This window comes from Canis lupus, chromosome 18 (genome assembly GCF_003254725.2).
Source record: "Canis lupus dingo isolate Sandy chromosome 18, ASM325472v2, whole genome shotgun sequence".
Lineage (NCBI taxonomy): Eukaryota > Metazoa > Chordata > Mammalia > Carnivora > Canidae > Canis > Canis lupus.
Genome location: NC_064260.1, coordinates 41,755,679 through 42,682,713, shown reverse-complemented (window position 1 = coordinate 42,682,713; position 927,035 = coordinate 41,755,679). Strand labels below are relative to the sequence as shown.

At 43.9% G+C, this 927,035-nt stretch overlaps 26 protein-coding genes, 7 long non-coding RNA genes, 3 other non-coding genes and 4 pseudogenes across 172 annotated transcripts; 16 read left to right on the top strand and 24 right to left on the bottom strand.

Moving 5' to 3' along the window:
- Window positions 1-1,739: 1,739 nt before the first annotated feature.
- CKAP5 (cytoskeleton associated protein 5) lies at window positions 1,740-108,918 on the bottom strand. 6 transcript variants are annotated; one of them, XM_025452046.3, is made up of 44 exons: window positions 108,796-108,918; window positions 70,579-70,670; window positions 69,633-69,826; window positions 68,477-68,683; window positions 65,059-65,230; window positions 64,340-64,472; window positions 64,015-64,115; window positions 61,911-62,024; window positions 55,303-55,407; window positions 52,769-52,858; window positions 52,491-52,655; window positions 51,801-51,929; window positions 51,067-51,249; window positions 48,182-48,295; window positions 47,430-47,540; window positions 46,393-46,485; window positions 43,235-43,420; window positions 42,699-42,793; window positions 39,824-39,881; window positions 39,610-39,735; window positions 38,681-38,820; window positions 38,339-38,513; window positions 37,637-37,750; window positions 36,424-36,552; window positions 31,599-31,793; window positions 31,083-31,218; window positions 29,478-29,566; window positions 27,075-27,200; window positions 25,288-25,437; window positions 24,749-24,952; window positions 24,418-24,553; window positions 23,779-23,972; window positions 22,460-22,632; window positions 21,114-21,287; window positions 20,800-20,920; window positions 9,882-10,061; window positions 8,998-9,185; window positions 8,394-8,469; window positions 7,293-7,481; window positions 7,060-7,197; window positions 6,543-6,626; window positions 6,288-6,447; window positions 2,526-2,677; window positions 1,740-2,425 (listed from the first exon to the last, which is right to left on the bottom strand). In XM_025452046.3, exons 2-44 carry the CDS (start codon window positions 70,633-70,635, stop codon window positions 2,180-2,182), a joined length of 6,102 nt encoding a protein of 2,033 aa, XP_025307831.1. In that variant the 5' UTR covers window positions 70,636-70,670; window positions 108,796-108,918; the 3' UTR covers window positions 1,740-2,179. The 6 variants fall into 6 exon arrangements, with proteins under 6 accessions (XP_025307831.1, XP_025307832.1, XP_035556998.1 ...); XM_025452047.3 differs by having other exon boundaries at window positions 1,740-2,422; XM_035701105.2 differs by having other exon boundaries at window positions 2,526-2,614.
- Window positions 24,181-24,291, bottom strand: LOC112663765 (small nucleolar RNA SNORD67). Its single transcript, XR_003139360.1, has one exon. It is a non-coding gene; the product is annotated as a small nucleolar RNA SNORD67 (small nucleolar RNA).
- LOC118351279 (uncharacterized) lies at window positions 108,883-120,968 on the top strand. 2 transcript variants are annotated; one of them, XR_004806499.2, is made up of 3 exons: window positions 108,974-109,450; window positions 114,745-114,996; window positions 120,631-120,968. It is a non-coding gene; the product is annotated as an uncharacterized LOC118351279 (long non-coding RNA). The 2 variants fall into 2 exon arrangements; XR_007403773.1 differs by lacking the exon at window positions 120,631-120,968 and having other exon boundaries at window positions 108,883-109,450; window positions 114,745-115,879.
- LRP4 (LDL receptor related protein 4) lies at window positions 115,033-167,279 on the bottom strand. Of its 2 annotated transcripts, XR_004806490.2 has the most exons (39): window positions 167,172-167,279; window positions 153,060-153,206; window positions 151,854-151,970; window positions 151,479-151,592; window positions 151,008-151,124; window positions 150,535-150,663; window positions 150,177-150,296; window positions 149,643-149,768; window positions 148,923-149,048; window positions 148,597-148,731; window positions 148,095-148,220; window positions 147,535-147,765; window positions 146,353-146,509; window positions 144,715-144,932; window positions 144,378-144,554; window positions 143,886-144,008; window positions 142,018-142,226; window positions 141,777-141,858; window positions 141,131-141,236; window positions 139,901-140,102; window positions 138,399-138,588; window positions 138,177-138,308; window positions 136,909-137,049; window positions 136,440-136,526; window positions 136,162-136,333; window positions 133,769-133,931; window positions 133,421-133,646; window positions 132,760-133,063; window positions 130,806-131,024; window positions 130,506-130,640; window positions 129,561-129,669; window positions 127,960-128,104; window positions 127,576-127,689; window positions 126,721-126,856; window positions 122,396-122,463; window positions 121,760-121,847; window positions 120,076-120,217; window positions 116,929-117,534; window positions 115,033-116,570 (listed from the first exon to the last, which is right to left on the bottom strand). XR_004806490.2 is itself a non-coding variant. In XM_025452052.3 (38 exons), exons 1-38 carry the CDS (start codon window positions 167,221-167,223, stop codon window positions 117,202-117,204), a joined length of 5,718 nt encoding a protein of 1,905 aa, XP_025307837.1. In that variant the 5' UTR covers window positions 167,224-167,279; the 3' UTR covers window positions 115,033-117,201. The 2 variants fall into 2 exon arrangements, 1 of the variants encoding a protein (XP_025307837.1); XM_025452052.3 differs by having other exon boundaries at window positions 115,033-117,534.
- Window positions 167,280-177,277: 9,998 nt separating this feature from the next.
- On the top strand, window positions 177,278-379,820 carry CSTPP1 (centriolar satellite-associated tubulin polyglutamylase complex regulator 1). Of its 5 annotated transcripts, none has more exons than XM_035701208.2 (9): window positions 177,286-177,408; window positions 224,334-224,436; window positions 264,661-264,791; window positions 350,936-351,020; window positions 366,045-366,130; window positions 367,726-367,921; window positions 368,460-368,569; window positions 371,035-371,098; window positions 373,300-379,820. In XM_035701208.2, exons 2-9 carry the CDS (start codon window positions 224,357-224,359, stop codon window positions 373,556-373,558), a joined length of 1,011 nt encoding a protein of 336 aa, XP_035557101.1. In that variant the 5' UTR covers window positions 177,286-177,408; window positions 224,334-224,356; the 3' UTR covers window positions 373,559-379,820. The 5 variants fall into 5 exon arrangements, with proteins under 5 accessions (XP_035557107.1, XP_035557101.1, XP_035557104.1 ...); XM_035701211.2 differs by lacking the exons at window positions 177,286-177,408; window positions 373,300-379,820 and adding exons at window positions 177,723-177,883; window positions 371,374-372,098; XM_035701212.2 differs by lacking the exon at window positions 177,286-177,408 and adding an exon at window positions 241,223-241,327.
- Window positions 187,824-268,550, bottom strand: LOC112663317 (uncharacterized). Of its 4 annotated transcripts, XR_007403768.1 has the most exons (6): window positions 268,205-268,550; window positions 267,839-267,910; window positions 264,689-264,773; window positions 217,718-217,861; window positions 215,948-216,018; window positions 210,545-211,483 (listed from the first exon to the last, which is right to left on the bottom strand). It is a non-coding gene; the product is annotated as an uncharacterized LOC112663317 (long non-coding RNA). The 4 variants fall into 4 exon arrangements; XR_004806500.2 differs by lacking the exons at window positions 210,545-211,483; window positions 215,948-216,018 and adding an exon at window positions 187,824-188,232 and having other exon boundaries at window positions 268,205-268,549; XR_003139168.3 differs by lacking the exon at window positions 215,948-216,018 and having other exon boundaries at window positions 268,205-268,549.
- LOC125752995 (40S ribosomal protein SA-like) lies at window positions 197,304-201,294 on the top strand (annotated as a pseudogene).
- LOC112663758 (U6 spliceosomal RNA) lies at window positions 299,382-299,485 on the bottom strand. Its single transcript, XR_003139354.1, has one exon. It is a non-coding gene; the product is annotated as a U6 spliceosomal RNA (small nuclear RNA).
- On the top strand, window positions 336,568-341,497 carry LOC112663318 (uncharacterized). Its single transcript, XR_003139169.3, has 2 exons — window positions 336,568-337,213; window positions 341,305-341,497. It is a non-coding gene; the product is annotated as an uncharacterized LOC112663318 (long non-coding RNA).
- On the bottom strand, window positions 373,511-383,961 carry ARFGAP2 (ADP ribosylation factor GTPase activating protein 2). 4 transcript variants are annotated; one of them, XR_003139165.3, is made up of 18 exons: window positions 383,802-383,961; window positions 383,516-383,634; window positions 382,945-383,017; window positions 382,272-382,403; window positions 382,104-382,184; window positions 381,174-381,255; window positions 380,812-380,868; window positions 380,101-380,142; window positions 379,678-379,730; window positions 379,098-379,234; window positions 378,865-378,996; window positions 376,941-377,069; window positions 376,728-376,862; window positions 375,614-375,740; window positions 375,381-375,474; window positions 375,156-375,274; window positions 374,583-374,722; window positions 373,511-374,019 (listed from the first exon to the last, which is right to left on the bottom strand). XR_003139165.3 is itself a non-coding variant. In XM_025452056.3 (17 exons), exons 1-17 carry the CDS (start codon window positions 383,871-383,873, stop codon window positions 374,702-374,704), a joined length of 1,605 nt encoding a protein of 534 aa, XP_025307841.1. In that variant the 5' UTR covers window positions 383,874-383,961; the 3' UTR covers window positions 373,511-374,701. The 4 variants fall into 4 exon arrangements, 2 of the variants coding, with proteins under 2 accessions (XP_025307841.1, XP_025307842.1); XR_007403765.1 differs by lacking the exon at window positions 380,101-380,142; XM_025452056.3 differs by having other exon boundaries at window positions 373,511-374,722.
- Window positions 383,962-384,480: 519 nt separating this feature from the next.
- Window positions 384,481-405,004, bottom strand: PACSIN3 (protein kinase C and casein kinase substrate in neurons 3). 7 transcript variants are annotated; one of them, XM_025452079.3, is made up of 12 exons: window positions 392,649-392,775; window positions 390,020-390,071; window positions 389,541-389,613; window positions 389,198-389,287; window positions 388,889-389,045; window positions 387,923-388,158; window positions 387,650-387,805; window positions 386,475-386,650; window positions 386,202-386,322; window positions 385,904-386,040; window positions 385,383-385,504; window positions 384,481-384,978 (listed from the first exon to the last, which is right to left on the bottom strand). In XM_025452079.3, exons 4-12 carry the CDS (start codon window positions 389,249-389,251, stop codon window positions 384,863-384,865), a joined length of 1,275 nt encoding a protein of 424 aa, XP_025307864.1. In that variant the 5' UTR covers window positions 389,252-389,287; window positions 389,541-389,613; window positions 390,020-390,071; window positions 392,649-392,775; the 3' UTR covers window positions 384,481-384,862. The 7 variants fall into 7 exon arrangements, with proteins under 7 accessions (XP_025307864.1, XP_025307867.1, XP_025307865.1 ...); XM_025452082.3 differs by lacking the exons at window positions 390,020-390,071; window positions 392,649-392,775 and adding an exon at window positions 404,862-405,004; XM_025452080.3 differs by lacking the exons at window positions 390,020-390,071; window positions 392,649-392,775 and adding an exon at window positions 404,839-404,980.
- DDB2 (damage specific DNA binding protein 2) lies at window positions 391,376-429,491 on the top strand. 4 transcript variants are annotated; one of them, XM_035701185.2, is made up of 10 exons: window positions 405,233-405,636; window positions 405,733-405,889; window positions 407,041-407,177; window positions 407,554-407,745; window positions 424,610-424,755; window positions 426,061-426,425; window positions 426,937-427,079; window positions 428,412-428,576; window positions 428,717-428,762; window positions 429,071-429,491. In XM_035701185.2, the coding sequence occupies exons 2-10, from the start codon at window positions 405,763-405,765 to the stop codon at window positions 429,118-429,120; spliced, it is 1,371 nt and encodes a 456-aa protein (XP_035557078.1). In that variant the 5' UTR covers window positions 405,233-405,636; window positions 405,733-405,762; the 3' UTR covers window positions 429,121-429,491. The 4 variants fall into 4 exon arrangements, with proteins under 4 accessions (XP_035557081.1, XP_035557078.1, XP_025307859.1 ...); XM_025452074.3 differs by having other exon boundaries at window positions 405,233-405,889; window positions 426,061-426,160; window positions 426,248-426,425; XM_035701188.2 differs by lacking the exons at window positions 405,233-405,636; window positions 405,733-405,889; window positions 407,041-407,177; window positions 407,554-407,745 and adding an exon at window positions 391,376-391,600.
- A 77-nt stretch (window positions 429,492-429,568) lies between these two features.
- ACP2 (acid phosphatase 2, lysosomal) lies at window positions 429,569-437,591 on the bottom strand. Its single transcript, XM_025452086.3, has 11 exons — window positions 437,309-437,591; window positions 436,642-436,737; window positions 436,221-436,307; window positions 435,044-435,196; window positions 434,833-434,931; window positions 434,663-434,752; window positions 434,055-434,187; window positions 433,175-433,257; window positions 432,948-433,054; window positions 432,649-432,824; window positions 429,569-430,473 (listed from the first exon to the last, which is right to left on the bottom strand). The coding sequence occupies exons 1-11, from the start codon at window positions 437,420-437,422 to the stop codon at window positions 430,340-430,342; spliced, it is 1,272 nt and encodes a 423-aa protein (XP_025307871.1). The 5' UTR covers window positions 437,423-437,591; the 3' UTR covers window positions 429,569-430,339.
- NR1H3 (nuclear receptor subfamily 1 group H member 3) lies at window positions 437,541-450,526 on the top strand. 13 transcript variants are annotated; one of them, XM_049097054.1, is made up of 13 exons: window positions 437,541-437,676; window positions 438,405-438,483; window positions 442,464-442,597; window positions 443,116-443,228; window positions 444,166-444,246; window positions 444,717-444,905; window positions 445,326-445,592; window positions 445,814-446,022; window positions 446,129-446,308; window positions 446,456-446,555; window positions 449,628-449,741; window positions 449,953-450,047; window positions 450,241-450,526. In XM_049097054.1, the coding sequence occupies exons 5-13, from the start codon at window positions 444,204-444,206 to the stop codon at window positions 450,385-450,387; spliced, it is 1,344 nt and encodes a 447-aa protein (XP_048953011.1). In that variant the 5' UTR covers window positions 437,541-437,676; window positions 438,405-438,483; window positions 442,464-442,597; window positions 443,116-443,228; window positions 444,166-444,203; the 3' UTR covers window positions 450,388-450,526. The 13 variants fall into 13 exon arrangements, with proteins under 13 accessions (XP_048953011.1, XP_048953012.1, XP_035557086.1 ...); XM_049097055.1 differs by having other exon boundaries at window positions 443,116-443,264; XM_035701193.1 differs by having other exon boundaries at window positions 443,081-443,228.
- Window positions 450,527-451,794: 1,268 nt separating this feature from the next.
- On the top strand, window positions 451,795-493,148 carry MADD (MAP kinase activating death domain). 50 transcript variants are annotated; one of them, XM_035701113.2, is made up of 36 exons: window positions 451,795-451,954; window positions 455,127-455,272; window positions 455,905-456,504; window positions 457,214-457,517; window positions 457,996-458,127; window positions 459,162-459,275; window positions 459,926-460,006; window positions 461,501-461,679; window positions 461,959-462,194; window positions 462,403-462,559; window positions 463,434-463,537; window positions 463,623-463,813; window positions 464,207-464,331; window positions 464,709-464,848; window positions 465,913-466,014; window positions 467,520-467,579; window positions 467,940-468,042; window positions 468,419-468,605; window positions 468,702-468,852; window positions 469,159-469,365; window positions 470,869-470,922; window positions 471,901-472,001; window positions 472,535-472,606; window positions 472,962-473,120; window positions 475,744-475,852; window positions 476,135-476,197; window positions 476,422-476,542; window positions 476,647-476,752; window positions 479,265-479,375; window positions 480,964-481,071; window positions 486,915-487,079; window positions 487,332-487,404; window positions 487,544-487,650; window positions 489,774-489,843; window positions 491,768-491,814; window positions 492,147-493,148. In XM_035701113.2, exons 2-36 carry the CDS (start codon window positions 455,211-455,213, stop codon window positions 492,249-492,251), a joined length of 4,806 nt encoding a protein of 1,601 aa, XP_035557006.1. In that variant the 5' UTR covers window positions 451,795-451,954; window positions 455,127-455,210; the 3' UTR covers window positions 492,252-493,148. The 50 variants fall into 50 exon arrangements, with proteins under 50 accessions (XP_035557006.1, XP_048952990.1, XP_048952992.1 ...); XM_049097033.1 differs by lacking the exon at window positions 489,774-489,843 and adding an exon at window positions 489,868-489,943 and having other exon boundaries at window positions 464,207-464,460; window positions 464,736-464,848; window positions 472,535-472,645; XM_049097035.1 differs by lacking the exon at window positions 489,774-489,843 and adding an exon at window positions 489,868-489,943 and having other exon boundaries at window positions 464,207-464,460.
- A 634-nt stretch (window positions 493,149-493,782) lies between these two features.
- On the top strand, window positions 493,783-493,855 carry LOC112663752 (small nucleolar RNA U3; annotated as a pseudogene).
- A 731-nt stretch (window positions 493,856-494,586) lies between these two features.
- MYBPC3 (myosin binding protein C3) lies at window positions 494,587-511,655 on the bottom strand. The gene is given in 32 exon segments (XM_049097039.1): window positions 494,587-494,903; window positions 495,058-495,166; window positions 495,343-495,529; window positions 495,810-495,946; window positions 496,051-496,210; window positions 496,431-496,570; window positions 496,713-496,908; window positions 497,032-497,120; window positions 497,816-497,983; window positions 498,096-498,230; window positions 499,346-499,534; window positions 499,623-499,727; window positions 500,054-500,213; window positions 501,038-501,118; window positions 501,353-501,492; window positions 502,959-502,988; window positions 503,082-503,188; window positions 503,913-504,078; window positions 504,474-504,640; window positions 504,736-504,841; window positions 504,920-505,044; window positions 505,410-505,542; window positions 506,165-506,328; window positions 507,176-507,241; window positions 507,415-507,444; window positions 507,705-507,753; window positions 508,249-508,366; window positions 509,131-509,279; window positions 509,369-509,461; window positions 509,540-509,671; window positions 510,197-510,463; window positions 511,511-511,655. Coding segments are annotated over 32 exon segments (4,071 nt in total). The 5' UTR covers window positions 511,536-511,655; the 3' UTR covers window positions 494,587-494,755.
- A 1,625-nt stretch (window positions 511,656-513,280) lies between these two features.
- SPI1 (Spi-1 proto-oncogene) lies at window positions 513,281-528,936 on the bottom strand. 2 transcript variants are annotated; one of them, XM_025452118.3, is made up of 5 exons: window positions 528,670-528,936; window positions 525,913-526,012; window positions 515,443-515,630; window positions 514,443-514,605; window positions 513,281-514,014 (listed from the first exon to the last, which is right to left on the bottom strand). In XM_025452118.3, the coding sequence occupies exons 1-5, from the start codon at window positions 528,712-528,714 to the stop codon at window positions 513,695-513,697; spliced, it is 816 nt and encodes a 271-aa protein (XP_025307903.1). In that variant the 5' UTR covers window positions 528,715-528,936; the 3' UTR covers window positions 513,281-513,694. The 2 variants fall into 2 exon arrangements, with proteins under 2 accessions (XP_025307903.1, XP_025307904.1); XM_025452119.3 differs by having other exon boundaries at window positions 525,913-526,009; window positions 528,670-528,933.
- Window positions 528,937-532,112: 3,176 nt separating this feature from the next.
- On the bottom strand, window positions 532,113-552,057 carry LOC112663327 (uncharacterized). 3 transcript variants are annotated; one of them, XR_007403766.1, is made up of 4 exons: window positions 551,788-552,057; window positions 541,723-541,863; window positions 537,185-541,091; window positions 532,113-536,909 (listed from the first exon to the last, which is right to left on the bottom strand). XR_007403766.1 is itself a non-coding variant. In XM_025452134.3 (4 exons), exon 4 carries the CDS (start codon window positions 539,713-539,715, stop codon window positions 538,783-538,785), a length of 933 nt encoding a protein of 310 aa, XP_025307919.1. In that variant the 5' UTR covers window positions 539,716-541,091; window positions 541,723-541,863; window positions 542,756-542,951; window positions 551,788-552,057; the 3' UTR covers window positions 532,113-538,782. The 3 variants fall into 3 exon arrangements, 2 of the variants coding, with proteins under 2 accessions (XP_025307919.1, XP_035557109.1); XM_025452134.3 differs by adding an exon at window positions 542,756-542,951 and having other exon boundaries at window positions 532,113-541,091; XM_035701216.2 differs by having other exon boundaries at window positions 532,113-541,091.
- A 136-nt stretch (window positions 552,058-552,193) lies between these two features.
- SLC39A13 (solute carrier family 39 member 13) lies at window positions 552,194-560,816 on the top strand. Of its 8 annotated transcripts, none has more exons than XM_025452125.3 (10): window positions 552,194-552,334; window positions 554,768-555,076; window positions 556,752-556,865; window positions 557,109-557,248; window positions 557,614-557,718; window positions 557,829-557,918; window positions 558,684-558,734; window positions 559,032-559,164; window positions 559,365-559,464; window positions 559,579-560,816. In XM_025452125.3, exons 2-10 carry the CDS (start codon window positions 554,776-554,778, stop codon window positions 559,652-559,654), a joined length of 1,110 nt encoding a protein of 369 aa, XP_025307910.1. In that variant the 5' UTR covers window positions 552,194-552,334; window positions 554,768-554,775; the 3' UTR covers window positions 559,655-560,816. The 8 variants fall into 8 exon arrangements, with proteins under 8 accessions (XP_025307910.1, XP_025307906.1, XP_025307913.1 ...); XM_025452121.3 differs by having other exon boundaries at window positions 557,056-557,248; XM_025452128.3 differs by lacking the exon at window positions 552,194-552,334 and adding an exon at window positions 553,479-553,591 and having other exon boundaries at window positions 557,124-557,248.
- LOC125752996 (uncharacterized) lies at window positions 556,344-558,685 on the bottom strand. Its single transcript, XR_007403772.1, has 2 exons — window positions 558,466-558,685; window positions 556,344-556,652 (listed from the first exon to the last, which is right to left on the bottom strand). It is a non-coding gene; the product is annotated as an uncharacterized LOC125752996 (long non-coding RNA).
- A 2,353-nt stretch (window positions 560,817-563,169) lies between the features above and the next one.
- Window positions 563,170-570,093, bottom strand: PSMC3 (proteasome 26S subunit, ATPase 3). Of its 2 annotated transcripts, none has more exons than XM_025452154.3 (12): window positions 569,818-570,093; window positions 569,489-569,572; window positions 568,811-568,936; window positions 568,315-568,419; window positions 568,140-568,202; window positions 567,743-567,880; window positions 567,142-567,285; window positions 566,872-567,020; window positions 564,797-564,893; window positions 564,464-564,609; window positions 563,539-563,620; window positions 563,170-563,358 (listed from the first exon to the last, which is right to left on the bottom strand). In XM_025452154.3, the coding sequence occupies exons 1-12, from the start codon at window positions 569,842-569,844 to the stop codon at window positions 563,248-563,250; spliced, it is 1,272 nt and encodes a 423-aa protein (XP_025307939.1). In that variant the 5' UTR covers window positions 569,845-570,093; the 3' UTR covers window positions 563,170-563,247. The 2 variants fall into 2 exon arrangements, with proteins under 2 accessions (XP_025307939.1, XP_048953014.1); XM_049097057.1 differs by having other exon boundaries at window positions 569,489-569,568; window positions 569,818-570,090.
- Window positions 570,094-571,468: 1,375 nt separating this feature from the next.
- RAPSN (receptor associated protein of the synapse) lies at window positions 571,469-582,646 on the bottom strand. Its single transcript, XM_025452155.3, has 8 exons — window positions 582,027-582,646; window positions 581,232-581,570; window positions 575,073-575,231; window positions 574,454-574,552; window positions 574,254-574,376; window positions 573,661-573,714; window positions 572,233-572,432; window positions 571,469-571,773 (listed from the first exon to the last, which is right to left on the bottom strand). The coding sequence occupies exons 1-8, from the start codon at window positions 582,216-582,218 to the stop codon at window positions 571,701-571,703; spliced, it is 1,239 nt and encodes a 412-aa protein (XP_025307940.1). The 5' UTR covers window positions 582,219-582,646; the 3' UTR covers window positions 571,469-571,700.
- Window positions 582,647-582,763: 117 nt separating this feature from the next.
- CELF1 (CUGBP Elav-like family member 1) lies at window positions 582,764-676,040 on the bottom strand. Of its 21 annotated transcripts, XM_035701152.2 has the most exons (18): window positions 644,357-644,473; window positions 639,510-639,623; window positions 634,204-634,243; window positions 630,090-630,161; window positions 628,607-628,758; window positions 619,231-619,418; window positions 617,136-617,218; window positions 616,722-616,770; window positions 612,706-612,840; window positions 612,080-612,159; window positions 611,589-611,750; window positions 609,064-609,139; window positions 607,432-607,560; window positions 606,959-607,069; window positions 605,842-606,027; window positions 602,999-603,142; window positions 602,388-602,554; window positions 596,026-599,063 (listed from the first exon to the last, which is right to left on the bottom strand). In XM_035701152.2, the coding sequence occupies exons 5-17, from the start codon at window positions 628,675-628,677 to the stop codon at window positions 602,427-602,429; spliced, it is 1,542 nt and encodes a 513-aa protein (XP_035557045.1). In that variant the 5' UTR covers window positions 628,678-628,758; window positions 630,090-630,161; window positions 634,204-634,243; window positions 639,510-639,623; window positions 644,357-644,473; the 3' UTR covers window positions 596,026-599,063; window positions 602,388-602,426. The 21 variants fall into 21 exon arrangements, with proteins under 21 accessions (XP_025307921.1, XP_035557045.1, XP_035557046.1 ...); XM_035701153.2 differs by lacking the exons at window positions 639,510-639,623; window positions 644,357-644,473 and adding an exon at window positions 675,904-676,040; XM_035701154.2 differs by lacking the exons at window positions 639,510-639,623; window positions 644,357-644,473 and adding an exon at window positions 658,243-658,380.
- Window positions 655,333-686,792, top strand: LOC125752894 (translation initiation factor IF-2-like). The gene is made up of 4 exons (XM_049096296.1): window positions 655,333-655,489; window positions 655,878-656,183; window positions 675,343-676,584; window positions 685,844-686,792. The coding sequence occupies exons 1-3, from the start codon at window positions 655,333-655,335 to the stop codon at window positions 676,434-676,436; spliced, it is 1,557 nt and encodes a 518-aa protein (XP_048952253.1). The 3' UTR covers window positions 676,437-676,584; window positions 685,844-686,792.
- On the top strand, window positions 676,635-681,488 carry LOC125752893 (small kinetochore-associated protein-like; annotated as a pseudogene).
- A 5,060-nt stretch (window positions 686,793-691,852) lies between the features above and the next one.
- Window positions 691,853-694,083, bottom strand: LOC112663339 (uncharacterized). Of its 2 annotated transcripts, XR_003139178.3 has the most exons (3): window positions 693,787-694,083; window positions 692,809-692,925; window positions 691,853-692,167 (listed from the first exon to the last, which is right to left on the bottom strand). It is a non-coding gene; the product is annotated as an uncharacterized LOC112663339 (long non-coding RNA). The 2 variants fall into 2 exon arrangements; XR_007403771.1 differs by having other exon boundaries at window positions 692,796-694,083.
- Window positions 694,084-694,119: 36 nt separating this feature from the next.
- PTPMT1 (protein tyrosine phosphatase mitochondrial 1) lies at window positions 694,120-700,153 on the top strand. Of its 4 annotated transcripts, none has more exons than XM_049097061.1 (5): window positions 694,122-694,521; window positions 694,634-694,714; window positions 697,971-698,162; window positions 698,661-698,772; window positions 699,813-700,153. In XM_049097061.1, the coding sequence occupies exons 1-5, from the start codon at window positions 694,126-694,128 to the stop codon at window positions 699,944-699,946; spliced, it is 915 nt and encodes a 304-aa protein (XP_048953018.1). In that variant the 5' UTR covers window positions 694,122-694,125; the 3' UTR covers window positions 699,947-700,153. The 4 variants fall into 4 exon arrangements, with proteins under 4 accessions (XP_048953019.1, XP_048953018.1, XP_048953017.1 ...); XM_049097060.1 differs by having other exon boundaries at window positions 694,124-694,521; window positions 698,653-698,772; XM_025452166.3 differs by lacking the exon at window positions 698,661-698,772 and having other exon boundaries at window positions 694,266-694,521.
- A 334-nt stretch (window positions 700,154-700,487) lies between these two features.
- Window positions 700,488-705,785, bottom strand: KBTBD4 (kelch repeat and BTB domain containing 4). 5 transcript variants are annotated; one of them, XM_025452157.3, is made up of 4 exons: window positions 705,651-705,785; window positions 704,086-704,703; window positions 702,500-702,606; window positions 700,488-702,090 (listed from the first exon to the last, which is right to left on the bottom strand). In XM_025452157.3, exons 1-4 carry the CDS (start codon window positions 705,667-705,669, stop codon window positions 701,230-701,232), a joined length of 1,605 nt encoding a protein of 534 aa, XP_025307942.1. In that variant the 5' UTR covers window positions 705,670-705,785; the 3' UTR covers window positions 700,488-701,229. The 5 variants fall into 5 exon arrangements, with proteins under 5 accessions (XP_025307942.1, XP_048953001.1, XP_048953002.1 ...); XM_049097044.1 differs by having other exon boundaries at window positions 704,086-704,699; window positions 705,651-705,705; XM_049097045.1 differs by having other exon boundaries at window positions 705,546-705,683.
- On the top strand, window positions 705,737-712,170 carry NDUFS3 (NADH:ubiquinone oxidoreductase core subunit S3). The gene is made up of 7 exons (XM_025452167.3): window positions 705,737-705,884; window positions 705,995-706,060; window positions 707,443-707,540; window positions 707,749-707,898; window positions 710,324-710,449; window positions 710,585-710,704; window positions 711,922-712,170. Exons 1-7 carry the CDS (start codon window positions 705,815-705,817, stop codon window positions 712,087-712,089), a joined length of 798 nt encoding a protein of 265 aa, XP_025307952.3. The 5' UTR covers window positions 705,737-705,814; the 3' UTR covers window positions 712,090-712,170.
- Window positions 706,099-715,640, bottom strand: LOC112663338 (uncharacterized). Of its 3 annotated transcripts, none has more exons than XR_007403769.1 (3): window positions 715,504-715,640; window positions 714,555-714,732; window positions 706,099-707,037 (listed from the first exon to the last, which is right to left on the bottom strand). It is a non-coding gene; the product is annotated as an uncharacterized LOC112663338 (long non-coding RNA). The 3 variants fall into 3 exon arrangements; XR_007403770.1 differs by lacking the exon at window positions 706,099-707,037 and adding an exon at window positions 707,895-709,742; XR_003139177.3 differs by lacking the exon at window positions 706,099-707,037 and adding an exon at window positions 710,325-712,972.
- Window positions 712,971-715,682, top strand: FAM180B (family with sequence similarity 180 member B). Of its 3 annotated transcripts, none has more exons than XM_025452169.3 (3): window positions 712,971-713,448; window positions 714,281-714,351; window positions 714,571-715,682. In XM_025452169.3, the coding sequence occupies exons 1-3, from the start codon at window positions 713,190-713,192 to the stop codon at window positions 714,964-714,966; spliced, it is 726 nt and encodes a 241-aa protein (XP_025307954.2). In that variant the 5' UTR covers window positions 712,971-713,189; the 3' UTR covers window positions 714,967-715,682. The 3 variants fall into 3 exon arrangements, with proteins under 3 accessions (XP_025307954.2, XP_048953021.1, XP_035556995.1); XM_049097064.1 differs by having other exon boundaries at window positions 712,971-714,048; XM_035701102.2 differs by lacking the exon at window positions 714,281-714,351 and having other exon boundaries at window positions 714,536-715,682.
- Window positions 715,683-716,128: 446 nt separating this feature from the next.
- C1QTNF4 (C1q and TNF related 4) lies at window positions 716,129-741,216 on the bottom strand. 4 transcript variants are annotated; one of them, XM_049097041.1, is made up of 3 exons: window positions 741,156-741,216; window positions 739,289-739,364; window positions 716,129-717,268 (listed from the first exon to the last, which is right to left on the bottom strand). In XM_049097041.1, exon 3 carries the CDS (start codon window positions 717,261-717,263, stop codon window positions 716,289-716,291), a length of 975 nt encoding a protein of 324 aa, XP_048952998.1. In that variant the 5' UTR covers window positions 717,264-717,268; window positions 739,289-739,364; window positions 741,156-741,216; the 3' UTR covers window positions 716,129-716,288. The 4 variants fall into 4 exon arrangements, with proteins under 4 accessions (XP_048952998.1, XP_048952997.1, XP_025307947.1 ...); XM_049097040.1 differs by lacking the exons at window positions 739,289-739,364; window positions 741,156-741,216 and adding exons at window positions 718,338-718,562; window positions 720,147-720,544; XM_025452162.3 differs by lacking the exons at window positions 739,289-739,364; window positions 741,156-741,216 and adding an exon at window positions 720,147-720,273.
- LOC118351274 (uncharacterized) lies at window positions 720,595-727,860 on the top strand. The gene is made up of 4 exons (XR_004806489.2): window positions 720,595-720,729; window positions 721,251-722,183; window positions 722,762-722,978; window positions 727,726-727,860. It is a non-coding gene; the product is annotated as an uncharacterized LOC118351274 (long non-coding RNA).
- Window positions 737,301-758,158, bottom strand: MTCH2 (mitochondrial carrier 2). Of its 3 annotated transcripts, XM_025452164.3 has the most exons (13): window positions 757,967-758,158; window positions 754,970-755,054; window positions 754,708-754,814; window positions 749,306-749,332; window positions 748,285-748,347; window positions 745,648-745,705; window positions 745,336-745,387; window positions 744,831-744,890; window positions 743,080-743,173; window positions 741,984-742,031; window positions 741,156-741,223; window positions 739,289-739,364; window positions 737,301-737,511 (listed from the first exon to the last, which is right to left on the bottom strand). In XM_025452164.3, the coding sequence occupies exons 1-13, from the start codon at window positions 758,051-758,053 to the stop codon at window positions 737,425-737,427; spliced, it is 912 nt and encodes a 303-aa protein (XP_025307949.3). In that variant the 5' UTR covers window positions 758,054-758,158; the 3' UTR covers window positions 737,301-737,424. The 3 variants fall into 3 exon arrangements, with proteins under 3 accessions (XP_025307949.3, XP_025307950.1, XP_048953020.1); XM_025452165.3 differs by lacking the exon at window positions 749,306-749,332 and having other exon boundaries at window positions 757,967-758,157; XM_049097063.1 differs by lacking the exons at window positions 748,285-748,347; window positions 749,306-749,332 and having other exon boundaries at window positions 757,967-758,157.
- Window positions 758,159-778,481: 20,323 nt separating this feature from the next.
- LOC112663760 (U6 spliceosomal RNA) lies at window positions 778,482-778,591 on the top strand. The gene has a single exon (XR_003139356.1). It is a non-coding gene; the product is annotated as a U6 spliceosomal RNA (small nuclear RNA).
- Window positions 778,592-778,802: 211 nt separating this feature from the next.
- AGBL2 (AGBL carboxypeptidase 2) lies at window positions 778,803-822,062 on the bottom strand. The gene is given in 19 exon segments (XM_025452170.3): window positions 778,803-779,853; window positions 781,964-782,053; window positions 784,709-784,816; window positions 785,336-785,461; window positions 788,234-788,300; window positions 792,797-792,927; window positions 794,741-794,841; window positions 795,502-795,628; window positions 797,623-797,634; window positions 797,636-797,780; window positions 799,496-800,278; window positions 802,811-802,964; window positions 808,248-808,355; window positions 813,319-813,501; window positions 814,196-814,249; window positions 819,331-819,465; window positions 820,550-820,613; window positions 820,774-820,964; window positions 821,566-822,062. Coding segments are annotated over 18 exon segments (2,649 nt in total). The 5' UTR covers window positions 820,867-820,964; window positions 821,566-822,062; the 3' UTR covers window positions 778,803-779,685.
- Window positions 822,063-823,042: 980 nt separating this feature from the next.
- Window positions 823,043-869,060, bottom strand: FNBP4 (formin binding protein 4). Of its 2 annotated transcripts, none has more exons than XM_025452181.3 (17): window positions 868,707-869,060; window positions 867,712-867,801; window positions 861,774-861,910; window positions 861,236-861,422; window positions 857,572-857,719; window positions 857,307-857,427; window positions 855,275-855,616; window positions 854,144-854,354; window positions 848,795-848,916; window positions 847,103-847,207; window positions 845,076-845,209; window positions 843,879-844,066; window positions 837,905-838,215; window positions 837,633-837,777; window positions 835,699-836,042; window positions 826,323-826,480; window positions 823,043-824,112 (listed from the first exon to the last, which is right to left on the bottom strand). In XM_025452181.3, the coding sequence occupies exons 1-17, from the start codon at window positions 868,936-868,938 to the stop codon at window positions 824,022-824,024; spliced, it is 3,066 nt and encodes a 1,021-aa protein (XP_025307966.1). In that variant the 5' UTR covers window positions 868,939-869,060; the 3' UTR covers window positions 823,043-824,021. The 2 variants fall into 2 exon arrangements, with proteins under 2 accessions (XP_025307966.1, XP_025307965.1); XM_025452180.3 differs by having other exon boundaries at window positions 868,701-869,025.
- Window positions 869,061-878,846: 9,786 nt separating this feature from the next.
- Window positions 878,847-878,944, bottom strand: LOC112663761 (U6 spliceosomal RNA; annotated as a pseudogene).
- A 790-nt stretch (window positions 878,945-879,734) lies between these two features.
- NUP160 (nucleoporin 160) lies at window positions 879,735-926,716 on the bottom strand. The gene is made up of 36 exons (XM_049096375.1): window positions 926,559-926,716; window positions 926,181-926,292; window positions 920,610-920,820; window positions 919,806-920,028; window positions 918,393-918,471; window positions 917,776-917,890; window positions 917,120-917,278; window positions 910,671-910,748; window positions 910,337-910,434; window positions 908,934-909,018; window positions 907,115-907,183; window positions 905,197-905,280; window positions 904,740-904,910; window positions 903,913-904,012; window positions 903,473-903,638; window positions 902,743-902,870; window positions 902,493-902,653; window positions 901,336-901,469; window positions 900,587-900,657; window positions 899,500-899,659; window positions 898,587-898,656; window positions 897,910-898,008; window positions 896,682-896,801; window positions 892,922-893,017; window positions 892,728-892,822; window positions 892,524-892,620; window positions 892,325-892,430; window positions 889,695-889,855; window positions 887,408-887,468; window positions 886,581-886,691; window positions 886,273-886,396; window positions 885,539-885,640; window positions 884,605-884,746; window positions 882,650-882,775; window positions 881,308-881,412; window positions 879,735-880,704 (listed from the first exon to the last, which is right to left on the bottom strand). Exons 1-36 carry the CDS (start codon window positions 926,656-926,658, stop codon window positions 880,615-880,617), a joined length of 4,209 nt encoding a protein of 1,402 aa, XP_048952332.1. The 5' UTR covers window positions 926,659-926,716; the 3' UTR covers window positions 879,735-880,614.
- Window positions 926,717-927,035: the final 319 nt, after the last annotated feature.

The following is a 927,035-nucleotide window of genomic DNA, read 5'->3' as shown; positions in this document are numbered from 1 at the left end:
TAAATTAGGTAATTCACAGAATGTACTTGGCAAAATGCCCAATACCTGGTAAACTGCCCATAAATCACCGCTGCTTTTATTCTCACTACTGCCTGGCATGGCAGCATTCCTACTTCCCTCCTCTGGCGCCTACAGATGACATGCTGGTGCAGCTGTTGCTTCCTGGAATTTCTACTTCCATTGAGAAGCCAGTTGCTCAGGTCTGTAACTGCTAAGAAATGGGACCTAGAGGGTGTGCATAAGTGGATTCATAAAGGGTAGGGACAAATGTAAAAGTCCTAAGAGTCACAGAACCTAAAGCTGCCCCGTCAGCACATCCTTCGAGGTTGCTACTGGCTGAGGGGGTGCGGCTCTGACACACTGCTGCCCTTCCAGGGCTCCCCCGTTTCCAGCTGCACCTCGGCCTCCTGCCATTTCTGTTAGGTACCTTCATGACTTGGGAGCAAGGCACCACAGTGCTACAGGTGCCACACTGTTTCAGCTGGCATGAAATGCTGATCACTGGATAATTCTCTGGAGGACTGTGTTGAAGGTACCCTCATCCCTGAGCTTGGGGTGAGGTGGGGGAAGAGCATGGATGCCGCCATGATTACCTCTTGGCCTTGAATCTTCGACCAAGATCTTTAAACTTCATGGGAGTAACATGGGAAGGGATGGAAGTAGACACTTTTACCCACTTCCCTCCCCCTTTGTTTTCCTTTCCCATTTTTCAATACATCAAGGAACAGAGACCAGACCTCTGAGTTCTCTGCCCTTGTTACTTGGTTCTGGCCAAGAATCAGGGTAAAAACTGGGGATTCAGTGCGTCTGCAGGACCTCGGCAGCCCAGAGCTTTAACCACAGTGGGGGGTGGGGAGGTGGGGGGGTGGGGAAGCACAGGGATTAAGAATTAGAATATTCTGGCCCCACTTTTGAAACAAGGGCACAGGCTCTCAAGGTGGCTTCCCTCCAACACAGCTGTAAGCACTGCAAGTTCCGGACCCAGGCACTCTCTCCACACGTGTTGTCCTAGCATAGCAGCGAAATGAACTCCTCCATCTTCTTTCCAGAATGCCTACTCCCACGTTCCTGCTTCAAGGAAAGGCAGGGGGGCGGGGGGGTGTGATTTCAGGCAGCACAAGGGCCACCTGAGAAACATGACTAGAATCAACAGGGGATTCACTTTCTGTCAACTTTTTGTTTCTTGAGCGCCAGCTGAGTAAGACAGTCTAGAAGAATTTCTTGACCCTTGTGGTTGCCCATCTTTATCCAGAGCCTCTTGGTCCTGAGTTTTTCTGACTATGGAGGGAGATCCTGGCGGATTTATCCTGGATGTGACTCCTCTGTTCACTTTCTGGTCCTCACTCAGCCTGAGCGGGAAGCAACAATGGGTCTCAACTCAGGCCCCAAAACCAGGCGGGGAGCTCCTGAGCACCCCCATCCTCCTTCAGTCAGAGCCCCCAAGTCCAGTGTCTGTGTGGAAGGCACTGCTGCCTGGCCCGGGCCCCAAGTCACAGCAGGAAGCCCAGGAGCCCCTGGAGCCATGGGGCTGATGGGAGGAAGCCATGACCATAACCCCCCGGAAGCTGCAAGCGGAAGGCAGGAACAGGGCGTCGCTCCTACTCAGGGTAGAAGCACAAGTCTGTGCGCCCATACAAGGTGGTGCTCCTTAAGCAGGACTTACTCATGTTTGGCTGCTGGCTGGCCAGTCCCAAGGACAGATGACAGAGCTGCCCAGGCAGGAGCATCTTGGGAGACTGTTCTAGTTAATGCAAACTTTATTTATAAAAGACTCTTAAATTAGTTGTATCATGCCATGCATTCATACAGAATACAGTGACCCTTCGGGGCTACAGGGAGAAGAGCTCACGGACTCAAAAGGAAAACTAGTCAAGAGTTTCTAATAGTTAAAAGCTAGGAAAGATCAGGACAACTTTACAAATGAGCAGTTAGAAATAAAAGACCAAGGCTACGGAGACTAGTCGGAGCTGAGCGGAGGGCAGCTGTTTACAAGTCTGTACACTAAACTACGACACAGACAGTCTTCCGGAGGCAGGACGCTGGCGGAGCAGCGGAGCGCATGGGAGGCCCGCGGCGGGCACATCCAGGCAGTCTGTGTGCCAGGCCCGCCGAGCCCCGGTGACCAGGAGGACCCCGAGTTGAGTGAGCTGGAGCTGCGGGGCACGGGGCCGGGGCCACTTCACTTGCGGCTGCTCTTTATTCTCTCCAGTCTCTTTTTCAAGTCGTCAATGTTGGCTGTGGAGGATGAGGACGTGGTCACGCTTCCTGAAGAGTGAGTCTGGTTAGAATCCAGGTCTGAGTGCTGGTGCTGCTCCCGGGACTCCCGGAGCTGAGAGAGTTTGCTGTGCAGCATGTCCGTGGAAGAGGCGACGGGGGGGACTGCTGGTTTGGAGAGCAGAGAGGTCAGCGGGGGCCGCTCGTCCTGCTGTGGAGAGAAGGACACAGTTGGCAAAGCGGGTCGGTCTGAAGCTCGGGAGCAGCAGGGGTCGGCCTGGCCTTGACCCACCCAAAGGACCGAGGCCTACCTTCGTATTGTCCAGACCACATCGCTGTCGGAGGATTTTGAGCCTCTCCAGGTAGACGGACGGTCCCACCTCCTCTCCATTGGTGTTACCTATGGAGGACACTGTGCTTGTGGGAGCGGGCATACATGAGACCTCCGTCTGAGGGGAGATGCCTAGAGGTGAAATGTGGAAAGGACACTCAAATGTACACATGTCCCCTTCTAGACTGCCCAGTTAACCTGCCGCCACAGGGAAAGATCTGGGGGCTTGGATATCACCACTGTAAGGACTAAAGAAGCCACAGGAGTTCCTCTGGAGTTGGTGGTAAAAGGGGCTCTGAAAAACCCAAGACAAGCTGAGCGAGAACTTGAAGAGACAACAGAGAAGAGCAGAATATAGGCTGGGCCGCCTGTCTACACCCTGGATATGTGCGGCGTGGGGGAGGGGGAGTTGTACTCTGTCATCCTGCCACTGACCTGGGGAATCCAAAAGCCTATGCTACGGTGTCCAGCTGAAGAACCTCAGGACTTTACAAGTTGGCAACAATTAGACTAGGCTTGGACCAGGTGATACACAGAGGGAAGTGCTTATTCAAAACCAGGGAAGACAGCAAGGAGCTCAAGGCCACAGTGTGTTCATGGGGAAGAGGCAGAAATGCAGGTGTCCAACAAACATAAAAGAGAGGGACAGGAACTGGCTCACAGGTCACTCCCAGCATGGAGAACAAGATTCTGGCAGCAGAGGGGAAGAACCAGAAAAATCCACCCGCCAGTTCTTGACATTTTGAGAATGAACAATCACAAAACATAGGCATTTTAAACACCCAAATTAGTATCAAAATGCATTATATAAGCCAAAAAGGTAAGATCTTGGGAAGAAAAACTGCCTTATGGTAAACCGAAGAGCAGCAGGTTACTCTACAGGAAAAAAGAAATCCTTAATGTAAACATGTGGAGGATACTCTGACCAGGTGCCCATGAACGAGAAAGGGAGTGAGAGATAGTAGTGATGGGTGTCTGAATACTCTCCACACGCAACCACTCCACAATCAGTGGGGTCACACGCTTGTGCTGCAAATGTCCTATTTAGGCCCAAAGTATCAGTCAGATGTCAGATGTCACCAGAAAGGGCTGCAGAAGTGAGAAAAGGGGCCCCTACACCTCGATCAAGCAAACCATGGTATGTCCGCTTACCTCCTCTAACATGCCATGCAGTACAGCAATTGTTAGGTGAACTGTTCGTGTCTGTCTCTGCCCTTGTGGACTTTAAATTCTAGCAGGGTTTTTTGTTTGCTTTTTAAAGATTTTACTTATTTGAGAGAGAGCACAAAAGAGAACAGTGAGCACGAGTGGGGACAGAGGCAGAGGGAGCAGCAGACTCCCTACTGAACAGGGAGCCAGATACGGCCTCGATCCCAGGACCCTGAGATCATGATCTGAGCCAAAGGCAGAGGCTTAACTGACTGAGCTACCCAGGAGCCCCACTTTTTAAAAAAGATTTATTTATTTATTTATTCGTGATAGACACAGAGAGAGAGGCAGAGACACAGGCAGAGGGAGAAGCAGGCCCCATGTAGGGAGCCTGACACGGGACTCGATCCCAAGACCCCAGGATCGTGCCCTGGACCAAAGGCAGACACTAAACCACTGAGCCACCCAGGGATCCCTTTTTAAGATTTTATTTACCAGCAGAGGTTTTTGTCTGTTTGCTGCCTGGCACACAGCAGGCATTCAACAGGTACTCCTGAATGACAGGAATGAAAGCTCATCCTTTTTTTTTTTTTTTTAAAGATTTATTTTATTTATTCATGAAAGACACACACAGGGAGAGGCAGAGACAGAGGCAGAGGGAGAAGCAGGCTCCATGAAGGGAGCCTGATGTGGGACTCTATCCTGGGTCTCCAGGATCACGCCCTGGGCCTAAGGCAGGTGCTAAACCGCTGAGCCACCCAGGGATCCCGCTCATCCTAATGTTAAAGTGAAACATTACTCCCCTATAGTGAAAAAGTCAGTGTCTGCAAATTACTGCTCACAGGAGCTAGAGACAAACAGCAGACCCTGGAAATGTCAATTTTAGAAAACAGCTATTGGGGTACTTGGGTGGCTCAATTGGTTAAATGTCTGCCTTCGGCTCAGGTCATGATCCCGGAGTTCTGGGATCAAGCCCCACATTGGGCTCCCTGCTCAGGGGGGAGCTTAGTTTTCTGTCTCCCACCCTGCTCATGCTGTATCTCGCTCAAATAAATTAAAAAAAAAAGAAAGAAATAAAGAAAAGAGCTGTCAAGAGCCTTAAACCAAAAGAAAGACCTCTGGGATGCCTGAGTGGCTCAGCGGTTGAGCATCTGCCTTCAGCTCAGGGTGTGATCTCAGGGTCCGGGATCCAGTCTCGCATCAAGCTCCTTGTGGGGAGCCTGTTTTCCCTCTGCCCGTGTCTCTGCCTCTCATGAGTATATTAAAAACAAAACAAAACAAAAAAACTTTAAAACCAAAAAGAAAGACCCCTGTCACCATCCAGAGTAGAGCTCTCACGTCCCACATTTAGTTCTTTTGGGAGTCCCTGAAATTCCCACTCTTACCGTCTTGAATTTGTTTGCCTATAAAACTGTGCTCCTTTGTTGTTTTCAGATTCTAATCAGGTTCCCTCTCACCATGTATCTTGCTAGGCTGAAACTTCAGTTGTGTTCTTATTTTTCTTTTGTTTTTAACACCTGAAATTATGCTTCTTCAAGATTTAAGAGTCTTTTCTTTGAGGTGTAATGAGCAGAATGTCTACATATGGATGGCATGCTACATATGGATATACCATATGTTTGATCAAGGGATTGGGGGGTAGGATGCAAATTTTAAGAAAGGTCTGAGACTGATGTTTGAACAAAGATCTGAAGGAAGAAAGGACTAGTTACAAGGCTATCTTGGGTAAGAGCATTCTACATGTAAGAAACAGCTGTTGCAAAGGCCCCAAGCAGGTGCATGCCTGGTATGTTCCAAAACAGCAAGGAGGGCAGTGGGGGCTGGAGTGGAACAGGAGTCGGAGCGAGTGGCAGGAGATGTAGCTCTAGAGGGGTCAAGGGGCCTTATAATGTAGGCCCTTGTAGGCCTCTGGTAAGGCCTTTTGCTTTTGCTGAGATACAGCCTTTGGAAAATGTTGGAGGAGCATTGTTTTGATGCTATGAATGGAAAGAATTATGGGAAGTCACAGTAGAAGCAGGAGAACAGTGCCACAAACCAGGTGAGAGATGATGATACTCATGTCAAGGAAGTGGCAGTGAAGATCATGAGAAGTGTGTGAGGATTCTGCACATGGTTTGCAGGCAGAGCCAAAAGATTTCCTGACTGAGGGGAAGACATGACTGAAAGAAAGGTCTAAGCAACGGAGGTGCCATCATCTGAGATGGAGAAGAACGCTGACGGAGCAGGTTTTGGAGGAATGGTTGCAGACTGAAGCCTGTGGAACGCCAACAGTAAGAGTTCAGGGAGAGGAAGAATCAGAGAGGCCAAGTAGGAAGAGGCCAGGAAGGCCAGGTAGGAAGAAACCAAGAGAACAGGGACAACCGGAAGCACAGGGCAGAAGTGGTTTCAAGGACAAGGAGCACTGCCCTTGTCAAACACTGGCGATGGGTCAAGTCAGGTGACAGAGTTGGCCACTGTTGTAGCAACGTAAACACCACTGGTGACCAGCAAGTACCGAGAAGCATAGGTATAAATTTAAACCAATCAAAACCTCTAGTTCCGGAGCTGGGAGCTATTTTGAGCTCCTTCCTGCAGCCACTGGAGGAAGCCATACCTGTAGACGCGGGAATGCGGCCTTTGCCCTCCCTCTCCATCTCAATCACCCGAAGGCCTCTCTCAACATAACTCTGGAAGAACTGGGAGGAATTTTTCAGAAATGGTTCAATGTCAGCATCTGAATATTTCTTCTTATATTCGTACAACTCTGCTAGGCCCTGGTTACCAAGAAAAAGGAAGAGGGGGGAGATATTAGTCGGTGACCCTTCTCCCTTAAGCAGATGCCTGCTTGGCTCGCCCCTTCCCCTCTCACCTCTTTAGTGTTTTCCTTAGAGCCAATCTTCTTAAAAATCTCAGCTAAGAAATCATTCACTTTGGCCTTTGATGATTTTTCATCCTGTAGTTGAAAGACACAAAGGACTGGCTAGACTTGAGTTATTAATCAGGAACCCACAACTGGATAAGAACTGAAGAGGTCTCAAAATCCAGACTTACTGGAATGTTCCTGTGGTAACAGCACCGGTGTCTGCAGCAAAAAACCCTAACATTCTGGTCACTAAATGCCTCCAGTCGAAGGTTTTCAACTAAATTGGCGAGAAAGGACCTGGCCCCTCTCTTCTTAAGTAGAGCTCACAGTGGATTTACCTGACAACCTTTGGTTGTGTGGTAACCACACCATTATAACTAGTTCATATTTGAAAACTTCAAGGTGGAAATGGTCACAGCACAGCAGCAGGAGAGCGACTGGCCCCATCCCCTTAGACCCTGAGAGGGTGGGCTTTAGTGCTTATGCCTCTGACAAGATCACCACCCTCAGTCAGGACACTTACTATTCGAGATGCTCCCTTTTCTGTTTCCTTATCAGACTTGCTCCCTGTCTGGTCCATGCTGTGCTTCATCATCCGGCAGAGGTGGGCCTCCAGCTCAGACTCGTTCTTGTTGTCAATCATTGTTAGGTGGTCTAGGATCTGAGGGAGACACATGCAGATTCAGATGATGGTGATGCCATATCCATGAAGTTCTCCTCAAGCTCTCTCAGGGACCAGCTGCTGTTCTTACTTACCTTGGGCCCTTTTAATTTGCATAATGTGTGCAGCAGTGTCTTTAGGGTCCTTATGGGAAATTCACTTTTGCATTGCTTCAGTTTCTCTTTGGGGAAGACTTTCATGAAAATGTGTATGTCCAGAAGAATTCTGTCCAGATTAATGCTGTTGATGGTATCAGGCAAGAGTCGAACCATTCTCCAGAGACACTATTGAAAAAAGAAACGAAAGTTAGCAAGAGTGGCTAAAGAATAAAGATAATTCCTGTCACCATTCACCTGCCCTAGGCTCTGGGGTCATTTCTGAAAGGCAGTCAGAGAAATAAGTGTGGAACATCACCATGTCTTTTGAGTTCAGCTGCTAAAACATGAACAATTTCACTCCAAGCATGTCACTGGTTAGTGTGTGACAAGCCATCCATGTAATCATCCCCACACCTCCCTCCCACTGTCTGGAGATGGGCCTTAAATGGTGAGAAGATATGGAGAACTGGGTGTGGGACCTGAAAGTAGAGTAGTTCATACAGCTTAACCAAATCTACTCCAAGGAGACAAACTCTATTACAGTGTAATAACAATATTATAGCGGTACTGAAATGTTCATCCGGGGTCTTCTATCGAAGAGGGCTATACATATCTATTTCCCAAAAAAAGGAATAAAATTTGTCTCATGAAAGTAATTGTATTTTGCTTTTAAGGACAGTTGTCTTTCCCTTTTATTTTTTTAATTTTTATTTTTTTATTTATTTATGATAGTCACAGAGAGAGAGAGGAGAGAGAGAGAGAGAGGCAGAGACACAGGCAGAGGGAGAAGCAGTCTCCATGCACCGGGAGCCCGATGTGGGATGTGGGATTCGATCCCGGGTCTCCAGGATCGCGCCCTGGGCCAAAGGCAGGCGCCAAACCACTGCGCCACCCAGGGATCCTGTCTTTCCCTTTTAACTGTTTGAGGCCAAGAACTGTTCAGGCTTGAGCTTGGGGTGTAAACTGGAGACCAAGTATTTTTTTCAGTTGTGCCTTGGTTGATTTAACTCTACGTCTTACTTTCAATTCCTCTTTCCCCATACTTTAACAAAGTATTGCATCTTTGACAGAAAAGAGATCAAATTATTTGCACTTTACCTTCATAACAAGCTCTGAGAATTTGGGAGAACTGGCTGTTGCTAGCAGGCTGTCTTGGAGCAAAACAAGTAGGGCACTAGAAAAAACATCCCAATACAACAGCATTAATAAGTTTCAAACATGCATTCCAATTAAAATCAGTAATTGAAAGGCCAAGTGTAAATATTCTGTATCCACCTAACAAACTGAGAGCACATGGATCAGGACCATCTCTGATTGCCTGATACTCAGCTGTGAAGAAAATAAACCAGGCTTTTAAGCTTCCTGTTACCACATGGCAAATGGGAAAGCTCCTTACTCTACTTTTCACGGTCACTGGTCGCTAAGAAAGAAATGCACCTGAAGTGTACATGAAAGGGCAAGGTAACCAACAAACGCTACAGTCCTATTCTAGAAAACTCACTATGCTGGCTGGCTTACTGAGTTGTTACTAGTTTTAACTGCTATCTCAGGTTGGAACACTTTTTTGGTTCATGAGGAAGGGAAGAATAATAAATCAACTTAACTAGGCAAACCTAAAGTTCTAATTGGTCTAGTGACTTTGGTTTCCATGGGTAGACAAAAGAGGTTGTTCCAAGCTCTAATGGTGAGATTATAGTTATACCTCAGGATATTGGTCTGGTCTGACTTCTCCAGCACCTTCACCACCAAGAGGTTCACAGAGCGGATCACCTGTTGTCCTTCCTCTAGATCTTCAATCCGAGAGTCCAGCATTAAGGTGATGAGGCCATGCATCAGGTCTTTCAGTACCCCTGTGGAGGCCTCCCGAGCGAGGCTCTCTATCTGAAACAGCTATCCAATCATACTTGTGTTAAAGCGGTATGGAACCCAGTGTACAGAGCAAGGAAGATATGTTCACTAACAGGTGGGTGGCACATTCTAGCAAAAAATTATGTATTTTAAAAACTTCAGGGGCACCTGGGTGGCTCAGATGGTTAAGCGTCTGACTTTGGCTCAGGTCATGATCCTGGGGTCCTGGTATTGAGGTCCTGCATCAGGCTTCTTGCTCAGTGGGGAACATGCTTCTTCTTCTCCCTCTGCCCCTGCCCGCCCTCCCCCTTGTGCTCTTCTCTCTCAAATAAATAAAATCTTAAAAAAAAAATTTTCAGAGTATTTGGAGAAAAAAAAATCATCAGACTCCCTTAAACCTCCAGAAATAGCCAAAATTAACTGGAGTGCTTCCTTCCTTCCTGTTATAAAAGTACTTTTAGTGTGAGCAGTTATCTGTGACAATGCAGCCAGGGCCTACCATGCCTGATGAATTCTAGGCAGGAAGCAGAATTCTAGGCAGTATATAAGTAAGCATTCTATTTTGTACCCGAACAATAAGGCAAGCTGGGGTGTCCCCCAACATCCAGTGAAAGTAGTAAATTACATGTAAAACCCTGTAAGTGACATGGGACTTGCTGGAACTACACTGACTCAGGCTTTAGAACCCAGACAGGATGAGACTGAAGGGAAGCTCATGTTCTGCAGATGTGGCCTTACCGAAATCATGTTGCCAATGATACAGCTATACAGCTTGATGATCTCATCTTTCTCCAATTTCTCATCGGCCATATGTGTATTGTAGATGAGTCTTAGTTGCATGAACGTGGCTATCAGAAATTGATCAATATGGCCAGACATCGCTTCAGCTTTGTCTTCCTGTCTCAGGACCTCATCAATCTGGTAACAAAAACCCAAGATATAGTCTCCAAGCGTCATATTTTTAAGTAGTAGGAAAATACTTACAAGGATGTCTCTGTAATATTTATTTGCAAAGCACTTATATCTTACCTTGAAAAAAATCTAGTCACTTTACATATAAATAGTCCTTAGGGAGTCTAACATTTAGCACATGTTTATTGAGCAAGAGACTGTTAGGTCAATTAGTCACAGAGCCTATTCTAAAAGGTTCACTATCTAGATCAGGGAATATAATCCCAATGTTTAAATGTCTCATCTATTAAAGTGTTTTAATTCCCATTATATCTCATTTGATCATCCAACAGCTCTGAGAAGGAGTAAGGTAAGTAAGATCTCCATTTATCAGATAAGTAAAATAAAGCTCAGAAAGATCAGACTACTTAGTCCAAACTCAAAACTCAGGTTTCCAACATCCTGATCTGGTGTTCTTTTTGCTTTGGACCATTGGCTGTCTCTAATCATAAAATGTACTGCTATGGGAAAAAATGTATTTCCTATTCACTACTGTAAAAATATCTTTATGATTACATAAATAATTCCTGGAGACAAGCATGCTAATTTTCAACGACCATCCTTTCATGCAGGGGTGTCCTACTGTGCAATTCCAGGGAGCAGCATGGAGACAGACTGCAGTGTGAACAGTGCCCCCTGGTGGTGTGGAAGCCAGTGGTCCTACTTCATTGATAACTATGCATGTTTAGACACTGTAAGAACACACAGTTTTATACAACGAGTTGTTTAACAATGCTGCTTCAACACCGACACCATAAAAAATACTTTTTTTCCCCCAGGGGGGGAGCTTACTTTTTTTTCTAAGATAATTAACATTAATGCCTGGTCAACATCTTTCATGTTCACAGAATCATATACAAGCATACTTGCACACATAAACGAGATCAAGGTTTAGGGCATTGTTTATTCTACCAGAGGATTATAGTACATACACGTCTCTGCATCTAGCTTTCCTAGCTCAACAGAATATTATGAAAATCCCCAAAGGCCACAAGAATAGCTCTATTTAAAATAAAATAAAAAGCTCTATTTTTAAAGCCTTCTTAACAGTCCACATAGGCATGTACCAAAATTTACTCAATCATTCCCTTACCAAACTTTCAATGTGTTTCCAGTTTGGTTATTTTATTTACTATAAATAATGTTACAATAAACATCTCTGTATATGTATCCTAACATACTTGTGTTTATCTATCTAAAAGAAAGAGTCCCAGGAGTATAGTTTTTTAGTCTGAAGAAGACAACAATTATGGTATAATAGATATTACCATGTTGTTCTCGTTAAAATACACATTTAATTCACATTTCTATGTTTGTTTGTTTTTTTAAAGATTTTATTTATTCATAGAGACACACACACACAGAGAGGCAGAGACACAGGCAGAGAGAGAAACAGGCTCCATGCAGGGAGTCGCACGTGGGACTCGATCCCAGGTCCCCAGGATCACACCCCAGGCTGCAGGTGGCACTACACCGCTGCGCCACTGGGGCTGTCCTACATTTCTATGTTTAATGTATGAGTACTATTATTACAGAATCCCTATCAACTGTGTGTTATTACTTTTTGTCACTCTGAGGGAAAAGTGCTTATTATTACATTAATTTGTACTTTGTGGCAGAGGAGGGCCCGGACCCCTTTTTATGTTTTTACTGGCTTGGCTGTTTGGAGATATTCCATGATTTGCCTATTCACATCCTTTGGTCATTTTTCTGTTGGGTTCTCCATTTCTCATAAAAATTCATAAGAGCTCTGTTTCCTGTAATTATTAGTCCTTTGTTGGTCATATGGGATGCAAATATATATCACAATATACCACCTGTTCATTGACAGTATATGGTAGAGTTCTCCAGATTAAAATCTTAAAAATTTTGTATGATCAAATGTCTTATTCTGTTCTGGGTTTCCTTGTTTTTTAATGGTCTCCCCAAATTCTCTGGTTATTTAAAAAAAATTTGGGCAGGGGGAATCAATTGTTTTAAATTTCCACATGGTTACAAGGGTCTTATTTTTTTTCAATCTCTTCCTCCTCTGTAGTTGGTTCCTTCCTCACTCCTGACACTTAGATTTTTGTTCTCTCATCAGGCTAGTAAAGAATTTATTTTGTTTTACGAGGAACAAATTTAGATTTATTATTTTAAAAATCCATTTCATGAATTATAGTTTACCTCCTACTTTTAAATTTCTTTGGATTTATTTTTTATTTTTCTAATTTCTCGTATGTACTGAGTTCCTTTATTTTAGCCTCTCTTCAATAATAAATTCATTTCAGGCAATATATTTTTCTGAGGTCAGTAGTTTCAGTAGAGTTTTAGAGAGAAATGCTTTCCTATTCACTATTAAGATTTTTTGGGGACGGCTCCTGTGTGGTTCAGTCTAGCCTCAGACTCGATTTTGGCTCAGGTCATGATCTCAGGGTTGTAAGATCAAGCCCTGAACTGGGCTTCACGCTCAGCAGAGAGCCTGCTTGGGATTCTCTCCCTCTGCCAGCCCCGCCATCTCCACTCCTGTCATTCTCTCAATCAAATTAACAATCTAAATTGTTAAAAATAAAGAGTTGTGGGTTTTTTTATTTTGGATCAAAGGGTTAGTCAGGAGCATGTTTCATACTTTTCCAAGTATTTTTTGTGACATTATTTATTAAACAAATTTGTTGGTCAGTATATCTTTATCATAGCATTTGTTAAGATATGAAAAAGTATAGACATTTTCAGAGACTATAAAATTCTCTTCACAGATATATATATCAAATCTGGTATATATGTTTACTAATATTTTTTTAAAGAAGATTTCTTTCAGACGGAGATGAGTTGGAGGGGGATTGGGGCAGAGGGAGAGGGAGACAAGCGGACTCCTTGCTCAGCAGGGAATCTGATGTGGGGTTTCATCCCAGGACCCTAGGATCATGACCTGAACCGAAATCCAGAGTCAAACGCTTAAATAACTGAGTCACTCAGATGTCCCACTAATATTCTTTATTAAGCTTTAACTTTAATATAACATACAAATCCTAAGAATACAATTTTTTTTTAAAAAATTACTTATTTATTCATGAGAGACTCGGGGAGAGAGAGAGAGAGAGAGAGAGAGAGAGACAGACACAGGCAGAGGGAGAAGCAGGCTCCATGTAGGAAGCCCGATGTGGAACTTGATCCCAGGACTCCAGGATCACGCCCCAGGCCAAAGGCAGGCTCAAATACCGCTGAGCCACCCAGGTGTCCCCTAAGAATACAACTTAACGAAATTCTATGCCTATGCATCCGGACATCTGCCATTGAGGACAAGCTATAGGACACCCAAAGCATCCTAAAGCTCTCTTCCTGCCCCCCCCCCCCATGCTGGTACCTTGCCTTCCACCAGGGGTTACTATTCTTTCTGGGTTTTCCTTTTATTTATTTATTTTAATTTTTATTTATTTATGATAGTCACACAGAGAGAGAGAGAGAGAGAGGCAGAGACATAGGTAGAAGGAGAAGCAGGCTCCATGCACCGGGAGCCCGACGTGGGATTCGATCCTGGGTCTCCAGGATCACGCCCTGGGCCAAAGGCAGGCGCTAAACCACTGCGCCACCCAGGGATCCCCTTTTATTTATTTATTAAAAAACAAAACAAAACCCACTATTCTGACCTCTAAACTGGTAAGAATTATTTAATTCCTATGTCCCTATTTTTCATCTACTACATCTGTCCCAATTGTCTTAATCTGTAACTTGTCTTTTCATTTTTTCTTTTTTTTAAAGTATACTTCACAACCAATGCGGGGCTTGAACTCATGACCCTTAGATTAAGAGTCACATACTCAACCGAGAGCCAGCCAACCAGCCAGGCACTCCACTTGTCTTTTCATTTTGTTATAGACAAGAGTATCTTGGGATAAGAGGAAGTTTTTAGAAATTTTAATGTAGTAAAAGATTTCTATTTTTTCCTTATGTTTTTTGTGTCTAGTTTAAAAAGAAATCCTTACATAATGTGAAGTAAAAAATGTTCTCCTATTAAGTTTTCCTTTTCACATCTAGGTCTTTAATTCATCTGAAATATACTTTGGTGCAGGAAATAGCAATCTAATTATACTGTTGTTCCCATGGAAAATAACTAGTCCTAGCACCATTTACTTATTAATCTAGGTTTTACCAAGTGATTTTTAATGTCTTTCTGTGTTAAGTTTCCTATAGATGTGAGTCTATTTCTGGACTCTGTTCCATCTCAGTGGTTGAGCTGCTTGTCTGGGCCAATACTACACACTATCTTAGTTACAGTGGCTCTGTAGCCAAAGGTGATGCTGGTGATAGAAGCCCTCCACTATGTCCTCATTTTGAAAAAGTCTTGACTTCGCAATTTTTTTTTTTAAGATTTCATTTATTTATTCATGAGAGAGAGTGAGAGAGAGAGAGAGGCAGAGCACAGGCAGAGGAAGCCTGATGTGGGACTTGATCCCGGGACTTCAGGATCACGCCCTGGGCCAAAGGCAGGCGCTAAACCACTGAGCCATCCAGGGATCCCAACTTTGCTATTTGTAAGCCCTTTTATCTCCCATATAAATTTAAGAATCTGCTTCACAACTGCAGAAAACTGTTGAGATTTTGATTAGAATGGCTTTGATTTGATAGGTTAATTTGAGAACTGGTAATTGACAACCCCGAATCCTGTGAACATAGTATACTTCCATTTATTTGGAAATTCTCTAATATCATTCAATTTTCCCTGTAAAGGTCTTATATAGAAAATGCCTGATTTATTCCTAGCCACTTAAACATTTTTGTTACTGAGAGTTTTATTTTTATCTCTTAATTTTCTTATGACAGTAAAAATTATATAATATAAAATTACCATTTTAGCCATTTTTAAGTATATAATACAACAGTATTAAGTACCTTCACAGTGTTATGTAAGCATCACCACTATTTCCAAAACTTTGCTATCATCCTAAACAGACTCCATACTCCTTAAACAACTCTCCATTCCTGTCTCCCTGGCCCTGGTATCCTCTATTCTACTTTCTATCTTCATGGATTTGCTTATTCTAGATACCTCAAATATGTGGAATCCTACAGTATTTGTCCCTTTGTGCTTGATTTATTGCACACAGCATAATGTCTCCAAGGTTCATCCATCTTATAGCATACATCAGAATTTCATTCATCTTTATGGCTGAATAATATTCCATTGTATGTACATTCCACATTTTGTTCATTCACCTGTTGATGGACTCTTGTTTTCCACCTTTTGTCTGCTGTGAATAATGCTCCTATAAACACTGGTGCACAACTATCTGTTTGAGTCCCTGCTTTCTGGGAGTGGAATTGCTGGATCTTATTGTAAGTCTATGTTTAACTTTGTGAAGAGCCACCAGACTGTTTTCCATAGTGGTTGCACCATTTTATGTCCTCACCAGCAATGCAACACAGGTTCTCATTTCTCTACATCCTTGCCAACATGATTCCCATTTGTAGAAAAAAAATCCTAATGGGTGTGAAGTGGTATCTCATTGTGGTTTTGATCTGCATTTCCCTAATGACTAGAATGGCAAACAACTTTTCATGTGTGTTTACTAGCCATCTGTGTATCTTCTTTGGAGAAATGTCAGTTTAAGTTCTTTGCCCCCCCCCCCCCAATCTTTTTGTGGTTGGTTGTAGTTCTTTCTGTGTTCTGGATATTAATCTTATATCAGATATATAATTTGAAAATCTTTTCTCCCATTCTGTGGGATGTCTTTTTACTCTCTTGATAGGGACCTTTGATGCATTAAACTTTTAAATTTTGATGAAAGTTCAATTTAATTATTTTTTCTTTGTTGTCATTGCTTTTGGTGTCATACCCAAGAAATCACTGCCAAATCCAGTAACATGAAGATTTTCCCCTAATTTTTTTTAAGGTTATTATAAGAGGCATGATGAAAGATTTCACAACTTCACTGGAATGGGCAGCTTCACACAATGCCATCTCAATAATGATTTATTTCAGTCTACATACTTTCTGAGAATGTTACCATCTCTAAATAAGAAATAATCCTTGGAACACTTGGGTGGCTCAGTTAGTTAAACTTCTGACTCTTGATTTTGGCTCAGGTCATCTCAGGGTCATGGGACTGAGTTCCGTGTTGGGCTCTGTGCTCAGCAGGAAGTGTGCTTCAGATTCTCTCCCTCTGCTTGCTCTCTTTCTCAAATAAATAAATCAACCAAGAAAGAAAAGAAAGAGAAAGAAAAAGAAAAGAAAGAAAGAAAGGGGGGAGAAGGGAGGGAGGGAGAGAATAGTTTTCCTTGAGGTTTTTCTGGAAGCAAAATGCCTCCTTCGGTTGCAGTTGGCTGTACTCCTTTCAACCAACACTTGGTCAAAGAGGGAAAGAAACTTTCTTAATGCCTGTCCTGCCATGACTCTGGCCACCAGAGTTCATACTCTGCTCTTGAGCTGCCACTGCCACAAGACCCTTCCCCCCATATTTTCTTCTAAGAGTTTATAGCTTTAGCTATTATATTTGTCTTTGATCCATTTTGAGTTAATTTTTTTATATAGCATAAGAGTCCAACTTCATTCTTTTACATGTGGATATCCATTTTTCTGGCATCATTTGTTGAAAAGACTGTTCTTTCCCCACTGAATGATCTTGTCACCCTTGTCATTCAGACCACTAATATGGTTTCTGCAGTGATCATCCTCTCCCTTTAGTCCATCTACTCAATTTTAAAATTCTGAAACCATGTTTTATTTTATTTTTTTGCCAGAGAGAATCTTGATATGTAATAATAAGTCCTCTTTTTATTTTATTTTTATTATTTTATTTTTTTTTAGTAAGTCCTCTTTAAATACTCTTTCCACACCTTATTCCCTTCCCCTGTGGTCATCTTGTCCCCTCTAGCAATTCCATTGTGCTAAGAGATTACCATTCTGTTTTTTTTTTTTTTTTTCTTCCCCGTTACTGAGTCTCTTATGGTGTGGTTCATTATTATTCTAACCTAGTCAGGATTCACTCTTGGGTCTGCCTTCGGAAAGCCTCAATTTTGGCAATCTGAGAATGGGAAACATGGTAGTTTCTCCCCTTCTAAGTTTGTGGTATGCCAGCTTGCAATCTATCAGTCATACAGCACAGCATTAAGAGCAGGTACTTCTGCTCTTCTGTCTCTGAAGGTACAAAACCTAGAGACTTCCCAGCCTCAGCCAGTGAATTCAGCCTTTTTGTTTAGCAACCTATAGTTCCCTGGGGGCCAGGGAGAACACTGGGTCCTCCTATTAACACTCATATAAACCACTGCTGTCCTTTATTTAGGGGATCTTCTGGTCTTCATGGATGAAAAGAGACTTCTTTCCAGGATTTTTGGTGTTTCCATCTTCTTCCCTGGGCTCTGCACTATTGAACTTCAGGTTTTCCTGAAGGCCTATATGTGGAAAAGGCTTTTACTTGTACCAGATGGAGCTTGAAACTTGTACATACTTCAGATACCAACTACCTGACCCAGCAGCTCCTCTGCTCAGATGGGTTTGAAGTCGATGGAGAAAGGCAACAGGAATGCATGTATTAAAGTCACTATTTTGGGGATCCCTGGGTGGCGCAGCGGTTTGGCGCCTGCCTTTGGCCCAGGGCGCAATCCTGGAGACCCGGGATCGAATCCCACGTCGGGCTCCTGGTGCATGGAGCCTGCTTCTCCCTCTGCCTGTGTCTCTGCCTCTCTCTCTCTCTCTCTATCATAAATAAATAAAAATTTAAAAAATTAAAAAAAAAAAAATAAAGTCACTATTTTCTAGAATGCCCTCCAATGTCGAAACTTAATAGGAGACGATTTGTCAAACAATAGCAAAAATCTTTTGCTGAGATCCCCAGTTCTTCCATTTCTAGCCTCTGCCTTCACAGAGATATCAAACAGACTACTCAAACTTAACACAGCAAAGACATAGCTCTTCATTTCCAACCTCAAGATTGCTCTTTCTTCAGTTTTCCCTATTCTCAAGAAACACCACCATCCATCCACCCAGGTGCTCAAGCCAAAAATCAAGGAGTTACTGTTCTTTTCTTACCTTACTTTTCACATCCCATCTGTCTCCAAGTCTTGTGGATGATACTTATCTAAAGATACTCTGGAACCATCCACTTTTCTTCTTCCCCACTATGATAATCCTGGTGGATGTGATATTATCTTTTATATAAATTTCAGTCATAACTTTGTAACAGATCTGGTCTTAAGAGAATGGCCAGAGAGACATTTTCCCCAATAAAAATAAAGTACAAACATTATAGAAATGTTGAAATATAATAAAGGAATTTATAAAATCCTAAATCAGTTGAGAATAAATTGTCAATCTGATGCTCCACGCCCATCTCATACTTCGCTATGTATTTCTTTGTCACAAGGACATTCTCCTTCATACTCCCTGAGGCACACTCAAAATCAGAAGATTAGTATTGACATTGTTACCATTTAATCCTCAGGCCCTATTCTATTTTCTCTAATTGCCCTGATCACATTCTTCACAGCTAAAGGCCAGTCTAGAATCATGTACTACATTTAGTCATGTCTCTCAGTCTCTTTTTGGTCTAGACTAGTCCTTAGTCTTCCCTTGACTTTCTTGACCTTGACATTTGTAAAATATCCCTTTGTTTGCATTTGTTTGAGGTTTCTTCATGATTAGATGACATTAGGAATGTCGGCAAAGTGATGCAGAATTTCCACTGGATCCTACAATGTGACACAGAATTTCATCTTGTCTTATTACTTATGTTCACTTTGATCACTTCAAGGTGATGTCTGCTAAGCTTCTGTACTGTCGACTTAAAGTATTTTGTATTTTTTGGTTACTTTTTGTATATTAGTCATTTGCATTTTGTGGGGTGGTACTATGAATCTGTAAATATCCATTTCTCTTCAAAATTTTAATTTATATGGGTATGGACTTGTTTCCTATTTGGTTACATTTTATTGAATGTATTTCCTAAATTTTATTCAGTTCATTGGGTTAAACCCTATCATTATCATTATTGGTTTTGATGTTGGGTCCTTCTGACCTGTCCCTATCATTCTTTGAGCCTTTTCCTACTATCTGGTACAATACGATGTTCCAGGATTATCCTATATTTTTCTAATTCAGCCCTAGAATCTACCCCTTCTCCAAGGAGCTCTCATTCCCCTTTAGTGGAAAATGGTATTTAGAAGCCAAGATCTGGAGGTGCTGGTTACTGTTGGGGCATTGCTATTCTTAGGTCCTCTCAATTAAAAGAACTAGGGAATATATGTATATTACATACATACATATATATCTATAGCATATACTTATACCACATATATACATATATACACATTTACATCGATATTTATTTCTACTTTTGAAAATCATGAGTTCATACTGACACATCGAATCTAATTCTGGTCCAATACCAGAGTTTATTCTATTTTGCTTTCCTTTCATATTTTAGTGGTTTTATTTTCTGGCTGTAAGAAATGTGACTTCTATTTTCCTTATATTTCTATGGCCAATCTCTTGGTATGTAACAAATCTCCCATCTCTGCCCCCAGTCCTTCCCCATGCAGATGCCTATTTCTCCAGCTTCATTGCTGACTCCCCATTCTGAGCCACCTGCATGCTGCCTCGTGCCCAACACACGTGGATATCCTCCTCATCTTGCCTGGGAATCTATCATGCCAGAGTGGCTGTCTACACAACATCCTCTTTATCTTGCTTGGGCTCTGACTCCTGACTCTGCATCACCCCTCCTGTAAGACACCATCCTCACTCTTGCATTAGGCCATGATGGCTCCCCACCCCCACCACCTGCCACAAGGTGGATGCCTACCTTGCTCTACCAACTTACTGGCTTTCCAACTAGATTGTTAGGAAAGGGAAGCAGAAGAAGAGAATGATTTTTAAAAATTACATAGCTTCTTTACTCAAAATTCTCTAATGGTGTCCCATCACACTTAAAATAAAATCCAAACAACCTACCAAGGAGCTTTAAAGATCTACATCGATGAGATGATCTCTTTTTTTTTTTTTTTAAGATTTTATTTATTTATTCATAGAGACAGAGAGAGAGAGAGGCAGAGACACAGGCAGAGGGAGAAGCAGGCATCATACAGAGAGCCTGACATGGGACTCGATCCAGGGTCTCCAGGATCACACCCTGGGCTGCAGGTGGTGCTAAACCGCTGTGCCACCGGGGCTGCCCGATGAGATGATCTCTGTCCACCTCTCGAATCTCATTCTGTACCATTCTCCCACTTGCCCACTCTGCTCTGGGTACATGGGCCTTGTGTTGTTTCCTTGAATATTCCAAACTCATTCTTCCCTATAGCTTTTGTATTAGCTGTTCCCTCTGCTTGCATCCCTGACCACCAATCTAAGTAACTACTCAGCTCCTCTCTTTGATCACCCCATTTGAGTTATATTTACACAGTAAATGCTATTATCTGGTATTTTCTTATTTACTTATCTTTCCCTGTCCACTAAAATGTAAGTAAGTTCCATGAGATTTGGTGTCTACTTATTCAGTGCAATATCTCCAGCCTCTGGTGAATGAATGCAAAGTGTAAAGAGCAAGTGTCTATGAGAGCCATATCCAGGGAGGCAGGTGATGACACTGAGTGGTCCCTGTGCAAAACTTTTTCATCACGGCAGTGCTGAATGCGGCCTACACCTCCTTTAATTCTGTAACCAGTACGCAGCCACCACTTGTACAGCCTCCAATGCCAATGGAATTACTGCCATGGGTAATACCCCCATTACCTGTGTCAGAGCTTGGATGCTCGTGTTGATGTCACCACTGGCAACTTGGGAGATAATGAAATTGATTGTGGATGCTGTATTACTGTGCATGTCATCGAAGTGTGGAGAAACAGCCCGGATTCTAGAGAGCAAAGGGAAAAAATTCAATCTTTGTTACAAGACATCCCAGTGGCATCTCCAGGTCTTTGTAAAGAACTGTTACCAGCCATACAGTAATCAGTTCTAAAAAGTTCTGACTGCACAGAAATCTCTTTTCATCTGTGCATTCTCATGATCAGACACTGCTGACACTTAAATGAGAGAGATTAACTTACTTGGGTTCAGGAATAAGGACTGGTTCAAAAATGTCATCCAATTTGTGCTGAACAAGCTCTGGCATTTCACATCGGACTGTACCATTGTCATTCTCAATCTCATCTAGATCCAGCTGGAATTCTCGGCGCACTATCTGGGCTGCCTCAGGATGTCCACTCATACTTCGGGCTTGGCTAAGGGAAGCAAAAGGAGGCTCCTGAACTAAAGGAGATTTCTGAACCAAAGAGCAAGAGTAGCACTGCCAGTTGTCCCAAAGCTTCAAGACAGATGTTCAACTTCTGGTTTCAGCCCCCCTGAATGATGTAAGTCCTTGAGTCTAAGCAAGTGCCTTCAATGGGCAACAACACTGGTTCATGAATACCCTTGGAGGAGATCATTCTAGCTTGTATTTAGAATACCTTTCAAATGATAAGTATTCTCTCTAGTTCACTAAAGCCAACAAACCTTGTACTGCTATTTCAGATGGGGCAGAAAATGATTAATAAAATATACAGACTAAAAGCTCTCTACTTGGGCAAAAATTTAAGAAAAATCTTGATTGGCTGGCTCTTTTCTGCCAAATTAACTGGTGTTTAAGTTTTTCTAATCATAAGCATTCTTCCATGCAGTGTTTGGAACATTTTATACGTTGAGGGACAGTCACCTTCACTCTTGACAGGTCAGGGACAGCATTACATCCAAGCGATAGGTATTTAAGGCTTTCAAATTCAAATTGGTTAACATTAGATATTGCATATAGCCCAAAATAGAGCTGTCTTGCTTAGGAGGCTATATTTTGAGTCTCTATGCCAATTCTGTGTTGCATGCATTTTACTTATCAGCCATATCTGAAGAATAGGAACCTGAGCATGGCCAGGTATAACACAAGGAAAAAGGTGAATTTAGCTACTTGACATTGAGTTGACACCTCTGCTAGCCAGTTGACTTCTAGGGAAGGACTGATTCATGGGATACTTATGGATACCTTCTAACCTGTTTAGAGTTATAAACTCTAAACCAATTGCCCTCCAGAGGGGATGAATCCAAGTCAGAAGTTAGAAAGATATAAGAGCCCTGCTAATGAGAAATTAGCAGGCAGTACTTACATCCTATAAGTGCGATACATAATTCTGTCCACGGAAAAGCAGTGAAAGAAGGCACAAGACTATTTAGAAGTGGTTTTGAGACAAAGACAAAGACAATGAAGACTGAAGGATTAAACATTTGGCTACAAGACATTTCCCCAGACATTCTGTCATGCATGGTAATGGCTACAGAAACTCAAGATTATGTTACAGGATAAGCTCTAAGCACACAAGGCAAAGGCCACTGAGATGTTCTTAGACAAGTGTCTCCATCTACATACTTGAGTTTGGAGGACATGTCTTCTGCTGGTCCCTTGCGCAACATGTTGGCGTTGGAGTTTATGCTCTGCGTGCGCGGAGGTTTCTCCTCCACCTGTTTTACTGGGGCAGCTGAAGGCCTCTTTGCTGACCGCTTAATCCTCTCCTCAAGCATGCTCATATCTTTTTCAGAGAGCTGTAAGAAGAGCCCAAATTTAATTTATTCTCTCCAGAATATGAAGAGAATTAAAAACCTAATTGGAAGATTCAAGAGTCAATATCCATTCATATATTGAAGCAAGCAGAACCTACTATGTTGGTGTAAGTTTATTTTCAAAACACTAGCTACATTTTCAATCAACTATTGTTAAAACTTTCTATATTAGAAGACTCTATGAAAGAAAGAATACAAAAGGAAAGGATATTAATAACTACAAAAGAAAAGACCAAAGAGTAAATGACGCTTCCTCATGTCTCTTGTGTCACCACTACGTCAACTAAAGGCAAGAAGCTTCACTTTTGATCATCTGTAAAATTCCCATTTGCTTTATCTCCTTCACTGACCTGTAGTGAGGATGTAAACAGTTAACACAGGTAAAAATATATAAAAACCGTGCAAATATATATAATACTAGGATATAAGTGGAGCAAAGGACTGAGATACAACCACAAGTGACTGGCTCAAACAAGTAATAAGCAATGAGAGCACCTGACATGTCTGCATAGTGTGGCTTGTAGCTGTAGCTAAAGACTCTTCTGATCTGACAGGTACCAGAATTATACCTATGAATACTTGTTCACTAAAAACTAATTGCACTAACAATTCTAGAGCAGATTTCTTAGGCAGAATATAAACCCAGACTAGCTCAGGATTTCATTCAAAAACAGTTCTCAGGACACTTGGGTGGCTCAGTAGTTTAGCGCCTGCCTTAGGCCCAGGGCGTGATCCTAGAGTCCGAGCATCGAACACATCGGGCTCCCTGCATGGAGCCTGCTTTTCCCTCTGCCTCTCTGTGTCTCTCATGAATAAATAAAATCTTAAAAAAAAAAACAAAAAAACAGTTCTTGTTTTTAAAGCAAGTGTATAACTTTTCTTTCTCAGAAAAGAAAATCTGATTTCCAGTAAGACATAGCATAAATTGCCCTACAACAATCAGAGACACCCTCAAGGTGTTTATGCTCTGCGTGCTATGCTCAAGGGTTTATTTGGACTCTAGGACACACTGGGTTAAGCTTAATAAAACGTGAGAAACACTTAGCTCGAGTTGCAATGACATGAAAGCTGACCCCTAAGTGATTCTGCAATTCACATGTTGAAAATGTTCAGAGAAAAGTCACTCACAGTTCCAATGAGTTTGAACACCTGATCTCCATGTACATTGTACACAGTGACGATGGTGTTGAGGGCAGCATTGCGCACAGCGTTGTCACGGTCTCCTATGTGAATCGCTATCTCTTTTAAGGCTTTCCCTGGGGTTGGTTGGCAAACATTCATGCCATAGGACTCAACCAGACACCCCAGTTCTTCCAGGCACTCTGATGGGGGAGAAAGGTTAAATTAATGAGACCCAACACACATTCGGCTTAGAGACTTATCTTTACTAGATAAATTTGCCTTAGATACATGAAGGACTAAAATCTTATTCTGTCTCTACTTAGAATTTTTCCTTGTTTACTGCTTTCTGATAAAACACATAATAAAATAATAGTGTTACAGCAAGTGCTCCTGGAAGAAAGGGATGCCTGTGAGTCAGATGGCCCCTGTGCACTTGATTTTGTCACCAGGGTGGTACTGAGTGGTGCCTGTATCACCTGATACTCTGGCTCCACCAGTGTGCAACTCATCACTCTCACAGTCCAAATCGGAAGATTGGAATCAACTAGATGGACACTGAAGAAATGTCCTTGTTCATCTACAAACTATTTCTTTTAGAGGTCACTGCTGTACAGACTCATGCCTCAATTTAAATTGTTGCTTCACCTGCTCTTTGCTTAGAGTTTTTGGATTTGGTTCCTTCCATGATGAAGGGGAACATCTTGCTGGCTGGGTAGACAAGGCACATCCGGTTCAGGATGGCACGGACATCTTTACGAATGACATCCTTTGGTTCTCCAACCTAGTTGACAAGGAGAACAATGAATGAGGCATTTCCTGAGGGGCAAAGGGTCCTCCCATGTGTCACTACATCTTGGAAGAACAGGGGCACATGAATGAACAGTGGAATAAATGAAAAAGGGAGAGGGAATCAAGGGTGGGAACTGAGGTCAGCTGGGAACTTGGGCAGTCTTTCAGAGTGAGAACAATGTATTACCTTGAGGATGAGATAGGGGATGAAGGAAGATGCTTCATTCTCAGTAAGATGATACTCCTCCTCACTTAGCAGGGTGAAGAGTAATTTTAAATATTCTAGGGCTTTCATCAGGACGCTGGTATTGGTGTCAAAAAATCGCAGGGTAAGCCACTTTAAGATAAGATCCAGGCAACCAATAACACCCTCTTTTTCACTCTCCAAGTGCTTAAAACAAAAGACAAATAAAATTGTATAAAAATTTAAGTTCCATTAGGTAAGGACCTTATAGATTTTACTAGAGTCCAAGAAGAAAACTAGATTCTTATGATTCTATTTAAGACCTAAAGTTTTGATTAAATAAATAATACACTCATGTAAAAAAAAAAAAAATCTAAAAATTTGAGAGTCATTTATTCTATCAAATAATTAAAAAGCCCCCAAAACAGAGAACATGGTGTATTCTAGTTTCTTCTCAAGTCATGTTAACTTCTGGTTATTTCACAAGGCTCAGTATTCTCATGGATCTGATATACATGTGTATTTATCTACAGCAAACCTACATCAACCATGACAGCAAGGGCTTTATTATGATGCTGAAAGTCTGAGTGAAACATCTCATCTTGTAACCACTTAGCCACACAGCTAGACATCTGAGTCTTTAGTTGCTCAATGTATTCATCCCGTGGAGTAGTAAAATTCCACTTCAGCACCTAAAAAACAGTCAAAAGGGATTATAAGATGTTCAACTGAAATGAGGTAGAGAACATTATTTAAAGCATCTGCAGAAATCAATTTAATAGAATATTTTAAAATTTGACAAGATTAATTTGTTATTAAATATGAATGCAAAATGTATTATCAAGCAGTCATACTTCTGGAAGCTTAACTCAACATCTTCTAGGAATAGAATATTCAGCAATTCTCACTAGAAAAAAAATCAATGCTCTATTAATGTACAGCATGGTGGATGTTATTAGCACAATTTTAATAAAGGAAAAATTTGAAATATCAAAATTAAAAATATACATCCATTCTAGTAGGAGTTTAATAAAGATATATTCACATATGTGCACAAGTACCCACATTCAAAGATGCTTACGGCAGAATAGTTTATAATAGTGAAAGACTAGAAGCAACCTAAATGTTTATATTGTGGGTTGGGGACAAAGAAAGGTACATACATATGACGTACCAAAGAATGAATGGATATATGCATAAGTTAATGTAATGACCTTTAAAATATTACAATCAGGGGATCCCTGGGTGGCGCAGCGGTTTAGCGCCTGCCTTTGGCCCAGGGCGCGATCCTGGAGACCCGGGATCGAATCCCACGTCAGGCTCCCGGTGCATGGAGCCTGCTTCTCCCTCTGCCTGTGTCTCTGCCTCTCCTTCTGCTTGTGTCTCTGCCTCTCTCTCTCTCTGTGTGACTATCATAAATAAATAAAAATTTAAAAAAAAAAAAAAAAGATATTACAATCATTAAAAGAAAAAAGTAAAATACAGAACAAAGAGTATAGAGCATGTTCCCCGTGTGTAAAAAGCAGGCTATATATTTATACATATATGATCATATAGTATGAAATACTCATACTTCTGAATACACAAACACACTGGTAATATCTTCTCTGTGGAGGGAGACTAGAGGAAGACTTGCTTCTCATACTACATACACTCTGGACTTTTCATACTGCTTGACTTTTTTTTTTTTTTTAAGATTTTATTTATTTATTCATGACAGACATAGAGAGAGAGGCAGAGACACAGGCAGAAGGAGAAGCAGGCTCCATGCAGGGAGCCCGATGTGGGACTCGACCCCAGGTCTCCAAGGATCACACCCTAGGCTGAAGGCGGTACTAAACCGCTGGGCCACCGGGACTGCCCCTGCTTGACTTTTTTAAAAACAATGTACATATTTTGACAAAACATCTAACTGCCTAGTAACACCAAAACAACATAAAAAGAGAAATGATTGAAGCAGAAAGATAAGTCACCAAATCTGTCTTTTGAGGTGTCAGGTACATGAAGGATTAAACAAGCAGCCTACTACAGATGTGTAATTCATAAAAATCAAGGAGCATTTTCCATTCTTTGATTATAAAAATTAAAACAATTAATGTTTCTTTCCATTTGGAGGAAGAATAGGTAATAATAACTCCATTCTATGATCCTTGGAGCTAATGCTCCCAAAGCTGTCCTAGAGAAGAAACAAGCTATAATTTATAAGCAAAAGGTTCAGTTCATTATTAGGTATTTCATAATGAAATGAATTTCATACAGTAAAGTTATTTTTGATTAGAAAAACAAAAAAGCAAAAAAACTCTTGAAAAAGTTCTTGTCCCTTCCTTACCTTTAATCCTTTTTCATCCTTCATTCTTTGCTCTTTTCCATTTGGAACAACAATGAATATAGGACCAGATTTGTCTTCATCCTCCTTTAAGCTGGTTTTGCTAGGTACTTTCTTCCCTTGTGCACTCTACAGCCAAAGTTCAGGGAACACTGGTTAGCTAGGCTACTAGTCTTTGGGAACATGATGTTATTACCCAGTAAGTGGTCATTCTATAAACCATGTACTCTCTATATGATATTCTCCATGAAAGAAACAGATGAGCAACAGAATCTTACATATACTATGTTTCTGTATAGGTTTTCCAGAAATGTTTCTCTCTTTTTTTTAAGTAGTCTCTATGCCCAACATGGACTCCAACATGGGACTTGAACTGATAACCAAGAAATCACAACCTGAGCCAAAATCAAGAGTTGGATGTCCAACTGAATGAACCATTCAGGTGCTCTCAGAATTTCTTTTTTTAAAAAGATATTCTTTATTCACGAGAGACACAGTCGGGGGGGCGGGGGCAGAGACGCAGGCAGAGGGAGAAGCAGGCTCCCTGCAAGGAATCCGATGTGGGACTTGATCCTGGAATCATGCCCTGAGCCAAAGGCAGACAGACGCTCAACCAGTGAGCCACCCAGGAGTCCCTCAAAAATGTTTTTAGTACATTCTCAAGTAACTGTGGGTTACCAAGGCATGTAATGTAGTTGGAAAAACTCTAAAAAAAAGTCTATGACCCAGACCAATGACAGATGATAAAGATTTCATCCATCCATTCACGCAAGACACACAGAGAGAGAGAGAGAGAGAGAGAGAGAGAGAGGGGCAGAGACACAGGCAGAGGGAGAAGCAGGCTCCATGCAGGAAGCCCGACATGGGACTCGATCCGGGACTCCAGGACCACGCCCTGGACTGAAGGCGGCGCTAAACCACTGAGCCACCCAGGCTGCCCGGGTCATAGACTCTTTATTGGACAGCTCTTTTCTAATTTTTTTTTTAAATTTTTATTTATTTATGATAGTCACAGAGAGAGAGAGAAAGAGGCAGAGAGACAGGCAGAGGGAGAAGCAGGCTCCATGCACTGGGAGCCCGATGTGGGACTCGATCCCGGGTGTCCAGGATCGCGCCCTGGGCCAAAGGCAGGTGCCAAACCGCTGCGCCACCCAGGGATCCCTGGATAGCTCTTTTCTTTCTTGAGATCTTTGATACCATTTACAGCTTTCCACATTAATGACATTTTAAATGGCATTTACACATCTTAGTCAAGAAAGCTTTTCTGTTTCTCTTCATATAAAATGTATCTCTGTCACATCAATATAACTGGATATTCTCTGAACCTGTTTCTAGAGAAACTTGCTAGGAACATTTTAAATCATTATTAAAGTGGTTTTGAAAAATAACCTAAGATTCTGAATCTTTGTATCAGATAGAAGAAAATAGGGAGCATTCAGAATATGTTTTTTTTTTTTTAAAGATTTTATTTATTTATTCATGAGAGACAGAGAGAGAGAGAGAGAGAGAGAAGCAGAGGGAGAGGCAGAGGCTCTGTGTAAGGATCCCAATGTGGGATTCAATCCTGGGACTCCAAGATCATGCCCTGGGCGGAAGGCAGGCGCTAAACCACTGAGCCACCCAGGGATCCCCAGAATATGTCTTTAAAATAATATTTGATTTTCAAAACTGGCACCATTATTAATTATTAATGTAAATGTAGCAAAAGTCCATTATTTCTAGTAGGCCAGAATTTCTTTCTAGTTCAAACACTGAAGTCATTCAGTTAAAACAAGTATGAGATCATTTATGTGAAACTGCTTCATAAACTGTAAAAGACTGGGGGAAAAAAGTATAGCATTAAGAACAGAGTCAAAAATACTTCAAAGCACTTGTGATCAAAATACTAAAATAAGCACTTGTTAAATTTGGGATGAGGACAGTGGGGAGGACAGGAAAAGAACAGCTTCACTGGACAGTTTAGAAGATAATTACCTATTTAAATTAACTCACTGAGTTAAAGGACCATGCATAGGGAAGGAAACAAATAACTGCAATATTCAAAGGAATGGCCAGAGTGCTCATTCTATATAAACATATAATAATAAATGTACTGGGGGCACCTGGGTGGCTCAGTTGGTTCAGTGTGAACTCTCAGTTTTGGGTCAGGTCATAACCTAATGGGTCATGAGATGGAGCTCAGAGTCAGGCTCTGCGCTCAGCAGGGAGTCTGCTTGAGGCTTCTCTCCCTTTGTCCCTCCCCGGGCTTGGGCTTGCTCATACTCTCTAATAAATAAATAAATCTTAAAGAAAAATAAATAAATAAGAGTAGTAATGATCATAATTTGATCTTTTCTAATAGAATGACTCAGTGTACAAAACACACTTAAAAGCAATTCTATATCTAACTATGCAGAGTTAACATACCTTTACTTTAGAGGAAACTCCTAGAGCTTTGGCCTTTTTCGGATCAGGCTTGGGTTCTACAGTGCTGGAAACAGAATCTTCAACAGGTGCTTTGAGAAAAAAAAAGGCATCTACTATAAATATAAACTCTAATATCACTTTATTCTGAGTAGGTTAAATATATAATGATGAAAAAGCCTACAGTTTTAAATGTGTCAGTTTAGAAAGTATTTTCTTTTTTTTTTTTTGAAAGTATTTTCAATTAGATTTTTTTCCTCATCTTTTTTTCTGCCTCAATTACCTTTTTTTTTTATTTTAAAGATTTTATTTATTTATTTATTCATGAGAGAGAGAGAGAGAGAGAGGCAGAGACACAGGCAGAGGAAGAAGCAGGCTCCATGCAGGGAGCCCGATGTGGGACTCGATCCCGGGTCTCCAAGGATCACTCCCTGGGCTGAAGGCAGGCGCTAAACCGCTGAGCCACTCGGGAGTCCCATGCCTCAATTACTTTTTAAGCATAACCCTAAGAAATTAACTTAATAAATTTCCATCTACTTTGCCAACAGTTAAGTTGAAGTTTTAAAACTATTTTCTAAATAACAGTTAAAAAACCCTCTTTCCTAGATGGATACTTCCTTAAGGATAGGGTCTGTCATTGCTGATAGTATTTATTTACCATATAGCAAGATTCCAACAAATGTTGTAATTGAATACATACTTTGATACCAACAGTTGTACACTGTAAAATTTCTAACCCTATAGTATCAATAGTTTCTACACCACCAAATGAATAACATTTCATTTAAGCAGGAAGTCTAGAGAAGTGGTTACAGATTAGAGTTTTATTTATACATGATGGAATTTTAACATTAGAATGAAGAAATCAAGAATTTTCTCTAAGAGATTAGTAAATACTAGAATGAATCAGCAAACGGGCAATTCAGTGGAAGAACTCATTTGGGAATGAGGAAGAGGAATTACATGCTGGTTCAGGCACTGATTGGTTGTCCTTGTGCCAATCACTTAATCTTTTGGGTTTACTCATCTCTTAATAAAGGGGATTAAACTAGATGGTCTCAATTCACCCTCTAACATTTAATAGCAGAAAATGTATGGAAACCTTAAAAATAGTACAGAACACTCATTTTCTGGAGTATTTCATTTTTTTTTTTAATTTTTTTTTTTTATTTATTTATGATAGTCACAGAGAGAGAGAGAGAGAGAGAGAGAGAGGCAGAGACACAGGCAGAGGGAGAAGCAGGCTCCATGCACCGGGAGCCTGACGTGGGATTCGATCCCGGGTCTCCAGGATCGCGCCCTGGGCCAAAGGCAGGCGCCAAACCACTGCGCCACCCAGGGATCCCTCTGGAGTATTTCAATGTGCTATTCCAAAACCCCTTTTTGGACTTTGAAACCAAATTAATAATATTCATACCTTTAGCAACAATTTCTAGCATAAACTTAACAAAATGTTTGTGGTAGAAGGATAAGGAGGGAAGGTGGGAGGGCAGGAAAGAGGACCTAGGATCTAAGCTGTTAGGAAATACAGTAAGAAATGAAGGCTCAATTTCTTTTTAGATTGCCCTATGCTACTTCCTTCCCCCTTAACCCTCTCAAAATAGTTACCTGAAGATGGCTGGAATTTGGCTGGAGCTGACCCTCCCATTGGTTTGGAACTTGCTTTAGCAGATGCAGCAGGCTTGGCTGGCATGTTAGCTTTGGCTTTCTCTAGCATGGCCAATACTTGATCTTTAGAAGTTGGCTAGGGAGGCAACATAACAGGAGAAGTGAGAGGCCACATACATGATACTCATACTATGCTTACTAACAGAGCTGCTGTCAAACACATCATTGAACTCCTAGTTTTGAAATACCTATGAAGTAAGGGAGGTGGCACACAGTGCAAGAGAAGTAACACATTATGAAGTCATACTAAATTAGCTACCATTCTAGAAGGTTGTAATTTTTGCCCCTGCAGAGTCAGGTTCTTTGAGTTCTGCGTACTGTTCGATATTGTAGATTTGCTCTCATTGGGATTTCAAGTGCAACTCCTAGGAGGTAATATGATCTCTTGCCTATATAAACTCATGTTCAATATTTTTCTAATGGCTTTTAACAGCAGCAAACCACAAGAAGTAATACCTTTAGTTTCCCGGTAGCCTTGGCCATTTTCTCATATCCCAGATGCATCATGAAAAACGGCAAGGCATCTTGGGCCTTCTTCCGCACATCTCCATTGCGATCCTCCAGGCATGAATAGAGATGGGGAACACAAAGGATAAGGTCTGTGGGGGTGGAACGAAGAGTTGGTAGTTTCTCAGCCAGCCAGCCCAGAAGCTGCCAAAAGAAATAAAGACCAGTTATACACTTCAAGTGGAAAATTATTACTTACATCTTATGCTTTATGACTGCATCAGTACCAAACACTGAATTAGTTCTTACGCTACAACTTTCCATTATAAAATCAGTAATTTTCATTGTTCAAGAACTACGCTGTATTTAAATAATATACACAAAGATGACAATCTTCTTTAAGATAAGGACATGGTGGGCAGCCTGGGTGGCTCAGCAATTTAGCACCACCTTCAGCCCAGGGTGTGACCCTGGAGACCCAGGATCCAGTCCCCATCAGGCTCCCTGCTAAGAGCCTGCTTCTCCCTCTGCCTGTGTCTCTGCCTCTTTTTCTCTGAGTCTCTCATGAATAAATAAAATCTTTTTTTAAAAAAAAGAAAGATAAGGACATGGTTCTTTGGACCATACTTAAGCATTAAACTCTAAAGTTCTGGGGCACCTGAGTGGCTCAGCGGTTAAGTGTCTCTGCCTTTGGCTCAGGTCGTGATCCTGGGGTTCTGGGATCGAGTCCCACACTGGGCTCCCTGTAGGGAGCCTGTTTCTCTCTCTGCCTATGTCGCTGTCTCTGTCTCTCGTGAATAAATAAATAAAATCTTAAAAAAAAAAAAACTCTAAAGCTTTACTTTTTTTTTTTTTTAACTCTAAAAGCTTTAATAGTTCTTAATGTATTTTAAAGATGAACAACTTTTCACTTATCTTTTTAAAAAAATTCTAAGAATTTACCTAGCCAGAGAAAATGCAGAACACTTATCTGATCAGGGGAGGACAAGTTCTACCAGGACTTGTTTTCAGCCTTATATCAACAGTTTTTCTCTATTCCTTCAAAATAATTCATATCTCTATTTTTTAGTTGAAGTTTGTATTGATAATTGTAGTCATATGGAGTTATATAAGAAATAACACAGATCCCATGCACTCAGTTTCCTCCAACAGTAGCACTTTATAAAATTATACATAGGGACACCTGGGTGGCTCAGTGGTTGAGAGTCTGCCTTTGGCTCAGGGTGTGATCCAGGCGTCCTGGGATTGAGTTCTCCACAGGGAGCCTGCTTTTCTCTTTGCCTGTGTCTATGTCTCTGCCTCTCTCTCTCATGAATAAATAAATAAAATCTTAAAAAAAAAAATTATACTGTAGTATCACAACCAGGATATTGACAGATACAATCCACTGATCTTGTTCATAATGCCCAGCTTTGCTGTTGTCATTTTTGTCTGTGTGTATACTTACTTAGTGCTAGGATTTTAAGGATTTTATCACATATATTTTACTACATCTGACATCACAGTCAGAATTTTAAGCAGTTCCATTGTAAGGATCCCTCATGTTGCCTCCTTTATAACCACAAGCATCTCACTTCTCCCATTCCAATCCCTGGTAACTACTGATCTGTTCTCCCTTTCTAAAATTTGTAATTTCAAATATATTCAACAAATGGAATCATATGGTATGTAACTGGAGCTCAGTTTCACCACTCAACATAATCCCTTGGAGATTAATCTCAATTGTTGCACATATCTGATTCGTATATTGCTAAATAGTATTACTGTATGGACATAAAACAGTTGGTTTAACCTTGCACCTGTTGAAGGATATCTGGGCTGTTTCTAGTTTTTTTTGTATCATGAATGAAGCTATGATTATCTGTGAATAAATGTTTATGCAGACTCAGATTTTCATTTTTATGGAATAAAAAGATCACAATTGCTGGGTCATATAGTAACTATACATTCGGTTTTGGGGTTTTTAAAAAAGACTTGAGAGAGAGACAGCGTTTGTGTGAGGGATGGGGCAGAGGGAGAGGGAGAGTCAGAATCTCAGGCAGATTCCCCACTGGGCCTGGAGCCCAACGTGGAGCTCAAACTCATGACCCTGAGATCATGACCTGTGCTGAGATCAAGAGTTGGACCCTTACTGACTGAGCCACTCAGGTGCCCCTTATATGTTAAGTTTTTGTTCTTTTTTTTAAAAGAGACTTTATTTATTTATGAGAGACACAGAGAGGCAGAGGGAGCCTGATGTAAGACTCAATCCCAGGACCCCGGGATCACGACCTGAGCCAAAGGCAGACACTCGACCACTGAACTACCCAGGCATCCCACATATAAGAAACTGCCAAACCCTTTCTCAGAGTGGCTATACCATTTTACATTTCCTCCAGCAGAGTGTTCAAATTTCTTTGCATCCTTGCCAGCATCTGGTGTTATCACATTTCAGTAATTCTGATAGTTGTATTGATATGTCAATATAGTTTTAACTTACATTTCCTCATGGCTAATAATACTGAACAACTTTCATGGGCTTATATGCAAATATCCTCTTCAGAGAAACATCTATTCATGTATTTTGACCATTTTCTTGTCTTTTCTTTTTTTTTTTTTTTTTTTTAGTAGACTCTATGCCCAATGTAGGACTCAAACTCATGACACTGAGATCAAGAGTCGTATGCTTCACCAACTGAACCAGTCAGGTGCCCCATCTTTTGGCCATTTTCTAATTTTTTTTTTTTTTTTTTACTGTTATGCGAATTCTTTACATATTTTAAATAATGGTTATCAGGTATTGAGTTTGCAAATATTTTCTCCAGCAGCGTACCTGCCTTTTCATCATCTTCACATGGTTGCAGAGTGTAAAAGTTCATAATTTTTATGAGGTACACCTTTATCAATTCTTTTTATTGATAGGACTGTGGTTTTGGTGTCAAATCTAAGAATTCCTTGCCTGAAGAATTTCTATATCCTGAAGTTTTTCATTGATGTTATCTTTAAAAGTTCTAAAGACTTGGGGTGCCTGTGTGGCTCAGTTGGTTAAGCATCCGATTCTTGATTTCAGCTCAGGTCTTCATCTCAGGGTCAGAAGTTCAAACCCCATGCTGGACTCCATGCTAGGTGTGGAGCTTACTTAAATAAATAAATTAAAGTTTTATAGATTTATGTTCTACATTTCAGTCCATGATCCAGTCTGAGTTAATATTTCTACAGGATGGAAGGTTTAGATTGAGGTTCAGTGTTTTCTCTACAAGTGTCAAAGGCTCTAGAGTCATTTGTTGAAAAGGCTAGCTCCTACACTAAATTACTTTGGTAACTTTGTCAAAAACTAGTTGATCACATTTGGTGGGTCTATTTCTGGGTTTTCTCTTCAGTTCTACTGACCTGGATCTGTCCTCTGTCTCCCAACCTCTAGGTCAGTTTCTTGATTATGTTAGCAATATGTAAGCCTTAATATATGGTAGAGTGATTATTTCCATGCTTTTCTTCTTTGTCAAGATTGTTTTACCTAGAATATAGATCTTAGAATAAACTTCTATTTGTCTATAAAAAAAAAAAAAAACTTGCTGCAATTTTGATGGAAATTACATTAAACCTATAGGTCAATTTGGGGAGAATGGACATCTCTACATTGAGCCTTCCTATCTATGATCATGGCGTATCTCTCTATCTATTTAGGTCTTCCTTGAATTCTTTCATCAGCATTCTGTAACTTCCAGTATACACATTCTGTATTTGCTTTGTTAAGTGTACATCTAAGGATTTCATTTTCTTTGGAGTAATTGTACATGGTATTATTTTTTTATTTCAATTTCCATATGTTCACTATATTATAAAGAGATGTGACTGATTTTTGGGTGTTAATTTTGTATCCTACAATGTTACTGAACTCGTTTATTAGTTTACTTGTAGATTCCTTAGCATTTTCTGTGTAGATAGCCATGTTATCTGCCATTAAGGATAGTTTTACTTTTTTTCCAATCTTTCGTTTCTTTTTCTTGCCTCATTGCAGTGACTAGAACTTCCCATACTATGCTAATTAATAATGGTGAAAATGGACATTGTTTACAATCTTATGAGGAAAGCATTCAGTCTTTCACCACTCTTTAGATAAGAATGATATTATCTATAGAGGTTTTCTGTAGGTGGTCTTCATCAAGCTGAGGTAATTCTTTTCTCTTCTATTACTAATATGCTCAGAGTTTTTGTCTTGAACAGATGTTGGATTTTCTCAAATCCTTTTTTGTGCGTCAACTGATACAATTATACGACACAATTATACTTTTTCTTCTTTAGCCTGCTGGTATGATGAATTATACTGATGGATTTTTGAATGCTGAATTTATTTTTATGTTCTGATTAAAACCTTTTATTTTACCATTTCAGAGTTCAAGAAAAGAGAAAATTTCACAAAAAGTCTAGTCCTTTAAAAAATTTTATTGTTAAGGGGCACCTGGGTGGCTCAGTTGGTTGAGCGTCTGACTCTTGACTTTGGCTTAGGTCATGATCTGAGGGTTCTGGGATGGAGCCCCAAGTTGGGCTCCCCACTCAGCTGGGAATCTGCTTGAGGATTCTCTCCCCCCCCCCCCCCCGCCTCTTCCCCCACTTAAGTGTGTGCATGCTCTTTCTTTCAAATAAATCTTTAAGAAAATTTATTGTTAAAAAAAAGTATATGAAGAAAGGGAAAAAAAGAGGTACATGAGCATAAAAGTTTCGGGAATTTGGTTTCATTTTATTAACTGTTTCGTAATGAAACTCATTCTATCCATATAAGTATATTTATTAGGTAGGTCATACCTCTAAGAAGGTAAAATTCATGAGTAAAGCACATCATAATTGTAGTACTTACCTCTTGCCTCAAGAAAGGATTTTCCTTTTTGAGCTCTTCAGAAAGATCTTCGCCCTCTAGCCATTCCTTCATGCCTGTCTGTTCTGCCCAAGCATTCACAGTTGCTAGTGCAGCAGCCCGAACATTGTTCTAAATGGAAAGAAGTAGTAAATATAATATCAGTTACGGTTTGAAGGTAGGGAGTGAAAAAGTTTGTTGCTTTGGCAACATGAACAATGGAGGTTTCTCTAAGGTCCACATGAATATACTTGGAATCAACTTCTCTGACACAGAATTGAGTTCTACAGTTGTACTGAAAATCCAAAAGGAGAAACAAAATTCCAATTGTAAGATCCCATACTCCATTAAACGAGGCAAAAACAGTGACCTGGGCATAACATATCATGTAAAGGGAATAAATTCAGAGGTTTTGTTTTCTGAAGTTATGTCCATAGTTCTCTACTAAAGAATGTAACTCTACAGGGAAGAGAACTCATAATAGTTAGACTGAAATTACTAACAATTTACAGGGTAGAAAACTCATAATAGACTGAAATTACTAAATTTGCCTGAACACTTAAAATTTTCATATTTATGTGTTCATAGAATGAGGTCTTACTGACAGGAAAATATTAAAACACTCCAACTCCTTACATTAAATGAATTGCACAAAATAAAGACACATTCAAATATTCAATCTAGGGCTAAATATAAGAGGCTTACAACTTTTGAGAAGACCAATTCTAGAACTGTGAAACTAAAGTGACAGAAGATTTTGCTCCAGCAGTTCAGGAGAACAAGGAAGAAAATAAATACATGACCTCAAAATTCATAAATGTATTCACTCTTCATAACAGTACTTATAACAATGATGTCATAATCATAATAGCCAACATTTCTCAAGTCCATACTATATGAGATAGTAACAGGTACCTGATGTACAGATCGTTATTTAGCTCTGAAGAATGAAATTTCACAGATAAAGGAACTGAACCTCAAAGAAGATAAATAACTTATCTAAGAGTCGTAAAGCTAGTGACATAATTGCTCACTTTATGAAGGTGAGCCTGGGAGGTAAAGATGTTTATTACTATTTTCCTCCTAATGTTCTTTTGCCTACAAAGTTTATAGATTGTTTATGTATACTCTTACACGCAGATGTAAGAACTGCTCTTAGCCCAAGAATGTGACTGGCCTATTCCAGAAGGGAGCTGTGGTCAGCAGTCAGGTTTACCTTGCTGTCTCCAAGAACTGTGATGATAGGGATGCCTAAGTTCTTCACATGCTGCTTGATGTTTGGGCCCATGGCTACTGCCAGTTGCTGGAGGATATTCAATGTCTGTTGCACCTGAGTGGGAAAAGAGCCAACACTTGATGTTGAAACCAAGAGCAAACTGTATTTAAAGTTCTCTAAGTCAGCTGGTAAGCAGTCAATGCAGTAGAAAGTTTCAGGCCTACTTAAAAGACAGGATAGTCAGTTTGTTATGATGCCATTCTAATTAGCTTATGAGTAATTTACAGGCAGTGGCCTCTCCTTTTATCATTAGTTCTAACACTGGAGTATTAGGATTTTAGACCAGAAAGGATAGTGCTTTATAATTTTAAAGGTAAAACCTAGCTTAAGAAAATCCTGTCATAAAAACCCAAATCAAAAAATTAGAAATTAAGCATGTTTACACAAATAACAAGCTAGTTTTATATAAGGATATTTAATATTAGAGTCCTATAAAAAGCAAGTCTGAGATTCATGAGAATTTGATTAATAAACCTGCCATCTACCAACCTATCTTGAGGCACACTTAAGAAATTAAAGGAGATTATTTTTAGTTCAAAGTAAAGTGACCATTCATTTCTTTTGTAGGTGAAGATTATTAAAAAGGAACTTCCTACAGGGAAGAGGGAAGGAAAGAAAAGAATAGGCATATGTTTTACGTACCAATATTTTATTTGAATCATTGAGTCGACCTTTCAAGGCAGTTGGCAGTTCACCTATATTCGGCTGGATAAATTTTGCTTCATTGATAATACCCGCAACTTCATCAAGGCCTTCTTTCCTAATCTTCCAATTCTTGTCACTAATCTTAGACACCAACTCTGAAGTGATTTTATCACTGAAAAAGCAGAAGACAGAATCCTTAATTCCAGACTCTTAAAGAAATGATGTCAAAGAAGTATTCTTGACTGAGAAAAAGAAGATTAACACTAAGAATTCACTACAAACCGCCCCCTCCTTCTCCCCCATTACATAAATCCAATAAACCATTTGCAACAAACCTACCTGATTTCTGTCCTCGGCAAAAGATCTACAACATCAGTGCCCACCTCATCTGGTTCATCTCCATCTTCTCCTTCATCTGTACCACTAATGCTGTGTTTGGAAATTCCTCTGGTTGGAGCAGGTGGGCTCTGCCCCTGCATCTACACACAAACAAATCAGTGAGGCTAATGAACTTGATGAACGGTACAAGAGCAAACAAGTTAGAGAATGGGCCTATGTTAAACTTTCCTATTCCTTCATACCACTTAAAATTTACGCAGTTTAAGAAAGGGGGGAGGGGAGAACCTTAAGCAGGCTCTATACCCAGCACAGAACCTGACACAGAACTCGATCTCACAACCCTAAGATTATGACTTTAGCTGAAATTAAGAGTCAGATGGTTAACCAAGCAACCCAAAGAGTCCTCCCCAACATATATTTTAATTCCTACACAGATCCCAAATTTGAGATTATATGGCAAAAGTTTTTGTTTTTTTGCAAAAGGTTTTTTTATACAAACCTACTAGAATCTGACTTTCCAATCATGAAGCTGTCTTTGACTTGGATGCCCAAGAAGTATAGAGCAAGTCTGCCCAAACTCAGCAACTTTGGTTAGAAAGTTTATTCCAGGAAGACCAAGTTTCTGTTTTTATTTAAAGCAATTTTAAATGTTGATATACTTTCTGAATAGGCAATATATTCAAATGTTTGATATTCCAAAGGTACAAAAGACATAAAGAGAAAAATTTCCCCTCCTTTACCACAGCTATCTAGTTGTCCTCCTCATAAACAAAGCCATCAATTTCTTATGAATTCTTCCCAGGGATACTTTATGCATATAAAAGCAAATACATATATAGTCTTAATTCCAAAGGGTTAAAAGCTTAAACTCAACTAACATGAGCATTCTCAAGTCTACTAATGGACTGTATCATTTTTGGAATCTTTACCTTCTCAAATTCTGCATCTATTTGGGATAGGAGGGCAGGCTTCTCATCCTCAAAGAACATTCGCAAAGAGGGACCAACATACAGATACATCACACCAAGCAGGGTGATGGCTGAAGTCCTCACAGCCTGGCAGACAAAACAAAAAGAACTTTCCAAATGAAAACAGAACCACAAAGATGGCTGCAATGTTCCTACATATGTGGTATGTACTCACTGGGTTTGTTGCAGCAAGAGCTGTCTTCACATTGCTAATGAAAGCTTTCACATTCAATCTAAAAGAAATAACATTTAAAATTAGAAACAAAAAAATGAAATCCTCAAAGTACTCAAGAGTTTTATAAAACCAGACTCTAGGACTGGTTCCCTTTGGCTCTGTCCTCAACTCTCACCTATTCTCTCTCCCCATTCATTTACAGGGAACATTATATACTGTCTACATGCTCATTACTCCTAAATCCCAGTGTTAACCTATCCTCTGAATTCTAGATTCATACACACACACACACACACACACACACACACACACACACACAGCCTTTGTAATACTTCCATTCGAATGTATAGTAGATGTCCCACATCTGTCAGGTCCAAAATTCTTGACTCTTGACTCAAATGCTGCTCTTCCCACAATCTTCCCTACCTCAGTAAAGAGCCACATCATTCCATCAGTCACTAAGGCCATCCTTCACTCTTCTCTCTCCTATACCCAGTAACCTGTTCAGATCTTTCAAATATATTCTGAGTCCTAATACTTCATCTCTACAAACTATGTCCAAGCCACTATATTTTGACAGGATTATTCCAATAGCTTACTAACTAGTCTCTTTGATCCATACTATCTGTTCTCTCCGACTACAGTCCAAATGATCCTATTACTTTTCTGCTTAAAATCATCTAATGGGGGATGCCTGGGTAGCTCAGTGGTTGACCGGCTGCCTTCGGCCCAGGGCATGATCCTGGAGTTCCGGGATCAAGTTCCACATCCAGCTCCCTGCATGCAGCCTGCTTCTCCCTCTGCCTATGTCTCTGCCTCTCTCTCTCTCTCTCTCTGTTGCTCATGAATAAATAAAAATATTTTTAAAAAATCATCTAATGGTTTCCAACTTATTCAAAACCTGAGGCCCAATGTGACCTGGCCCCATTCTTTCTCATATATTATCTCTTCCTACTCCCGACCCACCCCCCCAACTCATTCCCCTCTATTACCTACTGAAGAACAATCACTCCTTGCTATTTTCATTTTTTTAAATTTTTACGATTTTTTAGTTGAGAGAGTGTGTGCATGTGTGTGAGTGGAGGGAGGGGCAGAAAGGGAGAGAGAGAGATAATCTTTTTTTTTTTTTTTTTTAAAGATTTTATTTATTTATTCATGAGAGAGAGAAAGAGAGAGAGAGAGAGAGAGAGAGAGGTAGAGACAGGCAGAGGAAGAAGCAGGCTCCATGCAGGGAACCCAATGCAGGACTCGATCCGGGACTCCAGGACCACGCTCTGAGCTGAAGGCAGGCGCTAAACCACTAAGCCACCCAGGGATCCCCGGAGAGAGAGAATCTTAATCAGACTCCCCAGTGAACCCAGAGCCCGATATAGGGCTTGATCTCAAAACCCTGAGATCATGAGCTGAGACCAAGAGTCAGACACTTAACTGACTGAACCATTCAGGCACCCCCAAATAATTGTGTCTTTGCTTGAATGTCATTTGAGAACCTCTAGGGTAGTATTTCTTTATTTGGTAGAATGTAAAAAACTATTTTGTTGGTTTTTTTTTTTTTTTTTTTTAAGATTTTATTTATTTATTTGAGAAAGACAGAGAGAGTGCGGACACAAGCAAAGTCAGGGGCAGAGGAATAAGTAGACTCTTTGATAAGAGAGAAGCCCAATGTGAGGCTCAATTCCAGGACCCCGAAATCATGACCTGAGCTGAAGTCACACACTTAACTGTTTGAGCCACCCAAGAGCCCCTAGAAAACTACTCTGTAAGACATTAAGAGGTATATAGTAAAAAACAAGCATGGCACAGAGAAAGGTAACATGGTATAGCAGTTACGGTATTCTTTCTTAGAATCTGAATGCCTAGATTCAAATCTTGGCTTTGCCACTTCAGAACTGTGACTTGGACAGATGACTCAAGCTTCCTGTGCCCCAGTTTCCACATGTTTAAAATGGGAATGACAATACCTCACATAGTTTTTATAAGAATTAAATGAAATGAATTATTATTTAGAAAGTGCCTGGCAAAAAAGAAAAAAAAAAAAGGAAAAGGAAAAGGAAAGAAAAAGAAAAAGAAAAAGAAAAAAAGAAAAAAAAAGAAAAAAAGAAAAAAAGAAAAAAGAAAAAAAGAAAAAAGAAAAAAGAAAAAAGAAAAAAAAGAAAAAGAAAAAGAAAAAGAAAAAGAAAAAGAAAAAGAAAGTGCCTGGCATAGGGGCGCCTGGGTGGCTCAGTCAGTTAAGCATCTGCCTTTGGCTCAGGGCATGATCCCAGGGTCCTGGGACTGAGCCTAAAGTCAGGCTCCTTGCTTAGCGGGGAGCCTGCTTCTCCCTCTCCTCCCTGTTCCCACTCTCTTGCTATCTCTGTGTCTCTCTCAAATACATAAAATCTTAAAAAAAAAAAAAAAAGTGCCTGGCATAAAGTAAGCTCTGTAAAATTTTGTTAAATAAACAAATGTGTTCAATATGCAAACAAGTTTGGGAAACAGTGGGTTAATAAATAAAGTTAGGTAAGCTTCTCTGTTGTTTAGGTAAACTTCTTTAATTCACCAACATGCATGACAGATCTCTAAACGAATGTGATGATATGTAGTAATTTCCAAATGTGTTTGACTAAAAATCCTTGGAACTGGCTTTTCTAAGGGATAGTTATTAACACTTATGGAAAGATAACTTAGAGAGCTCTAATGTTAGTGGACATAAAAATGCAGGAGCATGAACCAACATCAACTTTTGAGGAACAAAGGTAGTTTTGTTTTATATAGATATTAGATGACCCAGCTCTGGCTTCTCATAAATGGCAGAGATAGCTACAGCAAACAGAATAACAAGTCAGAGGTAGGCACAATATTTAATTATTCTGTACCTCATTTCTTTCTGACTTACCCAGAAAAACCAAATTCTTTTATTGCATTTGATAGCCAATTCAGAGTTTCCGATTGATTCTTGGGATTCTTCTGTGAGAAAGCCATTGACATAACCTGAAGCGAAGAAGGAAGAAAACACAAATAAGCATGTATTCCCTCTTATATATCTCACAGAAATATAGTATGGCATAAAGGTAGAAGTGGTTTTTCCAATGCTGATAGAATTGCCTTAGGAATGAAATATTTAACTAACACAAGAAAATGAGGTATGTGACAGTAGTATTAAAAGCATTCTGGACTTTACAACTCTTCATTAGTGATCACTCTGAATTATAATGTCTTAAGAGAAAAATCACTCTCATCTTTTAATAGAATATTCTTGGCCAAGATAAATTCTTATCAGGCAACTGTATACTATTAGAGGTAAAGATAAAAATGCACAATATAAAAATGTTTTGACTTGAGAAGAAAAGAACTACAGTTTAATCAGTAACCTTAAATTAAAATTCAGGAAAAAGCCAGAAAAAGTTGGGAAAAGAAAGCTCTGTCACTAACCTGTTCAGCTGTCCATGGCAACATGCAAGCTTCTGCTATTGCTGTCATAGCTTCTTTTGCATTGTTCCCACATTTCACATCTCCAATCTTGTCCACAAGGCCATCCAAGACAATCTGAGCTGAAGTTTTGGAAAAATTCCCCTTCTGGGCAATCAGAGCAACTATGTGAAGCTTCATCTGCATCACCTGAACAAGGATAAGCATCATAAATTTATGAGTAAGCCAAAAACACTGATTTACTTATTTTTATGGCAGCCTAAAGATGTAACACAGGGATACCTGAGAACATGACCAAACTAAAAATTACAAGTTTATTTATTTATTTATTTTTAAAGTAAGCTCTACATTCAACATGGGGTGCAAACTCATGACCCTGAGATCCAGAGCTCCATGCTCTACCGGCTGAGCCAGCCAGATGCCTTTAAAAATGACAATTTTTTTTTTTAAGATTTTATTTATTCATGAGAGACAGAGAGAGGGAGAGGCAGAGGCACAGGCAGAGGGAGAAGCAGGCTCCATGCAGGGAGCCTGACATGGGACTCGATCCTGGGTCTCCAGGATCATGCCCTGGGCTGAAGGCGACGCTAAACCACTGAGCCACACGGGCTGCCCAAAAATGACAATTTTGAACAAAGATGCAAAATAATTTTTATCCTTGCTATGAATTAAAATAGCTAATTGACAGCAAGAGAGAAAAAACCAAACTCAATGTTTTAAAATATTAACAGGCAAAGTTAGTACATGAAAAGTTTATGAACTGATAAAATTAGTTTCTCTATTCTCCTCTTAGGGTTATTTGCATATAGTACTGAATACACATCCTGAAATACATAATAAATGACCAAACTAACCGCATAACTCAGAGTTCCTACTAGTCTTGCTTACAAAAAACTACAATCCTCATGCAGATGTGTGTGCATGTGCGCGCGCACGCACACACACACACACACACACATACACAGAACTTGAGAGATTTCAAGAACTTGTAGATTTTTAAGTGGAAGAATGAAGAAGATGTGAAAATAATTTAAAGACATTAATGTGATGATGGCAGATGTATGACTCTTGGGACCCCTTTGCTCATCAATATTTCCCTCTGTCTTGTTTGAATATTTAAATAACAGGAATTTAAAAAACAAATAAGGGGCAGCCCCGGTGGCGCAGCGGTTTAGCTCTGCCTGCAGCTCAGGGCGTGATCCTGGAGACCCTGGGTAGAGTCCCACGTCAGGCTCTCTGCATGGAGCCTGCTTCTCCCTCTGCCTGTGTCTCTGCCTCTCTCTCTGTGTGTGTCTCTATGAATAAATAAAATAAAAAATATTAAAAAAAAAACAAATAAATAAATAACAGGAATTGGTGAGGATGTACAGAAATTAGAATTCTCTTGCACCACTGGTGCAAATGTAAAATGGTGAAGCCACATTGGAAAACAGTTTGGCAGTTCTTCAAAAAGTTAAACACAGTTACCATATGACCCAGTAATTCTAATTCTAGGTATATATCGACGAGAATTAAAAATGTGCTCACATAGGGGCACCTGGGTGGCTCAGTCAGTGAGGCGTCTAACTCTTGATCTTGACTCAGGTCATAATCTCAGGGTCATGAGATGGAGCCCTGCATTGAGCTCCATACTCAGTGGGGCATCTACTCGGGATTCTCTCTCTCTCTCTCTCACCCTCCCCTTCTGCCTCTGCCTCTGCCCCTCCCCCTACTAAAAGATAAATAAATCTTTTAAAAAAATGTGCTCACAAAAAAACTTGTACGTGAACGTTCAGAGACAGTCACAAAGTGGAAACGCCACCAATGCCCTTCAACTTATAAATGGTTAAAGAAAATGTTCTACATCCATGTAATGGAATACTATTTAGTGATAAAAAAGAATGTAGAGTTATAAGTGCTACCATCTGGGTGAACCCTGAAAATATTATGCTAAGTAAAAGACATTTCATTATACGAATTGTCCAGGAGAAGTAATCCATAGAGACAGAAAGTAGAGTTCATAGTTGCCAGGGACAGGGGGAATCTGGGGAGGAAGAGTGACTGCTGATGGGTATGGGGTTTCTTTCTGGAGTGATGAAAATATTCTAAAATTATAGAGTGGTAGGAGTTGCAGAACTCTGAATATACTAAGAACTGCTGCATTGTACACTTCAAAATGGTGAGTTTTACACTCTCAATAAAGTTGTTATAAAGAAAAATACACATATAAAATTATCCTCTGTTATGGATCTAACACATAGGAGGGTATTAGCTCAAATCAGGTATGCTTTTTCACTTAAGAAGCTGCATAAAGAGGGGTTTTAAAAGTGGTGTGTAGGGGAGGAGGGCAGCACGAAAACCTCTTGGCAGAGGAAGACTTTCTGGAGCTGGATGGTATGGCTGAAGTGCTGGAACAGTGCTAAGGGAACACAGTGTGCAAGGAAGCCAATGATCCTAAAGAGAGAACAAGAAGTGGCAGAAGAGAAGCAAAAAAGGGACTAGCAGGATGCCCAAAATAAACCTGATATATTTCAAACTTTTGTTTCCCACAAGGTCTATGAATATCTAGAGAAGGAAACTTTTCTTTCCTGTATCACTTTTTTTAAATAAATATTTTATTTATTTATTCATGAGAGAGACAGAGAGAGAGGGAGGGACATAGGCAGAGGGAGAAGCAGGCTCCCCGTGGGGGAGCCCACTGTATCTTTCTTATACCTCCCTTTATACCTACTTTTTAGGCTAAATAATGGCACTGTTAAATTTTATCTCTATTATCAGTTAATACTTTCAACTATGTGGTAATTTTTCACTGGCAATCTAAAGACCTTTTATCTTTTATACAAACAAGTAAGAAACTTGTCTCCCTGTCCATCCCTTTCTTGACATGTGAAGATTAAGGGGCTTCTAGCCCTAACTAATGAGAAGAAAAATGCATATACATAAATTATACAATATATAGATATATACTTCCATATAAACTATCAATTACACAAAGGTATGGTTATGTGTTGAATCAAAATGTACACACTCCATTGTTTACATTTAAAGTTAGATGACACGTTGGTTGAGTGATTTTTTTTAAAAAGGCTAGAAATCATTAGCAAACTACATCTTTCTCAATTTATAGAGTATGATGGAAATTACTTTAATGAAAGATATTAAAATCTCCAATTAAAAATTACCTGAAAATTGGTTTCCTTCCACCCAGGTTTCTTGGCTAGCATCCTCACTAATGCCTGGCATGGCATTTCAGTTCGATCCATTAGTTCAACAGCCTTGAAGTAAAACAAAAGAATGATATTTAAGGGGTTAATGGTTACCTAGGGAAAGGGTAGATACCAAAGTCAAGTAGGTGACTTAAAAGAGGAAGGTTACAGACGGAGCTCAAATAGATTTGTTTCTTGATTTGGATATTTGATGTACAGTTATATTAATACCATTGAAATTCCGCCCCCCCCCCCCCCACCCCATTTCAGGATTTAACGAAGAATTTGGTCCAAGGAATATAACAGTAAAAGTTTTCCTTTGCCTAATGTATGGCAGAAACTGCTTATACATATTTTGACTTATCTGATTTTCCTAAAAACACATCACAAAGTAGGATAGGTTAGAAGTGGTTAAGTACTAAACTTCAAAGATGCACAACTCAGGTCTAAACCTGATGCATGGCACAGGCAGGACTGAAAGCCAGGTCTTCTGCCTCAAGTCCCAGTGCCCTTGTGGTTTCTACACACCTTCCTCATGAGAATCAGAGTAAATGTCAAAAAGGAACTTTCATGCTCCTTTTCAACAAGGATTTCTGAAAGGTGCTTCTCATACCAAGTAACAATGTCTGTTCTCCTTCTCATCATGACAACAAAGAGAGAAATAGAAATGGATGAGGGGTGGTTTAACTGGAGTGATCTGTTTGCCCATGAAAAGTTTAATGAACAAATACTGTGATATTAAAATTCATCTAAATCTTATAATTCAAAATAAACCTACTTTTGTTGAATATTAAGTTATGAGCTTACACAAGCCATAGATAGAAAGCAGATATTGAAAGATTAACACTACAGAGCTAAAACCGCACCCCCTCCCCCCCACTCATCTTTAGTTAACAACCTAAAACATGTTCACTGGATACAAAACACAGTAAGTAGGGCAAGCACTTTGTCAATTTCATCGCTTCTATATAATGCAATGTTCTTTTGCATTCAACTCATCTATGTGCACCTACCTTTTGGAACTCTTCCATACAGGCCAGCCTTTCCTTCCAGTTACTGCTGTCTAGAAGTTGTATACAGGTAGCAGGAAGGACAGCTGAAGCTTTTTCTTCACATACTTCTATCTGTAAAATACAAAAACATTAAAATTAAGAATTGCTTGTGGCGGGGAATGCCTGGGTGGTACAGTTAGTTGAAGTGTCCAACTCTCAGTTTTGGCTCAGGCTGTGATCTCAGGGTCATGAAATTGAGCCTTATGTCTGGCTCGCACTCAGTGCAGAGTCTGCTTAAGATTCTCTCTGGGACACCTGGGTGGCTCAGTGGTTGAGCGTCATGCTCAGGGCTTGATCTCGGGTCTGGGGTTTGAGTCCCACTTCAGGTTCCTGCAGGGAGCCTGCTTCTTCCTCTGCCTATGTCTCTGCCTCTCTCTCTCTGTCTCTCATGAATAAATAAAATCTTAAAAAATATATATTTCTCTCTCTCTGCCCCTACCCCGGCCCGCTGCGCATGCTCTCTCTCAAATAAATATATGCATCTTAAAAAAAATAAAGAATTGCTTTAGGAAACAGATGACGAGGATGTAAAAATACCGCAGGCCAAACTACATGGACACTCCACGTGTATGTTGTGGCACCATTTCAATAAGCTAAAAAATATCAATCAACTATATATGTTGTACAGCTCAGGAAACAAAGAACTCAAATATTCTCATAGGAACCGATTTTCCATGCTTTTCTGAGTTTGAGGCACCTCGTATGATACTGACCGAGAGCTCGGGCTCCACTATCTCTTTGGTCTCTGGTCCTTTCTTGTTCTTGGTTCCAGCGCTCCCTGTGCTGCCTGGTGCAGCCGGCTTCCCCTTCTTAGGTGGACCTCCAGCCTAAAAGCAATTACAAAAAATAAATAAATAAATAAATAAATAATAAAAAAATAAAATAAAATAAACCACATAGGACTCAGAACAGTGGTTTTTCAACTTTTTTTTGGCCAGCGACTCCCTGAAAATTTGATTAAAAATGAGGGACCGTTCAACCAACCAAATACAAGGTATTTTTGGTGCCCATAGAACTTAGCACTTTCAAGGACAGACAGACCTCCTGAAGACCATTTGTGGGGAAATCTACAGACCCCATTATTAAAGAACCTCTAAATCAGAATGAGCTAAAGAGATAAATGAAATGAAAATGAACTGAAATTATACTACATTTACAGATTAAGAATTAACATTTGATGCCTTAAATGCCTCTAAATCTTTTCTACATTAGTAAAGGGCAGTTTCTAACTGCCAGCAGCTACCCAATACTTCATCACAAGATACCCCAATAACAGGAAAATATCTTACTAACTCATCGTAGAGCTACCCAGTTTTGAATAGAGTGGTTGCTATGACGATGCCAGTGAATGGTCTAGTTATGTTGAAGAAGGCCACAGAACTCAATCTTTTTATTGCTGTAATCAACTAGTCTACTTGTATTTTCCAAGTATATGACCGACCAAATAATCTACAAAAGTGATGACTCTGCCTTTTCCTTCCTCATATCAACACAGGTTTTACTTTATTCTTTTATCTAATTGTAGATTATTATTAAATAACAACAGTACCAGCAGGCATTTTTTGTTTTACTCCTCACTTTAATAGGAGTGCTCCTAGTATTTCATCACTATGAAGCATGATGCTGACCTGTAGTTTTTAAGATCTACTGCTGTCTAAAGATCTATCTCTATATATTTAGTCATGTCAAAGTATCCATCCATTTCTATGTGTTTAAGAATTCTTATCAGGAAGACATGCTGAAATCTATTACATTCCTTTTCAGTGCCTGAAATTAGATTTCTTTGCATCTCTACATTTAGTAAGTTTTCGAATATTACTATTGAATTGTCTGTGCGATCCTGGAATAAACTTCAGTTGGTCATACTTTTTATTATACTCACTGGCTTCTATCTGCTAAGACTTTATTTAAGTAGCTTGATTTAAATGTACTTCACTTCAGTTTTGAAAGGTCATAAGAAAATCATAGTTTATCACAAAGCAAACAGCCAATAGCAGTAAAGTTAATATGGTAACATGCATCACTATTCACATCATTCCACCCATTTTGGATATTTGTTAAACTATGCCCCAAACCTGAAAAAGAAAAGATAAAATAACAGAGGGCCCAATTAGTCTTCAACATTCAGACCTCCTCTGAAACCAATGTTATCTTGAACATAATCTGAGCTTTTAAAAAGGTATAGTTAGTAAAACTAAAATGCTCTTTTTCATCAAAGAAAAACCTCCAATACTTGCCAGTTCATATCAGCAGTATGATTTTGCTGGTTTGTAACAACGACCCTATAGAGATTTCATTGTTTTCTGACCCTAAAAATAGAAAACTCTATACTCTTTGACTAACCAGAACACCTCTTCTAGATCCTTTTCTATAGTAAATAGCACTCTCTGTATAGAGAGGGACTTCAATTAACGAATCTCCTAATCTTTTTTTGTTTGTTTTACAGATATATATGTTTATTAGCTTAGTAGGTATATTGATAATGTATTTTCAAAAGAAGAATGAAGTAGATTGTTCCCCCCTGCCCTTTTTAAAAGGATTCTTTGTAAGAGAAAGTTGGCCAGCGTGGTAGGGTTCAGCAAGATAAGAAAAGGCCTTAAGGTACTGTTCCCAGGTCATTGTCCAGAGAGGCAACAGCTGGTGACAGAAGAGAATGGCTGCCAACTTCCCATTAGAATGCTGAAGAACACTGCATAATACAAGCAAAAGTACACATACTGTATTAGATATGTCTGGGTCCAAATCCCAGCTCAGCAACTCTAGCCATTCACCAAATGTGTCCCCGGTTCCTTCTGTCTGCCAGAAGCTCATCTATGCATGGGGAATTGAGCAGTGATAAGATCTTTATCCCTTAAAGTTTATAATATGGTGTGGTGATGAGTAGTAAACGAACAAGCAGACAATAAAAACACCAGAGTGAGCTGCAACAGCAGAATACTTAACCTTGCTGAGCCTCACTTTCCCTTTCTGGAAAAATGGGAATCACAAAACACTTATTTTAAGGGTTGTTTGATGATTAAATGAGATTATTAGGTAAAATATTTCCCAAAGTGATGCTTTATTAAATACCAGTTCTCTCCCCTAATTCATGGTGGGGTTCAGAGTGGAGAAAGGAATAAACTTTCTGTATCTACAGTAGATAATTTCATGCTTCACAGAGTCCACGGAACAAGTGTTCTCTAAAAGAATGCCATATTCACCTTTAGACATTTTCCTCTTTTCCACTTCTACAAAGATACAAGACCTTAATTGGTATGTAGACTTGGTGATATGATTTAACAGCATTATTAGCAAAATGACCAAGGTGATATTATTGTTAAGTGCTTTGCCACATTTTCTTTACTTAATGAATACTTTACGATCCCTCAAAATGCACTCCTGTATCTTGATTACCATTTTTAGCTCTATTAAAGTTTACTTAGCCAAATATATTGTTGGAATACTCTTTGTTGATGGATGTTCTGCTCTATTTTCAATGTGGTAACGAATTCATTTCTCAAATGAAATCATACTGGAAGGACAACCAGGAACCTGAGAATCAGATCCCGCCTTACCAAATTCTAACTTTTAAACCGTATTTCCCAAGTCATCTATTAACCTTAGTAGTAGGTGCCTTTTTTAAGGGTCCTGGTTTGGGTGCTGAAATGTCCTTTGTGTCCTTATCTCCTGCAGCCCCTGAAGTGGCAGTCCTTCCAGGAACAGGCTTGGATTCCTTCTTGTCAGCTGCTAGTCCAGCTTTCTTGCCATGTACCAGCTCTACTTTTTCTGAACATTCTTTGATCTAGAGAATGAAATTGAGATGAACATCATTAAGCCCAACTCTGAAATATAATCACTGTTAGTACTTAACAAGTCATCTAAATCATAACTATATGAGAAACCAGAAAGCTTCCTTTTCAGCAAAAATAAATTATCTACTTTCTTACATTTTATTTCTACACAAATTAAAATTATAATAAACATACAATAACATTTTTAATCAAAATTCATATTTAGAAGGGTAATTTTCCAGACAGTCGAAATAAATTTATCTTATAACATTCTTTTCACCTCCTCTAGGGACTGATCAATCAGCTTTATTTTTTTGTTTCTTTTTTTTACAATTTGGAAGTTATTTCTACTCATATCACCGCTATCGCTTCAGAGGAAATTTAAATGGTCAAAAGCTGTTTTCACAGTCCAGGCTTAAACTACCAGTGGCAAATGAAATAACCTTCACAAACTGATCAGCATTTTTGTCTTCATGAAACAGAATAGACAAAATCAAAACAAAATCTAATACACAGAGATAGAATTGTTGTCCAATTTCATTATAATCTATCACTAACCTACCTTATCAAGCTTGAGTTTATCCACATCAGCTAAGAATGGATTTACTGCTTTCTCACCCACCACTTTCAAAGCAGTACCCAATGCTTCAAATGCAGCATCTCTGACTTCAGGAGCAGAATCATTGATGTGCTATGGTCCGGAAGAAGCAAAATGATCTCAATACAAGATACTTTGGGTATTACTGATTTTAATTCAGACTAGTCATTGTTGGATAAAGAATTTGCTTTTTACAGTTTACTGAAGCTAATTAAGTGTAGCTTTCCTTTTGCTACCTGTTATTCTTTTACATATTCTTTTTTGGATAAGGAAACCTCTGGTAATCCATTCAGCAAATAAGTGCTTCCTTTTCCTTCTACCCTCTATTTAAAATGCCTCATATGCAAACAATCTTCAAAGACTCCAAATTGTATGCCTGTGCTTGGCCAGATCCAGCTGAATACCATTATATGGGCCAAATAAGAAATAAAATGTTTAACAGTGGAATCATAAAGCTAACTTGTGCTTTCCTTTGGGAATAGGAACACAGGGTACAAGAATTTGGATTCAGTTTCCAGAGCCCTCAGAGGTCTGCTTCTCAAAAGATCATAATCTATAGTCTAAAAGTCAAGTAGTCATGGTTCATAATTAATATGGAAAAAAATCTCCCCTAGGTATAAAAAAATTCCCCCAATTCCAAAGAGAAGTCTATACCTTAAGTAGAGCAGCACAAAAGGGCTTTAGCAAGCTCTTTGGCAGGGTAGAAGCAGTACAGTGGCGGAAGCTTCTTGCAATAAAAAGAGATGTCTGCTGCTTGATGGTTGGATTTTTATTATCCATTACTGCTAAAACATCCTCACTGATGTTCTGTAGTGTGGTCTTTAGAAAAGAAAACATGGTCAGTGAGATTTTCTCAACTGTAAGCATAATCAAAATATTACACTGACAAAATTTATTTTAAACAGAAGTGCAAATTCATGTTGTCAACTTACAGTAAGGAAGATTGCATCGATTGCCTCCTGCAGGGCTTGTACCACTTGAGGTTTCTTTTCTTTGAATTTTTCCAAAATGGTTGGCACAACCTATAATAGCGAACCACTGGAATATTAATTTGCTGGCAACAAAAATGCATGAGGTACTGACATGCCACATGAATGAACCTTGAAAATATGCTAAATCAAAGAAGCCAGTCATAAAGGACCACATATGTATGATCCATTTAAATAATTCCACAAAATATCAATTCTACACAGACAGAAGTAGATTAGTGGCTGCCAGTAGGCAGTGACTGCTAATGAGTATAGGAGTTTTTTGGGGGTAATGAAAATGTTCTGGATTTAGATGGTCATGACAGTTATACAATCTTGTGAATATATTAAAACCACTTACTTATAAACTTTAAGAGGGTGAATTTTATAGTATGCAAGTTATATATCTTGTAACAAGCTGTTATTAAATAATTTTGGTGCCACCAAAACAAAATGAACACCTAAGTTGGATAAAAAGTAATTTCCTTCTTGAAGGGCACAAAGATCTTACGCCAGAACAATTAAGGGATCCCATTCTGCAGTGCTTCTCAATCCTTTTTCTGCATCTCCACCTTAATACAACCATATAACCATTCCTATCAGTAACATCTTTCATTAGACAAAAAGATTCCCAACTAGATGGATTTAGGATAGGGGAACAGGTACAGTATGTAATTTTTCTTCCTCACCTAAGATTCTGATCTACTTCACTGAACTGAAATGTCTCCCACTCCTTTACTATACTAAGAAAAAGAAATAGTACTAAAAATAACAGCAATTTTGATCAGAAGGATATCCTCTTACTCATGTACTGAGTTTAGATCAATAAAGTTGGAATTTTTATAATTTTTATCTTATAAACTATCACTAATTCATTAAATATTTGTTGAATACCTATTACATCTATTGAGTGCCCGGTACTGTGCTAGCAGGCAAATTAAAGTTTATCTTTTAAGGTCCCAAAGATATAGCAAAGGTCAAAGGCATCCAAAAAAATATTTAAGATTTCACCACATAAGTGATAGAGACCAGAAGAAATATAGTTTCTGTGGAGAAATATAAAAGATTTTTCAATACTAGGAGTTAGTTATAAACTTGAAAATCAAGATGTTTTAATGGTTATAAAGCTAAAGTTCACCTTTATTTGTATTTTATGAAAAAGATAGCTTATAAATAGCTAAAGAAAATAAACCTGAACCATTAATATGCTTGACCTCAAATACTGTATATGACAGTTTTAAGGGGGTGGGGGGTGATACGCCAAACTATAAGCTTTATAACTTTAAGCTGCATAATAAAATGTCACAAAGCCAGAACCAGAACTAAAACTGGGCCAGGTAATCATCCAACTAGGATTTAGCAAATTAAAATGTAACTTAAAAATTGTTTTTCTAGATTAAATGTTACTAAGACAAAAATACATTCTTTTAAAAAAATGCTAATAAGTAACACAAAACTTACCAAAAGCTGATTAACATACTGATTACATGCATACACATAAGTATTGTATAATAATTACTGCTATAAAATATGGTTTATAATTTTATTTCAATTCATAATTTATATGTCTAAGGGTTTTAAGGACTCATTTTTATTTCCCTGGTAACCAGTTAGTCATGATTTATTTTTATTTGGTAGTGTCTTTTTTTTCTCAGTTGTCTGAAATTATTTTTAATGCTATGAGTAAGCAAGCTCCAAATACCATAACTGAGCTTACACATTAACTTCACAACATAAAACTGACACATGACTACAAACTATGAGGAGCCTCTAAAGTCAATCTAGGTAATCAAATGATCAAGTGGCAAGTTCAACTCTACAGTTTAGTATGGTCAATTTTCAGGATGCTATACCTTCTAAGTAGTTCAGACCAGATTTAGAGGCCAATTATAAATGCCACAATTAAAGAAAACATCCCAATTTATTAAAACGGTTACCAAATTTGAGTGCTTCTAAATTTATACAGAAAAGAGGGTATAGTCAACAAATGTCTCCAATTGCATTTCTTAGAACAAATCAAACTGATATACTACCAAGAGTGTAATCTATACAAAATGTCTCAAGTTTATAAGTATATTATTTTTTGAATAGGAAAACACTATGAAATACATTTTATATATTCATCTCACTTCTCGTTTTATACTGCCTTTCCTACTTCCATTTTACTTTGCCCTGGTGGTTATCATAAGTTTCATTTCATCCTGTTATACTGCATATCTTCTAAGAACAAAGCAAAATATTAATAAGTAAGCAAATCAATTCAATGAAGTATTTAGGCCATGTACCCAATTTTCTATGTAAAGCTAATAAATTTAGCTACAACACCATCTTTACTAAAATGTTGTGAGGGATTAGGCTCAATATTACTAAAATTTAGTGAAAAATTCACTTTGTCCAATCAATGTATAAAGATTTATTCCAAAGAGCTGCTTTAATCATAAAGCTAGCCTGGCAAACTTGGTAACGTTGATTTGTATCTAAAAAGGAGTGTTACTCACGTGTCCTGCATATTGTCCAAATTTCTTCCTCAGTCCAACAGCCAGGCCAGTAAGACATTTCGCTGCCAAAGCCACCAACATGACATTGGTGTCCTTTCCAACAACCTACAAAGAGGAGGAGGAAGAAAGGAAAACAAAACAGTCAGAACCCTGTAGAAGGGAACTGAAAAAAAAAATTTTTTTTTAAGATTTTATTTATTTAAGATGGAGAGAAAGAGAGTGTACACAAGCAGGGGGAGGGGCAGAGGGGGAAGCAGGCAACTAGTTGAGCAGGCAGCAGGATACAGGGCCCTGGGTTCATGACCTGAGCCAAAGGCAGACACTTAACTGACTGAGCCACCCAGGAGCCCCTAAAAATGTATTCTTAAAAGAACTCTGCAAGCTGTAATGCTAAAGGATAGCCCATTTTGTTTCCTATAAAAGAGGAAAAATTCTTCCCTGACAGTACCAAATTTGAGGGCTCCCCTTTATTCTGTTTAGTCTCCTATATTAAAGTTCAACCAATAACATATATATAAAACCACAACTTTAAATAGCTAACTCTCCATTAATAGTAGTCTGGGCTGTCCGAGTGGCACAACTGTGCAGGTGGGACTCTGACAATGGCAGACAAGCTACAGGCCTGTTGATTTTGCTCTGGAGCAGGAAAAGCCAAAAAACAGCGTACGTCAGAGGAAAGATACCTAAGGGCAACAGCTCCAATGTTTATACTCAAGGAGCACCAGTAGAAACTGGTATAGGTACCGTCAAGAAGTCCATGGGGACTTTCATAGGGGAAGAGAGGAAAAAATAAAACAAGATGAAATCAGAGAAGGAGGCAAACCCTAAGAGACTCTAAATCAAAGAAAACAAACAGGGTTGCTGGAGGGGATGGCGGCTGGGGGAAGTGGGGGGGGGAGGGGGATGAGGTAACCCAGTGATAGACATTAAGGAAGGCACGTGATGGGGATGCCTGGGTGGCTCAGTGGTTTAGCACCTGCCTTTGGCCCAGGGCATGATCTTGTTCTGGGATCGAGTCCCACATCGGGCTCCCTACACGGAGCCAACTTCTCCTTCTGCCTGTGTCTCTGCCTTTCTTTCTCTCTGTGTCTCTCATGAATAAATAAAATCTTTTTTTTTTTTTTTTTTTTTTTTTTAAAAAAGGAGGGTACGTGATGTAATGAGCACTGGGTGTTATATAAGATTGATGAATCACTGGCCTCTACCTCTGCAACTAATAATACATCATACGTTAATTAATTGAATTAAAAAAAAGAAGTCCATGGGGACTCTAAATTACAAATGCCATTACACAACCATTCTTCTGAGGGAGCTTCTGGCCTTTCAGCTGCCATTTTAGATACCTAATGATTATTAAGTGTGTATTTAGAGTATCTTAGTGTCTAGCATTTTTTTAAAATCTATTTTTATTTATTTTTTTTATTTATGATAGTCGCACAGAGAGAAAGAGAGAGGCAGAGACACAGGCAGAGGGAGAAGCAGGCTCCATACACCGGGAGCCTGACGTGGGATTCGATCCCGGGTCTCCAGGATCGCACCCCAGGCCAAAGGCAGGCGCCAAACCGCTGCGCCACCCAGGGATCCCAGGAGTAATGATTAAGAGGCAAGATTAACATTTTTTTATAAAGATTTTATTTATTCATGAGACAGAGACAGAGAGAGAACGAGAGAGAGGCAGAGGGAAAAGCAGGCTCCATGCAGGGAGCCCCACAGGGGACCTGATCCCCAGTCTCCAGGATCAGGCCCTGGGCTGAAGGTGGCACTAAACCCCTGAGCCACCCGGGCTGCCCCACAAGATTAACATTTATTAAAAACAAATTAGATGCTATAATTTCATAGGTGTTTTATAGTTCTTATTTTATTTTTCAACCAAAATCCTATAAAGTAGAAAACATTATTATCAAATTTTACAGATTTCAAAAACTAGGTACAGATTAACTTGCTCAAGGTCAGAGCTAGCCAATGTGATGTGATGTGATTTAAACCCAGTTCTGTTTTGACTCCAAAGCTTTTGCTTTCTTTACTAAAGCATATTCACACTGTAAACTCATGTTATGATAAATTCATTTTTCTTATGAGTAGATGAAATCAGGGTCCTAATAAACATTTTGTTAAGTCCCTAACTACTATATATCCATAAAGAAAAAACTTCCATTCATTTCTGTATTAAACTCACTATCAGGGGATGTCTGGGTGGCTCAGTGGTTAAGCGTCTGCCTTTGGCTCAGGTCATGATCCTGGGGTCCTGAGTAGTCCCACATCAGGCTCCCCGCTCAGCAGAGAGCCTGCTTCTCCCTCTGCCTATGTCTCTGACTCTCTCTCATGAATAAATAAAATAAAATCTTTAAAAAATAAAAATAGGGCAGCCCAGGTGGCTCAGCGGTATAGCGCTGCCTTCAGCCCAGGGTGTGATCCTAGAGACCTGGGATCAAGTCCCACGTCAGGCTCCCTGCATGGAGCCTGCTTCTCCCTCCGCCTGTGTCTCTGCCTCTCTTTCTTTCTCTCCCTCTCTCTCTGTCCCCCATGAATAATAAATAAAATCTTAAAAAAAAAATAAAATAAATTTAAAAAATCAACTATCAGCATTTATTACATATTTAGTATTAGATGCTAGACTTCATATTTAGATATAAATGTATATTGTAGGGATAGTCATCAAAAATATGCCAGGTATCCCTGGGTGGCTCACTGATTTAGCGCCTGCCTTCGGCCCAGGGCGTGATCCTAGAGTCCCGGGATCGAGTCCCGCATCGGGATCCCTGCATGGAGCCTGCTCTCCCTCTGCCTCTCTCTCTCTGTCTCTCTGTGTCCCATTAATAAATAAAATCTTTAAAAAAAAATGCCAGGGATCCCTGGGTGGCGCAGCGGTTTGGCGCCTGCCTTTGGCCCAGGGCGCGATCCTGGAGACCCAGGATCGAATCCCACATCGGGCTCCCGGTGCATGGAGCCTGCTTTTCCCTCTGCCTGTGTCTCTGCCTCTCTCTGTCTGTGGCTATCATAAATAAATAAAAACTAAAAAAAAAAAAAAAAGTAAAAATGCCAGACTCCATTCCAAGAAATCTTAGTTCAATGAATCTGAGATGAGATTTGGAACCAGTATTTTAATATAGCTCAAAAGAAAAAGGCCATCAATCAATCCCATTCTCGGGAGAATAGCTCTCCCTATCCACCATTAGAGCAATAACCAGTGGGAGCTGAACCCTAGATACTGATGGTCCTGATGGAAAGAAAGTTGTGAAGAGGATCTTGTGAACCTATTAGAGTTCAAGATGGTAAAGGACTGAATGAACTTCTAGGTGAGAGATGGACCAGGCCTATCTGACTTCAACACTCTTTGTCAAACATTGTGGTTTGATTAAACAAGTGTTCTAAATTGGGTAATGGGAGTGAGGAAGGTGAAGAAATGTTTATGCTTAAGAAAAATAGCATACGTATCCAGGAGGACTGCATTCCAGATTTGAAAATCTCCATGACTGTTCTAGACTAGGGAAAGGAAGCTTTAGCTCACAATGTTAATTTAACCTAAATAATGGGAAATATTCTATCATTAAAAGTGCTGTCACTCCTCCCATAAATCTAGGCTTACAATATGATTATTAGTTGATCCTTGAACAATGAGGGTTAGGGGCACTATCCCCCCATGCAGTCAAAAATCCACATATGACTTCTGACCCCTCCAAACTTAAGTACTACTACAGAAGCTTTTCTGAGTTACAGTTGATTAACACATATTTTATATGTTATATGTATTATATTCTCTATTCTTATGATAAAGTAAGCTGGAGAAAAGAAAATGTTATTAAAAAAAATCACAAGGAAAATACATTTATAGTACTGTTATGTATTTACTGAAAAACATTTATGTGTAAGTTGATCCATGCAGTTCAAACTTATGGTGTTCAAGGGTCAGCTGTAATTACCAATTAGTATTTATTTTAACTACTAATGTAAGCCACTAGTTAATAGTAAGCAAAACAAAAACACTCTGTCAACAAAGTCAAAAAGTCAATGAAATCCACCATGATTATTGTGTTTAAAAAACTATGATGAATATAAATAGAAAGGGGTGAAATATAGAAAGACCAAGTGGAAAAAAGAAAACAGTTAATAACACATAAAAAGCTAATACCCTGAAGACCCAAATCTTAATCTAAAGATTAAAAAAAATCATATCTATCTATGTATCTATCTATCATCTCAGCATCCATAGGTAATTAGCCAAGTCAAAGAAGCTATTGAGGGGAGGTGGAGTAAGGGGTGGGGAGAAATGGAAGAACTATAACCTATGAAAACAGGAAAGCCCATAAAATATGCTAAGTTACGTGACAACCTAAAAGAAATTTCAGTTTAAGAAATAATTTCAGAAATACCAACAGGAATTTCAAAATGAATAGTTCTGCATTACTTGTATTAAAGGCAAAAAAAAAATTGGTAGATTAGTGGGATTACTTGATATAGACAACAAACATAAGAGACCATTTATAGAGGGATGAGGCATTGATCTGTGGACTATTCAGTCTCATTCTCTTCCACTTTTCCATTTCCCCATTTCTGGTGTATGTCTCTGTCAAGTCATCACAATAGGGAGATGAAGTCTGTGTTTACATGCAAGTAAAATCACATAAAAGTTTTTAAAATGCCTTGTTCCTGGTTAGTTTATACAACTGAAGTTAACTTTTCATTGTTTTAAATATGTTAGCCACAAAATTAAATTTCCTTCTACTCATGTGTAGCCAGCCTTTAATGGGCCCCACTCCATCATGTGAAGAGGGAGAAGTTTCTTACAGAAATCTACTGTCTCTGTCTACCCAATTACAAAATCCATGATCCTCTCTGTAAAGAATACAGTGAGAGATTATATTTATATTCATAATGCCAATGGAAATCACAGAACAGTATTTATTTCAACAGCTAATATCCTAAGAAATTGCATGTGGAGAACATCAATATTTCTATCATTAGATAAAAAATAAAAGCTTTTATCTGAGGCATTGAGAATTCTGGGACAAGTAATAAGATTACAGATAAAAATTATATGCTGGAATTTAGAGAGACTCTGAAGTTCTCAATGCCACTAGAATCTCATTTCCCTCTCTTAGTGCTTTTTCTACCTGTTCTCTTTCCGCCCATGCTCCAGGTTGGTGAAATCTTTTCCCTGTGGGCAATTCCCATCTAATTAATCTTGCCTGGGTCTGGGGCTCTTCAAGATTGTAAGACTAAGAACTAAATAAGATTGGGACAAATCATATCTCTGCCTCCAAATCTCACTTGGAGGAAAACACTGTCCATCCTCATTACTCACAGATTTCATATTTGTGAATTCACCTACTTGTTAATATTTATGACCCCCCAATCAATCCTCATAGCAGTCTCCCAGTCATTCATAGCCAAGCAGAGAGCTGTGAAAAATCTGAGTTGCCTGGTGTGCACATTCCCAGCTAAGAATGAACAAAGCAACACTCTGCCTTCTTCTTTCAGCTCTTATACTGTAAACAAGTATCTTTTTCATGGTCTGTTTAGTGCCGCATTTCTATTTCTTTTCTTTCATTTTTGTGATTTTTGTTGGTGCTTTCGCTGTTTAAAATGGCCCCCAAGTGTAGTGCTGAAGCGCTATTGTTCCTAAGGGTAAAAAGGCCTTAACATAGAAATTATGTGTGTTAGATGAGCTTTATTCAGGCATGAGTTATAGTGCTGTTGGCCATGGTTTCAATGTTAATGCATCAATAATATATATTAAATGAGACCTCTTCAAATGATAAAACAAGTTATATATTGACTGGTTGATGAAAATGTTGAGACCAAAGAGTTGCGAATCCTAGCCCTGTGTTTCCTTAGGAGCAATGGTTCAATATTTGCTAATTCAGTGCTGTGATGACTTTCTAGAACATAACTACCACGAATAATGAGAATTACATGTGTATATAATGAAAGATTAACTGCCCCCCACAGCCACCATTCTAATCCTCTGTAATTTCAGGCTGAAGAAGCAAATGAAACAAAGTTTTCTATATTCAAGAACATGTCTTTAGAATTTGTTCTTAAACTCTGTAACTATATCCACAGTATTTGATCTATACTCTCAGATTTTATGAAAAGCCATTACATATAAATTTATCAACCAGCAGCAAGACCAAAGGAGTGTTTTCTAAAAACATTTCTTTCTTATTTAGCACTTGCCTGCTTTATAATGACCACATATTCCCCACATCTTTCACTTTACATGCAGATATACAAACAGAAAAATATTCTTATATTTAACATTTATCCCATTAAATAGAGCCAATTTAAACAGTTCATCCTATAAAACTATATAAAGCCAGTAATATTTGGTTCTACATCAGCAAGATCCTCTTTTTCTTGAGGTTTGTAGATGCTATCAGAAAGCATAAAAGCAAAATGATAAACAAAGGTTGAAAACCAATCCCTCCAAACTAACCTACGACAATTGTTTTAAACAACCCTTTAAAAGGGTATGCCTATAATTAGAAAATCACCAATAGTGTTCCTTAAATGGCAATGTGGTTGTGATAAAAAAGATGACTGATGGCGAGAAATTCAAAGGCCTGGTCTGTTGTTAGGTTACCAGTGTTGACGCACTGCCCATTTACCTTCTTTAATGCTTTTACTAAATCTGCATAATCGCCTGCTTCCAGTTTGGGGTTTTTCACTAGTACTTCTACAGCCTCCAGAGCTTCTTTCCTCTCTTGCCATTTTTTTGCCTCCTGCAAGACATGGTATGAGTCACTTGTAGAACAGAAAATAAGAAGTCAAAATAAACAAATAAAAGTCTATTTCTCACATGTTCCTAATTCAAAGATACATAATTATTTTTTGTTTTCAGAAACTTTTTTTCTAAAGCTGGTCAAAAAACAAAACTGCAAAACTATGCAGCCAATCAGAATGTTTTGTTCATATATACAAAATTTTGTTCATACATAATAAATATTTTCAGAACATTTCACAACCCTAAAGTTCTATAAGTAAAAGAATGGGATGCCAGAGACTTCTTTTTCATTTTCCAGGCAAATGTTAGTAAGCAAGTTATTAAACAGGAAACCTGCTATAAAGTGTTTCTAGCATATCTTATAGTGGGACAACTATAAGAGAAAAGAATTTCCATATTGGCAACATTAAAAAGATCAGAAAAAGACTGAGATGCCTGGTGGCTCAGTGGTTGAGCATCTGCCTTTGGGTCAGGGCGTGGTCCCAGGGTCCTGGGATCAAGTCCCACATTGGGCTTCCTGCATGGAGCCTGCTTCTCCCTCGGCCTATAGAGAGAGGCAGAGGCCTCTCTCTCTGTCTCTCATGAATAAATAAATAAAATCTTAAAAAAAAAAAAAAAAGATCAGAAAAAGACAATCACTTAACCGACAACCAAAATTGCTTTAATCTTGGAGATCAGTTTTATACACTGGTGGTACAATGCTACTTGTTTTGTTTTATGGCCATAAAGTAGAAAATACTTCACCAGAGATCAAGGAATCATTCAATAATTTTGCATACCCACTATCTGAAAGAATTGGGGATTCAACGAAGATGACACACTTGCCACCCTGGAGAAGATTACAATGCAATTTAATTTATCAAGTATCTATTAATCAGAAGTTAATGAGGGACTGAAGGAGGTGACAGCAGAGCTAGAAAGATCTGCAATAAATAACTACTAGGTCATGACCACTATGAAAAGAGAAGTACAAGTTGCTCTGGTATTACAGCAAGAGGATTTAACCTACTTTAGGCTGACAGGTAGGATCTCCCCTAAAAAGTGACCCTTAAGGTAAGATCTAGAGGATGAAGAAGTATTATGGGGTGAATGGGGGAGAATGATATAGGCAGAAAGAACAGCATATATTAAGGTCCAGAGTTTGGGGAGGTGGGGGGAGAGTGTGGCACATGTGATACTTGGAGAAGTTAAAGATGATATAGGAGCAGAGTGAGAGCAATTAGAGAAGGTAAGGCTGGAAGGTAAGCAGGGACCTCAAAGGTGCCCTAGGTGGCCTTGACAGCCATAGAATGATTTCAGATATCATATTAAACTCATGGAAGCCACTGAGGATTTTTATTTTCAAAAATGACAGCTTTGATTACATGGGGAAATGTGATGGGAGGAGATAAGAGCAAAGATAGGGAGTTTTACAAGAAAGCTTGTTCCAGCAGCACAAGGGGACAAGAGATGATGGTGGTAATTGGGATAAGACTGTTTCTCATTTGGGGATAATTGCGTCTCTTGGAGTACATTTTAGCAAAGTCTGGAGACATTTTTGACTGTCTGACTGGAGGAATGGTATTAGTGATATCTGGTGGGTAAATGCCAGAGATGCTGCTAACCATCCTACAATGCATAGGACAGCCCCCCAAAACCCAGAATTATTTGGCAAAAAATGTCAACAGTGTCAAGGTCAGGGAAACCTGGGGTAAAGTAGTGGCAACGGGATGGAAATAAGGGGATGCACTGGAGAAATAGTCAAAAGTAAAACGACAAGGAAAAAGAAGTCAAGAATAACGTTCTGGTTTTTGGCAAGACATGTTAAAAGAAAATACTACAGTAGGTATATATACACAGCAGCATGGGAACATAGAAGCAACTGATTCACTCTACTAGGGAAGATATGGGGTGTAAGGGGACACCAGGAAAGGGCTCAGCAGAACAATCTAATTATAATCAAGTAATTATTTAAAATGAAATAATGGAAGAAAGTTACCATTACTTACAATTTTGTCATAAAAGTCTTTGGGAAGTTTGGAAAGAATTTCTACTGCTTCCAAAAGCTCGTAAGCATCTATCTGTGGCACCTCATCACCATCATCACCACCTTCCAGGAGAAAAAAAAAAACAAACCTTAAAAATGGATGGATCATTTTTACTTATCAAAATAGTTTTCACATTTTTTACAACCTGATGAACTCTTGATATAGAAGGAATCAGTTATTAATGCTATCAACAACTGATATTGTATTAAATGCAAGTTCTACAAAACTTGAGGTTGGGCCCGTTCTTGCTAATTTTCATAGAAACCAGTGTTTAAAACTGGCTTACCTCCCTCAGCATCACCACCAGCAGACTGTTGCTGCTCCAACTTAGCTTCTAATTCTTGCTGGGAACGCAGAAATCGACTTGGTTTAGGAGCACCTGTTGGCAATTTGACCCATTCTTCTTCTAGTTCTTTCAACTACAAATACCATAAAATATTTTTAAAACATACCTATATCCTCTCGATTAGAGAACATACTTAACATTTATATTTACTAACATCAGAACCCAATTTCTTATTTATGTGGTTCTAACAGGGCAAGAAGAAAAGATGTTTAAAGTGTATACATTTGGTAACATAAATCAAACTGACATATTTATTATTGAAGATGTATGACTAAGCACTTAGAAAAAAGAATAAAATCCACTTTTTAGGACATTCATTAGTTCATGAATTCAGATATATTTGTATTAGATAAAGTCTCTAAAAACATTTGTAATAAACAGATAAAATGCATTTTATCCAAACAGATATTAGGTCCTGCCACCCAATAGCATTATAAAGGAATCTTTTAAATTGCACTGACAAACTAGAATCACTGAATGCACAGTATTTAACTTGAGAGGACAGAGACAGCTATACGCAGAAAAAAAACAAAACAAGAACTGATTTCAAAATTAAGAATGAGAAATAATTATTTGTAAGGATAGAATATCAACAACCAAAGGAAGGAAATATCTTCATATGAGCCTTATGCAAAGACAACCAAAACTTTGTGCCTCACCTGGACCGAGTTTATATTTTGTAATGGGGGTCTCAGAGCATCCCGAATCCATCTGTAAATCTCCACAGCAATTAGTTTTGCTTCATCTCGAACAGCCTTTTCTCGAGACTCAAAGAGTTTTGGCAACACTTTGATAATTGGCTTCAGCAAGATGATTTTGGAACCAAATTCACTAGAAGTAAAACATTGGGGAAAAAAGAAAAAACAAACTTCTCAACATGCAATATATTTGGGTAGTGTTAGCTTTCGTTCACTCAAATATAGTTCTGTACTTATTAATAGTTGAGATTTTTTTAAGGCAAGAAAAAAAAAAAAGCTCATAACATCTATGTTTAGATAGCACTCTTCGAAGAATGTTATTTAATGTCGAGGGTCCAAATATAAAAATCTTAAAACTAACCTTCTAGGTAACCAGATTAGGGATAATTCAAATCCATAAAGGACCAAACTTGTGTAATGTATTAAATATGTTTATACATATAAAAGCTTAAAAATATAAACAAATCAGTTTATACAGATTTAGATGAGTGAAATCTACTTTCAATAAATTTTTAATAGTTCTTACAATTAAGTTGTTCACTCAACTTGACAGATCACTAATCCTGGCAGTATGTTTGTAACTCTAGGCAACCTGAATCTCTCTTTGCTTCAGTTTTTCATGGGGAAAACAGTTGCATTCTGACTTCTTTTAAAAAGGTAGCACATTTAACCTTATCTATTTGACACATTTTGTATTTTTAAGTTCCTAATTGGCCAAATTTAGCTTTCTGAGTCACTGCTAACATTTCTGCATAACAAATTCTAGAGCAAGAGGGATTTAGTTATGAAACAACACTAACATTCTGTAGTAGACTCATATATAGTTGACCCTTGAAATTCTATAGGTTCAAATTTTGTGGGACCACTCATACATGGATTTTTACAGTACAGTACTGTAAATGCATTTGTTATGATTTTCTTCATAACATTTTCTTTTCCTCAGCTTAATTTATTGTAAGAATACAATATATAATACAGATAATATACAAAATATGTTAATCGACTATTTATGCTATCAGTAAGGCTTCTAGTCAACAGTCAGCTATGAGTATTTAGGTTTTGGAGAAGTCAAAATTTATACACAGATTTTTGACTATATGGGAGTTGGCACTCTTAACCCCTGTGTTGTTCAAAAGTCAACTTATTTATTATTATGTATTTATCTAATGTGTATAAATTTATCTCCTGTACACAAATCCAACAAAAATTTGTGTAATAACTCCTGACATAACTCCAACAGGTTAGAGGAGACAGAAAATACTCTTCTTCAGAAGTGATATTTAAAAAGTTTAAATTTATTTATCAAATAGTTTTCACTTCTGGTTATGGAGATAGTTTAATGTAAATAGTTTATTTTTTATTTTTATTTTTATTTTTTTAAAGATTTTATTTATTTATTCATGATAGACATAGAAAGAGAGAGAGAGAGAGAGAAAGAGAGAGAGAGAGAGAGAGAGAGCGGCAGAGACACAGGCAGAGGGAGAAGCAGGCTCCATGCCAGGAGTCCGATGCGGGACTCAATCCTGGGACTCCAGGACGGCGCCCTGGGCCAAACGTAGGCACTAAACCACTGAGCCACCCACGGATGCCCAATGTAAATAGTTTAAATACAGATATCATCACATGAAAATATAAAGATGATCTCCAAGATTTCCTTTAAAATCTTCTTTGTTTTAATAGAAAAATCTCAGTTGACCTTTAAGGCTAAAGGGAAAATAAGAACTTAGGGTTACCAGGACCCCAAGCCATGACCTGAGCAGAAAGAAGGTAGATGCTTAACCTACTGAGCCGATGAGGTGTCCCCTTTTTAGATTTTGTTTTTAAGTAATCTCTACACCCAACATGTGGCTTGGACTCACAACCTCAAGATCAAGAGCAGTATCCTCCACCAACTGAGTCAGCCAGGCATCCCAAGATATGCACAGACTTGATAACTAAGTCAATTCAATAAATTTCTAAGATGATAGAGTGAAAACACTATCTACTACTCATAAAAACACACCTACTATACTAGGCATGAAATGAGGAAAAATATATTACACAAAAATCTAAGTGAAAGTCAAATTTTATGATTACTTTATAAACCAAGTGAAAGATAATAAAAAAAGTTTGACTTATAAGCTAAGGATCATTTTTTAATTTTTTTCAAGATTTTTAAAAAATTCATTTATTACAGAAACAGAGAGAGAGAGAGAGAGAGAGGCAGAAACACAGGCAGAGGGAGAAGCAGGCTCCATGCAGGGAGCCTGACATGGGACTCGATCCTGGGGTCTCCAGGATCACACCCTGGGCTGAAGGCAGCACTAAACCACTGAGCCACCAGGGCTGCCCAGGATCATTTTTTTAAAAAAATATTTTATTTATTTATTCATGAGAGACACACAGAGAAAGACACAGACATAGGCAGAGGGAGAAGCAGGCTCCATTCCATGCAGGGAGCCCAACGCGGGACTCGATCCCGAGCCTCCAGGACCACACCTGGGCCGAAGGCGGTGCTAAACCACTGAGCCACCCGGGCTGCCCTAAACTAAGGACCATTTAACAAAATTTAGGAATTTTGATATTTCCATGGAAGATAAACACCAAAGGAAGCACTTTCTCCAAAAAGCAGGTCATACACAAAATCTCAAGTGAGCTGAGTTGGGATGATCTTCACTCTCATAGGTCACACATTTAGGACTTCACTAGAGCTGCTTTCTAAAGTTTCTCATACAGATAGTAATGGGGACAGGATATCAGATTAGAAGGACTGCCAAATCAGAACAAACTAGTGGTTTGTCTAATTCAGATTTCCATAGCAAATTATAGCCACTTGTTCCTGAAAGAGATCTCATTCATGAAAAACTTCACTGCCAAACTGCAAGAAATTCTAGCATTGAAAATAACTTATTGCATAAGAGTAAAAGTTATTTTTTATTTGCTATTACTGTGCTTCTGTTTAAAAGGCACATAGCATTTTCTTCTATTTTACTTAAAAGGCAGCTAAAGAAAGGCTTGCTTTAGCAAATAGTCTTTGGCCAACATTTCAAAGTACATAAATATGCTTGAGGATAGTAAGAGAAGAACTGCTTAAATATCCTGAGGAGTGCTTTTCCATGAAAAGGTCAATTCATACTTTGAGAACAGGTCAGAAATATTTACCCTGCTCATCTTCATTAGAAGGAGATTTAGATAAAATAATTATGCAACACCACTTGAAGACTAAAATTACTGAATAGAAAGCACCACACTTGAGGAATGACTTTAGCTTTCCCAGGTCACTTATTCTGGTTGGTGTGGCATGCCAAGTCAAGTCCAGCAGTTTTCGTTTCTGTTTAAGCCAGGAACTCAAACTCAATTGAGATATTCTAGTTCACAGAACTAAAGCAAAAAGTCTTACCTTAAGGCTTTCCTCAGTGTCTCTATGCAGGCCACTACGATCTTGGGGTTTTTGTTGTCTAGGCCTTTTAGGAGCTCTTCTTGCACAGCCTCTCCTTTCTCAATCTCTATGTACATTAGACAAATTTCAATGCCTAGCTCCTTGGCTTTGGCTTTGGGTTGGTTGAACACTTTACTTACGACACCCGACACAACTTCTCCTGTGGTTCTGTAATATAGAGTACAAAGAACCACCACCACACACAAAAACACACTTTAGTAATTTCACTGCTTTGAGTCTCTTTTAAATTAAATAAAACCCATACCATTGGAAATCAGAGGAATTGAGTGGTTTGGGACCACATGCATTTGTCATAAAAGTTTTGGTATCAGAAGAAAAGTGAAATGAAAAAAAGCAATGGTCTCACTAATGGCAAGGGAAACTGGTAACAAAACTATCAGATTAATGACTGTCATTATTGGTATAATCTCCGAAGTAAGTCAAGTATAGATTTCTTGTGCAATGAAGGGTTTCCCCCACGTTTTTGGTATGAAGGGCTCCTTTCAATGACATCAAGACTAGTTTTAGAAAACAAGGTCTCTGAGGTATGGGAGGAGTGGGTGATTAGAAACCTGGATTATCTGCAGCTCAAGTTAAATTAGTCAGAGTCACAGAGGTTGGTTAGCAACACCTCTCCTAAGAGAAAAATGCTTAATTACCATAGAAGGAAAGATGTGTTTCTCAGATCACCTCACTGGGAAGCTTTGTAGAAAGAGATTTTTGTAATACCCAAATGCTTTCCAGTGAAATTCTGATAATTCCTTTGCTAACACTTACCTCGAGTTTCTTCTAAAAGTTACTAGCGATTTTCCCTCTAGTTTAAGGTTAATTCCCATATAAAAGGCTCAAAAGGAAACTCACTAGCTCATCAAATCTTAAGATAAGGTTTTCAAGATTAACTTCTAATTTGCTCTTTAAATAATCTCATATAACATTGATTTCTGAGAGCAGATAAGAACCAAATGAAAACAAGTATCAAGGAACTATGAAAGTAAGAAAATTAATATCTTCTAAAAGTTCTAATAACTAAGGACAGAGATCCACAAATCTACATAAATTAATTGGTGCAGCACCAGACAAGGGTTTTTACCAGAATAGTTGGAAAGAAACAACTTACTTTCCTGCTACGTGGGCATTTTCAACATAAACAAGTGCAGCTTCTAATCCTTTCAACTGAACCACTGCATTGGAATCAGTCACAAGTTTTTTGATCAGTCCTAAAAATTTGGACCATTCTGGGCTCTTTTCATCCTTTATTTTCTGGAAGATCTTCAGGGCCTCTTCATACCCACTTAACCTTGCTTTCCAGAGCTAAAAGAAAAGTATTTTGAAACAAAACACAATTTAGTTATATTATTATCTACTGTTAATTGAGGGGGGTGAATGATTACCCCATACCAGTAATCTGAATAAAGGACCCTCTGATTAGTAACAAAAAAGGAATTTAAGAAATGCAGAGTTTTCAAAGAACATTAATTAATCAACTTTTTCTTCTAAGTGTTTAATATTTGCAATATTCTTCCAAGGTCATCTAGAATTCCTAACAGGCCACTATAAACCTATCTCACATTGTATCCAAGTATTAGGTTTGCCTTTTTTATAATATGTAACTTACAATTAAAGATGTAACTTATAATTAAAAATGTAACAATTCAAAAAAAAAATGTAACAATTCAAAAGTGATATATGGGGCTGCCTAGGTGGCTCAGTCTGTTAAGCAGCCGACCAACTCCTGATTTGGGCTCAGGTTATGATCTCAGGGTAATGAGATTGAGCCCTTAGACAGGCTCTGCTCTCAGCATGGAATCTGCTTGAGATTCTCCTCTCTCTCTCCACTCCTCCTTTCACTCACTTGAGCACAAGCTCTTTCTCTCTCAAATAAATAAAAAAAATCTTTTTAAAAAAATAAGAAATCATCCTACTGAAATTGTCTAATCTCCAAAGCATGTTGTTTCTCAGTTGTACTGTGTAATCATTAGGCATCTCTATACTGTGCCACAGATTGTAAAGTGCTGACCAAACAAGCTAATGACACTGAAATCTGAGTTCCAGGAAAGTCTTACCTTGTGTTCACATTTCTGATCAACCGGCAGTTTCATCCACTCACTGTCATCTCCCATTGTGCTTCCAGTTTCTCCTCAGAATTGAGTTATTTCTGGTCAGAGAAAAAACAGTACCTAGTTAAGTCTAGCAATCAAGCAGTCTTTTTTTTTTTTTTTAATTTTTATTTATTTATGATAGTCACAGAGAGAGAGAGAGGCAGAGACATAGGCAGAGGGAGAAGCAGGCTCCATGCACCGGGAGCCCGACGTGGGATTTGATCCCGGGTCTCCAGGATCGCGCCCTGGGCCAAAGGCAGGCGCCAAACCGCTGCGCCACCCAGGGATCCCCAATCAAGCAGTCTTATAAGACAAAATGACTTTTCTGGGATTATTATTTTATCATGCATGAACCCATAAGAGTAAAAAAGCTCATTCTTTGGTCAAATGCCCATTTAATCCCATTAATCAAACATTTAAAATCTAAATGAAGGGTGCCTGGCTGACTCAGGTGGTAGAGCACGTGCCTATTAATTTTAGGGTTCTGAGTTCAAGCCCCATGTTGGGTGTAGAGCTTCCTTACACTGCATCAAAATTGAAAAAAAAATCTAAATGAATCTAGAAGGGACAGTTATTTGTTTTTAAAAAGCATGGGGCATCTTGCTGGCTAAGTCAGAAGAGTGTATGACTCTTGATCTTGGGGTTGTGAATACAAGAATACATGGAAATACATGGGAATACACCTACATTAGGTATAGAGATTACTCAAAAAAAAAAAAAAAGACGCTTATATATTTTCCCAAGTGGGAACTTCCCAGATATATAACAAAGCCAGAATAAAACTGAAGAGCTGACTACCTGGCCTTTAAAAGGCTTCATATTGTAGCATTCCATTTATATGAAATGTCCAGAACAGATCAATCCTCAGAGACAGAATGCAGACTGGGGGTTACCAGGGGTTGGAGAGAACATTTGGAAACAGGAAGTTACTGCTTCGTAGGTAAGGAGTTCTATTGTGGTGTGATGGAAATGTTGTGAAACTACATAGAGGTGGGGCTGGCACAACATTGTGACTGTACAAAATGTGGCTGAATCGTTCACTTTAAAAGAGTTAATTTTATGTGAATTTCATCTCAATAGAATCTCTCTCTTTTTTTTTTTTAAAGTTCTCAAGTGATTCTAATATGTAGCTTGGGTTGAAAACCTCCAAAGTTACTTACTTGGCACAAATTTAAGCTGCAAAGGCAATTTTTCCTATCTGGCTGTTGTTGTCGTTGTTTTTAAAAGACAAACACCCAATGAAAGCTTTCAAATCATTTTCCAACTAAGAGAATGTGAACTGTCACTATTTGTCAGTATTAAGTTCATTGAAATACTTTTTCTTTTTCTTTTTTTTTTTTTAAGATTTTATTTATTTATTCATGAGAGACACAGAGAGAGAGAGGCAGAGACACAGGCAGAGGGAGAAGCAGGTGCCATGCAGAGAGCCTGATGTAAGACTCGATCCCAAGGACTCCAGGATCACACGCCCTGAGCTGAAGGCAGACGCTCAACTGCTGAGCCACCCAGGTATCCCTGCAATACTTTTTCTTTTTCATTGCTTTTAAAAACATGAAGAAAAAGGTTATCCAACCTAATTGCCTCATATAAAATTTAGATGCCGTTGTGTTTCTGAAATGGCTTCTGCTACTTTATAGCCTGAGTTTTTAAAAAGTGGTGTTTATGGCTTTGCTTCTTTCTAGTCAAAGGAAAGGCCTGTTTCATATAAAAACTTCTCCAGCCCCTGAAATAATGAATACAGTGCTTGTTTATATATGAGGCACTGAGGACTCTTGCTGTCTCTCTGTTTGTCTTCTCCTAGGATTCATAGATTAAGAAAAAAAAAGGACTTATCCACTAATTTTCTCCCAGAATTGCTTTAATTCTATTTATTTATTTATTTACTTACTTATTTACTTATTTATTTATTTATTTATTTTAAAGATTTTATTTATTTCTTCATGAGAATACACAGAGAGGAGAGGAGAGAGAGAGAGAGAGAGGCAGAGGGAGAAGCAGGCTCCATGCAGGGAGCCCGACACGGGACTCGATTCCAGGTCTCCAGGATCACGCCCCGGGCCCAAGGCGGCGCTAAACCGCTGACCCACCCAGGCTACCCTAGAATTGTTTTAATTTTAAAATTAACTTTAGAATTTAGGGTTTTGTTTTGTTTTGTTACATATACAAGAAAATATATACAATGTGAGTTATGAAGCATTACAATAAAATTGACCTGGTGACCTAACACCCAATCTAAAATTAAAACACTACCATTAATATTACTACACTTGCGTATTTCTTTCCTACCCCATCCCTCTTCTACAGTAGCACTTTCCTGAAGTTTGTTTAGTTCTATGCCATAGTCACATACCCCTAAACAACAAAATTAACTGTGCTTATTTGTGAGCTTTAGAAAAATATTATCTGGGGGCATCTGGGTGGCTCAGTGGTTGAGCGTCTGCCTTTGGCTCAAGTCGTGATCCCGGGGTCCTGGGATCGAGTTCCTCACACCAGGCTCCCTGCGGGGAGCCTGCTTCTCCTTCTGCCTATACCTCTGCCTCTCTCTCTCATGGATAAATAAATAAAACCTTTAAAAAAAGAATATATATATAAAATCTGGGAGTCATCTTTCATAACTTCCTTTTTTCATTCAATATTTCATTTGTATAATTCATCCATATGTGTACTATAGTTCAAAGCCACTCAAAATGTGATCCAAAGAATTATGCTGGTTCACAAACGTATCAGAGACAAGTACAGAAATGGAGATAAGAGTTTAGAAACTGCCATGGCCTATTCTAACTTCTTTTACTATAGTGGTTTGAGGAACTGAAAAAAGTTCAGCAAGGCTAAAGTATAAAATGCAACACAAACAGTAAGACAGTAAGGTCTTGTGAGCAGTGTTAAGGAATTTGGACTTTATCCCAAATATAGAATAAAACTCTGAAGGACTGTAAATAAGAAAAATTATGTATGTTATCAAACTTGCATTTTTTGAAGATTGTATGGTGTACATGTAAAAAACAATGTAAAGAGTGGTTTGGGGCAGTCCGGATGGCTCAGCGGTTTAGCGCCGCCTTCAGGCCAGGGCGTGATCCTGAGAACCTGGGATGGAGTCCCACATTGGGCTTCCTGCAGGGAGACTGCTTCTCCCTCTATCTGTGTCTCTGCCTCTCTCTCTGTGTCTCTCATGAATAAATAAAATCTTTAAAAAAAAAAAAAAAAAAAAGAATGGTTTGGAAGGCAGTAACAATGGAAGGAATTCAGAATACATCAGTCTAAATAAAAGATGATGGTGGTTTGGACCTACGGACAGTAGCAATGCAGATAGAGGAAAACAGATGGATTTTAGAGATAAAAGGAGTGTGAAAGAATGTTCTTACAGAGTGAATATGAAAGGAGCATAAAAGAGGGAGGGAAATGAAGTTTTGGACAAGCTGTTTGAGATACACACCAGACAAGTATAGACAAGTGCAGCATTTAGAGATTTAAGCATGGAGTTCGAGAGTAATCTGGCCTGGGGATAAAAATTTAGAAGTTACGGGATGCCTGGGTGGCTCAGCAACTGAGCATCTGCCTTCGGCTCAGAGCATGACCCTGGAGTCCCGGGATCAAGTTCCACGTCAGGCTCCCTGCATGGAGCCTACTTCTCCCTCTGCTTGTGTCGCTGCCTCTCTCCATGTCTCTCACAAATTAAAAAAAAAAAAAAAAAAAAAAAAATAGAAGTTATCTGTAGATAAATGCAAGTAAAACCAAGGGGAAAGATGATAGCTCTGAGGAAGAGTACATAGTGAGAAGAGGGCCCAGGACAGAGTTCAGAGGACACCAGCATTTACAGGACAGGTAGATGAACCCCTCAATTCACCATGCACACTGCCTGGAACATATAAAATGATCAATAAATGTCTGCTGAGGAAGGGGGGAAAAACACAATAATCCAAAAAGCACTAATAGTTTTATCAAACTTGAGAAAATTTTATCACCTTCTATTTCTGTCTGCAAATCTAAATTAAAAAGAAAAAGAATTCTGTATCTTCAAAACCACCACTGGAGAGGAGACCTTGTGTAAGTTACTTAAGCAAATGTATACTGTCTCAGCATGGTTGTGTGTAAAGTGGGGATATTAGTAGGGGAGAGTCCTACTTCATTGGGTTGTGGGGATTAAAGGAGTTAGTCTATCTAGAACTCTTACACTAGGTACTTGGCTCAATAAATGTTAGCAATTTACTATATTATCAGTATTCGGTCTTTCTAATTTGAAAATACTTCATTTCTAAATTACGATTGACTTTATTTTGTAATTTTCTAGGATTAAAAGAGCAAACGAAAATACCTCAAACTGAATTTAGTTAACATAAATGATATATTCTTTAGTACAAGTCATGAATTGAATGTTTGAAAGAAAATAAAATATATTACACAAAATGTATAGGCCTTTTTTTAAGTAGGTTCTACACCTAGCGTGGAGTCCAACACAGGGCTCAACCTCACGACCGTGAGACCAAGACCTGAGTCACGATCAAGAGTCAGACACTTAACTGACTGAGCCACCTACGCATCCCTACATAATATATAGACCTTTTATAATTTTAGTATAGTGACTTTACCTTCTTTACTTTTATGTATGCATTGACCAAATAAATAACTGAAACTAAGGCTTTTTTTTAAAAATCCTTTCTTGGTCTAATTAATATTTAGGGGCGAGACCATGCATCTCTTGATTCTTTGAATGTAAAATGGAATTAATACATTTACATCCCAAAAAAACAAAAATAAATAAATAAATAAATAAATAAATAAGTAAGTAAATAAATACAAAATGCATTTACACCCTACTTTGTCTTAAGGGTCTACAAAAGGGGTTCTTTTTGTGCCATAGGCCCCTGGTGCACTCATAGGCACTTTCTTTGTTGTTTTGTTGTTGTTAGGATTTATTTATTTATTTATTTATTTATTTAAAGATTTTATTTATTTATTCATGATAGTCACACAGAGACAGAGAGGCAGAGACACAGGCAGAGGGAGAAGCAGGCTCCATGCAGGGAGCCCGACGTGGGATTTGATCCCGGGTCTCCAGGATCGCGTCCCGGGCCAAAGACAGGCGCCAAACCGCTGCGCCACCCAGGGATCCCTAGGATTTATTTAAGAGAGAGAAAGAGAGAGCATTTGCTCACATATGAGTGGGAGGAGGGGCAGAAGGAGAGGAAGACAATCTTAAGCAGGCTGCACACTAAGCACAGAGCCCCATGATGAGCTCAATCTCACAACCTTGAGATCATGACCTGAGCTGAAATCAAGGGTCAATCACTTAACCAACTGAGCCACTCAGGCACCCCCAGAATATTTCATAATGCATAAAATATATAACATTATGCCAAATTATTTTAAAATATATTAAATTATCAAAATATTTATTTTAAAATGTGAATATACGAACTTCTCCATTAATACATTAAGTAAAAACTAACAAACTATAATTCTAAAGTTATTAAGTAAAAACTAACAAACTATAATTCTAAAGTTATAATGAACAAAAATATTTTGATATGTTGTATCACATCATATGATTATGAAAATTATCTCTAGGGACATCTAGGTGGCCAGAGGTTGAGTGTCTGCCTTTGGCCCAGGGCGTGATCCCAGGATCCGGGATCAAGTCCCACAGCAGTCTCCTTGCAGGGAGCCTGCTTCTCCCTCAGGCTGTGTCTCTACCTCTCTTTGTGTCTCTCATGAATAAGTAAAAATCTTAAAAAAAAAATTATTTCTATTGGTGATAAATACACAGGTCTTCTAACATTATTGTTTCTTATGGCCTATATTCTTAACTGAAAAAAGAGCTAAAGTTTCAGTTACATGGTTAGTAAAAATTAAGACACAAATAGTTTTCCTTCTAAGTTCATAGAATCCCTGAATTTTAATCCCAGGTTAAAATCTCTTGGTCTATAACCTTTCAAAATTCTACAAGCACCTGAAGACTCCTTACTTTCAAAGACTTTAGGGCACTGTTTACAACAGTCCCAAACTTTTTACTTAAAACAGTTAATACCAAACTTAAAACAATGAATATCAATCATATATTTCAATAGTACTTTATATTTTACAAGTATTTTTACAATAATATTCCTATTTGAAAATCTAGTGAGGAAGACATTTAATCACTTCTATGTATTTCACAATGTAAATGCAAGCACACTGTTTTATTATACCATTGGGTTTTCTTTGTTTTTTATAGTACTCTTAGTTATGCAGCTCTTTCTTACTAAATTGCAAGATTCCCTTGAGCAAGAGCTTTTGTCTTACTAATCTCTATCCTTACAAAGCTCAAAAAAATATAAAAAACAACATGAGAGAAAGCAAATATAATTATTCTCTATTTACATATAGGGAAACAGAGGTTCAGTGTCTTACCCAAAGTCACCTAAGTAGGAGAGACTGGTCTAGAAGAGATTTCTTGAATCCTAGTTTGGTGAAATTCTTACAATAATTTATCTACCTATGGTTTCTAGATTATCTATAGTGAAAACTAATCAAACTTTATAAATAATAAGATTTATTTTGATAATTACCTAATTCAATTAAAATATAAAGAGAAAAAGAAAGGAAGAAAATACAAAAAGTAAATGTTTTCCATAATACGAAAAACAAGTTTATTTGACTCCAAAAGGATTTAGGTAATTTAGAGATAGTTAAATTTAAAATTTAAGGGGGAAATACAATAAAATAAAAAATTAAAAAATTAAATAAAAAATAAAATAAAATTTAAGGGAGAATCATCTCTAATCAGCAGTTGCTTAATAATCAAGTCTACCCAATTGGGTGTTAAAACACTGTTAACCTGCTTTTGGATAAGAAAGGAAGGACTAGGAATCCCTGGGTGGCGCAGCGGTTTGGCGCCTGCCTTTGGCCCAGGGCGCGATCCTGGAGACCCGGGATCGAATCCCACATCAGGCTTCCGGTGCATGGAGCCTGCTTCTCCCTCTGCCTCTCTCTCTTTCTCTCTCTGTGACTATCATAAATAAATAAAAATTAAAAAAAAAAAAAAAAGAAAGGAAGGACTACAGTTTTAACTGTAATTGTAATTTGGAATTATCCATGAAATTCAACTCCCCCACCCAGCCTCAAAGCCTTCATTCTACTGAGATGGCTCTACCAATTGATAAGATCTTTTCTTGAGATTAAGAAAAAAACAAAAGGATGGCAGGCTATGATGGCTATAATTCATATTAGTTCTAATTTTTTTACGAAGATTTTATTTATTTATTCATGAGAGACCCAGAGAGGCAGAGACATAAGCAAGGGGGAGAAGCAGATGCCTCTCTGGGAGCCAGATGCAGGACTCAATCCCAGAACCCTGGGATGCCCTGCACCAAAAGACAGACGCTCAAACTAACTGCTGAGCTACCCAGGCATCCCTTAGTTCTATATTTCTGACTATAATTCTAGAACATTTGGGGAAGAGGTCACTAAAGTGACCACTTGTTTGAAAACCCAGCTTTGCCTCTATCTGCAAATTTTATATTTTTAAAAATAAATTTTATTTTTTCATGAGAGGCAGAGAGAGAGAGAGAGAGGCAGCAACATAGGCAGAGGGAGAAGCAGGCTGCCTGCAAGGAGCCCGATGTGGGACTTGATCCCGGGATCATGCCCTGAGCTGAAGGCAGTCGCTCAATCTCTGAGCCACTCAACCGCTGAGTCACCCAGGCATTCCTCTATCTGCAAATTTTAACTAGTCATTATCACAAGGAAAGTAAAGGCCTTGAGAACATTGGGAACATATACAGGAAATAATGAAGAGGAACCTCAGAATCAGTACAAAATGGAATACATATAGAATAAAACTTAACAATTTCATGAAAAGTCACATAAGTTAAAGGCCGGAATGGTTTCTTTAGAGGAATGTAGTACTGTTTTCAGTACTCACAGCAAACTGAAACTAAACTAACATTTGCAATAGCCACAGAATGGGAATCACCCAAATGTCCATCCACTGATGAACACATAAATAAAATATGGTAAGTCCATACCAAAGAAATATTATTCAATAATAAAAAGAATTGAAGTACTATAAAGAAATCCAAAGGTGTGGTGGGTAGTTCAGCTGGTTAAGCACCTGACTCTTGATTTCTGCTCAGGTCATGAGCTAGGAATCATGGGATCGAGCCCTCTCTTAAAAAAAAAAAAAAAAAAAAAAAAAAAAAGCAACTCCTAAAACTCAACAAAAACCCAATTAAAAAATGGGCAAAGGACTGGACTAGATATTTCTCCAAAGATCTACAAATGTTCAATAAGCACATGCTCAACATTATTAATCATTATGGAAATCCATAGTGAACTGTAAGATACTATCTCACACCTGTTAGGATGGCTACTATTGAAACAATAACGAAACAAACAAACAAACAAACAAAAAACCAAGTGTTGAGGGGCACCTAGGTGGCTCAGTGGGTTAAGCATCTGCCTTCAGCTCTGGCCCTGGCCGTAGTGATCCCGGGGTCCTGGAATCCAGCCCCACGTGGGGCTCCCTGCTCAGTGGGGAGTCTGCTTTTCCCTCTCTCTCTGCCTGCCACTCCTTTCTCATGCTCTCTCCCTCTCTCTCAAATAAATAAAACGTGAAAAAACAAAAACAAGTGTTGATAAGGATGTGGGGAAACTGGAACTCTTGTATACTGTTGTTAAGAATGTAAAATGGTGGGCAGCCCCGGTGGCGCAGCGGTTTAGCGCTGCCTGCAGCCTGGGGTGTGATCCTGGGGACCCGGGATTGAGTCCCACGTCGGGCTCCCCGCATGGAGCCTGCTTCTCCCTCTGCCTGTGTCTCTATGAATAAATAAATAAAATCTTTAAGAAAAAAAAAAAAGAATGTAAAATGGTACAGTTGCTGTGGAAAACAATGTCAGTTTCTCAAAAAATTAAAAATAGAATTATCATATGATCCAGCAATTCTACTTCTAGGTATATGTCCAAAAGAATTGAAAGCAGGGTCTCAAAGACATATTTGTACACCTACATTTATTTCATAGCAGAATTATTGATGATAACTAAAATGTGGAAGCAACCCAAGTGTTCATCAGTGGATGAGTGGACAAGCAAAATGTGGTATACACATAAAATAGAATATTATTTAGCCTTAAAAAGAAATTCTGACATTTGCTATAACCTGGATGACCCTGAGGCCCTTATGCTAACATGAAATAAGACAGCCAAAGAGAGACAAATACTGTATGATTCCACCTGAATGAAGTAGTCAAAATCAGAGACACAAAACAGAATGGTTGTTGCCAGTGCATGGATGGATTGAGGGATGGGGTATAAAACTTCATTTTTCAAAATGAAAAAAAAAAAAATATGGAGATAGATGGTGGTGATGGTTCCACAACATAATGAATGTATCTGATACCAGTGACCTGCACAGTTAAAAATAGTTAAGATGGTAAATTTTATGTTGTATGTATTTTAGCATACACACACACAAAAGAAATGAAGTACTGATAAGTTCTATAACATGGATGAACTAAAAGAAAACAGTCATAAAGAACCACATATTAGTGTGATTCCATTTATACAAAATGTCCAGAGTAGACAAGTCTATAGAGACAGAAAGCAGATCAGTGGTTGCCCAGGACTGAAGTGTCTGGGGATATTAAAAGGGTGAAAGCAAAGGAGTATGGGATTTCTTTTTGGGGTAATGAAAATGTTTTAAAACTGACTGTAGTGATGATTGTACAAATCTAGGAATATACTAAAAGCTATTGAATTGTATAAATGGTAAGTGGTATGTAAATTATATTGCATTAAAATTGCTTTTAAAAAAATCAAACTAACAAAGTTTACTAATAAAAGTCTTGAGAGAAGATAAGAATGATTTGTTCAAGCTATTGATCATTTTACATGTGCATGGATTGGCTGCACAGGCTAGAGTTCTTTCTAATAACAAGATCTGATAATAAGGAATTATTGTATTATAATTTTACCTACAGCATTCACATTTACTCAATTTCCCTATGGGCAAACTATGATGTGCCTAAGTTTACAGGAGTACAAGTAAGAAGTCTAAACAAATAATCATAATACAAAATACATTATGTGTGGAAAGTGCTTTACACAAGGGATTAGTAAGGGTTATGGTAGTTCAATATAGGATTAACCTCCAGTGAGTGAGGGATGGTCAGTGAAAATCTCACAGAAAGGATGGTATCAAAAAAAAAAAAAAAAAAAAAAAAAAAGGATGGTATCCGAACTCACATTGATGAATGACAGATGGGATTTTCAAAAAACAGACAAACTCAAGTAGAAGAGGAGACATTCTAGGCTGGAAAAAAAAAAGGGCAAAGTCTTGGAGACAGGAAAGTACAGAGCATATTCAGAGAACAACGTCGGCTCCATTTACTACAGTCTAAGACGAGGTAGATTAGGGTCTCATCATGTAGAATCTTGAATATTAAGCTAAACAGAAGATGCTGATGACTGGAGCAGGGCAATGACAGTATCCTATCTACTTCAGAAAGATAAATCTATGTAGAATGGATTGCAAGGGAGAGGAAAATAGAATCTTGATAGGAAATTATTACAGTACTCCAGGACAAAGATAAGTATGAGTCAGAACTAGGGGATGGAAATGGAAAGGATGGGCAGGGGAGACTGAAAGGAGTTACATTAAAGAAGTGAATCAGTAAACCTTAGCAAGTTAAGGATGTGGGAGTAGGAAAAGTCTAGTAGGGGACTCCAGTCTCGGTGACTGGGAGAACAGTAGTGCTTATGACATAAAAATGTCAGAAGTAGTTCTGGGTTGTTTAGTGTTAGGGAGTGGAGAAAAACTGAGGAATATGATAAGTTTGATTTTAGACTTGAGAAATATGATCTTCAAGTGATTGGAAATATGGCCCCAGAGGATTCTGGATTTTATAAACACAGATGTGGTAAACTGAGTTGTCATTACATAGCAAGATTTGATGCTTCAAGAGTGAATAAAGTTGCCAACAAAGAGAAGCATTAATAAAATTAATCTAAACTATATATATATTGTCATATATATAATATGATATAATACATATATAAGATGCTTGCTATGGTTCATTCAATCTTAGTCCAGACGACAAATGTTCATATTTTCAAGTTATTCAGAGCTCTCAAGAGCCTTTACCCTAGGCTGAAACAGAGGCAAAGACAAGGAAGCCAGCTAAAATAAATCTGTTCCACAGAAATATTATAATCCATTTCCATTGTTGTATCTAAAATGTCTTCCAAAGAGCTCAAATACCATACAGTCTACACTACTGCTGAAAAAGGTTTAGATGTAATTGTTTATTTTTAGACCAGGGGTTAAGAAACATTTTCAAGGTCATACATAAAGGCAGAAATTAGGATAAATTTCAAACTGATTTTTCAGTTTAGTATTCAATTGAACAAATCACCTATTAAGTATGCATTATGTATTATTATAATATATAGACACAAGCAATCGATGCATGTTCTCAATCATCAACCAGCTAAAAATAAGGCACCAAGAGACTAGTCATGAGTGATGTTAGAGCTGGGCCTACAATCTTTATCTCCTTTCTCAGTCCACCAACTCTGCCGCACCACTCGTAAGTCCAAGTATAGTGTTTTTTAAGTTCCTATAACTTGACAGTCTATAAGAATTATACAGCTGCTAAACAGTCTGTTTTAGCTTTCTACTTGGGAAGTAGAAGTGGCAGTGAAACTATTATATGGCTAATTCCCAAGCTCTTGACCTACAAAAGCTCTTCACTATCACAATACAAGAGATCTGGATCTGATTACCATTCCTGGACTCTCACTTCTGGCTAAGGAAATGCTACTGCAGAAGTATAGAATAAGTGTGAGGGAAGTGTGAGGAAAATTTCTGCCCACTGAAAAAGCAACCCTTTTGAATAACCAATATAGTATGATAATAGACTCACTCAAAAAATGATAATTATAAAACAGGGATAAAACAGAATACACATACAGGCCCAGAAAGCTTTCTCAAACCTTTATCGAAAGGACAAACGGATTAAAGAAGCATAACAATTATGTAACTGTCATAGAAAATTTAAGACTTTTATCAATTGGTCAAGCCAGACAAAAAGCTCATTTCTAAGTAACCAGTAACAAAATGACAAATCCTTCCCTCTAATTTAAACAACTTCACTGCTTCCAGGTAATTCCGATTAACAAGGACAAGTGTTAACCTCTTGTTGGGAGTATTCTGTATTATCAAGAAGCCAGAGAAATCTGAACTGCTTCTCTTGGCAGGTTATCTCAGCAAACTTGGGTGTGCTTTGCTGTCCTAGTCCTGGGATGATGGCCTCTCACAAATTCCTTCTGAAGGGAAGGGTAAAGAGCTGTCCTTTACATATCCTGATATTCATATTAGCAGGACAGAAGATTAACTAGACTCTCCCTAGGAGATGACCACTGTTAATGTCTCCAAAAGGGGGGCCCGCACCAACACAGGCCTCTGGGGAGATGGAAAGCTAAACCGGCTGTGAATTAGGTCAACTTCCACAGTTACTGCTCAATTGTACCAAGGCAGCTGAAAATCTAATGCTTACTCATCCCTAAACTACCCAGGTCTTCAAATCCCAGGCAAAGGACTCAAGGCCCAGGACACTAGATCCAGCTCCACCCATCCAGCTCAATAGAGCTATATATATATATATTCGGGTAAAAGCAATCCTCTCCTCACCCCAAGTAGGAACCAGTCTGGGGCAAAGCCTGGTCGGTCGTGGACACCGCTCAACCACTGCATATCCAAACAAGCACCCTAGGGCTGCTGTCACCACCCAGAAGTAGAGCAGATGCCCCAGGCTTTAGCTCACTGCAGCCGGCATTGTTTACGCTCTTTCGCCGCCTAAGCCTCTGATAGGCCAGGAAAGTCCCCTGCACTGTCCACCAGGACTTCCGGCATGGGCACAGGATGCTTGACCCTCGCCCGCAGTTTGACACTTACGCTCCCTGGGCAGGGAGAGGTCTGGGGGCCCTACGGTCCGAGCAGAATCAGCAGGAATACCCGGCGGGCCCTGGCGGCATTGGTGCGGAGGGCCGCTGGGAAACGCCTCCTCCGGGGGCGGGGCCCGGAGCTCGCTGTCAGTGCCCGCCCCACCTCGGCCCCCTCCCGGCACACTCTGAAGGCTTAAAGGGGCCGCACCTTCACCCAGAGGTCTGCAGGACTCAGGGTGCTGCTTCCAGCCCATAGGGTTTCCAAGGCATGAGGCAAATGAAGCACCAACAGGAGGACTCTAACCGGGTGTACCTCTTTCTTGGTGGCAACACAGGCAACGTTCCAGAAACAAAGGAGATGACCAGGTCCTACTATCACAATCCTAATCTCGGCTCCAGGGATGAAAAAAATTGCTGCAGGCAATAGCCAAAGCATCAGGGTAAATATATAGCACCTATTATGTAAGCTGCTTATTCCATTAATTTGAGCAGTTAGTGTTCTTCAAATGGTAACTGAAAGGCCCAGAAAATAATTTGGGCAGGCTTCATTGCTTCACCTCACCCTTTCACTGCCTTCCTTCTCTACACCATGAGAAATCACCGACAATGATAAAAGATAAGGTAAGAAGGTAACAGGAAGTGAAATGGAAAACATTCTCATTCTTGTGAGCAAAATGTGCTAAGAATTGGCACAAGAATTCAAAAACTGACCAGGAATTCACTACAGGTCTATGCAGATAAAGAAATCTTGTATGCAAATACAATTGTGATATGCAGTCATCGAATTCAATATAAAGAGTTCTTGAGAAAACTATATAGAAACTGGATTATTATCTCAGGGAGTAAAGTAATGGTCCCTGAGGCTGTCAGAGAGTTTTAATTCTCTTTTCATAGGAGGAATTTTTCCTCAATCTCAGTTTACAAGGTTTGATGGCATTTTGTGTCTCACACCATCGGGAAAGAGATTTATGTGTTTACCAAGCCTATATTGCTCCATCTAATCTAGATGAATAAACACATCTTATTAAAGCCTTAAACTACCACCATACAAGGGTGGGAATCAATTTAGTGAAGCAAAAGACCGTTTATAAATATCCAAACATCCTCCATCTCAAACATGAGTTCAAGTGGAAATATAAATTCCAACGGACAGGCATGGAAACTGCCCTTCTTACTAGGGAACAGACGGAAGTTACAAGATCTTAGAGAATTCTAGGATCAGGCTGCTGGGAAGAGAAATGGATTCATATTAGAAATAATGTGATTTTGAACTGCAAAGAAAATCTCATTTTAAAGGGCATTTAACTGTGAATGATACTTTTGAATTAGGTAATTAAGACCTTTCATTCTATCCCCATGAAGCATATCACACCATTCTAAGGGTAATGGTTTGCAGATCAGTCTCCTCATTAGATTGTGAGCACCTCAAGGGCAAGTGCTAGAATGTATCCTAATCCTTTTCTCCCAGGGTGATACAAAATGAATACTTAATATTTATCACAAAAATTAGGACCAACACTTTCTTTACACAAGAGTCCAGACAACAGTCAATAAGCACAGTGAATATATGTATGCATGCACACACACAAATGGATAATACCCAGTGCTGTGCTTTAGTGAATCAAAAATTTAAAGAGAAAAAAATCCACTGATTTTACAGTTCAGTCTATCAGAACTCAAAATTATTTTTATAGGGATTTATAGCTTTTGTCCCAAATGCACATTTTATATAAATACTCCTGAAAAATTCTCAGATATTTTACCAAATATCACAGTCTAAACATAACCCATCTTATTTTGGTTATTATTATCTTTACTATATACCATGAGGAGACTAAACTGGACAAGTAAAACTTCATAATTCAACAAATTACCAATTAGTAGTAGTCTCCTTAACATGGCAACATGGACTCTGTTTAGGAAATGATTTAGTAAATATTATATATAGAAGAGAACATAATAAAATAACAATTCATGTATTAGCAAAGTGGGATTTCTTTTTTCTAACGTTTTTCTCTGTAACACATCAACACAGAAAAATATTTAATGTGCATATAACCAGCAAGGGAAAAGGAAGTTTTAAGCATTAACTAGAATTCTTTATTAGATCATATTCAATGAAAGAAAGAGGCCAAGTTAATTATTAAGAGTATGGACTCAAGATAGAATGTTAGTTCAAATCCTGGTTGCAACCATTTATTAGCTGTGTGGCTTTGGACAAATTCCTACCCTCTGTGCTTCTGTTTTCTATATGTAAAATGGGAAAAATAATAGTATTTACCTTGTTGGGTTATTAGGAAAATTAAACCACTTAAGTTTATTATATTTGTAAAGCACCCAGAAGAAGTACCCAGAAGAAAGTGCTATACATTAGGTATTTGAGAAATAAAATATACAATGTTCAACAAAGGCTGCCTACCTTTTCCATCACATTCCTTTTAAAACTAAAAAGCTAGGGCACCTGGGTAGCTCAGTTGGTTAATCATCTGACTCTTGATTTCGGCTCAGGTAATGATCTCTGGGCCCTGGGATTGAACCTGTGCTGGACATGAAGCCTGCTCAGGATTCTCTCTCTCCCTCTCCTCCTCCTTTTCCTGGGCTTGCTTGCACACATGCAAACTCTCCCTCTCTGTAAAACAAAATAAAAAATAAAACTAAGAAGCAAGGGCACCTTGGTGGCTTGAGTCAGTTGAGCATCTGCCTTTGGCTCAAGTCATGATCCCAGGGATCAAGCCCTGTATCGGGCTCCCTGCTTCTCCCTCTGCCCCTCCTCCCTACTTGTGTGTCTGCTTGCTCTCTCTCAATAAATAAAATCTTTAAAAGAAAAAAACTAAAAAGCAAATGTATACCATTGACCGCTCCTAGCTCCTTGTGTTCCCAGCTGTCAGCAGTCATTAACGGAGTATTAGAGAGAGGAGAGATTCCCCAAGATGAGAGCTTTTAAGATGAGGTTTATTAAGGTATAACTTACATATAGTAAAATTCACTCTTTCTGGCACATATTTCTATTAGTTTTGGCAGACACAGAGAATCCAACACCACGATCAAGAACATTTTCCTCAGCCCAAAATATTCCTGGTGCTTCTTTGTGTCAATCATGGGGCAATCACGGATCAGTATGCTGTTCCTACAGTTTTGCCTTTTGCACAATGTCATATTAAAAAAACAAAAAAACAAAAAACAACCATACAGTGAGTCTTCTGAGCCTGGCTTTTTTCACTTATAATACAATTGAGATCATCCATGTTGCTGCACACGTTAGTAATCTATTCCTTTTTACTGGTGAGTAATAGTCCATTGTATCATCAAACACATTTTGTTTATCCATGTTACCATTTAAAGGACATGTGGGAGGGTATGGTTGAGACTTTGGTTCAGGGCTGATCCTTGGTGTGGGGATAGAGTCCCATATCAGGCTCTCTGTAGGGAGCCTGCCTCTCTCTCTGCCCCCCGCCCCGTCTCTCATGAATAAATAAATAAAATCTTTAAAAATAAAATAAAATAAAGGACATGTGGGTTGTTTCTAGATTTTAGCAATTATGAAAAAAACCATTACAGATTTTTGTATGAACATAAGTTTTCATTTCTGTTGGGCAAATACCCAGGAATGGGAATGCTGGGTGGTATGGTAAGTATATGTTTAATTTTAGAAGTCACTGCCAAACTGTTTTCCAAAGTGGCTCTATGAACCATTTTGCATTCCTCTTCCATCAGCAAGGTCTGAGACTTTAAGTGCAATTAGTTTATGTCTTAGTACTAATTTCTAATATAGCTCTATATTTTTATACCTATGAATTAAAGCCAGATCTTTCTTCAACTTGGTATTAATGGTTTGTAACTTACTCTTCCACTTACAAACCAGTTATTGATCATTTGGTATGAATCTTAAATGCTACTTCGTAACACTTTCATAGGGAAATATCAATGAAAATTACTCTTTCAAATCTGGATCAACAACAGAACAAACCAAAGCATATATTATATACCTATCAATGGAACTGTTTTCTAACATTCAGATGAATTTATCCATAGCCTTAATATCTCTTTATATAACAAGTCATATTAAACATCTTTATCAAAAGTATAATTCTCTTTTTAGTTTTTTTTTTTAATTTTTATTTATTTATGATAGTCACAGAGAGAGAGAGAGGCAGAGACATAGGCAGAGGGAGAAGCAGGCTCCATGCACCAGGAGCCTGATGTGGGATTCGATCCCGGGTCTCCAGGATCGCGCCCTGGGCCAAAGGCAGGCGCCAAACCGCTGTGCCACCCAGGGATCCCCAAAAGTATAATTCTCTTGATTTGAAAGCAAAAGAAGCTTTAAGAAAATATTTTAAAACTTATCATTTGTCCACTATTACAAAAAAAAAAAAAAAAAGAAAAAAAATGCTTTAAAAAGGGGGTCTGGAATTTTTGTACATTGTAGGTTAGCATGGAGAAACTGATACATCCATTTTGGAAAATGTTTGTTATTAACCCACTCCCGAGAAAATTGAGAACATGTCCACACAACAACTGGTATATAAATGTTAATTAATAACAGCATTAGTCCTAATAGCCCCAAAGTAAAAACAACCCAAAAATCTATCAACTGATCAAAGAGTAAACAAAATGTAATATATTCATACAATGGACTATCACTAAGCCATAAAAAAGGACTGAAATAGCATATATGCTACAACATGGGTTAACCTTGAACACAATATGCTGAGTGAAAGAAGCCAGATGCAAAAAGCCACAGTTGGGGGATGCTTGGGTGGCTCAGTGGTTAAAGCGCTGCCTTCAGCTCAGGGCGTGATCCTGGAGTTCCAGGATCAGGTCCCACATCAGGCTCTCTGCATGGAGCCTTCTTCTCCCCCTGCCTGTGTCTCTGCCTCTCTCTCTCTTTCTCATGAATAAATAAATAAAATCTTAAAGAAAAAAGCCATGTTGGAGGATTCTGATCATATGATATGCCCAAGTCAGGCAAATAAACAGGACAGAAAGTAGAATAGTGGTTACCAGGGGCTGCGGCGGGTAGAAAGAGAAAGGGGGAATGAGGAATGATAGCTAATGGGTATGAAGTCTCTTTTTTGGGGTGATGAAAATCTTCTGGAATTAGATAGTGGTGATGGTTGCAAAACTATGTGATGTGCTAAAAAGCTATTGAATTTATGTATTGAATTTAAAGGATAAATTTTATGGTATGTGAATTATATTTCAATTAAAATACCCATTGACAGGAGAATAGATAAACAAGCTGTGGTATATTCACAGAAAACATAGCAGTAAAAACAAATGAAGACAACTATTAGCAAAAACAGATGAATTTCACAAACCATGCTGAGAGAAAAATAGCTAGTACTAAAGAACATAGAGTATGATTATATAAACCCAAACAATATACTGCTTAGGAATATATACACTTGTGGTTAAATTTAAAACAAAAGTACAAGGGACACCTGAGTGGCTCAGTTGGTTAAGCATCTGACTCTTGGTCTCAGGTCATAATCTCAAATTTGTGAGATTGAGCCCTATGTGCTGGGTGTGAAGCCTGCTTATGATTCTCTCTCTCCTTCTCCCTCTGCCTCTAAAAAAAAAAAGAGAGAGAGAGAGAGAGAGAGAGAAGTACAAAGAGGATAATGTTGAAAACTCAGCATAGTAAAAAAAGAAAAAAAGGCAGGGAAAAAAATCCAGGATACAATCCAGGAAGGTTGCAATGGATATTGTTTATGATCTATTTTCTTAAACTGGGGGTGGTAGGACCATGGGTGTTTCTTTTTTAAATTTATAACATAAATAATTTATTCTATTTAAAATATATTAAGTATTCCATGAATTTAAAAGTGAAAGGAAAAAAAAGCTCTGCCTCTTGCTAGTAGGAGTTTATAATTTAAAAAGTTACATACTAAAATAATAATAATAAAAAGTTACATACTACAGTGTTCAGGTAGAAGTGTAGGAAGGCAATTTTTTTCCCCCTATCTGGGAGGAGCACTGGGCTGGAAAGAAGAAAATTTACATCCCCAAATCCCTGTTTTACCATTAACTAGTTGTGAAACCTCGGAGAATTCATTGAATCTTTGGTAACTTTAGTGCGGTCATGCATAAAACAAGTTTGTATCAACAGCTCTCCCACCTCTAAACTTTTATGAGACAGTGCTTCACAACCACTATTTATACATGATAAACAGCATGTTTGCAATTCCAAGTTCTCCAGTACTACATTTGTAGCTAATGTTAAATGTTTGGAAAATGCTTCTACTTCAGTGGTAAAATCTCATAGCCCATTGTAGTGATAATCTGAAACCAGTTTGCATACATGTAGGTTCTACCACCATTTGCCTTTTCCAGGTACTCTCTTCTTAATTTTTTTAAGGGGGGGAGGTTTAAGAGAGAAGAGAGCTTTCAGTCACTCTCACCCTGGCAGAATAGATTTTCTCCCCAGGCCAAAAAGAAGGGATTCACAAAAGCCACTCAAAAAGCACAATCAGGCTCTTCTGCCTGTCAAAGAAAGTAATGTGGTAAAAGGTGAAAACACTGATTCAAGAAGTCAGAAATATGAATTGTGTTTCCTTCTCCAAATACATAGTACAGGGACGCCTGGGTGGCTCAGCGGTTGGGCGTCTGCCTTCAGCTCAGGACATGATCCTGGAGTCCCGGGCTCCCTGCAGGGAGCCAGCTTCTCCCTCTGCAGGTGTCTCTGCCTCTCTCTCTGTGTCTCTCATTAATAAATAAATAAAATCTTAAAAACAAAAAACAAATACACAGTACAGGGAAAGAAAAGTTTCTGAGTCCTCTAGTCACATCTAGGCACCATTTGTGGCACCAAGAAGACAGTATCACATTCAGAGCAGGTCTTCTCATGGCCTCTACTCAGGGCACCACACCCAGCTGAACACTCTATTATCCACTATCACTCAAAAGGGATTTAAAAGTTATATATTAAAAGCCCAGGAGAAATGGCTTCACTGGGGAATTCTACCAAACATTTAAAGAAGAATTAACACCAATCCTCCTGAAACTCTTCCAAAAAATTGAAGAGAACATTTCCAAACTCATTCTATGAGGCCAGAATTACCCTGATATGAAAGCCAGACAAAGCCATTGTAAGAAAACTATAGGCCAATATTGCTGATAAATACTGATGCAAAAATCTTCAAAATACTAGCAAAATGAATCCAACAGCACATTAAAAATATTATACCCCATATCCAAGTAAAATTTATTCCTGGAATGCAAGAATGGTTCAACATACCAAAATCAATCAATATAGTACACCATAACTCATTACAAGAACAAAGGACAAAAACCACATGATCATCTCAGTTGATGCAATAAAAAGCATTTGACAAGATTTAACACCCTCAATGATAAAAACACTCAAACTAGAAATATAAGGAAACTGCCTCAACATGATAAAGGCCATTTATGAGAAGCCCACAGCTAACATCATGGTGAATGGCTGAAACATTTCCTCTAAGATCAGGAACAAAGGGGAACATGGGTGGCTCAGTGGCTCAGTGGATAAACATCTGTCTTTGGCTCAGGTGGTGATCCCAGGATCCTGGGATCAAGTCCCACATCAGGCTCTCCAAAGGGAGCCTGCTTCTCCCTCTGCCTATGTCTCTGCCTCTCTGTGTCTCTCAAGAATAAATAAAATCTTAAAAAAAAAAAAAATCAGGAACAAAGTAAAGGATGGCTGTTCTAGCCATTCCTATTCAATATCGTATTGAAAGTTTTAGACAAAGGAATTAGGCAAGAAAAAGAAAAGGCATCTAAATTATAAAGGAAGATGTAAACCTATCTGTTTGCAGATGACATATTTTTTATGTAGAAAACCCTAGAGACTCCACAAAGGAAAATTGTGAGAATAAATATATTCATCAAACTTGAAGAATACAAAATCAACATGCAAAAAATCAGTTGTGTTTCTATAAGCTAATCACAACAATTTGAAATTAAGAAAACAACTTCACTTACAATAGCATCAAAAAGAAAGAATCCTTAAAAAAAAAACAAAAAACAAAAAAAAAAGACAAAAGGAAGGAAGGAAGGAAGGAAGGAGGAAGGAAGGAAGGAAGGAAAAAGAAAGAAAAGAAAAGAAAAGAAAAGAAAAGAAAAGAAAAGAAAAGGAAAGAAAGAAAGAAAGAAAGAAAGAAAGAAAGAAAGAAAGAAAGAAAGAAAGAAAAAAGAAAAGAAAGAAAGAAAGAATCCTTTTGGTTAGGAATAAACCAAATCCAGGAGGTGAAACTGATTGCTTCTCAGCCTTTTGGCTAAGATCAAATGCAGGAGGTAAAACTGAAAATTACAAAACAATGCTAAAAGAAATTAAAGAAAACAAATAAATGGAAAGACAACCCATGTCCATGGACTGAAGAATTTAATAACATGTCCAAACCCCCAACAGCATTTTCTTGCAGAAATAGAAAAGTTCATCTTAAAATTCATATGGAATCTCAAGAGAGCCTGAATAGCCAAAACAACTTAGAAAAACGCTGGAGGACTCACATGACCTGATTTCAAAACATATTACAAAGCTACAGTAATCAAAACAGTATGGTACTGGCATGCAGACAAATATACCAATAGAATAAAACAGAAAACCCAAAGATAAACCCTTATATTTAGTATCAAATGATCTTTGACACTAAAAGGGGCCAAGACCACTCAATGGGGGAAAAAAGTCTTCTTATATAATGGTATTGGGAAAACTGAATATCCACATGCAAAAAAACAAAGTTGGATTCTTATACCATATACAAAAATTAACTCAAAATTACTAAACACCTAAAGAGATAAAACTGTAACATTCCTAGAAGAAAAACGTAAGGGAAAAGCTTCAGGACATTGAAATGGTCAATAATTTCTCAGATATGATGTGCACTCTAAAAAAAAAAAGAAAGAAAAGAAAAATACAAATCAAAACTACAATGAGATGATCAACTCACACCCATTAGGATTATTACTATATATATAAAAAAATCCTAAAATAAATATTGGCAAGAATGTACAGAAATAGGAACCCTTGTACACCATTGGTAGGACTATAAAATGCTTTAACTGCTATGGAAAATATGTTGCTCAAAAAATTAAAAACAGAATACCACATTACTATGTGTCCATCAATCCCACTTCTGAGTGTGTGTATACATCTATGCATATACCTATCCAAAATAATTAAAAGTTGGGTCTTTTTTTTTTTTTTTTTTAATTTTTTTATTTATGATAGTCACACACACAGAGAGAGAGAGAGAGAGAAGCAGAGACATAGGCAGAGGGAGAAGCAGGCTCCATGCACCGGGAGCCCGATGTGGGATTCGATCCCGGGCCTCCAGGATCGCGCCCTGGGCCAAAGGCAGGCGCTAAACCACTGCGCCACCCAGGGATCCCTAAAAGTTGGGTCCTAAGAAGATTTGCACACCCATGTTCAAAGCAGCACTATTCACAATATTCAGAAGCAGCAGCAACACAAATGTCCACTGAAGAATGAATGAATAAACAAAATGTAGTATATACATATAATGGAATATAAGCTTTAAAAAGGAAGGAAATCCTGTTACATGCTACAGTATGTATAAACTTTGAGAACATTAAGTGAAATAAACCAGTCACAAAAAGACAAATACTGTATGAGCCACTTACATGCGGCATCTGCACTAGTAAAATTCGTAGAAACAGAAAGTAGAATGATGGTTATCAGAGGCTAGGGGAAAGAGGAAAGAATATACAGATTCAGATTTGCAAAATGAGAAAAGTTCTGGAGATCTGTTTCACAACAACGGGAATATACTTAATTTAAAATGACTTAATTGGGATCCCTGGGTGGCGCAGCGGTTTGGCGCCTGCCTTTGGCCCAGGGCGCGATCCTGGAGACCCGGGATCGAATCCCACGTCGGGCTCCCGGTGCATGGAGCCTGCTTCTCCTTCTGCCTATGTCTCTGCCTCTCTCTCTCTCTCTCTCTCTCTCTGACTATCATAAATAAATAAAAATTAAAAAAATAAAAAATAAAAAAATAAAATGACTTAATTAAAAGTGGTAAATTTTGCGTGTTGTATATTTTTACCACAGGTTTTAAGAAGTGAAACATTCATCCATTCAACAAAGTGCTCTGTAGCTATTTAAAAAAAAAAAAGGATGATGAAGCCTAAAGTAAACATTTAAATTTTAATGTGGAAGAAATACATTACTAAGTTTTATTTTTTTAAGATTTATTTATTTATTCATAGAGACACAGAGAGAGAGAGAGAGAGAGAGAGAGAGAGGCAGGCAGAGACACAGGCAGAGGGAGAAGCAGGCTCCATGCAGAGGGCCCGACGTGGGACTCATCCAGGGTCTCCAGGATCACGCCCTTGGCTACAGGCGGCGCTAAACCGCTGCGCCACCAGGGCTGCCCCATTACTAAGCTTTAAAAAGAAAATTGGAAGACAGTATATGAAGTCTAGTTCATTTTTGTGTTTGGTAAAACTATATACAGGGATGTATATATACATCGGTAGTAGGCTGATAACAACCCCCGAAGACACTAGATTTTAATCCCTAGAACCTGTAAATGTCACTTTATTTGGAAAAAGTATCTTTACAGATGTGATTAAATTAAGGATCTTGTGGGGCAGCCCGGGTGGCTTGCTTCAGCCAGGGTGTGATCCTGGAGACCCGGGATCGAGTTCCACGTCGGGCTCCCTGCATGGAGCCTGCTTCTGTCTCTGCCTGTGTCTCTGCCTCTCTCTCTCTCTGTCTCTCATGAATAAATGAAAAAATCTTTGAAAAAAAAATTAAGGATCTTGAGATGAGATTATCCTGGATTATATATGAATGGGCCCTAAATGCAATCACATATATCCTTCTAACAGAAAGAGAGGGAAATTTAACACACACAGAGGAAAGCCACATAAAGGCAGAAAAGAGTAAGATTAGAGGAGGCTTAAGTGATGTGACATAAACTAAAGAATGCCAACAGATACCAGAAGAGGTGAGCAAGGGATTCTCCCCAGAGCCTCTGGAGGAATATGGCTCTGCCTTGGTTTTAACCTTCATAAGACTGATCTAAATTGTGTTGGACTTCTGGCCTCCAGAGCTGAGAGCGAGCAAATTTACGTGGTTTTAAGCCACCAAGTTTATGGTAATTTGTTACAGAAGCCATAGAAAACAAAAATACATTGTATATGTTTGAAATCACATACAAATTTTCTGGAAGGATCCACTGTTTACAACGGCTACTTCTAAGTATGTCTAAGGGGCTGGCTAAAGAACTTTTACTTTTTACTTTTTTTTTTTTTTTTTTTTTTATGATAGTCACACAGAGAGAGAGAGGCAGACACAGGCAGAGGGAGAAGCAGGCTCCATGCACCGGGAGCCCGACGTGGGACTCGATCCCGGGTCCCCAGGATCGCGCCCTGGGCCAAAGGCAGGCGCCAAACCGCTGCGCCACCCAGGGATCCCACTTTTTACTTTAATATCTAGCCATTCTTTTGTTTGTTTAAGAGTTTATTTATTTGGGATGCCTGGGTGGCTCAGCGGTTAAGCATCTGCCTTCAGCCCAGGGCGTGATCCTGAAGACCTGGGATCGAGTCCCACGTCGGGCTCCCTACATGGAGCCTGCTTCTCCCTCTGCCTGTGTCTCTGCCTCTCTCTGTGTGTCTCTTATGAATAAATAAATTTTTAAAATCTTAAAAAAAAAAAAGTTTATTTGAGAGAGAAAGAGCAGGAGTCAGAGCAGAGAGGTAGGGAGACAGACAAGCAGACTCCATGCTGAGGGCAGGGCCTGATCTCATGACCCCAAGATGATGACCTGGGCTGAAGCAAAACCGAGAGTCAGATACTTAACCAACTGAGCCAACCAGGTGCCCTCTTAGCCATTCCTTTATAAAACAAAAAACAAACTTCAATTTTTTTTTAACTTTAAAATTCCAGCTTGGAAACTTAAAGCTGGTTTTGTCTATACTTATCCCATAAGCTAAGCCTCACTTCTCTCCCTTAACATTTTTTAGGTACCGTATCTCCTTTGAAAGAAGGAACAGATCTTCTTTATTACCCCAGCATCTAGCACAGTGCTTCACACTCTAACATAATTCCTAAAATGACACCATTTCATCAGACTATAGAAGTCTTAAATATATAATAAATGTGTTCCTTGAGTTATTTATAAATAAAATTTTGTATGTTGAATGTGTATTCAAATAGGTCAGAAAAATATACATAATAGAATTCTGAAGCAAACCCTTTTTTAAAGTGAGAAATCACTCAGCAACAGATTTTGAAATTTTATGAGTTTTGCCACTGTTTTCTTAGGTACCCATTCATTATTATAAAATCCATTAAAAGACGGTAATTTTAATTTTAGAATCTTTGATTTTGGCAAAGCCATACAGTAGAATAGTTGTTTGCAATAAATCTGATTGTAAGAAAGCTCTAGTCAAGATTTAATTCAATCTAAACCTGTCATCTTGGGCTCTGGAGTTAGATCTAAGTTCTAAAACATGTTCTGTCACACACTAGCTGAGCCTCAGTTTCATCATCTGTCCAAACAGCACGATCTTCATGTGATTCCTTATTTAATACACACTTCTAGAACATTCACTATGTGCCAGGCACTATTCTAAGCACTTTACATTTATGGACTCATTTAAATTCTTATTACTCTGAAGTGATATAATCATCTTCATTTTACAGACAAGGAAACTGAGGCATAGAGATTAAGCAACTTGCCTAATGTAATTCAACAAATGTAAAAATTAAATGAGATTTTGCCTTATACATGTTACGAATCCCCCTAACATCCACACATTACTCCCCTGCCTCACAAGGACATTTGCTTGTCCAATCATGTGAAGTTTCTCTGTTAGGCACTCAGCTATGGGCTGAGTATAGGTTGTACAATATATTAGCCTAAGGCCAGCTCCCAGAGAAACTGATACAGGCATATCTCACTTTTTTGCACTTTCCAGATACTGTGGTTTTTATAAATTGAAGGTCTGTGGCAACCCTGCATCAAGCAAGTCTATGGGCACCATTTTTCCAATAGCATTTACTCTTTTAATATTTTACTTATTTATTTTTTAAGTAGCTCTATGCCCAGTGTGGGGCTCGAACTCACAACCCTGAGATCAAGAGTTGCATGCTCTGGAGTGCCTCACTGGCTCAGTCATTTAAACATCTGCCTTCAGCTCAGGTCATGATCCTGGGTCCTAGGATCAAGTCCCAAGTCAGGCTTCCTGCTGAGTGGGGAAGCATGCTTCTCCCTCTCCCCTTTAGTCATGCTCTCTCTCACTCTCACTCTCTCTCAAATAAAGAAAATCTTAAAAAAAAAAAAAAAAAAAGTTTTATGCTCTACTGATTGAGCCAGCCAGGTACCCCATGCTTCTCACTTTAAGTCAAAAGCTGGAAATGATTGAGCTTAGTGTGGAAGGCATGTCCAAAGCCAAGATAAGCTAAAAACTAGACCTCTTACACCAGGTAGCCAAGTTGTGAATGCAAAGGAAAAATTCTTGAAAAAAAATTAAGAGTGCTACTCTAGTGAATGCACAAATGGTAAGAAAGTGGAAAAGCAGCCTTACTGCTGATATGGAGAAAGTTTTAGTTGTCTGGATAGAAGATCAAACCAGCTACAATATTCTCTTAAGCCAAAGCCTACTTGAGAGAAAGACCCAAAGCCTAATTGAGAGCAAGACCCTAAGTCTCTTCAATTCTATGAAGGCTGAGAGAGGTAAAGCTGCAGAAGAAAATTCTGAAGCTAGCAGAGGTTGGTTTCGTGCTTAAGGAGAATAATCTCCATAACATCAAAGAGCAAAGAGTAGTTGCAAGTGCTGATAGAGAAGCTGCAGCAAGTTATTCATAAGATCTAGCTAAGAAATCAATGAAGGTGGCCTCACTAAACAACAGATTTCCAGATGAAGTCTTCTATTCAAAGAAGATGCCATCCAGGATTTTATAGCTAGAGAGGAGAAATCAATGCCTGGCTTCAAAGTACAAGCTAACTCCTGTTGGGGGCTAATGTAGTAAGTGACTTTAAGTTAAAGCCAATGTATATTTACGATTCTGAAAATACTAGGACGCTAAAGAATCATATGCTAAATCTACCCTGCCTGTGCTTTATAAATCGAACAAAGCCTGGATGACAGCACATATGTTTACAACACATTTTACTGAATATTTTAAGCCCATTGTTGAGACCTACTGCTCAGAAAAAAAGGATTCGTTTTAAAATATTACTGCTTACTGACAATGCACTTAGTCACCCAAGAGCTTTGATGGAGATGTACAAGATTAATGTTGTTTTCATGCCTGCTAACACAACATCCATTTTGCAGCCCATGGATCAAGGAATAACTTTGACTTTTAAATCTTATTATTTATAAAATACATTCCGTAAGACTGTAGCTGCCATAGAGAATCCTCTGATGGACCTGGGCAAAGTAAACTGAAAACCATCTGGAAAGGATTCACTATTCTAAATGCCATTAAGAACATTCATAAAAAAAATAAAAAAAAAATAAAAAAAAATTTAAAAAAAAATTCATGATTCATAGGAAGAAGCCAAAATATCAATATTAACAAAGTTGATTCCAACTCTCATGGAGGACTGTGAGGGGTTCAAGACATCAGTGGAGTTGGGACACCTGGGTGGCTCAGCGGTTTAGCGCCTACCTTTGGCATGATCCTGAAGTTCCCAGGATCGAGTCCCACATCATGCTCCCTGCATGGAGCCTACTTCTCCCTCTGCCTTATGTCTCTGCCTCTCTCTCTCTCTCTCTCTCTCTCTCTGTGTCTCATGAATAAATAAATAAATAAATAAAGACTTCAGTGGGGTAAGTAATTGCAGATGTGGTAGAAATAGCACAAGAGCCAGAATCCAAAGTGGAGCCTGAGATGTGGCTGAATTACTGCAATCTCATGATAAAACTCTAAGGAATGAGGAATTACTTCTTATAGATGGACAAAGAAAGTGGTTTCTTGATATAGAATCAACTCCTTTTTTTATTTTTAAAGATTTTATTTATTCATGAGAGACACAGAGAAAGACAGAGGCAGAGATACAGGCAGAGGGAGAAGCAGGCTCCACGCAGGGAGCCCAATGTGGGACTCGATCCCAGGTCTCCAGGATCATGCCCTGGGCTGAAGGCGGCGCTAAACCACTGAGCCACCTGGGCTGCCCCAGAATCAACTCCTAATGAAGATGCTGTGAAGACTATTGAAATGACAATGCGGGATTCGAAATATCACATAAACTTAGCTAATAAAGCAGCAAGGTTTGAAAGGCTGACTCCAATTTTGAAAGAAGTTCTACTGTGGGTAAATGTTATCAAACAACATCACATGCTACAGAGAAAGCATCTGTGAAAGGAAGAATCCATTGATGCAGCAAACTTCACTGGTGTCTTATTTTAACAAATTGTACCAGCCACTCCCATCTTCAGTAACCACCACCCTGATCAGTCAGCAGCCATCAACATCAAGGCAAGACCTACCAGGAAAAAGATTACAGACTGCTGAAAACTCAGGTGATGGTTAGCATTATTTTAGCTATATATACAGATTTTTTTTTCTTTTTTTCTTTTTTTTTTTTTAGATTTTAAAAAATTTTTTTTTCATTTTAAAGGGAGACAGCACATGCACAAGTAGTAGGGGGGTGGGGGAGGGCGGGGGGGGAAGAAAGGCGGGGGGGGGGGGGGCGGGGAAGAGAATATCAAGCAGGCTCCATGTCTAAGAGCCTGATGTGGGTCTCGATCTCATGACACTGAGACCTGAGCCAAAATCAAGTCAGATGCTTAACTGACTGAGCCACCCAGGCACTTCACAATATATTGTCATTAAGGTGTACGGATTGTCATAATGTTATTGCACATTTAACAGACTACAGTGTAGCGTAAACATAACTTTTATATGTGCTAGGAAACCAAAAAATTCATCTGACTCACTTTATTGTGATACTCACTTTATTGCAGTGGTCTGGAACTGAACCTCCAGTATCTCTGAGTTATGCCTGTAATTAGGGCTGAGAACTAAAGGAAATAGGGATTAGCCAGGCAAAGGCATAATGAGTGGAGATAATAGAGAATGTTACAGGCTTGTGTGTGAAAGCCCAAAAGAGCTAAGCAAAAGTAAAGAACAGAACTATAACTCAAGTGGCCAAGCAGGGGCTAAAAAGGGCCATATTATACAAACCCAGTGACTTTATTCAAGGAAGGAGTACTACAGATTGCCTGGCAACTACCAACTACCACTCAAGAAATGGTAACTATCATTATTGTGTTGTTAATAAGCATCATCCCAGCCATTCAGGGATTTTTTAAAGGATTTTATTTATTTATTTATTCATGAGAAACACACAGAGAGAGGCAGAGACATAGGCAGAAGGAGAAGCAGGCTCCCTGAAGGGAAGCCCAAAGGGGGTCTCAATCCCAGGACACCGGGATCACACCCTCAGCTAATGGCAGATACTCAACCACCGAGCCACCCAGATGTCCCCATTCAGGAATTTTAGAATCAGTTCAGACTTAAACCCATATTTGAGTCCTCTGGTCCAAGAAAGACCTAAATTAGGGTAAAGCTCTTAGGATCAAGAAAGATCAGTCTTTTCTGGTTTAAAACAAGACTTAAAAGTGTTTAAAACAAACACTTTGGGTATACAGGTAATCTATTCCTTGTTATCCTATAGAAAGTAGTTTTACTATTAATTAAAAAGTAAATGTCGGGATCCCTGGGTGGCGCAGCGGTTTGGCGCCTGCCTTTGGCCCAGGGCGCGATCCTGGAGACCCAGGATCGAATCCCACATCGGGCTCCCAGTGCATGGAGCCTGCTTCTCCCTCTGTCTGTGTCTCTGCCTCTCTCTCTCTCTGTGACTATGATAAATAAATAAAAATTAAAAAAAAAAAAAAGTAAATGTCATTTATAATACTCAAAGGGATTGTCCATATTTTGTTTGGAATAATCTCCCTTATTAAACATTGTTCAAAATAAGCAGGTAGTCCTCAGAAGCTGCCTCATGGGCTGCCTCATGAGCCTTTTTAAAAAAAAAAGAATGTACTGGGCAGCCCGGGTGGCTCAGCAGTTTGGCCCCGCCTTCAGCCCAGGGTGTGATCCTGGAGACCCTGGATTGTCGAGTCCCATGTCAGGCTCCCTGTGTGGAGCCTGCTTCTCCCTCTGCCTGTGTCTCTGCCTCTCTCTCTCTCTCTGAGTCTCTCGTGAACAAATAAATAAAATCTTAAAAAAATAAATAAAAAAGAATGTATCACATTTAATACAAAAAGTGTGGAATAACAGCACTGAAAAAATTCTTAAAATCTACAAATGAGAGACTTCATGCTACAAGTGGATAAGGACATCAAAATGATTTAGAAAATAAACAACTGTGAATAAATAGAAAAATAAAAAATAAAACAAAACTAATTAGGAAGGAAATAAGATGTTCTAGACAGCCAAAGTGGTCAGATAGGAGAGGTCTATACTTGAAACAAACTTATATAACTTTTTCATATAAATCTAAGAAAATACCTAAGCCTCCCAGTGTTCTTAAACAAAGTATACTAATAATCATTTAAACCTTTCAGGATAGGGATGCCTGGGTGGCTTAGTGGTTGAGCGTCTGTCTGCCTTTGGCTCAGGACATGATCCTGGAGTCCTGGGATGGAGTCCCACATAGGGCTCCCTGCAGGGAGCCTGCTCCTCATTTTGCCTATGTCTCTGCCTCCCTATCCCTCATGAATAAATATAATCTTTAAAATAAAGAAGTAAATAAAACTTTTCAGAATAATTCACTACTGCCACAAAGATATGAGTGACTCTTGCACCAGATCTAAATGGTTCCAACATGGCTTTTTTGAATTTTAATGTTGTACATTTTGTAGCCTTCCTTCCTCAAACCTTTTGATCAAGCTAACACTTTTTAGTTAGCTTGTCACAGCACTTTTTTTAAGTTTTAGCTCTTGAGGGGCACCTGGGTGGCTCAGAGGTTGAACATCTGCTTTTGGCTCAGGTCATGATGCCAGTCCTGGGATACAGTCCTGCATCGAGCTCCCCACAGCAAGCCTGCGCCTCCCTCTGCCTATGTCTCTGCCTCTCTCTGTGTGTCTCTCACAAATATATAAATAAAATCTTTAAAAAAAAAAGTTTTAGCTCTTGATTTAAGGAAGCAAGAAGGTTAAACTGTGCCTAAGAGGGAGTAGGATCCACTTGAGAGAAGCCAATAAAATTTGTGATAACTACTGAACTGGTAGCTTTTTGCCTTTTTTGGTTTACTTTCTGGTAGTTGACTTTCAGATACATAAAAAACTATTTTAAGTCATGACTAAAAAAAAAATGGAAGAAAAAAAAGCATTCATATTAAACAAATGAATTTCAAGAAATTCTATAAATGATTCAATTTTTTCTCACCCTTACAAAAAAGGATCTAAAAATCACTTTAATAACAAATCTCTAAAAAATATAATTAAGAGATTTAAAAAAAAGAGATTAAAGAAGTAGGTTTCCTTTTTTTTTTTTTTTAAGATTTTATTTATTTATTCATGAGACACACAGAGAAAGAAAGAGGCAGAGACATAGGCAGAGGGAGACGCAGGCTCCATACAGGAAGCCCCATGCAGGACCCGGACCTGGGCTGTGGGATCACACCCTAAGCCATAGACAGCCGCTCAACCGCTGAGCCACCCAGGCATCCCAGGAGTCCCAGGTCTCTTAACTCTTAATAAAATATCAAAAATCATGTTTGAAGAGACAAGGTCTAGAGACACAAGGTTACCATGGCTTATCTGACACCATATCGATGCCAAAAACATATGACCATTCCAGCTGAGTCAGAATTTATGCTTTCAATGCATCTCTAAACAAAGATCTTATCTCAAGTCAAACAACTTTACCAGGTCATGGAAAACAATGTTTTCTGTGGCACTTAAAAAGTGTTCATTGAGGGGAAAAGTTAGATCTCAGTAAAAAGCAAGTTACAAAGAGGACATTTGTTTGGGACATAAGCTTCCTCTGAAAGTTGGAAGAGAAATGTATGTATTCATGTTTAGCTTAATATACAAGCAAAAAGATACAGAAACAATTTTATGTATGTGCATATACATGAGTTAGCATACACACATATATTACTTTGCTATGTCCACTGAGAGGGCATAGAAATAATGACATCCCCAGCAATGAGCACATGGGCACCCAGATCTCAGTTTCTATAAATCACTATCCAATAAAAGAAACCAAGGATCCTTGGAGAAATGGCTGATTCTAGGGTTGGGGCAGGGAAAACATAAGATGTGTCTGGAGCATCTTGTAGTACTAGAAAGTAAGGAAATGCTGAAAAAGAAAAAAAGGATGGAGACATGTCAAAGGGACACAGGAGCCAACATGAAGTCCTCCCAATGGTCAAAGCTAGAACAATTGAGGAAAAAAATAAATAATACAGAATCAGATTATAACTAAGAGTACAAAATAGATACTCTGATATTGATAAATGATTGAATAAAGAAATGAATGGGGGAGACAAATATTCCTTCCAAAATTCCAAATAATAAAAGTAGATACTCTTCCCTCCAAGTAGTGGTACTTAAGCACCCCATCCACTTTGAGGGTAGGCTAGAGGTAGGTAGGTAGTGATTCACTTCCAAAAAATTCAATATAGAAAAGTAAAAATAGTAACCTAACATATTAACATGGCAAATACTACCTTAACCAAGTGATAAAGGTCAACATCCATCAGTGATATCATGTCAATGTCACATATCCCCTGATTATGAAATAATGGTATTCTGTGGCGTTCTTTCCTAAAACATCTAACTCTTCTCATTTTTAAATGAGAAAAATATTCGATAAACTCAAAAGGAGGGACATTACACAAAATAACTGCTTAGTGCTCCTCAAAACTGTAAAAGTCATGAAAACAGGAGACTGAGGAGCACTCAAAAGACCAGAAAAGGCTAAGAGAGACCAAAACTACATACAGTGGGTTACCCTGGATTAGATCAGAACAGAAAGGAGATATAAATAGAAAAACTATAGAAATTCAAACAAAATCTGGAGTTTAGCAAAAAGTAATGTATCAGTTACTGGTTTTTCAGTTTTAGATGTTAACAATAGGGGAAACTACGTGAGAGGTATATAGGAATCTGCATACTTCATTTGCAACTTTTCTGAATATCTAGAAGTATTGGGGTCCCTGGGTGGCTCAGTGGTTTAACGCCTGCCTTTGGCCTGGGGCATGGTCCTGGAGTCCCAGGATCAAGTCCCGCATCAGGCTCCCTGCATGGAGCCTGCTTCTCCCTCTGCCTGTGTCTCTGCCTGTCTCTCTCTCATGAATAAATAAAATCTTAAAAAAAAAAAAAAAAAAAAAAGAAGTATTATAAAATAAAAGGTTTATTTAAAAAATTACTTTGAGGGACGCCTGGGTGGGTCAGAGGTTGAGTATCTGCCTTTGGCTCAGAGCGGGATCCTGGAGTCCCTGGATGGAGTCCCACATTGGGCTTCCTGCATGGAGCCTGCTTCTCTCTCTGCCTATGTCTCTGCCTCTCTCTCTCTGTGTCATAAACAAACAAACAAATAATAAGTACTTAAAGAAAATAAAAAATTCCTCTGAGGGGCACCTGAGTCGCTCAATCGGTTAAGCATCTGCCTTTGGCTCAGGTCATGATATCAGGGTCCTGGGACGGAGCCCCATGAGCCCCACATCGGGCTCCCTGCTCGTGCTCTCTCTCTCAAACAAATAAATAAAATCTTATAAAAAAAAAAAAAAAGAGCTCCCAATGGACAAAGCTGGTACAATCTGAGCAATAAAAGAGTATTGGAATATGACGCAAAGTATAAAATAGATACCCTTTATTCCATACTGATTAAGTAAATACTTGACTAAATTAACAAATGAGGAAAGAGAGACAAATTTCCCACACAGAAGAATTCCAAATAAATTATGTAGATACTCTTCCCCAAAGAACAGGGAGCATAACTCTTCATTCCTTAAATGTAGGCAGCACAGTTACTCGTTTCCAAAGAGGACTGTATGGAATGGGGCGGGGGGGGGGGGGGGGGGGGGGGCGGGTAACTATAGTAGAGTACCTGACAAACATTACCTCAGCCAGATGATCAAAGTCAGTATTAACAGTCCAAAATCGGGATCCCTGGGTGGCGCAGCGGTTTGGCGCCTGCCTTTGGCCCAGGGCGCGATCCTGGAGATCCGGGATCGAATCCCACATCGGGCTCCTGGTGCATGGAGCCTGCTTCTCCCTCTGCCTGTGTCTCTGCCTCTCTCTCTCTCTCTCTCTGTGACTATCATAAATAAATAAAAATTAAAAAAAAAAAAAAAAAAAAACAGTCCAAAATCATGTTGATAGGATGTATCCTTGATATGTTACGATGAAAATGGCACTTTCTCCTTGCCATCATCCTCCCCAAAACCCATAACCCCAGTCTAACCATGAGAAAAACATCAGATAAATTCCAGTAAAGGGACAACCTAAAATATAGTTGACCAACACCCCTAAAAACTTCCATTGAAAGTTTTTAATTAAAAAAAAATAACAACACAGTCGCTGTGGTGGCTCAGTTGGTTAGCACCTGACTCTTGACTTCACTCAGCTCAAGATCTCAGGGTCATGATACGGAGTCCCTGGCAGGCTCCAACAGACTCTGCACTGAGCATGGAACCTGCTTAGGATCCTCTCTCCCTCTCTCTCTCTCTGCTCCCTGCCCACTCACTTGTGTGTGAGCATGCTTGTTTGCACTTGAGCTCTCCTTCTCCCCCCAAAAACAAAATAAAATAAATAACAATGGGGGGGGGGCAGGGCGCCGGGCTGGCTCAGTCAGTAGAACATGAAATCTTGATCTCAAGGTTGGGAGTTCAATCCCCACATTGGGTGTGAAGCCTACTTAAAAAATACAATAAAATAAAATCTTAAAAAATAAATAATAACAACAAAGGCAGGAGTGAGGAAGCCAAATCTACCTTCCCTCCCACTTGACACAACATAAGACTGCCATTTTTCCAGTTTTCTTTAGTTGAAGACTTTCCAAATTAGATTGTTGAGATACTGCTCACATCCAAAGACATAGCAACACAGCCAGCTTTAGTTATATACTGTCTTTATCACTTTATCATATAGAGAAGACTACAACAGTTTTGGCCAATTTTGTTCAACAAATATTTTTTGACTATCTATTTGTTCCAAGTATTGTTTGAAGCATTGAGGTAATCTCAAAGACAGAAGAAGAAAAAAAATCTGTGCTCTGCTTTCATTTCTCTGAGGACAACAGATAACGCACAACCAAACAATAAATGACCTATCAGATAGTGATAAATGCTATGAAGTGAAAAAAAAAAAAAAAAAGGAAAGTGAGGCAAAAGTGACCAAGAGGGCTACTCTAATTGGGAGCTTAGAAAATGCCTCTTTAAGGAGATGACATTTGAGTTGAGACCTGAGTGGAGCCTGTATACAAAATGAACAGCAAATGTAAAGGCCAAAAAGAATAAGCTTAATGTGCTTGAGGTGTCTCACATAAACAGGCCAGCTGCCCTGATAGGAATGAGATAAGTAACGTATTCTGAACTCCAGAAGTAAAAATACAAAAGTCATTTAAGGATCTCAAACAACTCTAACACTGCCCATCAGGAGTCCATCAATGGTAAGTAGATTAAGATCTCAATTTTAGGCTCCCCCAGAGTCTCCCCCAAAGTCACAGCAGTCCAGTAACTACTGTATTTTGAACCACTCCATCTTCCTTCCAAATACCACCATGTCCTATCATTCATATTTTTTCATGGCTCTGCTAAAAGTATTAAAAAAGCTGGTGTGCGGGGGAGGCGCCTGGGATGGCTCAATTGGTTAAGTCTCCAACTCTTGGTTTCGGGTTCTGAGATCAAGCCCGGCAACAGGCTCTGCATTCATTGTGGAGTCTGCTTGAGATTCTTTGGGGCCCCTACATGGCTCAGTCAGTTAAGAGTCTGCTTTCAGCTCAAGGTCATGATCCTGGGATCAAGCCCCACATCAGGAGAGCAGGGAGCCTGCCTCTCCCTTTCCCTCTGCCTGCCATTCTGCCTACCTGTGCCCTCTGTGTATAAATACACAAAATCTTTTATAAAGAGTAAATAAATAAGTAAATAAATAAATAAATAAAATAAAATATTTTAAAAAGGAGAGGGGAGGGTATTCTACCCAGAAATTGCTCCTGAATTCTCCCTAATGTATCTCATTACTTCATGTAGTACAACCATAGGTCAAAAGCAAAGGCCCTGGAGAAAGACTAACTTGGGTTCAAATTCAGATTCTATCAGTTGCATGATCTTGAACAAGTTGCATAACCTTTCTGAGTTTCCTCATCTATAAAAAACTGTGAGGATTAAAAGAGATAAAATGTGGCACCCAGTAACAATTCAATAAATGTTAGCTACTGCTAATAAAAGTATTTGAGTATTTTGTTCAAGGACCAGAGCTGGGCCAGAGGGATTATAGAAAATACAATTTGCTACAGCAAATTGTTTGAGAGATAAAACTGTCAAACTCCCTTAGGTCAGAAGCTTTGTCTTTTTCTGGTTCACTGGTGTATTCCCAGAATCCAGAACAGTGTTTAACACACAGTAGGCATCAATCTCAGTATGTGTTGAATGAATCAATGAATGAGATGAATGAGACTCCATTAAGTCAAAGGAGCATAAGAGAGCCTGGCTTTACTTCAAAATAAAGTTTTCATTCCACATCAAGATTTTAAACAATATCCTAAGGCCTCGTTAGAGATGTATTTATTATTTCTAATTGCCTCTTCGAAATCTAGAACACTGTTCGTAATATTAAGGTACTCAAATTTATTGCAATTAAAAAGCTCTGCTGCTAAAATTGAGCTGTCAGTTGTAGGCCACACTACTGTTCATAATTCAAAGCTGATGATCAAAACGTTAAAAGTAATAAAGAAGGTATATGAATTGTTATGGAATACCCTGCTTACCTCTGACTGCTCTCCAGTGAACAGACTTGGAAAACTTGTGTAAAATTTTCTTCTCACAAGTTGACTAAGTTTAATTTATGCCATTATTTATGGCAAAATAAATTGATCTCACCTCCTCTGTATCATTAAATTTTATGAAAACAACATGAGAGTCTGTTCAGTCACTTATGAAAGGCCCAAATCTTTTTTAGACTTAATAAATTTCCAAAGATTGTTAGCTTAATATATCGGCTCTTTAGGTCAAAGAAGGACTTTTCAGGGTGATGAAAATGGAGACAGAAGTTCACCTCTCTAAAAATGAGTTTTCAATTACTATAATTATGCATAAAATAAGACAGGCAGCATTTCTGGGCCAAGATCTGATGCCTTAGTTCCCCGTGAGATTTAGAGCCAAGCATAAAATTTGGGGCAAGTTCTGCAAAAAAAAAAAAAAAAAAGAACAACCCACTTTACCCTCTATTGATGCTGAATGAAACACTCATTGTTAGGATTCATCAAAACGAATATGTTTTCTAACACACAGTAAGCCACTCGGGCAACATCGCTTTCAGCATTTTTCTATCCCAGCAACAGAACGGGATGCGTTTAAATCCCGACAGTTACCAGGACTGCAGGGTAGCTAACTCAACCGCCTAATAGTGGTAAGGGCTGAAAAAGTAAAAACCGAGTTTACCGAATCATAAAGTAGCAGGGCCTACTTAGTTAAGATAACCTACGCTGGTGGCTATTGTATAGGTCCTCCAAACCTCCAGAGCTGGAAAGACACCTGAACTACTGACACCTTCTGAGAGAGGAAGCCAGGCGCGAGGGCGGCGCGGTATGATCGGAATTGTTAAAACCGCAGCCGGCCGGCGGGGACACAGGTGCGCGGGCAGGCCCCGGCACCGCAGTCCTTGTCTCGCTCCGAGACGACCCGGCCCTTCACCGCCGCGACAGCCCTCCTGGGTTCTTATTCACTCATTCATTCATTTGACAATTACGCGAGGGGCACCGTAGCAGGGCCGGCTCGCAGGGCCCCCGCCCGCCCCAGCCCCGGAACACCCACAGCCGCCAGGCGCGGCCCTGCACCGCCCGCATTCCCCCGCCGCCGCCGCCGCCGCCGCCGCCGCCACCCCGCCGCGGCGCGCTCGGGTCCCCCGGATGCCGGCCTCGGCTGCACGCGAGCGCCCACGCCCCCGCCCTCCCAGCCGCGGGTCCGCCGGCCTCCGCCCCGCTTCGCCGCCTCAGATCCGCCGGGTTCGTGCGGCGAGGGAGGGGCGCGTCCGCGGAGGCTCCCCCGCCCGGGGCTCAACACCCCTCGGCGCGCGCGACGCCCGGACCCGAGGGCCTGGGTGGGTGGGTCGGGCCCACCGGCCACTCACCTCCGCCGGGTCAGAACCGAGGGGCCTGCTCTAAGCCGTTTGAAACCGCTTGGGCCGCCGCACACCCCGCAGTGTCCTCGTCGTTTATTGGTTCCCGACGGACCGCCCATCGCCCGCTTATTGGTCCGTTTGAAAGGCCTGTGGGCACGCGCCGCCCGCAGCTTTAAAGGGGCCGCGCGCAGCCGTGTTTCCTTCGGAACCGGCGCTGCCTGGTGGGGTGGGGATGTGGGGTCGCTGGAGCGAAAGCTGCCGACGACCCTGCACCCCCCTACCCCCCCCTCCCCGAGAGAAGGGCGAAAGCTGTGTGGAGAGCTGTGCATCCCCGGCCATCAGCATGCTTGCTTTTTTTAAATTTTGGCCATTCGAGCTACTGTCAACACCTGGCAATTTTTTAAAAAGTCATTTCATTCACCAAATACCGATTGTGTAGCTAAGTACGCGAGGGGAACGAGAGGCAGCTGGGATATCGTGGAAGGAGCAGTGAATGGAGCCAGGATGCTGGATTCTGGTCTTGGACCCGCTCTAAGCAGACCACTTTCCCAGTAAATTATTTGTAGCTCAGTTTCCTCAAAATAGGATGACAATGTTTCTCTTACAAGCCTAGGGGTGAGGATTTAATATAACTAATTGGCTGTCTAGGAAAGGCCTTTGAACAGTAAGTGTTCTGCAAAAGCCTAACTAATATTCCTGTTTCTCTTAGAAATGATAGGCTTGGTTAATGTGATTTCTGAAAGTCTTGTTTAGCTCTAAAAATAAAATCTTTAAGAAAGGGTGGTGGTGCTGGCGCCTGGTAGACTCAGAAGATGGAACTTGCAACTCTTGATCTCAGGGTTGTATGTTCCAGCCCCAGGTTGGGTGTAGAGATTACATAAAAATAAAATCTTAAAAAAGAAGTAAAATGTGATCATCTCTAGCCCAATAATGCCACTGTTAAGAACCTGTCCTACAGATCTATGCACGTATGCAAAGAAAAATGTCGAAAGATATTCACTCAGCAATTCTTAAGATATGGGAGAAAAAACACCCCACAAACAAAAAAACCCAAACCCTAGAAATTACAATGTCCATTCATAGAGAACTTGTTACATAAATTACAGTATATCCACTCAATAGAACACTATGTAACTGTTAAAAAGAATCTGTTTATTCTGTACGTGCTGGTGTAGAAAAATGCACAAATTTTATTTAATTGAAAAAAGGCAAGTTGCAGAAAAGCATATATGGAATGATTTTATTGTATATGGTTATAAATGCATATGTATTTTGTGTGCATGCCTGAAAATGGTTAGAACATTGCTGGAATTTCAAGAAATTATTTAGCAAGGAGAGTAGATAGGGAAATGAATTTTTTTGCCTTTGACATGTTAATTTAAATATATATATATATATATATATATATATATATATATGTAGCAGGGAGAATATCTAGCAGTGGGAAAAGTAAGAGTAAGGGCACAGAAACAAAGTACAATTATATGTAGGGAATTGAACATGTGAGTTTGATTTTTAAAAGGGGTTCATGTTGGGAAGTAGTAGGATACAAAACTGACAGAGAAAGGCAGATTCTAGGAGGGTCTTGAATACTAAGGTAAGGAATTTGTACTTTAAATAGGTGATAGGAAGCTATGAAAGGTTTCTGAGCCAGAGAGTGACAAAATCAGAATTGCACTTTAGGAAAACTAATTAGCTTGATTGTCTAAAATGGGTTACAGTTGGAAGCCCCATTAGGAGTCTGATAGGAGGTGATAGCAGTGGAAATGCTGAGAACAGATTCAAGAAAGGGTGAAGGATTTAGCAACCAACTTGGTACAAAGGTGAGGGTGGGGCCCATTTAGGGAGATGAGTCAAAGAGCATGCTAGGATTTGAGCCTAGGCAGTGATTGATCAAATGGAAGTAGAAAGTCAGGAGAAGCCAGTCTCAAGAGGAAGGCAAGGAATTTAGTCTTAGACCTGTTTACTTTTAGGTACCAATGAGACATTGAAGCATAATTTCTAAGTAGATCTAGGAAACACAGGATGAGGACTGTGAGAAAAGATTAGGACTCAAGTGATACAGGCTTAGGAAGCACCTCCAGAGAGTAGAAAAGATGAAATTGTAGCAGTGGATGAGACCACAAAGTGGGAGAGTGGAGAGTGAAAAGGTGGGGCATGAGGACAGATCCATAGGTTAGGGGAAGGAGAAAAGAACCAAGCAGAGCAAAAAGGTCAGCGTAACCTTTGAGAAATGGGTTAGGTACATACAGAAATAGTCTTCTTCAGTCATTGGTCATTGGCATGTTTATTTTATTTAAATATTATGGAAAATAAATTGAAGATTACATTTATAAGGAGAGTGTGATGGTAAACTGGAATTTGCTCTATAAAGGATGTATGGAGTCTGGATCCTGGAGAGCTTTAGAACAAAATGGCAAATCCCTTTTTGTCTTATATGGTTTATGTAGCCCTACTAGAAGGTGGGCATTAGATGTCTGATTTCATTCTTTTATTCATTCATTCAACAAATATTTATTGAGCACCTAATATGTGCAGGGACTGTTCTAGGCACTTGGGATAACCAGTGCAACACACACACACACACACACACACACACAAATCCCTCTCTTATGGCACTCACATTATACTGAAAAAAGCATAGACAATCAACACATAAATAAATTATATAGTTTGTAATTAGACAATGTGTGCAATGTGAAAAGAAAAAACTCAGTAAAAGGGATTGGAAGTAGAGTTAGACATTAATTTTATAAAGGATGATCAGAGTAGGTTTCATTAAGAAGTTTACCTTTAAGCAAATACTAGGTGAAGGAGTTAGCCATGAGTTTATCTACAGGAAGTGCCAGCCAGGGGGACCCGCTATGCAGAGACTCTAAATTGGGAGCATGCCTCTCAGGTTAGAGAAACAGGGAGGCCAGTATAGCTGAAGCAGAGTAGTTGGCAGTAGGAGGATAGTAGGAGATGAGGTCCGATAGATAATGGAGGGCAAGGAGTGGCAGATCCTGTAGGGCCTTGTAGAAACCTAACATAATACCTTGATCCATAATAAGTGTTCAATAAATGTTCGGCCAGTCATCTTTTGCAGTCCATGATTATCACCAAATAGCTTTTATCTATGTATTATCAGAGTGACATGTGCTTACTTTAATCCAAGGACCTTTCAGTAGTTCTACATAAGGAAAGTATTAATGGGACAATGAAACCCTTCTATGCATTAGAGATCAAGGTGAACACACTATTATTGCAAGTGGAAGCAGTAAACAAATGTCAAACATTGTGTTTGCTGAATAATTGTGCTGAGCATTTCTGAAAAGCATGCTAGGGTGGGGACAGTGCTCATTCCATCATAATCACAAATGGCATTCTGGGAGAGAAAGCTCTGCAATGGGACATGGATCCATATTTCCAGTCTAAGAGGAGCAGCTTCAGTGATTAGCTTCCTCTCAACACTCGGTCCAGGTACCTCATGCATTATTCCCTGGAGAAAGCAGTGGTGACATTAACACAGGCCTCAAATGGCTGTGGGTTTTTGTGCCTTTACTGGCCTCCCAGCTTCTTCCATATTGTATTGGTTGCATTTAATAGGTGATTGAAAGAATGAATAACCCTTTTCTCATAATCCATTCTCCCACAGCCCCCCAAATGCAGGCTGTTCAAGAACTCTGACCACAGAAGCATCAGCTCCACCAAAGAGGAAGGAGGCAGAGGGAGAGATAGGGGCCTCATTAGCAGGCTGTCAACAGGCTTTTAGGGGCAGGAGGGAGGGAAAACCACTGAGAAGAAGATAAGTGAGAGTTCTTGGCTCTTTGTGTCTTGTAAAACGAAATAGGCAGATTGCGTAGCTTGGGGCTAACTCTAGCCTTGGGTTTAAACTCAGACCCCTAATTAGGCTGTCTGGATCTGTTTTAACACCATGTCAAGGAGTCCAAAATTGTGAGTTGGAACCTTGACTGGAAATAAAACTCTGTTCCCTATGTGGAGCTCTGCTTAGCCTCTGCCAGCTGCTTAATGGGAGAATGATCTAGAGAGAAAATAAATGGGCGAGTGAGGGAATGTTACAAAACAAAGGCAGCCTGAAACATCCCCAGATACACATCCTATTAAATGGATCAGTTGAGTCACCTTCACATATGAAGAAAAGAATACAATTTCTTAGCTATAAAAAGGGTTCAACGACATTTTTCATTATGTCCATAAGTAGAAATAACTGAAGTTTATGTTCTTGAAGTTCAGTGCATTACACTTAGAATCTTGTGTACCCTCAACTCTCATAGATGCTTTTTCTAAGTTCCTCTGCAGCACTTTGTTTTCTGTAGGTCTAAGTTTGGTGAAAGCTTCAATTCATGCCTTGGAGACCTCTCTATGGGCCACAGAGACGTTTTTTTTTACCTTAGGTTCCCTTATTTGTTCATGCAATTTAGAAAGAAGGACAGGGACTACATTTTGAATGTAATTGCTTGTAAAAATATGTCCAGTTTGTTAGAATTTGACCAACCATCTCCCTACTCATCGGTTTCAGGTTTTATATACAGAGAACCAGACAAGGAATTCTTGACTCTTGTTTTATCCCCAGGATTTCTTGGAAGGAACATAAAAACAAGTTTCAGGCTAGAAATTACCTTAGCAATCATTTGCCTTAACCTTTTCATTTTACTAATCAGGGAAGTATAAGCCAGCTCATAACCTGAAAACAGGGTGTTAAATCCTTGACACTTTTGCTTAAGTCCCATCGGCTCCACTCCAGATTCTTATCAACACCTGGGCCATCAGGCCCAGCCTCCTTTTCCTCTCCCATTTCCTGCTAACATGGCAGGACAGTTGCAGGTTAGCAAGACCTTTATGGTTCAGGCAGTGTTGAATACCTGATTATACTGGCTCCTGTGGTCACAAGGTGTCAAAATACATTCACCAAACTGTTCTCCCAGAAACATTTCCCAGTCTTTAGAGCAAATGGTGTGTGCTTAATATATTCATTTTTTCTTCTCATTTGAAAAGTTATTCCTGAGTTTGCAACTTTGGTAGTCATTGTTCATGGGGTGGCCAGTAACCTTGAGCCTTTGGGAGGGGGTACTTTCTATAGGTATATAGGCTTATGCTTTAGTCTGGATTTCATTGCTTCAAATGTCCTTTTTTGTCTCTGGTGTGAGTTTTTTCAAAAAAGAATGGTGGAGTAAGGGGATGGTTGTCCTTGAGCTATTCCATTTGTTCCTGTTCTAGCACACATATTTCCCACCAAAATTGGAAGAATTATACACTATAAATTACCCTCAGCTTTCCTGTTATTTAAATACAAGAGGCTTCAGTCTTTCTTGCTTTTCCTTTCTTTTTTTGGAGGTTGGGGGCATAGGGTGGGCATGGAGGCTGTTGCTAGATTCTAAGATCTGTGCTCAGGCATGGAGCAGGACTTGGCCCCCAGCAAGAGATGAGGGAATTCATGGAAGCATTATTCTATAAAAGGCTTGTGGTTTAGAAAATCAGCTACTGATCTTTGACATAGTATTCTCCATCTGGCACTGAGATTTCCATGATTCCCAATCATCATTGAGAGGTGTTACATCCAGAGAACCTGAGAAGGGATCCCCAACTCACTGTCCTAGCCTTGAGATGTAGTATATAAAGTATCAGAAGGCAGCTTTTTTAAAATAAAAGGAAAACAAACAAAAGGAATCATAATATTGATTAGATCTGTTGTCAGAATCACTGTAAACCCTAAGATCAAAAATAGCTAGGAGCAGATTGGGGCCTGTGATGAACCCTCCTTGTCCCTAGTACTTTTCCTGCTATATCAGACAGTCTTGCCAGTGATTATCATGGCAAGGCAAAGTCAAGTTCTGTGACAATGAGGTCCTTATAAACCTAGAACAGAGATAAAAGATGTAGGTATATATGCCATGACACTTTCTTCCAGTGCCTGAAGGAGATGTCACTAACAATCTTGACACTTTCCCCATTGAGTCTCAACAGGACCTCAGGCAGCCACTACCAACCAACCGGAGTTGGCCCTTGAGATGAAACCTATCTGATATCCCTGTTCTAGAGGAAATAAGGATTTCACAAGCCAATGAACTCTGGTCTTGACCGGTCTTCTCAAGATGAGCTGAACCTCACACCTTTTATTGCTCTTCATCATCCTCACATCCCCGAAGGACACAGAGGTGATGTGTCTCAAGAAGGTTTTCAAAAGCATGGGTCTGCCGGACAGAGCAGGTGCAGTTATTAGTCATGACTCCAAGCCAGGCACGGTGATTAAGAAAAGCTAAATTTATATTAAATTATCATAAAGTCCTAAAATACTGAACATAGTGGTTAAATAACTCCAGAAAGTCCAATGTCTCCAGTGAGTAACGTTAAAACCATTACACGTGAGCGCGGGAGAATCACTTCCATTAGTTTAGGACAGAGAGGTTTTGCTTTTTTACATAGTGAATCAGTGCTCAAATAGATATTTCTTCAAATATGTCTTTTCTACATTCTGAACAGCCCAAGTGCAATAAGATCCTTCCCCCTTTCCAATCAAGAAAATGCCACTTTTCTATTTTCTCCCCATCCTCAACCTGAGTCTGAGGACCCAAAGTGCTCCTTTTTTTACTGCCCCGTTAAGTGTGAAATGTCTCCCTTTCTTCCCCTAAATGGCACCTCGCCTCTCCCATTGTGTGTACTGGAAAAGACTTGCTGGCCTGGCCAGGCTGTCCTGTGTGGGTGCAGACCTGGGTTAGCTACTACCAGCAGGGCTAAGGGCTTGGCACCTGTCTCTAGCAGCCTTAGAACTGACCAGAAAAGCTTTGCTTTTGTTTTCACTGACATGTGTGGCAGTGGATTTCTCAATACTGACAACCACAGGAAAGTTTTCAAGTCAGGAAACTTCCCCCAGAAGCCCCTGCCTCTATTCTCAGCCCATTGTCTTCCCCCTTGCTGCTTCTAATTCCTGGGGAGAAGGGTCTGGATCTGCCCTAGGCTGAGAGGGCTTCATGAATGGTCCTACCTTTCTATTCCTTCTCCCTACTTTGCGTCTTAATGTGGTCCTCCTCACCACCCCAAGCCTATGTCAGAAAAAGCAAACTAGGCAGTGTGTGTGGGGGGGGGGGGGGGGATAAAGGAAGGGGCTATATAGAAGGTTTAGGGCAGAAAAAAAAAGCCTCCACTCCCCTGATACTAGCATGAGACATGCTCTTTCTGTGAACGAGCATGAACCAAGTAATGGCATCACAGCCTGGAAAGTCAGTCACTTAGCTGGGAAGAGGGTTGGAATGGGAAGATCACCACCCCTAGAGCCACAGGTTCTCTGTCCCTTAACTTAGATCCCTGAGCACTTGAGAGAGAACACAGGAGGTTCAACCTCATGGACACTTCCCTTGAGGCCCTGTGCACCCCAAATCTACAACCCAATCTCTCTTCCTGACTATTTATGAAAACTTCTGGCCCTTCTTTGAAAAGTTGTTTCAGGACCTCTATGCTTAGAATCCCCGACAATGAGCGGGGAGAGAGGGGCAGAACGTTAAGGTTCAGGTGATGTGCTTCTTTTGGTCTAAGTGGCGCTGGTTAGACCCTGTAGGGGCTCAGCGCTTGGGGCCCCACATTCCTCAGGCCCCTGTTCACAACCTGGTTATACTTAGAATCAAAGACATAAGGGTACTGGCCAGTGGTGGCACCCACGGGGGAATTCATATTAGCCAGCTGCCATGCGATAAGGGCTCTGTCATCGGAAGGTAGAAAAGCTTCTAGATACTCTAGTAGGAGGAAGAACAGCTTGAGCCACACCCAGATCTCACCAATACTGGCAGCTGAAAAAAAAAAACAGTAGCTCTTAGGCAAGAATAATATCCATTGCCAGCAATGGACAGGACATGCAGCCCAACAACCCTTAAAAGCTTTCTCATATTACCAATGCACTTGAGGCTGGAGGCTTCTGAGACGCCCATACCAGCTGGGCTTACTTCTCCTTCCTTTCTCAGCCTCTATCCTTCATCGCTCTCTCTACCCCTGACCCCTGCCCCAGCCCCTTGATGGGCAAGTTCTCTCAGAGAAGCGGCCAGGCCAGCTCTGATGGGGGAGAGTGAAGTCTTGGGGATCATCAGTTCTCGTGGGGCAGGGTACCAGGGAAAGGGGAGGTGGAGCTCTGTACTGATGAGGAATCATTACCAAGCCTAGTTTCAGAGGCTCAGGATGGAGTGCAAGAGGTGAGGTTCGTGGTAAAATCCAGGTCTACGTTTTCAGGATGCACCATCACTTCTTGTGCACAGGTAGTTATGGACTCAGGTGGAAACAGCTCCCGTGGAGGTCTCAGGAGCAGTTTTTTGGGGGGAGGGAGAAGGACGAGCACATAGGTTGGGGGGCCTGTTGTATAAGTGAGCACAAGGACTGGAAGTCCATAAAGGAGAAGGAACAGGCAGGGAGGGAAGAGAACATGGGCATTTAGACCTGGCTCTCTGAGGAGAGCTTGCGTTCATGTTTCCAGCCTGTGTCTGGCAGAGAGCCCCGTCTTTCTGGAGTAGCTGCGGTATGGACGCTGCTACACTCAGACTGCTCTTCCTGCAACAGCTGCTCCGTCTCCGTATCATCCAGGGAGCCCGAGCTGGCCTGGATAGACACTGTGTCTGTCTTCATGCATACATGATCCCGCAGAAGGCCCCCCCGTGAGCTGCGCAGTTGCTTGAGGTCATCCCACTCAGCATCATCCCCAGACAGAAGGCAGATTCCCTCTACGATCTTGATCTTCTCCTTGGTGTAGTTATGGTCAGGCCCGCCCTAGGGTGGAGAGTGGGGAGACACGGTCAGTCGGTTGGCTCTCTATAAAGGATCTCATGGTGAACTGAAAAAGGAAGTGGATGGGGTGAGAGGAGGTGTGAGGAGTACAAAGATCCCACAAATGAATGGGGAGACGTGGTCAGAGCAAACAGATGAGTCAGCCTAAAAGGAGAGTAGCAGCTAGGATGATTATTACCATCCTCAGACAGGGAGGAGGGAGAACCATGGCTTCCAGTCCTGCATCATCCACTCACTGGCTAGGTCACCTTGGGCAAATTACTTAGCATCTCTAAGGTCAGTCTCCACATCTGTAGTGTAGGGAGAATAACAGTATCCACCTCATAACCAAGTGCTGTGAGGGATCAATGAGGCGACACATGGAACACAGTTAGTAGGTGCTTGACACATAAGAAACACGAAATCATGTAAGCGATTGTTACATTGTTATTATGGTTTATTAATGGGACATCATGCTGATGTACGTGATCAAAGGTAACTGATAAAGGCAATTCAATGTGTACTTATTCAGAATTTTAAACTACTTCTGTGATCTTTTATTCTTACTTCTCTTCTTTCTAATTTTGTTTAGGAGAAAATTTTTGGGAAGTAAGACAGAAGGAATCTAGAAAATCTTATTTGGGTTCTGAGTGTCAGTCAATCCATTGGGGTCCCATAACCTATAGTGTTTTTTGGGGGGTTACCCTGGCTCTGCTCCCACAAGCCTTGAGGCCATTCCCAAGTGACCTGGGATTGTTCTAAGGACAGTGACAGTTCTAGTCAAGCTTCTCCTTTTATGGGTTTCTCAAAGGGTAGGCTTACTCCTGGTTTCTGAGGGATACCAACCAACATGCCTACCAGTACCAGGGAAAAAATGGGCATGGCTTAGGTTCTGTCCTGGGATGGTGTTCCTGCCAAGAGCTCTGAAGTGCTCCTCTATTTTAGTAGCAATTCAACTCCTTGGATATTTAACTGAGCCCCTACATTTTTTTTTAAAGATTTTATTTTTGAGTGATCTCTATATCCAATGTGGGGCTCGAACTCATAACTCTGAGATCAAGAGTTGTATATTCTATTGACTAGCCTGGCTAAGCACCTTTACTAAGCCCCTACATTAAACCATATATTCTGATGACTGTACTCTAAGAGTGACAGCTCCCTCCAGAGCAGAGACAGACATAGCACACAAGCACACAGGTGCATGCCTGCAGACCCACACCAATTCACCCAGCACACCCTCCGAGAGCTGAAATTAGCTTAAGATTAGATGGAGACATGCAGTGTCTTCATTGCAGAGACACACTGCTGAGTAGGTTAGGAATTAGGAAGAGGTGGGAGTAATGGCACTGGCAGTTTGGGGGGGGGGGGGGGCGCACCCTTTTCCTCTACAAACACACCACAACAGGTACCTGAAATCAAGAGGAAATCAGAAGAGAAAGGGTGAAAGACTGTCTGAGGGGTGAAAGAGCTGCTGAGGAAAAGCATACAACAGAAGAAAGAGGTCACACACTTTTCAGTTATAACCCATGACCCTTATGACAGTTCTTCTCTGGGGCATCAAACACTCTAGGAATCGAAGACTCAGGAGTCTCTCAAAGATACTAATCGAGGAGGGGTCTACCAACCCTCAAACTGCAAACTATCCCTGCAGGTTGTGTTTTGGCTTACAGTAGAAGCTTTTTTTATATGGAAATTCATGGATCCAGAAAGCATGTGATTATTACATAAAACGTACTCATTGTGCATAGGAGCCCTGTATATGTGAGGGCAAGTGTTGACTGTGCTAGATAGGCCAAGAGAGTAGACCAATTAGGTTTCATAAGGGATATAACTCCTGATGAAGGGTTACAGGATTTTGGAAAAAGCAGGGATCATATTAGACTAGGAAAATCTGAAATTGCAGGGTACTGATCCCTTGTGGAACTGGGACTATTTTTCAGGCCTAAACATTCAGCATATAATTTTTCACTGAAGCAACAAAGGAGTTAAGAGAGCAAAAGCATGTAAATCTTTAGAATTCTAGAGAAATCTCTTAAGACTCTGTGATAAGAGAAAGAATAGCAAAAAACCCAGCCATTCCCAGCCATAGATGCCAATAGCTTGGATCAGAGGTTAGAAAAGGGACAGTCCAGGAGCTCGTGGGTTTTTGGGGTATTGTCTAGGAGTCTAGGGCATCTCAAAGGGGTGCAGCCTGCAGGGGAATGATGACTACGAGAGGGAAAACCTATGAGCCTGGGAAGTTATCTCCTGGCAGGGAGGTGCATACTCACATGCTTTCAGACCTAGACCTCCTGGAATCTGCTTACTAACCTTGCTCTCACTAAGGTCCCTCAAGCTGGTCCCTCAGAGAATCTAGATCTCTCCAGAAACCCAAATCAGATTTAGTTCTTCTGTTCACTATAACTGCCAAAATGGTAGATGGGACTACCAGTATCCCTCTCGGATCCATTCAGGCAACTGGAACATATCCTTCCCCCCCTCCCCCTAAAAACAAAAACCAAAACACAAAAAAACCCCACCTTAAATGTAAATTGTAATTTTTACCTCTTTCTTATAGCACAGTTGATTGTACATGGCTGGTTTGGGGATTGCTTCAATTTTCACTTCCTGAGTGGAAGTTCGGTAGGAGGGGTTGCTGTAGGTCAGGTTCCCCATTCCAGGATCAGTTAACTTGGATTTTTTGTGTCTTTAGGAGGAAAAGTGATGAGAAATTAGTTCAGATCTTTATGGCGGTGGTATCTGGGGAAGTTGCACCCCGAATGTAGCAGGCAGCTTCTAAGATGGCCCCAGTGACCCCTGCCTCCTGGTCCTCACACCTTCTGAATCCTTGTCCCTTAAGTGTGGGCTACATTTGGTAACTCACTTCTTTCTATTTTATTTTTAATTTATTTTTAATTTTTAAGTCTCTACACCCAGTGTGGGGCTCGAATCCACAATCCCAAATCAAAAGTCACACACTCCACCAACCCCGGGCGACTCACTTCTGACAGAAACAGAATATACAAAACTGATGGATGCTAGATTAGGTTCCAAAGAAATCTGGGGCTTCCATCCTTGGTTGCCTTTCTTCCCTAATTCTCTCTTATGCTTCCTCCGAAGGAAGCAAGCTACCTTGTTGTCGGTTGTCCTTTGGGAAGGCCCCTCAAGGCAGATAAGGGAGGAAGACCTCTAGCCAACAGCCAGCAAGGAACTGAGACCCTTAGTCCAACAGCCTATGAGGAACGGAATCCTGCCAACAGCTACATAAGTGGGGAATCCCTCCCCAGTCAAGCCTTGAGAAAAGACCACAACCCTAGCTGATACCTGAACTGCAGCCTGTAAGAGAACCTTGAGGCAGAGGCACACAGCTAAGCTGAATCCAGATTTCTGACCCACAAAAACTGTGAGATAATAAAATGGCTGTCATTTTAAGTTGTTGAGTTTTGGAATAATTTACTATACAGCAATAGCTAGCTAATAGACTGAGTCAAGCCAGATCTGCATCAATCCCACATCTATTATTTACTAGCTGGGATCTTGGTGGACATAATCTAAACTCTATGAGCCTCAGATACTCATCTGTAAAGTGAGGAATAACAATACCTGTACTACAACATTGTTGTGGCATTGATACATAGTCACTGACTAGTAACTGTTACTATTATTATTAGCATTGTTGTCCTTAGCAGGAACCACAGCAGCATAGCAAAATCCTGGTATTTCTGCTGCAAGCTGTGTTTAAAGCATTTGGGGAAAATAAATAGAGGGCCACAAAAAGAGGATTCTAAATTGAAAATGACATACTCCACCTTCCCGGGATGATCCCTATGGGGCAATGACATATCAAACAATATTGTAATAAAGGCCATGATTATGTGAAGAGAAAAGCCTTTCGAACTTCCATCATTTGAGGTGAGGTAGAGTAGTGGAAAAGCAGAGGTGCCAGCATCAGTCCCCGCTTTGCCTCTTACTGTTTGACCTTGGGTAATACCCTCTGTGCCTTCGGCATCTCAGTCTACAAAGTCCCAACGGCTGCTTGGTCATAACACGTGGAACCTGCTTGAGTTGTGAATGGTGAAAAAGAATAAGGATTCAGGTTCTACCCTTCCTTTCTGTGGCTCTGACCAGAGACCCATCTTGACGTGAGGCTGGTCAGAGGTTGGATCAGCAAGACATGGAGTTCGGGAGATCACAGACGTGTTAATGAGGACCAATGGACACATGGCCCCCGCAATGAGGCTGAGGTTACCTGTATAGCATCAAAGCTGCGATCACCACCAAAATCAGCAGAATACTGAGGAGTCCACCAATGACGTAGCTGACATGAAGTCCTTCCCCTAGGAGGAACAGAGATGCTAGGTGGGGACCAATGACAATCCTCCAGTTGGTGTGAGGGATGGAAGACAGAGGGCTCCTTTAGTAGGGGTTGGATGCCACACCATCTGAGGACAGCCAGGGAAAAGGCTACAGGGTAGAGGGCTGAGACAAAACCTAACAGCCTGCCTGCCAGCTCTAATGCCAATTCCACTACTTACTGGCCAATGTGACTTATGGCAAGACACTTAACTTGAACCCTATGTTTTCTCATCAGTTAAATGTAAATAATAAAATGCTCATAGCCTGGTGGCAGTGAAACATGAGCATTTACATACATATATATGCACACATGTATATGTGCAGACACATACATACAGCTTAGCAAAATGGCTGGCATATGGAAAGCACTCCATAAATGGTAGCTAGCTAATATTAGTTTTTCTATTTATTTACTCTGAGACATGGGTTCAACAACCCCAGAGCATCCCCATGGAGGTTCTGGAAGCTATCAGTGGAGACTTGGATCCCTTACATCCTTTTCCAAAATAGTTGGGCACTCAGGGCTCACCTGGAGCAGCAGGTACAGCCTCATTGGAATGTGCACAGAGGCCCAGCTGGGCATCCTTTTCAGAGCATCTGTGGGGCAGAGAAAACAGAATGTGAGGGCTACTTGTATTTGATAAAGATCTTGCCTTCCTCCAGGTAAGAGAGAAAGTCCTGGGGGGGGGGCCTGGGGGGCTCAGTTGGTTCAGTATCTGACTCCTGATTTTTAGGCTAGGTCATGATCTTGGGGTTGTGAGATCGAGCTCCAAGTAAGTCTCTGGGCAGGGTGTGGAGCCTGCTTAAGATTCTCTCTCTCTCTCTCTCCCTCTCTTAAATAAAAAAAGAAAAAGAAAAGGAAAGTCCTAAGAAGGACAGGGGGAAAGGGCTATGAGTGGAACTTTTAGATATCTGATTGTACTTGATGGGAGACATCAGAAGCATAGACTAGGAAATATAGAGAAATCATTGTGAGTCACTGTCTTCAAGATGCTACATCATATTTAAATGGTCTTTCTTTCTTTCTTTCTTTCTTTCTTTCTTTCTTTCTTTCTTTCTTTTCTTAAAAGATTTTATTTATTTATTTGACAGAGAGAGAGAGAGAGAGAGAGGAGGAGCAGCAGACAGAGGCAGAGGGAGAAGCAGCCTCCCCACTAAGCAGAGAGCCCAATGCTGGGCTCAATCCCAGAGTCCTGGGATCATGACCTGAGTCGAAGGCAGAAACTTAATCGACTGAGCCACCTAAGTGCCCCTTAAATGTTTTTTTTAAAAAAAGATTTATTTATTTATTTGGGGGAGAGAGAGAGAGAGAGAGAAAGAATGAGAGAGAATACGAGTGGGGGCAGGGGAGCCCAGGGAGAGAGAGTCTCAAGCAGACTCCCAGCTGAGCACGGAACCTGATGCAGGACTGAGATCATGAATGACCTGAGCCAATCAAAAGTCAGCTGTTCAACTTACTGAACAATCCAGGAGCCCCATGCTTAAATGGGTTTTAGGGATGCCTGGGTGGCTCAGTGGTTGAGCGTCTGCCTTTGGTTCAGGGCATGATCCCGGGGTCCTGGGATCAAGTCTTGAACTGGGCTCCCCACAAGGAGCCTGCTTCTCCCTCTGCCTGTGTCTCTGCCTCTCTCTCTGTGTCTCTCATGAATAAATAAATAAAATCTTTAAACAAAATTTTTAAATAAATATATAAATAGGCTTTAAAAAAGATTCCTCCAAAAAGGAGAAGTAGGTTTGGAAGTGAGCTGGAAGTCTGCTGACAGAATGCTAAGGTACCAATGGGAGGATTTATTAAACTACCAGGATGAGCTGGAAGAAACTACCAGCCAACCAAACCTCTGATTGGATACAGATTATCACAAGGTCTAAATAGACCTTGAAAAAAATTGTTTTTCTTCTCTTCATTCTTTCACCAGGGAATATGCAAGACATCCAGAGGGAGGGCTCAGAGAACCAGCTTGAAATGCTAAGAAGGTAACTTCTTTGTGGCACATTATGAACAGGCAATTAAAGGCATATCCTAAAAGGCTAGAGAAAAGCTATTTAAAAGAGCATTTGAAACCAAGATGCATGAAGTCTTCAAATAGACTCTGAATTTAAGAAAATATCTTAGTAGGGTTCAGAAGTTTTCTAAATTATCCTAAAGAAAATCAGATTAATCATGATTGATAGTACTTAAAAGTTAGTAAAAAAGCTACATGTTTATATCTGGATGTTTGCCTTTTTTTTTTTTTTTTTTTTTTTAAGATTTCATTTATTTATTCATGAGAGACACAGAGAGAGAGGCTGGGACATAGGCAGAGGGAGAAGCAGGCTCCCCACTGAGCAGGGAGCCTGATTCAGGACTCGATCCCAGGACTCCGGGATCACGACCCGAGACAAAGGCAGACACTCAACCACTGAGCCACTCAGGGGTTCCGGATGTTTGCCTTTCTGTATAAACTAAAAAGAGAAAATGGGGCAAATAGAATTAATTCGATCATGTGCAAATTTTATTTTATTCATTTATTAATACCCTAATTCTAGTTCTCAGACTTTATTTTTTAAAGATTTTATTCATTTGAGAGAGAGAGAGAGAGAGAGCATGTGTAGGAGTTGGGGTCAAGGGATGGACAGAGGGAGAGAGAAGCAGGCTCCCAGATGAGCAGGGAGCCTGACACGGGGCTCAATCTCAGGACCCTGGGATTATGACCTGAGCTAAAGGGAGATGCTTAACTGACTGAGCACCTAGGTGCCCTTCTTTTTTATTTTTTAAGTAAACTCTACACCCAGTGTGGGGCTTGAACTCATGACCTTGAGCTAACGAGTCACATGCTCTACCAACTGAGCCATCCAGGCACCACGCAAATTTTATAACTGTAAAGACATGAGTCTAAAATAATAATAATAATGATAATAATAATAATAATAATAATAAAATAAAGACATGAGTCTAGAGCTCTCATTTGGGATTATTATTATATTTCTGCTTCCAGAATTGAAATTAATTATCTTTTAAGCTGAAGTTGATACTGAAAATAAGGAGACCAGTATATCACAATGGAAAGAAAATGTCTTAATAGAAAAATGTCTAGAAAGATAGATATCAAAATAGTAATAATAGGAAAGTAAATCACTATCTTGAAAAGGTATCTACATCCTCATTCACTGTAGCATTATTTACAATAGGCACAACATGGAAACAACCTATCCACTGATGGATGAGTGTATCCACTGATGGATGAGTGTATAAAGAAAATGTGGCATATATATATAAGGTGGAATTTTTTTCTTTCTTTTTTCTTTTAAAGATTTTATTTACTTATTTATTTGAGAGAAAGAGAGAGCACAAGTAGTGGGGAGGAGCAGAGGGAGAGGGACAAGCCAACTCTGAGCTCAGAGTGGAGCCCAATGCAGGGCTTGATCTCATAACCCTGAGACTATGACCTGAACTGAAATCAAGAGCTGGATGCTCAACAGACTGAGCCACCCAGTTACCCCAATATATAATGGAATATTATTCAGAAAAAAAAAAAAAGACATTCTGCCATTTGTGACTATATAGGTGGACCTTGAGTACATTATGCTAAATGAAATAGATGGAGAAAGACAAATACCATGCAACCTCATTTATACTGGAATATGAAAAAAAACAAACAACCCAAACTCATAGATTGGTGTTTGCCAGAGGTGGGAGGTAGCAGGGATGGATAAAATGAATGAAGGTGTTCAAAACATGCAAATTTCTAGTTATAAGATAACTAAGTCCTGGGGAAATAATGTACAGCATAGTGAATATCATCAACAATACTATATTCTACATTTGGAAGTTGATAAAAGAGTAAATCTAAAAAGTTCTCATCATAAGAAAAATAATTTGCGGCTATGTGTGGTGATGGATGTTAACTAAACTCACTGTGCAAATCATTTTGCAATTTATACATATATCAAATAAAAAATATTAAGAGTAACTATATATCAGGCTTCTTTCTTCTTTTTTTTTTTTTTAAGATTTTATTTATTTATTCATGAGAGACATAGAAAGAGAGGCAGAAACACAGGCAGAGGGAGAAAAAGCAGGCCCCATGCAAGAAGCCTGATGCGGCACTCCATCCCAGGACCCTGGTATCACGCCCTGAGCCAAAGGCAGAGGGTCTCAACCACCGAGCCACCCAGGCTTCCCTATATTGGGCCTATTTCTTAATTTCTATCCATACTTCCACATTATTTTTCTTGCAAAGTATAAATAAAAAAAACATGAGAATTTCTCTAAATTAAATGTAATATCATATTCAATCAAATTTAAGATGTGTCTTATTTTATATTTATATTGTTAGAATATAAAACCAACACCTCTGGAACAGGAATGTGTCTTACAATCAGTGGCATCTCAAAAAACAAACAAACAAATAAACAATCAGTGGCATCTCACAATTGATGTTGGTCATTTTTTCAGTTGACATTCTCAATTAGAATGCATCTTAAACTGATAGTACCATCAATTTAATTAAATACATATTTTATACTTGATCTGAGAACTGTTCATGGTTATGCTTATTTAATAATAGGATGTGTGTGTGTACATCTGTACACACATGTGCACATACATGCATGTGTGTCTGAAGTCATTATAAGCTAAGGCTATCACAACCCTGAGGATGTTCCAAGTCCTAAAGCCACACCCCAGAGATCACTATGACTTGGTGGCTTCTAAGTAAACTGTAGAAGACCATCTACTAAACAGGTTGTATGAAAATGTCACAGAAAAGGAGGAATGCCATAAAGGAAATGACTGAGCTATGAACGCGGTCTTCTGCTGGTGAGAGATGGTGATTTGGAAAAAAGAGCCCTGAATCCCATACTGAATACACTTACCTTCCTTCAACCTCCTCCAGAGATGTGCGGGTCCGGGTGGTAGAGGAATGCAAGGTGGTAGGCAGTGTGTTGGGTAGCACTGGGCTCCTTTCACTTATGCTGGTAGCCTTGGGAGCTGGGGGCACTACACCAGGTACTGGAGAGAAAAAGAGGACTGGAGTGAGTCCCTGGAACCCTCAGTCTCTACATATGACCCAAGAATAGCACCCTGGGACAGCTGATGAAGCAATCTTATAGCTACCCTAATCCTAGGCATCCTTATTAGAGGCTCTTAATTCTGTAAAAAAAATGGATTTGGGCTCCAATATTCTCTTAATTCTGTATAAAATGGACTTGGGCTCCAATATTTTCTGTAAAAGATTTTATTTGTTTCTTTGACAGAGAGGCAGGGGGGTGGGTGAGGGCACGCACAAGCAGGCGGAGTGGCAGGCAGTGGGAGAGGGAGAAGCAGGTTCCATGCTGAGCAAGGAGCCTGATGTGGGGCTTGATTTGAGGACCCTGGGATCATGACCCAAGTCAAAGGCAGACACTTAACCAACTGAACCACCCAGGCACCCCTGGGTTCCAATATTATTAGCTCTGGATGGCTCGCTGGTCCACAAAGGTCAGGAAAAGATAGCAGTTTACAGGCCACAGCAGGGATCAGGGAACTAGGAGACCTGAATTCCATTCTAGTAAATGCCAAAAGCCTGACACACCCAGATTTGTACTATTCCAAAGCTCAAATTAATTGTTCTCAGTCACTTTGCGTTACCCCCTGAAGCAGATCCCATCTGAAATGACAAAGCTGAGGCTGATGATCTCCTGCCACTCTTAGGGCTCTGCTGTTCCAGGGGGCAATTCAATCCAACTCACCAAGGGAGCAGGGCCGGCCATCTGGCTCATCAGGACATGCACATACAAAGTCTGAGGCTCTGGCAAAGCAGAGGTGGGTGCAGCCTCCATTGTTCACACCACAGGCATTGGTCCCTAGAGGCAAAGCGGGTGAGTATCTGGTTTGGGATAGAATCAGGTCTCCCAATTTGACACTTCTCAGAAAGGAGGAGCCCCAGGGCCACCTCACCTTAGGGCAGTAGGGCAGAAGGGGTACAGCCACATGGGGCTGAAAAAGGTCTAAGAGCTTAAAATGGGAACCAAAAGGCTCCCTGTGAGTCTCATTGTCTTGGTCATTAAGAGCCCTTGGGAAGACAAACCACCCCACTAATGGTAAGGAAGCAGGCTCAGGACCCGGGAGCCCACCTGTCTGTCGTTGGGGAGAAACCACAATGATATCCATGAGCCCTTCTACATTCGCCAACACTGTCTCCTTGTTGCGGCCTGAGTACTTGTCAACACGCTGGATTGACTTGGTCTGCCAGTCTGTCCAGTAGATCCACCTGTCCTGCTACTCAACAGGAAAACCCAATAAAGGGTAAATTTTATTCAACAGTCTGACCCCAGTAGATCTCCTGTGCTTCAGGATATACATTCCCTCTGCTGAAATGCCCTCTATGTCTCTTATCCAGCACACACTTGCAGGTGTCCCCAATATGGCACCATCCAGGAAAGCTCCCCATAATCCATACAGAATTCACCCTTCATGCTGTTCCATGCCTACTACCTTTTATGCTCCATGGTCATTCGTTTACATGTCTGTCATGGAAGATTAAATTCTTCAAGAACAAAAAATGTATTTATCTCTCAATTTTTAGCACTCACACCCAATCCTCAGTTAACTGAGTGGCTCAATGAATAATGAGTTCTTGTACCTAGCAAATAGGAGTAACCTGGGGGCAGGGGGTTCTTCTAAGGTCCCTACTCTTCTGGGCCCTTCACTTAGAGCCCTGGCCCAAATCTTCTGGTTACTTCTGGGGAAAGCTGCCATCTAATGCAGTGATCCTGAGATTCTCAAGCAGGGGTGGGGAGGGAAGAGAAGGTGGTTCCCTCCTGCTTCTGGGTATATATGAGAAATCAAAGGGGACACTTAAATATTGAGAAATCATATTCAATATCATCTTGTAGTTTGATATTGCAGTATGGCATGGGAGAGGCTTATCGTTAAGTATAGCCAAAATCTTATTGGCTGGCAGGATATCATGTACAACGCAGGTTTAAGTGGAAATTTGTCAAAAAGACCAAAGATTTTTAAATGATTGAGAATCCCTGTTTTGGCCTCAGGCTTGGTAGATCTCCTTTTTCTCTTCCCTGAATTGTCGTACAGGGTTAGAACTCAAAAATGACAGCCAGCAATAATTAAAATGATTAAAAATAACATGCACTGAGTACTAGATAGTGTGCTAATGCTTTGTGTATATTTCAGTTGGACACCATTATTAAATGGTAATGGTAAGTGAAGCTTAGAGAAGTTCAGTATCTTGTCCAAAGTTGCACTTATTCAATGATACAGGCGGAGCTTGAACCCACAGAGCTGGCAGATTCGAGGCACTTAGTAAACACATGCCAACTGGCTGGTTGCCTCAAAACTCTGGCTCATAGCCACTCCACCCTACTGCCACTAAGCAAGCTGCCTGGGCTCAGATGTTGGAAACACAGCATTACAATCAACTAGGGAATCTGTTAAAATACACATTCCTGAGCCCAACACTCACAATGCAGATTCTTTATATCCCAGGGCCCAGGAACCTACATTTGAGAGCCCCTCCCTCAAATGCTAGAACATGGAGTGGTGGGATAGAAGTAGCAGGCACACCATGGCAAGGTGTCAGTGTATGGGAAATGCCCCTAAAATGGGTTTCCATGGCATGCCTGTGGAGAAGCAACTAGGATAGAGGCTGTCAACTTGGAACCCTGAGGAAACACCCCTCATCAAGGAGGTTTAGTTGTCTCTCCTGAGCCAATACCTGGGTGAGAGCAAAGGGGTGGGAGACATGGCTGAGTAACACCTGCCGTAGCTTCCCATTGAGGTCAGCGCTCTCAATGCGGTCCAGATGTGCATCTACCCAATAGATCCTATGAAGGAAAAGAGAGAAGGTGGCTGCTCAAAATGATTGCCAAGAAGCCGAGTCCTTCCCCCCAAAGAAGCTATCTGTCCCCCTCCTGAGCTGAACCAGTAGTTGCTGTGAGCAGTCAAAAAGCACCCTTGATAATCAGAGGTCATTGCGAGTCCCAAAGCTGAAGAAGAAAAGCTGGTGACTCAAGTAGGGGGCGAGGGGGCAGAGCTGTCTGGGTATGGAGTAGAGAGTCTAGTGACCAGGCTCATCTTCAGTAACCTGATCACTCTTTGACTCCTTCCCAAGAATTGAAGCCCACATTCTTGAGAATACTCTTTAAGAAGAGATCTCAGTCTAAAAGGACATCACTGAAGTTAAAGGATGAAAGCATTCCTCTTCGCTAGCCCAGCTCTACAGGTGCCTTTGATTGTTTTCTCCTGTTCTGGGGGCAGAAAGGGAAACAGACTGCCTCAAAGCCTCTGTCACCCTCTTCTCCCACCCTCTAGCATTTTTGATCTAGACAAGGAGTTGTGAATTCCAATGAGTGGAGGGATCAGAAAAGTAACACGCAAAAAATCAGCCTTCAACAGGTAGGGAGGGAGTCATGGGACTGGTGGTCCAGCCAGAGGATGTGTTCTGCTAAAGACACTCAAATCAAAAACATGTAAACCATACAAATAAAATCCATCTGAGGACTGAGGGCCAGGTTCAGAGTATATCTTCTCATCCTTCTCACTGCTTTTTCCTCCTTACCTAACAAAGAGCTTTCCATCTTTTCATTTTCACTGTCTGAATCTCAACCATCCTTTCATCTGCCCACCCAATTTCAGGAAGCTACCAGGACAAGGTTCCCACCTGCGGGTATCATAGTCCAGGGTAAGGCCATTGGGCCAACCCAGGTCTGTGTTGATGAGGACCTTCCGCTCAGAGCCGTCCAAATTTGCCCGCTCAATCTTGGCAATGTGGCCCCAATCCGTCCAGAAGAGGTACCTGAGATACAACACTGCCATCATCACCAAGGCATGGGAAGATAACACCCAGGGGCTGAGAGAATACAGGGGACACTTGGATACCATTAATATATAGGCATCTTCCAAGAAACTCTTCATTGGGGGCTTTTTTCCTGGGTCTCTCTTCTGTTGGCCATTAACTTACCCCTTTCGGGGAAAAACAGCAATGGCCCGAGGCTCATCCAGGCTGTTGTTGATCAGCACCTTGCGGCAGGAACCATCTAGCCTTGATGCTTCAATGGTATTTCGACCTGTATCTGTCCAGTACAGATTCCTGGCCACCCAGTCTACTGCCAGCCCATCGGTGGTCTTCAGCCCACGCCCGATCACTGTTTCCATGTTGCTGCCATTCAGATCCGCTCGCCTAGGGAACAGCCCAGTATTGGATAACTGACCTGACTGACCAGAAATAGACTGAAACATCCCCCTCCTTTTTAAAGTTATATTTATTTAAGTAATTGCTACACCAAGATCATGAGTCACATGTTCCTTCAACTAAGCTAGACAGTCACCCCTAGACTGGAACCCCTTTAATCCATGTTCCTTTAAGTAGATCCTTACTAGACTGCAAGCTCCACAGAGGCAGAGACCACATATCTACCAGTACATTCCTCAGCACCTAGCACAGTAGATACTCAAAATATTAGCAGAATTAACAAACAAGACAGCCCAGGTGGCTCAACGGTTTAGCACTGCCTTCAGTCCAGGGTCTGATCCTGGGGACCCGGGATCGAGTCCCACGTCGGGCTCCCTGGATAGAGTCTGCTTCTCCCTCTGCCTGTGTCTCTGCCTCTCTCTCTGTGTCTCTCATGAATAAATAAATAAAAAATCTTAAAAAAAAAAAAAAAGAATTAACGAACAAATTCTCGGGAGGACAGAATATTTCCTGCTATAAATAGGAGGTGTTTGGGCCCATGTCTTACAGAAGACAGGTTAGTAATTCCCCATATAACTTAAGGAAGTGATAAGGATTGCTAGGTGGTAATGATAAGAAAAGTAAATTTGTCAAAATCTACCCATGTATTTTTACATTAGTCCTATACCAGGTACTTCAACCACAGGATGGGAGTATGTCACAAACACTTAAGGAACTTCTCTAAACTACATATTCCTACCTGTTACCAGCATGAGATTCTTTTTTTTTTTTCTTTTAAGATTTTGTTTATTTATTTGAGAGAGAGAGCACAAGCAAGGGTGAGGAAGAGAGGGAGAAACGGGCTCCCCACTGAGTAGGGAGCCTGATGTGGGGCTCCATCCTAGGACCCTGGGATCGTGACCTGAGCCAAAGGCAGATGCTTAATCAGCTGAGGCACCCAGGCATCCCTCAGCATGAGATTCTAATACACCCAGTAGGGAGAACAAAGGTGAATGAAAGGTGAGTGCCCCTATATTTTCACATGAGAATCTCTGCCACGGTAAACCTCTCATACTAGTGGCAGGGCATCACATTCCTCAACTACGATGGGATAAAAAAATTGGGCAGCCCGGGTAGCTCAGCAGTTTAGTGCCACCTTTGGCCCAAGGCGTGATCCTGGAGACCCGGGATCGAGTCCCATGTCAGGCTCCCTGCATGGAGCCTTCTTCTCCCTCTGCCTGTGTCTCTGCCTCTCTCTCTCTCTCTCTCTCTCTCTCTGTCTCTGATGAATAAATAAAAAAAATCTTTTTAAAAACTGACAGAATAATAAAAAGTGAAATAAAACAAAAATATTTTTAAAACAGCAAAGTGCAACCCTGTGAACAACCACAAGCCTCAGCATTTGGGCAGGACTCCTGTATTGTAATACAGATACATGGCCTACTCATCACTGAGTCTTAGGGGATCTTTGGAACTCCCTCAGGGCCCAATAGTAGGGTAAAGGCTCCAGATCCCCAGCCTGACTGTTTTACATAATGGGCTTCTATTCATCTGGAAATAAATAACAACAACAACAAAAACAACCAAAATTTGAACTGTATTATAACTGATAAGCAAACAAATCAGGATCAGAACTCATGACCCAAGCTATCAAATCATTCAGTCTATTTAGAGGTCAACACGGACCTCCATCAGGGATCAGAAATGGGTCTGTGTCCTCTGGAGATTTCAGGGACACTCATACCTGATAACATCCAGGAACACATCCGTATAATAGACCTTTCCATCCACACTGTCATAGTCCAGGGAGATGACATTGTTTAGCTCAGGAACAGGGATGTGCACATCTGTGTGGTCGCTAGTGTCCAGCGAGATACGCCGGATGGAGCCACGGCTGGAGAAGAGCAAGTAGGTCTCGGGAGAGGGATCGCAGGTCTTCCCATCTCCCTTCAGCTGGATGCCAGTGGGGCAGGCGCAGGAAAAGCCCGAGGGCCGAGGCAAGCAGAGGTGGGAGCAGCCGCCATTTCTAGAGCCACACTTGTTAAAACCTGGTGAGGCGAGAGGCACGAGCTTTGACCAGCCTGGCTTAGTGTGTGAAACTTACAAAGGCCCTAGTTTCTTGTGCCTGATTGTCTGCTGTTCTAAGTGACAGAATTTAGTGACTGGCACAGATGAGGGAGAAGGAGCAGGTGTGTCTCCCTTCAGGAGTCTTTTAAAGGTGACAGCATCATGCAGTTGTAGTACGAGCCATACCCAGATGGAACACAGCCTGATTTAGGAAGGGGTTCCAGTAGGTCCTTGTCTCTGACATTGTAAAAGAATCTCTCTGTACTCTGGACCTGTCTCTGGCACTAAAATACGCCCCAAAAGCCAGCTCTGATGCACAGCCCCATGGGTCCTCTTACCCAGTGGCTGTGCCCGGTCCACAGCCTGGATGTCCATGAGGCCCGGCAGGTTGGACCTCACCAGGATGACATTGCTGCCAGTTCCCTTGTCAGCACGGTGGATGCTACGGGTCTGCCAGTCAGTCCAGTAGATATAGGAGTCAAGCAGGGTGAGGCCATATGGGTGCTGCACAGGTGACACCAGTGTGTGCCGACTGCCACCATTCAGGTCGGCAGCTTCAATTCGCTATAGTGAAAGGAGAGGGTGGGGGATGGCTATGAGTAGACCAGGAACCCAGACTGGAGATCCTCAACAGTCCTCTTCTGTCTTCCCAGGTTTCTGGGAAGCAACAGGAGCAGGACTCTCACCTCTGTATGGGCATCAGCCCAGAGCAATTGGGAACTGGCCTTGTCCACGGTCAGCCCATTGGGCCATCCGAGGTTGTTGCTGATGAGCACAGTCCGGTCTGAGCCATCCATTCCAGACCGCTCTAGCTTTGCGTTCTCCCCCCAGTCTGTCCAGTACATGAACCTAGGCAAGGAAAAATACGTGCTGCCATGTCCATAGCTCCTTAATTTTTTTTTTTTTTTTAATTTATGATAGGCACACAGTGAGAGAGAGAGAGGCAGAGACACAGGCAGAGGGAGAAGCAGGCTCCATGCACCGGGGGCCCGACGTGGGACCTGATCCCGGATCTCCAAGATCGCGCCCTGGGCCAAAGGCAGGCGCCAAACCGCTGCGCCACCCAGGGATCCCTCCATAGCTCCTATATACCATAAGTACTGACCATAGGCCAAATGCTGTGAAAAGTATTTTATAAAAAATAGAATTATCTATGGGTATAGAGTTTCAGATTTGCACTTTTTCTCCAGAAAAAGTTCTGAAGATCTGTTTCACCATAATATGAATATACTTTACCGAGCTGTACACTTAAAAAAATGGTTAAGATGGGGGCACCTGGGGATCCCTGGGTGGCGCAGCGGTTTGGCGCCTGCCTTTGGCCCAGGGCGCGATCCTGGAGACCCGGGATCGAATCCCACGTCGGGTTCCCGGTGCATGGAGCCTGCTTCTCCCTCTGCCTGTGTCTCTGCCTCTCTCTCTCTCTCTCTCTGATGACTATCATGAATAAATAAATAAAATCTTGAAAAAAAAAAAAAAAGATGGGGGCACCTGGGTGGCTCAGCGGTTGAGTGTCTGCTTTTGGTTCAGATAGTGATCCCAGGGTCCTGGGATCGAGTTCTGTATCGGACTCCTCCCAGGGAGCCTGCTTCTCCCTCTGCCTATGTCTCTGCCTCTCTCTGTGTCTCTCATGAAATAACTAAAAATCTTGGATCCCTGGGTGGCTCAATGGTTTGGCCCCTGACTTCAGCCCAGGGTGTGATCCTGGAGTCCTGGGATCGAGTCCCACATTGGACTCCCTGCATGGAGCCTGCTTCTCCCTCTGCCTGTCTCTGCCTCTCTCTATGTCTCTCATGGATAAATAAATAAAATCTTAAAAAAACAAAAACAAAAACAAAATAAACAAGAAAAACCAAAAATTAAAAAAAAAATGGTTAGGATGGTAAATTTCATTTTTTAAAACTTAAAAAAATATTTTAGGGCAGCCCCGGTGGCGCAGCGGTTTAGCGCCGCCTGCGGCCCAAGGTGTGATCCTAGAGACCCGGGATCGAGTCCCATGTCAGGCTCCCTGCATGGAGCCTGCTTCTCCCTCTGCCTCTGTCTCTGCATCTCTCTCTCTCTCTCTGTGTCTCTCATGAATAAATAAAATCTTTTAAAAAATATTTTATTTATTTACTTGACAAAAAGAGAGAAAGAGAGAATGCACGCACAAGCATAAGCAGGGGGAACAACAGGCATAGGAGAGGGAAAAGCAGGCTCCCTGCTCAGCAGGGAGCCCAACTCGGGGCTCTATCTCAGGCCCTTGGGATCGTGACTTGAGCCAAAGGCACTTAACCAACTGAGCCACCCCAGCCCCCTATATATTGCTTTTTATCACAATTTTTATGTATTTTTTTTTAAGATTTAATTTATTTTAGAGAGAGAGCAAGAGCATGAGCGGGAGGGGCAAAGGGAGACAAAGAAACAATCTCAACATTTCAGTCTCCACATTGAGCGCAGAGCCTGAAACAGCTCCATCTCATGACCCTGAGATCACAGCCTGAACCAGAACCAAGAGTCAGATCCTCCAACTGACTGAGCCACCTGGGATCCCCTACCAAAATTATTTTATTTTATTTTATTTTTTTATTTTAAAATATTTTATTTATTTATTCATGAGAGACACAGAGAGAAAGAGGCAGAGAGAGAAGCATGGCTCCATGCAGGGAGCCTGATGCGGGACTCGATCCCAGGACTCCAGGACCACACCCCGGGCCAAAGGCAGGTGCTAAACCACCGAGTCACCTGGGCTGCCCTCCCAATTTTTTTTTTAAAAGAATTTTCCACATATTCTCTCAATCCTCCCAAGAGCATGAGGTATAGATTTTCACTATCACTTCCACTTACTGTGAGGAAGTTGTGGATCAGAGGTTAAAAATGGGACCCAAAGGGACAAACGCAGCTAATAAATAGTAAAGGAAGTTGAATCCTGGATTTCTGACTCCAGGGCTCATGCTCTTTACCTCTACATTAGCCCTCTGCCCTGAAAGAAGTCACAAGGAGCAGAAGGGCCCGACGGTGGCCAGGCTCCATGTTCCTATGAGGCACGCTGCTTCCTTCCGTCTACGCCCACGCCCGCCAGAGCCACAGAGCCGGCTCTCACCCCATCTCATGGTACAGCACGATGGCCCGTGGGCTGTCAAGGTTCTCCCACACCAACACCTTCCTCATGGACCCATCCAAGTTGCCCACTTCAATCCGGTTGGTTCCCGTGTCTGTCCAGTACACTTTCCGGCCGATGGCATCCACCGCGAGCCCATCTGTGGTTTGCAGCCCTGCAGGAAGTCAAGAGCGCACACTGGCTCCTGCCTTAAAACAGATGGGCTACTTCCCGAGTTCTGTAGCCAGACAGGTGGTCCCCGGGCTGGGAGCAAGGCCCACCTGTGGTGATGATGTCCTCGTGCTGTGAGCCATCCAGATTGGCACGGCTGATGCTGTGCAGTGTACTGTCTGACCAGTACACCTTTCCTGGAAAGGGAAGGCTTGGCTCAGCCTGGACCCTCGTCTCTTCCAAAGGGATACGCAGAGCTGACTCACGCCCTGAGCCACCCGGCGTGTCAGAGAGCCCTATACCTCTGAGCAGAGGAAGTCAAGAGAAGTCTAGAAACAGCGTTAACAGGAAAGTTCTTGGCAGAGAGGACAAGGAAGGCTCTAAACCATGCCCTCGTTACGATAGAGAAAGCACTACAGGGATGAGGGCAGGGCTGTGCCAGAGGGAACAGGAAGCCTTAGGGCCTCAGCAGGAAGCAAAGGTGGTGGGAGAGGAAGAAGAGCAGTTACAGTAGGTTAGGCACAGAAGAGGGCTGGGGGGTGGGGAGGGAGGAGGGCAGGAAAGGAGGGCCGCACGGACCTTCTTGAGGATCTACTCCAATGGCAATAGTGTTCTTCATGGTAATGTTGATAGGTACCACCACATCGGCAAAATAAGGGATGTCCAAGGAGACCATGCGAATGTCTATTCTCCTGGCGAAGATGAGGAAACTGTTCATGCCTGCCCAGGTGGGGAAGAAAGCAAAGAGGACAGTCACCCTAGTGTAGTCAGTAAGAGGGCCTAGAGTAAGGCAAACTGGAGTTCATGTCCCGTCTTTGTTAATTTCTAGTAGTGTGATCCTGGGCAAGTTCTTTAAATTGTTCGAGATGTTTCAACATCTGTAGAATGGGGATCATAGCAGGGATTAGAAGAGGATTAGAAGAGATCATGTATGGAAAGTACTTAGCACTGGGCCTAACACACAGTCATAAATGAGAGCTCTGTTAATATCTTAGAAGTGACTCATTATGAAAGTTTTACGGTGAGGTTTAAAAACCTTCATGTTAAGTTTTTCCTGTAACCAGGAAGTCCCAATTAACAGATCCCTTCTCATTCAAATTCCCAAGGAAGTTAGGGTTCAAATGTGTCCTGCCAGGCAGCCCGCATGGTGCGGCGGTTTAGTGCTGCCTGCAGCCCAGAGCGTGATCCTGGAGACCCAGGATTGAGTCCCACGTTGGGCTCCCTGCATGGAGCTGGCTTCTTCCTCTGCCTGTGTCTCTGCCTCTCTCTCTACCTGTGTCTCTCATGAATAAATAAATAAAATCTTCAAAAAAAAAAAATGTGTCCTGCCACATAGCATCCCCTAGGGAGAAACATCAACTCCTAACATCTGGGCAGCCAGGCTCTGCTTCTGGGACCCTCCAGTTGAGGTTGTCACATACCTTGTGCACTCACAAAGTGCTACACCCAACGAAGGTATCTTAACGCTGGAGAGATCATATGTCTTAATATTTATTATACCAGCTTCGGACAGATGGAATTAAAGTAACTTGTCCTAACTGAATCGGTATATTATGACAGTTTTCCAACAATGAAAGTAAAGCATCTGAGAAATGAGCATCTTTTTCTGACATGCATAGAGATACCATAAGAACCAGTTAGACTCTGCCTATGATCCTGTCTACCTGGTCTCTTGGGCCTCTTCCTAGACTTCTCTTTTTTTCTAAAACTTCTTGGTCTCCCTAAGCCTCTCAGAGTACCAGGACCCATGGTTTCTCAGCCCACAGTAGAGTCCATCCACAGGGAAGAAAGAGAGCCACTGCCCCTCCTGGAGAGGCTCTATCCTAGTCTGTGATGCTCAAACTTACCTGGTGAGCAGGTTTTGCCATCAGACATCAGGTTGATACCCGTGGGGCAGGTACAGCTGAAGCCACTAGGATTTGGGGACCGAAGACACAAATGGCTGCAGCCTCCATTCTCCCTGGCACATGGTGTGGACACTGGGAAGGGATGGGGAGGGGGTGGTCATTGGGGAGGTCTACAGCAAAGGAAGGCCAATGAGAAGCCACTTCGGGTCCAGGGCTGCTCACCTGGGGGCCGCCGGCGGTGGAAGACGTGGATGTCCATAAGGTTCTCCAAGTTCTCCTGCAGGGTCTCCCGGTCTAGCCCCGTCAGTCGGTCAGCGCTCTGTATACTCTTGGTCTGCCAGTCAGTCCAATAGATGCGCTCTCCATACAGGGTCAGCCCAAAAGGGTGGGGAAGCTGACTTCCGATCAGCACCTGCCAGGGCCCCAGCACTTGTGTCATCCCCCAGCAAGGTCCAAGAGTACAGAACAGTGGTCAAAATGGAGCCACACCTACATGTGGAGTCAGGATACAGTTCTCCCACTACCACCTGCTGTGCAACCCTGAGCAAGAACTAGTTATAAAATCTCTCTGAACTTCAGTTTGCCAATCTGTGATGTGACCATGACATCTATTATATGATACAACCTGGCTCCAAGGGTTGTGTGATGACAGTAAAAGATCATGTATGAGTTGCATAATCTCAAAGTACCTCTGCACCAGTTACTTTTTAATTACAAAAGGAAAAACAGCAACTTCACACTAGATACCACCTTAACCAATCACCTTACTCACACCAAGTTAGTATCACAGTAGAGGGAACAAGCTGACATCTATCTGTGCCTGCTGATGAGACGTGCTGGCAGGACATGACTTTATTTAATGTAGCACCTTTGCCTCAAAAACAATCTGAATCCAATCATAAGGAAACAGTGGATAGATTTAGGGACATTCTACAAAATAATTGGCATTTACGTTTTGAAAATACAAAGGTCAAGAAAGACATAGAAAGGATTTATTTCCTTGACTGCATAGGTTAAATAATTATTAGGAAGTGTTCCAGATTAGAGGTTAAAGAGACATGACTACTAAACACAACTGTGATCTGGGATTGGATCCTGGCCTAAGAAAGAAAAAAGGAAAAGAAAAAGACTATAAAGGACATTATTGGGACAGTTGGTAGTGAAATTGAATATGGATCATGAATTAGACAGCAATATTGTATCAATGTTAAATTTCCTGATTTTGATCCCTGCACTGTGGTTACTTAGGACAATGTCCTTGTTCTTAGGAAATTGAAATATTTTGGGGTCAAGGACAGGATGTCTTCAATTTAATCTCCAATGGTTCAGAAAAATTATGATAATGCACATGTATGTGTAGATAGAGAATGATACAACAATTTGACAGTTCTTACAACTTTAAGTTTGAAATTATACCAATAAACAATAACAAAAACAAAGAGCGATCACGTGTCCAGCAGACAACTGGTGCTTAAACAGCGTTAGTTGTGATGGTTAGTAGGAAGATCTGTGCATCACAATCTAAAAGTCCCAAGTTTCCTTTCATCATCAGGCAACAATCCCCCACCCACCCTCCTTGGCTCTGGAGGGTAGCCACAGTCTCAAAGGAACAGCACACACCTCACACTCGTCCCATCACACCTGAGTCCTCCTAGCTGCCAGCCAGGGAGTGCTGCCCTGGAGGCTGTCAGGGTTGTGGTAAGATGTCTTCACACCACCCTTACCTTCCTCTTGCTGCCATCCAGACCAGCAAATTCAATCGTCTTCATGCCAGCATCTGCCCAGTAAAGCCTCTGAGACCCATAGTCAATGGCTAATCCATTAGGCCAGGTCAGATTGGAAGAGATGATGACCTGGCGACTTGAGGCATCCATGCCAGCTCGTTCAATTTTGGGGCTTGCACCCCAGTCAGTCCAATACATGTACCTGGGCACAGGAAAGGAAGGTCTTAGAACCCTTCTGATTAACACTCCTTTGGGACTCAGGGTGCCTAAAGTATCACTAGGTGCCCCAGCCTCCTGCCTCAGCTCCCAGCCTCATCCTGGGCTCAAAGCTGTCTCCAAAACTCTTGTATATTCTATCACTATTCAAAGGTTCCTCAGGGTTTTAATAAAGGCAGAGCTCAATGGCTCAAGGAGTGTTCAGCAAATGAGGCCTATTTAGGGATAAAGAAAAAGAGGAAGTAAGAATGGGGTACAAGAAATGTTTCCTTGACTGGATGGGATAAATAATTATGGTACACAAATTTAATGGAATTCTATGTAACCATGAAGAACAAGATAGCTCTGTATTATCAAATGGAAAGATATCCAAGATATATAGTTAAGTGAAAAAAAAAAAAAGAATAACAAGTTATAAAACAGTATGCCATTGCTGTAGAACCAAAACCACCACCACCACCAACAAATATACATATGCATGTAAAAGAAAACCTAGAAAAATATTCTAAACTGTTAACTGTTAGCAATAGTTATTGCTGGAGACTATAAGGAATCTTCATTTCTACAGATTTATTTACTTATTTGTTTGTTGGTTTATTTATGAGTTCCTTTGTAAGCAGGCCAAAAAAAAAGATGAAAAACTTAAAAGGGAAACAGTTTGTCACTGCCTTCTGTGGTTTCTGTAGCTGCCTTTGCTGCCTTGGTGTTGCCCGTAAGATCTGGCCACTCTCGCTAACCTCTAGACTTCCCTTTATTTATTTTTATTTTTATTTTTTTTTAGGATTTTTATTTATTTATTCATAGAGAAAGAGAGAGAGGGGCAGAGACACAGGCAGAGAGAGAAGCAGCTCCACACAGGGAGCCCAACGCGGGACTCGATCCCGTGTCTCCAGGATCACACCCTGGGCCGCAGGCAGCGCTAAACTGCTGTGCCACCGAGGCTGCCCTAGACTTCCCATTAAAGCTCAAATCTGTGGGATGGGTGGAGCTGGTCCGAAAGGAACAGGTGCTCACCCGCCCATGGGTTCCACCACGATATCCCGGGGACGATCAAGGTTCTCCCAGATGAGAACTGTCCTCATGCTGCCATCTGTGTTAGCTACTTCAATCCGGTCTGTACCTACCAAGAAGTAAGGGGCAAAGATATTAACTCTATACTTGGTCATTCACCCTACTACCTTCCACTCCCAGTACAGAGCCTGACATGCAGTAGATGATTAAGAAATATTTTACGACAGATGCATAACAAGTATGAGTTAACTGAATTTGGAAAAGATGATGCTGCAAGTCCAAGGACCACACTTTGAGTAGCTCTGGTGTAAGGCATTCCTCTTGCCTCCCATACTCACCTGGCTCATAGAAAATGCCTGTTTTATTAAGACAGTGATGGAAAGACAAGGCATAGTTTCCTTCTCTGAAATACCTCAAAACATTCTTGAGCACCAGCTACATAGCAGCAATAGCTGCCATTTGATTGGCGAATGCCAAACCCTCAGATATGAGCGTATAGCTCCAGCTCTGCAGCAGCCCCACCACTTCTGACCTACCAAGAACTTCCACCAGACAAGTAGTCTAGAGAGGCATTGGGCCCCTTCTCCCTGAGGCTAGAATTTTAATAAGAGGAATCCCACAAAGCTGGCCATATCAGCCTTGTACATACCTGCATCTGTCCAGTATAACTTGTTGGTGACCCAATCAATGGCTAGGCCTGCCGGACTCTCCAAACTGGTATCTACTACCACCTAGACAGAAAGCAAAGCTGTTGTCACCAACTGGACCTGTGCCTCAGCTCTGGGGTGCAACTGTACCAATTTTCAAGGTTGCCAAAGGTATGGGAAGTCTTTACCCAGGAAACGGTGGATTCCTCCCCTTACTCTCTGCCCTCCCTCGATGGCCCCTACCTCCTGTCCTGTTCCATCCCACTTGGCCCTGCTGATGGTGTCACTGCTGACATCTGTCCAGTACACGTGGTCATCCCGGGAGTCCCAGTCAAGGGCCACAGCACTGCGCACGTCAGCCAGTGGGATGACATCGTCGGACAGGTCCTCTGTGTCGAAGCTGATTCGACGGATGTCCATCCTTCGGGCAAAAAGCAGGAACTTGTCAAGACCTGATCAAAGGCCGAAAGGGGTCTTCTTTTAATGCTCTAAATCCAATCACAGTGACAGACACAGACGCTCACCTGTGTGACATCTGGTTCAATCACACTTCCTGGGATCAGGTGCCCTATGTCCCCCTACTCTTCACACCTCAGGCCCCCTGTGAGCAATGGGCGGCCCCCATGCTGACAGACACAAACTTTAGGATCAATAGACTCTCCCCAGGGCCCAGAAGCACATCGTGTATAAGCAACTGTCAGCTTCATCTCCTTTTCTCTCCTCTTTGCTTAGCCTCTTTGGGTGCGCTGGCTGGATGGCCATCAACCCCTACCCGAGCCTGCTCACTTCTGCATCTGCTTCAGGGCTGCTGCTGCTCCACTCAGTCACCTATATCCCCTTCTCTTGCTCTTCCATTTACAGCTTTAGCCAACAGTGATGGTTTATTGAACACTTACTCCTTGCCCAGCACTGAGCTCTGGGCTCTTCTCACCTGGTCTCCTTTCCTCTCATAGCAACTCTTTGTGAGTCACATTATTCTTATTCTCATTATCTAGATTAGCCACCCAAGGCTACCAGAGATGGGATAACTTGCCCTAGCTACAGAGCACCAGACCTGGGACTTGAACTCAGGTCTGGGAGCTCCAGAGAAGGAGTTCTGGCCACCACCTACACACTTCTCCCTGCTGGCTCTTCTCTGTCTCTTGGCCCATTCTGGTCTATTTCCCAGTATGTATTTCTGCCTGGAAAAGCACTTCCTGCCTCACTTCACCAAGTGTCTTCTTTTAAGATCTGGGAAATTCTTAAGGGGGAGTTCCTGGGGAAACATCTTGTACCTCACTGAGACAAGATGGACAAGGCTGGGTACTTATGAGAATGCAAGGAAGGTAGGCTCTCAATCAACATGTGTTGAATGAATAGTCCTTGTTCATCTGAATAGCTTTCCTAAACTCACTCTCTTTGGAAGGGACCCAGATCCGAAGAGAAATTTGGTTTTAACAGGGATAAGAGGGGCAGTGGGGACACAGCAATAAATAAGACCAGCTGCTGATGTGTGAGGAATTACCCTAGCCCCTTGCTGGTCATGTCATACTCCTGGATCACTCCTCTCTGGACTATTCTTAGAAAAAGTCACCTGCGACTCTGAGCTAGACAGGGCCATTCTCTCAAGGCAATGACCCTGCAGGAGCTCAAAGGAAGCCAAAATAGCAGTTCAGGAGCGACCAGGGAACCCCATTATCTCCCACTCACTAGACACATATTCATCCAGAGTCACCATAAATACAGAGCATCACCAGAGGTCCTAATCTTGGCTCTCTGATTTAAGAGGTGAAAGGAAGTCTTTAAAAAGGTGAGGCTAAAGGTAAAGAGATAGAAACCCCTGCTTTCTAGAAGGGCCTGGCACCCTCTAGCTGCCTATAGATCCTACCTGGCGAAATGGTACACCAGCCTGGTTGTAGGTATTTACACTCGACTGGGTGGTACCCCTGAGCCCTCAGGCCTCAGCTTTGATGTAGGAGCCACCAGCCTCTTAAGTTCTTCCTCTTGAGGGGCTATCTGAGGAGTCTGGCTCTTTCCCCATGACAGACAATCCCTTGAATTCCTATCTCTTGTTCCTTCCACCCACCATCACAAGGCACGTCCATTGAGGCAGGTGCCCCAGACCCACTTACTCTGAGCACAGGCGTGGCTGCTGATCTTGCGGAAGCCAGTGGGGCAGGCACAGGTATAGTTCTGGCCACTGGGCAGACACAGGTGGGTACAGCCTCCATTGTTGTTCCCACAGCGGTTCTTCCCTGTTCAAAGAGCCCAGGGCAAAAGGGTCAGGAAAGACCAAATGTTGGCAGAGTCCATCCCAAGGCAAGTGAGTAGGGGATTAGATAGGGTGCGAGCTCTCTGGAACTGAGGAGCTATGTCTGATTGTTTTTTTATATCTGCCCCAGCTGCAAACAGTGAACACCTGACAGAAGAGATGAATGAGATGGGGACAGTGAAGCACGTTTTCCTGAGTCTCAATGTTGTACCCTAAATGTCCAGCAGAGGGAGAAATTGGACCGTTAACAGTGCCAACCACAAATTTCCCTGCCAGAAACTATGGCAGCTGTGACAGGTGCAGGGAAGGTTCTCAGAGGCACCAAAAGTTTACCAGGTGGGTAGTTTCTCACCTGCAGGCTGGCGCTGGGGGTGCAAGGTGTGGATGTCCATAGGGAAATGGAGTTTGTTGCGAATGATCTCCTGGTTCTTGCCGGTAAATTTGTTAGCACTATTGATGCTCTTGGTGTGCCAGTCTGTCCAGTATAGGCTGTCTTCAAACACAGTGATGGCAAAGGGATGAGGGAGGCCTAGGGAAAGTCCAGAAGGACTTAAGTCCAGACACAATCTGCCATGGGCTCTGGGCCCAGGCCAGGCAACTGCACAAATCTCACCCTCTGCCAAGGCTCCTAGGGGCTGGGATTGGGAAAGAAGGATGAGAGATGAAGAAGAGTAGAGAAAGGGCCTCACCCTGGCTAATGACAGCCTTGCGGTGACTTCCGTCCAGATTGGCCCTCTCGATGACATGGTGCTTAGCATCTACCCAGTACATACGATGCCCAGCATAGTCAATGGTGAGGCCATTGGGCCAGAAGAGATGAGTGTCAGCGATGATACGGCGTCCAGAGCCATCCATGCTGGAGGCCTCAATGCGGGGGGTATTGCCCCAGTCTGTCCAGTAAATGGTACTAGAAAGGGACAAGAGGAAATTTAGAGACAGGCAGCAGAAGCCAGATAGTAACAGGGATAATAATCAGACTGGGGTCTTTCATTCATTTAACCCAGGGGATTCCAACTTATAGAAGACACATTCTGTGTAGTCCAGAGTATCTTCTAAATGTTTGAATTTAAACGTCTCTAGCAGGGCATTTATTTTTTGAACAATTTTTTTTTTTTAAAGAGTACCTGCAGGCCTCTCTCTTAGGGATTAGGAGTATAGCAGTGAATGAAATAGACAAAAATCCCAACCCTTGTGGCAGACTTTATTTTCTAATAGTAAAAATTATTATTAATTTTTATTCATTAGTTCAACCCTACAAACTAATAATAAAAATACTAAGCATCTGCACTGATTTAATGTGTATTATGCCATTTATTTATTTATTTAAAATGGATTATTTATCTGTTTGTTTGTTTGAGATAAAGAGATAGTGAAAGAGAGAGAGATATAAGCAGGAGGCAGAGGGAAAGGGAGAAGCAGACTCCCTGCCGAGCAAGGAGCCCGATATGGGGCTCAATCTCAGGACCCTGGAATCATGACCTGAGCCAAAGGCAGATGCTTAACTGACTGAGCCACCCAAGCACCTTTTATTATGCCATTTAAAATGCATCTCATTGGGCAGCCCCAGTGGCACAGTGATTTAGTGCTGCCTGCAGCCCGGGGTGTGATCCTGGAAACCCAGGATTGAGTCCCACATCGGGCTTCCTGCATGGAGCCTGCTTCTCCCTCTGCCTGTGTCTCTGCCTCTCTCTTCGCTCTCTCTGAATGAATACATAAATAAATCTTTAAAAAAATAATAAAATAAAGTAAAATGCATCTCATTTTGGGTGGGTGAAATGTGGGAAGGAGGTCAAAAGGTACAAACTTCTAGATATATGAGTCATAGAGATGTAATGTATGGCATGGTGACAACAGTTAATCACACTGTATTGCATTATTTGAAAGTTCCTAAGAGAGTAGATTTTAAAAGTTCTCATCACAAGAAAAATTATTGTAATAATTGTATGCTGATGGATGTTAATAAGACTTATTGTAATCATTTTGCAATATACATAAATATTGAATCATGTTGTACATCTGTAACTAAATAAGGTTATATGTCAATTATACCTCCATTTTCAAAAATGAGTCTCATCTTCACATGGCTATGAGGTAGGTATTTATTTTTTATCACCAATTATATGTGAGTAAACAGAGGCAGATACAGACTGACCCAAGGCCACACAGCCAATTACTGCAGAGCCAGGACTTAAATCCAGGTGTGTCTGAGTGCAAAGCCCATACTATTAATGCCACACTGTGAAGAGGCCCCCCAAGAAGGTCTGGCCTGGGAACTGTACTTAGAGGTTGCAAGAGGGGTTTGGGAGCTTGAGATCCAACTCACTTACCCCTCCATGGGGTGCAAAGCAATAGCCCGGGGCTTCTCAAGGTTTTGCCATAGCAGCACCTTCCGATGGGCCCCATCCAGGTTGGCCACCTCAATTCTTGATGTCCCTGAGTCGGTCCAATAGAGTTTGTCATGGACCCAATCCACAGCCAGGCCCCCTGATAGAAAGATGCAACAGGAAAGTTTCAGGGATTCACCCAGGGCTCCTCTGTGCTAATTTAACAAGAGCAAAATCTTACACAAACATTTGGGTCAGGTGCCATTCTAACCATGTTAGGTATACTAACTCAATCATCACAACAACTCTGTGAGCTAGATACTAGGATCTCCATGAAGATAAAGACATTGAAGCACAGAGAAGCTGAGTAACTGTCCAAGGTCAAGGCTTCACTCAGCCAACGATATTCCACTTCCTGAAACCTGACTTCCTGACTCACACTAGGGTTCCCTGCCACACTGGCTCGGGTTTGCAAACTGTAGCTTAGAGTTTTGTAAAGGTACTTCAGAAGTTCCATTAGCATGTGAGTCAAACGTGCTTGATACCAAATCCCAAACCACTTCACTGGTTTGTAGAATGGCCTGAGATTACAGAATGAGCTCTTGTTTTTTTTTTTCAATCTGTAAATATTTGGATGTATCTATCTGGGTAGAGGAGAATATTCTTTTTTTTTTTAATGTATTTATGATAGTCACACAGAGAGAGAGAGAGAGAGGCAGAGACATAGGCAGAGGGAGAAGCAGGCTCCATGCACCTGGAGCCCGACGTGGGATTTGATCCCGGGTCTCCAGGATCGTGCCCTGGGCCAAAGGCAGGCGCCAAACTGCTGCGCCACCCAGGGATCCCGAGGAGAATATTCTTAATACTGAGCAATCAAAACAAAGTTCTGAACTGAACCAAATGCTAAGACTTGCAGCAAATTGTAACTGTTGTCCATACATCTCTGATTTCAAATGATCACATTCATTAAAATATCTCATTATTATTGAGCCTAATAATGACCAGATGTCATAAACCTGAACCCATCAAATTAATGTTTTCTCTATTAGAATTCCAACCACGATTTCACTGAAGAAAAAGATGTTCTGCTGCCCAAGGTTGGCAAGTCACTATCCTGTTCCTTCCATGGTTGCTTTGCACATGATGTGGGTCTACCCTTCCCCCAACCAGGGCCTCATTCCCTACCTGGGCTCTCGAGCCCTGTAGACACAACCTCCTCCACATTGCTGCCATTGAGGTTGGCACGGAGGATCCGGTCCAGGGTGACATCTGACCAGAAGACAAGCTCGCGCCGGTGGTGGAAATCCAGGGCAATGGCGTTCTCCAGGTTGTTGAGCAACAACGTGTACTCAGAGCGGTGCGGCAGCACCTGCCGGATGTCGATGCGATTGGCGAATAGTAGCACAGGCTCCGGCCCTGGGATGTGGCACAGAAATGGGGCCCCCACTGGGCTCCAGAGCTGCCCCTGACATCCATCAGCATGCACCCCAAGCTCCTCAGCTGACAAATGGGGCCCCTTGCCCATTAGGGCATGTCCAGAGCTGCTGGCATCAGTATTGGAAAAGTGGCAGCCTCCAAAGTATACTCTCCCACCCACCCCACCCCAGCAGTTTTTCTTGGGGCCCAGAATGCAACTCACAGCTCTATTTTACTGAGATGAAAACTCTCCCTACCTCTCAGCAAATCCACAAGTACTTTCCATTCTCAGCCCTCTGCCCACCCAGCCGAACACGAACGGCCCTTACCCAGAGCCTTGCAGCTGCGCCGGTCAGGCCGGAGCTCGTAGCCTGCTTCACACCAGCACTGGAAGGCCCCTTCGCTGTTGGTGCAGCCCTGGCTGCAATACCCCTCTTCTGCACATTCATTCACATCTGGGAGGACCGGGCAGGGTCAGGAGATCTTGGTTCTGCCATCCTCCCCGCCCCCACTTCCAGGCTGACTAGTTGTATCCCGGCCAACACACCCATCTTTTCTCTAGGCCTAGTGGGAAAACTATGTAACAAGTGGTTAAGAGCTTCAAGGTCACGGAGACCCAGGCTAGAATCCCAACTCTGCTCTCACCAGCTCTGTGGCCATCAGTAAGTTACTAAACCTCTCTGGGCTTCGGTTTCCCCCTCTGTGAAACAGTAGGGACAATCCCCACCTCCTATGGTGATGATGACATGAGGTCAATGTCCGACCCAGAGGAAACATAGCTAGCTGCCTGTCTGCTGCCCCTGCCCAATTCCAAAGCAGGCCCGAGCTCACCTTGGCACATGTGCCCATCCTCAGTGAGCCGATAGCCTGTGTGGCAGGTACACTGCACCGCCCCCCGCACCATCTGGCACTTCTGGGCGCAGCCACCATTGTTAACATTGCAGTTCTCCTCACCCGTCCGGGGCCCTGTGCCAGCCAAGCCAGAGATGGGAGTTGAGCCCAGAATCCTCCCCCAGACAGCCAAGTTGGCATTCCACCTGGACCCCGAAGAACAGCTCTGGAGGCTGTGAGAATCCCCAGGGAGGCTTCTCTTTGAACCACATGGGTGGGGTTCAGCCACAGACCATGGGTCAGGCCCACCCACTGGGGACACTCACGGCAGTTCTGCTGTGGGCTTTCATCACTGTTGTCTCCACAGTCGTTAACTCCATTGCACAGCTTCCTCTGCCCAATGCAGCGCCCGTTCCAGCACAGGAACTGATCCGAGGCACACTGGGGGCTTCCTGGACAGGGTGGGAGGCAAGCAAGGAGGGAGGGAGAGGCAGGTCACAGCAGAGTAGGTCAACAAAAGGATGGGAGCCTGTCATTTTCTAGGGTGAGCTGGAGACAGATGAGACTCAAGGTGGGAGGGTCAGGGTCCTGGGCAGGAAGCAGCTCAGACAGGGCTGGCTGAATGTCTGCACTCGTTTGCTCCCCAGGACACCACAGTGGGATAGTGAGGGACAGCGGGACAGAATGAGAGAGTGCATCTGTGTGTCCTGTGCCCAGCGGCATGGCTAGGGCAGTGAGGGCTGTCAGCCACAGAGAACAGTCCTCGCTCATTAGGCCAGAGCAACAGGCGGGCTGTCTGCGTAGGAGTCAGAACGTGAGAGGCTGCTGATGTTGTGTTCCAGGCTGTAAGGCTGTGCAGGTTAACAGATGCACCTGGATTTGACACTGGTAACTGAGAAGGGCAGGAATAATCCAGGCCGTGGGCAAGATCTGGCTAAGCATCCCTGTAGCCCAGCTGGAATGGCAGCAGTGACATCCTCTTTCCATTCCTGTCCTCCAACCCAACCACGGGCTCAGGGGCCTGGGGTACCCCCGGGAGGCTCTACCTGTGTTCTCACAGTTCTCTTCATCACTGTTGTCTGCACAGTCATCCTCCCCATCACAGCGCCAGGAGAGGCGGATGCAGCGACCTGACCGACAGCGGAACTGTTCTGCTGTACACATGGAGGTGGCTGGGCAAAGCAAAGGCCTAATGAAAGGCTGGCCCTGTTTTGGCCCGAGGTTCCACCCTGCTGCCCCAAACTGCATTTCATGCCAGTATCTGTGCCACTCTCCTGGTCGCAGTTGTTCCAAATGGCATCATTGTGAAAATCAGAAAAAGGCAACCTTTCCTCAAGACGCCTTCCTGCCATCATTGAGAAAACTGCCACGACAAATATACAAATCTGTATGATTATAGAATATGTAGATCCGCTATATGACTGGAATCCCTTTAGACGTACCACCTCTATGTCCTGCCCAACCTACACCACTGTCCACAATAGTCCTGTCCCATCTGTCTTTATCAACGGTGGCCTTTTTTGGCTCTACGAGCCCTTTCCCTATTTCTGGCCCAGCCCTTTGGCATTGTCTCCACTCACTGCAATTGCGCTCATCAGATTGGTCATCACAGTCCGCGTCGCCATCACAGCGCCAGCCTGCATTGATGCACAGGCCACTGTCACACATGAACTCCCCCGAGCGGCAGGGCTGGTGGGACGCTGGGGAAACAGGCAGGCTCCTGTCTTGAGCCAGTCCCTGGACACAGTGTCCAGGGCAGACCCGAAAGTCCAGTCCCAGCACCCGGTTCCTCCATCTCTGCCTAACAGGGAGCAGGGAATCTGGAAACTCCTCCCCTGAGCTCCTGCCCCAGCTGGCACCTGTGCCTTACCACCCTAGGAGTTCCTTGGGGCCTGGCCTCCCTCCCTCCTCCTCCACCCTGCTGGCCAGACCACTCACAGCAGTCGGACTCGTCTGACCAGTCTCCACAGTCATCATCACCATCACAGTGGTAGATATCGAGGATGCAGCGGCCGTAGGCACACTGGAACTCCTCCAGGTTGCAGGGAGGCGCTGGCACTGCTGAGGCTGGAAGGCAGACAGGGGTAGGGAGGGGCATATACTCAGGCTTGGACAGAGAAGAGAGGCCCTGACTCCTCCAAGGGGTAGGATGTTCAGGCAAGGAAAGCAGGTTTCATCGGGGTCGACCCTGATGGACTGGTGCTGGTGGACCAAAATGAGCCACCCCTCCGCACCTGGGGAACAGCCCTCTGCACCTGGGGAACGTGCTTGCACCCTAGCTCAACCTTAGAGGTGCGGTTTCCCACCCTCCTGGCCCACTGTGTATGCACCCTGCAGCCTGGCCCTTGGCCCCTGGGATGCAGCCCTCTGCCCCAGCCCAGCCCACCAGCCTGGGTTCTGGGGCCACTCACGACAGCTCTCCTCATCAGAGCCATCTTTGCAGTCGGTGTCGCCGTCACAGTACCAGTGCTCGGCGATGCAGCTTCCGTCACTGCAGCGGAATTCCTTGTCAGAGCACTTGCGCATGTCTGGGGGACGCAATGGGACAGCGATCCTGCAGGAGCCCCACAGGCCGCCCTCCTTTCATCGTTCCCAACGCCCACCCTCCCTGCCCCTGTGGGTCTGACCCAGTCCCTGCCAGACATCACAGACCTGGTGCAGACTGTGGAGGGGGATCACTGGAGCCCTGGAAAGACTGGGTCTGGGGCTCCTGTCCCGTGGTTCCCTGAGGTCTGCACTGCCCTGCCCCTCGGCCTTCCTCCAGCTGCTCTCTATCCAGGCAGTTCACAATGCAGCTGTGCTAGAGCTGCTGCTGCTCATTCTCCCTGAGGCCCAGGGCACCAGTAGCCATTCCGCCCCCCCACCTCCAGAGCTCCACTCACCACACTGCTCATCACTGTTGTCACCGCAGTCATTGTCCCCGTCGCAGTGCCACAGGCTCCGGATGCAGTAGCCGTTCTGGCAGGGGAACTCATCCTCCTCACACTCCCGGGGGGCTGTGGGCACAGAGCAGTCAGGCTGCTGCAGGCCCAACAGAAAGCCCCATGGAACAGGGAAGTCGGGCTACTCCAACACTGCCCGGAGGAATCTGAAGCAGGGGGCCATCTCTTGGGTTCATCTAACCAAGAGGGGAGGTGAAAGGAGGGACAAAGAGCTGAAGACCCTAGAGTTGACGTGGGCCTGGGGCATCATTTTCTGATTGAAAATCCCTTCCCAGCAGAGCCTGATGGAGCCCGCCTGGCGCCACCAGCACTCACGACAGTCCTGCTCATCTGAGTCATCCTCACAGTCGTTGTCGCCATCACACACCCAGGAGCGGCGGATGCACTTGCCATTGTCACAGTGAAAGTCAAGAGGAGAACAGGTGGGCAGCACTGGGTCCCGGAAGAAGAAGGCAACGGGGAATCAGTCTGGTACACTTACTGAGACAGCCTTACCTGGGCTGGAAACCCTTTGCCAACACCTTTTATCCCACGTCTCCCCATGTGAACTATAGTCCTCTCTCGCAGGCTCCCATGCCTGCCCACAGGGCAGCACAGTCTAAGGAACCCAAAACTACTAAAGAAAGCAGAGATAGAAACATGAGCAAGAAAAAGAGGTGTACTATTTTTTTCTTTTTCTCCTGTTAAATGATGATGAACACATCTGGGCTCCATTTCCAGTTCTAGAATTCATTACTTATCACACCATCTCTGAGCCATAGGTTCTCTGACTGTACAATGGGAGTAATTATACTTGGCTCACAGTGGTCTTTAGAGATAATGCACATGAAAGTGAGCCATTTATCATCACGATTAGCTGAACCGGTCAGGGTTAACAAGGTCCAGGTTGTAGCTTCATCTTATTAGACTAATTAGCCACCCTCAGACATAGGTGCTATGCAGGTTGCATCCCTAAACCCAGACAACTGGCTCAGCAGTGACTGGTCTATAGATCTGAGGCAGGGTGCCCTGGCCTGTTGTGCATATATTACGGGAAAGCAAGATTTAAAGAGAATATAAGATTTCTTACAGAGTTTATATTATTAAAAAAAGATATGATTACACAGAATACCAGCATTAAAAACACAGAAATAATCTGCATCTACATATAGTATGCACATTAAAAAATGCACAAATATGCAGGACAAATATACAAACATATATTCACATAAATACAGAGAGATCTATGTAAAGAGAATGCCTATAGTTTTCTTTTTTTTTTTTTTTCTATAGTTTTCAAGGGTGTTTTCCTCCATACTTGTCACAGTTTGTTTTAATTGGTCATATCTGCATGAAAATAAAGGAAATACAGGAGGATTGGAGCCTTATATATTGTGAAGAAACCACCCATCAGTCAGCATCTATCACCCTCACAGGAGTCCAATGCGCTGAGTCTGGCTCAGCCAGTGCACAGGACACCCTCAGACCCTCATCCCCGGGTTCCACTGCCGGAAGTGTGTAGGAGGGGAGGAGGGGACTTACTACATCCATCCTCATCGCTGTGGTCCCCGCAGTCATTGTCCCCATCACACTGCCACTGTGCAGGGATACAGGTACACTCGCCGAGGGCGCTCACCGCACACGTGAAGTGGCTCCGACCACAAGCACACTCAGGGCTGCTGGCGAGGCCTGGGCAGATGGGAAAGGAAGCAGTGAGGGCCCAGCTCCCGCCCAACCAAAGCCCATTCCAGACAGTAAAGTAGAGGAGCCTAGTCTAGGGGCACATTGTCACCCAGGAGACCATGCAATCATGCCTTCCCCTTCTCCCAAGGCACAAATGGTCAAGAAGATAATCTGTGACTCTGGATTCATAAGCAGTAGGTACTTGCTCTAGGACTGGGCTTTTTGGTCCATACTCCCAAGAGACCAGGGATAAGTGATGCTACTCAAAGAGTTGATGCTCTTGGGGAAAAGGAGTAATGGGACAGAAAGGGTGATGCAGAGAGAAACTCAATACCCTTCCCTCCAAAGCAGCTTGAGATATGGATGCTTTTGCCTCTAGCCACAATGAGGCCCTTGGTTGTTAGGTAGGGAGGGCAAGAAATAGTGGAATTAAAATGCTGGAGCCCCTTTTGGGATAAGGAATCCAGACAGGAGAGCGGGAAGCAGCACAGGCTGTTGTGAGTCTCCCGGTCAGAACCCACCTTTGAGGAGGGTGACCAGGAGAAGCAGGGCCCCAGGCTGAGGGGACTAGGCTGCCTCAGGGCAGAGTGACTGGGAGCAGTCAGAAGCTTCCCGCCTGAGGGACAGACTACAGCCCAGAGAAGGATGGCAGGAGCAGCCCCTCCCCCAGCCTCAGCAGCAAGCAGCTGGGCTTCCCTATTGAGCAAGGAGCTATCTGCCTGGCCAAGTCCCATGACCGGCTGCTGTACCCCCTCCCCAGCGTGCCCAGCAGGATGCCCTGGGATGGCGTGTGAATGGCTCAGTGCCCCTGCTCCAGCCTCAGCTGGAACAAAGGGTCAGTCTCTCCCCCTCCTTGCAGTCATCTAACCCGCTGGGCTGCTGCAGCTGGGAAAGAAGGGGACCACCACTCATTGCTCATCTCTACCCCTTGTTTTCTTCTCCCCTTCCTCCCCTTAGCTGGGCCCTGCCCTCAGGCTGGGCTGGAACAGGGAAGGAATTAGGGCCCAGAATGAAAGGGTGTACTGCTCTCTGCTCCAAAAACCAGGAGAGAGGGCTGGAGCCTGTCCCTCTCCACTTGAACCCCCAAAGATAAGTGTGAGCATAGGGCATGGATGGATGGATGGATGGATGGCCAGCATTTAAGATCAGTGAACTACTAAAACTATGGGCAAAATGTACATTTCTGGAGTAAAGGACCACAGATGTCACCAGATCCTCAACAGGGACCTGTCATTCCCCATTCCACAAGCTAAGGGAATCAGCTGCCCTAGAAAAGATGCTGGATCTCCTGTGGACACCAAAGGAATCCTTTTGAGAGGTGCAGTATCTCTATACTTTAAGAGGAAGGCTTTACTCCAAGCCCAGGGCTCCTGTCTGTCCAGGTCTCTCTGCAAGTGCAGGACAGAGTATTCTCCACCAGGGAAGCACTGAAGACCCGGCTGCCGCTGCTGCTGCCCCAGCCCCAGCCCCAGCCCCAGCCCCAGCCCCAGACTCTTGGGTCAATTCTGAGAGCACTGAGGAGGGAAGGGGCTTTTTTCACACAGACCCTGAGCAACTTTTGTATTGTGACCGGCTCATCACAGCTCTAGGCACTACTTTAAGGAACTCTGGCTGGATGAAACAGCAAAGACTAAGGATTCCAAAGGACTCCATTCGGTGGGCTTCCCAAAATGCAGATCCCCTTCACAGGGAGGAATGGTGAAGAGGAAAGATAAGACTAACGCAGTGATTCCCAAAGAGAGATGGTTTCTCCCCCAGGACGGTATTTGGCAAATGTGTGGAGACCTTTCTGGTTATGGAGACTGGCGGTACTTCTGGCGTCTAATGGGTAGAAGCCAGGGACACTGCCAGATATCCTACACTGGACAGGGCAGGCCGCCCCCCAACAAAGAAATGCTCCAGCCCCAGATGTCCATGGTTGAGAAAACAGCAGGGAGCAGGAGCTACACCAGCGTGAAACGTATGGTAAGGGGAGTGACAGCACCAGAGAGGAAGAATTGGGGGCTTGGGGGAGCAGGAGAGGAAAAAGCACCGGACCTGGAGCAGACAGACTGAGTGCCACCGACCAGCGGCGTGACCCCGTACAAGTCGCTTAGCTCCCTGAGCCTCCGCTTCCTCATTTGTGAAAAGCCACAAGGACTGGACGAGAAGATAAATGTGGACGAAGCTAACCTCGGGCCCTGGCACAACGAAGATGCTCAATCAATGCAGGCTGGGGGTGTGGATGGCTGCAGATGCAGGGGTTAAATTTTCCCCAAACGCCTTGATTTTAAGAACCCGAGCACCAGGATTAGGAGAGTAAGAATAGCAGTATTGTGGTGCTGCGTGCAAGTTAAAAAGAATACTGAAGGTGGAAGGAGCCTTCAGTTTTAGGTTGATTTTTTTCTTGTAGGGCCCCACCCCCGCCCTTGGCTGCATGATAAAAGAAGTCCTGATTTCCCCTAGCAGACCTCAGGAACAAAGCATTCCATCGGGTGGGCATGAGTTAGTTGCAGGCGGCTGAAGAGTCCCGACTTCCTGCGTGTCAGAGAAACACATGAAGGTCAGGCAGCCACATCAGGCAAACCCTGGGCCTGGGCCTTCTTATGGTAAACAGACACGTAATGCCCTGAAAAGCCAGATCTCGGTACAACTGCTGCCTCCTCTGGGATTCCCAGTGGTGAAATTCTGCGTTTTCACGCAAGTCCTGGCTGTGATCAGAAAGGACAGCTTTTAACCCTTTTGAATAAAAAGAGTAAAGAAAGGAACTGGATGAGTGCAGGTGGCATGCACAGTCTTCACTTTGGAAAGCGTTAAGTTAGAGTATTCAGCTATGCTCTTGGCCTTGAAAGCTATTTCTCAGTCATGCTCGCTCTTCAGCCTCCATGGACTCGGGCCTTTTGACCTAAAGCAATTCAATGAAGAGATCTCCCCCCAAAGTGTTCCCTACCCTTGGTAGGCAAGTCATCCGGTTTTGGGGATACATGTGAATGGGCTCATAGGGTATTCCTGAGAGGTTAACTAAAATCCCACTACTTAATACCTCACTTCCCTTGCCTCGGCCACCTTACCAATTCTTCATGGCTTTCTTTTGAAGAAAAGAAGAGAAACATCCATTTGGTATACCAGATATAGTGGAACACTATAGTAAAGAGCATAGATTCTGGAGTCAGAGAGACTGGACTTCAAGTCCTAGTTCTACCACCAACTCCACAACTTTGAGCAAGTTGATTAAGGTCTCTGAACCTCAGTTTCCTCATCCATAAAATGGGACTCCATGTAAACAGCTTAGCACAGGACTGGTATATGGCAAAAGTTTTATAACAACACAACCATCATTTACTGAGTATGTACTTACCAGGTGCCCTTCAAATACTTTTCTAAGTGCTTTTCTGATGCTACATCCTTGAAAGCTCTCAACAACCCTGGGAGGTGACATTGCTATTACTGTCGCCACTTTACACTTAAAGAGATTGAGGCACAGAGAGGTGAAGTCTGTTGACAGGTCACACAGGTACTAAGGATTGAAGCCAGCATTCACACCCAGGCAGATTGATCCCAGAGCCTCTTCCCTTAATCACTTCATTACACTGCCTCCCAATAAGCTGCATTGCTTTTATGAGAATTTCCAAAACTCTGAGATCAAAAAAGGGAATTTACCACACTGAGACTTCTGGATCCCTCTCCTTTATGCATTCTCGATTAGCAAATACACACTGTGTTTATAGATCTCAAGTAGTGACCTCTCCTGCTTACTGCTCAAACTAAAGACCAATGTCTCTTGCCCTAAGGTAAAGAAAGTAATGAAGCAGGGACAGTCTGTAGCCCCAGCCTTTTGAACCAGGGCCTCCATGTTTTGTTGATCCAGAAGGGAACAGGGCTTCTGACAACAAATAGTAATATTTTGCAGTTACTCTTTAGAGGTTTTTTTTTTTTTTAAGATTTTATTTATTTATTTATTTATTTATTTATTTATTTATTTATTTATTTATTTATGAGAGAAAGAGCACAGAGGGAAAGTGAGAAAAAGAAGCAGACTCCCTGCTGAGTAGAGAGCCCCATGAGGGGCTCAATCTCAAGACCTTGAGATCATGACCTGAGCCAAACAAAGGCAGACACCCAACTGACTGAGCACTCAGGCACCCCTACTCTTTTTAGAGTTCACAGGCTACTTTTACATGCATATTTGCATTCACCTTTAATCATTACAATAACCTAAGTAGTTACTGCAGTCCCCACTCCATGGGTAAGGTCATCCGCTTTGGCCAAGGTCATGGGGTAAATAGGAAGAGCCAGGATGACAGCCCCATTCTGACCCTTACACCAGTATTCTCCTAATGTGATCTCACAATCTGGACCTGCAACAAGCTTCTCAGATGACACTGATGCACACTTAAGGTTAGAGAGGCACTGCTCTCCACCATCCCATAGAACACTCTGCTGGAGGGAGGGGATACACCAGTCACTTAGAGGCCCAAGGTGGACAGGGACTGTACACAGCTACAGAGCAGCTTTTTCAGGTTGAACCAGAAATGAGAAGGCTAAGGAGTGTCCTGTGAATGCTGGGATAGGACGGCTACCAGTGGGGAAAGGATTACAATGGAAAGGGAGGAACCATCACTCACTCATATCAGGCAAGAGTTCTTGCAACATACCAAAGCTCTCCTCTCTCCTCCTGCCCACTGGTGGCCATGGTGAGGATATAAACCTTATTTCATGAGGATAAATTATGTGAAATGAAATCAACTTAATCCAGGCCAATCAAGAGACCAATCTACTGATTTCAGCTGCTTGGGCAGCCTATGCAGTCAGTGTCTCTCACTGAAAGGGATGCCCATGGAGCAAGACAAAACTGACATAACTAAAAGGAGTGGCAGCAAGGAGCCACTTGGAAATGGATTTCACCTTACCCACAAGATATCTGGAATTAGGGGAACCCTGGGCACCTATAAACAGCCCTGTTTCAAAGGACAGAGCTTGGGGATCTCTGGGTGGTTCAGCGGTTTGGAGCCTGCTTTCGGCCCAGGGCGTGACCCTGGAGTCTGGGGATCGAGTCCCACGTCGGGCTCCTTGCATGGAGCCTGCTTCTCCCTCTGCCTGTGTCTCTGTGTCTCTCATGAATAAATGAATGAAATTTATTTTTTAAAAAAATCAAAGGACAGAGCTTGCTTAGAAAACATCAGAACCAACACCAAAAAAGTAAATGGTTGGCAGAGGAAGGCCAGGAAGTGCACCCTTTCCTGAGGCTGCCCCATCTGGGCCTACGTGGTCCCAGATGAATTGAAAGCCCCTGGACCATGCTCCAGAGGCCCCCTTGTGCCTCCTCTTGTGGTAGCATTTAGCCTGCTATGGGATCACTGTTCACTTAACAGACTATAAGCCTCCTGGCAGCTGGAACTATATGACACAGAGTTTTGTCTTTGTATTCACAGTGCACAGTTCAATGCTTGGTGTGTAGTAGTTGATCAATACGAGTTTATAAAATGAGTGAGTGATACATTCAGCTAGAGTCTTGTGCGAGTTGGAATCAAAGGAAAAATGAAGCCCAGAATATCAGAAATAAAAGTAATTATTTCCTACCTAATCTGTATCAAAGAAAAGAGGAATCTTCTTTGTAAGGTGGTGTCCTAGTCCTATCCAGTTCAAGATCACCCCCTTCTCCTACAAGAGTTCCTTTCTATCACTGTATGGTCAGGCTGTAGTACTGGCATGCTATGATTCTACTTATTTCTATCCCTTAATACCTAGAGGCCAGCTTACCTGGTTTGAAAATCTACCTGGTGAAATATTCTAGTGGGCTGCCTCAGTAATGGGCAGCTTCAGACACATGATTACTGGTCCCATCAAGTTCAGCCCTCTCTTACCACTCATTTTTTATTTTTTAAAGATTTTATTTATTTATTAGAGGGAGAAAAAGAGAGAGTGCATGAGTAAAGGGGAGAGGAAGAAGCAGGCTCCCCACTAAGCAGAGAGCTCTACATGGGGCTCAGTCCCAGGACCCTGGGATCATGACCTAAGCCAAAGGGATATTCTTAACCAACTGGGTCACCCAGGTGCCTCATCTTTTGCCACTCTTAACCACAGAAAAGAAGTTCATAAAGGTCAGCCTCCAAAGTTATGAGGCAGGAGAGCATATATGAGCATGGGAACAAAACTAAGCTAGTTCCTAGGCATGTTGCTTAAATCTCTTTATACCTTAGTTTCTCATCAGAAAATCAAGATAAGCATAGCCCCTACCTCACACAGACACTACAAGAGTTAAATTAGTTAATTCATAGAAAGCACTTAGCATAATGTCTTACACATACTATGCTCTCAGTAAATGACAGGTCTTGCTATGACTATGATAGAACTTGACTCACCCAGAATTGTCTTATCTAGCCAACTCATGATTAAGCCCCACTATTTCAGGGCTTGAAATGTCTAAAACCCCTACTGTGGGCCAAGCTGCAAGGCCCCTCCACGGGTTAAGCTGGAGGCATGAATGACCTCAAGAACGGGTAGACAAAGGTACTGTGGCAAGAGTCCTGTATCAGTGCCTTTCTCTGGAGAAGCTCGAGGCACCAAGTATCCTTTACTCTTGTCTCATTTATGATCAACCCATTCCTAGGAGGCAAGTATAGAAAAGAGCATTCAGAACCTAAATCACAGAGCAATTCAGAAATGGATTAGCTTCCTCTATTGCAAAATGGGGATAATAATAGTACCTCTTTCACAGGATTGCTGGGATGTTTAAATGAAATAATACATATGAAATACACAGTAAGGAGCTTTACTGTTGCTATTAATCCCATCATCTTCACTTGGATGTGTCCTCTCAACCCAGTAATGTAGCTATGATGGAGTTAGGCTGTCTCCAGCCCGGTCCTCAAAAGTCTACTCACCCTCCCCAGCAGTTCAGTCTATAGATTTCACAAATCCAACATGGCTTGAATGTGGCTGTGCTCAAAATATTGCTTTCCTCTCCCCCCCAACCTCTCAAAACACAAGGTCCATATGGTAATACATGGTTTCACAAGAGCAACAAACCCCACGTCTCTTCCTGGGAGCTTTTTATTTATTTTATTTATTTTTTTAAAAGATTTTATTTATTTGTTCATGAGAGACACACACACACACACAGAGAGAGAGAGAGAGAGAGAGAGAGAGGCAGAGACACAGGCAGAGGGAGAAGCGGGGTCCCAGTAGGGAGCCCGATGTGGGACTCCATCCCAGATCCCAGGGTCATGACCTGAGCCGAAGGCAGGAGCCCAACTGCTGAGCCACCCAGGCGTCCCCTGGGAGCTTTTTTTTTTTTTTTTTTTCCCCTGGGAGCTTTTTAAAGCCTCCTCCTGGGGCTCCTGGGTGGCTTAGTTGGTTAAGCATCCAACTCTTGATTTTGGCTCAGGTCATGATCTCAGGGTAGTGAGATCAAGCCCCATTTTAAACTCCATGCTGGGCATGGAACCTACTTGAGGTTCTCTAGCTCCGTCTCCTGCCCCTACCCCTAAATTAATAAATAAGTAAAGCCCTCCTCCATCAAAAGCACTGAAAAGTTACTCTTTATGCATTGAGATTCCATGAGAAGATGAAAACAGGGAGGGGAAGTCAATCCAAAATAAAATATAGATAATCCCAATCTAGATCCTTTGTTACAGCTTGGATGTAAAATATTCCATACTAAGGGGTAGTATGGGTAAAAGGCTTAACAGTTATGGCTCTAGGTTCAAATCCTGAGTCACTCACTAGCTGTGTGACATAAACTGCTCTGAGCCTTAGTTTCCCATCTGTAAGACAGGAACCTAACAGTACCTACCTTATCAGGACACTGAAAGGGGTAAATGTGATAATATACCATAACTACCACAGTGCCAGGGATATAGCAAAATATTTGAAAATGTTAACTGCCCCAGAAGTACTTTTGTATTAGTTAAACCACATGTCCCAGTTTGTGACACAAGAATGGTTAGCAGCGATTCTTCCCAAAGAGCAGAAATTCTTATTTGGGGGAGATACATTTTAGAACCAATCACTTTTGGGACCCCTGGGTGGCTCAGAAGTTGAGTGTCTGTCTTTGGCTCAGGGTGTGATCCTGGGATTGGGGTCCCTAGCCCCCCATAGGGCTCCCTGCAGGAGGCCTGCTTCTCCCTCTGTGTCTCTGCCTCTCTGTGTGTGTCTCTCGTGAATAAATAAATAAAATCTTAAAAAAAAAAAAAAAAAAAAACAACCATTCACTTGTACCACCTCTCTGAACCTGTAGTTGAAACTTCTTTAAACTGCCTGAGGTGTGGGAGGGTTGGGGTGTGTGTGGAAAGAAGTGGAGAGAATTTCCCTTGCTTATCTGCTAGGCTTATGGATATTATAATCTGGTGTCTGTATTTGGTCTCCAGAAACCTGTAGTCAACCCAACAGAGAAACTATCTCTTGTCCTCATCCATGTCCAAAAAGTGGTGGCAGTCAGGCTCCTAAGGCTGAGGCCAACCGAGGGAGCACTTAGAGCCGCCTCCCCCCTCCGCCCCCCCCCCCCCGCCCCCGCCTCCCCGGGGGGAGACCTGGCAGGAAATGAAGCTGGTGAGCTTAGAGAGGCACTTAGGATTTCCAAGCTTTATTTCACGTGCTGATCAGGTGTCTTTCTCAGTATCCTACTCAGTACCTGCCTGAGCCTACAGAGGGACAGTCCCTCTCCTCCAAAAAAGTTCTGCCTTGAGCCTAGAGCTTCTCCGCCCCAGAAAACCTCTGCTGATAAATTATGCAGCAGCACCTTTGTGTCACTGCCTCCCAGCCAGATGGGAGGTTTGCTCCCAGTCTTTTGTTTCCGGCTTTGCTCGCAGCTCAGATCCTTGGCTCTGCGCAGAGGTGAGGGGGGAGCTCCTGTAGGCCAAGTCAGGGCTTGCAGTAAGTCCCAGGGAGGCTTTCCCCAGCTGGGTCTCAGGCAGAGCCCTGCCTTGCCTCACTCTGACCCGAATGAGCAGGGAAATGAGTGTTAGGGACGCTTATTGTCAATCCACTCAGCTATGAGAATGCCTAAGTGCAGTGAAAGAATGAAGTTTGCTCGGAAAGGCATAAGAGGTGCCCAAGGGCACCTAAGATATTTGCTTCTTGCTAAATCAAAAATGCAGAACAGAAAATGGAGTCAACCGACCGCCAGGAAGGCCAGAGAATCAGCTCTTCTGACCGGCTGCTCTTGGTTACGGTCAACTTTCCGGCCCCCAAAAACATCACATCACTGGCACCAACTTAAAAGGAAGAAACAAAGAGACAACAGGGGTCAAACTTTGGGGTGGAGGAGATGGGGGCTGCGGGTGGGGGCGAGTCATGGGCTTGAGACCCACATCAATTATCCCTGCACACTGACAGGATTCCTGATTGAAGACGGTAGTCATGAAGGAAGGCGGCACTACAATGGCCCAGCCCCCAAATTGGGGCAATTACTACCTTATGAGCTCTGAGGCCTGACTCCTTTCCCAGGCCAGTGGGAGGGAGAGCTTGGAATTCTAAACTGTTCCAGCTACAAGAGACCTCAGCCAGCACCTCTCACCCTAGGTCACAGCAACCTTGGAGTGAGATGCCTGGCCGCATCCCTGACCACAGAGGTTTTAACAAGGAAGCTCCCAGAGGAAAACCCCATCTTCCAGGACCTCTCCTGGGAGAACTAGGGTGGCATGAGCTCCCTAGACTCATGGTATAACTTAACAGATTTATTTTCTGTTAGTGTGGACAGAAGGGAACTATACTTAGGTTTCATTAGGTTTTCAAGGTGAGGTGGGAAGAAGAGGCAAGATCTGTAAAAGAGAAAAGCAAAAATAAACAGTTGAAATGAATGAAGGGCTGACCTTCCATTTTAGCACATGACACTATATAGTATAATGATTTGTTTACCTGGCTCCCATAGTCCAAAGGTAAGAATCATCTCTAATCTACTTATGCAAACTTGCTAACAAACAGCTAACATTTTTCTAAACCTGTAGTAACACAGTAGTCTGTGCTAAATGGTTTCAATATACATAAATATTATCTCATTTAATTTTTTAAAAAGATTTTATTTATTTATTCATGAGAGACACAGAGAGAGAAAGAGGCAGAGACACAGGCGGAGGGAGAAGCAGGCTGCATGCAGGAAGCCCAATGCAAGACTTGATCCTGGGACCCCAGGATCATGCCCTGGGCTGAAGGCAGGCGCTAAACCACTGAGCAACCCAGGGATCCCCTCATTTAATTTTTACAATATTCTCACATGATAATTTATTACTACTCCAGCTCTCCCCTCATTTACAGGTAAGAACCTTGAAGTTCAAGGAGATTAAGTGTTTTGCACAGGGACACCAAGAAATGCTGAAGCCAAGATTCAAACCCCAGTACGCTGGTGCTTCTTAATCACTGCACTATGTACATGCTGATTAAGATTAGTGCTTGGCAAATGTGTGTTTGCTGAATGAATGAACAAATGAGTGGGTATAAAACCCAATTTAGGGATTGCTCCTGAGTGTATCTAGGAGAAAGAACCTGACCCTGTCAGCTCTAAGCTGGATGGAGAGTGGCAAGCACAGGCAGTCATCGGAGCTATTTATAGGGCCAAACCTGGGCTCTGTCAGCCAACCAGTCAGCAAGAAGTCTTTAGGTAGATATTTCTGAAGGGACACAGAATCCCACCATGCTGAGAAGGGGAGAAGGACTTCCTATGCTGAAAATGAGGTAAGACACAGTTTGGGGCCCAGATGCCCCATGCCTAAGCAACTGTGGCAAAACTTGCAGCTAGGCTTCACCAAGGAATGTAGAGATTGTGGCTAGAACAGGCTTTAACAGACTAACTCGACCAAGGACATGGAGCTGTCTCATAATTATGAGATGTGCCCGATTATTAAAAAAGACAAGACTTCTTAAAGTAGTCCCTGAAATTCCCTATTTAGGAAGCCCCTAGCATTGATCTTCACTTCAAAGGAGAAGCAACAGAAGCCAATCTTTCCTATTTTTCTTCTTCTTAGGGATCAAGATTAGCAGCCAATCCGTAGAAAGAGTGAGCAAAGACCTATAAAATACCCTGTCCTCTGTGACCTTCTGTGTTCTTTGCAGGCCCAGAAGATGGACATGCCCAACGTGTTCTGTATCCAACATAGCCAGACTGGTTCCCTTGCACCTGTCATTCTTAATACCATGTGCCAGTCCCAAAGATGTTATCTGATATTCAACAGGGGACAGAAGAGGAAATCCAAAATCAGTGACAAGCCAAGCATCTTTCACAAGTCCAACAAGATCAGGGACAAGGTCAACCAAACACCATGACAACAGCCAGATGGAAAGGAGACCAGTCTCAGTTCTAACTCAACTTCAGAAACAGCCTTCAGAAATATCTACCTAAGCACCTCGGCAGAGTTTTCAACTTTTTTGCTTACCTGGAAGAGATCTCCAGGACAAACATGGTTTCTACTCTCCCAGTGGTGGTAGGCTGTCGGAGGCCTCAAGAGAAGGATACCCTCAACCCTCAGGAGAGAGATACCCAGGACTATTGCCAGCAATCAAGTTTCCTAACAAAACCTTTAGGTTGGAGTGTTATGTAGGCTCAGGCCAAACACATAGGTTCTAGAAAAAGCCCATAGGACTAGCAGCATCCAAATAAGCACTTTAAACAATTGCATTAATACCATAAAACACTGTCTTCTCCATGAGCCCCTGGAACACAGCGTTAGGGACCCTGTTGGTCATATTTCTGGTTGGGCAACTGCTCGATCTCATTGGTGAACCATGACTCTGTCCTCTCCTCTCCTCTCCTCCCCCAGACCTCCAAGGATGATCCAGTATCAGGCTAGGGGAAGTTTAGATCTCCGTGCCACTGAGTGTCCTTACACATGCTCACAGAAAGTCCCCACGCTCCGAAGTTTCTATTAAACTCTCTCCTTGGGCAGCCCAGGTGGCTGAGCGGTTTAGTGCCGCCTTCAGCCCAGGGCCTGATCCTGGAGACCCGGGATCGAGTCCCATGTCAGGCTCCCTGCATGAAGCCTGCTTCTCCCTCTGCCTGTGTCTCTGCCTCTCTCTCTCTCTCTCTCTCTCTTATGAATCAATAAATAAAATCTTTAAAAAAAAATAAACTCTGTCCTTCAAAAGAACCCAACAGAGTTATCAAGAACCCTCCCATCCTTTTTCTGTGAAGCATTCAATAGACACAATCTTCTACCTCCATTCTCAGTGCAGATGAGTGTACGCAGTTTTGACAGCTCTGGAGCAATAAAATCCTCTTGGCCAGTCTCAGCCCAGAACCTTCCAGCTCCACTTTCCCTAGGGCAGAAGGCGACAATCTCCTCTCTGGTTTTGTTGGTATCCGTTTTAGCCTTTTTTTTTTTTTTCTTCTTCTTTTTTTCCCAGTGCCGTGCCATTTCCCTTGATCTTTTTCAAAACTTCCTCCAGGGGGCCGAGAGGAAAGTTCCATCCCCTTCTCTTGCAGCCCGAAGGGGGAAACCCCCCAAAAAGCATAGCTGTCCCTTTAAGGGGCCCATGTGGTGGGAAGAGCAGCTACATTCCTACCCCAGTAGGGCCGCTGTCCCGACACGCCAAAGAGGCTACAAATAACCTTCTAGGAGAGAGCCGGGGAGGGGGAGAGCACAGTGCGCGGAGGAACGTGGCTCCGCCAGGCTACTACGCGGGAGGAAGAGCGGAGAGAAAGGGCTCAGTCGGCGTTAGAGAGGGCATGGAGAAAGTCGTTTAAAACCCTCGGGTAGTTTAAATAACAGACACCAGAACCCTGTTTTGGATTTGGGAGGTAAACCAATCTTTAAAACGAGTGCCCAGGCGTCTCCACGCCCTGCCAGGCAAGTTCCGAGATCCGCACGATTTCCACACGAGCTCCCGCACGCTGAAGAAAGGACTGGTGCAGGCAAGGCCGGGGTCTGGAGACCCCTCCATATTCTGAACCCCACCTTCCCCGCTCCGGGTTGCAAGAATGAGAAGATTCGGATCTCCACCCCCTCCCCGGTTGAATAGGGTTGGGGTTCAAAGATCAAAGTTCTTTGATCTCTGGGCACAAACTAGAGGCAGCTGCTAAATCACGGGGTACACCCACTGTGCTAGGCGGCTGCGGAGAAGCAGATTCCACTGGAGCCCTAATCACACACAACAGTTGCGTACGGGCACCAAACAAGTTATTAATAAGGAGCAGATGAAGCAGCAGTTCTGCTGCCATCCGTCCAGCTCCCCCGAGGGTCACAGCGCGGACCGGGAGGCTGCCTTCTCTGATGTTCGGCGATACCCGCCCCCCGCCCCACTACTCCGGCCAGGACGGATCTGCGGGAGCCTTCCAGCAGTTTCTTCCCAGTGTCCCTCCTCTGCCCCTTTTCCAACCCGGTTCCCCACCCCACCCCCCGCATCCCGCCCCCCCCCCCCCACCACCGGGAAGGATCCAGGGCAGGAAGCTGATTGGTCGCAGCCAGAAGAGGGAACCCAAAACACCACTAAGGGGAGATGCTGCGAGCAGGCAGGCAGTACCCAGAGACCCTCGGTGGCAGCAAGGTCTGGAGTCCGAGGAACTGTTCCCCGAGTAGAGGAATCCCCAGTGCCCAAGCATTCCGATTCCACCGCGGCCCCGCTCCGCAATCCGCCCGCGACCCCCGCCCCTGCAAAGAGGGCTTTTAACAATTTATGGTTTAGCGACCATCGTCCCCCGCCTCCCTTTCTTCGCACACATCCATTCGCATCAAGGACACAGAGACCCCGTCTTAACCTGAAAGGGAAGCAGCCCCCAGCTCTTCAAAGAGCGGCGAGGGCAGGCGAGCGGGAGCCCCGGATCTTCCCTGAGCCCGGCCCGAGCCGAGCCGGGGAGCTCCTCCGCGGCCGCCCCGCTCGGGCTGGAGCAGCCGGGGGCGCTCCCGCTCCTCTCCCCAGCACGCACGCTCGCGGTGAGCGCTTGCAGCGAGGGCGCAGGGTCCCAGGCCCCAGCCCGCGCCGCCCGGCTTTCGGGAGCGGAGTCCTGCGGCGGCCGGACCCACGGACAAAGTTTCCCGGCGCGGACGCCGCGGCGCCGCTTACCGTGTGCGCAGAGCAGGGCGCCAAGCAGCAGCGCGCCCCACGGCCGCCTCATGGTGCCGCGGCCGCCGCCGGCGCTCCCTGTCGGCTGGGGGGTCCCGCCGGCTCCCGCGGGACGGCGCGGCGGAGGGAGTCGGCGCAGGGTCCCGGCGGGGAAGCGTCCGGGTCCGCGGCGGCCGGCGCGCCCCGCGAGTCGCCCTCCGGCCGCGGCTGCCTCCAGTGCTGCGGGAGCCGAAGCCGAAGCCGAAGCCGCCCCTCCAGGGGACCGGGAGGGGTGTCCCGGGCCAGGCCGCCCCGCCCCCCGCGCCGCAGCCCCCGCCACCGCCACCGCGCCTGGGCCCGCCCCCAGCGCCGGCCCGGCCCCTTCCCGCCCTCGGCCCCCGCCCCCCGGTCCCCGGCCCCCACCCGCCAGCGCCTCCTGCGCTGGCCCCGCCGTCCTCGGGCCGCCCCCACATTCCTAGTCCTCGAGAGAGCCCCCCTCCGTGTCCCCATTACTGCTGCTCAAATGTCCCTAACTTAAAAGATCATCCCGACTGCAACTCTCGATCCCTCTCACTCTACACTGTGCCCGAGAGGAGCACCCGGGCTGACCCGCGTCCCCTGGACGTGACCCCGGCCCCCCCTACCAGCCCCAAGTCCGGACTTTATTGATGTCTCGGAATACGCAAGGCTTGCTAATGCATAATCCTCTAGGTCTTTATTAACATCAAACAAGGGACATCAGGGGGCCTCGAGTGCCATATCTTAACTAGCATTCTCACTGTCAAAATTCCATTTCCGAGTTTTTCTTCTTGCTCCACCCCCACCCTGGTCTAGGCAGCATCTTTCTAGGGCTAAATAATTCCACGACCCCCCCCCTTTCACGCATTTCCTGGGGTGGTTGTCTGGGTCCTGTCGCCCCAGCTCAGACGTCCAGAAGTGACCCAGACATAGTTCCTCCTCGCTGTCTTTGTAAATCAGCGTTGTTAGCCTCTTCACCTTCTTTGACTTTCTGATCCTGGCAAGGAAAGGAAGGGGGTAAGGAAGTAAGTCTTTTCTTGAAGTTGCCCTTTCCCCAAAGAAGACCTGAGCCTGCCCTGGGCTTTTCTGTAGGGCCTTACAGCAGTATTTAACTTTCCGGTTACTATACAAAGTTACAAACTCCTCTCCTGTCGCAGCTTCATGGCCTAGACTCTCCCCAGAGCATATTAGTAATGGGAGTTAATTTTGGTTTTGGTTGAATCTTGTCTTGTTTCTTTTGTCCAAGCCCTCAACTTCCTTAGGGTCCTATATATCAGTTTTCCCTTGGAGCTGGTATGCCAACATTCCCTGACTTTTCCATCTTCTGCGATCTCATTAAACCACTTTCCTCTTACTAGGAAGTACATAGAGTCAGGAAGACCCAAATGCCCCGTGTCAGCTGAGGGGAAAGCAATTTGGTATAGTGCCAAGTGGATATTAGGAGATTTCTCCAATGGTTAAGGTTTGACGTTTCTTGTTTTCAATTTTGCAAAGGCTTTCACTTCAAATGATCATCTTTGACCAAGTTTAATGTGAACTTTGCAGCAGCAGAAACGGCATCAAAAAATGAAGTGTTAACTCCTTTAGCCAGTACTTCTTTACACTGTTCTGCCTGAAATTTTTACACAGATGAAATGTGGTTGAACCAGCATCACCATGGTAACTAATACGGAGGCATTTTTCTCTGTGTGTAGTTCTTCTTGCGGACTGAAGACGGCAGTCGAGTCAGGTCAGGTTTACTGGATCATCCTGATAGGAAAGGCTGTCGACCTTTATGACCTACGTCAGTTTAGCCTAACATTCCAGGGAAAAAAAGTGAAAAGTAGAGGCTGATTCTAACACCCAGTCCCCACCCCCACCGCCACAATGTTTGTGATGCGGCCTTGGTTGGTCTCAGGGTTTCAATATACGCTGTTTATGCGTTTGGACCTGTTGAGAAAGATCTTACGATTCTGGAGACCATATTTTTTTCCACATGAAAACTAAGGACATGTGGTATAATGAATACATTTGTCCCAAAAAATCCAGGACATGCAGTCACCATACTTTCAATGTCAGGGGATTAAGCATTTATAAACATCTGTATGCGAAGGATAGGTTTCTTTCCAGAAGGCATGATTTATGTTGTTTTTCTGGGATTGAGGAGGAAAGGGGAAGCTGGCTGTCCCTGTCTGACTCAGGCTCGAGAGACTGCATTTTGTGTGTGCATCTCAAGTCCTCCGTGGTTCAGCACAGTTCTGGTGCACGGAGCCATCCCTGGCTGCTGTGAGTCATTGGGAATATCAATGGATAGAACGAACTTCGTGCATAGTCCCTGCCTGGGTCACCCCCTAGGGTGAGTTAAGTCTTGGCTGTCAGAAACTGCTCTTATGCCAGGAGTGCTAAGCCATATTTATTTTTACCAGGCCTCTCAGACTTTCTTGTTTGGAGTGAGAGATCCTGAAAAGCATGCCAGAATGGGTTGTTTGTCTCTCTTTTATTGTCCTTTGGGACATGCCCCTAGAAAAGTTGTAGGGGACTGCCAATTCCAGAGGGGTCTCAGAGGCATTAGTTTCCTCAGAAACACCACCCCTTCCTTCATCCTTCTAGGACAGACCAGGGGACTGAGTTTCCAAGATCAGAATGTGGCCCTGAATCAGACCATCACTAATGCCCTTTTCAAAGGAAACACAGGGAGTGCTACAGAAACCAGAGAGAAATGGGCATATTTTGATCCAGACCTCTTATAACCTAGGCATCATTCAACAACCTGAATTTCTAGACATAATTCATCTGAAACAGTAAAAGGCCTGATGTTTTACACTTTAAAACAGTGGTTCTCAATCAGGAGTGACTTTGCAGATATGGAGCAATCCCAGGAGACAGTTTTGGGAGTGAGTGCTATTGGCAAGTAATGGGTAGATTCCAAGGATGCTGCTAAACTTCTCCTGTGAGCCGGACATGCCTCCCCACAAAGAATTATATAACAAAGAATTATCCAGCTCCCAATTTTAATAGTGCTGAGGTTGAGAGATTCTGCTTTAAAAGATTAAGAACATGAAGGACACCTGTGTGGCTCAATCAGTTGAGCATCTGACTCTCAATTTTAGCTCAGGTTGTGATCTCAAGGTCATGAGATCAAGCCCACATTGGGCTCTGTGCTGAGCAGGAAGCCTGCTTAAGATTCTCTCTCTCGGGACACCTGGGTGGCTCAGCGGTTTGGCGCCTGCCTTCAGCCCAGGGCGTGATCCTGGAGTCCTGAGATTGAGTCCCACATTGGGCTCCCTGCATGGAGCCTGCTTCTCTCTCTCTCTCTCTCTCTCTCTCTCTCTCTCTTTTCTCTCTCTCTCTCTCTGTCTCTTGTGAATGGATAAATGAAATTTTAAAAAAAGATTCTCTCTTCCCTCTCTCTTTTCCCCTCCTCTCTCTCTTTCTCTCTCAGGTACCTGGGTGGCGCAGTTAAGCATGGGACTCTTGGTCTTGCTCAGGTTGTCATCCCAGGGTCGAGAGATGGAGCTCTGTGACAGGTTCCAAGCTCAGCACAGAGCCTGCTTGAGATTCCCTCTATCTCTCCCACTCATGCTCTTTCTCTCTCTCTCAAATGAATAAATAAATCTGCATTTTTAAAAAGATTCTATTTATTTATTTGAGTGAGACAAAGAACACGAGTGTGGAGAGGGGTAGGGAGAGAGGCAGAGGGAAAAAGCAGACTCCCCACTGAGTAGGGAGCCTCACGTGGGGTTTGATCCCAGGACTCCAGGATCATGACCTGAGCTGAAGGCAGATGCTTAAGCAACTGAGGCACCCAGGTGCCCCTAAATAAATCAATCTTTTATTAAGAGAGATTAACACAAATCTGAAAGAATTGCTCTATCTTCTCTCCAGAATCACCTTGTTAATGCAGTGTGAAGGGAGGGAAAGAGTTCTTAAAGCTGTAGAAGGAAAAACAAGAAAAAGCATAGCTAAAGGAATTAAAAGGAGTCCTACACCTGCCCCTTCTGCCTAGGGAGACCTATTTCCAGTATTTGTTCACTTAGTAAGTATTTATTAAGGGCATATTATATTCCAGGCAATTGTAGAGGTAGTGGTAAACAGATATATGGGTTCCTGGAACTTATAGTCTGATAGTTGGGGAGCGGACACAGGTATGCAGAGGCGTTGAAAGAATGATCCCACAAATGAATTTAAAACTATAAATAATAGGGACATTCAAGGAAGAGTACTGAGTTCTATGAAAGGAGAGACTTGATTTAGATTTGGGGATTCAAGGAAGGCTTGTCAAAGCAATGACACTTAAGCTGAGTAAGCATCATCAGGCTGGGAGTGGATGGCAGAAGGAACAGCATTTGCAAAGGCCTTGAGCCAGGAAAGAGTCCAGAAGATTTATGGGAAAATATCATTAACTTTTAGCAGGGGTTCCTTTACCTAAGTCCAGGGGTCTACAACTGGAGAATGGGGGGGAGGGGATGAAAGTGTAAGGAAAGAGTCTGATTGGCATTTCTGTACTTTCTTTAATCATAAAGACTTCACACCACCATTTCTACTGCCAATACTTTTTGTGTTTCAGTTCAACAGTGGTACTCACATCAGGGTTTGGGGTACATGGCTGATTCAGTTACCTGGGCTAACTTGGACACACCCTGAAAGGTAAGACTTTCTAAGCACATTTTTATCTCCTGAAAGCTTGATATTCACACATCTGGCATATATAAGTAGAGCCTTTGCAGCAAATATTTCAGTAAATCTTATTTATTTCAGCAGCAAAGATAAATTTAGAATGGTGGATAAACAGATGGATCAATGAATAAACACTCATGTAATAACAAACATGAGTCAAAAGTCTATGCAAATGGTCTTTCTGTTTTTATACTTGCCCTTTTATAATTCATTCTCTACATATACAGCAACCAGAGTGACTTCTTAAAAAGCATAAATCAGGTCATGTGATTACTGGACTTAAAACCTTCTGATGGTTTCCTATTGTACTTGGAATAATATCCATACTTCTTTCTCAGCCTTCAAGGTCCTTCATGACCTGGCCTCTGCCTATTACTTTGACCACTTCTCCCCTTATTCGTTCTGCTCTGGCCACACTCGCTTTCTTTCTGCTCTGCAACATGCTAGCATTTCTTCCGATTTTTGCATGAGCTGCCTTCTTTACCTAGAATACTGTTTCCCCAGACCCTTCCATGGCTGGTCTCAGCTCAGCATCCGAGCCTCAGAGAAACCTCATCTTATCACTCTAAAGTAGCCTTGTTCTCCCTCACTGCCCTTTCCCTATTTTATTTAGGAGGTTAGATAAGATTCCCTGAGCTCATGGCATTTGGCCTAGGTCTTATAGGATGTGTAAGAGTTTACTAGACAGAAAACATGGGAGAGGTACATACTAGGCATGTATGAGGAACGTATACCAAAGCAAGGGGGGTGGGAAAGAGCTCCCTATGTTTGAAAATAATGAATAGGAAAGCATGGCTGGAGTGTTAAATATGTAGCGAAGAGTGAATGGCAAGGTGGCTGAAAAAGTAGGTTGGGATCAGATTGTGAAGGGATGTACATTGTCTGCATGTTTAGGAATTTTTCTTCATCCTAGTTATGGTGAGTCAGCAACGCTTTTAAAGTAAGGAAGTAATGTGGTCAGATTTGAGTTTTAGAACAATAAACTCTTGTAACAATCGAGGGATAGCTTGGGGGAAAAAATAGACGCAGAGACTGCAGCTTTTTTATCCTAAGATTCTAAAGTTTGGAAACTTCCAATTCATATCCTAAGTTTATTTAGTGATTCCTAGTATATCCCCTCTTGTCTTCCTGAAATAATCTCAAGCTTGTCCACATGCAGCATTATCTGTATGCCTTTTGTTGAGCACGTTGCTTTTTTTTTTTCTGGGCATTTCTTAACATGTGGTGATCTCACACACACAATATTTAGGTGTAGGAAGGATATGCCAATGCTTTCTGTTTGATTTTTTTTTTAAAGTTTATTTATTTAAGTAATCTCCACCCAACATGGGACTCAAACTCATGACCCCAAGATTAAGAGTCACACGCTCTTCCAAGTGAGCCAGCTAGGCACCCCTCTATTTGATTTTTTTTTATTAAAGATTTTATTTATTTATTCATGAGGGACAGAGAGAGAGAGAGAGGCACAGACACAGGCAGAGGGAGAAGCAGGTTCCATGCAGGGAGCCCGACATGGGACTCGATCCTGGGACTCCAGGACCACACCCCGGGCTGAAGGCGGCGCTAAACCACTAAGCCAACCCGGGCTGCCCGGTACTAGAAATTTAAAGACAATGAACACTGTCTCTGCCTTCAAGGAACTCACAATCTAATAGGAGAGTTCAAAGAATTTTTTTTTTTTAATTTTTATTTTTTTTCAAAGAATTTTTTTAATGACATAAATGCTTATCAGGGTGCATACGTGAGGACAGAGGAAGACAGAGCTAATTTCTGTGGGCTACCAAGAAGCATCAGAAAATATTTTTCCCTTTCAAACTATATGAAAGTATAATTCCCAACTCTTTTTACAGCATTTGAAAATATAATACAACAAGAAGGTACAAGTCTGTAATCACTTCAGAGCTCTGTTTCAATTTAAGCCATGTCCTCTTAACCACTTTCTTGTAATGCATTAGTTATTTTTTAACTGTCTAAGAGTTTGTGAACATTTCTTTTTTCTTTGCAAATTCTCCCAAATCTCTGAGTTGTTGGCCTCTAGCAGCAGTTTGGAATGACTCGTCTGTAAATAGCATTTTTCACTTTAAACATGTTAATCTCATACACTGGCATCACACTTAGTTTCTGCTTTGCTTTCATGGAAGATAAGTCTTTTAAGAAGAGCCCAGGAGCTCAGCATGAATTTCATGACCTGCATTTCTTAGTAGCTATTTTGCCTTTAGCATCTTTTCTGCTTGATGAGTCGATAAAAGCTTGTCCTAGTTTCTTGAACCTATTTTGTAGCAATAATTCAGCCTGCATTTTTTCTTTCCTTATTGTTTCCTTGAAGTTTAAAACTATTTAATACCTTCATGTTTGTTTTCCTGTAGTTTTCAATTCCAGGGAGAAATTTCTTCCCTATTAATCTCTTCATAGGTCCTCTGCAGAACCAGAGATGTCTATTAATTTTCTCCTTATAATTAGGAATTTGATAAACTGACGTCTCCACATATCCTCTCTTGTGGGTGTTTTTCTGATTGCTTTGAGCTTAATGTTTCTGTTCCTTATGTTGTAGTAATGACTTTAATATCTTATGACTTCCCTATGCTTTGATCAATTTCATATCGCTTGCTTATATTCAGGATTGTGTCATTGTCTTCTTAGTTGTTTACCTAGATGATTATTTTAGGTAACATTTTTCAGAAATATGTTACAGTAATTTAAGAATCTGAAAACCATGGGACGCCTGGGTGGCTCAGCAGTTGAGCATCTGCCTTTGGCTCAGGGCGTGATCCCAGTGTGGGATCAAGTCCCACATCGGGCTCCCTGCATGGAACCTGTTTCTCCCTGGCCTATGTCTCTGCCTCTCTCTGTGAGTGTCTCTTATGAATAAATAAATAAAATCTTTAAAAAATATATTTTAAGGAGGGGTGTCTAGGTGGCTCAGGTCTAGAGCTCAAGGTTGTGAGTTTCACTCCCATGTTGGGCTCTATGCTGGCTGGGCATGGAGCCTACTTAAAAAGAATTTTTTTTTTAAAGACTTCAAGTCATTTATTGTTTGTTTTCAAGTTATAATACATGCCTATTATAGAAAATTTTGAGAATGCATAAAAGTATAAAGAAGAAAAATGTAAACAGTCAGTAATTCCAACGCCAGTAAGGCTACCTGTTATTTCTGTGCAACCTCAAATTTTCTTGAAGCCTTAGTCTAGCAACCTCCTACCCTTTTCTTCCTCAATAGACTGTTGAAGACATTAAGAGTGGAAGACTTACTTTAAATATAAGGGTCCTTAGGATTTTTATGGAAGGGATAGAGCTGTAGGAAAAAGCTACAAATTGCTCCAGAGATGACATCTTGTTCCTATTTAGCTTTCTTTGAGTCATTAACAGTCGGGCGCCACTGGTGCTGAAACTTATCATTATTATAACCGCAAATGGGTTAATGCCCAAACAAAGCTATATTCTTGGGGCTGGTTCCCAGCTCCACCACACAGATCCCAGCAGCAGCACCCTCCAAGTCCCAGGATAATGCTCCACAAATAAGAGGATGTCAAATGTTCAGCCTGAACTTGAAATTCTCTTCTTTTATCTGGGAGCTTCCCGTTGCTGGCAGGGCAGAGCAAAAGGAAAAATAAATAAATAAAAACCAAGCCAACAAACCCTAAAAAAGGAGGCTGTGTGGTTTAGTGGTCAGACCACTAGCCTGGAGGTTGGGATAGCTGAAATCCAGTTCTAGCTCTCCCACCGATTGGCTGGATGATACTAGACAAGTCATCTTCCTGACCTGTTCCTCAGTTTCCCTGCTTAAAGAAGGAATTACTTTAGAAAGTTTTTATGAGGACAAATAAAATGATCTGCAAATAGCTCCGGGTTGCTTGGAAAGAAAATGAAATTGTAGTCCTTAATAATTACTATCTTATTACTTTATTAATAATATAGTAATAAGCCACAAGTGTGAAAGTTATGAAACTTCCATACCCTTAAGCTGCACTGGGGGGGGAGGGGCAGCGGCGATGGGATGGGGTGGGAGACAAAGGTGGAGGAAGAAAGCAAATATATTTTTTAAAGATTTTATTTATTATTTATTCATGAGAGACACACACAGAGAGGCAGAGACATAGGCAGAGGGAGAAGCAGGCTCCCTGCCAGGAACCCGATGCGGACTGGATTCCAGGACCCCGGGATCACGACCTGAGCCAAAGGCAGACACTCAACCGCTGACCCACCTAGGTACCCGAAAAGCAAATATTTTTAAATCAAATCTGCAGGACTTGACGTTAAATACCAAATTAGTAAATTCATTAGTAAATTCATAAATGCTGCTCCTAGTTTGGCTCTGTCCCTTTATCCTTACCACATCCAAACTCAGAGTGACTCACGGGAGCCTAGAAATAAGACACATATACAATTTTAAGGGAAAGGGAGAATTAGGAGGTTTGAAGCTGCTGCCGGAGAAGGCTAAGAATAGACCACGGACACAAAGAGAAGCTCCTCTTTCCCTTTCCTCCCAGTGTAGGTGGTCCCCTGGTTTCACAGTCATTCCTCTGATGGCATGATTCTTCTTTTCTTTTTTTTTTTTTTTTTTAAAGATTTTAGATTTTTTTTGAATTTTTATTTATTTATGATAGTCACGGAGAGAGAGAGAGAGAGGCAGAGACATAGGCAGAGGGAGAAGCAGGCTCCATGCACCTGGAGCCCGACGTGGGATTCGATCCTGGGTCTCCAGGATAGCGCCCTGGGCCAAAGGCAGGCGCTAAACCGCTGCGCCACCCAGAGATCCCTGATTCTTCTTTTCTTCCTTCCTTCTCTCCTTCCTTCATTTCCTTGTTTTTTTTTTTTTTTTTTTCCTTCCTGCCTTTCCTCCTTCTTTTGTTTCCTTCTCACCTTGTGGGAAGAAGTTAGCTTTTTAAAGTAAGGGTTAGAGTGGGCTTCTCTACTAGGTTTCAGCTGTGACTACACATCACTACAGATCACTAACCTGATGTCGGGAGTGGGGAGAAACAAAAAGAAATAACTATAGATCTGGGAAGTGAAAAACCAATGAACTCTCCCTTCTTGGGGCTCCTGGGTGGCTCTGTGAGTAGGGCCTCTGCTTTCAGCTCAGGTCATGATCCCAGATCCTGGGATGGAGCCCCCACTTCAGGCTCCTTCTCCCTCTGCCCCTTCGCTCACGCACTTGCTCTTTCTCTTTCTCTCTCAAATAAATAAATACATCTTAAAAAAGCAAAAACAAAAACAAAAAACCCCCTCTCCCTTCTTAAAAAGAGAAGTGAGAAATTAGACATATGAAGAAAAAAAAAATGCAATAGTGTCCTCCTCGGTTGTGGACCCCATCCCCTTAAGAAGTGAAGTGTCTCGGTAGGAGAAAGGAAAGACACCCGAGAAGGGGATCACATGGTAAGTAAGGGATGGGGGGGGGGGGGGGGGGGGTAGAAGGGAGGATCAAAGATAAAGAGGAATTTGAGAGGAAATGTCAAAGAACTCTTGCAGAGGATGTAACAACCACCTTTCTGCGTGTCCAGCCCGGACCTCAAGGAGCAGCTAAAACCTACGCCTGTGGAAGCACTTGGTAGCAATTTAAGACAGTAAATAGTAAAGAGAGCTACAGGTAGGTATTGGGGCACTAAATGTTGGTGGGAATTTAGGGGTGGGAGCTGTTACTGTGAGGACGACAGCTGTATAGAACAGGAAGAGTAGTTATGAAATTCAGAAACTGCGGTTGCACGGGGCTGACAGTTTTTCGACCCCGAGACACGCGAGCGCGAGAGAGGCTCCAAGAGAACCCTCGACTCAGCTTCCTCTAAAACCTGACTCGCCCAGAACGGCGGTCCTGGCAAACCTCGACCGCCGCGAAGCGACTGCGCCCGGAACCCGTGTGGCGAGCTTAGGGGTTGCAAGACGGACACTGTTTGCGTGACACCCTCCTCCGCCTCCCGCCCCCCTCCCGCCGCGTGGTTGCCACGGCAACGGAGAGAGCCGGCGACCTGGGTTCCGGAAGCCGGAGAGCTGGAGCCTGGAAGCTCCCACTGGTCAAAGGATGCTGAGTCCGGAGCGCCTAGCCCTACCGGACTACGAGTATCTGGGTAGGAGCTTCCTTCAGCCTCGCAGGAGAGGAGTGCAGACAGTTAGGCCAGGGTCTGGGGAGGAGGCGAAGAGGGGGCTGAGTGGGAACGGGTCGGGGTGGGATGCGGAGGGGCCGTTCCCGGGCCTGGACGAGGGAGGCCGAGCCAGGGGGGAAAACAGCATCTGGGATGGGGGGTGGGGGGTGGTGTGGTGTGTGTCAGAGAACGTCTGAAGTGGTGTACGGGCTCAGGCTATGTGGATCGTGTCCAAACTGGAGTTGAAATTTGGGGGCCTTGTGGGGGACGTTACAGATCATGCTGGTGGTGGAGTAACCTTGGAACCTGAAGTGCCAAACCAAGCCATTTTGTGGACAATTATGTCACCCTTATAGCGGCCACTTATATTTTTTGAGCATTTCTTATTCCCGTAGGCACAATGCTAACCAAGCCTTTTACGTGCATTTTTTGATTTGGTCTTCCCAACAGCCCTAGGAAAGAAATACTGAGTTTTCCTTCCATTTTGCAGACGGAGAAACTGAGGCTGAAGAGGTGACCTGGATAAGTAAAGGCCACAACAGCTAGAAAATGGTAGAGCTAAAATCAGAAGCTGATTTGCCCGCTCCAGAGCTTGAGCTCTGGACCACTAAGGCAGTAGCTGTAGTCCTTTATTGAGCACCTTCAATGTGTAAGGCCTTTGCTGGGAGAAAAGAGGATGTATGTACATTAAAAAAAAAAAAAAAGGAGGCCTTATTTTATAGAAGAATTTTAAGTTTGCGGAAAATTGAGCAGCAAATGTTGTAGAGCCGTTCCCATCTACTCTCTCCCGTTCACTCAGTTTCCCCTGTGATTAACATCTGACATTAATGTAGTACATTTGTTAAAATTGATGAATCAGTATTCATATGTTATTATTAATGATGTCCTTGCTTTACACGAGGGATCACTCTTTGTGTTGTACAGTTCTCTGGGTTTTGACTAATACGCGTCATGTATCTGCCATTATAGTATCATACAGAGTAGTTTCACTGCCCTAGATATCTGTGCTCTGTCTGTTCATCCTTCCTTCTGCCCCTCAACCCTTGGCACTGACCTTTTTACTGTCTCTGAAGTTTTACTTTTACAAAATAGCATGCAGTTGCAGTCATGCCGTATGTAACCTTTTCAGATGGGCATCTTTCACTTAGCAGTATGAACTTAAGGCCCTCCATGTGTTTTCCTGGCTTGATAGCTCATTTCTTTTTATCACAGTAATACTCAATAGTATGGATATACTATAAAAATTTTTTTTAAAGATTTATTTATTTATTTTTATTTATGATAGACGCACACAGAGAGAGAGAGAGAGAAAGAGGCAGAGATACAGGAGGAGGAGAAGCAGGCTCCATGCCAGGAGCCCAACGTGGGACTTGATCCCAGGACTCCTGGATCACGCCCTGGGCCAAAGGCAGGCACCAAACTGCTGAGCCACCCAGGGAGCCCCACTATAAAAAAAATTTTAATGCAAAACAATTCTAGTTTAAATTTTTAGAGACATAGGCAGAGGGGAGAAGTAGGCTCTCTGGGGAGCCTGATGTGGGACTCGATCCCAGGACCCTGGGATCATGCCCTGAGCCAAAGGAGCCAAAGGCAAACGCTCAACCACTGAGCCACCCGGGTGTCCCTAGTTTAAATGTTTTTTTTTTTTTTTAGTTTTTTTTTTAGTTTTTTTTTTTTTTTTTTTAGTTTAAATGTTTTAATTGGTACTATGGAAATTGCATTAAAAATATGAAGAAGTTTATAGTGAAGTCTCCTCCCACTCCCCCTTCCACCATCTACCAGTTTTCCTCCACCCTTAGCACCACAGCAGTAACCATTATGACTAGTTTCCTATATATCCTTCCAAATTAGTTTATTATGTACATAAGGGACAGTATAATGCACACTTTTCTCATTTAATAGATCTTAGAATAAAATGTCAGTCTTGGAAAGCTTCCTTCTTTTAAAAAATTTTTTTAGTTACATAGTATTTAAATAATTTAGCCAATTCTCTATTGGCAGACAAGTTATTTTTAGCCTTTTGCTATCACTAAAAATACTCCACTGAATAACCTGCAATTTTGTTCCTTTACTAGTATACCTGCAAAGACAAATTTTGCAAAGTAGAATTGGTCAGTCAGGTAAATATGTATTTTAAATATTGGTGGATGTACCAAATTGCCCTTCATAGAAGTTGTACTATTTTACATTGCCACTAGCAATGTAAGAATATCTGTTTCCCTATAGTCTTTCCACCAAAATATATCAAATTTTTGAATGCTTTCAACCTATTAAGTGGCAGTTAGTTCCAGGGTAGATTTAATGTACATTTCTTTTGTGCAATTGAGCATCTTTTTACCAAGTTTAAGGGCTATTAGGTTTCTGAAAGGTATACATATATATAGAAAGAGGTATATATGTGTGCATATATATACATATATGAGTATATATGTATACATATGTACATGTATATTTGTGTGTTTATATATATATGTGTGTGTGTGTATATATGTATATATAGAGAGATTAATTGACCACATCTGTTAGTCAAAATGGCATAGTTATATCACAGATAATTTTGTATCAAATGAATAATAATAGCAATGTCTAGGGCAGCCCTGGTGGCGCAGCGGTTTAGCGCTGCCTGCAGCCTAGGGCGTGATCCTGGAGACCCCGGATCGAGTTCCACGTCAGGCTCTCTGTATGGTGCCTGCTTCTCCCTCTGCCTGTGTCTCTGCCTCTCTCTCTCTCTCTGTCTCTATGAATAAATAAATAAAATCTTAAAAAAAATAGCAATGTCTAGACTTTTGCAAAGGATTATGTATTTTATCTTATTTACCCCATATTCAATGAATCTATAAAATATTTGAAAAACCTAGTCCATTGTTCAGTCCCTTGGGTGTTTGCTATTTATTTTTATTATTTTCTTTTTAAAGATTGTATTTATTCATGAGAGACACAGAGAGTGGCAGAGACATAGGAGAAGCAGGCTCCCTATGGGGAGCCCGATGTGGGACTGTATCCTAGGACCCCGGATCACGCCATGAACCGAAGGCAGATGCTCAATCATTGAGCCACCCAGGTGTCCCATGCTGTCGAAATAATATACCTCAAAGTCTTGGCATATTTAACACACTAAGTGCTTTGCTGAATAGAAGTTGGTGGTCCCTCCATAGTGGGTTTTTCAGGAAGACTAATTCAGTGGCAATGCTGATAATGAATCTACAAACAAAATCAGAGTCTCAACTTGATTCAGAAAGCTCCAGTGTCCACCCTTCCACCTAATATCTAAACCCTGGACAAGTGCTTCTTCAGGCTCTGTTGCATATTTAAGTGTCTTATTTCCCTGTGCCATTCAGCATCCGGACAGTCATACTGCCCTGAGCAGGGTGATAGTACTTACTGGCTTCTTCATGGTTCATCAGACCATACAATTCTGTGAAATGCATTTGTCTTTAGTTGAGAACAACCCCTATCCATTACAGTTGGTCTCTTTTACGGGGACGCTGTTTTGAAGTATTCACACTCAATTAAATGACCATTGAAAACCATTCTTTATAGATTAATAAAATATTTCCTGGTTTTTAAAATTTAAATACCTGTAGAGGGTTTGTCTTTTCTTTTCTTTCTTTTATAAATTATGAAGTCAGTTACACGTGTAGGTCTAGAGAAGGAAATACATATAGAGAAAAGAAAATTGCAGGAACAGGAAAGCTCTGCACATTCAGTGAAACAGAAAGCCAAAGCTGAGTACCCCTTGGCACATGGGTCAGAGGGCTTCGTTTTAGTATTATGGTAGAAACTATAGGACTATCTATTCAATGAATATCTATAGATTTCCCTTTCTGCCTGCTAGCCAGGCCTTAATATTTGCCTTTTTGACTATTAGTGAAGAAAAGAATCTTTCATCAGTTGGGCAAACTGATCCATTCCCCTGCTGACTTTGTGGATTAGGAACCTGCAGTCATCCCCTAGAATGGCTTAGGATCTTCAGATCATCATTACAGAATCAGCTCAGGGATGTTCATGCCTGCAGTCATCAGAATGTAATGATAGAAATTGTGTTAATGCCGAGGGCTGGTAAGGAGATGAAATAAGAATAGAACCCTTGAAAGATTTCCAGCCTTATGAAATCTACTTATTGGAAGCTTCTGCCAGAGGCTGAGGTGTGTTTGTGTATCTGGTTGGGTGTGGAGAGCTCTCTAGAGCCGAAGGGCAGCCTGTTCTGGTCCCAGGTTTGCAAAACACACCACCTACGTGCTGACCTGAGTATAAGCATGAGGGTGTGAGGTTTATTTTTTACCCCACCTAATTTAGTGAGGTGTATGCTTTCACTCATGCTCCAAGTTACCTCTTCTGTTTCCATGAAAACTGCTTATTCTCACTAAATTTAGTGTTTGGTTGGCATAACAGATAACTCTAGGAAATTAGAGATGATCTTTCTCCTTTGGAGGGTATTCTTTTGGAGGAATCTTAAATTGAATAGAGGAATTTTAAATTGAACAGTTTTTTTTTTTTTTAAGTTGTAGTTTTTAAGCACTTCGTATATACTTAGCAGTGTGCCTTATCTGATTTATTTTTCACAACCACTACACAAAGTAGGTATCGTTAATCTCATTTGGTAGTTATTAATATCACCTCATTTTACAAATAAGGAAAAGCTTGGAAAGGGTAATTAATTTGTACAAAGTCACATAGGCGATGATGCATAACAAAGCCAGGATTAAGACCCAAGTTTGCTGATTCCATAGCCTGTTTTGCCCTCTCCACCAAGAAGATACATATAAACAAACCCGAATACTTATTTGGCTGCAAAGGCAGTGATCCTTGCTCCCTGTTAGAAGTGGAGCTCTTAAACAGTTCATTAGTTGCAAATGAGTTTCCTGAGATCAGGAATTGTATTTTACTCATCTTTATATACCAGCCTTTCACAATGACACACTTAATACAAACATATATGTGTGGGTTTGTTTTTTTTTTTAAGATTTTATTTATTTATTTGAGAGAGAGCGAGTGAGCAAGCATGAGCAGGGAGAGAGGCAGAGGGAGAAGCAGACTCCTTGCTGAGTGGGGAGTCTGATGCAGGGCTCGATCCCAGGACCTGGCTGAAGGCAGATGCTTAAGCAACTGAGCCACCCAGGTGCTTCCAAACAGGTTAAATTGAATGTGAATAATCTCATTTATAGGGTACCCCAAATATAAGCATCTAACAACAATTAAGACTTAATTAGGGACAAAAAAAAAAAAGAAGAATTAAGCTCTTACTATGTACCAGGTAACATTTTAAGTGCTTTACATATATTAACACACATGAAATATTTTATTTATTAAAAAGTATTTTATTTATTTGAGAGAGAGAGACAACAACCCAGGAGGAGGAAGAACAGAGGGAGAGAGACAAGTGGACTCCACGCTGAGCATCCTAATGCGGGGCTTGATCCCACGATCTGGGGCCCAATCGCACAACCTGGGGCTAGATCCCATGACCCGGTGATCAGGACCAGAGTCAGATGCTTAACTGACTAAGCCACCCAGGTGCCTTGATAATTTTAATTGTTATCTCCATTTGACAGATGAGGAAACTGCAGCATAAAAATACTTAACAACTAGTTAGTAAGTCAGGGAGGCAGAATTCTAATCCATCAGTCTGACTCCATAGAGTCCATATTGTTAAACTCTATGTTAACTTTGAGTAAATACCTTGGGCGACTTCAAAACTGAGGCTCCAACTATTGCATAGACCGATGCATAAATGTTGAAGTCCAGGTGACTCCAAGGGCTTACTTTAGCATTTCTGCCAGGAGGGGGCATCCTAGGAATCAGGATGGATCAGGGAATAGTAAAATTTCAGTTCCCTCTTGCCACTGGATTCATCACTCAGTCAGGCAATGAGGAACATAACTTCTAAAAATAAACCATTTGGGAGTGTTTTATTGACAATCTGTGTGGTTTGGATAGCTGTGTGATTTTGAAGAAGTTACTTAACCTCTCTGTGCCTTAGTTTCCCTTTGGGCAAAATGTAGATAATAATAGTACTTATCTCATTCATACATGTAAACCTTTAGAGCAGTGCTTGGCTGCTACATTGTGAAAAGAGTGTACAAAGATGAGTTAGATATCTTTTAGAGCACCTGGGTAGGTGCTCAATAAATACTAACTATTATAACTACTTTTTAAAAAAAGTATATAATGCATCTGTGGCAGCCATAAAAAATATGTCTCTCAGATGTCCTGCTGTGGGGAGGGAAGGGTAATTAATGTTCAACTCCAGCTCTGAATCCAACACCCTGTTCATACTGAGGTTACACTCCCACAAGCTGCTTCCAGTCAATGGCTGGGTGGGATAAACCCACTTCTATGAGGTATGTGACTGCTTCTTTAGGTGGTGAATTTGGCTTGAGGATTCTCATTGCATTGCTATCTAAATTCTCTTTCTCTCTCTCTCTCTCTTTCTCTCTCTCTTTAAAAGGTCAGCTCTGCATTGTGGTCTGTCAGCAATCCCAGCCTCCTGCGGCTCCCCTGCATTTGCTCCATGAGTTTCCCCCCCAGTATATCTCTTGCATGTCTCTGATCCTGTCTTGGTATCTGCTTCTCAGAGTATCTGGACTAAGACAACATCCAAAAATCACTGATATAGTCCCTTCCAGCCTCAAAGTTAATATAATTTCTTCAAGCCTTGGTAGAGGTTCTGACAGACTTTCTATGTAGAAGACTCTTAAGTGTTATCCTATTTTTTTGTATTTGCTGATATCATAGCACATGGTATTTACTTGTCTTACTGCCAGACACTTATTATTTATCTGTTTGCCTTTGGATGAATCCTGATGAGAAAACTTATTTTTGTTTTAGTATAATTAGTGAATCTTCCAAACCCAACCATATGCTAGGAGACATTGCTATTTACCATAAGTTAGCAGAAATACTCTTAGGACTTTAAAGTGGTTGGGTAGCTGCAGAAAAGAAATGAAATAAAATATTATAGATGTTACACTGACTTCCTGAATCTTTGGAAACTAGATTTATAATATATAACACTGGTCACTTTAAAATAATAATGAACGTATTTTACAGATCATTTCTTCTTCCCCCAATTCTCCTTCTTTCCCTTTCTTCCTAATTGTTCCTTCTTTCCTAAATACCCTCTCTCTGTATAGCCAGACATGAATGTAAAGTGTTCCTCCTGGGAAACTTAATGCCATATATAGGTGATGGGACATATTCGTGAAAGACAATAACACAAAGTGACAGTGTAGTAAGTGATGTTTTAGAGTGGGGGAATCAGATGTGTGCAGCTGTGTTGGTGGTTTCCCAGTTTGGTTGGCATCTTCTCAGTCATGGCAGGGCAGCAGTTCCCTAGGCGGCCCAGTTCTGGGAGTTGTTCCTGGAAGTTCAGCCTAGACTCTGTAAGCTATTTAATAAATATAATAAATATATTTTTTTTGGGGGGGAAAAGAGCAAATGATATTTGCACTGGGGGGAAAAAAAAAAGCAAGTGAATTCTAAGGCATGTTGTTCCCAATCCCCATCCACCCCCATTTCTCCAAGGTAACTAAGTTGCAGGTGATTTCTGTGTTATTCTAGGGTTTTTATTTTTTTATTTTTTATTTTTATTTTTATTTTTTTTTTAATTAATTTATTTATTTATGATAGTCACAGAGAGAGAGAGAGAGGCAGAGACACAGGCAGAGGGAGAAGCAGGCTCCATGCACCGGGAGCCTGATGTGGGATTCGATCCCGGGTCTCCAGGATCGCGCCCTGGGCCAAAGGCAGGCGCCAAACCGCTGCGCCACCCAGGGATCCCTATTCTAGGGTTTTTAAATGGTTCTGTAAATTTGTGACCTCATCATTTATGTATTTAAGTAATATTAAAATCTTTCCTCCAGCTGCTGTCCAAAAGTTGGGCATCACTTTTATTTAAACAAATACCATGTTTGCTTAATGAGTAATATTAGGAGACTGAGTCAGTAAAGTTTTAATAAGTAATAATAGTAGATCAGAAGAGATAAATGATCCATTAGCTTATCTCTAGTTCATCATCCTGTTCATATCCTTCTTAGCACTTATCACAGTTACCTATTTGTGTACTTGGTTATTGTCTGTTTCTTACTAGAATGTAAGCCGTGAGGGCAGGCCTATTCTCTCAGCATTTCCAAAATCTAGCATAGTGCTCAAATTAGGTGCTTAATTGTTAAATGAATGGTTTGCTTTAAATTGCAGAATAATTTTTTTCTTAAGAAGGGAGTGAAAAATCCAGTTCAACAAATAGTTATTGAATTCCTACTATGGAGAGACACTAGACCTTTTTTTCCCTCCTTCCATGAATGAAAAAAAAAGGATGACTAATTAAAATTTGCCCCGGATCATTCTAGTTTTAAACTCTATACTGAAGGATAATTTCCTGGTTGATGCCATAGTTTATCTGCTTTTTTGGTTATATAACAGTAAGATTTAACCCATTTTGAAAAAATGGTATTTTAAGAAGGAAAGACATTTTATATACTTTGGGGGCATCTCCAGGAGATCCCATCCTATAGTTGAGTAGAGAATATGCTTTGATTAAGACTGGAATTACCCTTGCAAACTAATCTCAGGGTTCTCTGCATTGGGATTGCCCTTGCACCACTTCCCCAGGGGCCTTAGGAAATAGCTCATTCTATGATTGGAATTTCAAGTCAAAACACATTTATCTGAGTAGAATTTTAATGATTTATCAAAGAGAGGAGGGATTTTCCCAAACACATCTGAACTTACCAAATTACTGATCCCATTAGCTATGTTTTCTCTTAAGCACCTTTCTTTGAACAAAGCAATTACTGCTGAAATCATCAAATGTATTTTTCATAAAAGCTTTTGACTAAGTTTTGTTTGATTAGCAGGAACCCGGTAAAAGTAAATATTGTTTGAGAAGGCACTTTCAGAGCCCTTTCTTTTTCTTCATTGAATTAGCTTTTTAAAAGCGCTATTCTTTGGAGAGTAAGAGCCTTTTTCCAGCTGTCCTATTGTGTAGCTCAAGGTCTTGTTAATACTATTATCTGGCCCTGAGATTACAGGTAATTGTGATAAAACACAAGCTTCAGTTTCTGTAATCTCAGACAGAAATCTGTTTGTGCCCAGACCTTCACATCAGGTGTTTGCTAAATTCAGACTTCTCTCACCTGGGATAGCCCCACTGGCCCCCCCGTAAACAGAGGTATCTGGCAGGGACAGGGCTGCCTTAGGGCCATTGCCTTTTTTTTTTTTTTTTTTTTTAATTGTGGTAGAACACCTCCTGTGGCCAACTTATATACAACATGTGCTGAATAGGAAAATTACATATTTTAAAATAGTCATGTTTGAAACAAGAACACTTTTGAATGTGAAATGTACTAAAGGCCACATGTCTTTGGCTTTGCTTGTCAAATGGAGAGGCTGCCAGAACCACTCAGCTCCATGGTTCTCATGCCCCAAAGTCCTGCAAATTGACACGTAAGTAGACAACACACAAAGAAGCTCAGCCCATGAGAAAGTGAATTTGGGCGCTTGGGCTGGCCTCCTTTCTCTCTATGTGGAGTTTTTTCCAGCTTCACTTCTTCTGTCCCATCGTAGTTTCTCAGAAAGGAGAGATTAAATGTGTCTGGAATTTCAGCATGTTAACTGCACAGGCAACATGAGGCTAGCACTCAGGCCACTGTTCAGCCTGTCATATGGAAGGAATTGCCTTTCAGGGGAGATTATAATTGTGTATGTAGCCACACAAATGCACATTCTGCCTGGAGGAAAATGCACAGAAGAGGAGGCCTCATGCTGCCACTCAGGTCTCTTTGTAGAGGGCTGCATAAGAAGCCCTCACATGGTGGAGTCAACTCTTTTGGGCTTAATGAGTCATCTTTTTGTGTAATGCCTACTTCAAAAAAAAGAAGAAGAAGAATAAAAAAAAGAAGAAGAAGAAGAAGAAGAAGAAATGCACTTTTCCCAAAGCAAGTTGCTTTTATTGACCCTGCAGCTCTGTTGAAGAGTTTTGTACATTCCTGATGACATCATTTACAATGCTAGTGCACAGACAGTAAACAAAAAATAATTTAGCTTTCAGGCATTTAGACAAACCTTAAATAGTTCAATTTAGAGAAATGATAATAAGCTTTATAAACAGTGCACACATGAGCTTAAACAATAAGCATGACCCCAATCCTTTTTGGAATGTGATGTGCTGAAAGATGGCTATAGAGAAAACTAGAAGCTTGACACTTTTGAATTATGTGCAGTTCAAACCTGAGTCGTGGTCTAGTGTCAATCTGAAGCCATATGTCTAGTTAGTGGATAAAATGCAGGCTACCATGTGGGTAAGTCATCAAACTCCTTGAGCCATAGCATTTTACCTATAAGAAAGGAAAAGGTAATATTACCACCTACCTCACAGGAATGTTAGAAGATTGAGAAGATAAACATGTGGGGCTCTTTATAAGGAAGGTATTTTGTAAATCGAAAATATTTTTGTAAATCGCTATTATTATTCTCCTTGATCAAATTTCCCCAACAAATGGAGTTGATAAAACCTACCTCACAAGGGGCTGAGAGGATAAATTAATTAATATGTATCAAGTATCTTAAACTTTTAAGAAGACCTAAAATCATCTTTTTTGATAGTCTCTAAGCCATCAAACCTGATATTTAGATGCATGGTTAACTTACAGAAGTCTTATGTGTGCAATCTTCTGCCTTTTCTTCAAGGGTTGGCATGATACAGAATCGTAAATATGTAGGTAGAAGAAAATAGGTTAGGTCTTCAGGGAGAATGGTCCTGCCGTTTTTCTCGTCAAGGTTATGCCTATGAATAGCCTATGGAGTCTTGCTAATCTTTGCTGCCATGTCTGGACATAGGGACTGTTTTGACCTTTGCTTTTCCAGTAAATATTTGGTTTTGATTTTATATTTCTAAAGGAGAAACATACTTACAAGGAAAAGAAGTGGTTGATTTGTCTCACATTGTGAACTTTTTCTTATCATATTTCCTAGTAGTTAAGGGAAAATAATTACTGTTGAAGGACCTGACATCAAGCTCCCCAAGTGGAAAGTTTTTAAATTTAAACTCAGCCAAGTAATAAAAACAGCTTTGATTGTTAGGTTTAGAAAAGGGACACCAAAAAAGAATTTATATATTTTTTTAAAGATTTATTTCTTTATTTGAGAGAGAGAGTGAGAGAGCGTGCACAAGCAAGAACGGGGTGGGGGGCAGAGGGAGAGAGAAAGCGACTATCCTGAGTGTGGCTCCTGATGTGGGGCTTGACCCCATGACCCTGAGATCAGACCTGAGCTGAAACCAAGAGTTAGATGCTTAACCAGCTGTGTCACTCAGGCACCCCAAGAATTTTTATTTTTATTTTTTATTTTATTATTATTTTTTTAATTTTTATTTATTTATGATAGTCACAGAGAGAGAAAGAGAGAGAGGCAGAGACATAGGCAGAGGGAGAAGCAGGCTCCATGCACCGGGAGCCCGATGTGGGATTCGATCCCGGATCTCCAGGATCAAGCCCTGGGCCAAAGGCAGGCGCCAAACCGCTGCGCCACCCAGGGATCCCGAATTTTTATTTTTTAATGACAAAGTTATCATTGACATCTCTTCTTCTGTTGTTGGTATTTTCATAAGATTTGAGACCCATGGTTTCCTAGGATGCCTCGGTTGTGGCCATTTCCAGCCAATGAAAAGGCTAAGGGGAAGGAAGGACTCCAGGGTAAACACCTCTTATGCAAGTAAGGCAGAAGTTACAAACACACCTTGTGCTCACATTTCATAGGTGAGAAATTAATATAAGGCTCCTGCTAATTGCAAAGGACCCTGGGAATTGAAGTTCAGCCAGACAATCATGTGCAAAAAGAATGGGAGCACACATTTTGGGGGATGCAAACAATAAACTGGCATACCGTGTTTATAGTGGAGATATCTCTCCCACTGAAAGTGAGGTGTATTGTTGATAGCTAATTACCCTTATTTATAGGTGAAGCATGGATGTACTGGAGAGTGTTTAACTTCTTCTCCCCTGTCTACCTTTCAAAATCAAAGTACAGAGGTGTTTTATCCCTATCTCTGTTGTCTACTCATTTTTTTCTTTCTTAACTCTGTGTCTCCCGTCATTTCTCTTAGATCACCTCTCTTTCCTTTGTAAACATTTCTAAGTAATCAGAATAGCCCCTTTCTACCCTTTAGTGAGCTCATGTAATGTTAGGGTTTTAGTTCTTTATAATTGTGTTGGTTGCTGGGTGTTGATGGTTACTTTGCTGTGAATGGTTTTGTTTTGTTTGGGAGTTAGAGACTCATTGTAGGAACCTAAATGTAGTCTCCAGAGAGCTAGTTTTACAATAAATAAAGATATTGATCTTCCTAAACTTAGAGTAATTGGTAAAAGATTTAGGAGAATGAGGAAAAGGTGGTGCCGCAGAAACTGGAGGTGGAGTGAGTTTCAATATGGAGGGAGTGTTCAGTCATATCAGTTGCTTCAGAGAGGTCAAACAAGATAAGAGCTGCAAAGAAGGTTGTTAGTGGCATTAGGTGAGAAGTTTCATTGGAGTGGTATGGCAGGATGCCAAGATTTTCCTGTATGGAGGAGTAAATGGGAAGGGTGAAGGAGTTGAAACTATAGGTGGGCTTATTTATTTTTCCCCAGAAGTTTGTTTGATTGGTGAAGGAAAAAGTAGAGGGAGTGATAGCAAGAGTAGAGAGAATTTGTTTTTAACTTTTTAGATGAGAGAGACTTGAGTATGAGGGAAAGGGAGGAAAAGGGAGCCATTGTAGAAGGAGAGATGGAAGATCCAGGAGAAGGAAAGGATGATTAACTGAATTATGATTATTAACTGAATATGTTTTCAGAAGAGGTAGAAAGGAATTCTGGGGTTAAGGGCAGAGGTGTAAGGTTATTTTGGAGGTGGGAACAGGGCCACATTTATCCATTAGACATTATTGGTATTGTGTCTAATCTATAAACTGTTTTGAGATCTTTGAAAATATTTGAGTCCTAAAAAAGTTTATTGATCTTCAAATGGATAAATATTTAATTATGTATTTATAAAACATGATGTCATTACTATAATTAGTATAGACAAACATTTTATTATATTTGAAACCAATTTATAGGTAACATTTTTCTCAATTAGCAGATATTACCAGTTGAGGCAGGGAATGGTCTTGAGACCATTGAGATGGTCTTAAAATGACTCTCCAAAGATTATTCAGCAATTAAAAAAAAGGAAATTCTGTCATTTGCAACAATATGGATGGATCTTGAGGGCATTATGCTAAAATATGGCAGACAGAGAAAGGCAAATACCATTATGATCTCACTAATATGTGGTATCTAAAAATAAACTAGACTCAGTTTATTTTTAACTGAGGAGGGTGGTGAGTGAAATGATGAAGTTGGGAGAAAAGTACAAACTTCCAGTTACATAGTAAGTACTCCTGGGGCTATAATGCACAACATGGTGACTATAGTTAATAATACTGTATTGTATATCTAAAAGTTGCTGAGAGAGCTTAAAAGTTGTCATCACAAGAAAAAATTGTCATGGGATGTCTGGGTGGCTCAGGGGTTTGCCACTTGCCTTTGGCTCAGGGTATGATCCTGGAGTGCCGGGATTGAATCCTGTGTCGGGCTCCCTGAGGTAAGCCTGCTTCTCCCTCTGCCTGTGTATCTGCCTCTCTCTCTCTTTAGGTCTCTCATGAATAAATAAATAAAATCTAAAAAAAAGAAAAAATTGTCATTATGTGTGGTGATGTGTGTTAACTAGATTTATTGTGGTGATTATTTCATAATGTATACAAATGTCGAATGATTATGCTGTACACCTAAAACTAATATGTTACGTGTTACTTATTATCTCAAAAAAAAAAAAAAGGAAGAAAACTCTGACTCTACAAAGAATAAATATATTTGACCAACAGAGATGAAAAGTAAGGAAGGTGAAGAATTAAGCTTAGAAATACAGCTGAAAGTTGATATTTTTTGCCTCACCACCTCCTCTTTGTCTTTGAAGTCAGATTTTCAGGGTTTTGTTCTTAGAGTTAGAGAAACAGAAGTAAGATGTAGGAGAGCAAAGACAGTTTGTATTTTTTTTGCTGTGGGAAAAAAGAAAGGCACAAATACAAGAAATCTGACAGCATTAAGACATTTGAAGTAAGGACACATAAATTGATCTATTGGGGAAAAAAGAAGCAACAAAGAACATTAACAGGAATAAAGTTGGCTTTGTAAATTGGTGGAAGAAAAAATACAAAAGTATTACAAAGTAATAATTAGATGAAACAAATGAAAAACTATTTTAGGAAAAAACTGTTAAGGAAACAATATGTTACAAATAATGGGCAAGGAGAGGGCAGATCCGAGGAGTACATATTTTTTAAAATTTAATGTGTTTTTGGGATCCCTGGGTGGCGCAGTGGTTTAGCGCCTGCCTTTGGCCCAGGGTGCGATCCTGGAGACCCGGGATCGAATCCCACATTGGGCTCCCAGTGCATGGAGCTTGCTTCTCCCTCTGCCTATGTCTCTGCCTCTCTCTCTCTCTCTCACTGTGTGACTATCATAAATAAATAAAAATTTAGAAAAAAAAATTTAATGTGTTTTTTTATTAGCTACAGAATTTTATTGGTAAAATAGATCTAAAGAGTTTTAACAAAACACAGTACCAAAACTTCTCACCTCTAAGCCCCACTCCTTGGAAGAGACTACTTCGAATTTTTTTCACCATTTCTTTTGCCTTTTTTTTTTCTGTATATTTTAATTTTTATTTATTTTTAAATTTTTATTATTTTAAAAATATTTTATTTATTCATGAGAGACTCCCAGAGAGAGAGAGAGGCAGAGACACAGGCAGAGGGAGAAGCAGGTTCCATGCAGGAAGCCCGATGTGGGACTTGATCTCAGGACTCCGGGATCAAACCCAGAGCCAAAGGCAGACGCTCAACTGCTGAGCTATCCAGGCATCCCTTTCCTGTATATTTTTAAATAGCAGGCTTAAGCTGTTCTTGATTTTTCAGTTTTAGATATGATCTAATGACTTCCTGTGATGGATTCAGTGCTTTTATATCCCCTAAAATTCCCTTTTCTCCTAGCCTTCTAATAAAGTTATGATTTTTTGGTCAAGCCAATATTCAGTGTCTATAATGACTATGGAAATGGTATGTATGCATATATATATATATATATAGAGAGAGAGAGAGAGAGAGAGAATGAGAGAGAAAGATTGGAAGAGTTTGTGGGTTTTTTTGTGTAGCCTTTTTTTCTTTTTTCCTGGAGTCAATAATTGCTTTGTCTTTTATTTAGTTGGTTTTCCATAAATTTGTCTCTAATTTATCCCTAAACTCCAACCAAAAGATCAGTCTTCTCCCTGCTTATGTAGACAATCAGGTGTTTTCTACGTTTCAATTTATTTTCTTTTTTTTTTTTTTTTCAATTTATTTTCTTCAAGAGAACTCTCCTGGGGCACTCATTCACCTAAGTAGCCTCCTACTCCAATCTGGCCTGGTTGCTTTCTAAATCCTCTATCCTTATCATGTATATTACTTGTCTCTTTCAAGTCATATTCCATATTTCCTGAAGCCTGTGTTTTCCTTTTTCCTTATGTACTCCTTTGGTTAGGTAGCATCCTCCAGTATCTTTCTGAGAAGGGTGCATACAAAATAAGATTTGAGGGATCTTTGTCTATGAAACTGTCTTTATATTACCCTTGCATTTGGTGGATAGTTTGTGTGGGTATAAGATTCTGTGTTGGAGATAATTTTTCCTTAGAATTTTCAAAGCATTTCTACCTTTATAGCTTTTTATAATGCCATTTTGATTTGTGATATTTCATAAAGATGTCTATTGGTATAGAGCTTTTCTCACTCATTGTCTTGAGACCCTTTTATTTTTTTATTTTCTTGAGACCCTTTTAATGTGGAAATTCATAGCTTTCAGTTCTAAGAAGTTTTATTGAATTATGTATTTGATATTTTCTCATGTCTGTCTCTGGAACTATTGTTCCTCAGGCATTAGACTCATGCTCTAATTTTCCTATTGTTCTCTCTTCTTTTCCATATTCTTTTGGTTGTACCTTCTGTGAATATTTTTGACTTTTCCAATCCTGTTGAATTCTAAAAATATCTACAATTATATTTTACATTTCTTTACTTATTTTTTGTTTTCTGAATTCATGCATATAACATTTTATCTTGTCTTCCTATTAATTGTAGGTTTTTAAATTTTTTGTTTTGTTTTGTTTTGCTTGCATCTATGTCCCCTGAATTTTTCTTTTCTTTCTGAGTTTATTTTTTTATTTGTTATTATTTTTTAAAGATTTATTTATTATTATTATTTTTTAAAGATTTTATTTATTCATGAGAGATAGAGAGGCAGAGACACAGGCAGAGGGAGAAGCAGGCTCCAAGCAGGGAACCTGACGTGGGACTTGATCCCGGGTCTCCAGGATTGCACCCTGGGCTGAAGGCAGGCACTGAACCGCTGAGCCACCCAGGGATCCCCCGAGTTTTTTTTTTAAGAGGGAGAGGTTGGTGGGTGCAGAGGAAGAGAGAGAATCTTAAGCAGGCCCCACACCTATTGTGGAGCCCAACATGAGGCTTGATCTCACAACCCTGGCTCCACCAACTGAGCCAGCCAGGTGCCTCTAACCACAAGGATATTTAAAAATTAAATTCCTCTACAACTGAGTCAGATGATACATTTGGAATATAACAAGATATTTTTTTAAACCTTAGCACAGTTAAAAGCTATAGACATATATAAAGCAATGCTTAGAAGAATTATTGTTGCTATAAAAAAAGAAAAGTCAACACTTAAAGAATTTAGAAAGGGAACAAAGTAACAAACTGAAGAAAAGAAAAATTAGAACTAAATAATAAAAATAGAAATAAGCAAACAAATTTACTGGTGATTTTGAACTTTCAGAAACAATTTATAAGTTACAAGGTTTGTTATTTGTTTTTTAAGATTTTATTTATTTATTCATGAGAGACACACAGAGAGAGAGAGAGGCAGAGACACAGGCAGAAGGAGAAGCAGGCTCCATGCAGGGATCCTGATGTGGGACTCGATCCCGGGTCTCCAGGGCCCTGGGCGGAAGGCGGCGCTAAACCGCTGAGCCACCCAAGTTGCCCACAAGGTTTGTTATTAACCGAGAAAAAATAAGTATGATCTTTCTGTCAGTTTATTTTTTTTAAAAATATTTTACTTATTTATTCATGAGAGACACAGAGAGGCAGAGACATAGGCAGAGGGAGAAGCAGGCTTCCCGTGGAAACCCCAGGATCACGCCTGGCCCGAAAGCAGATACTCAACTGTTAAGCCACCCAGGCATCCCTGTGAAGACACTGTTAAAGGCAGTTCTGTTGAAGATCCAGAAGAGAGACCTGGAGAGATAGCCCCCATCTTCTTAGAGAATGCATAGTCATGAAGAGAATGTTGGATAGTAAATAGGAAATATTGACAAATATGAATGGTAAAAGGCAATTCTGATAAAGTCTCAGATGAAAATGAGAAATACATTTTGAAAACTAGAGGCAGGGGGATCCTTGTTTAAAGTGGCCAAGAATCGCGGTGCCTGGGTGGCTGTTGGTTAAATGTCTGGCTTTTGATTTCAGCTCAGGTCTTGATTTCAGGGTCATGAGTCCAAGCCCCATACTGGATGTGGGCCCTACTTAAAAAAAAAAAAAAAGAAGATATGGTGCACACACACACACACACACACATGCACACAAACACACACACATGGAATATTATTCAGCCATAAAAAAGGATGAAATATTGCCATTTGTGATGACATGGATGGAGCTAGAGAGTATAATGCTAACCAGAATAAGCAGAAAAAGACAAATACCATATGATTGCACTGATATGTGGAATTTAAGAAACAAAACAAACAAGCAGAGGGAAAAATAAGTGAGAGGGAGAGAAAGAAATCAAGAAACAGGTTCTTAATTATAGAGAACAAATGGATTGTACCAGAGGAGAGGAGAGTAGGTGGTTGTGTTAAATAGGTGATGGGATTAAGGAATGCATTTGTCTTGATGAGCACAGAGTGATGTATGGAGTGTTGAATTACCATATTGTACACCTGAAACTAAAATAACACTGTAGTTAACTAAGTGGAATTAAAATAAAAACTTTTAAAAAGCCCTCCAAGTAAAAAATTAAAAAACAACAGAATTTCCCTAATGACTAATGATGTTGAGCATTTTTTCATGTATTTTTGTTATCTGTGTATGATGATGTATCTATTAAAATCTTTTGCCCTTTTTTGTTAGTAGCTTGTATTGTTGATATTAACATTTCATTTTATATTCTGAATATGTTTTTTGTTATATATATGATTTCCAGTTATTTTCTCTCAGACTGCCTTGTATTTGTGTCTTTTGAAAGCACATATTTTTAATTTTGATAAAGTCAGATTTATAATTTTTTTCTTTAATAGCTTTAAGCTTTTTATGCCTATTTGGGCCATTTTTTTGCCTAACTAAAGGTCACTAAGATTATTTCCTATGTTGTCTCTTACAAGTTAGTTTTAACTCTTATATTTAGGTCTCTGGCTTTTGAGTTGATTTTTTTTTTTTTTTTTTTTTTTATGGTGTGAAGTAAGGGTTTTTCTTTTTGTTTTGTTTTGTTTTGTTTTGCCTATAAATATCTAGTTGTTCCAGTACTGTTTATTGAAAAGACTATGTTTTGTCTATTGAATTACCTTGTCTTTGTTGAAAATGAATTGGCCATATTTGTGTGTGTGTATGTATTTCTAGATGCTCTCTTCTATTTCATCACTATATATATTTATCTTTATGTTAATACCGTACTGTCTTAGTTACTGTCTTTATCTTTTTTTTTTTTTTTTAAGATTCTATTTATTTATTCATGAGAGACACACACAGTGAGAGAGAGAAAGGCAGAGACACAGGCAGAGGGAGAAGCAGGCTCCATGCAGGATCACACCCTGGGCCGGGGGCAGGAGCTAAACTGCTGAGCCACCTAGGGATCCCCAATTACTGTCTGTATCACTAGTCTTGAGAAATCAGATAGAAGTCCTCCAGTTTTGCTGTTCTTGTTCAAAATTGTTTTAATGCTTTGATATTTCTTTTTTAAAAAAATATTTTATTAATTTATTCATGAGAGACACAGAGAGCAAAGCAGAGACATAGGCAGAGGGAGAAGAAGGCTCCTTGCAGGGAGCCTGATTGGGGACTCGATCCTAGGACCCCAGGATCACAACCTGAGCCAAAGGCAGATGCTCAACCAGTGAGCCACCCAGTTGCCCCTGCTTTGATATTTCTTAATGGCTATATCAGCTTGGGCAAATTACTTGTCCTCTCTATGCTCAGCTTCCCAATTTGTTTTTGTTTTTATTTTTTATAAGCTTCCCAATTTGTAAACTGAATAGTAATAAGACTATTATTAGCTTTCCACACTACCCTGGGAAGGGTCCATACAGCATTGTTCTGTGTTTCCATTGTAACTTAAAGGGAAATTTTAACAATGTCCGGAGCCCTTGATGTTCTGCAAATGAAGGAGGAGGATGTCCTCAAATTCCTTGCAGCAGGAACCCACTTAGGTGGCACCAACCTTGATTTCCAAATGGAACAGTACATCTATAAAAGGAAAAGTGATGGTATCTGCATCATAAATCTGAAGAGAACCTGGGAGAAGCTTCTGTTGGCAGCTCGTGCCATTGTTGCCATTGAAAACCCAGCTGATGTCAGTGTCATATCCAGGAATACTAGCCACTGAGCTGTGCTGAAATTTGCTGCTGCTACTGGAGCCACTCCTATTGCTGGCCACTTTACTCCTGGAACCTTCACTAACCAGATCTAGGCAGCCTTCTGAGACCCAAGGCTTCTGGTGGTTACTGATCCCAGGGCTGACCACCAGCCTCTCACAGAGGCATCTTATGTTAACCTGCCTACCATTGCTCTGTGTAACACAGACTCTCCTCTGTGCTACGTGGACACTGTCATCCCTTAGCAACGACAAGGAAGCTCACTCAGTGGGTCTGATGTGGTGGATGCTAGCCCGGGAAGTCCTGTGCATGTGTGGCTCACCGTTTCCCGTGAGCACCCATCGGAAGTCATGCCAGATCTCTACTTCTACAGAGATCCTGAAGAGATTGAAAAGGAAGAACAGGTTGCTGCTGAAAAGGTTGTGACTAAGGAGGAATTTCAGGGTGAATGGATGACTCCAGCTCCTGAGTTCACTATTCAGGAACTACTACTCCAGCTACTCAGCCTGAAGTTGCAGACTGGTCTGAAGGCATGCAGGTGCCCTCTGTGCCTATTTAGCAGTTCCCTATTGAAGACTGGAACGCTCAGCCAGCCACTGAAGATTGGTCTGCCGCTCCCACTGCTCAGGCCACTGAATGGGTAGGAACAACCACTGAGTGGTCTTAAGCTGCTCTTCCACAGAAAACAGAACAAAACAAAAAGACTATTATGAAGGTTTTTTGTTTTGTTTTGTTTTTGTTTTTGTTTTTAGAGAGAGAGTTGGGGAGGGGGGAGAAGGAGAGGGAAAGAGAGAATCTTAAGTAGACTTCATGCCCAGGCAGAGCCTGATACAGGGCTCAATGTCATGACCCTGAGATCATGACCTGAGCCAGAATCAAGAGTTGGAAACTTAACAGACTGAGCCACCCAGGTACCCCAAGACTGTTATGAAGATTAAATGAATAAAACTCATAGCATTGTTCCTGGCACATAGAAAGAGCTCCAAAAATATTAGCTAATATTATTTTTTTATTTCAGTTAAAGGGGCAATAGTGTGTTGATTGATCATAAAACCTGGCAAAAATAATCCTAAAAGAGGAAACTATAAACTATTTAAAGATATGAACAAAAGTGTGAAAGATCCTTAATAGATTTCTAGCAAATAATGTGACATATGTCTACCCCAGAAATGCAATATTAGTCTAATTTCTAAAATATTTATTAAATATAATAACTGGATATACCCTTAACAGCATATTAATAGATACTAAGACTCAAAATAATCTAGCTTTTTGAAGTTTCTAATCTTGATAAACTCCAAAAAAACCCTAAAAATAGAGTATTTCTAACTTCTGTTATTTATTTGAAACTATGAGAAAAATTAAATTCATTTTTCTTGAAAATAAGAACAAAACAAAGATGCCTCCTAGAACCACTGATATTTATTTATTTAGTAAGCTCTATGCCCAATGTGGGACCTGAACTCACGACCCTGAGATCAAGAGTTGCATGCTCTACCGACTGAGCTAACCCGGCACACCAAACCACTATTACTTTACAGTATTGGATATTAAGACTTGAACATTTTTTTTAAAGATGAATATAGGACCACAAATTATATATGGTCAAAGTTTTTTCTTACGCTTGTGGGAGTGTAAATGGGTATATTTTGGAAAACTGTTTGGCAGTCTGTGCTAAAACTGAACATACTCATACCCTATGACTCGGTCATTTATTCCTAGGCACAGAACCAACTGAAATGCAGACATATGTTTACTAAATACTCATACTAGAATACTCATAGTGACGCCATTCATAATAGGCCCAAACTGGAAACTTAAAAAATACTGTCAACAAGGAAATTAATAAATAAATCATAGTATATTCAACAGTGGGCTATTATGCTGCAATGAGAATTAATGAACAACTACTCACAGCTCCCTGTCCCTCTGCCTGCCACTGCACCTGCTTCTGTGCACATGCTCTCTCCCTCAAATAAATAAAATCAGAAGAAGGAAAGGAAGGAAGGAAGGAAGGAAGGAAGGAAGGAAGGAAGGAAGGAAGGAAGGAAAGAAAGAAAGAAAGAAAGAAAGAAAGAAAGAAAGAAAGAAAGAAAGAAAGAAAGAGAAGAAAGAAAAAAGACAGGTGCAAAAGACTGCATACTGTGTGATTTTATATATATCTCAAAAATAGATATCAAAGCACATTTTCTTGTAATTTGTGACAAACTAAGTTTAGCAAATAATGTGAAAAATTTATTAGTTGACAGTTGGAAGGACCGTGGAGGGAATTCATTTAGATTCACACCTCCTACCTTATGGGGTACAATAAATTCTAGTTGAATTAAAATGTTAAAATACTTTTATATCCAGGAGAAAATAATCAAGTATGCTTACCCCTGAGATAATTTTATGACATAAACCAACAATAGATATTTGAGAGCAGATGGATGTGTAGATAAAATATTTTTTTAACTTTTCATAGGATAAATAGCAAGGATAAAAGAGGAGTGACAAGATAGGGAAATTACAATGAATATGGTGACTAAAAGTTAATATACGACATGGAAAGGAAATAAATGGTACAAATTTGTGTTATAGTAACTAAGTCCTTCAGGACAAGTGACCAGAGGAAGTTAACAATTTGTTCACGTGTAAAAGTGAAAAATTAGGGTCAATCTACATACCCATCAATAAGGAAATTGATAGATATCAATTTATTAACCATTAGTAGACATTCCTATGCAGCCATTAAAAAATGAGTTACATTCATTAACAGGGAAAGATATAAGTAAAATTTTAAGTGAAAATATAAGTTATAGAGTACAGTGTGATTACATTTCTGTAAACATGTTATGAACATTTATAAATATATGTACGATCACAGATAGAAAAAGTTCTAGGAGGAAGTATAACAATCTGTTAACAGTGAATACTCTGGGAAATTGAATTCAGAGAGTGCTTACAAGTAAGGATGCCTTACTGTTTTGTGTTCTATTACAGAAGAATGTGTTGCTTTTATAATTAAAAGTCTGTGTAAGAGAAAAGATAACCTAACTAAATATTCAGGTTCACCGATAATTTAAGCTTTGCAAATGACACTGTTGGGTTAATTTAAAATTAAAGCTTTATACTGAGATGTCTGCAAAGAAATTGGTCTCCGTTTCTTGAAGGTAGTACAGTCTTTTTGGAGAGCACTTTGACAGTACATAACAAGAGCTATAAAAATAAGCGTATCTTTTGATGCTAAAGCCCTACTTCTGGAAATATATCCTAAGGAAGTAACTCAAAAAGAAATTGTTCACATAAACATGTTTATAATCACATTATCATTAAGAAAAAACTTGAAATAGGAATCCCTGGGTGGCTCAGCGGTTTGGCGCCTGCCTTTGGCCCAGGGCGCGATCCTGGAGACCCGGAATCGAGTCCTACATTGGGCTCCCAGCATGGAGCCTGCTTCTCCCTCTGCCTGTGTCTCTGCCTCTCTCTCTCTCTCTCTCTGTGTGTGTGTGTTTATTATAAATAAATAAATCTTAAAAGAAAAAAGAAAAAACTTGAAATAATCTAGAAGCAAACTGAAGTAGATTAAAAATAGAATATTATATCACTAAATAATTCCCAAGAAGACTTTATATATATGTGAAAAAGCGCATGAAATAAAATATTTTGGAAAAATGGAACTCCAGTACAAACTGGTGTATACACTAATGAGAAGGGACCACAGAGATATGTAAATCTTTGCTATTTTAAGATAAAGGATTCTGTATTTAACATTTTAAAAAAATATTTATTTATTCATGTGAGACATACAGAGAGAGGCAGAGACACGGGAAGAGGGAGAAGCAGGCTCCATTCAGGGAGCCCGATGTAGGACTTGATCCCAGGACCCCAGGATCATGTCCTGGGCCGAAGGCAGATGCTCAACCACTGAGCCACCCAGGCGCCCTTTAAGTAACATTTTATTTTTTAAATTTTTTTTTTTTTTTTTTACATTTTTATTTATTTATGATAGTCACAGAGAGAGAGAGAGAGAGAGAGGCAGAGACACAGGCAGAGGGAGAAGCAGGCTCCATGTACCGGGAGCCTGACGTGGGATTCGATCCCGGATCTCCAGGATCGCGCCCTGGGCCAAAGGCAGGCGCCAAACCGCTGCGCCACCCAGGGATCCCTAAGTAACATTTTAAAATGCAATAACAGGGTATCCCTGGGTGGCTCAACGGTTTAGCGCCTGCCTTTGGCCCGTGGCGTGGTCCTGGAGTCCTGGGATCGAGTCCCACATCAGGCTCCCTGCATGGGGCCTGCTTTGCCTTCTGCCTGTGTCTCTGCCTCTCTCTCTATCTCTCTCTCTGTCTCTCATGAATAAATAAATCTTTAAAAAATAAAATAAAGTGCAGTAACATATTGGTCTTCTAATTTAAAAAAGGATTAAACTAGATGTCCTAATAAGATTGCTATCAGCTCCATGCTTTTTGTAATCTCAAGAAAATGAAATTGAAAGTAAAGTTTTACTTCTTTTCCTTCTCCCTCTAGTACCATTCAGCTTCTTATCCTCAGCTTAACATTTCCCTTAAACTAGATCCATTAATGAGAAATCATCCATTTCTAGTGGGTCATTTTGTTTTGGAAAGACAAAGTAAAAATTAGGGAAATAGAAGAGAATGCAGCAATTTCATTCTCCATATCCATTTATATTAAAATTGTATACACAAAATGTTTACTTATGCTTAATCAGGCTTTCAGATAGTTCTGGGGAATAAAGTATCATTCTTTCCCATAATCTAATGAAGACATTAATTTGAAGGTCAAATAACTTGCATAAGGCCCCAAGGAGTCATCTGTAGGACAAGGATTAGGAACTAGTTCTTGGGGCACCTGGGTGGCTCAGTTGTTAAGCATCAGATTCTTGGTTTCATCTCAGGTCATGATCTCATGGGTTATGAGATGGAGCCCCACATCAGGCTCCGTGCTCAGCAGGGAATCTGAAGATTCTTTTCCTCTGCCTCTACCCCCACTCATGTGCTTGCTCTCTCTCTCTCTCTCTCTCTCTCTCTCTCTCAATCCTCCCCTGGCCTGTCTAAAATAAATAAATCTGAAAAAAAATTTAAAAAAACAAACTAGGTCTTGTATAATGAGACCCCCTTGCTTGGGCTGTTGAGCCTGGATGCCTTTGTGGCACGGCAATGCAGGTCTGTGATCAATTCACTGCTTAAGAGCTGGACTGAAGGTCAATTCACTTCTCCTTCATGAGCTTGATTATTTGAGCCATTTAATTTTCTGAAATGAGATTTCTCTTTTTTGTTTTATTTTTCCCCCAGGTTTTTAAAACATTTTATTTAAATTCAATTAATTAACATATAATGTATTATTGGTTTCAGAGGCAGAGGTCAGTGATTCATCAGTCTTATATAATACCTAGTGCTCATTACATCACTTGCCCTCCTTAGTGTCCATCATCCAGTTACCTCATGAAAAGAGATTTCTGGAAGCAATTGTAGAAGCATCTTAACACTACCACCAGGTGGAACTGAATAGGATCTGACCTATTTTGTCCAAAGAGAAGTGGTCATTAAAGAGAAGTTCTGCTTCCCCTTTGCTACCTCTTCACGCATTGCCCCTCATTTGTTCACTCTTCTCTCTAATGCAAAATACAGGATCTTAGAAGGAAATGGTGCTGTCATCAGTTCTAAAATTGAACAGAATGTTGTCTCAGTAAGCAGAAAAATTAATTTTAAGAAGTCTTTATATAAATTCTGTGAAATACCAATACATCGATTTGTGGTCTGTTTTACCATCATGTTTGTATCACTTATTTTTAAGATAATGGTGATCTTTTAAACTTTCTAAATTTCTCCAAAAATTATCCTAATTCTGTGATTCAGTGGAAAATATTTACACTCATGAGATTAAAGTTCAAATCTTTGCCCTACTATTTATAAGCTGTGTGACCTTGGGCAATTTCCTCATTTGTAAAATGGCGATAATAATCCCAGCCTTATCTGACTCTTGGGCTGGTTGTAAGGCTCAGTGAGATAATGTATGTGAAAATATTTAGTAAATTTTCAGGGGTGTTACAAATGTTATTGTTCAAGTTATGAAAGTCATTAAGACCTTACCTGTTCACAACAATGATAATAAGCACTGAGATAGCATTACATCGCTTCAATTGCTAGAATAGTGTCTGAAACACTCTGCCATTGTATCATGCACTAACCTAGACCCATGAATAGGCCAGTGAACATTCTGATTGGTATGTTAATTTGATCCATTCATTCATACTTTTGGGAAAACATATAGATACTTTATGTTAATAGTAGGTTTGTCTGGATACAGCAGAAAAAAACTAAAATAACTTGGTTTGAACAAGTTAGAAGATTATTTCTTGGAATCCCTGGGTGGCTCAGTGGTTTAGCACCTGCCTTTGGCCCAGGGTGTGATCCTGGAGTCCTGGGATCAAGTTCCGCATTGGGCTCCCTTCATGGGGCCTGCTTCTCCCTCTCTGCCTGTGTCTCTACCTCTCTCTCTGTGTCTATCATGAATAGATAAATAAAATCTTAAAAAAAAAAAAGATTATTTCTCTTTTTGTGGAAAACAAGGCTGAAGATAGGCAGTCTCTGGTTGGTATGGTGTGCTCCAAAGTATAATCAGCAACTCAGGTTTCCATACGTTTGCTCCAACATCTTAACCAGAGATTCCATCTTTTACCTCACGATCCATGAGGACTGAAGGAGCTCTCTATTATCCTCTAGGGTAAATAAGGGACATCTTTCAGCTGAATCAGTTCCATTTTAGTACTTTCTAGAAGACCCACACCATACTGGGCTTATATTTTATAGCTTAATCACATGACTAAAGTCTAGCTACAAAGAAAGATAATGAGAAAATATGATATTTATTCCAGTGGCCAGGAGCCCAGGTAAAAATTGGAGTATGTTTCTAAAGAGGAAGAGATTGCTGGGGTAGGCAACTAGCAGTCTTTGTCACAGCATTATATAAATATATGGATGTCTTCTGTTATGCACTCCCCTCCTCCTTTCTCCCTGACACATGCATACACACGTGTGTACACACATACACACTACTCACATTCACATAGGCACCGCCTATTTAATTTTATTTCCTAGATAAGTTAGTCCACTCTAGTGATCTTGTGCCCAAAAGTTCTTTTCTGTTGCTAATGCATGGTGATTGTACCAACTTTAGAAAATGGTCAATTGAGATCATTAAACAGAAGGATCTTGGTCTTTTTTCAAAACAGCCAGTTGGTCAACAGAATAAATTGACTGTATGTACTCCGCACTATGGTTGATACTGCAAAAGATGTATAAGGCATATAACATGGACCCTTTTTCCTATATTTGATCATAGTGAATGGGGCCATTATATTCCCAAATTCCCAAGAAAGGAACCCAGAAATCATCCTAAATTTCCTCTCATCTTTTACTTCTCATATCCAATCGATTATCAACTTCTACTGGTTATTCCTCTTTTGTTTTGATCTATCATTCTTGTTGTTACTTTCCTAATTCAGGTCTTTGTTATTTCTGGCCTGGATGTTTGAAGAACTGCTTGATTTATATCTGTGCATTCTCCCTCCACTTCTTTCACAGTACTGTCACAGTAATTTTTCAGAAGTAGTAGTCTTTTACTTTCTTTTTTTGTTGCTGTTTTTGTTTTAGTCTTTTACTTTCTTGCTCGAAATTCAGTGATTTCCCAAAATCTGTGCTCCTTATAGAGTCCTTTAGAATGATGATGCTGTCTAAACTTATCTTTTAGCAATACTGAACTGTATTGATCATAGTGAATGGGGCCATTATATTCCCAAATTCCCAAGAAAGGAACCCAGAAATCATCCTATTCAAATTCTATTTCTTTTCTTTTTTTTTTTAAATTTTACTGCAATTTCAGTATAGTTAACGTACAGTGCTACATTAGTTTCAGGTATACAAAATGGTGATTCAACATTCCCATTCATCACCCTGTGCCCATCACAAGTGCCCTCCATAATCCCCATCACCTATTTAATACATCCTCCCATCCCCCTCCCCTCTGGTAACCATGTTTGTTCTCTATAGTTAAGAGTCTGTTTCTTGGTTTGTGTCTCTCTCGCTCTTTTTCCCTTTGCTTTTTTTGTTTCTTAATTTCCACACATAAATCAAATAACATGGTATTTGTCTTTCTCTGACTTATTTTGCTTAGAATTATACTCCATCCATGTTGTTTCAAAAGGCAAGATTTCATTCATTTTTATGGCTGAATAATAGTCCAGAGACAATGCAAAGCTAATTTAGCTTTTCAGATCCACTATGCAAATATGAAAAATATCTTCATCCTTCTGCCTGTTCTGATGTGTCTTTATTGAATATCCTCTCTCCACTTGTTCACGTGGCAAATTCTTTCACAGGCTTTCTCAGCATAAGTGTTCCTCTTTTGAAACTCTTTCTCTGAGTCAACAAAACCACTCTTTTCTGTTTACACTTTTTACATACCTCCTTTATAACAATTATCATACTATATTATATTGTTAATTTGTATATCTACTTCTCTAATAGATGGTAAGCTTCTCAAGGACAAAGACCATACTTAAGTATTAAATAATTATTAAAAAATAAAATAATGTCTTCAATTGTGTGGTAATGTAGTTGAGGACACTAACCGATGAAATAACACTGAGTCAGTGTGCAATCAAGTGCTATGTGATAAGTAATAGTTCAGGGGAAAAAAGGAGATACAGGAGATTGGAGGAATTAGGGAAGGAATCAAAGAGAACATAATCACCAGTAGGGATATTGCATAATGATTTGGGCCAAGAAAACTGAAAATTCTAGGGACATATTTTTATGTTCAGCAATGTTTGTATAAAGAAATATTTATAGGGATGCCTAGCTAGTTTAGTTGGTAGAGCACGCAACTCTTAGTCTCAGGGTTATGAGTTCAGGCCCCACATTGGGCGTGGAGCCGACTTCAAACAAACAAACAAATAAGATCAAAACAAAGTACTCCATTAAATTTTGAAAAAATATAATAAGTCTACAAGAAAAGAAAAATGAGAAAGGATAAAACCATATGGGGCACCTGGGTGGCTCAGTCAGTTAAGTGTCAGACTCTTGGTTTCTGCTCAAGTCTTGATCTCAGGGTCATGAGATTGAGCCCCATGTGAAGCTCTGTGCTCAGCACAGAGTCTGCTTGTCTTTCTTCCTCCCTCTCAGCCCATCTCCCACTCAAATAAATAAATATGTAAACAAAAGGAAAAAAACCTAGAAAATACAAAGGGGTATATTGGTTTAATTTGGAACCCTCTTATCTATAAGTGTTTTTAGTTCCTTTTAACTTTAGTTTTTTTCCATCTCTAAAGAAATTAAAGTCCCATTGTATAAATACTTTATTAGTACTACTGTATCACATAAGCATCTGCATTGTCTCTGGACTATTATTCAGCCATAAAAATGAATGAAATCTTGCCTTTTGAAACAACATGGATGGAGTATAATTCTAAGCAAAATAAGTCAGAGAAAGACAAATACCATGTTATTTGATTTATGTGTGGAAATTAAGAAACAAAAAAAGCAAAGGGAAAAAGAGCGAGAGAGACACAAACCAAGAAACAGACTCTTAACTATAGAGAACAAACATGGTTACCAGAGGGGAGGGGGATGGGAGGATGTATTAAATAGGTGATGGGGATTAGGGAGGGCACTTGTGATGGGCACAGGGTGATGAATGGGAATGTTGAATCACCATTTTGTATACCTGAAACTAATGTAGCACTGTATGTTAACTATACTGAAATTGCAGTAAAATTTAAAAAAAAAAAGAAATAGAATTTGAATAGGTTTTTCTCAGTAGAAGGCATACATATGGCTAAAAAACACATAAAAAAAGTGCTCAATATTATTAATCACCATAGAAATGCAGATCAAAGCCATGAGATACCATTTCAAACTCACTAAGATGGCTAAAATAAAAAAATACGGGCAATGACAAGTATTAGTAAGGATGTAGAAAAATTATACCCTCGTATGTGTCTGTTAGGGTTATAGAATGATGCAGCCACTTTTGAAAACAATTTGGCAATAAAACATACAGTTACTATATAATTAGCACTTGCACCCTTAAACATATGCCCATGAGAGTGAAAAATAGCTCCACAAAAATCTGTACACAAATATCCACAGTGACATTGTTCTTAATAGCCAACAAGATGAATACAACTGATGGATGGATAAACAAAAGGTGGTAAACTCAGAATGAAATGTATTCAGTAAGAAAAAAAGAATGAAGTATTGACACAAGCTATAATAGGGAGGAACCTCAAAAACTTGATGCTAAGTGAAAGAAGCCAGTGAGAAAAGCCCATATTGTATGATTTCATTTATAGAAAATGTCCAGACTAGGGAAATCAGTAGAGACAAAAAATAGATGAATAGTTTCTGGGGGCTAGGAGAAGAGGGCATGGGAACTGACTGCTAATGGGTACTTGCTTTGGACGATTGAAGAGATGAAGAAATGAGGTAGTGGGGATGGTTGCACGACTCTTTGAGTATACTAAAAACTTGAATTGTACATGTTAAAAGGGTGGATTTTATGGTAAGTGAATTATATTTCATTAAAGCTATTATTAAAAGAATCCTCTGGGATGTCTGGCTGGCTCAGCCAGTGGGGCATGGGACTCTTGATCTCCCGTCATGAGTTGAAGCCCCATGTTAGGGGTAGATTTTACTAATGGGAAAAAAAAAAAAAAAGAAAAGGATCTGCATTGTCTCAACCTCTAATCTTTTTAACTGTGCACATACACAGTATTAATATATGCTTATATATACATAGTTAATGTGCAATATATATAGTACAAATATGCATATACTCTGACAGGATAACACATTCCAAGGTTCAAAAAATATATATTAAGGCATACATTGAGAGGCATTGTTTCCACCCTGTCTCAATTTCTTCCTCTCCTGTGTTCTGTAGATAACTGCTTTTATGCAACTAGCTCTTTTATTTTATATTTTTTAAAGATTTTATTTTTAAGTAATCTCTACATCCAATGTGGGGTTTTGAACTCACAAGTCCAAGATCAAGAGTCGCAGGCTCTACTGACTGAGCCAGCCTGGCTCAACCATCTCTTTTAAATCTATAGGATATGATTATGTTTGTTTCTCCCAAGTTTCCAGTACTGCTGAGCTTTGCCTTTTTTTTTTTTTAACTGAAATGACCTTTTTCTTTACTTTTTCTAAAATACATTCTTTTTCTGCCTTTATTATAAGGGGATGTAATAATTTGCCTGCTTTGGTTTTCTCCAAATTAAGGTTTCAGCATAATTTAGTAGTCTGATTATCAATACTTAGATTATCTTCTAGCCAATCATTGTGTTAAATACAAGTAACTCTTTATAATAACTATTATCATGTATCATAGGTCAAAGAAAAGTTTATTTATAATTTTTCCTGAATTATAATTGACACCAGAGACCTGAATAGGTTATCAGTAGGATAAAAGAAGAAGCCTGGATAATATAATTTGATCATTCCATTTAGAAGGTTGGATCCATTCAGGGAGAGTATGAAAATATATTTGAAAATAATTTCGTTTTACCATGACTTATTTTGCTTGCTATGTACAAAGAAAAACTTCAGCAATGTGATTACAGATGGATATATGGAGAACTTCAGAACTACATATGAGGGATGCCTGAGTGGCTCAGCGGTTGGGCATCTGCCTTTGGCCCAGGGCATGATCCCGGGGTCCTGGGATTGAGTCCTGCATTGGGATCCTTGCATACAGCCTGCTTCTTCTTCTCCCTCTGTCTGTGTCTCTGCCTCTCTCTGTGTGTCTCTCATGAATAAATAAATAAGAATCTAAAAAAAAAAAAAAAGCTGCATTTGAGCAAGCCCAGATACTTTCCATCGTTGAGTCAGGAGTGAAAAAAATGAGGAAAGGCTTCAATTTCATTTTTTTAAAGTTTTATTTATTTAAGTAATCTCTACACCCCATGTGGGGCTCATACTCATGACCCTAAGATCAAGTCACATATTCTTCCAACTGAGCCAGCCAGGTGCCCCAGTGAGTCAGCCAGGCACCCCTTCAATTTTGTTATCTATAAAATGATGGTAGTTAAATGATATGATCTTAAAATCCTTCCACTCCTTAAGCTTGTGCAATTTAGGAGCAGTGGTGAGAATAGTAATGAAGTGATTGACTACTGATTCTAAGTTTAGTACAACCAAGAGGCTGGTAGAACAATCTGTGGGAGGACCTACGAGATTTCAAGTCCTGGTAAAGAGGAATAGTGTGTTCAGTGGAAATGGAGGAGAAAATGGAATTTTGGGGTCAGGGGATTTGATGGGCCATCATTGTGAAAGAAAGCCCACCATGTGCTCCTGGGAAGAAAAATGTGGGTTCTGGGTTTTTGGTTTTCTTTTTTTTTAACATGTGGGTCATAAATTCTCAGGGGAGCTATAGATAAACCATAGGAGGTTCTCAAATCCTCTAAATTATGCACAACATATTAAATTATATCCATTTTTCTGTGAGAAAATATTTTCAGCTTTAAATAGATTCTTATCATGACCTAACAAAAAAGTCATTCACTCTTAAAAATTAATGATAAAGACTCCTGATGATTAAAATGGAGAAAGAGGGATACCTCCGTAGCCTTGCAGTGGGTGAATATGGTTATTGTGATACTTTCAGAGTCCGTTAGGTTTTAGTCACCCGACCTTGAAGTAAGAGAGAAAAATGAATAGAAAGAAACAGAATTTGGGGATCCCTGCGTGACTCAGTGGTTTAGCGCCTGCCTTTGGCCCAGCCGCGATTCTGGAGTCCCGGGATCGAGTCCTGTGTCAGGCTCCCGGCATGGAGCCTGCTTCTCCCTCTGCCCCCCACCCCCTCTCTCTCTCTCTCTCTATGTCTATCATGAATAAATAAAAATCTTGAAAGAAAGAAAGAAAGAAATAGAATTTGCCATTAGGCAGTTTTGAGTCTTGGCTTGCCATTATTAGCTGTGTGACCTTAGGTTTATAACCCCTGTTAAGCTTCAGTTTTCTCAGCTATAAAATGAAAATAGTAAGTAGCTACCTTAGATGGTGGTTGTCAGGGTAAAATGAGATAACACAGGTTGAACACATAATATGGTGCTTGACACATAGTGGGTATTTGGTCAACCTCTCCCCTCAGATTTTAGATTTTGTATATCTGGTCCTCAGTAAGTCCATCTTCAGAGAACTACTCAGTGATGCTCATACTCAAGAAGATCATATCTTATTAAGAGGTCAGTTTAGAGGTCAGTTTAGAGGTTCTTTCCCATGCAGATTTGCAAGCCGGGTGTGCAAAAAACCCACATTGGACTTGTTGCCTGGCAGCACGTGTCCCTGAGTGGTAGTACATGGCTTGCATTGTAATGTCATCAGTGCAGGGGCCAGCTGGCTGAACATGTACTGCCACATGGGCTAGGGACTCCATTCCTCAACAAAACAGCAGCCAGCACTAGGGTTAACAGAAAATGACAAACCAGGCATGGATGAGGGAGGCGCCAGCAGAGCAGCGGGATGTCCTTTGATTTGCTTCTGTTATTTGCATGTCTTTCTTGTGATGTCTGTGAAATGTTCAGAATGACAAAGTTTTTAAAAGACCTGCTGACTCCGCCTGAAAAATGTGAAAAACCTCCCGTTTAGAGACCTATTATGTCCAGCTAGCCTGCATTTTCTATATCTTTTTCTTCATTTTTTATTAATGCAAACATTTGCATGAAGACAGAACCTTTGTTTCGTAAAGAGTTCATCTGCCCCTGCTGCTTACTGGCCCTGCCATGCAAGAGCACAACAGAACCTTTGTTACGCTTTCAGCAAAGCTGTTTATGAACGGTGGCTTACTGAGGACTGCTTCCTGTGCTGTGTGCTTCCATTTTGTCTAAAAAGAAAAAAAAGAAAATAGTTCTTAGGAGTGAAAAGAATTTGGACTTTCTTTTATTCAAGTCTTGGATGTTGAAATGACAAGTAGCCTCCAAATTTGTGAGGAACTGGTAATTGCATCGAATGCATTTTTTCACTTTACCTTGAACATAATGAGGCCCTTAGTAACAATGGAAGGAGCAAGTGCTTTCTCATTGGATGAGAGGGAGGGGACAGTAAAAAGGCAACAGAAAGAGGGGTTGAGAACAGGACAAAAGTGGCGTCCTGTAAGAACCCTAATATTGTAACAGAATGTGTTTTGGTACTTAGCGTTTCCCACCTGGGAGGCGCAATCCTGAAGTGGTTTCGTTGAATAAAGAATAGCACCACAGTGTATAAATAGTGATACAGTTTATGTATTCAATCAGTAAATATTTGAATGACTGGTATGTGGAAGACACTGAATGGTCCTAAGAGTTAAAGGGGATAAAAGATAAATGAGTCATGGTCACTAGCAGCCTATAAGGAGTTGGAAGTCTAACAAAGAAGATAACACATGTATAACAGAAATCACTGTCTCAAGGTATAAAGTGACATTGGAAATATTTTAAATAGATGGTTAGGGAATTCAGGAAAAGGGAGATTGCTTCTGGGTCAGAGAGAATCAGGAAAAGCTTCGTGAAGAAAGCGGCATTTGACTTGAGCCTGGCAGGAAAGGTAGGCTTGGACATTGCAACAGAGCTATGAGTGAGGAGTCAAAAATTATGTTGGTCTGGTAAAATAGATCCCAGAGTATATTTTTATAGGGTAATTTGGTGTTTGACACTATTAATTTAGATGCTATGGTAAGTGTTGGCATGAGTTTTCTGTGTAATCTAAATTAGGGCCAGTCTAGGCTATGCTGTTCCATTCATTCACCCCATGACCTTGTGCACTTTGGCCTAGGCCTCTGGAGTATCTATAAATATCTACAATAGCATGTTTACTTTCATAACAAAAATAGACAAAGGGATTATTGGGCATTATTACAACCATATCCCATAAACAGGGTGTAGACACAGTTCTGAGTGGGGATTTGACATGTGAGACTCATATTTGAAAGAGAATCCCCACCTTCATATAGAAGCAGTATCAAACAGAAGGGAGAAGATCAGGAATTCTAAACCCATGAGTTTTCAGCTACCTTAAATTAGAAATCATTTCTGTATCTTTCTATTAGACTGAGGTCCTGTTACTGTTATATGAGTTGTTGTGAATGCCAGCTAATTTTTGTGAAATAGTTTGAATGTAAAATGACAAGTAATTGATAAGTTACCTTATTGTACTAATACCGTTAATCCTTATATTCATAGTTAATTGCATATTACTAAATATAATTCCTAATAGTCTGTAAAGGCATGGTTTTCCCCAAAGGCTACAACCTTTGATGACTATATAGCACAATTGATTTTCACAGTGTAACTTAAAAAAAATTTTTTTTAAAGATTTATTTATTTATTTTTAAAGATTTTATTTATCCATTTGAGAGAGAGAAACAAAGATAGCAAGAAAGAGCATAGGGAGGCAGAGGGAGAAGCAGGCTCCCCACTGAGCAGGGAGTCCAATGTGGGACTCAATCCCAGAACCCTGGGATTGTGACATAAGCCAAAGGCAGATGCCCAACCAACTGAGCCATCCAGGTACCCAAAATTCATTTATTTATCTTAGAGAGAGAGAGAGAGCATGAGTGGGAGGGGTAGAGGCAGAGGAAGAGAAACCTCAAGCAGATTCTGCCTGAGCTTGGAGCCCAACATGCAGCTTAGTCTTACAACCCTGAAATCACAACCTGAGGTGAAGCCGAGAGTCAGACATTTAACCAACTGTGCCACCCAGGTGCCCCTTGCCTTGTAACTTTAATACTTCCCTGCCTGACATGACATTATGAGTGGCACTTGATTTACTCCATGTTTGTCAGTTTATAGGGTTTTATTTAACCTATGATGCCTTCGGAAAATAGTGTTATGACTTTATGGAGTTGATTTCATAACAATACTGTTCTATGAGTAACTATTTTTGCAAAGCTACTGTCATGACGGTTATTACTTGTGTTCTTCACATGTCCCATAGATTGTAACTGTGGAAAACTGCCACTTCAGATTTCTTGGATATTCAGGCAGTACATTTTGTTATGGTCAGCTAGCTGAGTACTTTTAAGTTTGGATCTCGGTAAAAGCCTCCTTAAAAAATTGTTTTTTCCTGTAGCTTCTGGCACTTGAAATTACAGGACTCCAACCTACTAATTCTGTATTATGAGATTTAGGCTAGAAATACTGAGGCAATAGGATTTAAGTACATGACCTTTACTGACATCCTCAAAATATCAAAAATCACCAGTTTTAGGAAGAAAGAAAAAGGAAGGATTAATGACTGGCTAGAGACTGTTTGAATGTCAAAGCACTCAGCTTTGCACAGCTGTTAACTTGTACAATACCTCTATTGGTTGAGGGAAGTGGACTTCAGTTTTTCGTCCTCCACTTTACATAAAGATCTTTAGTGAACTCTTGTTTTCTGGTTGTCACAGGTGATGTTAACATACGTGTAATGCTTTGTTTGCCCTCAGTGTGTCTTTTGGTATTTGAGTTTGACTAGCTGAATAGCAGCAATGTGGTGGTTTGGATGTATTAGTTTTGTCTGTTTTATATTTATTAATGTAAGAAATCTTTCCTTAATTTGTAACTTGTCCTTAGAATATTCCACTTGGGGGCTACCTGGGTGTCTCAGTTGGTTAAGCATCTGCCTTCTGCTCAGGTCATGATTTCAGGGTCCTGGGATTGACCTCTGAGTCAGACTCCCTGCTCATTGGAGAGCCTGCTTCTCTCTCTTCCTCTGTCACCCCCCTGCTTATTCTCTTTCTCTCTCTCTCTCAAGTATTTTTTTTTTTTTTAAAGAAAATTCCACTTGGCATAGCTCGTTAAGGGCTGCAATATAGTGCAGTCCTGACCATAGACCTAGATTCAAATCCTGTCTCTGCTACTCACCAGGCTGTTAACATTTAGGTAAATTATATATCTGAATCTTCCTTTTTTTCATCTATAAAATGGAAATAAAGGAGGCACCCATTTCATAAGTTTGTTGTGAGAATTAAATTAATTAATGCCCATAGAATGGTTAGAAGGCTCTCTTGCAGAGACCTGAATAAATGTTAGCTGTTGCTATTATTATATTTATAGGTTTAACTACCTTTAAGCAAACCCTGTAATGATTAAGAGCTATTAAAAGAGGGAAGCCTCCTGCATTTATATCAAGGATGTTTATTAGGATATTCATATGCAATGTGTGATCCACTTACAGTGTTTTCTGGGCACCCAAAGTTAAACTTGACACACAGCTGTTTTATATTTAGAGCTAGTTAATATCTGAAGGGGCCTGATTTGGAGTTAATGCGTTTATTTTTCTCTACTCTAAGTTTTAAATTTCTTTTTATATTATGCTTACTGTGCTAATTGTGAATTCATGATTTGGTAAGGGACCCAATTATTTAAAGTAAAGATCATATTAGAAAAAAATATATAAGATAATAGGTTTATTTACTTGGAGTAGAGAGGGTCTGTCTGAACAATACAAAAGCACAAAAGTTAAAATGTCTATACAATGAAAGATACCATAAACAAATTAAAGTAAAAGTCATAAGGTAGATGTATATATTTGCAACATATATAGAATTAGGAAAAAAAACTATAAATCAAGGAGACGAAAAAAGAACCAGAGAGGAAAATGGCAAAGGATACTAGCAGATTATTCACAGAAAAAATACAAATAAACATGAAAATATGCTTAACTTTATTTGTACTTAAGAAGACCAAAATTAAAACAACAATGAAAAGCTATTTTATAGCTGTTAAATTGGCAAAATTACAAAGTCTTAGACCAAGGATAGTGAAAAGATAGTCTAATGGCTAAGAAGAGTGTAAATTGGAATAAATTTTTGTAAAATTTATTGCTTTGTAAAACAATTGTGTATGTCTAAGTAAACATGAAGATGTAGAGTAAAGGGAAACCTTATGAATGCTGGTGGGATTGTAAACTGGAAGAGCCACTATGGAAAACAGTATGGAGGATCTTCAAAAAATTAAAAATAGAACTACTGTATGATGCATCAATTCCACTACTGGGAATATATCCAAAGGAAATGAAAACACTAAGTGGAAAAGATATCTGTACGTTCACTGCAGCATCATTTACAATAGTCAAGACATGAGAACAACCTGAGTGTCCATCGATGAATAAATGGATGAAGTTGTAGTGTGTATATATAACGGAACATTATCCAGCCACAAAAAATGAGGAAATTCTACCATTTGTAACATGGATGGATCTTGAAGGCATTATGCTAAGTGAAAATGTCAGAGAAAGACAGATATTGGGGGTGCCTGGGTGGCTCAGTTGGTGCAGCATCTGCCTTTGGCTCAGGTCATGATCCAAGGGTCCTGGAATTGAGCCTCACCTCAGGCTGTCTGCTCAGTGAGGAGCCTGCTTCTCTAACTCTGCTTGCCACTCTGCTTATTTGTGCTCTCTCTGTCAAATAAATAAATAAAATCTTAGAAAAGGCAGGTACTGTATGATTTCACTTATATATGGAATCTAAAAACAAACAACAAACAAAACCCCAAACTCATTAAAGAAGAAATCAGACATGTGGTTGCCAGAGGCAGATTAGGGAGAGGGAATTAGAGGAAGGTGGTGGGGAGGCAGGGTAAAGATTTCCAGTTATAAGATGAGTACTGGGGAGGTAATGTATAGCATAATGACTGTGGTTACCACTGCTGTATGATACATAGGAAAGTGGTTAAGAGAATAAATCCTAAGAGTTCTCAGCACAAAGAGAAAAATGTTTTTTCTTTTCTTCTTTCTCTTCTTTTTAATGTATCTATATGGTGAATGTTAGCCAAACCTATTGTGATAATCATTTCACAATATATGGAAATCAAACTGTCATGATATATGTCTTAAACTTACACAATGATATTTGTCAATTATTTCTTAATAAAACCGGAAAAAAACCCCACAAAGATATGTGCATCCTGTGGCATGCCAATTCCATAGGAAAACTCTTCCACATATGCACAGGGAAACATGTATAAGAATGTTCAACACAGGGAAACATGTATAAGAATGTTCAACACAGGGACGCTGGGTGGCTCAGCGGTTGAGTGTCTGCCTTCAGCCCCAAAGCATGATCCTGGAGTCCCAGGATCGAGTCCCACATCGGGCTCCCTGCATGGAGCCTGCTTCTCCCTCTGCCTGTGTCTCCGCCTCTCTCTCTGTATCTCTTATGAATAAATAAAATCTTAAAAAAAAAAAAAAGAATGTTCAACACAGCAAAGTTTTCTATAGTAAAAATATGGAAACAGCTTAAATATTTACTAATAGGGAAATATTTGCTATTGAGAAATACTGCAAGGCTAAGTTGGTTCCATATTGTTTCATAAAAGATCCCCAGACATAACTGAGTAAAAAAAAACAAGATTCAGAAAAAAATATATGTCATTTATTTAAAACAGAACTAAACCAAGCTCACAAATTATGTATTTTTATTTTTTTAAAAGTATGCATACCAAACTGACAACAACTGTTACCAATGGGAACTGGGATTAGTTTTTAACTTTTTCTAAACTGTTGGAATTTTTAAAAATAATTTTAAAAAGTAATTTTAGAAATAATTTTAAAAAATAATAATTACATGTGTAATTAGAAAGAAACAGTTTTGGGGATCCCTGGGTGGTGCAGCGGTTTAGCGCCTGCCTTTGGCCCAGGGCGTGATCCTGGAGACCTGGGATCGAATCCCACGTCAGGCTCCCGATGCATGGAGCCTGCTTCTCCCTCTGCCTGTGTCTCTGCCTCTCTCTCTCTCTCTCTGTGTGACTATCATAAATAAATAAAAATAAAAAAATAAAAAAGAAACAGTTTTTTATTTACAATTTAAAGATTATATAAATAATTTTAACTTAGTTACCAATTTAAGCTTCTTTTCTAGTATTTACATAAATAGCCAGCAATTTCTAGATAATACAGTATAAAATGGGATGACACATTGGGGTTTTGGATTTTTCTTAATTATGATTTGCTTTTGTTTTTGTTTAGAGAGGTCATAGGTCATAGTGGAAGGACATAGGCTTTGGAGTCAAATCTAAGTTTAAATCCTAGATGAGCCATTTATTAAGATTTTTAGCATGTTCCTTAACCTCTCCGAGCGTCAGAAAAGTCTATTACTTACCTCATTGAGTTGTATAAGGATTATATGTACTGATTTTCCTCATTTCCCATGTCCTTTGGTCAGAGGAAATTGGTCTAGTGTGGTCTCAGATCAAAGATGGTCTTCAATGGGTGATAAAATATTTTACCAGAACATACCATGTTCCTGGATCAGGACATACGAGCAAAGATGGAGGATGTAAATAATTAATTTTAGAGTTCTATTAACTTTTTAAACCAGTAAGCTATCTATTTGTACTTCACAAGACCAAATCAAATCAAACCATGTTAGTGATTTATAAATGATCTTGAACTTGAAACTTCTAAACAATTTACCTGACAAGTTGTTTGGTTAACAGGGTTACTTTTCTTATCTCAGAGAACAGTCTTAATTTAATTCAACATTTGTGCCAGCCGGCATCTGAATCTCAAGAGGCTTCAAAGACTAAAATGTGTCTCAGAAGGACTTTGGCAAAGGAGGACAAAGCCAGATTTAAAGTTGGATATATGTATATACTGTACTTTTCACTTACACTGCTGTTGCTCTTGTATGTGTCTATTAATATCACATGTAGTAATTTATGTGAATATTTTTCTAGTGAGACTTGTTTATTCTAGTATAGGGACTCTGTATAAAATAATAATAAAAAAATGAGTGGTCTAATTAATGTAGGTGGAAATTCTAGGCCCCTCAAGCAATCATTTCCAAATGAGACCCTTTATTTGATTGCAAAACAAACAAGCTAATACTTTGATGGTATTTATCCTTGGGAAGAGAGTTAAAAAGAAATAGTTCTGGACTTTCCCCATGTAAATTAGAGTCTCCTGAGTAATTAGCAGTTAATACGTGAACGCTTCCTATAAGTTTAAAGCGTATAGCTGAAATGGGCATATGATTATGTATATTATTGTATGTGTAAGGTTTATATAGCCCAGGAATCCTTGAAGATAATCTGTAAACATCCTTGGTTGGATGAGCAAAAGTTTAAATAAATGAATGGGGGCTATACTATATTGGTCAGATGGTAGTTTGTTAGTGTTGAAAACCACTGTCTTGTAAGTTTTGCCATGTCTGGAAGTGGTACATAGTAACAACTGTAGTAATAACAACAACAAGAAAAATAATTGCTAATATTTATTGCATACTTACTATGTGCCAAACACTATGCCAAGATTATTACATACATTACTTTATTTAATTCTCACTACCAGCTTACGTGGTAGGTACTATTCCCCAATTTTATAGAAAAGGGCGGAGAGATTAGGTAACTTGCTTAAAGTCACACTGTTAATAAGTGCCAGAGCTAGAAATCAAATCCAGGTCAACCTGATTTCAGAGCCCATATTCTTAAGTATTGCAAAAAATTGCTGTGTCATTTTAATCTGTAGAATCAGTATGTAGCAGTAAAAATATAATCATTAATGTCTTACTTTTCATATATACCAAATATTTTCCAAAGAAGTAGTTTATTATTAGACACATCATTCTTAGCATTATACCCATTTTATAGCAAGAGTGACTATGGTATAAAGAGATTAAGCAATCAGCAGGAGGCCGTTAAACAGAACCAAGAATTATCTGATCCACATTGCCTTTATTTGAGAGGTTCATATAACGATCATACAGTGTTACTTCTATTTCACTTAGATTTTTCAGTGTAGCATGTTGAAGTTTTAAGTGTTAAGAACGATACTATCTGAGCAAGACATGGACCTTGGGCCTTCATGTGGATTTCAGAAAAATAGAGTCTTATTGGTAGATGTTAGAAAAGTTAATCCTGGGCTTGTTGTAGGAATCCCAGCAAAGCAAAAGAGGAAAAGTCAATCTGAAATGTTTTTCCTTTTCCAAGGAGGGCAGCTAAGATGCCCAGATATCTTTGCCCTCTGGGGGTGCAGGTGTGCAATTTTTATTCTTTAATCATTCACATAAATTAAAGCCTATTCCTTTGCATTTAAAAAATAATATAAAACGACACTCTCCGTGTTTTATTGCCAGGCAAGAGCTTTGAACTTCTGTCTCATTGAAGTTTGATAAACTGCAAGGATTTTCCAGGGTTGGGTGGTACACTTAACCACAGAGGGAACATTGGACTGATAAGAGCTGCAGGTGAAAGAAACCACCAGAGAGTAGCAGTTAGAGAGAGCTCCTTGCACTTGGCTTGTGAGAAATTCTCTGCAGGGAGAAACTTTTCCTTGCCCTTTCTGGCTCTTCAGCTGCTTCCCTCCACCCACACATAAAAAGGGCACCAGGACTTTCTGTTTCCGCATTGTGAATGAGGAATACGTGGGGGGTGAATACTTTGTGGTGGAGTGATTCTTTATAAAAAAAACTTTGAAATTTGATGACAAATTCTAACTTCACACAAATGCTGATTGGCATGCACACCTATGCATTTGGGGACAGAATGTGCCCGCACACGCACACCTGTACACACACGTTCACACAGACACAATGGACATTTCTCAGATGATTTTATATCAACATACGTCCCTGCCTTTGTGCTGTATATAAAATAAAGGTCATATTTATGGGAAAACTCACTATACAAAGTGTTAACGATAAGGCAGTGTGGTATTGTGGTAAGAGCATGGGTTCTTGGTTTGAGTCTTGGCTTTTCTTCTCACTAGGTTAGCTGTGTGATCTTGAGCAAGCTACTTTAATTCTATAAATCTTAGTTCTCTCATTTGTAAAGTGGAAAATGATATCTCATATGCAAAATACATATGTATCATAGGATTGTGGCAAATACATAATATAATTCATGTTAAGACAATGAGTACACTCAGTGCACCATGTTTCAAATTGGCATCATTTATTGTTACCATTATTATGTGTAATATTAAACTCTATAAACATCAGATTGGTAGATGAATGTTAAATGGGAATAAACCTTTTTCTTCCTTCCTTCCTTTCTTCCCCCTTGCCCCTGACCTTTTTTGGTGCATTTTCCAGAGAATTTCTCTTTCCCAACCCCAGGAGGACAAAAGTACTTTGATTCTAATTGCTCTGAAAATGTTTCATCCTTAAAGGGCTTTCACATTGACATTTAGTCCCTGAAGTCAGGAAGGGGAAGCATCAGGATTAGCAACTAAGGAGAGCTCTTTCACTTCTACCATCAAATCAAAAAACCCAAAACACCCCCATCCTATACTAGTAGGCTTAGGTAGATCTAAGTCAAAGAAAGTCCATCTAGTCCAAGGAAGGAATGTAAGACCAGGAGATAAGTGGGTGGAAAATGGTAGGAGAATACAGAGATGGCAGTGTTCTGATTTTAATGTGACTTTGGCCATTTTTTCCCAATTTAATATATATTAAGGTGTAAAACGGTTAATGCCAGAAATTGGCATGTGTGATCTCTCAACTTCTCTCTCAATTGCAGAGTAATAGTTTTGGCCATTTCTTAGAGAAATAGTTCTCCAGTTGGAAGAACTGTTGCTGAAGCACTAATTTTATTTTCACCTCTTTTTGGGGGTAGAGGCTAGAGAATGTTTGCAGTACACTGATAGTTGTTTGATAGTGCACTTTGGGAAGCACTCATATTGACAGAATAAGTCACAGAATATAAACATGTCAGTCATCTGAATTTTTGGCCCATGCAAATGTGGTGAAACCTTAGGTTACCATTGTCAAATGAAGACTGTCCTGAGTACAGCGTGGGCAGATAAAGTTATTTGGTTTTTAAGACTGCCAAGACTTCAGGAATGGTTTTTTGAAGTATCTGGGGGTTTTTTAGGGTGGGGGAGGGGTTTAGGGAGAGGGAGAAGGAGAATCCAAAGCATGCTCCACGCCCAGCACAAAGCCTGACACAGGGCTCGATCTCAACCCTGACACAGGGCTCGATCATGACCTGAGCCAACATCAAGAGTTGGATGCTTAACCAACTGAGCCACTCAGGTGCCCCTTGAAGTGCCTGTTTTTATAAATTTTAGGTAATTCCTCCATATTTTCCTGAGGGACAAAACTATAAAAGAGACAAATAGTAACAACTTAGTAACAACTTCGTGGAATTGCTTTTTGACAAGGTATTCATTACTTTGAGGATTTTTTTTTGTTCTCGCTGCTCCAGAAGAAAGGGTTTGTAGATTTTTTTATTTTTTTAATATTTTTTTTATTTGAGAGAGTGAGCAAGGGAGAGAGACAAGAGACAGAGAGAGAGAACAAGCTGGGGGATAGGCAGAGGGAGAGAGAGAGAAGCAGACTCTCCGCTGAGCAGGAACCCAATGCAGGGCTTGATCCCAGGACCCTAGGATCATGACCTGAGCCGAAAGCAGATGCTTAACCAACTGAACCACCCAGGTGCCCCCAGAAGGAAGGGGCTTTTAAAAATTTGTTTATTTTTAATTTTTTTGGATGGTAAGTGGAAATACTGAATTGGAAGTTTCTATGTAAACTGTGGCAGGATACCCTTGTTGTACCTAAAGATAAAATTCAGGGAATAGGAACAAGCATTTGTTGAGCACCTGTTGTAATGGAAGCTCTAACTTATGTTGTTTACTAAAGTAAATCCCCCCAGTAGACCTTGAGATAGGCTCTTAAGAATTTATATTATCAAGCAAACCAGGGACTTTACATGTGTTATATTATTCAATTGTCATAACCCTATGATGTAGAACTACTAATATTATTATTATGAATAGTAATAGTATTATTAACCACATTTTACAGTGAGGAAATAGGCTTAGAGAGTCATTTGCTCAAAGTCACACAGCTAGGAATTGTTAGGGCTGAGAATGGAACTATGGTCTATCTGAACTCCAAAGCCCAAGGTCTAAACCAGTGATTCTTAAACATTCAGGTACATAAGAAGCATCAAGGGTACTTGTTTAAAACTACTGGACTCCATGAAAAGTACAGTATAGGAAATATAGTCAATAATATTGCAGTAACATTGTATGGTGACAAATGGTGACTATACTTATTGTGGTGAACATTGAATAGTAGGTAGAATTGTCAAAGCACTGATCTGAAACAAATATAACTGTATACTGGCGTACAATGTTATATTTAAAAGTTTATTTATTGGACACCGAGGCTCCTTCCACAGTTTGGCTATCGTGGCCATTGCTGCTATAAACATCGGGGTGCAGGTGTCCCGGCGTTTCATTGCATTTGTATCTTTGGGGTAAATCCCCAACAGTGCAATTGCTGGGTCGTAGGGCAGGTATATTTTTAACTGTTTGAGGAACCTCCACACAGTTTTCCAGAGTGGCTGCACCAGTTCACATTCCCACCAACAGTGTAAGAGGGTTCCCTTTTCTCCGCATCCTCTCCAACATTTGTTGTTTCCTGCCTTGTTAATTTTCCCCATTCTTTAAAAAGCCTTTTTTTTTTTTTTTTTTAAGAATGGGCTCCAGGTAGAAATTTTTTTTTTAATTTTTATTTATTTACTTATGATAGTCACAGAGAGAGAGAGAGGCAGAGACACAGGCAGAGGGAGAAGCAGGCTCCATGCATCGGGAGCCTGATATGGGATTCGATCCCGGGTCTCCAGGATCGCGCCCTGGGCCAAAGGCAGGCGCCAAACCGCTGCGCCACCCAGGGATCCCTCCAGGTAGAAATTTAAGGTCACTAAATCTGGGATATTGTCAGATTACAAATCTGTATTTTAACAGGGTACACTGGGTGAGTTAAACCAAGAAGTTGATTGACCATATTTTGAGAAAGAGCTAAATAGTATTTCTTTCCATACCTGATAAAGAAGAAAACAGGTGTAGTTTAAACAACTAAGATTAAGCTACCAAAGACAGAGCCATGAATCAAACCCAAGCCTGTCTTTTTTTTTTAAGATAGATTTATTATTTATTTATTTATTTATTTATTTATTTATTTATTTAGTCATTCATTCATTCATTCATGAAAGACAGAGAGGCAGGCTCCATGCAGGGAGCCTGATGTGGGACTTGATCCTGGGACTCCAGGATCATGCACTGGGCTGAAGGCAGGTGTTCAACCACTGAGCCACCCAGGCATCCCTTAGTCTATCTAATTCTAATACACCCTTTATTACAAACCCATGATTAATTCACACATTTTCCAGTCACAACAAATGCAGAAAACATGCTTTCTGGTAAATTGAGCCACACAGATTTCACAGTCCTACGGCTAATAACGTATAGCACCATTGGTGACATTTTCATTAAATTCCCTTTAATTTTTTCAGGGACTTTTTGTATAAGGAATTGGGTTTTCCTTGGAAGCAGATCATCCACACTTCAGGCATGGCACCACTACTCACTGGATTAAGTTTCTGAGACATGGATAAGTGGAAGAGGGTAAAAGAAGGTAGAAAGAAAAGAATTCCCAGGTATATCTAAATGGTGCTAAATGTAGCTAAATGGTGCCAAAGCTCCTCATCCTCATTAACGTCACCCTCATCACTGAAATGAAGAGTGAGGGGTTGATAGTAGTACTAATAGCCACTCATATGGTGATAGGTCATGTTCTACATTGTCTCCTACTTCATCCTTTGAGACCATAGCTCAATTAGGGCCAGCACGTTTACTCTGCCTGTTCTAGTCCACATCCTAGGGCAGAACCAACATTTTGATTGATCTTCATGGCTTCCTACTGGGACTGGGAAGACTTTTATCTTCTTTGTTTCTCACTTTCTGTTTCTGTCTTGATTTTTTCTTTTCAGCCCAGCGACATGTCCTCACATACATGGAGGATGCAGTGTGTCAGCTGCTAGAGAATAAGGAAGATATTAGCCAATATGGCATTGCCAGGTTCTTCACTGAATAGTAAGTACCTGAGTGTTTTGCCAATAGGGCGAGCCCAGAGGAGGCGCTTGGAAGCAGGCAAGGTACATGAAGAATAGAGCAGAGTATTGCTGATTATGTCGTGGCAGTGAATGCTCAGTTTTGGTAGGTTGGTTGAGGGCTGCCCAAACATGTTTTGGGACATGCCTTTAGTGCAGCTTGTTTTGTCCAGTGATAAGTCTCATGAGTGGCCATGATAATAATAGCTCAAGAACTAATTGATCTGTTAGATTTATTTCTTTAGATTCCTCCTATAATTTTTAACTTCCTCCATTATTCAGAATACTTACTCTGCCTGTAGTCAGTGTTCCTTTAGTCTGTGTGTTTCACAGCTGGCTTTTCTTATGGAAATGCTTAGGATGATTTCCTTCTACAGTTTTCTTTCTACAGGATGCTATGTCAATTGGCTAATGATTTTAGAGTATTACAGAGGCAGAATAGGTTTCACATTGTGTTTTTTTGTAAAGCTTGCTTGGAATGTGTATAAGTCAAAATAATGACAACTTTTTTAATATCACAGAATTGTTCTTAGGTTGAAAGAGAATCTGTTTTAAACACCTTGGTCTTCATGAAAGGGTTTGCTAAAGAAATACAGAATGTTATTTGTATTTCCAAAATGCCATCACTATTTGTATAATCATTTGGATTCTCCTTTTTTTATGGTTTATTGGGAGCATTCTATGGAAGGAAGAATAGCTTCTAACAGGTTTCTTTAAAAAAATATTTTATTTATTTGAAAGAGAGACAGCATGTAAGAGAGCAGAGGAAGAGGGAGAGACAGACTCCCCTCTGAGCAGGGAGCCCAACATGGGGCTCCATCCCAGGACTCTGGACTCATGACCTGAGCCAAAGGCAGACACTTCACCAACTGAGCTACCCAGGTGCCCTATTAGTTTTATATTTAAGGGGAATCATGAGCTCAGGTCTGTCTTTAAAACATATTTATTTTTTCCTTTCCTCCACAGCTTCCTTGAAGATCAGACAGCTGTTCTAATGGCCTAAACTTGGGTTGCTGTTAGGGGAATTCTTTTTTTTTTTTTTAATTTTTATTTATTTATGATAGTCACAGAGAGAGAGAGAGAGAGAGGCAGAGACACAGGCAGAGGGAGAAGCAGGCTCCATGCACCGGGAGCCCGACGTGGGATTCGATCCAGGGTCTCCAGGATCACGCCCTGGGCCAAAGGCAGATGCCAAACCGCTGCGCCACCCAGGGATCCCTGTTAGGGGGATTCTTGACTCTCCCTAGCTTTATTTGTCAAGCTATGGGTCTTGCAAATAAAAGCTAGATTTTTATGGATTGGAATTTCAGGTCCCTGGGAAAAACAGGCTCTCCAGTAGTAGAGCCTGTCCCTTTCCCCAGTCCTTTAAAGGAAGATCAGGAAAGGAATCTTACTTGTTCTCATGGTGTGGGCTGAAGCAAATGAGGTGGGCAGGGAATAAAGACCGAGATTGAATAGCCTTGCTTGCTCTTACAGAACTGACAAGCCTAAGGGTCAAGTTTCTAGGCCATTTAATCTGTACCAGCACTCTTGAGGCTCCTTGCCAAGTGAAATATGATTCTTCTGGGGGCAATACTTCTTCCTGTTTTTTTTTTTTTTTTCATTTTAGTCTGCTTCCTCCACCCTTCATCTACTTTATAAGTCTTTCCTATCACAGTGGTTCCTTGTGGGCAGGTATCATTGCCTCTTCATCTTTGTGTTCTAGTGCCTGGCACAATGTTTTGCACATAATGGGTGTTAAATGAATGTTTGTTGAATATAAAGCTTTATATTTTAAGTTATTGTACACAATTTACTCTTATTTTTGAAGAAGCTGTATGTTATGTATGTAGCACCTCAAAAGTGAACCCAACTGGTCTAAATAACTGATACTGAACTCTATAGAGCCAATAGTAAATCTTATAACTGTTCCCAAATGCTATTGAATGCTATTAACTGTAGCTTTTATCCACCAATACACTATTGAAAAAAAATCTTAAGATTTTTTCCATAGTGCTGATAGAAATCTAGTTGCCAAGTGAGCTGTTTCTTATCCTCAGGAAACTAAAAATTACACAATGTCTGTGAGTGGCACATACCTGACACTATTCAGAAACCATATTGGCCCAAGGCAAGTTATTTTGAGAAGTGAACTAGCATCAAATCTCCAAAATCTTAAAACGAACAACAACAAAAGACTCAAAAGGTGTGGATATATGATGAAATTAAAAGTAGTATTTGGTAGACAAGGAGACCTGAGTGGTAGAAGCTCCTGATTTTCTTTGATTATGAATTCTGTTTATCTAGTGAAAATACTTCCTTCTCAGGCCTCAGTTTTGTGTTGATTCATAGCAGCATAATGACACTGCCCTAGGAAGAAGAGTTCCTTATTTATAAAAGTTCTGGCTCTATAATCTTGGGCAATTTCTAAAATTTTCTGGGCTTCAGTTACCCAGTTATGACACAGATATAAAGTCTTAAATTCTAATAATAATAACAATGTAACAGTTATACATCATAATGAGCAATTTTCTTTTTAAAAATATTTTATTTATTCATGAGAGCCACAGAGAGAGGCAAAGACATAGGCAGAAGGAGAAGCAAGCTCGCTGCAAGGAGCCTGATACGGGACTTGATCCCCAGACCCTGGGATCACTCCCTGAGCCAAAGCAGACGCCTAACCTCTGAGCCACTCAGGCACCCCATATAATGAGCAGTTTTCAATTAAACTCATAGTATGTCTCAGCCACTATAATTCTTTGAAGTAGGTAGTGTTATTATCTCTATTTTATAGATGAAGAAACTGAGACTCAGAGAGATTAAAATAGCTTCTTTAGATTCACAGGCTAATAAGTGATAGAATTGGGAATCAAGTCTGCTCTGCAATATTTCTTTTTTTTTTTTTTTTAATTTTTATTTATTTATGATAGTCACAGAGAGAGAGAGGCGCAGAGACACAGGCAGAGGGAGAAGCAGGCTCCATGCACCGGGAGCCCGACGTGGGACTCGATCCCAGGTCTCCAGGATCGCGCCCTGGGCCAAAGGCAGGCACCAAACCGCTGCGCCACCCAGGGATCCCTGCTCTGCAATATTTCAAAACCATTATTCTCTCTTGCCCATAAGGCTCTATACTGACTAACATCATTGGAGACCTAACCAGATCATATTTTGAGATCTCTTCTAGTTATAATTTCTAAATTCTTTGAAATTTCCTTTATGAACTCTACTCCACAAAGTTTACCACTTAACCTTCTCTGGTGACTTATTAGTTCATTGCCATTTAAATGTTTAGTATTGGCCTTTTTAGGGGATACAATTGGAACTATCTCTAAACAATAGGAAACATGATATTTTAGAAAATATGTTAATGGGGGACATGGGTGACTCAGTTGGTTGTGTTGGACTCTTGGTTTTGGCTTAGGTCATGATCTCAGGGTCGTAGGATCAAGCCCTGCATCAGGCTCTGTGCTTAGGATGGAGTCGGTTTGAGATCCTCTCTTTCCCTCTCTTTCTCCCTCTGTCCCTCCCCCCTCAATAAATAAATGAAATCTTAAAAATATATATGTTAACGGTATACTTCCATCTCTCAGTTTCAAGTTCATACCTTGGGATTTTCAAACATTTAATGGTGGACAATTTACCTATAAATAGTGACGAAAGTACTCTTTCAAATTGTTTTTGGAAGACTTTCTTGCTGAGTTTTTCCTCTGGGTCTGCTTGTCCTCTCACCTGTGCTGTCACTTCTTGGTTGTTGGTGTTTTCCAACAAATCCATAATTGTTCCAGTAAATCTGGGTACGCTGCAAAACATGAGTAGCTAAGCTGTACTGTGTGTGTATGTCTGCAAGACTGTGAGCTCTTTAGATCATATTCCTCTGGACACCCTTGAAAGAAGGATACTAAATCCCAGAGGATTTTCTTTTATGTTGTATGCAACCTCTACCTCTGAATGTTGTCTTTCAACCAGTAGAAGGTAAAAGGAATTAATATTTAGAGGTGCCACTCTATGAATAGACCAAGTGTCAGCATGGGGTCAGGACCTCTGAAGAAGTACATCCAAGAAAATGAGGCTAGAGTAGCTGCTGTAACTTAGAAACCACAGCAGAGTGTGACCAGGTTCTTGTGGTAAAGATAAAATGAGAAATGCGGTTTTTTAAGACATTGGAAAGTAATAATGAGAGAAAAACAGACTGAAATCTGAGAATTCCTATCAGGATTGGGAATCATTCTTCACAGGCTAAATTGATAGTTACAACACTGTGGCATTAGGAAGCTTGATCTCCACATACTAATATAGAAATGAATGATACTCTGTGGTCTTGGTTGGTGGGCCCAGGAGGGCTCTTTCTTAAGACCAAGTGTCTTGTTTTTGTTTTGTTTTTAAATGATGATTTTGGCTTCTTGGGGCTGCTTTCGTGATGTCTGTTTTGGTTGCAAGTACACAGATTACCTTCATTGAAAGAGGTTCATTTTAAGGATATGTGAGAATATAAGATAGCACTCACTCATGAATTCATTCAGCAATTAATTTTGAGCACTTACTATGTGCCCATGTTTAGTAGGCAGTGGAAATAGAGTAGTGAACAAGACAAACACGGTAATTATGCTTAATGGACGTTAGGGTTTAGTGAGGGAGATAGTCAATAAAGAAGTAAACTGATGGTGAAGACAATAGCTAATAGCTAATAAATATCTGCTATGTGCTAGGCACTGTTCTAAGCATATAACATGTATTCTATCATTTAATTCTCACAATACTGGGGCACCTCGGTGACACAGTCAGTTAATCATCTGACTCTTGATTTCGGCTCAGGTCATGATCTCAGGGTTGTGAGATCAAGCCCCATGTCAGGCTCCATGCTGGGCATGGAACCTGCTTGAAGATCCTCTCTCTCCTTCTCCTTCTGCCACCCCCCCACCATGTGTACGTGTTCTTTCTCTCTCAAAAAAATTAAGAAGTAAATAAAATCTTTAATTTTCACAATACCATGAGGTGGGTTTTATATTCTCTTCATTTTATGCGTTATGAAATTCAGACACACAAAAGTAACATTACCAAGGTTACACAGCTGATGACCATAACAAAATAAATAACAAGGAAATAACTAAGGTAATGTGATATACAGGATAGTCAGGAAGGCCTCTTGGAAATGGCATTTGAGGGCTTATCTCATGGTATGACTGGTTCATCCCATCAAAGAGCCAATAAGTTATCTCTGTTTACATGATTCACCCTTTTGTCCACCTTTGCTACCTAAGCTTTCTGTATCCAAAAAAGATAATATGATTGATTTTATTTGCTGCTACCGAGAATGGAATAACTTTAATAGGCAGTGATCAGGGAAAGCCACCTACAAGTAGTTGGTTTCCCTATGCATTGTTCATATATAATAAGTGAAAGTAATAAAATAATTAGACATAAAAATTACTTGTGTTATTTAATTATAATATTAATATGAAGATTGAAATCTTCGTTTCTAGAAAAAGAGCATTGATTATTATATCTTGATATAAATATTAATCACCAGAATTCAGTTGGGAATTTGCATACTTTTTAAAATATACTCTTGTAGTAAAAGGTACCAGCATCAAATTCCATTTTTTTTTGTTTTGATTAGAATACATACATTAAACGTGAACTTCATTAATTCACTCTCGGAGATGAAAAGGAAGTTCCAATGGTGCATATTCCTAAATCACTTAAAATGTAATTCTAATGAAAACAAACTATGATGATAAAATATGTATTATTTCTTCTTTTTTAAACAGGTGCTCTAAGCCCTATGAAAGATGACCCACTTCTCTCCTAAGTAATCTAGAACAATCAGGGTATAAACTTTCAGTTCTAAAGTTGGCAGATTTTTTTAGGATTATCCATCATCCAGCCTTTAAGTAATGTTGTTTTGGGTTCTTCTCGTGCCCATGGTAACAGAGGAGCAGTTTTGGAGCAACAAGAAACACATCAGAACAAACCAGGACTTCACTGATTTCCAGGCTGACAGCTTTGAATGAGGGATAGACTTGACACTTCTCTGGGCCATTTCTGCTCTGTGTTTTCCCTACTTATTGTTGTTAAATTGAGCCAAAATGTGCTCTGGTGAAGTAATGGTGACTAATCCTATTATAGACTTCTTCAAAAGGGTAATGCTTCTCTCTGCCCCGCCCCCATCTTTTTTCCATAGTTCACTTCTTAGCTGGAATTGACACATTATAACAGAAAATTACCCATTTCTCATTGTCAGCATCTGGATTCTCACAGACTCAGATAATTGCCAGGAATAGATTTTGCCTTCAGCTAGAACAATCCTATCCTCACTGTTACTGGCCCAGGCACTTCTGTCATTTGTAAAATCTATAGAGGATTCTGGTCTTTTCTCTGTCACTAGGTGTATCCTATAGCAGGGAGACATAGTAGTGAGTTGAGAGTCTTCAAAATCTGTTTTGAAACTTAAAAATCCAGATTCATCAAGGAAAGAAGAAGCTGCTGACTTGCTTAGAATCCATCTCTCCTCTTCAGTCTCTTCATGTTTTGATTACAGGAAACCATCCAGCAGCACTTGACCTGGTAACTGAGGAAGCCATTTCACAGCCCACTGGTCCCCTGACTCATTTAGAAGTCAGAGTCAGAGGTTGTGGAAGTAATAATTGGGCCCAGATTCTGCCTGTCAGGAGAGACCTCACTTCCCCACCCCTCCTTTCTACAAGTTAAGAGAAACTTAACTGTTGTGAAACCATTCAATAAGAGGAAATGAAGGAACTCCATCCTTGGCTGACGTATTCTCAAGAACCAGTGATATTATTTCTGTTTTCATGGATGCTGCTTTTTCAGCTAGCTAGTATAAAACTTAGGTATAATTTTTTTATGTGAAAATATTTCCCTTAGAGAAATTGCTTGATTTATTTTAATTTATAAATAATATAAAGACTCTTTACTTGGTGCTGATATTTCTTCTCATTCCACTGCTCTGATAATTCTGAGTACCCCTCTAGCAATCAGGTAAACACACACAAATCTGAATGAACAGATCAGTAGTGCTATTAAAAATGTGAAGTAGCTCATCAGAAGTTAAGAAATTTTATCTCATCAAGGATGGAACAGTTTAAATTCATCAATGTTTTTAATTTCTTCCATAATTTGCTCAGAACTCTAGAAGATCTGTGGTGCTGGCAGCCCAAGCCTGGCACAAGGGCAGGAAAGAATGACACATTCTGGCACCTTTAACCAGAATGTCTTTAATGAACTGGGATGGGGGTGGAGGGGAAAGAGGGAAAGGAGGAGGGACAGTTAGGATTTTGGCACCCACACAAAGATTCTTCTTCCCTGAGAAAAGTGAAATGAAAGTCAAATGAAGCTTCTTTCTGTTGTTATGATTTGCTAAGATGTTTGTCTGTCTCTCAGCTTCCAGCCCCATGGCAGGTGCATCTTTACAGTCAATGACTTCCCCACAAAACAAATTGTTTCTCAGGATCCCTCAAGAGGGGTCACGTCCAACCAATTTCCTGTCTGAGGCCATAGCTGTGATTCCTTTCTTCAACTATCAGATGCAATTCTGACCAGCACAGTGGAAACTATCTTACTAGAAAATGTCATGAGCATGTAAATTTATTTTAGGATACGTTGGCCCAGGATTGCTGAGTTCTGGGGCTGCCATAGTCGGTAATGCTGTTTCCAAGGTGGCCATAGAGCAGCCTCGAATCCATCCCTTTGTCAGTAAATAACATCAACTACAAGTGCCTTTGTTAATGTCCTTATGTTATATTTTCCAGATCAAGATCATTGCTAGGGATGATGATACCTATCTCATAGGGTTGTTGTATAAATGAGGTAAAATGACATGTATAAAATGCCTGGCTACATAGAATTCTTTCTCATTCCCCTTTAGTTCCAGGTTTCTGGTATTTTTGCTTCTCTCCTACTTTGTGAATCTCTTGGAAAGTGTTAGTTTCTTGGAAAGTGACAGTTTTGCTCTTCTTTCTCTTTAAATGGTGTTAGAGCTAAAGATTTTGAGGACTTTTTAGTCTCTCTTGTTTTCTGTAACATGTTTTGCTTACTCTGCATTTTGTGTACTTTTTTGGAGATTAAGAACATTTGATGATTTCCTGCATGACTATTAGCCATTTAGCGTTAGCCACTTGACTCATCATTTAGTTCATTTAGAGAACAGCCTAAGAAAGCTTTTTTGTCTTTCCTTCTCCCACCAATTAGCCATTTCCTTACTTCTTGGCTCTACACTCTTTTTTCTGCCTGCCAGGATTAAAAAAATTCAAGGTGTAATGGGAGACCTGAGCAGGTCAAGTCTACCCAACTTGTATTGTTCCTTCTCTTAGCTAGCAGTACTGCGATGTGCTCAGGGTAATGAAAAGCAGACATTCTCTGCTGAGGTCATTGCTCCTCACACTGGCAGCCTGATGCAGGAAGCTGTTTATCTGTGCTTGCTGAGCCAAGCTCCAGCCTCCCAACAGTTGGAATGTATTGAGAAACCACAGAGCCCAAAGAGACAGTGTTACACAGGCAGTTCCAGGCAGGGAGAGTATATTTACACCACACAGGCTGCAGTTTACATGTGTGGGGATAATTGTTCATCTGCACACTCTCAAACTTCACCTTCTATGCAATATATATGCCCTCTCAAGGGGGTTTAGCCAAGAGAATTGTACTGCAATGTCCAAAATGCCCTGAACACCTACTAACTTGACATAAGGAAAAAGATATATTATAGAAAATTTGATGTAAAAACCACCTTTTGGGGCACCTGGATGGCTCAGTTAATTAAATGTCAGACTTAAGATTTCAGCTTCGGTCATGATCTCAGGGTCCTGGGATCGAGCCCCGCATCAGGCTCCGTGCTCAGAGTGGAGTCTCCTTGGGATTCTCTCTCTCTCTCCCTCCTCTGCCCCTCTCCACCTCTTTCTCCCACTACCCCTTTTGAATAAAACAATAAGCAAAATCTATTTTAAAAAACTCTACCTTTTTAAGGTAGCTTTTTTTCTTAGCCAAATTTGATGCTTAAAATCTTAAACCATACAGGCCTGCTCTCTAAGGCATCCCAAAATATTGTTCTTTGCATGGTTTTCCCGACTACATATTTTTCTTATCTCTTTACCAAAATATCAAGTATCCTTATAGAGTTTCAAATGTGACTCTAAGATATGGTCACTTGCCTATAAGGGGATGTAGTCTGGTTGAGGAGATAATGCTTATTACAAACAATTAGAGAATAATTGTTAATTATTTGTTAATAATTCAAGACCTTATGTAATGGCATTAAGTTGTGCTCTCAGATCTGGGCATAAGGAGAAATAATGGGTACTAGAGAAGTTAAATAAGGCATCATAGAGGAGTGTGTCTTGACTTGTGTGATGGTTAATTTTATGTGTAATCTTGACCAGGTGAGGCTATGCCCAGATATCTGGTAAAACATTATTTCTGAGTATGTCTGTGAGGGTGTTTTCAGGAGAGATTAGCGTTTGAATTGATAGGCTTTAAAGAAGATCCACCTTCACTAATGTGGGTAGTAGGCATGATCCAATTCCTTGAGGACCTGACTAAAACAAAAAAGGTGGAAGAAGAGTGAATTTAGTGTTTTTGTTTTTATTTTTGTTTTTTTGCTTTAGCTGGGACGTCTATTACCTCTCACCCTCAGACATCACAGCCTTTGAATTTGGACTAGAACTTACATCATTTGGCCCTCTGATTCATGGGCCTTCGGACTCAGACTAGGACTTATACCAATGACTCCCTTGATTCTTAGGCTTCCAGACTTGGATTGAATTATATACTACCAACTATCCTCATTCTCCACATTGCAAATGGCAGATCATGGGACTTCTTGGTGTCCATAATCACATGAGCCAATTCCATAATCACATAAGCTAAATCTCTTCTTGTATATACAGTTTGCCTTTGAACAACACATGGTTGGGACATCAATCACCAACACAGTCAAAAATCCATGTATAACTTTCGGCTTCTCCAAAAACTAAACTGCTAACAGCCTACTGTTGACTGGAAGCCTACACAGTTGATAACATAAACAGATGATTAACATGTATCTTGTATATTATATGTATTATATTCTTATACTAAAGTAAGCCTGCGAAAAGAAAATGTTTCAAGAAAATCATAAGGAAGAGAAAATACATTCATAGAACTGTACTGTAAAAAGTCTGTATATGTATAAGTGGCCTTGCATAGTTCATACCTGTGTTGTTCAAGGGTCAACTGTATGTACATATTTACTAGTGACTCTGTTTTACTGGAGAATACTGACTAATACAACCTAGAAAGGTGAATAGAATTTGGATAAGCAAACAAGAAAGAAATATTTTTATGTGACACAAAAGTATTGTAGCATAGTGATTAACAACACAGACTTTGGAGTCAAATCTGTTTGAGAGCTGCCACTTACTAAATGTGATCTTAGGCAGGTTGCTTAGCCTCATCTATAAAATAGGGAGACTTATATATAAAATGTAAAATTCCATGTTACATGATTGTTGGGGGGATAATGAATGTAAAGTACTTGATATTTTATTTAAGATATACTAAGTGATAGCTACTGCTACTGTTGTTTGTACATTCAGCAAATATTTACTGAATGCCTTTGTGTTAGTGTTCTAGACACTAGGGGATACAGCGGTAAAAAACAGACAAATCACAACTTTTGTGGAACTTCTGTTTTGATCCTAGCTTTCATTCTGAAACTATATTTACCTTTATTTCCTCTTGTAATAATTTCAGACTTACAGAAAAGGTGTAAAAATAGCATAGGGGTGCCTGGGTAGCTCAGTTATTTAAGCGTCTGACTCTTGACCTCAGCTCAGGTCTTGATTTTGGGGTTGTGAGTTCAAGCCCTGCATTGGGCTCCGTGCTCGGTGTGAGCCTACTTAAAAAACAATAACAACAACAACAAAAACACATAGAGTCTCCATATGCCTTTCACCCAACTTCCACTGATGTTAGTATCTTCTGTAACCTAATAAAATTATGAAAATTAGTTCATTGAAAGCTATTAACTATCTATAGACATTATTAGAATTTTTACTTTCATTTTTCAAGGGTAGTTTTTTCTGGTATAAATTCTAGGTTGGCAATTGTTGTCTTTTAGTGCTTTGAAGATGGTATTCGATTTCCTTCTGGTTTCCACTGTTTCTGTCAAGAAGTCAGCTACCAGTCATTCTTATACCTTTGGAAAATAATCTGTCCTTTATCTATGGCTACTTTTTGGATGTTTCTCCTTGGTCTTTGGTTTTTGGTAGTATTACTATAATGTGCCTAGGTTTGCTTTTCTTTATATTAAACCACTTAGTGTGCTTAGTGTTTCTCAAACCTATAATTTGATGTCTTTTATCAGTTTTGGAAAATTCTCAATTTTTAGCTTTTCAGATTTGCTTCTGTTCCATTGTCTTTACTCCTTCTGGGATTCCAGTTACACAAACTTTAGACACTTTTATGGTATCCTCTCTTATGTACTTTTCTGCATTTTTCATCATTTTGTCTTATATGCTTTCTTTTAAATATTTTTTTCTGACCTGTTTTGGAGTGCATTAATTCTCTTTTCACTTTTGTGTGACTTGTTGTTAAGCCCAGGTAATGAGTTCTTAATTCCAATTATTGTTTTATTTTTCTTTTTGTGTTTTTTGTATCTTACCATGACACTTTTAGCCTGTCTGTTTTAAATACAAAGGAGAGAAAAAAAGAAATTGCAAGCTGGGGAAACCATAAATGTTGAAAGTGAATTTGAAAAACCTGAAGATTTGTTTACTAGTGTTTCTCATACTTCTCTTAGTCTTGCTTCCCATAGGGCATCTTCATTTTCCTTTTTTATTTCCAGTAGCAAAGAAGATTTTAATTAACTTTACTTTCTGTGGCTTGCCTCTATAGTTTATTGTGAAATTTTTATATAGTTTAAATATCCCTTTTTGGTTTGTTTCTTAAGGGCTTTTTTTTTTTTTAGAGTAGTTTTAGGTTGACATTAAAATTGAGAGGAAGGTAGAGATTTCCTATGTATTCCCTGCTGCCAAAATGAAAAGGCAACACTTATTTTTATTTAATTATCATTATCAACATCCCTTATATTTGGTACATTTGGTTACAATTGATGAAGCTATGTTGACACATCATCATCACCCAAAGTTCACAGTTTAGTATTCACTTGGTATTATATATTTTATGGATTTGGACAGATGTATAATGACATATAACCATCATTATGGTATCATATGGAGTATTTTCACTGCTCTAAAAATTATCTGTGTTCTTCCTGGTTATCCCTTCTTTCCACCCAATTTCCAGCAACCACTGATATTTATTTTTACTGTCTTCATAGTTTTGCATTCTCCAGATGTTATGTAGTTGGAATTATACAGCATGTAGCCTTTTCCAGTTATTGTACTTTTAGAAAGATTTATTTATTTATTTTAGAGAAAGAGCATGCATGCACAAGCAGGAGAGGGGGAAGGAGAGAGAGAGATAACCTCAAGCAGACTCCACACTGAGCATGGAGTCCAACACAGGGCTTGATCTCATGACCCTAAAATCAGAACCCACACTGAAACCAAAAGTCAGACATTTAACCAACTGTGCCACCGAGGCACCTCATCTAATTATTGTAATTTTAAAAAATATTTTATTTTTAAATAATCTCTCCACCCAATGGGGTCTCAAAATCACAACTCTGAGATCAAGAGTTGCATGCTCTACTGACTGAGCTACCCCAGTGCCCTGCAATTTTTGTACTTTTTTAGTTTAAGAATTATCATTCAGGTTTTTTAATGGTTTCTTTACTAATTCTTATTCTTTTATGGTTTCTTTACTAATTTCTTCATTTTCTTCAAATTCTTTACTAATTTCTTCATTTTCTTGAGCATGGTAAAATATGGTTATAAAAGTCCATAGTTCAAAATCTAGATTCCTTGTGGGTCTGTGTTTATTATCTTTTCTGTCTCTTGGCTCTTTATTCCATTGTCTTAAATTGTAGTATACTTTTTTCCATCAGTTGAGTGTTATACATTGTATGTGAAAAATTATAGAGATAATGTAAAGCCTAGAATGCTATAATCTTTCTTTAGAGAGGATTTACATTTGCTTCTGGCAGATGGCCTGAGCACTGGCAATCCTGGATTACCTCAATCCACTTAGGGGTTGAAATCATTTGAAGCTAGGCATAAGTATCAGGGAGGGCTGATCTATTTCCAGATATAGTCTTTCAGGGTGTCAACTAGACCCTTAGGGATATACCACAGTCCCTCTATCCAGCCCGGGTGGGTCCTAGCTCTAGTTTTTAGACCACCAAGCCTCAAGAGTCCTTTGAAAATTCAGGAACTTAACATTAATTCAAAACTATTACCTGTTTAGTCTACCCGCTATTTCTTTCAGGACTGGCATAAGCTCCTGACACTGTGAAATAATATCTTCTTTTTAATATCTTATTTTTAAAGTGATGAGTATAGATGATAGTGTGAGATATTTGTGACAACTTTAACATGATATGAAAATATTTGAGGTTTCTAACTGACAAAATCACACATACTACTAATTCTGCTATGTTTATATTCTTAACTAAAGGAAATGTAAATTCCAGTTAATGGTTTATAAAACTAAAGATGTAATTTTTTTTCCTATCCAAGTCTGTGCATCCCTTGAATTCAATTTATGGACTCTTACATTTAGAATTCCTGTTTATGGGGAAAAGTGGCACCAAATGCTAGGCTGACCTTTTTGGGTTTTATTCTCCTTTCATAACTTGGCCTTGTCATTCCTCATTTGCCTCAGTGGCTCTCTGATACTTCAACCAGATGCTTTTAATAATTCATCTAGTTTTTTTCAGCCAGAAAGTTTAGTCTAAATTACCTACTCTACCTTTATTGTAAGAGGAAGTATTTTGGAACTTTTGTTCTAGAGTAGAGGAATGTAATTAGATTAGCAGAAGTAGAAAATATCATACACAGGAAGAGGCTATAAAGGAGTCTAACTGGACTGTGGAGGACTAGTACATGTTGAATAGCAACAAACAGGAAATGTATAATTAGGATAGGGCCAGTTTGTGGAAGGCCCAATTATGTCGAAATAAGAAAAAAGACAAAATAAAAGATAGCACTTTGTAAAGGCTAAGAAATAAACTCATTGCCTGGTCTTCCTTTAATTTTTAAAATGTGTTAACTATGGGCAGCCCCCGTGGCACAGCGGTTTAGCCCTGCCTGCGGCCTGGGGTGTGATCCTGGAGACCCAGGATCAGGTCCCATGTCGGGCTCCCTGCATGAAGCCTGCTTCTCCCTCTGCCTGTGTCTCTGCCTCTCTCTCTCTCTCTCTGTGTCTCTATGAATAAATAAAAATAAAATAAAATAAAATGTGTTAACTATTTAGTAAATACCTTCTATGTGACAATCTCTGTGCCAGACATGATCCTCTGTCATTCTCACAGAAGGCAAGAATAATGGCAGTTTCATACCAGAAAAATACAGTTATTCTACAGTGTGGACCTACTATATGTTGGATACCATGCTAGTGAAGAATAAAAGATGAGTAAGCTAGTTGAACTCAAGGAACTTATGAACTCAAGGGGAAAATCGGACATAAGCATAACTATTAGGATGCTATTAAATACACACCAAGTAAAATTTCAGGCAACGTGTTTTGGGATAAGTGAAAGGAGATATTTATTCTATGAATTTTAAGGAAAGCTTCATGGAAGAAGTAGCACTTTAAGTGGTCCTTAGAAGATGAAGAATAGAGAATGGGAACTGAGTAGGTAGGGCATTGCTAGCTGAGGAAACAGCATGAGCAAGGGCACAGAGGCTTTCTGTTTTCAGAGAATGACAAAAGGTCTGTGGTCTATGCTTTAGTCCATTCGAGCTGCTGTAACAAACTATCATGGACTAGATGATAACAGAAATAAATAACAGAAATTTATTTCTCATAGTTTTGGAGGCTGGAAGTCCAAGATCAAGGCTCTGGCAGATTCCTTGTTTGTTGAGAGCCTACTTCCTGATTCACAGATGGCCTCCCTTTCGCTGCATACTCACGTAACAGAAGGGCCAAGGGACCTCTTCTGGGCCTCTTTCATAATGGCAAGAATCCCATTCATGAGGGCTCCAACCTTATGACCTAATCACCTCCCAAAGGCTCCACCTCCAAATACCATCACATTTGGGGATTAAGTTTCAATATATGACTCGAAAGAGACACAAACGTTCAGTCTATAGCAATGAGGTAATAGAGTTCAGGACAATATGTAAGTGAGAGGTTACAAAGAGAGTTTGTCATGGAAATTTTCTACTCTGTACACTTGGTATGGTATTGGTGCCATTGACTAAGATCATTCAATTCAGGAAATGTTTCTTACATACCCTGTATGCCTAGATTTATGACAGGTGCTGGGGAAACTGATTAATAAAGCATGATCTCTATCTTGAGTGTACTTAGAGTCGAGTAAGTCAATAATTAAATAACTTGCGATTTGAGCTAACTAGAGGTTTAAGGTGATAAGAATGTCCAGAGGAAGAATATCTTAATAAGCTTGAGGGGTCAGGAAGGGTGTCACAGAACAGGTGGTCCTCTAAGTTGAATATTCTTTTTTTTTTTAATTTTTATTTATTTATGATAGTCACACACACAGAGAGAGAGAGGCAGAGACATAGGCAGAGGGAGAAGCAGGCTCCATGCACCGGGAGCCCAATGTGGGATTCGATCCCGGGTCTCCAGGATCACGCCCTGGGCCAAAGGCAGGCGCTAAACCACTGTGCCACCCAGGGATCCCTGAATATTCTTTATCTAACTTATTTATTTATTGAAATTGAAGTTATACATGCATACAGTTTAAAGAGTAAAATGGTTCTATAAGAATTGTCCAATAAGAATTGTTAAAAAAAAAAAAAAAAGAAAGAAAAAGGTGGGACACCTGGGTGGCTCAGCGGTTGAGCGCCTGCCTTTGGCTCAGGGCATGATCCTGGAGTCCTGGGATCAAGTCCCACATCAGGCTTCCTGCATGGAGCCTGCTTCTCCCTCTACCTATGTCTCTGCTTCTCTTTCTCTCTCTTGTTCTGTGCCTCTCATGAATAAATAAAATCTTTAAAAAAAAGAAAAAGAAAAAGGCATTACCTCAACTCTTAGCTTAGTTTCCCATTCCTCAGAGATAACCACTTTCAACTTCTTAGAGTGATTTGTTTGGCATTTATTACTGTATCTCTAAATTACTTGCTTATGTTACTACTTCATTAAAAAAAAAAATTCAGGCATTATCTATTGACTTCCCACTGTGTGAAATGTAAATCTATTTCTCTTTAACATCCTTTACCACACATTTGTGACTTTATTTACTCCCCAACCTCTCTCTCTCTTCTCTGTCTCTCTGTCTCTCTGTCTGTCTCTCTCTCTCTCTCTCTATATATATATATCAAGATTTTGGTTATATCAGTACTCATTATTTATATTTTATAACTATATAAATGCTATTGACACTTGAGCTAAGTTGCATAATCTTCTCACCCCTGAGACTGACACCCCCCCCTTTTTTTTGTATATTTTTTTATTGGAGTTCGATTTGCCAACATATAACATAAACCCAGTGCTCATCGCGTCAAGTGCCCTGCTCAGTGCCCAGTCACCCAATCATCCCATCCCCCTGCCCACGTCCCTTTCCACCACCCCTTGTTTGTTTCCCAGAGTTAGCAGTCTCTCATGTCTTGTTTGGTTAATTTTTATAAACTTATCACCAATTTATCTCCAAACTCTACCCAACTAAATAAATTGCCTTTCAGTACTTGCTATTTATTTTCCATTTGCCCCTGTAGATCCACTCTCCACATTACCCTGGAGGGCTGATCTGTACAGACTTTAATCCATGGACTCCTTTGCTCTATGATTACCCAAGAGATTGAAGGGCAGGAGGAGACAGGGTGAGTTTGGGGTATGTATTCTCTCCCTACCAGTTTGCTGTGGGTTGGAGGTTGGCTCTGTTCCTCTACTGAAGGTCACAGCTTATGTTAGATGGTCCCTGCTCTTCCTAGATTTAAGAAGCCACTCCCTCCAGGTGTCTCTTCAGGCCTGGAGTCATAACACAATTTAACTGTTGCTAGCTATGGGGTAATCCACTTTCCCTTAACCCTTTCCACACCTTTGTGAATATTCTCTTTTTACAACTTTCCTCAGCTACCCTTCTTAAATGTATTATTTGTTAACTGCCAGGACTCTGACTGAAGCAAAGACATTGATATTTGTATGTATTAATTCTCTCTCAGTTTTATCTTCTTAAAGAAGTCTCTCCGAGAATTTTCTTACCTGCTTTATCTATATTATTTTACCCCTATGCCTGCTTTATAGTAGCATTCTCTGGACTTTCAATATTATTGTTGGGGTTTCCTGTCTTTTTTCATCCTTGTTTTTGGTGTAGTCATTTTTTTTTTTTATTATTCATGAGAGACACAGAGAGAGAGACAGGTAGAGGGAGAAGCAGGCTCCATGCAAGGAGCCCAACACGGGACTCGACGCCGGGTCTCCAGGATCAGGCCCTGGGCCAAAGGCAGGCGCTCAACCACTGAGCCACCCAGGGATCCCCAGTATAGTCATTTTAAAACAGGACCTCACATTTCTTTGACACTCTTGCCTTTGAGAAGTAGAGTCTATGTTTTCTCTGCTTGAATATGAATGTGATAGAAGTAACACTATGTGACTTTTTTTTTTTTTAAAGAGGGAGAGCGAGAGGTAGGGGAGAGAAAGGTAGAGAGAGGGGCAGAGGGAGAGAGAATCTCAAGCAGGCTCCACGCCCAGTGTGAAGCCTGATGTGGGGTTCAGTCTCACAACCCAGAGATCAAGAGTCAAACGCTTAACCAACTAAGCCACCCAGGCTCCCCAACACTATATGACTTCTAAGGCTAAGTCACAAAAGGCCATGTAGATTGTGTTTTAGTCTCTGGAAACTCACTTTTCAGACATTCTGTTTCAGGAGGCTCCTTTTTACTAACCAGTTGCCAAGCTGTAAGAAGCCCAGCCACAAGTTTGGTCTTTAAGCCTGGGTGACTGACATGTGAGGGAAGAAGTTCCAGAGAATCCTATCCCCAACTATTTAAGTCAGCCCCAGCCATTTAAGTCTTCCCAATTCAGGTCCAGAAATCATGGAATAGAGACAAGCCATCTCTACTGTACTCTGTATAATTCCTGACATACTGAATCCATGAGCATAATAAAATTGTTATTTTTTTTATGCCACTAAGTTTAGTATGGTTTGTTATGCAGTAACAGATAATTGGAACAAAATTTTTTACTAGGAGTGAAGGATTGCAATAACAAAAACCTAAAACATATGTCATTGGCTTTGAGACCAGGCAACAGGCAGAAACCAGAAGGACCTTGAGAACACTGACAGTGAAAGTCCAATGGACCTCAAGCAGACCATCAATGAAGGCTTAAAAGAGAGTGGGGAAAATGTTAGCTGGAGATAAGAGGACCCTTGTTATGTAATGACAGAAAGTTTAGCAATACTGTCATTTTTGGTAATGTGAAAAATAGGAAATATACACAGTGAGCAGGACGATCCTACCTGTGAAGATTCTGGGCTACCTATTTTTTTCTGGCTACCTAGAGTAAAATGTGAGAGAGATGAACTAAAAAATGAACTGTTTTGTTTTCAAGTAGAGTTTAGAGAAAATATAGAGAGCTAAGGACAATCTTACCAACCAGCAGAAAGTATTCAAAGTAAGAAAGTGCCTTAGGACAAAGATCAAATCCAGAGTGCTGGCAGAGAAATGTGGTCCAAGGGTAAGATGAACCCTTTGTTTAAACCTCAGCAAGATATCTGGGTGGAGCCTCATAGACTTTTTTTTTTCTTTCTCATAGATTCTTTCAGATAGACAAGAGACCTAAGGATTTAAAGAATGTTGTCCCATAGCAGCCTCATAGGGAACCCAAATAGGGAAGGACCAGTCTCAAAGAGGTTTGTGGGTATAGCTTTTGTCCAATGGAGTAAACCCCAATAAAGTTAATAGAAAAACCATCACCATCATTTTTAAGACAATTGTATTTGTGGAAGCCCCACTAACTTGGGCTAAAGAAGACATAAGTAATATAAAATAAAAAGTGGTCCCCAGACTTCTATGGGCAGGAAGCAAGCTGAGAAAGCTATTCAGTGGAGACTGTGATTTATGGAAACAAAAGTATTACTCAGAAGATGAAACCAGAAGCCCAGAGTACAGTCAAAAGCCATGGAAAGTCATTACCAGGGAGAGGTGCTAGGCTCGAATCAAAGAGTAAGACATGTGGGTGGATGGATTTCAGAATTGCAATGAACCAATGATTGCGATATTTGCTTCCCATTCTCTAGTTTTGGATGGAAGTTTACTGTGGTTATCCTTTTTTTTTTTTCTTAAGGTTTTATTTATTTATTTGACAGAAAGAGAGAGCACAAGTAGGAGGAGCAGCAGGCAGCGGGAGAGGGAGAAACAGGTTCCCTCATGAGCAAGGAGCCTGATGCAGAGCTCAATTCCAGGACTCTGGGATCATGATCCGAGCCAAAGGCAGATGCTTAACTGACTGAGCCACCCAGGCGCCCCATACCATAGTTATCCTTCATTGTATTACCATTGTACATACTGGGCATGCAAGACGATATAACTTGTCTCTTTAGTTTATAGGTGTTGAGAATGAGGAATTATACAAGGAACTATACCCAAGAAATTGCACTTGAGAAACTTCATCTATACCTGGACTTGATTTATATGTCAAGATCCTCGAGTTTATGTTGATGCTAAAATTGATTTAGACTTTGAGGGTTTCAGTGGGGAGTGTATTTTGCATTTGGGAGGAACATAAATTGTTTTGGCCAGAGGGCAACTGTGGATGATTATATTTTCCAAAGATAACTGCACCAATATCTCCTATCCTACATGATTTTCTACAAAGTGATCTTGCCATGCCCCCAATGAAAGATAAAATCTGATTTTTTACAGTGTGTGCTTTGGGTGTACACACATATTCATTCATTGTGGTAGGCTTATAAAGATCCTTTTAATCTGGGAACTCATGCCTTTCCTTTCCAAGAAATTTTCTTCAATGTTTTTTCCTCCATTTTCTGTTTTTTCAAACATCTTGTCTACTTACATATACACCCTCAGATATGTAGTTTTATATAAATGCTATCATACTACACATGCTGTTCTGTATGATTTTTATTTTTCAGATTATATAGGCTGTATATCCTTTAAGACTTCTCAAATAACAGACATTTAATATTTATCAATTAATATGACATTAAAACATACTTACCCAATCATTATACTGATATATATAAAATCTTTAAGCTATTTTTCACACCTATAAGTGGCCCACACACCAAATAAAAACTTTTTAGACTCTGTGTCCCAATTCGAACTTCTGAAAATATGGTTACCATATGCTAAGTCATGAATTGGGGAATTAGCATAGTGTTTGATGCTCTCCATTGCTCATCCTTTCCTGTATGATGACCCCATCTTAAACGAAGGAGTCTACATACTATAGGGTCGTTTAAAATTGTAATATTTTATGGAAACAATTATCTCTAATGACTTGTAAAAATAACATGTTTTCTTTTGGAGTCTGAAGCCGAGCTGCAAGAATTTTTCTTAGGAATCCAGACCTTCTCTTTAATCAGCAAAACCCTTTAATTTGCTAAAGATCAGCTTAGTGCCCCGTTGACCACTCAGTGGAACAAGCAAGTGTTAGAGAGAGATCCCTTGTGTTTTTCCTTTAGTTGTAAATTCCATCAAGCTAGACCATTAGTTGCAGTGGATGGGAACAGTTCATTTGGTGGTTCCAAATGGTAGTAAAGGAAAGAAAAATATCTCTCTGATATTTTTGCTTAGGGATTTGGGAATTCAGAATTTAGTCATAGATAACTAGATTAATGTGTTTAAATACCTTAAATCACTTTAAATCATTCCTTGTTTTGTAACATGATCTTAGAGGTAGCTAAAACTGATTGGGAAATTTTGTTGTGAACTTAGTATCCTCCAAAAGCAGGTTCTGCTAATGAGCAGACTATTTAGGTAATAGATAAGCAAACATGGATTAGCTAATAGAGTAAGAAGTCTTGTGTCCTGTGGTTATCTCTCTCTATATTTGAGAAGGGGTATCATTTGTAGGCAAGAGGCAGTTTCCTTGGGATACACTATTTCTATTTTACAGGGCTTTTTTTTTTTTTAATCCCATCCTAAAGATAACAAGAACATATAGTGGCACTAGATGGTATTAAACAGTTTAGGATGTTGACATGTTAGATTGTATAAAACGAGGCAGAAAGGATTACATTTTGGCAGCTGCATCATTCCTGGCAAGAGCTTATTATATTCCAACTTGTTTTGCTGTCATTGTTAACCCATTAGAGAAACTAACCACTATATTGGTTCCAGCCAAATCTTTGTCATCACTGGCCCTAAAAACCTCTTGGGGACCAAAGAGCACCTGGCTATTCTGAAAGCGTCTATCCTCAGGGATTGATGCTCATCTCTGCAGGCTCCCCAAAGCCCTCTTCCCTTTTTCCTGAAGCACCTTCAAGCATTTCTGCATGGCTACCCACTCACTCTCTTCTATTATACCTCCTCCTCCTGCCTTACTGAATGCTGGATTTCCCAGCTCACAACTCTTAAGAAGGAGCTTTATTTCAGAGTAGAAAGGGGCCCCCATATGTGGCCTATTATATCCATATCAACTTGCTTACCCTTTTCAAACAGCTATTGTCTTTTAATAGGGTCCTGCCTGGCAGGGGGAGTCCTTAATTCTTGCCATATAAGAATGGGCAGCTTGAGTTACAGCGAACTGCAGTTTGGTGCTCTGATCAAAAGGCCTCTGTTGTTTTTAGGTTTTTTCTTCCCCCCTCCCTCTCTCTCTCTTTCTATATCCTGGGCTAATAATTCAGCACAGCAAGGTCATTACAGGCTTTGAATTGAGAGTTGAGAGTGTTAAATTACTGACCTAGAATAAAAGAGATCTGGGGGGCTCTCAAGAAAGATAAAGGGATTCTGGTTAGTAAAGTGCAAGCCCAGCAACCTCCCTTCTTAACAATATTATTTTTTTTAATCCTCTCTGTCTCCAAAAGTCTTTTCTGGGACAAGGAAAGATCTCCTGCCAGAGAAATTAGGTTAGGAACTCCACAACATCTTCTGAGAGCTGTGGCCCAATGCTAGCAATTCACGGGTGCCTGAGTAGCTGGCCTTCTATCTCCCCACCTTGTCAGTATTTCACACTCTGCCGCCTTCCTCCCCCGGCCTAGCTGGTCCTTCATTATGTAAGTCAAATATAGGTGATACTTCAGCCAAAAGATTATATCTCACACAGGATTTCAGACATGTGAGAAACAGACCACTTAGGCTTCAAAATATCTTTAAAAAGATGGTGTCGCCTCATTAAAAGCCACTTCCATTCCATTTATGTTTTGTAAAGAACATTTGCCTGGTCCTACCATACTTCAACAAGAAGAACATTGCCCCACTGTGAATGTACACCTCCACTCTACCGTATTAGATCTTCTTCATACTTGGCCAAAAGCATTATCTCCCATGTATCCTCTTCCCCAATTATCTCTTAAAGCCAAGCACCATCTCTGGAAAATATCGGCTTCCTCAGTTTTTTATTTTAGAAAAGTCCCTGAAACCAACTTTCACAGATTTCTACTGAGCAAAGTAATAATAATAGCTGATAGTCCTTGAATGTGCCAGGCATTATACAACATGCATTATTATCACATTTAATCATCTTTGGCAACTTTCACAATTTTATAGATAATAAATAACTGAGGCCCAGAGCGGTTAAGTACCTGAGCCAAAGTCACAAAAAAAAAACGTAGGAAGTGGCGGGATCTGCCCCAGATGAGTGCTTCTTGAACTTTAATGTGCATGTGAAGCATGTGAACCACCTGGAGTTTTATTAAAATGCAGAATCAGGTTTAGTAGGTCTGAAATGCGGTCTGAGATTCTGGTTTCTCCCTGGCTTCTAAGTGATACCAATGCTGCTATTTTTGGCCCACTCTTTCAGTAGCAAAGCCATAGTCATTCTAACTTCAGAGCCATTCTAAAGAAATATTTTAGTTATAGTTTCCAATTACTCATTCTACCAGACAGTCCTATAAATATAGGTATTGGGTATTTGACACCAATATTTTATTTCTTATTATGGTAAAATATACATAACAAAATAACCATTTTTTAAGTGTACAGTTCTGTGGCATCAGGTACACTCACATTGTTCTGCAATATCACCACCATCCATTTCCAGAACTTCTTCATCTTCCCAAACTGAAACTGTACTCATTAAACACCCCCCCCCAATGGCACTAACTAGGGAATTGGGAAGTTTCAGATGTGAAAAAGGGAAAGGCTAGAATGTACCCTGTAGCACTGGAATTTAATCAATGTATTCATGGGTTTTAATATATGTAGATAGCTAGATACATAGAAATGAATCTAGGAGAGTGTATGTGTGTGTGTATGTGTGCACACGCACTCATGTGCACACACCCACATGCAGAGCGTATGTATATAAATCTCCATCTGTCTTTCCCCTGACTCTGGGAGAGCCTAGAAGCAATGATACATTTGGAACACATCCAGCACCTACCTAGATCTTAGTTTTTAAACAGTCCTCTAATAAAAGCAAGTTGGGCTTCTTGAAGAAATGGCTGGCTCTAAGATTGGGTAGGAAAGAATAAGATAAGCCTGAAACATCTTCTTCAATCAAAAAGTAAGGAAGTGACCAAAGAATTGTGTGGACATGTCAAAAGGACCTAGACGTCAGCTTGGGACACCTGGCTAGCTCAGTAGATAGGACATAGGACTCTTGATCCCAGGGTTGTGAGCTCAGGCTTCGCATTGAACATAGAGCCTATTTACTTGCTAAATAAATAACAGTGGTTCTAGGAGGCATCTTCATTTTGTTCTTGTTTTTCAAGAAACATAATTTTTCTCATAGTTTTTTTTCTTTTTTTCAAAGATTTTATTAATTTACTCACGAGAGACACAGAGACAGAGAGAGGCAGAGACACATGCAGAGGGAGAAGCAGGCTCCATGCAGGGAGCCTGAAGTGGGACTCGATCCCGGGTCTCCAGGATCACACCCTGGGCCGAAGGTGGCGCTAAACCGCTGAACCACCCAAGCTGCCCTTCTCATAGTTTTAAATAAATACTTTAGCAAGGGTTAGAAATACTCTTCACAAGGCTTATAGATTAGGGGCACCTCGGTGACTCAGATAATTAAGTAATGGACTCTTGCTTTGGCTCCTGTCATGATATCAGGATCCTGGGATTGGCTGCGTGCGCTGCCCTTCCCCATTTGCGTGTGCACTCTCTCTCAAAAAAAATTTTTTTAAATAAGGCCTGTAGATTAGATAAGAATATTGTATCAATTTTAATTTTCTGATTTTGATCATTATACTATGATCATGTAAGAGAATTCTTTATTTTTTAGGAAATATATGCTGTATTTAGGGGGTAAAGGAGAATCATGTCTAGAACTTATTCTTAAGCAGTTCTGAAAAATAATAATATATGTGTGTGTGTGAGAGAGAGATTGAGAAAGAGTGAGTGAAAGTAAATGTAATAAAATATTCATATTTGTGTAATCTAGGTGAAGGGTATCCAGGAATTCTTTGTGCTGTTCTTGCAACTTTTCTATAAATTTGAAATTATGTAAAAATTAAAAAATTGAAATCTCAAGAGAAAAAACCTGACAACTTAAAGAATGAAAGAATTTACTCAATAAAATTTGAATACTGGTTTTGGAGAAATCTGTTTGACGTAGACATTATAGTATACTTCTGTGTGGCCTTTAAAATATTTTTAGGAACAATTTTGTTTGATTTTAGAGGTAAGACTGATGTCTATTAAAAAAACTTTTTTAGTTCAGTAAAATACAATGAAAAAGTAGCAAGAATGTACATTTTTATGCAGATAGAAAATTTGTTTTGGATTTCTGGTCATAATAGGTTGCAGTGCTTATGATTTGGCCCTCTTATCCATTATAAACACATGGTAATGATACATAAAATTTTCTGAGAAGAAAATTTAAAGGACATAGCCATGTGTAGAATCAATATAAATTCATCTATAGACAAGGAATTAAACAAACCACAATGCGAATGGGGCTAAAACCAAAGGCCTCTTGTGTTCTGGGTTCAGAAGCAAGCATAGGAAACTGGGAGCTCATTTCTTATGGAATAGTAGAGACTGAATGTGTCACACACAGAGCAGGAGATTTTTTTTTTTAATTACGATTGCTACCTGGAGGATGACTTATATAAAACCTGGGTCTATAAAAGGAAGCAGACAACCTTGCAACCAGGACTGAGTGGTCTGAACTACTCAAGGGTTCAGTGACAGTCTCTGTGATCCCCAGTATCATTGGGAATGGAGCCTTTATTCACTCAATATACGATCTAGTTCTAGACTAGGATCTATCCTTGGGAATAAGTGAGGGAGTGAGCAGCCCACTTAAGGTAAGTCTACATGCTGAAATTCCAAAATATATGAAAACAACTAATGCTAGTAAAGAGCCAATAAATTCAACAATTGAAATATGAAGATTCATATTCATTTCTCCAGAGAAGATAAGACTAATTAATTATTTTAAATTGCATTTGAAATAAAGTTTAGGATCCCCAGGGACATCATAAGAGGAATGGTCATCATTTAAAAAAGAGAACAATGGGGATCCCTGAGTGGCGCAGCGGTTTGGCGCCTGCCTTTGGCCCAGGGCGCGATCCTGGAGACCCGGGATCGAATCCCACATCGGGCTCCTGGTGCATGGAGCCTGCTTCTCCCTCTGCCTGTGTCTCTGCCTCTCTCTCTCTCTCTGTAACTATCATAAATAAATAAAAAAATTTAAAAAAAATAAAAAATAAAAAATAAATAAAAAAGAGAACAATGGATTATTTATGTTTTAGATATTGAGTTTGATAAGTTCCTTATATATTTTGAATATTAACCCATTATCAGATATGTTATTTGCAAATATCTTCTCCTGTTCTATGGGTTGCCTTTAGTTTTGTTGATTGTTTCCTTTGCTGTGCAGAAGCATTTTATTTTGATCAAGTCCCAGTTGTTTATTTTTGCTTTTGTTACCCTTGCCTCAGGTAACATAACTAGAAAGAAGTTGCTACGGCTGATGTCAGACGTTACTGCCTGTGTTCTCCGCTAGGATTTTAATGGTTTCCTGTCTCACATTTAGGTCTTTAATCCATTTTTAATTTATTTTTGTGTATAGTGTAAGAAAGGAGTCCAGTTTCATTCTTCTGCATGTTGCTCTCCACTTTTCCCAACACCATTTGTTGGAGAGACTGTCTTTTTTCCATTGGATATTCTTTGCTGCTTTGTCAAAGATTAATTGAACATAGAGTTATGGGTTCATTTCTGGGTTTTTTGTTGTGTTCCATTGATGTATCTGTCTATTTTTGTGTCAATACCATACTCTCTTGATCACTACAGCTTTGTAATATAACTTGTTGAAGTCTGGAGTTGTGATGCCTTCAGCTTTGCTTTGCTTTTTCAAAGTTGATTTGCCTATGCAGGATCTTTTGTGGTTCCATTCAAATTTTAGGATTGTTTGTTTTAGCTCTGTGAAAAATGCTGTTGGTATTTTGATAGGGTTTACATTAAATGTATAGATTGCTTTGGGTAATATAGACATTTTAACAATATTTGTTCTTCCAGGGGCACGTAGGTGGCTCAGTCAGTTAAGCACTCAACTCTTGGTTTCGGCTCAGGTCATGATCTCAGGGTTGTGAGGTCTGCCTCTGTGTTGGGTTCTGTGCTGGGATTGGGATTCTTTTCCTGCTCCTCCCCTTACCCCTCTGCTTCTCTCCCTGGTCACTCACTTTCTCTCTCTAAAATAAACAAAACCTTTTTAAAAAACCCCAATATTTGTTCTTCCAATCCATGAACATGGAACATGTTTTTCCATTTCTTTGAGTCCTCTTCAATTTCTTTCATCAGTATTTTATACTTTTCAGAATACAGATCTTTTGCTTCTTTGGTTTAGTTTGTTCCTAGGTATCTTACAGGTTTTAGTGCAATTGTAAATGGGATTGATTCCTTGATTTCTCTGTCTGTTGCTTCATTATTTGTGTGTAGAAATGCAACAGATTTCCATACATTTATTTTGTATCCTGCAACTTTACTGAATTCGTGTATCAGTTCTAGCAATTTTTTTGGTGGAGTTTTTCAGGTTTTCTATATAGAGTATCATGTCATCTGCAAATAGTGATAGTTTGATTTCTTCCTTGCCAATTTGGGTGCCTTTTATTTCTTTGTGTTATCTGATTGCTGAGGCTAGGACTTCCAGTACTATGTTAAGTAACAGTGGTGAGAGTGGATATCCCTGTCTTGTTCCTCACCTTAGGGGAAAAGCTCTCAGTTTTCCCCCATTGAGGATGATATTAACTGTGATTTTTTTGTATATAGCCTTTATTATGTTGAGGTATATTCCCTCTAACCCTACTTTGTTGAGGGTTTTTATCATGAATGGATGTTGTACTTTGTGAGATTTTTTTTTGCATCTATTGGAAGTATTCTATGGTTCTTACCCTTTCTTTTATTAATATGGTATATAACATTGACTGATTTGCAAATACTGAACAATCCTTGAAGCCCAGAATAAATCCCACTTGATCGTGGTGAATGATTCTTTTAATGTACTGTTGGATTTGATTTGCTAGTATTTTATTGAGAATATTAACTCTTCTTTAAATGTTTGGTAGAATTCACCTGTGAAGCTATCTAGCCCTGGACTTCTGTTTCTTGGGAGATTTTTGATGACTGATTCAATTTATTAGCTTGTTATCAGTGTGTTCAAGTTTTCTACTTTTTCTTGTTTCAGTTTTGGTAATTTATATGTTTTAGGAATTTATCCTTTTTTTTCCATATTATCCAATTTGTTGGCATGTAGTTTTTCATAATATTCTCTTAAAATTGTATTTCTGTGGTGTTGGTTGTGATTTCTCCTCTCTCACTTGTGATTTTATTTATTTGGCTCCTTTCTCTTTTCTTTTTTTTAGGATTTTATTTATTCATGAGAGACACAGAGAGAGAGAGAGGCAGAGACACAGGCAGAGGGAAAAGCAAGCTCCATGCAGGGAACCCGATGTGGGACTCGATCCCGGGTCTCCAGGACCACACCCTGGGCTGAAGGGCGGTGCTAAACTGCTGAGCCACTCGGGCTGCCCTCCTTTCTCTTTTCTTTTTGATAAGTCTAGCTAGGAGTTTATCAATTGTATTAATTTTTTAGGATACAAAAATACTAATTTAAAGGGATATGTGTACTTCAATGTTTATAGCAGCATTATTAATAATAACCAAATCATGGAAAGAGTCCAAATGTTCATTAACTTATGAATGGATAAATAAGTTGTAGTGTATATTATAACATATATACATATATATTTATATACACATAAATAAGTTAAACTGCATATAAAATCTTTTTTAAAACTTTTATATGCAAAAATTTTTTTAAAAGATTTTATTTATTTATTCATGAGAGACACAGAGAGAGGCAGAGACACAGGCAGAGGGAGAAGCAAGCTCCCCACAGGCAGACCAATGCGGACTCGATCTTGGAACCCCGTGATCCCGCCCTGAGCCAAAGGCAGACTCTCAACCACTGAGCCACCCAGGCGTCCTGAGTTGTAGTGCATATATAATGTATATACACAACAGAGTATCAGTCATAAAAAAAAGAATGAAATTTTGTCATTTGCAATGACAGGGATGGCGCTAGAGTGCACTATGCTAAGCAAAATAAATCAATCCGAGAAAGACAAATACCATGTGATTTCACTCATATGTGGAATTTAGAAAACAAAACAAATGAACATGGGAGAGAAGACACAGGCAAACTGTAAAACAAACTTTTACTATAGATAACAAATTGCTAGTTACCAGGGTGGGTGGAGGTTGGGGGATGGGTATAAAGGAGGGTACTTGTGATGAGCACCAGATTTTGTATATAGGTGTTGAATTACTAAATTCTAAGCCTGAAACTAATATTACAATGTATGAACTAACTGGAATTGAAATAAAAACTTGAGGGGAAAAAATAGAGAACAAAAGTTGGGAAACAAACAAAACCATGTAAATTCTTTAAAATACCAATTAAACATTCTAGAAATAAAGTTACCGGCATTTTAAAAAATTCAACAGGGGTGTCTGGTTGGCACAGTTGGTTAACCATCCAGTTCTTGGTTTTGACCCAGGTTGTAATCTCAGGGTTGTGAGATGAAGCCCTGTGTTGGGCTCCACACTCAGTGCAGAGTCTACTTTAGTTTCTTTCTCCCTCTCCCTCTGCCCGTCCCACTTATGCTCTTGTTCTCTCTCTCTCTTTCAATGTTTAAATTAAATAAATCTTTAAAAAACCATTAAAAACAAAGCCATTAAAAAATTTAAAAATGGGCAGCCTGGGTGGTTCAGTGATTTAGCTCTGCCTTCAGCCCAGCGCGTGATCCTGGGGACCTGGGATCGAGTCCCTCATCGGGCTCCCTGCATGGAGCCTGCTTCTTCCTCTGCCTATGTCTCTGCCTCTCCCTCTCCTGAATAAATAATTTTTTAATTTATAAATAATTTTTCTCTCATGAATAAATAATTAAAATCTTTTAAATAAATAAATAAAATAAAATAAAATAAAAAAATTCAACAGATAGAATAAACTTTAGGCCAGACATAAAAGAATAAATAATTCATAATTTGGAAGATAATACTAAGTATAATACAAAGATAAAAGATGAGGGACACTTGGGTAGCTCGGTGGTTGAGCATCTGCCTTTGGCTCAGGGCACGATCCTGGTCCGGGGATTGAGTCCTGGCATCAGGCTCCCTGCGAGGAGCCTGTTTCTCCCTCTGTCTGTGTCTCTGCCTCTCTGTCTCTTTGAATAAATAAATAAAATCTTAAAAAAAAAAGATGAAAATTATGAAGGACACAAGAGAGACCCTGAGAGGCTAAAATATACATCTAATAGGAGAAGAAAAGGATAGAGAGGATGGCAGTGAAGCAGTATTTAAAAAGATATCTCTGAGACAAAAGACATAAATCAGATTAAAGTGTTGAGCAAGATAACTAAAAATATACCTACATGATAGACACATTGCAGAATCCACAGAACATTAATGATAAATAAAATAGCTTAAATGAATGGTAAGAATGATTAACTCCATGAGGAATGGCAGGAGTTTGACAGATGGCCTCTTGACAACAGTGATAGATGCCAGGTGACAATGGAGTAGTACTTTGAAGGGCTGAGAGAAGATAAATGACAACCCAGAATTCTCCACCTGGTTAAACCATTACTCCAGAGGGTAAAATGAAGATATTTTCAAGAAAATGAAAACTGAGCGCATTTACCACCCACAGGCTTTTGTGAAAACAACAGGTCTATGAATATTTAGAAATTTACAATTTGAAATCAAAAAAGCATAGGAAAAAAAAAAAGCATAGAAAACCTGAAGTTTTTGCAGAGTTTTCCACAAACTCATTTGGGAGCAAACATGACCTGGACTAGTTTATGAGGCTATCTTTGGTCTTTATTTATTCTTCTTAATATAAATATATGTTTCACTGTGGAAATTTTAACATACTTGACCATGGGCTGCTACGCCAGCCCCACTGGAGGTACAATATCACATCTGGTTTGTGCAACATATTGCCTTTATAAAATCCAAAAGTTTGCCAATTCCAAAATAGAGAGGTCCAAAAGGATAAATGATTGTGGACCTATCTTAAAGAATGATATACTTTAGTAAGAAAATAATTGAACCAAGAAGGAAGGAACAGAATGAAGAACAGTAGTGAGCATAAAAGTTGATATATGTTGATAAACTTAATTAATTATTGATCTTTAAAAGTAATGAGTAGTTTTTTACATTTAAAAAAGTAGAAGTCAAAAGGAATAAGGCACATTCAAATTGGAAAGGAAAATGTAAAACTATTTGCAGATGACATGATCCTATGTGTAGAAAATCCTAAAGGATTCCCCAAAAAGCTACTAGCCCTAATAAATTCAGCAAAGATGCAGGATACCAGATCAACACACAAAAATCAGTTGTGTTTTTATACACTGTAATCAACAGTCAAAAGAAAATTAAGAAAGCAATTATAATAGCATCTTTTTTTAAAAAAAGATTTTATTTATTTATTCATGAAAGAGAGAGAGAGGCGCAGAGACACAGGCAGAGAGAGAAGCAGGCTCCATGCAGGGAGCCCAATGTGGGACTCAATCCCGGGTCTCCAGGATCATGCCCTGGGTCAAAGGCGGCATTAAACCACTGAGCCACCTGGGCTGCCCTATAATAGCATCTAAAAGAATTAAACACTTAGGGATACATTTTTTTGAAGAGTTTATTGATTTATTAGAGAGAGAAGGAGCACACATGTGATTGGTGAGAGGGGCAGAGGGAAAGGGAGAGATTCTTTTTTGTTCTTTTCTTTTTTTAATAAAATAATTTTTTATTGGTGTTCAATTTACCAACATACAGAATAACACCCAGTGCTCATCCCGTCAAGTGTCCCCCTCAGTGCCCGTCACCCACTCACCCCCACCCCCCGCCCTCCTCCCCTTCCACCACCCCTAGTTGGTTTCCCAGAGTTAGGAGTCTTTATGTTCTGTCTCCCTTTCTGATATTTCCCACACATTTCTTCTCCCTTCCCTTATATTCCCTTTCACTATTATTTATATTCGAAAGGGAGAGATTCTTAAGCAGACTCTATATTGAGCATGGAGCTTGATGTGGTGCTTGATCCCATGACCCTGATATCATGACCTGAGCCAAAACCAAGAGTTGGATGCTTAACCCACTGAGCCATCCAGGCACCCCAGGCATAAATTTAACCAAGAAAGCAAAAGATTTGCACACTGAAAACTACAAAACACTCCTGAATGAAATCTAAAAATCAGATTAAATGGATAGACATCCTGTGTTTATGAGGAGGAAGACTTTCAACATTGTTTAAGATGTCAGTACTATCCAAAGAAATCTGCAGATTCAACACAATTTCTACCAAAATTCCAACAGACTTTTCACAGAAATGGAATAGCTGATCCTCAAATTCATATGGAATTGCAAGGGGGTTCAGAAAGCCAGAACAATCTTAAAAAAGAAGAATGGAGTTGGAAGACTCAAACTTCCTAACTTTGAAACTTAATACAAAACTACAGTACTGTAAACAGTATGCATTGGCATAAAGACAGACATATAGACCACTGGAATAGTATAGAGAGCCCAGAAACAAACCCTTGTATGTATGGTTGGTTGATTTTCAACAAGGGTGCTGTTCACTGGGGAAATGACTATTTAGTGAAATGACTATTCAACAAATCTTTCCAGCTGAGGGGTGGTGCTGGGGAAATTAGATATTCACATACAAAGGAAGGGAGTTGACTCCTACCTTTTTACATTATATAAAAATTAACTCAATGTGCTTATGTGACTCAGTCGGTTAAGGAGCTGGCTCTTGATTTCAGCACCAGTCATGATCTCAGGGTCCTGGGATTGAGCCCTGCATCAGGCTCCACACTCAGCAGGGAGTCTGCTTAAAAATTCCTTTTCTCCTTCTCTCTTTGCTCCTCCCTCTCGCTCTCTCTCTCGCTCTAAAATAAATAAATCTTTTAAAATAATAATAATTAATTCAAAATGGATCAAAGACCTAAATTTAAGAGCTAAAACTATGAAACAATGAGAAGAAAACAAATGTTTTTATAGCATTGTAATTGGTTATCACACCAAAAGCATGGGGAACAAAAGAAAAAAATCAGTAAAATGGACTTCATCAAAATTAGGAACTTTTTTTTTAAGATTTATTTATTTATTTGTGATAGATAGAGAGAGAGAGAGAGAGAGAGAGAGGCAGAGACACAGGCAGAGGGAGAAGCGGATCGCGTCCTGGGCCAATGGCAGGCGCCAAACCGCTGAGCCACCCAGGGATCCCCAAAATTAGGAACTTTTTTGCATCAAAATGTACTATCAGGAAGGCAAGAAGCCAATCTGCAGAATAAGAGGAAATATTTTCAAATTATATATCCGAAAAGGGATTCATACCCAGAATATATAATGAACTCCTACAACTCAACAACAAAAAGTTATTAAAAAATGGGCAATGAACTTAGACATTTCTCCAAAGAAGATATACATATGTGCAATAAGTACATGAAAAGATGATCAGCACATCTTACTCATTGAAGAAATACAAATCAAAACCAGAATGAGATTCTACTTCACACCTACTACCATGATTATTAAAAAAAAATAGGAAAAGAATTTGGTGAGGATTAGAACCCTTTTGCATTGATGTGAGAATATAAAATGGTGCAGCTACTGGGGAATACAGTTTGGTGGTTCCTCAAAAGATTAAATATATAATTCCTCTTCTGGGTATATACACAGAAGAAAGCAGGATATCTGAAGAAGAGATATTTGTATACCAATGTTTATAGAAGCATTATTCATAATAGCCAAAGGTAGAAAAAAATCCATGTGTTCATCAGCAGATGAATGAATAAACAAATGTGGCATATACATACAACGGAATATTATTTTTCCTTAAAAAAGAATGAAATTTGGGGATCCCTGGGTGGCGCAGCGGTTTAGCGCCTGCCTTTGGCCCAGGGCGCGATCCTGGAGACCCGAGATCGAATCCCACATCAGGCTCCTGGTGCATGGAGCCTGCTTCTCCCTCTGCCTGTGTCTCTGCCTCTCTCTCTCTCTCTCTCTCTCTCTCTGTGACTATCATAAATAAATAAAAATTTAAAAAAAAAGGAATGAAATTTTATTAATCCCAACATGGGTGGACCTTAAAAACTTGGTGAAATAAGCCAGGGGCACCTGGTGGCTCAGGTGGTTGGGTGGTCACTTTTAGTTTCCGCTCAGGTTATGGTTTTGAGGTTATAGGATCAAGTCCCACATCAGGCTCAGCAGTCAGTATAGAGTCTGCTTGAGATTCTCTTCCTCTCCCTCTTCCTCCCTGTCTGCCCCTCCCTCTGCTTGTGGGCATGTGTGTGTGCTCTCTCTTTAAAATAAATGAATGAATGAATCAATGAATAAATAAGTCAGTCAGTCACTTTTAAAGTGAGGGCAAAATACCGTACAGCTCCACTTATAAGAGGTACCTAGAATAGACAAATGCATCGAGAGGGAGGGTAGAGTAGAGGTTACCAACATCTAGGAGGTAGAAGGAGGAATTACTGTTTAGTGTATATAGGATTTTTGTTGAGGATAATGATAAAGTTCTCTGAATGGGTAATGGTAATGGTTAACAGCATTGTGAATGTATTTAAGCCACTGAATTGCACACTTACAGTAGTTAAAATGATAAATATCATGATTAAAATAATAAGTATTACAAGCATTTTACCATATTAAAATTTTTTCAATTTAATAAGACAGAAGTCAAATTCTAGAAAATAGTATCAGAAGATAAGAAAAGTGCTCATAAGTTAATTAGAGTGTGCTTTGGTTCTTGTCTTGCTTTGGAGAGGAATAAAAATAACGAGCGACTTGATATTTTTAAAAATGTGTACCTACTAATTTGAAAAGATATATGCATCCATGTTTATTTAGCATTATTTAGAATAGCCAAGATATGGAAGCAACCTAAGTGTCCATCAGTACATGAAAGGATAAAGAAGGTATGGTTTATATATACAATGGAATATTATACTCAGCCATTAAAAATAGAAATTTTATTATTTTTATTATTAAAAAATAGAAATAAATAAAAATAAAAAAATTATTTTTATTATTAAAAAATAGAAATAAATCTTGTCATTTCTGACAACAGGGATGAACCTACAGGGTATTACGCTAAGTGAAATAATTCAGAGAAAAAGAAATACCATATGATTTCAATTATATTTGGAATCTAAAAAACAAAACAAATGAACAAACACACATACACTATAGAGAGTAAGATGGAGTCTCTCATGTCAAGCAGAGGCCCATGTCCAGCAATGATGCAAGAAGCTAAGGGTTCTAAAGCTATCAGATATCACCAAGACCACACCAGCTGACAACACCCCAGAACTGGTAACAAGCAAATGCAGAGGAGGTCTCCAGGGGCTCAAGACTGATTAAATCCGGGGCGCCTGGGTGGCTCAGTGGTTGAGCGTCTGCCTTCGGCTCAGGGCGTGATCCTGGAGTCCGGAATTGAGTCCCACATCGGGCTCCCTGAATGGAGCCTGCTTCTCCCCATCCCCCTGCTCTGCCTCTCTCTCTCTCTCTCTCTCTCTCTGTCTCATGAATAAAACAAAAACAAAAACTTTTAAGCTCATTAAATCCCTCTAAAAAGGAGGGGTTTTGCAGCAAACTGTAGACTCTCCAGACACTGACCCCTCAACGTATGACCACTTAAAAAAGGCAGCCACTGCCAAAGGCTCTTCCTGATTCATCTCTGAACAGAACTGAGATCCTCCACTGCTTGAACAGAATAAGCAGAAAGTGCCTAGAGCAGATCTGGACCTGACTGAGGCCTTATTTCAACTGTGCACCCACAGACTGACTTTGCGTTTGGTTCGTTAACTTCCTACCCTTTGTGTTATCTTGTTTGTTGTGTGACTTAGGTCTTGTGTTTTGCTTTGTGTGCCATGTAAGAAGCCAAGTTAATCAGATGGTGAAATGTCATTGAGTTTGGAATCCTGAACCTGCTTTATAATTATGTTAACCTTGCTTTATGACTACTACATAAAGTTGACAGTGCGGAAAGACATAACTTGTGTGTGTACCTTCATAGTATGCTCATGACATACACAAACAGAAACAGTTTCATAAATACAGAGAACAGACTGATAGTTGCCAGAGAGGAGAGGGTGGAGGATGGGCAAAATAGGTGAAGGGGATTAAGAGGTACCATCTTGCAGTTATAAAATAAATGAGTTGCAGGGATGAAAAGTATAGTGTAGGGAATATAGTCAATAATACTGTAGTAACTTTGATGGTGGCAGATGGTGACTATACTTATCATGGTAAGCACTGTATTATATATAGAATTGTCAAAATCACTGTGCTATACATATGAAACTAATATAACATTGTATGTCAACCATACTTCAGTTAAAAAAATGAAAAGTGTGTGGCTAAATATGCATATTGAATTTTTAAAAGAAATTTTAAGAAGTTATAGATTCTTTTGTAACTTCCAATCTAATAGAGGGGGGCGGAAATAATTTAAAAAAGAAAGAAAAGGGGATCACTGGGTGGCTCAGTGGTTTAGCGCCTGCCTTCGGCCCAGGGCGTCACCTGGAGTCCTGGATTGAGTCCTGCATCGGATTCCCTGTATGGAGCCTGCTTCTCCCTCTGCCTGTGTCTCTGCCTCTCTCTCTCTGTCTCTCATGGATAAATAAATAAAATATTTTTTAAAAAAGAAAGAAAAAGGAGTACCTGGGTGGCTCAGTTGGTTTAGCATCCAACTCTTGATTTCAGCTCAGGTCGTGATCTCAGAGTCATGAGATCAAGCCCCACCTCAGGCTCCATTCTCTGTGGAGTTGTTTGAGATTCTCTCTCTCCATTTCCCTCTGCCCTTGCCCCTTGCTCTCTCTCTCTCTCTCTCAAAATAAATAAAAACTTAAAAAAAGAAAAGAAAAGAGGGATACCTGGTGGCTCAGTGGTTGAGCATCTCTTTGGCTCAGGGCATGATCCCAGGTCCAGGGATCAAGTCCTGCATCAGGCTCCCTTCATGGAGCCTGCTTCTCCCTCTGCCTATGTCTCTGCCTCTCTCTGTGTGTCTCTCACAAATAAATAAATAAAATCTTAGAAAAAAGAAAAGAAAAAAAAAACTTTCCTTTTTTTTAAGATTTTATTTATTTATTCGTGAGAGACACAGAGAGAGAGAGAGAGAGAGAAAGAGAGGCAGAGACACAGGCAGAGGGAGAAGCAGGCTCCATGCAGGGAGCCCAATGTGGGACTTGATCCTGGGTCTCCAGGATCACACCCCCGGCCGTAGGCAGCGCTAAACCACCGAGCCACCCGGGCTGCCCCGAAAAAAAACTTTCCTAATACAATAGAAAGCAGGAAAAGAAAAACAAGTCAAAGAAAAATAATTCACAGAAATGACATAAGAAGATGGCAAAAATTAAATATATATTTTTAAAACTCATACAGAGACTGTAAGATTGGGTAAAAAAAAGAAATCTAACTATATACTACTCACAAGAGAAATATCTAAACCAAAATGACCCAGGAGGATCGAAATTAAAAACATAGGAAAAGATATACCAGGCAAATACTAATCAAAGTTGGTATTGCCATATTACAATACTAATATCAGATCAAAGTCTTGGACTTCTAAAAAGTTTATAAAATGTTAACCTTCACTATTTCTAGTGTGGCTGACTACAAATATAAATCTGATACTTTCTACCTGGAATTACTTATCTATTCTTTCTAATGTTTCTAAATCAACTACCAAAGGGATTTATGGAGTCATATATACTATGTGTTAGTTGATGTGATGGAGACCAAGATGAGTACAGCCTAATTACAACATAGAACTGATAGTTCTGTAGAGGATAAAAGTCCAGTAACTTTTTTTCAAAGGCAGCAGATTGTGAGTACCTTTAGAGAGTTATACATGAGGCATGATGGGAATTGGGCATGAGTGTAGAATCAGGAAGAAACTTCATGCAAAATGTGGCATTTAAGATGGTCCTGAAAAACTGGATAGAATTTTAACAGATGGAGTAGGGAAAAGTTATTTCAGGTTGAGAAGTAGTAAAGCTTTGAGCAATATGTTGTATTTTCTGCTTTTTCATTACAGCCATCTTATCTAAAAGAATTTTCACTGATTATATTATCTGTAAACTCTTTAAGTGGTTATGATCTCCATACTGACCAGCTAAATTTTTTTGGTAGGGATTATTTTAAGGGAGTAGTGGAAATACAACTATAAATCTTTTTGTATTCAATATTGTATATATTGTATGTCCTTGGCCAATCAGTTTGTTTTTTAACATTCATATTTTATAACTTCTTATGTAAATTCTAATCTGTATAATGAGTCTCAACCAAATTCTTCAATGCATAAATTATTCCCTAGTTTTATTTTTTTTTTTAAGACTTATTTATTTATTCAGAGAGAGAGAGAGAGGCAGAGACACAGGCAGAGGGAGAAGCAGGCTCCATGAAGGGAGCCCGACGTGGGACTCAATCGGGGTCTCCAGGATCACACCCCGGGCTGCAGGCGGCGCTAAACCGCTGCGCCACCGGGGCTGCCCTATTCCCTAGTTTTAAAAAAGATGCGTATGTGGGGATCCCTGGGTGGCGCAGCGGTTTAGCGCCTGCCTTTGGCCCAGGGCGCAATCCTGGAGACCCGGGATCAAATCCCACTTCAGGCTCCTGGTGCATGGAGCCTGCTTCTCCCTCTGCCTATGTCTCTGCCTCTGTCTCTGTGTGTGTGACTATCATTAAAAAAAAAAAAAAAGATGTGTATATATATTTTTTAAAGATTTATTTGTTTCTATTTAGAGAGAGAGAGAGAGAGTACGTTCGTGGGTGCGGGCAAGCAAAGGGGTGGGGCAGAGGGAGAAGGAGGGAGAGAATTTCAAGTAGGCTCTCCGCTGAGCATGGAGCCCAATGCTGGGTCAATCAAACAACTCTGAGATCATGACCCTAAGATCATGACCTGAGCTGAAACCACAAGTTGGGATGCTCAACCCACTGAGCTACCCAGGTGCCCCTAAAAAATATATTTTTAGAAACCTACACTAAGGATATAATTTCACTAGTATAGTTTCTCTACAGCCCAGACTATGACCTAGACACCAGCTTTTTTCCCATGGGGGTATGAAGCATACTTTGGGACTAATTCTTTCCTGGATAGTTTCATAAATTTAAACTAGATTACTATCATTTTAGACTTCATTTGCTAGAAATGTGACCTACTCCATTTACCTTTAACAGCTCATTTGCTTTATTTTTCATTTTCCTTTGCTCAAGACAACAGCTTGCAAACTGCATGGCTAGGTTAACGCTTTCTTTGCTTTTTAAAAATTTCTCTTCCAACCTAATTCTTTACCAGATGTTTTCCTCATGCTTCCTCATAGTGTCTCAGAAGTAGATTTCTACACTAGTTTTCCATGGGGAGAAGAAGAGTATGTAATTTGCTTTTTCATACAGTGTTGTTAATATTAACAGGAAGAGGCTAACTTTATCTTAAGTGATAACATGCTGTATGTTAAAGACAGGTTAGATACTTCCCTCAGAATTTGGTCAGGGAAAAGGAAAATGGAACAGATGACTCCTAAAATTTTTTCCTGTTCAGTTCAGAGATTCGGCTTTTCCCTCACTTTAAAGGTCAGTAAGTAAAAAGTGGCATTTGGAATTTCCACTGTCTTTATTGCTTTGCCATCTTCAGTTTAATGCCTGCTTCTCTACAAAGATTAACATATTTTCCACTCGTGATTTACTTGTTCAGGGAATTTAGGAGTTTTCTGGAACCTGAACTCTGCCTTTAGTTGTGATGATTACTGGATAATTGCCTACTCTTTGGTGGAATTTCCATTTTTAGGTTACGCCAGGCCCTACAGCCTTTATTTCTTTGGCAGAAGAACCCAAAGGCAATGGAGTATATTTTTTCCCCTTCTCCAGCCCAGCTTGAACAATGACTCACTAGGGCCCTGGGACTTTGCTTCATACTCTCATTCAGGGGCTACTTTCTACCCTTGTTCTTCTTATTTGCCTTAATGTTCTATTTTAAGCCTTTCATATCCTTTGGCACATGGATTTGCCTCTGAGGTTATTGTTAAAAAGGTATCCATCACCTCCAAACTGGAACAGACAATCCAGTTATGTCCTCATGGGCCATGTTGTTCTTATGGCAGTTGATGTAGGTCAGAGAGAGTACAGAAATAATATCATTAAGGAAACATAATTCCAAATGTGGTAGGAGAAATGTTCTCCAAAAAGATACAAGTGCCAATGTCATCCAGTTAAAAACTGAAAGATTTCCCTCTATTTGAGATGCTCCCTTGACTGATTAAAAGTCCCTCAGTGTGTATATGAGGGAGGTAACAACCACTCAGAGGAATTGGACTCCTGGAGTTTTCAGAAGGATATGCTTATATGAAGGAATTTCTTCATTGAAAGACCTGGTCTATTCTATAGTTCAGAGTCCTGTTGGAGAAAAAAGATTTTCCTCCTTTTTGGCAAGGTTCTATGTGGTTTTTTATTTTTCATTCTGACTCTAGCCTTCCATAACTTATCATCTAATGATGATTCCTTGATTTTTCTCTTTGCAGTTTTAACAGTGTATGTCAGGGAACTCACATTCTCTTTCGGGAATTCAGCTTCATCCAAGCCACCCCTCACAATAGGGCATCATTCTTACGGGCCTTCTGGAGATGCTTCCGAACTGTGGGCAAAAATGGCGGTAAGTCTTCCCAAATTCTTTTCTGGCCTTCCTTTCTTCCTTCCAACCCTCTGTCTTTCTTTTGTTCCTATAAATCTTGTTGGAGTAAGTAATGTTTGAGGCTCTGTGAACACCTTACTTTTGAGGAGCTATCATCTTGTGTCACAGATACTGTCACCATTACTAGAGCATCACATCACTAATGATGTCTGTTAGAAGCCAAGTGCAGTTCTGAGCACTTTATGTGTGGTAATTCATTTACTCTTCACAACAGTTCTCCATGGTAGGTACACCATAAGCCCCATCTTATAACTAATGAAACTATAGATCACAAGAGTTGAGTTACTTGACAAGGTTATACAGCAAATGCTGGGGTGGGATTCATACACAGGCAGTCTGGTTCCAGAGCCTTTGCTCTTGGCAAATATTAAAATACCATGCAGCAAATTGAAGAAATGATGTGAATACAAAGAAGGAAACTCCTGAGGGAGTGTGGAGGTAGGATGGGACACTAATGTTAGAGAAAGGGGAGCAAGTAGATTAGAGAAGGCTCTCCTGAGAACTGGTTGTTTGGTCTAATTTGGGAAGGAAGAGTAGGAGTTTTCTACATGGATAAAGGAAAGAAGGAGGTAGAGCATGTGCTGTGGTGTAGAAGCATAAAAAACTTGGAATATTTAAGACCATGAGAAAATTAGAATGACTAGAGTTTGTGAAGGGGGTTAGGGGTTAGGGTTTGTGAGATAAGCTTGTGAAGGAATAGGAGAGTCAGGTCCTGAAAAACCATTTTGCCATAAAAAAAGAAATTGGATTTTGTTCTATGGGTTAAAGGATTTTATTCTGAAGAATGGTGTGATGATATGAGTTCCAGTCATTTGAAAGACAGTAGAGAAATGGCTTTAGAGGGTGGGTAACTGACTGGCTCAGTCAGTTAAGTGTCTGCCTTCAGCTCAGGTCATGATCCCAGGGTCCTGGGATCAAGCCCTGTGTTGGGCTCCTTGCTCTGTGGGGATCCTGCTTCTTCATTTCCCTCTGCAGCTCCCCCTGTTTGTGCTCTCTCACTCTCTGTCAGATAAATAAATAAAATCTCTAAAAGAAAAAAAAAAAAAAGATATTACTTAGAGGGTGAGTCTGGAAGCAGGGAGCATAGTTAGGAGACTTGCAGGAGTGAGAGATAATAAGAGCCAGACCTAAGGCAGCATCCATGGAAGGGGCACTTTCAGAGATAGAATCTACAGGATTTGGTGATAGGGCTTGGTATGTAAGGTAAGCGAGAAGACTTGTGATAAATTTCCAGGTAAGTGTATGGTCCTGAAGCATTAAGTACACTCACAGTCTTCTTCTTTTTTTTTTTTTTTTTTTAAGATTTTATTTATTTATTCATAGAGACACAGCTAGAGAGAGAGGCAGAGACACAGGCAGAGGGAGAAGCAGGCACCATGCAGGGAGCCTGATGTGGGACTCGATTCCGGGTCTCCAGAATCACGCCCTGGGCTGCAGGCAGCGCTAAACCGCTGCGCCACCGGGGCTGCCCCACTCACAGTCTTCTTAAGTCATTGCTACCATTTGTCTCCAGAACTTTTTCATCTTCTCAAACTGAAACTTTGTACCCATTAAACAATAACTCTCCATTCCTCCCTTCCTCCAGCCCCTACCAAGCACCATTCTATTTTCTGTCTCTATGAATTGGACTATTCTAGGTACCTCATATTAGTGGAATCATACAATATTTATCTTTTTTGTGAGTGATTTATTTCATTTAATGTAATGTCCTCCAAATTCATGCATGTTGTGACATGTGTCAGAATTTCTGCCCTTTTTAAGCCCGATTACTCCACTGTATGTATACATTTTATTTCTCTGTTCATCTGCTGATGGACACTTGGGTTGCTTCTGCCTTTTGACTAATGTGAATTATTTCACATGTTAAGTTTTTGAAAAGTTGAAATTTCTTGGGTACACAATTAAAAAGCTTTATCAAGAAGCAGGCAATACAGGTTAGTACAGGCTAGTTCCTAGAAATACAGATTTGGGGAAGTAGAATAAAGTTTATTAAAGTAAGATTTTCATTTCACCTTAAAATCTTTGAGAGAAGAGCTATATGCACTAGAGAATGCAAGTCATCTTTTATTTGCTTACAGTTGATTTGGCATCTTTGATTATATTCCAAGGAAAATACTTTTTAAAAACACTGATTGAAATAAGTATTTTTAAAGGCAGTTTCTGTAGTGATCATAACTTAAAGTAGAGGAAGACCTAGACTATTTCCTCATTCATGTAACAGGTATTTCTGGTAGACTTCTGTGTTCCTGGTGCCGAGGGTATAGTACATAAACAGGTACACTCCCTCTATATAAAGTAGCAGTAGCTGCCAAGACTTTTTTTCTAAAACTCTTTCCACTGTGTGTCTTATTAGATCATTTCCACTATCCTAAGAAATAAGTAAGGTATGTCCATTTTATAAATAAGTTGTGTAACTCATAGAAGGGTTGCAGACTACATTAGAAAGAAAGTTGGAAATGGAACTCAGACTTGCTAATATGTTAATATGATATTTCAGTTATTTTTATTACACCAATAATGGCTTCTGTGACACGTAACTCAAAAGATTTTCCATCTCAATTACACTACTGAACATAAATACTTAGTGTACTGAGAATAGCATCATCTTTTTAGACTGTATGCACTAGTTCACTCAATTTTAAGTGAACTACCTCAGAGAAACTAACCCATCAGTCTCTACGTAAACAAAACTGGGAGCTCTAAGTATACAGGTAAAGTTTGTAGTATTTCATCAGAACCTATTTTTCCCAATCCTTTCCCAGGTCAGCAAATATTTATTGAATGCTCACTATATTGAATAATGGTACTTACAGCTAGAGCTGTTTTTTTGTGGAATAGGCACATGGAGATAGCTATAGACAGTCTTTAGATCTCTTTAATCCTTTTCCTGATTTGGAAGTAGGCCCTCTTCCAGAATTTATTTACTATCACAAGGGATCCATATAGCATTTGGACTCTGAGCAGATATAGGTTTCTTTTTTTTTTTTTTTTTTTTTTGGTTTCTTTACCTTTCTTACAGCAGCTGCCAGTGATTCATCCAGCTGCTAAGAGGAAGCAGCTCCAAGTTCTCCCTGTTTTTCCTGTGCCATAAACAAGATCTGGATTTTATCCTGGATATTTATTGTTATACTTCTTAATCAGACAGCCTCTGGTTTCTTAAAAGACTAAATACAACATTTGCATCTAGATGACCCTAAAATCTTTAGTTAAATCATTTTAATATATTCTCAATTTCTTCTGGGAAAATTTAGAACATCTTTCAGTCCCGGAGCATGTCAGTCCCCAATTTTAATCTAGAATAAGCAAAAATACTCAGAGGCAGAGTTCCAAAAGAAAGTATTAAGCTCCATTTTTTCAATTAGAATGTCACGTACCTGACTCCTACTCAGTGGACCTGATTCTATATTGCTATTCTGCAGATGACTTCCTTAGAACATCTTGTACATATTTTAGAATTATCAAGAAGAAACTAGGTCTTCTGGGAAACAGCAAAAGAAGAGCAGAGTTCCAGCATAACATATCTAAAAATGAAGCCACCTGTAGATAACTAAGGACCTGATCCCTTCTGGCAAGGAATCATTTATCCCAGTTTTTAGCAAGTTTAGGGATGCAGTGTCATTTCTGCATGACTGAGTACTGAATGATGCTAATTTTCCTGTGTCTGAAATTCAAATAACCTCATGAAGATTGTAGTAAACCTCTTGCTCTCTAGGCAACTTTAGAATCTTGGAAGCAAAAAGATCTATCTATTCATATGTAACAAGCTTTAAAAATTCAACTTCTCACTTGGTATTTCTTTCAGTGTGCAAGTTTAATCTGAATTTCCCGAGTCTGGCAAAGATTAAAATTCCCTGAAGTAAATCTTTACTTCTGCTTAGGGATATTGGCTTAAAGAGCTATTGTCCACAGTTTATTTTTACGGTTTGTTGGAATTTAATTTTGAGCTTTGTGCTTTTACAAATTATATATATATACACATAATATATACATATATATGTATAATATGTATATGTATAATATGTATAATATATATGTATAATATGTATTATATAATATATATACATATATGTGTAATTTATATATATGTATGTAATTTTTTCCCCATTTAATAAAAGAATGAGAGTTACTTCCTCTTCTGCCCATGAAGAAGTGCTTACTAGGGAATTGTCCTCCTGCCATAAATAACTAAAAAATCAGACAACGTATCTAAAACAACTCTTCCAGACATTGAACAGTTAATCTGGAACTGTGGACTTTAAGAGGCAACTGCCAAGCAACAGTACGGGAGAGGAGATCCAAAGAGCCTAGCAGTCTTACCGAGTTGAGGAGGCAGAGATTGGGATTTGGAGAGGCCAAGGTGGCCAGAATTTGCAGGGCAGAGTACCAAAGAGGAAGGAGTTGCTTAGTAAGCTCCAGAGAGCATCAAGTGGGTATTTGAATCTCTGGCCACAAACTCTGCACATGTGTGGGTTGGAAAAAGAAGCACCAGAAAACAGTAGGCCAAACAATTCCTGGACTATACACAGGGCTAGGAATAGTTCATACTGCTACCAGCCAAAGCGGAGAAACCTCAAAGTACAAAAGGCATTGACACTGGATAGAGCCCTTGGCAGCTTAAAAACAAAAGATTAAACTGGTCTATCTGCAACTAACTTAGCTGAATACCAGAACAAAATTCAGTATTCCTTAAAGGAACTCAATAAAATCTAACACTCAATAACATAAAATCCACAAGGTCTGACATCAGATTAAAAATTACCAGACATTAGAAGAAACAGGAATGTATGACCCATAACCAGGAGAAAAAAATCAATCAGTAGAAACACAGACCCAAAAGAGACAGAGATAATAGAAGTAGCTAACAAGGACCTCTAGTTATTTTAAATTGTATAAATAAAAATAAAATAAAATAAATAAATTGTATAAATATGCTCAAGTGTGTGAAGGAAAACATAGCTATGATTAGGAGATAAATGGAAGATGTTAAAAAGATCCAAATGGGATTTCTAGACATAAAAAATACAATATCAAAAATGAAAATGATAGCAGTGAACATTTATGAAGTTGTCTCATATGCGGAATATCTAATTTTTCTCCACAACAATCGTGTGTGTTAGGTAGATACTTTTATTATCACTTCTGCACAGAATATGAAACTGAGATTCAGAAAGTTAAAGAAGATCTAGTAAGTGAAAACACCGTTGCTGAAGAAGCCAGAAAGCTGACAAGAGGAAGTATTATTTTTTTAATGTGTTCTCCATCAGACAATGTGTAATGTGCTTGAAATACAACTGAGTAAGTGACAATATGTGCCTTTAAGGAGCTCACATTCCAGTAAAGTAGTCTAGAAATAGTTTCCCCAGAGTGTAAGTGATCATTAAAGCTGTGTATAAGATTCAGTGATGGTACAAGGAAGGAAATAGTTCTGCAGGGTTGGGAAAGGCTATAAAATAGACAGTTGGGATAGATCTTGGAGTAGTAGAAAGCTGTTCAACAAATAAGGAGTACATTCTAACAAGAAAAAAAACAAGGTTTTTGAAAGTATGATGATATGAAACAACATGGTTCCTGTAGGACACCGTAAGAAGTTAATTGTGGCTGGTGCTTAGTACATAAGAAAAAAACATCATCCCAGCCAGTCCGTAGAATCTTAGCAATTTGTATGGTATTTTTACATATGAGATTGGCAAAAGCATGGAAAAATCCAAAGGAAGGCAGCTGACAAGATCAGTTAGAAGCCAATACAATAGAACAGGAAGTGGCAGGGAGATAAAGAGCTATTTAAGATTGATTTGACTAGATTTGGGATTGATTGGGTGTAGGAGAGAAGAGTCAAGAATGAATGCCAGAATCTAAAATATTGCCAATTTCTTTCCTCCCTTTCTTTTTCCTTTCCCCTTTTTCCCCCAATGCTTTCACTTTTTATGTTTTGTTCTGAATTCACTGTGATTGTCTTCATAGTCTAGGTATATTCATTCATTCAACAAACATATATGTATTAGTTGCTAGTGATAAAGCAGTAAGTGGAACTAAAATCCTGCTTTCATGGAGTTTGTGGTCTGTAATCAGAGATTTGGGGGAAAAAAAATCCTTGCGTTTTTTTTTGAAAGGCAGAAGATCACACTCTCGGAATCAGAGATTTGCGGTCAGTCTCTATAATCATATGATAAAAATGATTTTTCCTAAAATAGCTAATGTTATGGTGGTTAAAATGATCTCAAGGGAAAATGCAGACAATTAAGGTTGAAATAAAGCTTCTGGTCTGATTTCTGTATATAACTGCCTCAAACTTCCACCTGATTTTCTGTTACTAATCCTCATCCTCACCACTAAAAACCATTCTGTGAGGATTATCAGTGTTTACTTCAAGAGTGAGTGACTGTCTTGTTTGAAATATTAAAGAACTTTTGTTACTTTTGTCATTTTTTAAACAAATAAACAAAAATCCTTCCATGTAATCTCTTCAGTCCTGTGGTTTTCCCTGGCCTGTCCTCTGTACCTGCTCCCACCAGAGCTCCATGGCTCTGTATGTGTTCCAGAAACCTGCCGTGGCCAATAAACAACTTCTTGAATCCTCAGTTCCTGGTGCCTATCTCTCGTTTTACTTATATCTTCTCAATTCTAAGTTTCTTTTTCCATTTTTACTTCCTTCTTCAAAACCTTTTCTCCAGGGAGAACGTTGACCTGTGATGTCACCTCCAGTCATTCACCTCACTACCTCCAGTAACTTTAATTTTTCCCTCTTTTTAATGTTCCTTTATTTTTTTCTATTTCAGTTATTTGGGACTATCACACATGTCACACAAGGATTCCCGGAATGCTTTTGTCACCACCTTGTTTCCCACCCAACCCTCTTCACCCTCCATGCATAATACCCTTAGGTTGCTAACCTCTCTTTATCCTTGTATCGCTCAGTTTAAAGGTCAGCTCCTTAAAGCATCTTTTTTGCCCCTCTCTTCCTTATCTGAATTAGATCCTTCATTATTCTTTTGAAAATCATCCCGTATTTTTTTTTCATATTTTATTTTATTTTTTTATTTTTTTTTAATTTATTTTTTATTGGTGTTCAATTTACTAACATACAGAATAACACCCAGTGCCCGTCACCCATTCACTCCCACCCCCCGCCCTCCTCCCCTTCTACCACCCCTAGTTCGTTTCCCAGAGTTAGCAGTCTTTACGTTCTGTCTCCCTTTCTGATATTTCCCACACATTTCTTCTCCCTTCCCTTATATTCCCTTTCACTATTATTTATATTCCCCAAATGAATGAGAACATATAATGTTTGTCTTTCTCCGACTGACTTACTTCACTCAGCATAATACCCTCCAGTTCCATCCACGTTGAAGCAAATGGTGGGTATTTGTCATTTCTAATAGCTGAGTAATATTCCATTGTATACATAAACCACATCTTCTTTATCCATTCATCTTTCGTTGGACACCGAGGCTCCTTCCACAGTTTGGCTATCGTGGCCATTGCTGCTATAAACATCGGGGTGCAGGTGTCCCGGCGTTTCATTGCATTTGTATCTTTGGGGTAAATCCCCAACAGTGCAATTGCTGGGTCGTAGGGCAGGTATATTTTTAACTGTTTGAGGAACCTCCACACAGTTTTCCAGAGTGGCTGCACCAGTTCACATTCCCACCAACAGTGTAAGAGGGTTCCCTTTTCTCCGCATCCTCTCCAACATTTGTTGTTTCCTGCCTTGTTAATTTTCCCCATTCTCACTGGTGTGAGGTGGTATCTCATTGTAGTTTTGATTTGTATTTCCCTGATGGCAAGTGATGCAGAACATTTTCTCATATGCATGTTGGCCATGTCTATGTCTTCCTCTGTGAGATTTCTGTTCATGTCTTTTGCCCATTTCATGATTGGATTGTTTGTTTCTTTGGTGTTGAGTTTAATAAGTTCTTTATAGATCTTGGAAACTAGCCCTTTATCTGATATGTCATTTGCAAATATCTTCTCCCATTCTGTAGGTTGTCTTTGAGTTTTGTTGACTGTATCCTTTGCTGTGCAAAAGCTTCTTATCTTGATGAAGTCCCAATAGTTCATTTTTGCTTTTGTTTCTTTTGCCTTCGTGGATGTATCTTGCAAGAAGTTACTATGGCCGAGTTCAAAAAGGGTGTTGCCTGTGTTCTTCTCTAGGATTTTGATGGAATCTTGTCTCACATTTAGATCTTTCATCCATTTTGAGTTTATCTTTGTGTATGGTGAAAGAGAGTGGTCTAGTTTCATTCTTCTGCATGTGGATGTCCAATTTTCCCAGCACCATTTATTGAAGAGACTGTCTTTCTTCCAATGGATAGTCTTTCCTCCTTTATCGAATATTAGTTGCCCATAAAGTTCAGGGTCCACTTCTGGATTCTCTATTCTGTTCCACTGATCTATGTGTCTGTTTTTGTGCCAGTACCACACTGTCTTGATGACCACAGCTTTGTAGTACAACCTGAAATCTGGCATTGTGATGCCCCCAGATATGGTTTTCTTTTTTAAAATTCCCCTGGCTATTCGGGGTCTTTTCTGATTCCACACAAATCTTAAAATAATTTGTTCTAACTCTCTGAAGAAAGTCCATGGTATTTTGATAGGGATTGCATTAAACGTGTATATTGCCCTGGGTAACATTGACATTTTCACAATATTAATTCTGCCAATCCATGAGCATGGAATATTTTTCCATCTCTTTGTGTCTTCCTCAATTTCTTTCAGAAGTGTTCTATAGTTTTGAGGGTATAGATCCTTTACATCTTTGGTTAGGTTTATTCCTAGGTATCTTATGCTTTTGGGTGCAATTGTAAATGGGATTGACTCCTTAATTTCTCTTTCTTCAGTCTCATTGTTAGTGTATAGAAATGCCACTGACTTCTGGGCATTGATTTTGTATCCTGCCACGCTACCAAATTGCTGTATGAGTTCTAGCAATCTTGGGGTGGAGACTTTTGGGTTTTCTATGTAGAGTATCATGTCATCGGCGAAGAAATCATCCCGTATTTTTTAGTCATACCGTTTGTTACAGTTTCTAAGTGTTTTTTGGATGACTCTTTACTTAATGTCCATCTCCCTTATTAAACTGTAAGCTTGATGAGAGCAAGAACCTTGTTTGTTTTGCCAATAACTATATTCTTAGCACCTAACATATATAAACAGTTTCTTTTTTGTTATTTAATATGAAGGCTCACCACTTCCCAGTCACTATTCAATAATCTGTGAATAATAAATAAATTATATTATCTTCTCTTATATTAGAGGGTAAGGGTGGTTTTTTTTTTAATTTTTATTTATTTATGATAGTCACAGAGAGAGAGAGAGAGAGAGAGAGGCAGAGACATAGGCAGAGGGAGAGGCAGGCTCCATGTACCGGGAGCCCGACGTGGGATTCGATCCCGGGTCTCCAGGATCGTGCCCTGGGCCAAAGGCAGGCGCTAAACCCAGGGATCCCATAAGGTTGGTTTTGAAAAGAGCTTTATACTCTTTTCAGTTTTGTGTAGGAGCCTTGATTTAAAATGGTAACAATTACTCCTTATTTTTTTTTAAATTTATTTATTCATGAGAAACACAGAGAGAGAGGCAGAGGCATAGGCAGAGGGAGAAGCAGGCTCCCTGTATGGAGCCTGATATGGAACTTGATCCCAGGACCCCGGGATTGTGCCCTGAGCCAAAGGCAGATGCTCAACCACTGAGCCACTCAGGCATCCCAATAGCTAGCTACTCCTTATTGATCACCTACTATAGGCAAGGCACTAAACTTCACATTCAAAGTGCCCCACTAAAAACTGACCCCTTCAAACTATACAATAACAGTTGACACCTGATTAAAATAATATTTAGTACCCTCTGGTGCTTCCAAATAAAGATTAAAAGATTTAGATCTTGATTTGTATGCAAACTTTATTTTTATTTTTCATTTTTGAGAGAGAGAGAGAATGTGAGGGAGGAGGGGAAGACAAAGAGGGAGACAGAATCTTAAGCAGGTTCTACATCCAGTACTGAGCCAAAGTCAAGAGTTAGATACTTAACCAACTGAACCACCCATGCATCCCAGGATCTGCATGCAAACTTTAAACATTGGTGAGGATCTGGGGATCCCTGGGTGGCTCAGCGGTTTGGCACCTGCCTTCGGCCCAGGTCGTGATCCTGTGGTCCCAGGATCGAACCCCGCATCAGGCTCCCTGCATGGATCCTGCTTCTCCCTCTGCCTGTCTCTCTCTCTCTCTCTCTCTCTCTCTCTGTGTGTGTCTCATGAATAAATAAATAAAATCTTTTAAAAAAATAAAAAAATAAACATTAGTGAGGATCTAACTAGTACTACCTCCTTTTCTTTTGTATTCCGAATTGTGCCTTTATGCTCTGAAAGAAATCACAAACTAGCAGTCAGCTGACTACACGTGCCTTGGCCTGCAGTTATGTTTTCTTTGGCTAGCAATGTTAAAAATAATTTTGGGGGGCTCCTGGGTGGCTCCGTTGGTTAACTGTACAACTCTTGATCTCAGCTCACATCTTCATCTCAGGATAGTGAGTTCAAGCTCTGCATTGGGTTCTGCACTGGGTGTGGAGTCTACTTAGAAATAATTAGATGCCAACATTTAACATAAAAATCTCAATTCAGGGCAACCCGGGTGCTTCAGTGGTTTAGTGCTGACTTTGGCCCAGGGCATGATCCTGGAGACCCAGGATCAAGTCTCGCATCGGGCTCCCTGCATGGAGCCTGCTTCTCCCTCTGCCTGTCTCTGCCTCTCTCTTTCTCTCTCTCTCTGTCTCTCATGAATAAATAAATAAATAAAATCTTTATTAAAAAATCTCAATTCAATTTCACTTAAAGAATAGAAAATTATCCCAATACCATGTCCACATTCCAATAGAAAGGCAATTTGCCAGGCTGAAGGTACAGCTGCTCCCTTTAGACAGGGCATGTGGTAGCCTCAGATTTACCACCATCCCCAGCTGCCTTGCTTCATCTGCTTACATTTCCTGCCTGGCCTCTGTAGGCATTTGAGTTTGCTACCATTGCTAGAACTTCTTGGTTCATTTATAATCATTTGAAAGGTAGAGTTACACTATTAATTCAGAATGAGGAGTCAGGAACTTATTCCTCTACTAGATTCTCTTTCTCTTTTCTCTTTGTTATCTTGATGTCTCAAAAAATTTTGGAATTGAAAGGGACTTTAGAAGTCATCTTGTCTTGAAACTCTGACTAAGGGTTTTAAAATATACTTATCCCTTGATTGTGGTAAAATATACATAACATAAAATTTACCATTCTAACCACTTTTTAAATGCAGAAATCTTTTTTTTTTTGTGATAAACTACAAATAACATAAAATTTAACATTTTTGCCTATTTTTAAAGATTTTATTTATTTGAGAGAGAGAGCATGACCAGGGGATTGGGAGAGACAGAGGGAGAACCCAACACTGGCTCCATACCAGGAACCTGAGATCATGACCTGGGCCGAAGGCAGACACTTAACTGACTGAATGAACCATCCAAGCACCGCCATTTTAATCATGTTTAAATGCACAGTTCAGTGGCATTAACTACATTCACACTGTTGTGCAACTATTGCAGCCAACTTTTTTTTTTCTTTTTTCATCTTCCCAAACTGAAACATTTTTACCCATTAAAAAATTACTCTCCATTTCCCCTTCCTCTAGCCCCAAATAATCAGTATTTTATTTTCTGTCTCAATGTCTTTGACTATTCTAAGTATCCCATATAGGTGGAGTTATACAATATTTGTCCCTTTGTATCTGGCTTATTTCACTAAGCGTGATGTTTTCACAGTTCATCCATGTAGCATGTGTCAGAATTTTTCTTTTCTATCCATTGTATGTATAGATCATATTTTGTTTATCCGTTCATCTGTCAACAGACATTTGGGTTGCTTCTACCTTTTGGTTATTGTGAATAACACTGCTATGAACATGGGTGTATGAGTATCTGTATAAGTCCCTGTCTTTGATTCTTGGCCATATACTTAGGAGTAGAATTGCTAGATCATATGATCATAATTATATGTTTAACTTTTTTAGGGAATTGCCATACTGTTTTTCACAGTGGCTTCACCATTTTACATTTTTACAAGAAATTGACAAGGGTTCCAATTTCTCCAGATCCTCAACAACACTTGCTATCACTTGCTATTTCCTGTAATTTTGATAAAAGGCATCCAAATGGGTATAAAGTAGTATCTCATTGTTTTGTTTTGCATGTCCCCAATGAGTAATGAGGTTGAACATCTTTTCATATTGGCTATTGGGTTTTTGGTGTTTTTTTTTTCTTACAAGTTATGTTTTAAAAAATTTCTTTTAATTCCGGTGTAGTTAACATAGAGTGTAATTTTAGTTTCAGGTATACAATATAGTGATTCATGGGACGCCTGGGTGGCTCAGTCAGGCATCTGCCTTTGGCTCAGGTCATGATCCTGGGGTCGTGGGATAGAGTCCCCACATCAGGCTCTCTGCTCAGCAGAGTCTGCTGCTCTCTCTGCCTGCTGCTCCCCTTGCTTGTGCGCTCTCTCTCTCTCTCTCTCTAATAAGTAAATAAAATCTTAAAAAAATATATAGTGATTCAGCAGTTCCATATATTACTCAGCTCTCATCAAGATAAGTATACTCTTAATCTGGTTCACTTATTTCCTCCAGTTAAGAGTCTGTGTCCTGATTTGTCTCTCTTTTTTCCTCCTTTGCTCCTTTGTTTTGTTTCTTAAATTATACATGTAAGTGAAATATAGTATTTGTCTTTAACTTATTGCCTTTAGCATAATTCTTTCTAGTTTGAAAATGGCAAGATTTCATTTTTTATGGCTGAATAATATTCTATTTTGTGTATGTGTATGTGTGTGTACATATATAGGTATATACATCATTTTTGTTCACTCATCTTTGGATGGACATTTAGGTTGCTTCCATAATTTGGCTATTGTAAATAATTCTGCAATAAACATAGGAATATATATATATATATATATATATATATATATATATATATATATATCCCTTTGAATTAGTGTTTTTGTATTCTTGGGGTAAATGCCCAGTAGTGTGATAACTGGATTGTAGGGCAGTTCTATTTTTAATTTTTTGAGGATCATCCATATTGTCTTCCACAGTGGATACAACAATTTGCATTCCCAACAACAGTGTGCAAGGGTTCCTTTTAATCCATATCTTCATCAACTTGTTTCTTGAGTTTTCGATTTTAGCCATTCTGACAGGTGTGAGGTGTAAGGTGATATCTCATTGTGATTTTTATTTGCATTTCCCTGATGATGAATGATGTTAAACATCTTTTCACATATCTGTTGGCTATCTCTATGTCTTCTTTGGACAAATGTGTAAGTCTTTGCCATTGAATAACATTGTTTTTTTGTTGTTGAGCTGTGGGAGTTCTTTATATATTCTGGATATGAATCCCTTATCAGATAAATGATTTGAAAATATTTTCTCATTCTGCAGATTGTCTTCTTGCCCTCTTAATGGCATCCTTTGATGCACAAGGTCTTAATTTTGATGAAGCCCAATTTATCTACTTTTTCTTTTGTTCTCAACACTTTTGGTGTTATATTTATGAAATCATTGTCAAATCCAGTGTCATGAAGATGTTGGGTTGTTTCCTTCTAAGAGTTTTATAGTTTTAGCTCTTAAGGTCTTTGATGCATTTTGAATTAATTTTTATATAAAGACAAATTATAGGTCAACTTCCTAGTTTCCCCAGCACCACTTGCTGGAAAGACTTGTTGAGTAGTCCTTTCCCCAGTGAATGATACCTTTGTGGAGAGTCAATTGACCATACCATGTGAAGGCTTTTTTAGGGCTCTCTATTCTATTCCAGTGGTTTATATGTCTATCTTTATGCCATACCATACTGTTTTAAGTACTGTAGCTTTATACTAAGTTTCAAAGGTAGGAAGTTTGAGTTTTTGACTTAATTCTTTTTCAAGAGTGTTCTGACTACTCAGGGCCCCTTGCGACTCCATATAAATTCAAGGATCACCTATTCCATTTCTGGTAAAAAGTCTGTTGGGATTTTGTTAGGGATTGTGTTGAATTTGTAGATTTCTTTGGATACTATTGACATCTTTTTTTTTTTTTTTTAGTTTTTTTTTTAAGATTTTATTTATTTATTCATGATAGACATAGAGAGAGAGAGAGAGAGAGAGAGAGAGGCAGAGACACAGGCAGAGGGAGAAGCAGGCTCCATGCAGGAACCTGATGTGGGACTGGATCCCGGGTCTCCAGGATCACGCCCTGGGCCAAAGGCCAGCACCAAACCGCTGAACCACCCAGGGATCCCTACTATTGACATCTTAACAATGTTAATTTTTCTATTAAATAACAAAAACTCAACCAAGTGAATTTTATTTTTTATTTTTTATTTATTTATTTATTTTAACCAAGTGAATTTTAAAGATCTAATTGGCTCTATTAATAGATTCATAGAAGTGCTGGGTGGCTCAATTGGTTGAGCATCCATCTCTTGGTTTTGGTTCAGTTCTTGATCTTAGGGTCATGGGATTGAGCCCTGAGTCAGGCTCCATGCTCAGTGTAGGGTCTGCTTTTCCCTCTCCCTCCCCCTTTACCCTGCCTCCCTCATTTGCATGTACTTTCTTGAAAATAAATAAATAAAATTTAAGAATAGATTCATGAATGAGGCAGCATCCCATCTAGCAAGTAGAGGAGAGTTTCATCAAACGACTGAAAAAGAAAAGTTTTTAAAGCTAAAGAGGGAGCAGAAAAAAAAGAAATTATAAGTGAAGATTCCACTGTTTAGGCAAGGGTCACCCTCCTAAGGGGAATAGAAGATGCCTATCAGTAAATTTTCTCATACTGGCCAGATAATTTTCATATTGACTGGTTATAAGTTACATTCCTGGGGGGGGGGGGTTGAAACTGCAGTTAGGTTAGGTATTCCAGTTTTGGTTTACTGACGTAGGACCTTAACCTAAGTGACACCATTTTATTTTAAGGCTTCTTTAATTTCATTCAGCAGTGTTTTATAGTTTTCAATATGCAAGTCTTTCATCTTCCTGGTTAGATTTATTCCTAAGTATTTTAGTCTTTTCACACGGTTGTAAGTGGAACTGTTATTCCTGGTTTCCTTCTCAGACTTTTCATTGCTACTTTATGGAAATGTAGTTGGTTTTTGTATGTTGATTTTTTATCCTCCATCTTTGCAAAATTCATTTATTAGTTGTAATAATGTGTATGTTTTTGGGTGACAGAGATTTTTAAGGTTTGCTACACAGAAGATGATGTCATCTTCAAATAAAGACAGTTTTACCATTTCCTTTCTAGTTTGGATGTCTTTTATTTCTTTTTCATACCTTATTGCTCTGGTTAGAACTTTCTGTTCTGTGTTGAGTGGAAGTGGCAAAAACAGGCATCCTTGTCTTGTTCCTGATGTTGGGGGAAAGCTTTCCAAAATTTAGTTTTGATATAAAAGCTTGTCAAGAAAATTGTGATTCACACAGATAATTAGCTGCAGATACTTAGAGCTTTGTTTTTTAGCATCTTGACATCTAATCAGGTTTTGGTTTTTTTGTTTGTTTGTATTTTGGTTAAACTGAATTAGTTTAGTTATATGTCTAAATATTCAAAAAAGGAGCGATAGTAAATTATTTTTGTTAAAGCTGAGCAAATAATGTGTCTGACAATTGCTCACATTCCTAATTGATGAATAATCACTTTGGAGAAATCAATTAACAATTGTCAAAAAAATAAAAAATAAAAAACAATTGTCCCAGCGAGGGACACCTGTGTGGCTCAGTGGTTGAGCATCTGCCTTTGGCTCAGGTCGTGATTCTGGGGTCCTGGGATCAAGTCCCACATCGGGCTCCCTGCAGAGAGCCTGCTTCTTCCTCTGCCTGTGTCTCTGCTTCTCTCTATGTCTCCATGAATAAATGAATAAAATATTTTTTAAAAATTGTCCCAGCTAGTTTAAAACCTTTTTATGTGGGGAAAAATAAATATGTCTTAAAACATTATATATGAGTTGATTAGTGATGTTATTTCTTAAAAGGAGATATCTCAGAAGCTTCTATGGATTGAATTGTATGCCCCAAAATTCGTATGTTGAAGCCCTAACCCAGGGTGACTACATTTGGACGTAGGGCCTATAAGGATATAATTTAGGTTATATGAGGTCATTAAGGTAGGGCCCTGATCTGAAAGGATTAGTGTCCTTATAAGAAGAGACATCAGAGAGCCTGTGTCCTCTCTTTGCCGTGTAGGGACACTGCCCCTGCTAGCTCCTTTATCTTGGACTTCTAGTCTTCAGAACTGGGAGAAAATACCTTTCTGTTGTTTAAACAATCCAGTCTGCAGTAATGTTATGGCAGCTCAAGCAGATTAATATCAAGGACATCTTTTTACTCACAGTTTCAGCACAGAAAAATTAATTTTGTTTTGCATGCTGAGTCCAAATTCTGTTTTGATTTATCACTAACATTTTATTTGAGGCTATAAGTATGGCAATGTTGTAAGTCATTGAACTATTTGATTTATCTAACATATTGGCAAGATTTCCAAGTTCATAAACCTGTATTTAATAAATTTATTTAAGGTAGAAGTAATAGCAATTGATTTTATTTGACTATTGTTCTGACAGTTCCCTTATGTCGGTTAGAAAACTTTAGTATGAAAGAATAAATTCTGGTATCATTACTGACATCTCTGCAAATAACTCTGAAAAGTCTACAATCTAAAAGTCTTATCCTAATAAAATTGACAGTCCATATTAATTTGTATAATATTTATCCTATAGTGTTTTGAAAAAATGCTTGCCTGATTTTAACTGCTAGTGCTTATCTAACACAACATCTGAGGACATTTTAGTGCCTTGCCTTTGTATGATCCACTACTCCATAAATTTTTTCTACCATTACTTTTCTAGTCCCAGTTCAAACATGACTACATTTTTACCATTTTAGTATCTTAACACTTGAAGACTTTTATTTTGTAATTATCAAACATTTTATAAAATAATCTACTTTGTTTGGTTCCATAACCACATCGTATAGAAGCAAGTAAGAGGAGGACTTGTTAACATCTGTACTCTCACCCAGAAGAATTTAAAGATTTTATGTAACCTCAGCCTTTATGTCAATATAGTCTTGAATTAAAAAGAAATGAAAACAAGCAGGGCAGATAAAAAGGTTTCTAATCAGTGGCATATTTACAGGTTTAAATATATATATATTGTGGAGCAGGAAAAGCTCCACAGTGAGTTAACCTGAAAGCATAGGTTGGTTGTATCTATATAATAAAATTTACTATGTGAAAGATTTAGTGTGCATTTATTTTGTGTTTTTCATAGGTTTTAAATAAAGATATAGTTTTAGTAATAAAAATATTAAAATTAAACATTTGTAGAACCTTATAAATGCCTCTGAAGAATTCTAGTCTTCTGGTTTGAAAACTATTGAAGTACTTCCAACACTTCCCCCATCATATTGATAAAAAATAAGCCCCCTAAATTGGGGTCAAATGTCTCCAACCCAACTGATAAATTCAGGCATTCTCTCAGTCACATACTCTGCCATTAGCATCAAGTGCTCTTGCTCTGATGCTAAATGAATACATATGACGTTTCAGTTTCTGAGACAATGAGTGATTTCCTGAAAGCCTAAAATGTGATCAGAAGAGTTAAGGCATAAGAATGTATTACATTTGTCTGTGATCTTTCATTGCTTTACAGATGGAAGAAAGGCAACTACAAATTTAAATTCCATTTTACCTGTCTTCAAGAGAAAAAAATATAGTTATTGCATCTTTTATTTAAAATTTAAAAATCATGATTCTTATTGTTGGGGAAGTATAGTACTTGCTTTACTATGTATTTCATGCTTTGAAGGACAATAACTGGAATTTGGAAGTTCTTTGAAAATATAGCCAAGGATTTTTTTTAAAAGTTAAGCTGAAGTGAGACTATACTATGAGATGTTATTAAACCCATTCTCTAAAGTAGATGTACCAGAAAACAGAATGGTGTTCCTTAGGCTTCTGAAATCTCTTGATTTCATGGTTCTGTTAGAAACAAAAGTAAATGACTAATTTAAACTTACACACTATGAATCAAAATGAAACCACCTTAGGTTAAAGATGTCAATTTAATAAACCGTACTCAAATTTGGTTGTTTTGGTGGATTTTAAGCTGGCAGTATATAAAAGCAAGTATAAGTAGTGTTGAAAATTTAATCTTTTCCAGTTTTATGTTGCTTGGCATAACCTGCTCGTCATTCACACTGCTGCCACCTGACCCTAAATTAGAACCCTAATTAATTCGAGAGGTTGTCCTAATTAACCCAACACTGGAGAGGTTGTCAAAAAGACAGATTCCTTGATCCCATGTCCAACCTGCTAAATCAGTCAGCAAGAGAGGGATCTGGGACTTTTTCTTTCTTTTCTTTTCTTTTCTTTTCTTTTCTTTTCTTTTCTTTTCTTTTCTTTTCTTTTCTTTTCTTTTCTTTTCTCTTTTCTTTTCTCTTTTCTTTTCTTTTCTTTTTTCTTTTCTTTTCTCTTTTCTTTTCTTTTCTTTTCTTTTCTTTTCTTTCTTTTCTTCTCTTTCCAAGCATTTCAGGTGATTCTTATTATCTCTTAAGTGTGGGAAATACTGAATAACTTTTGAAGTTTTTTTTCTCTGCTCCAGTCCTTGCTCTACAGCAGTGGTTTTCAATCCTAGTTGCATATCAAATTCACTTAGGGAACTTTAAAAAAAGTAGTGATGCCGAGGCCCCATCTCAGACTGATTTAATTGGAATCTTTTGGATTGGGCCCTATGCTATTTTTTTTAATGTTTTAAGTTAAAAAAAAAAAGTTTTGCAATGTAACATATGTAGAGAAAGCAAAATGATAAATGTACAGCTCATTAGATTTCTATAAAATAAACATATTATATTCATCCAAATAAAGATAAAGAATATTACCAGTACGGCAGACGATTGCTTCTAGTCATTAATCCCCTCTAACATATCATTATCACCATAATGTTTTGTGCCTGGTTTTGAACTTTATGTAGCTAGAATCATAGAGCATGTAGTCTTCTGTATCTGGCTTCTTTTGCTCAATTTTATATTTCTCATTTGTTGTTGGGCTTAGCTACAATTCTTTCTCATTGTTATACAGAATTCCATTTTGTATATAAACCACAGTTCATCCATCCTACAGTAAGTAGCATTTGGGTTGTTTTCAGTTTGGGGCTGGTACAATGTGCTGTAACCCTACTTTTATACATCTCTTGGTATATAGATTTCTGTTAGGTATGTACTTAGGAGTGAGATTGCTGGGAATGTGTATGTTCAGCTTTAGCGTATATTCCCAGATTTTCCAAAGTGATTTTATCATTCTCCACACTTAAGAGCAGTTTCTGAGAGTTCCTGTGGCTCTGGAACTTTTTGTGGGGCCCATGCATTTTAAAAGCTTTGCAGGTGATCCTGATAACCATTAAAGCTTGAGAATTACTTACTGCAAAACCTTTTATAAATATAATTCTCTAAAGCACAGCTCTGGGCTTGTTCATCCCTGCTTAGAATGTCCATAGTTCTGTATTGCCTCCTAAGGAAATATGAATCCCATTACCTTACATTGTAGGCCACTCATGTTCTAACCTCAGCCTTTCCAACTGCAACTCTCCTACTCATAACCTAGCCTCTAACAACACAAAAACACTTGCTTTCCCCCCAAACACTCCTATGCTTTTCCCCTTGCACACTTTTGTTTTGCTTTTCTGCGTAGAATTTTCTTGCATGTCTGTCACATTTCTGCCCATTCTCAGGTAGACCCAGCTCAAGTAACATGTCTAAAAGTCCTTGTGATTATCACATCCCTCTCTTCCTTGCCTTCCCTTACCTCCATTCAAAAGTGAGCTCTCTAATGGCACTTCTTCTATCACATCTTATATATAGTTATTGGCAAATATAGAATCTCTTTCCTAAGATATCACCTGGATTTGTAGTGTCAAGCTTCACATAAAACCCTAAAGAGAAAACCTTTTTAGAGTTAAGTGGCCTTGGGTTCAGGTGAACTTTTTATTAGGTGTGACCTTGGTCGAGTTACTTTTTCCAGGCCTTAGTTTTCTCATCTATAAAATGGAGAGTATACCACTTCAAAGTTGTGACAACTCAGTGAGATAACAGATTAAGGCAGTTAGTAATCTTGGCACATAATAACTGCTCCATCAATGCCAGCTGCTTGTGTCATTGTGATAAGTATCATCGTTAACTCCCTTGATGGCAGAGACCACATATTTTCTCTCTGAATCCTCATTCACTGCCTTTGCTTGGTTTTGGTGCTCTAAATGCTGGGTGAATAAATTCATGAATGCCTGCTGGATGACTGGATGTGCCATGCTCATTTACAGTGCATTTCCAATAAGATCACGTCTTGGAAGGAACAGTTCAAATTTCAATTTAACCATCAGATAGGGACAGAAAGGAGTGTTTCTACTACAGACTTTTATTTTATTTTTCTACTACAAACTTTTAAAACTATATTTAAAAGGCCAAATCCCCAGTTTAACCATACAACAGCTGCTGTCCTTCTGCTGCCAGGAAATAGGGAAAACCCTCCCAAGAGCTATTTGCTATTTGTTTGTTCATCTGATAAACATGCCCTGACTTGGGGAGAGCACACACTTCCCCTGCAGGCAAGCGCGGGTCTGGGAAGTTGCATGTAGCAGCAATAAGGAAGAAATCCCCACTCTGTGGGAGAGGTTTCTGCACAGACTCTGCTAAGCCCATTTGCAGTTTTGTTGAGTTATTTACCAAGATGAAGGGACTGGGTGTGGCTGGTCTGAGATTCCTCCTGGGAAGTCACTTCAAGAATCTCCTTCATTTCCTCACCCTTCATCTTTGTTCTCTGGCTTTGGTGCAAGGGTGCAGATAGTCGCGCCCAGTTGGCTGCTGCTCCCAGCACACTGAATTCTTTGAAGCTGGCTCTTGCAGCCAAGGATTCCCTGCCCTGTTCTTTTCTCCTTGCCCTGATTTAAAAAACAGTTCTGGAAATTCTCATCTGGCATGGAGATTGATGAGAAGGAACTTCATGGGTTGCATGCTGGTTTTTTAGATACATAGGAACCAAAAAGGACATTTAGAGCTTTAAATTATTATTTTTCAAAAACCCAATATTAATAGATTTTACATGAACAAATTATAAAGTAGGTTCTGCCATCACCACTATCACTAAAAGTATTTTAGTGCTAAGAGGCCATACGAGTGGGACAAAACTGATACCGGAAAGTATTTATCACCACCTCTATCACTTGCAGAAGGAATGTAAGAATGTACTAGATAACTGAAACCTCAGGAAAGATGTGTAACAAAACATACAAAGATTAATGGGTACTCACGAAGGCATTTACCAGGCAACCAATTTTATTTATTTATTTATTTATTTATTTATTTATTTATTGTTTCAATAAAGCTTTATCTGATAGAACATGGCACACCAAAAAAGTAAATAATGTTGATAAGAAATTAATAAGGTTTGAAGAACATGATTTGCAAACTTAACCTTATTACCTTGTATAAAATATCATATCCAACAGTTGCTGAGTACATATTCTTTTTAAGGACACATGGAACATTTATCAAAAGTGACCATAGATAGGGCCATGAAAGCAAGTCTCAATAGTTTACAAAAAATTAAAATCAAATATGTTCTCTGACTAGTAAACAATTACTTCTAAATAATGCTGAGTCAAAGAAGAAATCACAATAGGCACTAGAAAACAATTTTACCTAAATGACAATAAAAATATAACAAATCAAAATCCATGAGATGCAGTTAAAGTCATACTTAGAAGACAATGTATAGCTTTAAAAAAACAGATTAGAAATGAAGGCTAAAAATAAATTATTTACATATCTTTCACAAGATATTTACAAAGGAACTGTAAGTTGAAACTAAAGAAAGTACAACAATATCTAAGAGAATTAAGAATCTAGGTCAGTAAGGACAACAGTTTAAATTCAAAACCAAACCTTAGGACTCCAAATATAATGTTCACTTATTATACCATCTTGATTCTCCACCCCTTTCTCCAAAAAATATCAAAGAAACTAATTTGTAACAAACTAATTTGTAAGTCTGCTGCTCTTAAAACCCACTGTTTTGTTATTATTATGGCCTTTTCCTCATAAAGATCCTAGTTAACATTTCTCTTAGAAATATCAATTTTCTCCCTCTGAGCAAGAGTTTATCTCCTAGGTCAAAGAAAACTATTAAATACTAAAAAGAGGATGAGTTTGGAAGTGGATTTTTATTTTTATTTTTATTTTTTTAAAGATTTATTTACTTATTCATGATAGACAGAGAGAGAGAGAGAGAGAGGCAGAGACACAGGAGGAGGGAGAAGCAGGCTCCATGCCAGGAGCCCGATGTGGGACTTGATCCTGAGACTCCAGGATCGCGCCCTGGGCCAAAGGCAGGCGCTAAACCGCTGCGCCACCCAGGGATCCCTGGAAGTGGATTTTTAAAAGGATATTTCTCTTATGTAAAATATGAACAAATATGTGAATTTAGTCACATTATAATCACAGTAGGTCTGATGACAAAAGAATTAATAGTCTGAAAAATATATAATTCCAGTGTTCACAACCTTATGTGTTATGCTAATTGGCCAATAATTCTTGGAAGTACATTTCTACTTTTAAAATAAAACTAAATTCAGGAGGCAATGATGGGCAAGGAAGTAATAGTGAAAAAATCTACATTTATTGTCTCAAGTTGCAGAATAGCAGAATGGTATAATACCATTTATATAAAATTATACATATCTTATGTCTGTGCATGTTTATGTGCATACCAAAATGTTTGGAAAGAGGTTTACCAAAATGTTATTAGTGGTTTTCTCTCAGTACTGGCATTTTACTTTTTCTTCACACTTTTCTATGTTGTTTGAGGTTTTTTTTATAATGATCACGCAGCATTTTCATAATCACAATAAAAATAAAGCTATTTTTATTTTGAAAAAAAGAAAATGTTGTTTAAGCATCTGCTATGTGTCCAAAGTGGTACTAGGAGTTATGCGATATAGAAAAGAAGGCTGTGGCCTTGAGGCCAATGATGCATACAGTCTAGTTGGGAAGATGGCTAAAGAGTGGTATAGAGTATAATCAGGTGTCAGGGTATGTGGTTCAAAGAAGTGCCACAGGTCATAAGAAAGAAGTGGCCACATGGAAGCTTTTATTGAAGAGAGGAAGCTCAGGTTGGACCTTGAAAGATGGCAAATTTGACTAGGAAGAGGGAAGAGGGTATTTTAGGCAGTGTGAGCACTGAAGCGATAATGGTATTTGAAAAGACAGTGAGAAACCAGCTTATCTAGCATAATAAGAGATTATGATTTGTGGTGGAGAAATTTACTCTCTTACTAAGCTTATTCCATAAACTGTCTTATTTTTTTAAGATTTTATTTATTCATAAGAGATGCAGAGAGAGGCGGAGAGAGAAGCAGGCTCCATGCAGGGAGCCTGATATGGGACTCTATTCCAGGTCTCCAGGATCATGCCCTGGGCTAAAGGCAGATGTTCAACCACTGACCAGGTGTCCCTATAAGCTCTCTTTATTTGGATCTATTGCAGACTATATTTTGGTATTCTTGAACATTTTATTTTATTTTTATTTTTGTTTTTTTTTAATTATTTTTTAAAGATTTTATTTATTTATTCATGAGAGACACACAGAGAGAGAAAGAGAGGCAGAGACACAGGCAGAGGGAGAAGCAGGCTCCATGCAGAGAGCTTGACATGGGACTCGATCCCGGGTCTCCAGGATCAGGCCCTGGACTAAAGGCGGTGCTAAACCGCTGAGCCACCCAGGCTGCCCATTTTATTTTATTTTTAAAGATTTATTTATTCATTTGAGAGAGACTGAACACGAGTAGAGGGGGAGGGGCAGAGGGAGAGGGAGAATCCCAAGCAGACTCCTCGTTGAGCATGAAACCCTACACAGGGCTCCCATCTCATGACCCTGAGACCATGACCTGAGCCTAAATCAAAAGTCAGACACTCAACCGACTGAGCCACCCAGGTGCCCTATACTTGAGCATTTTATTTTATTTTTTAAGTTAAAATTTTTTTAAAGATTTTATTTATTCATTCATGAGAGACAGCGAGAGGCAGAGACATAGGCAGAGGGAGAAGCAGGCTCCATGCAGGAAGCCCGATGCGGGACTCGAGCCCGGGACCCCAGGATCACACCACCGCTGAGCCACCCACATGTCCCTACTTGAGCATTTAAAAAGCAGACCCTAGAAAAGTAAATATAATTATTCTGAATATTGACCTAAAGTGACATAAAAACTATGACTGCATTTCATTATGTTAGTGTATTGAAGATGGAAGACTTTAATACACGTATTCTGTAATCCTCTCATCTCCGTCCAGAAGCTTGTTCTCAATTCAGCAGTGGCTTTTGTATGGTCTTTTAATTTGTGATTAATATATTCCTACCCCTTTCTTCTTCTATTAAAAAAATCAAAAAGTAGGACACAAAGGATGGGGCCAAAACAAAAACAAAAGTTTGTTTTTGAAAAGGACATTAAGATTGAGACTTTTCCGAACAATGAAGTCAGGATTCACTTTCAGTAGTTACTTGGTTAGCAAGATTACATTAAATTTGTAGTATACAGTCTAAATACTGTAGCTATGTAAATTATACTTATGCAAACAAGTGTTTCTGAGAACCATATATTTGAAATTTTAAATACAAAATGTCAATCATAAGACTTTCCTTTTTGAATTCATTATTAAATGCTTTCAGTGTTCAAAGCATTGTGCTAGATGATGAAAGGTATGCAGAGAACTCACTCATTCAACTGTTCATTCACTCAACAGTATTTGTTGAATGTGTCCTCTGTGCCAGGTTATTACTCTAGGTGCTGGAACTAAAAAGGGTAAGGAGGATATCATTTTCTTTTTAAGTTCATAGTCTAGTTGGAGAGAAAATGGACATGTAAGTAAACAGTTATATATAGATCACTAGTAGAAAGTGTCAGGCCAAATATGCATGTTTATTTACTCTCTCTGTAGAACACACTAAAATTATGATAAAGGGGGGGAAAGGATAGAAAGCCAAAAGAACAAACAAAATAAGAGAAGAGCTTATGATGAGAGACAGGTGTCAACTAAATTTTAGAAGCTGAACAGCAGATGGTTAAGTAGGAACTGATTTAGCAGAGAAAGCTGATGACTAACTACTTACAAAAGGGAAAGGTGTCAGTTCCACAGAGGTCTGGGGGGTCAGGGACTGGAATTGACGGTACTCTGAAATTGGGGATGTACAGAAAACTGAAAACAGGAAGAGTTGTTGAAAGTCTTTATAAGGAACAGTAAGATCCCCAGATCCTCTCTCCTTCATCAAGCATCAAGGTCAGTGCCCTTCTGAATCCAGTAGAAGATTGGAGAAACTAAACTGGAGGAATTTTCAATTTAGGAATGAGAGACACAGAGCAGAGGTGAGATGGCTAATGAAAACAAGGAGATTAAGACAGCGTCTATATGCCAAATGTTGATATCCTGTTCCCTTCTTTGCTTAGCTCTCAGAATGCTGTCTGCTAAATGGATGCCCTCCAGACAAAGCCTGGAATATTTTCTGGAGAAACTAAAGTAGCCCTAGAAAAAGTCCCTACAAATCTGATGTTTAGGGAAATGACCAGGTCTCAACCTATTCATTGTATATAAAGATCAATGTTAACAAGCTCTACCCATTCAGATAACCCAGCTTTTTAATATCTTACTCTAAATATGGATGGACATACTCAAGGATCACCAGATATGAGGAAGAAATCTTGAACATAATAGAAATCAAGGCAAAACTGACAGGGCACAGGAGGAGGAAACTCAGGAAAAGCTGTGACAATACAAGGAAAAGAAAGCTAGAATTAATACCCTCAGGGGAGAAAAAAAGAGAAAATACTAGATTCATTAAATAAGACTAGCCTACTATAAAAAAAAAAACAAAAAAGTCCTTAGAAATTAGAATATCAGAAATAAAAAATTCAGGGACACGTGAGTGGCTTAGTCAGTTAAGCATCTAACTCTTGGTTTTGGCTCAGGTCATGATCTTGGGGTTGTGAGATTGAGCTTCAAGTTGGGCTCTGTGCTGAGTGTGGAGCCTGCTTGGAATTCTCTCTCCCCCTTTGCCCCTCCCCCCATTAAAAAGTAAAGAAAAAGAAAAAAAATTCAATAAAAGGACTGAAAGGTAGAGTTGAGGAAATTGCCCAGAAGAGGCAAAAAAAAAAAAAAAAAAAAAAAAGGAAAGTAAGAGAAATAATACAAGAAACTTCGAGGCCCAGTCCAGGAGTAAAACATAAAAAAAAAAAAAAAAAAAAGGAATACAGAGGAATTAGAATGCTATCAGGCTTCTCAATAGCAACACTGGAAGCTAAAAAACAATAGAGCACAATACTTTCAGAATTCTAAGGGAAGTTTATTTCTGACTTAGAATTCTGTACCATAAGTCAAATTATCAATCAACTATGAAATAAAGTATAGATTTTTAGATAGGCAAGAGCTTATAAATTTTAACTACCATAAGCATTTCTCATGAAACCCTGGAAGGACGTGTTTCATCAAAAATTGGGATAAATCTAAAAAAGATGAAATTATGGGATCTAGAAACAAGGGATCCAACAACACAGGAGAGAGGTTAAGAGAAGTCTTAGGATGATAACGAAGGATAATCCCAGACAACCATTTGTGTGGAAGAGCTAAAAACAACCAAACTGGAGCAGCAGAAAACTCCTAGATTGAATGTGTACAAGAAAATAAAAAATAGAACTGATTAAACTGTTGTGTTAGGGGCCCCTGGGTGGCCCAGTCAGTTAAGCATCCAACTCTTGGTTTCAGCTCAAGTCATGATCTCGGGGTTGTGAGATTGAGCCCCATGTAGGGCTCTACACTAAGCACACAGTCTGCTTAAGATTCTTTTCTTCCTCTCCCCCTCCCCATTGCTCTTTCACTCTCTCTTTCTCTCTCAAGTAAATCTTAAAAAACAAAACAAAACTGTTGTGTTAGATTACATTCAGTTGGAGAGTTAGAGATGAATTCTTCAGTTAAAGATACAATGATTACGGGTACCTAGCTGGCTCAGTTGGTGGAGCCTGTGACTCTTCATCTCAGAGTTGTGAATGCAGGCCCTGTGTTGGGTGTAGAGATTACTTGAAAATAAATCTTTAATAAAAAAAAAATAAAAGAAATAGCGATTAATACTTAGAAACTCCAAGCAAACCAAGAAAGTGACAGTTATTCCAAGAAAAACAAAAAGCTGTATGAGAAGGAAAAATGAACTAGTAATATACCTTGCAGCTTGGCTATGAATAATATTCATATAACATAAAAATATAAGTACTAAATATTTTAAGATAAAATTGGTACTATATATTAGAGAGATTGGAAAATGGAAAGTATGTGTCAGTGGTAAAAAAGATATCTTTATCTAAGAGTTCAAAGATAATGTCTAAAATTTAAAAATCAAGAAAGAGCAGCATATGCATATTATTAAAAAATGAAAACCAAACACTTGGTGAATTTGTTAAGTGGAGTTAAAAAGAGTTGCTGCTATAGTTTGATTTAGAGTCAACTGAGTTTGAAAAGCCAGCACACCTTTCAAATGAACCTGTCAGCAGGAATTCAAGAATGTTACAGAGATTGGAAGAGGAAATATGGTCAGTAGTTAAATCGTGTGAATGGATGAAATCACTGAGGAATGAAAGTGTAGTGAGAGAGGGGGATAAGGGCAGAACGTTGGGGGATCCTTATATTTAAAGGATGAGAGAAGGAAGAAGAATCAGGGAGAAACAATCAGAACATATGAAAAGAAATGGCATAATATAACATTGCAGAAGCCAAGGAGGAGAGTTCTAAGATGGGCAACAGTATCAGTTGTCACAGGTGGAGAGCTAAGAAAAGATCCTTCAAATCTACTATAGTGACTTAGTGATTATCCGTAACTTTTAAGAGAACAGTTTAGTTGAATGATGGGAGCAACACTGAAAGGATTAATGAGTGAATGAATGGGTGGTGAGAAAGAAGGGGATAATGAATATAGCACACCATTCTGAGAAATTTGTCTTTGAAAAACAAAAGAAGAAAGCTTTAGTGAGTAGTCTTTGAAAGATTTTTTAGATTAAGAGATCACTTAAACATGTGCAGGTAGCTAGCAAGGAGTTAATGGAAAAAGCAAGGTTAAAGATGCAAGTGTAAGGGGATAATTGATAGAGCAAGGTCCTAGAGAAACTGAAAGAACTGACTTTTAAGAGCACAGATGGAAGGATTAATCTTAGTAAGAAATGGGAAAGATTCTCTAAGAGAGGGAAAGAAGAAGTGAGGATTAACTGAAGACAAAAAAGAAATATTAAAGTATAGGGAAAGGAAATTGAAGGACTGAAAAATCAGGTGACTTCAGTCTTCTCAGCAAAATAGTTTATCTGCTTAGAGTTGTGAGTCGGGGCAAAGGGTTAGTTTGGAAATTTGAGAATGGAAAATGTCTGGGGCAGCTGTTGTAAGGAATGTAATACAAAGTCAGAAGGAGATGACTAAAAGGATTACCCAGTAGCCATGAGCATCCAGTTGAGGTTAGATAGTATGAATTTGTAATAAAGCCAATCAATATGGTTTCTGGACTTCCTCCAAGAATGCTGTATCTCCAAAAGTTGTATTAGTCATCATCTTGGCTGGAGAAGGGTTTCCTTGGAGTGTCTTAGGAGACATCCCAGGGTTCAAAAACTTGAGAACAATCCTTGCTCAAGGAGAGTTAATGCCCAGAAGTACCAAAGTGCAGATTTGCCTGTAGGATACTTCCATCTGTGGGTCATTCAGAAGTCTTTTGGGAAGAATCATAGGCAACGAAAAAGAAATATATTTAGGAGACTTAAGAGAAGCAAAGCAGTCTGATATCAAAAAGATCTATAGCTGTATGTGTATCTAGTCACAAATCTGAGGGTGGGAGCATGTTGGAGAACATCTGGATTCAGATAAAAGAAGAGCAGAAGAGAAGTGACATCATCATGGGATTAGACTGTAGACTACCTAGCCAAATGGAGATATAGATAAAGCATTTTTGATGCAGATCACAAAACTGGACTGAGATAGGAGAACATGGTGATAGGGATTTCAAATGTCAAGGCATAAGTCAAAGTCAGATTCAGCCAAAAAGCAGTATACTTGATTAATTCTTTGTTTCTGTTTCTGTTTTTCTGATCATTAAAGAAATACTTGATTATTGTAGAAATGTAGTAGTACAGAGAGGTGTAATGAAGCAGAAAAATAATCACCTCCAAACCCACTACTGACAGCATTCACCATTTATATACTTGCTGTTATTCCTAGTGGGTTTTTTGTTTGGTTTGTTTGTTTTTGTTTTGTTTTGTTTTGTTTTTGTTTTTGTTTCTTTTTGGTGGGGTTTTTTAGCCTAAACAACAGAAATTTATTTTCTCACGGTCTCTAGGCTAGAAGTCTAAGTCAAGATGTCAGCAAGTTTGATTTCTCCTGAGGCCTCTCTCCTTGGTCTAATATTTTTTTATAAATGGGTGTTTTTACACATAGTCTAATATATACTATGCTGAATATACATTTGCATAACTTTTTTTAGCATAGAAGCTTTTTCTCCCGTATATTTCTCATATATCTCATGTATATCTTCAAATATATCTAAAGTCCTTTTTTAAATTTCATCTTTTTCTTCTTTAAAGTTTTAAATATTGTATTTGCTTTCATGTTATCTTCATCTAAGAAGGAAGAAATATGAGGTAGGAGTTCTACATATAATTATAAAAAGTTTCACTCTTTATGGTTTCCTACCATTATTTATATTTTTCTGAAGATTTCAGTCAATATTATTAGGAAAAAGACATAAGAGATATACACATTTTAAAGAAAAAGGAAAATCACATTATTTGCAGGTGATACAAATGCTTACCTGGAAAGCCCCAAGATAAACTGAAATCTATTATAAACAGCATGAAACTTCAGCAAGAGAATTAAATAAAATATACTAAAACCAATAATTTATTTAAAAATAATAGCCTTTATATATTCAGATAAAAAGAAAACTCCCTTTTTACAATAACAAGAGAAGATAAAGTACCTGGCAATAAACCTAACAAGAATATGCAAGACTATATGAAGACTTTAAAATGCTACTGAAGAACCTGAAAGAAGCCTTTGGCATATGGAAAGACATACTGCATTCTTGGAAAGGGAGACTTAAAAATCATAAAGTTGTCAGTGCTCCTAATTTTATCTATAATTAACATGATCTCAGTAAAAACAGTATTTAATTTTGCTTATTTGCTTATTTTGTTGAGACAAGCTGATTGTAAAGATTATACAGAAAGACTAAATAGAATAACCAGGAATATCCTGAGAAAGAGAAGAAATAATGGGGCACTAGATCTACCAGATTTAGAATCTATTACAAAGCTATAAAATTTTATTAATAAAATAGCTAACACAAATCACTATGTTCCAGGTACTGTTCTAAGCACTTTAGATAAAATAATTCATTAATTCTCACAACAGCTCATTATGGTGAACTTGCTCAAACTCACAGAGCCAGTAAGTTGCATAGGTTGAATTTAAACTCAGAAAGTTGGCTCCAGGGATCCCTGGGTGGCTCAGCGGTTTAGCGCCTGCCTTTGGCCCAGGGCGCAATCCTGGAGACCCGGGATCGAGTCCCACATCAGGCTCCCGGTGCATGGAGCCTGCTTCTCCCTCTGCCTGTGTCTCTGCCTCTCTCTCTCTCTCTCTGTGTGACTATCATAAATAAATAAAAATTAAAAAAAAAAGAAAGTTGGCTCCAGTGGTACATCGCTTCATCACTATGCTATACTATACAAACATTCATTATTGGCACATGAATAGGTAAGTAAAAATCAATGGACCAGAATGGAGAAGCCTCAAAACTGACCCCAATATGGAAATAGTATTAACCTATGTCGGGGGAGGGGGAGCATTTTAAATCAATGAGCACAACTAGTAGCCATCTTAAAAAAAATTAAGTTGGATTCCTTCCTCACACCTTATATGAAAATAAATTCCAGATGGATCAAATATTTCAATGTAAAAATTGAAACCATAAATACCCTCAAAGAAACCGCAGGAAAATGTTTTTATAATCTCACAGAGAGAAAAGCCTTTCTAAATATGAATGACAGAAAGCTTGGAATCATAAATGAAGCTCCTGATGTATTTCAATAGGTAAAAAAGGATGAAAAATCTGCTTGATGGAAAAAACCCTATAATGAGGACAAAAGATTAACAACAAATAGGGAGAGATATTTGTAACTTAGAGAGATGAAGGGCTAATTTCCTTATGTACAGATTCCTTAAAAATCAGCTATAAAAATACTACATATTCCGTAGAAAATTTAATGAAGTGAACAGAAAACTCACAAAAAAGAATTGTATAAATGGTTCTTTAAAAAATTTTAAAATAATACAATGAGATATAATTGAGTGCCACAAAATTCACCTAGTTATTTATTTAAGATTTATGTCTTTATTTTAGAGAGAGAGAGAGCAAGAGAGCATGAGTTTCAGAAGGGGCAGAGGGAGAGAGAGAGAGAATCTGAAGCAGACTCTATGCTAAGCATGGAGCCTGACATGGGGCTTGGTCTCAGGACCCTGAGATCACAACCTGAGCCAAAACCAAGAGTCAGATGCTCAATCAACTGTGCCATCCAAGTGGCCCTATTTTTAAAATTTTTTAAAGTAGGCCCCATGCCCAACATGAGTCTTGAGTTCACAACTTTGGGATTAAGAATTGAATGCTTTACTGACTGAGCCAACCAGATGCCCCCCTAATTCACCTATTTAAAGTGTACAATTCAGTTGTTTTTAATATATGCGTACACAGTTGGGCAACCATCACCACAATCAATTTTAGAATATTTTCTTCATTAACTCCCCCTGCCACCGCAAAAAACCCATACTTATTAGCAGTAACTCTAGTTAATAATTACCCACTACTTTTCCCCCCACTCACCTACTCCTAGCCCCAGACAACCACTAATTTACTTTCTATCTCTTTGGATTTGCCTATTCTGGACATTTCATATAGATGGAATTACACAATATGTGGGCTTCTATGTCTGGTTTCTTACACTTAAAATAACAGTTTCAAGATTCATCCATGCATAGTATGTATCAGATGCATACCTCATTCCTTTTCTGTGGCTAGATAATATTCCATTGTATGGGTATACCACATTTGTTTATCCACTCATCCATAGATAGACATCTGGGTTGTTTCTTCTTTTTGGCTATTATGAATGCTGCTATGAGCATCTGCATTCAAGTTTTTGCATGAGCATATGTTTTCATTTCTCTTGAGTATATATACCTAATTCTATATAACTTTGTGAGGAGCTGCCTTTTTCCAAAGTAGCAGCATCGTTTTATATTCCCACTAGCAATGTATGGGTTACAGTTTTTCCAGGTTCTTGCCAACACTTGGTATTATCTGTCTTTTTTAATATGCATCCCAGTGGGTAGAAAGTGGTATCTCATTATGCTTTTGATTTCCATTTATCTGATGACTAATGATGTTAAGCATCTTTTCCTATGCATATTGGTCATTTGTATATCTTCTTTGGAGAAATGTTCATCTACATCATGGTATGTATCATCACATTTGTTCCTTTTTTTTTTTTTTTTTTTTTTTGCTGAGTAGTGTTCCATTATATGAATATAGCACAATTTGTTTTTGTTCACCTGTTAATGGACATGTGAATTATGTGGTTTTTGGCTACTATGAATAAAGTATCAAAAATATTTGTCTATAAGACTTTGTGCACATATTTTCTCCTAGCTTTATTGTGATATAATTGACAGGTAGCATTATGTAACTTTAAGGTGTACAAAGTGATGATTTGATATATATGTATATTGCAAAATGATTACCACAATAAAGTTAGTTAACACCTCCATTACCTCACATAATTACCGGTTTTTGTAATTTGGGGGATTTGTTATTGTTGTTGTTGTTGTTTTGTAATTTTGAGGGTTCGTTTTTATTTTTTATTTTTTTTTTGAGGGTTCGTTATTATTGTTTTTAGTAGTGAAAACATTTACGATTTGCCCTCTTAGCAACTCTCAAGTATATAGTACAGTATTGTTAAGTATAGTCATCTAGTCATCATGCTGTATGTTATGTCCCCAGAACTTATTCATCTTATAACTAGAAGTTTGTATTCTCTGATGAACATCTCCTCATTTCTACCACCTCCCATTCTCGGCAACCACCATTCCACTCTCTATTTCAATGAATTTGGCTTTTTTAGATTTGATATATAATTTGAAATCATACAGCATTTGTCTTTCTCTGACTTATCTCACTTCAAGATCCATCCATGTTGTTGTAGAAGGCAGGATTTCCTTCTCTTTTATAGCTGAATTGTATTCCACTATATACATATATTGTATTTTCTTTATCCATTCATAAACCAACACTTAGGTTGTTCCATGTCTTGACCTGAGCCAAAGGCAGACACTTATCCGAATGAGCCACCCAGGTGCCTCTTCAATTTTTTTTATGAAAGTCTTAGTTTTCAATGTACAGATTTTTTTGCTGAGATAAAAAAAATTCTTTGGTTAAATTTATTCCTAAGTATTTTATTGTGTTTGATACTATTGTAAATGGAATGGTTTTCTTTCTTTTTCAGATAACTCGCTGTTAGTATATAAAAATGCAGCTGATTTTTATATATTGATTTTGTGTCCTGCAACTTAGCTAAATTTATTTATTAGTTCTGACAGGTTTTTTGTTGTTTTTTTTTTTTTTAGATTTTTTTAGGGGCGCCTGGAGGGCTCAGTTTGTCAAGCATCTGCCATCAGCTCAGATTATAGTCCCAGGGTCCTGGGATCAAACCCTAAACCCGGCTTCCTGCTCAGTGGGGAGCCTGCTTCTCTCTTTCCCTCTGCTGCTGCCGCTCCCCCTACTGTGCTTTCTTTCTCTCAAATAAATACATAAATTCTTTTAAAAAAAGGAGAGATTTTCTATATAAGGTGATATCATCTACAGAGACAATTTTACTTCCTCGTTTCCAATTTGGATGGCTTTTCCATTTCTTTTTCTTGCTTAATTTCTCTGAGTAGGACTCCTAGCACTATGTTGAAAAGGTATGATCTTGTCCCTGCTCTTGGAGGAAGAGCCTTCAGTCTTTCACTGTTGAGTATGTTAGCTGTGGGCCATAAATGACCTTTATTTTGTTGAAGTACATTCACTTCTATACCCAATTTATTTTGAGTTTTTTCATAAAAGGATGCTGAACTTCATGGACATATGTTTTTATTTCTCTTGGGTAAATATCTAAGAGTGGAATTGCTGGCCGACTTTTCCCAAAGTAGTTGTACTGTTTTATACTCCTACCAAAAATGTCTGAAAAACCCTGGTTGTGAATACATCCTTGCTAACATTTGATGTTTTCAGTCTTCCTTTCTCCCTTAGCTTTATTGAGATATAATTGACATGTAACATTGTTTAAATTTAAGATGTGATGATTTAATATATGTATATATCGTGAAATGATTATCACTATAAGGTTGTTTTTAGAAATATGGAACACTTCACAAATTTGCATGTCATCCTTGCATAGAGACAATGCTAATCTCTGTATCATACCAGTTTTAACATATGTGTTGCTGAAGTGAGCACAGACTTTTTAATTTTAGCCTTTCTAGTGAGTATGAAGTGGTATCTCATTGTGGTTTTAATTTGCATTTCTCTGATGATTAATGATATTGAATACTTTTTTATTGTTTATTAGCCCTTTTCTTTGTGAAATGCCTTTTGAAATCTTTTTTTTTTTGTATATGTTTTATTGGAGTTCAATTTGCCAACATATAGTATAACACCCAGTGCTCATCCCATCAAGTGCCCCCCTCAATGCCTTTTGAAATCTTTTACTCAGTTTAGGATGGGTTGTTTTAATTACCGAGTGGTAGGAGTTCTTTATGTATTCTGGTTGCAAGTCAGATTGCATATTGCAAATATCTGTACTATTCTTTGGCTTGTTTTTTCCCTTTATGGTGTTTTCCATTAAGCAGAAGTTTTTAAATTCCATTTGATAAATTTTTTCTTTTATGGTTAGTGCTTCTGGGCCCAGTTTTTAAAAATCTTTGCCTATCCTAAGTTTGTGATAGTATTACCCTACATTTTCTTCTAAAAGTGTTGGAAATCTAGCTTTTATGTTTAGGTAAATAATCCATCTTGAATCAATTTTTGTGGGTGGTTTGAGGTTGAGGTCAAGGTCCTCTTTTGTACCATCTGGATAACTAGTTGTTTGTTCCAGCACCATTTGTTGAAAAGACTACTTTTCCCACTTAACTGTTTTGGTTCCTTTGTTTAAAAAAAAAAAAAAAAAAAAGTCGATTATATATGTATGGGTTCATTGCTAGATTTTCTGTTCTATTCTATTGATCTATTTATTAAACCTTAGACTTGATTACTTTAGCTTTATAGTAAGGTAGTGTATGCGCTTCAGCTTTTGCTTTTTCATAATTGTTTAGGTCATTAGAAGTCCCTTGCATTTCTATATAACTTCTAGAACAAACTTGTCAATTTTTACAAGAAAGGAAGAAAGAAAGCCTGCGAAGAATTTGATTGAGATTTGAAGATTCTGTAGATCAATCTGGGGAGAATTGTCAACTTTATATTATTGAATCTTCCAATCCATGGACATAGTACATTTTTCCTTAGGTCTTCTTATATTTCTCTCAGCTTTCTCTCAGCAATGTGCTATCGTGTTTAATATATAGATCTTATACATTTATTTATTTATTTTTGATCTTATACATTTTATTGAATATCCCTAAATAGTTCGTGTTTTGTGCAAGTATTATAAATAGTATTATTTTTTGAAGTTATTTTCTTTACCAGTTTTTCACTGCAAGATTATAGACATCTCATTGCTTTTTGTATGTTCCTCATGTATTCTGTGACTTTGATAAATTCTCTTATTAGTTCTCATAGATTCTTTATAGATTCCTTAGAATTTTCTGCATGCAAAATCATGTCATATGCAAATAGAGGCAGTTTTACTTCTTCCTATCCAATCTTCGTGGGGGTCTTTCTTTTTTCTTGATTGCACAGAGTAGGACCTCATTACAATATAAATAGAAGTAATAAGAGCAAGTAACCTTTTTGGCCTATATCTCCCACTCCCTTTCACCCATTTTTTCCATCTCCCTTCCTCCCTCCCCTCTGGCAACCATCAGTTTGTTCTCTGTATTTATAGATCTGATTCTTTTGTTTATTTATTAATTGTTTTTTTAAATTCCACATAGGGGCAAAATTATATGGCATTTGTCTTTCTCAGTCTGACTTATTTCACTTAGTATAATACTGTCTAGGTCCATCCATGTTGTTGCAAATGGCAAAAATCCCATCCTTTTTTATGGCTGTGTAATATTCTATTATACACACATATGATACATATACACATGTGTATGACATCTTTATCTGTGCATTTATCAATAGACACTTCTTAAACATTTTATTTCAATTCAATTAATTAATGTTATTTTATAATGTATTATTGGTTTCAGAGGTAGAGGTCAGTGATTCATTAGTCTTATATAATACCCAGTGCTCGCTATATCATGTGCCCTCCTAATGTCCATCACCCAGTTACTCTGTTCCCCCACACCCCTTCCTCCAGCAACCCTCAGTTTGTTTCCTCTGATTAAGAGTCTCTTATGGTTTGTCTACCTCTCTGATTTTGTCTTGTTTTATTTTTTTCCTCTCTTCCCCTATGATCCTCTGTTTTGTTTCTTAATTCCACATAAGGGTGAGATCATATGATAATTGTCTTTCTCTGATTGACTTATTTCACATAGCATGATATCTTCTAGTTCCATCCATATTATTGCAAATGGCAGATTTCATTTTTTTGATGGTTGAGTAGTATTACATTATATGTATATATCACATCTTCTTCATCCATCCCTTGATGGACATCTGAGCTTTTTCTATGGAAAAAAAGAAAGTTTTACTATTGTGGACGTTGCTGCTATAAACATTGGGGTACAGGTGCCCCTTCAGATCACTACATTTGTATCTTTGGGGTAAATACCCAGTGGTGCAATTGCTGGGTCATAGGTTAGCCCTATTCTCAACTTTTTAAGGAACCTCCAAACTGTTTTCCATGGTGGTTGCACCAGCTTACAATCAACACCAACAGTATAAGAGGGTTCCCCTTTCTCTGTATCCATGCCAACATCTGTCATTTCCTGACTTGTTCATTTTAGCCATTCTGACTGGTATGAGGTAGTATCTCATTGTGGTTTTGATTTGTATTTCTCTGATGCTGAATGACTGAGCATTTTTTCATATGTCTGTTGGCCATTTTTATATCTTCTTTGGAGAAATGACTATTCGTGTCTTCTGCCCATTTCTTGGCTGGATTATTTGTTCTTTGAGTGTTGAGTTTATCAATAGACACTTAAGTTGCTTCCACATCTTGGCCATTATAAATAATGTTGCAATAAACATAAGAATGCATATATAGGGCATCCCGGGTGGCTTAGTGTTTCAGCGCCTGCCTTCAGCCCAGGGCCTGATCCTGGAGACCTGGGATCGAGTCCCATGTCAGGCTCCCTGCATGGAGCCTGCTTCTCCCTCTGCCTGTGTCTCTGCCTCTCTCTCTCTGTCTCTCATGAATGAATAAATAAACAAAATTTAAAAATGCATATATAAAAGTCTTCCTTATTAAAAAATTACATTGCAGCAGGGTGCTGGGCTGGCCCACTCAGAAGAGCATGCAACTCTTGATCGTAGGGTCTTGAGCTCGAGTCCCACATTGCGGGTGTAGAGATTACTTAAATAAATAAAACTTAAAAAAATTACATTGTAGCTAAAGGAACAATTAGGTCTAGGTAGATGGTATACCATTATGAATGAAAGAAAAAAAAAACCAGAGCATTCACCTCCTGTTTTGATTTAGTTTTCTCAAAGAGGATGCTATTTGGACTGAAAAAGATAAAATTAAGAGTAGTTTCAGGGAATGAAATCAAACATGACTGGGATTTTAAGAGATCACCTAACTCCTTTAAGTGAACTCAGATTTCTGGATCTAATTTACATTCCAGGGTACAGACATCTAGTAGGTAAACTGGCTGTACCATTGCTGCAGTCTGTAGAAAATGGAAATTGTGTTCATTATGGGGAGGGGTGAGGGTGGAGAGAAGTTCCAGATTGGAGTCAGAGAACCAATATTCAGAAAGTCATTTAAGGAGACTGAGGTTGGTGACCCTGATACCTGTCTTGAGTGATATTCTTCAACTATTTATTAAAAAGAATAAATATCTGTAGGTATTCAGGAAAGGAAGCTATGGTAACTATAAGCCTATGAGAGTTGATTGAAGAAGAAGCAAGGGGAGAGGACCAGGGGAGAGGATGAGGGGAGAGGAAGGGAGGGGAGAAGTGAAGAGGGTCAAGGGAAAGAGAACCCACACTTTGTGGGTAAGGAAGGCCTGCTTTCAATCCCAGCTCTTTTACCTCTTAGTAAAGTGATATCCTTGTGAATAAGCAAAAGTAATATAGGATGGATGATAAATAATTGGTTGAACAATCATACCAAAAATGTGCTAATTAATGGGTTCATATCATCCTAAAGGGACATCTCCAGAAGTATGATTCTGGACTATGTCCTTAGCCATTTTTCTTTTTTTCCCTAATCCATTGTTTGAGTGAGAGCATTGATGGCAAGCTAATCAAAGTTGGGAGAGATAGCTAATAAGCTGCCTAAAAGAAACAAGACCTGAAAAAAGATAGTATAATATAGTGGAACAAATATGGGTGTGGTATCATTGGGTCTGCAACCAGTAGCTGTATGGCCTTGAGTAAGTTAAGTAACCACCTAAGTCTTTGTTTCCTCAGAATACCACTTATCCCGTGGTGGTTGTAAGAATAAAATATATGTGTTTCTGTGTGTGTGTGTGTGTGTGTGTGTGTGTGTGTGTGTGTGTGTTTATTATCTATTGCTATGTAATAAATTATTCCAAACTTGGAGGTTTAAAACAATAAACACTATTTCACACAGTTTCTAAGCATCAGGAATGTAGGAGCAAATTACTTGGATGGTTCTGACTCAATATCCCTCATAAGTTGAAATCAAGACTTAGATTCAGCTGCAGTCATCTGAAGGCTTGAAAAGGACTCCTAAGCTCACTTATCACTGTTGGCAGGAGGCCTAGGAAGTTCACATATTCCTCATGACTATGGCAGTGGCTTCCCCAGAAAAAGTGATCTCAGAGAGAGAGAGAGAACAAGCAAGCAGGAAGCCAAAGTGCCTTTTATGACTGAGTTTCTGAAGTCACATACTGTCACTTTTGTTTTATTCTGTGTATTAAAAGTGGATTACTAAGTTTAGCTCATACTGAAGGGGAAGGGACTTAGGGTCCATCTTTTGAAGAAGGGAGTATCGAGATTTTTGTGGACATGTCCTAAAACCACCACAATATAAAAAGTACCCTATATAGCACTTAACACTTAGTAAGTACCCCATAAATGGCACTTATTATATTGTTCTTAGTATACACTTAATACTTGTGCTTTTTACTATAGAGCCATCGTGGACAGAACAAGAAAACCTCTTGATTTTTCAGATTCTTGGAAAATATAGAGAAAGAAGCACTCTCTACCACTATAATTCATTACATGTTTTGTAAATTAAAATGAATGGACTATGTCTCATTAAGAGCAGTACTAATAAACATGCATTTTAATAACACTTAATGGGTGTACCTAAAATGCATAGTAAACCTGCAAAATACCAGTGACATGGATAATTTCAATGACAGTTAATCCAAAAATTGATTTTGTTTGTTTTTTTTGTTTTTGTTTCTTTAAAGATATTATTTATTCATGAGAGACACAGAGAGAGAGGCAGAGACATAGGCAGAGGGAGAAGCAGGATCCCTGCAGGGAGCCTGATGCGGGACTCAGTCCCAGGACCCGGGGATCATCACCTGAGCCAAAGGCACACGTTCAACCACTGAGCCACCCAGGCGCCTCTTGTTTGGTTTTATTAAGGATTTTATACTTAAATGTAGATATGGCTCATCTGAGAATTCATTGAATCTTAATTGTGTAATATACCAGCTTGTCTTTCTGGGTATCCTGTTATCCTTTCCATTTAAGAATGGGCCACAGCTAAAACAAAGAGGCCACAGTTTACAGCAAAGATAAGATTTGCTCTTCACATGCCTTCCCTGAGGCCAAGGAGCAATTATGGGGAGAAATAAACCAACAAACAAAAAAGTATTTTATCAACAAAGGGCTCAATTAAGGAGGAGAGTTAATGTTGTGAGTAAAAATGTAGAAACAAGAATTAATAAGGCTAAATCACTGGGTAATCTGGATTTCCTTTGTTTATGTATACATTTGTGTACATACGGGTATAGAATGTCCATCATTAGCCTCATGGATTGTCTGATGTTCATTGTAAACAAAAACATAAAAACTCCAAATCCAAATGGACAGAGTAATTTAATGGGGCACTTTGATAAGATCATTAAATAGAAGATATTGTCATACCTTAAACTTATTAATTTTCTAGTGTTTTGATTTGCATTGAACATTAGATCCTCAGGGTAGTGTCAGACATGGTTGAACTCTCTTTAATATCTTACCAACATAGCAGTCAAATTTCTAAGGTGTTCAAAACAAAGCCACTAATTTGAAAGTAAGTAAAAAACAGTCCCTGAAGAGCCAGTGTGTACAGAATTTATATGTGTCTTTGTAGGCAAGGCAGGAAGTCTCCTAAGAGTTTCACAGGGAGCCTCTTATAAATGCATAAACTTCAAATACAGATCAGGTTATCAATTGCAGATTTAAAAAAGTAGTGAGAGTGGTCTAAAGTATTGTTAGCCTTAGCCCACATAGCAGCATGGCTTCCCACAGAACACCAAGCAATTCTTAGACACCAGCAGGGTGTCTAAGAATTCAACTTAATTCAGCTCAATTCTGATACCATCAACCTGGAGACAGCATCTGATTCCACAGAATAAGGGTTCTGGCCTAAAAGCTTGCCCCACATCCTCCCAACCTGGCCCCGCCACTGCCCTACTTTACCAGTAGCAAGCCCTGGTTGTTGCCTGTACTTCTGACCAATTAACTATAAATCCAAAGTTCTCAGTACTTTCTCCCCAGGTTTGAGTAATTTGCTAGGGCAGCTCACAGAACTCAGAGAAGCATTTTATTTAATAGACTACCAGTTTATTATAAAAGGATATAATTCAGGAATAGCCTGATGGAAGAGATACAGAAGGCAAGGTATGGGTAAAGGGCACAGGGCTTCCATGCTCTATCCAGCTGCATCACTCTTCCCAAATCTCCATGTGTTCACCAACCCAGAAGCTCTCAGAACCCCATTCTTTTGGGTTTCTATGAAGGCTTCATCAACATAGGCATGGTTGATTAAATTGTTGGCTTTTAGTAATTAAACTCCATCTCCAGGCCCTTTTCCTGCCCTGGCAGTAAGGAGATGGGGCTGAAAGTTCCACCCTCTAATCACAAGATTGGTTCTGGCAGCCACATCCTTATGTGCTTCCAGAAGTCACCTCGTTCACAAACAAAAGACAATTTTACCAGTCTCAACACTTAGGAAATTCCAGGGGCTTGGGGAGCTGTGAGGTAGGAACTGTGCCTAAATAAATGAGAAATATATTTTGGTCATCCCCAAAATATATTTTTTATAAATCACAATATCACAGACACACACCCACAGTCATGATAAATGTTATCAGAAAAGAGAATCACTAGAAAGCCAAATAGTGAAGAGAAAATCTATATTAAAAACAGTATTTTAAGGTCATTTACCATGTAGGAGACAAATAAATCATTTTATTAATCTTTTTGCTTTTTTGAGGATATCTTTCTATTATGCTCCAGAACAATAAGCCATATTCATAAGGTTAGAATGATTAAGCAAATGGTAACTCTGTTCACTATTATCTTATTGGTAAGACAAGGAAGTTTGTGATTCAGTTTAGAGATACTTCCAACAAATATGCATAAAGTTGGAAAAAAATGACAATTGAGTAAGCTTTACTTATTATCTTATATAGAATGCACATAGAAGAAGTGAATCACTAGAGCCCTCTGGAAATGCTGTGTACTGGGAACCCTGGGTGGCGCAGCGGTTTAGCGCCTGCCTTTGGCCCAGGGCACCATCCTGGAGACCCAGGATCGAATCCCACATTGGGCTCCCGGTGCATGGAGCCTGCTTCTCCCTCTGCCTGTGTCTCTGCCTCTCTGTGTGTGTGTATGACTATCATGAATAAATAAAAATTAAAAAAATTTTTTTAAAAATGCTGTGTACTGATTTAGCATCACAATGGTGGTACATCCTGTGAATAATAAAATAATTTATAATAACAACCATCATTTAAATGTATCAGGAACTGTGTTAAATCTTTTCATCCATTATAGTATTGAATCTTCTTGACCACCATTTGAGTAAATATTATCTCCGGTTTAAAGACAAGGAAATTGAAGCATAGCAGATAAATAATTTGCCTGACATTGTTTAAATAGTAAGTAGTAGAGCCCAAAAGGAAAATGAGGTCTGAGAACCTTCATCCAGCTTTATTATCTTAGTCTAAGTGTTTATGGTGATGGGAATACCCTTTCTAAGGAGGAATCATAGTGTACCTTCTAATATATTTTCAAAGAATAAGTGAGGATCCTCTCCTTTATATCTTATTGTTTATATGACCCTTTGTTTTTCTCTCACCCTGTGGTAAGCCGAATAATGTCCCCCAAAGATATTCAGGTCCTAATCCCTGGAACCTGTGAATGTCATTTTATATGACAAGAACTTTGCAGATAAGGCTAAGTTAAGAATCTTAAGATGGGAGACATTATCCTGGATAATATAATCACAAGGGTCCTTGTAGGAGGCAGAGAAGGTTTGATGACAGAAGAGGAAAAAAGCAGTCTGAAAGCCAAAAGCGTGGGAAGAAAGGACCATGAGCTGAGAAATTAAGATGGTCTCTAGAAAATGAAAAAAAAAAAAAAACAAAGAAACAATCTCCCCTGGAACCTCCAGAAAGAACCAGCCCTGCTGACACCTTGGTTAGCCCTGTAAGACACATGTTAGATTTATGGCCTCCAGAACTGTTAGGAGAATAAGCCACTAAGTTTGTGGTAATTTGTTACAGCAACCATAGGAATCTAATATATACCCCATATTACTGGCTTCATGGATAATTTGCTAAATACTTTGTTCTTGTATCTTTCCTGCACTGTAATTATTTGTTATTTTCCTGAAGTCAAGTATAAAGTGTGAGAATAACATATATGTAAAAGCACTATTTCAGATCAAATTGAAAGAAGAGTGTAGAGAATTGAGCTAAGTTACCACATGCTATTGCTGCCTCAGCATCCATTTTATTTGGTCTGCAGGGACTTTAAACTGACACTAGTCCCCTCATGCAAGTGAATGCTCTAGATAACAGTTGGCAGGGTCACAAGCTTGCAATTGAGTTCCTAATAAGACTTCCCTAACAACCCTTGTGATCAGCAGTCTCCCCTACCACCCAGGGCCTACCCCTTGTGCACCTCTTAAAAAGACCCCTGTGGAGCTCACTAAAGCCTTACTCTTTATTATTTTTTTTAAAACATTTTATTTATTTATTCATGAGAGACACAGAGAGAGAGAGAGAGGCAGAGACACAGGCAGAGGGAGAAGCAGGCTCCATGCAGGGAGCCCGATTTGGGACTTGATCCCCCAGGACTCCAGGACCACACCCTGAGCCAAAGGCAGACGCTAAACCGCTGAGCCACCCAGGGATCCCAAGCCTTACTCTTTAAAAAAAAAAAAAAAATTATTTATTTGAGAGAGAGAGCACAAGTAGGGGGAGTGGCAGGGAGAGGGAGAAGCAGGGCTCAATCCCAGGACTCCGAGACACTTAATTGACTAAGCCACCCAGGTGCCCCTAAAGCCTCACTCTTTTGGTTTGAATTGACCAATCCAGCCTTAGCCTGGAAACCTGAAAGCACTCCACACACAGACCCTGATAAAGGCATGTTGTCCCAGGCCCGGTCACTCTCTCTCTCTCTGCACCCTGCCTTGACCTCCCCACGTGGCCCCTAGTGCTTTGTGCTTCTTCCAGGATCTGTTGGAAATAAATAAACATATCTATTTCAGTTTCTCTTGTGGTCTGCTGTTGAACCAAGACTCACCATCTGGCATCCTGTGCTCCACTTAATAAATGTTAATTTAACAAAGTCATAGCAAAGAGATATTGTGAGAGAATATCCTGTGGCTATTCCATATCCCAGCCTTTCCTATGGCTGCAAAGGAAAAGGGAAAGTATTACTAGGTATAATAATGAAAGGAAATCTTTCAAGATGAGGGATCAACACACTTTCAGAAAAATGTCGAAGAATAAGAGTCAAATCAGTTAATCATTTTTTTAAATAAATTTATTTTTTATTGGTGTTCAATTTGCCAATATACAGAATAACACCCAGTGCTCATCCCGTCAAGTGTCCACCTCAGTGCCCACCACCCAGTCATCCCACCCCCCGCCCACCTCCCCTTCTACCACCCCTAGTTCGTTTCCCAGAGTTAGGAGTCTTTCATGTTCTGTCTCCCTTTCTGATATTTCCCACTTACTTTTTCTCCTTTCCCCTTTATTCCCTTTCACTATTCTTTATATTCCCCAAATGAATGAGACCATATAATGTTTGTCCTTCTCCGATTGACTTATTTCACTCAGCATATAAATCAGTTAATCATGATTCACATCTCTGAATAGAAATGCTGTAGGTTTCCCCTACTCCCACCAGTCCTCATTATAAAAAATTTCAAACCTACAAGAAAGTTATGAGAGTATTATAAAGGCACCCATTTGCCCTTTACCTGGATTCACCAAATGCTAACATTTTGTTGTTTGTGCATGATAGATAATTGATAGATTGATCATTTGAAACTAAGTTACAGGAACCCTGACACCTTACCTTGACATACTTCTAGGAGTAAGGGCAATCTCTTAGTATCCTGCACAACCCCGATGTTATCACATTTAGGAAAATGAATGACAGAGACGCCTGGGTGGCTCAAGTCAGTTAAGCGTCTGACTCTTGATTTTGGCTCAGGTCATGATATCAACCTGGATGTGGAGCCTGCTTAAGATTCTCTCTCCATCTCCCTCTGCCCCTCCCCACCTCTAAAAAAAAAAGAAAAGAAAAACAATTCCATAACATCATCTGACATCCAGTGCAAATTATAATTTCCCCAACTGTTCTCAAATATATTTAGCTGTTTGTTTTCTGATCCAGGATAGAATCAAAGTTTACACATTGTACTTGGTAACATCTCTTTAGTTTCTTGTAATCTAGAATAAGTCCTCTACTATTTTGTTTGTCGTGACATGTTTTTCTTGTTTTGCCTGACCTTCCCTGCACATGTAAACACCACAGGGGCAGGGATTTGGGTCCCTTTTGTTCGTTGCTATGTCCTCAGCATTGAGAATGGTGCCTGACACATATTAAGACTTAGTAAATATTTGTTGAATAAATAAATGAGTGAATGAATAAGTGACACAAGTATAATGAATGTCATGCAAGATGATTTAGAGGATGCCAAGGGGACTGAGAAGCTAATCTGTTGTTGTTTGTGTGTAACTCTTACCTCTGTGTTCCAGTTAGACATGTTCTGGGCTTGAGCAACAGGCTCATTTTTACAACTAAAATGGGAAAATATAAAATAATAAGTATTTAAAAATTTTTTTAAACACCCAGTTGAAAAAATTGGCCAAGCAAAAGAGCCATGATAACATGCACCTTAATAATAAGACTACAAGAGACTTGAATTGAGTCCTTTTTTTAAGATTTTATTTATTTATTTGAGAGACAGTGTGCACAAGCAGGGGGAGGGGCAGAGGGAAAAGAAGAAGCAGACTCCCCGCTGAGCAGGGCTGGGGGGCTGGGGCTCCATCCCAGGACCCTGAGATCATGACCTGAACCAAAGGCAGATGCTTAACTGACTGAGCCACCCAGGCACCACTGAATTGAGTCTTTAGCAACAGGATGATGTGACTCTCAAGAAGCTAAATTAGCCTTACATTAATACAAAAAGAACAGAGGCCATAAAGAGAAGATGTATGTTCTGCTCTATGTATTCATTCTTTCATTCAGCAAGTATTTATTGAGTGCCTACTCTATGTCGGTCACTATTTTATAGATTCCTGAAGGTTATATTTTTTAGCCGTACACTAATAGTAGAAAGATAGTTTCACTTTGGAATGAAGGAAGGTAATTGTCACAGAAATAAAACTATTGTGTTATTTGGAAATATTTTAATTGCATTATTGACTTAAAAACTGCTTGTTTGGTCAGCCCGGGTGGCTCAGCAGTTTAGCGCCACCTTCAGTCCAGGGCCTGATCCTGGAGACCTGGAATCGAGTCCCACCTCAGGCTCCTGCATGGAGCCTGCTTCTTCCCCTGCCTCTGCCTCTGTCTCTGCCTCTCTCTCTCTCTCTCTCTCTCTCTCTCTTTTCCTCTGCCTCTGTCTCTGCCTCTCTCTCTCTCTCTCTCTCTCTCTCTTTGTGTCTCTCATTAATAAACAAATAAAATCTTAAAAAAAAAAACTGCTTGTTTTTGGGACGCCTGGGTGGCTCAGCGGTTGAGCATCTGCCTTAGGCTCAGGGTGTGATCCCAGGATTCAGGATCAAGTCCCACATCAGGCTCCTTGTGGGGAGCCTGCTTCTGCCTCTGCCTGTGTCTCTGCCTCTCTCTCTCTGTGTCTTTCATGAATAAATACAATCTTAAAAAATAAAAATAAATAAAAATTGCTTGTTTTCAGCTCCTCACTCTAATTAGAGAAATACATCTCTGAGGGGAAGTGGCCCACCAATGGGCATGACCATGACAAAGTACAGTAATCATTGTATCTTTTTCCTGAAAGAACTTTCCCATGATTGTTTAGATCAGCCCAAAGAGCCTTTTGTGACACTAAAAGATCACTAAAGGGGAACAAAAGGGACTACGGTGGATCATTTTTTTAAAGGCTGTAAGGGCTGAGTCCTTTTTTTATCTATGAACTTTGTTCTCTTGTCCAACTCCAATTTCCACAGGTTTCTGTTTTCCTTTGCTCTCCAGTCAAAAGGAAAAATACTCACATGATTATTAGAAATACTGGAGCAGTAAATTGTTTGAGGGACTTGAAACACCCTTTTCTCTCTCCCTTCAAAGCCTTAAATGATACTTGCTTCATTGAGGCTTACAGATCATTAAAAACAGGCCTTCCAGGGTGATGTAATACATGATTTAGCTTCCAATAAAAATTTTTAAAAAAGAATAAACAAATAAACTCTACTAATCTTTGAATCTGAAGAATTTTTTCTTTTCTAATTTTAGTGTTTTGGAACATTCTAACACCTTTTTACCACCTGCCAAATACAAAACTCCTGTATCTTCCTTGAGCCAAAAGTAAACCTGGTGTCACCTCTAACAATTATGAATTCCTAACCTGTTTCAGATGTTATTTGTTCACTTTTTTCATTGCAGAGCAGCTCCTGAGTGTCCTGGAAAAACAGAAATAACACAGAAGAACAGTAGTTATATGGACATCAAGAGTACTATTACAAACCTGAATTTTTGGCATCTTTGTGGCTTCAGTTTAGAGTAACTGTAGATTGGCAGAGACCAAGCTGTCTCCAATTTGACCCTTGGTTAAGCTAAAAACTGCATAACAACTAAGGATACCCTACTTCCTGTTACTTACAGGAAAAGAAACATAAAAGGGCCAGACTAACAAAAAAAGGAAATAACATTTATTGTGCGCCTTCAGTGAGGTAGTCATTGTGAAAGGCACTTTTTAAAGTTATAGTTCATACAGTATCACACTTAATCCTCATCATAATCTGCGAGGTGTTACAGTAGTGCCTTGTTAGGTGTGGTTTTGCTTTCCACAGTTTCAGTAACCCACAATCAACAGGGATCCAAAAACAGAGGATCCTCCATCTAACAGATAGTCAGAAGGTCAATAGTAGCCTGACGCTATATCACAATGTCTTTGTTGTTTACCTCACTTCATCGCATTTTCTTATCTTACCATATAGGCATTTTATCATCTCGCATCATGACAAAAAGAAGAGTGAATACAGTACAAGAAGATATTTTGAGAAAGATACCACTTTTACCTAACTTTTGTTACAGTTTATTGTCATAATTGTTCTATTTTATTATTAATTGTTGATCTCTTACTGTCCTAATTTATAAACTTTACCATAGATATGTATATATAGGAAAAGCCATATATAGAAGTTCAATAGTATCCCTGGTTTCAGGCATCCACTGGGGGTCCTGCAGTGTATCCCATGTAGATAAGAGGGGGGCTACTATATTATTCCTGTATAATAGACAGGAAAACTGAGGCTTACAACTAATTTGTTCAAGAACATAGAATAAGTAGTGGAGAAGAAATTCTAAAACTGGTACTATTTAGCTTCAAAGTTATACCCTTTCCACTACCACTTCCTTCCTCCTTCTCTGACCAATCCTTCCCATTGTTCCTTGTTCCTCAGCTTAAATGTTGGAATTTCCCAGATTCCATACTTGGCTAATTACTTTCTCACTACATATAGTTACTGAGCAGTCTTACCTCTTTTTACTTTTCCCACTACATTAGGCAAATGACTTCCAAGTCTATATTTCTAGCCCTAAATACATACATCCAAGGTCCTATCAGGCTTCTACATCTCTACTTATGTGTCTGACAATTACCTCATTTCAACACGTCAGAAAGAGAACTCCTCATCCTCACCCTTGGATCTGCCTCTCCTCCAGGGTTCCCCATATCAGTTCCCAGAGCTATACTCTTTTCATTCTAGTCTCCTTTTCTCTCCCCCTTCCCATGCAGTCAGCTGACAAGTCCCACTGATCGTACCTTCAAAATAGTTCTTGGATCCCTGACCTTTCCCTTTGATTCCCATTATCATTACCCCAGGTCTTACTTGAACATTTACAATCTCACCTATCCATTTTGTTGCTTTGGAGTCAAGTGATTTCTATACAAAGAAAATCTAACTGTGCTGCTGTTCTTCTTTTACTTAAAACCATCTATAGAATGAAGCACATAAGGCTTTTCATGACCTGATCTCTGCCTCCCTCTTCAACCTCATTTCTAGCAACCCCTTGCCTTGAAATTTACTCTTCAGTTTTACTGCACTCAACTGGTAGTTCCCCTCATCTCACATGTTATTTCCCATCAGGATGCCTTTGTTTAGCCTCTGTCTGTAGCACTACTATGCCATCTTTTCACTTGGATAAACCCCCACTCCAGTACTCGTTTCAGGTAGCACCTTCTCTAGAACACCTTCCCTCAGCATCCCTCTATCTCAGCCTACCAAGTGGGCTAAACTTTGTCCTGTGTGTTCTAAACTCCCTGTCATTACGTTTATCAACATGTTTTGAAATCAGTTGTTTGTCTTCTCAGTTAGACTTTAAGTTATTTTGGCACAGAAACCATGCCTTACTGAATTTTGTAATCCTAATGTCTAGCCCAATGTTTGGTACTCTTAATAACTATTGAACTGTAATTGAACAATAACATGCTATCTCTCAAAAATGCCTTCTATACTGGAGATTCAAACCAGACCCTTTTCTAGGTGAATTAAATCTGAAAACAATTAAATCAGTTAAAAAATGAGCAAAGAACTTGAACAGACATTTCTCCTAAGAAAATGTACAAATCACCAGTCAGTCATGAATGAAATGAAAGGATGCAATGAAAAAATGCTTAACATCACTAATTGTTAGGGAAATGCAAACCCAAACTACAATGAGATACCACTTCAAACCCATTCTGATGACTACCATTAACAACAACTATTTTTTTAAGATTTTATTTATTTATTCATGAGAGAGAGAGAGAGAGAGAGAGAGGCAGAGACACAGGCAGAGGGAGAAGCAGGCTCCACGCAGGGAGCCTGACGCAGGACTGATCCCAGGTTTCCAGGACCATGCCCTGGGCTGAAGGTGGCGCTAAACCGCTGAGCCACCAGGGCCGCCCAACAACTATTAACAACAACAACAACAACAGAAAATAATAAGTGTCACCAAGGATGTGGATAAACTGGAACCGAGGATCCCTGGGTGGCTCAATGGTTTAGCACCTGCCTTTGACCCAGGGCATGATCCTGGAGTCCTGGGATCGAGTCCCACGTCAGGCTTCCTGCGTGGAGCCTGCTTCTCCCTCTGCCTGTGTCTCTGCCTCTCTCTCTCTCTCTCTCTCTCTCATGAATAAATAAATAAAATCTTTAAAAAAATAAAAATAAATAAACTAGAACCCTATGTACATTGGAGAATTGTAAAATCATACAGATATTATGGAAGAGAGTATGGTTGTTCCTCAAAAAACTAAAAATAGAATTACCAAGTGATAAGCCAGCAATTCCACTTCTGGGTATATATTCAAAAGAACTAAAAGCAGAGTCTCAGAGAGATACTTGTATATCCATGTTCATAGCAGCTAAAACATGGAAGCAACCAAGTATCTATCAGGGCATCAGTGGATAAGCAAACTGTGGTATATACATACAATGGGATTTTATTCAGCATTAAAACAAAGGAAATTATGACATGCTACAACATGGATGAACCCTGAGGACATCATACTAAGTGAAATAAGCCAATAAACAGAGAAATACTATATAATTCCAATTGTACAAGGTACTTAGAGTAGCCATAATCATGAAGACAGAAAGGAGAATGGTGTTACCAGGATCAAAGTGGGAATGGGAGGTTATTGTTTAATGGGTAAAGAGTTTCAGTTTGGCAAGATGAAAAGAGTTCTGGAGATGGAGGTGGTGAAGGTTGCATGACAATGAGAATGTACCTAATACCACTGAACTGTATGCCTAAAAATGGTTAAGATGGTTAAATTTTTTGTTTTATGTATTTTACTAAAATTAAAAAAACTTGAAAAAAAAGCAAAAACAAGAAAACATAGGGAAAAAATCTAAGGGTTAGTAAGCTTCTTGAAATGGCACCACTCTATCCCAGTACAGACAGTGTCCAACCATGCCTTCATGAGCCTATCTTAGGATCCAGTAATTCCCAAATAGCCAGTCTGGGGTGTGGCAAAGGAATCTATAACTTTAATAAGTACCTCAAGTGATTCTGATGAACAGATAAACTTGGGGAAATTTCTAGACCACATTATTATAAAGGAATGATTGGAGAGCCTTTATTTGGATATTTTTTAAAACAAGACAGATCTTTTTTAAAATTGTGGTAAAACATACATAATAAATTTACCTTTTTAATCACTGATAAATGGATGATTCAGTGACATTAAGTACATTCATAATATTGTGCAACCCTCACCACTATCCATTTCCAGAACATCTTCATCATCCCAAAGTGAAACTCTATATCTATTAAACAATAACCTCTATTTCTCCCTACCACACCCCTAGCCCCTGGTAACTTCTATTCTATTTTCTCTTTATATGAATTGACCTATTCTAGGTACCTCATAAAATTGGAAAGATAATTGATTTTTTTAAATATTTTATTTATTTATTCATGAGAAACACAGAGAGAGAGGCAGAGACACAGGCAGAGGAAGAAGTAGGCTCCATGCAGGGAGCCCGACTTGGGACTCCATCCCAGGTCTCCAGGACCCTGGGCCAAAGGTGGTGCTAAACCACTGAGCCACCCAGGCTGTCCGATAATTGATTTTTAATGAAAGTTTAATTGTTTTCTTGCCTGGAGGCATGAATTTGGGTGAAGGGAGGCAAACATTAATTGGGTACCTTGATATGATGAGCCAAGGTCACATTCAGATTTACTAGATTTATCTCATAAAAATTAATAAGCATCTTTTTGAAAAAAATAAAAAATTTTAAAAAGCATCTTTTTGAAAATCCCTTCTCAATTATATCATTCTGAGCTTGATATTCTGGAGTACCAAGGCCCAGCAGAAAAAAAATAAGGAGATTACTATTAAAAATAGTTCCAAAGTTAAAGAAGAATTAGGACTTTCTAGTGTCTTTTTTTTTTTTCTAGTGTCTTTTTATTAAAGGCTCTACCTCAAGCCATTGCAAATTTGAAATTTCTTTTTTTTTTAAATTTGAAATTTCAAATCATCTTATCAACAAGATTTAATACTTGACTGAGTCCCTTTCGGCTTCTTCTAGATGTCCAATGAAGCAAGGAACTTCTTTAGTGCCCAGCATATTACTCTGGGGAAAATGTCTCTGCATCTTGTCTACTGTGGGACTTCAGATATCTGTGCCCAGGAAAGACTTGCCACTTGGAATATGGAGCAAAGGAAATGATTGTTTTCTCTATATTTCTGAAACTTTTAAGGGCAACTATCTGTAACCTACTCACCACTTTCACTGACTGACAGTATGTCTGACCCATCAGTAATATAGTATGTCAGCACCTAATTATATGTGTTGTGCAAAACTTTGGAACAAATAGTACTACCTGTTGTTTACTTAAACCTTGCATTATAATACTGGTTTTTTTTATCTATTATTCCCCTGAGGTTGGACTACTGTGTTGTGTATATATATATATTTTAAAGATTTTATTTATTTATTCATAAGAGACAGAGAGAGAGAGAGAGGCAGAAACACAGGCAGAGGGAGAAGCAGGCTCCATGCAGGGAGCCTGATGTGGGACTCAATCCCAGGTCTCTAGGATCATGCCCTGGGCCAAAGACAGCACTAAACTGCTGAGCCACCCAGGCTGCCCTGTGCTGTATATATTTATCTAGGATATCTTTCTACTCATTACTATTCTCCATTAAAAGAAAAAAGTCTTCTCACTTCTATTTTTCAAACCTCTGAGGGCTCTTCTGATAACTTAAATCTATCATTGTTTGAAGCTGACTCCTGGAGTCTATGCCATTCTGTGTCACAGATCTACTTTGTAACTTTGAGCAAATTATCTTAAACAGCTCTTCACACTATTGTTCATTAAGCATTAAAACCAGGATAATAATACCATCTCTAGAAAAAAGAATTAGTGAATCAGTGGGTCTGTTTCCTTACTTATATCTGGATGGGAAAATGCCTTCTTACTTTTCCTTCTGAATTCTCCCTTTTGGGCCCTGGCCCAAATGAAGAATTGCTCTTCCTGGCAGCATCTATTGTTGCCAAGAGGAACTTTACCACACTGCCTTTGAAGTGGTGGAGCAAAGCTTTTACCGGGGTGCTTGGAGGATCTGGCTCCCTGGAGAATCCCCACCCACACCCTCTTTGGGAGGTTCTTTTCCTAAAGTTGTATTCAGACTTACATCAATGTGCAAAGGAGACATCCTTCCTATGAAAAGCTTGCTTTTCCTTCCACAGCTGGGGGGAAAGTGGTGAAGGGGAAGTGGGAACTGGGTATAATATTGGCAAATGTTTTGAACACTTCAGATAAAAATGTCTGATAAGTACAGTCTTGTTTTTATTGCTTTATACTGCTCATTGGAGAATGTGTTTTCTTTGGTCACCTGCCAATGAAAAAGATTAGCCTTTTCCTGAATCTAGGATTGTTTCTTTAACTAGTTATGTTGGTAGAACAAGAGAGACAAATGCTGCTGACATTAACAAATCAAGATCGGAGCATGGTCATGCTCATTTCTGCTCACTGCCCTTTCCAGTTCATTGACAGCTGCTGCAACCAATGTGAACAGTGGTTTGGGTGGAGCTCTCTCTCTGCTCACCTCTCCCAAGCTGGAGTATTTATTTTCTTTCTTTCTTTCTTTCTTTCTTTCTTTCTTTCTTTCTTTCTTTCTTTCTTTCTTTCTTTCTTCTTTCTTCTTTCTTCTTTCTTCTTTCTTCTTCTTTCAGCTGGAGTATTTTCAGTTTAGTTCCTTTGCTGTGATGTCCAAGGTTCTAAAGGAGTTGCCCCACTCCCCCATTTGTTCCTGATTTATGGCATCCAGTAGGAAATGGTTTTCATTTAAATGCCTCTTCTGTAACACAAGAGTCGATCTTTAGATTTCACACCTTGTAACTTCTAGTTTCTATTTTAGTCCAAGCTTCATTTTCTTTGAGACAAACTGAAGTGTTGTATGTTTGCTTCTTTTGCCATCTCTCAAGTAAATTTGTTCTCAATTTTGTTCCTGGCTTACAGCAAAAAAACACTAGCATAACATTGCTGTATCAGAAGCCAGTTGAGCTAAATGCATATACTTTGATCTTTGCCTTGATGTGTTTGTGTTGATCTAGGGTGTATCTTTTGGCTCTGTGCATTCTGAATTAAAGTTAAAGCCCTTAACCCTTAATTAGGTCATTTCCATCTCTTCAAACAAAAAGGAAACTAACTTCTATCACAGGGTGAAGGACTGAGGTCACACATGAGGGCGAATTTATTAGAGATGATGTTACTTAATGTCAGACTGGGTTCCTAAGCACTATAACAGAATACCCTTCTCTGAAGTTCTTTGTCTCGGTTTTAGTAGAATAGAGTCTGGTTATGAGGAATGGATTATGTACAGATCTATTGAAGGCATGATAGACAAGTTATCTCTTAAAGTCTCTTACTCCTTAGAACAAATACATTTATTTTGTTCTGAGGTAATTTTAACACTGATTTAATTGGGAGAATTAAATGAGCCTGAAGCCAGTTTACAGAGGAGAGCCCTGTAGATAGTATTTTTTATTTGGTTTGCCAGCCGCTAATTCCAACTCACTTATGGTGAGTTTTAAGTATAGATAGTTCTAAGATGTGGTCAGTTTCCATGACTGCTAAATAAAATGTGAACTTCTCATGTTCCTTGAAGACTACTTGTGGGAGGTCTTGATTTGGGTCTTTGCAGCTTGTGAGGAGTGCATCATGGTTTAATACATCTCATTTGAACCCTGCAAAGATGGTGGTATTCATCTTAGAAAAGATAAAAATGTGTGTACCTACCTATGCGGTGTTCTATGCCACCTTAAGCCATTTACTTGTGAAACAGTAACCTTTAGGACAATAGTCTAAGGTCACTTCAGTTCTCCCCATTAGTCAATTCTTATCTCTTTACACCTTCTTTTGCTTTTTTGCTGTTAGAAGGAGTAAAGTGGCTGGCAGAGGTAGAACAACCTTTATGAACATTTCTCTAGCAGAGCACCATGATCCTAGAAAGTAGGAACCAGAAGACATACATAGGGTCTAGGAATCCTCAGAGTAATATTACTTGACAACTAAGATGTTTACATGAAGAAACTGCAATCCCTGTGACCTAAATTAAGCTACTTAATTGCTTATGTCATCATTTCTCTGCTTGTAAAAGGGAAATAGCAATACCAGTCACTATCTTCCTCTGGAGTTTGGGAGAAACTTAATGAGATAATGAACTTAATTCTACTCTTACAAGGGAATATATTGTTGACTTTTAGAAGAGTGAACTATTTGGGGGTCCCTAAGGGACCTGACAATCTATTGCCTCTTCCCACACTCAAATAGAACTATTGTAAAAAGCTAATACGCTGCCAAAAAGTAAGCCATTTATTCTGTGGATAGATCAAGTCCAGTGTGAAGGGGGAAAAAAGGGATTTTGATCTCTTCTTTGGAAGAACTATCACTGTTAGGCACAAAAATGTCCTTTTTTTCTTTCTTTCTTTTTGTAAAATCAGAACAGAGGTGTAATTGTGTTTGATAGTTCACTTCGGGAGAATGTTAGGTTCAAACTCAGACACATTAAGTCAGATGATATACTTTTAAAAAGTCTCTAGAACATGCATTCTCAATGGTAGCAATATTGCCCCCAGAGGGGGCAATTTACTCTCTTTGAGAGTAAAATTCATGAGGGGTAGACAGTTGGAAAAAATGCCTATGAAAGCTAAAAGAGGGGGAGTGGGAGCAGGGGGAAGGCAAAATGTAGGGGAAAAAAAGGTTGAGAAATACTGCTATAGTCAATTATTCTTCCAGACATGTTTGTCCCTAAACATAGGTGAACCAGAGATTGTCAGGTTGAATGCAGATTGCTATTGATTCCTTCAGTCCAACAGCAATGGAATTCATACAAAACTTGAAAGAGATGAAATTTATACCCTAAGGGATAATGATCTCAGACAAACAACTCAAACATAAAATCTACCTGTTAGAACCAATACTTTGTACTTAAATAAATGTGGTTAAATCTTTAGGGTAAGATATTCCTTTTTTCTCCTGCTTCTTTAGCCTTACAGAAAGGCACATCAAGGGTAGGAATGATCTTCAAAGTACTTCACTGAAAAAGCCAGATTGGGAGAAAGGAGAGGGTGTGGACCCCACAGGCAGGAGGAAATAATTATCTAAACAGTAATATAAAGTGCAAAGCAGTGAAGATAAGCAATGCAATGGGAATTGGCATTTAAGTATTTAAGAAATTTTAAGTTTGATGTTGCTGTATTTATATAACTGAAATATTTTTCCCTCCATCCCCTCATATGTCATATATTTCTTTCATACCTTTTGAATGGATGGGACAACCCAAAATTGACTTGATATGTGCTATGTAATTTGAAAGAGGTCCTGTGTTCCATTAGGCTTAGCAGTCCTGAAACAATAGAATGGCCATTTAAAAATATATATATTCTCTTGCATCCTCTGACTCCTCTTTGCTTAATCATCCTATTCTTTAATAGATATAACCATGACTTAGGGGGAAAAGAAACAGTGATTCTTCCTCCCTGCTTACCCATTTCCCAGTAACACTCTGGACAACAAGCAAGTAGTCTTTGTCTAAGCCAAGCATTGCTAAGCATTAGTTGCTCTGGCATTTAATTGCCTTACAGAAATCTACCCCAATCCCCTGTTTGTTGATTTCTTAAGATCACAGAAGAAAATGAAATGAGCTAGAGAGAAGCCTTCAAGCCCCCTGACACACATGGGGCCCAATCATCTCCACTCCCACCCCAATTCCAAAATCTAACATATTGCTCCTTTCATGGTTCCTCGGATCCCTGCCCTTCAACTTCTCTTTGTTACCCTCTGGGTGGGTGTAACCAAACCTCAGTCATACATACGGTGGCCCCAGCAGCTGGGCTTCTCTCTACACCATCACATTGCAGACATTCTTTTCACATCATTTTGTCCTCTCTGCTGCATTCCCTCTATTTGGCATCATTCCCTCTGTGCAAACTTCTGTTTCAAGGGACAGGAGTTTGCCAGGGAGATGCTGGCAGAGAGGGTCCAGTTCTCTCCTTTCTATCTGAAGAGCCCAGTGTCACTCATTAGCATATGAGAAGAATGGTTGTAAATAAACATCAAATGAGGTTAACGAGCTGCAGCTCATCAATATTAATGAAGTCCACCTCACAGCCTCGGAGGGAGGTACTGATGGCTCTAATCACAAGAGGGGTTTCCTAAGGCCCTCCATTACAGGGCAAGAAGGGTTAGATTCAGTCTGTTGGAATGTTTGTCATTTTATAACCCTAGGAATGCCACAGAGAAAGGCTGTCTGATACCAGATCTGTGCTTGCAAGGCCCCTCTTATGTTCAGATTACATCTGTTTGTCTCAACAGGTGGAAGCCTAGAGGAAGGAGGCTGTATCTGCTAAGCCAGACTCGGGTAGGAAAGCCCCAGGCCAATCTTCAGTTCCCAAGTCCAAAGTGAGGGCCCCAGAGTACTTGGACTTGATGTCTCATTGCCCTTTCATCAGTAACCCCTAGAACTCAAACTCTTGTTGCCAGTGCATGAGGAAAGGTCTGGAGACCTTCTAAGCCCAGCCTCATAAAGAGATGAAAAACTCCCATTTTGTATAGCTCATGTGCCAACTGCCAGTCAGGTCCCTCCACAGAGCCATGTTGAGTGCCTATTTTTAGAAGATTCAAAGAGTATAAGTACAGCTGTCATCCATTGAGCACTTACTGTGTCCCAGGCTGCACTAAACATTTCTGATACGTTGTATAATCTTCGAACTAATCCCATGAGTGTGAATCCATTTCATAGGTGAAGAAGTTGAAACTCCTTGATTTTATGTAACATGTCTTAGATCATAATGGTAGCAAGTGACAGGCCTCAATCTGACAGCAGGGCCTATGCTCTTCATCATTGCATTCTGTGCCATCTCAGACTCATGCAAAATGTGTGAGCTTTTGTGCTCTTCCTTCTTTTTTGTAAGATGTGTGCCCTTTCTTCTCCAGTTCAAGAGACCAAACACAAAGTGGTTCTCTGAAAGTAGAATCAGAGAATTTTAGAATTAATTTTTCAAAAATCAAAGTACCTCTTTGAAATTATTTTTCGAAAGGAAACTTTCACTAGATGTGTTTTCCTTTGTATATAAATTTGGGGTCAGTGGGATATGTGCTTTGAAAAGTGTGTGTGTGTGTGTGTGTGCGCGTGCGTTTGTGTGTGGTGGGGGGGGTGTTCGTTGGTTGGTTGGTTGGTTGGTTAGCAGTGATACCAATTATCCACCTCATCAGGCCAGTTCCTTTTATGATTAAGCACACACCTTGCATGAGGTCAGTGACTGTAACACAAAGAAGCGCCTGGCTCTTATGGTTGACTTGAGCCTGTGATCCTAGCCTCAATCAGTTTCAGCAACTGAACTGTGGCTTACTACTTAAAGTTCATTCTATCCACTTCTTTATCTATGATTTCACTGGAGGCAGAAGGAGAACCTGATGGTTCACCCAAATTGTTGTTGTCACAGAAGTTACACTTGATTGTTTATTTAAAGAACAACTCCTAGTGAAAGGATCAGAGAGTGAAACAGCCACTATCTTTCTTCTCCTTTCCTCCCTGAAAACTCAGGGACCATACTTGGTAATTTTTACGTAGGCTAAACGCCCAGGAATGTTTCCACAGAATGGCACCCAAAGGCCACCCATGCAGGAGCCCTTCCTGCCACCAAGGTAACCAAGACTGGGAAGCAATTGAAACTGGGCCTTCCTTTCCCAGGCCTGTGGCTGTCAACTTGGCTCAGAAAAAGGCAGACTGATGACTTTGTCTCCTCACCCAGTCACACCACTACACAGTTCTCGCTTGAGCCTGAAGTCACATGGGTATGCTGCTATGGCCAAACAAGGATGCGCTGTTTCCAGTTCTTTGCACCCTGGGTTTGGCCTGGGCATCCTTAGTTGAAACCACCCGGGCCCCCAAACCCTGAAGTTTTTCCAGGGACAAATTGCATGCAGTGGTGGAGAGGAGGAGCTGAGCTGTGCAGTGGAGCAGCGGATGGTGTGCAGTTGGGATGTTTGCGAGAGCCAAGGGGTTAGTTCATTGCTGCTTTGTATACTCAGGCACACCAGAAAACTCAGATTAATAGGCTGTTTATTCTTCAGCATGTTCCTTGAATCAAAGGCTCTGGATGGTATTATTAAAGAGTGTTTGTGAGAGCGCCCTGGAACACTCCTTCTGGGCTCCGCTCACTGAAGAGGAACGATTGAGTCCTTTCATTTCCTGGGCAGCATCCCTCACGCTCATTGCTCACTGTAGTATAAAGGTCTGCAGAACCTTTGTTAGAAACAGGATCTTTTGTTCTGTCTTTTTGAGGTCCCATTACCTACAGCACCTTGGTCTGTTAGAGTCTAATTATTAAATGTTCTCATCTTCTGAGCTACCTGAACCTAATGAACATAGTCCACTGTATCTCAGGGAGGTTTTTTTGTTTGGGGTTTGGGAGAATTTGTTTTTGTTTTTGTTTTTGTTTTTGTTGGCTCTGTTTGGCACCAATTCTCTGTTTGGGCAGTACTGTCGTCTTTTTTTTTTTTTTTTTTTCCATGGCTGTTTAAAGGAATTTTGCCAGGAGGGAAGAAAACATCCACCTGAACCCTATTCTGTGAAGCAAAGGATGATGTTTTTGGCCCTTCGAAGATTCCCCTGAAATGTAATGAAAAGTTTCTTCAAACCTTGGAATTGAAATTTATTGAATTATGAAAAATGGGCTTCTTCCACTACTACTCCCTGCAGTAGAGATTTATATTGGAATAGGTTAAAAAAATTAGGAGGGAAACTGCTTCTCTACCACCCCGCCCAGCCCCCTTTCAGCAGCAGCATGCTGTCACGTGAGTGATGTCTGTCCCCTGTTCCCTCTGGCAGTTATAGTTTTCCTGTGGCCTGGAAATTATTGTACTTCAGGCCTTCCACAACTTCTGTGTGTGCACGCGCACACACACACACACACACACACACCCCACAGCCACACCCCTTGTGGGCATGCCTTCAATACAGAGGCAGCCAGCCTATTGCAAAGGTGCTCAAAGCTCACTAATCACTGTAGACAGTGCAACACTCGGCATGTTACGGGCGCCCATGTCTATCTCATACAAATCCAGTACACATCATAAACAATAGCTTTGAATCTGGCAAACCTCTTAATTACCGCAGCCAAAGGCCAGAAAATGAAATTGGGGTCATATATCTGGTGTTAGAACTGTAGAAACCATCTGGCATCCCACAGCCCAGAGTTTCCCCAAGGAGATACACCTTGGAGCAACAGGAGTCCTCTCATCCAGAAAATACTGTCCCCTCACTTCCCTCCACAACCAGCACAGCTGTGTGGTGAGGCCTATTTGCCATATATACACTGAGACCAAGATCTATATACACACCCTGGCGTTCCGCCTGAATCCTTCCACAGAGTCCATCTGTTTATCCAGTTCCAAATCCCAGAAGGCAGTCACCAAAAAGTAAATAGTGAGAAGGGACAGGTTTTTTTTCTTTTTTTCTAGATAAACATGTTCCAATGAACAAAACAGATTCTGCAAACACATTCCATCTAGTAAATCTTACCTAACAGCTGTGTGAGAAGGGCTTGGAAGAGAGAAGGATGAGGCGTGGGGGGTCTCGGGACTTGGGTAGGAGACTTAGAGAAAGTTCAGAAATCCATAAGGCAGAGGCAGTTGAGTACTATCCACTTCTTGTTAAATGGAAATACACTTCTTTCCTGCATCCTATCCCATCATGGCAAACCTAGGATCTGTGGTGGGCTTGCCAGAGATCGAGATCTGGCTGCAAATATCAGCTTCTTCAGCTGAAAACCAACCCATCAAAACTTTATGTACCGAAGACGTGGCCTGTGTTTTTGACAGCACCCTCTCCCTCTCCCACTGGCGCTGCTGTCCTCTACCCCAGCTGTAATGCTCCTCTGGAATCAGACATGAGGTATTAGCCTCGAGCAGCCCATACAGCCCACCTCTACTTCACATCTACCCCTTTGGCTGGAAACATGAAGAACTGAGCATAGATCAAGAACTTGGATTCTGAAGAGCAGAAGACAGGGACAAGCTCAAGAAATTGACCTTTTGCCTCAGAGGTGGCTGGATATTTGTGTGTCTCTGTTCAATGTCGAATTGGCTCACCGTACCATTCAGGAGTTGTTTTTTAAAAATGTTCTCCTCGCTCCTCATTTGCGGGTCAGATGCTTTGGATAATCCAGTGGAATTCTCTCTGCTTCACTGCTGGTTGCTGCCAAACACAGAGTGCTAAATCCTGTCGATTGGTGACTTAAAATGATGTTGTGTGAAACAGCACTGTGATTTGGACATCCTGCGCCCAGTCACACGGACTGCTCTGCCAATTAACCATAGTAGTGAGATGCAGTAACTCATGGGGTGGGGAAAGCAGTTTCTGCAGCCCCTGCCTTATCTTGACTCTGGGATCAATGTCCCTGCATCTGTTCCCACCCTCCCCCAGTGCCAGAACATGTGTCCAGTAATCAGTGCGCCTTGGAATTCCATTTCGCTCAATATTATTCCTTTCCCTGGCCTCAGCAATTTCTTTAGCAGATTGTAACATGTCAGTGACAAAGAAACAGCATTTGTGTGCAGAATATGCAAGTGGCAAGCAAAACACTCCCGCTGCCGGGTCCCACCTCCTGATCTGCATTTCCCGGATTGCATGCGTGCGTGACTCCTCCTCCAGTGAGGTCTCAGCTCAAATGGCAGCTTCTGAAAGAGATTATCCTTGACCACCCCATCTAACGTCCATTTGCAGTCACTCCATGTCACACCACTCTCTGTTATGCATGTCATTGCTCTTATCGCTTTCTACAAGTATTTTATTTGTTCCTATTCACTGTCTACCTCTCTACCCACACACACATACTAGAATGTAAGCCCATGAAAATAGGGATTTTTGTCTGTCTTATCCATTGCTGTTCCCATAGAACCTAGAATTGCCTTTGGAATACAGTTGGCACTTAATATTTATTGACTGAGGGATCCCTGGTTGGCTCAGCAGTTTGGCACCTGCCTTTGGCCCGGCGTATGATCCTGGAGTCCTGGGATTGAGTCCCACATCGGGCTCCCTGCATGGAGCCTGCTTCTCCCTCTGCCTGTGTTTCTGCCTCTCTCTGTGTGTCTCTCATGAATAAATAAATAAAATCTTAAAAAATATATATTTGTTGACTGAGTAAATAGATAAGAATGGAGCCATTAAGAGCTCCCCAAATATGTGGTTGCTCTCCGGAGATGGTAGAGGCAGACAGACATATAGTTTGACAGGACGCCTGGGTGGCTCAGCAGTTGAGCATCGTCTGCCTTTGGCTCAGGGCATGATCCCAGGGTTCTGGGATCAAGTCCCGCATTGGACTCCCTGCATGGAGCCTGCTTCTCCCTCTGCCTATATCTCTGCCTCTTTCTCTCTGTGTGTCTCATGAATAAATAAATAAATCTTTAAAAAAAAAAAAAAAAGACATATTGGGCAGCCCAGGTGACTCAGTGGTTTAGTGCCGCCTTCTGGCCAGGGCCTGATCCTGGAGACCCGGGATCGAGTCCCACGTCAGGCTCCCTGCATGGAGCCTGCTTCTCCCTCTCCCTGTGTCTCCACCTCTCTCTCTCTCTCTCTCTCTCTCTCTCTCTCTGTCTTTCATGAATAAATAAATAAAATCTTTTTAAAAAGAAATATAGTTTGAGGAATGGAATAAAAAATACAAGGTTTCTCCTGGTTTTCATATTTTTAATTGTAAATTGAAATACTGAGTCAAAGATCACATAAATTGAGTCGCTTTTCATTCTTCTGTCTCAGAGGAAACTGTTTCCTATTGAGTCGGTTAAGTTAGGGTCACAGAGACCAAGTAACACACTCTTCCTTGCCAAGCTGGCATAATCGAGGCCACAAAGGATGCCCACTTCCAGATTTCCACTGGACAGTGCCTGGCGTTGCTTTCCGTAGGGCAGGTGCCAGAAGAAACTGGCACAACAATTTAAAGCAATTTAAAGCCCAGTCTGGCTATCTTCGTCCAGCCTTCCTTACATTCTTGCCTGGTTCCAGTTCCCAAAGAGACCACATTCCTCTACACAGCTCTGGTGCTCTGCAGTTCTTTTTGTTAGGAGGGCCATGGAGGGTGGGTAGATATGTCTTAGCTTTGACCTGTCCAGCTATGAGACAAGATGACTGAGAGAACTTGTCCTTTTAGCCTGACAGACATATGGCACTCATCTCCTCAGAGGTCCTTTGCCCAAACAAGAAGTATTAGCTCCTCAGAAGTTATCCTTTGTCTTGTTGGGGCAAGATCAGTGCCTAGTGTCAAGAGAGGGAGATTAAAGATTAAAGAACCTCCACCAGGAAAGGGGATAGTTTTGCTTGAATCTCTTAATTTGTCTTCTCCCCCCATACAAGTGCATTCATGTTGCTGGACTCCCAGGCTTACTCCCTGGTGGTTTGTAGTCATTATTCTCATGACTTTGTGGTCTCATTGATATTAACATGTGTTTCAACTGCTGTAGGTGACGCTTCCATGCTCCACTACTTTTTGTCTTACGTTGCTAATGACTCCTCTGTTGGTTTCAGCCTTTAGCCAAACCCACCCCATCCACACCCTACTCTTTCCATCTTTTATTGATGCCGTGTTGACTTTGTGTGTCTCTGTTAGTTCAGTTTTCTAAGCACCTGCAGAGAATTAACCAACTTTACTTGCTGCTGGGGATCACCTTTGATTTATTTGATTTCTGTGCTTTGGGAAATGTTGAAGGACTCGCTCTAAAACCCCACCAAAGTACATAAAAAGTGCTATAGTCCCTGTAGCCTGACCTTCCAGACTAGCTCTGCATAGGGACCAGAAGTTATTCATGTAAATACAGATGTGGATACCATCCGTTAAATGTTTACTATGTGCTAGGGATGCCTGGGTGGCTCAGTCAGTTGAGCACCCAACTCTTCATTTTGGCTCAAGTCATGATCTCATGGATCATAATATCATGGGTTGTGAGAATGAGCCCTGCATTGGGCTCCCTGTTCAGCAGGGAGTTTGCTTAAAGATTCTCTCCCTCTGCCCCTCCTGCCCACTCATGCACGTGTGCTCTCTCTCCCTCTCTCTCTAAAATAAATAAATAAATATTTTACAAAATAAATGTTTGGGATCCCTGGGTGGCTTAGTGGTTTAGTGCCTGCCTTCAGTCCAGGGCGTGATCCTGGAGTCCTGGGATCAAGTCCCACGTTGGGCTCCCTGCATGGAGCCTGTTTCTCCCTCTGCCTATGTCTCTCTCTCTCTGTGTCTCTCTCTCTGTGTCCCTCATGAATAAATAAATAAAATATTTAAAAAATAAATAAATAAATAAAAATAAAAATAAAAAATAAATGTTTACTATGTGCTATATACTGTTCTAAATGTTTAACATGGCTGTCTTGTTTAATCCTTACTTGTAGGCCTGAAAGGCCAGTATATGAACTGGCCTCAGGTATTTCTCTAATCTCATTTCTTACTCCTCATTCTCTTGACTTCGGCTACACTGGCTTCTGTGCTATTCCCCTTACCCAACAGACATGCACCCTCCTTAAGGCTTCTGCAGTGGCTATTTCCTCTGCTTGAAATGTTCTCCCTTCATCCCTTAGATGTCTACCTAGGTTACTTATTAACCTTCTCCAAATCTTGGCTTAGGTGTTACCTTCTCCATGAAACCTACCTAGATCACTTCATGTAAAATTGAAGGTGTACCTGGCTGCCTCAGTCAATAGAGCATGTGACTCTTGATCTTGAGGTTGTGAGTTCAAGCCCCACATTGGATGTAGAAATTATTAAAAAAAAAAAAAACTGTTAAAACTGATAAAATTGTTCTACCACTGCCACCTCACACCTATTTGATCTGCTGTGTTTTCTACCTTTTTCCATTATAGGTGTCACTAATGTAATATATAGTATATTTGTTGTGTTTATCATTTATTATCTGCCTTCTCAAACATAGGTAGGCTTCATGAGGGCAAAGAGCTTGTCTGTTTGGTCTCTATGAATCCTAAGCACCTGAAAAACAATATCTGGCACTCAGCAGATGCTCCATAATTCCTGGTCAATGAATGAATTTTGTCCCTTCAAAAACCCTCTGAAGTAGATGTTTATATTATCCCCTTTTAAAGATGATGGAGGGCACCCCGGGTAGCTCAGCGGTTTGGTGCCGCCTTCAGCCTAGGGTGTGATCCTGGAGACCCAGGATCAAGTCCCGCATCGGGCTCCCTACATGGAGCCTGCTTCTCCCTCTGCCTGTGTCTCTGCCTCTTTCTCTGTCTCTGTCTCTCTCTCTCTGTCTCTCATAAATAAATAAATAAATAAATAAATAAATAGTAAGTAAGTAAATAAATAAATAATCTTTTTATAAAAATAAATAAAATAAAGATGATGGAATTGAAGCTCAAAGAATTGAAATGACTAACTTGCCCCAGATCATTCAGCTAGGAAGTGGTAGAGCTGGGATCGACTAACTCCAGAGAATGTACTTTCAACCAGTGGGTCAATAGTTCTCAAACTTTAAGAGTCACCCAAGGTGTTTGTTTAAATTCAGGTTCATATACCCTGACCCCAAGGATTCTGATTCTGATTCTGTAGGCCTGGGACACAGATGATCCATGAATCATACTTGGAGAAACATGGGGATATACTACATTGCCTTTAAGGTTTGGAATCTGCATAGGGAGGCATAAAGATAAAATCCATTGAACATTTTTGGAGTGCTGCTATGTAACCAGTCCCTGTGGCATAGAAAAACAAGTAAAATGAAGTCTTTACCCTCAAGACTCAATGTGTTGATGCTGATGTGACAAACAGATACATATATCAAAATCAGACCATTGATAGGGACACCTGGATGGCTCAGTGGTTGAGTGTCTGCCTTCTGGTCAAGTCGTGATCCCAGGGTCCTGGGATCGGGTCCCGCATTGAGTTCCTCACAGGAAGCCTGCTTTTCTCCCTGTTTGTGTCTCTGCCTCTCTCTGTGTCTCTCATGAATAAATAAAATAAAAACTTTTTTGAAAAAATAAATAAATAAATCAGACCACTGATAAATCGTGAGATGCTTAAAAGCACATACTGTGGAGTCAGGCCAACTGACTGAACGTGCTCCCACTACTTACGTAACTGGGTAGATGACTTAACCTCCCTGTGGTCTGCAAGTAAAAAGAACAACAATATTTATCCAGTAGGACTGTTATGAGGACTTAGATGAGATGAAGGGTGTACAGGAAGGCAGCTTAAAAACACAAAACAGACAGCAGGAGGCAGTGCACAGTGTATAAGAAATGATAAACAAATGGCTGAGAGACAGTAAATATAGAAAATCTCAGAAGAGTTCTACAATTTCACAACCTACTATTTTATAATTAAAGTTTGGGTACCAATTTTTTGTTGTTTTGAATATAACTTACATTGAAATATTTTCAAAATATATTTAAATATACATGTAATACCCCTCCCTGAATTCTTGAATATAATTTACCTTGGCATCCAAGTATCATCTTAAACATAAAGTATTGTACTATGGTGGGAAACACGATTGCCTCCAGAGTTTGTTGAAGTGTACCCTAAGTGCATCCAGATTGCACTTAAAATATTTTTCCTGCTTCTATGTTCATATCATACTGTGAATGCCTAATTTCTAACTGTTGTCCTTGCCCCTGCCTTTTGTAGTTCCTTTTTCATTCCCAGTTTAGTGTCTGGTCTGTGTTGCAAATTGATGGCCTAGTGTATTAATATGGTGAGTCTAATCAGAGCTTATCTTAGAGGCCTGTAAGTTAACCACATGAGCTGTGTGAACTCTGTGACATCTGTTTGCCTACTTAGAGACTTATTGGCATTGAGATATTTGAGATTGCCTATTAATTCAGTTTTAAACACATTAGGTATTATTCTGCAGACTACAGATGCCTGCAGAAACCATTTTCCTTGTTCTCAGCGTTGCAAGTTAGTTCATTCTGTGGCTCTACAACTTAAAAGAGCCTTGGGAATCATAGATCTGGCCTTTTTGCTCCCAAGTAGACAACTGATGGTTATTTCCATTCTACAGATAGAAACTTCTACCGATGAAGAAACTAAGGCCTAAAGAGTAAGTAGCTTGCTCCAGTGAGATAATCCAGTGAGCCAAGACGGGGTTCTGAGTCTCCCCGGCCTCTGCTCAGCCACACTGTCCCCAGAAAGAAACAGAGAATCATCTTGGGCTGTGGAAAGGAAGGAAAGCCATCCACAAATATCACTAAAAATCAGAAAAATAAGATCTTATTAATATTGCAACTAATCGATTTTAGCCTTGACTTCGATAAGTGTTTTTACTCTCCCCCCTGTCCTCATTTGAAGGATGTATAACTTTATTGTGCCCCCAGTGAGCCTGAGCTGTGAACATATATAAGGAAGAGCAAGGGCATTATAATAACATCCAGAAGTGTACAAAGGATTATAAAATACAATCATCAGCTTTGTACCCTCTTTTCACTGTAGACAAAACAAGGTGATTTATTTTATTTTATTTATTTTTTATTTTAAAGATTTTATTTATTTATTCATGAGAAACACAGAGAGGAGAGAGAGAGAGAGAGAGAGAGAGAGAGGCAAAGACACAGACAGAGGGAGAAGCAGGCTCTATGCAGGGAGCCTGACATGGGACTCGATCCCAGGTCTCCAGGATTACGCCCTGGGCTGAAGGCAGCACTAAACCACTGAGCCACCTGGGCTGCCCCAAAACAAGGTGATTTAGAGGGGGAACATAGAACCACTGAAAATGAGGACATGGAAATCAATTTCTTTTTTTCTATAAGATTTTATTTATTTATTTATTTATTTATTTATTTATTTATTTATTTATTTAAGAGTGAGGAGTACACAAGCAAACAGAGGAAGAAGCAGAATCCCCACGAGCAGAGAGCCTAATGCAGGGCTCAATCCCAGGACCCTGGGATCCTGGGACCATGACCTGAGCCAAAAGCAGGTGCTTAATGGACTGAGCCACCCAGGCACCCCATCAGTTTCTAAAGGAAGGCTCCATTTCTCCAGGAAACTTCCGTCCTTTCTTCCTTCCTACCTACCTACCTACCTACCTACTATTTTTCCTTCCTTCCTTCTGCCACTTTATTGAGATACAATTTTCATACCATAAATCTGGGTACTATTTATTCATTCATTCTTCCTACTGTAAGAAAACACAATGCACCCATAATCCCCAAATGCAGAGTCAACCACCATTATTAACACTTTGGTATATACCATTCTTTTTCCTATGCAAGTTTATTTCCTTTTGTTTTCTTTTAAAGCAAAGGTGTAATCATACTGTACCCAAGAATTTTTATTTTGCTCTTTCCCCTTAATGTTATGAGGACATCTAAGTTTATATATTTTAATGTTAAACTTATTTACCTATGAATTAAATCCTTATTTTAAATACTTCTCCAGAGAAATTCTACATCTGGGGTTGAAAATTAAGGTGCCAGCAACAACCAGATAGGTAATGGAAGAAGCCTAACTGTCATTCAGTGCACCACAGTGGGGGCCAGGGAAGACTTACAGGGATAGCTTCTGCCTCAGCCCCAACTCCTTGAGGCCCTGCAGGAATGTTGGCCCACTATTGCAAGTCCTCTGATTTGTTAGAAAGAGATATCTGGAATTTAGATTTTATCGTAGGAAATGTCTTGACTTTTCCAATGTTTTAGCTCCGAATTTTAAAAAAAGATTCAGTTCAGGCGTACCTGGGTGGCTCAGTCAGTTAAGTGTCTGACTCTTGATTTCTGCTCAGGTCATGATCTCGGGGTTGTGAGATTGAGCCCCACATTAGGCTCTATGCTCAATGCAGAGTTTGCTTATTCCCCTCCCACCTCTCCTTCTGCTTTTCCTCCCCACCCCTCGCACTCTCTCCATGTTTCTAAATAAATAAATATGAATCTGTAAAAAAAAAATACAGTTTAAGCTAGACAAAATCTGTCAGCTGATTTCTGTCTTGGACAGGGAGTGTGAAGAGCTTCATAAGCAGTAGCTCACTTAATTATCACAGTCAGTCCTGTTCCTCTAACAGTTATTTACTGAGAACCAGCAGTGAACAAAGGAGGCAAAATCTTTGCCCTCTTGGAGCTTACATTCTAGTAGGAAGACAGATAATGTAGTTTTAAAATATTCAGTAGATCATACAGCAATAAGTACTATGGAGAAAAACCAAGCAGGAAAATGAGGGAGTAAGGGAAGCACTGTTGTTTTAAATATTACAGCCAGAAGTGGCCTTATGTATCATGGCATTTGAGCAGAGACCTGAGGAGGAAAGAGCTATATGGGGATTGGGGGCGAAGGGAGAGATCTAAAAGCCTGAGATAAGAGCATACTTGACACAGTCAAAGAATACAAAGCCAGTGTGGCCAGAATGGTCTGAGCAGGGAATGAGCAGAAGGAGAGGCAGTTAGGGCAATAGCAGAGGTCCCCGTTGTAGAGAGTCTGAGAAAGAAGTATTATCCAATTTTATAGATGAGGAAACTGGAGCTCAGAAAAGTTTGCCCATGCCACATAGCTGGGAAATAACAAAGGCATTTTTTTTCCCTAGCCTCAATAATATATTTTTTTTCTTGTGTCTCTGACTTTATTTTTTTTTGGTACTTTTTTTATTAGAGTTCGATTTGCCAACATATAGCATAACATCCAGTGCTCATCCCGTCAAGTGCCCCCTCAGTGCCAGTCACTCAGTCTCCCCGTCCCCCCACCCACCTCACCTTCCACCACCCCTTGTTCATTTCCCAGAGTTAGGAGTCTCTCATGTTCTGTCTCCCTTTCTGATATTTCCCACTCATTTTCTCTCCTTTCCCCTATGATCCCTTTCACTATTTTTTATATTCCCCAAATGAATGAGACCATATAATGTTTGTCCTTCTCCGATTGACTTACTTCACTCAGCATAATACCCCCCAGTTCCATCCACGTCGAAGCAAATGGTGGGTATTTGTCGTTTCTAATGGCTGAGGAATATTCCACTGTATACATATCCACATCTTCTTTATCCATTCATCTTTTGATGGACACTGAGGCTCCTTCCACAGTTTGGCTATTGTGGACATTGCTGCTATAAACATTAAGGTGCACGTGTCCTGCTGTTTCACTGCATCTGTATCTTTGGGGTAAATCCCCAGCAGTGCAATTACTGGGTCATAGGGTAGATCTATTTTTACCTCTTTAAGAACCTCCACACAGTTTTCCAGAGTGGCTGTACCAGTTCACATTCCCACCAACAGTGCAAGAGGGTTCCCCTTTCTCCACATCCTCTCCAACATTTGTTGTTTCCTGTCTTGTTAATTTTCACCATTCTCATTGGTGTGTGGTAGTATCTCATTGTGGTTTTGATATGTATTTCCCTGATGGCCATGATGCGAAGCATTTTCTCATGTGCTTTTTGGCCATGTCTATGTCTTCCTTTGTGAGATTTCTCTTCATGTTTTTTGCCCATTTCATGATTGGATTGTTTGTTTCTTTGCTGTTGAGTTTAATAAGTTCTTTATAGATCTTGGATACTAGCCCTTTATCTGATATGTCATTTGCAAATATCTTGTCCCATTCTGTAGGTTGTCTTTTAGTTTTGTCGACTGTTTCTTTTGCTGTGCAGAAGCTTCTTATCTTGATGAAGTCCCAATAATTCATTTTTGCTTTTGTTTCCCTTGCCTTCATAGATGTATCTTGCAAGAAGTTGCTGTGGCCAAGTTCAAAAAGGGTGTTGCCTGTGTTCTCCTCTAGGACTTTGATGGATTCTTGTCTCACATTTAGATCTTTCATCCATTTTGAGTTTATCTTTGTGTATGGTATAAGAGAATGGGTCTAGTTTCATTCTTCTGCACGTGGCTGTCCAATTTTCTCAGCACAATTTATTGAAGAGACTGTCCTTTTTCCAGTGGATGGTCTTTCCTGCTTTGCTGAATATTACTTGACCATAGAGTTGAGGGCCCATTTCTGGGTTCTGTATTCTGTTCCATTGATCTCTGTGTCTGTTTTTGTGTCAGTATCATACTGTCTTGATGATCACAGCTTTGTAGTACAACTTGAAATCCGGCATTGTGATGCCCCCGGCTCTGGTTTTCTTTTTTAATATTCCCCTGGCTATTCGGGGTCTTTTCTGATTCCACACATATCTTAAGACTGTTTTTTCCGACTCTGAAGTCATGGTATTTTTATAGGGATTGCATTAAATGTGTAAATTTCCCTGGGTAGCATTGACATTTTCACAATATTAATTCTTCAACAGAGGCATTTTAAACCCAGGCCCACCTTAATTCCAGATCTCCTGTTCTTAGCTACTACATGTGCTACCCTAGAATGTAGTCACATGGATTTGTAACATTCCCATTCCTCTAGCAAGTTCTGTGCTACCTGTATTCAAATCATGTCCTACCTGTCCTTTGTGCTCTTGCCTCAACCACAGAGAATCACAATGAAAGAATCCTAGAATCTTAGACTCAAATAGAACCCTGAGGATTCTTGAGACAAAAAATTGACACTTTCGTTTATAATTCTAAACGGTTATTTTTTTTTTTAAGACTCATGGATGTCTTCCCAGTGCTTATTATACTTTTGCTCTTTTCATTTTTTCAAGTGGGTTATACATGAAGGTGACAAAATTCAAATATTTATTTTTTTAAAGATTTTATTTATTCATTTGAGACAGAGAAAGAGAGTGCATGATTGTTGAGGGGTGGGTGTGGGCAGAGGGAGAAGGAGAAGGATTCTCTGCTGAGCAGGGAGCCCTACCTGGGGCACAATCCTCGTATCCTGAGATGATGACCTGAGCCCAAGGCAGACCCTTAACCATCACAAACCACGCAGACGCCCCTATTTATTTATTTTAGGGAGAGAGGAAGAGAGTGCCCACATACAAGCGGGGGAGGGGTAGAGGGAAAAGAAAGAATCCACAAGCAGAATTTTATTTATCCATTTGAGATGGAGAGAGTGTGTGCATGATTGGGGCGAGGGGGTAGAGGGAGTGGTAAAAGGGTTCCCCACTGAGCACAGAGCCCAACAAAGGATTTGATCTCAGAACCCTGAGATCATGACCTGAGCCAAAATCAAGAGCCAGCCACTCAAACCGACTGAGCCACCCAGGCGCAGTGAAAGTGACAAAATTCAAAAGGCTAAAAGGGTATACAATCTTAAATACTTTAAAGTATATTTAACTTAGTCTAGTCAACCCTGACCATTTACATGTGAGGTGTGACAGAAGAGGAAACTGAGACATAAGGAGCTGGTGTCCAATTGAAAGCCACCGATCAATGAAGAAACCAGGCACTTTATCCAGACCCCAGTGAGTAAGACCAAACTTTGTCTTTTAGAATCCTCGTGCATGAAAGAAATCGGGTGGGCTCATCCTTTGATACTGCTGGGATATTTTTCATCTTTTTCCTTTCTTTCTTTTGTATGCCTGCCAGTCCCACTAAAAGATAAGGATCAGGGTTCAGAAAGCCTCACCATTGTGTCATTTCCCAGGATGCAGAGCCACTGTCATTTGGTTCACATTTTTATTAAAATAAGATGAGTGATTCACTCACATTACAGGCAAAGAATCTTTTACCAGGAAAACCATACTTTGAAAAACAAAGCTGATGGCTTTAAGGAACAGTAACTGCTAATGTCAATTTCCTTTCCCATCCCAGTGCCATTTCCAGTCCCAAAAAAAGTCAGGCACTCTTCTGTCTTTAGCTGCCTCTTTCTCTTAGCCACACATATACATATAATTATAGATAGGGTACATTATATATGCCCACAAAAGACAACAGCAGGAAAGACAAAGGTGGATTCATTTGAAGAGATGTATGTGTTTATCTATATCCAACCCTCTCTCTGGTTCCTGCTGTTTTTGTTTCTTAAGTCTATTTTTTTAGTTGATGGGTAGCCATAAATCCATCATCATTGGTGGATGTTAGTGGATTCTGACGAGGGAACAGGCTGTGGTCTTTGTAAATACGCCTACATACTGGCAACAGCCTTCCCCAACTCACACAATCATCGAGAACCAGGAACCTAGATTGTTTTTTTTATTTTTAGTCTGTCTTGGTTCAACTCACTCTTAGTGAGTAACTCTGTTAGCCACTGCTTCCTTTTATATTTATTTAGAAGAGAAGGAAAATGCATTTTAAGCAAATCAAATGCATAATCTGTTCCACTTCCTATTTATTCTATGGCGACGTTGGACAGTGGAAAGCCCAGAGAAATACTTTTGTTGGTTTTTGTTTCCTGTGGCTTGCTTTCTCAGACAAGTCATCAGTTTTGCTGATAGCTTTTTAAAATTCCATCCCAGGGGCACCTGGCTGGCTCAGTCAGAAAGTGTGACTCTCGATCTCAGAGTCAAGAATCCAAGATCCATGTTGGCCATAGAGATTACTTAAAAATAATAAAAATATTAATTAATAATAATAAAATCCCATCCCAACTGTCAGCCTGGTTTTTTTTTTAAGATTTTATTTATTTGAGGAGAGGGGGAGCATGAGTGGTGGGGAGGGGCAGGGAGAGAGGGAGAAGCAGACTCCCCGCTGAGCAGGGAGGCCGACTCAGGGCTCCATCCCAGGACCCTGGGATCATGACCTGAGCCAAAGGCAGACACTTAACCGACTGGGCCACCCAGGCACCCCCATCAACCTCATTTTAAACTGGAAAGGAAAAAGGTAGTTGGAAGCATTTTTGTGTGTACATTAAATATACTTTTCTCTTGCGAATCTGTGTTCAGTCCTGTTAAAATTACAGATAGAGGCCTATTATAGCTTCAAATGTTTATTATTTACATTGCTTCTTCTCTATTTTCTTATAGAGATTAGCAGCTAGTCACCTAAAATAGAAAGGGTCTGTCAGTTTGTTTTGGGGACAGCAAGAAAGTCAAGAGCCAGGGAGACCACATCTGACCCTGGAGCCAGCCCAGGAGAAGGATGAGAGAAAGAATTGAACTAGCTGGTAGCAGATTTAAATATTAACAGTAATACTAACAACAACAGCAGTTACAGCTAACATATACTACATTCTCATTATGGAATTCACTATGCTGGCTGTTTTTCATCCATAGAAGACATAAAAGGCTGAGGGCCCAGGCACCATATAGCAAGAAAGAAAGAAAGGCTCATGTAGTGGAAAGAGGCCTTGACCTAGAAGGAGAAGGCTTGGTTAGATCCTGTCTCTACCATTTACTTATCCCTTATTGAGCCTCATTTTTCCTTGTTATAAAAATGGGAGCAATGCCATTTCCCTCTCCCCACCTCTCAAGGTTCTTACCAGAATCAAAAGTGATAATGCATCTGAAAATCGTTTTCATGATTGTACAGTCTCTCTATAAATATGACTCATCAGTACTTTCAGTATGAGATGATAGAGGATTGGCAGTGCATTGACTCTCAAGGAAAGTGGTGTGCACCACCTGCCTTCAGGCAAGAATTCTGTTATTCTCTCATCAATAAGAACAAAGGCAGATAAAACAAACACGAGATAAGGAATAAGATTGTTTTAGCCACCCACTGGCTTGAGCTGGAGGACTTGGATGAATTGTGCCTTTTGTTACACAGGTGCCATCCCACCTGTGTGCCTCAAAAGCAGAAGCATGATAAGAGCAGGTACTATTTATTGAATACTTACCCTGGGTCATATACTTGCACTTTAAATTTACTATCTCCTTTTTTATTGGCTTTATTTACATATAGTTGACACACAATGTGACATTAGTTGCAGGTATACAACCTAGTGATTCGACATTGCTATACATTATGCTATGCTCAACCCCAGTGTAGCTACCAGTCTGTCACTTTTTTAAAACCAACTATTTTAATCTTAAAAACTCCTCATAGGGCAGCCCAGGTGGTGCAATGGTTTAGCGCCGCCTTCAGCCCAGGGCCTGATCCTGGAGACCTGGGATCGAGCCCCATGTCAGGTTCCCTGCATGGAGCCTGCTTCTCCCTCTGCCTGTGTCTCTGCCTCTCTCTCTCGCTCTCTCTGTGTCTCTCATGAATAAATAAAATATTTAAAAAAAAAAAAAACCTCTTCACAGAGTCTTACTATCAGTCTTACTATCATATCAGTATTGTACATAGTCTTACTATCAGTATTGTACATACGGTTATTATCATTGGTACTAGTATTAATATTTACTCTCATTTCTTTTTTTTAATATTTTATTTATTTATTCATGACAGACACAAACAGAGGGAGAAGCAGGCTCCATGCAGGAAGACTGATGTGGGACTCAATCCTGAGACTCCCAGATCACGCCCTGAACCAAAGGCAGACACTCAACCGCTGAGCCACCCAGCAGCCCTTTACTCTAATTTCTAATTGGCTTACTCAGTGTCACATGGCTAGTTAGCTGAAGAACCAGGATTTGGATCCTGGTTGGCTGATCCAGGAGGCTGTACTACTAAAGTAGGCACTTAGGGGTTTGTGGGTCAGACCCATGTTGAGTTAGAGCCAGGACTTTTTTTTTTTTTTTTTTTATGATAGTCACACACACAGAGAGAGAGAGGCAGAGGCAGATGGAGAAGCAGGCTCCATGCACTGGGAGCCCGACATGGGATTCGATCCCGGGTCTCCAGGATCGCGCCCTGGGCCAAAGGCAGGCGCTAAACCCCTGCGCCACCCAGGGATCCCGAGCCAGGGCTTTTTAAACCATCCTCAAGTGAGCCCTAGAGTTTTAAAGCAGCCTCAGGTCCCTCCCAGCCACTTCATCCCTTGCATCTCTAGCCTAGATGAAAAGAAGGTTGGGTAAGAAAGACTTTGTTTGTTTGGGGTATCTGGGTAGCTGGGTTGGTTAAGTGTCTGCCTTCAGTTTAGGTCATGATCTCAGGATCCTGGGATTAAGCCCCGAGTCAGGCTCCCTGCTCAGTGGGAAGTGTGCTTCAACCTCTCCCTCTGCTTCTGTGCTACTCCCCCACTTGTGATCATGCTCTCTCTCTCTCAAATAAATAAAATCTTTTTTTTTAAAGGCTTTGTTTTTATCTGCATCATACATTGAGTTTCCTTATAAGATTTCCATTGAAAAAAAGTATATGTTTTAATTTTTTTCAACCCTCACATAGCACATCTTTCTTATTTAAGGTGAGATAATGGAGGCCCACAAGAGTTGTACCCAGAATAACGTGGTTAGTTCTTTGCAGAATTCAGGTTTGTTCTTTTCTCTACGTCATATCATGTCAGTGAGAGAACAGACTTTCCCCCCTCCAAAACAATGTGAAAACCCTCATTCTGGTCAGAACCGTGTAAGGAAATTTAAAATACTGCCTCTTTTCAAAGATTGAGTGAGGTTTTCCAGATACACCACCATTGCAAGGCAGGATGTTTCCTCTCACTGGCAGTTACCATGAACATGGACTGATGTTCTGTCTCCACCTTACCTCATGTGACTGTTTAACCATTTCTGTTCAGTTCAGAACAGGTTTGAGTCACAGGCACTTGAGACAGCACTTGCTTCTTCCTGGACAAGAATTACACCTTGGCTCTGACGTCTCTGTTTCAAAGAACACTTCCTAACTTCTATTTCTAACAAAAATGTAAAGTAACAACACCTAGTAGAGCTGGACTTATTGATATCTAATTAAAATGTGAACGAGTACAGATATTATGCTTGAAATAGCTTCTATGATAAGCTACTAGGCCCTCCAAGAGGTTATAGTGCCAAGGTCCTGCTGCACATTTTGCTGTTCAAAGCTGCCTCCCGTTTCCTCAATAAATTGTCAGAAGACTGTGCTTGTCCCAGAGTGACTAGTCCTGTTGCTACTGGAGAGAGGCCTTTATTTCTCCTGGCACCAGTGCCTCCTTCCACAATGCCGTATGGCTGCCCACCCTGGGCCTGTGCAGCCTGTTGTGGTTCATGTCATCAAAGCTGTCTAAGACAGTGTCCTCCCCAGAACCAACCATTGCCTTGGTCCTCAAACTCCCAACAGCTCCATCATGACGGACCCAAGAGAGGGTCTAACATGGTATGCAGGAATCTTATCATACCAGACCTCTGGTTCAGTCCCACAGTAGGAGCTCAGGATGGCCATGGTTAGCCTAAAAACCAGATCAGATTGCCATGATGTGCCATACACAATCCCTTATGGAAGAATTTTCAGATCCTGATTAGAAATGTTCCCATTTCTTTAAATCTCTGATAATATAAACAATTCCTGAGGAGTCTCTTTTGTTCTTTCTAAAAATTGCCATATAATTGTTACTATGTTTGATTTAATTCTTTGCCTAGAATGCATACACTGGTCAAACAGAAATAGTCTCTTGATGTTGGGCTTAGTCATAATAAAGAAAGAAGGAATCTGGCTTTCTGCCCCTGTTTAAACACACTAAACATGCTCTGGGGAGTAATGGGTTGGCAAAGGATAGCATTAATAATGGCCCAACTACTTTACCCAACAGGTGTCGATGGAAGCGGTTGTTTCTCATTCCTTTTGTAAAATCATTTCCTTTTCAATGAACTAATTATCATTTCCCCTCCATTTATAATATAAAACAACAGTGCTGTCAAAAAAGACAGAATTCAAGAAAACAGCCTGCTGTTGTTCTGGGGCTCTAGATGTTAACTATCTTCCTGTGACTTGTAGGACCACACACTACATGGAGATTGAAACTGTCAGATATCTTACCTCCTTTCCCTCTTCTCCTCCCCACTCTCCCTCACTCCCTTCCCCCACCTTGCAGAGTAGCACTGAGAAGTATTTACTCAGCTGCGGATTGGTACCAAAGCCTCAGGGCACTGGGGGTAGGAAAGGGCGGTGTGGTCATGCCCCAAACTATCCATGTCCTTCCGAGCATCTCTTGGCAGAGCAGGCTGGCTGAGGGTGAGTGCCATTTAGAATGAGCATTCACAAACCCTGCATAAAAAGAACATAAAAACAATTGCAGCTGAAAATTGGAGAGTCCACTCATGGGCTGTGGTGTTCTCTGGCCTCTGTGGCCTCCCACTGAGGTTATGCAGCCAACCAACTAGAGGTTGTTCAGTCCACTGGGATTCCCCATGGCTTGGGAGCATTTCATTATCTCCAGCTCTTGTCCTGACACAAGCTCACCCAACCATCATCTCATCCTCCATCCTTTTGGAGCTAAAAACACTTGATTTCAGCTTTGGGGAAGGCTCTCTCTGAGTAAGGGACAAAGATATGGCCTTAGTTCCTTCTGTCTGGCACTCCTCACTGGTCTCCTTTAATGACACCACTCTGACCCTTGGAAAATGCATCATTTCCCAGGAAGAACAGAGGCGTCTGAGTCTATAAGCACACACTACCACAGTTCTGAGCAAATGTGTGGGCACACATGGTGGTCTCCAAGGAGGATGTAGAGATGACTAAGCTGCCCCCACAGAGCTTCAGAGACAGGAATTTCCACAGCAAGAAAGCAGACCAAATGTAGAAAAAAGAGATCTTCAGCCTTCTTTTCCAAGAAAGAAGAAGGTGAGAACAAGTTAACTTAACCCTGATTATTTCTTTGCCAAAATAACCTCACCTGTCTCCCTCTAGGATTAGAGTGGAGATAACCAACAAAAGAATATTCTGAGCCAGGGCTGGTTATCCTGAAAACTACAGTATTCATGCTCAACTTGTAATAGTGGTAAAGTGAATTAATAAGAAGTAACCACTAGGCTTCTTCTAATTTTCATGATAAAATTGGCGATGTATTCCTTTTTAAAAAAATATTTTATTTATTCATGAGAGACACAGAGAGAGAGAGGCAGAGACATAGGCAGAGGGAGAAGCAGGCTCCATGCAGGGAGCCCAATGTGGGACTGATCCAGGGACTCCGGGATCACGACCTGAGCCTAAGGCACTCAACCACTGAGCCACCCAGGCATCCCGTGGTGATATATTCCTATGAAAACAAATACTCAAGCCGATTGGATTGAGCACCTAATAAGAAGGTGCTAGGAGTCAGTAAGCACATGAAAAGTAGTCCACTTGCCAGGATATATTGTGCTTGCTGAGAGTTTTGGTACCTAGGACGTTTTCCGTTTCCAGCACTTTACAGCTCCTAGCATCTCACATCCCTCTAAATTTGTAAACATCCCTCCTGTGCCTGGTGAGTCCTTATCTCTGTGTTCACACAGTGACCAGAAATTTGTCCCTCTGGATTTTCCTCTGGGTCACAATGTAATGCATGTTTTTATTCATTCATTCCTCCAACAACTATTTACTACTATGTGCCAGGCATTGCGCTTAAGGGCTTTAAGTTATGTCTAAAGATTCATTAATTTCAGGACTTCCAAGTTTTAATCAGGTAATAATTATAAAAGAATCCTACCATTATTGAGCACTTTGATCTTTTTTTTTCAAAAAAAGTGCTTTTTTATTTTTTAAAGATTTTATTTATTCATGAGAGACAGAGAGGCAGAAAGCTTTTTCTTGGGGAAAAGTGCTTTATATTTAAATTGCCTCGGGGTGCCTGGCTGGCTCAGTCCCGTAGAGAATGTGACTCTTTAACTTAAAGTTGTGCATTTGAGCCCCATATTGGGGGTAGAGGTTAATTTTTAAAGTGATCTCTATTATTTAAATATTATTTAACCTCTATTATTTTTAACATTTTTTAAAAAATAATAAATTGTCTTAATTTATTTTTACAACAATTGCATTAGGTAGGTACTGTGGTTATTCACATTTCTAAGAAGAGGAGATCAAGATCAAGATTCAGAGAAATTGTGTAACTTATCCAAATCATACTAGTGGTTAAGTAGTAGAGCTAGGCTTTAAAGCCAGGTGTCTGATTACAAAGTCTAGGCTCGGGGATCCCTGGGTGGCTCAGTGGTTTAGCGCCTGCCTTCGGCCCAGGGCGTGGTCCTGGGGTCCTGGGATTGAGTCCCGTGTCGGGCTCTTGCATGGAGCCTGCTTCTTCCTCTGCGTCTTAGTGTCTCTCTCTCTCTCTCTCTTTCTCTGCCTTTCTCATGAATAAAAAAAAAAAAAAAAGTCTGGGCTCTGCACTAATACAACTGCCCTGGGCCATTTAATGTGGCCCACCTGGAGGGTATCTATATGTTTAACTTCAATAGAAAGTCTGTCAGTCACCTGGAGTGAAAAGTCCTACCTACCATCAGAGGTCAAGTCCTCCACAAAACATGGATCCCACTTGCTGGAGTGGAACTTGCAGGACCTTTGGAGTTAGACAGGCTTAGGTCTGAATCATCATTCTCCCTCCTCTGACTCGCTCTGTTTCCTTGAGAAGGCAGTTAACCTTAGTTAAAGAAACTCTAGTTTCTCCATTTCCAAAATAATATTAGCAAATACTAACAGCACTTTTGATGGACCAGACATTGTTCTAAGTACTTTACATTAACTCACAACAACTGCATGATGGCAGTACTATCATTATCCTCATTTTATAGATGGGTAAATGGGTAAACTGAGGCACAAAGAGCTTAAAGGTCAGTATCAAAGCTGGGATGTGGACTCAGGCAGGATAACTGAAGTCTATGCCATAAGCCACAGTGCTATGCTGTGCTGCCTCTGGAAAGGAGAGAATCAGGGCATAAAAACTCTGGTCCAGAGCCAGGCCCACAGTCAATGGGACTATTACAAGGTGGAGAATAAGAACGTTTAACGGCCCTGACCACCCACAGAAAGAAAGGCACCAATTTGTGGAGAGTATTCTAATTTTGATCTTACACCAAAGCCTTCTTGTGCCTTTGCCTTTGAACTTTTAGGACCTGCTGGCTGAAGCTTTCCTAGCTGGGGATGTGGTATTCCTTTGGAGAAGGCATTTCTTGGTACATACCACTTACCCTCCCTGCACCTGCCAGGATGAACAGTGGCTGGCAGGTGGGTGGGGATGGGAAATGGCGGCCTGGCCAGGAGCACAGGTGTACTCATCCCCCGCCCTCCCGTGGCCTCTGGCCCAGCACAGGCTGTGCTGCCGGTGCTTACTGTCTTTCCTGTTGACAGTAATTAGAACCTTTCAGACTAAATTTCTTACAGGAAAAAAAATCCCAATTCACTTGAATTGTCTCCTTGATCCAGTTCACCTGGAGCTATTTAGTTCCTGCAGTTTGTTTGGAGGGAAAAACAAGCTCTTAAGCCTTCACACATTATGGCTGATAAGATCAAGGTGCTGAAAATGTTAGGTAAATGTTGGAACCTGACTGAGTTTGAATTCCAGTTCTACTTCTTAAGCGTACACGATCTGAGTTTTTATATCTGTGAAATGGGGATAACCATAATGAAGATTAAATTAGACAACATAGGAAAACCCTTGCAAGAGTAGTACCTGGGGGGCACCTGAGGGAGGGAGTTCAGTTAGTTAAGTGTCTGCTTTCGGCTCAGGTCATGATCCCAGGGTCCTGGAATCAAACCCCATATCATGCTCCCTGCTCAGTATAGTCTGCTTCTCCCTCACCCTCTGCCCCTCTTCCCCACTCGTGTTCTGTCTCTCTCTCAAAGATTGGCTATCAATATTATTAAGCCCAGCCAGCCCTCACCCCTCCTTCCCTCCCTGCCTAAGATTTTGCTCTGGGAAGCCATGTTCCCTTCCTGTCCCCCAGGCTTCAGACCCCTCTTTTCTCACTCACCAGATAGATGTCAATTGACCCTTGAACAACATGGGTTGGAACTGCCCAGGTCTCTTTGTATGTGGATTTTTTTTTCAACACAGTATTGTAATGTATTTTCTCTTCCTGATGATTTTCTTAATATCATTTTCTTTTCTCTAGCTCACTTTATTGTGAGAATACATATACACAATATAAGTTAATTACATTAACTGTTACAGATAACAGTTATCTGTAAGGCTTCTGGTCAACAGTAGGCTATTAGTTGTTAAGTTTTGGGGGGATCAAAAGTTATACATAGATTTTTGACTGCACAGGGGGTTGGTGCCCCTAACTCCACATTGTTCGAGTGCCAGCTGTATTTCATCTCTCTAAGCTTTATCTGTGAAGTGGGACTGGAAATAATGGAGGCTCCTTCATAAGGCTGTTGTTGAGGTTAAGTGAGCTAATTCAAGGCTCGGTAACTATTCAGTCTCATTACCGTTGTTCCTGAAGCTTAAAGGGCTGCCTGAAAAGGCCTTTGAGATCTTGGAGAGCTCTTAGAGGACCCAGAGTAGGCATTTTGGGTTAACTAGGGTCTGAGTGTAAACCTCAGGAGCTGGGGAAACTGCTAGCTTGTTCGTTGCTGTGATACAGTGCCTGAAGCTGAGGAGGCCCATGGTAATAGTAAACACATGAATACTGCAAAAGAGTATTTAAAAAGAGATTTGGCTCAGGGGCACCTGTGTGGCTCAGTCAGTTGGGTCCTTGAATGGAACTGTGTATCAGGCTCCCTGCTCGGTGGGAAGTCTGCTTCTCCATCTCCCTATGACCCTCCCCTGCTCGTTCTCTCGCTCACTCACTCTGTCAAATGAATAAATAAAAAATCTTTAATAAAATAAAAATAGGGGATCCCTGGGTGGCTCAGTGGTTTAGTGCCTGCCTTCGGCCCAGGGCGTGATCCTGGAGTCCCAGGATCAAATCCCACATCAGGCTTCCTGCATGGAGCCTGCTTCTTCCTCTGCCTGTGTCTCTCCTCTCTCTCTCTTTCTCTCTGTCTCTGTCTCTGTCTCTCTCTCTGTCTCTCTCTCTCTCTCTCTATGTGTGTGTGTCTCATGAAAAATAATAAAATATTTTTAAAAAATAAAAATAAAAACAGATTTGGCTCAGGCAACCTGACAGAGAATTCTAAAGGCATACCACTCCTGGGTGTTTAAGCATTTAAACTCAGCAAGGAACACTTTCCTCTTCTCTATCTTTGCCCCCAGAATTTAAATACAAAACTACAGTATCCCCTTTGTTTGATGTTACTGTGTTCTAGACATTCTGCTACCTACTTTACAGACATCATCTCTTTTAATCTTGATTTCAACCCTGAAAAGTAAGTATCATCATTCCCATTTTACAGATAAGAAACTGAGAGTTAGAGAGATTGAGCAATTTGTCCAAGGTTGCATAACTGGTAAATTGCAGAGCTGAAATATGAACCCTTGCCTGAGGGACAGGATGGGGACAGCTCCTGTTTGCTCATCAATGTTCAGATTTTGGGACAAGTCTTATCACCCACCATTCCCCCAAATACCCACTTTACAACTGAGGAGTGTCTCCAAGTAGCAGATGCCTCCCCCTCAAAATCAGGTGGCCTTGGTATTATCCAGCCACTGCATTAATAAAAGTGGAACTGCTGTCTTTGAGGCACCTGGGTGGCTCAGTCAGTTAAGCATCTGCCTTCAGCTCAGGTCATGATCTTGAGGTCCAGGGATTCAGCACTGTGTCCTTAGGCTCTGTGCTAGGCAGAGAGTCTGCTTCTCCCTCTCCCTCTGCCCTTCCCCCTGCTTGTGCTCCTCCTCTCTCTCAAATAAATAAAATCTTAAAACAAAACAAAACAAAACAAAAAAAACACCCTGCTGTCTTCCACAATTAAGGTGGCAAAAATTCTCTATTTGCCTGGACTTTCTTTTTTTTTTTTTTTAAGATTTTATCTATCTATCTATTTGAGAGAGGAAGACAGAGCACAAGCAAGGGGAGCAGCAGGCTCCCCACTGAACAAGGAGCTTGACATGGGGCTCAATCCCAAGACCCTGGGATCATGACCCAAGCCAAAGGCAGATGCTTAACCGACTGAGCCACCCAGGTGCCCCTGCCTGAACTGTCTTCTCTTTATCTGACTATCTTCCTCATTTTACATTTGGGAAAGTCAGTTCCAGAAGTGGTGAACAAGGTGTATTCTGTTATTCTGATGTATTTAGTATTTCCAAGAGCTGTTGTTGCATTAGAGAAATGTAGAATGATTTTTGTAAATCATTCTTCTGCCTTGGAAGCAAGTATTTCAGGCATGTGAGTTATAATATCATCAAGAACCTAAAGAGAGCTGAGGGTCTGGAAACCGGGAGGCTGAGATTGATACCCGACCTTGTCTTTCTTGATTAAATATGGTAGTTACACAGTTCTCTAGGCTTCTTATTTTCCTTTATCTGGTTTATCTTCCCAAGGATATCTTGTAGGTAATTTGGGGGGGCAAATGTGGATTTCTGTGAAACACTTCAACCCCCAAGAATGGTATCAGATACATCCACCAAAGCTTAGCCTAGGAAAGCAACGATGATTCAAAGATAGAACTTTCCTTTGCAGGCACGTTTGTGCTTCCCCAGTGTTGCATTTTTGTGCATATTTTGTGCATGTTTGTGGCAACCCTGGGTTAAGCAAGTCAATCGGTGCCATTTTTCCAACAGCATTTGCTCACTTTGTGTCTCTGTGGCATGTTTTGGTAATTTTCACAATATTTCAAACCTTTTCATTACCATTATGGTGATCTGTCATCAGTGATTACAACTTGCTGAAAGCACAGAATGATGATTAGCATTTTTTAGCAATAAAGTATTTTTAAGTTAAGGTGTGTGCTTTTTCTTACACATAATGCTATTGCACACTTAATAGATTACAGTTTAATGTAACCATAACTTTCACATGCACTGGAAAAGCAAAAACTTAGTTTGATTCACTTTATTGATATGTTTGCCTTATTGTGGAGTTCCAACCAAATCAATAGTATCTTCAAGGTACACCTGTATTTACTTCCTGCCAGAAATTATTCCTCTTTATACAGGGAGTTCTAGAGTGAGAATAATGTGGGAACTCATTAGACTCAATAGCTTTTCTCCCCTCTGTTCACCTTTCCTGCCCCTTACCTAAAATCTGCAAAACCACGAGTGGCTATTCCTCCGTCCCTTGAGGAACAAAACCTCCTACCAGGCTATGCCCGAGGTCAGGCAAGTGAGGAGAGGAAAGTGCACACCCCATTGTGGCCAAGACGAAGGCCACAAAAGCCATCTTGATCCTTTGACCTACATTGACGCTGAGTCTGTTGCTTTGGTGTCCCTGACTTTAGCAGTGTGGTTAGTCTAACTCTCTGCCTCCACCTTGAATTAAGCTTTGATGAAAAAGTAGTAGGAGCCCAGACCTGTCCCTGGAGATTTGGGGTTTTTATCTTGGAAAAACATCAACCAAACTAGCAGGGCAGGAGATCTGGATTCCTGTGGCTTGGGCTAACTTAGGTCCAAAGAAACCAAGTGCCTATGATCATCATCTTCATTCCCCAAATGTGGCCATGCCCTCTGGATTCCCTTCTCTCACTCGTCTCCCAGTTAGGATGGCTTCCAGGATGCCTGCTCTTGCTTTACCATTAGCTTGCCTTTCCATATTTGAAATGCTTCAGTATACAAAATACTCGTGGATGGCTACTGCCTGGCTGATCTAAAATCTTTTGGCTTTGGTTCATGCAGTAACAAAAAAACCTTTACACATCAGTGTATTTTCTCTCCCTTGGGATCCTATAGACCTCCCCGAGATTTGCCTCTCTGGGTTTTCTGATGGGCTAGAGAGCCTCATCCTGGCTCACCTCTCCCAGAGCACTACTTCTATATATCAGGAATCATTTGGTTGCCTTGATTGTATATCTTGAACATTTGTCTTGGCTTTTTATAACAGGATGACCAGATTTGTGTGCAGGCATCTAAACGAAGCCTACCCATGCAATCCTGGATGACAGAGTAATAAGGTCTGTGGGTTGCTATGATGTATTCTTCTCCATATATTGCAAGACTGAGTTTGCCTTAGTAGTGCTTCCAGATATTCTGTGGATGGTCTTTGGGCATGTTGTGGTGGATGTTACCATGCCAGAGAATTTCAGCAGATTTAACCAGCTTTGAAACGACTCATTCTTGTGGATTTTCATGCACAAGGAAAACCAAACTAAGAAGGCTGCTCAAGGTACCCCTCTTGTTCCCTTCTCACCCGACCATTTTTCAAACCATTGGATGTGGCTTGTGGCAAAATATTGTAGCAGAATAGCTTCCACCCAGGAAAAACTTTGTAGAAACAGTGATCTTAAAATCTCACCTCCAGAGGTTAGTGGCTAGCACACCCATAACACTGACTCACCTTTATAAGAGCAGCTCTACTGAGACTATGTCTGAAGCCCAGAAAATGGCCAAGAAGAGAGCAATCAATGCTTTCCCACACAGAGACTTAATGTGTTCCTCTCTATTTCAACTTCAGATTTGCTGACCATGAGAGAATATCACTGTCTGCTGCAATTGCTGTGCCCAGATTTCCCGCTGGAGCTTACTCAGAAAGCAGCCAGGTATGTCCCCTGGGCTCTAGAAGCCAGTTCAGCCCTCCGTGTACCAGGGCTTCTTAGAGAAACCTGAAATGTATACAAACTAACAAACCATTAGGAAGACTAAAAAAACCATTAGAAAGAAACTGGCATTTGGAGAGGGGTCTATTTGGGATTTGCCCCAAAACATAATACTTTCTGCCATTTCCAAAGGGAAGGCAAATGATCCTTTGTGGTTTCTGTGGGGAGTCTTAGGGTCTGCAGATAGAGTTGAGGGGTGGTGAGATGAAGAGGCAAACACACACACACACACACACACACACACACAGAAACTTCTAGAGGATGTTCTGAGAAGAGAAGGGACAAGAGTTGGCAGCAACCAGTGAAGGAGCAGATTGAGATTGGAGACTGGAAAGGCATGAAGGTGATAAAGCCCAAATGAGGGAAGAATAAATCGTATTACTTATGCTAAAAGATTTTCAAGACCAGTCCAGAACCAGGAAGACTTGGCAAAAGTGGTTTAGAACCCCCTAATTTCTGAGTTTGGTTTCATAGTCATTCACATTTTTAACCAAATGAGGTAGTTGGACTATGCCTCAGTTAACTTTTCTTTAAGGCAGAATTTGAGCTAAGGTGGCAAGTGGAAGTATTTCAAAAAATTGTGTTGTCTGGGGGATCCCTGGGTGGCGCAGCGGTTTGGCGCCTGCCTTTGGCCCAGGGCGCGATCCTGGAGACCCGGGATCGAATCCCACGTCGGGCTCCCGGTGCATGGAGCCTGCTTCTCCCTCTGCCTGTGTCTCTGCCTCTCTCTCTCTCTCTCTCTCTGTGACTATCATAAATGAATAAAAAAATTAAAAAAAAAATTGTGTTGTCTGAAATTGCCAAAAAAGAGGATTTTTAGGAAAATACCCTGTATTGTAGTATATGTGATAGATACATTTCCTTATACATTTGTCTAAAGCTATGGAATATACAACACCAGGAGTGAAGGGTAATATAAAGTATGGACTTGGTGATAACTCTGTCAGTGTAGGTTCATCAGTTGTAACAAACATTCCACTCTGGTGCACCGTGGGATGTTGACAATGGAGGAGGCTGTGCATGAGTGGGAGTAGGGAGTATGTAGGAAATCTCTGTACCTTCCCCTCCATTTTGCTGTGAACCTAAAACTGCTCAAAGTAAAGTCTCAGTAATATTTTTTAAATGCCCATCTTACCTAAATCATAATGTATGCATATTTATCTTCATTGTTTCATTTAAATTCATTTACTTTAATGATCTCAATCTTTATAAAAACTGTTACCTTCCTATTTTACTGAAGAGGAAATTCATATAACTCAATTTAAAAAAAAGAAGAAGTGGAGGCTCAAAGAGGTCAAGGATTTTGTCTGAATTTACTGATAGCTTTTAAGTAGCAGAGGCTTGACTTGAACCCAGAGGCTGCAGAGGCTGCCTGAATTCAGAGACTTTGCTCTTAACCTCCTTACACTCCGACTTGCTCATATTGTGAAGTTATTTCTGCGTGGTGGTCTGACCCACTGAAACCATGACTGCACTAATTACACTACACCAAAAACCATTGGGTCTTTCTGAAATGAGCCAACCAGCTCCCCCATCAACTAAAAAGATGGGAAGTCCTCTGCTGCCAGCAACAGGCACCGGCCTCATATTGGAGCAGGCTGTTTTGCAGCTCACAGCTCATGCACTGATTTTGCTGATCATGTGCAAAACTTGCTTACTGACCACGCACCCAAATCCTTTTTCCCCACATTGTTCAGTGGATACTTACCTCCTCCAGGGGCAACTGGCCACTGGTGAAAGCTACAGTTCAGGTTTTATCATTTTAACTTACCTGCTATCCAAAGAAGATTTAGATTTGTTTTTCTTCCATAGTTGAAAATAAAATGTGGGAGATTATTTTAAAAGGTGTTACCTGAGCAGCCCTGGTGGCACAGTGGTTTAGCGCTGCTGCAGCCAGGTGTGATCCTGGAGACCTGGGATCGAGTCCCACATCAGGCTTCCTGTATGGAGCCTGCTTCTCCCTCCGCCTGTGTCTCTGCCCCTCTCTCCCTCTGTCTCTATGAATAAATAAAATCTTAAAAAATAATAATAAATTAAAAAAAATAAAAGGTGTTACCTTCAGATTTCCAGTGATAATTCCCCTTGGGGTCAGTTCATTTTAAGGAAGCTTCCACCCCAAAATTTTGAGGGGAAAACTCCATACTCTTAAAGACTGTACTATGATTTCTACATAGCTGAATAATAAAAATCAACTGTGAACTCTAACTAAAGAATTCTTAGAGAAAAGGAACAGTAAGTGTGAGTATGTGTGTGTGATCTATACCAGCCTTGTTTGCAGCTGGATCACTGTCACTCAGCACAGTACCCAGATGCATGCTACACACTCCAGAAGTGTCTCCTGACTGGGTGAACATATGAATGATATCCCTTGTCAGGCATTTTACATGGTTCTAATAGGCCATGGTTCTAAGTAACGCTACAAACAAAAATCAGCAACTATATCCTATATTCATTTGTTCATTCCTTTATATATTCATCAAAAATTTTCAGTGTTTTGGGATACAATTCACATACCATGTAATTACCTACTTAGAGTATAAAATTCAGTGACTTTTAGTCCAATCACAGAGTATATTCATATCGATCACCATGATCCATTTTAGCACATTTTAACTACCCCCCCAAAAAAATCCTGCACTCCTTAGCCGCTACTCCCGAATCTCTCTTCCTCCTCAGCCCTGGGCAAGCACTGAGCTGCTTTCTATCTCTATAAATTTGCCTCTTCTAGATCTTTCAAATAAATTCAGACCAATAATATGTGGTCCTTTGTGACTAGTTTCTTTCACTTAGCATCATGTTTTTGAGGTTCACGCATGTCTTACCAGGTGTCAGTAGTTCATTTCATCAAGTATTTCTTGAGTGCTGATTTTGTGCCAGGAGCTCTTATGCACACTGGGGATACAGTGATGAACAGATAGAGTTCTGCCTCTCAAGGAGCTTAACACTGGGCTTAGGAGAGGATCACCTAGGCTCCAGTCACTGCCTGCTACCACTCTGTGACATCTCCCCTTCATTTCTCTCACTCCAGAACAGCCACTTCCTTTTCTGAAAGGTAGGAGGCAAGTTAAGGAGGGTGACCTTCTGTATGATTTTTCAACCCCAGAAGCCACTGCACTTGCCCCATCAATCTCCCATGCCCTTCTGAAAAATATGATATGCCTAAGCACTGAAGATTAGACTAGAAGTAACATAGTCATATAAAATTCACTGATTCTGGGGCATCTGGGTGGCTTAGTCGGTTAAGCATCTGTCTTCAGCTTGGGTCAAGATCCTGGCATCCTCAGATCAAGCCCCAAGTCAAGCTCCCTCCTCAGTGAAAAACCTGCTTTTCCCAGTCCCTCTGCTGCTCCTCCTACTTGTGCTCTCTCTCTCTCTCTCTCTCAATCTCTCTCTCTCTCTCTCTCTCTCTCTCTCCTGGAAGAAAAAGTAAAATTCACAGATTCTTACAATTATTGTTACTAACAGACTTCTAGAATGTTATTCCTGTAGCTGTGGCCAGAAGTGAAGCTTATCCACTCCTTACCAAAACACCTACTATTTGATAGAAAAGTCAAACCTTTCCATTTGAGGACTATAGCCAGTCCTTGTCAGTAGACATCTATGTGAAGGGATGATGGGAATGCAAGTATAAACAACAGAAGGGCCTAGGGCAATCCTCAGGATACTGGCTATAAAATTAGAGGTGAATTCAAAACTGGGGCAAGTTTGTTTGCTCCCTGTGTATCAGGCTTCTGTGTCAGCCCTACCTCCCCAGTGCCATTCTTTCCCCACTCTACTCCAGCTGGTGTGTGTATAGAAAAATTATATATATCCCATAAAGTATTCTCTAATTGTTTAAGCTATTCCTATTTTGTCCTGAAGGCCAAGATCCCAGCTTCCTCACACACAAGACCAGACTTCTGATCAAAATTACCCTGGAGGTAGTTAGGCCTCCAAGGCAATCACTATTGCTAGAAGAGGCTTTGCACTCTCCCATCTCATGACTGGGCTTGCTTTATGCAGGGCCCTGAGGTCTGAGGACAGGCTGCAGGAGGAGGCTCCAGTCTGTGATGATGTGTGCAGAGAAGAATGTAACCCACAGGCAGCTGTACACCAGAGCCAGTTCAGGGGCATGGCGTCTCCACATGTGCCTGACTTATGGACTGAAAGCACTGTGGCCAGGCCCTGGGGCAACAGGTGTGAACTGGAAACACAGGAGAGGAAAGAGAGCAAATGGGCTGAATGGCAGGCCTAGCCACAGATGCCCTCCACTTCATGTATTTCCACAGCAGTAGGCATCATTAAGTAGTCTTATCCTAAATGATTACCGCCTCCCTCCTCTGTGGACTGGGAGGCTTTCCTGAAGGTGAAGAGCATGTAATCAGAGCCAGGTTTCTTGAGTTCAAATCCCAGATTCAGTTTCCCAGCTTGTGCCCTTGGAAAAGTTATTTTTTGAGCCTCAGTCTCCTCATCTGTCAAATGGAAATAGTAATAGTTGTAATAATTGAAGAAGTATGTAATGTGCCCGAAGTAATGCCTGGCACAGAGCAAACTTTGAGTGTTAGAAGTAGTAGTATTAACCCTGACCTGTAAAAGCATGGGCATCATGGCCTTGGAAACACCCTGAGGGTCCATGCCACCGGTGCACTATTCACTGGATGACCTTGAGGATTTCTCATAACTTCTCTAAGCCTTATTTCCATATCTGTACAATGAGGAATAATAGTAACTAACTCATAGGGTGGTGTCAGTCTCAACAACCACAACAAAATACGTATATATTGCTTAACACATTGTAGACATTCAGTATATAATAGTTTCTTGCTGTTAAAATAATATTGGCATTATTATTACCAGATTTTAAAAATATAAACGAGAAGTTCCTCAGCTCCCTAAGGCAGTTATTTCTGGCCTTTTTCACTTCAGAACACTCAGAAAATAACTGGCCTTTTTTCACTTCAGAACACTCAGAAAATAATAAACATATAACAAAAAGTCAGTAAAGATAGAACTGCCTGTGATTAGCCTCAGGCTCTGGCTTCTTCCCTGCTGGGCCAAGAGGATCATCCACCTGTAACACATTCAGGGCACAAGTGACACAAGGTCCCCTGCAGAGCTTATTAAATCCCAGGTGGCGCATTCCATCCCCAGAGTTAGGTGGATCCAAGGTAGCGTTCCAAAATTCATATTTTCAAAATTTTCCCATGTGAGGATGGTCTGGAACAACAGTTGGAGAAGTACTGATTAAGGGCATCGCAGGCAGTCTCATCCTGGCATTTTAGAGTTGATTGCATCAAAAGGAATTACATTTCCTTCTCTCTCTTTCTCTTTCTCTCTCTTTCTCTTTCTCTCTTTCTCTCTCTCATCATCTAGAACACCATTTAACTCATTTCTAACTCACTGAAGGCCAGATTCTCCAGTGAGTAATACATGTTTACTAGGGAAAGCTCTTCATGGTTATGTGCTAAATACAGATAGTGACTGGAAAACACAAGGAATCTGGTTGTAGATGTAGCAATTCACCCCCATTTAAGAGAGTCACTTTTCAGCTAGCCCCTGTGTCACAAAGGCCGGATACCTAATAGTGAAGGGACTCAGGTGCTGGAGCCAGACAGCCCTGGATGGAAATCCCAATTCCTTCACTTACTGGCCTGCGACACTGAGCAATTTCTCTAAGCCTCGATTTTTTTAATCTGTAAAATAGAAATAATGATAATACCTGCCTCATAAAATTTTTAGGATTTAATGAAATAATGCATGTAAAATGCTTGTCACATGGCCCTCAAAAAATTACCAATTTTTAAGAATTATAATGAGCAAATGGGGAGTGATTCCCATATTCATTTTTTCAGATATTTCCTGAGTATCTAGTATCTGCCAGACTTCATGCCATGCACTCAGGATACAGTTATATGCTTTCTTGGTATTTGTCTCTTGTTATGCCTCTCCCTGGCAATATCATTCTGCCTCAATATCTTTCCTAGCTCTGACTTGTGTCCAACAGCACCACTCTTGCCCCAAATGGTCTTTTGCCAAAACAGACCATCCCTTCCTTCTCTATTCTGTCATTCACCAAATATTTATCAAGTGCCTTTTATGTGCTGCTGGTCATTATGCTTGTGGAGAGGCTAACAGTAAGCAAATTAGATGTCATTCTACCCCTCAAGGAACTTACAAACTGATAGAGCCACAGACATTAAATAAATGAAGTACCAAGTGCTATAGGAACATATAAACAGGAAACTAGACCTAACATGGGGAATCATGAAACGCTTTTCCATGAGGAAGAGATGTTGAGTTTGGAACCTAAAGGATTAGTAAGAGATGAACACACCCTTTACAGCTCACAAGACTTAGTTACCAGGCCCTTGTAACTAAAATAGTATGGTCCTTGAGTAAGGCTAGACAAACACATCATAGCAGACAGACCAGAAGAGACACACACATTTATAAAAACATGATATGCAGAGCAGTAGGGAAAAGGATGCTTCAATAAGTATTGATGGGGCAATTGGTTATTTACATAGGAAAAAATAAAGTTAGATTCCTACTTCATATCATATTCCGAAGTCAATTTCATATAGATGACAGACCTAAGTGTGAAAGGCAAAAAACTATAATATTCTAGAAGAGGAGAAAATATATTTATGGCTAACAGTAAAAGAATCCTTAAGATACAAAAAGCCCAAGGGGCACCTGGGTGGCTCAGTCAGTAATATTGTGACTCTTGGTTTTGGCTCAGGTCATGATCTCATGCCTCCTGAGATTGAGCCCCATGGGGGACTCTGTGCTCAGTGGGGAGTCTGCTTGGATAGCTTTCCCTCTGCCCCTCCCCCCCTTTCTCTGTCTTTCTGAAATAAATATATCTTTTTTAAAAAAAGAATTAAAAATTTCTGTTCAACCAAAGATAGATAAAGTTGAAAGATAAGCCAGAGACTAGAAGAGGATACTTATGTGTATAGCTAACAATAGATTGGTCTGCAGAATTTTAGTCTAAAAAATTTGTTATAAAGAACTCCTACAAATCAATAAGGAAAAGATGAAGAACCTTAGTAGAAAAATAGTCTAAGGATGTGAGCAAGCAATACACAGAAAACCCTAACAGCTCATAAACATATGGGCATATTTTCATGCCCACACTAACTAGTAATCAGGGAAATGCCAATTAAATTGAGATGCCACTTCACATCAAATGACAAAAATTTTAAAGTCTGATAACACAAGCATTGGTGAGGATGTGAACTCTCATAAAGTGCTGGTGGGAGTATAAATTGGTACCATCACTTTGAGGCAATTCAGGCAAATCTAAAAAGTTCACAGGTATACCTGGTTATAAGGAAATACACAGCACTGTTTGTAATAGCTACCATTGGAGTGCTCTGCATGCCCCCACTGTAGAAGAAAGGACAAAGTGTGGTATCTTCATACCACTCAATGCTATACAGAATGAAAATGGGTATAGGTAGAAATATGTGCATCAACACTCATATCTCAGAATATATATAAAGTTTGAAAACAAAACAAGCTGATAATGTTTTACAAATACAGGCATTTGTGTGAGTTATTATAGCATAAAAAATGTGCAGAAGGGTGATAACTGCCAATTTTCCATGATGCTCCAGAGGAAGAAGGGTTGAGGGATGGAATGAGGGAGAGGTAAGCACAGGTGGCTTGAATGATATATATAATATTTTACAAAGCCTTTACAAATTGAAGCAAGGATGGCAAAATGTCAAGGTTTGATGAAGTTGGCTAGGGGTACACAGGTGTTTGTCATGTTGTTCTGCATAATTTTCTGAAGTCTTAAATATTTCATTTAAAACAAAAAGGATGGGTAGGATCAAAGTAGAGAGTGATGGGCAGGAAAAGCGGTGTAAGGGAAATAAGCAGTCTGGAAAAGAAGCCAGGCTGTCACCAATAATGACCTAAAGGAGCTTCAAGAAGCCAGTGGTTCTGGAGTTTGAGGAGTTTGGGGAGCAGAAGGGAAAATGAGGGTCTCAGGAGGCCATGAATTGGGGTTAATATTTATCCTAAGAGCAAGAAATAGTTGGCCCCTGGTTGTAAGGCTTCTTAGGAGGGGTGAGGGTAATGGGGTTTAAATGGCTGTGCAAGAGCCTTCAAGCTCTCTGCAGGGAGAAGCAGCATGGAGCCTCAGCTCCTGAGCCCTCCTGGGGGTGGGTGCTCTACATTGCTAACAAATTCCAAGATTGGGAGAAGGGAGAGTGCCACCAGGAAGGTGTTACTGTCCCACTAGAAAGCACAGGGCCTCCCTTTTCTTTCAGGTGCAGCTGTGATTAGAGTCAGAGAGACCTGTGTTTGAATTACAGCTCTTGCAATCTCCCTATAACCTTGGCCATGTTTCTTTTTTATTCTTTTTTTAAGATTTATTTATTTATTTATTCATGAGAGGCAGAGACACAGGCAGAGGGAGAAGCAGACTCCATGCAGGGAGCCCAATGTGGGACTAGATCCCAGGTTTCCAGGATCAGGCCCTGGGCTGAAGGCGGCGCTAAACCGCTGAACCATCTGGGCTGCCCCTTTGGCCATATTTCTGAATCTTTCTGAACTTGTGTGTTCTCAGTGAAGATATCCACTGAGCTTACCTCATAGGATTAATATGAGAAGAAAATGAAATGATGAATGTATGTTACTTGTCAACTCAGTAAGCCCCCAATGAATATTAACCATTTTTGTTTGATTTTCTGCACTCTCTGGATCAGGCTGCTTAGGCACCACGGGGCAAGTGGGGTTTGGGGTACACTAGAGGTGCAGGCTGAAGCCAGGGGAGAACGATGACCCGGACATCCCAAGCTGCTCTGCGGGCCTGGACTTGTGGCAGCTCGTGCAGCATGAGGGTGCATCTCACACAGTCCAGAAGAGGGGTTACCCTAAGGAAGCATCCCAGGAAACCTCAGAAGCAGCCTCTGCCCCCACCTACAGAAGGGGGCCAGCACCTGGTTTTATCCTCACTCATGGCCTGATATAAAAGCACAGCCCACGGAGGCACATGGTGAGTCCACACACTTGGGGATTCACTTTGCCCATGAAGGACCCCGGTTCTGTGACCTCCCAGAAGAGGCGCAGTCAGGGAAGGTGCCTCTTCCTTCTGGCCCTGGCTAAGGGCTGGCTTCTCCCCAGAGTGGGCTCGAAACCAGATAGCTGGCTTCCGCCTGAGAGCCTCTGCGTGGTTGGATGCTGGTAGCACTCACTTCCTCTGAGTTTTATTTTTACTTGCTATTTTGAGCTCCTCTAGCACCTTAAGCCAACTAGAATACACTCACTGATAGTAACTAACGCTTATTTTGAGTGCTCATTGTACACTAAACACAGTACATCATCATATGGACTTCTCACAAGAATCCAATGAAATAGGAACTATGATCATCTCCTCTTTTCAGACGAGGACACTGAAGCTCAGAGAGAAAAAGACACCGTGGCCAATGAGTGGTGCAGCTGGAATTCGATCCCAGGGCTTGCTAACGCAGAACTGCAGGCAGTTGGATGCAGCTCATGCCATTTGCCCAGGGACACTGACCCATGGGATGAATAGAAAGTTGGCGTGTCAGTAGGTTCAGACTGGAAGCTATCGCTTCCTTGGCACCCAGCTAACTCCCAGCCAGCCAGCCTATCCCAGCTGTTGGAAGTGGGCAAGAGAGGGAGAGAAGGGCCAACCCCCTTGGGATTAGCTCTGACCCTGCCAAGTGTTCTTTCTTCATTCCAGTTGCCTGCCCTGGACTCCACCCTCCACATGGTTCTACTCAGAGCCGACCTGAACTGCACTGCCTTGACTCCTCTCCCACAGTCCTTCTCTCTAGTCCTGAGGCATGGCCTGCAAGGATCCTCCCATGATCCAATAGATTTTTACAGACTCTTGTTGGCAACAGCTCCTTGTTGGCTTTACCTCAAAGCAGTGGCCGCCAGGCTCCTCCAGGTGTCAGAAGCAGCTGGCATGTAAGCAGGAGGCCTCTGGCAGCACGGGGTGCTGAGCCAACTGCCATCAATGGAAACAGCACATGTGGATGACCTCGTTTCCAAGAGATTCCTTCGTGAGCCCTCCGGGAGTGGTGACAGGTTTGAGTTCAAGATGAAGGAGCTGCCTGGGGAATCAGGGCCTACAACCTAGGGTTGTCCCTGCCACCAAAGGCAAAGACAGACCTGTAGCCTCCTGTCTGCCTTTTTTGCAGTTCTGCCAAGATTCCAGTGCCAGTTACCTAGAACTTTCATGGGCCCAAGTGTTCTTTTAGAGATGGACAGTGCAACATATGATGTTTCTGAAAGCATTTTCCTGTAAGTCTTTCAGACTTTTCTGCATCCACTGTCCTCCAAACAGCAAACTTCAGAAGCAGCACTAACAGAAAAGCTGTCCGTTCTGTCCCACCCTTGGGACAACACATGCTGTCAGAGCTGAAAGATGCTCTTTCATACTTTTGGGAAGTATGAGCCTTCTGCTTAAATATCTCTAGCAACAGGCAGCTCACCCCTTCACAAAGTAGCTATAATCCCAGGGCTAAGCAGTTTGAAGGTCTTCTAGAGCCAAGCTTTAGATCCCTGTTACATAGCCCTCAGAGGCAGATCTTTAAGAGTCAAGTCTCAGGGAGACTGGGTGTCCAACTCTTGATTTCAGCTCAGGTCATTGTATCAGGATCGTGGAGACCTACTTGGGATTCTCTCTCCCCCTCTTCCTCTCCCTCTGCCCCTCTGCCCCAACCCTGACCCGGCAAAAGAAGAGTCAGGTCTCGGCCCACACTTCCTCCTTAGTTTTTTCCTCTAAGCTAAAGGATCTAAGTGCAGCCATTTGTATGATATCATGGTTTGCAGACTCACCACCACTCTGACTCCCTATTCCATGACTCTAGTTTATTCCTCTTAAATGGACTGTCCAGACCTAAATGTAGTATCTTAGTGTCACCTGGCCAGGGGAAAAGAAAAGAGTACTGTGGCCCCTCTTATCCATCTATTCATGCTTGTCCTCATGCAACAAATAATTACTGAGCACCTACTATGGGCCTGCATGGGCCAGACCCTGGAGTCAAGCCACAGGCTGAGAGACAGAGGCCTCACCTGGTGGGTCCTGGAATCCTGGGGCAAAGACAGACATGAACAGTATGAAGAGGTCACAGAGAAGTATGGAAGCTGGTAGGAGGGAGCCCATGTCTGCTTTGTCTTGGAGGGAAAGGCTTCCCTAAGAGCTGCTCTTTGGGCTATGATGCAAAGAATGAATAGGTGAGGAGGGTGGCATGAAGGGTGGGGAGCATTACAGGTAGGGGGACTGGGTGGTCTGAAGGCCATGAGGAAGGAGGGAGCATTGGGAATATTGTTAAGGGTCAGTGTGACTGGAACACAGCGGAGGAGGCTGCCTGTGGCCTCCAGTGCATCTACAGGGATGAGGGGAGGCAGGGAGCAGATTGTGTGGGCTCATAAGCCAGGATAAGAATGGCGGATCCTGTTCTAAGGTCAATGGGAAGCCCATGAAGGGCTTTAAACAGATTGTAAAATGGTCAAATTCACATTAAAAAAAAAAAAAAGTTTTTGTGACCACAGTGTGGATACTCAATTAGAAGGAGGCAAGAGTAGTTGCAGGAAGCTGGCCAAGAGGTCATCCAGTAGCCCACAAGAAGGACGCGGAGGTGGGCATCATAGGTGGCTGTGGGAGTGGCAAGCAGTCAGCAGATTCAAGAGGCACAGTTAGGGTGGCATTGCTAGGACCTGGTGATTGATTACTGAGGGGCAGGCAAGAGAGGTAGTTTCCAGGAAGTCCAGAGGACATAAGGCCTCTGGGTGAGAAGAGTAGGGGGTGGTGTTGCTGTTCATGAGAGCTGAGGTCCACCTGGCTCTTTTCGCAGCCAATCACACTGCCTACAGTCAAGAAAACCCCTCCATCCTTTGCACGCATGCAGCTGGGATCCAGCCACATATCCCTCAGAAAGAGAAAGAGATCCCCTGGCATGGTCTGCGTCCCTAACCACCCTGCTGATCCCCCCTGACCAGTACCAGTTTCAGCTCACCAAAGAGCCCGAGTGGAGACCAGAGCGCACACTGGGCCACCTAGCTCCCGTAGAGCCTGCCACGTTCACATGGTGGGTCTCCTGCCCTCTGTCAGGCTGTGCTCTCCCCTTTCCCCAGCTGCCCATCGTGAAAGAAGCTGCTAATGTTCACAGTTAAGAATGGCCCCAACAGAAAGCTGCAGGCCAGTTCTGAAGCTGGAAGGGCAGGCCCTGTTTCAGCTTCTAGTCCTCTCTGTGGCTGAGAGAGGAAGATGCTTATGGCAATTGGCTTCAAAGGCCTGGTGTGGCAGGGCCTGTCTCGGGAGCATGCTGATTAGCAAGAATTACAACTTCTGGAATTAGACAGTGGTGAGGGTTGCACAACTTTGTAAATACACTTAAAAACACTACACTTTTAAAGGGGAATTTTATGGTGTTTGAATTGTATCACAAAATAAATGAAGAAATAGATAACGAAAGAAAGAAATAGTCCATGGAGGTAATTACTATAAACAGGAGCGCTGGGTCCAGGTTGATGATAAAGGAGAGAAGCCAAGTAACATCTTCAAAGGCTTTGGCTCCCCTTCGTGGTTTCCTGCTTGGGGACATTCTCAGCCCAGTGCTCTTCCATAGTAATTAACTTCAGGCCATTTGGGTTCTTAACTGTCCTGGGAGTAGGGCAGGAAGGAAAGGTCACTGGCTTCCCTCCACAGGGACCTTTTTCTTCTCTACTTGAGCCTGGGCTGGAAAAGCGTTGTGGTGGCTCTACCCACCCTGAGTGCTCTGGGAGCACTCACTCATCTGGAGTTTGGGTGTCTTTGCTAACCAAAGTATGCCCTACCTGCCCCTTCTCTCTGCCCTCTGTCGCCTCTTCCTCCCCATCCAGATATCAGAATCTGGGCTTTGTGCCCTCTCTCTTCCTTTTTGCCTGTCTGGGTTCTCCTAGGGTTAGGAGAAATGGGGGCAACTACCTGGCCTCTGGCTCAGCATTTAGTCCAGGAGCTGCTGATGGAGGGACCAGGGCGCCCTCCTGTGGCCATAAGCAGCACTGCTTCTTCCCGCCATCGGGCCTTGAAATTTTTTCCAACTGGAATTTTAATGTTCAGCTCTGGTAGTTGGGGCACAAAGAAGATAGATTAGCCACATAGATTAAGAAATAAAATGTTGGTGTTTGTATACTGTATCTTTATTTTAAAAGAGGCAGTGTGGGGCAGCCTGGGTGGCTCAGCAGTTTAGCACCTGCCTTTGGCCCAGGGCTTGGTCCTGGAAACCTAGGATGGAGTCCCATGTCGGGCTCCCTGCAGGGAGCCTGCTTCTCCCTCTGCCTGTGTCTCTACCTCTCTGTCTGTCTCTCTGTTTCTCATGAATAAATAAATAAAATCTTAAAAAAAAAAAAAAAAGAGGCAGTGTGAGGGGCACCTGGGGGCTTAGTCAGTTAAACGTCTGCCTTCCGCTCAGGTCTTGATCCCAGAGTCCAGGGATCCAGCCCCATGTTGGGCTCCCTGCACAGCAGGTAGTTAGCTTCTCCCTCCCCCTCTGCCCCTCCCCCCTGCTCATGTGCACTCTCTCTCAAATAAATCTTTAAAAAATTAATAATAAAAAATAAGCAAAGAGGCAGTGTGACCTAATGGAAAGCAGTGTGACCTAATGGAAAGTACCATGGCCTATGGAATTGAGCAAACTCCCCAGCTATGTGGTCTCAGCAAGCCAACTTCTCTGAGACTTATTCCTTCACATGTAAAATGTACATCAGTGTAAGTAAGACCTACCCCCTAGGAATGTTGTAGAATAAAATTCAATATAGTTAAATACCTTGCACAGTACCTACCATGAAGTAGGTACTCAGTACACGTTCCCTGCTTCTATTGTTGTCATGATTACAACTGAAGACTAGCTAGGGGAGCACTTTCTCTCTTCGGGGAGATCAGAGAGCAGGGCCAGCTGCCTCACACAACTGTGGGGGCCCCTTACATTATATTCTCTCCAAAGCCGCTTTCCCCGAGGTGTGCAGTTCCGGCTGTCTTTGGAGCTGATCCAGGTGCCAGTTCGGGGATCTTCTGACACAAGGAGGTAGAGATTTAGAAAAATACACGAGCGAACAGAATAAAACAATTTTGTAATAAATGAAAGATAAAGCCAGAAGAGCCAGTCAGAAACAGATTGGGGACCCTGCTCCCCTCCAGTAGATAAGTTTGGCACCCTGCCTGGCACCTGGATAGAGCCCAGCAAGTGCTGATTTCCTTCCCTTCCTGTGCCCTCCTGCATGAGGCCCTGAGCAGAGTATGAACATGGCCTTGGTCTGTTCATTTAGTAGTCAGATGGTTTTCTTCCTATGAGGTGGGAGGGCCTAGAGAGGAACACCCAGGGGGTGGTCCACTTGTGGGAGCAGACAGCAAGTAGGGGCACGGCCACCATGGCGTCACAAGACGGGGTGTGTTCTCTGACCCTCTCAAGTGCCGAGTCCCCAGTAGCTCTGGACCCTCTTCCCTTGTCTGCCATCTGTGTCTCAGGACGGAGGTGCCTACAGTTGCTGGGGCCCTTGGTAGCTTATTAAATCTCAGTGCCACTTGCCAAGACCTCTTTAAGCTTCCTGGCTGTTCTTTTTTGCCTTTTCTGCTCAGCTGTATTTATTCTGAACTAAATGGTCCTCACTGCAGGATGAAAGGATTTACTGCTTAAGTATATGAAAAGAAATCTTGGCTGCATTACAGTTGCGCCCTCTCCTTGCTGCCCTCCCTCCTCCCTCCTCAAGCTCTGTCCACTAGCTGGTGCCACAGAGACTGAACTGGGAGCCTGTCCTTGGTCGTATGGTCAGCACCGTTTGGTGCCAGAGCCCCACTGATGGGGAAGCGAGGTGACTGGGAGGAGTTGGCTTTGGGGATCCTTCTCCTGAATGTCTTGCTGTCCCAGGAAAGACTGGAGCCCCAGAAACAGCTCACTTACATGCTCCCCACCCACACCCATATATACATTCTCTCACATTTACTCCCTCTTTCCCCCTCAGGATTGTGCTCATGGATGACGCCATGGATTGCTTGATGTCTTTTTCAGATTTCCTTTTCGCCTTCCAGATCCAATTTTACTACTCAGGTGAGAGTCTCCTGGGTCCCATGTGACTCCTGTCAGAGCCATGTCTGCCTTTGCTACCCTGGTGCCCTTTCCATCTGGTGCCTGGCACACCCATCTCTCTCCCCAACTTCCTTTGGTGGTGTGCTCCCCCATGGGTCACTGACAGGATGTCTAGTTCCCACTGGCGGTCACAGATTCAGTGTGCGCAGCCTGGTCCCTTAGCCTCCTCAAGACATCGAAAGCCACAGGGCTTTCAGTCAGCGGTGCAGGAAATCCATCTAAGTGCCGGTGACCATACCTAGAACAGTGCACGCCGCTGTGACAGCACACGACACGTTCACAGGGTATCAGTGTGCCAGGCCTAGCACTGACTTCCATGCTTACAACAGCCTGAGGAGACAGGGCCTCTGAGACAGAGCCTCAGCTTAGAGGGAAGGAGCCAAACCCACAGAGCTAGTAAGTTGTAGAGCCCAGACCTGCACTGAAGGCTCACTCCAAAGCCAGTGCTCTTAGCCCTGTGCCGTGCAGGGCTCCCCGTTGGCCCTGACTCCTGTGTGTAGGCACACATTTTCCTGCCCACACAGCTTTGAAGAAGCAGACAGCTATCTCACACGCCTGTCCTACTCCCCATCCACACCAGATGGATCCTCAAATCCCTTCTCGAATCAGGTGTAATAGAAACAGACAAATAAATACAAATGCACACTGGCTCACACAGTGCACACAGCAACGTCAAATGGAATGTTGGGCTCAGAAATTGCTGACTATGTCCATAGACAAACTCACTTAAAATGGGCTCTTCCGGTAAACAGGAGGCTGTCCTTGGAACCTGGACATGGCTCCCCTGCCAACCGGTGACCCCAGCCAGCCTTAGCCTCTCGCAGGCGCCACATTCTGTTTTCGTGATAGCAGCCCAAGGGCCTGGTCCGGCGGGGGCTGGAGCCTGGGGTCTTGCCACCTGCTCTGAGCAGCTGCAGGCATCTACTTTCCATTTCTCTGAAGCTCCTGGGCCCTGGAGAAGGAGCAGCTAGGTCTGAGAAAACCTTCTCCTCCTGCCTTTCAAATGTGTCATAAATTAGCAACTTGAGGCCTTCTTCCACCGTGCTTTCTTGAGTCAGAGAGGCCGGTGGCCTCACAAGTGAGAAGGGGTTTACCAGCGCATGTGTGCACACGTTCACTCTTTAAAAAATATTTTTAGCACATAACATGTGCCCAGCACTGTGCTAGATACTAAAACAGAAAGGTTGACAAGGCACAATCCCTGCCTTTGTTCAAGAATCTTCCACTCCAGCAGGACGGAGAGCAAACCAATACTTACCCGGAAAACTTATCCTTGGAAAAGCACTACAAAGAATTCTGGGGTGCTCCGAGTGTGTGCAATAGGGCACCTGCCCAGTCCAGAAACAGCTGCTCTGAGGAGGGGACACTGGAGCTAAAACACACGTTAGGGACATTGCTCACAAGCACGCTGGTCCCACGCAGTTGAGGGCCTGGAGCACGCCGGTGGGTGTGCTGAGGAGGTGGTGAGCTGAGCTAGCAGAGAAGGGCAGACCCAGTGAACGGACGAGGTGTGTCCCCCTCGCCGACCTATGCTCCCCACCCCCCATGGTCCACAGAATTCCTGGAGAGTGTGGCTGCCATCTATCAGGACCTGCTGGCAGGCAAGAATCCCAATACGGTGATCGTGCCGACGTCCTCCAGTGGCCAGCACCGCCAGCGGCCTGCGTTGGGTGAGGCTAGCACGCTGGAGGGCGTGGAGGCGTCCCTGTTCTACCAGTGTCTGGAGAACTTGTGTGACCGGCACAAATACAGGTGAGCAAGGAGCATGGAGGCCTCGCCTCGGCCCCGGGGAGCCGGGCTGCTGGCTCGGGAACACCGCTAGCAGGTGTTCTGACTGGCACGGGGCTTCCGGGGCCCTCGAGGGGTATAGTGTCGGTTAGACCAGCGCCAGGAGATGGATCAGCTCTAGCTTTTTGGAGAGAAGGGGTTAACGTTCACTGTACAAAGCATGCACCCTACAGAAAGGGAGAACGAAGCTGTCCACAGGCCACAAACTCTCCTTAGAGACAGAGCAGCCAGCTTTGGTCTCTTCCAGGAAGAGACTGTCACCCCTTGCCTTTTGGCCATTCCCTTCCTCTGCTGCCCTAGTGAGAGCACTGGGTAGGGAACGTGCCAGCCCATCCTGTCCCCAGTCAAGGCCTTGCTTCTGGAGATGTGCTGTGTTCCCCCAGTGCAGACGAGGCCCCTCAGTCCTGGCTTTGGGCACCCTCCCGAGCCTGAAGGTCTGGAGGAAAAGAAGGCACTAAGTTTTGCTGGCCTTTGAATCTGGCATCTGTATCCTCCCTTCTAGCTGTCCACCCCCCGCACTTGTCAAAGAGGTACTAAGCAACGTTCAGAGACTGACCTTCTACGGATTCCTTGTGGCTCTTTCAAAGCATCATGGGATCAACCAAGCCCTAGGTAAGCCAAAGCTCGCTCTGGCTAGCCTCTCCTGCTCCACCACAGAACCATGCGGGGACTCGCTGCTCTTGGCAGACATGGTCCCAGCAAGGAAGGGGCATCACCATCTCCACCTTGACTTCTCAGGGTCCGTCTCGGATGCCTCAGGAGCCAGAACAGGCACAACAAAGACTGTGCCCTCTTAGGCCTCCTGCACTCGGGTGGTAAGGGACAGCCTTCCCCACCCAAGGCCCTGCCCCAACATGAAGCGGCCTCTCAGGGGCAAAGGTGTGCCCAGCCCCTCCCCGGAGAATGCCCCGTTCTGCTCTGGGGAGTGGCCTGCAGGTTGGGCAGACACAGGGCTATTTACTAAGTGGCTTTGGAGATTATATATCAAAGGGACTTGAATCCCATTTGTAAGCAGGGCAAAGGTGTGTCTGAGGAGGCCTTTTTTCCCAGCTGGGAAAAAAAAAAAGAAAAAGAAAAAGAAAACTGATTAATATGAACAGGAGCAAAAAATGGGGAGAGAGGCCTGCACTGGCCCAGTTTTTCACGCCCGGCGCTTCTTCTCACTGGCCGGCCTCCTCCTCTCACTGGCTCGTGCGTGTCCCGTTCACACCTGCTGCTCCCCCAAGGGAAGAGCCCCCAGACCCCTGCCCACCAGAGCTGCAGGAGTTGTATTATCTCCCTCTTCAAGAGTATCCAGGTGTGTTTGAGGCCTCAGATCTCACACGATATAAAGCCTGCTGGGGATGCATGCAGGAATGCAAGCCCCACAGGACTCACTGAGGCCCACTGAGGCATGATGCTGCCCAGCAGCCGACTTCCTCCAAAGTGATGCCTGGGGGTGCACAGGGCCAGGAGTGATTCTGGTTGCCAAGGTCACTGGCCAGACCGGAGTCAAAAGGCAAAGAGGAGAAGTCAGGAGTAAGGGGGCAGTGGGTGGGACTTGCGTAGGGTTTCTCTCTCACCTCGGTAACTGACCGCCCTCCCTTCCTTTCCACTAGTCAGGCCACAGGAAGGAAAAGGAAAAAGTGGGCCTCATGCCCTTACTTTAAAAAGGGCAATCACTCCGTCAACCACTTTTACCAGGCACTACCGCAGAGTGGAGAGGGAGATGGACAGAAGCACCTGCCCTCCGCCGCATCTCCAGTGTAGGAAACAGGGATCAGGAGATACTCGGGGTGCAGCCAGCTGTGGAGAGGGGCTGTCCTGCTCCCTTAGTCCTCAAGGCGGTCACAGAAGCACACTCACACACACACACACACACACACACACGCTCACACAAAACGAGAGGGCCCTGTGGAACATAGTTGGAAACCATTAAGAGCAAAAGGGGCCAGGAGGCCTCAACTGGAAAAGCTTTGGGAAAGGAAGGAACTGAACTGGAGCCAGATGGGTGGGCTTAAGATCGGGGCTTTCCAGAGACCAGCGCTGTTAGCAGCCAGTTCTCCGTGCTGAACACCAGTGAGCTTTTCCCTCCAGTTGGCAGGTGAGACCCTTTCTATCTGCGCACTTCAGCCCCACCGTCCCTCCACTGTGAACAGCTCCAGGGAGCATCCGAGAGGTGCTCCTCTCCCCTTTCCCAGTATCCAAGCACTACTGCCGTTGGTTTGTAGCTAAGGACACCGGCTCAGAAAGAGTTGTGGCCAAGCAGAGAGGAGCCAGATCCCCTCGGGCGCTCCTGGCCATGCAGAAGAGTTTGATCCGATTCTGACCCAGCCTTCTCCTCTCGCCTCTCAAGAGTCTCTGAGGAGCTGAGACAGCATTTTTTACCATTCTGTCTCCAAAGTGGGCTCACTCTGACTAGGGTGGTGGGCACACAACCGTATAATTTCTGATTTGGGGGGGCATTAGCTGGACTGTACGTCTCTGGCTCCTTGTCAGCCCAGTACGTGGGGCCTCAAGGAAGGAACTGACCACCCCTCCACCAGCTCACACCCACCACCTAGTCTCGGTTCTGTGTGTGCAGTGACCTTGGGGTGTGGGGTGTCTCCCGGCCGCAGGGCCTGCCCCAAGTTGAAGAGGGTAGGCACAGGTTCACTAAATTTATCTAACAGGAGCCAGGACTTCCTGCTCCCGTAACAGACCTCTTAAAACTGCTCTTTAGAGCCCTTCCCCACGAACAAGTCATGGGAATAGAAGGTACAGCGTAGTGATTGTGGTCAATGATACCGAACTAGCGTTCATGGTGACAGACAGTAGCCACCCTCGTGGTGAGCTCAGCATGCTGAGGTGGTGAGCCACTGTGTTGTACACCTGGAACTAATATAGCATCGTGTGTCAACTGTACTCAAGTTTTTAAAAAATTCTTTTTTAGAAAGAGCACTTCCTCAGATCTTTTAGATGAGCCTTCCCAGGGTCCGCAGTGGAGGTAGACACCAAGGTGAGGGGCGTGGAGGCACCTGCCGGGCATGCGGCTTTCTGACCAGAGCCCGCCTGAAAGACGCTCAGGTTAAGTTTTGTGCCCTCCAATTATCTCCTAGGAGCTTTGCCTGACAAAGGGGACCTGATGCACGACCCAGCCATGGATGAGGAGCTGGAACGGCTGTAAGTGTCGGGTGGGAAGATGCTGCCCCCTTGTGGGAGAGGCCATACCTCTGTTGGACCAGGCAGTGCCCTACTGTGGGTCACACGTTGACTGTCCGCAGCACCCGCGTCAGTCGGAGAAGGGTTTAGGCTCCAGCAGAGGCCTGAGGCAGCCACTCTTGGAGTCCTTTGGGAATACAGCCCATGGTTTCATCCAAATACAAGAGTGACCATGGAGGTCCTGGTCCCTAGACAGGAGGCACCTAGCTGCCCTCTGGGTTTCTTCCCTCCTCCAGGCTGGCCCAGGTCCCAGGCCTGGTCAACTCGGCCACTGCCAATCCAGAGGCTGGCTGCCTGCCTTCCCGGACCCCTCCCCGGGTTGGCTCTCCCTGGAGACCCCTCCATCACGCCCGCAAGGTGGACGCAGAGAGCGATGGTTCCACTGAAGAGACGGATGAGTCCGAGACTTGAGGAGTCTAAAGGGTCCTGTCCACAACTCCCTCATGCCCAGCTCCCCCCACCCCTGCCCTTTGGGACTCCCGCCGAGCCCCCTCTCCAACTCCTGCGCCCTGCTGCCCTCTGCTGGTGACAAGCCTTGAATAACAGCCCAAGCCCAAAGACCGGCCAGAGGGGTCTGGTATCTGTCAGCCAAGTCTAGCAGTGACCCTGACAAGTAACAGCCTACCCTTCTTGGCCCTGTCTGCCTCTGCACTTTAGTCAGGACCCAAGCTGACAGCAGACTGAGCAGAGGCCGTGAGGAAGATGATGTTTGCTGACAGTCCCCACACAGCACCTCTAGGGAGACCATGAATAACGGTGCAGGGCTTTGCATGGTCAGGGGTGACACCTGTGGCACACATACAGGGTGGCCATAAACACAGTGGCCTTCTCCTGGAGGGAGAGCCATTACTGTGACAGGACAAAGGGTAGGCAAGACCAGTCCACTTTCAAAACCTGCTCCAAGTCTCCTCTGTGTCTAACGGTTTAATGTTAAACGAATAAAGTCCCTTGCATCTGGTAAGTGGTGAGTCTAAAGCCACTAGACTGAGGATGGGGTGAAGGGAAGGGGCGAATTGGGGGTTTTGGTGCTGAGTCCCAGCTCTTCTGGCAGGAGTGGAAGGTGGGGGCCAGAGGACCACTCATCTGGAGACCAGCCTCAGATAATGAGCCAAGAGGGACTCCCTTCCTGCACAACAACCTTTCAAAGGTGCTCACAGCTGGAATGGGCCTTCAGAAAACAAGCTCAGAGGGTTCAAGGCCAGGTTTCCATAACTCTAACGACCCTGGCCTGAAAGGGTTAGCACTGTAGTCTTCTCTAGCCAAGGTTTCATTAAATATTTGCTAAGCACCTGCTCAGGGTTGGGGCAATGGGGATGCAGCTGTGAATGACAGGCCAGAGGACAAGCTTCCAGCCAAGACTGGAGGAAGGTAAGGACAGGTGGTCTTCAACCTCCTTTAATTGGCCAGAGGTAATCCAGAAAATACAAGCCACCCAGGGACCCAAGCAGAGCAGACGGGTGTCACCACACTGGGCACACATTTTCCTGGACTCATCTCTGTCCAAACCAGCCACCCTGGAGTTTCAGGGACCGGCTCTGGAAGCCCTGCAGTATCAGACCAGGGCTGGAAGTTCTAGTTCTACTGAGGCTCCAAGCTACATGGACTCTCCAGGTCCACCACTGTCTCCAGCCTCTGGCTGACAGCAGCTTGGAAATCCTGGGAGGCATCTGAATCCCCTCCAGCTGGTTTACGACACAGGTGATGGTCTGGGCTTGGGGTGGGATACAGAAATCTGGACTATGAACATTCCAGATGATTCCAGAGCTGGAAGGCCCAGGCCCACACTTTGTAAGTCAATAGCTTAGAGCCCCACGGCCCCCTTGCCCATCTTATCTAATGGTCCATCTCCCTGCCCAGTGGTTTACAACTGTACCCTGAGGACCTGGAGTGGCAGCTACATTCCAGGAGCCCCTACCGGGGGAAAAGATTACCAAGCTAAGGAGTCCTACACACACCTACATCCTTTCATCCTGGTTTTAAAAGGGTTCCGTGAAGGGTGTAGACTTCATTTGTCTTGAAAACTCCGAGAAACAAACCACAGTCGAGCCTGCGGCTGGGATGAGGTGCAGGGCTGCTAGGCTGCGTGCCTACCCATGGCCATAGGGCTCACGGGATGAGTTCAAGGGCCAACTAATACCAGCTCTTTCCTCCGCGTGCAACAGGGTGGTGAGGTCGAGGCTGCACCGGACCTCGCGGCAGCACAGGGCCGAGAAGCCAGGGGCCTTTGGCTTTCAGAGAAGAGACAAGCTGGAGGCCCCGGAGAGCATGCCCTCAGCTTCAGCACCAGACACCCTGCCCATATCGGTGGGAGCCCAGGGAGTGAGGCCAGGGACCTGCACTGGGCAGGGAGGCAGGATCCAGAAAGGACACCACTTCACTCAGACCAACAGTGGCCCAGGGCCCTGTCGAGGCTTTATTTGACACCACTCTGTTTCAATACAAACAGTCCAGAAAGAAAGTCACGTCCCTTTGGGGGAGGGGGCGAGGGAAGAAGGGTCCGTGTTGCTTGAGAGCCCAACCCCTACCCCACAGTGGGCAGCACAGCAGGGGTAAGATGGCACCGAGGAGGCCACAGCGCACGGCCAAGGGACAAGGCCTGCAGCCCAGTGGGTGCCTCAAGCACTCACTGGTGGTGCTGTCCAGGCCCAAGACCAGGATGATAGAGAAGGAGAAAGTTGAGCCCCAAGAGCCTGTTTCTGTCCCTTATGTCCTCTGCTTCCTTGGCCAGCATTACGCTCACAGCATCCAGAGCAGGGCACAGGGCAGATGAGACCCACCATGGCCACCAAGCAAGGGAAGAAGGGACAGAGGGTCCTGTGCGCCACAATGGATGGTATGGAAGGACTCCGAGACACTCAGGAGAAGTATCCCTCAAGTGATCACTGTAAAAAGGGGTGGTGAGACAGGAGAAGATCACTCGGGCCTCCAGTCTGATCCCAAATGAAACCTTTAGGTAGCAGGTCAAGTTCCCAGCCCTTAGTAAGGCCCAGACGAAGGTCCTCCCTCCCCATCCCACCCCCACCCCGGGCGCCCACAAGAGCCTGCTGGAGCAGCAGTAGCAGCAAGTCCAGAGCCTCCCTCCCTCGGGGGCTGATCCACAGCAGAACTCTTTCTGGACCTGCCCACTGGTTCCAGAGGATGGGGGCCAAACCCCAGACAACCTGGAAGGATCCTAGAGCTAGCAGAAAGCCTTATACTTCTCACTTTCCCTACTTAGGGAAGGGCTGGACCCAGAATCGGCCCGCCTGAGGGAACTCCTCCCCTTGCTCCCAGTGTGGCAGGACAAGTGAGCAGCAGCTTGCGGGGCAGGACCAGAGGACAGTTATCAGCACGCAGGGGAGGGCGTGCGAGGGGAGGACAATAAAGGGCTCAGTGTACAGGCAGAGATCAAGGCTGGAACCGCCCATCCCCCTCACCCGAGATCCTCAAAGGCCACCCCACTCACACACAACACATATAAAGTAACAATTCCTCCCCAGCTTCCACAAGGCAAGCGCCCCTGGCCTTGGAATCATGGGGGTTTTGCTGCCGTTGCCACCATTCACTTGCGCCGTGGCGCCTGGATCAGTAGGAACCATAGCGATCCTGGACGTGGGGGAAGAAAAAAAACAAGTCCCAAGTCTCTCACCTGCAGCAGCATCCCCCACATGCCCCTGCAGGACTCTGGGGAGTCGGGCACCTATCTGAGCATGGCAGAGATTGTTTTATATTTTACTGCGATGCGGGAGAGGGGTTGTGGCGGGATCCCAAGGGGGGGTAGCCCTGCTTGATCCTGAGGCTGGGGAGGGGGAGGAGGAGCTAAGGTTACAGACAAGGCTGGAGAAATCAGTGCGGACACGGCATCATCTTAGGGAGTGGCCCAGCCCTGGTACCGAGCTCAAAAGCTGCCCCTCCAGGAAAAGAAAAAGCTCTCAGGCCCGGGTCCACCCAGCAGCAGTGTCCGGGTGTGGTGAAGGCCAAGCTCCAAGGACTCTATCACTTTCCCCTCCTGCCCCAGGCCAAGCAGCCCCAGCCTCACCTGCAAAGAATTCATCACACCATTGGCCAGCACAGCCATCTTCCCGGCCACAGACTTGACGCCCTGCTTAAACTGGGCAATGTCAGCTGTGGGGAGCACGTTGCCCAGGGATACACTACCTGTAAAAGCAAGGGAAAGGGTGGCTCAGAGCCCTGCGGCAAGCCCTGCCCAGGCCCCGCTCTGCTCAGGTTCCACCGGGTGTGCACCTTACCAATGGCGCCCTACCTACTCCATGAGCCCCATCCACGTCCCCGAAGAGGTCAGACGAGCTGATGGCACTACTGCCCGAGAGCTGCTGCAGTCGAGACCTGGCTTCATGCTGCGGTGAAGAAAGGGAAAGGCCTGGGGATCTTTTGGCCCGGCCGAGATACCCTGGTGCTGAAGCCTAAAGCAATGGGAAGGAGGAAGCTCTTCCCCGACCTGCCGCCTCCAGGCTCAGGCTGGACGACGCTACTTACCTCAGCATCCACCTCCCGCCCAAAGAACATGTCCGATGAGATGGCTTTGGCTCCTGCAAATTTCTGACGTGCTTCACTGGACTCAAGGCCTGAGTTCCGGCTTTCCACTTCCCTTCTGTTTGTGACTCTGAGGGGTGGATGTGGGATACCTCTGATCCTTCTATCGCTATCAGAGCCTCGTATTACTAAACCCATCACTAACAGAAGCTGAGAAAAGTGCTAGTGGCCTTCTGGAGAGACTCACTATGGCCCCATCTGGCTGTGGCTCTGGGACTCCTCAACCCTCTCCCCTAGACAAGGCCCCTCTCTTCTCCACACCAAAGCCAAAGCACAAAAGAGCGTACACTGCCTCCACCAGGCAGCGTGGACACAGTCTAGAGGGCACCAGTCCTCTACCCTGAACCACAAGAGCTTCACCCAGGATGTTATGACATCTGGCTCCTTCTCCATCACTACTGCCAGTCTACTCCAAGTTACAATTGGCCTAACACTAGAGTGACCCTATGTCTCTGTTTGCCTGAGTTTATACCTATTCTCTTGGCATTCTAACTGGCAAAGGCATCCCAGTGTAGACATAACGGCATACGGTCGCTCCTACCGATTGCTGACATGCATACACCCTGGGCTGGCTGCTTTATAAGTTCTGTTACATTTAATCCTTCCAGCAACCATGTGAAGGGACTACTCATATCCCCGTTTTACAAATGATTTGCAGGTAATTCATCAGTCAAACATTACCCAGGTTAACATAAACTTAAATAACATAACATGGTGGCCAGAAACACACAATCCCTGGGTGGCCAGGACTGAAGCATGACTGGGCCCCTCTTGCCAGAGGAACTGATACTGAACAAAAGAAGCTACTAATAAGCCTTCTGTGATGATTAAGCACAGCTCAAACCAGAGTGTGATTCCTGCACGACCCAATCTGGTAGCTGCCAGCCACAGTGACTATATAAAATTATTAAAATTAAATAGTTCCTCAGCTGCACTAGCCACATCTGAAGAGCTCAGTAGGCACATACTTGGTGGCCACCACAGGACAGTGCAGGTATCCAGAATGTTCCCATCACAGAAAAATCCTACCAGACAGTGCTACCCTAGCCCACTCCACCTTTCTGAAATAGGCCGGATGCTTGAGATGGTCACTTCTGGCTCCTTCTCCTCCATCCTGTCCACACCCCAGGCGGCATCTGTATCCCAGCGGGAACTGAAACTTTCTCCCAAGGAGAAGGGGTTGTCCTTGTACCTAGTGAGACAGTAGAGTAGCTTAGAAGAACTGAATGAGGAACTGGTGGCCAAGTCTGCACCCCAACGACAGCCTTACTTTGGGGGTCCAGAGGCGAAAGTACCAACATCATCAAACAAGTCCAGTTGCGCACGGGAGGATTTTGCACTCACTGGGGTTTCCTGCTCAATCACCTGCATCTCCGACAGCACCGAGTGAGAGATAGAGCTGTGAAGACAAGTGGGGCCGGCCCGAGAGCAGGGGTGAGCAGCGCCATCACCACACAAGACAAGATGCCCAGCTGCTGGAAATGTGGGTTCTCTTCCACTGGGCGCCCCCTCCCCACCCAGAGCCTTCCCCTCATGCCGTACACACAGGGCAGGGCCAGACCCAGCAGGCAGCACCATGGGCCTGGCTGGGCCGGAGGACACCCTCAACTGTCCGCACATCAGCTTCGTTTTCTCAAAGTAGGGCTTCCCTGGCCAAGGACTGTTTGCTTGTCTGCTGGCATGTTAACAATGACGTGCGCCAAATGGTAGTGCGCTCTGTCCTTAAAAACAACTCAACAGACTATGAGCCACATCCTTCACCAAGAGCGACAGGTTGAAAAGATGCAAAATGCCCCAGAACCAGGAAGAGTCTAATGGCATCAAAGGAAGAGGTCTTAAGTTTCCTAACCCCCAACTCAGCCTACCTTTGTCAAAGTACAGAGCCTGGCTGTCTGCACTAAGCCCTGGGGCTGCTGTCTGGTCTCCCAGGGAGAAGAGACAGAGCTGGGCAGGTGCTACTAACTCCTGAGGCCTCGACATCCTCCCGTGTCACGCTCCACAGAGGCATCTTAACAGTTAACACCGCTTCAATAAACTCATTACAAAATATCTACAGCGCTTAGCGGGCAGAAGCCCAAGGAGTAAATGTCTTACAATAGGGTTTTAGGAAGGGTAGGCTGGGTTTAAGTCAAAGATTCTATTGCACTGCAAAAAAGAACCAACCAGCTGAAAAAATTGTTCAGACCCTTTAACCCAGTAATTTCTGTGACTGAAACAGGGAAAGGGAGGAGACCTAGAGTCCTTTCCGGGATTAAGATTTTAGGTTTCCCTGATTAGCAGTGGGGAAATAAATAGCGTAACTTAAATCCAACTGGCACATGTTCTGAAAAGATGAAGCAGGACCAGCCAGCCGTGTCCTCTTTCAGAGAAGTAGAGTATAAAGACCCAAAATACTGAATTTGGAATCAATGATTCTACACTCAAAATCTAGTTGTGCCAATAACGAGATCTGTGGCCTTCAGGCAAGTTGCTGAATTGCTAAGTCCATTTTCTCACCTATAAAAAGGACACAGTAATACCCCCTGCCCAGGACTGCTGTATTTCAGCAGGTAAGGCCAGTGGTGGAGCTCACAAGCCCACCGCAGCCAGGATGGCTGGCCCTGGTGCTGTCCAATACTCCGATTTTTAAGAGATCGAAAGTCTAGTGTTACCGAAATCTCTAGGTATCAACTCTTAGTGTAGAGCAAACAAAATGGTTCAGAGAACTGGTTTGCAGTCCTTGTTTTGTTTTTAAAAAAACCACAGCAACACAAACCCAGTGGTCATGAAACAGGAAGGGCATTGTCAATGCCAAAGGGCATGGTCTAGGAGCATTTCTGCGTGTTAGCATGCCTGGCAGCATTGGCATTTAGTGGACTGGGGATGCTAAGATCTTTGCAATTCTCAGGGAGCTCTTAAAAAATAAACAGTTGTCCCACCGAAACGCTGTTAGCACCCCCATTAAGCAACACCACCATACCCTCTTGGGTTTATTGAAAAAGCACCCAATCCTGTGTTTGTTTCATTTAACAAACACGGTGAGCACACACCTACTCTGTGACCAGCACTACACTAGGCACTTCAAGACAATAAGCAAAGCCATCTATCTGTTCCACCTCAAAGACTGAGCCTCAAAACCCAAACTGCTGGGAAGAATCTGCAGTGGCTCCCAGAACAGTGGCACTTCCCTGCCACACCCCAGAGCCAAGCCTCACCTGCGGGACACCAAGCCCATGCCCAACCTCTCTGCCTGTTCTCGCTTCTTCCCTTCTAGATTCTGGAGCTTCTTCTCCTCCTTCTTACGGTCAATCTGGAGCTCCTGGTAGGCAAGGCGCATAGAGGCAACCCTGGGAAGGAATAAATGTGTCAGAGGCCAGCATGCATCCTCACCCGTCCTCCCTGCCCACCCAACGCCACGTAAGCCAGGGTCCCATGGGCAAACGCTCACATGGACTCCTCAGCCTGCTTCTTGGCATCAGCCGCCTGCTGCTCACGGAGCTTCTCTGCCACCTGGGCCTGCCGCTCAATCTCACTGAAGCTCTGGCTGCTCACCTTCTGGGCCCCTAGGCCTTTCTTGGCACCCAGCTGAGAGGAGAATGATGGGATGGAGGCCTTGCCAACAACCACGAAGTCTTCTGTTCCCTCCCAAGCGTGGGTCCTCTAGCCACACCCACAAAGGAAGCATTTCTTCTTAAAGTTTAGGGTAAAAAATAGGAGCCCAGCCAGCATGGTCATGAGGGAGAACAGTGGTTCTGCTGGAGCTGGGCAGGAGGTGGCTCACACAATGCCAGCGGATGCCTCAGGCCTGAAAACAGCAGGTAATGCTGACTAGGCCCAGTATGCACTGGGCACCTGACGTGCACAATCACATGGACTCTTCCCAGGAGCCCCTTAACAACAGTCGTCTTAACAACCCTTTCACAGATAGGGTTTAGAGAAGTACCTTTGCCAAAGTCACACAGCCAGCAAGTGGCAGGTCAAGCTGACGCCAGCTCCTAACCACCACCATACTGCCTCTCTCCACCTACCCCTTTCTTAGCTGCTGCTGGCTTCTTCTTGCCAATGAGGGAGGTTCTCGGTTCTGTGTGAGAAAGAAGATGGGGCAAGAGTGAAAACAAAGGGAGGTCAGAGGCAGCAGCTCAGTCTGTACCATGCAACTTCTTGGCAAGAACTTCTACAAAAAACAGCTCCAGGCAGAGGAAGGCAAGGCTGCCACCCACCAGTTCCAACCAATGGCATCGGCATAGCCCAAGCCAAGGACAGACAGACAAAGTTAGGCAAGGCTCCTGACTCCCAGCTGACTGAGACAAGAACTAAACCCAAAGCACCAGAGACCGTCACAGTCCCTGAACCAACAAGAAGCAGGAGGCAGATGTTAAATATCAGCCTCAGCTCCTTCAGCAGGGAACTGGCATGCAAGGGGCTGGGTTCCCCGAGCAGCTGTTGGTTACCTCTGGCAGGAAGGGCCCCTTTAGGTGACAGATACATGGACTCTAGAGAGAAAAACTTGTGGCTAACAAGGGGCCCACCCCAGGGCCTCCTTATAGCTCCCAAGCCCAGAGACCAAAATCATTCTGAGAGGCCTCATTTTAGACTAAGCCATGCTAGCCTTCCCATGGGCTCAGTTTCATAATCATTCTGCTAGCTTCCTGCCCCAACCCCCAAGGGTCAACAGAACCACCGAGGCCAGCAAACAGACTGTTCTAACATTGAACCAAGACTTAAGAACACTAAGGAGAATTTAAAAACAACTGAAGGGCCACAGACAGGCTGAGAAAGGACAGTGTTGCCTTCAGCTGTGAGAGCTGCACCCTAATCTGATGAAATGGACCACAGAGGCCAATCTTGCCTCAGACTCCAGGGTTAGGTGTCCTGTCTCATACTGGCCTCCCCACACTTTGGCTAGATCCAGCTCCACATACAGAGGCAGACCTCAGGCCTCGTATACCAGCTACCAGGTTTATCAATTCAAAAGGGCTGGTTCTAAAGTCCTTGCAGTTGATGCTACAGCCACAAACCCAATCCCAGTCCCCACTCCAGAAAGGTCAGATGCTTCACTCCTGAGGCCTTAGTCCACATAACCAGGCAGCAGAAGATCTGAAAAGAGCCCTGGAGGCCCACCCTCTCCCAGTCACCCCCCACCTGTCAGGTGGCATACTGACCCAGAGAGGCTTTGGGTGAGGTGCCAAGCAGGTCCATGTTGGGGCTGTGCTCTGGCTCTGTGGATGCAATAGTGGAATTTGGATATAAGGTACAAAGCTTGCAGTGACTTCCCCTTAAGGGGAATGATAGGATAAGAGTAGGAAGGACTGGCTTTCTTCAGCTTGCTGATGCCACCAAAAGATAAAAGAAACGCCCACCACTTCCTCCAAGGGATTAAAATGAATCACAGCTCACCAAGAAATGTAGGAACATATACACACACCCACTCACTCACTCCAATCCCCTTGGCCAGGTGTCCCCTTCCTAGACCAAGTCCTTTGCCAACACCAGGGCCCTTGGTTGAAATCTGGACTGAACTCACGTGCCAGACTACTGATCTCTGTAGAAGGGGTTAGCTGCTGGGTCTCTGCTGGGTCGGGGGCTTGTACTTTCCAGGCAGGGGGCTGAAAAAGAAGCCAGATCATAGAAGCTTTGATGAGCCACTCCTACGGGCAAGGAGCACCAAGAACCTATAGGTACCTAGTGGGTATGAGGCCTTCCTCCAAGCCCATGAGAAAAAAAACTGGAGGCTAGTGAGTAAAAGTATAGCTGCTATTACTGACTATGGAAAAAAGAAATAGGAAATTAGCAGCCACCTCCACCCCTCCACTATGTACTTAGAGCCAGAGCTCATCCCCCTAATTTCATGACAACTACTATTGGGCACTTACCACCTGCCAAGCACAAGTCTAAAGGCTTTTCACGCATAAATACATTTAATGATCTTGACAACCCTACAAGGTAGATATAGCCTCTTTTAGCAACTCGGATTTTGACAGGTTAAGTGCCTTGGCCACCATCCTAGAAATGCTAAGAAGAGAAGCAAGAATTCAAATTAAGAGAGTCTGACTTTAGCACCCAGTGCCAGTCGACAGGAAACCTCCTCCTAGGGGTGGGCTGCTGGGGAGGGACTCCTTTCCTTGTCCCAACCACAGTACCTTTCTTATGGGGAAAGAATCCAGGAAAAGTTGTCTGGAGCTCCTGACACCTCTTGAGCTCTCAAGAAGCTTCTCCTCCTGCCTACTATCCCAGTTTATAGAAGTCCATTCCTAAGGAGGACCACACTGCACATCTACTCCGGGGAGGAGGAAACCTCTGGGCCTACTCAGCAGTGGGCTGTAGACGTTCCCTGTCCAAGGAGCCATACCAAGGTGAATGGACTCCATGCCACATGACCACAGAAGGCCTTGACCTTGGTAAATAAGCCACCTGCCAGCAACAATCATGTGAAGCGTTCCTTGCGGGCACTCACTTGAGTGTGTTCTGTGAAGAAATCAGAGTCCTTCTTCTCTGGGGAGTGACTGGGAGCACTACTCATATTGTCTATCCAAAGCTAGAAGGAAGAAGACACCTTTGAAACATGGGCCTCTGAATATTCCTACTCACCCCACTACCTCAGCCCCGGGGAACACACACTTACATCAGTGCCATGCCTGGCCAGGGCTGCACTCCCCAGCTGCCGGATCTTCTCCCGGTACATCTGGGCAGCTCGGCTATTATATTTGGTGTTGGCGTCACTGGCTGTACATCCATGTTGGCGGAAGAAAGCTGTCTGGAGAGCAAGGGAGGAGAGCATGCTACAGGTGACTCCCCAGAGCAAAAGAGGTACCCCCTTGTAAAAGCCCAGTTATTGTTTATATCTGACAATACACTCTACTGACACCAGCAGTTTTTCAGAGGTAAAGATCCTCAGAAATCCCTGCAAAAAAAATGGCCTCCCATCCTCTGAGATAACTGACTGAACCTCAGCTATCTCTCAATGCTGCCTGAGGACAGCCTGCCGTCCACTATGCCCATCCTTCATCCAGGCTCACAAGATCTGGATGACTGTGGAGGCCCCAAATCCCTTGGCCTTTCCCGAAGAACATGCGTCTGGTTTAGTATGAATCCAAACCCACTTGAGAAGAATCAATTTCCAAGTTTAGAGAAAAGTGTACCGTGTTGCTATAGACCAAAAAAAAAAAGAAAAGAAAAGAAAAGAAAAAAACAAAACAAAACACCTCTGAAAACAGATACTAACAGGGCCTCCTAGGAAGACATTGCTAGAACCCAAGAAGAAGAATGGGGGTGGGGAGGATGGTAAGGAGCTTTACCGCATTGGCATTTCCGCCGACCTGCATACACCTCAGCTGGAACCAGTTCCAATTGGAATCCAACTCTGTGGACCTGTGTGCAAGGGCTGCGTGTCACCCACAGGCAGACACCAGGAAGACGCTTCCCTGGCAGACCCACACCTGTCATTTGGCCTCGGGCTGCAGTAGGTGCCCAGGAAACAGTAATCAGCCACCACCCTATTTCCTGCACTCTCCCTTGTCGAAAGAGTACTAATTATTGTCCAGATCGGAAAGGAGGTCGAATTCTCAAGCACTCAAGCTTGGCATTGCCTCTCCCCTTACCGACGGTCAGTCTCACGCCAGACATGTGCTCCATCAGCAACAAGGTCAATGCAGCTAACTTTTCCCCGCAACTAACAAGAGTGTTAAGTTTAACCAACAGGAAAAGAGGAAATGTTGCGCTAGACGCGGACGCAGGCCGCCTACACGGCAAGGGGCGCACACAGGCGGCTCCCTCCCTGGCCGGGAGTCCCGGCGAGGCGGCCGCTCTCCGTCGCTGAGCACACAGCCCCGGCCGGCCGGGTGGAAGCACAGCAGCCGCGGACCCCACCTGATGAAGCTGAGATGGACGCCCAGGGAGCGGTGCACGCCAGAGCAGTCAATGCACAAGAAGACACCGTACGTGATGCTGGCCCAACTCGGATTCTTGGCGCCACAGTCGAAGCAGGCCTGGGGGAGGAGGCGGTGGGCCAACGGTCAGGAGCCCCGAGTCGAGGCCGGGCGAAGCCACGCCAGGGAGACGGCCCCGCCCGCCCCTCTCCCTCCCTCAGGCCCCAGGGCCGACGGGGGGGTCCCTCTCCGCCGGCGCCGGACCCCCCGCGCCTCCGCCCGCGCACCTTGTTGGTCGGAATCCCGCGAAGCCGCTTGAAAAGCGTCTGGATTTCGGTCTTGCTCGGTTCCGCCGCCATTTTCTCTCCTTCCCAGACACCAGCGCGACCGACGGGTCCCGTCGCGGGCCAATCCGCGGCCGCGAAGGCGGGGCGCCGGGCCGGCGAGCCCCCGCCAGCCGGGGGCGGGGCTTGTCCGGGTCCGGACCAATGAGCGGCCGGCGCGGCCGAGTCGGGGCGGCCACCGCCCCCGCGTGTGCGGAGGGCGCGGGCCCCGCGCGGCGCCGGGCGGAGCGACCGCTCACCGGCCGGCCCGAGGCTCGCGGGCGCCCCCACGCCCGCAGGTGGCGAGGGCTGCGAGGCTGCGGGGCTGCGGGCAGTTCCCGGTGGCCGAGGAATGATTAACCGTTCTACCGGCGCTCTCGGCCCCGCCGGCCGGGACGGGAAGACCAGGTGCTGGGCTCCCGGCCAGCCCAGAACTCAGTCCCCAGCCTCCGTCGAGGGCGGGCTCGCGCTAAGCCCCACCTGGAGTACCCCCGCCCCAGCTTAAGGCCCCCACGTTCCAGAGCCGAGCCACGCGGGCGGACCTTCACCCACCGAGCTCCCCACTCAGGGCCTCTCTCCAGATGCTCTCTGCAGCCCGGCAAGGGTGGAGGACCAGAAAAGATGCACACAGGCCTCACAGGGCTTTTTTTTTTTTCCTCCAAGTTTAATACACACTAGAACAAGCCACAATAGAGTGCTGCTAGCCCAGGACTACACTCACCCCAAGACCACCCCACTGAGACCAGGAACCGGGTCCACAGCTTCTGGGGAAACCCACCCATTCCTGGAGAGGCCCAGGTTCCCCTGAGCCCTTCTGTCACCTTCTGACCTCCTCATCTTCCCCTCAGCCTAGACTCAGTAGATGCAGGCGGCTCCCCTCCCTGGGTCCCAGGACTTCCTCCCTCCTCAGTGGTCAGAGGGGCAGCAGGGGCACCATGGTCCAGGGCCCTTGGGTCCGGCTGTGCAAAAGAAGCTGGGCTCTGATGCAGGGTGGAGAAACACTGCAGGGGGGCTGTCAGGGGAGGTCAGGCCCCCACACACTCCACGTAATTGGCAGGGTACAGACCAATGCGGCCACTCTGCAACTGGCCCTGGCACCAGCCCTGCTCATCCTCCTCGCTCATCTTCAGCAGCTCCTCCCCTGGGGGAAGAGGGATTAGTCACTGCCAGTTGCCCTGGCCCAGCCCCGAACCTGCAATTGGGTCAAGGACCGAGGGGGGGGCGGGTTGTAGGAAAACCAGTGAGAAGAAGAGACATGCTTCAGGCAAAGAGAGGTCAAAGTCAGCAAGTCACCCCCCCCAACCCTGAATGCATTAAGCAGGCCCCCACCACTGGTGACTTTGAGAGGGAGGTGAGGGCTCAGAGCAGACACTCTGGGGCTGAACCCAGAGCATCCTTAAGAATCCGACAACTGGCCCTTGGGAAGTAGGCAGCAGGCTTCCCTTTTGCACACCCTTGCTCCGGTTGTAAAGGAGGGGAGAGAGTGGCTGAAGCCTGGGAAGGAACAGGAGAGGGCTCCCCAGGTGGGTACCCCAGGGTAGGTACCTGCTCGGAAGCTCAGCTCATCAGCTTCCTGGCCGGCGTAGTCGTAGAGCGCCCGTACCCGCACCCCCATGGCAGCCTTCCGAGGATTCTCCTCATCTGACCACTCCTCATCCTGCCCACCGCTAGATGGGGGAGACAGAAGGCGGCCTGCTCAGGGCACGAGGACCACCTCGAGCAGGAGCGCCCGGGACCCAGGGCCAAGGGCTCGCCCTCCAGAAGCAGCCTGGGAGAGGCAGGTGGGAAAGCACTGAAAGATCCCAGTCTGACCTCTGCCACACATGCCCATGAGCTGGGCACGTTTCCAGCCACACAGGGCTGACGTGAGCAGTAGGTGAGCGCGAGTGCGGGAACCACCGCAAACACTGGCATCATTACAAGCACTAAGTAGGTTCCTAAGGTTCCTGGCACCAATTTTCAACCCACTTCAGGTGTGAGGGGAATGAAGGGAGGGAGACAGAGGGAAAGAAGGCAGGGCAGAGGACGAGCTATTTCCTTCCCACAGCCAAGTTTCTGGCTCTCACCCTGGGGACCCCGGGGACTGGGGTGGGGGTGCAGCGCCATCTCTTGTGGGCACGATGCTGGTCAGAGTAACCTCATCAGAGCTCCGGCCACCCTTCTCCTTCCTGCTAATTGTCCTCTGTGTATCCAAGGACCACTCCTGTGGGGATAGTGCTTAGGGTCAGGCTGGGCTACAGGCTGTGGTGGCAGCCAGAGCCATTCAGACCTTCACCTACTTCATCACAAGCCCTAGCCTCCCTCCTGAGGTCCAGGCTGAGCCCACCACACCTCCCAGCCCCCCAGCCAGCCTGGAACACGGACCTCGAACTGCGGCCAGTTCATGGCCATGCCTGGCCCGTGGGTGCTGCGCCACCAGTGCAGATCCTCTTCATCACTGGCTGCCTCGATGCCCTGATGCAAGTCTCGGTGGAGTTCATGGAACCTGTGGCCCCAGGCACAGCCTCAGCTTGGGGAGCCCTGGGCCGCACCCCAGGACCTCCCCTCACCAAATTCATTCCACCTGGCCCAAGCCTGGGAGAGATGGAGCAGACCCAGCGTTAGCCCAGACCTCCACGCCCACCTCGCAGGCCATACCTCTCACTGCTGGAGAGGTCGAGGTGCTGGTGCAGGGTAAGCAGCATTTCCTTAAAGAACAGCAGCCGCTGGCGCTCCGCGGCCTGGCAGGTCTCAAAGGCCTGCTCCATGTCCTCCATGTAGCGTGGGGTGTAGCGATGCAGCTCTGCCAGCGTCTGCTCATAGTGGCTTTTCATCTGGGTGGGAGAGGAGGGGCCTGGTGAGCACAAGACCGTCTTCCACTCGGGACTCCACAAGTATTCACTGAGTGAGACCCCCGGCCAGACACTAGCGGCAACCAGGCTGCAGACCCAGCTCCTGCCCTCCAATACCCCAGCATCCAAACAGGGCAGGCGATGCTTGGGGACAGTAGCTTTAAGAGTCTGGTGAGTGAGGATCCCCGGGTGGCTCAGCGGTTTAGCGCCTGCCTTTGGCCCAGGGCGCGATCCTGGAGTCCCGGGATCAAGTCCCATGTCAGGCTCCCAGCATGGAGCCTGCTTCTCCCTCTGCCTGTGTCTCTGCCTCTCTCTCTCTCTCTCTCTCTCTCTCTCTTTACGTCTATCATGAATAAATAAATATAATCTAAAAAAAAAAAAAAGTCTGGTGAGTGAAGGTAGAGATTGAGGTAAGGTCGACCCCCCGGGGGAGGGGGGGGCCAGGTAGAGAGAAATCAAAAAAGGCTTCATGGAGGAGGTAGAAACTGAGCAGCAGAGCGGCACCGGGGTGGCTCAGTTGGTTAAGCATCTGCCTCGGACTCAGGTCATGATCTCAGGGTCCTGGATGGAGCCTCGTCCAGCTCCCCTGCTCCGCGGGGAGCCTGCTTCTCCCCCTCCCTCTGCCTGCCACTCCCCCTGCTTGTGCTCTCTTGCTCTCTCTCAAATAAATAAATAAAGTCTTAACAAAGAAACTGAGCAGCAGATGAGCAGAGCTGGAGGAGAGGGCGCTCGCTCCAGCAGAGCAAGCAACGCGACAGCTTGCCCCAGGGGGGACACAGCGGAAGGAAGGGAGCTGGAAGGTGTCCTCAGCCGCTAAGAACCGCTAAGATCCTCCCAATGCCTGAAACTGAACCGCTTTCCCTGGGTACAGGCTCCTCTTTTAAATGATGATCTGGAGAGTGGGTGGCCCATGAGGACTGGGCGGACTGGGCCCTGGGGCCGGGGAAAGCACCCCCGCCCACCCGCCTGCTCGCTCCGCACCTTCTCGGCCTCCCTGGCGCAGCGCTCCACCCGCTCCTGCAGCTTGCGCAGCTGCTCCTGCGACACGGCGCTGTCGGCCTTTGCATGGCTCTCCCGGGTCTGGGCCGTCTTCTCCTCCTTCCGTGCCGCGTGGTAGCTCTTCTTGGAAGCCTCAACCTGGCACACGTGGGGACAAATGTGGACCCCGCACGCCGAGCCCCGGGCCCCCCAAACCCACTCCAGCCCCAGGGCCAGTTCAGGAAGGGGCCCATGCCTGGTCCCTCCCAAACTCACCTCCTTCAGCCTCTTCAGCCAGGGCTTCTGGGCCTTTCGGAAGCCGTCCTCGGCAGCCCGGCTCTCACGGAAGCCGCCCAGCACGGGCCGGTGGAAGGCGCCCCGCTGCCACGAGCGCACCCGCTCGCTGTCCTGCCCCTGCAGCTTCTCCCGCACCTCTAGGTGCAGCGCGCTCAGCCTCTCAGCCGCCGTGAAGAAGGCGTGCCAGGCCTTCTCCAGGGTGCCGTACTGGGGGCCTGCGGGGAGGCATGGGCTTGGGCCGGGCCTGGGATGCCACCAGAAACGAGCCCACCCACCCCCTCTCACTAGGTGCTGCTCTGGGTGCCGGGCGCGGAGGGGGTGGCTATGAAGACGAACCACAAAGAGGTCTGCTGCTACTTATGGATATACGAGATCTCACCGAATCCTCATCCCCCACCATGAAACCAATGTCACGATCAATAACAGGCGCAAAGCAGTGACCCAGAAAAGTGAAGTGCCCAAAGCCAAAAGAGCTACAAGTGGAGCTGAGATTCAACCCAAATCTGTGGCATCAACCACCACACTCTTTATCGCCTCAGAGGGAAGAACAAACATCCACCCTCAAGGAAGGCAGCTTGTTAGGATGGAAAGATCCCAAGCTCCTGAGTCAGAAGGCTGGGTTCAAGCTTCAGCTCTTCCCAGCCGTGTAACTTCAAGAAAGTCACTTAGCTTCTCTGAACTTCTGGATTCTCCTCTATAAAATGGGTGGAACAGGACCATCTCCAACATAGGGCTGCTACAAATATCCAAATAACTCATGAACATACTTTGGAAACTCTAAACAGCACAACTGTCAAGAAGAACCAGGGAAGCTCTTCGCTCTTCAAGGGGAAGGCATACATGGAATCATGGAACTTTCCATAAGAGGTGCAAAAAAGGAGCTGCCTTGCCTGATCTCACCCGCAGTGGCCCTCTGCTCCTGGCTAGGCCCGGGCACTGGCTCACCCTTTTCCACGGTGCCTCTCCACTTGCGGGCCCAATCAGCCAGCTGCTGGGCATAGGCCTTCTCGATGCGGGCCCGTTCCTGGAAGCAGCTGACCAGGTCCCCACATAGCCGATGCCCATCCTCCACCCGCTGCACGGTCCGCCTATAGTTGCCAGCCTGGGGTGGACAGGAGGAAGGTGGGGTCGCTGGGGAGAAGCCCCCTCCCAGGCTGGGGCTGACAGTGAGGCACCTCCCTCGACAGGTGGCTGGGCCCAGAGGGGGGTGGGCATTTCAGTGCCACCCCCCAAACCTAGGACCCAGCTGCTCACCTCCCAGAAACTGCCCTCTAGGGCCTCCCCTCCAGCGTCTTCCTCTGGAGCCATGGTGTCCCCGCAGCACGGAATGGTGGCGGATTGGGGCTGTGGAGGGCAGAAGGGTAAGCAGGGAAGTCGGACATACTGTTTTGGGGGGAGAAGAAGATCCTCTCCTTTTCCTGGACTTCATCCCCACTGCTATCCCCACCATCCAAGGAACCATCAGAGCTAGGACTTCACAGAGAGGGGCGTCTGGCAGGTTCCCAGGACGGACTGGGATAGGGGAAAGGAGGGCCACTTCAAAGCTTCTCCTTGTGCCCTGAGTCTGCCCACCTGCCCCAGCCCCAGCCTCACCTACCTGGGACCTAGAGATCACTGCAGAGACCTGGATGTCCTACTCTCAAAGCTGCCACTGTGATTCTGCCTCGAAGCTGACAAAAGCAAAGCGGGGGGGTGAGCGCAGGGGCCTAGATCGTCCAGGGCGGTGCCCAGCTCCCCCGATATAGCAACTGCTGTCAGAAGCGCCAGATTCCAGCCAGGAGAATGCCAGGCGGGTCACATGATCCAGCTGGGGATTAGGTGGCGGGCGGGGGTGGCTGGTGGGCAGAGGGCCCCACTGCCCCACCCCCCCACTACAGATGAGAGGGGAGGGTACCTGCCCACGCCGGGCCCTGATACCTTTCCTTGAACAACATGGCAACCCTTTACCAGACCAGGCCGAGGCAGAGGGTGCCCGGCCACACTCCAGTGACTCCCTTTGCAGGAAAGAGAAGACTGGGAGCAGGAGGCCCAAGTCCGATCTTGGCCAAGAAGCTTGAACAAGTGCATTTTACTTGCCTCGGCTCCCTGGTAAGATGGAAACTCTGCCTCCAGGTCTTCTGTGCCAGGGCTGGTTTAAGATTCAAAGCAGGCAATGAGCAAGAAATGTGAGGGGCCCGACAGTCATCAGGGACATCCATCCTGTCCCACAGCAAGCAATGAGGCCCACACGCCTCCATGGGTCATGAGTAACTTAGCCCCACCCTCAAAAAGCGCAGAGTCTGGGGCAGCACCGGGGAGTCAGACAGGCAACCAGCCAATTGTAAGAGCATGCTCCAGAATTGTAGACGAGGGCAAGGAGATTCCAACCCCAGAGCCACCACCCCAGAAGCTAGAGGACACAGTGGCACGCAGCCACTCCCCTCCTGCTTCTTGGCAGCAGCTTCGCTGTCCCTAGCACTGACTCAAGCCCCTAGAAGGAAACCACTTCCTCCCCTGAGTAAGCCCAAGGGACACCGCCAGGCCCATGAGGACAGAGTTTGTGCCCGCTGCCTCCAAAGCAGTGCTCAATCACACTGCTCCCCTCCAAACTGACAAACCACCATCCATCCTTCAAAACTCAAACTGAGGGCGGCCCCGGTGGCTCAGCAGTTTAGTGCCGCCTACAGCCGGGGACATGATCCTGGAGACCCAGGATCGAGTCCCGCGTTGGGCTCCCTGCAAGGAGCCTGCTTCTCCCTCTGCCTGTGTCTCTACCTCTCTCTCTCTCTCTCTCTCTCTCCTCTCTGTGTATTCTCATGAATAAATAAATAAAATCTTTAAAAAAAAACCTCAAACTGAGGCATCGTCTCTAGAGTCTCCCTGACCCCACTCCCCCATCCCCATTCGCACAGCCCCTGTGACCCCTCAGTCAGGTTATATGTTATGTATCCCATCAAAGAGAATCTGTCCCCAGTCATTGGCAGAGGGGTCCATTTGGGTTTCTTCGGGCACTGGAGTTAATATTTGAATACAGAAACAAATGACATGCACCTCAGGGCCGGGAAACCTGCTGGCTGTACCAGCTGGGAGAAAGCTTGGCCCCAGTGGGATCCAGCCCTAAACTAACAGGAGGGAGAGCTGAGGCCTGCAGCAGAGGGGCCTGGGACCAGAGCAGCTGGCCCACCTCGGCCCTCGGCACTTCACCTTGCTTCCTTTGCGTCTGCCCCATTTACCCAGAAAGGACTTGCCAACCAGATGGAGAGAAACAGAGCTGCAGCTGTAAATCACAGGGCCTTCCGAGCTGTCCCAGTCAGACAGCCAGGGGCCTGGGCCCCCTGCCTGCTCCAGCCTCCGGCTCCCTCCCGGGAGAACTGCCCCCCACCCGTTCCCTCTCTCTGGCCCCAGAACAGAGCGAGCTGTGTGTGCAGGGCTGGCACTGCTCCCTCCGGCCTCCCAGAGCAAACACAAGCCCGAGTCCCAGGCACAGCCAGGCCCCACAGCTATGGGGGTGGGCCCTGCATGCCATGGCCCCTGTTGGGGTCCCCAGAACAGGCTTTGCCACAGGCGAGAGCTCAGAAGGCAAATGAGTGCTTCCCAGCCCAGGCGGCCAGCACCTACTGGGCCTGCAGAAGTCTGCTGGGGCTTGGCAGGGACTCCTCACAGCCAGCCCAGGCCAAGGTAGGAAGAACCCCCTCTCCTGCCTAAGGTAGGTAGGTACCCCAGGCGGCCTCCGGCGGCGGGGACCAGCCCCCACCTTCCCAGAAGCCGGGAGCATGCCACTGCCAGGCTGCCCTGCCCGTCCTCCTGAGTCACAGGCTGCGCCCAAAGGGCTTCTGCCAGCAGCCCCTCCCGGCCTCCCCGGCCCCGAGGTGTGGAGGCACAGATGTGGGCGGCCCCCTGGTCCGGAGAGGGGTGCCTAGGCTGGCGCGGCTGGAACCCGGCTGGAACCAGCAGCCAGAGCCGCCCCGAGGGTGGGGGAAGGGGTGGCGCGGGGAAAGGGGAGGAGGCAGGGCCAGGGAGGGGCATAACAAAGGGGCACTTTTGGAAACCCGACCGGCCGCCTGAGGTGCCTGCTCCCTGATGACGCACTCCCAACCCGGAGCCTCCACGCCGGACCTCGGAGCCCGGGGGCTGCCGGTCTCTGGCCTCAGCCGTACGGACGGCGCCCACCCACCGGGCCCCCTCGCCGGCCCGGAGCTGCACAACTCGGAGCCGGTGGAGCCCACGCGGAGCGGCCGGGCCAGGCCTGGCCATGGAGGCTCTAGGGCTTTCTTGGCCAAACTTGTTGAACTTGGTCTCGGCGGGGGTGGGGCCGGCCGATCGCCGCCCAGGGGAGGGGGCGCACCCTGTCTGGCCAGCCCGGCCGCGAACTCCAGAAGGTGACTGGGGGCAGCCGCCCGGGAACTAGGCGTCTCTGCAGAGAGCGAGGGGTCCGGGCAGCGGGGCCCCTTTGGGGGCCCCAGGGCGTCTGGGGGCCTTTGGGGAGCCCCAGGAGGCGGCACGGCCCTCCAGCCGCGACGCCCCCGTCCTCGGCCGGCCTGGGAAGCTGCGGGGGGCGCGGCGTCGACTGGGCGGCACTCTTCCCGTCCCAGCGCGGAGTGGGGTAGCCGGGGGCTCCCGGGGCGGGAGTCGGTCCCTTTGCAAACTTCAGGCGCGGGAGGAGGGCGGGCTCGCCTCGCGGCTCCCGCCGCCGCCTCCCCGCGGCTCCCGCCCAGGCAGCACTCACCGCGTCCTTCCCGGGCGTCTCGGCGGGTGGGGGTCCGGCCACGCTCCGGCCGGAGTCCTGCCGCTCCCGGGCCGGGGCCGCCGCCTCCCGGAGCGCGCCTGGCCCTCCCCCGGGAAGCCCGGCCCCCGGCCCCGCCCTCTCCTCGCCGCTGCGCCCCAACCCCACCCGCCTGAGGCTGGGGCGCCGGGGCTGCGGGCATCGCGGCGACCCGCGGCTCCCGGAGCGCCGGCCGTGGGGTATCGGCTCCAGCAGGAGAAGCGCCAGGGCCGGCCCCCCAGGTGGCGCCGCGCGGGTGAAGGGAGTCAGATTTCGGCTTTGCCCCTCCCGGCCTTTGCAGAGCCTGGGCGACCCGTGGAAGCGGGAAGGGACCGGGGCTCCCCGCGCACCCGTGGACGGAGGCCTGGGGGCTACGCTGCGTTGCATTTTTTTTTTTTTTTTTTTTTTTTTTGCTGAGCGTAGCTTTCTTACAAATTCCCTCCGGCGAGGCTCACAAACCACCTCCTTTTAAGCATTAGGATTCCCATCGTACAGATGCCGAAACTGAGGCTCAGAGACCTTCAGCCGCTTGCAAAGGATCTGTAGTCGGGCACGACCCGGATTCCAAAGCCCGTGCCCTTTCCACGCACAGCCCTGGGCGCCGATCTGGAGGCGCATTCGGAGCACAGGGTGGGAGACGCGGTGGGGTGGGGCAAAGGGCACGAGCTCCTCCCCTCCGTGCTCTTATTCCCAGATTTTGTACCACGAACCTTTCTTTCTTAAATCTCTTCGCCCCTCCACCCACTGTGTCAGTCACCAGCTTTGGTAGATTTTTCCAGGTCGCCACGCTGCCACCCCACCCTTAAGAAGTCCCTTCTGCCCCACCCCCGGTGCCCCCACCCCGGGATTTTTCGCAGCCTGCCTGCCTGTTATTTATATCCACTGGAGCGGCCCAAGAATGTTCCCAGGCTGACCTAATCGCCACCTGCTTGGCTTCTCCGTCCCTCCCGATCCCTCCTGGGCCGGGGGACCCGGCGGCCGAGCCCTCCTCCGGGCGGGGGCGAGGGGGCGCGGGTTGGCAGGTCCGACGCCGCCCGGGCGCTGCGAGTCCCGAGCGCGCCAATTCGCTGGGGACCGGGGAGCCCCAGGGTGCTCGGAGGAGCGCGCCCCCAGGGGGCCGGCGCTGGCGCTCGGGGAAGCGGGAGGCCAGGCTGTTCCCTCCCCAGCACGTAGTCTCGGTCCTCGCTCCCCGCCCACCACCGCTCCGGGAGGAGCCCGGGTCCCTGCGCGCCGACTTCTGCGCTGCGGCTTTAAAAATAGCGAACGTATGTTTTTGACTCCGAGACGCATCGCTGGGTGCTGCGTTGTTTATGCCGAGAAATCCGCTCATGAAATGCAAAAGGGCCCTGAAGAGAATGGACGAGGGTAACTTCAGGGGGTAGAATTCGCTGCCGAGGACGGAGTTGCTCTCCCGTCCTCGTGGGTGCGTGTGCGTGTGTGAAGTCGTGTGCATCCAGGACGCCGCGCGTTTGGCAAATCCTGAGTAGTGGATCCTGGCCTTGGCGCTCGCAGGGTGTGCACCCGGCAGGATATGACTTCTGAAACCAGTTTCAACACCCAGTCTCTGTCGGGGCATGAAAAAGTCACTTTTCTCCATATTTCTAACTCAATGAAACATGACAGCCGACCCGGCTGACCTTCCAAATGGACCACGTGCCCCAGCTAATTAATGACTGTAAAAGCTGTAAATGAGAGGAGCTGGGGTAATATATAATGACAGCTATACTGTTCTGTATTATTTTAAATCAGTTAACATCCCACCTAGTGCCTGGGGGCCTTTAGGCACCAGACAGAAAGTGTGAAAACACAAGAATGAAATTAATTGCAGGAACCGCCTATTAAAACCCCATTAAAAATAAAGGCTGCAAGCCAGACTGGCAAATGGGAAAGCCAGGCCAGAGAGAGATTCAAAAAACAGGGCTCTTCCTCAGATCACAAGGAGAAGGGGATATGGAGTGGAAAGCATCTGGCTTCCCTTAGATTCCAATCTGGAGAAAGCAGAAATATTGCAGCTGATTTTAATTGCCCCTAAGGTACTGTAGGGGAAAAAATAAACCAAAACCCAGAGAGCATGCTGAGCTGCTTCAAAGGTGAAAGAAGACAGAGCTGCCTTTGGAAAGCCAACCCCCTGCTGGTGCTGTCCCTGGGGCTCAGATTTCTATGCTCTGTGGCCAGAGAGCCCCTGCATACTCGAACGAAGCTCGACCTTGGCTCTATCAGCGCAATAACCGAACTTGAACAGAGTTCAAGAGGAGATACCCGAGGTCAGAGGGCTGGATAGACAGCAACCTAGAGAGGCAGCCTGGTCCAAAGCCCAAGCTCACGACACACAGACTCACTCACCTTGAGTTTCTGGAATGTCCTAACCACTGTACCTTTATTTGTTTATTTATTCAGTCATCCAGTTGAGAAATCATTTGAATTTTTGTTCTATGCTAAACCCTATGCTAGGTACTGAGAATACAAGATAAATAAGGCACAGTCTTAAGTGTAGGATAATGATACAGTGTAGATAAGAAGTACTTTGGGAAAACAGAGCCAGAAGGGACCACCTTTCACCAGGTGATGACACTCGGTTGATCTAAATGAGCTGGAATTAGTCATGTGAGGAGGCATTGGAGGCAGGAGCACCAGGGTGTGCCAAGCCTCTGAGGTGTTAGCCTAGGACTTGGTGATCCAGCCATTTCACTTTTTGGAATTGACCCTAGACAAACATGTGTAGAAGTGCAGAAAAAGGTACAAGGATGTTTGCATGTAGTATTGTGTGCCGTAAGAGAAAGCTGCAAACCAATGTCCACCAGGAGACTGCTGCCTGGCAGGTCACCAAGGTGCATAGGCCATACAGTGCCTAGAGGTCCCAGCCCAGGGATTCCATTCAGGAACAGGGTGGTGGGGCCCAGGCCCTGCCACTCAGAGTGGCCCACTGGCCATGTTGACCATTTAAAAATTCCTGTATAAGGATTCCTGGATGGCTCGGTCAGTTAAGTAAGCATCCACCTTCGGCTCAGGTCATGATCTCAGGGCCCTGAGATCAAGCCCTAGGACTACAACAGGCTCCCCACTCAGCGGGGAGTCTGCTTCTCCCCCTGCCCCTCCCCCTGCTTGTGTACTTGCTCTCTCTCAAATAAATAAATAAAATCTTTAAAAATAAATAAATAGGGATCCCTGGGTGGCTCAGCGGTTTAGCGCCTGCCTTCGGCCCAGGACGTGATCCTGGAGACCCAGGATCGAGTCCCACATCGGACTCCCTGCATGGAGCCTGCTTCTCTGTGTCTCTGCCTCTCTCTCTCTCTCATGAATAAATAAATAAAATCTTTTAAAAATAAATAAATAAATAAATAAATAAATAATCAATCCTATATATACACCAGAGATTTGGAAATAACAATAAACACCAATGTGCAGGAGAGGAAAAAATAAATGATTGAGTAACCTAGAGTTCATTCATAGAGTTAGCTATGGCTAACTCTGCAGCAACTAAAGTACAAGGTAGATAAAGGTTTTTTTTTTTTTTTTTAAGATCTCTTTATTTGAGAGAGAGAGTGCAGGGGGGAAAGGCAGAGGGAGAAAGAAACTCAAGCAGATTCTGTGGAATGTGGAGCCCAATGCAGGGCTTGATCTCACGATCCTTTGATAATGATCTGACCCGAAACCAAGAGTGGGACACTTATCCTACTGTGCCACCCAGGCCCCCCCGACCTGTGTTCTTATATGAAGAGCTCTAAGACACTGTTGAATGAAAAAAACAAAAGGCAGAACGTACAAAATATTCAGAGGATATATACAAAACTCATTTTGGTGGCTATCTCTATGTAGAGGGCTGGAATTGGTAAAAGAGATTTTTGTCGTGTTAGAAAATTAGCAATGAACACGTACTTATGTGTAAATTGTATAATCAAGGAGTTTTTAGGAAATCACGAGTGGGTCTTATTGTCTGAAACAGAGCTGTCAAATAGAATTTTTGCAATGATGGAAATGATCTATAGCTGCACCACACTAGCCACCCGAAGCTATTTCATTTCACACTTGTAATTTAGGAACTGAATTTTTAAGTCAGTTTAATTGTAATTAATTAAAAATTTGACAGGATATGTGGCTCGTGGCACCTGTATTGGGCAGTTCTTTTTTTTTTTTTTGTATTGGACATTTCTAATTAAGATTTGCAAGGTGGGCTTTGTAGTTCAGACTTTATCTTAGAGGCAGTGGGACATGTGCATGGGAGAGGCTATCGATTTATCCAAAAAACTCTAGCAGGCAGCCCAGAGAGCAAGCAGGCTTTGTCTGTTTGGAAGGCTGCTGTGTTCCTCTTCATGGCCTCTGGACATTGCCCCAGCATTCCTGACGGGCAGCTGAGTAAAGTATTCTGCTCAACAGCTATTTTTTTTTTAAGATCTCAGGCAACCCCAGGTAGAGAAACTGGTCTGAGTTTTGAGAGGGGTTAACCTCAGTGGGGGAAGCAGATCTGGGCAGGACGAACAGCAGATGGATAGCATTAGAGTACAAATGCATAGCAGGCTTCCGTGGGGCCTGTAGAGAAAGCTTCTCCAGGGTCAGGAATTTGCCCAGGGCGGATTCTTTGGAAGGTGCCACGAGCTGCCAGTGCACAGCCCAGGTATCCGCTCAGTTGGCAGAGGGTTCTGCTCAGGAAGGCTGCCCTGCCCTGGTTCATTCAGGCCCTTCCCTGAAGTCTGCTGGGGCCCTCCTTATTGGCCAAAGAGGAGTTTTGGTGGAGGATCCATTTATTTCAAGGAACACCCTCTCTGCCAGACACGAGGCTAGGTGCTTAGTCCACAACGCAAAGCAGACACACTCTTTGACTTCATAGGACTTTTCCACTAAAACAAAATAAAGGTCTGCATACATATTTACAAATCATGGTAAGTGTCCTAAAGGAAAAATATTTAAGATAGAGTGCTAGGAGAGAAGAGGGAGAGCATAATTTCAACGAGGGGAGCATCAGAGAAGATTTCATTCAGGAGGTTTCAGCTTCTCTACCCCAAAATGGCCCAAAGACCCCCAAAGACAAACAGAAGTTAGCTAGGTAAAGAGGGAACCCAGGAAGGGTTGGATGTCAGGAGAGGGCATTCTATACTAAAGGACTAATGTGTGCAAAGGCCCTGAAATGGGAACTTGACCTTCTGAGAAAGAAGGTAGAGTGGGTAGGGCGTGGTGAATGAGAGAGTGAGAGGTCGAGGGTGAGGTAAGAGGCGGGCAGCACCCGAACACTGCAGGCTTTGTTTTATTCTGAGTGCAGAATTTAAGCAGAAGAGTGACAGAGTGTCTTTCTGGATGTGGTGCGAGTAGATTAGAACAGGGCACCAGCAAACAGTAGGCTGGATCGCCCACAAGCGAAGAATGGTTTTCACATTTTTAAACAGTTGAAAGGAATCCAAAGAATATTTTTGTGATATGTGAAGGTTTTAAGGACAAATTTCAGTATCCATAAAGTTTTACTGGCACACAGTCATGCTCACTCGTTTACATATTGTCTACGGCTGCTTCTGCGTTGCATTGACAGAGCTGACTGGTTGCGGTGGGACTGCATGCCCAGAAAAGCCTTAAATGTTTGCTATCAAGCCCTTTACACAAAAACTCTGTGGCTCTCTGAGGGAGACAAAAAGAAGGAGACCATTTAGGAGATGGCTTCAGTCATTCAGGTACCAGGGATAGGGGCTTGTTGTAGGGTGGTGGTTGTACAGCTCCCCAATACAGGGATTGAAGACGCGGCCATGGGAAGGAATCAAGAGAACTTGCTGATGGGTTAAATGTAGATGGGAAGGAAGAGGTACATTTCAAAATGAATCCCAACCTGTGATCTTGGATTGGATTCTGGACCAGAGTAGGACATGACTGGGGCACTTGGCCAAATTTGGATAAGATTTGTAGATTAGACATTAGTGTTATTAGTACTAAATTTCTCATCTTTTTTTTTTTTTTTAAAGTAAACTCTATGTGCACCGTGGGGCTTGAACTCATGACCCTGAGATCAAGAGTAGCATGTTCTACCAAGTGAGCTAGCCAGGCGCCCCCAAATTTTCTCATCTTGATCATTGTATTTTTATCTGATGTCACATCCAGGAAATTAGGGAAGAGCATATGGAAATTCTTTGTAACCTTTTCGCAATTCTATGCAAGTCTGAAATTCTGTCAAAGTGAAAAGTTTAAACATAAAACAAAAACGATTCACCGGTGTTTACCTTGAGTCTCGACTCAAAAGTGCCATTTACTGAGACAGTAGAAATGTGAAAGAGGCAGGAGGAGAGTGGAAAATCAAGACTTCTCTTTTGGATACAGTAGGTTGAAATGCTGAGATGTCCAAGGGGGTGTGTCAAGAAGGCAGGGCTAGGCATTATTTTGGACATCACCCAAGAGCTAAAGGAAGGTATCGGCACCATGTAACTCAACCTCAGACTGGGGGCTCTGTGAGGTTAGGCAGGCTAAGGTGGCAAAGGGGGACCTGAGAGGACTAGGTGTGGAGTGTCCAAGGCATAGCAGGCATTGTGTTCAGCCCTTTGGCACCCAAGGCTTGCAACAGCCCGATCCAGTAGTCCTAATTCTTCCCAGTTTGCAAAGGAGGGAACAGAATCAGAGAGGTGCTAAGATTTGCTCTAAAACGAGGATGCCTGGGTGGCCCAGCGGTTTAGCGCCTGCCTTCGGCCCAGGGTGTGATCCTGGAGTCCCGAGATCGAGTCCCACATCGGGCTCCCTGCATGGAGCCTTCTGTCTCTGCCTATGTCTCTGCCTCTCTCTCTCTCTCTTTCTCTCTCTCTCTGTGTGTCTGTGTGTGTGTGTCTGAATAAATAAATAAAATCTTAAAAAAAAAAAAAAAAGATTTGCTCTAAGACACAGCAAGGACATGGGAATGTGGGAGATGTCTGGCCCCAACATCAGGGAACGATTCTCCCACTGGGTGATACTGAGCACCCACAGCAGAGACTGGGTGTCTTAGTGTTCAAGGGCTAATAAGGTGGCTCAAAACAACAGAAATTTCTTATATATATATATATAGTTCTGGAGGCCAGAAATCCCAAATCAAAGTAAGGGCAGGGCCATGCTCCCTCCCCTGGTGCTGGGAGATAATCTTTCCTTGCCCTTCTAGTTTCTGGTGGCTGCTGATAATCAGGCAATCTTTGGCATAGAGGGCATAGAGTTTTATCACCCCAACCTCTGTCTCTATCCTCACGCTGTCTTCTCTTTGTAGCTCTCTCTCTGTTTCTCATTCCCCCTCTGCCTCCCTGTTTTGATTTTTTTATTTTTTATTTCTTAAGTATAGCTGACACACGATGTCACATGAGTTTCAAGTGTACAACAGCACCAGGTGATTTCACAACTCAACACATGATGCTATGGTTTGTTGTCGCTGCTGTCTTTAATCAAAGTATAGTTGGCATGTGATGTCATATTACCTCTGCCTCACTCTATTATAAAGATCCTGGGATCCCTGGGTGGCGCAGCGGTTTGGCGCCTGCCTTTGGCCCAGGGCGCGATCCTGGAGACCCTGGATCGAATCCCACGTCAGGCTCCCGGTGCATGGAGCCTGCTTCTCCCTCTGCCTGTGTCTCTGCCTCTCTCTCTCTCTCTCTATCATAAATAAATAAAAATTAAAAAAAAAAAAATAAAGATCCTTACCAGTGGAGGTAAGAACTACTGGGACAATCCAGGATGATCTCCTCTTCGTAAGACCTTAACTACATCTACAGAGATCCTTTTTCTAGATAACACTCCCAGGTTCTGGGAATTAGGATATGGATGTATCTTTTCAGGGACCACGACTCAAGCCACCACAGCAGGCTAGAGGAGGCCACAGCTATTAGCCTTGGAAATCTAGTAAAATATGACATAAACTTAAAAAAGCAGGCTGCCTTTCTGAGTTGTTCTTCATCCAGTTTTGCTAATGTGCCTCTTTGCAGAATGGATCAGCGGCCTCCATGCTGCCAACACAAATGTGGCTTGGTCTTCTAGGCAGCCTGTAATTATGACAAAACTCTCAGACTCCGGGGCCTGATGACACAGGGAAAGCCAAGCACGAAGAGGAATGTACAGTAAGTGTGTCTGAGAGGATGCACGCTGAAAATCTGAAGTGTTGGGGAGGGTGTGAGTGGATTTGTACCAAGATACCCTCCTCCAGGCTCTTGGCTTCACCAGTAAGAACCACAGCCATACAGGCGGCCCACTGCCTTCCTCTAGAGACAGTAACTTAGCTGCAGTTCCTTGGACCAGTTTTTTGTCACATGCTCCTGGAGTTTTGATGTCATAGTAGGGACGGGAGCCAAAGCAGGGCAGTGGAGACTGGAGTGGGAAGATGGGAATGCACGGGAATATAGATGTAGCTCCTCCGGTCCCGCTAGCATGTGATTCATCCACCCATAGGCAACTGGCTTGGCTCTAACACAGAGAATCATTTTTATTTCTGCTACTTGGGATTTTTACAGTCTTTGGAAGAGAGTGAGTGTGAGGCACCACCAGAATTCAAACCCCTGGTCTCTGAATCTCTGGTCCCTGCTCTTTCCACGATGGCTGGTGAGAACTCTTGAGAATGCCAAAGAGCTCCTTCACCACCTTTATCAGATCTTATCAGTATATAACATACTGCCAGGAGATTATATAACAACTTCTATTTGTAGAACACTTTACAGTTTGCAAAGCACTTTCAAATAGACTATTTCAGCACTCTGGCAGTTGCCCTGCAAATCTGGCTGCCTAGAGAATTTTCCTGGCATCCTGTACCTATGGTTTTCCATGGCAGGATATTGATTTAGAGTGTGGATGGTGCCTCATGCCCCACAGAGAAGACAGAAGGTGGGGTGGGGTTTTTTTGGTATTTACACAGCTGTCTGACACTTCCAAAGCTACCCTAAATTGTATTTTTGAAAATGGATGCTATTCACAAAGGATGGAAGCCATGCTTTCATTTAGCACTCTTACAGCATTTATTCATATTTGGGCATTGAAGTATGTATAGGAGATGCCAGGGAACAAGAACTCGATGCTATATTCAGTCTGTTTCCAATGCTTTAGGAGGAATTTAAACTCCAATTCCCTGCAAGCTCTGCAGAACCCTTGAGGCTGTCATTTGCAAACCACTGGATGCAGTAACTGTGTGTGGGAAGCCTGCATGCACCGTCCCCATGGATTATGGATTATTTTGTAGACTCAGCAGAGCTTTTGGATCCATAGATGGCTTGATCAGAATCAGAGTCATGTACCGGCCTGCACCAGAAAAATGATTCCTACTAGATGGAAATTTCCCACAGGGAGGCCAGAGTTGAAAGCAGTGACCGAAGGAAAAAAAAAAAAAAGAGCAGTCACCAGTTTCTGCTGCTTTAACAAAACAGCACATCACAAGATTCCAGGTTTTAATACTAGAAGGGATCTGAAGTGAAAGGAGGAACCCAAGCTATACCACCTAAGTACAATGTCCTTCCTACTACGCTATACTTTTTGTTCCAGAAAACACGTAAGCCACATATTGTTTTGCAGATCAGAGAAACTGGCTTTTATTTAGGGTGATGCTCATGGTCTCGGTCTGCCCTGCTTCCAGTGTGAACGCAAGACCTTAATTTGCTATCACCAGCAGCTTTTGAATGAATTGCCTTGTGATGTCTTATGTCAAAGGTAGTGTCACAGATAAGACCAAAACATCTATAAACAAGGCTTTATAGCACAGCCTGTCTGAGGCATGAAACCAGAGCAATGCTGCCCCATTCACCTCATCATCAGATTAGCAGCATCACAAAATATGTATGGAATACTTCTGTCCACCCTGCATCTGTTGTTCCATCAGATGGGAATGGATGACAGTAAGTCCCTAGACAGTTGTTTGTGGTGAAACACAAGATAAGAAAGCCCCAAAGCACAACCTGAAACAAAACACTTTACCAGCATGTTCAAGGCAGGTTTCTACTACTCACGCATGGCTGGGTTTTTGTTTGTTTTTGTTTTGTTTTGTTTTGTTTTGTTTTGTTTTAATTCACCATGGAAAACCTCCCCAATCCTAAAAACAGATTCTGGGAAATCCTGGCTTTAAGCAGGACATTTCCTCTGCTCATGAATCCCTCATGGCTAATTACTGCCTCCCTGCCTTCCCATTTCCTACTCTCTCTGGGGAATATCCTCCCCCATCCCTCCCAGCTCTCAAATTCAGCTTAAGTGGGCCCCTTCCCTGGGAAAACTTCTCTGACACTGTTCCTTCTTCACTCCACGCAGAATTGGCATCCCCTTTCTGTGCCCATCCCCAGCCCTGCTCGAATGCAATGCTTCCTCTCTCAATAAACTCATTACACCCAATTTTAGCTGTAGGATTACCTGTCTTTCCCACCCTAAAAAAGCACACTCCATGGGGGCAAAGAGCATTTTTCATTTCAGCATTGTCTTTCATTGGAATAATATCAGGAGCACAGTAGGTTTTGATGTCAATAGAAATAATGAAATTTGAATTCTGCCTGCCATTCAGCCTCCCCCTCCATCTGGCCTCTCTTACTTTGAACAGATCCTCAATATTACCAACTTTCTCCTCTTTAAGCTGCCTCCTACCCGACTCATAAATGTCAATGCCTCCAACTCAAACACCATCAAGGACACCCCTGTAGTTGAACTTGGGGTTTATTGCTCAATGCAAAGGGGAATGCATATGGTGGAACGCCATTGCAAGGTGTTAGGAAGGACTTTTAGGACTTGGTTTGCCTTGGATGACTTGGATAAGGGTTCGGGGAAGTGGGGCATTGCTCTGAATTGGAGTTTGTCTGGAAGTGGGGGGTTATTCTATGATTGGGTATCAATAATCTTATCCACAAGGTGAGAGGAATGAAGCAAATGCAACGCTAAAGCTGTGATTGGCAAAGAAGCTGCTTTCATATTAGCCAAAGCAATATGGGGATGTTTGGCTATTTTTGTGGTTTGGACAATGTTCTTATTTCTGCCTGTGTTCAGACATGAGTGATCATGTTTTTGTCTTGTTCTATCATGGTCACAGAGTGGCCTTGTCCATTGTTGTTTTGTGCAATTGTTTATTTCAATAGAACACCAAGGTCTAACTGATATAGGCCAGTTCCCAGATGCCAGGGGCTGCTTCTCTCTTTCTCGTAACTCATACCCATGCCTAACTTTTACCAAGCCGTTCACCTGCCCAGGATGCTATTCTCTCTCCTCCAGCCAAACTCCTCTTAAATTCAAATCAAACTCCACAAAATCCCATCTTCCCCGTGAGGCTTTCCTAAATATTTTTTTCTCCACTGAATTCTCTTTTCTTGAATGCATCTAAAAGCCTTGGCCAGCATACCATGAATTAGTATTCAGCTGTCTTCCCCCTGGAATGGTTTGACTTGTTTAACAGATAGTTTTCTTCTCTGCTCGGTAGGTTCTAAACCTTTCTAGGGGCAGGGTCATTCCTTACATTTCAGTATCCCCCTAAAACGGAGAAACTTGCTGAGGTGAAATTCCTGACTGGTCTGAGTAAAGGAGGTGAGTCGGCTTCTGTGACACAGCTCTGAAAACACTGCTACAAGCCCCCCCAGGAAAGAAACCACCTGCTTGCCTTGCCCTTCTCTAACACTCTGGCTTTGTCTTTCCATCTTCCCATGGAGAACCATGTTTGGGGGTGCCTGGGTGGCTCTGTAGGTTCAGCATCTGCCTTCGGTTCTGGTAGTGATCCCAGGGCCCTAGGATGGAGCCTGCCATCAGGCTCCCTGTTCAGTGGGAGAGTCAGCTTCTCCGCCTCCTCTGCCTCTCCCCTCACTTGTCCTCTTTCTCTCTCAAATAAATGGACTTTTTTTCTTTTTCTTAAAGATTTTATTTATTTATTCATGAGAGACAGAGAGAGAGAGGCAGAGACATAGGCTAAGGGAGAAGCAGCGCCAAGCAGGGAGCCCGATGTGGGACTCGATCTCTGGACTCAGGGATCACACCCTGAGCAGAAGGCAGACACGCTCAATCGCTGAGCCACCCAGGTCTATGGAATGGAAGGGAAGGGAAGGGAAAGGAAAGGGAAGGGAAAGGGAAGGGAAGGGGAAGGGAAGGGGAAGGGAAGGGGAAGGGAATGGAAAAGGAATGGAAAGGGAAGGGAAGGGGAAGGGAAGGGAAGGGGAAACTATAGTTGAATTTTTATTTTAGATCATTCATTTCTTCCCAAGACTTATTCAATGTCTCCTATCCCTACCTGTTCGGGAGTGCAGGACCCACCGTGAATGCATTGGTGTCTCCTCTCACCCTTCCATAGAGCCTGGGTCCGAGCGTGGCGGATAGAATGAAAGTGGGCGCCCAGCAGTACTCCACTGATCGTAGCTCCTGTCTGGCTCGTCGCAGAAAATAGGATACACCCGAACTGTGTCCCCGGGGGGCCGCACAGAGTCACCTCTGAGGGTCAATGCCTCGGCCTCTTGCTTAAGTCAGAGCACAAGATTCTAAGCCTGGTTAGCCTGCACGTCCTCCAGCTCATCATTACTCTCTAGGCCGACACTCGGCAGGTTTGGGAAACCTCAGTTAAAAGCCGCAAGTTTCAGCCACTCTGCACAGAGAAGCTGAGATTCGGCGGAGCCGGGGAAACAAGTAGCGCACACCTACCGCGAAGCTGGCCGGCGGGAAGAGTTTGATTTCCACCGCCGGGAGGTGGCTAGCTCCCTACAGAGCTGCCTATCCCCAGAACCAGCCAATCCTAAAGCCCGAGGGCGTGTGATCACCAATTAAAAGTCAGAGGAGGCGGCGCCTAAGCCTTGATTGGCACCTGGTCTCCTGTGGACGCGCCGAGGCCGGGCAGCGCCGATTCCGAGGTGGCTTCAAGTTGGGTGGTCTAGCGGTGGCGGCCATCTTTATTTCTGGCAGATCAGCTGACTGGCACTAGCTGGCCCAACACGTCGGCGCCATCCCGTCTCTCCAGGGAGCCCCTGAGCTCCTCCCCTCGCGTGCCCCAGTCTTCGCAGGAGGGGCGGGGCGGGAGCGAGAAGCCAGATTGAAAGCGGTGAGGCTGTTTGGCGGGAAGTTGGCGTAGTTCCCCGGTCCCCGCCTTGTTTCTCCCCAGAGGCTTCACAATCTTCCCTCCACGGTCTCGGCATAGGGCATAGTACCCTTTCGCACGGAGGACGCGATGGCTCCCAGGAAACGCCCAGAAACCCAGAAGACCCCCGAGGTGGCTGTGCGCCCCAAGAGCAAGAGGAGCAGAAGCCCCCGGGAGCTGGAGCCCGAGGCCAAGAAGCTCTGTGTGAAGGGCCCCGGTACTGCCTGCGCCTGCTGCTTTAATAATTCCGCCTTTTGGGGTTCTCACGCAGGAGGCTGGAGTGGGGGATGGGTGCTGCTGGTTTCCCGAGGCTCTCCCAAACTTCGGATGCCTCGAGCTGTACATTTTTCTGCAGGTCCTTTCACATCATAGAGCTTGGGCTTAACCCCCCTCAGGTGCCGGGAAGAGGCAGATGAGCTCCATTACATAAGACACAACGGACCTTCAAATTCCTTGTTTGTACCAGGATTTCTATACACTGAGAACTGCTTAAAATAATCCTACTTTGCCTAGTGGTGTGTGTGCTGAATTTCGATAGTCATGGTTGCTAGCTGTGTGTCCTTGGTTTCCGCTGTAAGAACCCGCAATTTCCTTAGGAAACTCATTCTCTGAGGTTTATTGGGGCTTGAACCTGGGGCTAAAGGAGTGTGAGGCAACACCGAAGACCAGCGGGGGGTTGTTGGTGAAGTGGGTTTTGTCCATAAGAAGAAGGAGTTGGTTGTCAAGAGGCCAGATTCCTAGAGACTAGGTCCTCAAATACATCTTTATTACTATTCTAAGTGAATTTACCTCCCCAACAGTAGCTTAGTTAACTTCAAGCCATGCCAGACCCTCTGGATCTGCTGGTTTCCAAAACTGATTGGACTTGGGGCCAATAATGGGTCACCTCTACATTATTTTAGTATAGGATTTAATGTTACTTCTTCCCCCCCCCCCCTCCCCCCCCGGTCGCTTCTGTGCTATCCTAAAATCCTTTCATTGTGCCTTATATGGGATTTTAAAATTGTCACTCAACCCTAGTATGAGTTTTCCGACCCACTGGGAAGAGTTCTTCATAAACTTTATTCTTGTGTGTTTCTTTAGCTCAATGCGCAGCAACCCTGCAAGGGTTTGGTTTCATATCGTTTTTTATTTAGTTTCGCTTCAGAATTACTATTTTGGGGAGTGTTTGGGGCAAGGGGCTGAATCCCTACTCCTTATTTATTTCTTGTGCCGGATGAGACTGAGCAGACCACAGAAAGGCCTTAGGTGATGGGAGAGATTGGCTGTGCCGAATGAAAAAACAAGGCTTTCTTTCTGAGATTTCAGCAGGAAACTCTTCCGTGCGTGAGAATGGAGAGGAAAATATGTGTCTGTTCTGCTTGGCAGGTTCTAGCAGAAGATTTGACTCAGGCTGCCTTTGGGCGGGGTTGGCTAGCCTGCAGGTCCCGCCATCATGCAGCAGCATCGTCAGGGCGCTCCACCACCATAAGCTGGGCAAAGCTGCCTGGCCGTCACTGCAGCAGGTGAGGCGTTTCCAGGCTGAAGTGCTCAAGGGTTTGCCTGGAACACTACTGGGATGTTCTAAAATTAGAGGCTGGGTTGGTTCAGTGGGTTGTCAGAGTGGTCAGATCACCTCTACCTTGGTGACTGACCTACTGGGCATTCAGCCAGGTAGAAGTCTTATGCTGTAAAGGTCTCATCTGGAATGCACTCTGCCCCCTTGCTTTCCAAGATTAGTTTGTGCACGTTGCAAATATTTTCATGCGCAGAGCCAGGCAGTTAGTTTTCCTCTGGTGGGAGGACTTGGCCCTAGAGCTCATCTGTGGAGGAGGCAGAGATTGGCAGTGTACCCAGGACTTGGGTTTTAATTCAACTTAATTCTTTTTTTCTCCATGTCAGGGTCTCCAGCAGTCCTTTTTGCATTCTCTGGCTTCTTACCGGATATTCCAAAAGGCTGCCCCTTTTGACAGGAGGGCCACATCCTTGGCATGGCATCCAACTCACCCCAGCACCCTGGCTGTGGGTTCCAAAGGGGGAGATATCATGCTCTGGAACTTTGGCATGAAGGACAAACCTACCTTCATTAAAGGGGTGAGCAGTCCCTGTGCCAGTCAATAGTGTGAAGAAGTGTTTGTTGAAGGAGTGGAAAGTTATCCAGTAACGAGGAGATGATTGGGATCAGAAGTAACTGGGTATTTTCAAACAAGTAAATGGTAACAATACTCAAATCTTCATTGAGGGCCAGCCCTTAAAACATTAGAAGGTGTGAAATATTGATCACCCTCTTGTACGTTATCACAGAGAACAGAATCTGAGCCCCTTCTTTATTCTTGGCCTCGTCTTCTACTACGGTCTTCCTCACTTCTGATGCTTTAGCCACACTAGCTATTTCTTTCTCTTCCTAAAACTGGGGCTTTGGACTTGCTATTCTCTTTGACTGGGGTACTTTTTCCCATGGTTTTCTCATGGCTGGCTCCCTCTTTTCATTCCAGTCTTGGCTTAGTATACTTTGTCAGACAGCTTTCACTGACCACTCTGTCTAAAGTAGCCTCTGCTTCATTCATTCACTCCCTATCCCATTACCCTGCTTCACTCCCACCCCACCCTGACACACACACACACACACACACACACACACACACACCCCACCCCCTGAGACAGCATTTATCAGTACCTGAAATGTTTTGCTTATTTGTATGTCTTTGCCCATATAAACCTCTTTGGAAAGTAAGGTCCATGATAAGAGGGACCTTATCTTTCTGGTTCACCACCATATCCTCAGTGCCTAGAACAATGTTTGGGCTAGAGTAGCTGCTTTGTATTTGATGAATGAATGAGAGCCTTCAAGTGTAACTGGGATGTATACATAGAAGATAACTGGCAACACGGATGCTAAATGCCACAGAACATGAGAGAAGGAAGAACCTCTTTGTGAGTTAAGAGTAGAGAAGGCTCATGATGAGTGGAGAGGGAGGAAGAGCAATAATTAGGGAAATGGAGAGAAAAAGGAAAGGGGGAGTGTGTTTGGGGCAAAGTTGGCATAGCGTTTTTTAGAGATGATTAGTATTTATCATCAGTTGCTGAGGGGCATGGTGTTGGTCCTTCCACGAAAGATAAGACTCTTAGTTTGCACAGCCGGGGGTGTTGACTATGGAGGGCTATTCTGGAAAAAACAGCCCTCTGGCTTTAGAGCAGAAGCCACAAACTCACGTGCTTAAGAAGCCAAACAGGAAAAAGAATGCTTGGGGTGGGGTCAGTGGTAAACTGGAGATGGTTGACATGCAGGAATCTAGGTCCCATGATGGTATCAGATCCGGATTTGTTCAAATGAAGCCTGAAATCCTGATTTTTTTTTTATATGAAATGTTCTGATTTTTAAAGATTATGATGAAATACACCTAAAATGTATCATCTTAACCATTTTTAAGTGTGCAGTTCAGCAGCATTAAGAACATTGGAATTCTTGTGTAGCTAGTCTCCAGAATTTCATCTTGCAGAAGGGAAACTCTATACCCACTAAACACTAACCCCTGTTCCTCCCTCTCCCCATCCGTGGCCACCACCATTCTACTCTATGTCTTTATGATTTGGACACTCTGATGAGTATCTTATGTAAGTAGAATCATACGATATTTAACCTTTGGCTTATTCCACTTTGCATAATGTCCTCTAGCTTCAACTGTATTCTAGCAGGTGTCAGAATTTCCTTTTTAAGGCTGAATAATACCCCACTCGATGTAGATACCACATTTTGCTTATCCACTCATCTGCTGATGGACTCTTGGGTTGCTTCCACCTTTTGGCTCTTGTGACCAATGCTGCTGTGGGCATAGATGTACAAATATCTCTTCAAGTCCCCGCTTTCAGTTCTTTGGGGCATATACCCAGAAATGGAACAAAGGAGATAGATGAGTCCATGGGTGAACCCAGGAAGAGTTTTCTACAGTGTCTCTCTCTCTCTCTCTTTTTTTTTTTTTTATGATAGTCACACACACAGAGAGAGAGAAAGAGAGAGGCAGAGACATAGGCAGAGGGAGAAGCAGGCTCCATGCACCGGGAGCCCGACATGGGATTCAATCCTGGGTCTCCAGGATCGTGCCCTGGGCCAAAGGCAGGCACTAAACCACTGCGCCACCCAGGGATCCCTCTACAGTGTCTCTTTAAAGCAGCCCATCAGAAAAAGCCAGGTTAAACAGGCTTGGGATGACATGGGTATTCAAGAAAAAGGTCCCTGAAGCCAGAAGAAAGGCAGCCAGAGAAATGCTGTGGACAGAGCTCGGCTTCCTGCCCAGCTGGTGAAACAGGTGACCAGCAGAAGGGGTAGTTTTAAATTGAAGTCAAAACCCAGAGCTCAGACAGGAAGAGATTTGTTTTTTTGTTTTTTGGAATTTTTTTTCCTCTGGGAATCTAGGACATGGGAATAGAAAAATTTAAGAAATAGCCTAAGGGTGTCCTAGGGGAAGAGCCTCCTGACCAAAAGAGGAGTGACATCTGCTTTAAACTTGTGCCAGGCTGAGGCTGCTTTTGTTCTACATCACTCTTTATTATAATGTGCACTTAAGTGACATTTCCTCATAGCATCATGGAGATCAGTCTGGGCATCTGAACTTGGTGGCTAGCAAGAGGCTAGACTGGAGTAGAAGAAGGGTATGGTGGCCTGGAGAGCTGTCTGTTTTTACTCCCAGATACTGACAAAAAGTCTATTCGAGAACAGGAACTGAAAAAACAGCAGTGCTTCATTTTGTTACATCTTTTTTTTTTTTTTTTTAATTAAAAAAGGTGGAGGTTTTTTTGTTTTTTGTTTTGTTTTGTTTTGTTTTTTTGTTTTGTTTTTTTATTTTAAGTAGGCTCCACACCCAGTTTGGGGCCTGAACTCACAGCCCCCAAATCAAGAGTTGCATCCTCCACTGACTAAGCCAGCCAGGCATCCCTCATTTTGTTACTTCTTTAGCCCTCCAACGTTGGCTATGATCTTTACATCTTTCAGGCCCTTGGCAAGGAAACACATATGACATTTTCAATGTGAAGATAACTTGATTTTACTCTTACTATTAAATAATCCGTGCTTGTAAGAATTTCAAATAATGCAGAGAAAAACATAAGGAATAAATACTATTTGAAATCTCTGCTTGGGGCATCTTTTTCTGTGGGTATACACTATTGTTCACACCCATACTTCTACTTAATTATTACATAAATATTCTACCCTAGAATGTGTCATATTTTACTTATTATATCAGATAGTCTAGTTTAAATCATATATCAGAGGGACGCCTGGGTGGCTCAGTGGTTGGGTGTCTGCCTTTGGCTCCGGATGTGGTCCCGGAGTTCTAGGATCGAGTCCCAAGTCAGGCTCCTGCATGGACCCCGCTTCTCCTCCCTCTGCCTATGTCTCTGCCTCTCTCTGTGTCTCTCATGAATAAATGAATAAAATCTTTAAAAATCAATCAAATCAATCAATCAATCATATACCGATAACCACTAAGAATATCCTGTAGTTCCCTTTTGTTTTCTGTAATGCCTTTGGTATCAGAGTAATGCAGACTTCACTAAAAGAGTTAGGAAGTGTTCCTGCCTCTTGTAGTTTCTGGAATTGTTTGTGTAGAATTGATACTATCTCTTCCTGAAAAGTTTTGTAGTATTTTTAGAACTGAGTTTTCTTCATTGGGAAGTTGTTAACTATATATTCAATATCTTTCATAGCTATGGGACAGTTTAGAATCTCTTTTTCTTTTGAACAAGCTTGGTTTGTCTTGCAAGGAATTTGTTCATTTTACCTGTTGAATTTAGTGACATGAATTTGTTAGTGGTAATTCCTTACTATCCTCTTAATGTCTACACGATCTTTACTGATACCTCCCTTCACATTCTTGATATGGGTAATTTGAGTCTTTTTTTTTCTGCTTATTAATCTTGCTAGAGGTTTATCAATTTTATTGAAATTTTCAAAAAAACTGCTTTTAGTTTCAATGTGTTTCTCTGTTTTTCTGTTTCCTTTTCACGTTTTTATGATACTTTTCCTTGGTGTGTTTAACCTTTATTTTGTTCTTTTTCTAGTTTCTTCAGATGGAAGTTTACATTATTTGAGATCTTTCTTCCTTTTCCTAATATAATCATTTAATACTCTAAATTCCCCTCTAAGTATTTCTTCTTCTTCTTCTAATTATGATTATGATTATGATTTTAAAGAGTCTATTTATTTGAGAGAGAGTAGGGGTGGGGGAAGAGCAAAGGGAGAAGGACAAACAGACTCTGTGCTGAGTGCAGAGCCATACACAGGGCTCGATCTCACAACCCTGAGATCATGACCTGAGCCACAACCAAGAGTCAGACACTTTAACAGACTGTGCCACCCAGGTGCCCCTATTTTTTTTTTTAAGTAAGCTCTGTGCCCAGTGTGGGGCTTGAACTCACAACCCTGAGATCAAGAGGCACATGTTATACAGAACCAGCCAGTCACCATCCCCCATCCTTTTATTTTTAATTTATTTGCACATTTGTATATAAAATGGGTTTCCTATAGACCATGTTAAAAAAAATATATCCAGCCTGACAATCTCTGCCTTGTAATTGGAGCATTTTACCATTTACATTAATATGATTATAAATATGATCGGGTTTAAATCTACCACCTTGCCATTTCTATTTGTCCTGTCTCTTTGTTCCATTTCTCTTTTCTTTCCTGCCGCCTTTTTTTTTTCCTGCCGCCTTTTTCATTGAGTACTTTATATGATTCCATTTTATCTTCACTATTGGATTAATAGTTATACTTCCCTTTCCTTTTCTCTTTTTTAGTGTTTGGTCTTGGGTCTATGATATACTTTTCTAACTCATCAGAGTGAACCTTCAAATAACATTATACCGCATCACATATATTGTAAGAATTTTACAACTATATATTTACTTCCATTTTCTCTATTCTCTTCTTGTCCTACATTTTACTTCTACATATATTAGAAACCCAATACATTAATATTTTTGTTTATATAGTCTGTTATCTTTTTGGTTTTGTTTTTTCTTAGATATTTATTGAGATATAATTGATATATGATAAACTACACATATTTAAAGTGTACAATTTGGTGACCTTTGACATATATATACAACTGTGAAACATCACCACAATTAAAATAATGAACATATCCTTCATCCCCAGAGTTTCCTCATACCTCTTTGTAATCCACCCCTCCCTACCTCTGAAAACCATTGATCTACTTTCTATCCCTATTGGTTAATTTGCATTTTCTAGACTTTTATATAAATAATATAATACATAATTTTTTCTAGCTTTCAGTCAGTATAATTATTTGAGATTCTTCTACATTTTTACATGTATCAGTAGGATTTTTTTTCTTTCTTAGTAGTGTTCCATTATATCAATGTACCACAATTTATCTGTTCATCTACTGAAGGATATTTGGATTTTTTTCCAAATAAAAATAAAACTGTTATAAACATTTATGTACAAGGCTTTGTGCAGATGTATGTTTTCATTTTTCTTTTTTTAATTAATTAATTGATTTTTGTTTTGTTTTCATTTTTCTTGACTAAGAACTTAATTGTGGAATGACTGGGGTACAGGGTAGGTATCTTTTAAGGATTTCTTTAAATGAGAAGAAAACTTTAATACTTACGTATTTGCCATTTCCAGTGATATTTTTTATAATGTAGGTTGGTTGGTGATAAATTTTTTTTTCCTTTTGTTTGTCTTTTTTGGAGAAGATATTTTTGCTGGGTATAGAATTCTAGGTTCACAAGCTTTTTTTTTTTTCTTGTTTTTACTACTTTAGAGATGATTTCTGATGCAAAGTCTAATCTCATCCATTTTTTTAAAGATTTTTTTTTTATTTGAGAGAGTGAGAGAGCATGAGCAGGGGGAGGGGCAAAGGGAGAGGAAAAGCAGTAGACTCCCTTGCGAGCAGGGAGCCCAATATAGGGCTTGATCCCAGGACCCTGGGATCATGACCTGAGCCAAAGGCAGATGTTTAACTGACTGAACCACCCAGGCACCCCTCTTCTTTCATTTTTATGTTCCTCTTAACATGATTTTCCTTTTTTCTTCTTCTTTCTGCTTTCTTTCTTTTTCTTCTGGCTGCTTTAAAAATGATTGTGATTTGTCTGGTGTGTTTCTCTATATGTTTCTCCCCTTTGGGGTTCATTGTACCTCTTGGATCTGTGGGTTTGTCATAAAATTTGGAAAATCTTAGGCATCATTTACTCAAATAGTTCCCCTCCTCTTTTCTTTTCCAGGACTGCAATTATATATATGTTAGGCTACTAGATATTGTCGTACAGGTCATTGGTAAACTGTTCATTTTTTAATCCCCCCATTTTATTTTGCATAGCTTCTATTGCTATGTCTCATATTCACTGATCTTCTGCATTACCTAATATGTATTAGATGTATTTTTCTTTTCAGATACCATATATAGTCTCTAGAAGTTTGATTTTGGGCCTTTTTCAAGATCTTCCATTTATTTTTTCATGTTCACCACTTCCTCTACTTTCTTGACCATACACAGAGTATGTGCATAATAGTTGTTTTAATGTTTTTGCTAATTCTATCATCTATGACACCTTTTTAAAAGATTTTATTTATTAGAAAGACTGTGTACCAGCAGGGGGAGGGGCAGATAGCGAGAGGGAGGAGCAGGGAGTTGATTCAGGGCTCAATCCCAGGACCCTGAGATCATGATCTGAGCCAAAGCCAGACACCCAACCAACTGAGCCACCCAGGTGCCCCTCATCTATGTCTCTCCTTTTTTTTTTTTTTTTAAGATTTTATTTCTTTATTCATGAGAGACAGAAAGAGAGAGAGAGGCAGAGACACAGGCAGAGGGAGAAGCAGGCTCCATGCAGGGAACACAACATGGGACTCGATCCCGGGTCCCCAGGATCACGCCCTGGGCTGAAGGCAGTGCTAAACCACTGAGCCACACAGGCTGCCCTCTATGTCACTCCTGAGGGTGTTTCTATCCATTTAGTTTTCTTCTGGTTATGAGTTCTATTTTTCTGCTTCTTTGCATGCCTGGTAATTTCTCCTTGGATGCCAGACATTGTGAATTTTATGTTTTTGGATGTTGGATTATGTTATATTCTTTTAAATATTGTTGGTCTTTGTTCTGGGACACAGTTAACTTATAATCAGTTTGATACTTTCTGGCTTGCTTTTAAGCTTCATTAATATAGTTACTATATTAGCTTCCTATTGCCTCTATAACAAATTACTACAGACTTGGTGTCTTAAAACAACACAATTTTATTCTCTTATAGTTCTGGAGATCTGGAGGTCAGAAGTCTGAAATCATTTTTTCTGGACTCAGGACTAAGTGTTGGCAGGTCTGGTTCTTTCTCAAGTTTCTGAAGGGAGAATTACTTTTTTCAGCTTCTTATGGCCATCTAAATTCCTGGGCTATGGCTGCTTTTTCTATCTTCAAAGTGCATCACTCCAATTTCTACTTCTGTCATCACATTGCCTTCCTTTCTGACTCTGACTCCTCCTGTGTTCCTCTTATAAAGACCATTTTGATTTTGATTATATCGGTCCCACCCAGGTAATCCAAGATAATCTTCCCATCTCAAGATCCTTAACTACATATGCAAAGTCCCTTTTGTCATCTAGCATATTATTCACAGGATCCAAGGACTAGGGCATGGATATTTTGGGGACCATTATTCAATCTATCCCAGTTAACATGGGTTTAAGGCAGCCAATAGATATTAAATTGTTCTCACCCTGAGGCAATACCCTTCTGAAGACTTGATGTTTTGCATATAAAATATTTTCTTTCTGGATGGTCAGAATACAGATTGTTCTGAGGATTTCTCCCCTACTTATTTATGGGTGTTTCTCCTTGCCCCCTCTCCCAGTCTTGGGTAGTTTCCTCAGACATGTTTATACATTAATGCTTCCCAAAAACTTGAGGGGACCCTTGTGAAACTCTCCAGGATGTTCCTTCTGTGTGAGCCTTTTGCCCACAAATTCTTATTATGTTGGTTTTCCTAAAACTGTGTCTCCTCAGCTCAGTGAGATTGCTAGGCCGTGTGGTTCCTCCCTGTCTTGCAGCCTGAGTACTCTCTCCAAGCAGTTAAGCTGGGGCAATTGCAGGGCTACCTCCCTTCTTTCCCTCATGTTTTGTGCTGCCTGTTGTCCAATGTCTGAGAACTTATTTCATGTATCTGGTCCATTTTTTGTAGTTGTCTAAGGCAGGACGATATATTTGTTTTCTGATGCTCCATCTTGGTTGAAAGCAGAAATCCACACCTATTAATTTTGATAGTTTATCTGAGGATTTAAATTTTTTTCCTACACAATCTTGCCATCTACAAATAATGAGTGTTTGATTTCTCTCTTTACTATTCTGATACTTCTTTTTTTACCTTATTCCATTGGCAAAGACCTCTAGTGCATTGTTGAATACTGACGACAGCAGACATGTTTGTCTTGTTCTTGATCATAGTAGGCTTATATTTTACCACTAAGTATGATTTTGTCTACTTTTTATTGTGGTAAAATGCATATAACATATAATTTACCATTTTAACCAATTTTAAGGGTTTTTTATGTTGTTTTAGTAATCTCTACACACAACTGAACCCACAACCCCAAGATCAATAATCACATGCTCTAAAAAAAAAAGAAAAATCACATGCTCTTCCAACTCAGCCAGCCAGCCAGCCAGCCTCCCATCATAGCCATTTTAAGTGTACAATTAAGAACATTCACATTGTTCTGCTACTATCACCACCAACCATCTGCAAAACTTTTTCATCACCCCAAAATAAAACTCTGTATCCATTAATCAGTAACTTTCTATTACCTTCCCCTAGAGCCACTAACCTGCTTTCTGTCTCTATGAATTTGATTATTTCTAAGTATGTTCTCTAAATGGAATCACACAATATTTGTCCTTTTGGGTTTGACTCCTTTCGTTTAGCATAATGTCTTCAAGTTTCATCCTTGTAGCATGTAACAGTTCTTCATTCCTTTTTATGGCTTAATGACAATCCATCATATGGCTATGCCATATTTTCTTTATCCATTCATTTGTTGATGGGTGTTTGGGTTGTTTTCACCTTTTGCTGTTATGAATACAGCTGCTGTGAATGTTCATGCACAAGTTTTTGTTTGAAACTTCTTTTGGGTATATACATGGGAGCTTGTTTATATTTTAAACCTTGTCTGTTTTTGAATATCCTTTATCAGACTCTGGAAGTTCTCCTTTTACTTCTAAATAAAATAAATTACCAAAAGTTCTTATCATGAATGATAATGGAATTTCATCAAATACTTTTTTGTATCTCTTGAGATCAGTATATGATGTTTCCCCTTTATTCTGCTAATGTGATAAGCTACACTGATTTTTTTTTTTTAAGATTTTATTCATTGAGAGAGAGCATGAGCAGTCAGGAGGGGCTAAGGGAGAGGGAAAAGCTGATTCCCCACCGAGCAGGGAGCCTGCCACAAGGCTTGATCCCATGACCCTGAGATCATGACCTGAGCTGAAAGCTGCTTAACCAACTGAGCCACCCAGGCACCTACATTGATTGATTTTGTATGTTTGTTTTAACTTATTATATTCACATTTTTCATTTAAATTTCCCCCCACACACACACCCTTTTTTTAACCTTTCCAGTTATATCTCTAGCAAGTAATATTGCTTCGCCTTCAGCCCAGGGCCTGATCCTGAAGACCCAGGATCGAGTCCCACATCAAGCTCCCTGCATGGAGCCTGCTTCTCCCTCTGCCTATGTCTCTGCCTCTCTCTCTCTCTCTCATGAATAAATAAATAAAATCTTAGAAAAAAAAACTTGTAAAAGCACAACACTGAACCATTATTAAGTATACAGTAGTGTTAACCATATTCATATTATTGTATAGCAGAACTGTAGAACTTTTTCTTCATGTAAAGCTGAAACTGTATACCCACTGAATAAGTTCCTTTTTTTCCCCTACCCTCAGCGCTTGGCAACCACAATTACACTTTCTGTTTCTATGAATTTGAACTACTTTAGATACCCCTAAGTTTTGATGGTCTTACTGTGGTTACATAGGAGAATGTTCTTGTAGGAAATACACAGTAGAGTATTTGAGGGTGATGGGATATTATGTAGGCAATTTATTATCAAATGATTTTAGAAAAGCAGTTTTTCTTTTTTTCAGAAATGCAGTTCTTTGTGCAATTTTTGCAACTTTTCTAAGAATTTGAAATAGTTGGAAAACAAAATTTAAAAAAAAGACTGATAATATTTCTTCCTTAAATGTTTAGTATATTCAGCAATGGATCTACCAGGATCTGGAATTTACTTTGCAAGAAAGTCTTTAGTTGTGAATACAATGTTGTTATAGATGTCAGACTATCCCAAATTTTCTCTTTCATCTTCTGTCAGTTTGGCAAGTTTGTATTTATCTAAGAAATTTTTTTTTTTTTTTAATTTATGATAGTCACAGAGAGAGAGAGAGAGAGAGAGGCAGAGACATAGGCAGAGGGAGAAGCAGGCTCCATTCCCCGGGAGCCCGACATGGGATTCGATCCTGGGTCTCCAGGATCGCACCCTGGGCCAAAGGCAGGCACCAAACCACTGCGCCACCCAGGGTTCCCTTATCTAAGAAATTTGCCCATTTCATCTAAGTTTTCAAACTTATTGGTGTAAGATTGCTTATTATAACCTTTTATAACTGTTAAAAATGTTTAGGATTTATATTGATGTCCTTTTTTTTTATCTATTACATTAGTAATTCGTGACTTCCGTTTGGTCAGTCTCACCAGGGATTTATCAATCTTATTAGTCTTCTTATTGAACCAACAATTATTTTTAAAGTAGGCTCCATGCCCAATGTAGGGCTTGAACCCTGACCCTGAGATCAAGAGTCATGTACTCTACTGATAGAGCCAGCCAAGCACCCCCCAATTTTTGTTTGTTAATTCTCTCACAGTATATTTGTTTTGTTTCATTAATTTCTTTTTTCTCCTACTTTCTGTTTTTAAGATTTTATTTATTCATTTTAGAGGAAAGAGAGTGGGAGGAAGAGCAGAGGGAGAGGGACAAGCAGACTCTACACTGAGTTCAGAGCCTTTCATGGGGCTCCATCCCACAACCCTGGGATCCTGACCCCAGAGGAAATCAAGAGTCAGATGCTCAACTGACTGAGCCACCCAGGCACCCCCTCCTACTTTCTTTTCCTCTTACTTTCACAACTTCTTGAGATGGATGTTTTGAGGCATTGATTTTAGCCTTTTATTATGGATGCTTCTGTGAATATTTGTATACCAGTTTTCATGTGAACAGACATATTCATTTCTCTTGGGTGTATGTCTAGGAGTGGAATTGCTGGGACATATTTTAAGTTTTTGAGGAACTGCCAAACCATTTTCCAGAATGACGACTCCATTTCACATTCCCGCCAACAACATAGGAGGGCTTCAAATTCTCCATATCCTTAACCATGCATATGTTCTTTTCCAGCTTTATTGAGATATAATTGACAAATAAAAATTGTACATATTTAAAGCATACAGTGTGAATTTTAACATGTGTGCATTGCAAATGATGACCACAGTCAAGCTAATTATATTCATCACTTTACATATGACCTTGTGTATATGTTCTGGGACACTTAAGATCAACTCTTTTAGTAAATTTCAAATAGACAATACAGTCTTATTAACTATAAGTCACCATGCTGTACATTAGATCTCTGGAGCTTATTTATCTTGCATAATTGACACTTTGTCCCTTTGACCAACATCTCCTCATTTCCTCCATCCCCAAGCCCCTGGAAACCACCATTCTACTCTCAGCTTTTATGAGTTACACATCTGTAGAGTCCATGTATAAGTGAGATCATGCAGTATTTGTCTTTCTGTATCTGACTTATTTCACTTAGCGTAACATCCTCCTGGTTCATCCTGGTTGTCACAAATGGCAGGATTTGCTTCTTTCTAAAGGTTCAGTATATTCTATTATATATACATACTACATTATCTTTATCCCTTCATCTGTCTACAAACACTGAGGTTGTTTTCCTATCTTGGCTATTGTGAATAGCTACAGTGAACACAGGAGGGAAGATAACATGTTAAGAAGCTCATTTCATTTCCTTTGGCTATATACCCAGAAGTGGGATTAATGAATCAAATGGTATTTCTAAATTTTCCAAGGAACTTCCATACTGTTTTCCACAGTGCCTCTGCCAATTTACATTTCCATCAACAGAATACAAGAGTACCTTTTTCTCCGCACCCTTGCTAATACCTGTTATCTTTTGTTGTTTTGATAATAGCCATCCTAACAAATGTAAGGTGATGGCTCATTGTGGTTTTGATTTGCATTTCCCTGATGTCAGGATTAGTGACGTTGAGCACCTTTTCATATGCCTGTTGGCCATTAGTATATCTTCTTTGGAGAAATCCCAATTTAGGGCCCTTTGACCAGTTTTTAATTAGGTTATTTGGGGGTTGTTTTTTGCCATTGAACTCCTTATATATTTTTGATATTAACTTCTTTTCAGATATCATTTGCAAATTTTTTTTCCCATTTTAGGGGTTGTCTTCTCACCACTTGTTATTGTCCATCTTTTTTATTATAGCCATCCAAGTGGGTACGAAATAGTATCTTAAGATGACTAATGATGTTGAGCATCTTCTGTGCTCCTGACCATTTGCGTATCTTTGGAAAACTGTGTGTTCAAACCTTTTGTCCACTTTTAAGTTAGATCTATTTTTATTTTAAAGATTTTATTTATTTGAAAGAGAGCATATGCACACGCATGGGGGCGGGGGCGGGGGGGGGGGGGGACAGAGGCAGAAGGAGAAGCAGGCTCCCAGCTGAGAGGGAGCTTGATGTAGGGCTCAATCCCAGGACCCTGGGATCATGACCTGAGCCAAAGGCAGATAGATGCTTAACCAACTGAACCACCCAGGCAACCCAGGTCTTTTTTTTTTTTCAATGTATAGTAATAATATGTTTTTAAGATTGTATTTATTTATTCAACAGAGAGAGAGAGAGAGTACAAGGGGAGCAGAAAGCAGAGGTAGAGGGAGAAGTAGGCTCCCTGCTGAGCAGGGAGCACAATGTGGGGCTTGATCCTAGGACCCTGGGATCAGATCATGACCGAAGCTGAAGGCAGATGCTTTCCCAACTGAGCTACCCAGGCACCCCTAATCACAATATTTTATTTTATTTTATTTTATTTTATTTTATTTTATTTATTCATTCATTCATTCATTTACTTAAGATTTTAATTTATTTATTCATGACAGATACAGAGAGAGAAAGAGAGGCAGAGGGAGTAGCAGGCTCCATGCAGGGAGCCTGACGGGAGACTTGATCCTGGGTCTCCAGGATCACACCCCGGGCTGAAGGTGGCGCTAAACCGCTGAGCCACTGGGGCTGCTCTAATCACAATATTTTATTTTATTTTTTTTTTTTTTTAAAACTTTGCCCTGAAGCATTTTCTTTTTCTTTTTTTTTTTTTTTTTAAAGATTTTATTTATTTATTCATGATAGTCACACAGAGGGAGACAGAGAGGCAGAGACACAGGCAGAGGGAGAAGCAGGCTCCATGCATCGGGAGCCCGATGTGGGATTCGATCCCGGGTCTCCAGGATCATGCCCCGGGCCAAAGGCAGGCGCCAAACCGCTGCGCCACCCAGGGATCCCTAATCACAATATTTTAAAGCCTGTATTTAATAGCTCTAACATCTGAATTTCCTGTGTCTTTCAAATATTGTTTCTTTCTCTTAGTTTCTGGTTATTTGGCCTTATATTCTGGTATGTTGGGTGATTTTAGATTTAGTACCAGGTATTGCATATGAAAACTTTCAGAGATAATTTGGAGTTTTGAGTGGTGGTATTTTCCTCCAGAGACCATTATTTTTTTTTTCCCCTTTGACAGGCGGGTAGGACGGAATCAGATCATCTTAATCCAATGAGATTGAAATGATTTGAATCTGGACATCAGCCTTTGTGAGGGTCAGGCTATTTCCAGTGCCGTCTTCTATAGTGTGTTAAGGATCCTAACTAAAAGCTAGATTTCTTCCAAGACCTCTGCCCCACAGAACTCCATTTCTGCCCCTCTTGCCCTATGAGACTTGGTGAAACATCAGCCCAGCTTCTCAGCCATGAGCACCCCTCCTCCCCTTCCCATTCAGCTTCTCTGCAGTGTGGTTCCTTGGCTTCAGAGCCGCAGCTTTCTGCCCCGCATGGGCCTCAAAGGGAAATGCAACATCGAAAGGTCAGGCCTGCTTTTCTGCTCCCTGCTCTCTAGGACGTTGGTTTTCAAATCCCTGATGCCTTTGTAGCTCTCTGTTGACTTTAGAAACTTTTCTTTAAAGACATAGATTTTGTTTCCCTTTTCTAGTTCTCAGCAGAAAGCTGGCCCAACATGAGCTAAACACCATCCTGGTGTTAGAAGTCTCCAATATATTTATCAGACTTTGTCCATGTTTTAATCTTCCTACTCAGTACACAAGTTGATCGTAACATCTTGTCTACCCTTACTATAAGAACACAAATGCATTTTATTATTTTTAAGGTTTTATTCATTTATTCATGAGAGACAGAGAGGCAGAGACACAGGTAGAGGGAGAAGCAGGCTCCCTCTGGGGAGCCCAATGTGGGACTCAATTCCAGGACCCCAGGATCACATCCTGAGCCAAAGGCAGATGCTCAACCGCTGAGCCACCCAGGTGTCCCCACAAATGCATTTTAATCCAAAACGTTTATGTGTTTATTACTGATGCTCTGACATAGGACTAGGCCTTTTCGGGGAGTAAGGCTCACCTGGTCTTACATAAACCACACCTATAACATATATATATATTTTTTAATGTATTCTTTATGGGGTCTAGTTTCCCTTTCTCTAAAATGGAGACATAATTTTTTTTAAAGATTTATTTATTGGGGCGTCTGGGTGGCTCAGATGGTTAAGTGTCTGCCTTTAGCTCAGGTCGTGATCCCAGGGTCTTAGGATCAAGTCCCATGGCAGGCTCCCTGCTCATTGGGAATCTGCTTCTCCCTCTCCCTCTGCCTCTCCCCCTGCTCATGCTCTCTCTACAATGAATACAATCTTTGAGAGAGAGACAGAATATGTGAGTAGGGCAAAGGGAGAGAATCTCTAAGCCGACTCCCCACTAAGCACAGAGCCCAACACAGAGCTTGATGCCACGACCCATGAGATCCTGACCTGAGCTGAAACCAGTCAGATGCCTAACTGACTGAGCCACCCAGGTGCCCCGTGGAGACAATTTAAAGGCAGTTATGAAGCAATCTGATTGCAGATTCTTCAAGTTTTATTTCCCACCATAAGTGTTTATAAGTATCTCACCCATGCGTAATTTGACAACTATTATCTTTAGCAACTCACTTTTATCTAGTTTTTCCCAAGTATTCAACGTGGCTTTCATAGAAATAACAGTGGTCTTTTTTGCACATATTTCCTCAGTTTAATTAAACTACATGTTTAAGTAAATGCTTAAATGTTTCATTGAAATGTTTTTTTTTTTATTTTTATTTATTTATGATAGTCACACAGAGAGAGAGAGAGAGGCAGAGACATAGGCAGAGGGAGAAGCAGGCTCCATGCACCGGGAGCCCGACGTGGGATTCGATCCCGGGTCTCCAGGATCGCACCCTGGGCCAAAGGCAGGCGCTAAACCGCTGTGCCACCCAGGGATCCCTCATTGAAATGTTTAAATCTTTAAGAAACGGTTAATAAATGACATGTAATAAAGTTACATATTTAATTAAATTACATAATTACAAAAAAAAGTTCAATGGGCATATACAGGTTTAAGAACAGACACAATGAAACCTGGGTGAGCACAGGACTAAAATGTTGGGAGCAGACGGTGATCAATCACAGCAGCAAGGGTTCGGTGGACCACGGGCACAGATTAGAATGCTTTGTAGAGGGGATGGAACTTGCCAGTGAGCATGCTGAGTGAGATAAGTGGATGTTGCATCAGAGGCCTCATAATCTATGAGGCTAGGATAGCATCAGCATAAGAAGTGAAGAGGAGCTCTTGAGGTTGTAAAGTTCTTAAAACTGTGCCTGATGTATAAGCATTTAATGAGAGTATGTTATTGATGTTATCTCATGACCGTTTACATCATCCTTGTCTGGGACATCTGGAAAAAATAGGAAGGAGCTCAGATCTGACTCCTGCCCTCCTAATCCAGGCACTGTTTGGAGCTGAAGCTCTTCTGGTTTTTGTTTGAGATTTTTATTTTTGAGCCAGAGAGAGCAAGCACATGTGCACGAGCAGGGAGAGTGGCAGAGGGAGAAGCAGACTCCCCGCTGAGCAGGGAGCCCAACATGGGGCCTAATCCTAGGACCCTGGGATCATGACCCGAGCCAAAGGCAGATGCTTAACCAACTGAGCCACCCAGGTATCCCAGAAGCTCTCCTAAAGAGCACTGGGCAATAAACAAACTGTGGTGCATCCACATAATGCAGTGTTGAGCAGTAAAATGAAATAAGCGATGAGTGCACACGGCCATGTGGCTGCATCTCCGGGGGCTTGATGCTGAGTGAGATGAAAGATGCCGGTTACAAAAGGATGCCTACTGTAGGTATTCATTTCTATGACAGTCTATTAAAGGCAAAACCACAGCATGATGGAGAACAGATCCTTGGTAGCCAGGGGTTACAGGTGAGAGTGGGACTATGACCAGAGAGCACAAGGGAGATTCTTGAGCGATGGAATGGTTCTGCATCCCAGTTTGGGGAGTGGGGATTCAAATCTCTACTGTGTGTTCAAATTCATAGAACTATATTCTAAAAACCATATGTTAATTCGTTAAGAATCCAATTAAAACGAAGATCTTAAGTAATAAAGAGCCATCACGGAACGCATCCCCCTGTACAGGCCTCTCAGCTGGCCTGGCCCCACGTGCTGCCTAACCTCCTGGGCCATGGTCACTCACTGGCTTTTCTCTTCCTTGTGTTAGATTGGAGCTGGAGGCAGCATCACTGGGCTGAAGTTTAACCCTCTTGATACCAACCAGTTTTTCACCTCCTCAATGGAGGGAACAACTAGGCTGCAAGACTTTAAAGGCAACACTCTGCGAGTTTTTACCAGCTCAGGCACCTGCAAGTGAGTAGCCTCACAAGGAGGGAAAGGGCTTCTAGGCGCTCAGCGTAGTTCTGCTGAGAGCATGTGTATCTCATGTGTGTTCCTCAGACCTGGCATAGGGAAGAACTGCCAGGTAGTGGAGCCACTTTCCGCCCACCCCTCTCTGAGAGTTTCCTTGGCTGCTCCTCCCCGTCCCAGGTGCCTTGCTGCTTCAGTGAGGTGGTCTTGAGCCTCCGCTCTTCTCAGCGAGGGAAGGGCTTCGGCTCTTCTGCAAGGCGTTCTTGTATTAGACTAGACCTTGATTCTCACTAGTCAACGTGACATTGGCCCAGAGAGCCACTTAGCAGTTGGAGCAGGGACTAAGAATTTAAGATTTCATTCCCTACATCACTGGGGTGCAATGAGGCAACCAGTTGCTGGATGGAAGCTTAATGGGATAGGATTGCGTCCACAGAGCATGTTGGACACCCGAAGGGCAAGTGGCTGGAGAATATACAAAATGCTCGTCACTTGGATTTCTAGACAGAGACAGGACTCTTACTGTTCTCTAAAGAATCTGGGGGGTTGGTGGGGGGGTGTCTAACTAGCACTGGACATTATCCTGGGCAGCCCCACAGAGGTCAGAATAACACAATCAGGACAGGTGATGATCCCATCAGACTCAGCTCCATGTTATTCTTCCATAAGAAACCCTCCCTCTGAAAGATATTTGTAAGGGATACAAAAAGCACTGTGGCAAGGATTTGAATGTTTGAGAGAAAAAAAAAAAAAATGAATCTGAGCTCTCCCGGCTGGGTTTTAGGATCCCAGCCCAATCCCTTCGACCTCAGGTAGTCTGAGACACAAAAGAGCAAGACAGAGCTCTGAAACTTGTGTATGCTTTTTCCCCTAAATGCTCAGAAGGGGGCAGAAGTTCCTTTCTCACCAACCAGCGGAACCGAGCTGGGCAGTCCCTGTTTGGTTTGTCATCTCCTGTGGCCCAGAGTAGAGAGTGAAGGGAGAGAGCAATAAACAAATGTTCCTCAGAACCCAGGGCTATAGGGGGCAGGCTAGCCTGGGGATTTGCTTTATGGCTCTGAGCTGCGGCTGCTTGGAGGACTCTTACTAGCTGAGTAACTGGACACATTTCTGAGCCCCGTCACACCCATCCCCTCTGCATGGTAGACAACTCTGAGTGTTCCTCACTGGGAATCTGTGGCAAGACAGTTATTCGTTCAGCAAATACTGATCAGACATCCACTGTACATTAAGACACTGGAGCGGCAAAAGAATGAGTGGACCTTGCCTCTGTCCCCAAGAATCTTACAGCACAGTTTCTCCCTCCAGCTTCTGGTTTTGCAGCCTGGATGTGTCTGCCAGAAGCCGAATGGTGGTCACAGGAGACAATGTGGGGCACGTGATCCTACTCAACATGGATGGCAGGGAGGTGCGTTCTCTGGAGCCCAGTTCCCCCCTTTCTGTCCCTTGCCCCTGGCCTCCCTGCGCCCCACCTGAACCGAGCCCTTCTCTGCAGCTCTGGAATCTGAGAATGCACAAAAAGAAAGTGACCCACGTGGCCCTGAACCCATGCTGTGATTGGTTCCTGGCCACAGCCTCCGTAGACCAAACAGTGAAAATCTGGGACCTGCGCCAGGTTAGAGGGAAATCCAGCTTCCTCCACTCGCTGCCGCATAGCCATCCTGTCAATGCAGGTGTGATATACCAGACCTCATCATTCCTGTAGAACCTGCCTATCCTACCACTTCTGGGGTTTCTCCCCTCAATATTTAGAAGCTGCTAGGTCAAACCTTTACCCTGAGATCATCAGCCAAGTTGGTGTCTTGGAAAATTCCTGATTCTAGCTGCCTCAAACAGCTGCTAGGCTTTTAGAATGGTTGTTGTTTTTCTAAGATTTATTTTATTTGGAGAGTGCGAGTGGGAGGAGGGGCAGGGGGAAAGAGACAAGCAGATTCCCTGCTGAGCAAGGAGCCCCAATGTGGGGCTCAGTCCCAGGATGCTGAGATCATGACCTGAGCTGAATATCAAGAGTCAGCTACTTAACCAACTGAGCCACCCTGGCGCCCCAAGTTTCTAGAATGTTTTTGTTCACAGCCCAGATTCACCTCTTCCCTTCCACCCCTGTCCAGACAGGAGTGGGAGAGAGGGCACCCCTGTGGGGAAAGGCCTGTGTTCTCTTCAGCTCTGGGGCTTTTCACTTGCCAGCCTGTTTCAGTCCTGATGGAGCCCAGCTCTTGACCACTGACCAGAAGAGTGAGCTCCGGGTTTACTCAGCCTCCCAGTGGGACTATCCCCCAAGCCTGATCCCACACCCTCACCGCCACTTCCAGCACCTGACACCCATCAAGGTAAGTGATGGAGGCAGGGAGCTGTGATTGTGGGGATGGACCGGGTCTGCCCGAGGTAGGGAAAGGCCAGATCTCATCCTGCACCCACACGAAACAGTCTCTTCTCCCCTGGCCTTTCTGCAATTTCTGTCCCCATTCTGAGATCCCGCTTTGCTGGGTTGCGTCTCCCGGAAGCTCTTTCCGTTTTTTTTTTTTTTTTCTGCTCAACCTACTTGTCCCCCTGTTCTGCCCTCCCTTCCAGTTACCTGCATGTGGTGCTGGCCCACTGGCTGACCTCGGCCCCCAACACTGATGGTCTTTAAGTCTTCGGATCCCTTCCCGCCCATGCCCCAGACCCACTCTTCTGCTCTCCTGGTTTCTGTTCTTTTCGAACACTACAGTCCCTCTTCAGAACTCCAGGGGTCACGCCTGTACTTCTCTGTCAAGGCAGGCCAACACCCCTGGTTGGAGTCCTTCGGTAAGCTGCTTGGGTTTTGGATCTCGGTTTCCTCATCTCTAAAAATGCAGTAATAGTACCTGGCTGACAGGGTTATTGGAAGAATCGGTATACTTAAAACACATGGCTAGTGCCTGGGAAGCACTATGTCAACGGTGATCGTTTAATCTTAGAGCGGCTCTCACATACCTCAAGTCAAATCCAAGCTCTTAACAAGGGTTCTTCACTGGCTGGTTCCCACTGATCCATGTGTCATTTCCCACTTCATGTCTGGCGAGGACAATCTCCAGCTTCCCAGGCGGGACTTGTACCAACTTTCTCCTTCCCGCTAACCATGTCTTTCCTCCTTCAAAACTTCCTTACGATTTCTTAGGAAAGCCCCCGTCTGATTCTGTCATTCCGAATCACTGCCAGATTTGTTTTGAGTGGGATCATCTGGGGAACATAGGTTTCCTTCTTTTTCTTGGCCACTAGCCATTTTCTGCTCAACTCTTTCATTCACATTGATCGAGGAGGGACAATAGTGGGATTACTTCAGAATTTATGTCCTACTTTTGGTTTTGGTTACCAGAGACTTTTTGCTTGGTTGGAGGCCTACCTCTTTGGTTAATGGTCAAGCTGATGTTCAAACGTCTATCGATTGGTATGATCTCAGGAAATACAAGAGAGAAGGCCTGAAGGTGTCCCAAGGTCCAGAGAGGCCAATTTGGGATTAAAAATGTGGAATGGTAGATGCACATGCACTTGAAAGCTGTTCTTGTAGTTTCATGTGGGTCTTACTTCCATTATTAAATTGCTGGCACTTGTATCAACAATTGTGAGTGGCAAAGAATACTTCGGAGGTCCCTCTTGACAGTACTCTGCATTTGCTCTCATGACAACTCTCCATCTCCTAGGCAACCTGGCATCCTCGGTACAACCTCATTGTCGTGGGCCGATACCCAGATCCCAATTTCAAAAGCTGTACCCCTCACGAATTAAGGACGATCGATGTGTTTGACGGAAGCTCAGGGAAGATGATGTATCAGCTCTATGACCCAGAATCTTCTGGTATCATTTCGGTGAGGTCTGGGCCCTCAAATGATGGGCGGGAAGCAGGGATTCAACCTACCTTAGCTGGCCAAAAATGACCAGAAATTAGCCATCATGTCCTCTTCTCCCAATATCTCACCTCCTCATGCTTACACCCTTGTCTCTGCAGCTCAATGAGTTCAATCCTATGGGGGACACACTGGCCTCTGTGATGGGTGAGTGAAGCAGGTTGTATCTCAGACTGGCCAAGCCCTACCCTACTCCCCAATGTTGAGTGCAGGCTCTCCTCAGCTTAGCCCTGCCAGTCACCCCAGGGTAGGAGGCAGGAAAGAAGATTTCCAGGAGACAGTGGACACTTTGGCCTAGGCCCTCCATGCCTCTTGTTTTGTCTTGGTTGTGACAGTGCCTGGCTGCTGTCCAGTGTCCTGGTTTCCTTACCAAGCCCTAGGTTCCCTGGGCCAGCCCCAAGTTCTCAGAGTCTGATAACAGAAGGTGAGAGTCAGACTGGTCTCACTCCTCCTAGGTTATCACATTCTCATTTGGAGCCAGGAGGAAGCCAGGATGCGGCCATGAGAGACACTAATGAAGGTGTGGGCCAAGCAAGAGCTTGGAGCCGCCTGAGGACAAATCCTGTAAGAAGAGGCGGCTGTGTATTAAAAGGGCCAAAGGTATCCAAGTCTTAGGGTTGGAGCAGGGACACTGTGGCATGGGACACTATGGGACTGGGACACTGGCACGTTACTGCTCTGGACTCAGCTCCAGAAACTTCTCCAGAGTTGGTGCCCCAGGTGCCCCAAGGGCCCCTGCTGTATCTAGCCTGGAGCCAGGCTTCTCTTGGAGCGAAGGTACTCTTATATGTTTGATGTGCAGTGATGGAGTGATAAGGTAGTGGTTTTCAGTTTGTGCTCACTATTGACATGGCTAATAAAACCATACCCAACTGAGCCTGTGAGTGGATCTTCTAGCACTGACCTAATTAGAGGGCTCCTTGCGTCCCCCAAACCAAAAAAAGGCACAGAAACAGAGTCTAGAACTTTCATTCTCTGGAAGCTGCCTTAGACCTATTCTGGGCCACAGTCACAAGCTGTCCAGCTCACAACCTGCATTCACCTCTGGTCCCCAAAGACCCCGACGTAGCCAAAAGGGATCGGTAGTGTCATAACTATACTGCAACTCATGCCCCCCTTCCCCCGACAAACACCCTTCTGACCTGCTCCAGCTGCAGGGTGACAAAGATGCCTGAAGCATTATGTCTAATGGTGCCTTCAGGGAGACAAAGGAAAACTTGGCCAGCGGGCCTCTGCATGATCCCATTCCCTGGCAGCCAGTGTTTATACTCCCAGAATTGTGCAGTACTTTCCACTAAAATAAACACTGGGGTGCAGAACTGTGTCCTCTGAACCATTTGCTGAAGACTCCAGGCTAGAAGAGAGAGCACGGCTTGATTGGTGGGGGCGAGGCAGATCAAGTGCTAACTCCTTCAGTTTGTCAATCCCAGGTCCTGAGTGAAACTTGCTTGTTTACACTTCTGGTCCTTAGTAAGCATGGTGGAGGCAAATCTTGTCTGGAGAGAGCCAAAGTCCAACACAGTACTTGGTAAACGTGAGGCACACGAATGCTAAGTGACGGGTGCCATGGGCCAAGCCAAGTCTCACTTGTTTGTCTAGGCTGGGGTAATCCGAGGAAGGCCAACCCAGGGTCTCCTGTCCATGGGCTGGGGAGCAGCAAGAGTCAGGAGCAAGGGCCCAGCCCACCTCCCCTAGGAGGCAGAGGGAAGGGGGCTGAGTGGTTGTCAGGCATGATCTTCTCCATCTGCGACATGGCGGTAGCCGGGAGGCTGGGCCTGCATCCGGAAAAGGACGGTGAGGAGTAGCACTATGAGAAGGAAGAGGATGGAGCCACACACAGCCAAGGCCACGATCACCTCTGGGCATGGGATGGGGTAAGGGAGAGAAAGGTCGTATCAGTGTTCATCCGACAAATACTGGATCATCTACCATATGCCAGGTGCTCTTCTTACAGTGGAGACATGCATAGGTTAGTGACAAATGATATAAAGGAAAACAAACTAAAGAGAAAAGGATAGAAAGGTACATCAGTCAGAGAAGGCATCACTGAGGAAGTGACAATTTAACCAGACATGTGCAGTCACTGAGATACTTGAACCTGAGAGAAACGGGTCTTGGGGCAAGGGCAGAGGGGATGGGCAGACAAAAGCCAGTACAGAATTTCCCTGATGTGGAAATAAGTTGGGCAAATTCTAGGATCAGCTACAAAATCAGTTATCACTATAGCAGGGTAAGTGAGGAGCAAGCAGATCAGAGCAGAAGATCAGACAACAAGCGCCTGAAGGCCACAGGGAAGAACTTGTATTTTGTCCTAAACATCATGGAAAGCCACTGCAAGATTCTGAGAAGGGTAGTGATGTGAATTGATTTATTATTTTTATTTTTTATTATTTTAAAATATTTTATTTATTAATTTGTGAGAGACACAGAGAGAGAGGCAGAGACGCAGGCAGAGGGAGAAGCAGGCTCCCTCTGGGGAGCCCGACGTGGGACTTGATTCTGGGACTCCAGGATCACACCCTGGGCTGAAGGCGGCGCTAAACCACTGAGCCACCCAGGGAGCCCCTATTTTTATTTTTATTTTTATTTTTATTTTATTTTTATTTTTAATTAACTCTGCAGTGCTGAGACTGGTAGGGACAAGAAAATCAGAAGGAACACTAGGAAGATTTTCTGTAGTTCAGGCAAGAAGTGATGGAGGATCATACCAGGGAGGCAAGAGGATGCATTTTATTTATTTATTTTTTAATTTTTATTTATTTATTCAAGAGAGACACAGAGAGGCAGAGACATAGGCAGAGGGAGAAGCAGGATTCCTATGGGGAGCCCTATGCAGAACTCGATCCCAGGACCCCAGGATCATGACCTGAGCCGAAAACAGACGCTCAACCACTGAGCCGCCCAGGCATCCCAGGAGGATGTATTTTAAAGATCAAGCTGATAGGATCTGCTAGTGGACTGGATGTGGGATCTGGGAAAGATGGTATTCAAGATGACTCATAGGGTTACACTATGCAACTGGGTGACTCATGTGGCATCTGCTAAGATGGACAAGTCTGAAGTAAGGGTGGATTTGGGGGTTAAGAGTATTTGGTTTCAGACATATCAATTTTGAGATGTTCTAGTTGACCTCCATGGAGAGACCTCAAGTTAGCAGCTAGATGTGTGAATCCGTAGCTCAGAGAAAAGGTTATGAAACTGAGTCATCAAAGCATGAACTCTGCATGGAAGTGCTATGTAAAGCCATGAGGTTCGATGGGATCACCTTGGGAGTGGGCACAGAGGGAGAAGGGCCAAGATGAGACCTGGGCCCTCCATTGTTTGGTGGGGAGAAAAAGCCAGTCAGGAAGCTACCTAGAAGTCAGAAGAAAAACCAAAGAAAGCCAAGACAGAAGAGTCGATTATATCATGCTCCTGAGAGAGGAGAGAAGCTAAGAATCGGTCACTGGCTTTGATAAGAGGGTCATTGATCCTTTACGAAAGGCTTCACTGGAGGTGACACAAGCCTATCTACTGTGAGTCTGACAGAACGGGCACTGAAAAAGCGAAACCAGAGTCTAGGCAAATCTGCAGGATTCCACTTTCACAGGAAACCGACAGAGCGGTGGCTGGAGGAAGATGGGGCCCTGAGAGATCTTCGTTAGACTTTTAGATGTAACTGACCTAGCAGACAGGAAACGCGGAGGCCCCACAAGTCCCTATGGAAGTGAGAAAAGATAGATCCAGAGCATAAATGGAGAGGCTGTTGGCCTTAGGTAGTGGGTTACACCAGCAAGTAAGCTAGAAGATCTGCTGGTGGGAGGATGAGCCCAGGCTTTCCTGAACACCATTATTTTCTCAGTGATATGAGAAGAGAGGGCATTGCCTGAGAAAGAGGGATAGGGAGAAGGTGAGGAATGGTCTCAGGGTGGGGAAGTAAACTGTCTAGGGAAGTGAGTCAGATGGCTAGAGGTGCAGCAGCTCTCCAGAGACTTGCGGGTAGGAACTGAAAGTCGTTCTGGGACATCAGCAGCAGAGTCAGGCAGCAGCTCACCTGTGTCCGCAGGACCACTTGCCAGCTGGCACTCCTGCTGCCAATCCTTGGGCACAACAGGCTCTGTGAGGTGAAGGAAGTCCTGCAGTGGGCAGCGGTGAAGGCAGCCAGGCAGGATCAGTGGCCAGGGAGCCTTGTTACTCTCATTCCGAAAGTACATCTCCACTGAGAAATTCCTGAGGATCGATGGGAGACAAGACGGAAGGTACTCAGAGGGCCTGTCACCGAGTCCTTGGGCTGCCCACAGCCACCACATTGGTGCCCCTCCCCAAGGCAGACCGTCCGGTAGCTCCACTCACCCATTATCTTCCTGGTACAGTTCGAATATGTGGCAGGAGGCATAGGGGGCTTGTTCCCCATTGTAGACATCCAGTGCCATTTGCAGAGCGACCAGGGTGGTGTCATGCTGTGAGAGGGGAGCCCCCTGTCAGCACTACTCTCCCCTCAACCCTCATGCCCAGGCACTGAAGAGAGAAGAAATCTAGCTCCTTGCTGGACATAGCAGCTGGGGACTATGGGAGCTTACCGCAGAGTAAACCAGCAGCTTAGGGAGCTGGGACGAGGTTGCCATCAGGGTCAGGTTCTTCCGTATCTGAGCCAGCAGAACTCCTGAAGGAGAACAGTCCTCCGTGACAGAGGCTCCAGCTACCCCTGTCTTCTGGTCAGACCTGTCTGTGGCCCTTTACCCTCTGCCAGTCCTGAGTCTGATCACCTGCGCACTCTGAGGGGGGATGGGAACCACGCAGCCAACTCTCCAGCACCCCTCTTCTCTCAGAACTTTCACATTTACAAATGGAAATGAGATAAAACAAGGTATTGGTATTTCAACACCAATAATAAAGACCTGCCCGTTTATAAATGAGCTACCCAGGCCCTGCTCACATCTGAACAATCACTCCAGTCTGGCACAAATATGAACTTTTTTTTTTTTTTTTTTTTTTTTTACAAATATAAACTTAAGGTTGTTTCAGAACATGCGAGACAGTGGCGTGTACGGGAGCTCGGCCACATGCAGGCTCGCAAAGGTTTAATGGCCAGCCCTCCCTTGGGTGCTCCCATCAGGAAACTGGCACGTATGTGACTCTCAGCCTTCTTGCCAAGTGGCCCTCAGTGGTTCTCTGGAGGGAGGAATTCGTTTAAGGGGAGACAGAGGGTCTTCTGACAGGTGACACTTAAGAATATGAACGGTAGGGGAAAAAAGCACACAAACTTGACAGTCGCTCTACAGCGACAGACGCGCTAAGCATTTGGAGGGCTGGAGACTTCATTGGCTAATGGGAGGTCTGGTTTTGAAGGGGCAGAGAGCACTATAGGTAGAAAAGTTAAGTGTGTGAGAAACCCTCCAGAGCAGATTTTTAATGCTGTGGAGTCCTGATGGGGAATGACACGCTGCTCTTATCACTCACCCCCCTGAAGCCGTGCCTTCTCTGCCTGCTCGTAGATCCCGAAGAGGAAGCGGAAGCTGAAGTCCTTTAGACGGCTCAGACGCTGCATGGTTTGGGGTGAGGCCCAGGGTGGCAGGACCAGCCCGTGTGTTTGCTGTGTATCGCAGCGGGCAGGTTAGCTCCCCAGGCCTAGGCCAGAGCCTCTCCGGGGACAGCTCTCTTCCCCAGCGGGAAGGTGCCTGTGTGTGTGAGGGAGGGAGGGAGGGAGGGAGGGAGGGAGGGAAGGAGAGGAGAGGAGAGGTGAGGCTGAGGGCCTAGAACCAGGACACATGGTGGACAGGACACAGGGAAGGCAGCTCAGGCATGAAAAGCGTGACTCAGCAGGATAGAGTCGGATACCACGAGAGTTCTGGGTGGAGAGAGACAAGAACTGCTGACAAGTCATGAACCATTTCCCACTCTGAGGTTTTCACCCGTGAGGGAAATTCCTTTGTTTCACAAGAAGCAGCCTGTCTGGACCTCCCCGGTGGAAATGGTATCCAGACACTGTACGCTACTTGTCCTGGTCACCTGGGCCTGCTGAGGTGTGAGGAAAGAGAGCTCATACCGGGGACACTAAGTGGGCTCACCTCACAGAAGAGTGTGTCATAGACATTCCAGACGGTCTCCAGTGTCACGTCGGTAAGCCCTGTCTCGTTGGCCACCATATCCAGAAATTGCTAGGAGAAACGGACCTGGGGATCAGTACTGCCCTGAGGGAAAGGACCAGGGTGGTGATCCCCACTTCAGCCCCACTCACTGCATTCTGAACACTCTCATTCTGATACTCTGGTGTCTGTCGGGTCTCGTTTTGCAGCTGCTCATATCGGGGACACGGGCCCAATGGGAACTTCAGCAGCTGCAGACCAAAGCAGGAGAAAGAGAGGCAGAGAAGGAGTTGGGGATCAGCAGGCCCATGGCCAGCGTTGTCCCTCTCACCGCCTCCAAGGAGGGGGGCCGGCCAGTCTTACCCTATCCTCAGTAATGGGCACAGTGTGGACGGGGATAGGCTGCCAAGAGATATTTGGGTTGAAACGCTGCATGCCGTTGGGAGGGAAGAGTCCAGCCAGGTTGGCCTCAGCACTCATGAGAGTACGGTCAAAGTCTGTGCTTCGCACGTAAACCTGCAGAGATGACACCAGTTTCACTTGAGTGGGGAGGGGAGCTTTGGCCCTGTCGTGGGGCTGGAAGGGAGAACCTGTACTTGACGGCTACCAGCAAACTGTGGCCCTCTCCCTCTCTGGCTCTCTGGCCTTCCTTGGCCCAAGCACTCAGCTAGGGGCTATAGCTGCCACCCCGCTGTGAAGAACTCCTGAGGGGATGGCTCTAGTTCAAATGCTCTCCCAGTCCCAAATGCTTAGTCAGTCGGGCTGTCACGTCTGTCTGGTTTTCTAACAACGCCCATCTCCCTATCTCTACCAGGGGTCCTGGAGGGCAGAAACTGCCTCAACCACACACACCCCTTTATAAAGTGGCTTAGAGAGCAGGGAGGGAACGGAGATAACTGCTTGTGCAAAGGGAGGAGGAAGCAGTGGGGAAGGGCAAGAGCAGGAGAGAGCTGGCCCCCAAGGGAACAAGAGCATCAAGAGACTCTTTAAGATGTCTGTAGCCAACAGCAGTAACCAGAGGAACAGCTCTCCCCATCCCTGGGGTAGGAAGAGGGCCTCAAGGAAGCCAGCACACTTGCCAATCTTCCCTGACACGCCTCCTCTACATGTGATCCCTGCTATCTTTATCTCCTGGCCCTGTGTGGTTTATTGTGTGTCACCCCCGCTACATTCCAAGCTCCACGAAGACAGAGATCATATCCGTGTGGTGCACCATTTCATGCAAAGTGGTAGCACAGCGCTTTGCCCTTCGTAGGTACTTAATAAGCATCTTGGACGAAGAATCCAGGTTGACAGTATCAGAAAAGACTTTGCCAGGCCCTCAAGCCTCAGTTTGGATGCTTGATCAATTTTGCCCTTTCCAAGTCAAGGAGGGGCAACTTGGCATCTGTGACTATGTTCTACACAGCTCTTGGATGCCTTGTCCTGTAGCTGTAATCAAAAATGCATGGAAGGAGGCCAGAGTGCCCCAGGCTCCCTGAGGGCAGAGGGTGAGAAGGGCAGATTCTATTCCTCTTGCCTCTCGAGCTCCCAGCCTTACCTCTTGCCGGTGGTAGGAAGTGTTGAGGAAGCCGTGGTAGCGCTGCCGCAGAGCCTGGCCCAGCTCCCAGTGCTGTAGCATCCCTTCCTGTGGGCACAACCCAAGGGTTAAGAGGGAAGGGACCACTCGCAAGTCCCACAGGGCTTGGGCACTGTTGCTTTCCAAATTTCCCCTGGCTGGAAGTAGGAGTGGGTGAATCTGATCACAGATGTCATTCACTAAGTGGCCTGTGTATGGCACCTGTCCTGGGTACAGAGGACAGTAAGGTTAAGAAATCCAGTCAAAGTCAGCACCCACGTGGGAAATGACAATGTGGTGAGGCCCCAAGATCTGTAGCACGCTCCAGAGGTCACTCATCCTACAGCCCCACCTTGGGGGTGGGGGTGGGGGGAGGGAGGTGTGTGTCTGGCTTCTGACCCACCTTGGTTAGCTGCCCAAACCCCTGAGGCCACTCGTCTTCCTGATAGGGGTCCTTGGGGTATGTCTTCACTGGCGAACGGTCTCCATGTCGGTACAGCTGAGGAAAGAAAAGGGTTTGCCTACAGGTCAGAAGGTTCCTAGATGGGGACACAGCGCCCACCTCTGCCCGCTGTTGGGGAGGGAAGCCCTACTCCCTCTGGGAAGCCTTAAGTCTATGCACAGCAAAAGACCCCGGACAGAAGTCAGTAACTTTGAGCGGGTTCCAGAGATTCCAATTTGGCCAACGCCACTAGAGACCATAGGCGAAGCCAAAGATACAGGTGGAAATGGAAGAGAGAAACGAAAGCGATGCAAGTGGCGGGGTGCGGGTGGGGGTGGGGTGCTGGAAATCACCAAAGGCTTGATTAAGGGAGGGTCTCTTTACGGTTCTGCAGCATGCCTGCCCCAGGACAGGCTCACCTGACCTATGCCCTGCGAGACAACTCCGGACCCCCGGCCTGCCCCCGAAAATAACCCGGCCCCCACCCTCCAGGCCGGGCGTCTCCCCCTGCACCCGCTGCAGCTCCGCGGGGGACCCCGACCCAGCGCAAGCCCCGCCCCTCCCTCCCACCGCGGGCCTGTGCCCTTCCAGCTCGGGCAAGCCCTCCGGCCACCCCGGCTCCCGGTACCAAGGTGACGAAGCGCAGACTCCGGGCCTGGGTGGGTGGCACCACGAGCAGGTTCGCGCCAAGAAGGAGCTGGAGCAGAGCCGCCCCGCTCCACGCAAACGGCCCGCCCGCCATCGCCGCTAGAGACTCAGCGGCACAGAGGCCGGAACCCGCTGCGTGGCACCTCCAGCTGCCGCCCGGACGCACCCGTCAGGACACACGCCGGAAGTGCCTTCGCCGCCATCTTGCTGAAGGAGGGGCAGGGATGGTGGGAGCAGGAGGGACCTGGGAGGGGATGCGTGTGGGAGGCCCGCGAGGCGGCCGCGGCGGAGGAGCGTGGGAGTGTGGCGCGGGCTCGCGGGGCGGAAGGCGCTGGAGACCTCGTCTTGGTAAAGAGAGCCCCGAACTCGGGTGGGCCTCGGCCACGGAGACCCTGTAACGAGGTGGCGCCTGCTGCGGGCCGGACAGTGGCTGGGAGCGCGAGCGCCCCCTCGGGCCGGGGTGCCGCCGGGCCTCAGCCCAGAGCCAGAACGGCTGCCGAATTGGGGCGAGGGTTGGGAAGTGCAGGGCGCCCTTCTCCACGCCCCTGCCTTCTGGTGGAATTTGAGCCTTGGCCCCTGGCTCCGTTCCCCGGAGAAGCCCTGTTTGGTGCAGGGCACAGCGTGTCAACAGTTCTTTGGACTCCCTGTGCCCTTTGGGGTTGGTCCCAGTGCAGCCTGCCGCTCGTGCATTTGAGCAGAGCTCCAGGACACCTCTCACCTCTCTCCCAGTCCTTTCCCTTCCCTTCCATCCGTCCACTTGCGACTTTGGGGTGTCCTGGAAACGTATCACGCCTCCTCCGAAAGGAAAGTGTTGCACAGTACATTCAGACTTTGCAAAACCAAAGCAGTGAATCCGTGGGGGAGGAATTTCAGACCGGTGGGGGGATATATACAGGGATAAGGGGAAGGTGCATAGCTTAAAAGTGGGAGAAGATGGAGTTTCCATAGAATCAGAGACGCCCTGGGCCTTGGCTGTTAGGATCCAAATGCAGCCAATTTGGCCTCATGGCTTTGTGACTGAGCTCGGAGTGCCTCGCAGCTCCAGAGTCACGGGCCTTTGGGATGCTTTGATGCAGATCTGCCCACTGGAAGCAAAACTACCTCGGATGGTTGGAGAAATGAAAACCTGATCAGAACGATATGGGAGAAAACCGGGTCAGTATTTTGCCCTACAACACCAGATGCGATTATTTACATACACATTCCAAGGTTGTTAGGAAAAGAACGAATAGAAATTGAGAGCTGAAGGATGGGTAGGCAAATAGTTTCTTAATCTTACTTACTCACAAGCACCTTTAATGAATCAAATGAAAATTTGCCCCCATGTCCCAGAAAACTGTCCACACACACACAAATGGAATTTTGCATGTAATCTCAAGAGGCTGGTGAAGAACGTCAGTAGTTTTCATAAGTCAGCATCTCTGAATCCCGGATCTAACCTAGTCCCCTTACTTTAAAGGATTAGGAAACAAGCCCAGAACGAGGAACTTGTCCAGGGTCACAGAGTTTAGGATAAGGGATTAAAACTCAATATTTTCTGATTCCCAGTCAAGTAGTCTTCATAATGGACTATTTCTTGCTGGCTCCTCAAACTGCATTGCTAAACCATGTATCTGGTGGCCCCCAGATACCTTCAATAAAAGAGATTATTTAAAAAGGAAACCTTTTCACGTTGGTGGGGTTGATTGGAGCATGGCTTATTGGCAAAATTCTGCGTCTTAGTGGGAGTTCTTGAATGTTTGTTTTAATATATCCCTTACTCTTCTTGCAATGTAGCCAGACCTTTCTGATTTCAGAATAAATCTTGGGCTCACTAAATTTTGGCAAGTAGAACAAATTCATCTCTTGCTTTTCTTCCCACTTGCTAAAGTATGTTTGAATCCTTTGTGCCTGCAAGTATCCTGTGTAGGAGGGATTGATGGAGCAGATATTTCATTTCTGTAGTGAAAAACAAATCCAGGAAGCGTGAAGATTATACCACAAGTATGTGGTAGAACCAAGAGGTAAGCCATGGCTTCTTGGCTCCCAGTTTCTGCAGGTGATTCTGTGGTCTCCATACCTTGGTTCCTAACTACAGACACAAAAAACTAGGCATGTAGATGGATAGGTAGATAGATACAGGGGCCTACCCCAGGCTGAATAAATCAGAATCTCTGAAAATGAGGCCAGGTTTGGAAACCACTGTTGCACTCTGTGTTGTCAGAAGCAAACCTAAATCCAGGTGAGTTAACCTTTTTTTTGTTTTGTTTTTTGTTTTTCCTTTTGGGGAGGCAATTTTTTGTAATGGAGTGAAGTGTTTTTTTTGTTCGTGTGATTTTGAGTTTGAGCTTTTGAGTGAGTCAGCTCTACCTGTATTCAAACTTGATATTTGCCCACTTGCTAGTAATTATCTCCTGGAGTTACTATATATGAGGATAAATAACACATGCAAAGATAAACATATGTGGAGGTAAATGTTACTTTTCTCCTTTCTGCTTTGTATATCATCTCTGAACTCAAGCCTGGGAAGCAGAAATTCCTGAGTTCTCTATTTTGTGATTGGGAGGTTGGGCACAAGTTGTTTGAGTGCCCTGCAAGATGACCCCCACACTCTGCATCTTTCCAGAATGGTGAAGGAGGGAGCAAAAATCCATTTCCCTAGTCTGTCCCTCCTTGTAGCCTGCTTCATGGGAATTTGAGTACTTTCAGGGGAATTATCAAGTAGTACATATGACTGTGAACTGGTGAATGCTCCTGTATTTTTGCTTCAAGTTTCCCTTTGCTGCAAGGAAAGCTTCTGGAGGTTCTAGGGATCCCAAATACGACCTGGAAGATCCCTGAAGGTGCTAAGATCCCCGAGGGGCCAAAGAAACATAGGAAAGGCCCTGTAGCACTAGGGGGCTTTGCACCTAACACCTGTGGGCTAATGGAACCATTCTGTGGGGGTGGATCTGGCAAAGCGAGACATGTGACCCCAGCTGCTGATCATCTGACTACTTGCTCGGGTTTGGGGGAGAAGTCCCAGTGGTTGGTCTGCAGAAACTGTGGAGATGGTGCCAGCAGGTTTTAGGCTTCTGTTTTCCTCTCCCTTTCCCTTTTCACAGTGGGGGAGGCTCCTGAACCCTGTAACCTGAAAGGGTAGCTCTGGCAGTAAGGCACTGGTCATGCTTCCTCCTGTACTTGAGATAAAGCAAGCTAACCCCCTGGCCTGGAGGAGATGGCGCCCTGACCTGCTTATTGAGCAGCTGGCACTAGCCTGGGTCAAGAGGGCTCCAGATGGGCTGGTGTGTGTGGTCTCGGGTCCTGGGCTGCAGAGAGGCTAAGATATCAGGAGAGGGAGCTACAGATCAGGAGTAGATGAAACAGGCGTTTCCCAGCTCCTAGAAGGTAGGTCATCAAGCCCCAGACTAACATTCCATCCCACATTCCTTATAACCAAATGTTGCAGTGACATCTCTGACTATACTTCTATGCTGATGCTTCTGGGGGTGGAGAAAGGTGGAGGAGGGAACTGGATGGATGATGTGAGTGCTGGGACAGAGTGGTTGCAGTTTCCCAGAGGTTGGAGTCCCTGATGTCTACTTTCCCAGGACAGCTGGGACCTTGTGAAAATCAGGAAAGGGACACATGGAGGAAGAATGAAGAGCCTTGTGCTCATGACTCAGAGATGCTCAGACAAGGGTGGTGGCCTTATGAGGGGATGACCTTGTGATAAGAGGGAACAAGAGCTAAAGCTGGAGGCAGAACTTTGAGATGGGGGGTGTCAGAGGGGCTTTTCTGAAATGTGAAAGTGAATACATGGGCAGATTTTGCAATATCATGCAGCCTGCTGTCTTCTCCAGTCTCTGCTCTCCAACCCCCACCCCACCCCATGCTTCCTCCCCATCTTTCACCACGTTCGTTTTCTGTTTCTGCTTTCCCCGTCCTTCTCCATCCTGTTCCTCCACAGCCTCTGTCCACTCCTTTTTCCCTCTCTTCCCTGGTGCCCTGTTCATCTGTTTCAATCCCTCTGGCTGCCTGCCCTGGCCTTCTGTCCTTCTGTCCTCTGATGTGGGGCCCATGGGAACTGGAGTTCACAGCAAAACAGGAAGAGCCTGTGAGCAGGAAACTGGGAGCAGGGCAGGGGGTGAACAACCAGCAGTAACCTCAGCTCCTCGCCTCCCACATCTGGACTGAAGCATCCCCAGGGCTCTCTGTCCCTCCCACTGCAGCCCTGGCTTCTTCCATCTTGGTGCTTCACTGGTCCAGCAGACCTGAGAGGCAACCGGACAAGAGTATTCCTGGACTCTGATACAGGAGAAAGAGCACAGGGACTAGAGTGAGGACATCTGGATTCTGACCCCAGTTTGGTCACTAGCTCTGTGTGGTCTTGGAAAAGGCTATCCCATGAGCTCAGTGCACTCTGTAAAATGGTGCTCCTGTTACTTACCCTCCCTCCCTCTTGGGGCTGCTTTAAGGACCAAAGGAGATAGCGAGGGATTTGCATGTGGAAACAAGCCCTGGAAGGTTAATAGCGTACAGATTCAAGATGATGGGAAGACCTATAGTTGAAAATATTGGAGGTGAAAACAGCTACCCTCGAACACTTACTATGTGCCACACCTTGTGCTATGTGCATTTACTTGTGACAACCTTATGTGGCAAAAATAATTATCATCCCTTATTTTAAAGATAGGGAATCAGATTCAGAGACATTATGTAACTTATCAGGATCACACAGCTACTAAGAGAAGCAAAGGGAGGATTTGAATCCAAAATCTGAGCGCAGAGCTCAGGTGCTAAATCAACAAGATGAGATGGATCTGACTAGAGTTAACAAGTGTGGAAGAGGATCATTCTTTTTCTTGTTTACCTATTCATTTAACAAACAGGAACATAGTACCCACTCTGTTGCCTGCTCTGTGCTAGGCCCTGTTCTGTGAGCTACAGGGGAGATAAAATCAATAAAACATGGTATCTACCTTCGGGGATGGATCTCCCATTCTAGGTAGCAAGGCAGGATAGCTATGGCTCTAGTCTCAGCAGATGCTGGATAGAACCTACCATCACTGCCGATGGAACCATTCCCAGTTGTGAGAACCTGCATACATGTTCCCGGGTCCACCGTGGACTGGCATCTGGGTCACCTGCCATCTCTGTCCCTACCCCCATCACAGGCCTGCCACTGCTCTTCACCTGGCTACTTCACATCTCGGTGGCCCCCTGCAGGGTACCAACACTCAGACACCCTGGGAGGATAAGCACCTGCTTCTCCACCCCTGGAGTTCTACCAGTGTGGCCGAGGCCTGGGGTGAGTGGGGAGAGCCTTTTGGCCTCATCCCAGAAGCAGAGGAGGAGGAGGGAGGCTGGGAAAGCAGGCTGGGGCTCGGTGTCGCAATTCTGGGCAGTGCCGGGACCTTTGCTCTAAGAGGTGTCTATGGAGGGGAGGGAACACCGACTCTGAATGCTGCCGGGATTGGGGTAGGGGTGCCTGGTAGGTAGTCCTTCTGTAAGAGCAGCTAAGAGCCACCGGGGTGAGGAGAGGAAGGGGAGAGACGTGGAACTGGGCTGGTCTACAGGGAAATGTGACTGTCATGGTTGGGGGCAGGGGGGCAGGGGTGAGGCTGGGCTGAGGGGGCGGGCAGGCTGGGGAGGAGTCACCATGGTGGGGAAGCTGCCTCCTGGGTGTGGGGGACGGCGGCCAGGGCTCTGGTCAGTTGTCTCCGGTCTGCCTAGCAGGAAGGAGAAGTGGCCCGACCCCTTGGCAGTCCCTCCCCTCAGCCTTTCCCCACAGTACTTCCCTGGGGCTCCCGTCCCTCACTTGCTCAGCTCCGACTCTGCCAGCGTGAGGCCTCCAGACCAGGGATTGCACCATCCTCCCCTCCCAGCAAGGGGGCTCCAGAGACTGCACCAGCCAGGAAGTCTGGTGGCTTGGGGATTCGGTGGGTCCACTCCTCAGCACTGGCCTGGGGCTCTGTGTGAGTCTGGAGTGGGAGGGGGTCACCCTGTAGAACTTAGGGGTCTCTGGGGAGAAGCGAAGGACGATGATGGTGATGGCAGCCCAGGCAGCAATAGGATAATAATTCCCGAGGGGTTCTGGGGGAAGGGGTCCTGGCTGTGGGATGGAGTGACTCCTAGAGGCAGGAGGTTTGTGCTGGGGCCCTGGAAAGTGACAGCACTGAGGGCGTCTGACAAGCAGTGAGTTTCACTGGGCGAGTGAGCCTCAATCCCATGCCCTAGTCCTGGCCAATTTTGGCTGTCCCCCGTCCTGGAGTGAGGGGAAGGGCTCTGAGAGAAGCTGGGCAGACATGCCCAAACCCTCTGTGATAGCCTGGAAGGGCCCCTGGGGAGAAAAGGCAGCAAGGTGGCCAACAGCTAAGACTTTGATGTCAGAGACCAGAATTGGAATCTTGGCTCTACCATTGCCTAACTGTGTGGCAATAGGCAATTTACTTAATCTCTCTCTTTTTTTTAAGATTTCATTTATTTATTTATGAAAGACACAGAGAGAGAGAGGCAGAGACACAGGCAGAGAGAGAAGCAGGTTCCATGCAGGAGTCTGATGTGGGACTAGATCCCAGGACTCCAGGATTGTGCCCTGGGCGGAAGGCAGACGCTCAACCGTTGAGCCACCCAGGTGTCCCTACTTAATCTCTTTAAACCTCAGTTTCCTCATCTATAAAATGGGCATAAGAATAGCCATGACATCCTAGGCATATCTAGGGGAAGGCATAGAAAGCTTTAGCACAGGCTGCTGGATACATACACAGCAAGTGAATGTTAGCGGGTGTATTAGTACTCATAGGATTGGGTAGAGAAGGTTGCTGAGGCGAGAAAGGAGCCCAGTTCTGAAGACTGTAACGTGGGTCATTCCTGCAGGACAGCCTCCTTGGTAATGTCCAGGGCTCCAGGAAGAGATGTCTTTGTGGCTGGAGGCCCCTGTGCCTGACGCTTCTCCTGGTAAGCCACTTCACTCCAGCCCTCTCTGCATTCAGGGCCCAGGTCCTCTCCTCCCTCAGGAATCAGCCTCCTGCCATCCCCTGGAGGGCAGCCCAGAGTTGATTTTGGTATTGCTTGCCTCCTGCCCGGACTGCCTGTCCGTGGGTCTGGTGCCGGTCCTTCTCAGCGTGGGCTTGCTGCTGGGGAGAGTTGGCATGTCTAGTGCTTACCAGCACTGGCTTTGAAGAGCGCTGAGCTCTGCAGTGGACGCACGCCAGCCCCTCAAGGGGACGAGAGTTAACATCCTGAGATGCAGGGGGACTACAAGTGACCAGCCCAAGAGCCCTACAAACCCCAGGGTCCTGAAGCCTGCGCCAGCATTTTGCTGCCCTCTAGGGGTAGAGATAAGTTTCCAGTTTCCCAGAAGAACGTGGAGGAAGGGGATGGGAGGGACCTGAGACCCCCTTGTGCCTCTCTTTTGGGGGGCCCAGACTCGGCAGCGGAGCTGTGGGAGCCCGACACACAGGATGCCAGCAGCCAGGCGCTGGGAGGCAACGACTGCATCCTTGGGGAGGAAGCCGGCACTCCCCAATCTGCTGGGGGCTCTCTGGGGGCAGGGCTGCAGGCAGCAGAGCCCACTGTCCTGCTCCCCGGAGTGGATACCCCTCCAGAATCTGCAGGTGAGGAGCTGTTGGATTCGGAGGCGGTAGGGGCCCCCTGGATCTGCGAGGGGTACCTTGGGGCTATTTACCCCTATAAGATCATGGTTAAGTCCAAAGGCTTCGGGTTCTATTAGACCCGACTGATCCAAGTGTGAATTTTGTCTCCACTTTGGGCCTTTCTGAGCCCGTTTCCTTATTTGTGAAATGGAAATAGTAAATAGTACGTGTCTGCTAACGGTTGTGAGGTCGATGCACATAAAGGGCTTGAGCAGGACCTAGGATGTATAGCACTTGGCACCTGAGACCTACTTTCTCATAACGGACAAGACAGCCTACTGTGAAGGGAACAAAGGTCACTGGGTGCTCCGGGCCATGGCCATCTGGGCACCGAGCTTTTTCCTTGGAGAAGAACATTAATAGGCTCTCCCCTGTACCCAGAGCTCCGTCCACAGAAGCGGAAAAAGGGGCCAGCCCCCAAAATGCTGGGGAACGAGCTGTGCAGTGTGTGTGGGGACAAGGCCTCTGGCTTCCACTACAATGTGCTGAGCTGTGAGGGCTGCAAGGGATTCTTCCGCCGCAGCGTCATCAAAGGGGCGCACTACGTCTGCCACAGTGGGGGCCACTGCCCCATGGACACCTACATGCGTCGCAAGTGCCAGGAGTGCCGCCTTCGAAAATGCCGCCAGGCTGGCATGCGGGAGGAGTGTGAGTGTCTGGGGATGGGAGTGGGGGGAAGAGGCTGATGGGCAAGGGGTGCCAGGGTGTGAGGCCAGAGAGGCAGCTGAGCCTGCAGGGCCTAAGTATGGATTAGTATCTCTTCCTTGCCTTTACCCAATGCTCTCGGCTTTTCTGGAGCCTCAGACCACCCCTCTGCCCCATCCTGGCTGCTCATTTCCCCTCCTCATGTCACACGACCGTGTCCTTAGGCGTCTTGTCAGAAGAGCAGATCCGCCTGAAGAAACTGAAGCGGCAAGAAGAGGAACAGGCTCAGGCCACATCCATGCCCCCCAGGGTGTCCTCACCTCCCCAAGTCCTGCCCCAGCTCAGCCCAGAGCAACGGGGCATGATTGAGAAGCTGGTGGCTGCCCAGCAACAGTGTAACAGGCGCTCTTTTTCTGACCGGCTTCGGGTCACGGTAACCAGGGGAACTGGGGAAAGGGGGCTGTGCCCAGAGCACTGGTTGGCTCCTTGATATCTGACTCAGTGTAGTTCATTTTTTCCATCCTTGCCCTTCTGGGTAGCCTTGGCCCATGGCACCAGATCCCCAGAGCCGGGAGGCCCGTCAGCAGCGCTTTGCCCACTTCACCGAGCTGGCCATCGTCTCTGTGCAGGAGATCGTTGATTTTGCCAAACAGCTGCCTGGCTTCCTGCAGCTCAGCCGGGAGGACCAAATCGCCCTGCTGAAGACTTCTGCGATCGAGGTGGCTGGCGAGGCCGAGGGGTGAAGGGAGAACCAAAGCGGGACTGTCTCTGGCAGGGGCTTCCAGACAGCTGGGTGGGGAGCGCAGGTGCCCCATGCCAAGACCGGCCTTCCGAGCCCCTGTTTGAGGTCTGCTGCTTGTGTGCAGGTAATGCTTCTGGAGACATCTCGGAGGTACAACCCTGGGAGTGAGAGTATCACGTTCCTCAAGGATTTCAGTTATAACCGGGAAGACTTTGCCAAAGCAGGTAAGGACCAAGATCAAAAATGGCTTGGGCGGGGTGGAAAGACACTTCTTGTCATCGGGCTCATAGTGACTACAGAGACACAGGCCCAGGCTTTGGGTGGCTGTACGGGAAGGCTCCACTTGTTTTTCCAAGATAGAAAGTCAGAGTGGTGTTAGGCCTCTCTCAGCTGATCCAAATAGACTTCTGTTCTCTGTTGCATTTGCCCAGTGGTCTTCACACACAGTGTTTCAAGGAGCCTGGCCTGTGGGTGGGGGCTTCCATAGAAGTGTCACCTTAGAGGAGGATCAGTGACACAGGAATGTCCTTCATGCTCTCTAGCCAAACGAGAAACCATTTCTTTTTTAAGATTTCATTTATTTATTCATGAGAGACACAGAAAGGCAGAGACATAGGCAGAGGGAGAAGCAGGCTCCTCTCAGGGAACTTGATGTGGGATTTGATCCTAAGACCCTGGGATCACGACCTGAGCCAAAGACAGATGCTCAACCTCTGAGCCACCCAGGTGTCCCAAGAAACTCCATTTAATATTGTGCTTCTGCATAATGTTTTGCTTGAAGAAAAGATTTCACAGCTAGGAAAAAAAAGAGCTTGAAAAGCACTGCACTGAGCCTTTTAGTATCTACTGATGGACTTGGTTGTGCTTTTTGAGGATCTTGGGGACTGATTTTCCCCCCTACTCTTTTTCAGTTGCTTTTTCTGATAAGTTGTGGAACAGAAGCTGAAACATGGCAATTGTAGGGCAGTTTTCGGATAAGAGTGAACACTCCCATCCCCGTGCTGCACCTGGAGTGTTTTCTCCAAGAATTAGTTCCCAGGACTTCTCTTTGCTCCTTGCTTGCAGGCTAAGCAGTGTTGGTTTCCTCATATTCAGTTGCTGGTAATGTTTGTGTTATAGGGGGGCAGTGGTGGGAAAGAATGGAATGCTCACAGGGTTTTGGAGGGACTAGAACTTCAGCTCAGCAGGAGACTGAGTAGTTTATTTATTTATTTTTTTAAAGAGCTTGTCACTTTTTTTTTAAATCTTTTTTTTTAACATTTTTATTTATTTATGATAGTCACAGAGAGAGAGAGAGGCAGAGACACAGGCAGAGGGAGAAGCAGGCTCCATGCACCGAGAGCCCGACGTGGGATTCGATCCCGGGTCTCCAGGATCGCGCCCTGGGCCAAAGGCAGGCGCCAAACCGCTGCGCCACCCAGGGATCCCGAGACTGAGTAGTTTAACACATGAGTGAGTGGGTCTGTAAAATAGGGCTTATGCTGTGTCTCCATTCTCAGGGTTGGCAGGTCCTGGTTTCCAGGGCAGAACTTATAAAGTCCTCTCTTTTTTCTGGCGACACAGACCAGCTCATGTGCCTCTTGTTCCCACACAGGCCATCCAGTGAGCTTTCTAGAAAGGCCTCCTTAAACAACAGGGCATGGCCGAGGTCTATTGGCATCTCTTGCCTTCTGTAGTGCCAGGTGTGCCCCTGAATTGTGTAGGCACCTAATGGGGCAACTTGAGGACTTTTTCCAGCTTTAAAACCCAGCCTTGCTTCCTTTATCTGCCTGTTCCCCAAATGCTGCTTCCCCAGCCCTTCCAAAGCATGGTCTCCTCCTCATCCTTCCTAACATCCTCCTTTCTAAACCCTTTGCCATTCTCATGTGAAGAGTGTTCCTTCAGCACTTGCAGAATTGTGCCATCTGAATCTGCACCTATTTATAGATTCATTTATATAAGCAGTTTCGAACCATCATGTTTGGCTTTTTTAAAAAAAGATTTTATTTATTTGACAGCAAGAGAGCACAAGCAGGGGGAGCAGCAGGCTCCCCACTGAACAAGGAGCCCAAGGTGGGGCTCCATCCCAGGACCCTGGGATCATGACCCGAGCGGAAGGCAGACACTTGACTGAGCCACCCAGGTGCCCCTCATGTTTGCCTTTCATTTCTTTTTTGTCAGTGAGGTCTTGGGTAGGAGGAGCAGGGGCTCTCTTTTGTCAGATCTCCGTCCTTCTGTACATCCACTACCATATGCTGCATGCAGTGGACAGCTAAAGATGTGCACGCACAGTGCTGGAGGTGTCCATTCAGCAAGCGTGAGCAGACCTGGCAGGGTACACAGCACAACTCCAGAACCTATTCATCCTCTCTGTACAAAGGGGCCGTTCACAATTTGAGGTTTAACACCTCACCAAGAAAGGCTTTATAAAATGGCGCTTGTCCATTAAATGTCTCAACACACACTTGATAAACATCAGGGTGAAAGTGCAGGAAGTGACTAATCAAGAAGCCTCAAATGGAAAAGTTAGCAGATGGTTGCTAAAAGAAATCAGAAAGCCTGGGGGACAGGGAGGGGTGGGGAGACTTTGTGATGGCAGAAGTGTGCTCTAGATGTTATGACTTTAGGTCATGGTGTGTTGGACTTCACTCTCAGCAAAAAGACTGGTTCTATTTTTTAAGTTTTATTATTTATTTAACAAACGCTTATATAGGAGTTACCATTCTAAGGACCCATTATGAGGTTGGTGCTGTTATTATCTTCCATTTTACAGATGGAAAAACCAAGGCCCAGAGAGTTTAGATAACTTATGTAAGGTCACGCAGCCTAATAAATGGCCAAGCCAGGGCTCAAACCCAGGCAGTCCGATGCCACAGTCCATGCCCTCAACCACATTGCTGTGTTCCTGCTGGGACGTGAAACATGAGGCATATCTCTAGTATTCAAATAAGGCCAATTGCCAGTGAAAAAGTTTTCTTTGAAAACAAAAACAAGAGTTTTTCTATTTCTAGTAATGTGGGGCCCCGGAGAATTGCAGTAATAGCAGGTATTATCATTTAACTCAGTACCTCCTTGTGTGCCAAACACAGCACTATACATGCTTTGCATGCTTTGTGATTTAACCGTCACAACAGTCTTAGAAGTTCAGATATTCCCATCTCACAGATGAGGCTTAGAAAAGAAACTTGCCTAATGTTACCCAGCAGAGCCCTGGAGACTTCTTAGTTCCTAATAGTTCCCATAAGTTAAGGAGTTGGAGGAGAGAAGGAAGTTCCTGCTGCTGGTGCTGCACGCCCCACTCCCTTCTTCCTCCCCAGGGCTGCAGGTGGAGTTCATCAACCCCATCTTCGAGTTCTCCAGAGCTATGAATGAGCTGCAACTCAATGATGCCGAGTTTGCTTTGCTCATTGCCATCAGCATCTTCTCTGCAGGTGCGATGAGGGGCAGAAGGGAAAAGGAGCAAGAGACTTGCATCAAGTGGGGCTGCAGGCCCCATAGGGCAGGAATTGTGGGAGTGGGAGCCCTCCATTGTTGTGCTACCTGGGAGAGGGTGGGGCATGTCCCTATTTGGGGGGTGTGATTTGGGGTGTGGCACTGAGACCCTGGCCACACCTGCTCCTGACCTCTGTTGGTGACCTATAGATCGGCCCAATGTGCAGGACCAGCTCCAGGTAGAAAGGCTGCAACACACTTATGTGGAGGCCCTGCATGCCTATGTCTCCATCCACCACCCCCACGTGAGTCTCCCCAAGTCACCTCCTGTTCTCCTCCCCACAGGCTCATCCCCAGACACCCCTACTTCCCCTTCAAGTATCCTTCCCTGACTACATTTTGCACAGCTAGTTCTCTACCCATCCCACAATTCCCCTATCCTTGCCCCCCTTCCCTGGGGAGAGACAGACACTATACTTGTCTCTCTCCTTCCCTCAGGACCGACTGATGTTCCCACGGATGCTAATGAAACTGGTGAGCCTCCGGACACTGAGCAGTGTCCATTCAGAGCAAGTGTTTGCACTGCGCCTGCAGGACAAAAAGCTTCCCCCGCTGCTCTCTGAGATCTGGGATGTGCACGAATGACTGCTCTTCCCCCCCATATCTTCTGTTTTCTGAGGCACCTGCCTGCTTCCTAGAGGTGAAGCAGATGGAGAAGGGCAAACATTCCTGGGAGCTGGGCAAAGGAGATCCTCATTGTGGCATTAAAGGAGAGTCAAAGGGTTGGGAGTCTGTGGCTGCTGGGCTGTGAGGGTCCTGCCAACACTGTGCTCTATTTGAAGACTGTACTGAACCCAACCAAGTGAATGGATCTGGGGGCCACTTTGCACAAGGTTTTCCAGGGCCCTGCCCGTCCTGCCTCCACCGCTTCCTGTTTTCCCCACAGGGCCCCAAGAGAAATTCTCCACTGTCATTCTGCGGCTCAGCCATAAATGCCTCGGGGCTGCCTCACTGATAGGTCTGGCGCCGTGTGTACAGAAAGACCACAAGGAAGACAGAATGAGAGAAACTATTTCTGGACCCTGCGGGTGGGGGCATGGCCATTGGGGTGGAAACCGTCCTTTAGGGTCCACCTCCAGACGCTTAAGAGGGAGACAAACCACAGTAACAGCCTTGGCAGTGAGAGGGGACCTCCTTCAACTAAGCCCGCCCTACTGCGGTTTAGATGCCCCCTTCCCCTTTAATGATCCAGGTGGGATAGGGTTCTCTTTCTCAGGGGGGAAGGGGGGTGAATTTTCAGCACAAACACCCCAGCCATGCATGCACCTGTTTTCGTGCGCGCTCTCGTAATGCCTCGGGTTTTCCGTTGGTACCTTAAAAAAAAAAAAAAAAAAAAAAGGGAGGGCCAACAGTCAGTCCTGTAGGGCCCCAGGCCCTGAGGACCGCGAAGGAAAGTGCCTTGAGGCCAGGGGAGGGTTGGGGCTGTCAGAGGGACTGGACTCCATTTCCCAGCGGGTACCGCGGCACCGTTCACGCCCCCTGCGCTCTGCGCGCTCCCGTGTAGGTGAGCCGGCGGCCACGCCTTCCGGCCTCGGCTCCCACCCCCCCGCCGTCCGTGAGTTGGTAGGCTCCACCTCCGGGCCCGCAGGCTTTGCAGCCCAGGCTGCCGGGCACTTCCAAGCCGCTAGCGGGGGGGGGGGGGGGGGGAGTGGGGGGGGTTGAGGTGTGGGTGACGCTCAGAAAGTCTCAGGAGCAGTTTTATGTTGAGAAGCCGCTTCCACGTTAGTCCACGGTTCGTCGAAAGGGGCTCTCTCACCACGTCAAATTAAAATCCCTTTGTGCAACCTACACAAAAGGTATCCCTTTGGGTCCTCCCCGTGGCACGCTTGGCGCTGGGCCGGCCCAGCGCTCCCCGTCGCCTTCCCACTCCCCCACGGATAGGTGTGTGCGTAGCCGCCTTTCTCCCGAGATTGGCTCCACCCTTCAGCGGACGGCTTGGTGCAGCCCCGTCCCCCCGTGGTGCGTGGTACGGCCCCCGGCCCCCTCAGCCTCCCCCCTCCCTCACGGGCTCCGAGTGGTACGCGCCCCCCCGGTGCAGACGCGGAACTGGCGCGCGCGCTCCGAGCGGGCTGGGGCTGGCGCCGGCGAGCTTCCGACGCTCTGCTGCCGGGGCCGTGTGGCTGGGCCTGGCCGGCGCCCCACGGCTCGGGAGGTAGGAAGGTCCGGGCCCTGGAACGGTCTGGGGACGGGGCTCTCCGGGGGAAACGGGCACCAGGGGAAGCCACTTCTGAGGAGGCCCTCAAGGAGTTGGGGGGGCGGGGGTCGCGGAGGGAGGGGGCGGGGCTAGGACTGAGGGCGCTCGGGGCTGCCGAGGGGGTGCGCGCCGGCGCCCCGGGCTCTGCTCTGCTCGCCGCGGCGGGCCTCGATTCCTGCCGGGGTGGCCGGGGCGCGGGTTCGGGGCGGGGGCGGGGCGAACTGTCCAGCAGGTGAGGGGGCGGGCGGGGCTGTCTTGCGGAGGACCGAGCCGGGATAAGCACCTGGCGCGCGCTCGTGTGCACGCACACCCTATATTTGATCACGATTCGGAGACCATGTTTGGTCTTTTCGAAAAAGAAAAAAAAATTTTTTTTTTGGTGTTTCAAAACTGGAGTCGAGACACTGTTTAATCTTTCCTGCAGCTGCTTGCCTCCTCATCCTCGTGCATCTTTCAGTTCCACCTCTTCCTGTCCCCCCCCCCCCCCGCCCTTCTCCAACCCTGCCTATTGCCTGCCTGCCTTATTGCTCTCTTTCTCCCCCAATGCTGACTAGTCTGTGCTGATGCGCTTGCAAGGTCACTGCCTGGGTAGGAGAGGCGAGAGCCTCCTGTTGTGCTCACGTCAGCAAAGATGTCATATCGCTCTCCGGTTCCTGTGGTTTTACTATGACATCCTGCCCCACACGAGGGACTAGTCCAAAGCGTTGATTATCGTGGCCATTCGTAGGCTGAAAATTCAGAGAACTTAAAAGAGCTATGGATTCTAAATCAGCGTCTGGATGGTGAAGTAGGACTTCAGCAGATAGGTATGCGTTTTCAGCGTGACGCCTTTGGAATATAGGAGCTGAGAACCAGGGACCCCCCCACCCCCATTAGTAAAAACATGGTTGAGGCAAAAGGCAGAGTCTGAGGCTGGGTTGATACGAAAACAGGATGTGAGTTATAGGTGATATCAGAGTCTTTATGAAAAAGGGAGAGAATGGGGAGAAAAGCCTTGGTTATCTCTGCAATCTGAATAACCAGAGGCAGTAACTGTTGATGAGAGATGAAGTGTGGCTAAAATTCTTTTCTATCACTAGTGCTGAAATAGTCACAAGATCTCAGGGGCCTTGTGATTCTAGAGGGAGATGAACATGGTAGAGCATGATAATGACTTGAGTTTTATCAACTGATTCTCAGTGGCAGGGCCGTTCTCCCACCAAGGCTAGAGGCCTGATGCCCTAAGATGTTAGTAGAAGATGCTTTAGCTGTGATCTTTGAGATTTTGGCCGGAAAGGGCTCTTGATTTTCAGTGTAAACATAGATTTCAAGGCTTAGCCTTGAGCTGTGGCCTTGTAAATTCAGTTTTACTTTAGGATACATTGGCTCTCACCCTAAGCATTTTCCATATAATTATAGGAAGAATTATGCTTTTTACCCATGTCCCGTTTGATTTCTCTATTTCCCTCCCCTTCTTACTCTGCTTGGGAGGAGCAGAGATCAACTTTATAACAGTGCCCACCTTCTGCAGTTTGCTCATGACTCCGTGGCACTGCAGAGAACCAAAGGACTTTTTGGATGGTGGTGATACCTAGAAATGAGTATATGGCATGCATAGAAACTTGGTTATTGGTTGCATGGAAAGAAGATATTTTCTCTCTCAAAATTCAGAACTAGAACAAAGTACAAACTAAAAATCGTTTGGAGAGAAGATAGCCTCATAGTTAGCAGGCGCTGTCAGTGGAAGAGGTGTCTCTAGATTCAAGGAGAATGAATCGTTATGGGCCCTGGCCGACTCTGGAGTAGCAGCTGCTAGCACTGTGCGGTCACCAAGCAGGGGAGGGGCTGTGCCTATGCTATAAATAGTTCTGGGAGCCAGAGTCGCTATGGAGACAATACCGAATCCTATTACCTGCAGGTCCTCTATTGGGAGCAAGAGAAGGGAGGGAGCAGTATTTTGAGGATTTGAGAGTATTGCAGAGCAGTCTATTTATTATTAAGTAGGGAAGAAAAAAGATAGAACTTCTCATTATCTAAATCAAATAGGACCTTAAGCATACAGGGATTGTGCATGTCTGGGTATGGGAGTACACGCAGCAGCCGAGAAGGGAGTGGCGTGTGTGTGTTTGTGTATGTAGGGTTATGGTAATATTCGTGGTAGTATAGCGAAGGAGGTCTTAGTGTGGCCGTGTGTGGAGCACAGAGGTAGAATCCTTATGCACTGAAGATAGCCTTGTAGTGGAGTGAAACATTTTATTTAGAGAAGTGTATGGAGACCCAACAGGTCATAAATTATAATTAAGACCATGTAAGCTTTTCCTAATTTTTGGACTGTGGTTCAGAAATTCCTGTCAGTGCCTCTCCCTGCCCTTGCAGAAATTCTGTTATTTATGCATCTAATTCTTAATTTGTACGAGACGTAGAAGGATCAAGTCTCATTTCTGTGTACTGTATTACTGATTCCAACTGTAGGGCTAGAATAGAGGAGAAAGACTATGATTCAGCACCAAGGGCAGAGCTAGTAGCGCTAGCCAGTGGGCCCCTTTCTTGCTTGAAGAGGGAAGAAAAATGGTTTAGAAGAAGCAGTTGGGGCATAGATATTCTTCATCTGAGAGTGCTCAGGGTAGAGTAGCCTGCTGTTGTTATCATCTGAATGCACAGAGCATACAGTTTTTATGGTAGTTTCACATGAAGCTGAATGCAGAATGTTGGAACAGAAAGTAATTAGGTTTTCATGTAGAGGTAGGAGTACAGATTAGTGCTGATTAGAGTCTGATTTGATCCTGATCCACTCTGGAGCTATCCTAAAAGTGACTTCGTTTTTGTTATCATAATGACCGAGTCCAGATTAGACTAACTGGGTGTGTTATTCAGAAAGCACCAGGAGTGAGGCTGGAAGTGGGCTGCTTTGTAGGGATGGGGAGGTGAGCCATTATTTGTTCTAATTCTTGATATTTGACTCTGTGAGTTCATAAGCTTAGACCAAGTGCTAGGCTAGGAAAAGTGTCATGTTCTCCCATCTTTAGCACTAAAATGGAAGAGACCTTCTGACCTATGACCCTGGCTGGAATGAAGCTGAGAGGGATGCATCCCTTAGGCACAGCGGTGGATTTTATCAGTACTTTTTTTCCTATTGGACTTGAATTTTTAGATAACATCAGAATTCCTCCTGGGAACAGTGACTCCTTGTGTGGTGCCTTGAAGTTTCTCTGAGATGAACTGATGAATTGGAGCCATGGTGCAGAAGAAGAAGTTCTGTCCTCGGTTACTTGACTATCTCGTGATCGTAGGGGCCAGGTAACCAAGAAGAGACTGATTTTTATCTTGTCATTTGGGATGACCACAACATGTGTGATTATTTCTCTTCCCGATACCCACATTGTTTTGCATAACTCATTTGTCCCCTGTTATTTTTCCTTGATGGGAACATTGGTGCTAGTAGTGAAAACAGCAGTCAGGTGGATTGAGAGTATTGGCCAGAGGAACAGAGACAGAATGAAATTGGTCTTTTTTTTTTTTTTGAAATTGGTCTTATATAGCATCTTTGTGTTCTTGGGCAAATGTACTCTGTATACCTCAGTTTCCTTAATTTTAAAAAAAAGTATGCTGTGCTCTTTCTCTACCTGCATATGCTCTGTTGGTAATTCATTAGCTGATATACCTTTAAAAGTGCTAATCATCTTAAAGTGTTAGTAATAATTCCATTGTTGTAATTTCCCTTGCATTTCAAGATAGGTATCTTCACGACAGCACAGACCTCATTTAGCCTACCAGCTAAATGTGGCAAGCAGCACCCATATTTTCCAAGGTCCTGCAGTTAGGTTACTTTATTCAAAATAGTATTTTAAGCTCTATTTCTGGACTGTGGTTAAAATTTGGAACGGCATCCTATCCCTTCAGGCTGCTGAATTTCTCTTTATGTTCTTCAGGCACCCAAGCAGTGATAGTGTGGCCCAGACTCCTGAATTATTACGGCGCTATCCACTGGAGGACCACGCTGAGTTTCCCCTGCCCCCAGATGTAGTGTTCTTCTGCCAACCAGAGGGCTGTCTGAGTGTGCGGCAGCGGCGCATGAGCCTGCGGGATGATACTTCTTTTGTCTTCACCCTCACTGACAAGGACACTGGAGTCACTCGTTATGGCATCTGTGTTAACTTCTACCGCTCCTTCCAGAAGCGTATGCCTAAGGACAAGGGGGATGGGGGGGCAGGGTCCCGTGGGAAGGAAGGACCCCGTGCTACTTGTGCCCCAGAAGAGATTGGCACTGAGAGCTCAGAGAGTGGCTTGTCCCTGCAGCCTCCCAGTGCTGACTCTGCCCCCCCTAATGTGACTCAGTCTCCTCGGGGCAAACCCCGGGCCAAGACGGGAAGCCGCTCCCGCAATAGTACTCTGACATCCTTGTGCGTGCTCAGCCACTATCCCTTCTTCTCCACCTTCCGAGAATGTCTGTACACCCTCAAACGTCTGGTGGATTGCTGCAGTGAGCGGCTGCTGGGCAAGAAACTAGGCATCCCTCGAGGTATACAAAGGTATGGTTTGCCACTGACACTTAGAAGAGAGGGAAGCAGTGAATGATGAGGTATTAATTGGTCTGTGAAGGGCAGGAAATTTCTTCTAAAGCCCGAGGTCCTTCATCTAGCTAGAATGAAGTGTTGTCTTAGATCTTGATGTATGTTTAAGAATAAACTTTTGTTTTAAAAAAAAAAATCAATCATTAAAAAAATAACCCGAGGTCCTTCATATACCTTTTATTTATTTATTTATTTAAGATTTTATTTATTCATGAGACACAGAGAGAGAGAGAGAGAAAGAGAGGCAGAGACAGAGGCAGAGGGAGAAGGAGGCTCCATGCAGGGAGCCCGATGTGGGACTTGATCCCGGGACTCCAGGATCTGCCCTGGGCCAAAGGCAGGCGCTAAACCGCTGAGCTGCCCGGGCTGCCCCATATACCTATTTAAACACAGTATATTAGTGCTTCCTAAGGGAAATACTGGGGAATTAGACTTCCTAACACAGGACTGTTTGGAGCTCGATGTCTTATGCAGGCAGGACAATAAGTACTGCTATGTATACATTTTAACAGTGGTTCTCACTCTTGTACATACCCTCTGATCCTAGCCAAGCCCAGAGAGTGGGCATTTCCAGTTGTCATCATTTTTACTGTAAGGTTACACTGTGTTGCAGCGGGGTGTCAGCTCCTGGTGCTTACGTGTCTGTTTCCTGCTGTGTGCTCCTCAGGGACACTATGTGGCGCATCTTTACTGGATCATTGCTAGTGGAGGAGAAGTCAAGTGCCCTTCTTCATGACCTTCGAGAGATCGAGGCCTGGATCTATCGATTGCTACGCTCCCCAGTGCCTGTCTCTGGGCAGAAGCGAGTGGACATTGAGGTCCTACCCCAGGAGCTCCAACAAGCTCTGACCTTTGCTCTTCCAGACCCTTCTCGATTCACCCTAGTGGATTTCCCACTGCACCTTCCCTTGGAACTTCTGGGTGTGGATGCCTGTCTCCAGGTGCTAACCTGCATCCTGTTAGAGCACAAGGTGAGAGAGCCAGCTCTCTAGACCTTTAAGGACAGGGACTATGTCTTTTTCATATGTTTGTCTCTAGGAGGTAACATACACCAGGTACTCCGTTGGTGTGGGTTGAATTAAGGTACAATCAATGGAATGTATTCAGAGGGTTGTCCACTCAGTCGAATTATCCTTAACCAGACTTACTTAATGCTTTGGAAATATCAGTAGTTCTGTTCCAATGAGTGGTCCTGGAACTGGGGGACCAAGGACCAGGAAGGTAAGGCATGGGGCAGAGATAATTGTGGAAACTGTGCTCGTGGAGCCCTAGGCATGGTGAAATGGAAATGAAATTATATAGCATTGGAAAAAGAAAGAAAGAGAGAAAGAGAGAGAAAGAAAGAAAGAAAAAAAAGAAAAGAAAAGAAAAGGAAATTATAGCATTGGAAACTATTTTCTCATAAACCTTATTTATACTGCTGAATGATCCTTCTATGGCTTGTGGCAGGTGGTGCTACAGTCCCGAGACTACAATGCCCTCTCCATGTCTGTGATGGCGTTTGTGGCAATGATCTACCCACTGGAGTATATGTTTCCTGTAATCCCACTGCTGCCCACCTGCATGGCATCGGCAGAACAGGTGAGTTTCAGGCGTTGTCACCTCTATCTTCCAACTCTGTCCAGCTCTGAGGAAGAACAAACAATACCAAGAAGTTGTAAATCAGTACTCATCTTCAATCCCTTATTTTAACTTACCTGTCGGCAGAACATGACCTCATGTACTGATTTAATGGCAAAACCTATGCTTTTATGGTTTTTACTTACCGAAAGAAATGTTGGGGCACCTGGGTGGCTCAGTTGGTTAAGCATCTGCCTTCAGCTCAGATCATGATCCCAGAGTCCTGGGATGAGACCTGCATCAGGCTCCCTGCTCAGCGAAGAATCTGCTTCTCCCTCTTCCTCTGACCCTCCCCGCTGCTGCTTCTCTCTCTCTCTCTCTCTTTAAGATTTTATTTATTTATTCATAAGAGACACAGAAAGAGAGAGAAGCAGAGACACAGGCAAAGGGAGAAGCAGGCTCCATGCAGGGAGCCTGACGTGGGACTCAATCCCAGGACTCCAGGATTACACCCTGGGCCGAAGGCAGGCGCTAAACTGCTGAGCCACCCAGGGATCCCCCTGCCTCTCTAATCAATAAATGAAAAAAAAAATTTTTTTTTAAATTTTTTAAAATTTATTTATGATAGTCACACACACAGAGAGAGAGAGAGAGAGAGAGAGGCAGAGACACAGGTAGAGGGAGAAGCAGGCTCCATGCACCGGGAGCCCGACGTGGGACTCCATCCCGGGTCTCCAGGATCGCGCCCTGGGTCAAAGGCAGGCGCCAAACCGCTGCGCCACCCAGGGATCCCGAAAAATATTTTTTTAAAAAAGTAAATGTTAATAATAATAGGCTACTGGCTACACTATTGCAGGTATTACATAATATGCAGAATATACATTGTTACCTTTCTAAAATTTAGAAAATTGTGAATACTGAAACACACCTACCCTCAAGAGTTTTGGAAAAGAGATTGTAGATCTACATTTCCTTATCTAAAAAAAAATCATGATTCATTAAGTGATCAAAATAGGTTTAGTTTTTGTTTCTTACTCTCTTTTTTCTTTCCACAGCTGCTGTTAGCTCCAACTCCGTACATCATCGGGGTCCCTGCCAGCTTCTTCCTCTACAAACTGGACTTCAAAATGCCTGATGATGTATGGCTGGTGGATCTGGACAGCAATAGGGTGAGGTTCTTGACTGAGGTATTAGAGTCTAGGACAGGATTGTGTGTGTGTATGTGTGTTTTCCTAGATTATTTCCAGGAAGGTCCTCAGTTGGGTGATCTCTCTTGTGTGACTCCTTGAAATCATTTTTTTACATGCTTAGCTTTTATATTATTGGCTTATGAGACCCTTGGTTAGGACTCAGAGGATTTAGTTTTGCCAGGATGAAGCTGTATCTGGAGCAGCATGTGTTGTAGGACCACTACACCTAGGGTGTAGATCACCTAATGGTTTTCCTGGGGTATGGTTTCTGGTAAGTGGCTTTCAGTGAAGATTTAAAATGTGTATTAGTAGTCTGTGATGTGAATACATTCAGACTTCGCCAGGAACCCTTATGTGTGTTCATTGTAAAACTGTAAGAAAAAACACAGTCCTATTAATATGTAGAGATAGTCACCAGCAACATTGAGGTATATTTCTTTCTATATGTATGTGTGCATATCTTATACGTATGTGTATATATATATATATATATGTATAAGTAAAATATATTTTCACATACGTGAAATATTCAGTATATAACTTCCTATTTCTGTTACTTACCCTTATGTAAGAAGAATTCCAGAACAGTTAAGTCTAAGATCATGCCTTTTATCTTTTTCCTGGTACAGGTGATTGCCCCCACCAATGCAGAAGTGCTACCAATCCTGCCAGAACCGGAATCATTGGAGCTGAAAAAGCATTTGAAGCAGGTGGGTGAAGAATGAAGAAAGGGAAGGGAGCAGTAGCCACTCTAGGACAGCTATCCTTTCAGACTCCAAGGGGAATAGAATTTCTTAGCTAAGAAGTATGTCCCATTTCTGGGTGTCAGAATGAATCTCAAAAAGGGCTTTTAGATTTTTTTTTTAAGATTGATTTATTTTGAGAGAGAGTATGTGCAAGGGAGAGGAAGACGGAGAATGCGGAGTCCAACATGGGGCTTGATTCCACCACCCTGAGATCATGACCTGAGCTGAAACCGAGAGTCAGGACACTCAACTGACTGAGCCACACAGGCACCCCTCATGTCTACCATTCTTTATGGCCGTATAGCGTTCTCTCGGTCTTATCAGGAAGGAGCTAGTCATTTGGATAATCTGGTTCCTTTTATATTTCCCTCTTGAATTGATCTTTAGGTCCCTGTAGAATGCTTTCTTTAAAAATTCCTCTCTTTGAGTAATCCTTTAAATACATTTTTCATTGATCAATTTTCTTCCTCTTCTGCATGCTGAACACAGTACCTGAAGGTAAAATATGACAAGACTCCATGCATTTGCCCTTTTGTGTATGTTATTTGGGACTCCCAGTAGATGCCTCCGTTTTTCTTTTTAGGAATCCTTGTTCTCACTTGAAGGGTCTTCAGGAATCTCTGTATTGTCTTAGTTGCTCAGCAGTACCTCTAGTTACCTGTTTGGGTTTAAATGGGTCATTCTGTAGCATCCCTCTCCCTCTCACTTGCTTCATCCCTGCTGATGTAATAAGGTGTCTTGTTACTGCAGAGACTTGAGGATTGCAAGTTGAGGAAGTTCTCTGCATTCCTTTGCTGTGTTTTCATTCTTGATGATTGCTTTAGTATGATTAATGAGATGGAAAGGTTGATATGTAGAATTGTACTTTAAATGTTTGTAGGAGTTAAGATCCTTGGGCTCATTAATCCTGTATTCTTACCCCTGCTACTTAAAGTGTGGTCCATGGACCAGCAGTATTATTGCCTGCAGTTGTTAAAAGTGCAGAATCACCTCAGATATATTAAACCAGAATCTGCATTTTAATAACATTCCCAGGTGACTCCTGGGCTCATTAATATTTAAGAAGCACTACTGATCTAGACCAGTGGTTTTCAAATTGCCCCATGGAGCCTCTTAGTGGCTGATTTAGGCTGGGAACACGGAGCCTGTGGAGTTCTGGGTTCTTTATGTCCTTCAGAGAAACTTTACGTGTTTCAGTTGTTTATATTTTTTGTATAGATTTTAACTGAAGAACAACATTTCATGGCTAACATAAATTTGAAAACTATTGCCCTGGGCTCCAGATTTGATCAAGTTGCCTTGAGCCAGGTTGGCTTAAACTGAAGGCTACATAATTCAGATTATCTTCTAAAGGTTAAAGTATTTAGATTCTTATTTCAAACACTCTTTCCTAGGAGATGAGATTGGCTAGCTGCCCAGGAATCTGTGTTCCATAGGGGATTTCTTGTTTTTCCACAGGCCCTTGCCAGCATGAGTCTCAACACCCAGCCCATCCTCAATCTGGAGAAATTCCATGAAGGCCAAGAGATCCCCCTTCTCTTGGGTAGGCCTTCTAACGACTTGCAGTCCACACCTTCCACTGAATTCAACCCACTCATCTATGGCAATGATGTAGATTCTGTGGATGTTGCAACCAGGTATGACCAAGTTGACTAGATAATCACGAGCTCTTAAACTGGGTTCTGCTCTGTTGGTAGTTATATTTGCCACCTTAGTAAACGCAAAGAGAAGAACTAGTTCCTCATACTCCCAGGCCTTTTAGACCTTGGGTAAAGAAAGAGATTGTTGATTGTTTAAGATCCCTCTCCCTTAGATGTTGGAAGCCTGTGAAGTGATGGCTTGGGGAGGTGATCATAGCAATCCTTACAGTGCGAGGTGTGGGACTCGGATTATCTCACCATCCCCTTCTTCCCCAGAGTGGCCATGGTCCGTTTCTTCAACTCCCCCAACGTGCTGCAGGGCTTTCAGATGCACACACGTACCCTGCGTCTCTTCCCGCGGCCTGTGGTAGCTTTTCAAGCTGGCTCCTTTCTAGCCTCACGTCCCCGGCAGACTCCTTTTGCTGAGAAACTGGCCAGGACACAGGCTGTGGAGTACTTTGGAGAATGGATCCTTAACCCCACCAACTATGCCTTCCAGCGAATTCACAACAGTGAGTCCATCTGCCCTCTGCTCTGCCCCATCTTCTGCCCTTGTCCCCTGATGGCTCTTCCCTTTGCTGTTTCCTTTTCTCATCTGCGACCTGCTCCTTCCATTCCTATTTTGCTCTAGACTTTTTCCTGTCTTTCTTTTATGTTTTGCTTGTTTGTTTGTTTTTTTCTCCTTGTTGGTAACTCCATTCTTTTTTTCTCTTTGGGTAGACATGTTTGATCCAGCCCTGATTGGTGACAAGCCAAAGTGGTATGCTCATCAGCTGCAGCCTATCCATTATCGAGTCTATGATAGCAATTCCCAGCTGGCGGAGGCACTGAGTGTGCCACCAGAGCGTGACTCTGACTCTGACCCTACTGATGACAGGTGAGCAGTAGAACCACTTTTTAAGGTAAAGAGGCTCTCACTGTCCCTTATTGAGCATGATGGCAAAGTCTCATAGGACTTAGATGTTAGTCTTTGAAGCCTTGGTTATATTTTGCTTGATTGTTTTGTGTTAACTTTCTTATTTTATCTTGTTCCCTGGCCTTGAGTTAACAGTGCACCTCTATTTTTTTTAGATATATTTATTTATTTGAGAGAGAGAGCATGTCCACGAGCACAGGGAGAGGCAGAGGGAGAGGGAGACAAACAGATGTAGGACTTGATCCCACGATCCTGAAATCATAACCTGAGCTGAAATCAAGAGTTGGGTGCTTAACCGAGCCATGCAGATGGCTTTTTTTTTAAGCTTCTAATTTTAATTCCAGTGAAGTTAACATACAGCGTTATATTAGTTTCAAGTGTACAATACAGTGATTCAGCAATTCTACACATTAGTGCTTACCGTGCTAAATGTACTCTTTAATCCCCTCACCTATTTCACACACACCCCTCCCCCCACCTCCTCGCTGGTCATCATCAGTTTGTTCTATATTGTTAAGAGTTTCTTTCTTGGTTTCTTGGTTTGTATCTTTTTTTTTTTTCCCTTTGGTTGTTTCATTTTTTAAATTCTGCATATGGGTGAGATTGTATGGTATTTGTCTTTATTTATTTTGCTTAGTATTATACTCTGGCTCCATCCGTGTTGCAGATGGCAAAATTACATTCCTTTTTATGGCTAATATTCCTCTGTATGAATGTGTATGAGAGCCCTTCCTTTTGTATTTTTTCCTAATGCTGATAGCTGATTCTTTTCCCTGCTCCTCCTTTCCATTATGTTTTTATTTTTGTTTTTATCTTTATGCTCTTCACTCTGCAGTGGCAGTGATAGTATGGATTATGATGACTCAAGCTCTTCCTACTCCTCCCTTGGTGACTTTGTCAGTGAAATGATGAAATGTGACATCAATGGTGATACTCCCAGTAAGTGTCCTTGGGGGAGATTGGCTGGCAATGGGCAGGGTTTGGGGCTCTGGGACAGTACAGTCTGTACCTTGGATGTTGGCAGATGTGGATCCATTGACACACGCAGCCCTGGGGGATGCCAGTGAAGTGGAGATTGATGAGCTGCAAAACCAGAAGGAATCAGAGGAACCTGGCCCAGACAGTGAGAACTCTCAGGAAAACCTGCCACTGCGCTCCAGCTCCAGCACCACTGCCAGCAGTAGCCCCAGCACTGTCATCCATGGAGCTAATTCTGTACGTGAGGACTTAGAATGGTACATTCTAAGTGAGACCTGATAGTTGGGATATGGGCCATACCTCTATTAGAGAGATGAGGCTGAAGCTGTTAATTTGCCTCTTTCTTCACAATCTTCCTGTCTTCCTTTCTGTAGATCTCCTAGCTTAGAGCCTGGGAGACACAGTTTGACTCCAGAAGGAACTCATTAGGCTTTTTCAGGACTTAGCTAAGATCTGTCTTGCATAGTTTATAGAGACAGAGAACAGAGGTGTCACAGAGTTCTTTTCTCACATGTTCCCTTAGGATAGGAGATGGGAACCTAATAGGCCTGGCGTGGCCCTGCTAAACTGAGAAATAGGAAGGTGTCGCTGGGCACTGGGTAACCAGGTTTTATTTAATGTGGCCTTTAGGAACCTGCCGACTCAACGGAGGTGGACGATAAGGCAGCAGTAGGTGTCTCCAAGCCCCCCCCCACAGTGCCTCCCAGCATTGGCAAGTCGAACGTGGACAGGCGTCAGACAGAAATTGGAGAGGGGTCAGTGCGCCGGCGAACCTATGACAATCCATACTTCGAGCCCCAATATGGCTTTCCCCCTGAGGAGGAGGATGATGAGCAGGGGGAAAGTTACACTCCCCGATTCAGCCAACATGTCAATGGCAATCGGTGAGAGCTTGGGGATTCCTTCGAGATGGGTGACTGAAGGACCTCACTACAGTGGACCCCGGGTGAGGGTTAATCAGAAAGTTGGAGAAGTCTGGATGCTCTGGTTGCCTGCCATCTCAAGGTGGTGTTTTGATCTAGGCATATAGAAGTTGTGGGAAGGGAGCAGTGGCAGCAGTGTAGCATAAGGCCCACATTCCCAAGACTAGGTACCCCTGCCTGGGGCTCATAGGTGCCACTGTGCATTCAAGGGCTCAAAAGATGCTGCGGCCCAACAGCTTGAAACTGGCAAGCGACTCAGACGCAGAGTCAGACTCTCGAGCGAGCTCTCCCACCTCCACCGTCTCCAACACCAGCACCGAGGGCTTCGGGGGCATCATGTCTTTTGCCAGTAAGTGCCTTCAGCTCTCATGCCTTTGTTACATTTTCTCTATAGTAGGCCCTGGCCATGGTGGATGCTTCTTAGAACTTTAAAGGTAGAGATGGATTGGCATTATTATCAAGTCCCAATTCAGTTTGTTTGGGTGATAGTGAATAAGGAATTTTCATGGGAGTTTAGTAAAGGACAGGGACAAAGTAGTCTTTATCCCCAGAGGTTTCAGTCTATCTCAGGTAAGATAGCTGGTCAACTAAAAGGTAGTCATTGTATTTTTTTCTTTCTTTTTTTTTTTTGAGAAGTAGTCATTGTACTAAACATCATATATATATATATTTTTTTTATTTTATTTATTTATTCATGAGAGACTCCGAGAGAGAGAGGCAGAGACACAGGCAGAGGGAGAAGCAGGCTCCATGCAGGGAGCCTGATGTGGGACTCGATCTCAGGTCTCCAGGATCATGCCCTGGACCGAAGACAGGTGCCAAACCGCTGAGCCACCCAGGCTGCCCCTAAACATCATATATTTTGTAGAAATATTCTGGTCAAGTTTGATTTGGGTCTGTATCTAATAATACCTTCTTTGCCTGGTGAAGGACTTTTTCATGAACTTGCTTTAAAATCTATAGGAGGTTGACTTTTGTGCCTAGAGAATATTTCCAGAAATGAGGGGTGGTATAAATTAAAGACTGGGGACAGACCAGGGATCAGAGAGAGCCAACATCAGGGATAATTATGATTGTGAGTTTTTTCAGAAGCTAGGTAGGGACAGCACCAGCTTCTGATCAAAAGTGCATTAACTGTCAGCTTTCATGTGGAGTTAGCATTGAAGAGAGACTTGGCTGTTACCATGGAAGATGGAGAGAAAGTTGTTACTGGGTTTTGAGCAGTCCTGGCACTTTGCCCCTTTGTTTGCCATAAATTATAGACTTAGTCCTTTCTAAGTCTATAATTTAGAAAGGTAGACCAGAAGTACTGAGATTATATTTGACAAGGAGGAAGATGGAGATGATGGTGCAGTCATCAGCTTTGATTCCTTATGCTCCTAACCCATCACTCTCACGCCCTTCCCTTGACAGGCAGCCTGTATCGAAACCACAGTACAAGCTTCAGTCTTTCAAACCTCACACTGCCGACCAAAGGTGCCCGAGAGAAGACGACCCCCTTCCCCAGTCTGAAAGGTAACTACAGTCCTCCTTCTGTCAAACCAGGATTCTCTGGGAGATATTTCAGGCCTCTGGGTGCTTGTCAGGAGCCCTGTGTATGACGACTCATTTGATCTGGCTGTTGCCCCTCATACCGCTTCTCATGGCTTTCATTGCACACTGTGGGCTCTGACTGGTTTTCAGATGGAAACAATCTTCATAGCTGAAGAAAAGGCCCTGTTATGTCATTTAGGATAACAGCAACTGTGAGATTACTGTTGTTTCCGAGGGGAGCTTTGTCAGATGTACATAATTAACAGGGATCATCAGCTGCCACCAGTCCTCTGCCAGGTTCCTACTGAACGAGCAGAGTTTGAACCTCATCCCAAGGAGCTAGCCTGCTGGGATGGTTGTGAGAGCCTGGCAGTGTTTATAGAGCCAGGAAGCCTCTTACTTTGGCTTCATGTCAACTTGGGCCCCGTGGGTGCACCAGGTGGTATTGGTTGGCTTCTAAGAGCAGTTAAGACCTTATTTAATTTTATTTTATTTTCTTAAAGATTTTATTTATTTATTCATGAGAGACAGAGAGAAAGAGAGGCAGAAACACAGGCAGAGGGAGAAGCAGGCTCCATGTAGGGAACCCCATGTGGGACTCGATCCTGGGACTCCAGGATCATGCCCTGAGCCAAAGGCACTCAACCACTGAGCCACGCAGGCGTCCCCCTTATTTGATTTTCATTTGTGATCTCTGAGAGTCTGAAGGGCTCTTCTGAATTTACTCTCTGACTTTCGTTTATTTTCTCTAGATATTGTGCTGAGATAATTAATTATAGCAGAAAGCATAATGACAAGCAGCTCTGTGTATATTTTAACTAACTCCTCTTCCCAGTGATTAAAAGCTCCGGGAATCTAAGGAGTGTTCTTTGGTGGGCTGGGAATATCAAGTAGATGGGCAAAGGGACAGAACATCTAGTGGTGCAAGGGGTTAACCAGCGCTGTGGCACAAACCCACACATGACTCAGTAGCTTAAGGGTGGAAAAGTGGTAGCGTCACTGGCTTCACTTGATGCACTTGGGGAGGAAAGCAGTTGAAATGCATCCATCGCATGCTGATGCTTCACTTCATTTGTTGCCCTTCTCACTCCCATCCGCCTCCCATCCTCACACCCCCACCTACTTCCCATGACAGCATCTGCAAGATGGGTCTCCTCTCCCTGCATACCAGCAGGCCCTCCTATGCTAGATGTTTCATGAAATCCAGCGGTCCCTCTTTCACGCATGTGCCTGTTGAGTACCTGAAGATCCCTCGTGTCATTTACCCTGCCCCTGGCTTTTAGAGACCGTAGTCTTAAGGATGGTCTTTCCTAGAGCCTTGGTGGTTTCCTGATCTCTTGGCTTCCAGCTCTAAGGTGCCTGAGAACTAAGGTTATGTGCACTAAGCTTTGGGAAAATCCTCAGATTGTCTGACTTACAGCTCCATTGAGGGGAATAGGGGTTGTGGTATCATGGTGCACCTACTAATTGTGTATTTTGTGTCCCAGTATTTGGGCTAAATACTCTAATGGAGATTGTTACTGAAGCCGGCCCCGGGAGTGGTGAAGGTGGGTCTTGCCCGTGAGCTGTGCATGATCTTTCTTTTCCTAGCATCTTCCGTGCCTGCCTGAGGGCCATCCTCCTCATGGAGCAAGCGGTATCACATGAGTGACCTGCCTTGCCCCGTCCCCCGTGACACCCGTGCTTGCCCATGGGGCGTGCTGCTGGTGCATGTGGAGTGGCCTGAGTCTCCATCCCCACTTCCTCCACATTGCCATGGCTGGTTTCTACCTGTGTGTGATGCCCTGGGGCCACCCTCACCCAGCCCTTCTGGGGAATGGGTGTGGAATGTGGCTCCCCACGGCGGTGCTGACACAGGCTACAGACCACAGTAGTGATGTCTCTCATTCCTACCTCCCTGGCTGTAGGAAACAGGAGGGCCTTAGTGGACCAGAAGTCATCTGTTATTAAACACAGCCCAACAGTGAAAAGAGAGCCTCCATCACCTCAGGGTCGATCCAGCAATTCTAGGTAATAAATGACTGAACTGTTTCAAAAGTTCTATGATAGAGGTAGCAATTGCTGTACCACACTTCAGGGTTGCTCAGGAGTAGGAGAGCACCTCCCATTTGGGTAGATGAAATCATTCCTTGTGAGCACTGCCCATTCTGACTGACTCCCCGTGCGACGGTAGTAGCCCACACCGGCGAGGAGAATGAGACTGCTGTGCTGGGTACGCAGGCAAACCAGGCCCTTGGCAGGGGGTGTGGGGCTGGGAGGCAGGGGACTTGGATGTTTGGAGACCTGTTTCCGTGTTGCCCCTGGAGGCAAACATCTAGTCTGGTGAAAGGGGTGGGTGCTCTGCAAAGAAACTGATTACTACAGAAGTGGTGTGTGGACCCCATAGTGAGAACCAGCAGTTCCTGAAGGAAGTGGTACACAGCGTGCTGGATGGCCAGGGTGTTGGCTGGCTCAACATGAAAAAGGTGCGTCGGCTGCTGGAGAGTGAGCAGCTGCGAGTCTTTGTCCTGAGCAAGCTGAACCGAACTGTGCAGTCAGAAGATGATGCCCGGCAGGACGTCATCCCCGATGTGGTCAGTGTCCAGGGTGGGGAGCTGGAATCAACTGGAAGAGGGACCTGGACACCACAGGCAGGTTTGCCAACTCTGGCCCCTGGGTTATTGTTGCAGGAGATCAGCAGAAAGGTTTACAAGGGGATGTTAGACCTGCTCAAGTGCACAGTACTCAGCCTGGAGCAGTCCTATGCCCACGCAGGTCTGGGTGGCATGGCCAGCATCTTTGGGCTTCTGGAGATTGCCCAGACCCACTACTATAGTAAAGGTAGGGATTACAGCAGCTGGGCAAGCGCTGTCCACAACTCTCCCACTGATCTCTGAAGAAAGCAAACTTGTTCTTCTACAGGTTTTCCAGGGCCAAGCTACTTCCCATCAGGCTTCGGGATTTTATTTTTTTAATGCATGTTTATACGCACTGGGTATTTTTCTGTCATGAAAAATAAGATACCTGCTTTACTTTTCTTGTACTTCATTCTGTATCTTCCTGTATCCTTGCTTCTCCCACCTCATTCCCAATAACTTGATTCTCACTGTCTATTTTGACCCCTTCCTATATTCAATCTTTTCCTAGAACCAGACAAGCGGAAGAGAAGTCCAACAGAGAGTGTAAATACACCAGTTGGCAAGGATCCTGGCCTGGCTGGGCGGGGGGACCCAAAAGCTATGGCACAGCTGAGAGTTCCCCAGCTGGGCCCTCGGGCGCCAAGTGCTGCAGGAAAGGGTCCCAAAGAACTAGACACCAGAAGTTTAAAGGAAGAGAATTTTGTAGCATCTGTTGGTATGTATCACTATGTTTGGTGTGGTGGAGGGAGGGTTCTGGCTTCGTAAATACCTCTCCCTCCTTCTTTCAGTTCATCCAGAATCCTGCCTTTCTTTTCCCCATGCTTTACTTTCTAGAGAGGGAGGTAGGTCTGCATCCATTTCTGATGGTATTTCTTTATACTTCTTTATCCCTTATGCTTCCTTTACAGGCTTCCCCACCCTCACCTATATCTTAGAGGAAGAATAGAAGTTTTGCTTAGAAGGCCTAGTGAGGTTTAGTGCAGGGAGTCTGAGCTATATTCCTGGTCCCTCTTTTTACTGACATCTGGATTTCTTCACACAGTGGAGAGCCACGTGAGCTCCTGGAAGCTATAGGAAAGTTTAGGGATGCGTCTTTGGCCTATAAAATTATGATTGTCTGGGCCAGTTTACTCCCATCCAACCATTACACTAACCTCAAATTTGCTTCTCTGGGGTATGTCCAGCAGCGCATTTCCCTGGGTTCTAGACCTCAAGGTATAGGTTTCTGAATCAACTTCTCTTTAAAAGTTTCCTTACTGAACTTGATTAAGAGCTTGTTGACATTTAGTGTTTCTCCATTCCCACTAAGGCAGTGCCTTAGTGAGCCCTCTGGGTGTCACCTCCTTTTGACTCACTCTGTATTTGACCTTGAGTCATCTAGGTTGTGTCTTTTTCTGGTTCCGTTTCCCTGGGCAGTATGCTTGTAACTGTTGCTTCTTCGCCACACCACTGGCAGTTGTCTTATGCTCCCATTAATGGTGGTGAGGAACCAGTTGCCTTCACTGGGGAGCTACCCTTCTCTAGCCAGCACAGTAGTGTCCTAGAGGCAGTCAACTCTGCCTTCCTCCTGCTTGATGGGTCTAGCATAAGTACCCGCCTGCAAATCTGAAGGTCTGGAGTTTTTGTCCTGTTCTGCCACCAGCTAGGAATGAGACTTTGGGCAAAGCACTTTCTCTCTCAGGGTCTTTCTGTCTGCTCATCTGGGAAATGAGGAGTTGGATTATGTAGACACAAGTTCTTCCAGGAAAAGAATGCCACCATTAATGTTCTTTCTTCTTTACCCCAGTGAAGATGCTATTCTTGATCATTTCGTGTTCTGTGTCACCTTTACCAGAAGCATTTTTCCAGACGATTAGCTAAGAATGGGTCACTTGGCAGGGCAGACACTGATTCTGAGGATGAATTGGATTTTTAGTAGCAGCAAGGAGGGATGCTAACTGCCTGCGTGAGTGGCAGTTCTATCTGATGTTCTACAGGGTTTTCACCACCACTTTAAGGTTCAGGTTAGGAATTAAGAGTCTTTAGTTCATGAGTGGGGGGTGGAAAGGCATTAGGTCTCTTGATTTGTTTAACCTCCCAAAATGAAGATCCCTTTTTAGCTCTTGATTTGTAATCTTATGCCTGAGACTGAATCAGCTTGGGTGGGTGGGTTTCCATTCTGTGACCAGCCTCTGACTCTGTCTGTCTTTCTCTCCTGCTTACATTGCATCTGGGGTAGAATTGTGGAACAAGCACCAGGAAGTGAAAAAGCAAAAAGCTTTGGAAAAACAGAGTAAGGAACAAATGCCCCTTCCTGTTCCCAAATCTCCCATACCTGCCAACTCCCCAGGCCCAGTTGGGGCAGGCTCCCTTTGTCAGCCCCACCCCAAATTTGCTCTTGGGGGGTATTTGGAATGAAAGCAGGTAGGTGGTATGTGATTCACAGGTATATGGCTTGTAGGCTGCTTCTTTCCCCTTCTCGTCCTAGCAATCAGGCTGTAATCAGGGTGTCTACGAGTAAAGTCCCTTAGAACTTGGTTCTCTATTGCTCCAGAGTTGGTGGGGAGAATGTTTGCCTATTTCAGTGCCCCTCATTGGCTGATCTCTCCCTCACCCATTGGAAGGCCTGTGGGAGCAGTTGGCAGAGATGGTTGCTGTCCCCCCGTGTTGAGTCTGTAGCTTCCTGGCTCTCTCTGGTGGCTTGCCTAGGCACGCTTTCTTGCTTTCTGTCATTCTGTCCTTCTGCCATAACATGGTGGGTGGGTGGGGAAAAGTGAGGGCAGTTTTTATTTCAAATATAGAAAGTTGTTGAGTTGGGGTAGTCACTGTCCACGGAAACAGTTGGTGTTTCTGTATCTTGTTGGACCTGTCTTTTTCTAGATCCTTTAGATACATTTGTTGGGGGAAGCACTGAGTGACCTGGGGACTCTTAATGGGTTTCACACACCAGTGAAGCTCCAACTCTGAGTGTAGTGGAATGTGGTTTAGACATTTGTTTGTGGAACTTTCTGTTTTAGAATGATTTGCTCAGAATTTTCTCAGGTTGTGAAGATGGCTTCAGAACCCCTTAAGAACAGGTTTAATTTGTCCTACTTGGTTCTTAAGGCATCTGGGGACTTCTTCCAGTGGGGCCTGATATGAAGGCAGTCCCTGGAAAGGTGACTGGGTCACACTGAGCCGGTCGGGGACCAGGCTGTGTGCTGTCCCACTCCCTTCACCAGCCTGCCCCTGGCCTTTGTGTGCTGAGTGACAGAGGTTTTCCCCTACCCAGGGCCTGAAGTCATCAAACCCGTCTTTGACCTTGGTGAGACAGAGGAGAAAAAGTCCCAGATCAGCGCAGACAGTGGTGTGAGCCTGACATCTGGTTCCCAGGTTTGTGACAACCCTGTTGAGAATTGTGAGCACTAAATTTGCTATCTCAGAGTATTTAAGTTAAAAAAAAAGACAACCTAAAAAACAACATGCATGCCCGGTAATAGGAGAATGATGAAATAAGTGTGATATATCCATATGATATGGTATTAGTATCTATTGAAGACAAAAATTTGGTGATGTGGAAAAATGTTTTATAAAGCTACATGCAGTATATACTTCCTGTTTTATTTTTAAAACGTATGTAGAAAAAACTGAAAGGAAATATATACTAAAACCTTAGCAGTGATTAACGTCAGTGGCAGGTTTATCGTTTATTTTTGTTTCCTTATTCTTCCATGTATTTTCTATAGCGAGCGTGTATTTCTTTAATGTTTATTATTTTTTGTTATGCAAGTCATGTATATCTTATATTCAGGAAAAAATATATTTTTCATGTCCTACTTAGGGATAATAATAGTAGGTTGGGGTTGAGGAGAAGGAAGAAAATACAATACCTCCTCTAATGTGTTTGAGTCCCCTTATCGTTTCAGAGGACTGATACAGACTCTGTCATTGGTGTGAGTCCAGCTGTTATGATCCGAAGCTCAAGTCAGGACTCTGAAGTTAGCACCGTGGTAGGGGAACACCACACTGGCATCTTGGTGGGTGGGGTGTGAATTCCCCTTTGGAAAAGGGCTGCTTTCTCCCTTGGAGGCTCTTAGTCTTATGTCAGCTTGGTTCTCACGGTGGAGATGCTCACCTATCATAGGTCTGTGTGCGTGGGATCAGACCCTGAGATTTCACCCAGGGCTTCTCATCTTGTAAAGAAGGTACTTCCAGAGGCTATCTGACACACCTTTGAAGTTCAGTGCTTTTGCTTTTTTTTTTTTTTAATGGCGGTAGAGACCTCTAATAGCTGGGCATTTCTGGGACCCCTTCACTGGGGAATATTCCTTACTACCTTTCTTTCCTTTCCAGGTGAGTAATAGTTCTGGAGAGACCCTTGGAGCAGATAGTGACCTGAGCAGCAATGCAGGTGATGGACCAGGTGGTGAAGGCAGCGCCCACTTGGCAAGCTCTCGGGGCACTTTGTCTGATAGTGAAATTGAGACCAATTCTGCTACCAGCACCATCTTTGTAAGTTTTGTTTACTAACAAAGGAGATCATTTCTTTCATGGGAGGGGAGTGGGTTAGAAAAGAATGAAAAGTTAGGGGCAATTAGAAAGAAAGACGAAGGAATGGATTATCCTCATAATATTTGGCTTCAAAGAAAAGGTTCCCTAAGGCTTTTTTCGGAGTTATTTGACTCCATGATCTGGAGCTTTTAGGACCCTCTCCTGAATCAGTGATGCATTGGGCTCCCCACCCAGTCAGATAAGGGCTTCAAATCCTATGTAGCAATTATACCCATATTTACAGTAGACAAAGTGATAGATGCCTTTGTGGCAATGACAGCTCTCATTTTTTATCAGTCTGCCTCTTGCTATGGAATAGTTTGGTTTTATTCCAGTCACTGCTTTATTTAGCATTTAAAAATAACATTTTATTTTAGTATGTTTCTAACGCTATTTGGTATTTCTATTCATTAATAAATAGCTATTAAGTGATTTACTAAGAGGTATATCCTGTACTAAAGAAAGAGGGATGAATAAGATGTAATTCTCACTTTCAAGAAGTTTGCAACTCAGTATGTTGCTGTGACTAATCTCCTCTGACAGGTGAGGGGAACAAAGCCTTAGGAGAAAAAGCACTTGCCCTACATCCTACAAAAAGCCAATGATCAGTTGGAATTAAAGTAATTCTGTTTAGTCCTTGCCTTTAAACACCCTGCTTTCTGGTGTATACATGCCTCTGATGGTAGCATTAAGCACTCTGATACGCTTGTCACTTTATTAGACAGAGTTGAGAATGGATATTCTTTACAGGAGCTTGTAGGGAGAATGGAAGATGAAATTTAAATGAAATCAGGTATTTAACACTGGTGATCATCCCCACCCTCAGAGCTTTCTATGTGTTTCTAATAGAGCAAATGACATCCCTGAGCAAAGGTAGAAAATGGGATTGAGAGTCAGGAGAGCTATTTGAGTTAATGGACCTTAACTCTCCTTGAGTCTAAATAGACGATTTTAATGAGAGTATTTTAAATCCTTCTAGTGTGCCTCCATTCTGGAGGTTAAGATAGACATTATAGGCTAGCAATCTTGTAAGAAGCCATTCAGCTGTGTGCTGCTTTCTTGTCCCCTTCCTGAGACAAATTCTAACTTGTTCTATGTCGGTGGGCAAGGGCTGTTTTCGTACAGTTGAGTTGCTGAGAGCAATTACCTAAATTTCTTGGCTCAAAAACAGGCTGTCTTAGCAAGAAAAAAAAAATAACATTAAGTCAGTATGGTCCGTTGAACAAAGAACTGGGTTGTGAACCTGGAGTCTGGTGTGTAGACACACTAATGAGGTGTTGCCTTAATAACCTTTGATCGGGCCCTTCTCTGCCTATGCTGTTGCATGAGTTGTGAAATGGGCATGAAATCTGCCTCTTAATCCATTTGAAATCTTTTTGAATGAATAGAAAGTCTAATATTGCAGAAATGGCAGATATTTCTAAGACATGGTTGGAAAGAGGAAATTAACATTTATCCAATACCAGTCATGAGCCAGACATTGTTAAGTGCTTTACATGTATTTTCTAATTTAATTCCCATAATGGGGGATGCCTGGGTGACTCAGTGGTTGAGCATTTCCCTTTGGCTTAGAGCATGATCCCATGTTCCTGGAATCAAGTCCCACATTGGGCTCCCCACAGAGAGCCTGCATCCCCCCCTACCCCCTGACCCCCGCCTATGTCTCTGCCTTTCTCTCTGGGTCTCTCATGAGTAAATAAATAAAATCTTTTTTTTTTTTAAGATTTTATTTATTCATTTATGAGAAGCACAGAGAGGAGAGAGAGAGCGGCAGAGACACAGGCAGAGGGAGAAGTAGGCTCCATGCAGGGAGCCTGACGTGGGACTCGATCCTGGGTCTCCAGGATTATGCCCCGGGCTAAAGGCGACGCCAAACCGCTGAGCCACTGGGGCTGCCCTAAATAAAATCTTTTTTTTTTTTTTTTAATTCCCTAATGGTCCTATGAGGTAAATACTATTAGTCTCCCTTTTACAGTTGAGGAAAACAAGACTCAGATAAGCTAAGTTTTATATTTCAGATCACACAGCTAGTAAGAGACAGATATCTGAACCTGGGTTAGTCTGACTTCAAAAACCAGTGTTCTTTCTGCTACAGAGAATTTGCCTTATTTATTTATTAATTTTAAGAGCAAAGAGTTCTTTTCTTTAAGATTTTTTTAAAATTTATTCATGAGAGACACAGAGAGCAAGGCAGGACATAGGCAGAGGGAGAAGTAGGCTCCCTATGGGGAGCCCGATGAGGGACTCAATCGAAGGACCCTGGGATCATGATCTGAGCCAAAGGTAGATGCTCAGCCACTGAACCACCCAGGTGCCCAAGAGCAAAGAGTCTTACAGAGACTAAACGGTAAAGATAAATAAAATGAGAACATGATTGCATGTTTTAGGAGGCAGTAACAGAAGCAGCATTATCAGATTGACTTCTGGTCAAATCCTTGAGGCAGGCAGAGTAGCAAAAAGCAGGACTACTAGAGTATATGTTGCTAATGAAGGGTAACAGGTGTGTGGACCTCTCAATGAACTGCATGGTTTATTTTGGCCTGTCATTACCTTGGGCAGCTGACCTATCATCTCTTCTTTGTAGGGGAAAGCCCATAGCTTGAAGCCAAGTGTAAAGGAGAAGCTGGTGGGCAGCCCAGTTCGCTCTTCCGAAGATGTAAGCCAGCGGGTCTATCTGTACGAGGGACTCCTAGGTGAGAAACAGACTGGGAAGACCTTTTGCTCTGGAAGAAAGCTGGATTCGGCTGGGGAAGAGGGTATCACTGAACCCATAGCTGCTTAGCTTTGTGCTGATCTCAGTGCTGATGTTAGAGGGTGTTTTTATATCTGAAGAAGGTGACTTACTGGGTTTGGAAAAAGCAGTAGGTGAGCACTAGAAGAGACTGGATTTTCATATTAATCAACAGCCTCTGTCTTTCTGTCTGTCTGTCTTTCCTTTCTTGCTACCATGGTCCTTCCTGCTCACAAATTGGCAGGAAGGGACAAAGGATCGATGTGGGACCAGTTAGAGGATGCGGCTATGGAGACCTTTTCTATAAGTAACCACCTTTCTTTGTGTGCTGTGATCATCCCTCCTCCTCGGGAGGGGCTGGGCCTCACCTGGAGGAGCCGGGGCTGGTGGCAGGAATGTTAGTTCTGGGGTGGAGAGGCTCATGTTTCCTTTGTCTAAGAATTTGTCCCTTTTACCTAGAGTTTACTCGTGGTTTGGCAGCTGTATTTTTATATGTTAAATATGCCCCTAGAAAAATTCTATTCCACACAGGCAAAGAACGTTCTACTTTGTGGGACCAAATGCAGTTCTGGGAAGATGCATTCTTAGATGCTGTGATGTTGGAGAGAGAAGGGATGGGTATGGACCAGGGTCCCCAGGAAATGATCGACAGGTATGAGACTTAGTAAACACTTGGAAAATGCAAATTCACCCTCTTCTAAGTGAGTTCTGTGGTCTCCCCACTGAGGACCAACTTGTCTCTGATCTCCTACTTAGGTACCTGTCCCTGGGAGAACATGACCGGAAGCGCCTAGAGGATGATGAAGATCGTTTGCTGGCCACACTTTTGCACAACCTCATCTCCTACATGCTGCTGATGAAGGTAATGCCGATTTTACTTGATGCCAGAACGGCAAGGCTTGTTCCTATCACCTAAATTCTGGGGCACTTGGGAAACTGTCAGAATATCTTACTAGGGCTCTCTTGCTGATTGAAAGTGTGAGGTCTCTCTGAAGCTGCCAGGCTGTTGTGCTAAGGAATGTTGTAAAGATGATTGGTGATTCCATACCATTTGTTTTGAATTTTATTTTGTTATTATTTAAAAAAAATTTTTTTAAAGTAACCTATACACCCAACATGGGGCTCACAGCCCCAAGATTAAGAGTTGCACACTCAGGGTGCCTAGGTGAGACAGTCAGTTGAGCATCTGACTCTTGTTTTCTGCTGGGGTCATGATCTGAGGATCATGGGATCAAGCCCCGTGTCAAGTTCTGCACTCAGTGTGGAGTGCCCCTCCCCGCCCCACTTTCTCTCTGAAATAAACAGGTTCATCTGGGGGATACAGTTGGTTGAGCATCTGACACTTGATTTTGGCTCAGGTTATGATCTCAGGGTTATGAGATCAAGCTCCACATAGCACTCACCACTCAATGAGGAGTCTGCTTCTCTCCCTTTCTCTCTCCCTCTGTCCCCACCCCCCACCCCCACCCCCCACCACTCATGAACACTCACACACTCTCTCTCTGTCTCTCAAAAATAAATGAATAAATCTTTAAATAAATCAATCGATCTCTTTTTTTTTTAAGATTTTATTCATTTATTCATGAGAGACACAGAGAGAGAGGCAGAGACACAGACAGAGGAGAAGCAGGCTCCACGCAGGGAGCCCCATGTGGGACTTGATCCTGGGTCTCCAGGATCAGGCCCTGGGCTGAAGGCGGCACTAAACCACTGAGCCACCTGGGCTGCCCCAATCAATCTTTTTAAAAAGGGTTGTACACTCTACCAACTGAACCATCCAGGCACCCTGTTTATTTTGAATTTTATTTTTATTATTTATTAATTTATTTTTAAATATTTTATTTATTTGAAGGGGTGGGAGAGAGACCATGAGCAGGGGCAGAGAGAAAGGGAGACGCAGACTCCCTGCTGAGCAGGGAACCCAATGCGGGGCTCAATCCTAGGACACTAAGATCATGACCTACGCCAAAAGTAGACACTTAACCAGCGGAGCCACCAGGTGCCTCTATTTTTTTTTAAAGATAGATTTGTTTGTTTGTTTATTTATTTATTTATTTATTTATTTATGATAGACATAGAGAGAGAGAGGCAGAGACACAGGCAGAGGGAGAAGCAGGCTCCATGCAGGAAGCCCAACGTGGGACTCGATCCTGGGACTCTAGGATCGCGCCCTGGGCCAAAGGCAGGCGCCAAACTGCTGAGCCACCCAGGGATCCCGGTGCCCCTATTTTGAATTTTAAATGGACTTCCTTTGCTAAGTAGTTTTAGGATGGCGATAGAACTCCCCAGAGAATACAGTGAATTAAAAAAAAAATTTATTAGTTTTTAAAACCTTAGGATAGTCAGAATTCATTTTTCAGCGCTAGCCCTTTATCATATAGAATTTTCCATAGATGTAAAAGAACTACTCTTTAAAAATTTAATGGTAGGTTCTAGTTTGACTTGGTTGCACTTGGTTTTATAGCTGTGAAAGACAAAGGTTACCAAATGGAAGTATCCTGCTTTGAAAGGGAAACATAAGTTTGGGGTTGATGGGTAGAAGAGAGTTGTTTTGAGAATGAGCTCCTGGATTTCTCCTCCTGTTCTCCCAGCCTCTCTAAATATGAAGGGATTAGTTGAACAGATGCAGAAAACACCTGATAGGCTGACTTAGTTTGTTTCATTTTCTGTTCTAAAGCTCACTCCTCTCTGTTGAACTCTAGGGGTTTCAGTGAACTCTGGTTGGGAAAGGGTGGTGGTCCTGAACCCTGGGAAGGTGTCTGCTATGGCTGAACCAGAATGTTGCTACTCTAAGGCCTTGTTTCTGAACTATATTCTGAGAGCCCCAGTGGTTCTTAGGGCCTCTTTACGGGTGAATGTTTATGGTATTGGTTTAGAATAGGGAGGAAGTATCTCCTTGAACCCAAATCCATTTGAACCAGACTTGCTCTAAAAGCTATTTCTGGGGATCCCTAGTGGCTCAGCAGTTTGGTGCCTGCCTTCGGCCCAGGGCGTGATGCTGGAGTCTCCGGATCGAGTCCCACATTGGGCTCCTTGCATGGAGCCTACTTCTCCCTCTGCCTGTGTCTGTGTCTCTGCCTCTCTCTCTGTGTGTCTTTCATGAATAAATAAATAAAATCTTTTTTAAAAAAAAAAAGCTATTTTTCTACAGAAACCATCCAGAGACAGCCAGAGTTTTCTTTCCTAGCCTGTTAGCAGAATAGGCCATTGAATGTTTTCTCTCACATTCAGTGATGTGGACTCAGAATTGTCTCAAATGGCAGGAAACTTGCTTGTACATTCCCTCTAAGTTGCAAGGAGAGCAGATCCCTCATTAAGATTTCGTTTTGGAAAAAAAAAAAAAAAAAAAAAAAGATTTCGTTTTGGCTTTCCAGGTAAATAAGAATGACATCCGGAAGAAGGTGAGGCGCCTAATGGGAAAGTCCCATATTGGGCTTGTGTACAGCCAGCAAATCAATGAAGTGCTTGATCAGCTGGTGAACCTGGTAAGCATATTTGGGCCATCCCCTAGGCTCCCCTCCCACTGCACTTGTCGCCTCCCAGGCTTGGGCCTTATCACCTAATGCAGAGGCTTCCCCACAGGTCATTTCTTGGCCTGTACATTTTCAAGACCCCCAGTTTTAAAAATTGGGCTTTGAGTCTAGATGAGGATTTAGTCCTTCTGTTCTGTGGTAGGATTCTCTATACTAAAACCATCCTGGTACAGCCATTTCAACATATGATCTGTGGCCTCCTTAAAGAGCCACGAGATGAAAACTATTTTCATAATAGTACAAAAATGTTTGCCTTTTTATTACTGGGTTGACATTTGCACTGATGGTACAAAAGCAGTGGTGGATGAAACTGTGGTTACCTTCACACAGAGAAGACAGTGGTGCTAAACCATGCTAGTAGCCATCAGAATGCACCTCCAATTTAAAAAAGGAGAAAGAAATTTAATAGTTTCACTTATGAATGTTCTTGATGAAAGTGTTAAAATCATTAATTTTATTAAATCTGATCATTGATTATATATCTTTTTAATATTTTATGTGACAAAAGGAAAAATATACAGGAAGGATTTGTGCTGCAAACAAACATATGATGATTAATTTCAAGGAAAAGCAATTTGTGACAGTTTGAGTTGCAAGGTGAACTGTCAGCTTTGCTCATGGGACATCATTTTTACTTGGAAGAATAACTGTGGTTATTCAGAGTTGGGTATTTATTTGGCAGATTTTTAAGCTTGAGGCGTCCTGATACTTAAATAAAGATTTTTGTAATGAGACTGATGATATTAATAAGTGTGATTTTTTTGATATTCTATAACGAAATGTGTCAATGTTTGGAATAGCTGCATTACTCCTTAAGCCAGTATTTTCCGGAATACCATTGTGTAGTGTTACAAATTCAAGGATGAGTAAAGAACCACTCAAAATGCAAGGCAGACAAATGGATTTCATGTAACAAAGTATAAAATGTTCGTTGTAGGATTTTCAGATTTCTTATTGCAACTAACTATGAGAAACTATTACTTCTCAAGTATAATTTTGGTATAATTACCAAAGAAGAATATGTATATTTATCTGGAAAAGCTATTAAAATACTCTTCTCTTTTCCAAAGATATATCTTGAAACCAGATTTTCTTTATATACCTCAACCAAAGCAACATAACACAATGGATTGAATGCAGAAGCAGATACAAGAATCCAGCTATTTTTTTAAAGACAAACATGTGCAAAAATATAAAATAGTGCCAGTCTTCTCATTTTTTTTTTGTCTTGGGAAATATTTTAAAAAGTTATTTATATTACCATATAATGGATGTATTAATAATGACTTTAAATGAATTAATATTTAATTTTGTTCAGTTTTAATTTCTAATATAAAGATCTATAAATATAACTCACATAAACATAAACTCTTGGGGGGCCTAAGATCAAAAAGTTTGAAAACATGCCCCTCGTGGCCTATAGCTAAGTAAGCTGATAGGAATTTAATTGCTGAATTGGGGGCTGGGGACGAAATTCTTGGCCTAGAGAGCTCTGTGAGAGAGATACCTGGATGTGCCTAAAAGATTTCTCTTTTCTCAGAATGGACGTGATCTCTCTATCCGGTCCAGTGGCAGCCGGCACATGAAAAAGCAGACATTTGTGGTACATGCAGGGACAGACACAAATGGAGACATCTTCTTCATGGAGGTAAATGCTAATTCATGCTAGTTCAGATGTCTCAAACGAACATTTGAGAGTCACAAGGAACTCCTAGAACTGACGTCAGAATATTTCTCTCACTTGATCTCATTCGTGTTTATAATCCATCTATCATTAAATTGTCAGGCTCTTATGCAAATAATGTAATAGATGATTCCCCAACATTTCCTTTAAATATATATTGAACAGATGATATAGTCACATTGTCCATAAGTCAATGCTTCCAATAAGCATTGGGAAATCTTGCGCTCTTTCTCATCCACTTCCTCTCAATTTTCCATCAACCTCATCCCTTCCTCCTATAGTTGACCACTTAATTGGTTTCCTTTGTACCTTCCAGTGGTATTTTATACAAACACAATAGAATATGAACATAAGTTCTCTTTCTTTTTTCTTACAGAAAGGTAGTACATCTTATCCACTGATCTGTATCTTGCTTTTCTCGTTGAACATATCCTGGAGATCTCTATACCAGTACAAAAAGAGGGTTCTCTTTTTTAAGTTGAAGAAGAATTGACATACAATTTTTTTTTTATTTTTATTTATTTATGATAGTCACACACACACAGAGAGAGAGAGGCAGAGACACAAGCAGAGGGAAAAGCAGGCTCCATGCACCGGGAGCCTGACATGGGATTCGATCCCGGGTCTCCAGGATCGCGCCCTGGGCCAAAGGCAGGCACCAAACCGCTGCACCACCCAGGGATCCCTGACATACAATTTTATATTAGTTTCAAGCATATAGCGTAGTGGTTCAACAATTCTGTACATTATGCAGTGCTTACATGATAAGCGTGGTCACCGTCTGTCACCATAAGTCATTACGACATTATTCACTGTATTTTCCATGGCTCTTATTCTTTTTTCCATCTGTATGGTATTCCATGGTATGACTGTGCTATAGTTGACTTAACCAGTCAGTGTAGATATGTGCCCTTGGTTTTCTTCCACTTTTGTGCTGTTGCTAATGGTGCTGCTATGCATGATGCTGCACCTGCTTCCCTTCACACATGCGCAGGCTCTGTAAGAGCTCTCAGAGTGTGATCACCAGACCAAAGAAAAGAATGTATTGATAACTTTGGCTGATATAATTATAAAGTATCTCTTAACATATAATAGTTCCCTTCCCACTTTGCCATTTATTTTGTTGAAGAAATTTGCCCTACAGAGTATCTCACATTCTCAGTTTTTTGCAGATTGCATCTGTTTGGTATTAACACATTTCTCCATCACTTGTATTTTTTATTAACTAGTAGTTCAATATAGGGGTTTGGTGAGTTTCAGATTCAGTGTTTTGGCAAGAATACTTCATGGGTGGTGCTGTATATTTCCTGTTGCGCCATATGGTCATCTCTCTCTTGGTAATCAGTGGGTTTAGATGTGGGCAGCCTGATCTGTTCCCTGTGAAGCTCCTCATCAGTCCTTTGAGTTTGCTTGTGGGCAGAATTTATTTATCTATCTATCTATCTATTTATTTATTTATACCTTCCCTCCAACCCTTGCCAGAATTTGTTTTTTTACTTTTATATAGTTGAATTAACTAAGTCTTTTTTTTTAAATTTTTATTTATTTATGATAGTCACAGAGAGATTGAGAGAGAGAGAGAGGCAGAGACATAGGCAGAGGGAGAAGCAGGCTCCATGCACCGGGACCCCGACGTGGGACTCGATCCCGGGTCTCCAGGATCGCGCTCTGGGCCAAAGGCAGGCGCCAAACCGCTGCGCCACCCAGGGATCCCCCTAAGTCTTTTTTTTAAAATAGCTTCTGGATTTTGAGTCATAGGTAGAAAAATCCTTCCTTATCCCAGGATTGCAAAGGAAATTGACTATTGTTTCTTTATTTCTGTATTTTTAATTCTAAGATGAATGTCTTCTACATAATTGTAGGAACCAAGTACAACTCCTATATTAAGTAGTGAAATTAAATAATTTTACAAGTATTCTGTTTCCTTTTGATTTAGTTGAGTTTGATTTTCACATCCATAGCTTTTTGAATGAGTGGTTTATCAAACATTGGGTGGGGGTTCTGGCCTAAAGCAGAAACATGTGCGTTGGTATAGCTGAGAAAAGAGTCATTTTCATGTCACTGAAGTTTTAGAATTTGGCCAGGTGTTTCCTCGAGCTGAGGGTCAATTTAGGACATCTGTACCACAAAGAGGTGACAGGTGATTCTCACCCTTTTCTTTTCCCTTTAAAAAATAAATCCGGGGCAGCCCCGGTGACACAGCGGTTTAGCGCTGCCTGTGGCCCAGGACGTGATCCTGGAGACCCGGGATTGAGTCCCGCATCGGGCTCCATGCGTGGTGCCTGCTTCTCCCTCTGCCTGTGTCTCTGCCTCTCTCTCTCTAGCTGTGTCTCTATGAATAAATAAATAAAATCTAAATAAATAAATAAATAAATAAATAAATAAATAAATAAATAAATAAATAAATAAATAATAAATCCAGAAGACTCCTTAAAGTATAAGACTGACTCTAGCCACCATGCAGGGGAGCCTCATAGGAAGTCCCTGGAGTATGGGTGGATCTATCATCTTATAGACGCCTCTCCCTTAAAGCACTAAATAAGACTTTACCTTTTTTACTCCATTAGCCACCCACTACACTTAGCCTGACTTTCTCATCTCTGCATAGCTTGCTGGCTGCAGGATCACTGGGAGAGCAATTGCAAAGACTTTAAAAAATCCTCTTTATTACTTTTTTTTTTCAGTTACAGAAATAGACTGGGGCACCTGGTGGCTCAGTCAGTTAAGTATCTGACTCTTGATTTCGGCTTAGGTCATGATCTCAGGGTCAGAAGATCAAGCCACATGTCAGGGTCTGCACACTGGGTATGGAGCCTGCTTAAGATACTACTCCCTCTCCCTCTGCCCTCCCTGCTTGTTCACACATGAGCATGCTCTCGCTCTCGCTCTCTCTCTCTCAAAAAAAATGATAAATTACAGAAGTAGAACAGTATATGTTGCGAAAGTTTCAAACCATAGAGAAGTAAATGAAATAAAAAGTAAAAGTTTCCCTTCATTTCCTTCCATACTGTGTTTCAGAGATAACCAGCATTATAGAGTTTGGTGTGATTTTTAAAATTGTGTGTTGTATAAATACAGTTTACCTGTATGTAATTTCGTTTTGATGTTTAGCAATTGATACCAATATTGGTATCAAACTACGAATATTGTTATATAGTTTTATTTTTTCCACTTAATTTATGACTGACATCTTTCCATGTCTACATATTATCTAAATCTTTTTTTGTTTGTTTTGTTTTGTTTTGTTTTGTTAAGTAAGCTTTATACCCAATGTAGGGCTCAAACTCACAACCCTGAGATCAAGAGTGGCATGTTTCACCAGCTGAGCCAGCCAGGTGCCCCATATCTGTTTGTTTTTGTTTTTTTAAAGATTTTTATTTATTCATGAGAGACACACAGAGAGAGGCAGAGACATAGGCAGAGGGAGAAGCAGGCTCCAGGCAGGGAGCCCAATGTGGGACTCGATCCCGGGTCTCCAGGATCGCACCTTGAGCTGAAGGCAAATGCTTAACCACTGAGCCACCCAGGTATCCTGTCTCTGTTTTTTTAAGTGGATGCTTAATTTTGTTTTGTTTTGTTTTGTTAGCTATTAGATGTTATATGGATGTATACCATAAGTCATTCAACTAGTCCCTCCCACTTTTAAAAAAAATAATTATTCTTTGAATATACTTGACTGTGTATCTTGATAATGTCTTTTTAATTTTTTTAATTTTTTTTTAAGATTTTACTTATTTATTTATTCATGAGAGACGCAGAGAGGGAGAGTCAGAGAGATAGACAGAGGGAGAAGGCAGACACTCAACCACTGAGCCACCCAGGTTTCCCTAGATTTAAAATTTTTAGATTCTGCCAAATGCCACCCCAAAGACTATACCAGTTTATATCTCCACCAGCAGCATAGGCGAGTATGGTGCATTATTACTGTCCTCTCCCAGCCTAGAAGTCATGTCTAAATACCTGTCCTGCCCCTCTCCTTTACCTGGTGTTCTTAAAGCATTGTGGAAAGTAGGGGCAGTAGTCTTCATTTTTCACCTGGAGAAAACTATAGAGTCAGACTAAGGCTAGAATTCTAATTTTTACTCAGATGCTTTATGACCTTGTTCTTCATGAGGCTTTTAGGACCTTAGTAACTCAGGTAGCAGATTAAACCTGGTAGTCTTGTGTGATCCTTTTTCTTTCATTTAATATTTATGGAGCACATACAAATCCCAGGTGCTCTGGGTATGCAGTTATAGCAGTGAATAAGGGAGACATGGTTTCTGTTGCCCTTACAGGGTTGACAAGCCATTGGAGAAGTCATCTATTGAAACAAAGTGTCATAAAGTATGATGAGCTTTATGAGAGAAGATGCTCAGAGGCAGGTGGTATGGGAATACATAGCAGAGGGTCTAGGAGTTGTGGACGACCCCTCAGAAGTGACCTTTGAGTTTAGACTTGAAAGAAATCGGAATTAACAGCTGGAGTGGGACTTGGTGGGAGTAGTGAGAGGGTGGGACTTGGTGGTGTAGTGAGAGGGAAAAGGAGTCTCACATTACTCCTTCACTTCTGGCTTGGGCAGCTGGGTGAATGGTGACACCATTTACTCAACTAGGGGATGCAGAAGGAGGATCTGCGCAAAAGGAAATGCTGACTTCAGATTTGGACATGATAAGATCCAAGGTGCTCCCTGTGAGCCATCCAGATAGAGAGAGGTTCAGGAACTCAAGAAGATGGGTCTCGTATGGAGAAAAATTTGAGAACCATCAATGGGGTCATAATAATCATTGCTATGTTTTTTATATTGTAATTATAGTGCTGTCACAGTATTCTAGCTCTAGGGCACTTCCTATGTGCCTGGCTTTGTTCTGAGAAGTCTGTGCACATTGACTTATTTAATCTTCACGTGAGGAAATGTAGATGCAGATCAACTTGTTCAGGGTGACACAGCTAAGTAATGGGACAGCCAGAAACCTAACATAGTCTGATCTTAGAGGGAGAATGTTGAACAAGAAGAGAATGTGAAGGGGGCACCTGGGTGGCTCAGTCAGTTGAGCGTCTGACTCTTGATTTTGGCTCGGGTCATGAACTCTCAGGGTTGTGAATCCAGCCTGCATTGGGCTCCACGCTGGATGTGGAATCTGCTTAAGATTCTCCCTCTCCCCCTCCCTGTCCCCGCTCACACTCACTTGCACTCTCTCCCTCTGAAAATAAGTTAATTAATTAATTAATTTAAAAGGACTGTGGTATTTAAAAAAGAATGTGAAGGAGGAGTTTGCCTTTTAATTTATATCATCTTGTGTCATAGAATATTTTTTGCAATAAGCATTGCCTATGTGTCATTTATGTGATTAATTACTTAAAACACTTATGCAGAACTGAGGCTGAGCCAGTATTAGAAAATGGTTCCATTTTTTTCTCCTGCCATAATCCCCCCTGCTTTGCGCTCATCCACAGAGATGGTTCCTAAGATTGGCCCATGGCGGCATGAGACACCCTCTCAAGTCTAGAGCATGTATGAGGTGACAGACATGGGGTGAGGTGAAAATTGAAACACTGATTGAGCTTTCTTCCTTGCTCACAGGCTCCTCTCAGTGATTCCTTCTTTTTTTTTCAGTAAACCTTTTAGTGGACAGTATGTCCAGCAGTTTGGTGTTTATGTCTCCAGCAAAGGAAGACTATGAGCATAAATCAGAGAACCTGACCATAGTGGTGCCCCCAGGGCCAGTGGTCCCATCCTTTCCCCATGGGAAACAGGGTGGTGTGGCCTGGGATGATGGAGACTCTAAGAGACAAGAACCACTGACGCACTCTGTGCACTTCTCCAGGTGTGTGATGACTGTGTGGTGTTACGTAGTAACATCGGAACGGTGTATGAGCGCTGGTGGTATGAGAAGCTCATCAACATGACCTACTGTCCCAAGACCAAGGTGTTGTGCTTGTGGCGTAGAAATGGCTCTGAGACTCAGCTCAACAAATTCTATACTAAGAAGGTACCCATGAGCTCTGTTTGGGTGGAGGGTGGGTGCTGAGGGCAAAGTATTGAGTTCCCTGCAAGGAAGTTAAAATCCCACAGTCCACATGTTGAGCCCCACTTTGCCTCTGGCTGTGGTGTGGGATACATAAATAAAGTTGTCTCTGGCACCCGGGCATCGGCCCAGGCCCTTGGCAGCCGTTAGAGAGCAGAGCAGGGGGACCCTGGAAGGCTGGGATGACGGGACAGCTCTCTCCCCTGTGTGCCGCAGTGTCGGGAGCTGTACTACTGTGTGAAGGACAGCATGGAGCGGGCTGCTGCCCGGCAGCAAAGCATCAAACCTGGTGAGCAGAGAACGATTCCCCAAGCGAGTGCTTTCTGTTTATTTCTGTCCGTCCTTCTGAGCGTCAGAGGCCTGACAAGGGAGTCGGGCATGGGTGGCCCACCTCCCCAGTGAGCTGATCGCCTCCTTCCCCACCACAGGCCCTGAACTGGGTGGCGAGTTCCCTGTGCAGGACATGAAGACTGGTGAGGGTGGCTTGCTGCAGGTCACCCTAGAAGGGATCAATCTCAAGTTCATGCACAACCAGGTAGGTGCAAGTGGCAGCACCGGCTTCCTGGCCCTGTCGTTCCATCTGCAGCAAGGCTCAGTGTCCGGGTCCCATGCTTTCCCAGTGAGCCTGAGGGCCTGTGGGGCTAGTGGGAGGATCGGAGCAGCTGCACCAGAGAGAGGAATCAGAGGGAGGGCACAGTGACCCTGGCGCCACCGTGAAGGTGCGGTGGGGAGCCTCTGCGGGCAGCAGGCTAAGAGAGGGAGCCGTGGTGGCTAGGCTGCCTCCGTCCATTAGACTCAGCACAGTGTGAGTGGGAGCGTCTCACTTGGCCCTTCTTCGCACAGTGTCTGCCTTCCCTTATTCCCAGGGTGTGCTTTTGCTTGGTGGTTTCGCTTCGAGAGTCTAGACCAGCTGATCTCCTCGCGTGTTTCTGGCGTGCGTGAAGCGCGTGTGCACATGCACGTGTGTGTGTGTGTGTGTGTGTGGCTCGTGTCTGTCCTACCTGGAGTATGTATGTTTATTTGCCTATTTCTCCTGCTGATTCTTCTTTCTGCTCTTCTCGTCCTTCTGAGTGTCCCCACTCTGTCCCCTGCTTCACAGGCCCATTCCCCTTCTTTTGACTGGGGAGCACTTCAGAATACATCTTTCTCTCATTGTGATTCCACCATAGGAGCTGACTTTTTTTTTTTCTCTTGGTCTTTTAACACAGTGTTACTTTTTCTCTCAGTGGACATTCCTTAAGCTAATTCCTTTCTGAGGCCAGCGCATCATCCCAGGTCCGTTCCCAGTTCTGACTCTTCACACAAGTGCCTTCCCTCCCCCTTTCCTGATGTACTGGTTCCTCCCCCTGAGGCTCTGAGCCAGGTCCGAATGTGCAAAGCACCACAGCCCCTGGCCAGGCAGCAGATACTCAGGGGAGGTGAACACCTGGGCTCTGTGGCTTTCTTCCTCCCCTTGCCATGTTAGTTTCTTCTTCTAGGAATCTCACTGGGCAGCTTTGGTGTGATGGTATATATCCAGCAATATATTTACTATCTGTGACTTTGACATACTAAATAGTGTACTTGAGACCTTAGGGTCAGCCCAAGGAGAGGTTTACTGGAGTACTTTTCTGGAACACAAAGGTGCCAACACTTCTTGGGGACCAGGCTTCTGACCGCATTTTAGTGCCGTGGCTTCCCCCAATGCCTCACCTTCTGAAGAGGAAATCTTGTTAAACAACACCCAGCCCCCTATGGGGTCTCCTGCTCTGGACCGACCTAATGTCTAACCATTCCACAGATATGTACAAGCTGGTCTGTAGTTTAAGACTTTGCCCTAGAAGAGAGATCCCGCAGAGAGGGGGGGAGTCAGGCCCCTACTGATAACAAGAGAACGGCCTTGGGGTCCATCTTCCACCACGAACAGTCCGTTGGAGTTGAGGAAACGTTGGACCCTCTGGTAGACTACTACAGGGTGGGGTAACAGATAGATCCTTGGAGTCACGATGTGCTTGGATTCAGAGCCCAGCTTTGTTATTCACGGGCAGATAAGCTTTCTGATCCGATGTCCTCCTCTATAAAACGAGACTACTTACACACTGGGCCACATGGATGTAAGGATGCCAATAGGATTTGTAGAACTCCTAGTAGGTGCTCCTAAGCAGTGGCTGTTATTCTATCACCGTGTACTTCTTGGGAGAGCCTGGATTTTGTTCAAGGAAGATATGAACACCTCCCACCCCAAGGACAATCCGAGGGGAGCTTTGCGCCCGTGCCAGCCCTCTGCGCCGGAGGAGGATGCATGGAAGGGTAGAGAGCTGATGGGCTGAGTGGGGAGACCCCTGGGGCACCGTGTCCTCCAAGCGCTGCCCTGGGCAGAGGGTATGGGCGGGCAGCCCAGGACAGCAGAGGGGCCTTCGGGTTGGGTTTGACCATTAAAACTAACGCCTTCATTTCTCTCCCATGCTTTCTCCTCCGGCCAGGAGCGGAAGGTACATGCCCTTTCTGCTGTCTTCGCTTCTTAGCGCTTCTGAGTTGTGTGTGTGTGGATTCCTTCGGTCCTCCCTTGGAGAACTAGGTCTTCTGTGTGGGGGTGGGGCTGTAGCTGGGAGAGCGGGGCGTTGTGGGGCTGGGGGAGAGCCTCCGGGCCTGACCCCACCCTCCCTCCCTCTCTTGCAGGTTTTCATAGAGCTGAATCACATTAAAAAGTGCAATACAGTCCGAGGCGTCTTTGTCCTGGAGGAATTTGGTAATTACACTATTTTGCTCTTAGGTCTGGACTCACATGGCAGTAACTCAAACCTCGGCGCTCCAGAGGAGGGACTTAGAAGAGCCACCTCTGCAGAGAGGTCAGGAGGCTTAGGAGTGTTAGGGAAGAGAAGGGAACCTGCGATGAGCAAGGGGAAGGAGGAGGAAAGAAGAGCGAGACAGTGGCTGCTAGGGAATGGGTCCCAGAGGAGCAAGTGGCCTTAGACGGGGTTAGACTTCAGAGACGCTCCCATGGAGGCTCCGTGAGCTGGCGTCACCTTCCCTTGGCCAGCTGGTGCTCAGAAAGTTCTGGGGCAGAGCCGATGGGCAGTTTCCAAGCTCTGCTGTGTTCATGTTGCCTGCTGAGCTCTTCCTAGTGGCCCAGTGCTCCATCCAGCCGCCCTGGCGCCACCCCAGTGTCTGTGAGCCTCTGTGCCACAGGAGCGGTGCATGGTGGACCAGGCAGCCTCATTCTAGAGGGCAGGGAAGCCCAGTGGGCCTCACAGGCAGGCAGGGCAGTTGTCGCCGAGGCTGGGAGCCAGCCTCCCTGCAGCCCAGCGCTGACGCTGACCAGTGGTGTAGCGGGTTCTCACCCTGGGGCTTTGAGTTCCTGCTGTGTTTGTGCTTCATTCTTTTGTGCCCCTCATCGCTGCTATGAAAACCTTCGTTCTCCAGCAGGTAAAGTGACCTCGGCTCTCGTGCTGCCTCCCCCCAGGCCCCCGCCTGGGCCCTGCAGGGGGTGGGACGGGCTCCCTTCAACCAGACCAGCTGCTCACATTGCCAGTTTGTCTCATCCCTCTTCTCCCCACCCTCTTCCTCCCAGCCTCCCCCACTCCCCCACCCTCGTGCTGGCTCACTGGTTCTGAGTTTTCTCCACCCGAACCCCACCCCCCACCCCGTGCTCCCTTCTCTCTTCTGCCAGAGAGATATTTGGGGGGAATCTTTCAATTCAGGAGAAGGACCTGGGCTTCTTGCTCTACCTATGATGAGTTTTTTCCCTTTCCACCCTGGGTCCCCCTGCATTCTACCTCCCAGGGTCAGAAGAAGATGTGGCCAACTCTCATCCTACCTTTTCTGGCCCCCAGGGGGATGCCACGCCCCTCTGCTCCCATCTCCAGGGGCCATCAGGATGGCTGAGCCCCGGGGGGCCTTCCTCCTTCCTCTGGCCAAGCAGAACCCCTGCATGGCTGGGGCAGGGGTGCCTCTTACTTAGCCTTGCATTCCGGGCTGTGGACATGTGTGTATTTTGCCTGATGCTCCCTGTCACCTCCCTCCCCGGGTGCCGTACTCGCCTGTCTTCTGCTCGATGTGTCTGCTCCAGAGCCCTCTGACGCTCTCCCTCACACAGGCAGGCCTGGGCCTCTCCTGCCACTCAGGGAAGGAAGCTTACAAGTCTGGTGGGTTTAGTACCATGCCACTTCTTCATCCAGCCTAAGGACCCTCTGCATAGGGGCTGGGAGTACAGGGAACCATGCTTAACATGAACAGTTTCGGGCCGGTAACAGGAATGAGTTCTGGGGCATCCCAGCAAGGTGAGGCACAGGCTAGAGACAACTGTCTTCACCCAGCCAAAAGGGGGGAAGGCCCCACCGCAGCTCCTCGGGGCCCTGGCCAGTAGCAGTGAACGGGCTGGTGAAAGGCCAGGCCACTCCCGTGCTGAGGCTCTCGAAGAAGCAGGTAGAGTCGCAGCCGTGGAGCAGGGAGCCACAACAGACCTCACAGGTCTGGCTGAGGAGTCTGGGGCAGTGTCCTCTCGTCCCCCAGCGGCGGGGCAGAAGCTGTCATAGCGTAAGCTGCTGCAGCCACTGGGACAGGCCACAGTGGGGACGGGGACCCTGGTGCCGGGCGCTGCCGCCTGGGGGAGTGTGGCACTATCGCTCTTAGTTTTGAACTTTCTGTTTTGTCTCTTGCCCGTCCGGTTTTAGTTCCTGAAATTAAAGAAGTGGTGAGCCACAAGTACAAGACACCAATGGTGAGTATGGCACCCCGCCCGGCAGGCCAGTCTGCGCAGGGCTCCCTGGGGACCTTCACGCAGGCGTGGGGCGGGCCCTCTGAGAGCATGGGGTAAGGGGGACGAGGAAGGCTTGGAGAGCTGAGTTTGGTCTAGATGCCACAGGTTCAACTGAAGCCGAAACAAATCTTCAGCCCCGGGAGAGAGACACACATGCAGATTCCCTCTCCCTGCGGCCAGCTGTGAAGCCTGAGCCCGGCGTGAGGGCAGAGTTTCCTGCTTGGCAGATCTCCACACATGGAGATGTCAGCATGTCAGGAATTTGATCTGTCTGGTTTTTCTCTCCCCTCTAGGCCCATGAGATCTGCTACTCTGTGTTGTGTCTCTTCTCGTATGTGGCTGCAGTTCGTAGCAGTGAGGAAGATCTCAGGACCCCACCCCGGCCCGTCTCGAGCTGATGGGAGGGGTTAAGAGCCCCCCAGTCCAGGGGTTGCCCTTGCATCTTCTGTTCGCAAGGGCATGATGCTGCGTGTGTGTTCTCTGCAAGGCCCTAGCTGTGGCTTAGTTGGTTCACAGTTGTGTGTCTGAGCGTGTCTTAGTGTCTGTTACCGAGCTCGGCTGGTTTCCTCCACCTGCTCCCTCTCCACTCCCAGGAGACCAGCCTACTGTCCCCTCAGGGCTCAGGAGTGATGTCTGTCTGTCCTTTGGGCCAGTGGCTTCTAAGAACTCTGAGTACAGTACGAGCCCACCCTTGCGTGTCCCTGAGACATTCGTGTTGTGGTTCCTCGTCCTTGGTGTTACGACCCTCCCATGCAGGACTCTGGCTCTCCATCCTCTGTGACCCGGCGTGACTGGGTGCTGGGCGAAGTCCCCCTTGGTGCGGAGTGGGGGAAGCTTGAGGCCTGCCTCTGGGGCGAGAGGTGGACAGGGAAAGGCAGGGAGAGTCACGGGGCAGCAGAGTGAGTGGCGGCCTCCCTCCTTCCATACACATTTCCCAAGCTGGCAGCTGCTGCCGCTGGGCCTCCACCACTGTGGTGGAGCAGCACCCAGGGGCTCCTTTTCACTGAGCAGCAATCTCCCTAAGGTCTGCCTTGCTTTTGGCATCAGAGAGCAAAGTGGTCAGGCTGGGAGTGCCCCAGAGACCACTGGCTACCTTGCCCAGGGAGCAGGGTGGGGTGGGGAAGGGCTGAGCTCAGTATACACAGCAGGGTCTGCAGGCAGAGTCTCCTGGCACTGGGTGCCAGAGGGAGGGACAGCCTGGGAGTGGGCAAGAGATAATTGTACATAGTTCAGCTCTACGTTATTTATAGAAAATGTACAGATGTGTGAATGTGAAATAAATGTCCTTAACTCTCCTTGGCTCCTGATTGCCTTATATTTCATGATACCTCCTCCTGGCCCAGGCCTGAGGAAGGCTGCCCCTGGACTCGACAGAAGCACCCCAGTTCCAGAAGGAGATGAGATCATGCCCATCCAAGTCTTGGCATGCGGAAGCCCCAGCCTCCCACCCTGCTGCTGACTCAGCGGGGCTCCTCACCTGGCCTCCTGGGGCTCCTCACCTAGCCTCCTGGGCTCCCAGGGAGAGGTTATGGGAGGGGCTTCCTGCCCTCTGCCCCCCAACCCTGCAGGGAGCTGCTGTGCTAGGAATTGGCCATCAGAGGAAGCAGCCAAATCAAGACACCTGAGCAGGGAGTCAAGTAGCAGTGAAGGAAAAACCAAGGCTCCCCTTGCCCCTCACAGGTGTGGTCCAGAGAGGTGGAGCAGCTTGGTCAGGGTGTCATACTGGGCCTGGGGCCCCGTGCTCTGAGCTCTTGGCCAGGAGTGCCTTGGGTTGTGTGGAACTCTGACAGAAGGCACCCTAGGACAGAAGGCACCCTGACAGAAGGCAGCCTTTCTGGAATTTTTTTTTTTTTTCTTTTTCATAGAAAAACCTCTGGCACTCCCAAGGCAAGAAAGACCATCCACTTTTTTTTTTTTTTTTTTGAGAGAAAGACTATACTTTCAGGGATCATTTCTATAGTTTGTTACTAGAGAAGTTTCTCTGAACATATAGAGAAAGAGAGTGCACAGGGAGGGGCCAGCAGAGAGAATCTTAAGCAGGCTCCATGCCCAGCTCGGAGCCCCATGCAGGCCTCGATCTCATGTCCCTGGGATCATGACCTGAGCCAAAATCAAGAGTCAGATGCTTAACTGAGCCACCCAGGCACCCCAAGACCATCCACATTCTTCTAGGGCACCTCTGAGACCCATTGGCTTCTTCCCAAAAATAAACTGATGATTGAATTTAGGTTCCTATGTGGGGAAGGAAGAGCAGAAGAGGGCCCGGATCCCAATATCTTGTGCCGGACAGGACCGCCTTCTACTGGGAAACAGGTGTGAAGAGCTGTAGGCCTGCTGCACACCAGAACCTCGAAGCAGCCTGGTATAGCTTCATTCCAGGCTTTCTAGGCACAGAACCACATGGAAGTTCAGCACCGCCCCTGTCCAGGCTGCTGTGAGCACAGGTCAGCAGGGCAAAGACAGTACAGAGCACACGGGACCAGGCAGGAGAGCCTTGGGTTTCTGCTCTGTTGCTAACACACTCCCCCCCCGTCACTGGCCCAGCTTTCCCCATCGGGGGAACGTACACAGTGGGGGGAAGACTAGGTTTCTTCTCGTGCCTTATGAATTCAGGATTCCACCATCAGCCTCATCTAACGCATCCAGGAGACAATACCTGGTTCAGTTTGCTCTGAAGCTCAAGTATATTTCCCTGGGCTTTTTGTGAAAACACTAGACAGGAAGAGTCAGCTCTCTGTGACCACTCGTCTTTTATTGCCCTCATATATTGAGAAAACATGGCAGGCCAGCAAGGTCTGTCCCCAGCCACCATTTCCTGAGCCCACCAACTTCTTGTCCCAAGGCCAGAGAGCGGCCAGTGGGAGCTCAGACGGTTCAGTCTACACAGAGCCGCCAGGCCTGCTTATCTTAAGGGCACTGCCCTATGGATGCTTCCCCCCCAGCCCCACCCCAAGATACACACTTGTGCACACACACTCAACAGCAGGAAGGTGGCTTGTCCAGCGTCCTTCCAGGTTCCCGGGCCGTGGGCCATCGGCATCCTGTTGCACCTGTAACACAGGTTCCCTTGTGAATGCGCTGGTCTGAAATCTTGCAAAGAGGCGCCTGCACCTCCGTCTCCTGATGGCTGCCCCCCCAGAACCAAGGGCTGGGGCTCAGTCTCTGACTCGGGCCGTGGGTGTGGGGATGGCTTAGAGTACATACCTGCCCATCGCCAGGGAGCCAGCCAGGTCACTGAGGCACTGCAGGGGAGAAGGAGGCCGTGGCACACGTGTGTTTCCCCTCCTGGAACCACCCATGTCCCCCCAGCCTCCTGGAAGGCCAAGGGGGGCAGCTGTGGCAGCAGAGCCCAGAAGCCAGTACCCACGTTAGACATGACAAGATTACTGCTTTCAGCCAGAGCAGCTGCGTGGCTGAACCAGAGTCCCAGCTGGTTCCCTGCCTTCTCCACCACCCCAAGCCCCGGCCCTGCTCCCATGGGCTCCTCACCTCGTACTTCCAGGCGGCACTCACACTGTGCCTCGCCTTGTAAGTTGATAGCCCTACAGACATAGATGCCCCCGTCAAAGGGACAGGGCTTTCTAATCTCCAGGGTCAACACTCCCTGCTTGCTGAACATGCGGAAGCGGGCATCCTTCCCCAGATCCAGGCCATTCTTGAACCAGGAAATCTTGGGCTATACATCAGAAAAGGGAGGGAGGGAGACCATCTCAGGTTGGCAGGAGACTTCGCAGGGACCTGTTGCTCTTCTAGGGGCTCCCACTGGAGTCCAAACTATGCCCAAGCAGGGAATGAACAAGGGCCCATGAGACCGCCAAGACTGTGCAGGGAGCGGAGGCTGGCCCCGAGCCCCTGTGGGATAGGAGCAGGGAATGGCTGGGGAGAGGAGCATGGAGTTGGAAGCCTCCAAAGCCTGCCTCCCGAGTCGTCCTGCACCAGGGCCCCAAGCTCTCTACCTTGGGGCTACCCCGCACAGCACAGCAGAGGGTAGCATTGTAGCCAGCGATGACTGAGCGGTTCACCAGGGGGCGGGTGAAGCTCGGGGCCTCCGAGAAGTCCAGGGCCTTATAGCTGGGTGGCTCGTACGTGATGCCTGTTGGTGATAGGACTTTGTCCGGAGAGTGCCCCCCCACCCCCCCGGCTCCTACCACCTCCCTGCCCCGGCTCCTCCTGGGGGTGGCAGGAAAGGTACAGCACCTGGTCTGGGGATAAAGACAGGCTCCTTGGTGGTGGCGGCTTTGTCACTGGGCCCCACCATGTTGTGGCTGAAGACCCGGAAGTAGTAGCCGTTGCCAATGATGAGCTCTGACACCACGCAGTGAGTGCGGCGGTAATGCTCTAGGACAGTGAACCACTCCTGGGGGTGTGGAGGAAGGGGAGGCTCTGTGGGGCCCTACTTCCTGCCAGGGAGTCTCTTTTGGGGTATGCTTGGTATCTGTACCTTAACTGTGGAGGGAATCAGGTCAGAGAGGGAGGATGAGCAGCAGACCCTTTCTCAGGACAAGAGAGGGGGCTGAGGCCCAGTCTGCCTGGCCCTAGGGAGGGAATATAAGGGGGGCCCAGCACCCCAGGCTCACCATGGTCTTCGTGTCGGCTTTCTGTACTGTGTAACCCCAGATTTCTGTGTTGCCATAATCCTGGGGTGGCTTCCACTCCAGAGCCACATTGAAACCCCAGGCTTCGGCGACCCGAATATCCTGGGGAGGGCTTGGCTTGTCTGCAGGAGAGAGCCCAGCTGGAACACACCCTCCGAGTATGCACAGAGGACCCTGGGAGGCCCCCTCACCCCCGCCAGCCTGGCCTGCCACCTTCTGCAGGGACTCTGGGCATCCCAGAGGAGGAGCCCCTGTGCCACGCACCAACGATCTGCAGGACCAGCGTGGCCTTGTCCTCCATGTTCTCGATCCGCAACATCACCTGGTAGGTGCCAGAGTGGGCACGGTGGGCAGCCCGGATGAACAGGATGGTGTCCGTGGGGCTGTTGCGGATGCTCACCTCCTCGCCTGCCAGGGGCTGCCCCTCTTTGGTCCAGGTCACCTGAGGCCGGGGCTTGCCCTGTGAGGAAGGGACAGCTCACCCCCGAGCCTGGCATGACTGGGTCTAGTCAGCCCTGAGACACATCTCCCAACTAGGCAGAGATGACACGCAGTGGAGGATGGGGAGGATGGCCAGCCCTACCTGGAAAGGAATGAGGAGGTTCACGGGCTCCCCAACCTTTCTCTGGATGGTCTGGCGCAGGTGCCTGGGCAACTGGAGCCGGGGCCGCTCTGTGGGTGCCAAGTGAGCAGCTCAGCAAGGGGAAAGCTCTGTCCCCAAGGAGCGCCACATGCCACAGCTCCTCCCCTCCTGAGGCAGGGCCAGAAGGCCACAGCTAAGGAAATGCCTCTCCCTTAGCTCTCCCTGCCCGCCCCAGCCCCAGACCTCAGCCTCACCACACGGCTGTAAGAGGCAGGGATCAGAGAGGGTGAGCAACTTGTTGGAGGTCACACAGCTAGAAGTCACAGGCCAGGATGCAAACATGGGGTCTGGGTCTCTACTCTACCCCCTGGCTGTTTCCACCCCAGTCTACTGTCTCTTTTCCACTTTGAGAACCAATCTCTACAAGATCCATGCTCTGTCAGGAATAGAGGAGCGGGAAGTGGATCCCAGATGGGCCGATGTGATGCTGAGTCATGAGCACAGGGCAGTACCTGCCCGTAGACCCGAGAGGCCCACAGAGCAGAGCTCAGAGACAACGGTGTAATGACCTACATTTTCCCTGACCCAGAACCGGGGGGTCACACAGAAGATATTCTCCGAATATTTGCCCTGGGCCTGAGGCATGAATAGAGCAGAGCCTCGGACCTTCCCCCATGGAGTATTCAGCCCCTCTTTCCAGTAGGGCCTCCCTGGGCCTCCCCAGTTCCTCGGATCCCAGGGGCCGGGGCGTCAGGGGCGGGCCTGTCCTGTGAGGGCCACTCACGCAGTATCTCCTGCACCGTCACGGGCTCCTGGGTGGTGACGGGGGCTCCGGGCCCTGCCATGTTGTGGGCGCGCACCCGGAACTGCAGCCGGGCCCCCGTGGGCAGGTCCTTCACCAGCACCGCCGTGTGCTCCGTCAGCCCCTGCAGGGCCGTCACCCACTCGGAGCCTGGCGGGGAAGGCCCAGGGGCGTCAGGCGTGCACGGCCCCCCCACCGGCCGCCCTCCCGCGCTGGCGGGCCCCCGGGTCGGGGTCGGGGTGGGGGGTGCAGGGCCACTCACAGTCCTCCCGGCAGTACTCCACGCTGTAGCCGTCCAGGCCGCCCGCGCCCGCGCGCTCCGGGGGCCTCCACTTGAGGGACACGGTGGTGTCCGTCACGTCCTCCACCGCCAGGTGGGTGGGCTCGCTCGGGGGGCCTGGGCACGGGGTCGGGGGGGCACAGAGGGGTCTGAGTGGGCCTGCGCCCCCGGAACACCGAAGGGCCCGCCCCCTCGAGCACACGGGGCGCTCGGCCCCTGCCTGGCCCTCCAGCACCCGCAGAAATGCTTCAGCTCCGTTGAAAGATGTCTCTAGACGGGCTTCCGAACAGACGACGGCAACAGTCCTCGCTAAAGGGGGCCGCACACAGGAAAGCATACCCCAAAGAACGCACGCGCGCCCAGACGGGCCACTCCGGCGGGACAACACAAGAAATGCTATAAACGTAGCATTTAGGGAAAAACTAGCCCAAAGCAGGGAAATCCCTGGCGCCGTAGGGTGAGGTGAGTCGACTGAGAGTTAAGCAAACTACAAGTCAGTCCCTAAAGAGAGAGGCCTGGAGCCTTCTCCCCACAGGCCCCCCACCCCCATGCTGTCATCTCCCCAGGTTGTGTGCCCCCTCCAGGGACCAGAGGGGGGTGCCCGCCCCCCACCCACCCCCGACAGCTGCCCCCCCGCTCCCACGTCCCGGGAGGGACAGCTGTCCTCAGCACTGTTCCGCCCTCTGGACCCCCATGACCCAGAGAGGAAACAGAGGCTTCAGGGGAGGCCGTGACCCCAGATGGCCCCCCTGGAGTGATGGAGCTGACTCTGCAAACTCCGTCTCTGAGTCCAGCCCACGATCCTTTGCACAGACCCAAGCCCCTTGGACCCCCAGGCAGTCAGGACCCTCGCTCTGTCCTATATATGACAAACCCTGGTTGAAGGGAGTGGGGAAGAGGGGACAGTTAACATTTATTGAGCACCTGCTGTGTGCCATTCTAACAGCAGTTCCATGAAGTAGATATTGTCATTACCCCCATTTTATAGATGTGGAAACTGAGGCCTAAGAGGCACCCACAGTCAGATTGGTGTGAGTCTCGGCTCCACCCCTACCAGCTAGGTGACCTCAAGCAAGCCCTTCTGGGCACCTCACTTTCTTCATTTGTGAAATGAAGAGGATTATCCCCAACTGAGGCTTACAGGAGACCCTGATGTGTGGTGGCCGCCCACAGAGCAGGGGCTAATCCTGACCGGGGAGGGCGCGGGGCAGTGCCAGGCCAGGCGGGCTCACCGATTGGCATGAAGGGCTGGGAGGCAGGGCTAGGCCTGGACATGCCGATGGCGTTGACCGCGTAGACTCGCATCTCGTACACCACACCCTCAATCATGCGCCGGGCCTCATGGCTCAGCTCCCGCAGCAGGTCGAAGTTGAGCCGCATCCACCGGTAGCTCTTCTTCTTCTTGCGCTCCAGGATGTAGCCTGATGAAAGGGAGGTGGGAGCTCCGGCCTGGGGCCCAGATACCCCCGCCCCCTGGCCCCCGGCTCTGTCCCCATGCCTGCCGCTCACCCAGGACCGGCTGGCCACCGTCGTAGGCTGGGGGCTCCCACTGCACGGTGCAGGAGTCCTCGCCCACGTTGCTGATCTTGGGGGCCGCAGGAGCATCCGGCACATCTGAGGGAAGGGTGGACCCACATCAGCCCTGCCAGGCCCCTGAGCCGACGCTGCTCGTTCCCTTGGCACCCCAACCAACAGCCAGAGCCCACCTCCACTGTACCCCACAGACATTTCTAGAATGCGGCTCTGATCATGTCACCAGCCTGTGATCATTATGGCTCCCCACTGCCTGTATACACCCTGTGTCCTAATCCCAATCCTCTCCGGGGAGCTGAGAGCATGTCTTGGGATATCTGTCAAAATGACTAACCAAGTGGATGGACAGGCCCCCTGCCGGGTTTCCCTCTATTTTCCCCTCCTGGCCCCGGGACAGCCAGCCTCACCGATGACCTTGACTGTGAGGTTGACCTGGTCCTCGCCCACGGGGTTCTTCACCGTGACGACATAGACACCCTCGTCTTCCTTCTCGGCCCCCTCCACAGTGAAGATGCTGCGGTCCTTGGTGGTCTCCACACGGACCCGGCCCTCGGTCTCACACAGCAGCTGGGGGGGAAGGGGTATCTGGGGACCTAGTCGGACCTCACAGGCTTTGGGAGCCTCTGTGATGGCCCGAGATAGGAAGAGAGCTCAGGGGGCACTTGGGTGGCTCAGTGATTGAGCCTCTGCCTTTGGCTCAGGGCATGATCCCAGAGTCCTGGGATCGAGTCCTGCATCGGGCTCCCTGCATGGAGCCTGCTTCTCCCTCTGCTTGTGTCTCTGCCTCTCTCTCTGGGTCTCTCATGAATAAATAAATAAAATATTTAATTAAAAAAAAAAAGGAAGAGAGCTCAGAGCGGGGTCCGGGGAGCAGATGCAGCCCAAGTGGAAACCACTTGTGTGAGCACCTAGTCCAAACACCTTTATTTAGTGCCCGCCAGGGCAGGGGCGTAGCACTAGGGTGAGGGTCTTGGGCTCTAGCTCTGGCTTTGTCTGGAGCTTTGGGCCTTAGCTGTTCTCTCTGTGCCTCAGTGTTCTTATCTGCCCAATGGAAATAGCACGGCCTTACAGAGCTGAGGATCCCAAAAGACCTCAGGTGGGTGGAGGGGCCAACTGCCCGGAGGAGGAAAAGCTGACCCGAGTGGGGCCCAGGCAGCTGCTCTTTCGGGGAAACCCTCTCCCTCGCTGGGAAGACGGGAGCCAGGGAGCAGCCCTGTCATGAGGGCGCCCCAGCAACGTTAAGGGACCCTGTGCCCGATGGAGGCACGGTGGCGGGGGTGGGCGGGGGGTCCCATAGAGGCCGTGCCTGGGGCTGGGGCATAGCGGCCAGATGCATAGGCAGAAAATAACAGAAGGCAAAGGAGCCCCATCTCACCGTCAGCCTCACTCACCTTCTTGTCAAACACCCACTCGTCACTGGCAGCGGCATCCCCCGAGGCATCAGGCGCTGGCCCTGCTGGGACCTTGTTCTTCTGGAAACAGAGCAGGAAGGAAGCAGGGGAACGGGCTGACTCAACCTGGAGGGAATCCCTGCCCAGCCCCCTTCTGCGGCCCACCTTGCCCACCTCCCTGCCAGCTGAGCACCTGCGCTCCCACTCGGTGACCAGCTGTGCACATGTGGGGTGGGGTGGGGAACAGGTTCCCACACCCGCTGGCCCCACGCACCCGTTGTCCGGATGTGGGAGTGGAGGACGGGGGCAGGATACCTGTGTGATGGTCTTCTGCCAAATTACAGTGGGAGCAGGGTCCCCAGAGATAGGGACATCCAGGCGTAGCTTGTTCCCAGCCACAACCACGATAGTGTCTGGCTTGCGGCCCGGGCAGTCCAGGTGGATCTTGGGAGGTTCTGGGGTGGGGTGGAGAAGGCATAGGTTGGAGAAAGGGGAGGGCCCACGAGAGACGGAGAAACTGGAAGGAGCATGTGCCCCTGCTTGTGTTTAGTCACTTTGAGGTATCATTTTTTTTTAAGATTTTATTTATTCCTGAGAGACACAGAGAGAGGCAGAGACACAAGTAGGCTCCCTGCAGGGAGCCTGATGCGAGACTCGATCTCGGGTCCCCAGGATCATGCCCTGGGCTGAAGGTGGTGCTAAACCGCTGAGCCACCCAGGCTGCCCCACTTTGAGGTATAATTAACATAGAATAAAAGGCCGAGATTTGAGCACACAGCTTGATGAGTTGTGACAAATGCGTACACCTGTGCAACTACCACCCCAATCAAGACCTAGAACATTTCCGTCCCCCCAGGCAGTTCCCAGGGAGGTCTGTAACACCGGGTCGCCTACTGTAGCATTTCTCAAACTGTAATTACGGGGGACATGAAGGTTCTGCCAGAAAAAAGACAAAAGAAGTTTCCGTGACCAAATCAAGTAGGAAACCCTGGATGAAACAAAGTACATTTCTTTACCATGAGATTTAAAAACACTGAACACTTGCTCTCTCTTGCTCCAGAATCAGCAAGAGGTAGAGCAAGTGTTCAGTGGTTCCCAAACTTACCTTACCATGGAACTCTTTGGGGTTTTTTTGTGAAGATTTTATATATTTATTCATGAGAGACCCAGAGAGAGAGGCAGAGACACAGGCAGAGGGAGAAGCAGGCTCCATGCAGGGAGCCCGATGTGGGACTCGATCCCGGGACCCTGGGATCATGCCCTGAGCCGAAGGCAGATGCTCAACTGCTGAGCCACCCAGGCGTCCCACCATGGAACCCTTTGAAATGGAGTATCCTGCTCAGTGGACTTGTTTGGAAAGCGCTGACCTAGAGTGTGCCTCAGCCTGGACTATCCTCCTGAAGTTAGAATTCTTAAATATCTGATAGATGTTTAATCTAAAAGCAGGGGGGTTACTGCTAAAAGCAGAACAGATTTGGGGCACCTTGGGTGACTCAGCCCACTAAGCATTCGGCTCTAGATTTCAGCTCAGGTCACAAGCTCATGGCTGTGAGATGGAGCCCCTCATCGGGCTCTGCGCTGGGCATGGAGCCTGTGAGAGATTCTCTCTTTCCCTCTCTCCCTTTGCCCCTCCCCCTGTTAAAAAATAATTAAAAATAAAAATAAAGACAGAACAGATTTAATGATGGAGTCACATCTTCTTATCTTTCCCGCACCCCATGGAGGAGGCACTATGAGGAGTCCCATTTTATAGATGAGGGAACTGAGGTGCCTAGAGATTACGATTGGCCTATGGTTGAGAGCACTGGAGCTGGAGCTGGGTCTTGGGGTCCCCGCTGCAGGTTCCTTGCTCTTCCCTCTGTCTGGGACTGGAGAGGGACATGGGTGGAGTGGGGTGCAGGGAAGAGGTCCCGAGACTCACCCTGCCTGGGCACGAAGTCGATCTTGACCTCTGCAAGAGAAGGAAGAGCAAGTGGCGTGGAGGTGGGTGGACAAAGGCAGAGCCAGCCTCAAGGGCCCCCACCGTGGCCCCGGTGCCGCTCACCCATGAAGTGTAGCTTGGCCGACAGGTTGCAGGCAAAGCCTTCAGGCACAAAGCTGTAGTCAGCCTCGTCCGCAGGCGTGACGTCGTCAATGGTCAGTTTGTGGACTCTGCAGAGAAGTGGTGGCTCAAGGGACCCCCTGGGCCACCCCACCGCGCCCCGCCCAGCCCTCACCACAGTCAGGGCTCCCAGGGCCCTCGCCCCACCCTAGCTCAGGGGTGGTCTGGTAGTTCAAATGCTTGCTCTATTTTTGACCTTCCAGCCCCTCACGTGTTTTCAGAAGTAGACAACGTACAAGTGGCCCTTGGCTGGGCCCTTGGAGACTGAGCAGGGGCTGGTCGCACTAATCTCTGTGACCTTGGGCCCAGCACGGGCCAGCCCAGATGCTCGAGGCATGAGTAAGAGAGTGGGAGAGGGAGAGGGCCCCTGGCCAGAGCCAGCTCCGGGTGGCCTCCTGCCCCGTGCTGGTCATGAGCTGGGGGGTACGGGGGGGGGGAGGTACAGGCTGGGGGGTGCTCCAGCCTGTCTGTGTCTCTCACTGCTTCTCTGCAGGACTCCCCTCTGTGTCCTTCTCTCTCTAAATCTCTGTCCTGGGTCTGTGTGTCTGTCTTTCCATCCATCTCTGTTTCTGTCCCTCTCTTTCCATGTCTCTCTCTGTTTTTCCCTGTCTCTCCATGCGTCTCTATCTCAGCCCCTGTGTCTGTCTGTCTGTCTGCTTTCCTGTTTCTCTGTGTCTGTCCCAGGCTCTGTTTCTCCCTCTGTCTCTGTCTCCAGTCTCCGCCCGCCCCGTCCGCCTGCCCCGCTCTGCGTGGGGCTGAGCCCCGCACACTCACCGCCCTATGTGGGACACCTTTATGCGGCTATCAGGCACCAGCTCCTTCCCGTTCTTCAGCCACACGCCCCGCACATTCTCGTCGGACACCTCACACTTGAACACCGCCTGGTCCTTCGCGCCCACCGTCAGGTCCGCAATGCTCTGGTACACCTCTAGCTTCTTCTCTGGGGGGCAGGACAGAGCCAGTGAGCTGGGGAGGGGGTGTGGGGCTGTGGGCGCCAATCCCCATGGAGATCACGTGGGTGTGAAAACACATGTGCATGCACGAGTGTGAGGCACGTGGGCCTGTGATGGTGCAGTGTGCACAAGGAACCTCAAGTGCTTGGGGTTGGGAGTGGGGGTGGGGGACACTAACTGGCCCTTGGCCCCTCCCAGGACTCTCTGAGGCGGCCACCTCAGCGTCTGTATGTTACAGACGAGAAAAGTGAGGCTCGGTGTGTCAGAGTGACTTGCCCAAGGTCACACGGGCCTCCAGTCTGGGTCAACCTAGCCCCCCTATAAGGCCGGGGGTGGTGCTGGGGCCGAGCCTGCCCAAAGCCATCCCCCTGCTGGGCCTCACCCTGCACGATGAGCTCGGCCAGCGCCTGGCCGCCACTGGTGCGCAGCGCGTAGTGCCCGGCGTCCTCCAGCGTCGCCTCGTTGATGATCAAGTGGTGTCTCTGGCCATCCTTCTTGAACCGGTATTTGAAGGTCTCCTCCCTGGTCAGCTCCACCCCATCCTTCAGCCTGGCCAGTGGGCAGGCTGTAAGTGCTGGGGCCGCGGTCGGGGGTGCCCACAGGCCCCCCCAGCCCTGCCCACGCCCCATGAGCCCAGCACTCACCATTTGACCTGGGCCCCCTCCTCGGACACCTCACACTCAAACTCCACCCGCTGTCCCACCATCACCAGCTGGTCTTCCAGGGGCCGAGTGATCAGCACGGGGGGCTCTGTCAAGGAGGGTGCACGTGAGGTCCTCTGCCCCTGCCCCCAGGCTCGGGGCTCCCAGGGTCCCCGTCCGGGCCCACCTTTGACGAAGAGCTCGGTGCTGCACTTCTCCCCGCCCACCACGCACTGGTAGGCCGCGTCGTCCGCCAGCGAGCACTGGCTGATGGTCAGCGTGCGCTTGGCCCCGACGGACTCAAAGATGTACCTGCGCGGGCGCCGCGGGAGGGTGCAGGGACATTGCTCACCTCCTCAGCCCTGGGGGCCCCGTCCGACCCCCCGAGGGGACCCCGTGCCCCCAGCCCAAGCCTTCCCTCCGGCAGCTGGGCCTTACTTGCTGTGGAGCCGAAGGGGCCGTGGGAGCGTCCGGAGGAGAGGAAGCGAGCCGAAGAGAAAAAGCAAGAACAGAGACAGGCAGAAACGGAAAGATGGGAAACTAGACCCGGAGAGAGGGCAGTGGGGTGGGGGAGACAGGCAGGGACCGGTCGCCGTAGAGAACATGGGGGGCGAGAGGCAGGGAGAGCGGGCTGGGGAGCCTCCAGGCCCCCCTCCCCGGCCCCCCCCGCAGTGCACCTGCCGCTCATCTGGATCTCCTGTCCATTCTTAAGCCACTTGACGTCAGCGTCGGGGTCGGCCAGCTCCACAGTCAGCCGGATCTTGTGGCCCTTGCTCACCTGGTAGGCCGGCTCCAGCTTCTTCTGAAAGGCTGAGCACCACCATCATGGCCCCCCCAACCCCTGCTCCCCCCAAGCCCTTCACACCCACTGTGGTGGCTGGTGGCTGTGCCCCAGAGCCACGTCCTCCCACCACATTCCTCCTGCCACCCCCTTCTCTCTCCGCGTCCACTCTGCCTGTCTCTCTCTCTGTTCTGCATGCCTGTCTGCTTCTATCTCTTTGTCCTTCTGCCTTCCTTGGGGTCCCCTCCACCTGCTCTGCTCGGCTCAGGGTTAGGCTTAGTGGCTCCCAGAGACAAAAGCTTGGCTGGAGACCAGTGACGGCGGGGGGGGGGGGGGGGGGCGTGGAGGGCAAGGGACTTAGTCTTTGCCTTGACTCTATTTCACAGCACCCCCCAGGCTTTTCTTCATTGAGGGCCCCCTCTGTGCTCTGTCATTTCCCTTGTGGTGTCTCTGGGCTAAACTTTGCCCTTATTTTTTGTGCCCTTCTTTTTTGTGGACAGGGGCTAACCTGGGCATTCTTGTTTTTTTCCAACACAAGGTTAATCTGGGCCCTTCTTGCCTGAGTGTCTCTGGGCCAAGCTGGACTCTTCCCTTCCCACCACAACCGTGTGTGCGCCAGCGCCGTCTCCTCTGGCTGGCAGGCGGCCTCACCTGTGCTCTTCTTCTCATCCCGCTTCATGCCCTTGAGCCTCTTGAGCATGCCACGCAGGTCGGTGACGCCGTGCTGGAAGGCGATGCGCTCGTACTCGGACGGCGACGCCTGCCGCAGGATCTCCCACACGTCCTCCTCGGCTGGTGCCTCCAGCCTGGAGTCCCTGGTCCGCAGTCCAGCAGAGAGGCCTCAAGGGATACCCCCGGCGCCCCCTCCCTGCCCTCCCCTGGGGTGGGGCTTCCTGGGGCTCAAGACCAAGGAGGCCACAGCTGCCCCCACCCCTCTGTCCCTTCCCCTCTGGTGCAGCCTGAGCTGGCACTGGACTTAAGGTTCGGTATGGGGAAGTCTCAGTGGAAGTGGGGGCGACAGGGGTGCAGGATTCAGACTCACCTCCGGAAACTGCTGCTCCGGGCAGGGCAGAAAGGCAGTGACCATTAGAGGCGTGGGCCACCTGCCCTCAAGGATGTGGGGTCACAGCCCACAGGCCCTCACCTCCTCCCTCCCCCCTCCCCCATTTACTCTGCACTGGGCATGCACAGGAAGGACCCGAACCTCCCAGACACCCTAGTCAGGGGGGTCCACACACGGGATGGATTCGGAGTCCCACCAGCACCCTGCTGGCCCAAAGCACCCGCCCCCGATGCTTACTCTCTGGGCCGCAGCAGCATCAGCGGTAATGCAGTGTCCAGGAGACAGAGGGAGGGGACATAGAGTCAGCTGGGGGCCAGGGGAGCAGATTCCAGCTTCTTCCAGGTCCCCGGAGCCCCACTGAGTTAAGCTATCATAGACTCAGGGGTCGGGGGTCGGGGTGACCCTGTGAGGATGTTAGTCCCCAGGGTACAATGCCTGCCCTCTGATTCCTCCCAAAAGCAGGACTGTCCCATTCGACAGACCAGGAAACTGGTTCAGAGAGTTCAGTAACTGGCTCAGGGCCACACAGCTCAGGTTCATGAGAACCTCATCGCCAGGGTCTGAACTGGGGCCTCGACATCCACCCCAGGAGCTGCTACCCAGGAGCTCACCTCTTCTTCAGCAGCGAGCTGAAGTCCAGAGTTCCTGCGTCCTCGTGGCTGTCACTATGGAGAGGGACCCCCAGTAAGGCTGCAGTGGGGCCAGCCAAGCGGACTTGGGCAGGGGCAGGGGTGGAGAGAGGTACTGGGACAGGACAGGGCACTGGCTGGATGGGGGCCCCTGTCATCTCAGACCCCCAAGGTTGGCATACTGGGCAGGAAGGGCTGGGAGACGGTACCTGATACGCCGACCACTGCCAGCCAGGCTCCTGGGGCGGGGGGGGGGGGGGGGGGTGTTTAGAACAAGTTTCTCACCTGCTCAGGGGAGCCAGCTGCTCCACCCCTATCAGCTTCATCCCTGCACCCCCACACACAGCACTCCCAGCCCAGGGGAGCCAGCTGCCCTACCTCTATCAGCTTCATCCCCACCCCCACATTCCCCCCCCACATCACTCTTAGCCCTAACCCCAGGGGTCCTCCAGCCCCAGCGTTGGCCTCCCCCACACCCTGAGGATAGACAACCACTCACGTGCGGCGGAAAGCTGATCTGAGGTCCAGGTCTCCCGGGCCAACAGCCTCTGGGTGCAGAGAGGGAGGAGACGGGGAAGGGGCTTCAGAGGAGCCGTCCCAGAAGCCCTGGCCTGGGATCTCTGAGTGTCACACGCCTGCCCTCCATGACCCTTGAGAGTGGGCGTCTACCCCAGAGCTCCACATTCTGGGCCTTTCTGGGGTTGAGGTACCAGGGAGGTGGGGCATTAATGGTCCTCAGTCCCTTAGAGGTGGCTGACCTCACACTCGACTCTCAGCCCACCCTTCACCTGTTCACGGGTGTCAGGAGCCTGGGCCGCCAAGATGACTGAGACCTCAGGTGAGACCCGGGCGCGGCTGTTAGGCCCCACCCCAGCCCTAGAAGCCTCACAGGTCTCTCTCGTGGCCCCGCAGGAGCAGCCCTGGGCATGTGGTCAGCAGTCGTTGGAGCAGGACCAGGCATCCTCCTCCGTGTTGGCAACTGGGGGCAGACGCAGGGGAAGGAGGGGACCCCGAGCCCAGGACAGACACCAGGCTCCCCTCACCGTGGACAGTGAGATTGAAGTTGCAGCTGTCAAACTTGTCCTTGGTGGACACCTCACAGCGGTAGCCGCCCGCAGAGGTAGGCTGGGCATCTGTAATGTGCAACTCAAACAGGTAGACCTGTGGAGGTGAGGGGTCAGGGGAGACCAGGGGCCAGAAGAAGAGGCCCTTCGCTCCTAAAGGAGGCTGGGAGTGGCTGATGGCCTCTCCCTCAGGGTTTAGCTAACCCTTAGGGTTTTGTGTAAAGACACATGACTGCCATCTGCTGGCACAGGGTGGTGATAAGTGATAAATCTGTGATGTCTACAAGGCAAATGACAGTCACTTAAGATGAGGCACTCTTGGGCAGTGCACAATCCACGCAACCGAACATCTTGGCCCTGCCCTGCCAGAGGCTCACTTGCCTGGGCCAAGACTGTGGAAGAGCAAGAGGAGCAGAAGCTGGGAGTCAAAGCACAGGTTCGAGGCCTGGCTCTGAGTGACCTCAGACCAGCAAAAACAACCTCTCAGCTTTGGTATCTTCATCTGTATAACGAAGGGCAGCTTGGGCTCTGATATCCATCTATCCAGAGGCTTTCCATCCTCATTGGCTGAAGAACCCCCCAACTCTCCTGAACTCCCTGTACCCCCCTGAGCTTTATTACGCCCCCTTGAGATTACCATGCCCTGCAAGTCCCCAAGTCCCACAGGTCCCCTGGAATTCCCCATTCTCCCTGTGTACCCGTGGCCACTTGACCTGCTTCCCAGCCTCGCCAGGTATCTTGTTTGCACCTGCCATATGCCCTCAGTCTTAGGGTGATCCTTCAGGGCTCCCCGTGCCTCTGGAGCCTCCCAGGGGCTCCTCATGGCCTCTTTCCCACCCCCCTGCTCCCCGCAGGCCCCACCTTGCTGGTCCTGTCATAGCTGCTGTGCAGCTGCAGGTGCTGGCCGGCTTTGCTGCTCAGATCCACCCACTTGCCTTTGAACCACTTGACCGTGGGTGGCTTCAGGAGGCTGGCTCCGGCCACACGTGCTGAGAAGGTGATACTGCCACCTACAGGAGAGGGGCGCAGGACTGGGCTTGGGAGGGAGGGCGCCCTGCTGCCCCCTTCCCCACCCTAACCTGCTGCAGCCCACACTCACCTGCTGTCACTTCACCGTCCTGTGGCCGCATCACAAAGAGGCCGATGGGGTCATCAGGGGCACCGGAGCCATCAGGGGCTGCCGAGCTCGACCCTGTGGATGGAGGCCTCTGAGACCTGCCCAGGACACCCCATCCGCAGGCCGTGGCTGTCCCTGCACCGCCCCTCTCACCTTCGGGACTTGAGGAGCCTCCTTTCTCCTCAGTGGCTGAGGCTAGGGCTTCTCCGGGGGCTCCGGGAGCCTCAGCAGGAGCAGGGGCAGGGGCAGGGACAGAAGCAGGGCCCGGCACAGTCTCTGCCTTCTCTGGAAGGGCCAGGGGCAGGGGTCGTAGAGCCACTTCTCCCCAGAGAGCCCTCCTCTTGTCCCTGGTCCCCCTTGGGCTCTGCAGGCTGCCCAGATCGGCGTGTGCACATCGTGCAGACCGCGTGCCTGCGTCCTGGTGCGGCGGCCCCAGCAGCGCTGAGCGCCCCCGCCCCCCCAGGCTGGGCTGACGCTCCCTGCACACCCCCAGCCGGCGGGCCTCCCCGCACACACAGCCGCCAAGCGCCCATTCCGTCAGCAAGCGGGTGTCCAGAGGGAGGGCGGCCTTCTGCCTTATTCATCTCTGAATTTCCCCTACTTGCGCGATGGCTGGGACAGGCCAGGGAGGCCCATGGGGACATTCAGAGACGTCTTGCTGCCGAAAAGAGAAGGGCATTCCTGGCAGAGGGCACAGCCAAAGCAAAGGCAACAGGGTGGAGAGGCACTTCCTCCCTGGGTGACGGACGGACGGGTGCAGGGCTGCCCCCAGAAGCTCAAACCTCGGGGAAGGGCTGACCAGGGTCTTACCCGCTTCTATGACCTTGAGGTCAAACTTGACCTTGGAGGAGCCAGCGATGACTGCGTAGGACCCCTGGTCGGCAGGGCCCACGTCCCGCACTGTCAGAGTGTGCCTTGTGCCCTCGGCTGCCAGGCCATACTTGTCACTGGCGCTGATGTCACTGCCCCCCCGCTGCCAGCGCACCTTTACTCCTGATCGCTCGGTCTCGGCCTCAAACACAGCAGGGCTGCCGGCGGCCACCTCCGCCGACCTCGGCTTCTTGCTGAAGGCTGAGACTGAGAGAGAGGCCCGCGGAGGCTGCAGGAGCCCCTGGCTTTCCCATGCACCCCCACCCCTGCAGCCCTCTTCTTGACTCTGGTGATAAGCACTTTAATGCATCACCTCGTTTAATGTTCCAGCGGCTCTATGAGGTGGCTGTGATTATTACACCCATTTCCCAGCTGAGGACACTGAGGCTCAGAGAGGTTAAGTGACTTATCCAAGATCACACGGCCAGCAGGCAAGCAGCCAGGACTGTATTCCTAACCTCCACACAAACTTTGCTAGATGTGTCCTCGGATAGCCCACCCTCCTTGCCTGGGGAAGCCCAGGTCCTTCTTTCCCCCACCATCCAGGGCCCTTAGCAGGGGGCACCTGAATGTGGCTAAATTTGTTCTCCAAGGGCCTCAGGCAGAGAATCAGCAACTGAGATAAAGCTGGCCTGGGGGGAAGGGCTGAAAAGGGGGTGGCCGATCCTTGCCCTGCATGACCTTGGTAAGAGCACAGGCCAGATCCCCGGGCTGTGACTTTCTCTGTCCTTGGCCCAGGATCAGGGGCCTGTTGATCAGTGCCTGTTCCTCTCCCAGAACAGAGGGGCTGCATTACCTCAACGTGGGAGTCACGCCTGGCCTGGTGTGGGGGCCACAGGGGTGCAGGCTCATAAAGCAGAGAATCTCACAGCTGAAGAGAACCAACCCAACTCCTCCTTGTACAGATAGAGAAACTGAGACCCGGGGAGGGCAGGGGCTTGCTCAGGTGCATTCAGTGAGACTGGCTCCAGTCTAGACTCAACCTGGGTTCATGCCTGCAGCGATCTTTTTCCAAAAGCCAAGCTCAGGCTTAATCTTGCTACATAAGTAGATGGGATGGGGACAGGGGAGGGGTCCCCTGGCTGGCCCTCACTCTATCAGAAGGATGGGAAGGAGAAACTGAGAACCACAAAAAAGACCTGGAAGGCAGCCAGCCACCACTCTCGGGAACTCACTCTGAGGCCTGCCCCCCCACTTGTAAATGCCCCAGCCCTTCTTCCCCACACCCAATCCCAACCCCAGGCCCAGAGCTACCTGGCTTCTTCCCTGGCTCAGGCATCTTGAGAGAGGTGACACCAGGGACTGTGCAGTCACAGGCCGCCCAAAGAGGATCTGAGCAGGACCCGTCCCCCCACACTATATAAGGGGCTCTCCCCTCCCCAGGATTTCTTATCTTCCTCCTGCCCAGCCACCTGCTAAATATAGACAAATTCCAGAGAGTGAGGCTCTTCAGGGAGATGGCAGGGCCACATTGTTCCAGGCTCGCTCCTGTCCCTTCTCCCTCCTGTCCAATGTGATGGCTTCTGCCCCCCAACCTTTGGTGAGTCTCAGGGGTACCCCAAACCCTGTCTGTCTGTTCATCTGACAGGGAAAGGGCATGATAAATTGGCACGCTCACAGATCCTGGAGCCGGGCTGCCGTCAGAGGCAAAGCTGACTCTTGCCAAAGTCACAAGGATTCACACAAAAAAAGACCCAGAATATTCTGTCCCACCCCCCATACACTGTTCCTCTATGAACTTTTGCCTTCCCCCCTCCCCCACAGCCCCCTGTCACAGCAGGGTCATCGGTGTCTGCACAGAAAGAAGCAAACTAGGCATGACTGTCTCCAAGCAAGATGCAATATCGGGAATGGTCATTTGTCCCTCGTGGCCTGGAGGGAGTTCTCTACACATCATCACCATGTAGCCCAAACTTAGACATTCCTCTTTTTTTTTTTAATATTTTATTTATTTATTCACGAGGGTCACAGAGAGAGAGAGGCTGAGACATAGGAAGAGGGTGGAAAAGGAAGCTCCTGCAGGGAACCCGAAATGGGACTCGATCCCAGGACCCCAGGATCACGCCCTGACCAAAGACAGATGCTCAACACTGAGCCACCCCCCCTGGCATCCCTCTATTCCTCTTTTTAACTACCTGTGACTGTATCCCCCGCTCCTTAGCCTTCTTCAAAGAGGACTGAGCACCCCTTTCCTTCTTGTGGGGCTTGGAAACCTGAGAAGGGACGTCACAGTTCAAGCCTGGAGGGCGTTTGCCCTGATGCCAATGGCCCCAAGTCTGGGTTCTCTGAGGCCTGCTGGCTGCCCTGGGATGTTTCCTCACTCCCACACTGGCTTCCGCTACATCTTGTCACTTACTGTTGGAAGCAAGATGCTTCTGGGCTTCCAGGTTCATCTTTTTTTTCTGTTTCTCCCTTTTGATGGGGACTAGAAGCCGGACCAGCTGTGCAATTGGGGTCCTGCCGCCATGCATTCTGTGAGGATGCTTTGGGGCTTAATTCCTGGTCCTGGCCCTGCTCGACAGCACCCCATTCCAGACCTGTGAGGGGGCCTAGCAGCCAGCCTGCGGGGGGGATCCGGCCCATCCCTCACCTAAGCTGTGTGACCTTGGATGGACCGGTTTGACCTCTCCATGATTCAGTTTCCCGGTCTATAAAATGGGATGATACTAGACTTTGCTCCTCGAGGTTGACACGTAATAAATGGCCAGAAAATCCAACGTTGCAGCCACGATGATCCTCATCATCCTCACAGGAGCCACAACCTAGATTTTAAGCCTCACTGAGGCATTTTTAAAAAGCCCATATATCAGGCGCAGGGGGCTCTGTAATGATTTATTCCCCCGATAACACCCTAGGACCCCTTCCTCCAGCAGCTCTAACTCGTGGTGTCGTGTGTCCCGATGGCCCCAGCTCCCAGACGGGGCGGGGTCCTCAGTCAACGCCCAATGGACAAATGAGAAAAAGACAGACCAGACAGGGGCGCCCGGACAAGATGCACGAAACAGCATAAAAGAGACTCTGGGCTACAAGAGGACTCACTAGAATAACTTTAATAACTTTCTTGAGGAAGCTAACGGGGACGAGGTGGGGGAAGGAAGAGACGCTGGAGTAGAAGGGTTCCATTTATACAAATATGATGACTTCAAACAACCAAGGTAGCGCCCCGGGTCGCACTAAGCAAGGCCCTGGGGTCAGATGCCCCGGGTTGGAGGGGGGTGTGTGCCCGCTGGAGCCGGGGTTGGAGTCCTGGTGGGGGGCGGGGAGAGGGAGTGGGTGGCGGGCTCGGAGGAGGGCGTGGACGGGTGAGGCGAGGCCCGGCCCTCAGTCCTGTCCCTGGCCCCTGGGAGCTTGCCTCCCTGTGTCCGGGCCGGGCGAGGGGTTAATGCTATGGCCGGCGGGGAGGCCCGGCGGGCCCGGCGGGGTGTGCGGGGCCGGGGCTCAGTGGGGCGGGTGGCGCCGCTCGGCCAGGCTCCCGCGGCCCAGCACCTCCCCGCTGAACTGGTAGGTGAGCTTCTTCTTGACCTTCTTGACCTCCCCCGTCTTGCCGTAGTTGCGCAGGGCGCGGGCCATCTTCTGGTAGGTCATCTTCTTGCGGTTCCCCTTCTGGATGCCCCAGCGGTGTGCGAGCGCCTCCTTGTGCTTGGACGAGAACTGGAAGGTGCCCTTGTCCTTGTCCACCCACCAGATGCTGTCCTTCATGTCTCCGCTGCGAAGCAGGTCGAGCAGGAACTGATACAGACGGATCTTCTTTTTGCTGCCTGTGGGCGGCAGGGGGTCAGCGCCCCAACCCAGGGACCTGGGGACCCAGGGACCCGCCCTCCCCTCCCCCCTGGTGTGGGGCGCCCTGGGGAAGAACCGGGAGGAGAGGGTGGTCTACAGGGGAAGGGCTCCCTCGCCCATGCCTGGCACTCATACCTGCTCACATGCAACCCAGAGAGGTACAGACACACGCCCTCAGTCACATAGATGCCTGTGTGTGTTCACGACACACTTGTGCACACGTGCTCACTGACACACGAATAGGCACGGATGGTCACAGATGCGGTGCACACTTCGGCAAATGTTCACACGCTCAGATAGAGACACACACGCAGCTCTGTGGCATGGCTGCCACGGCCTTGGCTGGGTGCACGGGGCCCGTATATGGCCAGGGTCAGGGCTGGGCCAGACGGCTGGGCCACCCTACCTGTCTCCCCGTGCAAGAGGCCAGGCCCTGGCTCCAGGCCATCAGCCTCCCCATCAGACACCTCCAGCGGGGGACTCTGCCTCTCGCCTTCCTCCTCATCCGAGCTAGGCTGGGCCGGGGACAGAGAGGGGTATGGGAGGCACATCCGGGGTAGATAGGAGACCTAGAAAGGCAGGGAAAGAGGGTTGAGGTCAGTGAGGGCCAGTTCACAGCTCAGGGCCGCCAGGTAGTGGTGATCCGAACAAGAGAAGAGGGGGTAAGGAGAGGGTGGGGAGGCCAGCAAGGTGCAGAAAGACTTGGGAGAAGGCCGGGGAAGCTGGAGGTCCGTCAGGTTACAGGGGTCGGGCAGGGGCAGCTACCCACAGAGCTTGGGTTGTGGAAGCCTGAGGGCTGCAGGAATCCTGTACATCCTGGGCCCCCTGGATTGTGGCTGCGTGGCTGGGGGGACAGGGCACCCTTTCCCCAAACGCACAGAGGTGCCCTATGGCCTGACATTCCTGGGGTCAGAGGTGGCAGAGAGGAGGGGCCCATAGGTAGGGTATGGGAGTGACTGGGGTTTAACCAGGTGGGTGAGAAGTGAGGGAAGGGCCAGTGGAGGTCAGGGAGGGATCATAGAGGTTAACAGAGGTCACTGATTGGGATTAGGGCCCATGGGGCTGAGGAGGGCCAATAAAGGGGGTCAGTGGAGATGGGGAGGCCAGTGGAGGCCAGTGTCCAGTGACTCGAATGCCGGGTCCCCGAGGGGCCGGGAGCTGGGGGTTGTCAGGGGTGGATCCGGGGAGGGAGGAGGTTCTAGGGGCTCTGTCCATCAGCAGGCAGGAGAAGATAAGGGGTGTGGGGTCACGAGGGCAGCCAGAGGGTCAGGAGGCAGCCGTTGGGGCTCCGGCCGCCGTTGGCGCTGTGGGGCAGGAAGCCGAGTTGAGTAAGAGCCCGTGTCAGCTTCCTGCGAAGCGCTGGCCTCACCGCAGGCCCGTCCCAAGGGAGCAAGGGCCGCACGCACCTGGTGGCCGATGCCCGCGTGGCTCGGAGCCATGGGGGTGTCGAGCACGTGCATCTGCTCCAGCTCCATGTGGCGGTAGAGCTGCTGCAGCTGGGGGGGCTGCACGCTCTGCAGCTCCGTGAAGTGGTTCTCGGCGAAGCTCTCGAACTCACTGTGCACGTGGTGTGGGTGGAAGTCCCAGTAATGGTCTGTGGGGACAGCCAGGCAGTGGGGGTGAGCTGGGTGCGGGGCGGGGAGACGCTATAGTAATTCCCGCCCCCCCCCCCGCCCCACAAATCATGACGCCGGGCCTAGGGGGCTATTATCACAGGCCCGGCTGGGCTCCAAGTGGAGGTGCATCGTCTCACCACCCACCTTGTTAGGCACCATCCCCATTTTACAGATGAGAACACTGAGGCTGACACTGAGGTGACAGAATGGGCCCGCAGCTAGAGGCCCCGACCCAGGCAGAGCCGAGGCCTGAGGGGAAGCCTGCCTTCCCAGCAGCCAGTCTAGCCCGCCTCCCAAGTGGTCACCAGGACACGGTCAGGGTCTGAATCCTGGCTCTGCTATTTGCTTTCTGGGACCTCTCCAGCCTCGGGTGGGTGACTCACTCGTAAAATGGGGATAATCGTTATTGGGAGGCTACAGATGAGTTCCCGTTTGTAAAAACTCTCAGCTCCGGAGTAGGCCCCCAGGGAATACTGGTTACCCCTCCACAGAGTGGTTCCTGAGGCCACAGTCACGCGCACACGGTCTTGTCACATGGCCAAGGTGTGATTGCAAAGTCACACGGCTGACATTCCTCACACCAGAACTTGTCCCGGCCCACAGCGCTGCCCCTTCAAAGCCGTGGCCCTGGGTGGCTGTATCTGTCCTCCGGCAAGGTTGCCAGGACACAGACCCCCCCTGGAAACTCCCCCTAGGTGCTTTCAGAGTCTGCGGTGCGGTGGATTCAAGTTTGGGGAATGGCCACATGCCGGCGGGAGCCCTGTCTTGGAACTAGGACATGGTTTCCCTGGACATCTTTTCCAGGAAAAAAAAAAAAAAAAAAAAAAAGCAAAACTGCCACATGTCTGTGGAGTTCCTGGGTACAATCTCGGATCCAAAAGAAGATGTGGTGAGAAAGTGACAAGAGGGATTTTCTCATGTGACCCAAGAGGGAGTGCACAAGATGCTAGGCCAAGGCAGCATCCCTGGAATGCTCCAGAAGGACCACCACCAGCCCTGTGTGTGTGTGTATATGTGTGTATCTGTCTCCATTTCTTTTCTTTTTTTCCACACAAGTGTATACTCATTCATTCACACATCCCATAAAAATGTGGGTTTTTTGGCTTTGGACCCAGTTATCAGAAGACCTGCTCTCTAATACTGCCCTGTGGTGGCTTTGCTGTGTGACCCTGCACAAGTCATTTTACTACCCTGAGCCGCCAATTCCCCAGTCTAAAAGTCAGGGACCCGACTGGGTAGTTACAGACGTCCTGTCCACACATGAGATCATTTGAACCCACAATCCAGGCAGCCCACACTCCCACCTCTACAAGGCTACATGGCACAGAAGAGAGAAAATGCATGATGTGAGAGTCAGGCAGAACTGGGTTCAAATCCTGCCTCTGCCATTTACTGTTGTGTCCCATGGCAGGTCATCCCCCATCTGTAAGCCTCAGTTTCATCATCTGTAAAGAATAATTACACACACCTTATAGTCTTGTTGTAGGGTTCAATGAGCTAATGCCTGCAAGATGCTTAGAATAGAACCGAGCATAAAATCCCATTCAATAAATATTATCTTCTACTACTACTACTACTATTACTACTACTGTATTATTCTAAAGAACCTAGATTAGCACTTGAGCAAATGGCAGATACTTTCACGTACGTTTATCTCCTCTTCTTCCTCTCGCTCCCTGCCATCTCAGTCAGTGGCCCAGAGAAATAGTTTGGGGGGGCCTGTTGCATTCTCCCAGAGGCTAGAGCTGGGGCCTCAGCATTGCACCATGAGGACAATATTTTGTTCCCCCCTTACTCCCAGGGCGTAAACACAGCAGTCATTCAGCAAACAATATTGGGACAAGTGAACAAATGAATCATTGAATAAATCCTAGCCTCCTGAGAACCGTCTCTGACTCCTCCACACAATTATCTAAATCTGAAGGGAAAACAAAACAACATTTAATTTGTGCCGTCATCTTGCAGCAAGTTAACAGCTGTCCCCCTGCCTGGGAGAGTTGTCTCTGTGCCTTACAGATGGGCTGTTCTGGGGGGTCTCTAAATATATGGTGAGCCAATCTGGGGTCCTCTTTAGGGGTGGATCCACCCTCTGGCCCCACTCCTGGCCCCTCCCATTTTTGCCTTCCCCACCCAGGTTGAACTGTCCAGATCTAACAGTGTGCCTTATCCTGCCAAGCAGCCCCCACACTCAAACCCACTCCAGTTCCATGCTTTAGAGGACCATGCAAGTGTGCAGCTCTCCAGGTGTGGGGCAACGGCCCCCTCACTGCTCTCTTTCTCTCCTGTTCCCCCTCCTTCTGTCCTAGCTCTGCATGAGATCCCTGAGCTCACTCTAGTGGTCCCAACCTGAGGCTAGGATTTCCTGTGGGGTTCTCAGTACACCTTCGTCAGAGTTGGGCCCTACTTGGAGACCCAGTGAATCAGAAGCATCGAGAGGGGAGCTGGAGATTGGAGTTTCACAGGGCCTCCAGGAGGTTCCTTTGTTCACTGAAACTCTGGAACCCTGTCCCAGGGTCCCCTGAAAGCTGCGAAGGGGACTCAAGGTACAATTAAGGTTTCAAAAGCCCCAATAGCAACCACCTTTACCCTTGATTTGGGTGCTTAGGCAATTATGTAATAAACCCAGTCTGGTAGGCAGAAACGTTCCAAACATGGGGCCTTCCGAAAGAACACAATACAAGGAATCCTTCATAGTGCAAAGGTCAGCACTCCTGGGCTCTTTGGACCTCATTTCTAAATGGCTCTTCACAAACACATTGCTTCACCCCTTTTTGTGCTTTCACTGGGTCACTTGGGTCATCCTGTGATATGCCTCTTTAGCACAACTCTGGACCCTCCTTTTCTTTTTTTTTTTTTTTTTTTTTTTTTTTCCGGACCCTCCTTTTCATAGCCCCATACATAGTAAGCCTCAATCAATAGTCAATCAAATGATCAATAAAAATTGGCTTTTAACGTGTATTTTTACGTACCGGGAGCTATGCTGAGTACTCACACCACCTTTCCCATTTAATCTCACCTTAGCTCTGACAAGGTGGTCACCAGTATGATCTTTCTCTTTTTTGTTTTTATTTTTATTTTTTTCAGTATGATCTTTCTTTTGCACATGAGGAAACTATGACTCAAAGAGATTAAGTCCCGTGTCCACAGACAGGCATTGGTAAAGTCACCTGTGCCTGCCTCCAGGAACCGAACTCCTACCTATCACACCAAACAACTTCTGAGAGCCAAGACTGTTAATGAAAGCTTTAATTGAGAGTCATGGTGATACCGACTTTACTGCCTGCTTTTATCCATCTACCCCTCACCCATCATTCATCATCTATCCTCCATCCATCCACCATCCATTCATCTATCCAGCACTGGCCCATCATCCACCCATCCATCATGCATCCATCAGCTAGCTACCCACTCATCATCAATCATTCCCTTCATCCCTCCATCATCCAGCCACCCATCAATAAACCCTTTCATCTTGATCTCTCATTATCTCCCCTTTAAACCAGCTCCCGATCTGGTACCAAAGTCCTTCCCTCTCATCCCTATTCTTACTCAGTGTTTTTGGTGTCCCTAATACCTGTATGTTACCAAGACAAAACCGAAATGATATTTCAAACAACTCCACACATACACAAAACTGAAGCCTTAAGCGTCATTCAGTTGACCTTATCTCCTTAGAGCAGAAATCCCAGTCTTAAGCCCAGGGTTCTCCCCCAGCGGAGCAGAAGTAAGAACAAGACAGAGAAGGAAGATGAGGAATTAAGAAGGCAAGGGCTGAGAAAAAACTTTAGGAAATCACAGACCACTGGACACGGGCTCCTGAAACCCTGCTCTCCTGCACATTGCTCAAAGGAACCAGAGGTCCAGAGAGTGGGGAGCTCCAGGCTTCATCATACTTGTTACTCTCTACCGTTATCCTAATTATTAAGGTTTTAGTTATTTCCTCTGTTAAATAAATCTGGTGGGATTTGTATTTTATTGATACCATAGCACTTAGCAATGTGCCTGGTGTAGGAGAGACGCTTTGTATACATTTATTAGATGGGCAGGTCTGTGAGAGATGGATGGAGGGTTTGGCAGGTGAAGAGGACAATTGGAAAGATGAATGAGTAAATGATTAGATGGGTGTGTGAACACATTGGTGGACGGGCGGATGGTTGGTGGTATGAAAAGATGAAAGAGTACGTGGAAAGGTAGAAGGATAGAGAGGAGTCATACTTTGGAACTCTAGTTCCTTTACCAATCTTCTCACAAAGAGCAAATCCTATCACACCTATTGCGATGGCTATTATCAATAAAACAAAACAAAACAAAAAAAAACAGCAACAACAACAACAACAAAAAAAAAACCAGAAAGTAACCACTGTTGGTGAGGATGTAGAGAAATTGGAACGCTTCTGCACTGTGGGTGGGAATATAAAATGTTGCAGACACTGTGGAAAACAATACAGAGGTCCTCAAAAATTAGAAATAGAACTACCATTTTATATTATGTGTATTTTACCACAATTTAAAATAATAAGAATAGGGGCACCTGGATGGCTCAGTCAGTTAAGCGTCTACCTTTGGTTCAGGTCATGATCTCAGGCTCCTGGGATGGAGGCTCCTCAGCCCTGCATCAATCTCCTTGCTCAACAGGGAGCCTGCTTCTTCTCCCTACTCTTGCCCTCTGTTGCTATCTCTGTCTCTGTCTCTGTCTCTCTCAAATAAATCAAACCTTTAAAAAATAAGATAACATAATAAGAATAAACAGTAAATTTTATGAACCCTGCCTTCAAAATCTATCCTGAATCTGCCTACTTCTTTCTGTCTCTACTACCACCACTTTTGGCCAAGCCACTAGCATCTCTTGCTTGGATAATTCCAGGAGCTTCCTCTCGGTGCTTTCTTCCTGTCCCTACTGTGGCCTCCACTCCATCTATTCTCCCATAGCAGCCAGAGTGACTCTTCAAAAAGCTTATTCAGTGGAACTACTAGATGTTAAGTGAAGGTACTAAATGCCCCACGTTGGGCTCCCTGCTCAGTGAGGGTCTGCTTCTCCCTCTCCCTCTGCTCTCTCTCTCTCTCTCTCTCAAGTAAACAAATAAAATCTTAAAGAGAGAGAGAGAGAAGGTACTAAAAACTTCCAGAGACAAAACAAAACTAATCAAACAGAAAAACAAAAACAAAGAACCGGTTACATTACAGAAAGGGGACATAAAAAGGCATCTGACTTCAAAAGAAAAATTCTAGTAACCAGAAGATAAAGAAATGTTTTCAAATTCCTCAGAGAAAATGTGATTTTCAACTTAGATTTCTGTACACAGCCAAACTGCTAATCATAAAGACATGAGGAAAACAAACAAAACAAAACCCTACACACTCTCACACACTCTCCCTTAGGACACTAGAATCAGAAACAACCCCTATCCATGTCATGAAGCATTCACGGTGTGCCTGGCACTGTTCTAAGGATTTTACGTAGAGTGATTCACTCAATCCTTATAGCAACCCCGTGAAGTAGTTACTATTATGAAGTTGAGACACAGAGAGGTGAAATATCTTGCCCATGGTCACCCCAGATAGTAATGGGGAAATGGGGTGTGAATCCCCGCAGCCTGGCTCCAGAACGAGGTACTATCTCCTTGCTACATTGCCCCTCGTCCTCTTTTGGGGGGGGCGGTGAGAAAGTACAGATAATCAAAGTACACCATGTGGCTCAGCTGAGTAATCCTCACATGGTCATAATCCTGGAAAATTCAGATACTGATTTAATAAGTTACTATATGGAGAAAGACAAATATTGTATGATCTCACATATAAGTGAGAATCTAGAACAAAAATCCCAAGCTTGTAGACAAGGAGACCAGGTTTGTGGTTGGCAGAGACCGGGGTTGAGGTTGGGGAAATCGGAGGGACGAGTTCAAAGGGGACAAACTCCTAGTTGTAAGTGCTGAGGACACGATGTACAGTGTGGTGACCGGTGCAGTTAGCAATGCCATATGGGGGGACGCCTGGGTGGCTCAGCGGTTGAGCGCCTGCCTTTGGCTCAGGGCATGTTCCCGGAGTCCCAGGATCGAGTCCCACATCGGGCTCCCTGCAAGGAGCCTGCTTCTCCTCTGCCTGTGTCTCTGCCTCTCTGTGTCTCTCAGGAATGAATAAATAAAATCTTAAAAAAACAACAACAACAACAACCAATGCCATATGGTTTATTTGAGAGTTGCTACAGGATTAGATCCTACAACTTCTCTCTACAAGGAGAAAATCTTTTATGTATTTCTATAAGGTGAAGAACGTTAACTGAATTTACTGTGGTGATCATTTCCCACTATCTACGGACGTCAGGTCATGACGCCATGCGCCTTAGACCTACCTGGTGTTGTATATCAGATACACCACTAAAACTGGGGAAAAGTTGCTGTAATCGTTTTGGTATGTGTGAAGTGTGTGTGTGTGACTACAGTCAGAGTCTCATCTCAGAACAAGAGAGCACAGTAGACAATATCGCAAATTAAAAATCCAAGCTAGATTCATCTCCACCTGGCACATGGAAGGCACTCGATAAATGTCTGTGGATGAATAAATGGACAGTGTTCTAAGTCTCCATTTCAAATCTTCATGTATACGTTTACTTAGCATTGTAATAGGAAGACCGGAAAAATAGCTTTTATCCATCTCTGCCATGCCACATGTGTTATGAAGAAATGTCTATGATACAGCTTAAGTAAAAAGCAGCAAGTTGCAGATCGGTGCGATACTACAATTCTGGTCGTTGAGGGAATAGACTATACACATGCGCGTGCATGCATTGACAGACATCCAGGAGTATACAGGGGGGAGAAAATGTTTGCATGGATGGACCAAGAGAGGAAGGAGGCTGGGAAGAGGGAAATATTTTACATGATAAGGATTTTTAAAAATATTTTATTTATTTATTCATGAGAGACACACAGGGAAAGAGAGAGAGGCAGAGACACAGGCAGAGGGAGATGCAGGCTCCATGCAGGGAGCCCGATGTGGGAATCGATCTGGGGTCTCCAGGATCAGGCCCTGGGCCAAAGGCAGGCGCTAAACCACTGAGCTACCCAGGGATCCCCCATGATAAGGATTTTTAAAATTTTGCAATGAGTATTTGTTATTTTTAACAATAAAAAATGCAAGATTTAAAATTTGTTTAGATTTCTCACCACACACACACACACACACACACACACGCGCGCGCGCAAAATGATTCAGATCATGTCATGTCCCTGCTCAAAACCCTGAAATGGTTTCCCATTGTTTGTAGGCTAAAACCCAAACTCCTGCCATGTCTTTGGGCCTGTGTGATCTGTCCTCGGCAGACACACTGTTCTGGCTTCTCTCTGTTCTCCACTCACACACTGTTCTGGCTTCTCTCTGTTCTCCACTCACGCCCCATGCACCGGCCACCCAGGCCCTCTGTCAGGGTCAGCACTGCTTTGCACTTGCTGCTGTCTCTACCTAGAACATCTTTCCCCTTTTCATGCATGTTCCTTCTCTGCACTGAGACTTCGCCTCCGCTGCCACCTCCTCAGAGGCCTTCCCTGACAACCCAAGTGGAAGTGCCCCCTACGTAGGCGCTCTGCATTACGTTACTTCGCCTTTTATAGGGCTTCTTATTGCGTGTCTACTTATTTGACTGGTTACCACCACCTCTTCCCACACTGGGATGTAAATTCTGTCTGACTCGCTTATCATGGAACCTCCAGTGCCTAGGACAGTGTCTGGCACACAGCTTATAATCAGAAGCTATTTGGCGGATGGACAAGTGAGGGATGAGTGGACATGTGGAGAGACGATAAGTGTTGGAAGGATGAGTGGGTGGCTTTGAGGGTGGGTGGTTGCATGGGTGGGTGGCTGGCTGGTTGACTGTCACCTGTGGATCTGTCACAGAGTCCTCTGTGTTCCTCCCACTCTCCCGACTTCCTCTCCCCTGCCTGGGGCATATAGTAAACCTAATATATTTTGTCCTGAAAGCTCACTCAGGACCTCACACATTTCACGTATTACCTCAGTGAATCGCCACAACTCTACTAGGTAAGTGTTTCCGTGCTCTCATTTCCATATATGAGGGACCAAAGGCTCTGAGAGGTTAAGTCACTTGCTCTAAGGTCACACACTGGTGAGTGATGAAACCAGGACCAGCCCCAGGTCCAGCGCCAGTGCCTTCTTAGTAAGTTTCAACCACCTGGCAATGCAGACCCAGAGGACATGCAGGAACTGGGGCGGGGCGGGGGGGGGGGATATGGGGTGTGGGGTGAAGACTCTTGAGTCTTCAGACAAGAAGTATTAGGAAATGACAAAAAGAGCACCTGGGTGGCTGCCTTCCACTCAGGTCATGATCTCGGTGTCCTGGGATCCAGCCTCGCATTGGGCTCCCTGCTCAGCAGGGACTCTCCTTCTCCCTCTGCTCCTCCCCTACCCCTCAAATAAATAAATAAAATCTTAAAAAAAAGAAAAGAAAAGAAAAAAGGACAGAACAGATGCACAAATCAGCACCAGTGCCCAGACTGGCAATGATGGGAGCAGGCTGTGGGGAGTAGGGACAGGACACCTGGGTACTCTAGGCAAGTCTCCGAAGGAATTGGGGTGTGACCAGAACAGGGTGCTCAGAGGTCTAATCAGGTGTCATTCCTAGAGCCCCAGCCAGGATACAAGGGACCTGCCTGGGCACTGGGCCAAGAAAGTGCAGGCTTTCTCCAAAGGGCTCACTCCATCAGCCCCAGCCACCAGAAACAACTGGTTTCTAGATGTGCTCACACCCCCTCATATTACAGGAGGGGAAACTGAGGCTGCAACAGACCCAAAGGAAATGCCCTCAAACCCAGTGAAACTGAGAGGAGGTTAGGCCAGAGGGGAAAGAGTCCCTCGGCAGGCTCAGGCGTTGCTGAGTGCGCGGGCAGTGGGCCGTCCTGCTGCCTGGAGCCACCAGGGGGAGCCGGTCTTCAGGGTCAAAGGGACCCTCTCAGGTCCTGAACTGCTAGGTGCCAGGGTCACCAGGGGCTGGTCTTTTAGGTCAGGGAGGCTTGCCCTTGATACCGGCTGGGGGAGCTGGGGAGGGAAGTGGATGGGGGAAGCTTTCTCCTTAAATTGTCCAGCTTTCCCACAGAGAGGATGCATGGCTTGCAGAATCATAAATATGCTTTGAAGGGTGAAAACAAAGATATTTAACACCCCCTGAGCCCTGGGATCCTGAAAGAGGTCTCTGTGTCCCCACATGCAGACTTAAGGCTCAGTCACCACCCACTCCCTAGACAAGGCTTCCAGGTCTCTGTAGTAGCTGCCAGGTGTTTGTTCCCAGTGCAGCTGTGCCCTCTGTGGCAGGCTGTCCATGTGCCTGAAGAATGGAGCTACAGGTGTGGCCGGGCCCCAGGTGTGGCCTCGCCGTGAGAAACCTTCTGCTTCCAGCCTGCCTCTCTCTCTGGGGCTGCAGACACCCCAGTGTGTGGCGTGCCCAGATTTCAGCACTCCAGGAGAACCCTCCAAGGAAGGCCTATTACTAGGCCTTCTCACTTGGGCTCAGGGGCGTCCTGTCACTATAGCAAGATCCACTTTGGGTGGCCTGTCAGGGTGCCCTGCCCAGGTTCCAGGCACCCAATGCTTGTCCCTGTCTATCCTGAATTTGCTCCAGGGTGGAGGCTGGGCCTTGGGATGAGCAGTGAGACTCACGGAAGGAACCCCTGGCTCATACTCCATCCTCGCTCCCACCTCAGCTAGATGAGGAGGCCCTCTGAGCCTTTCCCTTAGTGAGCAGTTCTTAGGGCTGATTCTGTCCCCCAGGACACGTTTGGCAATGTGTGGAGACCTTTCTGGTTGTGGAGACTGGCGGTACTTCTGGCGTCTAATGGGTAGAAGCCAGGGACACTGCCAGATATCCTACACTGTACAGGGCAGGCCCCCCAACAAAGAAATGCTCCAGCCCCACATGTCCATGGAGGTTGAGAACACAGCAGGGAGCAGGGGCTACACTAGCGTGAACCGTACAGTAAGGGGGTGACGGCACCAGAGAGGAAGAATTGGGGGCTTGGGGGAGCAGGAGAGGAAAAAGTCGGACCTGGAGCAGACAGACGGAGTGCCACCGACCAGCAGCGTGACCTTATACAAGTCGCTTAGCTCCCTGAGCCTCCGCTTCCTCGTTTGTGAAAAGCCACAAGGACTGGACGAGAAGATAAATGTGGACGGAGCTAACCTCGGGCCCTGGCACACCGAAGATGCTCAATCAGTGCGGGCGGGGATGTGGGGCGCCGAGGGCCGCGTACTCACCGCTGTGGCTCTCTCCATCACTGCTGAGATAGGGGTAGTATTCGTGCGTTTGGCGCTGGTACAGGTCTGTGTCATAGGGAACCAGGTCTTCCGATGGCTGCTGAGAGACCAGGCTGTCAGGGCTCGGATGGCAGCGGGACAGCTGGGACGGGTGGCAGCCCTGGTGCGCCGCGGCCACCACCACCACCTCCCCCACCCTGCCCCTGGGCACAGCACCAGGCCCCCTTCCCGCCTGGAACCTGGGGAGACCGCGGTGGGGACAGGGGACCTAGGAGGACTGGAGTCTTGCTGCTGCAGAAAGGGGCTGACCGGACTCCAAAGGTCAGAGGTCAAAAGAGGACCTGGGCTGAGAGGAGGCCCCCAGGCCTCCCCCTCCCCCCTGCACAGCTGCTCCTCAAACCACACATGCACACTGGCCCCCACAGGGCCCCACCTTGCACAAGCACTCTCTCATGATCACGCTGACACACCTACACCTCCAAACCACAGACGCTCCCCGTGACACCCACACCCCCACACATGAACTAGCACCCAATGGTCTACCTTCACATGCTCTACAGGCCCCTCGCATTCACACTCACCATCGCACACTCACACCATAGGCACACGCAGCCACTTGAGTTTACACAGGTATCCTCACACTTGCCTTCCGGCACCTTACAGCAGGCTCCAGCTCATGCCCATCGTGGTCACTCACATCCCGCCCGCACACCCATCGTCATTGCGTACATGCTGCTCCTCCCGCCACAGTCCCCACGGCCTGTGCTCGGGCCTAGGTACCCGTGGCCACTCACACTCATGGCTCCTCAGTGTTCACCACGCGGGCCTGACCAGCCAGAGCCCTGGCCCCCTCCCTCTCCCTCCTCCCTCCTCCCTCTGACGCACCCACTGGGATACCCCTTCTCCTCCTCTCTTCCCTCCTGCCCTCACTCCTCATTCTTCCTCCCCACTCCTCCCCATCCCCCTTCTCCCCTCTCCCCATTCCCCCTCCTCTCTCCCCCTCCTCCCCCTCCTCCTCCTCTACCTCCTTTCTCCTCCCTGCTCTCCCCTTTACCGTCCTCCCCCTCACTCCTCCCTGCTCTTCTCTTTCCCTCTCCCCCTCCTCACTCCCTCACTCCTCCCTGTCCTCCTCTCCCTTTCCCCCCCTCCACTCCCTCACTCTTCCCTGTCCTCTTCTCTCCCCCTCCTCTTCCTCCCCCCCCCCCCACTCCTCCTTGTACTAGTGCAGGCACAGGGACACACACACCCATTCTTCACAAGAGTCATCAGGCCTCCTTCCACCCCCACAGTGTGTGCCCAGGGATTGCACAACAATTACTCCAGCCCTTGGGGCTTGGGTGGGAGGCTGAGATGTCTTGGGAGCCCACCTTCCCAGGAGTACGCAGAGTAGCCCCTAAGGGGTTTGGTGTAGCCACCCAAGGAGATGTGCCTCCTGCTCAGGTGTGTTTGGGGAGATTGGGGGATTGAGAGGTCAAGGGTCAGAGACAGTGTGGTCAAGCTTCTGGACCTGTGGTTTTCCTGAGGCAGACCTGGCTCTTCCTGGGACCCTCTCTGTCTCCCCCCTGCCTGCCCTCCACTACCTTCTTGGTGGTGGATGGGGGAGTGGGGTTGGGGCTGGGTGCCAGCTACAGCTGGCTGTCTGTGTCTGGCCAGTAAGAAGGCCGGGAACCCAGCCCCTGGTTTCCAGACAGCGCAGCCCAACAGCAGGATGTCAGGGCTGGGGTGCCTCCCGGGGCTCTGAGGCCTGGCTGGGGTGAGGCGGGGGCAGGGAGCTGCCTCTGGTCCGGGAAAGCTGAGTCAGGTGGGCAGGCCCTGCCAAGCCCTTCCCGGCTCCCCCAGGGCTCCCCGGCCCTGGGCCCTGCTGAGCGGGCACAGGGTGGGAAAGAGAGAGGGGTCCCCCCTGTGGGGCCCAGGTCTGCACCTGCCCAAGGCTGCAACTGTCATGGAGGGCACGAGCAGTGGGGACCGGCCCCCGCCTGCTGCCCTTCCCCTCCAGGGGTCCCCTGGGACTCCTGCCGCCTCACCTCCAGTCCCAGCCCTGTCCCACCCTCAGCCCCTGCCCTCACTGCAGCCTCCGCTCTGCTGGGTCCTACCCCAGACGGCCCGCTCCAGCACCTGCCTGGTCTCCCTGCTCCCTGGCCAGTGCCCCAACCCAACAGCCGTCCCAGTCTCCGCTCCACTCCCCGCTGCCGCCCAGCCCCTGGGGACCTGCCGGCCCGAGGCCCAGACCCCGGGTCAACAGCCATGTCCCCTGGGCCAGGCCCCAGAGCGGGCACTGGAGACCCAGACACAAACCAGCCTCAGTCTCCAGGAGCATCCAGGCCTCGGGCCAGAGACCTCTGGCCTATGGCCTCCTGCCCTCACGCCTCTACTGTTCTGGGGACCGGCTTCCCCTCGCACCAGGCTCCCCATCTCCTCCTCCGCCATCTCTCTGCCACCGCCCTCACCATCCCCAGCCCGGCACCCTGCCCAGGAGCTCCACCAACCCGCCACCCAAGCCCCATCTATAAATAACCGTTCAGGCCCCACCGATCACAGCCCCACCGTGGGCCCACCCTCGGCCGCCAGGGCCTGCTCCGAAGAAGCCAACGGCCCCTGCCGGGTCTCGGGCCAGGAGCTCCAGGGAGGAAACACCAGCTTCCCACAGATAGGGAGCCGGGGGGCAGCCGGCCGGCTGCTGGGCTGCTGGGCTGCTGGGCAGGCGGACGGGCGGCTGCGGGCCGCGGGTCAGGATCGCAGAGGAGCCCCGGTACTCACAGGGGGGACGAGGGGAAACCCTTCCATTTTGCACGCCTGTAACATCCAGCCGAGCTCCGAGCCGGTCAGGTCCCCCGCCTCGGTGGGGGCCAGTGCGGAGCCCCTCAGGATGGGGCGCCCCGTCGGGGGGCTGGACGAACTCGGGGCGGGCGCAGGGCTCGGGCCTGCCCCCTGAGCTACAGGAGCCCTGGGTGAGCCCCCTCCCTTGACATTGCAGGGCCAGCGCAAGTTCCTGATTTTATCGAAGGGCCTGCCACTGGGAGATAGTCCCCTTGGGGTGACATCACCGCCCCAGCCCGTTTGCATAAATCTCTTGCGCTACAGGAAGTCTCAGGCTGGGCTGGGGCAGGTGGTGCTTCAGGGCCTGGCCTGAGAGACCATGGGGGCCAGACCCCCTGCCCAGAGGAAGCTGGAGCTGTGAGGGGCGGTCTTGGAGGCTGGGGTGAGGAGAAAGAGGAGGAGGGAGGAAGGCTAGCTCGACCGCAGGGAGGCCAGTGCTGCCCCCCAGGCCCTGCTGAGGCCCCCTAACTCCTAACCCCACTAATACCCACTGCTTTTGAGATTCCCATGTGGCCAACAGTCTCTTGCTTGGGGCCAAAACTGGTAGGGGTGGCTTCTTGGGGCCTTCACTTTTGGGGGTCAGCCTGAGTGGTGTGATCTACCAGCGTGTCAGGCCTGGCTCTTCTGGAATCTGGGTCTCCAGCTCTTATATTCTATCTGCCTTGGGGCTGGGCTCCAGGACAGGGTCCTCAGCACAGTGCTACTTTCCCCCTCCCTGAGCTCCTTCATACCAGCTTCCCTTCCACCAGAGGAGGCTCCTGGGTTCTTACAACCTTCCCTCCCAGTTTTCTGAGTACCCCCACTTCTTCCAAATCTCTAGGGGCTTTATTCCCAACCCAGATTTCTCAGTTTCCCCACCCCTACCAATACCTGAATATCAATTTAGTCTTCCTAGTTTAAAACCCTTTCTTGTTGGCCCATCCATTCATTTTCCTACCCAAGATCCATCCATCTTTTCACCCATCAAGCCAACCATACATTCGTTTATTAGTTCATTTAGCTGTGCATTTGTCCATCCATTTATCTGCTGGTCCATCCCATACATCCACTTACCTGTTTATTTACTTGTCCATCTAGCCATTGAAATGCTCATATATTAGCCCATCCATCTGTTATTAATCCACTTATATTTTCATCTGTTTATCCACTGTATATGCAGCTCTCAATCTGTTCATCTACCTATTCATCCATCCACCCATCTGTCCACTTATTCATGCATTCACACATCTATCCATTCATCCATTTATCCAACCACCTATCCATTGACCCAACCATCCATCCACCCATCCATCCATGCATCCATCCATCCATCAATCCATCCATTCATCTATCTGCCTATGCATCCTGCCAATATTAACTGACCTCCAGGCTCTATGCCGAGTGATGGGAAAATAGAAGTTTCAGACAAGATCCCTACCTTCAGAGACCTCCTGATCTAGTCTGGAAGACAGAAGGATGAACAGAGACAGTTTTGATCCATTGATCCCCAGTGAGTCCACTGCACTGGAGAAGAATTTTTTGAGCATTCAGTTTCTTCCCATGTGTAGTCCAACTCTTTATTTTCTACCTTCTTCCCACTAAGACTAGCCTGCCTCCTTCTTGTCAGTGGAATCTCAGGCCCCCAAGAGTTTCTTTCCTCACTGGCAGCAGAGACTAGGGATTCACAAGGTCTGGGTTCACTATTAGATCTATTTCACTTCCATCTTCACTGATTTTTTGAATCTGTACTTGGGACTCTCCAAGGGGTCAAGGTCACAAGTCCTCAGGACTCCCTACGAACCTGACCAAGGCCCCTCCCCAAGAGTAAGGGAGAGGCTGCTGACTGGGCATCAGTTTCATCCCTGTTCCTCACTTCCCCATCAAGAAGGCCATGTCCTAGCTGACTGCATGTGTGTGGGGTGGGTTTACTCCATAAGTACAGGTCCTGCATGATGTCTTCATTCATTCATTCATTCATTCATTCATTCCCATCTTGGTTTGGTTTGGTTTGTTTATATGCATATTTATCTATTAATTCATTTTTTAAATCACTAACTTTTTATGTGCGGGGCCTGGTAAGGGGGCACAAATGTGAATATGGCAGTCCTGGGCCCCTGGGAGTTCCCAGACCTGCAAGGGAAACACACATGTAAACAGATAGCATGGTCTTTGAGGAGGTGAGGGAACAAGGGAGAGGTGCTAAGTGCACTGGGGAACAATTAATTCGGTCAGGTCCATAGGTAGGAAAACATGCCAGGAAAAGGGAACATCCAGCTGAGGAACCAGCCTGAGCAAAGGCAAGAAGATGGAAAAGAACAAGGGAACAGTGAGGCCCCATCCTCTGGCAAGAAACAAGACAAGATAAGCAAAGAGCCTTGAGTGTCAGCCCAAGGAAACTGGGGTGCATCCAGGGACAGACGCAGAACCTGTGCTGGTTGGAAGCAGGGAGTGTGGCCCTCAGCTCCACGAGGCAGACAGCATACCCTGTCAGCTATGTGTTCCTCAGGCCTAAGTCTTAAGGCCCCCCAGGAGAAGAAAGATTCCATTATCCCAAGCCCAAGGGGCCCAGATACGGAAGCCCGAAAAGGATCCAGGGCCACCAAGCTTTAAAAATGGGCAAGAATAACTCCACTGTCTGTGCAGTGAACACCAATATGTGTGTCCATTCACACACCAGCAAGCCCTCCCTACCCTTCCTTCCACTTCCTCTCCTCCCAAAATGCACCAGGGGCCTCTTCCCTTCCTCACAACCCCAGAGACCACTGTTATTCAAAACCATTGGATTAGTAGCACCCAGATTCTAAGCAATTCAGAACAGCAAGAAGGGTAATCCAACGCCTGGAGGCTAAGAGTTCCTAAAGGTAAGGGAGGGGGCAATACTTTTCTGAGTGCCCAACACTGTGCTGGGCGCTTCCACCCATGTGATCTCACGTAACCAAGACAACCATCTGTTAAACTGAGGCCCAAGAGGTCAGTGACTTGCCCAGGGTCAAGCGTGTGAGTGGAGGGCTGGGGCATCAGTTCTGCCTTTGGGGTCCTTATGGGGAGGGAAGGAAATGGAAGGAAGAAGGAAAAAGACTGAGAAGCCAAGAAGCCAAGCGCAGAAAGGGCAAGGAGGATGGGGGCGGGAGTGGGAGGAGGATTGGAGAGGAAGAGAAACAGAAAGAGAAAAAAAAATGGGAGAAAGAGTCAAAGAAGGGAGCAGAGGTGAGATAAGAAAGAACAAGCAAGCCTGGGGGAAGAGGAGGGCAAAGGGGAGGGAGAGCCGAGACTGGACAGCCTCCTCCTTCTGCAGTGGAGGAAGGGGGACCGGAGAGGGTCCAGCAGGTACCTCATTCTCTTCAGTAAGAAGTGGATTTGAAACAAAATATCTTGGGGGCTCCAGGGAATGAGAGGCGAAAAACCATTTTTTGAAGTTATTTTATTGTTTTGAAGAAGTAACATATGCACATGGTAGAGAACTCGAAGGTACAGAAAGGGACACGGCTGCCCAGTTCCTCTTCCAAAGGCTACCCTCCCTGTTACCTGATGCTTGTGCATTTTTCTAGATAGTCTGAGCAGACACAAAAATAAAGGCAGCTATATTATTTTTTAAATTTTACACGGAAGGTAGCATACTAAACACATTCCACCTCTCTCTGGTTTTATTTTTCCCTTAAATCCATTCCATGCTCAGACATAGAGAGTTACCTTTGTTCTTTTTAATGACTGTATAGTATTTCACTATTTGAATGGATTGTGATTTTTTTTTTTAAGTAAGCTCTGTGCTGAACATGGGGCTTGAACTCACAACCACGAGATCGAGAGTCACATGCTCCACAGACTAAGCCAGCCAGGTGCCCCTCGACAGTGATATTTATAAATCATGAGAGACCTCATTCATATAAAAGAGTGCTCAAAATATTTCTGTATAGTTTAAGGAGTAATTATAAAGCTAACACTTGGGACGCCTGGGTGTCTCAGTTCGTTAAGCATCTGACACTTGAACTCAGCTCAGGTCTTGATCTTAGCTCAGGTCTTGATCTTAGGGTTGTGAGTTCAAGCCCCGCATCAGGCTCTGAGTGTGGAGCCTATTTTTTAAAAAAGCTAAAGCTTATGTACCCACCATCCAGGTCAAGAAGGAAAACATCTCCAACACTCCAGAAACATCCCTCAAATGTCCTCTTACAGATCTCTCCCTCTGAAGAAATAACATTGTCCTAACTTTTTGGTCATTATTTCCTCACTTTTCTTTATAGTTTTACCACTTTTGTAAACATCTTTATAGTTTAGTTTTTTATTGTAACACATTTTAATCTCAAATAAAAAAAACATAGGTAAATATTCTTTAGGGTCCTACTTCTTTTTCCCATCATCGTTTTACATGTAGCTGTGGTTCATTTCCATTGAGCATAGTTATCCTGTTGTTTAAAAATGTATTTATTTAAACAGTCTCCTGGAAGGACAGTCAGGTTGTTTCCAGTCTTTTGCTATTACAAATCATAACACGATCAATAAAATTTGCTAGTTTACAACACATATGCAAGCTAGATCTAGGATAAATTCACCAAAGATTGAAAAGATGGCTCAAAGGTACTTTTTTTTTTTTTTTTCCAGAGAAACTAGAAGAGAATACAGGGAAGGTTTGAATTACATGTTTCCTGGGCTGGATGGACTTGTACCACTGGCTCAGGATGTCTGCTCTCATGCTTTTAAGTGTGCTTGTCTCTAAAAAAAGCACCTTTGATGATGAATAACAAAACATATTTTTCTGCCTCAGATGAAAACAATGTAGGAGAAAGACCTACTGTGGAAGTAAATGTTTGAAGGGAAATTAAAATGCTATAAATTCTCCTTTTTCTATATTTAATTCATCAAGGTTAATGTTGACAGTTAAGAGATTGGTACTGGAAAAAAAAAAAAAAAAGAGATTGGTACTGGAGGGGCGCCGGGTGGCTCAGTAGGTTACGTGTATGACTTTGGCACAGGTCATGATCTTGGGGTCCTGGGATAGAGCTCCATGTCAGACTCCCTGCTCAGCAAGGGCCTGCTTCTTCCTCTCCCTCTGCCCCTCCCCTATCATGCTCTCACGTGCCCTCTCTCTCTCTCAAATAAATGGATAGAATCTTTTTTTTTTTTTTTAAGACTTTAGTTTTTATTATTTGAGAGAGAGAGAGCTTGCATGAACAGGGGCTCCAACCCAGGACCCTGAGATCATGACCTAAGCTGAAGGCAGATGCTTAACTGACTGAGCCCCCCAGGTGCCCCAATGGATAGAGTCTTTCTTTCTTTCTTCCTTTCTTCCTTTCTTTCTTTCTTTCTTTCTTTCTTTCTTTCTTTCTTTCTTTCTTTTTGGATAGAGTCTTTAAAGAAAAAAAACATTTAATAAAAAATTAAGAAAGTCACAACTAAATACAGGCTGAGTCAGAAACCCTTATGACCTCCCTTTAGGCACTAGTAAATCGTGTCAAAAGTTACCTGAAATTGAAATTAAAAGCCCTTCAATTCTAAAATGTCTATGAAAATGACGTAGCTCTCATATCTTAAGTCATTGGGAAAAAGACCACAAGATTTATTTAGATTTCATAACATAGGTGGACAGAGATTCTTGACTCCCTTCTTTTGATGTCAAAAGAAATATATACTTTTCACCGAGTTATAATTGACACAGACTATTATATTCGTTTAGTTGTACTGCATTTTAAATCTTGACGTGGAGACATAGTCATATTGCCCTCAATCAAAGTGGTACCACTTACCCTCCTCCTACCAGCAGCGCATGACAGTGCTTTCTCCCACTCCATTGGACAAGTGGGCAGCCTGTGGAGTGACAGGGAGGCCGGGCAGCCCTTTGCCCTCACAGGACTGGGCTGCTGAGGGGGGTAGGCTGGGTGCTATTGCAATCTCAGTGTAAGCCGGCAACAGGAAACGTGGGTGCTGCGTCCTAGAAGCTGAGTCTCTACAGAGGGGGACATGACCTCTGAACTCGCAGAGCCCTTCACCTCAGCTCAAAAGAACTCTAAAATAAGGGAAAGGCACCCCTCCCTACTTTCCCAGCCACTGGTCCCTACAGGGAGTGACAGAGTATGTGGGAAAGCTCAGGCCTCAGCCCGACACCTGGGAAAGTTAGCCCAAAGGAGCTGAGCCTGTGTATAGAAATGGCCGTCTTGCAACTTCCTCTCATGGTTGAGACACTGGGGGAGGCTCCTTGGGCCCCAGCCTGCGCTGCCGGGGCCCCTAAGAGCTCCCCAGCTCTGGTCAGAGCACTGGGCTGGCTCTTCAGTGCATGAGGACCTCCAACAAATACGTACCCAAGGCCTCTGTGGGCCAGGCACCCCACAGAGGCCGAGACTCCTACCCTCGTGAGGCTTGTTCTTGAGCGAGCAGGGGAGACAGGGACGAGCAGGGAGAACCCTTCCCTGCAGGTTAGAAGGGGGACAAGTGCTATAGGAGAAGAGTGGCCCGCTGGGTAAGGAGCAGTGGGCAGGGCAGGCCTTGAGGGGAAGGGGACATCTGAACCAATTCTGGAAGCAAGTGAGGAGCAAGCTAGCAGACAAGCTCCAGGCGGGACCCCAGCCTGCACAAAATGTGAACCAGGAACAGCAGGGGGCTGGTGTGAGGTCAGAGGAGAGAGGCTGTGGGCTGGGGCAGGTAGGGCCCTAGGGCCAGAGCTCGTGTGTGAAATTTCGCTTTGACTCTGAGTGAAACAGAGGTGACACTGCAGGCGGGGTACATTCTTGTTCACATCTGAAGTTGGTGCCATTGTCATCCCCGTGGTACAGATGAGGACACTGAGGCTCAGAAGTGGCCCATGACCCGCACACACTGGCTCAGCCAATCTGTGGCCCGAGAGAGGCTTAATCCGGCATCTGCCTGAGACCCCGGCCCCGACCCACAGCAGGTGCTCAGAAAGCCCTCGTGGGGCCATGACAGGGGCCAGGGGGAAAGAGCCAGCATTTGTTCTCACCTGAGCGCCTACTGTCTACCTGCATTAACTCCACCCTCGGGTATTTATTACCAGGCCCATCTTATGGACATGGATGAGTGAAATGAGGCTCGGGTGGCTGGGGGGCACATGCAAGGACACACAGCTGGTGACACACAGCTGGGGAGCAGATGGGAGGTATCGACTGTGGCTCTGGGGCCACTGTCCCTTCAAGTTTCTCCCATGGGTATTTCCCGACCTAAAAATCTTCCTTAGTTCTTGCTTGTCCACAGGCTGCAGTCTAAAGCTCCGAGACCTCTGCTAGAGCCCCTGACACCCAGGATCCCAGGGTCAGCCCATCTTGCCCCCCTCCCCAACCCACATGGACCAGCCCCAGCCCCACCTCTAGCCAAAAGAGACTACCCAACATTCCCAGAACCTCTTTCTCAATCTCCCAGGCCTTGCTCACAGGCCCATCCCTCCACACCCAAAGCCTCAGCTCTCACAGGCCTCTCCTCCTCCGGGGTGCCCCCCTAGACACACCCCTCTTGTTTACCTCCATCTCTCCCCAGCTCCCCCCAACCCCATCTCTCCTCTTACTCTGTACCAGCCCTCCCGCCTCCACCATCCTCAGCGCCCCAGCCCCAGAAGCCAAGAGGCACAGCTCTCCAGAGTAGCCCGACTTCTTCTAAAGCCTGAATCTCGGCCACCCCTCCTCACCCCTGTCTCCTGCTGACCAGGCCTGCAGACTGGGAGCTTACCTCCTGGCCACATCACTCAGACTCCGGCACCTCAAACCCACCGCCACCCACAGCGACTTCCTTCTGCTCACCACGGGCAGCACCCCCCCACCACCTCTGCCCTACTCGCTCACTGAGGACAGGATGGCTTCCCCTGCAGGCATAGGCCCAGTCCTCTATGGAGCCCCTGTCACCGACTTCTATCTAGGTACCCCTGGATCCTTCCCCACCGCTGGCTGGGTGGCCTCTGTTCCTCAAGGCCTCAAGTTCCTTCCCCTCAAGGAAGCTCAAACAACTCAGTCCTATAGAGGGACCAACAGGACCCACCTCCCAGAATTGTTCAAAGGACAGAAAGAGATAATCTGTGTAAGTCTTTACCTGACATACAGAAGGGGTTCATTTAGTGCCCATTTCCCTCACTGGCCTCCACACACCTTTACTGAGCCCTGTGGAGGTTAGGAGGGTGGCTCTGGAGACCTTGATATGAATCCTGTCCCTGTTCTTCATCCTCTGTGTGGCTGAGGGCAAGTCACTTCTCAGAGCCTCAGTGTCCCCATCTGTAAAATGGGGGCAATCATAGCCAGCACCTCACAGGGTTGTGAGAATTCAGTGAGATAGGAGGTATGATGTTCCTGTGCAAAGTGCATGCCCGGTGTCCCTCCAGAGGGACGAAGGCTCAGCCCTGGCCCTGAAGGCTCATCATCCCAGCAGAGCTCCCCTCCCTTTCTCCTCTTTGGGAAAACAGAAATGCGGGGAGCAGGGGAGCTGTTGGAGGCGAACCCCAAGATAGCTGCGCCCCTCCCTCCTCTGTCCCACAGCACTTCTCTCTCACCCTCCCTGTGTGGGCAACCAGCTCCCAGGAAGAGAAAGCCAGACCGAAAGGGGGCCCAGGTCGGGAGCAGGGACCCTGTGAAAGAAGAAGGAAAGGTAGTAATCACACAGCCACCATCGTGGCCCAAGCACATTGGACCTCTAGAGCAAGGCTAGAGGACAGGGACGGTCTCCATTTCACAGGGAGGAATGGGGCTCAGCACAGGCATCCTCCAGGTCATGGAGTAGAGGGGGCCGGACTCAGGACCAGACCCAAAGCCTGTGCTCTCAGCCCGGAGCTGCCCAGTGTGTGTGCCGAGTCCTGGGGAAGGGGTGTCAGTGCCCATGATGGGAGGGCCCTGGTGGAGGAGTGGCGGGGGGCAACTTTGACTTCCAAGCTGTGAGCCCCAAGGCCAAGGTGAGGCCACCCGGGGGTTTCACTCAGGTGGGGGTGGGGGCAGCCTGGGCTACGGAGCAGAGGGCACGGTGCCTGGAAGGAGTTAACTGCATGAGGGGCCTGAGTGAATCAGAGGCTCCGCAGGCTGCATTGGAAATTCCCTGTGCATGGCGTGTGGTCACCCAGAAAAGGGAAATGGTGCTTTTCGGAGCAGGGGACGGCGGGGGCTGGAGACCGGGAGCAGACACCCGCCCGGGTGGGGCTGGCGAGGGTGTCGTGACCAAAGACGCCTGGCCGCAGGCTCCGCTTAGGCCCTGGGTGGGAGAAGGGAGGTGAGGGGCCGCCAGACCAGGCCAGGCCTGGTCATTCTATGCTGTGCCCACGGGCCCTGAGGGATGGGTAGGAGTTTTCCGGGCCCAGAGGAAGGAAGGGCACTCAGGCCGTGGGAACCACTGGCACCAAAGCATAGGGGTGTGACTCAGCATGAGAGTCTGTCCCCATGCTTTTTCTGGGGAACTTGTCCCTGTCCTTCGGGTCCCATCCCCAGTGATACCCCTTCCCACCCTAGGAAGCACCATCCCTCCCTTTCCCTGTCCCAAGGTCTCCATTTCCTTCTGGGAGCTCTCAGAATCCTAGAACTCAACTGTCTTCTCCACAGGACTATGGCCAGGGGCCAAATCCTAGCTTCAGAGACAGCTTGCACCCAGCACAGAGCTGGCACCAAGAAGGGGCTTGGTGGCTCTGAAATGAAAATGACCCTGAAGGCTCAGAGAGGTTGGGAGAAACTCAAGCAGCCAGCTGGCTCTGGCTGAGTAGGGTTCGGGCTTGGGCTTTTGCCTCAGCTGGGACTTGGCAGGAGAGAAGAAACCGGGCAGGCATTCTTCCCTCAGAGCCGGGCAGGGGCACTAGGCCCTGACAACTGTGCCGTCCAAAGCCTGCTTCCCTCTCAAGCACCAGGCCAGCCCTGCTCTTGCCCTTGTCACAGTGCTAGGAGACTTCCGTAGCGTGACCAGGGAGATGGGGTCACAAGAGGCAGTCAGGGAGAGAAGGGGACAGGTCTCGAATCTCAATCCAGACACTTTGGAGCTGCGTGGCCTTGTACGCATGGCTTCGCCTCTGAGCTTTGGCTTCCACTTAGTGACGGAGGTGGTGGCATAGGCTTGTTCTGGGGACAGAAAGAACTGATGGTGTCAACTGTAAACCTCCACACCAACATGACAGGTTCATCTGTTCCTAGTAAGGAGTGTTGATCCTGTTACCGGTTGACTGTCCTCGGAGCAGGACCTTCCGGCCTGCCAGGTCCCAAGCAGGGTGTGCTGTGGCCTCAGGCCTGGTGTCAGCCTGTCCCAGTCAGCTCTGTGCCCCACACCAGCCCAGAGAGTGAGTGGAAACTCGGCTGGAGGAGAGGAGTGGCGGGGTCCTCCGGTCCAGAAACACGCTGTCTGGAGTCCCCAGGAGCCCAGAGTACCCCTGGGCTCGGGGGGAGGTTCAGGGTGCCCGAGGAAGCCTTCCTCAGGAGGGATGGGCATCGCGGTGGCGGCCATTGGCGCTGGAGCTTTTCCAAGCACGAAGGGGAACCGAGAAGTGTGGGAATGGGCCTCGGGCAGGCCCAAGTGGGCTGGGCCCGTGTGGGAGGGGCCGCTCCAGCCAGTCCAGGCTGTTGGGGTCCCGGGGGTGAAGAGGAGAAGGGGACCCGCTGGCCAGGGCCTGTGCGCTTGGGGGTGACCGTGAGGGGTTGGCAGGTTGTCCAGACCAGCGGGCTGGGCAGTGGGAGGTGGGGAGCGGTGTTGGGGAAGGAAAGAGGAAGCCATGGGGAGAGGGGGATGGGGCTGCTGGGGATGGAGTGGGAGTGGGGGCTGGGGGCCTGGAGCCACTTCGCCGCAGCCACTTCGTTTCTCCTGGTTTCGGTTTGTAAATAGCTGCTGGCTCCGTGCAGGCGGGATGGGCCCTGCCCCTTCTGTGGCCTGTGTCCAGGGCGGCCCAGGTCTGAGTAGCCGCAGATGCTCAGACTCTGGATGTGAGGACCCTAGGAGGCCTCGAGGCTGGCCTGGCTTTCCACCCAGGTGGGCAGGTTCGGTGGGCCCAGCCCTGGGCAGCCCGGACCTGTGGTCACTGAGGTAATGCAGCTGGGACAGAACTTGATGACTTGGCCACATTGGGCTTATTTATAACTGGGCCTCCGTGGGCAGAAGCAGCTGCTGAGCCGCCAACTCAGCACTTGGGCTGGCCCAGTAGGCAGGGGACAGGCCAGTAGGGCCCTCAGTCCGGGCCTCGGGCTCTTGGGGTCTCAAGGCCTTTGTGGCTGGAACCAGTCCTTGTGCTTTCTGCATTATCAAAGCCTTGAGATTTAGGGGTTCTACTCGCAAGGTGGGCATCTCAAGACCTCCTAGACCAAGAGGGTATCTGAACTCAGTGGACTGGTCGGTTCCCAGGGGGCTCATGCCTTGGCCTTCCTGCAAAGAAACTCTTCTTCCAGAGGTCAGGCACCGTCAGCAAACTCAACAAGAAGCAAAGTCATCTCCCCTCCCCTTCTCGCAATAGCCGTGCTTAAAAAAAAACAAGATGCATTCGGGAAGAAGGCGATGCCAGCTCCTGTGGCCTGGCCCCAGTGGTGGTACCTGACACAGGAGGAATGATGTGGGTCCCTCCTGGGCCTCCCATTGTCGCACCACATGGTACCCAGCTCCTGTTTGGACAGGAAGCCCTGGCCCTGCCCCCACTCTCCCTCCAAAAGACCACTCATCTTTCTTCTAAGAATAGGAGGGCGGGGGGCGGGGGGCGGTCAGTCTCCTTCGCAAGTTTTGCAGGAATAAAGACATTCCTAAAATCTTCCTCCCACTTTGAATCATCCTGGATCAACTTTGTCACCTTCCACTCTGTCCCATCAACACCTGGTCTCCCAGACCTGGTCCTGGCCTTCCTACCTCTGACCTTTGTTCCAGTGTGGCCCCCTGCGTGGCAGGCCCTCTCCTCCCTTGTCTCTCCAAGTGCCCTCGATGTCAGGGCCTGTGCTAAGCCCTGCTCTGAGGGACCCAGCCTCAGTGCTTGTCTATCCCCCAAAGCAGAGGCTCTTGGAATATAAAATCCGAGGGTGATGTCAGAATTGGAGCAGAAACGGGTGAGAGATTTTAGATCATGGATGCCACAATCACTACACAAAAGAGGAAGCCAAAGCCTGGAGTAGGTCAGGGATGGCCAAAGCCCCTCAGTGAGCAAAGGATAGAGTTCAGACCAAAAACTACACGCCTGGACTCCTGGCCTAGAGCCTGAGCCCCGGACCTCTGACCTCCCAGGCCCCAGGCTGGCCTTGCATGATGGCCCCACCTGGCCCCTTCCACTCGGTGAGAGCTTCTGGGGATGGGAAGGATGGGGACCTGGTGTGGCGGGCACCTCAGGCCACCCACCGCCCAGGTGTGGGGCCTCAGATGGCAGGCCTTCTTAGGCCCCTCTGGGCAGGGTCGGGGTGCCCAGCCCAGCGCCGCCCGGGCCACAGCTGCCCCTGTTTCCACATCGGCAGTAGCAAGTCCGGCGCCTGAGAAAACAGGAAGCGCCCAGTCACCACAGGAAGCGTGTGTGCGCAGCCTCCCCACCCCCGGGCCATTGCAAAACGCCAACAGCCCCATTACCACAGGCACCACACAGTGGCGGGCAGAAACGCTCTGGCCACCAGGCCTGCCCGAAGAACCGGACAGACAGACTCCAGCCCTCACTTGCCTGGACCAGGCCACAGGGTGAATGTCCAGTGGTGGCCTGAGGAGCCCGGAGTCTCCTAGGGTTCAGGCCTCATGCCTTACTCTGGATTCTCAGCCCAACCCCAGGCCAGCCTAGGCTGGGCCTGCTTTGGCCATCCATAAATCAGAATATGGGGTCAGGGGTCAGAGGGAAGCCATTTCTCTGACCGGGTCGTTGGTGCTGGGGAACCCCGTGCCTGACCTTCAGACCTCACAGGGCCTGATCCCCAAGCCTCGCTGAGGCAGTTGGCCTAGATCCCGCCACCCCCACGACCCCAGCGAGCCATCTGCTGTCAAGTCCACACCTGCCACACCCTCTGCCCAGCCCCAGCCCTTCCCAACCCAGACTCTGCTGGCCTCTGGGGTCCTGCCCAGACTGGCCCTTAGGAGACCTGGGCCCTTCCTCATCCCACCCCATCTGCCCCGACTCACCTCCCATTTCTGGCCACCCGGCCTCAACTCTTGGAAGGAGATGGGAGTGCAGCAGTGCTGAGGCCCCGTGCCTGGGGAGGCCTGTGCTCCTCCGGCCCCGGGGACAGCAAGGAAAAGAGAAGAGAGCAGAGCATTTCATGGCTATAATAAATCAAAGGGGGAAGTCAGAGCAGGAGAAATAAGAAACTTCCCTACCCTGGGCACAGGGACCTGCCAGGCAGCAGCCCCCGGCTCCCCACGGCCTTCCCTCCTCCCTCCTGCCTCCCTGGCCAGGGCCCAGATCTGGCACTGGCTCCTCAGGCCTAGGGACCCCACCTGCCCAGAGCCTCCTGGGCACCCAACAACCCTTCTCGCTGAGCACCCTAAGTTAGGTACCGCTAGGGCTGGGGCCTCAGTTTCCTCCTCACGTACACAGAAATCCCCGGGGTGTGTGCTGGTTTAGAGTGAACGGTCAGGCTGTGAAGCAGAGTGGGGCTGAAGACGGCAATGCCCGTCTGGACAGGACAAAGGGATGACGGAGATGAAGGGAGGGGGAGGCATTCTGGGAATTCCTGAGGGACAGCCAGGCTCTGCTGGACAAACATCTGTGAGAGGAGACAGAGGACCCAGCCAAGAGGCAGGAGGACATAGCAGAGGTGGGGAGAGCCCGAGACGGTGAGGGCAGGCAGGGCCCTGGCCTGAACGCAGCTCCTGCACCCTCTCCAACCAGACCCAGGGGCCCAGGGCCTGGGGGCCACTGTTTGCACCCCATCATGTCTTCCTGAAGTGTCCACTCACCATAGAAACGGAGAAGGGAAACGTTTTCTTTTTTTCCTCCCACCCCCGGGACACTTTTTTTAAAAGGCAGGGGGAGAGCTCACATATTAAAAAGGATGCAAATCTGTATGAATTTGTAAGATAAAATAAGGAATTTCGGAAACATTTTAGCTAGTTTCCAGGACGCTATGAGCCAAGCCCCCAGATACCCAGCAGAGCCTCCTCCAGCCCCTCTGCCACTGGGGTGCCTTGTAGACGACACTCAGGATGCCTCCACCTGAAGCCCTCCTGAGACGGTGTGCTCACTCCCTTTCACCAGGGGTCTCTGCTCTCCCTGGAAGCACATTCTCCCCAGCCTTGGTCTCCAGATGATGTCTCCCAGACAGCTGCCAGCCTGTAGCTCAGGTTGAGGGGAGTGTGGCAGGGTCTGGGATCCCTCTGAGCCTCTGAGATCACGCTGCTTCACTCACAACCTTTTCAGGCAGATAAGATAAGAAAGTGGCTGTGACTGTTGGGAGTCTGGGCTGCAGGGCCAGACAGCTCCGACAGCCTGCAGCGCCTGCCCCTGGCCAGGTGATCTCACCTCCCACTCAGGTTCCCTACTTGGAAAATGCCTACCTTGCAAATCTGCAAAGAAAGACAAAGAGGGTCATGGAATGACCTCAGGGTGATGGTGGGGCCTGTCTCACACAGGCCACTGCTCCCATCTCCTCCCAGAGGCACCTACTTCCTCCCTCCTTTCCTTTTCACCTGCCTGAGGTGGGGTGAGAACCTCTGCTCCTGCCTCTTCTCTGCACCCACAGGGCCCCTGGCCTAGCTCTGACCTGTCCTGATCTGGGAGAGTGTGAGAGCTGGGGTTCCCAGCCCTACTGCAAGGCACTCCCTCCGTGGGACGAGACCTTGGAGCCCCAAACTCTCGCCCTGCCAGGACTCCCCACTGCTGTTTACACACCCCCTGCTCTCATGCAACACCCCACTTCCATCTGCAGATAGCCGCAACGGTCTGAACAACCAGCGGCATCCCCTAGGCGCCTTACACATGTAACTGCGGGTATTTTTCCCCGCATTTGAAATGTGGAAAAACCGAGGCTCAGAGGGGAGGAAGGTCAGCTGGCCAGAAAAAAGAGCAGCTCTGAGATGAGAACTCATCTGTTCTCATCTGTCTGCTAACCGGGTGGAAATCCTGCACAGACCATGAGGCAAAGCAGTACGTCTTTGTTTGGAAAAAGACTGAGCCTTTTGGGGTGTCACTGCTGCCCACGCCCATGGTCATGGCCTATTCTCAGCGCCCCCTGCTCTGTTTCCATCACAAGTCTCTTGAATCTCCTGATCCAGGTTGTAGGATGTCAGAGTTGGAAAGGTTCCAGCCTCGGGTGCCCCCGAGAGCAGAGACATCGTAAAAGTCAGAAAGGTGAGCAATCTCCTGAATCGAACGCTCCGCTTGGTTCCCTGTCTGGGGCATGCACACCTATAGCAGGGGCCCTTAACTCTCTGGGGAGAAAGTCCCAGGGGAGCAATGTTCCCTGGTAGCAGCAAGGCACTGGTGCCAGACATTGAAGGGTTTTAATGTCAGCTCTACAACAGAGACCACCCCTGAGCAAGGGACTTATCCCTAAAATGGAAAGAAAAATGCCTCTTGGCCTGAAGATTTCACAGAAGGAAAATTTGTTTCTAAAAGCCAACGGCTCAGCCCCTCTTCATGCATGGTCTCATGCAGCCTCGTAACAGCTCTGGCAGCTTGGTACGATTATTATTATTCCCATTTTACAGATGAGGAATCTGAGGTGAACGAGTCTTCCCGAGGTCACACAGCCCTAGTCCTGTGTAACTGCAAGTCAGACACATTTGCACAGCCGCAGAGAGGTCCCTCTTCCTTCTCTCCTCGGAACAGTTGTTCTCAGCCACTGCCAACTCACCGGGCCAGGGGCCCTGACTGACAAATTCAACCATGACTGGATGGCCCTGCCCAGCTGTGGTGCAGTCCCCAAATGCCTGACTGCCCTTGCTCTTGGGTTGGGCTTGCGGATGGCTTCCTGGGCACGCAAGGGGTTGGGACCAGCTGCAGCGGGGACTCCTCCAGGCGGGTCCCCAGCCATTTTGTTTGGGGCCACCGCACCCTGTAACCATGCTGGTGTCTGAGTCTCTCCCAGGGAGGTGCATTAAGTCCTTGCAGGGCACCTGAGGCAAGGAAAGGGGGAGGCAAGGAAAGGGGGAGGCCCCACTCGAGCTTCTCTCTTGTTGTGGCACCTTCCAAGGCCCGGGGAGAGGCCTCAGCAAACCTGTATTGTGATTTTGGAGTCTTTTTCTTAAAGAGGACCTCAAATTTTGCTTTTTTTTTTGGGGGGGGGGGTCCAAGTATACCCGACCAGCGGAGCAGGGACTTGGACCGAGGACCTCAAATTGTATAAGCCTCAGGCTCTAGGAAACCTAGCTCCGGCCCCAGGCTGGGGGCAGGGGTCGCCGTCCATCCTCGGCTCCACTTGCAGCGCGCTCCCTGGTCCTGGGACCTGAGGCGAGACCCGCTTCCCCGTGGAGGCAGGAGGCGGACGCCCAGCGGCGGGCGGGCCCAGCGGGGGGGGCGGGGGGCAGCGGGGGCGGGGAGAAGGCCCCGGGGTACTCCTCCTTGACGGAGGCCTCGGCCGCAGGGGGCTTTCGGCACTGGCGCCCGGTCCGTCTCCAAGCCCCGCGGAGTAAGTGGATCTCCTCCTGCCCCCACTTTCCAGCTGAGATAAATGAGGCTGGGAGCTGAAGGCGCGGGCCGAGCCCCCCGCCCCACGGCCCGCCGCCCCCGCGCCCCGGGGTCCCCGCCCAGGATGCCGAGCCCGGGCTGGGGGGCGCGGGGAACCGGGGCTGCGGGGCCGGGGCCGGGGCCGGGGCCGGGGGCGGGGGGCGGCGTCCCGCACTGTCTCACCGCAGCGCCGACCTCGGCGCTTATCTGCTCGCGCAGCTTCCGCCCCCGCCCAGCCCCCCGGCCCCCGGCCCCCGGCCCCCGCCTGCGGAGCCCCGCCCCGCCCCCGGGGAGCGCCGCGCGGCCGGCCGAGCGGAGAGGGGCCGGGCCCCCAGGTGAGGCGCCGGAAGTGATCGATGACTCGGGGGGGCGGGGGCTCCCGCGCCGAGGCCGCCTCCCGCCTCCGGGCCGCCGCCCCGGGCCTCGCGGGGCTCCCCGAAGCGGGCCGCCCCTGCCGGAGCTGGGAGGGAGGCGGCGAGGGGAGAGGAGCGGAGGAGCGGGGGCCCCGGGAGCCCCGGGCGCAGGAGGGGCGGCGGGGCGGTCTGCACCCGGGGCCGAGGGACCCGAGCCCCCCCCCCCCCCGCGCGCACGAGCGACGCCCATGGGCGCCCCTGGCACAGATGTGAGAGGGAAGAGAGAAGTGGAGGCACCTTGGAGAAAGTGAAAAGCCAGCCACAAAACGGAGGAGACGCCCGCCACGTGCAACCGGCAAAAGTTAAGCATCAAAAGTACCTAAAGAACTCTTGCGAGCGCATAAGGGGACGGGGGGGGGGGGGGGGGGCAACGAATCCGGCAGAAAAAAATGGGGAAAAGACGTGAACGGGCATTTTTAAGAAGAGGAAGCGCATGGGTGCCCTGAACATCTGAGAGATGCTCAAGCGCACCGAGCCGGGGGACTGCCTCGCCGTCGGGGTGGGATGCTGTTTTACACTCCTCGGAGCCGAAAGTTAGCAGCGCGGCACCAAGTGTGGTGGAAGAGGTGGAGCCGCGCGATCTCCAGAGCCTCGCTAGTCCGCAACCCTGTAACCACCGGAGAAAACAATCTGGCCTTATCTTGTAAAGCGGAGGCCCGGCCGACCCACCCCACCCCACCCCTACGGGCCTAAAATCAGGAGAGGCCTGGCGCGTCCTCCAGGAGACCCCGGGCAAGAACTTTCAAAGCTGCTCTGTCCTTCATAGCAAAAGTCTCCGAGTAACCCACGAGTCCACCAGCAAGAGAGTGGGTAAATCAGTTCCAGCGGATTTATCCACACAGCGGCACACGGTTCAGGGCTTAAGCAAGCAAATGAGCCAATTTCACATAATAACAGGAGTGAATCTTAGTACCATAATGTTCAGTGAAAAAGCCAGTCCCAGAAAACAAATATCCTTCCTCTGAAGCTCCAAATCAAGCCAAACCATATCTCTACAAATAGCAATGTTGGTTCCTTCCTTTTAATACTTTTGTTATTAGGAGATGACAAAAGACTTAAGAGTAAGTCTGAGAAATTATGAGAACTGGTAAAAAAAAAAAAAAAGTAGTTGGTTTACCAGGTATCAAAGGAATACATAAAAATAATTTGCCTTCCTGTGGGCTATCAATAAATCGTCCAGAATGTAGTGGGAAATATCCTGTTCAAAATATCTGCAAAGGGGATCCCTGGGTGGCGCAGCGGTTTGGCGCCTGCCTTTGGCCCAGGGCGCGATCCTGGAGACCCCGGGATCGAATCCCACGTCGGGCTCCCGGTGCATGGAGCCTGCTTCTCCCTCTGCCTGTGTCTCTGCCTCTCTCTCTTTCTCTCTGTGTGACTATCATAAATAAATAAAAATTAAAAAAAAATATCTGCAAAAATGTAAGATACTTGAAACTTATAGCAATTATGCGGGGCCTATATGAAAACAATTGTAAAAATCACTGAATAATGTAAAAGAAAACCTTATGACAACTTTTTATTTTCCTCAATTTAAAAAAGTGCCACGGGATCCCTGGGTGGCGCAGCGGTTTGGCGCCTGCCTTTGGCCCAGGGTGCGATCCCGGAGACCCGGGATCAAATCCCACATCGGGCTCCCGGTGCATGGAGCCTGCTTCTCCCTCTGCCTGTGTCTCTGCCTCTCTCTCTCTCTCTGTGACTATCATAAATAAATAAAATTAAATAAATAAATAAAAAAGTGCCAAGGGGTGCCTGGCTGGCTCAGTTGGTAGAGCATGCTTGATCTTGTGACTATCTCTCTCTGTGACTATCATAAATAAATAAAAATTAAAAAAAATAAATAAATAAATAAAAAAGTGCCAAGGGGTGCCTGGCTGGCTCAGTTGGTAGAGCATGCTTGATCTTGGGGTTGTAAGTTCAAACTCCACGTTGGATGTAGTGATTACTTAAAAATAAAATCTTCAGGGGATCCCTGGGTGGCTCAGTGGTTTAGAGCCTGCCTTCTGCCCAGGGCATGATCCTGGAAACCTGGGATCGAGTCCCACGTCGGGTTCCCTGTGTGGAGCCTGCTTCTCCCTCTGCCTGTGTCTTTGCATCTCTCTCTCTGTGTCTCTCATGAATAAAAAAATAAAAATCTTCAAAAAAATAAAATCTTCAAAAATAAAAAGCGCCAAATCAGACAATATTGTCCAGGCATACAAGTATATGAGAAAACTCTTCATTAAAAGAAAAAACTGGGATGCCTATAGGTGGCTCAGCAGTTGAGCGTCTGCCTTTGGCCCAGGGCATGATCCTGGAGTCCCGGGATCGAATCCCACATCAGGCTCCCTGCATGGACCTGCTTCCCTCTCTGCCTGTGTCTCTGCCTGTCTCTAGGTCTCTCAAGGATAAATCAATAAATGAAAGAAGAAAAGAAAAGAAAAAGAAAAGAAAAAGAAAGAAAAGAAAAAGAAAGAAAAAAAGAAAGAAGAAGAAAGAAAGAAGAAAGAAAGAAAGAAGAAAGAAAGAAAGAAAGAAAGAAAGAAAGAAAGAAAGAAAGAAAGAAAGAAAGAAAGAAAGAAAGAAAGAAAGAAAAGGAAAACTAATCATCACAAAATTCAGGTTCCCCCAAGGAGACAGGAGATGGGATGGGGGAAGGGTGACAAGTAAGCAAATACATCAAACATAAATTAAGTAAAAGAGCCCCCCCCTCCCCATGGGATCCCTGGGTGGCGCAGCGGTTTGGCGCCTGCCTTTGGCCCAGGGCACAATCCTGGAGACCCGGGATCGAGTCCCACATCGGGCTCCCGGTGCATGGAGCCTGCTTCTCCCTCTGCCTGTGTCTCTGCCTCTCTCTCTCTCTGTGACTATCATAAATAAATTAAAAAAAAAAGCCCCCCATCCCCCACTCCCTGGCAAAGCTCCAGATGGCCTGCCTACTACAGAAGTATCTGCATTTGCACTCCTGAAGGGGAAAGAAAGACATTAAATTCATGGACAGATTTTTATTCAGGGTATAGGCAAGAGCTTGTCTTTCTTTCCAGAAGCCCACAAGGGATTGGAGGGGGGCCATAGGCAGGACAGAGCTTAACAATCCCAAAGGCACACAACACGGAGGGCCTTTCAGCCTGGACAGATCCAGAAGGCTTCAGGGAGGGGCAGCCTTGCAAACGTGTTGGATTTCAATCAACAGATGGCCGAAGGGGAAGAACAGGCCAGGCCCGCCAGGAGGCGGGAGTGGGGGTTCTAAAGGGCGTTCTAAAGGCAGAGAGACCAGACAGAAAGTAGTGAGCCTTGGCTGCACATAGGCTTCCCAGGAAGGGTTGCTAGGGGAAGGGGGTGGTGCTTTGGGGTTGCTGGGGCATCATCTGGCCAGGGCTCAGTATTCGGGGGAGAAAGCACCCCAGAAACTCACTAGGGAACAAGGCTACTCTAGGAAGAATGGAGAGAGGGTTAAGGTCAGGGGTTCCCCAGCAGCAGGTGTGGTTTGGAGAGAGGGAGCCTGAGTCGGTTTTAAGAGCAGCCTCATTTCAGCTAGGTGATCACTGCCCTGAGCCTCAGATACTTTCCTTTTCTTTTTTAAAGATTTTATTTATTTATTCATGAGAGACAGAGGGAGAGAGGCAGAAACACAGGCAGAGGGAGAAGCAGGCTCCTCGGGGGGAGGCTGACATGGGACTGGATACCGGGACGGCAGGACCACGCCCTGAGCCAACCGCTGAGCCACGAAGGCGCTCCCTCAGATACCTTTCTCCAAGAGGTTGCTGCCAGCCTATGGACCCCATGGGAAGCCCTGAGGAGAAGGCCACACTTTGGAAGCCGAAAAAGTGTGCATCAACCCTCAGCCTGGAGCGTCTAACACTGAGCTGCCATAGGTAGGGAAGGTTGTCAGAACTTTGACAATGCCAGGCCTTGAGGGCTCGCAGCCACCACCTCGTAGACAGGCCCAGGGCCAGTCCTACCTTCTGGAATAGAGGGCTGAGACCTGGTTGCTGAAAAAAGCCCCCACTAAAGATACCAGAGTCGGGAAGAATGTGTTGAAGTCAGATCCAGTGAAGTCAGAGAAATGGGTCTGCAGCCCTGCCCCCACCCCCAGCCAGCCGCCTCCCAGCAGCTTAGATCCAAGCACCGTCTAGGCTTATCCTCCCTTACTAAAGTTTATCTGCCCAGTGCCTCAACCCAGAAAGTCCCTGTGGCCTCCAAACCAATTGATAAATGTGTTGGAAAACACTCATCTGTGTTCAGCAAGGAGAGGAGAGGATGGTCCTCATCTTGCGTCTCTAATTTATCTGTTCATTGCTGTAACATTTTCTTTTTCTTTTCTTCTGTTCTTCTTTTTATTTAGAGGACTGGGAGAAGCAGAGGGAGAGGGAGAGAGAGCATGCTAAGCAGGCTCCATAACCAGTGCAGAGCCCCATGGGGGGGCTCCATCTCCTGACCCTGAGATCATGACCTGACCTGAGCTGGAATCAAGAGTCAAATGCTTAACCAACTGAGCCACCCAGGCGGCCATGTAAACATTTTCTTTATACCCATGTCTCCACACATATAAATAATAATTATAATATCTAACCCTTAAATAGAACTTGTCACATGCCAGGGGATCCCTGGGTGGCTCAGCGGTTTGGCGCCTGCCTTTGGCCCAGGGCGCGATCCCAGGATCGAGTCCCACATCAGGCCCCCAACATGGAGCCTGCTTCTCTCTCCTCCTGTGTCTCTTCCTCTCTCTCTCTCTCTATGACTATCATAAATAAATAAATAAATAAATAAATAAATAAATAAATAAAAAAATATCTTAAAAAAAAAAAAACTTGTCACATGCCAGGCATAGTTCTAAGTCTTCTGCGTATGTTCATTCATTTACTCCTCACAACAATCTGATACAGTAATCCATTTTACAGGTGAGGAAACTGAGGCATAGGAGATAAGTAATTTTTTTTCAAGTAATTTTTTAAAAAGATCTTTGTTTATTCGAGAGAGCGCGTGCATGTGAGCAGCAGGGGGGAGCAGAGGGGAAGGGAGAAGGAGGGGGAGAGAATCTCAAGCAGATTCTTAGTTGAGAATGGAGTCCCCCGACACAGGGCTCAATCTCACCACCCTGAGATCATGACCTGAGCCTCCCAGGTGCCCCAGGAAGTCAAATAATTTACTCCAGGAAGATATCTGGTACAATAATCTGTCTGTTTTAACAAAAATGCTAGGAGGCCATTACACACACACACACACACATGCATAGATGTATAAAAATATATATGTGTGTATGTATATATATGTGAGATTTTATACACACAATGCATATATATGAATTTTTACATAATTACATAAATGTGATCATATACATTTTAATTTGTTTAAAATTTTTCCTTTTATGTTTTTTCCTCCTCCAACCATGGAATCCATGTTATCACCCATTGTATGATCTTCTATATTTATTATTTATTCACAATTATAGATGGACTTCATATACTGATACTTATAATCACGTATACAGGGTTTCTTTTGTCTTTTTTTTCTTTTAGTTGGCTCCATACCCAGTGTGGAGCCCAACACAGGGATTGAACTCACAACCCTGAGATTAAGACCTGAGCTGATGGGCAGCCTGGGTGGCTCAGCAGTTTAGCACCGCCCTCCACCAAGGGTGTGATCCTGGAGACCCAGGATCGAGTCCCACATTGGGCTCCCTGCATGGAGCCTGCTTCTCCCTCTGCCTATGTCTCTCCCTCTGTGTGTGTGTGTGTCTCTTATGAATAAATAAATAAAATCTTTTTTTTTTTTTAATTTTTTTTTTTTTTAAATTATTTATTTATGATAGTCACACAGAGAGAGAGAGAGAGGCAGAGACACAGGCAGAGGGAGAAGCAGGCTCCATGCACCGGGAGCCCGACGTGGGATTCGATCCTGGGTCTCCAGGACCGCGCCCTGGGCCAAAGGCAGGCGCTAAACCACTGCGCCACCCAGGGATCCCAAATAAATAAAATCTTAAAAAAAAAAAAATAAGACCTGAGCTGAGATTAAGAGCCTGCTGCCCAACTGACTGAGCCACCCAGGCACCCCCCTTATGTCATTATTTTAAAATAGTAGATCACATTAAATAAATCATTTCTGCATCTTTCTTTTCTCACTCATCTATACCTGGAAACCCCTGGCAGATCTAATTCACTGTTTTTAACAGCCACACTTCAGTCCACCTACCATGTCTTTCCACCTGCTCCTCCTGCTCATGGTCCTCTTCTAGAGCCCCCCTCCCCCCAATGTGCCTGTTCCTTTACTCTATTAGGGAGTCTGAAGGTGGACATTCCAGGCCAGGTTAGAGGAAAGGACAAGGAGAAGGCAGCAAGTGGCATTTCCTGCTGGGTCTTGCCTACCTTCTTGCTGGTGGCCAGCAGCCCTCAGCCCCCAGAGGCGGGAATGCTGACTGTGTTATTGTGAAATCATTTGTATATTGTGAAGTGCTTTGCCTAGGATTGAGTGATTTGCATACAGGGTTTGGGGAGGGGGCGGTTTGCATCACTGAGATCCCAGAGCAGCATTCCCGAGCGTTTCCTCCCTTTGCAAAGAAACCAACCCAGGGGCTTCCACTGCAGAACTCAGGGCCAGGCTCCGGAGGGCGTTCTGACAGGCCTAGGGGCCTGGTGTGCTGAGGCAGACAAGAGGCTTTCAGAGGAAAGCTGATCCCACCTGAAGGAGCTGGGGATCTATGAAGGCAGACAGCGGAGTCTGAAGTGCAACAGGGCATCAGGTGCAGTATGTGAGAGCCTAGCGTGCCCTCAGAGCCCCCAGGAGGCGAGAGCAACACAGGACAGTTGAAGGGAGCTACCAGGGTCACAGGCTTGGACGCCCCCCTCCCGTGGCAGTCTCTGCCCCAGTCCCCACATGCCCTATCGGGAATATTGTACCCTCGCCTGATTCCCAATGGCACCTCCGAGCCAGACTCCTACCTCCTAGAAGTGATTAAGTGCTATCACGTAACATGCTCTGGGTTCAAGGACACCCAGGTTCAAACCTGGCTCTGCCATCTGTGCCGTTGTGCGGCCGGGCTAACAGCACGCACCTCAGTGGGATAAAAGGACTCGGGGAGACCGTGCAAATGGCCTGAATGGCGCGTGGCAGGGTTCAGCTGTAGCTGTTCACTGTAGCTATAATAAGGCTACTGTTTGCTGGCCTAGTCTGGGGTCAGGCCTGGCTTCTGGCTTCTTCCTGGGGAGGGAAGCACAGGGAGGAGAGCTCCCCCAGGTTGGGGGTTCCGGGCAGCGGTGTCAGGCCAACATGCATTGGACCCCAAAGGGTTACAAGCCCTGGAGACAAAGGCCTGAGGTTCCCAGTGAAAAACCAAAGCATAAAAATAATTCGATGAGTAAGAATAAAATTCCCTCTTCTGAGGTTCCCGGGGCTAGGCCCCTCCCTGCGGCAGGCACTTCCCCTTTCCCTGGTTCATGGAGGAGCCAGGCCCGTTTGACTCAGAGCAGGAGCAGCCGAGCCAGGAACCCACCCGGCCGGGCCCGGCTCCCGGCAGCGCGGGCCGCCTGGCAGCCGAGCGCGCCCCCGCGCGGCCGCGGGCGGGACTGCGGCCCCGGGAAAGGAAGCGGCGGCCGGACCCGCAAGCCCAGCCACCCCGCCGCTCGCGGTCCCTGCGGGGCCGCCGCCCCCGCCCCCGCCCTGCGCAGCGGGGCTGAGCGCCGGGCCCCTGGGGCTCCCACTTCCGCCCGGCCCTCCCCGCCGCCCCCCTCCAGTGTCCGTCCGGGCGGAAGTGCGCCGGCCTCCCGGGTCCCCCACGGCCGCGAGACGGAAGCGCCCCGCGACCGCCGCTCCCCCCCGACCCCGCGGCGCGCGGCGCGTCGGGTTCCGGACAGGTCCCGTGTGACGTGGCCGCGCGGCGGGGGCGGCTCCGGGCTGGGGGCCGGAGGCCCCGGCGGGCGGGGCAGACCCGGGGCGGGGCGCGGCGCCGCTGCTGGATGGCCGGGGCCGCCCGGAGCGCCGTCGCCGCCGCCGCCGCTCGGTGAGTGACCGCCCGCCGCTCGGGGTCTTCAGCCCCCTCCTGTCGCCCCGCGCGTCGCTGCCCAGCGCTCCTCGCTCGCCCCCCCGCCTCCGCTGTCCCTGGCGCCCCTTGCTTTCCTCCTTTCCCGCTCGTCTCGCTCCGCGGCCCCCCGCAACGCCGCGTGCCCCCTCGGCCTCCAGGTCCCGCCCTGGGGCGCCCCGGGCTTGGTCAGGGTCTCCCGTCGAGACTTCCCACCCCCGCCAGGGCATGAGGAAACTGAGGCAGGGGCGTCGCCGCTCAAGGTCACAGTCACAGGAGGCAGGGCAGACCACATTTCCACCGCATGCCCGAGTTTCCAGATTGAACTTCTCGGTTAGTTGACTCACATCCACGTCCTGTGATCCAGTGGCTGGGAACCTTCCTGCTCCCGCCGGCCCGGGCCTCCTGCAATATAAGGAGGGCTCTTCGCGCATCCTCGCCGCGGGCACTGGCGCCTGCCCTGGGGAGCTCCTCTCATCTTCCCAGCCCGTGAGGGAGGCAGTTGCCTCATCCTGCAGACGAGGAAACAGGCGGGAGAGAGGCTTCGGGACCTGCTGGCACTCGAAGCTGTAGGTGCAGAGCACAGTTCAGGGCAGGTCTCCAAAGCCCGTGTGCGAGGCAGCTCCCCACCGAGGGCTCTGTCTCTGCGCCGGGGGCCGGGGCTCACCGCCTCTGAAGACGCTCCGACGGCTCGGCCCGAGCCCCGCCGCTTGCTTCCCCCACCTGCACCGTCCAGGGATGCCCATCAGGCTAGACAGTGGCAGCCTCAGTCCCCTGGGATGTCAGCCTCCCTGGAGCACGTCCCAGTGGCAGAGCCTCCCCTGGCAGCTAGAGACACCCGGCTGGGCTGGGCCTCCCGGTGGCTGAAGGGAACCCAGCCAGCGCCTCACCCCGTCATTAGGGAAAGTTTAGCCCCAGGCAGACATGCTGACACAGTCTGGAGCAGGCTCAGGAGGAAAAAATGTGTGGTCCTTGGGAGTGGGGTGTGGAAGAGTAGAGCCCCTTTGCTCTGCACCATTCAGGAGGCCCTGGGCAAGGCAAGCAGGGGAGTGGGTGCCGTGGCCGCTTGTCTGCGGGGGGAGGATCAAGATGCCACGTTTGCGAAGCAGGTGCGCAGCCAAGGGTGCAGCTCACGTAAGAGGCCTTTGTGTTTTCCAGCACGTGGCATGCCTGGATGTCCCTGCCCTGGCTGTGGCATGGCGGGCCAGAGGCTCCTCTTCTTCGCTGCTCTTGCCCTGGAGCTCCTGGGAGGGGCTGGGGGTTCCCAGCAGGCCCTCCGGAACAGGGGGCCTGCAGCTGCCTGTCGCCTGGACACCAAGGAAAGCGAATCCTGGGGGGCCCTGCTGAGTGGGGAGAGGCTGGACACCTGGATCTGCTCCCTCCTGGGCTCACTCATGGTGGGGCTCAGCGGGGTCTTCCCACTGCTGGTGATTCCCCTGGAGATGGGGACTATGCTGCGCTCAGAAGGTAGGTGACCCTCCTCTGACGCCCAGAGTGGCCAGTGGCATTGGAAAACATGTTGCTGCTCTTCCTGGGAGAGTGGGGTCCCACGCCCCAGGAGACAGCATGTCTGGGGTGGAAGGCAGGGGCAGAGCACGTAACTTCTCATCTTGGTTCTGTGAGACCAGGGTGCCCCACGCTCATTTGTTAGTTCGTTTGTGCGTTTGTTGATTCCAAAAGAATAAAAGTCAGCAAACATTCACCAACAAACAATACAGATTGCGGTTGGAAACTTGGGCACCAGGCTGCTTGGGTTCCACACCTGGCTCCACCACTCACCAGCCTGAGTGGCATCGGGCAAGTTACTTACCCTTAGGCTCCCAACCTTAAAAACGGGGATAATACTAGTGTCTACCTTACAGATACTACCAGGAAGAGGAAAGGAGCTCACACCACTAGAGCACTTAGAAGGCTGCCTGGTGCGGGGGGAGAGGGCAGCGTGTTCACAGGCCCCGTGCTGGCCACCGCCATGTATTGGCGAGCAGAGTGCTGCTTCTGTCCCTTCAGTCTCTGCTGATAATGCAAAAGAGCCCTCCCAGCAAGGGCCCCTGGGTCAGCCTTCCCCGGGAACACATGAGAGGCTGGGGGCAAGCCAGCCCCAGGGGCAGGGACCTGGGAGCACCATCCGTGCACACATGACATGTCGTGATGGAAATAGAAGAAGACTAGATGGGTAGCTGCAAAAAATGCAGGTGCCTGCTTCCCTATGGGAGAGTACAACAAAGTAGGCCTGGACCCCGGCTCTAGGAACCTCTTGGAAATGCATACTCCAGGGGCTTCTGCCGCCTGTTAGGCTCGGGAACTGTTCGTTCAGCAGATGGTTATGACCACATCTGTGCCTCATGCCGGGCTGAGGGCTGATGCCACAGCTGTGAATAGAGCCTCGGGGGCCCTGCTGTCATGGCCTGTGCATTGCCAAAGTCCCTCTGATGGTGTCCCTGTGAGGTCAGCGTAGGGGGGACTTGGATTTTTAGCTCCATTTCAGAAATGGGGAAGCCAAGGGCCAGAGGACTTGTTTGACCAGGTTGAGGTTACACAGCCTGGAAGCTATAGCTTCCCTGGGATCCCACCGACCCCCAAGCAGCCTCTGCCCTCTGGGCCTGTTTCTCTATTAAACCGAGAGCTTGGACATAGCCTCTAGCGGGCACTTCCAACTCTGGATGCTGCAAGTTTGCCAAAGTCCCCAAATCTCTGCCGCTTTTCTGAGTGTCAGTGGGTAAGAAGAGACTCCCACTTAGAGAGCACCTGCCATGTGTATTGTCATTTAATTTGCACAAGGTCCCTGTCAGATACAATCACCCCCAGTTTACAGATGGGGAAACTGAGTCCCAGAAGTAACCTTCCCAGGGTCACCAGCTGGTAGTTTGGGGAGCCTGTCGGGCTCCCAAGCCCTGTCTCCTAAGCATGAAGCAGTGGTGGTCCCACAGTCATCCAGCGGGCGTGACATATTTCCTGCTGAGCACCCAGCTTGTGCTGGGCCTGAGGGGTGGGAGTGGTCCGGGAAGGGCAGCAGGCCGAGTCCAACCTTCTGGAGGCTTGCAGGCTGGTTGGAAAAACACAGCACGCAGTAAGCTGGGCGGGGCAGAGGCTGGCCAGGGGCTCTGATGGGTCAGCCCCCAAACCCTGTGTCTCCATTTTATAGCTGGGGCCCGCCGCCTGAAGCAGCTGCTCAGCTTTGCCCTGGGGGGACTTTTGGGCAACGTGTTTCTCCACCTGCTGCCCGAGGCGTGGGCCTACACATGCAGTGCCAGCCCTGGTGAGTGAGGCCACAGTCAGGGGGCAGGAGGGCAGAGGGAGCCAGTGCCCAGGCCAACCTTGCACCGCCAGAATGACTGGGAGAGGGCTTCTGGGCATCTGGCAGAGAACTTGTCCTGGCCCCAGCAACCTGGCCCCCTGTGGGAGTCCCCCCAGCCAGTCCTGTTTCCCCTATCACTGCCCCTGACTAGGTCCCATTTCAAATGGCCCCCTTCTGTGGCCCTGGCTTGGCCTGGCCTGTCAGTGCTGCCCCCTGCAGGTGGTGAGGGGCAGAGCCTGCAGCAGCAACAACAGCTGGGACTGTGGGTCATTGCTGGCTTCCTGACCTTTCTGGCCTTGGAGAAGATGTTCCTGGACAGCAAGGAGAAGGAGGGGGCCAGCCAGGTGAGCCCCACACCCCGGGGCCTGGATGGGTCAGCCTCTGTTTGGTGGTGGCCAGGGCCTTGAGGCCCAGCTTCGGAGTTGAGCCGTGAAAGAGGGGCTCTGGGAGGCTGGGCAACTGGGAAGATCTGGGGAGTGTCGACATTGGCCCCTGCTGTGGCTTGTCCTCATAGGCTGTTAGTGACAGCAGTGGGGAAGGTGGAGGGCCAGCTGATTCTGGGGGCACCTAGCTGATCGAGCAGCAGAGAAGTCTAGCTAGACAAAAGGCCTGTTCCCTGTCTGTTTCTCATCTCTCGCTCCCCTCCTGTCTACCCTGGCCGAATGGGGGAACATCTAATGTCCCCTCTCCCTCCTTCTCCTGGCCCTAGGCCCCCAGCAAAGATCCCGCTGCTGCCGCCGCACTCAGTGGAGGCCACTCTCTGGCCCAGCCGGCTGCAGAGCCCGGCGTGAGTGCCGTGGTCCGGACCATCAAAGTGAGTGGCCCCCTCAGGGCCCCCTCCTGCCACAGCGGCTCCCTCCCAAGTGGCAGGCCCGACTGAGCCCTGCCCCCTGGGTCAGTCTGGCTTCCTCTCCCCTCACGCAGGTCAGTGGCTATCTCAACCTGCTGGCCAACACCATAGATAACTTCACTCATGGGCTGGCTGTCGCTGCCAGCTTCCTTGTGAGCAAGAAGGTGAGTGGGGGGGGCAGGGACAGGTGGGACCCAAGCATTTCTGGTGGGAGTGATGGTGCCTGTGTTGACCAGTTGGCTCTGCCTCCCAAATACACCTCCAGCCTGTGTACTTCCTACTCCCTCCATCACCAACGCCCTCACCATAGCCCTGAGGGCTCCTACAATGGGGCCTCCTTTGCTCTGAGCCACTGGGCTGTTGTAACTGCGAACATTCCTTGCTGGGATTACGTACCTCTGCCAGACTGCTAGGCTTGGGCCCTGGCTGCTTCTAGATGCTACTCACTGACTTCTTCCCTCTGGCCTCTGACATTAGGGATCTGCCTCCTCTTGAACTGGCTGAGCTCTTTTCCTCCTCATGGCCTCCATCTCACACTGCTCTGCCTGCCTGGAATGTTCTTCCTCCCACTCTTTGCAATCCTGGCTCCTTATTCTTTAGGCCTCAGCTGACATGCACTTCCTCAAAGAGGCCTCTGCTGACCCCTCGTCTAAATTAGACCCCTGTCACTCGTGCTCTTGCCACCTGGCCCACCTTTTCCCCCCGCAGCACCTGGCACTGTGTAGTCATGTGGCTCTTTGCGTGTTCATTCAGTCCTTGCCTCCCCACTCCAGACTGTTAGCTGTGAAGGCAGGTTCCTTGTCTGCTGTATTCACAGTAGCCTGATGGTGTCCAGTCAGAGCACCTAGCCGAATAAATATTTGTAGAATGAGTGGACAAGTGGGTGACTGGCCCTTGGCCCAGAACCCCACACACTCCCTTCCCTGCAGATCGGGCTCCTGACCACCATGGCCATCCTTCTGCATGAGATCCCCCATGAGGTGTGTGCCAGGGGTTTTCCATGTTGGCAGCGTGGGTGTGGGGCTTCGGGAGGGGTGTGGGGTGGGAAGCCCAGCAGTGGTGGCCCTCGGGGCTAGGCTCTGGAGGCCTGGAGCTGCTCAGCCCACCAGGCTGCAGCCACCATCTCAGCCATGCTCCAGCCTCCTGGGGGGAGTGGGGTCCCAGCCTAGGGGATGAGGGCTAGGGGGCCCAGCAGCAGGACTGGTGCAGGGGGCTCGGTGTGCAGGTCCATACCTGACCCTTTGGGGCCCAGAGTGATCATCTGGACCTCCCCTCAGGTGGGCGACTTTGCCATCCTGCTCCGGGCCGGCTTTGACCGATGGAGCGCAGCCAAGTTGCAGCTCTCAACAGCACTGGGGGGCCTGCTGGGCGCCTGCTTCGCCATCTGTACGCAGTCCCCCAAGGGAGTAGGTACGGGCGTGGTGGGTGGTGGCGGCAGGTGGCCGCCAGTGGAGGAGGGGCCCCAGCCAGAGGGCACAGGTGGGCCCACCCCAGTATCCAGGCCAGGATCTGCCCGAAGCCTACCCTGGGGGAGTGGGTGCGATGCACATGGCTCCCCTGGGCTCCCCCGGGCTGCCACCCAGTCGGGAATTCTCCTCCTGCTGCTGCAGAAGAGACTGTGGCCTGGATCCTGCCCTTCACCTCTGGCGGCTTTCTCTATATCGCCCTGGTGAACGTGCTGCCTGACCTCTTGGAGGAAGATGACCCATGGTGAGTGACCCTCACCGTCACTCACAGTGGGGGGGCCTGGGGCGCTCAAGAGGGCAGGGTTTTGGGCACTGCCCCATCCTCAGCACCCCCTGAACCCGGCCCCTCTCCCCACAGGCGCTCCCTGCAGCAGGTGCTGCTGCTCTGCACAGGCATTGTGGTGATGGTGCTGTTCTCGCTCTTCGTGGAGTGACCGTCCCCGAGGCCCCCCCACAGCAATAAGAGACTCAGATTCACTCTGTGACTGTGAGGCAGAGGGCGAGTGCCTGAGAGCACACCTCTGACCAGATGAGAGGATGGCATGTGTGTGTCCGTGTGTGTGTGTGCACATACAGGTGTACGTGTGACCAGAGCTGTGTGTGAGACCGACACTGTGATCATGTGCTGGGCCCAGGGCCCGATGCCCACGTCTGCCCCCAGCCACACTGTGGTTTTCTCGCCTTGCCACCCTGTGATCCTGCATTTCTTCCGTGAACAGAGGAACAGAAGCATCCCAAGTGGAGGCCTCTCCCGATCCAGACCATAGTGGGAGGGAGAACAGCCTGAGGAGCCCAGGGCCCCAGGGAGCCCGAGCTGTCTCCCCCTGAGGCCCAGGGGGGGGTGTCCCTGGCCTCTCCTCAGGCATGGAGCCCCGGGCAGCCTAGGACTCAGGCCAGGGAGCCTTCTCTGCTGTGTCCATTACCTGGCCCAACCTTTGCCAGTTCTAAGGCCAAAGAAAGGAGAGGCGGGTGCTCGCGTAGCCCCTGGCCCCGCTCAGCACTGACAGCCCTACCCTGCCAGGGGTGGAGCTGGGAGAGGCCTTCCAAGACCTTTTCCTCGTGGCGGCCGGCCCTGGGCCAGCGCCTGCTCCCCTGGTGAATGCACCCTGGCAGCACCCGCAGCTTTTGCCACCTCCAGCTGCCAAACAGCAGCCTGCAGGGCAGTGAGCAGCCTTGAGCCAGAGAGACCTCCTGGTCCAGGTCAGGGATGCTCGGGCCAGGACCCCAGGTCCAGGAGAGGTACCCTGGGGGCAGGAAGAGTGGGCCGGGGCTGCCCCTCCCTGCCAAGGCCCCTTTTCCTGTCCCGCTGCGCTGAGGGTAAGTTGGGGGTGGTGAGGGCCCTGCCTTGTCAGCACTCAGGAATGTGCTCTGGGAGAATGCTGAAGCCATAATCCCCAGCTATTTCCCTTGGCTGACGCCCAGGTACTCAGCTGGCCCACGCCACAGCCAGGCTCAGCCCTGCTGCTCAACCGTGGACGTTCTGAGAAGCAGCCATCAAGAGGGTCTGAATGGGTTTACAGCAGTTTTGCTGTGGTTCCGTTTCTATCTGTAAATACCTATTCTATAGATGAGATACAAATAAATGTTATATACAAACGGGCTGCCTCTCTCGTGCACACGAGTGCAGGGTCAGGCAGGGCTTTCCTGGGCGCCCCTTGCTCCAGCCAGGCTGCTGGCTGCGAGGCACCCCCCCACCCTCCACTCAGCTAGCCACCCTGCCCATCTTGTCACCCCCACCGCCCTCCAGCTCTTTCTCTGAACGCTTAGCCTTGCAGTGCTTCTTAGAACAGGGCATAGCCTTTCGTGCCCGACCAGGCTTGTCGCTAGCTTAGTGGTCCACTACTACAAGGCTGGCACTATGCCATCACAGCCGTCACCCCCAAGGTGGCTGTCCTTACTTCACAGACTTAAGAGCTAGGGGCTTTTCCCCAGCCTGTCCCCAGAGTAAACGAAGGAAGGGAGGGCCATTCACAAAGTCATCTCCAGCAGTGCTTCAATGAAATTAAAAAGCTGATGGGAGCCTTACTCCACATATCCTGGCTTCCTCAGAGCGTAAAGGCAGCATCAGGCACCGGGGGGTGCTGCTTCCCCACACTGGTAGCCCAAGAAAGGGAGAAGTTGAGTTCCCTGTGCTCTCCAAGCCAACCAGACAGCTTTCAGTAGCCCCCTGGCTGAGAACTGCCTTATCTGTGCCATCCTGGCGTCAGCCCGGGGCGCTCAGAAGCCATCAGCTGCATTCACAGCTGGGACTGCCTGGCTCTGACCCAGCAGCTTGTCGGCAAAAAGGGAGCCAAGGCAGGGACACGGCTGGTCACCCACCCCCGCTCCCTCGGGGCACTGTTAAGCACCCTACCTGTTAAGCCCGTGCAGGGAGGAAAGTGCACGTGCAATCACAGTACTTGGCCTGCCCAGGGAGGCAGTGGGGCCCCATTTATAAATGAGGAAGCTTGTGGGGCATGGGGGGGGTGGGGGGCTGTGGGTTCACTGTGGTACCAAGAGGTGAATGCCCTGACTGGTCAGGAGAGGGAACAGAGAATGCAGAAGCAATGGCAGCCAGTCTGTCCCTGGCCGAGTCTGTCCCCAGGGAGACAAACTGGAAGCCATCAGAGGCTGTGCTGGGAATGCCTGGGGCAGGGGGTAGAAGTCCATGGATCGCCAAGGGGATCCCCACCGCAAACACTAGCACACTCTGTAAGGTGGCCTGGAGGCGATGGGACTCCAGGGTTAGGAAGCTAGCAATGGAGCCAAGCCCTCCAGATGGGCTGGCTCGGTCAGGAGCTCACCATGGGCATATCCACGCCCACTTGGGGGAGAGGACAAGAAAAGAGGTGTGGAGGGTCTTTTGCTAGAGGGCAGGTAGAGCTGACAGGAGTTTTGAGGGGCTCTTCCCCCAAAAGGCATCCCGGGGCCCAGCAAAGCTGCCACTGAAAGCACAGTAGAAAGCAGACGTGCTTTACTGTCCTGGGTTTAAATCCCAGCTATGTCCTAAGAGCAATCCTGGCCCAGCTGCTTACACACATCTATGAAATGGGACTGACCTGCTGGGGGCCACTGAGACAACCAGATCAAATTATGCATGAGAGCTGTTCAGCATGGGGCCCAGAGCAAGCCCTCAGTGAAGCCACTAGGCCAGCTACGGTGTGCGGGGGCTGGAAGGTAGGCAAGCAGAAAACCAATGAGATCCGCAAGGAAATGGACAGGACATGGGGCCTGACGGGGAGGGGGGGCTGACAGCGGAACGGGGCAGGGGAGAACACTTGTGACCAAAGGTCAGGCCTAGAAGGGCCCTCAGTGTTCTTGCTCAAGGTTCAGTTCTCAGCAAGAAGAAATGAGCCAAGAGGAGCGCCACGGTGGCTCAATTGGTGAAATGTCTGCCTTTGACTGAGGTCATGATCCCAGGGTCCTAGGACTGAGCCCCACATTGGGCTCCCTGCTCAGTGGGGAGCCTGCTTCTCCCTCTCCGTCTGCAGATTCCCCTGCTTGTTCTCGCTGTCTCAAATAAATAAAATAGTTCTTTAAAAAAAAAAAAAAAAAAAGAGCCAAGAAAGTTAATGACACAGGGAGGAAGAGGCAGCTCAGGGGCCAAGAAACAGGAGGTTGTCCAAGACCTAGAGCCTGGCTTTCCAGGGAAGCAAGGACAAGGGCACCAAAATGTGAGAGGCGAGAGGCTGACTTCTATTCCAGCCCTTGGTCCTGGAGCTGTAGGGCCCCAAGCTCCGAAGCCAACAGGTGGGGCGGGGAGTGGGAAAGGGGTTGGAAAGGACACGGACATGGTGGGGGGAGGCCGGAAGACCCCAGGCAGCAGCTGTAATCCATACCCATCCTTCCCTGGGGCCTCACCTGACAACTGCTTTGAGGCCCATGGCGGTCTAGGGTTTCCAGGCAGCGGCATCTGGGGAGGACGGGTATGCTCTTCCACCCAGGCCCCAGGGAACGTGCAACAGACAGGTGGCAGGGACCTGAAACCATCTTTTATTTTGAATTTTAACCAGCACCAGACCAGGGAGCAGGTGTGGCGAGCAACCTCCTAGGCGTAGTACTGCAGGTTGGCTTTCTTCTTGGCCTGCACCTCTAGGATGCCTTCCATGTAGTCCTCATGCGTGAGCTCCGTGGCACCCCTGCGCAGCGCGATCATGCCCTGCACCCAGGACAGACAGGCTCTAGGGTGCCTTCCTGCACCCGTGACCCAGCTCTCAAGTGCCTCAGCCTTCTGAGCCTCCCTCACCCAGCAGTCTCCTACAGTCACAAGTCCCATCCTGTTCAGGGAAGGGGGGCAAGAAAGCATGAAGCAATCCCCTCTCCACGTGCTCCCACTCACCGCCTCCACACACACGGCCTTGCACTGGGCCCCATTGAAGTCATCCGTACAGCGGGCCAGCTCCTCATAGTTCACATCAGGACTGGGTGGGAGGAGAAGGAGTAGAGACCGAGACCCCAGGACTCAGTTATTGATGGCTAGAGGGAAGAGAGGGAGATGTCCTCCCACACCCCCCATCAAGCAGCAAGGTCCCCTCGCCCCATGACAATGGCAATCCCTTCCCTGCTGTGCCTTGTTCTCTTCTCAGTACGAGACAGAGGACAAAGGGCAGGGAGGTCAAAGCAGAGACCAGGTTATTCCTGTGTCTCTTGAGCTCTAGCCTTCTAGAAATCTGCACCAAAGATCCCAGGGACTGATTCAGCCTGGGGTGAAGGGGCAAGACGATGGCAGTCTTTCCCTTTTTTGAGTAGTGTAAGCCTTGCATCAGCACAGCGCTGCCCTGCACTTCACTTGACAGTGCCATGGCCCCACATGGTCAGTGACATTATCTCCAAGCACCAGACAAGAAAATTCAGGCTTAGATGGGAAATACCACCTACTAGAGGTCACACAGATCTGAACCCAAGTCCATTTGGCCCCTAGCTGATTCTTCAGAGCCCAGTGGCCCCTAGCTGATTCTTCAGGGCCATGCTGGGTTGTGCTCAGCTGCCAAGACGGGAAGTCAAGGAAACTGAGGACCTCCGCCTATGCAACTTCGGACCATGAGGGAGGAAGGGCAGGGTGATTCTAAGGAGTAGAGCACCCAGAACCAGGGCCCAGACTCCAGTAAGGTTCTATCTCAGGCTTCTGGGGAGATATGGAGGCTGGCATGTAGAACACGTGATCAGGGAAGGGAGACAGGGTGGCAGAGACCTGGGGACACTCAGGACCAAGACAACAAAGATGGCTCTTTGGGGCTCAGCGCCTTGCTCATGTCCTCGCTCACCTGACATTCATCTTGCGGGAGTGGATCTGCATGATTCTGGCCCGGGCCTCCTCGTTGGGCATTGGGAATTCAATCTTCCGGTCCAGACGGCCTGAGCGGAGCAGTGCAGGGTCGAGGATGTCCACCCTGTTGGTGGCTGCAATGACCTGAGCAAGGGCAGAGGCAGCAATGTGAACTGAGGAAGCCGGGGCTCCCAGAGAGCAGGCAGACGGAGGCAGCCCAGGGTCCAGATCAAACAGCAAGACAACCTTAACCCTAATTCTAGCTGCACTAAGCTGGGTGACCGAGGAGGTCCCTGGCCCCATTTCCTTTATCTGTGATGACAATACTCACCTTTACTTGAGTGTTGGGTTGGAACCCATCCAGCTGGTTCAGAAGCTCCAACATTGTCCTCTGCACCTCCCGATCTCCGGCCTTCTCACTGTCAAAGCTGGGACACACAGGAGGCCCGAGACACTGGTGAGGCCACAGCTTGGGAAGAGCCTTCCCCTTCTCCACCCCCTGGAAGCCTAATCCAACTGTCCAGGGAAGGAAAAGGTCTCACTCAGCGTGGGGCCCCCAGCCCAGGACTGGCACCGAACAGGTGTCAGAGACTGGAGAGGCTCCTGGGATCAGCCAGGCTGAGGATACACCAGTGAGCAAAACCAGCCACTGCCTGGGCTATCCCCCAATGAATGTGCCCCTGCCACTGCTGCCCTAAAGCTTAGAAATAGGGGATCCAGACTTGGGAGCGTAAGGGGGAGCCCAGGCAGGTATCCCTGAGGAAGTATTCCTTAGGCTGAGAACAAACAGGCTAGCAACCAACCAATAAAGAATGGGAGGGCAGCCCCAGTGGCTCAGCGGTTTAGCGCCGCCTGCAGCCCGGGGTGTGATCCTGGAGACCCGGGATCAAGTCCCACATCAGGCTTGTTGCATGGAGCCTGCTTCTCCCTCTGCCTGTGTCTCTGCCTCTCTCTCTCTGTGTCAATCAATCAATCAATCAATCAATAAATAAATAAATAAATAAATAAAAATAAATCTTAAAAAAATAATAATAAAAAAAAAACTAAAAATTAAAAAAAAAAAAAAAAAAAAAAGAACGGGAAAAGTACATTCCAGAAAGGGAACAGGTGCAAAATCTCTCCCACCAGGGCTGGATGGACTTGGATTATGGAGCGGGTCTAAACAGATTTTTTTTTAATTTTTATTTATTTATTTATGATAGTCACAGAGAGAGAGAGAGAGAGGGGCAGAGACACAGGCAGAGGGAGAAGCAGGCTCCATGCACCGGGAGCCCGATGTGGGATTCGATCCCGGGTCTCCAGGATCACGCCCTAGGCCAAAGGCAGGCGCTAAACCGCTGCGCCACCCAGGGATCCCCATGGAGCGGGTCTATAAACCGAAAGGATATTTGGGCCCTGGGTGGCTCAGTCAGTTAAGAGTCTGACTCTTGGTTTCGGCTCAAGTTATGATCCCGGGGTCATGAGACTGAGCCCGAGTCAGGCTCCACACTCGGCAGGGAGTCTGTTGGAGATTCTCCTTCTTCCTCTGTCACCACCCCAGGCACACACACTCTCTCAAATATCTTTAAAAAAATAAATAGGGGGGATCCCTGGGTGGCGCAGCGGTTTGGCGCCTGCCTTTGGCCCAGGGCGCGATCCTGGAGACCCGGGATCGAATCCCACGTCGGGCTCCCGGTGCATGGAGCCTGCTTCTCCCTCTGTCTGTGTCTCTGCCTCTCTCTCTCTCTCTCTCTGTAAGACTATCATAAATACATAAAAATTAAAAAATTAAATAAATAAATAATAAATAAATAGGGGCAGCCCCAGTGGCGCAGTGGTTTAATGCCGCCTGAGGCCTGGGGTGTGATCCTGGTAGACCCCGGATCAAGTCCCACATCAGGCTCCCTGCATAGAGCCTGCTTCTTCCTCTGCCTATGTCTCTGCCTCTCTCCCCTCTGTGTCTTTCATGAATAAATAAAATCTTTAAAAAATAAAAAAATAATAATAAATAAATAAATAAACCAACCAACCAACCAACCAACCAAAGGGATGCTGTGAAGACATGGGGGCCGGGGCAGGTCCAGGATGCAGTGGAGCGGATCAGGGACAGCCAGAGGGGACCATGCAAGCCATGCTCAGCCCAGCATTTATCCCAAGGAGCAATGGGGAGCCCATGAAAAATTCTGAGTAGGATGTCTGTCTGAGGGAGTGTGGGTGCATGGGAGTGAAGCGAGCATGTATGAAAGGAACATGCTGGCAACCATGAGAATGGATAGTCAAGGGAAAAGAAGCAGGGGAGCTAGTCAGAACAGAATTCAGGAAGTAAAACCAGAAGAGTAGAGCTATCACCATTCCAGGGGAAGCAGGGGACAGGGTGGGAAACAGAATTTAGAACAATCTCCTTGGTGGCACTCAGCACCCCCTTACCGCTTAGTGCCAATGGCATCCAGCTCATCAATGAAGATAATGGATGGCGCTTTCTCCTTGGCCAGGGCAAAGGCATCCCGGACCAGCTTGGCACCATCCCCAATGAACATCTGCACCAGCTGGGGGCCAGCCAGCTTCAGGAAGGTAGCCTGTTAGGGGGGCATGGCAATGAGAGTCAGGCCAAAGACACCAAGGGAAGTTCCTCTCAGCCCATTTGGTAGAGCTTTAGCTTCTGCTGCTTTCTTCCTCATTTTCTCCCAAAGCACTCACCTTGGTTTGTGCAGCGCAAGCCCGGGCCAGCAGCGTCTTCCCTGTACCTGGGGGGCCATACATCAACACCCCTTTTGGAGGCTGGATCCCCAAGTTCTCGAACTTCTCCTTGTGGTTCATTGGCAAGACAATAGCCTCCACCAGCTGCCAGGAAGAAGTCCTGGGTGAGGAGAGTGACGCCCCAAGGGCTCCTACAGCCCAACACTTAATGACCTCAACCCTAATAACCCATAACCCTCCTACTCCAATTCAGAGACACTGACTCTCCTTCCCCTGCATCAAAAGGACCCAGGATGCTCACTCCCACCAAGGCTGGTTATGGCTGCTCCAGGGACACCAGAATATAGTAGAAAGGTACCAGGGGAAGAACCAGGAACCTGAGTTCCAGCCACCGCTCTGGCCCTAACCTTCTGTGACCCTCAACAAGTCATTTAAGCTCTCTGGATTTCAGCCTCCTAAACTGTTACACAGCAGCCTCCTTATGTCCCTAGGATGCTATGCTAAGAGGCACATTGGCAGTAAGTGTTCTGGTCAATGAAGCAAAAAAACCACAAATGGCCGGCAAGGCTGCTACTGGCTGCTACTGGCCAGTGCTTCTCACCTCCTGAATCTGCTTATCCAGGCCCCCGATGTCACTATATTGTTCCGTGGGCCTCTCATCCACCTCCATGGCCTTCACCCGTGAGTCATACTCTGTGGGCAGGGTCTCCAGGATCAGATAGGAGTCTTTGTTCACACCCTGGGGACAGAGCACGAAGCCTTCAGATTTGTCCCAGCTCAAGACCTAACTGGCTGGGTGGCAGGTGTCGGTACAGTGAAAGGAAAATACAGGACTAGGAAAGATGAGAACCAAAGAGCAAGCAGACAAGCTCAGACTCTCCAGGATGCTCTGCCAAGATGCAGGGCCAACAGTGACCTGGGCCTGGGGCAGAGGCTCAGTAGTCCATGGGAGAAACCTCATTGGAAAAGCCCTCCCTGGGCTGAGGGACACCGCTCACCACCAAATCTCCTGGCTTTAGCTTTTCAGCATCCACCAACCCAATCACAGGCAAGAAGTATGTCTGTAGGAAAAATTCCAGGTTCAATCTCAGTTACTGTCCTCAATAAAGCTCCCTGGTCCTGTCCCACATCCATCCCTCACCCTCCTCAGTTCTATCCTAGAGCTATCCTCACCTGTCGTGTAGAGGTTTTGATCACTGCACATTTACCCTTCCTCTGAGAATCCAGGTCAATATTGGCACCATCCTCTTCTTGGTCATTGGGATCAACATCTAAAAGCTGGGGGGGAAAAAGCTCAGGTCAAGAGGTCCTGCTCAGCCCCCTCCACTCCCCAGAGTCCAGTGCTTCCCAGGCCAAGACAATCCACCTCACTCCTCAAGACTATCCCAGGCCCACGGCATTGATAAGATCCATTTAGGTGTTGCTTCTCCGCAGAGAGCTCTCTACCTCCAAGTAAGGAGGAAATGTGTGGCTTCTTAGGCCTCTTCAGGGTATCTACGAGTGTGTATAGTGCCCTAGAAATGCATACTAGGGAGGGGGCCCCGCAAGGCAGAGCTCTAAATGCAATTTGGGCCTCAAAACTTTCACCCACTCTTTCTCCAATGGCCCTACTGTAGGCTGCCTCCAAGCCCGGCTGACCCTTTCTCTTCCCCTCCACATACACACACACCTCGATGACGTTGGAGACAAGATACGGCAAGGTCTTGTTCACTTTGATTTTCTCACTGTTCTCTTTGATCTTGTCTTTCATGGCCTGAAGTTCATGGGTAACTCGCAACACTTCACTCTTCATGATCTGGGATGAGGGCAAGTGGAAGCAAATGTTCAGCCTTGGCTCACCTTATCCTAGGGAGGGCCCTGTAACTGGTGAGGCCCAGAGGGACCAGGGGGACCTTCCTGCATCCGCTGACTCCGTCTGGAAACCTCCTGAAGCAGTTGCAGCAGAGGGAAAAGAGCAGGGCTCTGAATGAAGCAAATATAGGTTTTAGCTCCTGCTTCTCATTAAGGGCTCGGTACTTCAGCAAAGTAAAAAACCTGTTTCCTCAGCTGTAAAATGCGGGCTCCCTAAAAGAAAGATTCTCAAGAGAAATTATTTAAAGACCTCGCTGGAAAAGGGAGCCTGATGAATCCTCTCAGACCTGCCTTCCCACCACTCGGTCTCTCACAGGTAAGGCTTAGTTTTTTCTTTTTTCCTTTTTTTTTTTCTTTCCTTTTTTTTTTTTTTTTTTAATAATCCGCGGGCCCTATGTCTTCCTGGAAAGGCCGTGAGAAGAACGTAAAAGCCGCTGGGATCTCCAGGGCGGCCCTGTGGGGGCTTCGCTGCCGGCCACCGGGGCTGTGAGCCCACCTTGATCTCACTGTCCAGCAGCCGTGTGCGCTGGATAATCTCTTCTGTGGACATCTTGAGCACCTCCTCCCCGATTCCATCTTGCTGTTAAAAAAAAATTTTTTTTTAACTCAGGGCAAGGATTCCGCCGCCTCCGAACCCCACTAACAGCCTCAGCTTCCCTGCCCATAAAACCGAATTGAAGGAGTCGAGCGCCTTGTCCACATCCCAAGCGGCCCCGACCCCGAGACCAGGCCAGAACTCGACCCCCCAACCTCTTCGAGGCCTCCCACCAAGGGCGTCTTCCCACTGGCCCCGGCTCCGGGATCCCCAATTCCCCCAGCGCGCACCTCAGCCTCATCCCACACGGTCGCCATCTTCTCCTGCCGAGTCACTGGATCCTCGCGTTTTGGCAGCAGATTCACGTCCTGAAGGAGAAGACTGAAGATCGAAACGGACAGAAGCTTCGGCCCGGAGATTAATACTATCTTTCTGAAGGCCTGCTCCTGAGTAGTGGCGGACCTCTCTCTCCAATTCCTCACTTAACCGAATTAGTTCCGGCCGCCACTGCCGTAACGAATCTGCTTCTCCTATTCAAATGACAAAGCCCGGGACACAGGGCCCGCCCCCAGCTCCTCCACCGCTCCTGAAGCGTTACCGCCCTCGTCCTGTTTAAGCCGGAGCGACAGGTGGATGCGCTATTGGTCGCTGCGCGCGATGGGCGGAGCCTGGGTGTGAAGCCGGAAGGGGCGGGAGAAGCGATGGGAGCCTCGAGAGCCTTTGGGAAATGTAGTCTTAAGCTGGCCGGTGATTGAAAGGGCGCTTTGGAAGCGGGGGCTCGACCACAGGATCTGGCGCAGCTAGGAATTAGGATTCTCGAGATGGCTCTGCCTCCCAAACCATAGGCAACAGACGCCAGGCGTGTGCGGAGGGCCAAAAAAAGGGCATGCCCAGGGCTACCAGAGAGAATCATTAACCAATTTTAAAGAGAAATCGCTGCTGCTGCTGCTAACTTTTGAGCAGCGCCACAGAACTGCCCACGTGGGATGAGCTCCATTGACAACAGCCTCTCCAATTAAAAACATTATGACCAACATCTGTACTCGTTTCTTGTCATCTCAGGAAGTAGGGCAGATCTCTGGATCATGAGACCCATTTTTGTTGTATCTGCGTCCCTTGCTCCAGAGGATCCTCTGCATATCACTGTGAGGTGAGACCCAGGGCACCCCTAAAATGAACTTCATGTCAGCCACCAAGCATTTCTTTTAAGCCGAGCCTTCACAAATAATCTGCAAACTTGGTGAGAACCTGCCTCGTGGTTTTCTTGAAGCCGCTGAAGGCAGAGATTTCTTTAAGTAACAGCATTTGCAGCTGCTCAGGTTGGCAAACCAGCTCTGCGAGTAACAGCATTTCTTCCCTCCTCTCAACAGCCCTGCCCAGTGGACAGATTGGATCATCATTCGCAATTTTTTTCATTTATTATTCATTCATTCATTCATTCATTCATTCATTCGTTTATTATTTATAAAGATTTTATTTATTTATTCATGAGACACAGGCAGAGACACAGAGGGAGAAGCAGGCTCCCCGTAGGGAGCCTAATGCAGGACTCAATCTCGAGACCCGGATCACACCCTGAGCCAAAAGCAGATGCTCAACTGCTGAGCCACCCAGGCATCCCTATTTATTTATTTTTAAGTAAGCTCTATGCCCAATGTGGGGCTCGAACTCAAGACACCAAGATCAAGAGTTGCACGCTCCACTGACTGAGCCAGTCAAGCACTCCTATCATTCTCCATGTTAGATAAGGGCATGGACGATCAGAAAAGTTAAGTGACTTTGTCCAGGGTTGTTCAGTGAGTCAGTTGTCAGCACAAGAGCTGCTGATTCCAAATTCACACTTGTCAGAGTTGCCTGACAAGAGTCAAGAAGACCAATTGGGGAAGAAGCTGTCCTGTGCTGGCCACAGCACACCCGCAAAAAGAGTCAGAATTGCTGGGGTCAGGTACAAACAGTTTATTTTTCTATAAAGAGCAAAGTACGAAGAGGCAGGGAAGTCAGCTGAGCCTGGAGGAGCAACAGCGGGCAGGCCCTGGGCCCTGGCTGAGTTTGGAGGAGGTCCTGGCGGCTACCCCAAGAGTAAACAGGATCCAAGGTATGGCTAGTCAGGTGCCCTGGGCATGATGAAGGGGCAGGGGGAGGGGAAGCAGGAGCCCAGGACTGCTGATGGGACTCACACAAAGCCAGGCTTCATGGATGAGCGGCGGCAGTTGGGGCAGCTCCGCGTCCCGTTGTTCTGCAGGCACCTTTCGAGGCAAAGGAAAGGTTTATTTACTGAACCCATGCTTTCATCCTGGGCCTGGGCTCTCTCCCTACCCCTCCCCTCTACAGGATCTGGGAAGGCGTCAAGGGAGAAGGTAGGGCCTGGTGGCCCTGCTTGCCCCTGGTACTCTGTTCTGGGGCTTCTAAGAGGTCAGGAGGTCAGCATGGAGAATGGTATCTGTCCCAGCCCTGAGGCAGGTCTAGCCCTGGGTGTCTGAATCCCATGGCCTTTGAGGGGCCTCTCTGAATTCTCTTTGGAAGAATAGTGATGGCCACCTCACAGGGCTGCTGGGAGGATTCAAGGAGTTATTTATTACAGGGGAAGCTCTTAGAACGAAGGGAGCGCTACGCTCAACATTACTACTGTGGTTAGGCCAGCTGGGGCCCTAGCGTACCCCACAGAGACCCTGGCCGCCCCCTGCCCACAAGCCAGGAGCCCTCACCTGAGGTGGAAGATGTGCGAGCAGGGCAGGGCCTGCAGCCGGCTGTTCCTCTCACCTATGGACTCGCCACACAGCCCGCAGTAGAGCTCAGTCTCCTCCACACACTCATGGAAGCGCACGACATGGGCACGCAGCTCCCGCTGCAGCCCCTTGCTGCGGTAGATGCTCTCACTCAGGCAGTGCAGCTTGAGCTGGCTTAGCTGGGGCCAGCGGGGAGCAGAGAGCGGGCATAGGGGACAAGACCAAGTCAGTCCCAGTGAGCCTCCCTCCTTGCCCAGCCCGAGAAGTGGCCCCCGAAGGACCATTGAGCCATCAGTACACACAGGGTCTGGTCCTGGCGGTGTTCTTGGCTGGCTGATGGGCCTAGGAGAAACGTCCTGCCCTCTGGGCCTTGGTTTCCCCTCATGCAGAATGAAAGGATGGGTGAGGTAAGCAGTCTTCACCCCTAGAACTACCTAGGAACCCCATGTTTTTGAAGAATTTTATTGACCAGATCTGCTGCACTGATTCCATAAGAATGAATTTGCTCTTCTGTTTTTGTTAATTGAATACACATAACAAACAGCTCATTGGCATCTGTGACCAACCTGAGATACTTGGGTAAAACCGAGCAGCTATCATCTATCCAAAAACAAAGATATTTGGCATTTTAGGGGCACCTGGGTGGCTCAGTCTGTTGGGCATCTGCCTTCGGCTTAGGTCATGATCTCGGGGTCCTGGGATCAAGCCCTGCATCGGGCTCTGCTCAGTGAGGAGCCTACTTCTCCCTCTCCCTCTGCCCTTCCTCCTGGCTTGTGCTCTTTCTCACTCTCTCTCTTTCAAGTAAATAAATAAAAATATTTTTTAAAATTTGGCATTTTAGTTGTGCTGTGCACTGGATCCCAGAGATATTTATATTTCCTAGAAGACCTCAAGTAACACTGAGCTTATTTTCAAAATTTAAAGGTTTGGATACTAAACCTAAAATTGAGAGCCACATACATTATGGGAGGAATGCGGGCTTTAGAGTTAAGACAGACCAGGTACAAAGTGTGAGACCTGGAGCAACCACTGAGCCTCACTTGCCTTAACTCTAAAAATGGGGCTTGCGCTCACCTCGCAGGGAGACGGTGAGGACTGGGACCAATACCTAGAAGCACCTGAGTGTACCCAGCTCTTAGTGACTGGACCCACTGTTAGGAGTTCTAATGACTATCAAGAAGCTCTGAGGAATTCTGACGTCCTCTGAGCTACGGATTTCTTGCCCTGCCCTCCAAAGTGCTTTGTGGGTGGAAGAGAAACAGCCAGGGTCTGGGAATGGGTGGTGGCAGCCCCTGGAGATCTAGAAGAGCTCAGGGCATGTGCAGGCTCAGGGTAGCCCTTCCCACACACCCAAGATCCCACCTTGGCCTCTTGACTCCAGACCCAGAAGACAGAATCAGGTCTGACCTTGTTCCCCACTTCCTCCGCCAGGTCCTGGGCTTTCTCGATGACATCCAGAGCCTAGAAGGCAAGCATAGGCCAGGGCTACGGGCAGAGTTCTCTGGCAGAGGCCTTGACTCACAGGAAGGGAAGGGGAAGGGAAGGGGCAGGGAGGGGCGGGCTTGAGGAGGGCAGCATGGCTGGGCAGCTGCCCTGCCTGAGAAGGTAGCAAAAGGAGGCTGGAGCCCAGTCACAGAGCCACAGTGTGGGCAAGTTACCTGATGCTTCAGTTTACTCAGATACAGAATGGGAAGACTATTCCTGTCTCATTGGGTGTTGTGAAATCAGGAAAGCAGTTAACGCATCCTGAGTTCAAACCCAGCTCTGGCTCTTTAGTAGTTGTGGGTCTGGGCACATCGTGAGTCTTTTCTGAGTCTGGAAAATAACTTGGAATGTACTCACCTTATGGGATTCAGGTGAAGCTGATGTTAGACAAAATGTCTGGAAGAGTCCTGCCCAGGACCAGCCAGCCCCACAGACTTTTGGCTGACCTACTGGCTGCAAATAGGAGCAGTGGGGAGAGCCGGGGGGGTGGGGTATGGGAAAGGGCCCGACCTCACCTTGTCCAGTGCTTTCCTGGCTATCCAGCATTTGGCCACTCCCAGCAGCACCTGCACCTGCCCCAGGCGGTTTCCAATCTCAGTCATGATGCTCATGGCAGAGTCGTACCTGGGGAAGGCTGTCTGCACAGCCAGGTGGGAGGGTGCAATCAGACTGGGTCAGGCCTGCAACCCCTCCCTCTGTACCCCAGTGGCCTCACCTCCAGGTCCCCACGGCTCCGGTGGATGTCAGCAAAGCACAGCAGGCAGAGTGCCTGGAGTGGCCGGTCCCCGTGCTGCAGTGCAATCTTCATAGATTCCTGTGAAGGGAAGCTGGTTGCTCCAGCCTGCCCATCTGCCCCCACCCACCCACCAGGGTGTCATTCCAGTGGGCCCCTCTGACGGGGCAGCCCAGGGATCACCCTATCCAATATACCTAGCATGGCATCGGAGCCCTGCACACGAAACCAGTGAGGTCTCACAACGCCCAGAGAAGTGGACACAGGTTCAGAGAGCAGAAGTGACTTGATCAAGGTCACCTGGCTCGTAAGTGGCAATGCTAGGATTTGAGCCCAAGTCAGTAGAACTCCAGAGACTGGCTCTCTTCCTATTTAAAGCGACCCACAGAGGATGTGTGTGGGGGGAGGCAGAAGGAAGCCCTCTCCCCTGAGAATGGACTGGAAAGGAGCAGAGGGGTGGGCAGAACAAACACATCCTTCGGGGGCTCATGGAGAAGGGGGCTACGGGCAAATCTTGGGACCCTAAGTGGCCTGATGTGGAAGGAGGACCCCTTAGCCCATACCACCACCCTCTACCTGCCCGCCTTCCCTCCTGCCCCACCTCACAACACTCCATGGCACTGCCCAGGTGGCCCAGCAGGCGGTACGCCACAGCCATGTGGTACTGGCTCATGGCCCGGTACTTGAGGCTCCAGCCTTTGCCGTAGTCGCTAACGAGCTCTGCGGCCTTGCAGGGGAAGAACAGGGCTTTCTCGTAGTCCTGCGGGGGACACAGGGAGGAGGTGGGACAAGAAGGGGCACTGTGAATGTCAGGATGCCCAAGTCAGGGGTTCCAGGGCCTGGCATCTCCATCAACCCATAGTGGGTACCCATAGGCCCTGCCAGTGTTCACTCATTCATTCATGTATCCAAGGAAAAGGGATCCAGGCAGAGGGAACAGCCACTGAAAAGGTGTGGGCTCCACAGACATAGGAATTTTCATCCAGTTTGCTGATGTAGCCCAAGAGCCTAGCACAGTTCTTAGCACTTTGTAGATGCACAATGAATATTTGTTGAATGAAGGAATGAATGAGAAGGCAAGAAAATATAGTTGGCTTCTCACTCCCAGTTGGGCCCCTTATCTTCAGAGACACACAGAAGGGGGTACCAGCACCCCCAGTAGTGTCTGCCCCCTAGTACCCAGCAGCAGGTGCTTCCCAAAGGCTCAGTGACTGATTGTCAGCCCCAAAGAACATCGGAACAGACTCACTGGGGCAATGAAATCATTCCTTCATCCCTTCGTTCTCCTCACACCTCCAAATACTCTTTCTACCTGCTGGATCTCAGCTGATGACCTTGCTTCATCACTACACAGGGAAAACAGAAGAAAGTCAGAAAAGGACTCTGTTCTCCACCAAATCCACGAGATGGATCACTCTTCCTCCTTCCTGCCACCATGGAGGACTCCCTGCTCCAACAGGTGTGAGCCCCTCCATGGGGGCTCTGGACACATCCCCCATCTCCTTGGGCTCAATCATTCCCATCATCCTACAAACATATTCTGGCATTTCTTACCTCATTAAAAAATAAAAAAAGAGGGCAGCCCTGGTGGCGCAGCAGTTTGGCACCGCCTGCAGCCTGGGGTGTGATCCTGGAGACCCGGGATTGAGTCCCACATCGGGCTCCCTGCATGGAGCCTGCTTCTCCCTCTACCTGTGTCTCTGCCTCTCTCTCTCTGTGTCTATGAATAAATAAATAAAATCTTTAAAAAAAAATAAAAAGAAAAAAAGAAATCTCAGGAAGTCTGCTTCTCCCTCTCCCTCTGCCTGCCATTCCCCCTGCTTGTGCGTGCTCTCTCTCTCTGTCAAATAAATAAATATATAAAACCTTTAAAAAAAAATCAAAATCAAACAATCTTCTTCGGACCTCATGTCTCCTTCAGCTAAGCCCCATTGCTCCATTCTTTCTCTTAGAAAATCTATTTGATCTTCTACTTAATATCTTATAGGCATCTCCAAGTTAATATGACCAAAAGAGAACTCCCAATAACGCCAATAAAAATCTGATCTTCACAAATTTTGTTACATAGTTAAAAAAATTTATTTACTTAAGTAATCTTTATGCCCTACATGGGGCTGGACCTCACGACCCCGAGACCAAGAGTCACATGTTCCACCAACTAAGCCAGCCCAGTGCCCCTTGCCAATGTATGTTTTTTTTTTTAAGATTTATTTATTTATTCATGAGACACACACACACGCACACACACACACACACACACAGAGGCAGAGACACAGGCAGAGGGAGAAGCAGGCTCCATGCAGAGAGCCCAATGTGGGACTCGATCCTGGATCCCAGAATCACAACCTGAGCCGAAGGCAGGCGCCCAACCGCTGAGCCACCCAGGTGTCCCCCAATGTATGTTTTTAATTTGAAGCCATGTAAATGTTCTAAATATTCAAAATATTTTAATTTAATTTTTTAAAAACCCCAAAGATAGAGGCGCCTGAGTGCCTCAGCTGGTTAAGCCTCTGCCTTTGGCTTAGGTCATGATCCCAGTCTCCTGGGATCGAGCCCCACTTTGGCTCCCTGCTTAGTGGATAGTCTGCTTCTCTCTTTTTTTACTCTTTCTCTCTCTCTCTCTCCCTCTGCCCCTCCCCACTGCTTGTTCTCTCTCTCTCAAATTAAAAAAAAATCTTAAGGGATCCCTGGGTGGCGCAGCAGCTTGGCGTCCTGCCTTTGGCCCAGGGCGCGATCCTGGAAACCCGGATGGAATCCCACGTCGGGCTCCTGGTGCATGGAGCCTGCTTCTCCCTCCGCCTGTGTCTCTGCCTCTCTCTCTCTCTCTGTGTGTGTGACTATCATAAATAAATAAAAAAATTTAAAAAAAGAAAAGAAGAACCACTATAAAAAATTTTAAAAATATTTAAAAATCTTAAAAAAAACCCCTAAAGATAGAAAATGGAAATAAATAGCCCTAACTGTATATCATCATATTAACATAATTATAAGTTTAATTATAGTTATTATATAACACAATATAATATTAAAATATAATGCTATAAGATATTATTACATCATGTATTATGTTGCATTATCCTAATATGACCACACAGAAAAAAAAGTATTTTGTGTATTTTTTAGGATAAAATAAATATATAATTATGTTGCTAAAAGCCAACATTTTCAGTCTAGGAGAAAAGAGAATCAAGATTAAAATAAATTAAGGAAAATCCTGAAACATTAGATTTGAATTGCAAATATCAGCATAAACTTCAGTTGTCTTGGCAACTAAAAAGATCTAGAAGCCATGACAACCCAGTAGCAATGAGCACCTTGAGAACCCACATTTGGTCTTTAATACAACTTCCCACCAGAAAAGCCCAAAAAAATGGCTGATTTCAGGTCCAGGGTGGGGACTATACAAAATGAGCCTGGGATAGTTTATTGTTCCAGAAAATAAGAACACTTTCAATGTTTAAAGAAAGTCTCGTCAAAAGGACACAGGATTAAAAAAAAAAAAGGGATCCCTGGGTGGCGCAGCGGTTTGGCGCCTGCCTTTGGCCCAGGGCATGATCCTGGAAACCCGGGATGGAGTCCCACGTCGGGCTCCCGGTGCATGGAGCCTGCTTCTCCCTCTACCTGTGTCTCTGCCTCTCTCTCTGTGATGACTATCATAAATTAAAAAAAATTAAAAATTAAAAAATTTTTAAAAAAAGGACACAGGAGTTATACCGAAGGAATACCATTAGCTAAAGTCAAGATAATTTGAGCATCAGAAAAACAACATTACAATTAACTGAAGAGTACTAGGGGCACTGGGGTGGCTCAGCAATTGTCTGCTTTTGGCTCAGGTTGTGATCCCCAGGGTCCTGGGATCGAGTCCCGCATCAGGCTCCCCTCAAGGAGCCTGCTTCTGCCTATGTCTCTGCCTTTCCCTCTGTGTCTCTCATGAATAAATAAATAAAATCTTAAAACAAAAAACCAAAACTGAAGAATACTGAATATTTTAAAAATCCAGGATTTCATAACGATACTCAAAAAGAAGAAAGTAAAACAAGTAAGTATGATCATTGAAGGCGGGTATTTTTTTTAAAGATTTATTTATTTATGATAGACACAGAGAGAGACAGAGGCAGAGAGAGAAGCAGGCTCCATGCAGGGAGCCCAATGCGGGACTCAATCCCGGGACTCCAGGATCGCACCCTAGGCCAAAGGCAGGCAGCAAACCGCTGAGCCACCCAGGGATCCCCGAAGGTGGGTATAACTTCAACTCCTCATCATCAAAGTGATAATTAAAGGAAGCGAGGAATGCCTGGATGCCTCAGCCAGTTAAGCATCTACCTTCGGCTCAGATTATGATCCCAGGGTCCTAGGATCAAGCCCCACACTGGGCTTCCTGCTTAGGGGAGAGCCTGCTTCTCCTTCTGCCCCCTCCCTCGCTCATCCTCATGCTCTTTCTCTCTCAAATAAAGTAAAATCTTAAAAAAAAAAAAAAAAAGGAAAGGAAGAAATATTTATGCCATTTATGCAGGAACTGCATTTCAGAGGAGCTAACTAGCCCATTTGATGGAGGACAGTTCTTCCTTACAGAAAAATCCAGCCAACAACTGTAGAAGAATGGTAGGACTTGGAAATCGCCATTCCCTTCAGTTGAAATAGAAGAACTGATGCAGGCAAGAAACATCACTGGACACTAAATCTGCCCAGTGGAAACTGTGGCCACAGAACTGAACATTCACAGGAAGCCAGAAGTCACCTCCCTCCAAGTTCACCTCCTGGTCACAAAAGGACAAACACAAACCCTAAAACCAAGGGATCAGGTCATTGTCCCCATATGGGATGTGATGCAACATGAAGCTCCCAGCAGCGCTGACACAGTCTTCTTACCAAAACAGTGTGACCTGAGTCTTCCCTGGTCACTGAGTTCCCGTTCACAGGGAGCAGAGGGGAGGAAAAAAACCCCATAAAACCCCAGTCACATGACTCCTTGCAGAAACAAGGGGACAATGAGATGAAGTACGTTCTAGGGCAATCCATCCCCTTGTTGGATAAATCATGGAAAATAAAGGGGAGGAGAGAAATCTCCTACTGAAAGAGACTTAAGAGACATAATGCCCAATGCACGTGTGCCTCTTGTTTGTGTTCCAATTTCTAGAAGCAGAGGGTAGAGGCGTGTCTTCAGGATAAGCAGAGATATTTAAGAGATAACTGTGATTACATAAGAAAGTATCCTTATATAAGAAAATATCTTTTTTTTTCTTTCAGAGATGCATACTGAACTACTTCGGGGGGTAAAGTATCATGATGTCTATCTATAATTTCATGTCATAACACTTCAGTTAAAAACCCACTCAGTGAACATATATGGGTAATATTAATAATTGTTCAATCTAAATGGTGGGGATAAGGAGATTCATTATATTATTCTTTTTTCCTGTATGGTTAATTGTCTTCATAATAAAATAATATTTGGGGACGCCTGGGTGACTCAGCAGTTAAGCGTCTGCCTTCTGCTCAGGGCGTGATCCTGGAGTCCCAGGATCAAGTCCCGCTCTGGGCTCCCTGCATGGAGCCTGCTTCTCCCTTTGACTGTGTCTCTGCCTCTCTCTCTGTGTCTCTCATGAATAAATAAATAAAATCTTAAAAAAATCTTAAAACACTTCATCCCTCTCCCATTTTTTGAATCTCACTGAGTGGGTTTTTCCTACGTCTGGTTGCTGAAAACAAAATCCTCGGTGGCATCCTGGATGACTCTCATTTGCTCACACCTCACCTTTGATTCATCAGCATTTGCACACCTATCTACCCCCAGATTTATTAAGCATCTGCTGTGTGACAGGCATCAACATCCCCCGTGGGCCGAGGGCAGCCTGGATGCCTAGGGTCCTGGCCAAACAAACACTGGACCAGAAACAAGCCCGTGGTCTCTGGCTCCTCTGTCCATTCCCCATCTGCCTTCTCACCACCTCCCACCTCCTTGTCCCACACCTGTGACAGCCTTGCTGGCCTCCGTCATCCCTAGAATAGGCCAGCTATGCCCCACTCCCCCCACCCAGGGCAGAGTTTTGCTTTTGCTGTTGTCTCTGTTTCAGGCTTTTACCAGTTTTCTGCATGGCTCACCCTCTCATCTGCTTCCAACCATCAGACTGATAACACCTCTCCGAGGCCTTCCAGTCATTCTATTTGAAGTTGTAACACCCCATCCTCGGCACTTCCCACCCCCTTTCCCACTTTCTCCTAAGCACTTTCTAGAGTGCTGTGTGATTGAGTTACTGATTATATTTGACTTTTTCTAGAATGCAAGCTTTACATGGCCAGGGGCTTTGCTGTTGTTTTCACTGCTTGCATCCCAAGCCAACAGAGCAGCACGGCATAGAGTAAACAGTCAATAAATATTTGATGAATAAATCCTTAACAACTGTGCTGGACAGTGGGCCCTGTTCTCCCTCATTGTATAGATGTGCCTACCAAGGCTCCGAGATGAGAGGTGCCATGTCCAAGACTACACAGCAAACACATGGCAGTATAGGTTCATGGCCAGTCCTCACAAGGAGCCTCCTGTTCCCCCAGAAGGCAGACAGACCAAGGTTTGAATGCTGGCTCTGCCCTTCCCGGTAAGTCTGCACCTTCCTGGGTGAGTCTTCCCTTTCAGACTCTCCCCTCTCAGACTCTCCTATGTGGGAGGACTGAGTACGGTCCTGAATGGGGAGTGTGGCTCACAGGAGGGTGTCAGGAGACCCGAGCCCTCCCCCGCCCACCCCCTGGGCCCGAGGCCCACCTTGACCTGGGCATAGAAGCTGCCCAGGCTGCAGCAGACGCGGCACTCGAGCATGGTGTCGTCATTGTTGTGGGCATAGCGCAGGGCCTTCTCGAAGCTCTCCAGCGCCTTCTGGAAGAGGCTGAGGCCCAGGAAGGCATTGCCCATGCTCAGGCTGACCTGGCCTCCGAGCTGGGCGCCCGCCCTGGTGCCGGGCAGGCCGACGCAAGTCTTGCAGTAGGAGATGGTCTTGTGGAACTCACACAGCTTCTCGTTGCTGCGTGCCAGGTTCAGGTAGCTCTCCAGAAGGAAGTCGGCATCCTCCAGCTCCCGAGCCGTGTCGATCTGCACCACAGCGAACTGCCCGGGTGCAAGGGCAGGAGCGGTCAGCCTGGGCTCCAGGCCTCAGACCCGGGCCTCCTCCCTGCCTCGCAGCCAAGGCCTCGGACCCAGAGCTTCCAGCCAAGGCCTCAGATGAGCTCTCTGTTCCCCAGCCACAGGCCAGGAGCATCAGCCCTGGAGCCAGACACAGACCCTTCAGCTTTCGCCCCCGGCCTTCCTGGGCCACCCACCCACCCACCCACCTACCCGCAGCCTCAAACCTGGAGCCCAAACAGGAAGGCTGGAAGCTAGCTTCCCAGACGGGGCCTGGCCATTGCCGAGCCCTGAAGCCCAGAAGCTCCATCTCCGTGTCACACAGAAGTTCAAGGCCCAAGGGCCTACGACGGGTCTGGGAGCCCCCTGCGGGGCTGGGCTGCTAGCCAGGGGGACGCAGGGGAGCGTGAGGAGCCAGGAGGGTGGGCAGCCCGGGCCCACCTTCAGCATCTCCTTGTAGCGGCCCATCTCCGAGTGCGCCGTCACCAGGCAGCCCAGCACGCGGAAGCGCCCCACGAGGTCGGCGCTCTTCTCCAGCACCTTCATCCACACGTGCAGCGCCTTCTCGGTCTGGTTGGACTGGTACAGCTGGAGCCCCTTCTCGATCTGCTGCTTCGTCTGGTCCTGCCCCATCCTCGCAGAGCCCTGCACCGCACGAGGAGGGAGAGACCCCGGGCGCTCCGGCCTTCTAGGTGTTCATGGCGCGGACCGCAGTGCCAGCCGCCCACGGAGCCCCAGGGAGGACAGCGGCGCCAGGCAGGGGCCCAGGAGGGGCCTAGATGGAGAGCGGGCGCCACCCTGGGAACAAGGCTTGTCCGGCCCCAGTCCGCAGCTGTCCCTGCCAGTTGGGGCCACGTGGCCGCTGAGGAATGTCAGCCACAGTGTCACGCGGGCCTCTGCCGCACCCCCCCACCCAGGCTGGGAGGTGGCTTCCCCGGGATGCAGGCACCCTGCTCCCTGCTCCCCCACAACCTTGGGTGTCTCCTCGGGGCCTCTGACACTGGCCCCTGCCTCCCTGGCCCTGCAGGCCCTCCCCGTGGCCTGGCCGAGGAGCTGCCTCCAGGGACAGGCTGAGGGCCTGGAGGAAGCAGGGATGAAGTGAGGCGGGTGGCCAGCCCTGAGCCCTGCATCCCCCCACCCATCACAACCTTCCCCCCGGACCTACTCCTCCCCAGGCTTTGTTTCTGGGATTCACTGGGCACTGGGCACCAGGATCAATCCTCCATATGCACACCCACACCACACCCAACATCTCATCCACACTCACAGTATGACCCAAGCCAGGTCATTCACCTCTCTGTTCCTCAGCTTCTTCATCTGAAATGAAGAGAACAACAGGCTAATAAAGCCTGACCCAGAGGGGTGCTATGAGACAGCACAGGATAGTGGGGACAGCATGCACCCTGGAGCCAGACTGACTCTGCCACTTACTAGCTGTGTGGGCCATGTGACTGTGTGCAAGAGAGTGCTGGTACCCACCTCAGTGGATTAGAATGAATGAACTAGCTGGAGAGGACATAGAACAGCAGGAGGTCACCCCCAAGCTGTGTCCAACTGCTCCATGGCACACCACCCACCAGGGACAGGAGTTGATCCCTGAAGGGTTAAGAAGCATCCCAATTCCCATCTCCATCTCAGCTTGAAAGGGTGCCTAACAGTGACCTTTAATGCCAGACACTGTGGAGAAGTGTCTTATGCAGGGAGCAGACTCTTGAAATATGGGGGCTTCTAGTGTTGAAAGGCCCTAGGTAATAGGGCCCCGCCAACCCCACCAGCTCTATCTCCTCAGTTTTTCTCCTTCCACTCTGTGACAGCAGCCCCCTTTTTTTTAATTAAAAAAATTTTTTAAAAATTTATTTATGATAGGCACACAGTGAGAGAGAGAGAGAGGCAGAGACACAGGCAGAGGGAGAAGCAGGCTCCATGTCGGGAGCCCAACGCGGGACTTGATCCCGGGTCTCCAGGATCGCACCCTGGGCCAAAGGCAGGCGCTAAACCGCTGCGCCACCCAGGGATCCCAATTTAAAAATTTTTTTAATTTAAATTCAGTTAGGGGATCCCTGAGTGGCTCAGCGGTTTGGCGCCTGCCTTGGGCCCAGGGCGTGATCCTGGAGTCCCGGGATCGAGTCCCGCGTTGGGCTCCCGACATGGAGCCTGCTTCTCCCTACTCCTGTGTTCTCTGCCTCTCTCTCTCTCTCTCTCTCACATAAATAGATAAATCTTTTAAAAAATAAATAAATTCAATTAGTTAACATATAATGTGTTAATTGGTTGCAGAGGTAGAGATCAGTGACTTATCAGTCATCACTATATAATACCCAGTGCTCATTCCATCACATGCCCTCCTAATGTCCATCACCCAGTTACCCTGTCCCCCCACCTTCCTCCCCTCCAACAAACCTGTTTGTTTCCTATGATTAAGAGTGTCTTACAGTTTGTCTCCTTCTCTGATTTGTCTTGTTTCAGTTTTTCCTCTCTTTCCCTATGATCCTGTTTTATTTCTTAAATTCCACATGAGCGAGATCATATGATGATTGTCTTTCTCTGATTGACTTGATTTCATATTTTGATGACTGAGTAATATTCCATTGTATGTATACACCACATTTTCTTTATCCATTCATTTGTTGATGGACATCTGAGCTCTTTCCATAGTTTGGCCACGGTGGACATTGGTGCTATAAACATTGGGATGCAGGTGTCCCATCATTTCACTACATCTGTGTCTTTGGGGTAAATACCCAGTATTGACATACCCTACCCAGAATAGGGTAGCTCTATTTTCAAATTTTTGATGGCCTTCCATACTGTTTTCCAGTTGGCTGTACCAGCTTGCATTCCCACCAACAGTGTACCAAGGTTGCCTTTTCTCCCCATCCTCACCAACATCTGTTGTTTCCTGATTTGTTCGTTTGAGCCATTCTGACTGGTGTGAGGTGGTATCTCATTGTAGTTTTGATTTGTATTTCCCTGATGATGAGTGAAGTTGAGCATCTTTTCATATGTCCGTTGGCCATCTGTATGTCTTCTTTGGAGAAATGTCTGTTCGTGTCTTCTGCCCATTTCTTGACTGGATTATTTGTTCTTTGGGTTTGATAAGTTTGTTTTATAAGTTGTTTATAGATTTTGGATACTAGCCCTTTAACTGATATGTCATTTGCAATAATTTTCTCCCATTCTGTCCGTTGTCTTTGGTTTTGTTGATTGTTTCCTTTGCTGAGCAAAAGCTTTTTATCTTGATGAAGTCCCAATAGTTTGTTTTTGCCTTTGTTTCCCTTGCCTTTGGAGATGTGTCTAGCAAGAAGTTGTTGAGGACTAGGCCCCTTCTTTCTCCAGGGGAAAGGTCATCCTTTCAGAGTGGACAGTTTTTAGTATATTCACAAATTTGTACACTGAAGGACGCCTGGGTGGCTCAGCAGTTGAGCGCCTGCCTTTGGCCCGGGGCGTGATCCTGGGGTTCCAGGATCGAGTCCCACATCAGGCTCCCTGCATGGAGCCTGCCTCTCTCTCTGCCTGTGTCTCTGCCTCTCTCTCTCTCTCTCTCTCTCTCTCCCCCTCTGTGTCTCTCATAAATAGATAAAAATCTTTTAAAAATTTTTGTACACTAATCACCACTAATCCCAGAATATTTACACACATCAGAAAGAAGTCCCATAATCTGGCGCCTGGGTGGCTCAGTTGGTTAATCATCTGTCTTTGGCTCAGGTCATGATCTCAGGATCCAGGGGTGGAGGTCCCTGAGTCAGGCTCTCTGATCAGCAGAAAGTCTGCTTCTCCCTCTCCCTCTGCCTGCCACGTCCCCTGCTTGTGCTGTGACAAATAAATAAAATCTTAGAAAAAAAAGCCCCATATTGGTGAGCACTCTATTCCTCCTGTTATAGTCGAATTGGTGTCCTCCCTGATTCATATGTTGAATTTTTATTTTTTTTAAAGATTTTATTTATTCATGAGAGAGAGAGAGAGAGAGAGAGGCAGAGACACAGGCAGAGGGAGAAGCAGGCCCCAGCAGGGAGCCCGATGCGGGACTCAATCCCGGGACTCCAGGAACATGCCCTGAGTCGGTGGCAGGCGCTAAACCGCTGAGCCACCCAGGGATCCTCGTGTTGAATTTTTAAGAAGATTTTGCTTATTTATTTGAGAGAGAGAGAATGAGTAGAGGAGAGACAGAGGGAGAAGCAGGCCCCTGCTGAGCAGGGAGCCCGACGCAAGGCTCGATCACGAGTCTCCAGGATCATGCTCTGAGGCAAAGGCAGGCGCTAAACCACTGAGCCACCCAGGGATCCCCATGTTTTTTATTTTTAAAACAATTATTTGAGAGAGAGAGAGAGAGCAAGAGAGCAAAAAAGCACACACATGAGCCAGGGGTCAGAGGGAGAGGGAGAGGGAGACAGAATCTCAAGCAGATTCCCCGCTGAGCATGGACCCTGATGCAGGGCTTGATCTCATGACCCTGAGAACATGACCTGAGTGGATATCAAGAGTCAGACGCTTAACTGATTGAGCCATCCAGGCTCATATGTTGAATTCTTAACCCCCAGATGGGATGTTGTTGGAGACACTGTCTTGAAGAGGTAAAATGAGGTCATTAGGGTGGGCCTTAATCCACTATGACTAGTGTCCTAAGTTCAGGACACAGACACACAAAGTAAGACCAAGTGAAGACATAGGAAAAAGACAGTCACATACAAGCCAAGGAAAGAGGCCTCAGAAGGAATCCACCCTTGTAACGCCTTGATCTCTGAGTTCTGACCTCTGGAACCGTGAGAAAATAAATTCCCATTGCTTAAGCCACTCAGTGGTATTTTGTTTTGTTTTTAAAGTTTATTTATTTAGACAATCTCTACACCCAATGTGGGGCTCAAACTCACGACCCTGAGATCAAGAGCCTCACACTCCCCTGACTGAGCCAGCCATGTACCCCAGCGGTACTTTGTTATGCAGCCTGAGCAAACTAATACACCCCGCAACCACCACCTACTTTCCAGGGAATTACCTATTTTTTGGACATTTCATATACATACAATCAGACAATATGTGGTCTTCTGTGACTGGCTTCTTTCACTTGGCATCATATTTTCAAGGCTCATCCATACATAAATCAGTACATCATTCCTTTTTGTGGCTAAATAGTATACATTATATGTATGGATCTACCATTTTATTTAGCCATCCCTTGGTGAACCACGTGAGGTTTGGTTCACTTTTTGGCTGTAAAGAATAACAGTGCTAGGAACACGCATGTACAAATCTTCTTATTTTCATTTTTGTTGCGTTCAGCTTCTGAGGAATTGCCAACAATTGCCCCAGGGCCTTTGTACCTCCTGATTTCTTTTCCCCTCCCTCCCACCATCCTGCTTAGTTCCATTCTAGTTAGGGTGAATCCGCTTATTATACTCTCATGGAGAATTACATTCCATTTTGATACGAGACTTCTCTCTATAATTTTATATTCATCAATAAGGTTATTTTCTTGACATCTGTTTCCTCTACTCAAATGTGTGAACAGTGACCATCTCGTCTACCACTGACTGCATCCCCAGAGCAAGGCCAGGCACACCGTGGTCACTCAATAAATGTACTGAATGAATGAATGGGGAAAAGGGGGAGGAACAAAAGTCTAATTTGGAAATTTAAGGCAACTGCTGCAGGCTTCACAGCTGATTTGCCACGCCCTGCCCCAGCCCAGGCAGAGATGACTTCCTGTTCACGGTGAGCAAAGCAGGTCCAGAGAAGGGCAGTCTGGAGCCAGCTCAGGGTCACAGCTCAGCAGAAGTGGAAGGGATTTAGGAGTAAATGGGACTTAGGCAAAGCCACCAGGAACCGCCGAGGGGGACGTGCTCTTGAACCCCCAACACAGGAAGCTGGGAAAGGGGGTGAGAGGGAGAGTTGCAGTAGCCAGTCAGGGAGCCACTGGCAATGGAGAGGTGACTGGGATCTTCCTCTCATCTGGGAGGGTGGGTCTTTGGTGAATGTTAACCTCCAGAGGGGAAGGAAGCTGGGCCCACAGAGAAAATGCTGAAGATCTATCAGATTCTCTCCCACTCCACACTCCAGACCCAAGTCTGACAGGAAGGAAAGGACACAGGCACCTGCATCCGTGCCCCAAAGGAGTCTGGGAGCCTCTTGAGTACCTGGGAACTCAGATGATCTCAAAACTTGAACACCTGACAGGAGAAAGGTTCCCTGCCCTAGAGTCAGCTCTTTGCTGACTACTGCACACACTTAGATCAAGGTCATGCTCCGTTAGGGCAAGGGCTGTGATGGTCGTTATATCTCGAGCACCTGCCCAGTCCCTGGCAAAGTGAGAGACCAACAGATGACCACATCTAACATTTCCCGAGCTAAGCATTTCCTTCAGTTTACAAATAAAGAAACTGAGGCACTGGGCAGTAACATGACCTGTCCAAGACCACACAGCTAGCGAGACAGAACAGGGACTGGAACTGAGTAATGTGACTCTACGGGTCCCACTCTTAACCAAGATACTGTCCCAGAAAGGAGGAAGGAGAGAGGGGGAAAAGTAAAGGGGAATGGGACACAGATTTTCAGAATTCACAGTGATCTTTACCTGACACACAACAAGCTACCTGGGAACCTTAGCCAAAGAGCTGGTCAGAGTGGAGGTGGAAGAAATATATACAGTGAAGGCTAAGCAGAGGCTCAAGAGTCAAGTCTCGATCATGAGTGCCCAACAGTGGAGACAGACAAAGGCCCCCGCAAGGTGGACTGATGAGCCACAAAATGAAATGGCCTTTTCTGGGCCCCTTAATTTCCCAGGGTGGTATGAAGCAAGGGGCCCAGAAGATTCTACTAAATGCCTTCTGTGTGCGGTACCAGCTACATTCCTTATGTTAGACTCCTGTTTTATAATCAAAAGTAGAATATCTAAGTTTGGGCCTGAAGCAGGTGTCTCAGTGTCTCAATCTGGCATGTGAGTGCTGAAGATCTCTATGTCGGTGGGCTACATTTGGAAGATTTCACACAAAACTCTGAATTTCCTGCTTCTCCTGGAGACTAGAGGCTCAAGCAAACTGGGCCCTGGGATTCTGCATGTTACAGAGCCCAACTTGCTCCCATGCTTCTCCTGCCTTGACACTGAGGCCAAGTGTCACTTGTCATCTTAGATTGGCCTCCTTTCCACTCACTTGCATCACCTGCCTGGCCCCTGCTCTGGAAGCATGACAAACAAAACCCCAGGGGAATGTCCCAGGGCCCCTCTTCCACAATTCGTGGGATCCTTGGACAGTTTGTCTCTCTGGACAAATTCATTTTCCTTGTTGTAAATGGGGTTATCACCTCTCCGGTAAGGTTTCTATGAAAACCAAATGAAAAGATAAAAAAGAACTTGCTTTGAAAACAAGTAATTGAACTAATGCCCCTATAATGGGCCTCCTGAACCTTCCTGGAATTGGCATTTACTCTGTGTAATAATGGAAAAGCTAGAAATAATCTATGTCCAGTAGAAAAGTGGTTAAGAAACCAAGAAATGCTATATAGCCTCTAAAAATGAAATTTGTAGATCCTAGTGTATATACCCAGATGGAAGGGTGCCCGTGACATAGTAACTGAAAAAATGCACGTAGCAGAACAATCTGTACGTTGTGGCATGATCTCATTTTTATTAACAAAATTATATATGTACATATTTTTTTGTATATAGAGAGAAAAATTCTGGAAGCATACTTACCCCATCTGTTTAACAGTTATCAATGGGCTGTGGGATGGGGAAACGCTCACTTTTAACTTTTATATACTTAGGGTTGTTAGCAAGTTGAACAAGTGTTTGCCAGGGGTGGCCCTGAGCCAATCTCTCATCTTCCAGCTCTGCTGGGTGGGTGTTTTCGCTTCCATTTGGCAGATGAGGAACTGGAGGCTGGCAGAATCCAGTCACTTGCCCAAGGTCACGGGGACTGGTGGTAGAACCAGATTAAGAAATTTCTGAACAAGGGATGCCTGGGTGGCTCAGCGGTTGAGCATCTGCCTTCAGCTCAGGTCATGATCCTGGAGTCCTGGGATCGGGTCCCACATTAGGCTCCCCACACGGAGCCTGCTTCTCCCTCAGCCTGTGACTCTACCTCTCTCTCTCTCATGAATAAATAAATAAAATCTTAAAAAAAAAAAAAGAAATTTCTGAACAAGCTTTCCCCACCATACTCTAAAGTCTCTTCTATATAATTATAATGTTTTGCATTTAAAAACCCCTGAAGCCTTAAAATGATTTCTAAAAAAGATTATTTATTTATTTGAGAGAGAGACAGAAATAGCGAGAGAGCACGAGCAGGGAGGAGAGGGTGAAGCGGGCTCCCTGCTGACACGGAGCCCAACATGGAGCTCAACCCCAGGACTCTGAGTTCATGACCCGAGCTGAAGGCAGACGCTTAACCGATGGAGCCACTCAGGGGCTCCCTGCGCCGCAAAATGATTTATTAAAAAAAATATCTTATTTATTCATTCATGAGAGACACAAACACACAGAGAGACAGAGACACAGGCAGAGGGAGAAGCAGGCTCCATGCTGCCCTGCAAAATGATTTTTAAAAACATTCACTTGAGGGGATCCCTGGGTGGCTCAGCGGTTTAGCGCCTGCCTTTGCCCAGGGTGTGATCCTGGGGACCCGGGATCGAGTCCCACGTCGGGCACCCGGCATGGAGCCTGCTTCTCCCTCTGCCTGTGTCTCTGTCTCTCTTTCTGTGTCTCTCGTGAATAAGTAAAAAAAATCTTTAAAAATTTTTTGGAGTGCGAGTGAGCATGAGGGGTGGGGCAGGAGGAGAGGAGACTCCCCGCTGAGCAGGGAGCCCAACGTGGGGCTCCAACCCACAACTATGACCTGAGCCAAGATCAAGAGTCGGGACGCTTAACTGACTGTACCACCCAGATGTCCTAAAATGATTTTTTTTTTTTAAAGGTTACTGCATCATGTCAGCCTCTGGGCACACTAGACTTTAAGGATGACTGGGTTGGTGGCACTCTCAAGGCTGGGGGACTGCAACCAGGTGCCCCTCCCTTGGGAGTTCCCAGACTGCCAAAGGGAGTCTCCAGCAGCAGAGGGCCAAGCTGGTGCTACCTACTTCCTCATGGGATGGCACCCCTGGGGCTGCCTCGGAAGTTGTATTAGAATTCCTGTAAGGTGGCTCTGGGGACTTGGCTGTCATTTGTTATATGGCCACTGAGGAGGGTCTATGGAGAACTCGGGTAATAGCTGGTAGTTAGCAATCTATAAACAAAGTATGAAATTATTTCCTTTCTTCTGGAGATAGAATTTTTTTTTTAAAAGACTTTATTTATGAGAGACACAGAGAGAGAGAGTGAGAGAGAGAGGGAGAGACACAGGCAAAAGGAGAAGCAGGCTTCATGCAGGGGCCTGATGTGGGACTCAACCCCAGGTCTCCAGGATCATGCCCTGGGCCAAAGGCAGCACTAAACCGCTGAGCCACCCGGGCTGCCCGAGATGCTAATTTCTAAATCAAACTCAGTCTTGGCCACTGTAACTGACTGCCATAATGGAAATTGTTCTAGGCCTTGCACTGTCCAATATGGCAGTCCTCGGTCACATATAGCTTCACTGTGAAAGTGAGGAATGAAATTTGTTTTAAATAGCTACAGTGGTTAGGGGTTAGTCAAACTGGACAGTGTAGACAGGTCCAGAAGACAGCCAGATTCAGGGTGAGGCAGATGGTGAAGTGGGAACACACGGGGCGCTGGAGAAGTAGAAGGGACAGGAGCTGCAGAAACGTGGCTGGATTGCAAGAAAGCAGGCTCAGAAGGACCAGGAATGGCAGGAGCAGGTGGCACAAGCCTAGTGCTGTGAGTTGCTTTCAAGTAGGGGGAGGAAAGAACAAGGCTAAGTGAAAGCCAGACACAAAAGGCACATATTCTATGACTGCATTTATATGACACGTCCAGAATAGGCAAATCTATAGAGCAGAAAGATTACTGGTTGCCAGGGGCTGGGAATGAGGGGGAGGTGAGAGAGAAGGGGAGTGACTGCTAAGGAGTACGGGGTTTCTTCTCAGGGTGATGAAAATGTTCTAAAATTAGGTTGTGGTGGTGGTTGCACAATGCTAAAATCCAAGGACTTGTCCCCTCTAAGTGGGTGAATTATAGCAATTTTAAAACACCAAAACCTCAGGAGGCCTCAGGACAGTGGGACCTCCTTAGGGGGCGGACGGGGTGTTGATGGGGATGCAGGCAGTGCTAAAGTCCTGTGGCCTTGGCTACAGGAGCATCAGGATGCCTCTTCCCAGTTGAAACGTGTTCCATTTCCCCTCCTCTCAAGACTCTTTACAAAAGCAAGAGCCATCCCTAGAGCTGAAGCCTTTACCAGGAAAAGAGAAAGTCAATGTATGCAGAAGAAATTAAACAGCAGATGGTGGGGGTTGGAAAGGACTCCTGAGAGAGAAGGAAAATGCTTGAGAAAGGCAGAAGGTGCAAGAAAAAGCCATCTACAATCCCTCTTGGAAGGGCGTTGTCAGACAGTAGTGTGACATTCCCAGAGGTGAAGTCACAAACCTGGACTTCATTTCCTTCCCGATGCCTTTCTTCATCAGGGACTGAGAGGTTCAAGGGAGCACAGTATGTGGAAGACCTGGGAGCGTTACGGCAGCTGTGTGCTGGCCAAGAGAGCCCAATGCGGGGGCTGCCTCTGTGGTGAGCCAGGAGCCAGGAGCATGGGAACAACTAGGTGCTGAGGAATCTATTCAAAAATAAAAGGTGACTGCATGTGGGTTTTAAAAAGGAATACAGGGACGCCTGGGTGGCTCAGGGGTTGAGCATCTGCCTTCAGCTCAGAGCGTGATCCCAGGTCGTGGGATCAAGTCCCACATCGGGTTCTCTGCATGGAGCCTGCTTCTCCCTCTGTGTCTCTGCCTCTCTCTGTGTCTCTCATGAATAAATAAAATCTTTTTTTAAAAATAAAAAATATATAAAAAGGAATACAAACAGTGTAACTAAGACACAGCTATACGATTCTAAAGGTGCACAAGCCTAAATTTTTAAAAGGTTAAAAACAGTTACTTTTGGCATTTTCTTTTTGGTAAATTTTATTTTTTTATAAAGATTTTGTTTATTCATGAGGGACACAGAGAGAGGCAGAGACATAGGCAGATGGAGAAGCAGGCTCCTTGCAGGGAGCCTGTTGTGGGACTCAATCCTAGGACTCCAGGATCACACCCTGAGTCAAAGGCAGACACTCAACCGCTGAGCCACCCAGGTGTCCCCTTTTTGGTAAATTTTATTTCGTTTTATTTTTATTTTAATTTTTTTAAATTTTTTTAAATTTATTTATGATAGTCACACAGAGAGAAAGAGAGAGGCAGAGACACAGGCAGAGGGAGAAGCAGGCTCCATGCACCGGGAGCCCGACGTGGGATTCGATCCTGGGTCTCCAGGACCGTGCCCTGGGCCAAAGGCAGGCGCTAAACCGCTGCGCCACCCAGGGATCCCCGTTTTATTTTTTTAAAATTATTCATTCATGAGAGAGAGAGAGGCAGAGACACAGGCAGAGGGAGAAGCAGGCTCCATGCAGGAAGCTCGACGTGGGACTGGATCCCCGGTCTCCAGGATCAGGCCCTGGGCTGAAGGCAGCACTAAACCACTGAGCCACCCGGGCTGCGGTTGGCTTTTTGGTAAATTTTAAAGAGAAACAACAGCCTAAGTACAAGGTTAAGTTGAAAGATAACGAGTTGTACTTCACATTTCATTTTTATATCAAGTTTTACCTCAGGAGAACAAGCGTCCTACAGCAAAGACTAAAAGCTGAGATCTGTCACTTTCATCTTGAGTGACAGAAGAATCTGTGCTGGGAGAGAACTTCATGTTCAACCACCTTGTTGTCACTGAAACAGGTCAAGAAGGGAGTCTTCAAAGCCTCTGACTCCAGCTTGGCCCCATTCCCTGAAGTTTGTGAAACACCCTCTTTGAGAAGGCACCTTAAGGGCATTTCATATATGTTGGTTATGTAGTTTAATGTGTATGTAGACACATATAATAATTAATCTACATTTAAAAACAATTTAAATAGGGACACCTGGGTGGCTCAGTGGTTGAGCATCTGCCTTCAGCTCAAGGTGTGATCCCAGGGTCCCGAGACCGAGTCCCACATCAGGCTCCCTGCAGGGAGCCTGCTTCTCCCTTTGCCTATGTCTTTGCCTCTCTCTTTCTCTATGTCTATTATGAATAAATAAATTTTAAAAATCTTAAAAAAATTAAAATATCAAGCTTGTGATATTTTCACATTTATGAAAGATATTAATGGTCAGAATGAGGTGAAGTTGAAATAGGTGCATTTCAAGTTGATTTAAAAACCATAGGTGGTGATGCTTGTACAAGACTGTAAATGTGGTGAATACCACTTAATTATCTACTTATGAATGGTTTAAAGAAACTTTGTGTTGTTTTAATATTTTATTTATTAGAGAGAGAGTGAGCGAGCAAACGAGTGCATAAAGAGGCAGAGCACCAGGCAGTGGGAGAGGGAGAAGCAGGCTCCCCGCAGAGCAGGAAGCCTGATGAAGGGCTTGATCCCAGGACCCCAGGATCATGACCTGAGCTGAAGGCAGACACTTAACTGAGCCAACCCAGGCACCCTGAAAATTTTGTTATATACATTATATCACAATGGGGGGAGGGGAGAACCCATTAGGCAAAGAATAGTTTAGGTGGCACCAGATTGAGGAGACCTGAGTGGCAGGAATGATACCGGATGCACCTTGTTCCTTACAGGATGGGACACCTCACTGACCACCTATCTGGGAACAGTGAGTTTTCAGCAAATCCCTTCTATACCAAGACAGCTGCTCTATGGAGGGCCAGGCTGCAGTGGTGAAAAACCTAAAGGAGCCACAAGTTGAAGACCCCCAGGTTCACTTCGCTAGTGCCTAGAGGACGGGGTGTAATTGTGTGAAGACACACATTTTCTTTTCTTTAATTTATTATAATCACAGAGAGAGAGAGAGAGAGAGAGAGAGAGAGAGAGAGAGAGAGAGAGAGAGGGAGAGGCAGATACACAGGCAGAGGGAGAAGCAGGCTCCATGCACCGGGAGCCCGACGTGGGATTCGATCCCGGGTCTCCAGGATCGCGCCCTGGGCCAAAGGCAGGCGCCAAACCGCTGCGCCACCCAGGGATCCCAAAGACACACATTTTCTGGCATTATTTCTCCTCACTGGTGCTTAAGAGAAAGGGCTTGGGAGGCAGGCAGATCTGGTTTGATTCTCAGTGCCCACCGCTTTCTTGTAGGCAACCCAATTCTTTTTTTTTTTTTTTTTAAGATTTATTTTGAGTGAAAGAGAGCGAGCACACCAATATGTGTGTGGGCAGAGGGAGGAGAATCTCAGGCACTCTGCGCTCAGTGGAGAGCCCAACTGCGCAACCCTGAGATCATAACCTGAGCTGAAACCGAGATTCAGACACTTAGCCAACTGCATCACCCAGGTGCCCCAACCCAATTTCTTTTAACCTCAGTTTGCTCATCTACAAAATGGGGATGGGAACAGCAGCTTCCTCACAGACTAAAACATGTAACATGTAACAGGTGTTTCCCACAGCACTTGGATTGTGGTTAAAGTCAATGAACATTAGGTAGGATAATTACTACAGAGTAGAGTAATACAAAGTTTTCACTTTTAAACTTATTTTTAATGATCACAAATGAGAAAGCACTATTCCCAAATGTATTTGCTTTCAGAACTCCTATTTCATAGAACATTTCATGGGCTAGTATTCAGTGCAACTCCCACTAAGAAATGTCCCTCCAGACATACCCCACAAAGAGGGACTCTGAGGAAGGTGAGGCCTGACCCACCCATAGCCCAATGTGCTGGTGACAAGCCTCTAGACTCCCAGCCTGGTGCTGAGCCTACAGCTCTTGGATGTCTGAGGAGGCCCAGATGTTGGGTCTCACTTGGAGACTGACCTAGAATTCCTAAGTAGTAAACTCAATCTTAGAAATGCACTTCGGTGATCAAGATGGGGGGGGGGGGGGGAGATGAGGGGGTAAGGAAAGTTGCTGAACCACCCTGGGGTGGAACATGAAAGGCCCAGAGAGGAAGCTCTGGGACCCTGTGCTGGTCAGGCACCTCCCTGGGGTGAACTCCACAGCCCAGAGAGAGGATCTGCACTCACAGTTTTGGCCAATTCTGCAGTGTGGTAGCCACTATCAGAAATGAAAGAAGCACAAAAATCAAGCTTGCCAAAAAGGTTTGAAGGTACTCCTGTGTCAGCAGGGATGTTGTGGAAGAATGGAGGGTGACGGAGAAGGTAGTTTTCCAGGAGAAATTACGTTCTTGCAGGAGGCTTTGGTGAGTTCGGTTTCATGAAACTGGCACACCAAAATGAAACCTTACCAGGATCTCCACCCCTTCTTCAGGAATGCCCCGAACGCCCACCAGACCCAAGGACCCCAATGACTACCCCGATAACCAATAATAACTCTGAAGACATCATCAGTTCTTCTCAAACAGTTTAATAGCAAATAAACAAAGGAAGGTACCACACTTGGCAGATACAAAATGACTTTTTGTCCGTGTGTCTGTGCAATTAAAACAGATTTAGGTTCCCCATTGGGACAAAAGGAAAAACACACAAAAAGGAAGGAGATTCCTTTTAAACACATACTCCCTTGCTCCAAACTTGTAACAATTTTTTTTTCTTTTTTAATCCACTACACAAACTCTGTGATCAGGTCAGAAAAGCGACAAAGGCTCTTCTTGCCTTTTTTTTTTTTAAACCATTAAAGTAAAATCCATAATTTTCTACATAGTACAACACAAGTTCACACAAAAAAGACATTTTCTTTTGCAAATCAAAACAGGAAAGAAAGGAAAAGCTCAAACAAGGTAAAGGAAAAGCATTTCTACGGCTGAATCACGACTTTGAGTTGATTGAATCCCGTTGTTGCTGCAGAACAGACTGTGCGTTTGGTCATAGTGGCAATTTTTTTTTCTCTTCACATTGTGAAATCACTTTACATTGTTTTCTAGTAGAAAAGGCAAAAAACTGTACAAAACCCCTAGTGTTAAATACAACGTTTGTACCAATAAAAAACTCACACAGGTTTGTCTCCAAAATGTAAAGTTTCTTTTTTTTTTTTTCTTTTTAAATTATTCACAAAAAGCAGCTGGAAATCAGAAAGGCAGCTGCCGCTCCAGGGTCTCAAATCCATTAAAACCACCACAGAACAATTAAAACAATCAGAGAGAGAAAAAGGAAAAGGAAACAACGTCCAAAACGTTTGGCATTTGGTTTTATCCACAGGTTTTCCCAGAGCTCCTCTTGGAATTGAAAGCAAAATATATTGGCAAACACGGATTCTGAATACACAGGAAGGGGAGCCTCAGCGCCTTCTGCCAACAGAGGCGGCTCTGTGCAGTCAGACTGTGGGGTGCACGGCAGTCTCGCTCAGGCTGGGGTTCCTGGCCTCTTTCCATCCAATCACCCCTTCCAGGAAATTAAGCAGCCTACCATCCACTGGGCCTCCATTTGGCCGCCCCTTCCTCCTAGTGAGAGTGGCCTCAAGCATAATACTAGGCAACTTGCGGGTCCCAGAGCAAAAATTCTGCCAGGATCCCTTCCTTCATCAACCCCTGTATGGATGATGCTAACAGTGCTTCTACCTTCCCCACCCCCCTCCCCCCAGTCCCTCGGCTACCCCTCTTCACCCTTCCCTGGATAATCCTACTTCCCAGCTCTCCCACCCACCAGCAACTTAGGTCTGGGTGGAATCTATCACAAACTCCTCCCTCTGCAACCTCTTACCTCCACAGATCCATCTTGTGACCTCTAGTCTCCTCTGGCCTCTCCCTCAGCCATTTAAATTCTTACTCAAAAGTCCCTAAGACCCTGAGGCTGGATGGTGCCACAAGAGAGGAGAGCAAGTTCCCTTCAGGGAACCAAGGAACTGGCTTGCCTGGCACCCAGGGACAGTAGCTTTTTGGCTCTTCACCCAATTAAAAAAAAAAAAAAAAAATCCCTGCCCTCACCCCCACCCCACTAGCTAAGCAAGGGCAGAGCTTCGGTGAAGAGCCAGTGTGGGGTAGTTGGTGCCCAGGGCTGTAAACAGTGTGAAGACTGTAGTATTGTGCTTGTCACCTAGGAAAAGCGCTGGCAGGTATATTGCCACTTAGTGCACAGACGGCCTCCTCGAGTGGTTAAGAGCACCCTCCTTCTTCGGGGCTGAGGGACACTCACTACCCCTAATACTCTAAACCTCTTCCCACCCCCCACCCCCCCACCCCGCAGCCACCTTCTGGGTTCTATCTCTGCTCCTCATGCCTCTTGGGCGGGGGGGATGCCCCTTCCCACCCATCACTGAGCAGAGCAGCCAGCCTCCTGGACTGCCCCCCTCTCCCTGCCCCGCTGAGGCCTGGAGGCCACATAAGGTGACAGTCTAAGTGCACAGGCAAACGCTCTAAGGGCAATAGAGGAGAAAGTTGTCACTTCAAAATAAAACAATACAATCTTGAAAAAAATAATCAACCCCACAACAATTTAAAACAGCTTCTTTGAAACCCTTTTAAATCGGTCAGTTTTTGCACAAACTATAGAAAACAGAGAGGTGAAGGTGATATATACGAAGGTGTGAAGAAACAGCAGGAAACATGCAAAACTTGTTTTTTCTGGGCATAATCTTAGTAGGAAAGGAAAAAATTCAAAACAAAAACACAAAAACAATACAAAAACAAAAAACAAAAAAAAAAAATCAAAGCATCACATTTTGCTGTGGAGACTGTAGGAACAAGCATGGAGGTGGGCACAGCGGGGCTGAGGGGAAGGGGCCAGAGGGATTTGAAGGCTCCCTGCAGGGTCACTACAGGGAAGAACCACAAAAGAAAAAGAAAAAGGGCTGGCTGGGGCCCAGACTGCAGCCTGCGGTCAAAAAGGAAAGGGGGTTCAGGTGTTTTCTGCAGTTGACAACTCAGAAAAACAAAAGAACACATGCGGTCTCCTCAAGCCCCACAAACTGTATCAGCAAAATGTGCTCAGGAGCCTCAAAGGTTTTAGTGACATCTTTTATTTCATTGTTTACTTCAAAGTTGTCTTTAAAACTAAGCACACAGAGAAACAAAGCCTAGAAACGGACTGGCTGTGTGTTCACAGAAATACAAACACCACGCGGTATGTGCTAGTAGGGCTGCTCTGAAGACAGTTACAAAGAATTGGAATCACAAAATCAAGTGGTTATCTTATGAAGTTCTAGAAAAATAGATTTTTTTATATTCAAATGCAAGTTTAAATATTTCCCCTTCAGCAGTCGTTCTAGCAAAACCAATTTGGCAGCACAAAAGAAAAAAAAAGGAAAAGAAAAAAGAAATAACAAAGAAAGAAACAAACATAATAAAAATACACGTCAGCATCAAAGGTCAACACAAGGTCAAAGGTGAGAGTTCAAGCATCAGAGAAGCTGAAGAGACAGGGATTTGGACGATGTACTTGACGCCACATCGACATGCTTTAGGCACAACGATGAACAAACGGCAGGAATCTAGAAAAAAAAACAAACCAGAAAGAGGGAGACCCACTGAGTTACACAGAGCAATACATCCAAACAGAGAGAGAGAGAGAAGAGAACACTCACTGTGTACAGCCCTGAAATGAGGAGGCGGGCGGGGCGGGGGCTGGGTAATGACAGGGAACTTTTGCACATGCTAACAATGGACACAGGGAAAAAGTCAAAAAGGACATGGAGGACACCAAGAAAACATCCAACTGCCAGAGACAGAAGGGAACCTAAGGCTTGGATTTCCCCTGAGGCACCCAAACACATCTGTAGTGGGAAAAGAAGGGAGGTTTCTGGTGGAACAGAGCTCCAGCCTCTCCCCTCGTCAAACCCAGGAGAAAGCAGAAGACAATGGCTGGAGTGGGGAGAACTCTCTAGAGGAAAGGGCCAGGATTTCTCCTCAATTCTATGGGAACAGCCTTTTGTTTCCAGAAATCCAAGCTCTTAGCTTCCACACAAGGCCCTGGCCACTCATGTGGGACCCAGGAGACAGTGTCTGGTTGCATTCAAGGCAAATCAATTTCATGATGAAACCCAAGTAAGAAACAAAACTATAGGCAGAAAACACATTTATGAAGTGAAACCCCCACACAACAGAAAAGGATTGCTTAAGACTTGACTGCTAGTCTCCACTCTCCAAGCTGAACCCTTCCACACCATGAGACTTGTAGGGGAGCAGCTTCTTCACAAACCATCTTTGGCCTGGGGAGAGAACTGTGCTCAAGGGCAGTGCTACTATGCTCACTCACTGGGCAGGGGAGAGGAGAACAGAGAGAAGTGCCTGGTCTCACCAGCTGGCCACTATGGCAGCCCAGGGCCCTGCTGTGACGCATACTCCTTTTAGAAAAGAGAACCCACAAGCAGGTATGGAACCTCTGGGTCTGCTACCAAAGGCAGGCTGATTGCACCTTTGCCTTTCATGTTATTTGAAAAGGCATTTCATAAGGTCCCAGAGTCCAGGACAAATAATAGTTGAAATGGGGAGGAGAAAGAGGTAGGGAGAGAAAGTAGGAAGGGAGTGGAATTCTGGGCTTTGGAAAACCCCACATGGCCAAGAAGGAAGACAGAACAGAAGGTCAGCTATCACAGCACCGGCAGCACCCTGGGGAGCACAGCTCTCTCCTCTGCCAATTCACAGCATTAACTCCTTCCCCTCTGGCAGATTATTAGCTGGGCTGCAAACGGGCCACAGAGAGTCAGTAGTTTCAATCATACACAGCACCCTGTGTGTACAACAATCACATTCTGGATTCTACAAAATCCTGGCCTTTTCCAGAGATATAATTTAGGTAATAAATATTCTCCACCCCGGAGCTGTATAAAACTTCTATAAAAATAGAAACGACATTCTTGGTTCCAGCCGGTTGGGATTCAGAACAGCGCCTCCCCAACCTAGCATTTTTTTCTTTTTTTCTTTTTTCTTTTTTATTTTTATTTTTTGCATTTATTTAAAAAATCCCATCATGACCCTGGAAGCCTTTGGAACAGTTTTATCCTTGAAACACAGGACACATTTCTCCCAGTGCGCGGAATTCAAGTTTACGTGGTTCAGCTTAAGAAGTATGTTTCACGTCTCTTAGAGGACAACAGACCCAAGTTATCACTATGAGAAGGGAACAGCTGTCCCTGCTTCAATGGGATAATCGAACACCACCAAACTACCTGTACAACAGCAAGATGGTCAATCCCTGTCTGTGACCCAAATGGCCAGCATGACAAGGAGAGAGCCCCCCATATGACTTAATACCAAATCAACCCCTTTAATCTCATCTCTGTTGCTAGGGGTCAGGGACTGATGTTTGTGAGGTTTAAGATCCCAAGGACCCAGTCCCTGGCCTTGGCTAAGAGTCATATCCCAACAGGGCTACCTCTGCCCAGGTGCACATTCCCAACAGCACGTCCTTTCTGGCTTTCCACCCCCACAGCATTTCTTGGAGCAGAGGCAGGGCCAGAGGCTGTGTGGGTCACAGGCAAGAGCCGGAGTTAAGACCTGTGGGAGGCAGCAGGGAGCTAACTGTAAGCACGAGGACAAAAATGAACATGGTAATACTGAGGTAAATGAACACTAAATCCATATGGAGGCTGTAAACGTCCTGTTATCTCCTCTATCCCCAAGAGCAGAAGGGGCTGGAGTGGTTAGAAGAAGGGCCTGCCTTTGGGGGGAGTACTACATCTGGGACCCCTCAACCAAGGAGCTAAGCATAGATCTCTCATCCTTTTAAGCACTGAGTGCTGGCCACTGACAAATGCAGCACTCTGGCTTAAGACCTTCTGATTCAGGTACACCAAGAAGCAGGCTCCTCCTCCCCTAACTTGATGGCTTTTGATCTCTCTGCTCAGGAGAGGTGCCCCCTTCAACTACATACTGTAAGCCCTGCTTAGATCTACCCTCACGAGAAAACTGTGCCTTGGGATGAATTGACACTCTTTGCTGTGGTCAACTACAAGGAAGGAAACCAGACAATGTCTTCCCTAGAGGCCTTGTTTCAAGGGACCTGTTAGAAATGAGCCATGGTCTAATAATGTGTTGAAATAAACTAAAAACGACCTTTTTGACTGGCTGCTTCTCCCTAAAAGGCAGCTACCAGCCAGGCAGAGCCAATCCAACACCAATCAGTGGCTGGAAAAGCTGGTAATGTGTAATGTCTCCCTGCTTTTTGCATATGTCAGGCTAATTTAACAGGTGCTTTATTCCCAGAGAACTGTCATCTCCTTCTTGGGAAAGAGGAGCAGAAATCTTGCACAAGAATCTGAAAGACAGGTGGCAAGAGCTCCATAGGCGGCTAGGGAGGTGCTTCAGCCTCCAGCTCCAGGGGCCACTGGGTGTGGGTCAACTCTCCTCACCTCCAAAGGCAACCCTGCCTCCGCCCCTCCAAGGCTCTTGGGCACCAGTTTTCATCTCATCCACTCCTGTACTAAGGGAGATTCTAGGGTCAGTTTTTGGTTTCACTCAGTCCTCTCTCTTGGGGTAGTTTGGGGAAAGCTCTGATCTTCTTTTTTAATGTTTCTCCATTCCCCCTCCTCCCCCAGGGCGGTTTGATGTTGGTCCTTCTCAACACACACTGGTTACAAACACAGCAAACTTTAAATAAAGAAAAAAACTCAGGATATGGCACCTAAACTCCAAAGTAAAACACTGGAAACCAAAGCACAAACTCGTCCTCTGTACGAAGCGAAACTCCCACAGAAGGCAGTAGCCGAGTCTTCAGGGCAAGCTGTGCCTGCGAGAGTGGCAGGGATCAGGGTCCAGGGCTGTCAACACACAGCCTTAGGGCTTCGAATCATTAAGGGTGCTCCTCCCCCACTTACCAGAAGACCCTCTCACTCCAGTCTCAGAGGGGAGCACGCTCAGTAGGGCTTGCTGTCATTCTTCGAACGTTTGAGCTGCACTTTAAGCCGCTTCATGCCAATCTGAAAGCCGTTCATGGACTGGATGGCAGCTTGAGCCGAAACAGGATTGTCGTAACTTACAAAACCTGTGTATCCAAGCAGAACCCTGGGTTAGGGACATGATGAGGCAAGGAGATTCGGAGTCCTCCTTAAACAAGAGATGCCTTGTAGAAATAGTCTCATATCCTAAATTTCTCAGCAGGGACAAGAATTCTAGAAATCCCATCACAGGAGATAAATTAGATTCCTGACTATACCATTAGACATATACATAGCACTTTTACATTTTCTGACCAAGCTATTTCCATGTGTTATTTTGTACCTCTGGAACAACAGTGTGGATAGAAATCTACCATCCCTGCTACAGAAATGAAAAAAACTGAGGCGCGACAAGAGGTCACGTTATCTGCCTAAGGTTGAGTTAAATAGTAACCCAAACTCAAACCCAGCTCTTCCTGCTATCAGCCCCTTCTCATTCTCAGTGGTAACAATACTTAACTCTCCCAAAGCCAGAAGTGAAGCCAACATACCAAAACACTTGCTCAGGTTTGTCTGCTTATCTATGAAAACCTTGGCAGACACGACATTTCCAAAGGGCATAAACATCTGTAGCAGGTCCTGATCTCCAAACTCCTGGGGCAGGTGGTAGATGAACAGGTTGGCTCCCTCTGGACCTTCAAAATACCCATTGATTGAAAAGGCATCAGTGTCAAGCTTACCCCCATTCCACTCCCCCACCCAGCTACCACTGTTTCTCATTTCCACCTGCATTAAAACTGTCTGTAGCCTGGGGTGCCTGGGTGGCTCAGTCGGTTAAGCAGCTGATTCTTGATTTTGGCTCAGGTCATGATCTCAGGATCCTGGGATCGAGCCCCGCACAGGGTTCTGCAGGTAGCCTGCTTGAGGATTCTTTCTCTCCCTCTGCCCCTCCCCTTGCTTTTCCGCTCTCTCAAATAAAGAAATCTTAGAACAAAACTCTCTGTAGTCCAACAGATTCATTTGGAGAACTAAAGATGCTCTAAATACAAAACAGGAAACTGAAGAGCAATCACTGAAACTCAAGACTCCTTCCCATTGAGGGGTATCAGAATTTGACTGTGGGAGGAGTGAGTACTGGGACAATAAAGTCAGCAGACTTGTGTGTGGTGCAATAAAACCAAAGGCTAAAGGCTTATACAGAAATACAGAAAAAGAGGTAGCAAGAGATTACAAACAAAACAGGTTTCAAAACTGTGCTCGAAACTACTGGGACAGGGATCCCTGGGTGGCGCAGCGGTTTGGCGCCTGCCTTTGGCCCAGGGCACGATCCTGGAGACCCGGGATCGAATCCCACGTCGGGCTCCCGGTGCATGGAGCCTGCTTCTCCCTCTGCCTGTGTCTCTGCCTCTCTCTCTCTCTGTGACTATCATGAATAAATAAATAAAATCTTAAAAAAAAAAAAAAAAAAAAAAAGAAACTACTGGGACAAAAAAAAAAAAAAAGAAAGAAAGAAACTACTGGGACAGCAAAGAGATTGGCCGCTGTGAGGCAGAAGGTGGGGCGAGGGATGACTACAAAGGGATATTGAGGGAATTTCTGAGGGTGAAGGAAATGGTCATCTGTGAACATGGTTACATGACTATGCATTCATCAAAGCTCACAAAGCTATATATTCCCCAAAGGGTGAATTTTACAATATGTAAAGTACACCACAATAAAAAGAAATTACATTTTAAAAAGTGCCTATGATTAACACCAAGCTCAAAAATAGAATAGGTTTTCCTCTTCCAACCATTGATACTCAATAACCTTCTAACCAAAGAAGCCTTATTACAATTGCAGTCCAGCCATTCCCTAGCCACCCGGCGTCCCTGCTATTGCAGGGAGTGCTGCCTCAGGGCCTTGGCACTTGGTGTTCCTCTGCCCCCATTACTCTTCTTCCTCTAGATGGATGTATGGTTTGCTTCCTTACTTCCTCCAGACTCGGCTTAAATGTCAAGTTAGAGACCTCTGGCCATTCAACATAAAATGCTATGCCTCTCTCCACCCTTCCTGCCATTCATTAGTCTTCACAGCACCAGGTGGATATCCTCATGCTTTTCCTGGTTTATTATATGTTTCCACAGTTCTTTCAGATCCCTACTAGGGCACATAACCATCTTGACTCAGAGCAGTGAGGATGCACTATACCAGGAATATTTGCTGCCATGGCAAGAGAGGACATATGTCTTTCCCCCATATTAGTACTTAAACATTGCCAGCTTCTGGCTACAGAAATCCAGTCAACTATGAGCACAGAGATGTCAGCAGAACTTTGTATTCATACAAACCACCAGCAGGCCTCTTTTCTGCTTAAAAAGTCTCTCCTGGGGACTCCTGGGTGGCTCAGTGGTGGAGTGCCTGCCTTCAGCTCAGGGTGTGATCTCGGGGTCCTGGGATCTAGTCCTACCTGGAGCCTGCTTCTCCCTCTGCCTATGTCTCTGCCTCTTTCTCTCTCTTTCTCTCAGGAATAAATAAAATCTTAAAAAAAAAAAAAAAAAAAAAGTCTCTCCTGAATTTAAATACCATTTGTCAAAGCACACACTTCCCAATTCATCAACCCATGGGTCGTATCTCTTTTTGTCTCATCATCTTGTGTCCTCAATTAGGAAAAAAAGATGAGAAAATGAGGAAAATGCCCAGTAACAGAGCTTAAAAGGGACTCCTAGACGCCCCCCTCAAAAAAATCCTCTAACAAATTTGTAATCCACAGATAATTTACACACACACACACACACACACACACACACACACACACACACACACAAAGACTGACAGGCAGCTGGGTGGCTCAGTTAAGTGTCTGCCTTCAGCTCGGGTCATGATCATTGAGTCCTGCAGGAAGCCCGCTTCTCCCTCTGCCTCTGCCCCTCCTCCCGGGCATGTTCTCTCTTGCTCTCAAATAATAATCTTTAAAAAAGAAGAAGGAGGAGGAGGAGGAGGAGGAGGAGGAGGAGAAGAAGGAGAAGGAGGAGAAGAAGGAGAAGCAGAAGGAAAAGCAGAAGCAGGAGAAGGAGAAGCAGAAGCAGAAGAAGAAGAAGAAGAAGAAGAAAAAGACGACAACAACTGCCAAATGCTGTCAACACAGGTCAGTATGCTTCTTTATCTAAAACCTGCAGCCCGATCACAGGAGGGCAAACAGAGGTTCTGATCTGAGCCACATCCAGAGAACATTCCAAAAGCATAGTACAGTTTATATAGCTTCTCAGTCTATCCTTGACAATGCCAAAGAAAAGTGTCAGTCTGACCACCTAAAAGGTCCTCCTGGCCTTTGGCCTGCCTTCAGCCCTGCTGCAGGTAGAGAAAACACCACTCCCAGCCCTGGTCCCTAACTCCAGCCTCCCTTCACACTCACCTTCCTTCTGGCTCCCCGCAGCACCAATACTCTGCTGTGTCAACAGGTTCTGGTTGTATAGAGTGGGGAGTGCTGCAGCAGCGTATTGCTGGATTCCCGAGTAGGCCTGCGTGAGTGCCTCCATGGTGCTTCCGGTGCCGTTGGAAAGGCCACTGCTGCCCAGGCCACCATTTAAAGCAGCCATCCCTTGGTTGTGGGGAAGAACAGGATTAACATATTAGGAAGACTCGACTGATACCAAAAATGAACTACAAAATTCTCCCTTATCTCTCTCTCTGTTTCTCCCTGAGGAGGAATACCAATCAGGTCAGCTCTAGGACACTCCCCAGGCCTTGTCATTCATGGACACATTAAAAAATGCCACACCCAGGTGTGGCTCTCCCCATTACCTTTTCCCAACCCATCCAAGGACTAGTATCATTTAAACATGACCTGCTCCGGGCAGCCCGGGTGGCTCAGTGGCTTAGCGTCCCTTGAGTCCCGGGTGTGGTCCTGGAGACCTGGGATCGAGTCCCACATCAGGCTCCCTGCATGGAATGGAGCCTGCTTCTCCCTCTGCCTGTGTCTGTGCCTCTGTGTGTGTGTGTCTCTCATGAATAAATAAATAAAATTTAAAATAAATAGAAAATAAAAATAAACATGACCTGCTCCATTTTCTCTACGGCTTTTCGGCCACTTTCTCACAGAGTTGGAATGTGGTAAAATAAGCGTTTCAGGTTTGGGTACTGAAAGGGGTGAGTGTGTGGTCTAGGACAAGAGGTGGGTAAACCTTATTGTCAAAATAGCAGCTAATATTTACTTAAACACATTACATGCCTGACACTGTACTAAGCCATGTGCTCAGCACTTTACCTATGATTTCATTTACTTAACAACCCTTGAAGTGTTCTATGCCCACTTTGTGGATGAGAAAATGACCTTAGAAAGGTGGTTATCATATGTTACAGCTAGTTAAGGGGCGAAAGTGGGATTTAACTCAGGCCTGACTCGAAATCCCATGATTATTTCTAACTTTATAGGGCCACCATGTTCATTCTAATGGTGACCTACTGTGGTTGTTTAAAATATGCTCCCTACACAAAGAATGGCCTGATGACATCCAAGGGCTGTCCCTCACCTGCCAAAGAGCTGACGTTGAGGCCTGCTGTTGCTCCAGCTAATGTCTGCAGGGCTCCAAGGGAGGCTATGGGGTTGACAGAACTGCTGCTGCTGGAGCTCGGTGAGGACCCTGTGATCAGAAACCTGGGTGTTAAACTCAAGGCAACATTTGCTTCTCGTGTCAAAAGGAACCAAAGCATAAGAGTGATACTACTCAAGCGTTCTCTTCATAAAGAGGTTTTCAGTTACTGATTCCGAGAACTGTCGCTGTATAAAGTCAAATGACAGTTACAACAAACTAAATATTATGAAATTTCTCTTCTCCTAAGAAAGAAATTTCACCTCTTCTAAGAAGAGGACACTGGAACATTAATTGTTCATAATCTGACCCCTTTGGAAATGGATGTTAACCACTCTCCAAAATGAAAGACCTCTTTCTTGAGATTCTGTCCAAGGCACACAAGGGCACGTTGGTTCCAATGACACACTTACCTGAACTGGTGAGTACGCTGAGGGGACTGCTGGATGTAGTGAGAGCATTGGTACCACTTGGTGTGTTCTGAGCTGCACTAGCTGCAGCAGCTAGAGCAGCCAAATTCTGTAACTGCATTGCATTTAACCCTGCAACATCCAAAGCAAGAGATCAGCCAGGACATAAGGGTTCTTTATATCCCTTCCAGCAATGACAGACACATTGGTGAAGGCTGGTCCCAAAGAGGAACTATTCTAGATAAGCCTTACAAGCAACACTACAAGACTCTAAAAAGATTCAGATACCACTCAAACACATTAAGAAACTTGACATCATTTCTTCAAGAGAAGAGATATCTACTCCAATAGCATGTCACCCCAAGTGAATATTTATAACAAGGCCTGGCAATTAGGAAATCAAGAGAGGGTAAGGTCTGTGGTCTACCACAAAGCCAGGTGTCCAAGAGAACAACAAACGACAAAATTTGTCGCACAAAATGGGACTGCATCTTAGCCCCTTCCTCCTATTTTATAGAGGATTTGCTCTTTCCAATGGGGGTACACAGGCAGAAGATGCAGCAGGATCCAGGTGGCCGGGGGGCGGGGAGGGTAATGAGAGGGGAGGATGCACGCAAGAAAAGCAACAGGAGAAAGACTAAAGAAAAACCACTACTTGAATATCAGATTACTCATCAGAAGGAGGAGAAAAACACTGAGGGGAAAAACCTCCAAGTAGAACCCAAGCAACAGTTAAAAGGAGCAAGAAATCTGAACTGCACTGACAGTGTGTTCCAAATAATTTTCTAGATGATGGAAAAGCAGATGGGTGGTGGTGGTTGGAGGGAGAGTTAGTGAGAATAAAAACTAAACTACAACACAGATTTATAATCTAGCAAATTTTCAAAAACACAGCAAACTCCAAGTCCCTGAGACAAAGTGAACCACTATAAAAATTTTTCAAACAGTAAAATGCAGTTCACCTAAGATGACCCCTTTCTCAGATGCACTTGCTGAGCCTTAATCCACTGCAGAAGAGGTAGGGGCAGGGGCTCTGGAAAAGCTCTACTCCACTAACTTGTCTGATGGCCCCACCATCAAGTTTGCCTATGGAACCCCATTTTGTCATAAACTCAGGCATGTGTCAATTAAGTTTTCCATATTTTTAACCATTGCTGTTAACAGCAACAAAAGGCAAATCACCTAAGAAATAACAGGTATTAAGACAAAGAAGTAAACTGTCTAGGTTCTAGTAGTTTCTGGGTAAGCCATTTGCATGGATGCCTTCTAAGGCTTCTCAAAGTCACTGAAAAGTCACTTTATTGTGGAAACAAAGTTCCTGCAATTTTCTCCTTATAAAAATGGCCTCAGATAAGTCTACTCATGCTAACAGTTCTTTTCCATCTCCCTCCTCAACAGACTTAAGGGGGTGAGGAGCATCAGAAAACCCCAGGGCAATCTTAACATCAGCAACTAAAAGAGCCACCTTCCAGAGAAAAGGAAGTTGAGTCCTGGGATGTTCACCTTACATTAGGTTTATGTAATGAGTGGGTAAACATCTGTTTTCTGTACAAACGGTGCAAAACTCTCAGACTGTTGTTAGCTGGGTCTGGTGGCCTGGTTGCTGCTGCTCCTCCACAGCAGTGAAACACTTACCTCCCATTGGGTGGAGGCTGCTCAGGGTGTTGAGGTTCCCAGAGGAGGCAGTCTGCTGAAGGAGCTGCAAATAAAGCTAGACATTACACCAAAAAACAGAACAAGAGTGAGAGTGAGGGCTGGTTCTGCATCTGGGATAACTCTACAGCACAGCAAAGCGAGAGTGCAGAGGCCCCCAGAGAGAAGAAAGTTGAAGACAAGAACCCAAGCCAACACAATAAAAACATGAGGCTTTATGACAGCACAGGACAATACAACACAGCTAAAGCCCTGGCCCAGACAGATACGTTCACTGAGTATTGAGCCAAGCCCAAGTCCCTGGGCAACAGAAGGCAGCACAGCAGAGGACAGAAGGAGAGCAAAGAACTAAGCTCGACTCAAGCAGCTTTGCAATCCACTGCAATGAGAGTCTGCACATGGATGACTGCCACTGCTAGTTCCTCTCTTCGAAGTTCTCCTTAGTTCAGGCCACATATCTTATTTGGCAGACTGTTTCCATCTAGATATCCAATTTCTACTTCACACAACTATTTTAATTATCAAATCTAACCATTTCAGGGTATTTCTTGAAGTCATTCTTTCCTGGGCACAAAAGACTCATGACTAATCAGCTTCTCCATACTCTCCAACATCCACCCAGCCCCATTTATCTCCTCCCCACCAAATTGGTCTCCAACTATTGCAGATGACCAAATGATTGACAGACTGAGAGATCAGTTCAATGTATATTCTTTCAATGGTTATTCCTTAACAAAATAAGAGGGCCTGTCGATAAGCTTATGGATCTACATGACCTCATTCACTATCTTAGCCAACAGCAAATTTCATCTAACAAACCAGCTGAAAACCTTTGCTCCATTCAAAGCCAATCACTTTTCCTTATGGACAACTGGTATTCTTGTTTCTGGATCTTTTATTCAAACCTGCTTATTCCCATAAACATCTGACCTCCCTCCTCTGTCATCATGCAACCCTTTAGTTCATACAGGTTTCAGAAGGTCCACAAACCTTCAGATACAGAATGAAAAAAAGGGTACACGCAAAATTTTTATCAGATTCTCAGAGGCGTCGACACCCCACAAAGATTAAGAACCACTGCTCTAGTCCAAAAGAGATCAGGTTCAAGTCTACCTATTCCAGAAAGAACCTTACAATTAATGATAACGTATTATCATTTATACATCCACGTCTTTGTCTTAAATACCTCAGGCAATGTGCTCAATTCCAACTGGTGGACCATACATACTATACTTGGCACTTTCATTTCCTCCCTAAATGAGAACAGCTCTGAGGGCAGGGATCATGCCTAACTAAAACAGAGACCACAGTTCTCAACAAATACCATCATGCACTGTTCAATGTGGCAATGGCAATAAAAAGGGGAGTCTTCCCTAAAAAGAGCTCCAAACTCTCTAAGAAGAGCAAATGTATAATCATGGAGACCATTTTCAACATATTATCATTTTGGCAAAAGACTGAATAAAATCTCTCTGAATTTTCTGAACTTATAAGCAATGTGCTATCACTAAGAAGCAATTTAATCTGTTGAGATATACCAACCATCTACACTTTTTGACTTCAGAGAAATACTGGCTGGAAAATTGGGATTTCTTCTAACGTTTTAGAAATATGAAAACCATATTTGGCATCAAATTAGCCAAACTCAGTACTGGGGGATAGAAATCATTGCCTTTCTTTTGTTTCTATAGAAAACAATGTTTTAAAGGATGAAGAGTGAAAGACTATAATTGTGTGTATATATTTTTGGAACTATCCATACAAATCTACTGGTTTCACCACTTATTTTCCCTCAGTGATAGTTTCACAGATGAGATAGTTTTATGTGTCTAGTACTGACTGCTATTCTTTTAAGTGTTAAAGCAGCGATGATCCCCTATAACATACATTATAGATTTAGTAAATCTAAGTAACTGGAGCCTTTGGACTACATGACTCAAATTCAACAAAAGAGAGATCGAATTAAAGGGTATCTATCTATTTACAATGTAGTACACTCAAATATACACCTGTAATACTCATTTAGTAAAGTCCATGTCAATATCTTGACCTCTCAGTCAGTAGAAAGAAACATGTATCATACTCTTAAGGAAGACTCAATAAGGATTTTAAAGATGTCCTCCGTATCTGGGAGAAAGAACTATGGAGAAAGATATTTGGTAGTTAAGATTCCCTCAGGGTTTTCTTTTCAAAAAATGAAGGAAGAGGGACATAGGAAATATTTCTAAATCTTTACATCAGAAAATCAGGATTTCACTTTAGTAGTAGCAGAAGCCTCAAGATACAATCCAGTATGTGTGAAAAGAGTGAAAAGAGAAAGGGGGGGGGAGAGATATGGTAAGATAGATATACTAACATAACTTAAAAAATATTACAATGCCTGAAGTTTTACAAAAAATTCTGACGTTAAAGTCATAAATGCCATTGTGACTATTAGCTAGGGATAGCACAAGAAGAAACAGCTGGGAGCTTGCACAGTCTGCAGAAAGCAAACCACAAAGACTCACTGCTAAATACTGGGGTCCAAGAGTATTTAGACCAGCAAGGTTTCCCCACACAGATGCTGCGCTGATTTGCTGCATCTGCTGCTGGAGCTGCTGGGCCATTCTCTTCTGTTCTTTGTCCTTCTGCGTATCAGCAAATTTTACCACCATGGGAGATGAGCAACCCTATGAAAACACCAAAGCCAAAGGGTCAAATTCCTCCTTTTACGTGAGGAAAAAAATCCTCCTTTGCAGTGACACACAGGATGAATTTAATTTCATTCACTGCCAAATGACTCTCTTCCTGATAGACACAAGTGGCAAAACACAAATTTAAAAGGGCTATTTCTAATATGTTAATTTCAAAGAGAGCATCATTTTTTAACTTTAAGATCTTTATCCTGCTTAACCTTTAGGGCAATCAGATGCTGTACATGCTGCAGAGCTTTGATGGCCAACTGTCCTAGTACTCTCAGGCTAAGGGAACTTTCCCTTTCATTCAATCTGCTCCCTACCTCCATGGTCTGTGCTTGGTGCATTGCCTTGATAGCCGTCTGTGCCATGGCTCTTGTTGTAAAAGTCACAAATGCACAACCTGGTAAGAGAAGTGTCAATAACTCATTCATTCATTTGCTTATTAATTATCTGATAGACATTTACTGAGCACCTACTATGTGCCAAGTACTATGCCAGCAATACAGTTATTGTTCCTGCCTTCAGGAGTTTAAGATCTAGTGGAGGAGACAGATATATCGTAACAGTGATAAGTGCTTTCATGAAAAACCAGGGAAGCACAATAGAAAAGAAAGTGCTTGATAAAGGGATAAAAGGAGGAATCATAATCCTCTAGTTCCTCTTAAGAAAGTGTTCCATTTTGGCATTAAGGACCTCTCAAGCACAAAAAGAGAAAATTTTAACACATGAAATTGAAGTGCATAGTGCAGACTCCTTAGAGGGTTGGGACAATTTGAAAGGAATCAACTGATAAGAGGAGCCATGATGGGACCTAGATTTACAACACCACGCCCAAACTCTCCATCATGACATGGCCATGTTGGTCAGGGATCTCTGGTTCCACTGGTTCAACTAAAAGAGACTCCAATTTAAGGCAAGAATCTTTAAAAGCTAAAAATGTACCCACCTCGGCTCAGGCCATCAGGTCCCCGTAATATCCGGCATTCTTCAATCTGTCCAAATGAAGAGAACATGACTCGGATGTCATTTTCAGTGCACTTCTTGGAAATCATACCAATAAACAGCTTCCTGTCTTCCACTGCTAAGAAAGTAAAACACAAAAGGCTTGAACAGTATTACTATAAGAGGTGGTGTAGAATAGACTCTGGAGTCAGACTGTCTATATTTGAATCCTGGCTCTATGCCTTTTATACTGTATTGCTTGGATTCTAAGGTAAACATTTTTTCATCATTTATTTTACCACCTTCTTTTATAATAAATTGTATCTTAAAATTAAAACTGGAAGCATTTAGATAAAATACTGTAGTTTTGTGATCTTGGGGAAGTTACTTAACCATTCCGTGACTGTCACTTATGATGAATAAGGGTAACTGTGTTTACCTCAGGGTAGCTTTAGGTATTAAATGCAAAGCACTCAGAAGCTTGCCTAGCACTTGGTTATGTTTGCTCTTACTAGTAGTACTACTGTACCAAAGGAAAAGTTTTCAAGCTTAACTGATAGGACAAGAGAACACAACATATCTTTCAGTGAGTGTGACTGTCACTTTCCTTTTCTAATTCTTCATCTTTTTTTTTAAGATTCTATTTATTTGAGAGAGAGAAAGAGAGAGAGAGGGTAAGAGAGCATGAGCAGGGGGAGTGGCAGAGGGAGAGGGAGATGCAGGCTCCCTGCTGAGCAGGAGCCTGACATAGGGCTCGATCCCAGGACCCTGAGTTCATGAACCGAGCCAAAAGCAGACAACCAACCGAGCCACCAAGGCGCCCTCTGATTATTCTCTTGAAGATTAAGTTCTCCTTCCCAACTTGTCCATCTCCCCAACCCCATTTCTGTCCATAAGAAATTATATTGATCAGGCAGCCCGGGTGGCTCAGCGGTTTAGCGCTGCCTTCAGCCCAGGATGAGATCCTGGAGATCCAGGATCTAGTTCCACATCGGGCTCCCTGCATGGAGCTTGCTTCTCCCTCTGCCTGTGTCTCTGCCTCTCTCTCTCTCTGTCTCTCATGAATAAATATATAAAATCTTAAAAAAAAAGACATTCCAGTTTATTCTAAAATGTTCTTATACTGTTTAACTATCAACTCTATTTATCTCATTATTCACCATTTATTTATTTATTCATTCATTCATTTATTTATTATTTATGATAGTCATACAGAGAGAGAGAGAGAGAGAGAGAGAGAGAGAGAGAGAGAGGCAGGCAGAGACACAGGCAGAGACACAGGCAGAGGGAGAAGCAGGCTCCATGCACTGGGAGCCTGACATGGAATTCGATCCCGGGTCTCCAGGATCGCGCCCTGGGCCAAAGGCAGGCGCCAAACCGCTGTGCCACCCAGGGATCCCCACCATATTTATTTTAAATTAAAAAAAAAAACAATTTACATGATAGATTACTTAGTGGACTGGAGTACTATCTTCTATCAAACTCAAAATGGATTATACCTGAAACAATAAAACCTAAAACCATAAAAGACCCCAAACCACAGAACTCCTAGAAGAAAACACAGGTAGTAAAGCTCCTTAATCCTTAACATGGATCTTAGGGAAGAAGTTTTTGGATATGATTCCAAAAACAAAGACAACAAAAAAGCTTCTACACTCTCTCAAATGAATAAATAAAATCTATTAAAGGGGTGGGGGGTGCCTGGGTGACTCAGTCAGTTGAGCGTCTGCCTTTGGCTCAGGTCGTGATCCTGGGGTCCTGGAATCGAGTCCCATGTCAGGCTCCCTACAGATGTGCTCTCTCCCAAATGAATAAATAAATAAAATCTATTAACAAAAAAAAAAAAGAAAAAAAGAAAAAAAAAAAGCTTCTACAGAGCCAAGAAACCCTCAACAAAATGCAAAGGCAACTTACTGAATTGAAGAAAACATCTGCAAATCATCTATCTGATAAAGGGTTAATATCTAAGATATATATATGAAAAAACTCATACAACTCAATAGCTAGCAAACAAAACAAAACATCTAGTTAAAAAATGAGCAGAGGGATCCCTGGGTGGCGCAGCGGTTTGGCGCCTGCCTTTGGCCCAGGGCGCGATCCTGGAGACCAGGGATCGAGTCCCATGTCGGGCTCCCGGTGCATGGAGCCTGCTTCTCCCTCTGCCTGTGTCTCTGCCTCTCTCTCTCTCTGTGACTATCATAAATAAATAAAAATTTTTAAAAAAATGAGCAGAGAATCTGAACAGATATTTTTCCAAAGACATAGAGATGGCCATCAGATATATGCAAAGATGATCAACATCACTAATTATCAAGGAAATACAAATCAAAACCAGAATGAGTAACACCTCACACCTGTTAGAATGGCTATAATCAAAAAGACAAGAAATAACAAGAGTTAGTGAGAATGTGAAGAGAGCCTTTGTGTACCACTGGTGGGAATATAAACTGGTTGCAGCCACTATAAAAAAAATAATATGGAGGTTCCTCAAAAAATTAGAGAGAGAGCTACCATATGATCCCACAATTCCACTTCTGTGTATTTAGCTGAAGAAAATGAAAACACTAACTCAAAAAGCTGCCCCCCCCCCAGCCCCCGCCCCAGGGCACCTGGCTGGCTGAGTCAATGGACTGTGCAACTCTTGACCTTGGGGTTGTGAGTCTGAGTCCCACACTGGGTGTAGAGATTACTTTAAAATCTTGAAAAAAAAGAAAAAACTGCATACCCATATCTGCTACAGCATTATTTTCTCTTTATTTATTTTTTCTCTTTTTTAAAATGTTTTACCACATATGTTTTTTCTTTTTTTGAAAGATTTTATTTATTTATTCATGAGAGACACAGACGGGGGGCAGGGGACAGAGGCACAGGCAGAGGGAGAAGCAGGTTCCATGCAAGGAGCCCAATGTGGAACTCGATCCTGGGACTCTAGGATCATGCTCTGAACTGAAGACAGACGCTCAACTGCTGAGCCACCCAGGTGTCCCTGCAGCATTATTTTCAATAGCCAAGATATGGAAACAACCTAAGTGTCCATCAACAGATAACTGGATAAAGAAAATGTGGAGTACACACATACACACTCCCATATTCAGCCATAAGAAAGAATGGAGGACATTATGCTAAGTGAAGTAAGTTAAGACAAAGATACTCCATGATCTCACTTATATTTAAAATCTTAAAAACAAACAAAAAAGGATGCCTGGGTGGCTCAGTGGTTGAGCATCTGCCTTGGGCTTAGGGTGTGGTCCTGGGGTCCCGGGATGGAGTCCCACATCCAGCTCCCTGCATGGAGCCTACTTCTCCCTCTGCCTATGTCTCTGCCTCTCTCTCTCTGTCTGTCTCTCATGAATAAATAAATAAAATCTTAAAAAACAGGGCAGCCCCGGTGGCACAGCGGTTTAGCGCCGCCTGCAGCCTGGGGTGTGATCCTGGAGACCCGGGATCGAGTCCCACATCGGGCTTCCTGTGTGGAGCCTGCTTCTCCCTCTGCCTGTGTCTCTGCCTCTCTCTCTCTCTGGGCCTCTCATGAATAAATAAAATCTTAAAAAAAAAAAAAAAAAAAAAACCCCAGATTCACAAATACACAGAACAGGATTGGTGGTTGCCAAGGGCTGGACATATGGGAGTGGGCAAAAAGGCTGAAAAGAAAAAGATCAAAAGGTACAAACTTCCCATTAGAAAATAATTTAGCGTGGTAACTTTAGTTAATAGTACTATACTGCATATTTGAAAGTTGCCTAGAAAGTAGATCTTAAAAATTCTCATCAAAAGAATAACATTTTTGGAATGTTCACAGATAGTATAACTCACTTATCATGGGTGATCATTTCAAATACATACAAGTACTGAATAGTTATACTGCACACCAGAAACAAACATAATGTTTTATGTTCCTTAGGTGTCAATTAAAAAAACAAAAAACAATTGCTTAAAGCAAATACAATCCAGATGCCAACAGAACGAACAGTAAAGTAGAAGAAATCTTATAAGGGGAGGGGGCTTAACACCATTGCTTACCATTGTTTTTCTCACTGTCAGCAGGTTTCATCTGTATAGGATGATGCATCTAAAAAGGAAAACACACAAATATCACTGTACACATTGAGAGCATTCAGAAATAGGACTCTAAAGGCAAGTATCAAAACTAGAGCCTCAAGAGTTTTCTCTGACCTCACATCTGCCTCACAATCATTTCTTCCCAAAATATCAGACAGAATGTGAATCAAGAAGTCGAAATTCTGTTGGCTAAGAGAAAACAAACGACTTTCAGCCTATCTTCTTTTTAATGTTCCCTTCATGTCTTCCTTTATATCAATCTCTGTGGCAGTCACCTTTTTCCCAAAATGGTTTTCAGTGTGTGCCTGACATGTCTAAGTATGTTCCATATGTCAAAACCACCACAGTTCCACTTATTAGTAGGAGCTTTCTTACCCCTGGGAGGACCTTCATGTTGTGAAGAGCATTCTGAGCTTCTAATGCAGCTTTGCGGGTGTAAAATGTAACAAAACAGCACCCTGCAATAAACAAAATTTCACCAAATCAAACCAGTCCTTTGGAAGCAGATAATTCCTACAGCACTGCCTCCACCAGGGACATACCGCAACTTCAAAGAGAAGGCTGGGTTTATTAAAATTAGCACACACCCCCACTCCAAAGGAGGGAGAGAAAGAGAGGAGGGGGAGAGTGAGGCAAAAAAAAACCCCCGTTACTTTCTACACATTTTCCTTATTGTTATAGTCTCTGAATTCTACTAAAATTCCTTAGCTGCTCCTCTAACTTCTCTGGGAAAGAGAACTTCCCTTACAAATGTCACAGTACCATGCCATTCAAGCTCCCCTACTTGGAGCACCAGGTAGTGTGCTGGGCAAGACCCTCAGGAACAGAAAAAGAAATGGGCCCGGCACTCTTGCGGCTTATAGTCTACCAGGAACTAACTTATTCTTTCTAAGAATAAATCATTCCTTACATTGTAGTCAATTTCTACCATATGCCTCAAACATAATGACCACTTATTAAATTATAAAATGACTAAAGAGCAAGAAACTCTTAATATCTTTTTTCTGGACTTTCGGTTCTCATCAAATATAATTAAGCTTCTAACAGCACATGGCCCTGAGGAGATCTGCAGATTTTGTGCTTTTATCTTTATTAGGGATGTGAGGGGAGAAGTGTGTCTTATAAATATGGGCTTCTAGCCCTATGAGATACAATATTGATTCCTTTCAAAATCACTCTGCAATTAAGATTTTAGATTACTGCATGTTATACTGCCAGTCATTTTCAGAAACTATAATGCTTTACATTTTAGGTTAACTACGCCACAAAAAGAAAATACTTTCTCTGCTTCTAGACCCTCTGTTATTAAGCTGGCTTCAAACATAACAATCCGGGCAGCCCTGGTGGCGCAGCGGTTTAGCGCCGCCTGCAGCCCAGGGTCTGATCCTGGAGACCCGGGATCGAGTCCCACGTCGGGCTCCCTGTGTGGAGCCTGCTTCTCCCTCTGCCTCTCTCTCATTTGCTCTGTGTCTCTCATGAGTAAATAAAATGATAAAATCTTAAAAAAAAAAAAAAAACAAAGAAACAATCCTGCTTGGGATGCCTGGGTGGCTCAGTGGTTAAGTGTCTGCCTTTGTCTCATGGTGTGATCCTGAGGTTCTGGGATCGAGCCCCACCTTGGGCTTCCTGCAGGGAGCCTACTTCTCCCTCTGCCCATGTCTCTGTCTCTCATGAATAAATAAAATCTTAAAAAAAAAAAAAAAATCCTGCTGTTCACATTTGCACCATAGAAAAGCTTCCACTGAAAATTATTCTGAAATCCATTATTTGGAAAAGAATATTGTATGTGCATGTACAGGGCAAAGCTAATGACTTTTCTACCATTGCTATGAAGTTTCTACTCTGCTAGGTATTTCTGGAAGTATCTCAGCCTTTCTTCCATTCATTTTGTAGGCTACAACAAACAGGTTACCTACAAACAGGTCCCTCCTGGTTGCTAAGCCATCCTGCCAGGCCTCTGTAACACTAACAGAAAGCCATACATAGGGTGTGGACAGTCTTTTTTTTTTTTTTTTTTAAGATTTTGTTTATTTATTCATGAGAGACACACAGACAGAGGCAGATGCTTAACCTCTGAGCCACGAAGGCATCCCTGGACAGTCTTTTTCTTTCAGCTTACTCTAGCCAAAACACCAAAGAAAACCTTATGTGGTTAGTTTATGTCAACTTTGTCACTCAATCTCCAAGATCAAGAGACATTCACATAAAAAGAGAGAAAGACACACACACAACACACACACACTCATGAGTCTGTCTCTTGAATTTAGAGCTCTTGCAAAGGGCCGCCTACAATCCAATTTACAAATTATCCTCATGATGTCACCTTAACTTTTTATTTTTATGCCATTTAATGTGTTTGGGCTGGAAGATAACTACTATAAAAGGACATACTTCTTCCCTTGGAATGTGACCAGAGGAGCATTCTGGCAAGCACATGACAGAAATTACCTATAAAACCCAAAGCCCTTACCTTTGCTCTGAGGAGGATTTTGGCTCCTATCCCTTAGGACATTGATTTCATAGACAGCACCATACTGTTCAAAGAGTTCCCTCAAATCCTTCTCAGACCAGGTTCTCGGAACCTGGCCCACAAACATCTTGATAGCATCAAGATCCGGTTGGTCTGGGTGGTCCAGGGTGCCGTTCATTTTCTTGGAGCTGCATGAAACAAAATATAGTTTCCATTATGTATTCACAGTACTCTCCAAAGGGAGGTGTTTTTCTTTTTTTTCCTTTAAAGATCTCAACTACTTCCTGAAAAAGTAGGGGGAAAGAATTCTACTTCTTTTCACTACTGCCATTCAATATACCAGAGTTCCCTGGTCCTCCCCTTCACCATGGCCATGCCTTCCATTAGATCCCAAAATGAAGTCACAATTCTGATTAGGACATTCTGGGTTTTAACTAAGGAACCAAGTATCACTTATTCCTTATCTACCATGTACATTTTCAGAAGAACTTAAGACGTAAAGTTCCTGAAGTTTTCAGTTTTGAAGCACAGTTAACAAAACTTTAAAAAAACGTGCACAAAAATCACAAAGGACTACTGATTATGGGTAAGATTCAAAACTCCCTATGTATACAATGACAGGTGAAAAGTTTTCTTTTAGTAGATGTTAAAACAGAAGCACTTGATTTCCAAGGCCTGAGCTAAGAAATGAGTTAATGTCAGCCTGGGGCTCCTGGCTGGCTCAGTCATCAGTAGAGCATGTGACAATCTCAGGGTTGTTGAGTCTGAATCCCACTTTGGGGCAGGGGCTGGGGGAAGTGGAGCGGGGAGAGGGAGAAAGTTGGCTTTTGAATGTTGATGTCTCAGGCCTAGTCCCCATGCTCTTGAGTTCTGCCTCTCCCAGATGGAAACAAAGCTTTGCCTTTTAAACAGTCACAGTCCTATCACATCAAACTTGTAATGCTCCTACTTAATACCTTCTTTGTTATCCCCTCCCCACCGACAAGAACCTAAGAGGATTCATTCCTGGACTACAAATGTTTCCACTGAGAAAGAATCAAAGTCCTTTTCCTACCACTGCCTAAGATCTTGCTCAACCATTAACAACTTAAATTCCAAATCGCTAGCATATTCAAATTTGCCGTGTCCTAATATCAACCCTAAGGAAAATGCTAGTTTTCTTTAAAGGAAAAATAATAGTTTTTCCATCACTGCTATCTTCTCAACAATATCTGAAGATCCCTGAGAATGCTGGATCTATGGCAGGTAGCTCAATCTCTGTATTTTAACTCCTAAATTTATTTTCTTTAAAGATTTGATTGATTGAGAGCAAGAGCGCGCACGCGTGCATGCGAGCGAGCACCACACACAAGAGCACGAGGAGGGGCAGAGGGAGTCGGGAGACTCCTGAGCAGACACCCCAGTGAGCATGGTTTCCACGACTCTGAGATCCCAACCTGAGCTGAAATCAAGAGTCAGATGCTTAACAGACTGAGCCATGCAGGCACCCTGTTAATTCCAAATTTCTTATAACTGAACCCCACCGGAGCTATTTACACATTACCTTTCCTGAATCTCACACTAAATATCAAAGGTGTAAGACAAATGGCATATATAGACTGACTCTTGTCACAATGTCTGTGAAGGTTTCCCATATGCTTTCAGGTTAATTCGATCAGTTCCGTCAGGACTTAAACTGTACTAAATTTCCACCTTCATTACAGTATTTATCACTGTTTAGCATAATCTGGCTATATCTACCTCTCCCAACCAGACTGACAGTTCCTTGAAGGCAGAAGCTGTTTTATTTGCTATTCATTCTTACAGCCACACCTAGTACAGCAGCTGGTTCAAAGAAATATTCAGATGTGGGATGGGAGCAATTTCTTGTTCTTAACAATTCTCCCTTTAGTTTAAGCAACTAATCCTGACAAAAATGAACATTGTGCACAAAGAGAGCTCACACATTAAAGAGCAGCTAGGATCTCCTGTGATTATTTGATTCTCAGAAGATCAATATCCTTTTTTTGCCCAAGTGTTTTGAAATGCATTCTTTTATTGGCTTCCTTTACTAATTCAAACCATTTGTGGCAAGTTTGTAAAAATATACTGTAGTTGCTTATAGAAGCTTAATCCCAGTGTTCTAACAGAAATCATGCTACTATGATTTTAAAAAAAGCTCTGTAACTAATGAAACAATGGTTGTCGGTCCCTACAACTTGCCACCAACAGGCTTAATTATCAGCTTTAATATTATTTTATTAAAATGCTGCTAGTCTTTAATCATGTTGCTATTCCAGGGAGGGTTAACAGAGAACCCAAATGGTGTTCAGAATATGTTCTGATGATAAGGATGCTGACACTATTTTTGAGAAGAGGCAGGAGTTTATTAATTCATAATTATACTAGCAACAACAGCTCTCAGTCTAGCCTTTCTGTCTGCATTTGTGTGTCATTTCCAAATTTTCTACATCACAGTTTAGTGCAAAAGGATAAGCATAGTCAATATATATATATGTGATTTAGAGTTTATCTAAACGTGCAGTGGAGACTCGGCATTCTAGACAAATGCCCTCCCTTTCTCTCTTTACAAATCTTTCTCCATTTCTTCGTGTCCACCCACTCTACAAACCATCCTTTCCCCCAGGGTATACCAATTCACTAGCCGGAAGAATCCCCTAGACCAGTGCTATTCAATGCTAAGGACCAGGGAAAATCTTCAAACTTAACCCTTTTGAAACTTTTATAATAACTAGACTAAGTAATTATCAGGCCAGGTTGAAGATGCTGTGGACATCATGTAGCTGGAGTTTTGCATTGACTTATTTCTTCCTCTAATAAATACTGGGCACGGCACTTACTTATATAGGACCAGATGCTGTGTGAAATGTGGTATATGTTGGTGAATAAGGAAAATGCGGGTATCAACTGTTATTGTGTTGGAAGAGAATGTTCTTCTAACCTCAACCTTCCACACATACTTCCAGCATGCGTGTTGTCCTTAGTTAAAAGTTACCACTGCACAAAAAAAGTCACATGGGGACAAGACTCTTCGTGTGATATGGCAAGGACCCACATCATCCATGTATGGCATTTACTCTACATTATCACTAAAAACACTCTCAAATGTGTGCCTTACCTCCCCATTGATGGAGAGCCCCTCAGAGTCAGTGATCATAAATTTCTGATATTATAACTACTCAAGACCAGTGAATTTAGCAGCCCCCTGGAGAAGTACCTTTACTGTCCCTTGTCATTCCTAAGAGGCAAATCTATGGAAATTCTTATCCTCTGTGAAAGTATTGACCAGAGAGTAGGATGGAAGAGGGGAAAAGCAGGGCCTGTAGCAGTGAGGGAAGAAGAGAGATGAGGAGGGAGCAAGTGTTTTAGGGGAGAAGTATAGCACCAACTCACATCTCTTTTTATGTTTCTGCTTCTAGCAGAATCATTAAGAATGAGAAATTATGAAAAATCAGGACCAGAGGCTGCCTTGTCCATCATGATTCTTGATGGAACATGGCATAGGAAAATAAACGAAACAATTTGGAAGCGAAACGGGAGAGAGAAAACAAAGAGCTTTATATTGAAAGCACACTTCTGTTCAGAATTCTTGAACCCTCCTTTCTCTTTCTCCTATCTCTCTCAAAACTTCCTGGCCCCAGGCCCAGCTCAGGGAGGCAGTCGATGTTCTGTCCCTCTTTCCTATCCCCTGACCCCCCCTAACTAGACTATGGCGTGGATCTTAATCTAGCAACTAATCTACTGACTAGCCAGAAAGCTGACTTATTCTTAAAACAGAAAGGCAGGCTTGGCTTGTTCCTTAGAGATGCAATGAGCAAGACAATAGCCACTGGCCACATGCGGCTACTGCACAGGACAGGAGAGATACAGAACATTTTTTTTTTTAATTTTTATTTATTTATGATAGTCACAGAGAGAGAGAGAGGCAGAGACACAGGCAGAGGGAGAAGCAGGCTCCATGCACCGGGAGCCCGATGTGGGATTCGATCCCGGGTCTCCAGGATCGCGCCCTGGGCCAAAGGCAGGCGCCAAACCGCTGCGCCACCCAGGGATCCCGAGATACAGAACATTTTTATCATCATAGAAACTTCTATGGTACAGAATACTGCTCTAAAGAATCTGGAACTGGCTAAGAGAAATAGGCAGTGGTGAAGTCAGAAGTGGGAAAGTTTCATCTAGAGATAGCGTAAGTTAACAAGATAAAAGGGCAGTGGCAAGAAGTAACGGAGGTCATGCTATGACACAGATGAAGGCTAAAAACATGATACCAAGTGAAAGAAGACAATTGCCAAAAGCTACACATTGTGTGACTTCATTTATGTGAAATTTCCAGAACAGACCAATCTATAACAGATGCGTAGGAATAGGAACTGGGGGGTAGGGAGATGACTGCTACGAGGCATAGAATTTTTTCTTGGAGGTGATAAAAGTGTTCTGGAATAAGACAGTGGTGACAAGCTGCACAACTTTGTGGATATAGTAAAAGTCACTGAGTTGTGCACTTTTAAAAGGGTAGATTTTGTGTTGTGTGAATTATATCTTAATTTGAGAGAGACAGAGACGGAGAGAGGAGTGAGAGACCAGGCTGGAAGGGCAGTGGCAAGGCAAAGCCATGCTGTCCCCACAGTTATGAGGTGGATGAAAAGTAGAAGTAGCAGCACATGCAGAGAGAGCAGAACATGTGTCCTGGGTCAGAAATTGGCAGTTTCCACACCTTCCAGCTGTGGAGTTCCTTATTAGTCTGGTCCATGTGCATGTACCCTCACAGAAAACCCTTTAATATACGCTAGCTCGCGTGAATAAATACTAAATAACTTCATGTCTGTTTAAAAAAACATTTCCTAGAGAGCCTGTGTGGCTCAATGGTTGAGCGTCTGCCTTTGGCTCAAGGCATAGTCATGCAGTCCCGGGATCGAGTCCCACATGGGGATCCCCTCAAGGAGCCTGCCTCTCTACCTGCCTGTGCCCCCCCCTCTCATGAATACATAAATAAAACCTTAAAAAAATTTTTCCTTGGAAGGGGGGGGAACGAAATGGGTAGAAGGGATTAAAAAGTAGAAGTATAAATTCCTAGTTATAAAATAAGTAAGTCATGGGGATGTGATGTAGACCATGGGAATAAAATAAAACTATTAACTCTGCAAGGTGATAAACAGTAATTAGACTTACTATCATGACCATTTCACAACATCCACAAATGTCAAATCACTGTGTTCCACAACTGAAACTAATATACTAGTATTTCAATTATACCTCAATAAATTTTTAAAAATCATTTCCGAAACCTTTCATTACTCGTTTTTTTCACTCACTTCTCACTACCTGTTGACCTCCATTTATTTGTTCATTATATAAATAGAAAAATTTCAGATGCCTACCAATCCTTCCAACTCCTCAAGAGGCATAAACATTTGTTGCCTCCCAATCTCCAGCCAGCCACCCACCCCTATCAGGTCCCTCTCTGTGCTATGGAAACTGGCACAGAAGAACACGAGAATAAAAAGGACCCAGAAACACCAGCCTGAATTACGTACCAGCTGTTCTCTAGTGCAAACAAGACAAAATGCATGTATGCTGGAAGGAAGAATTTCCATTTGGATACAGGGAAATCTTCCTGTTAGTCGGAGTGTTTGGTACTAGAAAAAGCTAGTGATAATGGTTTTTATTTTTTTTATTTTTTTTTTGATAATGGTTTTTAAATCACCTTTCAACAACTGAACAGGCTAACCATCTGCTTGTGAAGGTTTTCAGCCTTCTTCCCTGAGGAAGGGAGATAATGTCTAGAGACTTTATTTCAGTGACCACCTTTAATTAAAAACAAAACAAAACAAAAAACTCACAGGGCTTAACATTCATTCACCTGTATTTCCCAAGTTCCTACTATGTGCAAGATACTATACACTATAGGGGGCTATAAAAGGGAACTGAGCAATACCTGCCCTGAAGGCAATGGCATCGAACAATTGGAAATACACAATTATAATGTCCTATAAATATTTATACAGGTATCTAAAAGTTCCGTGAAAGAAAGTAGCTAGGATAGTGGGGGTGGTTTTGGGATTTTTTTGGGGAGGAGGAGGGTGGGGATTTAAGCTGGATGGACAAAGGGGCTGGAAACAGTGCCGTACAGCATGGAGTGACGAGGACATGGTAAAAACTCCGAAAAAAGAGATGAGAGCATTAGAAAGGTAGAAAGGGACTTGAGAAAGAGGAGAGTATACAAACATTTTAAAAGATTAGAAAAAGGAGAGAAAACATTAGAAAATCAATGAGAATAAACACTGGAAAGACCCAATAAAGGGCTTTTCATGTGATACTGACAGGGTTGGGCTTTATTCCAATCTTTAAACTAGGAAGTGATCAGATTTGTTTTTTAAAAGATACCTGACAATATAGAGGATGAAATAAAATGGGGAAATATGGAGACTTCTGCACAAACTAGCTCCTAAGATTAGGGCCCAGTTTCAAGCAATGCTGAAAATTTTGGGGGCAGGACCCACTAGGGAGATCCCTTGATGAAAAAGATGAGGAAAAAGAAGTTACTGATCACTCCTGGGTGCTAGTATAGACAATCTGGAAACGTGATTCTGCATAGGAAGCTTAGGGGACACTTGGGGGATAAATACATAGATCTGAGAATAGAGAAGTACATCTGTACCCCCTTAAGCCAAAGGAAAGCCAAGAGAAAAGGGCCTGAGCTACAACTCCTGGACAACATCCATCTCCCAGCGTACAAGCAAGTTAAGAGGAACCAGGGAAGCTGAAGAGCAGTCAGAGCAGAATCAAGGACACTTAAAAATAAGGATAGGGGGATCCCTGGGTGGTGCAGCGGTTTGGCGCCTGCCTTTGGCCCAGGGCGCGATCCTGGAGACCCGGGATCGAATCCCACGTTGGGCTCCCTGCATGGAGCTTGCTTCTCCCTCTACCTGTGCCTCTGCCTCTCTCTCTCTCTCTATCATGAATAAATAAATAAAATCTTAAAAAAAAAAAAAGATTAAAAAAAAAAATAAGGATGAGAACTACAGCTCAGGTCCTCCAACCTTTCCACACCACCACCAGCCATTCTTCTCTGTTGTAAAGAAATTTTGAAATAGATACATTGCTAGATCACATTCCCGGGCAAAATCACTTGAGAGAGAAAACCACTGACGTCAAGTCTCCTGCTAAAGAGTATGAGTTAAAAGAAGGGCTGAGAATCCAATAAAAAAGTGGCAAACACACGATTCTCAAGAACTTTCTTCTTCCCAACTATGGTATTTTGGCATACAGTAGCCACGGGAATGGGCCCAAGGACTTGAAATGAGAGGAGCTGTTAGCTACCAGGCTCAATGACACTTGAGGCAGCCTGGTCTAAGGGGCAAAAATAAAAAGAAGGTATCATTAAGCTTGATTTTAGGTCCAAGGCAGACATCAACTGTCCTCAGGCAAGTCAATAATAGCCTCTCTCAAGTGGGTTTCTCATCTGTAAAACAGGGGCAACAGCCAGTGCCCAATTAACTTCCCGAAGCTTTTGTAGGATGGAGGACTAAAACAAATGCAAACGCACTTGAGGGGGAAAATGATGCAATGCTGTCCTCCTCCATCACCTCTAACCGAATGTGCTGCAGTCAGTCCACTAGCTCTAGGACTTTAGTGTGCATGAATGAAAACTACATGGGAGGGATCCCTGGGTGGCGCAGTGGTTTGGCGCCTGCCTTTGGCCCAGGGCGCGATCCTGGAGACCCAGGATCGAATCCCATGTCAGGCTCCTGGTGCATGGAGCCTGCTTCTCCCTCTGCCTGTGTCTCTGCCCCTCTCTCTCTCTCTCTCTCTGTGTGACTATCATAAATAAATAAAAATTAAAAAAAAAATTAAAAAAAAAAAAAAGAAAACTACATGGGATATTGCTGAAATACAGATTCTGGGGCCCAGTTCTAAGCATAAGAATACCTAGGCATGGGTCCAGGGATCAGCATTTTTACGTTCCAGGTAACTTTCATGCAGTGATCTGTGATCCAGATTTCACAGGATACTGAATTAGTCTAACCTTGTGAAAGATGACAAATCAGGTTGAGGAAAAATGCTGTATCTAAGGACTGAACAAAGGCAGTCCTTTGGCAAAGCATAGACAGAAACTGTTACAATGAAAGATAATCTGAGCCACAAAGTTCTATTTCTAAGGAGACATATCTGGCACATGGGAGTATTTCTACTATGTATTAAGTCTTTATGATGGCCTTCACTGTGATTTCACCTGTTAGTTACAGCTAAAATAAAATTTTAGCAGTAAAAAACTCACATATAAAGACACATCTAAATTACCATTATTTTAGACACTATAGAGAAGGCATAGCATCCATTTCAAATGAGCAAGCCAGCTAACTTTGAGGGCCCCCAAACTATTCCACAGAAAACCATTCAGAATCTGCTATTATCCACACCTGTTACACGTAATCCCAGGGTAAAATGGTTTCCAATGGAGGCCTAATCTCAAGGACTTTTCCTACCACCTGTTATCTAGGGACTCTTCTACCATTTAATATTCTTGGCTTTGAATAACCTAAGGCTCATCTGCTTGAGGTTTCAAGATACTCTGAAGCCTGGTTAAAGTAACTGAAGTCAGGAGTTAGAAATGTGTTCTTCTCCACCAAATACAGAATTCAGGTTCCCCAGAGCTATAGCTTAGGGCCAAGTTAGCGACCTAGCTATAATGGCAGTATCACTTCCTGAACAGTACTGCACACTGATTAGATTTCTCATTCTCATGTTGAAAATTTGGGCAAACTGCCAATCAAAATTGATCCAGTTTTGCTTTTTTTTTGGGGGGGGGGGGAGGAGGGCTTCATCTAACATCACTGAAATCATGTATTCTGCGGCATTTTCAATTAGACTAGGAAAAATCAGGGCCTGGGGTTATAGTTTAGATGCCAATACAGCATCCTGGATACATTACTAAATACATTCTAGCAACCAGTCTCCTCTGTGATAGGAGTCTAAGAATTTGGTATAAATAAATAACTTCCCAAAAGATTGTTTGAAATGGCAAATCCAATGCAAAGCAGTAAAGCTAAGGTTAAAAAAATAAAAATAAAAAACCTTGGAATCTATCATATGGGAAAACACTACAAGTTGAAGGAATGCAGCACACTTGAGTTGATGTTGTTGCTCATGTATCAAATGCACCCTTCTGTAGAGAACTTAGTTACAGCCCCAAGGAAATCAACAGTAATGAGACAGAATCAGACTACAATAAAAAATATTAATAGTGTGGACTCTTGCTTCCTCACCCAATTTTTTTCTTCCCTCTTTCAGGGAGAGCAACCAGTTTCATCAAATAACAAGGAAAACAGCCCAGTTCCTCTGCTTATGATAAAAATTAGACAACAAAAATACTTACACAGGACTGGAATTCAAAGAGCAATGATCCACCATCATTTCTGGAAGGAAATCCAACTTAAACGCAGCCATCACCTCACTCTCCCCTTCAGAAGCCAATGATATTAACTTGCTGCACTTGTCTGATCCACAAATACACACAGCTTTAGCTTCCTGGGCCCCACAAAAAACACAAAGTGGAAACAGGAGCTCAGGGAAACCAGCAATAAGTGCCACAGAAACAGGCAGGACTGGGGAGGGGAAAGGGAGTATTGGATTAAAAGGGGGATGTGAGCATGTGAAGGGAGGCTCAGCCCAGCACACAATGAAAGTGCTGATGCGCCAGGGCTGGGTTTGTGTGATTTTCCCTGGCGAAGCAGTACTAAGTGCACTGTCAGATAAATAGAGTGTCAGATCCATGAAGATAGCAGTGGCTAACAGAGCAGAAGAAACACAAACTTGTTTCACATCCTCCAAACTCCTTTCTGCAAATCAGGTTCTGAGGGGCCCCAAAGCCTTAAACTACCTGAGGGGAAAAAAAAAACACAACAAAAACAACAAAACAACCCCCCCCCCAAAAAAAACCAAAACCAAAAAATAAAAAAATAAAAACAGAGAACGGGGGGGGGGGGGGGGGGGGGGAGGGGAGCTCACCTCATATGGTCTGAAAATATTTCTGGAAAGGAAAATTGTGTTGTTGTCCTTGGTTTAAACTTCAGTTTCCATGTGCCAAAGACAGCAATGAGCATGGTGCTGGGTCCAAACTGACCTCAGCATAGTCACACAGGAGTGGTTCACACCAGCAGAAGCAGGCCAGAGGAAAGCTGACTAAAGAAGGGGTCACCAAAAACCTAATTGCTCACAGACTTCTTTCTACCTGCACTGGACCAACCTCAACTTCTTGGTGGTGTGCTGAGAGCAAAGTGTGCTCCCTAACGTTCCTCATCAGAGTGAAGGACTTTTTAAAAATTCCTGCTTCGATGACCTTCATTAGGTGGGACAGGCAAAACTTTACTCTGAATCTTATTTACCAGAAAATTTAAAAAGCAAAAATAAAAATGGAATAGTAATATTCTGCCTTCTGATGAAGTACTAGGAAATAATGTCTTTTCTGTTGTTTGACCTTTCTAGAAAAACAAACAAAAACAACCAGGGTGATGATAATGACAAAGAAGCGGGGCCCACTAGGAGCAAACACTCAAACATGTAAGGGAAGAAGAGAGGAATGTAAAGTAAGTCTCTTAATTCTCTGTCTTCCTTTAAACTGATGCTAAAACCAAGATTAATGAATGCCACATAAAAATTCTATTATGGGTGAGCAGTAGAAATGGATATACTTAGCAGTCAAGGCAGATGTGGTGCTCCCATTCTCAATTTAGCTTCCCATCCTCCAAACAACAAATGGTGGCATTTCAATATTTAGGCAGTGACTCTAAAACTCTATCTCTGAAGGCTCCCAAACTGCGCAGGCCTTCTTTCCATTTTTATCATTAGGATTGCCTTACCTCAAAGATTTCACTTCACTCAAGCTCAGTTCTCAACACAGGGAATTTTGAAAAAAGGAAGTTATGTTCAGCCTGTAAAGAGGTAAACAAATGAACTCCTAAACGTATAGCGTTACTTAAAAACAAAAATAATGAAAGGCAACATGTCATTGCATAGGCCTAAGTGTTGCAGCCTGGCTAACAATGCCTGACCCCTGGCCTGCATCTGACCATGGAAGGTAGAAACTGTCTTCTGTCTAATATACAGGCATAACCATCCAAAAGTTAGAATTACAACAGCGGTTATCCGCTCTTCTATTCAGCCAGAGACCCTGGCTCCTTGGATCTACTACTTTAGAGACAGAAGTGGGAGGAGCTCTCTTCCACCTACTAAAGGCAGGGGGGTGGGGAGTGAAGCCAGGCTGCGGTGAGAAGAGACTGCAACTGGCACACAGCACACAGTTCACCAAGTGCTGACTCCCAGATAGGCAGAAGACAGTAACCCTAGCTGGGACTGGTTAAGTTACTGGTTAGGTTTGTCCTAGTTTCTTCATGTACTCTGGAGCTGGTCACATGCCTCTTCCTATAGAAAGCTATCAGGACCAAGGAGTAACTTTGTGAGGTTGGTTAACAACCAAGTTAGTTTTTTGTTTGTTTTGTTTTCTTTAGTTCAAGGGTTCCTTTAAAAAGGAATCAACAAATTTTATGTAATCTCACTGGTTATTGTTCTACTTTTACTATTCACTAGAAATATATCTAATTCATCTTCATTTTCATCAGAATCACATGCATAACAAGAGAGTATGTACTGCAGAAGACTACTGAGCAGCCAGGCACTGTTCAGCATATGAAAGGATATGTACTCCTTATAGTAATTTTTACCAAGCCAAAGGTCGAAAAGCACTCATTTTAGAGTAATGTTTTAAAATCCACTTTATAATTAGAAAACAAGACTGCTTTAAAAACTTAAAGGATGGAAATGTTATTACATGAAGGAGAGTGCTTCTCTTTAGGCAGGTCACAAGAGTCATCTCAGTATAATTAAATTCAACATGCTTGTGGGAAAAGAAAGCACAGAAATTAATCACAAGTCACAATTTTAGAAAAAAGATTAAAAAGTTAAGTGATGATAAAAACAATTATTCAAACACAAAAAAGCAGATGTTAAGGGAAAATTATAAAGTAGAATTAGCAGTTACAGAAAACTGCCCATAAGTTGTTTTTTAAATTTCTGAATCAGAAACACATTCCAGGCTTTTCCCACAAAGGATGCATTAGAAGAAGTAAAGAGATGGCAGGAAAGGTTATAACCAAGGGTCCACTGCAAGAGGTTTTAACTTTTCCTCCATCCCTTTTTACCGTCTGTCCTCTCACTCTGAATTTACATTCATGGTTTCCTCGTCTTTCCCTGATGGTCTTAGCGTTCTTTGCCTTGAATATTTTCTACTCCTTTTCTAAGGGCAACAATTTAAAAGCCCAATGATGTGAGGATAGGGATAATCAGCCTACTGTAACATTAAGAACCAAAATCATTAAAGCTGATCAGTAGATAAGGGAAACCCTCTAAAGCACAGCACACCCTGCATTTAGAACATCAGAATGGAATGAACGGTTTAAAAACTGGATTAGAAGAGAAAAATGCTAGAAATCACAGCAGCTGTTTTGTCAAAGGAGTGAATGAGCAAAGAAAAGCATAGTTGAACAAAAAGGCCCAGGTGGCACATGCAAACATCAGGCTAGAGGTCTATCTTGACTGATACAACCAGGGAGTTCAAGTGACGGGATTTTATACTTCACCTCAATAATCTAAATATGTCTTTAAGGGCAAAAATGTGAAGTCTGGTTATATGAGCATAGAAGAAATTAGAGCTTACTGTCAAATTATAAAAGAGAATGCATGTCATTAAAAATCACCATCACTCTATATAAAGAAAAGTGTAATAATCTAGGACAAAGTTATGACACCTCAAGATAGTTAAATGGAATGGATATCTACTCCCCACCAAGCTTCTGGCATTAGATGACAGAAGGGATGTAGAAAAGAAGTGAGCAATTGATACTACTTGAAAGTAACTAACCAGACTAACAAAATTTTAGCTTAAAACTTTTATAGGCTTGGGTGGCTCAGTGGTGGAGCATCTGCCTTTGGCTCAGGTCATGATCCCAGGGTCCTCGGATCAAGTCTCACATCAGGCTCCCTGAGAGGAGCCTGCTTCTCCTTCTGCCTATGTCTCTGCCTCTCTCTGTGTCTCTCATGAATAAATAAAATCTTTAAAAAACAAAACAAAACAAAACAACACCTTTCTGGTCTTGAATTTCACTTCAAATATTGAGTGCTTCTGGGGTGCCTGGGTGGCTCAGTAAGTTAAGTATCCAAGTCTTGGTTTCTGCTCAGGTCATGATCTCCAGGTCGGAGGATCAGCCACAAAGGGCTCTGCACTCTGCTTGGGATTCTTTCCCTTTCCCTCCACCCACCCCCCCCACCCCCATGAGTGTTCTTTTTCTAAAATTAATAAATCTTAAACAAACACAAAAATTGAGTACTTCTAATATAATCAGTGGGGTCTCCTAAGAGCTCCCAATCCAGTACTTTGCATATGCAAAAATATACTGATCAATTTAGGTATACATCTATTTGGCACCTCACTTTGTGGAAGCTTTTTTGCAAAAATGTGACAGTTAAGTATAATTTAAAACAAGCCAAAAATCTCTGAGTTTCCAATAAGAGTCTAGACAATGAAAAAATTTCTGAATTGGGGGGAGGGGGAGTTTTAAAGTCAAGAAAGAATTGAAATATTGTAAAGAATTTTCTATTTCAGGCACCTGGGTGGCTCAGTGGTGGACTGTCTGCCTTGGTCTCAGGTTGTGTTTCCGGAGTTGGGAGTCCCGGGATCGAGTCCCACATCTGGCTCGCCGCAGGGAGCCTGCTTCTCCCTCTGCCTATGTCTCTACCTTTCTCTGTGTGTCTCTCATGAATAAATAAAATCTCAAAAAAAAAAAAAGAATTTTCTATTTCATGGGGCACCTGGGTGACATAGTTGGTTGAGCATCTAACTTTTGGTTTTGGCTCAGCTTGTGATTTCAAAGTTGTAGGACAGAGCCCTGCATGGAGATCTGCACAGTCTGCTTGAGATTTTCTCTCTCCACCCCTCCTGCTCATGGTCTCTCTCTAAAATAAATCAATCTTTAAAAAAAATTTTTTTTAATTTTTCTATTCCAAATCTACAATCAACGTGAGACAAAAAGGACCAAATTTAGTCACTGTTGTATGCAAATTGGTTTGACTATAAAATTATCATTTATGGTACACTGAGAGGATATGACAAGGTTGAAGAGAACCTACCTACCACTTTTTTGAAGTCTGAAAAGTTTTCTACTTCCTCCTCCCATCCTTAATCACTATTACCTCCTCCGTCAATCAGTGTCAAACATGAAGACTAGCAGAAAGACCCTCTTATGTGCTTAGTGCTGTCAGCAAAAAAATAAAAATAAACTCAGAGCCTCCCTTGGACCTTCTGAAACTAACCCTGACCTAATAAACTGTCAAATGGTGACCACTCTTCAAATCAGGTCATCTTTTCAGATTCCATTGGTTTTGGAACTTAAGTGTAAGTCTTAGATGGTAACAATATACTAAGTAAGTTTAAACTTTATTTAAGCTCCAGTGCTGATTAAAAAATCAGTATGGTGAACAAATTCTGGGTCCAGGAGAGGAATGTTTATATGGAATCCACTAAGTTCTGTCCTCATCCTCGTTCTAGTTTACTCAGGGTCTGTCAGATACAAAGTAGAACAGGGAAAGGAAGTTAGCTGGGTAGCTGCTGCCTGTACAATACTTGCTACACAAGCGTGCGCGCGCTCTATCTCTCTCTCTCTCATTCTCTCTCTCTCTCACCAGGCAACAGCTAGTTCAAGTGGGAGATAAACCTGCCTTGGGAAATGGCTAAGGAGAAAGAGCTGACAAAGAGTAAGAAAGTATTTCTAGCTTCCTAGGAATAGGAAATTACATCCCACAATATAGGAAAAAAGCCATCACCTTTCTGAATGCAATGTTTTCAAATCTGCACAACAGGCCTCATGCAAGAAGGTTAAAGAGATGACCATAGAGCACACTCATCCAGCAGTTAGCCCATACCTGTGGCTTTACACTTCCCTCTCTGGACTATGTCTTCACTCTAAAAAACCAAGGAAAGAAAAATAAGTGGGCCATGCCTGTACTTCCCGTAATTCCAGATATGTACATCCTTTCCTAAGAAAATCCCACTTCTGTTATCATGGCCTAGAATTAAAACAAACCCCCCATCCAAACCTCCTCCTTCTCCCATTTTTAAAGTACACAATACCTTAAAATATAAATTGCATTTAGTAGCTCAAAATTAACTTTAAAAGATCATCAATTTAAAAGATGGCGAAATAAAAATACTAAAATACAGGCTTGTACTCAAATGTCGCAACAAATAGCAAAACAATGATTACAACTTATGAGATTGAATTCCAGTAGATTTAGGTCACCAAAAAAGTCACTTTTAGCATCTGCTTTTGGATGAGAAACTACTACAGAGCTAATAAAGGCCTTATTATTCTTTTAGCAATCAAGGATTATGTTATAAATGTGGAGAGACCATGCTATTTTCCCAAAGCAACCTTCCTGAATAGGTAGGAGCCAGGCCTAAAACTCTTCAAAGGCAACCAAGTTCCTGCCTGTGTAAATGCATCTCAGTGGCCCTAGGGCAGTGGTGAACCACTGAAACCAAAAAAAAATCAAAGATGGGGAAGTTAATTGGAGCTAAAAGCAAACAGAGGAACCACAAAACCAATTTGTTTTATTTTTAAACATTATCGAACAATCTTGCGAGTAAAAAATTGATTCTATAAAGCTGCCCAAATTCCTACAAACTTTCTTCTACATCCTCTGCCTGTTGGACCTCTGTTTGGCCCTGGCTAAAGACAGAGAATTGCCAAAAGTCATCAAGGATGAAGCCTACTTTGGAAAGTAAGAATTCTGAAAGACAAAGCCAGAACCAGAACTATGAGACACTGCACCCTACCTACCCCTCCTGAAGAAAAAGATGTTTCTTACCTAACAAAAAATAGGTGCTTAAGCACTTGACTTTCCATGTGGATCTAATTGGTTTCCAATTTGGCTAATGAAGCAGTGATGCTTCCAATCATTTTAAGACAAAAATCTAGATTAACAAAAAACCTTCCAAAAGCATTTACTTGGAGTTTCCTACATCATCAAAAGTTATTAAAAAGAAAAGAGCTTACATTTACTAAGTTCACAATACCTCACTTAATCCTGTATCACTATCACCCATTTAAAGTGGGGACTACTCTAAGTATTTAGTTGCTAAAATAATCAATATAAGGGATTCTAACCCCAGAATCCATGGTGTGTCTGTCTCTCTTGAGAAATGTGACCATCATCTAGGAGGTACAAACTTCTACTGAGGCAGTGTGTCCAGAGGGTTCTGGAATAGTGGTTACACATTGGAGGGCTGAGAGAAAGTTAAATTTCTACTTACTGGGGGACGTGGGTGACTCGGTCAATGAAGCATCTGCTTCTGGCTCAGGTCACAACCCCAGGCTCCTGGGATTGAGCCCCACATCTGGCTCCCTGCTCGTTAGGGAGCCTGATTCTCCCTCTCCCTGCTACTCCCCCCTACTAGTGTATGCTGTCAAATAAGTAAAAAATCTTTTTATTTTATTTTTTAAAGATTTTATTTATTTATGAGACACACACACACAGAGAGAGAGAGAGAGAGAGAGAGAGAGAGAGGCAGAGACACAGGCAGAGGGAGAAGCAGGCTCCATGCAGGGAGCCCGATGTGGGACTTGTTCCCGGGTCTCCAGGGTCAGGCCCCCAGCCTGAAGGCAGCGCTAAACCGCTGAGCCACCCGGGCTGCCCAGTAAAAAATCGTTTTAAAAGAAGTTCTATTTGTTCATTTTATTCTGGAAAACATAAAGGGCAAAGAAAAGACCTAAGAGTCTAGGAGTCATGTTTCCCAAAATGTCATATGAAACATGTATGGAACAGTTGAGAAACACTGCTGTTGTGTGAAACTGTGAGACCAGACTCAGACTGCATGCTAGCTGGGAAATCTCCAGGAGCAGAAAGCAGAAGAGAGACCTGGGATTATGAAGAAAGGCCAATGTATAAAAAGAGTGAAGGACACATATCTTGGTCCCAGAGAACACAGCAGCCCTACCCTAAGGGGGCTAAGAAACACCCTTATTGCCTAGCCAAGAGAAAGAGAAAAATCAATTCTTTAAAAAAAACCAAAAACCTCACTCTACTACTAAGTAACCGAACATTTATTTTTTTCTTTTAAGATTTAATGTATTTATTTGAGAGAGTGAGCAAGCAAGAGAGAGCACAAGGCAGGGTGAGGGACAGAGGGAGAAGCAGACTCCCCGCTGAACAGGAAGGCAGATGTGGGGCTTGAGCCCTGGACTCATGACCTGAGCTGAAGGCAGGCACTAAACTGGCTGAGCCACCCAGGCACCCCCACACAAGACTTTTTTTTTTTTTTTTATATATACTTTTTTATTTTTATTTATTTATGGTAGTCACAGAGAGAGAAAGAGAAAGAGGCAGAGACACAGGCAGAGGGAGAAGCAGGCTCCATGCACCGGGAGCCCGACGTGGGATTCGATCCTGGCTCTCTAGGATCGCGCCCTGGGCCAAAGGCAGGCGCCAAACCGCTGCGCCACCCAGGGATCCCCACACAAGACTTTTTAAAGGAAAATTCACACACACACACACAGGATCAGCACTATCTTCCCCTGCACAGACCCTTGCCACTTGAAGGAGGACAGTGGGAAGCTTTATACACAAGAAGGTATTTTCTTTAAAAGCTTTAGGTTTGTTTTTTCACATCTTTCATTTCTGTAGGGAACCAAACAAAATGCCATGTGCTCTCTAAGGAAGCTGAACCGCATTTGTCCTGTACTTCACGGGCTCCACAGAAGTCTGTTTCTGTTAACATTATCTCCACCTTTCTCAGTCACCATAAGGGGAGGTATAAAGGCGGTTCCAAAGACAGCTGAAAAAGAGTTCAGGGGGGAAAGGTGCACCAAAAGTGGGGCTGGGGTTGGGGGCACCACCCAAGGCAACAGAGGAGGAAAGGATGAAGGGCAAGCTAGCTCTGAGGAAAACAGGCAATATTAGTCTACTTGTGAAACATTAACGTGTTCAAACAGGACCTCCTACAGAGTTTAAAAATTGTACTTAGCAAGTCAATGGTACAAGAGACTCTGAAAGGCAGACCACCTATTCTCCAATTTCCTCAAGGAAGGATAAATAATTTGGAAAGAATTTATACTTGGTTTTGGAATTTATATGATCATGACATGTTTCAAAGACACAACAGCTGAGGCACCTGGTCGGCTCAGTCAGTAGAGCAAGTGACTCTTAAGTTCAAGCCCCACAGTGGGTGTAGAGATTACTTTAAAAAAAAAAAAAAAAAGATGTAAGGGTGAATGAATAGCATTACCTCTCTGGACTGATACAAAAGCACTGAGATCTCCTACATGCTTTCCTTAATATAGGCAAAGTAATTAACCTTTTTTATTTCTCAGTTTTCTGTTGGCATAAAGAGCCTGTATGTTGAGTAAATGACAAAACACTATCCTTCCCCAGAAAGACGACCACTGACTCACTCACCAGCAACTCTTACATAGTATGCACTGAATCAAATTCTAGATACAGGGGCTGGTGGCAGACACAGTAATGTCCAATGACCTACATAAGGCCTGAACTCATGACCTTGGCCTCATTAGTCTGACTCACCAACTCTTACTAACTATTGTTAGTAAATGCCCTCAATACCTTGAAAAACTTCTTTCATATAAGGCAAGGAGTTAATGAAGAATTGAACCCTATACAGATTACAGACTTCCAAATCTTTTTAAAGACAGAAGTGAAAAAAATAAAAAATAAAAAAATAAAGACAAAAGTGTTTCTCCCTTAAACAGAGAAGTGAAGCTATTCAGGTTGAAGATAGAGGTGGACAAGCCAGGCCCCATCTTTTGCCTTTCCTGCACTCAGGGTAACCCCATATCTCCTGGGAGATATGAAAATAGGCCTGCATAATTCAAAAATAATAGACAATTCACCAATTTTATATCCAGCTTTGAGATGAAGTTTTTTTTTAACAAATTTTTCTATCTTTTTTTAAAAGATTTTATTGATTTATTTATTCATGAGAGACACAGAGAGAGAGAGGCAGAGACAAAGCAGAGAGAGCAGCAGTCTCCATGCAGGGAGCCCAATGTGGAACTCGATCCCAGGACTCCAGGATCATCCCCTGGGCGAAAGGCAGGCGCTAAACCGCTGAGCCACCCAGGTATCCCTCTATCTTTAGAATCTAACAGGTTTCCAGAAATCAAGGAATTTACGATGCCAACAATGATAATACATAAATGTGTGCATCCTTGAGTTGATAGAATATAGTATTTAAAATCTGTAAGCCCTGTATGCCTGGCTTGGCTCAGTTGGTAGAGCATACAACTCTTGATCTCGGGGTCGTGAGTTAAAAGTCCCATGAGTGGTGTAGAGCTTACTTTAAATAAACAAATCTGTAACCCTTATCACCTGGAAGTAGGGAGAAATATCCAGACATTCACAAAGCATCGGTAATTTTAAGAGCTAACATTTTTTGAGCATTTACCCTATACCATGTGGTGTTGTTTTGGGTGCTTTATATTTAAACCTCATATATAGCCTATCTCCATTTACAGATGAGAAAAGACACAAAGAAATGAAGTTAACTCTCAAGATCACACAAATCCAGGCAATGAAGAAGTTGGAATATATAGTCAGTTCGACCCTTGGGTGAAAGGCTGACGCAGGTTAAAATTGTCCACATTGGGATCCCCGGGTGGCGCAGCGGTTTGGCGCCCGCCTTTGGCCCAGGACGCGATCCTGGAGACCCGGGATCGAATCCCATGTCGGGCTCCCGGTGCATGGAGCCTGCTTCTCCCTCTGCCTGTGTCTCTGCCTCTCTCTCTCTCTGTGACTATCATAAATAAATAAAAATTTAAAAAAAATTAAAATTGTCCACATTAAGATCATGCACACAAACCACAGAAAATGTTTAAATATGGAGAGACTAAACCATAATGTTGAGTCTGACCACTTTTTTAAGGCAAATCTTTTAAGTAGGTAAATATCCAAGGTTTCAATCATCACAAAAGAAATATGACTAAGGGTACTGAAAACCACCTGCTGTTAATCAGTATGTGTGACTCTGGGCAAGTTCATCAACATCTCAAAGTGTCAGTTTCTTCACTTGTACAATTAGAGAACTACGTACTTCCAAAGGAACCAAATGGATGCCCAGAATACAACCAAGCTGCTGCTGTACAAACTTCTAACTGGAAGAGGAAAGAAACAATGGAAATTAGGAAAATTGTGCTCTTTTAAAAAAAATGTGTTACCTTTTAGACTGCTTTGCAATACTCTTGCTTCTTTCTTTTTCCTGTTATATGGCTGATTCAATAAAAAGTTTGGGCTTAGTGCATTGGTAAACCACGTCCTCTCACCCGCATATCCTAGAAAGCCAAGTAACCAGATAAAAAGATCAAATGGGAAGCTTTCTTGGGCTGCCGAGCTCATCATGATGCAAAATTTCACCAGGGCCTAGTGTTAAAATCCAGTAGAGCACTACTCCAATCCATCTACCTTCCTTAGGAACCTATAGCAGGGGAACTGCCACTAGATTCTAATCCAGGATCCTGGGAATACATCACAACTAACTGCAGGTAGAATCTAACATTAAATGAAATAAAAATGTGTGAGAGCACTCAGCAGCAAATAGGTGGACCTAAGACTGAATGACCATAGAGAAACTAACCTTTATTTCCCTCATCCGTAACCCTGAGGTGGCTAGGTGGATTAAAGAGACATACTGAAGCACAATGTAAAATTCCCTGTTAGTTCCTCATTCCCAGAGCATCTCCTTCCACTGTAATTTTGCTTGATGTTGAACAGTCCAGGTCCTACACCTACATCAGGCTTAGTTCTGACTTGTCTAGGTTAGTAGGGATAAAAGTTAACACTTTCTTTGTGGAGTCCACAAAAATCTTTTTCCCCCCTTGTGACACTTGTTTTATGGCTACCATTTCCATGATTCAGGCTTAAGTGTGTAGCTTCTAACTCTTTATTGACTATCAATGGTGTTTTTCCTGACCCTGGTAGAGAAATTTATAAACAGATCTCAATCTCATCTCTTTCTCCAATGGCCAGTATGTGCTCTTTAGTGGTAACAATTTTTTTCCAGCTTAAAAAATTGTGGTCAAATGCACATACATAAAAGTTACTGTCTTGGGCAGCCCGGGTGGTTCAGCGGTTTAGCGCCGCCTTCAGCCCAGGGCTTGATCTTGGAGACCCGGGATGGAGTCCCACGTCGGGCTCCCGGCATGAAGCCTGCTTCTCTCTCTGCCTGTGTCTCTGTCTGTGTCTTTGCCTCTCTCTCTCTCTCTCTCTGTCTCTAATGAATAAATAAAATCTTTTTAAAAATAAATAAAAGTTACTGTCTTAATTCATTTTTAGGTGTACAGTTCAGTATTAGTATATTGTGTATCACAGCAACAATTTAAAAAAACTTTCCTTTTCCATCAAGATTGTTAAACTGGAGGGCGTCTGGCTGGCTCAGCTGGTAAAGCATGTGACTCTTGATCTCACGGTTGGAAGTTAGTTAGAGCCCCATGTTGGGTGTAGAGATTACTTAAAAAAAAAAAAAAAAAAAAGGTTCTTAATCCGGAACTCTCACATCTTTTAAAAGTCCATACTTGAGCTTTGAGGAAGGGGGAATAGGTCTATGAATCCTATGATATTTTCTTCCTAAATTGCAGGAAGATATACATGAGGTTTCCTGAAGAGAGAATCCATAGCATTATCACAATCTCTAAGGGGCTCATAGCTACTGTTAGAATGTTCCCTTCTGACTCTCTTTGCTGCAAGGCAACAAAACAGTATGTTAGATAGACTCGATGCGATGTTATTTGAATGCCCTTGAGTGAGTCACTTTTTTCTGGGCCTCAATTCCCTGATCTATAAGACTATGTAAGACCGTGCTAGACTAATCCAGACTATCACTAAATCATCTAAAAATTTAATTCTATTTTCTCCAAACTGATTTTAAAGTTATCCAAGTTCTAGTTCAGTCCCTACCACATGTGAGATACAGCCAGGAGAAACTAAGTATAAACCTAATTTCTAAATTTTTGTTAATGAAATAATTTCAAATGCTACCAAACTGAGAACAAGTAACAAGTCCTTCCTTTTCTATTTATATATCCTCAAAGTACCTGGAATAAGATGACACATATCAGACCTTTAACTGTTGAAATGAGTTCCCTAGTTTATCTGCTCTAATTTATAAATTTTACACTAATGTTTTCTTAAACAGATATCTACAGATAAGTATTTGTACTTTTTAGTAAAAAGACTTTTTTTCCCTTTAAATTGTGGTATTTGGGTAAAAACATTATGAGTAGTCCTTCTTTTTTACAGAAGTAATATTCTCCCTTTCTACTTCCTCAATTAAAAATTTTTATTTATTAATTTTCACATAAAACATTCCCTACCAGGCTTTTCTCTATCCATACATACTCAAAATACAATTATTATCAAATTACAGATTGTACTGTATATACTACTGCATAACATACTTTTCTCTCTCAACAATTATAAACATTTTCTTGTGAATAACCCATATTTAAGAATCAAGAGTCACAACTGGCCTGAAGACTGACTTTGCCAAAAGCATCCTTTCACAACCAATAAATATAAAACCTTTTTCATAAAGTCAACATAATTATTAAATCCCTTGAAACTTTTTTTTTTTTAAGATTTTACTTATTTATTCATGAGAGACACAAAGAGAGAGACGCAGAGACACAGGCAGAGGGAGAAGCAGGCTCCATGCAGGGAGCCCAATGTGGGACTTGATCCCTGAACTCCAGGACCACACCCTGGGCCAAAGGCAGGCGCTAAATCGCTGAGCCACCCAGGTGTCCCTGAAACTGCTCTTAAAAAAACAAAACAGTAGTACTCTAAAGTTGAATGGGGATGGGTGAGTTGGGCTTTGTTCTTCCTTTCCCTGATTTACCATCTCTGGGTGGCAGGGGGGCACAGCTAATGAAGTGTCCTAGTGTTGATTTCGGCTCAGGTCATGGTCTCAGGGTCATGGGATCAAGCCCCATGTCATCAGGCTTCACACTGGGTGCAGAGTCCGCTTGGGACTGTCTCTCTCTCTGTTCCTCCTCTCCCTCTAAAATAGAGGGGTGCCTGTGTGGCTCAGTCATTTAAGTGTCTTGACCCTTGGTTTCAGCTCAGGTTGTGATCTCCATTTCTTGGGATGGAGCCCCAGAGCACCCCAAGTTGGGCTGTACTCTCAGTAGGGAGAGTCTCTCCCTCTGCCCCTCCCCCCATCATGTCTCACTCACTCCCCCTCTCTTTAATTTTTTTAATTAAAAATTAAATTAAATTTAAAAATCTTAAGAAAAAAATCCTGATCTGCCATCTCTTCTCCTGTTTAGTTATCTTTCCATATTACTATATACATACCTAAATAAGAGGCATCCCATTTTTGAGGTGGTTCGGTGAGACATATATGAATGCAAAATACATTTTTAAAAATCTCTCTTCCTGAGGCACCTGGGTGGCTCAGTAAGTTAGGTGTCTGACTCTTGGGTGTCGGCCCAGGTCTTGATCTGAGTCGTGAGTTCAAGCCCTCCATTGGGCTCTGCACTGGGCTTGGAGCCCACTTAAAAAAAAAAAAATTATGGGGCACCTGCATGGCTCAGTCAGTTAAATGTCAACCTTCAGCGGGTGGGGTGGGGAGGTCATGATCCTGGGGCCCTGGGCTTGAGCCCCACATCAGGCTCCCTGCTCACCGGGGAGCCTACTTCTCCCTCTACCCCACCTCACTTGTGCACTTACTCTCTCAATAAACAAAATCTTTAAAAAAAAATTTTTTTAAGTCCTTCATCCTGCATCATTCCAAAATGCCTATACTGTCAAATTAATTCTCAATCCCCATTAAGTATTCCCCTCCTCTTCCCCATACAGCTCTCTACTGGGGGGTGGAGTGGGGTGTCGGAATCTCATTCTGTCTTTAGCTCCTCCTGTTTCCTTGGCAGCACTGTCAGTACTGGGCAACAAATTGCTGGATGTAGCAGTAGCAATTTACATATGGTAGCCAAGCTAGCGTGCAGCTTTCTTTGGGCAGAACTGCTAACTCTTCTATGCATCTTTCTAGTTTGAACCCAATGTTCCAGGCATATCAATGTTAAATATTTGCCTAGTGACTTCCACCTTCAAACAACAGGGAACCATGCACAAAGAAGTCAGAAGGAGCAAAAACTCCCCATTGTGTGGAGAAGTAGGGGCTCTACAGACACAGACAGGGCCTAGCTATAAGGACTGAGACCCTGAACAAAAGTACCTAATCCAAACACAAGGGTTCAGTCATTCTACTTTCCCATAACATTCATGTATCACTCGCTCAAATTTGGCATGTTCTAAGACCACCAGTTCCGCCTTAGTTTCCCTGCCCTGCCATAAGGCCAAATCTGTCTCATCTAGTGAGTCACTTACTGCTCCTCTCTCCAAATGCATTTTCATTTCAGCCCACTTGTGCAGCTCATCAGGGCTGCACCATATGTTAGTACCATGTAGGCAGAATGTGACTAATTTTTTTCTAAAACACTGTCAGAGTTACTTTTAAAATTACCTTATAATCTTGATGTCTCTAACGACTCATTTTTATAATGCATAACCTTCTGGAAATGACTTTATAATTATTTTTCTGAGCACTTAAAGGAGATGATTCTTCAGGATTTTCACTCCCATTTTTCAGACAAGGGAACTAAAGTGAAGAGAACAGATTAAGAGACCCATGTTCCACCACTAACTAGTGAGGGTTGTACTTTCTGAAATCACAGCACTCTATTTGGTAAAATAAGTCACTTTGTAAAATGCTTTTGGAGGGGGGTTCAAAATATTAATTTGCTTTTATTTTCTGATGTGATTATTAAACTTCAGATACCACAACTACTTGCAACTAATTCTGATGACTAAATGGCCTCATGATATCCACTAAGTCGTTTTAAGAGAGGACTGAATGAGCCAGAGACCACAAATGTTTTTCTAATTGGTAAAGACCATAAACGGGTGAAACTAACATTTTGAGAGTAAGAGAGATACTGAACTTGCCTACTTTGGGCAATCTGCCTCTTTTCCAAAAATAATGGTTCCTGGATTTGAGAATTAAACTTACCTCAAGAAGGTTTCTTAAATTTTCCATTTCAGATCATATACATTCATTCAAGTAACTGGAGTGGTAGTTTGTCATTGCATTAAGATCTCTATGTCCACTAAAAACATTCTTCAGTGGATAATATCACTCGCAAAAGCTAAAAAAGGATCCCAAGTATCTTATCAATATTGAAAATTGCACATACCCTTTGAATTCAGCTATTCCAATTCTAGAAATACAGCCTTCAAATACACTTGTATCTGATGTACACAAAGTATGCAAACACGCATTAATGAGAACACGGTTTATAATAGAGAAAACTGGAAACATGCATGCCCATCCGTTGGGTGCTGGTTAAATAAATTATAGTATAGCCCTGTCATAGAATGCTGCAGCTATTTTGGGCACCTGGGTGTCTCAGTGGTTGAGCATCTGCATTCGGCTCAAGGAGTGATCCCAGCGTTCTGGGATCAAGTCCTGAATTGGGCTCCATGCAGGGAGCTTGCTTCTCCCTCTGCCTATGTCTCTGTCTCATGAATAAATAAAATATTTAAAAAAAAAAAAAAAAAAAGGAATGCTGCAGCTGTTAAAGAGACTAAGGCAATTTCAATACACTAGACTAAGGACTGATCAAGAAGATAAATTTAGGGATCCCTGGGTGGCGCAGCGGTTTGGCGCCTGCCTTTGGCCCAGGGCGCGATCCTGGAGACCCGGGATTGAATCCCATGTCGGGCTTCCGGTGCATGGAGCCTGCTTCTCCCTCTGCCTGTGTCTCTGCCTCTCTCTCTCTTTCTCTCTGTGTGACTATCATAAATAAATTAAAAAATTAAAAAAAAAAAGAAGATAAATTTATATAATACAAAAAGAATTACATAGGGCTTATATATAACAAAGTAGGTCTGGAAGGATAAAGAAGAAAACTGCCAACAAGGTTGCAGAGGTGGAATATTGGCTGAATTGTTTAAATATAAATGTTACCTAGTCTACAAAAAAAAAAAAAGTCTACCTACAAAACTAGGTAACAAAATATTACCTAGTCTTTCTTAAAAAAAAAGAAAAAAAAAAAAAAAAACTAGGAAAACTCCTCAAACTATGAGGGGACAAAGTAAAGAAAAAACCCAACCTCGCTCTATTCCAAAACGAGTACTTTGTTTTGCATTTTTTCCTGATTTGCCTGAAACTTTTGTGTGGAAACAGCCATCGTGCAAGTGAAGCAGCAAACACACAACATGTGAGTTGGGTAAGGACATTACAACATCTGAAATTATCCCAGCAACTCAACTGATGTTCACACAGCTTGGACTGTAAACCTTATGGCTGGCCTATTTACAAAGTTTGGAGCTATTTTCAATCACTCAGCTGTATATCTTATATGTACATTTTCTTCAATCAACCTTTCCTGCCAGGCAGAGTGCAACATTAGCTGGCTTCCAGTAAGGAAGGCAAGGGACAGGGTGAGATAATATGTCAAAACAAGTTCTATAAATACAGCTTTTGGCCTAGTATCTCAAAAAGGAATCAAAACAGCTTCAAACTTAAAGAGAAAAATCCTACAGTCCTGCAATATCCTACTTGAAGGCTCCAGAGAACAGAAGAGGCCAAGGATCTAGATCTTGTTTCTCACACAGTATCTTGTCTCTCTCTCCCTAATCTCTGAGGGAGGTTAAGATCAAATTGCAGGTATTATTCCAAGTCAGCCTCTCCGCTTCTCTTACCCCCACAACACCCAACACACCAGTATCATTTCACTGAGCTTACTCCACCTCTTAGGCAGACATCCCCAATACACACAACATACAACAGCCCCTCCACAGCACCTAGCATCTAACTCCTAACATCTCCCAAACCCTTGACCAAGCAGCCAAGACCCCTGCCTGTCCCATCTGCCCCAACCTCACCCCAAACACATGGGCACTCAAGCAGGAGGCTTCCATATGGTCTTGTTGCAGGAAGTTTATCTTGTTTTGTTGAGTAGCAGGAAACTTTAACCTTTCTGCTCTAAATATTGTAACCCTACAAAACAACTTTTCTGTGGAGATGCTTCTTGAGATAGTTCAGTTATATGCCAGAAATTACAAAACTTACATTTTGCTTCAGCCAATCAGGGAGTATGTTTGGCAAAGCTTGATTCATCCCCAAAGGGTATACAGCCCTGGGGCAAATTCTAAATACCTCCTTAACACTGTCACTTTTTTAAAAAGTGACTTCAATTACCATCCTTTCATCACTCTTGACCTGTGCTCCAAAAGTGTTCCTCACATTTAAATACCCATTTACATGATCTCCTTCATCTCCTCAAACCTTTACCAAAAAAGAATCCCATTCTTCCACAAAATTAACCTTGTCAGTACTTTGATTTCATTTTTACAAACAAACTCTGTATAAAATGGGAGCTCTATCAATCAAAAAAGCGTATGAAAAGATCCACTATATACCCAGAACTAGAGAGGTCACAAAAAAGGCCCAACCCCTGTCCTTAATGAGTTTTTAGTCTGGTTCAGAAGACGTGACTTACAAACAAAAAGCATAGGACAGCATATATCCAAGGGAAAGCATATATGCCAAGGGAAAATCCACTGCTATCCATGTTAGAGAGACTAAAACATCTCAGGAGAGCTGATTCCCATTTCTCTAACTCAAATTTTTGTGCTATTCAAATCACATGGTCTAGGAAAGACCTGGTCTAGGAAAGGTCTGCTCAAATTACTCTGCCTACCAATAATTCTCCCAACATCATTCCTTTTGAACAGATCTCCCCATTACCCTGTTACACTCACCCAGATCATTTAATGGATGAGGTAAAACTTGCCAAATCCACCCCCCTTCTCACATCCCCCCTGTCAAGACATCTCCTGATGGGGATGCCTGGGTGGCTCAGCAGTCTGTCTTCAGCTCAGGGCGTGATCCTGGAGTCCTAGGATTGAGTCCCACATCAGACTTCCTGCATGGAGCCTGGTTCTCTGTGTATGTGTGTCTCATAAATAAATAAAATCTTAAAACAACAACAACAACAAAAAAAAACCTAAAGTTAATTCCACTTCCAATATCTTCAATAAACAGGTAGGCACTAGCAGAGATAAACTAGTAATTCTAGGGATATTCCATGAACTTGCTATTTATTTGCCTTGCAGGTTCCTATCATCAATAAATGAATTAGTTGACAGTGAAGTGCAAAACTAAAGCCAATCATTTTCATGAGGAAATTCTAAAATTAAAATGGGTTAGACTAATTCACAATTCAATAATCCTAATATTCCATATATGTTAACAAAATTAATAGACAAAGGGCAGCCCAGGTGGCTCAGCAGTTTAGCGCCGCTTTCCACCCAGGGCATCGAGTCCCACGTCGGGCTCCCTGCGTGAAGCCTGCTTCTCCTCTGCCTCTCTCTCTTTCTTTGTGTCTCTCATGAATAAATAAATAAAATCTTAAAAAAAAATTAATAGACAAAATTTACTATAAGCCTTATACCCTACACTCACACACTGGAGTTACACCACCATTTTCTAATCCCAATTTTGCTGCTTACTAGCCAGGTAACTAGGGAAAAAACTGTTTAACTTCATTATAACTGTTTCCTTACCTGGAAATAGCTATAGTAACAGTATCTACCTTACAGGGTGTCTGTTAGAATTAAAGGATTTACATACATAAAGAATTCAGAACAGTGCCTGGCGCACACAAAGTGCTCAATAAATGTTTGCTATTATTAACAGGCACTAAGGTTGGTGCCTATTGTGAAAAAGGATGAATCCCGAAAGTTTTATTCTTTGATAAGATGATTTTATCTTTTCAAAATGGAGTAACTAAGATTCTACAGAAATATTTATTAAAAGGTGGGTGTAAAAAAAAAAGATGGGGTGTTGAGCACCTGGGTGGCTCAGTCAGTTAAGCGTCTGACACTTGCTCACAACTCAGGTCTTGATCTTAAGGTTGTGAGTTCATGGCCCACACTGGGCTCCACACTAGGAGTGGAGCCTAGTTTAAAAAAAAAAAAAAAAAAAAAAGAGTTGAGGGGAATGGATACAAAAGCAATGATTTGCTGACCCATCTTCGACCTCCAACTAGGCTTGTTAGCAACCAGTCTAAGTGTAACCTTCATTAGGAAATACTGAACCACTTGTTCTAAGAACATTTACTTACTCAATTTGTAAACATTTATTACCTCTATCATACCAAAAAGAAAAATTGTTGAAGCTTTCAAAATGAAAAAAAATATAAATAAAAGGAGACCAGGAAAATTATAGATATGCGCGCGCGCACACACACACACACACACACACATTTTTAAATACCAAAAACAAAGGGAAAGCTGGAATTGAGATATGCTAACCAGTGTCCTTTACTGAGGCTGAGCTGAAAAATCAAAGAGCTGTCACTGATTTTAATCTCTAATGAGAGCCCCTATAGAAGGTGTATAGTGATTCAGAGTATAAATGGGAAAACATCAGTAGGATGGTAAAATGAGATGGGCACTAAGAGTTGCCAAGAAGGGGAGGGTGAAGCCAATTTAAAGCCATACTCAACAGAATTTTAGAAGGTTATTAAGTATGCAAGACCCGCCAGAGAGCACCAGGTCTCAAATGCTAAACAAACACATACACCCAAAGCCAACAATGGACAAATCACTAAACAGATTCCTAAGTGATTTAACGCCAGAAAACATCAGCAAATGGTCACAGGAACTCCTACCACACAGCCACAGGAAAAAGCTGCCTCAGTTAACTTTGTTTCTCCAGCATTTAAAGTCCTTTTCTCTCTTCAACAGCCACAGTAACAAATATGTGCAGAGAATTGTCTCATCCTTACTCAGCTGACAAGTTCTATTCCCAACTCTGCATGCTTATGACTCACGGGGGGTGAGGGGGGAGGGGAGTAAAAGCAAAGTGTAAAACAAAGAAACAAACTTGAATTTAGACTTAAGTTGACTGAAAGTTCACTTCTGCCTAGTTAGAAGATCTTATAACAAACCAAGAAAATGATCTTTTAAAAATAGAGTAATAAACCAAATACTCTTTGAAAATCTGTCTACATGTCACATTCCCTACTATTCCTTAAATAGACATGACACCAAAAAACATTACAAGCCCTCTGTAAGGCCAAACTTTACAAAGCACTCTGAATCCATGCAACACAGCATAGGACGCTTGTTGCAAAGCCCAAAACAACAGGGCACTTCCCACAGTTCCTTTCCCAGCAAAGGGCCAAGTTAAGAGACTTAGCCCTTACTACACCCTCTTCCAAAAACACATGTACAAAATCATTTAAGGAGGTGGAAGTATCTCAGTCTTTTCTACTTAAATTTTATATCAGGAAATTTGTGTGCCAAACAAGGAGTTCATTTCCACCCCTAAGAATTGATCTTTGTGACTCGTAAAAAAATAAAAGGAAAAAAATACTATTTTTTAAAAAAAGATAAGTTTCTAAGAGAACAACCCAAAGACCATTTCTAACTCTAAATTTACCACTTTGGCTTTCCTCCCTACAACATATTTTGTTAAATAATACAAATCTTGCCTCCTTGCCCCATCCCCAAGATTCTGAAACAGTCTCTACAATTTATAACTGACAAAACAGAGAAGACAAACAAATCACCTTTTACTTGAAAACCTCAGTCCTCCTCAGAAACGTATACAAACAGACAGATGGACGCACGTAAGAACACAAACTGCGAGCCCTGCTCAGGCCTGAGCCAATATCGGGTGCACAGGGCAGCCACACTGCCTAGCTAGTGGGCTGCTCCTGCTGCTGCTGTACAAATATAGAAAGCTGAAAAGTGGAACAGCAGCTTCAGCAGAACAGATTCTGCTCCGTGCTCAGAGAGGGAGGAGCAGGGACCTGAACAGCTTTACCCATACATGGTTGCTGAAAGGGGGCCATTAGTAAAAGCCCAATTATCTCACACACATGCATTCTGTTCACATGCTCCAGACAAAAACCAGAAACCCAGAGGCTGGTACTTGTAGAAGGGTTTGAGAGAATCTATTTCAGTTAAGGAACTTCTCAATAATTTCAGTCACTTACACCAAGAATCCCCCAGCCATGGCAATAGAAAAGGCAATGTGAAAACTTTACTAGGTCAGATTCTTACTAGATTGGCAGTAGAGGTGAGGCTTAATGTGATGTGTCATTTAAATTTTTTTTTTTTAAGATTTTATTTATTCATGAAAGACAGAGAGAGATAAAGACATAGAGGGAGAAGCAGGCTCCCTGCAAGAAGCCTGATGCGGGACTCGATCCCGGATCCCGGGATCACACCCTGAGCCGAAGGTAGACGCTCAACCGCTGAGCCACCCAGGCATCCCTTAATGTGTCATTTAAATTATGAAGTTGAACACAGAAACAAAAGGTTATTCCCCATTTGTGTGAACAACCCTAACCTTCACTCACCCTTTGCTGTTTACAGAATCAAGATCTCATTCCAACTCTAAGACTATGGGGGTGGGGACTGATGTTACAAGTTAAAATAAATTCTGATGTAATTTTTTAAAGATTTATTTTAGGGGGAAGGGGCAGAGGGACAGAATCTCAGACTCCATCATCGAGCATGGATCCTAATGTGGGGCTCAATCTCACGACCCTAAGATCATGACCTGAACCAAAATCATGAATTGAACATTCAACTGACTACTGACTGAGTCACCTAGGAGCCCCTCTGATGTTAATTTTAAAAACATAATTTCCAGGAAGCCCTGGTGGCTCAGTGGTTTAGCGCCGCCTTCAGCCCGGGGTGTGATCCTGGAGACCTGGGATCAAGTCCCACATCAGGCTCCCTGCATGGAGCCTGCTTCTCCCTCTGCCTGTGTCTCTACCTCTCTCTCCTTCTGTGTCTCTCATGAATAAATAAATAAAATCTTAAAAAAAAAAAAACATAATTTCCCAGGATGCTAGTTTAATCAGAAGCCAAATATTTATTTTACAAAAATTCCTTTGGTTAGAGCACCTTCATTCAGATTCATCTCAATGTGAAGTGTATGAAAAGATCAATTTCTGGCTAGAGTGAGTTTTCCCCAAGATTAAAAATACATGGCTGATTGGCTCAAATGATTCCATACTTTAGCTCATAATGAATACTATATTCAGTATTACAGGGGCTGCAATACAAACATAAATGGTACTATCACTGACTTCCAATACTTAATATTTAGTTCTTAGGGATGATTAATACATGAGATAGCATCTGACTAGTGTTAAAATGTGGGGTACCAGGGATCCCTGGGTGGCTCAGTGGTTTAGTGCCGCCTTCGGCCAAGGGCGTTATCCTGGAGACCCGGGGTCAAGTCCCACATCGAGCTCCCTGCATGGAGCCTGCTTCTCCTTCTGCCTGTGTCTCTGCCTCTCTCTCTCTCAGGAATAAAATAAAATATTTTAAAAAAATACGGGGTACCAACTATAAATGCTTTACAAATTAAGAAAAAGGATGCCCAGACCTAGATTCTTCCACATGTCCCACCTACTAGCACTCTAAGGGCACCTGCTATTACTTTAAATGTGAGGCCATAATATTTGAACTAGATGATTTCTTTTTTTTTAAGACTTATTTATTTGTTTGTTTATTCAGAGAGAGTGAAAGAGAGGCAGAGACACAGGCAGAGAGAGAAGCAGGCTCCATGCAGGGTGCCTGACGTGGGACTCGATACCGGGTCTCCAGGATCACACCCCGGGCGGAAGGCGGCGCTAAACCGCTGCGCCACCCGGGCTGCCCAAACTAGATGATTTCTAAGGTCCCTCCATTTCTGAAATTGAATCTATAATTTAAAAATGTATAGTTTCTGTTGACTTCAGAGAAAATATATTCTAAAAACAGAAAAATGAATTCAGACTATAACTTAGCATCTACTCTAACATCTCTCACATCAAACTTTCAGGAACATATTCTTCTATCTCAGAAATCTCTGCCTAGTCTTCTAAGGAAACTTTACATCGCCTTTAAAAGGAGGGAAAAGGGTGGAGGGCGCGCCTAAGTGGCGCAGTCCATTAAATGTCTGACTCCTGATTCTGGCTCAGGTCATGATCTCAGGGTCATGAAATTGAGTCCTATGTCAGGCTATGCACCAGGCATGGAACCTGCTTAAGATGATTCTTTTTCTCTCTCCCTCTGTCCCTCGACCCTCCCTGCTCTCTAAAGAAAAACAAGTGTTGATGCTGATATAGTCTGAGATATTTGATTACAAAACACACCAGTCACTCAGCTATGAAGGGGAACTCCAGAGAACAAAGGCCTGCCTAGTTCCTTCCTATCACAGAATTGTCTGGTATATACGTGTGCATTAGACCAAGCTTATGGGGCATAAATACACTAGGGAGCCCCCCCAGCCTCCCTGAAACTTAAGAAAACTTTTCAAATTCTCAAGATAGGAGTTATCCACCATAATTACTTGCTCTAATATATTTTATCAGAAACTAACCATTTGGAATTTTGCCATTTTCTCTTTGTCCCTAGTAGGTAATGTAGTAATGATGAGCAAAGAACGCTAAATGACAGCAAACTTGATCTCTCAATCCCACTACCTAGATTTCCTAGTGCACAAGGCAGAGCCTTGTCCATACCATCTGATATACTGAAAAAAGAAAAGAACACATCAGGATTCCAGAAGTAGAGGCACTTTAATATCCAACAAAACATACACATGCAAGCGTTCAACATTTTATTAAAAACTTTTAATTGTATATACTGGGTTTATTTTCTAACTAGTTCTTCTGAGCAGCCTGTTTTAGCAACTTTGATTTCCCAAAAAGTAACTTACTGCAGATTAATATGCTATTTTTTGAGTAAGAGCATATTACCCCAATAGCTTTAATTATCTATTACATACTTTCCCAAGGTTACTTATGTGAAGACAACTAAATAAAAATAAAGAACACAATGCAAAAGACCACAACTGTATATACTAAGAGTAACCAAACTATAACTTCAAAATCAAAAAGGCTATAACCACTTATAGTGTGGCCTTGGGCTAATCATTTGTTTCTTTTTTTTAAGATCTTATTCATTCATTTGAGATGGTGGTGGGGAGGGGAGAGAGAGAGAGACAGAGACAGAGAGCATGAGCAGGGGTAGACGTAGAGGGAGAGGGAGAAGCAAGCTCCCCTCTGAGCCGGGAGCCCAACATGGGACTCCATCCCAGGACCCGGAAATCATGACCCGAGCTGAAAGCAGACGCTCAAACATCTGAGCCACCCAGGCGCCCCGGGCTAGTTATTTCTTTCTCATTTCCTCAAGTGAAAAACAGTCCCAGAGCAGAAGACCAGTCCATATCTAAGGTCCACAGACCTAAAGAATTCATGGATAGTTTATGAATATTCCGTAAATTCCTTTATATTATGTGCAAAATTTTACATATACATGCAGAATGTATTTATGCACAGTTGACCCTTGAACAACATGGGTCTGAACTGCACAGATCCACTTACTTGCTGATTTTTTTGGATATAGTATAGTACTGTAAATGGATTATCTTCCTTATGATTTTCTTAATAACACTTTCTTTTTTGTAGTTTATTGTAAGAATTCAGTATATAATACATATAACATACAAAATGTGGGTTAACTGTGTTATCGCTAAGACTTCCCAGTCAACAGTAAGCTATTAGCAAAGTTTCTGGGGCATCATGTGTTTTTTTTTTTTTTTTTAATTTATTTATTTATTTATTCATGAGAGACAGACGGGGCGGGGGGTGGGGGCAGAGGGGATCCCTGGGTGGCTCGGCGGTTTGGCTCCTGCCTTAGGCTCAGGGCCTGATCCTGGGGTCCTGGGATTGAGTCCCACATCAGGCTCCCTGCGTGGAGTCTGCTTCTCCCTCTGCCTGTCTCTCTCTCTGTGTGTCTCTCATGAATAAATAAATGAAATCTTTAAAAAAAGAGAGAGAGAGGGGTAGAGACACAGGCAGAGGGAGAAGCAGGGTCCCAGCGGTGAGCCTGATGTGGGACTGGATCCCGGGACTCCAGGATCAGGCCCTGACCTGAAGGAAGATGCTCAACTACTGAGCCATGCAGGCATCCCAGGGTATCAAAAGCTTTAAGTGGGTTTTCTACCATGCCAAGGTCAGCATACTCCTAATCTCTTCATTATTCGAGGGTCAACTGTACTTTTTTTACTTCTATTTATAGGGAATTAGGTCCATAACTTTTTACAGGTTTTCAAAAGCGGGGGGGGGGGGGGGTCCGTGTTCCAAAACAGACTTAAGACTAAACAATATACAGTCTGTTCTACCTCTAACATCCTTTTATCTCCTCTTATACTTCCTGGTCCAAAAAGAAGGGAGTCCTCATGACTAAACCCAGTCAAGAATAAACAAGTTACCCTGGCCAAGAAATTACTCAAAATAACGTATTCAATTTAAAACTGAACCTGAATTGTTTTTAGGTGACAGACTAACATTATAATACTTAAAAAAAAAGTTTTCAAGCAAATGTTAATACTATAGCTCTTCTCAGGAGGCTTACATGAGAACAGAATTCCTCAGGTGCGTTAGGGATATCCCACTATATAGTTCCTCTCTTACCAGGTGCACATTTTAAAAAGGTAAAGCTTCTAGTTTCCTACTTCTAATTCTATCCTGTACCAAAGAAAGTAACAGGAGACAAGTACAGAGGAAAAAAACTGGAGCATGGAAGATTGCAGTGAAGGAGACCGATAACAAGCAACCAAAGAAGCTACCCATCCTGTTAGCAATATATGAGAATGGTCACTGCCTAATATCTCAATTTGTAAAAAGTATATTAGACAAAAGAAGAAATTAGCCTCCCACTAAGACAATAAGAGAAAAATGCGTGTCTGTTACTGAACAACTTAAGCCTAAAATTTTTAGGTTCTCATGGCAACCTAAGTCATCACACTGCACATACTGTATATAAAGCACATATTTAGAGGCTTAACTAGTAAACTCAAAATGTGACATATGTGCAATGTGGGCGACAATATTATTCTGGGAACTTTAACTTTAAAATCTTCCAACTTTATTCTGCAGCCCCAAAGATGATATAATAGAGTGAACTATGCAGAAGATGCAAGCTCAAGGAAGAGGTACAAAGAACATAAATAGAAGCAAAGAGATGAAAGGCAAGAAAATCAGGCTATCAGAAAAAGTTTCTGAACATGACTCCCCTACTGTGAATCAACCTGTAAATGGAGGCTTAAAAAACAAGACTGCTAGTGAGGACACATATTAAGATAGCATTTGGGACAGTCCTTCATGTGGGTTCAGACAAAAGAGACACGGTCACAGACCAGACAGACTGCTTGGTAAACATGGCACTGACTGAAAGGCCCCTGGAGAGACTGGGGTTCTCTTTCTCACTCTTTTCTAGGAGCTCATGGACTATGGCCACTTAGAATTAAGAAGTAATTTTCTGGGGTGCCTGGGTGACTCAGTCGGTTGAGTGTCCAACTTGATTTTTGACTCAGGTCATGATCTCGAGGATGTGAGATCAAGCCCCACATAGGGCTCCATGCTCAGTGGGGAGTCTGCTTGAGATTCTCTTTCTCCCTCTCCCTCGCACTCTCTTTCAAATAAATAAGTAAATCTTTCTCTCTCCTTTAGCAACCCAAGATGCAGAACGGGAAGAAGCCAAAGTGGAAGATGGTGGCCCAGTGCCCGCGACTGTGAAGAAGCAGGAGGCCAAGAAAGTAGTCAATCCCTTGTTCAAGAAAAGGTCCAAGAATTTTGGCAACGGACAGGACATCCACCCTAAAAGAAACTTTACCTGTTTTGTCAAATGGCCGTGCTACATCCAGCTGCAACGGCAAAGGGCTATTCTCTATAAACATCTAAAAGGGCCTTCTGTGATTAACCAGTTACCCATGCTTTGGACTGCCAAACTACTCAACTGCTTAAGCTGGCCCACAAGTACAGACCAGAGACAAAGCAAGAAAAGCAGCAGAGGTTGTTGGCCCCACCTGAGAAAAAAGCTGTGGGCAAGGAGATGTTCCCACTAAGAGGTCGCCTGTCCTTTGAGCTGGGGTTAACACTGTCACCACTTGGTGGAAAACAAGAAGGCTCAGCTGGTAGTGATCGCACACAAATGTGGATCCCACTGAGTTAGATGTCCTCCTGCCTGCCCTGTGTTGTAAGATGGAGGTTCCCTAATGCATTATCAAGGAGAAGCCCAGGCTGGGGCATCTGGTCCACAGGAAGACCTGCACCACTGTTGCCTTCACACAGGTTAACTCAGAAGGTAAGAGAGCTCTGGCTAAGCTGGTAGAGCCATCAGAACCAATTATAATGACAGATATGATAAGATCCACTGCCACTGAGGAGCCAACATCCTGGGTCCAAAGTCGGCAGCTCGCATCACCAAGCTGGAAAAAGCAAAGGCTAAAGAACTGGGCTGAGTGGACGCTGTTGAATTTTCTGTACATAAAAGTAACAAAAGGTTCTCTTTCAGCCAGTGTCAAAAAAAAAAAAAAGTAAATCTTAAATTTAAAAAAAGGATTAAGAATTATCAGAGCCTTGGAACACCTCGGTGGCTCAGCGGTTGAGCATCTGCGTTTGGCTCAGGGCGTGATCTCGGGATACGGGATCGAGTCCCGCATCAGGCTCCTTGCAGGGAACCTGCTTCTCCCTCTGAATATGTCTCTCTCTCTTCTCTCTCTGTCTCTCTCTCTCTCTGTCTCTCTTTTGGAAAAAAATCTTTTGGGAAAAAAAAAAAAAAATGATCAGAGCCAAAAGATGGCTGTGGGGCATGAGAGCTGTGAGAGAGACCAGATTTTTTTTTTTTTTTTTAAGATTTTATCTATTTATTCATGAGACACAGTGAGAAAGGCAGAGAAGGGAGAAGCAGGCCTCATGCAGGAAGCCCCATGTAGGACTTGATCCCGCAACCCTGGGATCACACCCTGAGCCAAAGGCAGCCACTCAACCACTGAGCCACCCAGGTATCCCAAAAGAGATCAGATTTTAAAATGGGGGGGGGGGGCCAGGAAGAGATGATGGTCTTTAATGCCACATCATGTCTCACTGGGGAAGCAAATAAAGCTGTAACATCCAATTTTCTTACCTATTAAATCACCTATAGAAAAAAAATAATAAAATAAAAAAAATAAATCACCTATAGGAGGGATACCTCCACCTATCTGCCAATAGGAACTTCATTATGATCCATGCATTTCTTTTGAAAGACTTGAGGATGCTATGAATGCTACCTACCTTAAAATCACATTTCCATGCCACTTCTGTTAAGGGTAAATTATTCTCACTTTTCCATAAGAAAACAGGTAAACAGTTTAGCTAAGGTACACAAAAAATATCTAACAGCAGGGCAGTTAATAGATGTATCTATTTTCCTGACTCTCTCAACCTAAGAACTTCTAGAATGAGATACTGAATTTACATGACTAATTTAATGATTAGAAATTATATTACCACATGAAAAAAAGTGGCTACAAAAATAAATTATTTCATTATTGTTATGAGACTGGGCCTCAACAAGCTAGAAAAGTCCATGAAAAGAGCACAGCATCTATAGTATGGGCTGGTAGCCCAACACTGTCCTACCACTTAATAGCGGGATGCCCCAAATAAGTTATTCTCCTCACTGAGGTTCCTAACACCTCCAGTATCCTTGTCTACCAGATGGTAAAGATGCAACCATATCTTTCTTCCATCCCACTCTTCTGTCTCTCCTCCCTCCTCCATCAATGTGAAGTCTTATAATTTCTTTCATTACACTATAATTTGGCATATTTTCTAATCAAGAATAACTTTGTAAAAAAAAAAAAAAGAATAACTTTGTAAATAAACTTTTACACAAAAATTTACTGATCAAATTAAGAGCCAGAACAACTAAATAATAATTATGTTTTAGAGTAAAAGGAAAAGGGGACAGGGGATAAAGCTAGGATTAGAGATTTCTTTCAGAGCCAGGCCATACCTACTAATGACTAAGATATTTGATTACCTTAATTACCTTGGCTGCACAACAAGTGCTGGTGGTCATGAAATTCCAGAATATTAAAAACTCAGCCACATTTTCATTATAGCATTCTCTACTGTGTTGAAGTCAAGACAGCAAAAGACTGCCAACAGCATTTTCACTTTAATTTTCTGGTAAGACAAAAAGAAAAGTTAATCTTGGAGCCAAATTCTCCATTTTTAGGTATGGTAAAGTCTTCGAGGAAAAAAATATCTGTTATGAGAAACTGAAAACACTTCTGTATATCTTAGAAAATATGCGTATGTGCTTTTCTTAAAAGGTATAAAAAAAATCTCAGGCTAATAATTTTTTTTAAAGTAGGCTCTACGCCCAACGTGGTGGTGCTTGAACTCACAATCCCGAGATCAAGAGTCCACGTTCCACTGACTGAGGCAGCTAGGTGCCCCTGAAGCTAAAAATCTTTTGCTTATCTATTAATACCTTTCAAGCAATTCTGAAAGAGGAAAAGTGAAATAAAAGCTGAAGCTCTCTCTGACAAGAGCATTTGATGACTGGCATACTGAGCAACAAGCCATCCAAAAAGTAGAATAAGGGATCCCTGGGTGGCTCAGCGATTTAGTGCCTGCCTTCAGCCCAGAGCTTGATCCTGGAGTCCCAGGATCGAGACCCACAGCAGACTCCCTGCATGGAGTCTGCTTCTCCCTCTGCCTATGTCTCTGCCTCTCATGAATAAATAAATAAAACATTTTTTTTAAAAAGGTAGAATAAAAAGTGTTTTGGCATTGTAATTAATAATTGCCTAAACTAATGTTAGTTTTGAACCCAAAACTCACTTTCATTTAAATGAACTACTCTCTATACAAAAGCATTCATAAATTCACCGCAAAAGTACAAAACCACTTGCCTATTTGGCTTTGATTTTGCTTTTAAAATATACTGTGGCCTCCTGATACTCTAGCTTATAATCAATTTCATCTTACTAAAGCACATTATAAAATACCTTAAGCTGAATATAGCATTTATCCAACCCATTAGAGGACTGACTAGCTTGTTCCAAATATGGCATTACCTTTTCAAAGTTCTAGGGTTTAGGCAGGACATAATTCTTTTAAATAATTATCTATCTTGTCATGACTGACAAGCATGACTTAGATGGAGATAAAGAGGCTAATGAAAAAGGTCTGATTTTGAATTGCTATTTTATTAGAGGAGAAAAACAAAACATATAACTTTAAAATTTCCCATGTAAAACTATCTTCTCTTTGAATTCAAGCAGTGGGGTTCTTGCTAACTAGACAGATAACCCCCACGTGAGGGAAGAGCCAGAGGCTGCCTGTCCAAGATGGTGCAGAATGCACTCCTTTGCTGGGTAGAAAGTTTCTCTGCATAACCTCTAAAGGTCCTTTCCTAATCTTAGAAATTGAGACTTCATTTATGAAAAGTAGAAGCATGGTAAATGTAAGGTGTGAGTAGAAACAGCAGAACAGTAGGATGGAAAATTAGAGGGCCTGAGCTGGACCTTGCTTCTGCTTCTATATGAACCTAAATTCGGCATTTAACTTCCCTTGTTTGCAAAATGAAAGGATTAGAGAAGAAAAATCTTTGAAGATTGTAACCTGTGCCTATGGCCTCGTCCTGTGCCGGCCTTGGCCACCCACGATCTTCCCACTGCTGCACCTTACCATAATTAGGCAGCTTTTTAAAGCATCTAATTAATGGAACACAGAAATTAAAACCTTTAACTTTCTATTTCTGGCTCGTTTCAAATGTGCAATAGCATTTTATCAAGGAGTAGTTAATGCCACACAGTTCTTGATATACTGGCTTTTCTCTGAACTCCAGTGACAGTTACACAGTGACAAGTTGTAAGCAAGGAGGCTGTTACCATGGGGACCCACTAGGATTCCTGGGGGTGGATCCAGCAGGCCTTTTTTTCCCCCGGTCCAAAGCATTTTTTGATATTCCGAATCTGGCAATTCAGAAAGCTCTGATTCAATTTTTCTTTAGCAAGCTATCTTCAAGAAATATTACCATGTAGTATACAATGTTGAAGAAATATTAGAAACTGTTTTAGTGACTCTCTCTTAAAATAAAATATATTCACGTCTTTATCTTCCCCCATTCATAAAAACAAATAAATACAAACTCCATAAAGTTTCAGTGACCTATGTATGCTATTGTTTCCAGATCACCATTTTGCATACAATACACTTAGAATTTTTCCTATCAAGACTTGAGTCTTCCAAAGCAAGTTTCTACATGATCATACTCAAAATATTATATATTTTAATATATTAGAAATATATTAGACACAAAAAATATAAGATGGATTATAAAAGAAACTGGACAAGAACAAAGAACTGTACATTTAAATTCCAAGCCTGCCTCCAAAATTGCTGTGTGTGGCAAAGAGATGTATGTCAGGGAGATGAACTGCTACTCCCAGCTAAATGCGTGCTGCCACTCAGCTTCCCCTGAGACCCATACCTTTAGAAGATACCTTAAGAAAACAGTTTACAAACCTGTCTGTGGATCTGGTTTGTTCACAAAAGCTGGAACAGTCAGAACTTAAAAGAAAACATTTTTCTAAGTTGTACACTTCCTGGAACAGAGTGAAGTCTTTCTCTAGGTCTTACTTTTAGACCAGAGCAAAATTACACCAGACAAATGAACATTAATAAGTAAAAACAGCACTTGATTTTTTTTTTAAAGATTTATTTATTTATTCATTCAGAGAGAGCTAGAGAGAGGCAGAGACACAGGCAGAGGGAGAAGCAGGCCCCACACAGGAAGCCCGATGCGGGACTCGATCCCAGGTCTCCAGGATCACACCCCAGGCTGCAGGCGGCACCAAACCGCTGCGCCACCAGGGCTGCCCAGCACTTGATTTCAATAAAGAAGTCTGCAGGCTTTTTTTTTATTGTACTTGTAAATGTATCGAGGCTATTAAACAAAAATAGTATATGATAAAAACAACAAATATAATAAACGTGGTCTTTCCATGATTATTTCCCATAAATCTTAAAGTAGTACAGAAAGACAAACCTAGAGCACAGTTTTACCACATTAGTTTAATACCAGCCTAAAGACATGAAAGAAGAGGGACTCAGAACACAGGACATGAGAGGAAGCAAACTCCTGGGTGCTTTATTCGTTTTTACTACTGGTTTACAATTTCCTTGATTTTATTTTTAAATGCATGTCTTGGCCCAGAAAAGCAAGAGAGCACAGACTGCCAGAAGTATCAGATTCTCCTTTTCTTATTCTCTGGAGCTACAGAAAACAGAGCCAGAATCAGGGTTGTCTTGAAGCCTTCTGATTTTGTCCAGGCAATATACACAAGGTTTCCAGATTACAAAGGACACAAAGGCTTTTACAGTACAAATCTTAGCCATCTCAATATCTTTCAATAGAAAGCTGCTTTCATTTTTTTCAGAAAACTTGAAGTACTGATTATCTTCAAGACAATGATTTGAACAAATAAGAAATTCTTGCAATTTCAGTGTTTAAAGATTTTCTTTCTATTCCTCAATACTGAACTGTCTCAAAACGTAAAATTAAAGTGCCATTCAACCAGACATGGAATATTTAAAAATTATTTATCAAGTCTCTATTTTGCTCAAAGGCCCAATAGTTAGTTCTCCACTGAGAACTAACTATGGACAATAAAACTTCTATGCAGAGCATTCAGCTCAGTATCATATGTGTACCCCATAAAGGTGTAACACTGGCTAGGTACCAGTCACAACAATTAGGCTGATCTCCAATATGAAATAATATCTTCCAGCTTTTTCTACCCTGCAAATCCATTCCTTCCTGACTGTATACAAATCCACATTTCAAAGTTGGCTCCAGTCTATTTTTAATTCCTTCTCCTTAATATTACAGGGAAATTTTACATTTTTCTGGAATAAAGTCTTTCAACTTAATAAATACCAAATGATCATAGGAAGAAAAAATTAAAAGCATTAAACTATCTTTCTCAGCACTTCCCTCTCTCCCTCATTAACATTTCTCAAAGAGAAAAACACCACTGTGATGCTCCTATCACAGATCATTCATGAAGTTACTAACTGAGCCGAGACCAGACAGACTCCATCAACTGGGCACACAGCCACTCACCATTACCCTTTGTTTAAAGTCTCAACTGCCATTCAACTCACATTATTGTATTCCATTCAAGTCCATCAACTTTCCTTAAGAGGAAAGAGTCAGGAACTAAAACAAATGTGTTACTCAACTAGAAAAGAACTTAATCCATATGCCTCACAAAAAATTATTTTAAAAAGATGGTTCACCTTAAGTTTCCTCTGAAATAGCAGTATTAACAGTTGCATATGCTGAAAATGACGAATCTAATCAAATAAACTAGATAATCATTAAAAACATATAAAAACAAAACCTCAATCTTGATTTAGCAAAGTACCAGACTGCTCTATATACCAAAAGCTACAAAACAGATCAAAGTCTACACCACAGTCAGAGGAACCAAGACCTCAAGCAGCCTAAGGGAGCATGGGAGGTGGGGGGTGGGAGGTGGAAGATAGGGGGGAGCCTCTGGGGAGAATAGGGCAATCTTCCAAAGAGCCATCCATGATCCTAGGCTTGACTATTCTAAAATTCAAATGAATTTAAGAGATGTGAGACAGTGCTCTGTACTCTTTTCAAAGCGTTTGGTTATAACTAAGGGAAACCTTTAAACTAGCCTAAGCAAAAAATGAAATTAATTGAAAGGATACTGGAGTATCTTAAAGAATCCAAAGGCAGAAGTACAACAGGCCATATTTGAAAAGTCTTTAAGCACCAGGTTTCTAGTATGCATGTGGATGGCTGCCTCTCTCTCCAGAGGTGCATTTCTCATCTATACTTCTTTCAGGATTAATCTACTTAATTATCCCTCTCTGCAAACTGGCCTTCACTGCTTCCTGATATATGATGAGCCTGAACTTGACTGTACATGTGAATTTATATGTGTAAAGTTCTCTGAATTCAGGTTATCTCCTTGTTCCCTAAAGGCTTAGATCTCAATCACAATCTCATATTCTCATAGGAGAAACTGATTTGTCCAGTTTGAGTTAGGTGTCCCATTTCGGCCCAATAAGCTGTTACAAGACAGGCTAGCTCACAGAGTATAGTTTAGCGTCTATATTCCTGACTCCTCAAAAGTTATATAATAATACATGACACGCCTGGCTGGCTCAGTCAGTAGAGCATGTGATTCTTGATCTTGGGGTCATGAGTTCAAGCCCTACATCAGACCTAGAGCTCACTTAAAAAAAAAAATTAAGTTATATAATACACTAAGCAATAAAGCAATCTCTATGTTCAGAAAAGCTTAAAATCACAAACACAAAAAAAAGCTTAAAATCTTGCTGAAATTAAAAAAAAATGCGTCTAGTAAAATACTAAATAATATCCCATGATACAGTATTGGAATGGATGGACAGGAAAAGCTTCATGAGAAACTGCACTAAAAGACAAACAGAAATTGAACCATGAGCAAAAAAGGGCTGACAAACAAAAAATGCAATGCCTGCTCCTCTTGCTCTAGTGATATAATACAGACCTAAAGAATAGTCTTTTACTAAACAACCTCCAGTGAAACATCCCTGTTGAAAACCTGCTGTAAGGCTTAAAATGGCTATATGATGGCAAAACAGTACTGCTTCAATATGCAGTAATAACCAACTGGCTGATAATGTCAGTTACACATTTTCAAGCTGCTTGTTACCAACACCCCAACTTCCTTTCACTCTATGGACCCCTAAGATTCTTGCTCAGACAGCAGCATTCAGAATTGGGCAGGCAGCCAATAGAAGGCACAGGTGTTTCTCACTAGTAATATCCCACCCAATCTAGTACCGTAAGTTGGCAGCGTCACTCAGACAGAAGTCATGCAGGAAAGAAACACTAGCCAAGCTATGTGATGGTAGTGTGGGAGGAGGGGACTGGAGCAAAAAAGAATGTTTTCCACACACAAAAGCTACAAGCACAAAGAAACTGGGAAAAGCCTACAGTAAATTATCTGTACAAAACAGAAACTAGCAAAAACTTAACAGATGTCCAAAAAATACTGGGTTAAAAGACAGTCTACTTACTGTAGACTCTTAGTTACCCCACATTATCACCAAAATATCGCACATTCCCACAGACTCAGAGAGCTTACTTTAATCTCACCGAAAACAAAAAGGTAAAAGAACAATGAGAAAGTGGTGACAGTTTCTAATTTAGTGATTCTTTTGCTAAGAGTGGCAATGTTATGTAAATGGAAACTACTGACCTTTCAAAGTTAAAAGCATAACACTATAAAATTAAACAGCTTTGGAACCAAAAAACTTCATTTTGTATAATCCCCAAATTAAAGATATTTCCCAACTCAAAAGTAAAGTTTCAGCAGAGTTTCAATATAGGGCAAAAGTGATAATCAACTCCATTTTGTTGTCAAAAGCTGAACACAGCTGTTAAGAGTTGGCAGTCCACGGAGATCAGAAAGTTAGTGAGCAGTTCCTTCTAAAGCCGCTCTGCACCTATGAACATATCCCATGAACACATCCCAAAGTGGCATATTAAAATTAAGTGAGGAGACGCCTGGGTGGCTCCGCAGTTAAAAATCTGCTTTCAGCTCAGGGCATGATCCCAGGGTTTTGGGATTGAGTCCCGCATAGGGCTCCTTGCAAGGAGCCTGCTTCTGCCTCTTCCTGTTTCTCTACTCTCGGTCTTTCATGAATAAATAAAATCTTTAAAAAATAATAAAAATAATAAAAATAAAATTAAGTAAGATCTGGGCAGCCCCCATCACCCAGCAGTTTAGCGCCGCCTTCAGCCCAGGGTGTGATCCTGGAGACCCAGGATCGAGTCTCACGTCCGGCTCCCTGCATGGAGCCTGCTTCTCCCTCTGCTTGGGTCTCTGCCTCTCTCTCTCTCTCTCTCTGTCATGAATAAATAAGTAAAATCTTAAAAAAAAAAATTAAGATCCATCAGATCTCACTGCAGTCTCTAAACTAGAACTCACCATTTTTCTTTATATTTGCTGTCATTACTTTCTATGTGGAAGAAAAGAAAAATCAGGGATCCCTGGGTGGTGCAGCGGTTTGGCGCCTGCCTTTGGCCCAGGGCGCGATCCTGGAGACCCGGGATCGAATCCCACGTCGGGCTCCCGGTGCATGGAGCCTGCTTCTCCCTCTGCCTATGTCTCTGCCTCTCTCTCTCTCTGTGACTATCATAAATAAATAAAAATTAAAAAAAAAAAAAGAAAAGAAAAATCAAAATGTTACAATCCAACAGCTGTTCTGAAAGTGAGTCTATTTCTTGTAAAGTAGGGAGGTCAGCAGATAGAGGGATACATCAAACATCACAAAGTTCTAAGAGTTAAAATGCTTTCACAATCATTTTAGATGTTGAAGTATCTTAAGACAGTACTCATAGTCTCCCCTAACTAGACTTTCTCATCCTTTGAGGGAAAAAATTGTCTAATTTTAATGTTATTTTTCATATTTACAAAATTCATGTTCTCTGTATAAAAATTTTTTAAGCAGGGGAGCCTGGGTGGCTCAATCTGTTAAGTGTCTGCCTTCGGCTCAGGTCATGATCTCAGGGTCCTGGGATCCAGCCCCGCACTGGGCTCCCTGTTCAGCGGGGAGCCTGCTTCTCCCTCTCCCACTCCCACTCCCCTTACTCCCCTTGCTCATGCTTGTTTGCTTGCTTTCTCTGTCAAATAAAAAATTAAATCTTTAAAAAAAAATTTTAAAGCACACAGGAACACCAGGCTGGCTCAGACGGTAGAACATGGGACTCTTGATCTCGGGGTCATGAGTTCCAGCTTCACATCAGGTGTAGAGGTTACTTAAAAAAATGTTTTTAATTAAAAAAAAAAAAAAAAAAAAGGGCAGGGACTCCTGGGTGGCGGTTGGGCATCTGCCTTGGGCTCAAGGCGTGATCCCAGAAACCCAGAATCAAGCCCTATATCGGGTTTCCGGTAGGGAGCCTGCTTTTCCCTCTGCCTGTGTCTCTGCCTCTCTGTCTCTCTCATGAATAAATAAAATCTTAAAAAAAAAAAAAAAAAGTAAAACAATGGTCTGAAGGAAAAAAACTCCCATACCTCAATGCCTACAGAAAATTTTGATATTTACCCCTTTGGCCTAGGAAATAAAATTTTTAGGAGAATTAAAGATTTCCTTAGAAAAAATATGTTAGGTCAATATGAATCTTATGGTGGATATAAAACATTCTTGAAAAAATTTTAAGTTCTAGAATTCAAAGAAGTTTAAAATAAACACACACATACACACATAGCCTCCATTAACATAACAGAGGTTAAAAAATAACTATAGAACAATTCTGCTGATTAATTCTGTAAGGAAACCACTACTTTAAGGACATTTTAACAGCCAACTTCATGACAAGGACAAAGTTACAATTACAAAAAACTCACATAAACTGTCTCTAGCAAATTACAAAGCTCAAATAAGAATTCTTTCTACAACATAGTTTATAAAGCAAACAACTAAGCTGATTATGATTAACTCTTTCATCTACATTACTACTCTAAATATTAGAGCCTGGGCAGCCCAGGTGGCTCAGCGGTTTAGCGCCGCTTTCAGCCCAAGGCGTGATCCTGGAGACCCAGGATCAGATCCCGCGTCAGGCTCCCCGCATGGAGCCTGCTTCTCCCTCTGCCTGTGTCTCTGCCCACCCCCTTTTTCGTGAATAAATAAATTTAAAAAAAAAATTTTTTAAGTAAATAAATAAATATTAGAGCCTGCTCTCCCCTCTCTCTATGCCTAAAAACTAGTTACCTAATTAGAAAGAGACCCAGGTGAACCTATCACAATCCAGTAGCATACCTATCTGTATTTTTCAGTTTTCTATAACATAGAAGACTCCTATCAACAGACTCTCCTGTGAGAAATACAGACAGAGAAGATGAATCTAGGAAACCACATTACCCAAGTATTCCACAGGGAGCAATGAGCTAAAAGGTTCTATGGGGAAGGATCCCCTGTGTAGCAAAGCATTTCAGATGCACAAATTGGACTTTAGGAAACAATCTTATCCCTTAAGTATACCAAGACAAAGGAAAATGTGAAACAAAAACCACCCAAAAGGGGAAACAAAATGAACACTAACTTACTGTTTATGTATGGCACTGCTAGGCATTTTAACTGTGATGTTTTATTTGGTTGAACTGTGTTACTGACTCATGAGGTAAGTATAAGCCCATTTTTAAAGATGAAAAAAGGAAATACCATTATCAACACTTTACCAGGCACTCCTCAGTGCCTAGCATTAGTTATCTCAACTACTTCTCACATTACCATTCCAAGTTGGTACCTCCATTTAAAATGGGAAAACAGGCCCAGAAATGTTAAAGGTGACACAATGAAGGTACCAATTTTTTTTTAAGATTTTATTTATATTTTCATAAGAGACACACAGAGAGAGGCAGAGACACAGGTAGAGGGAGAAGGAGGCTCCTCACAGGGAGCCCAATGCAGGACTCGATCCCAGACTGGGATCATATCCTGAGCTGAAGGCAGACGCTCAACTGCTGAGCCACTCAGGCTTCCCTGAAGGTACCAATTTTTAAGCTCATTTACTGGAGCAGTCACAACTATCCCTCCCAGGCTATGCTTTATAAATCACATTCAAATCACATCTTTCTTTCAAGCCACAAGTTTCCATTTTAAGGACTAGAGAATCAAAGATCAAATTTCTATTATAGGAAGACGAATTTTCCAGTTTTTTTTTTTTTTTTTAAGATTTTATTTATTCATGAGAGACACAGAGAGAGAGAGAGGCAGAGACACAGGCAGAGGGAGAAGCAGGCCCCATGCAGGGAGCCCGGTTTGGGACTCGATCCCGGGTCTCCAGGATCTGGCCCTGGGCGGAAGGCGGCGCTAAACTGCTAATCCACCCGGGCTGCCCAATTTTCCACGTTTTAACAAATTTCTTGTTTCTATTTTACTTGACCATTTCAGCATACATAGCACCTCTTGGAAGAAAAGTGCAGCTAAATATAGGATTATGCTAACAGCAATCAATCATGGCCTTTTGTCCTATTCAGAGGATGCCTGGGTGGCTCAATTGGTTGAGCCGACTCTTGATTTTAGCTCTAGCTCGGTCATGATCTCTGGGGTCCTGTGCTTGAGCTCTGAGCCTGGCTCCACTCAGCATAGATTCTGCTTGTCCTCCCTCTGCTCTTTCTCCCACGCAATGAGCTCTCATAAATCAATCAATCAGGGACACCTGGGTGACTCAATGGTTGAGCGTCTGCCTTGGGCTCAGGTCGTGATCCCAGGGTCCTGGGATCAAGTCCCACATCCGGCTCCCTGCAGGAAGCCAGCTTCTCCCTCTGCCTATGTCTCTGCCTAAATCTTCTGCCTGTCTCTCATGAATAAATAAATAAAATCTTAAAAATAAATAAAAAAGTTAAATCTTAAAAAAAAAAGTCCCATTCAGAAAAACTACATTGGATTTAATCTCTGGTTCAAATTGTATTTCTGAAATACTTAAACTTCCATGATACATCGTATTATTAAAAATAACCAAGTGTCAAGAAATAGCTTGAACAAAAGAATGGTTTCATGTTGTTTGAAGAAAAAGTACGTGTATCTTCTCTGACATTAAATAAAGTCCCATGTGTTAAGCACTCTGAGGGTTCTAACAGCTCTTTGGGACAATGGCTGACTTAACAAAACTTCCAGTTCATCCCATATTCCAAGGACCAATATTAAAATTCCCTTTATAACTGAAGAGGAGAGGCAGCCCCGGGGGCTCAGGGGTTTAGCGCCGCCTTTAGCCCACAGCATAATCCTGGAGACCCAGGGGTGAGTCCCACTTTGGGCTCCCTGCATGAAGCCTGCTTCTCCCTCTGCCTGTGTCTCTGCCTCTCTCTCTCTGTGACTTTCATGAATAAATAAAATAAAACCTTAAAAAAATAAAATAAATAACTGGAAAGGAGGAAAAAGGAGGAGGTTAGGTCAAAAAAGAAGAGAAGAAAAGTAGGTCAGCAGATCAAAATCAGTTATGAACCTCAAAAAAAAAAAAAAAGGCAAGCAGAAGCTCATCTTAAGATGAAAGCCTTTTAATGCAGGAGAATACTCTGAATAGCTTTGTTCATATTGAAACAAACCAGGAGGCCTATGATTACCCTCAAAATGTCTTACCCTAAAAGTACTAGTTATCTTTTTTAACTAGGCCATTAAATGCCATGTTTATTAAAAAACCAATTCTACACAATATGGAATACCTGGATCATCCCTCTAACAAAACCATTACATAGGGCGGAAATCTGCCTATTCTTTACTCTTGGTCCCTTCATGTGACAGTTTTTCTGTACACAATAAATTATTCTGAAAATGCTGTACATTAAAGATTGGAAATTATAATTAGACTAGAAATTAGAAATGATGTTATTAACTATGACGGGTTACTATTATACACCTTTACACACACTGATACGTTTGAATTTTCAAGATTTTTGCACAAGTCAATGGACATCCCCCTGTGATAGGCAACCCACATGAAGAACACGAATTCTAATCAGTTCAACAGCCTTTATGAGGCTCCAAGAGAAAGTGAGATATCAAGATGAAAGAGACAGCTCTAGGGTGCCTGGAGAGCTCAGCTGGTTGAGTGTTTAACTCTCGGTTTCAGTTCAGCTCATGATCCCAGGGCTCTGAGATCAAGCACTGCATCTGGGCTCACAGACCAGACTGCTTGAGATTCTCTCTCTCCCTCTCCTACTTCCCCCATGCTCTCTTGCACAATCTCTCAAATAAATAAATCTTAAAAAAAAAAAAAATTTAAAGAGATATCCCTGACCTCAAAAAAGCAGAGAAAGTCAGCCACAAAAAGGAATGACATTCTGATACATGCTACACCATGGATTAACCCTGAAAACATCATGTTAAGTGAAATAAGTGACACAAAAGGACAAATATCCTATGATTCCAATTACATAAAATACCTAAAATAGGCAAATTCACAGAGACAGAAAGTAGACTAGAGGGATGCCTGGGTGGCTCAGCAGTTGAGCAGATTCTGCCTTTGGCTTAGGGTGTGATCCCAGAGTCCTGGGATCCCAGAGCCATCAGGCTCTTTGCATGGAGCCTGTTTCTTTTCCCTCTTCTTATATCTCTGCCTCGAGCCTGTTTCTTTTCCCTCTTCTTATATCTCTGCCTCTCTGTGTCTCTCATGAATAAAAAAAAAAAAAAAAAAAAAAGACTAGAAGTTACCAGGGGCAAGGAGGGGGGAATGGGGAAAGATGTTCAATTAACATCAATAAGAGAAATGCAAATTAAAACCACAATGAAGTAGTGTATACAAATGTCCAATCACCATATTGAACATGTGAAACTGAAATAATACTGAACATAAACTACACTTCAATTTAAAAAAATAACATATCACCTCACCCCATTAGGATGGCTACTATTGGGAACCCTGGGTGGCGGGAACCCTGGGTGGCGCAGCGGTTTAGCGCCTGCCTTTGGCCCAGGGCGCGATCCTGGAGACCCGGGATCAAATCCCACGTCGGGCTCCCCGTGCATGGAGCCTGTTTCTCCCTCTGCCTATGTCTCTGCCTCTCTCTCTCTCTCTCTATCATAAATAAATAAAAATTTTTTAAAAAATTAAAAAAAAGGATGGCTACTATTTAAACACAGAGAAAATAACAAATGTTGGCAGGGATGTGGATACTGGAACCCTTGTGCACTGTTGGTGGGATTGTAAAACAGTGCAACCACTATGGAAAACAGTATGAAGGTTCCTCAAAACATTGAAAATAGAACTACTATATGATCCAGCAATTTCAATTCTGGCTATTATCTAGGTATTATTAAAAATTGAAAGAAGGGTCTCTAAGAGATATTTGCACACTCACAGCAGTGCTAATCACAATGGTCAAAAGGTGGAAACAACTCATGTCCATCAACAGATGAATGGATAAACAAAATGTGGTATATACATAAAAGAGATACATACAAGTATGTATATACATATAATAGAGTATTAATCAGCCTTTTTTTTTTAATTTTTTATTTATTTATGATAGTCACAGAGAGAGGGAGAGAAAGAGACACAGGCAGAGGGAGAAGCAGGCTCCATGCACCGGGAGCCCGACGTGGGATTCGATCCCGGGTCTCCAGGATCGCGCCCTGGGCCAAAGGCAGGCGCCAAACCGCTGCGCCACCCAGGGATCCCTTAATCAGACTTTTTTTAAAAAAATTTTATTTATTTATGATAGTCACACACACAGAGAGAGAGACTCAGCAGTTGGCTGAGCAGGTGGCTCAGCAGTTGAGCATCTGCCTTGGGCTCAGGGTGTGATCCTGGAGTCCCAGATCCAGTGAATCCCCCATCGGGCTCCCTGCAGGGAGCCTCCTTCTCCCTGTGCCTATGTTTCTGCCTCTCTGTCTCTCATGAATAAATAAAATCTTAAAAAAAAAAAAAAAGTAAGGAAATCCTCTCACATACTACAACATGGATGAACCTTAAAGATATTATGGTAAGTGAAATAACCAGTTACAAAAAGCCAAATACTGTATGAATCTACTCCATATGAGGTATCCAAAAGCAGTCAAATTCACAGAAACAGAAAATGGATGGGTGGTGACCAGAAGTTTGGGGGGGGGGGGGGGAAGGGGGGGGTTGTTTAATGGGTATAAAGTTTCAGATTTCCAAGATGAAAAAGTTCTGGAGACATGTTTCTCATCAACAGGAATGCAATTCATGCCATAGAACTACACACTCAAAAAGTTAAAATAGTAAACTTTATGTGTGTTTTTTTAAAGATTTATTTATTTATTTATTTACTTATTTACTTATTTATTTGAGAGAGAGGGGTGGGGGAAGGCAGAGACACAGGAGGAGGGAGAAGCAGGCTCCATGCCGGGAGCCTGACGTGGGACTCCCCAGGACTCCAGGATCATGCCCTGGGCCAAAGGCAGGCGCTAAACCTCTGAGCCACCCAGGGATCCCCATGTGTTTTTTTTACATTAAAAAAAATGCAGGGATGCCTGGGTGGCTCAGCTCAGGGCGTGATCCCAGTCCCGGGATCGAGTCCCACATTGGGCTCCCTGCATGGAACCTGCTTCTCCCTCTGCCTCTGACTCTGTCTCTGTCTGCCTCTCTCCGTGTGTCTCTCATGAATAAATAAATAAAATCTAAAAAAAAAAAAAAAAAAAAAAGGAAATATAAAAAATGGCTAAAATAGCAAATTTTTGTTACATGTATTTTACTATATTTATTTTTTGTGGGGTGCAAAAATAGTGATTTTATTAAAGCACAAGGACAGGACCCATGGGCATAAAGAGCTGCCTTTACAATTTTTTAAAATTAATAATAGATCAATACTCACTAAATTGTATGGTAGGTGAATTATATCTCAATAAAGCTGTTTAAAAAAAATAATAAAGGGATCCCTGGGCGGCTCAGCAGTTTAGTGCCTGCCTTTGGGGCGTGATCCTGGAGACTCGGGATTGAGTCCCACATCGGGCTCCCTGCGTGGAGCCTGCTTCACCCTCTGCCTGTGTCTCTGCCTCTCTCTCTGCCTCTGTCTCCCATGAATAAACAAATAAAATCTTTAAAAAAAAACAACAACAAAAAGCTACGGAAATAGCTTACCCAAATCCTATGATTCCATGGCTTAAAAAGAGCAATTTGTCCAAAGTACCCTGAGCCTTGAGCACAGAGGTGACTATGATCCTACTTCTCCCAACTTCTTCACCAGGGCCTCCACGTGACAGCTCTTCTCTTCCTTTCCAAGGCAAACCATCACCTTCTAACGTCCCCTCCTTCTTTACTAGGTCCAGTCTTACAAGAAAATTAAGTTAAAAGAAGCTGCAGTGGCAGTCATGGGAAAAGAGAGAATTCAGGATACTCACCACCTACATTTATTTAGCAGGAGAACCCAAATTTTCATGGGGAAAAAAAAAATTTTTTTTCGTGGTAAATATATGATAAATGTTAGATCACTGCCCTTCCTTTCCTTCTCTTCTTCCATCCCAGCATATGTTTAAAAGAGCAACTTTTCTGGGCACCTGGGTGGCTCAGTCGGTTAAGCATCCATCTCTTGGTTTCGGCTCAGGTGGTGATCTCAGGGTCATGAGACTGAGCCCAGCATCCGACTCCATGCTAAGAGTCTGCTTGTCCCTCTCCCTCTGCTCTTCCTCCTGCCCACGCACACATTTTCTCTCTCTCAAAAAAATAAAATCTTAAAAATAAATAAATAAGCAAGCAACTTTTTCTGTGCCAGTGCTGGAATCCACTGTCCCACCTTACATGTGTTGGAGCTATTAAATCCACAGCACCATTTAAAATGTATTTGTTGTTTAAAAAAAAATAAAAAATAAAAAAAAATAAAATAAAATGTATTTGTTTAAAAAAATAATAAATTAAATGTTTGTTAAGCTATGTCTCTCATATACTATTAAATCTTAAATTCACAAAACTGTAAGAAAAGCTTATTTTGTTAAAATAATAAACATCTATCTAGTACCAAGAACAGTCATTTATGAGTGATGGGACTAATGGTGAATTTCTTCATTTCTTTTCTGTATTTTTTATAATTAATCTTAGCTTCTGTAGTAAGAAAATTAGGTGGACATCTTTAGAAAAATAAACATTCTGCCTCAAAAATCTGTCCGCAAAAAAAAAAAAAAATCTGTCCGCCTCTTACACCACAGGCAGTCTCACATGTACTGCACTGAAGGTGAATTAGCACCCAAGAGATAGACACTATTTCCTCCATTTTGCTGATGAGAATAAACTGAGGCTCAGAACAGTTAAGTGATTTGATCAAGGTTGTACTGCTAGCAACCAACAAAGCAAGGATTACCAGGCCTTTTATAAACTTCAAGCCCAGGGGCCTTCCCATTCCATCAAATCGTAAAAGGCAATTTGCATTATTGCTCCTGATACTTTCTTAAAAAAAACAACAAAAAATTACGACATGACTATTCTAAGAATAGTTGCTATGTAACTTTGGGTAAGTCACTTAATCCCTGGAGCCTCAGTTTCCTCATCTGAAAAGCAAAAGAGTTGGGAAAGATCTCTCATCTCTAATAGCCCTACATGCTAATGGATTGTAAGCCTAGATACCATCTTAGGATGAGAAAACCCCGAGCACAAGAATGAATGATTGGAAAAAAAGTTGAGACCTATGCTCTGGGCCAAGAGCCATTCTTAATGGAAACAGGTGGTGGAGAGTCAAGAGGGAAAAAAGAAAAAAAAAAAAAAAAAAAAACCACTGGGGGGAACCACAAACTTCCTGGTTAAAGCAACAGCTGAAAGCTCCAGCTCTGCTTTACTAACGGCAGGCAATGCTTCAATCTTAGCTAATTCATAATCGAGAAACCACATATTGTAAAGTAAAACTAGAAGAGTATAAAACTAGCATGGGGAGGGGGAGGTCCCGGCAGTAGTTTTCTGCACGCTATGGTTGTGATCTTCCGGGTGGACTCACTAACGTTCAAACAGAAAGAAACCCTATGCGCGTCTATGTGGAGAATGTTAAGGAGGAGCCGAACTTGCACAGCACCAGAAGAGACGCCACACTTGAGGAAGAGCCAACCCAACACTTGTGGAAAAAGGCGAGAGAATACAATTAAAGCCTCTCCACAATCCACAGAGAATCAAAGACTTTTAAAAGATGAAGTTCTTGTAAAGGATTCACTGAGTATCTGTAACCTCTTACACTGCAGACACTGTAAAGCACCGCCGCTATTGAGAAACTGTTATACAGCCTTCCGACTCGGGGGTCATAAAAGTGCAGCATTAACTCCGCCGGAGAGAAAAAGATTCCATTTTGCTGAAACGGGCTCCGACCAAAATCTCACCACCTTCCCCTCAACCGTGAGGAGGAGGAGGATGAGGATGAGCCTGAACCCACGAGAAGCTCCTTAGATCCCGTGCTGTCACAGTCTTAAGGATTAAAACAACATCCTGCCCCAAAGACCGCCACCAAGACACCACCGGCTTTAAATCCAAAGCCAGGTCCCTAGAGGAAAAACAAAAAAGCAAAAAACACAAAAAAACAGAAAAAGCTCTTCAGTGTGCTCTCGGCGCTCTCGGGTGCGAGATCCCAGCCCTGCTACTAGGCCACGACTGGGTGAGCACCTGATGTGGGGGGAGGGCGAGCCAAGGCCCTAGTGGCTCGGGGCGGGGAACCGGGGGGCTCTCGAGGCTCCGGAGGAGGCGCACCGCCCTCCCAAAGGCCGGGGTCCCGAGCCCCCTCCGGGGGTCAACACCAAGAACACGTGGGACGTCAGGAGGAAGGAAGGGGTGTCCCGGGCAGACAGCCTGGATCTGGCACGGCGGCCGGAAAAAAAAAAAAAAAGGAGGACGGAACTACCCCAGGGCGGGGAACGGAGCCCTCGGGGACCCGGAGGGTGAAGGCAAAGGGCAGCGGGGAGCGGGGGCCAGGCCACGAGGAGGGCGGGTCTCCCTGGGCGCGGGGGCACGCGCCGGACGAGCGCGGCGGGACCCGGGGAGCCGAGGGCCCCGACACGCGGGAGGAGATCGCCGACCTGCCCCCGGGGCGCGGGGAGCCGGGAGCGGCCGCGCCCGAAGGGCCCTGTGACCCGCGGCCGCCAGGACCGGACCCGCCCCGCGGCGCCTCCCTCCTGCCTCCTCTCCCTCCCTCTCTCCCTCCCTCCCACCCGCGGCCCGTTAACCCGCGGGCGCCGCACTCACCAGCGGCTGCACCTGAGCCCGCCGCTGCCTCAGCTGCTGCCTGCGCCTCCGCAGCCGCCGCCGCCGCCGCCTCGCTGCTGAGGCCGAGTCCCGGGGGAGCCTCCGCGTCCCGCCGCCGCTGCCGCCGCTGCCGCCAGAGCAGAACACCCAAAATGGCGGCACTTCCGGCACCTACCACCGGCGGGGAGGGCCGAGGAGGAGCAGAAGGGGGAGGGCGGCGAGGGGGAACGTACCACCGCGGTGCCGCCAGCAGCGCCGAGCCGAGCGGAGCGCGGCGCAGGGGCGAGCGGGGCGCGCGGCGCTGCAGCGCCCCCTCGGGCTGGGGAGTGGAGAAGCAGCCGCGCCGAAGCCCCCGGGGCTGCGGGCGAAACCCTCCAGCCCCGGGGAGCTGCAGGAGCGCTCCTCTTTGTCTCGGAGCTCCACCGACGGAAAGGGTGGGAAGACTCGGCCAGAGAATCCGAAGTCCTCGGCTCCCCGCACCGTACCCGCAGGCGTCCCGGATCACCTGGTGGGCGACGACGGCTTGGCACTGAATTATGCGCGTAATAAAATATTTGATGGATGAATGAATGAGTGAATGGAATGGTGCTCGGCCAGCGTTGGGCGCATGACACACCCTCCTTGTGCCCCGACAGACGAGCAACAGGAGCCCGGCCTTCTTCCTTTGCTGAGATGCGGAACGTGAGTGTATATTGCAAGCTTTCAGAGTTAGGGGAGTGCTTTCTAGCGGGATGATCCGCTGTGTGAACGCACAATTTTGCAAAAAATCCCTGCAGCGCCAGGAAGCTCCTAAGGGTTCTTATGAAGAGACCGATTGCCCGGTCCTAACCTGCTTCTCCCCCCCGAAAAAATGTTTTAAACAACCCATGTTAGGTCCCGAAAGACCTCCTTCAGAGTGACTCAGAAATCCCAAGATCTAGGTGAAATTCAAACTACAACTGTTTGTTGTTTGTTTGTTTGTTTGTTTGTTTAAAAAGGCTAATAATGCAGGTTCTACACTTTAGAATGACAATGAAATACACATTAAAAAAAAAAAGAAGACTTAGTTTTGGGACCTTTTGGCCCCAGCAACAGGCAAATAACTCGTGGGTTTCCAAATGATTTCTCTATAACATCATCTGGCTTCCCTAGGCAAATAATTCCTATATCCACAAATACTGATTATACTCTACCTTACCACAAAAAAAAAAAAAAAAAAACCAGACTCCCAACTTGAAGCCTCAAAGGTTTTCCCATGTGTTGGAAACACCTCTTTCCTCCTTGTGAGAGGAAAATCTAATCAGTTTTTCTGGTACCATATAGACCAGAACAATTAGCCTCTAAATTGTGCATTATCATATTCCCTAATTGCACTGTATAGTTTCTCATTTTATATACATTGATAATGCTAATATGTGATGCTGATCTTGTTAACAATTTTGTGTAATTTACTGAAAGCATCCTATATTTATAGATCATTGCAACTCATAGAATGTTGCTACATACATTACCACAATTAATTTTATATTTCTCTCCCAACTGCCATAGAGTCTACAAACACTGTAAACAGAGACTATCTTTGTAGGCCACAGAATTATCCAAATATGCACATGACTCACTTCCTTACCTCCTTCGGGTCTTGATGTAAATGTCACCTTGGTAGTTGGGTCTTCGCTGACCACCTCATTTAAAATTACATGCAAATACACGTACAGAAAGACAGAAATAATAAAATATACACATACATCCATGCTTCTAATCCCCCTTTCCAGCCTTTTTTTTTAAGATTTTATTTTTATTTATTCATGAGAGACACACAGAGAGAGGTGGAGATGAGATATAGGCAGGCGGGGAGCAGGCTCCCTCTGGGGAGCCTAATGCAATACTCGATCCCAGGACCCCAGGATCATGACCTGAGCCAAAGGCATACACTCAACCACTGAACCATCCAGGTGCCCCTCCTGCTTTGTTTTTAGCCAAATCACTAATCACCATCTAACAGTATATTTTGTACTTCATACCTTACTTACTTTATTTGTAGTCTTCTCTAATTAGAAGGTAAATTCTACAGGGATAGGGATTTTGTCTGTTTTATATCCTCAGGGCCTACAATAATGCCTACCCATAATAAGTGTTCAATAATTTTTTTTTAAGATTTTATTTATTTATTCATAGAGACACAGTGAGAGGCAGAGACACAGGCAGAGGGAGAAGCAGGCTCCATGCAGGGAGCCTGATGTGGGACTTGATCCCAGGTCTCCAGGATCACACCCCGGGCTGCAGGCAGTGCTAAACCGCTGTGCCACCGGGGCTGCCTAAATATTGGTTTTTTAATTTGACTTACAGATACTGTGAAATGGCTACCCACAATAGATACCAAAAAAAATTTTCTTCCTGTGATGAGAATTCTTAGAATATAATCCTTTAACAACTTTCCCATATACCATACCACAGTGTTAACTGTAGTCCTCATGTTGTGTATTATATCCTTCCTTAGTACTTATAACTGAAAGTTTGTACCTTTTGACCATCTTCATCCCCATCACCTCCTCCATCAATAACTACTGTTGAGGGATCCCTGGGTGGCGCAGCGGTTTAGCGCCTGCCTTTGGCCCAGGGCGTGATCCTGGAGACCCGGGATCGAATCCCATGTCGGGCTCCCGGTGCATGGAGCCTGCTTCTCCCTCTGCCTGTGTCTCTGCCTCTCTCTCTCTCTCTCTCTCTCTATCATAAATAAATAAAAATTTAAAAAAAATTTTTTTTTAAATAACTACTGTTGAATTCATTAAATAAGCATATCTAGGTGCTGGGTATGAAAAAACAGAATGAATTCCTTAGGCTTCAGAAGCTTCCTGGAACCTACCCATGTGTTAGATGAAAGTAGGGATCACACCCATTTTCTTATTCTCTTGTCTCTCCAGATTTTTGTCATAGTGTCTGATTCAATAGATTTTTTAAAAATTTTTTTGAGAGAGAGCAGAGAGAGAGAGAGCCTGAGAGGCAGTGGGAGGGGCAGAAGGAGAGGGAGAAGCAAGCTCCCTGCTTTGCAGGGAGCCAGAAGCAGCCTGATCTCAAGACTCTGGGATCATGGCCTAAGCCAAAGGCAAATCCTTAACCAACTGAGCCACTCAGGTGCCCCTCAACAGATATTTCTTGAAAGGCAACCAGAAACTTTTCCCTATTTTATCTGTCTCTTGACTTAAACTCCCATTGGCGAAGAAGAAGTACCACTTGTTAAGGAACTACCCATGATCTCTGAACCAGCCAGGTACCCCTATTTCATTTGTTATCTTCTAAATCAATTAAGATTTTTTTAAAAGATTTTATTTATTTATTCATAAGAGACACACAGAGAGAGGCAGAGACACAGGCAGAGGGAGAAGCAGGCTCCATGCAGGGAGCCCGGCGTGGGACTCGATCCCAGGTCTCCAGGATCACACCCAGAGCCGAAGGCGGCGCTAAACCGCTGAGCCACCCAGGCTGCCCCTAGAGCATTGACTCTTGATCTTGGAGTTGTCAGTTGGAGCCTCATGTTGGGGGTAGAGATTAATTTAAAAAAATAAAAACTTAAGGGGCACCTGGGTGACTCAGTTAAATGTCCCACTGTTGATTTTAGCTCTCAAGATTGAGACAAGTCCTGCACTGGGTTCCGTGTTGGACTCGGCGCTGGGTGCAGAGCCTGCTTAAGATTCTCTCCCTCTCCCTCTGCACCCCACTTATCTCCCTTTCTAAAAAAGAAAAAGAAATCTGAAAAAAATTAACAGTGCTCTGAATCCTCACAGCCACTTGGCATTGTTCTTTTAATTTTAGTCATTCTGGTAGGATATAGTGACATTTTACTGTGGGGAGGATTTTAACTTTATTTTTAAATAATTCTTTGTTTTTTAAGATTGATTGATTGATTGATTGATTGATTGATTTATGAGAGACAGAGAGAGAGGCAGAGACATAGGCAGAGGGAGATACAGGCTCCTTGCAGGGAGCCCAGTGCGGGACTCAATCCTGGACCCCAGGATCATGTCCTGTGCTGAAGGCAGACACTCAACCACAGACACTCCCTGATTGGCAGAGAGCCTGATTCTCCCATTTCCTCTGCTGTTCCCCCAGCTTGTGCTCTCTGGCTTGCTCTCTCTCCTTCCTAGTCAAATAAATAAATAAAATCTTTTTTTTTAAAGTCACCAAGCTGAAATAAGAGAATGGACAGGTGGAAGCCACAGACACTGCCATCAGGAGGAAGGTCAGAAAGAGCTGCAAAGCATTGAATAAGCAGAATTAGAAAAGGATCCCAAAGCTAAGAATCGGCTCCTAGAGGCTGTCCCCAAGCAGTTGCCTATAGTTGACTGAAGTTGACTGAAACTCAGGAAGAACTGAAGTACTTGACCCAAAAGGTGGGGCTGCTGGAAATGTGGCAGTACCACAGTTGGGCAAGGCAATTTTAGGCAATGAGACCCCTGGCATCACGGCAAGCAAGAACCCACACACATCACATGGGCTCTATGTTGCTGTTAGAAACTTTGCAAGATAAGTTGAAGCTTTTTAAAGAAACAGCCAAAAAACAGATGGAGCAGTTCCAGGCCTTGAAAGTAAAGTTGAAGATGAAAGAAGAGAGGGCCCGGATCATAGAACAGCAGATTTTATATAACAGTCAAGTAAATGATTTTACAACAGCCCTTGAGGAAATGGAGCAGCTATTAGAAATGTGATAAAAAGCAAGTGGCCAGATGGCTCCCTGTTGGGGAGAAAGTCTCAGAGGAAGCCACTTGGAACATCTGCTTGTTGGCCATGCTCTAGGATTCACCATCCCCAGAAGGAAAACCGTTCTGCAGTAGAATTCAGGATGGTTTATGCTGGAATGGAGGTTCCACCTTTGAGCAAGCCTTTCCAACCTTCAGATGGGTCAGCTATCGTGAATCTCACGCATATGTACTTGAGGGGCCTGGAAGCTTGGATCAATGTCCTAGGCAACAAAGCAGCATGCTTTAAGAATAAGGACACAGGGCAGCCCAAGTGGCTTAGAGGTTTAGCGCCACCTTCAGCCCAGGGCGTGATGCTGGAGACCCCGGATCGAGTCCCATGTTGGGCTCCCTGCATGGAGCCTGCTTCTCCCTCTGACTGCGTCTCTGCCTCTATCTTTCGAATAAATTAAAAAAAAAAAAAAAATCGGGAGACAAACCCAGCCACAGCCAGAAGACCCAGTCAGATATAGGGAAAGAGAATATTAATTGTACGATAGAGCACTGGTGCTCTACAGGAGCCCTCACTGAGGAGGCACGCTGTCCCCTTCTAACTTGGGACACATTCTGTCCCATCCTGGTTGGGCTCTGACCTCATTGTATATTTATGAACTTGAAGTTAGTTGAAGTGGCTTAATAAATGGGAGTGAAGGTATAGATAGCAATAATACCGACCTGAAACAATGCACCTGGGAGATTTTCACTTAAATAACTTCTGCTAGGGGCACCTGAGTGGCTCGGTGGGTTACGCATCTGCCTTCAGCTCAGGTCATGATCTCAAGGTCCTGGGTTTGAGCCCCACTTGGGGCTCTCTGCTCAGTGGGGAGCCTGCTTCTCCCTCTCCCTCTGCTGCTCCCCTTGCTTGTGCTCTCTCTCTCAAATAAATGAAATATTTTTTAAAAATCACTTCTGATTTTTTTATTTTTAATTTAAAATTTTTTAAATTTTGGGGGGGGGATCCCTGGGTGGCTCAGCAGTTTGGCGCCTGCCTTTGGCCCAGGGCACAATCCTGGAGTCCTGGGATCGAGTCCCACATCAGGCTCCCGGCATGAAGCCTGCTTCTCTCTCCTCCTGTGTCTGTGCCTCTCTCTCTCTCTCTCTCTCTCTCTCTCTCTCTGTCTATCATAAATAAATAAATAAATCTTTTAAATAAATAAATAGTTTTAAATTTTTTTCCTTTAAAGATTTTTTATTTTTTCATTTGAGGAAGAGAGAGTGAGTGAGAGCAAGAGCAAGAGAAAGGGGCAGAGGGAGAGAGAGAAGCAGACTCCCTGCTAAACAGGGAGCTGGATGCAGGGCTCCATCCCAGGACCCCAGGACCATGACCTGAGCCAAAGGAACATGCTCAACTGACTGAGTCACCCAGACACCACTTCTGCTTATATATGTACATATATATGTAAAATGCTTTTTTAAAAGTAAATATTCTATAACTATTTAGATTATAACATTGAGCAATGAAAAAATTATAGTACAATTACACGTTGGTATATCAAAAGCTATTAAAACGCTATATAGGAGCATCTGGCTGGCTCAGTTGGTGGAGCATGTCACTCTTGACCTCGGGGTTGTAAGTTCAAAGCCCCATGTTAGGAGTAGAGATTACATAAAAATAAAATCCTAAAAAAAAAAGAAAAAATATAAGCTGACATGGAAAGATGTTAAAAATACACAATTAAGTATTAAAAAGCCAGTTACAAAATTCCCAGTTTTGTTTCAAGGAAATACATGTATATTCAATTCTTTTGTGTTGTTAATAACTAAAGAAAGGGAAGTTGTTTATTGTAGGAGGTAAAATATGGGGAGATGTGGGCCTGGGAAGGAATAATGAGAGACAAAAAATCTTTTTTTTTTTTTTTTTTTTTGAGAGACAAAAAATCTTGATGGCATTTGAGTTCCTGGACTGTTGCCATTTGCTCACTTGCCCTTTCTGAGGTTTGTTATAGGAGTCAGTACATCACCTGTGTTGCCCAAGCTAGTTAAGAGTTGGGCATCAAGAGCTGGGGTCCGCTGGCTCAGAGGAGCATGGAACTCTCAATCTTGGGGTTGTGAGTTCGAGCCCCTCTTGGGTGTAGAGATTACTTAAATAAACTTAAAAAAAAAAAAAAAGAATTGTGCATCACCCAATGCAAGTATCCATCAGTGGATGGATGGATAAGCAACATGTGATATATATAGATATATATAGATATATATCTATATATAGTGCAATATTATTCAGCCTTAAAAAGGAAGGAGATCCTGACACCTGATACAACATAGACGATTTTTTTAAAAGATTTTATTTATTTATTCATGAGAGACAGAGAGAGAGAAAGGAAGAGACATAGGCAGAGGGAGAAGCAGGCTCCATACAAGTAGCCTGACATGGGACTCAATCCTGGGACTCCAGGATCATGCCCTGTGCCGAAGGCAGGCGCTAAACCACTAAACCACCCAGGGATCCCCAACATAGACGAATTTTGAGGACATTATCCTAACTCACAAATAAGCCAGTCACAAAAGGACAAATGCTACATGATTTCACTTATGTGAGGTATCTAAAGTAGTTAAGATTACAGAAATGGGGGACGGCTGGGTGGCTAAGTGGTTGAGCACTGCTTTTGGCTCAGGGCCTGATCCCAGAGTCCCCGGATCAAGTCTCTGTATAGGGCCTGCTTCTCCTCCCTCTTCCTGTGTCTCTGCCTCTCTCTGTGTGTCTCTTGTGAATAAATAAATAAAATCTTAAAAAAAAAAAAAGATTACAGAAACAGAAAGTAGGATGGTAGCAGCCAACAGACACATGAAAATATGTTCATTATCACTCATCATCAAGGAAATGCAAACCAAAACCACGATGAGATATCACCTCACACCTGTCAAAATGGCTAAAATAAAAAACACAAGAAATAGCAGCAAGGGTTGGTGAGAAAAAGGAACCCTGGTGCACTGTTGGTAGAAATGCAAATTGGTGCAGTCTCTGTAGAAAACAGAATGGAGGTTCCTCAAAAAACTAAAAATAGAATCACTATATATTACTCAGTAGTAATTCCACTACTGAGTATTTACCCAATGAAAACACTAATTTGAAAAGATACATGCACCCCTATGTTTATTGCAGCATTATTTATAATACTCAAGATACAGAAGCAACCCAAGTGTCCATCCATAGATGAATGGATAAAGAAGATGTGGTATATACATATATATTATTCAGCCATAAAAAAGAATGAGATCTTGCCATCTGCAACAACATGGATGGACCTAGAGGGTAAAATACTAAGCGAAATAAATCAGAGAAGGACAAATGATTTCACTCATATGTGGAATTTAAGAAACGAAATAAATGAACCAATAAAGGAAAAATAGACCAAAGAACCCCAGACATTTAAATATAGAGAACAAAGTGGCAGTTGCCAGAGGCAAGTTGGGTGGAGAGAAGTGAGATAAAGAGGATTGAGTACACTGATGATGAGGGGCACCTGGCTGGGTCAGTCAGTAGAGGATGTGACTCTTCCTCTTTGGGTTTTGAGTTTGAGCCCCATGTTGGGTATAAAAATTACTTAAAAATAAAATCTTAGGGGTGCCTGGGTGGCTTAGTGGTTGAATGTCTGCCTTTCGCTCAGGTTGGGATCCTGGGATCCTGGGATAGAATACTACATCAGGCTCCCCACAGAGAGCCTGCTTCTCCCTTTGCCTATGTCTCTGCCTCTCTCTCTGTGTCTGTCATGAATAAATAAATAAAATCTTTAAAAAAGAGAAAATCTTTAAAAAATAGTACACTCTGACGAGCACTGAATATTGTATAGAATGGTTTCTTAAAAAAGAATTGTAGGGCAGCCCAGGTGGCTCAGCAGTTTAGTGCCACCTTCAGCCCAGGGCCTGATCCTGGAGATCCAGGATCAAGTCCCATGTCAGGCTCCCTGCATGGAGCCTGCTTCTCCCTCTGCCTGTGTCTCTACCCCCCTCTCTCTCTCTCTGTGTGTGTGTCTCTCATTAATAAATAAATAAAATCTTAAAAAATAAAATGAGGAAAAATAAATAAATAAAATGAGGAATGAAGAGGTTATATGCAGGAACAGGGGAAGGAGCAAATAGAGAGGAAGAAACAGTCTCCTCGCTGAGCAAGGAGCCCAATGTGGGGCTTGATCTCAGGATCTGGAAATCATGACCTGAGCCAAAGGTAACCAACTGAGCCACCCAGGTGCCCCTTAATTAATTTACTTTTTATATAATCTCTACACCCAGTATGGAGCTTAAATTCACAACTGTTAAGATCAAGAATCAGGGACACCCGGGTGGCTCAGTGGTTGAGCATCTGCCTTTGACTCAGGGCATGATCCTGGAGACCTGGGATTGAGTCCCACATCAGGCTCCATGAATGGAGCCTGCTTCTCCTTCTGTCTATGCCTCTGCCTCTCTCTGTCTCTCTCTCTGTCTCTCATGAATAAATAAAATCTTAAAAAAAAAAAAAAAAGATCAGGAATCAGACACAGACTGAGCCAGCCAGGCAACCCATGGGGAGTTTTTTTATAGGTACAAAGTTTCAGTTTGGGAAGATGAAAAAAGTTCTTGAGATAGGGGGTGGTTAAAAAAGAGAGAGAGAGAGAGAGAGAGAGAGAGAGGGTGGTAATGGTTGGGCAACAATGTCAGTATGCTTCATGCTGATGAACAATATACTTAAAAATGGTTAAGATGGCTTATTTTTAAAAAGATCTTATTTATTTGAGAGAGAGAGAGAGAGAGAGAATGAGCCGGGGGAGAGGCAGAAGGAGAAGAACAAGCAGATTCCTTGCTGAGCAGGGAGCTCAACTTGGGGCTTGATCCCAGGACCCCACGATCATGACATGAGCTAAAGGCAGATGCTTAATTGACTGAGCCACCCAGGAGCCACAAGCATATTTTATAAAATGTATATTTTGATATAATCAAAAAAAGATTTGGGCTTTGCATTATAACTGGCTAATGTACTATTAGCTAGGATTAAATCAAACTACTGTAACAATTAGGGGTACCCTGTGTGGCTCAGCAGTTTAGAGCTGCCTTCAGCCCAGGGCATGATCCTGGAGACCAGGGATCCAGTCTCATGTCTGGCTCCCTGCATGGAGCCTGCTTCTCCCTCTGCCTGTGTCTCTGTCTCTCTGTGTCTCTCATGAATAAATAATTTTTTTAAAAAACCTACTGTAACAATTAGACCTAAAGTAAATAGTTAAAACAAAATAGAATTTTATTTCTTTCTCCCTCAACAGATTAGGGAAGATGTTCCCAGTTAGTGGGAGGAGGAAGAGAAAGAGCTTCTACTCAGAGTAATTATTTATGAGCACTGTCATGTATAACTTATTCCTACTGAGATGATTCCAGCCATCCTCATCACCACTCCAGCCCCCAAGAGAAAAGGGTATGAAGAAGACTCATGGTGCAGTTACGGACTGAGCCTGCTGGCCCTGATACTGGCACATATCATTTCCTCTCACACTCCATTGGAGGTGACTGAGTCCTATGGAAACTCAGATATTATATAAGAGAAGAAGATAAAGAATTTTGGAGGACAATCTCTAAAAATAAAAAAAAAACAAAATATGTGGGAATATACATCTAATTGAAATAGTAATTATCTCCAGAGGTAAGATTACAGGAAACACTTTTTATATATAATTTTGAAGTGCTTGTATTTTTTATAACATATGTTACTATTACAATCAGAAACTACAAAGCAAAACCAGGGTGGAGGGAATAACAATAAAATGTTTGCATAAAAGCTGAAGCCAAAAAACATACAAAAAATACAAAGAGCACATTAAACTCTTTGTTTAAAAAAAAAAAAAAAACACAAAAAAACTACTAAACTCCTAGTTAAAAAAAAAAAAAAGAAAAGAAAAAGAAAAGCCGAACTCACCTAATCAGTAAAAACAGAAATCCAACCTGAATTTCCATCACAGGAGAATGGGTAAATAAATGATGGTATAATTATAAGTGATTCTTAGAATAGTAAAAATCAATGAATAATATCTACACACAACACTGTGGTTGAGCATTTAATGAAAAAGTCATAAAAGGGGGGACCTAAGTAGCTCAGTGATTGAGCATCTGCCTTCATCTCAGGTCATGATCCCAGGGTCCCCACTCAGCAAGGAGGCTGCTTCTTCCTCTCCCTCTCTCTTGTCCCTTCCTCTGCTTGTCCTCTCTCTCTCAAATAAATAAAATCTTAAAAAAAAAAAGTAGTAGAAGACTTAGTTGCTGTATTTACCATTTTTATAAAACATACATTTACATGGTAAAAACTATATTGTTTTGAATTTTTATTATGAGTATGTTTTAAAAGTAAGCAGGAGGAAAAAAAAAGTAAGCAGGAGGGCATAATGAATCCCCAAAGAACATCACTCAGATTAAATAATGCTTAATATTTTGCCATCTTTGTATAATTGCTTTTTTTCTTGGTACAGTATTTTGATGCAAATCCCAGATATGTCATGTATGTCTATATACTTTAGTAAGTATGTAATAAATAAATTTATAGGCATTTTTTTACACAGCACCAATGCCATGACCACATTAACAGAATTAGCAATAATTGGTATTATCTCCATCCATAATCAAATGTCTCCAATTATTTAAAAAACATGACTTTCATTAAAGTTTTATTTTTATTTAAGTAATCTCTACACCCAATGTGGGGCTCAAACTCATGACCCTGAGGTAAAGAGTAGTATGCTCTTCTGTCTGAATCAGCTAGGTGCCTCCAAAATATGACTTTTAATAGCTGATTCATTGAAATCAGGATCCAGACTGTCCACACATGACTTCTGGTTGCCATGTCTCTAGGACTCCTGATCTGAGACAGCTGTTCTCCTATTCCTTTTTTCCCCCGTGCCTTGCAGAAACTAAATCAACTGTTCCTGTATAATATCTATGCTCTGGATTTGTCTGTTGTTCCACATGATGACATTTAACTTACCCTTCTATTGTCTATACTCGCTATAAATGAAACTTCGTTCTTTATAACAACTGTCTGTTAACTACATTGGAATTAAAATTAAAAAAAAAAAACAAAGACCATGAAGATTTTGGTTTCACTGCATAAATAAGACCAAAATATGTGTGCATATGTACAAATAAACTACAAAATATAAAATAGTATGCAAATGCACACAAAAAATTAATCAATTAGAAAAACTTGTTTTACATACACGTGCATAAAAATATATTCAGTCTTAAGTAGTTAGTGAAATGGAAATAAAAATAGTCATCATTAAAATAAAAAGCTCTTAAAAATAAAAAATAAAATAAAATAAAAAGCTCTTGAGGTCTGTTTATTTTTTTATTTTTATTTTTTATTCTTATTTTTTTTTAAAATATTGTATTTATTTATTCATGAGAGACACAGAGAGAGAGCAGAAGAAGCAGGCTCCCTGCAGGGAGCCCGATGTGGAATTCCATCCAAGAATCCAGGGATCATGATCGGAGCCAAAGGCAGACGCTCAACCACTGAGCCACGCAGTTGCCCCTTGAGGCCTATTTATATTGATGTTGGACTTTAGGATTGAGGCTATGAGCGTCTGGAGGCATATGATGGCAGGTTGGGATGTCTGGGTGGCTCTGTGGTTGAGCATCTGCCTCTGGTTCAAGGCGTAATCCTGGAGTTCTAGGATCGAGTCCCATATCGGGCTCCCCGTAGGGAGCCTCCTTCTCCCTCTAACTGTGTCTCTGCCTCTCTCCCTGTCTCTCATGAATAAATAAAATCTTAAAAAAAAAAAAAAAAAAAGGGGCAGCCCTGGTGGCTCAGCGGTTTAGCGCCGCCTTCAGCCCGGGGTGTGATCCTGGAGACCCGGGACCGAGTCCCAGGTCAGGCTCCCTGCATGGGGCCTGCTTCTCCCTCTGCCTGTGTCTCTGCCTCTATCTCTCTCTCTGTGTCTCTCGTGAATAAATAAATAAAATCTTAAAAAAAAAACTAAAAAAAAAAAAAAAACAAAACAGTAAGTCGGCTGTAAAGAAGAAATTTCCCTCAACCACTAGGGATATTTGGTTGCCCCAAAATACAGTTAATACAGGAAGACCATTCCCTGACATATCCCAAGGGCTGGAATATTGTCTGGAATATATAGGCTTCTCAAATACTTTCAGTCAAATTGAAATCCATATACTGGGTGCTTCTTGCTGGCTCAGTCCATAGCGCGATGCAACTCTTGGGTTATGAATTCGAACCCCACGTTGAAGGTACAGTTTACTTTAAAAAAAATCCATTTACTGGAATACTGTGTAATTGTTTGAAAAGCATAAAGTAAATGTACACGTATCTACACTGACATGCCAGAATACCCATAAATACTGTTGCGTAAAACAGCAGGTCATACAATAGTAAATATAGGATGAGTCAATTTTTATAAAATATACTTTAACTATATCTAGAATGGATTGGGGCACCTGGCTGAATCAGTTGGTGGAACATACAACTCTTGATCTCAGGGTTGTGGGTTCAAGCTCCACATTGTGTTCAGAGATTCCTTAAAAAAGAAAATCTTAGGGGCACCTGGATAGCTCAGTCTGCTAAGCATCCGACTCTCAGTTTCGGCTCAGGTCATGATCTCAGGATTGTGAGATCAAGCTCCGAACCCAGCTCATGTGCTGGGGCATGGAGCCTGCTTAAGAGTCTCTCTCTTTCTGCTCCCTATCTAAAATACATAAATAAATTAAGGGATCCCTGGATGGCTCAGCGATTTAGTGCCTGCCTTCAGCCCAGGGTGTGCTCCTGGAGTCCTAGGATCGGGTCCCACATCGGGCTCCCTGCATGGAGCCTGCCTCTCCCTCTCTCTGTGTCTCTTATGAATAAATAAATAAAATCTTTAAAAAAAACAAATAAGTAAATTAATTTTTAAAAATGAAATCTTTTATTTATTATTTTTTTTTATAAATTTTTATTTATTTATGATAGTCACACAGAGAGAGAGAGGCAGAGACACAGGCAGAGGGAGAAGCAGGCTCCATGCACCGGGAGCCCAACGTGGGATTCGATCCCGGGTCTTCAGGATCGTGCCCTGGGCCAAAGGCAGGCGCCAAACCGCTGCGCCACCCAGGGATCCCGAAATCTTTTATTTTTATTTTTTTTCAAAAATCTTTTAAAATAGAATGAATTAATGGGTAAATGTATGATAAAATGAAGTGTTAATTGTAGAATTTAGTTGGTGGTTATACAGGTTTTTCCTGTGCAATTTATTCAGTTTTCAGTTAATTTATTTTATCATGAAAATGTTTATCGGAGGATCCCTGGGTGGCTTAGTGGTTGGGGACCTGCCTTCCGCCCAGGGTGTGATCCTGGAGTCCCAGGATTGAGTCCCGTGTCAGGCTCCCTGCATGGAGCCTGCTTCTCCCTCTGTCTGTGTCTCTGCCTCTCTCTCTCCATGTCTCTCATGAATAAATAAATAAAATCTTTTTTTTTTAAATAAATAAAATCTTAAAAAAAATGTTTATCACAAAATGTTGGGAAAATATATGTGTATAAAAATCTGTTATTTCTGAAGAGTGCATTGGGGGTAAGGATGGAACTTTTCAGATTATGTACTTTATATAAAGCAAAAATTGTAAATGATTCTTTGATACAGTAATTGCACTTTAGGAATTTCTAAATTCCACTATCCTATCATAGTAAGTCTAAATATGGAAAATACAGAAATATAGAAACAATTTTCATGCTGGAATTATTAAAAAATGTGGAAATATCCTAAATGTCCAATAACAGGAGAATGATCATATTATGGTGTAGTAATTAGGATCATTCTAAATGGTAAAGATAATGTAATAATATGGCAAGTCCTTATAGCACATTTCGTGATAAAAATGGATACAAAAAAAATGGATACAAAAGCTTGGAGACAGGGACGCCTGGGTGGCTTAGCGGTTGAGACCTGCCTTTGGTCCTGGGCGTGATTCTGGAGTCCCGGGATCGAGTCCCATATCGGGCTCCCTGCATGGAGCCTGCTTCTCTCTCAGCCTGTGTCTCTGCCTCTCTCTCTCTCTCTCTCTCTGTGTCTCTCATGAATGAATAAATAAGTAAAATCTTAAAAAAAAAAAAAAAAAAGCTTGGTGACATGATTACAATTATTTTTTTTTATTTTTATTTTTTAGGGAAACCTGGGTTGCTCAGTGTTTGAGCCTTTGGCTCCGGGCATGATCCTTGGGTCCTGGGATCGAGTCCCACATCAGGCTCCCTGAAGGAACCTGCTTCTCCCTCTGCTTATGTTTCTGCCTCTGTGTGTCTCTTATAAATAAATACAATCTTTAATTTTTTTTTAATTTTAAGTAATCTAAAGTCAATATGGGTCTTGAACTCACAAATCCTAGATCTAAAGTTGCATGCTCTACTGACTGAACCAGCCCGGTGTCCCTACTATGCTTTTTAAAAATGGTACATATAGGGGTGCCTGGGTGGCTCAGTCAGTTAAGCGTCTGTCTGCTTACAGCTCAGGTCATGATCCCAGGCTCCCTGCTCAGTGGAGAGCCTGCTTCTCCCTCTCTTCCTCTGCTGCTCCCTCTGCTTGTGCACACTCTCTGTGTCAAATAAATAAATAAAATCTTTTTAAAAAATTAAAAAAAAATGGTACATATAGACCACATAGTGTTATCATATGACCGAACAATTCCATTCTTAGGTAGATATCCAAGAGAAATGAAAATATATGTCCACACAAAAACTTGTATATGAATGTTCACAGCAGTATTATTCAAAATAGCTAATGAGTGTAAAAAGTCAAATGTCTGTCAACTGATAAATGAGGAAACAAAATTTGATATATCCGTACAACGGAATACTATTTGGCAATAAACCGTACAATGGAATACTATTTGGCAATAAAAAAAATACAGTACTGGAGTGCCTGGGTGGCTCGGTTGGTTAAGTGTCTGACTCTTGATCTCAGCTCAGGTCTTGATCTGAGTCCTGAGATCAAGCCCTGAGTTGGGCTCCATGCTGGGAGTGGAGCCTACTTAAAAACAAAAACAGGGGATCCCTGGGTGGCTCAGCGGTTTGGCGCCTGCCTTTGGCCCAGGGCTCGATCCTGGAGTCCCGGGATCGAGTCCCGCGTCGGGCTCCCAGCATGGAGCCTACTTCTCCCTCTGCCTCTCTCTCTCTCTCTCTCTCTCTCCTGTCTATCATAAATAAATAAATAAATCTTTAAAAACAAAAAAAACCAGTAGTGACACATGCTACAATATGAATGAACCATGAAAACATTATGCTAAGTGAGAGAAACCAGACTCAAAAGACACATATTGCAGTTCATTTACTTGAAATGTCTAGAACAGGCAAATCTATGAGACAAGTAAATTAGTGGTTGCCCAGGGCTGTGGGGAAAGGGGATATGAGACTTGGCCAGGGGCGGGGTATGAATAAATGATATGTTCTAAAATTGATTGGGGAAGGGCACCTGAGTGGTTCAATTGGTCAAGCTACCGACTCCTGGTTTCCACTCAAGTGGTGATCTCGGGGTCATGAGATTGAGTCCTGCATCCAGCTGCAAGCTCAGCAGAGTCTGCTGGAGATTCTTCCTCTCTCTGCCCCTCCACCCACTCTTGCTCTTTCTCTAAAATAAAAAAAAAATAAAATGTGATAATTGTACAGCTCTGAATATACTAAAAACTATTGAATTGTACACTTTAAATGGGTGAACTGTATGGCATGTGAGTTGTATCTCAAAGCTGTTACAAAAAAATTTTCTAGTGGTACAGTTACGAAATTGAAGGAAAAATACATGTAGGGACACCTGGGTTGCATTGTCTGAAGGTACAATGAGCATCTGCCTTTGGCTCAGAGAGTGATCCTGGGTCCGGGAATCGAGTCCCATATTAGGCTCCCTGTGAGGAGCCCGCTTCTCTCTCTGCCTATGTCTGTGCCTCTCTCTCTCCCTCTCATGATAAAAAAATAAATCTTAAAAAAAAAGAAAAAGAAGGGATCCCTGGGTGGCGCAGCGGTTTGGCGCCTGCCTTTGGCCCAGGGCGCGATCCTGGAGACCCGGGATCGAATCCCACATCGGGCTCCCGGTGCATGGAGCCTGCTTCTCCCTCTGCCTGTGTCTCTGCCTCTCTCTCTCTCACTGTGTGCCTATCATAAATAAATAAAAAAAATAAAAAAAATGTTTAAAAAAAAAAAAAAAAGAAAAAGAAAAAGAAATATATCTGTGGTGGTGAAATTATGGATAAGTAGAGGGGCACCTGGGTGGCTCACTCAATTCAGTGTCATCCTTCCACAGAGGTCATGATCCCAGGGTCCTCGGACTGAGACCCTAGAAGGCTCCTTGCTCACCAGGGAACCTTCTCCCCTGCTTGTGCTCTCTCACTCTCTCTGCCAAGTAAATGAATGAATAAATCTTTAAAAAAATATATGGGTAATTCGAGTAAGTTCTACTTCCCTGTATTTTCCAATTGTTATTAGTATCTATTACTTTTTAATTTTTTTTCTTAAGTAAACTCTAATCCCGGTGGAGCTTGAAATCACAATCCCAAGACCTGCATGCTCCACTGACTGAGCCAGCCAGGCGCCCCAAGTATGTATTACTTTTACAAGGAGAGAAGAAACTTTTTTTTAAAGAAAGTACCAGACGCCAGACGCCTGGGTGGCTCAGGGGTTGAGCGTCTGACTTTGGCTCTGGGGGTGATCCTGGAGTTCCAGGATCGAATGGAGTTCCACATCGGGCTCCCTGCAGGGAGCCTGCTTCTCCTCCCTCTGCCTGTGTCTCTGCCTCTCTCTGTGTCTCTCCAGAATAAATAAATAAAATCTTAAAAAAAAAAAGTACCAGACGCAAATAAAGAGCATCAGATGTAGGTTCCACTTAAATGTAAATAAGCAGCATCACAACCATTCCTCTTACCTCTCTGTAGGTTGTGGTTTTTACGTTTAAGCTTATCACAATATGTTCTTAATTTATCTTCATAATTAGATTTTGTATATATGTTGTTAGAGATTTTATTTATTTATTCATTCATTCATTTATAGATCTTTCATTCATTCATTTACTTATAGATTTCATTTTTTTATTCATGAGAGACCCAGAGAGGGAGGCAGAGACACAGGCAGAGGGAGAAGCAGGCCCCTGTGGAGAGCCCGATGTGGGACTCGATCCCGGGACCCCGGGATCACGACCTGCGCCAGAGCCACCTCGGCTTCCCTAGAGATTCTATAGATACACTTTTTCTTCATACTCACACACACTGGGGTTCGGGCAGGAGGAGGGCGCAGGGAGTCCAGGCAGATGGGGAGGGCGGGACCCCGTCCGCCCTCTCCGCCAAGGTAGCCCCGGCCTAGAAGCTCAGCGCCCCTTCTTCAGCCCTCCCCTCAGGGTCTCTTCCCCGACGGGTCTCCCCTCGGGGGGGTCGCCGCCCCCTCCCTGCGGCGCGGGCCTCCCTCGGGTGGGGGGAGGCCGCCGGCCGCGGGCAGGGGCCCCCGTGTCTCGCCCGGCGGAGCCCCAGGCCTCGGGCCCCGCCGTCCCGCCCGCCCGGGACTCCCCGGGCCCTCCCCTCGGCCGGCGGCCCCTCCTCCCGGACCATGGAGCCCGGCGCGGGCGCCTCGGGCTGCGCCGCCGAGCGCCGAGAGGCCGGGCCCGAAGCCTCGGCGCCGGAGGGGCCCGCGGCGACCGCGGCGCCTTCGCGGGAGGCGGCGGACGAGTGGCCGCCCTCGTCCCCGTCGCCCTCGGGGCTCCTCTCGCGGCCGCGGCCCGCGAGCCTCGGCGTGGGTGAGGCGCGGCTGCCTGAGGCCGGCGGCGGCAGGATGGCGGCCGGCGGGTTGCTGGAGGCCGGCCTGGCCCGGGTGCTCTTCTACCCGACGCTGCTGTACACCCTGTTCCGCGGGAAGGTGCCGGGCCGGGCGCACCGCGACTGGTACCACCGCATCGACCCCACGGTGCTGCTGGGCGCGCTGCCGCTGCGGAACATGACGCGCCGGGTGAGCGGCGCCGGGGGGCCGGGCCGGGAGGCCGGGCCGCGGCGGACCGGGAGCCGGCGAGCGCCGCCCGCGCCCCCGCGGCCCTCCCTGAGCCCCGTCTTTGCCTCGGCAGCTGGTTCAGGACGAGAACGTGCGCGGGGTGATCACCATGAACGAGGAATATGAGACGCGGTTCCTGTGTAACTCCTCAAAGGTGAGGGGCCGGGGGCGGCCGGGGGCGGAGGGAGGCGTCGCCGAGCACCCGGCCCCTGCGGTCGTGCCCCGGGCGGCTCCTCCGCTTCGGGAGCGGCGGCCGGAGGTAGAAACTAATCGTGAAAGAGAAACCCGTGAGAAAGGCGTTTAAAAGTAGAACCAAGTCTGACTACTCCTTTATGCACAAAGGTTTTCTTAATTTCCGGAACTCGAGTCAGTAACCAAATCGGAAGGCCGCTTTCCCAAGGCTTGCTGATTGCATTCATTCGACACTTAGCGCTGCCGGGCAGTCCGTGAGGCACCCAAGACGGAGACCCTATAAACCAAGAACAAAAGCCCCCTCTCGGTCCCCAAGGGTAATTTATCATAAAACAATCCCTTGAAAAATTATACAGGCTTCAATTTTTGGCATCGACTTGAGGGAATTGTTATTCTATATGTTAATGATAGAGTGGAAGTGTTGTCACAACAGAGTTCAGACCTAAAACAATTTTTTTAAAGATTTTAAAAATTTTTTACTTATTCATGAGAGGCACATTGAGAGAGAGAGGCAGAGACACAGGCAGAGGGAGAAGCAGACTCCATGCAGGGAGCTTGACGTGGGACTCGATTCCGGGTCCCCAGGATCAGGCCCTGGGTAAAAGTCAGTGCTATACCGCTGAGCCACCCGAGTTGCCCCCTAAAACAATTTTCACTAGGTTTCAGTGCTTGTGGAACTCTCCACAACAGTCATCAGACATGGCCCTATCTTTATATAAAGATGTTGCCCTGAGACGCCTGGGGGCCCAGTCAGTTAAGCTTGGAACTCTTAGTTTTTCCCTCAGGTCATGATCTTAGGGTTCTGAGATCAGCCCTGCCTCTGGCTCCCTTTTGGGTGTGGAGCCCGCTTAAGACCGCCCGCCCCCAAAATAAATAACGATGTTGCCCTGTCTTTATTGCATTTGACATCTTTTAGCACTCACTACATAGTCCTCTTTCTTGTTTACTGTTGATATAGCCTGTTGAAGATGCTGTTACTTCAACTGATAGTTTTTGTAACCTTAGAAATGGACTCACATTTAAAATATATTCATTAGTAATGACATACATTTCTACGAAATGGATAAGTTTCTTGGATTTCCCAAAGTACTTTGCTACAAGGTTTCAGGAATTATTAGCCAAAATGTTAAATGTTCCTTAGTGTGGTCAGTCCTGTGGAGTAAGAGTCACAAAAAATGCTTGGTCTCTGGGTCTGAGGCATTGACACTTGTATGATGCAGCTATAGTACCCAACTAGCCTAGAGAAAAGAGATCTCCAAGGCAGTGCTTCTCACATTTTAATAAACATAAATATTATCTGGCAGTATTCAAATAGCAGATTCCTAAGTACAACCCCCTAGAAATTCTGATTCAGGAACTTTAGGGTGGGGTCCAGGAATCTGAATATTTAGCAAATATTCAGGTATTTCTGGCATAATGGATACAAAGCCCCATGCTGCAAAATGCTGTTCTTTTGTTAATTTCATGAGCAGTATATGACCTTCCCTCTGTCATAAAGTCTTAAGTCATAAAGTTCAGCCAAACAAATAACCAAAAGAAAATTAAATGGGGCAACTGGGTGGCTCAGTTAAGCCACTGCCTTAGGGTCACGTCATGATCTCAGGGTCCTGGGATCAAGCCCCATGGTGGGGCTCCCTGCTCAGCAGGAGAGCCTGCTTCTCCTTCTCCCTCTGCCCCCGATGGTGTGCTCTCTCTCTCAAATAAATAAATGTTTTTTAAAAGAAAAAAGAAATAAGCAGATTAATAACTATTAGCTGGAGCCTATCTGGAGTTTTGTTTTTGTTTTTGTTTTTTTTTTTAAGATTTTATTTATTCAGACAGAGGGGCAGAGACATAGGCAGAGGGAGAAGCAGGCTCCTCGAGGGCAGCCCAGTGCAGGACTTGATCCCGGGACTCTAGGACCACGCCCTAAGCCAAAGGCAGATGTTCAATGACTGAGCCCCACCCAGGCGTCCTTTTTTTTTTTTTTTTTTTTTTTTTAAGATTTTACTTTTTAAGTAATCTATACCCAAGGTGGGACTTGAACTTACAACCAGATCAAAAGTCACATGCTTTACTGACTGAGCCACCCAGGCATCACCTTATCTGGAGTTGTCAGGCAAAAAATTAAAAAATAAAAATAAATTTTATTGATATGCCAGAGGCCTTATTTCTCCTGTTGCTTATTCTTTTCTTCTGAAGTGATAATGTACTAACAAAGATAGGTGTGTTGTTTTATTTTTATTATTACTATTTTTTTTAAGATTTTATTTATCTGAGAGAGAGAGTATGCGTTCACAGGAGAGCACAAGTGGTGGAGAGGGAGAAGGAGGCTGCCCGTTGAACAGGGAGCCTGATGTGAGGCTCAATGTGGGGCTCAATCCGAGGACCCTGGGAGCACAACCTGAGCTGAAGGCAGATGCTTGCTTAACTAACTGAGCCACCCAGGCACCCCAGGTGTGTTAATTTTGAAATGGTAACTTTATTTTCTACCATGTACTCTCTCAAAAAAAAAAGTGGTAAAGAAGAGACTTATAGACAGAAAAATAGAAAGCTCTTGCAAAATTCAGTAGCCCAACCCTGCAGCTGGGTCACTGCACAGGTGCCAAGATTATGCAAAAACAGTTACACAACTTTTGTAGATGAATTTTATACAGCTAATATTTTGTAGCTAAAGATTCAAATACGGGTGTCTGGTTGGCTCAGTTGGTTAAGCATTTGTTTTCTGTGCAGGTCAAGATCTCAGGGTATTAGGATCAAGCCCCCACATCTCCCTGCTGGGTGGGGAGCCTGCTTCTCCCACTACCTCTGCCTGCAGCTCCCCCTGCTTGTGCTCTCCATGCATGTGCTCTTTCTCAAATAAATAAAATAAAAAGATTCAAATACCCAAAGGGTACTTTTTTTTTTTTTTAATTATTATTCATGGGAGACACAGAGAGAGAGGCAGGCTCCATGCAGGGAGCCTGATGTGGGACTCAATCCTGGGACCGGGGGATCATACCCTAAGCTGAAGACATGCTCAACTGCTGATTTACCCAGGCATCCCCCAAATGGTACTTTGGGAACATTTAAAATCTTGAACATAATTCTAACTCAGTAGCACAGCTGTTGTTTGATAAAAGACCAGCAATGCGGGTTATCCATTTTATAGACATCTCTGTAAGAAGTTTTTTGTTTAGAAAATAGTAAACATCAGGCTTTTTTCATTCTTTTTTTTATGCTGGTGGACCTGGTTCCAGGAATGGAAGAAAGTAGGAGTCGAACAGCTGCGGCTCAGCACAGTAGACATGACTGGAGTCCCAACCTTGGCTAACCTCCAGAAAGGAGTCCAGTTTGCTCTCAAGTACCAGTCGCTGGGCCAGTCTGTCTACGTGCATTGTAAGGCTGGGCGCTCCAGAAGTGCCACTATGGTGGCAGCGTATCTGATTCAGGTAGGAAAGGTCTTTCTGGACTGGTTTATATACAGCATATTTCTAGAACTTCAGTAGCATGGTCTACTGAAGGCCTTGTTGGAAGGAGCCATTTCAGGCAGTCCCCAATATCAGGCTGTTGGGAGGTGGAAAGCACCTGAAGTTTGTAGATAGGCTGACCTCTGGCTTTGCCACCTGCCAGCTGTGTGACGTTAGGCAAAAGTGGCGTCCCCTCCCTGATCCTCAAACTAAATATGTCTTGAAGCTTGAATGAGAAAGAATGTCAAGCACTGACCTATGGCAGGCACTCAAAAAATGAAGTTGCAAAAGATGTTAACACTAGTAAAAGGCTAAAATAAAAACACTTCTTATAAATAGCATGTCAGGAAATCTAGTATTGTAGATAATAGTGCTGGTCACTTACAGCTTTGTAGGACTCAAGATTTCCTTTTTTTTTTTTTTTTAAAGATTTATTTATTTATTTATTTATTTATTTATTTATTTATGATAGGCACAGAGAGAGAGAGAGAGAGAGAGGCAGAGACACAGGCAGAGGGAGAAGCAGACTCCATGCCTGGAGCCCGATGTGGGACTCAATCCCAGGACTCCAGGATCGCGACCTGGGCCAAAGGCAGGTGCCAAACCGCTGAGCCACCCAGGGATCCCCCGGACTCAAGATTTCTTAAAGTAAAAAAAAAGTAAAAAAAAAAAAAGATTTCTTAAAGTATTTCAGGATAAAGTTCTGGACATCAGTTTTTAGAAACAGGATCTAACCGAATTTTGTCTATCACTTTATGATTGGCAAGTGTGAGGCTTTTAAAACTATTTATAAGCAAATATTCTCTAGTCATTACTCCTTGTTACACAACCCCCAACATGACTTATTCTTATTACTGTCTGGCCCCTGTAGAGCATTTACTAAGTTATGTGGATAGTTTAAGGAAAAAGGAAATGTTGAGGTAACAGGCCTGGCTTTGAGTTGCTGTGGACTGGTAAGTATGTGATTTAACAATATTAAAGCTTTGATCATTAGGACTCCATTTACTGGAAATGGGTTCTCAGGAGGATATTTTGGACTTAGGGAGAATTGACGCAGCTGGGGCTGAAATCTGTAGTTTCTTGCTTTTGTTGAGATCTAAACCAATAGGTATCATTAGGGATACAAAGATAACCCTCCCACTTAAATCTAAAACCCTCCTACTTAAATCTAAAATCTATTCAACTTGTCGCCTTAGTCATGGGGACAAGTTGAATAAAAACATCTACCATATACTCTCCCCAGGAAACTTATAACCAACAGCCCAGCTCCCAGAGGACATCTAATAGACCTATGCAGGCTTGAATTTAGATCTCAGCTTTGCATGTTAAACCTTCTTTTTCCAGGGTTGGAAAGAAAGACTGACTTTTTCCAGGTTTGGCAGAAAGACTGACTTGCCCCCCCACCCCCACCCCAGCCTACTGCAAAGTATTGTGGAACTGGTTGACTGAGGGAGTTACAGTGCCCCCTCCCCTCTGTTTATGATATATGGGCATGTTTTTGAACTACCGCCCTCCCCAAATGAAGTTTTTAAAATAATGAAATTCTGAGAGTCCGTTAGCACCTGTTATTAGGTCAAGGACACCTTAACACCTGCTCCTTTCTTTCTCTGATTTCCCAATCCTGTACTTCAGGTGTACAACTGGAGTCCAGAGGAGGCTGTAAGAGCCATCACCAAGATCCGGTCACACATCCACATCAGATCTGGCCAGTTGGAAGTTCTCAAAGAGTTCCACAAGGAGATTACTGCAGGGGCAGCAAAGGATAACACTTGTCACACATCACAGACGTGAAATACACAGATTAGAAAGAACTCAAGACAACGCTGCTTGCTACAGAATCAAATAGTTTTAACAGGACCAAGGGGGCCTAAGCCCAGACTTGACATAGCAGAAATGTGCTAAGTAATGGATAATTGTGCTCCCTTTGTCTTGTTTCACTTTCCTGAAGTAACACTGTTGTATGTCTAGAGAGATTTAGTGTGGCTTCAATTCACTGGCTATGGGGATACGGGATGAGGGTCTTTGTTTTCTCAAGTAGAGTCAAAGAAATCTATTGTGTATGCAATGCTGTGCTTAATGATATTTAGCACGACTCAGAAACATTTAACATGGGAAAAGAGAGGAGAAATACTCAGCTCAGTCTCTTTGCCACTTTGTCAGATCCTAATTCACTGGCCCCATGGGGCTCTCCTCCCCTTTTGGAACAATGATCCTGTGTGTAGAAAGGGATCCAATCAGTATTGTGGCAGGTATGTAATCCTTTACCTTAGGAAGTCACCCCTTCAGAATTCAAAACAGACACACATATCCCTTCAAAAACTTTTATTTGTATGAACAGCTCCTAGCTCTTGGCTTACCTTAGAGCTTTTAAAAGAGTAGAGACCTTATATATTTAAGTTTGAAAAAAGTTTCTGCTATTAATCAGAAATAATCCTTCCTACTTCTTTCTGGCTTACTCCTTGGAGTATACCAAAAATAAAACCAAAGTGTACGTTTCCTGACAGAGAGGTGAGAAAACACAAGACGCAGCATCCTGAATTCTAGAGTTGGAGCTTGCTGGTGAAGGACACCTTCAGCTTAGACCATTCTCCCAACCAAAGCCCAAATAAAAACTCTAACACCTAATTCTTGTGGGAAAATTACCAACTAGCCACTTTGCAGGTTATAGAAAAAAAGGAAGATGGGGCATCTTTCCTTCTGTCCTGGGATCAGAGGTGCTTCTACTTAACACTGATCAGGGAATGAGGGGAGGCTGTGCCTACTGTCTGAGAAACGGCTTGCTCGAGCCATCTGCAGTGAGGCACAAGATACCAGGGGACAGCAGAGGATAGGCTGGCCCTATTCTGAGCAGCCAGCTGAACAGCAGCAGTCTAAAAAGCCCCAAATGGAGCACCCCGATGGGTTCGGCAAGGACTGAGGTGCTGCCCTTTATAACATGTGCCAAAAAATAATGTAGCACTCTGATTGGGGCCCCAGGGACTTCAAATTTGGATGGAAAGGTGCTGGAAAAGGGGAGGGCAGAAGTCAGCTGCTCTTCCCCCCCACAGCCTTAGGCCAACACAAACTGCAAATTAGTAAGTAGCACCTTAATGCCTCTGGTAACAGTTACAGCTGAAGTGGCAGGGTCAAGCTTGTAGGTGTTGGCATCCCCCTTTTTATATCGGTCCCGAAAAACATAGATGCTCCCGTTACAGCTGGCGATCTTCCAGAGGGATGGGGCAGAGCTCCACGCCTCAGGAAGGCAAAGCCGGGTAAAGCTGTCTAGCAGGGGATTGTAGCACACCAGGGAGTCCCCTTCAGCCACGATGAACACCAGATCCTTATGCACAGCTGCGTGCATGCGACCTGCGAAGGGCAGAACATAGGGCTTCACGTGGCATTTGTCTGTCTCTGTGTCAAAGCACTGGATGAGTCGGGATGGTTTGGTAAAGAAGTCCAGGTCATTCTCCTCCCCCCCCAGTAAGTAGATGATCCCGTTAAGGTTGGCACCAGCGGCCCCTGACACAGCCACCTCTAGCTGAGTTGTCTCTGTCCAGACGTTATCACCTACCCGATAATAGATAACTGCATTTGAGAGCGTGTCCTGCAGTGTCTTGCCACCCAGTGAATATATAGCATCTTTCCCAGGCACAGACACCAGGGTGTGCTGGAGCCGGTCTCGGGGCAAAGGCGCACACCATTCCCAGTCCACGGTGGCATTGTTGCACTTCCACATGCGCCGTGGGATGGACCCTCCCACCACATACAAGTCTCCGCCATGCTTACAGGCTGCAGTGATCTGGTGGCACAAGCTGTTTTGGCCACTTACACTGATGGAATCATCTTCTGCACAGTGTAAGGACACAGCCAACGAGTGGGTACGAGATGATTCTTTCCCGATCAGGTAAATGTGCACATTCTCCCCGATCTCCTATTGGCAAAATTAAAATCACAGATGACATCTATCAGTTCTAGGCTAAGGCTCAGCTGAGACACCTATCCTTACAGCTGCAGACCACACACTGGAATCCTATGCTAACCTACTTCCCTCTAGTTACTGTGTGCCATCCTGACCGTCCTCCAATCACTTTCTTTCATTTTATGCTGGGGCAGCTGGTGCTTTAGAAAAAAGGTGCTTAGGATTAATGCAGTTCTCTCAAGGAACTTTGGGGAGCTCAGAGGCTGGTGGTTTCTGGGCTCATGCACACATCCTCCTCCCCAGTTCTTAACTTCGAGCCAGAGATGACTTACTCACCAGCCACAAAAGAGGCCACATCAGTAGCTGGAATGCATGGTGTGCATATTATGGTGTCCCAACTCAAAAGAGAAATCCTCCTTACCTTCAAGCTCGTTCTGAGTGACTCTGCAAAAGCCTCTCTTTCTTCTTTATTGAAATTGATCCAGGCTTCTATTGCCTCTGTTGGGTTCTGGGAACATGGAACTCCATCTGTGAGAGCCAGAGGAAAGACCTGGTCAATGGCAATCTAACAATCCAAAAGGGAAATTTAGAGCCAGTGGCTTTAAAGATATGAATCACACTGTTAGACTACCACCGTGTGTGTGTGTGTGTGTGTGTGTGCGCGCGCGCGCGCGTGTGAAATTAACCTAATTATTTCTTTTAACCAAAATGGATGGCTTGCTATGTCCCCATTTGTCATAGAAGCAATCTACAGGCTGCAGTGCTCACACCTAAAGAATGGCTATACCTCACTTGCAGGGTCAGGATCATTTTTTTGTTTGCTTGCCTGTTTTTTTAAAGATTTATTTATTGGGTACCCGGGTGGCTCAGTCAGTTGAGCATCTGACTGTTGGTTTTGGCTCAGGGCATGATCTCACAGTTGTGAAATCAAGCCCCACATGGGGCTCTCTGCTCAGTGAAGAGTCAGCTTGAGATTCTGTCTCCCTCTCCCTCCCCCTCTGCTCCTTCCCTGCTTGCACCCTCGAGAGTGTGCACTCTCTCTCAAATAAATGAAATATATTTTTAAAAATTTATTTGAGAGAGAGAAAGCACAAGCAGGAGTGTGGGGCAGTAGGGGGGAGGCAGAGGTAGACGGAATCTCAAGCAGACTCTTCGCTGAATGTGGAGCTCCCCATGGGGCTTGATCCCACAATACCCAGACCAGGGCTCAGCTGAATCCAAGAGTCAGAGGTTCAGCCAACTGAGCCACCCAGGCACCCCAGGGTCAGGATTATTACCAAACTTGGCCCACCACTTAAGTTTATGTAATATCTTGACTTATTATCAGCTTACTCAGGTAACCTGTCCCACAGGTACATGCAAAATGCAGGACTGATGAGAACGTTTATACACAAAAGAGACGAGAGTATATAAATACAAACAACTCCTCACTACCTTTTAGGGGTGAGCACTGCTTTTTTTTTTTTTTAATTCAATACTTGTATATAGTTGACCCTTGAAAAACATGGGTTTGAAATGTGTGGGTGCACTTATGTGGATATGTGGATTTTTTTCAATAAATATAGTACAGTATTGTACTTTCTTTTATGATTTTCCTAATAACATTTTCTCTTCTCTAGTTTTAAAAACAGCACATAATACAATATGCAGGATGTATGTTAATTGATTGCTTATGTTATTGATAATGCTTCCAGTCAACAACAGGGTATTTGTGAAGTTTTGGGGGAGTCAAAAGTTATACATAGATTTTAATGGCGGAGGTTCCAATCCTAATCCCCACACTGTTTAAGGGTTAACTGTATATATGGCAAAGTACCACTTTCATTTTCTAGGGTTCTTTCTCTGGAAGGGACTGCCTCTGACAGCAGCTAAATCTCACCTCAGTCTCTCAGATTGTATCTAACTTCCTATCAGAAAACCTGAAAATTCCTTTCTCCTAAACTAGAACATCTACTAAACATCAAACCCAAGTAGTTGAGTATGATGGGCCCCACTCCCTCAACTTACCCGAGATGATATCAGTGAGTAGATGGTGGGGCAGGTGGAGAAACTCCTCGGTGCTCTGCAGCTGGGCCAGGTGGGCCTTGGCACAGTGTTTGGCAGCAGTGTAGAGCTCAGGATCACTGTGCCTATCTGCCAGCCACATCACCTGAAGGCAGTTCCCCACCTGCACTGTGCGGGCCAAAAACCGAGAACATTCCTCAAAGAGAGATGTCAGCTGATACATGTCTGACACCTCATAAATTTCCTGCAGCTCTTCAGCTCGAAGTTTCACAGTCCCATGGTAGATATAATCAACCAGGAGCTGGAAAACAGACTCGCTGACATCCTGCAGTACAATTACTCGGTTGTGAGCCTCCTTCAGATTGGAAGTGAACATGGACCGGAAAAAGCAGCTCTGAGCTGAGAGGACCAGCCGATGGAGCTGAAACTCCCGGCCTTCCACTGAAATGGTGACATCAGCAAAGAGCTCTTCCTCCAGACACAGTTTCATGATGCCCTGAGCCACACGGCCCGAGTGTGACCTGTCTTTGAAAGTGTAGTTCACAAAGTAGTTCTCATCCATGGATGCTCCAGGTTCTTCTGGTGATTCCATGGTAGCCAACCTCTCTCTCTGCCAGCTGTCTGCAAAGCAACACCACCTGAGTAATGGGGAATCCACAATCTACGAATCCAACTGTTCAATTCAGGGAGGGAGAAGGTAAAGATGACAGTTAAGTGGGCTGAGACTGGCCTCAGTCCTAAGGACATCTTGGAAGCTCTCCTTCAACCAAAGCTGAGTTCATTCTCCTGCGCTGGCACTCCATCCCTAATGAAATTAGTAACATTTCCTACTCTGGGTGTTTCCCTAAGAAAACAGAATATTCCTTCCCAAGATCTAACAAAAGACTTGGTATTTAGGTCAACACGTGAAAGCAAGGCGCTGGAGGAAGCCTATTATCTTAAGCCTGGCAAAACCCCTTACTAACCACATGACTATTGGGCATGAAACTAGCGAGGCTCTGGGCAGCAGAACCCAACAAGATCGACCCCCCGCGTTCTGGGCCAAAGCCCGTTTCCCCGGGCATGGAGTTTAGATCTTCTAATATGAGGCCTGGCCTGGAACATCTGTTCGCCCCACATTTTCTCTTTTCTGCTTCTCCCCTGCACTTGCCTGCTCGCACTAATGATTCCCCAAGACTCCGTCCCAGAACTCGAGACGAATCCCAGCCGTCCCCAGCACGGGGCTCTAATAGGCCCATCGCCGCGAGGGGCGTCCCGACTCCACCTAGAGTCGCCTAGGAGACGGTCGCTAGGGAAACCGTTCTTCTCTCCCCCTTCCACCTCCCCCTACACCCCCGCCCCGGCTCCTCTCCACGCCCCCTCCCGGCCATGCCCGCCGGCCGTCGTCAAAAGCTTACCTCAGGGAGCGGGGGAGGGGAGTGGAATGTAGAACCCAGAACCTCTACCCCTTGCCCTCCTCTCACCCGTCCGGTTCTTTAGAGTCCTCGCCTTCTCTCCAGCCTCTGCTACACCAAACTAGGACCACGTCCACCTCACGGTTTCCCCACCTGCCTGCCTCGGTTTCTCACCTGCCTTCCCTCCTTTCATTCCGAAGCCCGGAATCCGGAACCTCTGCTTCCGGCCCCGCGTCCGCCCGGAAGAAAATCAGACGCACACTTCCGCTTCCGGTCCGTGCCCTTGGGGCTCCGTGTCCTGTGGGTCTCGCCTTGGCTGCCTGGTTGCATCTTGAAGCATGGCGGCGGCGGCGGCGGCGGCCAGGGGCTGGTGGCAGGGGATCAAGGGGTCCGTGGCGCTGGCCAGGGGTAAGCAGGGGGCAGCTGGCTGAGGCCTGGGGCGGGAGCGGAGGCGCGCTTAGCGCAGGAAGCCCATCCAGCCTCACCTTGCGCTTGTGTCTTTTTATCTTCCGGTGCAGTGGCCGGGCGACCCTCGGTGCTGCTGCTGCCGGCGAGGAGGGAAAGCGCCGCGGCCGACACGCGCCGTGAGTATGTGCGGGCCGGGCCCTTCTCGGGACTGCAGGCGGGGCCCCTTCGTTCTTTCCGTCAGGTGTTTGCCCTTGCCCTGGGATACCCTTCCCTGCGTCCTCTGGCAAGTCTCTGCTCGTGGAGACCTGACTGCTGTGGGCCTCTCCCTCTGCCCTCGTGTCTCCCTGTTACGGCCCTGATTACCCCTTGTCCATTTCCACGACTCCTTTTCTCTCTGATTAAGCGGTCAGCTCTTTGAGAGCAAGAAACGTTTGGGTCTTAGAGCCCTGTTAGTAGCTCGCATTGAGGGCTTGCTGTGTGCTAGGCAGCTTGCAAAGCGATTTAGCGAGTGATTTATTTAGTCCTCCGGACAATCTTATGAGGTAGGTAGCACTGTGATCTCTTACTATAGATTAGGAAACAATCCAGAGGAATAACTTGCCCAGGGACACAGAACTAGTGAGTGACAGAGCAGGCCTCCCTGCTGTCAAAGGCAGAGAACACTTAAACCATGGTGTGTGCAGCCTGTGATGTGTGGGTTTTCAGTGATTGAGGGATGCATGAGTTAGTGTGCGGAGATACAGTACAGTCAACATAAGCAGATTGAGAGTTAGGAGACCTGCCATTTCTTCCTTTCTCGCCTTCCGTTTCCTCATCAATGGGGAGGAAAAAAAGTTTTTTTTTTAAGATTTTATTTATTTATTTGAGAAAGAGAGGTAGTGACAGAGAACAGGAGTGGGGAGGAGAGGGAGAAGTAGGCTCCCTGCTGAGCAGAATAAACCCTGTAATCTGTGAGGGCTCTTCAGTCCTGAAGTTCTTAGCTTGAAAACCTCCTGTGAGGGATCCCTGGGTGGCGCAGCGGTTTGGCGCCTGCCTTTGGCCCAGGGCGCGATCCTGGAGACCCGGGATCGAATCCCACGTCGGGCTTCTGGTGCATGGAGCCTGCTTCTCCCTCTGCCTATGTCTCTGCCTCTCTCTCTTTCTTTCTCTGTGACTATCATAAATAAATAAAAATTTAAAAATTAAAAAAAAAAAAAAAAAGAAAGAAAACCTCCTGTGAGCCAGGTGCTAAGCAGATACAGAGAAACAAAAGTTCTGGTTCCAACTCTTTAAGTTCCTGGTCTGGTAAGAGAGTTGAGATATGCTGCTTTAGCAGAAGTGCAGGTGTTGTGAAGGGAGAACCAGAGAGCAGCTTTGAGAAGAGGCAAACTTCCCAACTGCAGTAATGAGAGTCTTTGTGGTCTCTGTAGGTGACATTTTCCTTAAGTTTTCCCTGGAAGAGGAACCCTCCACCCTTACCTTCCTCAAGGTTCTGCTGGGAGACAACACCCCTTACGACCCAAGAGACTGAATGCAGGTGTGGCTGCTGCCATTTGTTAAATATGCCTTCTCCTTCCAGCCACTGTCAGACCACGGAATGATGTGGCCCACAAGCAGCTTTCAGCTTTTGGAGAGTATGTGGCTGAAATCCTGCCCAAGTATGTCCAACAAGTTCAGGTAATATTCACAACGGTTGTTTGGTTGTGGGTCTAGAAAGAACCGTGTTCTCAGAGCATGTAGGAGTAGGCAGCGATTTGTTGTATCAAAGAAACCAGTCTCTTCTATCCCACTTGGACTTCTTTCTTAAACCAGAAGACTCCAGCTGAAGTTAGCTGCTCTCTCAGTAGATCTTTGTTTTTTCTCTTCTCCCTGTCCATATCTGCAGGTGTCTTGCTTCAATGAGTTAGAGATCTGTATCCATCCTGATGGGGTCATCCCAGTGCTGACTTTCCTCAGGGATCACACCAATGCACAATTCAAATCCTTGGCTGACTTGACAGCAGTGGACATCCCCACCCGGCAGAACCGTTTTGAGGTAAATCAGGAGATTTGAGAAGATTCGATGGGTAAAAAAAAGGGACAGATGAAGTTTTAGGGTGACAGCTACCAGTGGGAACCATAGGTCTCCTTAGTTTCAGTTCGGGTCATACAATACAACAGCAGTTAAACTAGGGCCTTAAGAGCATGTGGGTGGCTCCATTGGTTAAGCATCTATCTTCTGCTTAGGTCATGATCCCAGGCTCCCGGGATTGAGACCCACATCGGGCTTCTTGCTCAGCAGGAGCCTGCTTCTCCCTCTCCCTCTGCCTGCCCCTCCGCCTGCTAGTACACACTCTGTCAAAGAAATAAAATCTTAGAGCAGCCCTGGTGGTGCAGCGGTTTAGCGCCGCGTGCAGCCCAGGGCGTGATCCTAGGGACCCTGGATCGAGTCCCACGTCAGGCTCCCTGCATGGGGCCTGCTTCTCCCTCTGCCTGTGTCTCTGTCTCCCTCTCTCTCTGTGTCTTTATGAATAAATAAATATTTTTTAAAAAGAAAGAAAAAATCTTAAAACATATAAATAAAGAAATAAATAGGGACACCTGGGTGGCTCAGTGGTTGAGCATTTGCCTTTGGTTCAGGGCACAATCCCAGTCCAGGGATCGAGTCCCACATCAGGCTCCCTGCGTGGAGCCTGCTTCTGTCTCTGCCTCTCCCTCTCTCTCTTCATGAATAAATAAAATCTTAAAAAATAAAATAAATAAACAACAAACTAGGGCCTCAGATCAAGCAAACTTCAAGTTTGAATCCTAGCTCTGCCACTAATAGTCTTTGTGACTCTAAACAGTTTACTTAACCTTTCTAAGCTTAAGAGGACTTTCTTTTCTTTTGAGATTATTTATTTGGGTGCCTGGGTTGCTAAGTTGGTTAAACAGCTGCCTTTGGCTCAGGTCATGATCCCAGGTGCCTGGGATTGAGTCCCATGTTGGGCTCAGTGGGGAGTCTGCTTCTCTGACTCTCTGTCCCTCACCCCTGCTCATGCTTTCTCAAATTAATAAACATCTTTTTTTTTTTCTTAAGATTTTATTTATTTATTCATGAGAGAGAGAGAGGGGCAGGATCCATGCAGGAGACCGATGTGGGACTCGATCCTGGGTCTCCAGGATCAGGCCCTGGGTTGAAGGTGGCGCTAAACCGCTGAGCCACCTGGGCTGCCCAAATTAATAAAAATCTTGTTAAAAATTTTTTTTAAAGATTATTTGAGGGATGCCTGGGTGGCTCAGTGGTTGAGCATCTGCCTTTGGCTCAGGGCAGGATCCCAAGGTCCAGAATTGAGTCCCATATCGGGCTCCTTGCAGGAGCCTGCTTTTCCGTCTGCCTATATCTCTGCCTCTCTCTCTCTTTGTGTCTTTCACGAATAAATAAAATTTAAAAAAATAAAAAAGATTATTTGAGAGAGAGAGAACACACTCACATGCATGAGGGGAGGAGCACAGGAAGAGGGAGAAGCACACCCCCCACTGAGCAGGGAGTGCAACTCCAGGACCTTGATATCATGACCTGAGCCAAAGTCAAGTGCTTAACTGACTGAGTCCTTGACATGCCCCTAAGCTTTAAATTTCTTATGTGCAAAATAAGTATAAAATTGTCCCTACCTCATAGAATGCTTGTGAGGATGAAATGAGATAGTATGGGTAGATTGCCAGCACACAGTAAGTTCTCAATACATTTAGCTATTGATACTTTACTGATCATCTGGGCAGCCCTGGTGGCGTAGCGGTTTAGCGCCTCCTGCAGCCCGGGGTGTGATCCTGGAAACCCGGGATCGAGTCCCACATCGGGGTTCCTGCATGGAGCCTGCTTCTCCCTCTGCCCGTGTCTCTGCCTCTCTCTAGCTCTCTCTGAATGAATAAATAAATAAATCTTTAAAAAACAATTTTTTTTTTTACTGATCATCTGCTATTTGTCAGATCTTGGAACAAGGGAGAAGTAACATGCAATACCTACCTTCAAGGAGTCCCCCAGCTCTAGTGAGGGAGAAGGATACGTAAAAAGCTGACCGTTGTAACATATAACACATGGGACGTTAGATGTTATGAGAACACAGGAGGGGCACTTAGCCCTGTCTGGGAGGCCTTGAACGGAGAATGTTTGTGCTGAATCTTTGTGAATGACCAAGAGACCAGAATTACCCCAGTAAGGATTGGGGTTGGGAGAGGGGGGTCCAGAGTCATCCCAGACAGAGAGAATAGCATTTGCAAAGACAAGCATGCTGACTCGCTAAGCTATAGCATGGCTTAGGCCTTTGTAAGTAGTTGTAAATGTAAGAGGATCTTGAAATTTTTGAGCTTCAGGACAGAAGACATGTTCACAAGTAGAGAACCCTAACCCACCTTGTGTCCTCATCATTGTTCTCACTCAGGGACTCCCATCCCAGACCCTGTGGCCATCTTGGTCCTCCAGCTCCTTCTCTTCTCCCTAGATTGTTTACAACCTGCTTTCTCTGCGTTTCAACTCTCGGATCCGTGTGAAGACTTACACAGATGAGCTGACACCCATTGAGTCCACTGTTTCTGTGTATAAGGCAGCTAACTGGTATGAGAGAGAGGTAAGTTACTGGACATGGTGGATCCTGTGTCTAGGCCAGATTTGCAGAATTGGTTGAAACTATTGCATGCAGCACGTCCTCACCTCTGTGTTGGCCTTAATGGACTAGTTACCTGAGAGCCTCTTTTTTTTCTAGATCTGGGACATGTTTGGAGTCTTCTTTGCTAACCACCCTGACCTAAGAAGGATCCTGACAGACTATGGCTTTGAAGGACATCCTTTCCGGAAAGACTTTCCACTGTCTGGCTACGTTGAGGTAGAAGGAACCTTGGAACTGGGGCAGCAGCCTCAGGGAAGGACTGGCAGGGAACTGGGGTGTCCTGGGCAGGGCAGGAAACCTGGTCTGTGGATTGTGGTGGTTTAAGAGCATAGGCTCTGGATTCAAATCCCAGCATCACTTTTGTAATCTAGGGCCTGTTACTGAAATTCTCTATGACCATTTTCTCAGCTGTAAAATGGGAACAGTAGTACTTAACAAGATTTATCATGAGCTGAATGATGGATGCTTAAAGCCTGGTGTACTGTAGACACTCAGTTGGCATTAGCCATTATCATAATGATCATTTTAATGACCAAAGCAACCCTGAGGACACAGTCTGTCCGCAAGATCTGAAAGTGAAGGACCATTTTACCCTGCTCTGGATCTCTGAGAAGGAAGCTGATAGGGAAGACACTAAATGGAGAATGGTCAGAGGCAGGATCAGTAACATGTGACTACAGGGACCTTATGAAGAATTTTGGTGCTTTGCTTTACCACCTTTGTGCTACAGGTTGTTTATGAGCAGGAAGATTAGTCTACTGCATACATACACACGTGATTTTGTAGCAAAGTACCTTTTTAAAGATGTTGAGATAGTGACAATCCAGCCCTTTCTTCCACAGCAGGCTGAATATGCCTGCTTTCTCAGTGTTTTTCAGTCTCATTTGCTTCTCCAGCTACTTCTGGTCAGGACTCCTTCCCTCTCCTTGTTTTCAGTCTCCCTTATCTGATTTGCCTCTTCACCCAGCACCTGTTCGTCTTTACCTTACCTAACTGAATCTCCCACCGAAAAAAGCAATGCCAAATTTACTGCGTTGCATCTTGACAGTGATAATGCCAGAGCTACATGGTCTGAACATGAGTGCTTGCCAGTTCAGGTTGACTTTTTTCATCCACTGGCTTGCTTCCTAGTCCTGGACCAATGCTTACCATATCCTTGTAAAGAGTGGATGGGTGAGCAGAGTCAGCTGTGCTGGAAACGGAGATCAGAGTTTGTGATGGGATGGTGAGCAGGGGAGCCTGGCTGGGTGATGGCAGGCCTTTTTGGATTAAGGGTGGGATGTGACTGGATTGGTAATATAGGTGTGCGTGGAGACTTGCTGAGAGAGAAGTAATGGGGTTGGTGAAGTCACCCATGGCTTGGGGAAAGTAGGTTCCTTAAGCAGCTTAGTGGCTCTGAACAAGGTCTTCCTCCTTGTCTTTCTCTTCTGCAGTTACGGTATGATGATGAAGTGAAGCGGGTCGTGGCCGAGCCGGTCGAGTTGGCCCAGGAGTTCCGCAAGTTCGACCTGAACAGCCCGTGGGAGGCCTTCCCTGCCTATCGACAGCCCCCCGAGAGTCTCAAGCTTGAACCCGGAGACAAGAAACCTGAAACCAAGTAGCTTCAGGGAAGGCATGTGGATACTAGAAAGTGTTTAACGTCTAACTGAGCATCCCTGTAAATAAAATCTGTAGACCAACCACTTCTTGTGTGCTTAGGGTAGAGGTGAAGCTTGACTTGGGAGGGGAGATTTATCAGGGATTTTCCCCCTTTCCCTTAAAGAGACTACCAACCCAGGCATCTCTCTTATTGGGACTAAATAGTGCAGCTGCAGACACAGTGACCTGCAGGCTTGGATAGACTTCTGAGAAAGGGATTCTGGAGCTGAAATGGAAAGTTCTCACTGTCTACAGGGCTTAGGATGGGGGTGGCATGGCGTCTCCTGAAAGCGAGGGCCCTCAACAACTGAAGGAGAAAACCCCTTGTCATAGCAGACTGTGTGGTGGCAGTTGATGGATTGAAAGTTCTGGGTGGAACCAGGGAAACCCCCACCCACCTTCATCCCATCCAAGCATCCACAGGATTCCATGAGCCATGGCTCATTTTTGAGTCTTGAACCCTGCTCCTGCTCCCTCCAATCTAACAGCTCATCATGCTTGGGCTAAGGTAATCTTCCTGGACTCTAGCCAGAGCTGAGAATGTCATAAGCAAGCAAAGAAGGTCCCAGGGCTGACGCAAAAGATACTTGAAGCTGCAGATCTGTCTTCTGGGTGCCAGGACTACCCCTGGCAGCCTGGGGTCTGTCCGGCTGGTGGCTGAGTGCCTGAAGTGCAAGTGCTCAGCTCTGCAGGGCCACGGGGCCACCCAGCCAGCCTGCCATGTAGCTGGAGGGCCAATGCCTTGGTGATAGAACCAAGCTTTGCAGCTGATGCTTTTGGCTGCCAAGGGGCTCCCTGGAGGCTGGGTTGGGCTGGACTTAACTGGGTGTTAGAGCCTGAGTTCAGCTGCAAGATATTTTGAGGGTGAGGACAGACAGTAAGGTAGTGTTACTGCCTGGGTTCTTTCCTATCTCTTGGGAGGGCCAAGCTAGAGCTGTTTGTTACCAAGCACCATTTTTCTAATTATGCATCCCGCCCATCTGGACAGGAATAGGCTGAGGGCTTGACAAGCAGGGAGCCAGGCTCCTACTGCCAACAACTAAAGATTCCACATTTCCATGGGATGGAAAGGTCCTGGAAGTCAGAGCCAGCCCCTCCCTCTTTAGCATTGAAGGCTGACACACAAAACAGGGAACGCCTGGGCAGCCTGCAGTGGAAACTTGGAGCCGCGGTGTGTGGCAGGATGCAGGAGCAGAGAGCAGCTGGAGAGAGGAACACTCAAAGGACGTGGTGGGGCATTGCTGGGACAATGCAGCTCCTGGCTTGGCTAATAGTAGCCATTTGCCTTCTCCCTGGGGTGACTACAACCCAGCACCATCCAGGTACCGGGGTTTTAGGGTGGGGTGCATGGGAGCCAAGGAAGGCTGCCGACTGATAAGTTAATGTTGGTTCTATCTGAACGTAGCAGGGCCTAGGCACTGTGGGCATGGTGGGTACCAGACTGACCTATGCAGCAGGGATACTGATCTGGGCCCCAACCCCAGAACCAGAAAGGTCCAAGTGAAGTGAAGCGAGGTAGTCCTAGGTGCCTTCAATGCCAGCCCTGGACAGAAGTGGGCAGTGGCCTTATTCTGATGTGCAAACCAGGACCTCTGGACCTGCCCTAGGCTTGGGACCATCATCTAAGGTCTGGGCAGGGCAGCACACCAGAGTGTGAGATGGAAGAAGCTGCAGCAGACAACTTGCCTTGCCTGCCTTGCTTGCCTTCCACATAATCACAACTGAGGAGCAAGGAAGGAGTATATTCTTCCTAAAGGGGTCCTTGACCCTTGGGGAGAGTTACTGGCACCGGCACTGTTTTAGGTCACACTGTCCCAGATGATTTTAGAGAGGGAAGTGAAGTGTCTTGTGACCCAGTGGTCTGGAGCTCTTTGCCAAAGCAACTCTAGAAGTTCGAGGAGGAGTCCTGGACATTTTCCAAGGTGGTATCTGGGCCTAAGATGATGATTTTGGGATCACAAGACCTATGCCTGGGAGGGTGAATGTCAATGTGCATGTGTGTCTAAGGGAAGGGGGACAGGGGATAGTATTCCTGCTCTTTTGTAGATAGAAGAAACTCCAGGCATCCCTACCAAATAGCTACGGGCATTTCTGGGAGGCTGGGGTGTTCAGGGTGGGGCTTGGCAGGGGCCTGACTCCTTTCTGCTGCCCCAGGGAAGCCCATGGACAGCGCCAGCCTGGGAGGTGGCCTGCAGGAACCAGAGGCCCCGGAAGTGATGTTTGAGGTCTTTTCCTCCAGCCTGGGATATGGGGGAGGGAGTGTCCAGAGGTCCCTCAGGGTTGGGAAGGGGAATGTATCAAGCTGGGCCTGCTGGGAGGGTGTGGGGGGGGCAACCCAGCATGGGTCCTACTGCCTGCTTATACCCCACCCCACCTGCCCACTCTTGCTCCCTGCCCTGCCCCCCTCAGGCCCCAGCCCACCCCTTACATGGCTCCCCTTGCAGCTGCTCTGGGCTGGGCTGGAGCTGGATGTCATGGGGCAGCTGCACATCCAAGATGAGGAACTGGCATCCACACACCCAGGCCGCCGACTCAGGCTTCTCCTGCAGCACCACGTGCCCAGTGACTTGGAGGGTGCTAAGCAGAGGCTGCGGCAGTTCCAGGACCTGCGTAAAGGGCCTCCTCTTAGCCCTTGGGACTTTGAACATCTGCTCCTCACAGGCCTGTCCTGTGTCTACCGGCTCCACAAGGCTAGTGAGGCTGAGGAGAGGGGTCACTGGGCCCAGGTCTTTGCCCTGCTGGCACAGGAAACACTCTGGGACCTGTGCAAGGGCTTCTGCCCCCAGGGGCAGCCCCCTTCTCTGGGGCCCTGGGCCTTGATCCTTGACCCCTTTCCCTGACCCTCCCCCTTCACCTGCCAGCCCACGACTGCCCCCCAACTCGTGGCCCAAGACAGACCCATCCTGGGCAGCAGCTTCCATCTGGCACCTGCTTCTTCCCGCTATGTACAGGTCTCTGGGCTTGGACTGGACCCTGGACCCAGCTTACCTGTCCTCCATTTTCTTCCCTGAGCCCTGGTAGACTAAGAGCCTGGGTCTCAGGCAGCAGACACAGAGCTAAAGGCAGGACTTGCAGGTGTGGCAATGTGTGAGTGTGTGTTGGGGTCAGGGTTGAGGAGTGTGTTCAAGAGATGCCGAAAAGAAATCGGCCCCAAGGAAGGCCAAGTCAGAGAGAGGCTCCAACTCCTACCCTGGCAGTCTGTGACAAGTCCTATGGGATCTATGGGAACCTTGTGAATGGTCAGCACCCAGTTCTAATTTGGGACTCCGGTGCAACTGATGCTCCAGAGTCCCTGTGTCCATCTGGACAAGAACAGACTAGACGTTTTTAGTTTGGTATGCTCCAGGAGTGGAGGAATGCTGGTGGAAGAACATTACCTTTTCTTGGTGGAGGTGGGAGGGGGGGCAGGTTTTTGGTCCCTCTCAACCAGGCTCAGATGAACACCTCAGAGAGAGAAGTGAGGCTGCGAGGGGCCTGGCTGAGAGAGACAAGCAGAGGCTGGCTGGTGTGTGGTCCTGCTCCTGTGTAGCTGTCCCATAAAGTGTTCTGTTCTGGCCTCCTGCAGCCTGTGTCCTTTTACGCCAGAGTAAGTTGTTTAACCCCTGCCCTGGGCGAATCACCCTCCCTGTGCTGGGAGGGCAGGAGTTGGAGCAACCAGGTATCACCTGCTCATCCCCCACACACCCTGCTAGGGGAAGGAACGTTCTGTTTCCTTGAATCCCATACTCCCAGAAAGGGAGCAGGGTGTGGCCCCCCCTGTCACAAGAACCAGCTGGACCCCAAGTGACGTCGCGGGCCAGTGGGGAGGATTTGGAGGAACTGACTGGAAAGGAACGCGAAGGGGCGTCCCGCCAGGGCCTGGGGGAGTAGGGTTCAGTTCAATCAGATTTCCTGTCTCCTCGGCCTCCCAGGGCCGGACCGAACCTGCCCTCGGCCCCGCGACCCCCACCCCCGCCCCGACACCGCAGCGTCGCGGACACGACAGAGCGCAGGAGCCCAGGCGACAGGCGCCGGCGCAGGCCCACTTTATTGGCAGAGTCAGCCGCCCTGGGCGGGCCTCATGCTCGCGCCGGCGGGACGTTCGGCCGAGGCCCGGCTCGGGGCCCGGCTCGGCTCGGCATGCACGCCCCGGGCCGGCCCCGGGCTCCTCCCCGGGCGAGGCTCAGAGCTCCGGGGGCCCGAGGCCCGGCGGGCCGGTGGCGGCGAGGTCGGGGTACACTAGGAAGCCGGAGAAGGTGATGTACTTGCCGTGGTTGCTGTAGGCGCCGTAGCCGTCGTGGTCGTGGCTGAGCAGCCAGACGGCGTCGCCGCGCCGCAGCGCCAGCATCACGCTCTGGCTCTGCATCTCGCGGCGCCGCGACGCGCCGTCGTCGTAAATCATGGCCTGCACCTCGTCGCGGTTCTTCATCAGCTTCACCGACAGCGTCTTGCGCGGCAGCTTGCCCAGCGTGAAGGAGAAGAAGTAGGCGCCCGGCAGGCGGCAGCGGAACACGCCGGCCGCCGCGTCGAAGTCGCCGCCGATGTTGACGAGCTCCGTGTCGAAGGCGAGCGGCCGGTGCCGCGGCCCCGGGCCCGCGTCCGAACCCACGAGGCTGCGCGTGCGCGCCGCCGAGAAGGCCGAGCGCGGCTCCGGGGGCGCGGGCGGCCCGCGCGCAGGCGCGTCGGCGTCGGCGTACACCAGGTAGCCGCTGAAGGTGGCGCCGGGGGCGCCGAGCGCGTACTGCGGGGCGCCGTGCAGCCGCAGCCACACCGTGTCGCCGTAGTCGAGCTGCAGCATGGCGCTCTGGCTGGCGGCGCGCCGCGCCCCGGGCCGCCGCTGCTCGTCGAAGGCCAGCGCCTGCACCTCGTCGCGGTTGCGCACCAGCATCACCGACAGGCTCTTGTGCGGCGCCTTGCCGGCCGTGAAGGAGAAGAAGTAGGCGCCCGGCACGCGGCAGCGGAACTGGCCTGTGGCCGCGTCGAAGTCGCCGCCGATGTTCACGTACACCTTGTCGAAGGTCACCGCCATCTCCGAGGTGCCCTCCAGCGGGGTGGTGCGTGCGGCCGAGAAGGCCGAGCGCAGCTCCGCGGAGCCAGGAGCCGGCCCCAGGGCCCAGCAGGCGGCGGGGCCCAGCAGGCCCAGCAGGAGCAGCAGCATGGTGCCTGGGGGGGGGGGGGGGGGGCAGAAGGGGAAGCAGAGCGGGCTTGTGCCGGGCGGCCTCCAAGTGCCCAGAACTCCACAGCCCTGCCCTTGCCTCACAGCTAGGACTCCGTTTCCCACACGCTTGGACTAGGCCAGCGGTTCTCAGGCTTCAGCGCGCCTCAGTGTCCTGTACGGGGCTTGTTAGAACAGACATTGTTGGGCCCCCCACCCCCAGAATTTCCCTTCAGTAGGTTTAGGGTGGGGCTTGAGAATTTGCATGTCTAACAAGTTCCAGGTAATGCAGATGCTGCTGGTCCAGGGACTACACTTCAGGGACCAGTAGATTAGGCCAGTGAGTTTGTTTTTGTAAGAAACGAACCCCTTTCTCAAGTGAAAGCCCATACGGTTGTACCACAGATACAAGCAGAAATGCTCTGTTTGAAAGGGCCTATTATAGCCTGTCAGCTGGGCTTACCACCTCCCCCCACCTTGGTACCACAGAAGGTGGTCAGGAGGTCTCTGAGTTTCCTTCAGCCTTGTTTGCTGAATTTTCCTTTGACTATTCTATGGACCTTGGCCGGCCCCTCACTCAGGCACTAGTTCTCTGTACTGATGTCCTCCATGATGGCCATTGTTTCAGCCCCCATCTGGGCAGAAAAGGAAATAGCTACTCTGACCTCTTTCCTGGCCTCTGACACACAAGGGTCAGCCCCCATTCTGGACCTCTTGGACTCCCAGGGGCCTTTCTTGCAGTAGAGGCCAGAGCAGTTGGGCTCTGACATACTCCCCCCCGCCCCCCCAGTGAAATCAGAGTAACAGTGACTTTCCTCTGGGCTTGAGGGCTGGTCACTGAGCAGAAGGAGAGAACCAGGAGCTGCTGTGAATAGAGAGGGAGAACAGCGATTCCAGCAAGGCTTTGGCAAGATTGTGAAGTCAGCAGCCTTGTTCCTTAGTAGTGGAGTGAAAGACTGACAGCTAGACCTGGGCACAGTTCCTGGTTCCACTGCTTAAATGCTGTGAAACCTTAGGCTAGTTCCTTAACTTCTCTGGGCAGTGCTTCTCTTATGTAAAGACCTGCCTCAATCTTACTGTGAGGATGCTCTGAGATAGCAGTTGTGAACTCCCGTTTGTGAATGGTAGTGTTGCCCAGGTGTGCAGATGCTTCTGTTCTTGGCCTTGAGAAAAGGGATCTGATCAAGTTCTTGACATAAGAAGTTTAGGAACTCAGCACCTCCAACCCCTGGGAACTTGGGAAGGCAGTACTTAACTCCATCATGCTTCTTAGTAGGTTTTGGGGCTTGATACCCAAAGGCCCTAAAGTGGAGACAAAGTAGGAAAGAAAATGACCTGGCAGCAGCCTATGATGTGGGCTTCTATGGGAAGTACCCTGGGAGTGTGTGTAGCTTTGTGTCCCTTAGAGGCACTGGAGGCTTGCTACAAAGGGTTGCCAGGGGCAGTTGTACCTTACAGAGGACATTCATCTTAGGGTAAGTGGACACTGGAGTCTAGCCCGCCTTCTACTTGCCCAACTGTGTGCAGCTGCTGCACCTGGGGAAAAGCGTGCCTTTTCCTAATTTTCATAATAAAGGCCCCAAGTCCCTAACCCAGCTGAACCTCCTCTCCCTCTGGAGGATGGATCTTTTGTAATTCCTACAAAGGCATCCCACAGGCTAGCTAATACCCTTGATGAGGGCAGGGAGGAGCGAGGGCACCCAGCTACAGTGATGAAGATTGCATCTCCTGAGTAGTCCCCTTTACAAAGCTCTCTGGACACATGTGGTCTCACAGCAAACCTGCGAGACAGGTGGACCCTCTCCCATTTTATAGATGAGTAAGTCAAGGCCCAAACAAGGAAAGCATTTTGGCCCAAGGTAATCATGCACGCTGAGGCAACCTTGAACCAAGGTCTTTTGCCTCCAAATTCAGTATGCCTTCCTCTCCACCATTTTTTCCCTTGTAGATACAGGTATTTCCAGCCAACCTGTCCGGAGCCTCAGTTTCCCTTTTTTTTTTTGCAAAAATAGGAGGGGAGAAAAGTGGAATGAATCTTGGGATCCAGGTGAAGGAGAAAGAAAGCAAAAAGCAAATAAAACCAGCGAAACAAGCAAAACCTCTAGCGTTTTGCTTTCTGGGAGTATGGGAAGGTCTCAACCCTCTCTGACCCTGCCCCTCCCCTAAGCAGGTCCTGCCCAGGTGCACCTGCCCACCCTCCTCTGGGCTATCTCCCTGCAGAGTCCAGCGCACCCCACGAGGGCCAGAGGGTCCTCCTGTGTGTCCAGTCCCCAGACTCTGCCGGTTTCTCACCCACCACTGCCATTTCCCAGATCCCTAGGTCCCCATCCTTCTTCCTTCAACCCCTTTCCCTGGCAGGTCAGACGTGGGAGGGTGTCAGGTGGGCCTCAAAGCTCCAGGAAAGGAAATGGCTGTTCCTAGCTCTGTCCAGGTGAGGCTCGAAATAGTCATCTACAAAGAGACAAAACTGGGACACAGAGCCGGGCAGACCCAGAGCCCCGAAACCGATGGGGGAGGTGCCGCGATGTCAGGCTAAGGGGACCTCAGAGCCCCGCTCTCCGATGACCCCCTCCTTCGAGCCCCGCCAGAGCCGCCTCCCACCTTGAAAGCCCCTCACGTTCCAAGAAGATAAGTCCCCGTTTTACAGAAGCCAATTAACCCTTTCTCCTGAAAAAGGAAACCCGTCCGGAAGGGACCCCGCAGACCTCCCCCGCCAGCCCTCCTTCATCCATCCCCTCCGAGGGAGAGCCCGAGCCTCGTTTATGAAAAAGCTCCCGGGTCCTCCTCCGCGCACCAGGGCCGACCCCTCGCCCCTCCCCGCGCCTTCGGCCGCCCCCGCTGCCGCACGGGAGAAAGCCTGGCTCCCGGGCCCAGAGCTGCCCTCACCTGGCTGGGGGCGGCGGGCGGTCGGGTCGGCTCCGAGCCCGCGATCCGGCTCCGGGCTCCGGGCTCCGGGCTCCGGGCTCCGGGCGGGCGCCGGGGCTGCGCACTGACCGCTCGCGCTGCGGCGGGCCGGGCCTGGCGGCGGGGGCGGCTGCGGCGGGGGGCGCTGGGACCCCGGGACCCCGGGGCGGGCGCGGGGCGGCGAGGTGCCGGGGAACAGGACGGCTGAAGAGCGAGGCGAGCCGAGCAGCTCGAGGAGCGGCAGGGGAGCGGCGGGAAGGGGAGCGGGGAGGAGAAGGAGAGGGAGGGGCGCGGCGAGGACGGGGAGCCGCACGGGGCCTGGGGCACCGCACCCAGGAGGCCCCCGCGCACGCTGCGCCCAGCCCTGGGCTCTTCCTCATCCGTGACCCTCCTGGAGCTCCATCCTCGGGCTCGACAGAAGACGCATCGTCAACCCGTTAGCAGACGGGGAAACTGAGGCAGAGGCCACACTGGGGGTGGCCCGGGGCCCCCTTCCCTGGTTTGAGGAGAGGGGACTGCAGCAGAACAGACTGGACGAGCCCCGGGGCGGCAAGGACAGTGGAAGGTGAGATTTGGGCTGGGACAGATGTCCAGGCTGAGAGGCCCTGGGGGAGGGGGTCTGAGGGAGGTTAGTATAAATGGGTCAATGTCACCAGTAAAGAAAAAGCTTGAAGTGACCCAGTTTTTCTTCCTTGCCTCTGAATCTGAAAATGCCCCTAGCTGGTTAGGAAGGAAGGAGAAAGACTGAGCCCCCAGACATCAGAGGGTCAGCCTGGGCCCCCTGGGGAGGGGATGCCAAGCAAGGGCCTCTTAGGGACAGAACCAGTGAGGCTGCTTTCTTGGTGCCTGCAAGGGAGAAGGTTGAGGAAGGCCCTGGGAGGGCTCCAAGGGCCTGTTTGCAGAGGGACACCGACACCCTGTCTAGCTAGGGCTAGGGTAGTAGGATCCAGCTGGACATCAGCCCTGGGAACAGCTGTCTTCCCCCCTCAGCACTCATCAGAGGCCCCGCAAGGCCTCCACTCTGGGTTTTGAGCCCTCCTGCCATCTTGGACTCCCTTCATTGGGGCTGCTCTTCTCTCCCAACAGCTGTGGGAGTGTCCACCTGCCTGGCACTGGGTAAGTGTTGACTAAGTGCATCAATGGCTCTAGAAGGGCCCCACTCTCAGCTGCCAGGAGCCGGTGCCCTTTGTCTGCCCCTGGTTGATGTGGAAGGCCTGCATCTTGGTTGGTCCCAGCTCTGCCACAGACCCTGTGCATGGACCCAGAGAAGCCTGGTGCCCCAGGATGCCCTCTGCCCTCTGGAGCTTTCCTTCTGGAACTCTCAAAACTTATGTGACCCCAGTTAGTCTGATGCAGGTTAGTCCTCATGAAGGCCTTGACAATGATGATGGGCCCATTAAGTTTTCTTCAGGGTAGTAGGTGAAGGATGAATGATTATGAGTCTCAATGGAAAGAAATGAATGGAGGCATTCTGCTCCTACTTTGTTATGCAGCGATGATAACACAATAATAATTTTAATACACTCTTTTTATTGAGTGTAGCCAATGCTAACTGTGCCCACCCCAGGCCTAACTAGAGGTCACCTGCACACTGTTCCTGAACTTGCTTCCCCTGTCTCTCTGGGGACAATCTTGGCTGGGGAAGTGACTGTGGGGCAGGCTACAAGAGGAGAGTTAACATCCCCCGGGTAACCCTCAACCAAGCAGGGCCGAGTTAGTGGGTAAACACCCGGTTCCAGGCCCTCAGGGGGACAACTCCCAATTGCCAACCATGTTGCCGTCTCAGAGAGACTCCAGCATGAAGTTTCAGTCATCCATGGGAAAAACCCCCTCTTCTCTGTATGCTTTATTTAGTTTTCTCCCTTCCCTCTCCCTTTCCTCTCACTTCCCTACTCCTTCACCCTGCTTCTTGGGATCGCCTCTTCAACAAACTATTCAAGCCCAAATCTTTGTCTCAAGGTGTGCTTTTGGGGGGAACCCAAACTAAGACAACAGACAATAGCTGTGTCTTAAACTGTGGTAAGTGCTTTTTCACATCTATTACCTTATTTACTTTTCTTAACCCCTGAAGTAGATAACACTAACCCAGTTTTAAAATGAGGAATGAGGGCAGCCTGGGTGGCTCCGCAGTTTAATGCCACCTTCAACCCAGGGCGTGATCCTGGAGACCCCGGATCAAGTCCCACATCAGGCTCCCTGCATGGAGCCTGTTTCTCCCTCTGCCTGTGTCTCTGCCTCTCTCTGTGTCTCTCATGAATAAATAAAATCTTAAAAAATAAAATGAGGAAAAATAAATAAATAAAATGAGGAATGAAGAGGTTATATGCAGGGAGAGGCAGGATTCAAACCCACGTGTGTTTAGCTCTAAAACCTGGTCCTTAAGCATTATGTTCAGCAGCCTAATTCTCTCATCCTCTCTGCGTCTTAAATTTTCATCTGTAAAACAAGGGATGGGTTCTTGAGTTTGAAGAACTCAGCAGCTAGACATGGTCAATGAGATGTAAACAGAAGCTATCAAGAGACAAAGTGCTTGCAAGGGACCAACTCAGCTAGGAGACCCTCTCTTTTGCTCTCCCTTTTCTCTTCCCTCTTCCCAGAATATACATACATGAAGGCTGGAGCCTCAGTGGCCATCTGGGGCCAGGAGACACCAATGAAGTGTTTGAAGGCACAGTCTTCAGTAGGTGCTCAGGAAGAAGGTGAGATGAAAAAGACCTGGAGATCGTGCCCTCAAGCTGCTAATCATTTACTGGGAGTGGCTGGATATGGATAGAAAGAACCATAATAGGTGGTTCAGCATCAGGAGCTGAGCTGGTAAGTGCTATGAGCGCTCAGGGAGGGAGAAACCACCAGTGGTGGGGACTGGAGGGTTGCTTAGGGAAGATGTTACAGAGGAGCCTATTTCTTTTTCTCTCTTTTTAATAAACTTTTTGAAAGTAATTTCTACACCCAACATGGGACTCAAACTCAATCCTGAGATCAAGAGTTGCATGGTCTACTGAGTCAGGCAGGTGCCGCATAGAGAAGGCAATTTTAAATAATGGCAAGGATTTGTGATTGAGATGGAAGACTAGGGGGTGGGAACCCATCAAAGGTAAGAATATGAACAAAGGTGTGGAGGCGGCATGGACAGGGCTTGGGGAGGAGACCTCCCATGGCTCAGCTCTGGTGGGAAGGGTTTGTGAATGGGAGTTAGGGCAGGTGAGGCAGCTAAGGAGCTCGGATATCCTGCAGCAGAGGGGACGGTACTCAGGGCTGTATTTTAAGATTCCTCTGGCTGAGAGACAGGAGACAGAAGAAGAGCTGACCTGCAAGAAAACACTCCAAGTGTGCAGATGAAACTGAACTCCGCAGGCCTGCTCAGAAAGGAAAAGGGAGAAGATCAAGGAGAGAGAGACAGAGATTCAGAGATTGACAGAGAGAGCACCCGCACAAGCTCACAATTTAATTAGCTTCCTGGCTTGCCCTGTGGGTTCCAGGGGAATTAGCAGAGCTCAGAGTCTGGGGAGCTTGCTGGGAGTTGAGGGGAAGTTAATGAGAAAGACAACAACATGCCCCAGGGAGAAGGGAATGAGGAGGATTTGTTAGCCTAGCAGAGATGCTGGCAGGAGAAACAGATGTCGGGGTGAGGAACTGCTCCGCCTTCCTCAGGGATTTCAGGCCTCTAGGGGGACAGGCACCTAGAGCTCTGGGGGTGGTGGGGGGCTAGAAGGTCCTCTGAGGCCTGGTAAGTGACCCTGACCCCAGACCCAGATACCTGGGGGTGCCTGTGAGGATCAGCTTCCCAACTCTGCCTTGGCCTTTTCCCAGAGGGGAATTGAGCCCCCAGCCCCCTCCTGCACATGGGGAGGTTGAGGCCAGGCTGGAGAGGTGACCAGCTCTTATCAGATGTGGCAAATGGCATTTTCCAAAGGGAGCTGCAACAGTGTCTCCTCTCCCCCCACTCCCCACTCTTTAGACCGTGACCTTGCCACGCCCCTCTGAGAGGAGCCCTTGGGTTGAGTCATAAAGAGAGATACTGCTTCTGCCTGCCCTCACTCTCTCTCAAAACTCTCTTGATGTGAGAAAGCCCAGGCCACACGGAAAGCCCACGTGTAGATGTGGGGCCAAGAGCTCCAGTCAGGACCAGCTACCAGATTGGCAAGGTTTGGTGCAAAATGCAAATGCTGGGCCTTTTTTTCCAAAAAGTAAGAATTTAAATGGTGCCAACAGAGCATTCAACCAGGCACTGAGCCCTTTGGAGGGTGGGGCTCATCTAGTTGCAAAAGTTGCATCCCATGATGCTGGCCGTGACCCCAGGGAAGGTTCCACCATCAACCTCTCACAGAGGGAGGAAGCCTTCAAGAAAACTCCACACCCAGCAACCCTGACTGCAACTGTGTGGCAGGTTGGCAAGGGATAGATAGGATTACTTTATTTATTATTATTATTTTTAAAGATTTTATGTATTTGACAGAGAGCACTAGCAGGGGGAGCGGCAAACAGAGGGAGAGGGAGAAGCAGGCTCCCTGCTGAGCAGGGAGCCCAACGTGGGGCTTGATCCCAGGACCCCGGGATCATGACCTGAGCTGAAGGCAGACAACCAATTGAACCACCCAGGTGGCCCAGAGAGGATTATTTTAAGCCATAACTTTTGGGTTAGTGAAGCAGCAGATGGTTGCAACCCTGGGGTGAAGATATAGGACAGTCACTTAAGTTTCTCCCCAAACCCAGGGTTATTCTCTTAACTCTTGTTGCAAGTTCTCTTTGACCTACATTGAGAGAGGACACTGGAGGGACAAATAACTGCAGGCTGTCAGAGACCCAATCCTAACTGTTTGGCCACCGAATGTATGCTGACACCATGATCGATACACCCTTGGGGGCAAATGTCAGCTTTTCAAGTGAAGGAGAGACCCACTCTTCCTCGAGCTAACACAGTGGTGGCAGTGGCCCTGGCAGGAGACGATGGTTAGGTCTTCATGGCCTGCAGGAACCTCAGCAAGTGACAGTTGCTGGAAAATGGGAAGGGGAAGGGAGGAAAGGTATGTCCTGCCAAGGTGGGTAAGGGAGAGAATCCCTGGCATCTTGATCCCTGACAGTTAAAGAATATCCTTCCATGACTGGCATTGCATTCTGATGCTAAACACATGTGTGTGGAGGGGGCAGTGGCAGCGGTGGGGTGGGGGTTGAAGCACTTTGCTTGTGTTTACTCAGTGCAGTGCCAGCCAGTGGGCAGATCAGGACAGTCCTGAGTGATTATGCAGGGGAACAGCAAACATAATCCACAACGCAGCTGAGTAACAGAGTAGGAGGGAGGGGACAGGAAAACATGAGTGGCAGATAGCAATTAATCACTGCCAACTCAGTTTTTTTTAGAGTAGCCAGAGGAAAACCAGAGATAAAGTACAGCAAGAGCACTGGGAAAATAATAATTCCAAGTGGAGGGATCCAGCAAGAAGTAATGAACAAAGTGACAGGTAAAGAAGTTGTGAAGGCTGCACTAGACCTTGACAGGTAGCAAGAGATGGGAAAGGCATCCTGAGAGAAAGGACAGTGAGCAGGAGTAGCCCCCTGGGCGGCAATACAGTCATGGCATCAGACTGCTTGGGTTTGAATCCCATCTCTGTCACTGTGACCTCAGTTTCCCCACCTGTGAAGTGGGGACATGAAAAGTATCTATGCCTCATGGGCTTGTCATCAGCACTGAAAGACTATACTCGGTGTAAAGTATTCAGCACAGAGCCTGGCCTATTGTAAGCATTCAATATGTGCCATTACTACTGCTTGGTGTGTTTGAAAAATGAATAATCTTGGTGTGGCTGAACTACGAAATCCAGGGATGTTTCCAGGAGGCAGGTCCAGAAAAATGAGTTTTGAATTTGATCATGAAGGATTTTAAGTGCCAGGCTAAGCTGTCTAGACTTTATTCCACTAGCCGATGGATCTCAATCCTGTCTGACCTAATTTCTTTTTTTACAAGTATTTTGGAATGCCTCCTTTCCTACACTGAAATGAAATTCACAGAGAATGAAATCTACTGACACATAATTTCAAAAAAATCAATATAACGCTCCAACTGTGGTACTTTTAATATAATAATCTTTCAATATGTAAATACTTGCACATTGTCACACTAGAATAAACACCAAATAGAGATGGATGTTTATACTTCTAGAAGTGTAGAATCTTCTATAGAATCACAAGTGCAACAACTACAAACACACTGATACAAGGGTGTGCCGTCCAGAGCCCCAATACCATTATGACGTCTAACGCTGAAGGAGTCTTGGTGAAATTGCAAACAAAACAAATTACAATCCTTCCCCCATTTACAGGGAAGTTATATTCTTGGAAAATTCAGTGTACGTTATAGCCATGCAAAGAAGCTTGTTTTGGATGTAAAAACAGGTTTGTTTTGTTTTGTTTTTACCTACATTAATGTTGTATGGAATGAGAGCTAATGTTTCACTTAATCAATTGTCCTAAACATCATAGGACATCTACCATCTTTGGCCACTGCCCACTAGATGCCAAAAGTGTCCTTTGATCATTGTGACAACCAAAAATGCTCTCCTCCCTTTCCCAACTATTCTCAGCTTCTGCTTTGGGCAATGTGGGATCGGGAAGGGGCATGCTCTCTTCTGAGCTTTATGTAATTTGTGTGAGAAGATGGTACTTGGAACTATTGCCACCATCTTGCAACCATGTGGGGAAAAGTGTAAGGACAAAAGCTGATACACTGGGGATGACAGAACGGACAGATGGCAAGGATCACGGTCCTTGATGTTATCAGTGAGCCACTGAATTAACACATTCTGGATTTACCCTATCTATCTATGGACCTCTCATTAAGGGAGGTGATAAATTTACTACTTGGTTGAACCATTTTGAGTTGAATCCTGTTTCTTGCAGTTAAAAAATTCTAACCTTTACAAATTCTTTTCCCCTCTCTGGGTCTTCTACAAGTGTATATTGACAGGATTTCACAGTTGGGGGCCTGTGAGTCTATGAAGGGGAAATAGGGCTTAGGGACTAGGATGAGGAGGTTGGGAAGGAGCCTCAAGAGTCCATGTCTTGCACAGGTATCTGGGAAGACGGCAAAAGAGGAGTGGATTTGGTTTGGTAAGATGATCACTGGTTCCACCACTTAAAGCACTGAGGTCACACTAGATTTGGCAGTTGGAAAATTAAGACTTACATAGTAGCAAAAAAAAAAAAAAAAAAAAAAGACTTACATAGTATCATCTCAGTTGGGTAAAAAAATACAATTACATAGGAAAAGACTGGATGAATAAACACCAAAATATTTAGTTATTTATGGTAGGTTCAGGGATAATATTTATTTTCTCTGTATAATTTTTTCTATTTCCCAGACTTTTCCCAACAGATATTTATTGCTTTCACTTGAAATGTAATTTAAAAGATCAATAAACTACAATCTCTTTCAAATATATTAAAAGAAGGAGATCAGTGGAATGGAATGTAAAATCCAGTATTAGATCGAAATAGATACTGCAATTCGAATACTACAAAAGAGGGATTTTAAGTTTAAAGTATGTATTTGCTTTTATGTGCATAGAACACCTCTCAGAGGCTCTACTGTAAGCTGTTAACGGGAGGCTGATTCCTCCTGGGGAGAGAGATGGCTACAGGGAGAGAAACATGCTTTCCAGTTTCACCCTTTCGCACCTAAAATAAGAAGGGGCGGGGGAGAACCACTGTCTTTTCTGGTAGCTACTCCATTCCTACTGGTTCAATTCCAACTGACGATGACTGAAAGCCTCCAGCCTTTTCCATAGGCACCGCTCTCAAGCCACACTTCCTTCATCCTGTGCTTGTGCAGCCGATTAAAAAAATAAAAGAAAATCGAAATGCAGGTCTTTCCGAGACTGGAAAATGCTGTGCTGCTGGCTTTGAGGATGGATGAAGCCAGAGGCCAAGGAACACAGTAGCCTGGAGAAGCTTGAAACCGGCCTGGCATATGTTCCCCTGGGGCCTCCAGAAGAAATGCAGCCTTGCCAACACCTGGATTTTAACCCTGTAAGACGTATCCTCAGGCTTCTGGCCTACAGAAACGTAAGACGATGAATGTGCACTGTTTTAAGCTAAAGTAAATAGATTGAATACATGCAAGTCTTTGCACTGTGGGTTCATGGTTGCTTTCAGCCCTGTTTCAAGATATTTTAGAATCTTGTTGCTGACATCCAAATGTTAACTTTCCCTCCCAATAGTAGTGCCATCTGCCAATGTGGGGAGTGTGGCAGGCACAGGAGGGAAACTACTGAGCTGACCAAATGCAGGGTCAGGAGCATGAAACTTTAACCCTTCCGCCCAGGTGCACATCCAGTGAGCAACCAACTCCACGCACCGTGGCACTTGGGCAATACATCCACCTGGCTGGGTGCTCTCAGTTGTCTCCTCAATCAGGAAACGTTCAATGTCTAACTGGAAATGAGGCACACCACGTCCAGGGAATTTCCTAGTGACCATCCAAATAAATAATAAATTATTGTTGGTATTATTATCTACCATATCTTGCTCGTAGTGAAGGTATCAATTTTCTAGGGGTTCTCAATTTAGGGAGGATTCACCTCAATTACACCAATGTCGAGTTTCCAGAATCTACCTTTTCCTCTTTTCTCAGCATCAGGACATCTGCAGCCTTCTAGTTCTTCGGTTCCTTTCTTTTTCTCCCCCGCTCTCTCACCTCCTTGACCAGGGTTCCAGGATCTTCTCTGCAAATATTTTTCCACGCTTTGGGATTTGCAGTTCATAAATGGCTAGGTGTTTAGGTTTTCGCTTACTATCTTCTCTTCTATTTGGAGTTTCAATACCCTCTAAATCGTTTTGCTTTACTCGACCCACTTCAGAAATGCTCTTCCTTGGGGAAGAATGAAGCAAGTCAGGGGCGAGGATTTTGCTGAGGACTGTTAACCTGACACCTTAACTCCCAAGGGGGACCCTATATAATAAATCCTCTCTTTATTCCTCTCGATCTGCACATACCCAAAGGTGTCTTTTACTGTCTGCACCTTTTCCAAGCCTCAATTTATCAAGGACTTCCCTTCCTGCCACCTCTTATCCCCTCCCTTTTAGTGTTCAAGTGTCAGAGCGCTTTCTATTGAGCCATGTTGGTTTCTTCGCTTACTGCCTTGCACAGGGCAAGGATTTCTGCAAATGGGCTGTCCTAATATTCCATTTTTAGAGTTTTCTATCCCTCTCCTGCCACATTCCCATTTAGGTCTCTAAACATGGGATCATAACTTTTCCCTAATTTTTTTCCACTTATTTTCTACGACTATTTACTCACCCATTCATTCTATGCCTGCCCCCCACCCCCACATTGCCCTTCCTTCTCCATCCGACTTTCTCCTGTGGTTCCTGCCACACCAACAGCACCAGGTAATTCATTTCCTTGGTCAGAAGTAAGGATGGAGAGCAGCTCCCTGGGGAATGTTCTCTTCCCACTGAGAGGAAATTGTACTAATGCACGTGAAGGATTTCTCAGTTGCTCGGCTGGTAGCTATGCAGGGCTGTGGCTGCCAGGTCAGGAGCCCTCCCAGCTTGGTGTCCCCTGCCCTCAGAGCACAGCTGGGCACTCAGAAATGAACTCCAGAGGCACATGGCTCCCAAGTGTTTATCGATCCTACCCAAAGGCTCCTTGTGACCGGTTTCTCCCAGGTTGGCAGTGGGCTGCAGTGTAAAGCACGCAGGGTTTGGAGTCAAACATACCGGGGTCTGAATTCTAGCTCTGCCCCTTACTAGCAAGTTGTTTCAATGTGAGCTTCAGTTTTTCATGCTTGAAAAAAATGGGGATATTTTCTGGCTTGATGGGGTGATTGACAGAATCTGTGGACATACCAGCACATAGGTTTCACACCAACCCCTGTGCTCATCTCAGGTTCATGGACTTTCAAAGGTTATATGTTCTTCGTGGACTGTGTTTTCTTCCCCTTTCTATTCAAACTCTTTCTCTTGGTCAGGCTACAGTGTCTTTGCCTGGAGAACCTTCCTTTGACGAGCCATGCCCCTCCAGCTCAGAGTATATGGCTCCAGTGGGGTAGACGTTGGATCCTGACCCCTTCAGGCTGGGCCTATGACTCCTGTCTGGCCAGTAGAGTAGGAGAGTGCGCCAGACTCTGAATGGTTTACAGAATGACACGTGTTTTGCGCCAGAGTCCTCCAGGGGATTTTTACTGGAGCTTCCCCAAGAGATATTTGTTCTCTAGAATTACAAGCTCTAAGAAGTCATGTGAACATAGCTGCCATTTGGCCTCTTGGTACTACACTGAGTCCGTCTGAGAGGGAAACCAGGCAGAGGCCCATAGACAGAAGGGGCGAGGACAACGGGAGTCCTGATGCCTTTGCTCCAATCTCTGGATTAACTACTGGCCATTTCTGTTACTTGGGCCAATAAATTCCTTTTCTTAAGCTGGTTTGTTGGGTTTCTCAGTATGCAAGCCTATGTGACATTGACCCTTTCACTATTAGAAAGTCACGAGAAACCCCCCCAACCCAATCAGGTTTCATGTTTAACTTTAGTCTGTTCCCCTATTTTTATGCAGAAAAAAATAGCAGGACTCAATTGGTGTGCACAGCATTCTATTAGAAATTCCTCAGACTTGCAGAGCCAAGTCTGAATCCTGGCCTTGCCACTTACTAGTTTTGGGCAAGTGACATAACCCTTCTGAGCTTCACTTTCCTCAGTAAAATGGGGGTGATATTTTGCTTACGTGGGGACACCTGGGTGGCTCAGTGGTTGAGCCTTGGGCTCAGGTCATGATCCTGGGGTCCCGGGATTGAGTCCCGCATCAGTCCTCCCGCCAGAAGCCAGCTTCTCCCTCTGCCTGTGTCTCTGCCTCTGTGTGTCTCTCATGAATAGAATCTTAAAAAAAAAAAAAAAAATATATATATATATATATATATATATATTTTTGTTTATGTGGGTGTTTTGTGAGCTAATGGATAGAAGGGCAGGACATGAGATGGGCCATCTATTATTAGGTGGCAGGTACATTCATGTCAGCTCAATACCTTTTACTCTGTGCAGTGGTCAATAGATGCTGAATTCATTTATCTTCCCCACACTTCTTCCCAGGTCACATCTCTTAGCCACCAAGGTTTCCAGGTTTATCGAGAGGACAGGAACTCACAGGCTCGAGAAAGAGATAGAAGATGAGGAGGTGGACAGGCATTTCAAAGTTTGCATGGAGGGGAGGTGGAATTCGGCTGCTTTAAAACGTTTGCCACTGCAGAAGTCTACACCCACTTTCTACTTATAAATATCCCTGTCTCTCAGCCTAGCTCCACCCGCATGAAGCTTCAGTGGAAGATAACACAGAGCAGCTGCTAGTGGGTACAAATGTGCAGCGCAGAGGAGGCCGTAGGAGGAGAACTGGGACTGGCTTGGGCTCAGCGTGTAAGGATTTAAGGATGAAATGGCACGGAATCTGAACTGGGTCCCAGAGAGCATCTGATCCCTTGCTGGAAGGCTGTGCTGTGGTGTCCGCCCTGCCCCAGGGCGGGGTGGGGTGGGGAGCCGGGGTGCCGTGGCGCTGCAGCTTTATCTAGGGCCTACCGGGCCACAGTGGCGGTAGGAAGATGAGATAGGAGGCTGCTGCAGAGCAGAGACAGGCTCCCAGGCCCTGGTGGTTGGGGATGACAAAGTCAAGAGGTATTTCTGAGAATCCAGCTGTGACTCCTCAGAGTTAGGGGGAGGGGTGGAGAGGACGCCAGGTCATCTCCAGGGTATGTAGTCAGGGGAAACAGGGCCACCATGAGGGGTTTGGTCACCTTTGCATATACATGTACCACCACGGCAGGCCTGGGGACGGGGGTCTGAGATCTACCTGTCCGAGAATCCTCCAGGTCCTCAGGTCCAGTCAGTCCACAAAGGCTTAGAGAGTGCCACGTGTTAGGTCCCGTTCTGGGTGCTCCTTCTGAGCCAGAAGCGCAGCGCTGGGGACAGGTCAGGACACTGGGGCCTGTGACCTCATCTGTACGGTCTATTTTCCTAAAGTACCCCTCCCCTCTTCAAATTAAATAGCAATTCCCGATTCCAAAGGTACTCCCTCAGGCACTGCTCTAACCTTAACACTCACCACAAGAGAGCTAGTATTCTCATTTTAGGGATGAGGAGCTCGGGGCTTCAGTTCAAGCAACTGCCCAAGTTGGTGGGGCTGCTAATTGACAGCATGGGAAATTGCTCTCAGGAGCCTCACTCTCCTTAAAAACAAAAAAAAACAACCAACTCAAATGCTACTCTTTCATAAAGTCTTGCCTGAGCTCCCCCGAAGATGTGAGCGTGGCTTCAGCTTCTGCTGGTGCCCGCTGCTCTGTGCACACCACCAGTGAGCGCGGAGATTCGGGAGGGCCCTTCCAACCGACCAGGCTTTGCTGTTCCACACATGGTTCCACTTAATCCTCCCAACATTCCTGGCCTTTCCGTCCTTGCCATGCGGCACCCCTCCCTCGCTGCCCAGCCAGCGCCTGGGACGGATTTATCACACGCCTCTGGACCCCCGCTGCCTCCAGCATAGGTCCGTGCACAGGCTGAGCCCTTGATAATCAGGGCACTGCCTTCCCAAACTCTAAATGTGGGTCCCTGGGGTGGGGGGGTGGGGGTGGGGGACCGGCACTGGAACTGTGTTCCAGGGGGAGGTGAGCCGCCTGAAGTTAGGTGCGGCTCTGTTCTTTCAGTTTTCACCCTCCTTTCAGCCAAAGCACATTCTCTCCAGTCTTTTGACGCCATGAGGGCAGGGCCCCAGACTGGCTAGGAAGCAAGTAGGTACTTTCTCTCCTGTCCTTACCTAACCTCTGGCTCCTTACGCTACTCTGGAAATAAACTGCAAAACCTAATAACTTTTCCATGAAAATGTGGCATTACCAGAGAAGAATCCATTCTTCCGGCTGCCTGAGCAAGGAAGGAGCTGGTGCTGCTAGAAAACTCTCTTATCCATTGTCATATTGCAGACTTTGGGAAGGGCAAGGTTGGTTTCGTTACTTGCTCTCCCTCTCAGGAAGGTGGCGAATCTTGAAGAGCACCTCTGGGTCCTATTTCTGTTTCTCTCCCTCTTTCCCTTGCCACCCTCTGAAAAACTGTTTGTTCTCCCACATTTTGGTGTTTGCTACTGATCTGCATCTATCTGAGAACATTCTTTTTCAGGGTTGCAGTATGTCGGTTCCAGAACAGTTGTGTTTTTTTGTTTTTTTTTTTTTTAAGATTTTATTTATTCATGAGAGATGAGAGAGAGAGAGAGAGAGGCAGAGACACAGGCAGAGGGAGAAGCAGGCTCCATGCAGGGAGCCTGACATGGGACTCGATCCCAGGTCCCCAGGATCAGGCACTGGGCTGAAGGTGGCACTAAAACACTGAGTCACCCGGGCTGCCCCAGTTGTGGTTTTAATGCAAAATCTGTCTAACTGGTCCCCAGGACATTTGGGGTCTGGACTACAGAGGAATCGAATCCACTTACAAGACGAAGGACAAATGGGCTTTTCAGATTCTGTCTCCTAGCCATGCAATGGTGGGGAACTAGCAGCGCCTGCTGGGGAGGCTGAACACATGCATTGCTAGGGGGCCTTCTCCAGCAAACAGATAAGGAAGCTGATTGTCACACACAGAGGTGGTTGGAAGGAAAACAGTCGCAGTTGCCTTAGAAAATTAATCGCTATTACCAAAGATATTTTCCTGAAAGGGGGTATTTTTTGGTTGATGACAGAAGAATCTTTCATTCACAAGTTTCCAAGACAAAAACCAGAATGCAAGACTCATCTGAAGACAGTAAGATGAGGGATTGGTAGAGGGAGAAAAAAATGAGAGGTTACATGTGACATCCTTAGGTAAGCCTAAAAATCTTTGCAAAGAGATAAAACACACGTCTTTGTTTATATCTAAAAGATAAAAACTTCCAAAGATATAAATCACTATGGCACAGTTAAGGAGGCAGTCTGAAAAAAAAAAAAGAAAAAAAAAAAAAGAAAAAAAAGGAGGCAGTCTGAATGAACCCGGTCAATATACAAGAATGTTCTAGAAGAATCCACCAGAGGAATTGACACATCAAGAACTGTAATCCCCCAAATGTAGTGGAAAGTCCACACACATGGACTGATGGTGTTCCTAGGGATCTGCAGGATATAATAACTCAGCCTTCCATCTGCATAAACTATCAAAATGGTCAAGAAAAGCAATGGCGATCAAGTCTCGACTGCTTTACCTCTCTGGTTCTGCAGAGGCAGAGGTGTGGTCTTTCCTGATTTAAGACCAGTCTACTCTACTCTGGGCGGCATATTTGTTGGTTTCACTGCTTTGACCAAAATGCAGGGCCTTTTTGCTTACATGGCTGAATTACTTAGCTGGTCCCGTAGCTACTTTCTTCTCAGCGTTTCACAGCCTCCGTAAAGCAGAAAACATACCTTGGATTCAAAAGGCTCAGGTGTGAATCCAACTTGGAATTATTTATGTAATTCTGAATGAGTTACTAATTTTCCTTATTCCTAAATTTTTTCTTTCCTTCTGAAGTGGGGATACCAAAAAAAAAAAAAAAAAAAAAAAAACAAAAAAAAAAAAAAAAAAAAAAAAAACAAAAAAAATGAAGTGGGGATACCTACTCTACCAAAGATTCCGAGAATTAAAACTTACACAACAGGCTCAATAGTCATTACTTTCATTCCTTCCCAATGTTTTTTTTTCTTCTTGCTCCTTTAACCGGCCATGGCACCTTCACCTGACCAACTGCATGGACTCCGACAGGACAGGCTACTTTTTCTAAGTCCAGCAAAGCTGCCGTTTTGGTGGGCCTGCTTTAAAGGGCTAAATAGGATTTTCACCCCGACCTCGCCCCACCCTGATTTTCAGATCAGAGAGAAGTAATGCTACTGCTGTGTCAGCCTTGAACTTAGCACTGATGCAGTTTCCATTTTGTCAGACTAGTTTGTACTGTAATTACAAGCCTTGAAGGAGAGGAGTTTAGAAGCCGACCTCACCTGGCTGGGAGGACTGAGAGACTATACTAGGATGGAATCTCACCGTACAGGGACAATCTCAATGCAGAGAGGGAAAGGAGGGTATTTTTAGAGTAGAAAACTATAGAAACCGAGGTTGTGTTTAGGTTCAGTAAGAAGCTGGAACGTGGGGCTATGTTTTTTGTTTTTTAAGCAGGCTCTATGCCCAGCGTGGAGCCCATCCTGGGCCTCAAACTCATGACCCTGAGATCAAGACCTTAGCTGAAAAAAATTAATTAATTAATTAAAAAAAAAATAAAGACCTGAGCTGAGATCAAGAGTCAGATCTTAACCGACTAAGCCACCCAGGTGCCCCATATAGGGCTATGTTTAAAGTTTCTTTCACCTTAAGGCTGCTTTTATGCCCTGCTATTTTTATAGTCACTCCAAAAGTTGTAGGAAACCCCCAGATTCTTTTCTTCAATCAAGGCTTCAATGACCATCACACTTCCTGGGGGATTATTTCTTGGCAACTCACCTCAGCACTGCCAGGGCAAACCACCCACCCAGTTTCACAGATGCAACTTACTAGATGATCCTTATCTCAGTTCTTATTTACACAGGAATCTGTTTATTATTTTTGCAGGTGAACCTTAAAAGTCCCTGCATGTGTTTAACCCTTGAATAAATTTTAGATGTTTGACCGCTAACAGCCTATGTAATTTTATGGAGGGCCACTGGTATAAGTACCCTTATTGGATCTTGGAGGAAGTCAGACTCACTGGACACTACTTCCTAAAATCCTTCATGGCCCAACTTGCACAGGCAAAACCAAAGCCCTGGTGCCCTCTGGTGGCAGATAGTGCTTATAGTCCACTAAGCTTCTCAACTAGGAAAAAGCACAGAAGCCACAGGATAATAAACATGGCACATTTTCCTAGATCATCTTTACTGAAGGTTTTTTTGGGGGGAAAAAGTGGGTAATGCAAAACATTTTTATATTAAAACAAATGCAGATAATATTGAATAGAATATAAAATTTACATTACTTTTTGAGACAGTTAAGAGACATCAAAGACATTTCAAGGTAGGCTTCTCATGAGCTTCAGGCTGTATTCCTAAACCCTGAGGGAGAGAGGAGACCCCTGCATGCTCACTCTAATATTATGGGCGCTGCTCTTTTGATAGAGAAGTCTGAGAAGCAGCAAATTAAGTGCTTAGTCATTTGGCAACATCCCAGTGGATTAAATTAGTGAAACCATATGCTTTCTCATCCTAGAGCATTTGAACCTGCTTTATAAAGGCCTGAGTAAATAGGAGCTTTATGCTTGAGTTGAAATTATTTCCCTCTAAAATGGTATTTTTTTTCTCCTATGAATGCTAACATGCCTAACTGAGAGTATGACATGCGAGGTGGTCAATATCCTAAGTGCCCTGTGGATCTAAGTGTGCATTACCAGGTAGGAAGGAAAAGCAAATTACTCACCTTCTGCAACAACAAAAATGAAAATTAAAAACTGAAGAAAAGATTGTAAGATGATAATCTGTACAGAAAATCTGATATACAAAGACTTCACTCTTACAGAAGAGGCTACTGCTACAGTATTTGCTTCTCATATTTTTACCACAAGAGTTTCTTTTGCGTGGTCGCCGGGTGGGAGGGAGGAAGCTATTATGGCTTCCTTTCCAAATCTTGCTTGTTCTCTGTAATTTTCCCTTTGTTTTTGTTGTTGGCAACAATTTGTTACTTTGCAGTAAGAGACTGAAGGAGAGGATACCCAGTGGAGAGATTTTCCAGGGTAATTTAGCAATAGATTCCTTTTTTTTTTTTGAAGGATGAGAGGCAGAGTTAATCAAACGTGCTTAGAAGCATTTAATGGGAGGCAGATTCTGATGGATGCTGAGGCTTTAGGGTCTACTAAAGAAAGGTAATTAATAATCTCCCAAGTAATTTACCTTATTATATTTCTTAAGTTTTATGGAATTCTTTCTTTCTTGAGAAAGCTTACAATTTTACAAAGCTTTAAAATTAAGATTCAAATCACATGAAAACCTGCCTATACCTCTTGTAAAATTAAACTTTTTTTTCTTCCCTATTTAAATAAGGACTCTGGAGCAAAAACGTCCCGTTTCAGAATAACAGAAGGGGACCATCAGTGGTAAATTATGTAGTGCTGGGAAAAAGAACAAAAAAGGCAGACACTGAACACCTCCATTTTCCCAAGATTAAATGATTATTAAAAAAAGCGCGCCACACTGTATAGAAATCAACATTCTCTCCCATAATTCTGTGCATCTGGGACTATAGAAATGTCACTGTCCCTGCCCCACATCTTCAAATTAACATTCTCAGGTCACAACAATAAGTCTTCCCAAAGGGGACCTTCCGGAAAAACAAGCTATTTCCTCGGCTCATATTTCCCTGGAAAAAAAATAAAATAGAAACAAATAAAAGTCTAGTGTGAACACAAGGTCAGCCAGTCCAAATCAGCAGAGAGATGCAACCAGACATATTTCTGGAGACCCACTGAAAGGGCCAGGACTCGCCCAGGGCTCTCACTAGGGAGAAGCACTATGCACTCCAACTGCGACAAAGCTTCGTGAAACTAACTACAGGTGTGCCATGGGGATGAGGCAAGCATCTCACTTGCTTAGAGAGAACTCCCAGTTTGGACTCTGGCTGGGTTATCAAATGAGTCAATCATATAAAGTGCTGAGACAGTCCCATTGCTCGCTAAGGGCTAGCTTTCACCCAGAATGGTCAGATCTCTAGAAAGGATAATAGAATCTCACAATTAGGTCATAATGTTGTTAAGCTTAATTGAACAGATTCTGAAGTGAGACTGCACCTAGATCCTGCTCTCACAAATACAGGCTGTGTAACACTGGGTTATATAATTCATGTTATTTAATGGTTCAAAGTCCTAGTTTCTTCAGATATGAAGTGGGACAAAAAGAATGGTACCTAACCTCATATGGTTATTTTGAGGATTATAAGAGCTGATACATGCGAAGCTCTCAGCACAATGCCTGATACACAGTAAATACCCCATCCAGATTTGCTATTGTCCTAAGCATTTAGGGGACTGATTACTCCCTAGGTAAGGTGTCTGATACCCTAATACATTTTCTTTCTTCCTTTCTACAGTAGAGGGTTAGTTAGAAAGTAGGGAAAGAAGGGCCACTTTTCCTTTTAAATGGGGAACACAACAGGAGATTCCCCAATAGAGAGTGTAAGACTCAGAACGAAACGCAGAATGTTCATGGTGGGTCTGTATGGAAATCACTAAAGTGTTCTAGCCTGGATTCACATAGGGGCCTGCTGGCCTGGCATGCATGCTGAGCAAAAACAGCACTTAGGCTTTTTTATTTGGAGTTCAGGCTGAGGAAGCCTGGGCTGTGAACAGAGGCCTTTCTCACATGCATTACTAGTGCTATAATGTGACAAAGGGATTCCTTATACACTTTTACAATCCTTGAAAAAGTGCTTCCCACTTAAAAGCAGCTTTAAGCTGCTAGCCATTTAAAGTGATCCTGTGCTGAATTTAGCACACAGCCACCCATTATTTAGGTTCCTAATAAAGCTTTATCTAGACTGAGAATTTCTGGTTGCAGATGACATACCTCACAGCAATAATAAAGAAGAAACTGGAGTCTGGACAAGATCATTCTCTAAAAAAATTAAAAGTAAGAGACCAGCTCCATCATCATCACTGTGACAATGTCATAAACAATCAATTTCCTGTTTCTCAGTTTCCTCTCTACTATACTTTAGGGAAACACATGAATATATAAGGCGATTCTGAGAAGTTACAAAAAGGTGAGATTAGAAAAAAAATAACCTGACATTGCGGCCATCATTTTAACAAGCAGGGTAACTGTCTACCCAGACCCTATTAGTAACTTGAATGTGATCGGTCAAGAAGCTTCTAGATCACATCTAGGGCTTCTTAATTCATTACTACTCCTGATGACTTCTAAGCAGCACATTCTACAACTATGCTGGAGTGAAACACAGAACACTGTAAAGGGTACAGTGACTGGTAGCTAGAGAGTAATCTATAAAAATTAACTCGGGATTCCAGAGATGTTGTTTAAGAAAACACAAACAAGATAAAATCAAATATGAGAGAGAGGAGGGGTGAAGGGGGAGGGAGGAATGGAGAGGGAGAGAGAGAGAGAGACTGAGACAGAAGTACCTCTTTTTGTAGCATGCACCAGCAATCTATCCAAGAAGTATATATTGGGGAGTAAGGAGGGGATCCACCAGCAAGCCTGAAACAGGGGGGGGGGAAGAAAAGATTAGCTATTCCAATTAATGTTTCCAAAGCTTTCTCTCAAGAGTTCCATAAATCTCTGTCAAAATATTCTCCTACCTAGAAAGCTCCCCAAGAGTCAATTTTAGTTCCAATGGAACAATTGTATTGGAGCAGGGAAAAGAACAAGCATCCAAAAAGGATTTCCCTTCCTCATATTTAGGTGCCTTTTTTATGATTTTTTTTAAAAGTGTATTTTCATTTATTTATTAATGAGAGACACAGAGAGAGAAAGAGTGAGAGAGAGGCAGAGGCCCAGGCAGAGGGAGAAGCAGGCCCCACGCAGGGAGCTCGACGTGAGACTCGATCCCAGGTCTCCAGGGTCACGCCCTGGGCTGAAGGCGGCACCAAACCGCTGAGCCACCGGGCTGCCCTTTTTAAAAAATTTTTAAGTAATCTCTACACCCTATGTGGGGCTTGAACTCACAACCCGGATATCAAGAGTTCCATGCTCCCCCAACTAAGCCAACCAGGTGCCCCTCATGTTTAGGTTTGAAACAGCAAGTAAACAGAAACTCCAACCAGTTATGGATTTTCTAAATCTGGGTTTTTAATTTGAGAATGAATACAATTCAGAACCTAGCAATTATATAATTAAAATGCAGGGAAAAGGGATTTAAAAATTAGATGGTGTTCAAAAGAACCTAAATAGAACAATAATGCATCTAAACTATGGTGACGGGTGCCTGGGTGGCTCAGTGGTTGAGCGTCTGCCTTTGGCTTGGGGCATGATCCTGAAGTCCCAGGATTGAGTCCCACATCGGGCTCCCTGCATGGAGCCTGCTTCTCCCTCTGCCTGTGTCTCTGCCTCTCTCTCTGTCTCTCATGAATAAATAAAATCCTTAAAAAACAAACTGTGGTGACTACATGCCTTACACAGGTATAACCCATAATCACTTCCTCCCTAAAAAATTTCTAAGGAATAGTATGACATTCAACTCATCCTTAAAGTGTGTCTTGGGCTAAAATGTGGCCGCTGCCCTATTGATCACAAAACAAAAAGAATGAGACATGACATCAAATACGATAGCTATCTTCAAAACTCCACAGGGGCTAATTCTAATTAGCATTTTGTTTGAAAACAAGTCTAATGGCTGTGTCAGGGACTGTACAGGAACAGTCTGGAATTAAACACAAGACAAGATTTCTGCCCAAAGTGGCGCAGGCACTTGGCATCTAGAAGCTGGAAGTCAGTGACGTCCGCCACCAGATCACCACCCACTCTTCCCAACCAATACAGTCAAAGGTTAAGAAACTTTCTGTGAGAAAAAAGAAAAAGAGAAACTTTTTATGGACCTAAATTTCCTAAATTTTCTATCTTTAAGACTTATTTTTTCTATGGGCCTTCTAGGAAAAACATTGTATACAGGCTGCCATTCAATCCATGACATAACCTTTGTAACTTTCATAAAAAGGACATAGGTTTAAAATAAAGGATAGATGTGTAAATAGAGTAATTTAATCACAATCCTGCCTTTCCAGAATAGGACCTAAACTATAGGTAAGTGTATGCTATCTGTAAGTACTTGAGAAATAGCCTTTATGGCCCTCTCTAAGAGGATATGAAGTGGCTGCTTATAATACAAATTGATGCCATTGATGCTGCATGGAGCACATAGAGAAAACATTTAGGAAACCTAGTAATGGCACCAATTGTACTTTTCTTCCCCAAAACTCTTTCCTGGACTGCTCTACCTGTCAGACATACACAGGCAGCCAACTACCAGCATAGGAAATACAAGGCACTTACCCACAGTTGTTGACAGCCATAAGATTAGAGACAAGCACAAAGGGATAGGTCAACATACTGGCAAAAAACTGTAAAGTGGTAAAAAGACAGCTAAGTTATTAGGCCATTCTGCATCTTTAGTTTCTTCTTTCTTCTCCCTTAAAGTTCTAATGCCATTGTGGTCAATACTCCAACACTGGCTTTGCTTTCTCAGCAACCCAAGAAAAATGAAATTACACATTTTTGAACCTGGATGCCTCCTCCTAACATACTGCTGCAATTTAATAAATAATTTAATAAAAGGCCAGAAGGCTTTTCTTGTTGTGACTGAGACTTCTTTCCAGTAAACTGAACCACATTATTTAAGAGAAAAAGTAAATGCAATTAAATACAACAAAGCATTAAAAAAAAGAAAAAAAAAAACAAAACCTGGAAACAGTAAGAAAATGTGAATGTCCTTCCAAAGATGATGGAAGCTGCCTCAGAAGTTAACTACTGGAAGACTCCGCATGACTCAAGAGGGTGAAGCTCTTCGGGGCAGGACCAGCAGGGTGCGGTGGGAAGCAGGCCTGAGACTTGGGGGCACAGCTGTGGTGAGAAACGCCCACATGCCCCACAAAAGCTGAACAGACCAAACCACGTGGGCTTGTCAGTGCCATTCCTGTGACACAGGGACCCTGTGTTATTCTCACCTATGACAAACATTAATAAACTTAGGAGACTCTCCTGGGAGACATCACCTGGTTGCTTTGAAGTAGTGATGACACATGACCCAAGTAAAAGTTAAAAGAAAACAAAACAAAACACAACTCTTCCTAGAAGGTTAAGAGGATTTAAAGAAAAACTCACTCCTGTGACAGCTTGGGAATAACTCTTCATCTCACTCATGGTAGAAACCTAAAACAGGAAGAAAACCTTTATTAGAATGAGTAAAAAAAAAGTAAGATGATGTTAACAGCGAACTGCCACCAACCACATCAATATATATTCTATCTTTAAATTTTTAGTTTATCTGATAGCCCAAAAATTAATTTTGAGATGAAAACATAACATACCAATGAGTATAAAAAGGGAGTGGACAAAATGATCAACTTGATTCAACATGAGGAGACAAATTCACATGACTATGATGGCTGAGGAACAAATATAATAGCCCCAGGATTTAAAAAAAAAAAAAAAAAGGGCAGGGAGACTGGTAACCTTTCCCCAAGTCCTAGAAACCCAATCCTTGGAAATGACAGTTGTAGTGTTATCTGAGGGATATGTGCCCAGCTGTGTTCCTGTGTTCCAGATGCTGAAGAGACCAGTCTCCGTACTCTAGAGGGACACAGCATGGGTTCAGTCCTCCCTCTGTGTGTTCTATTTCCCATCATGCTATAGGGCTGCCTGTGTATAGAGAAGCCCATAGCTTCCAGGGAAGGCCAATTCTCAAAACCTCCTAGGCTGAGGTTTCTAAAAAGCCCAAACCAGGAGTCCCTTTAACACTACAGATGAGGTGAAATATACCCTTGCTATGCTATAAAACTGTCTCCCTTCACAGTGTCCTTGAAAATTACCTATCAATACAGATGCGATCTCCAGCACAGAGATAGGGCTAGATTTCTTAGGCTTACTCATATACTCTAGGGAAATTTTAGGTGCATCTTTCTATGGTAAATAGTATAGGCCATCCCATGAGCCTTTAAAAACTTGACTGATAATGTTTAGCCATATATCGATGAGTACGGCAAATTGTAACAAAGTCCCACTTTATCCTCTTTTTGTGTTTTTAAAAAGACTCTATACTGAACCTGGGGCTTGAACTCACAATCCTGAGTTGAAGAGTCACATGCTCTACTGACTGAGCCAGCCAGGCACCCCAACCACCTTACTGTAAAGCTAACCAAGCTGCCCTGTGAAAACAATAAAGTCCACACCAGTACATATTATCAAGATCACAACCTACCCCACTGTCCAGTGCATAGGTATTGACGAGGTAGGCCAGTGAGTTACAGAGCCACAAAGAAATGATGTCACCTAGGAGGCGAGGAATAAGACCCCTACATGAAGAAACAATAAAAATAAGAACCAAGAAACGTGATCAGTGAAGAGATAATCTACTCAATACAAACACTTCTCAAAGAGAGATTTCAGTCTAGAGAACTGAGAAGACACTGCCAGAAGCTAGCCCTAACTAGTTCATTATAGTTAATTAACTGTATTTGAGATTAATCTGTACTGACTTTCATTCCCATTTTTCAAATGTAGGCTGGCTACACCCCTCAAAGCTACTACACCCAGTGGCTCACCTTACTATTAATATGAGCAGGGGAACAAAAATGTACCGGTTTTGGAGAAGAGTCTCAAATACGATTTTAGCTAAGCTACATGATATTCAAATTTGACAACGCTGAAAATGACACCAAAATTACAAAACAGGAATGGCCCAAAAAGAAAGAAGTAAGGGACACCAAAAACCATATTCCCAGGGCCTGAGTGGCCTTGGTGAGGCAGCATGGAGCAGCAGGATGAAATCACCCCACAGACCAGAGACCGGGTTCAAATGCCACTTACAGGTGCGTGACTGGCAGCAAATGAACTTTGCAGAACGCTAACTTTTTCTAATCTCAAAAATAAGAATAGCCTCCATACCCAATGTAGGGCTTGAACTCACAATCCTGAGATCAAGAGCTACATGGTCTACCAACTGAGTGACCCAGGTGCCCCCTCCCAGGCTATGACGCGCAAATAAAAATGCTTACTTGGAAACACTGAAAATGAAAAAGGACCATTTCTAGTTTCTGTTTTTTAATAATAAATAAATAAATTAATTAATTAATTAATATTTTATTTAAATTCAATAATTTCTGTTGTTAATAAAAGAATGAGATGGTAGTCTAAGTTCTTCCAAAGGAAACCCAAGGGAACGAACACAGCCTTACAAAAATGTATTACTCTCAGGGTAAGGAAGAGAATTTTCCCATTTTTCAAAAACTAAGTTTCCCCAGTTTATCAACTGTACATCATTAGGAACTTATTATAAAGGTAGAAACTTAGAATTAAATTTTTTTAAAGATTTTATTTATTTATTCATTCATAAGAGACACAGAGAGAGAGAAGCAGAGACATAGGCAGAGGGAGAAGCAGGCTCCATGCAGGGAGCCTGATGTGGGACTTGATCCTGGGTCTTCAGGATCACGCCCTGAGCCAAAGGCAGACGCCAAACCACTGAGCCACCCAGGGATCCCAGAAACTTAGAATTAATTTAACAAAATTTTAACGGAATTGAACAAAACAAAAACTCCCAAACAAAACACTAATTTCCAATGTTTTAGATACCCACAAGCAAAATTTGGGATCTTTACAAGAGAATTAAAGTAAGAGGAGCTTTAAAAAAATAAAATAAGAAGAGCTTTAATAGGGCAGCCCGGGGGCTCAGCGGTTTAGCACCCCCTTCAGCCCAGGGGGTGATCCTGGGGTCTTGGGATTGAGTCCCACGTCAGGCTCCCTGCATGGAGCCTGCTTGTCCCTCTGCCTGTGTCTCTGCCTCTCTCTCTCTCACTCTCTCTATGTGTCTCTCATAAATAAATAAATAGTCTTTTTTTTTTTTTTAAAAAGGAGCTTTAATAGAAGTTAAGCCAGGAGTTGTGCCCTGATTCTCATTAAAGCTTTCCACTCCCACAAATAACTGCATACGTAAATCAACAATTTACTTACGCAAAAAATCCTAGGATGCCCTCTTCGCGATAGATGGTTACTATGGAGTCATAAAGTCCACTAGGTATAAAAGATGGAAAAGCAAAAATACATGAGGATTATTTTGGAGCTAGTAAAAAAAAGTTCTTATTATCACTTTTGACAAGGAAATTTACATCCCACTCCCTTTTCTGCCACTTACACTCTGCAAAGATAGCTGAATTTGGAGACAGAAGTGGAGGTATTACTACCTAAGGGTGTAGTCACATGGAGTCAGGGTGAATTTTGGCTTCAGTGGCTCTGCAACTTACTCTTGAGATCCTGGGTAATAAGCTCTTAAATCTGGGCCATTTTCTTCTATTTTACCATTTTTTGTTTGTTCACTTTTGCACAGATCAAATGATAGATCATTTTGTTCTGTTAACTCTTAAGGAACCATAAAAATGTAAGGCACTTCAATAGATCTCTGGTTTTTTTTGTTTGTTTGTTTTTTTCAATAGATCTCTTTGAAAACAAAAATGCTTACCAGTACTTGGATTCTCTGCCAATGAATTGTACCATAGATCTCAGTGTGATCACTGCAGAACATAGAGAAAAGATTTTTTAAAACTACGTCGAGATAAATTTTGATAGCCCTGAAAAAGAAAAAAGGTTTTTCCATCTAAAGACACTTTGCTCTCTGGATAAGCTGGATAAATGCCAAAACAAGCAAACAAAAAAACATGCAGGCAAGGCTCTTTAGTGAATTCCCGTACCAACCTATCTAAGCTGTCAGGGGAGAGCATGCTATGAAAAGTAAGGTAACAAATCAGATTTCAGTTACCAACTGCAAACCTACCGTGGAAGGGATGTGTGATGAGGGTAGCAGCGGAACGGGCCATCATTTCTCGAGTTGTCTAGAAACAATCAACACATACTTCTGAAATCTAAACAAATGACACTCAAATTCCTGTGAGAAGTGATGTGGGCGACACAGCACTCCTACCCTGAATGTGATACAATAAAATAAACTGTCATCCTCTCATACCTTTAACTCACAGATTTCGGTTATGGTTATTTCTCAAAATTGATGCGCAAAGCAGATTTCTGTTATGTTCTCAATTTTATAGATTGAAAAAAAAAACAAAAACAAAAAAAACCAGAGGAGAGTCACTAGCAAACAATAACCAAGTTGAAATGAAACTATGAGACCTGTTAGATTTTTAAGTTGCTTTCTTGCTGTGAACGATTTCAGAGATTCTGATATCTACGTTATACAAATGTCAGGCTCTGTTTGTTTAATCTGTGCCAACAAAACAACTTTGAATTGTTTTTCCACCACAACCCCGTAACTGTGTAGTATCTTAGAGCTGCTATTTATCTTAGTTTCTCTCTTGTTCAGGACTCTGTAAAGAAGTAGCAAAGAAAATTAAATATTCAACATTTAGGAGGTAGGTTGTCCTCAAAAAAAAAAAAAAAAAAAAAAAAAAAGGAGGTAGGTTGTGAATACAGCAGGTCAATTATCCATTTATGCATTTAAACATTATCCTCGGGATCCCTGGGTGGCGCAGCGGTTTGGCGCCTGCCTTTGATCCAGGGTGTGATCCTGGAGACCCGGGATCGAATCCCACATCGGGCTCCTGGTGCATGGAGCCTGCTTCTCCCTCTGCCTGTGTCTCTGCCTCTCTCTCTCTCTCTCTGTGTGACTATCATAAATAAATAAGAATTTTAAAAAAATTAAAAAAAAATAAACATTATCCTCGATCATCTAGTTAAGACATCCCTAACCCCATGCCGATGATAGTCTTGAGAAGAGCCCATAGGACAGGATGGGGTAATTAAAGTTAAGAAAACATATTAATACATATAACTCTACTCTTTTTTTTTTTTAAGATTTTTTTTTTTTTAATAAATTTTTATTTATTTATGATAGTCACAGAGAGAGAGAGAGAGAGGCAGAGACACAGGCAGAGGGAGAAGCAGGCTCCATGCACCGGGAGCCCGACGTGGGATTCGATCCCGGGTCTCCAGGATCACGCCCCGGGCCAAAGGCAGGCGCCAAACCGCTGCGCCACCCGGGGATCCCTTTTTTTTAAGATTTTATTTATTTATTCATGAGAGACACACAGAGAGAGAGAGGCAGATACATAGGCAGAGGTAGAAGCAGGTTCCATGCAGGAAGCCTGATGTGGAACTCGATCCTGGGACTCCAGGATCATGCCCCAAGCCAAAGGCAGACGCTCAACCACTGAGCCACCCAGGCATTGCATAGCTCTACTTTTTTATTAAAGTAGAAAATTGACAGAAAACAATTGATTCATTTGACATCTAAACCTGCTTCTTTTGAAAGGTATATTTTAGAAAGCAGCATTTACTACAAGACTGTGATCTCACTAAAGACAATTAGACAATGTAGAGACTAAGAAATAAAAGAGCAGCTTTGAAAGCCATAAATATTAAGTCAGGCATGAAACAAATGGCATAAGAAGGGAGTGGGAAATGGGTATGAGGAACAATTACGGGTCAGAATAATGCTATAAGAACATCTCCTGATAGGTAATATACAACACACAAAGGGCCTAGCCACTGGGTTTAGCACCACTGTGCCAGAGGTCTACACCCCTATTAGAAGAATACTTTCAGTAGAAACCTCTTCAATTTTATTTCTTAAAAAAATTTTTTTTAGGGATCCCTGGGTGGCGCAGCAGTTTAGCGCCTGCCTTTGGCCCAGGGCATGATCCTGGAGACCCGGGATCTAATCCCACGTTGGGCTCCCGGTGCATGGAGCCTGCATCTCCCTCTGCCTGTGTCTCTGCCTCTCTCTCTCTCTCTGTGTGACTATCATAAGTAAATAAAAAATTAAAAAAAAATTTTTTTAAAGATTTATTTATACATGAGAGACACAGAGAGAAGCAGAGGCACAGGCAGAGGGAGAAGCAAGCTCCATGCACCGGGAGCCCGATGTGGGACTCGATCCAGGAACTCTGGGATCACGTCCCGAGCCGAAGGCAGACGCGCAACCGCTAAGCCACCCAGGCGTCCCAACCTCTTTGATTTTAAAGATGAGCGGACAAAATTAGTTTCCTTGAAATGCATCTAATTCAGGGATCCCTGGGTGGCGCAGCGGTTTAGCTTTGGCCCAGGGCGCGATCCGGGAGACCCGGGATCGAATCCCACGTCGGGCTCCCGGTGCATGGAGCCTGCTTCTCCCTCTGCCTATGTCTCTGCCTCTCTCTCTCTCTGTGTGTGTGACTATCATAAATAAATTAAAAAAAAAAAAAAAAAAAAAAAGAAATGCATCTAATTCAAATAGCAAGCAATGCTTTTTTTCTCTTTTTTACGATATACATGTAGAAAAGCCTAAATTAAATTGAAGGTCTAATTTCATTTGGAATAAACACTGAACATATAGGCCTGATAATACTGATTTCACAAACTGCCATAGTGTATACACTGTGTTTCAGAGAAAGAGCATAGGAAATAATCAGTCTCTTACCTCCTTGATAACTTGGTCAAAGGAAGGTGTGACTTCTTTCTGTACATTTCCAGAGCCTAAATCCTAGACATCAAAATGAAAGAAGATAGATATCTTAATGGCTGTATTTATTATTGTCATTTTTTAAAAAAAGCTTTTATTTTGTTTTTAAAGCATTATTTGAGAAAGAGAGAGAGCGCATGCACACCTGCATGAGTGGGAGACGGAGAGGGAGAAGGAGAGGCAGACTCCCCACTGAGCAGGGAGCCCAACGTGGGGCTCAATCCTAGAACCCTGGGACCATGATCTGAGCCAAAGGTAGATGCTCAAATGACTAAGACACCTGGGCGCCCCCAAGGATTTTTTTTTTAAGATTTTATTTATTTGAGAGAGCAAGCGAGTGAGAATGAGAAAGAGCAAGCACAAGCAGGGGGAAGAGCAGGCAGAGAGAGAAGCAGGCTCCCCACAGAGCAGGGAGTCCAATGAAGGGCTCGATCCTAGGACCTTGGGATTTTGATCTGAGCTGAAGGCAGACGTTTAACTGACTGAGCTACTCAGGTGCCCCAAGATTTTGTTTTTTAAAAATAATCTCTACATATGACGTGGGGCTCGAACTTCCCACCCCAAGATCAGGACTTGCACACTCCACTGAGCCAGCCAGATGCTCCTATCTTGATGGTTTTAAATAGAACTGTTCAAACTGGTGGTCACCATGTATGCCAACACTCACTGAAATGAAAGGGGAATTGACTGCTTGTTCCTTCTTTTTTTTAAAAGATGTTATTTATTCATTGGAGACAAAAAGATAGAGAGAGAACATGAGCAGGGAAAGACGCAGAGGGATAGGGAGAAGCAGATTCTCTGCTGAGGGGCTGAAGGGCTCGATCCCAGGACCCTGGGACACGACCTGAGCTGAAGGCAGACGCTTAACCATCCGAGCCACCCAGGCGCCTAGTGCTTGTCCCTTTCTCCTAAAGAGGACCAAATAGCAATAATAACTTGCAAGGGAGAGGGGCTCATGCATAAGTCAGCTCCAACATACCTCGACCTTGTCACATTCCTGGTAATACTACAAAGAAGAGAAAAGAAAAGAAAGGAGGATTAGGGCTGTCACAATGTCACCGGGAGAGGACATAAAATGAGAATAAAACATGTTGGGTTTTTTGGCTGGGTATCTCCAATAATTTTTTTAAGGTTTTATTTATTTATTCATGAGAGTCAGAGAGAGAGAGGGAGGCAGAGACACAGGCAGAGGTAGAAGCAGGCTCCATGCAAGGAGCCCGATGCGAGACTTGATCCCAGGACTCCAGGATCATGCCCTGAGCCAAAGGCAGATGCTCAACCACTGAGCCACCCAGGTGTCCCCAATAATTTCTATTTCTAATTAATCAATGGAAAGAAGTATCTCTAAGATAATCTCATTGCTAAGTAAGGCATTAGCCAGCCAGAGGAATGAGCAAATGAAAACACATCTAAAAGAAGAAACAGGAAAACAAATCCGAATAAAAATCCAAGGGCATTATTTACTACACGCACACATTTAGCAAAAATAAGCTGGTAAAAACATAGCCTAGCACTAAGGCTATGGAAAAAGCCTGAGTTTTTTCATGAAAAAGCAGGACCAACGCCAAACAACCTGATTAAAAAATGGGCAGAGAATCTGAATATACATTTCTTCGCAGAAGATACACAGATGGCCAAAAGGCAAATGAAAAGATGTTCAACATCACTCATCATCAGGCAAATGCAAACCAACACCACAATGAGATATCACCTCACACCATTTAAACTGGTTATTGTCTGGGCAGGCTGGGTGGCTCAGCGGTTTAGCGCCGCCTCCAGCCCGGGGCGTGATCCTGGAGACCCAGGATCGAGTCCCACATCGGGCTCCCTGCATGGAGCCAGATTCTTCCTCTGCCTGTGTCTCTCATGAATAAATAAATAAAATCTTTAAAAAAAAATATATATATATATATATAATAAACTGGGTATCATCGAAAAGAAGTGTTAAAGATGATGTGGAGAGAAATGAACCCCAATACTGTTGATGTGAATGTAAACTGGTATAGCCACTGTGGAAAAGTTTGGACATTCCTCAAAAAGTTAAGGATAAAACTATCATAGGCACTGGCTGGCTCAGTTGGTAGAGAGTTTGACTCGATCTTGGGCTTGTGAGGTTTAAGCCCCACACTGCGCATATTCACTTAATAAAAAAAATTTTAAAGAACTATCGTAAAATTCAGCTTTTCTACTTCTGGGCTAGCTATCTGAAGAATATGAACGCTAATTTGATAAAATATACGCAAAATTATTCACAATAGCCAAGATATAGAAACAACCTAAAATGGCCATTGATGGATGAATGGATATGGAAATTATATACACACACACACATACACACACACAAAATGAAATATCACTCAGCCATTAAAAAAGAAAATCTTGCCATTTGGGACAACACGAGTGGACCTTGAGGGTATCAAGTTAAATGAAATTAATGTAGAAAGAGAAAGATGCAAGCTGTGATTTCATTCACATGTGGAATCTAAACAAATAAACCAAACCAAACCAACTCAGACAGAAAGAACAGGTTGCCAGAAAGGAAGGGTGAAATGGGGATGGGGTCAAATGTATGATGATGGATGGTAACCAGAAGATCACTTTGTAATGAATACATATGTCAAATAATAATGTTGTACACCTGAAACTTATGTGAAAACTTATGTGAAAACTTATGTGAAAGTTATGTGCTGATTTTACCTCATTTACAAAACAAAAGTAGTACCAATACCAAATTAGGGCAAGGCTCTTTCCTTCACAGTACAAAACAACAGAGAATTGGTGCCAAGTCTCAATAGCTAAAATCGCCTCACTTTTCCTTTTGGATCTGTTTCTAAAACAAGCGAGAGAGATTTTGTTCTCTTCTAGAATACTGGATACTGCCAGAGTTTAGACTATATTTGAAGAGGAAATATTATTTGTGGGGTATTTGAGAAATAGAAGATGGGCTAGTGAAATATAAGCAGCAACCAAGCCACTTGTCCTACCAGATTAAAAAGATAAGATTTTTTTTTAAATATTTTATTTATTCATTCATGAGAGACACAGAGAGAGAGCGAGAGAGGCAGAGACACAGGCAGAGGGAGAAGCAGGCTCCATGCAGGGAGCCCGAAGTGGGACTCGACCCTGGGACTCCAGGATCACACCCCGGGCCGAAGGCAGGCGCTCAACCCGCTGAGCCACTCAGGGATCCCTCTTTTGTAAAAAGATAAAAAAAAAAAAATCATAAGAAAGAGAACAAATGTCAAGACTAAGCAAAATGATGCTTTGGGGTCAAATTCCATGTCTTCAGTTAGAGTAATTCTAATAGTTTCAGTTATATTTAAAAATTCTCACTCATTTTTAGTAAAATTGTCTACCTGTCCTTTCTACATTATTCTGAACAGAATTCAATTTCATTCTCCACAGAACTCTTTCTTATAAAGGCTAACAATTTCACCGACCCTGAATTGGTCTTTCTTCTTGACCGCACAAAGCTGCTTTGCTACTAAGTGTAGTACCAATCCCTTGTTATATTTTCCCTGGGCTACATGTGAAATGCCTATTTAGGGAACCTGGTTAACTCGACTTTATCTCACTCTTCCTGTTCAGAAGGAATTGTTTCAAGCAGTACTTACAGTTTTGCTCTAAGTCCATATGTAAAGCCATAGATCCCCCTGACTAGGAAACGGCTGCCTTTCCATATGTAAAGTTTACTTGGGTAAGGGGAACATTTTCACTGAGCCCAGGGGAGGGTGTGGCTGGGGACAAAAGACTAGTTGTCGGGAACAAGTTTACTTGGGTAAGGGGAACATTTTCACTGAGCCCAGGGGAGGGTGTGGCTGGGGACAAAAGACTAGTTGTCAACCCACCAAAAACATGGGCCCATTAAGACTCCATTACTCTGACCCATGGGTCACCAGCATGTTTCCACATTCAACCTACAAGGACAACAAGAGTAAGTATAAGTGGGGCGACTGGCCGACTCAGTGGGTACAGCATGTAACTCCTGATCTCAGGGTTATGGGGCTTGTGAGTTTAATCCCCTCACTGGACATAGAGCTTACTTAAAAAAAAAAAAAAAAAAAAAGGAACACATGTAAAGAATAACAAAACAACTGAAGGGGGAAATAGCTTCCATGTGAGGACCCTAATGAGGAACCTCTCCAACTCAAAAATCAAGGAAAGTTGAAGAGAATTTAAAATCTAAGTCAATTAGTACTCATATGTGGAATTTAAGAAATAAAACAAACAATCATAGGGGGAAAAAAAGAGAGGGAGGGGGGAGGCAAACCAAGAAACAGTCCCTTAACTAGAGTGAACACAGTGATGGTGACCAGAGGGGAGGTGGAGGTGTGAAACAGGTGATGGGGATTAAGGAGAGCACTTTCGATGAGCACCAGGTATTGCATAGAAGTGCTGAATCACTATGTTGCACACCTGAAACTATTATTACACTGTATGTTAATTAACTGGAATTCACATGAAAACTTAAAAAAAAAATCTAAGCCAATGAGATCATGAAACTGTTCAACAAAATCAAGACGTGCTCATCGGATGATAAAACATTAGAAGTAATGTTAAAGCCTACAAAGTAAATGAAGGATTGTGCTGAGTACTATTTAAGCAGTTAGTAAACATTTGGAATTTAGGACATCTGATATGTAGGTTGATATTACATAGATTTGATTAGGACATCCTGCTACATTTACTGAGTTAAAGCACAGAGGATAACATACCTTGGTGCCAGTAGGAGACAGAATAATGAACTAGAAATCCACTAGTTTTATATTCTCCACCACACTCATGCTAAATACCTTCCCGTGGACTGTTCTAAATGGTACAGAATTTATATTCATAACATCTTTATAAATATAATAAGGGGCCATTCTGTTTGACCTACACGGTAAGTTGTACAACTGAGAAACCAGTACCATCAGAATCATTAGGTTTGGCATTTGAGGTGAAAAGAAGATGGCAAAACAAAAGGATCACTGAGAAAGAAATGTAACCTTGATGTTTTAACAAACATGTTGTGAAACATTTCAAACATAAGAAAAATCAAGAAAATAATTCATCTACATATCCATTACCAAGGTTAAACATGTTAACATTGTGCCCTTTATGCTTCAGATCTCCGGCCTTCTTGAAACAAAATACCACAGATCCAGAGAGCCAAAGTTTCACCCCTCACTTCTCCCACTTTCCAGAAGTAACCGCTAGCCTGAGATTGATGCACATTTTGGTGAAGTTTAAAAAAAAAAGGCTTTCTCCCCCGAAATTTATATAATACATTTGCAGAAACAGTGCACAAGATACAAATGTACAATGGAATAAATAATTAAAAGACCAATATCCATACAGTCGTGATCCAGGTCAAGGAAAATCATTGCCACTACCCCCAAACCCCATGTATGGATCTTCTCCCCTTTCCCCACAAATAACCACTATCTTGACTTTGATGTTTACCTTGTTTTTTTTTTTTTTTTTTTTTTTTAAATAAGTTTCTGGGGTGTCTAGCTAACCCAAGTCAATGTAGCATGTGACTTGTGATCTCAGGGTTGTGAGTTCAAGCCCCATGTTGGGAGTGGAGCTTACTTTAAAAGGTTTTTAGGGATCCCTGGGTGGCTCAGCGGTTTGGCACCTGCCTTTGGCCCAGGGCATGATCCTGGAGTCCCGGGATCGAGTCCCGCGTCAGGCTCCCTGCATGGAGCCTGCTTCTCCCTCTGCCTGTGTCTCTGCCTCTATCATGAATAAATAAATAAATAAATCTTTAAAAAAAATAAATAGGGATTCCTGGGTGGCGCAGCGGTTAGCGCCTGCCTTTGGCCCAGGGCGCGATCCTGGAGACCCAGGATCGAATCCCATATCGGGGTCCCTGCATGGAGCCTGCTTCTCCCTCTGCCTATGTCTCTGTCTCTCTCTCTCTCTCTCTCTGTGTGACTATCATAAATAAATTAAATTAAAAAGTAAATAATAAATAAATAAATAAAAGGTTTTTAAAAATAAATACATAAAAAATAAGTTTGTATCAGAAAAGATCTTACTAGGGGTAATGTTAGAAATAAGAGGAAAATACCTTCAGAAAGAAATATGTCTATTTTAATCAGCTTCCTTCCTCCTTCAAATAAATAAAATGAGCTACATAGGAGATCAAGGTAAGTGTTTCTGTTCAGAATGACTGGTTCAGAGGAAGAAGGCTGTGCAGATCAAAATCAATCACTTCATTTTATACAAATTCCCCTTGTATCCCAGGAAAGAAATAAGAATGGGTATTTGAAGTCAATGTTTTCAAGAGGAAGAAAGGCCATGGTCATAAATATACATCTGAAATTGCTCCTGGTCAGTACAACAAACTGCATAAAAGATAATCTAAATCTTTGGAAGATTAATTGATTTTCTTACCTGTAAAACTTTACCATGGACCACAGTTCCAAGGACACCTGAACACAGTCTTGGAGTTAAGCCTGTGAACAACCCACGCTTCCCATCGATGCTTGCAATGTGCTGAGCTAAGAACACAAGTCAGAGATTTAAATTCCAGCTGAAAGAAATGGTTACATAGAAATTTCATGTAAACATGGTTTCTGTATCTTTTCTTTCAATAACTTCTGCCTATCACCGTCCTCAATATCCTCCAAATTCCAAATAAATCAAAAACACTTACCATAACAAAACAGACCAGGAAGCTGACATACTTGCCGCCCAAAAATATTCCGTCCTATTGTTGGAGGAAGAGGCTCATATCCCACCTTTAGAAATAAGAGAATATATCAATACTAAGCAATATTCCCCAAAATGTCTTGGTTGCAAGGTTATAAATTTTTTTTAAAGATTTTATTTACTTATTCATGAGACACAGAGACAGAGAGGCAGAGATACAAACAGAGGAGAAGCTGACTCCCTGCAAGGAGCCCGATGCAGGACTCTATCCCGGATCCTGGGATCACGCCCTGGGCCAAAGGAAGATGCCCAACCGCTGAGCCACCCAGGCCTCCCGCAAGGTTATAACTTCTAACCCCAGTTAAAATGCACTGTATGTTTTCTAAGGCAATGATGAAGTATCATCCTTGTCAGTTTCTTACTTTGTCAAATGATAAGACTAGTTTCAGTAAACTCCAAGCTTTCTTTTGGCTCAAATTCTATAAAGTAAACCACGTAGCTGAGATAGACTAATATCAAATTGAAAACAGAATAAGGGAACTTTTGCATTAGGAAAGCTACAGTTTATGGAGGAGGCTCAAAAATATTTTCTAAAGAAAAATCTAACACTTTATTTGTTTTAAAGATTTTATTTGAGAGAGAGAGAGAACATGAACAGGGGGAGGGGTAGAGGGAGAGGGAGAAGCAGGCTCCATGCAGAGCAGGGAGCCCAATGAGGGACTGGAGCCCAACGTGGGACTTGATCCTAAGACTCTGAGATCATGACCTGAGCCGAAGGCAGACGCTTACATGACTGAGCCATCCAGGTGCCTGAAAATCTAACACTTAAAAAAAAAAAAAAAAAAGATTGATTTATTTATCTTAGAGAGACTGCAGGCACTTGCTGGAGGAGGGAGGGCGGGCGGGGCAGAGGGAAAGGGAGAAAGAATCTCAAATAGACTTGACAGTGAGCATGGAGCCCTACAGGGGCTCAATCTCACAACCCTGAGATTACGACCTGAGCTGAAACCATGAGTTGGGATGCCCAGCTAACTGAGCCACACAGGTGCCCCTGTAACACATTTTTTTTTTTTTAAGTAATCTCTGTACCCAATGTGGGGCTTGAACTCATGAAGTGGGAGGTAAAGAGACACATGCTATACCCACTGAGCCAAGCATCACAAAAGCATTTTTTAATATTTGGACAAAACAGAAGACTAAGCCACCATCAACTTTGTATTTGTCTAGCAGGATGAAACACTCAAAAGGCAAATGCAGATACAACTAGAAAATAAGTATAAGCCATGTTCAACAAGCAGACTGTCATTAACAATCCAATGACGCGGGATCCCTGGGTGGCGCAGCGGTTTGGCGCCTGCCTTTGGCCCAGGGTGCGATCCTGGAGACCCCGGATCGAGTCCCACATCGGGCTCCCGGTGCATGGAGCCTGCTTCTCCCTCTGCCTGTGTCTCTGCCTTTCTCTCTCTCTCTCTCTCTCTGTGACTATCATAAATGAATAAAAAAAAAAAATTAAAAAAAAAAGAATATTAAAAAAAAAACAATCCAATGACGACCATATTAGAATTAACAATTATCATTTTATTTTTACAGTATATTCAGCATTTTTAGTGCTAAAGGGAAACTTTAGAGAATGAGTGCCACAGGACTTGGTTTTGACTCGCTATTACTGTGATTCTTAACCTGCTCAATTAAGTAACTCCTGACTGAACTCCCTGAGAGTGTTACCATACCACTATTTTTAAAACTGAGTATTTGGAAATTACACCAAAACCCTTAAGACACTTGGCAATACATAGAAGAAGTACTGAGTAATGGGCTCCTATGAGATTGACTGCAAAATGTCGCTTCAAGACATGATCTAGCTACAAATGTGCCTATTCTCTTTTAGATGTCACAGCACATCTCAAAGTTTTGTTCTTAGTTAAAATATAGTAGCCTTTTACATATGGAACCTGAATCCAATGGGTCAACCAAGTAACACATAATTTGGAGCAGCATCAACTGCTGAATAAGAAATGTGGCTCTCTTTAGCGTCTTGCATATTTCTGATGGAAAGGAAGGACAGGGGTTCTAACAACTGCTCCTTTTTTTGGTACAACGCATGACATAATTATGTCAACGCTCAACAAAGGTCTAAAAAAATGAATGGCATGCCCATCACAGGGGATTCTAGAAAGGCAATTAAAAATACTATCAAATAGTGTATCATCAGTTAAAACCTGACTTACTTGCCTGTGAATATAAAATACGGCTTCGGATTATTTTACAGTAGATCAGAAACTAACATAAATGCTTGAACTCTTCCATCTGAACTATTCCCAGCCCAGACAGATGTGATTTTCACTGTCATGAGCCACATGGGCTGTGGCTGGAGAGCGCTCAGTGAGCTCAGTGTGAAACCTGAAATTTGAATCAGCAACCACTCCATTCTCACTTCTGAATGAGCTTTTTGTGTTTACCTGGGTATCTGGGGCTAAAATCTCGGAACAGAACAGCAGCAGTAACAGTAGCAAATAAAAATGAAAAAAAAAAAAAAAAGGCTAATAAAGTGTTGGCTCCCCTCGAATTTCAAATTGGTTTTTAACAGATCTCATGTCCTGCGTTTGGGGCGGAGGAGGAGGTGAATGCTGATTTCTGAGAGGCAGGAGGGGAGGGCTGGGAAGCTTGTGGTGGCAACTGGCCAGGACCAACCTCAGGGAAGAAAAAACAAAGTTCACGGGAGCCACCGGGATGGGCAGAGCAGGACGGCAGTTGGCTGCGGGGAAAGGATCCGGCCTCCCGGCTTAGGCAGGGAGGCGAGACCTGGGGAAAGCCCACGGGCAGTACAACGGGAGCCGCGGGCAGTGCAAGCTGTGCCCGCGGGGAAGGAAGGGGCAGCAGCAGGGAAGGAGCATCTCCGGGGACTGAAGGCCCGGGAAGGCTGGAGCCGATCGCCAAGCGCCGAGGGCAGCGGCGACCGAACGAGGCGCCGGGCGGGGAAGGGGATGGCGACGACTCATACCTGGATGAGCACCTTCACGTACATGAGCGGCTGGGACAGGATGGTGAGGCCGGAGCCCAGGAGCACCTGACTGGCTGCGTCCGCCATGATGGCACCCGCGGACGGACAGACAGACCGAGCCACCAAGCGACCGAGCCGCTCCCGGATCACGTGCCAGGGCCGCCGGCTCCACTGGCCCGCCCGCGGCGCGCGCGCACGCACGCAGCGGCGCGCGCCTCCCCGCCCAGGCCCTGCCCCCCGCCCCGCCCCGCCCCGAGGAACGGCAGGCGCTCGCGAGCCGGCGCAGGGGGCGGGGCGGGGCGGGGCGGGGCTTACGGGTCAGGCGCGCATGCGCCCTGGGGTGGGATCCGCGCGCTCCACTCGGAACGGCAGTTTCTCTTGCGCTTGCGCAGGCCGGAGCGTCCGGAGGAGGAGAATGGGCGTGGCGATGGGGGGTTGTGACCCTGACAGCAAAGGCAAGGTCAGAGGAATGGAAGAGTTGAAAAGAGTTCTCTGTTGCGTTGTGCCTCTACACTTGCCCTTTGGGCATCAGCAACATAAGGTACAAGGGTATTCAGAACCATAAACAACCTAATGGCCGACGGGAACTAGTTAAGCCTGATATCGAACAATGAATCCTTCAGGGGGTTGCCATTCATTCATTCATTCATTCAATTAATGGTACCTTCTCGGAAATGGCTTCTCTGACCTCTATTCAATGCCCCCCGTACCCCCGACCCCAGACGCCTGGGTGGCTCAGCAGTTGAGCATCTGCCTTTGGCTCAGGGCGTGATCCTGGAGTCCAGGATCCGGCTCCCTGCATGGAGCCTGCTTCTCCCTCTGCCTGTGTCTCTGCCTCTCTTCCTCTGTGTCTCTCATAAATAAATAAATTAAATTCTTAAAAAAAAAAAATGCCCCCCCCCCCTTATTTCCACCACAATGTCCGGTAGCACTTATTGTATGAAATTATTTGTTTGTGTCTTCCACCAGAATGCAAGCTCTGGGAGTTCAGGAACTGGGACAGCCTTTGTTCACTGTTGTACATTGAGCGCCTGGCACATACTAGGTGCTCAGTGACTATTGCATGAATGAACAAAAACTTCAGTGCCCTAGAGGCACCTACAGGCTGTTGCAGGAAAAAGGAGAAAGGAGAAAGGCATTGTCCTTAACCCTTCAGCCTCCAGTTCATGTGGTCTGTAGCCAACAACACTTACTGAGGTAGAGCATGGCTCAGAGATTGAGGTACCTAGAGGAGACTTGTATTTGGATCCTGGCTCTCCTTTATATATAAATGATTCCGAAAACATTTTATCTTCTGTTATTCAGTTTTTCTAAGGATAACACTATTACCTACCTGTCAGGGTACTTATTTATTTGAGAGAGAGAGAGGGATTGAGTGTGTGCTGGGAGGGTCAGAGGGAGAGGGAGAGAATCTCAAGCAGGCTCCTGCGTGAGTGGGTAGCCCTGAGCTTGACTCATCTCAGGACCTAGAGATCATGACCCCAGGGGGAATCAAGTCAGACACTTAATTTAACCTACTGAATCATGCAGGTGCCTCTCGGGGTTATTATTGACTGTTAGGTGGAATTGTGCATAGGATAAGATTTTTAAAAACTATATTGCAGTAGTTTGGGGGGGGGGTTAGAGAGAGAGAGAGAGCATGAGCAAGCGGAGAGGAGCAGAGGGAGGGTGAGAGACTCTTTTTTTTTTTCTTTCTGGGTGAGAGACTATCAAGTGAACTTTGCACTGACCTCAGCCTGATGCGGAGCTCTGCCTCAGAACCCTGAGATCATGACCTGAACTAAAGTCAAGAGTCGGTCACTCAACCCACCGAGACACCCAGGCGCCCCTGAAATTGTTTTAATTATTATTATCCTGTACTCAGCATGATGCTAGGTGATACTTGGGAGGCACCTTACAAAGCCAGAAGGAACATGGTCTTTGAAGGCCAATGGACCTGGTCTAAATTCCATTTCTACCAGTTATTAATTATATGGTAAGTAATCACAGGACCTCTTTGAATCTTCTTAGACAGATGAATATAGTAATGTCTGTTCCATGCGGTTGTGAGGTTTGAATGAAATAATATGCCCACTCAGCTTGGCTTACAAAAATGTATTAAATTGTAGCTTTTAGAGTTATAAAAAACTTACAACTTGCTTCTAACTAAATCCAGAAATTATTTAAACATCAGTGCAATTGATATCTAACAATAGTGTCTCACCAGACAATAATTACCAATAGAGACCATCTACCAAGGGCTCCCTTTATTCTTGGTTTTGCACCCTGGTGGTGCCAACGATATATCCACTGTGTGCCCCACTGATACCTGTGGACAGTGAGAGGTAAAGAGCTTCTTGCAAGGATGGGTGGGTGGGAGATGCAAACTGCTCTACCATATTCTCCAGGGGTGCAAGGCAGAAACTACCCATAAAGTTTTGGGAAAATCTGTGGAAAGGGAACTGAAATCAGTAGATAGAGAAGTGCAGGGGTGCACCTGGGTGGCTCAGTGGTTGAGAATCTGCCTTTGGCTCAGGTTGTGATCCCAGAGTCCTGGGATCAAGTCCTGCGTTGGGCTCCCCACAGGAAGCCTGCTTCTCTGCTTCTCTCTCTGCCTATGTCTCTACCTCTCTCTCTGTGTCTCTCTTAGATTAAAAAAAAAAAAAACAAAAAAAAAAAAACAGAAACAAGAAGTACAAAAGGTATAGGGTTGTTATATACAGCTGCCTAAGCTGTGCACTGCACAACTCACAAGGGCTATGATCTGAATGTGTGGTGTTCCCTCAACATGAGGAGTTGTGGTTGGTGACCCATATTCAAGTGGTGAGAGGAATAAGAGAGATCAAGGGGCACCTGGTGGCTCAGTCAGTGGAGCTTGCCACTCTTGATCTTGGGGTTGTGATTTTGAGCCCCATGTTGGATGTAGAGATTACTCAAAAATAAAATCTTTAGGGGTGCCTGGGTGGCTCATTTGGTTAAGCATCCACCTTCAGCTCAGGTTGTGAGCCCCGCATCGGGCTCCCTTGCTCAGTAGAGAGGCTGCTCCTCCCTCCCCTCTACTGCTCCCCCTGCTGTGCTCTCTCTGTCAAATAAATAAATAAATAAAATCTTAAAAATAAATAAAAATAAAATCGGGGATTCCTGGGTGGCTCAGCGGTTGGGTGCCTGCCTTAGGCCTGGGGCAGGATCCTGGAGACCAGGGATCGAGTCCTGTGTCGGGCTCCCCGCATGGAGCCTGCTTCTCCCTCTGCCCGTGTCTCTGCCTCTCTGTGTGTGTGTGTGTGTGTGTGTCTCTCATGAATGAATAAATAAAATCTTAAAAAAAATAAAAATACAAAAAACCAAAAACAATAAAAATAAAAATAAAATATTAAAAAAAGAAGAAAAGTCAAAAGGGGCAGAACTAATTGGGAAGACAAACAGAACTAGAACAGCAATGTCACTGAAATGAAAAAGTTTTGGAAAAGGAAGGATGCTCAGTAATGTCAAACCTGCTAAGAGGTCAATAATAATAATGAAGCCCAGTGAAAGATGAGTGGATTTGCCAGTGAAAAGACCCCTGGGCTAGGAGGTGGCCCAACCTGCCACAGAGATCAAAGGTCCTATAACAACCCACCCACACCCACCTTGTCCACCCCCACCCCCCACCCTTATTCTTTGATTCTGATTCTGCCACTTGGTAGTTGACAACCTTGGGCAGGTCACTTAACCTCTTTGTGCTGAAGTTGGGATGAATAAGCCCTGCTTCACTGGCTCATTGTGAAAATTTCGAAAGTGACCTGGCATTCCCTGTTCCCTCTTCTTTCTTTTTCTCTGTAGCCTTTATCACTTTTCAGAGTCCCACATAATTTTTAAATTGGTTCTCCTGCCTTCAACACTCTAGAATTATGTCCAAGAGGGCAGGGATTTTGTCCTCTTTCTGTTGTTGTTCACTTCAGTATTCTCAGTGCCTAGAACAGTACCAAGCACATACTAGGCACTCAGTACATATTTGTTGGAATAATTATTCCAGTGGAAACTCTGGAATTTCTAGAGAGTGGTGTCAGTTTCCTTTCCAGGCCCAGCCTGCTTATTATTCCTCTGAGTTCCTTCATGTTCTTCACTTAATTATAGATGAAATTCTGTATCTCAAAGTCCTTCCTTCCTTATATATGTTTTTATTTTTATTTTTTAAAGATTTATTTATTTATTCGTGAGGGACACAGAGAGAGAGAGAGGCAGAGACACAGGCAGAGGGAGAAGCAGGCTCCGTTCAGGGAGTCCGATGTGCGACTTGATCCCGGATTCTGGGTTGGGATGCTCAACCACTGAGCCACCCAGGCATCCCTCTCATATATGTTTTTATTTTTTATTTTTATTTATTTATTTATTTATTTATTTATTTATTTATTTATTTATTTATTATAGACAGAGAGAGAGAGAGAGAGAGAGGCAGAGACACAGGAGGAGGGAAAAGCAGGCTCCGTGCTGGGAGCCCGACGCGGGATTGATCCCAGGACTCCAGGATCGCACCCTGGGCCAAAGGCAGGCACCAAACCTCTGAGCCACCCAGGGATCCCCCTCATATATGTTTTTAAATTGCATTAGTCCCAACTGAAATTCTTATCAGTTGTCTTTTTTTTTTTTGAGAGAGAGAACGATTAAAAGAGAGAGTGTGTACTTGCAAAGTGGTGAGGGGCAACAAGAGAGAGAGAATCTCAAGCTGACTCCACACTGTACTTAGAGCTCTTTGCAGGGCTTGATCTCACAACCCTGAGACCTTGGCTGAAATCAAGAGTGGGACATTTACCAGACTGAGCCACCTAGGCACCCCTCATCTGTTGTCTTAATTAGAACTTTCTATGTGCAAATAATATAAAATCCTACCCAAATTGCTTTGGGATGGTGGGCACGTAGGGGAGGAAGGAATTTTTTTTTTTTAAAGGAAATGTATTGACTCTTGCAAGTAGATAGCTTCAGGGATGGCTGCATCCAGGATTTTAGGGGAGGTTACCTGGACTGGGTTTCTTTCTATCTCTTAGTTCTCCTTTCTTCTTTATTGATTTTGTTTGCAGATAGGATCATTCTTCAGGGAAGCCTCCTGCAGCTTCTATCTTATACTGTCATAGTCCTAAGACCAGAGAGAGAAGTTACTCTCAACCCAAAAGGCCCAACAGACATCCTTGGTGTGTGTGAGGGGGGTGCTAGGTTGGATTGTATACATATTTCTAAACTATACACTGTGATCAGAAGGTTGGGATATGCAGTCTGGCTGAGGCATAGGTCATATGCCTTTCTTTAGAGCTGAAATGCAGATTATATCAAGTGGGGAGCCTACCCAAAGTACATTGAGTGGCACAGTTTCCCTGAAAGATAAATTGAGGTGCTTAAATCAAAGGAAAGGCAAATGGAGTAGTGAGAGGGACTGAGAAAAGGGTAACCCCTGTGGGGAGCAGTTTGGACCACTGGGCAGGGGAAAGCATTGTCATGTGTCCTACCACAGTGGTGCTATGGGCATTAACTTATTCCTGCAACTTGGCAGGCTTTCAATAAATGTTCCTTCTGGCTTCTTTCATTGGTCAACACAGTTGAACTACTGTAATACCAACACCTCATATTTTTAGAACAGTTCACAATTTTCAATGCTTCTTTGTATGCATTATTCTCATTTAATTATCTGAACAATCTTGTGAAGTGAGCTGGCAAGGGATTGTCTCTTTTTTTTTTTAAACATTTTTTAAAATTTTTTATTTATTTATGATAGTCACAGAGAGAGAGAGAGACAGAGAGAGAGGCAGAGACATAGGCAGAGGGAGAAGCAGGCTCCATGCACCGGGAGCCCGATGTGGGATTTGATCCTGGGTCTCCAGGATCGCGCCCTGGGCCAAAGGCAGGTGCTAAACCGCTGCGCCACCCAGGGATCCCTGTCTCTTTTTTAAACATGAGAAGAAGGGGCATCTGGGTGGCTCAGTGGCTGAGCATTGGCCTTCAGCGCAGGTCGTGATCCCAGAGTCCTGGGATCGAGTCTCACATCAGGCTCCCCACAGGGAGCCTGCTTCTTCCTTTGCCTATGTCTCTGCCTGTCTCTTCTGTCTCTCATGAATAAATAAATAAAATCTTTTTAAAAAAAGAAAAAGATGAGAAGACAATTTCAGAAAGGTTAGTGACTACCAAGTTACCAGCAAGTATGGAAATGATTCCATTTTTTCCTTTTTTTTCCCCTTAAGTAATCTCTATGCCCAACATGGGGCTCAAACTCATGACCCCAAATCAAGAGTCACATCCTCTACCAACTGAGCCAGGCAGGCACCTTAAATGATTCCATTTTAAAAAATTAGATTTGGGGCAGCCCTGGTGGCTCAGCGGTTTAGCGCCACCATCAGCCCCGGGGTGGGATCCTGGAGACGTGGGATTGAGTCCTATGTAGGGCTCCCTGCATGGAGCCTGCTTCTCCCTCTGCTTGTGCACCCCCTCCCCCTCTATGTCTCTCATGCATAATTAAATAAAATCTTAAAAAAAAAAAAAACTTTAAAAAATTAGATTTTCCTTCTTATGGTTGTAACTATTTTCTCTTCATTGCACTTCTTTGTTTCTTATTGCTGGACTTCTGGTTCATTGATCTATCCATCCATTTATAACTTATTCCCAAACTGCTTTGAATATTGTAGGCTATGGTTTAATATCCGGGAGGGCCAGTCTCTCATTACTCTTTGCTTCCAGAATTTTCCAGCTTTCTCAATTTTTTCACTTGAACTTCAAAGTAAGCTTGCTCTAGCAAATTTTTTAATTAGTATTTTTGCTTGAAATTTAAATTCACATGAAATTAGCATTTGAAGTTAAAGAGAATTGACATATTCGTGACATTTAGTCTTCCCATACAAGAATATTTCCATATGTCAACATTTTTGTGTTCCTGGCATTTAACTTTTCTCTTCTTTTGGACATTTCACATTTCTGATTTTACATTCTGGTTAAGTGTCACATTCCTAATTTTTTAAAAATGTTATTTATTTATTTGAGAGAAAGAAAAAAGTACGTGTGCACATGCAGTGGGAGAGACAGGAGGACAGAGAGGGAGAGAGAGACTCTCAAGCAGACTCCATGCTGAGCATGGAGCCCGACACAAGACTCAATTCCAAGGCACAGACACCATGACCTGAGGTGAAATCAAGAATTGGGTGCTCAACTGGCTGAGCCACCCAGGTACTCCAAGTGCCACATTGTTTTAGATGGCTATTGTAAATGGAGACTTTTACATCATTGTATTTCCTAATTGGCTGCTTATATATCTGAAAGATTTTAATTTTTTGGCATATAGGTGTTGTACATAGGGGAATCGCGGAATTCTTTTTTGTTTGTGTTTTTTGGTTGGTTCTCATGGGTTTTCCAAGTACGGAATTAACCCCTTTCCTGGAAACAAATATTTATTTCTTTAGCTTTTTTGTTTAATTGAATTAGATATTAACTCCAGAACAAAATTAAGTAATAATAGTAATAGTGGATGGACATCTTGTGTTCCTGGCTTCAACAAGAATACTTCTTGTGCTTCCCAATGAGCATGATGCTAGTTTTTCAATTGAAAACAGTTATGTTGGGATCCCTGGGTGGCGCAGCAGTTTGGCGCCTGCCTTTGGCCCAGGGCGGATCCTGGAGACCCGGGATCGAATCCCACGTCGGGCTCCCGGTGCATGGAGCCTGCTTCTCCCTCTGCCTGTGTCTCTGCCTCTCTCTCTCTCTCTCTCTGTGTGACTATCATAAATAAATAAAAATTAAAAAAAAAAAGAAAACAGTTATGTTTTATCATGTTAAGAAAGGATTTACCCCCCCCCCCAAAAAAAGAAAGGATTTACCTCTTTTATTTTAGTGACTATTTTTACAAATACAAAATAGAAACTGAGTATTACCAGGAGGTTTTTTTGGCATGTTTAGAAATGGTCATATGGTTTTTATGTTTTGACCTAGTAATATGGTTTTGGTTTGCAACCCCCTTGGGAGCTTCCCAGGTGAAATTGGAAACTGGACCCCCCCCATATTCAGAGGGCAAAGAGAGACCAAGGAAGAGGCTGGTCACTCCAGGTTGGTGAATGGCATTTTAACAAGGGAAATTGTTTTGAAGCTTATCTTGGTGGCTATAAGACAAGTAGATCTCCACACCTGCCCACAAAATTTTAAAAGCCTCTGAAATGTGATGAGGAGGGCACTTCTCTATGGTATTCTTTCCTGTTTTTTTTTTTTTTTTTATGGTATTCTTTCCAAAAGTCCTTTACTTCAGTCAAACCATGAGGAACACATCAGACCCAATTTGAGGACCATTCTACAAAATACCTAACTGGTGTACCCCTCAAAACTGTCAAAATCATGAAAAATAAGGAAAGTTCAGGGGTGCCCTGGTGGCTCAGTCAGTTAGGCATCCAACTCTTGGTTTAGGCTTGGGTCATGATTTTGGGGTCCTGAGATGGAGCCCCGAGTCAGGCTCTGTGCTCAGTGGGGAGTCCGCTTGAGATTCTCTCTGTCCGGGATCCCTGGGTGGCGCAGCGGTTTGGCGCCTGCCTTTGGCCCAGGGCGCGATCCTGGAGACCCAGGATCGAATCCCACGTCGGGCTCCCGTTGCATGGAGCCTGCTTCTCCCTTTGCCTGTGTCTCTGCCTCTCTCTCTATGTGTGTGACTATCATAAATAAATAAAAATTAAAAAAATAAAAAAAGAGATTCTCTCTGTCCCTCTGTCCTTCCCCCTGCTTGTGCATTCACTCTCTCTCTCTCTCTCTCAAATAAATAGATAAATCTTCAAAGTAAATTTCACCACATATTAAAAATAAAAAATAAAGCAAGTCTGGAAAACAGCCATAGACCAGAGGAAGCTAAAGAGACACGATGACAAAATGCAATATGGTATTCTGGATGGGATCCCAGGAAAGAAAGAGGACTTTAAAGGAAAAAATGAAGTCTGAAGAAAGCTTGGAGTTTGGTTAATAGTAATGTACTGATATTTTCTTGATTTTGACAAATGGCCCACAGTAATGGGAGATGTTGACATTAGGGGAAACTGAACCTGAGTGAGGGGTATGTAGGAACTCTATTATCTTGGTGACTTTTCTTTTTTTTTTTTCTAATTTTTTTAAGGTATTTATTTATTTATTTATTTATTTATTTATTTATTTATGATAGTCACAGAGAGAGAGAGAGGCAGAGACACAGGCAGAGGGAGAAGCAGGCTCCATGCACCGGGAGCCCGATGTGGGATTCGATCCCGGGTCTCCAGGATCGTGCCCTGGGCCAAAGGCAGGCGCCAAACCGCTGCGCCATCCAGGGATCCCCTTTTCTTTTCTTTTTAAAAGATTTTATTATATTTAATTCATGAGAGACACAGAGAGAAGGGCAGAGACTGAGGCAGAGGGAGAAGCAGGCTTGTTGCAGGGAGTCTGATGTGGGACTTGACCCCAGGACCCCTGAGCCAAAGGCAGATGCTCAACCACTGAGCTAGGTGCCCTTCTTTTCTTCTTCTTCTTCTTCTTTTTTAAAAATAAGTTATTTTTAAGTAATCTCTACATCTAACATGGGGCTCAAACTCACAAGCCCGAGATCAAGAGTCATGTGCTCCACTGACTGAGCCAGCCAGGTGCCCCTATACATCAAAAATTGTTCCAGGGCACCTGGATTGGTTAAACTTTTGCCTTTAGCTCAGGTCGTGATCTCAGGGTCCTGGAATTGAGCCCCGCATCAGGCTTCTCCCTCTCCGTCTGCCCTTCCTACCCCCCTGCTCATGCTCTCTCTTTCTCAAATAAATAATATATGATCTAAAAGAAATTGTTCCAAAAAAAAAAGGTTATTAAAAAGAAGAGAAAGAAGAATGCTCTGTTCCACTGGGCATTGTTAAATGTGGTGGTTTGCCTGGATCTGCTACTGCTATCCAGCCAACAGATTTGGACAAAGTTGGCACCAAAGTGGCAGAGCTGGAAGACAGTAAGGCCCAGACCCTTGATGGTGCCAGTGAGCTACTGAATAAATTAACCAGCCCTGAGGCTAATCTACATCTGGACTACTTATTTTTGTGAAGTGATAATTGCATTTTCTTTGAATTCTGTTGTTTTTTTCCTTCTCTCTTATGGACTGTCGTTGAAATCCTTCTGGTTAAGAAAGGCAGCCAAGTACAGAAAGTGGCGCACGGACGTGGTTCAGGTGCTGAGGTAGAAATCTGTAGGATGAAAAGGAAGGATTGGTGAGGTCTGCCTGGGAAACAGCATCAAGATCAGTTTCGCATAGTGGGCTGGTATTGAGCTGAGGCCTTTTTTTTTGTTTGAACTTTATTGACTTATTTAGGTAATTTCAACATCCAACATAGGGCTTGAAACTACAACCCTGAGATCAAGAATCACATGCTTTTTCAACTGAGCCAGCTAGGGCTCCCCAGCAGAGTCTTTTTTTGTTTTGTTTTGTTTTGAGATTTATTTATTTTAGAGCGAGAGAGAGAGAGAGAGAGAGAGAGAAAGCATGCATAGAGTGGGAGAGGGCTGAGGGAAAGGCAGAGAGAAACCTTAGCAGACTCTTCATTGAGCATGGAGCCCAATGCAGGGCTTGATCTCATGACCCTGAGATCATGACCTGAGCCAAAACCAAGAGTCAGACAATTAACCAAGTGTACCACCCAGGTGCCCCAAGTCTTTTTTTTTTTTTTTTAACTTGAGCTATAATTGACATAACTGACCCGTGACACGTGTTTGGGAAGTGGGCATAGAGGCAGTGGGCATGGAGGAAGTAGGGAGAAGCAGTTAATGTTCCAGATTCATGCAGAACAGGTGGAACCCAGACTTGGAGGCTGAGGGGGCTGTAGGGCCGTGTCAGAGATGGGTGGTCCTGCAGAAGAGAAGTGCCCTGCAAGGGGGCCAGCGTGACCAGATTTGCCTTGTAATGGGCTCACCTCGGTCACTCTATCAAAGGAAGGTCAGGATCCCAAAGACTGGAGGCTGGGAGACTAGACTGAATAGTTTAGGGGAGCAATGATAACCTGAAATTCTCAGAAAGTTTATGGAGAGAGGTTTATGGGTTTACTTAGGAGGTAGAGTCCATAGGATGTGGCCTCTGTCTGGATGTGGCAGGAGAGGTTATAAGCGTGGTAACAATGGTGTTACTATTTCACAAGATAGAAGATCTAGAGGGAAGCTCTGGTTTAAGAAAAAGAATAATTTCACTTTGGCCATGTTGCCTTTGAGGTACAGAAGGGAACTAAACAGAGATGGAGGGGAGACAGTTGAATCTAGTGGTCTGGGGTGGGACCAAGGTGGGACACGGGGGTGGAGGGTGGAAGCCTGACCCAGCATTATCATGGCATACAGGTGCCAAGGGCAGGTGGAGATCACCCAAGTAGGATATGTAGAGGGAGAAGCCCTAGAACCCAGGGTACATTCAGGGAGCTAAGATAAACGGTATTATGGAAGACAAGAGGCCATATTTCAGAGTGAGATGAATATCTTAGAACAGTGCTTGTCCAATAGAAATATAGTACCATCCACATAATTTTAATATTTTAGTACCTACATTAGAAAAGTAAAAAGAAACAGTAAAAGTTAATTTTTAAAATTTTAAAGAGATTTTATCTATTCATGAGGCGCCTGAGTGGCTCAGTTAGTTAAGCATCTCCCTTTGGCTCAGGTCATGCTCCCAGGGTTCTGGAATCAAGTTCCACGTTGGGCTCCCTGCTCAGCGGGGAGTCTACTTCTCCCTCTCCCTCTGCCCCTGCCCCCTACTCATTCTCTCTCTCTCTGTCTCTGTCTCTCTCTCTTGCTCGCTTGCTTTCATTCTTGCTCTCTCTCTCAAATAAAAAGATATTATGTATTTATTTGAGAGAGAGAGAGAGACAGAAAGGATGGGGGGAGGGGCAGAGGGAGAAGGAGAAGCAGACTTCCTTGCTGAGTGGGGAGCCGGATGTAGGGTTCCATCCCAGGACCCTGGGATCATGACCTGAGCCAAAGGCAGACACTTAACTCACTGAATCACCTGGGTGCCCCAAAAGTTGATTTTTTTCCCCCAAAAGTTGATTTTAATAATATATCTTATTTTACCCGAAATATCCCCAAAATTATTTCAACATGTAATCAATATAAAAATATCAATGCGATCTTTTGCAGTGTTTTTTTCTTGTATAAAGTCTTTGGAATCTGGTATGTATTTATACCTACTGCACAGCTCAGTTTGGACCAGCCCCATTTCAAGTGCTCCGTGGCCACCTCATCAGACAGTTCTAGTCTGAGGCAGATCCAGGTTCAAATCCTCTCCCGGCTCAAATTTTCTCATCTGTGAAACAGGGTATCATGGCCATCCGCCATGTAGGGTAAAGTTCATGACACATCGCAGGCTCAGTGATTTTTATGAAGGGAGGGGAGAGCTTGAGGGGCGATGGGCAGCAGAGACTAAGGAATAGTTGAAGGTTTGGTGTTTTCTTCACAGATGGTAGAAGCTAACTATGTTTTTAGGCTACAGAGAAGTTGCTGGTAAAGAAGGAGACATATGGAAAAAGGGATAAGGTAATGCAGAAAGTTTGAGAAGATAACAGAGGGAGATGGAATTGACAATTAGCCTTAACCCCAGAGTTGGGCACTTTTGTTTCCTCTAAGGGCAAACGGAAGGAAGCCAGGGTGGACAGGAGCTGTGCTCACTAACCATTCCCAGTTGCACTCTGTGCATAGGGCACTCCGTGGTTGTGTGCATGTTCCCATCTGGTCCTCCCGACTTCCCTGAAAGGTGGGTTCTGCTAGTGATCCCCTTTATGGAGCAGGAGATGGAGTGTTTGAGAGGGTAGCTTTCCTGTGGTCATAAAGCTAGTAGGACCAGCATTCAAACCCAGGCATTCCAATGCCAGAGTCTAGATCCTTCTCCCTGGTAGAATGTTCCTTATTTTGGCTTTGCCTTGTGTTTCTTCATGATCAGATTTGGGATATGCATTTCTGACCCTAAGACTCTAGAAGTGACGCATCCTTCTGGAGCATCACATGGTGTGTCATGTCTATCTGCTCCTCGGTGGTGACTTGCCCAGAGTGCATCCAACTTCTCCGTTCCATATTTTTTTCTTTTTCAACTAATAAGCAATTGAGTGGATTCATTCATTCATTCATTCATTCATTCTCAGAGGGAGAAGCAGCTACCCCATACCCCTCCCTATGACCAGGGAACCCAATGCAGGGCTCAATCTCAGAACCTTGGGATCATGACCTGAGCTGAAGTCAGACACTTAACTGACTGAGCCACCAAGGTGCTTGGGTGGACACTTTAAAACCTCATCCTGCTCCTCATTATGTTTTCTTCTGAATTTAGCCTCCATGGATGATTCTTATCCATTTCACTGTGATGGCTACAAACCTCCTGCATTCCCCTTACACTGCCATCACCTCCCTGTTTGGCTCTCAGTGTCATTCCACTTGAGCAAGAACCCTCCTTTCTTTCCTCTTTCAGGAGATGAACTCATTGATTCTGATTTTTTCCAATGGGGTATAATTTATTAACGTCCTTAATCATTTTGGTGCTAATATCCCAGATTTGACTGGTGGCAGCCCCTTCAAAGCTGGCTCCTTTATCCTGTGACATACCTCCTACTTTTGTTTTTTTTTAAGTACTTTCTTACTTTTTGGCATAATACAATGTTCCAGGCTCCTCATCTCATATCTATAATGCCCCAGAACTGGAATCAGCCATTTCTCTCTCTCTGAAAAAAAAAAGAAAAAGAAAAGAAAAAGAAATACCTTGATTCCTTTTAGAGGGGAATGGTAACAGATCTCAGGGCAAAATGTGCTTATTGCTAATGGAGTGGAATTGATTTTAGGCCCTTTTATTTTATTTTATTTTATTTTTTTAAATTTTTATTTCTTTATGATAGTCACAGAGAGAGAGAGGCAGAGACACAGGCAGAGGGAGAAGCAGGCTCCATGCACCGGGAGCCCGACGTGGGATTCGATCCCGGGTCTCCAGGATCGTGCCCTGGGCCAAAGGCAGGCGCCAAACCGCTGCGCCACCCAGGGATCCCGATTTTAGGCCCTTTTAGCAGACAGAGCTGGATATACATGCATAGGTGTATATAAACTATGAATATACTTACCTATACATATGCTGGAAATCATGAGTCTATGCTGATGTCTCCAGTTCCAATCCACTGTCACAGTTTTTCTTGTTTCCCTCCATTAAATACATGTTTCTTCTTCCACATTGAGAACCCCCCCCCTTTTTTTTTAAGATTTTATTTATTTATTCATGAGAGAGGCAGAGACACAGGCAGAGGGAGAAGCAGGCTCCATGCAGGGAGCCTGACATGGGACTGGGACTCAATCCCAGGTCTCCAGGATCATGCCCTGGGCGGAAGGCGGCGCTAAACTGCTGAGCCACCCAGAACCCTGACTCAACATCAACTCCTGTATTCATTTGCTCAATCATGTAACAGATCTGCAAGAGTTTCAGAATCATTCTGCTAAGACCAGCACATATACAAACCTACTAAGGATCGTTCAGAACTTGCTTGAACTTTCCTTCCCACCTCCACCCCACCAAAGCCTGGCTTCTTCACCACACCTTCTAGGAAGACTGTTTGCTGGGAGGGTGATCCAGTTAACAGGGAGGGGCAGAGCACTCAGGAACCAAAGGGTAGGAAATAGCCCTGCAAAGGGGAGGCTGAGGGAGGGACACCTGGGTGGCTCAGTGGTGTGGCGTCTGCCTTCAGTTCAGGTGATCCCAGGGTCCTGGGATCGAGTCCCAGGAGCCTGCTCCTCCCTCTGCCTATGTCTGTGCCTCTCTCTGTGTTTCTCATGAATAAATAAAATATTAAAAGCGGGGGGCATTGAGGGAACATCAGTTTCAGAAGCAGAAAGTGAATTTCAGAGGCTGGAGGGGATGACTGAGGAGTGGCCCCAGTTCACTTGAGGGCATGTTTCCTGCAGCATCTTGGCAGCCTGGGCGCGGAGGAGAGGGGCCAGATGGCTGGGATGGCTAGACCGATCCGCCTGGGAACTACCAGGTGGGTGCGGCAGAAGGACGGAGATGGAGGACGCTGGGGTGCTGGCAAGAGAGCGCTTGACATATGTGCCCTGCAGTCTGGGCTGAATGGGGAGGAAGTGAAGCCAGGAGGGAGAAAGGAGAGCCCCTGGGGGGTTCTGCGCTGGGCTGCGGAGGACTTTATTGAAGTCACTTCTGGTCACCACATCCCACCGTCTAGGAATAGCCGGTTCCGGGACTGGGGGGAGAGGCGGCTCAGACCAAATCTGGCCGCGGCAGAGATGGGAGGGGCTGGACTTTGAGCCCCCCCAGAGCCTTTGTTTCCCCCAAGGAGCAGAGGCTGAGGGACAAGACCAGCCTGGCCCCAGCTGACGAGGGAGGCCACCTTGGCCTGATCCTCAGCCCCGAGGAGGTCCGAATAAATGTGATTTTGTGAAAGTAAAGAGACCTTGGAGATTATTTCATCAGGACAACACAGTTGCTTCACTCTTAAGGGCAGGACAGAGGGGGATCCCTGGGTGGCTCAGTGGCTGAGCATCTGCCTTCAGCCCGGGGTGTGATCCTGGAGTCCTGGGATCGAGTCCCACAGGGGGCTCCCTGCATGGAGCCTGCTTCTCCCTCTTCCTGTGTCTCTGCCTCCCTCTCTCTCCCCATGTCTCTCATGATTAAATACATAAAATCTTAAAAAAAAAGGGGGGGGGTGCAGGAGAGAGGGACACCTGGGAGGCTCAGCAGCTGAGCATCTATCTTTGGCTCAGGGCGTGGTCTGGGGGTCCTGGATTGAGTCCCACATCAGGCTCCCTGCATGGCGCCTGCTTCTCTCTTTGCCTGTGTCTCTGCCTCTGTGTGTCTCTCATGAATAGATAAAATCTTTTAAAAAAAAAGGGGGGGGGGCTGTGAAGCAGCTGACCCCCCGCCCCCACCAGCCTGGATGGGGTTCAGACCCAGGGGCTTTAAGTTGTTGCCTCTGATTAGCCCAGGACCATGCTCTGAAGTTCACAGAGCGTCTTCCCGCCTGGCTCGTTTTAGTGCAGGACCAGTCTTGGTTTTCTAGTTGGTTTGTACCTGGGTTTGAAGATGTCCAGGCTTCCCTGCCTTCTCCGCAGCTCCCGCCTCACTGCTGCCTGGGGCTTGCTTTCTGATGGATGAATTGGTGGGAAGAGCGCATATTTTCTGGAAGAAGTATCCTGGGGAGTCCGAATTTCCAAGTAGCATTATTTCTTTCTATATTCATAGGGATCTTCCTTTCTTTTGACCCTTGTTAAGCCAGCATTACACTGGACGTGTGGTGTATGCTTTGTCACCAGAGCTTCATCTGCAGACGTACGAATTAAAGCAATGCTTTACTAAAAAAAATAAATAAAGCAATGCTTTTCTAAACCCAGTTTTACAAGGAAGCTTGTTTCTTGCAGACCACCTAACTCAGCTGCACGAAGTTAAGTTAGTTGGAACCCACTTAAAGTAGAAAATTAATTCAGAGCTTCCTTTTATTATTTTAATTTTATTTTTTTAAAGATTTTATTTGAAAGAGAGAGGGAGAGCATAGAGGGAGAGAGGGAGAAGCAGACTCCCCATGAACAGAGAGCCGATGTGAGACTCGACCCCAGGACCCTGAGATCATGACCTGAGCTGAAGGCAGATGCTCAACTGACTGAGTCACCCAGGGGCCCCCAGAGCTTCCTTTTAGTTCATCAGGCAGCACCAAGGTGAGGAAAAGGGAACAAAGATGATGGGCCTTAGCAAGCATCAATAGAGAGGAGCTTATCTTCCTTAGGAATATTCCACTAAGAAATAGAAAGGTCCCTGATGGGAAGCAGCTCAGCTAAAGCTAGCCATGCCTTACAGTTTGCTTTTGTACTTTAGAGGACAGAGTAGGCTTTGTGGAGTCAAAGCATCCTGGGCAGAAGGTGCCAAGTCTCTGTGCTCTGGAAACATCTCTGCTATTCTAGGTAATGAAAGCAGAACTAGTCTGAGAACAGCCTGGAAAACCAGAAGTAGCAATTCTATTTCTGTAAAGCAGAGCCTTTTGTGTGGGATGTTTCCTGAGAGCTGGGATCAAAATTGGTGACGTCACTAAACCAGAGATCACTGGTATCAGAGTGGCCAGGTACCAGGAGATCTCCAAAATTCTTGCACTTTTTAAATGACAAGTGGGAAAATAAAAACCACCTAGAATTTTAAGAAGCCTCTATGTTCATACTGAGTTCCTAGAGCTAATGTTCCATCAGAAACTTAAGGGGAATGCTTATTGTCATCACCTTACCTGTTTGGACTCGTTTCTACCACTTCCAAGAGCTGCTGTCACCTCTCCAAAGATAGAAAGGAGTACTGACACAGGACCTTAGTTGTGACCACGTGGTCCCAAAAGTAAGACTTCTTTTTTTTTTTTTTTTTAAGATTTTATTTATTTATTCATTAGAGACACACAAAGAGAGAGAGAGAGAGGCAGAGCGATAAGCAGGTTCCATGCAGGGACCCCAACGTGGGACTTGATCCCGGGACTCCAGGATCATGCCCTGGGCCGAAGGTGGTGCTAAACTGCTGAGCCACCCAGGGATCCCCAGCCAAAAGTAAGACTTCTAAAGAAAACATGTTCACCTGAAATAATCTTGAATCTTAAAACATGCTATTAGTGACTATGCATTTAATTTATAAAGGAAACAGTATACGGGATCCCTGGGTGGCGCAGCGGTTTGGCGCCTGCCTTTGGCCCAGGGCGCGATCCTGGAGACCCGGGATCGAATCCCACATCGGGCTTCCGGTGCATGGAGCCTGCTTCTCCTTCTGCCTATGTCTCTGCCTCTCTCTTTCTCTCTCTGTGACTATCATAAATAAATAAAAATTAAAAAAAATAATAAAAATAAAATAAAAGTTTAAATTACATTATTTTTCCCTTAAAGACATATATATACACATATATATGTATGAAGGCGGCGCTAAACTGCTGAGCCACCCAGGCTGCCCAAAATGCTCTTTTTTCTACTTTTCCCTGATTCCATTCTCATGATTCACTCTTAGTGACCAAGATGTTGGGATCCCTAGGTGGCTCAGCGGTTTAGCGCCTGCCTTCGGCCCAGGACATGACCCGGAGTCCTGGATTGAGTCCGGCTTCGGGCTCCCTGCATGGGGCTTGCTTCTCCCTCTGCCTGTGTCTCTGCCTCTCTCTGTGTATCTCTCATGAATAAATAAATAAATTTTTTTTAAAATTTTTATTTATTTATGATAGTTACAGAGAGAGAGAGAGAGAGAGGCAGAGACACAGGCAGAGGGAGAAGCAGGCTCCATGCACCGGGAGCCCGATGTGGGATTCGATCCCGGGTCTCCAGGATCACGCCCTGGGCCAAAGGCAGGCGCCAAACCGCTGCGCCACCAGGGATCCCAATAAAATCTTTTTTTATATATATAATTTATCCTCCCTGTCCTCACTTTTTTTTAAATTTTTATTTATTTATGATAGTCACACAGAGAGAGAGAGAGAGAGACAGAGAGAGGCAGAGACACAGGCAGAGGGAGAAGCAGGCTCCATGCACCAGGAGCCCGACGTGGGATTTGATCCCGGGTCTCCAGGATCGCGCCCCGGGCCAAAGGCAAGCGCTAAACTGCTGCGCCACCCAGGGATCCCCTAAATAAAATCTTTTTTAAAAATGCTTTGGGTGGTTTGTTCTCCAGCGTGAGATTTATTTATTTTTTATTTATTTTTATTTATTTTTAAGATTTTATTTTATTTACTCATGAGAGAGACAGAGCGAGCGAAAGGCAGAGGGAGAAGCAGGCTCCACTCAAGGAGCCCGACGCCGGACTCGATCCCGAGTCTCCAGGATCAGGCCCTGGGCTGCAGGCAGCGCTAAACCGCTGCGCCAAACTGCTGCGCCCCTGGGGCTGCCCCCCCCCCTTTAAGATTTTATTTTCAGTGTGAGATTTATTATGTCCACACAGAATCAATGATCTTTGTCATTTTAAAGCTTCCAGCTAGGGTCAGCCCTCGAAGCCTCCTCCCGATCGCACACTGAGAAATGACGGGCACACTGGCTGCTAGACGCTGCAACATGCAAACGGCCGATGGGGCACTTCTTGCCTCTCCTCTAAAGAAAACAAATAGCTGCTCCTTTGCAGGCCTGTGAGCTGAGCCGGCTCAAACTCCAACTGCACAGCCATGTGGGATTACCGGATGTGGAGGCTGTGCCTGAAGGCAAGGGTTCTCTCCTTTTTCTTCTTGCATATTTTATTAGATTTCGATTTGCCAACATACAGCATAACACCCAGTGTTCTCTCCTTTTTGCCCCTTCCATACCTTAGCATCCAAACCACATCTCTCAGGAATCTTTCCCCCTTCCCCCACCTCAGGAAGATTTTTACTTTCAAAAAGTACTTATTGGGGCACCTGGGTAGATCAGTCCCTTTGGCATCTAACTCTTGATTTTGGCTCAGGTAACAATCTAGGGGTCATGAGATCGAGCCCTGTGTTGCACTCTGTGCTTAGCTCAGAGTGGGCTGGAGATTCTCTCTCCTCTCCTCTTCCCCCGCTCTGTCAGCCCCTCTCCTCCTGTGCATGAGCGTTCTCTCTCAAATAAATAAAATCTCTTTTTAAAAAAGTACTTTAAAAAATCTGATAACCCCACAGATCTTGATTGCTTAAGCAGTCAAAATTTCATGCCATCACTCCCAGTAGTCTAATGGGTGAAGTACAATAACTGTATTATGATTCTTTTCTATACATTGTCATCAACTCCCTATCACCAACCATCTCAGATCATAAAATCCTCAGTATTGAATATAAAAGGGCATGTTTTATGAAACAGAAATCTCATACCTTTGGGGAAAAAATCTGATCACATTCTGATTTTTTTACAGATTGGCTTATTTTATTTTTTAAGATTTTACTTACTTATTTTAGAGAAAGAGAGAACATGAGTAGGGGAAGAAGCAGACGGAGAGGGACAAGTAGACTCGTAGCTGAGCATGGACATGGATACGGGGCTCAATCCCAACCACCCTGAGATCATGACCTGAGCTGAAATCAAGAGTCAGATGCTTAACTGACTGAACCACCCAGGTGGCCCCATATATGATTTTTTTTTAAACATTTTTTTAATTTATTTATGATAGTCATACAGAGAGAGAGAGAGGCAGAGACACAACAGGCAGAGGGAGAAGCAGGCTCCATGCACCGGGAGCCTGATGTGGGATTCGATCCCGGGTCTCCAGGATCGCGCCCTGGGCCAAAGGCAGGCGCCAAACCGCTGCGCCACCCAGGGATCCCCTGATTTTTTTATTCCAAAAATATCATCACACTGGGGTGCTTTTTATAAACTTTCTCCAAAATTACTTGAAACAAAAAAAAAGACAAAAAAAGACAGTATTTCTGAACAACTTTCTTTTTTCTTTTTTTTTTTTTTTTTTTCTGAACAACTTTCAAACAAAGGTTTGCCCTCAGCAGTTTATAACTGTTTGGGAATTTTTCCTTGAAGATATCCTCTTAGGGACAAAAGGTGAGGTTTTAGCTGTGTGCTCTCTACTTAAAATGCTGAGTTTTAAGCTGTGAGTTTAGGTTTTAGGGTGTGAGTAAGGTATGGAATAGGAAGGCAGATGCTCACATTGGCAGCACAAATACTAACGTGGGTACAGATACTGAGAGGATTTGGCATGGCCCCCTGTGCAAGGAAGACATGAAAATTTGTGAAGCGTTCCAAATTAGAAATCAAACCAAACAACTGAAAAGGAACTCGGGCAGATATTCCCCTTAAAAAGACTCACACAGTGTGTAAGGAGGGGGGTGGGGTGGGCAGTATATAGGAACTCTCAGTCCTGTCCCCTCAAGTTCTCGGTAAATCTAAACTGTTCTCAAAATAAAACCTATTAATTACAAACACACACATACACACACACAAAATAGCACAGACACTGGAATTGTAATAAAATTTGTGGTTCTGATTATTAGTCATCCAGGTGATTGGTGGCTGAAGGAGTTTACAAGTGGTCATAAAAAACACATGAAACAGGAAACTTTCAATCCAATGTGATAGGAAGAGGGGAAAGTCAAAACAGGAGACCTGGGATGAGCTAGAGTGACTTTCTTCAACATGACTCCAGCATGTTGATGTAAAAGGCTGCTGCCAGCAGGCTACACTTGATGCTTGCAAGAGATCTAAAAATATAAAGTACCTGTTCATTTAAAGTTACAAGATTAACCAATCAAAGGAAGCAACTGGCTACTGAGACAGAATTTTAATCAATGGGTTAAAAATGTATGTAACTGTGTTGAACATAATATATGTAATCCTGAATTCCAGCTAATACATGTATTGTTTTCTCTATGTGATAATCCTCAGCACCAGCAAACTTGATAAATCATTGACTAGCCATTTGTTGCTAGAAAGCTTTGACACAAGATTGCTTTTGTAACGTAGCACACTCCCATATTATGTTTAGAATGGAATTTGAGCTCTTAAAATTGATTTGCACTAATTTTAGAGAGAATATTTATTGGTTAAAATGAGGTATATCTGTGCTGTAGGTTCATGAGTACACATTTCAATTTCTGATAAAGGAAGCTTTTCTATACATCATTATAAAATTTTACTTTGTGAAAAGAGCAATCTAATTCATGAGATATGCATCCTAAGGGCATGCACACAATGTAAGCACATAGCATAAGGTCAGCGTGCGATGAACACACAACACAGTATGTCTCGAGTCAATGAAGCTCCCAATCATACAACTCCTCTCATTACAAAATGTATCTAACCCAAAATAGGCCAAGGAAGCACCTGTGTGGCACGGCCAAGGCACCCTAGGGGTATGTGTATATGTGCAAGGATGGGTACACCGTCATGGTGGCGCGACCTCTCTTTGTGGCAGGATATCTGTTCCTGGACCAGAGTGGCTTCATATCTGGAGCTGGCTCTTGGCTGGAGTTTGTGCTTCTCTTTGGACAGCACGACACTGTGAATCTCGGCCTCTGTGTCAGTGCAAACAAGATAGAAAGGTTGAATCGCTTTAGGTTGCAATTTCTAAATTTTTTTTTTTAAGATTTTATTTATTTATTCATGAGAGACACAGAATGAGAGAGAGGCAGAGACACAGGCAGAGGGAGAAGCAGGCTCCATGCACGGAGCCCAATGTGGGACTCGATCCTGGGATTCCAGGATCACGACCTAGGCCGAAGGCAGGCACTAAACCGCTGAGCCACACAGGTGTCCCTCAATTTCTAAAGTTACAGTCAGAGTTGGAGTTGGTTTTACAAGGAGTTAGTGAGAAGTATTTGCATTTTCCCCCAAATACCAAAATACAAAGTAGTTAATGTTGCACCAGGGCAGAGGTGAATCAAGTATTTGCCCAAGTCCTTTGGAGAGCTGAAAAAAGGTCCTTAATTGCCCTGAGCTCAACGACTGCTTTCATAAGCCATCTAGAGACATTACACAAAGAGAAGAACCTGATCTGTCAAGATAGGAGACTGCCCCACTGTTTGTGACTCTGATTAAGCCTGTGAGTTAAATGCTTATGTCTCAGCTAGAAAAACATTCTGCCAGAAATGGTAAGAAAATGGAGGTAAAGTAAGAAAGCCTGGATGGAGGAGAGAGGAGAGAGGAGGAGAGAGGAGGAGGGAGGAGGGTAGGGGAGAGGGGAAGAGGGGAAGAGGGGAAGAGTTAGGGGAAGAGGGGAAGAGGGGAAGAGGGGAAGAGGGGAAGAGGGGAAGAGGGGAAGAGGGGAAGGGAAGGGAAGGGAAGGGAAGGGAAGGGAAGGGAAGGGAAGGGAAGGGAAGGGAAGGGAAGAGAAAAGCCTGAATGGCATTTACCTGCTACACTGGGTTTCACTGAATCCCTGGTTACATGTTACAGCCTAACCAGCAGCTTTCAACTGTGGGATGTGGCTTCCTGCAGTGAATGCCAAAGAGGCAAGGGGGCAGTTTGTGGCTCCCCTGCCTGGCAGGACAGAACTCCATTTTTTTTTTTTTTTAAGATTCTATTTATTTATTCATGAGAGACACCGCAGAGAAGAGCGGCAGAGACACAGGCAGAGGGAGGTGCAGGCTCCCTGTGGGGAGCCCGATGCAGGACTGGATCCCAGGACCTGGGGATCACGCCCTGAGCCAAAGGGAGATGGTCAACCACTGAGGCACTCAGGTGCCCCCAGAAATCCTCTTTGATTTGAATTTACCTACACCTCTCTTCCCACTGCTCTCCAGGCTCTGTTATGCCACAGTGACTGGACTATGTCTCACCACCCCTCCTAGAGGGTGGCTGCCTTAAGGGAGGGATCAGGTCTTCCAGTCCTCAAGTGGTCCCGCATCTCATAGGATCTCTATAAGATACTGTGGGGTAAATGGGAGCACAGTCTGAGAAGTCCCAAACAACAGCCTTGGGAAAACAGCAGGGACCTCCCCTTGGGACAGCTGTCCATTTTCTATCTAGTGTAGCCATATAAGTCTGATGGTTCTCAATCTTTGTTCACCCTGGGTGCCTGTGAGCAGCACCCTCCCATAGATGTACCCAGGGCTATTTGACATAACAGCTTACTAGCTGTTTCTCCACCTCTTTTTCCTCCTTCTCAGGAAAGAATATGCAAGTGCAAGTGTGCAAGAGAGATAGTTATTAGAGGGGACAAATACTAACTCATTCTAACTTATTCCTCTAAAAAAGCAAATCATTCACAAACCTCGGTATTGAACGATCACTGGTAATACTGCGTGTGAGGCACACCTCATGCCTGATGGTGGCACCCCCGTTTGTTGTTAACATCTCCTAGGGTTGAGAACCACCACATTATTCACTATCACTGTTTCCTCAACTGTTGCCATGGAGTTACAAAATAATAGCCACCTACCAAATGTTTGTTAAAATAAAAACTAAATTCTCCAGGGCAAGCTTTGAGCCCTAGGTGGGATTTCTCCCATCTTGTGGCCCCTTGTGGATTGTATCCCTTGGTGGTCAGGTGGCTTAGACGTTCACCTGAGTGAATGAATTCTAGAAGGTGAAAGTGTGGATCGCTACCTCTCCAAACCATGTCATATACTTAAAAGCCAAATCAAATTAGTGGCTGGCATATATGTATACATAGTAGTGAAATACCTGCATTCCCTCTCTATTCTTCGTCAGAATCAAGGAGGTCATTTTTGATGGGTCCAGGGAGGTGCCCTTGTCTCTTCCACGTAGCTGTGACTGAGATAAACAAACACAATCTCACTAAAGCTTCCACTTGCACAAGTGTGATTACATAGAATATACAGTGAGGGTTCTTTTATTCCTGCATGTTAGATCATTACATAGGATACAGATAGAGAGGCAAAATGCAAATGAATGATAATTTGAAGAAAAGAAGGAAACTGATATTTATGGAGTGCCTATCATTTGCCAGGCATGTTACACACAGTTTCACATCTAATTTTCTCAACAACCTTTGTGATGTATGTATTATCACCCAAATATTTTAGATGTAGAAACTGAGTCCCAGAGTTCAGTAACTCATGGAAAATGATAGGCTGGAATCTGAACTCAAGATAGACTTGAAAGCTGTGCTCTTGCTACTATCACACTAGACACCAAATGGCCCTCAATGTGGAGCAGTGCTCTGTGGGGATTCCTCAGTGTAACACAGTGGGACCTCATTATATCACTGTTAACCACAGGGTAGCATTTTGCATGAGAAGGGCTTATTTTGTACCATATACACTAAAAGTTATCTACTACTATACCAAAACTTATTTTAAAAGATTTTTTAAGTTTATTTTTTTCTTTTTGGTAATCTTTATACCCAACATGGGTCTTGAAATCACACAGAGATCAAGAGTTCCATGCTCTTCTGAGTCAACCTAGCTCCCCACCAAAACATATTATTATTTTTAAAGAGATTTTATTTATTTATTTGACATAGAGAGAGACAGAGAGAGAGAGGGGAGTGAGTGTGTACAGGAAGGCAGAGGGAGAAGCAGGCTCCCTGCTGATCAAGGAGCCCAATGCAGGGCTCAATCCCAGGACCCCAGGATCATGACCTGAGCCGAAGGCACATGTTTAACTGAATGGGTGCCACCCAGGTACCCCCAAAACTTATTTTTAGACATAAAAAAAACCAAAAGGGGGGCATCTGAGTGGCTCAGTCAGTCAAGCGTCCAATTCTTGATTTCAGCTTGGGTCATGATCTCAGAGTCATGAGATCTGGCCCCAGGTTGTTGGGCTCTACATTCAGCAGGAGTCTGCCTGATATTCTCTCTCTCTCCTCTCCCTCTCCCCTGGGTTGCTCTCTCTCAATCTAAAATAAATAAATATATCTTTTAAAAGAAAGGATTTTATAGCCACATAATTCCAAAGTGCTAAAAAATGGACTGGGCGTCTTTCCTCTGTGCTCCTACTTCATCCTACTATGTGATGTAATTTCCTGCATCCTTATTAAAATTCCCAGTAGACTTTAAGGTCCCTAAGGCAGAGATAGTGTTTTGTTCAATGTTACATTCTCAGCAGGCAGCAGAGTGTGTGGCATGTAGTGGCTACACAGTTCAATTTGTTGAATGGAGGGATGGACAGATGATGGAGCAGCCTGTTCTTATGTTCTAGGTATAGAATCAAATCACCAATATTTATTGCCAGACTAGTAATGTCTAATCCAAAGCAATGTCAATGTCCTCAGTAATTTTAATGTTCCTTTGCTCCTGGTGGCACAGACAGGTAAGGGTGACCTAGAGGCCTATTGTATTCTTCAGCCTGTGGGAGAGACATGCTAATTGGAAAAATCAGAGAATCTGCCACAAGGAGTCAAAGATGGAACAGAATAGAGACCAGAAATAAACTCATGTATATACCATCCATTAATTTTTTTACAAAAGAGTCAACATACACAATGGGGAAAAGATGGTCTCTTCCATAAATGGTATTGGGGAAAAACTAGATATCTACATATAAAAGAATGAAATCATACCCCTGGCTTATACCAACACTAATGCCAACTCAAAATGGCTTAAAAACTTAAACTTAGGGAACCCTGGGTGGCACAGCGGTTTAGCGCCTGCCTTTGGCCCAGGGCGCGATCCTGGAGACCCGGGATCAAATCCCACATCGGGCTCCCAGTGCATGGAGCCTGCTTCTCCCTCTGCCTATGTCTCTGCCTCTCTCTCTCTCTCTGTGTGACTATCATAAATAAATTAAAAAAAAAAAAAAAAAAAAAAAAAACTTAAACTTAAGACCCCAAACCATAAAACTCCTAGAAAAAAACATAGAAGCTGGAGGGCATTATGCTTAGTAAAGGAAGCCCAAGAGAGAAAGACAACTGCTGCATGGTATCACTTATGTGTGGAGCCTAAAAAAAGGTCAAACTCATAGATACAGAGAGTAGAATGGTGGTTGCTGGAGAGTGGAGGAAATAGGGAGGAGATGATAAAAGGGCATAAAAAGGGAAAAAAGGTAACTACATGAGGTGGAGGATGTGTTAATTCACCAGAGGTATACTAGGTAGATGTGTTAATTCACTCAGTGCTGGGAACCCTCTCATGGTGTGTAAATATATCAAATATCATGTTGTACACTTTAAGTATATTACCCAAAAAATGTTTTGATAAATTTTCCATGAATGAGGGATCCCTGGGTGGCGCAGCGGTTTGGCGCCTGCCTTTGGCCCAGGGCGCGATCCTGGAGACCCGGGATCGAATCCCATATCAGGCTCCCGATGCATGGAGTCTGCTTCTCCCTCTGCCTGTGTCTCTGCCTCTCTCTCTCTCTCTCTGTGACTATCATAAGTAAATTAAAAAAAAAAAAAAAAAAAAATTAAAAAAAAAATTTTCCATGAATGAGTTTTTTTTAAAAAAAAAGGGCAAGCAAAACTACTACCTCATTCAACCTTGGTTTTTCATTTTGCATCATGGAAGAACTGGCGTTCTCTGAATTTCTGAAAAAGGTAGGCTGTTTTTGCAGAGTAGAAGCAAACCCTGCCCTTTCCTGGAAGAATTGAGTACAAAGAGAATATTTTTCAATTGATCTACTGTAATTAATCTACTCATAATTGACCCAATTCACTTCTGTTAACACTTCCACGTCTGAAAGCAAGCATTTTCATCTTTAGGAAGCAGGGAGCATGATGTGGGGGTGGCGGCTGGGAGGAGACTGGAAAGGAGCCCGGCATCCTCATACTGGACGAGGCCTGACACCTCAGCCACGTGGGAACCCTGGACTGGCTCCAGCCACCACTTCTCCAGTACCACCTTTTCCTCTGGAAATCCAGACACGGTCAATACCCAGACCAGAGTACCATTCCAGAATGTAGTATAGAATCAGTGGGTCAAGGCTGACATCTGCTCAGAGATGTCCAGAGGACTCAGGAAAGAGCTATGAACTCAAAATAGCTTCCTTACATCCCATTCCCTTGCTGGTTTAGAGTAAACTTTAACCCCTTGTCCTGCTCCCTCCATGGAATGCTCTTTAACCAGACAGCAGAAGTGGGCAACAGAGCCTTCTTACCGGGGCATCTTCTATTAACTTTAACTCCCGCATCAAATTATTTTTCTGATACTGTTCATTTCGCTGTTTCCTAGTCCGAAGTGGCTTCTTTTTCTTCTTCTTATACATCTTCTTCTTTTGATTCACCTATTCCAGAAAGCATAGAGAAAGTAGTCACTGAGGATTCCCGAGGTACGCCCACCACATGGAACAGTCTTTCACACAACACTCAAGACACGATGGCTAGCCCAGTATGGAGGTCCTCATGGTGCTGAACTGCTGCTGGTTTGGAGAGCAAACAGTTCAGTTACCTCCTTAGCAGAGTCCACTCCCCATTTAACATTCCAAATCCCTCTAGAATAGATATACTGCCAGAGGGGCAGTTACACTAGTAACCAAATATCTGTGTTTTACAATATGAAGCCAGATTACTTACGGCAATAATGTCAGGTACATATAATATTATCAGGTTTGTGGTTAAAAGATTCAGTTTGGTTGGAGTGCCTGGGTGGCCCAGTCAGTTAAGTGTCTAACTCTTGATTTCGGTTCAGGTCATGATCTCAGGGTTGTGGAATTGAACCCCTTGTTAGGCTTTGTGCTGGGTGTGGAGGAGCCTGGCTAAGTTTCTCTCTCCTGTTCCCTCTGGCTCTCCCCTGACCCTTCCCCATCTCCTCACACTCTCTTCTCTCTAAAAAAAAAGGAAAAAGATTAAAAAAATGTTTTTAAAGATTGTATTTATTTATTCATGAGAAACACAGAGAGGCAGGCAGAGACACAGGCAGAAGGAGAAGCTCCCCTCTGGGGAGCCTGATGTGGGACTCAATCCCAGGACTCCGGAATCACGCCCTGAGCCAAAGGCAGATGCTCAACTGCTGAGCCACCCAGGCGTCCCATTTGGCTCTGACCACAAGGTGGCTTTAATAATTAAGGAAATGAGGCTAAGGACTAATTATCCAGAGACCTATGCTGGGATGAAGCTTATATCGATATTGTTATAAATCCAGCTTGAAAACATTATAGTGGGCAGCCTCTGTGGCACAGCGGTTTAGTGCCGCCTGCAGCCCAGGGTGTGATCCTGGAGACCCGGGACCAAGTCCCACGTCAGGCTCCCCACATGGAGCCTGCTCCTCCCTCTGCCTGTATCTTTGCCTCTCTCTCTCTCTCTCTCTCTTTCTCTGTGTTGCTCATGAATAAATAAAGAAAATATTAAAAAAAAAAACATTATAGGGTCTAATCTGATCTGGCTGGCTCCACCTGACACAGCCTTTTTTTTTTTTTTTTTTTTTTAATATTTTACTTATTCATGAGATACACAGAGAGAGAGAGGCAGAGACACAGGCAGAGGGAGAAGCAGGCTCCACACAAGGAGCCCGACATAGGATGTGATCCCGGGTCTCCAGGATCACACCCTGGGCTGCAGGCGGCGCTAAACCACTGCGCCACCAGGGCTGCCCCTGACACAGCCTTAATCTCAATTTATGATGGAGATATTTCTTAATGCAACTAGGAAATCATGTGCATAATGAACCACAACAAATATTTTGCTGTTTCTAAAGCTCTTATATCATTTACACAAGAAAAAGTCTGTGAACAAGATGGAGCAAAAAAAATTAATATATGGAAGTATAAAAAACTATCTACAACTACACACTTCTTTAAAAAGTATGCATCAGGGCGCCTGGGTGGAGCATGCAATTCTTGATCTTGAGGTGGTGATTTCGAGCCCCATGTTAGGTGTAGAGATACGAATATAAAAATAAAATCTTAAATAAATAATTATGAGTAATTTTTAACAACCTCTCTTAAGATGGTTTTCACTTTTAGTTAAACTTTTTCTCGTTTTAGTTAACTTTCTAATAAACATGGAGTCTTCACATTTTTTCCCTTAGATTTTCCCTAGATTTTTATTTTATTTTTATTTTTATTTTTTTAAGATTTTATATATTTATTCATGAGAGACAGAGAGAGAGAGACAGAGAGAGAGAGAGAGAGAGAGAGAGAGAGAAAGAGGCAGAGGGCAGCTCTGGTGGCTCGGAGGTTTAGCGCCACCTTCAGCCCAGGGCGTGATCCGGGGATCCCTGGATTGAGTCCCACGTCAGGCTCCCCGCATGAGCCTGCTTCTCCCTCTGCCTGTGTCTCTCTCTCTCTCTGTGTGTCTCTTATGAATAAATAAAATCTTTAAAAAATATTTTTTTTTAAAAAAAAAGAAAGAGAGTCAGAGACACAAGCAGAGGGAGAAGCAGGCTCCATGCAGGGAGCCTGACATGGGACTTGATCCTGGGTCTCCAGGATCAGGCCCTGGGCTGAAGGCGGCGCTAAACCACTGAGCCACCTGGGCTGCCCTTCCCTAGATTTTTTAAAAGGAAAGTTATAGAGGACAAAATGACAGACTCTAGGGTAGGGTAACCAGGTTTGATACTGTTGCTATATTTTTTGCAGATTTTTTTAAAAAGATTTTACTGGGCAGGCTGGGTGGCTCAGCGGTTTAGTGACGCCTTCAGCCCAGGGTCGTGATCCTGGAGACCTGGGATCGAGTCCCACATCGGGCTCCCTGCATGGAGCCTGCTTCTCTCTCTCCCTGTGTCTCTGCCTCTCTCTCTCTCATGAATGAATAAATAAAATCTTTAAAAAAAATTAAAAATAAATAAAAGATTTTACTTATTTATTCATGAGAGACACACAGAGAGAGGCAGAGACAGAGGCAGAGGGAGAAGCAGGCTCCCTGCAGGGAGACTGATGCGGAACTTGATCCCAGGACCCCGGGATCACGCCCTGAGCAGAAGGCAGATGCTCAACCACTGAGCCACCCAGGAGTCCCTTCTACAGATTTTAGTTGGAACATTCCACCAGGAATTACCCAGGAGGATCATCCTTTCCTTAAGGCTGCTACTTCCTGGGTGTGAGTCTGTACCATCTTACCTCATCTGCCATGCTCAATAGGTGAACAGGGAGACCATCTGAGAGGGAACTGTCAGAACCACTGGTGCTGTTTCCAAAAGGAAGGAGGAAAGGAAAATATCTGTTAGTAATGTCTAGGAAGGATAACAACCACCAGACCAGCAGCATGGAGTTAGGATATCCAGTCTGCTTTGCCCTCAATGCCTGGGTTTCAATGACTAAGAATTCTTGACTAGCATGTTCTTCATTCATTCTGTTTTTTTTTTTTTTTTTAAAGATTTTGGGGGGGGGATCCCTGGATGGCTCAGCAGTTTAGCGCCTGCCTTTGGCCCAGGGCACGATCCTGGAGTCCCAGGATCAAGTCCCGTGTTGGGCTCCTAGCATGGAGCCTGCTTCCCCTCTGCCTGTGTCTCTGCCTCTCTCTCTGTGTGTGTCTCTCATGCATAAATAAATAAAATCTTTAAATAAATTAATTAAATCTTTTAAAAAGATATTTTATTTATTTATGCATGAGAGACACACACAGAGAGAGAGAGAGAGAGAGAGAGGGAGGCATAGACATAGGCAGAGGGAGAAGCAGGCTCCATGCAGGGAGCCCGACATGGGACTTGATCCCGGGTCTCCAGGATCACGTCCTGGGCCGAAGGCTGTGCCAAACCGCTGAGCCACCTGGGCTGCCCTCTTCATTCATTCTGAACATGTATTGCATGCCAGGCAGTGCCTCAAGCACAGTGATGAATGTGAAAGACTCCTGCCCCCAAGGAGTTTGCAATTAATGTGGCAAAATAACTGGCCAGGTGGGCAAAGCTGCCCTTGGCAGTGACTGTAAGAGACTGGAAGATTCTTATTGTGTAGTCCTAGAGAATACCGGGGTACTGTGATTTGTTTGGAAGCATGGCTTGTTTCATTTGTTCCGTCTGGCCAGGACCAGTTCAGAGAACAAGGATCCTACCAAGTGCTCTTTAAAACTGTATTGAATATACACATAAACCTATTTGATAACAAGATATCCATAGGTCAGAGACCAAGAATTGCTTTCATTATCCCAATTCCTGCTTCAAAGGTTGTGGATGCATGTCCAGACTGATCTACAGTCTTCCCCCACAAATGGTCTGCCCCTTTCCTGCAAGGCCTAGGGCTCAGATAATCCATCCTTGCTGCCTTCATCACATCCATTGTTCAAGTGTCACATTACATTTTCCTCTTTCCTGGGGTGTGGCTGGCTAGAATTGGGAACTGCGCTCTACCACCTGGCCTCCATATATTAAAAAATGTCTTAGGCACAAAATTCAGATCCCCTGGGACAAGACGGCATTTCAAACCATCCTTTTGCTCAGGCCTTTCATCCTGTTCATGCTCCCCCTCCCTCTGTTCGGTACACAATGCGGAACCCGACAGTAAGACAGCGGGAAGATAGCCCTCTCTTCTCTGATCTCACTCCCAATTCCCTGTCCTCAAAAGCCTTTTCTAGTCTAAAGAGTAGCCTTTGAGGCCTCCAGATAATAGTCTCTGAAGTACCTTTGGGAGAAAACAGAAAACTTTAATGAACAGGGTAAGAGCATTAGATGCAGTGTGTCCCAGAAAATGTTGACGACCGTGTAGGTGCACACATAAGGAAGGCACACTGAAGCTAGGCCTGGACACTCACAGTCTGCTTTTCTGTGTCATGGTGGGAGTGGACAGGTGGAGCCCCATGGAGGCTGTGATAGATGGTTTCCTGATGCAGACACTGACAAACTGGTTTCAATCATTCTTAACTAAATATATCAGAGCACCCTGCTGAGCCAGCTAGAATGTAGACTTCCTGTTTCTGAGTTGACTCCCCCTGGGCTCTATACTAATGAGTCAACAGGCAGGGGCTTTTTGTTTTTTTGTTTGTTTGTTTTTTAATTTTTTTAAAATTTATTTATGATAGTCACACACGGGGAAAGAGAGAGAGAGAGAGGCAGAGACATAGGCAGAGGGAGAAGCAGGCTCCATGCACTGGGAGCCCGACGTGGGATTCGATCCCGGGTCTCCAGGATCGCGCCCTGGGCCAAAGGCAGGCGCCAAACCGCTGTACCACCCAGGGATCCCGGGCTTTTTGTTTTTGAGGCTGAAAGTGAGAGTGGTTTGTGTGGCAGTCATGGAGAGCTAGGCAGAGAATTCTGGGAGAGAGGAAAAGGCAACATGGTGACTGGGCACACCGCCCGGCCTGATTTAAGGTTCCTATGGAGACATTTGGGAGACGCAGGCAGTAGAACTGCTTTAGGGTCCGGAAGTTAATGTGCCACATAGAGTAGGAGGGAGAGCCATCCCCTTTGCCCTGTCCACTACAGTCTACAGCATAGCCCAGAGATCCAACTGAGGGCACTGGGGCAGGCTTGAGGCACTCTGGCCAGTAAGCTAGAGTAGAAGGTGTTCTTGCACACTTGTGAGATACCCACCCACCTGGGGACTTCCTAAAATAGTTGTGGAGATTATGAGGGTGGGGCTGAGATCCTACAAGTGAAATTAATTCAATAAATATATTTATTGAGCTCTCCCTATGTGCTGGGTAACTGTTCTAGATGCATGAGATACAAAGGTGAACAAAATAAAGATCTCTGACCTTGTGGAACCTACATCCATAGGGGGAAACAGATAATACATAGTAAACTCCATAAAGATGGAAATAACATAGAAGGACTGGAGGTGATAAAATGCTAGAGCACTGCAGGGGGATAGGGAATGAATGGCAGGAAGACAAAGGCAGGAGAGCAAGTGGCCGTATTAGAGTAACTAGGGTAGGCCACATTGACAAAGTTGACACTGAAACAAAGACTTGAAGGAGGGGAGGAATGAGCCATGTAGGTATCTGGCGGAAGAGCTAGTGTAAAGGCCCTGAGACAGGGCAGCTCCGGTGGTGCAGCGGTTTAGTGCCACCTGCAGCCCAGGGCGTGATCCTGGAGACCCAGGATCAAGTCCCGCATCAGGTTCCTTGCAGGGAGCCTGCTTCTCCCTCTGCCTGTGTCTCTGCCTCTCTCTCTCTCTGTGTGTCTCTATGAATGAATGAATGAATAAATAAATAAACAAACAGATAGATAAATAAATAAATAAATAAATAATTCTTTAAAAAAAAGAAAAAGGCCCTGAGACAGAAGAGGGCCTGGTGAGTCCGAAGAAGAGTAAGAAGGCAAGTGTAGCTGCAGCAGTGTATGAGAGGGTGAGGGTAGAGATTATAAGGTATCAAGTGGCTAGATCCTATAGCCTGGAAGTCACTATGGGGTCTTGGATTTTTTACCTCATTTGCTGGCTCCTCCTTATCTCTGTGATCTCTTAGAGCTATGATACTCAGTTTCGACCTAGACCTCCTCTTTGTCCTATCTGCACTTACGCCTTGGAATCTCATCTAGTCTTTTTATTTATTTATTTTTAATTTTATTAATTTATTTGAGAGAGAGACCGTGCATGCGAGCAGGGAAAAGGGCAGAGGGAGAGAATCTCAAGCTGACTCTGCACTGAGTGTGGAGCCTGACGAGGGGTTCGACCTTACAACCCTGAGATCATGACCTGAGCCAAAACCAAGAGTTGGATGCTTAACCGACTGAGCCACCCAGCCACTCCTAGTCTTAAGGTTTAAATATCATCCATCCAGTGATAACTATCTGACCTCTCCACTGAACTCAAACTCATATATTCAATTACCCATCCAATATCTCCATTAAGATTCTAATAGATGTTGGGATCCCTGGGTGGCGTTGCGGTTTGGCGCCTGCCTTTGGCCCAGGGCGTGATCCTGGAGACCCGGGATCGAGTCCCATGTCAGGCTCCCGGTGCATGGAGCCTGCTTCTCCCTCTCCTGTGTCTCTGCCTCTCTCTCTCTCTCTATCATAAATAAATAAAAATTTAAAAAAAATTAAAAAAAAAAAAGATTCTAATAGATGTCTCTGACTGAACATGTCCAACACTAGCCTCCAGATCTTCACCACTCCCCAACCTTTTCCACCCCGTTGGTCTTCTCCATCTCAGTGAGCAACTCTATCCAACCAATTATGGACTCATTCTCCTTCTCTCATGCTCCATATCCAATCCATAAGAAAATCCTAAGGTTTGAAATTTCAAAATACATCTAGAATTACCCCTACCATCTACATCTACCCCTAACCACTATAACTACTCAAGTCTAGACCACCATCTATATTTACTTGTACTATTGCACGAGGCTCCTAATGAATGTCCCTGCTTACATCCTTCCTCTCTGCAATCTATTTTCCACATAGCAACCAAGGTATTCCTACTGAAACTAAAACCCAAGTCAGAACATGACTCTTCTCTACTTAAAACCTTCCACAGGCTTTCCGTATCCCTTGGAGTAAAAGACAAAGGCTTTACAATTGCCTAAGGGCCCTAGACATACTGCCTGCCCACTTTCTTAACCGAGAAATGAGGCTGTCAAAGAACAGGCACTCAGTATATAGTTATTGAAGAAATGAAATATATTAAGCGTGCTGTGATTTAATCAATATTGTGCACCTGAGGTTCAAAACCAATGATACAGCGGAGCAAATGAAAACAAATAAAAAACAATTGAACTTCTCTGGTTCTTCTCTGAAATGAAGTTACCTGGATTCAATGTCAGACAAAGAGATGTCACTCCAATTTCCTTCTAAATCCATATCTTGTCCAAGTTCATTGAATTTCTTATGGATCTCCTGTTTTAAGAGTTCTTTAAGCTCTGCTAGACACTGCATGAACTGTGGGAGTGAAAAAAAGAGTATTTATGTTTATTCATTAATTTTTTTTACCAAGCATTTTACTCAGTATATGCTGAAAGGCACTTTATTTATTGCTGGGGACATAAAAGATGAGCAGGCTGTCACCTCTGCTAGTAAGGACATGTTAACATAAATTATATGCACTGTAGTAAACGTGTTTCTAGGGCAGAACATTAGTGAACACTGCTTTAGGCACTTTCCCCTGGCTATCAGCGATAGTAAATAATGCAGAGGTCTAATTTATTTTATTTTTTTGAATTGCAAGGAAGGAAACATTAGAATAGTGTTATTCAGATTTTGGCCTATGGCAGATGTGATTTAACAGGCCATGCTGTGGTCAAATTCTCCTTTAAATATGTTTTATTGGGGCACTTGGGTGGCTCGGTCAGTTAAGTGTCTGCCTTCAGCTCAGGTCATGATCCCAGGGTCCTGGGATCTAGCCCTGCATCAGGCTCCCTGCTCTGCAAGGGACCTGCTTTTCCTTCTCCCTCTGCCTGCTGCTCTTCCTTCTTGTGCTTTCTTTCTCTGTCAAATGAATGAATAAAATCTTAAATAAATAAATAAATAAATAAATAAATAAATAAATAAATATTTCATTAAACAGGTGAAAAGTTGCACCCAGAGCAGTACATATCACATGTCCCCAGTGCCCCAACTGAGAGGGGACATAGGAGAAGAGTTAGATCAAGCCCATGAGCACAGACTCCCTTTTAAGAAGCTGAGTGATGAAGGGAAATAGAAATACCATCCTGACTCTCTGTTAGAGAAATGAGACAGAAGGAAACCTGTGCATGAGTCAGGATAGGGGCAGCCTGAGAACATGTGCAGTTTAGGGGAAGAAGTAAGAAGACGAAAACACTGAGGACACAGAAAAAGGAGGAAAGAATGAATGAGGCAAGACGTCGGGGGGAGGGGCATGGCTGGGGAGCTGGCAGGTGCACAAAAGCTGGCAGGGTCAGTTTTGGAGGTGAGAAAGGACTCCTGCTTTTCTGAAAGGCAAAGTGAGGGAGTATGTGCTGATGGATAGTTGGCATGAAGGCTTCTACCTTCTTGGTGAGTTATGAGGTCTTGGCATTTGCTGAGAGTATGCAGGCTTGGGGGTTTTCTTACTTTTATTGATTATAAAAACTTCAGAATGATATTAAGAGGAAAATAAAAACCATCTATAATCTCACTGGGCTGAGACCCAGTGCAACTGATCACAGTAGCATTACCACATTTCTTTTCTTCTTCTTCTTTTTTTTTTAACAGTAGGGGATCCCTGGGTGGCGCAGCGGTTTGGCGCCTGCCTTTGGCCCAGGGCGCGATCCTAGAGACCCAGGATCAAATCCCACATTGGGCTCCCAGTGCATGGAGCCTGTTTCTCCCTCTGCCTGTGTCTCTGCCTCTCTCTCTCTCTCTCTCTGTGACTATCATAAATAAATAAATTAAAAAAAAATAACAGTAGACCTGCAGGGTGTTTTTATTTTTTATTTTATTTTATTTTATTTTATTATTTTATTTTATTTTTATTTATTTATTTATTTAATTTTACTTATTTTATTTTATTTATTTTATTTTATTTATTTTATTTTATTTATTTTATTTTATTTATGTGAAAGAGGGACAGAGATAGCAACAGAGAGCACAAGTGGAGAGGAGAGGGAGAAGCAGGCTCCCCATTGAGCAGGGGGTCTGACATGGGGCTTGATCCCGGAACCCTAGGATCATGACCTGAGCCGAAGGAAGATGCTTAACTGACTCAGCTACCCAGGTGCCCCCATCACCACATTTCTTGAAAGTCCATTTTTACCTTGGTTCGGTCGGGATCACAGAAATCCAGAAGAGTGTCACAAACATGATAACCTAGAGACTTTAGATCCTCAATGGTAAAGTGAGTATCTCTTTTATTACCTGAAAAAAAAATCCATAAACATTTCTTATTAAATCTTAATGAGTTCATCTGTGGTAGGCACTGTGCCAAGGGCTTTATGTGCATTATCTCATTAGGTAGTACCTATAATGCAGGTATTATTACCTATTACTGACAGTTAAAAAAAATGAGGTTTGAAGAGTTAATTAAAAAAAAAAAAAAAGAGTTAAGTAACTGCACCAGGATCACACAACTTGTAAATGGAGCTGAAATTCAAACCTGGATCTGCCTGATTCTAGGTCCCCAGCAACCACTTTGCTCTACTGCCCCAGCAAGGATTACATTTCACACTCATATTTACACTGGTCAAATTCAGCATAAGGAGCAGTTAAGAAAATCCTGTAGGTCAATCATCTCTCCAGCACTCAAAGGGATTTCATGCCCTCTGTACTTTGCTTGGCTTCCCCTTGTCATGCTGACCTACGATATGCAAGAGAACTGGGATCCCTGGGTGGCGCAGCGGTTTAGTGCCTGCCTTTGGCCCAGGGCGCGATCCTGGAGACCCGGGATTGAATCCCACGTCGGGCTCCCAGTGTATGGAGCCTGCTTCTCCCTCTGCCTGTGTCTCTGCCTCTCTCACTCTCTGTGTGACTATCATAAATAAATAAAAATTAAAAAAAAAAAAAAAAAAGAGAACTTACCCAGGGTGGACCCCCCAAAGGTAGATTCCATGGTGTAGCTATTCAGGATCCCCATGCGCCACATCACAACTCGGCCTGTTCCTTCCTTGCACTTTTGCACCTTAAAGTTACAACTCTGAAAAGAGAACTAAAGAGAAACCAAAAGCCTCTGTTAAACCTAAACTGGCAAATGTAAGATGTCTAAGATTCATTTATATGATACAAGAATGGTTTCCTGGCAGTCTATGTATTATTTCCTAAAGTATGCTCCTTAAAATAGTAATTCTACAGGATGTTAACAGGTTTTACAGAAGAGAAAATGAGTTCTGTGGTCATGTTAGTCAGGAGGATGAAGGGTGAACAAAATTACACAGACTTCTTGTGCAGGACTTCTCAGAGCATTTAATATGTTATTGTAAAAAAAAAAAAATAAATAAATAATATGTTATTGTAGACTGTGAGTCTCCAAAGGAGAGAGAGTACACATTCTACTTCTTACTCCCTGGGTCCCCTTTTTCCCTTCCCCATCTTTCCCAGGGACATTTTCAAGGACTAGGGTTCCTTGAACTCCTATTTGGGAATGCTGGCTTACTTTGGCATTCAAGACACTGGCCAACTTTTCTAAGATTTATTTTCTATTCTTCCCCAACTTGAGTCTTTGGATCCAGCTGAGTGTATCCTCTATTTATGGTTGACGTATGCCTCACCCCTGTAATCTCTGCCCGGAACTCTCACTCCCTCTGACTTACTGTTCTCAGCTCGGAGTTCAATATGCTCCATTGTCTTTCATGACCACTCAACCCTCTTTCCTTATTGAGGTTTGTAACATATACTTGGCACTCATCCCAACCTATCTTATCCTGCTGAAAATGCTTTACAGTTGGAAGGTATGTTTCCACCTAGTGGTTTTTAATTTCTGCACCCTGGAATCCAGGGGTTCTACTGAGGAGCCTCGGGCATTCCTGACACAAGGACTGACGAGGCCAACTAGGCAAGATTCCAAGCCCTCTATCTGTCTTCAATGAGTACAGCTCTGCTTTTAATTGTTTTAGATACTGGGTTCTGAACATCATTTTTAAAATTTTTTATGTATTTTTTTTTACAAGACACATTATTTGGGTGTCATTTTATTTAAAGAAAGAGATCCCTGGGTGGCTCAGCAGTTTAGTGCCTGCTTTTGGCCCAGGGTGTGATCCTGGAGTCCTGGGATCAAGTCCCACATCAGGCTCCCTGCATGAAGCCTGCTTCTCCCTCTGCCTGTGTCTCTGCCCCTCTCTCTCTCTCTGTCTCATGAATAAATAAAATATAAAAAAAAAAGAAGAAAGAAAGAAAAGAAAAGAAAAGAAAAGAAAAGAAAAGAAAAGAAAAGAAAAGAAAAGAAAAAAGGAAAGAAAGAAAGGAAAGAAAGAGAGAGAGAGATCCCTGGGGCACCCGGATGGCTCAATCGGTTAAGCATCTGACTTTTGATTTGAGCTCAGGTCATGATCTCAGGATTGTGAGATCGATCCCTGCATCAGGCTCAGCATGGATCCTGCTTAAGATTCTGTCTCCCAGGGGCAGCCCCAGTGGCCCAGCGGTTTGGTGCCGCCTTCGGCCCTGGGCGTGATCCTGGAGTCCCGGGATCGAGTCCCACATCAGGCTCCCTGCATGGAGCCTGCTTCTCCCTTTGCCTGTGTCTCTGCCTCTCTCTCTCTCTCTCTCTCCCCCCGTGTCTCTCATGAATAAATAAATAAAATCTTTAAAAAAAAAAAAGGATTCTCTCTCCGTCTACCTCCCCCTCTTTATTGAGATACAATTCACATACCATAAAATTCATTCTTTTCACAATTCACAGAGTTGAGCAGCCATCACCACAATCTAAGTTTAGACATTTTCATTATCTCCCAAAAGAAACCCAGCATCTCTCAGCAGTGATGCCACCCTCCCACTCCGCACCAAAGGCAACCACTAAAGGACTCTCTGTCTCTACAGATTTGCATCTTCTGAACATTTCATAGAATCACAAAAATATGGCCTTTTGGGTCTGGCTTCTTTTGTGCAACAAGTTTTCAAGGTTCACCTTGAAAAGAGATGCAAAGTGGCATATAGGATGCAGTGAATTCTTCCTTAGGCAGTGGATGGATAATTACCTTATGTGCTTACCTTATCTGGTGCAGTTTTTGCTTAACATTAAAGGAAAGACGCGCTCATGAAGCCAGTACTTGCGATCGTTGTTTTTACAGCCATACAAGAAGATATTATTCTTGCGGCTGTGGCCATGGAAATCACAGTACAAGAGAACCTCCCTTTCTTCCAGAAGTCTATTGAGAGGGGTAAACAAAGGACTCAGTGGACATCCACGTGCATGAAATAATCAAGGACCTTTTATAGTTTCTACCTTAATAAATATGTGGTTGCTGCCTTCCCTCTAAAAAAAATGTCAGGGATCCCTGGGTGGCGCAGCGGTTTTGCGCCTGCCTTTGGCCCAGGGCGCGATCCTGGAGACCCGGGATCGAATCCCGTGTCGGGCTTCCTGCATGGAGCCTGCTTCTCCCTCTGCCTGTGTCTCTGCCTCTCTCTCTCTCTCTCTCTCTCTCTCTCTCTGTGACTATCATGAATAAATAAATAAAATCTTAAAAAAATAAAATAAAATAAAAAATAAAATAAAATAAAACAAAATAAATGTCAACCCCTTCAAAGGACCCTATCTCCACCCTCAGCCATTGCATACCCCCACCCTCAAGCATGCTACCAGCACTCCTCGCCACTGCCAGCCAGGTACTTGAAATGAAAACGTCCTGATGTGGAAGGGTGTGGTGGGTAGGCCTTGTGTAAGCTGACAAGGAAGTGGAAGAAATCTATTGAAAGAAAGCCCACCCTGGGGCAGACCTGGGGAAAGAGGGACAGAAGTAGAAAGGCTGTTAAGTGTCAGAATGAAAAAGAGAAACAGAGAAAGCCTGGGTTCCTGAATTTCTGGGGCCAGTTCCTGTAAGGCTCAGTTCCTTGGTCTCCTCCTCACCCAGGGCACCTACTCAGTCTTCCAAACATGGTCACCTTCTCCATAATGATGATGATAGCATGAAGAGGATGACAGTAATGACACATAAAACGTTCAGGGCACTGTGCCGAGCAGGTGACACAGATCCTCTCCTTTAATCCTCACAGTTAAACACCTGGGCAGATGAGCCTAGCCCTACTCCACAGACAGGAAGGCTGAAGCGCAGAGAGGTACAATCACTTCCAAGGTCATAGAACCAGCCAGTAGTGACACCAGGTCTCAAAGCCAGGCCTGTCCGACTCCCAAGTACGTGCTCTTAGCCAGTTAGCCTGAAAGCCCAACACAACTCCCACCCTTTCACACAGATCTGGTTATTGGGGGTGTGCACCCACAGATTCTTCTATGCTGTGGTTCCATTCCCTGTAAGATGGGTGCCATTACATCATAGCCTTCAACTGCTTTCACACAGGCTTGGAAAATATGAACTGATTTATTTACTATTCTTTCTCTACGAGAGGCACTACAAGAGGCAATAAAGAACTCAGACTCTGGAACCTGAGAGCCTGTGTTCAAACATCTACTCTGCCACTATTTGGCTCTATGACCTGGGCAAGTTGCTTGACCTTCTGGGGCCTTAATTTCCTCACCACTCACATACTGGGGATACTGACTGTGCCTACGGTCAGAGGTTTAACGTGAAGGCTCAACCTCTACATGGGTCCCATGTGTAAAGCACTGAGAATATTGCCTGCCCCCTCTATACAAACACTGCCTAATTGTTAGGTACTATTATTATTACTATACATGCTTCATGATGAAGGCCTATGAACTTCTCTGACTTAAATGCCTCTGGCTGAAATGTGGCATGTTCAGCTTCAACCCAAAGATGAAACAGGACTTAAAAATTTGAAACTGAACACACCCATATAACTGCAAACAGAATGGTAAAGATGGTCTCCCAAGCCCCGCCCGGAGTCCTACATGAGAAGAGCCCTCCCACCCGGCGTTCAAAGAAGATCAACAGACAAAGGGGCTCACCTTTTGACCATGTTCCTGGTGTACCAGATGCAAGGGAAAGACTCCTTCAGAATGGTTTTGTAATGCCTGTTCAGGTCCCTTCCGGCCAGCGAACACCGGTAATTCCCCACAATCACTCCATCTGGATTTAACATAGGAACTACTTTGAAGACAAAGATATCCCTGAGGAGCTGGGCATCTGGGGAGTTGCTAAGGATGAAGTCCAAAAAGCCTTTCATGATCCAAGAGCCATTACTTTCTCCAGGGTGGACTCTGGCGCTCAAGACCACAGCTTTCTTCGCAGCTGCCTCTCGAGGGGTCCGGGATGGGTTGGTGATGGTGAGCAGGTAGACGGTGTTCCCAGCGAGGCTCCTGCATAATGTTCGAAGCTTGCAGAACTGAGACTGCACCGGGTTGTTCGCCACTGACAGCAGGTAGCATTGCAAGTCAGTGTACGTATAGGGGTAGAAGTGTGCGAAGAAGCAAGTGTCCTGGTCGTGCGGAAACTGAATGGTCCACGTGAGACAGTAAAAGGGCTGCTGTCCATCATCTGTGTTGTTCTTATAGTACCTGATTTCATTTCCTTCTCGCCTCCAGCCAATGTTGTGGGTGTTGGCATCCAGCTCGGAGTACATGAGTGGCTTCATCCCTACAGTATAAAGGCTCTTGGGTTTTAGCAAGTTGACAATGGTGAAGCGGTAGGTAGTATCTTTTCTAGTGTTCTGAACACGAAAATAAAACCACTGAGTGTGTTTGTTTGTGTAGAGGTCAGTTCGCAAGGTGAGTTCATACTCATAGGTATCTCTGCAATGGAGAAAATAGAAGAGTATCTCTGTAACCCCACATCCCTCTCTCAAAAAACAAATCCAAAAAGTGCATTGTTTCCCCCTGGCAAAAATAGATCTTATTACAACCGGAAAGCCTACTACATCAACTATTAATTTTCTAATTTACATAGTTCCCCAACTTACACTATTAGGCTGGTAGAAATTTGGGTAAATATGTTGGCAAATTGAACACCAATAAAAAATAAATTTATAATTAAAAAAAAAAAGAAATTTGGGTAAAGAAAGTTTACTTGGGGTGTTTGGAAGCTCTGTGAGCTTCTTAGTATCTCTCTGGAGTGTTCAGTAGTACTTCAGTACATTTCCCTGAACAGCAGCAAAGCCAGAGCCCTCTGTTGGCTATTGGCTACATCCTGGAGGTAACCACTGTGGAGAAGACCCCTCCACCTCTGGTGTTATTGTACCTTTGATCATTGAGGGGGCACTTCTGGAATGCATTCACCTTATTGAAAAGTAGAAGGATGAGTGTGCAGAAGAGGAAATACAAATGCCAAATCCTGAAAAGATGCTCACCCACAAGCTTAAGTCAAGAAATGCAAATTACAGAGGTGCCTGGGTTGCTCAGTTGGCTAAGTGGCTACCTTCAGCTCAGATCCCAGGGGCCTAGGAGTGAATCCTGCATCTGGGTCCCTGCTAAGTGGGGAGCCTGCTCTTCCCTCCTGCTTGTGCGTGCCTGCTCTATCTCTCTTTTTCTCTCTCTCAGATAAATAAATAAGGTCTTTAAAGAAATAAAGAAATGCAAATTACAGTAGGCTGTTATTTTCCCTCCAACTCATGAATATTCCAGCTTGGGACACAGTCACTCTCACACACTAGTGACAGGAACTGGAATCATGTTCAAGGGCAGTTTAGGAAAAAATAGTGATACTTAAAGTATTCAAACCCTTTGACCTACCAAATTTATTTCTAAAATTTATCCTGTAAAACCACAAATATTTAAAAATATTAATGCGGGCAGCCTGGGTGGCTCAGCAGTTTAGCACTACCTTCAGCCTGGGGCCTGATGCTGGAGACCCAGGATCGAGTCCCGCATCAGGCTCCCTGCATGGAGCCTGCTTCTCCCTCTGCCTGGGTCTCTGCTTCTCTCTGTCTCTCTGTCTGTCTCTCATGAATAAATAAATAAAAATCTTAATAAATAAATGATAAAAATATAAATCCTAAGAATGTTAATTCTATTAATTTAAACAAAAAATAGTAAACACCTTAATTTTCTATCAGTGAAGGCAAGGTAAATAAGATATGGAATACCCATAAAATAGAATAATATGAATTGTTAAAAATAAGGACGTAAACCTGTGGTACTACTATAGGAAAACATCTAAAATTTATTAACTGGTGGGCGCTTGGGTGGCCCAGTCGGTTGAACATCTGCCTTCAGCTCAGGTCGTGATCCCAGGGTCCTGGGATCCAGTCCTGCATTGGGCTCCTTGCTGTGAGGAGTCTGCTTCTTCCTCTCCCTCTACCCCCTGCCCCGCCCCTCTGCTTGTGCGCTCTCTCTCTCTCAAAGAAATAAATAAAAATCTTTAAAAGTAAGTAAAATTTATCAATTGGCAAAAAAGCAATTTTTTAAAAGATTTTATTTATTTATTCATGAGAAACAAAGAGAGGAGAGAGTGAGAGGCAGAGACACAGGCAGAGGGAGAAGCAGGCTCCATGCGGGGAACCAGACATGGGACTTGATCCCGGGTCTCCAGGATCATGAGCCCTGGGCTGAAGGCAGCGCTAAACTGCTGAGCCACCTGAGCTATCCCAGCAAAAAGCAATTTGTAAAACAGTATGCATACCATTATCTTATTTTATTTTTATTTTTAAAAAATTTTTTTATTTATTTATGATAGTCAGAGAGAGAGAGGTAGAGACACAGGCAGAGGGAGAAGCAGGCTCCATGCACCAGGAGCCCGACGTGGGACTCGATCCCGGGTCTCCAGGATCGCGACCTGGGCCAAAGGCAGGCGCTAAACTGCTGCGCCACCCAGGGTTCCCCATTATCTTATTTTAAAAAATGAGTAATTTCTGTTTGTTACATACACAGAAAAAGGGGGAAAATTACTGCATATATACTGAACTATTAACAGTTGCTGAATCTGGGGGGGTATGATTATAAGACTTCATATTTTTAATGTTATGCATTTTTGTTAATACAAAAAACTTTTTAAGGATTTCATTTATTTCAGTAATTGCTACCTACAAGTGGGGCTTGAACTCATGGCTCCGAGATCAAGAGTTGGGCGCTCTACTGGCTGAGTCAGCCAGGTGCCCCTATTAATACAAATTGTAAATGAGCACTAATTTCTTTCACAAGCAGAAAAAACAATGTAGATAAATCTGTGCTCTGGGGGAGAATGAGTCACAATTATTCCATTCTTGATCCCCATGACCTTTTCTCACCACCTCTCTTTTTCTTGAAAACACTCCTGACTCCTAATATGACTCCTAAAGAATGTGTCACTCACTCCAGGTATTGCCCCTTTGGGAAATTCCTGTTACTCACACTCTGACAGCTTTTTGCAGATTCCCGCTCTCAAACCGTGACTCAAACAGAAGAGTATTATCCTCGGGTCCCTGCAGCATGACAGCCGGCTCCCTGATAATCCCTCGCTTGCCTCCCACTCTGGAACTGGTGAAATAGGAACCCTCAGTGGGCACTGTGGATGAGACACACTATATTTAGGGTAGGTTCCACTTAGACTCCATTCATCCAACCAGTATTTACTGAGTTCCATTATGTGTTCAATGCCATTCGAGGTCAAGAATAATGAATATTCAGATTTTCAACCATCCTTGCTGAGATTTTTCATTTGAAACATCAGATTTCTTTGAGGACCTTTACAGTGGTGTAGAGACTGTGTGGCTGCCTTTTGCTGTGTGGCTGTGCCCCTGGCATCAGATACTGTTTGTACCCAATTAAGCCCTAATTTAAAAGCAGGTTGACAAATGATATTCCACATACAGCATCTGAAAAAGTTTACAATCTTAATTCTAAAAAAAAAAAAAAAAAAGGCACCTATTTATTAATTTAAAAAAAGGTAAAGGAGAAAAAAAAGAGAAAATAAAGTATACTCTATGTAATTTTTTTTGGAATATCCTTCCAGATTTAAATATAAAAAAAAAAGGGATCCCTGGGTGGCGCAGCGGTTTGGCGCCTGCCTTTGGCCCAGGGTGCGATCCTGGAGACCCGGGATCGAATCCCACGTCGGGCTCCTGGTGCATGGAGCCTGCTTCTCCCTCTGCCTGTGTCTCTGCCTCTCTCTCTCTCTCTCTGTGACTATCATAAATAAATAAATTGAAAAAAAAATTTAAAAAAAAAATAAAAAAAATAAATATAAAAAAAATTAGAAGTTCAAAAAGAATTGGCTTGGCTAAATTAAGAAGGGAACAAAAATATCGTAGTAATTAGAAAAAAAGAAAAGGTTAGGATTAAAATTTTATCTTTAAACTAATGCTAAGAAAAAAATAAAATAAATAAATAAATAAATAAAATAAAATAATGCTAAGGGCAGCCCGGTGGCTCAGTGGTTTAGCACCTGCCTTCAGCCCAGTGCGTGATCCTGGAGTCCCAGCATCGAGTCCCGCGTCAGGCTCCCTGCATGGAGCCTGCTTCTCCTCTGCCTGTGTCTTTGCCTCTCTCTCTGTCTCTGTGTCTTTCATGAATAAATAAATAAAATTTTTAAAAAAATAAAATAAACTGATACTAAAACAAAAAAAATTATAAAATTTATTTTAACAAAATTTAGATAACCATCACTTCTTTCTATCTCTTTGGTGGGGTTGTAACTTTAAAAAAATATTTTAGGGGTATCTGGGTAGCTCAGTGGTTAAGCATCTGCCTTTAGCTCAGGTCATGATCCCAGGGTCCTGGGATCAAGCCCTCCATCAAGCTCCTGGCTCAGGTGTAATCTGCTTCTCCCTCTCCCTCTGCTGTTCCCACTGCTTGTACTTTATCTCTCTCTGTCAAACAAACAAACAAACAAATTAATTAATTAAACCTAAAAAAATATTTTGGTTTAAAAAAATATCTTGGGGTGCCTGGGTGACTCAGTCAGTTGAGTGTCTGCCTTTGACTCAGGTCATGATCCTAGGGTTCTAGGATCCAGCTCTGCATCAGGCTCCCTGTTCAGCAGGGAGTAGGCTTCTCCCTCTCCCTCTGTCTCTTCTCCCCTGTTCATGCTCTGTCTCTCTCTCTCTCTCAAATGAATAAATGAAATCTTTAAAAATTTTTGTTTGTTTATTTATTTATTTGGGGGGTGGGAAGAGGAAGAATGCTGTGGGTGAGACAGAATCTTTAAGCAGACTCCTTGCTGAGCACAGAGCTCCACTCAGGGCTCAATCCCATGACCCTAAGATCAAGACCTGAGCAAAAACCAAGAGTTGGATACTGAACTGACTGAGTCACTCAGGTGCCCCTGCAATTTTTTAAAAGATTTTAGGTAATCTCTATACCTAAACTTACAACTCTAAGATCAAGAGTCATTTACTCCACTGAAAAGTCAGCCAGCTGCCCCTGGGGTAGCAATTTTTCAGACAAATTCAGTGAGACTGCTTTTATTTTTGTTTAAAGACTTCATGTGACAGAGAGAGAGAGAGAGAACATGAGAGCACAAGTAGGGGGAGCTGCAGGAAGAGGGAGAGGCAGAAGCAGGCCCCTCACTGAGCAGGGAGCCCATCTCAGGGCTTGATCCCAGGACTCTGGGATCATGACCTGATCTAAAGGAAGGTGCCCAACCAACTGAGCCACTCAGGTGCCCCCATCCTGACATTATTAATTCAAAACTACTTCTTCTTCCTTGGGAAGGTTCCCTATTATTTCCTGGCTCATTACTCTTGAACATTATATTTCCTTTCTGTCTTTTTTTTTTTTAAGATTTTATTTATTGGGATCCCTGGGTGGCGCAGCGGTTTAGCGCCTGCCTTTGGCCCAGGGCGCGATCCTGGAGACCCGGGATCGAATCCCACATCGGGCTCCCGGTGCATGGAGCCTGTTTCTCCCTCTGCCTGTGTCTCTGCCTCTCTCGCTCTCTCTGTGTGACTATCATAAATAAATAAAAAAATTTTAAAAAGATTTTATTTATTTATTCATGAGAATACACAGGGGAGAGAGAGAGAGAGAGAGAGAGAGAGAGAGAGAGAGAGGCAGAGACACAGGCAGAGGGAGAAGCAGGCTCCATGCAGGGAGCCCGACATGGGACTCGATCCTCGGACTCCAGGATCACGCCCTGGGCTGAAGACAGGTGCTAAAGCGCTGAGCCACCTGGGCTGCCCTTTTTCTTTTTTTTTTTAAGTAAACTCTATTCTCCAACTTCCATAGGGACCTTGAACTCATGACCCCAAGATCAAGAACCACATGCTCTAGCATGCTCTACTGACTGAACCAGCCAGGCGCCCTTATCTCCTTTCTGCCTTAAATGTTACTATGACCACTGGCTCTACATCTTACCCATCATCGCTTGTTATTGTCTATTTTTATTGTAGCTATCTTAGTGTGATTTGATGTTTCTGTCCCCTCAGTTCTGATTTTGATAATTTGTGTCTCTTCTTCTTTTTTCATGGTTGATCTAGCTAAAGTTTTGTCAATTTTGATGATGTTTCCAAACAACCAACTTTTGGTTTGATTTTCAGATTATTTTCCTGTTTTCTATTTCTTTTTTTTTTTTTAAGATTTTATTTATTTATTCATAAGACAGAGAGAGAGAGAGGCAGAGACACAGGCAGAGGGAGAAGCAGGCTCCATGCAGGGAGCCCGATGTGGGACTCGATCCTGGGACTCCAGGATCATGCCCTCGGCTGAAGGCAGGTGCTAAACTGCTGAGCCACCCAGGCATCCCCCGTTTTTTGTTTCATTGATTTCCATTTTTTTTTTTAATTTTTATTTATTTATAATAGTCACACAGAGAGAGGAGAGAGGCTGAGACACAGGTAGAGGGAGAAGCAGGCTCCATGCACCGGGAGCCCGACGTGGGATTCGATCCCGGGTCTCCAGGATCGCGCCCTGGGCCAAAGGCAGGCGCCAAACCGCTGCGCCACCCAGGGATCCCTGATTTCCATTCTTATCTTTATTATGCCCTTCTATCTGGTTTCTTTGGACTTAGTTTGTGCTTATTTTTCTAATTCGTTAATATGAAACCTTAGGTAATTGATTTGAGATCTTTCTTCCTTTCAAATACAGGCATTTAAAGCCATATATTTACCCTGCAATGCTTTACCTGCATCTCATAAAGTTTGATACGCTGTTTTATCTTTACTCAGTTGAAAACATTGAACTCTTCTTTTTTTTATTTTTATTTATTTATGATAGTCACAGAGAGAGAAAGAGAGGCAGAGACATAGGCAGAGGGAGAAGCAGGCTCCATGCACCGGGAGCCCGATGTGGGATTCGATCCCAGGTCTCCAGGATCGCGCCCTGGGCCAAAGGCAGGCGCCAAACCGCTGTGCCACCCAGGGATCCCCTAACTCTTCTTATGTCTTTTTTAACTTCTGGGTTACTTAGAAATGTCCTATTCAATTTCCACATATTTGTATATTTCCCAGATTTCATTCTGTTGTCGATTTTTAAAAATTCTTAATACTAAATAGGCTCCACGACTTGGGCTTAAAGCCACAACCTTGAGATCAAGACCTGAACCGATGCCAAGAGTCAGATGCTCAACTGACTGAGCCACCTAGGCTCTAATTTCTTTTTTTTGTTTTGTTTTTGTTTTTGTTTTTTTTAGGCTCTAATTTCTAATTCAATTTTGTTGTGGTCAGAAAATATATTTTGTGTGATTTCAAGACTTTCTTAACAACCGACATATAGTGTATGTATACTGGGGGAATGTACCATGTGCTTTTGAAACAAATACGTATTTTGCTATTTTTGTTGGGTACAGTGTTCTACACATTTTTTTAAAAGACATGGATTCTGGGATGACTGGTGGCTTAATGGTTGAGCATCTGCCTTTGACTCATGGGATCTAGGATCGAGTCCCGCATCGGGCTCCCTGCAGGAAGCCTGCTTCTCCCTCTGCCTATGTCTTTGCCTCTCTCTCTGTGTCTCTCATGAATAAATAAATAAATCATTAAAAAAAAAAGACACGGATTTTACTGTAGGAAGTCTGCAAATTAATGGAATTTACTTAAACCACATAGTAAATGATAGTCATATGCATATACTACAAAGTACTCATTAATGAATAGAAAGATGGAGAAAAGAAGAGCAAGTCCCCTGAATATCCAATAATCTGATTTTTAAGAAGGGGAATGACACAGAAGAAGCTCTTTTTTTTTTTTTAAGATTTTATTTATTCATAGAGACAGAGAGAGAGAGAGAGGCAGAGACACAGGCAGAGGGAGAAGCAGGCTCCATGCAGAGAGCCCAACATGGGACTAGATCCAAGGTCTCCAGGATCATGCCCTGGGCTGCAGGCGGCGCTAAACTGCTGCACCACTGGGGCTGCCCCACAGAAGCTCTAAAATGGGCTTAGAATTATTAGAAAAAGGTACTGTCATTTTATTTTTTATTTTATTTATTTTTAAAAAAGATTTTATTTATTCATGAGAGACACAGAGAGAGAGAGAGAGAGACAGAGACAGAGACACAGGCAGAGGGAGAAGCAGGCTCCATGCAGGGAACCCGACAAGGGACTCGATCCCAGGTCTCCAGGATCACACCCTGAGCTGCAGGCAGCGCTAAACCGCTGCGCCACCAGGGCTGCCTGGTACTGTCATTTTAAAATACAAATGAAATTTTAAAGCTGATTGGCCATGAATTTCAGGGCTCCCTGTTCAGGTTGGTCTGGAAAGACTATTTATTTATCACTAAACTACAGATTTTTATTTTATTTATTTTATTTATTTTTTTTTTAAAACTATAGATTTTTAAAAACCATTGTTATTATACAAAATATATTTATTATAACTCTGTCATGATTAATCATCAACTTAAATAACAATACCTGAATCTAATTGATAGACAACTGTGCCTTTTTCTTCTCCTACAATTTCTGGCAACTTTTCATTTCCTGTAGGTTGATAGAAATATTCTGGTTGAGGTGGAACCCACTCTGAAAGAAAACATTAAAAAAAAAAAACCCACAAAATAAATAAAGTTTTATTTAAAAGTAATATATGATTATCATAATTATTATTCAAGTGACTAGTTTAGTTGAATCAAACCAAATTTTCACCCTATGTTTCTAATTTGTTTGTAAATTAACTGTCTTGCTTCTTTCCATAAAGACTATGAAGAGATTTTTAACAAAAAGCATATACAATAGAAGTTTATACAACTTTTTTTTTTTTTAAGATTTTATTTATTTATTCATGATAGACACACACAGAGAGGCAGACAGGCAGAGGGAGAAGCAGGCTCCATGCAGGGAGCCCAAGGCGGGACTCGATCCCGGGACTCCAGGATCACGTCCTGGGCCAAAGGCAGGCGCTAAACCACTGAGCCACCCAGGAATCCCCTTAGATTGTATTTTTAAGTAATCTTTACACCCAACATGGGCCTTGTACTCACAACCCCAAGATCAAAAGTCACATACTTCACAGACTGAGCCAGCCAGGTGTGCCAAGCTTCTTTTTAAAGTCAGGAATATATGGAACGCCTGAGTGGCTCAGCAGTTGAGTGTCTGCCTTTGGCTCAGGCCATGATGGAGCCCTGCACTGAGCTCCCTGCCATGGGGAGCCTGCTTTTCCCTCTCCCTCTGTCTGCCACTCCCCCTGCTTATGCTCTCTCTCTCTCTAATAGATAAAATAAAATAAACTCAAAATGGATCAAAGGGGGCGCCTGGGTGGCTTAGTTAGTTAAGTGGCTGCCTTCAGCTCAGGTCATGTTCCCAGAGTCCTGGGATCAAGCCCCACATCAGGCTCCCTGAACGAAGGGCAGCCCGCTTCTCCCTCTGTACCGCTTTTGCTCTTGTGCATGTGCTCTCTCTCAAATAAATAAATAAAATCTTAAAAAATAGATTAAAGATTTGAATGTAGATCTGAAATCATAAAACTCATAGAGGAAACCACAGGCAGCTTTAAGCTCCTTGACATTGGTCTTGGCAATGATTTTTTTTAATCTGACACCAAAAGCACAAGACACAAGAGCAAAAATAAACAAGTGGGGCTACATCAAACTAAAAAGCTTCTTTGCAGCAAAGAAAACCATAAACAAAATGAAAAGGCAACCATTAACTGGGAAAAAATATGTGCAAGTCAAGTATCTGATAAGGGGTTAGTATTCAAAATATATAAAGAATTCATTGGGCAGCCTGGGTGGCTCAGCGGTTTAGCGCCGCCTTCAGTCCAGAGCGTGATCCTGGAGACCCGGGATCGAGTCCCATGTCAGGTTCCCTGCATGGAGCCTGCTTCTCCCTCTGCTTGTGTCTCTGCCTTTCTCTCTCCTCTCTATATTCTCATGAATAAATAAATAAAATAAAAAAAAAAAAGAATTCATACAATTTCATAGGAAACAAAATATCTATTCAGAAGATCTAAATTTAGGGATCCCTGGGTGGCGCAGCGGTTTAGCGCCTACCTTTGGCCCAGGGCGCGATCCTGGAGACCCAGGATCGAATCCCACGTCAGGCTCCCGGTGCATGGAGCCTGCTTCTCCCTCTGCCTATGTCTCTGCCTTTCTCTCTCTCTCTGTGTGACTATCATAAATAAATAAAAATTTAAAAAAAAAAAAAAAAAAAAAAAAAAAAACAACAACAAAAAAAAAATAAATAAATAAAAATTTTAAAAAAAAGATTTAAATTTAAAAAAAAGCCATATGGATGGCCAACAGGTACATGAAAAGATGCTCTACATCATTAATCATCAAGGAAATGCAAATCAAAACTACAATAAGAATCACCTCATACCAGTTAGAAAGGCTTATAATCAAAAAGACTAGGAGTTGCTGGAGGGGAAGTGGGGGGGAATGGGTAACTGGGTGATGAGCATTAAGGAGGGCATATGATGTAATGAACACTGGGTGTTATATGCAAGTGATGAATCACTAAAGTCTACTATATGTTAATTAATTGGATTTAAATAAAATAAAATTTAAAAAAACTAAACAAAAAAAAGAAATCTATTAAAAAATTATCCTCCTCCCCAAAGACTAGAAATAATAAGTGTTAGCTGAGGATGTGGAGAAAAGGGAACCCTTTGTGTTGGTGGGAATGTAAATTAGTGCAGCCACTATGAAAAACAGTATGGAGGTTCCTCCAAAGATTAAAAATTGAACTACCAGGCACGCTTGGGTGGCTCAGTGGTTGAGCATCTGCCTTTGGCTCAGGGCATGATCCTGGGGTCCTGGGATCAAGTGTCCCACATCAGGCTCCCCACACAGAGCCTGCTTCTCCCTCTGTCTATGTTTCTGCCTCTCTCTCTGTGTCTCTCATGAATAAATCAATAAAACTTTTTAAAAAGATAAAGATTTGTTTATTTATTATTTTAGAGGGGTAGGGGGGATAATCTCAAACAGACTCCTCATTGAGCACAGAGCCTGATGTGGGGATCAACCTCTCAACCTTGATATCATGACCTGAGCCACGATCAAGAGTCATATACTCAGCCAACTGAGCCACCTAGACACCCATTTTTTCAGTTTAAATAAACTTGAATTAAAAAAAAAAAAAAAAAAAAAAAAAAAACTAGCTCAAGGTCATATGGCTCAAGTAAGTGGTAGATCTGGGCCCAGAACCTTATTGGAATTACTCAAAATCTGTGCTTAAAACTGCTGTTCTTTACTGCTTCTGATATTATCTTTTGATTGACTGAACTTAAAAAAAATAAAGAAAAAACAATAATGACACAACTCAGTAAAAAAACAATGCTAATTTCTTATTTTCAAGGTGATAGGGAGTGATGAGGCTGTCAATTTGGTTTAAACCATAAGGTGTTTGTTATTAAATTTCCTTGAAATTAAAATAAAATAAATAAAATAAAATAAAATAAAATAAAATAAAATAAAATAAATAAAATAAAATAAATTTCCTTGAAATTAAAAAAAAAATGCTTTTTAAAAGATCTAGTATGGGGATCCCTGGGTGGCTCAGCGGTTTGGCACCTGCCTTTAGCCCAGTGTGTGATCCTAGAGTCCTGGGAAAAGTCCCACATCAGGCTCCCTGCATGCAGCCTGCTTCTCCCTCTGCCTGTGTCTCTGCCTCTCTCTGTCTCTCATGAATAAATAAATAAAATCTTTATAATAGATAGATAAATAAATAAATAAATAAATAAATAAATAAATAAATAAAAGATCTAGTACTAGGGCACCTGACTGGCTCAGTCAGTAGAGAATGCAACTCTTGATCTTGAGGTGGTGAGTTCAAGTCCAATGTTGGGCCTAGAGCTTACTTTAAAAAGAGAGAGAGAGAGAGACAGAGAGATATCTCGAGCTTTGGTTGATTATCACTGCAATAATGTGGTTATTAAATTCTAGTTTCCCACTTTTTTCATCTCTTGGAACTGAGTCCAAAAATTTCACAGGAATTTTGCCTATTTGATACAGCAAAATAATAGTAAAATCCTATTGTTCATCCAGATCAAACTGGAACTTTTATCTAAAAATTGAACAGGGCATGATCCTGGAGACCCTGGATTGAGTCCCACGTCGGGCTCTCTGCATGGAGCCTGCTTCTCCCTCTGCCTGTGTCTCTGCCTCTCTCTCTCTCTGTGTCTTTATGAATAAATAAAATCTTAAAAAAAAAAAAAGATTCTCTCTTTAAAAAAAAAATTGAAGAGGGTAGGAACAGATGATCTTAGGACTTCTTAGCTATTGTGCTAACACAAAATGCCACCTCTTCCCCACATTTCCAAACACCTTAAAAACAGTTCTGTGCCCAGTTACACTGAGCACATCCCTGTATTTTTAGCTTTAACTCTTGTCTTTCAGGATCAGTGCTCCATGGTTGTCCAGATATGCCATGCTCTTTTTCTATGTCCTCTAACTAAAATCCTTTTTTTGACCCTCTCAGTTGGATCACTTGTAACTCATCATCAGATCTCAGCTTACCATGTCAACTCCTCTGGGAAACCCTCCCTAATCTTCCAGGCTCAGGTTAAGTGTTCCCAGAGGGACTAAACTCTATGCAATTGCCTGGTTATATCTTCAACAACCCTACCAGTAGGCAAAATTTGGGTATCTTCACCTGGTTCATCCTTATGTCCATAACACCAAGTACTGTACTTTCCATATGGTAGATGCTTAATAAATACATATTGAGTGGAAATTGTCAGGGGGAAGTGTGAAAGTAAGAAACATCCAGTTGTTTATATAGCAGTCTAAGACAGATACAATGCCTGATAGAAGAGTTCCAGCCATTAGAAAAGGGCCCACTTTTTAATGCAACCCACTTCTGAAAGGCCTCATATAACTAAGGCTAAAGATTGTATCTGTACCGCTAACAGCTCAAAGATATAACTAGTGATCTCACAAAAATAGTCTCCACCATTTCCATAAAAAGACTCCAACAAGGGATGCCTGGGTGGCTCAGCAGTTTGGCACCTGCCTATGACTCAGGGTGTGATCCCATGATCCTGGAGTCCTGATCAAGTCCCACATGAGGCTTCCTGCATGGAGCCTGCTTCTCCCTCTGCCTATGTCTCTGCCTCCCTCTGTATGTCTCTCATGAAAAAATAAATAAAATCTTTAAAAAAAACCCCAACAAACTCAAAATACAATTAAAAACAATAAAAACTATGTTCTAGTATATATAGTTCATTAGTTATACCAAAGTTGGCACAAATACAACTCATAAAACTCAACCAAGCATATTAATACTGAAACAGGAATACTGGAAAACTGATTTAAGTATCGATATATTTTGGCTTTTAGAAAGAGATCCTCCATTCCAACAACCTCAGAAGCATCTATGTTTACACACTAGTATAACTTTTTACTTTGACCAGTGTGTACCAGCTTCCCATAGCTTAATCATTTCCAGATGAGTTAACAGATGTTGAATCTATCCTGCCTTGTACTTATGCTGGATTTAATAGATTCTCTGTCAGAACAGCAGGGCTGCGACACATAAGTCACATTACCGATATGATGAAGGTTTTCCTTGATGACTTCACATTCTATTGGCCACCTTGGTGCCTGCAGTGGCCCACTGCTAGGGAAGAAGGCAAAGAGATCTCGGGGTTCTCGAAGACATGGGTTTACTTCACCAAATTCATCATGAAGAAGTTGTCTGCTCTTAAGAGGTGAACTAAGCATAAGGGGATCTGCGGAGGGAAAGGGAATGAGTGAGCAGCTTTCTTTTCCTCTCCGGGGACATTACTGCTCGACTGTGACAACTAAGTGACTTGAAGCACTGTATTAGAATTAGGAGCACAGGTGCACAATCCTACGACATGCATCTCCTTCAAAAATTAGATTTCGGCCAGTATAACAGCATCAACATTGCCAAAGTTACATACACATTCTGTGCAGTCTATTAAATATTTAAATGTAAAGCTTGGAGAAATTTTTTGTTTTTTAAATCAAATTATGTCATATTATTTTTGTTTAGAGAGAGGCAAAACAGGAAACTTTCATTTCACCCATTAGCATTGTAGAGAAAAGTAGCTAGGACTCTATTAATTAGGGTGAAACACTCTATAAATTAACTTTCAAGTTCAAAATACAGTGGTTGGGAGGACAGAGAGATGAATGACATGGGGGTCTAGGGGAGGGCAGAGGAATGAGCAGGCAGGAGAGAGATGAACTCTTGGGAAACAGGATGAGAGAAAAGGGAGGAAAAGAGGCTTTCAGGGTAGAGAACAAGGAAAATGAGGGGAAGAAGGAAAAGGAAGGAAAGAAGGGAGAGGAAAGGTCAAAGGTCCCTGGCATGGTGAGTGCCATATCTGGCAGGGAGAGCAGCGAGTGAAGACACCGTAAAGCAGGTTGAGTTTTCAGGTCTGGAAGGATATGGAATACCTCTGCTCACAGCTTCTATCTGTCTGTGCGCCGCTGAAGATAGACAGGTGGGCCCTAGAAAGAGGAAGGAGGAGGCCTGGTTTGTCCTAGGGATCTGTGACTTGCTTCCCCCCCTCCCCCCCTCCGCTCTTGTTTCCCTGTCCCTTTCTACCACCCCTCAACTACCAGTTAGGGCTCCATTTTTTTTTTCTTCCTTTCTTTTCTTTCTTTCCTTCTTTCTTTTAAAAAGACTTTATTTAGGGATCCCTGGGTGGCGCAGTGGTTTAGTGCCTGCCTTTGGCCCAGGGCGCAATACTGGAGACCCGGGATCAAATCCCACGTCAGGCTCCCGGTGCATGGAGCCTGCTTCTCCCTCTGCCTATGTCTCTGCCTCTCTCTCTCTCTGTGTGTGACTGTCATAAATAAATAAAAATTAAAAAAAAAAAGACTTTATTTATTTATTTATTTATTTATTTATTTATTTATTTATTTTTAAAGATTTTATTTATTTATTCGTGAGAGACAGAGAGAGAGAGGCAGAGACACAGGCAGAGGGAAAAACAGGCTCCACGCAGGGAGCCCGATGTGGGACCCCATCCCTGGTCTCCAGGATCAGGCCCCGGGCTGAAGGTGGCGCTAAACCACTGAGCCACCCAGGTTGCCCTATTTATTTATTTTAGAGAGAATGTGTGAACCTGGAAAGGAGCAGGGGGAAAGGGACAATGCTGAGGGCTGAGGCCAACTCAGGGCTCGATCTCACAACCTTGAGATCATGACCTAAGCTGAAATCAAGAGTTAGAGGCTTACCAAACTAAGCCACCCAGGCACCCCTCTTTTCCTTCTTTAAAAAAAATTTTTTTTTTTTAATTTTAGGGCGTTTTTTCCATCTCTTAATCTTTTCCTTAGTTTGATTGTGGTGGGGGAGGGCAATGAACATTTGAAAAGATGGTAAAGCTGCTCAATCTCACTCATGAAGAAATGTAAACCAGTATGACAAGGAGATATGTTTTTTACCTAAGAGACATGAAAAACATATTTATGTGTTTTTACATTCATCCTGGCACAAGTGTAAGTAAACAGGTACTCTCAGAACCTGCCTGGCAAGAAGGCAAACTGGGAGTATGCCTGGGTGGCTCAGTCAGTTAGATGTCTGACCCTTGATTTTGGCTCAGGTCATGATCTCAGGATTGTGGGATCAGGCTCCATGATCAGTGGGGAGTCGGCTTGAGATTTTCTCTCTCTCTCCCTCTCCCTCTGCCTCTCCTGCTCATGCTCTCTCTCTCTCCCTCTCCAAAATAAATAAATCTTAAAAAAAAGATGCTTTTTTTTGTGTCTCTACCTCTCTGTCTCTCATGAATAAATAAATAAATCTAAAAAAGATTAAAAATAAAAAAAATAATAAAACTCATTCACAGGGATCCCTGGGTGGCGCAGCGGTTTGGCGCCTGCCTTTGGCCCAGGGCGCGATCCTGGAGACCCGGGATCGAATCCCACGTCAGGCTCCCAGTGCATGGAGCCTGCTTCTCCCTCTGCCTGTGTCTCTGCCTCTCTCTCTCTCTGTGACTATCATAAATAAATAAAAATTTAAAAAAAAATTAAAAAAAAAAAACTCATTCACATTGTTGTTACCTCTACCAACTGACTTTTATTTTTTATTATTTTTTTAAGATGTTATTTATTTATTCATGAAAGACACAAAAAGAGAGAGGCATAGGCACAGGCAGAGGGAGAAGCAGGCTCCATGCAGGGAGCCTGATGTGGGACTCGATCCTGGGACTCCAGGATCACGCCCTGGGACGAAGGTAGGTGCCAAACCACTGAGCCACCCAGGCATCCCTACTAGATGATTTTTAATTTCATGGTTTTTATGATACTGACACTGCCAAATGTTTTTTTTTTTTTTCCAAATGTTTCTTATTAACATTGAGTTATTAATGGGGCAGAAGGAAACAGAAGAGGGGCAAGCTGTAAGCCATCCCATCCAGATGAGTCTCCTTTGCTCAACCACAGCCCTTCTACTCCCTGCCAGGAGCTTTGGGATACAAGATTTCAAGGCACTGAGGTGTGAGCAAACATCTCTCTGAAAATGGGATTACTGCATCAAGGGTTATGTGCTATATTAAACTTCCCAGATATTGCCAAATTGCCTTTCTAAAATAGTCTACCTATGCACAGCCCTAACAGCAGTGTAGGAGTGTTTCCCCACACTCTGACCTATATATATACTAGATGTAATTTAAAAAAAAAATTTTTTTGCACAAATCCCACTAATTAAAAAAAATGGTACCTTGACATTTTGATTTTTATCTTTAATTAGAAGTTAAATTGAGGGATCCCTGGGTGGCGCAGTGGTTTAGCACCTGCCTTTGGCCCAGGGTGCGATCCTGGAGACCCGGGATCGAATCCCACATCGGGCTCTCGGTGCATGGAGCCTGCTTCTCCCTCTGCCTATGTCTCTGCCTCTCTCTCTCTCTGTGACTATCATAAATAAAAAAAATTTAAAAAAAAAGAAGTTAAACTGAGCATCTTTTCATAAGCCTAAGTGTGGTTAAACGAGCATCTTTTCATAAGTATGTGGTTTTTTAGAGATTTATTTATTTTTTTGAGAGAGAGCATAAGCATGCACACATAGGAGGAGAGACAGAGCAAGTGAATCTCAAGCAGACTCTCCACCCAGCATGGAGCCTGATTTGGAGCTCACTCCCACAACCCATGAGATTATGATCTGCACCGAAACCAAGAGTCTGACACCCAACTGACTGAGCCACCCAGCACCCTATTTATTTTTATGAAAGGCTTGATCATGTCTTTTGCCCATTTTTTAAAAATATTTTTATTTTTTATTTATTTTTTTTAATTTATTTTTTATTGGTGTTCAATTTACCAACATACAGAATAACCCCCAGTGCCCGTCACCCATTCACTACCACCCCCCACCCTCCTCCCCTTCTACCACCCCTAGTTCGTTTCCCAGAGTTAGCAGTCCTTACGTTCTGTCTCCCTTTCTGATATTTCCCACACATTTCTTCTCCCTTCCCTTATATTCCCTTTCACTATTATTTATATTCCCCAAATGAATGAGAACATATAATGTTTGTCCTTCTCCGACTGACTTACTTCACTCAGCTGCCCATTTTTTTTTAATTTGGTCATCTTCTACATATTGATTTGTAAGAGCTACTATGTTAAATAAAGTAGTCCTCTGACATATTTGTCACAAACTCTTTTCAGTTTATTATTGTTTATTCATTTTTTATAAAGATTTTATTTTATTATTTATTTTATTTTATTTTTTTCTGATAGTCACACACACACACACAGAGAAAGAGGCAGAGACATAGGCAGAGGGAGAAGCAGGCTCCATGCACCGGGAGCCCGACGTGGGATTTGATCCCTGGTCTCCAGGATTGCGCCCTGGGCCAAAGGCAGGCGCTAAACCGCTGCGCCACCCAGGGATCCCAAGATTTTCTTTTTCTTTTTTTTTTTTTTTAATTTTTTTTTAGATTTTATTTTTCTATTCATGAGAGACAGAGAGAGAGGCAGAGACACAGGCAGAGGGAGAAGCTGGCTCCCTGCAGGGAGCCCGATGTGGGACTCGATCCTTGAATTCCAGGATCACGCCTTGAGCCAAAGGCAGATGCCCAACTGCTGAGCCATCCAGGTGTCCCTGTTATTTTACTTTATTAATGGCATTTTATAGCTTTTGGCTTTTGTGTGGTCCAAAGGTTTTAACTAGGGGTGCCTGGGTGGCACAGTTGGTTAATCGTCTGCCTTCAGCTCAGGTCATGATCCCAGGGTCCTGGCATCGAGATCCGAGTTGGGCTCTCTGCTCAACAGGGAACCTGCTTCTCCCTCTCCCTCTGCAGCTCCCCCTGCTTGTTCTCTCTCTGTAAAATAAATAAATAAAATCTTTTTTTTTTAAAGGTCTTAACTAGGGCAGCCTGGGTGGCTCAGCGGTTTAGTGCCGCCTTCAGCCCAGGGTGTGATTCTGGAGACCCAGGATCGAGTCCCACAGTGGGCTCCCTGCAGGGAGCCTGCTTCTCCCTCTGCCTGTGTCTCTGCCTCTCTCTCTCTTTCTGTGTCTCTCATGAATAAATAAATAAATAAACCTTTAAAAAATAAAAATAAATAAAAGGTCTTAACTAGAAAAAGGACACAATCAGATTCATAATAAAAAAGAATGCTATGTGGGAAATGGATTGAAAGAAATTAGTATGAAATAAGAGAGGAATTCAAGAGACTAGTAACTGAGGCTGTTTGAATAGTTAGAAATGATGGTAAGTCCAACTGGAATCAGGGAGGATGTGGGGAAAAGAAAAGTGAAGTGATGTCTGGTTGGTTATGCATTGAGGGAGAAATTCAACTGCACTCCCTCCTTAAAATCCAGAAGGAATCTGTGAAATTCTTATGAAAAATTATTTCTGGGGGGGTGCCTGGGTGGCTCAGTGAGCTGAGCATTCCAACTCTTGGTTTCACCTTAGGTGGTGATCTTGAGGTTGTTGGATTAAGTCCTGCATTGGGCTCTACACTCAGCAGGGAGTCTGCTTGTCCTTCTCCCTCTCCTCCTCTCTCTCTCTTAAAATAAATAAATAAACAAACAAATAAATAAATAAAATAAAATAAATAGTTTTGCTTAAGCTGGCTGAAATTGGTTTCCACCACTCTTACACAAAGTGCCTTAACAAATATCTCCATCAAAACCATATACAAATCGGGGCACCTGGATGGCTCAGTCAGCTAAGCATCTTGCTTTGGCTCAGGTGATGATCTCAGAGTCCTGGGATGGAGCCCTGCACCGGGTTCCCTGTTCAGCAGGGAGTCTGCTTCTCCTTCTGTCCCTCACCCTGCTCATGCTCTCTCTCTCTCTCTCTCTCTCAAATAAATAAATATTTTTTAAAAATTGTGTAAAAATCAATGTGCTACTCTTGACTAAGGAATCCTAACAAATTTTCCAAATATTTGAAGAAAAATAATCCAGAATGTATAGTATTTTAATTTAACCTATAATCCAAAGTGGATCTAAATATAACATTTTTGAGTGATATCAGAAACTGGCCAAAGTTGTTCCTCTGGCTTTTCCCACATTCTCCTGAATACCCAAGTTGTTGCTCCGGCAGTGAGGTTTCCGGGGTTCACACACACTGATCATTACTCACATAGTAGCTTCTCCTTTTGCAGGGGGTCTGGTATCACATCTTCTCTTTCTCCAAAAGAGCCACTCAGCCCATATCGAGGATTATTCTTCCGAACATGCTGGTGTGAAGCTGAGTTTGGTAAACTGCCTCTCTGAGCTACAAATATGCAATTTAATTAAAGGTACTGGAAGGCTGGTTCATCATCTGTAACATCTAGATCAATACCAAAAGCATCACTACTACCAAAACTGCCCCTACGTCTGTTAACACCCATCACCGCCACAGGCCTTTACAATGAATACATTCCAAAGAGAATACATTTCCAAAGAGCTTTCCATATTCCAATTTACATGAGTTTAAGCATCATTTTCTCCATTGTACGGTGAGGAGAGACTTGAGAAGCAGCATGCCTGTGTCTCTGCCCCACCCCCCCTCTCTCTGTGTCTCTCATGAATAAATAAAATAAAATCTTTAAAAAAAAAGTTAGAAATCTTTTTTTTATTTTTTATTTTTTTAAACTTATAATAGTCACACACAGAGAGGGAGAGAGAGAGAGACAGAGACAGAGACAGAGACAGAGACAGAAGCAGGCTCCATGCACCGGGAGCCCAACGTGGGATTTGATCCAGGGTCTCCAGGATCACGCCCTGGGCCAAAGGCAGGCGCCAAACCGCTGCGCCACCCAGGGATCCCCAAAGTTAGAAATCTTATGGGCAGACAGTGAGACCTATGTAAATGAAGAAATAGAGTACATTCATAGATCGCAGAACTCCCAAAATATAAGAATTAAAATTTAATAAAAAAGGATCGCAGAACCCAACATTGGAAAACTCTCATTTCTTGTGAAATTTGATCTGCAGATTCAATGCAACCTCCATTTTTTTTAAAACATCTCAAGCTAATTCTAAAATTACACGGAAAAGGCAAGAATGGCCAAGAGACTTCTGAAGGACAGAATGGAGGATGTGTCTTTGCAGATCAGTAAAACGATTTCGATGCCCTACGGTGAAATTAAGGAAGAGTGTGTGGCCTTGGTACAAGGACAGACAGGTCCTTGCCTACACAGGCCCTCAAAAGAGGTGATATAGCACATCAATGGGGAAAGGAGGTACTTTCCCCTTCATCTTTCCCTCGTGGCCCTAGAAAAATCTGTCATTAGTGTATCCAAGTGTAACTCTCGAGTTAATCAAACAGTTCACGAAGGCAGAAAAGGCCATGCTGGGTAAGAATGAGATAGTACCTTTAAAGTAGCCATAGTATTGAAGATGATGGTACATAAAGTCTTCATAGGGATCAGGGCAAGTCTGTGAAAGGAAAAGCCATCTCCATCAGCAAAGTCCTTCCAAACCGTTCTTGAGTCCCCAAGGACTTGCGTCAACAAACCAAGTGAGCGACATTCATGCACGTTATTCTATCCTGGGGGCTCAAGATCTCCTGCCGGAAAAAGGCGCCACCAGAATATACCTTCTGATCTAGCAGTACTGGATTTCTGTGGAGTTCCCGGAGAGGGAGTGTACCGACCTCCTGCTTTAGCTCTGTTTCCAATGCTGGGAACATGTTTACTTCCGCATGGTTTGCTGAAGATGAGTCCGTGACACCGGCATCCAGCCACAACCCCTGCCCAACTTCCAAAAGGGCAGCTGATTACACAGAAGCTAAAAAAAAACAAACAGAACGGGACAGCTGAAAAAAATTTCAGGAAAGCCTGCCGCGTCGCTCCCTCGGCCCGGGCAACCCAGCCTCTCGGGCGTGCAAGCCGCAGGCTCCGGGCACCTCGTCCGAGGCCCCGGGCGCACACCTGAGCAGTGAGCGAGGGCGGCCAGTCCCGCGGCCTCCGCCTCCCGCGGCGCCAGGACCCTTGCGGGGGTGCCATGCTTCCCTCTCGGAGGAGGGAGATGCCCACCACCAGGACGCAACAGGAAAGTGAAAGAAATGGGGACGGAGGGATCCAATGGAGCCGCCTCGGAGGAGATAAAGGAAAGGTCAGGGGGCCGGACCGTGGGCCCTGAAAGTGGAATTCAGGGGCTCAGGGTTTTCTGGTCGCGGGGAAGGTGGTGAGGCGCAGTTTCCCTTGAGTCGGAGAGGAGGCGTAGATTGCCTAGGAGGGCAGAGGGGAGGAAGGGTGCGAGGCCTCCGCTCCCCGGCCCGTCTCGCGCAGCAGGGGTGTGCGCGGCGCCTGCAGCGGCAGAGGCCACCGCACGGCGGGGACAGCGGCCCAGCCCCGCAGCCCGCGCAGAACACGCTCCCGGCGCTCACCCGCCACCGCTTTCCGCTGGGGACCCGGTAGCCTAGCAACCGCGAGGCGGAAGCGGGAGGGCGGGGCGGCTGGACGCTTCCGGCAGCGAGGCCCCGCCTCCAGGGCAAGGGCGTGGGCGTGGCTGTGAAGCCGGGGCGGGTCCCGCGCCGCTGGCCTCTCGAGGTTCCGGAAGCTTTTCTGCCTTCGTACGGTGTTGCAGCTCCGCTTCTGGGTTACCGAATTTGGATTGAATACAAGGCCAGTTAGTGGTCCTCAAAGATGTTCCAGACTTCTTAAGCATCTGACTCCTGGTTGGTTTGAACTCAGGTCGTGATCTTAGGGCCTCCGAGGAGTCGGCTTAGGATTCTCTCTCCCTCCCCTTTTCGTGCTCTAAAATAATGAAATCTTTAAAATTAGGTTAAAACTAGGTAATTGTTAGGGGTTGCTCAAAGGGAGTGGGTTCCCCTCTCCTTTTTAAGCCAGAGAGTCAGGATCTTGTCTCACCTAGTCAAAGAATGAACCCAGGAAGTTCCTGTCTTACTAGAGGGAAAAACCTTGACAAAGGCAAGGCCTCCAGTATCCTCTAGGTAGGTCCTCTTTAGCATATGTGATTTCTTCTGAAAACCTCCCTTTTCCCCTACCCCCAACTCCCAAGTATATTATCAGCCACCCCTCACAACCGCAGCAGCTTTCTGCCCATGTGTCCTGTCCCCATGCTTTAATAAAACCACCATTTTGTACCAAAGACGTCTCAAGAATTCATTCTTGGTCATTGGCTCTTGACCTCACCCCACCAAACCTCAACATTCCTAAACTACATCATTTTGACCTTATATATCACCACCCCATAGCTAGATTTAAAAACTTACAGGAAAACGGAATCCACACATCTTGACCATCAAATCGTCAGATTTTAGAATGCTCCATTCTGGGGTCACCTGGGTGACTCAGTCAGTTGAGCATCTGTCTTCGGCTCAGGTCATGATCTCAGGGTCCTGCGATCTAGCCCTGCATTGGGCTCTCTGCTCAAAGGAGAGCCTGCATCTCCCTCTGTGCCTCTGGACCCCTATGTGCCCTCTTAACTCATGCTCTTTCAAATAATGCCTATTTTCTCACCTTGCCACCCCCCCGCCCTCACCTCCACTGATTCAAGATCCTGTTTTCCTGAGAGTGATCCTTCAGTATTTACACCTGCCTTATGCTGTATTTGATAAGAAAAAACAATTAAGATTGGACTTAAGGGGCAGGCTGGATGGCTCAGCAGCTTAGTACCTGCCTTTGGCCCAGGGTGCAATCCTGGAGTCCCGGGATCAAGTCCCACGTCGGGCTCCCTGCATATAACCTGTTTTTCCCTCTGTCTGTGTCTCTGCCTCTCTCTCTCTGTAACTCTCACAAATAAATAAATAAAATCTTAAAAAAAGAAAAAAAGATTGGACTTAAAATCTTGATTACACAACAATGAAATAACAGGCTTAGAAGAGCAAAAAGGATAACAAATCAGAAGTATAAAAAAAGCTTTATTAGAGCATATGTACAAATTTACAAGGTCAGAAACTGGAGAAATACAAAGAGCTTTAAAACACAATTTGCCTTTTCTTCAGTTTAAAGTGACTTTTACCTGATTGTGATACAATAGAAAGTACAGAACAGTAAACTGCTTTTTAAATACTGGAATTTTATGGAGAGTACATTCACATAAAAGGGAGGTGAATTTTGGAACAAAGACAATGGAGACACAATACATATAGTGGCTCTTATAACATTTACTGCCACATACATGAGGGGAAATCCTCAAAATTAAAGATCTGAACGCCTGCTGCTGCCTGTAATGAAATCTGAATACATCACTAGTATGTGAAATGACTGAGCTACCAGTTCTAGAATTTGTGAGAAAGAGTTCTCTAAAGAGTGTGGCCATCTGTCAGCACAAAGTAAACACCTCCATATACCTCAGCACTTCAGGGGTGGCAGGCTAGAAGAGGTCAGAGATTCTGAAAATCCCAGTTCAGCAAAATAGAATACAGAGAGCTGCCTTCTTAATTGCACTTGTTCTGGAGTAGAAGTGAATGAGAGAGAGCTGCACTAGGAACTAAAGGAGCCTCTATGAAACAGGAAAATCCTTCACGTATTGTCAGTGAGTCCTCTGCTGAGGTATCACACTCCTGAATCACATGTTTCAGATCGATGAGGTTAATGTACCTGATACGCTGAGTTTGCCAGTGTGAGAATAAAGGCGGCTATGTCAAAGCATTTGGTCAACCTCACCCTTCAGCAAAATAGAAAAATTACATTTCACAAATGTGAAAGCTCTATACATGTATGCTTTTGCCCAGGAAATTCATATGCTCTCCCTCATAACATTTATAGTTTATTGACAACAGTAAAACTCGTGAAGACTCTTAACTGAATGCAAAAAAAAAAAAAAAAAAAAAAACACAAAAAAATCGTAATAAAAAAAAACCCTTTCCCCCAAAAACTATGTGTTTGGAGCCATTTTCCTCCTCTTCAGCCTTGCACGCCAATCCTCAGGAAGTGCTTCAAAATTAGCATTCCTCTCTGCCATCCCACTGTGAAGACAACACCAATATATTCTTCATCAAATTTCTTAATTCTGATGGGTCAAAGACACACACAGCCTCTCTACAATTTTATGGATACTTAAGTGCATTGTTTATCTTTATCTACCTCCAGTAACCATTAAAGTCACACTGAAGGATTACAACAATTCTTGTGAAAGTTTTTCTTGGCCCCAAAGAGTTTCAATTCTTTAGGAAAGATATATTTTAACCCTCAACTTACCATCAGGAACCTCTGGATTTTTGAAATTCTCCTTTGAACACTTCTAAATACTTGTAAGGACTGATACCTCAAGGCTTATTCAATCATTTTCAAAACAGATTAAATTCAGATTTTTAAAGATTTTTTTATTTATTTAATTGAGAGTCCTCGCTTTGGCAGCACATATATTTATTTAATTGAGAGAAAAAAAGGGGGGAAGGAGAGAGCTGGAACAGTGGGAAGGGCAGAGGAGAAGCGGACTCCACACTGAGCAGGGAGCCCTATATGGGAATTGATCCAGGGACTCCAAGATCATGACCTGAGCTGAAGGCAGATGCTTAACTGAATGAGTCATCCAGGTGCCCTAAACTCTGATTCTATCCTACAATAACCAGAATGGGTGGATTGGACCCTTTTATAAATCTAAAATAATCTAATTATAGGATCTTTGTGATTCCCCACCTATCATCTTGAAATAGGCTATTTCATCATTATAGGAATTAATCATTACTCAATTCCCAGCAATACTTAAAAAAAAAACCTAAAATAATAGGAAAACAATAATGGAATCACCTACAAGGATGAGGCAACAGTGTAATAAAATGTCACTAATAGCATTCCTCAGTTTCCTTATTGTGTTACCCAAAATAGTACAAAATAGTATACAACCTTTCATGGAAGTAAAGAAGCCTGGAGGCCTCTTCATAGTACCCTCCCACCCCAATATTATTACTATTTTTAAGTAAACTCTATGTCCAACAAGGGGTGTGAACTCACGACCCTAAGATCAAGAGTTGCATGGTCTAGGGACGCCTGGGTGGCTCAGTGGTTGAGCGTTTGCCTTCAGCTCAGGGCATGATCCTGATCAAGCCCCACATTAGGCTCCCTGCAGGGAGCCCGCTTCTCCCTCTGCCTATGTCTCTGCCTCTCTCATGAATAGATAAATAAAATCTTAAAAAGAAAAAAAAAAAAAAAAGAACATCAGTTATTTTGTAACAGGAACCAAGACTATCTCATTTCCCTAAAATAACACGTGACAGGAATCTTTCAGGTTTTATGATGCTGTAGGCTACAATTCATTTCAGAGTTCATAAGTAGACAAATGCTGAAAGCAGGTGTGTAATAACTGTGGAGAAATAGATACTTTAGGAACAAAAAAATTCCTTATAATAACCATTCCAATTGGTTCATATATCTAAAAATAAAAATGTTCTGAATTATGAAACACAAGATGATGATCCTCTTCCAAATGTTTTAAGTACTGCATTTATTGATGTTACAAGTATAAGAATCAGAAGTAATGATAAGCTAGAACCTATCAGAAGAATGGGAAATATGGCAGCATTATTTGTATGTTCCAAGTCATGCATGACAATCAAACAATTAGTTGCCTTCAAAGAATGTTTCTCAAAAAAAAAAAAAAAAAAAAAGAATGTTTCTCAGTTTAGCCTATATACCTTCAAAACCAGGAAAAATATCTGAGTTAGCTATGTTTAAATTCCTTGCAAAGTCTCGATAGTGAAGTTTTTCTCCCCTTCCTTTTTAAAGTCTTTTTTAAAAATAAGCTCTGCACCCAATGTGGTGCTTGAACTGACAACCCCAAGATCAAGAGTTCCATTCTCCACTGACTAAGTCAGCCAGGTGCCCCCATCTTTTATTTTTGTAAATCTGTAAAATATTTTTTAAAAAAATTTATAGGAGGGCCTGTTGGATCTACATGATAAAAGGGACATCTGTTTTTCCTGGTATGCTCAGAGTTAAAGACAGTCCTATTCTTAAAAGGAACAATCAGTAGGATAAAGTGTTAAAGCTCTGATGTTTCTAATTTTGAAAAGGGGTTAACCGTAATTTTTACAGGGAAAAAAAATTACTGTGAATTATAAATTTTTAGGAAAGTTCGTACCAAAATATCAAAAAAAAAAAAATTAAGGACTGTGATTCAAAGAATATGACTGCTACTCTAAAACCTCCCACTCCTCTGTGGCCTCTCTTCTTTTACCTGACCAGCTGCTGCTGTTTCCATTCTTCAATTCGCTTCTGTGCAGTTGATTCCCGGTCCTCTTCACTGGAACTAGAGTTCTCTTCTTCATCTAACTCACGCTGGATACTCTGCCACTTCTTTACCAGAGACGGCATTTTGGTTTTACTCTTCTTTGCCTAGGGCAAAGGTTAAAGATCAGAAAGAAGAGAATACATAAAATACAAACATAAAATAAGAGCCATACAAGATCAAGATCTCTTCTTAGATCTAAGGAATAAGTGGACCTTAAAATCAAAGGACAGAAACACAGAAAATGAATGCCACTATAAGTTCTTGCCAAAAATTTCTACCAACTATAAATGTAATGCTTGGTTAAAAATCTACAAACTAAAAAAAAATTTTTTTAATTAAAAAAAATAAATAAAAAATAAAAAAAATAAAAAATAAAAAATAAAAAAAATAAATTAAAAAATAAATTAAAAAATAAAAATCTACAAACTATTAAAAAAATCTAAAGACTTTAAGTGTATTTTTATTAAATGAGATCAGAAAAATTTCCTTTAGCCTCATTATTCTACAGAATTCAAAACTGTTGCCCTGGTCTCAGAATTAGTGTTTCCTTTGGCAAAATTTAAATAGATGCCAGGTTCACATCAAGTGAAAAACAGAGCTGAGAAATAAATGGCCAGCTTTTCTGGAAAAAGCAACATAGTCAATGATAGCAGATATAAAATATAGCACAGAGTTACATCAAATATTAATATGATTAGTTCTAAGATATTTTATTTTTCTTCTTTTGGCTCATCTTCATTTTCTTTTTCTCTCTTTCATTCATTTATAGGAGACAGAGAGAGACAGAAAGACAGAGAGAGATAGGGAGAGGGAACACAAGCAGGGAGGAGAGGGAGAAGCAGGTTCCCCTTGGGCAAGCAGGGGAGCCCAATGTGGGGCTTGATCCCAGGAACCCAAGATCATGACCTGAACTGAAAGCAGACGCTTGACCAACTGAGCTACTCAGGTGTCCTGCATCTTCATTTTCTAACTGTCTATAATATGTACTTTCTTTTTTTTAAATGTTATCATTTATTTATTCATGAGAGACACACACAGAGAGAGAGAGAGAGAGAAAGAGAAAGAGAGAAAGAAAGAAAAACAGGCAAAAAAAGAAAAAAGAAAAACAGGCAGAGGGAGAACCAAGCTCAATGCAGGGAGTCTGACGTGGGACCTGATCCCGGGTCTCCAGGATCACATCCTGAGCTACAGGCGGCGCTAAACCGCTGTGCCAACAGGGCTGCCCTAATATGTACTTTCATAGCAAAAGCAAAACAACAAAAAATACTTGTGATACTTATAAAAGTAGAACTGTATATACACCCAACATGGTTTGCTCTAGCACTACCTTCAGGCTCCTGATCAATGGCATTCTAGCATAGAGACCTTCCCTGACCCTCTCTGAAACAGCACCACCTCCCAAAGACCAACTTTCTGTCCTCTAACACTGCTTACTTTTTCTCACTGCATTTTGAAGCACCCCACTCGCCCTTCTCCAATCCTCAAGAACAGAATCTCCAAAAAACAGATTTGTTTGATTCACTACTGAATCCCAAGGTTCTAAGGAGAACATCTGATAAATTGTTTGCACTAAAAATATACTCGACCTGAAACTAATGTAACATTGTGTCCCAATTATACTTCAATCAAAAAATAAAACCCAAACCCGTTGAATCTGTGATCAGTTATGTGAAATTCAAGAACTATTGTATTAGACATTGAAAAAAATCAATTTTTATCCCTGTATTTTGAAGACCAGTAGAGCTGTGTGCTTGAAGGCCTGACCAAGTCACACTATAAACATGACAGGCAGGCAGCTGAGTGGTACAAGTGTGATTAACTGCTGCTCTGCATACTGGATAGGGCATGGGGGCCCAACCTATTCTTCCTGCCTATACTTGAGAGAGATTTCTTAAGTCCCCCCAAATCTGAGAAAATAAGGATATTTTCAGTCTGTCTTCTATTACTTGGCTCCCTATTCAATACTCTATTTTTTTTTTTATTTTATTCATTTATTCATGAGAGACAGAGAGAGAGAGGCAGAGACGCAGGCAGAGGGAGAAGCAGGCTCCATGCAGGGAGCCTAATGTGGAACTTGATCCCAGGTCTCCAGGGCCACAGCCTGGGCCAAAAGGAGGCACTAAACCGCTGGGCCACCCGGGCATCCCTGGATACTCTATTTTGATTATAATTCACAGTTCTTAATTTTCTGGGGAAATGAGTGCCTATATGCTGTGCTTACACCTTTAGCTCCACACACCTTCCCACATTCCAGTCAGTCATTTCACCTGTGGCACAACCTCAACACACTGGATACACACCCTTCCAATAAACTCCAAGACAGCCCATTCTGGCTTAGCATGGAACCAACTGAGTAAAAAGAAACATGAACTTATAATGGTCACATGTGCACACAGGGCAAGTTGAGGTATAACTCACTGAACACTGGTAAACAGGCTCAAAAACCAAAGCTCTGAGTAAAGTCAGTGTGGTTTCATTTGGACTTCTATAGAGTTTTGTGGGGAAAAAATTTTTTTATCACACTTAATTCCCATTGGTCATAGGAAAATTAGTTATGTTTTAGAAATTATTTATTGCCAATCACATTCAAACCCATAGAGAGTTGCGCTGCCTGTTTAAGCACATTTTCATAGGGAAACTTTGCAGTCAGATGAATTAATCTAGATTGAATAGTTAGGACTTGGTTTCTAGTTTCTTTTTTCTTTTTTTTTTTTTTTTTTTAAGATTTTATTTATTCATGAGAGACACACACAGAGAGAGAGGCAGAGACACAGGCAGAGGGAGGAAGCAGGCTCCATGCAGGGAGCCTGACTTGGGACTTGATCCTGGGTCTCCAGGATCAGGCCCTGGGCTGAAGGCAGGGCTAAACCACTGAGCCACCCGGGCTGCCTGTTTTCTAGTTTATTTTCTAGTAAGCTGCACATAAAACTCTTCAGCAAAGAAGACTGAAAACATATATTTCAAGTATTTTTGGACATTTGAGACATTAAGCATATTTTCCTTTTTTTTAAAGTAGGCTCTATGCCCAGCATGAAGCCCAAGATGAGGCTTGAACTCACAACCCTGAGATCAAGAGTAGGACGCCTAAACTAAAACTAAGCCAGCCAAGCACTATTTTATATTCCTTTAAAATGGCCTGTATTCAACAGAGATAGGCCATTACTTATTTTAATAAAGTATGTAAAAATGATATATTAACAAGTTACAATTCTGGATTTTCCAAACTATTATTTATAAGACCATAAAAGCATGATTGGCTAAGAAATTACTTACTCCATGAAAAGAGGAAGCAATTATCTCTGGAAGGTTGGAAGCAGAGTGTCAAGAGTGTCAAGAAGGCTTCACAAAAAAATGATTCCTGCGAATTAGTTGTTCTAACATTTAATTGTGGGCAGCCTGGGCGGCTCAGAGCCACCTTCAGCCCAGGGCCTGATCCTAGAGACCCGGGATGGAGTCCCACATCCGGGCTCCCTGCATGGAGCTTAGCTTCTCCCTCTGCCGGTCTCTGCCTCTCTGTGTCTCTCATGAATAAATAAATAAAATCTTAAAAAAAAATCTATAACATTTAATTGTGTAAAGAACAAACAGTCGTGGGACTGATGGACAAAGTAAAGACATGGAAGTGGTAAACAGTATTTTGGTTCAGGAGAACTATATATGCTTTGGTATAGGGCTTGACAGTCTAGTCGTTGTCTTAATTCTTATTATTGAGTTCTATAATATTCACTTCGTTTCCAGATAATTTCTGAAACTATGGTACCAACTTGGACAAGTGGTTTAATCTGGAAACATTGTCTATTTTGTGTGAATGCAATAACCCATTCAAAAAGGTTCCTTGAACCAAGGTAAGGCAAATGAATTTGCCTTGTTGACCACCAGGGCAAAAGATTACAGTTGAAGCAGACAATAAATAAAGTACCAACACAGAGGATAAAAGCTGATAAAGTTTCTTTGGGTGATCAGGACATTCAAAAGTACCCATGATTGTGATGTGACAGCAGAAAGATGGCAGACTATGAAGCTTCAGGCCCTGCTTCTTCACCGAAACACCACTATAAACAAATACAAACTAAGATGGCTTTAGGAGACGAACTGAGAATCTACAGCAACCAAGAGAATATTCAAACAAGAAGCCTCACTTCGGATGCCTGGCTGGCTCAGTAGGTAGAGCATGTGACTCTTGATCTTGGGGTTGTTAAGTTCAAGTCCCACACTGGATATAGAGATTATGTAAAAATAAAATCTTAAAAAAAGAAGAAAAGCAGCAGCAGCCATACTCAAAACAATACAAAATTGTGTGGCATGTTTGCTTGCCCTTGCACCACCCTCTCCCACGTCGTTGGGGAAAAACAGCCAATTCTCAGTTATCTCCTTCAGGAGGGAAGAAAAAAAGAGTAAAATGTTCTAGCCTGTCTGTGGCTGCCTGAGGGACTGGTTTCTGTATACTGCTTAACCTGGAGCTCAAGCAGGAATGGCAGCATGTTTTGCACCTCTGGTTGGAAGCCATGAAAGGCAGTGGCAGACACTGTAGCATGTGAAAACCACAGGGAAACTACAGTCATGTGGATACTTAGGAGTGAGAGATTATGGGCAGAGGAATACTATACAGCATGTAAAGCTCCTAGGAAAAATGCAGGTGTGAGACTATTAGAAAAATTAAAATTAAATGTATAGAAGGGGATGGCAAAAAAAGAACAAGCACAAACCCAGCGAATACAAATGCCCAGAAAAGGCCCAAAAAGATCTTAGGCCTTCATGCTGGGTGAATTAATGAAGGTCTTTCTACAAATAGAGCCCCGGTACAGAGACTGGAAGAATTGTTTTCTCAAATGCCTAATTTTCGTTTCCTTTTTAAAAGATTGTGTGCATGAGCATACGCGCACACACACACACACACACACAAGGGGAGTTGCAGGCAGAGGGAGCCCAATGCGGGGCTTGATCTCAGAACTACGGGATCATGACCTGAGCTGAAGGCAGATGTTGAACTGACTGAGCCACCCAGGCACCCCTCAAATGCCTAATTTTCAATAAAGAAAAAAAATCACAAATCACACAAAGAAACTGGGAATGAAAAATGAAATGACAAAAAAAAATTCATCTCTAGAATACCACCATAAACACATGCTTAAGACTTACTGGACAAAGCTTTAAAGCAGTCGTCTTAAATGTGTTCAATCAAGGAGATGAGGAAAACACTGGCAAAGAATTAGTGGAAATCAGAAAACAGAAGACACAGGAACAAAATGAGATTATCAACAAAGATAAAAAAAAAAGATAGATATATATATATATAAAAAAGCCAAACCAGTTAGCAATTCTGAAGCTGAAAAATTCATAAGCTCAACAGAAGACTCTGATAGGCAGAAAAAAGGATCGATAAAATTTATGGTATGTCATTTGAAATTAGAGTCTGTAAGAACAAAAAAGAAAAAGAATGAAACAAAGAGAACAGAGTCTAAGTGACTTAAAATACACCATTAAGTAGATCAATTTATATATTTGGGGAATCCCAGGAGGATGGAAAGGAAAGAGGAGAGCTTATTTTAAGAATAGCCTTGGGACTTCTGGGTGGCTCAGTCCCTTAAGCATCCAATTGGCATTGACTCAGGTCTTGATCTTAGGGTCATGAGTTCAAGCCCCACATTGGGCTCTATGCTGGAGATGAAGACTATTAAAAAAAAGAAAAAAAGGAATTATAACCAAAAACTTCTCAAATTTAAGGAAGACATGGATAGACATATGCGAGAGGCCTAACAAACTCCACATAGGATAAATCTCTAAAGACTACACTGTGACATAACCTGTCAAAAGCCAAAAGCCAAGGAGAATCTTCAAAGCAGGAAAAAAAAAAAAAAAAGGTGACTCATCATGTACAAGGGATCCTCAATAAGATTATCAGAGGATTTCTGGCAGAAATGGTGCAGACCAAAAACAGGAGGCTGTATTTAAAGTTGGGTCAGGGATCCCTGGGTGGCGCAGTGGTTTAGCGCCTGCCTTTGGCCCAGGGCGCTATCCTGGAGACCCAGGATCGAATCCCACGTCGGGCTCCCGGTGCATGGAGCCTGCTTCTCCCTCTGCCTGTGTCTCTGCCTCTCTCTCTCTCTCTCTGTGACTATCATAAATAAATAAAAATTTTAAAAAAATGTACTCAATATCTATTTAAAAAATAAATAAAATAAAGTTGGGTCAAAGAGAAAAAGAGGTCAACTGAGAATTGTATACCAGCAACACTTTCCTTCAAAATTGAGGAAGACAAGCACTGGGTGTTATGCTATATGTTGGCAAACTGAACTCCAAAATAAAGACATTAAGACATGCCCACATAAACAAAAACTCAGTGAGGTCATTACTGCTTGACTTGCCCTACAAGAAATGCTTAACGCTTTTCTTGTAGCGTTAAAATGCTTAAGAAATTCTTAATTAAGAAATGCTTAACAAATTGAAATGAAAAAATGCCAGTTAAAAAAAAGAAAAAAAGAAAAAAATGCCAGTTAGTAGCTTGTCATTCAAAAATATATAAAGTTCTCTGATAAAGGTAAATATAGGGACATATATAAAAACCAGTATGAGGGATCCCTGGGTGGCGCAGCGGTTTGGCGCCTGCCTTTGGCCTAGGGCGCGATCCTGGAGACCCGGGATCGATTCCCACGTCGGGCTCCCGGTGCATGGAGCCTGCTTCTCTCTGCCTGTGTCTCTGCCTCTCTTTCTCTCTCTGTGACTATCATAAATAAATAAAAATTAAAAAAAAAGAAAAAAAAAAAAAAAAAAAAACCAGTATGATTATGATTTTGGTTTGTTAACTCTTTATTCTTCTACAAAATTCAAAAAACAAAAACAAAAATATTAATTATAAATCTATATTAATGGGTATATAATATATGGGTATACAGTATATAAAGATGTAATTTATAACACCAATAATGGAATGAGGGGCAGCTATATAACAGTTCTGTTTGCAATGGAGTGTTATCAGTTTAAAATAGAGTAGTTTACCTTTAGCACCTTATATATAATATCCATATAACCATAAAGAAAATAAACATAGAATATATGCAAATGGAAATAAGGGAATCAAAACGTGTCACTGAAAAAATTAAACACCAAAGAAGGCAGTAAGGGAAAAAAATGACAAAAAGCTTTATAAGATATACAGAAAACAAATAAAATGGTAACAGTAAGTCTTCCTCTATCAGTGATTATTAATAAACTAGTAATTTACTGATATAAATGAAAGATCCCATAAGACCCTTGGGTGGGGTCTTGGGTGGTTCAGTGGTTGAGCATCTGCCTTTGGCTCACGGCATGATCCCGGGGTCCTGGGATCGAGTTCCCAGGGACTCTGGGAGCCTGTTCCTCCCTCTGCCTACGTCTCTGCCTCTCTCTGGGTCTCTCATGAATTAATAAAATCTTAAAAAAAAGAAAAAAGGGAAGGGAAGGGAAAGGAAGTCAAGTCTCTAATTAAAGTCATATACTGCCAGGATGATTTTAAAAACACAGAATCGTGGGGTGCCTAGGTGGTTCAGTTGGTTGAGCATCCAATTCTTTTTTTTTTTTTAAAGATTTTATTTATTCATGATAATCACAGAGAGAGAGAGAGAGAGAGAGAGAGAGAGAGGCAGCCACACAGGCAGAGGGAGAAGCAGGCTCCATGCAGGGAGCCCGACATGGGATTCGATCCCAGGTCTCCAGGATCGTGCCCTGGGCCAAAGGCAGGCGCCAAACCGCTGCGCCACCCAGGGATCCCGAGCATCCAATTCTTGATTTTGGCTCAGGTCATGATCTCAGGGTCATGAGAGCAAGTCCCACATCAGGCTCTGTGCTTGGCACAGAATCTACTTGGGATTCTCTCTCTTCTCCCTCTGTCCCTCTCCACTCATACTCTCTCTCAAATAAATGAATATTATAAAATTAAAAAATTAATAAAATCTTTAAAAAAATAAAATCTTTTATAAATAAATAAAATAAATCTTTTTTAAAAAATAAATAAATAAAATCTTAAAAAGGGGTGGGGGGATCCCTGGGTGGCTCAGTGGTTGAGCACCTGCCTTAGGCCCAGGGCGTGATCCTGGAGTTCCGGGATCAAGTCCCACATCAGGCTCCTTGCATGGAGCCTGCTTGTCCCTCTGCCTGTGTCCCTGCCCCATCCCCCTCTCTGTGTCTCTCATGAATAAATAAAATCTGAAAAAAAAATTAAATAAATAAATAAATAAAAAATAAAGACAAAATCCCAGAATCCAAGTAGCGATGTTTATAAGAAATTAATTTTCTAAGGACATATACAGGTTTAAAGTGAAAGGTCAGAATAATGTTCCATGCAAATTGTAACCAAGAGAAAGCAAGGATAACAACATTGAGACAAGAGAGACTAAATCAAAAAGTGTTACAAGAAATAATGGAAAAAAAAAATAATGAAGAATGTTATGTAATGCTAAAAGTGTAAATTTAAGTAAATTAAAACATCTCTTACAATAGTATCCGACAAAAAAAAGAATAAAATACCTGAGAATAAACTCAGTAAAGAAAATAAAGACTCCTACACTGAAAACTACAAAAAAAAAAAAAAAAAAAAAATCAAAGACTTAAATGGAAAGAAACTGCATTCACAGATTAAACAACACAATATTAAAATGGCAACACAACCGAACATATCTACAGATTAATACAGTCTCTATCAACATCCACTGGCTTTTTTTTTCTTTTTTTAAGTTTATTTATTTATTCATGAGAGAGAGGGACAGACAGACAGGCAGGCAGATACACAGGCAGAGGGAGAAGCAGGCTTCCCGCGGGGAACCCGACATAGGACTCGATCCCACTACTCCAGCATCACACCCTCAGCCAAAGGCAGGCACCAAATCGCTGAGCCATCCAGGCATCCCTCCACTGGCTTTTTATGCAGTAATGGAAAAGCTGAACTTTAGTATATGTGCTACTGACGAGAGCACAAAAAGCTTTAAATTCATATGAAATTACACGGTAACTTGGACAGTCAATATTGAAAAAGATATATACAAAGTTGGAGAACTCATAATTCTAAATGCTACTGAATTATATACTTTAAAATGGTGAATTTTACATGAATATTACTTCAATAATAAAAAATTTTTTAAATAGGAACTTAAGGGACACCTGGGTGGCTCAGCAGTTTAGTGCCTGCCTTTGGCCCAGGGCATAATCCTGGAGTCCTGGGATCGAGTCCCACATCGGGCTCCCCACATGGAGCCTGCTTCTTCCTCTGCTGTGTCTCTGCCTCTCTCTGTGTCTCTCGTGAATGAATGAATGAATGAATGAATGGGAACTTAAGACAAATTTACTATACCTTATCTTTCTTTCCTTTCTTTGTCTTCTCTGGTGGTGGCATTTTGGGAGCTGGTGGTGGTGGTGGTGGTGGAGGAGGAGGAGGAGGAGGTGGTGGTTCAATAATGGCAGTGGTAGGCACAGCACCTCGGGCCTGGACTGGCTGCAATGTGGGAGCAGTCACTGCCATTGGGACAGAACATTCAGCATAGCTCATAATTGCAGGAGCTGATGCCAGTCCTAGGTAATTTGACTGCAGGCTCATTCCTCTGGCTTGATGACCCATTCCTGTTGCCGGATGGCTAACTGATATTGCCTGGTGTCCAATCCCTGCAGACTGGTGTCCAATCCCTGCTGCCTGGTGACCTAACACAGAAAACACAAAATGAAACTGTAAGGACATTGTGACAAAGCAAAAACAAGGAAAAGATGAAAGAGAGAAATGAGGGTTAGATTACCTACAAAATGACATCAAAATGATACCTTTTCCTCAAAAAAAAACTTAACCACAGTGGGAGGCCTAAATGGCTAAGCTGGTTAAGTGTCTATCTTTGGCTCAGGGCACGATCCCAGGGTCCTGGGATGGAGCCCTGCATTGGGCTCCCTGCTCAGCAGGGAGTCTGCTTCTCCCCCTCTCCCTCCTTTGCCCCTCTTCCCCTGCTCATGCTCTCTCTCTCTCAAATAAATAAAATCTTAAAAAAATAGCCATGGGGCACCTGGGTGGCTCAGTCAGTTGACTGATTCTTGGTTTCCACTCATGTCATGATCTCCAGATAGCAGAGATTGAGCTCTGCTATGGGGCTCTGTGCTCAGTGGGGAATGTTCCTAAGGATTTCTCTCCCTCAGCCCCTCCCCAGCACTCTGTGCACATGCCCGAATTCTTTCTCAACTAAGTAAGTAAATTAAAAAATATATATATATAGCCACATTTTCTGGTGACAAAATATTTTTGATACTTTAGGAATAAGGTACATTTTTTGGTTGTCTTTTTTCTTTTAAATAAACTCAACCCCTGACATGGGCTTAAACTCGTGATCCCAAGATCAAGAGTTGCATGGTCTACCAACTAAACCACTAAGGTGCCCCAGCATTAAAGTACTGAAACATCAAAATTACTCAAGTCATGTAATCGCACAGAAAACAATATGGGGGATGCCTGGCTGGCTCAGCGGTTGAGTGTCTGCCGTCGGCCCAGGGTGTGATCCTGGAGTCACGGGATCGAGTCCCACGTCAGGCTCCCTGCATAGAGCCTGTTTCTCTCTCTGCCTATGTCTCTGCCTCTCCCTCTGTTGTCTCTCGTGAATGAATAAAAATCTTAAAAAAAAAAAAAAAAAAAAAAGATTTATTCATTCACGAGAGATACAGAGAGAGAGAGGCAGAGACACAGGCAGAGACAGAGGCAGGCTCCATGCAGGGAACCCGATGTGGGACTCGATCACAGGACTCCGGGATCATGCCCTGGGCCAAAGGCAGACTCTCAACCCCACCCAGGCATCTCGTGCCCCACGAGTTTTTAAAATGAAAAGCTCTTGGGGCACCTGGGTGGCTCAGTTGGTTAAGTTTCTGACTCTTTTTTTTTTTTTTTAATTTTTATTTATTTATGATAGTCTCACAGAGAGAGAGAGAGGCAGAGACACAGGCAGAGGGAGAAGCAGGCTCCATGCACCGGGAGCCCGACGTGGGACTCAATCCCGGGTCTCCAGGATCGCGCCCTGGGCCAAAGGCAGGCACCAAACCGCTGCACCACCCAGGGATCCCAAGTTTCTGACTCTTGATCTCAAAGTTGTGAGTTCAAACCTGACACTGGGCTCCACACTAGGGGTGGTACCTACTTAAGGAAAACAAAACAATGAAATGAAGAGCCTTTACATGACACCTATATGCCTTTGATGACATCTAAAATTCTGAAACAAAGATAATAGATTATGGAAAACATACTTTAATCACAGTGCTTACCTGTAGCTATAGCTGTTTGGCTGTAGAGTACCGGAGAACTACCAATGGTAGCTGATCTCTGAACTACTGCAGTACTAATTTCTGTAGCTTTTCTTTTTACCGCTTTAGTGGAAGGAGAACTAGAGATGGTAGAATCGACTGAACTCTGAAACAAAGAGAATCTAGTTAGTGGCTAAAAGGCCTGATTAAACATTTTCTTCTAAAATAAAATATGGTGTCAATCATGCCCCAGTCTCCCAAAACTCTTCAAAAGGCCAAATGGTATTTCTCACCTGGCTAGTTACAACTGTGGTCTGTGTTGAAGGTTTCAATGGAGTATCCTCCTCTGTTCCTGGGGCAGGAGGCTCCTCACTTCCCTCATCCTCCATCTCTACCTCCTGGATCTCACCATCTTCTACAGGAGGAGGGGGAGGAGGGGGGGGAGGAGGGGATTCTGGGGGGGGAGGTGGGGGCGGTGGCATTTCCAAAGGTAATGGAGGTTGAAGCACAGGCACATTTGACTGAAGGAGGGTCCAGAATGGAGTAAGTGGCATGAGTGATGAAGAAGAAACTTGCCCAGAAAAGGACTCTTTACAAAGAGAACCTATGAAAACAAACATAAGTCAGGGAAAAGGCAATATAAAAAACTCTGTGCCTTACATTCACAGCAATGTTCAAGTGACTAGTGATACAAAATCAGACCCACAGGCCATCTATTCTACATTAAGGTCACTGAAATATTAAGTAATTCAATTCAAAAATGACTACCATGGAAAGATGAATTTATGAACTTCACAGTTAGCACTTGCCCCAGCTATATTATGTACTAGTCTTTTGGTCCAGATCTATGAATAAATAAATGAAGCACACCACATCAATTCAATGAGAAATTTGGTCATCTGAACCTAAGTTTTTTATTTCAAACATTCAGTTTCAACACACACAAGTAGAAGGCAACACTCTGGGTCTTTTTTATTTCAAGAGAGAAGAGGGGAATGAATAATGTATGTTTGCAATACTGATCCCATGTTATTTTTTTTAGTGAGCCAGATAACTGATTGGGAATGACCCAGATAAGTACCCATTCAAAACACCAGTTTTGAATTCTACCTACTTTAATTAATTTGGATTACAAATTTTTAAAAATCCACTTACAAGGTGCTCTTGTCAACTCTATCATTCCTTTGCACCTTTGTATGAATTATATTTGCTAAATCATAGCAACACAAATCAGGAAGGGTAATTTTTTTATTTCTGTAATGAGAAAAGGGAAATTTAGAGCAACAAATCTTCAAGGTAAGTAACTAAGGCACACGCAAAAGAGGTGTTTGAAGATACAGAGAATCTGAAATTGCTGCTAGAGTCTAAGTTAAAAAATTATAGCTCAAAAGCTGCAGGACCAGCTTTCTTCAAATTCTGCAAAAGCCAGTTCATCATTGTCCTTTCTCTCTCCTGGGAAGAGCTTTAAGGGTTAGAGAAAATAGGAGGATATACTTACTTGTAGCCTTCCCCATCCCTCTTTATCGTCAATAGGGAAGTTTCACAATATATGGGACTATTAGATATATATCCCAGGAATGCTGAAGGGAATTTTCTCCCTAAAATCATAGAATTTAGGAGTAGAAGAGATATGAGAAATCATCTAGTTCAACTCTCTCACTTCAAAGGTAATGAAACCCAGGAGGGAAATGACTTGCCCAACATCATATAGCTCTCAGTGGCCAGGTCTGACTCCTAGTCTAGTGATATTTTACCAGGAAGTCCTCATAAAATCCCAGGGGTCTAAAAGCTTTAGCAATCACAGTTGAATCAATCTCACTTCTCATGGAATAGAGTTCCAAATGAATCAACTGTTAAATTTCATGGTCAAAAGTAGTGGGTTAAATAAAGGCTCTATAACAAAAGGCTCCACAATAAAGATTGAATCCTTTACCACCTTAGTTGCCTCAAAAAGCACCACAGTGATTCTCAATAAGGTAAAACCAAAGCCACCATAAACCATTTGGCTTTTAGGATAGTTTTAGTTTCTTTGAAACAGATAAATAATACATTATGTAAAAGACTTCAAGATGATGATTCACAAGGTTACTGGAATTATTTTGAGAAGTTGCTTACTCAGTAAAAGAAAAGAGCACTGAAAAGAAAGTACCAGAAAACAGGAATGTAGTTTTCCAGCTAAAAAGACTTCAAATGCCTCATTAAACTTTTATATTTGGTCATATCTAATATGAATTTGCACACTAACTTTTAGACAAATAAAGTCTAGGTATGACCAGGCAGTCTATTACATAATAATAGAACATCAAGATTACATAAATAATAAATAACGAGAAGATAATAAATAACGAGGATTAATAACAAACTTCCTCCTACTAAACTTTCAACAGCATTTGGTAGGTAATAAAGTTGAATTTTACGTATTCTCATCTGGAAAGATAATGCAATGGATATAGTCAGGATAGTAATTTGTTGCTATGCAAAGCAACTCAAGGAAATACAGATTTCAAGGTTAATAATGTGGTTTACAACCTCCAGCAAAGATAATGAGAATTAAACTTTGTGTAAATAGGAGATAAACTAGACTTGACAAATTTGGCAGCAAATAGGAAGCATTTTTGGTTAATATTTGAGTCCCATACTAAGTTTGCTGAAAACACAAAAGCTGTGTCTTAATAATTATCTTCTTTATCTTAAACGTAAAGAACTTAAGAAATCTCCATCTGAATATCCACAGATGTCCTATTACATGATGCTTCTCTTGGTTTCTCAATATAACCTATTTGGTATATTTTGCCATTTAAGAGAACACTTAAGCCTGAAGTCCAAGGAGAGATTAAAAGTAAACACAGCTTGGGCAGCCTGGGTGGCTTAGAGGTTTAGTACCACCTTCGGCCCAGGGACCCGGGATCGAGTCCCATGTCGGGCTCCCTGCATGGAGCCTGCTTCTCCCTCTGCCTGTGTCTCTGCCCTTCTCTCTCTCTCTCTCTCTCTCTCTCTCTGTGTCTCTCATAAATAAGTAAAATCTTAAAAAGTAAACAGCTTTTATTTTTTATGCTAATAAATTTGAAAACTACAGACTTAGAATAGTGTGGGGACATATTTTTGAGCTCTTCAAGAACCTACTTTTTCTATGCATCTTTGTTTCTATTTGTAGGCAGGCTTCCTTTATTGGTTTCCAATATTTCTCCAGAGAAAATTTTTGCTTAGTATTTTGAACCAAGAGGCCAGTTTAGCAATTTAAGGGATTATACAAAAAATAATTCCACAGACTTTTGAAAAGAAGCGAAGTTTAACCTAAGTGACAAAATCTAACAAGAGAGATGTATTAGATATCTTCAAATCTCACTTGTCTTTAGAGACAGGACATTAATGAACAAGTTATTAAAAATGAACGGAACTTGGAAGCTTCCTAGTTCCCCATAACATAGTAACTTTTCTTCTTTAAAATATGGTTTTAGGGATCCCTGGGTGGCGCAGCGGTTTGGCGCCTGCCTTTGGCCCAGGGCGCAATCCTGGAGGCCCGGGATCGAATCCCACATCGGGCTCCCGGTGCATGTCTCCCTCTGCCTGTGTCTCTGCCTCTCTCTCTCTCTGTGACTGTCATAAATAAATAAATAAAAAAAAATTAAAAAAAAAAATATGGTTTTAACCATTGCTGGGATGACAAACAGATCATATTTTAAAAACTTTACAGGCTTAAAATAGCCATCAGAAATGCTCTTAAATCCCAAAGACCTTAGTACGAGATTTGGGTTTTATTTAAATCAAGTTTATCAAATTTTAGTGTCTCTCATTAAAGAGTCTTAAGAAAAAAAAAAAAAAAGAGTCTTAAGAATATAAGCAAATGTATCAGTGGCTTTTTCCTACAGCACAATTAGTTTTGTTTTAATCAGTTATGTCTCCAAGTCTTCCCTTTACCAGACAGTACCCAACTGTGTTTGTTATTAATAAAAACAAAAAACTTGGCTCTAAGGTGTTCACAGAACATGTAAGAGTTGGTAATTCTAGACTATTCAGCTCAGTAACATACAAGGGACATGAAGCAGTGGTCAGGAGTAAAATCGACCACCCAGCACTACCATCAAGCCTCTCTTCAATTTACTAACTACTCTAAAGCAAACAAATCATAAAACCAACTTATTAGACGCATTTATCACTACTACCAAAAGAATGAGGAAAATAATAAAGGAAATCTCTTTGTGAAAATGTTGAAATACCCTAGAACTTTAGAAAATATATTTCTGAAATATGAAGTAGAATGAAATCACCCTTTTGCTATGTGCAAAATCACTGCAGCCAATGTAGGTTTTTATTTACTCATCTGGTAATTACCCCTAGGCTATTAAGAAATTAAGATAAGAAATTAACAAAATCATTTGGTAACCTATCAATTTCATTTGGCACATTACCAACTTCTTGATTGTATTCAGTTGGGTCCCTGATCCCAAAGTATTATTTTTGATAAATAGAAGACAAAAGAATTCAGCTCTTCACACATTACCAACAAATTCCATGTCTTTATCTTCAAAGGTTTATTACTTTAAAAGCCAAACCACAGACTCTTGCTTTATCTGCCATCATTTTTAACAAACAGCCACTAGTTTTTTAGATCAGAAAGGTTGCTAATCATAGTCTTTACTATGCTTCACTCTTCACTTATTTCTGTCATTCCAAGAATGGTAGATTGGGGGTGGGGGAAGCGCATCTTCTTCACTAATGGGGAAATCAAGCCACTTCTCTTTAGAAGATCTCTCAGATTCTCAAAATAACTGAGGAGCTATGAAAGCTTTTCATATGTATGTAATGAAACTAAAGACTATGAGAACTTTAAATGGGTTGAGAGCCATCCTGATTGTTTTATACTGGATTACTGTTGGCAATTTGCACCCATTTCTCTGAAATAATGGTCAGTTTCATACCATTTCTTCAGAACATTTTGATTTGTAGCAAACCATGTCTTATTAAGACTAGTGGAGTGATGAGAAAATGCTCTGCATCACTTGCCATCAGGGAAATACAAATCAAAACTACAATGAGATACCACCTCACACCAGTGAGAATGGGGAAAATTAACAAGGCAGGAAACAACAAATGTTGGAGAGGATGCGGAGAAAAGGGAACCCTCTTACACTGTTGGTGGGAATGTGAACTGGTGCAGCCACTCTGGAAAACTGTGTGGAGGTTCCTCAAAGAGTTAAAAATAGACCTGCCCTACGACCCAGCAATTGCACTGTTGGGGATTTACCCCAAAGATACAAATGCAATGAAACGCCGGGACACCTGCACCCCGATGTTTCTAGCAGCAATGGCCACGATAGCCAAACTGTGGAAGGAGCCTCGGTGTCCAACGAAAGATGAATGGATAAAGAAGATGTGGTTTATGTATACAATGGAATATTACTCAGCTATTAGAAATGACAAATACCCACCATTTGCTTCAACGTGGATGGAACTGGAGGGTATTATGCTGAGTGAAGTAAGTCAGTCAGAGAAGGACAAACATTATATGTTCTCATTCTTTTGGGGAATATAAATAATAGTGAAAGGGAAAAGAAGGGAAGGGGGAAGAAATGTGTGGGAAATATCAGAAAGGGAGACAGAACGTAAAGACTGCTAACTCTGGGAAACGAACTAGGGGTGGTAGAAGGGGAGGAGGGCGGGGGGTGGGAGTGAATGGGTGACAGGCACTGGGTGTTATTCTGTATGTTAGTAAATTGAACACCAATAAAAAAAAAAAAAAAAAGACTAGTGGAGTGAAAAATGAGGTTGAAATATCAACAGTTTTCTGTAGACAGGCAGAATAAATCTCCCATTATCATTCCACATAAATACTGACAATTCAGTTACTAATTCCTTAATATTAACTACCATTTATTAGTGGATACACAGCCTTGTCTGTGGAATGAGACTGGTTATAGGACAATCGTTTTGTTAAGATCTAACTGGCTTTATTAAATGATTCAGGAATTGGAAAGCATCCCACCTAGCAAGTAGATGGGAGCATGCATGAGACACTCTTAAAATCAAAATATACTGGCTCATCATTTCAGGTTTTACCAAAGTCTGATATTAATAGTGTGATTTCCAAGCAGTCACTGTCTTAGTTTTCTTCCCTATTAACTCTTACAATTTTATGGCCACTATTTTTTAACCAGAAATGTTATTATGATTTGAATTATTTTCTCCTTTTATGGTATCAACTAATACAAGTCTTTTTTTCCCTTCAAAATTATTTCTCTCCAATTAATACAGGGTAAATTGTCCCACCTGTGGAATTCTCAGAGGATTCTGCAGAATTTGAATCAGTGCCAGTTTTGTCTTTCAAGGTCTGTTTAGGAAGAGTCTCGTCTCTACTTTCTTGTGCTTGGCTTTCTTCCTCCTCCTCCTCACCATCTGGAAACTCCCACTGAGACTCGCCCGACTGTTCGTTTACATAGAAATATCGTCTATGATCCCTAAATTACAAGAAAGAAAACACATGTTTTAAGACCCATTCTCCTACAAAGACACTTCCATTTGGTCCTGTCCCAGGACAGCAGTCTGCTCTCACAGGGACGAACCTCTTCTTAATGGACTGCTATTCACAAAGGCAACAAAGAGCTTTGACAATTGAGGATGAAGAACCAAGGATAATTCAAAGCTATTTGCACTGCCAGCAGCTCTGTGAATACAGCCCTGAGCCCTCTCATTCCAACAGATGACTTAGAAAACACCTCTCACACTTTTTTCTTTCTTTTTCTTTCTTTCTTTTTTTTTTTTTTTGCCAATGCTTAACAGGGTTTCAAGTTTCATTAACGAAGGGACTCAATCTCCTAGAACACTAATTTCCCTTCCAAAGAAGAGAACAACGAAGTTTGCGAAAGGTGACTCTTCCCCTCTTGGACCGTGGAATTCACATTTCATACTCTTGATATCAAACACAGTGAAAGCTAAAGAGAGGGAGAGGATCTGGGAGCTGAAAAATAAAAGAGCAAAGATTTCAAATAACGAAAAAAAAAAAATCAAGAAAAGCCAAATATAAAAAGAAATGTTTTCATCTGACCTGCTGGCAGAAGATAGTAATCTTGTTCTTCATTCACATCTTCAGGCACGAAGCTTTCCTTAACTTCACCGAGGTTAATCAGGAGTAGTTGCTTCCAGAGGTCCTGTAAAGCGCACAGAGCTCTCGCATGCGCTTAACCCCCAAGCCCGCCCTACTCCGTGCAACAACACTCTGGAGAGTAAAAACCAGCTTTGTCCATCTTGGGAAAAAATCCGTTACATGGAACACTTTAAACATTGCTTTTTGTTTCTCCATGGCTGGCCCAGACTCTGTAAGTGCTTGCGGTGCTTTGCCTGCCTGGCACCGCTAACTGCAGCTGCTCTCAGTCTCCAGACAGGCTGTCATGTCGTCAGGTGGTGGTGATCACAAATCATGTCTGAGATGTCAAAGGTGAAAGGTGAAAAGGGGAGAAGAGTGCGTACCTGTCCCAGTGGCAGGACCAGCCTTTAGGAGTGGCGTTTATTTCATACTGTTTTAGTTGTTCTGCTGCATCCTGAAGTTTTCGTTTAAGGTAGTTTCCATTAAGAGCCCCTTCCCTCCAGTCCGCAATCCGAGTCTAGAATCAACAAATGGAGAAGTTAAAGGCTTATTGTCAGGAAGCAGAAGTAAAAGGGACATGTTTTCTGGTCCATGACCATATTGCTGGATTCTCACAAGGACAACAGACCAAAAAAAGAAGAAAGCTGCTCTTCATTTCATAAAAAATCTTGTTTGCTCTGTAGAGTCCTAAAAAAGGTGACTGGACTATAGTACATTTTTATACTGCCAACTCTCCAGTATCTAAAAATGAGTAGCAGTTTTGTTTATCCCTTGGTCTATATTAATTCCTTAGCAATTTTACCTTTGTTTGGTAGATAGTTCAGCCAGTTCAGTAATGTGATTCATAAAAAACAAAGATTCAAAAAAAACCCCCAAAACCCAAAGGTTCAGTCCTTAAGGAAGTCAGCTTCCTATGGGAACTGTTCCTTACTGAATCCTATCCTGCCACGTTATGAACTATGCAAACTACAAATAGGACTCAGAACTTTTCTCCTTAAAAAGATTTATAACCCTATAGCACTTATAAAGTCTTTCAACATTACATGGCCTCATCTGATCACTATCAATAGAATTTTGTTAGAAAACAGGTCCATATTAAAATACATCCCATTCTCTGTTGGTGGAGCATGTGACTCTTGATCTCAGGGTCTTGAATTTGAGCCCCACAATGGGCATAAAGCTTACATTAAAACAGAAAACAAAACAAAACAAAAACACACTTTTTTAAAGATTTTATGAGACAGCTCACACGCATGCACAAGCAAGAGACAGGGATAAGACCTGATATGCTGAGCACAAAGCCCGACATGAGGCTCAATCTTGCCACCCTGAGATCAGGATCTGAACTGAAATCAAGCGTTAGATGCTTAACCAACTGAGCCAACCCCCAATTTTTTTAAAAAAAGACTTTATTTACTTGAGCAAGGGAATACAAGAGAGAGTTAATGTGAGAGAGCATGCAAGCACATGAACAGGGCGGAAGGCAACAGAAGAGGGAAAAGCAGACTCGTTAAGCAGGGAGCCTAATGCAGGGCTCAATCCCAGGAGCCTGGGATCATGACCAGAGCCAAAGGCAGATACTTTTTTAAAAAAGATTTATTTATTTATTTATTTATTTATTTATTTATTTGGGGGGGGGGGGGCTGAGACACAGGCAGAGGAAGCAGGCTCCATGCAGGAACCCTGACGCGGAACTCGATCCCAGGTCCCCAGCTAAACTTCTGCGCCACCCGGGATGCCCCAAAGGCAGATACTTATTCAACTAAACCCAGGTGCCCCTCAAAAAAATTTTTAACAACAAAAAAATGTCTATTTTTAAAAACATTTATTCATGAGAGACACATACAGAGAGAGGTGGAGACATGGCAGGAAAGGAGCAGGCTCCATGCAGGGAGCCCGATGTGGGATTTTATCCTGGGATCTCAGGATCACGCCCTGGGCTGAAGGCAGACGCTCGACCGCTGAGTCACCAAGGTGTCCCCAATATATGCCTATTGAAGGTAGTATCACCACACATAAAACCTCAGTATCTATCTTCATTATTACATTTTGCTAATAGTTTTATTTCCTGGGTTGGTGGTTCAAATATGCGTCGTTAAAAAATTAATTAACTAATTAAGTAATTAATTTATTTATTTAGATTTTATTTATTTACTCATGATAGACAAAGCGACAGAGAGAAGCAGAGAAACAGGCAGAAGGAGAAGCAGGCTCCATGCCGGAGCCCAACGCAGGACTTGATCCCAGGTCTCCAGGATCAGGCCCAGGGCGGAAGGCAGCGCTAAACCGCTAAGCCACCCAGGGATCCAATGTTAAAAATTTAAATTTAGGATTAAAACGCATAAGACAAATGCCTCACAAATACAGCATTTTACTCAAATACCAATTATACCAAAAACGGCTAAATTACCTCAGTCTGTAGAAGCAGCACATGAAAGTTGGAGATGGATTGTCTATTAATGCCTAGGAATTCAAATTTACTTGTCAGGGTATTTGCCAGTTCTCCAATCTGAAACTGTAATGTAGGAAAGAAAAAGAGGAAGAAATAAAATTGAATCAGCAATGTATTTTTTTTTTTTAAAGACTTTATTCATGAGAGACGAGAGAGAGAGAGAGGCAGAGATGCAGGCAGAGGGAGAAGCAGGCTCCATGCAGGGAGCCCGACGTGGGACTCAATCCTGGGACTGCAGGATCACACCCTGGGCCGAAGGCAGGCACTTACCCACTGAGCCATGCAGGTATCCTGAGCAATATTCTTTGTATTATGTAAAATGTTTAATTTATTCTTAAATATGCTTAAAAAAATGGGTCTGCCTAGAAACAGCCTTTCTTAAACAGCTGCATATAAACAGTTATGTACAGAAGATTCTAGTTTAAATGAATTCACATAACAAGTGACAAATGACAAGTCTAGAGAAATTAAATGCATATGTACTCTGAGACAACACAGGATTCAACAGGTGTAAACAGATATTAAATGACACAACTCCTGATAGTATCCAAATTATCATTTATCCATTACTAATTGCTTACACTAGCTACACACTGAACAAAATTAATTCTCCCAGTCCCTTTCACATGGTTATACACTAGCCAGTGACTGGATAAACTCTTTCAGGTCAAAAGAATGTGTTAAAATGGTTTTTACAACAGACCATCCTTTTTTTTTTTTTTTTTTCAGACCATCCTTAAATAGCCACATACTATGTGATCCCATTCTCATGATATTAGGCTTGAAATAAAATCAGAACCAAATTTGCCCTTGTGTAAGGACAAATAGTTCAGAAAGGAATTAAACTTGTAACTTTGTTTCTTTAGTACATCCAAACTAGAGAAAGCCTATTTGATAAGCTGTTATTGCTTTCCAATGAAGGCTTAACTTTTAAGAAAGCAATTAAGACATTTAAAATTTATCTATAGATTATTTCTCTACAACAAGTCAGTCTTATAATTTAATGTTTCAGCGTGACCTATGACCTTTTCAACTAACTACATAAATGATTTATATATGGAGAGAAGTAAAGATCACTCTTACTACTTGCTAATAAAGAATGTACTTTAATGGTTACCCCCATTTAAAAGTATTTGCTCTAAAAAAAAATAAAAATAAATAAAATAAAATAAAATAAAATAAAATAAAATAAAAGTATTTGCTGGGGTGCCTGGGTGGCTGAAGCACCTTTTTTTTTTTAAAGATTTATTTATTTATTTATTTATTATAGACAGAGAAAGAGAGAGAGAGAGAGAGAGAGAGAGAGAGAGAGAGAGAGAGAGGCGCGCAGAGACACAGGAGGAGGGAGAAGCAGGCTCCATGCCGGGAGCCTGACGTGGGAGTCGATCCCGGGACTCCAGGATCACACCCTGGGCCAAAGGCAGGCGCTAAACCGCTGAGCCACCCAGGGATCCCTGAAGCACCTGTCTTACATTCATTCAGGTCATCATCTCAGGGTTCTGGAATTTGGTCCTGCATCGGGCGTCCCCTGTTGAACAGGGAGCCTGCTTTTCCCTCTCTCTCTGCTACTCCCCCTGCTTCTACTCACTCTAATAAACAAAATCTTTTTAAAAATTTTAAAAAATTGTCAAGCTGTATTAATATACATACTTTCAAATCCTGTTCTTCTTCTTTAGGTGCTGTTTGTACTTTTGTCTTTTCTGGAGATTCTTCTGCTTCCATCTCTTTGTCTGAATTCTCGTCTATTTTTTCTGAAGTGTCAGCACCTATTACTATAAAAGAAACCATGTGAAATTAAATCAAAAGGACAAATACATAGCACCCCATATATATATTTTCTTATCCCTGTAGCACATATCTGAAAAAAGTTCTTAGGTCTTTTTCCTATGCTTGTGGTTTTCCTTATTCAAGAAACCCTAATGACTTACCTACCATCTTTATAAAGCCAAAATACTTTAACCTTTATAATCATCTTTCTTAAAATGTCTTTAACATTTAATTCATTTTACTACTGCAGTCTCTGCTTTCCCTTTCTGCCTCATCTGTTTATCCTTTCTAATCCTCTATTCCAGAATACCATTGATTCAATTACTTTTCAAAGCTACGTATCAAACCTAGGATATAAGGGTTCTTTATGAATTGGGTTTTGGAAAAAAAAAAAAAAAAAGCTTTCAGAACAGAGGAACATTAATTTCAAACAACCTAATAACCTCCTTTCTGAACTGATTAAGGCTTGCAGACAGTTTTTTTTCTTGTTTTTTTTAGATTTATTTATTCATGAGAGACACACAGAGAGAGGCAGAAACATAGGCAGAGGGAGAAGCAGGCTCTCTGTGGGGAGTCCAATGTGGAACTCGATCCCAAGCCCCGGGATCATGACCTGAGCCAAAGGCAGATGCACAACCACTGAGCCACCCAGGTGCCCTTGCAGACAGTCTTTATTGGACACACTTACTCTTCTGATTGGTGATGTCTACTGGAGTAAAATATATGAACTGTGTTATCTGCTTACCACTGCTTACCAAACTAATTCACATATACAATGTAAGATCATTCTGTCATGAAGTTTTCAGTCATTAAAAAAAACAACAACAACAGGGGATCCCTGGGTGGCTCAGGGGTTTGGTGCCTGCCTTTGGCCCATGGCGCGATCCTGGAGTCCCGGGATCGAGTCCCGCGTCGGGCTCCCGGCATGGAGCCTGCTTCTCCCTCCTCCTGTGTTCTTTCTCTATCATGAATAAATAAATAAATCTTTAAAAACAAACAAACAAACAAACAAACAAACAAACCAGGGGTGTCTGGGTGGCACATGGTACAGGTCATGATCCCGCAGATACTAGGACCAGGCCCTGCAAGGCTCCCTGCTCAGCAGGGGTCTGTTTCTCCCTTACTCTTTCCCTGTCTTCCTTATTTGTGTTCTTTCTTTAAAATAAATAAATAAAATAACCACATTTAAGTTTTTTCTGGACTCTGGTTAATCTTAGATCTAAAGAAGTAACGTGTTTTTAACGTCACTTTCAACAGCTTTTATTAGCCTAAAAGTTTATATCCTAAGTATTTAACCTCATCATATAATGGCCTTGCTTTTTATCATTAATAATCCTTCTGCGTTTTCAAATTGGAACCAACTCCTTCTCTCTTCCATTTATTAGTTTATAATTCATTTGCATATTAAAGATCTTACATTTGGTGGCAGGTATAAGAATTTAACAATTTATAGCACCACTAGAGCTCTAAGACTAGAATATATATACATATTTTTTTATGTACATATTTTTAAAAGATTTTATTATTTATCTGAAAGAAAGAGTGTGTGTGCATGTGCAGGCAGAAGGAGAGAAAGAGAAGCAGACTCCCCATCGAGCAGGGACCTAAACATGGGGCTTGATCCCAGGACCCCAGGATCACTACCTAAGCCAGTTAGATGCCCTACCAATTGAGCCACACAGGCATCCCTAAAATTAGAATATTTTAGAGGGTAATTAGATCTATCAAAATGTATATACCCCTTGACCTAGCAATGTATCTTTAGGAATCTGTACTATAACACTAAAATCTACATAAAGATATATATACACCAGCACGTTTATTAGAGCTTTGTTTTAATCATTAAATATCATAAGAAATACAACCAACAAAGTGAGCACTCAAGTAACTGCAACCCAGCTTAACAGAAGACTATCACTGCCACTTCTTAAGTTCCCAATGCCTCTGCCATGTCCACAACAGACATCATCTCTACCTCAATGGTGTAAGTACCTTCCTTTAGTTTCATCATGGATAGATCTTTAAGCACAGTATTTTTGTCCGTTTTCCAACTTACTTTTTAATCTAAACTTTAAGGGCTTTTTTTTTAAGATTTTATTTATTTATTCATGAGAGATATAGAAGCAGAGACACACATAGGGAAAAGCAGGCTTCCTGCAGGAAGCCCAACACGGGACTTGATCCCGGGACCCCAGGATCTTACCCTGAGCCGAAGGCAGCCACTCAACTGCTGAGCCACCCAGGCGTCCCTAAGATTTTATATATTTATTCATAAGAGAGACAGACAGAGGCAGAGACATAGGCAGAGGGAGAAGCCGTTCCGTACAGGAAGCCCAATGTGGGACTCAATCCCAGTACTCTGGGGCAGCCCCGGTGGCACAGGGGTTTAGTGCCGCCTGTGGCCCGGGGTGTGATCCTGGAGACCCGGGATCGAGTCCCATATTGGGCTTCCTGCATGGAACCTGCTTCTCCCTCTGCCTGTGTCTGTGCCTCTCTCCTCGCTCTCTCTGAATGAATGAATAAATAAATCTTTAAAAAAAAAAAAAAAAATCCCAGCACTCTGGGATCACACCCTGAGCCAAAGGGAGACGCTCAATCGCTGAGCCGAGCCACCCAGGCGTCCCAATTTTCCAACTTATATACAGGAAATATTAACATGTTCTCCTGTAGTTTTTTAAATTCAACACTATTGTTTCTTAGATTCATGTTAATATATTAACTGTAGATCATCCATATTTCACTGCCATTTAGTATTCAATTTCAAGAATACACTAGAATTTATCCATTCTATCTTGGACATTTGAATGGCCTTGTACATATTGCTGGAAAATACAAATACAATATTGTTAACAGTGAAACCTGGACATAACTTAAATGTCCATGAATGGAGAATAGTTAAATGAAAATATCTATACCCTCAAAACTATAGAACACTTCTGAAAGAAATTGAGGAAGACACAAAGAGATGGAAAAATATTCCATGCTCATGGATTGGCAGAATTAATATTGTGAAAATGTCAATGTTACCCAGGGCAATATACACGTTTAATGCAATCTCTATCAAAATACCATGGACTTTCTTCAGAGAGTTAGAACAAATTATTTTAAGATTTGTGTGGAATCAGAAAAGACCCCGAATAGCCAGGGGAATTTTAAAAAAGAAAACCGTATCTGGGGGCATCACAATGCCAGATTTCAGGTTGTACTACAAAGCTGTGGTCATCAAGACAGTGTGGTACTGGCACAAAAACAGACACATAGATCAGTGGAACAGAATAGAGAATCCAGAAGTGGACCCTGAACTTTATGGGCAACTAATATTCGATAAAGGAGGAAAGACTATCCATTGGAAGAAAGACAGTCTCTTCAATAAATGGTGCTGGGAAAATTGGACATCCACATGCAGAAGAATGAAACTAGACCACTCTCTTTCACCATACACAAAGATAAACTCAAAATGGATGAAAGATCTAAATGTGAGACAAGATTCCATCAAAATCCTAGAGAAGAACACAGGCAACACCCTTTTTGAACTAGGCCATAGTAACTTCTTGCAAGATACATCCACGAAGGCAAAAGAAACAAAAGCAAAAATGAACTATTGGGACTTCATCAAGATAAGAAGCTTTTGCACAGCAAAGGATACAGTCAACAAAACTCAAAGACAACCTACAGAATGGGAGAAGATATTTGCAAATGACATATCAGATAAAGGGCTAGTTTCCAAGATCTATAAAGAACTTATTAAACTCAACACCAAAGAAACAAACAATCCAATCATGAAATGGGCAAAAGACATGAACAGAAATCTCACAGAGGAAGACATAGACATGGCCAACATGCATATGAGAAAATGTTCTGCATCACTTGCCATCAGGGAAATACAAATCAAAACTACAATGAGATACCACCTCACACCAGTGAGAATGGGGAAAATTAACAAGGCAGGAAACAACAAATGTTGGAGAGGATGCGGAGAAAAGGGAACCCTCTTACACTGTTGGTGGGAATGTGAACTGGTGCAGCCACTCTGGAAAACTGTGTGGAGGTTCCTCAAAGAGTTAAAAATAGACCTGCCCTACGACCCAGCAATTGCACTGTTGGGGATTTACCTCAAAGATACAAATGCAATGAAACGCCGGGACACCTGCACCCCGATGTTTCTAGCAGCAATGGCCACGATAGCCAAACTGTGGAAGGAGCCTCGGTGTCCAACGAAAGATGAATGGATAAAGAAGATGTGGTTTATGTATACAATGGAATATTACTCAGCTATTAGAAATGACAAATACCCACCATTTGCTTCAACGTGGATGGAACTGGAGGGTATTATGCTGAGTGAAGTAAGTCAGTCAGAGAAGGACAAACATTATATGTTCTCATTCATTTGGGGAATATAAATAATAGTGAAAGGGAATATAAGGGAAGGGAGAAGAAATGTGTGGGAAATATCAGAAAGGGATACAGAACGTAAAGACTGCTAACTCTGGGAAACGAACTAGGGGTGGTAGAAGGGGAGGAGGGCGGGGGGTGGGAGTGAATGGGTGACGGGCACTGGGTGTTATTCTGTATGTTAGTAAATTGAACACCAATAAAAAATAAATTAAAAATAAATAAATAAATAAATAAATAAATATTTTTGGATTAATCATCAAAAAAAAAAAAAAAAAAGAGAAAATATCTATACCACAGAATAATTTTAAATGCTTTAAGTGAAAAAAGTATGTCCCCTAACAATCCATGTGGTTCATCTGTGGCAAAAAATTACATATGCACATGTGTACACTATACATACATACACGACTAGAAAATGAATATAGAGGGAAAGGTTCTAGAAGGATATAGGTAGGTAAAGGACAGCAAAAATAGACCTCAGGGGTAGGGAATAAGAATAGGGAAAAGATTAAGGGAGACTTTTAGATTTCTACTTCGTATTATATATTGTGATTGAAAAAAATTTCAGGGCAGCCCTGGTGGCTCAGTGGTTTAGCGCCGCCTTCAGCCCAAGGTATGATCCTGGAGACCTGGGATCGAGTCCCACGTCAGGCTCCCTGCATGGAGCTTGCTTCTCCCTCTCTTTCTGTGTGTCTCATGAATAAATAAAAATCTTTAAAAAAATAAAAGGCTCAAAGTGTTATCTCCTCCTTTTTGCTAAAGAGGGAACCAAAGAAGGGTAAAGATTTCCCTTTTGTATCTTTCAACTCTGAAAGTTTAATGTAACACATGTATTACCAGTTTCTCCATTTTCTGGAGTCTCCCGTCCAGTTTTGCTAGAACTCCGGCTCGTAGATTCTGGACTTGTAGCTCGAACAAACATCTTCCATTTCCCCCTTTTAGACATAAGTCTACGCATTCCATCCTGAGATGCTGGCTGGCTGATGTCAGAACATGGACTAGACCCTGACACACTACCATCTCCTTCCTCCAAGGCTCGTAACTCTGCCTGTGATGGACATGACAACAAAGTTGGAGTGTCATTAACTGTTTATCAACATTTAAGAATTTGTGAGTACCAAGAATGAGAACCATGTGTTACAAGAATTAAATTCTTTTGAGGATAGAAATATTTCTTAATACATTTTTCCATGAGAGCCAAGCATTATATGCTTGTATTTTATTACTCAGTAAGTTTACTCATGATTGTAGTTAACAATTATCAATTTGAAGGGGATAGATTCTAAGGGATAGGTTCTAGAGATCCACTGAGACAAATTTTCCAATACATGAACACAATAGATAAAGTCTAGCTTAGCTTGTCCCTCTCCATAGCTTAAAATTTTTCAAAAGGGGGAAAGCTTCAAGATATTGCTGTCATAACACCTGTTAAGATTTTGCTCATACTCAAAGTAGCAGATGAAACTGTTTCAAGAAAAGTCAGGACAGAAAATAAGTAAAAATCAACCTCTCAATCAGGAAAGTTTCCTGTGGACCATCTTTTTTGAAAGGGAAGCACATGAAACTACTGGTTCCTCTTAATTTTACAAAGCCCATGTAGTAACTTTGCAAACAATGCCATGGATGATCACTGGAAGTCAATCTATACTTTATTGTGTTAAAAACCAAGTTATCACCAAGAATTTACAATGCTCATTTGTTAAGAAACTAAATAAAAGATACGTTACTCACTGTATCCAGCTATCTTTAAATCAGAGCAATATGAGTATTTATTAGTTGTCAACTATCAAAAGCATCATCAGGAACCAAAAGAACTACAGCTTCATAATTTAAGTTTTTATCGTGTAAGCTTAAACCTATCTAGAAAAAAAGGTTAAGGAAAACATACCAATAATAGTAATACACTGAGCACAATGATACCAGAGTGTAACAGTACTGAGGGGAGAAAAAGCATTTTAAAATACTTACTTTTTTTCTTTCCAAAACAAGCTCCAGCTCAAGGGTATCTTGTTCCTCTTCTTCTTCACTTTCTCCAGATTGAACAACACTGCAAAGATCCTCCTGAGAAGGGTCTTCCATGTTGTCTAATGTAATTTCCTGTGGCTTTACTATTGTTGCTGCTTCTTCTACTGTTGTACTGGTTTCTTTCACTTCTGAAACTGGCTCTGCTTCTTTACAAATTACTTTTCTTCTCCATCTTTCTTCTTCCTCTTTTATTCCCTCAGGCAACAAAGGAGCAAGCAGTGATGCTGCCACCCCTTTCTTCTCCTCCTCACTATTTGAGAGAGCCTGAATTCCTTCATTTACTTCCTATGAAAATTAAAATAATCTCATTTATTAAAACAAAACAAAATCTCACCCAAGTATATATCCAATTGTTCATGCCAGAAATGACGATTTTTCAATCACTGGATATTCTTAAAAACCACTAACTCCCAAAAGGTCAGTACATATATTTGTACCATTCTCTTCACATGAACGTATCATGAACACTGTTTACTTTAGAAAGTACTATTGGACTAGAACCTACTTCTGGATGGGATTCATACATATCCTCCCCTCTATTCTCCAAATCTAAAGGCAGGTTAGCAGAAGCAGAATTTAGGGACACGTAGGTGGCTCAGTGGTTGAGCGTCTGCCTTCAGCTCAGGACGTGATCCTCCGGTCCAGTATCAAGTGCCGCATCAGACTCCTTGCAGGAAGCCTGCTTCTCCCTCTGCCTGTCTCTGCCTCTCTTTGTCTTTCATGAATAAATAAAATCATAGAAAAAAAAAGCAGAATTTAAATAATTAAGATCTGGGGATCCCTGGGTGGCTCAGCGGTTTGGTGCCTGCCTTTGGTCCAGGGTGAGATCCTGGAGTCCTGGGATCAAGTCCCGAATCAGACTCCCTGCATGGAGCCTGCTTCTCTTTCTGCCTGTGTCTCTGCCCTGCTCGCTCTCTCTCTCATGAATAAATAAATAAAATCTTTAATAAATAAGATCTGAGTTTTGTCAATTCAACATATGACTGGATAAATAGCCACCCTCTGTATAATGACAGAAATGCTAGAAAGGTGATTTAGAGGAAAGGGAAATAATTCTAAAATGAAATGTGATTATACTTAAAAGCACCCATTTCCTCCTTTGGGTAATACTTAGTCTACCTCCCTCCTAGAGTTGCAAAGACCAAATTATTCTAAAAATATGTATGTATAGGTTTATTTTTAAGTAAACTCCACACCCAACGTGGGGCTTACACTCACAATCCTGAGATAAAGAGTTGCATGCTCTATCAACTTGAGCCAGTCAAGCACCCCCTGAAAGTACTATTCTGAACTGGAGAAGGAAATGGGAAGCCTTGCCTGCTTGGCTGCTCACACATCTTTCAAATGACCCAATGAGCATGGCACCCTAAGGTTCCAAAAAAACCACTGAACTGGATGGATAACTGTCATAAATGCTACACATTAAATATAAACATTAGATTAAATAAAGCTTTGGGATCCCTGGGTGGCGCAGCGGTTTGGTGCCGGCCTTTGGCCCAGGGCGCGATCCTGGAGACCCGGGATCGAATCCCACGTCAGGCTCCCGGTGCATGGAGCCTGCTTCTCCCTCTGCCTATGTCTCTGCCTTTCTCTCTCTCTCTGACTATCATAAATAAATAAAAATAAAAAAAATAAAAATAAAAAAAATAAAGCTTTAAAAAACGGCATTTATTCTATTTTTCATAGCTGGTTGTAAAATATTAACAGAAGGGTTTTTGTATTTAAGATTTTATTTATTTATTCATGAGAGACATGGAGAGAGGCAGAGTGACACAGGCAGAGGGAGAAGCAGGCTCCATGCAGGAAGCCCGATGTGGGACTCGATCCCAGGACCCCAGGATCATGCCCTGGGCCAAAGGCAGATGCTTAACAGCTGAGCCACCCAGGGGCCCAATAGAAGATTTCTATACCTGTGCCAGTGTAACAAATTCTTTAGATTTGAAATAAGCAAATGAAATAAGTTGGTAAAACTAACCTTTTTAACTTCTCGCTTTGCTATCACTGGTCCACTTTTACTACTGGAAACAGAAATGTTTTTCTCTTTAGTATACACGTCTGTATTAACCACAAAATTAGCTTCAGCACCTGTTACAGAACTAAAAACAAACAAAAAATATGTATATATGTACACACACACATATATATACACATACACTTAACAAGACAAACAGAGGCAAATATTATCAACAAAAGAGAAGACTCTAACTTCCAAGTAATTTATGTTTCAAGTCTATTCTTACCTGGGCTGGTAATGTTGTAATCCCTGTACCTGGGTGGCAAGATACTGGGGTAACTCCCAAGTCACTTCATTCGTTTGTGTGTTCCAATAATAATAGCATCCTGTGTTCTCATCCCAGACTTCCTGCCAATCTCCCATCTCAATTCCAACTATAAGAAAATAAAACAAATTTTAAAAACACTTAAAAAGGACAAATTTCTCATCAACAAAACTAAAGAACCACCTACTGAATGGGGGAAGATATTTGATAAATGGTTAATACCTAAAATACAACTTGACGGGATGAGCACTGGGTGTTATTCTGTATATTGGTAAATTGAACACCCAATAAAAAATAAATTTATTATTAAAAAAAAAAATACCCAAAATACAAGGCAGCCTGGGTAGCTCAGCGATTTAGTGCCACCTTCAGCCCGGGGCGTGATCCTGGAGACCCGGGATCGGGTCCCATTTCAGGCTCCCTGCATGGAGCCTGCTTCTCCCTCTGTGTCTTTGCCTGTGTGTGTGTGTGTGTGTGTCTGTGTCTCATGAATAAGTAAATAAACATTTTTCTAAAAATTGGAAAAAAAGAAAAAAATACCCAAATACATAAAAAAAACTTACACAACCACCAAAAAAAATCCAATTAAAAATGACATACAAGGGGATCCCTGGGTGGCGCAGCGGTTTGGCGCCTGCCTTTGGCCCAGGGCGCGATCCTGGAGACCCGGGATCGAATCCCACATCAGGCTCCCGGTGCATGGAGCCTGCTTCTCCCTCTGCCTATGTCTCTGCGCCTCTCTCTCTCTCTCTCTCTGTGACTATCATAAAAAAAAAAAAAAAAAAAAAAAGACATACAGGGATCCCTGGGTGGCGCAGCGGTTTGGCGCCTGCCTTTGGCCCAGGGCGTGATCCTGGAGACCCGGGATCGAATCCCACATCGGGCTCCTGGTGCATGGAGCCTGCTTCTCCCTCTGCCTGTGTCTCTGCCTCTCTCTCTCTCTGTGACTTAAATAAATAAATAATAAATAAAATATTAAAAAAAAAAATGACATACAAATGGCTGACACATAAAAGATGATCAACACCACTCATCATCAGGGAAATGCAAATCAAAACTACTAGATATTATCCCATATCTGTCAGAATGGCTAAAATCAAAAACAGAAGAAACAACAGATGTTGGTGAGGATGTGGAGAAAAAAGAACCCTCTTGCACTGTTGGTAGGAATGCAAAGTGGCACAGCCACTATGGGAAATAGTATGGAGATTCCTCAAAAAATTTAAAATATAATTTCCGATCCAGAATCACACTACTGGTTATTTATCCAAAGCATATGAAAACACTAGTTTGAAAGGATCATATACACCCCTATGTTTATAGCAGCACTACTTATGATAGCTAAATTATGGAAACAGCCCAAGGATCCATCAATAGATAAAGACATTTATATATATACACATACACACACACACACACCCAATGGAATATTATTCAGACAAAAAAAGAATGAAATTTTGCTATTTATGGGATGCCTGGGTGGCTCAACAGTCAAGCATCTGCCTTCGGCGCAAGGAGTGATCCTGGAGTCCCAAGATCAAGTCTCATATCAGGCTCCCTGCACAGAGCCTGCTTCCCCCTCTGCCTATGTCACTGCCTCTCTCTCTCTCCATCTCTCATGAATAAATAAAATCTTAAAAAAAATTTTTTTTTTTTTTTGCTATTTACAACAACAGACAGTAGAGAGTATAATGCTAAGCAAAGTTCAGTCAGAGAAAAACAAATACCATATGATTTCACTCCTGTGGAAGTTAAGAAACAAGTGAGCAAAGGGGAAGAAAAAAACAAAAAGACAGACCGAGAAAAAGACTCTTAACTATAGAGAACAAACTGATTGTTACCAGAGGGTAGGTAGGTATGGGTAAAATAGGTAATAGGGATTAAGAAATGCACTTATGAGCATGGAATAAGGACAGTATTGCTGAATCACTATATTGTAGACCTAATACTAATACAGCACTGTATATTAACTATACTGGAATTAAAATTAAAAGTGACTCTTTTCCTCCCCAGCTGCTTGAACCTCGGCTGCCATCATGAACACTGTAACTATCCGGACTAGGAAGTTCATGACCATCCGACTGCTTCAGGGGAAACAGATGATCATTGCTGTTCTTCACCCCGGGAAGGCAATAGTACCTAAGCAAGAAATTCGGGAAAAAACAGCCAAAACGTACAAGACCACACCAGATGTCATATTTGTATTTGGATTCAGAACCCATTATGCTGGTGGCAAGATAACTGACTTTGGCATGACTTATGATTCCTTGGATTATGCAAAGAAAAATGAACCCAAACGTAGACTTGCAAGACATGGCCTGTATAAGAAGAAAAAGACTTCAAGAAAACCGCAAAGAGGGATCCCTGGGTGGCGCAGCGGGTTAGCGCCTGCCTTTGGCCCAGGGCGCGATCCTGGAGACCCGGGATCGAATCCCACGTCGGGCTCCCGGTGCATGGAGCCTGCTTCTCCCTCTGCCTGTGTCTCTGCCTTTCTCTCTCTCTCTCTATCATAAATAAATAAAAATTAAAAAAAAAAAAAAACCGCAAAGAACGCAAAAACAGAATGAAGAAAGTGAGGGGGACGGCAAAAGCCAACGTTGGTGCTGGCAAAAAGTGAGCTGGAGATTGGACAACAGGAGGAGTAAGGATTCTGCAGTGGCTTTATCTGTGGTGATTGTGCAGATTTTTTGTGAGAGGACTAATAAACTAAGAACGTTAAAAAAAATAAAAATAAATTAAAAATAAATTAAAAGTGGAAAAAAAAAAAGCACAAATTTCAGATAATTCTGACCTCCTATCCCAAGTCAGCTCAAAGCTGTAACAATCTAACACAGGGTTCCTCCGTAACACTGTTAACTTTTGAGCTAGGGATGCCTGGGTGGCTCAGTGGTTGAGCGTCTACCTTTGGCCCAGGGCATGATCCTGGAGTCCTGGGATTGAGTCTCACATTGGGCTCCCTGCATGGAGCCTGCTTCTCCCTCTGCCTGTCTCTCTCTCTCTCTCTCTGTGTCTCTCATGAATAAATTAAATCTTAAAAAAAAAAAAAAAAAAGATTGAGGCTGGATAGTTCTTGTGGTGGGGGCAGTCCTATGTAGTGTTTAGCATCCCAGATTCTACCCACTAGATGCATTAACAATTTGCCACCCCCTGTTGTGACAACCAAAAATGTCCTCAGACATTGGCAAATGTCCCCTGGGGATCAACTCCTTCTCAAATCATCTTTGCACACATGGCTCAAAAAAGCAGTTTGATAGTCCAAAAATATATTTTCAATGCTCCCCTCCCCAATTTCTAAAACAATGGCTTTTACTATTCACTTGACCTAACTCCAACTGGTGAAAAGGGCAATTTTTTTTCTTTTTTGCAATTATTTTTCAAAAGATACAATTATTATCCTAGTAATTCTCAGAGAAAACTCCTCCTTATCTTTCAAATAGTGTATTTAATAGGCCAGAATCCTAAAGTCTCAAGCTAAAGGATACAAGCTTTCATCTTTGGGAATCTCAATGCCGCCTACAACACCTTTAAAGATGGCACTTTAGATTTCTTAAAAAAACAAAAAATTAAAAATCAAAAAATCAAAGGATAAAAAAATAAGTAAATAAAATCAAAGGATTAAACTTACCTCCTGCTAGTGAGCACTGAGTATCATATTGCCACCCTGCTGTTTGAGTTGAGTCTGTTCCATTTGAAGTAGTAGAAGAAAGGGCAGATGTTGTGGATTCCTTTGGCTCTGGTCGAGGTGGAGTTGGAGGTGGAGCAGAAGCTCCTATAGAAGATGCAGGCTGAGGAGCTGTTATAGCATCAATCTCCTTTAGAATGAAAACATTAACAGATGCATTAATAACCTCAAAACCAGAAAACAGGAAATGACAATCACCATTAAAAAAAAAAATTCTACGTGATCAGTTCTCAACTTTTTGAATCAAAACTCTCATCTTCCAATTACATAAAACCTCCCAAACCCTTTAATTATCCATTTTCCCCCTCTGTTTACAAGCTTTACAAAAAGAGAAGAGAGCAGTGGGGAGGACTAAGGAAGAGAGATGGAAAGGGAAAAGAAGGGAGAGGGAGACATTGAGACTGAGAAAAGTAGGCTAACCACCTGGGATCCAGGTCCCAAAGTGGCTTCAGTAACTAAAAATCCAAAAAGCACCACTAACCGCTAGGAAGTTGGCCAATGTACTATCAATATCAGCTGACTGGTTTCCATTCGCCTCTTTAGACTGTGCTGGTTTTTCTGAAACATCACTCTCATCATCATCACTGTCAGCATATGCACCAAGTAAGCACAGACCTCCTAGAAATAAAATGGTAAACAACATCCTTAACAACAATGCCAGTATGCCCCAGAAGTACTCCAAAAAAAAAAAAAAAAAAGACATGGTTCTTCAGAGATTTCATTTTTTTTTAAAGAGAATTTATTTTTATTTATTTTTTTTAAAGCTTTTATTTATTTATTCATGAGAGACCCACAGAGAGAGGCAGAGACACAGGCAGAGGGAGAAGAAGGCTCCATGCAGGGAGCCCAACGTGGGACTTGATCCTGGGTCTCTAGGATCGCACCCCGGGCTGAAGGTAGCGCTAAACCACTGAGCCACCCGGGCTGCCCAGAGATTACATTTACTACAGATTAGAATACAACCTCAAAATTAATCATCACTGAACTACCAGAAAGATATACATTACATTATGCATTTAGAGCTAATAAAATCATCCACATAGCCGCTTGACATCCTTCTCAAAATACACACTCAATTTCAATTAGCCTCATACTCTGTCAAAAATAGCACATAGTAGGGGATCCCTGGGTGGCTCAAAGGTTTAGCACCGCCTTTGGCCCAGGGCATGATCCTGAAGACCTAGGATCGGGTCCCACATCAGGTTCTCTGCATGGAGCCTGCTTCTCCCTCTGCCTGTGTCTCTGCCTCTCTCTCTGTGTCCCTCATGAATAAATAAATAAAAGCTTTAATTAAAAAAATAAACTTAAAAACAATAAGTAAAATCTTTAAAAAAAAGCACATAGTAAATCGTGATTTTAGAATTTGTTGCTTTATCTGCCCATCTCAAACAAGCAATTAGGGTTTAGTAGATGAAAACAATGAGTTTTTAAAAAAAATTTTAAGGTTTTATTTATTAAAGAGAGAGCAAGAGCACAAGCAGGGTGAGGGGCAGGGGGACAGAGTGAGTAGCAGACTCCCCACATAGCATGGAGCCTGATGGGCTCCATCTCACAACCCTGAGATCATGACCTAGGCCAAAGTCAAACACTTAATAGACTGAGTTACCCAGGCACCCAGAAACAGAAATTTTTAAAATTAAAATCATTCTGAATGATTTCAAACAAGAAGCATCAAATCATAATAGAATTCAAAGTGCTAGAACCAAAACAGACAACAAAAATCCAGCTAGAACCAATCATCAATGTCTTCCTTAAACTCAAGAGGTATCAGGTATGGCCTCTGTAATGCTGTGCTATGTATGTTATTTCTTTTTGTACCACCTGTGGCACAATTAAGCAAGCACCTATGCTCTTTTTATAGATCATTTTATTATAATAGGTACATTAAATGTTAAACTCCAGCTAAGCTTTCAGCTATCAATAAGACTAAATTTCCCAGTGCTTTGTATCATTCTATGTTCTCAATAAGTATTTGGCAAATGAACAGATTTATCAGGAAGTAGATAAAATCCAGTTTTATCATAATTCCATAGATCAATTCATGGGATCACTTAGAAATAAACATAAATTGCTTCATATAGTAGTTCACATTCATTGCTTCAGTCATTTAAATCCTGCCTTCATTAGTTTTAGTATGTAATTAAATCCTTACACTAAAATACTAATTTCTAAAATATTTAAAACTGATTAGAAAAAAATGATTAGGAAGATTTTTTTTTAATTTTTATTTATTTATGATAGTCACAAAGAGAGAGGAGAGAGAGGGGCAGAGGCATAGGCAGAGGGAGAAGCAGGCTCCATGCACCGGGAGCCTGGGCCAAAGGCAGGCGCTAAACCGCTGCGCCACCCAGGGATCCCGATTAGGAAGATTTTTAAGTGGACATCTGACAGTGTTCCACTTTTCCGGTTACCAAATATTTTATTTCTCATCATTTTGGGGTACGTCAGTCAACTTTTCTGATTTTCTGAACAAGAGATAATAATAGCCTTGTAAGAGTAGTAATACAAAAAGAGGCCTTTCTGGGATCCCTGGGTGGCTCAGTGGTTTAGTGCCACCTTTGGCCCAGGGCGTGATCCTGGAGTCCCAGGATCAAGTCCCACGGCTCCCAGCATGGAGCCTGTTTCTCCCTCTGCCTCTCTCTCATGAATAAATAAAATCTTAAAAAAAAAAAAAAAAAAGAGAGAGAGAGAGAGAGACCCTTCTGTATGAAAAAAATCTGCACTTTAGTATTAACACTGATTTTTTTTTGGGGGGGGGGGTAAGGTTGGGGGAAGGAAGAAAGGATGGGAAATTTGTATTTTTACATAAAAACACTTCTTACAGGGCAGCCAGAGTGGCTCAGAGGTTTACTGCTGCCTTCAGCCCGGGGCCTGATCCTGGAGACCTGGGACTGAGTCGGGCTCCCCACATGGAGCCTGCCCCTGCCTCTCTCTCTCTCTCTCTCATAAAGAAATAAAATTAAAAAAAAAAAAAAAAAAAAAAACCCTTCTTACAGATGATCATGTATGTAATCATCTGAATCACTAGCCTTAATCCTACATCCTTTGGTAAAAGGTTGCAACCAGGTGAGCTGCATGGAATTTTGATTACAAAATTCCCCAAGCAGGGTAACTTCCCATGCTTAAAGTTGATCTAACAGTCAATAGGTTTAGCCAAGGCTCCACCTATTCCTTTTTTGCTGTTTAAAGATCTTACTTTAGGGGCACCTATGGCTCAGTCAGTTGGTTTGATTAAGTGTTGGCCTTTGGCTCAGGATGGAGCTGTCAGGGCTCCCTGCTCAGCAGTCTGCTTCTCCCTCTTCCCCCTCCCCACTGCTCATTCTTGCTTGCAAGCTCGCTCTGTCTCTCTCTCTCAAAAAAAATAAATAAGGGCAGCCCCACTGGCGCAGCGGTTTAGCGCCACCTGCAGCCCAGGGCGTGATCCTGGCAACCGGGAACCGAGTCCCACATCGGACTCCCCGCATGGTGCCTGCTTCTCCCTCTGCCTGTGTCTCTGCCTCTCTCTCTAGCTGTGTCTCTATGAATAAATAAATAAAATCTTTAAAAAAAAAAAAAGATAAGATCTTAAAAATAGAAAAAAAAAGATTTTACTTTATTTGACAAAGAGAACATGCGTGTATATACACAAGCAGGGGAATGGCAGAGAGAGGGAGAAGCAGACTTCCTCCCTGATTGGGGAGCCCAACAAAAGAGGTCAATCCCAGGACCCTGAAATCATGACCTGAAGCACCCCAGATGCTTAACTAACTGACCCACCCAGGCTCCCCTCAATTATTCCTTTTTTCTTCACCTCAGAGCTTTTCACAGTACACACATCAAACCACTTACAAGCTAATAACAATGAGTATTAAATAGCAAAGTAAATGAAAATGATTAAACATAGTATTTTGGAGAAATAGGCATATTTAATATTGTAGAGACAACATAAATTATTTAAGAATAATCTGATCACATATACCAAGAGCCACAAACCTCTTCAAATTTCTTAATAAAATCTTGGGGGGAAAAAAACAAAAAAAAAAAGGATGCCTGGGTGGCTCAGCCATTTGGCCCCTGCCTTCAGCCCAGGGCATGATCCCGGGATCCTGGGATCAAGTCCACCATCGTGCTCCCCGCAGGGAGCCTGCTTCTCCCTCTGCCTGTGTCTCTGTCTCTCTCTGTCTCTCATGAATAAATAAGTAAAATCTTTAAAAAAAAAAAAATCTTACAGCTAGATAATTCCATCTTTGAGAATATAACCCCCAAAATAACTCAAAAATTATTTTCACACAAAGCTTCTGGCATCTTTATTTAAATACATGGAAGCGGGCAGCCCCGGTGGCGCAGCGGTTTGGCGCCGCCTGCAGCCTGGGGTGTGATTCTGGAAACCCAGGATCGAGTCCCACATCGGGCTTCCTGCACGGAGCCTGCTTCTCCCTCCACCTGTGTCTCTGCCTCTCTCTTCGCTCTCTCTGAATGAATAAATAAATCTTTAAAAATTTAAAAAAAATTTAAAAAAAATAAATACATGAAAGCTGTACACACCTCAAATGCTCTCAAATAGGAGACTAGTAAAGCAAATTACAGCACAGTACCTGATACAATATTAATTTACGATTAATCAGATCATTATAAGACTACATGAAATACTGCTAAGGGGACAGGGGCAGCCCCGGTGGTGTAGCGGTTTGGCGCCGCCTGCAGCCTGGGGTGTGATCCTGGAGACCTGGGATCCAGTCCCACATCAGGCTCTCTGCATGGAGCCTGCTTCTCCCTCTGCCTGTGTCTCTGCCTCTCTCTGTCTATGAATAAATAAAATCTTAAAAAAAAATATGCTAAGGGGACAGAAAAGCAAGTCGTGAAATGTATGTAAGTTCTAATCACACCTGTGAAAATTAGTTCATCATTGATAAGGAACAAGCATGAATTAGTCTATCACTGATAAGGGACATTCCATCATTGATAAGGAACAGAATGATAAAGTCATAACTATTATGTAAAGTTGTTTAACTAAAAATAAATAAATGAATAAAAGACTTACAGGACCTATCCCAGACTACTATTGAAATGTTGTTACTACTTAAAACCAGAGGAAGCAAGGACATTCTTCAGAGCCATAGTCCTTAGCTGCTGCTGATGTTTTGTTTTTGTTTTTTTTTTTTTTTGAGGAGTGTTGACTGCACAAACCTCAATAAGCACAACCTGCAAATCAACTAACTACATAGATAGAAAATAATTTCTTAGGTGTATACCTTTCTTGATAAGCTTCAAACAGTAACTGTCATATTTCTAGCAACTGTTAACATTTGAACAGTGGTTTTATTTCTTCTGGTAACAGAAACTATTAACATTCAATAGGATAAAAGTATCATAGTAGTCTATTGATCTAATTTCAGAGCTTACTCTGAAATTTTTCTTGGAGAGTTTCACATGCTATTACCATAATATTCTTCTTCATGAAAGCATTAGATACTCTTGCTCTACTATATTATAAAAGCATATTTTAACAATTTTTTAAAAGCAGCAAATGGAAGAGTAGAACGAGCATCTATTTTTTCAGGTGTCCTATAGCACAGAGAGAACTCCAAACTGAAAAGAATCAATTATCAGGGGCAGCCTGGGTGGCTCAGCGGTTTAGTGCCGCCTTCAGCTCAGGTCGTGATCCTGGAGTCCCAGGGTCGAGTCCCACATCAGGCTCCCTGCATTGGAGACTGCTTCTCCCTCTGCCTGTGTCTCTGCCTCTTTCTCTGTCTCTCATGAATAAATAAATAAAATATTAAAAAAAAAGAATGAATTATCAGTTATAAGATATTTAGTATCAAACATATTTTGATCTATAAAGAAATGCACATGGGCAGCCCCGGTGGCGCAGCGGTTTAGCGCCGCCTGCAGCCCGGGGTGTGATCCTGGAGACCCGGGATGGAGTCCCACATCAGGCTCCCTGCATGGTGCCTGCTTCTCCCTCTGCCTGTGTCTCTGCCTCTCTCTCTAGCTGTGTCTCTATGAATAAATAAATATAATCTTTAAATAAATAAATAAATAAATAAATAAATATATATATATATATATATATATATATATATATATATATTTAAAAATGCACAGAATGAAAGACATCCATGGAACACCAAGATAGTGGGGAGCCAGAAAACCACCAAATAGCATTAGAAGAGAAGTAGCACAAAGTATTTTGGGTACAGGGAAAAAAGCAACAAATTTTACGTTGGTTAAAGTGTATATACCAGCAAGCCCTCAGACAAAAAAAAAAAAAAAAAAAAAAAAAGCTATTTTTATTCTCGGAAATTTTACATTTCCATTTTATGGGAGAATGTGTAATTTAACCACACTGAAGCGTTCAATGAAATACTTTTTATAAAAGCCCAATTTGATCCTTATGAGAGACTTTGGAGAAAACATGGGAGGAAAAAACAAAACTGTACCTGTTGCTTTCACGGCTGTAGGTCTGGTGGTCATGACTGGTTTAGGAGGATTCTGAACTCTGGGAACCTCCACCACCACTTCCTGTTCATCTGGATTTTTAAAAAGGAACAAAAGAAAACTAATCTGCCGGTGGACTAGAGAAAACAAGATAACAACATAATCTTCGATTTGACCTTTCAAGTCTAAATTTCACCAATTTGAAAACAGGGTGCGTAAATCCATCACTGACCCAAATAGTGGGGGAGATGATAAAGAAGCGGAGAGCTAGACTCTTCCACGTGACTAGTGGCTTTAACATTAAGAACAGGACTACGATACATCAAAGTACATCTGAAGTAATTCGAATTTTTAAAAATACACACGCACAGAATACATCTCCGGGCTCCGATCGGGCCTTTACAACACCACAGGGATAGCGCCGGAAACGGTCGCCGACTTCTCGGGCATCTGGCCCTCGAAGGAGCACTGAACAGCTGCTCTTAATCCAAATACGGTTCCGGGGAGAAACAAACAAGTACTTCGGAACCCTCCAGTTCTACTTCTCCCGGAATTTGAGGGGTACCTGCCAATTCGGAGCTACGTTCGCCTTGGCCGGCATTAATAAAATGAGTTTCCTCACTCCCGAACTCATCCTTCTTCACGAAGGGGAAAGCGCAGGACGTGTGGAAAAGGCCAGGCTCCCGGTCACCGGGCCTCGGATGCAAAGCTCGTCCTCTCACCACCACCCCCTAAGTCACGCAGACCCTAGCGTGCACGCTGAGGAGACTCGGGAAGCCAGGCCCGGCCCTGCGCCAGAGATGGCGCCGCCGGCCCCTTCCGCCGCCCTGAGGCCCCCAGCCGTCCTCCCCTCGGGCCCCACGCAGCAGGCCGCGGTGCGGAGGCAGCCCGCGCGCCCGGGTTTCTCTTCGTGCCAGGGCCCTGCCGTAGGCCGCAAGTCCCGAGCTCGAGTTTTGGACGCCCCACCTGAGTGTCGGGGCCCCTTGCGCACCTTTACCTTCTGAAGGCGAGTCTTCTGGGGCCGCGGCGGCCGTAGTCACCGTGGCCGTCGTCGTTGTGGCCGGTGGTGCCGCCGAAGCTGGCTGGCTCGGCGCCGCCGCCGCCGTCGAGTCCGGTTCCGTGTCGGGTTCCGGCTCCGGATCCCTGCCCGGCGTGCTGCTCCGGGGGCCCGGCGGAGAGAGCTGCAGGATGGGCCTGCGGCCGGGTACCGCCCGGGACTTCTTCCCCATCGCGAGCCCGAGCGCGAGCCGCGAGCGTCGGCCAGCCGAGAGGGGCGGGCGCTCCGCGCGGCGCTGCGTAATCAATATTCATGCACCGCGACACCGCCTCCTGAGAGAATCCGCTTTTAACCGGCGGAGCGCGCGCCCGCGCAAGCGCCTTGGGCTCTTTACGCTAGTCTGGCTCCGCCCCCCGAGAGGGGAAGGGCGGGCTTTACCCACGCTGCTAGACGATTGGCTATTTTGATCTATTGAAGGAACCAGAAGCCAATGGAAAAGGGAAAAGAGTGAGCGTCAAGCCAATAGCGCGGAAGGGCCTGCGTTAGAATGACTTTCCATTACGTCGGACTCCACCCATGCGTCTTCTGCGGAGTCTTTTTCTTTATCCTCTTGTCCTCCATCTTGCCCTTCTTCTCTGCTGGCTGTTCGTTGTTTTTTGATTTGTTTTGTTTTTGTCCATCGGGAAGCTTTGCTGCTTTTCGGGCCCTTCCCGCAGTTTTGTCCTGATTATTGTGGCTTACTTTGGGTTTGACGTTGAACACTAAATAAAATAGTGGGTCTTTTATGCTTTTGTGAGTTTTTTTTTTTAGAGCACACATTTGATGTTTGAGGTTTACGTTCCTTGAGCCCTCGCCCCTCCTTGTCTCCTTCCCTACCCCGGAGCCGGCCAGTCGATCGCGACCTACCGTGCGGCATCACATGGCAAAACTGCGTTCCTCAAGACCTGGGGCAGGCGTTATGGCAACCTTGCATCTCGGTGCTGAGCTCCTCCCCAGGGCTCACGTCCTACCCCTGTATCCGTTTCCCTCTTCCTTAGCCTAAGAAATTGGGTGGTATTTATTTTTATATCCCCAGCAGCTCAGGTCTTACTGGAGCACACCAATACTATCTAACATTTACTGGGCACTTACTATGTGTGAGGCACTAAGCACTTTCACAAGTACGATTGTATTTTATTCTCCCCACAACCTTGTACGGTAGGTAATCATGATCCATAATGTATAGATGATCCCCCGGGACGTGTGTGTGGGCTTTTTGTTTTGTTTTGTCTTAAGATTTTATGTTTAAAGGCAGCCCCGATGGCTCAGTGGTTTAGCACCTGTCTTTGGCTCAGGGTGTGATCCTGAGGACCTGGGGATCGAGTCCCACGTCGGACTCCCGGCATGGAACCTCCCTCTGCCTGTGTCTCTGCCTGTGTGTGTGTGTGTGTGTGTGTGTGTGTGTGTGTGTGTGTGTCTCATGAATAAATAAATAAAATGTATAAAAAAATTAAAAAGATTTTATGTTTAAGTCATATCTACACCTAAGTGCAGCTCAAACTTACAACCCCGAGATCAAGAAAGCGTATAACCCAGATGATGTTGATGACGTTTTGGAATGTGTGTGAGGTTTGGTGGGGTGAGGCCTGAGAAGAAAGAAAACTCTTGAGAGGTCTTTGGTGCAAAACAGTGGGTTTATTTATTTTTTTAATTTTTATTTATTTATGATAGTCACACAGAGAGAGAGAGAGAGAGGCAGAGACACAGGCAGAGGGAGAAGCAGGCTCCATGCACCGGGAGCCCGATGTGGGATTCAATCCCGGGTCTCCAGGATCGCGCCCCGGGCCAAAGGCAGGCGCCAAACCGCTGCGCCACCCAGGGATCCCAAAACTGTGGGTTTATTAAAGCGGCCCGGGTGGCTCAGCAGTTTAGCGCTGCCTTCAGCCCAGGGCGTGATACTGGAGTCCAGGGATCAAGTCCTGCTTCCCTCCTGCATGGAGCCTGCTTCTCCCTCTGCCTGTGTCTCTGCCTCTCTCTCTCTGTCTCTTATGAATAAATAAATAAAAATCTTAAAAGAAAAAAAAAAAAAAGGATGGGGACAGGACCCATGGTCAGGAAGAGCGGCTGCCCCAGGCCTGTGAGGAGTGGCTGATTATATACCTGGGAGTTGGGAGGGGTTTAGGGATAGCATACTCTCTATGGAATTTTGGAAGCAAGTTTTCCAGGACATTGAGGGGGCTAGGTATTGTTGGGAAAAGGTCACTTACTACCGTCTAATAAAACCTGAGTCTTGAGACCCTTCAGATGTATATATTGGTGGGTCTTATGTTTGGGGGATGATTGCCAACCCGTATCTTGGGAAGTACAGGTAAAAGGAAATTTCTAAAGGAATTTTTTAAAAAGATTTATTTATTCATGAGAGACATAGAAAGGCAGAGACACAGTGGGAGGAAGAAGCAGTCTCCCCGCACCCAGGCGTCCCTCTAACGGAATTTTTATATGTTAGAGTAGACTTACAGGAGCCTGGGGGTCGGGCTAAGATTGCCTTTGCCCTTAGCAAAGTATTAACACTGAGGCAGTTGAGTCTGTAGAAGAATGTCCCTTTGCCTGTTTCAAGGACTTGTCAATGTGCTGCCCAGGCTTGTGCTTTGTCTTCAGCTAGTCCTGTGTTCCTCCATCAACGTCCTGTCCTGTAGGGACTGAGCCAGCCAGGTGCCCCCAAATTGGTTTTATGTTATTTATTTATTTATTTATTTATTTATTTATTTATTTAGAGGATATGGGAGGGGAAGAGGGAGAAAGACCCTCTGCCTGTGTCTCTGCCTCTCTCTGTGTGTCTCTCATGAATAAATAATTTTTTATAAGGGGGGGTAGGGCAGCCCCGGTGGCCCAAAGGTTTAGCACCACCTTCAGCCCAAGGTGTGATCCTGGAGACCCAGATGGAGTCCCAAGTCGGGCTCCCAGCATGGAGCCTGCTTCTCCCTCTTTCCTGTGTCTCTGCATCTCTCTGTCATAAATAAATAAATAAATAAATAAATAAATAAATAAATAAATAAAATCTTTAAAAATAATAATAAATAAAATAGGGGGTAAGAGGGAGAAAGAATCTCAAGGAGACTCCACATTGAGCACAGAGCCCAACTTACAACCCTGATAGCCAAAATCAAGAGTCAGACACTTAAGTGTGCCACCCAGGTGCCCCTTAAGTTGGTTTTTTATTTTTATTTATTTTTATTTTTTATTTTTTTTAAGTTGGTTTTTTAATCGCTACAGTCAAGGTAAGTCTCAAACTCGACCTCAGGATCAAAAGCTGCATGCTCAAAAAAACAAAACAAAAGCTGCATGCTCTTGTGAATGAACCAGCTAGTTTTTGAATGCAAAAGCCATGAAAACAGTGACTTGTTCATTTGGTCCCTGTTTATGAAATGCACTTTCCGGAACATAAGCACTGAATTTTTAAATGAATATAGTGCATGAATATATACAGACTTGAAATAAGTAGCAAGGGTTCTTTTGTGTCTATAGGACAAATATCTGGATTAGTGTCCTGAGTTTATTTTTTTATTTTTTTTTTTTGTTTGTTTAAAGATTTTATTTATTTATGAGAGAGAGAGAGAGACAGAGGCAGAGACACAGGCAGAAGGAGAAGCAGGCTCCATGCAGGGAACCCAATGTAGGATTCAAACCCGGGTCTCCAGGATCACAGCCTGGGCTGAAGGTGGCGCTAAACTGCTGAGCCACCCGGGCTGCCCCAGTGTCCTGAGTTTAGATTTCCAAGATTTCTGAAAAATTAGCAGCTAGAAATGGGAGAATTTTCTGTTTTGAAACTGTTAGCAGTTTTCTGACTTATTTCTTGAGGGAAGAAGCATTGAAATATTGTAATTGCACATAGGAGTTCTGGAGCTAAACATCTGAATTCAAACCAGCTTCAGTACCTTTCAGATGTGGTTGCTTGGACAAGTTTGAGTTTCTTAACAACTGTAAACTTGTTTCAGTACTGTAAAATGTGTAAACTGTAAACTTGTTTCAGCTCTGTAAAATGCCAGTAACAGTATTCATAAGGTTATTGTGAAGTTTAAATTGGATCCTAGGGATCCCTGGGTGGCTCAGCAGTTTAACTCCTGCCTTTGGCCCAGGGCATGATCCTGGAGTCCCGGGATCGAGTCCTGCGTCGAGGTCCCACTGTGGAGCCTGCTTCTCCCTCTGCCTCTCTCTCTCTCTCTCTCTCTCTTTCTCTCTCTCTCTCTCTCTGTGTGTCTATCATGAATAAATAAATAAAATCTTAAATAAATAAATTAGATCATAGTTTTAAGATCTTTGCCTTGTACCAGGAACAAGATAGGTAATCGTCATATGGTAGCTATTATTACTATTAATAAGACTTTTGTTTACACAGAAGGGTAGATGCTATTATAAAACTGGCTGGAGGGACACCTGAGTGGCTGGCTCAGTGGTTGAGCATCTGCCTTTGGTTCAGGTGTGATCCTGGGATTCGGGATCAAGTCCCACATCAGGCTCCCTGCAGGGAGCTTGCTTCTCCCTCTGCCTGTGTCTCTGCCTCTCTCTGTGTTTCTCATGAATAAATAAATTAAATAAAATCTTAAAAAAAAAAAAATAAAACTGTCTGGAACCAAGCTGAGATTATGAGCTAAACCAGAGTGCACAGAAATGGGAAGGTTTTTATCCTTGGGGGAAACTTACATTTCTGGAGGTGACTGAAATAACTATAATATTTATAACCAGGGTTCTCAACCCTGACTGTTCACAGAACCATCTGGAGAGTGAGTGCTAAAGCAGTATAAAAATCTAAATCAGGATTGGGGGTGGAAGTACAGAGCCCATATCAATTTTTTTCTTTTAAAGTAAGCTCAATGTCCAGTGTAGACCCCAAGATCAAGAGCTGCAATCCACCCAGGCACCCCAATATTAATTTTATTTATTTATTTAATCCATTCATTCAATTATATTAAAAGTTTATTTATTTAGGGACACCTGGGTAGCTTAGTCGGTTCATGTGCCTTCAGCTCAGGTCAAAATCTCAGATCTCTGGATCCTGGGACTGAACCCCCCACCCCCATTGGGTTCTCTGCTAAATGCTTCTTCCGCTCCCTCTGCAGCTCCCCCGCCCCCCCAACCCCGCCCCACTCATGCTTTCTTCTCTCAAACAAATTTTAAAAATCTTTTTTAAGGGCAGCCCGGGTGACTCGGCGGTTTAGCGCCAACTTCAGCCCAGGGTGTGGTCCTGGAGACCCAGGATCAAGTCCCACATCAGGCTCCCTGTGAATGGAGCCTGCTTCTCCCTCTGCCTGTGTCTATGTTTCTCATGAATAAATAAATAAAATCTTTAAAAAGGGGGCAGCCCCGGTGGCCCAGAGGTTTAGCGCCGCCTTCAGCCCGGGGTGTAATCCTATCGACCTAGGATCCAGTCCTACATTGGCCTCCCTGCACGGAACCTGCTTCTTCCTCTGCCTATGTCTCTGCCTCTCTCTCTCTTTCTGTGTCTCTCATGAATAAATAAATAAAATCTTTAAAAAATAAAAAATAAATAAGAGCTCTTTAGGTTATGCTAATATTTAGCCAGGGTTGAGAACTACTGGCTTTTGAAGGAGACATATTATGCTATAATTGGCTTCAGAGAAGGTAGGATCTGTACCAGGTATAGGCAAATTGTAGTTAAATCAGCCTTTTAAGGGGTTCTAACAAACAAATGTATTTTTTAAAAGATTTTATTTATTTATTTTTTTTTAAAGATTTATTTATTTATTCATGAGAGACACAGAGAGAGGCAGAGACATAGGCAGAGGGAGAAGCAGGTTCCCTGCAGGGAGTCGGATGTGGGACTGGATCCCAGAACCCCAGGATCACGCTCTGAGCTGAAGGCTCAACTGTTGAGCCACCCAGGTGTTCCCTACAAACAAATTTCAAAGACTATGTGAGAGAGACCATATGTAGATTAAGCCTGAACTATTATATGGCTCTTTTTACAGGAAAGTTTGCATATATCTAGACTCAAAGTGATCAGTCACTCCTTTTAAAGAAAAATGAGGCCTGATCCTTGTTTTCCAGGGACTTAGTTAGTACCTCTGGATTTACCGAGATTTTTGGTTGCTGTGATAATATTGTTTCAGTAAAACCACATGATCAGGGCTGACATTTGACAAATGAAAAATGGGAAGAGCAATCATCCAAATAAACACGTATTTTCAAATATATTTAATTATATTTGGTGTGTAATGAGGCAATGTCTTTGCTTGGTATTTGATATTTACTTCAAAAGCTGACCTTCCTGGGTGGGTCGGTGGTTGAGCATCTGCCTTTGACTCAGGTTGTGGTTGCAGGTTCCTGGGATCGAGTCCCACGTTAGGCTCCTCACTGGGAGCCTAGTTCTCCCTGTCTCTTGTTTTTGCCTTTCTCTCTGTCTCTCATGAATAAATAAAATCTTAAAAAAAAAAAAAAAAAGCTGACCGTCCTGAATCCATTTTTTTTTTTTTAAGATTTTATTTGGAGAGAAAGCAAGTGCTTGGGTGAGTAAGGGGAGGAGGAGCAGAGGGAGAAAGAATCTCTAGTGAACTCTGCACTGAGCAGGGAGCAGGACAGGGGGCTCAATCCCCTGACTCTCAAATCATGACCCGAGCTGAAATCAAGAATTGACTCCTCAACTGTCTGAATCACCCAGGGCCCCAGTCCTGAATCCATTTTTTATTTTATTTTATTTTATTTTATTTTATTTTATTTTATTTTATTTTATTTTATTTTATTTTATTTATTTTATTTATTACTTTGTATTTTATTTATTCATGAGAGACACAGAGAGAGAGAGAGGCAGAGACACAGGGAAAGGGAGAAGCAGGCTCCACGCAGGGAGCCCAACGTGGGACCGACGCCCCGGGCCCAAGGTGGCGCTAAACCGCTGAGCCACCGGAGCAGCCCTAAAGCTCTAGGTTTTGAAACTTCAAGAGGCCACCTACAGAGAACTGTCTCCAGAATTCCCAGCTTTAGGAGGGTAGATTGAAGCTTTGTGTGTTTTATCTAAATTGTATCACTTATTCAGTCTCACCCCTTAAGTAGGTGCATTTTGATAAATTCTTATGACTCCTCCCTCTGGGAGTTAGCATCAGATTTTATGGGTTTAAGGGCTCAGTCCTCAGTACTTCAGAAGCCACCTCTAAGTGAGGTTCCCCAGAACTGGCTATAAAATTTAGGGTTCCCGTTACTGGGAATTTGATAATTCTCTATAACTATTCACAGACCTCAGGAAAGCACTATACTTACGGTTACACTTTTATTATAAAGGATAAACGTAGGGTGAAGTCTGTGAAGGAGCACAGAGCTCTCCCATGCTGCCTCCCTCTCTGTGGAATTAGGGCATGTCTTCCAGCACAACAAAGTATTCTCCAACCAGGAAGCTCTGTTCAGCCTTGGTGTAGTTTTTACTGGGACTTCATTATATAGGAATGATTAATTAAATCATTGCCCAGTGTGACTGTACTTGAACTCCATCTCCAGTCCCCATCCTCCGGGGTTGGGCTGGCCCAAGGTTCCAACCCTGTAATCACCATCACAGGGCTGGTCCTCTTAGTGATTGGCCCTATTCTGAAGCTATCTTTTTTTTTTTTTAATTCTGAAGCTATCTAAGGGTTCCCCACTACTCACTTGATTAGCCTCACAGACTTTCCCCCCGCAACAGAGACTTCTATCACTCATGAAATTCCAAGGGTTTTTGAAGCTCTCTGACAGGAATCAAGGACAAAGACCATAGATGTGTGTGTGTGTGTGTATGACTATAATATATTAACCTATTATATATTAATAATTGATGTTAATAGTATTAATATATGTAACCTCTACATCCAACATAGGCTCAAACTCATGGCCCCAACCAAGATCAAGAATTTCATGCCCTACTGACTGAGTCAGTCAGAGGCCCCGATATATTATTCATTTTTTAAAAATTTTTATTTATGATAGTCACACAGAGAGAGAGAGAGAGGCAGAGACACAGGCAGAGGGAGAAGCAGGCTCCATGCAGGGAGCCCGACGTGGGATTCGATCCTGGGTCTCCAGGATCGCACCCTGGGCCAAAGGCAGGCGCCAAACCGCTGAGCCACTCAGGGATCCCCTGGGATGGGTCATTTGAATAATAAATTGGTCTTTTATGGTAGAGTTCCATGCAGTTATGGAAAGATACATTCTTGTGGCTTGGGGTTAATGAATTACTTATTATACCAAGGTCTCAATTTGTGAAAAGACAGTAACAGGACTATCAGTTTCTAGGTACAGACAAAATTGGAAAGAACTGTGAAGATTATTTTCATTTATTTTATTTTTTTAAAATATGTATTTATTCATGAGAGACACACAGAGAGAGACAGAGATATAGGAAGAGGGAGGAGAAGCAGGCTCCATACAGGAAGCCTGATGTGGGACTCGATCCCAGGACTCCAGGATCACACCCTGAGCCGAAGGCAGATGCTCAACCACTGAGCCACTCAGGCGTCCCTTCATTTATTTTTTTAAAAGATTTTATTCATTTATTCATGAGAGACAGAGAGAGAAAGAGGCAGGGACACAGGCAGAGGGAGAAGCAGGCTCCATGCAAGGAGCCCAATGTGGGACTTGATTCCAGGACTCCAGGATCATGCCCTGGGCCAAAGGCCGACGCCAAACAGCTGAGTCACCCAGGGATCCCCAAGAACTGTGAAGATTAAGACACTTTAGAACTGTTATACTGTGTTCTAATAGAAAACAATATATCAGGTTGAGGTAAGTTGGGTAAATTCTATCACCTAGCATGAGATAGAATTTTCATTTGTTGACTAATTAAATAGGAATCCCATTTATATTTACATTCCCCTCTGTGAGAGCAATGTTGGTATCAGCCATACCGGAGCAGGCTGGCAACTAAAACGTGGCCAAGGGATCCCTGGGTGGTGCAGCGGGGATCCCTGGGTGGCGCAGCGGTTTGGCGCCTGCCTTTGGCCCAGGGTGCGATCCTGGAGACCCGGAATCGAATCCCATGTCGGGCTCCCGGTGCATGGAGGCTGCTTCTCCCTCTGCCTGTGTCTCTGCCTCTCTCTCTCTGTGAGACTATCATAAATAAATAAAAATTTATTAAAAAAAAAAAAAAAACGTGGCCAAATAGTAGAATCTATGAAGATGGGTAGTCTATGGTTTCTATAAGCTTCCAGATCTTGTGTCTGAATTATTTAAGCTTTATTTTTTAAAGATTTTATTTATTCATGAGAGATGCACAGAGAGAGGCAGAAACATAGACAGATGGGAGAAATAGGTTCCTCACAGAGAGCCCAATGTGGGACTCAATCCCTGGACCCTGGATCATGCCCTGAGCCGAAGGCAGAACTCAACCACCGAGCCACTCAGGCATCTCGAGCTTTTTTTTCTTTATCCCTAAGTGCTCAGGAGAGATTTAGGAGGAACACAGCCTGGGCTTTGGGAAGGAATTGGAATGGCAGTAGTGAGCTGGCAAGAGCTGATCTTTGAGCATTATAGTGAGGACAACAGGCAGCAATGAGAATGTACTGCTGCCCATGCACGAGATGGCTTATAGAACAAATTAGCTTTGTCACAAAAATCAGTGATAAACTTGGTAAGAATGGTCAATATGAAACTAATGTGTCATATATCCTATTATTCACAGAAATTATGCCATTTTATCGTCAATGGCTGGGAAGGTAGGTACCTTATCAGTTACACTAAAAACTATTAAGTTTTCCCTGTAAGAGTCACACTTTGTGGTGCCTTGGTGGCTCAGTGGTTGAGTGTCTGCTTTTGGCTCAGAGTGTGATCTTGGGTCCCAGGATCGTCTCACATCAGGCTCCCTGTGAGGAGCCCACTTCGCCCTCTGCCTCTCTCTGTGTGTCTCTCATGAATAGATAGATAAATCTCTTTAAAAAGAGTCACACCTTTATTTTTATTTATTTTTAAGTTGGCTCCACACTCAGCGTGGAGCCCAACATGGGGCTTGAACTCAAAACCCTGAGATCAAGATCTGAGTTGATTGAAATCAAGTCAGCTGCTTAACTGACTGAGCCACCCAGGTGCCCCTAATGGTAGCTAAGTACTAAAAAAGGAAGGAGGTCTTTTCCTTCTTTTTAATGGAGCACTTCATGAATTTGTGTGTTATCTTAGTATATGTGCTGCCAAAGTGAGCACAATTTGCGTGTTATCATTCAGCAGGGGCCATGCTAATATTCTCTGTATTGTTCCCTTTTTGGTTTATTTGCAGTTGAAGTGACCACAGGAGGGAGCTCTTTTAATAACACTTGATAATCAGAAAATTTTGGGGTGCAAAAAACAAGGGATAACAATGCTATTATGGACTATTAAATTATCACATGGTCCAGGAAAACAAAAATGCAGACCTGAAGCAGAGAGAGAAGTTTAGTGAAAGAATTTCCCCCTTCTGGTCTGGAAGAAAATGAACAGAAGAGCTGGATTGGCTCTAGCATGGGTTAGGTCTTGAACCAAAATAGTGACAACAGGAAAAACTGGTCAGGGTCTTGTGAACTGCCATCATGGAAACCACTGCTCTGATGAGCAACACAAGTGGGTAAGTTTCTGGAACAGGGCCAGTCGCAAGTTACTTGTCATTCTCCAAAACGGCTAGAAGAGGATTTGATATTTTTCAGACTATGGGTTATGATCCACTAGTCACGCATGAAAACATCAGAATACATAGTGAATGAGGATACATATTCTGTGAAATCTTTCTCTTGGTTTTATATGTGTTCTTTGGTTATACATGTGTATTTCCTGCTAGAGTTGGAAGCTACAGGTTTATAGAGTTCTGGCAGGGCGAGGGCTTTCCCAGTCCCTAATTATATCAAACACTTCATATTAATCATAGCAGAGCTAAAACGAATAAAGAACCATACATCTCAATATCTACCAGTAAATGGTACCACAGTGAAGCTCACATTGTTATTTAAAATATATAATGTAAATACGGCATTGACAGTATAAAAATTAAAGCCTTATGGAAAACTCAAAAGAGGTCAAAGGGCATACAAGCAAGTAATATACAGACTGTTTCCTTAAAAGATAAATTTTAATATACAGAATAAAATCCAAGATTTTATTTTTCACCTTTCCCAAAATTTGTGGGCATGAATACTTCAGAATCTGACCAGGAAAGTTTATATTTTGGTCCAATACATTATTACACAAGTAGTATGATCAAGTCCGGCTTGATTATCATAAATCATATAAGTTAACAGAATTTACTTTCAAAACTGGTTATTCGTATAGATAAAATTTCCAATTTTTTTCTTAGCTAAGAGTTTACTCAACTTTAGCCTCAGAACCAGATTCAAAATAACGTATCTTCTTTGACAGCTGGTCATCATTTTAGGTTTAATCTAGGCAAATTATTTAATACTTTATTGAAGATCATACAAAAACTCCACAATAAATAATGAAAAGAGTATGCAAAATCATTAGCCTCTGTTTGCAATACAGAAAATACATGTCAGTTCTGGACCAAAATAATTCCATTGAAATACAAAAAGTGATAGGGAAGAATGGCAGGATTTGCAGTGACTGCTTTTGGTGGTTTGCTACAACCAACCAACCACCATCGGCTATTTTGGAAAGTGAGGGTGGGTTTTAATTTGCAGATAAAGAATGTCTTCGGTAGTTTAAAAAAATAGAAACTCTAAAAAAGCTTGTGAATCATATACAAAAGCAGCTGTTTGAGACCAAGGTTGAAAACCAGAAATTGTGTGTTAGCACCGCCAGCAAGCACAGGTTCTGACTCATCTGCCCTCCTCTTTTGCACAGAATGCAGGCTTGATGTCGTATACATCATTTACAGATATAAAAATTGTCCTGGAATACACAGTTCCTGTAGGGTAAAGTCTTAAGCCCTAAGAGGCACCAAGCGGTTACAAAGGCTGGGCAACCATCCGGATCACAAATTCCGACGATATAATAAATCCCGTGTTGCCTTATCAACTTTTTGCTGGTAGTCCTCCAATTTATCAAGTATTTTCTGAGATAGCTGGAAGAGGAAAAAAGGGAATCATTACAGAATAGGTCAACGACAAAAAAGGACTGAAATTTTTAAGCACTTTGACTTCACCAACCAGACTACCCGTAGTAAAGAGGCTTGCCACTCTGCTTCATTTATTCAGTATTCAGTATGGGAGTCTGCTCTGTGACTATTGATCAAATCAGACTTCTTTGTTACATGCAGTATCCCAATCCAGTCATCCTAACGAATCTTCTCAACATGCAAATCACACCAGTATTTTTTAAAATTTAAATTCAATTAGCCAACATATGGTACATCATTAGCTTTGGAGGTAGAAGTCAATGATTCATCGGTTGCATGTAATACCCACTGCACATCACATCCCGTGCCCTCACAAATGCCCCCACCCCACACCATTATTTTAATAAAAGCATTACTAGTTCTCTTCTCAGAACCAGACTGAATCTGACTTAGGTAATCATTTTAGAAAGGGACTGGGCCAGCATATTAAGGGCAATAAATGGCTTCTGCTCTCCTCTTAATCCTCGAGAACTGGAGAGCAAGCTTTAAGAGTATGTGGCAGTGCAAGGGTTTATAAAAGACACATGCCTCATGAAAGGACTGACTTACAGCAATGTTGTGACTATTGGCACTGTTCTCTCCCAGGGCTTGGAGAAGCTGGTCAATAGAAGAGTATGGGAGCCACACCATTGGAGCTGTTGCAGACAGTGGAAACTGAAAGGGAAAATATCTACTATTTGAAGAAAATCTCAAAAGTGGACCATTTCTTCTGGGTAGTTAGTTTCACAGGTTTAGATAACAAAACTCTTTACTTATCCTTTTTTTTTTTTTTCCACAATAAGAAATTTTGTGTGTGTGCACAAACACACACATAGACACATAATTGTACCACTCCTAACACCCTTGTTTCTCTTCAATTGGGAAACTTGTCCTTTTCTCAGCTAAGTCAAATGTGTTTTCAGGTATTTATTTACTTATTCATAGGTTTTTTTTTTTTTAAAGATTTATTTATTCATTCATGAGAGACAAAGAGAGAGAGAGAGGCAGACACAGGCAGAGGGAGAAGCAGGCTCCCCGCAGGAACCCAATGTGGGACTTGATCTCAGACCCTGGGATCAAGACCTGAGCCAAAGGCAGCTGCCCAACCGTTGAGCCACCCAGGTATCCCATTTCATATGTATTTTTAAATTCATGTCTCCTCTTTTCTTAAAGGAGCCCTAAGGCCTTTTTTTTAAAAGAAGATTTTATTTATTCATAAGAGACACAGAGAGAGAGACATAGAGAGAGAAGCAGGCTCCATGCAGGGAGCCCGACGTGGGACTCGATCACGGGACTCCAGGATCACGGCCTGGGCCAAAGGAGGTGCTAAACCGCTGAGCCACCTGGGCTGCGCTAAATAAATAAAATCTGGGATCCCTGGGTGGCGCAGCATTTTGGCGCCTGCCTTTGGCCCAGGGTGCGATCCTGGAGACCCGGGATCGAATCCCACGTCGGGCTCCCGGTGCATGGAGCCTGCTTCTCCCTCTGCCTGTGTCTCTGCCTCTCTCTCTCTCTCTCTCTCTCTCTCTCTCTGTGTGACTATCATAAATAATAAATAAAAAAAATTAAAAAAAAAATATTAAAAAAAAAAAAAGAAAGAAAAGAAAACACTTGCAGAGACCGCACAGTTTTTGGCACACAGAAAACAGCATTTTGTTCTTAATTAATTCACTCCTCCAAATACTAACTAAAGCTACTTGCCTTTGATGGAGAAAAATGAAATGTATTCCCATTTTATAAACAGGAAACTGGAGTCTCCTACAGTGCCAGTTTCTGTTCATGGAGAAAACTAGTCGTATTACTACCAAAAGTAAAGTTTAAATCCACTGTCCTATAGTTTAATCTATTCTCACATCCTGACTTTATTAGTGTGATAATACAGAATTAAAAAGAAACATGTATACATGCCTACCTCAATTCCAAAGTATTGATGTCCTTTCCCCAATACAGCATCCACATATTCTGAAACTAAATCCACAGCTTCTTCTAAAAGGTCATAGTTTAAGTACAAACGGAGCAACTCAGCAGCATCAACCTTCTGTAAAAAGTCAGAGATTAAGAACATCCCTATTTCCATCTTACCTCTGGGCAATGATCGAAGGATGCTGAATGTTAATTACCTGGCAATTATACTTCTCAATATAAGTAAATGAACATCTGGGTTTCCTTATCTTGGGATAAAGGTTGGATTCCTAAGAGCCCAGTCACTTTTGGGTACCTTGTGAGACTTTATCTGTTAAGTGGCCTTCCCACCCTGTGTTGCAGTCTAAGACACATTTTATTTAATACTTTTCTACTTCAGTTTCCACAGTAGTAGTAAAAACCAACACACCTTTTCAGAAATGCTGAGTACTAAATAGCAATATATTCACATTAATTCTCAGAAATATATGAATGGCAAAAGCAAAAGAAGTTAATAAAAAAAAAAAGAAGTTAAAAGAATCACCAACTTTAATTACTTGAGTTAAATTGGTTTAACTCAGGGTGAAACAAAAGTGAATACAACCTCAGTTTGGAAGATTAATTAGGTAATTATGTTTTCTATATTCTGAATTGCTCACTTTCTTAACTTTTACCATCGTTAACTACCTTTTCTACTTTCTTACTTAAACAAAAAAATAAAACCCCAAAAAGAAATAACAGATCACCTTTCCTTTTTTTTTCCCCCAGATCAACTTTCCTGATTTTAAACTTTACATTCTCTCTTCCCTATTCCACCCAATGTATTTCAGATATAGTTTTCAAACTTAAGCATGCTTCCTATCAAATCAGAAGCTTGTTAAAATATAGATCCCAGGGACACCTAGGTGGTTCAGCGGTTGAGTGCCTGCCTTCGGCCCAGGGTGTGATCATGCAGCCCTGGGGCTGAGTCTCACATCAGGCTCCTTGCGTGGAGCCTGCTTCTCCCTCTGCCTGTGTCTCTGCCTCTCTCTCACTGTGCCTCTCATGAACAAATAAATAAAATCTTAAAAAAAAAAATAGATCCCAGATCCTAGCTCCAGATTAATTTGATTGTGTTAAGTGTGGAATGGGGCTCAGTAATCTTTATTTTGAAGAAGTCCACTACCCAAATAATTCAGATGCAGACAGTCCAAAAACCCAATTTTGACAAAAACTTAAACCCTGCTTGGTTTTGAAAAGTACTTTACCCACTTCTGTGAATTTTTTGAGTAACAAACAGTAAATACCGTGTCATGCACATAGTCATTGTTCTAAATATATACTCATTGTTCAGTGAACACACAGCAGGTATTAGCTTAATCACTAACCTGCAGAACTTTATTTCTTTCTTTTTTTTTTTTTTTTAAAAGATTTTATCTATTCATGAGAGACACAGAGAGAGAGAGAGAGAGGCAGAGACGCAGGCAGAGAGAGAAGCAGGCTCCACGCAGGGAGCCCAATGCAGGAGTCGATCCCAGGTCCCCAGGATCAGGCCCCGGGCGGAAAGCAGTGCCAAACCACTGAGCCACCCAGGCTGCCCCAGAACTTTATTTCTAAACACCCAGTACTTCATATGGAATTAAAGTTACGCAGTTCTTAGCATTTTTTTTTTAAGATTTTATTTATTTATTCATGAGACACATAGAGAGGTAGAGACACAGGCAGAGGGAGAAGCAGGCTCCATGCAGGGAGCCTGACATGGACTTGAACCCGGGTCTCCAGGATCACACCCTGGGCTGAAGGCAGCGCTAAACTGCTGAGCCACCTGGACTGCCCAGTTCTTAGCGTTTTTAAGCTAAGATTGAGAAGCTGCCCAAAGCACACACCAGTATATTTCCATAAATTACCACCTTTTCTTCTTAATCATCTCATGAAGTTTATTCATGATGGTAAAGATCAGCTTACTCTATACAAGATACCACTTACCTTGTAACTGTTTATAAGCCAATTAGGCAGAGGTACTCCATGAGACAAGAGCTTGTTGATTACACAGTGGTGATATAAATTATTCTGGACTTTGTACCTTTCCAGATAAGTTGATAATAGTCTCCATGCTTCATCTGTAGCACTTGAAAAAAACAGAACGGAGCAGTGAGTTCCAGATTCTTAACAGGTATTTCCAGTGCCATTTTATAAGGAAAAAAAATCTTTAGAAGCTCACAACTGAATTGATAATATAACTAAATGGCAACTAATATTATTAGGGTCAATGTGACATAGGGGTAGTACTAGAAACCAAATGACATGGATTCTATTTCTCTCTCACTAACCATATCTTAACTTGATTACACAATTCAACTAACTTCTTTGTTCCAGATTTCTAAAACAAGGAAATTGCCTTAGATCACTATTTCCAAACCTGATCAAGCATTAGAATCATGGAGAAGAAAAAAAAAAGAATCACCAAGTTCTGATTTAGAACCAGAGGATGATATACCTGTCTTAGGAGTGATATTGGGGTGCTAATTAAGGGATTGTAAATTATTGTCAGAGTACTCCCAAATTGTAAAATGTTCCAATTCTGAAGCGCTGAGCTGTACAATAGAAACTATAAATGCGATTCAAGGAAGGGAAGTTTACTGACACATCAGGGTTAGGGAAGGATTCTTTTTTTTTTTGAAAGAGACACAGGCAGAGGGAGAAGCAGACTCCCTATGGGGAGCCCAATGTAGGACTTGATCCCAGGACCCTGGAATCATGACCTGAGGTGGAGGCAGACACTCAACCTCTGAGCCATCCAGGTACCCAGGGAAGGATTCTAAAGAAGGTGAAGTGCATTCAGTAGACACTAAATGGGTGCATGAGGTAAGTGTATGGAGGGTATAAGCCGTTTCGGGGTGGATGAGCATTAGGGGTGTACCTAGACTCCTTAGTGGTGATGACAGATGAGAGCTGATTGGCAGCTAGCCAGGACCAGGCTTCTGCTTGTGCCGCCTCACCTCCTAACTGCAACTTGATGCATCTGCAATGAAAACCGTTCCACATATGGTAAACTAATTTGCTGAAAACATTATTTTGTTACTAAAACCAGAGATGAGATAACTTTAGTGCTCGTCTGCCGCTGGATTCACTATTAGGGTATTGGCTCTTTCCTTTCCTCACAGCCATACAACTGGATGACCCACACAACCATTGGTAAGTGTTAAGAGAGAATTTAGTTCCAAAGGAAAAATTCTGAAAGTTTAAAAAAAATATTTCCAATTCACAAATTACCTAATATTTAGATACAAGGCTCCTTCACTTAGAATACTTCACTTTTCAATAATGCTTATGGGGGCCGATGGCTGTCCCTAAGGGACTGAAGAGAACATGCCTTTTCTAAAATGGATACCCCTATTTAGGCCATGTTAACTACTGTCCTGTGGGAATGTGGGCCTAGAGATCTCAGATTTTTTTATTTCTCAAGAAAGGCTATAAATCAAGATTTAAAAAAAGTCATTATTAACTAGAATAAATTTTAAAGTCACTGTGGTAGACTAAACAAAAATATGTCTTTAAAACACAACTGGCTATGTTTACTTATTCACACTAAGCAGCAGTACAGTATTTCTGCAGCAGAAAATGAAGACTAGAGAAAGACAATTTCATACATACTTGAAAGCAAGTCCCTCGAAGATTGGTGTTAGGGGAAGCTTAAAAGTCTGACAGAGTGATATGGCAGTGTCAAAAAGGCCAGCCTGAACCAAGAGAGAGACCATCTCCTCTGCTGATGAACTTCCTGTGGAAATGGAAAAGAGCTATTTAGTGGCAACAACAGTGCCTATCAATGACCCAAAGCTACCTCTGGTGATGAGTCTGTAAGAGTAACAGTGAGAGGTGACTGGCCCATCTAGCACACTGGTCTAGCACACTGCATCTGCTGGCTGGCCCCGAAGCCTCCTCCCAGACTGCCGCATCACTACCTGCAACCGCAACTGCTGCCGGGTCGTGCTGAGCCAGAGTGAGGCGAATACGGGCCAAGGAACACTCTTTCTCCAGGTCTCCCAGTTCTAGAATTTCAATCTGCCGATTGGCTAGAAGCCAAAGAAAAATATTTTTGATTCTCAAAGTACAAAGGAAGTGCCTATCATCAGTGCCTATTAACTCAGCCTGTCAATTTTCACTAAACATTAATTCAACATCAATTCCAAAGGCACTGGAGGGAAAGCAGGGGGCTCCATATAAGCAACCTTAAAAATAAAGCAACAGCCCTGCTTCCAGCATGCAGCTCAGTCAAATCAAACCACTAGAATAACAACAGCTGCAGATAAGGAGATACTTACAAGGTATTTTACACAGAATTTCATTTAACTCTTACAACTCTGAGATGCAAAAACAAACAAACAAACAAACTCTGAGATGCTATTACTAGATCAGTAAGCAAGGAACATGCCCATAGTGAGATGCAGAATTAAAACAAGGTGTGTCCAACTCTAGAGCCCAGGCTCTTAAAGGAGGAATAGCATGTCTCCATGGTAATATCCAAGGACCCTGATTAAACAAGTTTGATAATAAGCTGATTAAATACAGCAAGCAACACTCTTTTTAAAGCATTTTCATTTCTCATGCAGCCATACGAAGTTTTCAAAGAGCAACCAGACAACTTTTAGCAAATTAAAATATTGAAAATAAGCTAAAAGAAACTTTACAGTATTTTTACACTGCTATATACATATTACAACTACTATATAAAAACACACATTTAATGCAGATTACACTATAATACAACAAAGGGAGACCCCCAACTCACTTGGAGCAGCTGTGCATTCTCCATCATGATTCCTCTTAGGGGATGCTCCAGGACGATCATACTGAGAAGACAAAATAAGTGATTAAAAGTTAATGAAAAGCTGAAAAGTTAGTACAGTTGACCCTTGAACAACATGAGGATTAGGGGCACCAATGCCCTGTGTAGCTGAAAATCTGCATATAGGGACGCCTGGGTGGCTCAGCAGGTGAGTGTCTGCCTTTGGCTCAGGGCATGATCCCGGGTCCGGGGATTTAGTCCCACATCGGGCTCCCAGTGGGGAGCCTGCTTTTCCCTCTGCCTGTGCCTCTGCCTCTCCCCGCACCCCCTGTGTCTCTCTCATGAGTACACAAATCTTAAAAAAAAAAAAAAAAAAAAAGAAAATCTGCATATAACTTTTGACTCCTGCAAAAACTTAATAGCCTGCTATTGACCGGAAGCCTTACCAAGAACATAAACTGTCTGGGATCCCTGGGTGGCGCAGCGGTTTGGCGCCTGCCTTTGGCCCAGGGCGCGATCCTGGAGACCCGGGATCGAATCCCACGTCAGGCTCCCGGTGCATGGAGCCTGCTTCTCCCTCTGCCTCTCTCTCTCTCTCTCTCTCTCTCTGTGACTATCATAAATAAATAAAAATTTAAAAAAAAAAAAAAAAAGAACATAAACTGTCATTAACATGTTTTTATGTTATCTGTATTATATGCTGTATTCTCACAATAAAGTGAGCTAAGAACATGTTATTCAAAAAAATCGTAAGGAAGAGAAATACATTTACATTTTTAAAGAGATTCCTTAAAAATTTATTTCTTAAGAGAATGTATGAGTGGGGGGAGGGGGAGAGGGAGAGAGAATCTCAAGTAGATTCCATATTGAGTGTGATATAGGGCTCCATTCTATGACCCTGAGATCATGATCTGATTTGAAATCAAGAGTCTGGTGCCTAACTGACTGAGCCACCCAGGCATCTCCTACATTACTGCATTTATTGAAAACAATCATGTATACGTGGACCTGCACAGTTCAAATTCATGTTGCTCAAGGGTCAGCTGTATCTTTTTTTTTTTTTTTAAGATTTTATTTATTTATTCATGAAACACACAGAGAGAGAGAGAGAGAGACAGAGACACAGGCAGAGGGAGAAGCAGGCTCCATGCAGGGAGCCTGACGCAGGACTAGATCCCGGGTCTCCAGGATCAAGCCCTGGGCTGAAGGTGGTGCTAAACCCCTGAGCCACCCGGGCTGCCCCGTATCTTATTTTGATATCACTAACTGTGATCCAGAGCTTTCATGGTTAAATTCTCTCCATATAAATTATGTTTATTTCAACTAGCATGGGTCTTCTTTTATTTATTCATTTGAGAGAGAAAGAGAGAGAGAACAAGCAGAGGGAGTAGCAGGCAGAGGAAGAGGGAGAAGCAGGCTCCTCGCCAACCAGGGAGCAGGATGTGGGGCTAGATCCCAGGACCCTGGGATCGTGACCTGAGCTGAAGGCAGATGCTTAACTGAGACACCCAGGTGCCCCCTGGTATGGCTCTTTTTACAAAGGTACTGTAATTACCAGACAAAGGAATGGAGTTGTTTGCCAAGTTGGCCCACTTAGCTCTAACATGTTTCTGGGTCTAAGGATGTAGATTTAACCTCCATATAAACCACCTGCCATTCCTTGGTTCCAGAGTTATATTATCTATCCCTGACTCTGGGAAACCGTCTAGTAAACACAGGAATTATATACAACATGAGTTGCTGCATATATATGACCCCATCAGCATTTTTAAAGTACACATCCTTTAAAACAGTAATTGCAAAAAAACAACAAAAAAATCCCAAAAAACAAAAACAGTAATTGCAGATTGAATTAACAAAAATGAATGAAATAAAAGCAGCTACCATTTACTGAGCATTTTTTGCAGCCCAGGCAGGGTCACTGTTCTAAGAAATCTGAATGAATTGCCTCATTTAATACTCAAACAATCCTATAAGGCAGACATTATCACCACCATCATCCCTATTTTATGCAAGAGAGTAACTGGACAGCAAAAAATTAAGTAATTTGCTTGAAGTTAGGTCTAAATCCAAAATCATACTGCAATACTTCTTCCTAAAATAATTTGAAACTTGAGAACTAAAGGGGTGGTAATATATAACAAGGGTATTGCTGCAAAAATAGATGAAGTTCACAAATATCCCAGTAGAAACTTTAAACAAAATGAAGCAAATGAGGTGATGGTTTCAAAAGGACCAAACCAAATTAAGTTAAATGATCCCCAAACCCCAAGGTGGGAAGCTTTCATACCACTGCACCCGATGCTGGGTGTACAATCCACGCGTATTCTGGACGAATAAGTCGTAAACAGTTAACAGCAGCCAAATAACAGTTGCCTTGCTTCTCAAGTCCCCGCAGAGTTCGAACCTCTCTGCCAAGACGCATTCCATACTCAAACATCACTGTGCCAGCTAGGAGGTAATAATAAATTAGACATCAAAACTTTAAAAATGTGTTTTAGAGGGGAGCCTGGCTGGCTTAGTCAGAAGAGCATACAACTCTTAAGCTTGGGGTTGTAAGTTTGAGCCCCATGTTGGGTGTAGAGATTACTTAAAAAATAATATTTTTAAAAAGATGTGTTTTAGAAAATTTGTTATACTTAGCAAATACTAAAACTTTTTTTTTTTTATTTATTCATTCATGAGAGACACAGAAAGAGAGGCAGAGATATAGGCTGAAGGAGAAGCAGTCTCCTCGCAGTGAGCCTGATGCAGGACTCGATCCCTGGACCCCAGGATCACGCCCTGAGCCAAACACAGATGCTCAACCACCAAGCCACCCAGGCATCCCACAAATACTAAAACTGAAAACAAAATTGAGTTTAACCTAAAACCAGAAAAAAATCATGTGTTGGTGAGCATGTTGGAAAACTGGAACAGCTGTACACTGCTGATAGAAATGTAAACTGGTATTGCTGCTATGGAAAATATGGCAGTTCCTTAAAAAATTGAAAATGGGATTACCTGGTGATCCAGCAATTTCACTCTAGGCATATAGACTGAAAATTGAAAGCAGGGTCTTGAGGAGATATTTGTGTGCCCTGTTCATAGCGGCCATTACCCATAATAGCCAGGATGTAGGCAATCCAAGTGTTCATTGATGGATAAACAAAATGTGACATATACATATAATAGAGGAAGGAAGTTTTGACATGCTGTAACATGGATGAACCTTGTAGATATTAGGCTAAGTGAAATAAGCCAGCCACAATAAGACAAATACCATATGACTCCAGTAGTCAAATTCAGAGACAGAAAGTAGAATGATGGTTGCCAGGAGCTGCAGGAGGTGAAAATGTGAAGTTGTTGTTTAATGACTATAGTGTTTCCATTTGCAAGATGAAAAGTTCTGGACATTGGTTACACAGTAACCATATATACAACATACATAACACTAATGAACACTAAAAACTGGTTAAGTTAGTAAAGTTTATGTTATGTATATAAAATCTGTAAATGTTACTTCTGACATTCATTCACTTTTTTTTTTTTTAAGACTTTGAGAGAGATAAAGCGAGCATAAGCAGTGGGGTGAGGGAGAAGCAGGCTCCCCGCTGAGCAGGGAGCCTGATGATGTGGGGCTCGATCCCAGGACCCTGGGATCATGACCTGAGCCAAAGGCAGACACTCAGCCGAGTGCCACCCAGGCACCCTGGTTCATTCATTTTAAGTGATCTCTAAGCCCAACATGTGGTTTGAACTTTTTTTTTTTTTAAGATTTTATTTATTTATTCATGAGAGACACAGAGAAAGTCAGCGACATAGGCAGGGGGTGAAGCAGGCCCCTGTGGGGAGTCAGATGCGGGACTTGATCCCAGTACCCTGGGATCACGACCTGAGTAGAAGGCAGAAGCTCAACCACTGAGCCATCCAGGTGCCCCTGGGGCTTGAACTTACAATCCTGAGATCAAAAGTTACACACTACCAACTGAGCCAGCCAGGTGTCCTACCTCTAACTTTTAGATACATTCCCAGACAGTACAGAAGAGTAGTTTGGAGTGCTACTTTCAGCCATATTGTTACCTAATTCCAACCAGTGAGACCAAGAAATGTTTGGATTCTCTGATTAAGAATGATTAGAAGTATTAAGAAGTTTCATAATACTTTAGTTACACAGGTTGAATGAAATACTGAAAAACATCTTGTTTGAGGCTGCATGAGACTCCAGAAACCAAAGAGCATTTAACATTTCTTTTAGTTTTCAAATGAAACTATTTTTCATTCCAACAGTTTTAAAATTTATATAATTTTATTTAAAATGAAATTGACTGACTTTCCTCTCTCAACAAATATTTCCAAGTACCTGCCATATCTGGTATTTGCACTGCCCACCAAAAACCAAAAACCCAAACCAAAACCTCCTCCAAAACAACACAACAGCATTATATTTACATTTAATTCATTAGTTTTATCTCCTTAATCTGTTAATTGTATTGAAGTCATGTAAGAAAATGTCCTTTGCAGATGCATCTTTAATATTTATGCCTTGCAACATGACATCTACAACTTACTCTCAAAAGAATCAGCAAAAAGAAGAAAAGGCTAATAGCAAGTTGGCACAAGAACTCAAAACTAGCCACAAGAATTCAAGACGCCTCTGGTAAAAAATTTAGTTTTTTAAAAAATCAGACAGAAGATATAGACAGAATGCCATCTCACTGGAAATGCGTCAAGAATGTTCTAGAATGGGATAAGCACATGTCTTTAAGGCTAACAGGTAATCTTTAAAAGGGTGAAGCTTAATTTCCCCAAATGCTTATAGAGAACACTCATTCAATGGCAGAAATAAGGTAAAATTACCAAATCAAACAGCATTTTTATAAAACTTGGTTAAACTTTTAAGGTGGCCCCCAACAAAGACTGTTGGCTTCAACTGCTCACCCTTTCGGTAATTGTGGCGAAAAACGTGAAAGGCATAGAGGAGCTCATAGTAATTGTGAGTCATAAGGTCCACAGCTCGCGCACGAGATTCAATTATTGCCACAACCTAATAAAGGGGAAGCAATTAGATATCAGAGTTAGTAGCTAGCAGGATAACCCAGACAGCTGTGTTCAGTCATCAGTAGACAAAAAAAATTACCTCATTATGCAGATTCACATAGGGAAACTCTACAAGATCTTGTAGCTGTGAGCGTTCACAAAGAACTACCACCAGCTGCCGCAGACAATCTAACTGCCTAGAATGAAAAAAAAAAAAAAAAAAGGGATGTAAGGGCAAACTATCTCACTGGATTAAACAGGGCTGGTAAATTGCCTCCTCTAAAAAAAGACTGGGGTTGACTACCTGCTAGAATCAGGAATTTGGGTTAAGGCTTCATAGGCTTGGCTATTGTGACCCAAATCCAAATGATGTTTGAAAATGCATGTCCTTAAAGTAGCCTAAATGTCAAACATAGAGGGAAAAAGAATAATAACAATTAAAATCCCATATCCATGACAAATCTAATGGGAAATAACTAGATTACAGATAGTTCTTACCTGACTTTTCCAGTCACCACCTGCTTCAGTTAATATTGACGAAGCCAACTGAATAACCAGCTCAGGCAAACCAACAACATCTAGTAGACGCAAAACCTAAGGAGAAATAGAGTTTCCATTAAAATTAATATGATAGTGCACTTCAAATTGAAATAGAAATTAAATCAATCAGAAAGATAACTAGGTAAGATGAAGATTGTCAAAGATGTTGACCACAAGACAGGATTATTTGGTTAATATTTGACTTTCCTTTAGGGATGCCTGGCTGGCTCAGTCGGAAAAGCATGCGACTCTTGATCTCAGGGTTGTGAGCTCAAGCCCCACACTGAGTGTAGCGATTACTTAAATAATTGAAATTAAAAAAAAAGAAAGACTCTCCTTTAGATTCTATTGTCAAATAACAGGCTTACTGTAAAATTTCCTATTGTTCTTTTTGTTCATGGCTGTATGTTCAATGTTTAGTACAAAGTGGGCTCTTATTAAGTATTTATTAAAGGAACACACACAATTTCACTAACTTTTCCTAGTAACTATTTAGATTACAGATGAATTTAAAGCCCAGAAAATAGGGATCCCTGGGTGGTGCAGCGGTTTGGCGCCTGCCTTTGGCCCAGGGCGCGATCCTGGAGACCCGGGATCGAATCCCACGTCGGGCTCCCGGTGCATGGAGCCTGCTTCTCCCTCTGCCTATGTCTCTGCCTCTCTCTCTCTCTCTGTGACTATCATAAATAAAAAAAATAAAAAAATAAAGCCCAGAAAATAAATTGCCACCATAGCCTTATAAAACCTAAAGAGAATAATGTTTGACATAATCCTTTTCTTTTTTTTTTTTTTTAAGATTTTATTCATTTATTCATGAGAGACACTAACAGAGAGAGAGAGGCAGAGACACAGGCAGAGGGAGAAGTAGGTTCCATGCAGGGAGCCCGATGTGGGACTCGACCCTGGGTCCCCAGGATCACTCCCTGAGCCAAAGGCAGGCACTCAACTGCTGAGCCACTCAGCAGTCCCAGAACAGTGCTCTTCAAACTTTTTTGTCTCCCCATTAATGTCTGTACGCACATGTATTTACTTATGTACACACAGCTAATATGTATAACATACCGAATAAATAAATTTAAAGAAAGATGAAATACAGAAAATAGTAATAGTTTTGAATTATTTTTACTTGTTAGTACTTATTTATTCTTTTCTTTATTAACAGTATAAAACATCTTTTTGTTTTGGATGCTTAGTTTTTATTTTATACTTTTTCTTGAAATATAACATTTATTTTTTAAAAAGCAAATTAATTTAGTTATTTTTAAAAGATTTTATTTATTTTTAATCTTTTTTTTTTAAGATTTTATTTATTTATTCATGAGAGACACAGAAAGACAGAGAGAGAGAGGCAGAGACACAGGCAGAGGGAGAAGCAGGCTCCATGCAGGGAGCCTGATGTTGTACTCGACCCCGGGTCCCCAGGATCACGCCCTGGGCCGAAGGCGGCACTAAACCACTGAGCCACCTGGGCTGCCCAGGAATTTTTTAAAATTGTGAGGGTGATTTTAATTAAAATGAAGCAGTATCATAAGTAAAACAATTTAACCAGCAAATCTACTGAAATCAAATGGAGTGGTTTAGGGGCCACTCTGTATCCCTGCCCCAGCTGTGACACTCTCACTCTTCCTTCAGATGCCTTGAAACTAAATGACAAATGACCACCTGGTAAAAGGACCAACTAAGGGCACTAGGGTTGATCCTTCTATTAAGCATCAGCACATCTTGGGATGCCTGGGTGGCTCAGTGGTTGAGTCTGCAGCAGTGATTTTTCATTTTTTTTGAATCAATAAGTTTCTTTCTTTTTTTAAAATTTTTTATTTATTTATGATAGTCACACAGAGAGAGAGAGAGGCAGAGACACAGGCAGAGGGAGAAGCAGGCTCCATGCAGGGAGTCCGATGTGGGACTTGATCCTGGGACTCCAAGATCACGCCCTGGACCAAAGGCAGGCACTAAACCGCTGAGCCACCCAGGGATCCCCGAATCAAAAAGTTTCTTTTGATGAAAGCTATGGAGCTTCTCCACAAAACAAAAACAAAAACATAAACAAAACAAAACAAAAAAAACCCCAAAACAAAACAAGCAACATTTTGCACATACTTTCAGGGGATTTATCAATTCCTCAAACTTATCTAGCTTCATTAAAAATCCTTAGAATTCGGGTGGTTGGCTGGCTTAAAAGGTGGAGTGGGCAACTCTTAATCTTGGGGTTGTGAGTTTGACTCCCACACTGTGTGTGGAGATTACTTAAAAATAAATAGATAAAAAAACCCAAAACAAACAAACAAAAAAACTCAAACTGGGGTGGCTGGGTGGCTTAGTCGGTGGGGTTAAGTGATGGAGTCTGGATTTCAGGGTCCTGAGATTGAGCCCTGTGTTGGGCTCTGTGCTGAGTGTGGAGCCTGCTTAAAATTCTCGCTTATGCACACACTTTCTCTCTCTCTCAAATAAATAAATCTTTAAAAAAAATCCTTAGAATTCAAAATAATTTTCTTATCAGATGGATGGTGGAGGATTATTAAGAGATACAATCTAGGGATGCTTGGGTGGCTCAGTGATTGGGTGGCTTTTTTTTTTTTAAGATTTTATTTATTCATGAGAGAGAGAGAGAGAGAGAGAGAGAGAGGCAGAGACACAGGCAGAGGGAGAAGCAGGCTCCACACAGAGAGCCCGACATGGGACTCGATCCTGGGTCTGCAGGATCCCACCCTGGGCCAAAGGTGGTGCTAAACCGGTGAGCCACCAGGGCTGCCCTAAATAAATCTTAAAAAAAAAAAAAAAAAAAAAAAAAAAAAAAAAAAAAAAAGCTACAATCTATTTCAGTGTAAGTTCATTTATCTCAGGGTGCCTGGTTGGCTCAATCAGTAGAGCATGTGACTCTTGATCTCAGGGTCATGAGTTCAAGCCCCACGATGGATGTAGAGCTCACTTAAAAGAAAACAATCATTTGTCTCTTTTTCAAGGACTGAACAAGAGGGTTAAGCCTGCCTTTGTCGCATTTACTTTTTGGTGGGAAATGGTTATCTAAAAATCTGACTGGATGCATGGTTAAATGTTATAAAGAAGATAAAACAGCCAGTCAAGGACAGAAATTGCTCACAGTGCTTCAATCTGTATGTGAGGGAAAGAGGGGGCAGGTGAACATGGAGAGGGTGAGCACCACAGCTATTCTACATGGGGAGGCTGAGAGGAACTCTGAGGAGGTGACATAGGCGCAGAGATTTCAATGACACGAGGGCTTAAGTATCTGGAAAAAAGGGAACAGCAGGTAGAAAGGTCTTGAAGGGAACAGAGTATATACCTGGCTTGCATGAGATAGTAAGTAGGCCACTCTTGCTATGACTGAGTGATCAGAAAAAAGAGTGATAGGAAAAGTAGTCAGGAGAGGTATCAAGGGCCAAATCTTAACCTAAGGCTAAACACAGTATTTTAAGTTAATTCTTCAAGATTTTGGCAAGACTATTATCAATAAAATTCCAGTGATGACTGGGCTAATAAAATGGTTTCATGATGGGATTTTAGCTTAAGTTAAGAACACTCACCAATTTCATTAAAATGTACATTTCTCTAATTTCTCCAGGTAAATTCATTTCTCTTATCTTGGAAGTTCAGGGACTGATTAAATTTTTACATTATTTTTCTCCCCAAATACCATAACAATTTCAGGTACATTTTTACATAGGGTGATGTAGAGGGACCAAACCACACAGTGATGTACCTTATCATAATATTGCATCTTGGGAGTGGACACAATCTCCCCATCCTCTGAGCGAATCAAGCGATCCAAGAATTCCTCTTTGCCCACTTCAGATGCTGCATGGCGGAAGCAATCCAGAGCCTGGAGGAATAAAAGAATATAAAATGACTTAAAATGGACTGTTCTAATTCTAGGTGCTTAAATTCGGGGCAAGGGGGTGTTCGGGTTCTAAAGGAAAGCCAAAAAAGAAAAATTAAGACTATTAACTATAGGGACGCCTGGGTAGCTCAGTGGTTGAGCAGCTGCCTTCTGCTCAGGGTGTGATCTCAGGGTCCAGGATCGAGTCCCACATCGGGCTTCCTATGTGAAGCCTGCTTCTCCCTCTGCCTATGTCTCTGCCTCTCTCTCTCTGCATCTCTCTTGAATAAATAAATAAATCTTAAAAAAAGAAAAAGACTGTTAATTGTATTTATAATTTCTGCCATTCTAAATTCTGGCACATTATTTAGAATTTTTCTTTAACTTATCTCACTTTTTAACTTAAATGCTATTTTTTTAAAAGATTTTATTTATTCATTAATGACAGACAGGGGGGGTGGGGCAGAGACACAGGCAGAGGGAGAAGCAGGCTCCACGCAGGGAGCCCGATGTGGGACTTGATCCTGGGTCTCCAGGATCAGGCCCTGGGCTGAAGGTGGCACTAAACTGCTGAGCCACCCAGGCTGCCCAACTTAAATGCTATTAAAAAGTAAACTTTAATAAGAAAAGTGATAGAAATATGGTAGCATAGGAACATGTTAACATTTGTAAAATTTGAGTAGTATCTGATTGTTTTAATAAGTCTTTAAACTTTTCTGCATGTTTGAAAATTTACATAAATAGGATGTCAGGGAACAAATCAGAATGGTAAACTTCCATAATGGGGGGGGAGGGAGAAAGCAGCCTAAAATTTAAATATATATATAATAAAAACAATGTAGTTGAGTAATAAATTTGATGTACAAAATCCATCCCTAAAAACACCTATACGGGGCAAAAGGGTTTTCATGTTTTCTTCTTCATGTTTTTCCATGTTCTAACTAATTTGCAAAGCACATGAAAGCTGAACAATCCCCATGTGGCTCTTGCTGGCACTAATCATCTTTATCCTTATCTAGAGGATTCTGCCTCCCATCTCCCCTAACTAGTTAGATGGAGACTGAGTGTTCTCTTTGCACTGAAGTTGGTTCATCATTTGAATGCAATTTACCTTCTGTCCCTCTCCTGTAACGAGGTAACACCGTCCCAGCATAAATTGACAGGAACCAACATTGACTTGACACCAGGGACGTAGCAGTTGAATATAATCCTTAAAGGCATAAAAGGTGCTTTGTGATTAGAGAATGAATATGAGATAACCATTCCCAAGTTCTTCACAGAGGGAAAGAGGATAGTGATCAATCAACACAAAAGGTGTTATTTACTAAAATTATCTGTAAATTAAAATCTCATCCTATTAATCTATTCTTGTATTAGGTTAGACACTTTAAAACAGCAAACAGGACTCCAGTAACACCAACACATGTAAACACACATACGCTTTTCCAACTTAGCAATTTTCCAGCTTTTGGTATTTACTGGTTTAATGACTAGATGACTCCAGTAAATGATTTACATGAAGACAATGTTACCTTTGTTTTAATATAAAGAGAACCTAACAGGATTAAAAAAGCAAAACGAGATACTCTAAAAATAGTTAGGAATGACATGTTAAGAGATAAGTAAAGAAAATGTTTCTGGAGTATGTTTTGCTGCAATCAAGTTTAAATTATTTATGGTTCTTATTATTAGACAACTAAGATGCAGGTAATATTCATAAACAAAAAATATCCAGAAATCACCTTCTTTAAAAGAATGATTAAACCTGAAATATTCAATAGTACTTACCTGCAATTGTACATACTGACAATTTCCCATCAAACATTCCAGAAAGAGACAACCGGGATTGCTAGGCCATCTAGTCACTGGATAAGGAGATTTTTTCTAATTTTTGGGCAAAATTTAAAAATATTTATACATATTGGACATCAAACTTCATGCAATGACTTAAGGTAGAGAAAAAAAGAAGGTACAGAAGATGGCAGAGTACGTGTTCATTCCACATAACTATGTAACCTTAATATTAGACAAATACAGTTTAAAGGTTATATACTAGAAGCCTAGTCACATACCTAGCTCAGAACTCCATTAAGTATGGGCAAAACCATATATTTTATCCCTGGGCGATCACTCCCAATTCTGATATACTGCTCGTACTGCTGGTGCCAGTGGATAGCACTGCTGGTGCTGGGTAGCACCTACCACAGTGTCGGACATATGGAGCCATTCAATAAATACTTGAACATATAATATTTTAAAGGGATCTAAGTATTAACATTTGTGTACCTATAAATCTGGCTAATTCCTGAGGAAATAAAACAAGATAAAATAAAAATTGGGATATCTGAAAGTAAGTATCATCTCGTTTGGGCAATAAACACCCAATCTCATTAAAAATCTTCATTATATAGGGAGAATAAGAGCCTTAGGCTGTTTAGATAGAAAAAATCTTTTAACTGGCTTTTATTTTTTAAAAACAATTTGAGAGAGAGAGAGAGAGAGAAAGAGAGATGCAGCATGCACACATGGTGGGAGGAACAGAGGGAGAGGGATGAGAGACTCCACAAGCAGATTTCCTGCTGAGTGTGGAACCCGATGCAGGGCTTGATCCCATGACCTGAGCCAAAGTCAAGAGTTAGCCACCTAGCCAACTGACTGAGCCACCCAGGAATCCCTAATTGGCTTTTAAATAAAAGGATACAAAAGCTGCAATAAATAATTGGTAGTTGCAGTAATCATCTCAGGCCAGTTCAACCCAGTTTGACTCAGAGGTGCCTTTGGTTGAGAGAAGAGATGAGATATGATATGTTTTCTCGCGACTTCTTGGAAGAATAATTCCACAATTGTTTGAGGGCTAGATACTTAAAAATAAAAAGTTATGACAATCATCAACTTGTGATAGAAGTGTCAATTTTCAATTAAGATAGTCTACCAATTCATTTTATGCTTGTAATAAAGAACATAATTTCAAAACATAAAATGCATTATGGGTGTAACAGCAATATAATAAAAGCAATTTGTAAAGTGTGAAGTACTTTACAAACACAATAAAAAGCCACTTAATCAACACTGTACTCATTTTTCTTTTCACTGATCTCATTATACCTAAGCTTCTTCCTTAGGGAGTATTTACACTAAATATGGTCTCAAGATTTCAAGTTTTGTTTTTTTCTTTAAGATTTTTTATTTATTTATTCATGAGAGACACACACAGAGAGAGAGAGAGAGACAGAAACAAAGGCAGAGGGAGAAGCAGGCTCCACTCAGGGAGCCCAATGTGGGACTCGATTCCGGGTCTCCAGGATCATACCCCCGGCTGCAGGTGGCGCTAAACCACTACGCCACAGGGGCTGCCCAGATTCCAAGTTTTATACCAAAATCATATAAAATTCTCCAGAATGGTTCTCAAGTATGAGAGATGACATCTTTTGAATATTTATTTAGATTATAAAAGCTATCACGAACTTAGTAAATTTTAAAAATAATTTTCTTGAATTAATCCCCAGAGCATCAACATGTAATGGAAAAGCAGCAATACATACATAAGGCAACACCCTTAGTTTATGCCTGATTTAGGCTTCCCGGGGTTTCATGGACATCCTGTAATAGCCCTCAGACCACAGCTTGGTTATAAACCTCTCAAAATGAAAGCAGAGCCTACCTAATCTTTGTGAGGCAGAGGTGGCAAAGGACCACCTTAATGAATATGCAATAAAAGCCAAATTTTTTTTTTGAAGGTAGTTAAAAGCCAAATTTAAAATCAAATGTGTACATAGTCTAATCCTTACCAAATTTATTTGCCATTACAGCACCAGAATCAGTTAGTTCCAGTACTGACAAGTGTTGGAGATTGGACTCCCTGTGAGAAAAGAGAAAAAGACAGCAGTTCTTCTACACAAATATTACAAAGTTTCCCAACAACACTGTCCTTTTAATTAATGAGTTGCACATGAAAGCTCTACTGAAAGCACATTACCAAACAGGATAGTTTATCTTATTGAAAATGTAAAATAAAAGAAAATGTAATTCTTGCAAATAATGGATTTTCCTTTTTCTTTTGGTTATAAAGGAGCTCAGCCTACTTTTAATAACTAGTACATTTTTGTGTGTGGTCTAACTTGCCCTGTGATCTCATCTATTTTGCCTTCAACAGGATTTATCTTTACATCAAACACACACAAATATGTAATAATTATATACCTGAAATTCATGTAACATTGTGTCAACTATAGTTCGATAAAAAAAAAAAGGCATAAAAAATGAGTTTCTAAGAAAAGACAAATTTTAGAAATTATATTTTCCATTTCTACTTCAGAATAAACATTTTTTTCTTTTCAAAAAACCACATATACAACAATGTATACTTAGTATTTTGATTCTTATAAGCTGCGTTTGACCTTTGGAAAATGAAGCAGCTAAACGTTCTCTGAATATCATAAGCACATAACTGCATTATGTTTAAGATTTTTTTAAGACAATGAAAAAAATACTCAAGCTCACAATTTATTTTAAAAATAATCAGAATAATGAAACTCACAACGTGTCAACTGGAACATCAGTTGCCAGGCATTGACTTCCCCACTTAATGAGATAATAAGATAAGAGTAGAGGAGTTGTTCGGTGTAGTAGGTCTTGCTGGTCTTGAACTAGCTGACCAGCTCCCAAGATCACCTATACATGGGTAGGTAGGTAGGTGAGACCATACACAGCAATTAGTGATGATAACTCTTAAGGTTCAGATAAAGGTAAAATAGATAGCAAACACAGTTACAAAGGGCATACAAAAAGCAACATATGTACATAAAGGCAACACACCTATTAAATTTTAGAGTAGCAAAAATATCTACCCAAACATTTAACAGTACAAAAATGCTGATGGTGAAAGAGAAAAAAACAAAGATGTTAACTTTCACCGAATCTCTGAACTTAGAATTCAAGAATAGGAACAGGGAAATCTAAGACCTTCCTCATGCTATTTTTAGATAAAAATAGTTGTGAACATAGAGGAAAATTTGGCATCATCATCAAAAGCCTTAAAAGTGGGCATAGCCTGTGACCAATCAATTCTAGTTCTAAGAGTTTATCTTAGAGATATAGTCAGAGGTGTACAGACATTTACAGGTATGAAAAAAAAAACTAGCAACAAACAGGATGGCCACAAACAGGACTGGTTGAATAAAACTGTGCTAGGTAACTACATGTGAAAATACTGATAAGCTGTGTAAGGTACAATAAACTGGGGCGTCTGGGTGGATCTCAGAACCCTGGGATTGTGATCTAAGCTGACGGCAGATGCTTAACCAACTGAGCCACCCAGGTGCCCTTGTTATGTATGTCCTTTTTTTTTTTTTTTTTAAGTTTTATTTATTTATTCATGAGAGACAGAGAGTGAGAGAGAGAGAGAGAGAGAGAGAGGCAGAGACACAGGCAGAGGGAGAAGCAGGCTCCACGCAGGGAGCCTGACGTGGGACTTGATCCCTGGTCTCCAGGATCACGCCCTGGGCCAAAGGCAGGGGCTAAACCACTGCGCCACCCAGGGATCCCCTGTTATGTATGTTCTTAATCTGCAATTTTAGGTATCTACTAAAGGTCAAACGTAATAGAGCAGTGAACAAAGACAAAAGACTTCTCACAGAGCTGACATTCTGCTCTGTGTTAAGTAGATTTTACAAGTTTCCCTCTAGCAGTACTTACGGCATCTCCCAGCCTCATTAACAGATGCTGTAAGATCAAAAGGTCTCGGCAGATGAGGAAGCGAGTACTGGCAATTTTACACACACCTCTGCACACAATACATGCTGCTGTGTTGCCACCATACAGCTGGGAAAGATTCATTCGAATATTCAAAGGCTGAGCTATAATTAAGAGTAAAAAAAAGGAAAAGAATGTAAAAGGAGTTAAATTATTTTCTCTAAATCAAAGAGACATGTTTGTTGTCATTCACCTGGATTGAACCCCTTTTCCATTTCCACTTCTGTCTCGTAATCCATTTCCCGCACAAGTAGTCCAATGGCCTGGATTGGGTTCTTGATCTCCTGCAGCTTACTGCAAATATCCTCCATCACATTTTCTCTAGAAGGATAATTAGAAAACTATTACTACTGAGATTATGTAACACAGACTATAAGTCTTGTACGCTAAACACTCTAAGGAACAGGAAGACCAGATACTTTTATTTCACATAGCAAATTTTTCCTCATTTTTTTTCAGAAATAACAGACAAAATGCATGTGAGAAAATACTTTTGTTTTAGAATTTATAGCTCAGTTAAGAGTTAATAGACTAATTTATTTATTTATTTTAAAAAGATTTTATTTATTTGAGAGAGAGCCCAAGCTGAAGGGAGAGATAGAAGGAGAAGTAGGCTCCCTACTTAGTGGGGAGCCTGATATGAGGCTCAATCCTAGGACCCCAGGACCATGATCCAAGCTGAAGGCAGATGCCTAAGCGAATGAGCCACCACGGTGCTCCTAGACCATAATTTGAGTCTGCTTCCAGATCTGAATTCATGTGTTAGATTTTTTTGTTTAAAAACGGAGACACCTATTTAGAACTCATTTTAACTTCAAATCAGTACTTTGCATAGACTTGAATGTACAGTAAAAACTTGATTCTGGCACTAAAATTTGCTAAATTTCTATTAGGAAATGCACTTTACCCTAAATTCTCCTTACACATCAATAGTGATCAAATCTTCCAGAATCTGTTCTGCAGCCTTTTCTGGAGACTGTAGGTTGTAACAACTCATTTCCATCACTGCTGCCATATCCATAGTTACTGACTCTCCAATCAGCCGAAGGCATTTTATAAGACACATGACATCTCGAGCAATATCCACATCTATTAAGAGAAAGTTAACGTTCATGACTCAAGTCAATGAAAAGCCACTGATTTAGTATATACTAAAATAAAATATTAATAATTAAATGCCAAGGATCTATCTGAGGTCTTGGAGATGCTTAGGCCTCTTCAGTTTTCCTTACTATATTTATATTGTGGTAAATTGACCAGGAAAGGTCATAGGGGCAATCAAAGTTTTTTTGCATCCACTTGAAACAAAGCATAGGATTTATGTAGGAAGGGGCTTAAATATGGACACAATAATTATTATTACCATCCGATATAGCTGCCTCATCCTCTGCCAAAAGGTTCTCATCAGGCAGGAGATACAAATGATCCACTAAGGAGGAAGGCACAAGGAAAGACAGGTACCCCTGGAAATACAAATCTTCCAATTACACTTTTTTCAATGAATGTTTACAGGTATAAAAAATTGAGACCTGAATCTTATTATGAGGTAACACCAGACATATCCAATATGAAAGACACTCTGTAAAACAGGTATAGTCTTCAAAAAAATGTCAATGTCATGAAAGACAAAGAAAGGCTGACAAAAGCACAAGATTCACCTAAATAAACATGACAACCAAATATATCCAAGATCTTAGATTGGATCCTAGATCAGAAGAAAAATTATAGGCACAAGTAATTGGACAATATCATATCAATATCGAATTACCTGATCTTTAAATTGTGCTGTGGTTATGTAAGAATACACTGTTCTTAAGATACGTGATAAAATACTTAAGGATAAAGGGGCATAATGTCTATGACTAACTCTCAAGTAGCTCAAGAAGAATAAATATGTATAGAAGGAAAGCATATGGAAGTTAATAAATGATGAATCTGGGTGAAGGGTATACAAGAGCTCTTTGCGCTACTCTTGTAATTCTTACAAGTTTGAAATCACTTCAGTACTTAATAAGGTACTTAATAAAACGCAAAAAAATTTTAAGTAATGTAGAAGACTACCTAAAGACAAATGAGCTATAATTCTAAAAGAAAAAAAAAAGTGCTACAAGCTAACTACAACATATGACAGATATTCTGAAAAATCTTCTGAACCATCTAAAGGAGTTCTACATGCTTTAGTGCCCTTACTTTTTTCAGCAGGCACACCATGTTTGTGTGTGGATTCAAATGTAGGGCAAGAGGATGAGAGAGGGCTTCTTGGTACTGAAGACAACAGGCATAGAACTTGCACCAGAATTCCTGTTGTAAATTTCGAAACTCCTCCTGGGAAAACTCATACTCTGTCACACTTCCTTGGAGCTGGCAAAGAAGAAAAAGGGCGGGGGGGAGGGAGATAGACACTCTTAATACCATTTGGGATCTTTCTTTCCTAAAACATAATCATCTAATATCATTTTACTCAGTTATAGCCAAATGAATATCCTTTATGCATTACACCCTATAGACTATACATCTCTCTAATTCTCAAAAGGTTTAAACATGTATACTTCCTACCAATAAGGTCCAGTGAACAATGTGAACAATTCCTCAGCACCAATCTACCCTAGATCAAGAAATTACCATTCTTTCTCTACCCAAACCTCACCTCGCTTTCAACAGCTAAAGTGACTTCTTTCTTCAGTTCACTCCAGGAAAGATCGGACTTCCTCTCAGTTCCTCGACAGAAAATCTAAAATTAAGAGACATTTTAGAGTATTATGTACTACCTAAAACTGAATGAAAAATATTTCAATTTAGAAGGCACTGAGGCATTCTCAATACAATAGAAACTGAATATAGCTGAAATACCCATTTCTTTTTTAAGATTTTATTTATTTACTCATGAGAGAGAGAGAGAGAGAGAGAGAGGCAGAGACATAGGCAGAGAGAGAAGCAGGCTCCATGCAGGGAGCCCAATGTGGGACTCGATCCTGGACCCTGGGATCAAGCCCTGAGTCAAAGGCAGATACCCAACTGCTGAGCCACCCAGGCGTCACAATACCCATCTATTTCTAATACTGTAAGTAATTTCTGTATGTAAAAAATCACAAGTTTGAAATCATTTTTCTTTCTTTTTTTTGAAGTCATTTCTGTAGACCAGAGTAAACCAGAGATATACATGAATCTGACAGAATAATAACAGGGTACAGTTGGATTAGAAAAAGAAAAAACCTAGAAAGACTATTGCTCAGCTAGAAGGCAGATATAAAATGATGCTCAATACACACAACCAAGACTGGCACAAAAGCAAGCTGGAATTGGTCTTGTGGCTGGTCACTCTATTAGAAGTGAGTACTAGAGGAGAGCATGTAATAAATGCCTTAGGGATTGATTATTTACTATTTCAGTGTGCAAGAGATAGCATAACACATAAATTTAATTGTCAGCAAATAAAAAGTCTGATGGAATGAAAAGAAAAAAACCTCTTAGGAGAGAGTGACCATGTCACTCTGAAGTTTTAGCAGAGGGAAAAGAGAAAACATCCAATAAGCATATATTTAAGAATGTGTGTAAAAGAAAAGTCAAGGGTCTAGAAGGGGTATCACTTGAGAGAAAGTTAAGGAACAGGGTGTATTTAATCTGGAGAGAGACAATATGGGAGGATTTCTAAAATATTTGACTAGTTGCTTTTGAGCAAAGAGACATGTTTTAGGAAGTCCCCACCAAAAGGATAAGGACTAAATTTGATCCAATACTGGGAAGAGCTTTTATTTTTTATTAAATATTTTATTTATTTATTCATGAGAGACACAAAGAGAGAGAGGCAGAGACATAGGCAGACGGAGAAGCAGGCTCCCTATTTGCAATCCGTGAAGTCAATGGCAATTTAAAGAAGCCAAAGTGACTTTAAAGAATCCTTTTGTAAAGCATTAAGTGTCTCTTAAGGCATGTGACTTTTGAAGATTAGATTTTCAGAGGTTTTTTGATTCTGAACTAAGTCAGACCTTCACTGTATTAACAAAAGGGCAAAAATAGAGTACCATCAAAACTAAGAAAACATCTGAAATTTCTTTCAAGTACTGAGATTATATGCAGTATAGTATGGTATCTTTTTATAATACTATAAGCACAAATTTCTTTTTTACCACTGGCATGCTTCACTAGTTATTGGGAAAGTACTTAGAGGTCTATCTCCCTGTTGGGAGTCTTTACTTAATGGAAACAAATTTTTTTTACAATCACACTAATAAACACATGTATCTACAACTGCAAAAATAGGTTTGGTGTTTAGTGTATATAAAACAACAAAAGTTAATGGTAATCGTTTTTTTAAAGATTTTATCCATTTATTCATGAGAGACACAGAAAGAGAGAGAGGCAGAGACAGGCAGAGGGAGAAGCAGGCTCCATGCAGGGAGCCTGATGTGGGACTTGATCCTGGGACTCCAGGATCCCCCCTGGGTGGAAGGCAGGGGCTAAATCGCTGAGCCACCCAGGCGTCCCAACATTAATTATTAATTACACAATGATAATGACAAAATAAGAGGTAGTTTTAAATAAACATTAAATATTTTCTTGCTGACCTGTAAAGCTTTACATAAAGCTGCATTTATGAATCGTCCTGGTGTAAATAGATTCTGCAAATACATCTCCTGCAGAACAGTAAAACAAAAATTAATATTATTTAAAAAAAATTAACACCAAATAGATATAATTTAGAAAATTTTGAAGGAAGAATTCATCACAATAGCATCAACATTTGAGTTTCCATTATATGAACATGGCCTTTCTATATTTGAGCAATACCAAGTATTAGAGTAGTTCTATTCACACTGAGGAGACTGCAGTGCCTCTGAGTCAATTAGGCATGCTATAAGAAATCAGTGTGTTCTTCATGGAGTACTTCATAGAGTTCCACTGGGAAACAGCTTGTCAAATGCCAACCTTAAATGGGAAAGGCAAACCCAGTTTCTTGGTGATACACACAGGGAAGAGAACAATTAAACTAAACTGGCTTCTACACCATCCATAAAGTGTCTCACATATAAAAAAGAAACCAAGAATAGGCATTACATGTAAAAACAAACAAAAATTTGCAATAAGCTGTAGTTAGGGAAATGAAGTAGAAAGAAATAAAATGGTTAGTTGTATGTTGCCTAATTATTTTGCCCAAATTTTTAAATCAGATTTGCCAGGAAGTAGCAAACCTGACTGACCTTCATTCAAGTTTTTTTCTTTCTACTGAGGTTCTAGGGAATGACCTAGGGCCCCTCATCTTCAACCTCATTTTAACATGAAGACATCAACTGAAAGTTTTTGCTTCTACTTATCCTGAAGGCAGCTCTCTGAAAAACAGGGAGATTGGCCTGTTTTGCTCGCTATTGTATTACCTTTTAAAGTTCTTTTCTTTCTTTTTAAAAAAGATTTTATTTATTTATTAATGAGAGACACACAAAGAGAGGCAGACATAGGCAGACGGAGAAGCAGGTTCCCTGCGGGTAGCCACAGGCGGGACCCTGGGATCATGACCTGAGCTGAAGGCAGGTGTTCAATCGTTGAGCTACCCAGGCATCCCTAAAGTTATTTTCTTCATAGCATATATTGCTAACAGAATTTATCTGATTTCTAGTTTATATGCATATACCAACATGGTCAGTATAGTGGATACTTAGTGTTTATGTCTGCCCACGATCCACTTCCCTTCTTTTACTAACTAATCCCTAGCTTTCTCTGGGGAACCATTCCTCCTTGACCCATACTCAAACTGACTTTATCATCTCCACAGGAGCAAAAAGCAGATTGGACAGGTTTCTCATGCCAAGCCAGATTATTCTATTCCTTCGGCTCACTATGTCAGAAATCAGCATGGCTCAAGCCAGGTAAATGAGTCTATTTCAGGACCAGGGACAGAGGCTTTCTCTTTCCTCTGGGGTTGTTAAATTCCTGGAAGGCACATACTCAGGGAACCTTCCTGAGAATAAACCCATCAAGGAGGAAAGCAGAATAGAGACAAAGGAAAGATTAAGCTCTGAAAAGCATTGTTTCAGCCATGGCTGAAGCTAGGTAATTCTCAGCTTCTCAAATCAATAGGTTCCCCCCACTCCCTTTTCAAAGGTTTTATTTGACAGAGAGAGTGCAAGAGAGAGAGCATGAGCAGAGGGAGAGGAGGCTCCCCACTGAGCAGTGAGCCCGATCTCAGAACCCTGGGATCACGACCTGAGCCGAAGGCAAACGCTTAACTTGAGCCACCCAGGTGCCCCAATATATTTTCCTTTTAAGCCTAAGTCAGTTTGAGGTTTCTTTCACCTGCAGCTGAAAGAACTTGGACTAATACAACTGATTCTTCTCAAACTAATGATCAGAGTAAATCATACCCTTATATAAAACTTTAATGTTGCTTACTCTGGGGTCTTGATCATCTCTGAGAATGATCTCTTCCTCTGGCAGAGAGTGCATAAAAACCGAATTCCATTGACCTGCAGCATTACTACAGGGAAAAAAAAAGGCCATCAGTCTACATAAAATTAACTAAAAGCTTATGCTGTTGATTTTTTTAAAAAATATTTAATTATTTATTTGTTTGAAAGAGAGGGAGGACAAGTGGAGAGGAGAGGCAGAGGGAAAAGCAGACTCCCTGTGAGCAGGGAGCCCAATGTGGGGCTCAATCCTAGGAGCCTGAGATCATAACCTGAGCTGAAGGCAGATGCTTAACTGACTGAGCCACCCAGGCACCCCTGCTGTTGATCTTTCAAGTCTTAAAATAAACAAACAAACAAACAAACTTATTTTCAGCAGTTTGTCTTTACAGAAGTATCTTAGTTTAACAGGCATCCTCCTGAAATTAAAACACTAATCACAAATCTACAAATAATAGCTTACTTATAGTGTACATTTACTATATATTAGACACTATGCTAAATGTAGTTAAGGGTATTACTCATGTAAGCCTTATGGTAACTCCAAAGGATGTTTTAACCCCATTTTGCAGATGGTGAAAGTGAGGCTTAGGGCATCTCACAGCTACTCAGTTTCACAACCAGACTCAAACTCTCATCTGATACCAGAGTCTTTGCTTTTTACCACTTTGTTGAATGCTATCTATAAGGAGTACTCTCATATTTTCTGAGCTGTGGCTCAACTATTCCTATAGTTCTGTTCTAGAATACAGGATTAAGAGAGATCCCTAAGGTTTAATTAGTTTAGTTAAGGAGTTAAATTGTATTCCAGGGAATCCTACACAAATTATTTCAGGGGTATACCAATGTTTGATTCAAAATTATTTCTTTAATGTATTTTGTAACTACTAAAGCATTTTATACTATTATCCTGTACACTAAAAATATTAGAGACCTAATATACATAATATTAGTTATTATCAACACGTTAAGTTGTGTTACGGTTTGAAAAGCACTATACTTATACAATCAATTTCTCTTCTTATTAGAAAGTTGAGAACCCAAAGGGGCTGCAATATCTTTTGGAAGTTGTGGCTGTCAGAAACATTGTGTTCAGAAGCAAAGAAAACTCCCAAATTACAAGTATTTCGGGTACATACCATTTCTCTCAAGAAATATGGTATTTTATCTCATTCCAACCCTAAGTACCCTTCATTTTGTTCTAAAACCAAAAAGTAAGAAATAACACAAAATACAAAAGAGTTTCAGAAAATAGATAACAACTGGCGAACCCAGGGCTGAATCCTTTCAATGCAAACACTTGACTTTGGTTACATAAAAATCTCTGCTGTTTTCTAAGTATCAAACTCCTTGGGGTGAGGCAGCATGACAGAAGTAAGTGATCCATACTGTTCATAGTTGATGTATTTCACAACTGTTTGGTTCTCAGCATCATGCCACATGGCCCAGATATCTGTAGAGGTGATGGCAAAGTCAATCAGTGTCTCCTACAGGGAAATGTGGGGAAAAAGAGGTTAAAATAAGAAAGATTAATAGCTTATAGTAACTTAAATTTTTATCAAGATGAGAAGTAAAAACATAAAAAAAAAGAGTACCATGGAATTTTGTTTGCATATATTGTTAAATATTCCATTTTAAGATTTCCATCCCTTTATAACATAGTTGCATCAGTCAGTATGTCTTTCCAGTATGTGCATGATATGCAAAGAATGATCCAACCTACCTGAGAAGTGAATAGGGAAGAAATGTGATCTAGACTATAGCGGTTGTTCTCAGTGCTCACCAGTTGGAAAATGCAGAACTGTCGAAACATAAGTTGATAATTTATTACTCGAAGTAATCAACATGCTACTTTCCTTTTTTTTCTTTTTTTTTTTTTTTAAACTTTTATTTATTTATGATAGGCACACAGTGAGAGAGAGAGAGGTAGAGACACAGGCAGAGGGAGAAGCAGGCTCCATGTACTGGGAGCCTGACGTGGGATTCGATCCCGGATATCCAGGACCGCGTCCTGGGCCAAAGGCAGGCACCAAACCGCTGCACCACCCAGGGATCCCAACATGCTACTTTCCTAAGAGTTAGAAACATTCAGAAACCAATATTTTAAAAAAATGTGGTAAAATACCCAAAACATTTACCATCCTAACCATTTTTAACCTATAGTCCAGTAGTGTTAAATACATTCACATTATTGTGCAACCTCTCTCCAGACCTTTTCTCATCTTGTAAAATTGAAACTATACTAATAATTAAACAGCTGCACACTCCCCTCTCCCTCCAGCCCCCATCACCTACCATTCCACCTTCTGTCTCTATGAACTTGACTGCTCTAGGTACCTTAACAGTATTTTCTTTTTTGTGACTGGCTTACCTCACTTAGCATAACATCCTCAAGGTCTATCCATGTTGTAGCATGTATCAGAATTTCTTTTCTTTTTAAGGTTGAATAACATTCCATTTTATGTATAAATAATTTTTGTTTATTCCTTCATCTGTCAAGGAAGACTTGGGTTGTTTCTGTCTTTTGGCTATTGTAAATAATGCTATAAATATGTCTTTGAGACTTTGCTTTGAATTCTTTGGGGTATAAACCCACAAGTGGAATTTGCTGGATCACAGGGTAATGCTATGATCAATTTTTTGAGGAACTGACACACTGTTTTCTACAGTGGTTGCAACATTTTGCATTCCCACCAGCAATGCACAAGGGTTTCGATTTCTCCATATCCTTGTCAACCCTGCTATTTTCTGGGGTTTTTTTGGATAGTAGCCATCCCAAGTGTGTAAGGTGGTATCTCATTATGGTCAGAAGCCTGTTTTTAAGTTTCTATTTTTGCTAAAGTACCAGAGATAATTAATTAATTTGAGAGAGAGAGAGAGAGAGAGAGAGAGAGAGAGAGAGAGAGAGAGAGAGAAGGCACATAGGGAGAGAATCTTCAAGCAGACTTCCCATTGAGTACGGAGCCCAATGTGGGGATCAATCTCATGACCCATGAGATCATGACCTGAGTCAAAACGAAGAGTTGGCTGCTCAACCAACTGAGGCATTCAAGTGCCCTATACTAGGGACAATTTAAAATATATGTGAGGGCAGCCTGGGTGGCTCAGCGGTTTAGCGCCGCCTTCAGCCCAGGGTGTGATCCTGGAGTCCCAGGATCGAGTCCCATGTCGGGCTCCCTGCATGGAGCCTGCTTCTCCCTCTGCTTGTGTCTCTGCCTCTCTCTCTCTCTGTGTGTGTCTCTCATGAATGAATTAAAAAAAAAAAAATATGTATGTGAAATAGAAATCAGTATTAGTTAACCCTTACAAAAACAAAACTCTAAAATCAAGTACAGTATTTAATTCTACTACCAAAACAGAAATTTTCAATTTCAAAAATGATATTTAATAGATATTTTCTTTTGAGATTTATTTGACAGAGAGAGAGAGCATGCACAAGTAGGCAGGGTAGCAGGCAGAGTGGCAGGCAGAGGCAGAGGGCAAAGCAGGCTCCCTGTTGAGCAAGGAGCCCGATGTGGGGCTTGATTCAAGGACCCTGTGCTCATGTCCCAAGCTTAAGGCAGACACTTAAACCAACTGAGCCATCCAGGTGCTCCTAAGGGATATTTTAAATATTTTTTTCTGGATGAAGAAAATTCACCATAAATTGATGAGTGACAATGGTTCTGTCTTTATAACACAAGCAACTGTCCATTAGAAAGTAGTAAAAGAAAAATATACAGTGAGAGTCCCTTTTGGGAAAAAAATAAGAATCCATAAAAAATGAAAAACAAATGCAGTGTTTATATTCACCCTAGCCTAAAGCTGTATTTTACAAGTTGCAGGTCTCAACTCCTTAGTGGGATATAAATCAGTAGGTCTCAGCCAGTATTCAAAAAAAAAAAAAAAAAGAAAAAAAAAAGAAAGAAAGAAAAAAAAAAGGGACACCTGGGTGGCTCAGTGGTTGAGTGTCTGCCTTAAGGCCCAGGGCATGATCCTGGAATATGGGTATCGAGTCCCACATCAGGCTCCCCGCATGGAGCCTGCTTCTCCCTCTGCGTAGGTCTCTGCCTCTCTCTTTTTCTCGGTCTCTCATGAATAAATAAATAAAATCTTTAGAAACAAACAAATAAAAAAAACAAAGTATCAGAGTTCATCAGTTCATTACTCCCAGTAAAGGTTAAGTATGTTTCATGAAAATATTTGTTACATGTCCATCATCACAATGTATACTCAGTAGCAAAGCAAGATATATCTTATTATAGATTCTAGCTGAAAAACGAGTTGGAAAAATGCTGGACTAGTGTAGAGCTTCTCAAACTGCCTGTGGTAAAGGATTAGTTTTTTTTGTTGTTGTTGTTGTTTTTAAATTTTCAACCTGTTGCAGATTGATACTTTTATAAAATAGAGAAACCTTGAATGTGGATGTCTGTAGCAAAGTAAAACCACTAAAAATGTCTAAAAGTTTTCTCTCACTTCTGCAGTTATTTTACTGCAACCTGGTAACCAAGAATTTGTGGTCCAGGACCATTCCACAGATCACACACCATAGGTCTACAGAACTTCTGAGAGTTGTATTAGTGTCTTAGGTGGAATACAAGTGGCATGTCTATAATATCAATGAGAACAAGAAACTGGGAATGACCAAAGAAATACACTTACTAATGAATTAGAATCCAAAGAACCAAAAGAGAAACAAGAAACAAATGAAATTAATAGAAATGGATGTAAAATATTACAGATAAAAGAAAAACTTCAACTGTGCAGATTAGCAGGAAAAAACAGGCTGTAGAGCAGTTTTTATAAAGGGGAAAAAGAAGGACTACAAGCTTATCTGATTTTAGGCTTCACTGATAGAAACATAATGCTCAAAACAAAGGAAATAATAGCTCTGTTCAGGAGTGCCTGGGTGGCTCAGGTCATCATCTCAGGGTCACCCCCCCCCCCCCGACCCCCTGCCTAGGGCTCTGTACTCAGCGGGGAAACTGTTTGTCCCTCTTCATTCCCTCCCTTCTCTGCCGCTCATGTGTTCTCTCTTTCGCTCTCAAAGAAAGAAAATCTTAAAAAAAAAAAAAAAAAGCTCTGCTCAATTTGACAGTACTCCTACATTCAATTTTGAATCTTTTAGCCTGCTTCTGAAAATGTAGGCCACAGACTGCTGAAACAGGGAGGAGGCTGAAATCCTTTCCTTTTTAATTTTTTTCTGAAGTATTCTCTATATCCAATATGAGGCTCAAACTCACGTCCCTGAGATCAAGAGTCACATGCTATACCAACTGAGCCAGCCAGCCCCTTGACCCCTTTCAAGGCTGAAAATCTTTTCATAATAATACCGCATTATTTGCCTTTTTCACTGTGTTGATATTTTTGCATTGATGATGCAAAAGCCCAAATACAGGGTAAAATTACTGGTGTTTTAACATGAATCAAGGCAATGGCACCAAACAGAATGCCCTTTCATGATAAAAACACTCAATGAACTAGGAGTAGAAAGAATTTTTTTTTAAATTTTTTATTTATTTATGATAGTCACAGAGAGAGAGAGAGAGAGAGAGAGAGAGGGGCAGAGACATAGGCAGAGGGAGAAGTAGGCTCCAGGCACCGGGAGCCTGACGTGGGATTCGATCCTGGGTCTCCAGGATCGCGCCCTGGGCCAAAGGCAGACACTAAACTGCTGCGCCACCCAGGGATCCCAAGAATTTCCTCAACATGATAGAGCATTTATGAAAAATGCACAGCTAACATCATCCTCGATGGTGAAACACCGAAAGCTTTCTCCCCTAGATCAGCAACAAGACAAAGATGTAAGCTCTCCCTACTTCTGTTCAATATTGTACTGGAAGATCTATCCAGGGCATTTAAAGGGGGGGGGGGGGGAAGGCATTCAGTTGATTCAATTGGAAAGAAAGTAATAAAATTTTATTTGCAGATGAGGTTATCTTGTATATGAGACATTCTGAGGGGGTGCCTGGGTGGCTCAGTCAGTTCAGTGTCTGCCTTTAAGTTGCTGGGATTGAACTCCGTATCAGGCTCCCTGCTCATGTTCTCTGTCCCTCTCTCTGCTCATGCGTGCTCTCCCTCTCTCAAATCAATCAATCAACCTTAAAAAAAAAAAAGACATTCTGAAGATTCTACTGTATCAGTATCAGAACAGAAAAACTCAGCAAAGTTGCAAGATACACGATCAATATACCAATACCAACTGTTTTTCTATAAACTTGCATTGTGCAATGTAAAAATTGAAAAAAATTAGTAATTTTATTTCAATAATTGCATTTATACCAGTATTAAAAGGAATAAAATACCTAGAAATAAATTGATCAAAAGAACTGCAAAACTTACACTCTGAAAACTACAAAACATCATCCATGTTTACAGACCAAAAGGCTTAATAATACTAAGATGGCAATATTTTTCAGTATCATCTATAGAACCAACATAATCTCTATGAGAATCTGTCAAATAATAAGAAATATATATATATATTTCCCTGGCTCCTGACACTGAACTAAAACGCTTGTAATTTCCTGAGTGATAGAATGATAGGAACATCTTATACAGAACTCCTAAATCCCTTGGAATTTCCTGGATGATAAAAGACTTTTTTTTTTTAATTAAATAATGCCTCCATAAAAACCCCTAAAGTATGGTATGGGGAGAGCTTCCAGATTGATGAACACACCCATGTGCCAAGAAGGTGGCACACCACAACATGACAGGGACAGAGGCCTCTGAAATCAGGACACTTTTGGACCTCACCTATATACTTCTTCATCTATTTGTTCATCTATATCCTTTATCACATGGTAAGTTGGCAAATGTAAGTTAGTATTTTCCTGAGTTCCATGGGCTACTCTAGGAAATTGAGACCAAAGACAGGTCATGGGATGAATCAAGAGCCCAAGGAAGTAAAGGGACACCTGGGTAGTTCAGTCAGCTGAACATCCAACTCTTGGTTTTGGCTCAGGTCATCTCAGGGTTGTGAGACAGAGCCCTGCATTGGGCTCTGCACTCAGCAGAGAGTCTACTTGGGATTTTTTCACTCGCTCCTGCTCTGCAGCCCCCACCCCCCAGCCTCTCTCCCTTTCTCTCAAATCAATCAATCAATCAATCAATCTTAAAAACAAAAAGAGCCCAAGACAGTAAAAAGAGTATCCACATTTGGCTTAGAGTATAGATGCATGAGTAAGGTATAGGGTTCCACACATATGGAAGGCCTGGTATAGGGTGAAAACTCAAGCAGGATGAGGAGGGGGTCCACACAAAGTAGCAGTCTGTACCAGTGATCAGAGCCCAAGGGGAAAGAGGGGTGTCCACTGAATGGGGGTGGCAGAGTCTCAGCCCAAAGATAGTAAAGAAGGCATCCATATAGAGGGGCAACCTGTAGTTGGGCATCAGAGCCCAACAGGAGTGAAGGGGGCACCCAGATGGGCACCTCCAGCATAGTGAGCCTACCTCACTGGAATATTATTAGGATTAAATGGATAATATGTGTAAATGGATAATATGTGAGTCCAGAGTAAGCACAGTCCTAAGTATTTGCTATTAATGTACATAAGGGGCCTGGCATCATGCCAAACTATCCAACAAATGGTTGTTTATTATATAATTATACCATTTTATTACACCCTAAATACCTCATCTACACACAACTTGTGTTTGGAAGATGAACAAAATTATTTCTAAAAATTAATTTCCGGGACACCTGGGTAGCTCAGAGGTTGAGCATCTGCCTTTGGCTCAGGGTGTGATCCCCATCCCGGGATCAAGTCCCACATCGGGCTCCCTGCGAGAAGCCTGCTTCTCCCTCTGTCTGTGTCTCTGCCTCTCTCTCTCTGTATCTCTCATGAATAAAAAAAATCTTAAAAAAAAAATTAATTTCCCTCCAACCACTCAATAACACCTATTTCCCTTTCATAAATCCATTTTTTCCACCCAGATGTCCAAATTGGCTCTTTCTTGTTTGGCTTTAACTTTTCCTTTCAAATTCCTTTAAACTCTCTATTCCCTTTCATCTTGACTTCTTCAAGATCTTTTAATTCACATGTTAGCACAAGACCCCTCCTCTCCACAGAAACAACACTTGAAGTACCTACACTGGTGTGAAGAGTTAAATAGATCCAGTAACTCTAAGCTATTTCCTCACATCAGTACATATAGCATAGCTTGACAGATGTCTTAGTTGTTTCATACCTGTCCTTGTTTTGGCGCATGCATGTATACCCCTACATAGAGTCCCATTGAAGGGGAATAAGCAAGTCGTAATTTATGTCCAGTTCCAGCAGCAAGCCGAAGATCTTTAAAGGTAGGAACATACTCCAGCATGTCGGCTGCCATCAGGCACATTTGGTCCTGCCCAAGATGAGTCAACAAGTAGCGTCAAAGAATATCCAAGCTAGAAAAACAAACTCCTCTTTTAAAGGATGCACCCATGACATCTACCACTCCTCCTCTTTTATCTGTTGAGGGACACTACAGGTTTTTTTAAAGGCTGAGATGAAAATCTCTTCAGTCTGATAAAATCATTAACTGTTTTATGAATCTTAAAAACTATTTTATCGACTTGCATTTAAAAATGACATTTGTTCCTTTTTAAAAGTTTTATTCCTCTTAAGTGAAGAGTATTTTCTACTATTTTAATCCTGTAGGATTCATAATTTTAAAAATATATATAAAAGAGGAGAAATGTGTGAAAAATAAAGCTAAATGGAATTGAGTCTAGAAATGGCTCATGATTTCCAAACAAAGTGATCTTAATAATCTTTGAGAGAAACAGCAAGATTGACCTCAATTTTCTTATAATTCACACTCCTATTTTAACTTCCAGTAACTATAAATGTAGTATTTACCTTATAAGACCACATTCGTAGTTTATGATCCTGGCACAGAGCAAAGATGAAGGCATCGTGCTCGACACAATGGACAGCAAGAGCAAAGGGACGATCTGAAGGCCCCTGATCACCTCTAAAAACATAAGGCCTGATTTTAGGGTTTTAGTATTATAAATATTGGACTAGAATTTGTAATTAAAAAGATAAAATACAGCCTTAAATGTACACTCTTAGTCAACAGAAAAAGCCAGGCACTTGCGTACTGGTGTAAGACTATTTTCTATTTGACTTAAAATAAATCACTATGATACTTTTAAAAAGGTTCTACATAAGACAGGAATAGACTTCTAATCATCAAAAACTTTCTATTTCTAATATTACATAAAATTGGATTTGGTAAGTCAGGGCAGAGCTCTGAAAAGAATATTGTGAGGATATATACAGAAAATCACTTTTTGCTATCAAGTTATCCAAAGTGTGGCTCTCCTAAGATAGAATGTGATGTTTTACAGACTCCTCTCCTTTCCAGTATGATGCTTCTCTGCCTTAAGGAAGACTGGAATTACTAATAGGTGCTGACCAGTGCAAACATTAAATTCTTGGGCCCTTTGATTTACCTACCAGCCACCACTTACCTGATGGCTGTTGGCATCCAGCCTATAAGCAGTCGTTGCATTACTGAACTCTGTTTCAGTTCCACAACTGACACCATCCCTACAAGATTGAAAATAGACCAATGATATCCAAGGAACCTCTTGACCAGACGCAGAGAAACCCAACAACAAGAAGGATGCAACCACGAATCAGGGCCTTACAAAAGATGACAAGCTTCTATGTTTCTATACTAAAAAAGTTTTAAGATGCAGCCTATCCACATACATCCCACTTAAAATACTCTGAATCATTACTGGATCAATAAAAATAACACTCACCTATTCCTAGGGCAAATTTGTGCCATTTATAAACAGTAACTCTACTGCTCAGAACAATCATTCTTTCCAAAAGAATCACTGGTTTCCTTTCATGTGCCAGGCACAGTTCTAGGTACTGAAGATGTAGTAGTAAACAAAACATAAAAAACCATCTATCCTCATAGAACTTACATTCCACTGGGAGGAAGGCAGAAGCTGAGACAGTAAACAAATTAAGCAGAATGGTAATAGGTGAAAACAGAGAATACTGGGGTGGGGGATGCATGTGTATGTATGTGCAGTTTGGAAAGGGTGGTCAAGGAAAGCCTCACACTGAGGAATCACTGATTAAAGACTTAGAGGAGTTGAGGGAATGAGGCAACTAGCTAGTAGCTGGAGAAAGACTATCTCAGGCAAAAGCCCTGATGGAGGATTGTGCCCGGTATGTTCAAGGAACTGCAAGAAGGCATGAGGCTAGTGCATAGAAGGTGAAGGGAAAGAGAAGCTGAGGTTAGAGAGGCAGCAGGGGGTCACTGTAAAGCGATACAAGGACTTTGGTTTTATTCAGAATTAATTAAGAACAAACCCTTATTCAAGGGCTTTGAGCAATGAAGTGACAGGACTCTACTAAGGTTTTAAATGTGTAGGTCTGTCCCAAAAGTCTCTGTAGAGAGGTAAGTACGGATCTGAGGGATACTTAGGAAGCTAATGCAATAACCCAGGCAAGAGATAGTGGTGACTTGGAGCAGGTTATCAGCAGCAAACTTCCTTGTGTCAATTAATTTAATTATAGAACCTCAACCTGAAGATAGATAACTAGTCAATTTGTCTCTACTACAGGCCTCAGAATAGGCTATCTTACAGTCATCTGTCTTCCCACACTCCAAAGGTTTACAATTCCTCATCCACTGTATAAAATCTTTCCTTCTCAGAAAACAAAAAACAAAAACCCAGTAAAAGCATTAGACTCCTTAGGTAAGCAACACTGAGTGATCATTTAAAGGGTGTAGAGAGGCGATTCCTGCCTTGGATGATGGATATGGACTTCTAAGGTGTTTTAATGCCAATATTCCTTCTTTAAAATTAAGTCCAAGTTCAGTTCCCATTTTTTTTTTTTTTTTCAGTTCCCATTCTTACCAGGTATGTCATAAGGAGGCAGTTTAAGAACAAAGATTCCCCCAGAAGCAGATGGTAGAGCAAACAGAGCCTCCCCATCATTGCTAAGCCAGGCTGCCGAGGTGGTAGAGTTAGGGGAGAGTCCAGGTACTGCGGGAATCAGTTGAGAGTTGCAAGGATCCCTGAAGTCAACTTTTCCAATGTCAGTAAATATGGACTGCATCTGACTTTCAATTACCAACTCCTGTGGAATAATGAAAAAGAAAAATCCATTAAATCAGAATACGCTGAATTTTCCTCAGTTCCTTTCAACCCTGCTATAAAAGTTTTTTTTTTTTTTAAAGATTTTATTTATTTATTTGAGAGAGTGAGCATGCACACCTGCATGAGCAGGGGGAGGGGCAGACAGAGAGGGAGGATGTGGCCATGTCTTGCTCAGCAAGGAGCCTGAAACAGGGGTGGATCCCAGGACTCCGGGATCATGACCTGAGATGAAGTCAGATGCTTAACTAACAGAGCCACCCACGTGCCCCTACAAGTCTTTTAAGTAAGAAATAATTGAGCCTAAAAGGAAAGGTAGTTCTTTTTTTTTTTAAATGATTTCTTCAACTTAAAAATGTATCTCATCATTTTATTTTATTTTTTTTATTTATTTATTTTTTTTTGTATCTCATCATTTTAAATAGTAACTATCAAAGTATGCTTGGTGAGGGCTAATAAAGCCAATTTTCCTTCAATTTCCAAAGGATATTGCTCCAGCATTAAATTTCTGACAGCCAGAAAAGTAATTTGGGATACAAAGGATATTACACTTAACCAACTTACACTCCTATACATCCGGGAAGGGTGTGGTAAAAGTAATCTGTGCACTGTTTGATTGGTTAATATCAAGATTATCACATGATTCTGAGTCTCAGAGATGTGAACCCCTCCAGGTAAGAGGCTGCAATTTTGGAATTTGAGGCGAACTGTATTATTCAACAGATTTACATCCAGTGACTCTTCCACCAGCTCCAATGTATCTCCAGAGGTCTTCCTATTAAAAAAGAGACATTTGTTTACAAAGTTTATGCTTTTCTTTCTGAGTGTTGCTTTGAAATATATGGGAGTAGTTTCCAAGTGAACTTTCCTAATTTGAAAGCTCTGGGTAAATAAATTCAGATCAACTTTTACAATCCGAACCATCACAATACGTTGACTTACAAAACATAGAACATAAAATTCAAATCTTATTACGATAAAGCCATTTCCAAACTTGATGGCCCGTTTATTTAGAATGATGATACTCAATGGAATTAAGTCCCACTATAAAGAAATCCACACCGCACACCTCCATCACTTGCAATGAAACGTGGTCTCCACTATTAGTACCACAGCATCATACTATAGTGACCTTAATAAATTTGACTATTTCCCCTTCTATGACTTGTTCCTGCTGGGATGCAGGGCAGACTTCTTCAGGTGCATCTCTGCCATATGGTAGCTTTGAATCATAGAAAACACCATGCTGGGAAAGCCCTAACTTCTCATCACCTTGTGTACCATACTGCCTGCATACTTCCCCAAAGAACAAGTCTTCCAGCAATTTGAGGGCAATCTCTGACTTTCTCAAGTATGTCCTTCCTGCATCCATCTCTCCTTCTTTAAAACTTTCTCTCCATAGTCAGATATGCTCTTCCCTGGCTGCTCTCTATCGCCCTGTTCCTGCCATGATGTAGCTATTCCAGTATCTTTCTCCTCTGTGGCCATGTCTTGTCTACTTCCTCGCCTCCCTCATACTCTCCCACCTGCCATCTTCTCACCAATGTCACCACACCAATTCCACTGGATTCCTCAGTCTTGCTCCTACTTGACCTCTTAGCAGCATTCCACATACTTGACCATGCTGTCCTGAAGTCTCTTGATTTCTGTGATACTACCCTCTCCTGGTTTTATTCTCCTATCTCTAGGCGTTCTCTCTCTTCTTTGACCTGACTCCTACTTTTTATTTCCTCGAACCCTGATCCTGGGTCATCTTATCTGCTTACTGTACATATTCTCTCAAGGCATATCTCATCTACTCCCAAAGCTGTACGTACCATGTGAACTCTGACGATTTCCTCAGGCTACCTTCTACTAACTCATGGTATGGCATCAGCACAGTTTTCTGGATCCTCATCTTCATCTCTGAGCAATTGCTTCACTCTCCTGCCTTATGGTTAAAGGTAGGTCCTGGATCTTGCCTGAGGACCCCCTTCCCACCTGCCTTCTCTAATGGTGGTAAGCTTTCTCTATCACACTCCCTGTAGGGAGGGGTTCTCAAGGTAGAGCACAGTTGTCCTGCTTGCTCGTCACTGTCACTCTGGGTTCCTCCTTCCCTGCCCAAGCCACTCAGCTCTCAAGTGTGTGCAACTAGATACCACTTGTGACCCTTGCCCACTGCAGTTACCTACTGACCTCTTTCATTCTTTAAGGACTAGCTCCTTGCTCAGTCACTCCCACACTTCCTCTGACGTATCTTTTTTTTTTTTTTTAAGATTTTATTTATTTATCATGAGAGACACAGAGAGAGAGAGACAGAGACACAGGTAGAGGGGGAAGCAGGCTCCATGCTGGGCACCCGACGTGGGACTTGATCCCGGGTTTCTAGGATTACACCCTGGGCTGAAGTCGGCGCTAAACCACTGAGCCATCCGGGCTGCCCCCTCTGACATATCTATATTTTTTCTAACACCTCACTTTCTTCAGTTCCAATCCTTTAATGATTGCTGTTGACTGTGTATAAATATACTCTTCTATTTCTTCCACACCATTGCATGGTCCTCATGCTACCATTTGATTCCTCTGCTTCTCTCACAGCAATGCCCCTTACAGAGTTGTTGTTCTCATAACTCTTGTCCTCCTCTTCTCTCCAGAGCTCAGCCACTTTGGGTGTTTGTACCCCAATGGAGCAGTCTCTGACAAGCTCACCAATGACCTCCACCATTCAAAGGTCTATTTTCACTTCTCTGACTTATATGCAGTACTTAACAGTTTTTGATTCTTTTCCTTGAAATATTTCCCTTAGTTTCTGGGACACCATTCTTGTTTCATTCACCTCTTCCCTAGCTATTACTTTCCGGTCTCCTTATCTTCCTAAATACTGGAGTGCCCCCAGTGTTTAGTCCTCAGACCTCTTCTTTCCTCTCATCCACACAAGTTCTCATTCTACCCCACTCTGTAAGGACATTTAAGAGTGTCTGGAGATATTTCTGCTTGTCACAACTGGGAGGGGGGTGCTATTGGTCTGAACTGGGTGGAGACCAGGGATGCTGTTCAATTCTCTACAATGTACAGGGAAGTCCCCCACAAAAAGACTTTTCTGGCCCCAAATGCCAATAGTGCAGGTGATCTCTAGGTGATCTCATTCAGTGTAACAGCTTTATTTTTTTTTTAATTTTTTTTTAACTTTTATTTATTTATGACAGGCACACAGTGAGAGAGAGAGAGAGGCAGAGACACAGGCAGAGGGAGAAGCAGGCTCCATGCACCGGGAGCCCAACGTGGGATTCAATCCCGGGTCTCCAGTACCGCGCCCTGGGCCAAAGGCAGGCGCCAAACCGCTGCGCCACCCAGGGATCCCAAATGCCATCTAATGCCAGCAATCCCCAAATCTGTATCTTCAGCCCAAACTTTCCACTGAAGTGGCTACTGCTTCAACACTTCCACTTGGATATCTACCAGGGATTTCAAATGAAACCTGTCCCAAACAGAATGCCTAGAGTAGCACACCTGAAAAACACCTGCTTTACCTACACTCTTTTCCAACTCAATTAATGGCATCTCTGTAACTTCGTTGCTCAAGCCAAAAATCTGGAGGTCATTCTTGACTCTTCTCTTTTTGTATACCCTACATCTGATCCAGTAGTAATTCTAACAAACTCACCTTTAAAGCATATCCACAATCAGAATATTTCTCACTGCCTCTACCAGTACTATCCTGGTCTAAGCTGCCATCGTCTCTCATCTGGCCTGTGGCACCAACCTCCTAATCCGTCTCCTTGCTCCCAGTCTTTCCCTGCTATATACTCTGTTTTCAACATAACAGCCATAGCAATCCTCTAAAAACACAACTTAGATCATGTCACTTCTTCATTTAAAACCCTCCACTGGCTTCTTCCCATCTAACTCAGAGTAGAACTCAAAGCCTTAAAATTACCAACAAAGCCCTGATTTTGACTCTCGGCTACTTTATTGTTCTATCCTGTGATCACGCAGCTGCAGATTCCTGGCCCCTTGCCATTCTTTGAACAAATAAGCCCCTGTCTCAGGATTCTTCACATTTTGGTTCCTTTTTTTTAAAAGAAGGTTCTACCTGAAAATTTCATCCTCCAGATACCTACTTCCTCTGCTCAAATGTCAACTTATCACTGGGTCTTTCCCAAATAAAAGATCATCTCCTGCAGGCATCCCCTTTCCTTCTAACCTTGCTTCCCTGTTCTTTATTCCACTCATCACCAGACAAGCTGTACTTACTTATTTTGGGGGATTACTATTGTTTATTGCCTATCTCCTCCCATGAGAGTAGGGACTTTGTTTTGTTTCCTATTTTCTCAATCCCTAAACACTTACTAGAAAAGTATTTCTTTTCATTCTTCTTTTTTTTTTTTTAAGATTTTACTTTTATTTATTTATGAGAGAGAGAGAGAGAGAGAGAGAGATAGGCAGAGACACAGGCAGAGGGAGAAGCAGGCTTCATGCACAGAGCCTGATGTGGGACTCGATCCCAGGTCTCTAGGATCAGGCCCTGGGCTGAAGGCGGCGCTAAACCGCTGAGCCACCCAGGCTGCCTTAGAAAAGTATTTCTTAATTTTTATGTCTGACATAGGTCTTTCTTCTGAGCCTCATACCTATAAATATCAATGCCTACATGATATTTCTGAAGGGTTGCTACATAGGTACTTCAAATTTAATATATTTGAAAGAATTATTCACATCTATCCAAAATCCATCTTTTGTATATTAGTTAAAGGCAACCCTACTACCCAGTATCTTGTTAGTCATACCAGAAACCAGGGAACTGTCTTTGCTCCCTCCATTTCTCTTCCCATCTTCTACCCCACATTCAATCTATCACCAAGTTCTAGTAAAGCTACCTTCTAAATGCATGTTTTTTTTTTTTTTTTTTTTATTTATGATAGTTACAGAGAGAGAGAGAGGCAGAGACACAGGCAGAGGGAGAAGCAGGCTCCATGCACCGGGAGCCCGATGTGGGATTCGATCCTGGGTCTCCAGGATCACGCCCTGGGCCAAAGGCAGGCGCCAAACCGCTGCGCCACCCAGGGATCCCTAAATGCATGTCTTAAATCCATCTATTTCTCCTTTCCAAGATACTCCCACAACTGAGCCATTAGCACCTCTTACTTGAGACATTATAAAAACAAGATTTTTTTTTTTGTATCATACCTACCTAACCCAAATCCATTTTCCTAAACTGACTTTTTCTTAATGCAATTTTGATGATGTTAGTAATCAGTAACTCTTTAAGACCCTCCAATGATTAGTCAATGTACTTGGGAAAAAAATCCAAAATCCTTAGGAAGGATCTGCATCCTGCTTACCACCCCCGTCCCCACCCCATCTCAGCATCTCTCACATCACTTTCCAGTTCACCCGCTGAACTTAAGCCACAAAGACCACCAGTCAGTTGTCAAACCTGCCCAGTTCTTTCTACCTCATAGATTTTGCATATATGGTGATCCCAGCTGCTGGACTACTCTCTCCGCAACCCCCTGCCTGGCCAACTTTTCACGTCCTACAGATCTCAGGTTAAATGTGCTGTGAAGGCGTTTCTGTTCTACCAATAACATTTGGTCCTCTCATTAGCGTCTCACAGCCCCTACACTTTTCCTCCGAGGCAAGTAAGAAAAATTTATGTTTATACACCTATACTGTGGTCCCTTACTTTTCTGTCTTTTTCCTTCATAAAACTGCCCCATGAAAGGTGGCTCCACATCTTTTCTCAAACAGCTACAACTTCTTCCGTGATGGAAAACGTGGTTGCTTTTGTTCACCACTTCATCTCTAGTAAACTTAGCACCGTGCCTGACATGAAGAAGCTCAAATGTATTTGTAGAATGAAGAGAGCCGTAATACACTATAAAAACACAATGAGTTCAAGTTGAAAACTGGTCTCTGGGGCTTTATCCCATAAGCTTCATTTCCTCTGCTTCCAGTGCTGCCTGCAAAGGCATCTCTCCTAGACCTTTGCATTTCCTTAATTTTCTCCTGATTCAGCAATCAAGAGAAAACAGTCTTTCTCTTTTCCTGACTTGTCCATTTACCGCCTCGGAGAATGACACTCTTGGCAACAGCCGCGAAAATTCAAAGGCCCCAAAACCCGACCTTCCAGGGAGGTTGGGCGACCACAGCACTTACCAATGAATGAATCTATTTCTGGTGACGGAAAACAACTTGCCACTTTCCATATAGTAGAAGCCTCCCGCGCTCTCACTGTATTTCACGGCTCCAGCCAAGGCATTTGCAGTCCCTGCAAAAGGAGGGCGGTCAGCCTGCACACCCAGTTCTCTCGGGATGACAGAGACTGAGGGCGCTGAGAAAGCAGAGAGTGACGAATGACAATCCATACAGAGAGAAAAGGAAGAAAAGAGGACGAAGTAGGACACTACGGAAGCTCTGATCCCGGGACTATAGGCATGTGGACTTAGAGGAGTATGAACCGGGGGTCATGCAGGGACCCGTGGGAGGAGCCCGAGGGGAAGGATCGGATTTCATTCTCATTGGCTCTTTCCGTACCAATGCCGCAAACTGTGAATTCCCGAAAGTGTCTCGGCCTCTCGCGCTCAGCACCGCTGAGCTCCACGAAGCTCCGTTCCAGGGCTCCCGCCGCCGCCATCTTCCCGCCGCTGCCGCAAGGCCCGACGGGACGCGAGCCGGGCCGAGAGGCTACCGTCACTTCCGGGGGCGGGGCGGGCGGAGACGCGGACAGGTGAGGAGGCTGCGGAGGAGGGAGGGTGCTCCCGACCGCTCGTTACGAGGCTTTCCGTCAGTTGGCTGAGGAGCGAGAGTGGGCAGGAGGAAGCCAGAAGAGAAAGGGGCCGGGGGGCGTGGGGAGCCGACTGTGCTCGCGGGAACCTTCGCCCAGCCGGCTGGGACCCCCTCCCCGGGGGGCGGTACCCTCCTCCTCCTCCTCCTCCTCCCGGCGTCCTCAGGGCCGGGGGCGGGGCCGGGTTTGTTTCCATTTTGAAAACCCGGGCGCGGGCGGCGGGCTGC

Coding starts and splice junctions, on each gene's coding strand:
- CKAP5 (XM_025452046.3), bottom strand. CDS start 70,635: ATGGGAGATGACAGTGAGTGGATGAAACTGCCGGTTGATCAGAAATGT. Junction 8,470..8,997: donor GACCAGACCAATATCCTGAG/GTATAACTATAA, acceptor TGTTTTTTCTAG/TGCCCTACTTGTTTTGCTCC. Junction 2,678..6,287: donor CCGCATTCCCGCGTCTACAG/GTATGGCTTCCT, acceptor TTTCACCTCTAG/GCATCTCCCCTCAGACGGAG.
- LRP4 (XM_025452052.3), bottom strand. CDS start 167,223: ATGAGGCGGCCGTGGGGCGCGCTGCTGCTTGGCGCCCTGCTCTGCGCA. Junction 149,049..149,642: donor AGAGAACTGTGAGAACACAG/GTAGAGCCTCCC, acceptor CACCCTGTCCAG/GAAGCCCCCAGTGTGCCTCG. Junction 133,932..136,161: donor GTGCTGTACCATGAGATGGG/GTGAGAGCCGGC, acceptor TTCCTTGCCTAG/GTTCATGTACTGGACAGACT.
- CSTPP1 (XM_035701208.2), top strand. CDS start 224,357: ATGGAGGATGCAGTGTGTCAGCTGCTAGAGAATAAGGAAGATATTAGC. Junction 351,021..366,044: donor CTTACTCAGAAAGCAGCCAG/GTATGTCCCCTG, acceptor TTTCCCCCTCAG/GATTGTGCTCATGGATGACG. Junction 371,099..373,299: donor GATGAGGAGCTGGAACGGCT/GTAAGTGTCGGG, acceptor CGCGTGCAACAG/GGTGGTGAGGTCGAGGCTGC.
- ARFGAP2 (XM_025452056.3), bottom strand. CDS start 383,873: ATGGCGGCGGAACCGAGCAAGACCGAAATCCAGACGCTTTTCAAGCGG. Junction 381,256..382,103: donor TCTTCACAGAACACACTCAA/GTGAGTGCCCGC, acceptor CTTCTTTTTCAG/CCCCCTGCCTGGAAAGTACA. Junction 380,869..381,173: donor AGAGATCAGTAGTCTGGCAC/GTGAGTTCAGTC, acceptor TTGCATCCACAG/AGCCAGAGCACAGCCCCAAC.
- PACSIN3 (XM_025452082.3), bottom strand. CDS start 389,251: ATGGCTCCAGAGGAAGACGCTGGAGGGGAGGCCCTAGAGGGCAGTTTC. Junction 388,159..388,888: donor GAGAGGCACCGTGGAAAAGG/GTGAGCCAGTGC, acceptor GCCTCCCCGCAG/GCCCCCAGTACGGCACCCTG. Junction 386,041..386,201: donor TGAACTGGCCGCAGTTCGAG/GTCCGTGTTCCA, acceptor CTATCCCCACAG/GAGTGGTCCTTGGATACACA.
- DDB2 (XM_035701185.2), top strand. CDS start 405,763: ATGGCTCCCAGGAAACGCCCAGAAACCCAGAAGACCCCCGAGGTGGCT. Junction 426,426..426,936: donor TAGCCATCCTGTCAATGCAG/GTGTGATATACC, acceptor TTCACTTGCCAG/CCTGTTTCAGTCCTGATGGA. Junction 427,080..428,411: donor AGCACCTGACACCCATCAAG/GTAAGTGATGGA, acceptor TCCATCTCCTAG/GCAACCTGGCATCCTCGGTA.
- ACP2 (XM_025452086.3), bottom strand. CDS start 437,422: ATGGCGGGCGGGCCGTTTGCGTGGAGCGGGGCGGCTCTGCTCCAGCTC. Junction 436,308..436,641: donor GGTTTGGGCAGCTAACCAAG/GTGGGTCAGAAG, acceptor TTGTGCCCACAG/GAAGGGATGCTACAGCACTG. Junction 434,188..434,662: donor ATGACACACTCTTCTGTGAG/GTGAGCCCACTT, acceptor TGCGATACACAG/CAAACACACGGGCTGGTCCT.
- NR1H3 (XM_025452073.2), top strand. CDS start 444,204: ATGTCTTTGTGGCTGGAGGCCCCTGTGCCTGACGCTTCTCCTG. Junction 446,309..446,455: donor TGAAGACTTCTGCGATCGAG/GTGGCTGGCGAG, acceptor GCTTGTGTGCAG/GTAATGCTTCTGGAGACATC. Junction 449,742..449,952: donor CATCAGCATCTTCTCTGCAG/GTGCGATGAGGG, acceptor GGTGACCTATAG/ATCGGCCCAATGTGCAGGAC.
- MADD (XM_049097030.1), top strand. CDS start 455,211: ATGGTGCAGAAGAAGAAGTTCTGTCCTCGGTTACTTGACTATCTCGTG. Junction 468,606..468,701: donor AGGACGTCATCCCCGATGTG/GTCAGTGTCCAG, acceptor TTATTGTTGCAG/GAGATCAGCAGAAAGGTTTA. Junction 489,944..491,767: donor AGAGCCACCTCTGCAGAGAG/GTCAGGAGGCTT, acceptor GTCCGGTTTTAG/TTCCTGAAATTAAAGAAGTG.
- SPI1 (XM_025452118.3), bottom strand. CDS start 528,714: ATGTTACAGGCGTGCAAAATGGAAGGGTTTCCCCTCGTCCCCCCT. Junction 514,606..515,442: donor ACGCGGGCATCGGCCACCAG/GTGCGTGCGGCC, acceptor CTGCCTTTCTAG/GTCTCCTATCTACCCCGGAT. Junction 514,015..514,442: donor CCTCTTGCACGGGGAGACAG/GTAGGGTGGCCC, acceptor TGCCGCCCACAG/GCAGCAAAAAGAAGATCCGT.
- LOC112663327 (XM_025452134.3), bottom strand. CDS start 539,715: ATGTGGCCAAGTCATCAAGTTCTGTCCCAGCTGCATTACCTCAGTGAC.
- SLC39A13 (XM_025452121.3), top strand. CDS start 554,784: ATGTCCCTGCCCTGGCTGTGGCATGGCGGGCCAGAGGCTCCTCTTCTT. Junction 556,866..557,055: donor CACATGCAGTGCCAGCCCTG/GTGAGTGAGGCC, acceptor GCCCCTGACTAG/GTCCCATTTCAAATGGCCCC. Junction 557,919..558,683: donor GCTTCCTTGTGAGCAAGAAG/GTGAGTGGGGGG, acceptor CCTTCCCTGCAG/ATCGGGCTCCTGACCACCAT.
- PSMC3 (XM_025452154.3), bottom strand. CDS start 569,844: ATGGCGACCGTGTGGGATGAGGCTGAG. Junction 568,420..568,810: donor TTGTCTCCAACGTCATCGAG/GTGTGTGTGTAT, acceptor TTTCCCCCCCAG/CTTTTAGATGTTGATCCCAA. Junction 564,894..566,871: donor GATGCCATTGGCACTAAGCG/GTAAGGGGGTGC, acceptor TGTGTGTCCCAG/CTTTGACAGTGAGAAGGCCG.
- RAPSN (XM_025452155.3), bottom strand. CDS start 582,218: ATGGGGCAGGACCAGACGAAGCAGCAGATCGAGAAGGGGCTCCAGCTG. Junction 575,232..581,231: donor GCTTCTATGCCCAGGTCAAG/GTGGGCCTCGGG, acceptor TGTCCCCCGCAG/GACTACGAGAAAGCCCTGTT. Junction 573,715..574,253: donor CCAGGAAAGCACTGGACAAG/GTGAGGTCGGGC, acceptor CTTGCCTTCTAG/GCTCTGGATGTCATCGAGAA.
- CELF1 (XM_035701153.2), bottom strand. CDS start 628,677: ATGGCTGCGTTTAAGTTGGATTTCCTTCCAGAAATGATGGTGGATCAT. Junction 619,419..628,606: donor TCTTTGAATTCCAGTCCTGT/GTAAGTATTTTT, acceptor TGTTTCATGCAG/CTCCAAGAAAATGAACGGCA. Junction 603,143..605,841: donor TGCGGGGAGCCAGAAGGAAG/GTGAGTGTGAAG, acceptor GGTATTTTGAAG/GTCCAGAGGGAGCCAACCTG.
- LOC125752894 (XM_049096296.1), top strand. CDS start 655,333: ATGCAGAAGATGCAAGCTCAAGGAAGAGGTACAAAGAACATAAATAGA. Junction 655,490..655,877: donor CTTAAAAAACAAGACTGCTA/GTGAGGACACAT, acceptor TCTCTCCTTTAG/CAACCCAAGATGCAGAACGG. Junction 656,184..675,342: donor CTGCTTAAGCTGGCCCACAA/GTACAGACCAGA, acceptor ATGTGGGGGGAG/GGCGAGCCAAGGCCCTAGTG.
- PTPMT1 (XM_049097060.1), top strand. CDS start 694,126: ATGGAGCCCGGCGCGGGCGCCTCGGGCTGCGCCGCCGAGCGCCGAGAG. Junction 694,522..694,633: donor TGCGGAACATGACGCGCCGG/GTGAGCGGCGCC, acceptor TTGCCTCGGCAG/CTGGTTCAGGACGAGAACGT. Junction 694,715..697,970: donor TCCTGTGTAACTCCTCAAAG/GTGAGGGGCCGG, acceptor ACCTGGTTCCAG/GAATGGAAGAAAGTAGGAGT.
- KBTBD4 (XM_049097043.1), bottom strand. CDS start 705,320: ATGGGCCTATTAGAGCCCCGTGCTGGGGACGGCTGGGATTCGTCTCGA. Junction 702,607..704,085: donor ACTCACTGATATCATCTCGG/GTAAGTTGAGGG, acceptor TGGCTCTCACAG/ATGGAGTTCCATGTTCCCAG. Junction 702,091..702,499: donor CACTCAGAACGAGCTTGAAG/GTAAGGAGGATT, acceptor TTTTGCCAATAG/GAGATCGGGGAGAATGTGCA.
- NDUFS3 (XM_025452167.3), top strand. CDS start 705,815: ATGGCGGCGGCGGCGGCGGCGGCCAGGGGCTGGTGGCAGGGGATCAAG. Junction 705,885..705,994: donor GTCCGTGGCGCTGGCCAGGG/GTAAGCAGGGGG, acceptor CTTCCGGTGCAG/TGGCCGGGCGACCCTCGGTG. Junction 707,899..710,323: donor CCCGGCAGAACCGTTTTGAG/GTAAATCAGGAG, acceptor TCTTCTCCCTAG/ATTGTTTACAACCTGCTTTC.
- FAM180B (XM_025452169.3), top strand. CDS start 713,190: ATGGAAAGGTCCTGGAAGTCAGAGCCAGCCCCTCCCTCTTTAGCATTG. Junction 713,449..714,280: donor TACAACCCAGCACCATCCAG/GTACCGGGGTTT, acceptor CTGCTGCCCCAG/GGAAGCCCATGGACAGCGCC. Junction 714,352..714,570: donor CCCCGGAAGTGATGTTTGAG/GTCTTTTCCTCC, acceptor CTCCCCTTGCAG/CTGCTCTGGGCTGGGCTGGA.
- C1QTNF4 (XM_049097040.1), bottom strand. CDS start 720,544: ATGAGGAAGAGCCCAGGGCTGGGCGCAGCGTGCGCGGGGGCCTCCTGG. Junction 718,563..720,146: donor CGCCCGCCGCCCCCAGCCAG/GTGAGGGCAGCT, acceptor TCTCCACTTTAG/GGCCTTTGGGTATCAAGCCC. Junction 717,269..718,337: donor TATCTCAGAGCATCCTCACA/GTAAGATTGAGG, acceptor CCCCCCCCCCAG/GCACCATGCTGCTGCTCCTG.
- MTCH2 (XM_025452164.3), bottom strand. CDS start 758,053: ATGGCGGACGCAGCCAGTCAGGTGCTCCTGGGCTCCGGCCTCACCATC. Junction 744,891..745,335: donor GGCAGAGAATCCAAGTACTG/GTAAGCATTTTT, acceptor TTTTATACCTAG/TGGACTTTATGACTCCATAG. Junction 742,032..743,079: donor CCTATGCACTGGACAGTGGG/GTAGGTTGTGAT, acceptor TTCCTGTTTTAG/GTTTCTACCATGAGTGAGAT.
- FNBP4 (XM_025452180.3), bottom strand. CDS start 868,938: ATGGGGAAGAAGTCCCGGGCGGTACCCGGCCGCAGGCCCATCCTGCAG. Junction 826,481..835,698: donor AGAAAGGAAAGAAAGATAAG/GTATAGTAAATT, acceptor CCTTTGCCCTAG/GCAAAGAAGAGTAAAACCAA. Junction 824,113..826,322: donor AAACAGCAGCAGCTGGTCAG/GTAAAAGAAGAG, acceptor TTGTCTTCACAG/TGGGATGGCAGAGAGGAATG.
- NUP160 (XM_049096375.1), bottom strand. CDS start 926,658: ATGGCGGCGGCGGGAGCCCTGGAACGGAGCTTCGTGGAGCTCAGCGGT. Junction 910,435..910,670: donor CTTCCCTATTCACTTCTCAG/GTAGGTTGGATC, acceptor ATTTCCCTGTAG/GAGACACTGATTGACTTTGC. Junction 900,658..901,335: donor GATGTTCCAGTTGACACGTT/GTGAGTTTCATT, acceptor CTTTTCTCACAG/GGAGTCCAATCTCCAACACT.